The sequence below is a fragment of the Cervus elaphus genome, chromosome 18 (genome assembly GCF_910594005.1).
Source record: "Cervus elaphus chromosome 18, mCerEla1.1, whole genome shotgun sequence".
In the NCBI taxonomy this organism is placed as follows: Eukaryota; Metazoa; Chordata; class Mammalia; order Artiodactyla; family Cervidae; genus Cervus; species Cervus elaphus.
This window is the reverse complement of record NC_057832.1, coordinates 87,086,918-88,240,350: the sequence shown is the minus strand read 5'-3', so window position 1 is coordinate 88,240,350 and position 1,153,433 is coordinate 87,086,918. Positions and strand designations below refer to the sequence as shown.

The window sequence follows — 1,153,433 nt, the reverse complement described above, 5'->3', positions numbered from 1 at the left end:
TAGAATGTTGTAGAGCCCAGGAGCATGCACGCCCTGAAAACCCAAGCCTCACTTGGATTTTAGAACAGACAGCCAGTTTGGTAAAACAGCTGGGAGTATCAGTAGACATATTACAACACCTCAAACAACTATAAAAATTACCTTCACTTTAATAATGGAAGCAAAAAAAAAATAATGGAAGCAGTGTTCAGAACATTCTTAGAACATTTTGTTTCTGAACAAGCTAACCAAAATTTGCACTGATTCCTGCACTTCACTTTGTAAGGGTATCCCTTCATGTAATGTTGAAACATCTTCAAAATTAATACTATTAAATGTAATATAATCCTTCTTTCTTTGTCACTGGTAATTTTTATGTGACTTAAGTTATGCTCAAAAATTTCAGTTGTCTTCATTTTCTGAGGACTCATTACTATCAGAAATGAACAAGAATCAGACTACAGTTGACCCTTGAACAACACAGGTTTTAAAGATACCCATCCACCAGGCAGTGAAAAAAAATCTGCATACTACTTATAGCTGTCCCTCCATATCTGTGGTTATGAGTCTCAGATTCAACCAGTCTCAGATCATGTAGTACTGTAATATTTACTATTGAAAAAGGTCCAAGTGTAAGTAGACCCTCAGGGTTCAAACCCATGTGTTCAAGATCAACTGTTATTTTGTAAGGACTTAGCCCTACTTTCTGCTCCTGTCACATTGTCTTGTGATTAGGACCTCATCAACTAATCAGACCAAAGTTACAAAAAATAACCTAATGGCTAAAGTTGTAAATAGACACAGATATATATATATGTGGATGTATTATATTGAAATTAAGAGGCTAATAAGTGTAAAGCTGAAGACATGTTTATACTGATAATTAAAAACAATTCTAAAGTTTGCTTTAGTTTTTTTATTTAAGTATTACTGATTTTTTGTTGAAGTGTAATTTTTTTATAATGTTTCAGGTGAACAGCAAAGTGATTCAGTTACGTATTGTTTTTCCACTATAGGGTATTACAAAATATTGAATATAGTTTTGTGTGCTATACACTAGACTCTTTTTATCTATTTTATATATGGTAGTGTGTACATGTTAATTCGAAATTCCCGATTTATCCCCACCTCCTTTCTCCTTTTAGTAACTATAAGTTTGTTTTCTATGTCTGTGAGTCTGTATCTATTTGCATAATTTTTTTAGATTCCACATATAAGTGATATCATAGGATATTTGTTAAAGTTTGTTTCAGTTTTGTGATGATTAGAAGTAAGGACACAATTCGGAGAAGAATACAGAAAATACATTTCATGCTCAAGTACTTACCTAGCTTTCCAGGTTTTAACAAGTTGGTAGTATTGCTTGACAGTGTGCCAGATTATTCCTAAACTGCAGTTTTCCTTCATATTTATTTAGTAATAAAACATTGAAGCCACTGACTTCTTTATTACCTTGTAGCAATATTCTTAGTCTAGCATAGACAAAATTGATTCAAATTTTTGCTCTAGGGCCTAAGCATATAAGATCAGGAAAAAGTTTTCCATCACTCTTTTGCCTGAAACACAAATTTATGTAACAAATTTGACTTCAGAGACACCCAAATGATTGCCCCTCATTGATAGCCTTAACTTATATCTATCATCTACTCTAAACGACAGTTTTATCTGATAAAAGAGGTATTTCTGGAGATCAAGAAAATGTACTACTGCAATCTTGAATTTCTTTAAAGTTCACCAAACATTATGAAATTGAGGCAACAAATTTGAAATTAGAAAACCATAAAGTGTTTAGAATTTACTAAACCATACTGAAGATAACAAGTGACATTTGATAGCTGGTTTTTAAAAAGTGTCTGATTACATCTCTCTAGATGTAAATATTATTATTTCAGAGATTTAATAATTTGCCTTGTTATACAGATACTATTACCATATGTATGAATGCAGCAAAAATCTCTCAAATCCACCTGGAATATTATAAGCAGTCTCTAAAGTCTTAGATATGAAATATACCCATCGTTAATAATATATCTCAAGAAAGTCACCCTGAATAAAAATTTCATGAGTGCAGTAAATCTAGAGATTTTATTTGGGCTCACCCTGACAAAATTCCCTGAAGATAACAACCTTTGGCGCCATTGAAAATAGGGTGTTCTGTGTAGATGTTCACAGAAAAGGGAGCCAAGAGAATTAGGTGAGTTAAGTGAGGCTGTTAGATGGAAAACATCTCTTTAAGTTTACATTACCTTGTGAAAAACACAGAAGTTCCTGAACTGCAGAGAAAAAGTAATGGAATGCTCATTTTATACCTGTGTTTCCTGAGTCTCTGTACTAAAACCAGCAAGAAACCTTGCCTTGGGTCTTTTACCCTGCCTTGTATATTGTAGGCCTACCAATTCTTGCCTTGAAAAGACCCTAGATAAACATAAATGTAAAGCAAGATTGCCCCAGAGCAGATATAGCCAAGAGTTTCAAGACCCAGGATCCAGACATTAGGCTGGGTGATGTGGTTTCCTTAAAAACAGAATTTTCACGTTAAATAAGTTATTTCTAGATACTGACATACCTGGAGTTTTTTATTTGTTGTTGGGTTTTTTAAGCCCACAATACTATTCTCTGACAGAGCTGTTGAAGCCACCAAAATTTTTGTGATACACAGACAAGTGGACAGTGGGCAGCTGAATTCACCTACCTCATCCTTACCTCATTTATATCCTTCAGTTCAGTTCAATTTAGTACGGTCGCTCAGTCATGTCTGACTCTTTGCAACCCCATGAATCGCAGCTCTCCAGGCCTCCAAGTCCATCACCAACTCCCGGATGCTTTTGTGGTACACCAAAATAAAAGCCTTGAACCAAGTCCAAGCTGTGATTTTCACCTATCTTCAAACTAATTAAAGCTTTGTGTTCCAGTCTAAGATAAAGAGAAATAAATATAGAGAGATATTCTTTTTTCAAATTCTTTTCCATTATTGTTTATTACAGGATATTGAACATAGCTGCCTGTGCTATATAGTAGGACCTTGTTGTTTATCCATTCTGTATATAATAGTTTGCATCTGCTAATCCCAAACTTCTTATCCATCCCTCCCTGACATCCCCTCCCTCTTGGCAACCACAGGTCTGTTCTCTTATGTCTGTGAGTCTGTTTCTGTTTTGTAGATAAGTTTCATTTTGTCATATTTTAGATTCCACATATAAGTAATGTCATATGATGTTTGTCTTTCTCCTTCTGACTTCACTTAGTTTGATAACCTCTAGTTCCATCTATGTTGCTGCAAGTGGCATTATTTCATTTTTTAAATGGCTGAGTAGTGTTCCATTGTATATTCGTACCACATCTTTATCCATTCATCTTTCCAGGGACATTTAGTTGTTTCCATGTTTTGTCTATTGTGAACAGTGCTGCTATGAACATAGGGGTGCATGTATCTTTTTAAATTATAGTTTTGTCTATGTGTATGCCCAGGAGTAGGGCATTTACTGGATTGCTGGATCATATGGTAACTCCATTTTTAGTTTTTTTGAGGAACCTCCATACTGTTCTGCATAGTGGCTGCACTAATTTGCATTCCCACCAACAGTGTAAGAGGACTCCCTTTTCTCCACACTCTCTCCTGCATTTGCCATCTGTAGACTTTTTAATGATGGTCCTTCTGACCGCTATGAGTTTTCACTTGTATTTTAGAGAGACATTCTTAATTTCTGACCAGTAGATGAAGTGAATATCATGTCATGTTAATAAACTACCATTCAGATTTCTTGCTCTACAGAAATTCTCAAGTCTCTGTCATGAATATATCAGTACTTCACTGCCATAATTACTTTTCTTTTTTTTGCCCTCATTTACTGCCTTTTCTCAACAAACCTTCTGGAAGAAGAGTCTGCTGTCACTGTCTCAAATTATTTTTTCCCCATTCACTCCTCAGCTTCAAACTACTTTTTGCCAAGGTCACTGGTGGTTGCTAAATCATACAGATGCCCTGACTGACTGGTTTCTAGTCTTCTTACTTGTCTGCTCCATCACTGGGCATCTACCTTTACATTCTCCCTGCCTGCCTTCTGCAGCAGCACTTTTCCTCTTTGTCCTACTCATTACTACTTGCTTCTACTGGGTAAATTATAAACTTGAATTTCATTTCCAGACCCAAGCAGCACTGTCAGTCTTTCTCATCCTGCATCCTGCTCCACTGTGCACACAGACACTCTGCACTTCTTTATATACTGCAGTGCTTGGTGGACAATTCCCAACTTCTAAATCTACTCACTCTGACTCTTCTACCTAGAGGAGTAGAAGACCATCATTCCTTCCCAACATGCCTTCCACATCATTCTTTCCCAACAAAGTCCTATTTATCTGTCAATCCTAACTCAAATTTTGCCTATCTTAGGCAGAGGTGGTTGCCCTTCCCAGTGTTCCCTCTGCATCACTTGGAGTACCTCTGACTTCAGATTTATGGGGAAGTACCTTATTCATCACTATATCCCCAGCACTTACCAATCTCACCCTGTATATAGATGCATATGTGCTGCTTGATGAGAGGAAAAAATAACTATATCTACTAGCCACAGTGAAAATGAAAGGAGAAATTTAGAATTCCAAAATGCATCACGTTATATTTTATTTTTAGACGAGAAAACAAACCTTTATATTTGCCTTTTAAATTTTTTTTCCTTTTCATTTTGCATGTTAATAAGAATCCACATATACAAATTCTGTCTTTGTCTTCTACTAAGCTAAATAGTAGCACTAAGACAATGTATTTACCAGTTGCTAAAAATCACACTTATGAATACTACAGTATAATTTTTAGTGATAAAAATTTTATTTGAACAGTTTTACTTACTAAGGACAGAAAGATACTACAAAAGAAAAAACTGGAAGATATACAAATAGTTTCTAGCAGACTGCCTGGTATATGGTGTCTAATGACAATAAGAAGGAGTTGGAGGAAATAGAGGAGTGGAAAGTTAAGAGCTAACATGGTATACAGGATATACAGGCAGTGTTCTGAAAATTTCACCTGTATTACTTGTTTAATCCTCATAAAGTCCCTAAGCATCAAGACTGTTCATTATCCTCATCCTAGAGATGAAGAAACCAGAGCCCGAGAAGACTGACTTATCCAATCACAGATATTAAACAGGCCAGTTGAGACTGAAAGCAAAGCAGTTGTACCTGCAGAATTGGTTCTCTGGGTAAATGTGTACGAAATAATAACATGGCAGCAGTGACTGTGTTTAGTGAAGGGACTATGAACTGTATTTCCCCCTTGCTGTTAATTTCTACATTTCTGCATTTTTCCAATCTTACCTAGTCAGCAAGTATTATTTCTGTAACATGTATAGTAACCAGCATTTACAAGAAGAGAAAAATTTGTTTGCTATACATCTAAAACAAGAAATTAAATTCCATTTCCTATTGGGAGAATATCATCTAGAAAGTGTTAACAAAAGGTGTGTTCTGCATATACAGAAACTAAAGCCTCCATGGACTCCTTAGACTTTCTACAGTCCTCGTGGAGAGGATAATTTGTGTCACTCATTGCCGTAATGTTTCTTTCACTTTCTTAAATTTCCTACTTTAGAGTGGGAGTTCACCACTGGCAAGAGTATGTATTGCTACAGATCTGCCAAAAAGAGCCTAGAGACCTTAACATACACCAAACTCTGTTTTCTTGCCCTATAGTCTGCTCTTTCATAAAGAAGGTTAAAGTATAATTAGAACTACTTACAACGAATTCAGATCTACAGAAGTTGAATCCTGTTCCTTTCGTAGACAGTTCACAATTGAGAGACCAGCCCTGAACTTCTGGATCTGGTTTATTTCCAAGAGCTGTTGAATTAGTTCAAGGCCACTGGGTGGTGCTGGTGCATCCTGATACCTATTGTGCTCACAAAACAGGAAGCCAGTGATTATTCCTGAAGCTATCTATGCCAAACAAATTGAGTCTTTTTTAAGATTGGGAGGATAGGGAGAGGTTTCTGGAGTATGTAAAAAAAAATTCAAAAAGGTAAGCTGCACTCCCCCTGCTTTTTTTAAAAGAGGGAGACCCGGGTTCTGGATACTCCACTCCAGTATTCTTTCCTGGAGAATCCAATGGACAGAGAGGAGCCTGGTGGGCTACAGTCCATGGGGTTACAAAGAGTCAGACACAACTAAGCAACTCACACTTTCAGGCTGAGAATTTTTCTCAATCGAAATAACCAATCATAAGAAAACCTGGTGGCAGGAAAAAAGCACCATTTATTCTCCAAATCCCTGAGACATAAAAATAAATGCCTAGAACTCAAAGCATATCCTTCAATCAGAAGTGATGTAAAATTACAATTTTACATGCATGAAGTTTTCTACTTTGTCAGGACTGTGCCTAAACATTTCAAACATTAATCTCTCTCACATGCACAGATACAAACAACTCAGGATTTAGGGATAGGAAGATAGAGACAGCAACTTACTTATTTAACCTATCAAATAGGTCACAACCCTCCTTTTTTAAGTCAACAAATACATAACTAGGTACATTTTCCTCATATCAAACACAACTCATTCCAGCTAATATTTAAGTCTATTTCCTTATGGATTGCAGAGTCACCATAATATCATACTGCTTTGTTATTTATAAAATAAGTATAAGGTTTTACAAAGAATTTTTAACATAAAGCTAAAGTGATTTGTCAAGTCTCTTGTAATAATAATATGAATAATTTGACAGTAATCATACTCACAGTCCTTGACAATAAAGTAAAGCTGGACTGGAATGAGGATATAACATAAATAACCTGAGAATAAAATCTTTCTTATTTGGAAACTATACTATAAAATACCTTCCTTCAAATATCAGACCCTACAATAGCCAGAGATTCTAATTTATGATGACAAACTACAGTGAAACATTAAGTCATACTTGGAGAACCTTCAATGATGAAGTCTTTACTTGGTATAAACTAACCACAAATTTTTAATCTATCTGCTATACAAAAATCAGGGCCTTCCCAGATGGCACGGTGGTAAAGAATCCACCTGCCAATGCAGGAGACACAGAAGACATGGGTTCAACCCCTGTTTGGGGAAGATCTCCTGGAGGAGGAAATGGCAACCTGCTGCTGTATTCTTGCTGGGAAAAACTCATGGACAGAGGAGCCTGGCCGGCCTCAGCCCATGGGTTCACAAAGAGTCGGACGTGACTGAGTGACTGAGCACACACATCCCAGAAATTATTGCCATAGAGTTGATTATGATCCAAAACTCATTTAATGCATTTAGACATTTAAACCCCAGGTGGGAGCCAGTTAAACTACTTTCACTTGAAGTCACTTTGTTTTGCTATTCAAGATGCCAAATAACATATTATTAGTCTGTATTTTAACCCTATAGACCTGTATGAGGTTCATTGGATGTCTAGAATATGGCATAGTATTTATTGTGACCCCAGCTCAGAGACTGTTTTTCTTTCTGCCCGTGTGCTAGAATAAAGGACTGCCTTCATGAAGGTAGCAGCAGAGCTGGGGTCAGGGATCTGAGCCAGGTTCACTCAGCTGCTCACAGGCCCCACCTCTTTAGTAAACATGAGGCTCCTGACCTCACCACAGGATAGTGCTGTCACTAAGGAAGTAACCGAGGGACAACTTGAGAAAGTCGGGCCACTGACCAAGTGAGTGACTCCTAACAGATCTGTTCAACTAGTGGGAAGAATGAGCAGAGAGACAGACATGGGTGCTGAAGATCAGTATAGCTTCTGGCTTGATATGGCAGAGTATGAATCAAATCAGAAACACCTGTATCTAGGAATTGATCTAAGAAAATAATTAAACACATAGAAGAAAGCTTCAGCACAAAGATATTTATTGCCTATGCAGAGTAGATAATGATTATAAACAACCTAAATGACCAACAGTAAAAGAATTGGTAAGGGTATTTTGATATATCCACTCAGAAATGTGAATGCACTCATTACAGATGATCACTGTGAGATCTATAGAAACAGGGAAAATCAGTACGGTATTTTAAAAGTAAAAGTCACTGTAAAATGTTTCTTATGTATGTGTACAAATTATGCAAAATACGTTTTTGCAGACAAAAACTAGAATATGAGTCTCAGATATACTAAGGTACTAATGTGGATTAGAGGGTTTTTTTAATTTTTCAGAACTTACTTTTATGTCACTGTGCTGTTTTACAATAAGAAAAGAAAACTATTTGGAAAGGCATTGGTTTTTAAGAAAAGAACAACATGTACTTTATCATGAAAATCAAAATCTGGAAAAAAAGGTAGATACACTTAATTCAAAACAGTGGATCAGAAGAAGATCCCCAGACAACTATCTGGTAAGGAGGGGGAATATAAGAAATCAGAAGATTTTGATTATGTTTATATTTTTTTCGAACTATGTAAAAAAGAAAAACCATTCCTATTTGCCCTTAGTGCATTTTTTGAGAGCCACTGTAAGGTTTTACTTCAGGTGATGCTAACAATTACACCAACTGGAACTGAGGTGGTACCCCGAGAATGTGGGTACATTCTTGGTAGCATGAGCAAACTAGCTTTCTTAAAAATCTGTGGGGCTGCTACTGTCTTAACAAAAAAAAATAAAACAGATAAAATGAAGTCTTTATTGAATCTGTTACTGTATTGCTTCTGTGTTAAAAGAGAAAGATCAGTCAGTTCATAAAATTGGGACTACTATTAGCCAACTGAGTTATTTTGCACTCGGGGGAAACTGATATCACACATATAATCAATTCTACACAATATATAATATCCAATAATAAGACACTTCGAACCTCAGAAAGCTCAATGAGAAGTGACTGACTGCTAACTTGAATAGATTTGAAAGAGAATACATATTTACCTAATTTCTTTGGTTCTCAACATTGATTTGATTGTGGTAATAATTTTGGTTAAGTTTGCCGTTATTTCGTATGTTAGTAAACTGTATGTATATAAGCTGTCTACTTCCCCAAAGAGGTTTGAGCCTCTTAGTTTCCAAGTCTGTAAAATGGAGGTGATGATACCAATCTCGCTGTTTCTGTGAAGGTCACGTGCTATGAGATTCACAAGAACAGTGCTTACTGGGTGTCAGGCACCCGGCAAGCACTCAGCAAGGGGGAGCACGCACCCTGGGGTGGCTCAGCGTGGCGGCCCTGAAGGCAGATTGTCTGCTTCCAAGCACAGCACCGTCATTTGCAAGGCAGCTTGCCGTGCCTGTTCCTTCCTCTTTCAAATACCAGTGCCTATCATAGTTTTATTGTAAAGAATAAATGAATTTTATATGTAAAGCATTAAAGACAGTGTCTGGCACATATTCAGTGCTCACAACACGTTGTTGTTTAGTCGCCAAGTTGTGTCCGACTCTGTGACCCCGTGAACTGCATCATGCCAAGCTTCCCTGTCCTTCACTATCTTCCTGAGTTTGTTCAAACTTATGACCGTTGAGTCAGTGATGCCATCCAACCATCTCATCCTTTGTCGCCCCCTTCTCCTTAATCTTTCCCAGCATCAGGGTCTTTTCCAGCGAATTAGCTCTTTGCATCAGGTGGCCAAAATACTGCAGCTTCAGCTTCAGTGCAGCACATTAGCTGCTATTATATTTGCTCCTGAGCATCATGCCTATAATTTGGATAAAATGCAGCAAGAGGTTTAACTGTCTTTGGACAACTTTAGCTATCATGGTACTCTGCCATGACTGGGACACAGCCAAGCTTCCCACTGACATAGCTAAAGGTAATTAGTGTTATTTCTCCCTATGTTATCTTAAAAGAAAGGGGGAGATGGAGAGAAAGAAGAAAACACTTCCAAACATTTGCAAATGTTAGTATAAAATTACTTTAAAGTGGTGATGATCAGTGAGGTTTTTGGTTGCCAGAGTGATGGTGGAAGGATGCTCCTTGGCAGTACTTGTGGGAAGGGGATGCTGTGCATCCTGCCCTGCCAGGTTGGTCCTGCAACAAAGAATTGTCCTACAGCCTTGGAATTTCACACACCCCGGGAGACATTCATGTAAATGAAGATGCAGTTTGTAATTATCTAAGTCTAGAATACAACTATATTTTAATTATGAACACAAAGTATTTGTTCTAACATCGCTTTTTGAAGTTATAATTAGGTAACTTGTACAGAAACATTGTTAAAAAATATTATTTAGGAAAACTAAATCTTCCATATTGCTAGCAGTTATGAACTGAATCGTGTTCCCCCAAAATTCATGTCAAAACCTTAGCCCCAAGTACCTCAGAATGTGACTATATTTGAAGAGAAGGCCTTTGAAGAGATGATGAATTTATGTTGATATGTGCCAGAAACAAACACAATATTGTAAACCAATTATCCTCCAATTAAAAATAAATTTAAAGAAGAGATGATGAAGTTAAAGTGAATCTATGAGGATGGGCCCTAATCCAATCTGACCTGTACCCTTCCAAGAAGAAATTTTGACACACAAAAAGACATCAGATATATGAGTGCGCAGAGGAAAGACCATGTGAATACACAGCAAGAAGGCAGCCGTCTGGACTCCATCGGAGGGATGAGGCCTCAGAAGGAACCACACCTGTTGCCATCAGATACCTGATCTCCAGAACTGTGAGAAAATAAATTTCTGCTGTTTAATGTCCAGTCTGTGGTGTCTTATTATGGCAGCCCTAGCAAACTAATAAAATGCCCCTCCAGATTCTTCCAGAATCTTTCTATACTCATGTTAGCAAATGGCTCAGTTTTATTTTCTAGAAATTCATTGTTTCATTGGATCTTTATAGAGTACCTACTGTATTCAGAGAGGTTTCATTGGTGTGCAAAACAAATCCCTACTGAAATGAGATCATACCAAATATACAAAAAGCAGCTTTATTTTTTCACTTAAAAATGTATCTGTGTCAATAATGATAACCATAATTTATTAAGGGCTTTGTAATCTCCAAGCACTGAGGGTAAATACTTTGTTTACAGTGTGTTAAAGTACCCCTGTCTCTCCAAGCCAAATGAGATGATAGGCTTGAAAGCCTTTGGAAACTCTGAAGCTTAAGCTACATATGAAGGACGTAGCCTTCTGCAGCCTTCAGAGATTCACTGACTGAAAAACATCAAGCCTAGAAGGAACCTTAATAAGCCAGGGATTCTAATTACTGTGTATGTCAGTACACAGTACACAGTACACAGAGAAAACAGAACCTGTTGTGACCCTTAGAGGGGATCATCAAATTGGCTTTCGACAGCAGAAGCCAAAAGAATAACTTCTTGCAGGATCTCGGGAACCAAGAGAGAACCAAGCCCAGAGAGTTAAAGGAGGAGGCAGTGGTTCCCCCAGACACTTCTACCTACTTGGACTCTCAGCAACACCACTGCCACTGTGAATAATCTATAATGACTCCAAGATTTTGTTGAACCTCTTCCAGTTCTAAGTCCCAGGCGAGAGTGTCCAATTACTTGTTCTGCCAGGTACCGGGAGAGAGAGGATATCTGGTATCTCACACTAGGAGGAAGAGTCCTGTCTCCCAACAAGCCTCACGCTGCAGGGACCCCCAAATCAAGAAAGGACACTCAGATGCTGGGTACCCGAAAGTGCTGATGTCCACCATGGAGGGGAAAATTCAGGACTTGAAGTCGGGTGTCCTAACTTTTAGTTCTATCTTTTTCCTACAGCCCTTTTCTTTACCTTCCTTGTACGTGGTTTCTTTAAAATCATAAGATATCTTTATTTGAGTGGGAGTACTGTTTAATACACACTGAATTTTGGGGGGCTGTGACTACTGCATTAATAGAATGTTGTGCTATGTTGTGTTTGGAACTGGTAACTACACTGCTCCTGGTATCAGGTCACCAGTGCAGCTCACCTGCCAGCCTGCCCCTTGTCTGCATCAGACTCTGCTACGCCTTAATGGAGTTGTGCCCGAGCATTACATGTAGAAGTACAGCTTCTTTTGCTGATATTATTCTTCCTTTCATTTCTCCTTTAGGTTATAATTAGGGCCCTATCATAATTTTTTAAATAGATGAATAGGAAAAGACTGTTGTGTCTAAACACCACTACTTTAAGGATAATAACTTAGAATAAAATTCTAAAAGCACAAACTTCTGTCTGTATCTTCCTCACTTTTTTTAAATCACTATTTACTTTCGGGGTTTTTTTGGTTTGTTTTCTTGGCTAAGTGGTTCCAATTTATCTTGGTTTCTGCCTGGAGAATCCCATGGACAGAGGAGCTACAGTTCATGGGGTAGCAGAGAGATGGACACGACTCAGTGACTAACACTTCACTGCTGATTTCCAGGATTTTTAAAATGCTCCAAACCACAATACTTGTCTTTTAGAGGTGTTAAAATTTCTCCAATCTTTCTTTTATTCCAGCCTGTATTTAATTACTATGTTACTGTGGACTGCTTGGTTTTGAAAAGTTCGTGTTACTTAGTCCTTTGTACATGTAAGGAGCCTGTAAGCTTGACAGAGCTTGGAAGTAGGAAAAATTACAGCTACCCCACCTATTGCACAGCAGCGCAGAAATTTCCACAGTGTTTCTTTTCTAACAATAATAGTCCCCTCTCAAAGGAGAAGGCTTCCCCACTTTTATTATGTATGTGGCTATTTGGTTAGAATTTGTTCACTGATTATATCCACTTGCGGTGTTATTAACAGATTAAACAAGGCTTCCTATTTATTCCCTTGCTGGCACACTCCTTTTTTAGAATTTACTTTAGAAATTTAAACATTATACAATTTTAGTTTTATTTTAAAATAAAAGGCTTTTTAAGGACTTGAAAGTCCCTTGGACAGCAAGGAGATCAAACCAGTCAATCTTAAGGGAGATCAACTCTGAATATTCACTGAAGGGACTGATGCTGAAGCTGAAGCTCCAGTATTTTGGACATCTGATGAGAACAGACGACTCACTGGAAAAGTCCCTGATGCTGGGAAAGATTGGGGGCTGAAGAAGAGGGTATCAGAGGATGAGATGGCTGGCTGGCATCACCGATGGAATGAACATGAATTTGGGCAAACTCCGGGAAATGGTGAGACAGGAAGGCCTGGCGTACTGCAGTCCATAGGGTCGCAAAGAGTAGGACATGACATGGTGACTGAACAACAACAAGGATTTCCCTGGTTGTCCAGCAGTTAAGACTCTGCCCTTCCAATACAGGGGACATGGGTTCAATCCCTGGTCAGGAAACAGATCCCACATGCCATGAGGTGTGGCCAAAAATAAATAAAAATAAAGGAATTTTATAATAAAAAATAAGTCACTTGTAATCTTAGAAGCAATGGAAACTAATTTATCTTATAAACTGATGAATGTTAAAAAGTGATAGCTATAGATAAAAGTTCCCATGTAAGTGAAAAGCTTTGCTGAGAAAATAAGTATATGACTATATTTGACAACATAAAATCTATATATTTTTCACCAAAAATTTTCTATGTAGTTTTCTGTATAGCCAGTTTAATGACCTCAAGAGCACATGTCGTTTAGAATCTGAAATCCAAAATTGAAACTGTCAGTTGTTGATTTAATGGTTTATAGAGAACTGTTGGTGTTCCAAATCTAAAATGTTCTTCAGCTGGGGTGTCAGTTTTGCAGTACCTGGGTTGCTTAATTAGAATACGCAGTGTCCTAACCTTTAAAAATACTTGAAGATAAATTATCTTCTTTTACATAATTGGGGACCCCAAATCCTACTGCTGCTGCTGCTAAGTCGCTTCAGTCGTGTCTGACTCTGTGCGACCCCATAGACGGCAGCCCACCAGACTCCCCCGTCCCTGGGATTCTCCAGGCAAGAACACTGGAGTGGGTTGCCATTTCCTTCTCCAATGCAGGAAAGTGAAGTTGCTCAGTCATGTCCGACTCTTAGCAACCCCGTGGACCGCAGCCTACTAGGCTTCTCCGTCCATGGGATTTTCCAGATGACCACCGGAGTGGGTTACCATTGCAAATCCTATTGGGTGTTAGTAAAAAAAAAAAAAAAAAACCCTCACATTCTTCAGCATGTAAAGCTCAAACCCAGTTTTTAGCTGTATAAGAAATCCTATTTTCTTCTCCATGGTGTTTAACCACCTTGGTTCAAATCCCCCACCCATCCCATACCCCCTACTCCACCCCCATCTCCAGAATAATCCTCATGACCCCCAAACTCCTGAAGAACCCTGTTGTCATGAAAGGTCAGTTTCATACCTATCTAGTAAGGCAATTGTTAGACCTAAATACATAATAGGTAGTATTACTGTGTACTGTCTTAAAATCTTGTCATTGGTTTATTTAGATTTTCTCCTGAACTCCATGAAGAGACAGAGATCTAGTGTCTAATAAGAGACAAACATGTGGAGTTAATTGTCTGCTTATTGTTTGGATGGTTTTGAGGAAAAGAATCAGTGCAGATATATTTGTTGGTGTGTAGCCAGCACTATCCTGGGGAGGGCGGGGAAGCTTCCTTTAGCTGAACACTCAATCAGGCTCAGAAACAGCTGTACAATTCATGGATTTTTAACTTCCACTGCCTTTCAATTTTTGCCTAGGCTGTAAGAATACCCTCTTACTTCCCATTGCTCCCCTGTCCTCCATAGCATTGCCAGAAAGATCTTTCTAAAACAAGTTTGATCTTATTGTTCTCTTGCATGTCTCCTCATGACTGAAACAACTGGTCCCAGCCTTCATTTCCAATGTCATCATCTGTCAGATGACCTCACACATCAGTGATAATAACAAATGCTGTTTCCTAAAGCTCCATGTGCTTGTAAATTTGTTGCTGTGGCTGGAATGAATGTTTTCCACTGTCTCCTCCTTTAAATTCAACTAAAGTATCATCACTAGGAAAACCATTACTCATTCTCCCAAGGCTGAGATAATAACTTTGTGTTTCCCTGGTACCCACCACAAAGGTACTCCTCAGTGTTGCTCATTAGCTTGTGAGTTCTTTGAAGGGTTGAATAGATATTACCAAAATCTGACTCCTCAGCATTTAGTAAAGTACTGGACATATATTGAGTAAATGCTCAATCAGTTCAGTTCAGTGCTCAGTCATGTCGGACTCTTTGCAACTGCATGAACTGCAGTACACCAGGCCTCCCTGTCCATCACCAACTCCTGGAGTTTACTCAAACTCATGTCCATTGAGTCCGTGATGCCCTCCAATCTCAACAGACATGTATTGAATGAACAGCATTCCACAGGATAATTCTTTTCGTTTTCCCATCCTTAAATTCGTTGAAGTGCCTGTTTTTCTGGGAAGGTTGTCTTGAATGTCTAGGAGGATTTTGTCCTCTGTAAAGGTATTAACAAATAAAGTGACACAATCAGTCTGGCTTGTTTATGTCTCTTGAATTTAGTTTATATGACTCAATTTGCCAGAGCCTGATTCCTCTGAATGAAGAAACAGAATTCCTGAACACACAGTAGGGGTATAACAGGTATCCAAGGGAACCCACCAGACATGTGAGAATATTCAGTAACAGTTACATTTTTCTCTTAACTTTTATTTGGTTCTATTCCTGGAATCTTATCTTATTGGAACAGATAATAGATTGGGATTGCTTGTTGGCATGTGGTTTAAAAGCTTTTAAATAGACACCATTCTTTGACTATTCTGTTCAATTACTGCCTTAGTGGTTTTCTTAGTATTTGTAATGTGTGGTTGTTTCTCTTTTTATTTTTTTTGGTTTTTGGTAAATTATTTTCCAAGTTGAAAATAATTAAGCTATCACTGACCATCATCGAGGGTTTAATTGTTTCTTTGACATTTGCAGACATAAGGCATTGTTTCTTGGTCATTACTCTTTCATAATTTTTTCTGAATGTGTTATTGACATTTCTTTCAAATGTAAGGGTGGTAATTTTTTCTTTCTTTTTTAGTGTATTTTAGTTGTGATTATAATACTTAGAGTAGTGCTTGGTAGTATTTACTGTTTAATAAATATCTGTTAAATGAATGAATGAACATAAAATCAAGTTCTTTTTTTTTTTGGCTGTGCCATGGCATGTGATCTTAGTTCCCCATTGAACCTATGCCTCCTACAGTGGAAGCTCAGAGTCTTAACCACTGGACTGCCAGGGAAGTCCCTCCAATCCTTCCTTTTTTAATTTTCCAATTCCTACTACTAGTTATAAATTGATTTTATCTTTTGTTGAAATCAATAAAGTCATCTTTAATAAAAATAAAACTATTTAAAAATGTGCTCTCAACAGGCCCTTAATAAAATTTTGAAGTAAATTGGGTTTTTCAGTCTCAGTTATATGATCTGAATATTTTTAATGTGAAGATAAAATTTCTGTATTTAAAATTTTATCCCTCTTTACTGCTAATAAAAAATTAATCTATTTTGATCACTAATTCTGAGTCTTTGTGTTTTTCATAATTAAAGGTAATTTACTTGAGTACCTGACATCTCTGTTATAAAATATTTTCCTGTTTGCCAGGAGGTCTATCAAGGGTAATTCCAGGAATGTGACAGCAATAACAAAACCACTGCAACCAGTCACCATTTAGGGAACTGTAGCCTTATTTCAGGAAGCCATGCTTGGAGGCAGTAGGCAGACAATAAGGTCACCTGTTACCACAAGACACCAAGATGATGACTCACCAAAAGTCCCCTTCCAAACCTTGGCACTTAGAGGAAGAAACACCTGACAAGCATCACTAATACAATATGTATCTATTATACTTTACAGAATATGATTGTAGCAGCAGGAAACTCAGAACACAGAGAAATATAATTTCAGTATGGCTCAGCTCCACTGACATGATAATCATGCATATATAAATGAATTATTATTTAATATGTTGAATATTTACTAAGACACTGTACCAAACACTATAAATCAATCATAATACTGTTCAGATTCCCAACATAACTTAAATTTTAATGATTTTTAATTACTGTAAATACTTGAAAGAAATTATCAAAAAAAAAAAAAAGAAATTATCCCATATACTAATCTCACAGTGTTGTCATGGAATCAAATGATAAAATAATGATACTAATTGAGCACATAAAATATATCAAATACTAGCCAAGGGTTTTAAGTGGACTGTGTTATTTTATTCTCATTAAGTGGTGATATCCTTATTTTACAGATAAAGAAGTGAGATTGAATCTATATCTGCCGGACTCCAAAAGCTTGTCCCCTTAATTACGTTCATCTTTAGCACCATTCCCTCAGACCTTTACGAAGGAGTGCCCATAGAGCCTAATAACACACCTTTTACTGGCTGCCTTTCTCTTCCATCTCGACTTCTCTACCGTGTTTCCTAGTATTCCCTAATGTATTAGTTTGCTAAGGTTGCCATAATAAAATATAATACAACCATCTGGATGGCTTAAACCACATGAATTTATTTTTCATGGTTCTGGAGAATAAAAACCTGAGGTCAACGTGTCAGCGGGTTTAGTTCCTTCTAAGGCCTCTCTCCTTGGCTTGTAGATGGCCTCCTTCTTTATGTGTCCTCAGGTGGTCACTCCTGTGCACACACATTCCTGCTGTCTTTCCACATGCCTCAATGTCCTCATCTTACAAGGACATCCGTCATTTTGGATTAGGGCCTACCCTGAAGACCTAATTTTTACTTAATCAACACTATAAAGCCCTTACCTCCAAATAGGTTACATTCTGAGGTGCTGGGGATTAGGACTTCAACATATAAATCTGGCAGGGGCAGGGGATATGGCACATAATTCAGCATATAATATTACCCAATAAACTACTTCAATTGAAACTTTGTACCAGGTTTGACTTCTTGGCAAACACAAACTACTACTTAAAATACGAAGGTTTCTGTTTGGTATGTAGTATTAAATATTTCTTTAGCATTTTTGGTAGTGCTAGCTTACTGGCCATTAATTCTCTTAGTTTTCATTCATATTAAAATGCCTTTATTTCACTTTCATTCTTAAAGAGTATTTTTTGCTAGGTGTAAAATCCTAGATACTTCTACTAGGTATAAAATAGGTATAGAGTTCTAATGTTTTCTTTCTTTTGGAACTTTAAATATACCATTCAGTTACCTTCTGACTTCTGATTAAAAGTCAGCTGTCATTACATATCATTGTTGCCTTGTTCACAATGTACTGACTTTCTCTGGTTGCTTTAAATATGTTGTCTTTCATTTTTAACTTCAGTAGTTTCAGTATGATGTGCCCTCATTACCCTGGTTGGTGTTTGCCAAGTATCTTGGATATTTCACCAAATTTGTAAATATTATGGCCATTGATTCTTCAAATTTTTGATCATTTATTCTTTCTCTCTCTCTCTCGCCTTACGACACTCCAGTTATACAGAGTCTGCTTGATGTTGTTCAAAAACTCATTGGAGCTCTGCTCATTTTTTTCCCAAGCTTTCTACTGTTTTTTTCAGATTGGATAATTTCTATTGACCTGTATTTAAGGGTACTAATTCTTTCTTCTGCTATCGCCATCTGCAGTTAAACCCATCCTGTCAGTTTTTTATATCAGGTATTTTAACACCTTATTCTAGAATTTTCATTTGGTTATTTCTTTTTACTTTCTATTTCTGCTGAGATTTCCTATCTATTCGCCCATTAAAATTAAATTTTCTTTTACATCCTTAAGTGCAGTCATAATAATTGCCTTAAAATCCTTGTTAGCTAACTACAACATGTGAGGCATCCTGGGGTTGATCTCTTGATTGTCTTTTCCTTTGAGCACTGGTCATATTTTCCTGTTTCTTCTTTTGTGTGGTAATTTTGGATTGCATCCCAGACATGGTGAATAATACGTTGCAGAGACTGTAAACTCTGTTATGTTCTTCTCAAGAATATTGATTTTTGTTTTAGTTGACAGCTTCGCAGAACTCAAACTCTAAACTTTACCTGTCCATGTTGGGCAGCAGCTGAAAACTCTGTCAGTTCTTTTAGCCTTGTACAAGCTGCTTGGATTCTGCCCTGCACATACATAGAACAGAGTTGAGCCAGATTTCAGCCAGAGTTTGTAGTCCTAAGTGGGGCCTTTCTGTGGCTCTCTCCTTACTGGAATATTCTCCGTAACATTTCAGCTGTGGTTGCTCCAAGCATTAACTTTGAATACTCCAGATTACAAGTTTCTGAGCCTTAGCTCTCTGTATGACGCTGCCTGGAGCCTGCCCTGAGGTAAAGAGTTATAAAGAGGGAAGAATTCATCCAATGGCCTTCCTTTCTTCCAACTGTTGACTCCTGTCCAATTTCTGCCTGCTTTGATCACTTTTCAGTGCCTGCATATAGTTGCTTTCTTCTATTTTGTCCAGACTTTATTAAATGTTATCTATGGGATGGTTGATGTGATACAAGCTACTCACCATTAATGGAAGTAGAACCTCATTTTTTTCTTTACTCAAGAAAAATCTGCTCCATATCTAGACATCTGTATTGTATTTATTTATACCAACCCTATTACTCCCCATCAAAACATGCTTTTTAATTTTTTTACCTTTTAGAGATAAACCTTTTTAGAAAAAGGACTGCCTCCCTTCTCCTCTTCTGGTGCTCCTGTCTCAATTCTCTGTTGAAAAGAAGCTACCACACTACTTTTTCTCCAGACCTCCCTACCAGTAGGACTTTTATACTTGTCTTGACTGACCAGAGGTATATTTTCACAGACTGTCAAAATGTAATCAAGAGCTCTTTAAGATATCAAAATGGATTCTTCATTTACTGGTGAGAAAAATGCACAATTTTATTTATAGTTAAAAAGTATAAAAACTTATTCAAGGTTGAAAGATTATGAAAGAAACCTGAAGAGAAGTAAGGACATTAAATAGAACCAAGCATATCTATTCCCTAATTCAAGGGAAATATTTCATTTCCAAGATCAATCCAAGCAGACAATGGCTTCTAAAAAATGCATACTTGATTTCACAATAGTAAAAATCAATTTTAGAGCTAATTCAGTGATAGGAGGACAGTATAAAATACATCATGCTGTGCTGTGCTGTGCTTAGTCACTTAGTTGTGTCCGAGTCTTTGTAACCCCATGGACTGTATCCTGCCAGGCTCCTCTGTCCCTGGGGATTCTCCAGGCAAGAATACTAAAGTGGGTTGCCATGCCCTGCTCCGGGGGATCTTTCCAACCCAGGTCTCCCGCATTGCAGGTAGAATCTTTACCATCTGAGCCACCAGGGAAGCCCAAAATACATCATCCAATGCACTTTAACTGTAATTACATCTTAAAGAATATAAAAATACTACATAGCTGCAAATCCAAAACTTCATTTAATAAGTATTATTCCTAACATTTCTCTCAATGTGTCAAAAAAGATGAAAAGAAGCAGTATAGAGATATTTTCAACTATACAAATTCAGGGTTTCCAAAATACACATACAGAAAAGCCGAGGATGCCACTGTTATTTATACACCTTTTTTTTCCAAATAGAAAATGTTTATATCTAATTCAATTTTACCTCATTAACCCTCAGCAAAGTAAATGCTCTAATTAGACAACAGCATTCATTTAACATTTAACCTACTCATTTAACATTTCACCTACATGTACTAGACATGTGCCAGATACTGTTCTAAGTACTCTACAGATATTAACTCATTTAATCCAAAAACCATGCAGTAGAATATGGTAGAAAAAAAATTTTCAACTGAATTGCTATTTTTTCCTTCACTTTTCCATCCCATCCCATCATACATAGTCAGTGAAAGGACAGCAAAAGTCCAGTGAAAAGTGCTTAACTCAGATTCATAAAAATTGAGTCCATTTCTGGCTCTATTTAGGGTTCTGGGTGACATTGGGTTAAGTTAGTAAACCAGAACTTCCCAAACCTAACTGATTAGAAGTTGAAGGAGGATGCTATAGCTATAAACAGAACTATTTCTATTTGTTATATATTTAAATTTATATAAATATATATATAAGGTTTTGCCCAAGACTTACTTTGTTTAGAATGGGACTCAAGGATCTGAATTTCCTTTAAAGCTATACATATCTTCAACTTATGATGGGGTTATAAATTATGGGGTTATAAAAAAAATGGGGTCAATAAATCCATCATAAGTTGAAAATAACATAAGTCAAAAATCTAACCTATTGAACATCGTAACTGAGCTTAGCCTACTTTAAATGTGCTCAGAACACTTACATTAGCCTACAGTTGGGAAAAATCAGCTAACATGAATACTTATTTTATAATAAATCTATTTTATAAATTTCATGTAATTTATTGACTACTGTAGTCAAGATGAAAAACCAAATTGTTGTCTGGGCACAGGATGGTTGGAGATAGAGCAGTTATTTACCCTTGTGTTCACGCGGCTGACTGGAAGCTGCCTCATGAGAGAGAGTATTGTACCCATATGGCTAGCCCAGGAAAAGTTCAAACTTCGAAACTCCAAGTATGGTTTCCACTGAACATGTATTGCTTTCACACCATCATAAAATCAAGGACTGTCTGTACAGGTGGTTCTGAAGGTGAGCAGTCACACTTGGGAACCATTGATCTAGTGGTCTTAGCCTTTAATCCCAACAGAACAAGTGTAGAAATACGTGGTCCACAGAAGTGGAAATGAAGGGCAGGATTATAAAGTCTAAATGTCAGACCTCCATTCTTTATGCATTCTCACTACAGTGGCCACAACATTAGGGCAGAAACATTAGAAATAGTATTATACAAGTGACTGTCATAGCACCTATGTAAACCTACCCCTTTAGGCCTAATGTCAGTACGAGTGATGCAGGAAACAGAGTCTCATAAACTAAAAAACAAATCAAAACAAAATTTTACCTAACTGTGCTGAAAATGGACACACACACCTAAAAGTTTCTAAGGTGATCATATATTTTTCCTTATTCAACTAATCATCAAAATATACTTTTTATTTTTATCTCTAAAATATTTTGACGTCTTACGCCTGACACCATGAAGATGAATAAAATAAAATGTCTGTCTTCAAGGTGGTAAAGACATCTCCATAAACATAAGAAGAGCAGGTTAAGTTTTAAAAATTTAAGTTTGGCTGGATTTCTGAGATTCTAACAGGCAATCAATCATAAGCCAGAAATGCACATAATTGCCATATCAAGCTGGTAGCAATCTATGAAGTCCTAGAAAGAAGGCTAATTTGAGAGTCTCAGGATAAGAGATTGAGTTTGACTTGGCTACTTGACAATTTGTAGCAAGTCTTACAGCCCCTAGGTAAATTTTCAAACCCTCTGACTCTGAGCCTGTTTTTTTAACAATGCATGTCTTACAAAGTTGTTATGAAAACAAAATCAAATACAAATATTAATATGCCATGGGTATTACAGACAATATTTACAACTCTACTAATAATAAAACCTGTATTTTGAGTTCTTTTTCCACCAATAGGGATAAACTGCTAGTAACCAACTGCTTTCTCACCTTACTCCCAATACATCTAGGAGGGTTTTATTATTACTATATGTATATCTATTGTTCATTAATATATTTTTTATAAATTGATATATAAGCAGGTATCTAAAAATAAATATGCACATTATATAGCCATGAATATATTTAAATTTATGTTTATATACACATACACCTTTCAAAAGAGAAATACTGAAGGCAGCAATCTAAGAGGCAAAATTTCATCTACTTTGGGGATAGATGCTTGACAAGACCTCAGAGGACTATGTATTATATATTTTTGATTAAACAATGATGAAAATGACAGATTTACAGGAATGCACTTACCTTCATACCTCAAACATTTAACTACATGTAAATTACTATTCTATGGGGATGTGAGTAATGCTTTAATAGAAAATTCCAGTTAAATGACTGCAGTAGACTGATCGTTAATTCTAAAACATGATTCTGACAAAAGCATACATACCTTATACTTCTCCCAAAAGCATAATTAGCTACAAGCAAATGTAAGAATTATAGTTACTAAAACTTCTTACCTTTTTTCCTCATACATAAGGTAGGTTTATAAACAAGAAAAATTAAATTAACAAGTTAAGAAGAAATCCAAGTATATTTTAACACAGAACCCTTCATGTTCTTTGAGTTGTCCAGGCAGCAAATTTCGAAATGCTCATGCATTCTACTGGATTTTAGTGCTGATTATTAATAACATATACTTACCATTATGCCCTTTCATCCAAGTACCTCAAAGAGCTTTTAAAGCAATATATAATATGTCATTTCTTGTAATATCTCTGAGAGGCAGACTGGTAGAAAGTTATTATTAACTCTATTTTATAGTCAAAGAAACTAGGGCACTGAGAGGTTAAATGACTTTGCTGGGGTCATATGGTGAAAAGAACTTTGGACCTCAAGGTCATTGTTCTCATTTCGAGTTCAGTGTATTATCCATTACATGGTTGTTTACTACACCTAAATGTAATTCTATTCCAGGAAAATTGAGAATAATGTATTTGAATAATCTAAGAACTAAAGGTGAGAGTTTATTTTTGTGTGTGTATTTAAAAAATGCTGTTATGCAGGAATATATTATAACTAATAATTAGTCTTTGGTTTGTTGCTGTAGCTACTATTTATAGGGCTTTTGCTACATGTGACTTTCTGAAGCCTCTGCTCAAAAATGATCCATTCTATTTCTGACTGTTTTAAGGTAGGTTAGCATAGCTGTAAACAACCAAGAAGCAGCTGAGACAGGCTCATTAATTAACTTGAAGTTATCTTTCATTGTGTTTCCATTGTTCACTCTTCTGAAAGTCATCATCCTTCTAGTTCTCCATTCAATAGATATCTGTGCAGTCTACCATCCTCAATCCTCCATCTATGGCCAGTTTAACTAATGCCTTGTCAATTATTAAATTTTTAAAATTTAATTAAAGTAACAAAGATAGGGATTTCCCTGACAGTTCAGTGGTTAAGACTCTGTACTACTAAAGCAGAGGACATAGGTTTGATCCCTGGTCAGGGAACTATGATCCCCGATGGTGTACCACGGGGCCAAGTAAATAAATACTCATCTGCTTTTAATAAAAATAAAAAGAAGACTCTTAAAAAATATTATGCTATACTAGTTATAATTGTCATATTCAGCTTTTGCAAGCCTAACTTTTATAGGCTTCCCAGATGGCTCAGTGCTAAAGAATCTGCCTGCAATGCAGGAGACACAGGAGATGTGGGTTCGATCCCGGGTCAGAAAGATCCCCTGGAGAAGGAAATGTCAACCCACTCCAATAGTCTTGCCTGGAGACTCCCACCGACAGAGGAGCCTGGTGGGCTACAGTTCGTGGGATCACAAAGAGTCATGACTGAAGCGACTTAGCACTTGGCACAAGCCTAACTTTTATTGTCCTTGGAAGATCATTAAGTATGTATCACCACATGGGGATTTTTTTTAATGTAATATTTCACCATTTTCCCCAAGAAAAAGTAGGAAGAAAGGAGAAGTGGTTTTAAATCTGTGCTCAATGAAGTGAGACTGCACAGTTCGCTTGAATGTGGTAATACAAGCCTGTGGTGTTTGTTACTTCATACCACATCCTACCCAGAGCTCTAGATATATATACAGCAACTGCCATTAGACAGCACCATCCACACTTAAAATCCACCAGGTCCAAAATGGCAGTGATTTTCTACACCCCACCCCATCCCAATCCTTCCCTATTTGTAAAATACACCTTTATCCTCCCCCCAAAAGCAGGACAAGGCATAATTACAGTCATTTCCATTCTTTTACCCAGCAAGCACCTGCCCCCCACGAATCAATTGTCATAACCAGTTCATTTGGCATTCTGTACTTTAGGAATTCATCTTTGGTTGTTCACTGCCACTCACATTATGATTCTTTTCTCTTGATTTATATAATGGCCCCTGGTCTACAAGCTCTCTGCTTGCCCTGCTCCTCCCCTCAGCTAATCTATCCCCCACCAATTTAAATTGTATTATCAATCTGTCCAAGGTCATTCCTCTATTCATTGCCTCAGCACAGCATAAGACGGTTCATGATTGGCTCCTGTCTGCTACTTCAGGTTCATCTTTTTCAGCAGCCCAGGCTTGAACTTTTAAGTCCTGTAATTACTACTCAGACTTTTCAATACTATTTGTTCCTTTGCTGCACGTCCTTTTTTGTCAGGATCTGGATTTGCCACCCCACCCCTTTTTGGTACTGTAAAATCCCCTTTAAAAGCTTAAAGCAGTTTCAGTAAACTCATCCATTCTTTTCTCTCTATACCTTGATATACTACACTTCCAACCATAGTTACTTGTTTTCATTAGAGTGGGCATCCTTTGGATGGACTGTGTCAAGAGCCGAGTTGGTACTCAGTTGGAGGGTGGGGAGGCTGGAGGAGAAGGGAGTTAAGTATCAAGAGACAAGACTGTAGCTGCTAACGGGTATTAGTCTAACGCTCTTATTTCGAACCTGTGGATGGATTAAATAAAGCAAACGATTTAGTGGAACTACTTCCAATTTAGGTTCCCAAATTACACGATGGGGCTGCGGGTTGATCTCAATGCCACACCAGACATCAGAGCCGCAGTGTCGTAGGAGGATCGGGAATCCTCAGCAAAGGATCCGACTATCCACCGATGCCAGTTCTTTAGGGATCAGCAGGAGGATAAGAGGCCCAGGGCGGCCACCAGACCTTCCAGCCAGGGCAGGCGACTGACTCATCTCCCGGGATTCGGCCCGCGACGAGCCACGTCGCCGGCTCCACTCGGGAAACCCCGGTCACAGAAGAGTTGCCTCCACCCTAGGACGCCTCGGGAGAAGGGGCTGCCCTCTAGAAGCAAGATGGCGGCCTTCGCTCTCCCCCCTCCTTCCAAAAACCCCCTCCTGGTCCCCAGAAGAGAGACAAGGACGTCGTGGCGCCGAGATCCGGGAAACTCTGCGAGACCCGCGGCCACTCCCGGGCCCCCGGGAGGTGACTTCACCTCGCTGGCGCAGAGAGCCGGGGGTGGAGCCGTCCTAAAGGCCGTGAAGCCCGCCTTCAACACTCAGAGAGTGGACACGGGAGAGCCCGCGCCCTCCGGCCATTGTTCTCCAGACCCGGCCCCCCACCCTCCTCTCCGCTAGCAGACAGGAAGTTGCTTCCCAGCCGGCCCCGCCCCACTCCCCAGCGCCCCGGAAGTGATCGGCGGCAGCTGCTGCAGAGCGGCCAGGAGGAGGGTGGATCTCCCGAGAGCCGAGCGCCCGGAGTCCTCCTCCACCTCCTCCTGCCGCCCAGGCTCCACCGCCGCCTGTCGGACTCCTCCTTTTGCCGCTCCCGGCGCGGAGCCTCCTAGACTACAAGAGCGGAGCACTATCCGGCTGGAGCCAGCTCAGCCGCGGCTTCCGGAGCCCACGGGGCGGCTGACTGGCTTGCGGTGCAGGTGAGTGGTGCCCACCAGGGCCGACACGGGAGGGATTGGGGCCGCCCGGGCGGCGGCGGGGGTGTGTCTGGGCGGCGGCGATCCGAGGCCCAGGCGCAGGGCCCGGACGCCGAGATTGCACCTCCCGCGTTCTGCCCGGGAACCAGCTGCGGGACGAGCCCGAGCTGGAATCCGGGGCGCCGTGTTCGCTGCTGTGCGGGCTAGTGCACTTGCCGAGAGCGGGCGGTTGCGGCAGGTCCCCCGAGCCCGGCACCCCGTTGAGTTGGCCTCGTCGGAAGGTCACCCTGCATCTCTGGCCCGCCGCGCCGAGGTCCCCGCCTGGGCGGTGCCCGCGACCTGGGGGACCCGTCGCCGCAGTCCCCGCGCCTCACTCCGCCCCTCTCCCCTCCTTCCCTTTCTTCCACTCCTTGTCTGTTTGCGGGCAGTTGCTTTTTAAACATCTCTGGTGGGGTTTTGTGCCAGTTAAAGGAATGGGTTTTACAGGTTGAAGTCATTAGATGGTCCGCACTGAACTAAATAACTGGTCCTGGGCTCCTGTACAGGTTTAGCCAATAGTCAAGAATCAAGCCTCTGAAACGGGGACGCGATAAGGGTGTTTTGAGCAAGGGGGTGTTTCCTCGGTGGTTCGTGCTAAAGGTTTTCCAAAAGTGAAAGATGTGATATGTGTGCTCCAGGCTGGGTATCTGTGTGTAAGTGGGCGGAGGTGACGGCGCAGAGAGGTGGCAGTGTTGTTTCAAGGTTTAGGGAGAATCAGGGAGTTGACTGGCCTTTTCTCGGGAACCTGAATGTCCAGACTTGTGAGAGCTCATCCAAGTGTCATTGACGTTGTTTGAGAACTCCGGGACCACGCCCTACCTATCAAGCTAAAAAGCACCTAATTTACGAATTGTGTCGGGAGCGGGGAGGCGGGGAGAGGATCGTTATAAAATATGTGTCATGAGTTAATTCTTGTCCTGGAAATAAATTCCGATTTTAATCATGCTCCACATATTGAATAACACATTTCATTAGTAAATTCATTTCCACTGAAGGAAAGGTATTCCTCTTAGCTTATGTTTATTAGTATATTTCAGTGTGTATTATTAGCTTACTTTTTTGTCTATATTAATGCAATATTATAAAATGACTCGTGATGCTTAAAACATTATTTTTAGTCTTTGAATTTCTTAAGGGTCAGAGTCATGTCTTTCTCATCCCTGTGCTTACATGGCATGTGCCCAGAATATAGAAGTTATTCACACAGTTCTTCACTGAGTGAATGAATGTATAGGTGATCTCACAGTTGCCTTCGAGTAGTCATTTATTTTGTTGGGCTAAGGTTTTTTGTTTGTGTTTTTGTTTCAGTTTTGGGGCACATGCAAATTTTGCTTTGTCTTTCCGTTCTTTAGTATGGTCAAAGGACAAATCAAGAAGAATCGTTTGCCATCCTTCCAAAACTCTCCTCCTCTGAAATATTAAAATTATATTTGGGGTGTTGTGATTGGTCATTATAATAACTTGTATTCAGTGGGAAATGTTTACCACTTGAGCTTTTTTGCCCAGGATTATCAGGATTTCCTGGTGATAGTAAATTGTGTTTGGAGTTTGTAACCATACCCTATCTTAATCAAACAGAGAAAATCTGGAGTTACCACTGTTGGGATAGTGTGGTACATCGCAAAATTGCTTATAATGGCTCATTTTTTCCCCATGGGTACATGAAGTCTGACATAACAAGTCCTCTTGTTACGACCTTGACATGACTTACCAATAGCCACTTTCACATGATTTTTCAGGGATCCAGATGCTGTTCTCCCGTGTGTCTGCGGAGTGTGCAGTCGTCTGTATCAATTATTTTGAAGTAATTCTTCATACAACACTTTCTTTGCAGGGCTTTCAGGGAAAGGGGGCTAATTGTAGGAAAGAATATTGTCTACCATTTGATCAGGGAGATAATTTTTGCCTGTGGATGGTTGGGTTATTTTCACTGTAGTGAGGTTGAGATAAAAAAGCGCTGATACCTTCTTTTCTCTCCAAATGTCTGTGCTTCTGCAGAACAGACATAAATGTATCAGTATCACTTCTTGTATCTGTGTACCAGTGTAATATGCACAAGTACATGGATTGCAAAGACAGTTACTTTTAAAGTATTGGATTAAGAGGCTGTGAGTATTCATGGGGAAAAGATTGTAATTTTCAAGAAGTAGGGAGATGGTTCATGGTTTTCGTTGTTTTATGAAATTTTTCATTTTAGACACTAAGGAGACCGAAGCCTGCAGTTTCTTATCTCAGTGACGTAACCACTATACAGAGGTCAGATTTCCCTTATTTTAACAACCCTCTTGGTAATAGCATTGATTGCCTGCCAAGCACTGTGATAAGAACTTTACTTGTATTATTTTTAATCTCCACACTACAGGAGGTAACTTTTCCATAGTTTACCAAGGCTAAGTGAAGTTAATTGCTGGAAGCTGGGCACTAGTGAGTAACGTTGTCAGGATTTTGAAGTAATGATTGCTTAGAGCATTGGCTATTGCAATTAATCCTAAAAGACTGAGAAAAAAATTCAATTTTTGATTTAGCTGAGCTTTAAGATAGCAAAGATACTGATCTCCTCAGTATTCTTGGCCATCAAATGGGGCCTGGGGTAACCACTGACCCTGGCCAGGTGGCTTCAGACAGCAGCCAGTCTTCTGTTTGTGATCTTTCATATGTTATCCCCTTCTGCATGTGCCATGATGAAAAAGTGGTTGGGCATTGTTCGTGTAAGTGTCCTGGGAGAGTAGACCATCAGGAACTCAACTTTGATGATTACTTTTTACCTTTCAAGTAGCTGAATAGTCCCTATTTAAGAAGACTGGTGGAGGCTTGTTTGTAGTGACCTTTCCTGAAATCTTGTTTTTTAGCTCTTTCTTGGACCGAAGGAGATACAGGAAATTATCCTCCAGCCCCCACTAGTAACAGTTATTATTCTTTTTTTTCTTTAGCTCTAAAACATCTTTCTTACTACTTCATTGCACTCATAAGGATTTGGTTACAATATAGAAAAAGCGAAATTAAAGCTCTTGAGTTCGTAAAGATGTTTGAATAAATTATAGAAAAGAATTTGCATCTTTGACTTATTACATCTGCAGGCGAAAACTTAATTTCTCTACATCAGAGGGTATTCTCTCTGATCCAAAAAGCAGGCTTCCACAAAATACGTTAGTATTCTTAAATATGCCACAGCTAGAGTCCTGTATCAGATTCAGTAGATAGACATATTGCTTGACACACATAATCTCTTTGAAGTCTGGGATCCAGTTTCATTGCAGAATTCACTTATTGAAACTGAATATCAGGGTTTGTCAATGTCATCTTGGAGAATAAAATACAGCAAGGTTATGAAATGACTTCTACCCCCAAATACATTGTGAAGGTGGGGCAAAGATCCCCAGTTTCTAAATAGATCATGATTGTAGTCTTTTAAACCTCAGGATCTCTGCTTTCTTGTGCAGTTGAGAAGCTAGCATAGTAATCCATTGAAAATGAGGCTGCCCCGCTACTGAGTGATTGCAGATGCTTTAGTTCTGCTGCCCTATCTAGATCTATTCTGGATTCTTGTAGCAGCCTTTCAGTCTCTGATTGGGGTCTCCCTGCCCAATCTTTTCTCCACACTTTGGGGGTTAGAGCATTCTTGATACTCCCATGCTTAAAACCCTTTCACACCTCCTTCTTGATAATTAATAAAATCCAAATTCCCTTTATCCTTAATTTCATATATAAGTTTAGCTTATACCTCTCCAAAAATTGTATCTTGATTCAATTTTTTTTCTCTCAACCCCATCTCTCAAAACAACAACACACGAAAAAACAACTTTCAAGACTGGGCTAGTTGCTCCCCTTGTGATCTGCCATAAAATCTACCTTATTCTACTATGGACAGTGCCTTCATTAGCCTATTATAAATTTTGTTGACCACAGTCTATAGTAACCTCGTAACTACAGGTACCCATGCATTCTTAAAAGCCTACACAGGACTTTGTCAGAAGTTCCCAAACTTCCTCAGTTCTTAATGACATCCTTATTCCTGGTGGCTCAGATGGTAAAGAATCTACCTGCAATGCAGGAGATCAGGGCTTGATCCCAGGGTTGGGGAGATCACCCGGAGAAGGGAATGGCAACCCACTCCAGTATCCTTACGTGGAGAATTCCACAAAGGAGCCTGGGGAGTTACAGTCCATTGGGTCGCAAAGATTTGGACAGGACTGAGCGACTAACATACTACACTACAATTAATATCCAGTATCTTTCAATTACAGATGATATTATAATGCTAATCGTTGTTTCTTTGTATTGTTGAAAGCATATCTTCAGGGCAAATGTATATGTAAGATTTGTTAGATTTGCCAAATTTTTCTTCTGTAGGATTGTAGTATTTTGAATTCCCACCTGTGGTATATGAATACTGCAGCTTCTGCTAATCTGAAAGATGAGAAATGGTATCTCAGTGTAGTTTTAATTTGTATTTCTCGTATTAGAAGTGAACTGAACATTTTTCCATATGTTTAAGGGCCATTTTTTTTTTGTATGTTTAAAATTGTTCGTGTTATTTGCTCACTTTCTAAATAAATTTTGGTCTTTTCTCCTCAGAGTTTAAAACTTCTTTATATTTAAGAATATTAGTCATTTAGCTTTGCCATATATTGCAGATACTTTGCCCAGTTATCTTTTGGCATTGCTAGTGGTACATGTGTTTTTTTTTTTCTTTTGACTTGCAATAATTTGTTTCTGTGTAATAAAATGTATTAAATTTATTGCATCTAGATTTTTAGTCATAGAGAGCCTTTTTGCTGCCCACAGGTTAGAGAGAAATTTAGCCATGCTTTCTTCAGTACTAATACAATTTTATTTATAATACAGAGAGCATTCAGCTCTGTGATCCATTTGGAGTATATTTCTGTTTTGATGTAAGGAATGGATCTAATTTTATTGTTTCCACATGACTTTCCAGTTGTTCTGATGCCACTTTTAAGAGAAAACTTTGCCCCCTTTATCATGTACTAGATTTTCATATGCAATTGGGCGTGTTTCTTTTGTATGTCTGACTATTCATGTACCAGTAAGTACTACACTGTTTTAATCATAAAGGCTTTGTATATGATTCAATGTCTGGTAGGGCTAGTTCCCCATTATTGCTCCTCCTTCAACGTTCCTTACTAGTCTTGCATGTCTTATTTTTTTATTTGAACTCTAGTAATTAGTTTGTCTAAGTCCATTGAAAAGCTTACTATTTTATTGAGATCACATTAAACTTACTATATAACTTAGAACACCTTAATCTTAAGCGAAATCTTTTCATTTTCTTAAATCCACTTTTTTGTCTCTGCAGAATCATTTATACTTACTTTGTATAAGTTTTGAACATTTCTTGTTTATTCCTACGTATTTTGTATTTTGTCTTTTGTTGTTACTATTATAAACAGAATTTTCTTATCCATTGTATTTTATCATTGCTTCTCTTTGGCCCAGCTATACGGTTACTTGTTGTTCAGTAACTCAATCGTGTCTGACTCTTTGCGATATATAGTTATGTCACCTGTAAATAAAGGTTTTATCCTTTTCTTTTCCAGTGTTTATATGTCTGTCTGTCATATCTAATTGCATTGATTACTATCTCTAGAACAATGTTAAATAGTGGTGTTAGGAGTGTCTTTGACAGAGATGCTGATTGTTTTATTGTATTATCTCTTCTGTGCATGTACAAAGATAAAGATTACACTAGATATTAATTTAACTGTGGAAATTGCTTGCCATGGCTGCAGTCCTTCACTATTTCTGTGATACTTAATGTCAATAGATATGAGAGGCAGGAAGCTTGTCTTACCTAGTGGGCAACAGCAAAGTGTAATGATAATCAAGGTGAGGTACTGATCCTTAGCTTCCCAGTTCATACAACCATTCCTAAGTTCTGTCCCCGCCTCTCCATATAATTCTTCCGAACCTCATTGTAATCTTCACTCAGCAAGTCATGGGTGCCACAGGTTAAAAGCAGCCATAGGTCTATGAAAATCTAAGAGTTTCCTTCTAGGCTTGCATGGTCTTTAAGTGGTTTCTGTGCCTAGCAGATTAGGCTCACATTGTATTGATATGATTATGGCTTAAGTCCTTAGTCAATAAGGCAAGTCAGACTTGTAATTAGATGAGTTTATCCATGGGGTGGCCCATGGTACACAGATGTGGGGTAACTGTAGGCAAGCTTGTAGGGCTTGGGTCCATTTGGCCTCCAGAATTCATTTATAAATGATCTAGGCCTCTGGCTGGAGGTATATGTTAGTGTGGAACCAGATGCTGGCGTCCTGGGCACATTCCATTCGCATGGCAGTTATGGACACACACCAGTGCTCAATCTCCCGTGTTCTGGAGAATGTTTTCATTTCACTGCCATCTGCTTCACCCAGAAAGTTCAAGTAGCATATTTTCTGTAGATTCTTGTAATTTCAAGATTATCTAGGTCCATTTTGTGAACTTGCAGTCCACATCTCATTTTCTGTCTCAGTCATTCTATTTCCTTTGCCAGGAGTGCAGGGTGATGGGATATTTATTAATTTCTTGTCCCTTGTGCCGAGGAACTCCTCCCTAGAAGTCCCTTCAAATCCCAGTGTGTGACCTGTAAGTCCATCTTCGTTGTCCCAGAAATGCTGGCAGGTCTCTAGGTTGAGGAGCTCTCGCCCCACCGGTGAGTGTTCTTGGTCTGTGGCCAGTTGTCTGTCTCCAGTTTTTGCCGGGATCTGTGTTGCCTTTTTCTCTGTGGGTCTTGCTGCCTCCTTAGTCCACAGTTCAGCCCTGGGCAGGTGGTGGCTGGGGGCTCTCCTGCCTTGAAGAGCCTCAGGTCTCATCCTCTGCTACATGCTGCTACCCTGATATCTGGGCTTGCAGTTGGCTGATCTTTTCTGTTCCCTGTTTTTTTGCCTTATTTCCCCTGCCCCCATCTTTTTAGTCTGAGGACATTTCGTCTTCATCTTTCTGCCTAAAACGCTTTCCTGTGACAAAAAATCCCCGTCCTCTGAGATCTTAACTTTCTGGGACACCAGCCTTGGTCTCTTAGTGCTTGGACTATCGGTAACTTTACTACACTACCCTGTCAGTCTTTAAGATCTCAGTATTTGAGGTGTCTACGTTACAATTAAAATAAGTGTCTATGTCTATTACTTCATCTGTTCTTATTTGCTGAGCTTTCTTGATCCCTCAGAATAAAATAAAACTTGATCATTTGCTCTATCTTTTCTTCCTTTTTTTTGCTCTATCTTTTCTTGTCCTTTGCTTTGGCCCAGATCATTAAACCCACCCTTGATTTTGTTTTGTTAAAGTTTGTGTATATATATTTGGTTTTGTTTTGTTAAAGTTTGTGTATATATATTTGGTTACAACTGTTTGAACTTTTTGCACATTCATTAGTCATTGATTTTTTTTTTATCCTGTCAACTGTCTTTTTATGTCCTTTGCTTATTGGGGTGGGGATGGGGAGGCTGGTTTTTTTTAATGATGAATTTGTCAATTTATAATTCACATAAATTTACTTTTTAAGTGTTTAATTCAGTGCTTTTTGTTTGAACTTCCAGGTAAACGGTCCTTTTGATTCATAACAGGATTCCTGTCTTAAATTACTGTGTCTGAATTTAAGCCATTAAAACTCTAAATTGTTTAAAAAGTACACTGTTAACAGATTGTGGTATAGTAAGTAGAAAGACAAAATACCCAAATTAGAGTGGTGAAAGGGAATTATTCATATTGAACACTGACAGTGCTTTGAAGAATTGTTTGTACAGTGTTGACTACAAAATTGAGGAACTACAGTTTTAGACAGGAGTAATCAGATATGATGCTAGGTTTAATTCTATGTTTCTGTTCTAGGAAGGTACAAAGTGTAAGTGACTAAATTCTTTTAAATTGACACCTAGCACTTTTGTGTATATGATTTCATTTGATCTTTGTATCAGCCAAAGAGATGATAGTATACCTTATCTCTGTGCCTCTTTCTGAAAATGCACAGAGAACTACATCAGTGAGTCCTATTACATTTGCATTTTAAAATGAGAGTGCTCCATGAAAAGATGTTCAGTGTCACCCGTTAGGGACATGCAAATCAAAACTGCAGTGAAATATCACCTCACACCTGTTAGAATGACTTTTATCAAAAAGGCAATAAACCACAAGTGTTGGCAAGGATGCGGGAAAAAGGGGATCCTTAGATATTGTTGGTTGTTGTTTAGTCAGTAAATCAAGTCTGACTGTTTGCGACCCGTGGACTGCAGCACTCCAGGCTTCCCTGTTCTTCACCATCTCCCGGAGTTTGCTCAAATTCATGTCCATCGAGTCAGTGATGCCATACAACCATCTCATCATCTGTCGTCCCCTTCTCCTCCTTCCTTCAATCTTTACCAGTGTCAGGATCTTTTCCAATGAGTTGACCCTTTGCATGAGGTGGCCAAAGTATTGGAGCTTCAGCATCAGTCCTTCCAATGAGTATTCAAGGTTGATTTCCTTTAGGATCGACTGGTTTGATCTCCTTGCTGTCCAAGGGACCCTCAAGAGTCTTTTCCAGCACCACAGCTTGAAAGCATCAATTCTTTGGCTCTCAGCCTTCTTTATGGTCCAACTCTCACATCCATTCATGACTACTGGAAGAACCATATCTTTGACTATATGGACCTTTGTTAACAAAGGTTTGTTGGCAACAGATTTCTCTGTTTTTTAATACACTGTCTAGGTTTGTCAAAGCTTTTCGTCCAAGGAACAAGCGTCTTTTGGTGCAGCCACTATCGAAAATAATATGGAGACCCCTCAAAAAGTCTAGAATAGAGCTACCATATAATGTAGGTGTTCCACTTGTGGGTATTTATCCAGAGAATGTGAAAACATGAACTCAAAAACATGTATGCACTGCTAGGTTCATCACCTTATTTATGATTGTCAAGATTTAGAAATAGCTTCCATGCCCGTCAGCAGATGAATGGGTAAAGAAGATGTGGTATACACAGACACACACATACCACAAGATACTACTCAGCCATGAAAAAGATGAAAGCTTGCCATTTGTGACAACATGTACCTTGAGGGTACTATGCTAAGTGAAATAGGTCAGAGAAAGATAAATACCTTTTGATTTTACTCATTTAGAATATAAAAAGAAAAAAAAGTGAAGAAATCAAGCTAAAGCGAATACAGAGAACAGAATACTAGTTATCAGAAGGGAAGGGGCAGGGGTGAGGGCAAAACAGAGAAAGGGGATCAGCTGTATGGTGACAGATGAAAAGTAAATTCTTGGTGAGCACATTGTAGGATATGGGAGAAGTAGAAACATATGTTGTACAGATGAAATTTATATAATGTCGTAAGCCAATATTACCTCAATAAAAACAATGTTTAAAGAGAGAATATAAAATGAGTACTCTTTTCCCCCAACTTTGTGCTTTGAAAGATTGTTTTTAATTGAAGTATAGTTGGTTTACAATGTTGTATTAATTTCTGCTGTACAGTAAAATAATTCAGATATATATATATACACACACACATTCTTTTTTTTTTTTATATTCTTTTCCATTATGGTTTATCCCAGGACAGTGACTGTAGCTCCCTGTGCTATCCAGTAGGTCTTTGCTGCCTTGAAAAGTTTACAAAAAAGTTAATAAGAAAAAAAAAAAAAAGTTAATAAGAGTACTATGTTGAAAGCCAGTAGTTACTAATCACTTTATATTCACCAATTATTGTTGTGCTACATTTGCTTTACCTTTCTAAGTGTAGATGCTTTTATTTTTCTGAGTTGTTTGAAAGAAGGTTGGAGACATGAAATTTCACCTCTGTGTACTTCCGAGTTTACTTCTTCTGAGGATGAAGACATTCTCCCGTATTACCACACTACTACTGTAATATCTAAGAAAATTGGCAGAAATTTCATGACATCATCTGATATCTAGTCCAAGTTCAGATTTTGTTAATTGCCGCCTATCGTCTTTAACAGCTGTTTTTTTCCTCCTGATCCAGGGCCAGTCAAGGTTCATAATTTCTGCTTGCCTGTTTTGACTTCTCTCGCCTCTTTTCACTTTTTCTAAGTAACTTTTTGAGACGTAATTTACATACCATAAATTCACTCATTTTAGATTTACAGTGATTTTTAGTAACTTTACTGAGTTGTGTAAACCATTACCATAATCCAGTTTTAAAACATTTTCATCACTTCAGTGTAAAATCTCTTATACACCTTTGCAGTTAATTCCCATTCTGAGTATACTACATTTTGCTTATCCTTTTACTGGTTGATGGACATTTGGATTGTTTCCCCTTTTTGGTTATATGAATAATCCTGCTATGAACATTCATGTAGAAGTCTTTAATGGACATATGTTTTCATTTCTCATTGGTAATGTAAAGTGAAATCTCTAGGTTGTGTGGTAGGTTGATGTTTAATACATTATTTTGCATTCCCACTGGTGGCTCAGACGGTAAAGTGTCTGCCTGCAATGCGGGAGACCTGGGTTTGATCCCTGGGTCAGGAAGATCCCCTGGAGAAGGAAATGGCAACCCACTCCAGTACTCTTGCCTGGAAAATTCCATGGATGGAGGAGCCTGATGGGCTACAGTCCATGGGGTCACAAAGAGTCGGGCACGACTGAGTGACTTCACTTCACTTTTGCGTTCCCACCAGCAATATTTGAGGATTCTTGTTTCTCTGCATCTTTACGAACAATTGTTAATCATGTTTAAAAAAATTTTATTGCCGTTCTGTTGGGTATAAATAAGTATCTTAAGAATTTGAGTTTCTCTAATGAATGATAGTGTATCTTTGCATGTGCTTATGGTTAGTCTTCCACCTGTTTTCTTTAGTGAAGTGTCTACTGAAATCTTTTGCCCAGTTTTTAAAAATTGGATTATTTTTCTTACTGTGTCTTAAGAGTTCTTTGAGTTCTGGATACAGGTCCTTAAGATCTGTGATTTTAAAAGATTTTCTCCTAGAATGTAATGAAGTTAACCACAAGCCTTGCTTAATTTTTCTAATTTGCCATGGGGCTTTTTGGAGAGTTGGAATAAGAGCTAAATCTTCTGTTTGTAATTCTTCCACATGTCTAGTACTGAAGTACTAGATTAATTAAAGACTAACTAATCAAAGACAGCGTAGACCCCTTTCTCTTCCTTCTGCCATTAAGCAGTGAGAAACTCTTCCTTTCTAAGCTGTAAGAAACGAATAGAGACCCTGTAAACCGTTAGCATTCTTTGAGTTGTAAGAGTCAGAAATCCAGTTTAGGCTACCTTAAGCACAACAGAAATGTGCTGGCTTTCTCTCCTTCCCCAGCTCTGCTGCTGCTTTTTTCGTCCTGGCAGACTGTGTGGTGGCCACGTTCATCTCCAGATTCATCAAAGAGCCAGTCTCTCTCACCCCTTTAAGGAGTGGAGTACCCTGGCCAGCCTGTCTCTTGTCCTGCTTTGTCGGCCTGCCCCCTATATAGTCCCATTGTAACTGCAGTAGGAGAGAGTGGTTCCCGCAAGAAGAGGGCGTGCTGGCAGACAAGCCATGTTTATGCCTCTTCAGGGGCAGCGGGTCATTTTCTGCTCGCTTTTATGAAATCAAACCAAAAGTAATGAATAGGATACTAATATCTGAAGTTTAAGGGGGAAATCACATTTGTTAGCTGATTAAAGTAGCCTTTACTAGTAGCACTTTTTCTTGCCTAACCAAATACAGGTGATATTTGGCTTAAGCTAAAACATTCCAGGTATCTCTCCCATGGAAGTGAGGGGAGGACCTACATTAACAATGATAACAACTTGATAACTGTGGCTGATTTTTCTGTACTTCTCTTGTGTGTTTTTTTATGTAGTTTTCTTTAGCTCTCTGAGTGGGGGTTATAGCCAACTCTCTTGGAGTTCCTGCATTCCTACAGATTGCTGAAACGCATTTTTATAATTAGTTTCCTTCCTCTCTTCTTTCATTTACTTGGATTCTCAAGCTCTGTCTGTGTCCATATGTTACATGATTCATCTTCAAAGCGGGTTGTTTTTTTTTTTTTTTCCTAAAGTAAGGCTTGTTCCCAGTTCCTTTTCATGACATTGAGTGTATGGTGATGGTGACGGTGCTGTTGATGCAGTTGTGATTTTCCTGCTCAGAAAAGAAAATATTTTTCATCACTCGGAGCATTTATAATCTAAACTCTTGAGTAGTCATATAACTGATATGTAGGTGCTATCATGAAGTCAAACAAATAATTTTGGATACTGTGGCTCTTGTGTTGCATCTATACTTTTCCAGTATTCTTTAGGATTTATTTTTAGTGTGAAAATAAATGCAGAAACAAGAGCTTCTGATTTTGGACTGTGTATAAAATGTATCATCTTTTACAGAGTTAGAAAAGGTCTTCAAAGGGCAGCTAATACATTCTTCCACTGTTTACAAAAATCTCCTCAAAAACTCCTCGGCCACTAGCCATTGCTTAAACACTTGTGGTGGTATTGTGGAAATTATGTGTTACTTCTGGATGTCTTAATTTTAAAATCCATCCTTGTTTTAAACTGTTGCCTATTATCTTGTGGCTTCTCTTTATTCCTGTTTCCTCTGGAGAAGCACTTAGCACACAAATATGTTTTTGAGCCCTTGATAAACAGTGCATCTGTTGACAGAGTCAAGAATAGTCATTTTCACAGGTACCTTTCTTCGAATAATTGAAGATGGCAGCCATGCAACTCCCTTGCCAGCTTCCCAAGCATCTGCCTGTTCAGACACATCCTTCATGTAGTTAGTTCCCTAACCATCTTGGTCATAAGCTTCTAAAAATAATACAGCAACATTCACTTATTTGGAGGTCAGACTTTACAACTTGAAATATGAAATGTACTTAGGGAGAAGGACATGACTAGAATTTGGAGCTTTCCTTCCATGGCCAGACCCTGACCCAAACATTTCAGATTCATTATTTCCATTTAATCATCCAAACACAACCCCATGAGGAAGAAGATGTTCCCCAGTGAGAATTAGAAAGTAAAGTTTCAAAACAAACAGGAGGGGGGTGGGGGGGAAGATACCTTTGAACATCCAAAGTAGGAAGGTAAGATCCTAACACTAAAGGCTATTATGTGTCCAGTGCTCAAGAGAATAGTAATAAGTCTTTCAGAACCTACTTACTCTTGTTTTACATCTAACTGCAATAAGCCTGGTAATTTGCTTCCAGACAGTTTTTCGGGATGGAGGGGTGCTCTGAAGGCTCGTAGACAGTTAGTGATCAGTGAGGGACAGCTGTGAAAGGAAGGGATGAGGCAGAAAGACTATAGCATAACAGTGGAATTTAGAGTTTCATCTTCTAGAGCTATTGAATCTAGGGAAAGCTGCCCTAAATTCATAGTCGCCTCTGAGAACAGGGTGATAGTTGACCATTATGATTCTGGGTTATCAAGAAAAAAATTTTAAACTGTTCAGTTAAGGTGAAGAATCTGTGAGACATGAAATTCTGAACTCAATTTTTGTCAAATGCAACTCAGAAATTAAAATGTCATCCTATCCAAATACTGCTTCTGATGGCTAAGTTGCCTATTTTGATTATTGGCTTGTTGAGAAATTTTCATGATTATTATTTTTTGATGTGTGTATGTGTGTGCGTGCTTATTCATATCTGACTCTTTGCAACCCTGTGGACTGTAGCCCACCAGGCTCCTCTCTCCATGGGATTTTCTAGGCAAGAATACTGGAGTGGGTTGCCATTTTCCTTCTCCAGGGGATCTTGCCAACCCAGGGACTGAACCCATGTCTCTTGCATCTCCGGCATTGGCAGATAGGTTCTTTACCACTGCACCAGATGTGTGTATATTGAGGGTTAAGTATACCTGGTAAACAGGAGGTGCCACTCTTTGATGATTTGGAGAGCTAAGCTTTACCTTTTATGGCTTTAATTGAATTCCCAGGGTTTTCCCATCTTGGACATGTTAAGCACAGCTTGACTGGTCCATGTCCCTTGCTGTCAATTACTAAGTATTTAGAGAATGCTGTTATTAGACTAAGTGAAACATAATTTAAATTTTCAAGTAAAAATATATGTGAATGCTTTTAAGATTATCTAGTTAACAGTTGCTTGCTTTTTTCTTAAATTAGGAAGTAAAGGAAGAAGATTATATTACTCCAGAGATACTTTAGTTTCAGCCTTCATCTCATTTTCCTCCAAATCCCAGCTGTTGATTTGGTTGTTCTTTCAATGTAAGTAGTGAAATAATTGCTGTTTGTTATTCTTATGAATTTAAACTGTATCTAATTTTATTACATCTTTAAAGCTTTGATACAAATATTGACAATTTGTTCTTCAATCAAAAAAGACTAGTTAAAATGTACAGTCCAGAATATTTATAGGGTCTTTTTTTGGTTGTTTAAAACTCAGGAGTAATTCTTTTCAGAGCATTACTGTCATAGAGAACTGTAAGATAGTAAGCATATCTGTGTTCTCAGTGAAATTTTAGTAACTTCTTAAGAACAGTGTTGTCATGCAGTGTAGAATGCATGTCATCATCTGACAGATTTATGCAAAATGTAGGAAACTGTTTCTGCTTATGGATTGCCTTTTGCTGTTTCTTTACTGATAAATCAAGAAGTATGATATGACCAGGTTTCCTTAACTCTTAAATCTTAAAAACATGAAGTGCTCTTTTGATTATAATTGTTAACACCATTTGGGTCAGAATTTGTTTTCAACTTAATGTCAGTATAAAGTATTATCAGTTACAATAAAGCTCTTGGGCCAAGGAGTAACAGCAGCAAATTTCCTTTTTGTAGGTTATTTTTGTTATATTAGTCAATAAACCTCTGTTTGAAATCTGTGTCACAGTGTTACAATCGGGCAGATGGGTTCAAAAAGAAACAATCCCTTTTAAGGCAGTCATATGAAAGTAATTTTGAGATGAAAGTTGTTACTAATGTGTGTTTTCTTCATTCCAAAACTGGGACATGATGGCAAAAATGGTCTTATAAATGAAGTGAAAAAGGGAAGAAAGACAGTAACTGAGAGGTTCTTTTCCTTTAGCAATTATAGTGTGTTGTTTTTTTTTTTTAATATTTGAAGCTGATAAATACACATTTATTCTTGGTACAGTGTAAAGTTTTGAATAGAAGTATAGAACATTTTGGGGGAGACAGTAGGCACGGTGAATATTGAACATAAGTTATGTTTAATGTTTATTGAGTGAATAAGCACTGTTGTGTGCCAGGCGCTGTGCTAGACACATTGAGGGAAGGTACTTAACCCCCACTTAGGTAACAGGGGGCACTCCCTAGAAGTGACCATAGGAGGATGAATAGGAGTTTGATAAAGGAGATGAATCACGTTGAGTTGGACTTCAAGTGTTCAGAACTAGGGAATAAAATTCATGCCATGCCCTTTAGAGGGAGTGTGGTGTATGCCTGAGGGGTGGGGTAGGGAAGCAGAAAGGGCGCAGGGGAGAGGACTGGGAGAGTTGCAGGCAGATGTTAAAGCCCCTCATTTCAGGCCTCTGGGGAGCCACTGGAAAAATTGAGGAAGCATCACGATCAAGTTTGCCTTTTGAGTGTTCTCTGCAGCAATGCTTCTGAAATAATCTCTGTTAAGGTCTATTTTTAAAATTTTCTGTACATAGCAGACTGATACTTTCGTAAAATATAGTAAAAAATACTAGAAAAATGAAAATTTAAGAAGACAGAAAACAAGCCCATTTTAAAAATTAAGTTGGACAAACATAAAATTACTGTCAAGTTCCTCTTTGAGTTTCTAAATGTATACTCTAAAATTGGTTCTTTCCTATTCTTGAACTAGTTATGCTTTGAGCACCTCTCCTGCAGAGGAGTACTGTCTCTTTGATCGTGTGCCCCGTCAGGACAGAATTCTGGAAACTCTCATGTGTATGTTCACTTTCAAATCATGTCCGTGTGCTACTGTGCAGTTATACGATATGTGCCATAAACTGTAAATACAAATTGAAAAATAACAAGAGATTGTATTAGCTGTTTTAAATGAAAATGTTTTATTCTTAGTAATTAAAAAAATACACTAAAATATTGTTTAGTGAGAGCAGTATAATTGAATGCTTCATTACAGCTTCTGAAAGACTTGGTTCATTCATAAAATAATCAGTGTATTAAATCATCATATTGTGTACTTTGTATATAATTCTACTGTCAATTATATTTCAATAAAGCTGGAAAAATTAAGTAAGAAATAAATTGTCTCGGCTCTCTTCCAGATGATGCCAGACCATAATATATACAAGAACCCCTGCACACGTGGGGTCTCCTTTATAGTGGAGGTTATTAACACTTTGTGACTCTAAGGCCTGGTTTTAGGGTTGAGTTTGTTTTGTATTTGTTGTAATGACTGTCATAGTTGAAATAAATGCTTTATAAAGTATATAGATCAAAATGGGAGAACTGTGTTGTTGGTTGTGTTTCCTTAGTAGTGGGCCTCAGTTTTTAGTTTGATCCAGCAGTTAATGACAAATTTTTAATGAAGTTTGTCTTGTTCATTTTCTTTTCCCCTGATGTCAGTCAGTTGTTACAAACTCATCAGAATGTCTTCCGTTTGTGTGTGTGTGTGTGTGTGTATTTTTAATCAGTGTTTTCAAAATGCAGTGAAACTGTAGATTTAAACAGGTTAGGAATTTTCAAATTGGTATTCAGGTGAGATGTAAAGTGGGCATATTACATTTATAAGGGTACAAACTTGTCAACTCTTTGTTTAGTTCTCTGTATCCATTCACTAATACCACAACTGTCTTTATAGCTTTCTAATAAGTCTTCTTAGTCAATATAGTAAGAGTCAGCAAATATTTTCTTAAGGGGCCAAATGTTAAATGTTGTAGGCTTTACAGGCCAAATGGTCTGTTATAGTACACACCTCAGCCACTGTAAATAGAAGGCAGCCATAGATAATAAATACATAAATAATTTGGAATTACTATGTCCCAGTAAAAGTTTATGTACAAAGAAGCATTTTGCTGTGAACCTGAACTGCTCTTAAAAAATGAAACCTATTAAAAAGATGAAAGCAGAAAAAAAACCAGCGTCACTTTTTTGTTCTTCCTGCCAGAGATACATAACCTGAATCTGATCATCGTACAATTCACTTAAGGGACATTCTATGAAATAAATTGGTCAGTAATCTTTAAAATTCCCAACTTCATGAAAGTCAAAGAAAATATTAGGAATTCTTCTAAACTGAAGATGACCAAAGAGATCTGACTGCTAAGTGCAGTGCACGATTCTAACCCAGTGCAGAATCTTGGATAAGGTCTGAGGAGTCTCTGGTAGAAATGTGTTCCTGCTGATTTCCCAGTGATGGTGGCTGCATTGTGGTTTGTAGATGCTTGTCCTCTTTTGTTGGAAATAAATGCAGAGGTGTTCAAGTGAGATAGAGTGAGCAACTTACTGTCAAATAGCACAGGGAAAAAATCTTTTTGGGTTATACTTGCAACTTTTCTATAAATTTGAGATTATTTTAACATCTTAAATGTATATATCATTAAAAGTAAAATAGATTTGTTGGCAGGACAGTCTAGTTTGACAACCTCCTACATACTTTGATGCTGTTTTGGGTATTCTTGATGTTACTGTTTCCATACAAATTTTAAAATCAGTTTATCGGTTTCCACCAAAAAAAACCCTGCCAGGATTTTTGTTGAGATTGAGTTGAGCCTGTAGATGAATTTGGGGAGGGTTGATAGTTTTGCAGTAATGTGAGTTTCAGTCCATAAACATGACTTAAAGCAGTATTTAGATGGTCTTTACGTTTTCTTAGCAGTGTTTTATAGTTTTCTGTGTAAAGTTTTTTTGTGGTTGCCATCCTCTAAAATACCACCAGAGATTTTTGCCTCTTGGTATTCATACATACCGTTTTGCAAGTGATTCTCTTTCACATTGAATAAGGGAGTAAGATTGACCGAATGACATTGTATGACTTCCAAGGCTAGGTCATAAAAGACATTTCAGCTCAGCCTTGCTGTCTTGGATCAGTTACCTGAAGTTATGAGGATATTCAAGCAGCCCAGTGAAGAGGCCCAGATGGCGAGGAACTCTGAGGTCTCCCGCCAACAGCCATGTGAGTGAGCCATCTTGGAAGCAGCGTGTCCAGTTCTGTCTAAGCCTTCGGATGACTGCAGTCTGCCAGCATCCTGACTGCAACCTCATGAGAGTCCCTGAACTACTAGCACCACCTAGCTAAGCGGCTCAAACTCTAAGATAATAAGTGTTTGTTATTCTAAGCCACTAAGTTTTAGATTAATTTATTACGGAGCAATAGATAACTAGTAATGTACTTGTTTTTTAATTTTTAAATTCTGTGTAATTATTTTTTGTTTCCGCCTTTTTTGCAGTAAAATACAGTAGCATAACATTTACCATCTTCACTATTTTTAAGTGTACAGTTTCATGGTATTAATACAGTCACATTGTTCTACAACCATCACCCCATTCATCCCCATAACTCTTTTCATTGTAAAACTGAAACTCTGTATTCATTAAACAATAACTCTCCAGTCTTCCCTCCCTGTAGCCCATGGTAGCCACCATTCTACCTTTTGCCTATGATTTTGACTCTGCTAAGTACCGTAGCTAAATGGCATCATATATTTGTCTTTTTGTGATTGGCTCATTTCACTTAGCCCAGTGTCCTAGGACTCATCCATGTTGCAGCAGACTGCAGAATTTCCTTGGTTTTCATGTTGAGTATTATTCCATTGTATGTTTATACCACATTTTGCGTATCTCTTCATCCACTGAACTTGAGTTCCTTCCATACTTTAGCTATTATGACGAATGCTCTATGAATGAGTGTACAGATATCTCTTTGAGCCCCTACTTTCTTTCTTCTCTCTTTTTTATGGAGGTTTCGATTCTTTTGGGTATATATACTCAAGAAATAGAATTGCTGTATCATATGGTAATTCTGTTTTTTTAACTTTTTGAGGAACCACCGTATGGTTTTCCATAGTAGCTGTACCATTTTGTGTTCCCAGTAAGAGTGCAGAAGGGTTCCAGTCTTTCCACATCCTCACCAGCACTGGTCATTTTCTGTTTTGTGTTTGTTTTGTTTGGTTTGTAGTAGCAGCCATCCTAATAGCCATGAAGTTAGTTATTCTTGAGCCCAAGTGAGTGATGATGTCGTTCTTTGAAATGAGGAACATAGGAGAAAGAACGGGCTATTTTAATCATTTTCAGTTTGAGTTCTCTGTGAATATCCATGTCGTTATAAGCAGTAGCAGTTGGAAGCATCAGATGGACTCTGTTCAGTTCTCTGTTAATTAATATTGAAGATGCATAATCCCTTGTACAGTCTTGTTTTTTATTCATCTGTTTGATACCTACCTTATAGAATCATTTTGACAAATATCATAAAATGTTAGAATATTGTAAGCATTCATCCACAAATTTTAGCATCTTTTCCTTTAAAAATAAGCAGGAATAACTATTAGTTTATATTCAGAAATATAACTGAGTATATTCCTATTCGCTTATAAGCAGGTTGTTTTGGGTACTAAATCTGCATAACCTCTACTCTTATGGGACTTACCCATGAATTTTGGAAATACCTTCATAATGACCTGTAACCCAGCTATAAAAATGATTTTTGTAAATATTACTAGAGGTAGAATCCAATTAATTGTGTGTCTAATCAGAATTCCATCAGTGTGTGCAACTATCTTAGACATATTGTGTCCTTGAACTTAGTCTTATGGTATATAGTACATTGGAAATAGTGTAGATTTGGGGTTTCATAGGTCTATATTTGATTCTTGCACAGCCATTTATTAGCTGTGTGACCTCGCACATCTTACATAATTTTAGGGACTTATTTACATGGTCTTCTACTGAAATTTGAAAAAAGGATGAAAATTTCTACCAACTTGCCATTGTTATTGTTGGAGACCAGAAGACAGTTTTTTCCATATCTAACCTAACACCTTGGACATTTTAAGCCCTTAGGTAAGTGTTAAGTATATTCTCATTGTTGTACAACCATTACCACCATACATCCCCACTGCTTCTTTCATCTTGTAAAATGATGCTTGTTTCACTTCTGTGTCACCAGGTTATGTCAGCTGGTATGATACTTCTCATACATAGCATGTCACTTTTTCCAGGAAGTCAGAATTGTACTTCCCTATCAACACACCTTTATAGAAGCTGTGGTCTGCTCCCTGTGGGTTTGGAAGCATCTGTCATCACACAATCCTGAAGTTATATGTCAACTTTTGGAAATGTGTAGATTTTAAAGGGGTCCAGGGCTCCTGGGTTAGTCATCATTTTACAGATCTGAAAACCATGGTCGTCAGAAGTTAGGTAAGTGTCAGAAAAACTAGTCTTTAGAGGCTAGTGTGTGGCAAAATCTCAGTGTGTTGACTCATATTCCATCCTTTTTTGCTACAAGTTATCAGGGGCTCTGCTTATGTTTTACAAACACTATGAGAATGTAAATTGAGGACAAAGTTAATATACAGAGTTTATTTTGCTAATAAGTTTTCCATCAACTTTGTAAGCCATCTGGGTTTTGGTTTGGGGGATTTTTTTGTGGGGAGTCTCTTTTCACAGTTAACTCATTCAACAAATATTTCTTAAGGACTTAGTATGTGTCAGGTACTACTGAGGTAATAGAGATGCAACAATAAACAAAAACTCCCTGCGCTCATGGATCTTACATTCTACAGACCAGAATCCGGAAGGCTATGAGGAAGTGGGCCATATGTTTATCTTCTAGTAGAAGGAATGGCAAGAAGAGTTAGAACCATAGTAAGGATTTTATTCTGAGTATCATGGGAGGTCTTCTGAGGAGTGGATTTATTCTCAGGATGGCGCCTCTAAATTTGCCAGCAGATCAGGTGTGGCCTATGAAAGAGGAGTCAAAAATGATTCCGGTAGTTTTGGTCTGAGAAACTCAAAGAATGAATTGCCATTTACTGATAAGGAGAAAACTAAGAGAGGCAGTTTGGGGTAGGTGAATTAGATAGGAGTAGAGTCTGGACAGTTTGGGCAGTTGAGTTTGGACTACCTGTTAAGACAACCAGTTGAAGATGTTGAATTGGTAGTTGAATATGAGCCAGGTGTTCAGGGGAGAAATGAAATCTGAAGATATAAATTTGTGTATCTTTCCATGTAAAAAAGTGTCCTGAGTGAGAGCATGAAAGGAAAGACTATAGCTATCCAAAAGGGGTCCAAGATGAACCCTAAGATAAGACCAGAATTTAAAATGATGGTGATGGAAGAGTAATAGCCAAAGAGATTCAAGGTGCGGGGGGGGGGGGGGGGGGGAATAATGTGATTAAGGTATCTTGGAAGTCAAAGAAAAAATGTATTTTAAGAAAGAGTGATTATCGCAGTTGCTGCTGCTAGGCAACGTGTGTTGAAGCCTGAGAATTTCTGGTTGGGTTTGGGCTTCCCTGGTGGCTCAGACACTGAAGAATCTGCCTGCAATGTGGGATACCTGGGCTCAATCCCTGAGTTGAGAAGAAACCCTGGAGAAGGGAATGGTATCCACTCCAGTATTCTTGCCTGGAGAATTCGTGGACAGGAGAAACCTGGCGGGCTACAGTCCATGTTGTCACAGAGTCAAGACATGACTGAGTGACTGACACTTTCAACTTTTCACTTAGTGATTTGAAGATCATTGATGATCTTAACAAAAGCTTGGGTGAGAGCAGGCTTAGGGAGAGGAAAGAAGCAGAATTCGATACAGTGAGTTTAAGAAATGGAAGTAGGGTTGAGAATTTTTTTTTTAAGAGAGGAAAATAACATGTTTGCATCCAGTACAGAGGGACAAATTAGGAGGGTGGGGGATTTCTGGAACAGTATCTGTTGAATCAACAGAGGAAATGGGATGTGCTGCATGAGCGGAAGCAGTAGTCTTATAGGATCTTGATCAGTTTCATTTACAGCAAGGGTTGGCAAGCCACAATTCTGCAGCCAAATCCCATCTACTGTCTGCTTTTGAAATAAAGTTTTATTGGAACAAGGCCAGACCCAATTATTTAGATATTGTCCATGGTTACTTTCCAACTACAGCAGCAGGCTTGAGTAGTTGCTCCAGAGAAGCCTAAAATATTTACTATCTGGCTCTTTACAGGAGTCTGGTGACCCTAGATTTATAGTAACTAAAAGAGAAGATGGGATGAAATAGGAGTGGGGGATGGAAGGAAGTAGAAGTCAAATCTAAGGAACTGAAACTTTTGCAAAGGTATTCAGATATCTTTTCTTATTTGGGTCAGACCAAGAGAAAAATCAGAACCACGAATTTGAGCAAAATGAGCTATAGCCTAGGTGCTTTTTCCTGAGATGAGTTCTTAGGGCTCTATAGTCTCCAAAACTGTAAGCTAACTGTATATAGTCAGCTCTTCCTGCATTACAAATGACTGCAATCTTATCAGCTTAAAACAACAAACTCCTACCTCTCTCACAGTTTCCGTGGGGGAAGAATCAGAATTAGCTTTAGCTGTATAGTTCTGACTCAGTCTTTCAGGAGGCTGTAATCAAAGTGGCAGCCAGGACTTCAAGCACCTAGGCTTGTCTAAGTCCAGAGGGTCGGCTTCCTATCCTGCTCACATGGTTGTTGGCAAGAGACCTCCATTCTTTGCCACTTGGGCTTCTCACGTATGACTGCTCACAGCAAGCATGGTTTCCCATGAAGAGAATTACAAGAGAGTCCAGGATGGAGGCCTCAGTCTTCTATTACCAGTTCTAGGAAGTGACATGCCTTCATTTCTGCTGGATTACATTGATCACACAGATCAAGGCTGGTATCGTACAGAAAGAGACTACATGAGGGTGTGAATGCCAGGAGGCGGGCGTTGTCGGGACTCCTCCTGGAGGCTGATTGCCACAGACCCGCTTGACCGTCTGCAGAGTTCAGTGCGTTGTGTACTTCCAGCTTTGCCGTGTGTGTCCACTGTCTTCACAGTTGCCCAAGGCAGCTGGTGACAGTTTGATTCTCTTAAAGCCCAATCACAGACACTGTTTTAAATATTTCTTCTTTTTTTAAATAAGCTTTTCTTTTTTTTTTCCTGGTTGTAAAAGCAGTATTCATGGTTTTTAAAAAAAAAAAAAACCACTGGTGTAGAAGTAAATGAAAAGCTCTGGAAATTAATCATTTTTCATGTTCCCCTGTTTAGATTATTCTTGCATGCTTGTTCAGTTGCTCAGTTGTGTCTGACTCTTTGCGACCCCATGGACTGGAATCTGCCAGGCTCCTCTGTCCATGAAATTTTCCAGACAAGAAAACTGGAGCGAGTTGCCATTTCCTCCTCCAGAGGATCTTCCCAACCCAGAGATCGAACCCTCATCTTGATTGCATTGCAGGCGGATTCTTAGCTGCTGACCCACTGGGGAAGCTCTTAGATTACTCGTACCAGATATTTGTTTTGCTGTCTAATGTTTTTCCTGTCTGTACTAGTACATATCTGTTTTAAAAGTTTATACATAGATCCTATTTGTAAGCTACTTTCACATATTTTGTGAATATTTTTCAGTGTCACTTTTTAATAATTGTTTTATAATTCTCTTTTACAGCTAGTCTTCATTTTTTGTTAACACATAATGTTACAGTAAATATCCTCGTTATCAGTTCTCTATGCCAGCCATATATTTTTTTAAAGCAGTTATTGCTCATAATCCACTAAAAATTCAGCAAAAGCAGTAACTAGGTATAAGCTTTATAGCACTTAGATTAATTTTTAACTAGAACCATGGTGGGTCTTCTGTGTTGAGGTTCCATGAACTTTATTGGATTCTCAAAGGGGAATGGGCTATTTACATGTCAAGTTAATTTGTGAAAATAATTCAGTTACTGTAAACATAGCTTACATAAGGAAAACTATTGGATTGGATATAGGAGCAGAACATGGGTCTAATCCATATATAACCTTGTAATACGTATATAAGGTAAGAAGCAAAAGAGTTTTGTAGAGATTTGCAATTTGCTATAGTGATTTTAGTAAATGACTGTCATCAGAAGACTGAATTTCTTTGTAATCAAATGTTATATAACATTGACATGGTTGTATTTATTAAGAAAATTGCGTGACAGATCAGCTCAGCTCAGGAGAATTATCTCTAACAGTTCCATTTTCTTTTTTTCAGGGTTTCTTTTTCAACATTAGTCTCATAAAAGCTAACTTAGCCTCTGAGACCAGTGTTCAGTTTGTCCATACTGCATAATGCATTGTAATTCCAGGTAATACAACAAGGCGTTATCAGATATGGGAGCAGTCTGCCTTTCTCTGTGGCTGGTTTCTCCATCACCTCAGTCAGTTCTTAACTAGTGCCAACCTTCTAAGGGGAATGAATGTCTCAGAATTTTACCAGTACTGATTACCTGTTCTCCAAGGTCATTTTCAAGAGTTTAATTTCTTTTGCAACTGTATATGTATATACTAGTTATTTGCTAGATACTGTGCTAAATTTGAGATTACAAAATTGGAGGTGGGGAGCTCTTTGCTGTTGAAAAACTCCCAATAATTAATGTGGTGGGAAGCACTGGAAGAAGTTTTGTCCAAAATGCTCTGGACTACTGAGGAGTGAGGAGTTACCCACCTAGGCCTGGAGAGAAGGCCAGGAATGCTTCACTAAGAGGTTCTGTTTAGATAGAACCTCTAAGGGATTCCCTGGTGGCTCAGATGGTAAAGAATCTTTATCTTTACTTACACATTTATTTACATCACCCTATTAGGCAAAAAAATGTTTTAACTGAAAATGTTTTTATCATGTTTTATGGATCAAGAACTTCTTTCACCATTGATTTAATATGATATCAAATATGCATTAAGTTGGTCATCTTATAAATAGCTAAAATGCATATTTATAGAGTAAGAAGGAATTTAAATTTAATCAGCTCAGTCTCCTCTATTTCCCTTTCTTTCTCTGCTTGAATTCTTTGATGGTAGCTTACATACAGTTCATTTCATTTTTGAGTTCCTGCCGGTGAGCCAAAATCTGCCTGTCTCTTTACCCAGTAATTTTAGTTTTAAATTCTAAAAATTTTCTCCTGGTCTGTGGCTTACCTTCCCTTTTGGACAGGGAATTTTTTTTTTTTTAATTAGCTTAATCCATTTGATATATTTCAGAAGGTGCAGTACTGTGCTTTGTTTATCAATGAAAGAAGTTAGAAATTTTAAAAAGATCGTCCAATGGCAAACAAATTTCCTTGAAAGTCAGATATACAGCGCATCCTAGAAAAGAGGCACATCAAATTTCACTAACTTTAGTGAGATTCATCAAATACGGGACATACTCGGGGGTGGGGGAAAGAGGCAGCTTTCACAAAGAACAGAGTTACATGATGTTTCCTGCACTCCTTCCTAGCAGCACCAGGTGGGGAACCTATTTTCTAAACTAGATCCAGGAATTGGGATACAGTATCAATCTGCCTTCCTGTTAAAGATTGTTCAGTATTTTGTTTTGTTTTGTTTTTAATAAAATGACTGATAACAAAAATCCTCCCTTCTCAAAAAAAAAAAAAAGAAAAGGAGAAAAAAACACCACTGTTCTCAAGAGCGGAATCAGCTTCAGGAATTCAAATTAGTCTGTCACAGTCATTACAAACATGCCTTGCTTCTAAACACAAGAAAAAGAATTTAAAATAACAGAACAAAAGCTAGTAGTAATACAGGATGACCCAGTCAGAGAAAAAACCAAAACCTCATACTTGATGTAGTTCATTTTAGTACTAGTTCTGTGGGTTTTACTTTTGGTATTATATGTAAGAAATTTGCCTAACTCAAGACCACATGCCTATTTAACCCTGTGCTTTCTTCTTGAAGTGTTGTAGTTTTAGGTTTTATATATGGGAATGGGTACATTTTGACTTAATTTTTGTGTGTGGTGGAAGATATGGATCTAAGTCCTTGTTTTGGTATATGGATATCTAATTTGTTCTGTGGTTACCATTGTTGACACTTTTTTTTTTCTAACCACACTGCCTTTTTCACCTCTGTCAGTGGGTGTCAAAAGCTAAATTCACGTGTAAATCAACAGGTGAGTGGGTAAATAAATTGTGTACCCATACTAGTGGCATACTGTGCAGAAATGAGTTATTGATAGAGCAACATCAGGGATGCATCTCAAAATTATGCTGAGCAAAAGAAGGCAGATACAGTACATATTACATAATTCTAGAAATTCTAGAAAATGCTAGCTTATTTATAGTTCCAGAAAGCAGATTGATGTATTGGTGGGGGAGTGGAAAGGAGGGAATTATAATAAGGCAAATTTTTGAATATGTGCAGTTTATTATGTTATACCTCAAAGCTGTTAAAAGTAAACTTCTTAAAATGATACAGGCCAACACAGTAGTTGGATAAACTTTTGACAGCCACAGTTTTTCTAACCCCATTCCTCAATCGTTTCTTCATACTGGAACTCCAGTTTATTACTGCTGTTTAAAGAAAAAAGATATGTGAGTCTGAACATAACGTCCAGAAAATGTTGTGATGATTATAAACTCACTTCAACTATGCTTTTTATTTCTTTATTCAAGACATTAATATGTCATGCCAGTCCCTGTAGGGTCTGTTAACTTTCCTTGGTACCATGTTCAGCTACCTACAAATCCACTTTACTCGTTATCTCTTAATTCAAACTTCCCCAAATTGTCCATACATATTTCATTAGTAGAAATTGAAAAATGGATCAGGATTGAGGTATATGAGGTTTAGTGGAGAAGAGTAGAAAAGGGACAGATAATATAGGTAAAAGAGCATTAAGAAACTTAAATTTTAACCCAGAAGCAGCATGGAGTCTGGAGAATTTTAAGTAAGCCATGTCAAACTGATTTTACTTTTTATTGTGGTAGGTGGTGCTTATATAAAAGGTAGACAGTATTAATAATAAGAGTATTTGTGTCAGGCCCTTTGGTATTTTAGTATGTTTATAGCTTTTGGGGGTGACAGGATCACCCTATTCTTACATCTTAAAAATAATTGTTCCCTTGCTTTGTACGTTATAGTTGTAGCCCGTCAACTGAAATATAACTAGCAATTCAAAGTTCAGAACTATTTGAATTTTCTCGCTTCTGACTACTTCTTGGTTTTATGAGAATGACAACTATATTTAGGCCTAAGAATTTAGTCTGCTAGAACTGGAACAAATGCAGGTCTCATCTGTTCATGCTGGCTGGTTCCCAATATGAAATCTTATAAAATAACATGTAAGAGCTTTAAAATTTGTTTCCTTTCAAACCTTTAGAGTTAAGGTTCAGTAATTTGGTTAGTTATGGTTCTCTGTGAGGTCACTACTAATTCTTGACTACAGCAAGAACCCAAAAAGGAAGAAAGGTATCTTTTGAGCAGCCGCCAATTTGGCAACGAGAATGCTTTGTTATTACAGAGAGTCTATTGTAGTAAGTCTCTTTGTCTTCATTCAACACCTGTCACTGTGTAACCAAGACCATGTTTTTGAACACCTGGCATAGCATAAAACCACCATACCACTTTGAAGCCAGTCCCTCAAGTGAGTTAAATTGCTCCATTAGTTTTAATTCAACCCTCCAGTGTGGTGGATTGGTGAACGTGGAGACGTGAAAGTGGGTACCAGTTACTAAGTGGAACAAACATGCTCAGGCCACCCCTTGAACTGAACCCCAGATGTGGGGATAGAGTAAAAGAATGAGAGTGGATAAGGGATATTTGTTTCAAATGCCATTTGAGAGAACGCAGTGATTTCACATCTGGTCTAACTACACTGGCACAGATACATAGAAGCTGCTGGATCCTGCCATCCTGGGTGAGTGCCATTTTTAACTCTATCGCAAGTTTCTGCTGAGTTTCTTGCAAGTGACTTAACTCTTCTCAAGCCCTTGTTTCCTCATATGTAAAAATGAAGGGATTAGATTATTTTAAGAATTCATCTGTGGTTCAGTTACATTTTATTTACCTGACTTTAAAAAATATCTTGCAGTAAAACTTTTAGGTAAAAATGAAAGTAACTTGTTAAAATTATATCACATGTAAAATTGGAAAAAGTAGATTAGTATACCAAAGGATATTGTATTGAATGAGATCTCCAGGAAAAATCTCACTTTCTCTGGAGCGTGGACCTTCCAAATGTTATCTCTTGGATCTTTGTCCTCTGTATTAGTTGAAGCCTTTTCTTGCCTAGAGAATCCCATGGACAGAGAAGCCTCACAGGTTATAGTCCATAGTGTTGCAAAGAGCTGGACACGACTGAAGCGACTGAGCATGCATGCATGGCTTAAATGATGACAAGATAGTACAAGTTTACTTCTGACCACCGGTTTGAATTCAAGTGTGCGTGTTTATTGTTTTAATTTTAAATGTATGATTGGGTGTTTAGTGATACAGTTTGAGAAGAATGGAGGTTTACTTGCACATGGGGCTGCTGACCAGCCTGATGAACCATGACTATACCCAGTAAACCCCTTATAAAGAGAGAATGCACTCTCACTCTCTCTCCCCACTAACCCCCCATGACTCCTCCCCTTGATGTTTCCCTTAGAGTAATAGGACTTGCATTCTAGTCCATATTCCTGCTGTTACTGACTTGGAACAATGAGAAAGGTGGTCCCTTCGTTGACCACATAGCCCATTGCTAAATGTAGGACTTGTTTTAAATTCATATTTTCTGCTCTCTTCTCCTGCCACTAATACCGATCAGGGTTCTTCAGTTCAGTTCAGTTCAGTTGCTCACTCGTGTCTGACTCTCTGCAACCTCATGGGCTGCAGCACACCAGGCCTCCCTGTCTATTGCTAACTCCCGGAGATTGCTCAAACTCATGTCCGTTGAGTCGGTGATGTGATCCAGCTATCTCATACTCTGTCGTCCCCTTCTCCTCCTGCCTTCAGTCTTTCCTAGCATCAGGGTCTTTTCCAGTGAGTCAGCTCTTCATGTCAGGTGGCCAAAGTATTGAAGTTTCAGCTTCAACATCAGTCCTTCCAATGAATATTCAGGACTAATTTCCTTTAGGATGGACTGGTTGGATCTCCTTGCAGTCCAAGGGACTCTCAAGAGTCTTCTCCAACACCACAGTTCAAAAGCATCAATTCTTCAGCATTCAACTTTCTTTATAGTCCAACTCTCACATCCATACATGACTATTGGAAAAACCGTAGCTTTGACTAGATGGACCTTTGTTGGCAAAGTAATGTCTCTGCTTTTTAATATGCTGTCTCAGTTGGTCATACTTTTCTTCCAAGGAGCAAGCGTCTTTTAATTTCATGGCTGCAGTCAGCATCTGCAGTGACTTTGGATCCCCCAAAAAAATAAAGTCTGTGACTGTTTGCACTGTTTCCCCATCTATTTGCCATGAAGTGATGGAGCAGATGCCATGATTTTAGTTTTCTGAATATTGAGTTTTAAGCCAACTTTTTCACTCTCCTGTTTTACTTTCATCAAGAGGCCCTTTAGTTCTTCACTTTCTGCCATAAGGGTCGTGTCATTGATATTTTTCCTGGCAATCTTGATTCCAGTTTGTGCTTCCTCCAGCCCAGCGTTTCTCATTCTCTTGGCCTTCCTTAATCAGTAGAAATTGAGAAGAGGCCAAACAAGAAATTTAGCCAAGGCTGTAGCAGGAGGGAATGAAACCAAGTAACAGGTTTCCTTGCTTTTTTACAAGGTGGGCTAGTCTGGTTTCTTTTATAGGTGAGGGTAGGGGTGTGTCCAGGGTTCAGACCAGAGGAGTGGCTTAAGTGCTCTGCCCCCCCCCCTTGGTGGGGTCAAGTGCAGGGGGCTTGCCTGGTTCCCTGTTTTTCCTCCTGACACCTTGTTTTATGTTCCCATCTCTTCAGAAGTGTTGGGGGTGTGTCTTTTTGTATCCTGTTGTCCATAATTTTCCCCAACTGCGCATGCATGCAGTTATTGATAGTCCCTTACAATTTCTTTGTATTTTATTGCTTGAGGAGACATTTGTCCAGGTGCAGGTACTGCAGCAGAGGGTCCCAGGTCCTAGGAAGTGTGGAACCCTAACCACTGGACCACCAGGGAACTCCCACCCCAGTGTTCTTTTTTTTTTTTTTTTTTAACTGCTTGGTTTTTTTTAATTTTTTTTCCATTTATTTTTATTAGTTGGAGGCTAATTACTTTACAATATTGTAGTGGTTTTTGTCATACATTGACATGAATCAGCCATGGATTTACATGTATTCCCCATCCCGATCCCCCCTCCCACCTCCCTCTACCCGATCCCTCTGGGTCTTCCCAGTGCACCAGGCCCGAGCACTTGTCTCATGCATCCCACCTGGGCTGGTGATCTGTTTCACCCTAGGTAATATACACGTTTCGATGCTGTTCTCTCAAAACATCCCACCCTCGCCTTCTCCCACGGAGTCCAGAATTCTGTTCTGTACATCTGTGTCTCTTTTCTGTTTTGCATACAGGGTTATCGTTACCATCTTTCTAAATTCCATATATATGTGTTAGTATACTGTATTGGTCTTTATCTTTCTGGCTTACTTCACTCTATAATGGGCTCCAGTTTCATCCATCTCATTAGAACTGATTCAAATGAATTCTTTTTAATGGCTGAGTAATATTCCATGGTGTATATGTACCACAGCTTCCTTATCCATTCGTCTGCTGATGGGCATCTAGGTTGCTTCCATGTCCTGGCTATTATAAACAGTGCTTCGATGAACATTGGGGTGCATGTGTCTCTTTCAGATCTGGTTTCCTCGGTGTGTATGCCCAGAAGTGGGATTGCTGGGTCATATGGCAGTTCTATTTCCAGTTTTTTAAGAAATCTCCACACTGTTCTCCATGGCGGCTGTACTGGTTTGCATTCCCACCAACAGTGTAAGAGGGTTCCCTTTTCTCCACACCCTCTCCGGCATTTATTGCTTGTAGACTTTTGGATAGCAGCCATCCTGACTGGCGTGTAATGGTACCTCATTGTGGTTTTGATTTGCATTTCTCTGATAATGAGTGATGTTGAGCATCTTTTCATGTGTTTGTTAGCCATCTGTGAGTCTTCTTTGGAGAAATGTCTGTTTAGTTCTTTGGCCCATTTTTTGATTGGGTCATTTATTTTTCTGGAATTGAGCTGCAGGAGTTGCTTGTATATTTTTGAGATTAATCCTTTGTCTGTTTCTTCATTTGCTATTATTTTCTCCCAATCTGAGGGCTGTCTTTTCACCTTACTTATAGTTTCCTTTGTTGTGCAAAAGCTTTTAAGTTTCATTAGGTCCCATTTGTTTATTTTTGCTTTTATTTCCAATATTCTTGGAGGTGGGTCATAGAGGATCCTGCTGTGATTCATGTCGGAGAGTGTTTTGCCTATGTTCTCCTCTAGGAGTTTGCCTATGTTCTCCTCTAGGAGTCCTCTAGTTTCTGGTCTTATATTTAGATCTTTAATCCATTTTGAGTTTATTTTTGTGTGTGGTGTTAGAAAGTGTTCTAGTTTCATTCTTTTACAAGTGGTTGACCAGTTTTCCCAGCACCACTTGTTAAAGAGGTTGTCTTTTTTCCATTGTATATCCTTGCCTCCTTTGTCGAAGATAAGGTGTCCATAGGTTCGTGGATTCATCTCTGGGCTTTCTATTCTGTTCCATTGATCTATATTTCTGTCTTTGTGCCAGTACCATACTGTCTTGATGACTGAGGCTTTGTAGTATAGTCTGAAGTCAGGCAGGTTGATTCCTCCAGTTCCATTCTTCTTTCTCAAGATTACTTTGGCTATTCGAGGTTTTTTGTATTTCTATACAAATTGTGAAGTTATTTGTTCTAGTTCTGTGAAAAATACTGTTGGTAGCTTGATAGGGATTGCATTGAATCTATAGATTGCTTTGGGTAGTATAGTCATTTTGACAATATTAATTCTTCCAATCCGTGAACACGGTATGTTTCTCCATCTGTTTGTGTCCTCTTTGATTTCTTTCATCAGTGTTTTATAGTTTTCTATGTATAGGTCTTTTGTTTCTTTAGGTAGATATACTCCTAAGTATTTTATTATTTTTGTTGCAATGGTGAATGGTATTGTTTCCTGTTGGTCCTTTAATGGACTGGAACCTGGTGGTCCGGAGTCGACGATAAGAAAGAGAGAGAAAGAGGCTGATAGCGCTTGTTGGTCCTTTAATGGACCAGAACCTGGTGGCCCGGGGAGTAAGAGAGAGAAAGAGGCTGATATCCCCTGGTTTACGTGGAAAGCCAATAGAGTCCTGTTCCTAGGGCTCGCGCTGCTGCATGTAGGCACCAGGCGCCCTCTTGAGTGGGTGAAGGCACAGTGTGCCTTCTCGAGAGGGTCTTAGAAGCCCGGGCAAGAAAGTGAGCTCAGCGGGCCTCTGCGCTCCAAGGAATTAGCCAGAAATAGAGAGAGAAAGAAGGAATAGAAAGAAAGAAAAGACACGGGGACCAAAGCTCTGATGGAGCAAAGGTGTTTTAATCAACATGGCTTGGGCATATATACTGTCTTACAAGGTGGTTATTCTCAGCAAAGACAAAGATTGAAATTCCAGACTTACAAAACATAAGATGATCCCTATCAAAGAGAGAGAGTTGCAAACAATCACCTTTTACCATTTGTCTCATAAAAAGGAAGAGGGTACTTATCACTGTAAGGAGAAGTGCCTGGAATCCTCAGCCCCAGGAAAGGCATGCCTCTCCTCTTAATTCCTGAATATTCAGGAATCAATAAGGGCCAGAGGGTTCCTGACAGATCCAAAACAGCACACAGGAAGCCTCTTGTTAAATGCTTCCCCCTATTTTATTATATTTGTAAGAAAAAGGTCCTGATCAAATGAGTTTGGTTAGTATTAACCAACCTTATAGAAAGGTGATAATAAACAACAAATACAATTATCAAGACAAGTACCAAAGTTACAGTTTTAGACCCGATGCTCTGGGTAATACTTTGAAACCATCCTTGTGGGTCTAGCCCGGATAATTTGTTCAGCTAAAGTTTCCAAAGTAGTGGAAGAGGGCAGACGTTTCGAAAGTTTTAAAGATTTCCTTTTTGCAGTAATTTTTCAGAGAGGCATTATCAAGTAAATGAAATTTGATTTGTTCCCAGCTGTAGGTACAATGATTGAAATGAACAGGAGTAACACAAAATTGGCAATTAATACAAGTTACAGATCAAATTGTAAATTTCTTATGGCTATAACAAAAGGAAGTGGGACACAGGCCTGTATAAAATATGACTGATTATAGCGAAAGAAATAGTTACTAGGACCACGACTGGTCTCTGTGAAATGTCCAGTCCGAGTCCCAAGTTCTGTGGTGCTGGCAGCAAGTTTCTGTATGTTTTATATGTCTATAGTTCAGGCCCAATTTGTTTATCGAGGATGATTTGAGGAGGAGGAGGAGGGTGTCAGCCAAGAAGTCCTTTGTCATGGTAATGTTTCAACGTTGTGTTAGTAACCTTTTACATAATGTTTTTTGTTCTTTCTCTCTTTCCCTAAAGTTTTAGTAGTAAACATGGTTCTCAGACAGAAAAAGGGCAGCAGTGTCCGAAAGTCTTCTTTTGGAGGCAGGATGAAAGCCCAAGTTTGTCGGCTGACGTTTATGCATAATTTTGCTGGGCCCATACACAAAGGAAGGACTTCATAACCTAAAGAAATGTTAATTAGTTTTCTCTCCTCCCCAGGGTGTGAGGGTTCTAGGGAGGGGACATATGGGTGGAGTCATTGGTTGATAGCTGGGTCTTTTTTGCCTCCGTTTTATGACCTGAAATAAAGGGGGGTTGGGTAAGTAAGTTAGTTAATCTGGCTTGAGCAGGGGTTGCGCGGGCCAACGGAGCATAGGGATAAGGTTTTCAGGACTCTGAGGCATTCCCTGTTGAGAAATCAGATTTTTAACTTGATTAGTGAGGGTTTTTATTTGTCCCCAAGTGGGGAGATCATAGGGTTGATGTCACCGAGGGCAGTGCTTTTTGGAGATCTTTAGAGCCGCCATGGCCTGTATTGGAATTTCTTTTTTCCCGGGGTTCTTGTTTCCATTGAATGTCGGGGGCCCCCTTGGGTTGAATTTTCCGAGGAAAATTTTGTTGGATCCACCTGGGGAAATACAAGCATATCCCTTTCCCTGTAAGATTAATTTCTCAAATTTCTATTGTTTATTGAACACGTCTTGGTCCCAAATGGGCAGAGGAAGAGAAGTGTCCTTCAATTCCTCGAAGTCTTTCTTCTCTTGTTAAAATATTTCCCTGTGGTAGGTTTAAAAAATTTTAAAACAAATAGAGCTGTATTAACAATAATTATGAGTTTAGAAAATAGCTTATGTTGGAATCTAGTAAAGTCTGCTTTAGATAAGGAAGACAGTAGTGCACGTGTGTATTCCCCCTTCTTTAATTTTTTTATTTTTAAGTTTAGTGTGTGATGTGCTCGTTTGACTATGCCTTGTGCCTGTGGATTATAAGGAATACCTGTAATATGTTTAATAGAAAAAGATGGTAAAAATTGTTTAAAGTATCTAGAAATATAGGCAGGGCCAGTGTCTGTTTTAATAGAACTAGGAGTTTATGGTGGAGGTTTTTATGTCTTTTAATACAAAAACTGAATATTTAGAATCAGAGACTATATTAATGGGGTAAGGATATAGGCAAATAACTTGAATAAGAGCATATAATTTATTTTGTTGACCAGAATGAAATTTAGTGTAAAAGACTTTGTATCCTTTAAGAGACCAGAATGAAGCTTTGGCGTTTTTAGTCCCATCTATATAAAAGAAATGCGAGAAATAATAAATTCAGTATTTTTGAAGAAATTTCACATCTCACCAGAAGGATAATGAAATTATATTTTTCCAAAATATTTTAGAAAAGCTAATTGGAAATCAGTATAAGTTTGTAATGTGTTCTCAAATTGAGATTTATTTGTAATGAAGTTTTATTAAAGTATAAAGGAGATAGAGAAAGCCTCTGACATAGGCATCAGAAGTGGGCAGAAAGAGTGCCCCCCTGTTAGTCTTTGGCCAGATGTCATATAACTACCAGCAGTCTGCTTAATTAGAGAAAGGAAATGTCTCAAAACTGAAGCGAATAGCACCGGGCTCCTCACCCACAACATGCATTTTGAGATAACCTTAGCACCTGGTGAGTTGTCCTGGGCCACAAAATGATTGACATGAATCTTGAAGAAAGGCAGGTTTCCAAGCAAATATAGTTTCATTAACATAGCTTAAAAGAATATTTGCATGAGTAAAACATACTGGTTTGTCAAGTCTGTTCTGAGTCTTAGGCAGAACCAACTTAAAGACAGAGTCTGGGGTAAATGTATAGCACATTAACATAGCTTAAGACAAACATTTCCATAAGAAAAATGCATTCATTAGCTCAAGGTTTGAGAAAAGTTACATTTAAGTGAAATCAGGTGTCATTATGGCAACACAGTATTTTAAGAGAAACCTCTTTTAAAATTTGTATAGAGAAGAAATATATCTATATCTATCTATCTATATATATATAGATATCGCTAGTTTGTTTTTTCCTGCTGCTTCAGAGATAAAAATGTCTGACACTTGGAGCCTGTTTTTTCCATTTGGAGACCCCTGGCCTTCTTGCCTGTTAAGTCAAACTAGACTGGCCAAGTAAAAGACTGAAGGTTTGTGTGGGCAGCGGCCCAAAAAGTCCAGTAGGTATTCTAGAGGGGACTGCTTGAGGGTAAAGGAGTTTAGGGCTGGTATATCAAGGGCAGCATTGCTGGATGTTGAGGGTTTGAGGGAAAAGATGAAATTTGCCCCTGGTTTTTGTTGAAGGGGACCTGGGAGGTCTCTTGCTTGGAGTTTCCCAGAATAGGTTTTTTGTTAATATCAAATTTAGATTTACACTCTTTGGCCCAATGCATTTTTCTACGGCAGCAAGGGCAGATTTTTGGAGGTTTTGTTTGTTTGTTTGTTTGTTTTTTGGTTTTTTTTTTTACTTTTTTAGGGCAGTCTTTTTTTAAATGGTTTTTATCTCTACATGTAAAGCATCTTTTATTTTCCTATTTTTAAGGCAGCAACCATTGTTTCAGCTAGCATTTGCATCTTTTGAGTTTTTGATTCTATATTGTGACAAGCCTTCAAATAATAAAAACTTGTCCCTGTATCACGAATTGGGGCTATAGCCCTTTGACATTCCTGATTTGCATTATCATAAGCAAGTAATTTTTCTAGTTGCTTTTTAGCTTCTTCTCTAATTACTGTACAGGAGATAGCAGTTTCTAATCTAGCTAAGAAATCGGCATACTTTTCATTAGGTCCCTGCAATATTTTAGTGTAGCTACCTGTAGGCTCCCCTTGAGGAGTAATTCAATCCCAAGCTTCAAGGGCCACTGTTTTTAACTGATCATGCAACAAAGGAGGGCATCGTATTTGAGCTTCTATAGTGTCAAATTGTCCAGTGCCAGTTAACATTTCAAAAGTAATTTGGTTTTGGGGAGCGCCAGCTCGAGCATTTCTGTTAGCATGATCTCTGGCTATATCTTGAAACCACATTGTCCATTGAAGATACTCTCCTGGATAGGGAATAAAGTTTCCAATATTAGACACCAGAGCATTTAGAATCTCTCTAGTAAAAGGCGAATGTGGGCCATACATAGTTACAGCCTTTTTCATTTGTTGCATGTGAAAAAAGTCAATACCTTCATATTGAGGTATTATCTGCCCTTGAGCGTCAGCATTTCTTAAAACTGGAAAGGTGGAGAAACCTTCAGCTTCAGAGACTTGCGAATGCAAAGTCAGCAATTCAGAGAGCCTCTGTTGCTCAGGGGGTAAAGTAGAGAAGTGAGGGGGCTTTCCAGCCGATTGACCCATGTCAATACTTACTGGCCTCAATAGGCCCTGGGGGTCACTCCGTCCGAAGCTATGTGTACCAGAGTCCCTGTTCGGGCGCCACTTCTTGGTCCTTTAATGGACTGGAACCTGGTGGTCCGGAGTCGTCGATAAGAAAGAGAAAGAGGCTGATAGCGCTTGTTGGTCCTTTAATGGACCAGAACCTGGTGGCCCGGAGAGTGAGAGAGAGAAAGAGGCTGATATCCGCTGGTTTACGTGGAAAGCCAATAGAGTCCTGTTCCTAGGCTCGTGCTGCTGCATGTAGGCACCAGGCGCCCTCTTGAGTGGGTGAAGGCACAGTGTGCCTTCTTGAGAGGGTCTTAGAAGCCCGGGCAAGAAAGTGAGCTCAGCAGGCCTCTGCGCTCCAAGGAATTAGCCAGAAATAGAGAGAGAGAGAGAGATAGAAAGAAAGAAAGACACGGGGACCAAAGCTCTGATGGAGCAAAGGTGTTTTAATCAACATGGCTTGGGCATATATACTGTCTTACAAGGTGGTTATTCTCAGCAAAGACAAAGATTGAAATTCCAGACTTACAAAACATAAGATGATCCCTATCAAAGAGAGAGAGTTGCAAACAATCACCTTTTACCATTTGTCTCATAAAAAGGAAGAGGGTACTTATCACTGTAATGAGAAGTGCCTGGAATCCTCAGCCCCAGGAAAGGCATGCCTCTCCTCTTAATTCCTGAATATTCAGGAATCAATAAGGGCCAGAGGGTTCCTGACAGATCCAAAACAGCACACAGGAAGCCTCTTGTTAAATGCTTCCTGACAGTTTCCTTAATTTCTCTTTCTGTTTTCTCATTGTTAGTGTATAGGAATGAAAGGGATTTCTGTGTGTTGATTTTATATCCTGCAACTTATACTATATTTGTTGATTAGCTCTAGTAATTTTCTGGTAGAGTCTTTAGGGTTTTCTGTGTAGAGGATCATGTCATCTGCAAACAGCGAGAGTTTCACTTCTTCTTTTCCTATCTGGATTCCTTTTACTTCTTTTTCTGCTCTGATTGCTGTGGTCAAAACTTCCAAAACTATGTTGAATAGTAGTGGTGAGAGTGGGCACCCTTGTCTTGTTCCTGATTTCAGGGGAAATGCTTTCAATGTTTCACCATTGAGGGTAATGCTTGCTGTAGGTTTGTCATATATAGCTTTTATTATGTTGAGGTATGTTCCTTCTATTCCTGCTTTTTGGAGTTTTAATCATAAATGGATGTTGAATTTTGTCAAAGGCTTTTTCTGCATCTATTGAGATAATCATATGGTTTTTATCTTTCAATTTGTTAATGTGGTGTATTACATTGATTGATTTGCGGATATTAAAGAATCCTTGCATTCCTGGGATAAAGCCCACTTGGTCATGATGTATGATTTTTTTAATGTTGTTGGATTCTGTTTGCTAGAATTTTGTTAAGGATTTTTACATCTATGTTCATCAGTAATATTGGCCTGTAGTTTTCTTTTTTTGTGGCATCTTTGTCTGGTTTTGGAGTTAGGGTGATGGTGGCCTCATAGAATGAGTTTGGAAGTTTACCTTCTGCAATTTTCTGGAAGAGTTTGAGTAAGATAGGTGTTAGCTCTTCTCTAAATTTTTGGTAGAATTCAGCTGTGAAGCCATCTGGTCCTGGGCTTTTGTTTGCTGGAAGATTTCTGATTACAGTTTCAATTTCCTTACTTGTGATGGGTCTGTTAAGATCTTCTATTTCTTTCTGGTTCAGTTTCGGAAAGTTATACTTTTCGAAGAATTTGTCCATGTCTTCCAAGTTGTCCATTTTATTGGCATGTGCTGGTAGTAGTCTCTTATGATCCTTTGTATTTCAGTGTTGTCTGTTGTGATCTTTCCATTTTCATTTCTAATTTTGTTAATTTGGTTCTTCTCCCTTTGTTTCTTAATGAGTCTTGCTAACGGTTTGTCAATTTTGTTTATTTTTTCAAAAAACCAGCTTTTAGCTTTGTTGATTTTTGCTATGATCTCTTTAGTTTCTTTTGCATTTATTTCTGCCCTAATTTTTAAGATTTATTTCTTTCTACTAACCCTGGAGTTCTTTATTTCTTCCTTCTCTAGTTGCTTTAGGTGTAGAGTTAGGTTATTTATTTGAATTTTTTCTTGTTTCTTGAGGTAAGCCTGTAATGCTATGAACCTTCCCCTTAGCACTGCTTTTACAGTGTCCCATAGGTTTGGGGTTGTTGTGTTTTCATTTTCATTCATTTCTATGCATATTTTTATTTCTTTTTTGATTTCTTCTATGATTTGTTGGTTATTCAGAAGCGTGTTATTTAGCCTCCATATGTTTGAATTTTTAATTTTTTTCCTGTAATTGAGATCTAATCTTACTGCACTGTGGTCAGAAAAGACGACTGGAATGATTTCAGTTTTTTTGAATTTACCAAGACAAGATTTATGGCCCAGGATGTGATCTATTCTGGAGAAGGTTCCGTGTGCACTTGAGAAAAAGGTGAAGTTGATTGTTTTGGGGTGAAATGTCCTATAGATATCAATTAGGTCTAGCTGGTCCATTGTGTCATTTAAAGTTTGTGTTTCCTTGTTAATTTTCTGTTTAGTTGATCTATCCATAGTTGTGAGTGGGGTATTAAAGTCTCCCACTATGATTGTGTTACCGTTAATTTCCTCTTTCATACTCATTAGCGTTTGCCTTACATATTGCGGTGCTCCTATGTTGGGTGCATATATATTTATAATTGTTATATCTTCTTCTTGGATTGATCCTTTGATCATTATGTAGTGTCCTTCTTTGTCTCTTTTCACATCCTTTATTTGAAAGTCTATTTTACCTGATATGCGTATTGCGATTCCTGCTTTCTTTTGGTCTCCGTTTGCGTGAAATATTTTTTCCCAGCCCTTCACTTTTAGTCTGTGTGTGTCCCTTATTTTGAGGTGGGTCTCTTGTAGACAGCATATATAGGGGTCTTGTTTTTGTATCCATTCAGCCAGTCTTTGTCTTTTGGTTGGGGCATTCAACCCATTTACATTTAAGGTAATTATTGATAGGTATGGTCCCGTTGCCATTTACTTTGTTGTTTTGGGTTCACGTTTATACACCCTTCCTGTGTTTCCTGTCTAGAGAAGATCCTTTAGCATTTGTTGAAGAGCTGGTTTGGTGGTGCTGAATTCTCTCAACTTTTGCTTGTCTGTAAAGCTTTTGAATTCTCCTTCATATCTGAATGAGATCCTTGCTGGGTACAGTAATCTAGGTTGTAGGTTATTCTCTTTCATTACTTTAAGTATGTCCTGCCATTCCCTTCTGGCTTGAAGGGTTTCTATTGATAGATCAGCTGTTATCCTTATAGGAATCCCTTTGTGTGTTATTTGTTGTTTCTCCCTTGCTGCTTTTAATATTTGTTCTTTGTGTTTGATCTTTATTAATTTGATTAATATGTGTCTTGGGGTGTTTCGCCTTGGGTTTATCCTGTTTGGGACTCTCTGGGTTTCTTGGACCTGTGTAACTATTTCCTTCCCCATTTTAGGGAAGTTTTCAGCTATTATCTCCTCAAGTATTTTCTCATGGCCTTTCTTTTTGTCTTCTTCTTCTGGGACTCCTATGATTCGAATGTTGGGGCGTTTCACATTGTCCCAGAGGTCCCTGAGGTTGTCCTCATTTCTTTTGATTCTTTTTTTTTTCCTCTCTGCTTCATTTATTTCCACCATTTTATCTTCTGCCTCACTTATCCTATCTTCTGTCTCCGTTATTCTACTGTTGGTTCCCTCCAGAGTGTTTTGATCTCATTTATTGCATTATTCATTTTTAATTGACTTTTTTATTTCTTCTAGGTCCTTATGAAACATTTCTTGCATCTTTTCAATCTTTGTCTCCAGGCTATTTATCTGTAACTCCATTTTGTTTTCAAGATTTTGGATCATTTTTATTATCATTATTCTAAATTCTTTTTCAGGTAGATTTCCTATCTCCTCCTCTTTTGTTTGACTTGGTGGGCATTTTTCATGTTCCTTTACCTGTTGGGTATTTCTCTGCCTTTTCATCTTGTTTAGATTGCTGTGTCTGGATTGGGCTTTCTGTATTCTGGTGGTCTGTGGTTCCTTTTTATTGTGGAGGTTTCACCCAGTGGGTGGGGTTGGACAATTGGCTTGTCAAGGTTTCCTGGTTAGGGAAGCTTGCGTTGGTGTTCTGGTGCGTGGAACTGGATTTCTTCTCTTTGGAGTGCAATGGAGTGTCCAGTAATGAGTTTTGAGATGGGTCTATGTATTAGGTGTGACTTTGGGCAGCCTGTATGTTGACGCTCAGGGCTATGTTCCTGCATTGCTGGAGAATTTGCATGGTATTTTTTGCTCTGGAACTTATTGGCTCTTGGGTGGTGGTTGGTTTCAGTGTAGGTATGCAGGCTTTTGGATGGTCTCTTATTAGTTAATGTTCCATGTAGTCAGGAGTTTTCTGGTGTTCTCAGGTTTTGGGCTTTAGTCTCCTGCCTCTGGATTTCAGTTTTATTCTTCCAGTAGTCTCAAGACTTCTCCAACTATACAGCACTGATAATAAAACTTCAAGGTTAATGGTGAAAAGATTCTCCACCGTGAGGGACACCCAGAGAGGTTCACAGAGTTACATGAAGAAGAGGAGAGGGAGGAGGGAGATAGAGATGAGCAGGAGGAGATAAAGGGGGACTCAAGAGGAGAGAGACAGATCTACGCAGTTCTCTGTTCCCAAAGTGTTCTCCGTAGCCCAGACACCCACAAAGATTCACAGAATTGGATTGGGAAGAGAAGGGGAAGGGAGGAAATAGAGGTGTTCTGAGGTAGAAAATGGAGAGTCAAAAGTGGGAGAGAGTAATTAACACACTCCTGAATAAAAATGGGAGCTGAATATTGGATTCTTAAATGTCCAAAATTGATATCACATACTGGAAAACAAAGATTAAAAATCTAGAGTAGAGGTTAGACTCTTAAAAATACAATATTAAAAACAAAAACATAAAAAACTTTAGAAATATATATGAAGTTTGGTTTAAAAACAGGGCTTCTCCCTTTTTTTTTGCAAGGTTATAGTGAAATGAAAATTAAGGAGTAATAGAAGACTTTAAAAGAAAATAAGAGAAAAAAAATAAAACAAAAAAAATGTTTTTCCTAATTAAAAAAAACAGTAAAAATATGTGAAAATGAAAGTTAAGGAGTAATGGGGGAGTAATAGGGAATTTTAAAAGAAAATAAAAGAGAAAAAATAAAAGAAAAAAAATTTTTTTTAATTAAAAAAAAAAGTAAAAATTTATCTAGGAATTTCTCTGGAGCTGTTGTGGTCACTGTGGGTTCAGTTTAGCTTCAGATAGCTCCTCGTTCCAGCTTACACTTCTCGGTATCTATAGGCCCCTTCCAGTGTAGTCAGTGTTATCTACAGGGATTTTAATCTGTTGCACCGGTCCCTTCTGAAGCAGTTCCCTTTGTTTATTTGGCTTCTGTTTGCCGGTCTCTTCAGTGTCTAATTCCCGCCCTGACACTGGCAGGCGGAGGTGGTCTCTTGTTTAGGTTCACTTGTTCAGTCGCTGTGGGTAGGGAGGGGTGCTGCAGACAGATATCACTGACGTGTGTGGGGAGCACTTGCGGTGTTCTGGCCACACTGGGTTTGCCCCTGCTCACAGGTGTCTGTGCTTTCCCCGTCTACACCTCTCAGGCTCCCGTCTGCTCTATATGGAGCGGGCCCTGCGTTGCCTGCGGTTCCAGTTTTCGGGTATTCCACAAAAGCGCGGACTCAGTTGCGCCTGCGTTTTGTGCCTTCCCCACCCCGAGCAGCTCAGGCAGCCAGGAGCTTGACGGGTGCACTCTCCCCGGGTTTCCGTGCACCTTCTCCCCTCCACGGTCCCAGCCTCAGTTTCTGCGCGGGCCAGTTGGGTGCGTGCGCCTTGTGTCTGTTCTCTAGAGGGAGCTGGCCTCTAGCTGCAACCCTCCCGGCGGATGTCAACCATCCAGAATCTCAGGAAGTCTTTGGTTAGAAACTGGAGGCCTGTTTGCAGTTTGGTAGAGGGTGCCGTCTCTGGGGCCGCATTTGCCCCTTTCCCCTACCCCCTGCCTCCTGCCTCCGGCAGGGATGGGCCAGCCCACCGCTGGCTAGCTCTTCTCTGGAATTGCTCAGTCCCTATGTTCTGCGAACGGCCAGCAGTGTGTTCGGCCGGTTAATTTTCTCTCTCTCTCTTGCTATCCCACAGTTTAAGTTGCTATCTCACTCAGCTCCCTCCAATTGCCCCCAGGGCATTCGGGGCCGGTCCTTACCCTAAGCGATGCCGCCCACTCCTCTCCGTTCCGCCCCCACTTGCTGGTGTGCTGGTGGCGGATGTGGGCGTCTGGGTTACTTTTCTGCTGGGAGTTGCTTTTAGGCATGTAATCTGTGGGTTTTATTTATTTTTCCTCCCAGTTAGGTTGCCCTCCGAGATTTGAAAACTTCTCCCAGACCCGCCAGTGAGAGGGTTTCCTGGTGTTTGGAAACTTCCTCTATTACAACTCCCTTCCTGGGACGGGTGTCTGTCCCTAGTTCTTTTGTCTCTCTTTTTATCTTTTATATTTTGTCCTACCTCCTTTCGAAGATGATGGGCTGCTTTTCTGGGCGCCTGATGTCCTCAGCCAGCGATCAGAAGTTGTTTTGTGAAGTTTGCTCAGCGTTCAAATGTTCTTTCGATGAATTTGTAGGGGAGAAAGTGGTCTCCCCGTCCTATTCCTCCACCATCTTGGCTGCTCCCCCACCCCAGTGTTCTTTATCCCAGTCATGACAGTAATTTGCCCTGAGGCCTCATCTCTAACTCAGTTCGTCTTCTGTCTCTGCTGCCTCTCTGTTCCCCTCACCTCGTCATGCGAAGTTTGGGTTTATTTTTGCTCATCTGTTGCCTGGTGTTACAGACTTTCAGCAACAAGTATAAAGAACTTAGTACCTGGTACAAAGTCATACAGTGCTGGCTGTTTTTAATCCTTGGCCACTTTCTATCAGATGAATCATGTGAAATTGCTATTTTTGTATGTCAAAAAGGAAACCTCATGTTGGCAGTGTCATGCAGTTCAACTTTATTGATAGACATACAGAGCAATGATTCTTAGCCATCACTAGGATGCAACTGGAATTATCTAGACAGCTTTTTACAAAATATGTATACACTGTCCCTGTCTTAGACCAGTGAATCAGAAGCTTCATGGGTCCTGGGTAAACACATTTTTATGAAGCTCCCCAGATGATTCTAAGTCATATTCCATCTTAAAACCACCTATGAGAGAATCTTTCCTTCAGGTGATTTTTCTTTTAATGTAGAAGTTTCTTTTTAATACAGACCTATATATTTTTTATATAGTCAGTTGTCTGATCATTAACTGAAACTTTAATTTTAATGACTCTACAAATTATGGTCATTTGTTACTTTGAGATATGATCAAACCTCAGATTAAGATTATCAATACTCAATCTTGGGAAGAAAAATCTAGGTGCTACAAGACATTTTCATGATTTTCAGGGAATTCCAAAACCTTTGTTTCCTCTTTGTTTGTAGCACCACATTATCTTTCATATAACTTAGAATTTTGTACTTTTCAAATGCACTTTTGCCTTTTCATGGAAAAGAGAAGGAACAACAGTAAGCAGGCTACAGTTGAGTATTAACTCAGCCTGACTCACGTGACTCACAGTGTAGCATACCTACATGATTCATAATTTTAATGTAGGCAAGAAAAAATGGAAAGAGCTTCATTTGAAAGTATCTGTCTTTGTTCGCGGATGGTAGTTTGTGTATTGTACTCTTATTATTAACCAATGTTTTGAAATCTCTGGGTAAGTGGGCTCTAGGTAAGTCCAAAATTATGAACAGAATTTTTTACTTTGTTCATTGGTGGCTGTGGACAAGAATATTAAAACCCAGAAAAGAGAATTGCGAGTTATTTTTCTACCTCCCATTATCATGTTCTCTGCACATGAAATAAGCCTGCTCTAGTGGCAAATACACTTTATATATTAAAAAAAAAAAAAGGACAGAAGTATAGTGTATAAAAATGAATTCTGTATAAAAATGGCTCTTAAAGCTGTGTATGAAGCATTTCGTAAGAAATACGTGTGTGCACCAACAGTGGGCAGCCTCTGGTGTTGAACTCATACATGTTTTATCAGCAAGGCCTGCTGAATTTTTTCTGATGCCTTTTTCTGTTCTTTTTGTTTTTGTTGTTGTTAATTATATGGCTTTTCTCATTGTGCCTAATCATGTGACTGTTATTTTATAGCCTTCTTAGTATCAAGCTATTATTGTATTCCTGGGATAAAACACATTTGACTCAACTGAATTATTGTTTTATTAAGAGGTAAAGTTCAGATGTTCGTGTCTTATAAAATTTCTGTGTTCATAAATGCAATTGTGATATGGCTTTTTGGGTACAGTCACGGCTCTTTTGTTACCACTATTATCACGCAAATAAAATGATTTGGCTTCCTTTTCTGTGCTATCCATGAAAATTATCTTTTTATGTTTAAAAGAAATTGCATCTTAACCTGTCTGTGCCCCAAACTTTGTACACAGATCATTCTTACATTTTCTTCCATAGTGGTAGTAAACTTTAGATGGTAAACACTTAGGATCTGGATTTTTGTAAAAATCCTTGCTCCATATCAGCAATGAGATTTGGGGTTTGTTAGTCTGAAACTCTGTGTGTGGTTAGTTTGAAACTCTGTGAATTTTCTCACAGAAATAATGATTATAAAGCCTTCTGAGAGTTCTATGAGATAATCAGGTAATTGAATAAGTGTCTCACCAAGTGAAACGGTTCATTCTCCTCCAGTGTTTATTGTACCATTTCCAGGTATTATGAGTTTTTTAATCTTTTTTTATTTTGTATTTTTTCTTCTTTTCTGTTTTTAGAATTTTCCTCCCAGTTTCTTGAACCATATGACTGGTTGAGTGCTTTTTGTAAAGTAGACCTGGAAGAAGATAAAAATTGAGAAATATTAACCCTGGATGACAGGAGCACACAAGTGACCTTTCCCCTCTTCTCTTTTCTCTCCACATTATATATGATGACCACATGTTATTTTTATGATCGTGAAAACTTGATGAGGGAGCTTAAGTCTATGCATCCATTCTTGTGTACTTCGGGCATGCATGGCAAGCTGATCAACACTAAGGGTAAGATGAAGAGTATTCAGCATTCAGGATAGGTAGCCCTTGGAAGTGAACCTGCGGTAAACAAGTTTAATACGCACGTTGTCATTAAATGAGTTCAGATAATATATTCATTGTCAGAGGAGGTTTTTATTTGAGAAAGTGGTATTTCCTATACATTTGTTAGGCCATACTTAACAGTAAGCATCTTACAGTACATACCAAAATGTTAACCTGTCTGGAGAGGTGGGCGGTACCTTGCATAGCAGGTCAGAATTTCAAAGGTTAGCAGTTTATATTTTCTTTCTTTCTGTTTTTTCAGCAACTCCTTGTTATTCCTTTGAAAGAATTGGCTGATTGCCCACAATTCCACAAAAATAGAAACTCAGCAGGTGGTCTCTGAAAGAGCAATTGTTGTTTTTCAGTAGCTAAGTCCTGTCCAACTCGTTGCAACCCCTGAGCTGCAGTACGCCAGACTTCCCTGTCCTTCACTATCACCTGGAGTTTGTTCAGACTCCTGTCCATTGATACCATCCAACCATCTCATCCTCTGTCACCCCCTTTTTCTCCTACCCTCAATCTTTCTAAGCATCAGGGTCATTTCCAGTGAGTCAGTTCTTCGCATTAGGTGGCCAAAGTATTGGAGCATCAGCTTCAGCATCAGTTCTTCTAGTGAACATTTTAGCGACTGGTTTGATCTCCTTGCTGTCCAGGGGACTCTCAGGAATCTTTTCCAGCACCACAACTCGAAAGCATCTGTTCTTTGGCACTCAGCCTCTTTATGGTCCAACTCTCACAGCCATACATGACTAGTGGAAAAACCATAGTTTTGACTATGTGGACGTTTGTTGGCAAAGTGATGTCTCTGCTTTTTTATATGCTGCCTAGGTTTGTCATAGCTTTTCTCTGAGGAGCAAGAATCTTTTAACTTCCTGGCTGCAGTTACCATCCACAGTAATTTCGGAGCTCAAGGAAATGAAGTCTGTCCCTTTCCACTTTTCCCCCTTCTGTTTGCCATGAAGTGATGGGACCAGATGCCATCATCTTAGTTTTTCTTTCTGCCATTAGAGTGGTATCATCTGCATATCTGAGGTTGTTTCTCCTGGAAATCTTGATTCCAGCTTGTGAGTCATCCAGCCTGGCATTCTCATGATGTACTCTGCATATAAGTTAAATAATCAGGGTGACAATGTAGTGGAGCTTTGATGTACTCCTTTCCCAATTTTGAACCAGTCTGTTGTTCCATGTCTGGTTTAACTGTTACTTCTTGTCCTGCATACAGGTTTCTCACGAGACAGGTAAGATGGTATGGGATTCCCATCTCTTTAAGAATTTTCCACAGTTTTTGTGATCTACACAGTCAAGAATCTGCCTGCAGTGCAGGAGACCTGGGTTTGATTCCTGGATCAGGAAGATTCCCCTGGAGAAGGAAATGGCAACCCACTCTAGTAGTCTTGCCTGTAGAATCCCATGCACAGAGGAGCCTGGCAGGCTACAGTCCATGCGGTCAAAGAGTCAGACACAACTTAGTGACTAAACCACCACCACCGATCTGCAGCCTGTATCTTTGGGGCTTCCCTGGGGGCTCAGTAAAGAATCCACCTACAGTGCAGGAGACCTGGATTCGATCCCTGGGTTGGGAAGATCCCCTGGAGGAGGGCATGGCAACCCACTCCATTATTCTTGCCAGGAGAATCCCCATGGACAGAGGAGCCTAGTGGGCTGCAGTCCGTGGTGTCGAAGAGTTGGACATGACTGAGTGTCTTAAGTACTACACACAGTCAAAGGCTGTAGCATAGTCAATGAAGCAGAAGTAGATATTTTTCTGGAATTCCCTTTTTCTGTGATCCAACAGATGTTGATGATTTTATCTCTGTTTCCTCTGCCTTTCCTAAACCCAGCTAGTACATCTAGAAATTCTTGGTTCACGTACTTTTGAAGCCTAGCTTGAAGTATCTTGAGCATTACCTTACTAGTATGTGAAATGAGTGTAATTGTAGGGTAGTATGAACATTCTTACAATTCTTATAATTAGATGTCTTTAATACAGTTTTTCATAGTTTTAAAATTTGGAATATTTGAGGAGTCCAAATCAAGTCAGCTCTGAGTTTTAACTCATTTACAGGGAAGGCCAGCAGACTAAACTGGTGTGTCCTACTCCTCTGTAGCCCCAACTCACTGTGAAATGACAGAGGGGAGAAATTTACAGGCAGAAATTTGTAAATCCATAACTGAGAGTGGGAACAGATGGAGTGACCATCAGCAAAGCAGACACTTTGCAGGTTCCAGAAGACAGAAGACAGATGGTGCTGGTGGATGAACCAGAGTGGAGAAAGCCCCAGAGAAGCAGAGCCGTGAGGGAAGCTGCCAGTGCAGTCTCTCTCCCCACAGACTCCTGAAGGGACTTCCAGCTTGAGTCTGTAGCAGCGGAGAGTGGAAGAGATGCTAGGACATGGTAGTAAGTAAAAGAGGATATATTAAGAGCTAATTGGATATGCTGCCCACTCACCCAACCCATGCAAAAATTGCACAACATTGGTTACCACGCTGATTTTGGAAATCTACTTTGAAAAAACCTTGTTTTTAAACTCTCAGCCTGAGGAGGACTAGGAGTTCTCATGCACGAGCTAGTGCCCCAGATAATACCCTCCTTGTTTTGATATTTGGAAAAAGATCCTACCTGTCAACCTGTTCCTTGCCCATGAACCCTGAAGTAAGGCGTTTCCACTAAAATGCCAGTGAACACAGAGTCTGTTACCTCTGCTGATCTGTCATGGTAGCAGATCTACCCAGCAACAGAAGAAACCTGCTACAGTGAACTGGGAAACAAGAGGAAAGAAAGCCTAGCCAGGGGTGATGTGAAAGAATAAAAAATGTAATATGAGATACTATTGCCTGATGAATAAAGGATATGATTCACAAAATTCATAAGAACATGGAAAAAATGATCACCCTCATCATGTAATCAAAGGTGTAATTAGAAACAGTGAGATCATTCCCCCATTATATAATTAGCAGATTTTTAAAAAGAATGTTCATTCCTAATAGGAATGTTGTGAATGATTGTATAACACTTTTGAAAAGCATTGGACAGTATATCTGATAAACCTTAAACAATCCATTAACTCATTACAGTTCCTTAAAATATGCCTCATGGAAAGTATTTTAAATGTAGAAATAAATAGACGGTTATCCATTTAGAAGAACTCTAAACAACCATAATGTCTTATATAAGAGTTTTTAAGTAGACTTTCTACATCTATACAATGATGGGATTAAATTAAATTAAAAAATAAAAATGACAGCTATAAGGTTAACCAAAAGAACACAGCAAAAGCAAGTGACTTAAGTGGAAAGAGATGCAAAGGGCAAACTTGTGTGTTGCAACTTAGTAACATCTTCCCCCCACATCTGTCACTTATTGTAAGATCTTGAAGTCAGGGATTCTGACTGGCTCATCTGTATACCCACCCACCAGCCCCTCCCAATGCCTAGCACAGTATCTGGTCCTTAATAAATATATGTTCACTCAGAAAATGGGCATAAGAAGAAGAAACAGAAAGGAAATCCAAAAGCAAACCAAAAGATCAGGGAAGCCACTATACAGAGAGAAAGCTAATAACTTAATGAAACATGCATCCCAAAGTGGGCACTGACAGGTGTCTTCATGTAAACCAGAGGCCATACTTAGATTCTTCTAAAGTATTTCATTTGCTAACAACTGTTCACTGCTAAAACTTTTTGTCAGTATTTCTTCTACTATGTAGTTCGATATGGGGCTCAGACGGTAAAGAATCTGCCTGCAGTGTAGGAGACCTTGGTTCGATCCCTGGGTTGGGAAGATCCCCTGGAGAAGGGAATGGCTACCCACTCCAGCATTCTTGTATGAAGAATTCAATGGCCAGAAGAGCCTGGCAGACTATGTCCATGGGGTTGCAAAGAGTCAGACATGACTGAGCAACTTACACTTTAATGTCATTCAGTTAATCAAATGCCCTATTTATTTTTAAGTTGGATCCTTAAGACATGGGTAATTCAATTATTTTTTTCTGGTTCCACTTTTTTAATCAGAAGAGTTTTCATAGCCAATATCAGGTTTATAAATATATCTGAGAAATTCAAAATAGCAGTAGTTACACACCTAATTTATAGTTCAGATGCAGTAGAATCTAAAGCAGGTATAAATTGCATAAATCATACTTTTTTCTTCTATTAAATTTAGGCTTTGACTATTCATCTAATTTTGTAGTTCTTAAGTTCAGTAAATAACATGTATTGAATTTTCACATAGGTAAAATACCTGGTTCAGAACTCAAGATCATTGTTCTGTATCTTGCCATAGTTAGCCTAAGAATGCAGAAGCAAAACATGTATTCTTTATAATTAATAATTATTAAATGTTTCTACATAATCTTATTTTTAAAATACATTTAGGGGTTCAAAGACAAATGTTAAAATAGCTGCAAATAATAGTTTGTCAGTCTTTCTCTTCCACCTTTCAGGTTCCACCCTGTTCCTTATTTCTCAGCATTGCTGAAATCACGTCATAGCATGGTAGCGAAACCTCTGGGGCTGGAATAAGAAAACTTCTTATACTTAGGCTATACTTAGATTCTTCTTTTAAAATATTTTGATCTGTTAAAAGGTCAGTATCGATTTCCATCATTTTCTAGCACCAGCTCTTTTCACACACCCCCACTCCCCTAAAAAGGCCGCTTGTTTCTCTTCCTTTCCTTACCCCAATCAACTCTAGCCTTAAAAGGGAAGTTGGGTACTTTAGATTGAATTGTTCCTTCACCCCTCGCATTTGATCTGTCCCCAGATTTGATTGATGTTTTTCATCTTAACGTCTCATATCCATCCCGGTCTCCTCCCTGGCCCAGACTCGAGTCACCGTTGCCCTGTAGCCTTGCCGCTGTCCTGCCTTCCGAGTCGTGCTCTTGGACTGAAGAGCTGGTGGTTCTGAGTGCACGCGTGCTCAGTCGCTTCAGCCGTGTCTGACTCTTTGTGACCGTGTGGACTGTCGCCCACCAGGTTCCTCTGTCTGTGGGATTCTCCAGGCAAGAAGACGGAGTGGGTAGCCATTTCCTTCTCCAGGGGATCTTCCCGATCCAGGGATCAAACCCTGGATTGCAGGCAGATTCTTTATCACTGAGGAAAAAACCTAAATTACTGGCATGTAAACTTCTGTATTTAGTCAGTTTTACTTATAGCTTCATCTCTCACCACCATCCCCAAAGTTCAGCTCATCTGCTGATGCTTTGTCTTTCAAGTGTCAGCTTAGTCGTGACTTTCTCCTGAGCTCTAGACACTTTTTGTTAGTCTTAACTGTGGTGAGGGCTTTGCCTCTGTGCTGCTGGTAATAATACTGACGGGGGGCTGAATATACCTGGCATATAAAGGTAGGGCCTTCTAAAAAGATGCCTGAATGTTTACATTACCCATACTTAAATGATGTGTATTTAGACATCTTACAGGTGCTATTCATCTTAACCTTAGTTTTACAAACAAACTGAGATCGAAGGAAATAAAGTAATTTCAAGCCTTCCCATGAATTTGAGTCTGTGCTTTGATGTCTGACAACATGTCTGGCAAGTCAGATAAATAAATTTATTATGCAGACAAGGCAAATTGTTAAGTCATCTTAACCCTTAACAGAATGTAATTTTTTTTTAGTTCAGTCTTTGTTATAATTTTGTGTTCTTATTCAGTGCAGTTTGGATTGTTGGAAAATATTAAGTTATTACATTTCGGAAGTAAAACATTGCCTCAGGGACTTTCTGACTTTGTTGCTTCTTTTGAGCTGATCAAATACCTTAAAATAAAGTAGGACCTTCTAAGAGTTCAGGGTATCAGTTACTATTTACATTATGTTTCACTTGGATGTGCTTCCATTTTCTCTTTTTAATAATAACTAAGTAATAAGATTTTGTTTATAAATATTCAAAATATAGTAGCGTCTTTGCTATTTAAAAATTGTCAAAGATTGGGACCCCCAAAACATGAAACACAGAAAATTGATAAATTGGACTTCATCAAAATTAAAAGCTTCTTACTCTCCAGAAAACATATTAAGAAAATGTAAAGATAAGCCACAGACTGGGAGAAATACTTTCAAGATAATGTTTCTGGTAAAAGGTTTGATTCCAGAATATCCAAAGAACTCTTATGAATCACTTAAAAAAAAAAACCCAATTTTTAAAAATGGGCAAAAGATTTTAACTCCAAGGACATAAAATAGCAAGTAACCACACTGAAAGATGCCCAACATGATTAGTCATTAGGAAAATGCAAATTAAAACCACAATGTAATTACTACTACACATCCAGTAGACCACTTAACATGAAAAGCCTGTGGCTGTGACTGTACCAGGATGGGGAGCAACTGGAAATCTCATACATTTACGTACCATACAGTTTAGCAATCCCACTCCTAAGTATTCCCAGCGAAATGAAAGCTTATAGGTATACAAAGACCGGTACACCTCTGTTTATAGCTTCTTTGTTCATAACATTTTAAAAATAGAAACTCCCTGAATAAATGTGAATTGATAAATTATGCTACTTGCAGACAATGGAATACTATCCAACAGTTTAAAAAAGGGGGGGGGGGAACACATCCTACCTATACGTGTAACAGTATGACTATATCTCAAAAGCCTTAGCTGGGTGGAAGAAACAGGCACAAAAGACTGTGTACAATATGATCCATTTATATATAACATTCTGGAAAATAGGAACTAAGATCAGTGGCTGCCATGGGATGGAGGGATCATAGGAAACTGACTGCGAAGAGGTAAGAGAAAACCTTCTGGGGTGATAGAAATGGCGTGTGTCTTAGATTGTGGTGGTGTTCCATGGCTGTATATGTTTATCAAAGCTCATAAAAGGGGCAGTGTTATTGTATGTAATCAGCTTGCCTTAAAAGAAAATGTTAAAGTCAGCTTTTAACATCAGAAATTATCTTCACAAATTTAAGGGCAAAGAAAGCTAGGAGATAGTTCAGATGACTCCTAAGTCAGGTCCTTTGTCTCTTGACTCAATGGTCAAAAATTTTTTCATTGTGACGTAATTTTTATATATTAGAAATTAAGTCTTTCTTATTAGAGTTTTGTCCCTTTACCAATATACAATATTCTTGTCCCAAGACCAGGATCTACTTTCATTTATCTTCATAAAGTCACCCTTTCTGTTACCTAAGTATTATTATTGTCTTCATGAATATCTTACAGTTTGTTCATTTTATTCTTAGTTATGTGTTCTTAAGAGTCTTGTTGTAAATTGAGCCTTCCATTATATATTCTAACTGCTTATTTGAAAAGAAATTTATTTTTCACATAATGTATTGATTATGTAACCATTTACCTTTGAAATTTCTCATTTGTAGTAATTTTTCAGTTGATTCTTTTGGCCTCACTATGAAAGCATCATTGGTATAAGCAGTGGACTTCGAGTTTTATCAGATATCATTCCAGATCATATAACCAGTGACTTTTCTATTAATATAAAGAATTAGATTAATTTTCTGAAATGTAAAGACATCTTTGTTTTTCTGGTTGAATCCCACCTGGTTACTTTTATTCTTTTAATGTGCTGGATTCTAACATTTTTTATTTAGAATTTTTGCATCATATTTGCATTATAGATCACCAGTCTGCTTTTCCTTTAGTCTCTCTTTGTTAGGAACTTCACATCAATGTTTAACTAGCTCTCAAAAAAGAATTTGGAGGCTTTCTGTATGCTCTGAAATATTAAATTGTATTAATAAGACATGTTCTTTAAATGGTTGGAAAAATACACCAGTGATACTATCTGTATCTGATCCTGTAATAAACCTGAATAGACTCAAATCCCTTTCAAATTAGAATTGTGTATCTTGCTTTCTTGGTCAAGTACTCAATTGTTTATTTTCTAGTAAATTTCTTTATTGAGCAGCTATTCTTAATGCAAATAGGGATTGTCATTTGTAAGTTGTCTGTATGAACCACTTTTCACTTGGAGGATGAGTCACTAATTTGGCCTCTACCTACTTACGCTTAGTAATGGTTTGTAATGATTTGCTCAGAACTGAACTTCCATGATCATAGCCTTTCGTGGGCTATTCAAATTGGAGGGGAAAGAGATGTTTCATTTAATCTCTTTTTAACAAAGAATCTCTCAGTAATAACTTCTACCATCTAATGGTTTTATTAAACTAAAGTCTAATGAGTGTCTCTATTTTGAAAGTCTTAAAAAGGTGGTAATGAACTCTGGAAATAAAAAGATCATTGGGCTTATTGTTTTTAGTGGACAAGGAGGATTGTTTAAGACCTTACTTGGTATAGTATTCCTTATTGGAGAACTAGGTTGATCACTTCTTAGAAATTTTCATAAAGTGAGACCTTAGCGTTTCTGTTGGAGATCTGTGGTCTGAAGCGCTGTGACCGACTTCCTACTGGTGTGGCAGGGTGAATCATGACCCAACCACAAGATACCCATGGTCCCCATAACCTTTGACTATTAACTCCTGTGGCAAAGAGTACAGGTGTGATGAAGTTAAGGGTTTGGGGATGATTTTCTGGATTATCCTTGGGGGCCTTAAATGTAATCACAAGTCTCCTCATCACGAGTCTGCCTGTAAGAGGGAGGCAGAGGAAGGTTTGACTGCACTGAAGGAGAAGGCTGCATGACCACAGAAGCAGAGGTGGTGGTGCTGCAGCCAGGAGCCAAGGAAAGCCAGTCCCTAGAAGTAGAAGCGGTAGAGAGCAGATTCCCCTCTGGAGGCTCCAGAAGGAACCTGCCCTACTGACACGTTGAATTTAGCCTCTGAAAATTCATTTTGGACTTCTGACAACAGGAAGTCTTAAGATGATAAATTTTGTGTTGTTTTCAGTTCACTTCCTCAGTTGTGTCAGACTCTTTGCGACCCCGTGGACCGCAGCATGCCAGGGGTGCTGGCTTCCCTGCCCATCACCAACTCCTGAAGCTTACTCAAACTCATGTCCATTGAGTCGGTGATGCCATCCAACTATCTCATCCTCTGTAATCCCCTTCTCCTCCTGCCTTCAATCTTTCCCAACATCAGGGTCTTCCAGTGAGTCAGTTCTTCATAGCAGGTGGCCAAAGTATTGGAGTTTCAGCTTCAACATCAGTCCTACCAATGAACACCCAGGACTGATCTCCTTTAGGATGGACTGGTTGGATCTCCTTGCAGTCCAAGGGACTCTCAAGAGTCTTCTCCAACACCACAGTTCAAAAGCATCAATTCTTCAGTGCTCAGCTTTCTTTATAGTCCAACTCTCACATCCATACATGACTACTGGAAAAACCATAGCCCTGACTAGACAGACCTTTGTTGGCAAAATAATGTCTCTGCTTTTTAATATGCTGTCTCAGTTGGTCATAATCATAATTTTTCTTCCAAGGAGCAAGCATCTTAATTTCACGGCTGCAGTCACCATCTGCAGTGATTTTGGAGTCCAAAAGAACCCCCTATAAATGTGTGGTATTTGTTACAGTGACAGGAAACTTAATTCGGTATATGTGTATGTGCCCAATTGCTCAGTCCTGTCCAATTCTTTGCGACCCCATGACTGTAGCCCACCAGGCTCCTCTGTCCATGGAATTTCCCAGGCAAAAATACTAGAGTTGATAGCCATCTCCTACTCCAGGGGATCTTCCCAACCCAGGGATCAAACCCACGTTTCTTGTGTCTTCTTCAGTGGCAGGTGGATTCTTCACCACCATGCTACCTGGAAGCCCCTTAAGACAATATGGATACCTGTTAACTAAACATAGGAGAGCAGGGACCTAGGCCTGTGGAATTCAGCTTCACATCCTCAGTCCCTAGAACTGTGCCTTATGTATTTTAATAAGGCAAGCACTGAGTATATTTGTTAATGGAGGATGGGAAGGAGAGAGGGAGGAAAAAAAATCATATAATTTATCGTTTAAATCAACATTGTGAGCACAGTGTAGGTATCTAGCTTCTGGGTGAAGGAGAGAAATGCAGTAAGGTTGAAAACTTGAAGGCCACCAGTAACCATAGATTCTACAGTATTGTTCTGGGACATCACTTTTTAAAAATAGAACTGCCGTCCGTTCAATCGTTCAGTAGTGTCTGACTCTTTGTGACCCCATGGACTGCAGCACGCCAGGCTTCCCTGTCCATCACCAGCTCCCAGAGCTGGCTCAGACTCATGTCATTCAAGCTGGTGATGCCATCTGACCAACTCGAACTGCCATATGATCCAGCAAGTCCACTTCTGGGTATTTCTCCAAACGAAATGAAAACACTTACTCAAAAGATATATGCACCCCCTCATTCATTGCAGCATTACTGACAGTAGCCAAGACATGGAAGCAACCTTAGCATCTATCAGCATATTAATGGTTGATGAAAGTGTGGCATATATGTACAATGTAATATATTACTCAGCCGTCAAAAAAAAAATGAAATCTTGCCATTTGTGACATGGATAGACCTTGAGGGCATTATGCTAATGAAATAAGTCAGAGAAAGATAAATACTATAGGATTTCATTTATATGTGAGATCTAAAAAAAACAAAACCAAGCTTGTAGATAACAGCGAACAGATTGGTGGTTGCCAGGATTGGGGTGAGGGAGCAAACAGTGAAGGGGATTAAAAGGTACACACTTGCAGTAAAAAAATAAGTCACGGGGATGAAATGTTACCCCAAAGGTGACAGGGAGGAGGCAGTTGTGTAATTAAAAAAATTTTTTTAACAGTAAGACGTAGAAAATAATTGAGAAACCAAATCAAACAATTTGCAGTTCAGGGATCCCTAACTCTTTACTTGCAGAGGGAAAGCACAAATGCGTACACATACATGGAGAAGTTGTATTTCTCCATGAGAGGTCTAACTTCTCAAAGAAGTTAAAATTCAGGTTCAGTTCTCTAATTCCTAGTTTGTTTAATGTGCCAGGAAAGTAGTTAATAATACTTTTACCAAGTGGATGCAGGAAATAAGATTTACGTTATTAGTTTATTGTATGACTAATTTTAATTTTAAAAACAAGCCGTATGTTCACATTATACAGAAATCAAAATGATGGTTAGCCAAATGCCATTATCCCAAGTCTGTTCACCAGTGACTTAGTTTCCATCTTCACAGGCAACCCTGTGTTACCATTTTTTATATTCTTTCAGGTAGATAAACAAGTGAACTTCTAAATCCCCTTTTTCTCATCTTTTTATGCAGTTCATTGCTTACAAGGTGTATTGTTCTATATCTTATTTTTTTCACTTTACCAATATGTTTTGGCTCCCTCCATATCAGTGGGTAAAGAGCATCTGTTTTTCTGTGACTCAGTGGTAAACAGCTTGCCTGCCAATGAAGGAGACACAGGTTCAATCCCTGGGTCAGAAAGTTCCCCTGGAGGAGGAAATGGCAACCCACTCCAGTATTCTTGCCTGGGAAATCCCATGGACAGAGGAGCTGGCAAGCTGTAGTCCATGGGGTCACAGAAGAGTTGGCCACGACTTAGCAACTAAACAACAGCAACACAGACTTTATCTGTGGTCACTAATTAGTTTGTGTTTCCAGTTTATGCTTCCACTGCAGAGAAGGAATGTGCCTTTTTGTCTGCCAGGAACGAACAAGCTTTTTCTGTAGATGAGGGGAAAGAAAAGGTTATTTAGACTTGCTGTCCACATACGTTCTCTGTTGCATGTTCTTCTTAGTTTTCTTTTGTTTACAGCCCTTTAAAAACATAAGCCATTCTTAGCCACAGACCATACAAAAAGTCGACCAAGGAGGCGATAGTTTACTGGTCCTTGCAAACATATTGATAGCAATCTGATGGGTAAAACAATTGAGTCCGCATCTAATCTTAGTTGTATTTCTTTTATAAGCAAGGTTGAACCTACTAGAGCCATTTGTATCTTATTGTTGATTTTATTTGTAGTAACTTTTTATATCGAGAAATTACCTCTTATCTTTGAAATGGATCACAAAATATTGGCCTCAGTTTATCTTTTCATTCTGCTTATAGAAGTTTTTGCCACAAAGAAATTGTTCTAAGTAGTAAAATTTATCAAAGTTATGCTCAGTCATGTCCAACTCTTTGTGACCCCATGAATTGTAGCCTACCAGGCTCCTCCATTTGTGGGATTCTCCAGGCAAGAATACTGGAGTGGGTTGCCATTTCCTTCTCCAGGAGATCTTCCCAACCCATCGAACCCCAGTCACCCAGGGATCAAACCCGGGTCTCCCGCATTGCAGGCAGACGCTTTACCATCTGAGTCACCAGGGAAGCTCAAAGTTATGTTATGACTTGGGTTTTAGATAGTACTTTATGCCTTTCCCATTCTAAGATTATAAAACAAATTTTGTGATTTTTTTTTTTTCTGGTGCTTTTGTGATTTCACTGTGTCATTTAAACCTCAGATACACTTAACAGTTTTGTTTTTTTTCCCCAGATAGCTCACCAGTTGTCCCATTACCATGTGAATTATCCTCTGTGCTTCCCTCCCCCACTGTCCACCTGAAGTGCCACCTTTATTACACGCTAAACTATAGTCTGTACTTGGATCTATTTCTGTATATCCTGATCAATGTTCCGTTGATCTTATCTAGACAGGCTTGCTTTTGAATTCCAACTGCCTCACTAAATTGCTCTGTGAATCATATTTCATTGAGGAAATACAGATGCAGTTAAATAAACAGCCAGACCTACCTGCAGCCTGTACGTCTTGCTTCACCACCACACCTGTTACAGAGGAGGCAGTGTCCCTGCTCTTGTGTGCCCGGGGTCCCTACTCCTCTGGTCTACAACTCATAGAGTCACTTTGCTCCTAGAGGCGCTGTCTCTTCTTCATCATTAGTTTCTGCCTCTTTTAGATGATTGTCATATAAACATCCCTTAAAAATATTTAAGAAGCAACCCACACTAAAATCTATGTTCATCTATGGCCCCGTTTCTCCATTAGTCTTCAAAGTTCGTCTCTTCACCTTCTGTTTTCTCCTCAACCCACCCCATTCAGGCTGTGGTTTCTATCTCAGTGATGAAATGACTCTTCCCAAGATCACTGACAGCCACCATCTGCCAAACTTAGTCATGGCCTGTGGGAGAGATTCCTGTGCTTTCAGCCCTTGCACCTCTTCCATTCATTCTCCACACACCAGCCGTGGTAATCTTTTTAAAAATGGATGAAATTATGTCACAGTCTTGCTTACACCCTCTCCAGAGTCTTCCCATTACAGTTACAATCAAACTCAAACACCTTTCCATGGTCTTCAAGGCTTTTTATGATTTAGTCTCTGCTCCCTCTCTGTCTCACCTCCCGTTTACATTCCCTGATACTCACGGACGCCGTCCACTCTGGCCTTCGTCCGGCCCCTAGAATGGGGCAAACCCTCTGCTGTCTTGGGCCTCTGTACTTGTCTTTCCCTGTGTCTAGAGTGCTTTTCCCTCAGAGGTGGCTGGTTTCTTTATAAAATTCAGATCTCAGCTCAAATGCTGCCTCATCACAGGACTCACCCTTGGCCATCCTGATTAAAGTAGCCTGTCCCCAGTGTCTCTATCCCAGTGCCTCTGTGTTCTCCATTGCACTTAGCACCAGTGGAAGAGTCTTATTTCTATGTGTGTTGTCTTAGGTTCCAACATCTAGACCAGGGATTGGGACCTGAGTTGTGGAAAGCCAGGTTTTTTAATTGGGGCTGAGGAGTGTCTCCTTGGTGGGATCTTTTCCTGGATAGCCTCTTAAAAGTAGGGGATCTGCACCTCATAGTTACTGAGGAATGTTTGCACTTTGGGAAACTGTCTTTGGGAATCTGCATTTTTTAAGTCACAGACTGAATTGTTAATTTTTCTGAAAGGGAAAATGTTTTAACCCAGTTGGTGTAACTGCTAACTAATTTTTTGCTTTAAAAGCATACATACTCAACTCTTAGAATATTAATTGATACGGTAACACCCTCAGCTCTTGTGATAGAACTGTTTTAAAAATAAAATGGTAGTTACGTAGCCATGAAGTGATTACAGCTGCCAGCAAGTAAAGATCACAAGAGTGAGAAGTAAGTCATTTCCTGCCTTTATTAGGAATGCCAGCAACAGCATGCTCCATAAGCTTTCTTAGATGAGGTGTCTTTTAGACTTCTGCTTATCTGAAGTACACTGTTAATTTTCACTGTTTCTGAGCAGTGGTAATCATTTTGTCCTTGGTGTCCAGAAAAAGAGGGACTCAATCCTTGTTTATTGAGTTAAATTGAACTACTAGCCTTCAAATGTGGATTCCTTATCATACGCTTCACAGTTCGGGTTGCCTCTACTAAAAAATGTTTATGACATAAGAATAATAGGATCAAAAATTGCGTATATAGTGTGATCTCAGTTATGCTCACAAGTTGCAGCTTGTGAAAGGTATGCTGTGACTCTCAAATATGTCTCAACTTACTCCTATTGTTATATGGATAGCAAGATTTGGGATTTTTTTTTTTCCTTAAGACTTTTCTATATTGGGCAGATAGGCAAATGGGCATGATTTCTGGGGCGGCCTGAGCAACATCCAGCTCTTGGGTGCCCTGCACAACCAGTGTGTGGAGCACAAACCCAAAGCTGACTGTCCTCACCTGAACTTGTGATGGAATCTCTAGTAGCAGTAACTTCTTTATACCAGTACCATCCAAAGCACTCCCCAGGTTAAGTCAGACTCCAACATTTATTTGTTCCTTTGACATACATGTACTGATGTTGCCAAGTCAAGTAAACCAGCAGACACAGCACCCATATTCAAGTTGCTTCCAGAATTTTAGGAAGAAGACCTATATTAGGAAGAACACACTTGAGCAGTTCCAGCTCGTTTAATGGTTATGAAGGAAAGGTATCATGTACCATGTGAGCACAGAGCAGGGGAGAGCCTAGTTTAGGTGGAGAGTTTCAGGTAAGCTGAAACCTCAAAACTGAGAGGAGTTAGCCAAGAATATGCCAAATGGGGGAAACGGCATGATAAAAGCCGGGAGGCAGAGAAGAGCACGTGAAGAATCAAGAGAGACCAGTGTGGGTCTGATGCAGCCAAACTGGGAGAGATGAATGAGCATGAGATGGAGAAGTGGGCAGCGTGAGGGGTGTTCCTGTGAGTTGCAGCTTGTGAAAGGTATGCTGTGACCGAAACAAGTCAGAGATGCTGAGAAGGTACCTCTAACCTCTAAAGAAGGAACCACCCCCTCCAACCTCTAAAACCAAAAAGTCTTGCATGGGCCTCCACACAGACTTCATGTTTGCTCTGACCTTACCGCCTCTTTTTCTAAGGATTGGTACCATGACCAAAGGTAACTGGGTACCATTAGCGTGCATCACCATTCTAGCTAGCTCCTGGGGGAAACTGGTCTTTCCACACTGAGCACATAAATGTAGTAAACAAATGCGTGTTCTAAGGAAAGTGAGGGCATGCTAGATTCATGTATTTAAGTTAGGTTACCCATCCCATCGCAGTATATACAGATGTTCCAGTAACATGATCCTCGGGAGCTGGGGTGCACAGTGTTAGATTCTACTTATACTTCAACTTCCAGGTTGTCAGGATAAGGTTTCTTTTCTCTCTCTCTCTTTTTTTTTTTTTTGGTCAGTTGTTTCTTACTGAAGTTAGAAGAAACGTCTCTTTAATTATTGCCAACAGAGATTGATGTGGAAACAAAGTGATCGTTCAGCCTGCTTTGTAATCTGTGTGACCATACTCTCTTACAGCCAATACTCCATTACTGTCAGAGTGTGGTTGCCCTGGGAAGTTTTCGCTTTCGGTCAGCAAGCTCATTACTGAAAACTATTATAAGATAAATGCCCTTGAGTCATACACTTGTCTTATTGCCATGGTGTTTTCTGATAAGTGGTTCTTCCCACAAATGAGCATACTTCATTTGCCATCTGTTTAAAATCATAGCAGAATGGGAACTAGTAACTTGAAGCCTAAGGAACTAGTAACTTGAAGCCTGTCTCTTTCATACACTGGAATTCTGACAAATAATGTATTGAGCATTACTTGTTCTTTCATTCTTTTTAGATTCTTCTTAATCCTTTGGTGAAAACTCTGTGACACGAGATGGCTGCGAATAAGCCCAAGGGTCAGAATTCTTTGGCCTTACACAAAGTCATCATGGTGGGCAGCGGTGGTGTGGGCAAGTCTGCGCTGACTCTGCAGTTCATGTATGATGAGGTAAGTGCCGGTGGCATCATGGATGTCAGAGTTGGGGCTTGCACAGAGTATTTCTCTAGCTTAGTTTTGGTTGTGGTTTGGATGGATTCCTTGAGTCTTTGAAAGCTACTGATCATTTTTTTCCTGGTTTTAAATTCAGAGTCAACATTTGTATACAGCTTGATTTACAAAGTTGAGAGTTCAAGGTCCTTAAAAACGTTATGCTTTTAAAAAACAGAACAAAAGTGAGAACAGTACCTATCTCTGAGCAATATGTGACTTTTTTTATTTTTAGTGTCTTAATAGTGAGACCCACCTTGATTTAATAGAACTGGTAGATATAGTACCTGATTGAGACTTGAGGTTAACATATATAAGGTATCCTTTAATAACTCAATGAAAAAAATCATTTATTATATATTTGGCCTGGTACTACACTCACCACTAAGCAGGTGAAGGCTGTGTCCCTGAAATAAAATAACTTAACAGGTTACAGATTTGTGTGCATGTATTTGTATTAGACTTTATGGCCCCAGAGTTAAGGTCTCAGCCTATATACAGCAATGTATTTTTTCCATAGAGCATTGTTATTAAGGCTAAATGATTTGAGTTGCTAATCAAATTTAAGCATTTTTCCTCAATTCTTCTTCCTCCCAAATAGAAGTAAGGATTTATGGTTACTCTTTCTTACCTGGTTCTCACAACAGTCTTGTGTGGTAGGTAGTGGTATGCTCGTTTTACAGATGAGAAAACAGAAGTTACCCAACCTGCCCACGCAGAGTGACCTCTGATGAGTAACTCAGTGTTAAACCTGGTCTTCTGAGAAAAATATCCTGCAGATTTTTATCACCCAGTGTCTCTTTTCATTGCCTGCTCATCAGCATTTCTTCCATACACAGAGAACTTTAAAAAAATTTTTTATTAAGTGTAGTTGGTTTACAATATTGTATTAATTTCTTCTCACACAGAACTCTTAAATCCTGAAGTTGTCCTGCTTATGATAAACAATTTGGAGGGGGAAAATTGAAATGGTATTTTAAATGGAATTGCTAATTTATCTGTTCAGTTCTGTTCTTCATACTAGTCACCTGAATAGCTGCTTTTCTTTAAATTAATCCTTGAATCAGTCCCCTTCTTGATAGTAAGGCAGTCAAAAGTAAGAATGTTCGTATGTCTGATGTTTGATGAATGATTAAGCTTTCATTTAATATTCATAATATTATCAGATATAACAACAATATATCCATTAAATATTCATAAATGTTTATAAATACTTGACATTTGTGAAATAATAGCCTGTAATTATGGTAGAATGTTCTATATCTTTTACAGTTACAAATACACTGTGTTTGGTTTCTCAGTAAATACTTGTTGAGTGTCTCCATGTACCAGACACTCTTCGAGGCTTTGAGGAGACATTGATGAATAGACTGGTCAAGGTCCCTGCCCCCAGGGGTTAAATTCTAGTATGGGGATTTAGACATTGAGCAAATAAATAAGAAAATATCAGATAAGTATTTATAGGAACTAATTAAAAGCTCACAAAAGTATGTGTATATATATACACACACACACCAACAATGATACTCTGATCAAAACTATCAAAGTGAGATATAGAGAATAAAAGTTAGAAGTACAATTGTAAAGTGGTTTAATTATGCTATTTTTAAAAGTGGGAAGACAGGGGAGAAATCTCAGAGTTCAGGATTTGACATTCTACAGAGTGGTATAAGTCACTTTTTTGCCTCTGTTCATTTTGGAGAAAGAAAAGATTTAACCGTGCTTTCAATCCTTACCTAAATATTGACTTTGAAGTCATTTTCTACAATTCTGACATGAAAATTTATATTTGGAGTCACAAAAAAGGATTTAAGAACATTTGATAAAATACCTATGTAATAGTTTTTGCAGATATAGTGTTTTAAGGAAGAGAAGAGTCATGGTTTTCAAGCTTTCAATCGCCTAGAGCTGTTCAACCTCCACTTTTTGTAAAAGAAAAGACCTCTGAATTGTCTATGATGGAAATTTAAACGAATGTAGCTTTTACCACTAGGGAAAATTTAATGAAGGCTACCTGTGGCCTCTCGGTACTATTCTGGCACCTTCGTGGAATCTGTATTTCAAAATAAGGAACTTTGAAAAGTAAAGGTGATTTAGAAATGGAAATGCTTTCCCTCATTCCCAGTTTGTGGAGGACTACGAGCCGACCAAGGCCGACAGCTATCGGAAGAAGGTGGTGCTGGACGGGGAGGAAGTGCAGATTGACATCCTGGATACAGCCGGGCAGGAGGACTACGCGGCCATCAGGGACAACTACTTCCGCAGCGGCGAGGGCTTCCTCTGTGTCTTCTCCATTACAGAAATGGAGTCCTTTGCAGCCACAGCCGACTTCAGGTACGTCAGGGAGTCGTGTCGCGACACTGCGAACAGCTGCCTCCTCAGCAGCGAGTGGGCGGCTGGAGGCTCTTGACCTGGCTGCCCTTCCCTCCCGCTGTGCTGAGTCCCTCTCTGACCTCAGCGTGGCTGTCCTCCGTGCGCTTGCGCTCACACGTGCAGGGCGCCGGCCCTCACCTCCCGGCCCCTCACCTCCAGGCCCCCCACCTCCCGGCCCCCCACCTCCCGGCCCCCCACCTCCAGGCCCCTCACCTCCCGGCCCCCCACCTCCAGGCCCCCCACCTCCAGGCCCCCCACCTCCCGGCCCCTCACCTCCGCCGGCTCTGCCAGCGCCAGCTGCAGCGCAGCCGGAGTGTGACAGCCCGCGCACGCAGAGTCTCCCTGTGTGTTCCTGAAGTGTTTCCCTTTGGAGTACAGTACCGCTGCTGCCGTGAAAGCAGATGCCTGGATCACATCACGGCTCTCTGACCCAGATTTTGAGTCTGTCTGTGTTAGTCACGCGTGTCTCAGCGCCTGTGTCGTGCCCAGCAGGCATGTCGCCATCCTCCTCAAACACACACTGAACTTTTAGTGGAAATAATACCACCATAGATACACACACTGTCTTGTTATACAATCTTTTTAATATCTTATTTACTGTTTGTTTAATCGAAATCCGTCCTCCACTTGATTTGGGACAGGGGATTGGGGAAGTGATAAAGGGGAGAGGTGTTCTCTCTATACATAAGAAAAATACAGCATAAATAAGTTCTTGAGTAGTGTCATAAATACAGCATGCACAAAAACAAATATTCTTTATGTATTTTTATTTACATACACATGATCTGCTTTGGTGTTGGGGGGCAGGTGCAAAAGAAGCATATAATATATCCTCTGTTTTCAACATTCACACAGCCGAGTTGAATAAGGCGTGAAACCCAGTGTCAGTTAGTGATAAAGAAGATATGGACAGTGACTGTTACAGGGGATCCAGGAGATGAGAGGAGTTGGAGGCCTTCAAGAGATAGATAACCTTGAAGGATAACAAAGATTTCCAAAGATGAGGAAAGACGTCATCCCTAGTGTTTGGGCAAGAAACTGAACCAGTGCTTACACAAAGCATTCCTCTTCATGTATAGATGAAAGTCCCAAGAACTCAAAAGATTCTAAGAGAAGCTTCTTTGCAGAAAAGCATGTCACTGAGAAACTTAGGAAATGTAAATTTATTTGTAAAATTAAGTTTGCTGGTTTCTGTAAGGAAGAAGTTTTTGTCCATGATAAAGTGCAAAGAGTGGCAGATTCTGGTAACTTGTAACCCTGGGAGACATATTGAAAGTTACCAGTCAGTGCTTATTCATTCTTTGAAAAAATATTTGAGTGCTTATTCTGTAGCAGATTCTGTTCTAAGTAATGGAATACATTTTGTCACCATAGTCACCAAAGCCAGAGTGGTATCTCAAGGGAATGAGGTATTTTTACGCCAAGAGAAAAAGTCTTGGGCTGTTGCTATTACAGAAAATAAATGAATCATTCATTACCCTCTTGTCCTACCTCCAATGTGTTGCCCTTCCCATAAATAAAAAATGTTCCTGGTAACTGACCAGGAGTAGGAAAGCCATTTTTGAGGTGGTCTGAATGGTAATAGAAGAGTAGGCGCTCCACATGATCTGACCTGTAAAGTATAGAGCAATGTCAGCTCCTCTTTTTAATTTTTTTTATTGTAGTTGATTTTTAAAAATCTTTTATTGAAGTATAGTTGATTTACAATGACATGTTAATTTCAGCTATACAGCAGAGTGATTCAGTTTTACATACCTAATTATTTTTTTATATTTTCCATTATGGTTTATCATAGGATATTGAATGTAGTTCTCTGTGCTATACAGTGGGACCTGGTTGTATATCCATTTTATATGTAATAGTTTACATCTGCTAATCCCAAACTCCCCCAACCCATTCCTCCTTGGCAACCCTAAGCCTCTCTTCTGTGTCTAAGTCTTTTTCCATAGATAGGTTCATTTATGTCATATTTTAGATTCCACACATAGGTGATATCATATGGTATTTCTCTTTCTGACTTGGTTCACGTGGTATGATCATCTCTAGTTGCATCCATGTTGCTGCAAATGGCATTATTTCATTCTTTCTTATGGCTGAGTAGTATTCCATTTTATCGGCACCATATCTTCTTTATGCATTCACTCATCTGTTGATGGACATTTAGGCCATTTCTGTGTCTTTGCTATTGCGACTAGTGCTGCTAAGAACACGGGGGCACATGTATCTTTTTGAATTAGAGTTTTATCTGGATATATGTCTAGGAGTGGGGTTGCTGGATCATGTGGTAATTCTTAGTTTTCTGAGGACCTTCCATACTGTTTTCCACAATGACTGCACAAATTTACATTCCCACCAACAGTGTGGGAGGACTCCTGTTTCTCCATACCCTCTCCAGCATTTGCTATTTGTAGACTTTTTAATAATGGCCATTCTGACTGGTGTGAGGTGGTACATCAATATAGTTTTGATTTGCATTTCTCTAATAATTGTCAGCTCCTAAATGTAGCCTTCGTGGGCCTCCTATCACGAAGGCAGAGTCCACTGTTTCCTCATCGGTGATTGTGATACACTTTGCACAGCCCCAGTAGCACACTCACCACACTCTGACACTGAGATTGATTTCTGTATGCTGTGTGTTTTTCCTGACAAGGTAAAAACACTTGGAAGCAGAACCCATTTCTTACCCATTTCAGTATCCCTGATATCCACATTTGGCACAGTTGCCCACATATAACTTAGAGCACTTATAAGTGTTCAATAGAAATGTTAGAAAACCCTGTTGCCTTTTGTGGTTCTCACTTTCCTCAAAATAAAAATGAGGCTTGACCAGTTTGTAAAGGTGCTTTTCTATTCTAAAATTTTATAATTGTCTCTCAAACTCCAAAGGGAGCATCATTTTAAGCAAAAATGCTGGTAATGATTACAGTCATCACAAAGGTCACTGATCACCCTAACAAATTTAATGATAATGGAAAAGTTTAAAATATTGTGAGAATTACCAAAATGTGACACAGAGACACAGAGTGAGCAAATGCTGTTGGAAAAGTGGCCCTGGTGGACTGGCTTGACACAGGGGGATGCAAACCTTCAGTCTGTTAAAAAAGAGAAAGCAGTATCTGCAAAGCACAGTAAAGCTAATTGCAGTATAACAAGGTATACTTGTATCAGTAGTACTTCATAAATTGTGATAAATTGTGTTGACAACAGGGGAAACTGGGTGTGGGGACATACAGGAACTCTGTCCTATCTTCACACCTTCTCTGTAAATCTGAAATCATTCTAATGTAAAGAGTTTGTTTTGAAAAAGCCTTTAGAGGGACTTTCCTGACAGTCCAGTAGTTAAGACTCTGCACTTCCACTGCAGGGGGTACGGGTTCAATCCCTGGTTGAGGAACCAAGATCCCACATGCCACGCAGTCTGGCCAAAACGTAAAAAAGGTTTTAAAAACAAGGCATTTAGAATGAAGTTGCATTTGATACTTTCACTTCATGCCTCTACTGCCATATTTGTACTCTTCTTTGGTGTATTTTTCCTCCATCAACGAAGTGAATGTGAAGCTCAAATGATTGAGGGTAGATAAAGGAAGGCGTGCTGCTGGTTTCCTCCCATGTAATAAATGAGCTCATTGTTCAGAAGCATAAATAAATGTCTGCATGTGTTATTTGTTATTTTAACACACAGAGATATTTCTTGCTCATTTCCTCTTACCCAGGGAGCAGATTTTAAGAGTAAAAGAAGATGAGAACGTTCCATTTCTGCTCGTTGGAAACAAATCAGATTTGGAAGATAAAAGGCAGGTTTCCGTAGAAGAGGCGAAAACCAGAGCCGACCAGTGGAACGTTAACTATGTGGAAACATCTGCCAAGACGCGGGCCAATGTTGACAAGGTAAAAGGGGACCCTCCTCACCACGACATCATGTTGAAATAGGTTGATTTGCTTAACTCGGCTCCATCTGGGTCTAGAGAGTCTGTTGAGACTTTCAGAGAGAGATTTAATACACGTTGATGTTTATCAGCCCTGAATTCTCAAGTACACCGTGTTAGGACTTTCTTGACTTCACCTTGTCCTTAGGTTCCCAAGGGGCATAAAAACATGAGACAACCACAGCCAGATGTACTTTTTTTTAAAGCACTGGCCAGATTCCTGACCTGAATCCCCCCTCTTTTTTTTTTCCTTTTCTTTTCCTGATTGGCTGGAGAATCTCTGAGCTGACACCTGCCCGTCAGTTCTCCCAAGTGAAGGTGGCTCCCAAGATGAAGGATCCCCGAGGGAGAGGGTTTTGGAATCTCTGTCACCCCAGCTGCACTCCCCACTCTCCACCTCTGATCTCCACCCCCTCGCCCCCCTCTCCACCCAGGGGAAAGAGAACTCCTCTGCCCTCTCCCCTCATCTTTGCACTTTGTGCAGATTGGCCCTTCCTGGAGACCAGGTGAGGAACACCTTGGAGCCTTCCCGGGTGCCGTTCATCCATCCCCCGACACCACTGTCCGTGTTCAGGAAGCCTGCTGGTGGGGCTGGAGCAGCTCTGGGTGGGAGCCCTTCCAGGGAGGCCTTTTCAGTCCCCGAGTATCCCAGCCCTACAAGTGCCTCACAAAAACTAACATGCAGAAGGATTGCCTACAAAGCCTGATAAACTTAGGTTCCTGGGTCTTCTCCAGAGACTTGGATTCGTTTGCTCTGGGGTGGGTCCTAAGAATTTGCAGATCTAGTTAGCTCCTGGGTGTGCAGGTGGGGTGGTGGACCGCACTTGAAGTAACGCTGCCCTAGGTGTCCGCAGGTGTTGGTGAACTGCTCTGCTGTGTCTGTAGATCCATAACCCTGGTCCAGAAATCCTGATGTTAAAATCTTAGAGGTTCTTTCTGCCTATTTACTGTAGGTGTGAAGACATTGTCATTTTAAGCTCACTTTTTTTTTTCCAGTCACAAGGTCAGATTCCTCTAAGTCCAGGATATTGTTACAACATGCTAGAAGAGTTCTACTCAGTAAACCAGTTTCTGCTAGTTAGAGCAAATATTTTTTAATATACTAATGAAATATTGTTTAAGATTCAGTGTGTATATGGTTTTGAAAGGCACCACAGAACAGTATCTTAGGATATATATACTTTGTTTCCTCCTGTTTAATATCTCGAGCAGATGGTAGAACACACACTAAAACCTGTTTGAACTAAGGGGAGTGGGGAGGAGAGGTGAGCAGTAGTGTCCAGCTCTGAGGCTTGCAGCAGCCCTGTGGTGTCACCTGCTGGCATCAGAGGCCCCGGGAAAGTACAGTCATGTACCTTGTCAGAGTTATCACAGGAGGGTGAGAAAAAGACCAGCAACCCAATGGGAAAACAGTCAAAAAATATAGACACCCTTGTAGAAAGAAGTACAAATTGCTTTTAAAGTTTAAAAGCGGCTTAGTCTAACTTATAATAGGAAGCACAATTTAAAAACAGGACTTTTTTTTACCTGTTACATTGGGGAATAAAGCAACTAGACTGATGATAATACTGTTGACAGGAGTATGGGGAGGAGGGGAAGGGAATGCTCATATGTTTGTGGAAGGGCAATTTGGTGATTATCAAAATTATGGCCCCACTAATTCAAGTTCTAAAATTTATATAAAGTCATACATCCATGCATAAGTATGTTCAGCAGTAATCACTGAAGCATTATCTGTAGAAACAAAAGATTTGACATATCCAAGTGCCCAATAACAGACTATTTTAAAGGCTGGTGCATCCATATATGGAGAAGGCAATGGCACCCCACTCCAGTATTCTTGCCTGGAAAATCCCATGGACGGAGGATCCTGGTAGGCTGTGTGGTCTATGGGGTTGCTAAGAGTCGGACATGACTGAGCAACTTCACTTTCCTGCATTGGAGAAGGAAATGGCAACCCACTCCAGTGTTCTTGCCTGGAGAATCCCAGGGACAGGGGAGCCTGGTGGGCTGCTGTCTATGGGGTCACACAGAGCCGGACATGACTGAAGCGACTTAGCAGCAGCAGCAGCAGCATCCATATGATGGAATATTGTACAGCCATTAAAAAGAAATGAAGATAACTTCCCTGGTGGTACAGTTGATAAGAATCTGCCTCCCAGTGTAGGGGACCCAGGTTCAACCCTAGACCATGAAGATCTCACTATGCCGCGGAGCAGGTAAGCCTGTGCGCTACAACTGCTGAAGCCCACACACCTGGAGCCTGTGCCCTGCAACAAGAGAAGCCACTGCAATGAGAAAAGCCTGTGCACCGCAACTAAGAGTAGTCCCCACTCACCACAACTAGAGAAAACTTCGAGCAGCAGTGAAGACCCAGCAGGCCAAAAATAAGTATTTTTTAAAAATGAAGGTAGAGCCGAATGTGCTGATCTTGAGCATTAGGAAATGAAATACAGAACAGTAGCAGTAACTGTAGTTTGCTGTCGTCTGTGTTTGAAGCACATCATGCACACAGGCACACATGTATGTGTGTCTCGGGGATATGCAAGAATCTAGTACCTGTGGCTGCCACCAGGTAGATGCATTTTTCACAAGCACCTCAGTGGCTGCAGAAAAGTAACGTGCAGCAACTCTTCAGCCACAGTGTGAGTCCACATCCTTCAGGCCCAACTCATTGTGCCCTCAGACGCGTCCCTGGAGAATCCCATGGACAGAGGAGCCTGGTGGGCTACAGTCCAAAGAGTTGCACAGAGTCGGACACAACTGAAGCAACTTAGCACACATGCACGCACAGACATTTGTTAGTGATATTGAACTTTTGAATTATTACACTAAGAGCTTTTAAATTATTATGCTAATATCTCCCATTATTTGCCAATTTCTAGACAGACAAAAATTGATAAATCCTAAAATACTGTGCAACAAGCAGTTATCTTCTAGTGCCTGGTATCAAAATACTAAAGGAAGTAGTCATTTTCCACAGCTGTTTTTAAAAATGGGGCTGAAGAAAGGTTAATAAATGAAAATTTTATTAAATCACTTTAAAATAGTAATTGATAAAATATATTTGCTAATTATTAATTACTCAAATGTAATCCACTGGGTTACATCTTCGGAGCTGTCACTTGCGGTGCTTTTTTATTTTTATCTTGAAAATTCAGATGGAAGATTAGGTTATATTATGTAAGCAGATTTTACCCGAAAGTGTAGTTCAGAAAATCTTCCTGTTTTCCCATTTTTTTAATGTACTTGGAAGAAGCAGACTTTAGTTATATGCTTTCCTGTCTTTGTATTCCCCAAATAAGAGCTCTTTAATATTCATATATTACTCCCAATGTTTACTGCTGTAATTCAGAGATGTACCAGGAACATATTATCTACTTGCTTTATTCTGTTTTCTTCTCTGTAGGTATTTTTTGATTTAATGAGGGAAATTCGGGCCAGAAAGATGGAAGACAGCAAAGAAAAGAATGGAAAAAAGAAGAGGAAAAGTTTAGCCAAGAGAATCAGAGAAAGATGCTGCATTTTATAATCAGAGCCCAAACTCCTTTCTTATCTTGACCATACTAATAAATATAATTTATAAGCTTTGCCATTGAAGGCTCAATTGACTGAAATTACTTTAACATTTTGGAAATTGTTATGTATCTCTAAAAGCATGAATTGGAACTGCACTGAAAGTCAAATTCACTTAAAAAGAAATTAATGTGGCTTCACCAAGAAGCAAAGTTCAACTTATTTCATAATTGCCTACATTTATCACGGTCCTGAATGTAGCGTGGGCGCTTGTGTTTTGCCGGCAGTCTTTCTTGAACTGTTCGAGAGGTGAGAATGGGGGTGGGCAATGGGAGGAAAGGCCACTTCCTCTGGTTTATTATAAAGCTTAAATTTTATAACCATTTTAAAATGTCTTGGTCTTCTACTGCCTTGAAAAAAAAAAATGACAATTGTGAACATGATAGTTAAACTGTACCACTTTTTTTTAACCATTGTTATGCAAAATATAGAAGAAAAAGTGACTGGCATGATTGTTGCATATAGTTCAATTGAGAGTAATTCATCTGTGAACCTGCATTAATTACCTGGTGATTAACTTAGAAAAGTGGTGTAAACTTGTACATGGAAATTTTTTAATATGCCTTAATTTAGAAACTGAAAGATACCTGGTTACATCATTCTGGGTTGTATCCTCATGGTGCCGTGGGCCCACTGCCCACGTGTCCTGGTGAGAGAATACATGTCGGGATGGAGGACAACTTTTGTATAGAAGATGCTCAAGAAATAACTGCTAGAGTCTGTCCAAATGTAAAATGTGTGCCATACTCTGGTTCTTGAAAATGAAGTTCCAGAGCCCCTTGATTGCTTTTAATTAACTGTAAGGTAGTTTAAAAATGAAGGACCAGCATATACTTGTAAGATAATTTTAGACTATGAGGATTCAGTATGTCTCAGTGAACCCTTATTCTTGAAGATGCTGATCCCTGGAAATCCTTTTATGCAAGTGGTGAGCATGTGTTAAGATTTTGATCTCTTTGGAGCAGGGCATAGGAAAAGTGTCCACGGTGCTAATGCGTTTTGCACTAGACCACTTTGGGAAAGTAGTTGTGCTTGCCATCTGTTAACTTCTAAATTTGTATTCCTGAGGTTGCAGTTTGGCTGTGCGGGAGTTACTAGGAGTGTTTGTAGTCTGTGTTCATAATGAAGAACACTGTAGTTACATTTTCCTAAAGTTAACATCGAACAGCCAAACCTGAGGATAGTGCAGAAAACATGTTTGCCACCAAACAGTAGGCTGTGTCCCCGTTGTACGGCATGCCCACTGAAGGGACATAATTTCAATGGGAAATATACCACTATCAGATTTTTCTTTTCTTTGGAATGGGACTAAGGCAGTTGTTTCAATAAAGTTTTACTTTCTTTATGCTCAGTCTTAATTTCAGCAAGTCAAAGATGTGTTCAGGCATTCCAGGTAACAGATGTGTACGTAAAGCTAACACAAATAGGCTACTTAGGAACTGAACTCTTTAGATACTACATCCAGCTTGTCATGTTAAATATGTGTCCTTAAAGGGTTTGAGATGTACATCTTTCATTTCGTATTTTCCATAGGCTATGCCGTGTGCAGAATTAAAGCTCCCCATGTAAGCGCAGCCCCGCGGGCCCAGCAATCTCCACGTGTACTTGTTGCTGTCTCATTTAACCAGGGGTCCTGACCACTAACGTTGTGACTGTGCTTTGAGACCTTTCCTCTCCTGGGTACTGAGGTGCTATGAAGCCAAATGACAAAGACGCATCACATGTCTTAGGCTGATGCCACTACCCGACTGGTTTATTTGCAATTTGAGCCATTTAAAGACCAATAAACTTTCTTTTTTTAAATGTTTGTGGTGTTACTTGATGTTTACAATGGAACATGTAAAATTCAACCTGGGCATCCTCACCAGAGACTTGAAAACACCTCAGTCTTTTGAGCTTTCAGTTTAGGGACTTCTGTGTGAGAAGAATCCTCTGCCAGCTGTCCTCGGTCTCAGGACCATCATTACTCAGGTTTAAGCAAGGCTCAGAAATGGCAGAGCCCCACCTGCACAGTTGCGTGGAAGGCACTCTTCTGCTGTCACCAGAGTCCTCCATTGTACTTTACTTTTCGAATACTACTCGACTCCTGAGTGGGTAGGTGGCAGCTTTATATTCATTTTATAAATCAGACTGATCCCCAGAGACAGTTCCTTTTCCAAATTGTGGCAGGAGGAATCCCCCCTCCCCCTGCCATCTCATCATACTTCAGGCTTTCACTCACATTTGATGTCTGTCTGGAAAACAGTGGCCTACTAGCCGTCACACAGCCCCTGGGCTAGAAATGATCTGGCCCAACATTGAACACAACCCTTCAAAATCCAATTCACTTCAATTTCTTAATTCATAAGCAGTGAGCACATTTATAATTGGCATAATTTTACTCTCACTGTATGGACCCATTCTTAAGACTAATCAGGGGCATGATGTTGAACATTATATACTAAAAGGTTAGATTAAGTTGTCTCAAAGTGAATCAGAATGTCATTTTCGAAATTTTGTAATGAAACGTAAAATTTAAAACTATCAAAGCATTTACCAGAACTTAACAGTTTTCAAACTAATCCTTTTTTTAAAAAAATCCATCATTAAAAGTCCCCTTTAGCAAATTGCTTTGAAAGTGAAGAGTGGACAGACCAATGGAGTCCTTCATTCATGCCGTTAGCTTGTGATAGGTATTTATGAACCACCTACTGTGGGCCCTGCTGCGAATATAATAGGTGAAAGGACAGGCATGATGAGTTCAGGACAAGTACAGATTCACACAGAGGGAAGGACCTATGTGTTACAAGGAAAGCAAGTTTTAGAAAGATTAGAGATTAGGTCTCCTTATCCTGGGCCAGACACCGTATTTCTTACGACTGTAAACTCATATAATAATAGCAAACAGTGCATTCTACATGCAAGATACTGTATATTTTTTAATTTAATATTAACTCTTTGAGGTACTTGCTATCCTAGCCCTTATCTTCCAAATGGAAAAACTAAGTTGAATAACTTGGCCCAGAGCCAAAAAATGGCAAAATAATTAACAGATTGGAAACAAAGTAGTCTGGTCCCAAGTCCATGCTCTGAATCCCTGCACAGTGAAGGAGTAGAAGATAGAGTTAATGATTCAGGGGCCTGTACCATGGGGGGGAACATCCAGGATTTTCCCCAGGCTGATTTCCTTCAGAGAGCTTGCAGAGGCTGCTGTGAACCAAGAGGCCTCTTGGGCATACAGCCTGGTTGCTAAGAGAAAAATCAAGTGTGGAGGGAAATCCTGTGCAGAGCTCAGCTGTGGAGTCAGCCTTACAGTGCTTTTTCCATAACATCAGTCAAGAGGCAGCATTCTTTGGCAGGCAAGGAGCCTGTATCCTACATTTCTTTAACTGCAAAAAATTTCCTAGGCGTTTGCTCCAGCAGCACTGCCTGCAGCTGTTGTGGACAGCTGCCTGGAGACGCATGAAGGTAGATGGGGAGGGACGTTCAGCCATCTGTATTCTCAGTCCTCACAGAAGCACCATTTCTGGGGAGAGTGAGGGGCCCAGAGAGCATTTAACATCTGTTTAAGAAAGGCCGTGACGGTCCAGTGGTTAGGACTCGGCGCTTTCACTGCCGGGGCCAAGTTCAATCCTCAGGGAAATAAGATCCTCCAAGCCATGCAGTACAGCCAAGAAAAAAAAAAAAAAAAAGAGGCCGTGAGAACTGTGATAACTTACACAGCTAATCAGATAGAAGAACAAGGTCACTTTTATCAAAAGCCCTAAGGAAAGAAAACAGCCAAAGTTTTCAGGTGCATGCAAGCTCCTAGCAGCTAGAAAGTGCTCCTAAGGACAAAGTCAAACAACCAAAAAGTAAAAGTCAAGCCTTGTTGAATTAGAAGGGAAAGAAGCAGGTATGAGAGCTAACTTCTGGGCCTTGCCCCAAGGAATTGCATGCTGTCACCCTGAGCATTGCACCATTACATGCCAACTCTGTTGTTTATGACCAACCTAGACAGCATATTAAAAAGCAGAGGCATTACTTTGCCAAAAAAGGTCCTTCTAGTCAAAGCTATTGGCAGTTTGATCTCTGGTTCCTCTGCCCTTTCTAAAACCAGCTTGAACATCTGGAAGTTCACAGTTCACGTGTTACTGAAGCCTGGCTTGGAGAATTTTGAACATCACTTTACTAGCATGTGAGATGAGTGCAGCTGTGCGGTAGTTTGAGCATTTCTGGCATTGCCTTTCTTTGGGATTGGAATGAAAACTGACCTTTTCCAGTCCTGTGGCCACTTCTGAGTTTTCCAAATTTGCTGGCATATTGAGTGTAGCACTTTTACAGCATCATCTTTCAGGATTTGAAATAGCTCAACTGGAATTCCATCACCTCCACTAGCTTTGTTCATAGTGATGCTTTCTAAGGCCTACTTGACTTCACATTCCAGGATGTCTGGCTCTAGGTGAGTGATCACACCATCATGATTATCTGGGTCATGAAGATCTTTTTTGTACAGTTCTGTGTATTCTTGCCACCTCTTCTTAATATCTTCTGCTTCTGTTAGGTCCATACCATTTCTGTCCTTTATTGAGCCCATCTTTGCATGAAATGTTCCCTTGGCATCTCTAATTTTCTTGAAGAGATTTCTAGTCGTTCCCATTCTGTTGTTTTACTCTATTTCTTTGCATTGACCACTGAGGAAGGCTTCTTTATCTCTCCTTGCTATTCTTTGGAACTCTACATTCAGATGGGAATATCTTTCCTTTGCTTTTCGCTTCTCTTCTTTTCACAGCTATTTGTAAGCCCTCCTCAGACAGCCATTTTGCTTTTCTACATTTCTTTTCCATGGGGATGGTCTTAATCCCTGTCTCCTATACAATGTCACGAACCTCCATCCATAGTTCATCAGGCACTCTATCAGATGTAGTCCCTTAAATCTATTTCTCACTTCCACTGTATAATCATAAGGGATTTTATTTTAGTCATACCTGAATGGTCTAGTGGTTTCTCCCTACTTTCTTCAATTTAAGTCTGAATTTGGCAATAAGGAATTCATGATCTGATCTACAGTCTGCTCCCAGTCTTGTTTTTGCTGACTGTATAGCACTTCTCCATCTTTGGCTGCGAAGAATATAATCAGTCTGATTTCGGTGTTGACCATCTGGTGATGTCCATGTATAGAGTCTTCTCTTGGGTTGTTGGAAGAGGATGTTTGCTATGACCATTGCATTCTCTTGGCAAAACTCTATTAGCCTTTGCCCTGCTTCATTCCGTACTCCAAGGCCAAATTTGCCTGGTACTCCAGGTGTCGCAAAGAGTCGGACACGACTGAGCAACTGAACTGAGTCAAAGCTATAGTTTTTCCATTAGTCGTGTATGGATGTGAGACTTGGACTATAAAGAAAGCTGAGTGCCAAAGAATTGATGCTTTTGAACTGTGATGTTGGAGAAGACTCCTAAGAGTCCCTTGGACACCAAGGAGATCCAACCAGTCCATCCTAAAGGAAATCAGTCCTGAATATTCATTGGAAGGACTGATGCTGAAGCTGAAACTCCCATCCTTTGGCCACCTGATGCAAAGAACTGACTCATTGGAAAAGACCCTGGTGCTGGCAAAGATTGAAGGCTGGAGGAGAATGGGATAACAGAGGATGAGATGGTAGGATGGTGTCACCAACTCGATGGACATGAGTTTGAGTAAGCTCTGGGAGTTTGTGATGGCCAGGGAAGCCTGGCATGCTTCAGCCCATGGGGTCACAGAGTCGGACACAACTGAGAGACTGAACTGAACTGATGCCAACTCTGTTGTTTACAGACTGATCTTTGTAATGGGTGCCAGTTTGGTGAAAAGGTATTTGGATGATTTTCCTGGATACCTGGAAGTTGGCTTAGAAGGAACTTGGAATTCAATTTGAACTTAGTCTTCAGGTCTCCTTAGTCTCCTCTAGTCAATGACAATTGGTAATAGAACTAAGATCCCACATGCCCTGTGGCCAAAAGATTAAAAAAAAAGAAGACCTGAGAGCATGTGACATAGAAAGCACCCATTAAGTGTGACTCTCACCAGGAACACATCTAAATCCCACACAGGACTTCCCTAGTGGTCCAGTGGCTCAAGACTTCACATTTCCAATGCAAGTGATGTGGGTTTGATCCCTGGTTGGGGAACTAAGAACCCGAAAGTCGTATGGCATGGCCAAAAAGAAAAAAAATCCCACTCCAGTTCAAGGCCCACCTCTTTGCAGTTGGTAGATAGTTGGGATATAAAATAGTGGGTGGACCTTGTAGTCAAAAGATAAGTGATTGCTGTCCAAGATGTGGGGAAACACAAATCCAGGTTGGGGAGGGGGCAGTATGGCAGAGTCTTCAAATATGAAAACCGTATATCTTAACATTCATAAAATTCCCTTTTTCTATATCTCTCTAAAGAAATAACTGCACATGTGCCCAGAGTCATGCCCAACGTGGTTCACTGTAGCACTGCTTACTAGAACACTGAGAACTACCTAAATGTCTAGAAACTGAGGAATGGCTTAAGAAACATAGACAATCCATACTATACAACGGTTTGAAGGAACAGACTAGAGATATTTATCAGTATAGAAAAGTCTTTAAAATATTCTTGGGTCAAACATGCACCTTTGGGACTTCCCTGGCAGTCCAGTGGTTAAGACGCTGTGCTTGCAATGCAGGGGACATGAGTTCAATCCCTAGTCGGGAAACTAAGATCCCACATGTCACACAATGCTGCCAAAAGCTTTTTTTTTTTTTTTAATTTAAAAATACATCTTTGACCATGGTACAAACATTATAACTTTTTTGTAAAACCCATATACAAACAACACCATATACATCTATGAGTTTGTTTATCTTGAGAAAGCTAATTTTTTTAATCTAGACAAATATACTGAAATACATAATAATTGTTACTCATGAGAGAATGCTGAAAAGGGAAAGGATCTGAGGGTTTAAACTTTATCCTTTTTTTAAAAAAAAGCGTTTTAAGTCAACCTGGGGGATTGTCAGGTTGACAGCTTTTTTAAAAAAATAAAAATTATTTTTGGCTGTGCCGGGTCTTTGTTGCTACACAGACTTTTCTCTAATTGCAGTGAGCAGGGGCTACTCTCTAGTTGTGGTGCACAGGCTTCTCTTGTTGTGGAGCACAGGCTCTAGAGCGCAGGGGCTTCAGTAGTTGCAATTCCCGGGCTCTAGGGCACAGGCTCAATAGCTGTGGTGCATGGGCTTAGATGCTCCTCAGCATGTGGGCTCTTCTCAGATCAGGGATCACACCTGTGTTTCCTGCATTGGAAGGTAGATTCTTTACCACTGAGCCACCAGGGAAGTCCTATCCTGTCATTTTTAAATGAAGGATGCATTCATGTATTACCCACATAATTGAAATTAATTTTCTTAATTATATGATTACATGTAGCCAAAGTCCTCAAACCTAGAATATATAAATATATAGAGAATGCTCAAAACTCAACATTAAAGAAAAAGCAATTATAAAGTGGACGAAAGAAACATAAGTGGCGAATAAACACATGAAAAGATGTTTGTCATCTTTAGCCATTAGGGAAATGCAAATGTAAGACACTGTCAAAAGAGTTAGATGACAAGTCACAGGCTGAGAGAAAATATTTGCAAAACACATATCTGTTAAAGGACTGTTGTACAAAATATGCAATGAATTCTTCAATCTTAACATTAAGAAAATAACCCAATTTTTTTAAATGGGCCAAAGACCCTAAGAGACCCCTCATCAAAGAAGATGTTCAGATAACAAACAAGCGCGTGAAAAAACATTCCACATCATGGGTCATCAAGGAGATGCAAACTAAAGCAAAAAGGTGATAGTACTACACACCTATTAGAATGACAACACCAGGTGCTGGTGAGGACGTGGAGCAGTAAGTGTTCTCATTTATTGCTGGTGGGAATGCAAAATGGTACAGGCCCTTTGGAAGACAGTTTGGTGGCTTCTTCAAAAACTATAAATAAATTTTGGGGACTTCCCTTGTGGTCCAGTGGTTAAGAATCCTTCTTGCAATGCAGGGGACATGGGTTCCATCCCTGGTGGGAGAACTAAGATCTCACATGGTTTGAAGCAAGTAAGCCCACGGACTGCAACTAAGACCTGCTGCAGGTCTTCAGTTCAGTTCAGTCGCTCAGTCGTGTCCAACTCTTTGCGACCCCATGAACCGCAGCACGCCAGGCCTCCCTGTCCATCACCAACTCCCCGGGGCCCACCCAAACCCATGTCCATCGAGTCAGTGATGTCATCCAACCATCTCATCCTCTGTTGTCCCCTCCTCCTCCTGCCCTCAATCCTTCCCAGCATCAGGGTCTTTTCAAATGAGTCAGTTCTTCACATCAGGTGGCCAAAGTATTGGAGTTTCAGCTTCAACATGAGTCCTTCCAATGAACACCCAGGACTGATCTCCTTTAGGATGGACTGGTTGGACCTCCTTGCAGTGCAAGGGACTCTCAAGAGTCTTCTCCAACACCACAGTTCAAAAGCATCAATTCTTTGGCCCTCAGCTTTCTTTATAGTCCAACTCTCACATCCATACATGACCACTGGAAAAACCATAGCCTTGACTAGACAGACCTTTGTTGGCAAAGTAATTAATGTCTCTGCTTTTTAATATGCTATCTAGGTTGATCATAACTTTCCTTCCAAGGAGTAAGCGTCTTTTAATTTCATGGCTGCAATCACCATCTGCAGTGATTTTGGAGCCCCCCAAAATAAAGTCAGCCATTGTTTCCACTGTTTCCCCATCTATTTGCCATGAAGTGATGGGACCGGATGCCATGACCTTAGTTTTCTGAATGTTGAGCTTTAAGCCAACTTTTTCACTCTCCTCTTTCACTTTCATCAAGAGGCTCTTTAGTTCTTCTTCACTTCCTGCCATAAGGGTGGTGTCATCTGTGTATCTGAGATTATTGATATTTCTCCCGGCAATCTTGATTCCAGCTTGTGCTTCCTCCAGCCCAGCGTTTCTCATGATGTCCTCTGCATATAAGTTAAATGAGTAGGGTGACAATATACAGCCTTGACGTACTCCTTTTCCTATTTGGAACCAGTCTGTTGTTCCATGCCCAGTTCTAACTGTTGCTTCCTGACCTGCATACAGATTTCTCAGGAGGCAGGTCAGGTGGTCTGGTATTCCCATCTCTTTCAGAATTTTCCACAGTTTATTGTGATTCACACAGTCAAAGGCTTTGGCGTAGTCAATAAAGCAGAAATAGATGTTTTTCTGGAACTCTCTTGCTTTTTTGATGATCCAGCGTATGTTGGCAATTTGATCTCTGGTTCCTCTGCCTTTTCTAAAACCAGCTTGAACATCTGAAAGTTCACGATTCACATATTGCTGAAGCCTGACCTTAGTAACTGTTAAAAAATATATGTATAACTGTTAAAAAAAAAAAAAAAAACTATGGTTTTGGCATAAGAATAGACGAATAGATCAATGGAATAGAATTTAGAGTCCCAAAACAAATCTTCACATTTATAGTCAATCTGTATTGGACCAAGATGCCAAGACAATTCAGTGGAAAAGAGTAGTTTTTCAACAAAATCGCGCTGGGACTGGATATCCACAAACAAAAGAATGAAACTGTATTCTTTCTTCATACCATATACAAAATTAACTCAAAATGGATCCCTGACCTAAAATATGAGAACGAAATTACAAAACTCTTAGAAGAAAAAAGAAGTAAATCTTTATAACCTTAGATTCAGCAAAGCCTACTAAGCTATAACACACACAGAACAAAAAAATTAATTGAACTTCATCAAAATTTAAAACTTTTGTGCTTCACAGAATACCATCAAGAAAGCATAAAGACAACCCCTAAATAAAATATTTGCAAATCTTGTATCTGATAAGGAATTTGCATCTAGACTATTAAGAAACCTATAACTCAACAATTAAAGTACAACCCAATTTAAAATGCACAAAAGTTCCAAGTAAACATTTTTCCCCCAAGGAAATATGGAAATAGCCAATAAGCACATGAAAAGATGCTCAGAGGCAGAATCAAGATGGTGCAATAGGATGTGAAAGTCACTTCCTCCCACAAACGCATCAAAATACATCTAATAACCTACTCAACGCTGGCCTGACTTAGACACCCAAAACTCCAAGAAAGATCACCACATAACCAGGTAGGATGAAAAGAGGAGGGGGAAGGAATCAGGACAGAACCTATGCCCTTGGGAGGGGCCTGTGAAAGATGAAAGGTTCCCGCAGCCTGGGAAGGCCCTTCACCAGTGGGGTGATCAGTCAGGACAGAAGAGGAGTTTCAGAGGCTCAGTGAGACAGGCAGTTTGCAGCACTCGGAGCAGCACGACCTGCACAGGGTCTGTGCCACCTCCCCACGCCCTCCAGACAGACTCACATCGACTGTGCATGTGGGCACTGGATGCTGGATGCTGAAACTCTGGCTTCAGCGGACAGACATGAGGAAGAAGACTGGGATGGGCTGCATGGAGACAGCCTGAAGGGGCTGGAGCCTTGCTCTTGGCTCACAGTGGGCTTGACACTGCCCCTGAAATCTCATTGTTGGGACTTGCCTGGTGGTCCAGAGGTTAAGACTTCACCTTTCAGTGCAGCGGGTACAGGTTTGTTTGATCCCTGGTCAGGGAACTAAGATCCCATGTGCCTTGCAGCCAAAAAACTAAAACACATAACAGAAGTAATACTGTACAAATTCTAAAGACCTTTAAAATAGTCCACACAGGAAGATCTCACATGCTTCAGACAGCTGAGCCCATGTGCCACAACTATTGAGTCTGTGCTCTAGTGCCTGGGATCCACAGCTACTGAAGCCTGCGCTCTCTAGAGCCCATGCTCCACAACAAGACAAAGCACCACAATGAGAAGCCCTTGACCACAACTAGAGAGTAGCCCCAGCTCTCTGCAACCATAGAAAGCCCATGTGCATCAACAAAGAGCCAGCACAGCCAAAAATACATTTTTAAAAATCAAGAGAATTCCCTTGAAATAACAAAAGGTACCCCAATTGTTCATTGCAGTACTATTTACAATAGTCAAGACATGGAAACAACATAAATGTCCCTTGATAGATGAATGGATAAAGATGTAATGTGTATGTGTGTGTGCATTTGTGTGTGTGTATGTAGGCATGAATATATAAATGGAATACTACTCAGCCATAAAAAAGAATGAAATAATGTCATTTGCAGCAACATGTTTGGATCTAGAAATTATCATACTAAGTGAAGTCATAAAGAGAAAGACAAATACCATATGATATCACTTATATGTGGAATCTAAAATATGACACAAATGAATTTATCTATGAAACAGAAACAGACTCACAGACCTAGAGAACAGACTTGTGATTGTCAAGGGCAGGGGAAAGGGAAGGATTGGGCATTCAGGATTATATAGTATGAATGAATAACAAAGTGCAGGGTACTATATTCAATATCCTGTAATAAACCGTAATAAAGGTGAATATGAAAAAGAATATATATATAACTGGATCACTTTGCTGTACACCAAAAAATAACACATTGTAAACCAACTATACTGGATATATAATATATACACCAAATAGGAAAAGGAGTATGTCAAGGCTGTATATTGTCACCCTTCTTATTTAACTTATATGCAGAGGACATCAAGAGAAACCCTGGACTGGAGGAAACACAAGCTGGAATCAAGATTGCCGGAAGAAACATCAATAACCTCAGATATGCAGATGACACCACCCTTATGGTAGAAAGTGAAGAACTAAAGAGCCTCTTGATGAAAGTGAAAGAGGAAAGTGAAAAAGTTGACTTAAAGCTCAACATTCAGAAAACTAAGATCATGGCATCCGGTCCCATCACTTCATGGCAAATAGATGGGGAAACAGTGGAAACAGTGGCTGACTTTATTTTTCTGGGCTTCAAAATCCCTGCAGATGGTGATTGCAGCCATGAAATTAAAAGACACTTATTCCTTGGAAGGAAAGTTATGACCAACCTAGATAGCATATTAAAAAGCAGAGACATTACTTTGCCAACAAAGGTCCGTCTAGTCAAGGCTATGGTTTTTCCAGTGGTCATGTATGGATGTGAGAGCTGGACTGTGAAGAAAGCTGAGCACTGAAAAATTGATGCTTTTGAACTGTGGTGTTGGAGAAGACTCTTGAGAGTCCCTTGGATTGCAAGGAGGTCCAACCAGTCCATCCTAAAGGAGATCAGTCCTGGGTGTTCATTGGAAGGACTCATGTTGAAGCTGAAACTCCAATAATTTGGCCACCTGATGCAAAGAGCTGACTCATTTGAAAAGACCCTGATGCTGGGAAAGATTGAGGGCAGGAGGAGAAGGGGACGACAGCGGACGAGACAATTGGATGGCATCACCAACTCGATGGACATGGGTTTGGGTGGACTCCAGGAGCTGGTGATGGACAGGGAGGCCTGGCGCGCTACAGTTCATGGGGTCGCAAAGAGTCGGACACAACTGAGCAACTGAACTGAACTGAACTGATACTATGCAGGCTTGGCAAAGTTATATGGAAACTAGAAGTCTGATCGGAGAAGGCAATGGCACCCCACTCCAGAACTCTTGCCTGGAAAATCCCATGGACGGAGGAGCCTGGTAGGCTGCAGTCCATGGGGTCGAGAAGAGTCGGACGTGACTGAGCGACTTCACTTTCACTTTTCACTTTTATGCGTTGGAGAAGGAAATGGCGACCCACTCCAGTGTTCTTGCCTGGAGAATCCCAGGGATGGGGTCGCACAGAATCGGACACGACTGAAGTGACTTAGCAGTAGCAGAAGTCTGATACACTACTGATGGAAACAAAGTCTTGATAAAAGCAAAACAAAGTGGGGCAGGCGGGCGCGCGGTGCTGGTGCAGCAACGTTGTGAATCTCCTGCTGCGTGGCAGTGAGTGTGCGCTTTTCCCAGCCCAACCGCGACGTTCCGCAGGCATGAGCTATAACTGCGCCATCACCATCTTCTATCCCTCCAAGTGGGGTACTTGCAGGAGGCCATGAAGAGGGGCTGGACCGCGGTCAGTGTTCGAGGAAAAGACACTGATGTTCTCGGTGTGGAGAAGATGTCAGTGGCCAAGCTGTAGGATGAAAGGACAGTGACGAAGGTCTGTGCTCTGGATGATAATGTCTGCATGGCATCCTCCGGCCTCACTGCTGACGCAAGGATAGTCATCAACAGGGCCCGGATGGAATGCCAGAGCCACCGGCTGACTGTGGAGGACCTGGTCACCACGGAGTACATCACCTGCTATATCGCCAGTCTGAAGCAGCGCTACACACACAGCAAGGGGCGCCGGCGGTTTGGCATCTCTGCCTTCGTTGTGGGTTTTGACTTTGATGGCACCCCCGGACTCTATCAGACTGACCTCTCGGGCACATACCATGCCTGGAAGGCCAATGCTATAGGCCGGGTTGCCAAGTCAGTGCATGAATTCCTAGAGAAGAATTATACTGAGGAAGCCATTGAAACAATCTGACTATTAAGCTTGGCTATCAGGGTCCTTCTGGAAGTGGTTCACTTGGGTGGCAAAAACATAGACCTTGCTGTTGTGAGGCGAGATCAATCCCTCAAGATTTTAAATCCTGAAGAAATTGAGAAATACATTGCTGAGATTGAAAAAAAAAGAAGAAAATGAAAAGAAGAAACAAAAGAAAGCATCATGATGAAATGAAATTTTGCTTGTAACAATTTTTAAATTCAAATCATGGCTGATTTCCAAAATGATACATAGGCATTTCCATTCCATTTATCTGTACTGTCCAAGTGTCCTACAATAAATTTGCCTATTTTTTTTTTAAGTGAAACAAAAAGATGTTCAATGTTTTTACTCATTATGGAAATTCAAATCAAAACCACAATGAGATCCTACTTCACCTTCACTAGAAAAGAATGGCTGTAATCAAAAAGACAGTAAGTATTGGTGATGTTGTGGAGGTATCAGAATCTTCATACACTGCTGGTGAGAATGTAAAGTAGTATAACTGTTTTGGAAAACAGTTTGGCTATTCCTGAGAAGATTAAACATAGAGTGATCGTATGATTCAATAATTTCACTCAGGTATACCTAAGAGTACTGGAAACATATGTCCATGCAAAAACTTGTACATAAATGTTCACAGCAGCATTATTCATCACAGCCAAAAAGTGGAAACAACTCAATGTACATCAACTGATGGCCAGATAAACAAAGGGGTTTATCCATACAGGGAATATTACTGGCAATAAAAAGGAATGAAGTACATGCTACACCGTTACTGAGCAAAAGGCTTGCTGCCACATGTGCATAGAAGCCAATACTATGGCACTGGCTTTTGAGGAAAGAACAAGCTTTATTGCAACATGAACCTGCAAGGATATAGGAGGCCTAGCTCAAATCTGTTTCCCAAATCCGGAATTCAGTCAAACTTTTATGAGTTGGGGGAGAATGGATTAGTATGCAGAAATGCTGGTGGGACAGGCTTCAAATGGAGGGCTTTGGAACTTGGCATTTATGGGAAGATATGGGAGGAGACTTCGGCAGTGGATCTTCTGGGCAATGGAACTCTCATTTCTGAAAGGGTTCCAGCATTCAAATTCCAGTCATGTCTCCATAGTTTAGTTCTGGGGTTGGGGGAACATCACACTCTATAATTCCCCATGCCTAGGACCTCACCCAGCACAAGAGGGTTAAGGGGAACTTCAGTTCCGAGTGTTATTTAAGGTAAAAATTCTCTGTTCTGTGCTAACTTTGCAAGATTTATGGTGTTGCTCTGTTGTCTTTGAAAAACAGGTCAGTATCTTATTATTGACAGAGTAGGACTTGTTTCAGCTCTTCCTAGAGTTGCAACAACGTGGATGAACCTTGAAAACATTGTGCTAAGTAAAAGAAGTCAGTCACAAAAAACCACATATTATATGATTCTATTTATATGAAATGTCCAAAATAAGTGAATCTATAGAGGTAGAAAGTAAATTAGCGCATGCCTAGGACTGGGGGTTTGGGAAAAATAAGGAGTGACTGATACGGATATAAAGTTTCTTTGGGGGGTAATGAAAAGGTTCTAAATTGACTGTGGTGATGGTTGTGCAACTGTTAATATATGAAAAAAACTATCAAACTGAACACTTTAAATGGATGAAATGCATGGTATGGGAATTATATGTCAATAAAGCTGTTATCTTTCTAATAAAGATTGCATACTGTATGATTCCATTTATATAACATTCTCCATCTAGAGATGGAGAACAGATTAGTGGTTTCCAGGAAGGGGAGGGGGAGGGGTGGGCGTAAATATAAAAAGGCAGCAGGAGGGAGTTCTTTTTCAGCGATGGAGCAGTTCTGTGTTTTGATTGTGGTGGTGATAACAGAAATTTCCAGAGGCGATCAAGCTGCATGGATGTACATACATACAAATGAATACAATGTTTCTTTCTTTTTTTTTTTTCAAGTGGTAAAAACTGAATAAGGCCTGTAGTCTAGAACAGTAATGTACCAATTTCCTGGCTTTGATACTGTACTACATCCATATAAGATGTGACTACCTGGAGGAAATAGGTGAGAGGTATAGGAAGCTTGTTGGATTAGTTTTACAGTTTTCTATAAGCCTATAACTATTTCAGGATAAAAACTTAAGATAGAATTACAGTTGTCCAAAATTGGAATATTTTCTCCCATGGAATGATTTCTCTGTTGCCAGAGTTTTTAAAAAGCCTTGGTATCATTACAATTCTACAAATAATAAATGTTAGAATAGCATAGGGAACTCTACACGATACTCTGTAATGGCCTAAATGGGAAACGAATCTTTAAAAAAGTGGATATATGTATATGTGGGCTTCCCAGATGGCACTAGTGGTAAAGAACCTGCCTGCCAATGCAGGAGACATAAGAGACACGGGTTCGATCCCTGGGTCAGGAAGATCCCTTGGGGGAGGGCCCAGCTAACACATTCCAGTGCTCTTGCCTGAAGAATCTCATGGACAGAGGAGCATGGTGGGCTACAGTTCATGGGGTTGTGACTTAGCATGCATGTACACATGTATATGTACACATGTATATGTACACTTGAAACTAACAGCATGGTAAATCAACTATACTCCAATAAAAATATCTTAAATAATAATAATAAATACTGGAGAGGCTGTGGATATCAGGGAAACTTCCTACAGTGTTGATGAGAATGTAAACTGGTACAGCCACTGTGGAAAACAGTATGGAGGTTCCTTAAGAAACTAAAAATAGAGTTGCCATATGATCCATCAATCCCACTCCTAGGCATGTATCCAGATAAAACTCTAAATTCCAAAAGATACATGCACCCCAATGTTCATAGCAGCACTATTCACAGCAGCAAAGACATGGAGACTATCATACTATGTGAAGTCAGACAAAAACAAATACCATATGATATCACTTATTTGTGGAATCTAAAATATTATACAAATGAACTTACTTATCGGGCTTTCCAGGTGGCTCAGTGGGTTAAGAATCTGCCTGCAATGCAGGAGACGTGGGTTCAATCCCTGGGTTAGGAAGATCCCCTGGAGGAGGGCATGGCAACCCACTCCAGTATTCTTGCCTGGAGAATCCCATGGACAAAGAAGCCTGGCAGCCTGCAGTCCATGGCATCACAAGGAGTCGGACACGACTGAAGCGACTGAGCATACATAAATGCACAAACTTATTTATCAAACAAAAACAGACTCACAGACATAGAAAGCAAACTTAAAGTTACAAAGTGTGTCCCCTCTTTGGAGGGTGGGGGAGGGATAAATTAGGATTCACAGATACAGACTTACCCTACATATAAAATAAATAACCTGTAGATCACAGGAAACTATATTCAATATCCTATGATAAACCATAATGGAAACAAATATATTCTTTGCTGAACATTAGCAACTAACACAGCATTGTAAATCAACTATGCTTCAGTAAAAAATAAGATAAAAATAAATAAATTTTTTAAAGGTTGGGTGAATCTGTATCTGGGATACTAAAAATTGTAGAGGGCTGGCAAGTGAAAAGACTTTTTTCTACAGCAAATTCCAGATCCAGCTGTTACACAAACCAGCCGTGTCCCTACTTACAGTTTTAGGCCTGAGAATGAGGTCTGGAAAGTGGAGGCTCTCAGAAATGCCTGGATGGGCCAGGCTACCCTCTGGTTCCAGGTGACTCAAAGCTCCTTATCTCCCAAGGCTGACTTGACAAACTCAGTTCTCTCTGGGCAAACCCAGCTCCAGTGTAAACAATGAAGCTGAGGCTCTGTCTGGAAAATCTTTTACTAGGATAAAAAGCAACTTCCTACTCCAGGAGCCATTTGAAGATAGAGACTGAATCTCACTCCCTCTAGAATTCCCAGGGCCTAGGGCCTCACCCAACACAAGGTAATAGCTAGCAGAGGAGCGTGTCTTACATATCACACCCAGTCCCCGTGGGTCTCAACTCTGGCAGCACATCAGAGCTTTTAGAAATGTGGCAGATCCAGTTCTATACTAAAAGCAGTTAAATCAGATTGTTCTTTTTCACTTCTGCTTTTCTATTTTATAGCATCCTCAATGTCATTCTTACATCAGGCTGGATGATGAGTTTCTGAGGGATATTTCCTATGCTGGTTCTCAGGGGAGGGTGACAGCTGTCATTCCTAAGGAGGATTCAGTTAAATATGATGTCAGCCAGACATCCAGCTTGGAGACTCATCTAAGCTTCCACAAACTTATTGTATCTGTTTTATCGTAAGTGTTAGTTGCCCAATTATGTTCAACTCTTTGTGACCCCATGAAGCCTGTCAGGTTCCTCTGCCCATGGAATTCTCCAGGCAAGAAAACTTGAGTGGTTGCCATTTCCTTCTCGACGGGATCTTCCCCACCCAGGGATTGAACCTGGGTCTCCTGCATTGCAGGTGGATTCTTTACCATCGGAGCCACATAGTGAACATAAGCCAAAAGCACTGAAAGCTGTTCAGTGTAAAGAAAACCTAATTCCCACCCAGCTCCCCAAAGGCCACCATTTGGCTTTTGTATTTTGGGTTTTTTTTTTTTTTTTTTTTTTGGCCTTGCTGCATCGCATATGGGATCTTCATTCCAACCAGGGATCGAACCCATGCCCCTGGCAGTAAAAGTATGGAGTCTTAACCACTGGACTGCCAGCAAAGTCCTGAGGCCACCATTTGCATCAGCTTATTTTTCCTCCCAAACACTCTCTGCAACAACACACACACATATAGGCATGTAGAGATGCATTTTAGAAGACACAGACCCTTGTGGGCTTTAATGTGCTTGTAAAAGCTTCTGGGAAGAAACATTTGGATTCGCTGCACCCTATCTACTGAACACATGCATGCATCTACTGCATAGTGCATTTTAAAATTTCTGAGTGTTCACAGCAATATTGTTTTTGATCCGTCTCCTAGAGTAATGAGAATGAAAACCAAAATAAACAAATTGGACTTAATCAAACAAAAGCTTTTGCAGAGCAAAGGAAACCATAAACAAAACGAAATGAAAAGATCTCCCACAGAATGGGAAAAAGTATCCGCAGATGATATGACCAAGAAGGGATTAATGGCCCAAAGGCACATGAAAAGATACTCAGTATCACTAATTATTAGAGGAATACAAATCAAAACTATAATGAAGTACCACCTCACACCAGTCAGAATGACCATCAATAAGTGGTACTGGACGGCTACATGTAAAAGAATAGAATTTGAACACTGCCTAACACCATACACAAAAATAAACTCAAAATAGATTAAAGAGCTAAATGTAAGATTGGACATTATAAATGGATATTATAAAACTCTTAGAGGAAAACACAGGCAGAACACTCTTCAGCATAAATCACAGCAAGATCTTTTTTGATTCACCTCCTAGAGTGATGAAAATAAAAACAAAAACTAACAAATGAGACTTATTAAACTTAAAAGCTTTTGCACAGTGAAATAAACCAGTAACAAAATGAAAAGACAACCCTCAGAATGGGAGAAAATATTTGCAAATGAAGCAACCCACAAGAGATTAATCTCCAAAATATACAAACAACTCATGCAGCTCAATATAAAAAAAAAAAACCCAACCACCCAATTAAAAAAAAATGGGCAGAAGATATAGACATTTTTCCAAAGAAGACTTACAGATAGCCAAAAAGCACATGAAAAGATGCTCAACATTACTAATCATTAATGAAATCAAAACTGCAATGAGGTATAACCTCACACTGGTCAGAATGGCCATCATCAAAAAAATCTACAAACAGATGCTGGAAAGACTGAGGAGAAAAGGAAACCCTTCTACCCTGTTGGTGGGAATATAAATTGGTACAGCCACTATGAAAAACAGTATGAAGTTGCCTAAAAACTAAAAATAGAGTTGACATATGTATCCAGCAAACCTACTCCTAGACATATATCCAGAAAAGATGAAAACTCTAATTTGAAAAGATACCTGCACCCCAATGTTCATAGCAGCACTATTTATTCAGTATAATCAGTAAGACATGAAAGCAACCTAAATGTCCAACAATGAATGGATAAAGAAGATGTGGTATATACACACACAATGGAATACTGCTCAGCTACGAAAAAGAAATAGTACCATTTGCAGCAACAAGGGTGGCCCTAGAGATTATTATACTAAGTGAAGTAAGTCAAACAGAGAAAGGCAAATACCACGTGATAGCACTAATATGTGGAATCTGAAAAAATGATACAAATGAGCTTATTTACAGGACAGAAACAGACTCACAGACACAGAAAACAAACTTTTGGTTACCAAAGAGGAAAGAGGAGGGGGAAATAAATTAAGAGATTAACACAGACTACTATATATAAAATAACCAACAAGGACCTACTGTATAGCACAGGGAACTATATTCATTATCTTATAATGACCTATGAGAAAATCTTAAAAAGAATACTGGAGTGGGTTGCCATTTCCTACTCCACTTAAAAAGAATATATATGTATATTTAGGTGGATCATTTCACTATACAGTTGAAACTAATACATTGAAAATTAACTGTACTCAATTAAAAAAAAATAGTTCTGTTTCTCACACTTTTTGAACTTGGAACTTTTCTTTTGGGGGAAATTCTTTAAGATTTCTAGTGTTGGCACACCATCTAGGTGAATACTCACATGGATGGGTCATAGCTGATAAATTAGTAAACATGTCTTCATTCCTGGACATCCCCGGTCCCTTGTGATCCTTTCCCTCTTCGGGTCCCAGCTACAACATTCTGGGCTCATAGTACCAGAGAATGGGGGTGGGGCCGAGTTGTACAGTGACAGAAAAGTACAAAAGACACAAAAGTGACACAAAAAATCTGGTCTAGATTTCTGACTTTTAAGCAACATCTTTGAGAGGACAGAATGAGATAAAGGTTTTGAATCTCAAAAGTCAAAGCCCCAAGGGAGTCAGGAGCAGACAGTTTATGACAGAAATCACAGATTTGGATGAATGAAAGAGAATAATGTTTTTCCTGCCCTGGGAAACATTAAGACCCTCTGCTTGAGGAAGGGAGAAAAAAAGTCAGAAGAGAAGAGAAAGCTCAGGTGCTATGTCTCTGAGAAAGAGAGTACAGGACAGAATCCAAGTTAGTTTGAAGACTTAAAAGCAAAAGGACCCATGCTCACTTCCCCCATGGAAACTCTTAGGAGAAACCAAACCTCATGGAGAAGCCACAGGTCCAGGACAGCAAGAAGTGTGTTGGTCAGAACTGGGTTATGCCCCAAGAGATAGAAATACTCAATGTATTGATACATTGATTTCTCTTTTCTTTTTTTCCCTCTGTGCCACACACAGCTTGTGGGATCAGAGTTTCCCAACCGGGGATCGAACCTTGGCCCCCAGCAGTGGAAGCGCGAGGGCCTAATCACTGGACCACCAGGGGAGTTCCTGATGTCTCTTTAAAGTCCGAGCTGGCTGTCCAGGACTGATCACGTGCTGCAACTGTGAAGAACGCAATCCACTCTGCACTGTTGCTTCATCTTATGTGGCTCAGCATCAGTGTCTGAGTTCTGGGCAGCAGGATGGAGGAAAGGACAGAGAAAGAGCAAAGGGAATCAAGAGGCTATTTCCTAAGAAAGGTCTGTGAGAAGCTCCTGTATATTTCCACCACATACATGTAACTAGAAGTTAGCCACTTGGTGTTACGGGTTGAGCTGTGTTTCTCAAAATGTTAGGTTGAAGTCCTAACTCCTGTACCTGTGAATGTGACCTCATTTGGAAACATGATCTTTTCCTTAAGGTATTTTTTTATGTGGACCATTTCTAAAGTCTTTATTGAATTTGCTACAATATTGCTTCTGTTATATGTTTTGGTTTTTTGGCTGCAAAACATAAGGATCTTATATCCTCAACCAGGGTTCGAACCCACACCCCCTGCACTAGATGGCAAAGTCTTAACCACGAGGCTCCCATGGAAGATCCTGGAATTAAAATCTTTCGCAGATGTAATCAGTTAAGATGAGGTCATTAAGGGTGGGTCCCAATCCAACAGGAAAGATGCCCTTGTAAGAAGGGAAGAGACACACGGGGAGAGGCTGGTATGCCATGTGGCGAGGGGTATGGGGCAGGGGACAGAGATTGAAGTGGTCCCTCCACAAGCCAGAGAACTCAAGGACTGTCTACAAACATCAAAAGCCAGGAAAGGAAAGAAGGCATTCCTCCCCAAGTTTCTTCAGGGAGAACAGTCTTGTGACACCTTGATTTTGAACTTATAGCCTCCAGAACTGCAAGACAATACATTTCTGTTGTTTGAAGTGACTCAGTTTGTAGAACAAAGTGGGCAATCAGTTCAGTTCAGTCGCTCAGTCGTGTCCGGCTCTTTGCAACCTCATGGACTGCAGCACGCCAGGCTTCCCTGTCCATCACCCACTCCCAGAGCTTGCTCAAACTCATATCCATTGAATCGGTGATGCCATCCAACCATCTCATCCTCTGTCATCCCCTTCTCCTTCTGAAAAGTGGACAATAGGGAGCATTAAAGTTTTCAAGTGGGATAATAACAGGAGGAAATTTGTATTCTAAGGAGGCTACCTACCTGGTGAGCCATTAAACACTTAACAGCCAGTGTAAGAGCCAGCAGAGGCCAGACCATAAAGGACCTTGAATAGCAGGCTCAGTAGTCCTCTGAGGGTGGAAGTTACCTGTAACGAGATGCCTTCATGTACTGTCTGAGAGGCACTTGAGCCAAGGTCATGCCTAGAGGGAAGGCCATTGGGAAACGTTTCTATCCTCTTTCAGTTCATTTGTTATGTAAGTGAGCCAAACACAGCCTCCGTGTATCAGCCCCTGGGTTGTTTATTTCTTCACTGCAGACTGAGACCCATCCAAAGCCTGCCTGTGAGAAACTCAAAACTTTACACATCTAGTTATTGTAAATCAAGCCCAAACAAGCAGATTTCCAGCCATTTAGATCCTGCTGATTTGCATACTCTATAAGACACCGTTCATTTCACATCTGCCACTGGTAGATAAGATAGAGCCTGGTAGGTAGAAGACCCCCAAGTGCCCCTAGCAGTTCCCTAACCTGGACCTTCCTCACCGTGCTCTGAGCAATACCACATAGACAGGTGAGCTCCATCTCTCAGCCCTGAATCCCTGGGACTTCCCTTGCTCTCCTCCCCTTCTGGAGGATGGCGCGCTCACCAAAGCCTCTCACGGTCTCAAACTGAGGGCTTTCCCCTCATGTGCACCCTTGCTCTAGCACAACTCCTTCTCTCTGGTCATGTTTTTTCCCTAGTCAACCCCCAAGCCCCTTGAACTTCACCTTCATGTCCCAGGACCACACCCCACTGGCTGCTTCTGGGGACCACAGCTTGGGAGGGCTGAAGGGCTTCCTTGAACCCAGTCCTTGTCTTTCTGGGTGAATCCTTTGATCCTAGACCAGAGGAGAGAGGACTGAGGTGGGGGGGTGGGATGGATACCAGCCAGGAGCCTGGAGAGGCAGCGCTGAGGCCTCAGCTCTTAGCAGAGAGTGTTTTCAGGATGCAATCAGGATGCATCAAGAAAGAATACCTTCTTTGTGAAATAAGCCAGACAGAGAAAGACAAATACCACATGGAATTGCTGAATCACTTATATGTGGAATCTTTTATTTTAAAAAAAATCATAGAAACAGTAGAAAGGTGGTTGCTAGGGGCTGAGGTATGGGGGAAATAGGGAGGGATTGGTAAAAGGGAACAAACTTCCAGCTATAAGGTGAATAAAGTCTGATTACCAGGTCCAAGCTCCAACTTCTCACCACATGACAGGCTAATAAATCGAGAGAGGACTTGTTGTGGCAAGGAAAAGTGACTTTATTTGGAAAGCAGGGAGACTAAGGAGATGGACTCAGGTTCCAAGTCAGAATTCAGGCTTCTTTTATACTAAGAGTGCGTGTGTGTGTTAGTTGCTCAGTCGTGTCTGACTCTGCGACCCCATGGACTGTAACCCGTCAGGCTCCTCTGTCCATGAGATTTTTTCCAGGCAAGAATACTGGAGTAGGTTGCCATTTCCTCTGCCAGTGGATCTTCCCAGCATAGAGATTGAACCCTGGTCTCCTGCACTGCAGGCAGATTTTTATCATCCAAGCCGCCAGGGAGGCCCAATTAGGCTTATTGGGTATGTTCAATTACATGGGTAGCATTGTCAAATAACCATGCCCACTGCAAGAAAGAAGAAATTAACAGTCCCTTCTGGAGGCTGACCTGAGCCAAGAAATGTTTGACTTTACTCCCTCCCGTTTGGGAGGCAGATTCTTTACCATCTGAGCCACCAGGGAAGAAGTTTGGTCTTGGGGTTTTACATATACCAATGACACAGAAGACCATAATGACATTATTAACACAATAAAGGTAGCAGTACCTGGTGACAAGGTCCTGAGATAACTCTGCCTGAAGCCTTTGTGGAGATCCTAACAGGTACTGTGACCACATAGTGTTACAATAAAATATCATCTTCTTCTCATCCATGGGGTCATAGCTGTAATCAGGTCACTTATCCAGAATATACCTCAGAGGACTTTCTGTAGAGATAGTTGAAGCATTCCCTGTTTTTAAAGACAGAAATTCAAGACAAAAAAAAAAATACAAATTTCACACACAAATGCTATAAGAGCATCCAAAGAAACAAATGAACCAGTTTACAAATCAGGTACAAGTCCAAAAACTATTTCCTTTCTCCAGCAGTGTACTCCAAACTAATTGATTTATTCCAGAGACAAGGCCCCAAACAGAGAGGAAATAAAGGTTCCTGGCTGTAGACACCAGAGCAACTTACCCTACTGTATGGAGCCTGTCAGTTTCCAAATGTTCCTCGCTCCAACTGCCAAGTGCTGGGGTAGTCAGTGCTAATTTGAAGAATTTTGAGAGGAAGATCCTCAGAACAAGTGGTCCTGGCATCTGTGAGAGCCTTACCTGAAAATCTCCCAACTGGACCAGCTAACCAGGAACATCAAGGCTCTTGACTGGAACACCAGAATTTGTTACTGAGTCCAAGCTCATACTGCTTGCCCCACAACAGACCAAGAAATTGAGAAACGAGTTGCTGGGGCAAGGAATAGGAATCTTTTTCAGAAAGCCAGCTGACTAAGAAGATGGTGGACTCATATCCCTAGAATTTGGGCTTCTTTTATACTAAAAGGGGAGGGAGTAAAGTCAAACATTTCCTGGTTCAGGTCAGCCTCCAGAGAGGATGTGTTCATTTCTTCCTGCCTGCAGCCATTCACAGGTGGGCCTGTGAGCTAAATGAAGGTATTTTAGCTTAATGCTCATTACCTGGGCGGCAGGGTTCCCAGAGATGGGCCATCATGTATAATTTAAACTTAAAGGCAACATTCCTTCAGTGATTAACCTGTAGCTGGCTACAAAGTTTCTTCCCTATCACAGTCTGAGGTTTTAACTTAAAACTTAGATGCTATAGTTGAAAACACTATATTGCATAATTGAAATTTTCTAAGAGAATAGAACTGAAATGTTCTCACCAGTAAAGACAAATGTGTAAAGTGATGGGTGTTTTAATTAACTCAAAGGGGGGAAATCCTTTCACAATGAAAATATGTAATTTCATGTGTAGCAAATCACCAGGATGTACACTTTAAAAAGCTTACAATTTTATATGTCAGTTATGCCAAATATGAGGTATAGGGCTACATCAGGATATGATCTAGTCACTGAGTTCAGCACAAACGTTCACCTTCAAAGCAGCAGCTGAAGTATAAAGTCTGCGGTTCTAATGCCTCTGGTAATCCAAACTCCTTGAGGACTGGAACCTTGACTTATTCATTACTGTATCCCCAGTCCTTGGAACAGAGCCTGGCGCAAAGATGGCCCTTAATACACACTTAACAAAGGACAGGAGGAGGACTGACCTCCTTTCAGGAACCCTCCCCGGATTAGGCTAAACCAGGTTCCAGAGTCATTTGAGGAATAGTACCTTGACCTTTTGGGTCCAAAAGAACCCACTCCCCCATTTCCACCCCCACAGACACACACGCAAATAGTAAGTAGATGCATGCCATGTAGGAATGTCCAGCCTGGCCTCGGTGGCTACATACCCACATTTTTCACTGTGTGCTGGCCATGTCTAGCAGGACAAAGTGGACACGGCAGGCATTTCAACTTCCTACAACTTGGCTCTAACTAGCCCTCCCTTACCCTCAGGTACACCTTAGTCTGTTGTTTCCCAGGATGGTACTTCCCTCCTCTGACATCCCCATTCATGAAAAGGTACACCCTCCCATCGCTACCTGAACCCCACTCAGCTTTTCCAGGCAGAATCAAAAGTCAGCGGTGGATTCCGCCCTCCGGTACCCTATAGCCACTACTAGAGTAAACGCGCAGCATTGAGAACTGAATTCAGGAGCAGCATCTGAGGGGAGGGGAGAAGTGAATTTGGGGACCGCATGAGAGGAGGTGCCTGTGGAACATCTAGGAGGAGAGGAAGCTGCGTATCTCAGACTTACTCCTTACCAGGTACCATTTTTCCCAAACTCCTGACTATTGGCTCCGGCGTCTGACTCTGCTCGCGGCCAACTCTTTCACACCTGCCTAGATACCCTCGACGTCACGGGATTTCCGCTATCTCATTGGTCGATAATTCCTCTCGCCCGTGCGTGGGAAGAAGGGAGAGCCTTGGTCCCTTGAGATCTCGAAGGCTGTTTCCCTGGTGACTGTAAGCTGGATGCACACCAGGCGCCCACGCGGGCGTCCCCTAGCCGGCTCTAGGAGATGGGATCTCCTCGGGCAGAGACTGCTACATCTGTCGTGCCTGAAAACCGGAAACCGGATCCACCCTGCTCCCTAGTGCATCCGCAGCACCAGCGCGGAAAGGAGGCACCGAGCCTCCATCAGCGCTAGAGTCTGTGGCCACTAGCTTTGCTTTTAGCATCATGGCCTTGGATTAGTCTCTCCTCAAATCAGAGAGAAGTTATTATCGGAGATGATCCACAAGCAGTCTCGGCTTCAGAATCAGAGGAATGAGAGGTTCATCCAGGAGCCTGGATTCCTGACCTGGCCTTCTATCCTACCTCAGTTTCCTCATCTGTAAAATATGAATGTTGAGACTTGGAACATGGGAGAAGGGGTGGAAGATCGTTAGAGCCCCTTCCAGCCTGTCTCCTAAGCCTGAGATCTCTTTCAATGGCCAGGTGTCTTTAAGGGTTTCACATGAAGGGACCTGCCCCAGGTCACATGCTTAGGAAGTAACTGAATCAGAACCTAGGTCATTTCCAGTGCTTCTGACCTAAGGAGCAAGACACTGAGTGACCTTTCAGTCTACCAGTGAGGAAACTGAGGCTCTGAAAGGTCACTCAGACTCACACAGAGGACTGTGAATCCCTCTTCCATGGCATGTCCCTATAATTAGGAAGAAATGTGTAGAGTAAGTGCCAAGTAGATGGCACTTAATAAAAAAAAAGATCACTATAATGTATTTAATTTTTAATAAAGAAAATATATTCTTATTAAGTGTATTCAGTGTTGTGTCCCTAAGCTTATTCTGTTAACTCTTTTTTCCCTTTGTCTAGTCTGGCTTCTCCAGTTCTTCTCCCCCATCCCCCCATTTCTGTAATTCCCACGGACTCTGCTTATTTCTCTCTCATCTGGGTCACTTCACAGTCCCCTCCTTGAGATCTGTACTCCAGCCTGCTGTAGGGCTGAATAAAACCCATATCTTATTTTAATTTTTAATTTTTTTTTAATCATTTGGCCACTCAGCAAGGCATATGGGATCTTAGTTCCCTTCCAGAGATGGAAACTGCACCTCCTGCACTGGCGGTATGGAATCTTAAACACTGGACAACTAGGGAAGTCCCTAAACCCTATCTCTCTCCTTGTCTTCACTATACTGAAGGCAAGGCCACACAACTTTACTATATTAGGGATTTTGTAGTATTTACTATATGGGCTTCCCCGCTGGCTCAGGGCTAAAGAATCTGCCTGCAATGCAGGAGACCTGGGTTCCATCCCTGGGTTGGGAAGATCCCCTTGGGGAAGAAAATGGCAACTCCTGTATTCTTACTTGGGAAATCCCATGGACAGAGGAACACGGTGGGCTACAGTCCATATGGTCGTAAAAGAGACACGATTTATCGACTAAACAACAAATATTTACTATAGGAATACAGTTGGGGACAAGAAAAAAAGGAATAGGGGCAATTATAAAACTCAGGAAAATAATACCAAGATGAAACATGACCCCTCTGCCAGGCATCCCACTGGGTACTGGCCTAGACTCATTTCTCAGCTCAAATGCCATCTCTGCAGATCGTTCCTGAAGCTCTGTAGTCAGCTCAGATCTCTCCTGACCTGTGGCCTCACTGTGTACTGTGCAATGTCTTCATTCTTTCACTCAAGAACACGGGTCTCTCCACTTCTCTGGGTAGGTCTTGGGAAGAATAAGCCAGTGAAAATCCAGTCCCCACTTTTGATCTAGCAGCCTGGAGAGGGATGAACTAGGCAGGAACCAATCTACCTCTGCCAACAGGAATGAGGATGCTATGTAAGAGAACCAAGTCCCCTGAAATACACATTTTGCCGATTCTGATGATGCTTTGAGAACCACCGGACTCTGTTTCCCACCTCAGTTGTTTTTATTCAGTTGCTAAGTCATGTCCAACTCTTAGCCACCCCATGGACTGAAGCACACCAGGCTCCCCTGTCCTTCACTCTCTCCCAGAGTTTGCTCAGATTCATGTCCATTGAATCGCTGGTGCGAGCTAACCATCTCATCCTCTGCTGCCTGCTTCCCATTTTGCTTTCAATCTTTCCAAGCATCAGAGTCTTTTCCAATGTGTCAACTCTTCATATCAGGTGGCCAAAATATTGGAGCTTCAGCATCAACTGAAAGTAGACCCCAGAGCAATGAAGCCTTGGTCCAAGAGGGGTCCATGTGGAACAGAGAAATCTTTCCTTGTGCTATGTTCACCTTCCTTACTCTTCTAGTTTATTTATGACTTCTGGAACCCAAAGCTCACAAAACCTTTCATGAAAGGGCCACAGTTTACATCATCACATCTCTCATGGATCTCTTTCTCCTCAAAATGTACCTTGAAGTTTTTGCATAAGCTCTTCCCTCTTCCTAGACCCTATCCTGCTCCTTGTTCCAGCTCTGCCATCTACATTTTCACCAGGTTATTTGCTATTCCCCATCCTTCTGATCTCAGCTTAGACATCACTTCCTCTAGGAAGGCTTCCTGAACTAACTGCTTGTCTGTCTTCCCCAGTATCAAGCATAATACCTGGCATAGAATAGAAGCTCTATAAATACTTGTTAAATTTAAAAAATGGTGGGGGGGACTTCCCTGGTGATCAAGTAGCTAAGACTCCTCACTCCCAATGCAGGGGGTCTGGGTTCAGTCCTGGTCAGGAAACTAGATCCCGCATGGTTCAACTAATAGTTAACATGCCACAAAGAAGATCAAAGATCCTGAGAGCTGTAACTAAGACCTGGTGCAACCAAGTAAATAATTTTTTTTTTTTTGTAAGTGAGGAATTCCCTAGTAGTTCAGTGGTTGGGACTCAGCGCTTTCACTGCTTAAATATTTTTTTTTTTTTTTGTAAGTGAGGAATTCCCTAGTAGTTCAGTGGTTGGGACTCAGCGCTTTCACTGCTATGAACCTGGATTTGATCCCTGGTTGGGGAACTAAAATCCTGCAAAAAAATTTTTAAAAAATTAAAACAATTAAATGGTCAATCTGTGACTGTTCTTTCTGGTAATGACTATCCGGTAGACAGTGTTATCTTTTATTTTGTCCCTCCTAGTTTGAAGGGATAATGTTTATTACCATATGTTTATTACAGAATGTTTATCTTCATGTTCTCTGTAACAAGAAAATGGAATCCAGCCCATTTCAAAGTTCTGTGCTTTTTATAAACAAATTAGAAAAAAGGGGGGCCAGATCACAGCCCTGTGTTGGGTTCACCAACAGTTCAGTTTGAAGACTCTTTCCACAGAGATCTAGCCTCCCCTATTCCAGTGACAACCAACAGTCACTCTCAATTGTAGCTCACCTGGGAGTCTTAATAGACACTCATCTCCAGAAATTCTATGCAATTGGTCTAGGGCATGGCCTGGGCAACAGATTCTTGAAAGTTCCTTAGGCGATTCCAAAGTGCAGCTAAGGTTGAGAATCCCTGTCAGATTGAAGCAGAGCATCATCAGTGTTCCCTCCTGGCAGACTTGTGAGAACAGCCCTGGTGGGACAATGGAGTGGGTCTCCACTTGGGTGGCACATTACTGGTATTGGCAATCTGACTGGCAGTGAGCAGTGCCAGCAATCTCAGCAAGAGCAGTTCTAGACAACTGCAGGTAATCTAGGATCAACAGCCTCAATTGGTGGCAGAAAACCAGCTCTGATCTCATCACCAAGAGACCTAGAAAGGGAGACCGACCTTTAGTCAGACCACAAAGGCAGCTGAAAGAGCTGAATAAGGACGAAGAGGAATAAGGAGGCTTGTGCTGCACAGGTTTGTACAAATGTCAATCTCAGTTTCTTCATCTGTAAAATGTTGATAAAAATACCACCCATGACTTCTCTGATGGTACAGTGGATAAGAACCTGCCTACTAATGCAGGGGACATGGATTCAACCTCTGGTCTGGGAAGATTCCACAAGCCAAGGAGCAACTAGGCCCATGTGCCTCAGCCACTTAGCCTGAGCTCTAGAGCCTGCAAGTCACAACTACTGAGCCTGTGCATCACAACTACTAAAGCCTGCACACTCTCGGGCCTGCAAACTACAACTACTGAAGCCTGTGCTCCTAGAGCCTGTGTTCCACAACAAAAGAAGCCACCACAATGAGAAGCTCGTACACCACAAAGAAAGAGTAGCCCCTACTTACTACAACTTGAGAAAGCCTTTGGGTATCAGTGAAGACCCAATGAAACAAACAAACAAAAATGCTACCTCTCTTATAACCCTTTCAGACTTCAGACAATACTACAAAGCTACAGTAATCAAAACAGCTTGGTATTAGAACAAGAACAGACATATGGCCCAATGGAATAAGATAGAGAGCCAAGAAATAAAATCCACACATCTATGTCAATTGGTCTTTGACAGAGGAAGCAAGAATATATTAATACAATGGAGAAAAGACAGTCTCTTCAGCAAGTGGTGCTGGGAAACTTAGACAGTCACAAGCAAATCAGTGAAGTTACAACACAGCCTCATACATACACAAAAACAATCTCAAAATGGCTTAAAGACTTAAATGTAAGACCTGACACCATAAAACTCCTAGAAGAGAATATAGGCAAAACATTCTCTGACATAAATTGTACCAATGTCTACTTTTGTTAGCCTACCAAGGCAATAGAAATAAAAGCAAAAACAAACAAATGGGACCTAACTAAACTTATAAGCTTTTGTATTGCAAAGGAAACCATAAACAAAGTGAAAAGACAACCTATGGACAGGGAGAAAATATTTACAAATGACACCTTCAAAAAGAGCTTAAGTTCTAAAATATGCAAACAGCTCACACAACTCAATAACAGAAAAATAAGCAACCCAATCAAAAAGGCCCGAGAACTGTCAACAATTCTGATTAAAAGCTACTGACACAAGGGAAAAACAAACTTTATCAGAACAAGAGAGACTGTAGACTATTTTCTAATCCCCTGGAAAAGTAGGCATCTTTTGAAATGATTTGTTGTACCTGAAATCCAAATTCTGAAATTAAGTTCCTGGAAGCTAGCAAAAGCAGGGCAGTGACATTTATTGGTGTCTTTTTGTGTGTGTTGCTCAAGGATTAACACTTTACATATGTGAATCATTTAAAATCCTCTTAATTTTCAATCCTTAAAAAGTATCTCATTTTTTGTTTGTCTGTAAAAGGAAGCTCTTATATTGAGGTAACACCTCCAAAGTAGCATGGCTAACACAAAGTTGGGGCCGGAACATCATTCGAGATCTGTCCATAGACTCTGAGTTCTCAGGGGAGGCAAGTCATCTGTTTACGCAGGACAAAGAGGCTGTCTAAGGTTGAATAAAATGCACGCATGCTACATTGCTTCAGTAATGTCTGACTCTTTGCAAGCCTATGAACTGTAGCCTGCTAGGCACCTCTGTCCATGGGATTCTCCAGACAAGAATACTGGAGTGGGTTGCCATGCCCTCCTTGAATAAAATGACTAAATGTCTTCTTCAATATGAGGGTTTTATAGAAAAGTCAGAAAATACATAGGAGCAACTGGAAAGATAATCATTTGTCATGCCCATCCAAGTTACCACAGAAAACATTTTGGGGTTGTATTAATATTTGAAAATATTAATATGTTTCCCTGTTTTTGTCATGTGAGCCTTCATAGTGAGGTTATTTTTCTAGGTCAATAAATATAGATTTATATCATCTACAGTTGGCTGGGTGGTATCTCAGTGTACACATGTCTCCTAAATTATTCATCTGGTTTCCCCATCATTAGACACCTATATGGTTTCTCATTTTTATTTACTGCAAATGATGTTCAATGCATATCTTTGTACATCTTTGGGTGCTTTTATTATAGCTTTCTTAGGGGAAAAAATTTCTGGAAATTGCAAAGTCAAAGGGAATGCACATAACTTTCTTGGAAAACAAACTTTTGATTTTATTTTTGAAAGATTTTTAAAATTTTTATTTTATGTTGTTTTGGCCATGAGGGTGTCCTGGATGACCATTCAAGGACGTTCACTTAGTCCAGTATCCATAATGAATCCAATATCCTTCACATACTGATGGATCAGACTGTGCTGGTTTGAGCAGAGGCAACAAGAGCAAGCACCCTGGCTGAATTTTCTCAGATGGCTCCAGTAGAGCTGCTGGTGACCCATTTTGCTTTCTTGAATGCAAGGATGCAAAAGTAAAGGCTTCAAAAACAAACTGTAATTTTTCCAATTTTTTGCCTCTACTATGTGGCATGGGGGATCTTAGTTCCCCAACTAGGAATCAAACCCTTGTACCCTGAATTGGATGTGCAGAATCTCAACCCCTGGACTTTCCAGGGAATTCCCCCAAAACAAGCTTTTAGCTTCAAGTATGGTGCTAATGTAAAGAACCCATCTGCCATTGCAGGAGACATAAAAGGCATGGGTTCAATCCCTGGGTGGGGAAGACCCCTGGAGAAGGGCATGGTAACCCACTCCAGTATTCTTGCCTGGAGAATTCCAAGGACAGAGGAGCCTGGTGGGCTACAGTCCATGGGGTCGCAAAGAGTCAAACATGACTAATGGGAGTTAACATGCACAGCACATGTCATGTCTGCAGAAAGTTCACAGATTATAGGTGAACAGCTTGACTGAGTATCACAAAGGGAGCACACCTGTGTAAATATCACCCAGAACAAGAAACAGAAAACTATGAACCCCTAACCCCTTTCATGCTTCCTCTCCATCTTTCTTGCTCTCACCTTTCCAGATGTAACCACTCTTCTAACATTTAACATCACAAATCGATTTTGACTCTTAACATTATGTAAACGTTTTCATTCAATGTACACACTTTTGTGTCTGATTTCTCTCACTCAGTATGATCTTTGTGAGCTTACGTTGTCAAGTATAGCAGTAACTTACTTTCACTGACGTATTTCTTCATTCTAATAGTGAATTTTTGCAAATGAATACTCATATGCAGCCATCATACCAGAAGCAACCTTTGTGCTTTCTACCAGTCCTTGCTTTCCGGAAAGGTGACCTCTCTCCCATTTTCCCAATTCTTGGTGTATCTTCACATGTTATTTTCATAGAGACGTACTTTAGTATCATGCGCTAAAAATCTTAGGAAAATGAATGTTAGCATTTGATTTGGATAGTGCAGGACACACAGGTTAATTTAATATCTTAATTTTCAGAATTCTCCTGTGTTTATTAAAATTCATATTTCTTAACAAAGTTTTATAGTTTCCTTCATGTCATTTTTACACACTTATTTTTATAAATAAAATCTATTCCTCAGTAGTTTATACCTTTGGTCACTTTTGTGAATGAGATCTTCTTCCAGGGAGGTCTTTCAGTGACATTGTACAAAAGAAGTAAATGAGTACCATTCAGAAATTCAGTATCTCACAGAAATTCTACCCATCTCAGGACTTCCCTGGCAGTCCAATGGTCAAAATATTGTGCTTCCAGTGCCTGGAGTCACAAGTTCAACCCCAGGTCCAGGAACTAAGATCCCACATGTCTAACGGCCAAAAAAAGAAAAAGAAATGAGAGGAATTCTACTTGTCTCCTTTGTTTGTAAATGACTACTTAAAACAACCATTTAGTTGCTTAGCAACACATCCCCTTGGCTTTTTATTCCTGGTGGTACAAAGACAACATAGAATTCTGAAGAACTCCAAAATTGCATGGTGGTGTTGGAAGCTTTCCCATCTCAGGAATCGCTGCAGAAGTTTTCCACTCACATTGATGGGGAAGAACACCTAAAGCCTGGGTCTTTCACAGGTACTTTTTATGTATCAGGTATTACTAAGTGTGGAGAAGACAGATAGATGATCCAATAGAACACCTATAGAACTTTTAGATTCCTATGGAAAGAGAGTCAGCCAGGTAACAGCAAGAAATTTCCAGCAGGGGACCCACAAAGGGAAAGGCCCTGAGGTGGAAGGCATATTCAGAGAAGGGAAAAGAAAGCGGCTGGCTATAGTGAGAGAAGGGTGCATCCAGAGAGTAGCTCTGAGTGGGGACGCATAGGCAGGATTATCTGCTAACACAATGCTCTTCCCACTCTAGCTGATCGAAGAGACCCAAATGAATGCAACAAACTGGGGACTGGCAGGCAGGCAACCCTGGCTGAAAGGTGGTGTGGATCCAGGGATACTGAGTCTTTAGCTCCAGGGCTGCCTCCTTCTAGCTGCGGGAATGAGGTGTGCTTGCCTGCTAAGTCGCTTCAGTCCTGTCTGACTCTGGGCTATAGCCCACCAGGCTCTGTCCATGGGATTCTCCAAGCAAGAATACTGGAGTGGATCCTCCTCCAGGCGATCTTTCCAACCCAGGGATCAAACCCCCGTCTCTTACTTCTGCATTGGCAGTTCAGCCCAGTGGCTGAACTCTCCCTGGGCTCCATATTGAACAGGACATCTGGCATTGTAGCTTCCTATTTGATTCAGTGAAAAATATTACTGGTGATAAATTACATATAGGATGGATAGACAACAAGGTCCTACTGTATAGACCAGGGAACTATATTCAATGTTCTGTGATAAACCATAATGGAAAAGAATATACATATTTATGTATATATACATAAACATATATGGACTGTAGCCCACCAGGCTCCTCTGTCTATGGAATTCTCCAGGCAAGAGAAGGAGAATTGCCATTCCCTTCTCCAGGGGATCTTTCCGACCCAGGTATGGAACCCAGGTGTCCCACATTGCAGGCAAATTCTTTACCATCTGAGCCACCAGGGAAGCCCAGATTAGGGATCAAACCCATCCATGTCTCCTGCATTGGCCAGTGGGTTCTTACCACTGAGCCACCAGAGAAGCCCTATATTATTCTTAAATTACATTTAAAATAAGCAGCCAGTTGGAACAGTACAGCTTTTGGTTCCTCTCCCTGTTAAGCATTTAACCATCTGTTAAGTGTGTACATGAGAAGCAGCTTCTTCAAGGGACCTTTTAGAAATATGGGCAAGCCTTTTGTCATGGGAGTGACATCACCCTCCAATTTGATGCAGTAATGGGGCTTCCCTGATAGCTCAATTGGTAAACAATCTGCCTGCAATGCAGGAGACCCAGTTCAACTCCTGGGTCAGGAAGACCCGCTGGAGAAGGGATAGGCTACCCATTCCAGTATTCATGGGCTTCCCTTGTGACTCAGTTGGTAAAGAATCCGCCTGCAATGTGGGAGATCTGAGTTGATCCCTGGGTTGGGAAGATCCCCTGGAGAAGGGAAAGGCTACCTACTCCAGTATTCTGGCCTGGAGAATTCCATGGACTGTATAGTCCCTGGGTTCACAAAGAGTCAGACATGACTGAGCGACTTTGACTTTCACTTTTTTTCAATGAAACAAGAGGGAAGGATGTGGAGCACAACCTTTGAAAGAATGACATAGCCAGAGGACAGAACTTAAACTGATTAGAATCAAATAGGGCCAAGATGGTGGGCGAGTTGACTTCCACTAGACCTTGAGCCTCAGTATAAAGTTACTGTAACACAGCAGCGCGCTAAATGGTACACCCCCCAGCATCATGACAGGTCTGAAGCCAACCATAAAGGGTCAAAAGGTGGGCAATGGCCCAGTTCCTGGAAATTCCCACTCATTCCTTGAAAGAGCTGGACTACTCCCTTTCATTAGCCTACAACATTACCCACCCCTGTAAAAACTGACAACCCCGTACCTTGGAGCCATTCTCACCTGAGATGACCACATTGTCTGTGGAATATGTTTCTCTCTAAATAAATCCACTTCTTACCTGTCACCTGTCTCTCACTGAATTCTTTCTGCCATGAGATATCAAGAACCTGAGCTTCATGAAGTCTTGAGACCAGGTGTGTGATCTCAGTTAAAAGACTGTGGGTTCAAGTCCCAATCTGAGTTGCACAGTTTCAGTAAGCAAGTAAACGGCTCTGTCTTGGAGGAGGCAGCCCAGTGAGGGAGAGGGTATTTTTGTACACATAGAATTCCTCTGATTCACACTCTGTGGTGTCCTGTGTTTCTGTGACAGACACCCAGGCACTCCAAGCACTCCCCTCCCAGAAAGTTATTGTGTGATGCCAAAGAGATAAAGCATGGGGAAATGCTTTCTAACTGCAGAGCCAGCCAGGCTGGGGGTTATAATCAGGTTGAGGGTCTTCCTGGGGTCCCTGAGCATCTGGGGAAACAGGTAACCCACCGAGAAAGTGGAGGAAGTGTCAAAACTGAGATGACTGAGGCAGCTGGAAGTCAAAGAAGACCCGTAAAACTTGATTTTTTTTCCTAAGCTGGTCTGTCCATAGTCAAAATTTTGTACTACAGCAGAAACTAATATGACGTGGTATAGCAACTATACTGCAGCAAAAATTATATTTAAAAATATGTTGAAAAAAGAAAACTATGACATAGTTTCCAGTAGTGGAAATGTATTAGACATAATTTGAGCAAACTCCAGGAGATAGTGAAGGACAGGGAAGACTGGTGTGCTGCAGTCCAAGGGATTGCAAAGACTGGGACACAACTTAGCACCTAACACGTTCACTTTCATATCAAAGGAATAATGTCAGTGAGTCTAGACTCTTGCATCTTCCCATACATAGAAAAGTGTGAAATTCCTTAATTTGGCATATCTGGTTTTCTTTAATTTATAATCATCTTTTGATGTTCAGACTACCTGTCCTTTGTTGCAAAACCGCTATACATCCTAGCTCTCCACTCACCTCCTTGGAGCAGTTCTCTCAGGGTTACTTGAGATGCTGCCTTCCAGGTTTGAAGTTCTAAAAATTCCTGCTGAATGAAGCAGGACTCTCAACTTTTAGGTTGTGAAAATATTTTTGAGTTGATAAACCCAACTAGGGCCTGTTACCTCAATGGTTAGCAAGACTTGGAAGCCTGAGGTCTGGAGAGCAGGGATCCAGGGATACTGGACTGCTTCCCAAACGGTAAAAAGAATGGAGAGCAGGAGAGGGTCTAAACTGTTTGGCCTAACATAAGACGGACGCAGAAGGAATGATAACGCTCTGGCTCACCTCCCTGTCCAGGGCATCCTTGTTTGAGTACCAGCTCTGTTATCCTGAATACTAGCGCTCTAGATACATAAAGCACAGTATACCAATCAAACGAAATCAGACATTAATCTCATCTAAGGAACATCTATTTCTGCTTTACTGACTATGCCAAAGCCTTTGACTGTGTGGATCACAATAAACTGTGGAAAATTCTGAAAGAGATGGGAATACCAGACCACCTGACCTGCCTCTTGAGAAATCTGTATGCAGGTCAGGAAGCAACAGTTAGAACTGGACATGGAACAACAGACTGGTTCCAAATAGGAAAAGGAGTACGTCAAGGCTGAATATTGTCACCCTGCTTATTTAACTTATATTAAGTTACATGCAAAATGCTGGGCTGGAGGAAGTACAAGCTGGAATCAAGACTGCTGGGAGAAATATTATTAACCTCAGATATGCAGATGACACCACCCTTATGGCAGAAAGTGAAGAAGAACTAAAAAGCCTCTTGATGAAAGTGAAAGAAGAGACTGAAAAAGTTGGCTTAAAGCTCAACATTCAGAAAACTAAGATCATGGCATCCGGTCCCATCACTTCATGGCAAATAGATGGGGAAACAGTGGCTGACTTTATTTTGGGGGGCTACAAAAGCACCGCAGATGGTGATTGCAGCCGTGAAATTAAAAGATGCTTACTCCTTGGAAGGAAAGTTATGACCAACCTAGATAGCATGTTAAAAAGCAGAGACATTAATTACTTTGCCAACAAAGGTCTGTCTAGTCAAGGCTATGGTTTTTCCAGTGGTCATATATGGATGTGAGAGTTGGACTATAAAGAAAGCTGAGTGCCAAAGAATTGATGCTTTTGAACTGTGGTGTTGGAGAAGACTCTTGAGAGTGCCTTGGATTGCAAGGAGATCCAACCAGTCCATCCTAAAGATCAGTCCTGGTTGTTCATTGGAAGGACTGATGTTGAAGCTGAAACTCCAATATTTGGCCACCTGATGCGAAGAGCTGACTCATTTGAAAAGACCCTGATGCTGGGAAAGCTTGAGGGCAGGAGGAGAATGGGACGACAGAGGATGAGATGGTTGGATGGCATCACCAACTCAATGGACATGGGTTTGGGTGGACTCCAGGAGTTGGTGATGGATAGGGAGGCCTGGGGTGCTGCGATTCATGGGGTCTCAAAGAGTTGGACATGACTGAGCAACTGAACTGAACTGAACTCAACTGTATAGCACAGGTAATTCTGCTCCATACTCTGTGGTGACCTATAGGGGAAGGAAATCTAAAAAAGAGGGCATATGTATAGGTTTATGTATACGTAAAGAAGGCTGAGCCCATAATAATTGATGCTTTTGAACTGTGGTGCTGGAGAAGACTCTTCAGAGCCCCTTAGACTGCAAGGAGATCAAACCAGTCAATCCTAAGCTGGGAAAGATTGAAGGCAGGAGGAGAAGGGGACGACAGAGGATAAGATGGTTGGATGGCATCACCGACCCAGTGGACGTGAGTTTGAGCAAGCTCCGGGAGGTGGTGAAGGACAGGGAAGCCTGGTGTGCTGCATTCCATGGGGTCACAAAGAGTCGGACATGACTAAGCCACTGAATAACAATAATATATACGTATAGACAATTCACTTTGCTGTTCAGCAGACACCAATGCAACATTGTAAAGAAACTATACTCCAATATAAAAAAAAGGTCTGTGTGAGCAGTAGGACTCAGGCAAGCAGATGAGGACACAGATGTTGTAGCCCGTGGCGGGTGGGCCTGGTCCTCCTTCCAGACCTTCTTCTTAGGGACAGCTTGTACTAGGCCCCAAACTGGGGCTAGGTCTGAAGGTCTGGGCATCCAGATGGCCTGAGGGAGAGAAGGGTGGGGCTGCAAATCAGGCAAGCTCTTTAAAAATTGATCTGCTATCAGATACACTTCCTGGGGAGAAGGGTGGAAAATATGGACTGGAGTGTGGCCTTTCCAAGAAGCAGAAAAGATAGGCAGGCTCCAAGGCACTGGCTCATGCTTGACTAGAGAGCAAGGTTGAGCAACAAGCAGGCCGGCCCCAGCCCACCCTTCCCGCCCCCTCCACCCTCTACAATGTCTCCCACCACTGGTCTTGCTCAGCAGTGCGGTGGGATCTGCACACTGAGGGTGCTGGTAAGTTTTAGGGTCTGGATGAGGTAACCAAGTGGGGCTTTCAAGCCTCAGCATCACCTAAGGAGCTCTGTTAAAACATAGATCACTGAGGCCCCCCTCCAGGGTCTATGGGTCTGGGATAGAGACCCCAAAACTCTACTGTATACAAGTTTCCAGGTGGTCCAGTTCTCAGGGTTGGGTTTTTTTTTTTTTTTTTTGGTTTGTTTTTAAATGAGGTCTAGCTGCACAATATTATAAAAATTTCTGGTGTACAACATAGTGGTTCACAATATTTTTTTGCTCTCACAATGCAGCTCAAAGAGTTGGACACGACTGAGCCCAGCACATGTGATGTGTGGGATGGAACCTGTGCCCCCTGCAGTAGAAAACAAAAGTCTTAACCAATGAACCATCAGTTTAGTTCAGTTCAATTCAGTCGTTCATTTGTGTCTGACTCTTTGTGACCCCATGGACTGCAGCACGCCAGGCCTCCCTGTCCATCAGCAACTTCCAGAGTTTACCCAAACTCATGTCCATTGAGTCAATGATGCCATCCAAGCATCTCATCCTCTGTCACTCTCTTCTCCTCCTTTCCCTCAATCTTTCCCAGCATCAGTGTCTTTAATACATCATTTTTATACATTTTAATACATCTTGGGTGATTCTTGGGTACCCCCAAGGAGTTTGAGAACCATCAACTTATGCTGAGGAGTGAGTGGAAGATTAAAAAAAAAAAGTCGTTCTTCATTGTTCTGGTTTGCTGTTGAACCGCTAAGCTCTCGATTCAGTCTCCTTACTGCCAGAAGTGCTGGAGGTACCTCAATTCTCTGGAAGGTCATGACTTACCAGCCCCACTTTTTCAGAAGGCAGCTTCTGGGTTGCCAGACTCCGAGCCACATGCACGCCAGGCGCCACCTCCTGGCCACATAGTTTTGTCACTTTTTTCCCTCCAGAGGTGTTAATCTGATCCTCCCACATCTGTGTTCAGAATCTTTTTACTGTCAGAAGGAAATGAGATTCTCTCGCATTTAAGAAGTTTGAGTGTCTCTTTAAATGTTTCAGCTACTTGTGCTTTTTGCCTTTCCAGTGTTTTGGAATGAACTCTCCAGTAAAATACGTTCAGGCATTTCTTTGGTAAAAGTGAAATGCAGGTTGTGTGGATCTCTTCTTCGTTGTGTGGAATCCTTTCTTTAGAAGCACTGCATCTGCCAGGCAAAGCGCAGCAGAACACTGCAGTCCTGAAGGGTGTTTGTGGTGGGTACCCATGTGCAGTTTCCTTCCATGGCTTCAGGTCAGCAGTGTGCAGTTTTCTGTGTGCATTTAGCATTTCCTACAGAAGAAATCACACATAAGCAAATGCGAAATTCCCATTATGCTCAGATTGTTCCCTAATATATCAACTGTGCTGCACAAATTCATGCCTCTTACAGCAGATCTGACTGCGATGCATAATTAAGAATGTGCTGATGTGAAAATACCTTTGAAATAAATTGTAGAGTGAAACAACCAAGGCGCCAAAAAAAAAAAAAAAAAGTGCTGCATCTCAGTAAGCTAGTGGAGAAAGTGTCTATGGATTCAGAAAACCTAATTAACAACTTGAGATTTCCTCTGAGTCTTGTTGATTGTCTGATCACTTTTATCACAGCATCCTGGAGCTGGAGGGTGTCCTAGTGATTTCTTCCCATCTGTGTGCACAGTGAACACACCAAGATTGTTAAAAGATAAGCTAATGCACATGACACCTTTGAAAAGTTTATTTCCGCAAACATCAGTTTGAATTGGGCAGTACCAAACCAAAAGCGGGCTTCCCAGGTGGCACAGTGGTAAAGAATCTGCCTGCCAATGGAGAGGATGCAATAGATTCCAGTTTGAGCCCTATGTCAGGAAAAGGAAGTGGCAACCCACTCCAGTATTCTTGCCTGGGAAATCCCATGGACTGGTGGGCTACAGTCCATGGGGTCGCAAAGAGTTGGACACGACTGAAGGACTAAACAAGAACAACAAAACCCAAAGCAGTTAGGAGCCACAACCATCAGGAACTGGGGAAAGGCTTTTATAGGAGGATGCAGAAATAAAGCAGTGATTTCATTGGCTGTAGCCTGAGCAGTTGCCTTTTTGGGGGAAAGCTACTTGGCTGTTTGTCCTTAAATTTTGTTTTCTGGGAATTGAGTGCATGAACTCTGGCCTAGGGTTCAGTTTGTGTACACAGGCTATCACGGCATTAGTGCCGCCTCAGTCCGCAGCTTTCCTTAGGCTCCACTCTCACTGCTGTGCTTTCTATGGGTTTGGACACGTGTGTAATGACACATATCCATCACTATAGTATCATCTGGAGTGTTTTCACTGACCTCCAAACCCGCTGTGCTCCACACAGTCATCTCTCCCTGCTCACTAAGACCTGGCAACCACTGATCTTTTACCATCTCCATAAGAATGTCCTGCACCTGGAATCACACAGTATGTAGACTTATCAGGTTGGTTTCTTTCACTTAATAATATGCATTTAAGTTTCCTCCATTTCTTTGCACAGCTTCATAGATCATTGCTTAGCAGTTCTGAATTATATTTCATTGTCTGGTGTACCATAGTTTATTTATCCATTCACCAGAACTTTTTCATCTCCCCAAAAGGAAATTTTGTACTCATTAAACACTTAACTCCCCTTGTCCTGGTCTCCCCAGCCCGTGGCAACTGCTCATTTACTTTTTGTCTCTATGGATTTGCCTATTCTGGCTATTTCATACAAATGGAATCTCATTAATTCTTTGTACTTTCCTTATTATTCAGTCTTGATTTCATTTGTTCTTCATTTCCAGCCTCTCCTCTTCCCTAGGTCCCCCAGGCTTCCTTGCTACAAATATGACACTGTGCTATCTTTCCTTAGAAAATTTATGTTGTAAACCCATGTGAATGTGGCAGCTTAAAGCAAAAAGAAACATTTCCAATCATATTTCTGGGCCAGGCTATGACTCACCCCCCAACCTGAATCAGCCTCAGAGTTACTCAGAAAGTGTCAAGAAAATGCAGACTAACTGCTCACCCAGAAAGTCTCGTCCAGGGTGTCTTTGGACACCCTTGGACGCATGTCTTTTTGTTCATGCACACTTGTGAGCACTCTGGGGCAGGGCTGGAAGTAGAGTAAGAGCAAGCCCTGGGGCACAGCACTTAGGGGAGCACTTGCCCTGTCCCCCTCATCTCACCCCAGTCCAGGCCCTGCACTGTGCTGTGTGCTTAGTCGCTCTGTCGTGTCCGACTCTTTGCAACCCCACGGACTGTAGCCTGCCAGGCTCCTTTATCCATGGGGATTCTCCAGGCAAGAATACTGGAGTGGGTTGCCATACCTTCCTCCAGGGGATCTTCCCAACCCAGGGATCAAATCCAGGCCTCCAGCATTGCAGGTGGATTCTTTACCATCTGAGCCTCCAGAGAAGCCCAGGCCCTGTGCTAGAGACTCCTAGAAATGTGTGGAGGGAAAATGGGTCTGTCCAGGGAGTTGGAGCCAGTGTCCAGGGTCAGAAGAACACAGGCTATATCTATAAGGCCTCTTGACTTAAACAACATAGCAATTCAATGAGTTTTCACTGTTATCTTTAAAATCTTAGGCCTTCCCTGGTGGCTCAGTGGTTAAGAGTCCATGCTTTCACTGTTGGGGGTGTGGGTTTGAGCCCTATTTGGAGAACTATGATCCCACAAGCTGCATTGTGCAGCCAATAAGAGAAAGAAAAAAAAACCTCGTATCTGTAAAGGTCACATGCACAAGGCCATGTTTCCACCTAAATTTTAGACCTAGAGGTGTCTAAGAACTATTCAGAATTAGTGATCCTCACTTTTCTCAAATGGATGCTTTCTAAGATGCTGTATTAATTTCCTAGTGCTGCTGTAACCAAGTACCATAAGTAAGGTGGCTTAAAGTAACTATTCCCTCCCAGTTCTGGAGCCCAGAAGTCTGAAATCAAGGGGTTCATAGGGCCATGCTTCCTCTGAAACCTGTAGGGGAGAACCTCTCCTCACTTCTTCTAGCTTCCGGGCTACTGACCATCCTTCGGATACCTCAGCTTGAAGCTTCATGACCCCAATCTCTGCCCCCACAGCCTCATAACCTTTCTCTCTCTGTATCTGTGTCTCTGTCTCCAAATGTCCCTCTCCTTATCAGAAGCCCTACCCCAATCTGGCAGGACCTCATCTTAACTTGATTACATTTGCGAAGTCCCTATTTCCAAACAAGGTTATGTTCATAGGTTACAGATGGACAGCCAGGAAGTCTTCCATACACTTCTTAAAAAAGCCACTATCACTTAAGAGTTCTTAATAAAGCAGCATAAAGTCATTAATGCTATCAAGTCTTGATCCTTGCCTACACATCTTCTTAATATCCTGTGTATGAAATAAACACATATAAAGCACTTTTGTGACATACTGAGGTATATGATTGTCCACAAAAAGCCGTTGAGCTACTGTTTGAATTGCAAACTGAGTTGTGCTTCCATGGAACACCATTTTTACCTGAAAAGGACACCTGCCAAACTAGGGTTACTCACATTTGAGTATTTAGCAGGTATTTCCACAAAAATGAATAAAATGAAGACAACTGATGGCATTTGTTGCCAATGATAAAATCTGATCCTTCAAATAACAATCAGAACTCTGGGAAACTTGTGCCTACCACCACGCGCTTGACAGTTTCCCAATATATAAAGACTTTTCTGATAAGATCTATAGCCATATTAACAAAGTGATTTTTTTATGTTACATAATGAAATGTGTCAATTTTTGTGACATTTGAAGAACTCAGTAAATCAGTATTTTCCACATCTTCAATCCATGATGTTAAGAAACCACGCATGGGTAAAAAGATCTATTTGAAGTACAAAATGGGTTTTAATGTAGCAGCATATGAAAAGTTCATTGATACAGTCTTGGATTACACATTACAACTTGGGAAACTACCACTTGTCTAGTGTCGGGGTAGTATGAAACAACAGCCACAATTACATAAAAATCATCTGAAAACAAAAGATCATTCCCCTTTCAAACTGCGTAACAGTGAGGATGAATTTTCTCCAAACATTTTAACCAGAGCAACAAATAGCAACAGACTAATAAAGAACTGTGATGTTGAAGACTCTTGAGAGACTCTTAGACTGCAAGGAGATCAAACCAGTCAATCCTAAAGGAAATCAGTCCTGAATATTCATTGGAAGGACTGATGCTGAAACTGAAACTTCAATACTTTGACCACCTGATGCGAAGAACTGACTCATTTGAAAAGACCCTGATGCTAGGAAAGATTGAAGGCGGGAGGAGAAGGGGATGACAGAGGATGAGATGGTTGGATGGCATCACCGACTTGATGGACATGAGCTTGAGTAAGCCTTGGGAGTTGGTGATGGACAGGGAGCTGTAGTGCATGGGGTCACAAAGAGTCGGAGCCTCTGAACTGAACTGAACCTGTAACAAATAGTCCATCATGGTGTTCTACACAGCCTGCAGCCTGAGGCTGGTTTAGGAGGTGAAAGTTCTGTTGAATACCAGTTTGAGTTCAGTGTTGTGTATTTTGCAAAATGAAATGTGTGCATTGGTCTCTATCAATAATATTTCAAACTACAATAATGGAGGTAAGAAGTATCTTGGTGAACCCTCACACTGTGGCTTTTGTAGGTGCAGAGGTATGTGTGACCTTGGTTTATATATTTGGGTGTCAGTGAGGCTACAGATTCCTAGAGTTTTTACCTATAAGGACGCAACCTTGGATCAGGAATTGTTGCTGCCATCAGCTGGACCAGATGGCTGACCATTGGAAATGAATGACTCACTTGTTTGTAAACATGTGCAGCTGGGGCCAGGGCTAAGACGACTGCCTGAAGTATAGCTAATTATGCTGATCCTTGTGTCCGTCCTTAGTTAGGGATGACTCTGTGATGGGGAAAAAAGCAGAAACTCTCCAGCAAGCTCCATCTTGTGTACTGATTGCATTGCTGTCTGGAAACCATTCAAACTTCCGTTGCTATTCACTGTATGGATCCCAAGTAGCCACAGGGGTCTGGAGAGGGGTGACCTCATCCAGCATGGTAGCATCTAGCAAAAGCTATGAGACATATGACCCACGGCTAACCTGAAAGGGGATCTCAAAGCCATTCTCCAGGCCCTAAACATCAATTATCAAAACTTTCGACAAAGGTTGATGACAAGTGTGAAGGAGGCTTGGGAGGACTCAGCAAATGCAACACAAACAGCACAGCTCAGAGTGTAAGTGCCCCAGCAGACAGAAACACAGATCAAGGAAGCACACAGGTGAGCCAGCCTCTGGTGCTCAGAACGCATGCTCGCCAGCAGGCAACAGAGCCGCTGGCATATCTGTTTGTAAAAATGAAGCAAAAGTTTCACAATAGTTTCCATCTATCATGTGATAGCTCTGATTTTCTCCTCTATTCTTTTCTCTCTCCTCCTGTAACAAGTGCCAGTCATGCCCACAAATAGTTCACTCACCTGGTAACAAGCCAAAGCAAGAGAAGAGAGAACCTAGGTAGTAGTCACCAACTTGATACCCAATGGTTGGGTTCACCTTGCCTCCTTAGGGTGATCACATTTATTCATACAAAAAATAAATAAACTAATTAATTATTATTTATTTATGCTGCACTGTGCACTATGTGGGGTCTTAGTTTCCTGACAAGGGATCAAACTCACACTCCTTGCATTGGAAGCTCAAAGTCTTAACCCCTGGACTATCAGAGAAGCCCTGCATTTTCCCTCTTTAAATATAAGAAGAGGCAGGCCGGCCACCACTGAATTTCCTCTGGTTATTATTAGTCTAGTTGTTGGCTAAGAATGGAGAGAGGCATTTAAATGCGACTCTTTTTTTTTTTTTTTTTTAAGGTACTTCTGGTCTCTGTTAGGCAGAAAGTTAGAAGTTAATTATAGAAAATAAAAAGGAGTTCATTCCTACATCAAGGAATGGTAGGATGTTTTTTGAAGTTTAGTGACTAGGAGAATAAGATGTGTGTACTTCAAAGTACACTAAGCATTTAGGCTCAGAAAACACTTTGCCAAACACTCTTTGGATCTAAAACAAGAATTCATCTTGTCCTTGTGTGACATGTCTGGGAGGGTTAATGTTTCTGACCTTAAAGAAACTGCCCAGGAGACAGGGCTGAGAGCAGGACAAGACTGTCTGAAGACCTGTTGTGACAGCAACCAACCATTTAGAAGCTTTACAATCAGAAGAAAAATGAGCTTGAGAAGAAATATGGAATAGCAACAAATCACCATGCTAAACAGTGAGCCCTCCAGTTTTTATGAAAGGTGAAAACTCTCTGTCATTTGAAAAGGAAGAAAAAAATAAACATTCTAATGATGAAAATTCTTAAGATTTTCTTTTTGTGAGAAACGGGGATGAAAATAGCATCTAAGTTATTTCAAAAAGGTCACAATCTTAGAAGAGCTGTGGCTTGCAACAACAGCAAAGAAAAAAAAAACCTGGTTTAAGTTTATTTACTTGCGTAAGACTTAGTAAAGTGATTTCAAGCACATACGTTTATTTTCTTAGGACATAATTTTCAAAAGTAGAAAGAATATGTGTTGGGCTGCACCCTGCGGACAGAGGTGCAAGGACTGCACTTGCCCAGTTTTAAGACAGAAGAAAGAGGGAAATTGCCTGGTGGTCCAGTGGTTGGGACCCTGAGTTTCCAGGGATGGGGTTCAGGTTCAACTCCTGGTCGGGGAACTAAAGATCCCACATGCCACACAGCATGGCCAAAGTAGTTTTTAAAGAGAGAGAAAGAGCCTCAACTCAGTGACAAAGATGTCAGTGGTTTAATGGGTGAGAGAGCTTGCCTATCTGAAGCAGGGTCCTGGATCTGTGGCGAGTCTTCACCGTGTGCAGCTAACAGTGGACAAGACCCAGCAGCAGGCCTTGCTCCTGGGGGAAGAGGGGACTGTCCGTGGGCTCACTGGTTACCTGGGAAACCACCAACCCTTTGATAAGAAAAATTACTAGCGAGAGCCTGGGGCAAGTGTGTAGGAAGGTCAGTCAGGTGAATATGGTGTATGTGAAGCAAGCAGTCAGGCAGGGCATGTACCTTTCCTGGTGCTGCCCAGAGCTGTTGTGAGAATCAATTAAATTGACAAACAAAATAAAACAAAACAGAAGCGGTAGCTAGGTCAAAATCTCTCTGTGCTATGAATCGCAAAGAGTTGGACACAACTTTGTGACTGAACAACAGGAATAAAAGAAGAAAGATGAAAATATTTACTGCATGAAGGATTTCCCTGATGGTCCAGTAGTTAGGAATCGGCACTCCCAATGCAGAAGGCATGGGTTGGATCCCTGGTCGGAGATCTAAGATCCTGTATGCTCCATGGTGTGGCCTAAATAAATAAGTAAAATAAAATTTTTAATATGTGAAAATGAAAAATTAGGTTGGAGTCTACCTGGCTCTGGGCTTTCCTAGCAGTTCAGCTGTAAAGAATCTGCCTGCCAATGCCGGAGACACAGGAGATGTGGGGTCAATCCCTGGGTCGGGAAGATCCCCTAGAGAAGGAAATGGCAACCCACTCTAGTATTCTTGCTGGGAAATCCCATGGATAGAGGAGCCTGGTGGGCTGCAGTCCATGGGGTTGCAAATAGCCAGACATGACTTAGGGACTAAACAACAACTACCTACGCTCGAGTTTTGATATATTTGTTCTTCTTTTGCCAGGTTCAGTAAACATTTGTTGTTTTGGTACAGATGTTGGACATTCTTTAAGGGGAGAATGTATTGGATATTTGTTGTAGTTGCTGTTGTTTTGACACAGTTCTGTGGTGTTGGTAACCTGAATTTTGCTTTGGGGAACCGCCCCTTCCCCACACTTTGAGCCCACATGCTTCAGGTGAACCTGAATCCACCACGGCTCCTGGAAAGAAGTATGTGACCCAGGCTAAGTTGATCAGCATACCTATGTACCCTGACAACAGTAATTTATTCAAAGAAGAACACATGAATCAAATGAGACCAATCAGGGCATAAAAGATTCAATACCAAGAAATAGAGCCTATTGGTGGGTTACCGAGACCTATTTTTTCTCTTTGGGTATGAGTAAGAATAGAGCTACTGCTATAATACATTCCTGGCAGAGAATGAAAAATGTTACAACCTTATGGAGAATTCAGCAATATCTAAAGAGACTAACAATAGAAGCAATTCATAACCCATGATTTTTTCCCCTATAAAAGGTGTTATTGGGCCCTTTAGTGAAATCTATAGTGAAATCAAGAAAACTTGAGTTTTTATATCAAGTTTAATATCTTGTTTTTAATCATTATTTTTTGATAACTAAGTTGTGGTTGGTATTCTTGTTTTTAGATAATACACATTGATGTGTTTAAAGATAAAAAGTTATTACATCTACGATTCATTGCCCGTGGTTGAAAAAAAATGACATTATACACATGCAGATGGTAAATGTATAAAGTAGGGGATAGGAAAAGAATGAAAAAACAAACGGGATAAGCAGTTAACTGGGGAACCTGATTAAGGGGTGTGGTACAGCAAGAAATATATTTAGTCCTTGTCATAGTTTCTGACTCTGAGCTCTTTTAGGAGGGTTTGGTGTAATATGTGTGTGTGTGTGCATGCATGTTCACTTGTGTGTGACTCCTTGTAACCCCATGGGCTGTAGCCCACCAGTCTCCTCTGTCCATGGGATTTCCCAGACAAGAACACTGGAATGGGTTGTCATTTCCTCCTCCAGTGGTTCCTGACCCAAGGATGGAACCCATGATTCTTGCATGTCCTGCAGTCAGGTGGATCCTTAACCACTGCACCACTTTTAACCCTTGGCATTTCCTGAGTGATAGAAATGTCTTGCCATTCATAAGGAGCCCCTCTTGTGCACACCTGAGTACATTCTAATGAGTTGACTGAGGTCAAGCCCCAAAATAACCCCTGGATGTAGCTGGTCACCAGAAAGGCAAAGGGATGAGAAGGCTGGAAATTTCAGCCACACCTACTGACCTCTGGGAAGGTGAGGAGGCTGGCAATTAAGCTCTACAAAAACTCAACAAGATTTGATCAGCTTCCTAGTTGGTGAAAGCTTCCACACACGAGGAGGTGGTGCACCCCAGTTCCATGGGAACAGAAACTGTTCTCTTCAGGACCCTTCCAGACCTTGCCCTATGTACCTCTTCATCTGGCTGTTCATGTGGAAATAAATATTTCTGAGCTCTGCGAGGCATTCTAGCAAGGTAACTGAACTTGAAAAAGGGGTTATGAGAATCTCCAGTTCATAGCCAGTTGGTCAGAAGCACCTGGAATTTCTGCTGGCATCTGAAAAGGCAGATGCAATCTCATAGGACTGAGCCCTTCAGTTGTGGAATCTGACACTATCTTCGAGTAGTTAGTGTCAGAATCGAGTTAAATTGTAGGACACCCAGCTTGTGTTGCAGAATTGCTTAATGTCTGGGAAAAAACCATCACACACTTGGTGTCAGAAGTGAAGTGGAGTGCGTGAGTAGGGGAGTGAAGGACACACAAAGGAAGTGAGTTTTCCTTTACAGAGCGGACACAGAAGTAAGTCTTGCTATTCTCGCAACTTCTGTAAATATGTAATTATGTCAAAATAAAGTTTACTTGAGCAAGTGCAGGAGAGGGAGGAGGAAATGGCAACAGAGGAGGAAAAAGAAGAAAATTACTGTTGGCAGCCGCTTTAAAACCACGCTGGGAAAGGCTGTCTCAGAACGTAATATACCCAGAAGCAGCAGTGTGAGGTGGATCCAGGAGACTTTACTGAGCCCTATGTTAAGATTTAAACTAGCTGATCTGCTCTGCCTCTGTACATTTCAGCTTGCATGAGCCAAATGATTCCTCTTCACAAGACTTCTTGTGAAATGTATAATTCACCAGGTTCCAGAAGTTATTATGTTTCTTTTCCTTTTTTTTCATTCTTTTCCCCCCAGTTGTTCATTTTCATTCCTAAATGAACACTGAGATGACACACCAGAGTTCTAAAAAGCTACATGCTTTGCTGAAAAAAAGAAAAAGAAAGTGGAGGACATGGACAAAAGTTACTAGAGAAATACAACTATAAAGAATTACATGGATGGGAACTTCCCTGGCAGTCCATTGGTTAAGACTGCACTCTTCCAATGCATGGGATGCAGGTTTGATCCCTGGTCAGGGACCTAGGGGCTTACATGCTGTGTGGTGCAGTAAAAAAAAAAAAAAAAAAAAATTACAGGGACAATTCAACGACAACAACAAAACCAAACTGATTTAAAAATGAATAAAGGACTTGAATAGATATTTATCCAAAGAAGACATACAAGTGGCCAACAGGTATATGAAAATATGCTGAACATTGCTAATAAATAGTGAAATGCACATTAAACCTCAATATCACCTCACATCTATTAGAATGGCTATTATTAAAAAAGAAACAGAAGATAATGTTAGTGAGCATGTGGAGAAATTGGACTTCTTCTGCACAGTTGGTGAAAATGTAAAATGATGCAGCCACTGTGGAAAATAGTATGGCAATTCCTCAAAAAATCAAGCTTAAGCATAAAATTACCATACAGTCCAATATATACCCAAAATAATTAAAACCAGGATCTCAAAGAGATATTTATATTCATAGAAGCATTATTTGCAATAGGAAAAAGGGGAAAGTGACCCATATATCCATTGATGGATGAATGGATAAAGAAAATGTGGTATATACATACAACGAATTCACTCTTAAAAGGGAAGGAAATTCTGACATGTGCCACAACACTGATGAACTTTGAGAACATTATGCTAAGTGAAATAAGCCAATCACAAAAGGACAAATACTTTGTGGTTCCATTTACATAAGATTTCTAGTGTAGTGAAATTCACAGAAAGTGGAATACAGAAAGTAAAGTGGTGGTTTCCAGAGACCAGTGGGGAGAGAAGAATGGGGAGTTATTGTTCAATAGATATAGGTTTCAGTTTTGCATGATAAAGAGTTTTAAGCATGGATGGCATTAATGGTAGCACGACAGAGTCAGCAAACTTAATAACACTGAACTATACATCTAAAAATGGTTAAGGTGATATACTTTATGTTATATATGTTTTACTATTAAAAAAATAAAAAGTTACAAGGACAAAGAATTTGCCAAAGGATAGGCTGAACAACTTACATAGTTTAGCCAGAGAACAGCTAGAGCAAAGAAAAAAAAATTACTTAAAGGAAGCAATAATGTATAAATCCTGAGGAAAGATAAAATTTATTGTAAAACTCTAAGCTAAATCTATGTAGAAAATATAGCAGAAAATATGCATATTAAATGTAATACCCTGTTACGTGGCTTTCTCTATACACAAAGATACAAAATGACTATGTCAGCCTTGTAAGGATTTACAAATCTCACAAAATCTAGGACTTTAGTTCTCCATTAGATCTGAATTATTTAGGGTTAGGTTTGGTTATATGTGACAGAAAATAAATAAGTAAATAATAGTGGCTGAAAAGAGAAAAAAAAAAAGAAAAAGAAAATATAGTGGAGGGACTTCTCTGGTGTCCCAGTGGTGAAGACACTGAGCTTCTACTGCCAGGGGCCCTGGGTTCAATCCCTGGTCCAGGAACTAAGATCCTACATACCACATGGTGTGGCCAAAGAATAAAGTGAAAAGAAAATATAGCAGAAAATCAATACACTACTATATATATAAAGTAAATAACCAATAAGGACCTACTATACAGCACAGGGAATGACATCCAATAATTTGTAGTAACCTAAAAGGGAAAAGAATCTGAAAAAAATAGATACATGTATATGTATAACTGAATCACTTTTTGGTACAACTGAAACTAACACATCATTGTAAGTCAACTACACTGCAATAAAAGCGAAAAAAAAAAAAAGTGTTACTAAATAAGGATTACTAGACATGGGCCCTATCTTTATTCTAGAAATTCTAAGAAAGATTACCTGCCCCTGACATACTCTTCAAAGCTTCTCATGATGCCCTAAATTTCAGTCTTTAAGGACTGTAACTTTAGCTTGAAGTTTTTCCCTCTGTCCTAACCATGAGGTAAGTTCCAGAACTACAGTACAAAAGCTCAGTCAACATTTTCCTCCAGTTCTTCAAAACGACACATCCAAATACATTATCTTATTTTCCTGAAACTTCACTCCTTTAGATCTTAGCATTTCTGCCAATCCCTCACTATTCCCTCTAAAGTGTGTTAGCCGCTCAGTCGTGTCTGACTTTGTTGTGACCCCATGGACTATATATAGCCCCCTAGAATCCTCTGTCCATGGAATTCTCCAGGCAAGAATACTGGAGTGCATTGCCATTTCCTTCTCCAGGGGATCTTCCGTATCCAGTAACCAAACCTGGGTCTCCTGCATTGCAGACAGATTCTTTACCGTTTGCGTCACCAGGGAAGCCCACACCCCACAGTGATGTTCCCTCCTCCATCTCCCTTGCCCTTATATCTACTTGGCGATCTGGTCCTGGCATTTTCCTTCCCAGTCGCATTCCTCTCTTCTGCCCAACCCCACTGTTGCTACCCTTCGGCTATTTATTCCTCGATTGCTGTGACAGAAGCCCAGACAGCTCTCACCCTCAACCTCTCCCCTGTCCCATAGTAGAAAGTCGGGAAACGCTACCGCACCAGGAAAGCAGGTGAGAAAGAAGAAGGGAGAGAGGGAAGGAAGCAATATTGGAAAATGTTCAATAACTTGAAAATAAAATCAAAGGCTGCATCATGAGAAAAATATAAAAGAAACCTTCCTTAACAAATTCTATTACTCGAACACAATTCTTGTACATATATTTTGCACATTTTCCCCCCAAATTTCCAAAAGATAGTCATGGATGCTTTCTAGTAGTCTAGCCAGACCCTAGTCGATGAATTACTATAATTGAAGAAAGTCTCTAAGAATCAATCCTAATGTAATAACATAGTGTATTGAGTCTGAGATTTTTCTCAGTCAAAAAATTTTCTCCAAGAATTACCAACCTTTAGGAGACAGGGTGTCTTATGAGGTTATTATATAAAGATTATTGTTTAATAATAATTTTACAGGTTCTGATCTAAATGTGTTTTCTGTATCACTGGACTTAGGTAAAACTTGAGAGAAATGGAATTTCAGCTCAGTATAAGAAAGACATCAATAGCAAGATTGTTGGGAGTTCCATGGTGGCCTAGAGGTTAGGATTCTGGGCTTTCACTGCTATGACCCAGGTTCAGTCCCTAGTTGGTGAACTGAGGTCCCACAGGCCACAGTGTGGACAAATAAATAAAATAAAATACAAAAAAGCCAAAACAGCTACAACAACAACAGTGTTGACAACAGGGTGGAAACTTTCAGAGGAAAGTAAGCTGGAGAGGATGAGTAATTGTCCGGAAATTGCCAGACTGCCTTAAACATCCAGGTCTTAGTTGTGACATGCAGGATCTTTCAGCTGTGGCATGTGGGATCTAGTTCCCTGGCCAGGGCTCGAACCCTGACCCCCTACATTGGGAGCACAGAGCCTCAGTCACTGGACCTCAAGGGAAGTCCCTATATAGCTATAGTCTTAATAGTGAATATATTTACCGTATTTGTGACCCAAGTATGTAGTTGGCGAAACCAGTTTGAGAAACCTTGTGTTGGAAGTGGTCTAAAACCCTGAGATCTAACAACTAGCTGGAGTTTCTGATTTAGGCTCAATTAACTCCTAAAGAAAATTCTTAGGAAAAAAAAAATTGAAGACCAGGTTTGGGGTGAGTCAGGGAAGGTGATCTATCAATGCAAGGACAGAACCTGTGGCTTTTAAAAGCCTTTTCACCAGGACCTGGAGTAAGGCCTAGCATAGTAGGCAGTCAATAGATACTCATTAAGAAGGAAGGAAGGAAAAAAGGAAGGGAGGGAGGGAGGGAGAAAGGGGAAGACAGACATTTTGTTTATCATAATTAGATCTTTTGCCTGCGTTTGTGGATTAGCAAGCCATATAAAAAACCTATAAAAAGCCATTTTTTAAATAATCAAGGAAATTTGCATAAGATTTGGGTATTGCATGTTATTAATTTACTGAAATTCTTATTAATATTAGTGTATTTCTGTGTGTGTGTGTGGTGCTCACTCGCTCTGTGAGACCCCATGGACGATAGGCCACCAGACCCCTCTGTCCATGGAATTTTCCAAGCAAGAATACAGGAGTGGGTTGCCATTTCCTACTCCAGGGGATATTCTTGACCCAGAGATCGCACTCGAGTCTCTTGCATCTCCTGCATTGCCAGGTGGATTCTTTATCACTGTGCCACCTGGGAAGCCCCATGCTATGGTATACATTGTGCTATTCTTTCCATTTACTATAACTTTTGCTGGGTGCAATCATGGCTGAGTGATTTTAAAGGCCTTTCCAGTGAGAGATGTATACTGAAGAATTTATAGGTGAAATTTTAGGATGTCTCAAGGAACAGATGAAACGAAATTGACAGTTGCTAATTGTTAAGTTTGAGTGGTTTGTACAGGAGTTTGTTATAGTACCTGAGTGCTCAGTCGTGGACTGCAACCTTCCAGGCCCCTTCTGTCTGTGGGATTCTCCAGGCAAGAACACTGTAGTGGGTTGCCATGCCCTCCTCCAGGGTATCTTCCTAACCCAGGAATCGAACCCAAAGTCTCCTGAGTCTCCTACATTGGCAGGCAGATACTTTACCACTGAGCCCCCTGGGAAACCCCATGCTATAGTATACATTGTATTATTCTTTCCATTTCCCTGTATGTAACAAAAGGTAAACCACCCTTTTCCTGAGAGAAACAAGTCTTCCTACTGGGAGGCTTGTATATGTAAAGAATTAAGTTTGCTCCTTTGTATCCAGCATGAGACTACTTATGTAGCATCCTGGGAGAGCTGGGTGCTACAAAATACTCAAAATACTCAAGAGTATTTCTTTGTGGTTCCTCCTCCTCAGCTGAGAGTTCTGAAAGCTGTAAGCCAGAGCAGGACACCCCATTAAGGAACAGGAAGGCACAGTCAGGATTTACCTAATCTTTCTTTGCCTCAGTTTACACAGATGTGAAAATGGAGATAATAAAAGTACCGACCTCATAAGGAGTTGGGATGAACTGCCTGCCCTTCTTGTTGCCCTGGAAAATGGATTTTGTACTGTCTGAGCGTGGTGGTTTCTGCCCAACGCCACAACAGGTGATGAGGGAAGAGGAAGCGTTGGAAGCCGTGATTACGGGCACACTCCTCTGGAGTCTGCCCACGCACCCCTGTTTCTCTCCTCCTTAGCACCCCAGGATGAAGCCTCACCTCATCTTCCCTTCTCTTCCGTCCCTAAAACAGTGTCATTCTAGATTTCCCAGCAGTGACTCAGGAGCCGAAGGGCAGGTCTTTTAAGGAGGAAGTGCTGGGCCTGGCAGCCCACAGGCACCTGATTTTCTATCCTGATCCTATGACTCTTTGGCCATGTGATTTTGGGTAATTACCTAACCTCTCCTGGCATCAAGCTACTGTGAAAAAAAGATAGTACCACCCCACACACAGATGGGAAGACTGAAGAATTGTAGATAAGGGGCCTGGTGGACCACATGGTATACAGCAGATGCTCAATAAGTTAGTGAAGGCAGCAAGAGCCTCTCATTGCTGCCTCCCCCACATTCCCTACCAAGCCCACTCAGACCTCACTGGACCATTTGCGCCTTGGATTTTTGATGCTGATATTTGGTTTCTGGCGGGGCTTTCTACGTGGTGCTAGTGGTAAAAATTCTGTCTGTCAAAAGAGGATACATAAGAGATGCTGGTTGGATCCCTGGGTCAGGAAGATCCCCTGCAGGAGGAGGGCAAGGCAACCCACTCCAGTATTCTTGCCTGAAGAATCCCATGGTCAGAGGGGTCGCAGAGTCGGATATGATGGAAGTGATAGCACGCACGCAAGGTGAGGTCAGGGCAGAGAAGACCCAGGAAGGGTTGGTAGGCTGCTCAAAAGACTTCCTCCATAAGGGCCGATGGTGGGGTTTTCAGTGAGGCAGATGAGAAGGAGAATGCTTGCAAGGGAGACAAGGGGAATTTCTGGAGCAAATGGTAGGAGAAAGGAAGAGAGAGGAACATGTGGAAAATTGCTCTGAGGAACACATTAGAAAACCAGCCTTACCTGTGAATATGAATATCTCTTATAAATAAAGAATAAAGTAAGATAGTGCTTACTATGTGCCAAAGATTATTCTAGGTGCTTTACATTTGATAACTCATGTAAACCTCCCAGCAACCTGTGAGTTATGCATATTATCATCTCCATTTTACATGTGAGTGAACTGAGGCGAAAGGTATTTAAGTAACTTGCTTAAGGTACCCCAGCTGGCAGGTGATGGGGCAAATATTGTTACTGTTCCCTATCTGCCCTCCAGATTCCATCCCAGATGTCTCTAGTGGCCCATTGCCAACCTGGAACTATGCAGGGAAGGGAATTTGGAGAAGTGCAGTTCCCAGGTGCCTCAGTGGTAAAGAATCTGTCTGCCAATGCAGGAGATGCAGGTTCAATCCCTGGGTTGGGAAGATCCCCTAGAGGAGGAAATGGCGACCTGCTCCAGTATTCTTGCTGGGAAATCCCATGGACAGAGGAGCCTGGAGTCCCGAAGAATCAGACATGACTGAACATGCATGCAGCAGCAGCAGTTCCAGTTTAACTAAATTGCTGCAAGGGGGTGCAGCCTACTTTTGCTGGGGAAGCCCCACCATTCTTTCTCTGGCTGTCAAAAGGAAGGGGAAAAAAAAAATCTCCTGCTCAGGCAATCACCTGTCTTTAATATTTACATTGTACAAAATGAAAAAGTGAAAATTTTCCCTGCTGCCAGCCTCTGGTCTGGGACCCTGGTTGGGTCCTTTGCTTCTCTTTGGAACCACCTATACCCTCTGCCCAGAAGTGGGTTATTATCCTAAACAAAAGTAAGTTAAATCCCTGACAGTCACCAGTGGTTTGATGAGATTGGGAAATGAAGCTAATTTTTTTAGGGTCTTAATTACACAATTATTATGTTCCAAACATATATGTCAATATATTTTTTAAGTCTCACTGTCTTTTGAATTATATAAAATATCATAAATGACAGTGTAATATGATCTACCATACTGCTCCCCAGGGCAGGTGTAAGCACAGAGTTGCTTTCATTGAAACACTCTAACAATTAGAGGCGGCACTGCCCAGGTGAGTGGTTGTCATAATTTGGCTGTGGCAGAATTCCCTGCTGTGTGCTTAGTCATTCAGTTGTCTCTGGCTCTTTGCGACCCCGTGGGCTATAGCCCACCAGGCTCCTATGTCCATGGGCTTCTCCAGGCAAAAGTAGTGGAATGGGTTGCCATTTCCTTCTCTAGAGGATCTTCCTGACCCAGGGACTGAACCAGAGTCTCCTGCACTGCAGGCGGATTCTTTCATGTCAGGGCTGATTAAAAACCCTGCTGGCTCCCATCCGTGGAATTTCTGATTCAAAAGTTCTGAGGTAGGGAGGGCCTGGAAACTTGCAGTTCTTTTGGGTTTCCAGGTAATGATGGTGCTGCTGGTCTAGGCGGTCACACTTGGAGAACCACTGGCCTTGTGGTTAGGATCACATCCTTCTAGTAAGACATCATGAGCTGGACTCCCAACTCATCATCAATCTGCTATTTGACCTGGAGCAAATTCTCAGTATCCTCAAGCCTCAGTTTCTTTGTATGTAAATGAGGATAATAATGACACAATCATTGGGAGTTATACTGAGGATTACATAAATTAATCCCCATAATGTATAGATACTTTATGCATCTATAAAGTACTTTATCCACATAAAATATGGATACAGCACACAGTAAATATGCAGATGTTTGCTATTATTTTAATTCAGAATGTTTTGTGAATCAATGATTACATAGCAAATGCATATTATGAAATATTCCAGATCTGCAGATCTTTTAGACTGTATCTAGAAGAAATGGAAGTTTTTAAATGTAATTTCTAAGTAATCGGTTGTGAACTTGTCATTTCTCTTCCTATTTGTCCCTTCGTTTTTCTCTAATGATCAGGATGTTTGGAAAAACCAAGCAAATGCATTTAGGAGAAAAGATAGAAATACAGCAAGAGCCAGGTCTGTCACAAAATTTAATGTCATTAGCATTACAGCAAAGTTTGAGTTTAATTTCCTAGTTGAACAGAAGGTGGCAGCACCACACAGGATTTGGCAGAAGAGTTTCTCAGCGCCGTCTCCCCCAAAGCCCCTGCCTGGGGCTGTCTTCTTGCACTTTGAACTCCATTTCCTGGATCTCAGGTCCTTTCTTATCCTTGTCTAGGTTTTAGACCATCAGTGGCTCGAGCCTCATTCCCGCTGGGGACTCCAGGGTCAATTCACAGGTTAGAAAAACAGTTTCACCTTGGCCTCAAGACTAAACTGATCTGTAACTCGAAACAGGTCCCTGTGTGCCTCTGAGCCTCAGTCTCCCCTGTGTAAAACAAATTCAGTTCAGTCGCTCAGTCGTGTCCAACTCTGCGATCCCATGGACGGCAGCATGCCAGGCCTCCCTGTCCATCACCAACTCCGGGAGTTTAGTCAAACTCATGTCCATCGAGTCATCTCATCCTCTGTCCTCCCCTTCTCCCACCTTCAGTCTTTCCCAGTGTCAGGGTCTTTTCCAGTGAGTCAGCTCTTTGCATCAGGAGGCCAAAGTATTGGATTTTCAGCTTCAGCATCAGTCCTTCCAATGAATATTCAGGACTGATTTCCTTTAGGATGGACTGGTTGGATCTCCTTGCAGTCCAAGAGACTCTCAAGAGTCTCCTCCAACACCACAGCTCAAAAGCATCAATTCTTCAGCGCTCAGCTTTCTTTATAGTCCAACTCTCACATCCATACATGACCACTGGAAAAACCATAGCCTTGACTAGACGGACCTTTGTTGGCAAAGTAATGTCTCTGCTTTTTGATATTGAAATGTAAAACTTTGTGTATTAAGCAAACCAGGATGTATCAGGATGTGTCAATTTTTAACACCAAACGCATAACGGCAATGAAATTGCATTGCCTCAGAAGACTTTTCCGGGGACCACCTGTCCACTGTCTTCTGCCTTTAGGGTTACTTCGGTGGAGCCTGTCGTTTTCGGGAAATGTTCTTGTTTAACTGACGCCCTAAGGGTTTTATTGAACTGAAACTTCTTTTGGCGAAGGATGCTCCGGCGCCCTCTGGTGACTAATCCCAAGTAATGCACCATTCACCTCACAACGCCTTGCTTTCTATCCCTGTCACCAAATAATCCAGTTTTTGCCTTTTGAGTCCTTTGTTAGCCTGCTTCTGGATTATTATTTTTACTGCTAACTCTATGAAGCGCCACGAGTAGCGGTTATGAGATTCAGTTTTGAAAATACGGACTCCAGGCAAGCTGAGAGCGGAAGCACGAATAAACGAACTTGGTAGGACGGCCAGCTCTTCGATGTGGGCTCGTTTCACAGAAAAAGCAGATGCGATCGGTGAGATGGTTGTCAGTCCCACTGCGGAGAGGGAGTGTCGGTGAGCTTCATGTTTTCTATGCTTGCGATCCGGATAGCTGGCTCCTGGAATCTCCGCGCCCTTTCTCTAACTCCCATTTCTAAGGCTCACCCTATACGACTTGGTGGCCACTCTTAGGACCCTGCCATCTATCCTAGCTCTCCTAGTGCGTGAGGGGCCAGATCCTGATCCTTCCGCCTGGAAATGTTGCTAGAAATGCCAATATTTCTCCAGGAACCAACTGCATTGGAATCTTCTAGGATGCTGCTCAACATCCAGACTCCTTCGGTGAACCCTGGACTTGCTGCAATAGAATCTCTGAAGGTAGAGATGAGAATTATGCATTTTAGCCAGATCCCTAAGCGATTGTGAGGCAAGCCAAGGTTTAGAATAGCTTCATATGCTTGTGACTTCAGAGACATGATGATGATGATAACTGCTGTCTACATAACAAGTGTCTGTGTTTCTGATGCCACGTCCCCACTCCACCACCATAACTGTGAGTGATGCAAGCACCAGCCAGGGTGCATAAGCATGAACCATCTGGCTTCCATCCCTGGAAACACATTATAGAATAAGTTTTTCAGCCCTTTCCTGGGCCCTCTTTTTTCATCCATCAGGCTAGTGTTTCTGAGCAAGACTCTTTGCTGAGAAGCCTTAAATTATACCCCAACACTGAAGTTAAAATGTCAAGGATTAAAAAATCAAATTTCTATGTGGTACATATATACACTGGAATACTGCTGCTGCTGCTGCTAAGTCACTTCAGTCGTGTCCGACTCTGTGCAACGCCATAGATGGCTGCCCTACAGGCTTCCCCGTCCCTGGGATTCTTGAGGCAAGAACACTGGAGTGGGTTGCCATTTCCTTCTCCAATGTGTGAAAGTGAAAGTGAAGTCACTTAGTCTTGTCCAACTCTTAGCAACCCCATGGACCACAGCCTACCAGGCTCCTCCATCCATGGGATTTTCCAGGCAAGAGTACTGGAGTGGGGTGCCATTGCCTTCTCCGACACTGGAATACTATTCAACCATAAAAACAAAATAATGCCATTTGCAGCAACATGGGTGCATCTAGAGATGAATGTACTAAGTGAAGTCAGAAAGAAAAAGACAAATACCATATGGTGTCACTTATATGTGGAATCTAAAATATGGCACAAATGGCCTTATCTACGAAACAGGAAAATACTCACAGACATAGAGAACAGACTGGTGGTTGCCAAGGGGGAAGGGGGTGGGAGAGAGAGAGATTGAGAGTTTGGGATTAGCAGATGCAAATTATTATATATAGAATGGATAAACTACAGGGTCCCTACTCTATAGCACAGGGAACTATATTCAATATCCTGTAATAAATCATAATAGAAAAGAGTATGAAAAAGAATGTAAATATATATATATATATACACTGAACCACTGTACAGCACAGTAATTAGCATGACCTTGTAAATGATATTAGCATGACATTGTAAATCAATTTCAATAAAATAAATTTTTAAATAAATAAAGGCTACCTACCAAAACAATTGTATGGTGGGTAGCTTTGCCCGGCTGAATCACCTTTTATTTCTGTCAATCTGTCTGTCTGTGGAGGGCATGGCATGCCATTGTGCCTTTGACGTTAACAGGAATAAGTTGAAATGAGCACCTGCTGTTTCTGTTAGACAGAAACTGTGAGGACAGGGGTGTTAAATCCTAGGATTCAAGGATTCAGTGTTAGTAAGGACAGTGAAGTCCAACTTGTTGCCCAGGGCAGGAATCCCGTACCCTTATACTCCCTGAGGGGACATTGTCTTAGATGCTGACTTCTGAAGCTGTCTTCCCTTGGATCCGTTTTCAGGCACATTTTTCATCTGAGTACCCAAGTGCTTCCTCACCCAGCAAGGCCCAGAAAAGAGATGAAGCACAAAAAAGCCTAGAAGGTCACTAACACTGGTCACTAGTGTTACTAGTGTGGACACTAATCTCAGACTCTGCGCCGTAATACAAGCCACACCTGGCCACTGAGCACTTGAAATGTGGCTGATGAAGAATGTGCTATAAGTGTAAATCACACACCAGCCTCTGGACACATAGCAAGAATATAAAATAGCCCACAGACAGATAGGTAGCATGTTGAAATGATAATATTCTGGATATATTGTGTTAAAGAAAAGGTATAATTAAAATTAATTTTATTTGTTTGTCATTTTCAAATTTGGCTACAAGGCAATTAAAAATTATAAAACATGGTTTAGATGCTACTGGTCTGGACCTATGGTGTTTACCTGATGGTTTCCACTATTCCTAACCAGGCTTCCCTGGTGGCTCAGTCAGTAAAGAATCCCCCTCAAATGCAGGAGATGCGGGTTCGATCCCTGGGTTGGGAAGATCCCCTAGAGAAGGAAATGGCAACCCACTCCAGTATTCTTGCCTAATAAATCCCATGGATAGAAGAGCTGGCGGACTACAGTCCATGCAAGCACAAGAGTTGAACACGACTTAGTGATTAAACCACTACCACTGTTTTTAACCTTTTGGGGCTTAACCACTTCCCTAACATGATCTTTCTGGTTCCTCCTAGTTCTTTCCCTCCTGGTCAGTCCTATCCTGTTGCCCATGGAGCTGTGTGACACATTACAGCTCATGCTAGGAAGTCTTCCTGGGGTGCCCCAGTTTGCCCACCCCATTGCTACATGATTCTAGTGGTTAGAAGATTCTTTTTTATACATAAACCAAAATAGGCTTCCCTGGGACAGCTTTCTATGAGAAGAAATGAGTCATGGTTAATGATGGTAGAGTAATACATGTAAGCCATTTATTTAATCAACTCCCTATTGCTAGTTATTTAGTCTATTTTCAGGTTTCTAAATTTTGTATTACGATAATCATCCTTACGTTTAAATCTTTGTACCCATGTTAAATCATTTCCTTTGGACCAGTTCTTACTAATATAATCTTTTAAGCTTTTGACGCCATTCTGTATTACATGAACAACAGTAGGTATTATAATTTTAAAAAAATTTATAATTCTTATAAATGGTAATTTTGTGAAAAAAATTGCATTAAAATGTTACATGGCTTAAAGGAAGTTTAAAATGGTAATTACTAAACGGTAAGGACTAGAGCGGTGGGATGGGGGACAGAGGGAGGTTCAAGAGGGAGGGGCTATATGTTAACATACAGTCGGTGCACTTTGTTGTGCAACAGAAAATAACACAATACTGTAAAAGCAATTATATTCCAAGAAATAAATAGATGAAAAAAAGAACTTAATTTCTTCTCAAGTTCCCTTTCTGTTGATGTGCTGGGCAGGGTGCTAAGTCGCTTCAGTGGTGTCCGACTCTTTGCGACCCTATGGACTGTAGCCCTCCACTCTCCTCTGTCCAGGGGATTCTCCAGGCAAGAATACTGGAGTGGGTTGCCATGCCCTCCCTCCAGGGGACCTTCCTGACCCAGGGAACAAACTTGTGTCTCATGATGTCTCTTGTGTTAGCAGGAGGGTTCTTTACCACTAGCGCCACCCGGGAAGCTTCTTTCTGTTGATAGCAGAAATTAAACAGAATTCAAATGCCAGTTCTGACGTGTATGGTTTCTTCTAGAGGTGATTTATGCATTTTCTATACAAAAGTACCATAAAATGCACCCTTTTCTATGCCTTTCATTTTCACATTTATACTTTAAAAAAAAAAAAAGAAAAGAAAATTCTAGGTTGGCTTAAAAAAATGTCCTCCCTAACAAATGTCACTTATTACCTTAGTCTTGTTACAAACCCAGAAATCCACTTTAAGCAGCTATTTATTTTCCTCCTTCTTTTCTTTTTCTTTTTCTTTCCTTTCTTTCCACTTGCCTATTCTTCAGATGGAAGACTAAGCAGTCAGATCCTGAGTATTCCGGGACCCACAAGGGACAAGTTTGCCTACCCTTGTGTCTTATAAGCTGGAAAAGGTGGGTACTAAGCCCCTGGGCCAGGCGGCAGAATCTCTCCTCTAAGACTGCTGGTGGAGCAAAAAGTGAGAAATTACTGACATTATTTTATAAGAGGTCTCAGCTTCTCCTCCTCAGGTTCATTTCCTTATTTTATCTCTCTATTCCAACAAAGGTCCACCTAGTCAAGGCTATGGTTTTTCCAGTAGTCATGTATGGTTGTGAGAGTTGGACTATAAAGAAAGCTGAGCACCGCAGAATTGATGATTTTGAGCTGTGGTGTTGGAGAAGACTCTTGAGAGTCCCTTGGACTGCAAGGAGATCCAACCAGTCCATCCTAAAGATCACTGGGTGTTCATTGGAAGGACTGATGTTGAAGCTAAAACTCCAATACTTTGGCCACCTGATGCGAAGAACTGACTCATTTGAAAAGACCCTGATGCTGGGAAAGATTGAAGGTGGGAGGAGAAGGGGGCAACAGAGGATGAGATGGCTGAATGGCATCACTGACTCAATGGACATGAGTTTGGGTAGGCTCTGGGAGTTGGTGGTGGACAGGGAGGCCTGTGTGCTGCAGTCCATGGGGTGGCAAAGAGTCAGACACGACTGAGCAACTGAACTGAACTGAACTGATTTCAATTTAACAATGTTTTGCATATAATTGACTTTCTATAAATACATATTGAATTAATGAACTAATAAATGTATATATCAGTGGGTGACTGTTAACCCTGGAAATATCTGGTTAGGCTTGTTATGGCAATACCGAAGATTTTCAGCTGTGAGTCACATACAGATGGCGAGTCACATAATGATCCATATGTCACTCACCATAAATGATCACTGACAGGGTAGCACATATACTATTGGGATATCACAGAATTATATACTGTTGGACCTGGAAAGGGCCCTTGAGCTTTTCATGTCCCAAGGTTCCCAACTGGTGAAGACCATCAGAATTTAGCTGACAGATGTATTTATTTAGCTTGCATAGTCTCACTGCTGTCTTCTACTTATTTTTTATTTATTTTTTACTTTTATTTTATTAATTTTTAAATTTTATTTATTTTAGGCTGAGACACATGGCTTATGGGATCTCAGTTTCCTAACTAGGGTTGGAACCCAGACCTTGGAAGTGAAAGCACAGGGCCCAAACCACTGGGTCACCAGGCAACTCCCTACCTTTAAAGTGGTTACCAACATAGACATGTTGGGAGATTATATATAGTGTTTGGAGCTTTTTTAAACTGGAAGTTCTGGCACCTCTAGGTCCATAGCTACACACAACAGCCTGGACTGAGTAGCTACTGCCCTCTTTTATTCAACCAATAGCAGATTTTCATTCACTTGTCAAATGATTGCTATGTATTTCAGGCAACTTGCTTATTGTTCTGTTTAGTCTATGACTTGGTGAAGTTTTCTTGCTATGAATCCAGACTTGCTGATTGATTCTTGGAAGCACATTCAAGTATAGTTTGGGTCTACCCCTATCTTAAAATTCTTTTTTTTTTTTTTTGGCCACCCCTTGCAGCATGTGGGATCTCAGCTCCCCGACCGGGAATGGAACCCACGCTTGCCGCATTGGAAGCCCAGAGTCTTAGCCACTGAACCACCAGAAAGTTTCTGCCCTCTTTTAGATGGGATGTGTTTTATCCATCGGTGGAGCCCCAGCCACACACAGTGCGCCTGACAGATGCACAGGACTTTTCTGGCCCTTTGGAGATTGTATTTTTGATGCCAGATCAAGTCTGATGCCAATGTAGTTAAGGAAACTGAAGCCCACTGAATTTACCTCCTTAAATATTTCTCTTGATCTTCCCCACACCATCTTCCATCTATTGCCAAAGTAAGCTCTGGAAAATATAAATTTGCCTAGGTTACACCTCTGCTTAAAATCCTCCAGTGGCTTTACTAGACCTAAAGATCCTGATCTTCTTATCATGGTTTATGAGACCTTTCAGTGCCAAGCCTGCTTTACCAACCTTAACTCAGACAACTCTGCCTCACCAGCCACACCAGGTAACTTCATGTTTCTCTACTCTGACCCTCTTTGCCTCAGGGTCTCCCTTCCTGCTGTTCCCCTTTCCTAGAAGGCTCTTCCCCATCTATTTGTCTGACACTTTCTTACGTGCTTAGGTCAGACACCTGTGATTCTCCCCTGTGAATCCTTCCATCCTCACTTTATCATCTCTGCCATGGGACACAGTTCACAGTCCACTTTACAGCCCCTGGAACAGTTTAGTATGACTTCTCCACTGGACTGTATTTTCCTTGCGGAGGGGACCCACAAATCACTCTCTTTTTTTGTAGGCCGCAGCGTGTGGGATCTTAATTCCCCAGTGAAGGATCAAACCCATGCCCCCTGCGTTGGAAGTGTGGAATCTTAACCATTGGACTGCCAGGAAAGTCCCACAAATCATTCATTTTTATCCTCATTATTTATTCCAGTGCTCAATAAATGTTGAATGAATGAATGACAGCCTTGCTCCATGTGACTTATTTAGTAAGACAGCCATGAGAAACTATGGTCTGCCCCTGATTCCCTGTAAGGTTATGACCAAGGATCCTTTGCAAACTGGAGACAGCATAGGGACAAGCTTCACTCTTTCCATATTACCAGACTGTCTCAGGAACCTTAGTCTTCAGTATTTGTTGATTTTATTCCTGCTCTTTCTTCTACACAAATTGTATAACTTATTTTGACTTCAGTTTCTCACTTTAAAAATTGACTCCCAAGTCCCTGGCAGTCCAGTGGTTAGGACTCCACGCTTTCACTGCCAAGGCCTGGGTTCCATTTCTGGTCTGGGAGCTAAGATACCACAGGCTGTCAGCACAGTCCGGGGGAAAAAATGATCCCCAAATCTCTATTTGCCTCCAGATAATTAATGCAAATCAATCATTGAAATTCTATGAAATTGAAATTTTGTTGAAATTGAATTTCATTGAAATTCTCCTTGCTAGTGGGTTCATAAATGGGTTTGTGACCAAAACCTGGCTAGTGAGATGTGAGGACAATGATGCTGGATGAGAACAGATGTGTCCTGGACACTGTCATTTCAGAATTTGATATTTAGACATATTGCAGATATCTTGCCACCAACCCGAAAATGAAGCTGGTATTAAGGATGACAGAAAGATGCAAAAAAAAACCTAAAATGAAGGTATCATTGAAGAGCTAAATCAGTCAACCCTGATTCTTGTTACAGTATGAAGGTTAATTGTTAATTGCCACATTAGGTGATAAATTTCCTTTCTGTTAAGCCAGTTTAAGTCTTGTTTCTATACTTTAATTTGGAACCAAAACATGTTACCTGATATAGTTCTCCAGTTCCGTCATTCTCAAAATAACTACCTGTAATCCTCAACTTTTTAATCTCTTTGTTAGTCTATGAATAGCTTCATTAGATAGGCTTTGGATGATCTAAGATTGAGCACATAAAGGTGAAAGTGACAGGACCAGGAGTTCTTTTTAAGTATTTGGTTTTTTTGGATCAGTTCTACACATTGTTGTTGCTCAGTTGCTAAGTCATGTCTGACTTTTTGCGACCCCATGGACTGTGGCATGCCAGGCTTCCCTGTCCTTCACTATCTCCCAGAGTTTGTTCAAACTCATGACCATTGAGTCGGTGATGTTCTACACATGGCTATTAATTACTGATAATGCACATCTTAGAGGGGGCCACGAGTGAGCCTCATTCCATCATTCCCTACTGTGGGCCACACTTCTACCCAGGCTTCAGCCACAGTTTTTTTCTTCCTAACGCCACCCAGATTTTGTTTATAATAAGACCTATCCTCCTGATAGTCATAATACCCCCAGTTCTAAGAGTAGGCCCGATTCTTCCTCAGATAATCACATTGCCCTGTGTTAATGGTCAGTTATGAGTAAGCCCAAGACTGATTTCCAGCCGGGGAGACATGACGAGAAGGCCATTAGGAGGCTGCTGGAAAAACTTCTCTCATTCGTAAGAGAGATGTCATCCTTATTCCTCTTCTTTCCCTTTCGGGATGTGGATACTACAATTACTGCTGCTGTTTTATTATGAGCTTGAGGACAAAGCCAACACCAAGGATTTCAGAAGAGAAAGCTGAAAAGACTGCTGGTCCTTGATGGCACATTGAGCTCTTGAAATGACCAATGTTGAAGCACTCCCTATCTTAGCTGAAACTTTTAGTGGTGCAGGTTATTGCATTTTCTTATGCTTAAGCCAATTTTATTTAGACTTTATGACACGTGTGCTAAGTCGTTTCAGTTGTGTCTGACTCTTTGCAATCCCATATACTGTAGCGTAGCCTGCCAAGCTCCTCTGTCCATGGGATTCTCCAGGCAAGAATACTGGAGTGGGTTGCCATGCCCTTCTGCAGGGGATCTTCCTGACCCAGGGACTAAGTCTGTGTCTCCTGAAGCTCCTGCATTGCAGAAGGATTCTTTACCCCTGAGCCACTGGGGAAGCCCAGACTTTCTGACATTTTCTCCTAAATCATCCATATGATACATCTACAAATAGGGAAGGTGTCTTGCAGTTAGCCATTTATTACTTTCCTGATAGCCCTAAGTTATTTTTATATATCTTGCTTGCTGGTTGAAAATCAACTTTTCATTAAGCATCTGACATGTGGGTGATATGATTTGAAAAGGACATTCCAGGAATCAGGTACTGTTCAGTTCTCTTTTTCAATAAAAATCAAACGGTACATACTTGTCTTAGTCAGGATAGGATAGGATGTGATTCAGCAACAAACCCTGTCTAATGACTTAGCATGCATTGGAGCCAAAGGTCTCCTCTAGCTGGCTGCCTCCACTTTTACAATTTGGGGGTCCCTGAGTCACCAGGTCCAGTTAGTCTTCTGATGAGACCAAGTAGAATCTGTGGAGGGCCCACACAGGGAGGGCGAGGCTCTGGGACTACTCAACGGGGAGAAAGGAGTCTCACCTTCTCAGAACTTCAACAGGCTTCCTACTGCCCCCTCCCCCCCGACTCAGGGTCCAGACATAAGAGTCAGAACATATTGGACATTCCAGCCCCCACTGGCAGGTGACGGCAGCTTTATGGGAGACTACTCATTGAGGACGACTTTTCAGGTGTCTCAGTGATAAATTATCCACTTGCCAATGCAAAAGACACAGGAGATGGTGGGTTCATTCCCTGGGTTGGGAAGATCTTCTGCAGGAGGAAATGGCAACACACTCCAGTATTCTTGCCTGGAGAATCCCATGAACAGAGGAGTCTGGTGAGTTACAGTCCATGGGGTCACAAAGAGTTGGACACGACTGAGTGACTGAGCACACACATACAGGTAAACTCGTGAGGCCAGCAGAAGAGCCATTCAGCTGAGCTTTATTCAACTCACAGAACCAAGGAAAATATTAGAATGGTGGCTGTTCTAACTAGGCTTGTGACATATAACGAAAATCGCCACCAGACAGCAACTCCCCAGACAGGGAGCCTGGGGATAAACATTTCAACCTCACCCTTCTCTCCCTCTTATTTCACCTGCTCTCCCAGAACTGAATCTAATCAGAAGCAGAGGGTAAAGGAAACTTTGATGTTGTCCGTAAAGGTGAGCCTCTCAGGGCACAGATCAGGGAAGACACGAAGAGAGATTGGAACTGGAGAGACGAACAGAAGCTATTCAGTAGGGTTCACCCCTGTCCCCTTTACCATTAACTTGATCTTTGTGCAGGTAAAATTCTGTCTCCCATCACAGGAGATACTCAAAGCTCTTCAGCTTTTATATTACCACAGGGAAATGTCTATTCAGTCATAGTCCCACCTGAAACCTAAAATATTAGCCACCACTAGTGTATTTCGGGCTTCCCTTGTGGCTCAACTGGTAAAGAATCCACCTGTAATGTGGGAGACTTTGGTTTGATCCCTGGGTTGGGAAGATCCCCTGGAGAAGGGAAAGACTACCCACTTCAGTATTCTGGCCTGGAGAATTCCATGGACTGTACAGTCCAGGGGGTTGCAAAGAGTCAGATACGACTGAGTGACTTTCTCTTTTACTAGTGTATTTCACCTCAGGTGGCTGGGACAGGGAAAGGACATAGAAAAATAATTAATGAATATATAAAAACACCTGTATGACCATCCCTGCTTCTGTGACTGGTCAGGAGGTCTAAGAAGGCGGTAATCATAGCTGTGTTCTTCAGACTGGCTTCCCATTTTTCTTAACCTCTTGAGATTCTTCACCCAGTAGGATGGCTCAAACCTTCCCTCCTATGGCATTTGAGTTCTTAGTGGTCTTGCTTTCTTGTCCCACAACAGTTTCCCACTGACTAAGATACTTGGCCAATTGAGTACTCTGAGGCTCCCAGTGAATGCTCTGGATGCAAACACAGTTCTCTGCCTTCCTTTTGCGGCAGCAGCTCAATGTCCCCCTGGTAATTAGGATCAATGACCCAGCCAGCGCCTTAGCCTCATTCTTTAAATTCCTCCCTTGGGCACTAGAATCACTAAGAGAAGCTGAGGTCACAGAGGCAGAAAGCAAAAATTCTTCAAGCCCATGGTGTAATAGGGAGAGGGATCACTCTCATTTCCAACCCTTGGAGCCCATGCAATCTGGCTAGGAAAAAGAAGGCATCATAAACGGATCACTGGTTAAACATATACCTTGATTTATAAGTCACTAGCCCAACCTCACAGGGTGGTGTCTCCCAGCTGGTGTTGGGACTAAGCCTTCAGCAAGCCATTCCACTCTTTTAGCTAACCAACTACTCCTGTGAAATGGAGCACATGGTAATATCAGCGAAGTCCACAGATGCTGAGAGAAGCGCTCCAGTTCCTTTACTCTAAAACGCGTCCTCTAGTCTTAGGCGGGTTAGGGTTAGGGTTAGGGTTAGGGTTAGGGCAGTGCTGTGTGGGATACAGTGGTGGTGAGTAAGGTATTCTGGAAATACAAAACTGGCGGAGTCGGCAGAAGCACTGAGATCTGCCACTGATTTTCCAAAAATTATCTTTCCAAACTCCTGAGCATCTGAGTCACTGTCCATGTGTCACTATAGTCTTTTTTTTTTTCATGTGTCACTATAGTCTTATACCTCAGGCTACCTCTTTTTTTTTTTTTATTGAAGTATAGTTGATTTCCAATATCATTTTAGTTTTAGGTGTAAATCACAGTGACTCAGTCACACACACACACATATATATATATGTACATAACTTCACATGTTATATATATGTGTATGTTTTATATACATATAACTTCACAGGTTATATGTGTGTGTATAATATATATAACTTCACATGTTATATATGTATGTTATATATATATATCTTCACATATTATACATGTGTGTATGTTATATATATGTATAACTTCACATATTATATGTGTGTGTATGTTATAACTTCACATGTTGTATATGTGTGTATGTTGTACATATAACTTCACATGTTATATGTGTATATTATATATATTCCATTTCAGATTCTTTTTCTCTTATAGTTTGTTAAAAAGTATTGAGTATAGTTCCCCGTGCTATACAATAGGTCCTTGTTGATTATCTACTTTATATGTAGTGGTCAGGCTACCTCTTCTTCCACATGACGTGGATAACCAGATGTAGCATCCAGAATTCTGCCCATGGGGACTTCTCTGGCTTTCCAGGCCACGCTTTAGTAGAGCACTAGTGTAGCAGCCCCCTACTTCCAGCTGGTGATGTCATTAATAGGCAGATCTGTCAATAAATCTAGCCCTTGTTTTTTTTCTTTTCTATTAACTGGTCATATGGAACTCTTCACAAGGCACTGGTGTGGATTGAGAAAGAAGTGACAAAGCAGTAGCTTGTGCTACTTGTAGCCACATGTTTATGTAGTTTTCTTGTGTCTTCCCAAGCTCCTTATAAGACTGTGTATACCATTTCTATTTGGTAAGAAATCTCTAGTGTAAAATGGCCACATTTAAAATTTTTTTTATGGAACACATACCGCTGAGTTCATGATGGGCAGCTTGGGTCAGACATCTGTCAGGGTCTGGCTATACAGGTTTTTTTTTTTTCCCCAACAGAGAATAGTTGAAGGCCTTTTAGGACCTGAGTCCTTCCAACAAGGGATGTAGCTAGACTTCTTAGAGAGTGAGCTGGGGGTATAAATACCCAAATCTCCCTCTTCTTCTTCTCTCTAATTTCCTTGGTTTGTCACGGACTGAAGCCAAATGGATTCCAGAGAACAGGGGGTTCATTGGTGATTGTAGACCATATATGTCATCTTCCCAGGGCACAAAGCAGGATGGAGGGTGGATCTAGAGAGGCAAATAGAAGATATCCTGCACATGGGGTGAATATAGTAAAGGAAGATGCAAAGAAGTTAAGAATGAGGTGAATCAGACTTAGAGAATGAAGTTATGGTTACCGGAGGGAAGGAAAGGAGGACAGGATATTTAGGGAGTTAGGGACTGACACGTGCACACTGCTGTATTTAAGATGGATAACCAACAAGCTCCTACTGTACAAACAGAGAGCTCTCCTCAGGGTTGTGTGGCAGTCTGGATGGGAGAGGGCTTTGGGGGAGAACGGATACACATATGTGAACAGCTAAGTCTCACTGCTGTGTACCTGAAATGATCACAACATTGGCTGTACTCCAGTGTAAAACATAAGTTTAAAAGAAAGAGGTGGGGCTTCCCTGGCAGTCCCATGGTTAGAACTCCATGCTTCCACTGCAGGGGACACAGGTTCGAGCCCTGGTCAGGGAACTAAGATCCCACATGCAGCAACTGAAACCTGGGACAGCCAAATAAATGAACTCTTAAAAAAAAAAAAACAAGAATGAAGAGAAAGATCATAACACTTAAGCTGGGGAGGGGGAGTGATGAGGATTCAGGAAGGGGATGACAGCAAGGACAAAGATGTAGGACCTTACAACTGGAAGTCAGATGGGGGTTGCAGAGTATTCAAGTGGGGATACAAGGGCAAGTTGGAAAGACAGAGGGTGTCTTTCATAAAAGGGGACTGCTTAAAATAAAAACTCTCTGTGAAATATTGGTTATGACACGGTTTAGAAAAACAAGACCAGGAGCTGACTGTGGCTCATATCATGAACTCCTCCTTACAAAATTCAGACTTAAATTGAAGTAGGGAAAACCACTAGACCATTCAGTATGACCTAAATCAAATCCCTTACAATTATGCAGTGGAAGTGACAAATAGATTCAAGGGATTAGATCTGATAGATAACTCTATGATCTTCATCCTGAAGAACTATGAATGGAGGTTCCTGACATTGTGCAGGAGGCAGTGATCAAAACCATCCCCAAGAAGAAGAAATGCAAAACACAAAATGGTTGTCTGAGGAAGCCTTACAAATAGCTGAGAAAAGAAGAGATGCTAAAGGCAAAGGAGAAAAGAAAAGACATACCCATCTGAATGCAGAGTTCCAAAGAATAGCAAGGAGAGATAAGAAAGCCTTCCTCAGTGATCAGTGCAAAGAAACAGAGGAAAACAATAGATTGGGAAAGACTAGAGATCGCTTCAAGAAAATTAGAGATACCAAGGGGATATTTCATGCAAAGATGGGCTCAATAAAGGACAGCAATGGTATGGACCTAACAGAGCAGAAGATATTAAGAAGAGGTGGCAAGAATACACAGAAGAACTGTACAAAAAAGATCTTCATGACCCAGATAACCACGATGGTGTGATCACTCACCTAGAGCCAGACAACCCGGAATGTGAAGTCAAGTGGGCCTTAGGAAGCATCACTACCAACAAAGCTAGTGGATGTGATGGAATTCCAGCCAAGTTATTGAAAATCCTAAAAGATGAGGCTGTGAAAGTGCTGCACTCAATATGCCAGCAAATTTGGAAAACTCAGCAGTGGCCACAGGACTGGAAAATGTCAGTTTTCATTCTAGTACCAAAGAAAGGCAAAGACAAAGAATGTTCACACAATTGCACTCATTTCACCTGCTAGCAAAGTAATGTTCAAAATTCTCCAAGTGAGGCTTCAACAGTCCATGAACGAAAAACTTCCAGAAGTAAAAGCTGGATTTAGAAAAGGCAGAGGAACCAGAGATCAAATTGCCAACATCCATTGGATCATCAAAAAAGCAAGAGAGTTCCAGAAAAACAGCTACTTCTGCTTTATTGACTACGCCAAAGCCTTTGACTGTGTGGATCACAACAAACTATGGAAAATTCTTAAAGAGATGGGAATACCAGACCACCTGACCTGCCTTCTGAGAAATCTGTATGCAGGTCAAGAAGCAACAGGTGGACATGGAACAATGGACCAGTTCAAAATTGGGGAAGGAGTATATCAAGGCTATTTATTGTCACCCTGCTTATTTAACTTATATTAACTTACATGCAAAATGCCGGGCTGGAGGAAGCACAAGCTGGAATCAAGGTTGACAGGAGAAATATCAATAACCTCAGATATACAGATGACACCACCCTTATGGCAGAAAGTGAAGAGGAACTAAAGAGCCTCTTGATGAAAGTGCAAGGGGAGAGTGAAAAAGCTGGCTTAAATCTCAACATTCAGAAAACTAAGATCATGGCATCCAGTCCCATCACTTCATGGCAAATAGATGGGGAAACAATGGAAACAGTGTCAGACTTTATTTTCTTGGGCTCTAAAATCACTGCAGATTGTGACTGCAGTCATGAAATTAAAAGACACTTGCTCCTTGGAAGAAAAACTATGACAAACCTAGACAGCATATTAAAAAACAGAAACATTACTTTGCCAACCAAGGTCCATCTAGTCAAAGTTATGGTTTTCCTGTAGTCATGTATGGATATGAGAGCTGGACTATAAAGAAAGCTGAACACCAAAGAATTGATGCTTTTGAACTGTGGTGTTGGAGAAGACTCTTGAGAGTCCCTTGGACTGCAAGGAGATGCAACCAGTCCATCCTAAAGGAAATCAGTCCTGAATATTCATTGGAGGGACTGATGCTAAAGCTGAAGTTCCAATATTTTGGCCACTTGATGTGAAGAACTGACTCACTGGAAAAGACCCTGATGCTGGGAAAGACTGAAGGCAGGAGGAGAAGGGGACGACAGAGGATGAGATGGTTGGATGGCATCACCGACTCCATGGACATGAGTTTGAGCAAGCTCTGGGAGTTGGTGATGGACAGGGAAGGCTGGTGTGCTGCAGTCCATGGGGTCACAAAGAGTCAGACGTGACTGAGCGACTGAACTGAACTGAATTGAAGCACTCTCCAGTGGAACTTCCTGCGATGATGGAAATGTTCTAGATCTGTGCTGTCCAGTTCTATAGCGACTCATCACATATGGCTACTGAGCTCTTAAAATATGGCTTCTGTGACTGAGACAATGAACTTTAAATCGTATTTCATTGTAATTAATTAATTTTAATTTTGATAGCCAGACGGGTCTAATGGCTACTGTATAGTTGGATAGGACAGGTCTGGAGTATGACCATATCTGCTGCTTTATTGGGAGGGCAGCAAAGAATGATGGAAAAAGGAAAGGAGCAGAAACAAACACAGTGTGGTGAGTTTCTGAGCTGGTCACAGCTTCATGGGAAAACATACCAGTTACATGGGACATCCCTGGATGTGCCACATGCCAGTGCTGTGGGAACAGCCCATCAAGGGGAGGAAGCAAGATGCCCTGGTCTGCCGGCTTCTTCCCATCATCTCCAAGCGTCCCCCACAGTGTCATAATTACTCCACCCTTCTGGGCGGTGCTGGGAAAGCAGGGCTTCATCTCTTCTGGAAACTGGGGGAGGAGCCAGTCAGTGGGTCGCTTTGGACCTGAGTGCTGAAGCTGCTGCTGCATGAGTGGGCATGAGGGAGGTCAGGCCAATGCCAGGCCCTCAGTGGGGGAAGACTGAGTCACATGGGGCATTAGGAGATGAGATTAGCTCCACTGAGCAAGAGGCCAGAGTCAGGAGGTATGGTCAGGAAGAGCCAAGCAAGTCTGAGGTAGTGTATGAGCTCAGTCTGGTATATTATATATAAGTGACCTCTGGCAGGTCAGCTAAGCACTTCAAGTCTTAGCTCCTTTTTCTGTACAGTGGGTAATAGGACCTACCGTGCATGCTGGCTCATATTATTCATACACATTAATCAGTATTATTACAAGAACTTTTTAACAATAGGTGAGGCATCTAGCATTCTTGCCATTTCACAGATGGGGAAACTGCGGCTAAGAGAGAGTAAATGAAAATACAAATGGTAGAGCCTCAGTTCCTCTGATTCAGCATCTTACTATTTCCACCTTATCACACATCCCTCAAGATTTCATTTGAAGACTGAATTTTAAAATGCTAAGAGAGAGGACTCCAGCATGAAAGTGAGTTAAAATTAGACACGGGGGCAGATATTATAAAGGGTAAAGTGTTTGTTTAACAACATTGACTTTATAAAGTAAAAGGTACTGGGAAAGCAGTTGACAAGTACAGTTTTAGAAGCACTCCAAAAAAATGTTTGTTTTGAAGGAAGTTATTCCTGTTGAATTGCGATCTGTTGAAGCAGAAAATATACGACCGATTCTTCCAAATAACTTTCAGGGGATGCCTCTCATGGGCTAGTCCAACGCAGCAGGAGAGCTACTATCACTGAGACCACACATGCTCTGACTTGTCAAAACCCACCTTTGTGTTCCCTCTGCCAAAGAACAGGCTCAGGTATCATGATCTCTAATCCCTTGGATGCAGCTGCCTATCAGACTTTTCGAGCCCAAGCCAGGCAGCTCCCACTGACAGCAAACCTCTTTCAGATCTGAGTTCTGAGAAAAAGAACGCAAGATGGGGAGATTAACTCAGCAAAGACCCTCCAGGCAGTATGAGTAGAATTTAATCATGAAAATGAGACGTGAACTGTTAATTTTCTGTACTTCATGTAAATACAGAGTGAAATCAAGACTCTCTTAAAAATAGGGTTTTATTTTGCAAGCCTTCAAACTCTCTGAGTAAGGCAATATGGGAGTCACGTTAAGGGACATAGGCAGAGCTCTTAGAGAAGTCTAACAGGGGCTTCTCTGGTGGTCCAGTGGTTAAGGCTCTGGGCTTCCAGTGCAGGGGGTGCAGGTTTGGTTATTGGTCAGATCCCACATGGGTTGGCACAGCCAAAAATAAATTAACTAATTAAATTTAAAAAAGAAGAAGAAGCCTGGTATTTCTCAGGAGCATAAACCAGAGATGAACCATTTCATAACTGAAGACTTTTCCTGTGAATGATATGGACACCGTAAGGGCTATGGTAACAGAAAGTGGCACTTATTCACTGATGTTATTACCCCAAGAAGTGAGTGCTGGAAGGAATGAGAAGGTCATCCAAGTGTTAGACTGAGGCCGGTGTCTTGGACACCCAGGGCCTCCTCACCGAGAGAGAGGCAAACAGGCGTTCTGCATCTCCACACTTACTCCCCTCATCTTAAGCCAGAAGATGGTGGCAGCACCAAAAGATCCAGTGATGGTCAACATGGGCTCTCCTCCCGGGGAGCTGAATGGTGGGCCACTACTGACGTAAGCAGCTCCATGAGCTTTCTCCAAGGCCACCTTTAGTGATAAGGAAAAAGAGTCTCAAATGTATTACACTCTGGAATGGTGGAATTTCAAATAAAGTTTCCGTCAAAAGAGAAAGAACTATGCTGTTGGACTTCGCTGGTGGCTCAGTGGTAAAGAATCTGCTGCTAACGCAGGGGACACGGGTTCGATCCCTGGTCTGGAAAGATCCCACACGCTGCAGAGCAACTAAGCTTGTTTGCCACAACTACTGAGTTCACGTGCCATATCTACTGAAGCCTGTGTGCCTAGAGTCTGTTCTGCAACAAAAGCCACAGCAGTGAGAAGTCCAAGCACTAGAAGGAACAGTAGGCCCCGCTCACCGCAACTGGAGAAAGCCCGCACAGCAATGAAGATCTAGCATAACCACAAAAAATTTAAATAAATTGTGCCATCAGAGAAGAAACACGTCTTTGCATCTAGGATGGTGCCTTCCCTGGATATGGTAGGACTCAACAGTCTCTGTCATCAATGCTGATAGTAAAAAGCTTGGGGAAAAAAAAAAAGTTCCTGGGCTTTCTGGAGTAATTATTTGTTTACCTTTCAGTTTCAGCGACCAGGGGATGAAAAGTCGTAAGCTTTGACTTCACATTATCCTGTGAGGCATTAACCAGCTGTCCTTTCTTGAACAGCTGTGAAAAAAAATGTTTCAAAACTATTATGTGTTCTGTAGACAAATTCTCATTTTACCCCTTCTCCTTTAAGGAGATATACCAGTTAAGGCTTCTGCTCCTTGTTAGTTACATGATGTTGAGAAAATTATCTAATTTCTTTGATATTCTATTTGTACATTTGCTTACTGTGGGTGATAGTAATGCCTGCCTCACCAGGGTGTTCTGAAAATAGTTAAATGAGTTATTATCTGTAAGTACTGTCAGCAGGATGCTCAGTGGACTGTAGGTATGAATGGGATTTTTGGATTTAAAAACCATGCAGAAAGAAAAAAAGAAAAAAAAAGAAAAAAGAAAAAAAAAAACCATGCAGAAATGACAGCTTAAGTTTTACTTAGCTGATACTTAAAATTTCTCTTTTGAATCTGATGTGAATATCAGAAGAAAAAGAGAAAGCAGCAAATAGTCCTTATTTTGGAAAATATTTCAGAAGAAAGTCAATGTCATATGGCCTAAACATTTCTTTCAGATGCAGGCCAATTCTACCTTTCCTGAAATATGGGCAGTTTGAATTTTCTTTAGATTTTGAAGAATTTTGTTTAATAGAAGAGCTTTAAACATCTAGAGTTTTCAAAGAAAATAGTATCAAGAAAAAAATTCTGCAGCATTTCTGGTTTCATCTGGATTGGAATTTATAGATTCTTATCAACTGCTTTATGATTTTTCATAAAATGGGACAAACTACTTAAGTTTCATGAATCCTGTCATTCTAAATTAAAATTTTGTGCAACATAATCTCATGCAATAACTTTCTGCTAATAACTCTAGAGATGAACAGAAATCAAGCTTTTAAAAAAATTATCAGCAATAAATACTTAGTGATATTTATAACAGCCTACTATTTTATGCAATATGCTAAGCAAAGGGAATATAATTAAAACTTTCAGGAAACTAACATTCAAGTCATTCAAGACAAAGTGAATAGTTGGTTATGAGTGCATTAGTCTATGGGAAGACAATCCTCTTTCTTTAGTAGAAGTTTTGTTTATTTTTTTCCGCTTAATTTTATTTGATTTGGTGTTTCCCTGAGACACCGCTTGTCGGGGGTGGGGACAGGGCAATTGAATGTAAAGAGATTTGAGAGTAAGTTTAGGCAGAACAGTCAGGGGCTTGATTATTCATCTGGCTTGGAATTTGTCAGTTTTATAAATGAATTGAGAACTAAAGTCATTATTTGCAAACAAAAGGAGAAGCTTTCTCATTAAAACCAACTTTCTGGTCATAAGATTACAAGTTCACTAGGGGTATTAGGGGCTTCCCTGATGGCTCAGTGGGTGAAGAATCCACCTACAATACAGGAGACGCAGGAGACTCTGGTTTGATCCCTAGGTGGGGAAGATCCCCTGGAGAAAGGCATGGCAACTCACTCTACTATTCTTGCCTGGAAAATCTCATGGAAAGAGGAGCCAGGGGGCTACAGTCCATACTGTGGCAAAGCGTCAGACATAACTGAGCATGCACCCATGCATTTTACCTGTGTGTTAAAGGTCTAGCAAACCTTCAAAGAAAAGGAAAAAAAATCATCTAGGGGAATTAGGGTCAGAAGACAATGAGTGAAGACACCAAGTTAGGATGAATTATTCAATGACATGCAATGGAAATACCCAAGATAATATATATCCCAGTCTTGGAAGGATGAAGAAGGTCCTCATTGGAGGAGAGGAGACTTAAGTTGAATTTTCGTGAGTACATGGGATGTACACAAGAGTAAGCCATGGGAAAGAGGATTGAAAAAGGAAGGAACCACACCCAGGAACTCTGGTTCAAAGACCAGCAAGGACCACATTAGGACGGATTGGGATGTGAGGCTAGAAAAGTGTCCAGAGATTAGAAGAAGGAAAACCTTCAATCTGTCATGAAGGCAATGAGATCCATTAAAGGATTTAGGTTAGGGGAAGGCCTTAAGCAAATATGCCTTTGAGTAAGATCCCTGGGGACTAGTGTGGAGAAGAGATTGAGGGAGATAGTCTAGCTATTGGCCAATATCAGTGTCCTAGAGGGAAGAAAGTGACATACAATAAACCTGTTTTTCAAGTTTATCCAATTTTAATGTCCTTATGTTGCTCTTAGAAGCAACCTAAACATCTAGAGAACTACCTAAATAAATAAATTCAATTTGTGCCCTTCATATAAGTATTGATACATGCTGCTAATGTGTCAGCAGGGTTTTATAAAAACAAGAATTTCAAGATAAGCTGGGTGTAGTTTTAGAGATGATTTTCCCCTTGTGCAAGCTCTATGGTTGGGTTTCTTTGGTTTATCATTTAAAGTCATTAGTCATGTCAGATGTTATGCCTAATTGTATAATTTAGTATGTACATTCCCACTTAGAGGGGCACAGGTACCTCCGTGAAATATGAAACACTTTCATGGGTTTTTATAGGTGATTTTAAAATGAAGTCACCAGAATACATTCTTTTTAGTTTCTTGATACTGTAAAATATGACACCATGAAACTAAATGGCTTCATTTCTATGGTTTAAGGCAGATTCAGGATTAAGGATGATCATGATCTTCATAAATTCTAGGAAACATGAAAAGTGTGGAAACTCATACTTTCTGCCTCTTCTTTGAAAGGTATTAAGACCTATTTTTCTCCAGAGACAGGCAATACCTTGTGCTACTCCTTCAAACTTTTCTCAGCTCTTGCCCTCTTCCAATTATTTTTGGCAGAAAAATGTAGTTCCTCACCCTCGAGAGCAACTTCCTGGCAAAACTAAGAGTAATGCCCATCTACCTACCTTTCAGAACCAAAGAATATAAAAGAAGTTATAACACAAGGCAACACTCACCTGCCCCAGCCCTGTACCATTTTCCAGACACAACTACTTTGAACCATTTTCTCATTATTTTATTAATCCATTTTAGATGTTTTCTTTTTACTTCCTGCTCTGACAGGAGAGTATTTAGCACATTTATACTTCATCTCAGTTCACATACCTCTCTTCTCCTTTCTGTTAGTCATATTCTTACACTGTATTTAGTTTCTCTATTGCAGAGCTTGCAAGTGGATGGCCTGGAGGCTAGATCTGACCATAGATGTATTTGGTTTGAATAGCAGTGAGTTCAAAAACAAACAAAAATAACCAATATGAAAAAAGTTGTAAGATGTGACATTTAAAAATTCCAAATATTTAGCCTCCTGAAAAAGTCAGAGGGGGCCCATTTTAATTTCCTAGGGCTGCCTTAAGAAATCACCATGAACCAGGAAGCACAAAACTTAAATGGACACTCACTGTCCTAGAGGCTCGAAGTCGGAAGCAGGGTGTTAGCAGGGCCATGCCCCCTCTGAAAGCTCCAAGGAAGAATCCATTCTTGCCTCTTCTGAGTATCCGGCGGTTCCCAGCAATTCCTGACATTCCTTGGTTGGTAGCTGTATCACTCACATTTCTCTCGGTAGCTTCGTGTGGCCTTCTGCCCTCCATGTGTCATGTCTCTTGGGCCAAACCTCCCCTTCTTGTAAGAACATCAGCGATTTGATTTAGGGCTTACCATAATCCAGTACAACTTTATGAATTACATTTGCAAAGACACTTTTTCCAAATAAGATCTCTCTCTGAGATTCTAGGTGGACATGAAGTTTAGGGGGACGCTAACCCAATGCATGGCAAATATGGCTCCTTTCCCATAAATTAACCAAATCTAATTGATTGGCTTTATTCTTCAGATGGGGCAAGCACTGACTAGCCAGCCAAAATTCTCTGCACATCTTCCAGGTAAACACAAGCACCAAAACCCTAACCCTGTTTCTCATTTAAGTTGCTTGCTTTGCTTCTTGCTTAGTTTGCTAATCATGCTATTGGTTATCTTTATAACTTTTAAATAATGTACCAAAACTCCTATTTCATGTTTTATAAACTTCTGTCAATATCTCACTGCTATCTTCCTGTTCTGTGATACCAGGATATTAGTTTTTTCCACATTTTCTTCTGCCTCTTCTGTTCCCTTTCTACCTCACATATTTTTGGCAGCAGCATCTTAATTATTGCTATGGGTTGAATCGTGTCCCCCCACCCCACTAAAATTCTTATGCTGAAGTCCTAATCCCTAGTACCTCAGAATGTGGCCTTATATGGAAATAGGGTGATTGCAGATATAATTAGTTAAGATGAGATCATACCAAAGTAGGGTGGGTCCCTAATCCAACATGACTGATGTTCTCAAAAGGGGGGAAATTTGGAAACAGATGTATATACAAGGAGAATGCCGCATCAAGAGAAATGCAGAGATTGGGGTGATGCAGCAAAACCAGGGAATGCCACAGATTGCTGGTAACCCTCCAGAAGCTAACGGAGAGACATGGAAAAGATTCTCCGTCACAACCCTCAGAATGAACCAACCCTGCTGGCACCTAGACCTTGGATTTCTAGCCTTCAGAACTGTGTGACCAAAAAATTCCTGCTGAGGACTTCCCTGGGAGTTCAGGGGTTAAGACTCAGTGCTCCGAATGCAGGCGGCATGGGTTCAATCCCTGGTCGGGGAACTAAGATCCTGCATGCTGCACAGTATGGCCAAAAAATAAATAAATAAAATAATAAAATTTCTGTTGTTTTAAGTCATCAGTTTGTGGTAATTTGTTATAGCAACCCTAACAAAGTGACTTCACTGTGGCTTACATGGTAAAGAATCTGCCTGCCATGCAGGAGACCAGCGTTCCAGAAGATCCCCTGGAGAAGGAAATGGCAACCCACTCCAGTTTTCTTGCCTGAAAAATCCCATGGACAGAGGAGCTTGGTGGTCTACAGTCCATGGGGTTGCAAAAGAGTTGGACATGACTAGGCGACTAACACTTTCACCTTATACGTGTATATTCAATGTTATAGCATTCATATTACATTCTAAAATTTGAAGTATACCTTATGTTCTATTGCCCTCAGATGTCTGCTGATTCAGTCACATTTATTTATTTTATATTTTTGGCCACGTGGCACGTAAGATCTTAGTTGCCCAATCAGGGATTGAACCTGCGTACCCTGCACTGGAAGTGTGGAGTCTTAACCACTGGACCATTAGGGACATCTTTATTCATATTTAAGATGAGGCAATAGACTTCTTCTTCCACTTGTGACGGGGTTACTGGTATGGAGCTTGCCATCTGCTATAAATAACTAGAAAACTGGACAAAACATTTGAAATAAATATCCAAAGCCATTTATTTTCAGCCTTTCTTTCAGAAAGGAAACCAATAAGGTATACCTTTTGATTGTGGCAGCATTCTCTTTGGGGGCAACTTCTGGACAATAGTATCAGGAGAAGAAATCCATACATAACTGGGAGATCTCACTGTGTTGATGAGCCAGGAATCCAGAAATAAGGACTTGGAAGACTGAGGTGGCTGCAATTTGTGGGGTGAAACACCAAAGAGAAGGGGGATATGTAAAGAAGGAGATCTGAAACTCTGCCTAGGGATTTCCTTGATTATTTGGCAGAATAACAATCTAAACGTATGTAAAATGAAACTATACGAGGCTGGGTAAAGAACAAAAACTAGGATCTACGAGCTAAACAAATCTTAGAGCTCACACAGGGCTAAGAGACAATTGATCTCCTACTAACTAGAGTGAAGAAAACATAAAAAAAAAAAAAACCTGTGGCATTCAATAGAGAACAAAAAGCGTTATGCCTTATTAGTTGGGTTTAAATAAGCATTACAATAAAAGTTACTTTAAATCTACCATAACAAAGCTTACAAGTAGGTCTTGATATGATCAAGCTGATCCCCAAGTAACTAAATTGCCTGACAAGCAAACTTAATATTCATTAAATGAGACAAAAATGTCCAAATATTCAAGGGACTTCCCTGGTGGTCTTGTGGCTAAGAGTCTACGCTCCCAGTGCAATGAGCCCTGGCTTGATACCTGTTCAGGGAACTAGATACCCCATGCTGGAACTAAGATCCAGTACAGCCAAATAAATAAATGTTTTTTAAAAAATCAAAATATTCAGAACCATAACATTCAAAATACTCAACTTCTAGTCAAAATTACTAGACAAGAGAAGGTGAAAATACAACCTCACTAGCCGGGAGAAAAACTCAGTATGACAAAAAAGAGTGGGGGTTAAACTCATCAGGAAGATTTAATTTTTCAATGTGTAGGCAATTAAAAACAGCATTTCAAAATACATGAAGCAAAAGTTGGTAGAATTAAAAAAGAAATGAAAAATCCACAATTGCAGTAGATTTCACTCAGCTCTGTAACTGATAGATTAAGTAGCAGATATGTAAGCATATAGAACTATAAGAAAATTTAACTGACCTGTTGTCACCTATAGAACACTATTTTCTTATTAAAGAACACTACCCTCAACAACAGAATAATACATATTTTTTAAGCTGACTAGAGTAATCAGTAAAATAGGCCATATATTGAACCACAAGATAAGATTGAATAAATTTATGTATATGGAAATCATAGTGAGCATGTTATTTGACCATAATGGAATTAAATTAGAAGCTAGTAATCAAAAGATACATATTGTTTAGTCGCTAAGTCATGTCTGACTTTTTGCGACTCCATGGACTGTAGGCCTGCCAGGCTCCTCTGTCCACGGGATTTCCCAGGCAAGAATACTAGAGTGGGTTGCTGTCTCCTTCTCCAGGGGATCTTCCCAACCCAGGGATCGAAGCCAGGTCTCCTGCTTCTCAAGTGAATTCTTTACCACTGTACCACCTGGGAAGCCCAAAAGATATATGATCAGAGCCTAATTACCTGCATTAATCTGTATATTTTTTTAAAAAAAGATATTGAATAACTGAATCAATTTGTCATACACCTGAAACTAACACAACATTGTATATCAACTATTCTTCAATTTAAAAAATTCTGTGAAGAAAAAAATAAGATCTAAAATCAATAATCTATGCTTTGTCTTTAAGAAGCTAGTAAACAAAGAGCAAATTAAACCCAAAGTAAGCTAGAGGAAAGAACTAGTAAAGATAAAAGTAGAAGTCAATGAAATAGAAAGTGGAGAAACAAAAATGAAAACTAAAAGTTAACTCTGTAAATGATGAAGAAAAATGACAAGCTACTAGCTAAACAGATAAAAAATGAAAAGAGACAGGATAAATTTAAAATAACAGGGTTGAAAGAGGAGCGATCACAGCACACATTGAAAGATGTAAAGTAAAATTTTGAAGAACTTTATGCCAATAAATTCCACAAGTCAGATAAAATGAACAAATTCTTTGAAGGACACAAAATTGTCATTAAAGCATAACTATTTCTAATACTAGCAATGAACTGAAAGAAAACGGAATATTAAAAAAAAAAACACCTCTGCACACCTTTCATGAAAATTAAATAAAAATGGGTCATGGACCTAGCTTTAAAATCCAAAGCTACAAAATTTCTAGTGGCAACAAATGAGAAAATATAGATGACCTTAGGTTTGGTAATAAATGTTTATATACAACAAAAGCGTGTCCCTAAAAGAAAAACTTGATAAGTTGTCCTTTTTAAAAATTGAATATGTCTGTTCTGTGAAAGAGAATCAAAAGAGCAGACTCAGACCAAAAACAAATTTATAAAATATTGTTTTTGTAAATATTTAAGCAAAATATTAAATATTTAAGTGACTAAACAAGACCAAAAGACCATACTCAGGCAAAAAATATTTACAAAATTCATAATTGAAAAGAATTTGTATCACCAATACACCAAGAATCTTACAGCTCAACAATAAGAAAACAATCCAATGTTTTAAAATGGGCAACAGATATAAAAAGAACACATCAAAGAAGATACACACATATCAAATAAGCATATGAAAAATGCTCCATAGCATTTGTCATTAGGGAACTTCAAATTAAAACTACAGCGAGGGCTTCCTTAGTGGCTCAGTAATAAAGAATCTGTCAATGCAGGAGACATGGGTTTGATCCCTGATCTGGGAAGATCCCACATGCCACAGAACAGCTAGGCCCATGTGCCGCAGCTATTGAGCCCGGGAGCCATAACGCCTGAGCCCCAGTGCTGTTGAGCGCCTAGAACCCATGCTATACAACAAGGTATCCCCCTGCAATGTGAAGCCTGAGCACCGCAACTAGAGAGAAAGCCCCTGCTTGTCACTACAAGAGAAAAGCCCACACAGCAATGAAGACCCAGCATAGCCAGTGATAAATAGATAAGTAAATAAAACAATGAGATACCGCTGCATATCTATTGTCGGGTGTGTTGCTAGAGAGGATGTAGAGAATAGGAACTCTCATTTATTACTAATGGGAATGGAAAATGGTACACTGTGGCAGTTTCTTACAAAGTTAAAAATAGTCTAGACACAATCTTACCATATGATTCAGCAGTTGCACTCCCAAGTATTTACCCAATTGAAATGAAATTTTATGTCTACACAGAAACCTGCACACAAATGACGGTATCATCAGCTTTGTTCATAATCACCCCAAACTGGGAACAACCAAGATATCCTTCAACAGGTGAAAGGACAACCAAACTGTGGTACATCTGTGCAGTGGAATATTTTTCAGTGAGAAAAAGAAAAGAGCTATTGAGCCATGAAAAGACGCAGATCAATTTTAAATACACATTGCTAAGTGAAAGATGCCTGTCTGAAAAGACTAAGTACTGTATAATTTCAATCATAACCTGGAAAAGTAAAACTGTAGCAGTTGCCAGAGGTTTAAGGGGAGCAAGAAATGGTTGAATAGGGTGAAGCACAGGGGATCTTTTCAGGACAGCAGCACTATTTTGTATGATACTTCAGTGGCGGCTACATGAACCCTGCGTGTGTGTGTAGTAGTTGCTCAGTCGTGTCCGACTCTTTGAGACCCCATGGACTGTAGCCTGCCAGGCTCCTCCGTCCATGGAATTCTCCAGGCAACAATACTGAAGTGGGTTGCCATTTCCTTCTCCAGGGGATCTTCCTGACCCAGGGATTGAACCCAGATCTCCCACATTGCAGGCAGACTCATTACAGTTTGAGCCACCAGGGAAATGAACCCAGAATCTTATTCATAGTAGTCCCAAACTGCAAACAACTGGAATGTCCAACCACAGGTGACATGTGGTATATCCATACGATGGAGTACTGCTCAGCAAGAAAAGGAAATGAATTACTGATACAAGCTACAACTTGATGAATCTCAAAAACATTATGCTAAGCAAGAGAAGCAAAAACCACATACCCTATGTATGATTCAATTCATCAGAAATACTACAACATGAAAATTAATTTACAGCTAGTTGCCTGGGACTGTTGAAGGTAGAGGCTGATTTCAAAGAGGTAGGAGGAAACTTCTGTTTTTGCGAAAATCTTGTTTTAGTTTTATTTTGTATGGTGCTTAATAGGCGTTATACATTTGTCACTATATATATGTAATATATATATACAATATACTATTTTTTTACAATATACTATTATATAATATACATTATATGTAGTATAATATATAATATACTAATGCATATAATATACTATATGTGTAATATATATATATTACACACGACCACCCACCCAGGTGTGACCACCTAGCTGCCAGGGAGTGGGCAGGAGCGGTTAGTTCCCTATAGACCTTGAAATCATTACAGAATGATTCCTTCCTTCTGTAAACTTCCTATACCTAAGTCACAACCTCTCCAAAGTCCTGTAAATCCAAAGTTGTTAATTTATCCTCAAGATTTTTACTTCTTGATGTGCATCCATTGATTGAATCCTCATTGAAAGTCAGTGTATCCATTGTCTATTACTGCATAAAAAATACCACAAAATTTAGGGGCATAAAACAACAATAAAAGGAGATGAAAATCATGGGGGATCATCTTGGAGGCTGGCTAATGTATAGACAGTGAATAGTTACTTGCATATTTATGTCCATCTACTTCATTTTATTCCTTAGTGAGCATTTCACCTACCACTTGTGAAGAAAATACCAGTCTTTATTAATTTGGAAATGCAGCTAAGAAGTTTATAGTATTTCAAAATTATAATTGTACATGCATCAGTCTTGAAAAAATTAATCTACTTTTTAAAAAAAAATAAAAAGCAGTTGTAGGAAACTTGAGCTGAAAGTTCTCATATATACCCCATGCCCAGTTTCTTCTATTAACATCTTATATACTAGTGCAGCATATTTGTTACAATTAATAAGCCAATATTGATACATTTTTATTAACTAAAATCCAACTAAAGTTTATATTAGGGTTTACTCTTCATGTTATACATTCTGTGGATTTTGACAAGTGTCTAATGACAGGTATCCGCCTTTACAATATCATATAAAACAAATTTCACTTCCTTAAAAATATCCTTTTGCTCCACCTATGAATCCCTCCCTTGCTCTGAAGCCCTAGTCTTTTTCACTATTTCTGGTTTTGCCTTTTTCAGAATGTCATATAGTTGAAATAAGTATTGTGAGCCTTTTCAAATTGACTTCTTTCACTTAGCAATATGTACCTAAGTTCCCTCCATGGTTTTTTGTTTTTTTTGTGTGTGTGTATGTGTGTGTGTGTGTGTGTGTGTGACTTGGTAATTCAATTCTTTTTTATTGCTGGGTAATATTCCATTGTCTGTATGTACCACAGTTAATCCACTTACTTACTGAAGAGCATCTTGGTTGCTTCCAAATTTTGAGAATTATGAATAAAGCTGCATAAACATTGACGTGCACAGTTTTGTGCAGATACAAGTTTCTTTTTCACTTCTGGTTTTTCAGGTTTTACACTGGACATTTTTTTTCTTAGATGGTTTATTTCCTCCATATCTGAGAAAAACCCTTCATCTTGTCTATACGACCCTGAATTCCTGTTGCATTATTGACAAACATTAATTACCACACGGTTTCCTCAAGACTCCTACAGACATGTAAAAATTTATTGAGTGATTTTCAGAGCCTTTTAGATTTCTAGGTCGATTGCTATTTTCACAGAAAGGTAGAATTCTGTGCTGTAATTGAGATGGGAGCCCCATATAACTTTTGCCTGGTGCAACTAAAAGTACTTTAAGTGCTTTCCAGTTGATGTTTTAAATGTTCATTTTGTAATTTCTTTTTCTATCCTTAACTGAACACTTCATTAAGTAAAACTTCCCGCACAACCATATCTGAATTACTGAATATTCCACTTGACTACAGGATAAAGATTATGTTTCTCTAAAAACATCACACTCAATTCATGTGTTTTTATTACTTACTAAGCCACTCTAGAGGCCCTAAATACACACATGGCACCAAAACAAACAGTTCTGTGTGGAAACACATATTTCGCTTTAGTTCTAGACAGCTGTAGCAGACAGCTGTACTTGCTTAGCTTCACTGTATCCAACCCTTCTTCCTGTGTGAGGGAATTCCCCACTGTCCTGGTGAAAGGCATGCCCTCATTCCCTCTCTGGATGTGTGACAGGCCCTGACCTGATATTCCTCATCTTCAGCAGCCTGGGCATGGCACATGATCATTAGCCAATGATCTCTTCTCCCGAAATGTAAATCTTGATCAAGTGACACAAAGATGAAGGGGCAATTCCCAGCAGTGGGGAAATTATCTCCAAGAGAATTTAAGGTGGAATCCTAAAGAGGCAGCAACAGGGTCGTATAAAAAAAGGTGACTGTGTCCCTCTCAGTCTACTGGGCTATTCGTTGCTAACATTTTCCAGCTTCTTGGCTGCTGGAGTTACCCAGCTCTTTACCTATTTTTCAAGACTGGTATTACAACTTCTTGTCAATTCATGAGACCTTTTTACCCTTCCAATAAATTCCTTTAAGGCTGTTAGAGTAGCTGTTACTTTCAACAGAAGTATTTTAATTGATGAATCAGCAAAATCAATCCATTCATTAAGGATTTCCCTGGTGGTCCAGGGGTTAAGACTTCATCTGCCAATGGCAGGAGGTGTGGGTGTGATCCCTGATCAGGAAGCTAATATCCTACATGCCTCAGGGGCCAAAAAAACCAAAAAAAACAACATAAAAGAGAAGCAACATTGTAACAAATTCAATAAAGATTTTTAAATGGTCCACATCAAAAGATCTTTTTTTAAAAAATCTATTCATTAATTCTTCCACTATTCATTAAGAAACTTGCAGGTACCAAATATTGTGGGAGGCTTGATATGATGATGAATAGACATTGCTTCTATTGTGCTACAATCTACAGTCTATTGAAGGATACAGGCCAGGAAAGAGAAGACTGTAGTACATGCTTGATGAAGAAGGACACTATTCACTGGGAACATAAAAAAGGAAAATTTAATCCAACCTTAGTGATGGTAGTGGTGGGGGGTGTCAGAGAAAAGTTCAAATGATATTTGAATATGTAAATATATATTTGAAAATGTAAAAATTAGACCTAGTTGGGAGGTGGGAAGTGGGGTAAGTGTTCCACATAGTGGGACCAAGCCCGTGTGAAGACCCAGCATTGAGAGATGAACAGGACTTTCAAAGAACTGAAAAGAAGTTCCAGATGACTAAAGGGCTGAGTTTGAGCAGACATAGAAAGATAAGTGTGGAACTATAAGTGGGACTCGAATCATTCAGAGTAATGTGAACCTCTGATGGTGTTAGCACTTTTTCCTAGATGCAGTTGGGATGCAGCTGAGAGCAACTGAAGAGTTTTAAGCAGAAGTCTCAGTATATAGCAGTCTGGTGCTGTTTTCCAAAACTTGTCTATTGATTGTAGTCACTCTGTTTTGTTTTTTTTTAAAGTATATTTTCCATTTTATTGTCTTTTCAGAGAACAGTATTTCTTCAGCCTTTAAGGACTTGCCTCTTTACAAGGTGGAGGACGTGAGGCAGCACCCGCAGGTCTAAACCGAGGTGGAGGTGTACAGTCCTTTCTGGCTTCCACAGAAGGATTCCTAACTATCTTACTGCGAATGGCACAACTCACGCAGTAATGTAGTTTCACACACAGCTTGGAAAGCACATAGGCATTGAAAACACTCGCTTCAGAAGTGTCCCTGACAGGCCTCTAAGATGCTCTGAATGACTGGCTTCTTACTGGCCTACTCAAGCACGCATCGCGCACCGTTAGTGCAGTGAACAAGCCGCGGCCCTTTCTGGCACAACCATTGTTCCTTCTTTTCTTGGAAGCAGGGAGGAAAGAGCGCCCATCCTGGTGTTTTTAAAGTGATATCTCATTGTGTTTATGGGAATTTCCTTTTTTTGTTTGTTTGTTTTTTTGTTTAGTCGCTAAACTGTGTCCGACTCTTTGCAACCCCACGAAATGTAGCCCAGTCTTCTCTGTCCATGGGATTTCCCAGGCAAGAATACTGGTTTGGGTTGCCATTTCCTTCTCCAGGGGATCTTCCTGACCCAGGGATAGAACCCTCATCGCTTGCCTGGCAGGCAGATTCTTTACCACTGAGCCACCTGGAAAGCCCGAATTTCCTTAATGGCTAAATGTTATTGAGCATTATTTCAACTTTCTTTTGTGGCCATTTGTATGTCTTCTTTTGAGAAATATCTATTCAGATCCTTTAGCCATTTTAAAATTGGGCGATTTATCTGTCCATTATTGGGTTGCAGGAGTTCTTTATATATCCTACATACAAATCCCTTACCGTAGAAATAATTTGTAAAGATATACATGCTGTCTTTTTTATTTTCTTGATGGTGCCATTTGAAGCAACACAAGCTTTTTAATTTTGATAAGTCCAATTCATCTATTTTTCCTTTTGTCACTTGTGCTTTAGATGTCTCATCTGAGGTTTTGTGTAACCCAAGGTTGCAAATATTTATTCCTATGTTTACTTCTCAGAGTTTTTTATTTTTAGCTCTTATATTGGGCCTCTGATCCATTCTGAGCTAATTTTTATATATTGTATGAGGTTGGGGTCAGCTTCATTCTTTTGCATGTGGCTATCAAGTTATTCAAGCACCATTTTTTTTCTTCGCTATTATTTATATTCCGATAATGGGGAAAAGGGGAATGGGGAGGAGGCTGAACGGTTGTTGTTTTCATCAATCAACAATAATCTCCTTCATCATAACCATTTGTTGAAAGGACTATTCTTCTCCATCGAATTGTCTTGGCACCCTTGTTGAAAATCATCTGATCATAAATATAAGGATGAATCAATTGATCCTAATAATTTTATCAGATTCTAATAATTTTATTGCAATACTCTGAACAAAAAATAAGATTCATGTGGTCAGTTAAAAAGTTCTAGTAGAAGTTATTTCCTTTGATCTATATCACCAATAGTGTATTTTAAGACTATAATGACCTTATTAATGAGAACTTTGAACACTACATAAATGGCTTACTTGTTTATGCTTTCTCTGTCAAGTCTTAGTTGATGTAATTAGAAATTTAAAGGATTGTTCTGTAGTCATACTTCCAAATATTCCTGAATATCTATCTCCTAAGGGTATATAAGTATTCTTTTGAAATTAAACATTAACAAAATACTGATTCCAGTAAATTACATATCCTTTAAATCGTGACATAATTCAGTGTATTCATCTGACTCTATAACTAAGGCATAACTAATACACAATAACTAACATGTGTAGTTTTGTGTCAGTGAGTGAATCCTGAGTTTTTTGACCAACCAATGCTCCAGATGGGAAAAATTGCTTCAGAACAAGCACGAAAAATAATTTCATTACTGGTATTATTTCTGATTCAGAGGTAATAGATGAGCTTGGGAGTGACACATTGCTTCAGAGTTTCACTAGTGACATTGATCTTAAGTTTTATTGCAAATTTCATGTTGTATTTGCTTTTCTTTTTTTTTTTTTTAAATTTTTTGGCTTTGCCACACAGCATGCAGGATCTTGGTTCCCAACTAGGGATGAAACCTATGCCCCCTGCAGTAGAAGCAGGAGGTCTTAACCACTGGACCACAAGGGAAGTCCTGTGTTATATTTTCTTTTATTCTGGTATATATTGCTTTGTGTATGTCTATGTCCCATGCTTTATTTAAGAACAAAGTGATGAATGATGTGGGGATTATAATCAGGAATATCACTGAACTTCATCTTCCCTCCAGCCAGTTTCCCAAAACTCCCTGTCCCCACTCCCTCTGTGTTGCCAGTTCCTTTCAGAGTGAATGAGGACTTAATCCCTAAAACCCTGGTAGAGACCCCAAAGTCTCCCCCTAACTCTTTTCTTTCCTTTGATTCCACTCCTGGGAAGGCACTTCAGTTTGAAGGTACGGGAAAGCCCAGAGTGGTGATAGACATGAAGGAAAGGCTTTACCCTCACAGAAAGAGACTGAGGGGTACAGCATAGTCAAGTGAGGGTCCCCATAATCTGGGGTGCCCAAAATCTGGCCCTGGGGCCAGAGAAAAGGATGCTGGTCTTTTTAAGAAAGGAGACACAGTAGCCTCAAAATCCTCTCATTGGGAATAAGCACTGCATGATCATTTGCCTTTCTGGTGAACCACACTTAGTTGCTGAAGCACACTTGGCCTATGTGCTTCTCAAGCCTGAGCTGCTGGGTGATGTGGGTTTTAGACACTTATGTTGAGATGGATTCTGAGGCTATGTTTAGGATGAGCAGGAAAGAATGCTGTCATTAATGATACCCACCACTGAAGTGGAATGGGAGCATGGGGCTCACATTGTAGTATTTATGTGTGTGTGCATGCTCAGTCATGTCCAACTCTGTGTGACCCCATGGACTGTAGCCCACCAAGCTCCTTTGTCCATGGAATTCTCCAGGTAAGAATACTGAAGTGGCTTGCCATTCCTTTCTCAACAGGATCATTGTGACCCAGGGATCAAACTGGGGTCTACTGCACTGCAGCCAGATTCCTTATGATCTGAGCCATCAGGGAAGCCGTTGTAATATTTAGGAATTTAGTTTATCTGTAATGAAATTGGAAAAAATAGTGGCATAATCATATTACCAGTTTTATGTCTTTATTGGTCCAGGGTTGATTTGGCAGATCCAAAAGTAGGAAGTCAAGAGATACCTGGAGAACAGGCAACTTTGGCCTTGCAGTACAAAACAAAGCTGGTCAAAGGCTAGCAGAGTTTTGCCAAGAGAATGCACTGGTCATAGCAAACACCCTCTTTCAACAACACAGGAGAAGACTCTACACATGGACATCACCGGATGGTCAACACCGAAATCAGATTGATTATATTCTTTGCAACCAAAGATGGAGAAACAATACACAGTCAGCAAAAACAAGACCGGGAACTGATGGTGACTCAGATCATGAACTACTTATTGCCAAATTCAGACTTAAATTGAAGAAAGTAGGGAAAAGCACTAGACCATTCAGTACGACCTAAATCAAATCTCTTATGATTATACAGTGAAAGTGACAAACAGATTCAAGAGATTAGATATGATAGATAGAGTGTCTGAAGAACTATGGATGGAGGTTTGCGACATTTTACTGTAGGCAGTGATCAAGACCATCCCCAAGAGAAAGAAATGCAAATAGGCAAAATGGTGTCTGAGGAGGCCTTAAAAATAGCTGAAAAAATAAGAGAAGCTAAAGGCAAAGGAGAAAAAGAAAGATAAACCCATTTGAATGCAGAGTTCCAAAGAATAGCAAGGAGAGATAAGAAAGCCTTCTTCAGTCACCAATGCAAAGAAATAAGGAAAGCAATAGAATGGGAAAGACCAGAGACATCTTCAAGAAAATTAGAGATACCAAGGAACATTTCATGCAAAGATGGGCACAAAAAAGGACAGAAATGGTATGGACCTAACAAAAGCAGAAGATATTAAGAAGAGGTAGCAAGAATACACAGAATGATACAAAAAAGATCTTCATGATCCAGATAACCACGATGGTGTGATCACTCACCTAGAGTCAGACATCCTGGATGTGAACTCAATTGGGCCTTAGGAAGCATCACTACGAACAAAATTAGTGGAGGTGATGGAATTCCAGTTGAGCTACTTCAAATCCTAAGAGATGATGCTGTGAAAGTGCTGCACTCAATACACCAGCAAATTTGGAAAACTCAGCAGTGGCCACAGGACTGGAAAAGGTCGGTTTTCATTCCAACCCTAAAGAAAGGCAAAGACAAAGGATCTTCAAATTACTGCACAATTGTACTCATCTCACACGCTAGCAAAATAATGCTCAAAATTCTCTAAGCCAGGCTTCAATAGTATGTGAACTGTGAACTTCCAGATGTTCAAGCTGGATTTAGAAAAGGCAGAGGAACCAGAGATCAAATTGCCAACATCTGCTGGATCATTGAAAAAGCAAGAGAGTTCCAGAAAAACATCTACTTCTGCTTTATTGACTACGCCAAAGCCTTTCACTGTGCAGATCACAACAAACTATGGAAAATTTTTCATGAGATGGGAATACCAGACCACCTGACCTGCCTTCTCAGAAATCTGTATGCAGGTCAAGAAGCAACTGGTAAAACTGGATATGGAACAACAGACTGGTTCCAAATCGGGAAAGGAGTACGTCAAGGCTGTATATTGTCACCCTGCTTATTTAACTTATATGCAGAGTACATCATGTGAAATGCTGGGTTGGATGAAGCACAAGCTGGAATCAAGATCACCAGGACAAATATCAATAACCTCAGATATGCAGATGATATCACCCTTATCGCAGAAAGCAAAGAGGAATGAGAGCCTCTTGATGGAAGTGAAAGAGGAGAGTGAAGAAGTTGGCTTAAAGCTCAACATTCAGAAAACTAAGATCATGGCATCCGGTCCTATCACTTCATGGCAAATAGATGGGGAAACAATGGAAATAGTGACAGACTTTAGTTTCTTGGGCTCCAAAATCACTGCAGAATGTGACTGCAGCCATGAAATTAAAAGATGCTTGCTCCTTGGAAGAAAAGCTATGGGAAACCTGGACAGCATATTAAAAAGCAGAGACAGTGGTCTCAGCTTTGCTGACAGTGGTCTGTCTAGTCAAAGCTATGGTTTTTCCAGTAGTTATGTATGGATGTGAGAATTGGACCATAAAGAAAACTGAGCACTGAAGAATTGATGCTTTTGAACTGTGGTGTTGGAGAAGACTCTTGAGAGTCCCTTGGACTGCAAGGACATCGAACCAGTCAATAATAAGGAAATCAATTCTGAATATTCATTGGAAGGACTGATGGTGCAGCTGAAGTTGCAATATTGTGGCCACCTGATGCGAAGAACTAACTCATTGGAAAAGACCCTGATGCTGAGAAAATTTGAGGGTCGGAGGAGAAGGGGACAACAGAGGATGAAATGATTGGATGGCATCACCGAGTCAATGGACATGAGTTTGAGTAAGCTCTGGTAGTTGGTGATGGACAGGGAGGCCTGGCGTGCTGTAGTCCATGGGGTCGCAAAGAGTTGGACACAACTGAGCAACTGAACTGAACTGAACTGACAATGTCCTCAGAGAGCCAGGTCTTGCTCTCTTTCCTTAACCCAGCCATCCTTAGCATGTGCTTGTTCCTTTGTAGTTGCAAGATGGTTGCCCAAGCTCCAGTATTGCATTTGAGATCCAGTTGTAAAGAAAAATAAAAGGCAAGGTCAGCTAAATTGCCCTTCCATTTTAAGAAAGCATTCTCAGAAATCTCATCCAACAACTTCCACTTAGATTTTATTGGCCAAGACTGCATAGCATGGTCACGTCCTCCATCTGCAAGAAGTGCTGGGAGATGTAGTTCTAAGCCAGGCACACTTATACAGCCATCAAAACTAGTGTTCTTTCCTTATGATCAGGGAGAACCTGTATTAGGAAGGCCTCTTAGTTTCGCCCACAAGTCCTGTTTTATAAATAGGCATCCTTCAGCTTTATAGAACCAGCAAAAACTGCTCCCCTTCCACCCCCAACATACACGTGTGCACGCGCGCGCGCACACACATACACACACACACACACACACACACACACACACACACACACACACACAGCAGCATTGCTTTTCTGCAAAATGTTGATAGCAACTGTGGGCCTCTGAACTGTGTAAAAGATGAGGGTGGGAAGAACATATCTATCACCTAGTGTTCTACTACTGAAACCGAACTTAAAATTTTATCATAAGATTTTGTGTGTTATTTTCTTTTATTCTGGAATATATTACTATAGTCGGGATCAACGTAAATCTAAGAGCACTGATATCATTATGGAACAGCTCGTTATTCTTTAGGATCCCAGATCCACATTAACCAGCAGTATACTTTGGGCAAGACACTCAATCTCTCCATGCCTTGGTTTCCTAATTTGTAAACTGCTGATAGTACTTTTTATAGGAAAGGTGATCAGATAATTTATGTCCAAACTTGAAAAATTTATATTCTGGAGTGAGTGAAGTTGCTCAGTCATGTCCAACTCTTTGAGATATCATGGACTGTAGCCTACCAGACTCCTCCATCCATGGAATTTTCCAGACAAGAGTACTGGAGTGGGTTGTCATTTCCTTCTCCAGAGGGTCTTCCTGACCCAGGGATTGAACCCTGTTCTCCCACATTGCAGGCAGATGCTTTACCATCTGAGCCACCAAGGAAGCCCCATATTGGAAGGGGTATATTATTAATAATCATGCTTGTACAAGTGGCACAAGCAAGGACCACTCCAGGCAAGCTGAGGACTATGGTTATCCTATTTTTAAATGCAGGTGTGAGTGTGCATGCTTAGTTGCTTAGTTGTATGGGACTCTGAAACCCCATGGACAGTAGCCTGCCATGTTTTTCTGTCCATGAAATTTTCCAGGCAAGAATACTGGAGCAGATTGCCATTTCCTACTGCATGGGATCTTTCCTGCCAAGGGACTGAACCCATGTCTCTTGCATTGGCAGGTGGATTCTTTACCACTGTGCCACTTGGGAAGCCCCTTAGAGGCAGTTGAGAGAATTAAATGAGAAAATAAATATAAAGCACATAGGACAAAGCCTGACACACAGAAAGTGTTCGGTAGATACTAGTCAATATTTGATTTTACTATTGAATTGAAAAGTTTTATTGTTTTGGCTTTGCTTTTCTCTCTTTTAACAATACTAAGTTTGATATTCTTCTTTGTGATAAAGGATAGTGGGCTGAAATAAGGAGAGCTTAAGTTTTTCAAGACTAAGAAAAACCTAACTGAAAGTTAAACATCCAACCTCTCTGAAGGAGGAGCAATGTTGAAAGATACTGCAGAAATTCCTAGTTATAAGGAAGATGCTGGAATTACAGTGCATGACCTGTGAAGTGTTCGTATCATCAGAAGCATGAATGGAAGAAGTGGAATTTTAATGGTTTTGTGTAACATTTCTCAAAGGTTTTGGTCTGAAGATCCCTTTACATGTAAAAAAAAATTTGAGCACCATAAAAAGCTTTAGTTTATGAGTTATATCTATTGATATTAGAAATAAAAATGGAGGCAATTTAAAAATATTCATTTAGGGAATTCCCTGGCAGTACAGTGCTTAGGACTCCACACTTTCACTGTCAAGGGCCTGGACTGGATCCTTGGTCAAAGAACTAGGATCCCTCAAGCCACTCCTTGTGGCCAAAAAATTATTTTATTCATTTAAGATAACTTCATCAAGTATTAACACAACTAACATATTTAAATATAAGAAACTATCTTTATAAAATAAAAACTGTTAGAGGGTTCATGTTTTACCTTTCTACAGATCTTTTTGACTGGTTTAGTAGGGTTGAATTTGTTGCAATACGTTATGGTAGAAAAGTATGAATTAAATACACTGTTGGAAAAGTGAGGGAGTATTTTAGTAGCTTTTCTAGATAATTATGGTTATTCTTTGATACTACACCAAAACTCCACAGTAGTTTCTTAAAGGTTTATTATAAATTGAGATCTGAAATCATATCAATTAACTTTTTGTACTGTTACATTAAAGCACATCAGTCTGTTCTGCACTTTGAATGAATCTTTAACTCATGATTTTGTAACATCATCCATTATTCAGTTGGAAAATATTGTTTCACTGAGTTAGGCAGATATTTCAAATGTTCACACATTTCAGAAACCTAATACTTTAGAACATTCTAGAAAACATATGACACACATCCCGTTAGCCATCGAAATGATGGTATCATCACATGTCACGTTGCCTCTGGAAAACTCCATGGTAGATTTGTGAAAAAATGAGAAGAATAAGGACAAATCATGTCTTATTATGAAAATAGTTTTGACTGCATGATTCATTGAAAAAGTTGTAGTCTCAGGCCATACTTTAAGAACAGTTGATATGGTATGATATGAGCTATTAAACAAAGAAAACAAACAAAAGAAAACTTACCACCTCCTTTTCTCTCTTTTAAAAACCAGTAGACAATATGACATAACACACAAACAGTAAAAGGCTAAAATATAGTCTCAGGTGGCAACTGCAAGTCTGTTTACAATGAAGGTAAGTAGACAAGCTTATAGAAACATATGATTTGTAATTGAAAGGTCTTTTCTCATTTTTGGAGAGTTTGAACCCTGTTAATTATTACCATTTCAAAGCATGAGAGTAGCTCTCTTTGGGGAGCTCAAAGTGCCTCACTTCTTGGTCTTCTCCCCATTTCCCCCCACCCCAATCCCTGCCCAAGATGGAATCTTTGCAGAAACATACAGGGTGGCAGAACAATACTAAAAATATTTTAGTACATGTTTTCTGTTTGCAACTTAGATTGTAAGCTACTCGTTTTCTATGGAAAGAGTTTTCTTTGCAAGTACAGAATAGAAGATGCTATTTTTACATGAAATTTGTTGCATGTGAGGAACTGCTAGATAAACCTGCTTTGCTCTCCTTGTTCTATTATTCCAGGCCCTTCAAAGTAGGATGATAGTGCAGCCTGATCCTAGTTTTTGGAAAAAGCTGCTTGCTAACTAGTTTAGGCTGCAAGAAATTCATTCAGCAATACTGCCACGGAGAAACGTTTTTTAGGCGCCTTGCTCCTTACTATTCAGTTTCCCAATGCACTTATCACATCCTTCTAGCTGCATGGTAGGTCCTACTGTGTGGTCTCCTGGGAAATGAACTGATTTCAAGATTACCTACCCTTCAGCAAACACCTTTTGTACTTTCTTTTAGGAAAGTCTGATTTTATCTTAGATGAATCCAGACTTAGATACAGTGTTAGAGGATGTCAAATCAATTAAAATTATTTACACTAAAGCATGAATTAAAGACGGATATCAAGTGCTTAAGAACCAAGAACAAACCGATGGACTGAACAAATAAACTTGAAAAGGGGTGACTACATGTGGCCACAACACAGTACTCAGCTTTTCTTTGCAACCATAATAAAAGCCAGTAAGATATAGCACAGGGAACTCTACTCAATACTTTGTAAACACCTATGTGGAAAAAGAATTCTTAAAAAGAATGGATATATGTATATTGGATTCACTTTGCTATACACCATTAACTATCACAACAGTTTGAATCAACTGTATACGCCAATTAAAAAAACCCCCAAAAAGTAAGTCATTTAAGTTTTAATCTCATTGCCTTAAGTGCCCAGGCCATAACTGAAAGACAAGGCTGGTAATGCAATAAGTGAGACCTGAGATCACTAAATGGTTATGTTTTGCAGACCCACAGATTTAGATAGTTAAGGTGAAAGACGGTGAAGTGACAAGATGACAATTCTCATTTGAGCAAGGTGTTTTGACTTCAAAGCCGTTGGTAATAATTCTGAGACCCTCTTGACGTTTCATTATTCCTCGTATTTGTTTTTTTAACTTCAGCACTGGAATGAAAACTCCAGTCTGATTTACAACTGTTTTTAGGTTAACACGGGGCCTGGAACTTGGGAGTACATGACATAGTTTAAGCTAATGCCACCTCCACCCTCTCTTGCAGGGCGCCCTCTCTTCCCTTCTCGCAGCTGTTCCAACTCCCGGGCTTGGCTGAGGGTAGACGACGGGGTGACTACCCGGCCCCAAAAGCCATTAAGGGCGTATTCCTGAGTCTTCAGATTCTCGCTCTCGCCATGACCTTTCAACAGGCAGGCGGTACGTCGCCTGCGGTGATCCGGAGCCGGCAGCGCGCGTTGGATGCAAGCAACAGGCACGACCAACGTGCCATTACTGCGATTCTCCAGCGACAGCAATGGGCGGTACATGAATCTTCTTTCTTTAACCCTTCTTCACACAGAAGCCCACCCTCACCGGACGTGAGGCTGTCTCTACTTACGTCACTTCCGGCCCGGAGCCAGCCGCTTGGCGGAAGCGAGCACGTCCGTGCGCGGTAACTTTGTTCCCGCCTCCTTTGCCCCTGACACCAGTCACCTTCGGCTTTCTCGGAGCGCGACGTGCGTGCGCGTCCCCGGCCTTGCGTCAGGGCCGAGGGGAAAGGCCGAAAGAGCGAGCCTAGAAGGAGGGGTTGCGGAGGTTAGGGCCCAACCAGCAAGTCCTATCGTCCTCCCTCCTCCTGACGAAGAGCGGAGAGGGAAGGGGAGGAGCGAGCCGGGCCGGCCGCGCACTCCAGGAGCCTCCTCGTGGAGGGGGGGAGCGGAGGAAAAGGGCAGCACCGCCACCGCTGCTCGCGGCGGCGGAGGAAGAAGAAAGTCAGGGCCCCTACCCACCTCAGACTCAGAAACGCCCCCCCCCCCGCCCCCATCTCCCCGGAAACAGCCCCCCGCCCAGCCCCGCATACTCGCTGCCCCAACCGTGAGCCGCAGCCGGGTCGCCCCCGCCTCGCCCCGCCCCGCCGCCCGTCCCTGCGGGCCGCAGAGTGCGCGAGGCCTTAGGCCGGGAGTTGTTGTCAGGCCCAGGCCACTTCCGAGGCGCCCGTCGTGTGTCGCCGCCACTACAGGACGACGACGTCGACGCTGAGGAGGAGGAGGCGGCGGCGGAGGCGTGTTGTTGTCTCGCCCACTCCCCTCCCCTGAACTCGCACCCAACGTCAGGGCGCGATGAAGTGAAGCGGCGACGAAGGTGGTACTTCCGCGTTGCGCTACCGGAGCCGAGAGCGCAGCCGAGGCCGCTCCCCCCACCCCTGGGGGGCACTTGGAGGACTCCGGACTCCCCCGCAGGTCAGCGCCCGGCGCATCTGGTGTTTTTGCGGCTGAAGCTAGGAAGACGAGAGCGATCGGGAGCTCCTCCGCTCGGATTCCTGCTGCCCTCGGGCCCGGAGGCCGCTACGTACCCCACTGTGACCTGGAACCCAGGGACCCAAGTCCCGATCCGGATTATCGTGGCGCTTCTCCCGGACGGCCCTGGTGCTCGGTGTCCCTCCGCCGTCGCTGCCGCCGTTCCCGTTTCCGGCGGGGGAGATGGCCAGGATCTGACCCGGGAGGAGGCCGCACCCGCGCCGCGCTCTGCGGCGGGCTCTAGGCGATGCCGAGCAGCTCGGACACGGCGCTGGGGGGAGGCGGGGGCTTGAGCTGGGCGGAGAAGAAGTTGGAGGAACGCCGCAAACGGAGGCGATTCCTGTCCCCTCAGCAGCCGCCGCTGCTGTTGCCGCTCCTGCAGCCGCAGCTCCTGCAACCGCCGCCGCCCCCGCCGCCTCTGCTCTTCCTGGCTGCTCCCGGCACGGCCGCCGCCGCAGCCGCCGCCGCCGCGGCCTCCTCCTCTTGCTTCAGCCCGGGCCCCCCTCTGGAGGTCAAGCGGCTGGCGAGAGGCAAGAGGCGCGCAGGAGGGCGGCAGAAGCGGCGCCGCGGGCCCCGCGCCGGGCAGGAGGCGGAGAAGCGTCGGGTCTTCTCGCTGCCCCAGCCGCAGCAGGACGGCGGTGGCGGTGCTAGTAGCGGCGGGGGTGTGACCCCGCTGGTGGAGTACGAGGATGTAAGCTCCCAGTCCGAGCAGGGGCTGCTGCTGGGGGGGGCCAGCGCGGCAACGGCGGCGACGGCTGCCGGGGGAACGGGGGGCAGCGGCGGGAGTCCGGCCTCCTCCTCCGGCACCCAGCGTCGCGGGGAGGGGTCGGAGCGCAGGCCCCGCCGGGACCGCCGCAGCAGCAGCGGCCGCAGCAAGGATCGCCACCGCGAGCACCGACGGCGGGACGGGCAGCGCGGCGGCGGCGAGGCCTCCAAGTCCCGCAGCCGCCACGGCCACGGCGGCGAGGAGCGGGCCGAGGCCGCCAAGAGCGGCAGCAGCAGCAGCAGCGGCGGCCGGCGGAAAAGCGCCTCGGCCACGTCCAGCAGCAGCAGCAGCCGTAAGGACCGAGACCCGAAGGCCCATCGGAGCCGGACTAAATCGTCCAAAGAACCGCCTTCGGCCTATAAGGAGCCGCCCAAGGCCTATCGGGAGGACAAGACCGAGCCCAAGGCCTACAGGCGGCGGCAGCGGTCCCTGAGCCCGCTGGGAGGCCGGGACGACAGCCCGGTGTCCCACCGGGCCTCGCAGAGCCTGCGGAGCCGCAAGTCTCCCAGTCCGGCGGGAGGTGGCAGCAGCCCCTACTCGCGGCGGCTGGCCCGCTCCCCGAGCCCGTACAGCCGCCGCCGCTCCCCCAGCTATAGCCGCCACAGCTCCTACGAGCGCGGCGGCGACGTGTCCCCCAGCCCCTACAGCAGCAGCAGCTGGCGCCGCTCCCGGAGCCCCTACAGCCCGGTGATCAGGTGAGTTCGGCGTCCCGAGCGTCCGTCTTGGGCTGGGCCGGCCAGAGCCCGGAGGCTGGGCTGGAGGTGATGAGACTCCGCAAAATTCGGGTCCGCGGGCGAGGCGAGAAACCCCACCTCGATCGGGGCTTCCGGTGGGGAGGGGCGCTTTCGCGCGCCCGGGACCCCTGTTGGGGCGTTTGGAGGGGACAAAGCGACAGGTCCAGCAGACTCTCCTCGCCCTGGAAAGGAAGCGTTCTGGGGAAGAGTTCAAAGTTTTAAACTTGTTGCATTGATATATTAACAGGTTTCTCTAAACTGCTCTTAGCTTTTCCCAGCCCAGTTGCTTTGGGCAAACCGAGAGGTGGTTGGATTTGTCACAATTTGAAAGCTCTCAGAAGAGGTTTCATTGCTGGAGACGCAGGACTGGGTTGCGGCTCAGGGAGTAAATAGTGGAGAGTGGGCAGCAGGTGCTGATGTCAGAGTTAGGTGTGGGTTGCGTGTGTTGCACATGAGGAGTACAGCGATGGGAGAAGCAGCCTTTCCGTAAAGTTCGTTGTTTCAGTATGTGAAACAGCTGAAGTGAAGTCTCATGGTTATAAATTTTGAAGATGCTTATTTTATATTCTTGTGTGAAATAGTTTTTTCACCTGACCTTCCAGTCCTGGTTTTAGAAAGAAAAAAATGGCGAGATTGTGGTTTCATTGTTTGTTTGTGTGACACTCAGTTGCTGATAACGTCATTTAAATACAGTCTAGTTGCTGTGATCCAGTATAGTGACCGAGTGAATGACTTAGTACTGAACGTTTCTTACACTATTACACTATCTGCTATTTAAATTATTTACATTAAAGTTAACTAGACCTTTGAGTATCAGGATTTTTGTTCAAGTATCATTGAAAAGTATAATTTGATCTAGTCAAATTGGAGTAATTCTTTTATGCATCTGTTATGCCTTACCTGTTATGTAATACTCTTTTCCAAAAAAAGTGTGTGCCTGGATATAAATTTATATCTTTTAAGCAAAATAAATTGAAAGTAACTTTTGAGGATATTTCATGTTCTTAAATTCCCTTAGATGTGGGAATTCTAGACTTTATAGTTTAGGGTATTAGAAAATGTTTGTCAGTTTTTTTTTTTCTATTGGTCTTTTCAATAATGCCAAGCAGCTGCTGAGCGTGGTTATGTTGAACACAATATGTGTACCTGTAAAATTAGATCTTCTTGAAGCGTCAGCCTAGTGTTTGTAAAGATGTCATTCCAGCAGAGATTTGTGTTTGCCTTTAAACCAAAACAGCTGTATAAATCTCTTCATTCTTGCAGGGTTGCAGCACACTTAATAGTGCTAGTTGATGTGTTAAGCAGAGAATATCAAGATTGAACACTCAATTTCACTCATATCTTGTATGAGTTTATATTTTACTTTAAATGAAATATGTTAGGTTTGCCAAAATGTTTGTATTTTTTGCAGGTAAATTTGTTTTTTACTGATTAGGTCTAAGTTTCGTGCTTTAGATAGATAGTAAGTGTATGATGCAGGTTTAAGAATGAATTTTGTGTTTATCAGACTTCTTAGTTGCTAGGTACTTCAGTGAGGTCCTTTATTATCTAATAGTGCTGTGTATTTTCTATTTATTACAGAGCAGCGTTATGTGTGGTTAGGGGTGTTATTTTATATTTAGCAAGTATTTATTGAGCATGTATTATATGCCAGATAACTGTTTTAGGGACTGAAATATAGCAGTGAAGAAAGGCAAGGTCCTTCCCTTTATAAGCCTGGCATTCTAGAGGATCATTCATACAGAATCTTTTCATGGTGTCTGTACTGATCACCCATGTTTATAAATGGTTGGATTTCGAAGAAGCTTTAGAATAGATTGGCCAACATTCCTGACAGCTAGCCTTTTGACTGTGTGCATGTATACATCTAATAGAGGTGGGAAGATGTTATATTACTTTGCGACAGCCTATTCTGTTAGATTTGGAACTTCTACTGCTGGTTTGCCCAGTTTCTTAGCAAGACCCTGGGAGATTCCATTCCCTAAACTTTAACAGGGAAATACTTGTTTTTTAGGATTATTTCAAGGATTAAATGAAAAATTTGTGTTTTGTGTGTATTTAAAATTGGTAAATTTTGCTGTATTTGTTACATCTCAATAAAACTGATATTTTTACAGGGAAAAAATTTGTGTTTTGTGAAGTATAGAAATATTATAGACTATTACAGAAACATAACATTGTAGAATATTTATTGAATAGCTTGAATTGCTGGAATTTTTCATATTGAAACCAGAAATCTGCCTCCACGTAACTTCTGCTCAGTGCTTTGAGTTTAGCTTTTTGGAATAGTTCAGAGCAAACATGTATGCTGTCTCTTCAAAATGTAGACAGTTGTGTCTTCTGAGTCTTTTTTTTGTCTGGGTCAAAAACCTAATTTTTCATACAGTTTTTAGATTTCACATTGTATTATGCCTAGTTTGTCAAATGTCCTACTTGAAAATAGAACTCAGAATATATAGTTAAAATAGTTGATTGAAAAACTTGATTTTTAAACATAGCAAATGTGTTGTTACTGTTTTGGAACAACTAATTGATCTCTCTTGTTCACGTTAATGCAGAAAGTTTTAAGTAATTATGGTAGATGGCCCACATTGTTTAATGAATAGACTGTTGGATTGTGAGCTCCATGAAGGCAATTAGCCTGTCTTGCCTACCATTGTATTCCTATGCTCAGAGTAATATCTGGCACCAGTAGACTTACTAATTGTTAAATTGGGACAGAAAGGGATGATGGAGTTTACTGAGCATATGAAATACTGTGGGCCTGGATACTTAAGAGTTTAATAGCAACTGTGTGTTTTGCTATAGGAAATAGCAGAGTGATACTTTGTAGCACTCAGGGAGCTTATATAATAATGAATTGTCAGTGTAGATATTTTAAGGAAATGCATGCATGTTTAAAATGGTATTGAAACCATGAAATGGAAGTTTTTCTCTGTATTCCTAGAATAAATGCTCTATTCCATCGACTTCTACTTCCATTGACAGCCTGCTCTTTGCCTCCATCTGAATCTTTAGCCCCCCTGCTACTCATGCTTTTCATAAAGTCCTTTTTTACTTTTTTCTCTTTTAAGACCAGGTTACCATATTTTCTTTGCTAGTTGACAGTTGGGGTGGTAGAAGTCACATAATTCTGCTGATTGGCCTTTACAATAAATGTGCAAGTGAACTGAAGAGGGGCTGTGTGGAATGAGAGAGAGTGGTACTGACATTTAGATTTTACTGAGTGCCAGGCATTGACCGATACTTAACATACATTCACCTGCAAAGTCATATTGTGGTTGGAACATTCTTGTTAATAGACTGGGAAATGGAACCTCTAAAAAGTTAAGTGATTTGTTCCAAGGTCAGCTTGAATTCAAACGCTGAGCTGATCCTGAAGTATAAACTCTTGATAGATATTGTGCTGTAGGGGCTCAGGGGAGCTGACCACCTCACTTGGCGATCTGTTTTGCTAAAATTTACCCCGTTTGGTTACTTGTGTGTTAATTTCTGTTTTCTGACCATCTCCGCAGCATTTTGAAGATTTAAAAAATTTTTCAAAAAAAACCCAAATTCTTCTAAAGGTCCTTTCAGGTCATTTTGTCTTTTAATTTGTAGGTTTTATGAATAGGAGGCTAAAAACATTTCTTGGAGGCACTAGTAATACTTAGTTATTGCAATGGCATGTCTTGGTCTGAAGTCACTCAAGTCAGACCAGTTGCAATCAGTGCAATAAATTGCTATATGTAACTGATTCCTTTTTGGAACCTGTGGAAGTTCTTTTCCACCAAGCAGCAGCAGAATCCTCAATTATGGAATAATGAGACCCTGAGGATCTAAAGACAGGCATAAATTTAAAAGAATTTACTAGTATTCACTTGCATATGTTGTAGGCTACCTCTGTTGTAGATTATTTAGTGTTTTGTCCTAAAAACCAGTGCTCAGAAATAAATGAAGACATTCCAGGATTTTAAAAACACTATTACTGATAAAATACTAATTTGATATGTACTTACTAGAAATGTCATGAATATCCATAGATGAATTGAGTTCTTAAAATGCTTTTCAAAAGAGTTAAAAAGATAGGTTAGTTGAATAAATGCAGAAACACTCAGAAGGGGTGGAAATTCAGGTGAACTGTCTTAAATCTCTAAACCAGTAATCACCCCTTTCATTCCCAAGATGCCCTTGTGTTTTGCTACTTCTCTGACCAAACCTTACCTGACATTTACGTCTACTCATTCTGTATCACATTTTTGTTTTAACACTGATACTGCCTTAGTTCAGGCCCTCATTTGTGATCAGACTTCCTGTTATTCTTTTCTTTCCTGTTCATCCATTCTTTTCTTCCCAGTTCATTCTTTATCCAGGAGAGTTTTCTGAAAATTTTGGTTAGGTTGTGTCACTTCCATTAATTAACTCCACATTTTCTAGTGCATTGTCAGGTATGGCCTTTTATTATCTGGCCCTGTTCTATCAGAGTTCTACTTTTAGAGGCACTTCTGTTTCTCTACATTTTTACTTTTGCTGTTCCTTTAGCTTGAAATCTCTTTCTCTTCTTTGCCTCCACCTTTGCAGCTCAAAATCCAGCTCAAATTCCACCATCCTGAGACCTTTCTCCATTCATCCAGAAAAAGTTAATTCCTTTTTTTATATCTGTATAGCACTTTGCTATAGCTTTAATGTAGAGCTTTTAAAAATTTAATTGTTTGTCTGACTACATTTCCCTACTAGATTGCAAGCTCTTAGAAGACAAATTCCAAAGTGTATTTATTAGTGGTTGAATTAATTTAAATATTTTTCTCCACAGATTAATGCAGACCAACTTTTGCACAGATGCCAGTTGTATCTCTAAACTTACCTACTGTTTTGGTTCACATATACCCCAGGATGGGGGAAGTAATTGTTTTGATTTTTAAGTGAAGAATTTAAGAACCTCCCTCTTTTAGCTCCTACTTAATTGGAATGAGTCAAGGATACTGGGAGTCACTTTTAATGTGCATAGAATGAATTCAGGGACTTCCCTGGCAGTTCAGTGGTTAGGACTCTATGCTTGGGGCCAGTGTTCAGATCCCTGGTTGGGGAATTAAGATTTCACATGCTAGGATGTGTGGGAGCCCTCCCCTACTTCCCCACAAAAGAATAAGTTCAGATTTGGTGTTTATATTTGCACTCTGTTGTGTGATCAAGATAATGATCTGTTTTTCTTGGTGAAAATTTTCTGAATAAACTTTATGTCAAACTTTCATTTCCTAACTCTGAAAAATTAATAGCTATTTCTGAAAAACCAGTTGAAAGTTAATGTTGTGTAATATTAATGTTTAAGGTCATTTAAATTTTTTATTCTGTATGCTTTCTATGAATGTCACTTAAGTTTTTGCTGTTATTTTTGTTTTTGGTTGACTTTGTTTCATATGTAGATACTTGTAAACTTTAAAGTGGATGTTGGAAGCAAAAGTGTTTGCTAGAAAAATCAGGTCTTGTTTAGTTGCTCAGTCATGTCCATCTCTTTGCTACCTCCCATGGACTGCTGCACGCCACGCTTACCTGTCCTGTACTGGAGCTTGCTCAAACTCATGTCCATTGAGTCTGTGATGCCATCCAACCATCTCATCCTCTTTTGTCCCCTTCTCTGCCTGCTTTCAATCTTTCCTAGCAACATGGTCTTTTCCAGTGCATCGGCTCTTCACATCAGGTGGTCAAAGTATTGGAGCTTCAGCCTCAGTCCTTCCAATGAATATTCAGGACTGATTTCCTTTAGGATTGACTGGTTTGATCTTGCAGTCAAAAGGACTCTCCAGAGTCTTCTCCAGCATCACAGTTAAAAGGCATCAATTCTTCGGCATTCAGCCTTTTTTATTGTCCATCTCTCACATCTGTACATGACTACTGGAAAAAACATAGGTTTGACTAGACGGACCTTTGTTGGCAAAGTAATGTCTCTGCTTTTTAATATGCTGTCTAGATTTGTCACTGTTTTTCTTTCAAGGAGCAAGTGTCTTTTAATTTCATGGCTGCAGTCACTGTCCACAGTGATTTTGGAGCCAAGAAAATAGTCTGTCACTGTTTCCATTGTTTCCCCATCTATTTGCCACAAAGTGATGGGACCAGATGCCATGATCTTCATTTTTTGAGTGTTGAGTTTTAAGCCCGCTTTATCACTCTCCTCTTTCACCTTCATCAAGAAGCTCTTTAATTGTTCTACTGGAAGAGGTCAGTTTTCATTCCAGTCTGAAAGAAGGCAGGTCCAGAGAGTGTTCAAACTACTGTACAGTTGTACTCATGTCACATGCTAGCAAAGTATTGTTGAAAATCCTTCAAGGTAGGCTTCAACAGTATATGAACTGAGAACTTCCAGATGTAGAAGCTGGATTTAGAAAAGGCAGAGGAACCAGAAATCAAATTGCCAACATCTGTTGAATCATAGAAAAAGCTAGAAAAATCAGAGGTATTATTCACAGTGATTTTTGTTTCTTGAATTTCTACACATGTAAATTATGTTAGAATCTAGTGTTCTTAATGTGTTTAAAGAATAAATGTAGGTTAGAGCATAAAAATCTAGGCTGGAAATTGGAATTTACATAAATGGAAATGAAAAAGGTAGTGAGAGGAACTGGAAACCGAAAGTAGTTAATGGGCTGCGTGCCTCCCCTCTGCTGTTTCTGCATTTTCAGTTGTGTAGGGATACTTTCACTGAGGTATTTTATTGACACTTCAAACTTAATTTGTCCACCTTTTAATTGATTATTTCACTTCTCTTGGAGTCATTTCTTTTTCTGATATTGCTCTTCATTATTTTTTGTATATCCTCAAAGAATAATAGAGGCTTATGTAGACATTTTGGTAGTACAGAGAAGTATAAGAGATTAAAAGTCCCTTTGAATCCACCTACCTGAGATGATCACCCTGTGTCATTTTGATGAACATTCTACTAGACTTCTGTGCATATATTTGCAAGGACATAAGATTTTACATAACATGCTCTAATTCTATTTTGTACCCTGTACTCCATAGTGTATTTTTTATATTGACTCCTAGTATTGTGTTATGTGAATAGATCGTAACTTGTTTGGCCAAGTCCATTTTGCTAGATTCTTAGTTTTTTGTTTTTTTCTCTATGATCATGTATGCATCACAAAATTTTTGTGTGCATTTGTTCATAATCTCTCCTAGATTGGATTTCCTAGGGATAAAATTGCTGGGGTCAATTTATAGGCTTATAAGCTTGATACACTATCATATTGCCCTTTAGAAGACTTTTATCAATTTATATTTCCCTATGATGTGAGAATGCCTGTTTCTTTGGTCTCACCATCACTTGGAATTGTCAGATGTCCCACTTTTTTTTAATTTGTGTTTCTAGTAAAGATGCCTTTATTTTCATTCATATATTGAATGTTCTAATTTCTTGATTAATTATTTTATTTGTTGTTTTTCTAATGTATAAGAGCTCTTTGTATTAGATACGAAGTGTTTTTTGTGGTACTAATATTTTTGTGAGTCTTTTAACCTTCTTTATATAGCTTTTAGTTTTAATAAGTTTTTGATTTGTGTGTGCATACATGTTTTAAGTGGCATTAGTTTCTCTCAGACATCCAGTGGGAAAACGTTAGTAGTACTTAACTCTTCTCCTTCGAGAGTTCTGATGAATTGCTGGTTCTGACTGGTTCTTCTGTAATGTTCTTTGTGTGGTGTGTTCAGTCACCTCAGCTGTGTCTACCTCTGTGACCTTGTGGGCTGTCGCCTGCTAGTCTCCTCTGTCCATGGGATTCTCTAGGCAGCAATACTGGAGTGGGTTGCTATGTCCTTCTCCAGGGGATCTTACCGACCTGGAGATTGAACCTGTATCTGCCTGCGTCTCCTGCATTGCAGGTGGATTCTTTACCCACTGAGCCACCTGGGAAGCCACCTGGGAAGTAATGGTCTTTAGTGGGCTCTTACTTAGTTTGGAACTCTCTAGCTCATGTCTTTCGGAGAAGGCAATGGCACCCCACTCCAGTACTCTTGCCTGGAAAAGCCCATGGACGGAGGAGCCTGGTAGGCTGCAGTCCATGGGGTTGTGAAGAGTCAGACATGACTGAGCGACTTCACTTTCACTTTTCACTTTTATGCATTGGAGAAGGAAATGGCAACCCACTCCAGTGTTCTTGCCTGGAGAATCCCAGGGATGGGGTCGCACAGAGTCAGACACGACTGAAGTGACTTAGCAGCAGCAGCAGCAGCTGATGTTTCTATTGTTGATTCTGCTTGCTTTTGGGCTTTACATTTTTGAGTCTCTCCTGTTTTCTGCATTCAAATTAATCTTAAAATACCACTTTGAATCTGTCATTTATCTATAAAACATGTTTACAGAGTCAAATTCTTGAGTTGGGTATTTAAGATTCTCCATTGTAGAAATAAAATAACCTTATTTCTCACTGTATATGCTGATGACAATACAAACTGGACTCCTTACTATTCTAAAAATATGGAGTTGTAAGCTCCTGTACCTTGATTTATGTTGTACCTTTCATTGGCCAGTCCTGCTTGTCCATTCTTTGAACCATAGTTTGGGTGTCATCTTATCTATGAAGCCTTCATTAATCTCATCCCAAAGTGCTTTGTCTTAATGCTTTTTTCTCTGAGATCACTTTTATGTATACTTACTACATCCAGGCTTACATTAAATAGAATTCTCCTGCCTAACCCCAGGTATATTGGACATGTTTTATTTATTCATTTTTTAAAATTCAGTTTTATTGAAGTATAACTTTACATATAGTGTAATTCACCAGTTTTAAGTGTATAGTTAAATGGGTTTTGGCAAATACACACACACACACACACATCTGTGTAACAGTCATCACAGTCATGGTAACTGGAGCGTTTTTGTTGCCTCCGAACGTTCCCTATGCCTCTTTGTGGTCCATTCTCTGCTTCTACCTGTGGTCCTTGACAACCATGAATTTACTTTCTGTCACATTAGTTTTACTTTTCTTGATGTCATATAAATGGAATTATATGGTATGTAATTTTTGATGTCTACCTTTTACTTAGCATGCCTTTGAGATTCACTGATGTTATTTATGTTCCAGTGGTTTGTTCCTTTTTATTGCTGAATGATATTCCACTTATGAATATACCACAGTTTGCTTATCCTGCTACCCAGTTGATATACAATTGAATTGTTTCCAGTTTGGGGTTGTTGTGAACAAAGCAGCTGTGAACATTTGAATATATATATATTTTTTTTTTTGATGAGCAAATTAGGGGTGGGATTGCTGTGTTGTATGGTTAAGTGAATGTTTGACTTTATAAGAAAATGCCAGCCTATTTTCCAAAATGGCTGTACCATTTTGCATTCTAGTTGGCCATGTTTGAGCATTCCAGTTACTTTGCATTCTTACTGAGACTTCAGCTTTTGTCTTTGATTTTAGCTGTTCTAGTTGATACATAGTGGTACATCATTGTGGTTTTATTTACAGTTTCCTAATGTGGGCCTTAGAAATCATCACTACGAAAAAAGCTAGTGGAGGTGATGGAATTCCAGTTGAGCTATTTCAAATCCAGAAAGATGATGCTGTGAAAGTGCTGCAGTCAATATGCCAGCAAATTTGGAAAACTCAGCAGTGGCCACAGGACTGGAAGAGGTCAGTTTTCATTCCAATCCCTAAGAAAGGCAGTGCCAAAGAATGCTCAAACTACCACACAATTGCACTCATCTCACACGCTAGTGAAGTAATGCTCAAAATTCTCCAAGCAAGGCTTCAGCAATACGTGAATCGTGAACTTCCAGATGTTCAAGCTGGTTTTAGAAAGGGCAGAGGAACCAGAGATCAAATTGTCAACATCCGCTGGATCATCAAAAAAGCAAGAGAATTCCAGAAAAACATCTATTTCTGCTTTATTGACTGTGCCAAAGCCTTTGACTGTGTGGATCACAATGAGCTGTGGGAACTTCTGAAAGAGATGGCAATACCAGATCACCTGACCCCCCTCTTGAGAAACCTATATGCAGGTCAGGAATCAACAGTTAGAACTGGACATGGACCAACAGACTGGTTCCAAATAGGAAAAGGAGTATGTCAAGGCTCTATATTGTCACCCTGCTTATTTAACTTATATGCAGAGTACATCATGAGAAATGCTGTGCTGGAAGAAGCACAAGCTGGAATCAAGATGGCTGGGAGAAACATCAATAACCTCAGATATGCAGATGACACCACCCTTATGGCAGAAAGTGAAGAGGAACTAAAAAGCCTCTTGATGAAAGTGAAAGAGGAGAGTGAAAAAGTTGGCTTAAAGCTCAATATTCAGAAAACTAAGATCATGGCATCCAGTCCCATCACTTCATGGCAAATAGATGGGGAGACAGTGGAAGCAGTGTCAGACTTTATTTTTTTGGGCTCCAAAATCACTGCAAATGGTGATTGCAGCCATGAAATGAAAAGACACTTACTCCTTGGAAGGACAATTATGACCAACCTAGATAGCATATTAAAAAGCAGAGACGTTACTTTGCCAACAAAGGTCCGTCTAGTCAAGGCTATGATTTTTCCAGTGGTCATGTATGGATGTGAGAGTTGGACTGGGAAGAAAGCTGAGCACTGAAAAATTGATGCTTTTGAACTGTGGTGTTGGAGAAGACCCTTGAGAGTCCCTTGGACTGCAAGGAGATCCAACCAGTCCATCCTAAAGGAGATCAGTCCTGGGTGTTCATTGGAAGGACTGATGCTGAAGCTGAAACTCCAATACTTTGGCCACCTCATGCGAAGAGCTGACTCATTGGAAAAGACCCTGATGCTGGGAGGGATTGGGGGCAGGAGGAGAAGGGGATGACAGAGGATGAGATGGCTAGATGGCATCACCGACTCGATGGACCTGAGTTTGAGTAAACTCTGGGAGTTGGTGATGGACAGGGAGGCCTAGAGTGCTGCAATTCATGGGGTCGCAAACAATCTGACACGACTGAGCAACTGAACTGAAAGACTAGTACTGTTGAGCTTCTTTCTAGTTGCTCTTCGTGTCTTCCATGAAGTATCTTAAAATGTTTTGTCCATATTCTTTGTGAATTGAATTGCTTGTCTTATTGAGTTGTATGAGTTCGGTACATATCCTGGGTACAAACTCTTTATCAGATAACATATTTTGTAAAGATGAGCCAGGCTGTGGCTTACCTTTTCTTAACAGTAATTTCAAAGAGCAGAAATTTTTAATTTTCATGGAATCCCACTTGGCAGTCATTTTATTTTATGATTTCTATTCTTTGTCCTCCCATCCTGCCCCCTCAAACTGCCCAATTCATGTTCAGAGGTTTTCTCCTTGAGTGTTTTTTTTTTTTAATTGAAATATAGTTGATTTACGGTGTTGTGTTAGTTTCTGGTGTATAGCAAAGTGATTCAGTTATTTTTATGTATATATATATATCCTTCTTCATTATTGATTATTATGAGATATTGAATATATATATCCTTGGCTTTGTAATATATATTTTTAATTTGTCACAGTCTACCTTCATGTATCATATAACATTACAGGAGCATATCTCCATTTTCTTCTTGTCTTTTGCACTGTTCTTGTCATGTTTTATTTCTACATGTGTATAACCTATGTTATACGTAGACATGAAATGTAAAATGAGAAAAGTTACTTACCTACTTTATATATCATTTTTAAAAATGTCTCATTTTATTTTTGGCTGTGCTATATCTTCATTGCTGTGTAGGTTTTTCTCTAGTTGAGATGAGCAGGGGCTTCTCTCTAGTTGTGGTGTGTGGGCTTCTCTTTGCAGTGGCCTCTCTTATTGTGGCTCCCAGGCTCTAGAGCATAGGCTCAGTAGTTGTAGCACATGGGCTTATTAGTTGCTCTGTGACATGTGTGATCCTCCCAGATTAGAGATTGGACCTGTGTTCATTGCATTCTCATGCCTTGGCAGGCAGATTCTTTACCACTGGGCCACCAGAGAAGCCCTTATATATACTTTTTCAAGCATTTCTCTTTCCTTTGTATAGACCCAAATTTTAATATGATATTTTTTTCTGTAGCCAGAGGGATGGTTTTGAACATTTCTTTTAATGTTGGTCTGCTGTTTTATCTGTTTGAAAAAGTCTCCATTGTGAAAGATATTTTTGCTAGGTATAGAATTCTGTATATACTTTTTTTTCCCCCAGGTACTTATTTCATTTCTAGCTTGTGTAATTTGATGAGAATTTTCATAACTTTTTTCTTCAGCCACTGGATTTTAAGTTCCATGAAGTTCTTTTTTAATCTTGGTGTCTCTTAAGCATTTGTCACCTGTGTGTATCTATAGGTGATAGGTACTTGACAAATAATTTTAGATTGATTTGAATTACAAAATAGCCCACATTTCAAAACTGAATAACACTTCATAGGGATTGCATTGAATCCAGAGATTAATTTGAGAGTATTCCTGTCTTTATCCATTTCTTGTATTGTTGGTGTTCAGTTGCTCAGTTGTGTCTGACTTTGCGACCCCATGGGCTGCAGCATGCCAGACCTTCCTGTCCTTCACCTTCTCATGGAGTTTGCTGAAACTCATTACCAAACTTGAGTTGATGATGCCATCCAACCATCTCATCCTGATTGAGACCTGATGCTGGGAAAGACTGAGGGCAGGAGGAGAAGGGGGTGACAGAGGATGAAATTGCTTGTATATAAAACTATTAATACATTTTGCTATTAACAGGGTCTCATATTGGGCTTGAAATAAATTCATGATGACCAGAGCTAGACTAATCAAAACTATGTGCCTCTGTGCAAGTCAGGTATCAAGCCCTTTCTGTGTTCTCCTGTCTTTCTTTTTTCTCTCTTCAGAAATACATTTGAAGACATGATTCAGTGAAACATGAAGACAGGGTTATGCTCAGTGGATTAGAACTTGTTTGCCTGAGCAAATCAGCAAAAGTCAACCGTGTGTTTTGTATTTTTTTTTTTTTTAACTTTTAGTGTTGTATTAGGAACATAAGGAAAGAAGATATACCTTTAAAATAAACAGGAAGCAATTCGGTGTTATTTATTTTTTCTAGTTTTAAAGTATTGTACAGTTTACTCTGGTTTTAAATGGTGCAGTCAGTGGTTTTTAGTATATTCACAAAATGAATAATTCCTGCATAATAAAAAAAACTGAAACAACTTAAGTACTCTGAATAGGGGAGCAGTTAAATAATTTATGGCACAGATATGTGATTTGCAAATATTTTTCTCCCTTTGTATCACTTTGCTGATGTCTATTTGTATCACTTTGCTGATGTCTGTTAAACACAAAAAGTTTTAAATTTTGATGAAGTCTAGTTAATTTTTCCTTTTGTTGCTTGTGCTTTGGTGTTGTATCTAAGAAGGCATTTCCTAATTGAAAGTCACAAAAATTTTCTCCTATATTTTCTTCAAAGGGTTTTTATACTTTCAGTTCTTTTTTTTTTCCTATACTTTCAGTTCTTACATGCTGGTCTTTGATCTAGTTTGAGTTACTTTCCTGAAATCTCAGTTCCATTCTGTTGATTTACATGTCCATCCTTGTGCTAGTATGACACTCTGGATTATCCTAACTTTGCAGTAATTTTTGAAATCAAAAAGTATGATTGTGTTTTTATGGGAGTGGTGAGGGTGGTGGAGAGATCCTTTGCATTTCCATACGAATTTTAGGATCAGCTTGTCAATTTGTACAAAAAAGAAAGTTAAGGATTTTCATAGGAATTGCACTGAACCTGAAGATTAGTTAGGGAATATTACCAATATTCTTAATAATGTTAAGTCAACTAATACCTGAACATGGAATGTCTTTCCATTTATATTTTCCTTAATATTGTCAATGGTGTTTTAAGTTTTTAGGTACAATCCTGGCACCTTTTTTGCCAAATTTATTCCTAGATTTTTCTTTTAAGGCTATTGTAATGGGAATTGATTTTGTAAGTTAATTTTTTTTTGTAAATTTAAAAAACTTAGTGAAGTATAGTTGATCTGCAATGCCATGTTAATTTTTGCTGTACAGCAGAGTGACTTGGGTTTATATGTAATATGCTTTTTCATATTTTCATTATGATTTATCATAGAGTATTGAGTATAGTTCCCTTTGCTATACATTAGGATCTTATTTCTTAAGTAGATTTTGATTGTCCATTGCTGCTGAGTAAAACTAATGTAGATTTTTTTTTTGGGGGGGGGGGGCTACTCTCCATGGATTGAGGGATCTTGGTTCCTCAACCAGGGATTGAATTTTGGGCCTTGGCAGTGAAAGTGCTGAATCCTAACCACCGGACTTCCAGGGAATTCCTTACAGTAGATTTTTCTGTATTGACCATGTATTGTACATCTTGCCGATTTGTTTGTTTGTTCTAATAATTTTTTAGTGGTTTCCTTAGGGTATTTTATATACAAGATGTGTTATCTTATCTGCAAATAGAGAATGCTTTACTTCTTTTTTACCTCTACTCTAGTTCTTTTTCTTGTCTAGTTGTGGTGGCTAGAAGTTCGGGTCCAGTGTTTATTAGAAGTGGTGAAATTGGACTTCCTTACTTTGTTCCTGATCATTTAGGGAAAGCATGCAGTCTTTCTCCACAAAATGATTTTAGCACTGGATTTTTCATAAATGCCTTGTTTTATTTTTTGATTGAAGTTGTTTCAGAGTCTTATTTTTGGTGTCAAAAAAATTCCAAAGGCTTTGGTTGTCCCATATACCCAAGCCTGTATAATTATCACTATTGTCCTATGGGCTAGAAGAGGAAACTCGCCTACTTTGTGTGTAATGATTGGTCACATTGGTTTCTTCATATACAGTGCCCAAAAAACATTTGAAAAATGTTTGTTATGGAAGATATATGCATTGATACTTGAAACTGGAAGTGGAAGTTGCTCAGTCATGTCCAACTTGTTGCGACCCCGTGGACTGTACAGTCCATGGAATTCTCTAGGCAAGATACTAGAGTGGGTAGCCATTCCCTTCTCCAGGGAGTCTTGCTAACCCAGGGATTGGACCCAGGTCTCCACCATTGCAGGTGGATTCTTTACCAGCTGAGCCACCACGGAAGCCCTAGTGTTACTTAAGCACACATAATTTTATAAATTTCAGTCTGTAAAGTTAAGCAGTTGGTGTACTGGAATAAATGGTACAACTTCTTCCGTTTTTATTGAGGAAAGTGAAAATGTAAAAAACAATGTAAAATACCATATATTTTGGTTTGTAGTAATTTCTAGTAGTGTTCATCTTTAAACTTTTCTGTTGGTGTTTATTCTTAAATTTTTCTGTAATTTTCAGTTTTCTACAGTGAAGTGGTGTGACTTTTTTTTAACCTACACTTTTTTTTGTATTTGCATATGTAATACTTGAAAACAATACGGAGGCATAGCAAGATGTGAAAGCTGCCCTTTATGTCCTTTTCATTTCCATTTCCTTCCAAATATATAACAATGTAAATAGATTGGTGTACATCCTTTTTCTGCATACATGCTTACATACAAACGTGTTCATAAACATTAAAGATGTTTTTATGCCATAAATGTTCTTTACTGTTTTTTAAACAGTATTATGTGAAGATGTTTCTAAAACTACATAGAATTCCATAATGAAATTTATCAAGCTTTATTTAACCATCAACTGTTGGGCACTAAGCTATTTTTTTTCATTATTTTTGATTTACAAATAGTCCTTTTAAGTATATGCTAGGGATAACTTTCGACAGCATATGATTTTGTAGCATATGTTCTTGTAGCATATGTTCTTAAAAGTGGAATTACAATTCCAAAGCATTTGATAGATACTACCAAATTGCCTTTTTAAAAAAGACTTAGTTAGCAATTTTATATTTTCTCTGATAATTTATGGGAGTGACTGTTTCTTTTTATTCTTGTGACTACTTGATATTTTCAGAATTTCTCTTTTTGCCATCCTGTTGGATGTAAATTTATTATCAACATTTTATTTTGCTTTTTTCTGGTTACCAGAGAGGAGAGAGCATTTAAATTTCTTAAATGACCATTTGTATTTCTTCTGTGACTGAATTATTTTTCTAATTAAGAAGACCCTCTAGTTATTAAAAAGAAGGAGCAAACACAGTTTTACATTAGGAAAAGTAGTTTCGTTCACTAAATCCCCATGGGGTAATTAATGTAAAATGTTTGGTTAATAAAGAATAAATTCATTTCAGTGTTTACCTGAATAAGCTAATTAACTAAATGTGATTCTGTCTCCTAAATCTTCTTAAAGTAGAATTTTATCAGTGGACCTATGCCCATTAGTTGACTAGCTGGATATCTGTTACCCAAAGCATTCTTTAGTATTAATATTTGCAGACAGTCAGAGAAGTAGATAACTTGTTCTTAACTTTTATTCATCAATTCAGTAAGTATCTTTTGATCTCTTACTATATGCCAGACATAGATTTAGGCATTGGGGCTATAGTGGTAAATGAGACATTGGTTGAGGAGAGGGGTGTATATGTACTAATTTATCTTTCTGATGAGGGGAAGCCTTACTATAAAGTTGACAGTTAAATGGAGACCTAGGCAATGGCAACCCACTCCAGTACTCTTGCCTGGAACATCCCGTGGACGGAGGAGCCTGGTAGGCTGCAGACCATGGGGTGGCTAGGAGTCAGACACGACTGAGTGACGTCACTTTTCACTTTCATGCATTGGAGAAGGAAATGGCAACTCACTCCAGTGTTCTTGCCTAGAGAATCCCAGGGACGGAGGAGCCTGGTAGGCTGCTGTCTATGGGGTTGCACAGAGTCGGACATGACTGAAGTGACTTAGCAGCAGCAGCAGATGACAAGAGTCAGCTATGTGATGATCTAAGCACCCCAGGAAGATAAAAAATAATATTTTAAGGTATGAAGTCAAGAAGAAGCATGGCCTTTTTTTCTTTCTTCACGTTAAAAAAAAATTGCAGTTTATTTACCGTGTGTTAATTTCAGGTAGGCAGTAAAATGACTCACACATCTATATCCCATATAACTATTCTTTTTCAGATTCTTCTTCATTGTAGCTTATATAAGATATTGAAGACAGTTCCCTGTGATACGCCTTACTGTTGTAGGTCCTTCCTGTCCATCTGTTGTAAATAGAGTCGTGTGCATCTGTTAACCCTGAGCTCCGGTGTATCCCCTCCCCTACTGTTTCCCTTTGGTAGACATAAGTTTGTTTTTAGTGTTTGTGAGTCTGTTTTGTAAATAAGTTAATTTGTATTATTTCTTTTTAGATTTCTCATGTAAGTGATATCATATGGTTATTTGTCTTTCTCTTTCTGACTTATTAGTATGATCATCTCTAGGTCCATCCATGTTGCTGCAGATGGCATTATTTCATTCTTTTTTATGGCTGAGTAATCTGTTGTAGATACCTTATCTTCTTTATCAGTTCATCTCTTGATGAACATTAGGTTGCACAGTGTGACCTTTTGAAGACTTGGGAAAGAGGCTTGTGTGGCTGGACCCATAAAGACATGTAAGAAATAAATGGAGGAGAAGGATGTAGTATGGTGTGGTAGCAATAAATGAGGCCTGCCTTTGAATTGGAATACTTGCTCTTGAGTATTGACTTTACCTTTTTATAGATCCTGGCCTCTAAATTTATTAACCCTCTTCATCTTAGTTCTTCCATGTGCTTTCTCTATGCCTTGGTTGATATAAAGAGCAAGTCAAGTGAAAAATGCCTATAAAGGTATTTTGTAAACTGGTTCAGTGTGGTGTGCTTGTTTATTTAATAAAAGGCCACTATCTGTGTGTTTTGCTAAGGGCTCTGGAGCGACACGGAAATGAATTACATTTCGTGTTTGCTCCTTGAAAGAGGATATAGTCTAGTAGTAATATAGTAATATCTGAAATACAATGTTGAGAATGATGGAGATCTTAAGGATGCAGATAAGGTGCTACAGGGACTCAAAGAAGGGAGAGCTTTCTTTTTTCTTGGAGTTGGTGGTATGGCTTTATGAAGAACAAAGGACTCTTGAACTAGCCCTTGAAAGATGGGTATGGTTTCAATAGAAGATGGAGGGGAAGCGGATAATCTCAGTAGGTCAACCTGTGGGAGTAAAGGCATGGAGCATTAGGCAAATTCAGAAGGAAAGGTTAGGACCAGACAGATTAAGCAACATTTAAATACTAGGTTAAGGAAAGTGAATTCCATTCAATAGTAATACTACCAGCGAATATTTGTTGAGCATCTGCCTTTGTCAGGTCTGTGTTGGTTAGGGCTATGAAAATTCAGTGATCTCAGTTTAATTGGAGAATAAAGATTAATTATTATAATTTTAATGAAATGTGAATAAAGTGTTGCAGGATCATAGTTCAAGGAACATCTCCAGCTGCCTGGCATAAGGGAAGGCTTCATAGAGGTAGATATTAGTGCTTGGACATGAAGTATCCCTTTTCATAGCAGATAAAATTGATAAAGAGAGGCATATGAAGAAACATTCTAGACCTGGCACTTTATGTGTTTTGGGATGGCTGGATGAGGTTTTGTGTGCACTATAAGGCTGTAAAGAGTTATGTCAGAAACTGAAAGATTCAGGTGGCGGCATGAACAGTAAATTAGAAAACGTAGAGATTTGAGGTGGGGAATCTGTAAGACTATTATGCTGGACCAAGTAAAAGATGATGTAGGACCTCTTCATGTGAAATAGTAGCTAAGGAAACAGAGAACCTGGAAAACTGAAGACCTGCTTAAGATGTAGAATGGGCAGGACTTGAAAATCAGTTGGTTATGGGAGAAGGGAGGAAAGGATCAGGTAGAATATGGAATGACTTCCAGATTTCTGCTACTTCAGTGGATACCATTGCATGAGGATAGAGTATATTTAAGGGGAAAGTGGATGGATTTGGAGAGGTAGGCAAATGGTTTCAGCTGTATTGTGTCAGAGGTGCATATAGGATAATTGGGAGGGGCAAAGGATGACTTGGGGGGTGATCAACGTTTAGATGATGACTTAAGCCTCACATAGTGAATAAGGAAAATCGCTCAGTCTTGTCTGACTCTTTGCAACCCCATGGACTATATATAGTCCATGGAATTCTCCAGGCCAGAATACTGGAGTGGGTAGTTATTACCTTCTCCCAGGGATCTTCCCAACCCGGGGATCGAACCCAGGTCTACCATGTTGCAGGTAAAGACCAGCTGAGCCACAAGGGAAGCCATATATAAGTATAAATTAAATAATCATGGGAGAATAGGTAAGTGAAGAGGAACCTTAAGGAGCATTGAGAAACAGCCACAGAAGTAAAAAAAAAATCAGGAAAAAAAAGTATTAAAAGTGGTTAGTTTTTTTTTTAAAGGGTGCAGTCAGTGTTGTCATCATAGATGTTGATATTTCTCTTTCTTTTTCCCTTTATTTTTCCTCCAGAAGTAGGTCATTGGTCACCTCAATAGTTTCAATGAGGATATATAAGTCAGATTATAGTGACTTGAGTATATGGGAGCAGATTAGAATTTGGCTATAATTGGAAGGAGAGATAAACAATATCAAGATACTATTGTTTGCTTATTTTTTCTTGTCTGTTTTTAAAGGTCAGAGAGTCATGAGTTTTTTATTTCCTGAGAGGAAGTAGTGAATAGACAGCAAAGGGTTGAAGTCACAAGTAATGGAGTAGCCATTGAGGAGCCTAGCATAGTACATCTCAAACTGTAATGGGAATTCTGTTGAAATGCAGATTCTGAATCGGAAGGTCTGGGTTGGAGTCTGAGATACAGCACTTCTGATGATCAGGATGCTGCTGCTTTTGTTTATGGGCCATACTCTTTGAAGTAATATTTAGAGAATATGGGATTGGTAGTATTATAGTAAATTAGCCTTAAGAGAAAGAGGAACACCTGCTCTGAGATCAGGTGGAATATAAGGTGGATGGGATACAAATTAGGTTTGCAGGTAGGAAACATGCTCGGTAACCTTAATTTGTTTTTTTCTGTGCAATAGAAGGAACGTGGCTTTAAAAAAAGACTTTGAGAATGGTGTTGTGAGCTTAAAAAAGGTGTGAAGGTTTGTAATAGTTACTAAAAGGAGAAGGGAAGTGAGTATGAGACATGTAATAATGACTGAAAAGTGAGAATTACTAATAGTTTGGTTATGGTATCTGTAGAAATAGTTGGGACAAAGAGAGACTAGATTTGAGGAAGTCAGTCCTTTTTAAGATGATAGGGTAATCTAGAGGAGAGGTAATGAGGTCTGAGATAGAACAGTGACCTTGAGGGTAGAAAAGGAAGATGTGAATAATGGCCCCCTCCAAGATGACCTGGTGGCTCAGACGGTAAAGAATCTGCCTGCAGTGCAGGAGACCCAGGTTCCATCCCTGGGTTGGGAAGATCCCCTGGAGAAGGGGATGGCAACCCCCTCCAGTATTGCCTGGGGAATTCCATGGACAGAGGAGACTGGTGAGCTACAGTCCATGGGGACACAAAGAGTCGGACACGACTGAGCAAGTAACACACACACACACACACACACAAAGACGTCCACGTGAATTTGTGGTACATTACTTTATGTGACAAAAGGGATTTTGTAGATGAAAATAGGAATTTTGAGATAGATTATTCTGGTAATAGGTCCTGGGTAAACACAAGGATCTTTGTAAAAGGAAGCAGGAAAGTCAGAGTCAGAAAAGACCATGTGATGATAGAAACAGAGAGAGAGAGGAAATGTGATGATGAAAGCAGAGGTCAGATGATATGGGACCATGAGCCAAGGAATGGAGAGCCTTTAGAAGCTGGAAAAGACAAGGAAACATATATTCTGAAGAGACTATAGAAGGAACAAAGCCCTGGTGACATGTTGATTTTAGCCCAGTGAGACTTTTTGGACTTCCAGAAACTGTAAGATAAATCATTTGTGTTGTTTAAGCCACTAAATTTGTGGATAAATTTGTTACAGCAGCAATAGGCAACAGGCAGGGAATTGTGGATGTGTGGGAATGTTGAGTTAGAATCATAAAATCAGGTAACTGATGGCATGTGAAATGGGCAACAGAAAACTGGGAAGGTTTTTAAGCTGGGTAAATGGGTGGAGGAGTGTGGTGAAATTAAAAATAGAGAATGACAGAGCAGATTTTATAGAAAGGTGTTCATTTTGCATGTAAGTATGGGTTAGATATGGATTAGTTTTGAAACAAGGAGATCAATTTAAGCGGCTGCTATTTTATAGTATTATTTAATGGTACTATTAAAGTTAATAGAGCTGTTACAATAAAATGCATGGCAAATTTTATAGGAATATTTAGAGTTTAGAGTTTTGACTGACTTACCAAAGGGGTGAGTGAGAGAGACTGGTTTTTTTTTTTTTTTTTTAAGAGAGACTGGTTTTTAAAAAAATAATGCCACATTATGTTTATATAGTGCTTTTCTTCATTTTGGGAAGTGTTTTCCCCCAGGCCCCCGCCCCCTGGTTTATTGAGGTATAATTGACAAATAAACATAAAATTATAATATATTCAGGGTATCAAGTGATGGTTTTGATCTATGTACACATTGTGAGAGGCTTTCCACAATTGAGTTAACACATTCATGACTTTGCATATTTACCTTTTTTTTCTTTTTGATTTTTTGTTGTTGTTTAGTCGCTAAGTCATGTCCGACTCTGCGATAAGTGATATCTGCAGTTATTTGTGTTTCTCTGGCTTACTTCATGTAGCATAACACCCTCCAGATTCATCAGTGTTGTCACAAATGGCAGAATTTCTGTCTTTTTTTTTAAGGCTACATAATATTAAACACATGCCCCCATTTTATCTGTTCATCTGTTCATGAACACTTAGGTTGTTTTCATATCTTGGCTACTATGAATAGTAAGTGAACATGGGAGTATAGGAGTATTTTGTTTTATTGTGCTTTGTAGGCTCTTTGTGTTTTTTGTATACAAACTGAACTGAAAGTTTGTAGCACCTCTGTATTGAGTAAGTCTATTGGTGCTGTTTTCCCAGCAGCATTCTTTTTTAAAATATTATTTATTTTTAATTGGAGGATAATTGCTTTGCAATGTTGTGTTGGTGTCTGCAGTATAACAGCATGAATCAGCCATAAGTATACATATATCTCTTCCCTCTTGAACCTTCCCCTCGGCCCCCATCCCACCCGTCTCGGTCATCACAGAGCACTGGGCTGGGCTCCCTGTGTTACACAGCAGCTTCCTGCTAGCTATCTGTTTTACACATGGTAGTGTATATATGTCAGTGCCTTAGTGCTTTTCTCTCAGCTCATCTCACCTTCTCCTTCCCCTGCTACGTCTACAAGTCTGTTCTCTATGTCTGTGTCTCTGTTTACCCTTCGAATACGTTCATCAGTACCATTTTTCTAGATTCCATATATATTTGTTAATATACAATGTTTGTTTTCTCTTTCTGCCTTAACTTCACTCTGTATAACAGGCTTTAGGTTCATCCACCTCAGTTCAGCTGACTCACAGTTGTTCCTTTTCCTGGCCCAGTAATACTCCACTGTACCACAGCTTCTTTGTCCATTCATCCGTCAGTGGACATCTAGGTGCTTCCGTATCCTGGCTCTTATAAGTAGTGCTGCAGTAAACATTGGGGGTACATGTGTCCTTTTGAATTGTGGTTTTTTCAGGGTACATGACCAGTAGTGGGATTTCTGGGTCACATAGTAGTTTCATTCTTAGTTTTTTAAGGAATCTCCATGCTCTTCTCCATAGTGGCTGTATCATTTTACTTTTCCCAGCAGTGCAGGGGGGTTCCCTTTTCTCCACATCCTCTCCAGCATATATTGTTTGTAGATTTTTTGATGATGGCCATTCTGACGCATGTGAGGTGACTCCTCATTGTAGTTTTGATTTACATTTCTCTAATAATTAACAATGTTGAGGATTTTTTCATGTGTTTATTGGCCACCCGTATGTTGTCTTTGGAGAAATGTCTGTTGAGGTCTTCTCTTTTTTTCATTGGGTGGGTGGTTTTTCTGATATTGAGTTGCAAGAGTGAGTGAGTGAGTGAAGTTGCTCAGTCATGTCTAACTCTTTGCGACCCCATGGACTGTAGCGCACAAGGCTCCTCAGTCCGTGGAATTTTCCAGGCAAGGGTACTGGAGTGGGTTGCCATTTCCTTCTCCAGGGGATCTTCCCAACCCAGGGATTGAACCTGGGTCTCCTGCACTGCAGGCAGACGCTTTACCATCTGAGCCACCAGGGATGCCAGTCACGTGCATAATTTGGAGATTAATCCTTTGTTAATTGTTTCATTTGAAGTTTTTTTCTCCCATTCTGAGAGTTGTCTTTTCATCTTGTTCATAGTTTCCTTTGCTCTGCAAAAAGCTCTTAAGTTTGCTGGTAAGTCACTTCAGTCGTGTCTGACTCTGTGCAACCCTAGACCACAGCCCACCAGGCTCCTCCGTCGCTGGGATTCTCCAGGCAAGAACACTGGAGTGGGTTGCAATTTCCTTCTCCAGCTCTTAAGTTTAGTTAGGCCTTATTTGTTTGTTTTTGTTTCTGTTTCCATTACTATAGAAGGTGGGTCAGAGGATCTTGCTGTGATTTATGTCAGAGTGTTCTGCCTGTGTTTTCCTCTACACATTTTATAGTTTCTGGCCTTACATTTAGGTCTTTAATCCATTTTGAATTTATTTTTGTGTATGGTGTTAGGAAGTGTTCTAATTTCATGTTTTTACACATAGCTGTCCAGTTTTCCCAGCACCACTTACTGAAGAGCTGTTTTTCCTCCACTGTATACTCTTGCCTCTTTTGTCAAGGATAAGGTGCCCATAGATGCGTTGGTTCATCTCTGGGCTTGCTTTCTTGTTACATTGATCTGTATTTCTGTTTTTGTGCCAGTACCATACTGTCTTGATGATTGTAGCTTTGTAGTATAGTGTGAAGTGAGGATGGTTGGTTCTTCCAGCTCTGTTTTTCTTTGTCAAAATTGCTTTGGCTATTCAGGGTCTTTGTGTTTCCATACAGATTATAAAAGTTTTTTGTTCTAGTTCTATGGAAATGCCATTGGTAATTTTATAGGGATTGTGTTGAATCTGTAGATTGCTTTGGGTAGTATAGTCATTTTCACAATGTTGATTCTTCCAATTCAAGAACATGGTATATCCCTCCATTTGTTTTTATCATCTTTGATTTCTTTTATCATCAGTGTCTTACAGTTTTTTGCATACAGGTCTTTTGTCTCCTTACATAGGTTTATTCCTAGGTATTTTATCCTTTTTTTTTTTTCCTTTTTATTTATTTATTTATTTATTTTTTATTAGTTGGAGGCTAATTACTTCACAACATTTCAGTGGGTTTTGTCATACATTGATATGAATCAGCCATAGATTTACACGTATTCCCCATCCCGATCCCCCCTCCCACCTCCCTCTCCACCCGATTCCTCTGGGTCTTCCCAGTGCACCAGGCCCGAGCACTTGTCTCATGCATACCACCTGGGCTGGTGATCTGTTTCACCATAGATAGTATACATGCTGTTCTTTTGAAATATCCCACCCTCACCTTCTCCCACAGAGTTCAAAAGTCTGTTCTGTATTTCTGTGTCTCTTTTTCTGTTTTGCATATAGGGTTATCTATTTTATCCTTTTTATTTGCAGTAGTGAATGGGATTGTTTCCTTAATTTCTCTTTTTTCTTTTTCATTGTTAGCATATAGGAATGCAAGGGATTTCTGTGTATTAGTATTGTGTCCTGTACCTTTACTAAATTCATTGATTCAGTTCAGTTCAGTCGCTTAGTCGTGTCCAGCTTTTTGCTGGACATGAGTTGCAGCACGCCAGGCCTCCCTGTCCATCACCAACTCTCGGAGTTTACTCAAACTCATGCCCATCGAGTCGGTGATGCCATCCTCTGTCGTCCCCTTCTCCTCCTGCCCCCAATCCCTCCCAGCATCAGGGTCTTTTCCAGTGAGTCAACTCTTCACATGAGGTGGCCAAAGTACTGGAGTTTCAGCTTCAGCATCAGTCCTTCCAATGAACACCCAGGACTGATCTCCTTTAGGATGGACTGGTTGGATCTCCTTGCAGTCCAAGGGACTCTCAAGAGTCTTCTCCAACACCACAGTTCAAAAGCCTCAATTTTTCGGCGCTCAGCTTTCTTCCCAGTCTAACTCTCACATCCATACATGACCACTGGAAAAACCATAGCCTTGAGCTCTTAGTAATTTTCTGGTGGTATCTTTAGGGCTTTCTATGTATAGTATCATGTTATCTGCAGACAGAGTTTTACTTCTTCTTTTCCAATCTGGATGCCTTTTATTTCTTTTTCTTCTCTAATTGCTTGGGTAGGACTTACAAAACTGTTGAATAATATTGGAGAGAGTGGCCACCCTTGTGTTGTTCCTCATCTTAGAGGGAATGCTTTCAGTTTTTCACCATTGAGAAGAATGTTTGCTTGGGTTTGTTGTATATGGCCTTTAGTATGTTGAGGTACCAACAACAGTAATTTTTAAAATTGAGGTATGTATTTCTTTTAGAAATAATGCTATTGCACACTTAATAGACAACAGTATAGTGTAATGTAGCTTTTACATATGCTGGGAAACCAAAGCATTTGTGTGACTTTGCTTTATTGTAGATTGGCTTTTTGTGGTGCTTTGGGTATGTCTTTACAGATACCTCTTTTGATGTAGTGATTTCATTTCCTTTGAAAATATACAGAAGTGAATTGCTGATAGTTGTAGTTTTGACTTCTAGATGTGCTTCCATATGATTTCCGTGGTGGTTGTATTAGTTTGCATTCCTACCATCAGTGTACTGAGGTTCCCTTTTTTCTGCATTCTCACCTGCATTCAGTGTTTTTAATCTTTCTGATTATAGACATTCAAGCAGATGTGTATGCCTTCTTACTGTGGTTTTGAATTGTGTTTCCCTGATGATTAGTGATACTCAGCACCTTTTTTGGGTACCTGTTAGCCATTTGGATGTGTTGCAAAATCTCTTCAAGTCCTTTGCCCACATTTTTTTAAACAAATGCTTTTTAAAATTAATCATTTGGCTGCACGGAGGGAGTGGCGTGTGGGATCTTAGTTCCCTGACCAGGGATCAAGTCTGTACTCCCTACTTTGGAAGCATGGAGACTTAACCACTGGACTGCCAGGAAGTCCGTTTTGCCCACTTTTTAATTGGATTATTTGATTTTTTTGCTCTCTGAGTTGTATGAGTTCCTTATGTATTTTGTATATAAACCCTTTATCAAGAACATTTTTTCTCATGCTGTATAGGTTGACTTTTTGTTTTGTTGGTGGTTTCCTTTGCTTTGAATAAGTTTTGTTATGCGTAACAAACATGTTTGTTATACCTAAGTTGTGCTATGCATAATTTTGATGGAGTCCCATGTGTTTGTTTTTGCTTTTGATAAACCATTGCCAAGACCAATATCAAGCAGTTTACCCCCTATTTTTTCTTCTAGGAATTTTATGGTTTCAGATCTTTTTATCTTCAAGTCTCTATCCATTTTGAGTTGATTTTTGAATGTGGTATAAAATAAAGGTCCAGTTTTATTTTTTTGCATATGGTCATCTAGTTTTCCCACACCATTTATTGAAGAGATCATTCTTTCTTTGTTGTATATTCTTGACTCCTTTGTAGAAAATTAATTTGCCATATATATGCAAGGGTTTATTTTTGGACTCTCCATTTTGTGCTGTTAGTCTGACTCTCTGTTTTTATGTCAACACAATTACCAATACAGTAATCAATCATTTTGATTACTGTAACTCTGCAATATAGTTTGAAATCAGAAAGTTGATGCCTCCAGCCCTGTTCTTTTTCAAGAATGTTTGTGCTATTCAGGGTCTTTTGTGGTTCCATATTAATTTTAGTATTTTTTCCCCAATTTTTGTGGAAAATGCCATTGGAATTTTAATGGGGATTGCATTGAATTTATAGACTACTTTGAGGAGTATGGATGATTTAATAATTCTTCCAGTCCATGAGCACAGATGTTTCCATTTATTTCTTTTTCAATTTCTTTCATCTCCTTGGTTAAATTTATTCCTGATAGGTTTATTCTTTTTGGTGCTGTTATAAAAGGGATTGTTTTCTTACTTTGTCTTTCTAATAGTTCATTGTTAGTGTATAGAAGGAGAAGGCAATGGCAACCCACTCCAGTACTCTTGCCTGGAAAATCCCATGGACTGAGGAGCCTGGTAGGCTGCAGACCATGGGGTGGCTAGGAGTCGGACACGACTGAGCACTTTACTTTCACTTTTCACTTTCATGCATTGGAGAAGGAAATGGCGACCCACTCCAGTATTCTTGCCTGGAGAATCCCAGGGACAGGGGAGCCTGGTGGGCTGCTGTCTATGGGGTCGCACAGAGTCGGACACGACTGAAGTGACTTAGCAGCAGCAGCAGTGTATAGAAGGACAACTGATTTTTTTTAATACTGACTTTGTATCCTGCAACTTTCTTGTTGTTGTTCAGTCACTAAGTTGTGTCCAACTCTTTGCAACCCCATGGACTGCAGCACATTAGGGCTCCCTGTCCCTCACTATTTCCTGGAGTTTGCCCAAGTTCATCTCCATTGAATTGGTGATGGTATGTCGATGTTTATTCTTATCATTTCCTGCTTGACCACGTCCAATTTATCTTGATTCATGGACCTAACCTTCAAGGTTCCTATGCAGTATTGTTCTTTACAGCATCAGATTTTACTTTCACCACCAGACACATTCACAGCTGAGGATCATTTCTGCTTTCGTCCAGCCACTTCATTCTGGAGCAATTAGTAATTGTCCTCCATTCTTCCCCAGTAGCATATTGGACACCTTCCAGCATGGGGGGGAGGGCATGATTCATCTTTTGGTGTCATATCTTTTTGCCTTTTTGTACTGTTCATGGAGTTCTCACGGCAAGAATACTGGAGTGGTTTGCCACTCCCTTGTACAGTGGATCATGTTTTGTCAGATTTCTCACTGTGACCCATCTACCCTGCATTGCATGGCTCATAGCTTCATTGAGTTATGCAAGCCCCTTCGCCACAACAAGGCAGTGATCCATGATGGGATCCTGCAGCTTTCCTGAACTTAATATTCTGACAGGTTTTTGGTGGGGTCTTTAAAGATTTTTCTGTCTATAAGATCATGTCATCTGCAGACATGACAGTTTTACTTTTTCCTTTCTTATTTTGATGCCTTTTATTTCTTTTTCTTGCCCAATTGCTCAGACTAGGACTTCCAATTACTATGTTGGTTGAAAGTGGTAAGGATGGGTATCTTTATTTTGTTTCTGATCTTAGAGGAAAAGTTTTCCAGCTTTTCACTGTTGAGTAATTATGTAATCTGTGGGTTTGTCATATATGGCCTATATTGTGTTGAGGTATGTCCCTCTGTGTCCAGTCTCTTTAGTTTCTATTTTATTTTTAAAAGTTTTTATTGGAGTATAGTTGATTTACACTGCTGTGTTACTCTCTGCTGTACAACAAAATCAGTTAGTTATACATATATGTATATCTACTCTTTTTAGATTCTTTTCCCATATAGGTCATTGTAGAATATTAAGTTTTCTGTGCTATATAGTCCTTATTTGTTATATATTTTATATGTAGTAGCATGTATGTGTGAATCCCAGGCTCCCAACTTAATCTATCCCTCCTTCCTTTCACCCAGCAATCATAATGTTTAATTTTTATAATAAAGGGATTTTTTTTATAAAGGCATGTTGAATTTTATCAAACACATGACTTTTATCCTTTATTAATGTGATGTATCACATTTATTAATTCACATATATGTTGAACCATTCTTGCATGGGAAGCATTTCAGAAATACCTTTTTAGGGGCTTAGCAACAAGTTTTTGAATGGACGTAGCTACTAGCATGTAAAATAAGCTACTGGCATGTAAAATTAGGCCAAAATAATATTGTGAATGGGTTCTTCCCTGGTAGCTCAGCTGGTAAAGAATTCACCTGCAATTCAGGAGATGCTGGTTCAATTCCTGGGTCAGGAAGATCCGCTGGAGAAGGTGTGGGCTACCCACTCCAGTATTCTTGGACTTCCCTCGTGGCTTAGCCAGCTGCTAAAGAATCCCCCTGCAATGCGGGAGACCTGGGTTCGATCCCTGGGTTGGGAAGATCCCCTGGAGAAGGGAACAGCTACCCACTCCAGTATTCTGGCTTGGAGAATTCCGTGAACTATTCCATGGGGTTGCGAAGAATTGGACACGACTGAACGGCTTTCACTTTCAATATTGTGAATAGTTACTACTCTAATAGACATCAAATGTATAGACCATTTCCACCATCCCAGAAAGTTCTTTTGGATACTGCTGTTTTGTATTATTTTATGTAATAAGAGATTGAATATCATTACAGTAAAAGTTTTAAGAATCACTCTTTGCTAATTACATACACTTTCAGAAGGCCTAGAATCTTGGAAAGATTGGGTGAACAGTGAAGTGAACAGTACACCATGCTCTTTAAGAAACACTAATCTAATTAACAGTGAGCAGTAACCAGTTTTTTTTTTTTTAATCCTAGTTCTGCTTTGTGTTGTATGAATTTGGGAAACCTAAAGAGATTCTGTAAGCTCTTACAAAACATTAAAAGCAAACAAGAAACAGCTAATGTGTGTTCACTGTAAATTTTACAGTGCAAAAAATTAGAAAAACCATTTTTTAAAAAGAAAAATTGTATTTGTAAAACAAGGACTTGCTGTCATCCATTTAAGTTCTTTTTGTAACATGATATAATTCATTATATCGTCTTACTTCTCTAATTTGATCCACTTTATATTGAGCCACTTCTCTCTTAGCCTCATAACTTTGTTTGACTGAAGTATTAGATCATCAGTAAAAAAAAAAAGACCTAAACTTGAGTTTTGTGTTTTTATTTAATTTTAGATTCCCCAAATGTGTTTGTTATAAACAGTAAGGATTTCCCTTGGTGGTTCAAGGATAAAGAATCTGCCTGCAGTGCAGGAGACGCAGGTTCCATCCCTGGGTCGGGAAAATGTCCTGGAGGAGGGCATGGCAACCCACTCCAGTATTCTTGTCTGGAGAATCCCATGGACAGAGGTGCCCGGTGGGCTACAGTCCACGGGATTGCAAAAGGTCAGACACAACTGAAGAGACTTAGCATGCATGCACATAAACAGTAAATACATAATTGAAATTTATCACCAAATATGAAACATCTTAGAGGATACAAGTTTACTAGGATAGAAAATTTGAAAAGTTAAGAAAACTTTGAAGCGAAATAGAATTGGATAAGAAGGGAGAGTGTGTCTAGAATAATTTCATTTGGTACAGAGATCAAATACCATAAAAACGTCTTTTCTGAAATACGATTTTTATAAATCAAACATTTTTTTTGTCTTTCCGATAATTTCATTATACAGATTCTTGGCAGAAGAGAATAATCAATACGCTAGAGGAGTTACTTGTGTTGGGATTTTATCTTTGTTTTCTTAAGTAAAGTTTACTGATTATAAATTTCTTACATATAATTTCTATCTGTATGGAACTGACAACAAGTACAGGAAAGTTAATTGAAGAAAAGTTCTGTGCTGTTACCTCTGATGAGATGACAGTTTCTTTGCTGTCGCCTGCTGTGTGCCTTTCTTCTGCTGCTTAGAATCTGATCGGGGCATAGAAACACGGCATAGCAGACTGACTTTGAGGTCCACGGTTCTGAAGGCAGAGGAAATTAAAAGTGTGGCTGCATGTTTCATAACACGACACTTTTGGCTCCTATGTTAAAGTTATCCAAGATAGTTTATAACCAGCTTATTACTTTATATTTAACCAGACATTTCCCTCACTTCCATAAATAGTTATAAACTCATTGATGATTTTAATGATCGATGTATATGAGTATCTAACCATAACGAAGTGTAAAGTGTTTTCTAAACCAATATCCCCTTTTACCTGAAATAATGTTACATAAATACTTTATGTATAGAGTTTGAAACACTCGCTCAGCACTGAACAGTAATTGGCCCTCTGTACATTTTGAAATGTTTCTGAAAGAATGAGGGAGAGGTTGAATTTGTATTTGAGTTTATCCTAAATCTAACCGTTATTTGTCTTCATACTAGAATTGTAAAATGTATTGCATAATATATATTATGTAATACATGAATGCCAGATATAAACAAAAATTTCCATTTCTTCCATCAGTTCAGTTCAGTTGCTCAGTCATGTCTGACTCTTTGCGACTACATGAACGGCAGCATGCCAGGCCTCCCTGTCCATCACCAACTCCTGGAGTCCACCCAAACCCATGTCCATTGAGTCGGTGATGCCATCCAACCATCTTATCCTCTGTCATCCCCTTCTCCTCCTGCCCTCAGTCTTTCCCAGCATCAGGGTCTTTTCAGATGAGTCAGTTCTTCACATCAGGAGGCCAAAGTATTGGAGTTTCAGCTTCAGCATCAGTCCTTCCAATGAATATCCAGGACTGATTTCCTTTAGGATGGACTGGTTGGATCTCCTTGCAGTTCCAGGGACTCCTAAGAGTCTTCTCCAATACCACAGTTCAAAAGCATCAATTTTTCTGCACTCAGCTTTCTTTTAGTCCAACTCTCACATCCATACATGACCACTGGAAAAATCATAGCCTTGACTAGACAGATCTTTGCTGACAAAGTAATGTCTCTGCTTTATAATATGCTGTCTAGGTTGGCCATAACTGTCCTTCCAAGGAGTAAGAGTCTTTTAATTAATCTCATGGCTGCAGTCACCATCTGCAGTGATTTTGGAACCCCAAAAATAAAGTCAGCCACTGTTTCTACTGTTCCCCATCTAGTTGCCATGAAGTGATGGGACCAGATGCCATGATCTTAGTTTTCTGAATGTTGAGCTTTAATAGTAGTGTGTTAATGTGTTGAATGTGATTTTACCTACTTCAGAATCAAAAGGTCTGGTTTTAAGACCTGGCATGCAGTTAGGTTCTAGAAGATGACAGAATCCAACTCAGATGATTCAGGAGGAGTACAGGGATAGGGATGGAGTAAGAAAACTGACAAAGGATGTGTTTTCACTGGTTACAGAGGGAAGCTTGAAAGGACAAGGAAAGCATAGTGTCATTGGAGCCTAGTGAGAGCTGTGGAGAAGTGGGTACCTGACGGGAGCCATGGGTGATAAAGGGACACACCGTCTGTCACAAAATATGACCAGGACGAAGGAGGGAATTGGAAGGAAATAGTCCAGCTTTTCTCTGTCAGGGATGGACAGGATTGGAACCAAGGAGATGCTGTTCAGGTCTGCTTCCTTTTGGGCACAGAGTAGGGAAGAAGAATATTGGAGGGATGGGGTAATGGCAGTAAGGTAATAACCAGGACAACTACTAATAAGAGTGGGACTGACTTAAGGTAATATTTTAGATTCAATTTCTTATCTCTGAACTGCAGATACTTTACTGGGGTTGATGTGGTCATTAAGTGAGCCATATCAAAGTACTCCAACAGTGCCTTGGTCGTGTATTTTTTAGAAGTTTTGATAAGGTGTGGATTTGAAAAGCTCAGCTTTATTTCTCTTGGTGCTGTGCTGCATTTGTTTCATAAGAATTTTGATTGCCACCATACTTTTGAATGCATGTTAGTATATATGTTTCCCAGTGATTTTGGGGGCTTCCCTGTTAGCTCAGTTGTAAAGAATCTACCTGCAATGCAGGAGACCCCTGGTTCTATTCCTGGGTTGGGAAGATCTGCTGGAGAAGGGATAGGCTACCCACTCCAGTATTCTTGGGCTTCCCTGTGGTTCAGTTGGTAAAGAATCCGCCTGCAATGTGGAAGACCTGAGTTTGATCCCTGGGTTGGGAAGAACCCCTGGAGAAGGGAAAGGCTACCTACTCCAGTAATCTGGCTTGGAGAATTCCATGGACTGTATAGTCCATGGTATAGCAAAGAGTTGGACACGACTGAGCGACTTTCTCTTTACTTCAGTGATTTTTGAGAAGTGAACAGTCATTGTTCAGTAGTTCCCAGAATTTAGACTTTTTAAATTTACTGCCAAATGAGAGGTTTCACTCTTTTCATTCTTGGTGTAGACAGAGCACTGCTTGCTTCTGAACTTATGGATGAAGTGCTTTTAAGATGCAGAAATTATCTCCCTGGTAAAAGATTGGTCAGACTTCACTCTCCCACGTCTAACCATTGATGTATCCTTAGTGACTGCTTCTATTTTCTTGAGACAGCAGTGATTTTATTTTCATATTTTTTTCCTCCTAATTCTTACTGTATTTCTTCTCACAGAGATGTGCTTTCATCTAGCTTTACCTTTGAGCATTCGTAGGCCAGACCAGAATCAAGCATTCACTCTGTTTTCAGAAATGTATAGCTACTAGATGATATTTTACTTAAAAGCACTTTTTGTTTTTTTAAAAATTCTCTCACAAAAACTATATTGTGATTGTGAAATTAAATACTTTCTATTTAATTTACAGGCTCAAGTTAGCAGTTTTGTACATTGCAAATTGTGCTTTTCTGAATTACTGACTAAATCTTAATTATTTTCCACCAGACGGTCTGCCAAGTCACGAAGCAGAAGCCCATATTCATCTAGGCATTCAAGATCTCGTAGCAGGCATAGATTGTCTAGATCCAGAAGTCGTCATTCTAGCATTTCTCCTAGCACACTAACTCTGAAGAGTAGCCTGGCAGCTGAATTGAACAAGAATAAAAAAGCGCGAGCTGCAGAGGCAGCACGAGCCGCAGAGGCAGCTAAGGCCGCAGAGGCAGCTAAGGCTGCTGAGGCCGCTGCCAAAGCTGCCAAAGCTACCAACACTGCTACACCTACCAAGGGGAACACAGAAACTGGTGCCGGTGCATCACAAACCAACCATGTGAAGGATGCGAAGAAACTGAAAATTGAGCATGCACCTTCTCCCTCAAGCGGTGGAACTTTAAAAAATGACAAGGCAAAAACAAAGCCACCTCTTCAGGTAACAAAAGTGGATAATAATTTGATTGTAGATAAAGCCACCAAGAAAGCAGTTGTAGTTGGAAAGGAGAGTAAATCTGCTGCTACAAAGGAGGAACCAGTATCTCTTAAAGAGAAAACGAAACCACTTACACCAAGCATAGGAGCCAAGGAGAAGGAGCAACATGTGGCTTTAGTGACCTCTACCTTACCGCCTTTACCTTTGCCTCCCATGCTGCCTGAAGATAAAGATGCCGATAGGTAAGTGCAAAAAATTTTGTTGTGACTGGTTAAAGAAAAGGAAATCTCCGTTTGAAATGAGAGATTATTTGACCCCCTCCCCCAAAAAACTTTATGAAAGACTGTTTAGTAAGTGAATTAATTTTTTTTATGGTAGACACCTTAAAATGAAGCACACTGCTTGTAGGATGAAAAAATTATAGCTTATGCTAAGAATTCCAGATAAAAATTGCCATTGTCATGGGATATAATGTATGTTTCAGTTTGAGTTTGGAATTTAGAAATGTCAGTATTTTCTTTGGCTGAGTATTCTTTGATGTTATCAGAGACAGGACATTTTATAATAGAATCTGTCCTGGGTGATAATATCATATTATCTTGCTTTTTTTTAAGTGTTTTCACTGACCTTGTAAATTTATCACTTTAGGTCTCTTTATGAGTACATCGTTTTTTAGTTTTTTATTGACTTAATTTTTTGCAACTAGAGATTAATTACATGTTACAGAAACTTCATAATGTGTTAGTGCTTTCCTTTAAATTATTTATAAATTTCTGCTGTTGGGGTTATAGCTAGTACTTTATTTTGAAACATTTTAAAGAGGATGAAGGTAAGAATGACTAAGTATAAACGCAGTTCTAAGAATGTTTCTCAAATTGTTCTTGGATGGAAACTTTATGCTGTGTGTGATTTGCCTATTGACTTGACCTTTTTCATTTTTATTTTTATGAAGAAATTATAACTCCCTCTCCCCTTTTTGTTAAAAAACAACTATATGGGCAATTTTTCTAGCTGGCATCTTTAGGGAATTTGAAAACAAGTTGATAAAAATGCCATGTGGGCAGGTCTTCCAAGCCCTCACTTTGGCTAGCTTTATGAAAATTTTGTAATTTAAACAAAAATAAATTATAATTTCATGCCCTCTGAAGCATCTTTTCTCTTTTCAGTACAATCAGAAATGTTGCTGAAGGGACCCCATCCAATTTAATCAGGTGTTATCTAGTTATACTATTCTAATTGTGATTGATATTTGCAGGTTTGACTGTTTTTGTTAGGAACACTGAAGGGACATAACAGTAAAACATAAAAACATTTATAGTTTTGATGAGTCCTGGAATAGGTTGTTCAGCACAAAGAGGCATGAGTGCAGAACTGAGTCACTTTATCAGTAAGAGAATAAGCCTGTTACCTGTTGCTGAGAATCTAGTGATTCTGGACCAGTGAGACTAGTTATTCTCTACTTTACTCTTCATATGTGCTGTAGGGGTAAATTTTACTGGTAAGACTTCAGGATATGTGCCCAGATGGTGACTGCTTATTAAGAAGGGTATTCTTTGTGCATCTGTTTTTAATAAGATGGTGGCACATTCCATACTTGGTCACTGAAATTTTTTTTGATTCACCTTCTTTGCTGTCGTCTTTTTTTATTGTGTCTCTGCTCATTTTTGCTGTGAATGTTTTTGTATGTTTCAGGGGTATAGAAATTTTTTAAGACTGTTGAGTACTACTATTGACATACATGGCCAAAGATTGATTTAACACTAGTTAGCAGCCACTCTTCTTTTTGATGTTCCAAATTTGATTGTCTGAAATTTGGCCAGTGGGGGCTCCTTTAAGCCAACTCCTTTGTCCGTTTGATATGACCCCTTTTATTTTGGAGTGCATTCTTGCTTCCCATCCAAACAATCTTTTAGACTCACTTTGAACTTTGCTTCTCTTCCAGCCCTGGAATCTATTTCTCTCTGAAAATCATAAGATAGACAGTTAGCTATACTTTTATATCTAATCATCTTTTTAAAAAATTGAAGATCATACCATTTACACTGTTCTTCCTCTCTTCTTTTAAAATTTAATGTATTGGAGATCTTTCCATGTTGGTAGAGATAGATTCAGTATTCCTACACATGGAAGTGGATGCATCACTTTCTTATTAATTTTTCTGCTGTTGATTAATAGATATTTAGATTTATAATTGTTTGCAGTTAAATGCTCCTTATACATTAATATTTTACGTACATGTGGAACAATTTATGTTGGATAGTTATGTGGTCAAACATCCACATTTAAAAATTTGATAGAAACTGCCAAATAGTGTCTTAATAGGATTGTGTGTCAATTTGTGTAGCCAAATGTATAAAATTGCTTCAGTATCACTAAATATTGCCAATTTTGAAATATTGAAAATTTTTAAAATATGTGATTAATTTTGTATTTTTCTGATTATTGAGATATAGCATCTTTCTGAACATTTGTTGGCTATTTATTTTTTCCAGTGAATTGCTTGTTCAGGTCTTCTGCTGACTTTTCCTTAAGATTATTATTATTTTTTTAATTGATTTATAGGTACCCCTTATGTTAGAATCTTCATCTGTGCCTGTCAGAGTGTGTTGCTTGTCTTTGAGACTTAACTTGTTTTGGCTGTGTGAATGTTTTCCATTTTGAATGTATTTGGATCTGTCATTTTTCCATTAAAACTTAAAGGTTTAAAAAGTTTTTAAAGGTTGATTCACATCTCACAGAAATTTGTTTTTGTTTATTATATGTAGAAGAAAGACATGATCTGATTATCCACTCTCGTCCACCACCTTGTAGACTAATAGATCGGTTGCTGCTGCCATCATCTATTGAATACTCTATCTCACTGACTTCTGGTGGCATATATAAAAATTAGATGCAGGCAGGTAATGTAAAAGTGAAGGGATGGAGTAAATAACTGCTTAGTGAACAACCCAACCCTTCAGCCTCAACTTCAGTGCTGCTGTGAATGAATTTGGGCCCAGTGTTGGCATTTTTTCCTTTATTATTAGATAAATTTTAAATCATTTGATTTCTCTTGCTTGATTTTTTTGTTTGGGGCTTGATTAAATGCAGTGATAAATTTGGAGACTGACAGCTGTACAGAATTAGAACTTCCCATATGAAAACATCGTTTCTTTTCTTTCATTCCTGTCTAGTTTTATGTTTGTCAATCATGTTTTAATTTTCTTCTCTTGATCTTATGCATTTCTTGTTAAGGCATTTTATTGTTTTTTGTTAGTGTAGTATATGGAAACAAAAAATCATTACATATCCTATTTGGTTATTGCAAGTATTCAGTGTGAATATATTTTAAATTATATAGTGTTATTCTCGGGAAGTAATACTTCATTTCTCAAGTCTCAGAGCCTTGCTGAATTTAATAGTGCATATAATGACGTATTTGAATATAGGCAGTCTTTTACGTGCTAAATTGTAAGTAAAATAAGACTTCTACCCCCCCCCCCCCATGTTGAATTGTTTTTGTACAAGCAAAGTTTTGACTAAAATCTAATTACGAGTTAGAGACTACAGTTCTCTAAATAAATTATTTTAAATAGATTTATTTTCAGACGGTTCAAGTGGTACCTTTTCTAGAAAAAAGCTTTTGCTGTCTTTCAGTCTTGAGTTGGCTACCCTTTAGTACCATATTACTCTGGAAATGACTGTGTTTAGTACTGTATCCTGCTGCTTACTGATGTCTTTCAAAGGACTGAAAGTTTCTTTCTGAGAAGAACTGAATCTTAATGTTTTTGTGAATTTTTTCTGTTGTTAAACTATAGTGTTTTATGTAGCATCTACCACATGGACATGGACAGTGAATATTTGTTAAATGGTGGGACATTAAAATTGAAAAGTAGGTTGCACGACACCATTACTATAGAAATAAAACTGCAATCCAATTTCCTTTTGAGCTTGTTTTCCCTATTAGAGGTTATCTTCTAGTAAGTAACCTGGGGTTGTGAAGAAAAGTCATAATTTTATTGATAGTTTTTATCAGATGGTATTAAAAGATCCATATATTTATTGTATAATAATATTAATGTTCAGTGTAAGTAGAAGTGAAAATTAAGTGAAATGACTTACATTGTTAACATCAGTAGTAATTTCTGACCACAGCAGTGTAGTTTCACTAAATTTTTTAAATTCTGGGACTTATAACTGTTAGGAAGGTATATGAAGTAAGGCTTCTCTACTGGCTCAGTGGTAAAGAATCCACCTGCCAGTGCAGGAGACAGGGTTCAGTCACTGACGGGGAAAAGCCCACATGCTCCAGAGCAGCCAAGCCTGTGTGCCAGCACGATGGAGCCTGTGCTCCAGAGCCTGGGAGCTGCAGCTGCTGAGCCGAGCACCTTAGAGTCTGTGCCCTGCAGTGAGAGAAGCCACTGCAGTGAGAAGCCTGTGGACCACCACAGCAGAGTGGCCCCCCGCGTGCCGCAAGTAGAGAAAACCACATGCAGCAACAGAGACCCAGCACAACCAAAAATAAATAAAGTTACATATAAAAAAGGAAAGGATGTGAAGTCCACATTTTATTATCGTTTTAAGATTCTCTTTCAAAAAAAAAACAAAAACAAAACAACAAAAAAAAAAGATTCTCTTTCAACATGTTACATTTGTAATGTCTGCAAGGTTTAAAATAATTACCAGGTTAAGATATACTTAAAAAAAATCAGAGCCCTTAATATATTCATAAAAAGTATAAAACTGAGCTTAATTTTCAACTGTAATTCTGATAAACTAGAGTCTTAAAAAAACTTTAAAAAAAAGAATTATTGTCCAATTCAAGAAAAATTTATTCGGAAAAGGGTTGAAGCTAAATCAGTTCTTTGTGTGCGTGCTCAGTCCTGTCTGATTCTTTGCCACCCTATGGACTGTAGCCCTCCAGGTTCCTTTGTGTACGGAATTTTCCAGGTAGGAATACTGGAGTGGGTTGCCATTTATTATTCCAGGGGATCTTCCTGACCCATCGATCAAACCTAGGTCTCTTGCATCTTCAGCATTGGCAGGTGGATTCTTTTCCACTGACCTACCTGGGAAGCCCTAAATTAGTTCCCTGTGGTTATTTAAATAGGCAAGATAAATAATAGCATGTGATTTATTTCTTACAACAAAATAGCTTTTTGTCTCTCTACCAGAATCAAACCAAATGCTTTAAAACTAATGAATTTTCCTGTAAAGCATGATTGCTTTAAGTTTTAATTTGTAGTTTTGTAGTAATTCTGTATCATTAAAAAAGAAACATTTTTTAAGAACAGTTTTAGTATTTACAAAAAAATTACAGTGATATTACAGAGGGTTACCATATATGTTGCACTTGGTTTCATTATTAACATCTAACAGTATTAGTATGGTACATTTGTTGCAATTAATGAACATACATTATTCATACACTATTAGTAACTGAATTCCATATTTCTCTTAGTTTTCCATTGTTTTTTAATCTAATTCTGTATCATTTTTACTCCCATATTTTGTATTTTGCAGTTGAATATAGCTGGAAAGTAAACTAGTCTTTTGCCATTGCATATTTCATAAATGTATTTTTATTTCTCAGTGAAATAAATTTTGTGTTTATTCGTAATTCCTTTTTAGCTTGCGAGGAAATATTTCAGTAAAAGCGGTTAAAAAAGAAGTAGAAAAGAAACTGCGATGTCTACTTGCTGATTTACCACTGCCCCCTGAGTTACCGGGAGGAGATGATCTCTCAAAGAGTCCAGAGGAAAAGAAAACAGCAACACAGTTACATAATAAAAGGAGGCCTAAGTATGTGCTTGCTTTCTACCTGCTCTTAAATTGACCAGAGATGATTCTGTATCATCAGAGAAAAAATCATAAAATACAAAATTAAGATTTTAAAAAAGTGTATTTATCTTTTCAGTTTAAGTATATGAATAAATTTTTTTGGAGCTTTGGAAATTTTTTTCATAATTGCCTGAGTACTTACTCAAAGTGACTAATAAAACCACAATTTTTTTCTCAGTTTGTAATGTATTGATTTCTTGGGATATTATATGTGTTGAAGAAAACTTCTATAATTAACACGTTTAAATGACAGAAATATTGAAATTGGGCACGGTGGAAGTCAGCATTCAGTGAGCCCAGACAAAATTAGAAATGGGCGAGCTGCTATGTTTTCCTTTCCTTTTAGCTTCATTTGCTCCCATAACTAATGCATTCTTCATTTTGCAAGAGGTGGAGTGGAAGAAGGTTTGAAAATTAGCTTCAAGTAAGTGCCTAGAGATAACTCTTTCCCTTGAAACCTGTTCGTCAGTTAAGAAGAGAATGATGATTCCTTTTTTTTTTTTTTTAAACTTAACCAAAGAAAAGTGTGAGGAAGCCTTTGAGTTAGATCTGATTTTAGAATTGCTGTTTCAGGTAGTGTCTAGTATAAGAATATGAAGTGATTTTCTAGTGTAGAGTAGAAAGCTAGAGAACTTTTAAAATAGTCTCTCCTGAGTATTGTAGCTTAATTACTTAAATTCTGTTACCTGCCAGAATATTAAAATACTACAGAGTTACATATCTTCTTGACGAGTGTCAAATATTTGTTTTATATATAATGCACACTTTTTAAAAAGTGTGGATTCCTAAGGGATGACTATATTAATATTTCTGTATTCTCTTGACTGAAAGTCTTTCTGGTGCTTCTGTTTTTAAGATAGTTTTATTGAGCCATAAGTAAATTTGTTAATATGCTTTATAGTTAGATCTTTGGTAATTTTCATATTTTTAAACTTTTGACTTTTGAAAGCAAATACGTATAGATTTGTTGTCAGTGAATGAAAAAGAAAACACTCTGGTGGCTGGTTAGAGGGCTTTGACTCTTTGGACTGGTGTTGCTTTGGTCCACTCACTGAAAAATTACACTGTATTTCTGAAAGTCCTTCATAATCACTTTACTTCTCTTTCTTATTCTGTTAGTCTACAGAAGGAAAGTCAGTATGCAGAAATAATAACTTTACTTTCATGATGATTTATAGTACCAACTCACAGTGTTACTTGTTTTAGATGATCACAAATATACAAGGGTGAGGGGAAAGAAAAGATTTAAGATTGGGTGGAGGGTGGATGCTGAGTATTAAATAGTTTATTCAGTTTGCTTGATTGTATATAAAAACTTCAGAACTATATTTGATAGAATATGTGGGCCTCGCTATGGTGAAATCAAAGAGAAAGATATTGACTGGGGAAAACGCTGCGTGGATAAATTTGATATCATCGGAATTATTGGAGAAGGTACCTATGGACAAGTTTACAAGGCCAGGGATAAAGACACTGGTAAGAATGCCAAGTATTTTGAATCTTTGGGTCTATGGAATGTATTTAATTCATGTTTCTCTTCTAATGTATAACTTGAGGAAGTTTCTGGAAAAAGTTAAACTTGAATTTATCATGCTCTTGTTTCATCTTGTTTTTGGTTTCATTTTATATATAGATTAATGTTAAGATATGAGTTCAGGTAACAAGGTATATACATATATATGTTAAAAAATTTTTTTTTTAGTATTTATATGGGGGGATTTAGATTTTTTCGGTCAGTAAAATTTTATGTTGTTGGTAATCAGGTGGAAAGTACCTTGACCTTAATTAGTAAATTTTGTTCTGTTAAGACTTAAGTGACACCTATATTTTGCCGCCCTCCCCCAAGTTTTTTTCTGTAGAAATTATCCTTTATTTGGAGGCCAGATTTAGCAGTGTAGTCTTTCAGATTATAATGAGTCACCTGAGAGAAAGTTTTAAAAAGCCTTGGAATAGAGGAAAAAGTATGTTAGAGGTCATATATTTTACTAATAAATAGTGCTTAGAGCCAGTATTTAATTATTTATAGTTCCTTGTTGATACAAACCAATACATAAAATAGCATAGATGTTTGAGGCCACTTAGTATAAGGGAGACTACCTTAGGCATAGAAACTTTGAAGTCACTTATAGCTTGCAGCAATAAAGTCATATTTATAAAGATGATTCCTCATTATCAAAAGAGATTGAATTATAAAGCAAGGAATCATGCTGTATTTTAGAGTTCTGTTACAAAGAATCAACTAAGTTTTAATGATTAAAAGTAAAAATGTCCTTCCTTTGGAAAATTTGTAAGTACTGAATTCTTCTTTTTTCCTACAAAGAAGTGGAATGAACAAACTTATTATAGTGAATTTTCTCTTAAAATAGGATTTCTGTGTGTGTGTTTCAGTACACACACCTGGCTTCTTTGGTAGCTCAGATAGTAAAGAATCCACTTGCTAGCGGGAGACCTGGGATTCAGTCCCTACTGGGAAGATCCCCTGGCAAAAGAAATGGCTGCCCACTCCGGTATTTTTGCCTGGAGAATCCCATGGACAGAGGAGCCTGGCGGACTACAGTCTATGGGGTTGCAGAGAGTCGGACATGACTGAGTGACTAACACTTCAGTACTTAGACTATCTGTTACGAAACTCAGTTGTGTGTAAACTATGAAATCATTTCGTGTTGAGGGGAGAGCGCACAGTTTGGAGACACCCAGCTAAACCGGACTTTGGATCCCAGTTTCACTGCTAGATAACTGGGCATCTTTGGACAAGTTAATGTATATGAGCATACCTTCATATCTGTTTAATGTCCAGAGAATTTGCATCTGTTTAGAGAGATTTTTATACGTGTATCAGCAAATTAGGTGTATATTTAGTGTTCCCTCTTCATTTAAAAAAAAAATGCAGTGTAATGTATCAACCCTCGTTATCTTGCTTTTTTCATTTAATGCATCTTATCATAAAATAACAATACGTTTGGACCTACTGTATCCTTTTTAACAGTTATATAATATTCCATAGTTTGATAAATACCCCATAGTTTATTTAACCAGAGACTTTTTGAACCATAAATTTATAATTTGGTATATTGGAAACCAAAATATATTTTGTGGGTTGTAATTTCAAGAGGTAGGGACTGAAATTATGAATTAAAAATTGGGGGGATTCCCTAGTGGTCCAGTGGTTAAGACTCCAAGATTCCTCTTCAGGGGCATGGGTTCAATCCCTGGTTGGGGAACTAAGATTCCCATGAACTGCCTGGTGCAGTCAAAAAGAAAAAATAAAAGTTTAAAATATTGTTTGGTTTTGTTAGTTGGTAACCTGATTTTATTTACTTTTCTAATAGGAGAAATGGTAGCCTTAAAAAAAGTACGCCTGGATAATGAAAAGGAAGGGTTTCCTATTACAGCAATTCGAGAAATTAAAATTCTCCGGCAGCTTACCCACCAGAGTATTATCAATATGAAGGAAATAGTGACTGATAAAGAAGATGCTTTGGACTTTAAGAAGGATAAAGGTATGTGTGCATATTTATATAATCAGCTCTGTATATTCATGATGTTGCTAATTTATATATTTTGGTATTGATTATTTAAGTATTAGGTACAGTAAAGCCATTGCCTTAACATCAAACTTATTAAATTTTTTTCTAAAAATTTATTTTATTGAATTATAGTTTATTTACAGTGGTGTAATAATTTGTGCTGATAGCAAAGTGATTCAGTTTTATATTTATATACATTGTTTTCCATATTCTGATATGAATTTCATGTGATGATAAACTGAATATTGACTATAGTTCCTTGTGATATACAGTAGGACCTTGTTGCTTATCCATTATATTTATAATAGTTTGCATCTGATAATCCCAAATTCCCAATCTTTCTGTCCCCCATCTCCCCTCCTCCTTGGCAACCACAAGTCTATTTTCTGTGTCTGTGAGTCTGTTTTGTTTTGTAGGTAAGTTTACTGTGTCACATGTTAGATTACACATGTAAATGATACCATATGATATTTGTCTTTGTATGACTTCACTTAGTATGATCATCTCTGGGTCCATCCGTGTTGCTATAAATGGTATTATTTCATTCTCTTCTGTGTCTGTGTAGTATGTGTATATACCACATCATCTTTTCTAGTCATCTGTCAGTGGACATTTGTGTTGTTTCCATGTCTTGGCTGCTGTAAACACTGGGGTGCACGTATCTTTCTGAATTATAGTTTTGTCTGGGTATATACCCAGGAATCAGATTGCTGGATCATAGGGTAACTGTTTTACTCTTCTGAGGAACCTCCATACTATTTTCCATAGTGGCTGTACCAACTTAAATTCCCACCAATAGTGCAAGAGGGTTCCCTTTTCTCCACACCCTCTCTAGCAAGTGATTCGTAGACTTTTTAGTGGTGGTCATTTTGAACTGGTATGAGGTAGGTACCTCACGGTAGTTTTGATTTGCTCTTCTCTAGTAATTAGTGATGTTGAGCATCTTTTCAAGTGACTGTTGGCCACCTATATGTCATCTTTGGAGAAATGTCTATTTAGGTCTTCTGCCATTTTTCAGTTTGGTTGTCAAACTCTATTTTACAAATAGCTGTGTTGAATTATTTTACATGTATTACCTTACTGGTATTCGAGTCACCTAAGTAAACGTCAAAGCATACTTACCAGTATTACACGTAAAGCATTCACTAGTAATATTTGTTTTGGGGGGCTCAATATATAATTTTTAGTCTTTATTTTTTAGTGATTGAGAAGCAGTTTATAGTAGTAGTGTTAGAATATATTTACCTTACATTTTTAACATTATAATGCCTCAGCTTAAAAGTAAACTTTATGGCAGGCGTATATATATTTCTGAAATTGCTTTTTGATAAACTATAGTAGTATTTGGTTGACTTTTAGCAAAAAGAGCTGAAAAGACATTAGCGTGCTTTTTGAAGTAGTTAAAAAGTAGTTATTATAGGGATATATGATGGGTAAAAGAAATGCTCTACCTCCAATAGGTTTTAGATCTTCAGAGTAAGATTTTGGAACCAAGGTTGGAGCCCTGATACTGGTTTTCAAAGAGCAGAGCAGAATTCGTTTTCAAACTAAATCTGATGTAAAATAGGTTAAAGTAGGTTTGATTGAGCATGATCAAAGGTTTGATTGAGATTGATCATTGAACTCAACCATGATTGAGCATGATTCTTAGCCTTCTCCCATCCACAGCTATACACATCTACCATCTTATTCTTCTAGGGACCAAAGTATAAAAATGATTGATGTTATATGTAGTAACCATTTCTTATGAAGGAACCTATGTTTGAAAGTATTCTCTATTTCTTACGGAGATCATGAGAATCATCTTTTTAATTGACATCACTTTCATTTGTGTTTTTCCCCATAATGAAGCTAATTTCTTAGCCTGACTTTCAACCCAGTTTGCCTTTTTCATGTTAGTTTTCATTATTTCTTACAGTGTAGTAGAAAGGAGACCTGTTTGACTTTGGTTGGAATGTCTGAGATTAGAGACTTAGCTTTTTAATAAGGTCTTTAGCCCTTCTGAGCCTGTTGTTTCTTCACCCTTTAAAGGGAAATATTTCTCTTACTGTGTAGTGAGAATTAAGATTTTATGAATGAGGGTGTTGACAGATTTTGTTTTTTATTAATCTTGTACTATAGCCAAGTTAATGTAGTACTTTTCCTGTAACATATCCTGGACTTCCTTTTTTTTCTGATCTGTGGATCACATCCTTGTTTATTTTCCCAAACCCAGCCCAAATCAGTTTTTCTGATTGCTCACCAAAGTCGAGTCACATTGCTTGTTTGGTCAGATAGGCCAGCGCTCTTCTTTGCCCTGCGCCTTTGTTTACACTGGAATATACCTCTCCAACCCCAACACAAACACATTTGCTCACATGTGCGTGTGCATGCGTGCACACCCACATACACACACACGGTTTGAAGGCTAGTTTCTCATTCTCTAGGTCTCTACCTGAGTGTTGTTTAGTGAGGCCTTACCTGACCTTATGATAGAAAGCAAAGGGTAGCTGAAGCGCCTCTTGATGAAAATGAAAGGGGAATGTGAACAAGCTGGCTTAAAACTCAACATTCAAAAATACGAAGATCCTGACATCCAGTCCCATCACTTCATGGCAGATACTTGGGGAAACAATGGAAACAGTGACAGACTGTTTTCCTGGGCTCCAAAATCACTGCAGATGGTGACTGCAGCCATGAAATTAAAAGATGCTGGTTCCTTGGAAGAAAAGCTGTGACCAGCCTAGACAGCGTATTTAAAAGCAGAGATGTTACTTCGCAGACAAAGGTTCATCTAGTCAAAGCTGTGGTTTTTCTAGTAGTCATGTATGGATGTTGAGAGTTGGACAATAAAGAAAGCTGAGTGCCGAAGAATTGATGCTTTTAAATTGTGATGTTAAAGACTCTTGAGAGTCCTTTGGACTGCAGGGAGATGCAACCAGTCCATCCTAAAGAAAATCAGGCCTGATATTCTTTGGAAGGGCTGATGTTGAAACTGAAGCTCCAGTGCTTTGGCCACCTGATGCAAAGAGCTGACTCATTAGAAGAGACCCTGATGCTGGGAAAGATTGAAGGTGGGAGGAGAAGGGGACGACAGAGGATAAGATGGTTGGATGGCATCACCGACTCAGTGGACATGAGTTTGAGCAGGCTCTAGGAGTTGGTGATGGACAGGGAAGCCTGGTGTGCTACAATCCATTGGGTTGCAAAATGTCAGACACAGCTGAGCGACTGAACTACGTGGCTGGTCATCCCATTTTCCACCACAGTGTCCTTAAGAAAACAACATTAAGTGGTTTCATTGTGGGTATATTTTTGTGCAGGATCACAAAGAGGCTGAAGGAGCTTTTTCTGAATTAACTGAGGGAATGCAGGAGAGACTTAACTAATTCTGAATTTTTTTCCTAATTCTTTTTTCATCTTTAAGCAATTCCATTTCTTTTTAATTATCTTTGAGGGAATCTTTGACCTTTTTGTCTTTTATAGTCTTTTTATTTTTAATGTGAGGTATCAAAAACATTTCCTGTACCTCTAGACCTTTAGTTTCTGTGGTGGGATGCAATTACTTGTTTTTATTTTAGTACTCTTGTGTGCATACTTCCTGTTCATAAAGTCAACTAAGCTATGAATTATTTTGCAGCAGAAGCTTTGCTTTGTTATTTCCTTCTTTCAACTGAGGATTATGAATTTACAGAATATTTTCTGAATGAATTTAATAATGTTCAATTAAAATTTTTAATGCAGTTTATAATTCTCTGAGTAGAGGAAACTTTTTGTTTTACAGTTACATGAAGTATAAAATAAAAACCTCAGTTATTCATCTCCATGTGCTGTGCTTGGTTATTCAGTTGTGTCTGACTCTCTGAGACCCCATGGACTGTAGCCCGCCAGGCTACTCTGTCCATGGAGATTCTCCAGGCAAGAACACTGGATTGGGTTGCCATGCCTTCCTCCCGGGGATCTTCCCAACCCAGGGATCGAACCTAGGTCTCCCACATTGTAGGCAGCAGATTCTTTACCATCTGAGCCACCAAAGGGAAACCCAAGATTTGCTCTCCATATCAAAATGTAAATATTTATTATTCAGGTTAAAAACAAAGACTGAAATAATGGTATCAATATAGCAAAATAGTATTTTCATATTTAAAATTAATATAATATCCTGGATAACCAAACCAGTATTAAAATTACTTTGTATAAATTGTTAGCTATATTACTTTTAATACTAGCATTTGTTTAATGAGAGAATTGAGTACTTTTTTATTTTGGAATTTTCCTAAAGATTGAGAAAACAGTTTAGTAATGCTTATGGCAAAATGTCACCTGGAGTATGAAGTCAAGTGGGCCTTAGGAAGCATTACAATGAACAAAGCTAGTGGAGGTGGTGGAATTCCAGCTGAGCTATTTCAAATCCTAAAAGATGATACTGTCAAAGTGCTGCACTCAATACGCCAGCAAATTTGGAAGATTCAGCAATGGCCCCAGGACTGGAAAGATGAATTGTCATTTCAGTACCAAAGAAGGGTAATGCCAAAGAACATTCAAACTGCCGACTGTGTAGTTGCACTCATTTCACGTATTACTAGGTAACGCTCAAAATCCTTCAAGCTAGGCTTTAATTGTACGTGAACGGAGAACTTACATATTTACAAGCTAGATTTAGAAAAGGCAGAGGAATCAGAGATCAAATTGCCAATATCCTTTGGATCATAGGGAAAGCAAGAGAGTTCCAGAAAAACATCTCTTTCTACGTCATTGACTACACTAAAACCTTTGACTGTGTGGATCATAATCTGTATGGACAGAGGAGCCTGGTGGGCTACAGTCCATAGGATCACAAGGAGTCGGACATCACTGAAGTGACCGAGCACACACATGCTGATAGTTCATCGGGTTTGTGGTGAAAGAATCATTGATTATTGATTGATTTGGTCATTTTTTCATTCCACAAACTGTACCAGCTCAAGACTTGGGCTGACCAGTACAGGATCCATTAGGCAACGTGGTTATTTGAATTTAAACTAATTAAAGTTAAATAAAATTAAAAGTTGAGTTCCTTTGGTTGCATTAGTGACATTTCAAGTGCTCTATAGTTGTACGTGACTACTGGCTGCAATTTGGATAGTGAATCTATAGATTGAAAGAAAGTGAAAGTCGCTCAGTCGTGTCCGACTCTTTGTGACCCCATGGACTTACAGGCTAGAATTCTCCAGGCCAGAATATTGGAGTGGGTAGCCTTTCCCTTCTCCAGGGGATCTTCCCAACCCAGGGATTGAACCCAGGTCTCCCACATTGCAGGGGGATTATTTACCAGCTGAGCCACAAGGGAAGCCCAGGAATACTGGAGTGGATAGCCTATCCCTTCTCCAGCGGATCTTCCTGACTATAGAATATTTCCATCAAATCAGCAAGTTCTAATGAACAGTGCTTGAGATATACATGGGAAAGAAAAACATCTGGTCTGTGAATCAACTGAGCTTCTGGGAACCAGACAGATCAATGGTTGCTAGAACTAGATCAAACTAATACATGAATGTCAAGCTTATTTCTGCCCAGAAGTTTTCCTCTGTTAATTTGTAATTGCTGAAATTTCAGTTGTAGGTGGTGACTTTTCAAGAGAAGTGAAAAAATTTAAATACAGGCTGTGGAATCTTATCTAATAAGCAGGAGAAATTTTGTTAAGGAGTCTGCACCTACCAACTCTATACTATGGCTTCTTTTTTCCAAACTTAAAAGAGTAATGAACTTGGTTGTCTTATTAAAAATACAATTTTCCTGTAATGGTGTGGTCTCCAGCACGTTATTGACACAGGATTGAAAGTAATTTGTAAGTTTAACTTTTTTATATACTGCTGTGTATGTGCTCAGTAGTATTTTGACTCTTTGTGACCCTATAGACTTTAGTGCACCAGGCCACTCTGTCCATGGGATTTTCCAGGCAAGCATACTGGAGTGGGTTGCTATTTCCTGCTCCAGACAATCTTTGCAACCCAGAGATTGAATCCGTATCTCTTGTGTCTCCTACATTGGAGGACTGCCTGTATTGTGGTATTAATTTTTGTCATATAAAAGATAAAGCTTGTCTCAGACGTTCAATTTATTTGTATCTGATATTTTATGTGAAATTTCCAATTAAAGTGTCTAGACCAGGGATGCATAGTTTTAAGATCTTATATCCTCTTTTTGTGTAGCACTACTACTATTTAGAATCAGTAATGTTTTTTTTTTTTAATCATGAGAAATGCCGAGCTGGATAACTCAAGCTGGAATCAAGATTGTCAGGAGAAATAACAATCTCAGATACGCAGATGATGCAACTCTAATGACAGAAAGTGAAGAGGAACTAAAGAGCCTCTTGATGAAGGTGAAAGAGGAGAGTGAACAAGCTGGCTTAAAACTCAGCATTCAAAAAACTAAGATCATGGCATCTAGCCCCATATCTTCATGGCAAATAGATGCGGAAAAAACGCAAACTGTGACAGACTATTTTTTGGGGCTCCAAAAATCACTATGGATGGTGACTGCAGCCACGAAATTAAAAGATTCTTGCTACTTAGAAGAAAAGCAATGACAAACCTAAATAGCATATTAAAAAGTGGAGATAACAGTTTGCTGACCAAAGGTCTGTATAGTCAAAGCTATGGTTTTTCCAGTAGTTGTGTACGGGTGAGTTGGACCATAAAGAAGGCTGGGTGCTGAAGAATTGATGCTTTTGAACTGTGGTGCTGGAGAAGACTTTTGAGAGTCCTTTGGACTGCAAGGAGATCAAACTAGTCAGTCGTAAAGGAAATCAACTTTGAATACTCATTGGAAGGCCTGATACCACAGCGCCAATATTTTGGCCACCTCATGCAAAGGGTTGACTCGTTGGAGAAGACCCTGATGCTGGGAAGGATTGAAGGCACAAGGAAAAGGGGGCAACAGAGGATGAGATGGTTGGATGGCATCACCGACTTAATGGACATGAGTTTGAGCAAACTCCAGGAGTAGTGAAGGACAGGGAAGCGTGGAGTGCTGCATGCAATCCATGGTGTTGCAAAGTTGGACACAACTTAGGGACTGAACAACAATAGCAACTTTTTAAAGTGAGGCAGAGGAGGAGAAAGAAAAATATTAGATTTTCTTTACTTGATTAAGAAAGTGATGTTTACTGGTTTAAATTTGGGAGATAACATATAAAGTATAAAATGACCCAGATATTACCACTGTTGAAATTTTGTGTAGTTTTCCTAATGTCTCTCTTTCTATACATATGATTATTTATTCCCAAACTGAAGTTCTGCTTCTGTCATTAATAACTTGCTTTTTTATTGGCATAGTGTCACTTGGATAGACCATATTTCATTCCTCCATTGTTGCACATTTTATTTCTTTGAGGCATTTCAACTACTGTTTCCTATACTGAAGTGTTATATTGGAAAATTCTAGTAGTTATTGTAGCTTTTCATATACCTTTAACCAAACATAGGAATTTATATGCTAGAAAAAGTCCTAACAAGTTCTGAATTATAGGTTTGATGAGAAATGAAGTAGTGAGTGATAAAAGATTCTGTATAATCGCATATAATTATAGCAGTCAGTGAGTCCATATATCTTTTTGTATAAAACTTATTTACATCTGATTATTCCCTTAACTTGATTATAGAAATGGGGTTTCTAGGTTAAAGGATTTGAACTTTTGAAATTTCTTGACACATTACCCCATTGTTTTCCAGACAGTTTGTGTCCATTTAACACTCTGAAAAGTAGGGCAGCAATAGAAACAGAAAAGGAAAAAAAGGGAACTGCCTCCACTTGTTAAAGGGCATCTGTGAAAAATAAGGATGTCTGCTCTTGCCACTTTTATTCAACATTACCAGGGCAATTAGGTAAAAAAATGAAATAAAAAGTAACCAGTTGGAAAGGAGGAAGTAAAACCAACTCTAATCAGTTTGTGTGTGTGTGTGTTTGCATGTATACACAGTACAGAGAATTCTGTGTAATCCACTAAAAATCTGTTAGAACTAATAAGTGTGGTCAGCAGGTGGCAGAAGATCAATATACAGAACTCTGTTTTTCTTTACACTAGTAGTGCAGTCTAAAGTGAAATTAAGAAAACTTTACATTAGCATTAAAAAGAATAAAATATCTAGGAGTAAATTGACCAAAAAATTGTAAGCCTTTGTACCCTGAAAACTGCAAAATATCATTGAAAAAATATTAAGACCTAAATAAATGGCAAGAGGTTGGATCAGATTCATAGTACTCCCCAATTTGATGTATGGATTCTGTTCAGTCTCTCTCAGAATCCCAGCTGGCTTCCTTATAGAAACTGACATGTTGATCGTAAGATTCATATGAAAATTCAAAAGGTGAACTAGTAAAACAAAAAAAAAAGTTAGAAAAAATTGGAGGGCTCATACAGAGAGATCTCAAATATTACTACAAAACTAGAATGATCAGGACTGTGTGGTACTGACTTTAAGATAAACATAGAGGTCAGTGAAATACAATTGAGAGTCTAGAAACAGACCCTCACAGTTATGGTCAGTTGATATTTTTATGAGGATACCAGGACAAGTTTGTGGAAAAGAATAAGTTTTTTTAGCAATTAGTTCTGGGTCAAGTGGGTATCTATCCACATGTAAAAGAATGAAATTGGACCCTTTTCTCACATTATACACAGTAATTAACTGAAAATGGATCAAGAACCTAAATATAAGAGCTAAAACCATATAAAACTCTTAGAAGAAAATCTAGGAGTAAACTTTATGGCCTTGGATTGGCTAGAGCCACCTTAGTTATGACAGTGAAAGGAGAAACCAAAGGAAAAAAATAATTTATTGGACTTGATGAAAAGTTAAAACTTTTTTGGTAGACACCATTGGAAAAGTGAAAAGACAACTCACAATGGGAGAAATTTATAAACTATATATCTGATAAGAGGCTTGTGTCTAGACTATATAAAGAACTCTTAGAACTAAATGCAAAGGATTTCGGTGGACATTTCTCTGAAGAAGATATGCAAATAGCCTGTAAGCATATGAAGAGATGTTCAACATCATAGTCATTAGGGAAACACTGATCAAAACTACAGTGAGATACCACCTTATTCACACTATCAGTTGACCATAATTAAAAGGATAAGTAATAACAAGTGTAGGGGGAGATGTGGAGAAATTGGAAGACTCGTACATTATTGGTGGAAAGTAAAATGGTACAATGTACTACTTTGAGAAGCATCCTGGAATTTCCTCAAATTATTATATGTGACCCAGAACAGCCTCTACTCCTAAGGATATATCCAGTAGAAATAAAAACATACGTTTACACAAAAACTTGCATGCTGATGTTCATAGCAGGATAATTCACAGTAGCTCCAAAGTGTAAAGAACCCAAATGTGAATCAGTTGATGAATAGATAAACAAAGTGTGTTTATACAGTTGAGTATTACTTTGCCATTAAAAGGATTGAAGTACTTACACCAACATATTGGGTAACTTAGATGAAATACGCTCATTCATAAAAGCACAGAACCAACCAAGAATCATGAGGAAGTAGAAAATCTAAATAGACATGAAACTATTAAAGAGATGAATCTGTACTTAAAAAAAAAAAAAAAAACAAACTCCAGACTTCCGGTTCAGTCACAGCTAAGGGTTGAACAGCCATCAACAGGAGGACACTGGAACCCACCAAGAAAAGATATCCCATGCCCAAAGACAAAGAAGAAGCTACAATAAGATGGTAGGAGGGACACAATAATGATAAAATCAAATCCCATACCTGCTGGATGAGCAAGCCACAAACTGGAGAACAGTAATACCAGAGAACTTCTCTCATTGTTGTGAAGGTTCAGAGCTCCATGTCAAGCTTCCCAGCCTGGGGATCCAGCAAAGAGACTGGGAATCCCCAAGGAATCTGAGCTTGAAGACCAGTGGGATTTGATTACAGATAGGTCTTCCACAGGACGGGGGAAACAAACTCCACTCTTGGAAGGCACAGACAAAATCTTGTGTACACCAAGACCCAGGGGAAAGGAGCAGTGACCCTTCAGGAGACTGAACCAGACCTACCTGCTAGTGTTGGAGGGTCTCCTGTAGAGGTGTGGTTCAGCAGTGGCTTGCTGTGGGGATGAGGGCACTGGAAGCAGCAGTCCTGGAAGGTGCCCTGTGAAGTAATTCCTCTTGGAGTTTGCCATTAACCCTACCTTAGAGCCCAGGACTGTCACCTCAGGCCAGACAACTAACTGAGAGGGAGGGAAACCCCACCCATATGCAGATAATTGGATTAAAGCTTTATTGATCTAAGCTCTGCCCACCAGAGCAAGACCCAGTTTTTCCCATCCAGTCCCTCCTATCAGGAAGCTTACACAAGCCTGTTAGCCTCATCTCATGTTAAACAGAAGCAAGAAGAACCACATTCCCATGACTGCTAGTATGAAAACCCCATTACAGAAAGTTAACCAGGATGAAAAAGCAGAGAGTTATGTCCCAGATGAAGGAACAAGGTAAAAACTCCAGAAAAACAACTAAATGAAGATAGGCAGCATTCTAGAAAAAGAGTTCAGAATAATGATAGTGAAGATGATCAAGAACGGAGAACATGCAAGAAATGTTTACCAAAGACCTAGAAGAACTAAAGAACAAACAGAGGTGAATGTTACACTGGAAGGAATCAATAGCTGAATGACTGAGGCAGAAGAACAGATAAGTAACCTGGAAGAATGATGGAAATCACCACCACAGAACAGAATTTAGAAAAAATGAAAAAAAAAAAAATGAAGCTAGCTTAAGAGACCTCTGGGACAACATTCGCATTATTGGGGTACCAGAAGGAGAAGAAGAGAGAGAGAGGACCCAAGAAAATATTTTAAGAGATAATAGCTGAAAACTACCCTATCATGGGAAAGGAAATAGACAATCAAGTTCAGAAAGTGCCGAGAGTCCCAGGCAGGATAAATCCAAGGAGGAGCACACCGAGACACATAGTAATCAAACTGACAAAAATTAAAGGAAAAAATAAAATATTAAAAGCAACAAGGGAAAGACAAAAAGTAACATACAAGGGACCTTCCATACTGTTAACTGATTTCTCACTGGAAACTCGACAAACCAGAAGGGAATGGCATGATATATTTAAAGTGATGAAAGGGAAGAATCTACAACAAGAATACTCTACCTAGCAAGGCTCTAGTTCAGATTTGATGGAGAAATCAAAAGCTTTCCAGACAAGCAAAAGTTAGGAGAATTCAACACTACCAAACCAGCTATATACAACAAATGCTAAAGGAACTCCTCTAGCCAGGAAACACAAGAGAAGGAGAAGACCTACAGAAAATAACCCCACAACAATTAAGAAAATGGTAATAGGATGATAGATACTGATCATTATCTTAAATGTAAATGAATTCGGTGTACCAATCAAAAGGCATAGATTGGCTGTGTGGATGAAAATGTGCATGTATGCACTTCCACTTACCACATCACTCTACTTAACCCCTTAAATTGTATGTAATTATTTTCTATTGTTAGGTTAGTCATGTTTCCATTATGGCTTGCAATTATAATTATCTTTTGGTTTTTGCCTGGCCATTGATTGTGAAAATTGATAAAATCTCTTCTTATTTTGATTATGTAACTATTCGCTTAGTACCATTGTGTTATGATTGGTCAATAGAAAATCATTGAATTCTTTATCACTAAAACTAGCATTTAATAGAAAAACCTGTAATTACTTTTTAAAATCCAGATGCATATCAGGATTATCTTGGATAATTTTGAAAAATACAAATGCCCAAGTATTGCTTTTTTCTCCAAGATTCCAGATGTGTTTCTAATGAGCAGTCATGTTTAAAAAGAATTGGACTGTATGACTTTACTTTTATCTAGTTTGTTTCACTTTTTCTATTTCATATTCGGTGTTCCTGTTTCATTTAGTTTTTGTTTTCCAGGTTCTCCGTCTCTTTTTTTTTTAATGTTCTTTCTCAACCTTTTATCAAGAAAGTAGAAAAGATTTTGCATAAATATATATGTATATAAATAGTAGTATAATATATCTGTTTCAGAAAACTGAGGAATTTTTGCCTAGCCAAAATGTTTATGATATTTTGATACCACTTGTTTGAGTTAGTATGAATAGTTTGCTAGATTTCTGTTCACTCAAAACTTTGATATAATTCCATGGATTTGGTCATTTAGTATTACTTCTAAAAACCTAGGAAGTTTATTATGTTAGTTATCTTTAAATAAAAAGTTTGAATGAGGCTTGAAACTTCTAATCCAATTCTGAGAATATAAAGAGATACTATGTTGCTGGGAAAAAAAACAGGAAATTAACATGTGATACAGTGTTATTAACTAAGTACAGATTTTGTTCATATTTCACAACACATAAAAAAATTTTCAACAAAAAATGCCCAGGTCCAGATGGTCTTGCTGATGATTTCTGTCAAAAATTTAATGAAGAATTAACACCAGTCCTCTCCAGACTCTTCCAAAAAATTTAACAAGAGAAATACTTCAAACTCATTCTTTAAGCCTAGCATTACTCTGTTACCAAACCGTGGCAAAGACTACAAGAAAACTATAGACTAATACTTGTGATGAATATTCAACAAACTAAATTCAGCAATGTTTTGGATGGATTATACACTATGATCAAGTGAGATTTATTCTTGGATTGCAAAGATGATTCAATGTATTAAAATCAATGTAATATATTACATTATTACAATGAAGGGGAAAAAAATCATACGATAATCTCAGTTGAGACCAAACGTTTGTATTAGTCTCTTAGTCTCTATTTCTCAAAAAGAGAAAAAGCATTTGGCCGTTTAATGCACTTTTATAATAAAAACAGCCAACAAACTGGAAATAGAAGGCAACTGTCAACATATTAAAGAGCATATCTGAAAATTCCACAGCTCACATGCTTGGTGATGAAAGACTGAAAGCTTTTCTCAAATCACGTAGGAGACAAGACGATAGTTTCCCCATGCTGTCTGAGAATGGAGTGGTCTTGTGAAGCCTTCTGTAAGCCAAATGGTGTAAAGGGAAGAAACAATTACTTTAGGACACGTCTTGCTAATAAAATCAAAAAATGAATTGAGATAAAGCGCAGTTAGGGCAGCCTGATGCTAAGACTGTGAGTGTAGTTGCCAAGGAAGGAGCTTGGTAGTGCCACTCATTGCTCAGAGTGTATTCTGCCTCTGTAACGGATCAGTGCAAAATCAATACTGAATGCTATTTTTGCTTTTTACCTTTTTTGGTAACAGCAAAATTCCTCTTTCAGTTAGCGAAAACAGATACTAATGTAGGTCTTCTATAAAAAGCAAAGTGGTGTAAAATGAACTTTCTAAAAATGGGATATACCTGTACCTGCTTTTGATGCAGGTGATAGAAGTCCCAGTCAGAACAAGAAAAAGAAATAGATGCCCAAAGAGGAAAAGAAGAAATAAAATTATGTCTGTTGATAGACAGCATGGTTTTATGTGTAGAAAACTCTAAATGTTTCACACACACACACACACACACATACACCAAGTTAGAATTAGTGAATGAATCCAGCAAAGTAGCAGGGAACAAAATCAACATCCAAAGATCAATTGCATTTCTATACTCTTAACAGTGAAAAATATGAATTAAAAAATGTAGAGAACAATTATATTTACAATAGCATCATAAAGAATTAAGAGGAATAAATTAGTAAAGGAGATGAAAATGTTTTACACTCAAAATTACAAGACAGGAAGTTAAGGGCACCAATAAATTACAGATATTTGTGTTTATGGATTAGAAGACTTAATAGTTTTAAGGTAGTAATACTACCCAAGGTAGTCCGCAAATCCAGGGCAACTCTAACAAAAATTCCAACATTGATTTTTGCAGAAAAAGGTTTATTTGTTTTATTTAAAAAGTATAATGTATAATATCAAACCTATGCATAAATTTAAAAATAGTATAATGAAATAACACTCCATGTACCCATGGCCCACCTTTACCAATTATCAACTCATGGCCAATCTTGTTTGTATATGATCCATATCACAGTGATCTAAACTGCAATCTCAGGAATCTAGAAAAAGAACAAATTAAACTCCAAGTAAATAAAAACAAGAAAATCATGAGTGGAAATCAGTGAAATAGAAAACAAATATAGTAATAGATTAAAAAGCAATAAAACCAATATGTGATTCTTCGAAAGTGGGAATATCACTTCCGACCATATAGATGTTAAAATGATACAAGAATTATGACAGCTTTATATTCATAGTTTCAACAATTTAAAGGAAATGAACACATTCCTCAAAGGGAAGAAAAAGGCAGAGCAATGGTAAATCTGAGTAACCTTTGTGAAAGGGTTGTTGGACCCAGTTCGTGTGTGTATGTGTATGTAGGGTTCCCCATTTTAATAGTCAGTTCTTAAAGCACCCTGCTGGTGTCTCAGTTCTGACACTGTCCACTGGAAGGTAGAAGCAGATTCCAAAGGTGTAGGACTCAGTCCCGCAAAACTGCACTCTACTTCATATGCTGGTCACAATCCCAGGTTGTTACCAGCACTTCTGACCAACCAGCTATAAATCAGAAGTTTCCCCAACCCCCTCCTTGGGCTCATTTAACTTGCTATAATGGCTCAAAGAATTCAGGGAAATTCATTTATTCACTGGATTACAGATTTATTACAACTTTACATTAAAAGTGATATGAATCAACAATCAGATGAACAGATACATAGGGTCCAAAAGGGGGAGTTTCTGTCTTTGTGAAGCTTAGGGTCTGGCATGGTACACAGGGAAGCATACTGCTTCCCTAAAGGGGAAAACTGTTGAAAACCCTAGGCCCCCGTTTTTTGGTTGGCTGTTGTTTTGTTTTTATGCAGGCTTCGTTATATAGCCAAAATTGATTATTAACTTATTGGCCATTGATGATTGATACTACCTCTGGCCCTTTCCTCCATAGTGGTTGCATCAGTTTACATTCCCAACAACAGTGGAGAAGGGTTCGCTTTCCTCCACACCCTCTCCAGCATTTGTTATTTGTAAACTTTTTAATGATGGCCATCTTGACTGTTCATCTTTTTAGTGATTTATATGAAAAGTATCCTGCGATCTGGTTTTCTTGCTCATGGTGTGTTTCTTATGTTATTGCTTAGTGTTTGTTGAGTTGAATTGAGGAGAAAAATATTTATGAAACAAATACTGTATTGTTTTTTGTTCCAGAATAACTAAATGAACCTTTCATGATTGTGAATTTTGCATGATGAGTAAAAGTTATAGGAAGGTGCTTTTAGTTACTACATCAATAAAACACAAATAGTGCTTTTAAAGGAAAAAAAAAAATCAAAATCTTAACTAGTAATGACTTCCTTCTTTGAGTTACAGGAAATAAAGAGTTAGCCTCACGTGTTGAAATTTAGAGGTAACGTACATAGATGAGAATGTGTAGGTACCCATTAGGAGGTGATGTATGGCAAGAGGAATGTCAGTTGTTTGAAAGGAATCTGTAGGAAAGTAGGTAAGGGGTAGGTGGACGTGGAAGGGGTGTGGGGATTCCGTTTCCCTGCCATTATTTCCTGAATAGCTGAATAAGAAATAGGTTATTTTGAGGCAGATGTTACAAGGTAATAGTAATGGGAACTACGTGTAATGGTTGAGAGCATAGTTGGAATCTGTGCTTCTTGCACTATTATGTCCTCTCTGTTTTCCTCATCTGGAAAATGATACAATATCTAACTCATGGGTTTGTTGTATCAAATGAGACAAACTGTGAAGTGCTAAATCTAGACATTTGCACATAGTAAGCACACAGTCGTTTGCTGTTATCATAGCTTGGTTGATTGTGAGGGCAGAAATAGATCAATAATAACAATAATTGCTTTTAACCAAGCACAGAGGGTAGATGTTTGGGAGAAATGAATATTTTAGTTTTAGTCTTTAGTGAAACTTGACCATGTGGAGATCAGATATCAGGAATGGTGCTGACCCAGAAGTTGAAGTAAAGAAACTTTCCTGAAAGCTTAAAAATAGTCTCTAATTATTAAAGTTGTTAAGAAGAGCAAAAAACTTGTCACATCTGACCAGCTGTGATTGACTGGTTAATTCACCAGAAGTTAAAAAGTGAATTTTTTGTGCGCAGTCACTTCAGCCGTGTCTGACTTTTTGCGACCCCATGGACGGTAGCTCACCAGGCTCCTCTGCCCATGAGATTCTCCAGGCAAGATTACTGGAGTGGGTTTCCATTTCCTTTTCCAGGGAATCTTCCTGACCCAGGGATTGAACCCATGTCTCTTAAGTCTCCTGCACTGGCAGATGGGTTCTTTACCACTAGCACCACCTGGGAAGCAAGCCCCAGAGTTCTTTGGTTGTATCAAACCCAGGCAGCCAAAAGGAAGTCAAAAGCGTAAAAACTCAGTAGCAGGCAGTAGGACAGATGCCAGTTGCAGAAGCCATAGAATGCTATGGCTGTCAGTAAGCTGAAAGAATTCTGCAGTTAAATTCTGTGGTGGGGAAAGGGAGTGAACTAAAAGACAGCTGTTAGATTGCTCTGTGGTTTTTGAGCCCTCACTGAGAAAGCAAATAACCCATTTTGCTTCATGATGAAAAGGGGATGAGGCACTCAGGCTGAGGGATTGTTTTATTCTTGCCATTTAGTAGGTGTGTGATAATGGGCAAATTATTTAGTGTCCTTGAGCCCCTGTGTTACAAGGAGATAATACTTTTTGAGTAACTGTGAAGCTTAAATGAGATAATATGTGAAGTATTTTCACCTCTGTAGTAGTTTACCATTTTTTATGCTTACTGTAGTGTCAGCCTACATACTAGTATGTCACTCTTAAAGTGAATGTTATAGAAGAGACTTAATATAATAGTTGATAATCATGCAATTACTACATAAGACTTTCAGATTTCTTTTCATTTGTGTGAAGAATTTTGTTGAAAGTCATTTGTTAGAATTTGGAAGGTACTATGTCATGTGTCATATTTTTAGAGGTGTATCTCATGTTTAAAAGAAATATCTGTGGCATCAGTGTGCTTTTTAACATATAGGCATAGTTTTCCTTTATAGCTCAGAAAAGGTTTACTAAAGACGACATAAACCAGGACCAAACCCCCAATAATTTCTAGTCAATATTAGCAAAAATATTTAGCTTCCAATGCAGGAGACGTGGACTTGATCCCTGGGTTGGGAAGATCCCCTGGAATAGGAAATGGCAACTTTCTTCAGTATTCTTGCCCTGTAAAATCCCATGGACACAGAGTCTTGGCAGACAACACTCCATGGGGTTGACGAGTCAGATATGACTGAGCCACTGAGCACACACATACATAAAGGAAACGTAATTTAAGTACAACATATTTTTTTTTTACCCGTCAAAAACTGGTAAATTTAATTATAAAAATTAAATTTTTATAATTCTTCATAGAATTATAAAAAAATAACATATCGGTGAATTAAAGCCCTGGAAATGTAGAAGTAAAGAACATAAATGAGTAGAATAGAGACATGGACATAGATGCTCTGACATTTGGCCAACAATAAAGGCTTTCCTGGTGGCTCAGACGGTAAAGAATCCATCAGCAATGTGTGGGAAACCTGGGTTTGATCCCCTGGTTGGGAAGATGCCCTGGAGGAGGGCATGACAACCCACTACAATGTTCTTGCTTGGAGAATCCCATGGATAGAGGGGTCTGGTGTGCTACAGTCTATGGAGTTACAGAGTTGGACATGATTGAGTGGCTATAGCACAGCACAGCACAGCAAAGAGATGCCAAGTGGCTCCCTCATTTTAGTTTCTTTGCAGGCATTTTTGTGTGTGTGAAAAAGTGTACACCTTATTTAATCATTAAGTTGACATAGTCAATATTCTGTGAAATAGACATTTTTCCTATATCATACAGCCATTTTTGTTCTGTAGTTTTGTAATTTGGATGTATTTTATTAGACTTTCCCCTGTAAATAGGCATTGAGGCTATTGGTTTTTAGCTTCTATTAGTAATGCTTTATCAAATACCATTAAATGTAAATCTATGTATATTTTTTGAGTCTTTCTGTAGATACATTCTTAAAAGTGGATTTGTTAGGTTAAATGATACAGCTTTTTAATGTTTAATTACAGCCAAATTAACATATAAGAAAGCTTATACCATTTTACATATTCATTATAATTTTGTGTGATTGCCTTGTTTAATGAGTCACAGTTCATTATTGATTTTACATTTTTTGTCCAACTCAGAAGAGAAATAATACGTTTTTGTTACTCGTGAGGTTAAATATGTTTTTCATGTTTTTTGCCATTTCTTCTGTGAATTGCTTGTTCCTTTGACATTTTCTTACCATCTGGGGAGATTTATTAAAATATAGATGTTAATGCTTCATGTGTTTCACATATCCTAGTTAATTTTTCCCATTCTGTTGCTTGCCTTTAACTTTTTCTATGTTCTTTGTTAATTTATATTTTATATATGGTCATTCTGTCAGTTTGGGGCTTTTTGTGGGAGAGTGATTTGTCTTATGCCTAGCCTTCTAGAAGATTATGAGAATGTTTTTCTGAAGTTTTTTTCAACTTCCATTTTAGTTTCAAATTTTTAGATATTTAAATCAGTTTTATTTTATTCTCTTCTGCCATCTTTAATCAAGTTCCCTTATGTTCTGGGCTTTCCTGTTTTATTGACCCTTTTGCATGTTCTGCTACCATACCACATTGCTTCAATTATTGCAACCTTATATTACCTTTTAATTTCTGTAAATAAAGGTTTCTTCTCCTTTCCCCCTTACAAGAAGGTCTTATGTATTTTTATGCATTTGGGTGGAGATGAGATGTGAAAACTTACCAGTATGGAGATTTGACTGGAATTACATTGAGCTTCATTTGGGGAAGGGCAGAGATTTTTAAAGAACTTATTGATAGGATCATAGATGAGTATGTTTATGTAATACTTGAGAGTGAAAATTGGTATAACTTTCAGAGCATAGTTAAGGGCGTGGTAGAGTGTGTGACACATACTAAATGATGTGTAAATATTTGATGTTGATATTATAATAATTATTTCTTAAAAGATAATGTGTCCTATAAATCAGCTGTTCTATTTTTAGAACCATATAAGGGGACTTGCCTGGTGGTACAGTGGATAGGAATCTGCCTGCTCCTGCAGGGGCCCCAGGTTCAGTCCCTCGTCTGCGAGGATTCCACATGCCTCGGAACAACTAGGCCCCTGTGCCACAACTACTAAGCCAGACTTCTAGCACCTATGAGCCACAACGACTTTAGTCCATGTGCTGCACCTACTGAAGTCCATGTGCCTAGAGCCCGTGCTCTGCAACAAGAGAAGCCACCACAATGAGAAGCCCATGCACCGCAACGAAGAGTAGACCCCACTCAGTGCAACTAGAGAAAGCCCGTGCACAGCGAGGAAGACCCAGCATCACCAATAAATTAACTTTTTTTAAAAGAAGCATATAAGGAAGTAATCATGACTTTATATAGATTAAGCTGTGAAACTGTTCTTTGTGGCATTGCTTATAGTAGCAAAATGTTAGAAACAGTTATCTAACAAGGAAGGATTCTTTTTTTTTTTTTTTTCATTTATTTTTATTAGGTGGAGGCTAATTAGTTTACAATATTGTAGTGGGTTTTGTCATACATTGACATGAATCAGCCATGGTTTTACATGTATTCCCCATCCCGATCCCCTCTCCCATCTCCCTCTCTACCCGCTCCCTCTGGGTCTTCCCAGTGCACCAGGCCCGAGGACTTGTCTCATGCATCCAACCTGGGCTGATGATCTGTTTCACCCTAGATAATATACATGTTTCGATGCTGTTCTCTCGAAACATCCCACCCTCGCCTTCTCCCACAGAGTCCAAAAGTCTGTTCTGTACATCTGTGTCTCTTTTTCTGTTTTGCATATAGGGTTATCATTGCCATCTTTCTAAATCCCATATATATGTGTTAGTATACCGTATTGGTCTTTATCTTTCTGGCTTACTTCACTCTGTATAATGGGCTCCAGTTTCATCCATCTCATTAGAACTGATTCAAATGAATTCTTTTTAACGGCCGAGTAATATTCCACGGTGTATATGTACCACAGCTTCCTTATCCATTCATCTGCTGATGGGCATCTAGGTTGCTTCCATGTCCTGGCTATTATAAACAGTGCTGCGATGAACATTTGGGGTGCACGTGTCTCTTTCAGATCTGGTTTCCTCGGTGTGTATGCCCAGAAATGGGATTGCTGGGTCATATGGCAGTTCTATTTCCAGTTTTTTAAGAAATCTCCACACTGTTGTCCATAGCGGCTGTACTAGTTTGCATTCCCACCAACAGTGTAAGAGGGTTCCCTTTTCTCCACACCCTCTCCAGCATTTATTGCTTGTAGACTTTTGGATAGCAGCCATCCTGACTGGCGTGTAATGGTACCTCATTGTGGTTTTGATTTGCATTTCTCTGATAATGAGTGATGTTGAGCATCTTTTCATGTGCTTGTTAGCCATCTGTATGTCTTCTTTGGAGAAATGTCTGTTTAGTTCTTTGGCTCATTTTTTGATTGGGTCATTTATTTTTCTGGAACTGAGCTGCAGGAGTTGACAAGGAAGGATTCTTAAACAGAACTAGGGCATATTATTACTGTGGAATACCATATAGCTCTTAAAATTATGTAAAAATTAAATGATAGAAAAATTGTTTACCCTCTATATTATGAACTGGAGAAAGTTCACAAAGGAAGGTATTAAGTTTAATCCAATTTTTGTTTTAAAAATGTATTCTGGGAGTACTGGGAAACCTGTGGGGGTGATAGATAATATTCATTATCTTAATTGTAGCCGTAGTCTCACAAGTGTATAATACCTATGTGAAAACTACTTTAATTTTACCTTCTGAATATATGCAGTTAATTATTGTTAATTAATAATATCAAATCTATTAAAACAACTTTGTTCTTTAAATGTAATAAATGTAAGGAAAACTGTTGAGCTTATTGCTTCAAGAAATAAAATCTTTAGTACATATATATATATATATAGAGAGAGAGAGAGAGAGAGAAAGATTGATTTTAAGGAACTGGGTCACGTGATTGTAGAGGCCAGCAGGTCTGTCATTTTGTAAGGCCTTCTGGCAAGCTGGAAATTCTGGCAGGAGTTGTTGCAGTCTTGAGTTCAGAGGCAGTCTGGAACAGAATTCTTTCTTCTTTAAGGGACCTCAGTCTGTTCTCTTAAGACTTCATATGAAGTCTCTCCTCAAAGTCTACTGATATAAAAGTTAATTAAATCTAAAATACCTGTACACAACAACATCTAGACTGGTTTATGAGCAAGCATCTGGGTACTATAGTGTAGCTGAGTTTACACGTAGAATTAGCCATCTCACTTGTGTTAGAGTGATTTTAGCTGAGTAACAGAAAATCCAGTTGGAATGGTTTAAACTGTGGAAATCTTTTAACTTTCGTAAGAAGAGGTCCAGAGGTTGAGCAGGGTTTAAGGTAAGTTGATTTAGTGGCTTCAGGATGTCATCAAAGACCCTAGTTAGCGCTATCCATACTATTTCATTCTCACTGTAGTGTGACTTGGAGAGGCAGTTGTTCATATCTAGAGAGGCATCCTGGTTTCCCATGGCTCTTTGAAGATGTGCTTGTGCCTGCACATCTGTAAACCAGTCACCAGGAGGAGGTTTGCCAAGAACTTACTTAACATAAAATGTGCTCAAATTTAGAATATCATAAAAAGGAAAGAAACTAAGAAAAGTACCACTTTCAGAACTTAGGAGCTTACTTGGAGAGTAGATAGCTAAGTTATGCAGAGGTCAATTCATTGGCTTTATGTGAAATCCAAAGATACACACTAGAGTGTAACATAAGAAGATTGAGAAATAACCTGTTTTGGTAAGCAATGTAAAGGTTATGCACTGATTTTGTCCTTTTTCTTTTTTTTCCCCATTTAAATTAGTAATCTATATCTCTAGGACAGGTAGGAACTGGCAGCCAAACATACTGAGTCATAAAGATAATGGAGTTATTGACCATTTTTAATATAAAATGTGGCAAGTTGCATTGATATCTTTTTTTTTTTTTAATGTTTTGGTTGTGCTGAGTCTGCTGCGTGCAGGCTTTTTCTAGCTGTAGTGAGAGGGCTCTGTTGTGGTGTGCGGGCTTCTCATTGCAGTGTCTTCTCTTATTGCATAGCACAGGTTCTAGGCACGTGGGCTTCAGTGGTTGTGGTGTACAGGCTTAGTTGCACTGTGCTTTGTGAAATCATCTCAGACCAGGGATTGAACCCATGTCCCCTGTATTGGTAGGCGAATTCTTATCCACCTGGCAGGAACTTACCACTAGGAAATTCCAGTATCCTCTTTTTTTAATGCTGTGATTTTAATGTTTTATTTTACTGAATGTAATAATTGTTTACTGACTCATCTTCCATCACTGGGCTTGTTCATAAGGTTTAAGTTCATTTCACTCTGGGGTTTTCAGTTACCAAATTTCTGCTTTGGGGATTTTAGGTCATTTTAGTGTATAATGGGATTTTCTAACAACTGTTACATACTCATAAGATTTGTCTATTTTTATAGATACTTGGGGTAACAGGAATTGAATGAATTTTGTACTTCACAAAGTTTTTTTGTTATTTGTCTCTGGCTTTACATGAGTTTCTTGAAAGTGAATTGGATTTGTACGTTATTTTCTAGATTTATTATAGCTTGATAAGCTCTCAACTTTCATGAATATAGCTTGATATTGGCCTTTCTTTGGAGTAGGTAGTTATTGTATTGGACATATTTTGGCATCTCCTACCAATTTACCCTGCTTCCTACTTACTTTACTTCCTAATAGCCTTGAGCTTTTTTGTTTGTTTTTGAGGTTCCAGCTTTTATCTCTGCTTTGTCCATGAACCTATGGAGCTGACTTCACTTCTGGCTCCCTAGATAACGTGTCACTCAGGTTTGGCTAATTAGAGCCTTACAGTCTTTCTGTCCAGGGATTTGAGACTTTTCCTAAGGTTCCATGTTGTCAAGAATCAGCTTGCAATGCAGGAGACCCTGGTTTGATTCCTGGGTTGGGAAGATCCACTGGAGAAGGGATAAGCTACTCACTCCAGTATTCTTGGTCTTCCCTTGTGGCTCAGCTGGTAAAGAATCTACCTGCAATGTGGAAGACCTTGGTTTGATCCCTGGGTTGGGAAGATCTCCTGGAGAAAGGAAAGGCTACCCTCTCCAATCTCCTGGCCTAGAGAATCCATGGGGTTGCAAAGAGTTGGACATGACTGAGCAACTTTGACTGCAACAGCTGCACGTGTATTGAGTGAGGTCTCTTACCTGTAAGGTGTGCACCTGAGAGCAAGAAGGGGCTGTTGCTATAGCAATCACCTTGAGACAGTATGGGGTCTGAGGATAGAGCCAGCGCAGAGACGTGCAGAGAGGGAACCTTGCCATAGGATTTTGAAAGCTGTTTTGCTCCATACCCAAAACAAAATAGAATGTTTAGGAGATTGATAAATCACCTTTTTTGATCAAATCATTGTGCTTTGAATTGTAGAAGTAGTCCAAGTTTAACTGAAACTTGGATGAGAGGTTTGGATTAAGGAGGTCCCTCTTAAATATCTTGTGGTCCTAGAATGCCCCAGTAGCACAGGGAGGTTCTGGGGTTGATGGAAGGGCTTCCACTGGTTTTCCAATTGTGATTCCCAGGCCTCAAATGCTTGAGTTATCTTCTGTCAAGTGTCGTTCTGGACCTTTTGGAGAAGTAGACATTTAAGGATTCAACCTAATTACAGTGAAAAATGATGACTCTACTTTTTACTCAATGAAGGTTATCAGAACTGCAAGGAACACTATAATTTATTCCCCCTAGGGTGCTTTCATTGCATTTTATTGCTTTAACTATGATTGTAGAATGTCATCAACTTTTACTAAATTTAGAAATTTTGTATTTTAAGGACTGTTAACTGTAAATTCTTTAATATTTTCCTTTTGAAAAGGAAGTTCTTCTGTAAGAAGTAGAAAGATAAAATGATTTTTTTTATAATCATTGAAATAATATATATAAAGAAAAAACTAATTTCCCTTCTCTTGCTACTTTGCCCAGCTCAGGGTTAATAGCCTGTTATATATCCTTCAAGACCTCTGTCTATGCACAGAAATGGAAATAGAAATAATAAGAAAAACTATATTTCAATAATAATAATAAACTATATTTAAGTATATGAACAAAGCGAGAGAGCCAGGCAGTCAGTGAGTCAAGCAGAGACACAGAATCCAACAAAAGCACAGTTTGACAGAGCCACAGAAAGGGACACAGAGAAAGAGATAAAGACAAAGGCGCAGAAAGCCCTACAGAGACTCTAACAAGAGCGCGCGCACGCACACGCGCACACGCACGCGCACACGCGCGCGCACACGCACACACAGACACAGTATAGTTTCACTGTCTTAAAAATCCTGGTGTCCACCTTTCATTGCCCATCTCCACCACTATCCCTAACAAACACTTGTTTTATTTCATTTTATTTTTTTTTACTGTCTGCATAGTTTTACCTCTTCCAGAATATCATCAAAGTTGGAAATACACAGTATGTAGCCTTTACAGGTTGGGCTTCTTTCACTTAGTAATATAGATTTAAGTTTGCTGCATGAATTTTCATAGCTTTGTACCTCATTTGTTTTTAGTGCTGATCAGTGTTCTATTGTCTGAATGTATTTACCCATTCACCTACTAAGAGATATCTTGGTTGCTTCCAAGTTTTTACAATTAGGAATAAAGCAGCTATAAGCATTCATGTGAAAGTTTCTTTGTAAATAAAAGTTTTAAACCTCTTTAGGTAGATATCAAGGGGTGCAGTTACCGCATTGTATATAAGAGTATGTTTGCTTTTGTAAGAAATTTCCAAATTGTCTTCAAAAGTAGCTGTATTTGCATTTCCACAAGCAGTGAGTGAGTTTGTTGCTCCATGTCCTCACCAGCATTTGGCATTGTTAACATTATAGATTTTTGTCGTTCTAAGTATGTATGACATTGTTGTTTCAATTTGCCTTTCTCTGTTGAAATATGATGATATTTGTATACTTATTTGCCATCTGTGTTTTTTCTTTGGTGAGGTATCTGTTCAGATCTTTCACTCATTTTTAAATTAGGCTTTTTGTTTTCTTGTTGTTGTTCAGTCCCTAAGTTGTGTCTGACTCTTTATGATGCCATGAACTTCAGCACCCCAGGCTTCCCTGTCTTTCACTGTCTCCTGGAGTTTGCTAAAATTCATATCCATTGAATTGGTGATGGTATCTAACCATCTCATCTTCTGTCATCCTCTTCTCTTGCCCTCAGTCTTTCCCAGCATCAGGGTCTTTTCCAGTGAGTCAGCTCATCACATCAGGTGGCCAAATTATTGGAGCTTCAGCATCAGTCCTTCCAATGAATATTCAGGATTGATTTCCTTTAGGATCGACTGGTTTGATCTCCTTGCAGTCCAAGGGACTCTCAAAGGTCTTCTCTAGCAGCACCACAGTTCTAAAGCATCAGTTCCTTGGCGCTCAGCCTTCTTTATGATCCAACTCTCACATCCATACATGACTACTGGAAAAACCATAGCTTTCGCTATCCTACCTTTGTCAGCAAGTTGATATCTTTTTTTAATATACTGTTTAGGTTTGTCATATCTTTTCTTGCAAGGAGCAAGCGTCTTTTAATTTCCTGGCTGTAGTCCCCATCCGCAGTGATTTTGGAGCCCAAGAAAATAAAGTCTGTCACTGTTTCCACTTTTCTCCATCTATTTGCATGAAGTGATGGGACCGGATACCATGATCTTTTGTTTTTTGGATGTTGAATTTTAAGCCAGTTTTTTCATTCTTCTCTTTGACCTTCATCAAGAGGCTGTTTAGTTCCTCTTTGCTTTCTGTCATTAGATTCTAACTCTTGCTTCTTGTCTTGCATACAGCTTTCTCAGGAGACAGGTAAGATGGTCTGGTATTCCCCTCTCTTTAAAAATTTTCCATAGTTTGTTGTGATCCACACAGTCAAAGGCTTTTCCATAGTTAGTGAGGCATAAGTAGATGTTTTTCTGGAGTTCCCTTGCTTTCTCTGTGATCCAGCTGATTTTGGCAATTTGATTTTTGGTTCCTCTGGCTCTTCTAAATCCAACTTGTACATTTAGAAGTTCTTAATTCAGGTACTTCTGAAGCCTAACTTGATGAAGCCTAACTTCAAGGATTTTGAGCATCACCTTGCTAGCATGTGAAATGAATACAATTGTATAGTAGTTTGTACATTATTTGGCATTGCCTTTCTTTGGGAGTGAAATGAAAATTGACCTTTTCCAATCCTGTGGCTATGCTGAGTTTTCCAAATTTCCTGACACATTGAGTGCAGCACTTTAACAGCCTCATCTTTTAGGCTTTAAAATACTTCAGCTGGAATTCCATCACCTCTACTAGCTTTGTTTTGCTTCCTAAGGCCCATTTGACTTCATACTTCAAGATGTCTGGCTCAAGGTGAGTAACCACACCTTCATGGTTATGCGGGTCATTAAGACCTTTTTTGTATAGTTCTTCTATGTATTCTTGCCACCTCTTTTTAGCATCTTCCGCTTCTGTTAGGTCCTTGCCGTTTCTGTGCTTCGTTGTGGTCATCTTTGCATGAAATTTTCTCTTGGTATCTCTGATTTTCTTGAAGAGATCTCTTTCCCATTTTATTGTTTTCCTCTATTTGCATTGTTCACTTAAGGGCTTCTTGTCTGTCATTGCTACTGTTGTTTTCTTATTACTGAGTTTTTATGTTTCTCTGTATGTGTCGTTTGTGCTGTGCTGTGCTTAGTCACTTGGTTATGTCAGACTCTTTGCGACCCCATGTCCATGAGGATTCTCTAGGCAAGGCTTGCCATCATACCCTTCTCTAGGGGATTTTCCCACCCCAGGGGTCGAACCCAGGTCTCCCACATTGCAGGCAGATTCTTTACCGTTTGAGCCACCAGGAAAGCACATGTGTTGTATACCAGACCTTATCAGATACATTTTAAAAAGATTTTCCCCAGTCTGACTTGTCTTTTTATTCTCTTGTGTCTTTTGTAGAGCTGAAGTTTTTAGTTTTAATCAAATCCTGCTTCCTTCATAAGAACCCCATTTCTTTTCCCCTGGTTGCAATTTTGGTGTCATTGTCAGGGGTTTTCTGTTTTGTTATCTTCTAGGAGTTTTTTGGGAGAAGGAAATGGCAACCCACTCTTGCCTGGAGAATCCCAGGGACAGAGGAGCGTAGTGGGCTGCTGTCTATGGGGTTGCAGAGTCGGACATGACTGAAGTGACTTAGCAGCAGCAGGAGTTTTTTAGTTTTGCATTTTGCCCTTAGGTCTATGATCCATCTTGAGTTATTTTTTGTGAAGTGTTTAAGGTCTATATCTAGATTCTTTTTTTCTTTTTTGTTCTTGGCATGTCTATGTTCATTTGTTAAGCAGCCTTTGTTGAAGACTCCATTTTTCCACCAAAATGCCTTTGCTCTAAGATGATCTGTTTCTCACTGTGTGAGTTTTGGTAGGTTGTCTTTCTAGTTGTTGGTTCATTTCATCTAGTATATAAAATTTGTGGTCATAGAGTTGTTCATATATTCCTTTGCTATGCTTTTAATGTTTGAGGAAACAATAGTGATGTGTCCCTTCTTTCATTTCTGATATTAGTAATTTGTACTTTTTCTCTTTTTTTCCTTAGTTAACCTGGTTAGAGCCTTACCAATTATATTGTTCTTTTCAGAGGATCAGTTTTCAGTTTCACTGATTTTTCTTTTTGTATTGATTTTCCATTTTCAGTATCACTGATTTCTGTTTCAATTTTTATTATTTGTCTTCTGCTTACTTAGCTCTTTTTCTAGTTCCTTGGGTGGATGCAGAGGTAATTGATTTTAGATGTTCTTTTCTAATACATATATTCAGTGCTATAATTTTCCCCTAAGCAACAGCTTTGCTGTATCCCAAGTGTTTTGGTAAAGTGTGTTTTATTTACTTCAAAATATTTAAAAATAAATTTTTAGATTTCTCCTTTAACCCACTTGTTATTTAGAAAAAAATTTTTTTTAATGTATTTTGCAGTTTTCTAGCTATCTTTCTGTTACTGATTTCTAGTTTAATTCCATTGTGATCTGATGGCATACTTTGTATGATTTCTATTCTTTTAAATTTGCTTAAGTGTACTTTATGTGTGTAACTGGGCCTGTCTTGTCTTGGTGAATGTTTCATGGGGAATTGAGAAGATGTATTTATTCTGCTGTTGTTGAAGTATTATACAGACATAAATTAGATCCAGCTGACTAATAGTGGTGTTCAAATATGTTCTCACTAATTTCTTTGTATTGAATTTGCCAGTTAATCTTAGAGGGGTCTTGAAGTGTCCAACTGCAATGGAAAGTTTTGACACTGTTGCTGGGATTATGCACATTAGGTTGTTATGTTTTGGAGAATTGATTCCTTTATGTAATGAGCATTCCTTATGTAATGCTCCACTTTATTCCTGTTAACTTTTGCTCTTAACTCAGCTCCATCTGAAGTTTAATATAGTTTCTCCTGCTTTCTTTTGCTTAGTATTACTCTGTGGGTCATTACATTTAAAGTGGATTTTTTTGTAGACAACATAAAATTGGGTTGGGCCTTTTTAAAAATTCAGTACAACATTCTGCTCTGAATAATTGGTATATTTTAGACCATTGGCATTTAAAGTACTTGTTGATGTAGCTGAATTATTATCGACTGTAATTTGTTTTGTTTTCTGTTAGTTACCCTTGCTTGTTTTTCTTCTATTCTTTTGCTGCCTTCTCTTGTCTTTGTCTTTTTATATGACTCTGTTTCTTCTCTTTTCTGAGCATATAAATCCTTGAAAAATTTTTTTTAGTTGAGCTTGTGTTTGCAATATACATTTACAATTGGTCCAAGTTCTCTTTAAAATAAAATTATACGACTTTAGGTTGTATGCATTCGTTCATGCTTCACTTGTGTCCGACAGTCTGTGACCCTGTGGACCATAGTCCACCAGGTTCTTCTGTCCATGAGATTTTCCAGGCATGAATACTGGATTGGGTTGCCATGCCCTCCTCCAAAGGATCTTTAGGTACCTCATAACAGAGGATTCCTGTTTCCTCCCTCCTATCCCTTATAACATTATTGTTACTCATTTTACTTATCCACAAGCTGTAATCACTCAACTCATTTTTGCTATTATTTCTTTAAACCGACTCTTAACTGTTTGGTCAGTGAATAATAAGGAAAGTATTTTATTCTACCTTCATTTAAGTTGGTCAGTTTTTTTTTTGTTCAACACTTTATAAATAGTTCATTTCACTCTCTTCTTGCTTGTATAGCTTCTGAGGAGAAATAGGTAAGTTTTTTTTTTTTTTTTCCTGGCTTCTATCAAGATTTTCTTTTTGTCTTTGATTCTCTGCAGGTTGCCTGTGATAGACCTAGGTGTAGATGTTTTGTTATTTATCCTCCTTTATATTTAAGCTTCCTGGATTTGTGGTTGGATATTTATCATTTGGGGAAATTTCAATCATTATTAGTTTTAGGTTTTTTTTCTGTCCTTCCCCCATCCCCTTCCTCCTCCTTCCTTCCTCATTCCCTTACTTGTTTCTGGTATTACTATTTATATCTATGTTGTTATTGTTCCATGTTTTTTTGGACTTTCTTTTTCACTTTCTTTTTTCCCTTGGCATTTCAGCCTTTGGAAGTTCCTTTTGACATATCTTTAAGCTCATTGATTCTTTGCTTGCTTAAATCTGGTGTGTTGCTGAACCCAACAAAGGCATTCTTTGTTTCTTTTAACAGTATTTTTTATTTCCATCATTTCCTTTTGGTTGTTTCTTAGAAATTTCCATTTTTCTGCTTACAGTACCCATCTGTTCTTGCATGTTGTTTATTTTTTCCATAAGAGCCCTTAGAATATTAATCACTGTTACTTTCAAATTCTTGGTGTGATAATTCCATTATGCTTGGTTTTCCATATTCAGACAGTGTTTTAGCATGCCTTGTAATTTTCTGTTGAAAGGCATATATAATGTATTTAGTAAAAGAAAATGAGGTAAATTGACTTTCAGTGTAAGGTTTTATATTTATCTGGCTAGCAGTTAGGTTTTGTTTGGTGTTTGCTAAAGCTGTATCAGAGGCTAAAATTTCCTTCCCTGTTTTTTGGTTTCCCTGGAGACTTCTTCTTAAATAAGGTCTGAGATGCATAGTTATTTTGTAGTACCCTGTTATTATTTATGATGGTAAGTTATAGGGGGAAGGGAAGTGTTCTGTAGTCCTATGATTTGACCTCAGTTTTTTTAGAGTCTCTATCCTCAAGACATATTTACCTGTTTTCCTGTTTTTGTTCCCTCTTAAGTGAGACAGGAATGCTAAAAGGCACTGGAGTTTAGTGTTTCTTTACCCTAAGTCAAATATTAGAGTGTTCTGGAATTGGATATTTCCTTTTTCCTAGGTTGATGAGGCTCTTATTGAACCCAGTTGGTTGGGTTCTGGTAGAATAGTTTCTGTTGAGGACAGACCTTGTTAAAGAACAGAACGCTTTAGGGATATTTCATCATGACTGTTTTTCCCCTCACTTCCCTGGAAGAACAACTTGATTTTCAGTGTGATAGATAACCTGGTGGGGTTCCTGGTGATAAAATTCACAGAAGTGGTGGGGGGCTTCCCTAAGACTGGAACCCCTGGAATTTTAACTGAAATTTGTTCATGCTGAGTCTTCAGTAATTTGTCAATCATAATTTAGGCTTTCCTATGCTGGTAATGGTGGTTGTGGCGTTTTCTGCTTCTGAGCTTTGCTGAATTGACGATTCTCTGTATCTGCCCGTCTCTCTTGGCAGTTTTGGGGGCAGTGGTTTGCTCTGTGACCCCAATTCTCTGATAATCTAAGAACTGTTGAATTTTAGTTTGTTTTGTTATTTTAGTTTGTTTTGCTGTTTGCTATGAGGATGGGTGTGGGAACTTCCAAACTCCTTACTGTTGGATCAGACACCATAAGCCCCCTGTGGTAATGACTTTTATTTATTCTATATTTTACTTGTCTTACTAAAGAATATAACATATCCCAAGATGATAAAGCTTTCTTTTTCTAGCTGCATAATATGGCATGGTATGCATAAACTGGGCTGATTGAATCATTCTTCTTGATGGGCACTGAGTTTTCCCCATCTTTTCCCATTATTAACAGTACTGCTAGAAATGTGTTTATACATGTATCCTTGCATGCTGGCTGTGTCATATCCTTAGGTTACTTCCAAAAGTGTGACATCCAGGTCAAATGATATTTTCTTTTGTTAGCCTACTTTGTCAAAAAATTGTAGCAGTGTAGGAATTTCCTTTCATTTGGACATCACTGGATATTGTCAGCCTGATAGGTAAAAATGGTTTCCCATTGTTTTTTTGATTAGTACTTTCCCAATTAGAGTGAGGTCTGAAGCATCATTGTCTACCATTTCAGCTTCCTGAGTGCATCTTTATTTGTGATATTGCCATTTCTATCATTTGGGTTATTTGCTTATTCCTTATAAATTTGTATTCTAGGCCCAGTTGTTAATATATTTAAAACTTATTATTTGTGTTCCTTATAGAAAAGTCAGAAAATGGCAGCATAAGAAGAAAGTAAAAATCACCCATCTGCTCACAGAGATAAACTGCTCTTAGAATTTTGATATTGGACATTTTTCTAAGCATATGTATGTATATAAATTCCTACCAAAATGAAATTTTACTTGGCATGCTATATAAAAATATTATTACATGCGATTTTATGTTTAACTACAAAATAAAAAATATCAAGCAAGAGAAAAAAGCTTTTGAAATGTAGATCATGACCTGCTAAATTGATTTCATGACACAGAGTTTGAAAACATTGCCTAAAACTATGTAAATATGCAACCTTGATAAAAGAAAAATAAAAATATGGGAACAATAAATATATCCCTTAATTCAAGATAACTGGAATGTCTTCTATGTTTTTCATTTATTTAGTTTTTTCAGACATTTAGAAAATTCAGTATTACTGAAATGCTCAAACATAATTAAAAGTAGACAAAGTAGTATGATGAATCCCACTGTCCCCATCCCTTACATTTAGCAGTTATCACATTTTGCTAATCTTGTTTTACCAAACAATCCATATTTAAATTTACCTAGTTGGCTCAAAAAATATTATTCATAATTGGCTTTCTTTGAATCTGGATGCAAGCAAGAGATCTGCGCACTGTGTGGTTAATATTGTCTTAAGTCTCTTGTGATTTATAGTATCTACTCTTGGCTTTTAAAATTTTTGCTCTACTTATTGCTCCCCTGGTGACTCAGATGGTAAAGAATCTGCACACAATGCGGGAGATTGGAGTTTGATCCCTGGGTTGGGAAGATCCCCTGGAGGAGGAAATGACAACCTACACCAGTATTCTTGCCTGGAGAATTCCATGGACAGAGGAACCTGTGGGCTATAGTCCATGGGGTCACAAAGAGTGGGACATGACTGAGCACCGAATGTTGATTGAAAGATAGACCATGCTTTGGGTTTGACAGATGCTTTCTTTGGTGGTGGTAAAGGACAGAAATGGTATGGACCTAACAGAAGCAGAAATATTAGGAAGAGGTGGCAAGACTACACAGAAGAATTATACGAAAAAGACCTACATGACCCAGATATCAACAATGGTGTGCTCACTCAATTAGAGCTAGACATTCTGGAATGCAAAGTCAAGTGGGCCTTAGGAAGCATCACTATGAACAAAGCTGGTGGAGGTGATGGAATTCCAGCTGAGTCATTGAAGATTCTAGAAGAAGATGCTGTGAAAGTGCTGCACTCAATATGCCAGCAAATTTGGAAAACTCAGCAATGGCCACAGGACTGGAAAAGGTCATTTTCATTCCAGTCCCAAAGAAGGGCAGTGTCAAAGAATGTTCAAACTACCACACAATTGTACACATCTCACATGCCAACAAAGTAATGCTCAAAGTTCTCCAAGCCAGGCTTCAACAATAAATGAACTGAAAACTTTCAGATGTTCAAGCTGGATTTAGAAAAGGCAGAAAACCAGAGATCAAATTACCAACATCCATTGTATCATAGAAAAAGCAAGAGAGTTCCAGAATAAAAATCTACTTTATTGACTACACCAAAGTATTTGACTATGTGGATCACAACAAACTATGGAAAATTCTTAAACAGAAGGGAATACCAGACCACCTTAACTACCTCCTGAGAAATCTGTATGTAGGTCAAGAAGCACCAGTTAGAACCAGACATGCAACAAAAGACTGGTTGCAAATTGGGAAAGGAATAGTCACTGCTGTATATTGTCACATGTTTATTTAACTTATATGTAGAGTTAATCATGTGAAATGCCTGGCTGGATGAAGCAAAAAGGTAGAAGCAAGATTGCCAGGAGAAACATCAATAACCTCAGATATGCAGATGACACCACCCTTATGGCAGAAAGCAAAGAGGAACTAAAGAGCCTCTTGATGACAGTAAAAGAGAAGAGTGAAAAAGCTGGCTTAAAACTCCATAGTCAGAAAACTAAGATTATGGCATCCGGTTGCATCACTTCATGGCAAATAGATGGAGAAACAATGGAAACAGTGAGAGACTTTATTTTCTTGGGCTGCAAAATCACTGCAGATGGGGACTGTAGCCATGAAATTAAAAGACGCTTGCTCCTTGGAAGAAAAGTTATGACCAACCTAGACAGCATATTAAAAAGCAGAGACATTACTTTGCCAACAAAAGTCTGTCTAGTCAAGGCTATGGTTTTTCCAGTAATCATGTATGGATGTGTGTTGGACCATAAAGAAAGCTGAGCGCAGAAGAATTGATGCTTTTGAACTGTGGTGTTGGAGAAGACTGTTGAGAGTCCTTTGGACTGCAAGGAGATCCAACCAGTTAATCATAAGGAAATCAATTCTGAATATTCATTGGAAGGACTGATGCTGAAGCTCCAATACTTTGGTCACCTGATGCGAAGAACTGACTCATTGGAGAAGACCCTGAGGCTGGGAAAGATTGAAGGCAGAAGGAGAAGGGGACGACAGAGGTTGAGATGGTTGGATGGCATCACCGACTCAATGGACATGAGTTTGAGCAGGCTCCAGGAGTTGGTGAGAGACAGGGAAGCCTGGCGTGCTGCGGTCCATGGGGTCACAAAGGGTCAGACATGAGTGAGCGACTGAGCTTGTTCTTCTAATAGTATTTCCTATAAATGGAAGTTGGCTATAGGTGATTATTGAGATGTAAGTTCACATTTTTGGCAAGTGTACTTCAAAAGTGATGCTGGAAACTTATTTTTTTGCAGTTTCTGTGGGCAGGAATTTGGGAACCCTAGCTAGGCAGTTTTAACTTGAATTCTTTCATAAAATTGCAGTGAAATGTTGACTGGGGCATCATCAGTAGAAGGTGTAACCAGGGTTGGAGAATCTGTTCCAGGTTGGCTCTCTCACATGGCTGGCAAATTGTAATTCACTGTTTAGGGAAGGTCTCAGTTGTTAGTGTGGACCTTTCAAAAGTGTTAGTTGATTATTTGACAGCCTGGAGGCTGGCTTCTTGGGTCAAATGATCCAAGAAAGTTTTTAATAATTTTTTTTATATTGAATGGGTATGTCTTTTCAGAGAACAAAAGTTCATGTCATCTACATGTGGGGATAATTTTAGCGCTTATGTTTCACTTCTTATTCTTAATTCAGTATGGGCTTCCCTGGTGGCTGAGACAGTACAGAATCTGCCTGCATTGCAGGAGACCTGGGTTCAATCCCTGGGTTGGGAAGATCCCTGGAGGAGGACATGGCAATCTACTCTAGTGTTCTTGCCTGCAGCATCCCCATGGACAGAGGAGCCTGGCGGGCTACAGTCTAGGGGCTCACAAAGAGTCAGACAAGTAGAAATAGAATGCAAGACATTATGTTTTACTTAACACAATCTGTTAGTTTTATTTTATTTTATTTTTTATTTTTTTTAGTTTTATTTTTTAAAACTGTTAGTTTTAATATTTTTATTTAACCCAGTATGTCAATAAATTATTTCATTTGGAAACAGTTTAACAAATTATCAAGATAATAATTTTTTTACTTGTTGTGACTTTTTGAAATCAATGTATGTATTATACTTCAGGAACATTTAGACCATCCACATTTCAAGTGAGCGGTAGCCACATGTAGCTAGTAATCACTGTATTGGGCTGTTCAACTCTGGATACTCTTTGTATAATTAACTGTGTTATGTAATACCATCAAAGATAGTGAGATAGAGGTATCAACTGCATAATCTTTGATAACCTACTTTAACTCATTATCATCAGTATATTTCCATATCAGCAACATACTTCTGCAGTATTTTTCAGAGTGCACTGTATGGTATAGATGTACCATAATACCTGTTTGTGGTTTTTTTTTTTTTTTTTGGCTTAATGTTTTTAGGTGTTGTTATATTGCTTTTAGTGAACATGCTTACAGAAAAATCTTTTATGTCTTTATTTCCTTGTGCTAAATATCTATAAAAGCCCTTGCTATGTTAAAGGGCACAGGATTTTCAAAGCTGTGGGTGCCTTTGCCAAATTATGTTTTGTAAGTATGCGGGTTTACTACTGGCAGCATATAACAGTGTATGTTTACGTCATACCTATGTTAATACTGTGTAATTTTCCTTTGGAAATATTTTCCTCTTAGTTAAAAGTGGTATTTGATTTGTATATTTTGATTAATGGTGAGATTAAATACATAGGCATCTGCATATTGACAGTTCATTAATTTTTCATTTTTTATTGTTGTCCTGGTCTTTTCTTGGTTCAGTTCAGTTGCTCAGTCGTGTCCCCGTGGACTCTTTGCGACCCCATGGACTGAAGCATGCCAGGCCTCCCTGTCCATCACCAACTCCCGGAGTTTACTCAAAGTCATGTCCATCGAGTTGGTGATGCCATCTAACCATCTCATCCTCTGTTGTCCCTTCTTCTCCCGCCTTCAGTCTTTTCCAGCATCAGAGTCTTTTCAAATGAGTCAGCTCTTCGATTCAGGTGGCCAAAGTATTGTAGTTTCAGCTTCAGCATCAGTTCTTCCAATGAACACCCAGGACTGATCTCCTTTAGGATGGACTGGTTGGATCTCCTTGCAGTCCAAGGGACTCTCTCAAGAGTCTTCTCCAACACCACAGTTCAAAAGCATCAATTCTTCTGTGCTCAGCTTTCTTTCTTTTTTTTTTTTTTTTCCATTTTCAGCTTTCTTTATAGTTCGACTCTCACATCCATACATGACTACTGGAAAAACCATAGGTTTGACTAGACGGACCTTTGTTGGCAAAGTAATGTCTCTGCTTTCTAATATGCTGTCTCGGTTGCTCACAACTTTTATTCCAAGGAGTGAGCGTCTTTTAATTTCATGGCTGCAGTCAACATCTGCAGTGATTTTGGAGCCCCCCAAAATAAAGCCTGTCACTGTTTCCACCGTTCCCCATCTATTTGTCATGAAGTGATGGGACCAGATGCCATGATCTTAGTTTTCTGAATGTTGTGTTTTAAGTCAACTTTTTCACTCTCCTCTTTTACTTTGATCAAGAGGCTGTTTAGTTTTTCTTTGCTTTCTGCCGTAAGGGTGGGGTCATCTGCATATCTGAGGTTATTGATGTTTCTCCTAGCTTGTGCTAGGGGATTCCAGCTTGTGATTTCAGCTTGTGCTTCATCCAGCCCAGCGTTTCCCATGATGTACTTTGCATTTAAGTTAAATAAGCAGGGTGACAATATACAGGCTTCACGTACCCCTTTCCCTATTTGGATCTGGCCCATTCATTGTTCCTTGTCCAGTTCTAACTGTTGCTTCCTGACCTGCATACAGGTTTCTCAAGAGGCAGGTCGCGTGGTCTGGTATTCCCATTTCCTTCAGAATTTTCCAGTTTATTGTGATCCATAGAGTCAAAGGCTTTGGCATAATCAATAAAGTAGAAATGGGTGTGTTTCTGGAACTCTTTTTTTTCCGATGATCCAGCAGATGTTGGCAATTTGATCTCTGGTTTCTCTGCCTTTTCTAAAACCAGCTTGAACATCTGTAAGTTCATGGTTCACGTGCTGTTAAAGCCTGGCTTGGAGAATTTTGGGCATTACTTTACTAGCATGTGAGATAAGTGCAATTGTGCAGTAGTTTGAGCATTCTTTGGCATTGCCCTTCTTTGGGATTGGAATGAAAACTGACCTTTTCCAGTCCTGTGGCCACTGCTGAGTTTTCCAAATTTTCTGGCATAATGAGTGCAGCACTTTCACAGCATCATCTTTTAGGATTTGAAATAGCTTCACTGGAATTCCATCTCCTCCACTAGCTTTGTTCGTGTTGATGCTTCCGAAGGCCCACTTGACTTCACATTCCAGGATGTCTGGCTCTAGGTGGGTGATCACACCATCATGATTATCTGGGTCGTGAAGATCTTTTTTATATAGTTCTTCTGTGTATTCTTGCCACCTCTTCTTAATATCTTCTGCTTCTGGTAGGTCCATACAATTTCTGTCCTTTATTGTGCCCTTCTTTGCAAGAAATGTTCCCTTGGAATCTCTAATTTTCTTGAAGAGATCTCTAGTGTTTCCCATTCTGTTGTTTTCCTCTCTTTGCATTGATCGATGAGGATGGCTTTCTTATCTCTCCTTGCTATTCTTTGGAACTCTGCACTGAAATGGGAATATCTTTCCTTTTCTCCTTTACTTTTTGCTTCTCTTCTTTTCACAGCTATTTGTAAGGCCTCAGACAGCCAGTTTGCTTTTTTGCATTTCTTTTATTTGGGGATGGTCTTGATTCCTGTCTCCTGTACAATGTCACGAACCTCTGTCCATAGTTCATCAGGCACTCTGTCTATCAGATCTGGTCCCTTAAATCTATTTCTCACTTCCACTGTACAGTCATAAGGGATTTGATTTGGATCATACCTGAATGGTCTAGTGGTTTTCCCCACTTTCTTCAGTTTTATTCTGAATTTGGCAATAAGGAGTTCATGATCTGAGCCATAGTCAGCTCCTGGTCTTGTTTTTGCTGACTATATAGAGCTTCTGCATCTTTGGCTGCAAAAAATATGATCAGTCTGATTTTGGTGTTGACCATCTGTTGATGTCCATGTGGCATTTTTAGTATTTCTTCTTCTATTGTGGAGTCATTTAAATTGTACTTTCTAATTGTTCCGATTTTAAGTTCTAATTGTTGCTGGCATGTAAGAAGTCTTTTTGTGTGTGAAAGTGAAAGTCGTTCAGTCCTGTCTGACTCTTTGCAACTCCATAGACACTATAGTCCATGGAATTCTCCAGGCCAGAATACTGGAGTGGGTAGCCTTTCCCTTCTCCAGGGGATTTTCTCAACCCATGGAACGAACCCAGGTCTCCCGCATTGCAGCCAGATTCTTTAGCAGCTGAGCCACAAGGGAAGCCCCTGGACTAACCTTTTTTGTATACAATTTTTCTAATGTGTCTTTTTCTTTTTTAAAAATTCTTTTGGATCTGCAGAGGTTGTCATCTCTTCTACCAGTAATCTTGTTTTTGTCACTTTCAATGTTTGTTTCTAATTTTACTTACTAAGTTCTGGAACAGTTAGTAATAATGAACATTCTTGTCTTGTGTGCAACACCTGGCATTTTACTGTTAAATATGAGAGTAATTGTTTGTTTCAGGGAAATACCATTGTAAAGAAAATATCCTATTGCAAGGTTACTATGAAATCTTTGCTTTAGTTGTTTTTTTATTTTTGTTTTTTGGCCTTGCCATGTGACTTACAGGACCCCCAGAGCACGGCTTAAACCTCGGCCCTGCTGTGAAATTGCCCAGTTCTGACCACTGGGCTGACAGGGAGTTCCCTTTGCTCTGTTTTTCTTCAGGAACTGATTATGATTATATTTTGATGTCTATTTGGTGTATTGATGGCTTTTTTACTTTGAAATATTGATGTATGGAATTTTATTAGCTTTTTCAGTCTTGAATTGGTAAATTAAACTGCTTGAGTGAGATGTGTTAGATAATAGCTTTGGATTCAGTTTGTGCAAGTTTCGTTTAAGAATTTTGAATTTATCATTTGTATCATGTGTATGTGCTATGTGCTGTTGTATGTTTTAGTAGTAGGATTAATAAGTTGGTTTTACAAAATTGAGCTGTAATTTGTATGCTTTCACATACTCTGGAGCTGTATAAAATAATTAAATTTTACATTTATTAAAGACTTACTAGAAGCCCATATAAAGCCCAACTGGACCCAGACTATTTTTTTATTAAAAGTAACTCTTGTAACATCTTTAAATTTTCTTTGATGAACTATACTGATTGTTTTTGGCTTTTGCCAAGAAACAGTTTGTTCAGTAAGTAAAACAGCTAAGAATTGATTTTATATTAATCATACCCAGAAACTATGCAGTGTGGAAATTAGCTGTGTTGATTTTATATCATAGCAATTTTCTTTAGGGGAAGAAAGTTGGTTAGATATCTCCTTGGGATGATATTGATACTAGATTCAGAGAGAAGAGAGTAAACATTATTAAATGACAAAATACCAGTTCTTTTAAAGGATTAGTTTTCTCCCCAGCTCTTTATTTTTTAAAAATTTTGAACCTGTGGTAAAGTTATAAGAATAAAATCTTTAATGTATTAATTATTGTTGTCCTTAGGTGCATTTTATCTGGTGTTTGAATATATGGACCATGATCTGATGGGACTGTTGGAATCAGGCTTGGTTCATTTTAATGAAAATCACATAAAGTCGTTTATGAGACAGCTCATGGAAGGTCTGGATTATTGTCATAAGAAGAACTTTTTGCATCGAGATATCAAATGTTCAAATATTCTTCTAAACAATAGGTATGATAAAAGGTTGACATATGTTTAAAATGAATCATATATTGTCTACCTTGAGATTTAAAAATTAGTTTTTTATTGCTTAAAATATTTTTAACATAATCAGTATTGCAGTTTGGACTACATCTGAAGTTGTGTTAAATATACTTCAGTTAATTAAATTCCAGTAATAGTTTGTAATGTATGTAAGGTAAACTTTGTTGACTTGCTGACATTCCATCTCCTCAATCTAAGCAATTTAATAGAATTAAGTGGATCAGACCTCTAAAGAACTTTAGAGTTTGTTTAACCTTACAGGGATTTAGGAGTCATAAAGGCTTGAGTTTGAATCCACGGAGTAGTTTGAAGCTATATGCAAGTATCCATAAACTATATACTAGTTTTAGTGAACTTGGGGAAACTATTTAACCCCTCCTTTTGTTGTTGCTGAATAACAACTGTCATACCTCAGTGGAGGAGAGAAAGGGACAGGAAGACTACTGAGCATTATAAGCACCTCCCGGCTCCCAACACTTAGTTGACCTTCTTGTGTGATAGTCTTCCAAATAATATGAATGTTTCTTCTAATAATAATATGATTTTAGTTTTAGATTAAAAATGGATTTTAGAATCTTTCTTAATTTGGATTTTTTTTAAAAAGTCATCACACTTTTTAGGTGAACTATTTTTCAGGTGTTATATACATGTAACATATGTACCTACATATATATTCAAAGTTTATGTTAAATATTTTACTGGTAGCATAACCTGAACTCTGATAATTCTGTTGTAATTGCTACTGTTTGTTAAAGTGAGGCATGCCTGATCCTGATTTTAGTTAATAGGAAGTATTCTGTAGAGCACCTAGTCACTCTTAAGAACTGGAAAATTAAACATAAATTTAAAATGATGTGGTCTGGTTTTGTGCATTTTTGGCTGGAATTGAACAGGTAATCTGTATTATTACTGAAGTAATACAAGTTATTTCACTTTGTTAATTTTCATTGAAGTATACTTTTCTAAATAGGAACTGGATAATACTGAGAAACTTGTTATATTAGTACTTTTATATATAATAATATATGTAATAATAGTACTGGTGTAATAGTAGCTGAAATTATCCAAAGAAAAGTACTGATTTTTTTGCCTTATATTGTTGTGAGCTTATCTATTTGTCTTTTCCTATAGAGCCTTGGGTCTGCAATGTAATCAGAGTTACTAGTTAGTTCTAGAAATAGAAGAGAATGTGTGCCATCAATTCAGAGTAAACTAATACTTTTTGTTCATTTTATCTTACTTCCATCAGAGGACAGATAAAACTTGCAGATTTTGGACTTGCTCGATTATATAGCTCAGAAGAAAGGTAAGAATATTTTCAAATGAATATTGTACACATTAGTGACCAGATTTAGAAGCTATATTAAGAATACCTTATTGATAGTTTATTTTTTTAACAAAAGGGAAATTTTCTTTTCATGGTTAAATACATGAAATAATGAAGTTTTATATCATGTTGGATTTACTTTTATTTATAAGAATTTGTACATTAAATCAATGTAAAAATAAAATATATTTTTAATATCCAGAGGTAAATATAATTTTCTTTTAAAGTTTCTTAAGTGAGCTTAGGAATTTTTAAAAAAGAATTCATACTTAAATTTCTAATGCACATCTAGATGTTAAGATGTTTGTGATTTTGTGTTTAATGAAAAATCTTAGTAAATGCTCTTTATGTTACATGTTTAAGCTTATTTTTTTGTTTTAATTATTATTTTGAACTTCCTTAAACATTTTTAACAATAGTTATATCTGTAGTTGTGTCTGTTTTTTTAAAATTCCTTAGAACCTTTTACTTAAACAACCTACTTCTTTGTGTGGAGTCTCTCCGGCTAAGGTTGGGATTTGTATCCCATTTAGCTCCAAGAGATGGTGGTACTGAAATATGACTTGTCTTACTGGGATTATTCTCAGAAGAATAATACAGAATTTCAAAATAAAATATCTTTCTGAAATAGTGCAGCTTATGGTGATAAACAATGAATTTAACTGGGTTTAATATCTTCAGTTTAGCCCCTTCTTTTCTTCTCAGTGTTGTTTCTTTATATTATTATTATTATATGTTGATATGTTATTATTATATATAATCATTATATATAATATATAAATTATATGCAACAATTATATAATTATATATTATAACTATTATTTATATTGATACATGTTATATATGTAAATTCTTTATGACAGTTCTGTAATTTACTTGGTGTAATCATAATTGGATAGAGTAAAGTGTCAGTTAATTTGGAATTCTTAACAATAGGTGTTTATGTTCACTGACTGCCAGTTTCTGGTTACTTGAAAAAATTTTTTTTAAAAATACTTTTTTATATTTTAATCTTGTAGTGCCCGTAACATAATTCTGAAAATTATTTTTAGAATTTAGAGGTTTTTAAATGGTTTGTTTGGGATATGTTAGAGTTCTTTTTAACCTCAGACCATGGTATGGACAGGTTGTAATGGACAGTGTTCCAGTCCCCTATATGTACTTTAGCCCTAGCTTTTCTGCCTTTATTTGTTTTACCTAATTAATATTTAAAGGAAAGGTTGTATGCTTTTGCTTGTTTGCTTAAGTTGTTTTAGAGCTTAACAGCTTCATTTCCATTTGAGAAAACAGACCCAGAAAGGATTAAGTGACTTGAAATATTCAAAAGTATTTGTTAATATCATCTAGAGTATGAAGCTTGAAGTTTCCAACTTCCAGTTGTTTATTCTTTCCATCATATATAATAATGCCTCTTGATAGAATTTGAAGGAAAAAAATATATAGGTTCATAAGTGTATTTAATCCAAAACTTCACTTGCATAGCTGGTTCACTGAGATTTCATTGTAGTTTGGTTATCCTTTCTTAATACAAGTATATGTCTCTCATACTTTGACTGTAAATCCTGTTCCTCTTGTTTTCATGTTAGGTTTCAGTGGAGATGGAGAACAGCTAAATTACCATTTTCCATCTGATGATTCTTTTTATGCAGATATTTGTCCTTATTGGAATAAGTATGTTCCAGAAAACCTATAGAGCCAAATTTTATGTCTGAATCCACTCTCCCATTGAATTTTTTTTTTTAATGGAATGTTGGGTTTCAGTGGAGTGTCAGGAGTTTGTCGTGTTAACTGAGGCTTGGTCCTCATTGTCTTGCTGAATTAAAAATTTAAAATCCCATAACTTTGCATCTTCAGGTAATGTATACTGAAAATTTCTGCTTATTCAAATTTGCAAGTTAAAAAGTTGGTGTATCATTTTGTTTTACAAGCAGATATCCTATACTTCAGGGTTATGTAGTTTTAAAAAAATACTTTTTTCAGATTCAAATAATTCTGATTTCTTTAAAATCAGTAAAGAAGTAGGCTTAACTTAATGGAATGACTTAAAACATATTATTCTAGTAAATTTTAGTAATACTGAAATTCACTGCCTTTAGCAGATTCACTGTATTTTCCCAAATTCTCTAGGTATTTTTTGAAATATAAAGCAAATGATTTTCATCCATATTTCTTTGTTATTAGAACCAGAAAGAAACCATAATGCCCCGATCTAAATGTTAAGATAATTTTGAAAAACTTTCTGAGTGTAATTAGCTATTACAGATAGAATGAAATATTCAAGAAATTATCCTAGGGTTTTTTGTTTTAAAATAGAGCAAATTTCAGCTTATCACTGTAATTTGATTTGGTATGCCTTTTTTTGAGTGAGAAAAACCAGACAGAGCTACAGCTAGTGTGTAGGAATTGAACATGAAGTAGAGGGTGACCAATGTGAATCTCTTCTGTCCTGTGTGCTGCAGTAGAAAAAAGGTGAACCACTGGGCTAAAACTTGGGAGAAAATAATTCCTTTAAAGTTGAAGAATCATTTTCTCATTTTGAACATCAGTATTAATGCTTTGCCTTATTTGGCCTTGGGGGAAAAAAAGAACTTGAGAATGCGAGGTTTTGCCCCATTTTTTCGTATCCATTCAGTTTTTTAGTAGCTTATTTAGGTCTAACTTTTCCCAAAACTTTCAGCCACAATGATAAACCCTCAAACCCTCTTTCTGAGTGTTTATTTTACTAGGTCTTGGCCCCAGTGCTTTTCCAAGTAATGGGGTATCTTTTTCTCTTTATGTGATTGACTCATATGAAGAAAAAGATACAGTTTGTATATAAGTTGAAATTAATTTCACTTTTAGAGAAGAATCTATAGCTTAGAACATTTACTTCTTTAATGCTAAGAACTCAAAATCTTTAGGCCTAAATCATGAAACTTTGGCTCTAGGCCTGGCATTGCCATTTTACCAGTTATGGAATATTGAACAAGTCAGTTAATCTCTCTATATTTCGTTATTCTCAACTTTTAAGATAAAGGATTTCAAATATCTAAGATATTTATAGTTTATTGAAAAACATGTATTATTTCTTGGTTCTGAAAGTTAACATGAATAAAAGGTTTTTAAACATTTGAAGACAATATCGCCATCTAGAGGCTTTTCATAAGATTGCCATTAAAGCCAAAACTAAATTTTCCCAAACTTATGTAGGGTATGGGAGAAGGCAGTGGCACCCCACTCCAGTACTCTTGCCTGGAGAATCCCATGGACAGAGGAGCCTGGTAGGCTGCAGCCACAGGGTCGCTAAGAGTCGGATATGACTGAGTGACTTTACTTACACTTTTCACTTTCATGCACTGGAGAAGGAAATGACAACCCACTCCAGTCTTTTTGCCTGGAGAATCTCAAGGATGGGGGAGCCTGGTGGGCTGCCGTCTTTGGGGTCGCACAGAGTCGGACACGACTGACGCGACTTAGCAGCAGCAGCATGCAGGGTATGAATGGGAGAGTCACCTGTTGCTGCTTGTCCATGTTCTAGATGAAATTATATTCAGAATTAAAATTGCCTCTTTAGGGCTGGTCTTTTTGTGTTCTTGTCTTTTCACTAGAGCTAGAATTGTAGTTATTTAAAGACAGGTATCATTATTTTAAACTTTTGTGTTTTATATGCCTTAAAACATAAAGAACTTTCATAATAACTGCTTGATTAATTCTGATCATTGAATATGTTGTATTAATTATATTAAGATTAGTTGTTGGACTTTCAAATATTATATTTTACTTTTGCCAGATAAAATATACTTATTTAGTCTTCCAGCAAGTTGTGTGATACTTCCATTTCTGAATCTCCCTTAAAACACCTTATCTATCTAATAATATTTTGATAGCATCAAATATTTAAAATTACCCGTGATTTCACATGAAAATTATTTATAAGTCTGATGACTTTACAGTTTATTATCTTATTAACCACATTAAAGTAGAAGCTTTGAAAAATAAGTGGTGGTGTTGTTACTTCCCTAGTGGACTAAAAAAATAGTGTCTGCTTTTTTTTTTTTCAAAAACTGTTAATGAGACTTACTTATAGAAGATATTCAGTAGAAGTTGAAAATCAGAATATTCAACGTTGAGACCATTATTTCTGGATTTTTACAAAGTTAGTTTCTAGCCATCTGAGAGTAACAGCTTGTTAGAGTTACTGTTTTTTGTTTTCTAATTTAATGTCTGAGGGATTTTATGTGTGTCTGTCTGCTAGATTATGGAATTTATTGCTTGGAATTTAATTGTTGGAATAAATTGAAATAAAAAAATTATTTTTAGGAGTGTTTTAAAGTATTAATTTATTCTAACACTAAGAACCTCACTGTATGTTTTTCAATCATGTTCTTTTTCAGTAGAGGTGAATTTGTTTTTTTTGTGTGTGTGTGTGAAAAGACTGGGTAGACATGTCAATACCACAGGTTTTTTAGTCCATGAAGCAAAAAAAAAAAAATCGTCAGATGTGTGGTGTCACTTCAGTTTGTGTTTTCTCTTTGTGATCTAAACAAAACCATCTTTAGGATGTTGACTGTGAGTAGCCAAACCAGTAGACCAAGTTCTAAATGTTTAGTTTTGAGGACTCTGGAGGACTCTGGATTTTCATTTATTTGTCTAACTTTGGATGATCTATTTTCATTTTCACATCAGTACTTTAGCTTTCTTGGAATTTAAATGTCCTAGTTTCAAGACAGTTTCAGTGTCTTACACTTTTGTTTTTACATTTGTAAACACAATATCCTGATCATACCATGAAATATTCTCTTGATAACACTATAAATGATTATTAAATTGGGTAATTCAAGATTGGTCTTATTCTCTGCTAATTCCACCTACCTTTGAGTTTTCTGTTATATTAGAGTCCTGTTTGCATACTTTCTTTATTTTTGCTTTTTCCTCATTAAGCACTAAGGTAAAACTGAGGCATGACACAATTTTGTGAAAGTTCTGCGTAAATTATCATGAGTTTTTCTTTGATTTTAATAAAACAATTGTTTTCGTTGTCTCTGGTCAGTATTAACTTTAAAAATATATTAAAAAGCTTACTTACAATGTTTATTAAAACATTTAAAATGTAATTAAAACACCCCTGTCTTTTTTAAAGTTCTTTTGCCGTTTCTCTTCTCTCCCAGGCTCTATCTCCTAGCTCTAGAAATGAGCATTTGCTCAGCCTTCTCAGGCAAATGATAGTTGAGTGTAGTCAGAGCAAGAACCAAGTAATTTTATAGGTCTCGTGTGGATATTCTCCTGGAGACAGCAGTGTGTATTGAAGGTGTAAACATAGGCATTTTATTTTATGTTATCACTTTGGCTGCACTTTAGAAGGTAGATTGACCTTGTAAGCCTGCAAGCAAGGGTAATCAGTTATAAAGCTGTTGAATAAACCTCGGTAGGATAATCATAGCTAAACTAGGCAGTGGGCATAGCTGTTGTAAAGATGCAGATGAATTTCATCATAAGATACAGAATTATTAGAATTTGATGGTTGACATGTTGGTAGACATATTCCTGCCTTCACCCCTGTGGTAAGATTTCTGCTTAAGGAACGGAATAAATGACTTATTAATTAGGATAAACTAAATTTATAACAAAGAGAACCTCAAAATTCAGTGGTTTAAAGAATAAGAAGTTTGTATTTCTCCCTCAGTAATCTGGAATAGTTGTTACTTTACCTTGATGCAAAATTGAGAGTATTTTACCATATTATTAGATTAACTGTTTACTCTGCTTCACACAGTCATTTAAGGATTCAGATTGGAAGATTTGCTGTCTTTCTTCACATGCCTTCCAAGTCGGTCATCATGTCTGTCAGCTCGAAGCTAGAAAAGAGAAAGGAGTGGTGTTGTGAGCCAAGCTAGAAATGGTACTTGTGTTCACTTTCCTTTGGCAAGAACTTGGGCACATGGCCATACTTAACTGCAGTGAGGATGGGAGATGAAGTGTAGGTGGGCAGCTCCCATCAAAGAAAGGAAGAACAGATTTTAGGAAACAGCTTTGCAGTCTCTGCCATAAGTGATGCTGTTTGCTGAGACAGGAAATGGGAAGCAGGTTTGCAAGATAATAAATTTCCTTTTATGTTAAGACATAGGTATTTATAGGACTTCTAAATTTGCATGTGTAATAATGTATAAGTGATCCTAAGATGACAGCAATTGGAAAAAAAAATTACTTATATTTTTCTGTAGCAATCTTATGATATAGAAATTTATTTTTCTAAGAAAATATCAAAAGGAGGAAAGTGGGATAAAATTAGAAGGGAATGGGAAAAGAGCATGAAGAAAAGATTGTGTTTATTGTTATATATTGATAGTTATGGCATAAATCAGTTGATTAAGAATATTAATAAGTACTTACTATATTCCAAACACTGACCCAGGTAATACCTGTTGGCTGCGTATTAAGTGATATAGAAGATTGACCAAGTCCTTGGTCTCAAACCTATTGGATAGAAGAAAGAATTTAAAGTACTAAATACTAAAAGGCAAATAAAATAGTTTCTGAAGGGTCAATGTGAGTGTGGGGTGGGGCTGCTAGGGTAATTTTAGCTAAAACAGTAGGATAGACCTCTTTGTGAAATAAAAATGAGCTAAGACCTGAGTGATGAGAAGATAATAACTTAATGAAGATCTAGGCAGACAACATTCCAAATAGAAGGAACTCAGCAACTGCAAGGCCTGGGAACAGACTTGCAAAGTTAAGGGGCCAAGATGTTTTCCCAGTGTAATAGGTACTCCAGGTTACAGTCTTATCACCGGAGGTAAATTTTAAATTTTATTTAATTACTGTGGGAAATCACTGGACAGTTTAAGCAGCTGACTGATATGACCTGGTTTTATGCTTAAAAACCATAAAAATGGGGGAAGAAGGCTAGAAATGGAGGCAGGGAAACTAGTTAAGAGACTGTTGTAGGAGAACCAGAGAAAAGATAATAGTGGCTCACACTCAAAGTGAGCAGTGACTCAGATTTCCTTGAAATTGTGGGAAATGGTTGGATTTAGGATCTATTCAGTTGTAAAGTTGACAGAGTTGTTGATAGATTAGATATGAGATTTGAAGGAAAAGGGAATCAAAGATGACTCCTGGGTTTTTGACTTTAGATGCTGGGTTGGTATTAGAAATAGATCCCAGATTTCTTTTGTAATTTTGGTAGGTGTTTATGTAGTAGATTCTGAAGGATACATGACATTTGGTCATACAGTGAATTTACTTAGCTGAACTCTTTCCATGTTTTCCTCATATAAGTTATGCTCTAAAAGAATTAAGTGTAGACTTTATGTATTGTTGGAAAAGTGAACTATTTTAGAGCTTATTTAGTTATTTCCCTTTATGTGATTCTTTTTTCATTTCTTAAGAGAACCTTTAACAAAGTTATCAACTATGGTTTGTGAATTTTACTTTGGATTATCCAGAATCTCTGAATACATCAAGGGCCTAAAATCTTGCTCTGATCATCTGCCTTGCCTTTTACCTGTTTAGACCAGACAGGCGACCGTTAAGGCAGTGCTTGCTTTGTTAGAAGTACAGTGCTGCTTGTGGGGCAGTAGGGTAAGGAAGACCATAACCACATCACAAGGTCCCTAAGGTCCCCAGTCTTAAGGGCAGTGTTGGAATCTACTACTGATAATCTTTGATCTCTGTTCTGTTGATACTTAATTGAATGTAAAGAGAAATGCTGGGATGGTACTTTGCTTTATAAAATGTATACATCAGTTTGAATATTTACTTCATGAAGGAAGGAATTTTCACAATATAGTTTATACTAGTGTTTTAAATAGGGCTTCCCTGGTGGCTCAGAGGTTAAAGCCTCTGCCTGCAATGCGAGAGACCCAGGTTCGATCCCTGGGTCGGGAAGATCCCCTGGAGAAGGAAATGGCAACCCACTCCAGTATTCTTACCTGGAGAACCCATGGACGGAGAAGCCTGGTGGGCTACAATCCATGGGGTTGCAGAGTCAGAAAATTGAACTTTCTATGTCAGATTTTACAGTTAAATGTTTCCAGTATTTACATAGTTTTAATTTTTCTTCTGACAAAAACTAAGCATTTAGATATATTTGGAAAAGCTGCTAATTGGTATACATTAAATTCTTTTGCTGTATACCTGGAAGTATATTCCACTAGTCTCTATTAATCATTTTTGAAAAGGTATTAAATATTTTCACTTCTGAATTTGATGAGTTAATAAAAAAGTGAACTACTCTTAATTTAAACTGCTAAAGATGACTGTTTTCTGGATGTTGCCTAGAACTTATATAGTATTGTTACTTTCCTAGTGGCTCAGACGGTAAAGTGTCTGTCTACAATGCGGGAGACCTGGGTTTGATCCCTGGGTTGGGAAGATTCCCTGGAGAAGGAAATGGCAACCCGCTCCAGTACTCTTGCCTAGAAAATCCCATGGATGGAGGAGCCTGGTGCAGGCAACTGTCCATGGGGTCGCAGAGAGTCGGACACGACTGAGTGACTTCACTTTCTTTCACTTTCTTCCTTATTTTTAAAAAACAAAATTCAGCTGAGTAAATTTGAAGATCTAGTTGGCTTATTAAGCACTTCATGAATCAGGCAGCATCCCATCTAGCAAGTAGAAAGGAGCTCCAAAGATCTGTACAAAATGGAAGACTTTTAAAGGCAGAGGGGGCAGGGACAAGGAAGTTACACTAGCAGAAGGCAGATTGGTTGTAGCAAGATTGTTTTCCTTTAAGGGGTGGCGGGGGTGTCTATGTGACAGATTACCTCACTAGTGCTGCCCAGGAAATTCCAGACTGATTGATTAAGATGAAGTTTCTGGGATGGCTTGAATCTGCAATTAGGTTAGATATTAAGTCTTGGTTGGCTGGTGTGGGGCTTACACAAATAACAGATCCATTTTGGATCTGTTTCTTTTTAAACTATGTAAAATAATCTTTCATTTAAATATGAGCTTTACTAACCTTAATTTGTATAATCTTTCCACATATTTCACCTGTTTATTTTTTTAATACATTTAAAAACATTTCTAAACATAAAAGATGAAAAGTTAACTATTTACTTGGCCATTTAAATTAATTTAAACATTTTTCTTGAGACTAGTTGTACCTAGATAACAAGACCACAGGTTTCATATGCTCACAGACCCTTGAAATGTTTTAGAAAATTACTTGTCATGTTTTTCTAATACTTTGCCTGCCCTCTGCCTGCCCTCTGCCACCAGCTAATTCTTGTATGTCACCTAAAGTTGGGGCCATATACATTAAAAGTTCTTCCGTATGTCCAGCACTGTTCTCGGCTTAGTTTGTGGGGTTCATAATAAAGAATGGCCTCTGAGGCCTTTTGACTTTCTTGGAACATAGGGAAAACAAAGTAGTTCAATACAATGGTAAGTATGGTGTAAATTTAAGAATATGAAAATAAATCTCTCTTTAAAAATAAATCTGTTGTTAAAAAGAGATTAGACCTTATGGAGACGGATCTTTCACTATGTTTTAAAAGAGGTATAGGTTTGAGTGAGAGTAAAATCGGAAGGAACTTCAAATTTAAAAGGACGTAGGTCATCAAGAGGTGAACATATTTTTAAATGGTTAAATCCAGCTTAATTAGAATAGCTAGAGTTTAAGAGACTTCCTCATTGTGCAAAGTGATGCTAGTAAAAACAAGCAAAAATCACTAAGGAAAGTAATTTAGTAATGTTAGAAAAATCTAATGCTCGTTAGCTATTGAAAACAGACCATCTTCTCTGTTTTAACAAGGTCAAGTATTCTTTTTTCCTGGCTTTGGCACACTGTTACTATAGTCCTAACTGTGGTAATGCTGTGATGTCTAGATCAATGCCTTATAGTATAAATGTTTAAATTATTTGGAGAAATCTGGCTGTGTGGAAGCAGGCTGCTTGGAACTCAGACCTACAGTCAGTCGGCAAGAGGGAATTGCTTGTAAACCATATGCTCCTTTTTTCCTTACCCAGACTGGTCCAAGTTTAAGCTGACCTTAGGTGGCTTGGCTTGGAATACAGCCTTTCTGGGGAATTTCCTGATACAGCTTTTGTGTCCTTGTGATTTGGAGGATATCTGGAAAGAAGGAGATATTTAGAATTGGTCTAAAGACTATGTGATATATGTGTATGTGTGTGAAGGCACATATATATGTCTTCATTGTTAGAAGATGATAAAGTGTCTTACCAATTGCCAGTGGTTCTTTACAGAATAAACCTGAATTGGAGAGAGGACACAGCCTATCAACAGAAAATTGGATTAAATATTTACTGAGTATGGCCCCAGGCATCAGAACAAGACCCAGTTTCCCCTGAAGTCAGTCTCTCCCATCAGGAAGCTTCCATAAGCCTCTTATCCTTATCTATCAGAGGGCAGACAATGAAAATCAAAATCATAGAAAACTAACCAAACTGATCTTATGGACCATAGCCTTGTCTAATTCAGTGAAACTATGTGACGTGCTGTGTAGGGCCACCCAAGACGGATGGGTCATAGCGGAGACTTCTGACAAAACATGGTCCACTGGAGAAGGGAATGGCACACCACTTCAGTATTCTTGCCTTGAGAACCCTGTGAACAGTATGAAAAGGCAAAAAGATATGACACTGAAAGATGAAGAGCCCCGGGTCAGTAGGTGCCCAGTAAGTTATTGGAGAAGAGTGGAGAAATGACTCCAGAAAGAATGAAGAAGTAGAGCCAAAGCAAAAACAACACTGTGGGTATGACTGGTGATGGAAGTAAAGTCTGATGCTGTAAAGAACAGTATTGCATAGGAACCTGGAGTGTTAGGTCCATGAAAATTGGGAAGTGGTCAAACGGAGATGGCAAGAGTGAACATCTACATTTTAGCAATCAGTGAATTAAAATGGACCGTAGTGGGCAAATTTAATTCAGATAACCATTATATCTACTCCTGTGGGCAAGAATCCCTTAGAATAATGGAGTAGCGCTCATAGTCAACAAGAGTCCGAAATGCAGTACTTGGTTGCAGTCTCAAAAATGACAGAATGATCTCTGTTTATTTCCAAGGCAAGCCATTCAGTGTCACAGTAATCCAAGTGTATGCCCCAGCCACTAATGCCGAAGAAGCTGAACAGTTTATGAAGACCTACAAGACCTTCTAGAACTAACACCAAAAAAGATGTTCTTTTCATTATAGGGGACTGGAATGCAAAAGTAGGAAGTCAAGAGATACCTGGAGTAACAGGCAGGATTAGCCTTGAAGTACAAAATGAAACAAGGCAAAGGCTAACAGTTTTGCCAAGAGAACACACTGGTCATAGGAAAACACTCTTTACCAACATTACAAGAAACGACTCTACACATGGACGTCACCAGATGTCAATACTGAAATCAGATTGATTATATTCTTTGCAACCAAAGATGGAGAAACTTTGTACCATCAGCAAAAACAAGATGAGGAGCTAACTGTGGCTGAGATCATGAGCTCCTTATTGCAAAATTAATACATAAATTGAAGAAAGTAGGGAAAACCACTAGACCATTCAGGCATGACCTAAATCAAATCCCTTACCTTTATACAATGGAAGTGACAGATAGATTCAAGGGATCAGATTTGATAGACGGAGTGCTTGAAGAACTAAGGATGGAGGTTTATGACACTGTGTAGGAGGCAGTGATCAAGACCATCCCGAAGAAAAAGAAATGCAAAAAGGCAAAACGGTTGTCTGAGGAGGCCTTACAAATAGCTGTGAAAAGAAGAAAAGCTAAAGGCAAAGGAGAAAAGGAAAGACAACCCATCTGAATGCAGAGTTCCAAAGAATAGCATGGAGAGATAAGAAAGCCTTCCTCAGTGATCAGTGCAAAGAAATAGAGGAAGATAATAGAATGGGACAGACTAGAGATCTCTTCAAGAAAATTAGAGATCCCAAGGGAACATTCCTTGCAAAGAAGGGCATAGTAAAGGACAGAAATTGTATGGACCTAACAGAAGCAGAAGAGATTTAAGAAGAGGTGGCAGGAATACACAGAAATGATAACCACGATGGTGTGATCACTCACCTAGAACTGGATATCCTGGAGTGTGAAGTCAAGTGGGCCTTAGGAAGCATCACTACGAACAAAAATAGTGGAAGTGATGGAATTCCAGTTCAGCTATTTCAAATACTAAAAAAGATGATGCTATGGAAGTGCTGCATTCAATATGCCAGCAAATTTGGAAAACTCAGCAGTGGCTGCAGGACTGGAAAAGGTCAGTTTTCATTCCAATCCCAAAGAAGGGCAGTGCCAAAGAATGTTCAGACTACTGCACAATGACGCTCATTTCACACACTAGCAAAGTAATGCTCAAAATTCTCCAAACCAGGCTTCAACAGTACATGAACTATGAACTTCCAGATGTTCAAACTGGGTTTAGAAAAGGCAGAGGAACCAGAGATCAAATTGCCAATATCCATTGGATCATCGAAAAACCAAGAGAGTTCCAGAAAAACATCTACTTCTGCTTTATTTGACTATGCCAAAGCCTTTCACTGTGTAGATTACAACAAACTATGGAAAATTCTTAAAGAGTTGGGACTACCAGAACACCTTACCTACCTTGTGAGAAATGTGTATGCAGGTCAAGAAGCATCGGTTAGAACCAGACATGGAACAATGGACTGGTTGCGAATTGGGAAGGAAGTATATCAAGGCTGTATATTGTCCGCTGTTTATTTAACTTATATGCAGAGTACATCATGTGAAATGCTGGGCTAGATGAAGCAACAATCTGGAATCAAGATTGCTGGGAGAAATATCAATAACCTCATATATGTAGATGACACCATCCTTATGGCAGAAAGCGAAGAGGAACTAAAGAGCCTCTTGATGAAAGAGAGGGAGAAAGTTGGCTTAAAACTCTACATTCCAGAAACTAAGATCATGGCATCTGGTCCCATCGCTTCATGGCAAATAGATGGAGAAACAATGGATGCAGTGACTTTGTTTTCTTGGGTCCAAAATCACTGCAGATGGGGATTGCAGCCATGAAATTTTAAAAGATGCTTGTTCCTTGGTAGAAAATCTATGAGAAACTTAGATAGCATGTTATAAAGCAGAGACATTGCTTTGCCAACAATGGTCCATCCAGTCAAAGCTATGATTTTACTAGTAGTCATGTATGGATGTATGAGTTGGATCATAAACAAAGCTGAGTTCTGAAGAACTGATGCTTTTGAATTGTGGTGTTGGAGAAGGCCCTTGAGAGTCCCTTGGACTGCAAGGAGATCCAACCAGTCCATCCTAAAGGAAGTCAGTCCTGAATATTCATTGGAAGGACTGATGCTGAAGCTGAAACTCCAGTACTTTGGCCACTTGATGGTGAAGTACTGACTTATTGGAAAAGACCCTGATGCTGGGAAAGATGAAAGGCAGGAGGAGAAGGGGACGACAGAGGATGAGATGGTTGGATGGCATCACTGACTCAGTGGACATGAGTTTGAGCAAGCTCCAGGAGTTGGTGATGGACAGGGAAGCTTGGCGTGCTGTAGTCCGTGGGGTCACAAAGAGTCGGACACGACTGACCGACTGAACTGAACTGAACTACAGTTTACCTTTCTGTACTTTCTGTTCACATACCAAAATGGGTTAAAATAAATAAAATACTGTCAATGGAAGATATGCCCAGTTGAAAACTTCGTTAGGTGGTTACAGTTTGAACTGTATCTTGCCACACATTAGTAATTTGCCAGATTTGGTGAAGATCAATCTGCCAACAGTTATGTTGATATATAGATCTTTCTTTGTCCATATTACAGTTAAAACAAGATGACTTTTTTTAATACATTGATGGAATTTTTCAGTTAATTATATTGCCTTCAGATCTATTTTATGATCCTGTGTTAGATATCATAGCATGTATGAAGGCAGATGAAAGTGGTTTTAGTTAGGATTGTAGGATGGTTTTGATTGGCCAAATAATATTTCTTAAGAGAATTTTGGGGGCTTTCCTGGTGGCTCAGTGGTAAAGAATCCACCTGTTAATGTAGGAGTTGCAGGCTCGATCCCTGGGAAGCGGTTGAGAAGATTCCCTGGAGAAGGAAATGGCAATTCCTGTATTCTTGCCTGGAGAATTCCATAGACAGAGGTGCCTAGCCTCTGTCTACAGTCCATGGGGTTGCAAGAGCTGGACACAACTTAATGAGTAAACAGCAGCACCAACAAAGAGAATTTCTCTTATTCTAACACACATTAACTCTAAAGAGTGCTGTCTCTGTTTTTTAGTCGGCCATATACAAACAAAGTCATCACTTTGTGGTACCGTCCACCTGAACTGCTGCTGGGAGAAGAAAGGTATACACCAGCTATCGATGTGTGGAGCTGTGGGTAAGATAGGTTTCCTGAATAGTTCAGTTGAAACTTTTGATAAATTAAGTGAAATCTTACCTTTTGGTAATCATGGTTGTTTTTTCCTGTTAGATGTATCCTTGGTGAACTCTTCACTAAAAAACCTATATTTCAAGCAAATCAGGAGCTTGCACAACTAGAATTAATAAGGTAAGCTTGTGATTATAGTATCTGTAGGAAATTAAAAAAATTTCAGGCTTGTGTTTCTAGGCGAATATCACATTTCTGTTTAAAGATAATGAGTGCTGAAAGGAGGAGAAACTATATTATAGGCACTCTGATGATTGTTCTAGTAAAATTAAGGATCTTAAAGTCCATACATATCTTGTGATTAAATTAACATGTTCGAGGCCCTAAAAATAAGACTGGGAAGGAGGAGTAAATATGAAGGAGGAGAGAATGAATGGTAGATGCTGTTTTTCAGAGTGTGGAGTATGGAAGAATTAATATTTGGGGATATTAGAAAGAAATACTCTTTTATATACATATATGCATACATGTTTATATTTTTCTGTATATGTATGCACACACTGAAATGCATCCATGTACTCACTAGCATATGTCTTCATTGTTTGAAGCCTATTGTAGGACCTTGGTCATAGGGTAATCATCTTTCTCTTCATCTAATATTTTAAATAAATTTAAAAAAAGCTTTGGTTTTCTTATTTATAGTAATATGAACTCCCAACTTGTAAGATTTGCATGAGGGTTTGAAAATATGGCTGAAAATTTTTAGGAAAGATTGGTATAAGACACAAAAATACCCATATACTGTCAACTTCCCCTTTAGCAGACTTATTGCACTAATTGGTGCTCTCTGTTCCATCTGTAAATACTACTAGCTTGATAACATAGCACACTGAATATTTGCAGTTAGTAGATTATCACTCTCTACTCTACTTAAGACTAGTATTTATTCCAGCAGTTGAAGAATACGATGACCAAGAGGGAGTTGTTTCCAATTTTATATACAAATATTCTATTATTGTACATATGTTCAATTATGGACAGATGTGCTTTGCAAAGACTTAACATTGCTATTAAATTATTAAGGTGTGTGCAGGGTACTATAAGAAAGAAAAGGCATATAAATTTAGAATAATTTAATAATCAGATTGCTTGGAATCCTTGATGATACGTTATGGCTGTGGTTTGTGCAAGAAAGCTAATGTAGAACCCCATTCAGTGAATCCTCTCTTGAAAGAGAAGGCCATGGCTCTGTGTCAGAACATTGGGAAATATACATTTATATGTTTTTAGTTAAAATAAAATGTTTAAATCATGTATCTGTGTACCTTTCTTTTTCTTTTGGTAATGATTTCTTCTAACCCATTTTTTTCTATTAGCCAAATATTGTTTCTAATTGGATTGGATACTGGGGCTTCTATCAATGATGTTGATATTTATTTAGTTTATACATGATGCACATATTGTTCTAAGAATTCACCTGAGTTACTTCAGTTGTGTCTTGTCTTTATAGTTAATAAAACTGAACTTTATAGAGGTGAAGAATTTGTTCCAAGTCGTACAACTAAACTAGCAAGTGGCAAAATTGAGATTTGAATCAAAGTAGTTTTATCTTAGAAACTATTCATTCTCTATACTATGTGGGAAACAAAACTTCCTGGAGCTTTAGTTACTATGACACAAACACCAAAAATTAATGAAGAAAGCCTGAGAAATTTCTACAGGACATTAATATAAAAATTCTAAAAGAACTGATTAGCCTGTGGTATCTAATGTTTTATTAAAAATTACAAAGTCAAGTAGGATCATCCTAAAAATACAAGAATGTTTTAGCTTTAGGTATTCCTTTATTATAATTCATCATTTTAACAGACAAAAAACAGTATGTTTATCTTGATAGCTGTTGAATAGGTATTTGCTGAAATTATAAACTCCTAATTAAGTAAGTGTAGAGGCATATTTCCTTACTATGTTTGATAAAAATATGTATCACAAACTGACTAAATCATGTTTATTGGTAAAATACTAGAAGCAAAGGTAAGAATGAGAAAAAGTTAACTTGTGGTATCATTATTTTAAGAGTGTTTTAGAGATACTGATAAGTTAATTAGTAGTATTAGAAAAGTGAACCCAGTAGAGGTATATATACTAATACATATATTCTGAAGGAAATAGCTTAGAAAAATAGCTTTTAAAGATTATTTACGAATATTAACCAGTTTCACCTACAATGGTAAAGAAGATTTGAGTTAAGTGTTGGAGAGGCATATCTTATTTTTGACTAGGAAGCCTTTTTTTTTTTTTTTTTTTACAATGGCAGTTCATCCTCTAGTAGTCGTTACAGTCCTAATCAGAATTTCAGAGGACATTTTTTGAACACTGATTGATTTTAATGTTTATCTGGAGGGATGAACCTGAAAGTAACCAGGAAAATTTTTTTTTAAAAGAGGGACAATTTGGCATATCATATGTTAAAACCAAATTTTAGTAACTAAAACTATTTTGTGCTGGCACAAGATACCATAGGTGAATCAGTGGAATTATATGGGAAATCCAGAAGTAAAGAAAGTTCATATGGACCTTAAAATATAATACAGAGGGCACTTCAAATCAAGGAGTTAATTGAACAGTATGTATTGAGCGCTGATTATGTACCAGTTACTAGGTACGGAGGATACAGCAGAGGTTGGGAATTGTATCCTCTAGTGCCTGGTAACTGGCACACATACTTTTCTGCTTTCTTATTGGGGGAGATAGAAAAGAAACAAAGAATAAAATGTATCAGGTGGTGATAAGTGTAAGGGGGTAGAAAGGATAGAAGGTAGTACATATGGTACCAGAGAAAATTTCATGAGGTATCATTTGAGTAGAGATTTGAGTGAACAGAAAAGTCATGGTCCTCAGGCATGAGTGTGTTTGGATTATCTTGTGAACGGAAATAGAAAGTTCATTCCGTTAGTGGCATACTTTACACTTATTAAAAAGGAGATAGTAGATCTGGAGATCCTGACATGGAAAAGCAACATTGTCACACGAGAAGATCAATTTTACAGAAACTGTGATTGGTTTGATCCTATATACAGGAGACAAATTAAACATATCAGAAGAATCTGGATCTGTTAATCTGAACATGGACTTGTGAAGGGGGTAGAGAGGGGACTATTTTATTTTCTACTTTATATATTTCAAAATGTCTTTGGGTTTTGGTAAAATATCAAGTATTATGAAAAAGAATGCTTCAAATTTGATTTTATAGCACTAATTATTTTTAAAACATGAAGAAAAGGGGGCATTTCTGGTAAAAGAGACATGTCTCCTTGATTTGAAGAAGGCAGCAGAATATATTGAAAGGGGTGGGCTTTGGAATCATGCAATCCTTGGCTCTAATGCCATCTCATCTACTTCCTGCTCTTGTGACTTAGGGTAAGTTCCATAATGCTGTAAGTTTCTTTCTTCACAAGTAAAACAGGACAAATAATATGCTTAGGATTGTAAAAATTAAATAAATATAAGTTTGCTAATATATACTGTTCCCCTTATCTTACTTGCAGTAATGTTGGAATGTTTCCCCAGTCTGAAGCCTCAGGAATGATGAGTTCTAGGGTCTGCATTGAACAAATAGATATAAATGTATTAAGGAAGATAATACTAATCAGAATCTGTCTTAAAAAGCTTTACACTGTAGTGGTCACTTTACACTGTAGTGAAGTATTTGTACTTCACCTGATTCCAGAAAATGCTTTAGGCATATTACAAAAATTCTATGATAAGTGGCTTAAATTGAAAAGTAATGGCAAGGAGAGTGAAAAACATAGGTGGGGACAAAAAAGGGATAAAGGAGGGCAAAAATGTTTCTACATGAGAGTCACACTTTTAAGTGTTCTGGCAGCCAGTGAAAGAACCTTATTCACACAATGTATACTGCGTAGGGAATAAAAAACTAATCATGGAAGAAAGTAGATTTGGAATGAGAAGAATCTATCCTCTCTCCTGCCCTACACATACACAAAGCCTCAGGTCACACAGGTAAAGTTTTTAAAACTTTAAAGGCATAGGCTTTGGTTGTTCCAGAATATTGGAAATGAAGGGACATGCGTGTATTTTAAAAAGTGAAGCATGTATACTTTTATAAAATCAGTAGCATAAAAATTGGTAGCATAAAAAATTCTGTAGATTTCTTAATCTTTTTGGTCTTAGAACTTCTTTACACTGTTAGACATTGTGAAAAATCCCAGAGGCTTGTTTATGTTGATGATATGTATTGAAATTTAAACTGAGAATTAAAAATATTTATTAATTCATTTTAAAACAATATGTTAGCATAACATTTTAATTGTAAAAAGTTTATATTTTTCCAAACTAAAATAAATGGTGAAATGAATAAGATTGTTTTTACATTTTTATAAATTTTGCATGTCTGGCTTAATAAACATATGGATAAACATCTGTGATATGATGTTTTCAGTAGTCTTTTCAGATAATTGTGCATATTCTTCATTGAAACTGCAGTGAGTGGCAGTTTTTTTTTTTTTTTAAAGCAGGTTATTTGTAATATTCAGTCTATAACCACTGATTTTGTACTCTAATATATTGAAACCCATTGGTGTATCTTATACTCTGAATGGGTCTTTTATCCCTGATGCTTTTGTAACATCATGTGTGGGTCACTTAATCTATATTGGATCACTGAATTGAGCAGATCTTCTAAATGTAACATTTCATTTTATAGTTCTTGTTATGACACTAATCTCATGAGAAAAGCCTTTAGGTATTTATTTTGAAGCTTTTAGGTTTACAGTGCAGACATAAGTCTTTTAGTATTTTAGACTTTCTCCTGACAGCTTGAATTTTATAATTGACAACACTTCAGTTGCCTTCCTTGAAGTAGCAAGCTGAATTCATTCCTATATAAGAAAATGTCTGGCAGATACCCAAGTCAGTGACCATAGTTTGATAGTTCTTTTTGTAGGTAAAAATGGTGGCTCATGAGAAAAGCAGCAGCTTGCAACTCAATTATTGTACAAGTGCTTCTGAAGATAACTGTCACTTTTTTTGTGCAGCAGAAGTGCTTTATGTATCTTCTCTTTTATTACTAAGAATATTAAAAAGATACACACTCAAGTGTTAGGGTTTAATAACAATAATTTTTACTGCTTCAACGAAAAGTGCATTCTTGAGTGAAAACCCTCCCTACCCCATCAAGTGGTGTTGAAGAGTATGTACTGCTAATAGTCTGGCATCTCTGTGTCAAGTCATGCTAAGGTGCCAGTGTTTTCTACCGTTGGCTTAATACTGTCAGTGCAAAGCCAACACATTGAAAAGTGTAAATGATGTTTTAAAAGTATCTTTGATCTACCAGACCCCTGAAGGGTCTAGGGGACCCCATTTTTGCAAACTGCTGATGTAGACCAATTAAAAAGTAGAATACAGCATTATGCTAAAAACTTGTACTTTGATTAGGCCCAAGAAATATTCCTCTTTTGAGTGTATGGATGACTAAGTATTAGAAAATCTCTTAATATAATTCATGATATTAGTAACCCAAGTAAAAAAATGCAGATGATGGCTACAATAAAGTTTCTAAAAATCAAACTGATAGAACTAAAGAAGCGTTCTTTTGAAATTTGAAAGTCACAACAATTAAACCCAAAGTAAAAAGAAAGAAATTAATGCTTTCTTAGCAGGAGGTATGTGTGAATTTGTATCTGTCTGTTACTATCTTTACCATATGTTGTGTTTCTCAAACCAGAAGTTATCATTCTTCCCACTGGTAAACAATGAAAGTAAAATCAGAAACCAAAAAACCCATTAAAATCAGAAACCAAAAAATTACCAAATATTGTGTAGCATCGTTAGCATTTTAACATTGTTTGGAAATTACCACATAATGTAGCGTACCATAATGATAAAGAATACATGTTTGAAAAAATAACAGATGTATTCTGATTATAGATTATGTGATAATAGACCTGGAAAGCCTCAAACAAACAACTATTTAAAAAAACTATTAGGAACCATAGGATCTCAGATGGCATTCTAAAAATTTTTTTGCCACATTTTGACTATTTCCATGAACAAAACTCTTCTAATTATTGCTTAGGAAATACAATAGGGATAGGAACACATTCAAAAAATGACACTAAACCCCATAAAAAGAAACACAAATCTAATTGAAGAACTTTATACAAGTAAACTTTGGAGCTATTGCAGGTTTGGTTACAGACTACCATGATAAGGTGAGTATCAAAATAAAGTGACTCACAAAATTATTTGGTTTCCCAATGCATATGAAGTTATATTTGCACTATACTGTAGTCTGTTAGATATGCAATAGTATTATGTGTATATGTCCTAATTTAAAAATACTATATTGCTAAAAGTACCTACCATCGTTTGAGCCTTGAGCAAGTTGTAAACTTCTTGTGAAGGAGGATTTGAGATAACTGAGAATTACCAGAATGTGACGCAGAGACATGAAGTGAGTAAATGCTGTTGAAAAGATGGTGTCAGTAGACTTGCTGACGCAAGCTTACCACAAACTTGAAATCTGTTTAAATTAAAAAATGAGAAGTGTAGTAAAATGAGAGATGCTTGTATAAAACCAAAGGAAATATAAAAATTGAAACATTAAGCTTTGTAAAGATCACAGTTCTTTAATCCAGAGCAGCTGTGTTGAATCCCAACAAGGATTCTCTTACTTTCGGAATGTGACAGTACTGATTCTACAATTCATCTGTAAGGAAATCCTGAAAAGGATAACTAGAGAGATGAGTACATAGTGGAGTTTGTCTTGTCTTAAGAAAAATGTAAAGCGAATTTCATATGATATTGACATCAGAATAGATAAATCAGATCAAAATAGATTCCCATAAAAGATCTCAGATACTTAGGGATTTAGCATATGATGCATTTCAGAATGTCTTCAGAAATGATTTAGGGATAGCTAATTGATTATCAGGCACTGATTTTGCTAAAATGCAGTTATCAATTGCTGTCATGTCTGCTCCCCTAATTTCTAAAAGTTTTCCCTGTCTTAGAAACGTGTGTTCCATCCTGTATGCTGCTCCCAGTTAGATAACTTTCCCAGTCAACTATCTTCCCAGAATACATAAAAGTCTTTAGTTATGAGATAATGAAGCTGATTTCTATTATAAGGCTGTTAATGAGCCAGATGCTGGATCATTTACTTTCACAGCTCTGAAATAAAATGAATCTCCATTTTACAAAAGAGCAACAGATTCTAAGCAGCACAGTTTCACCAATATCACACAGATAGCGTTTAGGTCTAAAGTTTGTTTTCAGAGTCTGTCTTCATTGTAGTTAGGCAATCTGCCTCATAAGACTGTTGTGTTACCCCTGTCTGTGTTTCCAAATAAACCTCTGTAGCCCCAAATTCCACCTATACCACTTTCCTTGATTTGCCTCCCGAATGTTTATACTTTGCTATTTTCATGACTTTGCCTGTGCACTAGTCTTTGCCAGTAACATATTTCTCTTATTCCCTTTCCCACCTGTTTATTGTTTACTTATCCTTTGAGTTGTAGGCAAAATTCTGTATCTCTTCTCTAACTCAAGTACATTTTCTTATATTTCTGTAGTTTAAAAGTATCCTTAATTTTCTTTATTCCAGTGTATTTTATGCTTCTATTATGGTGCACATCAATCTGCGAGGGATTGATTATTTATATTTATGTAGTATATGAAAGTGCAAGAGTGATTCTGTTACCATAATTTAGTAAGATAAAGTCATGTAAACAACTAAAATGTAAAGCAGGATGAAATAGTGTCAAAAGAAATCAGGAGCATGTAGAAAGTGCCTATTCTGGACAGTGAGGATACAGAAAACATTGTAAGTAGATTATTTTTGATGCGCATCTTCAGGAATGAAAAGAATTCAGCTAGGTAGAATCTAGGAAAAAGGAGTATGAACAAAGACATGGAGGAGTGGTTGGCCTGTGGAGAGATGAATTGGAAGATGAGAATGAGGAAGACAATTTGGGACCCGATCATAGAGAGCCATGCTCCTGAGTTTGGCCTTCTCTCCTTTTGAGGAAGTTGTGAGAATGAGATTGAAAGGAAGAAGTGCTAGGCATATTGAAGAGTAAGATCTTAAAAGCTTGGATATACAAAAATCCTAAACTGTATTGAAACAAATACAGTTTCAGTGACACAGCTTTAAAAATGCTCCCATCATCTGGTATAAATGTTTTTAATGTATTAGTGATCTTAGGTCTGCTGAAGAATGGCAACTTTAGTTGTCAGTTGCTTCTGTACCTTAGTACATGTATTTATGTATGTGTAGAATATTTTAACTTTTGAGTCAGTGATGCATGGACCTTTTCTTTTTATATATGAAGGTCAGCTGGTAATTTTACATAAGATACACATTTATTCTTGAGATTCAATATACTTGAGTTAAGCATATTTAACCAGTTTTTCATCTACATACTACCAAAGCATTTTAAAATGTTTATCAGCTAGAGTTATCTGTTACAGCATTTCTTTAGTTTATGAAGGACTTACTATAAGAATAGTGAGGGATTTCAAGATACAGAGATCAAAGCAGTTAAAAGTTCTAAATACCTTGAAATTAGAGGCACTACTGAAATTGAAGAACTGTGTTTCAGGAATGTGACTTTTAGGGTTCTCTAGTTGATCAAATTCAGCAGCAGTCTATACGGTTTAGTTAGTGTCTTCAGTGTAGGAAATCTTTTCTGCTGTTATTGCAGACTTCATTATATTCATGAGAAGAGGTAATGATAGGTACCTGCAAAACCAGAGAATACATATACTAAACTCTAGTTCCTCAGTTGGTATAAACATTTAAAATTTTGGTTCCAAATATGCTCAACCTTTTGAATATTACCTGTGTCTTTAAGATTTGATTTTGCAAATATGAAGGTTTTCTTGTTAGAAATTGGGATATTTATAGAGTGCTAGAAGCATTCACTGAAAAGAAATTCTTAAAACAGTTTATTTAGGATGACTAAAATATTTAATGAAACTTTTATACATTATATCAGAACTTCAGGTTTTGTATATTTAAAAAGGAGTTGTTTTGTATAGCAGTTGTATGTATTATTTTTTCCATGTAGTTTATATTGATGTACTTCTTTTTGTGTGTTGTTTAGCCGTATATGTGGGAGTCCATGTCCTGCTGTGTGGCCTGATGTCATCAAACTACCGTATTTCAACACCATGAAACCAAAGAAGCAATATCGTCGAAAGTTAAGAGAAGAATTTGTTTTGTAAGAAGGGGATGCTTAAACATCCATATTGCATTGATTTTTTTTACAAAGTTACTTCTTTAGAATTCTAAATGTCACTCTAGCCTCTGTTGACCTAAGGTAGACCTATCACAATTCTACTATATCATTTAATTTTGAATGTCCCTTTGCTACATGCAAGTAAGCATTTCACCATCATTGTGAAATCAGTTATTTGGGGTTGTGTGTTTGATTTAGTGTTTACCTGAGAGAAGTTTAACAATATCATTTAAAATTTTAATGAAACAGTTTTCAAGATACTTGAATTCAGTTTTTTATTTTGTTGTAGGAAACTGTTCTGTTCAGTTTTTAGTTAATGTTAAAACAGCAAATTGCCCACAGAGTAGTAAATACACTATTGTTTGCCAGTTTTCAAATTATTTAGAATAATTTACAAAATTATGTAAAAAATAGCAGTTCTTCAAAGGCAGATTTGTAACTTATTGGAATAAACTGTTGCAAACATGTTACAAAATGCTAATGTTTAAGCTCCTACAGAAACATTAAACTTGAGTCAAAGCACTCGCATGACTTTTGTAATCCTCTCACGCCAGTATTCCTGCAGCCGCACTAGACTTATTTGATTACATGCTCGCCTTGGATCCTAGTAAGCGCTGCACTGCAGAGCAGGCTCTTCAGTGTGAGTTCCTGCGGGATGTGGAACCCTCAAAAATGCCTCCGCCAGAGTAAGTAACTTTTTATCGTATGCAAAATTTGGACAATTTTAATAATATCTGTATGTTACTATCAAGCTATTCTGTGGTTAGTTAAGTCAAAAGAAAAATAAATAGAATAGCAGTAGTACATATAATTTGCACATCAAATGTTCAGCTAAACATCAGACCAGTAAAAGCAGCTTTCCTGTAGCTAATTTTATTAATATAGTTCAACTCTTAGAAACAAGTCACTGCTGCTGCTATTGTGGTACTGCTTCTATCAATATTACTTGCTGTAGCTAAAATCTTGAGTGCTGTGCTAAGCATTTCTCAGTGTATAGTACATTAATCTTTATAATCTTAGGAAGTGGGTATTGTTATCACCATTTTACAGAGATGCAAACAGGTTCAGAGAGGTTAAGAAACTTGCCCAAGAATACAAATCTAGTAAAGGGTGAAGCCAGCTATCAAACTCGAGTTAGTTCTATAACAAAAAGAGGTTCTGAAATACTCCTTAGCAGACTATACAATAGATAATCCTTATCACTGCATGAAAGAATATTAGTATCAAAAACCTGTACAGAATGAGTTTACTGTCTGTTGTGGGGGTTGGGAGGCAGGAAATGGCGTAGAGTTTGGGAGTCAGAATGGCTGAGTTCTTGACTCTTTCGCTCCTTTGTGGTTCCTGTAATTTCTCTAGGATTGATTTGGGAAAGGGGATAAAGCAGTCCATTTCATTCTCTTTGATAGAACCTGGAAAGTTTGTAGAGATTTTGTTAGTAATTTTGAAAATGATGAGTGTCATGAAAGCAAACCTGTTCCTATAACAACAAAGTGTGTCTGTGTAATAACAGTTAGCATATTGTGAATGAACAAACATGGGTTTTGGTGTTCAAATCCTGACTCTTCTGCTTAATTAATGAAACTGGTCTTACTACAGTTCTGTGAGATCCATCATACTTGGCTTTACTTTTTATTGAACTGTATATGAATAGCCTTTGTGAGATGTTTTGAAAGGCAGAAAGGATCTATCATCTGACATGCTGAGGAACCTGAATCACTCACTGTTGAATTGTTTCATGGATTTTTTTTTTTTTTGCTTATAGTATATGTCAGCAGTCTTGAAATTTTGGCTTTAGTACAACCCTTTTAACTTTTGATTTTGAAAATTTTCAACTCTATACAGAAAATAGAATAATACAATGAGCATTCATATATCCTTCATCTAGATTCAACACTTAACTGATATTTGGACATATTTAGCACTCTGTATCTTTTTCCCCTTCAGATTTATCTAGTTGGCCCAATAATTGCCTTTATACTCTGTTTGTTGTTTGTTTTGTTTTGGTTTGGTTTTTTGGGTGAAGAATTTATTCCAAGCTCACACATTTCATTTAGTTGTCATGTCTCTTCAGTCTCCAGGGAAGACTTTTATGACATTGACATTTTTGATGAGCTAGCTATTTTGTAAAGCATTCTACAGTCTGGCTTTAATTACTTCCTCATGATCAGAACTAGTGTAACCAGTAATTGGAGTGTATTTTTGTTTTTTTTTTAGCAAGAATACTACTTAGGGTGATGATATGTATTTCTTGCTATATCATATCAAGAGGAATGTAATGTAATTTTTCTCCCATTATTGGTAGTACTGAATTGTTATCTTGGTTTAAGTGGTCCACACAAAAAAAATGCTGGTACAACTGGATTGAGCACATTTTAAACTGCCATCTAAACTTTTAAAATCAAGGGTTTAAATAGTTGCAAAAGATACAACTTTGAGTATGTAATTGTAGACACTTTTAAATACAGCAGTTATCTTGTAAATGTATCTAGTGGAATCAAAATACCTTAGCGTTTGATATTAATCAGTATTCACTTAGAAATGTATGAACAGACTTTTCAACAATTGGACATCATTGGGTTTTTGTGTGTGTGTGTATGAACTTACATTGCTATTTTTTCAAGTGATTTGCATATCTGTTAATTAATGTTACATATTCTAGAATGAGATGTAGTTCCACATTAATGGTAATTTAAAAAATTTTCTAAGTACCCTTTTAAAATAAGCATTTGAGACTGGATGGAGTTTTGTCATAGTTAAATCACTGAGTTTTTTGAACTTCTTAGATATTATGTCCCGAAGATCACAGTGCTCTGTCATCAAAAATTATTTTAATGACCTTTCAGATGTCAACTTAAGGTTCTTTCTCTAATTTTCTTGACAGCAAAGAATTAGAAACCACATGACTTGCAAAAGATTGCTTAACCAGTCATTAATCATTTACTTTTTTCAAATTTTGAGAGAATAAACCAAAGAACTTTACCAATATTTATTATATGACTTCTTATACTTGTTACTTTTTCTTTTTTTGCACTTGGAAAGTCAACATGTAATTTCAGTGCTACTTAACCGATTAATGCATTTGTTAAATTGCATGTCTTATTACATATTAAAAATATATGCTTTTGTCAGAATCTTGAAACTGTAGATGCATCCCATTTGATTTATGGAAAATATTTGCCACATAACCTTGTAGGAAACTCTGTTCATACTGTCAAACACATAACCTAAATTGATTTAATTTTTATCAGAACACATTGGCCTATATTTTTCCATTAAAAATAAACATGTTAGTACACATTTTGGTGAAAATTCTATTCAACCAGTAATAAATTATGGGATTTATCTTTGTTAGTTACATCACTAAAGCAGTCGGGTTGAAATTTTGATGATATTGATGTGATATTTAAATAAAAGGCTATATACATAGTATAACGTATCTCTTTATTATTTTCTTATGTAATGGTAGTTAAAATTGTAAAATGTGAAGGTGAGAACTATAAAGAAAGGCATTGGTATTCCTTTGGGAAATGGCATATGTATTAAACTCTTGTTAACAGTTTTTTAGGAATAATCAAATGAGTATGATATTAAAAATAAATTTCATTAATTTTACTAGATATCCTGTCAAACTTTTTAATGTAGTTAATGAAATAGTGCACTTTGCTAAAACGTGGATTAGGCTAGCAGCTAGTCTATAATGTTATTTTTCCTTAAAAGCTAGTAAAAGGCTTTAAACAATTCATAAGATAAATATGATCAACTGTAAATGGAATAAATATGTTGTGATATGATTAAATACAAAATACTTTCAAACTACCTTTCTGAATGATGAAATATGAATATAATGCTTGCTGTGTGAAAGGCACTGTCCAGGTGCTTACATATGTTAACATGCATTTACTTCTACTCCACAAGGTAGATTGTCTTGTTAACTCCGTTTTTAAAGATAAGGAAAGTGAGGCACAGAGGTCAAGTTACTTGCCTATGAGACACAGTAAGTGCCTGAGCCTGTATTTGAATGTTTAGAAAAGAGCACATTAAAAATTTGGTTGTCCTGGAAACATTCCCAGTACATCTAGTAGCATCACTAACCTATTACTGTTTGTTGGGTAATGTTTATCTTTCCTAGTGTTGAGATCATCCATAACAAGTCTCTTACCTTTAAATTGTGGAAGGGAACAAAATTCCTTTTTAGTGGGTTTCTTTGCTTTATTCTCATGGGACTCTCCCATAAGAGCAATGCATTCTCTGAACATCAGCATGGAAAAAATAAAATCACCCTAGCCTCCTTACTACAGTACTGCAGTATGTCTGAGTTCAGAATAGCCCCAACAGTGGCTGAGGTTACATACCTTATAGCACACACATGTAGAGACACACACACACACACAGATACAGAAAGGAAAGTCTTTGGCAGGTTTATGATGCCTTAAAGCTTCCCAATATCAATATTTCAAATTGTCCCTTTGTTTGTTGCTCCAGGAGGTTTTTACACGCTGAGGCAATGCATCATAGTAAGATGGCTGAGAGGTATGCCTTTGTTTTGTTTCTGGACCTCAGGTGCATAGACTTGGTTTAATCATAATTCTTGTGTCACTCATCATTGGTCCATGCATGGCTCTCTCTTATTCTTTTAGTCACTTAGTTATTTTCAATGATGTTAATAAGCAGCCATGAACTTACTGAATAAAAGCTCGAACCTTGACAATAACTTACGTTACTCATATCGTATCCTCTCCGCCCATGACCTGTCCCCCTTGCCTTCCTCCATTGGAGGTAACCATCATCCCTGTTTTCTTTTGTATATACTTTTTGTTGCCATCTAAGTGTACTCATAAAACGTTATATTTTACAATTTTAGTTGCTTTTAATTTTATGAAAGTGTCATGCTGTTTGTAATCTTTTGGGAATGACTTTTTAAAAAAATTTAATATTATATTGCTAAGATTCGACAATATTGTTGCATATGCCTTTATTTTATAACATGAGAGAAAACTGTGAAAGAGGATGTGTGAAAGAACTTTCTGAACATGCAGGCCCTTCTCAAAGATCAGTTTTAGGAGAGCGGACACATGGATATGGAACTTTTAGAACAATTTCAGGTATACTCCATCAGAAAATCTTCTTCTATCCCTAGAGGTAAACATATCCAGGTTGAAGACTAGGTTGGGGCTGCTTAAGGGAATTTATATAGATATTCTGGGCAAGTTTATTAACCTTTCCAAGCCTCAATTTTCTTATCTTTAAAATAGATATCATAGTAACTTCCCATTGGATTTTTTTATTAGGGTAAGAAGAAAATATTTATAAATCAAATATTTATGTCTTTCTTAAGCAAGAGTTATTCTTCAGTGTTGTGAATTCTGTGAAATTACACAAAAAATTGTTTCAGAATTGTGGATAACTTTGATAGTTGCTAGTTATTCAAAACTCTCAATGATAAGTATCAGTGATAAGCCTGGATTACAATCTGTTTTTGAAACTCCTCTTTAGCATCAGTTTAATTCTAGAGCATTTGATTATAGAAGCAAATAAGAGGATATCAAAAAGTAAAAAGCTCGTACTAGAAAGTTTTTCACAAACGCTATGTCCTAGCCTCTGCTACTTACTAATTCTGTGTCTGTTTTCTGCAAGTGGCATATTTTTCACCTTTTTTTCATGTCCTATTCAGTGTATAACGTACAGTGTGAGAATTGGCTTTAAAAGATTGCACCAAAGATAATAGTAACCTACTTTTATGAACATTTACTCTTCATTCATAGTTTTAATGTTATTATTCATTGATTATACAGAAGCCACAGAAAAACAGTTTGTCTGTATAGGTGAAACCTGTACATACACGTGGATGATTTGTGTTGGAGTTTATAAGACCTGTGTGTGAAATCTTCAAGAAAACTTGCAGGGGAGTCGGGGTGGCAGCTTTGGTGCTGTATATTAGCATTTCGCTATATATTTGCTGTATATTAGCAAACGCTAAGTATTAGCATTTTGTTGTTGTTGTTAAGAGATGCTGTTGACAAACAATTTAATACTTTTTTCCCCCAGCCTTCCATTATGGCAAGATTGTCATGAATTATGGAGTAAAAAGCGAAGACGACAGAAGCAGATGGGCATGACCGATGACGTCTCCACAGTTAAAGCCCCCAGAAAGGACTTGTCCCTGGGCATGGACGACAGCAGAGCCAGCACGCCTCAGAGCGTGCTGCCGGCCTCACAGCTGAAGGCTCAGGGCAACTCGAGTGCGGCACCTGGTCAGTAACACTTCGTGGGCTGGTTTGTGGTTGCCATTAACGACATTGCTGTAGTGTTAAAGCTCTTGTGGATGAAAGATGAGCACTGAATTTGACATTTCCTTATTTGGTTGTGCTAGTACAGATGTTTCACTGCTATAGCAGCATAATATTAAGCACTCTCAAGGTAAGATTAATTTATAAACTATCAAATTACATATGATTAGTGATTGGTCAGATTTCTCTACTTTTTCCCTTGGTGCAAGAGTCAGTAGATCTTTTACTAACACTCTTTTTTGAGGCTCTGCATTCAGTGTCTGTGGATGCTCCTGAGGAGGACGAAAGATACAAGAAAACAGCCAGAAATCATACTAAAAGCTCTTTCATACCTTTTATAATGTCCTCAGATCACTTTTAAAATATTTCCCACTCTATTACAGAATCTCAAAGACTGAAATCTGACATTATGTCCAAAATGATTTGAAGTATGATAAAGAAGGGTATTTTGAGGAAACTTAAATTTTTCCTCTGATTCAATCTGTTACAAGAGTAAGCTTTTTTATGAGAAACCAATCTCTTCAGTGTTATTAGAAGTGTTTTCAATTAAAAAAAAAAATAGAATCCACTCCCTCATTTTGCCTGAAGAATCCAGAAAACTTTCACTTTTTTTATGAAGACAGATATGATAAGAAATAAATGCATGTGTGTGTGGTGTTTTATTAAACATGAAAAATAGCCCTAAACTTATTAAGAGATGAGTAAATATTGACTGATGAGTTAGTTGATTAAAACAGATCTGTGGATCAGATTGAACTTTTGGTGGTTAAGTATAATATAGAGTAGACTAGCTGAGAAAGCTTGAGGAAGATTACCTTTAATACTTTCTCTTATAATCTATAAGCTGAGACTTGACTGACCTTGGTCAGACTACATAAAGTGTTAATGTTACTTTAAAAATGAAAATTAATTACTTGTATTCTTTAGAGTTTCTTGAAATAGTGAATTCCCCTTGTAAATGAAAATACTTGATATTCGTAGCTTAGGAGAAAACACTTTTGTTGTACAAAGTGAGGGCTATCTATATCAAGTTCAATATCATTTCTCTTCATGTTTGAAATAGTAAAACTTGGAGAAAGACAAAAGAGAAGCAACAGAAGTTTTCTTGGTTTGTGTTTGTGTCACTTGTTTTATATACCATCTACTAGTGAAAAAAGCTTTGAGATGATTATAAGTAATTTGGATGGTGTCACTTGTCCCAGGTAACAGTTCTCATATTCCTTAAGAAAAATACCAGGTCTTTATTTCTACTTCTCTTCATGGAACTGATGTCCTTATTCCACTGGCAAGCCTAGTGGAACAGAAGATAGTTATTGCACTCTATTTTAGCTGATTAAAAATGAAATCTGGGCTCATTTTATATTATTTCTTAGCTCTACATGTTTATAACTCTGTTAATGGTAGTTTCATTTTTTTCTTCTTTCTTCTCTATTCAAACTGTCACTGTTATTCTAGTTTTTTGAAATAGGAATGAATCTTCTTAGCTCCATTTTTTTTACATCATCAGTAAGGGTCATGAACTAAAAATGTCCCTTCTGTAGATGAGACACCATAATTAAAGTGTACTCTGAGCCCACATTGAGACTGCATCTGCTAATAGAGAAATGAAAGGGAAAATGAGGAAAACTGGCTCTTACGGGGTAGCAAATAAGCACAATTCCTTACTAATACCTGCAGATCATAAGAACTCTCAAGAATTTGTTTTCAATTAATCTAAAAAAATACTAAGAAATAATGAATATCTAAAATATGTAAATAGAATACATTAAAAATAGAATTAATCATCACTTTTTCATCTTAGAATTCTATTAGTCTGTCATCTGTGGTTATAGAAATTGCTTATCAGTATCTGTATTATCACTTAATGTGTGTAGTATTACATACAGGGCCTTTGTGTTACGTATGACTCAGGTAAGTTTGCTGCATAAGAACCTATATAAACCATCACAAGTCTAAATAGAAAATTAGAAAAAGAAAGACAACCTGTTTTATAGGTGATGAGTTAATGCCATGTTATATGTAAATGGCCTTCCCTGATGTCTCAGGGGGTAAAGAATCTGCCTGCAGTGCAGGAGACGCAGGAGATACGGGTTTGATCCCTAGGTAGGGAAGATCCCCTGGAGTCAGAAGTGGCAACTCACTCCAGTGTTCTTGCCTGAAAAATCTTATGGACAGAGGAAACCAGTGGGCAACAGTCCAAAGGGTTGCAAAAACTTGGACACGACCGAGTGACTAAGCACACACATATATATGTACATGACACTCATGCTTCTGTAGAAGTTCCTAATTTACCCAGAGGGCTTAACTTTAAATAAAAGCAATTTGAATAAAAGACATATCAGTCAGTCTGTAAAATCCAGTTTGAATTTACTGCAAAGATAAGGTTAGGTTCTTAAAAAAGAAACATTATTTTAGACAAGCAGTATAGAAAATGGTTAAAAGTTCAGACTCTGGAATCAGAATATTTGGGTTCAAATCTCATTTCTGCCACTTAAGGAGTTTGTGACCTTAAGCAAGTTATTTAGTCTCTCTGGATGCCAGTTTCTTCTTCAGTTTTTTGTTTGTTTTTTTTTTTTAAAAGTGGGGCCAGTAATTAAGCATGCCTTATACGGTTGTTGTGAGGAATAAAGGATATGCTCAGAGAGTAACCTGAAATTGTAGCTGTCATCATCACCAGTGCCCATTCACAGGTGCGATTTCCTGGTCATGTCTATAGTATGGGCTTGTAATGCTGGTCTTGATTTTCCGTTTGAAGTATTTACCCGTAAAGATAATTTATTCAAAATGGGCTGCAGTTCTTTTTCTTTTTTTGTTTTAACTTATGTGCACTTAACATCTTAAATGTACATGAAATTGAACTAGAATAAGATTCCCTTTTCACAGTATTTCTTAAACACTGTCCCACACATGTACATTTTAATATGGTAATACAGAGGCATTTTGTGGGGAGGGGGAGCTATGAATTATGGCAACTCTAACCAATACAAATTTTGTCTTTAGTAAAAACAGGCCCTGGACAGCAGTTAAACCACAGTGAATTGGCAATTCTGCTAAACCTACTACAGTCTAAAACAAGTGTTAATATGGCTGATTTTGTCCAAGTGTTGAACATTAAGGTAAACTCTGAGACTCAGCAGCAGCTAAATAAAATAAACCTTCCTGCTGGAATTTTGGCAACAGGTGAAAAACAGACAGATCCATCAACACCACAACAGGAGTCTTCGAAACCATTGGGAGGAATTCAGCCTTCTTCTCAGAACATGCAGCCCAAAGTGGAGCCTGATGCGGCCCAGGCGGCTGTGCAGAGCGCATTTGCGGTTCTGTTGACTCAGTTAATAAAGGCTCAGCATTCAAAGCAGAAAGACGTGCTGCTGGAAGAGAGGGAAAATGGGTCGGGACATGAAGCACCATTACAGCTCCGGCCGCCTCCAGAACCTAGCACGCCGGCGTCGGGTGAGTGTGCGGACAGCAGACCATGGACCTGCTGCTCTCAGTCTCTTTTCTTGCTGTTGATGATTATCTGTAATGTGTATTGTTTAGCTTTGCTAGCTGATGTCCTGAAAATACTCAGGTTACTGGTTATAGGTTGATTTCTTAGTCTGTATACTGCTAGGAATTGATTCTTTGTCTGTGGGTAGTAGAACTCACTCTTGTAATCTATGCTAAAAAAGTAATCTTTTACTCCAGTTATAACTGGATGATTGACCAAAGCAGAAACTTTACATATATAGTAGCTTTTGTTCAAGTCATAGATAGGTACATTTGAGATGACTTTTAAAAGTCAAATACAATACAATTTTTCTGTCACCATAAACTCAAATGGTAGCAGGCAATGTTAGTACTTACATATACCTTTTAATTTTTCATTTGACTTTGGGTGGTTTTTGTTTGAGTTTTTGGTTGGTTGGTTGTTTTTTTTGCCAGAGATGGAACTTCTTATGCCATTTAGGAAACATTGAGTATTTTGAAAATTTTGTTTTCCATGGTAACTTTCAACTCTCTTTTTCGCTTTGTTTCACTTAGGGCAAGATGACCTGATCCAGCACCAAGATATGAGGCTATTGGAGCTCACACCAGAACCGGACCGGCCTCGTATTCTGCCTCCCGATCAGCGACCTCCTGAACCTCCGGAACCACCGCCAGTCACTGAAGAAGATCTAGATTACCGGACAGAAAACCAGCACGTACCCACTGCTAGTTCTTCGTTAACTGACCCTCATGCCGGAGTAAAAGCAGCCCTGTTACAGCTCCTTGCTCAGCATCAGCCCCAGGATGACCCCAAAAGAGAAAGTGGTATTGATTACCAAGCAGGAGATACTTATGTACCTTCTTCAGACTACAAGGACAGTTTTGGATCCTCTTCTTTCTCTTCTGCTCCTTATGTTAGCAATGATGGTCTTGGAAGCGCCTCTGCTCCACCACTGGAACGACGTAGCTTCATGGGAAACTCAGATATTCAGTCCTTGGATAACTACAGTACTACTTCATCTCATTCTAGTGGTCCACCTCAGCCTTCTGCCTTTTCCGAGTCATTTCCCAGTTCGGTAGCTGGATACGGAGACATTTACCTCAATACAGGTCCCATGTTGTTTAGTGGAGACAAGGACCATAGATTTGAATATAGCCATGGCCCCATTGCAGTGCTGGCAAACAGCAGTGACCCTTCCACAGGGCCAGAGAGTACTCACCCTTTGCCAGCAAAGATGCACAACTATAACTATGGTGGTAGCTTACAGGAAAACCCAGGCGGCCATGGCCTCATGCACGGACAGACCTGGACTTCTGCGCAGGGACCTGGCTATTCACAAGGGTACAGGGGACACATTAGCACATCAGCTGGCAGAGGTCGAGGCAGAGGGTTACCATACTGAGTATCTGTTTTTCCTCAGGCACATCATTTTTATCTGGAAAGACTTTTCTAGCTGCAATTTAAAGCAGCAATCCAAGAGACTTGAATAATATTAATTCAACAACAGCTTTATTTTTATGTGGAAAAGGGTCTTGCATACAATAGTTTAAAAAAAAAAAGACAAAAAAAAAAAAACACCTTTGCTTAAATTCATGCTGTTCTAAAACCTAGATCTATTGATTGTACATCTTCACAAATTCTAGTTAACGATTTTATTTTGTATTCTTGCAGTTTTAAGTGGATGCTAATCTTAGGGACATAAAAAGTCTTTTATGGCCCTCTTGCAGATCTTCTGAACTATGCACATTTGTGCTTTTTTGTAAGTTTGGACCAACTTTTATGTAACAACCACCCAGTCCCTCCCCACTCCAGTTTTACAACAATCGGAAAGGGCACTGATTTATTTGGTATTTTTCTTTTTACAAAGCTACCTTTAGTCAAAGGTCACTGTCAGTCTTTGCACCTGCTTTCAGTGTTATTGTGAAAGGTGTACTTTGTGCTCATTTCAGAAAATAAAACACAACCTTTCTCTTGATGCAACAGTTTTATATAAAAAAAAATGGTCAACGTTATTTTTGTTTTATTTTGCAGATTATCATAGCCTAGCAAAATGCATTCAAATGAAATAGTGGGTTTTATATGAAAAATATGGGTGGGGTGGGGAGGGTAAGTAAGTGCCTTAACAGGTAAGCTTAAGGTCTGAAAAAGTAGTTAACCTTTACACCCATCTGTCTTCTAAAGGGAATCAATGTATTGTACTGAAGAGGCAGAGAGAGAGCTCTCGTGTCCAGGGGCTGCCTGTTCAGTTCCTGTTAGGTCCATTCCCTCTACCTGTCACACTTTCTCCTTTTCTTTGGGCTGTGTTACCTTCCAACACCACCTTCTCTTGACAGGGGAGTGAGAGCAGAGAATAAAAGTCCAGCTCCCATCAGCACCTTCTGTTACTTCTGAGGAAAAGTTCTAAAGAGTTCTGTCATTTCAGTGGTGGAAAGTAATAGCTAAAGGAACATTTTAGAGTATTGTTTTCTTTCAGGCTGCCACATTGTCCCTATTTCCTTTTGTCATGGGTAATTGGAGGGCAGTAGCAAAGAAACAAGGCTTAATAACAATTTGCGTAATTCAGTTAAAGTTCATGGGGGGAGGGGGGGCAAACACCGCTGTTTAAATTATATAATTGCCATTTAACACAGTTAACTCCGTTCACTTTACTGGTTAACTAGAAACATTGCCTAGATTGAATTTATTGAAGTAAAAAGAAAAAGTAGTGCAAAAACCCCTCTTATTCTCTCTCTCACTTTCTGTAAGGTTTATACAACGTCTGCCACACCTAGAGGAACTATTTTAGTTCACTTTAGAATGATGGGCTAACCCTTATTTAAACTGTAATGGTGTCAAGTCTCTTTGTGCACACTCAAACACATGTACCATTATAGTACCGTTATAGTAATCCTAGAAAGGAACCAAAGGTGAATAACCAGTGTTTTCATTAGTACTAAATGCCAATTAACCATTTTGTTTAAATCGTTCTCCTGGTAACTTATTTTTTGATTGAAATCTTAAATTGGAACAACTGTTATTGAATGAATATTGCTCCAGTTCCAAAGTCAGTCTTTTAATCTTGTGCCCTCTATCTGACTTGTGAACGTTCATTTCAAAACAGTATATGGAAAGCATTATAGTTTGGTGACAATAGGATTATCTTAAAGTGAATATTCAATTTACCATTTTACTGCTATAAAATGAGTTGATGTCAGTTGACCATTTTATCTTTTGATGGAATTTTTTTGTTGTTGAGAAGTGAATGAAAGAAAATTATTATGCTTTTATTTGAATATTGAATACTAACAACTTATACTAAAACTACATTGCAGGAAGTGAAGAAATATTTTGAAATTTAGCAAAATAGCTACAGTATTCAAGTATATGGAATTTTAATATGGTGAGTCTTAGAGCTTTAGACTTTCCTATAAGTGACAGTATCTAAGTTATTCTTAATAGTCACACTTGATAATTCTGCTGATCATAGCAGCTAACCTAAAATTGAAGATATTTATGTGACATGAATAGCCTGTGTTTTAAAAATTAAATATTTTATATAAAATTGAATTGTGTTTGGATAGTTTTTCCTAACATTTCAGTTATATATTTATATTGGGAGAGTGGCTGGGAGGACAAGGAAATTGTTGCTTGAGGTCGAAAATTTGAACTACAGCTCCTGATACTACCCTAAGACAGCATTGATTGTAAGATACACTAGTTAGGAAAAATGTTGCCAGTTAAACACAACTCAAGGCTAAGACAGTTCCCAAGTTCGGAGATGTTGTTATATGGAAGAAGGCTGCTTAAAATTGATGAAATATGGTAAAAATCTTAATGCCTTCTTCCGTATCATCTAATACTTCAGTAAATTTGGATTAATGAAAAGAGCAGGGCTATGAAATCAATAATTCTGTATGCTATAACTGCAGTAATCAGTATTCTTGAGTGAAATTGAAGGAGCATAAAATATTTTTTGGGAAGAAACAGGTAAGTCAGATTGCAAATGAGATGAAAATACAAAAAATTGACCTATTAAAAGAAGAAAAAATTTATTATTTCCCATGTGAAATTCCCTTATGTATTTCTTGATACAGCAGCTTTTTTTGCATGTAACTCAGTATGTTTCCCAAGTCTTCAGTCCATTATTTTTTGGAGAGTCCCAGTCATCCATGAAATTTTAAAAGACTCATGTTAAGGGTTTATTGATTAATAGTTTGTGGAATGTGAATTAGGATAGGGCTTTAGCTATGATTCAGAGCTTAACTCTATGTAAATATTCAGTGCCTACCAAGTGCCAGGTACTATTCTAGTACTTGGGGTACATCAGTCAACATGAAAGGCTTTAAGTAATACTTCCAGTGGACTGATAGTGAGCAGGAATATTTAAAAAGCGAAGTAGTATTTGCAGCTCTTCAGCTGTATCTAAATTACACATACTTGAAAGTAAGAAAAATGTGTCTATGTAAAAATTTGAAGTCAAATTTGAATAGAGACAAAGTTCTGGAAAAATAGAACAATTGGAAATTCAGTGATGAAAGCAAAATTTAAATTGGATCTGACTAGTTTGCAGCTCAACTGGTAAGAAATATCAAGATTTCTTAAGAAAAACAGAAGATAAATGGCCTAAATGCTTCCAAACTAATCTTTCTGGTATTTCTGAGTTAAGGTTTTTTTGTATTTGGTATGAACTTAATCCAATTTTAGATGATTTTTCTCCCTAGGCTCCCTTACCTGGCCCCTGCCTTTCTTTTTAGGTAAAGCTGAAATACGAGATTTGAATAAAGATTCAGTGATTCCCTTGGTTAATGATTTTGATATTTTAAAGTCTGAATAGGATGTCCCCAAAGCTAAAATCTGGTCCATCTCTTTACAGCTAAGAAAAATGAGATTTAGATGGATTACCAGGGTTGTTCTTAGCTATATCTAAATTCTGTAGTAAATGCTTCTAAATGAGAAAATTAACTGTTAAAATACTTTTGTTAAAATAATTACATTTAAAATACCAAACAACTAGTTTTAACAGATGACTTTTAAAAGTCAACTTAAAAAAAGGCCTCAGAAAAAATAGGCAAATAAAATTTTCGAAAACTTAGGAGCCTATAGAGACAGTTTTTTTTCACATATGGATAGTCTTTAGAAGGGAAGTTCCTCCTTTTCTTTTTTAAGACAATAGTTACCTAACAATTAGATAGTAATACTGAATCTTTAAACTTATTTTCTGTTTGTAGGAGGAAGATCGGTATCAGCAGGCCTGCAAACATTGCTTTTAAATTCTTTCATGTTTGTAATTCTTAAAACTGTTTTTAGTGTAATTAAAAATAAGAGCTATTAAGAGAAAAGCTGTCGGGGATCCAGTTGAAGGTGGGGAAAACAAAATTTTGATCTTATTGGAAAGAACTTGCTCTTTGAATTATGTAGAAGAACATTTTGTGGGTCTTATTCCTTTCACCATATCAAATGTCCCATTAAAAAAGAATTTTCTAATTGAAAATGCCACATTGAAAATGAGGCTCTGTAGTGAATCACTTTATATTTTTTTCACAGTTAAGTTAATTTGTTGTCAAGGTGTGGTTTTTTTTGCAAGAATTTTTAGTAAAGTCTCGTAACTCCTAAATCAAATGTGTTTATTATAAGCCATTTGTTTAACAAAAGAAAAAAGACTGTATTTGATAGTCTGTAAATAAACTGCCCTAAAAATCCAGGCTATTTTTATCCTTGTTTTCTTCTTGCCTTATACACAGAGTAGACTCAGAAATAAGCTCATCTGGTGTGAGGAATATACCACTTGTTACAACCGTTGTGTCATGTTTTACAGGCCGTACTTTAAACCTGGAACCCTTATTTTTTTTCCTTCTTATATATTTACATATTCAAAAATGTAGGAACACATACAGAGATGACCACTATTAATATTTTACCTTTGATGGATATCTTTTAAAACAATGGGATTATACTTCCCATAGCTTTGTAACTAGTTTTCATTGAATATTTTGTGAAAATTCATCTTTGTCAGTAATTCAAGTCTGCTCTCTTTTTAGTGATTATAAATTACTACTTTATAGAATAACCATAACTTAACAATTCCTCATTGCTAGACACAAAATATTTCTAACTTTTCTGTTACAAATAACAGTGTGAGGGAAATGTACCTAAGTAGAAGCATACAGATGTACGTAATTTCCTTCGAGTTGCTGGTGTGAATTGTACACATCTAAACTTTTGCTATGTCCACATTGCCCTCAGGAAAGGTTTGCAAGTTTTACATTCCTATTACTTTCCTTTTTCATTTAGCTATGCTGGGTATTTAAAATTTTTGAATCATTGCCAGTTTGACAGGTGAGAAGTCATTTTCATTTGTATTTCTTTGATTACTAGTGAAATTCAAATTCATGCTAGCCAGGTGTCTTTTATTAACTATTCATATGTTTAGTTATTAGGCATTTCTCCCGGTAGCTTGGAAGAACTTTTTATGTAAAGAGGGTTGCCCTTTGTAAACTGTAACCTTAAAAATACTGTGTGATGTATTTTGATAAAGAAAAATTTATTATATGTAGTCAAGTCTATTCATCTTTTCCTTTTGGTTTCTTCTTAGATAAGTTTACCCTAGTCCAAGGTTATTTTACTTTTTACACTATTTTACTCTCTGGCTTTCTGCTTTTATACTTAATTCTAAACTGTTTTTGTTAAATTGTTAAATCTTGTGAGGTAAAGGGTCCGACTTTATCTGAATGGCTGTACTAATTATGCCAACAGCATTTGTTAAACAGTTTCATTCTATCCCTAGTTTTAAAATATCATCTATCTTATTTGGGTCTGTTTCTGAGCTTTCAGCTATGTTCCACCCCTGATCTTTCTTTTCTGATAGAAGTACCTTTGTATTTTTTCTTCATAAACTGTGTGTAGCACATATAGCAGGAAACAGTATTTGTTTTGAGACAGAAGATCATTTAATTGTTCCTTTTCCCAAAGCTTTCTTGTCTATTTCTGCTGATTTTTTCTTGTTACTTTCAGAATCACTTGACTCTTTCATCAGGCATCCTTTTAGGATTTTAACTAGAAACATATCAGTTGTTTAAACTAGGGTTTTTGTTTGTTTGCTTTTCGCATGTTCCTCAAATTTCTGAACGTTTACTATGGTTCTGACATGTTGGTTTTTTGAGTTTCCAAAATTTGTTATTGCTTCTAGAAATGGGCTCTTCCACTGTTATGAACAATGCTTGTATGTGCTGTGCTCAGTCATGTCTGACTCTTTGCAGCCCCATGGACTGTTAGCCTGCAAGGCTCCTCCATCCATGAAATTTTCCAGGCAGGGATACTGAAGGAAGTTGCCATTTCCTGCTCCAGGAGATCTTCCCAACCCAGGAATCAAACCTGCATCTCTTGCATTGGCAGGCAGATTCTTTACCACTAGCACTAACTGGGAAGCCACCTGCTTTTATAGGAAAGCAGTCATTAAAAAAAAAACCAACTGGCCACATTAATTTTTTCTAGTTGATTGAATATGTTAATGGGCATCCTTATTTCTGATTTTACTCATGTATAATTTTTAGTATTTTACTCATGTATAAACTATAGATTAGAAATAAAATGTTAATATTTATGAAACCCATTTATCAGGATCAGATGTTCATTTTTTTTAATGCTTTTTCATTGTAAAATATTTTCTCCTTTGATCTGTTGATGACAGGCCGCTTAGTAGAATCTTATACTGAGCCATTCATTAGAAATACTGCTGTTTTCTGTTGACTAACCCTGTATTTATTATGAGAGGTAGGTCTGGTTTTAATTAACAGGTTTTGATAGTGTTACAGAATAAACTAGAAACTCATGTTTTATTTGATTTAGAAAGGTTTATGTATACTGAAAATGATTTTTTTTTAAGTTGATGCTCTTTTATTTATATCCAGAAACACCTGACTTTTTTCTTGAAGGTAATTGTTTCACTGTATCTCTATTCCCTCATGTATCCTTCATCTTTTCAGGGTTCTATTTCTTGGGTAGACATTGGTGATTTTCTTTTTTCTGGAATTCATCATACAGTCCATCTTATATTTAAAATTCTTTTAGCATATAGTTGCACTTAATAATCTCAGTGTTTTAAAAACATTGTCTATTATTCCATTTCCTTTGTTTTTTCTCTTTCCTTGTTAGACTAGTTAGGATTTGCCCCATTCCACTTCTGTCCTCTCAGCACCAGGGAATAAAAATCTAATCATTTACCTTTTCATTTATTTTAGCATTGTGACTTTGATTGCTTTCTAATTCCCTTATTTATTACTACCTCTTCAGTTGAATAATTGACCATTTGTTTGTCTTCATTCCAGTTCTAAAAAAAAGAAAAAATTTTAATTGTACAAATTCCCTGATTATTTCTTTACTTCCATCCCATAGGTTAAGAATGTTGTGCTTTCATTGTTTTCTTAATATTTGATAGCTGCAAATGTGATTACTTTTTTGATCCAAGGATTATTCTGAATAGTGCATTTCAATTTCCAGGTCATTGGAGATATATATATATAGTTAATAACATTTTCTAATATTACATATAGTCAGTATATGTAGTCTGCATTGGGGAGGTTATTAAGGATATCTTTTTAGCCTGCTAAGTGAGCAAATATTGTAAATATTTCTTTAGAAAGTATGTCATTTGGTACAGTTTGTCACATAAGAATTAATATCATTAAACACTGGTGAGATTCTCAACATCTTATTTCTCAAAGAGTGAGAAATGTAAAATAAATTCTTACACTGCTATAATGTATTTTCCTTATATGTCTAATGTTTTTGCTTTATATGTTCAGTGCTATATTCAGCACTGTATATTCAACACATATATGTTCATAACTACTTAAACTTTATTCCATTTATTCAAGCTTCTAAAACATTTTGAATGCTACAAGGTCCAGTTAATTGGTCTGCTTGTACTTTTTTTTTTTTAATGCCACCTTGCTGTCATTGTTTTTAATCTTTTGCTAAAACTGTGTTTTTTTCTTTGTTAGAAATTTGTATTTTGAACCTTGTGTTGATTTGTAGTGTATACAGACTTTTCTTCTCAGCTTTAAGTATTTAAAAGACATAAACATATTCCTTGAATGAAGAATTTCAGGAGTTTTTATATAAGAGTTGTTATAGACTGTCTCTTATCAAAAGGTTGCTCAAAAGATGAATTACCATGACTGCCTTAGACCAGGATTGAAGCAATGTTGGAGAGTCACCTGTAAATTTAATTGTTTTTTAAAAAGGCTGACAAAAATAAGAATCAGTGTTCTTGGATGTTAAAAACATGATCGTAAACAAAATGTATGGGCTGTAAAATAGAGTATCCACAATTGAAGATCAAATTAGTGAGCCGGAATATCAACTGAGTGAGTTGAAAATGACCTTCTTTAAAATTCACTACTAAAGTTTAAAAGGAAAATTGAGAAATGGAGACTAAATCTAGATATCCCACTATTCATCTGGTAGCAGTTCCAAAAGTAGAGAATAGGGAAAATGGAGAGAAATAGAAAAAAATGTTCCAGAGTTGAAAAAGACATGGGTCTTCTATTAAAAGTCCACGAAATGCAAAGCACAGTATATGATGAGTCATACTTGAAAACATCAAAGTAATATTTCAGAATTTTAAATTTTATTAGAACTTCACATTTATTTATATTGATAAAATAACAGGTTGTTTGTAGAAGAAGCAGAATCAGACTGGGCCCTCAACACCAACACTGGATGCTAAAAGGCAAACACCTCTGAGCGTGGAATTCCATCCTCAGTGTAGTGGTGTTCCCTCAGCCTTCTTGCTTGATTGAAATCCAGCTCTTCCCTGGGGGGACTGATTGCCCTGTAGCCTTCTCAAGTGATGGCTGTTCTTTCTCCCTTGGACGACTGGGCTTCAAGTTTAATTAAGTGTTCTTTTTGATGCTCATTTTCACTTTCAGAATGTTCTTGTTGCTCCTTAGAACTACAGAGCTTTGATGCTTGTGTCATCAGACCGCTCCACTTTTGCCTCCCGGCTGCAGTTACACTGACCTCTGAGCTGTTCTTCCCCTTCCACCCTCCCCACCATACCTGACCCTTGATACCTCACCATTCTTTGAAGATTTTCTGTTTCATTGTCACTCCTATTTCTACCTTGATTTCCATATCCATGTCGATGATCCTTCAAATCTTAGCTTCTTTCTCTGCCATTGCTGTTGATCTTATCTTCCCCCTCATCTCAGCCACTCCTGTCCTAGTCATCCTCTCGACTTTGTGGCTACCAGTAAAGGTACCCCCACAAGTCTCAATTCAAGCACTCTCTATACTCCTCTTCGAACCCCTCCCACAAGTTTGCAGCCCACTTCCTCCAATACTGACTCCAACTGCCTTTCTTATTAAAATCACTCACTCACTAATACACATCTTCAACTGCCTTGTCACCTTCTTGCTTTCCTGTATTCACATGAAAAAGCCAAAACTGTTCAAACTCAGTCTCCACAATGTTTAAATCCATTCTATGTCTGCACCTGTGCAGCTGGACATTGCTAGAAAAAAACTCAACCATGACCACTAGTTTCACTTTACTTCATGATACTAACCTCACGTGGGCCCTTAAGGCTACCCAACAATTACACTGCAATTAAATGGTTCATCGGTTCTAAAAACATAACATTTTCATAATATCTGTGAAATGAGGATGTCTTATATATGCCACTAGGGTATGTCAGACTTTAATTGTTAGGTTTTCCCTTTTTTAGTGTTACTGAAAATAATGGGGTATCTTAAAATCAAGGGTATCTTTGATAAAGTACAGCATAATTCTCTACTTCTTTTCATTCTCTTGTTTCTCCACATGATCAGGTAATACTTTTCCTCTGCTCTACTCAGATTTTCGGTATTTCATTCATTTATTTGCGGGAGCTGCCAAGACAGCATTCTTGCTTTGTTCTCATGTAGTCTTTCCTCTGCGTGCCAAAGTTTGAGAAGAAATCTGTCACTGCTTTAAATTCAAGATTTGTAATACAACCATATCCTTCTACAGGAATCTCATCCCTTATTCTATAGGCTCATGTCATGGTGTTAATTAATAAAAAAAATCACAATCATTCATTCCCAATAAACTGTTGAATTTCAAAATGGCTCTAATATGTAGAATGTTAACCAACAATGAGAATTCCTTTATATCTACATATTATGGGAATATTTATGACAGTTACTCAATTGATTATAATCCCAATTTAAAAAATAACCCCCCCCCCCACCCCCACCCCCGGCCCGCCCAACACACACACAGATCCCTGGTCTAACAAGTATATAAAAAGCATTTACTGAAAATGTGTACGTTTTCCTGTTCATCACTCAGAACAAAGGTTCAAATGAACTGGTGATCCAGGGTTGGAATTCACCTTATAGGTGGTTTTGTTTGACTCAGTGCTTAAACATTTAAAAAATTAGTTTAAAACTGGGAGGGTTTGTGTTAAAAAGTCCAGATTTCTGCCAGTTGCAAACTGTTTAAAAAATGGGAAAATCTGGCAACACTGCACTTCTGTACTGGGCATTAAGTTAGTACATCCTTAAAAAGTGACTGATTTCTGAGCTGCTCTCACATGTAACAAGAGCTAGGAAAGAGATGGCAAGAGCAGTTTCCTCCTCTTGCCCCTTCTCTCTGGTAGCTGAATCTTGAGGGATTAGGGATTATGACTTTCAAAGGATTAATAACAATTTTAAAGACTAAAGGGAAAGGTAATATGCAATATTTATTTCAGTGTTGCTTTTGCATTATCAAATTACAGATATGCATAAGAGTCACCTGGTAAAACCAAAAGCATGTTGATACTTTATGATGAAAGTTAACCCTAATTATAAAGTAAAAAAGGAAATGAAATTTGAGGGCTGGAGTCATAAAACCCAACCAAATGCATTTATCCTAGACAATATGCTCACCTAAAAAAAAAAACAGAACTCTTGACAGTTTCCTTGAAGTCTTCTATTATTCTAGCCTCGTAAGCTAGAGGCTTTGATGTTAGTTACTTTCTTATTTATTTATATTACTTTATTTCTTAAGTGTCGCAAAGTTAGTGACCTAGCAGCATTTGGTTAGTGTATGTGGCCCAGGCATTCACTGATGTTGTACACTGATGTAATGAAGTGTGTGAAAATCGCTGAGTTGTGTCCAACTCTTTGTGACCCCAAGGACTACACAGTTCATGGGATTCTCCAGGCCAGAATACTGGAGTGGGTAGCCTGTCCCTTCTCCAGGCATCTTCCCAACCCAGGGATCGAACCCAGGTCTCCCACATAGCAGGTAGATTCTTTACCAGCTGAGCCACAGGGAAGCCCTAACAACCTCACCCTCATAGGACATCCCTGTGTTTTTTCTTCCCATTTCTCATTCCAAAAACAGAGGGATTTCCAGATAACAGCTAAATTTTACATTTTAAAAGCTCTATGGATTATACGGGACCTAAGTTTTATCCCTGATAAAGGAACTAGATCCTACATGCCACAACTAAGATTTGGGCTTCCCCGGTGGCTCAGAGGGTAAAGCGTATGGATTATATATTTAACCAATCAGGATCAAAGGCATAAAGCAAAATTCACTAATCATTATTAAGTGGGAAGGGTTTAATACAAACATTTAAGTTTTTATAAAACCATCGGAGGACTTCCCTACTGGTTCAGAAGACTGTGCTCCCGTTGCAGGGGGTGCAGGCTTAATCCCTGGGAAGTTCTGCAGGCCCTGCAACGTGGCCAAAACAAAACAAAACCCAGGGGAAAAAAAAAAACAACAAAACACTGGACAACCTGAAGGAGCAGGATCTAAGTTGGGCCTCCTGGAATGCTCTCTGAAAATACAGGAAAAAAAAGAAAAAAGAAAATACAGAAAGTAGTCCACTAGGAAGGATACTGCATCTAAAGCCAGGTTAGAACTCGTAAGACACCACCACCAGCAACAGCATCTAGACAACAGGAAGACAAGGGAAGCTGCAGCTAGGAACCAGGGAGATTAGAACAAGGGGCTGCAGACCCTTAGGAACCTGGCAAATGAAAACTGGAATCTCAGAAAAACTGCAGCCTTCCTAACCACTGGTGACAACCGGAAGCCAACTGAAGATGGCCTCTGATTCACTTTTGTTCCCTAAATCTTAAGCAAGTACCTCTAATTGGCAACCCTTAATTTATATTCAGAACTCTGTGGGTGCAAGGGAGTCGGGGCATTGAAAAAAAATTTTTCTAACCTTTCCAAATGGAAGGTGATATGAAAAGTTGAGGACCAATTTATTTACTATTTTAAAATGACTTGTATTGAAGAATTTTTATAAATGTATACTTAAAAGTAAACAGGCTTATCATGACAGTTCAATTTGTGGCACTGGCATACATTGATACAAATATTTAACGCAGATTATACATAAGGAACTAGAGAGAAGGAATTACATTTCCCTTTACACAGAGACAAAAGAATTGGCCTGTGAGGCAGGAGTCCAGGGTTCGATTCCTGGGTTGGGAAGTTCCTCTGGAGACGGGATGACAATCCACTCCAGTATTCTTGCCTGGAGAATTCCATGGACAGAGAAGCCTGGCAGGCTATAGTCTGTGGGGTCACAAAGAGTCAGACATGACTGAGCGGCTAACACACATAACACAGCGACAAACTGGGAGATTAATCATCTCAGTTTCTTATGCCCGGAACCGTGCATTTCCATCCAGCTCTCTGCTATCAGGGCCATCTCTAACCCTGCCTATTCAGTAGTTTACTAAATGGTTGTTGGGAATCATTTCAGTCTGTTAGTCTTCTAGTCTGTTTTCCACACAGAAGCTGGAGTAAAACAGATCTTTAAAAATCAATAGATTTTATTTTTTTTTTTAGTTTGTGTTTACAGAAAAATGAGCAGGAAATACAGAGAGTTCCCCCACACCCTCTTATCCCCCTCCCACTTGCAGTTTCCTCTATTATTGACATCTTGCATTAGTGGTACATTTATTACAATTGATGAACCATTATTGACACATTAGTAACTAAAATCAGAGTAGATTATTTGTGTTGTCCATTCTATGGGTCTGGGCAAATGTATAACAACATGTATCCACCATTACAGTAACAGGATAGTTTCAAAGGCCTAAAAATCCCATGCTCTATGTGTTCCTTCCTCCTTCCATTTAATCCACCTCTCCCAACTCCTGGCAATCTGATCTTTTTACTGTCTCCCTAGTTTTGCCTTTTCCAACATGTGACAACATATTGGCATTATATAGTATGTAGCCTTTTCAGATTGGCTTCTTTCACTTAAGTGCTACACTTTCAAGGGCCTTCCATGACTTTTTGTGACTTGATAACTCAGGTTTCATTTTATTGCCAAATAACAATCCGTTGTGTGGATGTACCAGTTTGTTTATCCATTTACCTATTGAAGGACTTTTCTGAATAAAGCTGTTGTAAACATTGGTGTGCTAGTTTTTGTGTGGACGTAAGTTTTTGACTCATTGAATTGCTGGACTGTTTGCTAAGGGTATGTTTAGTTTTCTAAGAAATTGCCAACTGTCTTCCAAATTGGCCCTACCATCTTGCATTCCCACTAGCAATCAAAGTTCATGCTGCTCCACATCCAGCCAGCATTTGGTGTCGGCAGTGTTTTGGATTTTTGCCATTGGATTTAATCATTGTAACAATGGTATTTCATTGTTTTGCAAATATTTTCTCCCCATTTGTGGCTCATCCTTTCATTCAACATCTTTTGGATAGCAGAAATTTTGTTTTAATGAAGTCCAACTTGTTTTTTCTTTTATGGATCATGTGTTTAGCTATGTATCTAAAAAAGTCATGGCTAAACTGAAGATCACCTAAATTTTCTATTTATCTTCTTTATAGGTTTGCATTTTACATTTAGGTTATTACTCATTTTGAGTTTAGTTTGTGAAAGGTGTAAGTAAGGTCTATGTCCAGATTCACTTTTTTTAAAAATGTGGATTCCCAGTTGTTCCATTCCAACACCATGTGTTGAAGACTATCCTTTCCCCATTGAATTGCCTTGATCCTTTGTCAAAGATCAGTTGACTGTATTTGTGGGGTCCATTTCTGGTCTGTTTCCTGTTCCATTGACTAGCTGCTTATTCTTTCACCATCGCCACATCGTCTCGGTTACTGACGCTTTCTGGTAAGCCGAGGGCTGGCTGTGTCAGTCATGCCACATACTCTTCTCAAGGCTACATCAGCTATTTTGGGTCTTCTGCCTTTACAATTAAACTTTACAATAAATTTGTCAATATCCATAAAATAACTTTCTGCAGTTTTAATTGAAATTGTGTTGAATCTACAAAGCAAGTAGGGAGGAACTGATATGTTGACAATATTGAGTCTTCCTGTCCATGTACATGGAATATTTCCACTTATTTTTTTAAAAATTGCTTTCACCAGTTTATTAGTTGTCCTTGTATAGATGTTGTGGATGTTTTAAGATTTATACCTAAGGTTTTTTTTTTTTTTATTGTTTGTTTTTGTTTGGTATTGGGTTTTAAGTTTTGAATTTAAATTGTTCATTACTGGCATATAAGAAAGCAATTGACTTTGTATATTAACTTTGTATACCGAAACTGCTATAAACTGCTTAATCCTGCTTCCAGGGTTTTTGTTTTGTTTTTGGTGATTTTCTATGTAGATACTCATGTCATCTGAAAATATTTCTTCCTTCTCAATCTATAATCTTTGTCCCTCCCCCGCTTTATATATGTGAAAGATGTCTTAAGATGTCAAAAGCAGTGTTAAGAGGGGACATCCTTGCCTTGTTCCTGATCTTGGTGGAAAAGCATTTAGTTTCTCACCATTCAGTATGATATTAGCTGTAGGTTTTTGTAGATGTTCTCTATCAAGTTAAGGAAGGTCTGTTCCTAGTTTGCTGAGAGTTTTAATCATGAATGGGTGCTAGATTTTGTCAAATTCTTTTCCTACATGTATTGATAATATAATTTTTTTTCTTTTTTAGTCTGTTGATATGATGGACTACCTTAATTGATTTTTGGATGTTGACCTAGCCTTGCACACCTGAAGTCCCACTTGTTCATGGTATATAATTCTTTTTTTGGATTGTTGGATTTAAGTATAAAAACGAGGTCATGGCCAGCAGGTTATTATACAAAGTTCATGAGCAAATCCAATCTACTATCACAATGCTAAGTAAATAAACATAAGTTTTATGCACAAATTAGAGTTTTCTTTTCTATACTCTGTTGATAGTTAACAATACTTGGAGAACAATATTAAATACAAATCTAAGAATGTTACAGGAATAGTCTTTGTCCTTCTGAGTAAACACTTAAAGTATATTTAACCTAGATTTTTTGGTAACTGCTTTGTATTCTCTGACCTTAAAAAAAAAAAACTCTATAAACATATTTGCATTTCTCAAGTCCTTCTGACAGTCTTACAAAGAGCTTTCTCATTGCATTCTATTCTGACTTAAGTTTCAGTTGCATTAATTGGGGTTTATAATTTTCATAATCACAAAAAATTGACCTATTACTACTTATTATCTGTCCTTTCCCCCACTGATTTGTAGTGCTATCTCAACCAAGTATCAAGTTTTTATATGTGTGTGGATTTGTTTCTGAGTTCTCCATTTTTGTTTCTTTAGTCTCTTTACTCTCAGAGTACACCAACCAGTCATTTGTTTTCCAAGTTTCTTTATCTGGTAGAGCAAGCCTGTTTACATTTTTCTTCTTCAACATTTTTATGACTAACCTTGACACTTTCCTCTTCCATTTAAACACTGGAATTATTTTGCAGGGTCCACCAAAATTATTTTGATTTGACTGGAGATGAATTTATAGATTTGGGGAGAATGACATGTGTACAACACTGTATCTTTCCACGCCTGAATATCTGCCCCTGCATTTAGTCATGCTTTTAAAGGTCTTCTGTGGTCTCCTCAAACCCTCTTCCTACCTAGATTCACGGCAGCTTGCTGTATGGAGTGTGGGGCATATTATTGGATTTTCTGACTGATTTGTAGGAATGCTGTAATTGTACATTGTTCTTGGATCCAGAAAAATAGTTCCAAAAAATTTGCCTTGCTTGGAGTTATGGCAACCCACTCCAGTATTCTTGCCTGAAGAATCCCATGGACAGGACAGTCCATGGGTCCCAAGAGTTGGACAAGACTTAATGACTAAACCATGCAGGTGTACACAGACAGTGACATTATCTGCAAATAAGATCAGTTTCATCTCTTTTGTTCTTTCATACTTGATAAAAAATTTTTGGGGGGCTGTGCTGGATCTTCATTGCTGCGCTCAGGCTTTCTCTAGTTGTGCTGAGTGGGCTTCTCATTTCGATGACTTCTCTTGTTGCAGAGCAGGGCTTCAGTAGTTGCAGCTCATGGACTCTAAAGTGTGGTCTCAGTAGTTGTGGGTGTACTGGCCTAGTTGCCCCAAAGCATGTGGAAACTTCCTGGACCAAGGATTGAACCTGTGTCCCCTGCATTAGCAGGCAAATTCTTAACCACTGGACTACCAGGGGAAGCCTAAACAATGCATTTTCTTCGTCCACTGAGTTACTAGTATAGATCTTTTCCTTTAAGCAATTAATAAGGTGTATTCTAGAAATAAATTTTTAGATGTTAAGCCATCACTGCAATCCTGAGATACACCCTATTAGTTGTTTTTTGGTTTGTTTGTGAGCAACTGCTGAATTGTCTTGTTTAGGATTTTTAGCAACAATGTCCATAAGTGAAATGATCTATAATTTCCATTTATATTGTCCTTGGCCTGGTTTGAGATCAGTTAATACCATACGTGTGTTGGATCCTTTTTTTTTAACTAAAGTTTTTATAGTACAGGAGTTAAGTATTTCTTGAAGGCTCAGTAAGTCTGAAATCATTTGTGGGGAGAATACTCATGATTATCAGTTCAGTATCTCTGATGGTTATTGGTTTATTCTGAGTTTCTATTCGAGTCAATATTAATCATGTATTTTTGTAAAATATACATTTCACCTATGCTTTCAAATACTTTGGTATAAAGTTAGTCATCTTTGTTTGGGTGACTTTTAAAGCCTTTATTGGTTCTAGAATGATTTCTTCAGTTAATCATCAGTATACCAGAAAAAATTAGTCATCATTTGTTATCTGGGTCTTTTCTTTTAAAAACATTCTTTTCATTTTTAAAAACATTTTTAAGTTATTTAGCAAAAATGTAGAGAATAAGGAGTTAGTAACAACTTTATTAGACATCTTAATAAGAATGTAAACATAGGAAACCCAAAATTTTATTCAGTATTTTTGTGGTTTTGAAAGTATTTAATATACAAGATGGGTAGCATCACATGAACATAAATATGTGTTCATCAACTGTCATGAACCTAGACTATATTCATGAACCTTGACTCGAGTTTAAATGCATCTCTAACGTATTTCACAGGAGTGTTTATTAACACTTCTTGTTCTTTTCACATTTGCACCTTCATAATGCAGTACATTTAAGAACTTTGATGTCATATTTTTGCAAAGAAAAGGATCGTCTTTTTTTTTTTTGCCTCATAATTGCAAAACACTTTCACTTTCAGATTTATAAACAGCAATTAGAATGGTAACTCCAACTGATTTTTCACTTTTACATCATTTATTGCCTTTCAATAAATTCTGAATATACATCTGCCTTCAGTATTTGTCTACCTACAATTTTGAGTAATAAACATAAAAGATGTCACAAAGTACAGTGGTGATGACATCTTTCCTTCTGGATAACTGAGTAAATGAGAGTATTTTATTTCTTTTGTCCTTAGAAATATTGTTCATTCATTGATTCTTGAGTTTGAGAAAAGTTTTCTAGGATACTGTCATATGAAAATTTATAGTCTGAGTTTGCTTTTAAGAGTCCAGAGTGCTGATTCATTTAATAATCATGAAAAACCTATTTTCTTTTCCTTGCCATTATGGATGAAAAATGAAAAATGGTAAGTTCTGCTGCTGTGGCTAAGTCACTTCAGTTGTGTCTGACTCTTTGTGACCCCATGGACTGACCATGGGATTTTCCAGGCAAGATTACTGGAGTGGGTTGCCATTTCCTTTTCCAGAGGATCTCCCCAACCCAGGGATGAAGTCTGCATCTCTAGTGTCTCCTGCTCTGGCAGGCAGGTTCGTTACCACTAGCACTACCTGGGAAGCCCTTAATTTTCTTTTCCTTACCATTATGGATGAAAAATGAAAAACGCCAAGTTTCTAATTGTGCCCAAGTAAAAGCTTAATAAACGTTTACAGAGATTGTGTCTCTAGACCTCTTTTACCCTCTTAAAAGGTGATGCAGGATTTAGTAAGGCAATGTGAAGAAATCAGAAGGATGGTGCAACTGATGATTCATTTCATTATTCTTCTAGGTGATTCCATCACTATTGTTTTCCTACTGTAGTCCTTTTTCAAGCATAATTCCTAATGTTACAGCAAAGCTTAATATTTATATCATCAATACTATTTTTTTTGGTGCACAATGCCGCTTGAAGGTTCTCAGTTCCCCAACCAGGAATTGAGTCCAGGCCATGGCAGTGAAGAATTCTAACCAATAGGCCACCAGAGAAATTCCTTTTCATCAATTTCTATTGACTTCAGTTAATCCAATGAATAGGTTTGTTTTTGTTGACATTCTCCATAATTTTGTCTTCTGTTTTACTAATTTTTGAGGGAGGATATTTTTGTTTTTAAATTTACTGAACACTTTCAGTCAGGAAATATGATCTATCAAATCCTTGAAATGTTCAGACTGTGATTTAGAACATTTATAAAAAATTTGTTAAATACTTATATACCAGTTCTTTTTCTCTCTGCAAATTCTATATATGCTTGTTATATCCATGTCTGGTGCATGCTTAGTCACTTCAGTTGTGTCTGACTCTCTGCAACCCTATGGACCATGTAGAGGTGTGCTAAAATGCCCCCTGTGATTTGAATCTTTTTATAGCTTTTTATTTTAGATGTATCTTTTCTTAACCAACAAATAGATTCCATTATCTCTAATCTTATCTGAAAATATGCCGTTTAAAAGATTTTACTTTTTTAAGATTCAGTGTTATTATTGGAATATCTGGATTTACTCTTGTCATTTACTTCTTTTCCTCCTTTCCTGACATCTCTTGGATTTATGGTTTACCATATTCCTCTTTCTCCCTCCTCTGATGGTTTGAGAGCTTTAAATTTTTTAGTCATATATTTTCTAAAGTAATTTTGAAAAGTGATGTACCCTTTTATACTTTAACATAAAAACAACCTTTTTAAGTTTCAAAAACTGTAAAGAAAGTCATTTCAGTAACACTGATGTTTTAAGCTAATTGTCATAGTAATTTTCTATCTAAAAACACTCCTTAACATAGTAGGAAATTTTACACTACCTTATTCCCAATTCATGTTTCTATTTTATTTCCCCACATAACTTTTATCTCATTGTAATGAAAGTGTAGTGTTTAGAAGTCCTTGATATCCTGTCATACATCTGTTTCTCAAAAATGTGTGAAAAATATATTTATTGAAATTAAAAAAATCTATTTCAAATGGCTATAAACCTTCAAGTTTGAAGACTGTTATCTGGATTATAATTACTATTCAAATAATAAATAAAGATGCCATAAATATTACTAATTGCTAGAATGAGACAATTATATTACTATTTTTAAACTATAGATAAAAACTATAAAACTATAGATAAACTATAGGAAAAATGCTGAGAAAACTCATTTATGCCAAAAGTGAAAAGGGACAGAATTTTGTTATAGTGATGTCCCTTTTTAAGTTATATGCCAGAAATAATAAATTGATCATCAAATTATTTTTAATGATCTTTAGTTGATAATTTGATTAAGCTTTTTCCAATTTTGTTGAAAACAAAGAATTGAAGAACCACCCTCACTGAAGTCTTTTGCTGGTCAGGCCATTTTCTTTCTCAATTCCTTGGAAACTTAACTAAAAGTTAAGACATCAAGATGTCTTTACCAAGATGTCACTTATTCACTGAGCATCATCTTGCTTATGGAGCTTAAAATTAAGACAATCCTGAGTATAAATATCCCCATAAAACTGGAAATTGCACATATTTATTGAGGATAACTCTACATAGGTTAGAAGCATTATTTTAATTTGAGAAGTATGCCTTTTACAGAATTAGAACAGAATATAAATATCTGAGAAAAATTAATCATAATTAAGTAAAGCTGGATTTCTAATGTTACATGCACTTTCCTAGACTGTTTTGTAAAACATTTATACCTATACCTATACATGAATAGATGTTCTGCTTTTTAAAAGTATTGTTTAAGGTGTTTTATCAAACTAAGATGCACATTTTAACATCTCTGAAATTGAGATGCAACATATATATATATATATATAGCATATTATAGTTTAGTTGGTAGTATTTTTACTAAGTGGTACATAAGGGATTATATATAATCATGTAATAACAGTTTCTTAGATGTATATTAGAATAAAAATTAAGAGCAAGTCAGCAGAGATATTGGGACAGTACTAAGTTTAGGGTTTATACAACACATACTTATGACTACAATGTTTTATTTATAGTAAAATCCACAGTATGTTTCGGTTAATTTAAATGTAAACACAAAGTAGAAATGAAAAAAAGAAAGAAATGTCTCAAAGACAGTAAGTAGGTGACTTGGGCCAGGTAAGAAATTAATATGGATTTACAAAATCTAATAATGAACTGGCAAATGATAATAATGTTTTTCATAAGAATCTGAAAAATGCTCTAGAAAATATAAAAACCACAAACTTACCTCTGAAACAAGACGTTTTAACTTGAAGATCTAAGGTTAATATGTCAGAAATAAACATGGAAATTTTAACTTCTCTTTGAAATCATGCAAATTATATTATTAAGACAGGTTTGAGACAGATTCATCAGGCTCTTTATCATTATTGGAAGTGGGGAAAAGACAGTTTGCCTGACAGCAGATTCACCAAAACCCATCAAGCTTTTATACCAATACTGAATAGATGAGATAGATAGATAAGGCAAGCAACTTTATCATTTGTTTCCTAAAAATAAGGTGCCTTTCTCTTCATGTTATGTTCATGCTCTCTTTGCTTTACTTTCACATGATTCACACACAGGAAAAATCATTTTTTTCAATAGTCAGTAGACCAAAAAGGAAAGGCGAGGTCATTAAACAAAAACTGTCATTGCTCTATCTTGTATCCCCACATTGGCCAATATAACTTATTTCTAAGACCACACTTCACCCATAATGAAAATAAATTAACTTTCACTATACTTCCTTGGGCAGTCAGAACAGTCTGCTCAAGTTGAAAGTCCAGGGACATACCTTTACATCTTGATGAGGTACAGGAAAGGTGCTGGGAGTCTGAGGGACCTGAAATATTGTTGGTATCATTTTTGAAAAACAAATCCTGCCATAGGTATCTTTTGTCAAGTGGGAGAAGGGTAATTATGAAAAGGCAGAAGGGAAAATAGAGAACTAGCATCATCCACTGATGATACAAATGTTCTTTAAGCACATCATTTTAACAAAGAGTACATTTGGGATTTGAGGATCTGGATCTGAATCCCTTAAAGCTATCCTTGTCTTTAAGACCCAGCTATAGATTATACTTCTGTTCTTCAATTATAGGAATATTTAAGAAGCATGCTTAACTATAAATTTCCCTAAAAAGGTTATTTAACATTTCTATGGAGGTAAAAATGTGCATTCTGGAACAATTAAAAGTTGTTTTTCATTTAAAAGAATGATCAATTTCTTCACTCAGCTAAACAAAATAGGCTAGTAAAATAAACAAATCAATATCAATGTTTAAAGACCTTTGATAACTATGTACACTAATAACCAGAGCGAAAAAGCAATGTTCATTTACTGAGGACAAAAATGTTTCTTTTAAAATCAGAAAGGTCAGATTATCTGGAAGCAGATGTTGGTAACTTGGCAAAAAAGAAATTCTGCATTTAGTTGTTGAAGATTACACTTATAAACTAGTAAAAATGTACATAAGCCATTAGAAAATTATAATTTGAATGTTACAAATATGCTAATATATATTAGCATAAAACATTTTTTATTTTTGTCAATAATCCAGTGATCTCTAAGCAATGGCTTAATAATTATTTCTAAATGCCATTTCTCAGAGATTTTCTTACCTACAAAGTTCAATAAAAGTATTCTACTTGCTCTAATTTTCATCACATATCATGACCTCAAATCATCTAGAAAGACATTAAGTAGGACATTCCCTTTAGAATATTGGGGGGAAAATTACTATCTTCTTTGTATACAGCAGATAAAAGCACAGCAATATAGTAGTTATAATCAGAATGTCAGCATCCATTCGCCAAATATTTATTAAGCACCTACTATTTTCCAGGCATCATTCTCGAAGAGCTGAGGATATAGGGGTGAGTGAGAAAGTAACAGCTGCCATTTAGAGTGCTTACTATGTGCCAGGCTCTGGCCTAACAGTTTTCACACATGTAAACCCATTTAATCCTCAAACACAACACCTCTATGACATGGGTACTGTTAATCTTTTCATTTTACACATAAGAAAATTGAGGCACAGAGAAGTTAAATAACTCACCTAACTAGTCTGCCTCTGAATTTCTCTATTCCACATCTTTCAGTATAGTAATAGTATTAGAATATAGTAACAGTAGTAGTCCTGAGTCTCATGAAGCTTTTATTAATCTAAGTCCTTCCTTATTTCCTGTTCTGCCTTTGTGAAAGACCTAACATACAAATAAAACTGGTCACGGCTCAAATAACTGGTGTGACCATCTCACTTTTAGAAGTTTCTTTCTGGGAATGTTTAAACAAAATTTTAATGAGCTATACTTTCATCATATATTAACCCCAAAATACCTAAAAGGCCTGAATGTTCTAAGACTTGGTTTTGTTTAAATAGTTGGGGAAAATGAAAATCCCTTTATATTTTTCTCATAACCACAGGCATAGGTACACAGCATTCCGTCCTTTGGAAAACCTTGATTTAGTTCAGGTAGGCCTAGTGGATCTAAGATTATGGGACTCTGCCTCATTCTAGGGATGGGTCCATGTTCAAATTTATTATGCCACACTGTCTTGGTCATAGTTATTGGATCAAGACTACAAAAAAAGACCAAGCATGACCGATCTGTCTTCACTGGGATTGACAAGAGTTGAGAAATAGTCTCTTCACAATGGAAGTGATTTGAGACTGCTGATAGCCATCTTCCTAGACTCAAGAGAAAATGATTCCACAATACTGGGAGATATGGAGTAGAGAAATTCAGACACAGAATTCTTTAATTTAGCTATGCAAGAAATAGGTCCATCCTTGCCTTTTTCAGTTAAATGAGTATAAAGGCTACAAGTAGTTTTAAATTTAAGCTTAAGTGGGTTTCTCTAACTTTCTACCACATTTCAAAGCATTTTTACAAAAGCATTACATAAAATATGGACACAGAACAATGGTTATAATATGAATAGAAATCTTTTTTATTCTCTTCCTTTATTTCCTTTCCCTATGAACAAATATATAGACCTGTCTATAGCACAAAGTATGGCTTATCTATTTTCAAAAGCAGTATCCAAAATATACACTGATGAATTCTATCTATGTGATTACAAAGCATTATTTTAATAATTCTTTTTTAGCATATGACAAAAGCACAATATAGCTAGAAAGACAAACTGCTTTATTTTAAAACATTGGAAAAAAACATTAAAAGGCAAATGTCCATTATATAACCAAGAATGTTAAGCATTTGGAAAATGTCAATCTTCTAAATTGTGGTAGGCACTTCCAGAGAGCTAAATATTGCAAATTATCCTACCATGTGTCTTCTCTAATACCAAAAATACTTGATATGATGAAACACACAACTAAAATTACCCAATCAAAGTCACCATGTTAGGTTTCAATTTAATTACAAGTAAAAGTTTTGTCCAAGATGTTCCTGACACATGAAGCGTCCAGTTGAATTTCAGAAATGTTAACAAAAGTATCTTCCTTTTTTGCCTGTGAATGTTTGAGTATTGCTGTATTGTTGGCTTATATCCACTACAGATACTGGTTCTAGGCCAGCCCAAGGGTCTTCAAGCATTGAAGGCTTGAAATAACTCTCCAACTCATTAGACATTCTCTTTTCTCTACCACGCCCTGATCCAAATGGTGTAGATGTCCTTGGAGAACCCTTTAGGAAAAAAATCATTAGTTAAAGACATTTAGCAGAGATAAGAGTGGAACTTTTTCTTTAGCGGCTAGTGGGGGTCACACTGCTAGTTAAAAGTTATGTCTTGAACCCAACTGTGAAGTATTTAAACCAATCTGATATACTTATTAATAATTTTATGTCCACTGTCAGTTCAAATCCTTTTGGATTTCTAATGTGATAACTTTGCCAAATGAAAAAAAGGTGATGAAATAAGAATTGTAGTTTTCTCTCAGTTATTTCCCTATTTTTTCTGGAGGCAAATTAAAACTATTTTTACCCTACAGCTTCAATATTTCTAAACCTTCCCGTCTCATTAGCTCCACACTCAAAGAGGTGTTTTGGTTTAGCATAAAGTTGGAAAACTACTAAGCACATTGAAGTTGTAAACCACAGAATTCTACAAACACTACAAAGACTTGGAGCAGAAGCCATTGTATTCGGAAAACCAAGGTCAAAAAAAAAAAAGTGGAAGAAGAAAAGAAAAAGGTGCCAACAGTAGGAAATGGCACTAGCCTATAAACTCTAGAGAGATTAGCTCTACGCTAGGGATTCATTCGCTATTTTTCCCCCTCGGAGAGCGGGTACTCAGCATAGTCTACTGCAACCAACGGGCCATGCCCCTGACAAAGGAGAGGGAATTAGGGAAATCTGTGTACAAGCGGCACTGTACTGGTGAAAAAGCAGGAGGGCTCCAGAAACAAGTCGGGCTCTGCCACTTTGTAGAGCATTCCAAAGAAAGCTACACTTCTCTGAGCCTCAGTTTATCCATCGGCAACACATGGCTAACGACAGTATCCCACCTCATAGAGGAGTCAAAATAATCCACGTAAAGGGTGTACCATGCCTGCCATACAGTAAGAGCTCGGCAAACGCTGGCTATTATTACCTGGGGGTGGGTCTGCTGCTGCCCTGGGGAGTAGCCGAATTGCTGCTGGGACCCCGCGGGGGACTTGGAGTAGTTGCCAGGGTAGCCGCCTGGGGACGGAGACCCGAACCGGCCCCCAGGGAAGCTGCCGCCGTGTCGCGGAGAGAGGCTGCTCCCGTAGGGCCTAGATCGGGGCCCGTACGGCGGCGTGTGGTGTGGACTCCCGTACCCGTCCCGCGGGGATGGCGGCCGCGGCCCGCCTCCGCTCGGGGTACCCCGGAAGCTGCTCCCGCTACCCCAACCTCCTACACCCGGGCCGGGGTAAGGAGGAGTCGGGGGTCGAAAATTCTGTCGCTGCATCTCAGTGGACGACGACAAGGATCTCACTGGCGCGTTCTCCTGCCGGAACTGTCGCGAGCAACCCTTCACTTATACTTGGTGGTCCTTCACGAAAACACTCCTCCGTCCTCCAGCATTATATAGCACATTGGTTCCGGCCTCACAAAGGTTCCGCTAGGGCGGCGGGATAAGTAGGTTATCGAATTGGATACAGATTGAGTTAAGTGAAAGAAGAAGGGGGGAAAAATGGATAAAGGAAAGGCCAAACACCGGGGGAGCCCTAGCAATGGCCTTTGAAGTCTCGCGGGCTTTGGTTGGGGCTGACCCACCGACTAGGCGCCTGCCCAGAACTGGGTGGGTGGTTCGGAGCGCTCGGCTGGGCCGACCCGGCCCCTCCCACCTGGTGCCGGTGGAGGGCTTAGTTGTCCGCGGGCGCCCCCAGTGGCTGCGCGAGCGCGGAGTTCTCCACTCGGGGAGCCAGGATTTGTGAGCGGCGCGCAATGCTGGCATCGCTGGCGAGGGTCTCGGCTCTGCGGAGAACCGGCCTTTTCTCCCGCCGGGGCGGCGGGACGGGGCTGTGGACCGGCCGCCCGCAGTCAGGTACCCTCCGAAACTCGGTGCAGGCGGCGAAAGAGACCCCAGTCCCAGCCTTCCCACTCAGGCGGCAATCTGAGCAGAACGCTGCGCTTTCCTTAGTATCCTCTGACCCCGCCGCCCGCCCTCTGACCTTTCGTGTCTCCCCAGCGCCCTGGCTCCGCGGTCGCCGGGTGGTCACCCTGCCCGACGTCCGGATCCCGGTCCGGCCCCCGCACGGTCCTACCGGGCGGACTCGTCTTTCTCTCTTATTCATCCCTCCTCGTCTCTTATGTCTAAATAACTTGAAAAATGTACCCCCCACCCCCGCAACCAGCTGCATTTCAGAAAGGATTTCAGACTGCGTCTTTAAATAACTCGGGGGTGAGGCTGTGTTCGCAGATGCCGGACTTTATTCCCTTCCTTGTTCTTGTTAAATGCAGTCGGGTAAGGGAGGTGGTTAGGAAGCAGAGATCCTGATTTTCAAAAAGAACATTTGTCCAGAGCTCTTAAAGTAATAGCTATTTCACAGACCTTTGGTTATATAGAAAAATGTGATCATTCAAGAAATGACCCCTAAGGTATTAAACACACCTTTGAACCGAGGACCTGGCTCAGAATTTTATTTAGAAGATGAAATTTGGATTTATTGCAGTTTTCTGAAACTGTCTTGACTCCCTTCGAATTTGGGGATGAAAGTCTACGGTGAGCCTTGAAATCAGCTTGTAGGAAAAACAATCTTAGAGAATTTTAGGACTCATCTAATCATGGGTAGCGTGGACCTGTGCCTTTCAGCCTATGAACATTCTTGCAGCTTCCACTTCTCACCGTCCGTTTGACATATTCTGTGGCATGTGGCAAACTGAAGAATGTATTTTCTCAGCTTCTATCCTTGATGACTGGAGAAACACACAGTTTTTCGCCATTGTTTGAGAGAATTTGGTTCTTAAGATTTCTTGTTTAGACACAAGTTGTAGAATCAATCAAGGCAAGGGTAATCGCATCGAGGCTTTGTGATGCAATTAAGGCCTGAGGATCCCAGATTACCCTCTTTAAACATACTTCTGTCCCGTCCAGAAATTCACCTTCCTGGACTTTGTCTTTGGCGCTTAGTTTAATGCCTGGTAATTGGGCTCTCAGGTATTTATTGAATGAATGAGTGGGTCACATCATAACCCACATGAGTGGGTTAGTGAGTCTCACTTGTAATACCACCTTTAATGTCATCAACCAGTCTACCTCTTGGTGGGAGGGAGCAGAGAAATGAGGGTGGCAGGGACCAAATTACCTTTGTTAATATTTAAATAATTAGCAAATGATTTGTTGAATTGAGTGAAGTACTCTAAGTTGTCTTTTTACTTGTCTTGCACTTCTGGAATGTTCTTCCCTCTGGTGATATCTTGCTATCTTCCACACATATGAACTTGTATTAGAAACAAGAAGTAAAGTGTGAAATTTTTGACCAGTAGATTATGTATGACATTGTGCTCTTCATTATGTTTTCAGGTATTAATATATAGGAGGAGTGAGGGAGAGCACATTCTTAATAATTGTATGAAAACTGCAGATTCCACTTGGATCACTTCTGAGTATAGGCAATTTGCCTTTTTACAGATGAGAAATTGTCCAAGAGAAATTAAGTGACTGAAATGGGAATCTAACTTCTTGTTCATGGAGTCAAAGAATGGAATCCATGAACATGTAGGCACTCATGGTAGCAAGCAAATAGGATTTATCAGAAAGGAGGAAAGTACAAAGCTCTCAGCATAGACACTGGGGGTGGGGGGTAGTAAAGAGTCCCTAAAAAGGTGGGGATTACAGCAGTCTTATATCTTTACCAGTATTAATCTGTACATTTTTGGTTGACTCCTGTCCTTAAAGTACATCATTTTTGACCAATCAATTTAAAGGTCAAAGTGTTTAACTTAACATCTTTATGGCTTCATAATATGTACTTCATAGCATATTTTTTTTTTTAGATATTTAGAGATTAGTAGATTTTAATTGTGAACATTGTAAATGTAGCTAGAGTTTTCACAGGTCCTGGGGACTGCAGTCTGACTGCCTGAGCTGATGGGTCTGAGGTCCCAAGATGCATATTTCAATTTATTTATATGCTGGTGAGTTCAGGGGAAGAGGAGTGTAGGAAGTTTTCTGTTGCATAACCTGGAAATAGAAAAGTGAAGGGGGATGGTGTATGTGAGACTATGGTGACTGCCCCATGAATGAAGTTGGAGTCCTGTGAGGAGAAAAGGGCACTTTAACATTTGTGTGAGTAACATGAGTATTGTTCTGACAAAAAGAGAATTGTAGAACTGTTTAGGGAGGACCACCTTTAGAAAAGCAGGATCCCAAATAGGATAGTGCATTTATTGAAGACACTATTAATGGCTAGGTGATGTCTTCAGGCGACATTGTACTCAGAGGACATCAACAGGCAAAGCATTAAGGAACTTTCTCAATACCTATGAAGTATATGGGGATCCCCAAAATAATTGGTTAACTTTCTGATGATGCATGTTTTACAAGTTTTTCATTAATGCAAGTAAGAGTACCACAGATTTAAGTGTAAGTGAAAATGGGAACTTGTCTGTTTCTGTAAGACAGAGAATCTTTATTGAGGTTACCAAAGTTTTTTTTAGTGTTTCTTTTTTTCAGTAGATTAAAAACAATTTTTTTTTTTTTTTTTTTTGGTAGAGCCTTTTTGAGAGCATATGGCTTCGTGTTTGAAGGAGGAATTGGGATTCCCAAAGCTGCTCACTCTGTCCCCTACTTTATCTGCCTCCTTTAGAAGACACTTCTGAGGCACCTCTGAGGAATTTCTAGGGCTCTCCAGAAAGGATTTGAAAGCCAATATGTTTGGTAGGCATCAGGTATTAACTAGTGCTGAAAACGTAAATACTTTGGGTAGTTTTTACTACTTATTACCAAGGAGTGAATATTTTCATGTTTCTGCATGGTCAGGGCTTTCTACGCCAAGAAAACTAGAACTTGGGTTAGAGGGCAAGCCTTGGAAGTTAAAAGATGACTAAAATGATTGTTAGAGAGCTTCCAGGAAATTTATGTTTATATTTCAAAGGGGTATAAAACTCAGAGCCTTGGATACATTCCCAAGATTGAGGTTGTTAACCCAGTGAAGTTTATCTTTCCTCCTGGAGACATTTATTTACATTCCAGAGAGTCAGAACCCAGGGAGCATCCCCCTTTCTTCCTGAGCAGAATTTGCTTACTTTTGGGCTATTAGCTGTCTCTGCTTTTTTGGGGGAAGGTGCAGTGCCGAGCAGCTGTTCCATACAAACTGATTGGTTTATAATTTGGGGGACCTTTCCTAGGGTTCAGTCCTTGTATGTGCAGGTGAAGTCCACCAGTCTCATTATGACTCCTGTAACTTATTAGTTGGGGAGAAAATGGTGCATTTCTTGACGTAAGAAATAATAACTGATCTCTGCTTCAGAAACCACGTTTTTGAATGAGTATGGGTGTTAAAGTCCATGTATTTTTAATGAAAGCACTTTTTAGGACAGGAGAGTGTATTTAATAGCTTCTATGTTAGAAATGTTTGTTCCAATTTTAGTAAATGTGCTCTTGAAGCTTGTCCTGGAAATGTTTGTTCAGGTATCTCGGGATCTGCAGAGGATTGATTCCAGGATTCCCGCCCCCTTGCATACCAAAATCCAAGGATGCTCAAGTTCCTTACTATATAAAATGGTTTGGTATTTGCATATAACCATATGTCCTGTGTGTACCTTATAATACCTAATACAATGTAAATAATATGTAAATAGTTGTAAATACAGTGTAACTGCTATATAAATAGTTGTGGGAGGTGTGGCATATTCAAGCTTTGCTCTTTGGAATTTTTTCTCCCCAATATTTTCATTCCACCATTGGTTGAATCTGTAGTTGAGGAACCCATGGATGGGGTGACGGGGGTGGAGCTACTGTGATATACTTAGAGCATAAGCTACCATAGTATTCCCTGATGCCTTTCAGATTATCTGTTTTCCTCTTCTCTTGTTAGCTGTTTAGCTGTTTCATGTTAAAGACTGTCAATAGTAGAAAAGTAAATACATCTCTAGGATATGATTAGCTCATTCATTGATAGGGTGAGGTCTGCATTGAACACAGTAGATCACTTAACTATCACTTATGTAATGTTCTCATTGATTAAGCAGGTGTTGGAAGCAACTTGTTCTTGTCTCTGAGAGCCAAACTACTGTTAATGATCTTCTTTTCAATTCTAAGCATGTTTCCATTGTCCATAGTAGTCAAGCACAGGTGAAATGTTTTATACATATGTATTTCTTTTTGATTAATATTCTTCACCCATGTGTAATACGTGTTAATGCATTAAGTCACTTATAAAAATTTTTATTGAATATAATAAAATTGTTGACAGAATACTTTGACATGAAGAAAAATGTTAAAGAGTGTAATTATTCTTTTCCAGATACAATTTTTTGTTTTAAAATGAGTGAATAAAATTTTAATGTCACTAGAATTTGTATCTTTGTGTTTTATACTCATAAAAGGTTAATATTCTTACTACACGAAGAATCCATACAGATCAATAAGGAAAAGATAAATGTGCCTGTAGACATATGGGCCAACAAGAAGAATACATTATTTACAAGAGAAGATATAAAAAAAGAGAAAGTATGAAAAGCAGTGTTAATTTCTGGTCATTAAGTAAATGAAAATTAAAATGGTAGTAACATGCATATTTTTAACTGTTGAATTTACAACAAACAAATAAACAAAATGCTCCCAAAACTAAGCCGTCATGGGTTATGGGAGATAGTGGAGAACATTGTTTTCCTTGGCTGATGCATATATATATATTAGTACTGCTTTTCTGGTGGACAGTTTGATAGTATGTATGAAAAGTTTGAATGAATTTACAACATGAACATGGCTAGGCCAGCTTAAGACCTGCCTCTGTCCTTGGAAACATGCTCCTCACTGTGCCTTAATCCCCCCAAACTCTAAAAAGCTTAGAGAATAATTTTTATCTTTACTACTTAAAGAGACATCCCTGGGAGGGTTCCACAGCACTTCACAGAGAGTATCCTAACTTCTTCTAGACATCTCCTGCTCTTCAGAATGACCTATTGGAAGCGGTTGAAAACAAATCAAATCATAAAACATTTTTTTCTGACTTATGTATCTGTCTACTCACTTCTCCCAGGCTGTCCCTTCCCTTTCCATCTATTCCTCCTGTTTTATTTGCAGTTGGTCTGTACAATAGGGTTCCGTTCCCTTTTTATGTTCAAAATAGGCTCATTGCATTCACCATCTAACACTGCCCCCCACCCCGTTCCCACCCTCCCACACCTCTCACACACACATTTTCTTCTTTTCTGTGATAATTATAATGCCCCTCAAGTACCTATGATGGTGTTTTGCTGGTTGTCCCCTGGAATGGATGACTTTCCCTGATTTGCACAAAGGTCTTCCCTTTGGTCAGTCTTCTTCCGGAAAAAAGCCACGTCACCTACACGGTGAAGTTTCAGGGGTCTCGGGTTTGTGGGCATTCATATTCTGTAGTTTACAACTATCATTTGCTCCACGATTTCCTGGTTCAGCCACTTGTTATCCCTGAGTTATTCTCTTCAGGCCCATTAAAGAGGCCTCGACCCTGAAGCTTTTTTCTCTGACTTCCTGACTTTTGGTTGTGAATCCTACAACTATAAATTGATTATTTATAAAGTCTCTAAGTTGGTGCTGTTTTCCACGCTTCTATGTTCCAGTCTATACTAGTGGTCTTTCTCATAAGTGACTTTTGAAAAGCAGCACATTGCATATATTAAGTTCATATTTAAAATTTTTTTTATCACAAATAAATTCTATAGTAAGAACTAAGGTGAGGGTAAGATCTGTAATGTGTGAGGAATATGCTTTACCCAGTGTGAGAAGCCTTGTCATGAAAGAAGGCTTATTTGTAGGTCTTATTTGATCAGTTTTGGGGAAAAATATGTGTGGAAGCTTAAGATCTGGAAATTGATTTCTTTAAAATGATTCATTGATTTCTTACAAAAGTCTTAATGTATCTCAGTTTGATGACTGCTGCTAGCGGTGAAGCAACCTACCCCTGAAATGGACTTCCAACTTGTTGGCGTGGATGCTGTACATTTGCTTAGAGGATACTACCATTTTTCTTCCACCCATGCCTGGTTTCTTCCTTGGTCAGGAAAGGCTAGGTGGGGCTGTGGTACAAATTAGCCCACAGTCAGCTGCAGTAGGACTATAGAAGCCTGGAGGACCTAATGGGATGTTTTTAAGGATTAGGGCTGGAATTAACTTATATTGCTTCTCTTTAAGTGTAATTGGCTAAACTCCAGGCATTTGGCCCCAATCTAATTGCAAGAGAAGCTGGGAAGTGAGAAGAGCAGAGGGATTAGGGATTAGCACCCATTGGTACTTTGGTTGTGCAATGCTTTACCTATCATTTGGTAGCCCTTTATTTCTAGTCTTTTTGCATTTTTCTTCAAGTTTTCATTAAAATAGTAGCATCCAGCAGTTTTAAAACCTCTTTGATTGCAAATCCCACAGTAATAGCCAAGTCCTTGCAAGGGAAGGGCAGTTCTGAAGAAACAGTGTCAATGAAGCATGAATTGTAAACTATTATATGTTATTATCCATCTTGCTATTTTTTTCTGTGTGCTCAGTCACCTAGTTGTGTCTGGCTCCTTGTGACCCCATGGACTGTAGCCTGCCAGGCTCCTCTATCCATAGGATTTTCCAAGCAAAAATACTGGAGTGGGTTGCCATTTCCTCCTCCAGAGGGTCTTCCCAACCCAGGAGTCGAACCCATGTCTCCTGTGGCTCCTGCATTGCAGGTGGAGTCTTTACCGCTGAACTGAGTTGTCTCTAAATGCCTCATAACTTGAGTGTCACTTCCATACTATTAGTTTCCCTGGAATGTTTTCCAGTGGATTCTGATTTTCCAAGTACTCTAAACCCCTAAAATTTCCTGCCAGATTATACTATTAGGAACAGAGAATTCCTTCAAGACTCAACCTGTGCTAGAAAGAAAATATCCTGCTAACGTTTCTAAATAAAGCTTGGAAGAGATATCCATCTACTGGCTCACTCCTAAGTTCTGGTAATTAAGTTCTCTGTAAAAATATCAAATCAAGAAAGCCTTCCGATGTATATCACATGTTGTATTTGATAGTGATGTTCGATCAGTTTGTTTTAGGACCTGACTTTTTTGTTTCATGTCTCAGTAGTTGGCTAGTACAGTGGGAGAGGGATGTCATGGCTGCTGCCACACAAATGAGCCACTTGTGTGGGCATCTGTCAGTTATATCCGCGCTGGTGTTCAAATTTATTTGTGTCATGGAAACCTAGGGCCAAATACCAGAAGAGTCCTAGAAGCAACTCTGGCAAGCATAAATTTGATGGCAGCTTCATTATAATTATATTTCTTTGCATGGTTACTCAGCTGTATCAACATAATAGCTTTCCATCCTAGAGGCCAAATAAGATAGAGTGATATACAAGCTGCTCACTATAGCTCAACAAATTACATTATAATGGATGCTCTTTTCAACTGTTTTTCACCCTGTAATCAGTCTATTCTGGTCTTTCATAAGGAGGCAAAATATGGCTGTAGATATCTTTTTAGAGTATTGAGAATAATACTTTCTGTTCCTTAAAATAATCATGAGTCATGTGATTGCTTTCAAGTCTGGATTATCTACTTTAATAGGTATTGGGACTGTATATTACATTGGCAATGATAACAACAATTGTTGGTATTTAGTGAGCATTTACTATATGCCAGGAAGTGTACTTTGTGTGTGCCTGTGTGCTAAGTCGGTTCAGTTGTATCTGACTCTTTGCAGCCCCATGGACTGTAGCCTTTCAGGCCCTTCTGTCCATGAGATTCTCCAGGCAAGAATATCAGAAGGTTGCCATGCCCTCCTCCAGGAGATCTTCCCGACCCAGATATCAAACCCAAGTCTCTTATGTCTCCTGCATTGGCAGGCGGGTTCTTTACCACTAATACCACTGGGAAGCCCACATGTAACTTTTCCCTTAATCTTTGCAAACTCTATGATGTAGGTGTTTCAACTGAGGAAGTTGAAACAGAGAAATGTTTACCTTGGTCAAGGTCACTAGGATAGTAAATAGTGAAGCAGAGAATTAAATTCATTCTCTAAGTTTTATGCTCTTAACTATTTAAAACTCATTAATTGAGTGTGACTTAAATATGCTTTAGAAGTCCTTTTTGGTTATATTCACAGATCATAAAAATAAAATGCTATTGGCTGATGGTAAATGAATTCATTTAAAAGTTTTTGCATCATTACATAGAATATTACTAATTTATTATGGTTGTGAGTTGACATTGGTAGTGAAATATAGACTTCTCTTTATAGATTTATGATGAGATTTATGAATTGAAGAGATCTCTAAATATATTTCCTGCATAATTTGACATAAAACAGGGGCCCCCAAAGAGATGAGTATAGAAGACTCATATTTCTGGAGTCTTATGGACAATAATTGCTTGTCAGTTCATTCCTAATGATATCAAAATATCTTCTCATATTTAAGATCTTTTTCTATGTTTTACTTTCTATAAAATATCTTGTTTCTCTCTCAATTTGTTCTTTATGTTTTCACTTTTTCTTTTTTTTCCCCATGATTTAAGAATTAAGGAAAATTACAGAAATAAATAACTTAGCTAGTGAAAGTGTTCCATAAATTCTTACCCCAAGATTTAGCCAAGAGTAGAAATTTATGAATGCTCCAGTTACCAACATTATTATTAATTATTATTTATGTATGTTTACAAACATAGGCTCATATTATACATTCTGTTCTACAGCTTGAATTTTTTAAGTTATTTATTTATTTGGTTGTGGCACTGGGAGTCTCTAGTTGTGGCATAGTTGCTTCACAGCATGTGGGATCTTATTTCCCTGATCAGGAATTGAACCTGGTTCCCCTGCATTGCAAGGTGAATTCTTAACCAGTGGACCACCAGGGAAGTCCCTGATTTATTTTTTAACTTAGGAATATATCTTGGTCGACTTTATATGTCAGGGTATGTAGATCTGTCTCATTTTTTTCTTAACATCGGCATGGTACTTTGTTATATGGATGTGCCAGTGCTTATTTAATATTTCACATGTTGGTGGATTTTTGCATTGTTGTGAATATTTTGCTTCAGTATTAAAAAAAAACAGTGAGACCATTCACAATAGAAGATATATGAATGGCCTATTGTTACATGAAAAGATTTTGAATAGCATTAATCATCAAAGGAATGCAAATTAAAGCCTCAGAGAAACATCATATACCCATTAGAATGGTTACCATTAAAAAGATTAACAAGGGACTTCTGTGATAGTCCAGTGGTTAAGAATCAGGTCCCAATGCAAGGGACCCAGGTTGGATTCCTAGTCAGGGAACTAGATCCTGCATGCTGCAAGGAAGATTGAAGAGCCCACATGCTGCAACTGAGACTCAGTGCAGCCGAGTAAATAAATGTAAAAAAGATGAACAATACTTAGTGTTTCGAGGATGTGGAGCTTCTAGAACTCACACGTACTATTGTACAGTCACTTTGGAAATCTGTTTGGCAGTTTCTTAGAAAGTTAAGCATAACCTTACCCTATCACCCAGCCATTCCACTAGGTATTTACTCAAGAGAAATGAAAACATGTCCAACAAAGACTTGTACATGAATGTTCATAGCAGCTTGATCCACTGGAACCTAAAACTGGAGCCTGCTCAGTAGGTTAGAAAGGATAAAGAAAGATGTATATGCATAGAACAGGATATTACCTATAAAAATTCAACAACATGAATGAGTCTCAGTATCATTATGCTGAATGGAAGAAGCCAGACAAAAAAGGGTACATGCTGTATTATTTTAGTTAGATAAGATTTTAGAAAATGCAGATTAAACTGTGGTGACAGAAAGCAGATCAGTGATTGCCTGAGGTTGGGAATGGAGGGAAGGGTAGTCTGCAAAGGGCAGGTGGAGACTGTCAGGTGATGGAAAGTTCTATTTGTGAGTTTGGAAAATGTGTAACGACATGTATCCATCATTATGGTATCATACAGAGTATTTTCAGTGTCCTAAAAGTCCTCCCTGCTCAGTCTCTGCAACCCTCTCTCCTCCAACTTTTCATTTTTCATTAGACAAACTATTTTACATGTAGCTTTGGACTTTATTAAATGGGGAATAATCTGGTGTTAGAGGCTTTAAAATTTTTACTGATTGATAAATTGGATTAGTCAAGGGTTCTGTGTTATACACAGTTCCCTTTAGTAATCTGAAGGAAAATTTATTTATTTGGTAGTAATAGAGAGTACTTTCAGAATATGAAGAATTCTGCATTCAGTTCAGTTCAGTCGCTCAGTTGTGTCTGACTCAACCCCATGAGCTGCAGCACGCCAGGCCCCCCGTCCAACACCAACTCCCGGAGTTTACCCAAACTCATGTCCCTTGAGTCGGTGATGCCATCCAACCATCTCATCCTCTGTCATCCCCTTCTTCTCCTGCCCTCAATCTTTCCCAGCATCAGGGTCTTTTCAAATGAGTCAGCTCTTCGCATCAGGTGGCCAAATTATGCATTATTCCTTCCTAAAATTAGTAATCAATTATCTTCAAGTATTTTCTCTGTTTTGCCAGATACTGACAATGTGAAGCCATTGGAGGGTGTAAAGATTCTGGATCTAACAAGGTGTGTATTGGTTTATCTATGTTTTGGTGACTGAGTGTTCCCCTTCTCTAAAAAAGCATTTGTTTTTTGGATTATAAGAGGGTGCTTGTAAGCTTATCATTGAAATTTTGGAAAGACAAATCAAGGAAATTGCCTATAATTTCATTATTCTAAGGACAATTCATATAATATTTATACATTTCTTTCTAATCTGCGTATCTATGTATACTTTAAAAAAATGAAACCGTATTGAAATTATAGGTTTATTCACATTTTAAGCATGTGTTATATTTTGGCTATTTTTCCCATGTCATTCAAAATTCAACAAAGATATATGATAATATTTTATTATATAGTTGTCACATAATTACTTAATCATCCCCCAGTGTTTTTCTACTATAAACTAGACTCCCTTGTACATAAATCTTGGCCTTAGAAAATCTTTCAATTTCTTTTTTAGGGTAGAATTATGGAAGTAGAATTACTGCATCAAAGGGAATATACTTTTTAAAGCTCTTGATACATATGGCCAAATCACTTTTATAATAGTTTTAATTCTTACTAACATTATATGAGCTTGTCTGTGTTGATGGACCATTAAGAAACAAATATAAAAATCTTAAAGATGGTAATGAATTTATTTATCACTGTTAACATTGTAGAGTACTGGCGGGACCTTTTGCTACTATGAATTTAGGAGACCTTGGAGCAGAAGTTATAAAAGTGGAAAGACCAGGTAAAACTACTGTTCTCTTTAAAACATAGAAACAAGCTAATAGATATTTTTAATGGTTCTTTAAATATCCATGTACCTGTATGTGGGATGAGGAAAGAATTGAAATGAAATGATTACTTTTCTTCTCCATTCTTTATTTTCCTCTGAACCTATACTAAAGTTAGATCTCTTTCTACTCTTTACATGCCAAGGGTTGAGGCCTAAGCCAGTTTCTGGAAGCCTCTGGTAGAAACACCAGGGCTTCCCTGCTGGCTCAGATGGTTAAGAATCCACTTGCAATGTGGGAGACCTGGGTTCAATCCCTGGGTTGGAAAGATCCCCAGGAGGAGGGCATGGCCCTCCTCCACTGTTCCTGCCTGGAGAATCCCCACTCCAGTGTTCCTGCCTGGAGAATCCCAATGGACAGAGGAGCCTGGTGGGTTACAGTCCATGGGGTCCCAAAGAGTTGGACACAAATGAGCGACTAAGCACACTGGTAGGAACTGACCTGAGTGTGATAACAGCGATGTTAATGACATTTGGTGCCGGCACAGTTCTAAGCACTTTGCCTATATTAATTTATTCAATCTTTACAAAAACCTGTCACCTGTTATTACTCCTAGATTATAAATAAGAACACAGAGACCTAGAGAGATCAAGGGATTTGTCCACAGTCACACAGCTAGTAAGGAATATTGGGACATTCATCTCTGATCCTGGTCCTCCTGAGCCCCACACAAGAATTGCTGCTGAGACTGAGGTTAGAGTGGGCCTGGCCACTTTCCCTCACTGTGGGATGAAGGGGAGCCAGGGCCCAGGGGAAGGGAAGAGGGGAGAAATAGGTTGTAGAAGAAGGAGGAAGGAAAGGAATCAAAGTCCTTCCAAAAGGAACCCAAATACCCCAGCCTAAGTCATTCTTTTCTATTTCTAATAAAAGAAACATTTCCCCATTTCATACTTTTAAATATTTTGAGGGAAAAACACTGGAGCTAAGATGAATTCTTTGCTTTTATGTTTTTCATCTGACAACTTTCCTTTCTTCTCTTCCCTTTGTCCACCAAATAAACCTAGACTGGGTGCATAATTCTCACTCTTATTTGGTGCCTTCTCAACTCTTGGATATTTAATTCATGTTACTGTTGATGAAGCTACTTAGAGAAGTGTCATATTACGTTCCTATTCTCTCTAATAAGCACTTAAACCAGGAGTCCACGTTCTCTGCATCGTCTCATTAACAGCTTGTTTATGAAGGTTTCAAACCTTGTTTGGAAGGTTTCAAAAATCAGCGTTCTTTTTTGTCCTTCAAGATCTGATGCTGGGACTTCCCTGGTGGTCTGATAGTCAGGATTCTGTGCTTCTACTGCAGGAGGCACTGGTTTGATCCCTGGTCCAGGAACTAAGATTCCACATCCTATATGCCATGTACCATGGCAAAAAAAAAAAAATTCTGATGCTTAATGGATCTGGAACAGAATTCCCAAATCAATGAAAATGGTCCAGCCTTCTTGAATAGTGTGCATGTTTCTATCAGACCCATAAGAGACTAGATTACAATTATATCAACATATGAATTCACCATAAGTGGTTAAACACTATAAAGTTGAATACCTGATCTGGAAGATTCAACTTTCTGCTAAATCTTCTTAGGAGGCCCAAGCAGTTAGCAGAAGATTCTCTGACCAGCATGAGGGATATTATATATTTTATATTACATTTTTCTGACCCTGTCTTTGTCAGGCTCCAGGTGATAGAAGAGCCTGGTGAATCCTGCTTTCCAGAGATAGTGCTTCATTTATCCAGTCCATGATATTTACTGCTTTTGGTCATTGCTGGATACACGCTGAATAATGTTCACTTTCTAGCTGAACGTGTTTTTTTCTTTCTTTGTTTAACAGTTACCACAAAACTTCTAATTACCACCTTGCTGTCCAGTTTCAATGCCACACATTTTCTAATTTCAACCATGGGGTCGTCCATTTACAGGCAGAATAGTCAATCTAATTCCTCTTGCTAGTTCCCTTGGTCTCTAGGTTAAATATTTGTACAGTTGGCCCTGTGTGTCTGGTTGGTTGAGTCTGTGGACTTGTGAACTTTAATGATCTGTGGTTGGTAGAATTGGTGGTGCTGTACCTGTGGTTATAGAGAACCAGTTGTAGGGCTTGAGCATCTGCCAATTTTGGAGTCCTGGTTGGTGCTGGAACCCTTGAGGATAATGAAGGAATGACTGCATTTTTATTAATTTTAGAAATCACTCTTCCCTATTTGCTTAGACCTGTTTCTCCATGTTATTTTTTCCCTTTCCACCCTGGGGGACCCTTTCCTTATGTAGAACTTTATTAAGTCCCATAGCTATACACACTAGCCATCAAACTTTTTTCCTAGCAGGGTTTTTTGCTCTTTTCCTAACTAATTTCTCTCTTTCCTTTAACCCTTCTGCTCAGTACATTTTAATGTTCATATATTTTGTTTTTTTCTGAAATAATTATTCAACAGATATGAGGAAAAGTGATTTGACAATATTTTCAAATTTTAGTGGAGAGCTAGTCTTTTTTAGTGTCCACTTCTCCAGTTCTTAAATTAAACTTGGTTGGTGGCTCAGATAGTAAAGAATCTGCCTGCAGTGCAGGAGATCCGGGTTCGATCCCTGGGTGGGGAAGATCCCCTGGATGAGGGAATGGCTGTACATGCCAGTGTTCTTGCTGGAGAATTCCATGGACAGAGGAGCCAGGCAGGCTACAGTCCCTGGGGTCACAAAGAGTCGGACACCACTGAGCAACTAACACTTTCACACTTCCACTTTCTCAGTTCTTGAATTAAATTTGGTTGTAGTTTTCTGACTTGGGACTTAGATTATTCTTACTTGAGTAATCAAAGAACATATCAAGCTTAAGTATATTTTTTTCTTCTTTTTTTCGAGTTTGTTGGTGAGTGTAAACTGTATGCTGACAGGGCCAGGGAGGTAACCTAAATGAATGAAGTGGTCTGGGCATCAAATGATGCTGCTGTTACTTCAAAGTTGTCCCCAGGAGGCGGGGATATGAGGACAGGGATGCTGGTCTTTATTTACTGCTGTGTCTGCTCTGCAGAGAGTGGTGCTTATGACCTAGTAGGCACCCAGTAAATCTTTGCTGAATGAATGAATATTTTGAAATATCATTTAAAAAAAGAAGTCTGAATTTTTATCTACTGCTTCTGGATTTTGAAATCATGGCAGATGGTTAAAAACTTTAAATAGTGTGTGGGTCAAATAAAACATGTTTCTCAAATTGCTAGTTTTACAAGCTTGTGACCTTTAACCTTTGATGTGCCATCAGCACTCCCTTTCTGCTTCTCTTAAACCCTGGTTTATATACTAGGGATTAGATACTAGGGATGGGCTTCCCTGGTGTCTCAATGGTAAAGAGTCTACCTGTAATGCAGGAGATGTGGGTTTGATCCCTGGGTTGGGAAGATCCCCTGGAGAAGGAAATGGTAACCCACTTCAGTATTCTTGCCTGGGAAATCCCATGGATAGAGGAGCCTGGTGGGCTGCAGTCCATGGGGTTGCAAAAGAGTTGGGTAAGACTTAGCAACTAAACAACAACAACACCACCACCACACACGAGGCACAGGTCCGGTAGGGAAGCCATGTGGGCGTGCACGCTTGATGGCTTCAGTTGTATTTGACTCTGTGCCACCCCATGGACTATAGACCGCCAGACTCCTCTGTCCATGGGATTGTCCAGACAAAAATACTGGAGTGGGTAGCTATGCCCTCCTACAGGGGATCTTCCTGACGTAGGGATCAAACCTGCGTCTCCTCCATTGCAGGCAGGTTTTTTTTTACCGATGAACCACTGGGGAAGCCCCAGGAAAGCCATGTGGGCCTCCAATTTAGATTTCTGACATTATCTCCACCCGAGAGATGAATGTGATCAGGGATGAATGTGATCGTTTAAAATAAGCTAATTTTAACCTTATCTTGATGTTGCTTCCTTAAAAAAATTTTTTTTTTTTAATGTATTGAGACCTTCAGGAAAATAGAAGTGGCTGGACTGTCTCCTGACTCTGGGAGGTCCTGGCTGGTCTTGGAGATTCATATTGACACATACATTTTCCATGAAGACTCTAACTGGTCTATTACTGGGAGGTTGTTTTTGTGGACTCTTGCACTTTTCTTTTTCCCTGATGTTTTGAACATGTGTTCAGTTTGATACTTGGCATTTATTGCTTTGTGTTGCTTTCAGTTCATCCCTATTAGAACTAATGCTTCTTTTGTCCCCTTGTTCTCTTCCCTTCTCTTGTGAGGTTTTTTCTTTTTGTTTTTCTTTTTAAATCAAGGAGTCTATTGTTTAGCTTCTGTTTTGTTTTCTAACAGGTTGTGTCTGTTTTTCTTTATCAGTTTCAGTGGGTAAAGTTTAATGACCTAATAAATTAACTATGTCATTTAAATGAGATTAGAATTTAAACTTTAACTCATACTTGCAAATTATCTCTTATTGGAGGGGCTAGTAATACTTAGGTAGTGTTTAGTTTCTAATATCTATATTTAATTGAATTTATAAAATTTTTAATTTGTTATACTAATTTGTGCCTATTAATTGTTAATTCACCTTCTGTGTTCCATCTACATTGTTTGCTTTTTGTGCAAAGAAAAATTTTTTCTGTAACTCTGTAGTGTTGTCTTTGAATCAAACACAGGTCATTTGAAGTAGATGTCTCAAAGAAAATACCCTATTTTTGATGGTTTTAAACATTTTACTTTGAAGCAAGACCTTGATGACTAAAATTTTATTCTAAGCTAGTATTTTAAATTATTTACATTTGCTACGGAGTTGCTTGTTTTGCTTTTTCTGGTTTATACTGCAGGATTAAAAAAATAGATTTATTTATTTATCATTATTTTATATCTAGCCTCAAATACCAGTTTATAAAGACTTACTTGTCATTTTTCTGATTTAAATTATATATAACAAAAATCCTTTCCAGACCTGACACTTTGTTTGCACATTTAGTGCCAACAACACTGAAAGAGCTGACTTGTTTGTTGAATTAGGAGAGTAATTTTTTCCCTTCAAACTGGCATTTGGATATTCTGTTCTGGATTTTTACTTTCAGGTTGGATTTTAGTGAAAGAAGATATGGGGGGATTTAGTGATTTACATGAACAGGCAAAGAATTTGGGTAGTTCTAACAAGCTCCCATGGCTCTTTTAGGTTGCTAATTCCACTGAACTAAGCTGATCTTCCTAGTCATCTGTGAACTTATGAATGAGTAAATTTGTTGGCTTGAACTATCTCTTGATGTTCCAAGGTTAAATAGCTCATACTGTTATTTTCAGGAGCTGGTGATGATACACGAACTTGGGGTCCACCTTTTGTGGGGACAGAAAGTACTTATTTTCTCAGTGTTAACCGAAATAAAAAAGTAAGAATATTACCCTCTTTTTGCTTTCTTTCTATAATCCTCTTGTAGTAACAAAACTTTTGATATCATTGTGGCTTGTTTATTTCTCCCCTTTTTTTGTAGATATAAGTAATATTTTCGAGAAGTGACATTTTATTCTATTCATTTGCCAGTTACAAAATAGAAACAGTAGACCTTTTTATTTTCCTTTTCTACTAACTTAAAACATATTGTGAGAATTTATAATGATTTTGAATGGAAATAATTTTATTAAGGGGAGAAATCACTTGATTCTTTTATGTTTGTTATTCTTTTGGAGATTGCTTATTGTCTACATTTGGGATCATTATTTGAAATTATTTTACTGTAATCCTTGCTATCATTTTTACATATCCAAATTGCAAATAAAATCAGTAAAAATGATTTAAATGTTTCTTTCTAAGGAAAATGCATTTACTTTAAGAGGAGAATCGATGTATGAATGGCTCTCTTAGTGAACTGTCAGTAATTTTTCTTTATCATAAATAAAACTCTTTATGATATTATTTTAATATGCTTATTTTTAATTTTTAGAGTATAGCTGTTAATATCAAGGATCCAAAAGGGGTGAAAATCGTCAAAGAGGTACAGTATGCTCTGTAGAAGGCATCTTACCCCCTGGGTTGTAATTAGGGATTTGAATATCAGAGTAAAAGTGTTTAAAACATGATTTTGTTGGCAGTCTGAAATTTTGCTATAGATATCTTTGAAGAGTTTGTTGTTGTTCAGTCACTCAATCATGTTGGACTCTTTGTGAACTTGTGGACAGCAGCATGCCAGGCTTACCTGTCCTTCATCTCCCGGAACTTGCTCAAACTCATATACATTGAGTTGGTGATGCCATCCAACCATCTCATCCTCTGTCGTCCCCTTCTCCTCCTGCCTTCTGTTTTTCCCAGCTTCAGGGTCATTTCTAACTAGTTGGCTCTTCACATCAGGTGGCCAAAGTATTGAAGTTTCAGCTTCAGCATCAGTCCTTCCAATGAATATTCAGGACTGATTTCCTTTAGGATTGATTGGTTTGATCTTCTTGCAGTCCAAGAGCTTAACTGCTTTTATAGTAAGTATAACTTGCTTTATAATTTCTGGTATATTGTGTGTGACATTTTTCCGTGGTGTCAGAGTGTTTAGTTATGGTACTATTGTCTATTGACTGAGTGCCTGCTTTGCATCAGATCTTAGGCCTGGGCACTTTGCTAATATTCTTATATCTTCAGAATTTGCTTTGTAAATGACATATTACACCCTCATTTTCACCCTCATATTTGCCTCATTTTGAGGCAAAATGGGTCTCAAGGGGCTTGAATGATTGTCTAAAGATCACAGAGCTGATAAAGGGAAGAGCTGAAATTTGAAACCTGGGTCTACATCACTGTAGAGCCCAATGTTTTTCTAACATTTATTCAGATGGTTAATGCATCCAGACCTGATCTTGGCATCTTTCCTTGCGGGGACAGGGCAGCACACTGGTTAGGGGCATACCTTAGTGTTCTCTTCTGGGATTTAAATCCTGCCTTCTTTAATTGCTAGTCATGTGACTTCAACAGGTTACTTAACTTCTTTATGTATCAGTTCCCTTATTTGTAAAATGAGGGCAATAATAATAACTACTTTTTTAAAGTTTTTATTTTATACTTAATATGGCTGAGTGGGATGTGGGATCTTAGTTCCCTGACCAGGGATCAAACCTGTGACCCATACAGTGGAAGTGCAGAGTCTTAATCACTCGTTCGTCAAAGAAGTCCAATAATACCCACTTCTTAGGGTTGTTATAATTGAATGTATATGTGTAAAATGTATAGAAGGGTGTCTGCCATAGTTAGTACTCATTAAGCATTAGCTTTTCATTCCAATCCCAAAGAAAGGCAATGCCAAAGAATGCTCAGACTACCACACAATTGCACTCATCTCACATGTTAGCAAAGTAACGCTCAAAATTCTCCAAGCCAGGCTTCAACAGTACGTGAACTGTGAACTTCCAGATGTTCAAGCTAGATTCAGAAAGGCAGAGGAACCAGAGATCAAATTGCCAATATCCATTGGATCATTGAAAAAGCAAGAGAGTTCCAAAAAAACATCTGCTTTATTGACTATGCCAAAGCTTTTGACTGTGTGGATCACAACAAACTGTGGAAAATTCTTAAAGAGATGGGATTATCAGATCACCTTACCTGCCTCCTGAGAAATCTGTATGCAGGTCAGGAAGCAACAGTTCAAACCGGACATGCAACAGCAAACTGGTTTCAAATCGGGAAAGGAGTATGTTGAGGCTGTATACTGTCACCCTGCTTATTTAACTTCTATGCAGAGTACATCGTGAGAAGTGCTGGGCTGGATGATGCACAAACTGGAATCAAGATTGCCGGGAGAAATAGCAATAACCTCAGATATGTAGATGACAGCAAAGAACTAAAGAGTCTTCTAATGAAAGTGAAAGAGGAGGGTGAAAAAGTTGACTTAAAACTCAACATTCAGAAAACTAAGATCATGGCATCTTGTCCTATCACTTCATGACAAATAGTTGGGGAAACAATGGAAACAGTCATAGTCTCTATTTTTGGGGGTTCCAAAATCACTGCAGATGGTGATTGCAGCCATGAAATTAAAAAACGCTTACTCCTTGGAAGAAAAATTATGACCAACCTAGACAGCATATTGAAAAGCAAAGACATTACTTTGCCAACAAAGGTCCATCTAGTTAAAGCTATGGTGTTTTGAGTAGTCGTGTTTGGATGTGAGAGTTGGACTATAAAGAAAGCTGAGCGCAGAAGAATTGATGCTTTTGAACTGTGGTGTTGGAGAAGACTCTTGAGAGTCCCTTGGACTGCAAGGAGATCCAACCAGTCTATCCTAAAGGAAATCAGTACTGAATATTCATTGGAATGACTGATGCTGAACCTGAAATTCCAATACTTTGGCCTCCTTATGCGAAGAGCTGACTCACTGGGAAAGACCCTGTTGCTGGGAAAGAGTGAAGGTGGGAGGAGAAGGGGAGGACAGAGGATGAGATGGTTGGATGGCATCATGGACTCAATGGACATGAGTTTGAGTAAACTCTGGGAGTTGGTGATGGATAGGGAGGCCTGGCGGGCTGCAGTCCATGGGGTCGCAAAGAGTCAGACACGACTAAGCAACTGAACTGAACTAAACTGAAGCATTAGCTATTATTATTATTCCCAATGCATGTGAAGTTGAATTCATCATATGAAATAAAACTTGTTTGTCATCTTTGTTAAAGCTTGAAATCTAATGTAATGGTTGTTAATCTACCTGATCAGAGAAACAAATCTCCTATTTATTTTCCACCAAAGTATCAACTTTAGCTTAATTGTTCTGATGTTACTTTCCTCATTTTCCTAATTGAAGGATAATGTCTTCTAATTATTAAGATCAGAATCATTGACCATCCACTTTGGTTCTGTTGGATCAATCCAATAAATTTAGAATTTTACTAGATATATGTTGAACCCAAAGCTTGATAATTTTCCTAATCTTACTGCCCTGTTTCCTACATCTCTTCTGAAGTATACCTTAGGTTTGTTTACTTGTTGTTTTTTCTTTTTCATTTGAAATCCTGTATGATTTTTCTAAATTGTTCTTTATTATTATTGCCCTGCCTTGTAATTCTGTGACAGCTACCTTCACCTTGGATCCAACTCCCATGTCTTCATTCTCAGGCCCTTCTTTTTGTCTTTTTGGTAGTTGTCATTGTGATGATGATGCTGTGATGATGGTGATGAATCACCGAGGATATTGTTTTTAATTTTTCTCTTCCTGGTTTATGTTTCTCAGTTCCACCTTCAGTGTTCACAGTTCCTGCTCCTTTACTTGCATTTCAGAATGTTTTGATATTTTATTTCTGACAAAATGTGGTCCATTGGAGAAGAGAATGGCGAACCACTTCAGTATTCTTGCTTTGAGAACCCCATGAACAGTATGAAAGACAAAAAGGTCTCACACTGAAGGATGAACTCCCCAGGTTTGTCAGTGCCCAATATGCTACTGGAGAAGAGTGGAGAAATAACTCCAGAAAGAATGAAGAGATGGAGCCAAAGCAAGAACCGCTCCATTGTGGATGTGACTGGTGATGGAAGTAAAGTCCGATGCTGTGAAGGACCATATTTCATAGGAACCTGGAATGTTAGGTTCGTGAGTCAAGGTAAATTGAGAAGTGGTCAAAAGGAGATGGCAAGGGTGAACATTGACGTTTAGGAAGCAGTGAATTAAAATGGACTGGAATGCGCGAATTTAACTCAGATGACCATTATATCTACTACTGTGGGCAAGAATCCCTTAGAAGAAATGGAGTAGCCCTCATAGTCAACAAAAGAGTCCAAGATACAGTATTTGGGTGCAGTCTCAAAAATGACAGAATGATCTGTTTTTTTCCAAGGCAAACCATTCAACATCACAGTAAGCCAAGTCTATGCCCTAATATTTAATGTTGAAGAAGCTGAAGTTGAATGGTTTATGAAGACTGACAAGACTTTCTAAAACTAACACCCAAAGAAGATGTCCTTTTCATTTTAGGGGCCTGGAATGCAAAAGTAAGAAGTCAAGAGATACCTGGAGTAGCAGGCAGATTTGGTCTTAGAGTACAAGATGAAGCAGGGCAACTGCTAACAGAGTTTTGCCAAGAGAACACACTGGTCATAGCAAACACCCTCTTCCAGCAACACGAGAGAAGACTCTACACATGCACATCACCAGATGGCCAACACTGAAATCAGATTGATGATATTCTTTGCAGCCAAAGATGGAGAAGCTCTGTACAGTCAGCAAAAACAAGACCAGCAGCTGACTGTGGCACAGATCATGAACTCCCTATTGCCAAAATCAGACTTAACTTGAAGAAAGTAGGGAAAACCACTAGACCATTCAGGTATGACCTAAATCAAATCCTTTACAATTATATAGTGAAAGTGGCAAATAGATTGAAGGGATTAGATCTGATAGACAAAGTGCCTAATGAACTAAGGACAGAGGTTTGTGACATTGTACAGGAGGCAGTGATCAAGACCATCCCCAAGAAAAAGAAATGCAAAAAGGCAAAACAGTTGTCTGAGGAGGCCTTACAAATCGCTGTGAAAAGAAGAGAAGCGAAAGGCAAAGGAGAAAAGGAAAGACATACCCATTTGAATGCAGAGTTCCAAAGAATAGCAAGGAGAGATAAGAAAGCCTTCCTCAGCGATCAATGCAAAGAAATAGAGGAAAACAAAAGAATGGAAAGACGAGAGATCTCTTCAAGAAAATTAGAGATATCAAGGGAAGATTTCATGCAAAGATGGGCACAATAAAGGATAGAAATGGTATGGACCTAACAGAAACAGATGTTAAGAAGAGGTGGCAGGAATACCCAGAATACACAAAAGATCTTCATGACCCAAATAACCATGATGGTATGATCACTCATCTAGAGCCATACATCCTGGAATGTGAAGTGAAGTGGGCTTTAGGAAGCATCACTATGAACAAAGCTAATGGAGGCAGTGGAATTCCAGTTGAGTATTTCAAATCTGAAAAAATGATGCTGTGAAAGTGCTGCATTCAATATGCCAATTTGGAAATTTGGAAAATTTGGAAAATTCAACAATGGCCACAGGACTAGAGCAGGTCAGTTTTCATTCCAATCCCTAAGAAAGGCAATGCCAAAGAGTGCTCAAACTGCTGCACAATTGCACTCATCTCACAAGCTGGCAAAGTAATGCTCAAAATTCTCCAAGCCAGGCTTGAAACATACTTGAACTGTTATATTCCAGGTATTCAAGCTGGATTTAGAAAAGGCAGAGAAGCCAGAGATCAAATTGCCAACATCCACTGGATCATCAAAAAAGCAAGAGAGTTCCAGAAAAATATCTACTTCTGTTTTGTTGACCATGCCAAAGCCTTTGACTGTGTGGATCACAACAAACTGTGGAAAATTTTTAAAGAGATGGAAGTATCAGATCACCTTACCTGCCTCCTGAGAAATCTGTATGCAGGTCAAGAAGCAACAGTTAGAACTGGACATGCAACAACTAACTGGTTGCAAATTGGGAAAGGAGTCCATTAAGTCTGTATATCGTCACCCTGCTTATTTAACTTATATTCAGAGTACATCATGCAAAATTGCAGGCTGAATGATGCACAAGCTGGAATCAAGATTGCAGGGAGAAATAGCAATAACCTCAGATACACAGATGATAGCACCCTATGGCAGAAAGTGAAGAAGAACTAAAGAGCCTCTTGACGAAAGTGAAAGAGGAGACTGAAAAAGTTGACTTAAAACTCAACATTCAGAAAACTAAGATCATGGCATCTGGTCTCATCAAGTCTTGGCAAATAGATGGGGAAACAATGGAAACAGTCACAGGCTTTATTTTTTTGGGCTCCAAAATCACTGCAGATGTTGACTGCAGCCATGAAATTAAAAGATACTTGCTCCTTGGAAGAAAAGCTATGACCAACCTAGACAGCATATTAAAAAGCAGAGACATTACTCTGCCAACAAAGGTCCGTCTGGTCAAAGCTATGGTTTTTCCAGTAGTCATGTATGGATGTGTGTGAGAGTTGGACTATAAAGAAAGCACCGAAGAATTGATGCTTTTGAACTGAGGTGTTGGAGAAGTCTCTTGAGAGTCCCTTGGACTGCAGGGAGATCAAACCTGTCAATCCTAAAGGAAATCAGTACTGAATATTCATTGGAACGACTGATGCTGAAGCTGAAACTCCAAAACTGTGGGCACCTGATGCGAAGAGCAGACTCATTGGGAAAGATCCTGATGCTGAGAAAGATTGAAGGCAGGAGGGGAAGGGGATGACAGAGGATGAGATGGTTGGATGGCATCACCGACTCAATGGACATGAGTTTGAGCAGGCTCCAGGAGTTGGTGAAGGACATGGTAGCCTCATGTGCTGCAGTCCATGGGGTTGTAAAGAGTTGGACACGACTGAATGACTGACGTGACTTACTGACAGAATATTCTGATATTTTATCCTGAATAGTGAAGGTTTCAGATTTGATTTAACAAATGCTTTACCAGTTCATTAAAGTTTTTCATCGAAAGTGTTAGATGTGCTTTTTCCATCTAAAGTGTTAGATGAGATCATAGTTCTTGCTCACAAGACATCAGTGTACATTAGAGTATTTTAGGCCTACCTGTATGATTCTGACCAAAATAAGTGAATTTGCTGAGGTGTCTTTCTCACTCTCTTTGGGTACTGCCTATGTCTTCCACCATACTGTGATAGGTTTAAACTGTAACTTTATGGGCAGGGTTTCTCTTCAGATCTGATTGATAATAATGAAGTACATTTCAAGTAATTAAACTTAAATAGACTTTCTGGGGTCTTAAATCTATTGCTTTCAGCTAGTTATACTGTTCATAAGTTGTATATCTGTGTTGTGAGTATGAATCATGGTCAGTAGAGCAGTGTCATGGGTCTTATTTTTCCCCAAAATCTTATCAGGAAAAATTCAAATATACAGAAAAATTGCAGGAATAGCATAATGAATTCTTAAAAAATTTTTTCAGTCAGTGAATGACAACTTTTAGTTTTTTTCTCTCCTCTTTAATCCATGTTCCTTTTAAAAAATTATTTTTAATTGGAGGATAATTGAGGAAGAGATGGTTGGAAAGCATCACCGACTCAATGGACATGGACTTGTGCAAACTCTGGGAGATAGTGAGGGACAGGGAGGCCTGGCGTGGTATAGTCCGTGGGGTTGCAAAGAGTCAGATGTGTCTTATGGACTGAACAAACACAACAAACGATTGCTTTATAACGTGTTGGTTTCTGCCACACAGCAACATGAATCAGCTGTAAGTATACATATGTCCCCTCCCCCTCGATCCTCCCTCCCTCCTCCACCCCACCGCTCTAAGTTGCCACAGAGCACCGAGTTGAGTTCCGCGTGTTATAAAGCAGCTTCCCACTAGCTCTCGTATGTGAAACATTACCATATGTTTTACATACGGATATATATATGTTTCAGCGCTGCTCTTTCAAGTCATCCCATCCTCTCCTTCTTCTTGTGGACTCTGTGTCCACAAGTCTATTCTCCATCTGTCTCTATTCCTGCCCTGCAAATAGGTTCATCAGTACCATTTTTCTAGATTCCATATATATTCATTATGGAATTTTTATTCAGTATTTGTTTTTCTCTTTCTGACGTATTTCACTCTGTATAACAGGCTTTAGGTTCATCTACCTCACTAGAACTGACTCAAATTCATCCCTTTTTATGACTGAGTAATATGCCATTGTATATATGTACCAAACTTATTTATTCATTCATCTGTTGATGGACATCTAGATTGCTTCCAAGTCTTATCTATGTAAATAATGCTGCAGTGAACATTGGGGTACATGTGTCTTTCTCAATTATGATTTTCTCAGGGTATATGCCCAGTAGTGGGATTGCTGGGCCATATGGTAGTTTTATTCCTAGTTATTTAAAGGAATCTCCATACTGTATTAGGTTACATTTTCACCAACAGTGCGAGAGGGTTCCCTTTTCTCCACATTCTTTCCAGCATTTATTGTTTGTAGCTTTTTTTGGTGATGGCCATTCTGACTGGTGTGAGGTGATACCTCATTGTAGTTTTGATTTGCATTTCAAAGTAAGTAGAAGACATCATGAAACTTTGCCTTTAAATCCTTCAGAAGATATCTTCTGGGGGTAGAGCTCAGGGATAGAGCATTTGATTGCAGAATACATCTCGTATGAGTAAGAACATCCTTGGACGTACATTTAAAATTTATTTTATGATTTTTTTTAACAGATAAATGTAGTTAAATTATTATCATTATCCCCCTCTATTCCTTGTCTTGCTCCTCCAATGTGTTCCTAAATTATATCTAATGAAAACAACTCAGAATTAAGTATCTGGTATTTCAATTGATTTTAATTTTTTTGTTTTACTGTGAGTGGAAATATTTTTTTTTTTTCCCCAGAAGAAAAGAAAAAGATGATGGCTTCTCCATCATGCAAAATTGTGCTATTTTTTTTATTGTGGGCAAAATTCTAAAATAGGTTATTAGTTGATTTGTGAACACCTCAGTGAGGAAGAGGTGATCACCAGTAAAACTAGGATTAAGTTGTTTTTCCCTCTCACTTTATTTCATAGTAAATCCTTATATCAGGGAAATGTGATAAATGTTTGGTCTCCACTGAAGCAGTTGACTTGTATAAACCTTGTAGATTGTGTAGAGATCCATAAAACTCAGGGTGATTTCTGATGTGTCTGATTTCAGCATTGCAGTGTTTAGAATTTTAACAAATGCCTTAGCTAATACTTTAGGGAACATACCTGTTGTTGAAATGAGGTCTCTAAAAACAGAGAGAGAAGGAGAATATGTCATATGGCAGACTCACCAGGAGTCAGTATCTAGAAAATAGCCAGTATACATTTATTTAAAAGAAATGTTTATAAAATGGAGAAAAGAATAACTTATGTGCTGTGTACTTTTCCAGGGATATTTTATCATTAAATATCATAATGCACACATATTGAATTCTTGGGTAATAATAAAAGCTACTGGGGGACTTCCCTGGTGGCCCAGTGGCTGATTCTGCACTCCCAGTGCAGGGGGCCCTAACTTAGGGAATGAGATCCCACATGCCGCAACAAAGAGTTTGGATGCCACAACTAAAAAAGCCCACAGGTTGCAACAAAGATAGAAGTTCCCATGTGCTGCAACTAAGATCTGGCACAACCAAATAAATAAATATTTTTTAAAAAGTTACTGGGCATCTTTATCAGTAGAACTCTTTAGCTCCTAAACTCAACTTTTCTGTATTTTTTTAATAACTTTATAGAGTCAGACTATGTGGTACTGTGAGCACAGGTGTTTTTAGCTTAACATTTTTTTTTCTATTGTTACACAAGTAATGTCTGTTCATGGGCAAAAAGATTACTATTTTAGCATACAATATAAAAATCTATGTCCTTGTATGCTTTCTTCTGATAAACATAATAATATGTATATTGGTTTTTTAAAATGTTTTTTGTTTACTTTATCCATTCTGAATACTTTTCTATTAGCATAGCTTATTCATTACATTTATTTTCTTGTCTTACTGAAAGTTGATCAAATCAAATTGAAAGTTGATGAATCATCTGAATGCACCAAATTCAGATGAATTTGTGATTTCATCTGACTATTTTATGTGATTTGAAGTATAATTTATGATCCTATAGAAATCTAAAAATACAAATACCCTACAAAAATTTAAATCTAAAAATGAAAATACCCTACAAAAATAATTTTCATTGTGGTATAACATATATAATGTAAAAATGTTGTTTAACCATTTGTACCACACAATTCAGTAGCACTAATTGCATTCATAATGTAGTGCAACTGTCACTTCTGTGTATTTCCCATATGTTTCATTACCCCAAGCAAACTCTGTATCCATTAAACAATAATTCTTCACTTCCCTCTCCCTCAGCTTCTGATAACCTCTAATTTACTTTCTGTCTTTATGAACTTGCCTATTTTAGATATTTCATGTAAGTGAAGTCATACAATATGTGTACTTTTGTGTCTGGTTAATTTTACTTAGCATTATGTTTTCAAGTTTCATCCATGTTGTATCATGTATTAGAAGTTTGTTCCTCTGTATGACTGAAGAGTATTCTACTTTATGGATGGGTGCATTTGTCTATTGATGAATACTTAGGTTGTTCCCACCTTTTGGCTATTGTGAATAATGCTGCTATGAACATTTGGATATAAGTACCTGTTCAAGTCCCTGCTTTCAATTATTTGTGGTATTTACCTAGAAATGGCATCTTTAGGTCATATGGTAATTCAATGTTTAGCTTTTTGAGGAACACACAGAGTTTTTAAAATTAAAAATAATTTATCAAATGCATTTGCATAAGGTACTGTACTATACTGTTAATATGTACCATTCAAGTTATGCAGCCAGGAGATGACTGGTATAGAAGCCTAGGTGTATTTGATGTCATTTGTTTTCTTTAGTGCCCACAGGAGTGCTTTGTAAGTAGTAGACAGAAATTCAGAAAAGTACGTGGAACAAATTGCAGTGTAACTGTAGCCTTGTGTTTTATTTATACTAACACCCACTCTCCCTCCATATTTCCCAAGCAATACTTGGTAGAATTGTTAGAATCATTAACAGTAAATAAACACATCTCAACTTGGGCTCTCCCTGGAGCATATTGCCCATGTGAGAAGCATCTCAAAAGTTAATTGGCACCTGAAATTTGGAAAGGATGTCTATATGGCTTGAGATTTGGATTGCATACCTGAAATCTATTCTTCTCTGTCCTGTATCTTAATGTATTTATCATTCCTTTTCTGACAGGTGGTCACCTGCGTCTCCAGTACCTCTGTTTCAGGAGCTCTGGAGGATGACAGCTTATTTCCTTACGATGCCTCTTAAGATCCCCTCTCCCTAAGTTTTGTTAAGTCAAAGAGTTCCATGTATCCACTCCAAATTTGTTGACAGCATAACAAATAGGCACATAGTTTATTTATATTTCCATCTAAAGTTTATGTAAATTCAATTATTTTCCACCCAGAGCAGAGGTTGGCAGACTATGGACCAAGTCCAATTTGTTTTTGCATAGCCCATGGACTAAGCATGAATTTTACATTGTTAAAGATCATTAAAGAAAAATAAAAATGTGACAGGGAATGTATGTGGTCTGGAAAGGCTAAAGTATTTGTTGTTTGACATTTTGTGGAAAAAAGTTTGTCTATCCCTGGCCCAGACTTATTCTATTTCATTAGCTTGTGTGTGTGAGAATGTATCTATGTTAACATGGCAATTAAAAAATTGTTGAATAGTTATTAGTCACTTGGATATGGTTAAGAATTATGTCATGAATTTTTCTTTATGACCTCATATAATTTTTGTGATATTTTCAGAAAATACGTAGTCTCAATCGAGATTTTGAAAAGAAGTTTAAGATTGAGGTTTCAATGGTTTGTTCTCTATTTCTTATAGTAGTAATCTGGGAATCAAAATTGGGGTCTTGTTTTTGACAGTTACTGATTTACTGAGTTATAGCTTAGCATTCATTTTTTTAGTCGTTCATTAAATGCATTTAAAACTCTTTGGAAAGGAAGCATCTGGAAAGTGTGAAAGCAATTGACAAGAGTTTACAAGTATTAAGTGCCAATATGTACATGTTGTAATGAGGAGTATTACATGATAAGGATAGGGTTGTAAAGATGTGTTTAGTTTTAAAGGGGTTAAAAGATATTTTTCATGTATTTTATGTCCTTATAGTCTAATTTTTTAAATTTCTGAGAATATACTTGGATAGACCACACAGCCTAGATATTTCTTACATTAATGGAAGCAGAATCCACTTAACACTATGGTATTAACTGAACATTTTAATAGCCATTGTTTAATTGACAGTCCTGGTATTCATCCATCCTGGGTGTTCCTTGGAAGGACTGATGCTGAAGCTGAAACCCCAGTACTTTGGCCACCTCATGCGAAGAGTTGACTCACTGGAAAAGACCCTAATTCTGGGAAGGATTGGGGGCAGGAGGAGAAGGGGACGACAGAGGATGAGATGGCTGGATGGCATCACCGACTTGATGGACATGGGTTTGGGTAGACTCCGGGAGCTGGTGATGGACAGGGAGGCCTGGCGTATTGTGATTCATGGGGTCGCAAAGAGTCGGACACAACTGAGCGACTGAACTGAACTGAACTGAATTGGCAGTCACACCTCAAGTAGTTGATTAGAGCCTTCACGTCTATCTAATTACACCTTGTAATTCTACTTTTCCTGTGATTTTTCAGAGCTTTTAGAAAGTGAGGATAATTGTGTTTACTGAAATCAGAATTCATGTGGGGATTCATTGAAAGTTAGAGAGTCCCTTAAGTCTGACTTGTCTTCATCTCTTCCTTCAGCTTGCGGCTGTTTGCGATGTATTTGTAGAGAACTACGTCCCTGGCAAACTGTCTGCGATGGGGCTGGGCTATGAAGATATTGACAAGATTGCGCCTCACATGGTCTACTGTTCCATCACAGGTATTTCAGCCCCACGCCCTTGTCTGTGAGTAGGTTTTCTAGGTTCTGCGTCTCTGTCCGCAAGAAACCTCTCACCAGCACTGGTTTTCTCAAAGTGGTTCTGCTCACCTTCCCTGCCAAGCCATTTTAGGTTGTTGAAAATTAAACATTAAAGAACATCAATGTAAATGAACATTTTTCATACATTTATTGGCTGTTTGTATTTCTTCTGTGGGTTTGTCTGTCTGTGAAAGTGGAAGTGTTAGTTGCTCAGTTGTGTCCAACTCTTTGCAACCCCATGGACAACCTACCAGGCTTCTCTGCCCATGGGTTTTCTAAGCAAGAATACTGGAGTGGGTTGCCATTCCCTTCTCCAGGGAATCTTCCAGGCCCAGGGATTGAACCCTGGTCTTCTACATTGCAGGCAGATTCTTTACCGGAATTTTTTCTATAAAAATTTGGCAAATACCAACAGAGTACTATTATTAACTCATATGTAGAATTACAGGTGAAATATTCATTGGCTCTAAGATAACATAGGAACTCAACATATCACTTCAATTTATTCAAAGGTAGTAAGCCAAGTAAAGGAAAAGAGTGCTATAAAGTATTCTAGGTTGTTCAGCCCTTGGTGGTGAACTGTGTGTGTGTGTTTATGTCTTTAGGCTAAAGGGAAAAGAGTTGTATTAGGTATCTTTACATAGTTTATAAGCACTTAACTATTAATTAGGGATACAGTATTAAAAATTATTCTTAAAATAGAAAGTTACAGTAATAGCATTTATGAGAATAATTGATAATATTTTCAGCTTTTATTAATTCATCCACCAAATATAATATTTACTGCAAGTCTGTGATCTGCCAGGCAGTATTCTAAGGTTCTGAGATACAGCAGTGAGTAACACATATTCATGCTCTGCAGCAGATTTACATTCTAGGTTAGGGAGATAATAAATAATTAAACAGACTTTCGTGTTTTGTTTTTTTGTAGTTGAGTCTAGGGACAAATAGAACAAGGAAAATGAGGGGAGGATAGTCTGTTTTATACTGGGAAGTGAGACAAGGCTTCACTGATATTGGGAACATTTAAGCAGAGACTTGAATGAAATAAAGGAGTGAGTCATATAGATGTTGGCAGTGAGGGTCTCAGGCAAAGGGACCAACAAGTGCAAAGGACCTTAGGTGAGACTGCACTGGGCACATTTGAGGGCCTGCAAGGATGGCTGAAAGAGAGTAAATGAAGGGAAATGTAATAGGAAGAAAATCAGAGAGATGATGGCTAGTAAAGGCTTGTGGACTGCTCTTAAAGAATTAGGCTTTTACTTCAAATAAGTTTGTCAGATAATAGAGAGTTTTAAGCAGAGGAATTGGTGCAGTCTGATGTGTTTTTAAAAGGCTCACTCTAGCTACTATGTTGAGAATAGACTGTGGAGTGCAGGGTAGACGTGGAAGAACAGTTATGAAACTGTTGAAATAGTCCAGACTAAAGATGATGGGAATTTGAATTAGGAGTTAGGGTGATAGCAAGCTAGTTGAAAAGTAATAGAATTCTGACGGGTTTTGAGAAAAGTAGATAAGGTTCTCAGATGTATGGGACGTGTCAGAGAAAGACCGGGGTTAAGGGTGACTCTCAGGTTTTGGCCTGAGTAATCAGGGAATTGCTGTTTACAGAGTCGTGTGAGACTGTGGAAAGATGTTTTGGTGGGGAGAATGTCAAGAGTTTGGATTTGGAATGTCAGTAGTCTAGCTTGAGATCGCTACAGATATCTAAGAGGAGATGTAGAGTAATTGCTTGGATCTAATTGTCAGGAGATGTAAAATTTTATAGTTATGAACAAATACATGGTATTCGAAACCTGTCTTTGATCATTTATAGAGTGAGTGTAGACAGGAAAAGGAGAGTGTGAGTGTCTGAGCCTGATGCATTCCAAGTAGTAGATGTTTAGGAGATAATGATGAAACAGTGAAGGAGGTTGTAAAGGAATTTTCAATGAGGCAGGAGGAGAACCTCCAGAGGTGAAGGGAGGAAAGCATTTATTTTCATAGATGGTTTAGGCAGAAAAGCATAAAGCATAAAGAATATATGAACCTGAATTACTTGCATCTTCTAAATTCACCGTGCTCGCCCTCACGGCAAAGCCTTTACACAAGATGTTCACATTGCTTGAAACCCTGATCCTCTGCCACACCCAGTGACTCTTTGTCCTTTAGATCTCACCTTGGATGTCACTGCTTCTGTGCGGACATTTTTTCTTGTTGGTTGGGTTGGCTGTTGTTGATCATATTTTGTATTTCCCACTTTACTTGTCTGTCTCATCCACTATCCTGCAGGCTTTTGTTCTTTTCTTTTATTAAAAAAATTATTTATTTATTTGACTACACCAGGTCTCAGTTGTGGCTTGCAGGATCTTCGATCTCTGTTGCGGCATGCAGGATCATAGCTGCGATATGTGGGGTCTAGTTCCATGACCAGAGATCCAGCCTGGGCCCCCTCCACTGGGAGTGCAGAGTCTTAACCATTGGACCATCAGGGACGTCCCTGTAGGCTCTTGTTCTATTCCCAGTTCCACACACAGCGCAGAGCACGTGGTAGGGAGTTTCTTAAATCAATGAATGAGTAATCGGAACTTGACTGAAGAGTTTTTAATAGTTGCAATTTTATTAGAGTACCACTTTTCAGAGATAAGGGTAAGTGGTAAATGTTATGTTTACATTTTCCAAAGATGCTTTCAGAGGATAGCCTGGGCTTAGGGCATTGTTGGCCTAGTCTGTTATTTCTTATATAGTTTGTCCATAGCACTATATAATGATCATTAATTTAAAGTACCTAAAGAGTATAACCCCGGAGGAGGAAATGGCAACCCGCTCCAGTATTCTTGCCTGGAAGATCTCATGGACAGAGGAGCCTGGTGGGCTACAGACCATAGTGTTGCAGAGTCAGACAAGACTGTGCGACTGAGCACACACATACAGAGTCTATACCATGAAGTAAATATTCAGTTGTTGTTAGGTCACTATGCCTTAGATTTTTCTTCCTAAGACAGAAAAGTGAAAGTGAAAGTCGCTCCGTCATGGCCGACTCTTTGTGACACCGTGGACTATACTGTCCATGGAATTCTCCAGGCCAGAATACTGGAGTGGGTAGCCTTTCTCTTCTCCAGGGGATCTTCCCAACCCAGGGATTGAACCCAGGTCTCCCGCATTGCAGGCAGATGCTTTACCAGCTGAGCCACAAGAGAAACCCAAGAATACTGAAGTGGGTAGCCTATCCCTTCTCCAGCAGATCTTCCCAACCCAGGAATCAAACTGGGGTCTCCTGCATTGCAGGTGGATTTTTTACCAACTGAGTTATCAAAGAAAACTAGTATATTAAAAACATATTTCAAAAAGGAGCCAAGCAAACACTTCACTTCTTATATTTCAGTAAATTTATCTTAAAATTAATACCTATCTGAAAATCTTGTTTCACTGTAAAAGCTGCAAAAATGTTATCTTAAAAATATTTATTACTTGTAAAATTATAATAACTGAAATACCCCTATTTCTCTTCATTCAGGTTAATTGAGATATTATAATACTTTGACTAGGACATATTACTTCAGTATGAAGTGTGCTTTTCATGGTAAATTATCTTATGTGGTGGTATTTTTATATAAAATAAACATAATTGCAACATTTGGCTGACTGTTATTTTAGATAGGATGAAGAGCCCAGTGCCATTAACTTCTCTTCTGACTCAGCACTAAGGATAGGTTCTGTTCATAGCAGATCTTTGCCACTACATCTGACTCTTTTTCAGATGTACTACTATAGAGATGTGTAATCATACTTTTGTTTTTTGTATATCAATACTTATATGAGTGACAGAGAAGGTGAGATTTTTCCTTAGACTCTCACAATACAATGGAAAGGTTGAGGTCTAAGATATTAAATAGGTGAACTATTATCTGAATTACCCTAATGCTGTAAAAATTCTGCATAACTACCAAATGCAAAATCTCACGTGACAGTAAGTGTTTATTTCTCCTTCTTGTGAATGTGGGTTGGCTGGAATTCAGTTCATCTAGACTTGTTAGGTTGGGTTCCAAGTTGCAGGTCTGCTCCACACATGTCTTAGGCTACCAAGTGCAAGTTCTCCTCTGGGGGAAAGTAGGAGCACAAGAGAACAAAATCTCACAAGCACATTTAAGGCCTCTCTCTGTTCATGTCACTCCTGCTAATATTCCTTTGATCAAGGCAAGTCATCTGGCCAAACCTAACACCAACAGGTGGTTCAGTGTACCATTCCAGTGACAGGAACTACAAAGTCACATTGAAAAGGGCCTGAAATCTGGGAAGGGTGAAGATTGAGAATAATAAAATATTTTATCACATCACCCAGCTTAATAAAATGCTAATCCCTTTGGGAAGCCTCACACCTCCCCGAAGTTTCACAGCTGTATCTAACTATGGTTAGAATCAAAAGTTCGTCTGGGCTTGGTTTTGTGACTGGGGAATTTCTGAATTTTCTTCCAGTTCTCAGATCCTGTATTAACATTTTAGTGTGGCAAAGGGCCTTGGAGATAGATGATATAATCCAGTGCATGCTAAGTCACTTCAGTCATGTCTGATTCTTTGTGACCCCATGGGCTGTAGGCCACCAGGTTCTGTCCATGGGATTTTCCAGGCAAGAGTACTGGAGTGGGTTGCCATTTCCTCCTTCAGGGGTCTTCCCAACCCAGGGATTGAACCATGTCTCCTGCGGCTCCTGCATTGCAGACGGGTTCTTTACTGCTGAGCCACCAGGGAAGCATGATACAGTCTAGTAGTTCTCAGCTAAGGGGAGAATGGGAGTATCATGCTTTTTGCGAACAGGGATGGGGTGTGAAAGGGTGGTGTGGAGAGGCAGGTGTGGTCTGAGAAAGCAGCTCTCCTGATTCTATAATCCTCTCCCCACCTCCTGACAGTCATTAGAAAAGCGTTCACATAGTTCATGCTCTTTTATTTCCTGATAAGGAAACAGATCCAGAACACCTAAGGGACCTAAGGTCACACAGCTATTTAAAGGAAAATGGGTTTAAAACTCAGGCTCCTTGACTTCGCATTAAGTGCTTCTGTGCTTTTTCTGTTCAGACATACATCATTGTTAAGTGATGACATGGACTTTGTGACTACAAGACACTGAGCAGCTCTACTTGAGAATATATATTTTTGTTATTCTCTTTCATGTGTTGTTGATCATATTTGCAGTGGTGGAAGTCATGAACAAATCTGCTCATCAGGGAGTCAAAATTTCAACAGATTCTCTTGGAAGCAACCTTCCTTTGTGAGTCATGAGTTTGTGTGTATATAAAACAAGGGCCATTTCTCTCTTTTTTTTAGAAGATTGATATTCTTGGTAATAAATGTTTGTTTTTTATTTTTTAATAAGGCTGATTAGATCAGTCTAAAGTTGCACATGTTATTGTTGGGATCCTAGACTTGCCTGATGTTTCCCAGCAGTATTGATGTCTTGTCAGTGCTTTCCAAGCACAAATAGTCTGTTCTCTCTCACATGTTGGCCTTCTTACTGATGAGAGTAATCTTAGAATGGTCGGGAGATTTGCTGTAATGCATTCTGACAGTTGTGTGGTTGAGACTGCCTCAGTCTGTGAAATCTGGTCTGCAGGACAAAAATGCTGGACTGATCACAGGGGAGGAAGGACCTGATTATTTTTATTAGCACGATCCTCTTAACATTTCAGAAGAAGCTGGATGTGAACATTAGGGGGCAGTGTTTAAAAAGCTATGATTCACTAGAAATCCCTTTTTGAGAACACTGTAGTGTTGCCTGTGTACCTCTGGGTAGAGAGTCACTGAAAGGACATATTTGTATATTTTCAGAAGTATTTTTTTTCAAGGTGACCATTCTCCATCTCTCTATACATTTATAAGTATAATGATATTTTCCTTAGCAATTTAATCTTGAGTTTACCTTCTTTTCTTTGTGTCTTCTGAGCATGTTATTAGTTACAGAAATTTAGCAATAAGAATGCTCGCTACCACATTTTAAAGTATTTATTTTCCCCTCATGTTAACTTCACTGCTCTTTCTTTCTAAAAGGATAAACATTACTTTATGTTATTGACTAGACAATGTTCCTTGTAGAAGGAACATTGTGTATACCCTTTAAATAAAATTTTCATTTTTCTTTTAAGAAAAGTAGTTTGCAAGGTACCTTTTTGATTTTTGAAACCAAGTTGCAACACATGATAAACAGAATAATGTTATTCATATAGAGTTAAAGTCATACAAAATATATCTTTCTTGGTATTTTGCTCATATGTGATTAGAAGTATAAAGATATGCATGGTAATGAAAAATTGTTTCAGAGAATGATTACCCCTGAGGGAGGGAGAGATGGGGCACCAGGAAGGGATGCACACAGGACTTAACAAACTATATTTGTCAAATAAACCAACTGGCAGTGCATGAGTGCTTGTTATGTTATTTTATACCCTTTTATGTTTGAAGTAGCAACAGCCAATGATTCAGAAATGCCCAAATAATTTCCTCCCTCCCCCCTCCCTCCCTTCCTTTCTCATTCATTTCCTTTGTCTCCTCCCCACCCCCACCACTTCATACACATTTCTTGAGTTTCTGTAGATTCCTGGCTGCGTTGGGTGTCCAGGGCAAACAATGCACGCACGGTTCATGCCTTTAAGGAGCTTACAGCCTAGTGTCAGAGACACTTCATAAGCAAGTGAAAAAGGCAGTATATGTACCAACCAATTATGGTGTTATGAAAGACTCAAACAGGGTATTGTGGTGGAAATTAATAGAGCAGGGGGTGCATAAGTAAATGGATGGTCAAGGAAAGCCTCTTTGGGGAGGTAACATTTAATAGACTTAAAGTATGAGAAGGAGCCAGCCATGCAGAGAGCCAGAGGATGAACAATGCAGGCAGAGAGAACTCCATATGCAGAGATAGAAAAGATCTCGCTATCTTTAAAGGCCTGAGAGAAAGCCAATGTGCCTACAGTACCAATAATGGGGAACAGCATGCTTGAGAAGGTACTGCATAGAGGTGTGCACGTGCCATGCAGACTGGAAGGGGTTTGCACAGTAGAGGGATATGATTCAAATTCCATCAGAAATCATCTTCAAAAGAGGTAGGAATCACATACTGATGGGCTCATGGAAGAACTTTATTATAAACATTGGTCTTGAAGTAATGTTCATGTTTGAGAGAGTAGCGATTAAGATAAAATTTTCTTTAGATTACTAAAGGCTCCCATGGTGTTTCAGAATCAATAACAGAGAATGATGAGCCCAAATGGTTATGGCAAATCATCTAGCAGCTCTATCCAACATTCATATCATGGCAACGATAATACAAAACAAAACACTGCTGCTCTTGGATTCTTATGGAGTGAATTAGTCTGTGTGTCTATGTATATTCTCCTCTTTTGCTACATAGTCACCACATAGCCATGTCTTTTAAAAAGAATAATTAGAAGTCTGCCTGCACTCTAAACCCATAAAAGTTTTGAAGGGGAGAAAAACAAGAAGGAAAGGGAGGGAAGCAGGGAGTGAGGACAAAAACAGGGAAGGAGAAAAGATGGGAAGAAAGGAGGAAAGGAAGGAGGTAGGGAGGAAGGAATGGAGGAAGGAAAGAAGAGACAGAATCAGAACTAAGTTTGATGGAGTAACAATGGGCAAGTTTTTTTAACCTCTAAAAATAATCCAGTTTAGTTCATTAAGCATCTTTCTGGATTGAATAAACAATATAGAGATGACATTAAAAGGCGTTCTCACAGTCAAAGTAATTGGAAACTACTGGTCTAAATTATGAGTGTCTCTGCTGTTCCCCTTCTAACAGGACATATTTTTTCCCCCAGAATTTTAGAGTGTCGTGATCATCTGTCCAACTTTATAGTTAGTGATCCCTAGCAAAAGTGTGATTTAACATATTTATCATTATCATACCAAACTCATTGTTTAAACAAACAATGACACCATCTCTGCAGGGGAAGAGAAACTTAGCACATAAATACAAGATTTCAAAACACAGCCTATAAAGTTAGGGACCAAGATTATATTTTGTCTGTAGACATGGACAGACTCCAGAAAGTGACTTTATGCCTTCACTGTATCCTCTAAGGGTGTAACCTTTTTATCTTTAAATACTTCTTTCTAGCCTTACACATATAACAGATGTGTCATACAAGTTGGACTCAGTGGCATGTAAGCAGGAACTTTATTCTTTCCCACCCTACCTCTGCAAACTTGCGCTTCTAACTCATTTTCCTTGCTCATGGCTGAAATCCAGGAAAGTCCTACACATTTTTTTCTGGTTATTTTATTTCAAGTATTAAAAGGTCCAGTCCAATCTAAAATAAAAACTTCAGACTTATGACTCTTCCCTTTCCCCAAGTTGGGCCTGACTTCCTGGAAACCTGAAGTGCGTGTGTGTGTGCGTGTGTGTGTGTGCGTGCGTGCGCGTGTTTGTTGGAAGAGCATAGTCAGTTTCTTCATTCATCCATGATTCTTCCTTCCCTCTTTCTAGCTGCTGTTTGTGTCCAGCCTCCTTAGGGAGAGTGGGTTAATGGGTACGAAAGAGCTGGTGCTTGGTGGGGGTGGTTGAACCCTGCGTTGGGGCCTCCTGTGTGCCTGAAGCTCAGGTGGTGGCTCTTTGTTCTGTGGGGAGCTTTGCAGGCTTCTCTTCAGTCCCTGACTTCCTGTGGTCTTCTGTATATAGAGTCTACCCGTTCAGGTCACTTTGTCCTATAGGCAGCCCTCATGGGTAGAATTCCTTTTTTAATTTTTAAATTGAAGTATATTGATTTATGATGTTGTTAGTTTTAGGTGTACAGCAGAGTGATTTGATTAAATATATATGATCGGTATACATATTCAGGTTCTTCTCCATTATAGGTTAGTACAAGATTTTGAGTATAGCTCCCAGTGTTGTGTGGTAGGACTTGGTTGTTTATCCATTCTGTATATGAGTTTGCGTCTGCTAATCCTAAATTCCCAAACCTTTTCTCCCTTACTCTCTCTGTCCCTAAGCAGCCACAGGTCTGTTCTCATGTGAGTCCCTCTGTATTTTAGATAGGTGCATTTGTGTCCTGTTTTAGATTGTGCATATAAGTGGTATCATGTGGTATTTGTCTCTCTCTTTCTGGCTTACTTCACTGAGTATGATAATCTCTAGGCCCACCTACACAGCTGCAGATGGCCGTATTTCATTCTTTTTCACGGCTGAGTAGTAGTCCAGTGTATGTGTGTATCACCTCGTCTTTACCCAGTCATCTGTCAGTGGACGTGAGGTGGTTTCCATGTCTTGGCTATTGTAAATAGTGCTGCTGAGAACAGAGGGGTGCATGTATCTTTTTGAATTATAGTTTTTTCTGGATAGATGCCCAAGAGTGGAATCCCTGGATCACATGGCAATTCTATTTTTAGTTTTTTGAGGAACCTCCATACTGTTCTCCTGATTGACTGCATGAATTTACATTTCCATCAATAGCATAGAAGGGTTCCCTTTTCTCCACGCCCTTTCTAGCATTTGTTATTTGCAGATTTTTTACTGATGGCCATTCTGACTGGTGAGGTGATACCTCATTGTAGTTTTGATTTGCATTTTTAAAATAATTAGTGATGTTGAGCATCTTTTCATGTGCCTGTTGGTCATCTGTATGACTGACAACTCTTTCTAAGGAAATTCTTGCTAAAGGTCTTCTTTACCTTTTCACCTTTCCCTCACATACCCTGAAGGGGATGATAAGCTAAGAATGGCAAAACTGGTCTTTTAGCTTGACCTGTGTTGGTGTTCTGGAACTTATGGCATTCTTTTTGGATTTAAAGCCTTAACTAAACTGAAGCAAGAGAGTTCTGTTTGAATATTCTTTAACTCAAAGTTTGTTGAAGAAATATGTTTTTCAAGTAGTAAAAATAACAGTAAGTAGAAAGAAACCCAAGATATCTGTCTTCAAAATTTTTAAGTATGAAAAGATAATATTCAGTAAGCTAAGAGTGTTTGGACTAATTTTATATATATTTTAAATTATTTAGACCCAAATGAAAATGTCAATCATTTCCATATTCATAATGTCTAAATAAATATCTTTCCCAATAGCAAATCCCAACTTAAAGCTGATACTGAATTGTTACTGGGTATAGGGAACATTATGATAATTTTCCTTGAGAATTCTTTGTGAAACCTTGGGATTAAGAAAATCTACTGAACTGGAACATAGATAAAAAGATTCCCCATTATGCTAAAGAGACAAAATCACTTTTCTTAAAAGATTTCTGCTGGGTGTAATTAGGGATATGCAGTGAGCACCATCTCATGACAGTTTTATATATAAATATGTGTTTGAGCTTCTCCAATTCTCAGACACTTCCATTTTCCTTGAATGGTTGATTGATAAAAGAGAAACCCATGATTTGAAAAGAAATTTGGACTGTTTTCTCAATAGTTTAAAATTCCAAAAGCAAAGAGGTAGCCTGGACCTAGAGATATGGTATAAATCTAGGATCAGTTAGTTTTACCTTTGCTCTGTGATTTCTAATGCATGGATCTATTGGTTCCCAATTTAAAGAACCACTTGATGCCAGAGACCGACAGAAGGGAAGATGATGACACTGTTAGTATCAAAGCAGTAGTTATTTCAAAAAAAAAGCTTCATAGATCGTGCCAGATAAACATGCCAAGACTTAGCCACAGTCTAGAAATCCTGTCATCAGAACTAAATTGTTTCCCCTTATGGTAATAGGTCTGGGATATAAACCCACAAATTAAATGAGAAATGCTAGATAGGAAGAAATGTTATACTTAAAAGGATGAAAAAAATGAATGTTAGATAAAATTTAGATAGCATTTATTTTATGAATGCTAATGATTTTTTTCATTCTTTGCATGGCCTTCCAAGCCAGCATTAGTGCAGTATTACAACTTTCAGCCCTTATTTGAACCAGATTAACTTCACAAAGGTCAAAGTATGTTGAGTAAGTAACAGTCATGCACTCTGAAAGAAAAGGGGTGTTGATAGTAATAGAATATCAGATTGTGGAATTAGTGAATCTGTTTTACAAAGAATATAAAATTCATAAAAGTTTATCAAGTGAAAAATACTGAAGTTTAAAAAAATTGGTAAATATTTGGTTATAAGAAAGACTGTCTGACAGTCTGATTAAAAAATGGGTCAAGGATATGAACAGACATTTCTACAGAGAGAATATAAACATTGCCAATGAGCACACGAAAAGATACTCAGGACTGCTAATTCTTAGGGAAATACAAATCAAAACCACAATGAGATACCACCTCACACCCACTGGGATGACTACTATCACTACTAACACTGTTGGTAAGGATGTGGAGAAATTGGAACCCTTGTGCACTGTTAGTGGTAATGTGAAATGGTGTAAGCCATGTTGGATGCTCGTCAAAAAATTAAACATAGACTTACTGTGTAATCTAGTGATTCCATTTTTGGTTGTGTATCCAAAACAATAGAAAGCAGGTACTTGAACAGATATTTGCATCATGTTCTTAGCTGCATTATTCAAAAACAGTCAAAAATGCAAACAACCTGTGTCCCTCAGTGGATGAATGGATAAGTAAAATGTATATGTTCATTGCGATATTACTTAGCCTTAAAAAGGAAAGAAATTTTGACAAATGCTACAACATAGAAGAACCTTGAAGACGTTATGCTAAGTGAAATAAGCCAGTCACAAGAGGACAAATACTGTGTGACTCCACTTACATGAGGTTTCTAGAGTAGTCAAATTCATAGAGAAAGAAAGTAGATGATGATTGTTAGGGGCTTGGGGGAAGGGAAAATGGGGAGTTACTGTTCAATAGATGCAGAGCATCAGTTTAGGAAGATGAAAAAGTTTTAGAGATGAATAGTAGTGATAGTTACACAACAATGTGAATACCACTGTACCATATGCTTAAAAATGGTTAAATTGGTAAATTTTATGTTATGTGTACTTTATCATGATTAAAAAACTTAAATGAAATAATGCATAAAAATAATGTGAAGAAATAGAGGGAAAAAATAGAATGGAAAAGACTAGAGATCTTTCAAGAAAATTGTAGACACCAAGGGAACATTTCATGCAAAGATGGGCACAATAAAGGACAGAAACAGTATGGACATAAGCAGAAGAGATTAAGAAGAGGAGGCTAGAATACATCTGTTGGATCATAGAGAAAGCAAGGGAATTCCAGAAAAACATCTGCTGCTGCTTCATTGACTGTGTTAAAGCTTTTGACTGTGTGGATCACAACAAACTGGAAAATTCTTCAAGAGATGGGAGTACCAGACCATCTTACCTGTTTCCTGAGAAACCTGTATGCAGGTCAAGAAGCAACAGTTAGAACTGGACATGGAACAACAGACTGGTTCAAAACTGGGAAAAAGAGTACATCATGACTGTATATTGTCACCCTGCTTACTTACATATTCAGAGTACATGGTAAATGCTGGTCTGGATGAATCCCAAGCTGGAATCAAGATTGCCAGGAGAAATATCAACAACCTCAGATAAGCAGATGATGTCACCCTAATGGCAGAAAGCGAAGAGGAACTAAAGAGCCTCTTGACGGGAATGAAAAAGAAGAGTTGAAAAAACAGACTTAAACTCAACATTCAAAAAACGAAGATCATAGCATCTGGTCCCATCACTTCATGGCAAATAGATGGGGAAACAATGGAAATAGTGGCAGATTTTATTTTCTTGGGCTCCAAAATCACTGTGGATTGTGACTGTAGCCATGAAATGAAAAGACGCTTACCCCTTGGAAGAAAAGCTATGACAAACCTAGATATCATATTAAAAAGCAGAGATGTCACTTTGCCAACAGAGGTCCATATAGGCAAAGCTATGGTTTTTCTGGTGGTCATGTACAGATGTGAGAGTTGGAACATAAAGAAGGCTGAGCTCTGAAAAGTTGATGCTTTTGAATTGTGGTCCTGGAGAAGACTCTTGAGAGTCTTTTGGACGGCAAGGAGATTAAACCAGTCAATCCTAAAGGAAATCAACTCTGAATATTCATTGGAAGGACTGATGCTGAACCTGAAGCTCCAATACTTTGGCCATGTGATGTGAATAGCCGGCTCATTGGAAAAGACTCTGATTCTGGGAAAGATTGAGGGCGGGAGGAGACAGGGGCCACAGAGAATGGTTAGATGGCATCACCAACTCAATAGACATGAGTTTGAACAAACTCTGGGAGATCATGAAGGACAGGAAAGCTTGGCGTGCTTCCGTCCATGAGGTTGCAATGAGTGGGACATGACTTAGCGACTGAAAAACGGAATATATGGGAAAAACCAAACCCTTTTTTTCTTCTGCATTTGAAGTTGGACTGTATGATTCTGGTTTAGAAGAGGGACACATATGATTTGTTATTCAGATATGTGCTTCTAAATCCTATGCATCAATGAGGCTTTTAGTGGAAATTCTCCACTAAACAAGGTATGTGATGTTATCTTCCCTTTAAAGGTACCCCCTTCCCATTTTTTCTTCCAGTTTTGATATTTATTTTATCTCTTCATAGGTATCTTGATGGAATATTGAGAGAAAGCATACTGGCATGGCTGTCTGCTCTCATGTTAACACAGAAGTTAGAAGAACCACTTTTGATATATTCCCTGCTATTTCATCTGGCTCTAATGATATCTCCAGAGTGTTCCAGATATTTATTTACATCTGGTGTGAAGTTAGTGTTAATTAAAAACATATTGCTGGCTTTGGAACTTGACTATATCAGGAGGAAACTTAGTGTTGGTTTATGACTTTGTGATAAGTCTGTTACCAAGTACTTTCAGGCTATCAGACCATCAGGCCAAGTGATAGTCCCTGAGTGATGATGGAGAAGCATGCTGCTTAATCTAAGTTGCATGTGGAGATGACAAAATCTGAGTCTTTAATCACTTCTGAGTCAAATCACTTTAAGCCCATTTAATTTAGGGCCGCAACAGTTACTATTTCTGCAATAGCATCTCATGTTATTTTGTTCAGTCTCTCAGTCATGTCCTACTCTTTGCAACCCCATGGACTGCAGCATGCCAGGCTTCCCTGTCCTTCATCATCTCCTGGAGCTTGCTTAAACTCATGTCCATTGAGTCGGTGATGCGATCCAACCATCTCATCCTCTGTCATCCCCTTCTCCTCCTGCCTTCAGTCTTTCCCCAAATTAGGGTCTTTTCTTTTTTTTTTTTTTTTAATTAATTAATTTTTTTTTAATTTATTTATTTTTTCAGTGGGTTTTGTCATACATTGACATGAATCAGCAATAGATTTACACGTATTCCCCATCCCGATCCCCCCTCCCACCTCCCTCTCCACCCGATTCCTCTGGGTCTTCCCAGTGCACCAGGCCCGAGCACTTGTCTCATGCATCCCACCTGGACTGGTGACCTGTTTCACCATAGATAATATACATGCTGTTCTTTCAAAACATCCCACCTTCACCTTCTCCCACAGAGTTCAAAAGTCTGTTCTGTACTTCTGTGTCTCTTTTTCTGTTTTGCATAAAGGGTTGTCGTTACCATCTTTCTAAATTCCATATATATGTGTTAGTATGCTGTAATGTTCTTTGTCTTTTCTAATGAGTCTAATCTTTGCATCAGTTGGCCAAAGTATTGGAGCTTCAGTTTCAGAATCAGTCCTTCCAATGAATATTCAGAACTGCTTTCCTTTAGTATTGACTGGTTGGATCTCCTTGCAGTTCCAGGGACTCTGACGAGTCTTTTCCAACACCACAGTTCAAAAGCACCAATTCTTCGGTTCTCAGCTTTCTTTATAGTCCAACTCTCACATCCATACATGACCACTGGAAAAACCAGAGCTTTGACTAGACAGACCTTTTTGGCAAAGTAATGTCTCTGCTTTTTAATATGCTGTCTGGGTTTGTCATAGCTTTTCTTCCAAGGAGTAAGCGTCTTTTAATTTCATGGCTACAGTCTCCATCTGCAGTGATTTTAGAGCCCAAGAAAATAAAGTCTGTTACTGTTTCCTTTGTTTCCCCGTCTGTTTGCCATGAAATGATGGGACCGGATGCCATGTTCTTTGTTTTTCACTCTCCTCTTTCACTTTCGTCAAGAGGCTCTTTAATTCTTCTTTGCTTTCTGCCATTAGGGTGGTGTCATCTGCATATCTGAGGTTATTGATATTTATCCTGGCAATTTGATTCCAGCTTGTGCTTCATCTAGCCCAGCATTTCACGTGATGTACTCTGCATATAAGTTAAATAAACAGGGGACAATATACAGCTTTGACGTACTCCTTTCTCAATTTTGAATCAGTCCATTGTTCCATGTCTGGTTCTAATTGTAGCTTCTTGACCTGCATACAGATTTCTCAGGAGGCAGGTAAGGTGGGTTGGTATTTCCATCTCTTTAAGAATTTTCCACAGTTTGCTGTGATCCACATAGTCAAAGGCTTTGGCGTAGTCAATAAAGCAGAAGTAGATGTTTTTCTGGAATTCTTTTGCTTTTTCTGTGATCTAACAGATGTTGGCAATTTGATCTCTGGATGCTAGCAATTTGACAACATCAAGAATCAGCCATAAATATATATATATATACCCTTCCTCTTAAACCTGCCCCTCTGACCTCCACTCCCCATTCCACCCCCCACTCTAGGTTGTCACAGAGTTCTGCGTTGAGCCCTTTGTGCTAGACAGCAACTTCCAATTATCTATCCATTTTACATATGGTATTATGTATGTTTCAATCTCTACTCTCTCAATTCGTCCCACCCTCATGTTCCCCTGCTGTGTCCAAAGTCTATTTTGTATATCTGCATCTCTATTCCTGACCTACAAATAGGTTCATCAGTACCATTTTTCTAGATTCCATATATATGTGTTAATTTATGATATTTATTTTTCTCTTTTTGACTTACTTTGAATTTGTTATAATATCACTTATAATATTGCTTCTGTTTTTATGTTTTGTTTTTTGGTTGTAAGGCATGTGAAATCTTAGCTCCCTGACCAGGGATCAAACCTGCACCCCCCTACATCAGAAGGCAAAGTCTTAACCACTGGACCACTGGGGAAGTCCTTCCATAGTCATTTTTAAATTAATAATTTTTATCAGACATTTATAGTTTCCAAAGAAATAGTTCTATAAAATTTATAATCTCAAGTCAGAGGATTTGTTCCCAAGAGCTTGGTAGATAAGTGGATTGATACGTGATTCATGCCTGAGATATTTAGAGAGCCAGTGGATGTCTGGAGCACTGTGGTTTGGAAAGTCACTGCTGTCCTGTGGATCAGGGTGAGAAGGAGGAAAACAGTGTGTGGTTGTTTGAGATCCCGTCCAAGAGGCAGAAGGAAGCTGGTGGTGCTGACGACACCTGGGCCAGAGGACTGACTCACAAATGATCACCTGGAAAAAAGATAGATTCAAATGTAAAGCGATCCCCGCTGATTGGATAGGGGAGGTCTTTGGAGAACCCAGTAAAGTCCCCCATGTGACAAGAAGACTTTCAACCTCTGCCACGCCCAGAGAGGGACAAAAATAGCTCACCATGATGGGACCAATTGAGACCCTTCTTGCTGATCAGACATCTTCTTCTCCTCACGCCCCTCTAGTTCTGGCCACCTATGGAGGCATTAGAAACGGTGCTGAGCAAATGGAGGAGCTACAGAGATTTGGATTCTGTCCCTTTTGGACATTGATGATTTTTTCCCAAGTGCTACTGATTTTCTTGAAAGTACTGTTGCCACATAGTAGAATTTACCAAATCAATATTAGTGGAATACTGTTATACTTATTTAATTTTAATTACAAAAATTATTAAAAATGAAATGACTCTCCAGGTTCCGACTTTGGACTTGAGCACAGTGGTGAGTGTTCTTTTCACTCCTCGAGTTGAGTGTTAAGGCACTTGTTGGTGAGCAACTTTAATTAGCTTTCCTGACCTCTTTAGAACCGTAGTCTTGTGTCTAAGGGGGGCTGTCAGTGTGGCCAGGAACATGGTGACAGATCGTAGTGTAATCTAGTGTTCAAAGATTACCAAGCCTTTTCTTCAAATATCTTACCTAGTGGCCCAACAAAGATAAAGGTGGGACTGCTGAGATTCAGACGGGGCAAAGAGAGGAGGAAGGAGCATTGCCCCCTATAGACTAGTTGAAATACTGGCTCTGCCATTTGCAACTTAGATGACTTTGGATAAGTTACTGAACCTCCCAGGTGCAGCTGCCTCATCTGCAAATCCTAGTGTTTATTGTAAGGATTAAATGAGATCGTATATATGACTCGATGGGCATTTATGAAATATTGAGGCAGTGTCGGCTGTTCCTCCTTGGTTGTTGCTGCCTCCTCCTGCTCCTCTTCCTTTCTTTTCGCAAGTATGGGGGTGAGTTGAATGGTTTTCAGGTTCCTGTTAAAACTTATTACTATAGTCCATTACTGTATGGTTGTGGATATACAGATAGGTTCACTTCATCCTTCTTTCTGCCTCTGTGTATCTATCAGTGTTTCTATGTATTCGTCTACCTACCTTCCTATCATCTCTCTGTAATCTGTATCATCCGTCTAATCTACTTACATTTTTTATGAACCATATAAAAATAAGACAGGCATGTGATGTGTCTTTACCCCTACATTTTTCAGTTTGTATTTTACAAAAACATGTAATTCTATTGTGTAACCAAAATCAGGAAATTAACATTGAAGCAATATTACTATATAATACACAGACCTTATTGATAATTTGTCAGTTGTTTCAATAATGTCCTTTATAGCAAAAGAAAACCCAAACTACTCTGCATTGTATCCGATTGTCATGTCACATAAAAAGAATATGTTGTTGGTGAGGGGTAGGGGGGCGCTATACTTTGAGGCTGTGTAAATATTCTCATTTGCCCAGGCTATCATCAACTATTTTTATCACACGTTGATGATTCTTGCCTGAGCTTACTATTGTTAGGATGTTGTTAAATAGTGACTTTCTAATTCCATCATTTCTTTATATTTATGAATTTCTTCACATTTATTCTTTACATTTATGACTTTCTACTGTGAGGGTAGCTCTCCATTTCCTTTATTGATTTGTATTAATGTGGACTCTTATATTCATATTTTATTTAATCAGTTACAGTCCTTTATTATCATGATTTATTTTTGATGTTCACATTATCCATATTTGCTGGTGGGAACAGTTTCAAAATATCCCCTGTATATTTTTTGATATGTCCTCATCACACTTTGAGCACTTTCTTAATTTTTAGCACAAGATAATCAACATTTATTTACGTTCTCCCCCTGCCATCAAACCCCCCCATCTCACCCCTCCCCCACTACTGCACCTGCACCTTGACCACAGGCCTGATTTTAACTATTTTTCCAAGGAGCCCTGGTTCCATTGAGTGGAGAATGATATTTAAGAACCAGGATCTGAGCACTGGATTGTGGTCATAATTGCAGACTTTTAAAACCCGTTAGTTTATTCTGCAAGTGATTATTTTAACCAGCGTCATTACATGTTATACTGTTTTTCCCTGACTTCATGTTATTTATTTCTCTGCTTTTGGCCTTGGTGTTAACTATGTGCATTTGCTCACTCAGGAAGCATTGCTTACTGACAAGTCTGCATTTTTGGGAAGACTTTAATTGTTCCCAACTTTGGGGAGTTCAAAGATAACTGGGTTTTGTTTGATATCTTTTTTTACTTGGATTCCTTTTATTATTATTTTTTTTTGTTTCATTGATCTCTATTAAATAAAGATGTAGACTGTACTTAACTGAGTATTTTTCTCTTGGCAGTGAAACAAGGCTAAAGGTGATTCTTGTTAATTTGTTACTCACTTGAGTTATCCGTTTATCTGGGTTTGATTTGAGTTGATGTTTAGTCTCTGTAAAGAGGTCAGTACTGGACATTTTTGTGTTCTTTGCCTAAAATGTCCCTTCTCAGGCTGACGTAGTGCTGCTATTTGGAGTGTGGGAATCTAGCTATAGGGAATTGGTTTTATGTGAGAGCCTGGCTGGGCTTTTATTTTCTTTTCTCCTCATGTTTTATATACTCATGTTTTATGTTTCAGTCGTTTAAAATTTGATTTTTCTCCTGAAAATGAAAAATATATAAAAATGGTAATTCTCTTTATTCTTTAGTAATTTTATGGGGCATCTGTCAGAACATGAGCTGCCTTCCTCTCGTACAAAATATTGAGTCTTGGGATATAGATGTAACTCCTGGTAGTTTCTTTCAAATAGATTCCATGAAAATATATTTGAATTCTTAATCTGAGGGCAGATTCTGCAATTTATTTTCATTATATCAGTGATTCTTAATAGTTTTTTCCCCTCCCTATTTGAATAAGTCTTCTGAGATTTAGGATAATCTGTGTGCATGTGTGTGTGTGTGTGTGTGTGTGTGTATGTATAACTTACATGATTGTGGGTGTAAAGTCACTTTTAACAGGATGTATTGGCATGATCATCAAAGCTTTTGCAATTGTAGACTTTATTTGTATGATGAAAGTTTGAAGACTTTTTACTTCTTTTCCATTAAAAACACACTCTATATTGTAGGCAAGATAGTATCTTGATACCCGGTTACCCCTAACTCTGTCTGTCCTATAAAAAACATTTGTTTTGATAGTTTATGTGAAGAATATCATAGGCATGCATGAAATAGTATAAAATACAAAAATATGTATCAGTCGAGTGAGGGTTTATTGTTTCTACTGTCCACTTAGTGTTATATTAACTAGTTGGGGAAAATGAAATCTATGTATAAGAAGCAATCATCAAAATATATTTATATATATTAGTATCATTAAATTGACTATCATGAAAGTGATAATTCTATAGTAAAGACAGCTATCATCAGTGAAAACTTTTTTGCTTAGTGTGCTTTTTTTTCCTGCATTATAGTAATGCTGCTTAATTTACAAATTTATTTGCCTTTTCTGACTAACATATACTTATTAGTATTTCAGATGTTTTAGTTGCTATAAAATTAATCAACCAATTTTTCTACCTCTCAGTGGTAGATATTAAGGGATCTAAATTTCATAGTTTATTTGAAATTGAGGTAACAAACCATTTTAATCGAATTTTTTGTCTTTGAAAATGTATGAGCTGTTAGTACTCACGGAAATATTTTGTAAAAGTGGTTACATAGTAGTGAGTGTCAAGACTTCAATTCCTATAGAATCATAGCAAGTACCTCTGTGACCTTGGGTAAGGTACTTAATCTCTCAAAACCTCATTTTTCTAGATAGTAATTCAAATAGGATAATACAATTTACCGTATATAATTCTTCGAAGACTTAAATCAGATGACACATACAAAGCATGCACACAACTCCTGGAACATAGCAAGTATTCTCTACATGTTAACTATTATTATTATTGTCACCACCCTAAATTACCACTGTTGCTTTATGGAGTCCTTGGTTAAGTATTAGTTTTGATTGGTTGGCATATTTGCAGGGAAGTCTCTTGCTCTATTGAGATTTACAGGAATCTCAGTGAAATCCTGCTGAGGTTAGTTTGTTATCTTGCATGTAGAAAGGTTCATATCTTACAGTCAAAAATGCTGTATCATGACCTGAGGGAAAAAGAAAAAAAAAAATCCACCAAAATGGTGTAACCATGAGAATCTAAATTGTTATGCATGTGACAGAAGGACAAAACAAAACAGGACAAAAGTGGATGGTATAATTATGGAAAATCTGTCAAATTCATAGGAAGATTTTAAAATTTAATTTAATTTTATTTTTCCTGTTCCATTTATTTTTATTCATTGGAGGCTAATTACTTTACAATATTGTAGTGGTTTTTGCCATACACTGACATGAATCAGCCATGGATTTACATGTCTTCCCCATCCCGATCCCCCCTCCCGCCTCCCTCCCCATCCCATCCCTCTAGGTCTTCCCAGTGCACCAGCCCTGAGCACCCGTCTCATGCATCCAACCTGGACTGGTGATCTGTTTCACCCTTGATAGTATACTTGTTTCAATGCTGTTCTCTCAGAACATCCCACCCTCGCCTTCTCCCACAGAGTCCAAAATTCTGTTCTGTACATCTGTGTCTCTTTTTGGAATATTACTCAGCCATTAAAGAGAATTCATTTGAATCAGTTCTAATGAGATGGATGAAACTGGAGCTCATTATACAGAGTGAAGTAAGCCAGAAAGATAAAGACCAATACAGTATACTAACGCATATATATGGAATTTAAAAAGATGGTAACAATAACCCTATATGCAAAACAGGAAGATTTTTTTAAAATGCCAATAGAAAAGTTGAGTGAAATCCATAAGAATGTAAAACTTTGGCGCATTTACTAAATGTCTCATTTAATTCTCACAGTGGAGGAAAAATGATGATAAGGAAGATGTACAAAAAGCAAAGCACACAAATTAGTAAACAAAAACAAAAACATTGAGACTGGCTCTGGAGTTTTTTCTGAATTAATCCTATGAAGTTGAATTTAGAAAGTGGCTAAGTAGAGTCTTCAGGCGTCCTGTTTAGATGAAAGAAAACCAGATGGGGCAGGTGTGGAGATGGTGCAGCTACTTGGGTCATAGCTAGATCATGGAAACAAACTAGATGTCCATCGATAGATGAATGGATAAAGAAGTTGTGGACATGTACACAATAGAATATTATTCAGCCATAAAAAGGAATGCATTTGAATCAGATCTAATGAGGTAGATGAACCTAAGGCTACTATACAGAGTGAAGTAAGTTAGAAAGAAAAGATAAATATCATATCAGTTCAGTTCAGTTGCTCAGTCATGTCTGACTCTCTGTGACCCCATGGACTGCAGCCCGCCCGGCCTCCCTGTCCATCACCAACTCCCAGAGTTTATTTGAACTCATGTCCATTGAGTCAGTGATGCCATCAAACCATCTCATCCTCTGTCGTCGCCTTTTCCTCCTGCCCTCAATCTTTCCCAGCATCACAGTCTTTTCTAATGAGTCAGCTCTTCACATCAGGTGGCCAAAGTATTGGAGTTTCAGCTTCAGCATCAGTCCTTCCAATGAACACTCAGGACTGATCTCCTTTAGGATGGACTGGTTGGATCTCCTTGCAGTCCAAGGGACTCTCAAGAGCCTTCTCCAACAAACAGTTCAAAAGCATCAATTCTTCGGTGCTCAGCTTTCTTTGTAGTCCGACTCTTATATCCATACACGACTACTGGAAAAACCATAGCCTTGACTAGACAGACCTTTGTTGGCAAAGTAATGTCTCTGCTTTTTAATATGCTGTCTAGGTTGGTCATCACTTTTCTTCCAAGGAGCCAGTGTCTTTTAATTTCTTGGCTGCAATCACCATCTGCAGTTATTTTGGAGCCCCCCCCCCCAAATAAAGCCTGTGACTGTTTCCATTGTTTCCCCATCTATTTGCCATGAAGTGATGGGACTGGATGCCATGATCTTAGTTTTCTGAATGCTGAATTTTAAGTCAAATTTTTCACTCTCCTCTTTCACTTTCATCAAGAAATTCTTCAGTTCTTCTTTGCTTTCTGCCTTAAGGGTGCTGTCATCTGCATATCTGAGGTTATTGATATTTCTCCTGGCAATCTTGATTCCAGTTTGTGCTTCGTCCAGCCCAGCGTTTCTCATGATGTACTACTCTGCATATAAGTTAAACAAGCTGGGTGACAATATACAGCCTTGTCGTACTCCTTTCCCGATTAGGAACAAGTCTGTTTTTCCATATCCAGTTCTAACTGTTGCTTCCTGACCTGCATACAGATTTCTCAAGAGGCAGGTCAGGTGGTCTGATATTCCCATCACTTTAAGAATTTTCCAGAGTTTGTTGTGGTCCACACAGTGAAAGTCTTTGGCATAGTCAATAAAGCAGATGTTTTTCTGGAACTCTCTTGCTTTTTCGATGATCCAATGGATGTTGGCAGTTTGATCTCTGGTTCCTCTGCCTTTTCTAAATCCAGCTTGAACATCTGGAAGTTCATGGTTCAAGTACTGTTGAAGCCTGGCTTGCAGAAGTTTGAGCATTACTTTACTGGTGTGTGAGATGAGTGCAATTGTGTGGTAGTTAGAACATTCTTTGGCATTGCCTTTCTTTGGGATTGGAATGAAAACTGACCTTTTCCAGTCCTGTGGCCACTGCTGAGTTTTCCAAATTTTCTGGCATAATGAGTGCAGCACTTTCACAGCATCATCTTTTAGGACTTGATAGCTCAACTGGAATTCCATCACCTCCACTTGCTTTGTTTATAGTGATGCTTCCTGAGGCTCATTTGACTTCACATTCCAGGATGTCTGGCTCTAGGTGAGTGATCACACCATCGTGATTATCTGGGTTGTGAAGATCTTTTTCGTATAGTTCTTCTGTGTATTCTTGCCACCTCTTCTTAATATCTTCTGCTTCTGTTAGGTCCATACCATTTCTGTCCTTTATTGTGCTCATCTTTACATGAAATGTTCCCTTGGTATCTCTAATTTTCCTGAAGTGATCTTTGCTCTTTTCCATTCTATTATTTTCCTCTATTACTTTGCATTGATTGCTGAGGCAGGCTTTCTTATCTCTCCTTGCTATTCTTTGGAACTCTGCATTCAAATGGATATATCTTTCCTTTTCTCCGTTGCCTTTTGCTTCCCTTTTCACAGCTATTTGTAAGGTCTCCTCAGACAACCATTTTGCCTTTTTGCATTTCTTTTCCTTGGGGATGATCTTGATCCCTGCCTCCTGTACAATGTCATGAACCTGTGTACATAATTCTTCAGACACTATCAGATCTTATCCCTTGAATCTATTTCTCACTTCCACTGTATAATGGTAAGGGATTTGATTTAGGTCATACCTGAATGGTCTATCTAGTGGTTTTCCCTACACTCTTCAGGTTAAGTCTGAATTTGGCAATAGGGAGTTCATGATCTGAGCCACAGTCAGCACCCATTCTAGTTTTTGCTGACTATCTAGAGCTTCTCCATCTTTGGCTGCAAAGAATATAATCAATCTGGTTTTGGTATTGACCATCTGGTGATGTCCATGTGTAGAGTCTTCTCTTGTGTTGTTGGAAGAGGGTGTTTGCTATGACCAGTGCGTTCTCTTGGTAAAACTCTATTAGCCTTTGCCCTGCTTCATTCTGTGCTCTAAGGCCAAAGTTGCCTGTTACTCTGGGTATTTCTTGAATTCCTACTCTTACATTCCTGTCCCCTAAATGAAAAAGATATCTTTTTTTTTTTGGTATTAGTTCTAGAAGGTCTTGTAGGTCTTCATAGAATCGTTCAACTTCAGTTTCTTCTGCATTACCTGCCGGGGCATAGACTTGGATTGCTGTGATACTGAATGGTTTGCCTTGGAAACAAACAGAGATCATTCTGTCATTTTTGAGATTGCATCCAAGTACTGCATTTTGGACTCTTGTTGACTATGATGGCTACTCCATTTCTTCTGAGGGATTCTTGCCCACAGTAGTAGATATAATGGTCATCTGAGTTAAATTCACCCATTCCAGTCTATTTTAGTTCCTGATTCCTAAAATGTTGATGTTCATTCTTGCCATCTTGTTTGACCACTTCCTATTTGCCTTGATTCATGGAACTAACATTCCAGGTTCCTATGCAGTATTGTTATTTACAGCATCAGATTTGACTTCCATCACCCATCATATCCACAACTGGGTGTTGTTTTTGCTTTGGCTTCGTCTCTTCATTCTTTCTGGAGTTATTTCTCCACTGATCTCCAATAGCATATTAGGCACCTACCAACCTGGGGAGTTCATCTTTCAGTGTCCTATCTTTTCACCTTTTCATACTGTTTTTGGGGTTCTCAAGGCAATAATACTGAAGTGGTTTGCCATTCCCTTTCCAGATAGTAAATATCGCATACTAACACATATATACAGAATCTGGAAAAATGGTACTGAAGAATTTATTTGCAGAGCAGCAGTGGAGAAGCAGACTTAGAGAATAGACTTATGGACATGGGGAGAGGGGAGGAGAGGGTGAGATGTATAGAGAGAGTAACACGGAAACTTACATTACCATAGGTAAAATGGATAGGCCATGGGAATTTGCTGTATGTCTCAGGAAACTCAAACAGGGGCTCTATCAACCTCGAGGGGTGGGATGGGGAAGGAGATGGGAGGGAGGTTCGTAAGGGAGGGGACATATGTATACCTATGGCTGATTCATGTTGAGGTTTGACAGAAAGCAAAAAATTCTGTAAAGCATTTATCCTTCAATTTAAAAGTTAATAAATTAAAAAAAAAACCTGATAGGGAAACTGAAAACCTGACTGTTACTTCTTGTGTGCTGTTGGTTGGCTTTATGACTTTAGATAAGTCACTTAACCTTTCAGAGCCTCAGTTTTCTTATCGATAAAGCAAGAGTTTTTGCCTGTTTCATTCAACTCTAATATACCTTGGTGTACTTTTATGAAATGAAATTTGCGTGTAATTCTTAAACTTATTTCTTTTTGGCATTTTATTGTGGAAAATCTTAAAGTTATGTAAAAGTAGAGAGTCTATTATAATGACTCTTGAAGTGCACATTACCCAGGTTAATAGTGATCAAGGCATAGCCAATCTTATTTTGTCTACAATCCTACCTATTCTCCCTCCCCCTGATCACTTAAAAGCAAATCTCAGACGTTAAATTATTTTATTTCTAAATATTTCAAAATATGCCTAAAATAAAAGGACTGTTTTTAAAGCATAAACACCCAATGTCATCACAGGTAAATTAAACCAACCCTGTAATTACTTAATGGACTTCCCTGGTGGCTCAGGCAGTAAAGAATCTGCCTACAATGTGGAAGACCTGGGTTCAGTCCCCGGGTTGGGAAGATCCCCTGGAGAAAGGAATGGCAACCCACTCCAGTATACTTGCCTGGATTGTCCCATAGACAGAGGAGCCTGGCGACCACAGTCCATGGGGTCACAAAGAGTCGGACATGACTGAGTGACTAACACTAACTAACTAATTATAATTACTTAATAACATCAAGATATTCAATTGGTGTTCAGGTTTTCCCAGTTCTGTCTCTGTTTTACTGTTTATTAATTTGAATTGGGATACAAATAAAGTCTAACCGTTGTGGTTCATTGATATGTCCCCTACATCTCCTTTAATTTATAGTTCTTTTGCAGTCTCTTGTTTCTTACAGTTTATTTGTTTTAAAAAACTCAGTTTATTTGTTCTGTTGGTAGGTTGAATTTTGCTGATTGCAATCCTATGTTGTTTAATTTTTCTTGTTGTTATTATTTCCAAATTGACATATCTATAGGTTTGCTCAAATTTTGGTTTGATTTGTTTTTTTTTTTCTGATTGCAATGTGTCATGGAAGGTGGTGTGTAGTTCTACTCGGAGGCACGCATGGGTTGGCCCTTGCTTTTTTGTGGTATCAGCCGCCACTGATGATGATTGCCTAGGTCTATTAATCCATTGCGTGCCTCTGTGTGTGTCCGACTCTTTGTGACTCCATGGACTGTAGCCCACCAGGCTTGTCTGTCCGTGGAATTTCCCAGGCAAGAATACTGGAGTAGGTTGCCATTTCCTACACCAGGGGATCTTCCCAACCCAAGGATGGAACCTGCGTCTCTTCAATCTCCTGTAGGTAGATTCTTTACCATTTTGCCACATGGAAAGCCCCTTGGGAGTTACAAAATGATGATATCCTAATCCTGCTGTTCCTTCTTTGTATATTGATTGGAGTACTTCCATAAAAATAATGTTCCCCTCATCAACTTTTGATTATCCTGAGATAGAGATCACTAAGTAAAGGCAGGATGGCTGTAAATTCTATTTATCAGTTATCATAATAATGAATTTATTCCTTAGTATCTTCCAAGAGTGACTGATGATTAAAAAAATATCATTATGAACTCACAGAATTTAACATATTTGATGTGTTTCAGTCCACTGCAGCTCTTATCCTTATTGATTCTCAAAATGATCTCATCTTTGGTCAGTGGGGGCCTTTTTAAACTGGCTTGTGCATACTTTTGACATGACTAATAGTCTGATAGCTTCTTTGATTTCTAGTATAATAAGATATGAGCTTCCCTGGTGGCACAGTGGTAAAGACTCTGACTGCCAATGCAGAAGATACAGGTTCCATCCCTGGATTGGGAAGATCCCCTGGAGGAGGAAATGGCAGGCTACTCCAATATTCTTGCTTGGGAAATCCCATGGATAGAGGAGCCAGATGGTCTACAGTCCACATGGTCTCAAAAGAGTCAGACACGACTTAGTGACTGAACAACAACATAAGATATTCCAGGTGAACTTTGTACTTTTCCTGCTCTGTCTTGGAATCAACCATTTCCCTGAGAATCTTAATTTCTTTTAGTGGAAAATGACATTTAGAGAGCACAGTCTATATACTAGGGATGCTCTTTGCTACCAGGTTAGTCTTTGCTTCTAGGCTTTTTCAGTGTTTCAGTGCACAGATAAGAAAATAAATATTTTTTTAAAAATAAAATGCATCGAGTGTATAATCTTTTAATTCAGAAATAATTTGCACACCAGAAAATGAGCAGCAAAAGGAAGTCTAGACATTTGTACATATTTTGAAGGATTCCCTTATTTGTTGTAGAAGATTTTATTGCTTCTGTTATTTCAAGTAAGCAACTTGTTTTTGGAGTTTCTATAGCTGCTGGAATGATACTGACTTTAAACATACTCCTATTTTGCTTAAGGAGAAAAGGGAAACAAAAAGTTAAGGCACGATTAAGAAGAAAAATGAGTATTCAGGGCAAATATTAAAAGATAGGAAGGAAATCTTTTCCCTCTAGTTCCCTTCCCTTGCATTTTTACTTAGGTCTGAAAGTGCATTTTGCTTTATAGTCAGTGTTCATAAAAGCCACAAGATGGCGACATTGCTCCATGAAATGAATGTAAGTGAGTAAGGGCTCTGGGGAGTAAAGAGCAGAGGAAAAGATGTTTCTCTCTGATTTTTCATAACTGCCTTAATTTTCCTTACTTCCTTTACTTGAATATAAAATATAAGTAACATGCTTAAATTTTTCCTCTTTATTTTGGATTTGATCGTGATCATTTTTGGAATTGTAAAGCTAAAATAAAATTTAAAAAGAACTATCCGGATCCCATGCTTACCATTTTTTCAGCTTTGTTAAATTATTAATTAATAACTCAATCTTCACATTGCCCACAGAGTAATCTTTGCAAAATACCATTTTGATAATATCAGTTTCCTGTGGTAAAATTTTTTATTTATTGTCATAAGTATTTGTTGATGTTACTAGTTGTCAGTATTTAAGTAGTTAAGGCAAGTATAAGGTAAAAGGTAGAATAAGGTTTGACTCATTACAACAAAAATATATTTTGTTGTTGTCAAGTTTCTTTTCTAAAATGGCCATGTGCTAGTTTCCAAGTATATAAACTTTCAAGTTTAATGGGTTCTTAAACAACATAATTGCAATGCCTAGAACATTTATTCTCATCATTTCAACATGCCTCAAGGCAGTTCTTGTTATTCTGAATATCTTGTGGAAAGGGAAAACTACTATATTATTAGTATATTAATCAATGCATATTTATTAACTAAATACATTTAGCTGTCAATGTAAAATGTACTTTCCTTCTGATGTTTTAGCAAATTGAATCCTCATGATTATATCTATGGGGGCTTCCCAGGGGGCGCTAGTGGTAAAGAACCTGCCTGCCAGTGCAGGAGATGTAAGAAATGTGGGTTTGATCCCTGGGTCGGGAAGATCCCCTGGAGGAGAGCATGGCAACCCACTCTCGTATTCTTGCCTGGACTAATCTCTTGCCTGGAGAATCCCATGGACAGAGGCGCCTGGTGGGCTGCAGTCCATGGGGTCACAGAGAGTCAGATATGACTGAAGCGACTTAGCATGTCCACTTGCACAATATATCAATGAGATAAATGTGAATACTGTGGAAACTGAAACTCAGGGAGATTGCATGAATTGTTGAGGGTTCAGTACTTCGCAGAGCCTTGATTTGAATCCAGACTTTTTTCAGTCTTGGAACTCATCCTCTTATTCACTATGCCATGCTGCTTCTGTGAGAGTAACTATTTATATTTCTCTTTAATAGAAATGTCTGGAAGTTGTAATTTAAAGTAATTAGGATATTTGTGCCTCCTCCTTGTTGTAAGCTGAACAAGAGAATTTGTATCACAAGGCAAGTATTATGGTGCCTTTTATTTAGCAAACTGTTTCTCTGAGCAGGTTTTCCTGCAGGCCTTATTTAGAAGACTTCATTTAGAGTTGTGCTGATGATGAGAGCCTTCTTTTTGTCCCGTTTGAGGCATTGGGGTTCCTGGCTCCTGATATTCCCTACCTAGAGTGGACTGAAACCAACTCCTTCTCTTGACTTCCTGTTGAGATAACAGGGGGTTCACCAGCACATCGTGTTCCTGCCTTAGGTGAAGCTTCTCTCTGCTCCTGGAGGCCTGCTCTATGCCGAGGATACTGGTGGTTGAAAAACCACTGTGTCCAGGTCTGGTCCAGGATGCCCTTTACAGCTGTCAACCAGCTGCCCTGAAATATCAATTCTTTAAACATTTAGTAGAATTCACCATTGAAACCTCTAGTCTTGGACATTTGTTTGTTGGAGGTTTTGGATTACTGATTTCATCTCCTTGCCAGTAATTGGTCTATTCAGACTTTCTGTTTCTTCATGATTCAGTCCTGAAATTTCTAGAGATCTATCCTTTCCCCTAGGTTGTCCAATTTGTTCGTATACACCTTTCCATAGTAGTCTCTCATGACTCTTTGTATTTCTGTGGTGTCAGCTGTAACATCTCCTCTCTCCTTTCTGATTTAATCTATTTGAATTCTTACTCTCTTTTTTTGGTGAGTCTAAAAGTTTGTCAATTTTGTTTATCTTTTCAAAGAACCAGCTCTTAGTTTCACTGATCTTTTCTATTGTCTTTTTTAGTCCCTCTTAGATTTATTTCTTCACTGTTCATTGATATTTTCTTCCCTCTTCTAACTTTGAGCTTCATTTGGTCCTGTTTTTCTGGTTACTTGATGTTTGAAGTTAGGTTGTTTATTTGAGATCATTCTTATTTCTTTTTGAGATCATTTTTGTTTCTTTATGTAGGAATTTACCAGGTGAACTTTACCCTTAGAACTATATTTGCTGCATCCTATAATTTTGGTAGATTGTATTCCCATTTTTATTTGTCTCAAAGAATTTTTTGATTTATGTTTTGATTTATTCTTTGACACATTGCTTGTGTAGTAATAGGTTTAATCTATATCTATTTGTGAATTTTCTATTTTTCTTGTATTTGATTTCTAGTTTCCTGTCACTGTGGTCAGAAAATATGTTTTATATGACTTCAGTCCTAAAGTTTAAGTCTTGTTTTGTGGCCCACATATGATTTATTCTGAGAAAGTTCCCTGTGTTGCTTGAGAAGAATGTGTATTTTACTGCTGATGGATGAATATTATGTAAATGTCTGTTAAACCCATTAGGATTAATATGTAGTTTAAATTCAATATTTTCTGTTTAGATGATCAAGCTGTTGTTGAAAGTGGGGTTTTAAAGTATCCTACTGTTACTGTGGGGCTTCCCAGGTGGTGCTAGTGGTAAAGAACCTGCCTGCCAATGCAGGAGACCTAAGAGACACCAGTTTGCTCCCTGGGTCAGGAAGATCCCCTGGAAGAGGGCACAGCAACCCATTCCAGTGTTCTTTGCTGGAGAATCCCATGGACAGAGGAGCCTGGAGGGCTACAGTCGATGGGGTCGCGAAGAGTCAGACACGACTGAAGCGACTTAGCACGTCTGCACGCACTGTCACTGTTGTTCAGTCACTCACTCGTGTCCGACTCTGCGATCCCGTGGATTGCAGCACATCAGGCTTCCCTGTCTTCTCTCAGAGTTTGCTCCAGCTCACATCCATTGAGTCGGTGATGCTATCCACCATCGTCCTCTGTCGTCCTCTTCTCCTCCTGCCTTCAGTCTTTCCCGGCATCCGGGTCTTTTCCAATGAGTAGCTCTTCACATCAGATGGCCAAAGTATTGGAACTTCAGTTTTAGCATGAGTCCTTCCGGTGAATATTTGGGACTGATTTCCTTTCAGATTTACTGGTTTGATCTCCTTGCTGTCCCAGGGACTCTCAAGAGTCTTCTTCAGCACCACAGTTTGAAGGCATCAGTTCTTTGGCACTCAGCCTTTTTTGTTGTCCAGCTCTCACCTCCATACATGACTACTGGAAAAACCACAGCTTTGACTAGATGGACTTTTGTGGGCAAAGTGATGTCTCTGCTTTTTAACATGCTGTCTAGGTTTGTCATTGCTTTTTTTCCAAGCAGCAAGTGTCTTTTAATTTCATGGCTGGAGTCACTGTCCACAGTGATTTTGGAGCCCAAGAAAATAAAGTTTGTCACTGTTTCCATTTTTTCCTCATCTATTTGCCATGAAGTGATGGGAACAGATGTCATGATATTCATTTCTTGAATACTGAGTTTTAAGCCAGGTTTTCACTCTCCTTTTTCACCCTCATCAAGAGACTCTTTTGTTCCTCCTTGCTTTCTGTCATAAGGGTAGTGTCATCTGCATATCTGATGTTATAGATATTTCTCCCCACAATCTTGATTCCAGCTTGTAGTTTATCAGCCTGGCATTTTGCCCGATGTACTCTGCATATAAGTTAAATAAAAAGGGTGACAGTGTACAGCCTTGATGTACTCCTTTCCCAATTTGGAACTGGTCCATTGTTCCATGTCTGGTTCTAATTGTTGCTTCTTGACCTGCATACAGATTTCTCAAGAGGCAGGTAAGTTGGTCTGGTATTCCCATCTCTTGAAGAATTTTCCAGTTTGTTGTGATCTACACAGTCAAGAGCTTTAGTGTAGTCAGTGGAGCAGTAGATGTTTTTTGGAATTCTCTAGCTTGTTCTGTGATCTAACGGATGTTGACAATTTGATTTCTGGTTCCTCTGCCTTTTCTAAATCTAGCTTGTATATCTGGAATTTCTTGGTTCCTGTACTGTTGAAGCCTAGCTTGAAGGATTTTGAGCATCACCTTGCTAGCATGTGAAATGAGTGCAATTGTGCAATAGTTTGAACATTCTTTGGCATTGCCTTTCTTTGGGATTGGAATGAAAACTGACCTTTCCAGTCCTGTGGCCACTGCTGAGTTTCCCAAATTTGCTGGCATATTGAGTGCAGCACTTTCACAGCATGATCTTTTAGGATTTTCAATAGCTCAATTGGAATTCCAACACCTCCACTAGCTTTGTTCGTAGTGATGCTTCCTAAGACCGACTTGACTTCACACTCCAGGATGTCTGGCTCTAGGTGAGTGATCATACCATCACAGTTATCTGGGTCTTTAAGATCTTTTTTGTTTAGTTCTGTGTATTCTTGCCACCTCTTCTTAATATCTTCTGCTTCTGTTAGGTCCATACCATTTCTGTCCTTTATTGTGCCTATCTTTGCATGAAAAGTTACCTTAATATCTCTAATTTTCTTGAACAGATCTCTGATCTTTCCCATTCTACTGTTTTCCTCTATTTCTTTGCATGTTCACTTAAAAAAGCTTCCTTATCTCTCCTTGCTATTCTCTGGAACTCTGCATTCAGATGGGTAGATCTTTCCTTTTCTCCTTTGCTTTTCGCTTCTCTTCTTTTCTCAGCTATTTGTAAGGCCTCCTCAGACAACCATTTTATCTTTTTCATTTCTTTGCTGTCTATTTCTCCCTTCAGGTTTATTAATATTTGCTTTATATGTCTAGGTGCTTGTATGTTGGGTGCATAAATATTTGCATATATTATATCCTCTTGTTGGACTGACCCTCTATCACTATAAAATAACCTTCTTTTTCTCTTGTCTTTGTCCTAAAGCCTACCTTAGCTGATAAGTATAGATAAGTTTACTTTCTTCTAGTTTTTATTTGCATAGAGTGCCTTTTTCCATGCCTTCACTTTCAGTCTGTGTCCTTAAAGCTGTATTGTAAGCAGCATATTTGAGTCTTGTTCATTTTATCCATTCAACCACTCTTGTGTTTTTTGACTGGAAAATTTAGCCCATGTACATTTAAAGTAATTTTTGATAGTTATGGCTTCCATTGGGAAGCCCTGGGGTCTCAGAGGTAAAGAATCTGCCTTCAGTGCAGGAAATGCAGGTTTGATCTCTGGGTTGTAAAGATTCCCTGGAGAAGGAAATGGCAATCTACTCCAGTGTTCTTGCCTGGGAAGTACCAGAGACAGAGGAGCCAGGCAGGCTACAGTCCATGGGGTTGCAAAAGAGTCAGACACAATTTAGTGACTAAACAACAACAATGGCCTTACTATTGCCATTTTGTTAATTGTTTTCCAGTTGTTTTATAATTTCTTTGTTCCTTTCTTTCACTCTTGTTTCCTTCCTTTCTGATTTGATGATTTTCTGTAGTGATATGCTTAGATTACTCTTTTGTGTATCTGCTTCTCTTTTGTGTATCTACAATGGAATTTTGCATGAGGCTTACAGAAAACATCTGAAAGCTATATTAATCTATTTTAAGCTGATAGAAACTTGACTTCAAATGTATAAAAAGGTTTTACATTTTCACTGTTCTCTAGCATTTAATGTTTTGATGTCACGATTTACATCTTTTTATTATTATGTATCATTAACAAATTCTTGTAGCTATAGGTGGGCTTAATACTTTTAATTTTAATCTTTATACCAGTTATAAGTGATTTACTCACCATTATTATAATATTAGAGCATTCTGAATTTAACATATATTTACTTTTATCAGTGAGTTTTATACTTTCATGTTTTAATGTTGCTAATTAGCATCCTTTTGTTTCAACTTGAAGAAATCCCTTTAACATACCTTGTAAGAACAGTATAGTGGTGATAAATTCCTTCAGCTTTTATTTATCTGGAAATCCTTTATCTCTCTCTCATTTCTGAAGGACTTTTTTTGAGTAGAGTATTCTTGTTTGGCAATCTTTTTTTTTTTTTTTTTTTCCTTTCAGTACTTTGAATATCTCATCCCACTGCCTTCTGATCTGCAAGGTAGAATCCACTGATAGTCATATGAGGGTTCCCTTGTAAGTAACAAGTTGCTTTTCTGTTGTTGTTTTTATGGTTCTTTGTCTTCAACTTTTGACAATTTAATTATACTTGGTACTCCTTGGACTGCCTAGATTTGGATGTTTGGTTTTTCCCCCCAAGGTTAGGGAAGTTTTCAGTCATTGTCGTTGTTTAGTTGCTAAGTCATGTCCAACTCTTTGTGACCCCTTGAACTGCAGCATGCCAGGCTTCCATGTCCTTCACTATCTCCCAGAGTTTGCTCAAACTCATGTCCATTGAGTCAATGATACCATCTAATCATCTCATCCTCTGTCTCTGCCTTCTCATCTTACCCTCAATTCTTTCCTATTATTTCTTTGAATAAAGCTCTCCCCTCCTACACTTTTCTTTGAATACAGCCCTCCTCTTCTCCTAGGGGACGACAGAGGATGAGATGGTTGGATAGCATCACCGACTTGATGGACAGGAGTTTGAGCAAGCTCTGGGAGTTGGTGATGGACAGGGAGGCCTGGAGTGCTGCAGTTCGTGGGGTCGAAAAGAGTCCGACACGACTGCGTGACGGAACTGACTGACTGACTCCCCTTCTAGGATTCTTATAACATGTATATTGACCCATTTTCAGTGCCTTATAAGTCTCTTAAGCTATCTTCACTTCTTTTTTAGTCTTTTTTTTTTTTTTCTTTTTGCTTCATTGCTTTGTTGTATTCCACTACTCTGTCTCCTAATTCACTCGTATTTTCAGTTGAGCTGGTCTGCTGTTGGACCTTTCTATTGAATTTTTCAGTTTAGTTATTTTATCCTTTATTCTCTACTCTCTTTTGGTACTTTTTAACATTGTCAATCTCTGTAGAAAAATCTTTCTTTGCTCATGCATTGCTTTCCTGACCTCTGTGAGCATCCTTCTGAGCATTATTTTGAACTCTTTGCCAGATAAATGACTTTTGTATGTTTCATTAAGATTGGTTTCTGGAGACTTTACTTGTTCTCTTGTTTGGAACATTTTCCCATATTTCTTCATTTTCCTTGAATGCTTGTATTGGTTTTCATGCATTAGTTAAAACAGCGCCTCTTTCAGTCTTGGCAGATTAGTCTTGTGTAGGAGATGAATCCTGTGTATTAACCCAGCCTGAATTCGTGGTTGCTTTTGCAAACCTTTGTGATTGTTCAAGCCACTGTCTTTTTATTTCGTGCCTTTTAGTAGTTAAGGATATGAGAAGACCCGTCAGCATTCCAAAGGGAATGACTGTTGTGAGGCCTAGATACAGGCTGATTAGAAGCCAGACCCTCAGGCAACAACTGGGAACGTATGCTGTCAAGCAGTTTCTGGGGAGAAACTGGGAGACTGGTGTATCTGTCTTTTCCCTTTGTACTGAATCTGGGTAGATAGCTGTGGTTGGGGGGAAGGGTATTCCTGAGCCCATTAGAAAGCTGCTTATTTCTTTGCTATAGTCCAGTTTGATTTATTAACTGCAGGCGCTGTTGGTAGTCGGAACCAGGTGATCTGGGGGCCCATCTCCCAGGCAGTATCTGCAAAAGTTGGGGCACAAGACGTGTGCCCCATCTCTCTAGAAACTCCTTCTAGAGAGATGATGGTGACCTGATTTTATTGTGGGAGTGAGCTGCATGGAGAAGGTGGGTGAGTGCCCGCTGATTCCTTCAGTTTCCAGTTAGATGTCAATTAGGTAGGGTCAGTTAGACTTTAGTTAGTGTTAGGATCCTTAGGCAGCAGCTTGTAAAGTATGCAGTTAAAGCCTTTCTATGATTTGTTGGTTATTCAGAAGCGTGTTATTTAGCCTCCATATGTTTGAGTTTTTAATAGTTTTTTTTCCTGCAATTGAGAACAGTGTGGAGATTCCTTAAAAAACTGGAAATAGAACTGCCATAGGACCCAGCAATCCCACTCCTGGGCATACACACCAAGGAAACCAGATCTGAAAGAGACATGTGCACCCCAATGTTCATCGCATCACTGTTTATAATAGCCAGGACATGGAAGCAACCCAGATGCCCATCAGCAGATGAATGGATAAGGAAGCTGTGGTACATATACACCATGGAATATTACTCAGCCATTAAAAAGAATTCATTTGAATCAGTTCTAATGAGATGGATGAAACTGGAGCCCATTATACAGTGTGAAGCAGGCCAGAAAGATAAACACCAATACAGTATACTAACGCATATATATGGGATTTAAAAGGATGGTAACGATAACCCTATATGCAAAACAGAAAAAGAGACACAGATGTACAGAACAGACTTTTAGACTCTGTGCGAGAAGGCGAGAGTGGGATGTTCTGAGAGAACAACATTGAAACAAGTATACTATCAAGGGTGAAACAGATCACCAGCCCAGGTTGGATGCATGAGACAAGTGCTCAGGGCTGGTGCACTGGGAAGACCCAGAGGGATGGGATGGGGAGGGAGGCGGGAGCGGGGATTGGGATGGGGAATACATGTAAATCCATGGCTGATTCATGTCAATGTATGGCAAAAACCACTAAAAATAAATAAATAAATAAAATCCCTTGGAATTTCAAAAATAAATAAGTAAATAAATAAAAACCAAGGGAAAAAAAAAAAAAGCCTTTCTAGGGGAGGACTGGGAAATGGCCATTTTTGCTACCTCTCCAGTCTTGGGACCTGTGGGGCATAGCTGTGGTTAATGTTCACGAGCCTGTAATTAGCTTCTTTGTTTGCCATAGTCCTGTAGGATCATGAATTCTGGCTGTCAGAGATAGGAGTTTTAGGGAACCGTTCCTCAGGAGGAGCCTTAAAAGCTGGGACACTTGATGTGCTGCCTGTATTTGTTCCTTAGGGAGACACTAGGAGTCTGGAGTTTCCGCCTAATTGTATGGTGCTGTGCCTGGAGCGAGGTTAATGGTGAGAGTGTCTCAGCCTTTTATGGATATTTTCTGTGTTACCCCATGTGTAGGAGTCATTCTAGTAGATTTCTCTAGTTTCTCAATTCCCAAATTCCTCTCAGAGAAAAGTGTTCTGTGTGTAACTGTACATTCACTGTGTGCACGGGAGGAAGAAAATGGCCTCCTGTGTCATCATTTTGGTCCAAAACCAAACAGAGGAAAAAGCCTCCTTAGTTTCTGTAGTAATTAATTTGTTTCTTTCTTAAAAGATAGCTTTTTTATAACCAGTACTCATTCATTTATTCATTTGGTAACCGTTACTGAATTCTATTCTAGATGTTGGCAATACTGCAGTGAATTAAATAGAAAAAAAAAAAAAGAAAAAAAGAAAAAAAAATCTCTTGAGCATACCTTTGAGTAGGGAGGATGCAGAAAATAAATAACTAAACTTTATTATGTATCTTGTGGTGATAAAAGGTATAAGGTCAAATACAATCATGAAAGGGGGATTAAGAATGAGAAGTGAGAGTGATCTCTCATAAAAGTTCTCCAGAGAAGACCTCTCTGGTAAGGACACATTTCCGTTTAGAGTTGGAGGATGTGAGGTATGTAGATATATAGAATGAAATAGAGGGAGGGTGTTCCACGTTGCTGGAGGAGCAAGCAAAATATATGGAATTTGGAGACAGATTCATGTAGCTCCTTATATTATCCAACAGTGAGCCCAGGACTGAGGAGAGCAGGGTAAAATATGTTTTCTGTTCTTCTAATTTTTGCTGATGGCAGAGAAAAGGTGATAGCTTTCTCTTCTTTTTGTAATCCTAAAGAGCACTGTCAGGAGATATATTAATTCTCTTATTGTTCAAATTTTGGGTATGGCAACCCACCTCCAGGGGATCTTCCTAAGCCAGGGATTGAACCCAGGTCTCCCACATTACAAGCAGTGGCTCAGACAGTAAAGAGTCTGCCTGCAGTGTGAGAGACCTGGATTCGATCCCTGTGTCGGGAAGATCCCCTGGAGAAGGGAGTGGCTACTACTCCAGTCGTCTGGCCTGGAGAATTCCATGGACAGAGGAGCCTGGTGGGCTACAGTCTATAGGATTGCAAAGAGTTGGACACTACTAAGCAAATAATACTTACTTACTTAAACTTAAAATTTTCATTTATATTTTCTTTGAATACTTGAGAAAACTTGTAAATAAAACCTAAGGAGATACCCTTTTGTTTTATTTTGCATATTGTTTGGTATAGAAAAAGAGTAGCAAATACCTATTGGTTAATGACTGAATCAGACTAAACCATAAAGGATTAAGGAGGGGTGGAAACTGGGGCAAATTGGAGAATTTATGCCCTGTGCAAAGGGAAGAACGTGGCTTATTGGTTATTGCCATGTGAGGATCTGAGCCTAGGTTTGAGCATATTTTCTGTTTTTTTTTTCAGGTAAAGCCAGAAATTTGTATTTTATGTGCTATTTCCTGATCTTTAAATGTTGGAAACTAAGTAAAAACTTTTCAAAACACTCTTCAGGCCAGACAAAACATTCATACAAGGAGAATCTGGCCCACAAGTTACAAGTTTGCAACCGTCTGTGGTGTAACACCGTAATTAAATTTTTACTGCCTCCTTCAAAGGATAGTGTAGGTTTAATACAACAAAATGCTGCAGAATTTCTGTATACAAATGCTTTTAACACCCTATAATACTACTGGACTTCAGGTGGCGCTAGTGGTTAACAACTTGCTTCCCAATGCTGGAGACATAAGAGATGCGTGTTTGATCCCTGGGTTGGCAAGATCCCCTGGAGGAGGTCATTGCAACCCACTCCAGTATTCTTGCTTGGAAAATCCCATGGACAGAGGACCCTGGAGGGCTACAGTCCATAGGATCGCACAGAGTCAGACACGACTGAAGTGACTTAGCACAGAACACATTATAGTATTGCTCTCCCTGGGTGGTGCTGAATATATTTATTCTTGTTGTCTTAGGGTATGGTCAGACAGGTCCACTGTCTCAGCGAGCTGGTTATGATGCTATTGCCTCCGCTGTTTCTGGTCTAATGCATATCACAGGACCCGAGGTAAGTATCTTTCTTTAGAATAGTCATAATTTTTCCCCTATTTATTCCAAAGAATTTTTCATCTTTACTGACCCCATAGGCTTAAACATGAGTCAGTTTTAGAAAGAAACCATGGAAAGTGAATGCCTTTAAAAATGGAAGTGTTGAATGTACTTGGTGCTAAATGTCAATATGGCCCCTTGGAAAATAACAGTCTTATTAGCAAGAAACAATAGATCAAGTGGTGAACACATTTTCCATATGCATTGTATTACTCAAGCTTAGTAAAGGCACTTTTGTGTGACCTTGGAATATGCTGTGTGAAGTAGAATGGCTGACTAGATTAGTCTGCGGATGTCCAAGGGGATAGAGGAGCCTGGTGTGCTACACTCCCTGGGGTCCCAAAGAGTTGGACATGACTGAGTGACTGGAAAACAGCAACTTTCATTTGACCTATATACATAGCAGAGGGTTTCTTTTTCCCTCTGGAATATTGTAAATGGTTGTTTATTTTCAAATTTGTTACTTAACGCTTTGGGTGTAGTTGTGTCTGTTATATGCATTGATTCTGATGTGAAAGAATTATTTGACTTTATAACACTCTTCTCCATGATGATGGGTTGGGAAGTTCCCCTAAAGTATATAGATGACCAAAATGTGGATAGTTTGATCAAAGAAAATGGACTCCTGGGAGAAACTAAACATGCCATTAAATAAAGTAAAAAAAAAAAAAAGTGTGAACACACTGAATGAAAATACCAAAGACATAGGTAGTGCATGTTCCCTGGTGGCTTAGACGGTAAAGAATCCGCCTGCAGGAGACCTGGGTTCGACCCCTGGGTTGGAAAGATGCCCTGGAGAAGGGAACGGCTACCCACTCCAGTATTCTGGCCTGGAGAATTCCATGGACAGAGAACCCCTGGCAGTCCATGGGGTCACAAAGAGTCGAACATGACTGAGTAACTTTCACACAATACATTTTCTAAGTAATAATTCACCTATACATTATGATACATTTAAACATCAAGAATTACATCAATCAATGAAAAAGATGTATTGACCATCTGTGCGTAGTGTTGTTTTAGATACCAGAAATAATTTAATGTTACTCTGTAAGTAACAGTTTGGTTGACTAGATTAGATATATACTCATGGAAAAGTTAAAAAATGATAGAAAATTACATAAAATTAAGCTTGGAGGATCCCCTGGAGAAGGAATGTCTACCCACTCCAGTATTGTTGCCTAGAGAATTCCATGGACAGAGGAGCCTGGCAGGCTGCAGTCCATGGGGTCGCAAGCAGTCAGGCATGACTGTGTCACTAACACTTTCACTTTCAAGTGAACATCATGTAGCATAGTGACTTGTCTTTGTCACTCTATCTGAGTCTACAATGTAAATCTCCTTCCCTCTGTCCTCAATTCACCTGCTTCTCCTCAGAGAGAATCAACGTTATCACTTTTCTTTTGCATGCTTTCAGAGGTGTTCCATTCAAAAACAAACACAATAGTCTTCTCCCATCTTTTAAAAAAACACAGTTGGTAGTATACTTTCTCAAATTTTCTCTCAGGTTTTGGAGATATAATTAACATACAGCAGTGTTTAAGGTATATGGCATAATGATTTGACTTAAATACGTGATGAAATGATGACCACAATAGATTTAGTGAGCTATTGTCTCATACAGATACAGCATTAAAGAAATAGAAACTTTTTTTTTCTGTGGTATGAGTACTCTTAGGATTTACTGTCTTAACAACATTCATATATATGGTACAACAGTGTTAATTATCTCTATCATGTTGTGTGCTATATCCCTACTACATATGTACCTTATAACTGAAAGTTTCTACCATTAGACTGCCTTCATCCAGCTCCCACTCGTCACAGCCGCTGCCTCTGGTGTCTACAATCCGATCTCTTTTTCTATGACTTTGTTTTTGAAGTATGATTGATTTACAACGCTATGTTAGTTTCTGGGGTGCACCGTAATGATTCAGTATTTGTATACATTTCAAAATGATCCCCTTGTTAAATCTAGTTGTTATCTGTTACAAAACAGCAGTATTATATAATTATTAACTTTGTTCCCCACACGGTACATTTCATACCTATGACTCATTTATTTTGTAACTTGAAGTTTGTACCTCTTAATCTCCCTCATCTGTTTCTCTCTTCTACCCAGCCTCCTTCTCTCTGGCAATCACTTGTTTGTTCCCTATATCTATAACTCTGTTTCTATTTAACTGTGTTTGTTCATTTGTTTTGTTTTTTAGTTTCCACAATTGAGTGAAGTCATACAGTATTTGTCTTTTTCTGACTTATTTTGTTTAGCATAATACTCTCTAGGTGTAAAAGCACTGTTCAATCATTTAAAATTTTACCATTTTAAAAATTGAAGTATAGTTAATTTCCAATGTTGTGTTAATTTCAGCTGTATAGTAAAGTGACAAATGAAAGAAAGTGTTAGTCACTCAGTTGTGTCCGACTCTTTTTGACCCCATGGACTATAGCCCGCCAGGTTTCTCTGCCATGAAATTCTTCAGGCAAGACTACAGGCTGCCAGTTCCTTCTCCAGGGGATGTTCCCACCCCAGGGATCGGACCTGGGTCTCCTGCCTTGCAGGCGAATTCTTTGCTGTCTAAGCTGTGTATATATGTGTATATATATATATATATATATATATATATAATTGTATATATATATATTATTTTTTGGGTTCTTTTCCACTGTAGGTTATTACAAGATATTGGATATAGTTCCCTGTACTATAATGATAGTAACTTGTTTACCTATTTTTTATATATATATATATATATTAGTGTGTGTATGTTTATTCCAGTCTCCTAATTTACCTTCCCCCAGTTACCTTCTTTCATAACCATAAGTTTGTTTTCTATGACTTTGAGTCGATTTCTGTTTTGTAAATAAATTCATTTGTATAATTTTTCTTTTTTTAGATTCCATATATCAGTGATATCATATGATATTTGTCTTCCTCTGTCTTACTTAATACAATAATCTCTGGGTCTATCCATATTGCTGCAAATGGCATTTCATTCTTTTTGTAGCCAAGTAGTTGCCCATCTTTAATGGTTTTTAAAGCTCATAAAAAGTGAAGTATACCTTATATATAACAAAATGTAAAATCTTAAAGGTATGGTTCAGTGATGTTTTACAAATATATACACCAGGATAAATACCACCCAGTTCAAGATACAGCATATTTCCATCACTCCAGAGAGTTCCCTCATACCTCTTCCCAAACAGTACCACCTCCTCCTAGAGGTAACCACTGTTTTGACTTCTGCTGCTGTAGACTAGGTTTACCTAGCTTGGACTTGTGCAGATAGAATTCTGTAGTTTATGCTTTTTAGTGTCTGGCTTATTTTGTCCAACACAGATTTTTTGAGGTTCACTAGATTGTTGTGTGTATCAGTGATGGTCTAGTAGTCTGTTGTATGATTATACCACAATGTATCCATTGTTCTGAAAATGAATATTTGAGCTGTTTCCAGTTTTTGTCTATTTTGAATACACACTCATTTCCCTTGGGTATATATGCCTCATAGTGGAACAGATGGGTTACAGGTTAGGTGTATATTTAACTTTAGTAATACTGCCAATTTTCCAAAATGTACCAGTTTTCCAAAATGGAAAAGAAACTCAATTCCAGTGACTGATATTAATACTGCTGATATTTATTATTGAAGCTTATTTGAATGTTCAGCTATTATTCCATAGAACTTATCGCAGTGTAATTCTGCTTTGCTTTTCTCACATTTCGCTCCTAAATGGAAGGAAACCCAGAGAAAGAAATTTCTCTGTGAAATTTATTTAAGAATGCAAAAATCCTCAAATTTCTCTAAAACTTTTTTTTCTAAAGCAGTGTCCTAGTAAGAGATTTCACACATGTTTTCCTGCCCCCATACTAACAATACCAGTTTTTTAAGAAATAACCTGTATTTCTTGCGAGAGGAGAAGCCTCCCCTGTTTAGTTTGAGTTTTTTTTTTTTCTTTCAGAGAAAGCATACATTTTAGAAGTATTATATCTTATTCTGAATTATCTGTTTGCTAAAAATGTCTTTATTCTGTAAGGGGTCATGTAATCTCATATCATTTAAGATGTCAGTTTTATTCTCTGTCTCTTTTTTTGTATTTCAAATGACCTAGAAAAATTTATCTTCTCTTTTTTCTAGAAAGTTCTTCAGAAATTTAACACATTTATGTTTAGTGATTGATGAGCTTTCATATGATAAAAATCAACTGTTACTTTAAAGTCTGAAAAGAGAATAGCAATAGAGATATCCTTCAGTTTGAATTCATCTACAAATTGAAAAAAACAATAGAGGGAGGATTAGGTAAGAAGCAGTTTATTTTTGCTTGACTCCATGAAACAGTTAAAAAATAGGAGGCTGAATTATCTGTTTACAATCTGTAGGTTTGTGCATTTTTTCTTTTTTGCAATCTCATTTTCCTCTGATGTTTTCTTTTGATCATGACAATCTGGGAAGGTTTTCTCATCTAGAAAATTTCTTGTTGGGATTACAGGGACTAAGGAGTGAGGAGGTAGGTGTCTTCCCTTTATCAGGGTAAGGAAGCTCAGCACTTATGTTTGGTTGGGAGTGAGGATTCTTAATGGTCAATAGTCCTGTTATAGAGGCTGTTATTATTCCTATCTTTTTAAACTGTCCAGTAAACGCAATCAAAATATGAGTAAATTATTTTTGTTTAACATTTTATTTAATCAACTTGTTTCTTTCTGTCCATTCTCTCAATATTGTCAGTATCATGTTGAACTGGGTCCCTTGTTTCACATGGCAGAGCAAGAAGTTTATTATAGCTCATCTATATATAGCACTGGTATGCTTGGAACTATAATACTGAGTTGGTTTATAAGCACCAAAGATGCCTTAGAAATGTCAACAAATTGGAAACATTCCAGAGAAATGTGAAAAAAAAATCTTTATTTTTAAAAAACTAGAAAGAGAGAAGTAAATATAAACAGTTTATTTAAATGTTGTAGGACAAAAAGGACATTTATGTATACATGAATACCAACATAGAAAGGGAGTATAGATTGGGATCTTTGTTTTGAAATATTGTCCATGGATAATATTTGCTTCTTTTAAATTTTCTCAGCTGGAAGATACTTACTGTTAGCATCTTTCTTGATGGTCGTATGTAATTTTCATTCTGTTGCTAATTGTATATCTGTCTGTCTGTCTGACTTTAGAATGTAAGTGCCTTAATTCAGGGCGAGTGTCTTTGGGATACTTACTTTTGTATCCCTGGGGCATAACACAGATCCACTATGCAGTTGCTGCTTATTGATTTATCCTTTTGGTTTGGTTTCCTTTGGTTGGTGCTTAGAGATATTTCTTTGTATCCCTATGGTATAATGCAGATCACTACAGAGTTGGTGCTTATTGATTATTTGTTATATATGAATTTGGAATCTTTAAAGATTCAACTTCAGTTTGATAGTAAGAGGTTGATACATGTATCAACAACCATGGCATTCTGGATCCCTTTTGTGGTCCTTTAAGGGATATTGTCACTCTGCTTATTTATCTTATATGCAGAGTACATCATAAGAAACACCAGGCTGGAAGAAGCACAAGCTGGAATGAAGATTGCTGGGAGAAATATCAATAACCTCAGATATGCAAATGACACCACCCTTATGGCAGAAAGCAAAGAAGAACTAAAGAGCCTCTTGATGAAAGTGAAAGAGGAGAGTGAAAAAGCTCGCTTAAAGCTCAACATTCAGAAAACTAAGATCATGGCATCCGGTCCCATCACTTCATGGCAAATAGATGGGGAAACAGTGGAAACAGTGGCTGACTTTGTTTTTTGGGGGCTCCAAAATCACTGCAGGTGGTGATTGCAGCCATGAAATTAAAAGATGCTTACTCCTTGGAAGGAAAGTTACGACCAACCTAGACAGCATATTAAAAAGCAGTGACATTAACTTTGTCAACAAAGGTCCATCTAGTCAAGTCTATGGTTTTTCCAGTGGTCATGTATGGATGTGAGAGTTGGACTATAAAGAAAACTGAGCACAGAACAATTGATGCCTTTGGACTGTGGTGTTGGAGAAGACTCTTGAGAGTTCCTTGGACTGCAAGGAGATCCAACCAGTCCATCCTAAACGAGGTCAGTCCTGGGTGTTCATTGGAAGGACTGATGTTGAAGCTGAAATTCCAATACTTTGGCCACCTGATGCAAAGAGCTGACTCATTTGAAAAGACCCTGATGTTGGGAAGGATTGAAGGCAGGAGGAGAAGGAGACGACAGAGCATGAGATGGTTGGATGGCATCACCGACTCAATGGACATGAGTTTGAGTAAACTCCGGGAGTTGGTGATGGACAGGGAGGCCTGGCGTGCTGCGGTTCATGGGGTCGCAAAGAGTCGGACACGGGTGAGCGACTGAACTGAACTGAAGGGACATACTTAAATGAAAAAGGAGTCTTTTCTATCAAGTAGAACACTTCATACAGGCCTCATACTAAAAAAAATATGAATAGAGAACTTTTGGGTTGTGACTGGAAAAATGTGGTGAAAATACTTGAAAACCCCTCAGCTTGACATGATTAAAAAGCATTTAAACAAGTTTCTTCCTAATGTTTTTGCTTTCTGAATCTTATGAAAGAAAAAAAATCTTTTTCTAAAATCTCAGTAAATGGTTACTTTTGAGAGCATTGTGTTCATTTTGAGTCATCATGCTTTGAAAAAGTGTTACAATCAGAGAAAATCCTAAAAAGAATGGCCCAAATTATCCCAGGAGTATAAAATAATTCTTCAGGGAGAATGTCTGTAGAACTGGATTTGTTTGCTATAGATAAGGCAAAGAAATGATTTGAGGACTGTTTTCATCTATTGATATTTTGGGGGATGTGGGATAATATTATTATTTACAGAACAAGGAATAAGAGAAAATGAGCTCGTATTAGAGAAGACATTTTAGTTAGCTGAAGAAGAGCTTTATGACCATTAGGGTATTGAACATTGTCATGTGTGAGGAAACTGGTTATGCAATTTCTGTTAGCATGGTGGAATGGAAAGATGTTCTCCTGGCTTGAAATCCTAGTTCCATTTAACATTTCTGAGCCTTGTTTTTTTCATTTGTAAAAATGAGAGTACTAACACACATCCTGGAAAATGTACTCAGATTAAGTGGGATAATGTGTAGGCAAACACCTGGGAAATAATGCTAACTCCTTTTCCCTGTCTGGTGCATGCCTGGCATGTATTAGATACTCAGTAACTGCTCTGTTTTCTCTGGAGATCTTAAAGGTGAGAGGGATAAGCATCTTCCTGGATGATTTAGTAATTTACCTGCCTAAAGGCAGGAAGTTGGACCAAATGCTCCGTTAAGAATTTTTCAGCTTTTGGGGTCTTTATGTACTGTTTATTTTGGAAACTAATACAGTAGAATTTTTTCCTTCTTTTTCTAAAGTTCTTTTGTAGGAAAGATTGGGTAGTCAAGGATATAGTGTTTGATTAATACTGTAATTTTTACATAGTAAAAAGAAAGATGCAGAGTGTCTTGAATGACTATTTGTATTATAGACAGTTTTGACGGGAAGTTATTGGGAGCTTAAATTCTGAGTTAGTATCTTTCCTGGGAGATTGGACTGCATGACAAATCACAGTGTATACTCTGCACTCAAGCAATTTTATCTAAGTAAAATTAGGGTAAAGTGACTATGAGCTGACTGTGACTCAGATCATGAACTCCTTATTGCCAAATTCAGACTTAAAGAAAGTAGGGAAAACCACTAGACCATTCAGGTATGACTTAAATCAAATCTCTTATGATTATACAGTGGAAGTGAGAAATAGATCCAAGGGATTAGATCTGATAGACAGAGAGCCTGAAGAACTATGGATGGAGGTTCGTGACATTGTACAGGAGGCAGGGATCAAGACCATCCCCAAGAAAAAGAAATGCAAAAAGGAAAAATGGTTGTCTGAGTAGGCCTTACAAATAGCTGTGAAACGAAGAGAAGTGAAAGGCAAAGGAGAAAAGGAAAGATATACCCATCTGAATGCAGAGTTCCGAAGAATAGCAAAGAGAGATGAGAAAGCCTTCCTCAGTGATCAATGCAAAGAAATAGAGGAAAGCAATAAAATAGGAAAGACTAGAGATCTCTTCAAGAAAATTAGAGATACCAAGGGAACATTTCATGCAAAGATGGACACAATAAAGACAGAAATGGTATGGACCTAACAGAAGCAGAAGATATTAAGAAGAGGTGGCAAGAATACACAGAAGAACTATACCAAAAAGATCTTCATGACCCAGATAATCACGATGATCTGATCACTCACTTAGAGCCAGGCATCATGGAATGCGAAGTCAAGTGGGCCTTAGGAAGCTTCACTATGAACAAAGCTAGTGGAGGTGATGGAATTCCAGTTGAGCTATTTCGAATCCTAAAAGATTTGAAAATCTTTTTGTGAAAGTGCTGCATTCAATATGCCAGCGAATTTGGAAAGCTCAGCAGTGGCCACAGGACTGGAAAAGGTCAGTTTTCATTCTAATCCCAAGAAAGGAAACACCAAAGAATGCTCAAACTACTGCACAGTTGCACTCATCTCACACGCTAGTAAAGTAATGCCCAAAATTCTCCAAGGCAGGCTTCAATAGTATGTGAACCGTGAACTTCCAGATGTACAAGCTGGATTTAGAAAAGGCAGAGGAACAAGAGGTCAAATTGCCAACATCTATTGGATCATCGAAAAAGCAAGAGAGTTCCAGAAAAACATCTACTTCTGCTTTATTGACTATGCCAAAGCCTTTGACTGTGTGGATCACAACAAACTGTGGATAATTCTGAAAGAGATGGGAATACCAGACCACCTGACCTGCCTCCTGAGAAATTTGTATGCAGGTCAGGAAGCAACAGTTGGAACTGGACATGGAACAACAGACTGGTTCCAAATCGAAAAAGGAGTACGTCAAGGCTGTATATTGTCACCCTGGTTATTTAATTTATATGCAGAGTACATCATGAGAAACGCTGGGCTGGATGAAGCACCAGCTGGAATCAAGATTGCCACAAGAAATATCAATAACCTCAGATATGCAGATGATACCACCCTTATGGCAGAAAGCAAAGAAGAACTAAAGAGCCTCTTGATGAAAGTGAAAGAGGAGAGTGAAAAAGTTGGCTTAAAACTCAACATTCAAAAAACTAAGAGTGTGGCATCTGGCCCCATTACTTCATGACAAATAGATGGGGAAACAATAGAAACAGTGAGAGACTTTATTTTTGGGGGCTCCAAAATCACTGCAGATGGTGATTGCAGTCATGCAATTAAAAGATGCTTGCTCCGTGGAATAAAAATTACGACCAACCTAGAAAGCATGTTATTTTTTATGAATCATATGGTTTATTTTTTAAATTATTCATTAAATGGCTTATAAAGTCAGATCAGGATATTGGTCTATTCTTTCACACAGTCCCACAAATAAGGAGTGATGGGATTATATCAGATGTTAAAACATTCCTTTTTCAACTTATTCATGACAGTATACAATGAAAGTGGAAGGCAGATCCTTGCATGTTAGAGAAGTTGTATTAATGTTCCCATTAACATTCTGGTTTAAGTGGAACACCAGGGTAAGTTGTTCTAGGTACCACTCATGGCCTCCACCCATTTCCCTACCATTCTGTATGCCATTTCCACCAATCAACTCTTAGATGTCTCAAGCCAAATGGCTCCCATTCAACTGTGTACAGAAGACAAGAAACCAAGCCCCGTCACCCTTGGGGTAATTTATAGTCTGGAAAAGGACTGAACCATGATCAAAAAACCAAGTGAGGATTTTTAAGGAAGCTTTGACAGAAATATTGAGAAAAACATCTAATTCAACTCTAGAGAAAAGTCATACCAAGGGAAAATAAAGTCTTAACTGATGTTCTGAAACTGGCCATAAGAGAGGGTGGGAGAATGATCCTCTAGGCATGAAATCTTAAGAGCTCTGAACACAACCAGAGCTTCAGCTGATCCAGAGCTGGGCTGAACCAGATGACCTGAGTGAGGGCCACCCGGCAAGCACACTGCAGTCTGTCTGGCTCCATCAACAGTGAGAGGCCTTCAGCTCCATCACAGAGTACTCTCCAGTGTGTTATAGTTGTCCTTAAAGCTCTTCAATTCGAGGAAGTGCTTGGCACGTTTACTTTTCTGACTGGAGGGGAGGTATGTCACCTGGATGGTTGTTGGGGAGACTTCAGGAGACTGGGTTAGGTCTTTGGCTGCTGACTGGTGCTGTCGCTGAGAACTCCCACTTCGTGCTTTGACCACTGTGGCCAGCTCACTCAGGGCCTCCTGATAGCGCAGGTACTCACTCAGGCCAAAGACCCCTGTCCCATAGCGGGCTGTCTCATAGCCATCAAGCAGGGTATCAGTGAGGGCCTTGTGCACACCCTTGAAAGGAGTGCTAGTGTTTCGAAGATCTAACAGGTAGGAGCGGAAATTCTTGCCCATTAAGGAATGGGGATGCCGGCCTTCAGCATGAAATGGGATCTCAGAGGCATGGATAGCATCCAGAGCTTTCATCCTGTATAGGTAGTTGTAGCAATTTTGATTTCCCTGGGTTTCCAGCTGTAGCAGTCTTGCATCATCATCTGCGAGAAGCTGAGGTTCATACTAGATATCCTGAACCTTGGACAGTCGGATATCAATCTCTTCTAAGTCCTTGGGGGCATTGTGTCCCACAGGGACATGAGGTCTCCTTTGCGATTTCATTGCAAAGCGCATGATTTGCCTCTTCACAAAAATAAATAGCAGTACAAACACCAGGCTCCCGTAGGCCATCACCAGCACGACATTCATGCCAGACAGCCAGTTACTGCTGGACGCCATGGCCTGCCCACTCCGCGCGGAACTGCTCCGGTTTAACCTGTTGCCCTGCCTTGTCAGCCCGGGTTCTGCTGAGGCAACAGCGCCTGGGTTTCCTGAAACTCCCCGGCCATTTCCCTGGCTGATTCCTGTGGAGAAAACGAGAAGCTAGAAAGCATGTTAAATAGTAGAGACATTACTTTGGCAACAAATGTCCACCTAGTCAAAGCTATGGTGTTTCCAGTAGTCGTTTATAGAGGTGAGAGTTGGACTCTAAAGAAAGCTGAGTGCTGAAGAATTGATGCTTTTGTACTGTGGTGTTGGAGCAGACTCTTGAGAGTCCCTTGGACTGCAAGGAGATCCAACCAGTCCATCCTAAAGGAATCAGTCCTGAGTATTCATTGGAAGGACTGATGCTGAAGCTGAAACTCCAGTACTTTGGCCGCCTCATGTGAAGAACTGACCGATTTGAGAAGACTCTGATGCTGGGAAAGATTGAGGAAGGGAGGAGTAGGGGACAGCAGAGGATGAGATGGTTGGATGGCATCACTGACTCAGTGGACATGAGTTTGAGTAATCTCTTGGAGTTGGTGATGGACAGGGAGGCCTGGCATGCTGCAGTCCATGGGGTCGCAAAGAGTTGGAAATGACTGAGCAACTGGACTGAACTGAACTGCCTATAAAAGAGGAACATAAAGAGATCCCTAAATGGCAACGTGCAGCTTTGAGGAAATAAAGGGAAATAAGTTTAGCTCAGTCAGTCTTTGTTCTGAAGCACCTTCTTCTCACTCATGTTACCCCTTGGACTGGCAGTCTAGAAACATAACCCTGTTTAGTTGTAACTGAAGAATAGTTTCCACATTGACTTTTGAGAAAAAAATGTTTAATTTCTGTCTTTAACTGCATAGTTAAAGAGAAGACATCTGAACATAAATCATGAAGAGTTCTGAACTATTACAAGGATTAATACTTAAGTCTGTGTAAAAACAATACCTTTAGGTAGAATCAAATGTACTTTTAGTCCTCTTTGGACATTCCTTTTATATATTGAGGATTTGAAAGTGAAAAGTGTTAGTCGCTCAGTCGTGTCCAACTCTTTGCAAACCCATGGACTGTAGCCCTCCAGACTACTCTGTCCATGAAATTTTCCAGGCAAGAATACAAACATGGGTAGCCTTTCCCTTCTCCAGAGGATCTTCATGGTTCAGTGATTGAATCCACGTCTCCTGCACTGCAGGCAGATTCTTTACCATCTGAGCCACCAGGGAAACGCATATATTGAGAATAAGCAAGTGCAAAAATAATGAATACTACAGTCTATGGCCTACAGTCATAGTCACTGGAAAAGAACTTTGAACTTGTAATAAAGTTTATATTTATGCTAGTAAATCATAATTCTTGTCCTGAAGGGTAAGAGATGTTGAGAAACTTTTCATGACAGTTCTATGGGATGCAATTCTATGAGACTTACAGAGCCTGATTGAATTAAGGATTTTCAGATTTGGGTCTACTGATACTTATTTTTCTGTATACTTGAAGTCTTTAGAATTGCTTAGAGAACTCTAATACATATATTCCCATGTCTTAGACCTAATGAAACAGAAACCTGGGGTGGTGTTACTTGTATATTTGTATTCTTAAAAAGCCTTCTGAGTGGTTCTGATGATCTACTTGGTTTTGGAATCACTCATTTAAGTAATGAGAGATACTATTTGTTTCTTTCCTCCATCTGTTGAATTCTGGTATCCATAGGCACCTCACCAATGAAATTGCACTTGGGAAGGTTACCAGTAACCTCTTTTTAAAAAATTAATTGATTTATTTTAATTGGAGTCTAATTACTTTATAATATTGTTGTGGCTTTTGCCATACATTGACATGAATCAGCCATAGGTGTACATGTGTCCCCCATCCTGAACCCCTCTCCTACCTCCCTCCACATCCCATCCCTCTGGGTTGTCCCAGCGCGCCGGCTTTGAGAGCCCTGCTTCATGCATTGAACTTGCATTGGTCATCTATTTCACATATAGTAATGTACATGTTTCAATGCTATTCTCTCAAATCATCCCACCCTCACCTTCTCCCACAGATTCCAAAAGTCTGTTCTTTATTTATATCTGTGTCTCTTTTGCTGTCTCACATGTAGGGTCATTGTCCCCATCTTTCGAAATTCCATATATATGTGTTAATATACTGTATTGGTGTTTTCCTTTCTGACTTACTTCACTCGGTATAATAGGCTCCAGTTTCATCCACCTCATTAGAACTGATTCAAATGCGTTCTTTTTAATAGGTGAATAATATTCTATTGTGTATATGTACCACAACTTTCTAATCCATTCTTCTGCCGATAGACATCTAGGTTGCTTCCATGTCCTAGCTATTGTGAACAGTGCTGTGTTGTTTGGGGTACATGGGGTACACATGTCTTTTTCATGTCTGGTTTCCTTGGTGTGTATGCCCAGCAGTGGGATTGCTAGGTCGTATGGCAGTTCTATTTTCAGTTTTTTAAGGAATCTTCATACTGTTCTCCATAGTGGCTGTCCTAGTATGCATTCCCACCAACAGTGGAAGAGGGTTCCCCTTCTCCAGTGACCTCTTAATTCAAAACTACAGTGGATACTTTTGTTTTTTTTGTGTATGTGTATATCTATCTATCTATCTATCTATCTATAGGGAGAGTCTTCCCACGTGGCACTAGTGGTAAAGAACCTGCTTGCCAGTGCAGGAGACATAAGAATGTTGGTTCAATCCCTGGGTCGGGAAGATCCCCTGGAGGAAGGCATGGCAACCCCCTCCAGTATTCTTGCCTGGCGAATCCCATGGACAGAGGAGCCTGGCAGGCTACAGCACATAGGGTCATAAAAGAGTTGGACACAACTGAAGTGACACAACATGTATATATATATGAATTTATAGTAAGTTTTTCTTGGTTATCTATTTTTAAAGAATATTTAAAATATTTATTTGGTTGCACTGGGTCTTAGTTGCAGCATGTAAACTCTTAGTTGCAGCATGTGGGATCTAGTTCCTTGCCCAGGGATCAAACCTGGGCTCCCTGCATTGGGAATGTGGAGTCTTAGCCACTTGACCACCAGGGAAGTCCCTGTCTATTATATTTAATTTATTTTTTAATTTATATTTATTTTTATTTATTTTTATATTTAATTTATTTTTTTAAAGATTTTTTTTTTTTTTTGATGTGAACCATTTTAAAAAGTCTCTTTTGAATTTGCTGCAACATTGCCTGTGTTTTATGTTTTGTTTATTTGGCTATGAGGCTTGTGGGATCCCAGCTTCCCGACCAGGGATTGAACCTGCACCCCCTGAGTTCAGTTCAGTTCAGTAGCTCAGTTGTGTCCAACTCCTTGTGATGCCATGGACTACAGCATGCCAGGCCTCCCTGTCCATCACCAACTCCCGGAGTTTACTCAAACTCATGTCCATTGAGTCGGTGATGCTATCCAACCATCTCATCCTCTGTTGTCCCCTTCTGCCTTCAATCTTTCCCAGCATCAGGGTCTTTTCAAATGAGTCAGCTCTTTGCATCAGATGGCCAAAGTATTGGAGTTTCAGCTTCAACATTAGTCCTTCCAATGAACACTCAGGACTGACCTCCTTTAGGATGGACTGGTTGGATCTCCTTGCAGTCCAAGGGACTGTCAAGAGTCTTCTCCAACACCACCATTCAAAAGCATCAATTCTTTGGCACTCATCTTTCTTTATAGTCCAACTCTCACATCCATACATGACTATTGGAAAAACCAAAGCTTTGACTAGATGGACCTTTGTTGGCAAAGTAATGTCTTTGCTTTTTAATATGCTGTCTGGTTGATCATAGCTTTCTTCCAAGGAGTAAGCGTCTATTAATTTCATGGCTGCAGTCACCATCAGCAGTGATTTTGGAGCCCTAGAAAATAAAATCTGCCACTGTGTTCACTGTTTCCCCATCTACTTGCCATGAAGTGATGGGACTGGATACCATGATCTTAGTTTTCTGAATGTTGAGCTTTGAGCCAGCTTTTTCACTCTCCTCTTTCACTTTCATCAAGAGGCTCTTTAGTTCTTCTTCACTCTCTGCCATAAGGGTGGTGTCATCTGCATATCTGAGGTTATTGATATTTCTCCTGGCAATCTTGATTTCAGCTTGTGCTTCATCCAGCCCGGCCTTTCTCATGATGTACTCTGCATATAAGTTAAGTAAGCGGGGTGACAATGCACCCCCTGAATTGGAAGGCAAAGTCCCAACCACTGGACCAAAAGGAAAGCCCCAGTTATCTATTTTAAATATAGTAGTGTGTACATGTCAATCCCAAGCTCCCAATCTATTCTCCCTCCCCTCCCTGCCGGTAACCATAAATTTATTCTCTAAATCTGTGAGTCTTTTAGATCCCATACATAAGCAATATCATATATTTGTCTTTCTCTGACTTACGTCACTTTTCTTATTTCACTTCAGTGGCAGGAGACAGTTGTTGGCTATCTACCCCTCCTTAATGCTCTTTTTCCTCCTTGTCGCCCATGATATCAATCTTTCCTGGTTTTCCTTCCAAGTGTCTGTTCTCTCCTCAGTTTTCTGCATGGCCTCCTCTTCCTCAGCCTGCTTTTGAAATGATTGCACCCAGAATTCTGTACTTTGGCCTCATCTATTCTTTTCACTCTTTTATACTCTCTAATACTGCAGTCATCAGCCACATGGGACTGTTAAGCATTTGAAATGTGGTGAGTTTGAATTGAGATGTGCTGTTAAGTGTAAAAAGTACATTTCAAAGATGTATCAACAAAACCATGTAAAATTTCTCATTAGTAATTAAAAAAATGGATTGCATTTGGAAATGATAGTATTTCAGATATATTAAGTTAAATGAAATACATTATTAAAGTTATACTGATTTCCTTGTATTTCTTTCATGTGACTAATACAATTTTGAAAATTACATATGTAATTTTTATTTGCTCACATTATGTTTCTACTAGGGTTTGATATGTTCTTCTTAGATAATGTCTCATACCTACCATGGTTTCACCTACCATATATAATGTTTGGGTCCCAAATTTGTATCTTCCACTCAGTTCTTTTTCCCTTGGGTTTTAGGTTTGCATATTCAACTCTTGATTGAATATATTACTTAAACTGAATAAGCAAACGATTCATCAAACTTCTCTTTCCTTTTATCTTATTTTAATTGAAGTACTAACCCAAACCCAGAAGCTTAAACTTCTGTCCAAACATGTACTAAGTCTGATTGGTTCTGTGTTTTAACTCTTGTGACTATTTGTTCTGTCATTTTATTCCTACTGCTGTTGACTTAGTTTGGTCCCTGATCTTTTTCATGAAGAATTGCAGTAATTTCCAGCTTGGTTCCCTGCCTCAGATCTTAAACTTTATGATTATTACTCCTGTCTAATCTACACAGTGATGCCAGTGTATATGTTAATTTGTATCAGAACAACTGACTTGGCATTTTTTTAGGGAAACAAATAAATAAACCTAACCTTGTTACATGTGTGATATCAGGCCTCCATAATTTGTCTTTGGTTGCTGTCCAGCTTCATTTCTTATCATGCCCTCACATTCATTCTTTGCTTCAGTCATCCAAACTACTTGCAAACTCTTCTCCAAAATTATAAATAAATTTTTAATATGTTTTAAAAGAGTCCTAGACTTCTCTGAGAATTTGATGAAGGTTATTGAACCTTTTCTAGAAAATTAACGTACAGAATTTTTACATATGGTTTCAGAGGGATCTTGGAACACCTAAAACTGGGACAAGAGCTATTAACCCAAATATGGAAACTCAAACTTCTGTTTATGTCCTTTTGTTTCCCAGGCATTCTTTCTACATTATATGCCAATTTTCTTCTTGATTGTTTGGAAGCCTTGATCTCTGTTCTGCTGACAATTATTGTGTAACAAATCACCGCGAAACTTAATGACTTAAAACATGAGCAATCATTTTTTTAACTTTCACAGCTTCCATGGGTCAGGAGTTTGGGAAGGGCTCAGCTGGGTGGTTCTTGGGGTTTTGCAAGCAGTGGCCCTGGGGCAGCTTGGGGCTTCCAGTCATCTCTCCATGCAATCTCAGGGCTTTTCCATGTGGTGTCTGTATGTGGGTTACTTTGGGTTTCCTAACAGTAGGTGACCTCAGAGCAGCCAGACTGTTCATATGGGGCTCAAGGCTCTACTAACACAAGTGTTCCAGTAAAAAAGGCAAAGTCACTGATATACATGTTTTATGACACAGTTGTGAAAGTCATACTGTAACCCTTATGCAAAATTTTATTCATTACAAGTATGTCACAAGACCACCCAGATTCAAGGAGAAAGGAATTAGGCTCCTTCTGTTGCTGGAGTGGGGAGTTTCAAGATACTAAAAGGACATGTGGAATGGGAGATATTATAGCCATCTCTGGAAAATGCAATCTGTCATAGTCTCTCAACATGCTACCAAGAGCAGGTAGGATTTAGGAACAATCCTTCCACTTTGTGGAGAAATCAGTGGACTTTTGTAGCTTTACTTACTCTTTTCTTGGCTTTGCCTATGGCAAAAATTGGTTATGGATTAAACTTTATGATCTCAGTATAAACATATTATTAGTGTCTGAAACTAATTATCAAAGATAGAACCAGAGTGAATGAAACAGAGCAGCTATCTCTTGATACATTAGATAGCAATTCAGAGCAAATAAAAAAGGATACTTTCACTATTTATTCCCATCTTTTTTTTTAAAGATTTTTTTTTATGTGAATCATTTTGAAAATCTTTATATAATTCATTACAATAATGTTTCTGTCTTATGTTTTGGTTTTTTGTCCACAAGTCATGTGGGATCTTAACTTCCAGATCAGGGATCAAACTTGCACCCCCTGCACTGGAAGCTGAAGTTTTAAACACTGGACCACTAGGGGAGCACCCTATTCCTACCTTTTAAAATGTGTATCTTAATGACTTGATAATCCATGTAGATTAAATGAATACACTGCCATAGACAGCAGAATCTTAAATGTTCTCCTGCATGCTGATGGTTTGTTATCATGTTCAAAGACTGGTCTTAATAGGCCGCTGGTTCTATCTAATATTTGTCATAACTCAGTAAGGCTAAAATAATTTTTTGAACCAAATTATCTGTTGGATTTATTTGGCTTATTCTGGCAATGCCATGCATGTGGTCACCACAACTGCATAAAATGTTTGTAACCAGTTTATCTTGGAGGTTTCAGGAAAAATTGTATTGCATAACCTGTAGTCCTCGTGTGGACAGATTTTTCATTCACAAGTAATTGCGTTCAAAGTCCATAGTGTAGTTCTTTGAGACATCATTTATTGATGAGAAATGAAAATTAAGTGAAATAAGTAAACTTATAGGATAGAGAAAGTCCTCACGAGTTCCTGTTTTGTTGCTTCTAGGTATGACTTACCTAAATCATTCCAGATATAGACAACTCTTGACTGAATTCTGGAGTTAAGGAACTTAACTTAGTGGATGTGAAAGATGTTTCATCTCAGAAATTAGAGTCATTGATGTTTCATTTAGATTTGTTTCTCTGATCCATTAGCACAGAAGCTATAGTGCAGAAACTATAACTAGGAAACTTTTTCTTGAAGAACAACATGAAGCAAAATAACTTTTTTAAATGGTTTCTTAGGCCATTCCTTAAAATATCCCAATTCCCCAACCATCCATTCCATTTTCTCCCAGTCTAACCCTGTTTAAACTCAAGAGGATAGCCAGGCCAGATGATATTTTGGGCATCTCACTGTGGGAGCCAACTCAGAATGATTTAGATGGTATTTAATTACTAGACAAGAAAATAGTATGTTTGGTGTGTTAAGGTATCTTTGAAGATTTGTAGTTTTGTCTGCTTTTTAATCTAGCAGGCTTTCAGTAAATGGATTCTTCCAGTTATTTTCTGAAGAAGTTTTGGTTTACATTTTTCAGAGTGGTTAAAGTATGTTTCTCTGTAGATGCTTTCGATTACTTGCTATTCACTTACATTTTGTAGAACAAACTCTCCTATATCAGAACTGATTATTTCTTAGTAACAATGTAGTAGAAATGACAAATCAACTCACACACTTTAAAATTTTGCTTTTGGACTTTCCTGGTGGTCTAGTGATTGAGACTCTGCATTTCCAATGCAAGGGGTGCAGATTTGATCCCTGGTTAGGGAACTAAGATCCCCCAAGCTGTGCAGAATGGACAAGAAATATAAACAAATAAAAAAATTTTGCTTTCTAGGGATTGTCTGAAGAGAAGTGATGATGAACATTGGAATTAGGATAATATATGGAGGCAAGATGGTAGTGAAAAGAGCAGAAGCTTTGGGGTCAAAATTCCTGAGTTCTAGTTCTAGTTGTACCTTTTGCTCTCTATGACTTTGACAAGTTAATTTATCCACTAAAATGGGGATACTATTGGTACTTGTGAAAGTAAAAGTCACTCAGTCACGTCCAATTCTTTGTGACCCCATGGACTATACTGTCCATGTAATTCTCCAGGTCAGAATACTGGAGTGAGTAGCCTTTCCCTTCTCCAGGGGATCTTCCCAACCCAGGGATTGAACCCAGATCTCCTGCATTGCAGGGAGATTCTTTACCAGCTGAGCCACAAAGGAAGCCCAAGAATACTGGAGTGGGTAGCCTATCCATTCTCCAGCGGATCTTCCTGACCCAAGAATCACACTGGCGTCTCCTGCACTGCAGGCGGATTCTTTACCAACTGAGCTATCAGGGAAGCCCTGGTAGCACTGATCAGTACTTACAGAATTATTACTGAGAGTTAAATGTAACCACATACGTTCAGGCACTTTGAAGAGTGTAAAGTTGTACGTACATGACATTATGCACATCCAGGAGACCTGAAGGTAGTTTCTTACTGGTTTACTAAATACAAAATAGTTAAGAATCCAAACCTGGCCATGAAGGCTTAAGAAAGGCAGTTGAATCCACTAATGTGCTAGAGGCAGTGGATTCAAGGGTCAGTTGATTTGGAGTCTCCTCCCAAGCTAGCTTCTAAATGCTTATTACATCTTATTACTATTTACTTAACCTAGCTGTTCCTTAGTTTCTCATCTATAACAAGGATTGCTTCCTCCTAAGGGTTGTGCAAAAAGTTAGTTAGATACTGATTTTAAAGTGTAGTATAGGATGTTGTGTTCTATAAGTCTGATATCTCTAAGTTGTTACCTTTAAAGTTTGGAAGGGCAGAAAGCTTTATTATTAGAAAGAAATTCTTAGTGTTAGGTAAGCAAGCATCCATGCATATGGAATCCAGAGAATCGCACAAGTCAGTTTGCTATATTTTCCCATAAGTTGCCTGATGTGCAAGTGAGTTAGGAGAATGGACTCTTTTCTCCCTCATCTTAAATCTTTCTTTACTTCGCTCCTCCTGGCATCCCGCTTTATAATGTTTTTGGCTTCTGACTTGTGCTTTGTTGGTGTTGAGAAGGAAGTGTGTGAGTGAGAGATAGATTAGAACTTTGAGCCTTTTAGGATGTGATTAATAAAAATGTTCCAGGCTCTAGGTGAAACATCTAAAAACTTTCTCTTGTTGCTGTAGTGCATCACATTGCTAATTGTCTTTCCTCTGTCTCGCCAGGGATCTCTTTGCCAATAAGTAGCAGAGGCTGATCTTTTAACACCTGTATGCTTTGCTGCGTCACTGATAAGAGGAATTAACTATAGAATCTTTTCAAATTCTAAAAAGAGGTGATTTTGGTTGGAGGTTAGAGTCACTAAGTCACACAGGTGATAGATTTTTTGTGTTCCTGTTTGTAGCTGAAAAAATGAAGGTGCCTACAGGTAAATCTACAGCTTTGAGTTTCATGTTTCAGCCTTTAACAGAATTTTCTTCGTGTAGAGGAAGTGTTACTCTGAAAATTTTTGATTGTCATTATAAGCATTTTTTTTAGCATCAATGAATGGTTCGAGTGGATTACTTATTTGGAACAGGAGGTTCAGACACTGTGTAGTTCCAGACTCTGTACTCATGAAGTGTGAAGGCAGGGACCGTGGTGACCGTGTTCTTCTATTCATTAAAACCCTTGTGTGATCTGAATATACCATTTTATGTTCTCTGTACTGCTCTATTTCTACTTAAAGATTCTTTTCCTAACTAGGGCTACAAGACATACTTACAGTTGCTTTCATAATCAAAATATTACCATCATATTAAGAAATTTAATTTCCTGTTGAATTTTCCCCAAATTGATTTAATTTTGATCCCTCCTTTACCAATCAGTAATCAAAGTCTATGAATTCAAATTTCTAAGGATCTTTTGAATACATACATTCCCTCTTTCCTCTATCTTGATTGAGGTTCCCATATTGTCTCTCTCCCCTGAGCCATTTCAAATCTTCCTGGAGGGTCTTCTATCACCACCCCAAGTATCTTTAAAAAGTCACATTTATACAGTCTTTTATATTCATAAAGTGCTTTTTTATACAACTTTTCTTCTTTAATCATGCCAACTGAATCAAGTATAGTTTATTACCAACATTTTACAATTGAGAAAAAATTAACAAAGGCTTAGAACTTTCCAAAGCTTATGCATTTAGTAAATGGTCGAATTCATATTTCAGAAAATAGATCATTGAAAAAACTCATGTGCCCTAGAGTAACAGCAAAATTTTCTGTAGATTACATTTGTATAATGAATGACTCATTGTGAAATAAAAAATATGACATAGAGACATGGATGTATTTAAGAATAACTTTTTATTTTGGGAAATGAAACCAATTTCTTTTAAGAAGTTTTAATGTTTTTGTTGTTTTATGAAGTAATTAGGTTGAGTGATATGACTAAGGAGAAAATGCTCGGTGATCTTTCAAATTTATTGAGTATCTGCCAGCACTGATTTAGAGTTTCTTATGTACTTTTTAACCAGACAAAGTTTTAACAAGTAACTTAGAGAAACATCATTTTTCCTTTTCCCCTCTCTCCTTTGCTTCTTTTAAAAAATCTATTTCATTCGGCAAACTCTGAAAGTAGTGAGAATAGATACGGGGAAATGAACAAAATGTTCAACACTCTTAAATTGTGTCCGGGAAATAATCTTTTATATTCTTTATTTTTTAATTAAAGAGATTGTGATGTAAAGGAAACAAATGAACACCTTTACAGGTGAATACTTTTTTTTTTTACCGCCTTCTTCTCTAGATTGAATAATTTTCTAAAAATAGTAGTAAAAATCACAAACATTTCTTCCATTTTGAAACTGCCAAATTTTATTTTTTAAGGAAATAATTCAGATTTTACGTTTCAAGTTTAAAATTTAAAGACAATTTTATACTTAGAGAAAAGCTGCAAGCATAGTATAGAAAGTTCCTATAACCCTTCATCTAGTTTCCTCTAATGTTAATGCTTTACAAAATCATAGTATTGGGTTGGCCAAAAAAGTTTGTTCAGGTTTTCTGTACCATTTTATGGAAAAACCTGAACAAACATTTTGGCCAACTGAATACAATGATCAAAACTAAAAATTAACAGTGGTATGATACTATTAGGGTTTCCCTGGTGGCTCAGTGGTAAAGAATCCACCTGCTAATATAGGAGTTGTTCAGTCGCTAAGTTGTATCCAACTCTTTGCAACCCCATGAACTGCAGCACACTAGGCTTCCCTTTCCTTCAGTGTCTCCCTGAGCTTGCTCAAATTCATGTTCATTGAGTCACTAATGCCATCCAACCAACTCATCCTCTGTTGCCCCTCTTCTTCTCTGGCCCTGAATCTTTCCCAGCATCAAAATCTTTTCCAATGAGTTGGCTGTTTGCATCAGGTGGCCAAAGTACTGAAGCTTCAGCTTCGGCATCAGTCCTTCTAATGAATATTCAAGGTTGATTTCATTAAGGATCTACTGGTTTGATCTCCTTGCTGTCCAAGGGACTCTCAAGAGTCTTCTCCAGTACCACAGTTTGAAACATCAGTTCTTTGGTGCTCAGCTTTCTTTATGGTCCAGCTCTCATATCCATACATGACTACTAGAGCTTTGACTGATGGAAAAACTAGAGCTTTGACTAAAAGAACCTTTATCGGCAAAGTGATGTCTCTGGATTTTAATACACTGTGTAGGTTTGTCATCGCTTTTCCTCCAAGGAGCTAGCCTCTTAATTTTCTGTCTGTAGTCACCATCTGCAGTAATTTTGGAGCCCAAGAAAATGAAATCTGTCATTGTTTCTATAGTTTCCCCATCTATTTGCCATGAAGTGATAGGACTGGATGCCATGATCTTTGTTTTTTGAATGTTGATTTTTAAGCCAGCATTTTCACTCTCCTCTTTCACCCTCATCAAGAGACTCTTTAGTTCCTCTTCACTTTCTGCCATTAAAGTCGTGTCATCTGCATATCTGAGGTTGTTGGTATTTCTCCTGGCAATCTTGATTCTAGCTTGTGAGTCTTCCATCCTGGCATTTCACATGATGTACTCTGCATATAGGGGCTTCCCAGGTGGCACTAGTAAAGAACCCGCCTGCCAGTACCGGACACATAGAGATGCAAGTTCAATCCCTGGGTCAGAAGGAGCCCCTGGAAGAGGGCATGGCAACCCACTCCAGTATTCTTGCCTGGAGAATCCCATGGGCAGAGGAGACTGGTGGGCTACAGTCCATAGGGTCACATAAAGTTGAACATGACTGAAGTGATTGAGCACACATGCATGCACTCTGCTTGTAAATTAAATAAGCAGGGTGACAATATACAGCCTTGACAGACTCCTCACAGTTCAATCCCTGGGTTGGGAAAATCTCTTTGAGAAGGAAATGGCAACCCACTCCAGTGTTCTTGCTGGGAAATCCCATGGACAGAGGAGCCTGGCAGAGTACAATCTGTGGGGTGGCAAAAGAGTTGGCCACAACTTAGAGACCAAATAACAACAATAACAATGATACTATTAGCTAAACTGCACATTTCATTTGGATTTACCTAGTTTTTCCACTAATGTTCAGGTTTTACTTGTAATGAGTTTTTAATACATGTGGTAAGAGATAGTATAAGAAAATAACATTGAAACAGTGAGAATGGAGAAATACACAAATGAATATGTCAAGTGAGTAACTGGGAGGACTCTTAATATTTTTATATTGTACTTTGTCCTCTAACTATAACTATATGTCTTAACTCTTAAGTAGAATCTTCTTCTTATACCTTTGTTGATGATAGGCATACTCATTTTAGTTATTTAGGAAAATCATCACAAATTGTTCTTAAAAAAGGCTACATTAACTTAATATACTTAAAGCAGTTTCTAAGTGACCATGAAAAAAATCATTCTACCGTTGATTGTTAGAATTAAAATTTAGTAAAATAAAAATATTGACTTTCCAAAAGTCTACATATCAGTTTAAACCCACTTCTTCCAACAAGTTATAATGAGATTCTAGGACATATTGCTTAACAAGGTCAGTAATGACCCATTTTTTTATGTTGTATTTCTACTTTTTATATTAAAAAGCACACAAGTTAAATAGACTTGTGTCTATTTATAGATACAAGACAACATATATAGACAAAATATTTTGATGCATATACAACCCATGTAGTAACAGTGGCTGTGCCTGAATTACCCATTTATCCTCAAATACATTTATTAAGGATTGTGAGTGATGAATTTCTATACCCATTGTCATAAAAAGTTGTTCAATCACTAAATCGTGTCTGACTCTTTGTGACCCCATGGACTGCAGCAATACAGGGTTCCTGTCCTTCATATCTCCCAGAGTTTGCTCAAATTCATAGTTCATTGAGTCAGTGAAGCCATACAAGTATCTCATTCTCTGTTGCCCCCTTCTCCTCCTGTCCTCAGTCTTTCCCAGAATTAGGGTGTTTTCCAGTGAGTCAGCTCTTTGCATCAGGTGGCCAACATAGCACCCCATTTTTCTTAGATTTGAGAAGAAGAGATGCATTGGCTTGCACTGTCACAGGATTAGGGTTTCAGTGGGGCTCTAGATGTAGAGCTCCATTTCAAGCATATACACAGCTCCTTCTCTATTTCTGCCTGATTGCACCTGGGAACACTTAGTCATTTGACAGCCGCAGTGTGGTTCTCTGTGGGGTTTCCTGCCTGCTAAATGGTGATTTATTTTTACTTCCTTATTCCTCTGGCATGCTGACAATTCTTAGATGACAGGAATGTGATTATGAAGGATTTCCAGTGTATGAGCATAGTCATTTCTGAATTACACTAGAATACGAATGGGTATGTCTTCTTTAATTATTGTTACCAAACAGCCTTGGATGAAATATAACTTCTAGAGTTCCACTAAATACATATTCTTTTGTTGTTGTTGTTCAGTTGCCCATTCGTGTCTGACTCCTTGTGACCCCATGGACTGTAGCACACCAGGGCTCCCTGTCCCTCACCATCTCCCAAAGTTTGCCCAAGTTCATGTCCATTGCATCGGTGATGCCATCCAGCCATCTCATCCTCTGATGCCCTCTTTTTCTTCAATGCAAGAGACATGTTCTTCAGCAGGCCTTTAAAAAGATTTTTAAAATTAATTTGATTTTTATTTATGTTTATTTTTCTGCTTTAATTACCAGCATCATGATGGTATTAATATTTAAACAATGAAACAGCTTTATGGAGACATAATTCATGTACCATACAATGTATCCATTTAAAGTGTACAATCCAGTGTTTTCTAGTATATTCACAGAGTTGTGCAATCAATTTTAGGACATTTTTATCATCCCCAGAAGAAACTCTAGGCCCATTAACAGTACTCCCTATTCCTTCTTGCTCACAGCCCTGGGTTCTACTTTTTCTCTCTATGGATTTGCCTATTATGGCTGTTTCATAAAAATGATATATAATGTGTGACATTTTGTGACTGGTTTCTTTCTCTTAGCTTAATGTTTTCAAAATTCTTCCATGTAGTATGTATTAGTTCTTCATTTCTTTTTATTGCCTAAAATATCCTATCATATAGCTATACCACACTTTATTTATCCATTTTTCAGTTGATGGACATTTGTGTTACTTCCACTCTTAGGTTACTATGAACAATGCTGCTGTGAAAATTTATGCACATGTTTCTTGGGAGAATATATGTCTTCATGTGTGTGTGTTAGTCGCTTAGTCGTATCTGACTCTTTGAGACCCCCATGGACTGTAGCCCACAAAGCTTCTCTGCCCATGGGATTTTCCAGGCAAGAATACTGGAGTGGGTTTCCATTTCCTTCTCCAGGGGATCTTCCCAACCAAGGAATCGAACCCAGGTCTCCTGCATTGCAGGCAGATTCTTTACTCTCTGAGCCACTGGGGGAAGCCCCATATGTCTTCATTCTGTGGGTTAAATACCTAAAAGTGAAATTGCTGGGTCATGTGTTAACTTGCCAGTCTTTTTTTTACACAGTGACTACATCATTTTTGGCTTCCCAGGTGGTGCTAGTGGTAAAGAACTCACCTGCCAATGTGGGAGATGTAAGAGATGTGGGTTTGATAACTGGGCTGGGAAAATCCACTTGAGGAGGGCATGGCAATCCACTCCAGTATTTTTGCCTGGAGAATCCCTACAGACAGAGGAGCCTCGTGGGCTCCAGTCTGTGGGGTGCAAAGAGTTGGACATGACTGAAGCAACTGAGCACGCATGCAGCATGCACACCATTTTACAATCCCTCCTGCTAACACTTTTATTATTTCTCTTTTCATGATACCCATCCTAGTGGGTGTGATACGGTATCTCATTGTGTTTGTTTGTTTGTTTGTTTAATGTTTATTTGGCTGCTTTGGGTCTTAGTTGCAGCATGCAGGATCTTTTTAGTTGTGGCATGCAAACTCTTAGTTGTGGCATGTGGGATTTAGTTCCAGACTAGGGATCAAACCTGGCCCCCCTGCACTGGGAGGGCAGAGTCTTAGCCAGTGGACCACCAGGGAAGTCCCTGTCATTGTGGTTCTGATTTGCATTTCCCTGGTGGCTAATGATATTGAGCATCTTTCAATGTGCTTATTAGTCATTGGTATATCTTCTTCGGAGAAATGTGCATTTAAACCCTCCGCTTATTTTTTAATTGGGTTGTCTTTTTATTGTTGAGTTGTAAGCTCATTGTGGTTTTCATTTGCATTTCCCTGATGGCTAATGATGCTGAACATCTTTTCATACGCTTAATGACCATTTGTGTATCTTCTTTGGAGAAATGTCTATTCAATTCTTTTCCCATTTGAAAAATGGTTGTCTTCGTATTGGGGCTTCCCTGGTGGCTCAGATGGTAAAGAATCTGCCTACAATGCAGGAGACTTGGGTTTGATTCTTGGATCAAGAAGATTCCCTGGAGAAGGGAATGGCATCCCACTTCAGTATTCTTGCTTGGAGAATTCTACAGACAGAGGAGCCTGACAGGCTACAATCCATGGGGTCACAGAGAGTTGGACATCACTGAGCTACTAACGCTTCCACTTTGTCTTGCTGAATTGTAAATATTCTTTATAAATTCTGTTTATAAGTTTCTTACCAGATATGTGAGTTGCAAAAACTTTCCTCCATTTTTTAATCTATTCATTTCTTTGATTGTTTACTTTGAAACATATGTGACTCTTATTTTCATCATGTACCGTCTATCTTTTTTTCTTTTGTTGCCATTGAGTGAGTGAAAGTTGCTTAGTCCTGTCAGACTCTTTGTGAACCCATGGGCTATATAGTCCATGGAATTCTCCAGGCTAGAATAATGCAGTGGGCACCCTTTCCCTTCTCCAGGGGATCTTTCCAACCCAGGGATCAAACCCAGGTCTCCTGCATTGCAGGCGGATTCTTTACCAGCTGAACCAAATAGGTGTCGTGTCTAAGAAATCGGTGCCAAATTGAAGATCATGAGGATTTACTCCTATATTCTTTTTTTAAAAAAATAGTTTTAGCTTATATGTTTAAATCTATTGTCCATTTAGAATTAATTTTATATATAGTGGGGCTTTCCTAATAGCTCAGTTGGTAAAGAATCTGCCTGCACTGCAGGAGACCTGAGTTCGATCCCTGGGTTGGGAAGATCCCCCGGAGAAGGGAAAGGCTACCCACTCTAGTATTCTGGCCTGGAGAATTCCAAGGACTGTCTAGTTCATGGGGTCGCAAAGAGTTGGCCACGACTGAGCAACTTTCACTTTCACTTTATACGTAGTGTGAGGAGGGAGTCCAACTTCATTCTTTTCACCATTTTTTGAGGACAGTTTCTGAATTATACCTGGTATGCTTGTCAAAATTGAAGGTGAGAGTTTCCACTGTCTGTGTTTCTGCCTGTGCCATCCATGCTGTCTTGTTCACAATAGCTTTGTAGTAAGTTTTAAAATGGGAAGTGTGTGTCCTCCAACTTTGTTCTTCTTTTTCTAGGTTGTTTTGGCTATTCTTTGTCCCTGAGATTTCCATATTAATTACTTTCTGCAGAAAAAGACACCTAGGATTTTGATAGGTGAAATTGCACTAAATCTGTAGATCAATTTGGGGAGTATTGCAATATTCACAATTTTGAATCTTTTGAATCATGACAGTGAGGTGTCTTCCCATTTATTTAGATCTTTAATTTCTTTCAACCATGTTTTGTAGCTTTCAGAATATATTTGTATTTTTTTTTGTTAAATGTATTCATATTTTACTTTTCTTGATGTTATTGTAAATGAAATTGCTTCTTAATGTCATTTTTGGTTTATTTATTCTTTCCTGTGTAGAAAAAAGATTAATTTCTCTATGGTGCCTTATATCTTGCAAACTTGCTAAACTCACTTATTTGTTCTAAGAATTTTCTTAGTGGCTTCCTTTGGATTTTCTGTATAAATAAGTATGTTACCTGCAAATAAAGTTAGTTTTATTTCTTCCTTTCCAGTCTTTTTTTTTTTCTTTTTCTTCCCTAACTGCACTGGTTAAAACCTACAGCATAATGTTTAATTGAAGTGATGAGAGCAGACATCCTTGTCTTGTTCCTAATGAGGACAAATATTCAGTCTTTCACCTTTAACTATGACTTTACCTTTTCTTCACTTTTACCCTTTAAGGGCTTGAAGAATCTTCTTCTGTTCCTAGGGTTTTGGTGTTACGTATTTTATCATGAAGGGTTTTGAGTTTTATCTTATGCTTATGTTGACTGTTGTAGTTCAGTCGCTAAGTTGTGTCCACCTCTTTGTGACCCCGTTGACTGCAAACATGCCAGGCTTCCCTGTCCTTCACCATATCCCTGAGTTTGCTCAGATTCATGTCCATTGATTCAGTGATACTATCTAACCATCTCATCCACTGCTGCCTCCTTCTCCTTTTGCCTTCAGTTTTTCCCAGCATCAAGATCTTTTCCTATGAGTCGGCTCTTCACATCAGGTGGCCAAAGTACTGGGGCTGCAGCTTCACCATCAGTCCTTCCATTGAATATTTAGGATTGATTTCCTTTTTTCCTATTTATTCTTTAGTCAGTTTCAGTAGTTTATATCTTTTTAGGAGTTTGTCCATTTCATCTAGGTTATCAAAATTGTCTGTATAATTTTTCATTTTATTTCCATATAATACTTTTTATTTCTGCAAGTTGTTAGTGATGTCCTTCTTTCATTCCTGATGTTAGTAATTTGAATAGTCTCCTTTTTTCTTGGACGATTCAGCTAAAAGTTCATCAGTTTTACTGATCTTTTCAAAGGGCCAACTGTTTGTTTTGTTGATTTTCTCTATTGGGATTCTATTCTGCATTTCATTATTTTTGTTCTAATGTGTATTATTTCCTTCCTCTTGCTTGCTTTAGTTTAGTTTGTTCTTTTTCTGATGTGTTAAGGTAGAAAACTAGGTAACTGATTTGAGATCTTTCTTCTTTTTTTATATTGGTATTTACCAATTCTAAATTTCCTTCAAATATTGCTTAAGCTGCATCCATAAATACTGGTATGTTGTGCCTTTATTTTCATTCATCTTGAAGTATTTTCTAATTTCTTATATGATTTCGTCTGTTACTGGTGTTTTGGGAGTACATTGTTTACTGTCCACATAGTTTTGAGTTTCTCAAATATGCCTGTTATTGACTCTAAATTTATTTCATTGTGATCTGAGAACATATTTTGTATGAACTCACTCACTTAAAATTTATTTTAGCTTGTCTTATGGTCTAGGATATGGTCTGTCCTAGAGTATATTCCATGTGCACTTGAGAATGTGCATTTTATATCTATTAGATATACTTGGTTTATAGTATTGTTTAAATTTTTTATTTCTCTTTCTAATCCTCTGTCTAGTTGCATTGTTCACTATTCATATTTCAGTTTTGACATCCCTACTAGTGTTCCTGAAGGGTTTATTTCTCTCTTCCAATCTGTAACTTTTGCTTTTTGTATTTTGGTGGTTCAATTTTTGGGTGCATGTATGCTTTTGTTATACTTCCTCATACATTGATCCTTTTTTAACTATAAAATCTCTCTGTTTTTCTCTGGTAGCTTTCTTTTTGTTTCTTTTAAAGCCCATTTAGTCTGATATTCATATAGTCACTCTAGCATTCTTATGTGTGTTTGCATGATATATCCATTCCCATGCTTTTATTTTCAGCCTATTCATATCTTTGAATCTAAAAAGTGTCAGCAAGTTTCTTTACTTAAAAACAAAACTCTTTTATTTTATTTATTTTATTTTTTTTTGATTTCTGGTTGCTGAGATGATTCAGCATGTTATTTCCAAGTGGCAAAATTCAGGACAATCTGAGGACTCAAAAGTGGCAGCTACATTCACCAACAGGTTCATGTGAGACACACATACATACAACCCCATTTTTCAGTGTATATACCGCAAAGGGCCAACACCCCCAGTCAGCACAATAACTTATTTTGCACGTTACAGTGCACAGAACAACGGAGGGAAAAGACACTTTCTTGGAGAGGTTCGCCTGGGCTCTGAAGGCGGCTGGAGCCCAGTGCCCCGGCCATCATTAGCTCGACGCGCCGCCTCTTTGGTTGCAGTGGCCTCGGAGGCAGCTGCTTCCTGTAAGGGATCTGCTGGCTTCTCTTCCTCCTCCTCCTCCCCTTCCTGGGGGTAGAGGTCTGGGTACTTCTGCATGCACTCCTGCATGGCCCGGAACTGGTCCACACAGTCTGACCCCTTGACATCCTCCTTTCTGTAGTGGAAGCAGGAAAAGGCCGCTTTGAACTGTTCCCCGCACTGGCCACTGGCCATCCCCCCAAGGCATGGGCAGTTCCAGTTGATGTCTCCATTTGGCAGGATCAGTCCATGCTCCTCGTACGGATCATTGGGGTCGTCGGCCACCAGCTCTACGTTGCTTGGAGTCTCGTGGTCTTCTTTGGTCACAAATATGATTCGATCCTTCCCTTCCTGCCGGCAGTAAGCCATGATGCAGCCCGACACTCTGACCTCGCCACGATCGCGGCGGCGGCCTCACGCCTGACTTCGCAGCGGGGCAACAAAACTCTTAAAAAAAATTGGATTATAATTGCTTTACAATGTTGTGTTAGTTTCCGCTGTACAACAGTGTGAATCAGTTGTGTGTATACACATATCCCCTCCCTCTTGAACCTCTCTCCTCTCCATCCACCACCCTAGGTCTTCACAGAGAGCAAGCCTCTTTAAATTAGTATTTCATTAAATTTATTTGGCACAAATTGTCATTTGTCAACAGTGGCAATTTTGTTTGTAATATATAGATGACAATGTTTATTTAATGGTCAAGCATCTCACCATTATGCTGGATAATGCAATGATGCTTTTATATTAGGTATAGTCTCTGCTTCTCAGGAAATTTAAAATATAATATAAAGGATTTATTATCTTATTTGTCCCTATTTGTCTGAGAAGTATGGCAGAGAAAATGTGATTATATTAATATTATAGTGAGAAAGCAGGTGATGTCTATAAACTTAAGTTTGAACTCACCTCTCACTTTTAATAAAGTCTTAAATCCAAATGATGGTATTAATTTTAAATTTATGGATTCATGCCATTACAAGTTTTGCCTGTAATAATAGAAGATTCCCAGAAATTTCCAATTTTTGTAGCACTATCTTCCTTGAAATTGTGTTGGGAAGCAGGGGAAAAAAACTTGTTGTTTATTCATTAAGTTGTGTCTGACTCTTTTGCAACCCCATAGACTGTAGCCCATCAGGCTCCTCTTTCCATGGGATTTCCCAGCAAGAATACTGGAGTGGGTTGCCATTTAGTCTCACTTACTTGCTTTTGACCTATTCAGCTGTCTTGTAAGATGATTAGCACAGTTTGTGTATAGACTTCAGAAAAGGAAAAATTAGCTTCTGAAAATGACTGAACAACAGCTGGAATTAATGAATAAGGAGGTGAATGAATGAATGTGTCAACCAGGTGAACTGTGAAATGTAGGTTTTATAGGCATTATGTGCAATGAAAGACAGCATAATTCAAGGTACTAAAAAATAGAAACTGGTTCAACAATGATTAATAATAATGTTGATGAAAACTTTGGTAGCTAATTTTTATGGGTGCTTCTTGTTTGCCTTTTTGTTGTTCAGTCACTCAGACATGTCCAAATCTTTGCGACCCCATGGACTGCAGCATGCTAGGCTTCCCTGTGCTTCACCATCTCCTAGCGTTTGCTCAAACTCCTGTCCATTGAGTCAGTGATGCCATCCAACCATCTCATCCTCTGTCACCCCCTTCTCCGCCTGCCCTCAATCTTTCCCAGCATCAGGGTCTTTTCAAATGACTCAGCTCTTAGCATCAGGTGGCCAAAGTGTTGGAGCTTCAGCTTCAGCATCAGTCCTTCCAGTGAACACCCAGGACTGATCTCCTTTAGGATGGACTGGTTTGATCTCCTTGCAGTCCAAGGGACTCTCAAGAGTCTTCTCTAGTATCACAGCTCAAGAGTATCAATTTTTTGGCATTCAGCCTTCTTTATGGTCCAGCACTTACATTCATGGACTGAATAGTCCATGGGGTCGCAAAGGGTCTGATACAACTGAGCCACTTTCACTTTCACTTTTATCACACCCATACATGACTACTGGAAAAACCATAGCTTTGACTAGATGAACCTTTGTTGGCAAAGTAGTGTCTGCTTTTTAATATGCTGTCTAGGGCCTCCCTGTTGGCTCAGCTGGTAAAGAATCCACCTGCAATTCAGGAGACCTGGGTTTGATCCCTGTGTTGGGAAGATCCCCTGGAGAGGGGAATAGCTACCCACTCCAGTATTCTGGCCTGGAGAATTCCCTGGACTGTATAGTCCATGGGGTAGCAAAGAGTTGGACACAACTGAGTGACTTTCACTTTCATGATTATCATAGCTTTTCTTCCAAGGAGCAAGTGTCTTTTGCCTGGTACTATTCTGATATCTTTACATATGGATCATATCTTTACAATGGATTGGATTGTCAACTAAGACTGACATAAATTAAAGATGTTAATTAGTATTAAAACTTTACTTAAATATTTCGTCATTGTGAGGGCTTCTCTCAATGTCTAGAAGCTCCTTCTGCTTCTCCTGTGCCTTTTGATTGCTTGAATCCTTGAACTTACAAGTAATATATTTACAGTATATTTATCATATATCTCAACCCACCCTCTACCAACCAAACTAAACAAAACCAAATGTAATAAAATATTTTTTAAAACATGTCTGAAGTTCCCTCTTAATATATTGTATAGTGGGAAGCTTTTATTTCGTTTGGTTTTGTTTAGTTTGGTTAGTAGTGGGTGGGTTGAGAAATATGATAAATATACAGTAAATATAAATACATTCTTGCCACCAACAGATATCCACAATTGCAGTTTGTTGTATTTCTTTTGTGTGTATGTGCACATGATATACAATTCTTTCTTTTATTTGACCTTAGAATATTTGTGAACTTATATGATGGTTTTAATTTTCAATTTGTGTTTTCCTTAACCCAACCCTCAAATCAGGATGGAGATCCAGTTCGTCCAGGAGTGGCCATGACTGATCTTGCCACTGGCCTTTATGCCTATGGAGCCATTATGACTGGATTGATACACAGATATAAAACCGGAAAAGGACTGTTCATTGATTGCAACCTACTGTCATCCCAGGTACCAATCCAAATAACATTTCAGATAATGCAGTAAAAACATGTATCTGTGTTATACGTTTTCATATCAAATCCTGTGGTCATGTGCAAAAACAAAAAACAAAACAGGAGGAACTGCTCCTCCCCCCAAAAAAACCAACAACAGCAAAAGCTGTTCTGTTTTTGTGTCCTTGATGATGTAATATTAAAATAAGTGGACCACAAAAAGTTTGTTGTAATGTAGATATTGCTGTTGAACTAGAATTCTAAAGACTGTTTTTATTAAGTCTGTTACTATTTTTGAGACAGAAATGCAGCTGTCATCTTTTTTGTGCCATAGACCATTTGGGTAGTCTGGTGAAGTCGATAGACCTTTCCTCAGAATTATGTTTTTGAATGCATAGAATGAGATATTTAGAATTACAAAGGAAGCCAATTATATTGAAATACAGTTATTTCAATGTAAAAGCCAAATTGTGTTATAATAGTACATATGATTTTTCATTAATACATTAAAATAGAATATCTATTAGAGGATTCAATAACCATAGCAATTTTAAAGTAGTGACTGAAGTAACTATAATTATGATAAGAAAATGTGCTTAATATTTACTGGTAATCAAGTCATACTTAGGCACTTCTCATACTCCTGTGGTTTGTTGCCTATGTTCATGGTGGAATAAAATGCTAAACTTACCAACAAAGGTTCATACAGTCAAAGCTGTGGTTTTTCCAGTTGTCATGTATGGATGTGAAAGTTGGACCCTAAAGAAGGCTGAGTGCCGAAGAATTGATGCTTTTGAACTGTGGTGTTAGAGAAGACTCTTGAGAGTCCCTTGAACTGCAAGGAGATCAAACCAGTCCATCCTAAAGGAAATCAGTCCTGAATATTCATTGGAAGGACTGATGCTGAAGCTGAAGCTCCAGCACTTTGGCCACCTGATGTGAAGACCTGACCCATTAGAAAGACCCTGATGCTGGGAAAGCGTGAAGGCAGGAGGAGAAGGGGACGACAGAGGATGAGTTGGTTGGATGGCATCACTGACTCAATGGACATGAGTTTGAGCAAGCTCCAGGAGATGGTGAAGGATGGGAAAGCCTGGCGTGCTGCAGTCCATGGGGTCGCAAAGAGTCGGACACGACTGAGCAACTGAACAACGACAACATACTCCTGTGGTTTGATGCTTACGTTCATAATGGAATAAAACGCTAAATTTAAGTTAGAGGTTAATGAAAATAAAGGTGCAATTTTTTCCATTCAGGTTAATTACTTCCCAAAATTCTTTCCATAAGCTCCAGGTTAAAAGCACTTGGTTTGTATTGCTGTCAGTTATGTTATGCTAAGCGCTAAGCACTAAGCAGGTGGAATAAAAGGGTTATTTAACTCACTCTCAAATTGACATTTTGCCTACTTTTCACTGGATGAGACCTAGATATTTTACCGTAAGTGGAGGTTGCTTCTGAATAATTTTTAAGGGAGAGGGAAAAAAGAAAATATCTAATTTGTGCAAGGAGACATTTTAGTAAGGGAAAAAATGCTTCATAGAAACCTCAGTTGGGAATTTCAGATTTAAATGGCATACATGGGAAAATAGTAAACTTGGAACTCTCATTTGGAGACTTTTCGTTTTCTTTTATACAAAATTAAGTATATAAAGGCAAGAAACATTAATGTGGTTGAAGATAAATACTATAAATGGGTTGTCATTACTAGCTTTGAGTCACAGTCAGAGTTTTAATGGTTATATAAAAGGATGAAAGAACTCTCTCCAAATGAATGATTTATCTCCTTAACAGAGAGGCAGAGGTTAGGTATGGAATGAAGTTGAAAGTCTTTTCTTCCCTCCCTTAATTTTATAGTTGCAAGGAACCTGACATAGGTTAAGTCCCTGCATAAAAGTTGCACACCCAGTAAATATGGAATCCATGAAGATTTCATGGGCTTGTGACCTATGCAGTCACAGAAGGCACTGGGCTTAATTTAAATGCTCTGCTGTGACTGCCTTGGAATTCTTAATAATTTTAAAAATTGGAATATAATTGCTTCATAATGTTGTGTTAATTTCTGCTATACAACAAAGTGAATCAGCTATATGTGTGTGTGTGTGCATGTGTGTGTATATGTATATATATCCTCTCCCTCTTGGGCCTCCCCCCACCAACCTGCAACTTAGGTCATCACTGAACACTGAACTGGGCTCCCTGTGCGGTAGAGCAGCTTCCCACTAGCTATCTGTCATAGTTTTTGAATGAGAGGCCCTGCATTTTTCATTTTGCCTCAGTACTCACAAATTATGCTGCCGGTTCTGTATTTGAGGTTCTACTTAGGTCTCCTGATCTCTACCTGGACTGCTTTTCTTATAGTATGTCAACTCTTAACTTGGGAAAAAAATTTCTTGTAGAGTATTATAGAGTTAAATTCTCTTCTGACACCTAACACAGTGATTCACAGTCTGGAGGTGTGTGCTTCCCTGGGGGTGGGAATGAAGGTGAAGTCACTGGTGGGGCTGTTTCAAAGTGAGAGTACAGTAAGTATAGACTAACGCGTACTTAGAGTGTGTGTCTAAATTTGTTGTTTGCGTTGCTCTTTGAGGCTATAAATTCCATGTGTGTAGGAATAATGTTCATTTTTATCTGTGTTTGTGGCCTCTTCAAAGCCCAAGCATTTGTCAAATAGCAGGTCTACCAATCTTTGGAGATATGTCAGAGAACCAGTTACCAGTGGGCATTCCTCATATACCTTCTATTTTCTAGGGAAAATTAGAAAAAAGTAGTGAATGATTGACTTAGGATAAGTACTTGATAAACAGCTAATGATGAAATGATTTGCTTTTGGCAAACACGGTAGCAGTGATTTAGCCTAATGTGTTACAGGTAACCCCAGTCAAAGGTTGCTAAAATCACTAGTGTATTTAAGACTCATTAGCTATCTTTTTATAACTGACATAGAACATATATTAGTTTCAGTGTAAACATAATGATCTGGTATTTGTATATATTGTGAAAAGGTCATCATAATAAGTCTAGTTAGCTTCCATCACTATATAAAGTTACAAATATATTTTTCTTGTGATAACTTTTAAGATATACTCTTTTAGCAACTTTCAAATGTGCAATATAGAGTCACCATGCTGTACTTTATATCTCCTTAACTTTTAATTTTTATTATTGCGAGTTTATGCCTTTTGACCCCTTTCACCCGTTTTGCACACCCCCTGCCCCTCACTTCATCCATCAACGTATATATATGAGATTGGTATTTTTTTAAATTTAAAAAAAATTTAGATTCCACATATAAGTGAGATTCATTGATGGACACTTATTTTGTTTTCATATCTTGGCCAATGTCATTAACTACCCTTTAACAATAAAAATCTTTTATGCCTTATTTTACAGCTTTGCACTTGCTCACCTACTATTTTATTGAACCCTCATAATCATCATTTGAGGGAGATAGGTAGATGAGGAATTTCCGTTTTCATTTCACTTAGAAGAAAACTGAGGCTAAGAGAGGTTGACCTGCTTGAGCAGCTGAGTCACAGCAAGACCTCTGGTTTCTGACATCCTGACTGGTTCTCTTTTCCCTGCTTAATGAAGGAAAAGCTTTGGCACTGAGAGAGAGGCAAGCTTCAGCTTTCCTTTGGTGAAGCTAAAGAGGAGAAGGCAAATTGAGTAAGAGGCAGGGGAAGCAGAAGAACACTCAGTAATTAGGAAACAAATAGTGAGACTGCCCCTACTTTCCCAAAGCCTGCCAAGACTACAGTAAGGCATGCAACCAAGTAGGCCCTTCTGGATCAATATCTAATCGTGTTTAGATCCCGTGAGTGAAAACTGTCATGGAATTTAACGTTATGGATAAGTGCTTTTGTTGAAATATGAGAATTTTGCGAAGAACAGCATTTAGAGTCATGGGATGATGGGATTGTCTGTTTCAGCCCTAGTTCGCTGAGCGGTCACTGTGTCCCAGCCTCTGTGCTCCAAAGGTTGGAGCGGAAGGCAACGCTGCTGTTTACCAGAAGAGGCAACCAAGTTGGATGGAAAAGTTGGAGGTGTAGACAGTTCGCTGTGGTGCCCCGACAGGGTTACAGAACGTGGTTGGACCTTATATGTCATGCTTCAGAATTTGGATTTTAACTATTTCAGACTTCTGTTTCTCCATCTGTAAATTCTGTTAGGTCTTTTCAACCTATGACCATGTTTCCTTGAATCCTTGCTGCTGTTGCCACTTCAGAATAACCTCTGAGCTGTGAGCAGTATCAGAGTTTCTGAAGGCGGTGATGTGCAGGTAATAATTTATGCTGAAGCCTTCCGGAAGTGTAGTGCAGGGGTGATAACAGCCTGTTCATTCTCTGAACCCACTACAGGCTAAGCTCTGTTTCTTTTTTTTTTTGATGCTGTGCCTCTACCCTAACTCTTTGGCTCTGGACTCTCTCTTTTATTCTGACAAGGACTTCTTCTCCTGACTTAGGCATCTCTTTTCTCTGTTTTTTTCTTGTCTTTCTTCACTTTCCTGCTTTCATTCTGTGCTCTCAGCCTTTCTCATTTTCCCTCCCTTTTTCTCCATCCTTCATTGTGTGGCACTAAAGTTGTTAGCAGTTGTCAGGACTTCCCTGGTGGTTCAGTGGTTAAGACCTTGCCTTAGAATGTAGGGGGTGCAGGTTGGACCCTGGTCGGGGAGCTAAGGTTCCTCATGTCTCACGACCAAAAAAGCAAAACGTAAAACAGAAGCACCATTGTAACAAGTTCAATGAAGGCTTTAAAAATGGTCCATGTCTTTAAAAAAAAAATTGTTAGCTCTTCTGGTTCCAGATCGTACATCCTTCCACTGTACCACTCAGGAGAGTTTCAGAATCTTTCATTAGTTCCCACGGAACAAAAAAAAAGTGCCCTTGCCTAGAAGTCCTAGAACACAAGACAGTGACAGTTACATGACTGAGTTAAGTAACTATTCCTGAACCAATTAATGAGACCTGAAAGATAAAGAATACTAATTGGCTTAAACCATTTCTGGTACAAGGGATGGGGTTAACTCCACCCAAACCATACTGCTGTGACTGGGGAGAGGTGATTTCCTTAAAGAATAGTGGGGTTGTTTTTTTGCCAGAGGAAGAGGAAAAGGATGATGGGCAGCTCATCAAAAACTATTCACCATGCTAACATACTGCATTGTTTTGAGGTTCTAATGCAACAAAGGATATGAAAACTTCTTTGTACATTAGAAAGTATTCTGCTGATGAGTAATATTAATTTTATTAGGCTATTAAAAAAGTATTTCCAGTGTTAAAAATATGCTGAGATTAAAAAGATGGCAATTGACATTATTTTATCATAATTATTATATCTTTTCATAATAGAGAAATCTTGACTAACTTCGCTTAGTCTTACAATCTAAGATAACATTTATTTATTTTAGATCCCCAAACCAAACCACAAAATGATTAAAATCTGCTTTATGTAAATGGGAAGTGCTAGTTCTAGATACTTTTCAAAGTAACATAATAGGAAAGCACATTTTAAAAGAAGTATTCATTTTCTCTTTTTATATAAATGCTCACTGTCATTAAGCAGATAACATTTGAACTTAATTTCAGCTGCCTGAAAAATGACTGCCATTTCATGCAGTGGTAAAAAACAGTTTTCTACTCATTTTGATTGCATTGCATAGGATGACAAATCAATGATTATAACATTCAATATCAGTTGCTAAAAATGAAATTTTGTACCCCTCTCTTAAAAGTGATCTAATGTACAATAGACAAATTATACTTGATTTGAATAGTAGCTAATAATTAACTCAGAGATGATTGCCTCAACCACAACAAAACCATTTCACTGTAGAGACATGACAGTTGCCGGGATGTGGTTTGTAGTGGGCACCAATTTTTTTTATAGTTTCAAGGCTATAAACTTTTAACCCGTGTCATAAAATTCTTTGATTTTTTTTTTTTTTTAGTTTTAATGTGATTTAAAGTTGTCAACTGAAGATTGTCTAATGCCAGCATCTAGACAGTATTCTTTAGATGATATTGGTAAATAACAAGGAAGTGGGTTTGGATGTGGTTCCAATTATTCTGTTGCTCTTATTCTTCTGTTGTGGCTTAGAGAAATATCTTTTGGAAGTTTTAATATCCTTCCTGTACTTAATTACAACCAGGCTCCCCTAATTACTACTACAATGAGTTTGTTTTTTTAGCACCAAATTTCTGTAATTATTTTCACATATAGAATGTTTTGGCATTTTTGATTCACTTTTTCATCTTTGTTTGTATATTGTACATTCTGTTGTTTATTCGCTAAGTCATGTCCGACTCTTTATGACCCCATGGACCACAGCACTCCAGGCTTCCTTGTCCTTCACTGTCTCCCAGAGTTTGCTCAGACTCATGTCCATTGAATCAATGATGCCATCTAACCATCTCATTCTCTGTTGTCCCCTTCTCCTCTTGCCTTCAGTCTTTCCCAGTATCAGGGTCTTTTCCAGTGAGTTGGCTCCTCGATCAGGTGGCCACAGTATTGGAGCTTCAGTTCCAGCATCAGCCCTTCCAATGAATATTCAGGGTTGATTTCCTTTAGGATTGACTAGTTTAATCTCCTTGCTGTCAGAGGGACTCTCAAGACTCTTCTCCAGCACCATAATTTGAATGTATCAGTTCTTCAGCATCAGCTTTCTTCAAGGTCCAACTCTCACATCTGTACATGATGACTGGAAAAACCGTAGCTTTGACTATATGGACCTTTGTTGGAAAAGTGATGTCTCTGCTTTTGAATACGCTGTCTAGGCTTATCGTAGGTTTTCTTCCAAGGAGCAAGAATCTGTTAATCTCGTGGCTGCAGTTACCGTCTGCAGTGATTTTGGAGCCCAAGAAAATAAAATCTGCCACTATTCCCACTTTTTCCTGATCTTTTTGCCATGATGAGATGGGACAAGATGCCATGATCTTAGTTATTTGAATGTTGAGTTTTAAGCCAGGTGTTTCACTCTCCTCTTTTATCCTCATTAAGAGGCTCTTTTGTTCCTCTTCATTTCTGCCATTAGAGTGCTATCATCTGCGTATATGAGGTTGTTGATATTTTTCCTGGCAGTCTTGATTTCAGCTTGTGATTTATCCAGCCTGGCATTTCACATGATGTACTCTGCGTATTAGTTAAATAAGCAGAGTGACGATATATAGCCTGACGTACTCCTTTCCCAATGTGGAACCAGTCCATTGTTTAATGATTCTAACTGTTGCTTGTTGTTCTGCACACAAGTTTCTCAGGAGGCATTGAAGGTGGTATGGTATTCCCATCTCTAAGATTTCCATGGTTTGTTGTGAACCACACAGTCAAAGGCTTTAGCTTAGTCAGTGAAGTAAAAGTAGATGTTTTTTGGAATTCCCTTGCTTTTTCTGTGATTCAACAGATGTTGGCAGTTTGATCTCTAGTTCCTCTGCCTTTTCTAAATCTAGCTTGTACATCTGGAAATTCTTGGTTCATGTTCTGTTGAAGCCTGACTTGGAGAATTTTGAGCATTACTTTGCTAGCATGTGAAATGAGTGCAATTATGTGGTAGTTTGAACATTCTTTGGCATTGCCTTTCTTTGGTATTGGAATAAAAACTGGCCTTTTCCAGTCCTGTGGTCACTGCTGAGTTTTCCAAATTTGCTGACATATTGAGTGCAGCACTTTCACAGCATCATCTTTTAAGATGTTCATATTTAAGATAGATAAAACTTTAATTCTCCTTATTATAGCTCATTTTTATGGATAAACTTTTGATTCAAATTAGCATAGTAATCTGAAATGCATCTTTTTGTACCTCTAGATACACTTGTATTTCTACTTTTCCTATTTAATCTACATCTTTAAATTTTTTTATTGAGGTATATTTTATGTATCATAAAATTCATCCTATATTAAGGGTGACCATTTAATAGTTTTTAGTAGATTTAGTGAGTTATGCAACTATCACCATAAATCACATTTGGAATAAATAGTCTATAGTCGCCTCTGGTCTGGGTGTTACCCATCCAGCTAGAATGGACAAGTTCTGATGGAGGAGGATGTAGGGTTGTGCTGACTCAGAAGAATTCAAGGACTATTATGACTTCTGTGGGCCCAATAAAATTTTGCCTTTATGCATCTTTTCTTCCATAAATATATTTGAATTATATATTTATGATTGCATTGGTGTAAAGATGAATGTAATTAGTTATTATGTCCATTTTTTCTTCTGATTTTAAAAGAATTAAAATTAAAGCATTTATGTGTACCCCTAAAACATTGTTGGTCTTAGGCACTATCAGTTTAGTTCAGTTCAGTTGCTCAGTCGTGTCCGACTCTTTGTGACCCCATGGACTGCAGCACGCCAGGCCTCCCTGTCTATTCCCAACTCCTGGAATTTATTCAAACTCATGTCCACTGAGTCAGTGATGCCATCCAACCATCTCATCCTTTGTCATCCCCTTCTCCTCCTGCCTTCAATCTTTCCCAACATCAGGGTCTTTTCAAGTGAGTCAGCTCTTTGCATCAGGTGGCCACAGTATTGGAGTTTGAGCTTCAACATCAGTCCTTCCAATGAATATTCAGGACTGATTTCCTTTAGGATGGGCTGATTGTATCCTCTTGCATTCCAAGGGACTTTCAAGAGTCTTCTCCAACACCCCAGTTCAAAAGCATCAATTCTTTAGTGCTCAGCTTTCTTTATAGTCCAACTCTCACATTCATACATGACTACTGGAAAAACCATAGCTTTGACTAGATGGACCTTTGTTGACAAAGTAATGTCTCTGCTTTTTAATATGCTGTCTAGGTTGGTCGTAGCTTTTCTTCCAAGGAACAAATGTCTTTTAATTTCTTGGCTGCAGTCACCATCTGCAGTGATTTTGGAGCCCCCCAAATAAAGTCTCTCTCTGTTTCCATTGTTTCCCCATCTATTTGCCATGAAGTGATGGGACCAGATACCACAATCTTAGTTTTCTGAATGTTGACTTTTAAGTCAGCTTTTCCACTCTCCTCTTTCACTTTCATCAAGAGGCCTTTTAGTTCTTCTTTGTTTTCTGCCAGAAGGGTGGTGTCATCTATGTATCTGAGATTATTGATATTTCTCCTGGTGATCTTGACTCCATCTTGTACTTCATCCAGTCCAGCATTTCTCATGATGTACTCTACATATAAGTTAAACAAGGGTGATAATATACAGCCTTGACGTCCTCCTTTCCGGATTTGGAATCAGTCTGTTGTTGCATGTCCAGTTCTAACTGTTGCTTTTTGACCTGCATACAAATTTCTCAGGAGGCAGGTAAGGTGATCTGATATTCCTATCTCTTTAAGAATTTTCCAATTTGTTATGATCCACACAGTCAAAGGCTTTGGCATAGTCAGTAAAGCAGAAGTAGATGTTTCCCTTGCTTTTTCTATGATCCAACAGATGTTGGCAATTTGTACCTAATTAATAAGTCAGCTCTGGAAGAATTTCCTTGAGAACACCCTAAAATATGCCAAATCTGTGAAGAAAGACTATCCTGCACCCGGGAAGGAAGTGGAAACTGAAAGTTGAGATGATGCTGAAGGGTGAATAGAGGGTGGAAAGATGGAGAAACAGCAGTCTGTGACTAAAGAAGTTGAGAGACTGGAGTCAGGAGAGAGAGAGACAGAGAGAGAGAGAGAAAAAAAGTATATTATCACAAAGTTCAAGTATTTGGGAACTATAGGTTTGCATTTGAATCTCCCCAAGAAGCCTAATGCATTCCAGCCTTGAAGGCTTTTGCCAGCCTGCCAGTCCTTGGTTGTTCATGTGTGCGCACTCAGTCACTTCAGTCCTGTCTGACTCTTTGCGACCCCATGGACCATAGCCTGCCAGGCTCCTCCGTCCATGGGATTCTCCAGGCAAGAATACTGGAGTGGGTTGCCATGCCCTCCTCCACGGGATCTTCCCAACCCAGAGATCGAAACTGCATCTCTTGTGTCTCCTTGATTCTTGTGGCCAATTTTTAATCCCCATTAATTTTTGTTCTGTAACTTCCTAAGGGCTCACATTCCTCTCTCAGTTTAAATTTAGGGGATAAATGAATATGAACATTTAACTAATATTAGGGTGAGTAAGTAAGAAGGCAAAGACACACCAAAAAATGAGAAATCAGATGATTTCCAAAGGAAACTATGAAGAATTTTATATAATTATTTTGTGTTATTATTTTATACTATTGGTTCAATTAAATGCAAGTTGACTGCATTAAAGAACATCGTTCACTATTTTTTTTTAAATAGGTTTGGCAAGATGCAAGTGTATGATGGAGGATGTTCTGGTTTTGTGCAGATGAATCTTTACTTATATTCATGGACAGGTCATATTTTTATATGACGTGGGCCATAGTGAGGGAAACCAGGGCTTTTAACTTGTGGTGATTAGCAATTGGGAGAATGTCTCAAAGGAGAAAAGAATAAAACAGGAAGATGGATTTCATTGTGATATAATTTAATTCTCTCATTAGATACTTTAAAACAATTTGGTGCTTTCAAAATGTTCTGAAAATTAGCAAGATAGTTAAGATAAAAATATAAATAAATAGAAGAAAGAGTCATTGGTCTTGACAAATATTCCCTGAATTTAAATTTTGTCTTTGCAGGATCTTGTTGAATAGTGAACCTAATTGATTGTTCCTAAAGGTAGTCTTCTCAATCTTAGAATCACTTTTATTGTGTTACTAGAGTTAGAAAAATTTGCATATAAGGTTATCATTACCATCTTTCTAAATTCCATATATTTGTGTTAGTATACAGTAATGGTCTTTATCTTTCTGGCTTACTTCACTCTGTATAATGGGCTCCAGTTTCATCCATCTCATTAGAACTGATTCAAATGAATTCTTTTTAATGGCTGAGTAATATTCCATGGTGTATATGTACCACAGCTTCCTTATCCATTCATCTGCTGATGGGCATCTAGGTTGCTTCCATGTCCTGGCTATTATAAACAGTGCTGCGATGAACATTGGGGTGCACGTGTCTCTTTCAGATCTGCTTTCCTCAGTGTGTATGCCCAGGAGTGGGATTGCTGGGTCCTATGGCAGTTCTGTTTCCAGTTTTTTAAGAAATCTCCACACTATTCTCCATAGCGGCTGTACTGGTTTGCATTCCCACCAACAGTGTAAGAGGGTTCCCTTTTCTCCACACCCTCTCCAGCATTTATTGCTTGTAGACTTTTGGATAGCAGCCATTCTGACTGGCGTGTAATGGTACCTCATTGTGGTTTTGATTTGCATTTCTCTGATAATGAGTGAGGTTGAGCATCTTTTCATGTGTTTGTTAGCCATCTGTATGTCTTCTTTGGAGACTTTTGGACTCTGTGGGAGAAGGCGAGGGTGGGATGTTTCGAGAGAACAGCATCGAAACATATATATTATGTGGGGTGAAACAGATCACCAGCCCCCCAGGTTGGATGCATGAGACAAATGCTCGTGCCTGGTACACTGGGAAGACCCAGAGGGATTGGGTGGAGAGGGAAGTGGGAGGCGGGATCGGGATGGGGAATACATGTAAATCCATGACTGATTCATGTCAATGTGTGACAAAAACGACTATAATATTGTAAAGTAATTAGCCTCCAACTAATAAAAATAAATGAAAAAAAAAATAGAGTTAGAAAAATTTGTTTTTTCTTGTGAAGTTAATCAGTTCCACCTTCATCTTTGTGCTTTCTAGGGTCAGAAAATTTTATGTACTGGTAGAATAAAATATAGTATTACATCCTTAGGTATTGTCTCATTGATGGTGGCTCTTTACTTACTCTAAGTTATGGTCCAACTGATTCCTGGTGGAACATAGCTATTTTGTCCCAAGTCTTATGTCATCATTGCAGCTAATAGATAAAACATTTAATTTCTAGGAAAATCACTTTAGTTCTTCACAGAACATACATATGAGGTATAAGGATGAATACTTTTTTCAATTTTTTTGTAGCTTAGAGTTGTTATATACCAGCAATTACCAGCAGTTGATTAGCTAAAGTGCTTAGAAATTTTGATTTTCTGGTTATTTTTATTCTCTAGATAATAGAGAGCAAAAAGGAAACTGTTTGATATCAACTATTTTTATAGAAAAATCTTCTAAAATGCTTAGTTTACTTTTCTGTTATGTTAAATGCTGTATACTAAATATATTTTCACTTTAAAGGTTATAATTTTGATCTTTATTTTTTAAACCTATTGATACTCATTTTAGGTACTAAGAAATTAAGTTGAATCTGAACTAACAAAATTCATCCATCCATTATTCATCTTTCCATTTATCCACACTTTTTTTCTCATGCCAGATTATACAAGTGATAAATAAACCAGCCATTTTCCTGCCCCCATGGAATTTACATTGTAGTTGGATATATAGACAATAAACAAATGACAAGTCATAAATTTGCATAAGGAAATAAACAGTTTGATAAAGATAACAGTGACAGTTCTGTTAGTCAGGGCAAGGTCATTCCAGATGGAGGGAACAATACAAAAGCCTGAAACAGGACAAAACTTGGCATGTCCTAGGAACTGACAAATGGTCCAATGAAAGACATCCCTTAGAAGTTGACATTAACACTAAATCTGGCCAAATAGTCATCTAAATAAATGGGAAGTGACATTTAATCTAAATAATAATCCAATATTCTGTGGTTAGCAGGCCCATTAGAAGTTAGAAGTCAGTAACAGACTGTTCTTTTTTGTGGGGAGAGAATTTATTGGCAGGGTACTAGATCAAGCCTGTAGAGCAAATGTTGCGTTCTGGTGCTGTTTTTGTAGAATGACAGTGAAATCACCACAGCATTGCAAACAGTGTTAAATTTTTTCTCCTCTTTGGGCTTACTGGAGACTGGTATTGAGAAGGTCAAGACAGGTTCTGGAAAAGGAGTGCTGTGATTCTTAACATAATAATATAAGGTGCAACATTTCGAGAAGTGCTATACACTTGCTGACCTTAGAGCAGATGGTGTATTGTATAGGCTGTTTACATTTTCCAAAGTTGAACTAATAACATAATAAAAGTTCTATTTGCTTTATGCTAAACGTTGTTCTAAGCACATTGTATATATTAACTATTTTATTTCCCCAATAATTCTGTTATTCTTTTTTTACTGAGGAGGTAGCAGAAACATAGAATAGCATTGTAACTTGCCCTGTGTCACATAGACAAGTAAAGAGCAGAGTTGGGACCTGCACTCAATCTGCACAGAGACTGTTCTATACTTCTACTCTCCTTGAGAGTATAAGGCCCACCCAGTATTCATTCATTCATTCATTTATATACTTAAATGTTTATTGAGTTCTTAGCGCCAAGCATGTTGTTATTCCTGGCAATGTTATGATGAATAAGTTGACTGGGGAATATATTTTAGCTTTTAAGAGAGGTATACAAATATAAGAAATCTTGACCTATCTTTTGGGAGAGTAATTTTGGTAAGTAATATGGTTAGCACTGAGCTGTAGAACTTAACATAATGATTGTACATTGATCTTATATCTTGCAATGCTGCTGTGTGTTAGTCACTAAGTCATATCTGACTCTTTGTAACTCCATGAACTGTAGCTCGCCAAGCTCCTTAGTCCATGAAATTCCCTAGGCAAGAATACTGGAGTGGGTTGCCATTTCCTCCTCAAGGGGATCTTCCCAACTCAGGGATCAAACCCATATCTCCTGCATTGTAGGTGGATTCTTTACCATCTGAGCCACCAGGGAAGCCTTGCTGGACTTGTGTTTTTAGTTCTAACAGTTATTTTAGTGGGTAATAAGATTTTCTGTATACAGAGTCATGTCATCTATTAATATAGGTAGTTTTACTTCTTCTGCTATAGATGCCTTTTATTTCCTTTGCTTGCTTATTGCCCTAGGTAGAAAGTACAATGTTGAATAGAAGTGCCAAGAATAGACATTCTTCTTTTTTTCATGATTTCAGGGCCAAAAATCCAGTTTTTAACCAGTATGTGTGCTATCAGCTGTGGCTTTTTTCACTGATGCTCTTTATCAGATTGAGGAAATTTCTTTTATTTTTTGTTTGCTGAATATTTTTATCATGAAAGAGTGTTGGATTTTGGCAAATGCTATTTCTGTGACTGTTGAGATCATTAACTAGTTTGTATCACTTATCCTGTTAATATGTTATTTGATTATTGATTGATTAACAACTGACATTGATTTTTGTGTATTGAATCAATTTTGCAATCCTGGGGGAAAATCTTAGTTGATCTTGTTGTGTGAATCTTGGTATAATGGCTATATTTAGTTTGCTAGTATGTTGCTAAGGATTTTAAGGTTTATATTCAAAAAGGAGAATTGCCCTGTAGTTTTCTTCTTACTTTGATTTTTTTTTTTTTTACCAGTTTTAGTATCAGGGTGATATTTCACAGAATGAGTTGTTTTCTCCTCTTCTAGTTTTTGGAAGAATTTGTGAAGAATTGGTACTTTTTATTTAATTGTTTCTTAGAACTCATCAGTGAAGCTAAAAAAGCCTGAGCTGCTGCTTTTTTGGGATGAATTTTATGACTGTTAATCTGGTTGTTGTATGTCTATTCAGTTTTTCTATTTATTATTTAGTCAGTTTCAGTAATTTGATTCTTTGTAAAAATTTTTTTCTATTTCATTTAGCTTATTTAATTTATTGGCAAGTAATTATTAATAGTAGTCTTATATAATGCTTTTTTTCCTATAAATTCATTACAAATATTCCCTCTTTTATTCATGATTTTAATAGCTTGAGTCTTCTTTCTTTTTTCTTGGTCAGTCTAGTTTAAGGTTTGTTAATTTTGTTGATCTTTTTCAGTAAACCAACTTTGGATTTCATTGATTTTCTCTGCTGGTTTCCTATATTCTATATTTTATTAATTTTACTTTAGTAGTTTAATCTTTAGTAGTTTCTTCCTTTTACTACTTTTGGGTTTAGTTTGCTTTTCCTTTTGAAGTGTCTTAAGACAGAATGTTAGGTTATTGATTTGAAGTCTTTTTCTTTTTTAATATAGGTGTTTTCAGTTATACATTTCCCTTTAAGAACTGTTTTAGCCTCATATCATATGTTATGGTGTGTTGTGTTTTGTTTTTAGCCATCTCAAGTTACTTTCTAATCTCCTTTGAGCTTTCTTCTTTGATTTGTTAGTTTTTAAGAATGTTTTGTTTAACTTCCACCTGTTTGTAAATTTCCCAAATATCTTTCTGTTACTGATTTCTTGCTTCATTCCATTGTAGTTGGAGAACATTCATTATGGAGTTTTAAGCCTTTTAAATTTGCTGGGGCTTGTTTTTTGGTGTATCTTGGAAGATGTTTGGTGGCTCAGTGGTAAAGAATCCCCCTGCCAGTGCAGTAGACACAAGAGACATGTGTTCAACCCCTGGGTCAGGAAGATCTCCTGGAGGAGGAAATGGCAACCCACTCCAGTAATTCTTGCCTGGGAAATCCTAGGGTCAGAGGAAACTGGCAGGCTATAGTCCATAGGGTTGGAAAGTCGGACACGACTGAGCCTACATGCACACACACATGTTTCAGGTGTGCTTGAGAAGAATGTGTATTCTGCTGTTGTTATGGAGTGTTGTATAGATGTTTGTTAGGTCTAATTGGTATATATGGGAAAATTTTGTGTAACACTTGAAGGGCTATTAAACTTTTTTTTCTGAAACAGTTGTATTATTTTTGTATTCTCACCAGTAATTTATGAGGTTTATAGTTTTTCCACATTCCTGTCAACACTTGCCATTCTCCATAATTTTTACTTTAGCTTTTGAAATGGGTGTGAAGTGGTTTTGATTTGCATTTTTGCATTTCAAGTCTTCTATTTCTGTGTTGATTTCTGCCTAGTTGTTATATTAATATCTATTTTTGAAAGTGGTATTTTTAAGTCTATATCTATTACTGTCCCATTGTCTTTTGCTTCCTTCAATTTTGTCAGTTTTTGCTTCATGTTTTGGAGGTTCTCTTGTTAATAAATGTATGTTTATAATTGTTACATCTTATTGCTAAATTTTATTATTATAAAATGCAGTTTCTTTTGCCTCTAGTAACAATTTTTGTCTCAAAGTCTATTTGTCCGATGTTCTTATGTACTCAGTCTGTTTTAGATTATCCTTTTCATGATGTATTATTTGCTAGGGCTGCCATAACAAAGTTCCATAGACTGTTGTCTTAAGCAACCAAATATCTGTTTTCTCACAGTTCTGGAGGATTGAACTCCATGGTCAAGATGTTGTCAGGGTTAATTTCTTCTGAGGGCCATGAGGGAAGGATCTATTCCAGGCCTCTCTCCTTAGCTTGTCAATGGCTATCATTCCCTGTGTTTTCACATCATTTTCCTTCTGCACATGTATGTCTGTGTCCAAATATTCTCTTCTTATAAAGACGTCAGTCATATTGGATTAGGGTACATCCAAGTGACCTCATTTTAACTTAGTTACATCTTAAAAGGCCTTATGTCCAAATATGGCCACTTTCTGAGGTGCTAGGGTTAGGACTTCAGCCCAGAGAAGTTGACACATGAAATTAACAGTCTAAAGTGCCACCTCCCTACATATGTAATTTAAGTTTTTCTAATGGTCACATTATGTGTGTGTGTGTGTGTGTGCACGTGCGTGCTCAGTCACTGTGATGTCTAACTCTTTGTGAATCTTTGTAGCCTGTCAGGCTCCTCTGTCCATGGGATTTCCCAGGCAAGAATACTGGAGTGGGTTGCCATTTCTTACTCCAGTGATCTTCCTGACCCAGAAATCGGACCCAAATCTTCTGCATCTTCTGCAGTGGCAAGTGGATTCTTTACCACTGTGCCACCTGGGAAGCCAATGACCACATTAAAGAAAGTAAAAATGAATTGTAATTAATTTTAATTACCTATTTCATTTAATAGGCCAAAAATTTTTTATTTCAAAATGGAAAATTGTTATAAAACTAGTGAGAAGATAGTTTACATTTTTTCTGTACTGTCTTTCACATTTGAAATGTACTTTATACTTATGGCTCATCTTAATTTGAAATATCCTCATCAAAAGGCTTAATAGCCACATATAGTTAGTTAATGGCTATTGCAATGGCCAGAACAGTCTCAGAACACAGAAGAATGGGAACATGCATAGAGAGTCCAGTATTTCCTTTATTCCTTTCCCACTTGTTTGAAAGTAAAAAGTTGTATTTAACCATAACCTTTGTCCACTTTCTACTCTTTCCTTATTATTACCTGTGGTAGACCAAACAATGGCCAAGAAAGATGTCCATGTCCTTATCCCTGGAACCTGTGATTATGTTACCTTACATGATTAAAAGAACATCATAGATATGATTAACTTAAGACTTTTGAGGCACTTCCCTGGTGTTCCTGTGGTTAAGACTTTGCCTTCCAATGCAGGGGGTGTAGGTTTGATCCCTGGTTTGGGAACTAAGATCCCAAATGCATTGAGGCCAAAAAACCAAAACCTAAAAGCAGAAGCAATATTGTAACAAATTCAATCAAGACTTTAAGAATGGTCCACATCAAAAAAAAAATCTTAAAAAAAAATGACTTTTGAGATGGGGAGATTATCTTGGATTATCTCTCTGGGCCCAATGTAATTACAAGGTTTTTTTAATAAGAGGGAGGTAGGAAGATCAGAATTAGTAGTTTAAGATCTGACAATGGCAGTAAGTGGGGGAATGTTGCGTGGGGTCATTTATAACAGTAGCAGTAGGAAACCAGTTCACTGCTTTAGCAGGTAGATGTGGCTACAGAAAGTTTTGGTTTTACATATAAATTTTAGTTAATATTAAAAAAATCTTGAGTTCTGTATGAGTGAAGGGCCATATTAATTCTGATTCAAGTTTTATATCAGCAATTAATTCAGCAATTTTAGTTTTTTGGTAGATTTTCATAGGGGCAGAGGATTAAAACATTGCTGAGAGACAACTGCCAGAAATTTTGGGGTTGCTCTAGAATCCATATATTTATCACTAAAATTACAAGAATACTCTTCTTCTTGGTGGGACAGTTTGTTTTCAGTTCAGTCCATTCCTCCTGAAGCTGAACCACACTTACAGGGTGGGTGATAAAACAGATACATTCTGAGGTTTTATCTAAAGGAAGCTTCAGAAACAAAGCATGGTTTGAAATGTAAACCATTGAATCTTTTCTGAAATGATGACTTCCTTTCCGCTAAATTGCTCTGTAATTCTTTTATAGTTTTGATTCTATTGACCTCAAGCCAGGCTGCAATAGTAAAATGAGTGCATTCTCCTTTGGCCTTTTGTTCACTCTATAAATGTAGTTTGAGTCTGAAGTTTGTAATTCTTTGAGTAAATACATGCTTTTAAAATTCTGTAACTGTAGTTTCAAGTCAACTGTACTAAGATATGTTACTATCTTGTAAGCCACTGAGGGAAAACAAAGTGCATCTTTCAGTCTTTTAACTACAAAAGGCCCTGACTTGAGAAAGTAGCTTGCTGAATCATTTTACTTCTCTGACATTGATACCTTATTGAAAATCTCCTTCTTATCTTCTAAATATCCTTAAATTGTTGCATATTGATTTGTAATAGTATGAAATAGTTGCACAATATTGGTTACTGCCTCCATCATATTATGTAATAAAACTGATTTGTAATATTTAGAGCATAAGTTTTCTGTCAGTGAAGCCTGGACTTAATAAGTATCCTTGTTTGACTCAAATTAATTACTGAAAAACTTCCTCCTCTTTTTTATCTATTGTCATATTGATAATGAGGATTTTTCTGTGTTTAACTCATACTTAGCATTATTTTTTATGGCAACTTATGAAGTCTTTTTTGTTGCCACAATAACTAACTGGGTATTAAACATTTTTACTGTTTCTGTTCTTATTCTTTTTAAAAATTTCAGCTTGAGTAGTGTTTGACACTCATAAAGACTGAATTTGAAAATCCCACAGACAGAGAAGCCTGGCAAGCTACAGTCCATGGGGTCACAAGAGTCAGACACAACTCAGCGACTAAACCACCACCACCACCAAGCTGCATGTTGAGGCTTTAGTTTATAACACTGATGCTTCGACTTGGCTGTACACTGGAATCATCTGGAAAGTTTCAAAAACTACTGCCTTTGTCCACCCTAAGAGATTCTGGTTTAATTAGTGTGAGGCATGGCCTGGGCACTGGGATTTTTAAAAGCTCTCCAGATGATGCTAGTGTACAGAAGAGTCTGCGAATCGCTGTTCCATAAAATGATTTCCAAGCTTACGGTGTAGGAAAGTCACCAGGCAGCTTTTTTTTAAACGTATTTTTTAGAGCAGTTTTAGGTTTACAACAGCATTGAGAGGAACGTACAGAGATTTGTCATATATCCCCTGCCCCACACATGAGGAGCCTACACTCACTGGAGTGTATCAACATCATTTACCGGAATGGTACTTTTTTTAAACCACGAGTTAACCTACATTGACACATCGTAATCCCCCATAGTTTACCTTAGGGTAAAGCCCGTAGTTTACTTTAGGGTTCACTCTTTGTGTTGTGCCTTCTATGGGTTGGCATAAAAATGTAATGACATATATCCATCATTATAGAATCATGCAGAATATTTTCAATGCCCTGAAAATTCTCTGTGCATATTAGTTAATTTCCTGTCTCCCCCACCCTGGCAATCAGTGATCTTTTTATTGTCTCCAAAGTTTTGCCTTTTCCAGAATGTCACATAATTAGAATCATACACTATGTAGCTTTTTAAAATTGGCTTCTTTCACTTATTGACATGCATTTAAATTTCCTCCATGTCTTTTCATGAGTTGATAATGCATTGCTTTTTAGTGCTGTATAATATTCCATTGCCTGTATGTACCAAGTTTTCGCAACTATGAAAAAAAAGCTAGTATAAATATCCATGTGTAGGTTTTTTAATGGCCTAGTTTTCAACTCCTTTTGGGTAAATACCAATAGTGCAGTTGCCAGATGATATGGTAACATTATATTTAGTATTGTAAGAAACCACTGAACTGTCTTCCAAATGGCTGTACCATTTTGTATTCCAGCCAGCAATGAATGAGAGTTTCTATTGTTCCACATGATCACCAGCACTTGGAATTTTCTGTGTTCTGTTTTTTGGCAATTCTAGTAGGTGTGTAAGTGTCCAGGGAGCTTTGGCAAAAAAACAGATTTCTGGGTCTCACATTCAGTTGTTCAGATCCAGCGGGTCTGGGGCAGGATCCAGCGGGTCTGGGGACTGCCAGTTTGAAGCAGCATCCCAGGTGATTCTGATGTAGTAGAACCTGTGGGTCACAATTTGAAAAGAAGGTGTGTTTTAGAGTAAACCTGTATCTCTGTCACATGTCATCCTGATACTCTTAAAGTTAAATGGCATTAAAGTTTCCCCCCAATTTTTTTTCAAGTCATATTTGAAGCAACTTTCTTGGATGGTTCCTGTGGGTTTAGTTATGGATGTCATTGTACTTGAGGTTTTAGCTCTACGAACTCTCAAGGGGCCTTTAGCTTGTCAGGAAACTAACAGAGCAAAGAATGGTTTAGAAAGAAACTTACAGCCTTAAATGACTATATGGCCTATTGAACACAGCTTTAGCAATGATGATATGGACTAACTGCAGATCAGTAGCTGATTTGTCAGTGGACTTGCAGTCCCTAAGACTGTGTGAACTCACCATCCTCAATCTTTGAAGGGAAACAGCTGCAAAAGAGGGATGTTTCAAAGGGCCACAGACATGAACCTCAAGACTCCATTCATTTCTCGCATACTGGTGATCAGAGTTAACATATTTGTCTTTTTAATCATGCTCACTCCCATAGACATGTTGTTAATCATGGCATTTTAAAAATGAAAGAATTTAAAAGTTGGCTTAGCTGCTAATTGGAAAATATACTTTACAAAACAGATTTGTAAGTAGTTCTGTGAAGGTATTTATTAATTTAAGCAAAAGCTGTGTTTTCTTAGTGTGTGTAAAAATATCAATCACAAAACCATTGAAATATATATAGAAAGTAGAGACAAATGTCTTATTGTTCATTGTTTCTTCCTGATGATTATAGTGGAGTGGAGCACTGGACTTTTCTATACTTTTAACAAAAGAAATGCATGACTGGGGGGAAAAAATGCCAAAGATACACAAATGTGTAACTTTGAACTAAAACTTTTTTTGTCATTCCACTCCTTAGCAATAACTACGATTCAGTGTTTGGTGAATAATTCAGAAAAAAATAGAAGAACTCACTTGATGTGTCAGTGTAGGTTCATCAGTTGTAACAAATGTACTGCTCTGGTAGGGGAAGATTTTTGTTGGGGAGGCTGTGTATAATGTGGGGTAGGAGATATATGGGAAGTCTCTGTACCCTCTGCTCAGTATTCTGTGAACCTAAGACTGCTCCAAAAAATAAAGTCTAGTAAAAACAAAAAGCAACCCCCCCCCTACAAACAGTAGCAATGGCAACAAACAACTCACTGATGAGACTTTCTTATATCTAATTATTTTGTCTTAATGGTATAATCAACATAATATGGTTTTGGATGAAAACTAAACTTAAGAAATCAGTTTTCATAGTGTAAACATTGTGCTTGCTTGGCTTCCCTCCTCTCACCCCACTTTCCTTCTCCGCCATGTACCTCATTGCTGCATCTGCTTCTTTTTGGAGGTTCCATAGTGCAGGTGCTGCTGGTAAGGGATCTGCCTGCTATTTCCTTTGCTATTTGGAGCAGATGTTTTCAGACCTCCTCACTGGCTACCCACTGAACAGAATTGAGGGTCCAGAAATAAATCCTTATATTTATAGTCAACAAAAGTAGCGAGGCAATTCATTAAGGGAAGAATTGTTCAACAAATGGTGTTGGGAAAGTGATGTCCACGTGCAAAAAGGGTGAACTGAGGTGCTTTCCTCCCATCATACACAAAAATTCAGTATAAGTGGATCAAACAAATTTTAAAAAGAAAACACAGAACTCCTTTGAGACTGTGGGTTAGGCCAAGATTTTGTAAATAATACCAGAAGAATGGTACATAAAATTTTTAAGTTGATAAACTGGACTTCATTAGATTTCAAAACTTTCGTGCTTCAAAGGACAGAATTAAATGAAAAGAGATAAGCTAGAAGATTGCATCACATATATAATAAGGGACTTGTATCCAGATTTTAAAACTCTTACCATTCAGTTAGAACATGGGCAGAAGATGTAAATGGACATTTCACTAAAGAAGATACACAAATAGCTAATAAGTATGTGAAAAGATCAACACCATTAGTCATTAGGGATAAAAACAATTGAGATATCACTTCACACTCATCAGAAAAAGTACAATGAAGACTTCCTAATTTATTCACAAATAACAAATATTGGTGAGAATGTGGAGAAATTGGAGCCCTCATACACTGATATCAATTAATGTATAAAGGTGCAGACACTTTGGAATACTTGACAACTTTGTAAAAGTAAATTAACTATGCCCCAGCAATTCCATCCGTTCATCTCTTCCCAAGAGGAAATGCATGTTCACACCAAAACATGCACGCAAATGTTCATTAATTATAGCCCCAAACTGGAAACATTCTAAATGCCCGTTAACTGCTTAGTGGATAGACAAAAATGTTATAGAGTGGTAAACCACCACTGATAAAAAAAAAAGTGAACTGAAACATACAACATGGATGAACTTCAAAACATCTTAATGAAAGAAGCCAGACATGAGACACTACACATATTTCATTTCTAGGAGATGCCTACAAAAGGCAAATTTATGAAGACAGAAGTAGATTAATGGTTGCCTGGCCAGTGGGAATGCAAATTAACTGTAAATGGTCACAAAGGTACCTGTTAGAATGAAGAAAATGTTCTAAAACTGGTTTATGGTCAGAATTGCTCCTTCTGGTAAATTTACCAAAAATCTTTACCCTTGAAATGGGAAAATTCCATATGTAAAATATACCTCAATGATGCTGTTTACAGAAATAAAACTTGTGCAATGCAAACAAACCAAGCTTTATGGGAAAATTTATAACTAAATTCTTGTAATAGAGGAACAGCTAAAATTAATTGAGCTGCGTTTACTATTCCATAAAAGTTAGAAGATTAAGAGCAAATATCAAAAGGCTCAAAATATCAACAGAATGAAAGTCAGTACTTCAAAAGATAAATAAAATGAGGGAAAGCATTCAGGGAGCACAAAAAAAAAGCATGAATTTGCAAAAAGAAGTGATTAAAACATTTAGACGGTAGTATGAATAATACTTGCCAATAACTTGGTTGGGTGGCATCACTGACTCAGTGGACATGAACTTGAGGAAACTTGGAGATAGTGATGGACAGAGAAGCCTGGCGTGTTGCAATTCATGGGGTCGCAAAGAGTCGGACACACCTGAGCGACTGAACAACAGCACTGGCTACTTCTGAACTCCATACTCCACTAACTGAAAGGTTGTATTAGGGAACACTGAGGTACCCTATATGGCGCCAATGTTACGTCCTCACTGGATGAATTAAATGGTATTCACAAAATATTTTGAATGATTGCTTGGGGAAAGTGAAATACTCTACTAAATTTTCAGCAAGCAAGCTTTCTTACCCTCACGTTAATAGTTTAGGATTATCTTTTCTAAGTCATATGTTTCACTAAGAAATAATGGAGAGGAAATTTAAATGTAAGGGTAATTTGGGAAAAGTTATAGTAAAAGTAAAAGATTACTACTAATCTAAGTTTCCTTTTTTATGTGAAAATTCTGTATTTGTTATAGAAAAGATTATGAAAACTTGCAGAAGAGGATATACACGTGGTTCACCTCTCCTATCACTGGATGGCACTATGGGCTCATGAGATGCACTAAAAGCAGGACGTCTTGGGTGGTTAAAATATTGTGCTCACGTATTTCCGAAGAAGACTTTTTATATTCATCCTAATGTTTGTAATTGCACTTGTTATCTGTTGCCAAGTACACATTAAAATTTATATTGTGTTTACTAGGTAGGACATTTTAATCTGCATGCAACATATATTTTTTTCTCTATAAGATAGAACCTCAGTTTTTTTTAAAACTTAATTTTAGCCTTATTGTTGAATTAATTTCTTTCCATTTGGTAACCTTCCTTTTCAGGCCTCTGGAGTGGTGGTTAGGAACATAGGCTTGAGCCAGACTCCTGGGTTTAAGTCCTCAATATGCCACTAAGTTGCTGAGGTCTTTGAGCAAGTCTTGAAACAGGGTCTCGCCTTAGTTCCCTTCCTCATTAAATGGGGACAACAGCAATGGTTGCCTCCTGAATTGCTATGGAGATTAAAATATGTTTTTATATATACAGTGTTGACAGCGGTCCTCACTACATAGTCAGCACTAATAAGTGTTAGCTTTTATTATTATTATTACCATTGTCTCCACACATGCTGAGTCACTTCAGTCATGTCCAACTCAGTGTGACCCTATGGACTTACAGTCCCTCCAGGCTTCTCTGTCCATGGGATTCTTCAGGCAAGAATACTGGAGTGGATTGCCATGCCCTCCTCCAGGTTATCTTCCTGACCCAGGGATCGAACCCGAGTCTCTTACATCTCCTGCATTGGCAGGTGGGTTATTTACCACAAGGGCCACCTGGGATGTCCAGTCTCTTCAGCGCACTCTTACTTGATTATCAATACTACATCCCTTAACCCTTTATATGCTGACAAAATATATTGGTTGCCTCAAGGCTGATATTTTTTTGCCCAAAGTCTTTACTTTTGATGACCTCTTGCAGTTATTTAGAATGTAAACATTAAGAAATAAAAGTCTTACTTAGCTACTGCTTTTCTTGATGTTTTTAATTTAATTTTTATTTTATATTAGAATATAGTTGATTTATGATGTTGTGTTAGTTTCAGGGATATAGCTAAGTGATTCAGTTATACCTATACACATATTCCTTCTTTTTCAGATTCTAAGTTGAAGGAATGTGCATGTTAAAGTGCCTCGACCAAAATTAAGATAAAAGGACTGATGACATTGTGAGTGCATGTTCAGTCGCTTCAGCTGTGTTCAACTCTTTGTGATTCCATGGACTGTGTAGCCTGTCGGGCTCCTCTGTCCGTGGGATTCTTCTAGCAAGAATACTGGAGTGGGTTGCCATGCCCTCCTCTGGGGAATCTTCCTGACCCAGGGATTGAAACTGCATCTCCTGTGTCTCCTGCATTGTTGGTGGATTCTTTACCCACTGAGCCACCTAGGAAGCCCCACTGATGACATTTATTGTGTGTTCAGTCACTCAGTTGTGCCCAACTCTTTGCGACCCTATGGATTGTGGCCTGCCAGTCTCCTTTGTTCATGAGATCTTCCAGGCAAGAATGCTGGAGTGGGTTGCTATTTCCTCCTTCAGGGGATCTTCCCAACCCAAGGATCGCACCTGCGTCTCCCGCGTCTCCTGCATTGCAGGTGGATTCTTTTACCATTGAGCCTAAACATGGGAGTAAGGCTCTAGGATGCTGGCTGGTGCTTTAGACTAGGAGAAGAACTGACATAGCTTGTTATATACAAGTCTGGGAAATTTACTTCTTTGCTAGTCAACAGTATAACAAACCTGAGAATTTCAGTTCTCCCAAAAGAACTCAGTTTTTTTGTGAGGTAGATGAGGTAGAGGCTTTTAGCTTTAAATCGGTAAAAATTAATACATTGAAACAAAGCTCGACATAAATCAATGACGCTGGTGCTTTACTAAATGAAGGTAAAACTTTTGTTCTTTTTGCTGTTGCTTTCCTTTGTTTTTTGGTACTAATACAAACTCTTCTTTATTTGGATCTTTGGATCAACTCTTCTTGACTTTATTTGGATCATTGTGTCTCATGTATATCAGAGTGTATGGAGGCAAAATTTTATCAAGAGGATCAATAGTAACAGTATTTGGATTCTACCCACAAAATGTATATGAAGAACAATCTAAAAGGACATGGGACAGTTGCTTTCCTTGTTCTCTTTTTTAAAAACTTCATTCCTTTCTCTGATGTTACCTCAAAACATGCTTTATGTCCTTTTAGTTTTTCTTCTTCCTTTCTCCCTCCCTCCCTTCCTTCTTTCTATTTTTTCTCTTTATTTAATTTCCTTGTTTTCTTGCTGCTATAAAAATGATCTTATTGTAATTTCGGGGCTAGCATAGAAGGCCAAACACTTGTTCATTTTGAGCATCTTGAAAAAAAGGCAAGATCAGTAAGCAAGCTAAAGTAGGTCTGGGTCTGAGACTGAAAACAAATTTAGTGTTAGGTAGGAAAGGAAAGAGAATTTTAGAGGCAGTGTGTTGAGATAGAGACTCCTGACAAGTGCTCACATTGCCCCTTTCTCCTGGTGGTGATTACTGTTAGGAGACTGTCCAGAAATACAAAAGCAGTTGATGGGAACTGTTTCAGGAACTTCCATTGGTCTGCGTTCTTTCCCTAATTTTGTCTTTTATTTTTTTTTCTTGGGACCTTGGAAAGTGGTTTTGAGAAAATGCTTTTCTTCCAGCGGATAGGACTGTCATACTTATGCCCCAAGGGAAGGGAGTGATAAATGAAAGCGTTATTGTCTTTGGAAGCACAGACCTACATATTAGGGCAGGCTAAGCAACAGTCATCTGTGTATGAACCCACGTAATGTGACATGAAAGGGAATTTTCGTGACCGCTATTATATCTGGTTTCATGTTCAGACATTCTTATTGATAGAGTCATTTAATCAGTGGTTTGTCTTGTGTAAGAATTTTTCTGCCCAGATTTTCAAGATTTCCATCAAATATCCATATAAGGTCTTCAGACAAATCAAAAAGCCTTCATAATTTTGTGAATGATGATTTTTACCTCTAGAAATAAAAATTCTCAGTTTTTTCGTATTTTGTTTTTTGAGAATATGCAATTAAATAATATTCTTCTTTTAAAAATATTCATTTTGCTAACTGCTCAATTTATGACTTGAAATATGTTACAGTGTTCTTTTTTTTTTTTTTTTTACAGTGTTCTTTTTTACTTAAATAACACAATAGTTAGAAAAGGGAATAAAAGGAACCTAAAGATGGTATTTCAGTTTGTTCAACAGTGTTCAATTTATGCCTGCTCTTTGTTTTTAATTATCAAGCGAGCACAGTGGCTTGGCTTTTTTTCTTTGTTATCCTAAGAGTTTTTTTTTTTTTTTTTTTTTGAGAAGAGTATGACCGTAAACCAAGAGTTGCAAAATCAAATGCTGAAATATGCCAGCCAGATAATTAAAATAAGTGAACTAAGCCAAACAAAAGACAATAGGGAATAGTGGTAGATATGGACTAAAGAGCCCACATCCTATCTGAGGGCATAATCACTACTCAGTCCAGCCAGTTGCTGTCATGTGAGATTGTGGTCCCAAGTATAGAGTGTGCTTGTAATGTTTAACTGGATTTCTCAGCTCTGTGATGACCTAGAGGGATGGAATTTTCGGGGAGGGTGGGCACATGGGTGGTGGGCAGCAGGGCCTTAAGAGGGAAGATATATGTATACCTGATTCACATTGCTGTACAGCAGAAACACAATACTGTAAAGCAACTATACTCCAACTAGAAAAATTTTAAAAAGCTGTGATCTATAGAATTTGCCAATTCTCACAGTGTAAATATTCCTACATAGCTCATTTGAAGTCTCTAATGTGATTATTACTGAACATGTTTGAAAGATAGCTCTCATGAGCCAGGATAAGCCTTCTCTATCACACGGCTAGCCCAGAGTAGCCAAATTTGCATTTTTTTGAAGAAAGAAATCTGAAATTTTATATACAACTTTCAATTTTTGAAATATTGGGTTGGCCTAAAAGTTCCCAAATGAACTTTTCGGCCAACCCAATACTATGTAAGCCAAGCAAAACACATTAATGCAATGAATCATGCTTATTGAACTGCCAACCTACAACCTCTGGAGGTAAACTGATAATACTTGTCTTAGAAATCGTATTAGAAATTTTGCTACTCTAGAGTCAAACCACAGATGCTTTTTTGGTATTCTAAACCAACAGAGTTTTCATGTGTGTTTAAAATTTGTATAAAGGTGAAAAATTTGCAGTTTAGAAATTATTCTTTGATTAACAAAAACAATAAATATACTTGGAATTTCTAAAGCTGACTGACCTGGTTTGCCATCTGTGGGAGCTGCTTTTCCTAGATAGATTATTTATATCAGTAAAAGATGAAAAACATTAATTAATTGAAATTACTAAATTGTGTCATAAAACCCCAAGTTTGCTGTTTAGCCCATATTTTCATGGATATAATATGTTTCTTTAAATGATAATTTTCATTATTCCTACCTTTGAGTATTTTCAAAGCACTTTCACAATATTGTTCTGAGGTCACAAACAGGGCTATGAGGAGGTTAGTGATGTCTCGCAAACTTGACTGAGAGCTTTGCAGTAAGGGGCTAAGCTGAGACTGAGACTCAGGCCTGTTGACTCAAGATCCAAATTTCTTTCTACCAGACTGCTGAGGATGTCAAAAAGATCCAAAGAGTATGCCCTCTTCACAACTGTCTAGCCCTCCAATTGTGGTTAAGGAGTAGGTGGAGGATGTGGCTAGTAGAATGATCACTGTCTGATGAATATGAGAATTGACACAACAAAGCAGAGTGACTCCTTAAGGGCTCTATCATATTACAGTCTTCTAGCATATAAAAACATATTTGTGGATATGTTAGAATGCAGATCATATGCAAATGTGCTGAATTAGGGACATATGAGAATATGGATACATGATACAGTGTATCATCAAAGGCTGCTTATGTCGGTATACCTTTGAGGTCTTTTAGAGGTGATGTTGAAAAGTCCAAACTTGTCTACAATTTGCAGCTTAGATCTTAAAAGCCATCCAGCCTATGCCTTGTGGCACATTGTTGATAAGTTTTGACTGTGATTTAAACTAGTGAGGTTCTGAAATCAGTTGATTTGATTTTACTCTCTGGTGAGATGTATTAGAACAGTGGAGAAATTGGCCAAGTGTTTGTGTAAATATAGTGAAATATTCTCATTGTTTCTGTTCCTGTGAAGTGACTCCCAAATTAGTAAAGATGACTGTTATATTTGCCAAAACATTTGTGTGTGTTGGTGGGAGGAGGGGGCGAGAAAGTGTGAAAAGAATGTGCTTGTCATGCAAACTCCACTTTGAGCTAAGTCCCCTAGGCCTGCTTCCAATCACATTGCCGCCCCTAAACTCCTCGCATCACTGGGAAGTGTGTTCACCTTGTGTGGGTCTTCTCACTAGACCCTGTTCCATGAAGGCAGAGAATCCATTTCTTTTCACCACTATATTCCCAGCACCTTGCACACTGCCTAAACAAAGTAATCACTCAATAAATATTTGCTGGATGAAAAAATAAAATGTAAATACAAACTTTCAAATAAAACAGAATTAGTATATAAAGCCTAGAATGTGTTTTCTTTATTTGGCTATTCTTAGAGTTGTTTTTTTCATCACCGAGTTGGTTTTTGTTAATGAACATGGCAGTCTTTGGCACTGTGTACCTGTATTCATTGCCTGAATTTTTTGCTTGAAGTGCAGTGACATAATACATATTTTACCTGCTGAATCATCTGATCACTGACATGATTTCTTGTCCTAATCCACACCTGGCTTTGCGCCTTTCCCCAGAACTCCCATGAGGTCACTTTCAGATGAGTCACCAGTAAAGAACTTAATTATATACTGCATTCTAGAGAGTCCCCCCCTCCCCTGTTATTCTGGGAACCATTCCACAGGAGCTCAGGAAAGCAATGTAATATGACATGGCCAGACAGAAATCATCATCACATTCACCTTTACAGGCTTGGATTTTAGTCACTTAGAATGATCAGATGTAGGCAGAGTGTGTAACTTAGTTAATTTTGTTCTCATGCCGGGGCTTGGTTTATAAAGTGTTATATTCAGGGTTGTTTTATGTAGTTCTGTGACTTAAAGTTTCTAGGAAAATGCCTCCCTTGATTATAAAATCTTTCTCCCATGAACTTTGGAAAATGCCTGAAATTCCACCAAGGGAGATTCATTCTTTAGCGCCAAGGCTTTTGGTCCTTCATTCATTTTCTATAAAAGTCAATATGCCCCAGAAAAGGTAGCATCATAAACAGTCTTCATTTGACACCATTTTTGGTGATTTGACTATGCATTCCAGCTATTGTTCATCTCTTTCCTTTTTTTCACTGCCAAACAATGTATTATTTGTATTTGAGATTTCTGCTTCCTACCTAATTTCCTTAACCCTTTGCATTTCATTGTCCTCTCCACTTCCTCTATTGATACTGCCTTTAATGGCTCATTTCCTCTTTTTTTTTTTTTTTTACTTTTAAAATTAAGTTCTAAGGAATATATAAAAATATGAGAAAATTCTTGTTAAGTGTAAAAATCGGGACATAAAAGTAAGTATAGTCCCAAGGGTATGTAGTCCTTTCCATTTGCTGGATATGAGAAAATCTCTTATTTAGAAGAAAATGCAAAAGATTTGTCTTTTAATATTGAGATGAGGAAGGCTTTTTAAAAAATTGAGGTGTAGTTTATTTACAATATTAGTTTCAGGTGTATAGCATAGTGATTCAAAATTTTTATAGATTATATTACATTTATAGTTATCATAACATATTGTGGTACAATATATCCTATAGCTTGTTTATTTTATACTTAGTAGTTTGTTCTTCCTTATCTCCACACTTATCTTGCCTGTCACCCTTTCCCTCTCCTCACTGGTAACCACTAATTTGTTCTCTATATATCTGTATGTTTCTTTTTTGTTATATGCACTAGTTTGTTTTTTCTTTGGTTCCACATATAAGTAATAATATATAGTATTTTCCTTTCTCTGTCTGACTTATTTCACTAAATGTCCCATCACTTCATGGGAAATAGATGGGGAAACAGTAGAAACAGTGTTGGACTTTATTTTTTGGGGCTCCAAAATCACTGCAGATGGTGATTGCAGCCATGAAATTAAAAGACGCTTACTCCTTAGAAGGAAAGTTATGACCAACCTAGATAGCATATTAAAAAGCAGAGACATTACTTTGCCAACAAAAGTCTGTCTAGTCAAGACTATGGTTTTTCCAGTGGTCATGTATGGATGTGAGAGTTGGACTGTGAAGAAAGCTGAGCACTGAAAAATTGATGCTTTTGAACTGTGGTGTTGGAGAAGACTCTTGAGAGCCCCTTGGACTACAAGGAGATCCAACCAGTCCATCCTAAAGGAGATCAGTCCCGGGTGTTCATTGGAAGGGCTGACGCTGAAGCTGAAACTCCAGTACTTTGGCCACCTCATGCGAAGAGTTGACTCATCGGAAAAGACCCTGATGCTGGGAGGGATTGGGGGAAGGAGGAGAAGGGGACGACAGAGGATGAGATGGCTGGATGGCATCACTGACTCGATGGACATGAGTTTGAGTAAACTCAGGGAGTTTGTGATGGACAGGGAGGCCTGGTGTGTGCGATTCATGGGCTCACAGGGTCGGACTTGACTGAGTGACTGAACTGAATTAAATACCCTCCGGGTTCCAGGGACAAAAGATCATCAGGACGTAAAAGCAGAGGTTATCAGAACTAGAGGATAAGAGTGACAAAACAGAAAATGGAGAAGGGGAGTATTTGTGCTCAGTCATGTCTGACTCTTTGAGACCCCATGGATTGTAACCTGCCAGGCCCCTCTGTCCATGGAAGTTTTCTGGCAAGAATACTGGGGTGGGTTGCCATTTCTTCCTTCAGGGGATCTTCCCAACCCAGGAATTGAACCTGTTTCTCTCGCATCTCCTGCATTGGCAGGCAGATTCTTTACCACTGTGCCACCTGGGAGGCCCAACTGGAGAAGGTACCCTGAACTAAATAAAGTGTATGGAGCTCTTTCCAAAACAAGCCACCACATTCTGTAGAGGAAACCTCTTGGGCTCCAGGGAACAATGAAGGATATCTACAGGATCAGTAGGAGTCAACCTTTCTTCAACATTTTAACTTCTGAACTGAACTGCCTAGTGTCCCTCTTAGAACTTACTGGCTCCACTACACCCCCCGCCCCCCATTACAAACTCACCCTATACCCATTCCTAGATCAATTCTGACTTAAGGGAGAAGTTATTTTGTGTCTCTACCCATCCATGGATCTTTGCATAATCATATACTCATTTTTAGCTCAATAAGGTCTTGACCCTTGAAGCCTCCATTGTTGTTACTAAGCCACCTTTGTTGCTTTCCTCACCCTGAATATGAGGCCTCAGGCCTTGACATTGCCATCTAACTCAGCCTCTGTGTTTATCCACCTGATGAATGGTAAATAGGGTTGCAAAGAGTCAGAAAAGGATGTGTGCTCTGTGTGACTTCAGTACGCAGGAGCAGGATTTAGAGGAAGCAGCACACATCAGCCTGTCCTCCTCATCCTATGAAGATGCCTTCTATTGTTCTGCTTCTTTGGCGAGGTTGCATCCAGCTTTCCTCTTTTTCACTTAAAGATTTCTTCTTCTTCATTAAGATTCTCCTCCCAAATTGAGGAAAACTTCCTTTATTTACCAATTTAACTATTAATGACTGAGTGTCTATAGTATGTCTCAGATGATGTTCCTGCTCCGAGAGAGAGAGCACTGAACAAATCGGACAAGTTCTTTCCTTCCACAACCTTCCATTCTACTAATGGACAGAGAGATAGAGGGGAAATGACCTCCTCTGAGTGAGTTAGGGAAGACTTCACTGAGAGATAGGATTTTAAACCATAACCCCTTAACTTGTATTTTCTTTCTTGTCCTCTTACATCTTGCTTAAGACTTCACACTTCCAATTATTTTTTTCTTGCATATTTGAATGAATTTCATTCCTGCTCACCTGTTTGAGCTACTATCGAGTCTCCTTTACCTTTATGCAAGCTTCAAAAATATTCTTTCACCTTCCACATTCTTTTCATTCATTCCTTAGCCCTTTTTAATCTGGCTTTTCCCCCACTGCATTTTAATGAGCATGTATGATTTCCTGGTCATCAAATTTAATACCTTGTTTCATTTTTTATTTCCATTAATTAATTAATTAATTAAAAAATCCCAGTGCTTTTCTATCTAGACTGTGACTTTGCACACAATATTTTTTTCATATGGAATGTCCTTTTCCTTGTGTTTGCATAGCTAAATTGTTGAAGGGTCAGCTCAAACATCACCTTTTATCCCTACTTGATTTTTTAAAAATAAAGTCTCTTGTAGAACAGATTATTTCTCTTGTGAATTATAGATTTTAACCTTCTTGAGAGATGAAATTGTTTAATTGACTTCGGGGTCTTCCACTGCACCTGAAAGTGCTTTGCATGTAATAAGTGCTTGTTAGATATTTGCTACAAGCCTGAAGGAAGCAAAAATTAAAAGTAATTTCATTCATTCTTAGAACTTCTTTTAAAAACTAGTGTTGCAGAATAATGTATTATTTTATTCTAAAGACAGACATATTTTAAAGAACTAAGTCATTTAAAATGTGGACTCATGTTTGAAGATGTTTGAAACTGAAGACGTGCCATCACAGGGATAAATAGGTAAATCATGTCACTAAATGTTACTTTTCTACATTTTCACTTACTCATCACATTTTTTTAGAGGTTCATAACCACTTTTTGAGTCAAATGATTGACTGGGTCAGTGGTTCATGGTAAGAAATATGTTTGATGTATTATCCTAAACATGCTTTTGAAATTCTGCCTCTCTTTGCTGTCTGGTCTTACCTTCTGGCACTCAATATCCAGTTTCCTCATATGTCTGATTTTCATTCAGATGGATTGGCAAAATTATTCTGAGTATAATGCAAATATGTTTTTCTTTTGAGTTCAGAATATAAAGTAAACATCAATATGATTTGACTATCATTAGTGATAATTCAGAGGAATGTGAAATGTGTGTGTTCCTTTCATTAAGTTAAATAGTTGCCATGAAGAGAAGGATATGATAATATGTTTTTCTTTGCTAAATAAATAAAAGTAGAGATTTAAAATTTATATATCAGCTCCACTGGTTTTTGGTGTTTACAGGTAAAATGTTTATAGGTTGAAGTTTATTTCTAATTACATTGGAATAGAAGCCAAGACATAATTTCAGCAGGGCAGTAAACTTTGAATGAGTACTACTTCAAGTATTCTATAATAATTAAGTTTAGACTTAGCTGTAGGTGTTTACTTAATTGAAAAGGATGTTTAATCATTGTTTTTTCCTTTTTTTTAGACAGGTAAGACAGTAAGATGAAAGTTTTTAGGATCAAGGCCTCTCAGAAATCTTAAGGAGCCTGATTCTGTATGTAATTTAGTATAGAATGCCAGAATCCAGAGCAGCTGAGTTCAGGTCCTGGCTTATATGTTTATTAAGTACACAACCTAGGGAAGATTATTAACCTACTCCATGCTTCAGTTTTCTCATTTGTAAAATGGGTTCATCAGAACATCTCACACATAAGAGTTCCCTGGTGGCCTAATGGTTAGGATTCCAGGCTTTCACTGCCATGACTTGGGTTCAGTCCTTGGCTGGGGAACTGATCCTGCAAGCCACTTGGTGTGGCCAAAAATAAATAAAAAACCAAACAAAAGATCTCACTTATATTGTTGCTGTGAGGATAAAATGAGGTATTTCATATAAAATGCTTAGAACAGTGCACAATTAGTGCTCAATAAGTATCAGCTTTTATCATGAATAAATACTAGAAATGTAAAATGATAAGTGTAGTATGAATAAGTAGAATTCTTCTTTTTCTTTCAACATGAGATAGTCAAAATACTTTCTCTACTTCCAAATGTTTTTCTCCTTGGTCCTTAGTGGTCCTGAAGAAATTAGTCTTCTTAAAGTATGAGGGACAAAGCAAAGTAGGTTAAATTGCAGAGGAAGTTTGTCATGCAAGGGAATGGCATTAGGATGAAAAAGAGGGATGTCAGGATCTCTTTCTGATGAGGGCTTTTTTTTGAAGAAGTTTTCTTCCTGAATGTTAGCTTCTTAATTTCTCTTTTAACATATTTCTCCCAGATACTCTTTTATAGTTAGTTAATGAGTGAGGCTGAGCAGAAGAACATGAAGAGAATTAATCAGTTCAGTTAAGGATGTGCAACCTTAGCAAATGCAGGGGACAGCAGAGTGATTGTGGGGCTTCTAGTCTACTCAGCGATTTGGGGGGCTTTGCAGGGAATATTCGGAGAAGGCAACGGCAACCCACTCCAGTGTTCTTGCCTGGAGAATCCCAGGGACGGCGGAGCCTGGTGGGCTGCCGTCTATGGGGTCGCACAGAGTTGGACACGACTGCAGTGACTTAGCAGCAGCAGCAGCAGCAAGGAATATTACATGTGAAACCAAGGATATATATGCAGGACAGAGACCTAACACTAAGGCCTGCAAGAGTGGGAGGGGCTGGGAGCAGAGAGGTTAAACAGAGAGGAGGCGGTGGTCTAGGGATGGCTTAGAGACTAGGGAATTTGAGTGCGAGTTGTAGTTTTGCTCTTCACCAACTGTGAGATCTAAGACAACATACTTAAGTTCCCTAGGCTTAGTTTTCTGATCTGTAAAAATGGACGTTGTAAATAAACTCAAAATGGATTAAAGATCTAAATATAAGACCAGAAACTATAAAACTCCTAGAGGAGAACATAGGCAAAACACTCTCCAACATAAATCACAGCAGGATCCTCTATGACCCACCTCCCAGGATATTGGAAATAAAAGCAAAAATAAACAAATGGGACCTAATTAAACTTAAAAGCTTTTGCACAGCGAAGGAAACTATAAGCAAGGTGAAAAGGCAGCCCTCAGAATGGGAGAAAATAATAGCAAACGAAGCAACAGACAAAGGATTAACCTCAAAAATATACAAGCAACTCCTGAAGCTCAATTCCAGAAAAATAAATGACCCAATCAAAAAATGGGCCAAAGACCTAAACAGACATTTCTCCAAAGAAGACATACAGATGGCTAACAAACACATGAAAAGATGCTCAACCTCACTCATTATCAGAGAAATGCAAATCGAAACCACAATGAGGTACCACTACACGCCAGTCAGGATGGCTGCTATCCAAAAGTCTACAAGCAATAAATGCTGGAGAGGGTGTGGAGAAAAGGGAACCCTCTTACACTGTTGGTGGGAATGCAAACTAGTACAGCTGCTATGGAGAACAGTGTGGAGATTCCTTAAAAAACTGGAAATAGAACTGCCATATGCCCCAGCAATCCCACTCCTGGGCATACACACCAAGGAAACTAGATCTGAAAGAGACACATGCACCCCAGTGTTCATTGCAGCACTGTTTATAATAGCCAGGACATGGAAGCAACCTAGATGCCCATCAGCAGACAAATGGATAAGGAAGCTATGGTACATATACACAATGGAATATTACTCAGTCATTAAAAAGAATTCATTTGAATCAGTCCTAATGAGATGGGTGAAACTGGAGCCCATTATACAGAGTGAAGTAAGCCAGAAAGATAAAGACCAATACAGTATACTAACGCATATATATGGAATTTAAAAAGATGGTAATGATAACCCTATATGCAAAACAGAAAAAGAGACACAGATGTACAGAACAGACTTTTGGATTCTGTGGGAGAAGATGAGGGTGGTATGTTCTGAGAGAACAACATTGAAACAAGTATACTATCAAGGGTGAAACAGATCACCAGCCCAGGCTGGATGCATGAGACAAGTGCTCAGGGCTGGTGCACTGGGAAGACCCAGAGGGATGGGGTGGGGAGGGAGGCGGGAGGGGAGACTGGGATGGGGAACACATGTAAATCCATGGCTGATTCATGTCAATGTATGGCAAAAATCACTACAATATTGTAAAGTAATTAGCCTCCAACTAATAAAAATAAATAAAAAATAAAAGGACGTTGTAATACCTACCTCATGTGAGATCATTTGGTTTCACTGATTGCCTCTGTATGCTCCATATAAGAACCGGATTATCTAATTCTATAAATCAATAGCTTCCCATACCCTTAGAATACTACCGCAGATCCTTACCAGGCCTTTAAGGACCCTTATGATCTGACCCTGGCATACCTCCCTGACCCTCACCTTCCACTATTGCCTCTTTTACTTACCATGTTCCAGCTCCTGAGACGTTAGCAATAGGGGAGCCGGGTGTGTTGTATATCAAAATTCTTCTGCTATCTTGGTGTTTTTTCTATAAATCTAAAACTGTTCTAAAATAGTTTAAAAAATTTGTGAACATTTTTTTACATGGTGCTGTATTCTTCTGTTTCATCATTTTAAGTGCCTACTTGGTGTTCCATTACATATGGGTATCATAGTTTATTAAACCTATCTCTGATTTGGCAGTGTTTCGATTGTAGCTAGTAGTTTATACCCACATCTTTGACCATACCTGTGATTAGAGGAAGCGTTCTTTTGATTTGGAGGCTTGTCTTCTTTTATTTTATTTATGATTTCTTCTCTAATTTTTTCTCTGTATTTTATACTCTTGGGGAATGACTTTAATTTATTTTTATTAATTTTTATTGAAATATTTGTTGTTTTAGTCACTCAGTCATGTCCAACTCTATATGACCCCATGGACTGTAGCCTGTCAGGCTCCTCTATCCATGGGATTCCACAGGCAAGAATACTGTAGTGGGTTGCCATTACAATGTTGTATTTTTTTCTACTATATAGCAAAGTGAATCAGTTAAATGTTTACATATATGGGGCGGGGTATGCCTTTAAATACTATCTATGTGCTGGTGATTCTAGCCCAAGTGATTGTCTCATAGGAATCTCCAATTAAACATATTTAAAGGCAGACTTTTATTTTCTTTGCTTTCAACTTGTTCATCTCTCCAACTTCCTTATTTCTGTGAATGCCTTCAGAGCCTACCTAGATATTCAGCCAGAAATCTGGGAGTTACAGCTGGCTCCTACCTTACCATTCTATCTGCTATCCCCTTCCCATATAATTTTTCACATGTTCTGTCCCTTCAGATCCTAAAACATGTCTTAAATTCACTGTTTTTCATTTCTGTTGCCACCAACCCTGTCTGAGCTATCAACAACTCATGCTAGACCCCTGCATTAATTGGTCCCCTTTCTTTCCTTTTTTCACATCATTCTTTGGGTTTAATTACAAATGCAGTGGGAAGCCTGATGAGTTTTAAGAAGAAGGATGGCATGATATGATTTGTGATTTTAAAATGATCGTCTGAAAGATCTGGAAATAACAACTCCTTACCCTGATCTGCAAGGACTGGCATTGTCTGTCTTCTCTAAACCTCTTCAATTTCATTTCTTTTCTCTTTCTTTTCATGCTTTGGTTATAGTGGTCACCTTCAGTTTTTGTTTTCTTCCTGTATGCCAGTCTCTTTCCTACCTTAGGGCTTTCACATGTTATTTTCTTTGTTTTTAAAACTCTCCTCCATCTTCTCTCCCCACGGCAGTTCCTATGACTGTTTGTTTAGTTGTCTTCTTCATTATTCTCAAGTCCAAAGAGGGCAGGACAATGTTTTTTTCATTTCCTTATGTATAACCAGTACCTAGCATAATGACTCAGACAAAGCAACACTCAGTATGTGTTGAATAAATAAACAGTAATTATTGTTTTCATTCATGCTTTAAAAATATTAGTGTGCAAGTTCTATTTTAGGTGCTATGAGTACATACAAAAGGTTTATAATACATAATTCTTACCCTGAAATAGTTTCCAGTTTAAAAGAAGTGATTGAATAATGTTTTAGCATGGAGAAGGGCACTATCATTGGAGAAAAGTTCTACCACTCACCTATGTGACCTCAGATAAATCATTTACCTTCTCTGTTCCTTTATCTATCTATAATATGCAGAGGTTTGATTAGAGTTTCTTAAGGCTTTGGATCTCACATATGTGTGCAGTTAATGATAGGTTGGCTGAATCTTTTCTTCCTGGCTCCATTTTGGTTCCTTAAGTCTGGCTGGAGTTGTGAAATTCCCCAGGTGGTTGTGATGTACCACCAGGTTTAGGGACTACTGATTTAGGTCTGTCTAGCTTTATCATCTCATAGTTTTAATTGTAATAAAGCACAGCAGGAGTCAGGCAAATTAAGGTGCTGTATTTGTTCAGAGGCTTTCTTTTTTGGCTTGGGTGATGTGGGAATTTAGGGCTTTCCAGGTGGCACTAGTGGTAAAGAACTCACCTGCCAATGCAGGAGATGTAAGAGATCTCCTGAATTCCTGAGTCAGGAAGATCTCGTGGAAGAGGGCATGGCAACCCACTCCAGTGTTCTTGCCCAGAGAATCCCACGGACTGGGGAGCCTGGCGGGCTATCGTCCATGGGGTCAAAAAGAATCAGACATGACTGAAGTGTCTTAGCATGCACGCAGCACACGGGAACTTAATGAAATGGCGTTGTTGAAATGGACTTTGAAGAGTGAATGCAGATTTCAGTAGATGCAGAAGTGATTCATGATTGGTGTGTAGTCTAGCTTAGTCAGAGGCCAGAATATATGCAAGGAAGCAGTGTAACAGGGAAGAGTCAATTTTGACTCCATGTTGGATCTGTTTCTTTGACTTCAACCATTGCTTTTCATTGCTTTTGTTACTATCATCCCACATAATTGCATGCCTCAGGGGACCCTGCACCTCTGCCTGAATGTTAAACTAAAATGGCTTTGTTCGGCTCACAGGGAGGCAATATGATTCTTTGTTGTTGTTGTTTACTTGCTAAGTCATGTCCCACTCTTTTGCGACCCCATGGATGGTAAATCACCAGGCTCCTTCTGTCCATGGAATTTTCCAGGCACCTTCTGTCCATGGAATTTTCCAGGCAGAATACTGAAGTGGGTTGCCATTTCCTTCTCCCTGCCTCCCTGTGAATGGCTGAAGAAAAGAAGAAATGAACACATTCCCTCCTATTTTGCAAGATAAATGACCTTTTAACTTTATTTCCTCACCCTCTTCTATAAAAGAAACGGGCATCCAGACTCCAATAAGGTGCTTATTTTGAGAAATTAGTCTGCCATCTTCTCAACTCGCTGGCTTTCCGAATAGAGTTCAAATTCCTTGTCTCAACACGTCATCTGTAGACTTGTTGGCCTGCCATGCAATTAACAGAGTGAGCTTGGTACCAGCAGAAGGGAAAAAATTATCCATTTTGATGCAGTGGGAGTATGCTTCTAATCTTGTTTTTCCTCTTTTACTTGTGATACTTGGTTGTCCTTTTCGAGATGAAAGATTATATTGTTGCATTTTATCTTCATTTGTTAGAAGTAAAACAAAGTGATGGACATCACAGGGCTGCTTTGGGAAATGGACATATTCTTCCTTAAACCTTCTGGGGTTGTGCCCTTTGAGATTCACATTGACCACTGTTAGTTTTCTGGTTAAATGCAAAGAATATCAGGACCCATTATTTTATCTAAAATAATAATTTTGCTGTCAGAATAATTATTATTAAGCCAAAGTTGGCTGTTTTGTTTAGATGAAACCATAGAAAGGCAACATTCTGAGTAAATTATATGGCATCCACATGATGAAATAATGAGCCTAAGTTTAGGGGATGAAAATAATGATCTAACGCAATATTTAGAATGGGTATACAGTATGTAGTTATTAACCTAAAAGTCACATCCTGTATTCTTTTGATCTGTGGAAAATTTGTCATTAATTGCCAGGAAGCCTCTGATTTTTTCATACATAATCACGTCATAGCTGTTGACTCTCTCCCCTTTCTCCTGCTTTAAAATACGTCTTTGTAAATAGTAGATTACTTTCAGATCTGGAATGCCCCTTTTAAACATTGGGTTGCTAAGTTTAGCCCTGTTGCTCTCTTTTTAAAAATAGAATTCCACCCCCCCACCCAGACTTTACCTCTGAGTTGTCACTGACGAATCATACTTTGTTTTTTGATGGCAGCTTGTGTAAAATCTTATTTAATCTTCCTCCCTGGTGGGAACCTGCTGGTTTTGAAATGGTTCTTGTTTTCATGAGCTACCATTGTGTGGAGAAAATGGATATGATCTTCCACTTGGAAACAGTCTGTGAGATGAAGTCTGACCCTTCATTCAAGCTCACTCTACTTGATGCGATTCTTATTAAACAGTTGTCGAAGACAGCTTATGTCTTCTGTCAAAGACAGAAACACAGAAGTCAAAATTGAGAAGAAAGAATGAAGTAGTGAGGCAAGAAACGAGGAAGCCAGGCTGACCTCTAGCCTGGCATCCAGCCCATGGTTATCCCTGGTAACTGTCTCAGAACAATCTAAGAGCTTCACATTAGCCTGTGACCAATGGTACTGATGAACCTATTTTCTGGTCAGGAATAGAGAGGCAGACGTAGAGAATGGACTTGTGGATAGAGCAGGGGAAGGAGAGTGTGGGATGAATTGGGAGAGTAGCACTGACAGTTATACACTGTCATGTGTAAAATAGCTAGCTAGTGTGAGCTGCTGTGTAGCACGGGAGCTCAGCTTGGTGCTCTGTGATGACCTAAATGAATGGGATGGGGGTGGATGGGAGGAAGGCTCCAGAAGGAGGGGATTTGTGTATACTTATAGCTGATTCACGTTGTTGTATAGCAGAAACTAACACAACTTTGTAAAGCAGTTATCCTCCAATAAAAAAAAATAGCAACAGCAGCAATAACAAACAAACAAACAAAAGCCTGTGACCATCCAGTCAGCCCACAGGTTGATGCAGTCTTTTCTGTTGCTGGCCTATTGACTATCCCTTGACTTTGAAATTAGAAAAGTGAAACTAGCAAGCCCCATGTGACTTTTTGCTTGCAGGGAATCATCTTTATTAATGTGAATTCTTGAGCTGCAGTAGCACCAGAGCTCCTTACAGAGTGACTTTCACTAGACCTTTTGAAAGGAACAACTCCACTCCCCAACATAGCTATTATCAAAGAGGCACTTTTCTTACAGTAAAACTTCAAACTTGAGAAAATGTCCCCAATTTCAGGAAGAGCCTTCATGGGAAAATGACTTCTGTTGCATCCCTGGTATCTTTTCTTCTGCTACATTGTTAAGAAATATAATATAGTCAGAGGTATAGACCTTGGAGACAAATTTAGACCATTTACTAATTTGCAAATTGTGTTCTATGTTCACATTTCCTAGGGTGACATTGTAAGGTCGCCTGTACTTCAGCCAGTCCATGGCGGGGGCGGGGGGGGGGGTGGGATATTAGTTGCTTATGTATTATTTATACATTATTTGGTTTGATACAGGAATTATGCCCTTTTTTTAAATAAAAAAAGTTTGAAACTAATTAGTTTAGGTCAAATGCCCAAGATTTTATAGAGAAAGTGTCTAAAGGTCAATGAGGTTAAATTATATACCTACAGTTGACAGAAATTAGGAACCATGAATCTGGACTTCCCATCCAGTACATTTTTTACTACAAAATGTTGATTTGATTTTCCATTTTGAAAGACACAGAAGTGATCTGTGAAATGGTGATTAGCACCAGGCAGCCCCGGGCAGCCCTGGAATGCTCCATGGTTCAAATGCCCAAGACCAGATGGAGGTCCAGAAGTGGATGACTCAAAGTTTATTAGTTTTGCCACCTGGGCAGTACAGCCAAACCAGCTGCCACAAGGCAGTTCCAATTTCAGCAGAGCAGTAAATGAACATAAAAGTGAGTGTAAATCCCAAGAAAAAAGTAAAGTAGAGGAGAATGACTGCCGCTGTTGCAAGGAGATTCATCCAGGCTGAGCCCCATTTATCTCTTGTAGGAGACACAGCTCCCAAGCCAGGTAGAGGGCAAGGACAGGTTGCAGAACCACGCCCTGAAAAAAAACCATCCTTTAAGTTGCTTCACAAGCCAGTCTCAATTTGGGATGTTTCTTTTGCTGGCTTGGTAGATTGCTGATCACCTCTGATGATTATAGAACAAGAAAAGCCAGCCCATGCAATATCATGATAGTGCTATGAGGCCAGAAGCTTTTTTTCCTGCAAACTATGGAAAGTTGTTATTTGGTCACCTCCTTTTCATAGTTCTGGGCCCTTGGAGGCATGGATAAAATCATTGGAACATAAGCGCTTTGTGGCAGATTACCAGGAATCAAGTCATTATCCTCATATGGAATTCAATAATTACAGGTTTTCAATTTCTGTATATGAAATACTGCAAGAGTCAGAGGTTGGCCCTACAGTTTTAGATGACCCTTTAATAGATCTGTAGTTCTTGAAAGCTGAAACAAGTCTAATAATGAGGATATGGGCCTAGGGCCATGTTGAAAGAAGTCCAGTAGTTTTTATTTGAGAATGATTAATTAATTAATTTAAAAAGCTAAATAAGTTTGATCCTCTGTGCCAGGAAGAATGCTTTGGGCAAAAGGAACAGAAAACTTGACTGAACTGACTTAACAAAATAGAGGTTTCTGTATTATTTTTTCATGTTATGAGAAGTTTAGAGGAACGTGGCACCTGATCAGTTCATTTGCTCAATGACGATGCGGGCTCTTCATGTGTCATCTTGATGGAAAGTAAAAGGGGAAAGTAATATACTAGTTGCTGATGTATTTTGCAATGACTTTGATGCTAAAGGCTGGACCAGGGTTCCATCCACTGGGTCAACTTCTGCCTTCAGATGATCTTTTCAGGAGCGGGTGTTTCTGTGTTTATACTTCTCAATTGACCATTACTCAGGACTTAGTCTCACGCAGTAATGTGATACTGCTCTGTTTTTCTTTGTGTGATGAAAGTGTGGTTGCCTGCATATTTTCTAACCAAGCAGAACAGTTTTTTCTTTTTCAAGCTGTTTTTGTTTTATTTTTTTTTCATTTATTTTTTATTAGTTGGAGGCTAATTACTTTACAATATGCAGAACAGTTTTATCTTTCTCTTTTTTTCCTTTTACAATGACATGAAGTAAAATCAAATGAGAATGTTTCTATTATGACCTTTTATTTATGAGTAGAGATAAACAAGCTTCTTTTTCTTTCTTTTTTTTTTCTTTCTGGTAGGTGGCGTGTTTGACCCAGGTAGCTGCTAATTATCTTATTGGCCAAAAGGAAGCGAAAAGGTGGGGCACAGCTCATGGCAGTATTGTTCCTTACCAGGTAAGAAGACAACAATATAGGATCAGGCTGCTGGAATCTGCAGTTTTGTATTACATGAGTTTGAGAAATGATTCCCTCTTTTAAAAAAAAAAAAAAAAAACTTTCAGTGTATTCTGTCATATATCTTTGACTCTAACAAGGTTCTGTTGTTCACTTCAAATTCTGTGTTTTGCACATTTCTTCATCAGAAGATTAGTAACAGGACACTTAAATGGATCAAAAGAACTTGCTGAAAGTGAGTGACTTTTGGATTCATATGATGGTTTGCTTTTGTTTTTCACCAAAAAGAGGCACTGATTATAGCCATTTTATAAAGCCTGGTCTGTTCATCATGTCAATTAAAAACCGAATGTTACCTACCCCAGCTGACAATAATATTCTCACAGGCATGGAGAAAAACGAAAATTTGCGGGTGACAGATCTTCGGTTTTTGAGCAAAGCAGATGGTTCGGGAACTGCTGTTCTTTATTAAGTGTCTAAACTTGTCCTCAGAAATTCTTGACTTTGGCTAGTGTGAATGGATATGTGAAGAAACTATGATCTTTCAAAAATAAAAACAAAAACTTGTCTTCAGCCTCTTCAACAGAGGACAATGTTGGAAACCAGGGTAATTCATTTCAAATGATGGACATTCAGGCTGCAGTTTTTGATATGTATGGAAAAAGTATCTTTGAGTTGCAAGGTTTTCCAGTAAAATTCCAAATCACAGCATATAAGGAGGTATATTCAAGTTTAAGGTGTATAGTCTATTTTTTGCTTATTTTAAAAGTTAGAATGTCTTTAAAAAATGCTTTATTTACACCTCAGTATCCCTCCTGGGTGTTTATCCTGAGAGCTCTGGTTCTTTGGTATGCTTCTCAGTTATTTCACTTTGAGGTGAAAAAAAATTTAGAATCCTCGGCTTTTATTATTATAGGTAAGAGATATGGAAGACTCTGTGTGTGTTTGTGCATTTCTATTCTTGGAAGACAGAACATGTACTTTTCCTTCTTGAATTGTCCCAGTCACATAAAATGGGATACTTATTTTGATCAGTGCTTATTTGATCAGTTGATTGCAGCTTTATAATCTATAAGAAATAAGAGAAGATTGACTAGAGTCTTTCCTCAGAAGCCCAGAATTAATTTGTTTCCTCTTGGTGGAGAACGAGTTCAGCACTCTGATTAAGGAATAAATGCAAATTTAGCTTGAATGAAACTAGGCTACCAAGATGGATCCTTGATATGCTTGTAGAAACTGGTCTGTTTTCAATTTTTAAAATAGATTTGGGAAATATTTTTATGGGTGAATTACAGGATAATTATAATTCAGTTTTCTATAATAATTACAGCTTTGCATCTCATTTGTGTTGTCTGAGTTTTGAGCTGAAAGTCTATAATGGAAGATTCTGATGGTCTCAGGAATAGTTTAGGCATCCACTTCATTCCCCTCACTTTTGATTGAACCCTATCTGAGGGATCAGGGACCTCAAATGCATGAAATAGAAATTTTTGAAAAGTAATGCTCTTTGATTTGTGTATTATTTTGTATACATGTAATTCTTAACTCCTTAGGTTGATCATCCACTTGAGCTCTTTCCTCCCTGTTTTTTGTCTGCCACCTTGTTGAAAATGGGGCTTCCTTGGTAGCTCAGTTGGTAAAGAATCTGCCTGCAATGTGGGAGACCTGGGTTCGATCCCTGGGTTGGGAAGATCTGCTGGAGAAGGCAAAGGCTACCCACTCCAGTATTCTGGCCTGGAGAATTCCATGGACTGTATAGTCCATGGGGTCACGAAGAGTAGGACACAGCTGAGCGACTTTCACTTTTTGTTGAATAAGAGTAGATTAAACAAGGCTTCCCAGGCGGCTCAGTGGTAAAGAATCCACCTGCCAATGCAGGAGACGCAGGTTCAGTCCCTGGCTGGGGAAGATCCTCTAGAGAAGGAGATGGCAACCTTCTCCAATATTGTTACCTGGAAAATTCCATGAACAGAGGAGCCTAGTGGGCTACAGTCCATGTGGTCACAAAGAATCACACAACTTAGCAACTAAATGACAACAGCACAGTTATCAATCGGGCCACTCCTAATTTGATGTATGACTACCATGATTGTTGTTGTTGTTCAGTCACTAAGTTGTGTTGGACTCTTTGTGACCTGATGGACTGCAGCACGCCAGACTTCCTTGTCCTTCACCATCTCCCAGAGCTTGCTTAGACTCATGTCCATTGAATCACTATGCCATCCAACCGTCTTATCCTCTGTCATCCCCTTCTTTTCCTGCCTTCAGTCTTTCCCAACATCAGGGTCTTTTCTAATGAATCGGCTCTACACATCAGGTGGCTAAAGTTTTGGAGCTTCAGCTTCAGCATCAGTCCTTCCAATGAACATTCAGGACTGATTTCCTTTAGGACTGACTGGTTTGATCTCCTTTCAGACCAAGGGACTACCATGATAATCCCTTAATTTAATAGCACATATATATCCCAAACTGTCTCCCAGAGCTCTTCAATATCCTGGGATCCTCTGTTTGCATATTCTCCTCTGTTTTCTGGGCTCATGATCCATATTGATCTCCAATATCTATAATTATCCTCTCCAGTATTATAGAAGATCCATTCACAAGTATGCTAAAAGCATAGGAGATTATACTGAATATTTTGAAGAAAAATGGTGTTCTTTTATAGGTGAATGTTACACAGTCTCCATTAGGACCCTCATCTCTAACAAGTATACTGAGCCATCTCTGTATTCCTGAGAAGACTCTCTCCCTCAGTCCATATCACCTGCTGCAGGACTTGAGGGAGCTCACCGAATTACATGTGTTCTTTCAGCTACACTGTTGCCTCCAGGATCAGTATAAACTGCCCAAGAGACCAATCTGGAGAATTGAGACCACAGCCACAAAAGCCTTCCCTTACAAGACTGCCAGAATGAATTCTGTTGTTCCTTACGCATTTGCCTCCGTCATTACCAGGACTCAGCCTTCCAGGCCATCTGTTATCACCTGGACAATGACTCTCAAATGACTCTGTTCACCTCTTCTTTTGACCCAGTCATTTCTTCTGTCATCGGTCTTGGTGGTCTAGGATCCACGTAGCAAACCAAAGCAACAGCCTGGCTTCTCATAGCCTCCTGTTGCTCTTAATGATCTTTACCTGTTGGTTGGTGTGGATCCCAGCCACTTATTTCTCTTAAAGGTGAACACGAATCATTTGGAAGTCCTTTTAAGATGGTGATTCTGTTTCCAGGCAATGTTGATATTGCCCATCACAATGATAAGATTGTAGATCTAGACTTGCCTATTATTGATGACTACACCACCTCATTTATTTTCCACTGGCAAATCCCAATGCTAATTGGATGTAATAGTCCATTTATTCTGTGCCTGTGTCAAAGTGGTGAATATGGCTAGAAAAAACATAACTACCATGTTACGTTCTCACTCTCAATTCATGTCTATCTCTTTGTCTTACTTAGCAATCTAGCTATATTGACCTACATATTTATCGTCTCTCTCGGAGGTAACTATTTCACATTTCTCTCTTGACATTTTTCTCTTCTCTCCTCATCCTTAGCCAAAGACTTTGTCTCATATGACACTAAAAATTGATGCGACCGTAAGAGAACTGCTTCCTTTTTGTCTTCAAAACATCATTGCCTCCTATCACAGTGGATGAACCCCCTTTTCACGTTTTACCTCCCTAAAGGCATTGCTTGTGCACTTGAAATCTTCCATTACCTGTGTTATCCATCAGTAGAGAAATATATGATGACATCCTTTACCTTAAAAAAAACCCAGCCTTGGACACCACCTTCCCCTAAACCCTCACCCCCGAACTCCAGGGCATGTCTTACTCCATTTCCTGTCACATTTCTTCATTCTCTTACTTATATCACACAGCTCTTCAGAAGTGTTGGGTGGTGTCCATGGAAGGAAGCACTGTACCTTGTGTTCTGTGGTGGTTTTTGCCTCACAGGTAAAGAGACCTTACAGCACCCTGAAACCTCAGGAGTCTGGGTGCTGTGGGCTAGCGAGGGGAAGCCGACTTTCTGGATAGTTCATTCATAAGAATAGTCTTATGCTTTATCCTGAGCTTTTCAAATGTAGGGCCTTCAAAGAGAATTTTCCCTTTAAATGGCCTGTTAATTCACATGGTGATTTCTTTTAAATATAGCCCCCCCCCAAACTTGCAATTCATGAGAGTGAAGAAAACAGTTATTCAGATAATTAAATACAATCATGTCTCCCTTTCTTTAGTATGGGTTCATTCAACCAAGGAGTAGAGCAAGAAGCAGTGCTGTGTTGTTTCTGGTAGGGACATTATACTGTATATTTAATTTGGCATAAGCAGAAACTTAGGCAGTAAAGTCCAAGTTTGAAGAGATGCAGCACTTTACTATCATTCCTTAGAAAAATGTCAAAATGATGTTAAATCATAGCAGATTAGGTAACCTTGGGAATCTTTTTTTTTTTTTAACCCATGTTTAAGAGTTTTTAAAAAGCCAAAATGTGAATGACACACATCTGTTTCTTCTTGTATGATTTTTTTTTTTGTACCATAGTTGCACTAAAACATTCATTCACTGAAGTTTGAAAGTACAGTTGAAGCAAGCAGATGATTGTAGTTGTGTATCTTATTTATATCTATCTAACTGATAGATTGATAATGACAGTAATAATAATCATGCTGGCTTTCACTGAGCACATACCATGTAACTGGGATATATATATATGTGTATTTTTTTCTTTCTCATTTTACAAGGATGAAATGGACATTTAGAGAGAGAAAGCTGTAGCTGGGAAAGTCAAAGGGCCTGGGTTGGAACTATGATTTTCAGTTTTCAGAACTTGTTTCCTTTCTCACTGTATCCAAACTGTGGTTCTTTTGATGCTCCTCGCAGTGTGGCTACCTGTCTTAGGTTCTTCTGCAGATAGAATTCTTCTGAGCTGTTTCCATCGTCTCTTTGACAAGGTGCATGTGAGCATGCTCAGTCGTGTCTGACTCTTTGCGACCCCATGGACTAAAGCCCACCAGGCTCCTCTGTCCATGGAATGCTCCAGGCAAGAATACTGGAGTGGGTTGCCATTTCCTTCTCTAGGGGATCTTCTCGACTGACCCAGGGGTTGAACCCACATCTCAGGTTCAGCCTCAGTTGCAAGCGGATTCTTTACCACTTCAGCCATCTGTGAAGCCCCTCTTTGACAAATGCCCTGTTTATTATGAGTTTAGAGGGTTTCAAACCTAATAGTGACCTGGCTGTAGAAGGATATTTGAATTCTGAGCCATGTGCCTCTGAACTATGTGCCAGTTGTAGGCTCCCATCTATGCTTTCATTCATACTTTCAAATGACTCCTGATAAACAAACCACAGTTTATTGAGCCCCCTATGGAATAGGTGCTGCTTAATTAATAGCTCAGGAAGCCTTCCAAATAAGGAAGGACCAGCCCTTGATTTCAAAGAACTCAGAGGCAATATAGCAAGTGTAGCTGAGAGGATTTGAGCTTTGGAGTCAGATAGACATGGGCTTCTAACTTGGCTTTGCCACTTAATGGCTGTGAAATCTTGGACAAGTCTTTTATATCCCTGGTGTTAGCTGCTCTTATGCAAAAAAGGTGATGGTGATAGTTGTTTCCATTTTCATTGATGTATTTAAATGAGATATACTGCATGCTCAGAGTTTTGTGTAGTACTTGACTCTAATAAGTATTTGATGAAAGGTGGCCTGTTACTATTTCTGTTGGTGAAATGATAATTATACTTTTGTAAAACAGTTTCTAGGAAACTATGAAATAGTTCCCTATGAATATGACCCATGACAGCTTAGGGGCAGAGTAAATAAACATACGTAGCTTATTTTCTTTCTTAATAGAATTTCCACTTTAATTTCTTCTTCTTCTTCTTTTTTCTTTTGAAAATAAAAAGGAGGACGATGTTCTGTGGTACTTTTCTGTTAAAAGAAAGCTATCCTCAGATCTTTTTTAGAAATTGTGGTATCGAGCCATTGCCCAAATGTACCATTATTGAAAGAATGGCAGTTTGAAGAGAATCATATACAGCACCACCATTCAAATGTCGAAGGGAATAGGGCTTCTGGTTTACTGAAGTGTTTAATTAATTAAGATTTAGTATAAATTCATACTTAATGATGGAGAAGGCAATGGCACCCCACTCCAGTACTCTTGCCTGGAAAATCCCATGGACGGAGGAGCCTGGTAGGCTGCAGTCCATGGGGTCGCTAAGAGTAGGACCTGACTGAGCGACTTCACTTTCACTTTTCACTTTCACGCATTGGAGAAGGAAATGGCAACCCACTCCAGTGTTCTTGCCTGGAGAATCCCAGGGACGGGGGAGCCTGGTGGGCTGCCGTCTATGGGGTCGCACAGAGTTGGACACGACTGAAGCGACTTAGCAGCAGCAGCAGCAAGCTTACTTAATGAAATGAAACATGACAAAAATGATTTTCAAAAGTAATCTCTGAGGAGCCCACGAGGGAGCCTATTTCTATAAAAGATACATACCTACCTCTTTGAGAACCAAAAATTGTGGAGATTTCTCCTTCTGTTTTAAAAAGCGAGAGAATGACAGAATATTCTGAACATTTGTTCTTGTAACTTTAAGATTATAGTGAATTTTGATCATCTCTACCCAGTAAAAAATGCCAGAAGATTTTTTATTTGGAACAAAGGTGCAAGTAATAGCAAATAGGTTATGTTTCAGAGGTTTCTGCAAACTTTTGGAACTTAGCGCTGACAAGTTACAATATACAAAAGTGTTTTTTTTTTTTTTTTTTTAATTTAAGGCACGAATTGTCTGAATTTCCCCTATCCCTTTTGTTCTAAAGGTTTTCTCCAGGTAGCTTTTGATTATTTGCTTTAAAGTTTATTTTTGTCTTAATCCTTATGAACCTGGGATTCTTCTTAAAACAAAACAAAATCATTTATTTGAAGATCTTGGTTACTTTGAAACCACTTGGCTAGGATTCTGCCACAGTCTTAAGAACATAAGTAACTGGGCAGTCCAACAGGCAGATAAAATTAGGGCAGACGATTCAGCTACCGGCAAGATGGCTGCCACCCTTTCAACTTCTCCTTAGAAAATCTTCAGCTTTCTCTGATTTAAAGTAAAATCCCTAAATTTAAAACATTAATAAATTAGGCAATATGATGTTTAAGGAGAGCATGTTGCACAAATAATAAACATATATGACTGTTCAAAAACTATTGTCATTTAAAAAAAATCAGTATTGCCTTTAACTGATAAATATGGTCTCCTTAATACGTTTCACTAAGAGGTAAAATAGAAAGTTGGACCATAAAGAAGGCTGAATGCTGAAGAGTTAATGCCTTTGAATCATGGTGCTGGAGAAGACTCTTGAGAGTCCTTTGGACTGCAAGAAGATCAAACCAGTCAATCCTAAAGGAAATCAACCCTGAATATTCATTGGAAGGACTGATGCTCAAGCTGAAGCTCTGATACTTTGGCTACCTGATATGAAGAGCTGACTCATTGGAAAAGACCCCGATGTTGGGAAAGATTGAAGACAAAAGAAGAAGGGGCAGCAGAGGATGAGATGGTTAGATAACATTACTGACTCAATGGACATGAATTCGAGCAAACCACAGGAGACAGTGGAGGACAGAGGAACCTGGCATGCTGCAGTCCATGGGGTCACAAAGAGTCAGACACAACTTAATGACTGAACAACAATAAAAGTAGAAAGAGGCACAAGGAAAGGCGTTGTTTCACAAGGAATAAATCTGAAATTCATTTAGGATCTTACCAGTTTCTCTTGCATTCTCAATATTCTTCTCAATATATGTGCAGAATTGATGGGATTGTATGCTGTCTTATGCTTATCAAATTTGGCTAAAATGATTCTAAATAATCAAATGCCATTTTGAATATTCAGCTAAGTAATAATATTATTGACTAAATAATATTGTATTATAATAATCAGCGTAATCACCATCAGTAGCATTTATTAAATGATTGCTGTGTCTGTTACTAAGTATCAATACTTTATATATAGTAATTCTATCCTCACAGCAGCACTGTGGATTAGATATAGCTACCATCCTCACTGTCAGATGAGGAAACTGAGGCATGAGAGGTTAGGTAACTTGCCCAAGGTCACACGTAAGTGTGTAGCTGGGATTCAAACCAAGGTAGATGGTTTAGTCAGTAAGTCATGTCCGACTTTTGTGACCCTTTGGACTGTAGCCTGCCAGGCCCCTCTGTCCATGGGATTCTCCAGGCAGGCACACTGGAGTGGGTTGCCATTTCCTTCTCTAGCTGATATACAGGCAGATGATGTGATGCTACTTACTTCAACTGACATGTGTAGTTTCATTTTCTATCTTCATCCCACTTTTGAGGAAGAATTATGTGACATTTTCTTCTACATAATTTCGCCTTTAGGACTGCCAAGAGCAATTGAAGAGGTATCAATAATTCTGTTGTTTACTCCTTACTGGGATCCTTAATTATGCCTTAATAGCAAATTTCATTTGGGAAATCAGGTTGTACATCTTTTGAAGAAATCCTCTGATTGCCTATGCTAAAATTGTAGTAGACTTAAAATCAAATTATAGCGGAACAGCCATCTCCGCTCTGTCTGTGTCATGGGAACAGTTCTGTCCTTGAGCAGCAGAGGAGCTTGAGATGGCCTTAGCTATTGTGAGGCTTATAGTTTCTGGTTGTCAAGTGGCATTTCTGTGAGTTTTGGAGGCTTTGGCAGGAATTGGGGTGGGAAGAAGTGAACATAGGGAGGAGAGAAGGGGCATGGGGTAGGGCAGAAGTCAGGTAGGCAGATCTCCAAGTGCTCCAACCCCATTTCAATCAGAGCAGCTCCACTTTTTGTTTATTTGAAAAACAGGGTCCATCACTTAACAATGATTATTTGTCATAGAACAATTGACCTGTACTGAAGGTCCCACAGGACCAAAAAGTGGGTTTTTTACACATCTGTGTGTGTTTCCTCCTTGTTGGTGGCTCCTAGAATCAGTAAAGGGTCTAATCCAGCTGAAATGGAGGTCTTGGCAGGAGTTTGTGTGAGGCCTCGCAGAGCCCCTCTGTGGAGGAGCACACACGTTACCTCCCAGCTGAGAGGCAAGCCCAGTGTCTCTGTACAGAGGTCAAGGCTCTTTGCTTTCAAGTTGTGGTGCTGGAGAAGACTCTTGAGATTCCCTTGGACAGTAAGGAGATCAAACCAGTCAGTCCTAAAGGAAATCAACCCAGAATATTCATTGGAAGGAGTGATGCTGAAGCTCCAATAATTTGGCCACCTGATGCGAACAGCTGACTCATTGGAAAAGGGCCTGGTGCTGGGAAAGATTGATGGCAAGAGGAGAAGGGGGCAGCAGAGGATGAGATGGTTAGATAGCATCACCGACTCAATGGACATGAGTTTGAGCAAACTCCAGGAGATAATGAAGGACAAGGAAGCCTGGTGGGCTGCAGTCCTTGGGGTCACAAGGAGTCGGACATGACTTAGTGACCAAAAAGCAAGGCTCTTTGACTCAGGTAAATCATGTGAGACTGGATTCTAGAAACATTTGGACCTGGGGATGTCCAGGGCAAATGCTGTTGAAATCCTGTGTAGGTGTGCTTAGCACTGATACAATACCCTGATGGCTCCCTGCTCAGGTGCAGTTTACCTGGGGGGAAAGAACTGAGTTCTGATGTGGTACAAATTACTCTTATAAGTCAGTATTGGGCCCCAAAGCATACAATGAAAGAAAAGCTATATGATGTTAAGTTCTGAAGTGAGCGTATGCTAGAGACTCGAGCACTTCATGTCCACATATATAAATGTGGCTGTGAAGTATGCTGTTTCCTCTCTTAGTTCTGTTTCTGGCTTTTAGGGGAAGGGGTTATGCTGCAGGGACTCTGCTCAGACAGAGGAGTTGCTATGTGTGCAAGCTGAGTGGGGCTAGGTTTTTCAAAAATCATGTTAATAATTCATTTGACCTGATTTTATTTTATTATTACTTAAAAACTTTTTTATCGGGGTATAGTTGATTTATGTTGTGTTAGTTTTAGGTATACAGTAAAGTGAATCAGTTATACATACACACGTATGGACTCTTTTTTTAGATTCTTTTCCCAATAAGCCATTCCAGAGCACTGAGTAAAGTCCCCTGTGCTATACAGCAGGTCCTTATTAGTTTTCTGTTTTATACACGCTCATGCTCAGTCACTTCAGTCGTGTCTGACTCTTTGTGACCTTGTGCACTGCAGCATGCCAGGTTCCTCTACCCATGAGATTCTTCAGGCAAGAATACTGGAGTGGGTTGCCATGCCCTCCTCCAGGCGATCTTCCCGACCCAAGGATTGAAGCTGCATTTCCTATGTCTCCTGCACCGTAGGTGGATTCTTTATCCATTGATTCACCTGGGAAGTCCACTTTATACATATTAGCGTGTATATGTCAATCCTAGTCTTCATTCTCCTAATTTTAACTGGGAAATTATTCTCAGGTGTGTCTTGCCCTCTTCTCTTTCCTGAGTGTGAAAGCAGGTGTGAAATGCCAGGTCTTTGTCACTTCATGGAGCAGTGGCATCAGAATTACCTGGAAGCTTGTGAGAAATGTTAGATTCTTGTTTATTCTACTGAACTAGAATCTGAGCTTTAACAAGATCTCCAGGTGATGTATTTTCAAGTTAGATTTTAAGAAGTCAGCTCTCAAGTGTATGAGATAACCTTTTGGTCATTGCACTATGAGTCCACTAGATGTCATTCTTGTAACCTGGTAATGGGAAGGGCGCCTTCCCCCCTCCGCCCCCCTCCAAAGTGGGAACTTGGAAGAATCCATGAATATGAACATGTTATTAGGTGATTTCCTCCCCATCCATAGAGCTACTGATACACATGTTGATTATGTAAGGTAAAACTACTCTTGCTGGTTCACAGTCCTGGAGAGAGATTCCTAGGAATGATTTTCATTTTGTGGAATTAGCACTCGTGCCTTCCATTTTCCCCTCCTTTAAGCCTCCTGTTGCTTGGGTGAGTGCTGTCATTATATAACCTTAGCATAAACTATGCTGCCAGTTGCTGTGACTGACTGGTTCACTTAGAGAACGGCATCTTGGCCTGCCCAACACAGCGACACAGACTAAATGGACAGGTTTGATCTCTGTAGAAATGATTGAGAGCAGAAAGAAAGCAAGGCTGTATTCTGCTATTATCATCCACTTCTGTGGGATTGTTGGAGGAAGGGCAGACCTTTCTCAATTCTTGGGGGTATCTCAGAGGTGGTTTTACAAAGAAATCTACTTCTGCTTAGAAAGAAGTGTCCCAAGTGTAATCTTGGAGGGTGTTAGTTAGTTTCAGTCATGAAGATGAATATAAAGGACATTTACAGGTATAGTAAGATCCAGAGGGAGATGCTCTACTTTCAGAGACATATGAGGCCCCTGGGACAGGTCCTGTTAACAGCTGGTTAGGTCTGAATATTGGGAATGAGGGGTGAAAAGGCCAAGGACTATGCTTTAGAGGATCCAATTTTTTGCCGGATGCCCAGTTTGAGAAAAGTTAGTTCTTGAAATAAATCAACCCTTGAAAAATTCTTCTCCCTTTGAGTCTGATGTGTGTGTGTGTGTGTGTGTTTGTGTGTGTGTGTGGTGTATTTGTTTCAGTTAACAAGGGTAGCAGACAAGTAGTAGAGTAGCAGGTGTGTGTGTGTGTGTGTGTGTATGTGTGTGTGTGTACGTGTGTGTTTTGTGTTTTTGTGTGTACTTCCTCTTCTTGGTGTGTGGGAGGGGCATTTATAATCTATAATATCACTAAATGAATAAAAATACACCATGTTTAATTTGATTTCAGCCTAGGAAACATTAATGTGAAAACAGCATGGTTTTAGCTTAAATATAACTTCCTTTTGTTCAAAATAACTAAGTTGGCCATAGTATTTACTTTGACTCTTTAGAGTCCTTTTGCAATGTTTTATTACTATGTGATTCCTGATGACCCGGTGCAGAATTAACTTTTAAGAATATTACCAAGAATCAGTTTCATTTTTTAAAATGGTACCTAAATTATGGAAAACGAGCCTAAGAGGCTCATTCTCCATCCCTAGCCAGGGTCTAAATTTCTACTTCTGCAGTTGATAGGATTTTACACCACCATCCCCATCACTGTTAAATTTCCTTTTTACCTGTTGCTGCTAAAGTTGCAGATGCTACCAGAGATAGCAGCATGTTTTTGATGTATTATTTAAAAGCATGGGCCTTGGATTCAGACAGACCTTGGGCAAATTGCTTCATTTCACCAAGCCTCAGTTTCTTCATTTGTAATCTTAGCTGCCTCATGGGTGGTGGTGATGATTTAAGCAGACAGTACAGATAAAGTGTGTAGCCTAGAGTCAGACACATGCTGTGTGTTCAGCAGAACATACACCATAGGTGTATATTATCCCAGATATTATTCCTACTCCTCTAGCTCTCGTCCTCATCTTTCAATTGTTAAAACATAGTCCACCAACTGTGGCAGGAGCCCTTGTTCCTACACTCTTTCTCCACCAGATGACAGCTCCAAGTCAAGGAGCTCATCTCCCTCCACCTGGCAAGTGTGTGTGTGTGTGTGTGTGCGTGTGCAGATGGGTGGCTGGGGAGCAGATCAGTTCAGTGCCCAGTGGTAGGGAGGCTATTGATCCTAGCATTGCAATAAGGAGAGAAGTTCTCTTTACAACCCACACTGAAATCCTCAGGGAGAATTCCCCTCAGTGTCATACAATGGTGGTCAAGTTCAGCAGGATGGAGACTAGTTAGCACGGTTAAAATGTTTGGTACAGCCATATCACAGGCTGGCCCAGGGTCCTATTCACCTATTTCTCAAGAGAAACAGATTTGGAGATGCAAAACTGAAATCTGAAATGAATTTTTGCAATATAAATTCTGGATTGCCTGTTCTTTACAATCTTGACTGCTTTGGAATGACCTTTTTGATTCGGAGAGGACCTCTAGGCTTTGAATAGCTGTAACTTCTATCTCGGGGGTCCCTGGAACATCACCTAGTTAGCAGCAGCATCAACAAGCTACTGTGAAGAAGTTCGAAGAGATCTTTTATCCTGAAAGCGCCCTTGTAGAAATCTTTGCAGTTCCAATATGAGTTACCTTATGGTTTGACGTGACAATATTCTGTTGATGAAGAACAATGGAGATTTTGGTGTAATAGCAATTGTATTAGTGTGTTGCCTTAAATAGAAGAGACTATAACATATTAAACAATTAATTAAGCTATTTTTTTTGCTAGACTTTTGGAGTCTGCATTGGAATTATTTTTTGTTTTTACGCAGTTTATGTATATATATATACATATACACACACACACATATATATATATGTATGTATGTATATATTTGATAATTGTTTGAAAGGCTCTCCAAAAAAACCTTAAAAGGGGTATGGATTGTTCTTTTTTCCTTACCATGTAATTCTTGTTTCCATTGCAAGGAGTCAAATCAGTAAGGTCAGCCCCAGTTCAAAGAAGCTGGCGGAGGGGAGGGTGGTTAGGGAACAAAACTTATAATGGTGTTACTGTGTAGATTGCCAAATAATCTGAGGTTTGTTCAGCAAATATAATGGTGCATTGAGGTGTTGTGTTAGTGTGGGGGTCCAGAAAATGAGCTCTGTGTGTAGTGAATCTGTTAAGCAGCAGTTTACGGTTTAACCGAAAAATTGGGAGAAAGTTGCTAAGTGCCGAGGAAGCATGAGACCCAATCTGACACAGACTGGGAGGGTGACAGTGGTGGTGAGTGGAAGGAGGAGGAGAGTGAGAAGGGGATTCTGTGGAGTACTGGGGTGAAGGTATGGATGGCAAAATTCTCCGTCTGTATACACAGAAAATTAACAGTCTTTATAAAAAAGCAAAGCCCCAAGTATTTAAATGCATGTAAACTCTAGGTCTTCGCAGGTGGCGCTACTGGTAAAGAACCCACCTGCCCCTGGGTTGGGAAGATCCCCTGGAGGAGGGCACGGCAACCCACTTCAGTAGTTTGCCTGTAGAATCCCATGGACAGAGGAGCCTGGCAGGTGACAGTCCATGGGGTTGTGAAGAGTCAGACATGACTGAAGCAACTTAGCATGCGTGCATGCAAGGATCCCAATTCCATTTTCTTTTCCTAGGCTCAATAGAAAGATAAAATGTAGATGCTAGTGAAAACTGGTACCGCAACATTAGGAAGCTTCCCTGGTGGCTCAGAGAGTAAAGAATCTGCCTGCAAAGTGGAAGACCTGGATTCGATCCCTGGGTTGGGAAGATCCCCTGGGGGAGGGCATGGCAACTCACTCCAGTATTCTTGCCTGGAGAATCCCATGGGCAGAGGAGCCTGGCGGGCTACAGTCCATAGCATTGCAAAAAGTCGGACATGACTGAGTGACTGCACACACACATAGGAATCTTAAGGATGGATGAGCTGTTGAGATTATAACATTTTACGTATAAAAATGATGAAAACTGAATGAATATAATAAAAACAGTAAATGAAAAGATTCTGGACAAATAAATTCTCTGTGGATGAGAAATTCATGCTCACTAATAAGATTAAATTTAGGTACACTATGGACCAGTGGCTCTGAAGTATTTTTTTTCTTCCTTTCTTTCGGCTCATAATTACTTTGAGAGGCTGACGAAAGCTTGGAATTCTTTCTGAGAAAAGTTCACGTACCCAATACATGCATGATTTTGCCTATAATTTTGGGAGCTTCTCAGACCTCTTGAGATTCGTCCCTGTATTCCCACTGAAGCCCAGCTGAATAGGGTTAGGCTATTGAAATTGTATTGATGACACTGGAAAACTAGACCAAATAGTAATTAGGAGGGAAATCACACCCTGAGACTGGAAGATCTCACACAAATGTCTGCTTCATAGGGTTTGAAGTTTTTAGAATTAAGGATAGAATGGAATTATCCTGAATTTGGGCCTAGGATTAGACAGGGATTGGTTCAGGAAGTTATCTGTGACTATTGTAATAATGCTCACAACTCAATTACACTCAATCTTCTAAAGGGGAGTGAAAGAAACAAAATTCCATCACATTGTTACTCAGTTTTAGAAAATGGAACTCTGATCAGATCAACATGTGCATGAAGTTAAAATTGAAAGTAATATTTTAAAAAGTTTGTAACTTGTAGGAAGCCTGGAAATGCTTTAAACAGGTTCATGGAAGGGCAGGAAAATATGTCATATAACAGAGACAAAAAACTTTTGCATCCATCTCATAAAGTAAAAGAAGCAAATATAAGGGGAAAAAGTAGGCAAAAGATTATTCAAGTGAGAACAGGGAAAGCCTCAAAGTGTGACAGGTCAGGTGTAAATAAGAAGTCAGTCAGACTGTAAAGGAATTCAAGAAACAGCACAAAAGGACTGCAATCCAGAAATAAAAGCTTTTTTATACATGAAAGGCAGAATGTCACTTGGAAACTCAATGGGACTGCTTGATGATCAGGGTGCAAAAGACGTGCTCACAAGGAAGAAAGGAGATCTAGAGGCTCAATGAACTCTTTGCTTTGCTCTTTGTTGAAACATAGAAATTTCCTCTGTCATCATGTCTTTTGAAGCAAAGAGGTGAGAGATGTAGTATTAGATCAAATAGTGGTCGGGGAACATGATGTTCTACTTGATTGACATGCTGGATATAAGTAAATTGCTGAAACATTCTGTCATCCATTAGAAGAGTCTAAAGAAACTCAAGGGAATAAATTGACCAAAATGCAAAACAACTCACTGCACTTACTCTTTAGTGTGAGTGAATTCCATTCTGGCTTCTATTCTGATGAGGGCACCCTACAATCTATCAGTGAGTCTCAATTCATATGGGTGGACTTCAAAAGTTGTAGGATGATTGATTACTTAGTATAGTGAATGGAGGAAAATAGCCTGTTTTCTTCTAGGACAGGGTGGATTGTCTGAAGAGGTAAATAAGCACCAGGAAAAAACCCAAAACAAAGCGAATGTAATTTGTTTAGACTTTTCAGGAATCAGTGACAAAGTTTCACAAGAAAGCTATTCTGAATTGTGTTACCATGTATTAGGAGGAACATTTTTATCACATGTAGGTATTAATAAAGGAAACAAAAAGTAGGGTGTATGAGTCTGCTGTTGATGGAGATGTGTAAACAGTGAGGCCCTTCCAGAAATTTCTGCTGGACCTTTTTATTCAACATAGATAACCTAGAAGAGTAAGTACACTATGAAATTTCCCAAGGTGGAGGACTAAGCTTTTTTGGCTAGTGAAATTATGAATCAACAGGAATAAGCTTTTGAAAGATCATTTAAGTGGACAGGAAAGTAGTAGGAAGGCTTGGTACTGCAAGAAGTGCTACCCATTTAGGGAAAAAGAAATCAGACTAAACGTGTAAAATTGTGGCCTCTGAATTATTTAGAAACCTGCTTTCATTTAGGGACCAGGAAAGGAATTTAGAGGCATTGCAGTTGCATCCTTCTGAATAGACCATTGAATTTCAAAAGGTTCAGAAACCAGAGGCCCACGTGAAGCAAAACCGGTGTGCCTGTGCATTCTTTCAGGTTGTTGTTGTTGTTTTTTTTTTGTATTTCGAAGAGAGGTAGGAGAAAGATCTGGTTTTAAATCCTGACTTAGTCTTCAAAGGATAGTTATGAGGACCAAATTAAATATATGTGAAATTGCCTAGTACAGTGGTTCATGGCAATCTTTGAAAGTAGTATCAGAGGGGACATGATGAAATTAGGCTCTCCTGACTGGAACAAATCATTCAAGCTCTTACCAGGTGTAGGAAGATGCTGATCTAATTTCTTTCTAACTCAGCAACGAGTAGCTTACTTCTTACAAGGGAGACAATTTCATTTTTGCACAGCTCTGATTGGCACTAAGACTTTATTTTTAGCTGAAAGCTACCTTTCTTGTGATTTATAGGCAACAGAGTAACAGAGAAGAAAGGGGACTTGAGAGATCATGCAGACAAAACCTTTTATTTTATGAAGGAATATAAGGTGAAATCATTTCTCAGGAAAGCAAATGGGGGTGAATTGCCGATTTGTGAACTCTGAGCTTTCTGTTAATAGGGTACTCAGGTGTAAAGTTCTGTACACGAATGTACACACCTCTGTTTAGTTCATAGTTACTAGATGTTTAACTTAAGGGTAGGCTCTTTGCAGAGTGTGGGGGGTACTTGGCATTCCATTTCTGAGAGTATTTAAAAAAATTCCTGAGAGACTTGTCACCCATAACGACACTTTCCAGTCCCAGCATATTGGAAGTCAATAGAAGGTCCCAAGATTTTAATAGTCAGTCTTCCTAAACCTTGAAAGAATCTAGTCTTAAATATCTTATTTTTGTTTTATTTTTCTCACATTTATATTTTATTGACATGTAATTGACATGTAGGGGCTTCCTGGGTGGCTCAGATGATAAAGAATCTGCCCATAATGCAGGAGACCCGGGTTCTATCCCTGGGTTGGAAAGATCCCCTGGAGAAGGGAATGACAACCCATTCCAGTATTCTTGCCCGGAGAATCCCCATGGACAGAGGAGCCTGTCAGGCTACAGTCCATGGGGTCATAAAGAATCGGACACGAGTGAGTGACTACCACTTTCACTTTTAATTGACATATAACATTGTATTAGTTTTCAGTGTAAAACATAATTTTGATATATGTATATATTGTGAAATGATCACCACGTTAAGTTTAGTTAGTATTGATCACCTCATATAGTTACAAATTTTTTTCCTGTGATGAGAACTTTTAAGATCTACTCTCTTAGCAAATTTCAAATATTGAAATATATGAGACATATAGGAAACTTTCTATGTGAAGTAAGTACTGTTGATAAGCATCTTTGCTTTCTTGATTATTTATAAATAAGTAAGTAATATTTACTTAATTATGTATGTATTTGATAAATCTCAAGGCTAAGTTAAGAAGTAAGATCCATGGTTGTACTCCAATGTATTTATCTACATCCATCTGCCACTCTCAAGTTTATCTCAAAATTTGATCCTAATTCATCTTTTCATTCCCTAAGATGATTATGGTTATAGCTGTTAGAAATGAATATTGTCTCATTAACTTAGAGCTACTGTAATTACTAGCATGATGTACATTACTATTAATTCATGTTATTTTATTCATCTACATACTAATTACCAGCATCCGTATCATAGAATGTGCCAGCCACACTCACAGAGTAAATTAGACAACTTGGGACTTGAATCCAGAACTTTACAAAGTCAGGGAATCAGAAACCAACCCTTTTGTAACTATGCCAGGTTTTCAGACATGGACTCTGTCTGAAAAAAAGGAAAAGGGAACATAGACACCTATGTAGTTGACATTTCACAAAATCTATCAAAAGAGTGGAATTTGTTGGGCTGATCCTCCAACTTGAAATTTTGTTTTTCCTCCCCACCACCTCTGGCCCCTTCCTTCCCCAAACATTTCTGTTAGTAGAAAGTCTTATCTCCTTTTCCTTCCCACCTTCCATGCAAATCCCAGGGCCAGGTGACCAAGTGGTGAATACCCAGCTGTTTGTATTAGCCCCATGGCAGCTATGGTAGCTCCTCGGGTGAGGTACACTCTGGTTCAATGATGGCATTTATTTTCTTTCTTCCTAAAACTTGGGAAATTATAAATTTAAATTGCCAGCTTGGGATGTGTTTCCATGCACATGAATTCATAAAACTTTGCCTCATTGATATTTCTGTTTACATTACTTATTAGTGTGTTTATTTTACATGGATATTTAGAAGGCCCTTACTATGCAGACCTATCTTGAGCTCCCCTTGTTTAGCATTCACTACCAGTTTTTAATATGTATCCCCCCCTCAGGCTGATTTATTTCATTTTCTGTATTGTAGCTGTTAGGGCAAATCACGTACCATGGTCCAAATCCCTTCGGTGCCTGATTTTTTGGTGGCTCATGAGGTGAGAATAGGTTTTACATTTTGAGAAGTGGTAAGAGAAATCAAATGAAGAATAATATTTTGTAATGCATGAAAATTATATGAAGCTTAAATTTTAGTGTTCATAAGTGAAGTTTTATTGACTCTTAGTCATGTTCATTTGGTTATGTATTATTTGCGTCTGCTGTTGACAACAGAGGAGCCTGGGCAGAGACTATGGCCTAAAAAGCTGAAAATATTTACAATGAGCCCTTTACAGAAAAAGTTGGCTGACCCTTGTTATAAAGTGTCTGCAAAGACCCAGTCAGCAGTGCTCCATGTTCCCCATGGATCTTTTCCTTTCTTAGAGTTCCAGCTTGGATTCCACTTCCTTCATGACCCAATTAAGCATTTGATTGATTGCATAGTTCTCTCATATCAATAGTTTTATGTATATTGTTTTTTCTCCTTTTTTGTAAATGTGATCTTTTTGAAGACAGGAACCGTTCATATACTGTGTTTAGCAACATAGCACTAAGCCAAGAATTAGGCATGAGGTACTTGGCTCCAATAAAGTGTTTGCTGACTTTAATTGGAATTCTTTAAGTTGAGTCTCCTAGATTTCATTTAAGGAGCCACAGTGGAGAAGGCAAGATTTTGATATACAAATAATTATATGATCACTGTTTTAATTGTGGTTTGTATAGCAAACTGTGGAAGCCCAGAAGAGCAAGTAACCAGAGGAGTGAGAAAAGGCTCCCCATAGGAAGTGAAACTTGATGTAAATCTTGTGTACAAGGCATGGATGGAAGAGTGCAGCCAAGTGACCTCTCATTCTCTTGCATTTGCCAGGAGAGGGATGAAAACCATCCTAAGTCTGGTGTTATCAATTTCATGAATACTTTTATCCTGGCATTATATTATATCCTTGTATATATCTTTTGTGATTGTGTGCTAATTTGCTCAGTCATGTCTGACTCTGTGTGACCCTTTTGACTGTATCCCGCCAGGCTCCTCTGTCCATGAGATTCTCCAGGCAAGAATACTGGAGTGGTTGCCATGCCCTCCTCCAGGGGATCTTTCCAACCCAGGGACTGAACCCCCATCTCTTAAGTCTTCTGCATTGTCAGGCACGTTCTTTACCACTAGCACCACCTGGGAAACCCCATGTATCTTTAAAAAATATTCATTCATTTGGCTGCACCAGGTCTTAGTTGCAGCCCTTGGGGTCTATCTTTGTTGCGGCATGCAGGATTTTTTAAATTTTTTTTTTTTTCCAGTTGTGGCCCGCGGGATCTTTAGTCACATCATGTAGGATCTAGTTCCCTGACCAGGGATGGATCCCCACACCCTGTATTGGGAGCACAGAGTCTCAGCCACTGGACGACCAGGGAAGTCCCCTGCACATGATCCATTCTGTTAGTGGTTGGGAATAGGGTAGAGCTGGTACAACACTTTGGTCTCAGAGGTCTCATCTTAATGTCTAGTCAATTGTTGCCCAAAGATACCAAAAAGCTGAAAACCTGAATAATAGTTCTTTTCCCAGCTAACTCCTCCTGGAATCACCTTTCTAGTTTGGTGGGTATTTTTTACAGAGCAATGAAGTTTCCTAAAATGAAGTCTTTCTCTGGGCTGTTTGACTCTCAGTAGGGCAGGCCCATACCTTTTCCCTTCTTCTGTAGAAACGGCAATATGAATTAAGCTGAAATGAGAAAGTGAGAAAGGGATTAGAAATCAGAAGTGAGAAAAAGATTAGACTTCTTCTTCAGAGCTATAGAGTTATCTGGAATGTTTTGCAAATGGTTGCTACATCATCAACAGCAAAAAAGATAATTACGAAATGTATACATCACAACATGCTTTTGTAGACACTTTGCATTGTGCTCTGCTCAGTTCAGTTCAGTTCAGTCGCTCAGTCATGTCCAACTCTTTGCGACGCCATGGACTGCAGCATGCCAGGCTTCCCTGTCCATCACCAACTCCTGGAGCTTGCTCAACTCATGTCCATAAAGTCGGTGATGCCATCAAAACATCTCATCCTCTGTTGTCCCCTACTCCTCTTGCCTTCAATCTTTCCAAGCATCCGGGTCTTTTCCAATGAGTCAGTTCTTTGCATCAGGTGGCCAAAGTATTGGAGCTTCAGCTTCAACATCAGTCCTTCCGATTAATATTCAGGACTGATTTCCTTTGGGATTGACTGGTTTGATCTCCGAAAGGCAAACCACTTCAGCATTCTTGCCTTGAGAACCCCATGAACAGTATGAAAAGGTGTTGTGCTCACATTCCTTTAAACATTGTTCCCAAAGGTGCTCGACCTCTAGCCCAGCTGGACTTCTGGGCCGAGGCAGTTTGGTAAAGATACAGGAGTGGGTTTGGGAGAGGTGAAAGCAGCCTTCCAATTACAGATCTGTCCTCACTTTAAGATCCTCTTCGGGCAGACTGGTGTCAGGTGGAGTCAGAGTCAGAGGGAGGAGCAGCAGCAGGGCGGGACTAGGGTGCTCTGCATCTCATTCAGGTCAGAGTCTGGTCCAGCGTCCTTCCGTGCATCTCACTGTCTTCCAAAGCATCAGTTGTCTTTCGCAGCTTGACTGTCGATCTCTCAGCAAACCCAGCATGGATATCTGCCTCTTTAGATTATCACTAAGAATCTTTATCTCTTTCTCATATTTGTCTTCTTTTTGAGAGTACTTTTTAGCAGCACTCAGACATTTCAGGTTCTGGCCCATTAGCCTGATTTGCCCATCCATCTTTTGACAACGGGATTCTGCCAATTCAGCTTGCTCCTCTGCATTCTAAGTCTCCTTGTCATCACCAACCTATGAGCCACCTGTCTCTTCAAACTTCTGATATACCTCTTCTGCAATGTGCTTATCTTCTTCGAGTTGGATTTCCCAGAGTTCCATTTTTTCTTCAACTTTTAAGGTTTGGTTTTCAGTATCCCTCATACCTCTCTTGTTCTCATCAGCAACTTTCTGGGCTTCATCTAGCTTTTGCAGAGCAGTGGCCAGGTGCTCTAGAGCATGGTCTAGCTCCTCTTCATCCAGCTGGAATCTGTGGTTCAAGGAGGGCACCTCAGCCCATTATATTTGTAATTTTGTTTTCCCATGTTTTGAATTTAAAACTCATCTATAGTTTATTTTCGTATGTAGTATGAAGTAAGTTTTAACAATTTTCCCCTTCTGCATGCATGCATGGTATGTCGCTTCAGTTGTGTCTGACTCTTTGCGACCCTGTGGACTGTAGTCCACCAGGCTCCTCTGTCCATTGTATTCTCCAGGCAAGAATACTAGAGTGGGTTGTCATGCCCTCCTCCAGGGGATCCCGACCCAGGGTTTGAACCTGAGTCTCTTATGTCTCCTGCATCGGCAGGTGGGTTCTTTACCATGAGTGCCAGCTGGTTTTCCCTCTAGTGCTGCTGCTAAGTCGCATCAGTCGTGTCCGACTCTGCGCAACCCCATAGATGGCAGCCCACCAGGCTCCCCCATCCCTGGGATTCTCCAGGCAAGAACACTGGAGTGGGTTGCCATTTCCTTCTCCAATGCATGAAAATGAAAAGGGAAACCAAAGTCGCTCAGTCGGGTCCGACTCTTCATGACCCCATGGACTGCAGCCTACCAGACTCCTCCGTCCATGGGATTTTCCAGGCAAGAGTACTGGAGTGGGTTGCCATTTCCTTCTCCTTCTCTCTTAGTATTAACAGATTATTCTAGAATATTGAATTAGAGTTTATTTTTTGTCAATTGTTTAAAGTGTTAATATTATCATGTATTAAATTCACAGGTGTTGGACATTTTCTGACCCCTGTCTTCTCTTTACTCATGTGTGCTCAGTTGCTTAGTCATGTCCAACTCTTTGTGACCCCATGGACTGTAGCCTGCCAGGCTGCTCTGTCCATGGGATTATCCTGACAAGAACACTGGAGTGAGTTGCCATTTCCTCCTCCAAGCGATCTCCTGACCCAGGGATTGAACCTGTGTCTCCTGTGAATCCTGAATTGGCAGGTAGATTCTTTACCACTGAGCTACTTGGGAAGCCCTCGCTTTACACGTATCTCCTCTCAAATTTGTGTCACTCTCTGTAATGTGCTCTGATATTCTGTGGTGAACATTTATGCCTTGTTTTTCCTTTTTATTATTGACTTAGGTATTTTTGTTGGTGATTTCTTTCCAAACAGGTAGAATCATTTTTTTTTTCAAGTGAAAAGAATCCCTTTGAGGTTTTATTAGGAGTTGCATCAAATATATAAATTGTTTGGCAAGAATTTTCCCTTTCACCTACTGATTAATGCATTAGTATAATAGAGTTCTTAATACTGAGTTAATCAAATATTTCTGGAAACTTGTCTTCAATCACTTTTTTTTTCTTTTTTAATGCTGCTTATCTAATTTGGTAGTGTTGTACTTAAAATTTTTACATCTGTTTTTCTAATAGTCATTAGTTTTTCTTTATTGTTTTCTCAGTTGTAGTATGAAGGCAATGCTAGATTTGGGGATCAAATTCGGCACTTTTCCATTCTTATTAGTCTTTGAATTTCTTTTTCATTTTTAAAATGATTGGGATATAATTTACATGTAATATTGTGTAAGTTCAAAGTGTACAACATGTTGATTTGATGAGTTTATATATTGCAATGTGACTGCCATCTTAGTGTTAGCTAACACTTACTCTATCACAGCACATAATTATCATTCTTTTTTGGTAGTGAGTATATTAAGAGCTAGTCTCTTAGCAGTGTTAAAGTTGCACTTCTTTATGTAATAGAAGAAATATATTTTCTTTGAATGTTTGATAAAAAACTTTTCTAAAAACTATCTGGTTCCAGTGCCCCTTCTTAGGGGTAAGTTTTATTTTTTAATATTTATTAATTTAGCTCTTTGGTTTAAGTAATGATCATTGCTTTAAATACATAATATTTTCTATTTTTTAATTAATCACCTCTGTTTGTCATCAGGCCTCTCTAATTTTGTGTGTTTGATGATTGATCCTCTTTTTTACTTCAATTTAAGTCAGGATAAATGAAATTGAGCTATTTAAAATACTAAAGGATGATGCTGTTGAAATGCTGCACTCAATATGTCAGCAAATTTGGAAAACTCAACAGTAGCCACAGGACTGGAAAAGAACAGTTTTCATTCTAGTCTCAAAGAAAGACAATGCCAAAGAATATTCAGACTACCATAAAATTGAGCTAATTTCACATCCTAGCAAGGTCGTGCTTGAAATCCTTCAAGCTAGACTTCAGCAGTACGTGAACCAAGAACTTCCAGATGTATAAGCTGGATTTAGAAAAGGCAAAGGAACCAGAGACCAAACTGTCAACATCCGTTAGATCATAGAAGAAGCAAGGAAATTCCAAATAGATATCTACTTCTGCTTTATTGACTAGGCTAAAGCCTTTGACTTTGTGGATCACAGCAAACTGGATAGTTCTTAAAGAGATGGGAAAACCAGACCACATTACTGACTCTTGAGGAACCTATGTGCAGGTCGAGGAAGCAACAGTAAAACTGGACATGGAACAATGGACTGTTGTTTATTTCCTCTTTTCAGAATGGGGAAAGGAGTACATCAAGGTTGTATATAGTCACTCTGCTTATTTAACTTAAATGAAGAGTACATCATGAGAAGTGCCGGGCTGGGTGAATCCCGAGCTAGAATCAAGATTGCCAGCAGAAATATCAACAATGTCAGATATGCAGATATACCACTCATGGCATAAAGCAAAGAGGAACTAAAGAACCTCTTGATGAGAGTGAAAGAGGAGAGTGAAAAAGATGTCTTAAAACTCAACTTTCAAAAAACGAAGATCATGGCATCTGGTCCCATCACTTCATGGCAAATAGATGGGGAAAAAGTGCAAACAGTGACAGATTTTCTTTCCTTGGGCTCCAAAATCACTGTGGATGGTGATTGCTGCCATGAAATTAAAAGATACTTGCTCCTTGGATGAAAAGCTACGACAAGCCTAGAAAGTATATTAAAAAGCAGAGACATTACTTTGCCAACAAAGGTCCGTCTAGTCAAACCTATGATTTTTCCAATAATCATATACGGATGTGAGAGTTGAACCATAAAGAAGGTTGAACATTGAAGAATTGATGCTTTTGAATTGTTGTGCTGGAGGACTCTTGAGGGTCTCTTGGACAGCAAGGATATCAAACCAGTCAGTTTAAGCTCCAATACTTTGGCTATCTGATGGGAGAGCCGGCTCATTGGAAAAGACCCAGATGCTGGGAAAGATTGAAGGCAGAAGGAGGCAACCTAGGATGAGATGATTGGATGCTATCCCTGACTCAATGAACATGAGTTTTAGAAAACCCTGGAAGATAGTGAAGGACAGGGAACCCTGGTGTGCTGTAGTCCATGGGGTTGCAAAGAGTCAGGGTTACAGCTTACTGACTGAACAACAACAATAACTCAGATTCTTCTTCTTCTTTTTTTTTTTTAAAGACTCTTGTCTTTATCAAAACGGTGACTTCTTCTTTAAAATTTTTATTTTTCAGTAAATTTTTTTGTTCTGATTAAAGTCATATAATATAAAACATACTATTTGACCATATTTAACCATACAGTTCAGTGGCACTGAAAATGGTGTTATCTTTTTCTTGAAATTTGCAGCAGGATATTTTTAGGCTGATCTTCATTTAGTAATCTTTCTGGTTTTTTAAATTGACAAATACCTTTTTTTAATCAGGAAGGTGAACTTCCATTATCTTTTTACCTATTTTAAGAAATATCAGATTATGTTTATTTTGTGTCTGTATCTGTCTTCCATATTTATTACGTCTCCTTTGTTTTTGCTTCTTTTCTGCTTTCTGTTTGATGGTGTCTGCGCACAAATTCTGGGTCTTCTTCCTCAAGCCCTGCTTCCATACATTGCTTATTTTCAGTTGCAGAATGAAAGCTGTGTCCCTTGCTCCCCATCTATTGTGTCATTACATCATTCCTCTGAAGAAAAATCGATTGTATTTTGTCAATGTTGCTGTTAAGTTATGAATTATCAGTGGACCTCTGGTGATTTCATTTATTTTGGTTCCCTTAGAATATACTTGGCTGAAAATCTTTAACATTTCTTTTCTAGTGTCTTTGATTTCAGGCGTCCAAGGTGGTGCTAGTGGTAAGCAACTTACCTGCCGAAGCAAGTAGACATAAGAGATGCTGTTTCAATCCCCGGGTTGAGATAAGGGTAAGATCTTACCTCCAGGGTAAGATCCCCTGGAGGAGGTCATGGCGGCGCACTCCAGTATTCTTGCCTGGAGAATCCCATGGACAGAGAAGCCTGGCAAGCTACAGTTCCTAGGGTTGTACAGAGCTGGAGACAACTGAAGTGACTTAGCATGCATGCATGCATGTATTGTTTCCAGTACTGTCCTCCTTCTGCTTTTGAAGATAATTTCTAATACCTAAACATTAATGGCTAAATACATGAGTGAAAGTGAAAGTCTCTCAGTTGTGTCCAACTCTTTGTGACCCCATGGAATATACAGTCTATGGAATTCTCCAGGCCAGAATACTGGAGTGGGTAGCCTTTTCCTTCCCCAGGGCATCTTCCCAACCCAGGGATCGAACCCAGGTTTCCCGCATAAATAAATCCGTAAACATGGGGATCTAGGAAGAGTAACAGATAATACTTTGCACGTTAACTTCTTATAAGTTACACATTGTTTAAAAAAGTCCTCACCTGTCTGATAGGTGAATCATACTCATTATTGTTTTATTTTTATTGGTGATTTTGAATGTTTTTTTCCTTATTTATTGAATGTGTAATGAATTTTATATTATTATATATTTATGTTCTTTGTCTTTTGTGGTATGTCTTCTTACGAGTTTTTTGCAGATTGATGCTATTATGCCTGTCTGACAGTTGTTGTATCTATTCTTTTCTAGGCTATTTTAAAGTTTTATTTATGTTTTCAATGTACAAAACATTATATTTAGGTATTAAATTTTATAATTTCTTTTGTGACCTCTTCTATTGTTTTTATGCTTAAAATATTTTATATCTGGAAATATAATAATAATTTATCTCATTTGGTCAATTTTATGATTTCACAAGAAAATATCTATGTATGTTTATTTACCTCCTTTTAAGAAGTAATCACAAGTAAACAAATTGGGTTCCTATTTCCTTGAATGGATTATTAGATTTATTTTCAGATTCAGCATAATTGTACTAATAATAGTGTGATTGTATTTTTTTTCACTATTCTTTATGGATTCTCCAAACCTTTATGATTATTATCTTATTAATTCACATAACACCCTTGTGAATTATGTAATAACTGTGATCAGAGTTCCATATGGTGTTTTTAGAACATCTCTAGAATAAATAAGGTTTAATTTTGTTAACAAAACATTTGTAAGCAGTCTTTATGACTAGTTGACATCACATTTAGAGTTTGGGATAAAAACATAGTTCTATTTAAAGGCAGGTTTGCCAACTCATCTTTTATTTTCTATCTTCATTTTTAACCTATGGAACATTTACTACACTTTCACCTCTTCAAACATGGATTATGATTGAAGAGATGGAGATTTGAATTTTTAGATTAGTGATTCTCAGTCTTAGCTTTACACTGGAATCACCCCAGAAGCCTTTTAAGAAACATTAATACTCAAATTTCACGGCCAGAAAGTACTTTTTCATTGTTCTGTGATGGGACCGAGCATTAAGAGTGTTTAAAAAGCTTCCCAGGTGATTCTAATGTGCAGCCAGAGAAGAAAACTCCTATTTCAGTGCTCCCCAATGTTTTTGGCAGCAGGGACTGGTTTCTTGGAAGACAGTTTTTCCATAGAGCAGGGTTGTGGGGGTGGTTTGGGGATGATTCAAGCACATTACATTTTTTAAAAAAATATTTAACTTTTTATTTTATTTTTATTTTATATTGCTCATATAGCTAATTAACAATGTTGTGATAGTTTCAGGTAGACAGCAAAGTGACTCAGCCATACATACACATGTGTCCATTCTCCCCCAAACTCCCCTCCCGTCCAGGCTGCCATGTAACATTCAGGAGAGTTCCCATGCTGTACAGGTAGGACCCTGTTGGTTATCCGTTTTAGATATAGCAGTGGGTACATGTTGATCCCAAACTCCCTAACTGTCCCTTCCCCCATTCCTCCCCCTACCTTGCACAGCTATAAAGTTCATTCTCCAAGTGTGTGAGTTTGTTTCTGTTTTGTAAATACTTTTATTTTGTATTGGTTTTTTAAAAATTTATAGATTCCACATATAAGGGATGTCATAAGATATTTCTCCTTTTCTGACTTATTTCACTCAGTATGACAGTCTCTAGGTCCATCCGTGTTGCTGCAAATAGCGTTATTTCATTCTTTATAATGACTGAGTAATATTCCATTGTATGTGTATCACATCTTCTTTATCCATTCATTTAGGTTGCTTCCATATCCTGGCCACTGTAAATAGTGCTGCAATGAACATTGGGGTGCATGAGTCTTTTGAATCATGGTTTTCTCAGGGTATATGCCCAGAAAACTGGTACAGATGAACCTATTTGCAGGGCAGGAATAGAGATGGAGATGTAAAGAACAAATGTGTGAAAATGGCAGGGAGGGAAAGGGGGTAGGTTGAATTGGGAGATGGGTATTGACATGTATATACTTATATATTTTTACATGTGTGTAAAATAGATAGCTAGTGGGAAGCTGCTGTGTAGCAGAGGGAACTCAACTTGGTGCTCTGTACTGATGTAGATGGGTGGGATGGAGGTGTGGGAGGGAGGTTCGAGAGGAAGGGGATATATGTATACTTATGACTGATTCACTTCATTATACCATAGAAACTAACACAATATTGTAAGGCAGTTCTCCTGCCCACAAAAGTCAGCTGGCGAGGGAACTGGGACAGTCCATTGGGTCAGTGTCCAGAGCACTGAGCAGGGCAGAGCAGGCTGGAAAAGGATGGAGGTTGAAGGATAAAGTAAAATAACCAGGAGATTAAAAAAAGAAGTGATAATCCCAGGGAGAAGGACCATTATGTACTATTGCACCGAAATGTGACAGATGCTTGGCGATTCTGGGGCATAACAGGGAGCACATAAGGTAGGAATGTGAAAGGAGAATGTGAAAGATGAGGCTGGATAAATATTAATAATAGCTAAGACTTTTGGTGATGAGTGCTTGGTTAAATACTTTACATAATGTATTCCATTCAATCATCATGTAGTTATGAAGTTGGCCATATCAGGTAGCAGATATGACTCTTATTCACAAATATGTATGCAATTTTTTTTATGTTAACCCAGATTTGACTGTGAACCTTTACTGCATCTTGGTAAATTGTATTTCAGTCACTATTTTGGTGCCTGCCCTCTCCATGGAGTTGCATATAAATCCAGGAGATTAGCATGGTGCCACGTAAATGGGGAGGACCCTAATTTCTAGGCCTCTAGATTCTGCTTACCTTCTCTTTGTTTCTTGGAATCCCTGGATTTTCAGCCATGAGTGGGATCTTGGAGTCTTTGTGGAGGCTGTCAGCCCTGTTGATCTCTCTTAATGGGGGCTTTCTTTATCCTTCCTAGAGTCATAATCTATGTCAGAATGGAAGCTTTTGGTGAGAATCGTAGGAGGTATATTGTCTCTTGTTCCCCTTTTAGACAAGGTTATACTTAGAGTTTTTAATTTTTATTGGAGTATAGTGCTTTTCAATGTTGTGTTAGTTTCTGTTGTACAGCAAAGTGTATCAGGTATATATATATACACACACACACATCCCCTCTCTTTTTGGATTTCTTTCCCATTTAGGTCACCACAGAGCACTGAGTAGAATTCCCTGTGCTATACAATCTGTTATCATTAGTTGTCTGTTTTATATATAGCAGTGTATATATGTCAATCGCAATCTCCCAATTCATCCCACTCCCCTTTTCTCCTTTGGTGTCCGTATGTTTGTTCTCTGTGTCTTTCTCTATTTTCGCTTTGCAAATAGGTTCATCTGTATCATTTTTATAGATTTTTCCATATATATGCATTGATATGTGATACTTGTTTTTCTCTTTCTGACTTACTTCACTCTATATGAGAGTCTCTGGGTCCATCTACATCTCTGCAAATTGGCACAGTGTCTTTCATTTTTATGGCTAAGTAATATTCCATTGTATATATATGCCACATCTTCCTTATTCATTTCTCTGTTGGTGGACATTTAGATTGCTTGCATGTCCTGGCTATTATAATCTGTGACAATTTTTTAATTTACATTTTTGTAACCTATTTTACTTTTGGAAAACATAAACCATTCCTACTTCTTAGAGATTGTGAGATGCCCCATTTTACCACCAACTCTTTTGAGCAAGGGTTGTTTCCCTTCTTTTGATAAGGGGAAAATTTAGGCTTTGGAGGTCAGAAGGTGAAGTTGAAGATATTACATAAGTACTTATATGATAAGAGAAAAAACACATTTCCACAAATTTTTGATTGATTAAATTAAAATAAAAATAATTGTGAACAATTTTTTGGTAATATAGATTTGCTAATGAGAAGAATGGGAGTATGTTAAGGGAGGATAAAAAAATGTCTTTTCATCCAATAGTTCCGTTCAGTTCAGTCGCTCAGTCACGTCTGACTCTTTGCAACCCCATGGATTGCAGCACACCGGGCTTCCCTGTCTATCGCCAACTCCCGGAGCTTGCTCAGATTCATGTTCATTGAGTCGGTGGTCGTTCAACCATCTCATCCTCTGTTGTCCCCTTCTCCTGCCTTCAATCTTTCCTGGTATGATACTGCCAAATAGTAGTATCAGTCCACAAGTATCTGATTTTAATTGAGCATATTCATAGCTTAGAAGTCATTTATAGAATTTATTAGATTTTTCTCCTGATTATTTTCCTTTTACATGTCATTATATTTCAGATTAATCACTTATAATAGAAAGTTAGGCGGAAGCTCCCTAATTGCACCCAGTTAAAAGGATTTTGAAATTTGGAAATTTCCTTTTCACTTGCGTTGAAGTCTGAAAAACATTGCTGTAGTTTGAGCTCACAAAATATATAGTCTGTCAATCTGTGTGGGAATGAAATCCTACTTTTTATTTTAACCTTTGTGAGCATGGGAAGTATGTAAAACAGCCTGACATCATTTGTGATTCAGATGTTAGTCGTTGAAATGACTTTATCGTTATAAAATTTTGGCATGTATGTGCTGTTTTGTCTTGGAATTTTAGGTAGAATTCATTGAAAAACATTCTTAAATTCATAAGAAAAGCTGATTTCCGAAGCTATTCAATGTTCAGTGTTAGTGACTGGGGGTGGGTTTTTTTTTTTTTTTTTCCAGAAAATACTTGTTTCTTGACCCTGAGTTTATTTTTTTATTTTTATTTTTTTCAGTATAGGGCAGCTGTTTGTTTTTTTTCCCATTTATTTTTATCAGTTGGAGGCTAATTACTTTACAATATTGTAGTGGTTTTTGCCATACATTGACATGACTCAGCCATGGATTTACATGTGTTCCCCATCCTGATCCCCTCTCCTGCCTCCCTCCCCATCCCATCCCTCCAGGTCTTCCCAGTGCACCAGCCCTGAGCACTTGTCTCATGCATCCAGCCTGAGCTGGTGATCTGTTTCACCCTTGATAGTATACTTGTTTCAATGCTATTCTCTCAGAACATCCCACCCTCATCTTCTCCCACAGAGTCCGAAAGTCTGTTCTGCATCTGTGTCTCTTTTTCTGTTTTGCTTATAGGGTTATTGTTACCATCTTTTAAAATTCCATATATATGCATTAGTATACTGTACTGGTCTTTATCTTTCTGGCTTACTTCACTCTGTATAATGGGCTCCAGTTTCATCCATCTCATTAGAACTGATTCAAATGAATTCTTTTTAATGGCTGAGTAATATTCCATGGTGTATCTGTACCATAGCTTCCTTATCCATTTTTCTGCTGATGGTCATCTAGGTTGCTTCCGTGTCCTGGCAATTATAAACAGTAATGTGATGAACATTGGGGTGCACCTGTCTCTTTCAGATCTGGTTTCCTTGGTGTGTATGCCCAGGAGTGGGATTGCTGTGACCCTGAGTTTAAAAAAAAAATCACAGTAAAACTTGACACGGTTAATCCATAAAACTTTTGTGTGGTGGAATGAGTCAGGATATTCAGCCTATATTTTCTGAGAAAGCTTCATGGGATTAACAGTGGTTAAGCCACTAGAGCAAATGAAGGTGACTACTAACACTACTAATTTAACATCCACATGATAAAATTCAAATATTTTCCTCAATGTTCCTCCTGATGAACAATAAAATGAATAATCATACATTTTTACGAGCTCTTTATTTTTGTTCAACCAAGTCTCTTTTTGCTCCACATATAATTTTTAACCACCCTAAGTTGTTACACATTTTAGCAGATTCCACTTAAGTTGTATTGGATTATTACTTTTTCCTACTCATGTGAATATTCTTGTTTGTAGTGGTTTCAGGCAGCCTTTGCAGGCTAATTCTTCAGTCACTTCAAAATCGACATTGACTCTTGGTATGCAGAACAACTGAGTAGTATCCATAACATCTGTCAACTCATTAAAACCAAGGAAAACCACTCAAAATAATTAGCCTCATTTTTGAATTGACCATATTGATACTGCTCCCAATGTCTTTACTGTTCTTACCAAGACTAATACATAGTCCTACACAAGTTTATTTTCTCTGGACACATTGCTTCAGCTGCTGCAATCAAACACAACTTAATTAAGTTAGCATTAGTAAATGACTTCCCTTGCTTGGCTTACAAATGAACCACTTACAAACTCACTTTGGTTGCAGGCTCATTTTCTTTTTTTTTTTTTTTTTTTTACATCTGTGAAGAAATTCTTCTATGATGAGATAGTCTGTTTTCATTTTGTAATATTTTCTGACCATTGAATTTTCTGTGAGTTGGGAATACTGTGATGAGTGCTTAATCTGGAATTAAATATATTCTTTTAGCCCAGATACAATGTCATTGACTCATATACAAAGTGCTTTGTCATTTAATTCAGTAACAACATGGTCCATCTTCCAGTGTGTACTGAAAGTTCGGCACACTTCTCTTATTTTAGCATGAAGGGTATCCACTGGTAATAAAAAAGATTATGGTAAGGTAATTCACATGACATTTGAAATGCCATTAAGTTATGACTGAGCCACTGTGATTCATAGTACACCAAGCAGGTGTGCAAAGCAATGAGAGTGTGGCTTCTATCACACCAATAAACTTTTTTCATTTTTTATTTTTAATATTTTTATTGAAGTATAGTTGATTTACAATGTTGTGTTAGTTTCTGGGGTACAGCAAAGTGATTCAGATATATGTATATATCTGAATATCAGCAATATCAATATAGTCTTTATATATATATATGTTATTTTCCATAATGGCTTATTACAAGTTATTGAATATATTTTCCTCTGCTATACAGTAGGACCATATTGTTTATTTTTAGACATAGTAGTTTCCATCTGCTAATCCAAAACTCCTAATTTATCCTTCTTCACACCCTTTCCTCTTTGGTAACCATAAGTTTGTTTCCTTTGATTGGAAGTCTATTTCTGTTTTGTAAATAAGTAGATTTGTGTCATATTTTAGATTCCACGTATAAGTGATATCACATGGTATTTGTCTTTGACTGACTTCACTTAGCATGACAATTTCTAGGTCCATCCATTTGCTGCAAATGGCATTGTTTCATTCTTTATCATGGGTGAATAGTATTCCATTATATATTTTATATATATATACATACCACATCTTCTTTATCCATTCATCTGTTGATGGACATTTAGACAACCACTAAATTTTTGTAATGAAAAAGCAGACATAGATGTAATCAGATGAGCTTGGCTGTGTTCTAATAAAACTTCATTTATATACACTGAAATTTGAATTTCATATGATTTTCATCTATTAGAAATATTATTTTTCTTTTGATGTTAAAAGCCATTTAAATATGTAAAGATAATGCTTCTTTGTGGTCATATGAAAATGGGCAGCAGGTTGGATTTGGCTTTCAGGCTAATATGTATGATCTATGGTAATTAGTATGATTCTCAGTTGCTCAGTCATGACTGACTCTTTGCAACTCCATGGACTGTAGCCTGCCAGGCTCCTCTGTCCATGGAATTCTCCAGGCAAGAATACAAGAGTGAGTTGCCATTCCTTTCTCCAGGGAATCTTTCTGACCAAGGGATCTAACCTGCATCTCCTGTGTCTCCTGTATTGGGTGGCAGATTCTTTTACCACTAGGCCTCCTGGGAAGTCCCTGATAATTAGTGTTGCGTTGGCCAAAAAGTTCCATAATAGCTTATGGAAAAACCCAAATGAACTTTTTGGCCAACCCAGTAGTATCTCAGAGACACTGAAAAATACAGACATTTAGGTCCTGCCTTAAGAATGGGCAAATAAAGTTCAGACACCCTGGTTATAGAGTTTACCATCAAATCCCCAGCACATAAATGCTCAGTAAGTATTTTTTTTTTTTTTTAGTAAGTACGTGATAGACAATTTCTGGCCTATAGTAAGCCTATGAAGGTCTATCAGATGAGTGAAATTAATCAATGATTACTGTATATCTTATGTGGATCCTAAAGATAGTGAGATTAAAATGAATTGTTTAATCTTAGAGACGTTAAAATAGAGAGAGGCCAGCCCCGAGGAGCATGAAGTGTTTAGTAGCTGGGGATCATTTTAGTTAGGCTACTAATTTATGTAATAATAACTGAAGAGATTATTATTTTGGTTAATTCAGGCGTGAGGGAGGAATTAAATTCTTTAAAAAAGTTATGTAGAAAAAAATGAAAAAGTTTTTGACAAGGCAAGATTTTTAAGCCAAGAAGCTAGTAGCTATTGCATTTTTCAGGAGAGTGAACTCAGTGCATTTTAGTTATTTTAATATGCTAGACTATTTAACTAAAGTTCCCCTCCCCAATTAATACGTACTTCCAAGAATCTGGTTTGTATCTGCGTGCGTGTGTGCTAAGTTGCTTCAGTTGTGTCTGACTCTTTGTGACCCTGTGGACTGTAGCCCGCCAGGCTCCTCTGTCAATGGGATTTTCCAGGCAAGAATCCTGGAGAGGGTTGCCATTTCCTCCTCCAGGGAATCTTCCTGACCCAGGGATTGAACACCCGTCTCCTGTGTCTTTTACATTGCAGACTGATTCTTTACCAGTGGCCCACCTGAGAAGACCCCTGGTTTGTCTCTAGGGACAGTGGGACATATGATTGTTAAGCAGAGGTACATTTTATACTACATTTTTGAACTCATTTAGTTTGCACTCAGATAAAGAACTCGGTAAGATTTTAAGCATCCTCTTTGGCATGGGCTATGTTCCATGAATATGCGCCATTTTATCGACTTGAAGGCATTTCTCACTCCAGCGGCCTTAACCTTGTATTCTGTCACTTACTAGGGCAAGATTGAATGTGACATGGCAATATTAAGTAGAAGTTTTGTGTTTGGTTTATTTTTCTGCTATAAAGGTGGAAATCTGTCTTTTTCATATCCTAACTGTACTATTGTAGTCTATGTGCTTACCCTTCCCTAGCCTTGGTTTCTTCCTCTGAGAAGTTGTAATATGATCTGTTTGAGAGCTTGATTGTGATTAAATGAGACAATATGTGTCAACTGCTGAGCACAGTGCTTGGAGGATGGTAATAGTGGCTACTATTTATATTAAATGACAAATTTCATACTTTAATATTTCTTAATTTAAGATGACTAGGTGACTGTTGACACTTCATAATCCAAGTTCATTATGGACAGAGTGAACAGTAACTACTTACAAATGTTGGCTGAAATGAACTCCAGCCCTTTCATATCCACAGGGTAGCCCATGGGTCTGCTGTGCATGTGTGTGCAAGATTTATTTTTAATAACTGTTTTTCTTGTATCCTAACTTTGCTTAAAGAGGGTTAAAGCAAGTTTCGTTAATGAGATTTGCAAGGACTACAGGGCTATTTTTCATTCATCATTCATTGTTTATTTCAACAAATACTGAACACTTACATGTGACAAGCATGGGCAATCATGAAGAATTGTCTCTGCTCCTGAGGCACTCAGTTGTAGCAGGGACTAGTCAAGTTAGCGATTGATGCAGTAAGTAGAGTAAGTGTGTGGTGTTATGGCCATGAATGGAAGGGACACCTGGTTGGGAGACTAGAGAATATTTTTCCAAAGAAAGAAATTTCTGCTAAAGTGAGATGAAGGAATGATGAGGGGATTGGACCAGCCTCAGGGGAAGCAGTGAAAGCATCTGGAGAGGCTTGTAAGGGCCTTGTAAACCAAATGCAAACACTATCCTCAGGGCAGTAAGGAGACTCTGAAAGATTTTAAGTACACACAAAACATTTGTGTTTAGAAATGTAGTTTTGGTGGTGCAGACCAAGTAAGGATTTGTGGGCAAGGAGACCAGTTAAGAGGCTGCCATGGTACTCCAAGCAAGAGAACATGGTGGCCATGGGGATGAAGAGAAAGTAAACAGATTCATGATCTCTTTAAGGGTTACAATTGATGTTAGTTGGCCAGTCATGAGGATGAGGATGTGAAAGATAGAAAATTAAATCACAACTCCCCAGTTTCTTAATTTAGCCACTGGGTGGGTGTTAGGGCCATTTAGTGAGAGGAAGAGCAGATTTTGTCTGGGTACATGGGGAAATGATGAATTCTTTAGCAGGCATATTGATTTTTTTTTTTTTTAGTGCTTGTGAGACCTTAAATTGTGTGCCCCCACCCCCCCCCCCCCACCGCCAATATCCAGTGTCTGTAGTTTAGAAAAGACGTGCTTACATATGTTCCATTTCCCAGGAGGCAGTCTTATCAGTTTTTTGGGATATGAACAAAGCATAGGTTCTTCACTCCTCAAAAAAGAGAAAGAAAATTATAAAAATCTAGGAAGAAATGATTTAAAGTTTAACATATTTTAAAATTTTGTGTCAATTAAATAAAAGTTTATCTTGTGGTTTAGTGGTTGTTTTATCTCTAGCTCCCAAAGGTGGTGGGAACTAGAGATACAGATTTGTGAGTTGTTGGAATAAGGATGATAATTAAAATGACTGAGTGGATGAGATTATTGAAGGGTTGTGGGATGAAGAGCATAATTTTATTTCCCAACTGCACATTGGAATTTGGAGAACATTAAAAAAAATCCTAATGCTTAAGAACTACCACCAGAAATTCTGACTGAATTTCTGTAGGTTGACACTGGCTTAGAGTGAGAAGAGATCTCAGTAAAGAATGTGGAAGACCACAACATTTAAGGATCAGGCCAGAGAGGAAAGTTAAGACAGCTGGGCTGCCATGGAGTTCAAGGAAACTGCTCTCCAGGTGCGCTGGGTCTACCTGTATCATGTATGCTTGTTTCAGATAACAGAAGTTCAGGAACCAACCAACCAACCAACCAGTCATCGTAGATCTCCAAAGTCTCCATCACTACCAACTAAAGTGCTCCTCCTGGGATGTATAAGGATGAAAATGACTGCTATGGTTAAAGATTCTGGTAATAAATTTGCATGCCAGAGAAGGTAGCTTGGGAAAGATATTCATATATGTATCTGCTCTCTCTCTCTCCATCCATAAATATATTCATCTTTATTATAGTAGCTGTAGTAGAGTGTATAGTATATATAGCCTATTAGTATTAACAACGATCATATTAAACATAGGAGGAATGCTGAAAGTAGAAACTTAAGCCTGGAAGCAACAATGTAGTTTAAAAAAATTCATATAAAATTCATATGCCATAAAATCCATCCTTTTAAAATGTATAATTCAGTGGTTTTTAGTGTATTTACAGGTTATATAATTATCGGTACTAGCTAATTCCAGAAAAAATTGTAATTTTGACTTGTGTGGTAGGATGAGAATTTGCTTTTAGTCATTCTATTTGTAAAATATAATTTAGTCTAATAGCATATGAAAACTATTCCAGTTTTTAAAAATAAGAAGCAAAAATGTAAAAAAAACCCTAGACTATAAAAAAAAAAAAAAAAACTCTGGCACTGAGATATTTACTAATAGTAAATAAACCCACTAAATAACATAAAAAAACTCACCACTCTTATTTAAAAAATGTTATTTTGTTCTCTAGTGGTCCAGTGGCTAAGACCTTGCTCCTAGTGCAGGGGGCTTGTTCCCTGTTTGGGGAACAGAGATCCCACACGTGGCAACTAAGACCTGGTGCAGCCAAATAAATAAGTTAATTAAATATTTAAAGAATTACATTAAAAACTGTTATTTAACTTCCATACAGTGAGAACCAGTGTCATTTGCCATTAATAGTAGGTAAGAATCAAAATAAATATAATGGAAATTAATAATGTAAATTTAAGTAAGGCAAAGATATTTCTCCTTAATACCTCTCAAATCTCCCCTCTTATATTCACTTACCTCCAACACTGCTGTTGCCCTCTGGTCCATTACCTGTCAGAATATTGCAGGTTCTCATCTCCCTTCTTCCTTTCCTGCATCCCAAGCATCAAAGACCTGATCTTGAACTTGGCTTTCCTGTCTTGTATGACCTATCTTTGCTTCCTTGCCCATCCTCATCTCCCATTATTCTCTTCCTTCTTATTGCACTTCAGATAAATTTCTTTCAGCCTCTAAGCCTTTGTTCCTGGCTTTTCCTCACCTCCCTGGAACACACTCTGCTGCTTCTCTTCATCTAGTAAACTCCTACTTGCCCTTCAGACTTTATCTTTAATGTCACCTCCTCAGGAAGTCTTCCCTGACCTCAATTCCCTGCTTCATGCTCTTCCCTACTGAGTCAAATCTTCCATTATACAACTTCAGTCTATATTTATGTGTTTATTTTTGAGGTTATTTGTTTAATGTTCACAATCTGTGTCAATAGATTATAAATGAACAAGAACAAGATCTGGACCTGTTTTGTTTATTCTTGTATCCTCCACATATAGTACCGAGTCTGGTATACAGTGGGTTCTTGGTACATATTTTCTTGAAAAAAAAATAAATGAATGGATAAGCAAATGGACCCTTTGTCCTTGATTGGTTGTATTCTGAGTTTCATATTCCTTCCTTGTCCTATCTGATTGGAATGTTTATCTTATACTGGGACCAATATGATTATCTGCAGTTGCCTCAAGTTCAGACCTTCTCCTCACTGGCCACGTATCAATCGCTGAAGCTAGTATCGATTACCACTACTCAAAACTAGGCAACCATAAAATTGAAGTTTATTTTTCCAATTTGGCTGATTTTCAAAATCATCTGGAGACCTTTTTAAAATGAAAATTCCTGGGTTTTAGGCTTACTGAACTAGAACTTTTGGTTAGTGTCTGTATTCTTAATGAGTTCTCCAGGTAGTTCATATTCCGTATTAACACTGCACTGCAGAGCAGTATTTGGGAATCAGTTCCTTGGAAAACTCAGCAAAATGCTTTTTGTAACTGTTTTCGCTCTTTGTTTTGGAGATGGGGTGGAGGATGAGGAGAGTGTGTAACAGAGCATGGCTGAGTGCAGACCTTGGGGGGTCTGCTGTTGCTGTGCCCCATTAAAGCCCCCTTCGCACCCCTGTTACTAGGCAGTGGTTACTACAGGACTGTTACTGGTCCTCCTTGGCCATTCGTTGGCACCTCAGTGAGCCCCTCCCCCAAGCAACCAACTGTCAATGAACAGACGTTAATGGTCCTGCTTAGCCATTGGTCAGAGCTGCAGTGGGCCCCGCCCACAAGCAGCCAACTGTCAGTGAGCAACCGTTAGTCGGAGATTCAACCGATGGTTGGTGGAGTGATGGCTGTCAGGCGGAGAGTAAGGTAAGAGTTGGATCCCGGCCTTCTACCTGGGGTCCTCCAGCTCATCTGGCCTTGGACCAGTGGGTGAGCTGAGGGAGGGGCCCAGGGAACAGGCTGGGGTCTGTGTCCTGCAGAGCTCCAGAGCCCTCACCAAGGCTGTCCACTGACTGGGCCCAGGCCTTGAGGCAACGGTAAACCTCTACCCTATCCCTACCTCTGTGACCTAATGGAAGGGACAACCTGGCTGAGTCACAGCCTGAAGGACTTGGCCCAAGCTGTTTGGGCGGCCTGAGGAGCCTGAGGGCTAGATGGGTCCTGGGCAACTGGCTCCCTCAGTGATGACAGCTGGGCAGGGTCTGGGAACCTGGCTCTGAAGAAGCTGCCAACTGAGATCTGCCTCCTCTTAGCCAGAACCTGGATCTCAGAGGGTGGAAGTGAGCTTGGGGACCTTGCCCTTTCTTGTCAGAACAGAGAGTAGCATTTGTTTGGTGGAGATTTATACAAACATCATTACCTGACCGTGACCTGACCTCAAGTATGAAGAAGTATGCAACAACTCACCATGTCCCTCCCTCACCTTTTCTAGAAAAGGGCTTTGCCTAAAGCTTTCAAGGAGTTTGAGGTTTTTAAGGTGTGAGTCACCTGTCTCCTTGTATGAACCTCAATAAACCTTTCTCTGCTCCAAACTCTGACACTTTGGTATTGTTTGGCCTCACTCTGTGTCCGGCACATGAACTTGCATTTCGGTAATAGACTATTATATTTCTTTGGCTTTTGTGGAAAGAAAACAGCTTCTCAGTTGAGTTCTTCCTGAAGAAACTAACTCCCATTTACGCTGTTAGTCTATTCTAGTCCTGACTTCACATGTCCATACTGCAAGTTTGGCCTGAATTGTCTTACTATTTTATATACATTTGCATCTGGCCACTCACGGAATGCTACACTCAGCCACAGAGAGAAGGAAGTTGAGATGAGGTAGGGCTGTTCCAAGAAATGATTCTGCAGCAGTTCTGGTCTCTCAGAAGGGGGATGGACAGACATCAGCCTCCATCATATTATTTAAGAGAGATAGAAAAGTTAAATCCAATTTGAGTTTAATATCTCTCCAATTATAGTGGGCAGGAAGTGGCAGTAGATGGAGGAGGAGGAGTATTGGATGGAGGTCAGCAGGGACTCAAGTGGCCCTAAGGATTATGACCTCAAGGATCAGTTGCAATAGACCCTTGTTATTGTTGTTCAGTTACTCTGTTCAGTTGTGTCTGACTCTTTGTGACCTTATGGGCTGCAGCATGCCAGGCTTCCCTATCCATCACTATCTCCCGGAGTTTGCTCAAACTCATGTCCATTGAGTCGATGCCATCCAACCATCTCATCCTCTGTCGCCTCCTTCTTCTCCAGCCCTTAGTCTTTCCTAGCATCAGGGCCTTTTCTAATTAGTCAGCTGTTTGCAATAGACCCCTAGGCTCCTATGAATTGTGAGAGTATTTATGTTGGGAACTGGTGAAGTTTGTTGAAAGGATGAAAGAAACTGGAGATATCTAGTATTATTTCAGCTTAATGGCTGGTTTAAGATGGTTCATGGCCAGGCTATATGTCCCAGTGGGGCACTGGACTGTGATATTTTGGACAGGTGACAGAAATTCAGTTTAGGGACACGTGGTTCCTGCAACATGTGACATTGTTTGTGCAAACACAGGATACTGCAGCTAAGCTGGGAGCAGGGAAGGTAACACAGTCTGGGTACCTTGGATCCTGAATTTAGGCAGTCTGCAAATACCGAACTCTGCCCATTAGTGGGAATGGAGCTTCTGATCTTTTGATCAACTGATCTTCTGATCAACTTCTGGGGTTGATTCTCACAGGCACACCAGAGCTGAATAGTAGAAAGCTGTCCTATCACACTTGCCTCCTTTCCCCTCAGCTTAATTAGAAAAGGGCACCTAGAAGAGGTAGCTAGGAAGGGAAGTCAGGGAAGGATCAGTTTTAAAGATCCAGTTTCCTTTTGGTACTCTCTCTGAATTTTTTTCCTTTGTTTACTGAGTTGCCCCAGCCAGAAACATTGTGGTCAGTCTTGAATTCTTTTCCTCTACTTCCCCTATCCTTACCAGGTATTGACTGTACCACTGAAATTCTGTGAAATCTCTCTCTTCTCTCCTGCCCTTAGCTATTCTCTGCCTCCTCTGGCTCCTCAAAGTTTTCCTTCTGTACCAAAAATATGAGTGTCACCATCCAGCTCAGAAGGTTTCAGCATTTCCTTCTGACAAATAAGATAAATATTTATGGACTATTTCTTAGTGTTTCTATATGCAGCCAACCCTCATTATTCATGGACTCTGTACTGTGAATTTGCCTACTTGCTAAAATGTGTTTGTAATTCCTCAGTCAACACTCTCTTGCTTTCATGGTCACTTGCGCACAGAGCAGAAGTGTCACCTATCAGGCATGTTCCCAGCTGAGGTCAAACCCAGTGACGCCCTGCCTTCTTGTGTTAGCTCTCATCCTGTAACCTAGTGTTTGTCCAGTGGTCTATTTATTATTGTGGTTTTCACATTTGTGTTCTTTCTTGTGACTTTGCTGTTTAAAAACAAGGACCCCAAGTATAGTGCTGAAGTGCTGTGTGGTGTTACTGTGTTCCCAAATACAAGAAGCTTGTGACTTACAGAGAAAATACATGTATTAGATAAGCTTCATTCATGCATGACTGATAGCACTGTTGACCGCGAGTTCAATACTAACGATTTGGTAATGCATTTTAAATAAGGTGTCTTTAAACAGAAACACACATATAACAAGGCTATGTATCAATGTAGTGATAAAAATATTGTGACCAGAAGCTCTTAGAAACCTAGCCCTGTATTTCACCCAGAACAGTTATTTTGTAATTTAGTGCTTGCTGCAACTTTATAGAATATAACTACTGCAAATAAGAATTGACTGTTTAGTGATGAAATTCTTTTATACATGCTATCATCCCTGTTTAACAAATATGGTAAACCAAAACTTAAGGAGGTTAAGCGATTTTCCCAAGGTCCAGTTAGTGATGTACCTGGAACTAGAACTCAGCTCAATTTAGTGCCAGAGTTCATGCCCTGACCAACAGGTTATGAGGTCTAAAAGCCTCAGCATGGCAAATGAATTCTTCTACTACCCGTCCCTGCCTCCTTTCTAGGCTCCCTTTTCCCCTGACCCATTCTCTGTAGCAGAGAAGCCATATAGGACAAATTTAATGTCCTGAAAATACCATCTTCCCTCCGGCATCTCTGCTTTTGGCAATGCTATTTTCTTTGCATATCTTACTTTCTTCTTATTTTATGTAAATTCATTCTTACTTCTTTTTGCATTTCAGTGCTAACTTTAAAAAGCACGTCACATTGAAACACATAAAGCAAGTTGCAAAACTGTGTACAGAGTGATGCCCCTGGAATCTGTAGTGCTGATAATTGTGAGAAATCCCTGAGGGTGGAATGAGTCTTCAGGGGAGATTTGTGGGACTCTGAGAGGCGCTCCTCTCTGTACACATGTTCTTAGCTTCTTGAGATTTTCTAAATATTTCAACAATTTAAGTATATTAGTTTTTAATAAGAAAAATATTTTTATACAGTACCTCAGCTATAATTTGCACTCATGTAAAAAATGTGAGCTCTACATGCTTTAAACTAAGAATAACAAGCTTAGTGTTAATTTACTGCACATAGTGTGTTAAACAGTTCATCTTAATGAACTTTCAGTCACATTGTGCAAGATGTATTATTGTTACTTTACAGGGTGATGTTCAGAGAAGTTCCATGACTTGCTCAGGGACTAATGGAACAAATGGCCGGAAACTAGACAGTCCCAGCTCAAAAGACCATGAACTTTTATTTTATGCTAATTATCTTCATTGTTATGAACATTTAGAAAAAAATTACCAGAAAAGAAGATTCCATTTGACCAGTTCTCAGCTGTGACTTATTCAATTTGCATTCTCTCTATGTCTTCGTGACTCTGTCACTCTCTTTTTATTACTTGAACAAGGTTTATTGCTGCAAATCATAACTGTTCGGTAAATGTTGATTTGTTACTTTTATTGACTACAGAAGTTAAATACACAGGAAGAGACAGGAACTCTCTCTCTTTTTTATTAATGCGCTGCATTCAGTGCTTTGTTTGATTTGTTATTTTGATTTCTCCTACAGCTGGTGAGCACATAGATAGTGGTGATGCCAGGTGAGGGAAGAGTTGGAAAAGTTACTACACAAAAGAAAATCAATAATGGACTTTAAGGAATGCAGCTGTGAAGTCAGATGAAGGCAAAGCATGATTTCCCGTACACTTTAACTTCCGAAGAGTTATTTAAAATATAGAGAAGACAAATTTGTTACATTTTGTTTTCTCTACTCCAGCTAAATTAATGGCTTTGGGAACTTGCCAAAACATTACACATTGTTTAAAAGTATTACAAAGAAATCTCAGCTATGCACCAGAGATTCATTAAATTTAATATTTTTAGAAGATGTTTTCAGTCGTTAAAGGCCGTTCCTTAGCATTTTACTAGTCACTGCTTAGAGAGCGCATTCAATATTGTGCTGATATTTGAAAAGATGATTTTAAAAAGTCCATTTTAACTACAAAGGAAACTATAAGTAAGGTGAAAAGACAGCCGTCAGATTGGGAGAAAATAATAGCAAATGAAGAAACAGACAAAGGATTAATCTCAAAAATATACAAGCAACTCCTGCAGCTCAATTCCAGAAAAATAAATCACCCAATCAAAACATGGGCCAGAGAACTAAACAGACATTTCTCCAAAGAAGACATACAGATGGCTAACAAACACATGAAAAGGTGCTCAACATCACTCATTATTAGAGAAATGCAAATCAAAACCACAATGAGGTACCATTACACACCAGTCAGGATGGCTGCTATCCAAAAGTCTACAAGCAATAAATGCTGGAGAGGGTGTGGAGAAAAGGGAACCCTCTTGCACTGTTGGCGGGAATGCAAACTAGTACAGCCACTATGGAAAACAGTGTGGAGATTCCTTAAAAAACTGGAAATAGAACTGCCATATGACCCAGCAATCCCACTTCTGGGCATACACACTGAGGAAACCAGATCTGAAAGAGACACGTGCACCCCAATGTTCATCGCAGCACTGTTTATAATAGCCAGGACATGGAAGCAACCTAGATGCCCATCAGCAGATGAATGGATAAGGAAGCTGTGGTACATATACACCATGGAATATTACTCAGCCGTCAAAAAGAATTCATTTGAACCAGTCCTAATGAGATGGATGAAACTGGAGCCCCTTATACAGAGTGAAGTAAGCCAGAAAGATAAAGAACATTACAGCATACTAACACATATATATGGAATTTAGAAAGATGGTAATGATAACCCTATATGCAAAACAGAAAAAGAGACACAGAAATACGGAACAGACTTTTGAACTCTGTGGGAGAAGGTGAGGGTGGGATGTTTCAAAAGAACAGCATGTATACTATCTATGGTGAAACAGATCACCAGCCCAGGTGGGATGCATGAGACAAGTGCTCGGGCCTGGTGCACTGGGAAGACCCAGAGGAATCGGGTGGAGAGGGAGGTGGGAGGTGGGATCGGGATGGGGAAAACATGTAAATCTATGGCTGATTCATATCAATGTATGACAAAACCCACTGAAATGTTGTGAAGTAATTAGCCTCCAACTAATAAAAAAATTAAAAAAAAAATAAATAAAAAGTCCATTTTATTTCCTGAGGTATAAGAAGAAGAAAATCTTCTGATCTTCTCCTCCCTAATTTAAAAATCATGTTTACAGGAAATTCTTCATAACTCTTTTAAGTAAACAGGAAACAATTATTTGCTTGAGGATGTGTATATATGTATGTTAAAATAAGTATAGTTAAGAAGTACAATGTGCTTTTTAAAAAAAAAATCAAGATTATGCAACACATCCTTCCAATAAGACCCCAGGCTGTGTGTATGTTTTTGACGCGGTCTTACTGACTTGAGGTTTTTATGTACGGTTTTGTTTGGGGTTTTATTTTTCTGATGCTCTTCCTGTTTTCTTACCAGTCCCATAATGAACTAAGAGTTAAAGAGCTGACAGAGTCACAGGGAGACAGTCTTTGTAACATCATCTGTCAGGTGTCTGTCTCTTATTAGTCATCTGAAATTTTGAAGACAGTCGAGGCCATTACAAAACATCCTGCACATTTTAGACACTACATCTTTAATTCATTAATGTTCAGAAAGCACTTTGCAATTGATGAGTAAAACTGGCTGTTGAAACACCCTGAATAATGAACTCTTTTTGTATTTTTCTCTTATTTCCACACTAAGTGCATTAATCTGATTTTTAAAATTCTGCCATGGCTGGTCTTAAGCACTTTTTTCTTGTGAGCTCTTTTTTAAAAACCTTTTTATTGGAGTGTGGTTGCTTTACAATGTTGTGTTAGTGTCTGCTGTACAGTAATATGAATAAGCTCTACATGTACATGTATCTTTGTACATTATTTATCATGTGTATAGGGATATCCTCCATAGTTTTGCTTCTTCTGTTTTCCTGGGACATATATATTTCTCAGCTGGAAAACACCCTTTTAATGTTATTTTAACTCTTAGTAGAATTAATTTTTTAATTCAGTGGAAAAATCTGTAAAATTATTTGGACAAATAAACCATACATCTGTATAAGCCTTTAAAGAAAAACCTAAAGATCACAGAGAATGCTTCTAAGAGAAGGGACTATTCTATGAAAAGCTCTTATTTACAAGAAAAGTTAATATTTGGCTAAAACACAAGAACAAATGTGACTATGAGGAACAGATATGTACTTGATCAAATAACCTTAACAGTTCCAATGCAGGTAATCTAGATATACTGTGCTCTAAGAATTTATAATCTCAAATCCACATTGATTTTTCATAAAAGAAGTCATAGCATAGTACACACAGAGGATTATTAGTTTGCAAAAGCAAAATCTAGGAATCAAGGTTTATACTGCATGTAAACAACATATCATGTGGCTTAATTGTGTATCATAGTAATAATTATTGCTATTAATAAATAATTTCAGAGAATTCATAAGTAAAAATTAGTACCAGTCAAGTCCAAAGGAGTAAAACTGTGATACTATAAATTCCTAGATGGTGTGATTTAAAGTTAGAAAGCTTTTTTTCTTCTTTTACTTTGTGTGGAGAAATTGAAGATTCTAGAAATACAGATATTTAATTTTATAGTTTTCCACTTTGCTATAATAGAATAAGATTTATATTAAATTTAGATCAGTGAAAAATAATCCTAAAGCTTTATAGATTTTATCCCTGAAGAGAATTATGAGATTTAAAAATTACTTTTAAGTTAATAATACCCTCATACTTTGAGGATACTCATTTGATATATGAGAATTTTCAGTGGGAGAGTGTGTATTCCTAAAGAAGGGATATTAAAGAAAGTCCTTTAATTCAAATTTGGAAGATACTGAGAACTTCCTTTTGTCTATATGTGTGTATTTCTGGTTGTCCTTGATTTTGGAAGTTGAGTGCCAGTTTATTTTTGTAAATAAGAGCAGAGATAAGCAGGTGATTTGTCTTTGACTCATTCTGTTTGTAGCACATTACTTTTGGAAAGTATTATCAGAGGTTTTGACAAGATAACTCGGTTTTTCATAGAAATGACTCAGTGACAGGAGTAATAGAAATCTGTGAGGATGTGTCACACATTCTGTAGATGAAAAGTGTTTGCAAGTTCAATTAATTATCATAAGGAGTTCGTACAAGTAGGTGCAAGATACTTACATAAATTGTTTTATATCTGCAGTTTATTGGCATATAAAACTAGGACCTCTTCTGTACTGGTCAAATACAAAGATTTTCTGGCTAATATATGTATATATTTTTTTGCTGTGAAGTAAGACTTGAAATTCTTAGTGAAGCAACCAAGTTACACGGCACCATACTTAGGGATATATAAACTCATAAGGCAAAATATTAATAAAGTGTGTTAGGCACTTTGCTGGGCAAGTGCTCATATAAAGGACTGAGAAAAGAGGAATATTAATTTAGCTCATGAGCAAGAGCCACTTTCTGGGATGAGGATTAGGAAAATCAACACTTATAGTCTGAATTAATATTTGTATGATTCTTTTTACTTGTATTTTCTGAGTCAACATTCAAAATGACCTTGTGAAGTAGGTGTTGTCTTCATTTTATAGATGACGCTAAGGTCCAGAGATATTAATTTCCTTAAATCATAGATGAACAAATGGATTTATCCCAAAGCTTCTGGTTCCATGTTCTTATCATCAAGTGGAGACAGAGGCCCAGATCATCACAATTTCAATGGGAGAAATAGACTTGAAAGCCTTAAAGGAAAGGCAAAATCTAGATGTGCAGAACCAGGGATGTCTCAAACCGAATGAGTGTTCCATGGACTGAATTCATCCCGCGGATGAGTATGGCATAAGTACGGTATTTTTTAAAAAGCCTGAATTTGAACAATTTGGTTGAAGAAGCATTTTCTAAACATATGGCTTTTGTTAAATAGGTATTTTCTAGTGTTCCTTTTTCATTCCTTAAAAAATGTTATATTCTTTTGGGTTATTTTCTAGGTGGTTACCCTGGGGACTGCAATTAGTGTTTTAACTTATAAAAATGTAGTTCATATTACTCTGTTTAATGCACTGTAGTGACCTGAATGGGAAGGAAATTCGAAAGGGAGGGGACATATGTATTAACATACATGTAACATTCATTTTGCTGTACAGTAGAAGCTAACAGAATATTGTAAAGCAACTCTACTCCAATAAAAAATTAATTTAAAAATCTACTTCATGTTAGTACTAACTTAATTTCAATATTGAGGCTTTCCAGGTGATGCAGAGGTAAAGAATTCGCCTGGCAATGCAGGAGACACAGGATATGTGGGTTCAGTCCCTGGGTGGAGAAGGGTCCCTGGAGAAGGAAATGGCAACCCACTGCAGTATTCTTGCCTGGAAAATTTCATGGACAGAGGATCCTGATGGGCAACAGTCCATGGGGTTGCAAAGAGTCAAACATGACTGAGTCACTGAGCACACAATTTCAATATTATACAAAACTTTGTTTCTACAACTTCATTTTCTCCCTCTTTCTTTTTTGACTCTTTCCTTTTTGCATTTGTTTTATTAGGTTTGGAGGGGTAGAGTTTTTATGACCTCACTTCTTTCTTTTTACTGTCTTCTCCTAAAATGACATAGAATTATTTACTTTAAAATAAATAGTAAATGTCCATGAAATGAAAATTTTGGCTTTAGAGAAATCAGTGTATAGCCTTTCTTTTCTGGCTTGCAATTAGTAAGGCCAGTTGCTTACTGTGATCACACTTAGTTTGTGCTACTGAAACAATGCTATCTGCACGAAAGATGTATTAATATCTATTCTCAGTAGGTAGAGTATGGTAGAATGCATTGAGAAGAATGAGAGATAGAATCCATTTTCTTTTACCTCTTTCGGTTCACTGACTCCTTTGGTTCTAAAAGAGTCAATTGACTTTTATGATAGTATTATGCTATAGGTCTCTGCACCTGAATGTAGCTGGCTAGAATAAGAGTGGTAATAGTAGTGGTAATAATAGTAATAAGAAACTTTTGATAATATGTAATTGTATTTTTAGCTCACGCAGGATAAGACAGTTGTATTATTTAGACTTTTTCCCCCAGGTCTTATAATACTTTGACCTTTTGTTCACATTGGTAAAATATTAAAATATGATTATGAAACCTTTACAGCTTTGTTTTTCAAAGCTCCAATTATTTAAAAAATGGTCCGTAAAACTTGGCCATTTTTGCTTTTGTAAAAAAAGAAACAAAACCTACATTTGTTGACTGGTTGTTCAGAAAAAATACAAAATTCAGTAATTTCCAAATCAGTGTGGATGAGATTGTTTCTATGTCTCAGGAGACACTCTAGACCCATCCTAGCTAGTATGGATGTAGTAAAATTTAATACCTTGATAAGGAATATATTGAAAAGTCCATGTCATATCACCCACCCCCGTCTCTCCCACTGTACTAAAAATTCTAATCATTAAAAATCAGAAGCAAGTGAACATAGAACAATCCCATCAAACCAAATAACTACATCTGGAAAAATGTCAGGCTTAGTTAAGTAACCAAATGATGAGTAGTCTTTTTTTCATGTCAATCATTTGTGCTCTATATGTATTTTATATTTGTTTCATTGGACACTTATTTTAGAAGGAGTTTATGAACTTATAACACATCATGCCAAGTGTTGCTGACTACACAGAACTGGTGTAATTACAGTTCCTACCATCAAGGTGGGAGGGATGTCTATATATAACTCTAAAAATTTCTTGAGTGTGATAATTCTTATTTAATAGTGTATCTATTCTTATGTAATACTGCTGTTTTTACTTTTCAAAAAATTCCTAAGATATTTGAAAAAGTAAGCACTGGTCTTTAGTGGTTTTTTTTTTTTTTTTCCTTGTATCTCTATGTATCCTGTTTCAGGATGAGGTGGCTTTTTGGATAGAATGAATATGTTTTTTTCAGAATCCTGCATGATCTAGTGGCTTTCAGAATTACGTTGTCAGAAGTTGAATTTTATTGCCTGTAGGTTTACCCTTCACATGTTTATACATGTGATTAAAAAAGTGAAAAGCTATTTTAAGGTGGAAGTGAGCTTAGCTTATACTGTGTCATCCCGTGAGAGAACATCCCTTTCAAGGATTTGGCACTCTCCTTTATTGGATTGGAAGAGGTCATGGGTCACTAGTTTCAGTCAGTTTCTCCTTTTTATGGAAAGGAATACTCCCCAAGTGTATAGAAAGGAGCACATGGAAGAAGATAGAAAGCTTTGGCTTTGCGTCTAAGATCATACCTTTAACTCATAATTATAGTGCTAACTGTAATGGTTTATGTGGACTTAGACAGTTATAAAATGTTTTAGCTTATTAAATCAAACATATTTGTATAAATTTAAGATATTCATAGGATAAAGAAAAAGAAACCAGTAAGTTTGAAAAGTTTACGTCAAGTGAAGCATTTCAGATTTTATTTCCTCCTGCTTGGATTAGTTCTATTATGAAGATAAGTTTTAGACTTTTTTTTTTTATTATTCACATTGAATATTTGCAATAATAAAAGATGATGTCATTGATATTTAATTCTTAAACCTTTTAAATTTCTGTTTGTTGATTAAAAAATCAAATATTAAATTATGTCTGTTTACAAAGAAACATTCTTGTTTTTCCTGCTCATACTGAGGTGTTTACTTTCTGTATCGTAGAAAGAATCTCTAAATTGATATTTTTACCTAACTAATGATCCAAGAAAACACATGTGATGAGTTGTTTAGTAGATAAATTTCTTTAGAATGGAGAAAAAAAGTACAGATAAAAATAAGAAAGAGCTGAATCAATAAAAGATTTCATATTTAGAAATAAGTCTATCAGAGGAATTTCCCTGGTGGTTCAGTGGTTAAAACTGAACTCCCAATGCAGGAGATGTGGGTTCAATCCCTGGTCAGGAAACTAAGAATTCCACGTGCTGCTTGGCATGACCAAAAAAAAAAAGTCTATCAGAGACCATATTCTTTGAACATATAAACTGATTGAAATGACACCTAGGTTCTTTGAGAACTGTTTTACCTCTTTGAAGTTGTGGTCACCCAGCTTTGTCCATCATCTTTAGAAAATATTTAAGTGCTGAAACATATGTGATTACATAACAACAAAGAGAACTGCTGAAAAAAAAATCGTTTTGCTTTGTAAAACCATATATTCTAAGATTACACTCATTCATTCATTTTATTGAATATACATGGGATAAGAAGGGATAGACTTTAATTAAAAAATAATCAAAGAAACAAATAAGTACGGTAGATCCTGCAAAGTGAAGGTTTATGGTGCTGTAAGAGCATTATGTGGAGGGATTTGATGTAGCCCTGGTCATCAGGGAAATTTCTCTGTGAAAGTGATGATGAGTTGAGCTCTGAAGAAAGACTGAAAGTTACTAGACATAGGTAAGGGGAATTGTGTTTCCTCTTTCTGGAATTACCCACATATTTTATACTATGTCATGTTTTTACATTTTTGTAATGACCTGAGAGATCAGCTGTAGTTCATCTTTTTTTCACATGAGGAAACTTGAACCCATGGAGTAACTTGCCTGAATTTCATAGCTAGCTTATGAGAAAAACTGAATTAGGATTTATGATGTATGGATGAGTAATGCAATTTTCATTAAGCCAGATTCAAGAATAAGAATTATCAAATAAAAAATTCTTTTAAATTTTTTATTCATTCATTTATTCACTTAACTTATAAAGCAGACACTATGTAGAAGGCCCTGTGCTATCTGATATAGAAGATAAAGAAATAAATGATGTGTGGGCTTTGCCTTTAGGGAGCTTACCGTCTAGTTGGGAATATAAAACAATAACTGAATTTACAGAGTCAAGTTGTGTCTGTCAAAAAACTGTAGATCAAATGAGGGAGTTGAGATGAGGAAAGGGTTATGTCCATTTCCAATGAATTTGTGAAGCCTTCCTGGTAGACAAGATAATTTAACTGAACTCACGTGTGAAAATGAAGGGTATCTGGTGCAAAATGTACTGTGTGAGCAAAGGCAAGAAAGTTGTCAGGGCATCAGCAGGTTGTTCTCTTTAGATGACACCAAAATGGGTGGAGAGAGGGATAGTGGGAAATACATTTGGAATATGAGTTGCACCTTGATTGTGGATAAATACTATGGATACAGAAAAGCCATTATAAAAGGAGCATAAACTCATAGTGGCCATAGGTCAATGCTAAGTGCATTGGGTGGAAGATAGAGAAAGGTTGAATGTGTAGGTGCTTTATGGTACGCTGGTGACACAAAGATAAATATGTGCATCCTAGAGATGGGAGTAAGTGTGATGTTCAGAACATGGAGAAAGTCAAGTGTGAGAGTTTCATGCCTTGGTTGGGGGGATAACCATTGGGGAAGAATTTGCAAAGGCTTTGCAGGGCAGTGGGGCTTTACCTACTATTGCTCTCTGCTCCTGCTTGATTTCCTTTGACCATAGGTTCTCTACAAGTAATCATGATCCAGCAGTTGACAATGAAGTGTTACTTAGCCAGGTGCCACCTGTTTGCCATTCTTCCCTTAGCTCATAAGGCTGCCATGGCCCCTTCAATCGGTCCTTCAACCAAGTTTTATTGAGAGCCTACTGTGTGCCAGACATTGTGCTTAGGTGCTGAGACTAGTGGTAAATGAAGATAGACCCTTTTTCTGTCCTCAAGAGTCTTATAGTCTGGCAGGAAAGACATGTTAAGAAAGTAATACCTTCAAATAAGGTAAGATTAGTGTTAATATTAATGACAGGGGAAGAGTATGAGTAGCTTGGAAGATAAAGCCAGGATTTTTTTCCATGATCATAACATTTCAAGTGAATTGGAAATAGTCCTATCAGTTCATACTTTGTCACTGCCAGAGTCCTTGATGGCTCCGAGGAATGCTCCGTATTAATTCTGAAATGCACACCATCTCTTCGCTCTGTGTAAGGGGACACGGAGAAAAAGACGACTCGGCTGGAAGCATGGGCTTTGAGTCCAGCAGCAGTCCTTGTTGGAAGTCGGTCAGTACTTATTTGCTGGGTGCTCTTGTATAAGCTTCTTGAAGCCACTGCTCTTAGTTTTTTCAGTTGTACAATGAGGAAAATTACATCTACCTCTTTGGGTTGTGGCAAGATTTAAGTAAGAAGAGTATTTAAAGCATAGTGCCTTGTACATACTTTTCAATGAGTGATATCTTTTAAAATGGCGTAGTGCTTGTAAGAGACTAGGCTTTAACAGGTGTCTTATTCTTTATGTAGGACTTTAACCCCATCTCCAGCAATCACTGCCTGAGGCAAGCGATCTGAATTTGTGCTGCTTCTCCCAAAAGGGATCATGTTGCCCCTTCTTTCTTTTTAACAAACAGGTGTCAAGATTAGTTACATCCTGTAAAGGTTTTCTTTGCTTTCAGAGTAGGTGCTACATAAGTGATGTTTTATTCCTTTCCTCCAACTAATTTTTCTACAAAAATTGAAAATGCTTCACATCTCTATTTTTTAAAAGATGCATGTGGTTGTTTACTTCACTTTTAAGGTGATGTGTGGACATTTCTCCTGAAGTAATATTATGTGTCACTTTATATAGCATTGCCAAAGTCCTTTCTTTCAAATCTTCTTCTGACATGTAACAATTGTGAGGTGGGATGGATGTGTATACAGATGCTTAACCATATTTTCTTGATTATAAATAAAGTAGTTTAAAAATAAAAATTTAAAAATATAATTACTGCTGCCATTTTCATAAAAAAGTCAGAATGAAGAAATATGGGTGTTCTCTTGGGGACAGAAGGATGGCTTGGATTTTTCTTCATTGCACTAGGACACAGATGCAGTCTGGAGAGTCACCTTCAGAGCCATTACAGTACAAGATGCAGTGCATCTTCAGGAGTACACATTCCTGAAGGAGACAGGATGAGCGAGATCCTATTATGCTTTCAGAAAGCCCCTTACACTGTATTCTTAAAAATGAAACATACATAGGGCATATCCATCTACTGAATAAGCCCCAGTGTGTAAGAATGGCCATGTTACTTCTTTTTTTTTGTTTGTTTTTCGATCAACTTAAATCCAACTCTGAGCTTTCATCCCACCTCTTGAAGGGGAGTTCAGCCTCAGTATTAAGGGGAGTCCCTCTCTTATTCACAAACTTGTAGGGGTGAGATCATGGGGATGTTACACAGAACAGTGTTTGAGGGCAATCCTTGCTCTTTTATTTTATGTTTTAAATTAATTAATTTATTTTTTGTCTGTACCTGTGGAATGTGGGATCTTAGTTCCCTGACCAGGAATTGAACCTGCACACCCTACATTGGGAGTGTAGAGTCTTAACCACTGAACTGCTAGGGCAGTCCCTTTAAAAGAAAAAATAGCCTCTCCTTAGTATTGTGTTCTGTTGTTTAGTTGTTGGTCTTTTAGTCCAATTAATTTCCTCTTTGGTGCCCATCATTTACTGGTTTTTGTTGGCAGAGTGTAGGGCATCTGGTTAGGAAAGTTTTATGGTGCAGGACTGTCCTTTACATTGCAGTGTTTTTATCATCCATGATTCTCACTCATTATGACACCGAAAGAAGCTTCTCCTGCCTATCCAAAGCCCCTTTAGTTAGCCCCATAATGGATCTACTTTTATCTTCCCAGCCAGTTTCCCTTGAAATCTGATGGTGTCAGGCTGATCACGTCACCTAGCATGTGGGGGCCTAGGTTGGCTCAGGTGCTTTGAACAGCGCCTTGCTTGTAAGACCACTTGGCTGTTGTTTTCTGTGGAGACAAAACCTCCTGAAGTCTGCAAGGGGGAAGCTGTGGGTCCCTTTTCTGGAGGTTCCACAGACCTCAATTCTCCCTAAGCTGAGGGCAGTCTTTTCCTTCCTCTGGCGGCTCTGCACACCTGTCTGCACCTTCATCCTCGTCTCACATCGAACTCAGCGCCCCCTCTTATGCTTCCTCCAGGGAGCATAAGACTTCTGGAAAACTCTGGCCAGGAAGAGAGGTTCTCTTCTGGTCACTTCTGGTTTAGCCTTGCAGCCTTCCCTGTGGCAAGGGAGTGAAGAAGCTCTGGCCATCTTCTTAGAAGGTAGGGGTGGAGTGGAAGGAGAAACAGAAAATACAAACCACTCAGTGTTGTTTCCCTCTTGGGTTAGCAGCAAAATAAAAAAGCTAACATCTCAACCTTACTTGTCTCCTGAGAAACCTGTATGCAGGTCGAGAAGCAACAGTTAGAACCAGACATGGAACAATGGATTGGTTCCAAATTGGGAAAGGAGTACGTCAAGGCTGTATATTGTCACTCTTCTTATTTAACTGATATGCAGAGTAAATCATGTAAAATGCCAGGCTAGATGAAGCACAGCTGGAATCAAGATTGCCAGGAGAAATATCAATAACCTCAGATATGCAGATGACACCATCCTTATGGCAGAAAGTGAAGAGGAACTAAAGAGCCTCTTGATAAAAGTGAAAGAGGAGAGTGAAAAAGTTGGCTTAAAACTCAACATTCAGAAAACTAAGGTCATGGCATCTGGTCTCATTACTTCATGACAAATAGATGGGGAAACAATGAAAACAGTGACAGATTTAATTTTCTTGGGCTCCAAAATCACTGCAGATGGTGACTACAGCCATGAAATTAAAAGACGCTTGCTCCTTGGAAGAAAAACTATGACCAACCTAGACAGCATATTAAAAAGCAGAGACATTACTTTGCTGACAAACGTCCATCTAGTCAAAGCTATGGTTTTTCCAGTAGTCACATATGGATGTGAAAGCTGGACCATAAGGAAGGCTGAGTGCCAAAGAATTGATGCTTTCGAACAGTGATTTGAAAGCCCCTTGGACATCAAGGAGATCCAACCAATCCATCCTAAAGGAAATCAGTCCTGAATATTCATTGGAAGGACTGATGCTGAAGCTGAACCTCCAATACTTTGGCCACCTGATTCAGAGAGCTGACTCAGTAGAAAAGACCCGATGCTGGGAAAGAGAGAAGGCAGGAGGAGAAGGGAAGGACAGAGGACAGATAGTTGGATGACATTACCGACTCAACGGGCACAAGTTTGAGCAGGCTCCGGGAGATCGTGAAGGCCAGGGAATCCTGGCATGCTGCAGTCCTCGGTATTGCAAAGAGTTGGATACAACTGAGTGACTGAACAACAACAACACATCAACAAAATATCTTACTGTGACCCTAAACAGATTTTTCATCACATTTCCTTCAAAATAAATGTTCCCACCCTACTTCTGAGGTTCTGATTTCTTTTTCCACAGGAAATCACAGCTCTTTAATTTGGGCAAATAGGTTAGATGGCTAGTGGTAACATTGAGGCAAAGGCAGGGAATAATCTGACAGGGTCAAGGGTTGTACTGCTTTTTTTTTCTATCAAAGTTCCTCAACTAAACAACAGAACACAAAAAACTCTTTGAGTTACTACTGTTCTCAATTCTCCTGTGGATAGTACTTTCCAGTTTGATAGAAATGTGAAAATCACTCAGTCGTCTCCAACTCTTTGTGACCCCATGGACTATACAGTTCATGGAACTCTCCAAGCCAGAATACTGGACTGGGTAGCCTTTCCCTTCTCCAGGGGATCTTCCCAACCCAGGAATTGAACCCAGGTCTCCCATATGCAGGCAGATTCTTTACCAGCTGAGCCACAAGGGAAGCTCAGTTTGGTAGAAGGGAAGTTAATTCATTCCATGCAGTGGATGTCGTAGGGCATTAGGTTTTATTTCCCTTACTGAACCCCCTGGAGTGGTTTGTGCTAATCCCTCTTTATTTGGTCCTGTTGTCTTGTGAAATCATCAGAACTATGATTTACAGATGGCTTCTTCTCTTCTCCAGGAGCATGATAATAGGACTATATCACATGGGGCTATTAAAGGATTAGAGGAATTAACGTACGCACAGTGCCTAGAACGCTGCTTGCAAAAGTGCTTTGTAAGGGGATCATGATAATGTGTCCAGGCACTATCAATATATCTTTGTGCGTTCTCATTTATGCTTACCTCATGTGAAGAGTTGACTCATTGGAAAAAACCCTAATGCTGGGAAGGATTGGGGGCAGGAGGAGAAGGGGACGACAGAGGATGAGATGGTTGGATGGCACCACTGACTCGATGGACATGGGTTTGGGTAGACTCCGGGAGTTGGTGATGGACAGGGAGGCCTGGCGTGCTGTGATTCATGGGGTCGCAAAGAGTCGGACACAACTGAGCGACTGAACTGAACTGAATTGAACTAAACCTTTCTGTGATAGATATTATCATCCCCATTTCACAGAAGAGAAATATGAGACTTAAAGAGTGTTGTTGTTGTTGTTTTTTAATTGCCTAAGGAAACACATCATGTCAGTGGATGAACTGGAATTGGTACCAGGTACAGAAAGAAGAGGGCTTCCCAGGTGGTGCTAGTGGTAAAGAACCTGCCTGTCAATGCAGGAGATGTAAGAGATGCAGGTTCAATTCGTGAGTCAGGACAATCCTCTTGGGGAGGGCACTCCCTGAGAGGGGAACCCACTCCATTATTCTTGCCTAAAGAATCCCATGGACAAAGGAACTGGGCGGGCTACAGTCCATGGGGTCACAAAGAATTAGACAGACTGAAGTGATTTCACACATGCACACATAGAAAGAGATTCCTCTTCCCAAATGTAGGGCAGAGAGGGGTTTGGGCTCATCTTATTGTAAAAGTCTCAGTCAGTATTGTGCTGAGTTTTGTGCCCTCCATGCCTGCACACTGCTTTTGATTGAAAGTAGAAAAATGAAGTAGAAATCTAATCAAAATTACAAAAGGACTGGAATAAAAATGAATCTGGTTGCTTGTCGAATACAGAGACCACACCTGGAATACATTTGTTGGGTTCGCCTTACACAAACTCCTGTAAAATATACGGCAATTATAGGAATTATTTAATGAAGCAGGCAGGTGGGCACTTTGGTAGTAGATTGCATTTTATTTTCCTTAGGGTAATGAACAGGCTTATGATATAATGAAAAAAATTTGGTTTCCCAATTGAACTTTGTTTTAATACAAATCACTGGAACAACCAAATTCAGAGCATTTTAACATTTTTAAATTAACAGATGTTTTTCTAGAACTTCACATTTTATATTTTCACATTATCATACTCTGAAATAAATTAAAAGCAGGATCTCCTATTTCATGTGTGGATAACTCAGAGGAATCATTTTTTTCCCAGAAAAAATGCATCCATAGTTCCTAATATTTGTGTTTTTACCAAGTAAGAACTTGACAATGTTTATAATTCATTTATTATGAGAAATATTACTCCCCTATCTTTTCACTGGCAAGTCATTGCCAGACTTTTCTTCTTGTTATTGTTTTAATATGTGTCAAGATTATTTCCTTTTATAAGGAAGAGATATTTGTAAGGAATAAGAAGACTAACTTAAATTACCAAAATATCAAAATATTTTGCAAAGATTCTTTTGCAAAAGTAAGACTTTGGTAGATGAATACGTACATCATAGTTTCATATTCTGACTTTAAAATCAACAAAGAACATTGATAATAACAACTAAAATTCTAATTTATTGGGTTCTTCCTTTGTGCCAGTTTATATCCTAAGCATTTTATCTCACTAATTCTTAATGACAAAGCAGTAAGGTGAATATTTTACACATGAAGGAAATGAGGTATTAAAGAAGTTATATGATTTTCTCAGGTACAAATGTTGGCAAATGGTGGAGCAGTGGTTTGAATCCAGATCACTGTCACTACCCCGTTCTTGTAGCTGCTGCATTATGATGTGAATAATATAGAAATGCATAGGCTATTGTGGCCACTTAGTCAAACCTGGAATACTTGAGTGTTTAAGTGTATAAATCAGCTAAAAGTGTTTGTGAAGGGGGTAAGGAGTGTAGGAGAGGAGAAGAAATGAATTCAGATAGTTCATTTCAGTTCAGTGGCTCAGTCATGTCTGACTCTTCGTGACCCCATGAACTGCAGCACGCCAGGCCTGTCTGTCCATCACCAACTCCCAGAATTCACCCAAACTCATGTCCATTGAGTCGGTGATGTCATCCAACCACCTCATGCTCTGTCGTCCCCTTCTCCTCCTGCCCTCAGTCTTTCCCAGGATCAGGGTCTTTTCAAATGAGTCAGCTCTTTGCATAAGGTGGCCTAAGTATTGGAGTTTCAGCTTCAACATCAGTCCTTCCAATGAACACCCAGGACTGATCTCCTTTAGGATGGACTGGTTGGATTTCCTTGCAGTCCAAGGGACTCTCAAGAGTCTTCTCCAACACCACAGTTCAAAAGCATCAATTCTTCAGCACTCAGCTTTCTTTATAATCCAACTCTCACATCCATACATGACAACTGGAAAAACCATAGCCTTGACTAGATGGACCTTTGTTGACAAAGTAATGTCTCTGCTTTTTAATATGCTGTCTAGGTTGGTCATAACTTTCCTTCCAAGGAGTAAGCGTCTTTTAATTTAATGGCTGCAGTCCCCATCTGCAGTGATTTTGGAGCCCAAGAAAATAAAGTCTGCCACTGTTTCCACTGTTTCCCCAACTATTTGCAATGAAGTGATGGGACTGGATGCATGATGTTAGTTTTCTGAATGTTGAGCTTTAAGCCAACTTTTTTCCCCTCCTCTTTCACTTTCATCAAGAGGCTCTTTAGTTCTTCTTCACTTTCTGCCATAAGGGTGGTGTCATCTGCATATCTGAGGTTATTGATATTTCTCCTGGAAATGTTGATTCCAGCTTGTGCTTCTTGCAGCCCAGTGTTTCTCATGATGTACTCTGCATATAAGTTAAATAACAGGGTGACAATATACAGTCTTGACGTACTCCTTTTCCTATTTGAAACCAGTCTGTTGTTCCATGTCCAGTTCTAACTGTTGCTTCTTGACCTGCATACAGGTTTCTCAAGAGGCAGATCAGGTGGTCTGGTATTCCCATCTCTTTCAGAATTTTCCACGGTTTGTTGTGATCCACACAGTCAAAGGCTTTGGCATAGTCAATAAAGCAGAAGTAGATGTTTTTCTGGAACTCTTTTGCTTTTTTGATGATCCAGTGGATCCTGGCAATTTGATCTCTGGTTCCTCTGTCTTTTCTAAAACCAGCTTGAACATCTAGAACTTTACGGTTCATGTATTGCTGAAGCCTGGCTTGGAGAATTCTGAGCATTACTTTACTAGCGTGTGAGATGAGTGCAATTGTGCGGTAGTTCGAGCATTCTTTGAGATTGAAATGAAAACTGACCTTTTCCAGTCCTGTGGCCACTGCTGAGCTTTCCAAATTTGCTGACATATTGAGTGCAGCACTTTCATGGCATCATCTTTTAGGATTTGTAGTAGCTCAACTGGAATTCCATCACCTCCACTAGCTTTGTTCATAGTGATGCTTCCTAAGGCCCACTTGACTTCACATTTCAGGATGTGTGGCTCTAGGTGAGAGCCACCGTGATTTTCTGGGTGTGAAGATTTTTTTGTATAGTTCTTCTGTGTATTCTTGCCACCTCTTTTTAATATCTTCTGCTCCTGTTAGGTCCATACCATTTCTGTCCTTTATTGAGCCCATCTTTGCATGAAATGTTCCCTTGGTATCTCTAATTTTCTTGAAGAGATCTCTGGTCTTGTTTTCCTCTATTTCTTTGCCTTCATCACTGAGGAAAGCTTTCTATCTCTCCTTGCTATTCTTTGGAACTCTGCATTCAGATGTTTATATCTGTTTCTCCTTTGCTTTCACTTCTCTTCTTTTCACAGATATTTGTAAGGCCTCCTCAGACAGCCATTTTGCCTTTTTGCATTTCTTTTTCTTGGGGATGGTCTTGATCCATCTCCTGTACAATGTCACGAACCTCTGTCCATAGTTCATCAGGCACTCTGTCTATCAGATCTAGTCCCTTAAATTTATTTCTCACTTCCACTGTGTTTTCATAAGGGGTTTGATTTAGGCCATACCTGAATGGTCTAGTGGTTTTCCCTACTTTCTTCAATTTAAGTCTGAGTTTGGCAATAAGGAGTTCATGATCTGAGCCACAGTCAGCTCCTGGTCTTGTTTTTGCTGACTGTATAGAGCTTCTCCGTCTTTGGCTGCAAAGAATACAATTAATCTGGTTTTGGTATTGACCATCTGGTGATGTCCATGTGTAGAGTCTTCTCTTGTGTTGTTGGAAGAGGGTGTTTGCTATGACCAGTGTGTTCTCTTGGCAAAACTCTGTTAGCCTTTGCCCTGCTTCATTCCATACTCCAAGACCAAATTTGCCTGTTACTCCAGGTGTTTCTTGACTTCCTACTTTTGCATTCCAGTCCCCTATAATGAAAAAGACATCTTTTTTGGGTGTTAGTTCTAAAAGGTCTTGTAGGTCTTCACAGAACTGTTCAACTTCAGCTTCTTCAGGTTTACTGGTTGGGGCATAGACTTGAATTACCATGATATTGAATGGTTTGCCTTGGAAATGAACAGAGATCATTTTGTCATTTTTGAGATTTCATCCAAGTACTGCATTTTGGACTCTTTTGTTGACTGTAATGGCTACTCCATTTCTTCTAAGGGATTCCTGCCCACAGTAGTAGATATAATGGTCATCTGAGTTAAATTCACCCATTCCAGTCCATTTTAGTTTGCTGATTCCTAGAATGTTGATATTCCCTCTTGCCATCTCCTGTTTGACCACTTCCAATTTGCCTTTATTCATGGACCTACATTCCAGGTTCCTATGCAATATTGTTCTTTACAGCATTGGACCTTACTTCTATAACCAGTCACATCCACAACTGGGTGTTGTTTTTGCTTTGGCTCCACCCCTTCATTCTTTCTGGAGTTATTTCTCCACTGATCTCCAGTAGCATATTGGGCACCTACTGACCTGGCGAGTTCATCTTTCAGTGTCCTATCCTTTTGCCTTTTCATATTGTTCATAGGGTTCTTGGAGAAGGCAATGGCAACCCACTCCAGTACTCTTGCCTGGAGAATCCCAGGGACAGAGGAGCCTGGTGGGCTGCCATGTATGGGGTCGCACAGAGTCGGACACGACTGACGCGACTTAGCAGCAGCAGCAACAGCAGCAATATTGGGTTCTCAAGGCAAGAATACTGAAGTGGCTTACTATTCCCTTCTCCTGTGGACCACATTCTGTCAGACTTCTCCACCATAACCTGTCCATTTTGGGTGGCCCCACAGGGCATGGCTTAGTTTCATTGAGTTTGATAAGGCTGTGGTCCATGTGGTCAGACTGGCTAGTTGTCTGTGATTGTGATTTCAGTCTGTCTGCCTGCTGATGCTTTCTCTAAGTGCCTACCATCTTACTTGGGTTTCTCTTACCTTGAACGTGGGGTATCTCTTCACGGCTGCTCTAGCAAAGCTCAACCGATGCTCCTTACCTTGGACGTGGGATATCTCCTCATAGCCGCTGCTCCTGACCTTGGATGTGAGGTAACTCCTCTCGGCCGCTGCCCCTGACCTTGGACATGGGGTAGCTCCTCTAGGCTGCTCTTGCACTGTGCAGCTGCTGCTCCTTCATGGCATAGAGGGTTCTGCAAATAGGGGATTCTATTGCTGCTACTTGCAGTGTACTGAGAGTACTAAGTGTGATGCACATGATGCCATCGTGGTAAGGTCCAAATCTTGGAGAATCTATGTTGAAGAGCTTAAGCATGGTTTTATGTGGTAGAGACACTACAGGTCTCAGCCATATAACTGACATAGTTCTATTTGTGCTGAATATAAATCCCTTTTGAATGAGTAAGGAGATGGTTTTTGGAGACAAGACTGGTGATAGGGGGGCCAGTTTTAGTCTTCCATGTGGAAGATGAAGACTTTAGATTAGGTCCATGATAGTAGGGGACCCATCTAAGTGTAGTTAAGAAATAAATTTGCAGGATCTAATGATGCTTAGCTCTGGGTGATGAGGAGATGGAAGGGTAAGCAGTAAGTATCAGATTTTCAGCCGGTATAACTGGGTAGATTGTAGATTCAGCAACTAAGAGATATAGAACATGGAGCAGGCAGAGAATAAAATAAGTTTAGTCTGAGGGCACGTTGGGTTTGGTACAGTCAGTGGTGATGGTGTGCTGTGCTGTGCTTAGTCACTCAGTTATATCCAACTCTTTGTGACCCCATGGACTGTAGCCTGCCAGGCTCCTCTGTCCATGGGGATTCTCCAGCAAGAATACTGGAGTGGGTTGCCATGCCCTCCTCCAGGGGATCTTCCCAACCTAGGGTTTGATCCCAGGTCTCTCGCATTGCAGGTGGATTCTTTACCAGTTGAGTCACAAGGGAAGTCCAAGAATGCTGGAGTGGGTACTATATCCTTTCTCCAGGGGATCATCCTGACCCAGGAATTGAACTGGAGTCTTCTGCATTGCAGGTGAATTGTTTACCAGCTGAGCTACCAGGGAAGCCCCAAGTGGTGATTGTCAGTAGAAACTGATGATATGAATCTGACATTCTTTCTGCAGGGAATTGAGGTGGAGTCAGGCTTAGGAATTATAAGCCTTTTTTGGCAGGTGCAACTTTTAGAGTGACTGAAATCATGGTGCAAGTGAGCATAGTGGGCTATGTATGGGCCACTGGGGTCGCTGGGTTGGGTGAAGAAAGGGGAGCCTACCAAGGAGATAGAACAAAAGTGATCAGAGATAGGGTGAACCAACAGTATGTAGTATCAGAGACACAGAGCATTTCGGGAAAATGATAACCGAGTTGTGCTGTTGTTGTTCATTCGCTCAGATGTGTCCAACTTTTTGTGACCCCATGAGATATGGGTCAAAAAATGTCCACTAAATTAAGCCACATGGATAACTTGATTTTTGCAAGAAGAGATCTAGTAGAATGCTGTTGACAGAAACCATGATCCATTGGGTTTGAAAGTAAATGTTAGGCTGGGAATTGAGATGGCAGGTAAGGAATTCTCTGTCAAGTATTTTGGTTGATAAAGGGAAAAGATTGAGTAGTAGTTAAAGGTGAGTATTTGTGTGTGTGTGTGTGTGTGTGTGTGTGTTGAGGGGGTGGCCTGTCAATGGACATGGGTTTGGGTAGACTCTGGCAGTTGGTGATGGACAGGGAGGCCTGGTGTGCCTGTCCGTGGTTCATGGGGTCACAAAGAGTCAGACATGACTGAGTGACTGAACTGACTGAACTGAGGGGGTGGCAATAGAATTATCAGGCTTCTAGGATGTGGGAAAAGAGGTCACTGAGAGGGGAGGTTGAAGATACAGGAGACGTTATGGCCACTGTGCAGGTCCCGGAGAGGCCTTAGGCCCTAAAGAGACATGGACGCACATGAATTTACAGAGTCATTCCTTTACAGAAAGAAAGGAATCATGATGAGTATACTTGTAAGAGATCACTTGTATTAGACAGTGTAGGTCACATGTATTAAACAGTCCAGTGATAACGCTGCTGGTATCAGCCATGCAGAGGAGGAAGGAGGCAAATAAATGTGATGAGCGATGAAGAGAGTAGTCAAGGTTCTTACTAGCTTTGAAGTGCTGAAGTTAAGAGTAATTAAAAATCCCTGAAGAGTCCATCAACAGAGGAATGGATAAAGAAGATGTGGTCCATATACACAGTGGAAATTACTCAGCCATAAAAAGGAGAAATTGTGTCATTTGCAGAGATGTGGATGGATGGTCATACAGAGTACAGCCAGTCAGAAAAAGAATAACAAATATCATATATTATTGCATACATGTGGAATCTAAAAATACGATATAGATGATCTTATTTGCAAAACAGAAATAGGGACACAGACGTAGACAAGAAATCAATGGACTGCCGGGGGCAGGGGGTCTTGGGGATGGGTGGGATGAATTGGTAGGTTGGGATTGACATATACACTATTGACACTATGTATAAAATAGATAACTAATGAGAACCTACTGTATAATTCAGGGAACTCTACTCAATGCACTATGGTGACCTAAATGGGAAGGAAATCCAGAAAAGGGGATATGTGTCTGTAAAGGTGACTCACTTTGCTGTACAGTAGGAACTAACAACATCGTAAGGCAACTATGCTTGAATAAAAATTAATTTAAAAAATCCCCAAAGAATTTGTGCTAGGGATTGGATCTTAGTTCATAGGAATTGGGCAGGAAGAAGCTGGGACTAGTTGAGGATTTGGACTTTAAATTTTGACTTTGGTGACTTTGTCTATAGGTGCTGAGAGGTAGGCAGGTAGACAGTGGATATTTCCTTTAGACTGGTGGTTTTCAAACATGACTGCTTATAGGAGACACTTGGAGAGCTTTCGAAAAATGATGCCAAGGTCACCCTTTGAGCTTTTAAATTGCTGATTTCATGTGGTAGAAGGTCATAAATATTTTTTAAAGCTCTTGGGTGGTTAGACTGATCAGCCAGAGTTAAGAACCACTGCTCTAGATCAATGGCCAGAAAATGTTTTCATAAAGGATGACATAGGAAATATTTTAGGCTTTCTGGGCTATCTTGTCTCTATTAGAATGACTCATCTCTGCCAAAAGTCAAAAGCAGGAGCCTAGATAATACATAATTAGAGCATGGATACATACCAATAAAACTTTATTTGTGGACACTGAAATGTGAATTCCACATCTTTTTCACATGTCATGGAAGATTATTTTTCTTTTTCTTTTTTCCCTAACTATTAAAAAAGTGTGAAGACCATTAGCTCTTGGGTCATATAGGTGTAGGTTGCAGTTTGCAGATGCCCATGATAGACATTTGCTGCTCAGAGTGTAGATCCTGAACCAACCAATTCCTCAAAGGGAGTTAGAAATGCAGAATTCTGAGCCTTGAGTGAGTTCTGCTGAGGCAGAATCTGCATTTTAATAAGATTCTAAAGTAAATGATTTGCAGCTTCAAGTTTGAGAATCATTAATCTGCTCTAGCCTGTACTGTCTCATTCCCATTCAGTTCAGGAAACAGGGCAGCCTCTTCATCCCTTTAGTTGTTTCAGTGACCTTTTAATGGAGGTTAGAAAGCATTTAAGGAGAACTCTGTGGTAAGAAGCTGTCATCCAGGTGTTCTGAATTGTTTAACAATTCAGATAGAATGGTTTTAGGTCTTATAGACACAAGTGGAAAGTTGACATTCTGTTATTAAAAGGAAGGGTTTAATTTATGTTCTAGTGCATATACAGAGAATCTGTCTTCATACAGAACAGCAAAATTGTGGTTCTTAGAGGCAGGACCAAACTTTTCTAAGAAACATCTTGAATTTATTCAACAGCCTCTAATGAGGACTTTTTTGAGACATTAGAGAATTACAACCAAGACTGTGTAAGAGGTCACCTTAACTTAGCTTTGTGGGAGAAAAGTCATGGAAACTGTGAAAGAATATTAAACATCTAAAAACTAGCTCATACAGTCACAATGAGCGCATTACTAAAAGAAGTGACCCCTACCATTTTTGCATTGCACAGATTAGAAAAGTGAATTACTTAGCAAATACTTACTTCTAAAACTCAGGTAAGTTGGAAAGAATATTAAAGTGGGACTCAACGCACCATATTACAACTTGGATGTGAGGAAGCCAATTAACTTTTTTTAAACCTTGCTTTTTTAATCAAAATGAGGATCACGTTTTTTAGACCAATTTTCTTCCCAGAATTATTCTAAAGATTAAATATATTGTAGTGTGCTCTGAGAAGTACTAATTGTTATTGTGATGTACATTAACCCAGGCTATTGTGTGTTCATAAAGAGCTAGACTTAGACGTGTGTTTATGGGTTGACAAAACAACTCTTAGGACTGTTTACAAGAATTTTCAAGCTGAACCAAAGTATTTATTCTGTAAGAAAGAAAGAACTTCCCTTTAGCTTCAGTTACTACACTTAAACAGATTTACTTCCCATTTGACTCTGGTAAGAATAAGATTAATAATGGAACTGTAGCAACTCTGAAACATTAATTCCCTCAGGATGTGGAGAAAAACCACATGCATATAAATGTGTTTAACATTGATTTCCCATGTTATTTACTTTGGCTAATTTCCTTTTAAACTCACGTATATGTGTAGATTTAGGCACCTGTTGAGGAGAACATTAAACACTGACTTATTTTATTCATCTTTTTTTTTATTACCTCATTTCACCGCTTTTGTAAAATATAAGCTATATCACTTTGTCCTTTAAACAGTGTTTGGACAAAGACAAAAAAGATCATAGTCTCTTAAACTTTAATGCTATCCTTATATGACCATAAGGGAATGATCCCCTTCTGACTTCCTACATTCCCTTTCAACAAGTTTGACCTTGCAGAAATTTTAAAATATGAACTGTAACCTGGTATTAAAAGATACTATGCAGCTGATAGACCTTACCACCAGAGGTATTAATATCATGCCACTTTTAGGAGTTGAAAGCTCTGATGATAGATTCCTGAAAGGGTTAAAAATACATGCAGAGTAGACTTTTCCAGCCATATCTCTCGGTACACTTCTGTGATGTATACATTATGTTTCAGCCAAAACCAGACTGTTTCTCAAAGGAGCATGCATTTTTCTGTGGTTGGAACTCTGCTTATAATGTTCTCTATATTTAGAAAGCCCCATAGCCACCTTTTGCTGACAAAATCCCATCCATCCTTCAGAGCTCAGCTCACAAGCCCTCTCATTCACATATCCTTCCTGATCCTGCCAACTGAATATGATATTTATCTCCGTTGAGCCCTCAAAGCACTTTGTATGTACCTCTCTTATGGCACTTAGCTCATTCTGCCTTATGTTTTAGTTATTTGTGACCTTGACTTCTTTCCTTTGCAAGGCAGCTGGAGAGCAGGGACTATGTCTTCTTTATTCTTGAAACTCTTGAAAGTTAAAGCTCCTATTTCCTCAAGATTTCTTGCAAAGACTAAAGGTAGGTTAAAAAAGGGACAGCTTAGACCAAGTAGTTTCTTTTATTTTTGCAGAATATTGATCAAAGGGGAATATATCCTATTTAATAAGGAAATTGTTTGTGAGTTAACAGTAGAAATATAATATGTTAAGTAGGTGAATGAAGAGGTGTGTAGAGATTATAGAGAAGTCGACAAGATAAAAGGAGGAGGAGACAGAAGAATGTTGGATTTTTGTGGTCACAAGGATGAAGTCTCTTGAAAGCCCGCTTGGACTGTTAACTGATGCTGTTGATATCCCATTCTTCCATCTACTCCTGAGTTCTGTGTCATCACTGACAGCTTCCCACATCAAACATCTGTGTGTGTGAATTTTTGCCTCAGGCATTACTTCCATGACATAGATGTTTGGTCAACTTACACAATGCAACTTAAGATGTTTGCTTAACTTACAAGAAATAGCAGGGAGTTCAGGAGCCTGTGGGCAGCCCTCAACAGTGAGGGATGACAGTCAGTGGTTAAATATTCCGCCTTCTTGGTTCCTCATTAAGGTAATTCTGAGGTATACTGTACGTGATTTGTCAGAAAGTCCCTGGTGGGATTGAGTCTCAGTTGGCCACAGTAGTAACCTGTTCAGTGACACATTATTTATTTGCTTTTCTCCCTCCCCAATCTTACTTTTATTTCTCCCTAATTTGTGCTTTCTCGGGTCATGTATCAAATAGGGTCTTCCTTTGGGCTAGTCCATCCTAAGACAGTCTGATCGAGTAGAGTTAAGGTCTTAGCAAAGAATAAATTACCTCAATTATGAAGTTCAGTCTTCACATTTGTAGTTTTATAATAAGAGTCATTGTTCAGTCGCTAAGTCTTGTCTGACTCTTTGCAACCCCATAGGCTATGGCACACTCCTCTGTCCTTCCCTATCCCTTGGAGTTTGCTCAAATTCATGTCCATTGAGTTGGTGATGTTATCTAACCGCCTCATCCTCTGCTGCTTCTCTTTTTGCCTTCAATCATAGATAAAACAAGCATGGTGTAATCACAGTGGGAAAAATGTAGTTTAGTTAGTATCATTTTGGAGGAGGATTTTTGGAGGGGTCCAGGAAGAATTTGTGTGATGAACAAGGAATGGACTTATAAAGAGATAATCTTGAGTTGTAGATAAAAATAATTATCTTGAGCTTGCATGCTTGAAATGTAATATGTACCGTTCTGCATGCTTCTCATATTTCTTGATGAATTTGGCCATAATCAGTATAAATAAAACATATGTCTTATATATCTACATTGCATAAGTTGCCATGTCCAATTGTCATTCTGCTTCTATTGCAATATGGAAAGTGAATCTAGAAGCAGTATAACTGATGAATCTACATTGTCACTCTTTTACATTGGTGAAGAATTTTACAGAGGACGATTTTGATTTAAATTTTTTTTTACCAATTACATTTATTTATCACACAAGTGTCAGAATAATATTTATATATACTATTTTCTTAGACTTACAGTCAACTTTCAGGAAAGAAAAAAAAAATAGCAGCAAGAGAATTCAAAAGTCCACCCCCTAAAGGGATTTAAGGTATGAAAGAAGATACGAGAAAAATTAGGGCTCTTAGGTGATAACTCACATTGGCTTAAGCCAAAAAGAGAATTTATTATTTCACATAACAGAATAGCCCAGTGATAGAACTGCTCTCAGATCAGCTTGATTCATGGCTTCAATATCCCTAGGATCCTTTTTAGGCCCTGCACTTAATGGGGTAGTTCTATTCTTATACTGTATCATGGGCTCCAGAAGTTTGAGGGTCTCTTCACCTCAGTAAAAGACAGCACAGCATAAAGAGAGGTACACGCAAAATCAGTTGGACCTCATTCACCTGGTTTGGGTCACATGTCCATTTCCAAACATAAGTACACACATTAACTTATTTTACTTCCTGCTTTCCAGTCTGTTTGTGATTAGTTTCTTTTTCTTGACTTGCTGCACTGACAAGGTCCTCTAGGACAATGCTGAATAGAAATGGTAAGAGCAGGTATCCCAGCATTTTCCTGATGACTGAGAAAAACTCTTTAATGTCTCACCATAAAGTATGGTGTTAGCTATAAGTTTTTCATAGATTTCATCTATCAGATTGAGGAAGTCCCCTTCTATTCCTGAGAATTTTTAAAAAAAATCATGATTTGGTGTTGAATTTTCGTAAATGAGTTTTTGTGCATCAGTGAAGATATTATGTGGATTTTGTTCTTTATTCTATTTGTATGGTGAATTATATTAGTGAACTTCACTTTCATTCCTGGCATAAACACTATAAGGTCATGATGTATTGGATATGTTTTATAAGTTTCTGAATTTAATGTGTGTGATTAATTTTGATGTCCGTGTTCTTGAGTGATATTGGTTGTTTCCATATTTCATGTAATATCTTTATCTGGTTTTGGTATCAGGGTAAAGTTGGTCTCATAAAATTAGTTGGGAAATAGTCCCTCTTCCTCTATTTTTTTGAAAAGAGTTTGTATAGGAGATGAACTTATTTTAATTCATGATCTTGCTTTAATTCTCAAGGAATAGAATCACTTTTACCCAAGTGCATGAATTGACAGTGGGAGATTGGTTCCCCTGAAAAAATTGAGGTACTGTTGCTGCAAGAACGAAGCTTGGAAGAATGGAAGCTAGAACCAGATTTCTCATCACTAAGAGTAGATAAGATTCCCTGAGTTGGTGGGAGAAATGGAGACGGGTGGAATGAGGAGATAGAGCTCTGAATGAGGGGTCAAAAACAGGAGCAGAGTTTATATCTATAGGCTGTCCAGCACCCATCCTCATGGAAATCTGTTGGGAGCCAATTTGAGTCTCTATCTGAACAGAATTTATTAACATGTTGGCTGTGACAAGGACTTTGCATGAATTGCTCTTCGAATTGGCATTTGGTGAGGACTTAACCTCCTGCCAGCTTGCTGACTTTCAGCTGGTGTCATGTGATGCATTTCTTATTGTTGTTTTTTTAATAGATTTTTGGCCACACTGCATGGCATGAGGGATTGTAGTTCTCTGACCAGAGATGGAATCTATGCTCCTTGTATTGCAAGTTCAGAGTCTTAACCAATGGACCACCAGGGAAGTCCCCATATGATACATTTCTGTGCCTCCATATTTTGTTTACTTCCTACTCTACTTGCCTAAGTGGCAATTCACTTTTCAGTGTCCTTTGCTCCCATACCACATATCAACCCAACCCCCAGAGATGAAAGGTATGAACCTGTACCCCAGGGCAGTGGTTGGGTGAAGAGGTAGTTGGATGGGTTTGAACAGAGCCAAATGGAACTCTCCAATTCAGATACGCATCAAAAAAGCAGGCTAGGGAATTCCCTGGCAGTCCTAGTGACTCAGGTAAAGAATTCGCCTGCAATGCAGGAGATGTGGGTCCGATCCCTGGGTCAGGAAGATCCCCTGGAGGAGGGAATAGCAACCCATACCACTATTTTTGCCTGGAGAATTCCATGGACAGAGGAGTCTGGCAGGCTACAATCCATGGGATCGCAAAGATCAGACACAACTAGGTGACTAACACACATACACACCAGTAGTTAGGACTTGGCACTTTGACCTCCAGGGCCTGGGTTCAATCCCTCATTGGGGAACTAGATCCCATAAGCTGTGTGGCATGGTTAAAAAAAAAGAAAAGAAAACAACAGCCTAATTCATCCCTTTGAAGTTGCTGAAGTATTTTTGTTCTACATCCTTCGTCTTAATGTTAATCTTTAACCATGATTTACTCTTGTGAATCTTGAATTATTTTTCTTAAATTTTGAGATTAAGAGAAGATAACTGGCTGATTTTTTTCCCTTCTGGACTAGCCAGTATCCTTAGAAAGATTTTTTAAAAATTACAATGTCTGATCATAAAAAGGAGATTTTTTTGTTTCCTCATTACCAGCTGGTCAAAAAACCTACTTGGACTTTTATTGCTCTTAATCTAAGAAATCTTTGTATATCAGTATAGGGTACAGTAGTATCTTGCTTAGTTTACTTCAGCATTTTTAGAGTCTGCTATGCACTATGTAGCAAGAACGCTAGACCATAAGATGTTCTAGATGAGGGCTCTCCCTTCTGGGTGCTCTACAACTCTGTAAAAGGAAGCGGTGGGCAGTGAGGACCAGACAAGGAAACATGGAAGTGTAATGGAATGTGAGAAGCTGTTAACTTAAGCAGGACATGGTTAGGGCCGGAGCAAAGAATGAATGGTCAATTAAACATGTGAGAGTTCTGGAAAGGTAGGTTAAGGATTCTTTATTCTCTGGGGTTTTTTCTCCAATCTTGCAGTTTGGGAGTTGGCCATTCAGTTAATCTAAGGAGTGATTAAGCCCTTGGGAAAGTGGACTGATGGTGACTCAATTCTGATTTTAGCTAGAAACTAGTTTAATATCCTAAAATAGCAAATCCTTCTTCCTAGAAGGGAAGTTTACTTAAGACAAGAAATAACAAGGGCTATAAATCAAGACCAGAAAGCAGCTTGGTGAATATACAGTATTTGAATAGAGTAGTATTCCTAGGGACAAGCCTACCCCAACTGTTAGAGTACTCTAATTTGGTGAGGGTGCCTCGCTCCTTAACCATGAACCTGTTCTTTCTACTGCTTCTTCAGAAATGTTCCAAGTTGCTCCCTTTAACATTTTTAGCTGCAACAGCTTTTTTTTTAAATAGAATATTCCAAATTGCTTCATAAAAATACATTTAGTAAGCACTCATAACAATAATAGCTAATTTTAATTGAGCATTTACTATGTGCTAGGTACTATTTTAAATGTTTCATGTGGATTATCCTCTTTGTTCCTTACACTCATGGTATGAAATAAATATTATTATCCCACCCTTTTTTGTCTTCAAATAAAGAAACTGAAGCATGTGGAAGTTAACGTCTTACCCAAGGTCACATGGTTAGGAAGGCTGGGTCTAGAGCCTGTGCTATGAAGCTTTCTGTGATTCTGCTTCAGTCTTTCATTTGAGCTGGTTGAGCCATTAGAGATGATTTGGTATAATCTGTTTTTTGTTTTTAAGATAAGTTAAGAGAGAGCTCAGTTCAGGACTGACCTAGTAAATCAAGCGGCTAGCTCTTATTGTGCCTTCTGACTCACTATGGCCTGGAAACCAACTGCTTCAATTAAGACCAGCAACTTTTGTTATGAGAAGCAGAATTTTCTTTCTTCTTTTTTTTCTTTATTGGAATATAATTGCTTTACTGTGTTGTGTTAGTCTCTGCAGTACAATGAAGTGGATCAGCCTTATGTATACATATAACCCCTCCCTCTTAGACTCCTCCTCCCATTCCTACCCATCTAGGTCATCACAGAGCACTGAGCTGATCTCCCTGTGATCTTCAGCAGGTTTCCACTATTTTACACATGGCAGTGTATATATGTCAATCCCAATCCCAATTCATCCCACTCCCCTCTCCCTCCACCCGTGTCTACACATCTGTTCTCTCTATCTGCATCTCTGTTCCTGCCCTGAAAATAGGTCCATCTGTACCGTTTTTCTAGATTCCACATATACAAGTTAACATATATTTGTTTTGCTCTTTCTGACTTACTTTTTTCTTTTTATAAACTTCCTTGGAGTAAAACTGATGATAAGGTAGAAAAATAAAGGCCCGTGAGAAGATACTAATACAAAGACAGTGAAATTTTTCTTTGTTTTCTAGATATTAACATCTACTTTCTTTATGTTTTCTCCTAAAAATCCTCTTTTGCAAATGTATCTAGCTTTTCTATATTTGGCCTAAATTCATTGCATTGGGAATCCATATACACATTTCATGAAGAGCTACTTTAAATGGTTCTGATGTAAAATGTCTATTTGTCTCTGTCTTCTAAGCTTTTTGGTTTTTTTGCTTATTAATTTTGATTGAAGTAGAGTTGATTTACAATGATGTGTTAGTTTCTGCTGGACAGCAGAGTGAGTCAATTATACATACACATATATCTGCTGTTTTTAAAATTCTTTTCCCATATAGGTCACTACAGAATATTGAGTAGAGTTCCCTATGCTGTACACTAGGTTCTTATTCGTTATCCATTTTTTATATAGTAGTGTGTATATGTCAATCCTAATCTCCCAATTTATCCCTTCCACCCTGTTCCCCCCTGGTATGTCTCTGTTGTCTAAGCTTTTAAAAAGTTTTCTTTCATTGCTTCATCCTGATTGGGTGGGGTCCACCCTCCTTAGGGTGAGAGGGAGTTCAGTCTCCAAACAGCCTAAGCTTCATCCTCTCCAGACTGAATACTGCCAACTTGCCGATTTATGTTGGTTTTAGTGAAGCCTTCCATGGATTTAGATGGGAACACCAAGACTTTTCACTGGAAAATTCACTTTGCATTTCACTTCAATTCCTAGAGGTTAGAGGTATGACTGTATGTATAGAGATATTATCTGGTCTCTGTATCTGTTTGCTTTTTACATTTTAAACTGTAACCTAATTCCTCATATCCTATGTTCATTCTTACATGTATTTTTCCACTTTCCTTTTTTTTTCCTTTGGGAAGTAGATGACTGTAAACTATATGTTCAACATAACAGTTGTCTTTTTACTGTTATTTTCCATATTTTATTAGGTTTTACACAAAAATGCAAGTGCATTTGCTGCTGACCTGGCATCAAAAGAAGGAAGTAAATAAGCCAAATAACGTAAAAATCCTTCTGTGAATAAATAGAGTGCTACACAAGTCTCATTCACTAATAAGTAAGACAAGACTTGTCATACTGAATGAAACTGGATAGTGTTTTATCCACCAAGTATTTGAATATGGTACAGTTTATTTATCTCATTGTATTAAAAACAGTGATAACACTTTCAAGAACATTGGCTTTTGCCAGAGGTACTGCAAACCTAAAGGGACAGAGTAACAACATTTGCAAAGAAGGAACATTAACTATATTTCAAACTGTTAGTATGTTGGGCAAAAAGGGAAAAGTTACACAGTCATAAAAATGGAGGAGCCATTCTAAAATTCAGGATCAATGTGTAAACAAACCAAGCAGATCATTATGTCCTGAACACAGCTCAGAGTGGCTAAAATGTTTAATCTCTATTTGAGTCTTGCTCTCGCCTCTGGTTTTGATGTGCTTAGATGATTCATAAGTTATTTCTACTCAGTTTCTTCATAGGGGAATGGAACTCATTTGACGCAGTTTGACGTGAAGCATGTTTTCATGTTTTCTTTGTCTATATGGCAAACAGGTTGAGTTTGCAGTGTGAGCATGCCCTTTTAATCTGTTTAAAGATTAATTTTGGAAGCAGCATCTGCTCCTGGAGATTATTTTTGGCTAGCTTTCTGGCTGATGAAGGGTAATCAATCTAGATGGAAATCATGCATACTGGTTTTGCTACCTATTTCTCTTTTGTGAGTTGTCTTTTTCAGGTTTTAGCAACACATGAAAAGGAGATAAGGCAGGGATCAGGAGAGGAGCTACACGGGCTTCATTCATGCACAATGCCAACTGCATGAGTCCAGGTCACTTCGGAGCTGAGACTGAGAAAGGATCATGCTCTGTGCAGCGGGTGAGCCCCTGCCTCAGTCCCAGGAAACTCCACCTCTGACTCAATGACCTTGGTCAAGTTGCTGAACTTCACCAGAATTGAGTTTTCTCATCCAAGAAATGAAGAATAGAGTCAATGAAGTTATTTACAGAACTATTATTCTGTGATTCTAAGTAAAAGAGGGAAAGCCACGTTGGTCTGACTTTAGGAGCCAGGCAAGGCTCTTGGCACCTTGTACAGGAGTGGATATCTAGGTAGTGACCTTTATTGTTGTTTGTCCTCCTTGGTCTGAAAAAGACATTCCTTTGGGAGAGGCCTCTGGTTGCATTTGCAGCTCTGTCTTTGCATGTAAAGGAGATTCTAATGTGCTCGTGTCTTGATAATATAGCTTCTTGGGGAGAAAAATACTTTCTGCACAAACAGAGGCTCTTCAGCTTATCCCATGCTCTGCCAGATCTGTCCTGCTGACAGATGAATGTTCCTGAGCAGTGTGGGGACTAAATGGAACCTATTCCTAATTCTGGTATCTTTATAGATTGGCTGGGCTTGAGTCTAAAACACCATAGCAAAGCTCTCTGATATGCTGAACTGGGCTATGTAGTTTAATATCTAAGCTTCTTTATCTCCTAAAACCCCAAACTAAACCTCATCCCCTTCCTATAATCTGTGTAGGAAGTCAAAGAGATTAGAGTTCTCCCCGGGAGGTCAGCACCCCTTACTCCTCATCCCCAGCAACAGAAGAGCTGAAATAGAAGGGTCTCCTCCTGGGCTGTTTAGACGAGGCTATGGCATCTTTCTGTGATGCCTAGTCAGGGTGGTAAGGAGTAAGAGAGTCCCAATTGTGAAGATGCAGTGACCGCATCTCTAGGTACACACAGCACTTTCAGTGTCTTACACTGGTTTTAAAGTGATATAAGGATGATAGGAGATGTGTTATATGAATTTGGACTACAGTTTCTCCATTTCTATAAAGAGGGTAATGTGTTTTCCTTTTTCATTGCCATTAAGATAATATGTTTCCTGCTTTAAAATTACGATTTGGATATGCAATGTTTTAAGTATTACAGAGCACTTTTACGTCTCCTCTTATAATACTGATGTGTCTTGTTCTAGAAAATATTTTATAAAATTAACATTTTAACAATCAGAAGCTATCTTTTATAATTTATGAAATCCTGTTATGCTCTCCTAGAAAATTTTAATTGGGATGGCATTAGTAAAGTAAAGTGGTTTATTTAGGTTCACTAGAGCACTAATCTGATTAGGGTATGTTCAATTCTGAGTTAATTTATACGAATATCGTTTATTCAGAATATTGTAACTTGGTCATAAAAATGTAACTCAGGGATAAATATGCCAAAAATATGTCCTAGTCTTTTGAGAACTTTTTTAAACAGTAAATAATATAGCAAAATGTACTGATTTTTAGGTACTCATTCATATTCAATGACAGAGAATTCTGGATTTTTACAATGATCATTTGGCTTGAGTAGAAACAAAGGATCCCTCTCTTTTTCATTTGCTATTTTTGCTGAGCTTTAAATTATACATATGGACAGAAAACTTGGAAATGTAGTGATAGTCTAGGTTCTTGGTTTAAAACAAATGTTGAAATAAAGTCTACCTCACAAAAATAAAAACTTATGTTTTTTTGAAAAAAGAACAAAAGGAGCTTTAAAACCTTCTTTTAAAAGATGACAACAAAGAAGACAGAAAATATGAATGAAAATGAGGATTCAAATGCAAAAGCTTATAGAAAAGTACTTACAATTTACCTTATTGTCATAAAATAACATTTTGTTGTCAGCATCTCTTTGTTGATTCAAGTCAAATTTTTTCCTGACTTACTTGGCTCTGAATAAAAATATAATAAATGTAGCTATTTCAAGAGCTGGATGAAGTGGCTTTTAAAGTTTAAAAAGTATTCCAGTTATTTTGTTTTATGGAAACAATAAAAGTCAGAAACTATTTGTCAGTGTAATATCTGCAATTAAGGTAAACAGTTCTTTTAATTGTATGTCTTTTAGGTTGATGAAGGTGTAAAATTTTGTGTGTCCTGAAACCATGGCAAAAATTAAAAAAACAAAATAAATGTCATTATTTATTTTCTGATATGTATTTTAAAAGTGGTTCAATTTAAGTCATAAAAGGATAGAAACAACTTCAGAACTTAAGAAGATCATGCCCAAAAAAAGGAATTAAAAAGTTATATCGATCTCAGGCTCTAAGTATTGAAGAATGAAAAACATTGACAATATTTTGATCTTTCCTCATTCAATTTTGACAGTCCTTAGCAAAAGAATTTAGTAGGTCTGAGCTTTCAGAAGGCTTTTAAAGGAATATAGGTAAATAGGAATACTCTTTTTTTTCACTCCTCCTCCTCTCCCATCCCCAGTTTATTTCTCAGTGCGCACAGGAGAATTGGCAACAGAGACTAGAAGAACATTTTCATTTATATTTCTTCCAAACTAGACTGTATTACCTTGAAAGAGGGCACTTTCTCTGAAATAAGAGCCATCTGATTGATTCCCTAGTGAAACTGGGATAGTTTTCTATTGCCATTAACTTACTAACCTACCCCTGAGTTCAGATTTTTCTTTAGTCCTGTTTTACCTATTTTCCTTGGAAGGATACTAATGGTTTGTTGATTTCCATGCCAGGAAGCTTTTAAGTCATTCACGCCAAATGTACTTTTCTGTTATATTTTGGTAGTCATTATGTAAAAAAAATTTAAGAGGTAAATCAAAGATGATGTCTTTCTTTTTTAAAACAATATTTCTAGAGCAGTCCTGTGATTTGAAAGTAGCTTTCCCATTACAATTTCTTTTAAATACAGTTCAGTTCAGTCAATCAGTCATGTACTATTTGTAATCCCATGGACTGCAGCATGACAGGCTTCCATGTCCATCACTAACTCCCGAAGCCTGCTCAAATTCATGTCCATTGAGTCGGTGATGCCATCCAACCATTGTCCCCTTCTGTTGTCCCCTTCTCCTCCTGCCTTCAATCTTTCCCAGCATCGGGATTTTTTCTAATGAGTCAGTTCTTCGCATCAGGTAGCCAAAGTACTGAAATGTCAGCATCAGTCCTTCCAATGAATATTCAGGACTGATTTCCTTTAGGATTGTCTGGTTTCATCTCTTTGCAGTCCAAGGGACTCTCAGGAGTCTTCTCCAATACCACAGTTAAAAGCATCAATTCTTTCGTGCTTAGCCTTCCTTATGGTCCAATTCTCACATCCATACATGACTATGGGAAAAAACATAGCTTTGACCATACAGACCTTTGTTGGCAAAGTAATGTCTCTGCTTCTTAATATGTTATCTAGGTTGGTCATAGCTTTTCTTCCAAGGAGCAAGCATCTTTTAATTTCATGGCTGCAGTCACCATCTGCAGTGATTTTGGAGCCCAAGAAAATAAAGTCTGTCACTGTTTCCATTGTTTCTCCATCTATTTGCCAAGAAGTGATGGGACCAGATGCCATGATCTTAGTTTTCTGAACGTTGAGTTTTTAAGCCAACTTTTTCCCTCTTCTCTTTCACTTTCATCAAGAGGCTCTTCAGTTCCTCTTCACTTTCTGCCATAAGAGTGGTATCATCTGCATATCTGAGGTTATTGATATTTCTCCTGGCAATCTTGATTCCAGCTTATGCTTCATCCAGCCTGGCATTTCACATGATGTACTCTGCAAATCAGTTAAATGAGCATGGTAATAATATACAGCCTTGACGTACTCCTTTCCCAATTTGGAACCAGTCCATTGTTCCATGTCCGGTTCTAACTGTTGATTCTTGACCTTCATATAGGTCTCTCAGGAGGAAGGTTAGGTGGTCTCTTATTCCTTTCTCTTTAAGAATATTCACTATTTGTTGTGATCCATACAGTCAAAGACTTTGGAGTAGTCAATGAGGCAAAAGTAGCTGTTTTTCTGGAATTCTCTTGCTTGTTCTATGATCTAACAGATATTGACAACTTGAACTCTGGTTCCTCTGTCTTTTCTAAGTCCAGCTTGAACATCTGGAAGTTCATGGTTCACGTGCTGTTGAAGCCTACTTTGGAGAATTTTGAGCATTACACTTTGCTAGTGTGTGAGATGAGTGCAGTTGTGTGGTAGTTTGAACATTTTTTGGCATTGCTTTTCTTTGGACTGGAATGAAAACTGACCTTTTCCAGTCCTGTGGTCACTGCTGAGTTTTCTAAATTTGCTGGCATATTGAGTGTAGCACTTTCACAGCATCATAGGATTTTTGTTTTGTTTTGTTTTCCCATGTTGAAATTGTTTTTTTTTTTTTTGTCATTTATTTTTATTAGTTGGAGGCTAATTACTTTACAATATTGTAGTGGTTTTTGTCATACATTGACATGAATCAGCCATGGATTTACATGTATTCCCCATCCCGATCCCCCTTCCCACCTCCCTCTCTACCTGATCCCTCTGGGTCTTCCCAGTGCACCAGGCCTGAGGACTTGTCTCATGCATCCAACCTGGGCTGGTGATCTGTTTCACCCTAGATAATATACATGTTTCGATGCTGTTCTCTCGAAACATCCCACCCTCGCCTTCTCCCACAGAGTCCAAAAGTGTGTTCTGTACATCTGTGTCTCTTTTTCTGTTTTGCATATAGGGTTATCATTACCATCTTTCTAAATTCCATATATATGTGTTAGTATACTGTATTGGTCTTTATCTTTCTGGCTTACTTCACTCTGTATAATGGGCTCCAGTCCATCATAGGATTTTTAAATAGCTCAACTGGAATTCCATCACCTCCACTAGCTTTGTTGGTAGTGATGCTTCCTAAGCCCTGCTTGACTTCACACTCCAGGATGTCTGGCTCTAGGTGAGTGATCACACCATTGTGGTTATCTGGGTCATGAAGATCTTTTTCGTGTAGTTCTTCTGTGTATTCTTACCTCCTATTCTTATCTTCTGCTTCTGTTAGGTAGGTCCATACCATTTGTGTCCTTTATTGTGTCTATCTTTGCATGAAATGTTCCCTTGGTATCTCTAATTTTCTTGAAGAGATCTCTAGTCTTTCCAATTCTATTGTTTTCCTCTATTTCTTTGTATTGATCACTGAGGAAGGCCTTCTAATTTCTCCTTGCTCTTCTTTCTTTTTGTCCTTTGCCTTTGGCACCTCTTCTTTTCTCAGCTATTTGTAAGGCTTCCTCAGACAAACTTTTTGCCTTTTTCAATTTCTTTTAAATACAGTTATTTTAAATAGTTTTAATACTCTCTTCTTTTAAGTGACATATGCTCCTGTTTATCAATGTATAATGCATGTACTTGCAAATTCTGCATATCATAGATGTTGGAGCTATTACTGACAGTATTTTCTCTAGTGATTTTTCTAGAGATGATCATCTAAATTAGTAGTCATTTAGAAAACTATTCACTTTTATTTGAATATTTTTGCTCTAGAAACCATACTAGAAACAGGCTTATATAAACAGAGAAGGTTGAATTTCTTTGATTAGTCCTGTCCCTCTTAGGATGCCTTCCTTTCCTACCTGTGAAAGGTAACTTTGAATAACATCTTTCTGACTGATTTCCCCACTGTATACTTTTACCAACTTCTCTTCTTGCAAGGCAGAACCCACGTCTCTAATATGATTTTTTCACCCCTTTTTCTTTCACCCCTATAGTTTACCTGGGTTATAGTTTGTTACAAAAGCAATTTTTTCTGTTTCCTTTTGCTGTGGAAGGAATCTCAAGTTTATAGAATTGAAATGACATATCTTTTTTTCCCTAATTACAACTTTAATTGAATCCACGTCATTAAAATAACATTTTTGAGCTTTTTCTAATTATAACAATAAAACTTTCTCAGTGTTGGGCATTTGGAGATCAGGAAAATACCACAAGCCTAAGGAAAGACAAAACAAACTGAAATAAAATAAAATAAAAATTATTTGCAATTTTACTACATAAGTATCCTATTTTGGGGTAGGTCCTTCAAATAAGTATACCGTTAAATTATAACTACTTATTAATAATCCCTCAATGATATGAACTTATTTTATAAACATATGCACACAGGTCCAGATGGCTCTGGATTTCATATTCTGTTCTGTGGCCTCTTGTCCCCTCAGCTACATCTGTTACCATTATTTTAGCTCTATAACAGGTTTGCCGCTCAGGTGCTTTAGTTATGTCTGACTCTTGTGACACTGAACTGTAGCCTGCCAGGCTCCTCAGTCCATAGGATTCTCCAGACAAGAATACTGGAGAGGGTTGCCATGGCCTCCTCTGGGGCACCTACCAGACACAGGGATTGAACCCCTGTCTCCTCTGGCTCCTGTATTGAAGGTGGTTTCCTTACTGCTAAGCCACCTGGGAAGCCTGTATAACAAGTTTTGACTTCGATTTTTATAAGCTCTCTAACATTCTTCTCTTTCAATATTTTCTTGTCTATTATCTGTGTATATGTAAGAGAAATTTTTGATTGAAAAATATCAACTTAAATATGTATGGCTGAGTTCACCGGTTCACCTGAAACTATCACAATGTTGCTAATCGGCTATATCCCAAAACAAAATAAAAAGTTAAAAAAAAATGGCTAAAAAAAAAATCTCAAGTTAAAAATATCCTTTCAGATTTTGATTGGAATTCCTTTAAATGTAAAAATTAATTGGTTAGCATTTACCTGTTAACCATAATTGAGTCTTCTTATCCAGGTAAATGACACCAGTCAACTCTTATATCCCTGAACTAAGTTTTGTAGATTTCTTCATAGATATCATATACTTTATTTCTCATCTATTCCTAGATGTTTTACATGTTTCGGGAGCTGTGGTATATAGTATCATTTCCCATTATGTTTTCCCAGTGGTAACTCCTTATGTTATATATGGCTCATAATTGGCCATGTCACCGAAATGCTTCATTATTTCTAGTTAGTTCTAATTCATTTCTTGGGCTATATTATGGTATTCTCCAATGTTTTCTTTTTCTTTTTTAAATTATTCTTTTTAATTCAATTTAATAATTTTTTCCTGAATTTTAAAATATTTTTTGTTTCCCTTACATGACTTTATTTGTCTGGTACATCTTTGTCCAAACATGAAGACAACAGATAAATATGATAGACTTTCAGGTGCTAAGAAAATGTATCACCCCTGTCTGAGAAGCAGTCTAATCAAACTTACATGTTTAGACACCATATATGGGCTGGGCTTGATCATGATGGTAGCGCTTAATACCTGTATAACCTTAGGCAAGTTGGTTAACTGATTTACGTCTCAGTTTTGTAATCTATAAAATGGGGATGTTTTGAGGATTTAAATGAATAACAATATAAAATGCCTTTGATAGTGCCTAGAGCATACTAAGGGCTTCCCTGATAGCTCAGTTGTTAAAGAATCCACCTGCAATGCAGGACACTTGGGTTCGATTCCTGGGTTGGGAAGATTCGCTGGAGAAGGGATAGACTACCCACTTCAGTATTCTTGGACTTTCCTTGTGGCTCAGCTGGTCAAGAATCTGCATGCAATGCCAGAGACCTGGGTTCAGTCCCTGGGTTGGGAAGATCCCCTGGAGAAGGGAAAGGCTTCCCACTCCAGTATTCTGGCCTAGAGAATTCCATGGACTATACAGTCCATGGAGTCGCAAAGAGTTGGACATGACTGAGCTACTTTCACTTTCACTTCAGAGCGTACTAAGCACTAAACAAGTATTTTCTGTTATTGTTGTTATTCTTATTTCAAAATTTTGGGAATAATTTTAATTTCAGTTAGTTCAGTTCAGTCGCTCAGTCGTGTCTGACTCTTTGTGACCCCGTGGACTACAGCATGCCAGGCCTCCCTGTCCATCACCAACTCCCGGAGTTTATTCAAACTCATGTCCATTGTGTTGGTAATGCCATCCAACCATTTCATCCTCTGTCATCCCCTTCTCCTCCTGCCTTCAGTCTTTCTCAGCATCATGGTCTTTTCAAATGAGTCAGTTCTTTGCAATATTATCTAAATTTTAATTTAGATATGTCTTTTAAAATGTATTTTTTTCCCTTTGAACACTTATTTGCATATTTTTGATACATTTTGTACTAACATACATGATTTGAATTTATGAAAATCTTTTCTTCTGTTCCTTTTCCTTTTTGTATTTTGAAACCTTGTCTTCTTGTAATATGATATAAATGATTTCTTGTGCAAAAGTGGAAGACAGAGGTCATCAGAAGGGTTTCATGTCTGATCATCCCTTTTATAGTGTTCTCAGTCCACAAAATCTTGTCCATTAGTCCAGAATCCTCATGACTATCAAATCAGAAACCACCCCTCTCTCACTGACATTTTTTCCTCCTAAGTTTGATTAGTACTAGAGTGCTTAATTCTTATTTGTTATCTGTTTTATCTTGTTAAGAAGACAAAGTTTAAGTAGGAACTAAAATCATTTAGCAGCCTAATGTGCTGATCAAGGCAAAATTCTTGTTATTGATCAGAGTATTAGTTTGTAAAATTAGCTGATGCTTGTTCTCCTTTCATCATTCTTCTAAGATAAGATTAAAAAAATAAAAATAACTCTTCTTTTATGAGGTACCATTACACACCAGTCAGAATGGCTGCTATCCAAAAGTCTACAAGCAATAAATGCTGGAGAGGGTGTGGAGAAAAGGGAACCCTCTTACACTATTGGTGAGAATGCAAACTAGTACAGCCACTATGGAGAACAGTGTGGAGATTCCTTAAAAAACTGGAAATAGAACTGCCATATGACCCAGCAATCCCACTCCTGGGCATACACACCGAGGAAACCAGATCTGAAGGAGACACGTGCACCCCAATGTTCATCGCAGCACTGTTTATAATAGCCAGGACATGCAAGCAACCTAGATGCCCATCAGCAGACGAATGGATAAGAAAGCTGTGGTACATGTATACAATGGAATATTACTCAGCCATTAAAAAGAATTCATTTGAATCAGTTCTAATGAGATGGATGAAACTGGAGCCCATTATACAGAGTGAAGTAAGCCAGAGAGATAAAGACCAATACAGTATACTAACACATATATATGGAATTTAGAAAGATGGTAATGATAACCCTATATGCAAGACAGAAAAAGAGACACAGATGTACAGAACAGACTTTTGGATTCTGTGGGAGAAGGCGAGGGTGGGATGTTTCAAGAGAACATCATCGAAACATGTATATTATCTAGGGTGAAACAGATCACACCAGTCCAGGTTGGATGCATGAGACAAGTGCTCCGTGCTGGTGCACTGGGACGACCCAGAGGGATGGGATAGGGAGGGAGGTGGGAGGGGGGTTCAGAATGGGGAACACATGTAAATCCATGGCTGATTCATGTCAATGTATGGCAAAAACCACTACGATACTGTAAAGTAATTAGCCTCCAACTAATAAATGGAAAAAAAAAACCTCTTCTTTTAAGGGAAGGTTTTCATACAGTAGTAGATGCTTTCATATCATTTGTTTAGATTTCTTGTGTAATAAAATTTATTGTCTGTATATTGTATCTTCCATACTTGTATCATTTTGACCATTTTAATATTTTTATCCCTTTTTTCTTTGGTCTTGGCTAGGTTTATAAGTTTGTCTTTTGCATGACTTACCAGATTTTCTGCAGTTTAGGGTCTGACAGTTATAAATTTTAGTGCAATTTTAAATTCTATTGTCATCCTTTATTTCCTCCCTACATTCTGTTAGTGAGCCCATCAATTATCTTTTTTTTTAGTGTAATTTTTTTTATCTTAGTTCATCTTTACCCATTTTATTCAGAGAGTGCAAAGTGTTTTATTTAATTTCCTTGAGAACATAGATTAATGTTTTCTAAAATTTACTTATGTTTCTTGCCATAGTAACATTAAAATATTCTCTTTACCTCTTACATGCTGTATTTATTTCCCTGTGTAGGATATAATATCTTTATGGGTATCATTTCATCTTTATTATCGTACATTTTTTTATGCTTATACATTCTTAAATGAAAAAGATTTATTTTGATCTTGTATTTGGCAGTAAATAGCTTTTTGGGTTTTTTTATATTCTTTTAAGATATTAGGATCCTTTTCTAAAAGCTGTGGTTGAATGGTGGGTAGGGTAAATTTATATCAGTGACCCAGCAATTTGGAAGAAGTTGGAGGAATGGGACACCTAAAGCCAGGAAATTTCCTCTGCTTGGTTTATTCTCTGTTCATGGGGAAACTGCTATGCTGTGGACCAGCTTACTGTAACTAGTTTCTTTACTTTCTGGCTTCCCCTCAAAAATACTGCTGGCTCTGTCAGACCTCCTTCCTGTAGCTCCTGCCTGCTGTTTCAGGCAAAACCCCTACTTCAATGGGAGAGTCAAATTCCTAACTCGTTTCATCTACCAAAATAAACTCCAGATGGATTAAAGATTTACATGTAAAAAATTATAAAACTTTATTATTACTTGAAAAAATATGGTAAAATATTTATGTACACTTTGGGTAGCAGTGTACATTTTAAGTCCAATAGGAGGGCAAATTAAATTACTGATAGAGTTAACTATTTAACAATGTATAACATCTATATGTGAGGAAACTTGCTCCATATACACTATTTATGGCAAATAAAAATATTTATAATATGATTTGATTGTCAAAGCATGAATCCTTATGTATGAAGAATTTTTTGCAATTTTTTTCAAAAGAATAATTTGGAAATTAATAAGAAAAATGTGAAAATTCTAATAGAAAACTGTGCAACATTAAAACAGTTTTGGGCTTCCCTTGTGGCTCAGCTGGTAAAGAATCTGCTTGCAATGCTGGAAACCTGGGTTCTATCCCTGGGTTGGGAAAATCCCCTGGAGAAGTGAAAGGATACCCACTCCAGTATTCCAGCCTAGAGAATTCCATGGACTGTCTAGCCCATGGGATCACAAAGAGTCGGATACGTCTGAGTGACTTTCACTTTCACTTCAAAGTTCAGTTCAGTTCAGTCACTCAGTCTTGTCTGACTCTTTGTGACCCCATGGACTGCTGCACGACAGGCCTCCCTGTCCATCGCCAACTCCCGGAGTTTGCTCAAACTCATGTCCATTGAGTTGGTGATGCCATCCAACCATCTCATCCTCTTTTGTCCCCTTCTCCTCCTGCCTTCAATCTTTCCCAGCATCAGGGTCTTTTCAGATGAGTCAGTTCTTCACATCAGGTGGCCAAAGTATTGGAGTTTCAGCTTCAGCATCAGTCCTTCCAATGAACACCCAGGACTGACCTCCTTTAGGATGGACTGGTTGGATCTCTGTGCAGTCCAAGGGACTCTCAAAAGTCTTCTCCAACACCACAGTTCAAAAACATCAATTCTTCGGCTCTCAACTTTCTTTATAGTCCAACTCTCATATCCATACATGACCACTGGAAAAACCATAGCCTTGAGTAGACGGACCTTTGTTGGCAAAGTAATGTCTCTGCTTTTTAATATGCTGTCTAGGTTGGTCATAACTTTTCTTCCAAGGACTAAGTGTCTTTTTATTTCATGGCTGCAGTCACAATCTGCAGTGCTTTTGGAGCCCCAAGAAATAAAGTCTGCCACTGTTTCCACTGTTTCTCCATCTATTTCCCATGAAGTGATGGTACCAGATGCAATGATCTTTGTTTTTTGAATGTTGAGCTTTAAGCCAACATTTTCACTCTTCTCTTTCACTTTCATCAAGAGGCTCTTTAGTTACTCTTCACTTCCTGCCATAAGGGTGGTGTCATCTGCATATCTGAGGTTATTGATATTTCTCCCAGCAATCTTCATTCCAGCTTGTGCTTCATCCAGCTCAGCATTTCTCTTGATGTACTCTGCATATAAGTTAAATAAGCAGGGTGACAATATACAGGCTTGACGTACTCCTTTTCCTATTTGAAACCAGTCTGTTGTTCCATGTCCAATTCTAACTCTTGCTTCCTGACCTGCATACAGATTTCTCAAGAGGCAGGTCAGGTGGTCTGGTATGTCCATCTCTTTCAGAATTTTCCACAGTTTATTGTGATCCACACAGTCAAAGGCTTTGGCATAGTCAGTAAAGCAGAAATAGATGTTTTTCTGGAACTCTCTTGCTTTTTCGATGATCCAATGGATGTTGCCAATTTGAACTCTGGTTCCTTTGCCTTTTCTAAAACCAGCTTGAACATCTGGAAGTTCACGGTTCACGCATTGTTGAAGCCTGGCTTGGAGAATTTTGAGCATTACTTTACTAGCATGTGAGATGAGTGCAATTGTGTGGCAGTCTGAGCATTCTTTGGCATTGCCTTTCTTAGGGATTGGAATGAAAACTGACCATTTCCAGTCCTGTGGCCACTGCTGAGTTTTCCAAATTTGCTGACATATTGAGTGCAGCACTTTTACAGTATCATCTTTTAGGGTTTGAAATAGCTCAACTGGAATTCCATCACCTCCACTAGCTTTGTTCGTAGTGATGCTTCCTAAAGCCCATCTGACTTAACATTCCAGGATGTCTGGTTCTAGGTGAGTGATCACACCATCGTGATTATCTGGGTTGTGAAGATCTTTTTTGTATAGTTCTTCTGTATTTTCTTGTCACCTCTTCTCAATATCTTCAAAAGACAGTTCATAAAGAAGAAAGTACAAATAGCTAAGAACATGAAAGAGACATTCAATGTTATTAATAATCAAATAAATATAATTCACAGCAACAAATTATAATTTTCTTTATTATATTGATAAATTTAAATAAAATATATTTATATTGATTTGGTACATTATGGAAATTTCTCTTTCAAATACATTCTTTTTAATTGTTGCATAATACTTCATGGTTTGGATTTAACCTGATTTATCTCCCTGTTCATGGATAGTATATTTTTTCATTTTTTTGCCACTCTAATAAATGCTGCCACAAACATTCTTTTATATGTGAATAACCTGTGGCTATTATATCTACAGGATGTGAAGATGAAATGTGAAAGTGACAGTCGCTGAGTCATGTATGACCCTGTGTGACCCCATGGACTATAGAGTCCATGGAATTCTCTAGGCCAGAAAACTGGAGTGGGTAGCCTTTCCCTTCTCTGGGGGATCTTCCCAACCCAGGGACTGAACCCAGGTCTCTGGCATTGCATGCAGATTCTTTACCAGCTGAGCCACAAGGGAAGCCCAAGAATACTGGAGTGGGTAGCCTATCCCTTCTCCAGGCGATCTTCCTGACCCAGGAATTGAACTGGGGTCTCCTGCATTGCAGGCGGATTCTTTACCAACTGAGCTACCAGGGAAGCTTCAGTTTTGCCGTAGCTAACAGTGTTGTGACTATTCCAGGTGAAGAGCCACTGGATTGAGTCATATGTATACACGTGTCCATTCTCCACCAAACTCGCCTCCAACTAGGCTGCCACATAACATAGAACAGAGTTTCTTTTCTATACAGTAGGTCCTTCTTGGTTATCCATTAAAAATTTTTTTTTTCACTGGAAATAATTGCTTTACAGCTGTGTTGGTTTCTGCCATATATCAACAGAAATCAGCTGTAAGTATACATATGTCCCCTCCCTCTTGAACATCCCAGCCACCCCATCCTATGGCTGATTCCCATCCCACCCCTCTAGGTTGTCACAGAGCACTGCGTTTGAGCTTCCTATGTCATACAGCAAATTCCCACTGTATCCATTTTAAATTTAGCAGTGTGTACATGTCCATTCCAAATTCCCTAACTATCCCTTCCCCCCATTCTCCCCCCTAGAAACCATACGTTTGTTCTCTAAGTCTTTGAGTCTCTTTCTGTTTTGTAAGTAAGCTCATTTGTATCATTTCTTTTTAGATTTTACACTTAATGGATGTCATACAATATTTCTCCTTCTCTGTCTGACTTCCTTCACTCAGTATGACAATCTCTGGGTTCATCCATATTGCCTCAAATAGCATTATTTCATTCTTTTTATTTTATTTTATTTTCATTTATTTTTATTAGTTGGAGGCTAATTACTTTACAATATTGTAGTGGTTTTTGCCATATATTGACATGAATCAGCCATGGATTTACATGTATTCTTCATCCTGAACCCCCCTCCCACCTCTCTCCCCATCCCACCCCTCTGGGTCTTCCCAGTGCACCAGCCCCGAGCTCTTGTCTCATGCGTCCAACCTGCGCTGGCGATCTGTTGCACACTTGATAATATACATGTTTTGATGCTGCTCTCTCAGATCATCCCACCCTTGTCTTCTCCCGTAGAGTCCAAAAGTCTGTTTTATACATCTGTGTCTCTTTTTCTGTTTTGCATATAGGGTTATCGTTACCATCTTTCTAAATTCCATATATATGTGTTAGTATACTGTATTGGTCTTTGTCTTTCTGGCTTACTTCACTGTATAATGGGCTCCAGTTTCATCCATCTCATTAGAACTGATTCAAATGTATTCTTTTTAATGGCTGAGTAATAGTCCATTATGTATATGTACCACAGCTTTCTTATCCATTCGTGTGCTGATGGGCATCTAGGTTGCTTGCATGTCCTGGCTATTATAAACAGTGCTGCTATGAACATTGGGGTGCACGTCAGAATGGCTGCTATCCAAAATCTACAAGCAATAAATGCTGGAGAGGGTGTGGAGAAAAGGGAACCCTCTTACACTGTTGGTGGGAATGCCAACTAGTACAGCCACTATGGAGAACAGTGTGGAGATTTCTTAAAAAACTGGAAATAGAACTGCCATATGACCCAGCAATCCCACTCCTGGGCATACACACCGAGGAAACCAGAACTGAAAGAGACACATGTACCCCAATGTTCATCGCAGCACTATTTCATTCTTTTTAAAGGCTGAGTAATATTCCAAGAAATGCTATTTTGAAAGCCCTCTCACACTTACTGAGTTTGACTCTTTTTTTATGTGTTTCTTGGGTATTTTCTTTTACTATGCATATACTTTTTTATTAGCCCCTACGTTTTCTTTATCAATATATAAAACTTCTTAAGTGAATAATATTTTTCCAATCCATTTTTCATCTTTAACTATGTTTTTATTTTTTATACAGTCAAGTGTGTCTGATATTCTTTTAGACTTTTTGAGTTTTCTACCTTTGATTAAAAAGGGCCTGATTAAAAGGTCTCCCTAACATTTATTTTCCTAAATTTTATTCTATTTTTTTTTCATTTATTTTTATTAGTTGGAGGCTAATTACTTCACAACATTGCAGTGGGTTTTGTCATACATTGACATGAATCAGCCATGGAGTTACATGTATTCCCCATCCCGATCTTTTATTCTATTTTTATTTCCACAATTCTACCTTTCGTCCATATGAAATATGTTTCTCTATATGATGGGAACTAATGTCCAACTTAATTTGGTTAGAAATAGATAGTTTTGGCAGCATTTTGAATAGGTTTTTTTTACTAAATAAAATTCTGTGTTATCAGCTACTTATATATGTTGGAAACTACTACTGACTCTCTTTCATTACACTAAATTATTTGTGTATTTTTTGTTTAATTAAGATGATGTTTTAGTAAGTTTGAATAGATGGTTAGGTAAGTCCTGAGCATATAACTGTTTTCGTATTTTTTCTCTTCTCATACATTTATTTTCCATATGAGTATCAAAACATTTAATATAATTTAAAATTATTGTAATTCAAACAGATTGTTTTCAAAGTGTATACTTTTATAGTATTTGGATTTTATAGATTTTATTATAGTATAGTAAAATCTTTCTAAGGATATGATTTGCCTATCTATTTGTTCAAATCTTATTTTGTATTTAAGAGTAAAATTTATAAATACATAGTTTTTTTCCTTTTGTGAATAGCATTTTTTTCTGTTTTAATATCTGAATGGTGCTTGTTAGATACAAAATGTTGGTTCTGTATATAGCATATCTAGTCATCTTATCAAATTAACCTATGAGTTGTAGTAGCTTTATTTTTAGGGTCTTTTGAATTTTCTGGGTATAAAATATATGATTAAATATCATTTTGTATTATCTATTACTTATGATATTTACTTTTTAATCTCATTTTGTCATTTCAATAATTTTATTTTTAAAATTTTTGTTGTTGTTTGGAATATTATTGCTTTACAGTGCTGTGTTAGAAGAATTTCATGTAAATAGAATCATATAGTATGTAGCTTCCAGAATTGCCTTTTTCATTATACATAATTTCTTTGTGATTGATTCAAGTTATTGTATATATCTATACTTTATTCCCTTTTATTTATGAGTAGTAGTCCATGGTGTGAGTACACCACAATTCTTTTTAAACCATTCACCCATTGAAGGACATTTGTGTTGCTTCTAGTTTTTGGCTATTATCAGTAAAGCTGATAAGAAGCATTCATACAGATTTCTTTGTGAACTTGAGTGTTGTTTCTCAGGGATAAATATTCAGAAGTTCAGTTGTTAGGTTGTTTTGTAATGGTATGCCTGGTTTTGTAGGAAATGGCCAAACTATTTTCCAGAGTGACTGTATCGTTTTACATTCCTACAAACAATGGCATGAGTGACCTAGAATCCCTGCCTTCTTCCCAGCATTTGGTGTTAGCACCAATTTTAAAATTTTAGCTTTTCTGATAGATATTTAGAGATATCTCATTGTTTTAAGTATCACTTCTGTAGTCACTAATGATGTTGGACATCTTTTCATATGCTTGTTTGCCACATGTAGATCTCCTTTAATGTCTTTGGCTCATTTTCTTGTTGGATTGTGTGAATTAACTTTTTTTTTTCTTTTTTACTGTTGACTTTTGAGAGTTCTTTATATATGCTGGTACTAAGCCTTTGCCAGATATGTAGTTTGCAAATGTTTTCTCATACTTTGTACTTTGCCTTTTTATTATTTAAGCAGGTCTTTCTTAAAGCAAAAGCTTTTAATTTTGAGGTACAATTTATCAATATTTTATAGATTCTAATTTTGGTGTCAAGCCTAAGAACTCTTTGCCAAGTCCTAGATCTGAAAGGTTTATGTTCTGCTATTTTTTATAAGTTTTATTTTTATATTTTAGTCCATGATCCATTTTGAGTTAGTTTTTATATAAAGTGTGAGTTTCTTTCTTTCTTTTTTTTTTTTTTTTGACCTATGGATAACTAATTATACTTCTGTTAGACGAGCTACTATTATTCCACTATTGAATTGCTCTTGTGCTTTTCCCCAAAAGTCATTTGAATGTTACCAGCCCCATTCTTATTTTGGGGTGCATGTACTATTGCCTTGCCATGTCCCTGACTCACTTTCATAGCATGTTTTTACTACCAGCTTCTTAAGTGGTCCATTCTCTTCTTTTCCCAGTGTCACGTGTTTGGGAGACTAATGAGATTGGAACAGTTGAAAGTTTTGGTCAGGCATAGGCCACTAGCTGGCTTCTGGATGATCTGTTCTCATCAAGTGTCACTGTCTACCTCCCACCAACTATGGTTAAGAGGAGGACCGTGTCCTAGAGGACTAGGACACTTAAGGGACGGGGGTTATAAGCAAGCAGATTGTAGTAAGTGAGCTGTGATCTGGTTAGGAAGTGACAGCATTACTTAAATATTATCTGTCAATATCCAAGAGGTTCTTTAAATGAAAAGCATCATCTTTTTTCATTTTCTCATTTGTGAAACAGAGGAAGTGACATTTTTACATTTGCTCTCTGAGTGTTGGATAACTTAACCCTGAGATAGTGAAAAGAAATTACAATGCCTTATTATGCATTGGAACCCATAAAGTGTAATACTTTTCTAACCAGAATTTTAATATTCACCAGGGTCTTGAAATAATGCTTTATTCTTTGTCTTGCTCCCTGCCTACAGTAGAGTGCTAGAAACATATTTGGAAGTTATTATGACAAGAGATGTAATTTTAAGAAGAACATCAGTGTAAAGTATGTTAACTAAGTTTTTTGGTGTAATGAGATGCAGCAGAATCATAAAGGAATGTGTTCATTTTTGCAGCAGTGAGTTTCTGTTACATGGAACAGAAGGCAAAGTTCATGTTTACTATTGCAAATGGATATCATAAACGGATAGTTCTTCATGAATTTTGTTGATTGAATTTCTTTGGCTGATGACAAAGGTACTAAAAACTAATGCAAAGAGAGATCTGATAGCAGGAATTAATTTTTTTTGTTTACTTAATTATCCACTTTTGTATATTGCTAGCCAACTCTAAGCCTACAGACAGAATCCCCAATATACTCATGAATCCCCTGATTTATTACAGAAAGGGAAAATATAATTTTGGCTTGAATTCGAAAGGAAGTGAGGAGAGTTATAATTTTTAGTCAGTAAAGATCTACTTTTCCCCTGATTTTTTTTCTGGCCTCAAAGATATACTAAGTCCAGTTTGTATTTTGGGTAGTTAATAAATGAAGAGGGTAGGGAAAGGGTATTCTGTTGACAAGTAATAGTGTTCTGTGAAGTTATGTGGGTAGGTAACTAGATGGGGTGAATTGCTGTTCCTAACTGTGATGAAGGTTTCTTGAGACTGATGATGGAAAATGAAGGAATAAAAGTCAACAGATTATGTCAACTGCTTTTTCCAAAGATTACGTTTTATATACATTGCTGTGTATAAAATAGATAAATAATGAAAACCTACTGTAGAGTGCAGGGAAAGAAAAGAAGGTGCTCTCTGTAGGACATCCATTACGTTAACCTTAAAAATACAATCCAATATGTACTTTAGGTGAAGAAAAATACTGTTTGATCCCATTTATGCAAGATAACTAGAATAGACAAATTCATAGATTTAGAAAGTGCATTGGTGGATGCCAGGGGTCAGGGGGTGGTGGGGGAGGGAGGAATGGGACTTAGTGTTTAATGGGGACAGTTTCAGTTTAGGAAGGTGAAAAATTCGGGAGATAGATGATGGTGAGTGTTGTACAGCAATGTGAATGTGCTTAATGCACAGCTAAATATGGGTAAAATAGTATGTTTTATATTATGTGACTTTTACCACAATAAAAACATAAAAAAAAAAAAAAGGCAATTAAGACAGACAGATACCCACAATAACTGGCTTTGAAACTAAGGTCAGTGTTTCACTTTCCCGGTTAAGAACAGATAGGTCAGTTGAAATGCCTTCTAGGAGAGGGATAGATTAGGATTTTGGGATTAGTATACACACACACACACACACACACACACACACACACACACAACCATATATAAAATAGATAACCAAGAAGGACCTACTGTATAGCACAGGGAGCTCTACTCAGTATTCTGTAATAATGTATATGGGAACAAAATCTGAAAAATAATGAATTCATGTATCTATATAACTGAATCACTATGCTGTATGCCCGAAACACACAACATTGGAAATCAACTATACTCCAGTTAATTTAAAAGAAAAAAAAGATCATGTCTGTATGTTTCATCTGAAGTCCCGAAGTACCATGGGGGGAAATTCTTTTACTGGCTGTTTGTGCTGCTGTGATTTGCATCACCACTTCCATGGACACCCTACTTTGTTATCTTATTTTCACTTGCCTGGACCATTATACAAGCCACACCCTTTCCTCTTCCCAGTCCCCCCACTCCAGTATATACTCTCTTCAACCTCGAAGAAGAGGTTTGATCAGGTCTCTCTCGTGCTCATGAATTTACACAAGCTCTGTAAGGTTTATTGATTAAAACCCAGCTTCCTTAACCTGGAAGCTGTTAAAGGATCAAAGCCATTTTTTTTTTCCTGACTGTAGTTTCAGTATTTCCTTTATTTAACCTGTGTTCTTATCAATCCATTTATTTTATCTGATCCATTTATTCAGTTCCCACTCTGCTCTCTCATGGATCCTTTTTTTTTAACCTTCCTACATCTTTGCATCTGCAAAGACTGTCTTATCCAGCCAGCCAGATGCTTATCAACTCATTTGAGACCTCTGATACCCTTCAAAGATCTTGAGGAGCTATTCTTTGTAGGTCTGGGGATTTTCCCCAGTGTTTACCTTCTTATTTCCACTTTGATCTAATTATCTGAGTCTCCATTTTATTGTGAAATTCCTGGAGATCTGTTGTCTGCCTTTTCCTTTTTTTCTCTCCAATACCTCACTTCTAATGTCACCAATATTTGTATTGCATGCCCTAAGGCAAGTGACAGTTTATCTCTGGTCTTGACCAGATCAGGTGCCTGGACACTTTACCAGAATTCAGACTCACCATTCCTCTGCCTCCAGTCTGGAAGGATGATTGACACTAATGCCTTGTGCCTGCTGATCTGCTTTGTCATTTGTCCTTCAACAAATATTTACTGATTACCTACTCTCTGCTGGGCACTGGAGACTTAGTGCTGGGCCAAACAGTAGATATGACACTACTTTCTAAGGAGGTCAGGAAATGCTTTCTTGAGAATTCTCCAAGGCATGTCACCATCCCTAAGACTGTGTACTAGCTCTGAATTGTGACTAATTCACAGAATATGGCAGATCTTTCTGAATAGTTGTTAGAGAAGGGCTTTCTCTTCTAGCCTTGGGCCTTTGGTCTTGCCCCAGGTCTTTTCCTTAGATATTAAAATATTGACCAGGTTTTGGTGATCTAGTGTCTAATATTTGAATTCTAATATCTACCACTTGTGCTGGGCTTCCCTGGTGGCTCAGAGGTTAAAGCGTCTGCCTGCAATGCGGGAGACCTGGGTTCAATCCCTGGGTTGGGAAGATCCCCTGGAGAAGAAAATGGCAACCCACTGCAGTATTCTTGCCTGGAGAATCCCATGGATGGAGGAGCCTGGTGGGCTACAGTCCACAGGGTCGCAAAGAGTCGGACATGACTGAGCGACTTAACTAACTAACTGACCACTTGTGTTATTTGTTCCTTTATCAAGACCAACTCTAGGTGACCTGAGGAACTCGGAACTCTTTGTATGTTTTCTTTTGATCCCTAGATGTCAGTGAATACAATCAAAATGTATTCAAAAGCATCTAACTTAGTCTTAAATTTATAATATACACAAAATATGGTAGGGGCAAGTAGGAGTGGTAGAAATATGTTGCGTGGTTTATGTGGTAGTGTTTTGTTAGTATTAAGAATGGTATGTAATTAAAATTTTAAGAAATAAATTATTTATTTGCTGGTATTTTTTTAGTAGTTAGTATGTGGCAAGCACCATGCTAAAAGTTACCATATGCATTACCTCATTTAATAATTTAAACCTTTGGAAAAACTGTGAACACACCTTTCATTGATCACGTATAATACTTCCTTGGGCTTTTCACAATTTGACCTATGGTTTCTTACTCAGACTTACTTTCCACTCTCTTTGAATCCTTGTGACAAGCATATTCCTGACTATTTTGTGTACTGTATTAATATATTTTTTTTCCTTTCTCTAGAATTCATTCTTTTCAAAATCCTACACTTGTGATTGTTCTCTCTTCAAGATACTACAGTCAGTCTATACTGAATATGATTTTTGGCCCTGTTCTTAAATAAAGTAGATGTTCAGCAAATATTAGTTAAACATCAGATACTTTGGGTGGATTTGCTGACATCTCATTTATGCTAAGACATTCTGTAACAGCCAAATAATCAATGAGATTTAAGATGGTTCATTGCTCTTCATCCTGCCATCTTAAAGAACTAACCAGAGTGAAACAAGATCTTCTCTAAATCATATGATCATTAAGAATCACTAGTACTTATTCTGAGAATTTTCCATGATTTAAGAAGATTTTAAATTGTGTTTGAATAAAGCAGGTTCTAGGAAGTCTAGTATATAGCTATTTGCACCACTAGGTACTCAATTTTTTGAATGAATGGATCCTATAAGATAGAAACTATTATTATGATTTTAAAAATGGGATGCCTGAGACACCAAGAAGTTAGATACCTTGCCTGGGTGGCACAAAATAGCAAGCAACAGAGCTGACACCTTAACTGATATGTCTTTGAGGCCTGGCGATGTTTCCAACTCTGTCAATAGTTAATCCAGATAAAACTGTAAAGGGAGTATCATTTAATATTTAATTTCATTATTACTCTTTTGCATGTTATACATCTAGGAATACCTAGACTCCCAAATATTGTGATTAGTGAGTGTAGAAAAATATTAATGTCATATTTGACATGCTGGTGCATGTATCTTGTAAAAAAGTACATGTTAAATGCCTAAAATCACAGGTTGTTTTGTAGAAAAAATAGGACTAAATTTATTTAGAAACAAATTTTCAAAATCTGTTTATAAATCTAATTGCTAAAAGCTTTGCTTGAACTTTACAGTACCTTCTCCTCAGAATAATTGAAAAAAAAAACTTCTTCCAAATGGTCAACAGTTGCTTTTTTTTTTTTTTCACTTTTTAAAATGTTACTAAGAACACACATGCCAGATTTCATTTAACTGCATTTTTATGGTTCAGTCATTAACCTACTGAAAAAAAGTAGCTTAAATGGAAACACTGACATAAACCTTATTACACTGGCTCCAATGTGTTGCTATCATAAAGTATCCATCTTCTATATGTGTATGTTTTCATAGGATACTATTGAAAAGGTAATGGAAAATTAATGTTGCAATGGAGAATTTGATTCTTTGTATATATATTTAAACACTCTAGCACAGTGCATGTTTACAACATCAAGCAGTTTATTTGGAAGTAAGGTTTATCATAAATTTTATGATATTTAATACATATTTTACAACTGGCCATATATTATTTCTGCTCCCTATTTTGAAGTTTATCTCATTTTTTTGACAAAATATTTCTTATGTGTCTCTCCTTGGACTGGTACCATACTATTTTTAATAGGTCTAAAATAAGAAAAATAAGTCTTAGGTGATCAATACACTGTCCCTTACAGATCATTTTTCTGATTAAATTTGAAAATGTACTCTGCCATGGTGGGATAGTGTGTCAAATGGTAGAAATAACTGAGCATGAAATAATTTAAAAACATCATCATCGAAAGGCAGCCTTCTTACTGCTTATGGAAATGTAAATTGATGCTGAAGCTGAAGCTCCAATACTTGGCCACCTGATGCAAAGAGCTGACTCACTGGAAAAGACCCTGATGCTGGGAAAGATTGAAGGCAGGAGGAGAAGGTGACGACAGAGGATAAGATGGTTGGGTGGCATCACCAACTCAATGGACATGAGTTTGAGCAAACTCTGGCATATGGTGAAGGACGGGGAAGCCTGGCGTGCTGCAGTTCATGGGGTCACAAAGAGTTGGACAAGACTGTGCGATTGAACAAATAGCAGCAGACACTGTGGAGAATAGTATGGAGGTTTCTTAAAAAGCTAAAATAGAGTTACCATATGATCCAGCAACCCCACTCCTGGGTATGTGGCTCTAATTTGAAAAGATAAATGCACCCCAATGTTCATAGCACCACTGTTTATAATAGCCAAGACATGAAAATAAACTAAATGTCCATCAGTAGACGAATGAATAAAGATGTTGTGTATATATACAATGGAATATTACTCAACCATAAAAAAGAATGAAATAATGTTATTTGAAGCAAGACAGATGGACCTAGAGGTTATTATTACTTACTAAGTGAAGTAAGATAGAGAAAAATATCATGATATCACTTATATGTATATATCACTTACATATATATATGTATATGTTCTTTTTCATGTTCTTTTCCATTAAGGTTAGTATTATAAGATATTGAATAAAGTTCCCTGTGTTATATAGTAAGTCCTTGTTGTTCATATTTTATATATAGTAGTGTGAAATGTTAATCCCAAATCCAAATTTAACCCTCTCACCCTTTCCCCTTTGGTAACCATAAATTTGTTCCTTATGTCTATTTCTGTTTTGTAAAAAAAGTTCAGTTGTATCATTATTTTAGAGAACAGTGAAAAAGCCAGCGTAAAACTCAACATTCAAAAATGAAGATCATGGCATCTGGTGCCATCATTTCATGGCAAATAGATGGAGAAACAATGGAAACAGTGACGGACTTTATTTTCTTGGGCTCCAGAATCACTATGGATGGTGACTGCAGCCATAAAATTAAAAGATGCTTCCTCCTTGGAAGAAAAGCTATGACAAACCTAGACAGCATATTAAAAAACAGAGACAGTACTTTGCCAACAAAAGTCTGTATAGTCAAATCTATGGTTTTTCCAGTAGTCATGTACAGATGTGAGAATTGGACCATAAAGAATGCTGAGCACTGAAGAATTGATGCTTTTGAACTGTGGTGTTGGAGAAGACTCTCGAGAGCCCCTTGAACTGCAAGGAGATCAAACCAGTCAAGCCTAAAGGAAATCAACCCTGGCTATTCATTGGAAGAACTGATGCTGAAGCTGAAGCTCTAGTACTTTGGCCACCTGATGCAAAGAACCGACTCATTGGTAAAGACCCTGATCCTGGGAAAGATGGAAGGCAGGAGGAGAAGGGGACAACAGAGGACAAGTTGGTTGGATGGCATCACCAACTTAATGGACATGAGTTTGAGCAAACTCTGGAAGATGGAGAAGGACAAGGAAGCCTGCGATGCTGCAGTCCACAGGGTCACAAAGAGTCGGACACGGTTGAGTGATTGAACAACAAAACAACATATATGTGTGTGTGTGTCCCTGTGGCTCAGCTGGTAAAGAATCTACCTGCAACGTGGGAGACCTGAGTTTGATTTCTGGGTTGGGAAGATCCCCTGGAGAAGGGAAAGACTACCCATTCCAGTATTCTGGCCTGGAGAATTCCATGGACTCTATAGTCCATGGGGTTGCAAAGGGTTAGACATGACTGAGTGACTTTCACATTCATATATATATGAATCACTTTATTGTATACCTGAAACATTGTATATCAACTATACTTCAATAAAAAGTCAAACACACATTAAAAATAGATATCATCATCCTCCTTCTCCTTGTCCTTATGGCATGGTCAGAGAAACTTGCCTATGTAGTTTTCATAGAGAAGGGAATCACGGTGTAGGGAATTGAATCAGTAGAGATGGCAACAGAAGTGTGGGAACATATGCAAGTCTGTGAGGTAATTTCTTTTTATACATACTTGATAGAAGTGTAGATGTGTGGAACAGTAGTAAATATGGAAGAATTTTGTGACTTGAGACTATAATAACTGTCTTATCAATCTAATCATCTTACTTATCAATTTGTGAATCTTGAGAAGAAACGAGTACTTTCCCTCTAGACCTAGAGCTTCTACCACATTGTAGGCAGTTTTCAAGAAGGGGGTTGAGAGCATTGATGTTTTGAAACTGTGTACCTGTTGACAGATTACCTATCTGTGCTTCAGTTTTCATACTGGTAAAATGGAGATAATATAATAATATTGTCTAGCTAAAAAGGTTGCTGAGAGGCTTACAAGAGTCATTACATAATAAGAATTAAAAAAATTTTACTATTATTATTATTATTTAAATAGCCAGAAGATTTAAGTCACTTTGAGAAGAGTGGCAAAGCAGAGCCAAATAGTCTTGGGTTCTTGTCTTGGTTTCTTATTTGTGTTCAGCAAAGCTGTTGTACTCTCTGAGACCTGATTTTTCTTACAAGTAAAGTGGGAATAGTCATACATATTTTGCAGGCTTGTTGAAAGAATATTATGAATGTAAATTACCAAGCAAAGAGTCAGATCCAATACTGAGTGCTTGATGAATGAGGCCATTATAATTATTTACCAAAAAAAAAAAAAAAAAGAAAAAAACCACAGTTATAATCAGATTGAGTGCCTAAGGACACTACGTCTTTACAAAGTAGCATTACTTTACTCAGGAACATAAAGAACAAAGGGTAGTGTTCTCCAGAATTCATGTAGTTGACATTACATCTCAGCCAAAAGAAATATATTGCAGAGAAAGTGGTTGTAAATGCTATGTTCTATTTATACATGATGAGGGTGTTGTGAACTCTGGAGCCACATTTTAAATATCTTGTGTGTGAGGGCTTTCTTGTTTCTTACCTTATAAAATGTTCTTGTTTTAAATGTCTCAAAGTGCATGTAAACATATATAAGCTAGCCCCAAACACTTATAATAAAATAAGCAAAATCTTCTAGACCAGACCATTTTCTTTCTTTTTCACTGTTTTATTGTAATCCTCCTATCAGGATTTCACGTTTGATCTTAAAATCACAGAATTTAATAGCTGGAAGGGATCAGTCTAACACCCTAAATTTGTTTGTCAGGGGTCTGTGACCTGACAAGTTGAAGTGATTGCCTTAGGCCATAGAGTAAGTTAGTAGTGAATCCTGGTCTCTTGTCTGGAAGACAACATTCAGGGGTGAGAAATCACGCTGGATCAGGACAGAATTGAAGCTTTTATTATTTAGGAGTGGTGGTATTGGGGCCCTACAAAGTGTAGTCCGCATATGTGTGTGACATTCAGCAGAGAAAGAAAGATGGCTGAAAGAAAAGATTGGATAAGGCTGGTGCTGAGGACCCTTATTTGGTGGCAGAGGCTGACCCATGCATTCTAAGGCATCTTATGATCTCAGTTATGGTCAGGTATTATTATCTAAGGGCTTCCCATGTGGTACTAGTGGTAAAGAAACAACCTGCCAATGCAGGAAACATAAAATACATGGGTTTGATCCCAGCGTTGGGAAGATCCCCTGGAGGAGGGCATGGCAACCCCCTCCAGCATTCTTGCCTGGAAAATTCCATGGTCAGAGAAGCCTGGAGGGCTATAGTCCATGAGGTCACAAAGACTCGGACACTACTCAAGTGACTTAGCACACACGTAGCATGCAATATTATCTAAGGATGTCAGGTTGAAACAGAAAGGCAAGCATCAGGTAAATATCTCAGCAGTGGGCTGTGAAAAGAAGAGAAGCAAAAAGAAAGGAGAAAAGGAAAGATATATCCATTTGAATGCAGAGTTACAAAGAATAGTAAGGAGAGATAAGAAAGCCTTCCTCAGGGATCAATGCAAAGAAACAGAGGAAAACAACAGAATGGGAAAGACTAGAGATTTCTTCAAGAAAATGAGAGATACCAAGGGAACATTTCATGCAAAGATGGGCTCAATAAAGTACAGAAATGGTATGGAAGCATACCATTTAGTATGCTTCTGCATACTAACAGAAGCAGAAGATATTAAGAAGAGGTGGCAAGAAGACACAGAAGAACTCCAAGTAATAAAAATAGATGAAAAAAAAAAAAAAGAGAAGAACTATACAAAAAAGATCTTCACGACCCAGATAATCATGATGGTGTTATCACTCACACTCACCTAGAGCAAGACATCCTGGAATGTGAAGTCAAGTGGGTCTTAGAAAGCATCACTACAAGCAAAGCTAGTGGAGGTGATGGAATGCCAGTTGAGCTATTTCAAATCCTAAAAGATGATGCTGTGAATGTGTTGTATTCAATAGGTCAGCAAATTTGGAAAATTCATCAGTGGGCCACAGAACTGGAAAAGGTCAGTTTTCATTCCAATCCCTAAGAAAGGCAATGCCAAAGAATGCTCAAACTAACACACAGTTGCACTCATCTCACACGCTAGTAAAGTGATGCTCAAAATTTTCCAAGCCAGGCTTTAGCAATACGTGAACTGTGAACTTCCAGATGTTCAAACTGGTTTTAGAAAAGGCAGAGGAACCAGAGATCAAATTGCCAACATCTGTTGGATCATCAAAAAAGCAAGAGAGTTCCAGAAAAACATCTATTTCTGCTTTATTGATTATGCCAAAGCCTTTGACTGTGTGGATCACAATAAACTGTGGAAAATTCTGAAGGAAATGGGAATACCAGACCACCTGACCTGTCTCTTGAGAAACCTGTATGCAGGTCAGGAAGCAATAGTTAGAACTGGACATGGAACAACAGACTGGTTCCAAATAGGAAAAGGAGTACGTCAAGGCTGTATATTGTCACCCTGCTTATTTAACTTACATACAGAGTACATCATGAGAAATGCTGGGCTGGAGGAAGCACAAGCTGGAATGAAGATTGCTAGGAGAAATATCAGTAACCTCAGATATGCAGATGACACTACCCTTATGGAAGAAAGTGGAGAAGAACTAAAGAGCCTCTTGATGAAAGTGAAAGAGGAGAGTGAAAAAGTTGGCTTTAAGCTCAACATTCAGAAAACTAAGATCATGGCATCTGGTCCCATCACTTCATGGCAACTAGATGGGGAAATGGTGGAAACAGTGGCTGACTTTATTTTCTTGGGCTCCAAAATCACTGCAGATGTGATTACAGCCATGAAATTAAAAGACGCTTACTACTTGAAAGGAAAGTTATGACCAACCTAGACAGCATATTAAAAAGCAGAGACATTACTTTGCCAACAAAAGTCCGTCTAGTCAAAGCTATGGGTTTTCCAGTGGTCATGTATGGATGTGAGAGTTGGACTATCAAGAAAGCTGAGTGCCAAAGAATTGATGCTTTTGAACTGTGGTGTTGGAGAAGACTCTTGAGAGTCCCTTGGACTGCAAGGAGATCCAACCAGTTCATCCTAAAAGAGATCAGTTGGGTGTTCACTGGAAGGACTGATGTTGAAGCTGAAACTCCAGTACTTTGGCCACCTATGCAAAGAGCTGACTCATTTGAAAAGACCATGATGCTGGGAAAGATTGAGGGCAGAAGGAGAAGGGGACGACAGAGGATGAGAAGGTTGGATGGCATCACCGACTCAATGAAATGAATGTAGCATAGAGTCTGTCATGAGTAGTAATCAGTTAGGAAAGAGTAATCATCACTATAATCCCAAGTGATCAGGCTCTTTTATCGTGGTATCTGTTATAGGGAGAAAATTCTATCCCTTGTGAAAGTGCTTAGAAGATGTACTAGGTTAGTAGGTTCTCAGAGTCCTATCAAAGTCACTGTCAATTTAGGATAACATTCTAGTCTGAACAGATAAAAGGGGTACTTAGTAGAGAAATTGAGGCAGAAACAGATTCCTTTAGCAGGACAACAAGGTGGGTATTTAGTATTTTTAAAGAATGCAGCATAGGGAATATTGTGCTTTCCTGCGTTTGCAAGTGAGCTGGGTACATCTCAGACTCAAGAGATTCAGAGTGTAAGACAAATTTCACTGACTGTGCTGACTAGATTCAAAGATCGTTGGTGGCGTTCCCTCCTGGTTAGTATCTATTGTTATTAGCTACTTTAAAACTTACTCATGGTTAGTAAACATCTTCTTTTAGATATGTCCTTTTCTAAAGACTTTTTGTTGTTGTTGTTTTTGTCTTTGCTACTCCAAAATGCATTTTTAATTGATACGATGAGTGCCTACAGCTTTATTCACGGTTTAGTTTTAAAATTCTGCTCCACGTGTCAATAAGACCATTTAAAAATCCATTTGAACTCCAGAAAGACAGAAGACATTTCATTTCTATTAGCCCTCTCTTTTCTCCCTTTATCCCCAAGATCATAAGATTTTATGTTGGGCTTTTGAGAGTATATTATTCATATTTGTCTCCCCATGCCTAATATATTACTCAGAAGTTATGATAGGTGAATGTTAGACATGTACTGAATGAATGAATGTTGGTGGCTTGGATAAATATTCTGGGACAAACAATAACTTATTGACCTTTGGATGTTTTGTGGCATGTGCTGAATGCTCTTTTAGTTGTCTTCCTAAGAGCACCTATTTGAGCAAATAAAATAATATCTATGAAATTCTTTATAAATTATAATATGCTCTGCTAAAAGAAGGCCTTGTCACTAATTTTATTATTATCTTGGGAACCTGGAAAGAGCACACCCTCTGAGTAAGGACCCAAGTCTAGGGGTAAGGACAGTACTGAAATAGACCAACCGTAACAAACTCAATTATTGATGAAATCAAGGTGAGCTTTCAAGTAATTCAGCGTTTCTTTCAAAACTCAACAGAAACTGCAGATTTTATAGGAAATGAACATAATCCAGAGGTTTTGAAATGTAAGCTTTATAATGTTTGGTAGATACATTTGTAGATATGTGAAAAAGCTGGAAGAAATGACTGATAAGAAAGATAAAAAATAATCAACTGAATCAGACACAGAGATGATCCGAAAACTGGAATTAATAGACAGGGACTTCTGTTTGCTGTACTGTGGATCTTGTGGAATAGTGTTGGGTTAACCAAAAAGTTCATTTAGGTTTTTCTGTAACATCTTGTTGAAAAACTGGAACAAACTTTTTGGCTAACCCAAATAGCACACCACCCAGCTCTCTCTCTTTCTCTCTTTTTTTTTCCCCCTCAATGTCCCTCAGAGTATACTGTGACCTGTAAGTTCTCTGAGACAAGTGAGATGGAAACCTTGTCCCTCAGGCAGCCTTTTGAAAATCCTGCACATTGGATGTACATTTTGGTCTTCTTTTTTGCTCTCTGGTAGGAAGCCAGCAGCTGGGGAGATTTTTCCCAATAATGATGCAATGGAGGGAGGGGTATAGAAAATGAGTGCCACAAATTTTCTTATTGGCTTTGATGTGACTGGTTTCACACTCACCTGGGGACCTGGGATTCAGGAGCCTCTTAACCATTTTCTGGATTTCTTACAAAGGGAATTGGTCTATACATTGTTGTTGGGGGAAGAGGGTCTGGGGCTTCCTATTCTGCCATCTTGTTGATGTCATCCTACATCCCACCTGGTGAGATCTTAGTGATTCATCCCTATTACTGCTTTATTAATTATTATTATTATTAATAATAGTATTTTATAATTAATAAATAATAGTGTTTTAGACTCACTCATATATATTAATAGTGTTAATAGTGTTTTATAATAGTGTTTTAGATCACTCATATATATTTTTTTGTCTCACTATTCCCTTTTGTATCTCATTCTTTCTAGGTTTTAATTTTCTTCTTTATAAAGCATATTTTTAAAGAAATTGCTTTGGTGAGGATCTGGTGGTGATAAACTCTGACTTTATTAGTCTGAAAATGACATTATTTCAAGATTATTCTTTAAGAATATTTCATCTTAGTTGTGAAATCCTATGTTGACATAGTTTCTATTTCTCAGCACTATCTGACTTCTCAGCACTATCCCCTGACTTCTATTATTGCTCTAGAGGTTTCTGCTACCAGTATAAATGACATTGTTAAAAATGACAGATAACCTCTTGGATGATTTTAATATCCTTACTTTTTTTTTATATCCTTCAGTTTTATTGTGGTTTATTTAAATGTACATTTCTTCTTATTTATCCCATTTGGGATCCATTGAGCTTACAGAATTAATTCTGGATATTTCTCAGACATTATTTTTTTCATATATAGCTTTTCCCACATTTTCTCTATTCTGTCTATAACTCCATGATGTTTATCTATAACTAGATGTTTTAATTTTAACCTCCTTGTCTCTTTCTATCACTTTTATATTTTTGATCTCTTCTCTATATGCTGAATTCTAACTAGTTTTTAAAAACCTCTAATCCAGGCAAGAATTCTCCTTTCAGATTTCAGATAAGCTCTGTAACCTGCCCATGCATACTAAGTTACCTTAGTTGTGTCTGACTGTTTGCAACCATATGGACTATAGCCTTTGTCCCTGAGATTCTCTGGCAAGATAACTGGAGTAGGTTGCCATCCCCTCCTCTAGGAGATCTTTCTGATCTAGGGATTGAACCCACATCTCTTACTTTTCCAGCACTGGCAAGTAGATTCTTTACCACTAGCACCACCTGGGGAGCCCGTAATCTGTTCATTGAGTTTTGAATTTTAATAACATTTTTATTTTTAAAAACCCTTTCCTGTTCTTTAAACAAAGGTGTACCCTTTGTTGAGAGTAAGTTATATACATTTTTTCACATTTGAACCTATCCCTCATTCAAAACTTATTTTAGCCATGGTTATTTTATATTTTTTATCTAGAAACACCATTAGTTGAATATCTTGTGATTCTGATTCTGGTCTTTATTGTTTTTGCCAACTCCTGCTCATGAAAACTTATATTCTTGTGTATTGTGTATGTTGAATTGTAGATTCAAAGATAATTGGGCTATCTCAGTGTAAATCCCTTTCGGTTTAGCTTGAGGGAGTCCTTCTAAGTTGGGTTTGTATTTACTTCTTGCATAGCATCCTAAGGGGCCATTTTTTGGCTTTTGCTCTTCAGACCCTACCCATAGATTTGAACCTCTTTAGGGAAAAACTGGGAGAAGGAAATGGCAACCCACTCCAGTATTCTTGCCTGGGGAATCCCATGGACAGAGGGGCCCAGCAGGCGGTGGTCCATGGGGTCGCTAAGAGTTGGACATGGCTGAGCGACTTCACTTTCATGCATTGGAGAGGAAAATGGCAACCCACTCCAGTGTTCTTGCCAGGAGAATCCCAGGGACAGAGGAGCTTGGTGGGCTGCCGTCTATGGGTTCGCACAGAGTCGGACACGACTAAGGCGACTTAGCAGCAGCAGCAGGGAAAAACCATGATTCACATTATTCAGAAAAGTCTTTTTCCCTCCCACCTTTTCTCCTAAAATAGATCTTTCTTATTTACACTTTTAGTGATAGAGTAGCCTTTTATGTTTTCCAACTTTATGATGGTGTTACCAACTTTGAAAAATTTAGGATGAGTTTGGAAGTGGGTCAGTGTTAGAGGATTCCTGTAGAAGTCATGGTTGAATATATGGGAGTGAGTGAGGTCACAGAGTTGAAGGAGAAGAAGGAGAGGGTAACTGAGGAGAAAGGCACAGGAATCCCACAGAATAAGAGGAATTGGGATTGGAAGGAAATAAGACTGTATAGTTTCTCTCCAGGGTAAAACAGGAGAGTGTGGTTGGGGGCGAGGCAAGGAGATAAAAGAAAAAGTGAGGACTTTGAGGGGACTTCCCTAGGGTCCGGTGGTTAAGACTCTCCTTCCACTGCAGGGGATGCTGGTTCCATTCCTGGTTGGGGAACATTTTGTGGAACTAGGATCCTGCATTCTGAACAGTATGGCAAAAATGTACAAATTTTTTAAAAAGTGAAGACTTTAGAAAAAAATGTTGTGATTAAGATGTCATTTGAGAGTAGTTTTGATGAAGTGCTGAATGGGAGTCATCCAGGCATAAAAGGGAGAAATGAATGAATGGTAGGGAATGGAAGCAGAGAGGGACAACTATCTGAGAGCAAAATAGTTTGTCATATACAGTTAGGAAAAAACTGATTATTAATTTAACAGTGTGTGGAGAGAAGTTCCTGAAGAACTTAAATTATTTGGTCTTTGCAAATGTCATTCTTTGCTCAGAACACCTGATAAATAAGATTTCATTATCATTTTTTAAAAAAACCACCCTATCTGAATGATTCAGTTCAGTTCAGTCACTCAGTTGTGTCCCACTCTTTGTGACCCCATGGACTGCTGCACGCCAGGCTTCCCTGTTCATCACCAACTCCTGGAGTCTACTTAAAGTCATGTCCATTGAGTCGGTGATGCCATCCTACCATCTCATCCTCTGTTGTCCCCTTCTCCTCCTACCTTCAATCTTTCCCAGCATCAGGGTCTTTTCCAATGAGTCAGTTCTTCGCATCAGGTGGCCAAAGTATTGGAGTTTCAGCTTCAGCATCAGTCCTTCCCATGAATATTCAGGACTGATTTCCTTTAGGATTGACTGGTTTGATTAGCTATCATATTTTAAGAAATGGAACTTTGTTAGATGGAAAATATAGATTAAGGTAAAATAAATCATCATTCTCTTGGTGTTTAGTCAAAGCCTTCATTTAGAGCCTTGTATAAAATTGGAAACAGTTTATTTTTGAGGGGGTAATATTAAATCAGGTTTTAAATAAAGCAGTGTTAGTGATACTAACACTGAAGAAAATAAAAGATCACACTCTATAGGTTCTTCTGGATGTCAGCAGGGTCCTTGCTCCTATATAGGTCAATCAGTTTGTCCTGCCTTCTTCAAACTTTTCTGTGGAACAGTCTTCTGGGAGGAATTAATTGGTGTTCTTACCAAAAAATATTTCATCATCAAAGTAATTTGGGAAACTCTTTTTTTTTGTTTTTTAAATTCCAGGTCCCTTTTGGAGTTTCATAAATTTTCTAGTACTTTAAGGATTTTGAAAAGTAGGATACAAAAGCTGTTGAACTTGCATTTCCCAAACTTATTTGAGTGAAGAGAAGTTTTGTGTGTGTGGTGCGGAGAGAGAAAAAGAGAGGGAAGATTGTTATCAACATACTATGGAACAGGGTTTTGTGAAACTAATTTGGGAAATGCTAGGTTAAAATCTTCAATTTTAAGAAAAAATGTTTTTCAACTAAGTATAAGGTTCTCCTAATATGTCAGGCCTTGTGAAAAGCAAATAGATCATAAGTCTATAAGATATAGACCCAGCCGCCTTTTTTTTTTTTTTTTTGCGGGGGCGGGGGCGGAGCGTCCCGCGACCTGCACGCGTGCGTCCGCCCACCTCTGCCCCCCCCCCCCTTTTTTTTTTAAAGTCTTTATTGAATTTGTTACAATATTGTTCTGTTTTATGCTTTGGTTTCTTGGCCTCAGGGCACGTGGAGTCTTAGGTCCCTGACCAGGGATCGAACCTGAACCCTCTGCATTGGAAGGCGAACTCCCAACCACTGGACCTCCAGGGAACTCCCTTGACCGGGCCTTCTTGCTCATTTCTTCCCTCATACTCCACTATGCAAGAAAACTCTAGTCATATACTGACCCTGAACTTGCATCATATAGCACAGTTTAAGAGCTCTAGGATTAAAGCTTTTGGGTTCTATAGAGCAGAAATGCAGTCAAACTAACTGATAAACAGGGATGGGTGCTTTGATGATGGTCATTCTAACTGGTGTGAGGTGATGTAGCTCATTGTAGTTTTGATTTGCATTTCTCTAATAATGAGTGATGTTGAGCATCTTTTCATGTGTTTATTAGCCGCCTGTATGTCTTTGTTTTGGAAAAATGCCTGTTTAGGTCTTCTCCCCATTTATTGATTGGGTTGTTTGTTTTTCTGGTATTGAGTTGCATGAGCTGTTTTTATATTTTGGAAATTAATCTTTTTTCAGTTGTTTCATTTGCTATTATCTTCTCCCATTTTGAGGGTTGTTTTTTCACCTTGATTATAGTTTCCTTGGCTATGCAAAAGCTTTCAAGTTTAATTAGCTTGCACTTGTTTATTTCTGCTTTTATTTCCAATACTCTAGGAGGTGGGTCATAAAGGATCTTACTGTGATTTATGTTATAGAGTGTTCTGCCTATGTTTTCCTCTAAGAGTTTTATGTAGTTTCTGGTTTTACATATGACCCAACAATTCCACTATTGGGCATATACCCTGTGAGCACCGTAATTGAAAAACACACATGTACTCCATTGTTCATTGCAGCACTATTTACAATAGCTAGGACATGAAAGCAACCCAGATGTCCATGGAGAGATGAATGGATAAAGAAGCTGTGGTACATATATAAAAGGAATATCACTCAGCCATAAAAAGGAATGCATTTGAATCAGTTCTAATGATGTGGATGTCCCTAGAGCCTATTATACAGATTGAAGTAAGTCATAAAGAGAAAAACAAATATTACATATATATGTATATATGTACATATATATATGAAATCTAGAAAGACTGAAGAACCTATTTGCAGGGCAGCAATGGAGATGCAGACACAGAGAACAGACTTGTGGACATGGGGGTGGGGCGAAGGGAGGGTGGGATGAATGGAGAGAGTAGCATGGAGACATATACACTGTCATACGTAGAATCGACAGCCAGTGGGAACTTGCCGTGTGATTCAGGGAGCTCAAACCAGGGCTCTGTGACCAGCCAGAGGGGTGGGATGTGGCGGGAGACTCAAGAGGGAGGGGACATATGTGTACCCATGGCCGGTTCATGTTGATGTATGGCAGCAACCAAGACAATATTGTAAAACAATTATCCTTTAATTCAAAATAAAGGAAAAAATAAAAGGATGGAGGTGGATAAGGGGAGGCTGTTTTAAAGCTACAGAAATTTTGCAGAAACACAAGTGTAGTCTTATTTCATGAGAATCAAGATGCCATCAGGCACATGGCAGTTGCTTGGTCCCTGTCTGTTTCTTTTGTATCAGTTCAGTTGCTCAGTTAGATCCAACTCTTTGCGACCCCATGGACTGCAGCACACCAGGCTTCCCTGTCCATCACCAACTCCCGGAGTTTGCTCTAACTCATGTCCATGGAGTTGGTGATGCCATCCAACCATCTCATCCTCTGTCATCCCCTCCTTTTCCTGCCTTCAATCTTTTTCAGCATCAGGGTCTTTTCCAGTGAGTCAGTTCTTCACATCAGGTAGTCAAAGTATTGGAGTTTCAGCTTCAGCATCAGTCCTTCCAATGAATATTCAGGACTGATTTCCTTTAGAATGGACTGGTTGGATCTCCTTGTAGTCCAAGGGACACTCAAGAGTCTTCTCCAACACCATAGTTCAAAAGCATCAATTCTTCGGCGCTCAGCCTTCTTTATAGTCCAACTCTCACATCCATACATGACTACTGGAAAAACCATAGCTTTGACTAGATAGACCTTTGTTGGCAAAATAATGAATAGTCTAGTCTTTTGTCTAAATTTTAGTGTTTCTGAGGCTTTCTTACTTAACTTAAGCCTAATATGGTCATTCCAGCTGCACTTCCACATGGCTTTTGAATTTTTAAGCTGATGTAATTGATTCCTGCTTGGTGAACCTATTGGCTGGCTTGTGAGTGATATCTGCATAATTCTAGTCAACTAGGCAGGGATGAGGAATGGTCAGTCACACCATGTATGGAGCTGCTTCTTCAGGAGGGTTTGGGGTGGGGTGGAAATTAAACATATTTAATGTCACTGGGATGAAGAATTTTAGTGTTTGAAAACACAGGCAGTAATAAATTATTTCCAGCGTATTCAATTATGCCTAAAAATTCTTAACTAGCTTCCACCTTTATTTGCAGAGCATGAATCCAAGAGGAGCTAAAATAAATTAATTATTCAAACAGAGAAATAAACTCTAAAATAAAACAGAATCTCCTGTTACCCTTGACCTTTTAGCTAATATGACCTGTTGGCAGAGGTCATAGAAATATCAAGTATCTTTTCTTAAGTGGTTATGGATTTGAGAAAAGAATTATTGCTTTCTTCACCTGTTGACCTACTTGAAGGGCTACTGAGATTTTTTTCAGGTTGTTTTGGAAGAATGCTCCTAATGGCGCTTGTGTTAGATTACTTTGGAAGGGACAACTTCCTCATTGGTTTAAATTTTGATGCAAAAGAACCTTGCATAATGCTCCCATGATCTCAGTTGTGGTATATGTGCCCATGTGAGTGAATCCAACTCTTTTGGGTCACCAACGATTGAAACAAGAATGTGCAGAATAATATTCAGAGTGCATTTTTTTTTCTTCTGAGTATGTCATGCAATGGAAATAGTTGGAAGTATTGAGACCTCAATTCTCTTGCAATTCAGCATGACTCTCTCTGCTGAACAAGGCTAAGGCTCATTTTCTCTGCTTCTTATATCCACATGCAGACAGTGTCTACTGACCTTTCCATCTGTCAATGGAAAGATGGAAAGATTCAGGCTTCAAGATTCATGAGGACTTGAGACAAGAAGTAATTAATCCATGCTCAGTTCTGACTTGTGCCTTCTGATTTTTAGTTTCCCAGGGAGAGAATTCATTGATCATTTATTCTTCAAGGATTCCAGCCTCTGATATAGTTATTTCTCACTGTATAGTAGCAATTTATCATTCTGGTCTCTACCTTAATCTCACAGGCATGATAGATGGCCTGAGTTAGGCTCCCAGGTCCTGATCACCCAAGAGAAGGAAGGAGTCCTTTAAAGAATGAGTTCAGACCCTGGAAGGTAACCATCTCACCAGGGTCTTACCAGCTCCTTGCAGCCTACTGCCTTTTCCATCACTTGCCTTAGAGATGTCTGTAAATACATAAGATGGAGCCTTCCCTAAAGCTTTTTCTGACCCTGCAGTTGACTTGTTTTAGATACTTGCTTATCCCATGAGGACTACATATCATTTGCTCCTGTGAGTCAGCTGGGCCTTACCATAAGTGCTTACTCTTCACTGAATAAATTGAGTAGTCATTAATTCTTCCCATAATCTTTGAGCCAAGCCCGAAGATGTTTTGAGAATCTATATTCTTTAGAATCTAGAACCCATTTTATATTTGGATGGAAAATAAATTTTACTTCCAGTTAATGTTCAACTATTAGTAGCTATCTGGGATATTTGCTGAAAAGAACACTTAAGGCTGATCCTTTATGCTTAAAGACAGACTGCCAGAGTTACATAGCAACATCTGCCATAGGTACCAGATTAGGGTGATGATGATAACTTGATGGTTGGAGAAAGTAGAAGTGTGAGTGAATCCTGAATGGTCCTGCCCTATGGAGAGATGCTGGGAGTTTTCTCTGCATCATCCTACAGGACAACAACTTCCTTGCCTCCAAATACCACAATGGGTTAAGAAGCCCTTGGCTTTGAGCATTAGGGAGATAAAGGAAGACATCTTTCAGACAAATAAATGGCCCCTGACAATGGAAGGACTGTCTTGTGAATGGGCTAAATTTTGACCATAGTAAAATGAGTAAGTAATAATTAGTAGGACTAAATCTTTCATTGTTCCAACTACAGTATATATACAGAATTCTTATTGGAATTATTTTCTCCATCTCCCCTTAAACTTATCTTCACCCATAAATTTAGGCAGTAATCTGTGAAGAAGGAAGTTTGTTTGGGGAACCAATGTTTGCCATTCTCAGTGAGTTCTCATCTTTGGGTCACTGACACTTTCTCATCTTTCCTACCTCATGCTTCCCAGTTTTGCCAGCAAGCCTTCTGTATAGCTTCTAGTATTTGTTGAATTGCTTACTTTGCTCTGATCCAACATAATACATCAGCCTTTTTTTTAGAAACTTTGATTTTTATCAGAGTATAGTTGATTACCAATTAGTTTCAGGTGGACATTAAAGTGATTCAATTATACATATACATGTATATATTCTTTTTCAAATTCTTTTCCCATTTAAGTTGTTATATAACATTGAGCCAAGTTCCCCGTGTAATACAGTAGGTCTTTGTTGGTTATCCATTTAAAATATTGCACTGGTTACATGTCAATCACAAACTCTCTTAACTATCCATTCCCCCTAACTCCTTTCTTCCAGTAACATGTTTGTTCTAAGTCCCTGAGTCTGTTTCTGTTTTGTTATTAAGTTCATTTGTATCATTTCTTTTTAGATTCCACATATAAGCGATATCGTACAGTATTTCTTACGTCACTGAGTGTGACAATCAGTGCATCAGCCTTGATTTGACAAAATTTTTAAGCTCCTGTTATGCCAGATGTTGTCCTAGGTGTGTGGGGTAACTGCAGCAGGTTCTAAGTTCTTATCTGCCAGCCAGACTCCTATGCTCACTTAGAGGTCACTCTCATTGCTTCATGTGTCTTTGTTCAAAGGCTTGGGCTTCTGCTTTTGCCTATATTCTCTGAGGATTTTATCTAGTTAACTACCAGGGTGCTATCCCTCCATGCTGTGACTTGCTTTCACAACTTGTCATGTGGGAATTTGGAGGCAAGTCTCTGAGCCTCATTCCCATAAATGCAGCCTCTGCCTATAAATCTCAGGAACTGACTACCTGTTGAAGGACTTTCAAGAATTCAGTTCAGTTCATTCACTAGTAGTGCCTGGCCCTTTGCAACCCCATGGACTGCAGCACACCAGCTTCCCTGTCCATCATCAACTCCTGGAGCTTCATCAAATTCATGTCCATCAAGTTGTGATGCCATCCAACCATCTCATCCTCTGTTGTTTCATCCTCTGTTTCAAGAATTTGTCCAAATTTCTTACTCCATTTCCTACCTATACCCCTATACTTCATCTGGCTGAATGTTTCCCTCAGCCATGCTTATACAAACTTTCTATATTCTAGGCTGAAATTCCACTGTTAACTAGATCTGTACCCTCTCTTCAGGTCTAGTGGGCAGGTCTAATATTGGTCTTTCCAGTAATGCCAACCTTCTGTGTGTTTTGTTTTTGTTTTGTTATTGATAAATCTTGAGATATGATGGAGTTAAAATATGTTTGGAAAATCTTATTGATAATCTACTCTGTTATCTACTTTACAATAATATTCTTATTGAGGTTTAGTTAATATTCTGCTCTAGCTTTATTTTTTTGCTTGAAGGTGAAATGTCATAATGACAGCCTGAATAAAGTTCTAGTCTACGATAAGTGTCTATGATAAGACTTTTAACTTGTCTTAGATAAGTGTGGGCTCATTGTTAGAGATGGTATTTTCAAGGATGGTACATAACTAGTACAAAACTTTATTTGTTGTAACATGTTTGGGGTGAAACAAAGAGTACTTGAAAAAGGTTCAACATAGTCAAGGAATTTTTTACCTTGAAGTGTTCCTGAAAAATCAATATGGATTCTTGTCCAGAATTTTTTGCCACTTTCCATTAAATAAGAGGTGCTTTTGGCAGCTCAGTCCACACAATCCAGCTTGAGATTCTTTATAACACAGGCAATTCAGAATCATCAGTTTTTCATGCATAGCTTCCAGGAAAAATAACATCATGTGCCATTGTACATTATGTCCAGGATACATGATGGCTGCCTTCTTGAAGAACAGCAAGCTTTCCTTATAAAGGACTTCTAAGAAAAATAATATCTACTGATAATTTGTAAAGATAAAAAACACGACAGTTTCCATTTCCTTTCTTGCCCCTGACTCCATATCTAGTATCAGAAACTGAGTGATTGAAAATCCTAAATTTATTTAAAATAGCATTTAATTGATTTGAAGGACCTCAGGTAACATTAAGACTTCCCATGGAATTGGAAAATCCTGACCTGGATTGGGGTTGCAGGAAATCAGTATGTAGTATTGCTTTCAAAGTGGTTCTAGAATTCAAGACAATGTAGAAATGAGTGTGTTCAAAATGGCTTATTCCCCATGAAAAAAAAATGTGTAAACAAATAGGTCATAGGTGAAATTAGGGGCTTCTGGCCTCCTTTATCACTTGTTGTAGAGTTCCATCCCATAGGACATTGTTCTTGAGCTGTAAGCATTTGAGGCCTCCTTGCCGTCTGGCTGAGCCAGCTCCAGTGCCATAAGGTGAGCTGAACTGTTAGTGGTAGGAAATAGTGCTCTATATTTGTCACAGTGTACTAGCACAGACCCAAAGTCAGTAACTGCTTGACATTCCAGAAAACATTCTCATGGCAGTGAGTTCAACTCCATGGAATGTCTTTTTCCAGTGGACGATGAAGTCATTTTGCAATGGTTACCTTTTTTGGGAAGAAAATCTTGTAAAAAATTAAGTAACTCCAGGAGGGTTTGAAGTTTGTGTTCTTGTTTTTGAAGTAGACACACCACTAACTGTATGTACCTTTTTTAGATCAGAGAAAATACTGACACATCAGTACGGTAGTTTGAGGCTTCAGTTCTTTACAAGAGAAACATCCCAGCCATGAATGTTTCAGCACAGTCTGCTGCTCTTACTTAGTTCACCCTGTGATGGAAAGTCTGCTAGAGGTGTGTGTACACAGTATGTGGTCATTTATCTTGCCTGGTATAGAGAGTGAGGCAACCAAGGGGATGGGAGAGAGTTTGCAGAGTAGACAAGAGTCCAGAAATCAAGATCCAGAGGCTTAGAATGTACAGGGGGTTCTTTTTATGTGCCAACCAGCATTATTAGTAGATATTTAGTAATAATGATATTTACTGAGTCCTTACCTTTTATCAGAAATTATTCTATGCACCTCACACTGTGACTCTAACCTCACACTGAAACTTCTTTTCTCCAGTAATCACTAACTAAAGCATTTTATATTTTGACCATCCATAGTCTCCTGTCTTCCACCTTGCATTCAACTACTCACCACATTATGGCCAGTCTTCAACTTAATCAGGATTTCTTATCCACTGACACCGCTCATATGCCCTATTCATAATTTCCTCCCATCCTCACCATTTTTAGGTATTTGTTACAGCAGTATCCCTCTTCTCAGTGCCAATTTCTTAGTCCATTTGGGATACTATAACAGAATAGACTAGGTGGCTGAAACATCAGGCATTTCTTTATTACAATTCTCAAGGCTAGGAAATCCAAGATCAAGATGCTGGCATATTAGATGTCTTGTGAGGGCCTACTTCCTGTTTCAGAAATGGCTGTGTTCTTATTCCTAATACCATCACACTGGGGGGTTAGGATTTCAGCAACTGAATTTGAGGAGGATACTGGAGTGGGTTGCCATTTCCTTCTCCAGAAAACATTCATTTTACAGCAAAATATATTCCTCTAAAAGTTCTTAGTTAAAATATATTTATTAAGTACTGTAGCAATAATAACATGGGACAAATAATTATTTAAAGAACTAATAATCTTCTTGCTGTTGTTGTTCAGTCACGAAGTCATGTCCAACTTATTTGCATCCCCATGGACTGCAGCATGCCAGGTTTCCCTGTCCTTTATTATCCCCCAGAGTTTGCTCAAACTCATGTCCATTGAGTTGGTGATGCCATCCAACCATCTCATCCTCTGTTGCCCCCTTCTTCTCCTAACTTCAATCTTCCCGGCATCAGGATCTTTTCCAATGAGTCAACTCTCTGCATCAGGTAGCCAAAGTGTTGGAACCTTAGCTTCAGCATCAGTCCTTCTGATGAATATTCAGGACTGATTTCCTTTAGGACTAGGTTTGATCTCCTTGCTGTCCAAAGAACTCTCAAGGGTCTTCACCAGCACCACAGTTTGAAAGCAACAGTTCTTCAGTGCTCAGCCTTCTTTATGGTCTAACTCTTACATCTGTATGGTCAAAGCTATGCTTTTGACTATATGGACCTTTGTAGACAAACTGATGTCTCTGCTTTTTATTAAGCTGTCTATTTTTGTCATAACTTTTCTTCTAAGGAGCAAGCATTTTTTAAATTTCATGACTGCAGTCACCATATGCAGTGGTTTTGGAGCCCAAGAAAGTAAAATTTTTCACTGTTTCCACTTTACCCCATCTATTTGCCATGAAGTGATGGACCAGATGCCATGATCTTAGGATTTTGAATTATAAGCCAGCTTTTTTACTCTCTTCTTTCATCCTCATCAAAAGGCTCTTTGGTTCCTTTTCTCTTTTTGTCTTTAGAGTGGTATCATCTGCATATCTGAGGTTGTTGATGTTTCTCCTGGCAGTCTTGATTCCAGCTTGTGATTTAGCCAGCCTGGGATTTCACATGATGTTCGAAGTTAAATAAGCAGGTTCGCAAGGTACAGCCTTGATGTACTCATTTTCCAATCTTCATCCTAATAAATCTACTTGCTGAACCTTAGTCTAATTATATCCTGGTGGCTAAGCTGCTAGGGCTTCCCAGGTGGTGTTAGTGCTAAAGAACCCACCTGCCAATGAGGGAGACATGAAACGTGGGTTTGATCCCTGGGTTGGGAAGATCCCCTGGAGGAGGGCACAGCAACCTATTCCAGAATACTCCAGTATTCTTGTCTGGAGAATCCCATGGGTAGAGGAGCCTGGAAGGCTACAGTCCATGGTGCTGCGAAGAGTTGGACATGACTGAAGAGATATAGCAGGCAAGCATGCGTACACAGCTGAGCTGTTACTTGGTATTTACTTTCCAGTGATTATTAACTAGTTATCACTACTTAAAATTTAAAATATATGTATTGGTAAAAATATATTTCATGTTATGGTTCAGAATTAAGGAAGAAACAGCCATTTCTTTATTAATTGAAAGAAAATGAACCCTCTCCAATATATAAACTTGAACATGTCACTGATCCAAAATTTTGAAAACCTTACTTCCCATTATACTTGTTAACACACATTGTTACTTCATATTACTTATCTACTTCCCAACTCACTTTTCCGCAAACAACCTGTATAACTTCATAATTATGAATGGTTTGTTGAGTCATCTCTGCTCAAAATCCTTGTCCCCCACTCATAGCTCTGTTGCAGACTTCCTTTCTGTAGTTTAAGAAACACTAATGCATTAGGTATGGCACTAATTTTGCTTTTGCTTGGTGGATAAGGGAATATAAACATTTAAAATAGTTCATGTAATATCTTGGTGGCATTGATTTACAAATCAAGCAAAAATGTAAACAGGAAAAAAACTCGATTATAGTGTTCTGAGATCCCTTTTAGCCACAACCCTATTATATGGAAGCAATCATTTGAGTGACTTATTAACATTTTATAACCTTTTATTAATTGCCTCATATTCTTCAGATACCATGAAGTAGGAAGAATAAAAGAAAAAAAAATACAGTCTGCCAACTCCAGTCTACTTATACTGTGCAACAGAACTTTCTGTGATGATAGAAATGTTCTCTATCTGGACTGTCTCCCATAGTAGCCACTAGCCACATGTGGCTATTGAATGCTTGACGTGTAGCTAGAATACTGGTAGAAGTGAACTATTAATTCTTCTAAAAACAGCTTTATTGATACATAATATACATACACTATAATTCACCACTGAAACTGTACAATTTAGTGGTTTTTAGTACATTCATAGAGTTGTAGAGCCTTTACCATAATCAATTTTAGAATATTTTCATTGCCCCAATAAGAAAGCTGGTACTTGTATAGTCACTTTCCATATTTCCCAAACTTCTTCAGCCCCAGACAGCCACTAATATTTCTAGTCTCCATGGATTTGCTGATTTTGGTCATTTCCTATAAGTGGAATCACAATTTGTATTCTTTTGTGACTGGATGATTTAATTTTAGTTTATTTAAATTTAATACTTACATGTGGCTAGTGGCCACTGTAAGAAACAAGTAATACAGATACTTAAGTAATGATGATGCTTAAGTAATTCTGAGGTTTAGAAGGTGATCTTGTAAAGGGGGCATGTGAAAAACATCAGAGAGATTAGAGATGAATGCAGACAGAGCCTAGAGATGAGAGTTTCCTGAAGGAGGGGATGGTACCAACTAATACAGAGGTGTAAAGAAAGAATTGTTTCAGTGATAGGATAGGAATCCTGATGACAAAGGCCATTCAATGTGGTGGTTGGTGAAGAAGTAGCATTTTTATATTATTTAGAGATGGAGGAAGGGAACAATTTCAAGAAAGCTTGAGAGGTATGTCAGGACTGGTACAAATTTTATTTTGTTTCTAATATTTTTAGTATTAGCATGAGCTTCTATGTAGGCATAAGAAAAAGATCCAGTGGAAATGAAGACATAAAAGATGATTGAGTAGGGTTCTGAAGGATGTGAGTGAGTACAGGTAGTACTAAGGTCATTAGCCTAGGAATAAGCCCTGACAGGAAAGACAGATGTTATCTTTCTCAGAGGTGGGTGTAAGTGAATAAAAAGTAGGTGAAGGTGCAGAACAATTTTTACATAGAGAGAGAGGAAACTAAAGAAACTCATTTACTCAAAGAAAATGGGAATAAGGCCTTCTGAGGGTAAAGTTTGGTTCCCCTGACCATCACTGTGATCCAGTGTGTAGAACTGAGTTCTGATAAGTACTTCAGAGGGGCTTGGACTATGAGAAATATCAAGTATTTACATACATCTGGCTTCCCAAATGAACATGTCTCTTAAAAGGAAGAGACTTTCTCAGGTACATAAAGCCACATGGGGTCTAGTGATCTAGATGTGTCATTTTTCACTTACTAGAAAGTGAAAATTACCCAAAAGTTTGTATCTGAGATTTTTTAAGACAAACTACAGCTCCATTACCCATCTTCCTTCCACCCACTCTCCTTTCTTTTCTTCTCCTTTCCCTCATTTCCTTCCTTTTTCCCTTCTATTCTTCTTAGACTTTGTAGAAAACAGGGTGCTATGTCATTCTCTTTGCCCTACACGAAAAATTGGAAATAAAACACAAAACTGGGAATATCTAACATTAATCCAAACTATAATGAATATAGAATTTAATATTATTAATTATAATAAACCTCCAGTATTTTCCTTACTATTCTAAGTTACTCATTTTTCCTCCCTCCTCCAATGTTATAACGCTTGGTTGATGAGACAGGAAGTGCTTTGAGAACCTCAAATAACAGCTATCCAAATATAACAGAAAAATATACTAATTAGTTGATATTGAATTAATTAAGATTATTAACTTTAGAACAAGGTTTATATATAAATTTGAGTAATTAAAGCTATATAAAATTATATATTTATGTATGTATTTATTTATTTTAGGCTTTTAAAACCAAGGATGGATATCTTGTAGTTGGAGCAGGAAATAACCAACAGTTTGCAGCTGTGTGCAAGGTAATCTGTAATATTTGGACTATTTGGAATGGGTAGATAATATATACAACAATTCATTTTGCACAAAGCCAGGAAAATTCAATTTTGCCTGGAGGAGTGTTGCTAAATCTATGCTAAACTCAAGACTCCCTGTGTTAGCACCTTAAAGTGTGCCTATTTTATGCTTACAATGTTATGGACAGAGTCCAACTTAACACTTTTTTTTTTTTTTTATAAAATTGAAGTATATGACTGTTTTTAAGTGACGAATCATAGTAGTTTAAATTATATTAAAACCTAATCTGTCTACCAGTCCAAACAAAAAGGGAAAAAAAGTCATTGAAAAGGGTTTTTTAACACCAGGATTTTTTTTTTTTTCTGAGAAGAAGAAAGGAACAGAAGAACTAGGAAACAACCGGAAAACAATTAACAAAATAGCAATAAGTACATACTTATCAATAATTACTTTAAATGTAAGTGGACTAAGTTTACCATCAAAAGACATGGACTAAGACTAAAAACACAAGGCCTGGAAGAGTCTCACTTCAGGTATAAGGACACACACAGACTGAAAGTGGAGGGATGTAAAAAAAATATTTAATACAAATAGAAGCCAGAACAAAGCTGTGGTAGCAATACTTACATCCAACAAAAGAGACTTTAAAACAAAAACTGTGATAAGAGACAAAGAAGGGCATGGCGTACTGATAAAAGGATCAATCCAACAAGAGAATGTAATATTTGTATACTTATGCACCCAACATGAAAAAAGTGAAAGTGAAAGTCTCTCAGTTGTGTCCAACTCTTTGCAACCCCATGGACTATACAGTCCATGGAATTCTCCAGGCCAACATGGGAACACCTAAATATATAAAGCAAATATTTACAGACCTAAAGGGAGAACCAGACAGCAAAACAGTAGTAGTCGGGGACTTTACTACTCTGCTTACCTCAATGGACAGATCATCCAGACAGATAATCAATAAGGAAACACTGGTCTTAAATTAGACCAGATGACTAAACAGATTTATAGAGAACAGTCTATCTAAAAGCAATAGAATACACATTCTTTCTCAATTGCCCATGGAACATACTCCAGAATAAATCATATGTTAGGTTACAAAACAAGTCTTAATACATTTAAAAATATTGAGATCATATTAGGTATCTCTTCTGATCACAATATTATGAAACTAGAAACCAATTACAAGAAGACACCTGGAAAATCACAGATATGTGGAGATTAAACAACATGCTACTATAAAAATGACTGGAATCAATGAAGAAATAAAAAAAGAACAAAAAATACCTTGAGGGCTTCCTTGGTGGCTCAGTGGTAAAGAATCTGCCTTCCAATGCAGGAGACACAGTTCAATCCCTGATCCAGGAAGATCCCACATGCTGTGGAGCAACTAAGCCTGTGTGTCATAACTGTTGAGCTGTGCTTTAGAGCCCAGGAGCCACAACTACTGAGCTCACGTGCAGCAGCCACCGAAGCCTGCATGCCCTAGAGCCCATGCCCTGCAGCAGAGAAGCCCCTGTGATGAGAAGCCTGCACTCTGCAACTGGAGAGTAGCCCCCACTCACCACAGCTAGATAAAAGCTCATGCAGCAACAAAGGCCCGGCACAGCCAAAAATAAATACATGCTAAGACACTTCAGTCGTGTCCAACTCTTGGTGATCCTGTGGACTGTAGCCTGCCAGGCTCCTCTGTTCATGGGATTCTCCAAGAATACTGGAGTGGGTTGCCATTTCCTCCTGCAGGGGATCTTCCCGACCCAGGAATTGAATGCATGTCTCTTGCATCTCCTGCATTGGCAGGCAGGTTCTTTACCACTAATGCCACCTGGGAAGCCCAAAATAAATACCCCAAATTATAAAAAATACCTTGAGACAAATGAAAATGGAAATACAACATGGCAAAACTTATAGAGTGCAGCAAAAGCAATTCTAAGAGGAAGTTCATAGTGATAAATGACTACATCAAGAAAAAAGAAAAAACTTGAAGTAACAACCTATATTTACAGCTCAAGGAATTAGAAAAAGAATAAGCAAAGCTCAAAATTTGTAAAAGGAAGGGAAGAACAAAAGCAGAGTAGAAATAGAGTAAGAAGACAATAGAAAAGACCAGTGAAACCAAGCAAAGGCAACAAAAGCAAAATTAAACAAGTGGAACTCTATCAACATAAAGAGTCTGAACAGCAAGGGAAATCATTAATGAAATGAAAATGCAACCTACTGAATGGGAGAAAATATTTGTAAATCATATATGTGATAAGAGGCTAATATCCAAAATAGGTAAGAATTTATATAACTCAATAGGAAAAAATATCACACAATCCAATTAAAAAATGGGCAGAAGTTCTGAATAGACCATTTTCCAAAGACATAGAGATGGCTAATAGGTACATGTAAAGATGCTCAGTGGGAGAGAGACAATAAATAAAACTCCAAAATGATCCATGGTTAAATGTCATGCAGAGAATTAAAATAGACTACTTTGTTAAAATAGTGACTGGATTGTCAGGGGAAAGTCTCTTTTGAAGAAATAACCTTAAGATGAGATCTGAGTGATACTCGTAATGCAATAGTGATAAGATTTTTCAATATAAATATTAACATAAAATGTTTGCAATACTAATATAAACATAGTACTCAAAATTCACAAAAAAGCCTAGAAGTATTCCATAGTGCTAATACAGACTATATGGCTTAGTGGTAAAGGGTCCACCTGCCAGTGCAGGAGACAGGGTTTGATCCCTGGGTTGGAAAGATCCTCTGGAGTAGGAAATGGCAACCACTCTAGTATTCTTGCCTGGAAAATTCCATGGACAGAGCAGCCTGGTGGGCTACAGTCCATGGGGCCGCAAAGAGTTGAACACAACCGAGCATGCTTGCATGTATGCCAGGATAAAAGTGGGTTTTTCTTTTTTCTTCCTACTTCTATGAAGTGGTAAAATACAAAAATATGTTTAGCTGTTGTCCCCAGTTCCTTACACAGAATTCCTAAAAAATTCCGGAGTTTTCAAAGTGTCCCTTGTTTTTCATAGTAAGCCCCTTTCAATCACATCTGAGGTAACCTCACATTCTGCTGAGGTAACTTAGGATGGGGCCCCTAGATAGCCTCAGGATGGGTTGGTCACCAGATAGACCAACTGATCAGAGGATTGGAACTTTCAGCCCCACCTACCAACCTCCAGTAAGAGGGGAGAGGACTGGAGACTGAGCTCTGTGTAAACCCTTGAACTGTAAGATTCAGAGAGCTTCTGGTGAAGACATCAAGGTGGTGGGAGGGTGGTGGAGCATGGAAGCTCTGCACTCTCCTACCTCTGTGCATCTCTTCCATTTGGCCTTTGTAATAAACCAGTAGTGGTAAGTTAAAAAAAAAAAAAAAAGATTCTCAGTGTCAACTCATCAGGGAAAAGCCAGTTAAAACCACGGGATCTTACCTCACGCTTGTCCAGAATGGCTATCATAAAAAAAAAAAAAAAAACAGGAAAAAACAAATGTTGGTGAGGATGTGGAGAAAAGGGAATCCTTGTGCACTGTGGACGGAATTGTAAATTGGTGTCGCCCCTATGGAAAATATTTAAAAATAGAACTACCACATGATCCAGCAATTTCACTTATAGGTATATATCTGAAGAAAATGACAACACTAACTTGAAAAGATACATGCACTCCTGTGTTCATTGCAGCATTATTTATGATAGCTAGGATATGGAAGGGAAAAGGACTTTTTAATACCAGGATTTTTTTCTCTCTTTTTGTTTTAATCCCCAAAAGATCTAATTAGCCCCGAATATAATTGATCTACTATCAATGTATTTACCACTAGAAAATTTTTTCTTCAAAGTAGCCTTTGTTTAATAAGTACCTTTCTACAAAATTGATGTTTTAACTTTTTAGCAATTGTCATGTTAAAAATGTTGCTCCTACATAGATGTACATAAAGGTCTTGGAATCAGTAAAGTTGAAAATATTCTCAATTTTTAGCATTGCTTAGATAATGTTTTTATTTGATGTTTTTACTATTTATCCAATCTCTGGTTTTTTGTTTTTATTTAAGGCTTTAGTTTTCAGTTCATTTTTTAGAGTTCTAATCCCAGGCAATAATCTAGTTTAAAAATATATATATATATATATATATACATATATATATATGTAAATTTTAATTTTTCTTACATGTAGGGAAAGGCCTTACCTGTTGATTTTTTTTTCTGGTTGGGAAAGATTTTTTTTTTTTTGTACTAACCATACTACTGGTGAGCTTTTAGCTTTATTAAGGATGGCTGTGAATTCCTTAGAGGAGTCTTATTTATTGCAGTTAACTTATTATGTACAAAAATTATTTATTACTGTGCCTCTTTCATATGAGAGGTTAACGAGCACGGCTAAAAACCACAGCAAAGTGGTGGGAAGTATCACAGAGAAGGTGACAAATGGAGATAGTTCCTATTGCAGGAAGGGTTGGAGGTGGGAAAGAGGAGAGCTTTTATAATGGTGACTCTGAGTAAGTGTAGAGAAAATTGATTCAAACATTTGATCTGGGATCAAAGAACCTTTGTTATGAACGGTCAATGTTAAAAATATAAAACATACGGAAGCTGTTGCCTGTGAAGTCATTTGCGTACTCTGGCTGCAGAGATGTAAAAGCCAGTTCATCACTATAAACGAGGACAGATTTTTTTCCTGGGCCATATGTTTTGGAGTTTTCTCTTTCCAGAATCAGGATGGGGAGGGGGTAGAAATTACTGGTTGACATATTTTTCACTGTTGAAAATAACTGCACTGAATTCTTTTTATTTTTGATTCATTACTGCTGATCAGTTTCAAACTTTTGAACTTCCTCATAAATATCCATAAGAACTTTTTTTTTGGAAGAAGATTTTTATTTCAAAGCAGAATATTTACCATAAGTTTTAGTACTAAAATATGACTTATTGTTATGGTGTGTTATGACACATTTTTTAAAAAAGAGAATAGCAGAGAGGGCCTTGGAGAATGGCATACTTGACCTTGTTTTTACCATATGTGAGTAGGAATGATAATCCCTGTTATGAGCCATTAAGGCAGTATCTATAAAACTCTTTGAGATCCTCAGAAGAAAAGTTTTATATGTATGGCATTTTAATGTTATCTACATCATTTACTAGGGATCTTGAGCAAACATTGCAATCTGATTGACTTTTTCACCTTCATAATTATATCCTTACATGTAAACTTGTCCTAAAAACCTTTTCTGTTAAGGGGAAAAAAAAATCACCTTTCTTTATTTGATTCAAGATTCTCCCCCATCCCATTTATACTGAATGAGCTTTTCTAAGTTTTTTTTTTTAATTCAACTATTTTTATTACTGAGGGTGTTATAATTCAGTCTGGCCTTATAGAATATGAGGATCCAAATGTGATGACAATTTTGATCCCTATCAAAATTATTCTTTTGCCAAGTAAGTTTCATCATGAAAGATAGGGCAGCTCTACCTCCTGGGGAGAAATGTGGCAGTATTGTTTGCAATGAATGAGTAGAATTTACTTATGCTGGATCTCTTTTGAAAAGAGAATTTGATATACTGGTTGGTTAATACTCCTTGGGGAGGGTCCTATTAGAATGCTGTTATTGTCAGGGATTAGAGGGGAGTAAGAGCCTTGGGTTCAGGGGCTTGGGGTTCAGAAAATTTCCTGTATATAAAGTGAACCTTGGCTCATAACAAATCCTATTTTATGTCCCTTAACGTGATACAGAAGAGCAGGGAATGTGAGCATATGTAAGCTATTTTAAGCTGATTGATGCCAACACTAATGGGTATTCCTATTTGAAATACACTGACATCCTTTTAAAAGTCACAGAGACTGAAGGTTTCTTTTATTGGAGGCAATAATCATTGGTTCTCAACTTTTGCATGCATAGGAAATCTCCTTGAGCCCCTTCCCCATAGATTTTGACAAAGTATGTGAGGTGGGGTGCAGGAAACTTGAATTTTAATAAGCACTATAGTTGATTTTTTAGCAGGTGGTCTGAGGATATTATAATTCTAGGGCATTCTATGAGTCTTGAAGCCAGTCAGGTGATCTCTGGCAAGGTCATTTTTGCTAAGCATCTGTGTCCTCGTGATGAAATGAAGATTATGACATATAACTGTACTAATATATAACTTTTGGGGTTCTAGAAGAGATTTGGTAAGTCAGACAGTACAGTCCCTTGCTCAAAGTATGAACTTAATAAATGACCTTTCTAGTATGACCTAATTAGTATGCAGATTCTGGTTGTGGGTAAAATGGAGTTAGCACGTTTCTCCCTGTCTTCTTCACTTGACACAGTGAGAAAACCTGTACAGAATGCATCCAATATCCATAGGAGGACTTTGAAAAGTAATCAGTAGCAAGAAACTTAGTAAAGAACACCAGAAGTTTACAATAGCTCTAAACTGGCAGTAGGTTTACCAGTTTTCCCCTCTGATTATTCCTTTACGTGAACACAGCCTGAAATCTGGATGTGGGAATGGGGGACAGAGCTGACTTCCTGGAGATGCCCTTCTTCCTGGTGCGACAAGCATGAAAGTGAGCTCTAATGTCAGGGAGACAGTTTTTCCCTCTTCCTCATTTCCTCACACCCCAGCCTCCAAGCAGTCCTGTAGTGGCAGCAGCAGATGAGCAGGAGCCAGAACTCTGAGGAAGGGGACCTTTCCTATTTATTGCTGGGCTGTGATTCCAAAAGAGAGGGGTGAATCCTTGATGCATTTTTCCTCTGTCCTCCCACTGATTGACCTCTGCCCTGGAACTATGCTGAGGAGTCGGGTAACTAGAGGGAAGCCCTGGGGAACTGGAAAGAGGTTGCCAAGGTGGAAGAGCTTTAGAAAGTGATCTGTGAAGTTGCTTGTGAGCTCCTGTGCTCACTGCTGAGTTGCATGTGCGTTGATCTGATCCTAATCAGTACACCAGGGATGCTGAGAACTGGGTTAACAAATAGACAGCTTCTCAGATGGCAGTATGAGCCTTTGGTGGGTCACAGGCGGGACTGATTCAAAAGCCCGCAAAGGCTTTGAAAACTGAACTAACACTAGAACCAAAGCAAGTAGAAGCTAAGTTGGGACTTGTGGTCTGGATCTAACCAGGAGAATTTCTTGCTAAAAACAATAAAGCAAATGTTTTCTTTAGGATTTAAACAAGACCCAGAGGCTTGTAATATAATATTCAACATATCCAGGATACAACTCCCGATTACTCAGACTATGAAGATCCAGAACCTGAATGAGAAAAGACAATGGCAGTTCCAAGATAACACAGATGTGGGAAGGCATTCATGAAAATTTTGAAACACCATTTATAAAAATACTCCAATAAGCATTGCAGACACTATTGAAATAAATATTTAGAAAAGTAGAAATGTCTGGCACAGAAATGGAAGATAAGAAGAAGAACCAAGCAGATATTTTAGAACTGAAAAATACAACCACCAAATACAGGAAGAAACACCTCATTAAATGAGCGCAGTAACACAATGGAGGTAACAGAGGAGACAGTCAAGGGACTTAAAGATGGATAAATATTGGGTTGACCAAAAAGTTCATTTGGGTTTTTCCATACCATTTAATGGAAACCTGAACAAACTTTCTGGTCAACTCAATAGAAATTATTCAGTCTGAATAACATAGAGGAAAAAAGTTCCTTCCCCAAAAGGAAAGAAAGAACACATATCCAGGACCTGTGGGACAATAACAAAAAAGTCTAACATTTATGTCATTGTAGTCCCAGGAGGAGAGAAGAAAAAAACATACTGAAAAAACAGTTGAAAAAATAATGGATGGAAACTTCCCAAATTTAGTGAATGATAGAAATCTACAGATTTAATAATTTCAGCAAGTCCCAAATAAGATAAATCCACATAAATCCATGCCTAAGCACATAAAAATATTACTGCTGAAAACTAAAGAAACATTTGAAAGCACCTAGAGAAACTGACCTATTACCTTTGGGGGAACGTGACTCGAGTAATTGCAGATTTCTTGTCAGAAACTCTTGTCAGATTTCTTGTCTTGACAAGATTTCTTGTCAGAACCTAGAGAGAAGTTGCACAGAATGTTTAAAGAGCTGAAAGGAAAGAGCTGTCAATGCAGAATTCTATATCTAATGGGAATATCTTTGAGAAACCAAAGTTAAGTAGATAACTTCCCCTACCTTCCCCCCTTTTTCCCATCCTTCTTTTCAAAAATATTTTTTTAATTGGATTAAAAAAAATATTTATTTATTTTTGCTCATACATGTGGCATGTGGAATGTTAGTTCCCCAAACAGGGATTGAACCCACAGCCCCTGCCTTGGAAGCACAGAACTTTAACCACTGGACCACCAGGAAAGCCCCCATCCTTCTTTTTTTGAACAAACACGTTTTATTATTTCTTTGGGGAGAAACAGTACCTACTTGGAGTAGTTCACATTTATTTAATGCTACTGGGTCAAGTACTTTCACTTGCATTGTTTCATTTTGTCCCAGGCAGCATTCTATTTCAAGCTCCTAAAGCACAGTTATGACTGCAGCACTTGAAGCAGTCTCTCTAGAAAGTTCTGAATGCTAGCAAAGTGGGACAGAAGGATCATTACTTTACCCACTATTTAACATCAACTATCAAAGAGAAAGGAAGTCTAATAAGTCAAATTTTAAGAAGGATACATGAATGCATCCCGGTTACCATTGAGGGCAAACACTGAATAGTTTTTTTTATGACACTTACAGTATATTCTGAGTGAGAACACATTTATAAATTTAACATGAGGGCTAGTGAAGACACTTGCTTTTTCTTGAAATGACTTATTCAGTCTTAGCAGAAGAGGGTGGGGCTCAATTCCTGGATAAGCCTTGAGGCCAATTCTGGGATCAGGTGTGGTGACAGGGAGATTTTTAGAAAGGGCACTGTATGTAGCGTCACTTTTTAAAATCCAGGAGAGTAATGCTGTCTTTATTATTCCTCAAGGAAATGAATAAGTGGAACTTGTGAAAGAGAAATTGTACTGTTGAGATGTTCTCTTACCTTCAGGGAATCTTCTTCACTTCTCTCTCCTTTGTAAGATGATTAATGACTTGATTTTATTTAAACTGTGGGAAACAAATGAAACCATTAAGTGTTTATATTTAAACCAAATACATTAATAGAGGTAGTGAAACTTTCTGTAGGCCACATGGCCTGCTCCAGCCCATAAATGCTCCTTTGGACTTTCCAACACAACTGCCAAACACTGCCTCCACACATTCTTTTTAAAACTTCTTTTCCATTCCAAATCCACTTGGTACTTTCATTATGGTCTTGTTAAAATTGCAAGATGTCCACTGGGACTTACAAGATAGATTTTCCCTTTATTGAGGAGGAGCAAAAGAGGAAGTATATAAAAGCATTTCTATTTGTTATTCCTTCAGGGAGTCATATTAAAGAAAAATAGTGACAATTCTATAGGAAGAATATCTTTTAATTTGACATTGTTTTAATGGCGAGCATTTGAGGTCAGTGTGCTTGCCTCCCCTTGATTTTAGCACCTTGTACAACATCCTGGATAGGACTACTGGGACAGATAATATTATTTTATTTACATGTGGAACAAATAAGGGAATGTACCTAAAAGATATATGTTGATTATAGGCTTGATGTAAGTGCAGACATGCACTTATGATATTTGTTCTTGGAATTAGGTCTGTTTTACCCAATTTTGTACCCATAGCCCAGTTTCCTCTAGACAAGACTTACTGTGAGAATCTAATAACTCCTTTCCTATCTCTCATAAATAGGTACAAGATATTATGGGGGTCTGAGAACTTTTCCTGTGTTCCTATATGTAGATACCTGTTTAAATGTAGTTAAAAACTTCTTAAAGATGACAAACTCAGTCACCAGTATGACCCATCCTAGTTGCATGATCCTCCCCTATAAATATATCCATGTTAAGAGGTATAAAGCCTAGCAAGGAATGGTCTTGGGGATGGAGTGGTAGGCCCTGAACTCTAGTACCCAGAGGCAGGTACACAAAAATTTTGTGGGTTACACTTTAAAATTATTTTTCCCTTTTAGATCTTGAATTTGCCTGAACTGATCAATGATTCCAAGTACAGAACTAACCACCTTCGGGTACAGAATAGAAAAGAACTTATTAAAATATTATCAACACGGTAAGCTTGGCTCTACTCTGTACATTTAAGAATTAATATGTTACTAGCATTTATCTGGTATTTTTTGGTGTTCTCTTCAGCTTATTTAGATTAACTTAAAAGTATCTTTCATTTCACAGAATTGGTTAGTGGAAATATGTTTTAAAGCTATGTTTTACTTTGTCTGAAAGCATTTCACATGTCTTATAAAGTACTGTATCATAACAATGATATAAATAAGAGTCAAAATAACTTGAATAAAGTTGCTTCTCTATGGTATGTGTTTGGCTTTAGTTGATCATAAATAGGAACAGTAATAATTCAACATCATTTTTTACCTTTACTGTATGAAATGCTCTCATATATAAGCTCATTTAAACCTTATAATAATCCTGTGAGAGAAGTTCTATCATTCTTACTTTACAGATAAGGAAACTGAGACAAGGGAGGTTTAGTCAAGAGTTTGTTGGCTTTTCTGAGCCTCTTCTGTGTGTAGTTTGTCATGATGATGTTTTAGAAATGGCAGATCGAGTTATGGCTCATAAAGGATTAATGCTAATCAGAGTATTTGATTTCTAAATTATTTCATTCATGTCAGGTTATGCTTTTGTTAAAACCTATACCAGTGTTTCAAGTTTGCCCCAGAAAAAGTTAATAATTCATACTTTTTCCTATCAGTTTTACTTTTGTTTACATCTAAACTTCTCAATCTAAAGGAATAGAATGTGGTTTTTGTAGGACTAAATACCCATATGTACTGTTCTTCAGTATGGAATGTTTGCTGTCATCACAACAGTAAACTAAGAACTTTTGTTCAAATAACCATGTCTTGTCTTTTGAAAAAGGCCCTTGTGTTTCCATGTAGCATGGACATATCAAACCTCTTAGGCTCACATATATTTAGAACAAACTAATTATTACCACTGAGGATGTGAGGGAGGGGCAGTATAGGAGTTGGAGACTGGGAGGTATAGCCTATTGAGTACAAGATAGGCTACACGGATGTATTGAACAACATGGGGAATATAGCCAATACTTTGTAATAACTAAATGGAATGTAAGTTATTTAAAATAGATAATCAACCAGGACCTACTTTAAAAAAAGAAAGACAAACAAGGGGACTTGCCTGGCAATCCAGTGATTAAGACTTCACCTTCCAATGCAGGGAGAGCAGGTTCAATTCCTGGTCAGGGAACTAAGATCCCACATGCCTTGTGGTCAAAAAACTAAAACATAAAGTAGAAGCAACACTGTAACAAATTCAATAAAGACTTGAATAGTCCACATAAAAAAATACTAAAACAAACACACAAACAAAACTTCTTAGAAAAAAACTTCTAATGTTACATTTATTTCTGTTCCCTTATCTGGGGATTTCTACATGAGTCAGCATTTATTACCTACTTGGTCTTTCCTGGATTTTAAGCACTTCTCTGCACTGCCGGTATCTCTTCCTTCAATCAATGAGGCCTCTGTGTATGGGACTGATATGCACAGAAGAGGGGAATGAGAATTGGGCTCCCCTTATTTGGTCATTAGTTAAATAAAACTCAGATTCTACTGCAAAGCCAGAGAGCCCTCAGTCATTAACCTTTCACCCAATGAGAATCAGCCATTTAGCTCTGCTTTTTGCCTCTTTGCCTCTCATGCAGTTTTTAATTCGTTAATATGACTTTTTCCTTTCACACAACGGTTACCAAGTTTCAATAATAGACACTTGTGAGAACCTTATCAAAAGCTCTTTGATAGTCTAAATAAATCATATCCATGCTGTGAGAAGAGTGAACCCAAGAAAAATACAAAACCTAGGCAGATGCAAGTATCCTCTTGTTTCTGAATTGTCAGCCCTTTTATAACTTTAAGAACTACAAACTTATTGGTTTCCTATGTCCTAAAACTTAATTTCTTTGCTAAATTCTGTTATAGAATTCTGCTCTGTACAGACTTTTAACATCTGTAACAGTTTAATTTCTAATTTCTCTCTTTGGGGTAAATTAAATAACCTGACACCTTCTTCTTCCTACTCTTGTATACCCAGAAGTGGGAGTTTCAGCATTTTAGATCCCGTAGGTTCTTGTGTCTTTATTCAGACTTTAGGAACCAAACTTGTAAAGAAGAGGCTAAAGAGTAGTCTTAAGAGAGGAAACTTGATCGAGGAGGTCCCATCATCATACAACCTGCCGTTAAAACACAGACTACTACTACAAGGCCCTTGGTTGCTGGGGGCCAGAGTCCCTGCTCTCTTTAATTGTATGGATGTATTTTGGTGGTACTTTGTGGGATGCAGTTCTTCAGTCTCTTCTCAAGTCTCGTCTTCTCCATGGTGGATCAAATAGTAATGACCAGGGAAGATTAGCATATTGGTTTAGTCCCTTTGATAACCTTTTCATTTGTTTTTCTGAACAAATATCCATGGATTCATTAGTACCATTAATTACTGGGATTTCATAAGTATGTGTTGGTCGCTCAGTCATGTCCAACTCTTTGCAACCCCATGGACTATAGCCTGCCGGGCTCCTCTGTCCATGGAATTCTCCAGGCGAGAATACTGGAGTGGATTGCCATTTTTTCCTCCATGGGATCTTCGTGACACAGGGCTTGAATCTACTGTGTTGCAGTCAGATTCTTTACCAGCTGAGTCACCAGGGAAGCCCTGGCTTTCAGAAGTCTCTGTGAAAAATATCTCATTTTCATGATTTTATGTTTTTCTAATATTCAAAATATTAGTGGCTCTATATTAATTAGAGGATTAAATCTGGCTATTTTAGTTTGACATTATGGCCTTCCACAATCTGACATGACCTTTCCTTTCCACCTTTTCTCACTGTAAAGAATAGTATAGAGAAGTGAGTTCAGAGAGAGAGAGTGGGGGCGGGGGATGGCAGGACCATCATGCTGTAAAAGTTCCAATAGACTTTATGATAAAGGAGTTCCTTAAACTTGAGAAACAAAGGAAAGTATTTGACCATAAAATGAGATAGCTTATCAACAACTTTTATTTTCTGTCTAAACTGATGATAGATCTTTTTTTTCTGTCCAATTTTATTGAGATATAATTGATATATAATGTTGTATTAGTTTAAGGCATACTGATACTAGTTTGATATGTGTATATATTCTGAAATGATGACCATAATAAGTTTTGGTTAACATCTATCATATCAGAGTTACAAATCTTTTTTTACCCTCGTGATGAGAACTTTTAAGATCTGCTCTCTTAGCAACCATCAAATACAATCCAGTATTATTACCTATAGTCACCATTGTTATTGTTGTTTAGTAGCTAAGTCACATCTGACTCTTTGTGGCCCCATGAACTGTAGCCCATCAGGCTTCTCTGTCCATGGGATTTCCGTGCGAAGTATACTGGAGTGGGTTGCCATTTCCTTCCCTGGGAAATCTTCCTGATCCAGGGACAGAACCCACGTCTCCTGCATTACAGGTAGGTTCTTTACCGCTGAGCCACCAGGGAAGCCCAAAGTCACCACACTGTGTATTATATCCTCAGGAGTTATTTATCTTGTAACTGGAAGTTTGTACCTTTTGACCACCTTCACCTATTTTCCTGATCCTGAAGAGATGTCTTGAAGGGAATACTCTAGCTGGGAGAGTTCAAAATTTTTGAACAATTTAGAGTCAGCAAGCATTCTCATCACATGAAGAGACTTGAGGGACTCAGGAGTTTCAGCGGACCATGCTTCTCCATTGTTCATTCTCTTACTCATCTATTTAGTCCGTTTGTTGACTATCTACTATGTGCCAGTGACTGTTTTGAGCCCTATGAAAATGACATTAAAAAACCAACATAAAAATTCCTATATTCCTGGGTTTTCATTAAAATAAACCTTGCAGACTTTCTATAAGACTTGTAGGGCCTCTTCCATAAAAACACTTGTTTTGATATGCCTCAGAAGTTAGTTATTCATATTTTTCATATAAGCTTTTTGTAAATTTTGCTTCATAAAAGTAATGCAGCTACAGGCTATTAATTATTAATTATTTATTTTTTTATATAATTGTTAATTTTGTACAGAAGAACTGTACAAAAAAGATCTTCATGACCCAGATAATCATGATGGTGTGATCACTCACCTACAGCCAGACATCCTGGAATGTGAAGTCAAGTGGGCCTTAGGAAGCATCTCTATGAACAAAGCTAGTGGAGGTGATGGAATTCCAGTTGAGCTATTTCAAATCCTGAAAGATGATGCTGTGAAAGTGCTGCACTCTATATGCCCGCAAATTTGGAAAACTCGGCAGTGGCCACAGGATTGGAAAAGGTCAGTTTTCATTCCAGTCCCTAAGAAAGGCAATGCCAAAGAATGCTCAAACTACCGCACAATTGCACTCATCTCACATGCTAGTAAAGTAATTCTTAAAATTCTCCAAGAAAGGCTTCAGCAATACGTGAACTGTGAACTTCCAGATGTTCAAGCTAGTTTTAGAAAAGGCAGAGGAACCAGAGGTCAAATTGCCAACATCCACTGGATCATCAAAAGAGCAAGAGAGTTCCAGAAAAAAGTCTATTTCTGCTTTATTGAATATGCCAAAGCCTTTGGCTGTGTGGATCACAACAAACTGTGGAAAATTCTGAAAGAGATGGACACACCAGACCACCTGACCTGTCTCTTGAGAAACCTGTATGCAGGTCAGAAAGCAACAGTTAGAACTGGACATGGAACAACAGACTGGTTCCAAATAGGAAAAGGAGTACGTCAAGGCTGTATATTGTCACCCTGCTTATTTAACTTATATGCAGAGTACATCATGAGAAATGCTGGGCTGGAGGAAGTACAAGCTGGAATGAAGATTGCTGGGAGAAATATCAATAACCTCAGATATGCAGATGACACCACCCTTATGGCAGAAAATGAAGAAGAACTAAAGAGCCTCTTGAAAGTGAAAGAGGAGAGTGAAAAAGTTGGCTTAAAGCTCAACATTCAGAAAACTAAGATCATGGCATCTGGTCCCATCACTTCATGGCAAATAGATGGAGAAATAGTGGGAAAAAGGGCTGACTTTATTTTTCTGGGCTCCAAAATTACTGCAGATTGTGACTGCAGCCATGAAATTAAAAGATGTTTACACCTTGGAAGGAAAGTTATGACCAACCTAGACAGCATACTAAAAAGCATAGACATTACTTTGCCAACAAAGGTCCATCTAGTCAAGGGTATGGTTTTTCCAGCAGTCATGTATGGATGTGAGAGTTGTACTATAAAGAAAGCTGAGCACCGAAGAATTGATGCTTTTGAACTGTGCTATTGGAGAAGACTCTTGAGAGTCCCTTGGACTGCAAGGAGATCCAATCAGTCCATCCTAAAGGAGATCAGTCCTGGGTGTTCTTTGGAGGGACTGATGTTGAAGCTGAAACTCCAGTACTTTGGCCACTTGATGCAAAGAGCTGACTCATTTGAAAAGACCCTGATGCTGGGAAAGATTGAGGGCTGGAGGAGAAGGGGACAGAGGATGAGATGGTTGGATGGCATCACCGAATCAATGGACATGTGTTTGGGTAGACTCTGTATGTTGGTGATGGAGAGAGAGGCCTGGCGTGCTGCAGTTCATGGGGTTGCTGAGAGTCAGACACGACTGAGCAACTGAACTGAACTGAATTATTCATTGTCCTTTTTTTGGAGCATGTTATAGTGCACATGCTACAAATTTTGTATGTGTGGTTTTCCTATCATTTCTATAGAAGAGCATTTTTTTTTGGGTAACATTAGCTACATTGCCATGTGAATATGCCATGCTTTTTCTAGTCTGCTATTAAATATTATGTCATAAAACTTTCCCTTGATGCTCATAGACACTTTTTTCTGCCTGTATTTTGTTTTAGAAAATCTTCAAAATATATAAAAATGTAGAGGATTTGTTAGAGTGAATTTGCATTTTAGGCAACTTAAAAAAACTGTACTATGATGGACTCAGTATTTATTAAAAAAAGAAAAAAACAAGAAACTTCTTACCCCTTTCATCTAACTTGATATCCAAAAGTGGAAACAAAAGCATTTATGGATTTTTACAAACCCTGCTCTCCTAAATACACATGAAGTTTCCCTCTTGGGTTTCAAAATCTTCCATCCAAAGCATTTTTACCAAGTTTCAATTAATTTCCTGAGTAATTTCCCAAAGTAACTTTCCTGCCTATGGCAAGCATTCACTTAAATGTTTTAGAATCTGGTAATTCTCTTTGAGTTCTCTGAAATTTATAAATTCTTTAGAAAGTGCCTACCAGAAATGTCAGTCACTTACCTCACTTTTCTGTTATTCTTGCTAAATTCAGTTTGACGCTACTCTCTGAGCGTGGTCCGGCCCATTCAGGAAAGCAGCTGCATGTTTTTGTCATCAGCTGGGTTTTCCACAGCCAGCACACACACAATCCCCCTCAAGTGCTCTCAGGTGTTACTATTCCCCAACTGTCGCCATGAGCACTTCTTTTTTTTTTTTTAATTTAAAGGTGGAAGGCTTTCCCCTTGAGCTTGCCATTTTATCCAGGGTGTTGCAGAAAGTCTATTTACCCAGCTGCTAAGACCAAAAACGAGATGAAGCTAAAGCATGTTAAAAGTCAGTCCCCAGCTAAAATAGGGAAGAAAAGATATAATGGAGACTCATCCAGGGCCTGTTACAACAAGCCCCTTCTTTGCAAAGCTAAGGAGCAACAAACTCCTCTCCTGTGCCACCTACATGCAGTACCAGCATTTTTGCAATAGTTCAGACCTTGTAGGAGAGACTGACAATCACGATGTGTATTGATGCTAAGAAGACAAGATTAAGATGATGTATTAGTAGCTGGGGAGAAACAGTAGGAAGGCATGAAATGAAGAGGAAGGAAAGGAGAAATGAAGGGGAAAATAGAAATACAATTCCCTTTATTCCTCCCCCTTCCTCTCTTCATTTCTAGTGGCCACTGACTATATGCCCTTGTCCTGTAGATGCAGAGATGATAGAAGTGGTGGGCTCTTGGTCTAAGTAGGAAAACAAACAAATAAAGCAATGAACTAAGTAGTGTGTGTGAAGTCCCACTGTGCACATACACGCAGGGTGCTACGAGCTCAGAGAAGGGGCGGTTCCCTCAATTTGGGCAAGTCAGGGAAGGCTTCCTGTAGGCGGTGTCACCTGAAATTAGTCTTAAAGGACAAATAGTAATAGGCAGGTAAAGAAAAAAAATAGTTCAAAAGAGGCAATATCAAACTGAGTGTAATTTTTTACAGAGAAAAAAAATAATCATAGGAGAAGAAAAGAAAGTAGCTTGGAAAAAAACTGATAACAACTTTTAAATTGCTTTTTGAAAAATGCCACACATATTAAGGAAGTGTATATCAGTACAGTCCTGGTGAAGGCACTCCTAAAATGTTGGTTGTACTAGGTTGTCATAAATAAAATGGCAGTGTCAGATAAATTACCTTTTATTTTTAAAGTACTGTGGCAATTCCTTCAGTAAAATCATTATTTTTGGTTTAGAATGATCTGAGTTTTAAGTTAAGTAACTGAATATCTACTTATTTTTAGACTTTTCTATATTAATATATTGTGAAATTAAACGCCTTCATTCAGAACCTTCTAAACAGAAGTACTAAACAAATATTTGTTGAACTGAATCCGGAACTTATCAAAGAGCTTCATCTCTTTAAATTTCATGTCAGGTCAATTTTAATAGACTTGTTCAGAATATTGGAGAGTTGAACCTGGAACATTTTGGGGGTTGTTGATGGAAGGCTTGTGACTTCAAAGATGTCTAACTATAATGTTAATTTTTAAAACCTGACATCTTGGCTCCATTAGGCAAATTTGGTCATTTCACTGCCCTGACTAGATCTTTCATGGAGTCCCCACAGCTTTAAGGATAGTTTAAACTATTTATCTTAACATATGTAATTGCATCTCCCACTTTTGCCTTAGAACCATCTTATAATTTAGCCTGGTCTTTTAATCTGCTGTGTCTTCGCATATACTCATTTCTTTTCACTAAAATGATGAAGTTTCTTTGTCCTTTAAAATAAGCACAAATTTTGGGAGCTTTTCCTGTCATTTGACTGTTTTAAGTGGCTCCTCCTATGTTGCTATGTGAAAGCATCTATTACACTCACCTGTCATTCATCCTCCTCCTTGACAAGACAGTAAATTTCTTAAGGCAGAGACTAGCTTTGATTTTCAAAGATTTTTTTTTAGAGCAGCTTTAGGTTGTAGCAAAACCGAGAGGGAGGCACAAAGAGTTCCCACATACCCTCTGCTCTCCTGTTTCCTGCCTCCCCCCGGCCTCTCCACTATCGACATTCCTCACCAGATGGTACATTTGTTATAATTGATTCACCTACATTGACACATCATAAGAGACTATGTCGTTTTAAAATGTTTTATTTCTAGTGCACATTTAGGTTCCTGACACTAGGTGTTCTTTGAGTTAGTGAACACATGAATTAATAAGGGGCAGGCAAAGTCATCCAAATTTGGCACACCGGCTAAAGGAAAAAGACCCACTGTCAGGTAAAGTAAAAAGAGGAGAGCAGTGGTAGCTAGAAATGACAACTTTTTCTAAACGCATCTAGGAGGCCTGTGTTATGATCACAGAATGTCAAAAGGCCTGAAAACCAGAGTCTTCCACTAACTCTGTGGACTGGAGCGAATCCTCTGATTGCTCTGAGCCTCAGGTTCTCTTGCATACAGTGTGTCTAACAATACCTACATCATTCAGTTCAGTTCAGTTCAGTTCAGTCGTTCAGTCGTGTCCGACTCTTTGAGGCCCCATGAACCGCAGCACGCCAGGCCTGTCTGTCCATCACCAACTCCTGGAGTCTACCGAAACCTATGTCCATTGAGTCAGTGATGGCATCCAACCATTTCATCCTCTGTCGTCCCCTTCTCCTCCCGCCTTCAATCTTTCCCAGCATCAGGGTCTTTTCAAATGAGTCAGCTCTTCGCATGAGGTGGCCAAAGTACTGAAGTTTCAGCTTCAGCATCAGTCCTTCCAATGAACACCCAAGACTGATCTCCTTTAGGATGGACTGGTTGGATCTCCTTGCAGTCCAAGGGACTCTCAAGAGTCTTCTCCAATGCCACAGTTCAAAAGCATCAATTCTTCGGTGCTCAGCTTTCTTTATAGTCCAACTCTCACATCCATACATGACCACTGGAAAAACCATGGTGAGAGTTAAAAAACAGAACAGTCATGAAAGCTGCCAGCACGGCCCTTGGCATATGACAGTGTTCAGTGTATTGTAGGAGAATCTCAATTCTCAAGAATCATAAAATCCTAATTTTTTTGCCATCAGAGTTTTCCTATATCTTTTTTGTTATTCATAGATGCCATGTTTTGAGAGATTTTTCTCTTCCAAACTGTAATTATTATATGAATTACCTTTCACAATTTTTATTTAATAAAGTTTCTTTTAACTGCCAATCAGATTCTGATTAGGATGATATAACTAGTGTTACTGTACTGATTTGATTTAATTTTAGCAGAAATAAAGCATAACATTCTACTTGGCCTGTATAACCCCATTGCAGCTAAATAAATTATTTCTGTTCAATTTTAAAAAATTAAAAATAGCTCACAAGATTCAGGAATACATTTAATTTTGTACAGTGATCTTAATAATGCTTTGTTTTTTCTTTTTCTCTAACCCAAAGTGGGCCTTAGTTGCTCATATACTATTCCCTTTCTAGAAATACTGTTTTTCAGTGTAGGCAATGAATTTGGAAGTTGTGAACATCCCACTTAAATTATTCCATGCGTTTGTGGTTGTACCTTCATAAAGAACGAAACACCTTAGTGTGTTTCTGAGTTGCTATGCTGTGTTAACAGCCTCTGTGAAGAGCTTCAGTCAGGGGCTTTGAACTCTGAAATAAAATGTATCCTTGAGTTTTCCTTTGTCATTTTTACGGTTAAGTTTTCAAAGTTTTAATGGGTATCTCTGGCCTTCCTGAAAGCTGTTGACTTTACCTTCTGTTAAATAACATCTATTGTGCTCGTGCTTAGCTGCTCAGTCATGTCTGACTCTTTGCTACCCCCATGGACTGTAGCCCCCCAGGCTCCTCTATCCATGGGAATCCTGCAGGCAAGAATATTGGAGTGAGTTGCCACGCCCTTCTCCAGGGGATCTTCCCAACCCAGGGATCCGACCCAGGTCCCCGCATTGCAGGCAGATTCTTTACTGTCTGAGCCACCAGGGGAGCTCAAGTATCCTTAATTTTAATTTCTAGTAAAAAAATAAAACCATCACATATTTTTATCTCTTCCCTCTTCCCCTACCCCTGTCTTAAAATCCCCATTTCAGTCCTCCCTCCTGCCTGCCTTCCATGGCTCCATCTTCCTGTCCTTATCCTGTCTTTCACAATTTGGACTCTTTTACTATTAAATAATGGGTAGATATCATGCATCATCTTTCTAGGTGGGTTTTACCTTTTTGCAGGAAGGCTTCACTGAACAGGATAGGGTTTTATTAGTGGCTGCCTACATGATATAATTTAGAAGAGCTGGAAGGAACCTCTATTCCATGGAATATAACTGTTCCTTACACATAGTTTGCTGGTTTCAGAAATTCTACAATTATAGATTTGAGGGACTTAAAATTTGGTTCACTCTGAAGCTTCAAACAGCACAGGAGGAGTTTAAGCATGAAGTCTTATTCCTTAGAGTAAATAAAATTTCCCAGGCCTTTTCTTCAGACTAGATTTTAATATGAGAAAAGTGGAGAATTCACCAAAGCCCTGGCTGCCTAAGGTGGGTGAAAAGCAGAATGAAGGCTGAGAGCAGTCGGGGACCTCAGAGATTAAGTTTCCTCACTGACACTTTTGCCAGGGCTGGGAGGCTCTGAAAGTCTCTTTTAACCCTGATTAATTCCTCCGCTTTCTAAACCTGGCAATCATTGACTCTCCCATGTCTACATGTTTTTAATGTAACATAGAGAAACTTATTGTTTTCTCCCACGGAAACTTTTATGTTGGTCTAATATTCTCTTTTCCATGTGATCCCACTTTAAAATCTCTTCTGCCAGCCTTTCCCCCCTCCCTGACGTCTATTAGTATCTTATGAGGCTGAATTTTATGTGATTTATATATATCTTCAACCTACATATTTAGTTTATTGTAACCCCCCCCCCCCCCCCCAACCTTGCATAAAGCTTCAAATTGTATCATTGAAGGTTTATCTGGCATGCACTGCAGAGGGCTGATTTGGATAAATGGATCTGACGTTTGCTGAGGGTCACATTTGTTTTCTTATGCATTCCATGGCAGCTCTGCCATTATCAGCTAATAGATGGTCCCTTGTAAAATGTCTATATTTTATGTGGTACATTTCTGAATGTTGGTTATTTGGAGATAGATGTAAGTGGCTATGTGTTGTTACTATAAAATCAGCCTGGAGGGAGAAAGAATGAAAGAAACCCAGTCCTGGAATGCATCCTTTTGGCTTACAGAATGCAAAAGGACCCACTGCAACTCCAAACAAGCTCCTCGTGACCAGGGCTCTTTCCACCCTGTTAAGAGAATTCTTTGTGACTGAGAATCAAATGATGCCTTTAAGTGAGTCAGGGTGGAATGGAATGTCATCCCACTCCTACTTTCCTCCTCCTTTTTTCCAGAAGGGCTATAAACCATTCCACACTGCCTTTTAGTAGAAAGAATTAGGTGGTAGGGGTGGGATATTTATTTGTATGTGCAGGGGTCGGGGGGTTGGTGTGGATGATGGTGGAGGGAGGGCGTCCAGTAAACTCTGTTTCCCTGGATAAAACATTTAATACCCTCATCTCTCCACTGGAACTTAATGTATATTTTTAGATTTATAGAATGTTAGAGTCCTAAACACTTGGAGAGCTGGATAGAACTTGGAATATCATAGAACTTAACCCCTTCCTATGTGTAAGAACTTGGAATTTAACAGCATCATGACCAGAGACCCCTTGAAATCTGGTGGGAGATTCCACAAAGCTTGAAAGGCTTTCCTTTTAGAAGGATGTAGGCACAGCTCTCCAGACTTTGTTGGCTGACCTTCTTTTGCTCTTGACTTTTGAATTGGATAGAGAATCTGGAGTTTGACTCGGTCTCCTGACACTCAGACTCCCAGACTCATTCCTGCCCTGCCCAATTTCCTGCCTGCCTTTGGCTCAGACTGAGTTCTGTTCTGCAATAACTTTGCCCCCCACTTGGGTCCTATGCTTATCTTTTCTTAGCTTCAGCTTTGCAGCATAGGCCTTCCTTGGTCCTTTGATCTTACACCAACTGATGTTTCTAGGAAGAGCTGACTCCACCTCTCTCCCAATGCTGACAGCTGACATGCCTGCTGAGCTCTGATTTCCACCAGCTGTCTAGCATCCTGGAACATTCCCTAGTGACCAGCTGCTCCTGGCCATCTTCACCTGGACAATCCATGGTAGTTTTGGCAAGCTGCTCACTGCTTCCAAAGCCAGACTAGACCTACCTTAGTTCTAGTTTAATATGTTTTTCCCAATATCACACAGCTTACTGGTGAGACTCAAATTGGAATCTCCTGATTATCAATGCCTTTTCCATAGTAGTCACAGGGCAACCGTTTCTCTTTTTTATAACTAGGAATTTTGTGTTTAGAATAATCTTGGCTAGGAAAAGAAACTCAGGGAACATTCTGCACCCCCCCACCAGGCGCACACACACACACACAAACTTTTAATCTTTAAGTTTATATAAATTTGCATTTTTCTTAATGATTTTCCTTCCCTCTATTGTGAATTGTTTTTCTTTTCTCATTTGCTAACTTTGGAAAAAGAAAAATCCAGACATTGGAATGTCTGAGTTTATTTAAGTCTCAGTACTCTGTTCAATTTAATGAAGGGAAACAAAAAAGGAAAATCAGAATGCTGGCCTGGATCTTTGTGGCTCTGGGATTGGCCCTTTTTGGTGGTCACTGATAATATACTGTATTTGGAAAATAAGAGTAATTGGTGGTTCCAAGCTATTTTTAAACACATTAAAATACAGAAATATGTTCTAAAATATAGACATTTAGAACTGTTAAAAACAGAAATTGTGAGAAACATAATCATTTTGTAATAATTTAAAATACATTTTCTAAAATAGAAAAATAAAAAGATTTATTTAGTATATTTCACGAGGTAGAAGTAGTAGACATAGGTCACAGTGCACAGCCTGCTAGCACATATTCGTTTTTAGTGTCTATCTATGCAGCATTTATAAACACTGATTACAGACTAGGTTACAAAGAAGATATTATTAATAGTCAACTTCAAGAAAGATAGTTCAAAAACTAACATATTGAAATATTCTAAAAATTAATAACAAATTTCAATAGGCAAAACACAGCATGTAAGCAAAAAATATTTAACATGGGATGAAAAGTTTAAAATCATATTTAACTATTTATGGTAGAGCAAACCATCCTAAAATTTCTTGTTTTAAAATGTATCTGAAAACTTTTTCTATGGAGTTAGATAGAAAATACTTTAGGCTCTGTGGACTTTGTAGTCTATATCATAGTTACTTTACTATTGCAGTGAGATGGCAACCATAGAGAATACTTTAATGAATGAATGTGACTGTATTCCAAAAAAACTTTATCTATGGACACTGAAAATTGAATTTCATACATTTTTCATGTATAATGAGATATTATTCTTTTGATTTCTTTCAATCATTTTATTTTTTTAAATTTATTTATATTAGTTGGAGGCTAATTACTTTACAATATTGTAGTGGTTTTTGCCATACATTGACATGAATCAGCCATGGATTTACATGTGTTCCCCATCCATTTTAAATGTATCCATTTTTTACTGAGAACAAAGACTTTACTCTCAACAATTTTCCTCCATATCATATAGCAGCATTAGCTATAGTCAACATGTTATATATTACATCCCTAGTACTTATTTACTTTATAGCTGGAAGTTTATAACTTTTGAACACCTTCTTCCAGTTTCCCTTCCTTTTACTCTTTGCTTCTGTTTACCACAAGTCTGGTCTCTTCTTCTGAGTTTTTTTTTTAAGTACTACATCTAAGTGAAATCATGTAGTATTTGTCTTTCTCTGTCCGACTTATTTCACTTAGCATAAGATTTTCTCACTTTTTATGTCTGAATAATATTCCATTGTCTATATTTACCACAATTTCTTTATCCATTTATATATTTGTGGACAGTTTGTTTCCATGCATTGGCTATAACAGATAATGCTGCTGTGCACGTTGGGATGTGAATATCTTCTCAAGTTAGTGTTTTCAATTCCTTTGGATGAATCCCCAGACATGGAATTGCTGGATTATGTGATAGTTCTATTTTTAACTTTTTGAGGATCCTCCATAGCATTTTCCATAGTGCTTACCAATTTACAAGCCCACCGACAGTCCAAAAGAGCTCCCTTTTCTTCACAGCTATGACAAAATTTGTCATTTCTTTCTTTTTGATGATTCCATTCTAACAAGCATAAGTTGATGTCTTACTGTGGCTTTAATTTGCATTTTCTTGGTGACTAGTGATGTTAAGTATCTTTTCAGGTGCCTTTTGGCCATCCATATGAATTCTTTAGAGACATATCTATTCAGATCCTTTGCCTATTTTTTTAAATTGGGTTGTATGGATTTTGCTATATAATGAATTATTTATATATTTTGAATATTAACCCATTTTCATGTATATAGTTTGCAAATTTTTTTTCCTATTCCACAGGTTGTCTTTTCACTTTGTTGATTGTTTCTTTCACTGTGCAGAAGCACTTTGATATAGTCCCACTTATTTATTTCAGTATTGTTTCTTATAGTTTAGGTGTCATATCCAAAAAACCATTGCCAGCACCAATGTCAAGGAGCTTTATTTCTCTGTGTTTTCATCTTGAAGTTTCATGGTTTCAGATCTTACATTTAAGTCTTTAATTCATTTAAACTAATATTTGTGAGTGGTGTAAGATACAGGCACACTTTCATTCCTTTACATGTGAATATTCAGTTATTCCAGTTTCATTTATTTAAAACTGTCTCTTTTTCATTGAGTATTCTTGGCTTGCTTTGAAATATTAGTTGACCATATACACTCGGGTGTATTTCTGAGCTCTCCATTCTATCCCACTGGTCTATTTGTCTGTTTTTAATGCCAGTACCATACTGTTTTGATGACTACAGCTTTATAGCATTGCTTGAAATCAAGAAGTGTGATACCTCCTGTTTTGATCTTTCTCGGGATTTCTTTGGCTACTCAGGGTCTTTTGTGGTTTCATATAAATTTCAGAAGTGTTTTTCTACTTCTGTAACAAAATGTCATTGGGGTGTTGATAGAATTAGAGTTGAATTTATAGATGGCTTTTGACAGTATTGACATTTTAACTATTAATTCTTCTAATCCATGAACATGAAATACTTTTTTGTTTATGTTTTTATTATTTTCTTTCATCAGTACCTTGTAATTTTCATAGTGGAGATCTTTCTCCTCTTCATGCAAATTTATTCCTAAGTATTTTATTGTTTTTGATTCTATTGTAAGTGAGATTAATTTACTTATTTCTATTCTCCTTCATTTATTTCTGTTCTAATCTTTATTGTTTTCTTTCTTCTAACTTTGGGCTCAGTTTGTCCTTCTTTTCCTAGTTCCATAAGGTATTCATTTTAGCTCAAGGTTTGTACAAGAAGAGGTGGACTAAATGTGCTCCGTTGGCCATAGTTTTCAAGCCCTTGTTTTGAAACATCAATGATTTATTATTATTACTATTGCAATTCTGAGGGTTGACTGGGTTGTTCTGCCGGACTTGGAGGAGCCCATTTATGTGGTTGTTTTTAGTTAGATGGTTATCTGGGCTAGAAAGCCCAGGATGGCCTCACTCATTTGACTGATTGGGGTTGGCTGCTGGCTGCAAGGAGTGACTTGGATCTCTTCCTCATCTTTTTCACCTGTCAAGCTAGAGAGGCTTTCTTTCCTACATGGTGATCTTTAAACACTAGTTAAAAGGGCAAAAGCAGAAGCAACAAGGCCTCTTGAGGTGTTGGCTCTAGAACTTGTATAGTGTCTCTTCCATCACATTTAATTATTCAAAATGAGTCATGAGGCCAGTTCACATTCAAGCTGAAGACAAATAATTTACTAATGTGTATTATGAATCTTTTTGGAGAAATGTAGCAAGCAGTGATTTCCAAACTTACGTGGCCAGGAAAAGTTTCTTTCACCTTCTTACTCCACTAATCCCAATTCCTATTAACACATCAAGTGATCCTAGTGTACCTTGGAATACAGCTTGAAATCAGATAATCTAATCTAATCTAATTTAGAGAAATAGGTACTAAAATGGTATCAGATATAATTTTATATTGAAAGAATACATACTACATTACACTACCCTACCATTAAGTAGAGCTTATCTTAGGTATTAAAGTTAGAAAATCTCAGACTTGAACTTATGTAGGAGTTCTAAATTTTACTGTTGTATTACACTAGAGTGGAAATTATGTATTTCTTGGACTGGATGGTTTATTTTAATACTGGAACAAAAGAATTATGTGTTCATTACCTAAGACAGATTGGAAAGGCTGTGGGACCTTCCCCAGATTTTATCCAGGGTTTGGTAAATACTAAATTTAGAGAATGAGTTGGAAACTGGGAGAGAAAACAAAGTTGGTCTCTGAATATGTACTACCAACTATAGGTTGTTTACTAAAATGATTTATGAAGAAAGTATTAAAAATAATACTGCATATTATATTAAAGGAATAATTTTCAAAAATTAATTTATTTATTTTAATTGGAGGCTAATTGCTTTACAGTATCATGGTGGTTTTTGCCATACACTGACATGAATCAGCCATGGGTGTACATGTGTCCCCCATCCCCAACCCCCCTCCCACCTTCCTCCCCATCCCATCCCTCTGGGCGGTCCCAGTGCATTGGCTTTGAGTGCCCTGTTTCAGGTATCAATCTTGGACTGGTCGTCTATTTCACATATGGTAATATACATGTTTCAATGCCATTGTCTCAAATCATCCCACCCTTGCCTTCTCCCACAGAGTCCAAAAGTCTGTTCTTATATCTGTGTCTCTTTTGCTGTCTTGCATATAGGGTTATTGCTACCATCTTTCTAAATTCCATATATATGCATTAATATACTGTATTGATGTTTTTCTTTCTGACTTACTTTACTCTGTATAATAGGCTCCAGTTTCATCCTCCTCATTAGAACTGATTTAAATGCATTCTTCTTAATAGCTGAGTAGTATTTCATTGTGTATATGTACCACATCTTTCTTATCCATTTGTCTGCTGATGGACATCTAGGTTGCTTCCAGTCCTGGAAACAGTGCTGTGATGAACATTGAGATACACGTGTCTCTTTCACTTCTGGTTTCCTTGGTGTGTATGCCCAGCAGTGGGATTGCTGAGTCGTATGGCAGTTCTCTTTGCAGTTTTTTAAGGAATCTCCACACTGTTCTCCATAGTGGCTGTACTAGTTTGCATTCCCACCAACAGTAAGAGAGTTCCCTTTTCTCCACACCCTCTCCAGCATTTATTGTTTGTAGACTTTTTGATGGCAGCCATTCTGACCAGCATGAGATGGTACCTCATTGTGGTTTTGATTTGCATTTCTCTGATAATGAGTGAAGTTGAGCATATTTTCATATGTTTGTTAGTCATCTGTACGTCTTCTTTGGAGAAATGTCTGTTTAGTTCTTTGGCCCATTTTTTGATTGGGTCATTTATTTTTCTGGTATTGAGCTGCATGAGCTGCTTTTATATTTTTGAGATTGATTCTTTGTTTATTGCTTCACTTGCTATTATTTTCTCCCATTCTGAAGGCTATCTTTTCACCTTGCTTATAGTTTCCTTCATTGTGCAAAAGCTTTTAAGTTTAATTAGGCCCCATTTGCTTATTTTTGCTTTTATTTCCATTACTCTGGGAGGTGTGTCATAGAGGATCTTGCTGTGGTTTATGTCAGAGAGTGTTTTGCCTATGTTTTTCTCTAGGAGTTTTATAGTTTCTGGTCTTACATTTAGATTTTTAATCCATTTTGAGTTTATCATTGTGTATGGTGTTAGAAAGTGTTCTAGTTTCATTCTTTTACAAGTGGTTGACCAGTTTTCCCAGCACCACTTGTTAAAGAGATTGTCTTTTCTCTGTTGTATATTTTTGCCTCCTTTGTCCATAGGTACATGGATTTATCTCTCGGCTTTCTAGTTTGTTCCATTGATCTATATGTCTGTTATATTAAAGGAATAATATTTTTAAGGAAAACTTACAACTAGCAGAGTTAACCATGTGATGAAAAAAAGTCAATGTATATAAAATAGTACTTTCCTATTTAATCCAAAGATGTAATGAAGGAGAGATTCCTTACATGGTTAATAGCAGCAACATCAAATACAAAACACCTGGAAAAAATAGTAATAAGATATATGAGATTACCTGAAAAAAACTATAAAAACTTCTTGCCTAGGAAGACTAAATATTGTAAATTTGTCAGTTTTCCCCGTTACTAATAGTTGAACAAAATTCCAAATACCATTTCAAGAGGGTTATTTTTGAATTTAATACAGTATAAAGTTTATGTTGAGAATAAGTTTACTAGATAGATTATTACAAAGTTACTGGAGAAGAAAATCACTAATATATATTAGAACAACTCTAAGTGTTAAAATGGTATAAATAAATTAAAAATAAAAGCAAAGTAGGGAAAATGTTTCCAATAATAACTGCAGATAATGGTAATTATTTTTACAAGGAATATAGACAGATCAGTAAAAAACCTACAATAGTTTAACTTGAAGAAATAATTCATAAAAACTGAAATCCTCATGTGAAATTAATATATAAAAAGCATTTGGCCCTACTAGTAATTAAATATATACAAATAAGGACTTCTCTGTTGGTCCACTGGTTAAGACTTCACCTTCCAATTCAGGGAGTACCGGTTCAGTCCCTGGGCAGGAAGCTAAGATCCCACATGCCTTGTGGTCAAAACACTAAAACATAAAACAGAAGCAATATTGTAAGAAATTGACCTAGTTGGCAGACATACAAGTGATTTATTATAAGCTTTAAGTCATTAAGGACCAAGAACAGCACAGATCTGTAGTTCAGTTCAGTTCAGTTCAGTTGCTCAGTCGTGTCCAACTCTTTGTGACCCCATGAATTGCAGCACGCCAGGCTTCCCTGTCCATCACCAACTCCCGGAGTTTACCCAAACTCATGTCCATTCAGTCGGTGATGCCATCCAACCATCTCATCCTCTGTCGTCCCCATCTCCTCCTGCCCTCAACCCCTCCCATCATCAAGTCTTTTCCAATGAGTCAACTCTTTGCGTGAGGTGGCCAAAGTATTGGAGTTTCAGCTTCAGCATCAGTCCTTCTAATGAACACCCAGGACTGATCTTTAGGATGGACTGGTTGGATCTCCTTGCAGTCCAAGGGACTCTCAAGAGTCTTCTCCAACACCACAGTTCAAAAGCATCAATTCTTCGGCGCTCAGGTTTCTTCACAGTCCAACTCTCACATCCATACATGACCACTGGAAAAACCATAGCCTTGACTAGATGGACCTTTGTTGGCAAAGTAATGTCTCTGCCTTTTAATATTCTATCTAGGTTGGTCATAACTTTCTTCAAAGGAGTAAGCGTCTTTTAATTTCATGGCTGCAGTCACCATCTGCAGTGATTTTGGAGCCCAAAAAAATAAAGTCTGACACTGTTTCTACATCTATTTCCCATGAAGTGATGGGACCGGAAGGCATGATCTTAGTTTTCTAAATGTTGAGCTTTAAGCCAACTTTTTCACTCTCCTCTTTCACTTTCATCAAGAGGCTTTTTAGTTCCTCTTCACTTTCTGCCATAAGGGTGGTGTCATCTGCATACCTGAGGTTATTGATATTTCTCCCGACAGACCTGTAGAGGTCAAATTAAATGTAAGAAGTTTATGCTATTTAATGAAATGCTTCCTGTCAGTTAGTTTCTGTTCTTAATTTCATTTTGTGTGATATCAAAATTAAAGGCATTTCTGATACTTTTTCAGCTTGTATGTTATTGTGGATAAATTAATAGATTTTTATAATGTCTTATACATTTTACTTTTTTCAGTTGTAGGTTTTTCCTTTATACATTCTTTGAATAAGTTGTATATTTTCCTTGCTTTTACTTATGGAGATGGAAAGTATAAACTTGGTAAGAAGAAAAGGAACCATGTATTTTGTTTGTGTGCTACAAAACTTTTCATTTTTCAGTGGGAAAGAGAATGTTTTGATAAAGCACAGTCTACCAATGACTTCTGCCATAAGTAGCAGAATCTACTAACAATTTATGCATGCCTTTTGAAGTTGTTTACTGTATTGTTCAATAAAACTTACATACTTACTTTAATTGTAACCATATAAAGCATCTTAAAGCAACATGTACATACAAGAGCTGTGCATTTGAGAAATGTCAATAATATGATAATTGGTGGGGGGAGAGAGCAAATTAGCCAAGATGGTGTGTTTAGGTTCTCTTGCCCCACATTTGGTAAATAATGACTATGTAACAGCTGAGATCATTTATAGCACTGCACATGCGTATTATGAGGTTTCTGTGACAGCTGAGATCACTTATAGCACTGGGCATGTGCTGCACAAGGTACTTTCTTGGTCATGGGTTGTGTGCAGTATGCCTGTGTGAGTTCCATCCATAAAGCGGCAGGAATTACTGCTGCCCCAGGACAGTGACCACTGGGTCAGCGCGAGAGGAGAAGATACAACGTGAGTATTGCTGTGGCTGCTGCTTCGGCCTGGAGAGAACACTGTTACGGCTGCTGTGTCAGCCAGGAGGGAGGCCTTGTGTGGTTATGTTGTGTTATGTTATGTCCACTGCTACAGCTGCTGTGCCAGCCTGAAGAGAATAAATGTGTCTGCATTTCCTGTGGCTCCTCGCATCTTCTTCTGGCCTCTTAGCTCACACCTTGCCTACCCTGGGTCCAGCGAACAGTGTGGACAGTGTGAATAGCAATACAACTGGCCCTGTGAACAGGTTGAAGAGCAGTGCAATTGGTTACCTCATTTTTCTCATGCAATAATAGCAGTTGAATGTGACATTGGATTATCAAAATAACTATTTTGCAGTGTGATAAGACTGCTAAAAAGATTGCATACTTAAGGATACATCCTTAAGTAGCCTTTGTTTTCCCCATTTTCAAAGTGTTTCTAAGTCTAAATTGTTCATGCTCTAAGATAGCAGCACCCTAGCATTACTGACTTATCAATGGCCCTTTTTACCACCTCCTGAAAACACTCTTCATATTGGAAGACTATGAATATGATATCCACATTTAGAAACAAAGGCCTCACAAATAGCTGTGAAAAGAAGAGAAGCAAAAAGCAAAGGAGAAAAGGAAAGATATATGCATTTGAATGTAGACTTCCAAAGAATAGCAAGGAGAGATTAGAAAGCCTTTCTCAGTGATCAATGCAAAGAAATAGAGGAAAACAATAGAATGGGAAAACTAGAGATCTCTTCAAGAAAATTAGAGACACCAAGGAAACGTTTCATTCAAAGATGGGCCCAATAAAGGACAGAAATGGTATGGACCTAACGGAAGCAGAAGATATTAAGAAGAGGTGGCAAGAAGACACAGAAGAACTGTACAAAAAAGATCTTCATGACCCAGATAATCACAATGGTGTGATCACTCACACTCACCTAGAGCTAGACATCCTGGAGTGCAAAGTCAAGTGGGCCTTAGGAAGCATCACTATGAACATGGAGGTGATGAAATTCCAGTTGAGCTATTTCAAATCCTAAAAGATGATGCTGTGAAAGTGCTTCACTCAATATGTCACCAAATTTGAAAAACTCAGCAGTGGCCACAGGACTGGAAAAGGTCAGTTTTCATTCCAATCCCTAAGAAAGGCAATGCCAAAGAATACTTAAACTATGGCACAATTGCACTCATCTCACATACTAGTAAAGTAATGCTCAAAATTCTCCAAGTCAGGCTTCAGCAATACGTGAACTCCCAGATGTTCAAGCTGGTTTTAGAAAAGGCAGAGGAACGAGAGATCAAATTGCCAACATCCTCTGGATCATCAAAAGAGCAAGAGAGTTCCAGAAAAACATCTATTTCTGCTTTATTGATTATGCCAAAGCCTTTGACTGTGTGGATCACAATAAACTGTGGAAAATTCTGAAAGAGATTGGAATACCAGATCACCTGACCTGCCTCTTGAGAAACCTGTATGCAGATCAGAAAGCAACAGTTAGAACTGGACATGGAACAACAGTCTGGTTCCAAATAGGAAAAAGAGTACGTCAAGGCTGTATATTGTCACCCTGCTTATATAACTTACATGCAGAGTACATCATGAGAAACGCTGGGCTGGATGAAGCACCAGCTGGAATCAAGATTGCCGGGAGAAATATCAATAACCTCAGATATGCAGATGACACCACTCTTATGGAAGAAAGTGGAGAAGAACTAAAGAGCCTCTTGAAAGTGAAAGAGGAGAGTGAAAAAGTTGGCTTAAAGCTCAACATTCAGAAAACTAAGATCATGGCATCTGGTCCCATCACTTCATGGCAAATAGATGGGGAAACAGTGGAAACAGTGTCAGACTTTATTTTCTTGGGCTCCAAAATCACTGCAGTTGGTGATTGCAGCCACGAAATTAAAACACGCTTACTCCTTGGAAGGAAACTCATGACCAAACTAGATAGCATATTAAAAAGCAGAGACATTACTTGGTCAACAAAGGTCCATCTAGTCAAGGCTATGGTTTTTCCAGTGGTCATGTATGGATGTGAGAGTTGGACTATAAAGAAAGCTGAGCACCAAAGAATTGATGCTTTTGAACTGTGGTGTTGGAGAAGACTCTTGAGAGTCCCTTGGACTGCAAGGAGATCCAACCAGTCCATCCTAAAGGAGATCAGTCCTGAATGTTCATTAGAAGGACTGATGCTGAAGCTGAAACTCCAATACTTTGGCCACCTCATGTGAGGAGTTAACTCACTGGAAAAGACCCTGATGCTGTGAAAGATTGGGGGCAGGAGAAGAAGGGGACGACAGAGGATGGGATGGTTGGATGGCATCACCAACTCAATGGACATGAGTTTGGGTAAACTCCGGCAGTTGGTGATGGACAGGGAGGCCTGGCATGCTGTGATTTATGGGGTTGCAAAGAGTTGGACATGACTGAGTGACTGAACTGAACTGAATTGGTAGCATGATTTAAGCAAGAACTGGGAAATGGTTTTCTAGTTTGCCAGCCTAGTTTGATTTACATTTCTAGCTGTCGATAACTTCCTGTAAGTATATCAAAAAAGAAAATAAGGAATTTCCCTTTCAGAAGCATTCTTGAGAATGAGCCAGATTTATAATTTTGCACTAGGGAGTCCATGGGTGAGTGATGGGGTAGAATAAGATCTAAATTTTACTTGAGCTATTATGGTTAAATTCAAAATTCCTGTCTCCTTCATATTCCTCTTCCAATATTTTGTTATTTTCCCTTCCTTTTCTATCTCAGCTACATTTAGGTTTGGTTTGTGGCCTAGAGGAAAGTCATGCCAGCACCTTTTATTTTCCTCCAAGTCATGCTCCAGTATAGCTCATAACATAGAACAAGGAATATATAATTAATGCCAGAGATATCTATGGTATGCTTTAAAATAGAAACCATTTAAATTTGTAAAGCAATTAAATGAAGTAAATAATTGCTTAAAGTTAGCGGATTCACTAACCACTTATTCAACCTATGTGGTATTTTAGATTCAGATTCAGTTCAGTTCAGTGACTCAGTCATGTCCGACTCTTTGTGACCCCATGGACTATAGCACGCCAGACATCCCTGTCCATCACCAACTCCTGACGCTTGCTCAAACTCATGTCCATTGAGTTGGTGATGCCATCCAGCTATCTCATCCTCTGTCATCCCCTTCTCCTCCTGCCTTCAATCTTTCCCAGGATCAGGATCTTTTCCAGTGAGTCAGTTCTTCTCATCAGGTGGCCAAAGTATTGCAGATTCATCTTCAGCATCAGTCCTTTCAATGAATATTCAAGACTGATTTCCTTTAGGATAGACTGGTTGGATCTCCTTGCAGTTCAAGGGACTCTCAAGAGTCTTCAGTACCACAGTTCAAAAGCATCAGTTCTTTGGCCCTCAGCTTTTTTTATAGTCCAACTATCACATCCATACACTACTACGGGAAAAACCATGGCTTTGACTAGATGGACCTTTGTTGGCAAGGTAATGTCTCTACTTTTTAATATGCTGTCTAGGTTGGTCATAGCTTTTCTTCCAAGAAGCAAGTGTGTTTTAATTTCATGGCTCAGTCACCATCTGCAATGATTTTGGAGTCCCGCAAAATAAAATCTGACACTGTTTCCTTTGTTTCCCCATCTATTTGCTATGAAGTGATGGGACCAGATGCCATGATCTTAGTTTTCTGAATGTTGAGTTTTAAGCCAACTTTTTCACTCTCCTCTTTCACTTTCATCAAGAGACTCTTTTGTTCTTCACTTTCTGCCACGAGGGTGGTGTCATCTGCATATCTGAGGTTATTGATATTTCTCCCAGCAATCTTCATTCCAGCTTGTGCTTCATCTAGCTGGCATTTCACATGGTATACTCTGCATAGAAGTTAAATAAGCAGAGTGACAATATACAGTCTTGATGTACTTCTTTTCCTATTTGGAACCAGTCTGTTGTTCCATGTCCAGTTCTCACTGTTGCTTCCTGACCTGCATACAGAGTTTTCAGGAGGCAGGTCAGGTGGTCTGGTATTCCCATCTCTTGAAAAATTTTCCACAGTTGCTGTGATCTACACAGTCAAAGGGTTTGGCGTAGTCAGTAAAGCAGAAATAGCTGTTTTTCTGAAACTTTCTTTCTTTTTCGATGATCCAGTGGATCCTGGCAATTTGATTTCTGGTTTGTCTGTCTTTTCTAAATCCAACTTGGAAATCTGGAAGTTCACGATTCATGTACTGTTGAAACCTGGCTTGGAGAATATTGAGCATTATTTTACTAGAGTGTGAGATGAGTGCAATTGTGCAGTAGTTTGAGCATTCTTTGGCATTGCCTTTTTTTGGGATTGGAATGAAAACTGACCTTTTCCAGTCCTGCGGCCACTGCTGAGTTTTCCAAATTTGCTGGCATATTGAGTGCAGCACTTTGACGGCATCATCTTTTAGGATTTATACAAATCCTAAGCGGGCGTTTCCTAAGGCCCGCTTGATTTCACATTCCAGGATGTTTGGCTTTAGGTGAGTGTCACACCATCATGCTTAGCTGGATCATTAAGATCTTTTTTGTATAGTTCTGTATATTCTTGCCACCTCTTCTTTATATCTTCTGCTTCTGTTAGGTCCTTACCCTTTCTGTCCTTTTTTGTGCCCATCTTTCCATGAAATGTTCCCTTGATATCACTAATTTTCTTGAAGAGATCTCTAGTCTTTCCCATTCTATTGTTTTATCTATTTCTTTGCATTGATCACTGAGGAAAGCTTTCTTATCTCTCCTTGGTATCTTTGGAACTCTGCATTCAGATGGGTATATATTCCCTTTTCTTGTTGCCTTTCACTTCTCTTCTTTTCACAGCTATTTGTAAGGCCTCCTCAGACAACCATTTTGCCTTTTCGCACTTCTATTTCTTGGGGATGGTCTTGATCACTGCCTCCTGTAGAATGTCAGGAACCTCTGTGCATAATGTTTCAGGCACTCTGTCTATCCGATATAATCCCTTGAATCTTTTTGTCACTTCCACTGTATAATTGTAAGGGATTTGATTTAGGTCATACCTGAATGATCTAGTGGTTTTCCCTACTTTCTTCAATTTAAGTCTGAATTTGGCAATAAGCAGTTCATGATCTGAGCCATAATCAGCTCCCAGTCTTGTTTTTGCTGACTGTATAGAGCTTCTTCATCTTTGGCTGCAAAGAATGTCATCAGTCTAATTTTGGTATTGACCACCTGGTGATGTCCATGTGTAGAGTCTTCTCCTGTGTTTTTCAAAGAGGGTATTTGCTATGACCAGTACATTCTCTTGGCAACACTCTGTTAGCCTTTGCCCTGCTTCATTTTGTACTACACGGCGAAAGTTGCCTGTTACTCCAGGTATCTTTCGACTTCCTACTTCTGCGTTCCAGTCCCCTATGTTGAAAAGGACATGTTTTTTGGGGATTAGTTCTAGAAGATTTTGTAGGACTTCACAGAACTGTTCAAATTCAGCCTCTTTTGCATTCTTTGTTGTGGCATAAACTTGGATTACTGTGATATTTAATGGTTTGCCTTGGAAATGAGCAGAGAACATTATGTTTTTTTTGAGGTTGCACCCACGTACTACATTTTCGACTCTTGTTGACTGTGAGGGCTACTCCATTTCTTCTAAGGGATTCTTGCCCACAGTAGTACATATAATGGTCATCTGAGTTACATTCACCCATTCCAGTCCATTTTAGCTCGCTGATTCCTAAAATATTGTTCTTCACTCTTTCCCCAAAATCAGACCCTAATCCAGGGACTTGGGTACAAGTAATTTATTAGGGAAATGGTCTCAAGAAACACAATCACTAAGGAGGAAAGTGAGGCAGAGGACAGTGCAGCCCAGCAAACTCACATGGTGGTGGTGGTGTTCAGTGTCTCAGTTATGTCCAACTGTGTGACCTCATGATCTGTAGCCAGGCTTCCCTGTGCTTCACCATCTCCAGAGTTTGCTCAAACTTATGTCTTTTCCAGCATCAGGATCTTTTCCAATGAGTTGGCTCTTTGCATCAGGTGGCCAAAGCTTCAGCATCAGTCCTTCTGGTGAATATTCAGGGTTGATTTCTTTTAGGATTGACTGGTTTGATCTCCTTGCTGTCCAGCACCACAGTTTGAAGACATTAGTTCTTTGGCACTCAGCCTTTTTCATTGTCTAGCTTCCACATCCATCAGTGACTAGTGGAAAAAGCATAGCTTTGACTATATGAACCTCTGTTGGCAAAGTAATGTCTCTGCTCTATAGTACGCTGTCTAGATTTGTCATAGCTTTTCTTCCAAGGAGCAAATATCTGTTAATTTCATGGCGCAGTCACCATCCACAGTGATTTTGGAGCCCAAGAAAATAAAGGCTGTCACTGTTTCCATTGTTTCCCCATCTATTTGTTGTGAAGTGATGAGACCAGATGCCATGATCTTCATTTTTTGAATGTTGAATTTTAAGCCAGCTTTTTCACTCTCCTCTTATACCTTCATAAAGAGACTCTTAATTCCTCTTTGCTTTCTTCCATGGTGTTGGAAAAGCCCACATGTGAAGAAGAGGTACAAGCATTTGGGGAAGGCAGCTGTCAGCAGGCTGGGACTGTCCTTAGCTGCTTTAGAACTCATGTTGGTTAAGGGCATGTTGGCTGGGTGTCTACAGCCTCTCCAAGTGTAGGTGTCAGAGGGTTAAGAAAGACTGAATAGAATCATGGTTAAGATAAGTTGAAACACCAATTAGACTGCTCGTCTTTCAATACCTGCCCCATCCTATTAGTTGTGAGATATTAGGCAAATGTGTGGCTTTCATGTTTCATTTTTTTTTCTTTTTTAAATTGGGGTTAATAATAATCCTTACCTCTGTAATTGTTGAGAGACTTAAATGAGCAAATGTAGGTAGGGCCCACAGCAGTTGCCTGGCGTATGGCAAACACTTGTTAAATATTCAGTTCAATTCAGTTGCTCAGTCATGTCCAACTCTTTGTGACCCCATGGACTGCAGCATGCCAAGCTTCCCTGTCTATCCCCAACTCTCGGAGCCTACTCAAACTCATGTCCATCACATCTGTGATGCCATCCAACCATCTCCTCCTCTGTCATCCCCTTCCCCTCCTGCCTTCCATCTTTCCCAGCATCAGGATCTTTTCTAACGTATCCGTTCTTTGCATCAGGAGGCCAAAGTATTGGAGTTTCAGCTTTAGCATCAGTCCTTTCAATGAACATTCAGGACTGATTTCCTTCAGGATTAACTGGTTGGATCTCCTTGCAGTCCAAGGGATTCTCAAGAGTCTACTCCAACACCACAGTTCAAAAGCATCAGTTCTTTAGTGCTTAGCTTTCTTTACAGTCCAGCTCTCACATCCATACATGACTACTAGAAAAACCATAGCTTTGACTGGATGGACTTTTGTTGGCAAAGTAATGTGTCTGCTTTTTAATATGCTCTCTAGGTTGGTCATGACTTTTCTTCCAAGGAGCAAGCGTCTTTTAATTTCATGGCTGCTATCACCTACTGCAGTGATTTTGGAGCCCAGAAAAATAAAGTCTCTCACTGTTTCCATTGTTTCCCCATCTATTTGCCATGAAGTGATGGGACCAGATGCCATGATCTTCGTTTTCTGAATGTTGAGTTTTACATCATTGTTTTCACTCACCTCTTTCAATTTCATCAAGAGGATCTTTAGTTCTTCTTCACTTTCTGCCATAAGGGTGGTGTTTTCTGCATATCTGAGACTATTGATATTTCTCCTGGCAATCTTGGTTCCAGCTTGTGCTGCATTTTAGGAATCTTGCCAGGTAGCAGTTAGTGAGATGGTAGTTAATTTGTTTTGAGTAATAGAGTTCTGTTGATGAGGTCTAAGTGTTCACTCTTATTTGGCAGCAACATGTCCTATTGACACGTTATAAGTAACCACCTATATTAAGTAACAACAGAAAGACCTTTAAAAAAATCTTGATTGCTACTAAACCTTTTTTCTTTTTGTGCATTTATTATCTTAGGACATATAAATTTTTAAGAATTTTGTTTAAAATAAAATTGGTTCCATTTAAACCAACTTGATTACTGTCATTAGGAGTTTCCACAAATCTGATAATGATAGTATCCAGTTATTCACAAATCTGATCAATGACATCCTCTGGGCCCTCATTTAAATTCAACAAGAGGAACTACCTTTACTCCCCAAGATTGAAACTGAACTTTTTTGTCATATCTTTACTGGCTTCCAATTCACACAATTATTTCATTATGTAAACTAATATGTTCTCCGTATTATCCAGAAAGATATTTTGAATGACCTTGTTAGAAGCTTTTTTGAAATCTAGGAATACTTTGCCCATTTTATTTCCCTCATAACACTGTTTAGAACCTGATCAAAAAAGAAAATGAGGTTGGCTTGGGATGATTTTCCTCTAAGAAAACTATATTGGCTATCTAACACTCATGACTTCCTCCTATAAGTATTAAAAAAAATGTACTTTAAAGTCCTTCATTCAACAAATATATATGGAGCTCCCATTCTTCCAAGCAACATTTTGAGTCCCAGGGTTACTTTTCCAAGATTCAACATCAAATGAACCAAACCCAATTTCCTCATATTCAAAAATAGGCAATAATCATGCATCCTTGCAAAGTTATTGCTATGATTTAGTGAGTTAAGTTATGGAAGCACCTAGTACATGCCAAAGTGAAGAAGGTACTCAATATATCAGTTTCCTTTCCCAGGTTCCAAAAGAGTCATTTAACTCTCTGTTTGAAATGGGTTGAAAATAACTCATTTATCCATTGATCTATATCAATCCATCCATCCATTCATCCAGATAGGTGTACATTCAGTCAGCTTTTATTACTCACTGCCTTATTTATTAAGGTGATAGAGTGTTGGAGGAAGATGGGAAGAGCTTGGATTTTGGAGTTCATAGTATTTATGTTCTAATCGTGGCTCTAACTCTTACTAATGGTATGATCTTGGCAAGTCACTAAAACTCTTTGTGCTTCAGGCTCCTCACCTATCAGATGGGAACAATGACAGTATTTATGGTGTAGGATTGCTGTATTAAATGTATAATCTGTGTTAAGTGCTTAAAACAGTGTCTGGCACATAGTATATGACATATAAATGTCAACTATCAGATGTCAGACTCTGTCCTGGTAAAAAGCTACAACAGAGAGTAAGCCAGACTCACTTTCTGTCCTATAGTACTTAAAGTTAGTGGAGATCCCCATATGCTCTATGAAGCCATGAAAAGGCTTTAATCAAATCTGCTTGTTTCTTTTTGTTGTTGTTATTGTTGGTAAGGGTTTGAAAATCTTGAAAAAGAATACGATGAACATTTAGTTCTATTTATATCTTGCCAAATTGTCTCAGCAGTTTTGTTAATGTATATACACAATTAGATATAATTATATGCACATATAATTGTGAGTTCTGTTTTTGCATTTGCTTAAGTATTTTTGTGTATATTGTATAAAGTGTTTAGTGTGTATTGGCTATATATTTACTTTAATTTGCTCATGTGCTAATCTGTTATATAAATATTCTGCAGTATATGAAGGTATTTTGCAATTTTCTAGACATTTAAGATATATAAAATGTTTTGCTGCTTTTGAAGTCTTTGATTTGGTTATTACTGTACAAATGGAGTCATTCAAACTGAATGAACAGATTTATAGTTTTTATTATTTCTTAACCATTGTTTTCAAGAAAATTTAAATTAATTTATAATACCACAGTAGTATGTAACCATTAATTTTTGCTGCTTCTTAGAGTAGTTAGTGATACCTAAAATATTCCAGCTTGTATTTCTTAAATTTTAAGGGGATTGAGCATGCTTTTCTGTTTACTTATTTTCATCTTTCCCCTTTCAATGAAATATTTCTTCTGTTGATGTGTGGACTATGGATTGCTTAAGTTTTTTGCATATACCATACTGAGGGATAGGTAAAGGATGTAGGTGTATATAGCTTATATAAGAAGACTTTCTGGAAAAGTATGACTGTTCTTTTAAAACACTGAAGGACTGTTATCGGGAAGAACATTGCATGAGGCTCCCCAGGATTTGACAAGGATCAATAAGAGGAAGTTTCCAGGAGCAAATTCTAGGATGTATCTGAACATTTGCTTTAAAATTTATAGTACTGGTTCTCACCTGGAAAGAATCTTAGAATCAGAGAAAGTAGATTCGTGTGACTGGAACTAGGGAGAATGAGAAATAATAGAAAGACTGGAACACTGGAATTCTTATTAAGAGATTTCCAAATGTGAGGTGAGTTGCTTCTGAAAATACTGTCTTCCCTGGCTAACCATCTTCTCTACTGTATACCTGCCAAATCAGGTTAAATGACCACTTTCCTGGGTTTTAAGAGTTGGAGGAAATTGCAGTAAAACTCATCCCACCTCTGAGATCCTTTGAAATAAAAAATAGCATTTTATAGCCTATAACTTTTTCTTTATGTCATTGTCATGTTAGTGTATTATGTACAGTAAAAATAATGTTCCTTTTCCTCAGGCTATTTATGGAAGAAATCAGATGAGAAAATGGGTAGATTTGTGAAGCAGTAGATTTTCATACTTCATTTGAAAATTTCCTTTGTTTAATAAGTTTAAATTAAATTCAGTGTAGACGTATTAAAAACAGGGTTTTGAAATAGGAAAATGAGCAGGACATGGATAAGAGAGGGGCTTCCCTGGTGGCTCAGACTGTAAAGAAATCACCTGCAATGCAGGAGACACAGGTTTGATCCCTTGGTCAAGAAGACCCCTTGAAGAAAGGAATGGCAACCCACTCCAGTATTCTTGCCTGGAGAATTCCATGGACAGAGGAGCCTGGTGGGCTACAGAGCAGACATGACTGAGTGACTCACACTAACTATGGATAAGAGAGATAAGGACAGAGAAGATAGAGGTCAAAGTGACAGAGGAGAATAGAGTCAGGAAATTTGGGAAAGCAAACTACCACATATTTCTTTAACACACACACACACAGACACACACACACACACACACAAACCTAGGAGAGATTTCTATGATGTTAGAAAGGCTATTGAGCTAAGTTGTCTTCTAAAAGTTCAGGAAAACTTATTTTACCTTAAAAAAAAGTTGAGAAATGTACTGAAATCAAATCCTATGCAAAGTTATTATAAGATTAAAAAATGGAATAAGAAGAAAAATGTTTCTATAGGTAGTGAAAACATGCCATAGAGATATGCCTATACAGCAGATAAAAATTAAAAAAAAAAACATTAAAATTGGCTACTGAGGGTCTCTTGAGATTGCATATGAATTTTATGGTGGGTTTTCTATTTCTGCAAAAAACATCGCTGGGATTTTAGTAGGGATTGCATTGAATCTGTAGGTTGCTTTGAGTAAATTGACATCTTAAAAATATTAAATCTTCCAATCAATCCATGAACATGGGATATTTCCATTTATTTGTGTCTAATTTCTTTCAGCAATGTTTCATAATTTTTATTCAATCTTGACAAGGAAGGAAATATGCTACAATGTGAATGAATCTTGAAGACATTATAAGGCAAATACTATATGATTCCACTTATAAGAGGTACTTAGAGCAGTCAAAATGATAGAGACCAAAAGTATAGTAATGGTTGCCAGGAGATTAAGAGAGAGGGAAGAATGGGGATTTATAATTTAATAGGTATAGAGTTTCAGTTTTACAAGATGAAAAGAATTTTGGGGACAGATGGCTGTGATGGCCCCACAAAAATGTGAATGTATTTAATGTAACTGGACTGTACACTTAAAATGGTTAAGATGGTAAATTTTATGTTATGTGTAGTTTAAAAAAGTAAAAAGGGAAAAATTGTGATTCCTTAAAATTTTAAACATATGTTCATATAAAATGCTAAATGATATGCATAAATCAAAATTATTTCTGTATAGTATGGTTATAGTTGATTTTGTTTCTTCTTTTGTGTCTATTGACATTTAAATATTTTCTACAACAATTGTATATTGCTTTATTAGTAGCTTTTTACAAAGAAATCTTGATTTAAGAGGCTTATTTTTTGATATCAGCAACCCTGGTGTGAGCAACTGGACACTGGCAACGTGGGCAGCTTTCCCATATCATGTTTGCAATGGTGTTGCTGAGGCTGTAGGGACAGTCACAGCAATGCTGGTCAGTCCAAACCATTATAATATATGACTTACTCTTTACTTAAAATGTGTGCAAAGCAGAACATGTTTTGGAACTGTGATCATTAGTATGGATAGGAATTATTAATGTGGTAATAATTAAGCTGACTTGTAAGACATAGTGGCTGAGCAGCTTAGTAAGTGCCCTGATGTATTTAAGAGCAAGCTCTATGAAAAGTCTATCATGACCCTGCACTAGAAGGCAGTAATAGGAGTCCCTGGATGGATGCTTTCACCATCTTTTGTGTGGCTTGTGGATTGACATGCAGACAAGAAGAGAGTTAGTGAATGCTAGCAGGACAAAAAAAAGGATCTTAAACCATAATTTATCAGTAATATGTAGAGATAAATTCCTAAGAGGAAATAAGGTCTAAGGAAATTACAGGAAATATTAAATCTGTGATTCTGTTTACGGTAGAAACGCAACCAACAAATTCCAGCTGTTTCTCTGTGGGTTATAGAAGTGTCACAGGCCTGTTTATAGTTACTGCATTGCAGACTGCAGCCTGGTTCTTATGGAATCCCACTGGTTTGGTTTTGGTTTACTCAGATTTGTCCAAAGAGGTATTTCCTATAGGCAATACATTTATGGAATGTAGCCCTGTACCAAATTTTTGTTCCTATAATATCTATTCTAGTTTCCTCCTCTTCCTGCTAACAGTTTGCCTCCCCAGAAATGTTAGTATATTTTTTTTTATTTAACAATTATGTAGCACTTGTACCATTACAGTGTTCTAAATACTTTTGAAGTATTAATTCTTCTAATTCCTCATGACAAATTTATGAGCTAAATAATACTTCTTAAACCAATGTAGAAAGCAAAAACCTTGAAGGACAAGAATTATAATTTGTCCATGTTAAAGTTAATAGTTTCTGTATGAAAAAATAAAATCCTGAGAAGCCAAAAGACAAGCTACAGTTTAGGAGAAGAAATTTGCCATGTGTGTAACTAGTAAAAGATTTGTATGTAGACTATGCAGATATTCATATAAGTCAATAAGGAAAGAAAAATGGTTTGTCTGAAAAAGAACAAAGGAAATGAAGAGGAAAGAACCAAAAGGAAAAAAAAAAAAAGTCTGTGAAAAGATGCTTAGTTGCTCCAGTTGGGAAAAAAATACAACTTAAAGTAACCATGAGATTCCATTCTACCTCTATCTGGCAAAAGTTGCTTCTGACAGTAACAAAAATTGGTGAGAATATGGTAGAAGCAGAAATTGACATCAACCACATTGAAGAGCAATTTGGCAAAATCTAAGGCAGCTGACAACGTGCCTACTTTAAGACTCAGCAGTTCTTGTGCCTACTTTATGACTCAGCGGTTCTATCTCTGTATATATTATTGCAGGTAATCCATCCCATATGAGCAGAGAAATGTGTAAGGTTCTACTGAAGCATTGTGTACAATAGTAAGAAATTGGATACAATGGATCATTAATATGAAAAGACATAAATTGTGAAATATTCATACAGGCATGTGCCCAGTGGATAAAATGAATGAGCCAAGTCTATATGCACACATATGTATAGATCTTGAAATTAAAATGTTCAATCAAGTTGCGGTATACAGGTGAAAAATGCACAACATGATACTTTATAATGCCTGTGGTGAATTGTTCAAACAGACACATACATGTGTAATATGAGTGCAGTAACATGAGTAGAGAGATGCACAAGATCTAGGATGGTGGTTACTTCTGATGTAAATAAAAAGGGGAATAAAGTCAAGGAGAGATACAAAAGAGGCTTTGTAAGATTTTGTTTCATGAAAATATGAAGCAAATGTGCTAAGGTGTTATGAAAAATGTGAGTGGGTGAGAGCACATAAATATTTATGTTATTTTCTATACTTTTCTACTCCTGTACTTTTGGGCATATTTGAAATATTTCACAACAGTAAAATATAAAAGCTAAATTTAATAATTTAAAAACTAACTATAGTGGATAATACTCCCAAATTTCCTTTTAAGAATCTTTGGTGGTGTTGAGGGGGATTCCTTGGTCCAGTGGTTAGGACTCTGTGTTTCCACTGCAGGGAGCCTGGGTTCGATTCCTGGTTGCCAACTAAGATCCTGTATGCCACACGGTGTGGCACCCCCTCCCCCCAGAAAAAGGACATTGAGGAAAATAGTACTCGGAGAAGAATACTTCAGAAACAACCATAATTTAAAAACATCTTTGGGAAGCTTTGCTATGATATTGAGATAAACTCATTCAAAAACTTTTATGTTATATGGATGCTTGGTGCATGCGTGTTAAGTCTCTTCAGTCGTGTCTGACTCTCTGTGACCCTATGGACTGTAGTCCTCCAGGCTCCTCTGCACATGGCACCAGGTAAGAATACTGGAGTGGGTTGCCATGCCCTCCTCCAAGGAATCTTCCTGACCTAGGGATCCAAACCCTTGTCTCATGTCTATTGCATTGGCAGGTGGGTTCTTTACCATTAGTGCCACCGGGGAAGCTCTTTGTAAAGTTTTGTATTCAGTTTTTACCAGCTTACAAAATAATACATTTTGTAATTCTCCAATGTTTTTGTTGTCTCTGCAAGATATTTATTTAGGTTTCTAGGTTTTTCCCCAAACTATTTTGAATTTAAAAGCACAGTTTTCTGGGTCTAGTCGTCATTGTATCAAGAAGATGGTGTGCTAAGAGAGTTTTCCACTATTCTGGAGAGCCACCTTCATGGTCTAATAGGGATATCCACCAGTGTGTGTGTGTGTGTGTGTGTGTGTGTGTGTGTGTAAGGGGATAGAACTAACATGTGAAAATTTAAAAAGATTAATGGATTTTGGGTTTCTGATGTATAAACATCTAAATTTATTTTCAGAAGTCTGTAGTTGGTAAGTCCATGTTTCTACCATTAGAGATAGTATAGCAACAAGACAGGTATACATTTCTACTTATGCATATATATACAAAACTTTTTAGTAAGTTGATTCATATTTCCAATTATATGAAGAAATCATTGTGTGATTTAAAGAATGCTTTTGTAACATAAAGCCATATTCTAATATGTTCATATCTTACATTTGAATCTTGTGGTTCTCTGGATAACATAGAAAGTCCCTAAATCGAAACATTACAAGCTAATGTGACTGAGGTGAAACCTAGGGTAGTTGTCAGTTAACCTTAGATAAATGGTGAATTGTGACCTGCCCTTACTGGTTAGCCTTGCTTTGATTGTTTCTTATAAAAGCTTCCATGTCCTCCAAGAGTCACATAACCAGAGCAATAGGATGTTTGCCCGAGTTGTTTTTTAGGAACTTGGAGTCAGCTGTGTCCACTTCCAGCCTGAGATCACTGAGATGGGTTAAGACCTCCGATCCTCTGTCTGGGCATGTGCAAATATCAACTCTGTGACCTTTTGATGTCAGAGGGCCAGAATCTTCACCCTCATAGCAGGCTAGTGCTGCTATTTTCTGAGTACGTCTCCGGCAAAGAAGCCTGTGGCTTGGTTCCATCTGCTCAGAACAACCACCGCCTCCCCTTTTTCGTATCTGCAATTACCTTTCCCCATGCTGCTCCCCATGCCTCAGTTTTTACCCCTTAAATATCCCCAGCCCCTCGCCTTCAGGGAAACAGATCTGAGACTTTTCCCCTGTCTCCTGACTTGGCTGCTTTGGGAAGAAGCCCTTCCTCTGCTGCAAACCGCATTGTCTCAGTGTTTGACTTGCTGTGCACCAGGCAAATAAACAAACTCTTATTATTCCCAAAGAGTCATATATTCATTCATTCAGCAAATGTTGAGTGCCGACTATATTTTAAGTGATGGGGCTGTAACAGTCAAGAAGTAGTCTGTTATTCTAGTATGCAAGGAGGTAATGATCATGGGGAAGAAAGCAGTTGGATGGATTTGAGACATCTAAAATTTGTGATTTATGGAAAGGAGGAAATTGGAGGCAGTAAGTTTTATAGTTTAATTAGTTAATGAACTGACTGTACTGCCTCTTCCTTGAGGTACATGAGCTTTTCATTGTGGCATGTGGGGTCTTCTCTCTAGTTGCAATGTACAGGCTTCTCATTGCAGTGCTTAGGTTTCTCTAGTTGTGGTACACGGACTCTAGTTGTGGTGCATAGGCTCAGTAGTCCTGAGGCATGTAGGATCTTAGTTCCCCTACCAAAGATTGAACCTGTGTCTCCTGCACTGGAAGGCAGACTCTTAACCACTGGACCACCAGGGAAGTCCCTGGAGGCAGTAAGTTTTTAATCAATTATTGCCATAGACCATGTGTGATGAATCAAAGGCCTGGATAGTGATAGTAACAGTGGGACTAGAGGAATAAAGCTTAACTTTTGAAAAGTTGATTCTTCAGTACAATTATATTTAAATTATAAGAAATGATAAGACAAAGTTCCAGATTTAGCCAAGGATTTGAGTTCAGGCAAAGTGGAATATTAGGTTTATGGGGAAAATGGAGGTTGAATCATCCATGGGCAAGTTGTGTTTACAGGGGTAATATTGCAGCTGAGTGGAAATATTCTGTGGTAACCAGAAAAGGAGAACTGAATCAAGATTAGGACTAGAAATATGAATTTGGGTATCATCTGCATAGCAATAACAAGATTCCTTAAGTGCATAAAAGAAAATGAAGACTATTGGGACTAGAAGGAAAAAGTTAAAGAATTAATAAAAGAAACAGAAATGGCAGAAGAGATATTAAAAATCCAAGAAGGTATTGTATCATAGGAGTTAAATACAGGATAGATCCACAGCGTCAAATATTGCCCAGAAAGCAAGTAGGATGAGGACTGTAGAAAGAATATTGGGTCTATCAAGTGGTCACTGTAGACCCTTGAGACTGGGTAACAAAAGGTGTTGATGACCAAGTCAGATTTCAGAGGCTCAAGCAGTAATGATAGATTGTAAACAGATAAATAACATAGTAACAAAAAGGTGTAAGGATGTCTGGAAAACTTATTTTTTCAATAGAATACTTGCTTCCAGTTGACAATAATAGGGAAGATATTGATGAGGAGGCAGATTTAAGAAGCATCAGGGGTAGACAGCATGGTGCCTCCTGTCAAATTTCTTTTTCTGTAAACTCATCAGTCTCCTGTTCTCAGTATCAATGTTGATTTTGTCAGCCCCCTAATGAAAGACCTCTCTGGGTTCCTCATTGCCAGTGGAAATGCAATATCCTTAGCAGAGCTCATGAGGTGCCTCATCCTTTGGTTCTAACCTCCCTTTTCCATTTCATCTTTTGCTACTCAAGACACAGGAGATTTCAGATTCTTTCCAGACTGGGTTTTGTACACCTTGATCTTTCTGCCTGGAAGATCCTTCTTCCCATCTTTCACATGGAAGATTCTGACTCATCCTTCAACACCTGGCTCAAGTGTCACCTCATTTTTGAACCCTTTGTGACTCCCCAGGCCCTGTGCAGGTCTCCCTCTTTGGTGCTTCAGCTGGAAGTTATTCATTCATATTTTTGTCTCAGCATCCTGCACTGTAATTCATAAATTTCCGTAACTGTGTTCTCCATTAGACAATGTGGTCTCTGAATACAATGACTTTCTTTTTTATTGTTGTAATCCCCATGACTGGCACACAACAAACTCTTGTTAAAAGCATAGGAATGAATGAGTATTCATGTAAAGAGATTTGCCTTGAGGTATGTTGGATGAAAGTGAAGAAGCATCTTAGTGCTAAGTGAAATAAGCCAGACATAGGAATACAGATACTGTGTGATCTCACTTATGTGTGGAATCTAAAAAAAGTTGAACCCATAGAACCAGAGTGTAGAATGCTGGTTGCCAGGGGATATGGTGTGGGGGAAATGAGGAGATACTGGTCAAAGGGAATAAACTGTCAGCTAAAAGATGAAAAATTATGAGGTCTAATGTACAATATGGTAGTTATAGGTAATAATACTATATCAAATACTCAAAACAAATAAGTGTTCTAACCACATACACAGAAATGATAACTGTGAGGTGATAGATCCATTGATTGACTTGATTTTGGTAATCATTTCATAATGCATACATATTTTAAAATCATCACATTGTTCTCCTTAAAAAATTCTATTATACAAACTAAATATATGTGATTTTTATTTGTTAGTTATATCTCAAAAACATTGGGAGGGGGGAAGCTATATGAATTTGAGCAGGTTAATTTTTCTGAATCTGAGTTTCCTTTTGATCAAAGGAGAATAATACTTACCTTATAATGTGCTTGTGAAGATAAAATCTATAAGATATAGATCAATTAATGACCAGCATTTATTAATAGTTTCCTTAATGATTAATAATTAAAAACTTTATTAATTAATGAAATAATTACCATTTATTATAACAATTATTAATAATTATTTATTGATTATTTCCAAATCTTACCTTCATGGCATGGATTTCTTACTGGTTACTCTGTGGTCTTGAATTTGGCTGCAACTTTAGTCTCTAAAGAGAATTCGGGTTGTTTTATAAGTTAAATTTTGATGTTAAGAAATTTAAACTCAAGTCTTCCTAAATGGTGTAATCTGATTAACAGTAACCATTTGGCATCAAGTGAATTCAACAGAAAAGTAGAATTAAATATATGAGTTGGTTTATTAAGTTCACAATTAAGTCTGAATTGTTTTATGAGTTCCTGGAGGAGGCCCCTAGCTTCGGGGCCAGATCCAAGGACACCCTTCTTGTCTTAGCTCAGGATTGTGTTGCCCTGAGTGACTTAAATCAGCTCTTTCCATTTTTTTTAGCAAAATTTTTGTGGTTCATAAAAACATGTGCTTACAGATTTTGTTTTTCTTTTTGCATAGATAAAGGAAAGGATTCTACATCAGATTTAGATCAAGAGATAGATTTTCAGAAGAAAATGATGGGTATGTCCTCTGGGAGTAGTGGAATGCAGTGATGTTTGGTCTCTGACTGATCGAGTTTAAGGCATTTGTGAACACGTCCACGCCCACACCCACACAAATACACAAACAGTGGTCACACTTCAGCTCCAGACACTGCATTTCTCTCCAGTCTCACATCCAGAGTGCATCCGATGTTTTCCATAAAGTGAAATAAATCCCTCTCTTTTGCTCAGTGGTGAAAAGCTTATATAAATACTAAAACTTCAAATATTCCCCTGAGTTTTTGTTGGCAAGTCTGCAGCTATGGGTTTGTTTAGATATTGACATGCATTTTCTGTGCATATCTTTCAGGCCACTTGGGTGAGCTCAGTGGTGATAAATTCATTTGTCTTGAAAATGTACCCTACTAACCATTATAACACTCTGTTTATTAACACTTAAATAATTGATACCCTGATTGGAAAGGTTCCAGGTTCAAAGTACCACTTCTATTCTTTCAACATATATCATTTTGGTGATATCTATCTGTCTATATATCTTAGGAAATCTTGGCCAGGATATGACTTTAATAGTCATTGAGCAGAAAACATGGGTGTGAAGAATCCTCTAATTCAAGACATTTAATCTTGGGTTGTGGTGTTCCCATGACAGAATATCTTTCAGTACTTAGAAGTGAGAAATTTTATTGTATATTAAATTGGGATAGTTAACATTATTGAGCCATAATTAATGTGTGTAGTGAAAAGTCTTTATCATAATGGAGAAGAAAAGGAAGGCAATATTTTTAGAGGCAGTAATCAATGCCTGGGCTTTCCAGGTGGCTCAGTGCTAAGAATCTGCCTGCAAGTGCAGGAGACGCAGGTTTGATACCTAGGTCAGATGATCCCCTGGAGAAGAAAATGGCAGCCTACTCCAGTATTCTTGCCTGGGAAAACCCATGGACAGAGGAGCCTGGTGGGCTACAGTCCATGGGGTCACAAAAAGTCCAACAAAGGTCAGATTTAGTGACCAAAACAACAACAACAACAATCGATGCCTGGTGTATGGTAGGCACTTCTTAGATGGTTGTAAAACAAGTGGATGTATAAATAGGATTAACTACATTCCTAGTGAAATGTAATCCTACCTTCATTAAAAAATTCTATTAGATCCTTATATAAAAATTTATGATTGAGCACAACTGTTCATATGTAGTCTTTCAGAGACTTCATTAATTCAATCTTTTTCTTTTTATCTGTTAGATGGCAATGAAAGAAGTATGGTTAAAATATTGATACTGTATTTATCCTTTTTTTAAATAGTGGAAGAAATCCATCTTTGACAAATTCCCATAGAATCTACTGATCTGAGATTAACTCTAGCTATGTCTAAAAGAGCTGAATAGAAGCCCATGAATATTAAATATTTCTACATTTCCAGTAGTTCTTCCATATTGATGAAGCATTAATACTTTAATACTTCAATATATGCTGCTAATAATTCACTATAGCTAACTCTTTTAAAAAATCCCTTTTAACCTATATTATTACTTAACTAAAAAAAATTTGCTATTTTAACAGCTAACAGTTCTAAAATTCTTCATATATTATGAATTATGAGTGTTGAGTTGTCTATGAGGATCCAAGATTTTTTTTTCCTGTGTTCACTATCTTAACAGAAAGCCAAAAGACAGTATATTTCATTAATGAAGTGGGTCCCCTTCCCTTAAGACCTAATAGAGGAAAAAGGACATCAAATAAGCTTTTGGGTCTGAGAAGTCCAATTCTAAGTTATAGTGGAAACAAAACAGAGGTAAAGGACTTGGATGAATTTAGATACTAGTCTTTGTATGTCTCTATTTGCTCTGATTAGTAAGCCACAGTGCAAGTAACTAAATAGTTAAGGTTTTTTTTTTAGACCAGTGGTTGTGCCTATTAATTCTGATGTGCCTTAAATATAATGCTTTCTTTTAAAATAGATTCACTAGTTTATTTTTTGTTTCAAGGAATAATTTAGCATATCTGTGTCTATCTTAACCTCATATACTATTCCTGAGATCTAAAAAACCACTTTGTAAAAGACATTATGCTCAAAACTGCAGTAATATTATATTGTCACTATTAAATTTGTCAAGTGCTCAATACCACATTTGAAGCTCGGTTAATACAAAAGCTCATTTTATACCTAATCTTTCTTCTCTGAGGGACTCTCTGTCAAAAAGTTCATAGGGGAAGAAATAGGAATTTCAACTCTATGGTGGGTTTTTAAACAAGGGGACCTGAGTGAATATTCTTATTGCTTACAGGGCAACTCAAGTTGTTTCACATTGGCAACATTCTGTCAAAACTAGGCACAAGGAAAGTTAAAGAAACATATTTTTGTCATTATCAGTTGCTTTCAAAGAGGGCTATATGAGAAAAAATATTGTGTTCTTTAAGTATAAATGTGCATCTGTTTTTTTGTCTGTTCCTAGGTTTAAGGAAGAAATGACCAGCAAGTGGTTACAGCTCTTTGAAGGAAGTGGAGTCCCGTATGGCCCAATTAACAACATGAAGAATGTGTTTGCAGAGCCCCAGGTTTGTTTTTGAAATTTGTAGTATGTTTTGGTTAAAAACACAAGAATTTATCTCTTTTTTTCTATCCAGACTGATTCATATAAATGTACATTAGCCATTGATCTTGAAAAGTCATATCACATGATTTTTTACTGTGTTCATTGGAAGGACTGATGCTGAGGCTGAAACTCCAATACTTTGGCCACCTCATGCAAGGAGTTGACTCATTGGAAAAGACCCTGATGCTGGGAGGGATTGGGGGCAGGAGGAGAAGGGGACGACAGAGGATGAGACGGCTGGATGGCATCACCAACTCGATGGCCATGAGTTTGAGTAAAGTCCGGGTGTTGGTGATGGACAGGGAGGCCTGGTGTGCTGCGATTCATGGGGTCGCAAAGAGTCGGACACGACTGAGTGACTGAACTAGGTTAAATTATGCATCTAAAATAAAAAAATAATCAGAATTTGGAACTGGCTGTCTACAATTATACCTTTATATCAATTAGATCTAACATATTTCTCCAGCAGTCACTACATGACATTTTCAAGGTCAGGGCATTTGTTTTTTCCTGAAAAATGGAATAAGAACAATCGAGAGTTGGGGTCAGGCGCTCAGAGATCATTCCCTGCAGGAGGAGGCAGGAGTAAGAGATGTGTGCTTCTCACAGTCACAGCCCCCCCTACCACATGGCTGTTTTATTTATTTAGTTATTTTTAATTTTTTTTTCATATGGCTATTTTAAAATGGACTGAGAAGTCGTCATTAATTTTGCTGATTAGAGACATCTATATGCTTTGAATAATGTGCAATATTCATGAAGAATAAATTAATTGAATAGAGATTCATACTGTACATTGTTTACAGACTCCTTGAGTTTCAGAAATTGGGATCATCTGAAAAAATATTTCTTCTATAACACAGTTCAAATGATTATTTTGAGATAAGGTCAGAATAATAAGTTTTGATGTTATTTAATCAGCCTTACTACAAGCAATTTACCATTGCTCAAATTCACATATTAATCCCATAATATAGAGGAGCTCCTTTCTTCTCTGAAACTTTCACTGTGATTATTCATGTATTTTGTCAGCTTCCAACATTTCAAAATGATAGTATTTCTCTTCATTTTTTTCATTTTTATAATGGTAGATTTTTCTTGAAATAAATTGCTGAAAATGGAATACACTTTTTAAGGGAGAAAACTGACCTAACTAACTTTGGTACCTTTATCTTACACAAATATCTGTTTAAAGGAAAATTGAAATGTATTCAAATCAATGATTTCAGTATTTACTGGAGGGAAAAAAACAAAGGTGATTAACGCAGGAATTCTGCTCTGTGCTATTTTTTTGGCCAGATGATGATTACGGAAATGCTTTGTTCCTAGTGAAAGAATGGTCAATAAGAATTGGAGGAAAGGGGGTCCTCTTGATATGGACTGAGTCTTTGTGAAGGGGTCCCCACTACACTACATCTGTGGTGAACGCTGCTGATTCCTTGTGATGAAGTAACAGTGTGTATACCCTGAATGTAAGAGACCAGAGGGCCAGTTATCTCACTTCATAAGTTTGAATGAGGCCAAGCTTTGGCTTTAAGCTGTTTTTGGGGAATGGGTGGGTTTTACCATTATTCCCCTGCTTACAAGTAGAACTGAGGTGTGTAGGACTTCCTGTTTAACTCAATTTGAGGGCACATTTCTCTAGAGATAATCCGTGAGAGTTCTTCCACCAGCATTTCTGTTGGTTCCACCTGTGTTTCATTAGGAATAAAAGCACCAAATCAGTCATGTTATTTTAAAAATTATTAGATATATTCAAGGGTTACTTATTTTTTAGGCTTTGATAAACAAGGATCTAAGATCCCACACTTAAAATTGTTCACTTTGTGGGCTGGCTCAAATTGAATATTGGGTAAATAGAATTTTCATTCTCAATTTTCCCTTGTAGATCAGTTTGATTACTTTCATTTTTGGATCGGAACTCCTTTGGACCTACAGGAAGTTTCTAGTAATAGAAACATTGGTCTGTGACTTATTTTTAGTGCTGAAACAAAATTTCAATAGAGAATATCATATATCCTAAGCCAGGATACCAATTTTTTCTGCTCCCTCAAAAGTCTCTGAAAAATACCTTCTTATCCACCAAAACCAAATTCTAATTGTTACAGCTCTAGCATGAAAAGTTCTTCATCATTCAGTTATGGTTATTGATGGTCGTACTCTAGTTGCAAGAATAGAGTTGGTTTCTCTTATACATGATTTCATTCTTCTTTGGAATTTAAATACCAAAATCTATGTATAAAAGTATCTGGATTTTTAGAAAGACTAGAGAACAGTGTAGTATTAATGCATTTTAAATATGAGCAAAGATTACTATGACAATTGTATGTAAGACTGTTTGGCACAAGAAATAAGGGTATCATCTTTTCCCATGCCTGGAAGTGTTCGGCTATTTTAGAAGGATTCTCTGTCGTTAGGTATTTTGATAGGACTGTAGAAGATGAAAAAAACAGGGAGTTAAAAATTTTTGTATATCCAGTTTTTTAAGAAATCTCCACACTGTTCTCCATAGTGGCTGTACTAGTTTGCATTCCCACCAACAGTGTAAGAGGGTTCCCTTTTCTCTGCACCCTCTCCAGCATTTATTGTTTGTAGACTTTTGGATAGCAGCCATTCTGACCAGTGTGAGATAGTACCTCATTTGGTTTTGATTTGCATTTCTCTGATAATGAGTGACTGATGGTGGGAATGCAAACTAGTACAGCCACTATGGAGAACAGTGTGGAGATTCGTTAAAAAACTGGAAATATAACTGCCATACGACCCAGCAATCCCACTGCTGGGCATACACACCAAGGAAACCGGAATTGAAAGAGACATGTATATCCCAATGTTCATTGCAGCACTGTTTACAATAGCCAAGACATGGAAGCAACTTAGATGTCCATCAGCAGACAAATGGATAAGAAAGCTGTGGGACATATACACAATGGAATGTTACTCAGCTATTGAAGAGAATGCATTTGAATCAGTTCTAATGAGGTGGATGAAACTGGAGCCTATTATACAGAGTGAAGTAAGTCAGAAAGAAAAACACCAATAAAGTATATTAATGCATATATATGGAATTTAGAAAGATGGTAACGATGACCCAATATGGGAGACAGCAAAATAGACACAGATATAAAGAATAGACTTTTGGACTCTGCGGGAGAAGGCAAGGGTGGGATGATTTGAGAGAATAGCATTGAAACATGTATATTCAGTTCAGTTCAGTTCAGTTCAGTCGCTCAGTATATATATTACCATATGTGAAATAGATCGCCAGTCCGGGTTCATTGCATGAGACAGGGTGCTCAGGGCTGGTGCACTGGGATGATCCTGAGGGATGGGATGGGGAGGGAGGTGGGAGGGGGGTTCAGGATGGGGAACACATGAACACCCATCGCTGATTCATGTCAATGTATGGCAAAAACCACTACAATATTGTAAAGTCATTAGCCTCCAATTAAAATAAATAAATTAATTTAGAAAATTTTGTATGAAATAAATTATTAAAGAAAACATACCTTAAGATAATATCTAAAAGGGAACTACTCTGAAAGTTCATTTAACACACCTTTTATTGTATTCAACATTTATTACGTACCAGATGCTAGGGATTTAGCATTAATTTAGTAATTCTTTTACTTTCTGAAAAATAAATTATAAGTTGACTTAAGTAGCAAGTACCCAGTAAAGTTTCACTGATGCATGAATCAGGGGATGAGTGAGTTGGTTAACTCTGTAAAGTATAGGTTTCCAAATAATCAAGTGGCTACTATCCCCCCTGTGTGGGACTGACTAACTCTTATATGTGGAGCTGGCTGAGAAGCCTTTGGGAAACTCCAGGGACTAAGCATAATACAATAGCTAAGACCATGGAATCAGAAGCATTGGGAAGTTTTATAAGATTTCTAGGCTTCAGTTTCTTCAATACTAAAGTAATGAAATAGAACCTTTTCTCTATGCTGTAAAGTTAAATGGCATAATGTTTATTAAAGGCACATAGTAGGCATTGTTAAATGGTAAATTTTCAGTAAAAAGTAATAGCTCTGGTTATGGTGCCCTTCACAGTTATACTTTACTAAAAGATATCTTTTACTTATCATCATGTAGTGGATAAAGGCAAATCCAGTGTAGCTGTGAGGATGGGGATCATCAGCTTGACATCAAGCTCTAGCTAATATCCTTTTAAGGAAATGCATCCGCAAACTTTGTGCCAAAAAGTGCTCAGCCCGTCATTTTTCTGATTACTGAAAATCTTTTTGTTTTCCATTTTCTATAAAAGTATGATTTCCGTTCAAGGTGTCCTCCCTTGTTTTTCCCTGATGAGCTGTGGAGTTTCTTGGCCCCCGGTACATGGAACTGGCCACTTCTGTTCGGATGTGGGACTGCGCCACTGGCGCCCGGGGCCCAGCTCTCCATGTGCGCCTGGCCAGCACAGCTGCTAGTTCAAGTGAAAATTGATTTGGGTGAAGTACAAGGCCTGGAACATGGCGCAGGAAGTGAAACTTTGATGAAGTGAAAAGGGGTATGTCTAACCAAAAAAAAAAAAAAAAAATTAGAAGAATCAAAGAGCAGGAGAGAATTTTCTGTGAACCTAGTTATCAGGTGGACCATTTATATTTCATCTCTGGTTTGAACATGGTAGACAAGTTTACTTGATGGTTGAAACTATTCCTAACCAAAATAATGTCTTCATAGTCTTATGATCTGAGAAAACTTGCCTTTTGACTCAATTGAAACTACAAATGATTTTTTTCTTGGATAGATGCAAGGTTGTCTACCTTTTATCCTCTGATTATATGCTGCAGGCCTTTGCACAGTTAAAATGATCCTGCAGGCATCCACTGTTAAGTCAATCAAGAATACTACAGGGGGTTTTGGTCTGCATTTACTGATAGCTCTGAGAAGTTTTGATCCAAAACCCTTTTAGTGGGAGTTTTATTGTTTTTTTCTCCCTCAGCGATACATTATCTGTGGAAAACTCTATGCATTATAGAAGTATAATATAGATTATCTGCATATAGATTTTAATAGTCAGTCATGTTTCCAAGTGCTTTCTTAAAATATCTTCTTTTAATCAGGCCAAGATTGTGCAGTACATTAAAAGAATTCTTAAAAAGCTTAAAAATCTTACTAGATGACCTCAGTATGGTCCTATTTAACATACCCTTGGGAACATGTGCATGAAATACATTGTGGTTTGAGGTTTTCCAACCCAAATAAACTTAAAAGAAAATGTAGCTTTTAATAGAAACTATTCAAATTCCTGCAAAAATAGGTATGGATCTCACCACTGAGAGGGTTTAAAAGCATTATTATCTACTATGAGAATCAAAAGAGAATGTGTTATCCTGCCTTTTCTATTTTGCTCAAGACCATATATTTGGTGGTTCTAGTGTATGACCATTTTTGAATGAGCTGCTCAATTAAAATATATATATATATATATGAATAATTGGACCTCTGATGAATATTTTTATTTCTCCTTGATGCCATGACCTGTGGGTGGGAAAGAAAGGGCAAAGGGTGTCGCAAAACTGGTGTTGTTTAACAGAGTCTTCATATTTGTACCACACAAGTTGAAGACATCAGGTGTAAGACATCACCCTAAAGCATCACTTCTGAGAACTATTGGGAGGGAAATATCAGAACTGAAATATCACAGCTGGCCCTGATTTTAACTGGTGCCAAACACCTGCAGGCCCTAAAAGGATACCAAAACAAAACCCCACCCTGTGGCAGCAAGCCAGCCCTTAACAACCCTTCCTTAACTTTGCATCACCATCAAAATTAATTTAACATTTTCTACAGAAACCTTATTCTTCCTGTCCCAGAAGGCCATTACAACTCCTTTAGCCAATCTTTCATATGGGATAAATATGTCATAGAAACAAACAGAGTGAAGTCTTGAAATATTTGATCACTTAAAAATTATCTGTTGTTTTCATATCATTATTTGTGGAAGCCTGTGAAGTTGGAGGGTTTATTAATCTCTAGGTTAGCTCATAGTCTCTAAGTGATTTTGTTTTAGCACATTTTGGCAAATTATCTGAGCATCTGGGGGGAAAAGCCTTCAGTATTCATATAGTAAGTGTCAGAAGCTCCCCGAAATATAAAGCTATTTTTGAAGCCCATATACACACAGGCATGCATGTGCACACATGAACACACATACACACATGCACCATTGATGTATTTCAAAGATTGCTTTTTGAATGACATTCATTAATATTTATTGAGATTCAGTTGCATAGCCCTGAGAGGGTTATACAAATCAAGCAAAATTATATCCTTGTTTCTAATACTGCTGGGAAATATGTACATACCGTGCTCCCTGTAACTGGAAAACAGTTGATGAAGATCTGAGGTAAAACAGTTTGTCTGGATATAATTCTTAGTAGACAAGAGATTAAAAAGTAGAATTGATGTTTATCTTTGAGTGTGTATGACACATTTCAGATGATGAACAAATTCAGACGTATTATGTGTGTGAATATTCAGCCCTGAATATTCATTGGAAGGACTGATACTGAAGCTGAAACTCCAACATTTTGGCCACCTGATGCGAAGAACTGACTCATTTGAAAAGACCCTGGTTCTGGGAAAGATTGAAGGGCAGAGAAGAAGGGGAAGACAGAGGATGAGATGGTTAGATGACAACAGACTCAAAGGACATGAGTTTGAGTAAACTCTGGGAGTTGGTGATGGACAGGGAGGACTGGCGTGCTGCAGTTCATGAGGTCACAAAGAGTTGGACACAACTGAGTGACTGAACTGATCTGAACCACTCTGATGGCAGAAAGTGAAGAGGAACTAAAGAGCCTCTTGATGAGAGTGAAGGAGGACAGTGAAAGAGCTGGCTTAAAACTAAATGTTAAAAATCCCAAGATCATGACTGTGTGTGTGCTTAGTCAGTCAGTCGTGTCTGACTCTTTGCAACCCCATGACTGTAGCCCTCCAGGCTCCTCTGTCATGGGGATTCTCCAGGCAAGAATACTGGAGTGGGTTGCCATGCCCCCCTCTAGGAGATATTCGCAACCCAGGGATCGAACCTAGGTCTTCTGAATTGCAGGCAAATTCTTTACCATTTGAGCCAGGGAAGCCCCAAATCATGGCATCTGGCCCCATTACTGCATGGCAAATAGAAGGGGGAAAGGTGGAAGTAGTGACAGATTTCCTTTTCTTGGGCTCTAAAATCACTGTGGATGGTGACTACAGCCATGAAATCAGAAGACATTTGCTTCTTGGCAGGAAGGCTATGACAAACTTAGACAGTGTCTTGAAAAGCAGAGACATTACTCTGCCAACAAAGGTCTGTGTAGTCAAGTCTATGGTCTTCCCAATGGTCATGTATTGTTGTGAGCGCTGGACTATATAAAGAAGTGGAGTGCTGAAGAATTGATGCCTTTGGACTGTGGTGCTGGAGAAGACTCCTGAGAGTCCCATGGATAGCAAGGAGATCAAACCAGTCAATTTTAAGGGAAAATCACCCTTGAATACTTGTTGGAAGGACTGATGCTGAACCTGAAACTCCAATATTTTGGTCATCTGATGTGAACAGTTGACTCACTGGAACAGTCCCTCATGCTGAGAAAAATTGAGGGCAGAAGGAGAAGAAGGGTGTAAGATGATGAGATGGCTGGATGGCATCACTGATGCAATGGACATGAACTTGGGCTAACTTCGGGAGATGGTGAGGGACAGAGAAGCATGGCATGCTGCAGTCCACAGGGTCCAAAGAGTCAGACATGATTGGGTGACTGAACAACAACAATAATCTATATTTATAGAATTCTTAATATTAATATTAATTTTACTTATGCTATTTTGTTTTCTTATGGATTTGAGTTATAGATTTGAATTAGATTTGTTGTCCTTTCCTTATTCTAACAGAGATTTTTTTTGCCCTTATTCACCCCCTTTGTACTATTTTGTCAAATATATTTCTGTATGCTATAGGTCAACAATACATTTATTTACATATTGTTTATTGCAATATCATTTTAAATATGTCAAGAGATGAAAGGAGGAGAAATATGCAGTTATATTGCTTTTTATAGATGGCTAAGTGATTATCTTCCTGGTATTCTCTATGTGTGTCTGTGTGTGAGTTCATAGTGCTATATGGTATCATTTAGTATCAGCCTAAAGAATTTTCTTTGGTATTCACTATAGTGTATTATGTACCAACAAATTCTCTTAGCTTTTGTTTATCTGGGTTTATCTTTAGTTTGCCTTCATTTGTGGAAGGTAGTTTTGCTGGATACAATATTCTTGTTTGACAATCTTTACTTTCAGCACTTTGAGTATGTTGTTTCACTGCCTTCTGATTCCCATGGTGTCTGATGAGATGCTATGTGTTAATTTTCTTGGGTTCCTTTTATGTGATGTCATTTTTCTTTTGCTCTTTTCAGAATTTTCTCTTTGTCTTTGAACTTTATGAGTATGCTATGTCTGGTTGTGTATTGATCTCTTTACATTTATCCCAGTTAGAGTTCATTGAGCTTCTTGGATGTATAGATTAATGTTTTCCATAAAATTTGTAAAGTTTTAAGCCATTATTTTTTGATATTCTTCATCTTTTTCTTCTTCTGGTACTCCAGTTATGTGTATGTTGGTCATTAAATAGTGTTTCACATTTGTCTGAGACTTCGTTCAGTTTTCTTAATTTGTTTTTCTTTCTGAGATTCAGATTGAATAATTCCTATTAGTTTATCTCTAAGTTTGTTGATTCTTTCTTCTGACAATTCAAATATATAATTGAGCCTCTTGAGTGAATTTTTCATTTCAGTTATTCCACTTTTCAACTCAAGAATTTCCATTTGGTTCCTTTTAATAATTTGAATATTTCTCTTTATTGATATTGTCTCTTTGATGAGATATTGTCCTCACATCTTCCTATAATTAAGCATGATTTCCTTTTGTACTTCAAACATATTTATAATAGCTGCTTTGAAGTTTTTTTCTGCTAAGTCCACCGACTGGGCCTCTTCAAAGGCAGTTTCTATTGCCAGCTCTTTCTTTCTGTGTATTGGATGCACTTTACTGTTTATTTGCATGTTTTGTAATTTAGATCCCCCTACCCCAGTTGTTGCTTTGTTTGTTGTTTACTAGGTCAAACAACATCGTGTGAAATGCTGGACTGGATGAAGCACAAGCTGGAATGAAGATTGATGGGAGAAATATCAATAACCTCAGATATGCAGATGATACCACCCTTATGGCAGAAAGTGAAGAGGAACTAAAGAACCTCTTGATAAAAGTGAAAGAAGAGAGTAAGAAAACTGGCCTAAAAATCAGAATTCAAAAAACAAAGATCATGGCATCCAGTCCCATCACTTAATGGCAAATAGATGGGGAAACAATGGAAACAGTGACAAGACTTTATATTCTTGGGCTCCAAAATCACTGCAGATGGTGACTGCAGCCATGAAGACACTTGCTTCTTGGAAGAAATTTATGAAGAACCTAGACAGCATATTAAAAAGCAGCGAGATTGCTTTGCCATCAAGGGTCCATCTAGTCAAAGCTTTGGTGTTTCCAGTGATCATGTATGGTTGTGAGAGTTGGACCATAAGGAAAGCTGAGAGTCAAAGAATTGATGCTTTTGAACTATGGTGTTGGAGAAGACTCTTGAGAGTCCCTTGGACTGCAAGGAGATCCAACCAGTCTATCCTAAAGGAAATTAATCCTGAGTGTTCATTGAAAGGACTGACATTGAAGCTGAAGCTCCAATACTTTGGCCACCTGTTGTGAAGAACTAACACATTTGAAAAGATCCTGATTCTGGGAAAGATTGAAGGCAGGGGGAGAAGGGGATGACAGAGGATGAGATGGTGGCTGGCATTACCAACTCAATGGATATGAGTTTGAGCAAGCTATGGGAGATGGTGAAGGACAGGGAAGCCTGGTGTGCTGCAGTCTATGGGGTCACAAAGAGTTGGACATGACTGAGTGACTGAAACTCACTCAGTTTGTTGTTTGTGAGGTCAAACAACATGATTTGACTGCATTAATATTGTGAAGTCTTTTTTGCACAGCTTCTAACGTTCCAGCTCAGATTGGTTTAACTTGTTTTTGTTTTTTACATAGTGGTCACTCCTGGGTAGACATAATCCAGTTAGTGGTCAAAGATTGTTCTCAGCCAGTTAGGTTTTTATCCTTTACACTTGTATGCGTATATGGCTTAGAGCCTGTTATAACAGTTCAGAGAGTTTACCTTATTTTGCCCTACTTTTAGCCAGGGACTAGTCACTTGGGGACTCTCTCTGGGACTGGTTTTGCTTTCTCAGAAGCAATTGCTCAGGCTTCTAGGGATAAATGTGATTTTAGTTTTAAACATAGCTTCCTAGACATTGCCTCTGGGTCAGAGTAGCTTAATACCCAGTCAGTGTTTGGTCAGAAGTTGTTTGAACCCTCATGCCAGTGAGACTTCTGCCGTGTTAATGGATCAGACTGCACTGTGGTGAATGGTTGGGTTTGTTTAATTTGTTTGGGTGTCTCACAGAACTCAAGAAATTTGTTTACATGCTACATTACTATTGTATTATAAAGGATATTAAAGGATATAAATCAACAATGAGATGAAAGATACATAGAGAAAGGTCCTAAATGAAGGATCTTCTGTCCTTGTGGAGTTTGAGGACTGGCATGGTGGCACATGGAAGCATTCTGGTTCCCCAACCTGGAAGCTATCTGAACCCCTTTCCTTTGGGGTTTTATAGTGATTTCATTACAAGGCATGATTGATAAAATAACTGGCTGTTGGTGATTGGGTCAACCTCCAGCCCTTCTCCCTTCCTCAGAAATCAGGAAATGGAGCGAAAGTTCCAGCCTTCTATTTAATGTTTGTTTCCCCTGGCAGTTAGATTTCATCTTTAGGTGTTTCCTAAAAGTCACCTTATTAACGTAAACTCAGATGTGGTGAAAAGGGGCTTGTTATGAATAACTAGATACCTATTTCACCTTCATGACTCTTTCAGGAACTGAGGATGAGAGACCAAATACAGCAAAAGATTCTCCTGTTGCTTTTATTGCTCAGGAAATTCCAACAGTTTGGGGAACTGTGAGAGAGAAATACATGAGAAATATTGTGACTGAATGTGTGTTTCAGATGACCAAATGCATATTAATATGGCTTATTAGTCAGAGTATCACACTTGGTGGTTTCAAGGTGATGGGACTCAGGCTACAAGTTCTGCTTAGCTTTCTGTGGGTTGTGGTTCTAATGTCACTTCAGTTTTCCAGACTTTTGCAGAGGTATCCAAATCTGTGCTGTGCATGCACCACCTAATAGATCTGGGTGGTGTTGTATCTGTTAGTTCAGTTCTCAAAATGTGGTTTGTTGAATTCAACCCTTGCATATGTATGCCCAAGAATTCATAAACAACCTTATGCAGTCATATTCCCAAGTTTCTCTCTTATTATCTCCTTGGTAACTTGTAGGGAACCTCTTTCTGGTCTTGTGGCCAGAATGCTGTGACTGTAGTTACTGTGTTCTCCTGTGCACTTCCATAACTGCACTTGTCTTTGGGACCAGGTAGCAGCGGGACAGAGAGAGAAAAAGAGCAGTGGATTTGACTCCACTTTTTTTTTGAAATGCAGTTCCATCAAACTTAAAGGAATGTTCCCCTTTCTTCAAATTTTGGCTTTTGCTGGCTCCCATCATTGCCTCTTCTAGTCAAAGCTGATGCTCCCACTGTCACCTCAGCCTTGGCTGAGAGCTGGGGCAGGGGGATGGATAAAAGAAAGCAGAAACCAGATTTCTACACTCTCTGAGTTATGCATTCCCTTTTCCTATTATTCCTTGAACTAAAACAATAGGCTTCTACTGGAGTTTTCTTTGTTTGCACCTGTGTTCATTTGAGCTGCTATAACAAAAACACCATTGGTGGAGTTACAAATAAACAATAGAAATTCATTTGTCCCATTTCTGTGAGCTGGGGAGTCCAAGATCAAGGCACCAGCATAGTCAGTATTTGATTGTGCTTAGTCACTCAGTTGTGTCTGACTCTTTGTGACCCCGTGGACTATAGCCCTCCATGCTCCTCTGTCCATGGGGATTCTCCAGGCAAGAATATTGGAGTGGGTTGAAATGCCCTCCTCCAGGGAGTCTTCCCAACTCAGGGATTGAATCCAGGTCTTCCACATTGCAGGAGGATTCTTTACCATCTGAGACACCAGGGAAGCTCAAAAGGTATCCGATTAGAACCCACTTTTTGTTTCATAGATAGTTGTTTTTTTCAGTTGATCTTCTCATAGTGGAAGGGGTGACACGGGAGCTCCCTGAAGCCTCTTTTATCATTTATTATTATTTTTAATAAGAATCGATGATCTTTCACTATAGGTGACAATGTGCACAAACACCATGAAGAAATAAAGAATTACCGGCACCCCAGCAGCCTCCCTGAGGTCTCTTTGATATGGATGTTAATCCCATTCCTGAGGGCTCCATTCTCTTGACTTAATCTCCTCCCTAGGACTCCCTCTCCAAATACTGTCCCACTGGGGGACTAGAGTTCAAAGTATGAATTTGGTAGGGAGTGCACAAACATTTATCTATTGCAGCATCTCAGTGCTCATTTTGTTTCCTGGGGATACAACACTAAAAAAACTGAGAAATTTACCACTTGTATGATGGAGTTTGAATTCTATTCTTTCCCTATCCATCTGCTGCTGTTGACTTTTGAGTCCTCTGAAAGCTCCTCCACTCATTCTGTCCAGGTTTGATAGCTACATTCAAGAGGAGGCAGTGTAGAGTATACTTACTGCTTCATAGCATCTGGAACCTGAATGTTTCAATTTAAAAGCAAGTATTTCTTAATATTTTAAAAAACAGTTTCCAGATCATTTTTCTCCAAAAGAATCTTAACATAGTTGTTAGTTTGTAGTACTCAAAAAGTTCATATACTTTGCAACTACTTTTTCATGCAAATTAGAATTTTCAGGAAGTGTCTAATCAAACCAAAATATAGAAATGAATGAAGAGATTAATAAATAAATGGAACTACAATATGCAACTTCTGTACTGATTGTCAGGCAAGTAAATGTTGTAGTTTCAAACATTTATATGAATGTATTTAGATGAATACAATGTTGGAGATTTGTTTACTTTTTTTTTTAAAATTAAAGAAAGGGTTTCCTGTTAAAAGGAAAGAAATGAAGTCTTTTGACCTATGGGAATGAGTGGTTAGGTTGTCCTTAAACGACTTTCCTTAAATGTCAGTTTTCTATGTTGGTCATTTGACAATTACCTAGCACTTATCTAGCATTCTCTGGCAAATGCGGTGTTTTAGAATATGAAGGAAAACAAAATTCTCAGAAAGAGGAGAAAGGTATCAGAGCCTGCAATGGTCAGGGGGACTGAGCAAAAATAAATAAATAAAAAGAGTCTATTTTCTTGTTTCTGAGCAGTACTAAATCATTCATCTAATTTTTCTTGGCAAATACAATATAAGCCTGGAACATCTTGTGTAGTGCCAGGAAGTGAAGAAGTGCCCACAAAATGATGGGAACATGGCAAAAGCACAAAGCCGGCAACTTCAAAGAGTTCCCAATAGCCACATTAGGGCAATTTGAGTAACAAAATAAATATAATTATAGTAATGGATTATAATCCATAGAATAAAGTAAGTATCCATGACTCCATACTAATATAAATAAATAGTTGAATCAATCAGTGAATGTAGAGGAATGGAAAGAGCTCTTTAGATTGTAGAATTTCAACTAATAAACATAAAAGAATGAAGGAAATTGAAAATTATCTTCAGGTAAACATACTAAAATTATGACAAAAAAGAGGATATCTGTATAATCACAGTGTATCTCTTTACCCTCTCTGTTACAAAGGCAAAACTTCTGATTTCACAGTGGGGAACTCTTACTGACATCAGCTTAACCAAGTGATTCAAGTTAGTATCACCAGTAATAAGATCTGACAGCATCATGGATCTTTTGTTATGCTGCATAATCACTTTCTTGTCCCAAATGTATAACTTGAATCTAATCATGGGAAAATATCTGACCAACTCAAATTGAGAAATTCTGTAAATTGCCTGACCAGTGTTTTTCAAAAATGTCAAGATTATGCAAGACAAAAACTAAGATTGGAGATTATGACAGTTATTTGCAATGTGGGATCCTAGATAGTATCCTGTTTTGGAGAAAAGTACATTAGCATGACACTTGTCAAATTTCCAAGTCTCTAGTTAAGTTAGTGACATTGTATCAATTTTAATTTTTTGGTTTTGATAGTCTTACTCTGGGTAGATAAGATGTAAATAGCAAAAGCTGGGTGATGAATATTTGAAAACTGTGCTTTGCAACTGTTTTGTCCTTCAAAATAAAAAGAAAGAAACCCAGAAATTTTATTTCAAATACCTCACATTACATAAATACAAAGGCAAGGAGCCTTGCATTAAGATAATTAAAGCATGAAGTGGCAAAGGGAAGTCCTCTATGTGTGTGTGCAAGCTCAGCTGCTTCAGTTGTGCCCTATAGAACCTGCATAATAAAATTTTATTGCTTCTCAGGTTTCCATCATTTGAAAACAGCGCTTATCAAAATATCAGAGGACTCTTATGTGCCATTTCATTTGTTTTCTCACATTTCAAATTGATTATGTCTTTCTTTGCTGTTCCAGGGACATGAGACCCTGAGTAGTATGAAGCCTGAACTATTATTGATATTTCTGCATCTTAGTTGAGATTTTATTTCTGATGCCTGAGGACCACTGAGACAGCCACACACTCAATCAAATTTTCAGATCTTTTCCACACAACTGTAGTTGATCCCTTGTCAAGAATTTAAATGAAAGCTAATTTAAATTCATTTTTCTTTAGAAAACAGATTTTTGCTAATTTATAAAATGTAATTAAAATGTTACCAGAATGCAGTTACTCTTGGAAATACTTCTCCACAGATTCTCATTTTTGCAAAATAGATATGTCTCATTTAACTTTTATGAAAAATGGTTAAATTTTCAAAATTCGTTTCAGAAGCTATCCAATTTCTTAGTAGTACGCTAAGTGTCAATAGTTGTTGTAAGCCCTTTTATGTCATCAGACAGTGGTTCTCAAACAGGTTGTATATTAGAGTCACCCAGAGAACTCTTCCAAAATCTAGATCCTGGAGCTCTAGAAACATGATATCTGATAATACAGGTCAGTATGGAGTTAAGTATATCTGAATATTTAGAAAATTCACCAAGGATTCTACTATAGAATCACAAAATGGTTTGAAGAGGGGATAATTTTGTAGTTATAAACAGTCTTTCTAATTGGGACAAACCTGACTTTTATTTGGGCTCTGCCACTTACTCACTGGATGACTCTGAGCATTACTTAACTTTCATGTGACTTAGCCTCCTCTTCTGTAAAATAGAGGTTTTAATGATTTTTACCTCATTAATTAAAAAAAAATTCAATGAGATAAGATAGAGCCTATAAAGTATTTAAAGTGAGGGCACTTTTTTATTGATTAGTTTCTTAAGATGATCAGGTGTTTTCTGGAAAATGCCATAGTGGAAGGGAAGGAACATCAGGCAAAAGTAGCAACCAAGCCAAGAAAGTGATGCTTTCAAATTGTGGTGTTGGAGAAGACTCTTGAGAGTTCCTTGGACTGCAAGGAGATCAAACCAGTCAATCCTAAAGGAAATCAACTTTGAATATTCATTGGAAGGATTAATGCTAAAGCTGAAACTCCAACACTTTGGGCACCTGATGCAAAGTGCCGACTCACTGAAAAAGACCCTGATGCTGGGAAAGATTGAAGGCAGGACGAGAAGGGGACAGCAGAGGACCAGATGGTTAGATGGCATCACTGACTCAATGGACATGAGTTTGAGCAAACTCCGAAAGTTGGTGAAGGACAGGGAAGCCTGGTGTGCTGCAGTCCACGGGGTCGCAAAGAGTTTAACATGATTGACTGAGCAAATAACAACAACAACAACAAGCAAAGAAATGGGAGACATGAAAATGCCTGGGTAGATGTGAGGAGGTCAGGTGGTGTGTTATGGCTGGACTATAGAGTGTGGATGAGATACACTAGGAAGTGAAGATGGAGAACCCAAGAGTCATTTCATGGAATATGGTATGTTATGCTGATAAGTTTGATCTGTATCTAAATTGTTTGTCAGAACATGTGGTCTGATGCCAGGTACTGGAAGTGTAGCAGATGTACTCATACCAGCAGCAATTTATTCTGATGATCTCAGGTAGCTATGAAGCCTAGGAGAATGCAGGATGAAAGTATGCCTGTGTGTATCTGTATATGACATATGTAGTGTCTATTAGTCCCATGGTAAAGATTCAGTGTAGGAAATACAAGTCCTAAGGTCCAAGTTGTATTTGACCCATCCTACCAAAAAACATGTATTGTCAGAGTTATTGGGAACTTAATCATCATAGCTATTCATTCTTTGTTTTATACTTTGTCAGCCAGAAATCTGAGAGTGAACCTCTCATAAACTCAAGTTCTGGTATTAATCAAGCTATATATGGCACGCGATGACTGCTATGGTTTTTACAGTAGTCACATATGGATGTGAGAGTTGGACTATAAAGAAACCTGAGTGCCAAAGAATTGATGCCTTGAACTGTGGTTTGGAGAAGACTCTTGAAAGTACCTTGGACTGCAAGGAGGTCAAACCAGTCTATCCTAAAAGAAATCAGTCCTGAATAGTCTTTGGAAAGACTGATGCTGAAGTTGAAACTCCGATACTTTGGCTACCTGATGTGAAGAACTGACTCACTGGAAAAGACCCTGATGCTGGGAAAGATTCAAGGCAGGAGGAGAAGGGTCTGACAGAGGATGAGATGGTTGGCTGGCATCACTGACTCGATGGACACGAGTTTGAGTAACCTCTGGAAGTTGGTGATGGACAGGGAAGCCTGGCATGCTGCAGTCCATGGGGTTGCAAATAAGCAGACATGACTGAGCGACTGAACTGAACTGATGGCACATGAAATGAGTACTGTGAAGAACTACAGGAAATCAGCTACTTTAATGTATAGATATGTGTCGGCATGTTGGGGAATAGTGTTTATTGAACTGCAGCTGAACTCACATGTGCCATTGTAAACCCTACTCCTAACCATCTTCGATTGTGAAATCAGTTTTAAAGAGCTTCCTCCAGGATAAAATTCAACTCCTAATCCCATGGAGGTCCATATTACTTATCCTTAAATTGTAACTAAAGTAGGGAAAGCCAGGATCTGATTCTTTGGGGACACCCATATGAGTGGGCAGACACAAGCTAAGCACGATGCTGTTCTGAATTCTGGGGTCCTCTGACACAACACACACAATGACATCATGTCATTGAAAAAGTTGCTCTTATCCCCCAAAGGTTTATGAGTACAACTAGTGTTTATTTAAACTAGAAAGAGTGGTGATTGCATAGCATAGAGACTCAAAGAAGTATCTTTATATAAACTGTAGAAGTACAATTAGATAAGAAATATATTTTTTCAGAGTATGAGAAACTTGGACTTTGGACAAGAAGATGACTTAGGTAAGATGTTGATGTGTCATTGTCACTTCTTCAGTTGTAGCAGTGCGACTCTGGTGGCAAATGTTGATAATGGGTAAGAGAATGCATGTATGAGGGTATATGGGCACTCTATTTTCCTCTCAATTTTGCTATAAACCTAAAACTACTCTAAGAAATGAAAGAAAGATGCTCTAAACTGTATTGATACTGCCTTTAGACTAGACTTTTCAGTATTGGAATGGAGCTCAGTTTGTTGTCTGAGACCTAAAGATTCAGAATTCATTCATAATCAGATATTTCATGAGTACCCACTGTGTACAAAGCAGTGTGCTAAACACTGAAGAGAATGAATAGCAGTATTTGGTTGATTCCAAACAAGTACTAAACTAATAAACATGAAAGTGAAGTCACTCAGTCGTGTCCGACTCTTTGCGACCCCATGGACCGGAGCCTACCAGGCTCCTCCGTCCATGGGATTTTCCAGGCAAGAGTACTGGAGTGGCATGCCATTATTTGTTTGCAGTGAAAAACATATTTGCTTCAAAGTCTACAATATGTTACATCTATTTGTTAGGGTATAATTTTGGGGTATTAAGACCCTCATAGGGAGCTATGTTAATAATTAGGATATTGTTGGTTAAGATGAAATTTGAAGATCATTGGAGTTAAATTTTTTTCTCACTTTTTATTTTTAAATAGTTAGATTCACAGGGAGCTGCAAAGATGGTACAGAGAAGTTCTATGGACCTCTAACTTAGTTTCTCCCAATGATTGCATTTTACATAATTATAGTACAGTGACAAAGTCAGGAGTCTGACTTTAGTAGTGTATGTGTATAGTTCTATGCCATTTTAATACACAAATGTGTAGAGTTATGTAATCACAAACACATTCAAGACACTGAACTGTTCCATAACCACAAAGATCTCTGTTATGCTACCCTTTTATAGTCACATCTACCACTGCCTCATTCCTAATTTGTCTTCTGTCACTATGAGTTTTTCTTTTCACTAGTGTTATATAAATGGAATCATACTACAGTATGTGACTTTGAAAAAATGACAGCTTTATTGAGATATTGTTCACATACCATAAAATTACTCTTTTAATGTATATACTCCTTCATTTTTTAGCTGATTCACAGAATTGTGCAACCATCACCACTAATTTCAGAACATTTTTGTAATCCTTAGTAGGAACAACATTAGCATTCAGTCCTTGTTTTTCCTTCCCCTAGCCCCTAGAAACCACTAATTTATTTTATTTTCTGTTTCTATGGATTGTTCTCTTCTGTATGTTTCATGTAAATGGAATCATTTGATGTGTCCTTTTATGAGTGGTTTTTTTACTCAGCATGGGGTTTTCAAGGTTCCTCCATGTTGTACTGTGTGTCAGTGTTTCATTGCTTTATATGGCTGAATAGTATTCCGTTGAATAGATATACTACATTTTACTTATCCATTCATCAATTGAAGGACATTTGGATTATATTCACATTTGGCTATTATGAATAGTGCTTTTATTGTAAATTCATATATAAGCTTTGTGAAGATATACATTTTTTTTTTAGATAAGCAAAAGTGAAAATTTTTTATTGAAGTATAGTTGAGGTACACTATTATATAAGTTATGAGTGTATAATATAGTGGTTCATAGTCTAAAAGTTATACATCATTTATAGTTATTAAAAAATATTGGCTAATTTCCCTGTCTTGTACAATATATCCTTGTAGTTTATTTTATGCATGATAGACATTTTTATATCTATTGGGTAATGGAACTTCTGGATCATATGGTAATTCTATGTTTGGCTTTTTGAGGAATGGCTAAACTTTTTTCCAAAGTGACTGCCCTTTTTTATAATCCCACAAGCAATGTATGAACATTCCAATTTCTCCACATCCTTGCCAACACTTATAATCTATCTTTCCTTATTTATTTCTACCTTCTTTTCTTCCCCCTCTCCCTGCTTCCCAAGTGCCCTTTTTTCCCTTCCCCCTTCCTGTCTTCCTTCCTTCCTCTCTTCCTTTCTTTCTTTGTTCTATTTATAGCCATATTACTGGGTATGAAGTAGTATCTCATTGTAGTTTTGATTTGCATCTCATTAAGAATTATGATACTCAAAATATTCTAAAATGATTATTGGCCATTTGTATGTCTACTCTGCATAAATATCTATCCAAATATTTTGCCATTTTAGGAATTGGTTTATCTGTCTATTATTATTGAGTTCTAAGAGTTCTTTAGATCTTTGTATGCAAGTTCTTAATCAAATATATGAATTAAAAATATTTCCTTTCATTCTGTCAATTGTCTTTTTACTTTCTTAATGGTGTTCTTTGAAGAACAAATATTTTTAATTTGGGTGAAGTTTCATTTATCTCTTTTTGGTGTCATATCCAAGAAACTATTGCCTAATTCAAGGACCTAAAAATGTATGATTGTATTTTCTTCTAACAGTCTTATAGATGTACCTTTTATATTTAATTCTCTGATCTATTTTGAGTTGAGTTTTGCATATAGGGTGAGGTAGGAGTCTAACTCTTTTCCTATGCATATGGATAACCAGTGGTACAGCACAAATTGCTGAAAGATTATTCTTTCCCTCATTGAATTTTCTGGCATCTTTGTTGAGAATTATTTCACAGTAAATATGAGGGTTTGTTTCTGTTCCATTGGTCTGTATATCTATCCTTTTGCCATTACCACACTGTATTGAACTGTAGTTTTGTCATTGTTTTGAAATGAAGAAGTGTGAGTACTCCAACTATCTTTTTCTCTTTCAAAATTGTTTTGTTTTTCCAGGTCTCTTGCATTTTCATATGAATTTTAGGGATAACTTGCCAATTTCTGCTAAGTCAGTTGGGATTGTGAAAGTAATTGTGTTGAATTTGCAGATCAGTTTGGCAGTATTGCCATTGACTAATATTAAATCTTCTGATTCATGAAAATATGTCTTTCCCTTTAGTCTTCTTTATTTCAAAAATACTTTTTAGTTTTTATTGTACAAGTTTTGTATTTTTTGTTAAATTTTACCTGAGTATTTTATTCTTATTGATGATGTGGAATGGAATTGGTAAATGGAAATTAGTTTGTTAATTTTACTTTATATTATTAATTACTATCACATGGAAGTAAAATGCACTTTTGTATTTTTGTATCCTTCAGTCTTACCGAACTCATTTATTAGTTTTAATAGCATTTCTATTGGGAAGAAAGGGGGGTCTTTGGGATTTTTATATACATAAGATCATGTCATCTTCCTATCTAATTTGAGTGGCTTTCTTCTCAATTTTTGCCAGAATTCCGTAGATAGAATATCCAGTACAATGTTGAATAGAAGTAGCAAGAGCAGACATCCTTGTCTGCTGATCTGATCTGAGGGACAAAGCATTCAGTCTTTCACCGTTAGTATGACATTTGCTGTGGTCTCATAGATGCCTTTTTATCAGGATGAGGCAGTTACTTTGAATTTGTTGTTGAATAACCTAGATAGCATATTAAAAAGCAGAGACATTACTTTGCCAACAAAAGTCTGTCTAGTGAAGGCTATGGTTTTTCCAGTAGTCATGTATGGATGTGAGAGTTGGACTGTGAAGAAAGCTGAGCGCTGAAAAATTGATGCTTTTGAACTGTGGTGTTAGAGAAGACTCTTGAGAGTCCCTTGGACTGCAAGGAGATCCAACCAGTCCATCCTAAAGGAGATCAGTCCTGGGTGTTCATTGGAAGGACTGATGCTGAAGCTGAAACTCCAGCACTTTGGCCACCTCATGTGAAGAGTTGACTCATTGGAAAAGACCCGGATGCTGGGAGGGATTGGGGGCAGGAGGAGAAGCGGACGACAGAGGATGGGATGGTTGGATGGCATCAACGACTTGATGGACATGAGTTTGAGTAAACTCTGGGAGTTGGTGATGGATAGGGAGGCCTGGCGTGCTGTGATTCATGGGGTCGCAAAGAATCGGACAAGACTGAGTGACTGAACTGACTGACTGACTTGTATCATAAAGAGGTATTGGTGGGGGCAGGAGGAGAAGCGGACGACAGAGGATGGGATGGTTGGATGGCATCAACGACTTGATGGACATGAGTTTGAGTAAACTCTGGGAGTTGGTGATGGATAGGGAGGCCTGGCGTGCTGTGATTCATGGGGTCGCAAAGAATCGGACAAGACTGAGTGACTGAACTGACTGACTGACTTGTATCATAAAGAGGTATTGGTTTTCTGTGTTCAGTTGATCACTTTTTATTGATATATTGTATCACATAAATTGATTTTTCAGCTTTCAAGTCAAACTTGTACTTAGTCATGGTATATAATCCTTTTTATGTGTTGCTGTGTGTTTGGTTTGCTAGTATTTTGTTGAGAATTTGTTTTGTCTATATTCTTAAGAGATATTTGTGTGTAGTTTTCCTGTTATGTGTTGCCTGGTGCTGGTTTCAGGGTAATACTGGCCTCATGTAATGAGCTAAAAATTCATGAGTTGCCTTCACTTTATGTATAGGTATAATTGTCTTTTTTAATTAGTTAAGAGAAGAAATAAGTATATATTTGTTATGTCTTTTATATTTTCCCATTTGTCTTTACTGGTGCTCTTTGTTTGTTTTTCATATGGGCTTAAAGAACTTTTAATATATATTATAAAGCAGGTGTGTTAGCAAGACATTCTCTCAGTTTTTGTTTATCTGGGAATATCTTCAATTCATCTGCACTTTTTAAAGATAATTTTTCCATATACAAAATTCTTGAGTCACGATTTTTTTCTTTTAAAAGTTTTTAAAACTTTCAATATAGCATCCATTGGCCATCTAGCATATGGTTGTTTCTGGTGATAAGTCAGCTGCCAGTCTTATTGGTGTTTCCTTTGTGTTTCAGTTTGTTTTCTCCCAGTTTCAAGAGTTTTTGTTTATTTTGGGCTTTAAATATTTTGATTAGGATGTGTCTGGGGTGGATCTCTTTAAATTTATTCTATATAGAACTCTTTGAGCTTCCTGGGTGTGTAGATTAATGCTTTTGTCAAATTTGGGGGATTTTAGCCATTATTTAAATATTTTTGTGCTTGTTATTTTCTCTTCTTTCTGCTGATACTCTCATTATCCCTAAGATGGTGAACTTAATAGTATCACACTTTTTGCTTTTTTAAAAAAATTATTTTAAAATTTTGTTTCTCAGATTGCATAATTTCTAACAATCCATCTTCAAGTTTGCTGATTCTTTCTTCTCCCAGTTCAAATTTACTCTTTTTAGTCCCTCTAGTGAATATTTTATTTTAATTATTTTACTTTTCATCTCCAGAATTTTATTTAGTCCTTTTAAAATAACTTTTCTCTTTATTGATATTCTCTATTTTCCAAGACATTTTCATCATTTTTTCCTGTAATTCATTAAGGATGGTTTCCTTTAGTTTTCTCAATATTCTTATAAGGCTATTAAGTCTGGCAATTGGATACTCTCACAAGCAGTTTCTGTTACCTAGTCATTTTCTTGTGTATAAATCCCATTTTCATGTTTCTTTGTATGTCTCATCATTTTTGTTAAAAACTGGACATTTTCATTTTCAATGCTTCTTGTTATTTTATGTTTAATGACTCTTATGGACTGATTTATTGAGATCTTCCTCCTCCCCACCCCCAGAAGGTATAGCCGCAGCCCTGTGTAGAGTCACTCTGAGATTACAGTGGTTTCAGCAGAGCTCTCTGTCTCTGCTTGTGTGTGTGTGTGTGTCACTCAGTTGTGTCCAACTCTTTGTGACCCCATGGACTATAATTCGTCAGGCTCCTTTGTCCATGGAATTCTCCAGACAAGAATACTGGAGTGGGTTGCCATTCCCTTCTCCAGGTGATCTTCCCAACCCAGGGATCAAACCTGGTTCTCTTGCATTGTAGGCAGATTGTTTACCATTTGAGCCACTCAGGAAGTCCTTGTCATTCCTTTATCTCTTGTAAATTGCTTCTGTTGATATCATATCCCTATCCCGCTGTTAAGCTCCATTAATGTCCAGCTTGTTCCTGTTTTGTTTTTAGCAGTGCCCTTGAGCTTAAATAGCTCCATAGTCTGATTGAACTAAATTGATCCCCTTTTGCTGGGATAGTTTTTGAGTCCAGTCTTTGAGTATTGTTGTGATCCTGGGGGTGGGTCTACTTAGCTTTCTTTTTTCCTGGTTCTCAATGGTAAGTAAGCTGTGAGTTTCCTTTTTTTTCCTTTTTCTTTCTAGCCTTCTGTTAGCCCACCAGCAAATCTCTATTGATTTGAGAGCATCCTTAGTCATGAACTTCTCCATGCTCTTTCCAAATATAGTCAGTTCCTTTGGGAGAGCCCTTGAACTTTCTTTTATTATTGTCTTCTCTCTTTGGATGAAATCTCTGAGGCACTGCCCTGAAGTTGGAGGCAGAGACAGTGGCCACTTCTCTCAGAGTGATACTCCTGCTTTGTGAACAGGATCTTGGCGGGGAGTGGTGTCAACTAAAAAAAGATGTACAGCTTGAGAGTTGTGAGTTAAATTTTATTTGGGGCAAAATGAGGACTGCAGCCCAGGAGGCAGCATCTCAGATAGCTCTGAGAGACTGCTCCAAAGCAGGAGTGGGGGAAAGTGAATATATAAGCTTTTAGTGAAGGGGTAGTTCAATACCATGAAGCACTCATTTTACAAAAGGGTTTTTGTCAGTCATGAGGATCTGATGTCTCCATGAAGGGATTTAGTTCTCTAGATATGAGGAGATGCAACATTGAGATCATAAAATCTGTTCCTAAAAACATTCAACTATCTAAAAACCTGTCCCACCAGATTCCCTGGGGCACAGAGTGCCTCACTCCACCCTGAACCCCCTCAGGGGTTGCTGAAGGTCAAGCAGCATGGGGTTCAATCTCTGTAGAGGCAGATGGCAAATGCCTTTGTTGTTCAGTCATTGACTCTTGGTAAGTGCCAATTTGTAGTTGACAGTGATAACTTCTGTTCTTCTTCATTTGCCTTTCCCAGTATGGAAACTCTGTCCTATGATCAAGCTATGGAAAGAGTATCTAGGATCTCAATATCCTTGGCTTGTGATACTTGGGATAGAGTCTGTGTTCTGTGGATCTTTGCTGAGTGAAAGAAGACAGCCCTGGACCTCTATAAAGTTCTTGCCTGAAGTAGGGACTCTGTAATACTGAATGAGGGGGTGGAGTAGGGGGTGAGAAATGCTGTTGGCGTGCATTTTCTATTTTTTAAAAACTGGCTATGGCCTGTGGGATGTCAGTTCTGTGGCCAGGGATCGAGCTGTGCCCCCTGTATTGGGAGCATGGAATCTTAACCACTGGAACACCAACGAAGTCTCAGCATGCATTTGGGAGCTGGTTGTGTGGGTAAGGAACCCCTTGGTCTTGGATGCACCCATGAAGAGTAGAACTTCTGATCTCAGGAGCCACTAAGAGATTGGAGTTGCTGGAGTTGTGGTTCAAGTGCCAAAGAATTTTTCTGTTCTTACTGAAATTTAGCAGATTTTGTAGAATAAATATTTCTTCCTTTGCTGTATGCTGTAAGATAATTTGTAGAAACTTGAAATGGTTGTTTTTAATAATGATTTTCACCAGTGATGGCTATTTCACTGAGGAGTGGATCTGTGGAGCTCGTCATATCATTCTGGAAGTCACCAAACACCATTCTCCCCAATACACCTGGTAAAGTTTGTGTGTTGCTATGTGAAGGAAGCCAGGCACAAAAGGCTGCATATTATATAATTCTATTTACATAACATACCAGGAAAGGCAAAAGTATAGATATGGGAAACAGATTAGTGGCAAAGAGGAGGGGTAGAAATTGATTACAACGGAGCAGCACAAGGGAACTGGGAGGGGTTATTGAACTGTTCTGCGTGACTCTGTGGTGGTAGCACCTTATGCATTCAAAATCCATGCAACTCTATACTGGAAAGAGTATGTGTGTCACTAAAAAATCAACCAGCATGTCAAGAAAACCCAAGGTGCAATCTAGAGTATGACAAATGAATGACATAACTACACTGAAAGAGACAGGGAGGAAAGGACCTGACCGAAGCAACTTTGGAAACAGACTTGCTACTGTAAGGATAGAGACAAAAATTACAACATGCAAACAAATGTACTCTATGTAGCTGGTAGATTTGTTTTTCAAATGGGCGTGGGTTAGCAATTCTGCAACTACTTTACATGTATATTAGGGTTGAAAAAAAATGTGAATGTATTGTAGATAATGGAAGCCAGTTTTTTTTTCTTCTATGTTGTAAAAGAATTTATCACTAATCTTAGAAGGAATAATAGAATGAACCGTGTGGTGCTGGGTTGAAATACCATTATTAACCCTTGTGTTCTCAATATAAACAGAGACACAGAAGTACATATATATGTATGTATGTGTGTGTGTATGTATGTGTATATATATGTATAGATATATATACACACATATATATATGCATGACTTGGTTAATATGTGTACACATGATGTCCGAGAAGCAGTGAGTCTCTAGTAGTCATGAACATATTTTGCCTTCAGGTCTTGCTTTTTAAATATCATTCTCCTATTAAAAAGTATCAGAGCTTATTGGAGTAGTAGTTGATTTCAAGGTGGAGCAGAAAAATCCAAGATAAACTTGGACATCTGGTGATGCCAGAAAATAAGGAAATACTAAAAAATAAAAGAAAAAAAAGTATGGGGACATTGAAAAGATGTAGGAACTAACCTGAAAGAATTCCCAGTGACCAAAGTTAGAACAAATTAAAAAACAAATGATTCAAACCACAGTAAAAACAAAAAACAAACAAACAAACAAAAAAACACCTTCAGAATTATTTGAATTACAACTCAAATAATAAAATAAATATCTGGTTTTTTTCATATTGGCATAATAGGTGATAAAATAAATAAATGGAAGTTGAAGGACAAGTCTTCTTTACAGATGTATTTTTGTTAATAAATGTAGAAGGAATGAAGGAAATAGAAAGAACCATTAGAGCATCACCATTAGAACATCACCATAAGATTGCTGTAGTAAAAATCCACCAGTGAGTGTTTAAGTTATCAGGTAAATGTTATGGAAAAACATAATATTTGCAATACATCACCATTCTCCCCCCCAAAAAATATTTGTTAATGTGTGTGTGTTCATTTTTAGCTTCCCCATGGCTCAGATGGTAAAGCATCTGCCTTAAATGTGGGAGACCTGGGTTCATTTGCTTCAGTCACGTCCTATTGTTTGCGACCCTATGGACTGTGGCCCATCAGGCTCCTCTGTCCATTTGATTCTCCAGGCAAGAAATACTGGAATGGATTGCCAGTTCCTTCTCCAGGGGATCTTGCTAATCCAGGGGTTGAACCTATGTCTCCTGTGGCTCCTGCATTGGCAGGTGGATTCTTTACCACTTGTGCCACCTGGGAAACAACTACAATAGAAAGAGTAATAACTTTAAAGCAGAGAAAACTCAAAGACATACTTTAACTCTGTAGTCTGAGCCACATCAGATAGCTAATAATAATAAGTATAAATAGTAGTAATTAATAGTAAGTCAGTAATTTGGAACTGGATTCTAATATAGGAAAGGACATTGGTGGAAAAGCTAGTGAAATCCGAATAAAGTCTATAGTTCATTTAATTTTATTGTTTAGTCACTAAGCTGTGTCCAACTCTTTTGCGATCCCATGGATTGTAGCCTATCAGACTCCTCTGTCCATGGAATTTCCCAGGCTAGAATATTGGAGTGGGTTGTTGTTTCCTTCTCCAGGGGATCTTAATATTATTTTCTTAGGTTTAATACTTGTACCATGGGTGTGTAAAGTGTCAGTATTAAAAGAGCTACATAAAGTCTACATAGGAACTCTGTATCTATTTTTTCAACTTTTCTGTTTGAAGTTATTTCAGAGTAGATAATTTAAATAAACAAAAATAAAATGAGTAAAATAAATATTTAAAATTAAATAATTTAAGCAAACAAATAAAATAAATAGAATAAACAAAGACAAAAATAAAATGACACTGTGTAAGAGATGTCATAAGATGCTATTTGTACAGCAGATACAAAAAAGTTCTTTGAGCTGAAAGTAAGAAAATATTGCAAAAATCCTAACAGCATATATCTGAATTAAGTCTCTGAAATAAATTGTTAGCAAAGTAGAATTTATAATAAAAAGTGTTGTAATGGGATAATAATCATAAATGATAGGACAGGCTATTGGTAAGTTTCATTAGCTTTAATAACAAACAAAGATTATTTTTGCTTAATAATACAAATGAATTTTCCTTCAGTAGGGCAGACTTCCATTGCCAAGACAGAGGCAGTGTAAATTTGCTGAAACTCTAGTGCAGAACTATGATGACTTGCAAAGATGTCCAACAAAGTTCAACTTTGTTGAGAAACTCATTCAACTGCTCTTTCAATCCAGGTACTAAATAAATGACACAGTTACTGATAGTATGTGAATATGATGCTTTAGAATTAGACTAATTTTTTGAAAAGCCTTTTGATTTTAAAGTTTGGAAATAAACAATAGACATAAAGAATAATTAAAAGGAGATAATGTGGAAGTTTTTATTGTGGTAGAAGAAAGAGAAAAGTCCTAATAAGGATTGTCACTCAATTCCTATTTAGAGGATACTAATTGCAAGTTTCCTAGATGTGTGGAATAAAGACCCATAATATTCTTGCAACACTAAAATGCCTATAATTGTCAGTATATAGTGGTGAACATAATTAGAAGGACCAGAAATGAGACAGGTTAAAGAAATTCTGGTGTCGATTAAAGTTAAACTTTTTAGGAGCTTTCATGGTTTGAAAGAAATTTGGGTGAGAAAATCTGGGTTTCTGTCCTGTAATCTTGAGTAACTTTACCCCTGTAAACCTCAGCTTTGTGATATGTGTGTGAAATGGTGATTATATTGATTTCCCAAGGTTATCATGAGATCAAGTGAAATAATGGTTAGGCAAGGAATTTGATAAAATATATACCATTATATTTTTAAGAAAAGGTTACAAAATTTAAGCAACTAGCACTCCTTCAAGTCATTTGGCCAGTAGGAAGGAGAACAGAACAAATTCTTGGTCTGGACAAACCAGATTCGAGATGAGGGATTTGCCACCCTGTCTGTGCTCTCGCTTCTGTGGGACTTCTTGTGTGTGAACAAAAGCAGGTAAAACAAATTGAATCAGGAGTCTTGTTTTGCCCTTAGAAGTTGACAGTTCTCTCCTGTGCCACTGCAGAGTCACGGAAGGAGGTGTTACTACTACAATTCAGATGGCAGGAGAAAGGATGGAAAAGGATAAAACAACACCAAGGGGGAAAGGTTGGGGGTGGGATGAATTAGGAGATTGGGATTGATGTATATACACTATGGATACTATGTACAAAATGGATAACTAATGAGCATCAACTGTGTAGCACAGGGACCTCAACTCAGCGCTCTGTGGGGAGCTAAATGGGAAAGAAATCCACAACACAGGGGATATATGCATACGTGTGGCTGACTCACTTTGCTCTACAGCAGAAACTAACACAACATTATAAAGCAATTATATTACAATAAAAATTAATTACAATTTTTAAAAAAGTATAAAAGGGACACATTCACTTGTAGTTATTCTTCAGGTTGGCAGGAATAATTGCCACTATTTTGGTTTTACAGCAAGATTTCAACCCAGAGGTAGTAAACAATTTTGTTGCAAGAGTAGCTGGAGGATTTTAAATATCTGAAATCATCATGCCCTGAAGAATCCTAGTGAAAATTACTACTAGATTATGAAAAATAAAAGTAAAACTGGAAGTGGTCAAGATAGAAGTAGTGCTGTCTTTTTCACTTGTCTACAATTAAATGGGAGGGGATCCATGTGAATTTATTGTTACAGAGTCTTTAAGTTCAAAAGTATTGCATTACAACTGAGCAATTAAACAGTTTAATTTCAAGGACTTCTTTCCCTTGTTTTCACCCTCCTTTCCGCTCCTTCGCCCTCCCTCCCTCCTCCTTTCTCTTTCCTTACTAATCAAGCACATGGCTTTTGGAATTGGAGCCATTTCAGCTATCTCTGTCACTAGTTACGTCATTTGGAACAAGTCACTCTTCTCTAAACCTTGGTTTCCTCCTTTGTAAAACGGTGACTATAATATTGGCAATTGGAGGGTTATTGTGATGATTAAATGAGATAATGTAAATATTGCTGAGTCCAGTATTTGGTACATACTATGGCCACCTGATGCAAAGAGCTGACTCATTTGAAAAGACCCTGATGCTGGGAAAGATTGAGGGCAGAAGGAGAAGGGGACGACAGAGGATGAGATGGTTGGATGGCATCACGGACTCAATGGACATGGGTTTGGGTGGACTCTGTGAGTTGGTGGTGGACAGGGAGGCCTGGTGAGCTGCGGTTCATGGGGTCGCAAAGAGTCAGACATGACTGAGTGACTAAACTGAACTGAAGGCCCAATAAATGTAAGCTCTTATTAAAGTTACTAGTATTGTCATTGCTTCCCTTGTGGCTCAGCTGATAAAGAATTCTCCTGCTATGCGGGAGACCTGGTTCAATCCCTGGGTTGGGAAGATCCCCGGAGAAGGGAAAGGCTACCCACTCCAGTATTCTGGCCTAGAGAACTCCATGGACTGTATAGTACATAGGGTCGCAAAGAGTTGGACACGACTGAGTGACTTTCATTTTCACTATTGTCATTACTAGTTCTCCCTAGTGCTCAGTGGTATCCAACTCTTTGTGACCCCATGGACTGTAGCCTGCCAGGCTCCTTTGTCCATAGAATTTCCCAGGCAAAAATATTGGAGCAGGTTGCCATTTGCTGCTCCAGGGGATCTTCCCGATCCAGGGATCAAACTTGCGTCTCTTGTGTCTCCTGAATTGGCAGACACATTATTTACCACTAGTGTCACCTGGGAATTTGTTGAGTGCCTCCGGTGTACTACTCACTGTTGCTGAGTGAGTTCACATATCTTTTAATAATCCATGCAGTTCTGTAAGTAGATATCACTATAAATTACTATAATACCTAATGATCTACATTATCAGAATATTTTCTTTTTTGTCTCCAACTGTAAGCTCTGCTAGTTTGGTGGTCTTGTTTGCTAAGGAAAGTACCCCTACCAGGTGATACATAATAATTCATTGACTGGAAGATGAGACTGCCACCTGACTATATGGGGAGTCTCTGAATGCCGCTGAAACAACAGGCTTCACTGAACCAAGGCTGTTACTGCTGGCTGATTACCAAGGGGAAATAGGGTTAATACTGCACAGCAGGCTCCCCTGGTGGCTCAGTGGAAAGAATCCACCTGCCAACGCAGGAGACCTAAGAGACACTGGTTTGATCCTTGACTCCTGAAGATCCCCGGAAGAAAGAAATGTAAACCCCCTCTATTATTCTTGCCTGGGAAGTCTCATGGACAGAGGAGCCTGGAGGGCTGCAGTCCATAGGGTCACAAAAGAGTCAGACATGACTTAGCGACTAGATAATAACAACTATGTAATGAGGTCAGGGAAAACCATGTCTGAAACTCGGGGCATTCTTTTGGGAGCCTCTTAGTAGTCCCAGGTCCAATAGACAGTGACAGAAGAAAGTTAGATCCATCAGTGACAGGCTTGTGACCAGTTACATAAAGACTGTAGCAGCTATATATTTTTTCCTCTAGTTTTTCATGTTTGTATGAATATACGTATATATTTGTATATGTTAACTTTCTTATATCTCCTCTTTCTTAATTTACAGCTTTTGAGAGATTATTTTCCATTTACTGCTGCTACTGCTAAGTCACTTCAGTCGTGTTTGACTCTGTGTGACCCCATAGACTGCTGCCCACCAGGCTCCCCCGTCCCTGGGATTCTCCAGGCAAGAATACTGAAGTGGGTTGCCATTTCCTTCTCCAATGCATGAAAGTGAAAAATGAAAGTGAAGTTGCTCAGTCGTGTCCGACTCTTAGCGACCCCATGGACTGCAGCCTACTAGGCTCCTCTGTCCATGGGATTTTCCAGGCAAGAGTACTGGAGTGGGGTGCCATTGCCTTCTCCGTCCGTTTACTGCTAGGTAACAGAAAATTCAATGGGACTGACTAAATTTGGGAAATAATGTAGCACAGGGATGCATACCATGACTTTTGAGATTTTTGTCTGTACTGTTTGGTGAAATGATGTCTTTATTTGCACTAAGAATAGCTGCAGCTTGTTAAGTGGAAACACTGAGTTGTGTTGTTGTTGTTATTTATGGAAGGGTACACATGGATAGGAGTTGCCAAACCAGTAGACAAGTTACTAAGTGGTTTCTCAGCTGCATATCCTCCCTTCTATATTATACTTGGTGAGGCTAGGGTTGGGAAGCTAAACCATATTTCTACTTTGCCACCTAACTTCTTGTTTCAATCTGAGAGGAGACATGAGAGGGAGTCAGCAAGGTAGGAAGTGGAGGGAAAGTCTTTCTCTTGCGTGTTTTTCTCTGCTTTCTTCCCATGGACTCCAGTTCATTTCTGGCTCCCATGATCATCACCCCAATAGCACTCCCTTCACTGTGACAGTGGCAGTTCTTATGTGGCAGCAGCAGAATCAAGCTTGCGGTTTTCCCAACATTTGAAGAATTAACTTCAAAATGTCTTGTCTCAGGTAAACCAGCTGTATTTCACCAGCACTTCTCAGAAATCTGAATTTTAGCGTCAGGACCCCTTCCTCTCAGGTTCTAAGTTTGATTATTCTAACTGTCTCTAACTATTGCTTCCCCTGCTCCTAGAAGTGGTAACTGCTTCCTGTAGTTGCTACCTTTGAAACACCTTTGAGTTCCCTTTTTATCTCTTCAGTTACCCAGCTAACAACTTCATTGTTAATTCTTTTAATTAAATTGTCCCTGAAAAGAGAAATGGTATGATTTCTCTCCCCCAGTTCTACCCTGAGTGATACTAAAAGTTTTCTAAAAACAATTTAACTTGGAAAAAACTTTGTATAGTAAATAGTAAATGTACCACGAAGCAAAACATCTCGTAAATATTTGAAATTTTCCATCAAGGGAATATCTAGACTGAGCTGTCCTATTCTCTCTTAGTTTTGGTTGATTACTTAGGTCAACTTATAGGCATTGTGGGTTTTCCTGGTGGCTAAGCCAGTAAAGAATCTGCCTGCAATGCAGGAGACCAGGGTTCAATCCCTGGGTCAGGAGGATCCCTTGGAGAAGGGAATGGTTACCCATGCCAGTATTCTTGCCTATAGAATTCCATGGATAGAGGAGCCTGGCGGACGACAGTCCATGGGATCACTTAGAGTCAGACAAGACTTAGACACTAACATTTTCACTTTTACTATAGGCATTGTAGGAATAACCTCCGAATTACAAGCTAAAGTTCTTCTTACTTGCGTATTTACAAGTCATTTTCTGTTTCTGCTGCCCAGGGGTTCACACTACTATTATAAGGCTCTAAAAACTCATGGGCAATGCCAGCAATTCTCTTCCTTCATGGTAAATTCCCATGTTGTTTATTTATTAAATCCCAGTAAGAAATTTCAACTGACAGAAACATTTCAGTCAATTTCTAAAAAATTCAGTATTCAAAATCTTTTACATAAGCTATTTTATGCATAAATACTCAATGATGTGTCATAATTAATGTCTGCCAAACTGTTAAGTGAAGCTGACAATGAAATATTGAAAGTAAATGTCCCTTTTATCCTTCTTTTAATAATAAATCATTTATAATAACATTACCTATAGAATTCAGAAAGACATGAAGAATGTTCTAATAGCAATGACTGAGGTATTGAGAGCAAAGTTGCAATTTTTATTTCTTTCAGTCAATAATATCAAACCTCCAAAATCAGTTTTAACATGCAGACATCTAGAACATTTACAGATTTCTAACGTGAGACTATCAGCAGATATAATGAAATTTCACATAATTTAAAGGAAGCAGAAAGTCTTACACCTTGACATTTAATATCTATCTTAAGAATTATAATTTGTGTCTCTTTCTTCCACTGGAAGAACTGTGATTTCAAAGACAAAAAGATACCTTAGATTTTTTTTTTTAGCGTATTACAGTGTCTGATTGTATTAGTTTTCTATTATTGCTAAAACAAATTTTCACATAATGGCTTAAAACAATACAAATATATTTTCTTATAATCCTGGAGGTGTGAAGTCTGAAATAGGTCTTACTGGGCTAAAATCAGTTGGAGGCTCTAGAAGAGAATTCATTTCCTTCCCTTTTCCAGTTTCTATAACTGCCCATACTTCTCATGACTTCCTTATATCTTTAAAGCCAGAAATGGCCAGTTGGGTTTCCTCATACTTTATCACTTTGATTCTTGCCTCCCTTTTTCTCTTATAAGGACCCTTGTGATCATACCCAGATTATCCAGGTTAATCTCCTTGACCTCATCACACTTGGAAAGTCCTTTGCTGTGTGAAATAACACATTCACAGGTTCTGGGGATTAGGATGTGGACATCTTTGAGGGGTTATTATTCTGTCTGCTGTGCTGGCCTATAGTACAGAACAAATACTATTGACTCAGTGGACACAGTACGTTGTACTTTGGACCTAAAAGCAGGGACAAAATTTTCCATGTAAATATTGATTATGCAGTGGCTAAGGGTATTGTGCAGTGGTAGGCAATGCTGTGGTCAGCAATTCTTATTTTTAGAGAATGGCTTTTAATTGTTGTATGAAAGTGAAAGTGAAGTTGCTCAGTCGTGTCTGATAATCATTAATTAATTATTATATATTATGATAATGTTTTTATTAATTATTTAAATATCTATTATTTTCAAAGATTGCACATTGGTATATGGGAATGGAGATTTATTTTGATGGTATTTGTCTGACTTGAAACATTTGACTGATAAAACATAGTAAGACAATGAACATGTTCATATATATCTTGCTTTACTTGGGTATTTCTTGAATAAATTCTTTGAAGCATTATTTCTGGCTGAGTTGATAAGCTTGATATAAATTTTAGTAGAACTACCAAAATGTTTCTCAAAAGGCTGTGCTTATTTACACACCAATCAAAACTGAATTGTGAGTACTTGTTTTTCCTTACCATTACCGGTACTAGATATTATCAGCCTTTGCAGCTTTCACTAATCTGCTTGGCAAAAAGAGGTGGCATTTGCATTTTATAAACACTGGCACTAACACTTTCATTTTCTAGAGTAAAAATAAGGAGAATTATTTAATGTGTATTTGTTTTAACTGCTAAAATCTTTGCCTACTTTTCGATTGGATTTTAATTTTTAATGTTTGTATATTATGGATTTGGGGGGCTTCCCTGGTAGCTCAGCTGGTAAAGAATCCACCTGCAATAAGGAGACCCCGGTTCGATTCCTGAGTCAGGAAGGTCCCCTGGAGAAGGGATAGGCTACCCACTCCAGTATTCTTGGGCTTCTCTGGTGGTCAGCTGGTAAAGAATCTGCCTACAGTGTGGGAGACCTGGGTTCGATCCCTGGTTTGGGAAGATCCCCTGGAGAAGGGAACAGCTACCCACTCCAGTTTTCTGGCCTGGAGGATTCCATGGACTGTATAGTCCGTGGGGTCACAAAGAGTCAGACATGACTGAACGACTTTCATGTCACTTCACTTCATTATGGATTTTAACCCCTTTTCTATTTGTAAACAGTAAAATTTTCCACTAGTGTTGCTTGCCTTATAACTTTATTTATACTTTTTTTTGTTGATTGGCAAACAGAACATTTTGGTTTTTAATGTAGTCATATAAGTCAGTTTTTTCTTGTCTTTGTTTAAGAAAACCTTTTGTCTCAAAGTTATTAAAATAGTCATATTTGTTTTTTCTTTGACATTTTTATAGCTTCATCTCTAGCTCTTTATTACATTAAGAATTTTTGTCTACATTGTGAGATCAAAGTATAACTTAGTTTTTTTCTTTTGTTTTTCATTCAGGTGAAAAAACAAATATCCCTGTGCCATTTACAGTTGTAGTCTTCCTTTTCCTGCTGGTTTGAAATATTACCATTATTATGACAAATTTCACATAGACATGGATATTTTTCTGGATTTTTAATTCTGTTTACTGTTCAGTCTATATATATCTGGATTAGTTTCTTGCTGGCTTTTAATTACCATATTTGCGCACTATTTAGGTCAAATTTTCTTTTTAAAATATGTTCTTGCTCATCTCAATCTATTTTATGTAGAATTTAGAATGACATGAAAGACTTTCTTTAATGTATAGATTAATTTGGGGACAAATTTACACTTTTACAATATTAAATCTTCCCATCCAGCAGCATGGTGCAGCATGGTGTTTCCCTCGGATTTAAGCCTTATTATATGTCCTTAGTAAGACTGACAGTTTCTCACATATATGTTTTGTTTATTTACTTTATCATTACTTTTAGTTATCATATGAGTATTTGAATTCTGAATGGAATCTTTATGGGTTTCATCTTCTAATTTGTGCTAGCATATAAGATAGCTGCTGATTTTATGTATTGATTGTCTCCATCTAGATTATGAAACTCATTTATTTTAATAATTTTCTGAATATTTCACTGGACATTAGATTGTTGGTGAAGAATGCTAATATTGTTTCTTATACTACATGCTGATTCCTTAGATCTTGTTCTTATATTTAATGTATTTGCTAATACCTAATTTTTATCCTTTTTACTACACTCTGGAAGAATTCTTATGATATTCCAGATCACTAATTGAATCTTTATCCCTCTCCATATCTATCTTACTATTTACTCATCTATAAGTTTGTTTTTTTTCAGTCACAATGCTTTTAATTTCCCCAAATTCTCATTATTTCTTTTCCTCCTTTTCTTCCTCTTCTTTCTATTCCTGCTTCTGAACAGTTTTTTTTTTTTTAAGAATGCAATGTTTTCTTTAGTGTTATTGCTTTTAATTATAGTACTTTTAAAAGTTCTTCCTATTTCAGAAATTCTTATTTTTTAGAGATTAATTCTGCTTGAAACATTTTTGATCACTCTGTTGGTTTTCTTTAAATGTTTGAGATTCTTGTTAGTTTTTTAGTAGTTGTATTTGAAGGACTCAGTTGAATGTTTTTGGTAGTTGGAGGGTTATTTCCCAAGGACAAAAGGAATTCCTATTCCTTCAGCAGTGAATTTGGTCAAATCTTAGGATCTGTGGCTCTAGTAGTTTTATGGAGAGAGAAAGGTGAGTGCTTCTAGGAGCCTCAGGAGCTGAAGCTCTGTTCCTTTATAAAGGTGTTTATCCTTGGCATCTGGAATAGCACTTGCTTAATATTTAATCCAAATGCTATTTTATAGATTAACCAAACACCTATGTTAAAGTTTTTATTTTTTATATTAAACTTTTAGACACATGTATTTTCTCTTAGTATTTCTAAATATCATATAGCAGAATAATCAAATTGTAAGCATTGATCTAAATTAAATCCTGCCTAGTAAATAGACTATTCTCTGCTTTAATACCTGTTTTCACTTTGGCATTTTCCATCTTTTATCTTTTGTCCAAAGCTGGGGCTGGAGAAGAGTTGCTGGAATTCTCATGACGTATTTTAGAGACAGGGACCATACAACTGTGATTTGAGTTTAGGATTCACATAAGGAAACAGTTGGAGATGAAGCTGGAGTCAAGCTGTGAAGATGTTTATATTTATGTTTAAGGAGTTTAGACTTTATCCTGTCAGCAGTGGAGTATTTCTGATGGGTTCTGAGCAAGGAAGCATCATGATAAAAGCAGCTTTATTTGACAGTGGTCTCCATAATAAATATAAGGGAGAAAGGGACTATGAGAACATTGTGGTAATCTAGGATGAAATGATAAGGGTCTGAGGTAAATTTGGGGAAGCTGGAATGGAAAGACAGTGACATATAGAAGAGTCTGAACAAAATGATGTTAGGTTTTAGTGATTTCTTGGATGAGACAGTGAAGAAAGAGGAGTGCTCAAGGCGACATGCAAAGTTCAAGCCTGGGTTGCTGGAAGAGGTAATATAGAACTAAATAAGGAAATAAAAAAAGAGGCAGCTGTTTACTTCCTGACTTTAGCTGTCATTTGAACACTTAGACACAATTGCATTTTTTATCTTGAGCTTCTTTATATTTCCTGTCCATTGAAGCTGACAATATCCATTGATTAGATAAGGCTGAGAGGATGAGAGCAGGGATGTAAAAGATGGTGTTTGAACTTTGTGCTGGTCAGACCTGAGGACAATCTGGTTGTAATATCTTCCATCTTACTTGTGACCAAACTATTCAGTGCATCTGGCTAGCTGGACTCAGTCCAGTTCCCATTCTGGACCATAATGAAGGATATCAGACTGGAATCATTTCAAGAAGTTGATTCATGAAAAAACTAGACCTCGACCTGTTCATCTATCAAGAGAAATTGCAAAATTTTATGAAGATTGTTACCAGTAAAAGTTGCTTTAAAGGTACATAAAAATTTTTTTTCAGGCCTCCTAGTGTTTATACTTCTGTTGCTGTTGGTGAATGTACATTCAAGAAATTCATTCTTCTCATAATAGCCCTGTCTTTTCTCAGTGACTTAGTTTTACTGTGCCTGTCTATCTAATGAGTTGCATGGGCATAGTAGTTACAGGGTTGCATAAAGATTAAATAAGTAAATACAAGTAATGTGTCGTGAAGAGTACTTTGCTCATAGTAAGCTCCCAGTAATTGTTCATTTTTTTTTACTCTTAGGAGTCACAGGCCAAAGAAGGGCATCTCTCCTTTTTACTGATCAGGTTGTGATGTTTAAGGCAGTGGTCTCAAACTTCAGTGTACTTTAAGATAATCTCTACAGTTCATTAAAACACAGATTACTCCTTCCCAGAGTTTTTGATTCGGTTCGTCTAAGGTGGGGCCTGAGAACTCTGACATGTTCCCAGATGATGTTGATGCTGCTGGCTGGGGACTGAATTTTGAGAACCAGTGGTTTTGGGGGCTGGAAGGGGGCAATGAGATGTGGATTTGTAATGGAGTCAGTTTCTTTGCAGTTAGGAATTCCATACTCTTCTGGCTGTACATCCTGAACTCCAGCCTGCTATGCTTTTTGTTTTCTGAGCAGCAGAACCAGTCAGCAGGTGACAAATTTCATTACTCCACTTTCTTTGAATTTTCCCAGGGATTACTAAGTATACAACTGTTAGTGCTGGCAGTTTTCTGTTATTTTAAGGATTTGTTGGTTTTTCCAAGGTGGTTTTTCCCTTGATGCCAGAAGATATGAATAAGAACATGCTGAGGATGTTTGGTCTGTCTTGGTATGTGATGTACTGTAGAATTTATCTTTTTCATTTAATATTAATTTTAATGTGTGCTTTTTTTCTCATCCCTTTTAATTCTCATTTAATTAGTCAGAGTTACAAATGGCATCACTTATAAACATACTTGTAAGCCCAGCAATGTGGCTTTCAGCATTTCTGTAATGAAAGTTTAAACTACTTGGAACTCTAGCTTACATTCTTTTAAGTCTTTATGATCTAAATATTCTTTTCCATGATGCCAAAAAGGTTTTGTGTGATCATCTAAAGTTTGAAATTCTTTTCAAATCAAAGGCACTGCCAAATGCAGAAGCAACTGTGTGTGAAGAAAATGTGTGGAAACACCAGTCATTACAGGTTGGTTTATAAAAAGAGTTGCAGATTGATAGGTCTTTGAAAAATGTTTGGTGACACAAAACTCTTTCAATCAGTTCCAAATCTGGCAACTCTCTTGTTTCGTTAGATTTTCTTTCCTTCACTTTTCTCTTCTCTCTAACAGAGACAGACACATCCCTTTTCCTGCGTCCCATTTTAGATGACTGATGGAAAAGTAAACACCAAATATGAGCATGTGGGGATGGTTTATTTCTTTTTACATTGACTAGAAGGCAGTGTTGAAAGGGAGACACTGCTGTCATTTCACAATGTAGGAAATTTAGAAAAGGTGTTAGAGCTGTTTTAAATAATTTCTTTTTTTGGATTATGCCATTCATGAGGGTATGTAGTCTTTCCTTTATAGCAGGAATTTGTTTAAAGTATATCTGAGATCTCTTGGTGACAAATAAACAATGTGTTCAAAAGAAAGCCCTGTAATTTTTTCATTAGATGATTCATGCTTAAAAATGTCAAATGATCAGGAATGAAAGACCCAATGATTGGGTCATTTGAAACATATGGTTCTGGGGTTATTTTGCATGGCAACTCTAAATATGGAATCTCAGTCCCCTCTTTTACCCTTGCAAAGAGAGCAGAGTCTGTTGTGCCTAGTTCTTTCAGTTTTACATCTTAAATTCAATACCCTCTTGACCTGTGAAGCAGCACAGAATAGTGGTTAGATGTAAAGACTAGAGGTGAGTATTTATTCATTGAGCAAAGTTGAGAAAACTACAAAGCCTTTTATGCATCAATTTCTTAATTTGTAAAACAAGATAATGAGTATACTTACCTTGAAAGAGATGAAATAATGCACATAAGGCCCTTAGAACAGTTTCTGGCATAAAATAGGCACAGTCAGTCTTAGCTTTTGTTACTGACCTCGAGTGGACTTCTTTAGTTTGATCAACTGTTTCCCCCAAAGAGAGAAGATTATGACAACTTCAGTGTAAATTGCCACTTAGAATATCATCTGGGAATGGTTCAGACTTAAAGTGGCTTAAATGCTATAAAATCAGGCCCATGTTTATGAAAACTAAATATGTGATATTTTGGTCATGGGTTATATTTCTACTTATGAGAAAATGCATTCCATTACAGTAATTTCCCCATATTTCAACAACAGGAAATTCTTTTAGGCCAGTAGATTTTGGATTCTTTTGCTTAGTGAGAAAGGACCTGTGAGTTTTACTTTTGTGTTCTTTTCTCTGATGAATGAAAACTTTGTACAAAAAAAGATGATTTTTAAATTATATTGAAACTTAAGAATGGCTCAAGTTAAATATAACTTCACATAAAGTAATTCCTCTGAACTGGATATTTAGACTTTAGATGCACATTGAAGATATTTTGGAGATATTAAAATAATGTATCTAGATTACCTATAATACCAAATTTCTGTTTGTTCTGTGAATCTTCTGACTCATTAAGTCAATAATATCCTTTACTTTTGGGAGAAGAGATTGACCTGGCTGAAAGCAAGAGTCATCATTTGCCTTTGGACTTTCAAATAGAATTGATCATGTCTATAGTAAGATGATAGTCTTGAAGTAAGTACTTTTTGTTTGAAAATGCATTCTTTTTTGAGAAAGAAAAAAAAGGGATGTATGTTATGATTTTCTTATAAATAAAAATCTGGAGTGGATATCATGGAACAGAGCACAGGTCAGAACAGAACACAGCTCAGAACATATGGGAAGTTCCCACAACATGGTTGGGGGTGGGGTGAAGCAAATCTACCAGAACTGGAGAGAGTCGTTGAAAGGGAATAAGGTCAAGAAAGCTGATAGAATACCTTCCCTTCTGCATCCTACCCACTTCAGGTGAGATCTTGAAAGTGGGAGGGAGAAGCAAAATATTAATAGATTTGTCTGAATTGAAGAACATTGAAAGTTGATGCTCCCAGTCACTTGGGAAAACCCTGGAGGTTTCAGGATCTCTGTCATAGCAAAATGTGCAACACGATGTTGGAATGGTAGAGGATCAATGGCTGATAGGAAGAGCTGAAGGTGTGTGAGGTGGGGTCTTGCTTACTGCTTAGCGCAGCAGAGAAAACTGAAGGCTTCTTCGTCCCTGTTCCCGCTCCACTATCCCACTGCCAGGAGGATCAGTGGACCAAAAAGCAGAATGCAGAATGTGGAGACCTCACCACCAGGCACAATGGAAAACTCCATGGTCATCAACAGTGGGTGCCAAACTGACACCATAATAGTGGGCCAGAGAAATCAGTGTCAATAGCAGAGGATTCCCCGTGGACTAGGCAGAATGCAGGACATCTCAACAGAATCCAGAAAGAACTGGTTGCTCCTCTTCACACAGACAATACCATCTTGGGAAGAAGGAAGAGGAAAAAGAAAGTTTCTCGTTTGTCAAGTTATATAAAAAAAAACAAAAACCTTTTCTTTGTTTTGCCATCAGTAAAAATGAGGCTTATAAAGAAAATATAATCAGTGATAGAAAGTAAAGTGAGTTGAAGAATGTAAATTTCATCCCTACTACAGAAAGTATTAATTAATAATCATTCTGTGTTCTAAAGTACATGAAAAGTTGTGTTTTCCAACTAGAAATGGGGCAGGATATACACAGTTTGTTCAGCTTCAGTATGAACCACATGCCCCTAGAGTTCTAGTGTCTGGAGATTTTTAACCTAATTGCTCACCTGACTTCAATTTCTCCCCTTCAAATCCTATCCTGCATATTTCTGCCCACATAATCATCTGCCTGTAGTCTGCCTCTTTTGTCAACTGTTTCCTTAATTCAAGAACCTCAATGATATATTTGTTTATGCCTCGAAGTACTGTGATTCACTCTAAGGGTTTATTTGTTTCTTGCTTTCTTGCTATATTTCATTTCTTTTGAACAGTTCTAATTATAGCATAGCAAGTTGGGAGTAGTTCTGTAACTTTTAGCTGCAGAAGATGACTATTTGGAATTAGTTTCCTATGCCTTTATTGGTGTTCGAAGTATAGTGTGTATTTTTTGGCATGAAGATACAATTGTTTTAATAAAGAATCAAGCTGACCAAAGCAGGAAGTATATATAACCCTTCAAACACTACTGCTAAGCAATCGAAATCAGTGACCACACGAAAGTTGAGAAAAGCTAAGCTTACAATTTAACTTTGTGGTATATTGAACTCTTATTTTCAATTTGCCTGTTTCATAGGACTTGTAAGCTGAAAGTCCTTGATGCTAACAATACAAACAAGACAAAATATTCTTAACAGAGTGTGCTAACCATATGCAGGGTTCATTTGATGATGTTTTTCATTTTCTTTATAAAATATATCTTAGAACCACCAGTGATTTTTGTTCAGAAGTTTAAATCACAAAAATGAAGTGATATCATGGTGAACCATAGGATCCATCATCTCTAAGGGTTTAAATATCAAATTCAGCTGACATAAACTGAATTCCTACTATATCACAAATAGTTTAAGTTCAATGCTTTTGTATTATGTCATGCATTCATCTAATCAACAAACAGTTGTTTTTTTTTTTCCACCATAGGTTACATGTGCTAGGTACACATGATGAGATGGAAGGCATAGTTTAGCAATTCAAGCAGGGTATAGTGTAGTTAGTGAATTGGACCAATAAACAGGTAACTCTTAGGATAAAGATTTGTATAGGTTGCTCTTGGAGACTAGAGAAGGAGCTGATTTAATTTGGAGGTAGTCAGGGAAGGGTTTCTTGAGTGTTAGTCTGTGTTATCCAAATAGACAAAGAAGGCATTCAAAACAAAGGGGAAGGGTGAATGTGACACCATTACAGAACCTCACAGACTTTGATGTGACCAGAACATAAGACTCATGTTGAGAAAGTGGTAAAATACAAGTATTGAAAAGTGGGGTGGCAGCCAGATTGTAAGCTATCTGATTTTAACCTCACAAGAACTCTGTTGGGTGGGTGGTGTCATGCCTGTTTTATAGATGAGGAAACAGACTTGGGGAGCTTAAACATCTTGCTTATGGCCACACAGTAAGCAGCAGAGTTGGATCTCCTGACTGCAAATCCAGTGTTTTTCTCACTACTGCTGTAGAGGAGTTATTGGACTTGTTTCTTAATGGCCACTTTTGTTTCAATAGTGCAATTAGTCATAAAATATGATCAGTCAGAAAATGTGAGCAAGTATTGAATTGAGGCTTTCCTGGTAGTTCAGCTTGTAAAGAATCCACCTGCAACACAGGAGACCTAGTTTGATTCTTGGGTCAGGAAGATCCCTTGGAGATGGGATAGGCTACCCACTCCAGTATTCTTGGGCTTCCCTGGTGGCTCAGACCAGACAGTAAAGAATCTGCTTGCAGTGTGGGAGACCTGGGTCAGGAAGATACCCTGGAGAATGACATGGCAATCCACTCCAGTATTCTTGCCTGGAGAATCCCCATGGACAGAGGAGCCTGGTGGGTTAAGGTTGTGCCAGGGGTCACGAAGAGTTGGACACGACTGAATGATAAGCACACACAAGTATTGAATTAGAATTGCATTGTGGTTGTGAACAATGTTATTTAGGTAACTACTAAAAAATGTTTTAATAATAGTAATAATTCTTGCTCTTATATCCACCTCTACATCTATCTTATAGTTTGTATTGAACATGAGATATTTTATTTATTTATTTGGACATTAGGTATTTTAAAAATATGTTTCTACCACATGTATGGAATAGTATTAAGTTTAGTCTTTCTGAATGCCCACTTGTCCAGAAGCCTGGGAGGAAAGACCAAATAGCTCAGGGAACAGGCCTAAGGAGTGGGTCAGACTGGAAGGGTGGCCTCGTGTGGATTTTTTTATGAGATTGGTCAAAATCATTGCTTAATTTGTTCAGTAATAAGGATCCAACAGTACTGGATGATTTAATGTCTTAGAGTAACTTTACAACGGCAGAAGCATAAAAGAATTTATTTTAGAACTCTTAAAACAAAATTTAGCCATGTCTTATGTTCCTTTGGGAATCACAGATGGAAAAAAAAATGTCTTTTTTAAGGGAAAATTGGTTAACTGAGGGCTTGCTCTCCTTAGGAGAGGTCCATGTTAGCCAGGTGTATGGGTGTATGTAATTTACCTGGAATGGAAGAAGGGAACCTGTAGGATTCCTTATATTCTTTTCTATTTTTAAAAAATTTGTTGACTGTGCCACGTGACTTGTCGAATCTTGGTCCCCTGACCGGGGATGGAACCCGGACCATTGACTGTGAAAATATGGACCCCTAACCATTGGACAACCAGGGAATTCCCTCCTTATATTCTTAAAGAGATCCAATAAAGCATGAAAAAAATAAGAAATATTTTAGGTGTGGCACCACAAACTGAATGTGACAGTGTGTGTGTATATTTGTGTGTTTGTGGGTGGCCGCAGATTACTTTTAATCTGTAGTGTTGAATTCTCCAAAGTTCATCTTAAGTAAGCGTGCAAGAGGTTTTAAAAGACATTTCATATTAACATTTGACAAGTTTTTTTTAATGTTAAGGTAGCATACTGATTCCATCAAGTCATCCAAACAATAGTATCAGCATTAAGTTCCAGAACAGTAAAGCTTTCAGAACTACAATGTTTAACATGTGAATTTTAAACACAGTATTTTAATTATGATGAAATTAGATCAATACTACATCATTATTCTCTCTGCTCATGTAAATGAGAAAACTGTGGTCTTTAAGTGCAGTTTGGTTGGTTAAGGTTAACAATTTCTGCCTTTTAAAATTCGTGATAGGCTACTAAGCCTCCTGATAAACCCTTCCTTCCACTCCAAAAATGTTTTGGGGTAATTCAAAATTGAATGTTAGTTACTAAATAACTGTAGGTGCTGAAGTGATATAGTTTAATAGTTATGAAATGCAAGGAGCATCATTATGAAGTTTGTATTAAATGAAGAGCCAGAGTGTAGATAGGTGATTCAACCATAAAAAATTGATTGATAGTATGTTGAACAATAAAATTCAAATCTGGGAATCATGTTTGCATAATCTAAAAATTTTTTACATCCTCAATTGTTCTTTTAAGTATTTATTCTTTTTAAAGAGTGTCTCTGAAGCGTCTTTCACTTTGCACAAATTATTGGCCTCAAAATGTATATTTAATAGTATTGCATCTAATCTAAGTAATTAAGTTTTTTAGAACAGTAATTAAATATCAGTATTCTTCTTTGAAAACTTATCTATGAAAGCTACATAAAAATATATAAATAAAAAATACAGAATTTTATCCTCTCAGTTTTATTGATTTTTATGCATTCAGAAAATATTCTTTGATATATTTTATACTCTTTTAAAAATCTGTTTTGAAATTTAGCTGAAGAATCACTTCTACTGTTGAGGATAAGAAAATTCTATGATTCTACGTTCAATCTCTTTAGAAAGAGTTCTTATAACTTTGTTGTTATTGTTGTTCAGTCACTAAGTCATGTCTGACTCTCTGTGACCCCGTGGACTGAAGCTCACCAGGCTCTTTTGTCCTTCACTATCTCCCAGAGTTTGCTCAAACTCATGTCTGTTGAACTGATGATGCTTTCTAACCATCTAATCCTCTGCTGCCCCGTTCTCCTTTTGCCTTCAAGCTTTCCCAGCATCAGGGGCTTTTCTAATGAGTCGGCTCTTCACATCAGGTGGCCGGAGTATTGGAGCTTTAGCTACAGCATCAGTCCTTCCAGTGAATATTCAGGGTTGATTTCCTTTAGGACTGACTGGTTTGATCTCCTTGCAGTCCAAAGGACTCCCCAGAGTGTTCTCCAGCACCACAATGTGAAAGCATCAGTTCTTCGGTGCTCAGCCTTCTTTATGATCCAGCTCTCACATCAGTACATGACTGCTGGAAAACCGTGTGCTGTGCTTCGTCTCTCAGTCACGTCCAGCTCTTTGTGACTCTATGGACTGCAGCCAGCCAGGTTCCCCTGTCCTTGGGATTTTCCAGGAGAAGCCGTCGCTTTGACTATATGGACCTTTGTCAACAGTGATGTCTTTGCTTTTAAATATGCTCTCTAGATTTGTCATAGCTTTCCTTCCAAGGGATTCCCTCATAGCTCAGTTGGTAAAGAATCCGCCTGCAATGCAGGAGACCCTGGTTCGATTTCTGGGTCAGGAAGATTCGCTGGAGAAGGGATAGGCTACCTATTCCATAATTCTTGGGCTTCCCTTGTGGCTCAGCTGGTAAAGAATCTGTCTGCAATGTGGGAGACCTGGGTTCGATCCCTGGGTTGGGAAGATCCCCTGGAGAAGGGAAAGGCTACCCACTCCAGTGTTCTGGCCTGGAGAATTTCATTAACTATACAGTCCATGGGGTTGCAAAGAGTCGGACACGACTGAGCGACTTTCAGTCACACTTTCCTTCCAAGGAGCAAGCATCTTTGAATTTCACAGCTGAAGTCACTATCCATAGTGAATTTGGAGTTCAAGAAAATAAAATCTGAAACCACAATGAGGTACCATTACACGCCAGTCAGAATGGCTGCCATCCAATAGTCTACAAGCAATAAATGCTGGAGAGGGTATGGAGAAAAGGGAACCCTCTTACACTGTTGGTGGGAATGCAAACTAGTACAGCCACTATGGAGAACAGTGTGGAGATTCCTTAAAAAACTGGAAATAGAACTGCCATATGACCCAGCAATCCAACTCCTGGGCATACACACCGAGAAAACCAGATCTGAAAGAGACATGTGCACCCCAATGTTCATCGCAGCACTGTTTATAATAGCCGGGACATGGAAGCAACCTAGATGCCCATCAGCAGATGAATGGATAAGGAAGCTCTGGTACATATACACTATGGAATATTACTCAGTCATTTAAAATAATTCATTTGAATCAGTTCTAATGAGATGGATGAAACTGGAGCCCATTATACAGAGTGAAGTAAGCCAGAAAGATAAAGACCAATACAGTATACTAAGGCATATATATGGAATTTAAAATGATGGTAACGATAACCCTATATGCAAAACAGAAAAAGAGACACAGATGTATAGAACAGACTTTTGGACTCTGTGGGAGAAGGTGAGGGTGGGATGTTCTGAGAGAATAGCACTGAAACAAGTATACTATCAAGGGTGAAACAGATCACCAGCCCAGGTTGGATGCATGAGACAAGTGCTCAGGGCTGGTGCACTGGGAAGACCCAGAGGGATGGGATGGAGAGGGAGGCGGGAGCGGGGATTGGGATGGGGAACACATGTAAATCCATGGCTGAGTCATGTCAATGTATGGCAAAACCCACTACAATATTGTAAAGTAATTAGCCTCCAACTAATAAAAATAAATTAAAAAAAAAATCTGTCACTGTTTCCACTTTTTGGAAAGTGGCTTCTATTTGCCATGAAGTGATGGGACTAGATACCATGATCTTAGTTTTTTTTGAATGAATTTCCCACCAGCTTTTTCACTCTCCTTTTTCATCCCTTTTAGTTCCTCTTCAGTTTCTGCCACTAGAGTAGTGGTATAATCTGCATATCTGAGGTTGTTGATATTTCTCCCGGCAATCTTGATTCCAGCTTGTATTCTATTCAGCCCAGCATTCCACATGATGTACTCTGCATAGATATTAAATAAGCAGAGTGACAATATACAGCCTTGTCATACTCCTTTCCCAATTTTGAACCAGTCAGTTGTTCTATGTCTGGTTCCAACTGTTGCTTCTTGATCCCCATGCAGGTTTCTCAGGAGACAGGTAAAGCAGTCTGGCACTCCCATCTCTTTAAGAATTTTCCATTGTTTGCTGTGATCCACACAGTCAAAGGCTTTAACATAGTCAATGAAGCAGAAGTAGATGTTTTTCTGGAATTCTCTTGCTTTTTCCACGATGCACTGAATGTTGGCAATTTGATCTCTGGTTCTTCTGCCTCTTCAAAACCCAGCTTGTACATCTGGAAATTCTTGGTTCATGTAGTGCTGAAGCCTAGCTTGAAGGATTTTGATTATAACCTTTCTGGCATGTGAAATGAGCTCAATTGTATGGTAGTTTGAACATTCATTGGCATTGCCCTTCTTGTATCTTAGCATATGATAAAGAAATTTTAAACCAAATGTAAATTCAGATTTGTAAAACTATTGTCAGATCCTGTAATTTACCAGCCATCTATATATTTCATTGAAAAATCATTTTCTACAACATACAGTGTTTCAATAACCTTTTGAAGCATTTCAATTATACCTAATAATGCACTGTAGTACAAGTCTAACATGTTTTTAAAATTATGTAGCTTCTTGTGCATTATTAATCTCTAATTTTTGATATTTTGAAAATAGCTAATCTTTTTCTTCAGATTCATACAAATAATTGATAGTTTTGGGGGCAGTTAACTGTCATGTATGGATGTGAGAGTTGGACTATAAAGAAAGCTGAGCACCGAAGAATTGATGCTTTGGAACTGTGGTGTTGGAGAAGACTCTTGAGAGTCCCTTGGACTGCAAGGAGATCCAACCAGTCCATCCTAAAGCAGATCAGTCCTGTGTGTTCATTGGAGGAACTGATGTTGAAGCTGAAACTCCAATACTTTAGCCACCTCATGCGAAGAGTTGACTCATTGGAAAAGACCCTGATGCTGGGGGGGATTGAGGGCCAGAGGAGAAGGGGACGACAGAGGATGAGATGGTCGGATGGTATCACCGACACAATGGATATGGGCTTGGGTGGACCCTGGGAGTTGGTGATGTACAGGGAGGCCTGGTGTGCTGCGGTCTGTGGGGTTGCAAAGAGTCAGACAAGATTGAGCGACTTAACTGAACTGAACTGAAGTTGTTATTTAATTACCATTTCCTCTGAATACTTTATCACTTTTAAATCCAAAAACAGGTGTGACAGGTAATATACTTAAATTGGTAGCAAAATGGCTATATGTGTTAATGGCATGATATTAAGCTTGGTTTAAATTTTAGAAAAGTAATTTTGAATCAATGCAATTAAAAACAAAATCCTATGTAAGACAATTTCATTCTTCTCAGTTGCTCTTTAAAATGGCTGCTGATGTTATCTACACATATCTTATCCAAGCAGATTCTGTTTTTGTAGTAGACTACCTTGGCTTCCCTTGTGGCTCAGCTGGTAAAGAATCCGCCTGCAATATGGGAGACCTGGGTTTGATCCCTGTGTTGGGAAGATCCCCTGGAGAAGGGAATGGCTAACCACTCCAGTATTCTGGCCTGGAGAATTCCATGGACTATATAGTCCATGGGGTCACAAAGAGTTGGACACAACTAAGCAACTGTCACTTCACCTGTTGTCACAACTGATATTGAATAAACTGAAGGACATTAACCTCATTAACAGTATTCAGTAAGAATCTGTTATACCAATGATTCCATATTGAAACTGGAAATATTTGTAAGAATCAAACTACTAATTCTTAATTTAAAATAATTTTCTTTATCTTTCATTCTAGTAATTTCTGAAACCTTTAGTCACAGTTGAAAAGTTATTTATGCCTTCTTAATGATAAACACATTTTCAAAATATAAGATTTTTCAAACCATAGGTTTTGCCTACTGTCTGTTTTTCTTAGCATATTTTTGTTATCTATTGGTGACAGTTGATCACAAAAGAATTCACTCCAAAACTAAAATTGTTTTAAATATACTTACTTGTGTATTATGTTTTCTGAGGGATGCTCCTCTGTAGAATGAATTTTTGGTGGCATGACCCATTTGTATACAGTTAAGTGTGATATTCCAATTATCATTTATCTGAATATTAAGATGCTTTAAAATATATTTTGTCTTAAAATTTTTACAATTTAGAGGTAAATTCTTACACATAATGTCATTTATTTTTATGAATTTCACACTGTATGCAGAATCCAGACTTAAAGCAGCACTGTTCTCTATGAGTACCTTGTTGCCAGATCTACATGAACAAAATGTTCAGTTCTTTCACTCTATTGCCATTAGCACTATGGCTTGACTTCTCCATTTTTGTGAAGCATTATTGCACAGACTTTTATTTTAACATTATTGCCAAGTAACTAAAGTTCATCAGAATCCCAAATCATTGGCTGAAGACTGAATTCTGGAAGGAGATAAGTTTGCAAAGCTTTACAAGTGCTGATGAATGTTTTGTGTGGATTCCTGTGGAATGGGAGAGGCAGAGTCCTAGTGGGATGGGGTTAAGAACTCATAGAAATGAGGAAACCAGTTGGCTTGATCTTTCCAGAAGCTTGGTTGTGAATGAAAAGTCAATGGGATAATTAAAGGGGGATGTTGGACTAACGATGGGGAGACTTGCACATTTCAGAGAAGGTACTGACTATGAAGAAGAAGAGGTTTCATAGTCTAGAAAAAGGAGTCTAACAAATTGAGTAAGAGCTTGAACATGACAGAAATGGGAGAAACCTGTAAGAAAGGGTACCTCATGCTCTGAGACTGCCAGGAAGAAGCGGGAGAGGAGCATGGTGGATTAAAGGTGAAGGGACAGAAAGTAGAGGGAATTCCTGCTTTGTTCGTTTTCTCAATTAAGTAGTAGGCAAAATTATTTGTGAGTGATCAGCTTAGAAGCAAGGCAATCATGAGGGATGTGAGGATGGGAAGTTTTGGAATGACTACTCTTAGGATTGGATGTGAGCTCACCAACTAAGGCCAGGCAAGTAGTTAGCTGTGTGACCCTGAGATCCATTACTTTAATAAGCATTTCCTGAAGGCATGCTACATGTTAAGTATTTGGTTAGGCTCTGGGGATACAGATGTGAAAGACCTGGTCCTGGTCCCCTGGGCCAGAAAGATCCCCTGGAGAAGGAAATGGCAGCCCACATCAGTATTCTTGCCTGGAAAATCCCATGGACAGGGGAGCCTGGTGGGCTGTAGTCCATGGGGTCACAGAGTTGGCATGACTTAGTCACTGAGCACACAAATTACTAGTTACCATGTGGCTGCTGCTCTGGGAGCTGAGAGTAGAGACGTTTTTCTCAGCCTGGGGAGAAGAGAGAAGCTGATAATTTTTCTTAAAGGAGAGTTTCTTAGACCCTTTTATGTAGCTAGTTAGCTTTACTATCATCAACACAATGGCCATGAGTTTGAGCAAACTCCGGGAGATAGTGAAGGACAGGAAAGCCTGGCATGCTGCCGTTCTTGGGGTCACAAAGAGTCAGACCTGACTTAGCAACTGAACAAGCTTTACTTTATGCATTTAAGATGATACAGTTTTCAAGTAAATTAAAGTCAGAAGATTCTAAAAAGGTAAGTTATTCATTAAATGATATCTGACAGAAAAATATAAAATAAACCACAAAATCTTTAAAAGAAAAAAAGCATTCATACTTTTTCAGTTGTTAGTGACCAAAACCCAATTTAAAGTAAAGACAAACAAAAACAAATGAAGCTATAGATTCATACCATTGCTAATATGTGGGAGTCACTCCTGGTTTCAAGAATGGCTGCCTTAAGGGGTTCAAATAATGTCATCAGGGTCTTAGTTTTACTACATTTTTGAGAAAGGAGCCTCCTTTTAAATTTTTAAATTTTCAGCCTCACCCTGTGGCATGTGGGATCTTAGTTCCCCCACCAGGGATTGAACCCACACCCCCTGCAGTGGGAGGTGAAGTCTTAACCGCTGGACCACCGGGGAAGTCTGAGGAAGGAACCTCTTTACTCCAGCAGTTTGTTATCACACTCCCTATATGCCTGTATTCCCTTTGAGAATAAAAATTTTCTTTTGCCAAGGTAATGTGGCAGACTCCTGAGCCCCAGGTGCAGGAAAGCCACATTCCCTATCAAATCTGGCCACTGAATATGATGAGAAATATTTGCCTTATCATTATAAAACAAAACATCCTATTCTTTATATTTTTATTAAAATTTGGGATAAAACTATAAAGTCTATAATGCTTATCAGCTGAGTACTTTTAAGGCTTTAATTAATAGCTTAATTATGAAAGCTTTACCTTTATTAAACCAAGTAGTCACCAGTTATTTCATTATAATTTTGAATACACACCATGAGCAACTCTAGTGTTTAGACTGAGTAAACAATAGAAAACAAATGTACATTATATCTTAGATGTGGATGTAGCCTAAATTTATGTGTTTGAGAAGTAATTTTTGTGGTTATACAGCTGTGAACAGATAAAGCATTATAAATTCTTCATTATGGGTTCTCCTTAACATTCAAATGTACTGGCCTCTTAACAGAGATTTTGAAGATTTTGAATTTAGTACAATCCATAGAACCATTAAACACTTTTTATAATAATGTTTAATATAAATAGGAAACTATTAGGTAGTGCAAATTTAGTATTCTTAAAGGGACTTTTTAAAAAGTCAAAACACAGTAGCATAAAGGTAATCTTAGACTAACTCCATTATGAGCAAGGAAATTCCTATTCGGGGAAGTTTAGAAAATAATTTACATATTTTATGGGACTAATCATTATGAGTCATTTAATGTGGCCTATTGCATATATTTGAATTTCTTTTTTTCTGTTGTTAGACTAATGACTGAGAATACCTACAAAACATATTGTTTCCTTTATTTAACTTTACAACCTTAGTGGCATTCATCTGTAGGCAGTCAATTTAATTTTATTATTGATGTTGCCCTTATATTAAGTCAAGTAAGAAAATACCTCCATGGTGAAGCACATCATGTCATATTTTGGTGGTTCAAATTTATTACTATGATTAATGGCAGTGATAACTATTATTATTTTTGCATCATTAAGCATTGACATTTTTGACATAGGAAACCATCACCACAGTCAAGGTAATGAACATATTCATCCATTTAGTATTAATTTTTAATGCTTGGATTTTGAAACTATGTTTGAAAACAGTTTGAAGGATGAGAGTATTAGGGTTATTACTGATTACCAGATAAATGATCTGGTATGAAAGATATAAAACAATATAAAAAGTTTAAAGTTTGTGCATAGCCTACTATAGAAAATGAAGGCTTATGACTCAATTTTCATCATCAAAATATTCTCTTTCCACCCTCTTAAAATAACCAGATAAGGTTACAGTTATGGTCATCAAGTTTTTTTGTTTGCTTGTTTCTTTTTTTCCCCCCCTTTTAACAGCAGGGCATTCTGCCCTTTAAGTTTCTAGTCAGAGTTTGATGCTCTGTAAAATAGAATAAGAACCATTGTTATATAAGCACCACATGTAGGCAAGGTATGTTTGGCTTTAGTTCAGAATTTTAAAGAATACAAAAGCTAATAAGCTGGGTAATGTTTTCAAGAAATACTTCTCAACAAAAACCAAAGCAAAGATTAAATCTGGGTGCTGATGACACAAAGGAATGATAAGAAGTAAGCATTCAGATTTCACCAGGGACATTTTCTTGGGCAAAGACTAAATACCTAAGAGCCCTGTCTCTGTATAGTGGGTATGCAGACGGAGAGAGATTGATTGAGATGCTTTGGTGCTGTCCAAGGACAGGAGCAAGACACACAGATAAAAGATGGCTCTCCTTTAGAAGGCTCTAAAGTGAAGTTCAGACTGACTTCTCCCTAGGCATTGAGATTATTCTGTTTATTTATTTTCAACTTCCTCACTCAAGAAGATAAAACAGCAAGTTGGACAATCTGGGCAAAGAAGAATATGTGTTAGAATAGTAAAATACGTCTGAGAAGAGGTAAGAACACAAAGTATAAAATGCTGTGTAGTCTAGCACGTTCAGAAGTGACCTCCAGTTTCATTCCAAGATTTCTAGCAGGCAGCAAAAAGAAGGAAACTACATTGCTTATATAAGTATTAGGATTTTCCTAAGATTAAAATAAACAATTGTTCTAGAGAAGCAAAATTCTCCTACTAAAGAGACATGTTTCTCTTGTTAATGCTTCTAGAGTTAGGGAAATGGTGTTTTCTTTCATTTTGTCTCAAATGTTGTATAGAATCTTCTGATTTCCAAAATACTAAATGAAAGTTGGGCATATAAAGTGAAGTAAAAATTTTTACCAACATTACTTAATCCCTAGAAAAATGCTTCTGACACTTTGAATCATGGAGTAGATTATTGTTTTGAGCACCAACTAAATGCCAGTAATAACTAAGGTGCTGTCAGACTTTGGAAACCAGTAATATTGAACATATTTTATGCATGCTATTTTGCAGGTTCCAAAGTACTCTCCCATTTATTATCATGTCACATTTTTACAGTGTGTCTGAGGATTACATAGTATTATCCCTATTGACAGCAGTCTGCATATTGGTTTGAGGCCAAGGTACTTGCTTAAGCTCACACTGCATTGAAGTGGTATAGCTGGAACTCAAAATAAAACCAAATCTTACTTTCTTAAAATAACGTATTTTCCCCACTATAGCAAATAAAATTCAATTTTTCAAGGAAAACCTCTCACTTAATCATATATCATTTCTTTCTAAGACTTAATTCACATGTTAGTAGCATACTTCCATCTATTGTTTCACCTTGATAATGTGGAATAGGTTGGGGAAAGGACAGGCATAATAAAATTGCTACCATTTATCAAGTACTATACCATTGTTTCATTTGGTTATTAGTGATACAATAGGCCTATAAGCCAGTCTCATTGTTCATATTTTGCAAATGCAAAAACTGATGGCAGAAGAAATAAAAAGTAACAGAGCTGGTATGTGAGAGAGTCAGAATTCTAACCATGTCAGTTTGACTCCAAAGACCTTGTTCTTGATCATCATACTGTGTGAGTTGGCAACTTTCATGATATTAATCAAGCAAGTGTTCATGATGTTCTCACACATAATTAAGTGTGAGACCACTGTTGCTCTGCCTTTATCAGGAAAGTTACAGAAAGTATAGCTATCTGCATAGGCTACTAGGTAAATACCCACCTACCCTCTAGGGAAAATTAATGTTGGCAAGAAGTAGAATTTCCTTTACCAGTTTTTGTATCTGTATGTAAGAGCAGGGCTTTAGGGTTTCCCAAGATGAAGCTGCCAGCATAATGCCCATTAGGTCCTTAAAGTGAGTAGTGAAGAAAATCACTTGCGCATCTGATCAAGGGGGACTATTTGTAGATGTCACAGTGAAATCTGTACTTTAGAATCAGCACATTAGCAACTTCGAACCGTCAGTGTGGAGTCTGAGGTAGTGAATGGGTGCTGTCATTTTTAGTTCAGCTGGCTGAGGGAAATCGTAGTTTTAGAAATCAGAGGATGAACCTTATCTCACTTATTTTAGATTTCAAAGCACTCATTTTTCTCTGTCAGTGTTCACACATACTCTCATGCTTTTAGTTTATTTTGGTGTATATATTAATATTTTATGTCTTTCTTCGGGTACTATAGTAGGCTTTGTAGTGAGTGAAAAAATGAGAAAAATAAATATGCCTCTACCTTAAAGTAATTTGTAATCCTGCAGAGGGTGAAGAGAAAAGAGAAGCATTTCAGATGAAAGATTTCCAGGCTGTATAAGCTAAAGGCCCAAAAAAAACAGAACCATGAAGAGTCAATGCATTAGTAAGTAGAGAGATGCAAGTGAAAACAATGATGAGATACCAGTTTACACTGAATAAAGTAGCAAGACTTGGCTGGATAGAGCCATGTGTTGACACAGATGTGGAATATAGAGGCCAACATGCACCTCTGTTGAGATTCCTGCCAGTGAAGACCTTTTGGGGAATGATTTGCCATTGCTTGGTCGATAGGCTTCCTTATTCCTGTGATCGTGCGATTCTGCTCTTTGGCATATATCCCAAGAAAAATTCCCAGACAGGTCCATGAGGGGGAATGTATGAAGATATTCATTTCTGGTGGCCAGGAGTTCAATGTTAAAAGTGCAGGTAAGGGACTTCCGTGGTGGTCCCATGGTTAAGAATCCACCTTCCAATGCAGGGGATGTGGATTTAATTCCTTGTCAGGGAACTAAGATCCCTGTGTGCCTCAAGGAAGAGCCTGTGGGCCATGATGAAAGATCCAACATGTCACCACTGAGACCTGATGCAGCCAAGAAAACCAAACCAAAACTTTAGGTAAAATGTAAGCAATGCACAGAAGGATCACAAAAGAGCATGGAGAAATAAAAGCAGCAGACTGACATCTATCGCAGTGTTCATTTAAGTAAATTAGTGTGTGTGCATAAAAATAATACATATTTTCCAAGAATAGTTATGAATAAAAGGATACAAATGTATATTAGAAAGTTTTCCTATGAGAGGAGTCTAGGAATGAGGATTGGGAATAAAAGCAAAAATAAATATAACACAAGGACTGTCCACGAACCATGGTGTTAATCTGTGAGAGTAAACGAGTAGAGTGTTCCACTCTCTACAGTAGGAAAGACAAAAACCATGAGGATTCAGGGAAGTAAAAGTTCACAACTTGAAGAGTTCAGGAAATATTTCATGAGGAAGTGGCATTTGATCTGTGTCTCAAGGTTGGGTAAATTTGGACAGAGAATACAAAGGATGAGATGCTGGTATTGGTAGTACATACAGAGATATATGAAGAGGGCCTTCCAAAGAAAAGGATCAGGATCTGCAAGTGCTTGGTAATACAGCGGCAGGGGTAATGGTTCAGTGAGGAAAGAGGTGTCCACTTTAGTTGGAATATATGGTATATGCTGCAATACAATAATAGCTAACATTTAGTACTAAGTGTCAGGCAGTTGGCTGAGTTATTTATGTACCTTTCCTATTAATCCTCACAATAATTCTATCACACCTATAATCTACTCATAACCATCATTATCATCATCCTCTTTACAGACAGGAAACCGTGACCTAAAGAGTTAAGTAAATTTCTAGCCACACATCCACTAAGTGCTGGTCATGATGAAAAGCCAGGTATATTTGACTCCAAAGTCTGTGCTCTTAACCTCCATGCTAGATTCCTTTTCAAGGCCATGCTCTGTATTTTTCTGTCAGTGTATATGCAGAGGGGTTGGGTAGTGAAGTGGTTAAAGTAGTCAAAACTCGGCCCTGTGTTATGTATGGCTTTAATTATCCCTTACTACTGATTAGTTTGATAGCAAAAGGATATTCGAGAAGGAAGCTGCCCATATTATAAAGCCCTGCCTATATTCTAAAGGCCTTTCTGCTCATGTGTCTCTCATTGAAATGATGGAGGGGCCCTGCCAACATCAAACTAAATAAGGAGAAAACATTTATAAGCACCCTTTTAACCCTGTTAGAGCTATACATTCTGAAATCCCTTCAAATAACAAATGGGTAAGAACAAAAGGGGGCAAAACTGGCCTTTCAACTACAAAGACTGAGGTTTAAGCTACAGAGAACCCCATTTATCATGCTGCCTTGATACTGTTAAACTCCAAACTTCAATGTGGTTTAAGATCGGAGAAATGGCCACATCTATAAGATAGGGTTCTGTGCCTTAGCTTATTGAACTGCAATGTAGCACATCTCATTCTGGTCAATATGGAGATAGAATTTGGTTCCTTGGAAATGAATAGCCAGGCCCATGACTATGCCTGTTCCCACACTTTGGAAAGTAATATTTGCAACATGAGAAACCATTAAGTATAGAAGCCCACCAATGGAAAACAAAAGTTGAAATGTTTAGAAAGGGCTTTCAGTGATGGGCCATATGACCTGAAGTTTCAAAAAAATGTCTGTTTTTTATTTATGCCTTCCACTTTCTTGCATCTCTACCCATTTCTCAAATTCTTCAGTGGCTATTTACACATCACGACATCTGGGATTGGGCTTCCAGCACCTGCTATAAGAAGCAGAGATTTTTTCCTGCTAACACATGCCTTTAAATGGAAAAATTTAAATGAATATTTCTTATTTAGTTCAAAAAGAGTATGGTTTAAAATCTGGTTCTAAACAAATTTGCAGCTTAAGAAACTGTAACAGCAACATAATTTTAACAGAAGAAATACCCAAACATGAAGATCTTGATAAAGGAATAAAATAAATGAAGGACTCAACACACAGACTAAAAACAGACTCTTCATAGTTTAGACCTGGAAGACTCTACAGTACATCTGTTTAACATCTTGCAGTTTGAAGAACTCTGCCTTGAAAAACCTTCTGTACCAATGACACACAGAATAAAAGGTTATGTTATGACTTTCAGATGGAAACCTACAAAAGTTTATCTGCTGGACTAAACCATTAACTCTTACTATTTCTGATTCTGTTAGAAAGATTTCTCATGTGTGAATTATAATTAATGTTTTAAGTTTACATCAGAAAAGCATAAAGAATTTTTAGTTGGAAAGAGAGAACATGCTGTGGAATGAATAGAATGTTTGAGTTGTGATGTCTAAATGGAACTAAAATCCCCCCCAATCGGGATTTTATAGAGTGAATTGTAATAATAAGCATATATGCCTATATATTGAGTTAGGACCAAAAGTACTCTATCTGAAATGTGAGGATGTTACAAAACCTCCATCACTGGCAACATTCATTGAAAGTTTTGTCGAGACAACAGGATTCTATTTGCTTCCAAGTATGGGTGCAGACTGCAGCCATGAAATTAAAAGACGCTTACTCCTTGGAAGGAAAGTTATGACCAACCTGGATAGCATATTAAAAAGCAGAGACATTACTCTGCCAACAAAGGTCCATCTGGTCAAGGCTATAGTTTTTCCAGTTGTCATGTATGGATGTGAGAGTTGGATGGTGAAGAAAGCTGAGCACCAAAACATTGATGCTTTTGAACTATGGTGTTGGAGAAGACTCTTGAGAATCCTTTGGACTGCAAGGAGGTCCAACCAGTCCATCCTAAAGGAGATCAGTCCTGGGTGTTCATTGGAAGGACTGATGCTGAAGCAGAAACTCCAGTACTTTGGACACCTCATGCAAAGAGTTGATTCGTTGGAAAAGACCCTGATGCTGGGAGGGCTTGGGGGCAGGAAGAGAAGGGGACGACAGAGGATGAGATGGCTGGATGGCATCACCAACTCGATGGACATGAGTTTGAGTAAACTCCGGGAGTTTGTGATAGACAGAGAGGCCTGGCGTGCTGCGATTCATGGGGTCGCAAAGAGTCGGACACGACTGAGCTACTCAACTGAGCTGAACTGATGGGTGCAGAAAAATGCCCTTACACTGATGTGGCAAAAATCATACTGGGTAAGGAAGTAGTGTCATTTGGAATAAAGTAGTAAAAAAAAAAATGTAAATCCCTTTTGTAATTGGTTTGCTACCAGAATTACATTGTGTTTGCTTGCGATTTACTTGGCTCTCAGGGGTAAAAATAAAGAGAGCAGTTCTTACATACACTGGGGTCTCCAGTGTTTAGCTGTCATGTGGATGTGCGTTTCCTTGATCTGCAGGAAGGAGATAGTTGCTTTTTGTCTAATCACAGAGGAGGCTCACTACCAGCCTCTTGCCTCTGTGTCCTCAGCATCCAGCAGACATCTCCGAAATGCTATTGGGCAGCAAGTGTATGTGTGTGTGTGTGTGTGTGTGCGTGTGTGCGTGTGTGTGAGTGAGCAAAGGAGAGATATCATTTTCTTCAGAGACATACACACCCTTGAACCCAGATGAAGCAAGAATCTGCTATGCAAGGGGCTTCCTGCGAGGGATTTTTCCATGTGCATTTTATTATGCTGAGGCTGACTGTGGTGACAAGTTATGCATTAAATAGCTATCTGTCTTTTGTGAAATTTCACATTCTCTTCTCTTTGTAGGGAAAGTGATGTAATACTCTATTCCTTGTATAAACAGTATCTTTTCATTAGAGGGTGTCGTTTCCCCTCACATACCATGAAAGCAGCATGCATCGCTTAAATGCATCATGGACTTGGTCACAGAATGATTACCTGTGCTCTTGGGGACAGTGAGGTGCATATACTGACACTGTTAGTAGCCAGAAGTTTTCACTGGGGAAATAAGTTTAGTATACTGTTATTAATTTGGTTTAGAAAATTGCTGCAGAGTGCTCAGACAAATAAGATGTAGCAGAACACATGGTCTTCGTTATTCAATAACTGTCCCTCTGCAAAGGAAACATGGTCTATTTCCCATTTGAGAAGGAGCTTATAACAAACTAGTAAATATGGAGAGAGGCCTACATATGTACTATAATTTTATGGAATTGTTGCTCCTCATGTGCTTATAAAGCCCTGCCCCACTTCACAGACTCACACGGCAGGTCCACAGCGATGTAGTCCCAGCTGGAATTAACATAATCATTACCACATTATAAACAAGCCGGTGGAAAAATAGCCTGAGAGATTTAGATGGCTTGTTTTATAAATGAAGGCAGGTGGGGATGGAGAACTAGATAGTTTTGGAAGAAATCCTTCTTTTTTTCCCTCTTTAGAAATAATAGGTTAGAGCTCACAAACCTCAATTAATAGCATGGAATGAGGAGGCAGAGTTGAAAGGAGTCATGACATATTCAGTATTCCTGGAGAAAAGTCAGGGAAAGGTTCACCACAGAGCCCCTCCAATGGAAGAAATCCTCATTCGATGATGGAAATGTTGAGCCTTTCTTTTTTCTTTTCTATTGGATCACAAGTGGAAAACCTTTCTTCTGGTTTAATATAGTTCCTGTTGGTCAGGGTCTCTGGCTCTTTCCTCCTTTCTCTATTGTACTTTTTCCTGGAGTTGACTAGATGAGAAATCCGGACTTAATAGCTAATTCCACATTTACTGCCAAGACCAGAAATAAAATATGATGTAAAATATGGCCTTACCTGAAAGCTTCAGGACATTAAATGCTGTTAGATCCAGGTTGAGTTGAAAAAAAAAAGAGCCCAAGGCAAAGGAAGGAAAAGGATTTTATGAAAGTAAGAGATGGTACATGTGTCCAGGTTCTAAGAGATCAGACAACAGGATGAAAAGAGATTTAGTGTGCTGTCCTTTTTTCTTCTTTCTTTTTTTTTCTGTTGATTTTTCCAGGCAGACAGAGTAACTAAGTAATATGCTAGTCACTGAAGAATCATGGGTGTGTGCATTTAAACTTCTGACTCAGGAAATACCCAGAGAACTATATTATTCTCAGGAAGATGGTGTTGGTGAATGTGGGTGAGGCAGTGCACTCTCTGTGTGTTTATTACATCTTCTGTGGCCTTGTGATTTGTTTGTAAGATGGTTGAATTTGATCAGATGGGCTTAACCATGAGGATCTATAAAAGAGATTCACATTTATATATAATAATAACCATCATATGTAATAACCATGAAGATCTATAATAGAGATCCACATTCATATATAATGTAGATCACATGAATTTGAACATCTGAGGGAGTTAATGCTTCTCAGCTTTGATGTGAGATTTCTGTTTGGAATAAAGGTAAGGTTTTTTTCTTCCTAGACTAACTTAGACTCAGATCTGGAAGACCGTTAAGTCTAGTAGACCTGTGGGAAGGGAATGCGTATATATCAAACTGGTATCGCTGTCTGATCTGCTGAAAGTTCACTGAACCCTTGCACAATAACTTTAAATTTCATCAAGTCCTGAAGTGACTTAATGTTTCATTATAAATAAATTATCAGATATGGAATGTTTTATTCTTATGAATTGGCTTTTTCCGTGATTAAGAAAGAGGATTGGATTAAAACAGGCCTATTTCAAAGTAATGTGCCTATTTTTCCATTATATGTTTGCAAAGTTAATAAAGTAATTGATATTGCAGAGACTTTGCCAAAAGGCAGGGCATTTCTAGGCCTTTGAGTTAAACCATGATGTCCAAAAAAGCTTGCTTAATGTATTATTTATTGAGCACCAATGGAATATTCAGATAGTATAAGAACAAAGTTAAGCCAGTGTATTCATGGTTTGAATAAAAGCATCTAAATATTGTTTCCTATTATAATAGAAACTTAGATTTATAGAACAGAAAAGGACCCTGGAGGATTTCTGGTCTAAATAAATCATTTTATACATGAAGATTCAGAGGCTTAGAGAGGGGAAGTGATTGACTTACTCTAGGGCCCAGCTAGAATTAGAACTCGGTCTTATTGATTCTCTGAGCACCAGAAGCTTCCCTTTTCCATTGGCTTCATCCCTAGCCATCTTTCATCCTCTCATCATTTTTGCCCACTTTCTGCAGCATCTTTTCAGCTGAATTCTTAGCCTTTGGACTTCCCCAACTCTAGTCCATCTTGCACACAATTATAAGATTAACTTCTTTAAAGATATTTTAGGATTAAGGATTCCTTCTCTGCAATATTCAGGATTCTCCAGAAAAACAGAAATGGTAGAAGATAGATAAATAGATATAAATAAATGCATTAATAAAATAAGAAATTGGTTCACATGATTATGGAGGCTAAGGCATCCCAAGAGCTGCAGTTGGCCAGCTGGAGATCAAAGAAAGCCAATCATGTAGTTCCAGCCTGGGTCTGAAGGACTGAGAATCAGGAGAGACAATAGTGTAAGTATAGTCTGAGGGCAAGAGAAGACCAGTGTCTCAGCTCAGACCATCAGGCAGAAGAATTTCCCACCTACTTATCCTTTTTGTTTTATTCAGGTCTCAGCTGATTGGATGAGGCTCACCCACATTTTGGAGAGCAATCTGTTTTGTTCACTCTTTGGATTCAAATGTTAGTATCATCCAAAAACCTCCTCATAGACATGCTCAGATTAATGTTTGAACAAATATTTGGGCACCACGTGGTCCAATCACATCAATACATAAGGTAAACTAAAATACCTTCCTTAAGAAGTTAAAAAGTTATATCTTCTTTTTTTTTTCTTTTTAGTAGAGCACTTTATTCATTTCAAAACTCTTTCATGGGCTTAATCTTACTAGATCTTCTCTTGGACACAGAAAGAGGAGGGAATGCTGACTTTGAATGCCAGATTGCTCCAAGGTACTAGGAAACCCCAACAGTGTTTGTTTTTCTTATTATAAAAGAAATACATGTTTACCATAAAAATGCAGATAATAAAGATAAATAAAAGGAGGAAATAAATATTTTCCTTAGCTCAGGGATCAGAGGAAACTTCTTTTATAGTGTTTTAGGCTTTTGATGTATATAATTAGTTTTACAAAATATTATACATAATGCTCATTCTGATATATTGTTATTTTCTATTCACATATACATATACCTATGAAAGGATTATTTAAAATCATTTCATAATACAGTTGACTCTTGAATAACAGGTTTGAACTACACAAGTCAACATGTGTAAATTTTTTATAAAAAATATGTGCTGTGGTATTACACAATCCATAGTTGGTTGAACCTGTGGATGTGGAACCCCAAGAATGGAGGGCCAATTGAAATGTTATTATATGTGGAGTTCACTCTATGTGTGGATAGCAGCCCAACCCTGAGCTGCTTAAGGGTTCGTTCTATATGTTTTGTGGATGTCTGATAATTTGTTAGCTAATTCAGTCCTGGATATCAAGATTATTTCCATCTTATGCTGAGATAAAGCTTTGAACATGCAGCTTTGCACACATGGGTAGTAATTCTTTTGGAAAGAAACTCTTACAGGTGAATTTTTATTTTCTCTATCACATTAACTCTAAACTATTTTGCCTTATTTTCATCTTCTAATCCTAGTTATGATTTCTGCACCTTTCTAAAACAAATGTAATTTAGTGATCTCAGTTTTGTGTTGTATTGTATTCTTTTCTTTTTCACATATATGAATTTTAATTCTCCGAGTTAGCTGTCAGCTACTTGAGGGGAAGGATCACATTTTATGTTTTTGAGTATATATGTATAAACACATATATAGTAGTTGATTTGAGTTATTAGTAAATTTATTGTGGGTTGTTTGACTACTTTCAGTTCAATAATCTAAAACCTAAAGAAATTATCTTGTATAGTTTCTATTAGCTTTGAAAATTTGATGATCTCAAAACAATTTAAATAGTAGGTACTCAATCTTTCTATCAGTTGACACATGTTTTTGAACACTTCCTTTGTGTAGATTATTGCAATGTTTATGTTAGAAAGTGTCATGAAACACAAGAGACACTATTTCTGTCATGTAAACATATAGCTACAATCCAGATCGTATATGATAGATATAAAATTTGGGAGGCACTCTTTTGTTTGGCCTGGTATGACATTCTGTGGGGAAATTGTTCCTTTTAATTAATGCCATGAATTCTGCCTTTTGTAAATATGATATTCCCTGTCTCTCTATTGTTTGGGCTTTTACTAGATACTGGCCTGTTCTAGACTTTCTGTAGACTTGATTAATGAATTGTGGAAAGAAAATATTGCATTCTAAAAACTAGAACTCTTTTTTGCAACAACTAAGGATGCAGCCTAATAAGACTTGGAATGATTGCTAAATTTAAATTGAGTATGAAAGTGGAGCAAGCGTTAAAGAAATGCAAGCATCTGGCTGAAAGTAATTTAGGAGAAAACTGTAAAGGTTATCATCAGTGTATTTCTGCCTAAAGAGTTTATAGTCCAGTTGGAAATTTAGACACACACAACTTTCTAGTAAGTCAATTTCCTATGGTGATGTAATTAGACATTAACATAATGTGATTCAAAGATATCAGTTCAGTTCAGTCACTCAGTCATGTCTGACTCTTTGCAATCCCATGGACTGCAGCATGCCAGGCTTCCCTATCCATCACCAACTCCTGGAGCTTGCTCAAACTCATGTCCATCGAGTCGGTGATGCCATCCTACCATCTCATCCTCTGTCAGAGAATTCAAAGATATAGGCAAGAACAATTATTGTGACTAAGAAAACTGAGTAAAAGACATTTAAGCAGACCCTTGAAAGGTAGGATTTTGGTGGTGTGTGTAGGATTTCAGTTCAGTTCAGTTGCTCAGTTGTGTCCGAATCTTTATGACCCCCATGAACTGCAGCATGCCAGGCCTCCCTGTCCAACACCAACTCCTGGAGTCCACCCAAACCTATGTCCATTGAGTTGGTGATGCCATCCAACCAACTCATCCTCTGTTGTCCCCTTCTCCTCCTGCCCTCAATCTTTCCCAGCATCAGGGTCTTTTCAAATGAATCAGCTCTTCGCATCAGGTGGCCCAAGTATTGGAGTTTCAGCTTCAACATCAGTCCTTCCAATGAACACCCAGGACTGATCTGCTTTAGGATGGACTGGTTGGATCTCCTTGCAGTCCAAGGGACTCTCAAGAGTCTTCTCCAACACCACAGTTCAAAAGCATCAATTCTTTGGCACTCAGCTTTCCTTATAGTCCAACTCTCACATCCATACATGACCACTGGAAAAACCATAGCCTTGACTAGATGGATCTTTGTTGACAAAGTAATGTCTCTGCTTTTTAATATGCTATCTAGGTTGGTCATAACCCCTTCCAAGGAGTAAGTGTCTTTTAATTTCATGGCTGCAATCACCATCTGCAGTGATTTTGGAGCCCCCCCAAAATAAAGTCAGCCACTGTTTCCACTGTTTTCCATCTATTTGCCAAGAAGTGATGGGACCGGATGCCATGATCTTAGTTTTCTGAATGTTGAGCTTTAAGCCAACTTTTTCACCCTCCTCTTTCACTTTCATCAAGAGGTTCTTTAGTTCTTCACTTTCTGCCACAATGGTGGTGTCATCTGCATATCTGAGGTTATTGATATTTCTCCCGGCAATCTTGATTCCAACTTGTGCTTCATCTAACCCAGCGTTTCTCATGATGTACTCTGCAGCATTATAACTGTGGGGATAGGATGAAGGAGCAGTATGAATATCTGAAAATCCCTATTTATTCCTGGAATGTTGAAGAGTCTACTTGGTGTAAAAAGAAAAGGATGAGGGAGGAAGAAAGTGGTAGAAGATAAAACTGGAAAAGTTGCTTGCAGTCTGATTCTGAGAAATGTTCTGTGCCATCCTGAATAGCTCAGAATTCATTCTATTGGGTATTGGCAGGGAATGAGGAGAGGGTTTTAAGTAGAGGATGGGACAATTGGTTTTATCTCTTAGGATAATTACTCTGACTTTGTCACAGAAGCTAGATTGCAAGAACTAGACACTTGAGGTGAGAGAACAATTGAGAGTCTTTACAAACAATCGTTTAGGATGGCCACCCATAATCATAAGTTTGAAAAACCTACAGAATGGGAAAAATATTTGCCAACCACATATTTGGTAAGGGGAAAATCCCGTGGACAGAGGAGCCTGATGGTCTTTAGTCCATAGAGTCACAAAGAGTCAGTCACAACTGAAGTGACTTAGTGCACAATATCCATAATAAAGAACTCATGCAACTCAATAGAAAAAAATAATCTAATTAAATAGGACCTGAATAGACATTTTTTCAGAGAATACATATGAATGACCAACAGGTACATGAAAATATGCTCAACATCACTACTCATTAGGGAAATGCAGCTTAAAACCACAATGAGATATGACTTCACACCTGTCAGAATGGTCATCCTCAAAAACACAAGAGATAACAAATGCTGATGTGAATGTGGAGAAAGAGGAACCCTTGTCCACCGTTGGTAGATTTGTAAATTGGTATAGCCACTATGAAAAACAGTATGGAGTTTCCTTAAAAAATGAAAAATAGAACCACCATATAATGTGGCAGTTCCACTTATGGGAATATATACATAGGAAGCAAAAATACAAACTTAAATGGATATACGTACCCCCCATGTTCATAGAGGCATTATTTACAATAGTCAAGACATGGAGACGACTTAAGTGTCCGTTGATGGTTAAATGGATAAAGAAGTTCAGATTATTTATCTCTCTATCTATCTATTCACTTTGAATGCTACTCAGTCATAGAAATAAGGAACTCCTACCATTTGTGACATGGATGGATCTTGAAGGCATTATGATAAGTGAAGTAAGTCAGACAGAGATAAATACTATATGATCTCATATATATGTGGAACCTAGAAAAAAACAATGACACCAAACTCACTTAAAAAGAGATCAGATTTGCAGTTACCAGAAGCAGAGCATGGAGGGAGGGACCATTGGTTAAAGGTACAAACTTATAGTTATAAGATAAATAAGTACTAGAAATGTAATGTACAACTGATGACTATAGTTAGCATTGCTTAATGATATATAAGAAAGTTGTGAAGAGAGTATATCCTAAGAGTTCTTGTCACGAGGAAGAATTTTTCCTTCTTACTGTACCTATATGAGATAGTGGATGTTTACTAAATCTATTGTGGCAATCATTTCACAATAGACGTAAATCAAACCATGTTGTGTACCTTAATCATGCAGTAATATATGTCTATTATTTCTCAGTAAAACTGGAAAAAAATTTATTAATAACAGTGGTTCTATTGTCTGATGAAGAGACACTTAAATTGAATTTAAACTAATCTCCTGGATTGTGTCTGTGACTTTGGGTCATCCAGTGCTTTTATGGGATATCAGCGTCTTATATCTTCTCTTCTGATGTTGATTGCATCTCTTTCTATAAGATGGGAGGGTTTGTACTGTAGGTATAGCTGTGCTGTGCTTAGTCACTCAGTCATGTCTGACTCATGCAACCCTGTAGCCTGCCAGTCTTCTCTGTCCATGGGGATTCTTCAGGCAAGAATGCTGGAGTTGGTTGCCATACCCTCTGCCAGGGGATCTAGTTGTAGCTAGTGATACTAAGTTTTCCTGATATGTAAGAGCCTGGATTTCATCTTCTTTTCAATCACTAGTCTTTTATGAGGTTGCATTTGCTTTGGGGAACAAACTGCTCCATTCCACCCCTCCTCTTGGGTAGGAAGGCCTGGAGCAGAGGCAGATCCAGTCAAGAACTATTTCTTCCTGCCTGAATGGAGGATGGCTATTGTTGCCCTCACAGTGAGGCATTTGTTATAACAATATCTTGGGACTTACAACCAACAAAGATTCATCTGAGAACCATGTAACCTTTCCCTCTGGAGAAAACATTAAATTTGCTAAAGTGACTATTTGAACATTACCAAAAAAAAAAAACAAAAAACCATATATACTAACATACTTCTCTTTGATCCCCAATTTCATTTCACTCAGCAAGTTCTCTCTGTTAAAGAACTACTACCACTAGAGTTACAGTTCTTTTCCCTTTCCCTGTTAACCTCATGGGCTCTTCTGCTATCCTGTCAGATGTCTAGACATTTTGCCAGGTTCTCATACATTTCACCTTTTTTCCTCAGGACCTATTTACTACATGATTAGAGTTCTCCTGATTTGCCTAGAATGTCTCACTGAAGCATTTCCCTGCCTCTTGCTTTCTCCTTTACCCATTTGGCCTGTTTCCTTTTATTGCCTCTTTGCGCGCTTTTTTCCTTCTGTGGCAGCCTGCTCTCTTCTTTCAGGCTGCAGCGTCCCTTGTCTTTGCAGTGACTGGTTGCCTGAAGGCCCTCACTCTGCTGTCTCAGGCCCTCTGCCTTCAAGTGGGTATGCTCTCTGGTTGATACACACTCCTGGGACCCCTCCTGATTATCTGCTTGGGCCACTTTTGTTTTTATAGGTTACAACTTTCTTGCTCTCCCATTCCCCACAGTTTCTGCTGAATTTCCTATTTATTTTTTCTCTAAATATCCCTTCTCTTGGGAGGGAAAGAATTGACTTCCAGGCTGAATGCTACCAGGAATCCTATCACCTCTATAAACATATGTAACCGATACTCACATATAACTTTAAAACATATTTAAGCTCTCTCTCACAAGCTTTGTAAATAGGAAAAAATGGTTTAGTTAAATCACAAGGAAGGATACAATCTAAAACAGACAGAAAGAGAAATAAATGTATGTTGTGCTAGGTCATAATAAATACTGACAATTCAGACTGATGTATATTCATTCATTCACTGAACATTCATGAATGGGATACTGTATGTGCTAGGTTCTGTGGGTTTGAGGCAGTAGAAGACATACTTTCTATCCACAAGAAATAACAGTCTAGGGATTTCCCTGGCAAAATAGTGGTGAAAATTCCATGTTTCCGCTACAGCAGGTGTGGGTTTGATCCCTGGTCCAGGAGCTAAGATCCTATATGCCATGTGGCATGGCCAAAAAAAAAATATATATATATATATATATATACACATACATAAAATAATAAAAGAGGTAATGGTCTACTTGGAAACACAAACATAAATATGGGTGATTACAATAGAACAGGATGAGTGCCATAATATAGGTACATACAGATAATCTTGAGAACACACATAAGAGAGAGAATAATTATGAGCCAGCCCAGGAAGATGCTGCACTGTGGTGGTGCTCGGTTAGCTGGCTTGAGAGTGATAGAAAGACTGCTATTTCGTAGGTCAGTGTTACCTCCTGGTCTGCCAGCTCTGAGAGGCCACTTTCAGCTCAGATAAATACTTTATCGGAATCATTAAACTTGAGCTTCAGGCTCTTGGAGAGCTTTATCAAACTTTTAGAGTACAGACTATCTAAAGGACAAAGGCATCTTTGAGGTGCTTGAGAATTGTTCTGGAGAGGTCATAGATTGGCTTTTCCCCATGTCTCAGCGACACTTTCCCTTCACAGCATGAGAGCAAAGCAGTAACATCTGTTTCTGTGTGACTATCCTGTGAGTCCATTCAAGGGGACAGGCAGTGGTTTAGTGTAGCATGTAACTTGTAAGGAATTTCATATGGAGAGAATTCTACTGTGTGGTTCTGAAATGAGGGAAGAGAGGAAGTTGCTTTTATTACTGTGGCACATGAGGCCCCTCTGTCCTGAATTCCTCTTTTTCTAATTTGTAACCATTTCCTGACTGACGTTCAGGTTGTATGCTTTCTCATAAGTTCCCTGATGCTTACATCGGTTCACAGCCAGGGCTGTGCTAGGCGAGCCTGGAGCCTGGTCCCCACACCTGGGCTTATACTGGATTGATCACATGGCAGGGCCTGGTGCTGGCCTGCCAGGGCAGATGGAACAGTTCAACCCTGTGTTCATCTGGCACGATTACCAGGCATTGAAGGGTTTGTCTGGCTTGTTCCACTCATTTTCTTTGTCAGCATAACTGAGATCAAAGTCCAAGCAGGATTCATAAATGATAACCTAGAACTTTGCCCAAACACAGAGGCTACTATCTGGGCAATGTCTTCCATTATGCTTTCCCCAAAGGCCGGGAAGGAAAAGGGCAAATTTCGCTTAAGTACAGCCTTTATTATGCTGAACCATTCCCATCCCCCATCACCGCATTGTCATATTAATCAATTAGTTCAGGGATTTGAGATTTCCTGACCTAATCACAGGACTTGGGAAAGACTGATTTCTGTTTATATGAAGCTGTGGCTGTGATTACAAGCTTGGTACCTGCCTGAGCTCATGTCTGTCATTCTGTACACATTCAGGGTTTGAGATGGTTCTGGCTTTTCTGGGAGTAAGAATGAATGATCTCTGTTTGTGTTGGCAAGCAGAGATAATTTACTTCTGGAATGCATTTTGTTCAAAACAATATTGACAAACAATGTTCAGAATGGCAACATAGTTTATGGAAGTAATTGGGTGGGTAATACATTTGGACTTGAGTGGGTAATACATTTGGGTAATGCATTACTTTAAAGAATAGGTTGTGGTGTTCTGAGTTTACTTTTGTCATATTATACCCTCTTCAAAAATGAGTATTAGTGCCTTAAAGAAAGAAAGGGAGATATGAATTTGTTGGTATGGCCTTGAGTTAGGGAATAACTAGGAATTCACCAAGAGCAACGATTCTCTTAGAAAATAACATTCAGATAACACAAAAGATTTTTATTTAGTTAGAAAAATTAATATGAGTCTTCTCTAGATTGGTGCTCTAGACTGTGCTCTTCTTTCAGAAAGCATATTTTTATATATTACATAATTATGGTCACTTCAAATGAATCACTTCCTCATGTCTGTAGGAATGACCTGGTCTCCTAAATGATATCTGATAGATGACTCTGATAGCACCACTTTGGTGGTGCTACCTATACTCCTCCTCCTTTGGCATAAGCCATTAGCTTATCATTTTCTGAAGTAGAATGGATATTCATGAGCCTCTGGAGCTGGCCTAGTCCTAATATCCTACATACCTCATGGCCAAAAAACAAAGCATAAAACAGAAGCAATATTGTAACAAATTCAATAAAAAAATTTTAAAAAATGGTCCACATAAAAAGATCATTAAATGAAAAGACTGATGGACCCCCATCCCTGTCTGATAAAATATTTCTGGGGTAGGACCAGAGATTTTGCATTTCTAACATTGTTTTGAGAATGCATTATATTTGAAAGTACATTATATCTGAGCACTATCTGATTGTAAAAGTGCTCTGTACTTTCATATCTCTGTGTGGCTTCACATATAGTGTGATTGATCTTGTAGGATTTTCCCAAATCTTGTAATTCTTGTAATTCTCTTCCCAGATTTCCAGTCAAATGCAACCTCTTCAATGATCTTTTATGATTGCCTTAGTCAGGGCATGCCCATAGAACAGTTGTTTTACAGTCTGTTCTCTCCAATTTCATAGCAATTTATTTGCCCTCTTACAGTACTTACCACTGCCAATTCTGTATAAAGGGTGCATGTCTTGGCTTTGCTACCAACATATAAACTCTTTGAAGGCCAAGGTTTTGTTGGTACCCTACCCAGATTCCCTTGGAATTCACTTTACTACCTCTGTGTATCCATCCTCCTGTACACTTTGCTCCTACCAACATGAACTTGTAACTTTCTTCAGAGGACCAAACTTGAACTACTAGGGCTATTTCACTCAGCCATGTAGAGAGCTGGAATTGTCTGAAGTTTACATCCTCAGCAGAGTGACCTGCAGCTAAGTGACTGAGGCAACAATATGAAAGCCCAGCTCCCCTGCCTTGGACGCTCCACAGCACTCACAAGATTGGGCTGAGGCAGGGGCTTCATTGGAAATCACATCTGTGTTTGACTTCTTCCCCTTCCCTGTCCTGCTTTTCTTACTCCCTTAGTGGATTTCTCCTGAGAGCACCTTCTTGATAAATCACTTGGAAGGTGTTGTATAAGCGCTTGTTGAATGAATGAGTGCTAGAAAAGATATAGATTGTCATAGTTAGAAACATGAACCCTGGAGCCAGGCTGCCAGGTTTAAGTCAGAGTTCTACCACTTACTGGCTCTGAGAGCTTGGGCAAGTTATTTGACCTCTTTGTACTTCAGTTTCTTTATGCATAACGTGGAATGGTACTTCATCAGGTTGTTATGAGGATTAAATAAATGAATGTTTGTAAAGCACTTAGAGTGATTCCTGGCTTAGAGTAAATGTTAAGTGTTTGTAAAAGACAAATTAAATAAACAGTGCTTTGAAAGAAAGTAAAGAAAACATAAATAAGTGGAAAGACATACTGTGTTCATTGACAGGAAGACAATATTGTTAAGATGACAATACTACCCAAAGTGATCTACAGATTCAACGTCATCCCTATCAAAATCCTACTGGCAATTTTTTTTTTCCCAGAAATAGAAAACCCATCCTAAAGTGACTTTGAATAGCCAAAATATTCTTAAAAAGAACAAATTTGGAGAATTCACACTTCCCAATATCAAAATTCACTACCAAACTATAGTTATCAAAACAGTGTGGTACTGGCATAAGGACAGACACAGACCAATGCAATAGAATAGAGAGCCAAGAAATAAACTCTTACATATGTGATCAGGTGACAAGTATGCCAAGACCATTCAACAGAGAAAGGACAATCTTTTCAACAGAAATTCTGGATATCCACATGCAAAAGCATTAAGTTGGGCCCTTACCTAATGCCTTATAAAATTAACTCAAAATGGATCACAAAATTAATGTGTGACCACAGAATATAAAACTCTTAGAAGAAAACATAGGGGAAACCTTCATGACTTTGAATTTGATGCTGATTTCTTGGTTATGATACCAAAGGCATAGGCAACAGAAGAAAAAATAGATAAAATGGATTTCATTGAAATGAAAAACTTATACATCAAAAAGTACTATCAAGTGACAGACAACCTGAAGAATTGGAGAATATATTTGAAAATCATATGGCCGATAAAGGGTTAATATCCCGAATACATAAAGAACTCCTACAATTCAACCACAAAGAAACAACTCAGTTAAAAAAAAAATGGATGAAGGACTTCAATACACATTTCTCTGAAGAAGATAATACAAATGATCAAAAAACAGATGAAAAGATGCGCCACATTATTAGGCATTAGAGAAAAGTAAATCAAACCTGTATATTGTCACCCTGCTTATTTAACTTATATGCAGAGTACATCATGAGAAACGCTGGGCTGGATGAAGCACAAGCTGGAATCAAAAGATTGCTGGGAGAAATATCAATAACCTCAGATATGCAGATGACACCACACTTATGGCAGAAAGTGAAGAAGAACTAAAGGGCCTCTTGATGAAAGTGAAAAACGAGAGTGAAAAAGTTGGCTTAAAGCTCAACATTCAGAAAACTAAGATCATGGCTTCCGGTCCCATCACTTCATGGCAAATAGATGGGGAAACAGTGGCTGACTTTACTTTGGGGGGCTCCCAAATCACTGCAGATGGTGATTGCAGCCATGAAATTAAAAGACACTTACTCCTTGGAAGGGGTTATGACCAACCTAGACAGCATATTAAAAAGCAGAGACATTACTTTGCCAACAAGGGTCCGTCTTGTCAAGGCTATGGTTTTTCCAGTGGTCATGTATGGATGTGAGAGTTGGACTATAAAGAAAGCTGAGCACTGAAGAATTGATGCTTTTAAACTGTGATGTTGGAGAAGACTCTTGAGAGTCCCTTGGACTGCAAGGAGATCCAACCAGTCCATCCTAAAGGAGATCAGTCCTGGGTGTTCATTGGAAGGACTGATGTTGAAGCTGAAACTCCAATACTTGGGCCACCTGATGCGAAGAGCTGATTCATTTGAAAAGACCCTGATGCTGGGAAAGATTGAGGGAGGAAGGAGAAGGGGATAATAGAGGATGAGATGGTTGGATGGCATCACCTACTCAATGGACATAAGTTTGAGTAAACTCCAGGAGTTGGTGATGGACAGGGAGGCCTGGTGTGCTGCGGTTCATGGGGTTGCAAAGTGTCGGACATGACTGAGCGACTGAACTGAGCTGAACTGAATGCCACTTCATATCCAACAGGATGGCTATTGTTAACAAACAAATAAACAAATAAAATAGAAAATAACAACTGTTGGTGAACATGTGGAGAAATTGGAACTCTCATGCTAAGTGGTGGAAAGTAAAATGGTACACCTACTGAAGAAAACATAGCCGTTTTTTCAAAAGACCAAACATAAAATTATGATCTGCTCCAATAATCCCTCTCCTAATTATATATCCCAAGGAGTTGAAAACACTCAGACAGATATTTGCACACCGCTGAGGACAGCAGCATTATTCACATAATTCACAAAATTTCCACAAAGTGGAAACAACCCAAGGGTCCATCAGCAGATGAACAAAATGTTGTATCTGATAGAATATTGTTCAGCCATTAAAGGGAATGAAATTGTATTACATGCTACAGCATGAATGATCTTTGGAAACATTATGCTCAATGAAATGTCAGACACCAAAGGGCAAATGTTGTATGATTCCACTTATGAGGGACCTAGGATAGGCAAATTCAGAGACAGAAAGTAGAGTAGAGGTTAGGAGGGGAAGGAGAGATGGGGAATAGTGTTTAATGGATACAAAGTTTCTGTTTAGAGTGTTAAAAAAAAAACTTTTAGAAATATTTAGTGGTGATGTTCATACAATATTGTGCATCTATTTAATGCAATTGTATACTTAGAAGTGGCTAAAATGGTAAATTTTATGTTATATCTATTTTACCAGAGTGAAAAAAAGTGCATTAACTCTTGCCTTCCATTTTGCTGTTCCTGTTCTGTCTCTGGGACTTTTGATATCTGTCACACTAATGTTTCTTTCCTTTCTCATGAAAGAAGTCCATGTAAGTTGTCTATGAGCCTTTAAACAAAGTTTCTGAAGAGCTGTAAAGTTTTAAACATTCAATTAAAAGCAGAGAAACAAAAGATCACTGTGGATAAACATGAATAAATAAGGGAATAATTAGATTATTGGAAAATTCTTTAGGTTTAGTCAGAATTTGCAATAACCCCATGAGTGCAGTGAGTCCGGTTTAATTATTGATGCCATAAAGCAGTCCGCGCCTAGAGTTTTCTTCAGCTTTACCGTTTATGATTTTATAAAAGCTGTCCATATGGGTCCACTTGGTTTGGGCTCATAGGCAAATTGGTCTCCAGCCAGATACTCCATCTTCTTATGTATCACACCTCTCCATAGAGCTGAAATGTTCCCCTGAAGAGAAACTTTTAAAAACCCCACAAACTCTAATTTAGATTTGGCAATCACTAGGCTGTGGTGTTTGAGTGTTTTAGACTTAGCAATAAATAGTGTTTTAAAACTTCCAATGTCTGTGTCTTAGTTGCTGTGCTTTCTGTATCTACAGTCAAAAGCCCTAGATGCAAGAATAATTAAATCACACAAGAATAAATTAAATCCCTCATTGGTTAAGATGGTCCTTCCCACTTCATAGCCTGGAGGAGGGCATGGCAACCCACTTCAGTATTCTTTCCTGGAGAATCTCCATAGATAGAGGAGCCTGGCGGACTTCAGTCCATGGGGTTGCAAAGAGTCAGACATGACTGAGCGACTAAGCACAGTGAAGTGAAATGAAAGAAGGAAGGAGAGGAGGAGGTGCATTTGTGTGTGAGATAGTATTCCTCAAGGAAATCAGTTTATATTCGACAAATCTCCACAACATTTATTCTGACATATTTTTGTCTTTGCCTCTCATACTTTTACATCTTTACCTTAAGACTTTAATGTTCATTTGAGCAGTGCAGTGTTGAGGGATCTGTGGGACAGAGGACTGACTCACTCAAATATATGACATTTTACATCAAATTTCTTTAAAAATAATACAATGGTGGTGAAAGACTAAATTCCACATAGCAGCTTTTCAAACTTCAGCCAGTCTCACATTTATTTCACACAAAACTCCTTTAATTCCTTTCTGGAACAAGATATGGTATGAAAGAGACAGAACAATAATCTGTCAAATTGTTTAATACAAAACATTTTAGGCCTTGGGCATGTCATATTATATTTGCTACTTAGATTCACATCACCTTTTCTACTGTTGTTGGTCTAGGGTCCTTAGGTGAAAGGGCAGTTTGTTATAAATGACACTGTTAAAAACATGTTGATGTTACTGGTAGATCTGTTCTTGTAGCGTGTGAATATGATACATTTGCTCATCCCTTGTATAAGGAGTTAACAGTGACAAGAGGAGTGGTAGGTATAGCTAGACTGACCATGTGCGCACTCAGTCAATACCCCCTGGTTCAAATCTGAGCATTTGGAAAGGGTACACACACACCCACACATACACACACATTCATGATATGTATATTTATGCATACACTTCCCCCACGTTTTGGGTGGAGGACCTTACAAACAATGACATGGCCACTGGACAGAGAGACAGGAAAAAGCATGGCCACATGGCAAAGGCAGCATCTCAGTATAAGTTGTAAAACTGGTTTCCTAGGTTTTCTTGGTCTTTTCACAGGAGGCAGAGAATCATTCTCACAAAGAGTTAACAGTATCAGAGCATCCTCCCTTCTGGCAGGCACAGAACTCCTGGAAAGTCTCTTAGGAGTGATATATCTTAAGTTAAGTGGAAATCCTATACCCCAAGGATCTTAGATTCTTGATTAGAGATTATACTGAGAGAGACAAATTAGTTATTTCCACCCAGCTCTCCAAAGCTCACTGGTTGGCTTTGTATTGACAATTCAAAGTAAACCTTATATTTATTTACCTTCATTGAAGAGCTTGCACAGTGGAAGTTTGTTGATGTGCAGTGAAATCCCTAGTGGGAAATTACTAGAACTCACAAGATGAGGAATATTTGTTTTCAAATGGAGTTTTAAATTGACCTTGATAGTTTTCAATGTTTCTTAATTAGTGTTTGCAAATCTGCTGATTTTACGAAAAATCTGTTTCTTGCTGTATTAGAGTATAGCATCACAACAAAATTAGCATTCCATATGTTGTTTTGTTAAACATACTTGGTGACTTTCTTTAAAATCCCTTGGGAAATGTTTTGAAATTTGTTGAAACAAACATGCAACACTTGAAATTAAATGGTGATTATCACCACATTGTCCTTTCTTTAAAGCATTGCCGGTATTTGGACTCAGTGAGGAATGCTATCATTGAACACATTTTCTGCAGAAATTACTCACAAATGGGTAAGACATAGATACAAGCCTTTTTGCCCAAGTAAGTGTAGCTTGCTGTAGAATTCTAGTAATGCCGTGACACCATGATGAAGCACATTTATTTTGCCAAAGGCTGGAGTGGCATAAACCATCTATAAAAGCCTTTATAAGGGTATTCTCTTCTCTAAATGCAAAGAGAAAGTTCAGTTCCCTTTTCTTAAAATCTCCTTCAGAACATCTAAGTAGAAACAGAAGAATATATTTCATCTGATATTAGAGAACTGAATTGCCTCTCATTGGTAGTACTAATCATTAACAGTTACTCATTTATTGAATGTGAGATGTGGAAAGAGTTGTCGTGTGTCTGTCTTCACTTTAGGCTTACCATTTAGTCAACTTAGATTTAGTAGTGAACTTACAGTTTAGTAGTGAACATCTACTATATGCCAGTAATTGTGCAAGGAGCTAAAGTTACTGACAGGAATAAGATACGATGGCATGAAAGGTTCTGCTCTGTGAACATCAGAGCTGAGCTGAGGAGATAACGGTTACCACACTAGAGTTGGGGGGAGGGGTTCAGGGAAGAGTTCAAAGAGGAGTAGGTGCTTAAAATTAAAAGGTGAATGTCAGGTTAGCAGGTTGGAAAAGCAGGAAAGAACATTCCAGGATGAGTGACTGACCCATATAAGGCACTGAGATTTAAAGGTTGCAGGATGTCAGTGTGATGGTAACTCATTCTGTGTGGCTAGGCAGGGTGTTTAGGGTGGACCCTGAGGAAAATGCATTTGGTAAAGTAGGTGGGTGTTTTCTACCCTGCTGAGGTCCTTGGACTTCATCTTGTAGGATACAGAAAACTAAAAAAATTTCAAGAAGGGACAGAAATTAAGCAATGTTGTATGAGCAGAATGTGAGGACTCTGAAGACACCAGTATTAGTTATTTTTAATTTTAATTTTTATTATTTTTTTAATTTCTTATTTGTTGGCCACATGGCATATGGGAACTTAGTTCCTTGACCAGGATCAAACCTGTGTCCCCTGCATTGGAAGTGCAGAGTCTTAACCACTGGACTGCCAGGGAAGTCCCAAGGAGCTATTTTAATAGTCTTGAAAAGGATCCTGAAATCTTTGTCTCTTGCATCTCCTGCCTTGACAGGCAGATTCTTTACCAACTATGCCACCTGGGAAGCAAGATCATAACAGTGGGGATTAATAGGCTGTCCTGTTTAGGTCTGAGAGAGATTTTTAGGAAGAAGAACCAATTTAACTGTAAAGAATGAAGGCTGAGAGAGTCTCAATGAATCCCAAAGTTTGTGGTGTGCTAATTGAGTGGGTTGTGGCATCATTTGTTGTAGAGAACAGAGTAGAGATTTGAGAGAAAGAAAATGAGGTCTGGCTTGGACACGATGAATTTAAGGTTATAGTGGAATGTATTGAAAGTGTGTGTTTTTTCCTTGGTTCTGATAGATAACCCACACATTTCCTCCCCTTCTCTTGATAGATTAAGGCATTTATTGTGTTGGCCAAAACGTTCTTTTGAGTTTTCCAGTGTTACAGAACAGCCTCAAAGAAATGTTTGGCCAACCCAATACTTTCTATGAGAGAAGGGTCCAGGGAAGTGGGTGGGATTTAATACTTGTCTCCACTTGCATTATCCACATGGCACTGAAGGAGCTCTTGTTCCTTATCTGTGGCTTCCATCCTGTGCTCACATAAGGATTTGTTAAAATTGTAGCTGTTTTCTTCCTAGCTGCTGTCACTCACCTCTTCCTTCTCTGCTTTGCCAAAGGAAAAATAGTTTCTTTGACCCATTTCTGCTCAGAAGGGCTTTTCAATTCTTTGGAAATTGGTTCTAGTTGCCTTGATACTTCAGCTCTAAGATATGCTCAAGAAAAATCATTGTAAACTTTTTTGGCTTTTTCTCCTTATGAGGGTAAGGGCCTCTTGTGCTTTTTTATATTCCAAGTGGAATCATGAAATCAATTTTGACAATTAAAAAACTGACAATTACTTTAGAACATGATCTGAAAAACAGACTTGTGGACTGCTGCTGGCAGGTAATTAGAACAATTAAAAAGTAGTCTTTCTATGATGCTAAAGAGATAAACTTGGTGGTATCAGTGCTCAAAAATTCACAGTCGAAATCTGGCTACACTTGATAGGCTCTTCTCAATTATTCCTCAGATCAGAACTATTTCCATTAAGCTGTAGGTATCTACTGTCTCTCGTACCTATAATACCTTGAAGACACCTTGCAACTGAGGGTAAATAAAGCCAAATGCAAAACAAAACAGAATTGTGGTGTGTTCCTAAACCATTAATAATTTAAGGTGGACTCATTGGTTTGGAAACTCGTATTATGACAATTCAAAACCTATTCGAGCCAAGAGACAGGTAGACAAAGAGGTAGTTTGACACATACCTAGTATTTTTCTCTGCAAATTAGATTGGAGGGGGGATATGGCTCAGCAATTTTTTTCTGTAAAGAGTCAGCCAGATTATAAATATTTTAGGCTTTGCAGGCAGTACGGTCTCTAGTTATTCTGTTGCAAATTAACTTTGCTGTAGTAGAACATAGCATCTATAGACAGTAAAAATGAATGTATATGGCAGGTTCCAATAAAACTTTCTTTACAGAAGCAGGCAGTAGATGGATTTGATGTAAGGACTGCAGTTTGTTGGCCCCTGAGCTATAGAATTGGTACAGATAATAGGGTGTACTACATTTCCACTCTGGCAATGGCAGTCAATCTACATCACAGATTTTTACAAAGAAACTCATTGAACCCAAGACTAATCTATGTAATGAATCAGAATATTTGCCTATGAGACATAGATCCTATTCTTTGCTATAAATGACACTTAAAAGCAATAACAAATGTCCACTGCATGGTCACTCCTTTATGAAACAAGGCAGGGAATCAATTATTACATAAGTAGGGTGAGTGGTTAAGTAGTGTAAGTGTATATACAGTATGTATATATAAATATGCCACTTTTAAAATATGTATGGTAGGAGAAGGGATTGTACTTGAAATTGTTTTATATGAGAATTCATTTCAATTTATTTCATTTACTCATCTTAAGTTATGAATCAAAATCTTGGTATCTTTTCCTGTTAGAGCTATGCCCTTTTCCTTAGACTACCATTTGACATCTTAAGGATGAAGATAATTGCATGATATGAAAAAGGCTTAATATTACTAAGCCCTGGGCTCCTATAGGATGGCCTCCTATAGGAGGGACTGGGGCTAATTTTCTGTACCCAAGGATGGATTGACTCAGATATCCCTAAAGGTTAATTTTCCTTTCTGCTAGTGAACCAGACACTCCAAGAGACATATTTATTAATTCAGACCAGAATTTTTGTGTACTGACAAGGAAGATAATTTTCCAACCTCCAAAAGGCCCAATGTTATTCTGGTCTAGATAAAAGGTACTTGCTGACTATGTTCTCTTAGAAGTCAAACCATGCCTAATTTCCTGTTCCCTAGAAAGAATGGTGACCCAGAATGGATGACCAAGCCCTTCAACTAGGAAAAAACTGGATTCTGCAGAAGTAGGATGAGCACTGAAAATATGCTGTAGATGTAAGCAGGGAATATTTTCAGGGCTGCTTTGGGAGCAGTTGAAGAACAGTCATAATTCACTGTTATCATCTTCCCATATCCCCTTTTAGCAGTATTCTCCCAAATCTTTATTTTAGTCATCCACTCTTAAAATTCTAATACACAGTTCTTGTCCCTCAGGTCTTTTTTTATCCAAACACTTTCAATACCTAGTCTCTGCTCATAGTCACATTGGGCAGAATCTGTTAGTGAATTAGTTCACAAAACACATTGATGACTCAAAGTGACTAAATTGTGATGTTGCTTAGGTGTATGCTGCAATGTAAAAAGGGAATGTGGTTTTAATTAAAGAATAAAGGTCTAATGGTAGAAAAGTTTTTATTGGGGCATAGACTATCACCATCATATCTTATATTGGTTCATTTTTTCTTTCATTCAGTAGATCTTTATTGAACATCTGTTATATTCGAGGCACTCTTTGAGTACTGTACTGGTTCTGCTTTAGGTGGAAGCTGAGGTGACCTGCCCTAGTCTTTGCATAAGAAGATCATCACACCCCTGCTCTGCTCAGATCCTCCCCCACTGCAATCAGCAGAGTTCCCAAGGTTGAACATCAACTCCCCCAAGTTACTTCTCTCAGCTCATTTCATACCTCTATCCAGCATCTTCCCTCTGCTGTAGCCCCATTGACCCGCTTGATGTTCTTCAAGCCAACTAAGCAAGCTCATGTTTAGGAATCTTGTATTTGCTGTTCTGTTTGGAATACTCTTTCTGGAGATATCCATGGAGCTTATTCCCTTATTTTATTCAGGACTCTGCTCAAATGTCACCTCAACAAAAAGGCTTTATTTGATATGGTGTTACTCCTTAATTCTTTGTTCCCTTTTCTTGTTTCATTTTTTTCATAGCACTCATCATCACCTGGCATTATATATGTTTATACTGAGTGTGGCTTTTCTCTTTGCTAGCATAGAAATGTAAACTTCATAAAGTCAGGTATTTTATTTTGTTCCCTGTATTATTAGCACCTAAAAGAGCCTGGACATAATATATATTCAATCAATTTGTTGATTGTTCAATGACTCTGCTTCCCTTGGAGCATTTATAATCCAGTCTTCTTAATCTTCGGTTTGTATCTTTTGTCCAAATATACAAGGAATAGCATTACTATACCAGAAGTTATCTGTTCAGCGAATTTAATCATAAGAAGTCTCTGTTACTTACTGAAGACACAACTAATATTAGATCCGTGAAGTTCCTTTCCTGGAGCCCTGTTTTTAGGATATTTGGCCATTGTGACTTTGGTTCAGTTCTGTTGTTATTTTTACATGGTGCTAATGTGTTCCTGACATATTTCAGAGACCAGGCTTGTCATTTACTTTGAGGGGTCCCATGAATTTCTCTCTTACACTTTTGAAATGAAATTTCAGAATTGAATCAAATTTATTGTTTCAATCAAAATGGATTTGATTTACAGATGTCTGATCCCTTAAAAACAGATCTAAAAAAAGAAAGCTTCCATCAACTTCAGTTCTTGTTTTCTTGTCTCCTCCAAACAAGAATTAAGGACTTTCTACAAGACATTTTCCATAAGACTTTTTGTGTTAAAAACATTGGTGCATGTTAAACTTAGTACATTATACTTGCCTATGTTTCAAGGTTTGTTTCATCAGGGAAGTAGTATAATCCACAAGTAAGTTGTGTATGCCTTTCAGAATGTGATTATTGCTCATAAAAATGGTTTTAATTGAAAATTTTATGTCATGGATAGCCTATAGCAATCTTAGATGCACATACCTATATTTATGTGTCTATAATTTATTTTTTAAGATTCCCTATACAACACTATTTTGAAATTACTAAAGGGGTTTTCTTTCTTTTTTTGCTATTCATCTGGGTAACTTAAAAAAATATTGCTGTTAAATTCAACTGTTGGCACTGTTGCAGGCAACTAAAAGCTTAAGAAAATTATTCCCCATCTGTCCCCCCCAAAAGCCACATCTTAAAAGGTCACAAAAGGAAACACACAATTCAAATAATCTCCATGCTGTATCTGAGATTAACTTGGACACAGATGTTTTAACTTACAGTTTGATCTGGCGTAATATATACATTTAACAAAATCCTGTTTTGTATTGCTTCTATAAACACTGAAGTCTGATAAAAGTGTATTGATTTTTCTGCTATTTTAAGAGCTTTTGAACCAGTGCTTAAAGCAAGTTGTCTCCAAGGCCTAAATTAACTCTTTCAGCTTTTGACGATGGTTTCCGTGTAGGGGTATGTGTGTATACATGCAAGTATGTGTTTGTTTATGCTTGAAATGGATTAGAATGGCAAACCGTTTTGTGGTCTGCAATATTTTACTTGCTGGGGATAATCATTAGACTTTGTTCTTGATTTCTTTCTTAGAAGATGAAATGATTCAACACTGTTCATTACTGCTCATTTCCTAACCGCACTGTAATCATTACAGGCCTAGATATTATCTGAACAGTTACTGAAAATATTAATGCAACATGAATAGGGTTTTCCTCTCTCACTCTGAGCATTTAAATATGGACATCATACTTCTTCCTCTTAGTCCTTAGGCCTTTTGTCCGACTTAATATGAGAACCTTGAAGGAAGCAACTCAGGGAACATGAATCCAGTTTGTCTGTCTTGCTTTCAAAGTTATTCTTGCATTGTCTTCCTTCTTGGCCAACAGTCTAATACAGTATAGCCCCCCTACATATGAGTGAGTTCCATTCCAAGAGCAAGTTCATAAGTCCAGTTTATTCATAAGTCCAACAAAGTTAGCCTAGGTACCCAACTTTTACAGAAAACTCCAGATGCATGAAGTGACGTACATGATTGGACGTACAATGCATGCTTACATCTTTGACAGTTCTCAACTTGAAGGTTCCTGTGTAGCAGATATGCTGTACATCACGAGGTAGCTATTCACCCTTGAGAAGTAGCATGGAAGCCACCACAACTGCAAGTAGGCTTCTCCAAATTATGTGCATCTTCAAATCAGAATTGTGATAACTCCCAGGGAAAAAGATATCCCCAAATTGAAAATATAAAAAGAAATATAAAATTCAGCAGCAACACAACCTTTTGAAAGTACAGAGACTTTTGCTAAGAGGAACCTCTTAGGATAGTTTCAAAAGATAGGTTTTGAACTAGATAAGACACTTTCTCATATGAGGGCCTATTGGACTTTGTCATTTACCAAAGGTCTTCACACAAATGATTTCATTTGAGCCTGGATATATATAACCTTCTGAAGTAGATGTTTTAGAGATTCCCACATCGCAAATGATGATGACACAGTCTCTGAGAGAGGCTACATGGTGAGGCAAGACCTTAAAATCTGCATTTATTCTTTTTCATTAGGGCGAAAGCTCACATCTCTCTGGATATAATGGACAAACAAGCATTTAATTTAGTGGAAAGTTAATGAAATGGCTATTTTGTGATGTTGGACCACATTTCTTTATTTTTAAATTAATCATCTGGGTGCACAATAAGCATACAGGTAATAAGACTATTTATCTATCAGTAAATATGTTTGTTTATCTTATCAGTCTTATATGCACATACACACATTCCCAAACACCTCCAGACCAGGGACAAAAGCAAAAGCAAAACTCCAAACTAGAAATCTATAAAGTTTCTTAGAAAGTATTCTCTCTATCTTAAAAATCTCCTGGGACTTCCTGGTGGTCCAGTGGCTAAGACTCTGTGCTCCTAATGCAGGGGGCTCAGGTTACATGCCTGGTCAGGGAACTAGATCCTAAATTCCAGAACTAAAGTTCCCGCATATAGCAACTAAAGACCTGACACAGCCAAGTAAATAAATAAATATTAAAAAGAAAAGGATTACAAAAGTTTTATATACGTATATGGAGATTTTCTTTCATTTACATTTTGTAAAACGAAAGTGTCTTCCTTTAGCAGAAAACCCTTAAATTCCTCAGTGAGGGAATTCTATCAGCAACAGTAGGAGGGAAGATAGTAGTGTAACTCTGAAGGATGTGGGTTTTACTCCTGGCTCTGTCATTTACTAGCTGTGTGATCTTGAGTAAGTTAATTTTTCTCTATGATCCTTAGTTCTTATCTGCACAACATAAATAATAGCATCTATCTTGAAGGTTGTTTAAAAGATTGTTGGGAATATATTTATTGGCCAAGATGACTTTTAAAAAATCAAGTGTTTACCGTATGGAAGGAATAGGACTTTGGATCCTGAAAATCATCGTGGAACATTTATACTACCAGGTACATGTCACTCCATTACTTGAAATGCCAAGTAAGGGAGATGAGATGTAGAGGGCAGGAAGTTTACACTGACAGGAGCTGCAGAATTCTAAAGTGAAAGTGAAAGTGAAGTTGCTCAGTCGTGTCTGACTCTTTGCCACCCCATGGACTTACCTTCTAGGCTCCTCTGTCCATGGGATTTTCCAGGCAAGAGTACTAGAGTGGGTTGCCATTTCCTTCTCCAGAGGATCTTCCCGACTCAGGGATTGAACCCAGGTCTCCTGCATTGTAGGCAGACGCTTTACCATCTGAACCACCAGGAAGTCAACAGAATCCTAAGGGGATATCTATCCCTCATTTTCCTCCAGTGGTTGAAGAACCTTTGGCAAAGTCACCATTCACCTGATCAGTAATGTGTGGAACAGTCAGCCTTTGGCTCAATATCTCTTCCCATGTGTCTTTGACTTACATTTGTTCATTTTACCCACTAAACTTGCTTTTATTATCTCTGGCTCCTTAGAGCCAGCACATCTCTGCAGGAATGAGCTGGATCTGATTTGGATTCTCACATCTCTGACAGAACTGTCAGCTTCATTTCCATCACAAAATCTTGGTTGCCTGTAAGGGTGTCAGAACTCAATGTTTCCCATTCTGGGTTGAGTTGGCACAGCTGGGGCAGGGAAGAATCTTCCTTACACTTTTGAACTGAGCAACTTGGACTGACAGGTCACTGAGAAGATACAAATGTGGGTTTGAATCTTTTGTAAGACCTCAATTATCTGAACGTGAAAGGGTCATAGAAAAGTAAACCTTGAATTAACTCATTGATAGTTCAGAGTTATAATATTAAAAGCAATCAGACCATCTGATCCTTTTGACCTGTGATCTGTTCCGAACAGAAAGTGGCATTAAAAAGTTTTTAATCTTAGTAAACCTTTAATCATAACCTAAATGATAAGGTTAATATTGTTTTTCATTGAATTATTTGGAAAAGCTAATAGGCAGAAATGTATGTAGTTATTCTCCAACAGAAATGTGAAGTATGATATCCAGAGTTGATGACATGTAGCTTGCCCCCAGCAGCAGCTTGCCCCCATAAAAATGAAAGCTTCATCACTACACTGTTACCAAACCTGGCTTGTGGAAAGTGTAGGTCTTAAGAGAAATGGCTACACTGAAATATGGTAAATCCTCTACATACAAATCTCCAAGTTACAATTGCAAACTTTCAAAGATGCGAATGTACATGCCGTCAACATCATATTTGGGTGAAATTGCAGCTTGCTCTCCATCTCCAGTTGCTGATGATCCTTCGGCTCTATCATTTCCCACCTCGTCTTCCTCCTCCAGTCAGTAACTCTTCTTGCCTGTTCACTCGATTTCAGCCCTTGTATGCCGGCTGTTGTACTGTACTACTGTACTTTTCAAGGTGCTGTAAGATTAATTAAAAAAATATTTTTGTTTGTGTGTTCTTTATGTATTATTTGTGTGTAAAGTATTATAAACCTGTTACAGTACAGTACTATATAGCTGATTGTGTTATTTGGACACCTAGGCTAACTTTGAGACTTACAAACAAATTGGACTTGAACCCACTCTCAGAGCAGAGCTCATTTGTATGTAGGGGGCTTACTATAGTGGCTCAGTGGTGATTATATTACATTTCATAAAATAAGAATTTTCTTAGTTACCTGAAGTTGCTACTGCTTTTATCTGTAAGACTGATTCATTGTAAACATTTTTGATGGGCATACTGTATTTATTTAACTGTTTTTTAAATGGATTATACAAAAGATAGTTTTTTCTGAAAAGCATGGGGTTAACAAGATTGATACTTATTTTTTCATCTGTTTATTCAACAAATATTTTCTGTGACAGTTATTGTATAAACTCACGCTTTAAGAAGAAAGATGTAACCATGTGAATAATGGGGCAAAAAGATTTCTAAGCAGAGAGAACAGCATGAGTAAAGCCCTTGGGTGGGAAAGACCTTGGCAAGTTTGCAAAATGATTGGAACTTAGTGAAGGATGGGGTGAATAAAATGAGAGACTGAAAGTGATAAAGTAATAAACTTGAGGGGCTCTTAATGTGCGTGTAGCTATTGTCCTTACTTTGATGTCACGAGGCTGCTGTACATTTTTTGACGTGCGTGATGTCTTTATTTTGTGATGTTCTGATGTCATTTCCTCATCTTTCTTCATTATTGTTGTTCCTTCTTTGACTTTGCAGCAGTTACTGCTCTCATTCTGGTAACTTGATCTTCTTTTCTTTCTAATGTGCTTTCTGTTGGTTGAAGAATCAGATAGCCAGACTAATTAGAATTATGTTGAATTTAAGGGTTAAAGAAAAAAACAAACTATGAATTTGGAGCATAAACTGTCTCCTCTGGGCAAACTCTATACATTTTTGTACATGGACCTGTTTCCTTCTGGACCTCAGTTTCCTCCTGCATAAAAGCTGGCTAGTGACCAGAACATCATATCAGTGCCCTTTTAGTCAGTAATTTGATTTACAATGGTTTTCTAAAAGATCTTTAAAAATTAATTGCATTTGTTGTGCTTTCCATAATTAAGCTTGCCACGTCTTAACTATCTTGAAGTGTTAACTACGTCTTTAAATAATAGTACTCTCAATGCATGAATATTGACTAAAAGAAACTAAACAAAGTGCTGAGGATCTTTGTCTAAAAGAGGATCAATATTTAATTATAAATCATCTATTACAATTTTTCTTCTGCTGAGTATAAAATACATTGTATGAAAATGTGAATTCAAGTGAAAATTACAGTTTTGAGCTCCATGCCTAATGATTTCTGCATTTTCTAAATGCATGTACTTATTTTCCTGTTCCAAAAATCTGTACTCTAAACTTGCTGCACACAGGAGTGTCCAGTTGTACATGGACACACAGCTATTAACTGTTTGAGGGGAGAAGCCGTTTCTTCTATTCTGATATCAACTGCTGCACGTGCCACAGTACTTTGAGTAAATCAGATGATCAGAAAGATATTTATTGAATGAATGTGTAAGTTAATAAAATCCACTGGCTTGAATCTGGATTTGAGTCTTTGCTAACCGCCCCAGAAGTCATCATCTAGCTGCTTTTCTGTCTTCAGAAAAGCTTTTGTCAGGCCCGTTTCTTAAAAATAATGTGTGAATTTGTGGTACTCTAGAATGCTCTGGGATTATGTAGGAATGTGTAAGATGGTCTTCAACTGTCTTAGGAGAAAAGGGTTAGTAAGCAACACTTAGGTAGAAATGAAATAGTCAGACAGTGGTCAACCTCAGCAAGGTATTTGCAAAACAGCCATCAAGTGACTTTCTTCCTTGTTTGGCGATCAGAAGTTGTCCACTTACCTCCAAACCTCCCTGCTGGCTAATTGCAGGGGAGATATGAGTGGAAGGCCAGGTGCTGGCCAAGTGCTGACAGCTGTCCTGAATGTGGCATCTTATTTCCTGCAGGCCCAGGTCTGCTTAGCATTACATAGTACTTAGCTTTGGTTAGGATGTGGTCAGTGTTTGTTATAAGGTGTATGAGAAATTGGCTTTCCAGGAGGAAAGCTTCCGAAAATTTACACTGTGTGTGTAAATTTTAGTTTAGAAAATTGCCTCTAAAAATTCAGGTGTGTGTCAGGGTTACAGAAAATTTATTGGTTGGACAGCAGCAAAAATATTTCTTTTGTCAACTCAAGGGAAAAATCCATAAGGTTTATAGTCTATATTTGAAAATAAGTAAATTCATTCCTAGAAATATTTGGGGATCTCTGGCTCTCAGATGGTTCGGGGTCCATTCATCCATCAGTGGTCAGATGATTCTGAAGAGTTTTGTGGGGGTCAGTGAAGGAAAGATGAGGATTTGGGGTGAAGGGCTTGTAAGGATCACAGATACATTTGTGTTATTACAATCCTTGAAGATCATGAGGAAGTAGCATAAATTATATAATGAATTAATCTGTGCTTAAACTTAATGGGGATTATCTTTAAAGAGTAGCAGTGGAATAAAAGGCATCTGGGAAAAAACCTTAACACTTCTGGAAGAAATTTATGATTTTATTCTCATTATATTACTGTAGTGTTTAAACTATTAACTCTTTCTTAAGAATATTGATGATGTGTGAGGTCCCTAATGGCTTTAGATTTCAGTGATGCTGTGATTAATGAAGAACAAAGGGTGTGTCTGAGAAAGACCTGGCATGTCCCCTTATTTCTAAATCAAAGGTGTCATTAGCAGCATCCGTTGTGGCACCAAACTTCTGTGAAACAAGAGGAGACAGAATTTAAACCATGTGGATAAGTGATTCATCTTGATGCATTGTTTGGAGAGTTGGCTAAGAAACCCCTGGACTGAGGGAGGAGATTCGACTCACAAAAATGCATGTCAATGTGTGAGCACAAATGTTCACTTTCTTTGTTTTAACTTGAGCTGTGACCTCTCAAAACTGCTTGCTCAGCCTTTCTTAATACCAGAGCAACTTAAAAACAAATCATATCTTTTACCAAAATTGCATAAAAGCAGGTCCTCTGGGCCCAGGGCTTTGACAGGATTCATTCTGAAATGACCCTGTGTCATGCAACCTACACAGCAAATTTGTTACTTTTATTATAGAAAAATCACACAAGTTTTTCCAGAGTCCAGCTGTGGATCTTTAGATTGTCTTCATGTTCCTTGGAACCGAACAACTGTTTGAATCAAAGCCAAAGATGTCCTTGAATCATTTGGTATCAGGGCACTAATGAGCTCTGCAGACATTTCAAATTCCTTTCCTTCCCTCTCTCCCACCCCTTCCACCTTAACCAGGTGTGATTTAATCCAGTCTATTTCCCCCCTAAGTAATAAGCTGTAACACACACACAGAAAATGTATGTATATATAATTTTTCTGTACTGTAAAGTGAGTTTTCAAAATAGTGTTTTTTTTTAATAAGAGCTAAATATTTTACTGATCTGTTTTATTAATAGGTATGTAAAAATGGAGCTTCAATTTTCATTGTATGCTAGGGTTTATAGAGATGACAGATAACTTTCATGATCTGTTAAGCCAACCCTTGGTTTTCAGAGATGAGAGCCCTGAGGCTCAGAATTTGAAGAGATTTACTCCAGATCACACAGGTAATAGCTGGTAGGGCTTGACTAGAACCAGGCCATTGAATTCCTGGTGCTTTTTTCCCTGGAGAGTGTGATCTGAAAGCTTTATAATTCTTATTTTTCCTACTTTTCTCCACTTAAAATTGCATGTTATAAGTGGGCGTGTGTTATCCACCTATGAGACTTCCTTCTTTTTCATGGTGAATTTATGAAATTATATAATTCTGAAATCATATTATGTGAACATATGATTTCTATGTGGTATGCTCACTGCTCCCCGCACCCCCCACCCCGACTCCTCGTACCACGTCTGTCTGATGAACTCACACTGAAAACCAAGGCTCAAGTCCTCTGTGCGTCTCTGTGCCAAGTAGAGCCTTCTTTAGACGGTGAGCCTCCCCTCAACCCCAGCAGCTGGTCCTCTATATGCACCCTACAACTCTTTGTGCATGTGTGGCCGTGAGCACTCTTTACATTGTGTTATATTTAGTTATTCATTCATTTATCTTTCTTTATCCTTAGTTCTGTAATATAGAAAATAAAATTCTTTATAGGAGGAACTTCTGAATAATTTAAAACCCCTTTAACTTTTATTCCTAATTATGTTTCTGAACAAGTATGTCATCTTGAAAGAGGTCCTATTCGTTCAATCTCCCCACAGATTATAGGTGAATCAGTTTTTACTTTCAATTAACTGACACTTATTGAGCACCTAGTATTACAAATAACTCCCAGAGTTGCTTGTGTAGACACCATGCCACTGAATCCTCACAACAGTCTTGGGGAATTAGGTTGTCCTACTCTACAGATAGATATAGAAACTGAAACAAAGAGTCCATATCTTGCCCGAGGTTTATTAAGTGGCTGAATCTGAAATTGAAACCCAATCATTGGAATCAATATTCAAGATCCCCCAACCCCCATTATATTCATCCTTATCTCATTAAGCATTTTTTTTTTTTTCAGTAGGTCTTATACTTCAACAAGACAGGGGAGTGGTTGGTAGTTGTGGGTGGGGAGGGAGAGTTGGGAGAAATTTCAGAAGTTCGAGAGTGATTCTTTGGTTTGTGTGCCTCACATGTTTTGTTCAAATTCACAGACAGCCACCGATGTGAAAAATGTTTAAACTGTTATACTTTTGAACGAAGGGGACTAAATCACCCTCAGTTTTTGTTATTGTTACCTCTTATTTCTGTTTATAACTTGTCTGAGTTAACTTCTTACCATCAATATATTTTTTTTTTCCCAGTGGGTTTTGTCATACATTGATATGAATCAGCCATAGATTTACATGTTTTCCCCATCCCGATCCCACCTCCCACCTCCCTCTCCACCCGATTCCTCTGGGTCTTCCCAGTGCACCAGGCCCGAGCACTTGTCTCATGCATCCCACCTGGGCTGGTGATCTGTTTCACCATAGATAATATACATGCTGTTCTTTTGAAACATCCCACCCTCACCTTCTCCCACAGAGTTCAAAAGTCTGTTCTGTACTTCTGTGTCTCTTTTTCTGTTTTGCATTATAGGGTTATCGTTACCATCTTTCTAAATTCCATATATATGTGTTAGTATGCTGTAATGTTCTTTATCTTTCTGGCTTACTTCACTCTGTATAAGGGGCTCCAGTTTCATCCATCTCATTAGGACTGATTCAAATGAATTCTTTTTAATGGCTGAGTAATATTCCATGGTGTATATATACCACAGCTTCCTTATCCATTTGTGTGCTGATGGGCATCTAGGTTGCTTCCATGTCCTGGCTATTATAAACAGTGCTGCGATGAACATTGGGGTGCACGTGTCTCTTTCAGATCTGGTTTCCTCAGTGTGTATGCCCAGAAGTGGGATTGCTGGGTCATATGGCAGTTCTATTTCCAGTTTTTTAAGAAATCTCCACACTGTTTTCCATAGCGGCTGTAGTAGTTTGCATTCCCACCAACAGTGTAAGAGGGTTCCCTTTTCTCCACACCCTCTCCAGCATTTATTGCTTGTAGACTTTTGGATAGCGTGTAATGGTACCTCATTGTGGTTTTGATTTGCATTTCTCTGATAATGAGTGATGTTGAGCATCTTTTCATGTGTTTGTTAGCCATCTGTAAGTCTTCTTTGGAGAAATGTCTGTTTAGTTCTTTGGCCCATTTTTTGATTGGGTCATTTATTTTTCTGGAATTGAGCTTCAGGAGTTGCTTGTATATTTTTGAGATTAATCCTTTGTCTGTTTCTTCATTTGCTATTATTTTCTCCCAATCTGAGGGCTGTCTTTTCACCTTACTTATAGTTTCCTTTGTAGTGCAAAAGCTTTTAAGTTTCATTAGGTCCCATTTGTTTAGTTTTGCTTTTATTTCCAATATTCTGGGAGGTGGGCCTGGATGACTGGAATGATTTCAATTTTTTTGAATTTTCCAAGACCAGATTTATGGCCCAGGATGTGATCTATTCTGGAGAAGGTTCTGTGTGCACTTGAGAAAAAGGTGAAGTTGATTGTTTTGGGGTGAAATGTCCTGTAGATATCAATTAGGTCTAGCTGGTCCATTGTGTCATTTAAAGTTTGTGTTTCCTTGTTAATTTTCTGTTTAGTTGATCTATCCATAGTTGTGAGTGGGGTATTAAAGTCTCCCACTATTATTGTGTTACTATTAATTTCCTCTTTCATACTCATTAGCATTTGCCGTACATATTGCGGTGCTCCTATGTTGGGTGCATATATATTTATAATTGTTATATCTTCTTCTTGGATTGATCCTTTGATCATTATGTAGTGTCCTTCTTTGTCTCTTTTCACCTCCTTTATTTGAAAGTCTATTTTATCTGATATGAGTATTGCGACTCCTGCTTTCTTTTGGTCTCTGTTTGCGTGAAATATTTTTTTCCAGCCCTTCACTTTTAGTCTGTATGTGTCCCTTGTTTTGAGGTGGGTCTCTTGTAGACAGCGTATATAGGGGTCTTGTTTTTGTATCCATTCAGCCAATCTTTGTCTTTTGGTTGGGGCGTTCAACCCATTTACATTTAAGGTAATTATTGATAGGTGTGGTCCCGTTGCCATTTACTTTGTTGTTTGGGGTTCACGTTTATACAACCTTTCTGTGTTTCCTGTCTAGAGAAGATCCTTTAGCATTTGTTGAAGAGCTGGTTTGGTGGTGCTGAATTCTCTCAGCTTTTGCTTGTCTGTAAAGCTTTTGAATTCTCCTTCATATCTGAATGAGATCCTTGCTGGGTATAGTAATCTAGGTTGTAGGTTATTCTCTTTCATTACTTTCAGTATGTCTTGCCATTCCCTTCTGGCCTGGAGGGTTTCTATTGATAGATCAGCTGTTATCCTTATGGGAATCCCTTTGTGTGTTATTTGTTGTTTCTCCCTTGCTGCTTTTAGTATTTGTTCTTTGTGTTTGATCTTTGTTAATTTGATTAATATGTGTCCTGGGGTGTTTCGCCTTGGGTTTATTCTGTTTGGGACCCTCTGGGTTTCTTGGACTTGGGTGGCTATTTCCTTCCCCATTTTAGGGAAGTTTTCAGCTATTATCTCCTCGAGTATTTTCTCATGGCCTTTCTTTTTGTCTTCTTCTTCTGGGACTCCTATGATTCTAATGTTGGGGCGTTTCACATTGTCCCAGAGGTCCCTGAGGTTGTCCTCATTTCCTTTTTCCTCTCTGCTTCGTTTATTTCCACCATTTTATCTTCTACCTCACTTATCCTATCTTCTGTCTCCGTTATTCTACTCTTGGTTCCCTCCAAAGTGTTTTTGATCTCATTCATTGCATTATTCATTTTTAATTGACTCTTTTTTATTTCTTCTAGGTCTTTATTAAACATTTCTTGCATCTTTTCAGTCTTTGTCTCCAGGCTATTTATCTGTAACTCCATTTTGTTTTCAAGATTTTGGATCATTTTTATTATCATTATTCTAAATTCTTTTTCAGATAGATTCCCTATCTCCTCCTCTTTTGTTTGACTTGGTGGGCATTTTTCATGTTCCTTTACCTGTTGGGTATTTCTGTGCCTTTTCATCTTGTTTAGATTGCTGTGTCTGGAGTGGGCTTTCTGTATTCTTGAGGTCTGTGGTTCCTTTTTATTGTGGAGGTTTTACCCAGTGGGTGGGGTTAGACGATTGGCTTGTCAAGGTTTCCTGGTTAGGGAAGTTTGTGTCGGTGTTCTGGTGCGTGGAACTTGATTTCTTCTCTTTGGAGAGCAATGGAGTGCCCAGTAATGAGTTTTGAGATGGGTCTATGTGTTAGGTGTGACCTTGGGCAGCCTGTATGTTGACGTTCAGGGCTACGTTCCTGCGTTGCTGGAGAATTTGCGTGGTATGTCTTGCTCTAAAACTTATTGGCTCTTGGGTGGTGGTTGGTTTCAGTGTAGGTATGGAGGCTTTTGGACGGTCACTTATTACTTAGAGTTCCATGTAGGCAGGAGTTTTCTGGTGTTCTCAGGTTTTGGGCTTAAGTCTCCTGCCTCTGGATTTCAGTTTTATTCTTCCTGTAGTCTCAGGACTTCTCCAACTATACAGCACTGATAATAAAACTTCTAGGTTAATGGTGAAAAGATTCTCCCCCGTTAGGGACACCCAGAGAGGTTCACAGAGTTACATGAAGAAGAGGAGATAGAGATGAGCAGGAGGAGAAAAAGGGGGACTCAAGAGGAGAGAGACAGATCTACGCAGTTGTCTGTTCCCAGAGTGTTCTCCGTAGCCCAGACACCCACAAAGATTCACAGAATTGGATTGGGAAGAGAAGGGGAAAGGAGGAAATAGAGGTATTCTGAGGGAGAAAACAGAGAGTCAAGATTGGGAGAGAATAATCAACACACTCCTGAATAAAAATGGGAACTGAATATTGGATTCTTAAATGTTCACAATTTATATCATATACTGAAAAACAAAAATTAAAAATCTAGAGTAGAGGTTAGACTCTTAAAAATACTATACTAAAAACAAAAACCAAAACACACAAAAAAAATTTTAAAAATATATATGAAGTTCAGTTTAAAAATAGGGCTTCTCTTTTTTTTTTTGTAAGGTTATAGTGTATTGAAAATGAAAATTAAGGAGTAGTAGAGGAGTACTAGAGGACTTTAAAAGAAATAAGAGAAAAAGAAAAATAGAAAATAGAAGAGAAAAAGGAAAAAAAAAAAGAAGAAAGAAAAAAAAGAAGAAAAAAAGGAAAAAAAATTTTTTTCCTAATTAAAAAAAATCATAAAAATCTATGAAAATGAAAGTTAAGGAGTAATGGGGGAGTAATAGGGAATTTTAAAGGAAAATAAAAGAGAAAAAAGAAAAAAAATAAAATTAAAAAAAAATTTTTTTTTTCTTACTTAAGAAAAAAAAAGTAAAAATATATCTAGGAATTTCTCTGGAGCTTTTGCGGTCAGTGTGGGTTCGGCTCAGTTTCAGATAGCTCCTCGTTCCAGCTTACACTTCTCGATATCTACAGGCCCCTTCCGGTGTAGTCGGTGTTTTCTACAGGGATTTTAATCTGTTGCACCGGTCCCTTCTGAAGCGGTTCCCTTTGTTTATTTGGCTTCTGTTTGCCTGTCTCTTCAGAGCCTCATTTCCGCCCTGACACAGGCGGGTGGAGGTGGACTCTTACTCAGGTAGCTAGTTCTGTCGCGCTGCGGGGAGGGACTGGCGCTGCCGGGAGGGGCTGACGCTGCGGGGCGGGGCTGACGCTGCGGGGAGGGACTGGCGCTGCCGGGAGGGGCTGACGCTGCTTTCTCCGTCTGCGCTGCTCAGGCTCCCGGCTGTTCTATATGGAGCGCGCCCCGCGCTGTGCGAGGTTCCAGCCCTCGGGTGTTCCACAAAAGCGCGGAACAGAAAGCCACGCCTGCTCTTTGTGCCTTCCCCTCAGAGCGGTCCAGGCAGCCAGGGGCTTAACGGGCGCACTTTCCCCGGGTGCGGTCTGACTACTCCCTTCCGCGGTCCCAGTCTCAGTTTCCGCTGGCGCCAGTTGGTGCGTGCGCCTTCTGCCCTCCGTGTCCCCAGCCCCAGTCCCCGCCTGCGCCGGTCGGGTGCGTGCGCCCTGTGTCTCGCCGCGACCCTCCCCTCCCCCCTGCCTCCTGCCTCCGGCGGGGCTGGGCCGTCCGCACCTGCGAGCTGTTCTCTGGACTTTCTCGGTCCCTTTGTTCTGCGAACGGCCGGCAGTGTGTTCGGGCGGGTTAATTTTCTCTCTCTCTTTTGCTCTCCCACAGTTCAAGTTGGTAACTCACAAAAGCTCCCTCCGATTGTCCTCAGGGCACTCAGGCCCGGACACTATCCCAAGCAAGGCCGCCCGCTCCTCTCCGTGCCGCCCCCACTTGCTGGCGGCGGATGCAGGTGTCTGGGGTACTTTTCTGCTGGGAGTTGCTTTTAGGCGCCTAATCTGTGGGTTTTATTTATTGTTTCCCTCCCAGTCAGGTTGCCCTCCGAGATTCAAACACTTCCCCCAGGCCGGCCAGTGCAAGGGTTTCCCAGTGTCTGGAAACATCCTCTAAAGACTCCCTTCCCAGGACGGATCTCCGTACTTAGCTCTTTTGTCTCACTTTTTATCTTTTATATTTTGTCCTACCTCCTTTGGAAGACAATGGGCTGCTTTTCTGGGCGCCTGATGACCTCAGCTAGCGATCAGAAGTTGTTTTGTGAAGTTTGCTCTGCGTTCAGCTATTCTTTTGATGAATTTGTAGGAGAGAAAGTGGTCTCCCCGTCCTACTCCTCCACCATCTTGGCTCCTCCCTCCCTCATCCCATCAATATTTTTAAAATGGGAATGAGTTGCATCTATATAGAATGGTAAAGCAGAAGAGAAATTAAAAATCTCTTAATTGTTTTCAAACCAACAAAATTCTATAAAGCAATTATCTTTCAATTAAAAAAATAAATTGATTTAAAAAAAGATTTAGCACCCAGGAAGCTACTCCTTTTTAAGTGAAGTTTTTAAAATTAAAAAAAAAAAATCTCTTAGGTTTCTTCAGATTGAATCACCTGTACCCAAATAGTTACGTCATGTGTAATGTTTGTCCTGGGTTGTGAAAATTAGTATTGCTGAACAATCAGTCTTTTATAATTTGCAGTTGCTCGTATCGGGCATTTTGTCAGTTAGTACTGAACAGTAAGAGATGGGCCCTTTTATATGCATAAAGATAAAAAATAAGGATCATGAAGTTCATTTAGCTTTTTGAGCAATTCAGCCCTAATGGCAGAGCAGGAATGTGTTTTTAAAAAAGTGAAATTAACAAGAAGTGTTCATCTGTTGGTAGAGCAGCAGTTTGAAGATTGAATGTTAGCAGCTTTGCAGCTTTGGTTATTAACTGTATTTTGTCTTCTGTCTTGCAGCTGTCAAATAAGAGTGGCAGGTTTTGAAAAGGCAAGAGAGAAAGAAGTTAGAAAAGGGGGTATGCCCTCACCAGAGGAAAATGCTTCTCAGATATGGTTTAAAAGCTTTTGAGATAGCTACTTCCAATCCATTAAGAGCAGAAAACATGTGGCTCAGAAAAATCAGAAGGCTCTTAGAGGCCTGAGTATTATTGCAGACCTAGAATGTGAATGTTAGAATCAGGTTATCAGTTCAGTTTGTTGCTCAGTCTGGTCCGACTCTTTGCAACCCCATGGACTGCAGCATGCCAGGCTTCCCTGTCCATCACCAACTCCTGGAGTCTGCTCAAACTCATATCCACTGAATCGGTGATACCATCCAACCATCTCATCCCCTGTCATCCTCTTCTCCTCCTGCCTTTAATCTTTCCCCAGCATCAGGTTCTTTTCCAATGAGTCTGTTCTTCTCATCAGGTGCCCAAAGTATTGGAGCTTCAGCTTCAGCATCAGTCCTTCCAATGAATATTCAGGACTCATTTCCTTTAGGATTGACTGGTTGGATCTCCTTGCAGTCCAAGGGACTCTCAAGAGTCTTCTCCAACACCACAGTTCAAAAGCATCAATTCTTCGATGCTCAACTTTCTTTATAGTCCAACTCTCACATCCATACATGACCACTGGAAAAACCATAGTTTTGACTAGATGGACTTTTGTTAGCAAAGTAATGTCTCTGCTTTTTAATATGCTGTCTAGATTGGTCATAGCTTTTCTTCCAAGGAGAAAGCTTCTTTTAGTTCCTTGGCAGCAGTCACCATCTGCAGTGATTTTGCAGCCCCCCAAAATAAAGTCTCTGTTTCCATTGTTTCCCCATCTATTTGCCATGAAGTGATAGGGCTGGACGGCATGATCTTAGTTTCTTGAATGCTGAGTTTTAAGACAACTTTTTCATTTTCCTCTTTCACTTTCATCAAGAAGCTCTTCAGTTCCTCTTTGCTTTCTGCCATAAGGGTGGTATCATCTGCATATCTGAGGTTATTGATATTTCTCCCGGCAATCTTGATTCCAGATTGTGCTTCATAGGAGGAAGCTGTTCAAAATAGCTACTGGGGAGTGTTGTCCAAGTATTCAGCTAGACCAGGAGGAGGGAGATGTCAGTGTTTTCCTCATTTTAAATGCAAAGGCTTGATTGAGTTTAGTTAGAACCATTGTTTTCAGATATATTTCTCATTCTTTTACTCTTATCAAATGAAATATCAATACAGAAAGCTGATCTTAAGAGTTGATTTGGTTGATGTAGGGGAGAGAGCTAGACCCCGGCCTCTTAAGCTTCATCTTTCCTCTTGTAGCAGATTCTGAAACATCAGATTTCTTCCAGACCCAGTTTGGAAACCATACAATCACATTTGGAAATATGGTTGGTGAGCTCCCTGATCATCTCATTGCCCTGGGGCCAAGGAGAGTGAAACTCAGTCTAGTGATTCTCAAAGTGTGATGCAGTAGCATCAAACTTATTGGACAGGCAAATTCAATATCAAAATGTCTTGGATGGGGCCTAGCAGTCTACATTCTATTAATAACTACAGTTGTCAAGACCATCAAATTTTGAGAATCATTACTAGGACATTGGTTCATGTTTATATTTCTCAGACCAGTTGTATTGCTGGGTCCCCAGAGAAACAGACACCAAAATAAAATTGAATTTACAAGATTTCTAGCAGAGGAAACACCTGTGAGAGAATAAAGCTGGGAGGGCTTTCCAAACTCATGCACATCTACTCTGAATGAAGGAGAGAGGAAAGAAGATTGAGTGGAAACATCTCAGAATGTTAGTTCTAATATTTGAGATATTTTCATTGCTTGTTTTTTCTCTTAAAAATGTTATATTTTCCTGAGAGGGGGAAGAATTTGTGGGAGAAGGAGGTGTATGTTGAGTAACTTTGGATTGTTTTCTGGTCACTGTCAACCAATCTGTTGAGACTCTCTATCTTGGTATACTCCTCTGAAGAGTTTAGTTCAGTTCAGTTCAGTTGCTCAGTCGTGTCCGACTCTTTGTGACTCCATGGACTGCAGCTTGCCAGGCCTCCCTGTCCATCATCAACTCCCAGAGATTGCTCAAACTCATATCCACTGAGTCGGTGATGACATCCAACCATCTCATCTTCTGTCATCCCCTTCTGCTCCTGCCTTCAATCTTTCCCAGCATCAGGGTCTTTTCAAATGAATCAGTTCTTTGCATCAGGTGGCCAAAGTGTTGGAGTTTCAGCTTCAGCATCAGTCCTTCCAATGAACACCCAGGACTGATCTCCTTTAGGATGGACTGGTTGGATCTCCTTGCAATCCAAGGGACTCTCAAGAGTCTTCTCCAACACCACAGTTCAAAAGCATCAATTCTTTGGCGCTCAGCTTTCTTTATAGTCTGACTCTCACATCCATACATGACCATGGGAAGAACCACAGCCTTGACTAGACAGGCCTTTGTTGGCAAAGTAATGTCTCTGCTTTTTAATATGCTGTCTAGGTTGGTCATAACTTTCCTTCCAAGAAGTAAGCGTCTTTTAATTTCATGGCTGCAATCACCATATGCAGTGTTTTTGAAGCTCCCCCCCCCAAAAAAAAAGTCAACCACTGTTTCTCCATCTATTTGCCATGAAATGAAGGGACCAGATGCCATGACTTTTGTTTTCTGAATGTTGAGCTTAAGGCCAACTTTTTCACTCTCCTCTTTCACTTTCATCAAGAGGCCCTTTAGTTCTTCTTCACTTTCTGCCATAAGGGTGGTGTCATCTGCATATCTGAGGTTATTGATATTTCTGCCAACAATCTTGATTCCAGGTTGTGCTTCATCCAGCCCAGCGTTTCTCATGATGTACTCTGCATATAAGTTAAATAAGCATAGTAACAATTTACAACCCTGACGTGCTCCTTTTCCTATTTGGAACCAGTCTGTTGTTCCATGTCCAGTTCTAACTGTTGCTTCCTGACCTGCATACAGGTTTCTCAAGAGGCAGGTCAGGTGGTCTGGTATTCCCATCTCTTGAAGAATTTTCCACAGTTTATTGTGATCCATACAGTCAAAGGCTTTGGCACATTGGCATATTCAATAAAGCAGAAATGGATGTTTTTCTGGAACTCTCTTGCTTTTTCAATGATCCAATGGATGTTGGCAATTTGAACTCTGGTTCCTCTGCCTTTTCTAAATCCAGCTTGAACATCTGGAAGTTCATGTTTCCTGTATTGTTGAAGCCTGACTTGGAGAATTTTGAGCATTACTTCACTAGCGTGTGAAATAAGTGCAATTATGAGGTAGTTTGAACATTCTTTGGCATTGCCTTTCTTAGGGATTGGAATGAAAACTGCCCTTTTCCAGCCCTGTGGCCACTGCTAGTTTTCCAAATTTGCTGGCATATTGAGTGTAGCACTTTCACAGCATCATCTTTTAGGATTTGAAATAGCTCAACTGGATTTCTATCACCTAACTAGCTTTGTAATGATGCTTCTTAAGGCCCACTTGACTTCACATTCCAGGATGTCTGGCTCTAGGTGAGTGGTCACACCATCATGTTTATCTTGGTCGTGAAGACCTTTTTTGTACAATTCTTCTGTGTATTCTTGCCAGTTCTTCTTAATATCTTCTGCTTCTGTTAGGTCCATACCATTTCTGTCCTTTATTGAGCCCAACTTTGCTTGAAATATTCCTTTGGTATTTAATTTTCTTGAAGAGATCGCTAGTCTTTCCCATTCTACTGTTTCCTCTGAAGAGTACTGGTTTTCAAAAACAGGCACTGAATTTTGCTGTATTCAAAGTGCAAACTTTGTCTCCTTTGCACCTGAAATCTTGGCTCAGTTCTTATTAGCCTCAGCTGTTAGGGTTGTATTCATAGTTCAGGGGTCTTCATAGATGAGGCCAGGTTTATGGGCTCCCTCTTTCTGATTCTCTCCTTACTCGGGTCTCCCTTCTCTTTACAGCAGCTGTAGTTTCCTTGTGTTTTGTCCTCTGGCTCCTCAGGCCAGTAAGACTGAGACTAGATGTTTCCTATGGGGGTTTAGTCCTCCTCTCATGGATCTGACCATTTTTTATTTGTCTCTGATTTTGTTTTTGTTTGTTTCTGATTTTTTGCTTTAAATATTAAGTTGTGTTTTGGTTTCATATATCCAGGTTCATGAATGCTATTCATATATTTTTAAAACTTAATTATGCATTTGTCATTATTTATCTCCCTAACTTTTTAGTGCTTTGTCCTCAAATTTCAACATATTTTTATTTTGATATTGGTACATCTACCTTTTTATTTGAATTTACCTATCTTTTTATTCATTTATTTGCATTAAATTTTTATTACTTTGTTTTAACTAAAAAAATCCAGTCTTTCAGTGTTTTTTTAAATGGGGAGAATCATGACCATTCACATTTATTTTACTACTGATATATTTAGTAGTTTTTTTCTAGTTGCATGAGTGCATGCTAGGTTGCTTCAGTTGTGTCTGACTGTTTGTGACCTCGTGAACTGTAGCCCACCAGCTGCCTCTGTCCATGGGAGTCTCTAGCAAAGAATACTGGAGTGATTACCATGCCTTCCTCCAGGGGATCTTCCTGACCTGGGGGTTGAACCCACATCTCCTGTATCTCCTGCATTGCAGGCAGATTCTTTACCTCTGAGCCATTGGGGAAGCCCTTTTTCCAATATTACTTTATTTTTAATATTTATTTATTTTCCCTTTTTGAAAAAATTATATTAATTTTTTGATGTGGTAATTTATTTACTTTATTCTCCTTGTAAACCACTTGTCTTACTATAGTAATCAACCATTCTGGTTTACCAGGCATAAATTCATCTTAAGCACTAAAATCTCACATTCTTGGAAATCTCTCTATCCTGAGAAAACCAGGATGACTAGTCACCCTCACTCAGACACACTTGGTTGTATACTGGATTCTCATGAGAAGTTTTCCAAGACACTGATGCTTGGCCCTCCCTGCTCTAGAACCTTTATTTAATGGGTTTAGGGTGTGGTAATGGCATCTGGCTATGGTTTTTCCAGTTGTCATGTATGGATGTGAGAGTTGGACTGTGAAGAAAGCTGAGTGCCGAAAAATTGATGCTTTTGAGCTATGGTGTTGGAGAAGACTCTTGAGAATCCCTTGGACTGCAAGGAGATCCAACCAGTCCATCCTGAAGGAGATAAGTCCTGGGTGTTCATTGGAAGGACTGATGCTGAAGCTGAAACTCTAATACTTTGGCCACCTCACGTGAAGAGTTGACTCATTGGAAAAGACCCTGATGCTTGGAGGGATTGGGGGCAGGAGGAGAAGGGGACGGCAGAGGATGAGATGGCTGGATGGCATCACTGACTCGATGGGCATGAGTTTGAGCAAACTCCGGGAGTTGGTGATGGACAGGGAGGCCTGGCGTGCTGTGGTTCATGGGGTCGCAAAGAGTCGGACACGACTGAGTGACTGAAATGAACCGAACTGACTGAATGGCATCTGGATGTTTAAAATCTCTTTAGGTGATTATTATCAGGCGTTTATTAATCATTGTTCTGACCACAAGCCTAACTCCTATGGGAAAGCTTTTGTACTAGCTATTTCTTTGCTGGAATGTACTTCCCTCTTTAGTGGTTCTCATTCGTGGCTAACCATTCAGAGTTGTGTGTTAGTTGCTCAGTTGTGTCCGACTTTGTGACTCCAAGGATTGCAGTCCACCAGAGTTCTCTGTCCATAGGATTTCCCAGGCAAGAATACCTGAGTGGTTTGCCCTTTCCTCCTCCAGGGAATCTTCCTGACCCACGGATCGAACATGGGTCTCTCATATTGCAAGCAAATTCTTTACCATCTTAGCCACCAGGAAAGCATTGAGTTGGCTGGGAACATTTAAGCAATCCCAATGCCCAGGCTCCACCACCTAAGCCCAGTGAAATCTGTCTCTGATTCCTTAACTACTCAAATGATTTTCATAGGTGGAAAAGTTGAGAAGTACTGTGATATTTTCTCATGGGTGTTATTTAGGAGAAAAGATCCATCCTATCTGTTCAAACTAAATTAGCTCCTCTAACACTTTCTAATAGCGCATATTACTTTCTGATGGTTTATTCTTGATTTAATTCTCTATTTGTTTTGTGCTTTCTACCACCAAACAGAATATAAGCTTCATGAAAGCAAAGTTTTGCCTTGTTTATCACTTAGCCCGAGATCTCAGAATGGATTCTAGAACTTGTAAGCACTTCATTAATATTAATTTATACTTTTCATGTGCCAAGCACTGTGTTAGGACCCAGGGATTGTATAATAATGAATAACTATAGAACAGCAACAGATACCCCTCTCTCCGCCAAATGTCTTCATGTCTTCTCTGTCTTCATGAAGCTCACAATCTAGTGAACTACTTTTTTTTTCTAACGTTTTATTCTATTCTGTTAAGACCTCGGAAAGGTAGTTAAAAAGGAAATATTTTATCACATAAAGATGCCACTGGCATCTCTTCATTGTAGTTATCTGGCATCTCTCCTTTTCATTGTAGTTATTAGCGACACATTTACATGGTTAAATAGACTCAGTGATTTATAAAAACTGAAATGACATTTCAGCCCTGCCTTATAACAGTCTGAGCTGTGGTTTCAGAGCTCTGTGATTTCTTCAGTCTTCCCTTGCTGCATGGTGCTACCAAGGAACCCTGAGACAGTCAGCTTCCTCCCCCACACAGCAGGTCCTCAGTGGGATCCTCCTGGTGGTCCAAGACCAGAGCCGAATCTTCCTGCTGTGGTTGGGCTGCAGGAAGTACTCTGCAGTCCCTCAGTTCAGCCAGACAGACACATGAAAGAGCCCAAGAACACACACAGAGTAGACACGTAAACAAGTGTACACTCATCCATTTTTATGGAAACAGACATAAATGGTGTGGGGGTGCCTTAGCACAGGGAGTGTCTAGATTCTAGAGGGTTTAGTCAAGAGACAGTGGCTAAATCTTGACACAAATTACAATGAAGGAAAAGCTCAGCTGGGAGAACCAGACTAGGGCATTGCGGGCCAAATGATGATCCATGTGCAAAGTCTAATAGGCTTTAGCTAACACAAGGCCAAGGCAAGTAGTCACTTTTTGCTGATCTTGGTTCGGCCTGTACTGGAGCAAGATGGCTTGGGCATTAGGTGGAGTCAGTGTTTCTTCATACTATCTTTCCTCCTGAGAGAATTCACCTATCTGGGATAAGATAAGAGGGTAACTTTTATATAAAACTTAAATAGAACAGTAACTTGTCCTGTCATAGTGATTGTTTCCATAATCTCAACTTTGATTAGCTTATGTGGATTTATTTCTTTAATCATTAAGCTATTAGAAAATCTTCATCTAGAGCTTTGGTTTTGTAATATCGACTTATAGAAAGAAATTTGTTAGTTGATTGAAACCTGAGTGTGAACAAGATATATTTTTCAATATTTAGTGTATATAGTCTGTTGGTTTGTCTGTATAAATGAGGTGACAAACTCTTGGTTTGCCAAAGTTAGCGCCATTCTACTTAAAAAATACAGCCCTCTGGGGACTTCCGCGTGGTCCAGTGGTTAAGACTGCACTGCCACTGCAGGGGCCATGGATTAAATCCCTGGTCAGGGAGCTAAGATCCCACATACTACGTGGTGCAGCCAAAAAAAAACCCCCAAAAAACCAAAAAACAAAAAAAAAAGCATTCAAAATGTTAATGCTTTAGTGAAAAAACTTTAGTGAAAATACTATAACACTTGTAGCTTCTCCAGGTATAACATCTACCTCATCATATTGTCTTTTAAATTGTTGTGTAAATACCCAAGTCACTGTTAAAGGCTAGGCTGGAATCCCAAAACATCCTATGTGGTATATCCACACCTGCCTTTTACTTAGTTTAGAGCTTAAGTAAGAAATCAACTCACTGTGATTCCACAAAGCAAAAAAGCAAAGGCATTCAAATGTGATGGATCAGGAGGAAGGCACATTTCTTAATTAATTTATAATTGTAGATTTGTGTGAAAATGTACTTGCACTAGCACAGAATAGTGCAATTAGTTTGGCTCTTTTTTCTTTAACCAGCTTCATTAAAAAAAAATCAAAAAACACCTGTTGTTAATTTTGCTGTTTATTTAATCATGAATTTAATATATGTTTATTATGTGCCAGGTACTATGATGGGCACTGAGTATATAATGGTTAAACTTTTTTTTAAGTTTACAATTAAGTGGAGGAGACAGGGCATTAAAAACTTCATAATTACAGGTATGGCCTTACTTGATTGATAAGGGTGGTAGGAGAGACTGATGTGGGGATATAATTTAAATGGGGGATGGGGCAGCTAAGTGACATTTTAGCCTAGAGGGAGTTAGCCATCTGCAGGATACTTTACATTTCAGAGTCCAGAAAATCTGCAAACCTCTTATACTTCATGTTTTACCTTCAAATCTAGGAGAAGAAAATGGACAGTAACTTCTTTTAGTTTTATTGGATTCTTGGAGAAAGATTTAGAAATTAACTTTTCTGGGACTTCCCTGGTGGTCCAGTGGTCAAGACTCCATGCTTCCAGTGCAGGCAGTGTGGGTTCCATCCCTGGTTGGGGAATTAGGATCCCACATTCCGTGCAGAGTGGCCAAAAACAAAATTATTTTTTCTCCTAAAATATGGTGATTGTGAGGGAATCCTAAATAAAGGGGAATATTATGTTTTTGTTTCAAAATTGTGATTTTATCCCACACTTGTAATACCCTGATTCCCAAATGATGTGTGTGTGTATAATCTGTGTATATGTGTGTGTATAATCTGTTTCCTGATGAATATCAGGTAAAGACTGTATGTGCACAGGAAATAAGAAATAAGAACTCCCAGAGGCTAGAATATTTGAATAATTTCTGCAAGATGTAATTAAAATAGGATCTGATTTAGAGAGGGTCTGCTCAATCTGCCATTTATAGCAGGGGAAGGAAATATCCACTTGGAAAGTAAGCAGAGAGAATCTTGAAGTGCCCTAGATCACCTCTGTGTTTGTAAAGACCAGTCCATGAAACTAAAGACAAGAAACCATAAGGCACAGAAGTGAATGTTCCTCCTCCTGCATATCTAATCTGGGAAAATTTCAGGAAACATAATCTTTCTTTATGTTTTGGTACTGAAAGTATTGAACAAGAACACACATGTACTCTCTCATGGAACTTATTGTAAATTCCAATCCTGGACAAACATACACTGTTCTTTATAAGCATAAAAGGGAAAAGTCACTCTTCACTGACTTTATTGAGATTGCTTCCAGAAACAATAAGCAAACATAAAAACATCCCTATCTTCCTTACATGGAAAATAGATCATCACAGACTATAAACCTTCACCTATATTCCGGTCTGAAAATGGAATCATCCTTGTCAAGACAGCCACAACTGGCAGGATCATGAAGTATACACTTCAGTGATAGAATCTAAAAGTTATTTCTTGATTGAGGACATATTAACAAAGTGTGTAATGGCTTTAGTCTCTCTCAACACATTGTATTTGAATTCCATTATTACAGTTCACAACCAGAACTAAAATTGAGTTACTATCTGCCACTAAACAATATAATCAAGTCACAGGGTCTTAAGAGTGTTTTTCATTAAAAAAGTGCTGCAAACATAATTCATAGTTTGAGTATTTAATAGTCCTCTTTTGGGGGGATACCAGTTTTTCATCTGTCCTAAAGATCCTCCTGAGAAATCTATATGCAGGTCAAGAAGCAACAGTTAGAACTGGACATGAAACAACAGACTGGTTCCAAATTGGGAAAGGAGTACGTCAAGGCTATATGTTGTTACCCTGCTTATTTAACTTATACATCATGTGAAATTCTAGGCTGGATGAAGCACAAGCTGGAATCAAGGTTGCCAGGAGAAATATCAATAACCTCAGATATGCAGACGACACCACCCTATGGCAGAAAGTGAAGAAGAACTAAAGAGCCTCTTGATGAAAGTGAAAGAGGAGAGTGAAAAAGTTGGTTTAAAATTCAACATTCAAAAAACAAAGATCATGGCATCTGGTCTCATCACTTCATGGCAAATAGATGGGGAAATAATGGAAACAGTGACAGACTTTATTTTGGGGGGCTCCAAAATCACTGCAGATGGTGACTGCAGCCATGAAATTAAAAGACACTTTCTCCTTGAAGAAAAGCTATGACCAACCTAGACAACATATTAAAAAGCAAAGACATTACTCTGCCAACAAAAGTCTGTCTAGTCAAAGCTATGGTTTTTCCAGTAGTCACGTATGGGTGTGAGAGTTGGACTATAAAGAAAGGTGAGCACTGAAAAATTGATGCTTTTAAACTGTGGTGTTGGAGTTGATTTTTGAGAGTCCCTTGGACTGCAAGGAGATCCAACCAGTCCATCCTAAAGGAAATCAGTCCTGAATGTTCATTGGAAGGACTGATGCTGAAGCTGAAACTCCAACACTTTGGCCACCTGATGCAAAGAACTGACTCATTTGAAAAGACCCTCATGCTGGGAATGGTTGAAGGTGGGAGGAGAAGGGGACGACAGAGGATGAGATGGTTGGACAGCATCACCGACTCGATGGACATGAGTTTGAGTAAGCTCCGGGAGTTGGTGATGGACAGAGAAGCCTGGCATGCTGCAGTCCATGGGGTTGCAAAGAATCAGACACGACTAAGCGACTGAATTGAACTGAAAGATCCACTCTGGCCCAAATGTTGGGATAGAATTCATTTGTCCTGCTACAGCAGAGCCTTTTATGGAAGGCCTGTTCTTCTGCCAGTTGTTGCTTCAAACACAAAATTAGGTGGCTGGGTAAGACCAAATGCTCCGGAGTTAGGTTACTCCAGCTTTCTCTAACCCTTTTGCCTGAGTTTCCTCATCTCTATATTGGGAGACTGACAGCAAATAGCTCTTGCGTTGGGCACACTGTTACTCCTATGCCTGTCACATAGCACAAGCGCAGTAAATATTAGCTCTCTATCCAAAAAGGTTAGGAGAACAGTGATTTAATGTTGCCAATATGTGGCATTTTCTGTAATAGTAATTATTCTGACGTTATTAATCTTTCTTAGATATTGTCATTTTTCCCCCACAAAGTACCTTAGGTTGCTGCTGCTGCTGCTGCTAAGTCGCTTCAGTCGTGTCCGACTCTGTGCGACCCCATAAACGGCAGACCACCAGGCTCCACCATCCCTGGGATTCTCCAGGCAAGAGCACTGGAGTGGGTTGCCATTTCCTTCTCCAACCTTAGGTTAGCTCTATCTTATTTTTATTGAAGTGTAGTTGATTTACAATGTGTTAAATTCTGTACAGCAAAGTGACTCAATTATACACATATATAGGTACTTTTTCATATTCTTCTCCATTATGTTTTATTCTAGGATATTGACTCTAGTTCCCTGTGCTATACGTAGGGCCTTGCTGTTTATTCAGTCTGTATGTAATGTGTGTGTGTGCTTAGTCATTAAGCCCTGTCTGACTCTTTGTGACCCAGGGACTGTAGCCTGCCAGGCTCCTCTGTCCATGGGATTCCTTGGCAAGAATACTAGAGTGGATTGCCATGTCCTCCTCCAGAATATCTTCCTGATCCAGGGATCGAACCTGAGTCTCCCGCATTGCAGGCAGATTCTTTACAGTCTGAGCCACTAGGGAAGCCCTCTCTATGTAATAGTTTGCATCTGGTAACCTCAAATTCCCAATCCTTCCTTTGCCTGTGCCTTCCGCCTTGGCAGCCACAAGTCTGTTCTCTATGTCTGTGAATCTGTTTCAGTTTTGTAGATAGATTCATTTGTATATTTTAGGTTCCACATACAAGTGATATCATGGAGAAGCAAATGGCAACCCACTCTAGTATTTTTGCCTGGAAAATCCTATGGACAGAGGAGCCTTGTGGGCTATGGTCCATGGGATTGCAAGAGTTGGACACGACAATTTAGTGACTAAACTACCACCACCATAAGTGATGTTACATGGTATTTATCTTCCTCTTTCTGACTTATTTCACTGAGTATGATCATCTCTAGTTGCGTCCATATTGGTGCAAATGGCATCATTTCATTCTTCTTTGTGGTTGAGTCATATTCCATTGTGTATATATGTGTACCACATGTTCATCATCCATTCATTGTCAATGAACATTCAGGTTGTTTCCCTGTCTCGACTACTGTGAATTGTGTTGCTGTGAGCATAGTGGGCATGTATCTTTTTGAATTGTGGTTTTGTCCAGATATATGCTCAGGAGTGGGATTGCTGAATGACATGGTAATTCTATTTTTAGTTTTCTGAGGAATCGCCATACTGTTTTCCACAGTACCTGTGCCAACTTACAGCTCTATTTCATATATAGATATGACTTACTGAAAAACTAAACCAATGCAAAAAACAAAACACTGACTTATTAGGAAAATACAATTTTTTGAATACAAAAATTGGCAGCCTGATAATTTACTTTATAACATATTATCCTTAAATAATGGTTAACTGGTTTCCTGAAACTTTTGAAAACAGATTCATTAAATGAGAAGGTAGGTATGTCAGTGAAGAGAGATATACTTTGAAATATTCAAAGCAAAGTCAAGAGAAAAAAGGTGAATAGCCTGGAGATTTCTATCTTAAGACAATATAAAAGTTTGAACTTTTATAGTTAATTTAAAGTAAAAGTATATGTAAAATAGATAGCCAGTGGGAATTTGCTGTATTATCAGGGAGCTAAAACTGGTGCTCTGTGACAACCTAGAGGGGTGGGGTGGGGTGGGAAGTGGGAGGGAGGTCCTAGAGGGAGGGGACATATGTGTACCTATGGCTGATTCATGTTGATGTATGGAGAAACCAATCCAATATTGTAAAGCAATTATCCTTCAATTAAAAATAAATAAATTAAAAAAATAAAAGAATTTTTTTTTCTTGACAACAGAAGGAGATAGATTTTTCTTGGGCTCTAAAACTATTCTGTCCTACATGAATAGATCATTCTTTAATTCTTCTAATAAATACATTTTAGTATTATATATTTATCTTAAAGTCATCATTTAAAAACCAAACTTCGTTGCCATTGATAATTCAAAATATATCATCCCTGGGATTGTCTAATGACCTTTAGTGATACTGAATCAATGATTTTACTTAAACTTTCAGACAATTAAGCTTAAAATCAGTTCTTAAATATACAAAAACAAAAAGAATGTTTCTAAATTAAACCAATGGCTCTTTTTGTATCTGCAGCATGCTTTAATTTCTACCACATATGTGTAAATTGGCAAAGTACCTAAAAGGCTATAATAATCCTGATGGCTTGGAACCAATGTTTTACCATCATTGAACAAGTCCATCTACTCTGAATCTTTGGATTAAGACAAAAACTCCATCCTGCCATGCACCTGGTCAGTTGTGCAATCCTGACCAATGAACAGCTGCTAACAATAAGGGTATTGTGCTTATGTAACACAGTTCAGGACCTGATGGTTAGTCTCTTGATACATGGTGAAACACTAGGGAATATTCTCTTGCCAGGATGCCTGCTTCATGGAAAATACTATGTCTATGTTGACCTGCACCCTTAAATCTTCTCTCTCTATGACTTGGTGAACTTGGGTTCTGGAAGATCACATTAGCCTTCCCACTTGGCTTTGAGGGAGTTAAGGATATTTCAGCCAAGAAATGGCCATACAGTGTTGCAGCAAATGTAATTTTAGGAACTGTTTTCTGTAGACTTGTTTCACCACGTTAACAAAAATCTGTATTATGTTTCTTCCCATCGATGTGGGTGTGTCCTTGTGTGTGTATTCAAGAGAGGCTTCCGTTTGTTGAGTGATCTTCATGCAAACATCTTGGAGTGCTTTACAAAAGAATTTTAAAAATTAAACCAAACAGGATATGAAACTGTGCTGCCAAACAAGTAAGTCTTTAGGCATGATTTAAATTTAGTTAATGACATAAAGAGCTAAATCTGTGAAAGGAAGCAAGTTCCTTGGATCAGAGAAAAAAGCAGCAGAAAACAGATACTCATATTTTGTAAGTCTTCATTTGAGTAGCTCCAAAAATGTTCTTTTAGAAGTGTAGTTGGAAAACCCCAGGCTAAGTGAGTTCCAAGGAACAGTATTTTAGGGAAAAAGACCAAATAATGGCTCCCGTGTACATAGCAATCTACAGATTACAAAGTGTTTTCCCAGCTTTGATGACAATCTTACTTGTCACAAAACCCCACCAAAGCTAAGGAATATGTTATTCCATTTTACAGATGAGTAAGCTGATAACAGGAGAAATTAAGGAATTATACTAAGGTCACTCAGCCAAGAAGTGATTGAGACAGGATCTGAATATGGATTTTGACCTAAATCTGGTGTTCTACTTACAGTACCAGGAGTCGAGTCTGTGGCATGTCCTTTCTGCTGGATACATTTCTCATGCCACTATAGATCTCTGTCTCTGATATAACAGCAGTGACTGGCTTCCTGAGATAACATAGTATTATTCTCTCTCTTAGGAAGGACTGCTGATATTCCTAAGTGAGAAATTTGAAAACCAGGGTCTTCTAATGCCAAGTAGATAGCAAATGATAATATTGTGGCTTAATCCAAACATTTAAGCTGACTTTTATGGTTTGCCTTTCAAATTACCCTCTAAGCAGTTGCCAGAACCCTCCCTGAATCAATGTGATTGGATTCAGGCATCAGTCTCAATGTTGCAGGTAGCTTCTCTTAGCTGTGGATTGTAGTAGGGAAATTGGGGAATTCTTAATGTGCTTCCTGTCCTCTGCTGACTTGGACCAAGTGTGGTTATTCTAGAACCTCTTAAGATTCCACGATCACTGTGGTTTCAGACAGTGAGTCATGGCCTTGTGCCTGAGGAGTGGGTGATACAGTATGTGGATTGATTCTCAAGATACACAGTGTTCAGGGTCATTCAGAACTGACTGTGCTACAGCTGCCTAGTTTTGTTGTTGTTGTCTTATTGCCTTTTCCTTTAAAAACACATTTGACTTCTCATCCAAGTTTTAGACATTTAAAAGTTTACATTTTCTCTGGTACTCCTTTAACTTTAGACAAAGCCAGGAAGAACTCTGCTTTGTGACCCTGTCAATTGTTTGGCAAAACACATGTGGTAGAACTCAACAGCAAGCAATGGAAACCTTGTCTCTGTAATCAGCTCCTTGAGCAGGTCACTCAAGCCAAATATAAGCCCAACTAAGGCAAAGGAAAAATGGAAGAACACTATTAGGGCATTCAGGGCCTTGCAGCAAGCCAATTAACCTAAGCATGTTACTTTTTACCTTACATCTCGGTACACTTTTTGCAGATTTTTACCTTTATGCTTAATTGTAAAACATTAACATAAAGACTTCAGCTATTTTGCCTTCAGCCAATAAGCACAGCCTCTCCAAAGATTTATATGACTTCCGTATGTCATTTAAGCATTTGAGACAGGATGACAATCCATCCCATGTGGAACCATCAGGGATAAAAGATAGTTGGAACTGTGTTTCCAAATTGGCTGCATTTCCCAGTCTGGCCTCTTATATGGCACCTGCTCTCTCATCCTTCATTCTTTCTGGTGATCAGTTATCTCTGGCTGCATTGTTCTAACCTTTGGGCACAGCCTTCCTCCTTGAGCCTGAGTTTGTCTCAGTTTCACTTTTATTGCCTATTTTCTATTCATTTCTTTCAACTTGACTTGACTTTAGCTCCTTATCCCCTGCCTCTGGATATGCGTTTTACCTACCTTTGCCAATCTGCCCTTAGTTTGATCTGCTCTGAGCCTCTATTTTTTTGAATCCTTATCACATGACTGTCCATCATGTGTTACCCTCAGTAACTTGACTAACTGAATATATTCCTGCTCCTTATCATTTGGTTCTTATGCATCTCAATGTGTTAGTTGTGTTTCTCTGTATCTAGTACTGTGCTTCATGCTCTGGAAAGAATATGAAATAATAGAAGATAGGGTGCTGCTCACTCTTCTATCTTCCTGGACTATTCCTTTTCATATATGTCCTGAACTTTCAATGATCCACATCTCTACCAGCCAGCCAGACTTTGGTAATCATTTCTTCTTTTAAATTCCTTTAGCGTTTGTTGTCCAGGTGGCTCAGGATCACCTGAAAGATGACTCATTGTTGCCTAATGTTAGTATTAGAGTAAGCTCTTGGAAGACAGGTCTTCAGATCCTCAGTCCTTGGCAGAGTGTCTTGCATAGGATAGATGCTCAATGACTGCTAACTAGTTTTCTGTGGAATATGTGCACAGAAAAACTGAGAATACAACTGTATCATATAACCTAGTTCTAAATGGAACCATATAGTTTTAAGTGTTGAGTAGTGTTGTCCAATAGAAATTTATGTGAGGATCAAAATATTCCTTATCTTCATTGTCCAGTATAGCAGCCATTCACCACATTTTTCTGTTAAGCACTTGAAATATAACTACTGTGACTAAGGAGCTGGGTTTAAATGTAAAAAGCTGGAGAAATATCATGCAACATCCCTTATATGTGGAATTTAAAAAGAAATGATACAAATGAACTTACAAAACAGAAAGAGACTCAGACTTAGAGAATGAACATATATGGTTGCTGTGAGGAAGGATGGGGGGAAGAGATAGGGAGTTTGGGAAGGACATGTACACACTGCTATGTTTAAATGGATAACCAACAAGGACCTACTGTATAGCACATGGAACTCTGCTCAATGTTATGTGGCAGTCTGGAAAGGAGGGGAGTTTGGGGGAGGATGGATACATGTATGTGTATGGCTGAATTCCTTCTCTGTTCCCCTGAGATTATCTCAGCATTGTTAATTGCCTATACCCCAATATAAAATAAAAAGCTTTTAAAAATTATTTAACTGTAATTAATTTAAGATTTAAAAAAAAGCTGTAGTGTGTGGAGTGGCTACCAGACTGAATAATGCATGCTACAGTAATGTGGAGAATGGAATGGTAAATGTGAACTGTGAATTGGGAAAGTTCTCATTGAAGGAAGATGCACTTGGATCATAAAGATGGGAAGCAGAGAGAAGGGGAGGTATATTTTAAGTGAAGTGATATAGCAGGAGCTCTGAGGTGATTAAAGATGTTATGTTTGGAAACAGTTTGAAGACCTGAAATAAAGCAGAGTTTGAAAACCAGAGATCATAATAGCAATAATAGCTGCCACTTATTATACTACAGTGAAAGTGAGAGTCGCTCAGTCATGTCTGACTCTTTGTGACCCCATAGACTATACAGTCCATGGAATTGTCCAGGCCAGAATACTTGAGTAGGTAGCCTATCCTTTCTCTAGGGGATCTTCCCTAACCCAGGGATTGAACCTAAGTCTTCTGAATTGCAGGCAGATTCTTACCAACTGAGCTATCAGGGAAGCCCAACAAGTCACCTGTTAATTTAATCTTCACAATACTATGACTCAGAAAATATAATTTGCCCAAGGGTACAAATTAATATATGGTAGACCTGAGATTTGTACTAAAGTCTGTCTAGCTTAAAAACTTAAGCTCTTAACATACTATACTGTCTCATTCTCTGACATGTTAAGAAAAACTTAAAAGTAGAAAATTGCCCAAATGTCCCCTCATCTGCGAAATGTGTTAACAATGGAATACATGCAATCAATGGAATACTGCTAAGCAATATAACAAGTAACAGAACTAGAAATAAATGTAGCAGTATGGATGAATCTCAAATGCATAATACTAAGCGAAAGAAATCAGATGTAAAGGCTGCATGATTCTATTTTTATGACATTCTAAAAAGGTAAAATTTATAGGGACAGAAGGCAGATCAGTGGCTATCATGAGCTGGTGGTGAAGGCAGGGAATGACTAAAGCTAAACGAGAATTTGGGGGGCAGGTGATGAAAATATTCTGTAATTTGATTGCAGTGTTGATTACATGATTCTGCATTTGTCAAAACTCACAGAACTATGACCTATAGAGGGTAAATTTTCCTATATGTAAATAGCACTTCAGTAAAGTTGACTGAAAAAGAAAGGCTTACAAGTAGTTCCAAGTTTATTTTCACAAAGGCAGGTGGGAATATGGTTGGTTATTCTCACTCAGGCTATTTTGAAAAAATAAATAATTCTAAATTTTTTGTGTCGAAACATGTCTTCATATTTATGATATGTATATATACACATACAACCACGTATAACAGAAAAATTATGTAGAAATTGAAGACTCTTAAATGTGTGTGTGTGTTTGTGTTTGTCTAAAGCAGTTAAATTTGTATTTGACATGAGTTGACATAGTACATGTTTATTCAACTTGGTGTTTATTTGCCATCAGCATGGGAAAGAGGGTGGAGGTGAAAGAGGAAGATATATTTTAATTAGACCTGAATGGTAAGATGTCATATAATTTATCCCATTTTCCTTTTAAGTGAAAAATAACTACCATATGAAGTCATTGACCCTTTTGAAAACTTACTTTAAAATTTCCCAATGCATAATGTAATTCTTCTTGTACAATAAAACCATTTGTATGAGACAATAATAGTACAATGGATATCTTTTTGCATATACTAATATTCTTCTTTAATATTTCCAAGAAAACTGTCACACAATTAATAATCTAAAAGGCTTACGTGACTTTGTCTTCACTCGTTTTGTTGTGTGTTCATAAAATCATAGATACGTCTAATTTTTAGGCAGAGTGGATGTCAAAATATTTTATGTGCTGCTCTGTTGTCTATGAGCAGATAAGGGGTTATCTCTGTTTTACAACTGAAGAGGCAACATACAGAGTAGTTTTATAACTTTCCCATGGTCACATTTCTAGTGCTCAAAGAGTGATTAATCTTAATAAAGAACTATAAACAAGATTAATGAATGATTATGATTTAAGCATTTTTCTTGGTGTTCTGCCTTTAGCATTTCTCCAGGTTCAAGCTTTATTAGCATCATGTATAATCATACATAAATAATCCTGGTTAATCTTAAAATAGTCTTATTAGGGAAAACATAAATTACAGGATGTATTTTTTTTAATAGACTGCATTTACTTTTTTAGATAAATACTTTTTATTTATTTATTTTTTTCTTTTATTAGTTGGAGGCTAATTACTTCACATTTCAGTGGGTTTTGTCATACATTGATATGAATCAGCCATAGATTTACACGTATTCCCCATCCCGATCCTCCCTCCCACCTCCCTCTCCACCCGATTCCTCTGGGTCTTCCCAGTGCACCAGGCCCGAGCACTTGTCTCATGCATCCCACCTGGGCTGGTGATCTGTTTCACCATAAATAGTATACATGCTGTTCTTTTGAAATATCCCACCCTCACATTCTCCCACAGAGTTCAAAAGTCTGTTCTGTATTTCTGTGTCTCTTTTTCCATTTTGCATATAGGGTTATCGTTACCATCTTTCTAAATTCCATATATATGTGTTAGTATGCTGTAATGTTCTTTATCTTTCTGGCTTACTTCACTCTGTATAAGGGGCTCCAGTTTCATCCATCTCATTAGGACTGATTCAAATGAATTCTTTTTAATGGCTGAGTAATATTCCATGGTGTATATATACCACAGCTTCCTTATCCATTTGTGTGCTGATGGGCATCTAGGTTGCTTCCATGTCCTGGCTATTATAAACAGTGCTGTGATGAACATTGGGGTGCACGTGTCTCTTTCAATACTTTTTAAATTTAATTTCTTTTTTTAACATATGATAAATAGTTAAAAAAAATTTTTTTTACTTTATATTGGAGTATAGTTGATTAGCTATGCTGCATTAGTTTCAGATGTATAGCAAAGTGATTCTGTTTACATATACATATATCTATTCTTTTTCAAATTCTTTTCCCATTTAGGTTATTACAGAATATTGAGCCAAGTTCCCTGTATTACACAGTAGGCCCTTGTTGGTTATTTATTTTAAATATAGTAGTGTGTATATGCCAGTTCCAAGCTCCCAGTTTGTCCTTTCCTCCACCTTTCTCCTTTGGTGACCATAAGTTTGCTTCTCAAGGATAGACTGCATTTACCAGTGTGGAATCTGAAGTGATGAATATGAATATGTTTAGTGCTGGCCTTAAAGCACTGAACAAATGTTACTATAGTCTACTTGATTTTATCTTTCTGTCATTTATTTGCCATTTTTTCCTAGAATCCTGAGTAGTACAATGCATACATTTGCAGAGAAAATTGATGTCTGACATTTTTGCTAGTTAGAAAATAATTCTGTTGCACTACAAATAAATATATAATATAATATCAACATCTACATATAACAGTTTCAGAGAGTGATCTAATTAAAATGATAGAAATGAAATTGCTTTTGAACTGATTCCAAATCGGTATTTGGTGTCATTGTGACTTGTCACTCTGTTCAGTAATCTCGTAGCATTATTTAAGTGTGTGTGCTTGTGTGTGTGTATCCTCAAGACTGTTTCTCGGCAACATTTTTTATTTATCCCCTTTAGTTTTCTGTTTGTCTAGCTCAGACTTTTCAAGTCACCAAATGGTTGCCTCAGGAGAACATGCTGGCTAGATGTCTTCTCCCAGTGATAATGACTACTCCATGCTTTAGTTTTCAAAGAAGTTCATTGTACTGCTTTTCTCTCAATGTAGTCACAAGTCCTTAGCTTAATCACCCCAGATCATCAGAGCTTACACTGTCACTTGTATGAGACATATGAAACATTTGGAGATAACAAAGGGAGAACATAGCATTGCAAAATAACTCTCAATAGTAACACAAATCCATATACAGCACAGACTCTTTTCAGACCAGCTGCCGACCTCTCTCAGCCGCCCCCACACAGCACAGGTAGCTTGCTCCTCACCACCAAAACCACTCAGGCCTCCAGGCTGGGAATCTGGGCCAAACCTTGGTCCCAGATTTACTTGTCTTACCATGAAACTTTCCCAGGCTTATTCATACTGAGAACAACTGTCCCCTTCTGGGAAACCCCTTCTGTCTTCACAGGATTATGGTCAGGTCCTGTGTGGCACCAACAAGAAAATCTTAAGTAGGCCATCGTTGGTGCATTTCCTAAATCCAATGTTTACACGTGGCCAGTATAAAATAGAATGAAGTACAGCTGTGTTGGTTAAAGTAGGGTCAGGAACCCAAAGTCTCATGGGCTTGGGCTTCCCCAAGTTCACCTCAAACACTCCCCAGGCTACTTCTGCTAGGTTTAGAATGAAGATCACATCTTTTAAAAAAATTTTAGTTGGAGTATAGTTGCTTTACAATGTTGTGTTAGTTTCCACTGTACAGCAAGGTATACAGATATCCACCCCCCTTTTTTTGAACTTACTTCCCATTAGGTCACCACAGAGCATTGAGTAGAGTTCCCTATGCTAGGTTCCATTAGTTATTTATTTTATACATGGTATCATCAATAGTGTGTATATGTGAGTCCCAATCCCTCAATTCATCCCACCCAAGATCACATTTTTAAAGTATCTTTTCTCCTAGGAGTAGTTTATTGACAGCCTCCTTTTTCTGTCTCATGGAATCATTTTTGCTTTAGACAAACCATTGGCACTGGCACTGATAATGAAAGAAAGGAAGGAATTTTTGAAATCAGATATAAGGAAAAAAACTGTTCTCATATACTTACTAGTCTAAGAAAGAAACCCATGATTTTAAGACTTACAATGAACTAGACAGGTGCTTTTACATATATTTTCTGCCTCAACTCTCTGATGAAACTGTTAGTCTCCATATTATAGTTGATGCAAATGGGTGCCTAAAAAAGGTGAAGTTATTTGGCTTAGGTCATGATGTTTTGAGATAATGACTGTGTGATGCTAAAAGCTGCATTCTTTCCATTCCCCTTTTGTGTGTGGAAGCTTCAGGAAATGTATTGTACTTCTTTAATTTCTAATAATTAATTTCTTTAATTATTGTGCTGTGCATGCTAAGTCACTTCAGTTGTGTCTCTTTGTGACCCTGTGGACCGTAGTCCACTAGGTTCCTTTGTCCATGGGTTCTACAATCCATAGGGTCACAAAAAATATAGTATTATGATCTGTTAATGCCTTGAGCAGAGAAATAAGTGGAGTAGAGCCTGTGAGTCTTGAAAAGCACTTTTTAGAAAGAGGGGAGTAGTTAATGAGCAAGTTGAGATTGGTAAGATTGACAATGTTTAAGAGGCAGAAGACATATACAGACTGTATTGGCCTGTGCTGTGCTAGGCTTAGTCGTTTCAGCCATGTCCAATTCTTTGCAACCCTATGGACTATAGCCCACCAGGCTCCTCTGTCCATGGAATTCTCCAGGCAAGAATACTGGAGTGGGTTGCCATGCCCTCCTGCAGGGGATCTTCCTGACAGGGGTAGATCCTGAGTCTCTTACATTTTCCCACATTGGCAGGCAGGTTCTTTACTACTAGCACCGCCTGGGAAGCCCTCCATATGCACACTACTATGTCTAAAACAGATAACTAATAAGGACCTACTTTATAGCACAGAGAACTCTTCTCTTCTCAGTACTCTGTAATGACCAATATGGGGAAAGAATCTTAAAAAGAGTGGAGATATATATATATGCCTGATTCACTTTGCTGTTCACTTGAAACTAACACAACATTGTAAACCAACTACAGTCCAATAGAGATTAAAAAGAGGCAGAGGGCAAGTCCTCACAGAACTTCTTGGACAGGGGCATGGAAATAGAGACACTTTGGAAACTTTCAGCAACTCCATGCTGTGTATCTCAGTGGGCTACTAGATACACCCTCTACTTTTTCTTTTTTGCCATAAAAAGAAAAATGCAGTAAATTTTCTACTTAATGTTGAAAATGTTGAACTAGCTACAGCTGTATCACCACGCTCTTCTTCCGAATCACTCAGCTACCACAACTTATTAAGCATGGAATGTGGAAGCCAGGATATAGAGACAGTCGTTACTAACAAAAGTGAGTGAGTGAAGTCGCTCAGTCGTGTCCGATTCTTTGCGACCCCATGGACGGTAGCCTGTCAGGCTCCTCCATCCATGGAATTTTCCAGGCAAGAATACTAACAAAGTTTGACACATTTTAATATTTATACTTACTTATACCTGTGAATGTTTATACTTGTGAGCTGGGTAGGATCTGACTTTGTTTCAATGGTTGATAACCTATCATCTTAAATTTAGTAGCTTAAAGCCTCTTCATGAGAGTGAAAGAGGAGAGTGAAAAAGTTGGCTTAAAGCTCAACATTCAGAAAACTAAGATCATGGCATCTGGTCCCATCACTTTGTGGCAAATAGATGGGGAAACAGTGGAAACAGTGTCAGACTTTATTTTTGGGGGCTCCAAAATCACTGCAGATGGTGACTACAGCCATGAAATTAAAAGACGCTTACTTCTTGGAAGGAAAGTTATGGCCAACCTAGACAGCATGTTAAAAAGCAGAGACATTACTTGCCAACAAGGTCCGTCTAGTCAAGGCTATGGTTTTTCCAGTGGTCATGTATGGATGTGAGAGTTGGACTGTGAAGAAAGCTGAGCGCCAAAGAATTGATGCTTTTGAACTGTGGTGTTGGAGAAGACTCTAGAGAGTCCCTTGGACTGCAAGGAGATCCAACCAGTCCATCCTAAAGCAGATCAGTCCTGGGTGTTCATTGGAAGGACTGATGTTGAAGCTGAAACTCTAATACTTTGGCTACCTGATGGGAAGAGCTGACTTATTTGAAAAAACCCTGATGCTGGGAGGGATTGGGGGCAGGAGGAAAAGGGGACGACAGAAGATGAGATGGCTGGATGGCATCACCAACTCGATGGACATGAGTTTGAGTAAACTCTGGGCGTTGGTGATGGACAGGGAGGCCTGGTGTGCTGCGATTCACGGGGTCACCAAGAGTCGGACATGACTGAGCGACTGAACCGAACTGAACTGAACTGAAACAATTTATATTCAACAAAAGCAGTTACTGGTACCTTTCCCCTGCCTAAAGTTGATGGGAAAATGTCCTAAATAGGACACATAATTGGAAGAAAAAACAGCTTAAAATAACACTAAATCCTGGACATGTTTAAGGGCTAATAGTCACATTTGCATGTAGTGTGAAATCTTCCTTTTATTCACAACATGACTGACATGTTTATAAGATGGAGTTCTTTTTCAGACCAGAGAATCCCACAGATGTCTCATCTGGGAGGACTTACAAACTATGTGACTTACTTGTTATTGTTAATAAAACAAACTGTTCAATTTAGAAATCATTTCTTATTCTTTTCATGGCTTTTTGCACATTTCCTTTGTAGCTTTAAAGGGATCCTTTGTATTTTTAATAGTTTACTCACTCTTTCCAATAAAAATAGCTAAAAAATAAAACTATAGTAGGCATTGTGAGTCTACCACATCCTTGGAAGCCACGTTGAAATCTTACTGACGTTAAAAGGGCCACAGAGGCACAGACAAAGTTCGCCAACTGCTTTTGTGAATATATAAAGAGCAATTTGGTCATGTTGCATGTTGTAGCTGCCAATGTAAGTTTTCATAGTTGTTTAGGAAATTGGATTATTTAAATATGTACAAAGTATTCTAAGTCAAATAATTAGGAAGTCAAAGGAGAATGTTTTAAGGTCCTATGGGCTAGTTAAGAAAACATAAAGCTTCACTTCTGTGAATGGACGCTATGCTGACAGCTTCGATTTTACCTGTTTTTTTAATACTTGAACATATATTTCATTGCCTGATTGAGGTCCAGTATTCAAGGATGGGTGAGATCTTCTCTCAGTCTATTATATTTAGGTATTAAAGTGTTCATTTAGTTCTCCTCTTCCTTGCCTCCCTAATTTAGGGGCTTATATATCAGTGCATTGAACAGATTAGTGAAAGTCTTAGTAATTTTCACATGATGTTTATCCATATCTATATTACCATGTTCCATTATAGAATAAATTTTTATCACTAGTGATAAATAGGTTATAAAATTCATGAGGTCAAGGATCATGCAGTTTTTCCTTTTAATCTCTATATTACCACTGCGGCCAAGTGCCTATATCCAATGGATGTTAAATGAATATTTGATAATTGGATGAATTAATGCCACCCATTTCTGGATAGAAAAACTGAAGCATATGACCTTTGAGACTGTTTTAAGTTAAACAGCAGGTCGGTAGAAGGTGAGGAAATATCTCATATCTTTTTATGATTCTAATCAACCTTTATTTTTCATCAGACTTGTTTCAGTAAAAATCTGTTTTTCATCAGATCTGTTTCAGTACGATATAATTCAATTTATTATAACAAGTGTGATCTACTTTATAAGCTTGGGGTGCAAATAAAGTCATGTGGTAGTCAGCAGTGCTGTTTACCAAATATTCTCAGCTTCCTGCCTCCTGGTAACATGATAGAATTGTACTTCCTGGCTTTCTTATAGTGGGAATGGGACCATGTGACTTGATCTGGGCAAAATGTGAACAGAGGGTATGTCATTCTTAGGACAAAGTGTTTAATATCCGGTCGGAGACCCTACAGAGTACTCATTCTCTTTGGCGCAGTGGACTGGTGAATGCTTGAGATGATGCTTCTCTGTCAGCTTGAGTCCCTGAGTGATTAAACAGAGCAGAGCTCACTGTGGACCCAAAGTTGTCATTTGGCTTGGGAAAGAAATGAATCTTGGTTGTTTGGGTTTTTTTCTGTTCCCTGATGCTGGGAAAGATTGAAGGCAGGAGGAGAAGGGGAAAACAGGATAAAATGTTTGAATGGCATCACCAACTCGATGGACTTAGTTTGAGTAAGCTCTGAGAGTTGGTGATGGACAGGGAAGCCTGGCATGCTGCATTCCATGGGGTTGCAAAGAGTCAGACATGACTGAGTGACTGAACTGACTGTAGCATAATCTAGCTTATCCTAACTGATGAAAATACTTTCCTTATTTTTCCAATTAATCTTTGGGATAAGGATAATCATCTCTCTTCTCCATCAACTAGTCCTCCAAAATTCTGTGCTTTATTTTATCCAAAAAGCTCAGAAAAAAATGACTGAAGTCTTACCAGTCCATGACTGCCTTTTCTCTATCTCTGCCATGGTTTCTCACAGACAGGTGGTTTTTTTGTCCACTAGAGTGAAACTACCCTTGCTGGTCCAGATCTCTGCATAGGTCTAAATAGTGCTACATGTCAAGATATCGGCTATTTAAATTCACACTCATATCCTCAGCTGTTGCTCAAAGTGTAGCAGTGTGACAGGGTAGCTGAACTGCAGAACTCACAGTTGACCTTGAACAACATGAGTGTTAGGGGTATGAATATCCCATGAGGTCCAAAATCTACCTGTAACTTTTGACCCTGCACCCCAAAATTTAACTACTAATGGCCTTTTGTTGAATGGAAGCCTTACTGATAACAAACTAGCTGATTAACATATATTTTATATATCTATTATATACTGTATTTTTTTTTCATTTATTTTTATTAGTTGGAGGCTAATTACTTCACAACATTGCAGTGGGTTTTGTCATACATTGGCATGAATCAGCCATGGAGTTACATGTATTCCCCGTCCTGATCCCCCCTCCCACCTCCCTCTCCACCCGATTCCTCTGGGTCTTCCCAGTGCACCAGGCCCGAGCACTTGTCTCATGCATCCCACCTGGGCTGGTGATCTGTTTCACTATAGATAATATATCTATTATATACTGTATTTTAAAATAAAGTAAGTTAGAGAAAATAAAATGGTATTAAGAAAATCACAGGAAGAGCAAATACATTTACACTACTTAACTGTATTGATACTGTAGGTTTATGTCATCTAAGATGAGTTTTTTGAGTTTGGAGGAGAGAAATGTTTATTACTGCAGGACCATGAAAGAAGAAAAGGTGGCTCATGCCCTGAAAAGCCTCATGCTCATCGAAGGGTTTCTGAAACGCATTTTTAAAGGGCAGTTGAGGAAAGATGATTTGCAGGATATGTGCTGGGCTTGTGTGCAATTCTCTGGCTGATGGTGAGGCAGCAGGGTGGTGTCACAGGTTAACAGGCATCAGGATGGTGTCCCTGCAGTTAGCATTATCAGTCCTTAGGCTCCAGGAGGCCTGGGGCTGTGTGCTTTTGGTCATCAGATAGTTCTTCCATTTGTTTCAGGGTTTGCACATATGCAAAATGATAGGAAAATTTACATTAAATACTCTTATCTAGGTACTTCAGAGAGGAGCTAAAGCAGATATGAGGGATGGCCTGTCCTGGAAAGGCCTCACAGGGTCCTGCTTGGTTACAATTCCTCTCCTTTTTTGGTACTTCTCCATCCTGAGGAGAACAAGTTTTGAACAAGAAAAGGAATAAAGGTTGAAACAGAGAAGTTAATCATTATTTTGGTGGAGGTCTCCACAGGATCCTGCTTGGTTAAAATTACTCCGGCAGACACTGCTTCGAGAATGGCTCCTGAGTCTGACAAGCTACTCCCCTTTTACTTCCAGGTACATTTCTCTCCTCAATGGCCAAAGCAGACGTCACCATTAGTGATTCTGATGCTGTTCAATGTGTATTTTAAGCTTGAGACACATTTCAGTTTGGACTAGCTGTATTTCAGGTACTTCACAGCTAGTAATTCCTTATACACAATGCGGCTGTAGGCTTTCAGTTCTTCACTTACTGAATGATATGATTTGTAAAGATTATTTTAGCCCTCAGTTTTAAAATTCTAATTCTGGTTAAAGCTCACCAGTGATGATATACAAAATTCTTCATCATCTCATACATATGCACAAACAAAAGAAATCATTATTAAATATCATCCAACAAGTAAAATGGCAGATTAACTAAAGGGAAATTTTACTTACACTTATTAAATGATATCATAATTATGTTTATATTATGACAAAGTTAATAAAAATTTTAAAAAGTTAGAAACAAAATGCTCAATAGAATTGTATATAGGAAAAATGATAAATCTCATGAACAAATCTCTGATCAGTGTTTTGGGACTGTCCTTATAGACATGAAAGTGTTAGGGAAATAGTGAACCCAAAGTGGCCAGAGCAGGTGGGAATCTGATGAGACATCTATTTGGAAAGGAGCTTATTGGGATGTGCAGAAAGTAAGAAATACATATGGATATTATTTGGAAAAGAAGGTGGTAAAAAAAAAGGTGATATAAGATGGTAACTTTGTCCAGTAGATGATAACCACCATGCCAAACCCAGCATTATTGTATATAGGGTACCAGTTTCCAAAACTTTCACATGTGATCCATGACTTCTATTGGGTTGGCCAAAAAATTTGTTTGAGTTTTTCCACTCCATGAGATAGTTGCAGAAAAACCTAAATGAACTTTTTGGCCAACCCAATAGAACTGAAAGTATTTCCTTTAAACTGAGTTGGAGGGAGAGAGAATATTGGACTTTCAAAATACTAGCAAAGGAGTAGTGATTTCTAAAGAGATCATCATCTCTATTATCTCTAAGATTTTATCCTTTCCCAACCACAATTCTAAACATGATGGCTGTAGAGATGGAATTGTAAGAGACACCTAGCTGGTTCACCTTCCTCCTCACTTCCTTCTGGACAAAATGCTGTCTCTGTTTCCTGCTCCCCATTTCAGATGCCACAGGAAGCTGCCCTGGTTTGTGGTCAGATGTAAGAAAAGGAGGTTGAAACCAGCACTTTCAGGGAAGCCTCAGAAGCTGGTGCTTAAGATTTGCCTGCCACCCCTTGTTATCCTTGTTACAGGATGCCACAGCGTCGGGGGAATTTTCTGAGAAGTTTGTGGGTAGCTTGTGCATTCTCATTAATTAGGAAATTAGATTGTTGACTATAAATTGGAGATTTAGGAATGTCTTTATTTAAAGTTGAGGAAATGAAGCGTGGGAGGTTAGATGATAGCTATGCTGTTTACACCAAATTGCAGTGGTTTACTTGCTTTTGCTTTGGGGGTCATATTAACTTCAGCACCAAAGCCAGTCCCCTCAGAAGGCTCAGTTCCTTGCCAGATGGGTTTGTTTTACAAGATTTCCTGTATAAGCATGATTCTAAATAATACAAGTAATCTTATTGATTGCAAGTCTTCTTTCTCTTCCCCCAAACTCTCCATCTGATTTTTTTCAAGATTGTCTTGTCCCTTCTAGAAACAAACTTAAAACCCAATTGTTTTTCATTTCTAAAGTCAAGTTTCCCTAGGCTTACCAGCTTGTGGATAATACATAATAGATTATAATGTCTCTGTTCACTAGTATAATTCCAGATTTCTAGAGTCCCATTCTTAAGCAGTCCTTTTTTCCCCCTTTCTTTTCTTTTAAATTGAAGTATAGTTGATTTATAATGTTTTAGTTTCTGGTATACAGCAAAGTGATTCTGTTATATATATATATTCTTTTTTGTATTCTTTCCTATTATGGTTTATTACAGGATATTAAATATAGTCCCCTGTGCTATCTATTAGGACTTTGTTGTTTATCTGTTTTATATACAGTAGTTTGTATCTGCTAACGTCAAACTCCTAATTTTTTCTTCCCTCACTTTCCCCCTTCATTTTCACTTTTTACTTTCATGCATTGAAGAAGAAATGGAAACCAACTCCAGTGTTCTCGCCTTGAGAATCCCAGGGACGAGGGAGGCTGGTGGGCTGCCGTCTATGGGGTCGCACAGAGTCGGACACGACTGCAGCGACTTAGCAGTAGCAGCAGCAATTTCCCCTTTGGTCACCATAATTTTGTTTTCTATGTCTGTGAGTTTGTTTCTGTTTTGTAAATGAGTTGACTTTTCTTTTCTTTGTCAAGAGACATACACATTCAGAATTTCTAAAGAATCAAGGTATAGATGTTTTTCCTCCTAAGTTTTGTGGATTAGGTTCAGATTAAATAAGTGTTCATATATTTTAACGTATGCCCATGGAGTGAGGATGGAGCTCAAAACTCTCTGATTAAAGACAGTTTAAAAGGTTGAATTAAGTGCTGTCTTGACCTGGAAAAAAAAGACCCATCTTTACTTTGATATGCATAGTATTCAAGTCATTTTTTAGGACTTAGGTTCAATACTCTGTTGCAGTATTCCTTGGTTGGAACAGCAGGTATCACTGTCATTCTAGCATAGCAACATACATGAAATTCTGTGAATCTGAAGCCAGTTCTAGTATAGAAGAGGAGAAAGGGGCTGTGTTTTTTAGGTGACATATTTACATGAAATTCAGAACTGCTCATGATAGTAGAGAAACAAACAAATCCAAGCCCATATTAAGGATCCTGACCTTGGATGATATGAAAAGAAGCAAATAGCTTTCAGGGTAATAATTGCAGAAACTGGAAATATGTAGTGTGTTACCTCTGGAGGTACACTCTAAAATTTCCTTGTTATTCAAGTTTATCTTCTATGTTGTGCTGATTGAAGCTCCTAACTCATTTGGTTAGGAATCACAGGGAGAAACTGTGGACCGGTGGACACCGGGATGCCCTTGTGGACTGGAACCACCGAGGACATATGTCTTTGCCACAAATCTATGTGGTGTTAGTGCAGTGGATTTCTGAGTGACAAAATTATACTGCTTCGAAGCATTTTTTGTAGGGTTTGAGTCTGTTTTGGAAATAATGATGTTAACCACACAAAACCTTGGCTTCACATTGTGGTTCATTAACACAAAATTCCATGATGTGGAGGATCACAGTAACCTCACTTTTTTCCCTTCCAGTATTGAATGGTGGCCCCTCTGCCGAAGAAAGCCCAAACCTGTAAAATATCCTGCAAGATAAGATATAAACATTCAAATGGCCAAATTCAAAGTGTATTTAAAAATCCAGAATTGCCCTTTGCCCAAAAGTTTTCATTTAAAACATCTAGCATATTAAATTAGAAATACATCCTTCAGCCTTTTATAAACAAACTATTTCAATTTTGCACTGGAACTAAAAATGTTAATTTATTTCGTAGACTTCTTCATACAGCAATACTGAGGATTTTAAGCCTGGGTTCACCTTTAGATAATCGCAGCTCAACTTCATTGAGTGAAGTAGTGTTCCTTTCTCCCCCAGTCTTGTCTGTTAAAATACAGGATTTAATTATAGGTCTACTCTTAAGCTATGGGTATATATTTACTCAGAAAGTGTGAAAGTATTACTCACTCAGTTGTGTCCACATCTCAGTTGTGACCCATGGACTATAGCCTGCCAGCTTCCTCTGTCCATGGAATTTCCCAGGCAAGAATACTGGAGTGGGTTGCCATTTTCTTCTTTAGGGGATCTTCCCACCCCAGGGATAGAACCCACATCACTTAGGTGGTCTCCTGCATTGGCAGGCAGATTCTTTACCACTACACCATCCAAATACATAATTTAAAAAGTACTTTTTCCTGATTTCAGGGGAAATGCTTTCAATTTTTCACCATTGAGGGTGATGCTTGCTGTGGGTTTGTCATATATAGCTTTTATTATGTTGAGGTATGTTCCTTCTATTCCTGCTTTTTGGAGAGTTTTAATCATAAATGAGTGTTGAATTTTGTCAAAGGCTTTCTCTGCATCTATTGAGATAATCATATGATTTTTATCTTTCAATTTGTTAATGTGGTGTATTACATTGATTGATTTGCGGATATTAAAGAATCCTTGCATTCCTGGGATAAAGCCCACTTGGTCATGGTGTATGATTTTTTTTAATATGTTGTTGGATTCTGTTTGCTAGAATTTTGTTAAGGATTTTTGCATCTATGTTCATCAGTGATATTGGCCTGTAGTTTTCTTTTTTTGTGGCATCTTTGTCTGTTTTTGGAATTAGGGTGATGGTGGCCTCATAGAATGAGTTTGGAAGCTTACCTTCCTCTGCAATTTTCTGGAAGAGTTTGAGTAAGATAGGTGTTAGCTCTTCTCTAAATTTTTGGTAGAACTCAGCTGTGAAGCCATCTGGTCCTGGGCTTTTGTTTGCTGGAAGATTTTTGATTACAGTTTCGATTTCCTTGCTTGTGATGGGTCTGTTAAGATCTTCTATTTCTTCCTGGTTCAGTTTTGGAAAGTTATACTTTTCTAAGAATTTGTCCATTTCATCCAAGTTGTCCCCCCACTCTCACCACTACTATTCAACATAGTGTTGGAAGTTTTGGCCACAGCAATCAGAGCAGAAAAAGAAGTAAAAGGAATCCAGATAGGAAAAGAAGAAATGAAATTCTCACTGTTTGCAGATGACATGATCCTCTACATAGAAAACCCTAAAGACTCTACCAGAAAATTACTAGAGCTAATCAATGAATATAGTAAAGTTGCAGGATATAAAATTAACACACAGAAATCCCTTGCATTCCTATATACTAACAATGAAAAAACAGAAAGAGAAATTAAGGAAACAATACCATTCACCATTGCAACAAAAAGAATAAAATACTTAGGAGTATATCTACCTAAAGAAACAAAAGACCTATACATAGAAAACTATAAAACACTGATGAAAGAAATCAAAGAGGACACAAACAGATGGAGAAATATACCGTGTTCATGGATTGGAAGAATCAATATTGTCAAAATGGCTATTCTACCTAAAGTAATCTATAGATTCAATGCAGTCCCTATCAAGTTACCAACGGTATTTTTCACAGAACTAGACCAAAGAATTTCACAATTTGTATGGAAATACAAAAAACCTCGAATAGCCAAAGTAATCTTGAGAAAGAAGAATGGAACTGGAGGAATCAACCTGCCTGACTTCAGACTCTACTACAAAGCCACAGTCATCAAGACAGTATGGTACTGGCACAAAGACAGAAATATAGATCAATGGAACAGAATAGAAAGCCCAGAGATAAATCCACGGACCTATGGACACCTTATCTTTGACAAAGGAGGCAAGGATATACAATGGAAAAAAGACAATCTCTTTAACAAGTGGTGCTGGGATAACTGGTCAACCACTTGTAAAAGAATGAAACTAGAACACTTTCTAACACCATACACAAAAATAAACTCAAAATGGATTAAAGATCTAAATGTAAGGCCAGAAACTATAAAACTCCTAGAGGAGAACATAGGCAAAACACTCTCCGACATAAATCACAGCAAGATCCTCTATGACCCACCTCCCAGAATATTGGAAATAAAAGCAAAACTAAACAAATGGGACCTAATGAAACTTAAAAGCTTTTGCACAACAAAGGAAACTATAAGTAAGGTGAAAAGACAGCCCTCAGATTGGGAGAAAATAATAGCAAATGAAGAAACAGACAAAGGATTAATCTCAAAAATATACAAGCAACTCCTGCAGCTCAATTCCAGGAAAATAAATGACCCAATCAAAACATGGGCCAAAGAACTAAACAGACATTTCTCCAAAGAAGACATACAGATGGCTAACAAACACATGAAAAGATGCTCAACATCACTCATTATTAGAGAAATGCAAATCAAAACCACAATGAGGTACCATTACTCGCCAGTCAGGATGGCTGCTATCCAAAAGTCTACAAGCAATAAATGCTGGAGAGGGTGTGGAGAAAAGGGAACCCTCTTACACTGTTGGTGGGAATGCAAACTACTACAGCCGCTATGGAAAACAGTGTGGAGATTTCTTAAAAAACTGGAAATAGAACTGCCATATGACCCAGCAATCCCACTTCTGGGCATACACACTGAGGAAACCAGATCTGAAAGAGACACGTGCACCCCAATGTTCATCGCAGCACTGTTTATAATAGCCAGGACATTGAAGCAACCTAGATGCCCATCAGCAGATGAATGGATAAGGAAGCTGTGGTACATATACACCATGGAATATTACTCAGCTGTTAAAAAGAATTCATTTGAATCAGTCCTAATGAGATGGATGAAACTGGAGCCCCTTATACAGAGTGAAGTAAGCCAGAAAGATAAAGAACATTACAGCATACTAACACATATATATGGAATTTAGAAAGATGGTAACGATAACCCTATATGCAAAATGGAAAAAGAGACACAGAAATACAGAACAGACTTTTGAACTCTGTGGGAGAATGTGAGGGTGGGATATTTCAAAAGAACAGCATGTATACTATTTATGGTGAAACAGATCACCAGCCCAGGTGGGATGCATGAGACAAGTGCTCAGGCCTGGTGCACTGGGAAGACCCAGAGGAATCGGGTGGAGAGGGAGGTGGGAGGGGGGATCGGGATGGGGAATACGTGTAAATCTATGGCTGATTCATATCAATGTATGACCAAAAAAAAAAAAATTTAAAGAAAAAAAAAAAAAGAAAAAGTACTTTTGTTAGTATTTTTATTTGCCCAAGATAACCCATTAGAAAAGAAGTATTTTCCTTTTTACTTGATTTGAGGTAGTCTATGAGTTTCTAGAAGACAGAGATTGCATTTTATTCATCTCAGAATTCCTAGCAGAATCTTGTGTGGTAGTTTCAACAAGTAGCTCATCCAAAAATATTTGTGAGATTAAATTAAGTTCCTGTATAACAAATGATACTTCTATATTGAAAAGTAGGATTGCAAGTCAGTTCACTTGAGATTTTATTCTGAGTTTACATGGTTCTAGGACTTGCAGTCTGTATAAATGATGGCCCTTAAGCCTGTGCAAGGCATGGGAACATGGGTCTAGGGCAAGATAATTAGGCTAGAAATGGAAGAAACATCCCAGTCTCATTTCGTATGTCCTGTTTTTCAAAATTCAACTCATGGTCTTGCTATGCCTTATGCTAATTAATAAGCATGACATCTGATCTAACATTTCACATTTGATATGTATAAGCTTGTCCATTGTCTGCTGTTTCTAGAGTGATCATCCCAACATGCAAACCTAATCATGTCACTTCCTGTTTAAAATTCTTCAATGGCTTCTTAAGATATCAAGATAAAACCATACTGCTTAGCATGATTTACAGTGAGTTACACCAGGCTTTTATACTGAAAAGTAGAATTGCAAGTCGGTTCACTTGAGGTTTCATTCTGAGTTTAGATGGTTCTAAGACTTGCAGTCTGTATAAATGGTGGGCCTTCACCACTCCCCAGATCTCTACTCTCTTCTCCAGGGAACTAGAAGCACCCACAGACTTCTATCAGTCAGTCCCCATTCTGCTTTCTAGAGCCTTCCACAGGAGAGAACAGGGCCTCCTCAATGCAGGGACAAGATTCCACAAAGATGTCTCCTGTCTGCCTGAGGTGTATTTTGAAGGGATAAGACAATACTCTGTGTGCCCTTTCTGGGTATGAACAAGTTGCTTTTTCTATCTGCCTCTTCTCAACAGGTTTTGGGGTTAATAGACAAACGAGCTCCCCATAAGGACTGTGATGTTTCTCTGTTCTCCTCAAACAAAGCACAGAGGGGATGGTTGTGGGTTCCTTGAGAGTGACTTGAATCTGGTTTATTATTAATTTTCAGTTTGTCTTCCCAGATCACTAGCCCTTACTCTCAAGTTGGACCCTAGAAGCATCTGTCTTTAGAATGTGAGAGGATGGCGTTTTTCCCCCCTCCTTTTCTACTAGTTACCCCTCATAAAATGTAAATATATATTCAAGGGAAGGAGTTTACCCCCATTCATCTTTTTAATAGCTTGATGTAACCCTCTGAAGCCTAAGATATCTATGCTAAATCATTAAGGGTAGAAAATCACTTTTCTTCCAGTTGAGGGAGGGGCATTTTGAATCCCTTATCCACTTTCAAAGGAAAGGAATCAGATTGTAAGAAAGAACCAGTTTGGGATGCTTTCTGTAAGCCATGATGCTCAGTAGGAGTGAGTTAAAGTTTCCTTTTCCGAGAAATTATCACACCCCTCAGTGAACAGCCTCCCCTTTGCCCTCTTCCCATTTGCTGCAAAACTGGTGTGCTTGAGATCTGGAAGTTCACTAACACCTCATTGTGAGTGGGAAGAATAGAACAGAGTGCCGGGGATCAGGCGAGGACAGGAGGTCAGTGCGTTGACCCGGATTTGGAGGCTGTGGTTCCTTGAACAACTTCACCCCCGCCCCGCGGTCTTCGTTGACCCGACTTACTCGGTGTTGGGGGCTATGCGCCCTCTGCTGGGAAGAGCAACACCTGCAGCCACCACATTAACGCATTTCAAGCTTTTGAAATGCGTTTTCAGGGGCAAGAATTTCAGGGGCAGATTTTCTTCTCAGGAGCGATACTGTGCTGGTGCAAGATGATGGTCATGAATACAGAGAGTTAGGTTGTTGAGCATAATTTCAAGTCTGATCTGAGAAAACAAACAAGAACTCATTTTACGTTCCACCTGGGTCAATTCCATACCCACCTGTTTCCTCTCTCTGCCTTAGAAGATTTTTGACGTTTTTGAACACTTTCCTTGTGTGTAGCCTAGTTTTTTTTTTTTTTTTTTAAATATTAATATCCCAACTTAAGGGCTTAAAACGTCTTTTGAATTTCATGTGCTTATTTATTTTTTTTGTGATTCAACAAACATTATATATACCAGGCACCGTGCAGGGTTGTGCAGGGCGCTAGGCGATGGAGGATGAAAGAGATGTCTGGATAATTGAGAAGCTCAGTCCAGAGGGAGACCTTATATAAAAGGGCATTAATGGGACTTCCCTGGCGGTCCAGCGGATAAGACTGCACCCCCACTGTAGGTGGCACAGGGTTCAATCCCTGATCAGGGTAAAACCCTGCATGCCATGCAGCACAGTCAAAAATCGAGGAAAAAGAGCATGAATTTTAATAAGAAAAGGGACAAGTTGTTTGGAAAGCACTGAGGTTGGAATAACAATGCTACAAAGGTACAGAAGTTAAGATGTACTTCATAGGATAGAGAGGTAAATACTGAGAGATGTTTGTGTGTTTGCCTATCAGGCATAGTGGTCAATAGCAGATAGGTGGTAGAGTGAAGGAGGGGTCCTGTGTGTGACTCAGGAAAGCAGAGCCTGTGGAGAGGCTGAAGTCCATTTAGTGGAGAGTGGAGCAAGCCTAGAGTGGTGGTTTAGAGCCAGCTTATGAAGGGCCTTAACCAACATGCTAAGCAGATTGGATTTTATTCAGCTGGAGATGGGAAGTCATGGGAGCACTGTAACCAGGAGAATATAATGACTGCTTTCCATTTGGCTGCATTGGGTCTTAGTTGCGTCATACAGGATCTTTCACTGGGGAGTGTGGGCTTAGTTGCCTCAAAGCATGTGAGATCTTAGTTTCCCTGTCAGAGATTGAACCTGTGTTCCCTGCATTGGCAGGAGAATTCTTAGCAACTGAACCAGGGAAGTCCTTACCGTTCAGTTTAGAAATATCTCCAGACGGTAGAAAATGGATAAAGGGTAAGGGAATGTCAAAATACCAACAGGAGGCTATTTAACAAACTGTTGCAGTAGAAAAGAAAAAGGAATGAGGGTGGGGATACAGGAGAAGGGATTAATTGGAAAACTGATGGTGGAAACCCATTGGGTACAGAGAATGAAAAAGATGGATGAAAGGAGGAAGGCTTGACTAGTAGATTCAACAATGATACCAGGGTGAGCAGAAAATGACTCATAGCCATGAATTTCACTTTGCATTTGAGATGACTGTATGTAAGGATACTCACTGTATATGGGTATGGAAAGATGAGTCTTGAGCTCAAAGAGAGGCAGTGGCTAATGGGGAGGATTTGGGACTCACCAGCTTGAGTCTGAGGAACCAGTGAGAATGCCAGGAAGAGTCTTTGTAGAGATGGGGATAGAGGCAAACTTGGAACATTTCATGTTCTATTCTACTTAGCTGAGTAAGGTGACTATTTTAATACCTCCTTTTAAAATATCAAATGTTGTAAAGGATGTGGGTTTTGGCTCTTAATGAGAAACCTATTCAGAAGTAACTTTTTATTTTATTTTTAAATGTACTTCTACATGATAGAGTATCGAGTCTTCTTTGTGGAGTTCATTAGCTTTAGCATCTTGGATTTTATGTCAATGTATGTTTTCAAAAAATCATATTAAATCAGAAATGACTTAGATATAAACTCTGCATGAACTTGGTCTACACAGGTTAAGCCTAGATTAAGCTATAAATGTGATAAAGTGTCAAAGATTGGGTTCATATTGTGCATTTCCATTAAAAAAAAGATTGGGTTCATTTTAGGTGGCCTTTGGGATGGGAAAATGGAAAAAGATCTAATTTCTTCTGATCTTGAGGAAATCAATAAAATAAAATTAATTTATTTTATTAAAATCAATGGATTTATTTTTTATTTAATAAAATATTTATTTATTTTTATTTATTTGTCTGCACCAGGTCTTAGTTGTTTCATGTGGGGTCTAATTTCCAGACCAGGGATTGAACCCAGGCCCCCTGCATTATGAATGTGGAATCTTAGCCACTGGATCACCAGGGAAGTCCCTTCATTTTAAAATATATTTTCATAGGCATAACTAGTTCTAAAAAAATGACTAGAATTCGAATCTCTTAATGAGGAGGGAGGAATTTAGAGATTATGCTGTAAAATCTTATGTTTTATAGATGAGGAAACTGCCCAGTAAATTGAAGAAGCACCGCAGGCTGTATCTTATGCCTCTTTAGGGGATTCATAACTCACATTGTCACATTAAAGGGTCAGAGGAATTCTGCAGGAAAAAAAGTACTGATTTTGTTGAACTTAGATTTCCCAGTCTTATATGATGACTAACCCAGTATTTCTGAGTTTGAATAATGGTGTTTTAAAAGTTTGCTTTGTAATTAAGTGGAGTCGTGTAAAATTTCAAACTATTAGCCATAAAACCGAGTTTAGTTAGCGAACATTATTGATTCCTTTATATTTATGGGCATTGTATTAGGTACCTAAGAACATAAGGATTACTCACAAGATATCAATAATAATCATAGTAGCAGTAGTAGCTAAAACTTGCTGACTGCTCACTTGCTGCTAAGAAATTTGCTAAGTATTTTACATATGCCATCTCTTTTAATCCTCCCAACCCTGCCAAGGAAGTGAGTAGTATTTGAGTACTGCATATGTAAGAAAAGAGAAAATTAAGGCTCAGAGGGGTGAAGTTATTTTCTTAAGGTCATAGACCTTGTGAATTATAGAACTGGGATTCAAATGTATCATGAAATGTTATGGAAAAAGTAATGAATTTGAGTCAGTTCTACTGAGGTGGGCCAACCAAGAGCCTGTTATAGAGAGTGAAGTAAGTCAGAAAGAGAAAAACAAATATATATTAGCACATATATATGGAAACTAGAAAAATGGTACTGATGAACCTGTTTTCAGGGTAAGAATAGAGAGACATAGAGAACAGACTTGTGGACACAGTAGGGGAAGGAGAAGGTGGGAGGAATTGAGAGAGTAGCATTGAAACATATACGTTATCATATGTTAATAAATGGCTAGTGAGAAATTGTTGTATAATGCAGGGAGCTCAGCCCAGTGCTCTGTGACGACGTAGAGGGTTAAGATGTGATGGGGGATGGGAAGGAGGTTCAAGAGGGAGGGGACATATGTATACTTATGGCTGACTATGCTGTTGTATGGCGGAAACCAACACAACATTGTAAGGCAATTATCTTTGAATTAAAAATAAATTAAAAAAAAAGATGTTATGGAAACATACCTGAATGAAATTTTTGGCCAACCCAATAGTTTCTGTCTGATCCCATCATTCACATTCTTAACACAACTGCACTGTCCTTAGAGAATATACAGCCTAAATAATGTCCACAAACATTCTCAAGATGGTCTTCAGGTATCTTGACTTCAGAATCTCAAACTGTCATGTCTAATGTTAATCCTTGATATTACTTTGACAAGTCTTCCATATTTAGCAGACAGCATAACCCCTTTCTCTCCAAATCTGAAGCTCTTGGTCTCAAGCTGTTCTTTGTTGGGATACAGTATCTCGTTTCTTCCATATGACATAATGTAACATATATGAAGTAGATGAGGATATAGCTAATTTACAACTTTCCTGTATGGTTCCTGAATATTCTTAAAAAAATTTTTTTAAGTGGGGAAATCGGGCACTGTATTTTAAATCTTCTTTATACACTCTAGGCAATACTTAAACATTTAACTCTTAGCAATTTGTGTTTTTAATGGAATAGGGTTTTCCTTTTGGGTCATTTTCATAGAGTAACTTGGGTTGTCCAAACATACTCTGAAATACGTTGGGGATTATGGTTTCAACACATGTAAGCCTAAGGCCAAAGTATGAGTAACACATGATATTTTGTTACATTTCATGAACAAACCACTGTTTTGTGGTATAATGCAAAACATAGCTAAGTAGTTTAGATCACTATCAGGCATTACAGGGTTAGGTTTTCAATTTATGTGATTACTGAAAGCTCATTAGAAGTATATTCTCTAGCTCTAGGGAATGCAGCCTAGAAAACTGTGGTTTCCCTTGTGAAAATGATATATTTTTAGTTCATTTATTATGTTTTTAGTTTATCTCAATTATATCCCTTTGTACTTTTAGGACAATAGTTGAATTTACAAATAAAATAAACTTACAAAATTTATTTACCAATGAGCCAAAAAGGTTAAAAAAAAAGAAAGAAAAGGAAGAAAACACATTATTTTTATTAACTTAAGCTCGGTCTTTGGAATATCACAGATTTTCTATCAGTGAAAACACTATTACAAATTTTTCTCTTTAGGTCGTATCAACTGTGATGTGGTAGAAAACTCTAAATTCAAGTTCTGGCTTTAGTATACACTTGAAAAGCATTTTGATTCTTTGATTTTTGGTTTCCTCACTTAGAAAATTGGCCTACCATCATGTGCTCTGCTATATGAGAGCTCTTCTGAGAATGCTGGGAACAAGATGAGCTTCACAATTACACATACATGGGGTCATTTTCTCTTTCTGACTCCGTGATCTTGATTGAGTTACCTAATCTCTGAGAATTGGTTTCCTTATTTGTTAAAAAATGGTAATGATAGTGTCTACATGATTGACTCATAGGCACATCTCCTTTCATTGCACTAGACTCTGTTGTGCTTCAGGATATTGTGTTCTTCACAACTTGAAGATTTATGGCAACTTGTGAATGCTAAGTCACTTCAGTCATGTCCAACTCTTTGCGACCCTACGGACTGTAGCCTGCCAGGCTCCTCTGCCCATGGGATTCTCCAGGCAAGAATACTGAAGTGGGTTGCCATGCCCTCCTCCAGGGGATCTTCCTGATCCAGGGATTAAAACTGCATCTCTTATGTCTCCTGCATTGCAGGCAAGTTTGCAGCAATTGTATAGTGAACAATTCTATTGGCACAAGTTTTCCAACAGCATTTGTTCTCTTGGTGTTGCTGTGTCCCATTTTGATGATTCTCACAATATTTCAAACCTTTACAGTATTACTATATTTGTTCTGCTGGTCCTTGATCAGTGATCTTTGTTGTTACTGTTATAACGTTCCTGCGTGCCAGAAACAGCACCCATATAGGATGGTGAACTTAATTGATAAATGTGTGTGTTTTGGCTGCTTCACCAAATTGGCCAGTACTCTGTCACTCTCCCTCTTCTCTGGCCTTTCTGTTCCTCAGGACACAAATATGTTGAAATTAAGTCAATTAATAACCCTACAGTGACCACCAAGTGTTCAGATGTTCAAAAGAAGAGTTGCATGTCTCTCATTTTAAATCAACAGCTAGAAATAATTAAGCTTAGTGAGGAAGGCACATCGAAAGCTTAGATAGGCTGAAAGTTGTGACCCCATGGACTGTAACCTGTCAGGCTCCTCTGTCCATGGGTGTTCTTCAGACAAGAATGCTGGAGTGGGTTGCCGTGCTCTCCTCGGGATTTTCCCAACCCAGGGATGGAACCCAGGTCTCCACCCATTGCAGGCAGATTCTTTACTGTCTGAGCCACTAGGGAAACTCAGGAATACTGGAGTGGGTAGCTATCCCTTCTCCAGCGGATCTTCCTGACCCAGGAATCAAACCAGGATCTCCTGCATTGCAGGCAGATTCTTTACCATCTGAGCTACAAGGGGAGCCCGACTAAGCACAGATTAGTTGATCAAAACAGCCACAACATTCCTTTAACCCAAAGTCTAATCCAGAGCAAGGTCCAACTCCCCTCAACTCTATGGAAGCTGAGAGAGGTAAGGAAGTTGCAGCAGAAAAATTTGAAGCAGTAGAGATTGGTTCATTAGGTTTAAGGAAAGCAACTGTGTCCATAACATAAAAATGCAAGGTGAAGCAGCAAGTGCAGATATAGAAACTACAGCAAGTTATCCAGAAGATCTACCTGAGATAATCAATGACAGTGGCCACACTAAACAAGTGATTTTCAATGTAGAAAAAAATGTTTTCTTATTGGAAGAAGATGCCATTTAGTACTCTCTTGGCTAGATTGGAGAAGTCAATGACTGGCTTCAAATCTTCAAAGGACAGGCTGACTCTACTAGGGGCTAATGCAGCTAATGACTTTCATTTGAAGCCAATGCTCATTTACCATCTGAAATTCCTAAGGTCCTTAAGAATTATGCTAAATCTACATTCTGCTCTATAAATGGAACAGCAAACCCTGGATGGCAGCTCATTTGTTTATGACATGTTTTACTGAATATTTTAAGCCCTCTGTTGAGACCTATGGCTCATAAAAAGAAGATTCATGTCCAAATATTACTGCTTACTGATAACACATCTGGTCACTCAAGAGCTGTGATGGAGATGGACAATGAGATTATTGTTGTTTTCATGCCTACTTTAACACACAATAACCAACCTATGAACCATAGAGTAATTTCAACTTTCAAGTCTTATTATTATTACTTAAGGAATACATTTCATTAGGCTGTAGCTTCCATTGAGAGTTATTCCTCTGATGGATCCAGGCAAAGTCAATTGAAAACCTGCTGAAAAGGATTCACTGTTCTACCTGCCATTAAGAACATTCGTGATTCATGGAAAAGGTCATAATATTAACATTAACAGGAGTTTGGAAGAAGTTGATTCCAACCCTCACAGATGACTTTGAGGAGTTCAGGACTTTACTGGAGGATGTAACTGCAAATGTGGTGGAAATAGCAAGAGAACTAGAAGTGAAGCCTGAAGATGCATATGAATTTCTTTGATCTCATGGTAAAATTTCAGTGGATGAGGAGTTGCTTCTTATGGATGAGCAAAGAAAGCAGTTTCTTGAGATGGAATCTACGCCAGATGAGCATGTTGTGAAGATGGTTTAAATTATAATTGTGTGTGTGCACTCAGTCATGTATGACTCTTTGCAGCCCCACAGACTGTACCCCTGCCAGGCTCCCCTGTCCATGGAATTTCCCAGGCAAGAATACTGGAGCAGGTCACCATTTCCTACTCTAGGGGATCTTTCTGACACAGGGATTGAACCTGCATCTTTTGTGTCTCCTGCCTTGGCAGGCAGGTTCTTTACCGCTAGTGCCATGTGGGAAGCTGAAATGACAATTAGAGATTTAGAATATTATATCAACTTAGTTGATAAGGCAGAGGCAGGGTTTTAGAGGATAGGTTCCAATTTTGAAAGTAGTTCTCTGTGAGTAAACTAGTATCAAACAGCATTGCATGTACAGAGAAATCTTTCATGAAATGAAGAGTCAACTGATGGGGCCAACTTCACTGTTATTTTAAGAAGCTGCCACAGGCACCCCAACCACTTCTTTCAACAACCATCTCTTCGATCTGCCATCAACATTGAAGCAAGACCCTCCACCAGCAAAAAGATAATGCCTCATTAAAGGCTCAGATGATGGTTAGCATTTTTTAGCAATAAAGTATTTTAAAGTTAAGCTATGCACATTTTAAAAGACATAATGCTGTTGCATATTGAATAGACTACATGCATGTGTGTGCATGCTCAGTTGCGTCCTACTCTTTGTGACCCTAAGGACTGTTGCCTGTCGGGCTCCTCTATCCATGGGATTTCTCAGGTAAGAATTCTGGAGTGGGTTGCCATTTCCTTCTCCAGGGATCAAACCCCCATCTCCTGCTTGGCAGGGGTATTCTTTACCACTGAGCCACCAGGAAAACAAATAGACTACAGTATAGTTCAAACATAAAAAGATTTGTAAATCACTTTATTGCAATATTCACTTTATTGTAGTGGTCTGGAATTGAACCCATAATATCTCCAAGGTATGCCTGTATCGTGGGGGTTAAATTAGATAACATATGTAAGTATCATAGACCAGAATGGGATGCAGGGTAGTTTTGCACTCCATGTTAAATTCTTTTCCTTCTTCCTTACAAAATATGTGTTATAATAATTCTGTTCTTTTATATACTTTATTTTATAGAAATATGAATACTTCTAAAATTACACTTAAAACTCTTAATAAATAACATGAAAACAATAGCTGTGGCTTATATAATAATATACTTGATACCTGAAGAAATGGGCCTAATTTGATTCAGCACATTTCCTGAATTTTTGCTATGCAAATACATTGGACTAACTAATGAGAACTGATCTCTTTCTGAAATCTTGATAAGTCTGCATTACAGAATAGGGAGTTTTTGGTTTTCTTTGTTTTTTGTTTCATTTTTTGCAAAGTAAGAGTTCATCATTGGCAACATAGAAGCCATTACTTGGTAATAATCTATGTCCTCAGTTTAAAATAAAAACATTGACCTATTTTAAGAACTGAAATATTGTCTGTAGAGACCATCCTTCTGTGTAATCTAGAGGTCTTTCTATATGAGGGCAGGAGGATGATGCTCTGAAAAAGATGTGTGTGAAGGAAACAATGTAGCATCCATCTATGAGTCTTAAGTCCATCGATGCACATTTGCTGAAATAGTCTGACTTGTGATTTTGGAATAATCATTTAAATTGGGCTGTTTATCTGCAGTGCCTTTAACTTAATTGTTTTCTCTCCTTGCATTGACCATCAGGAAGCTTAAAACTGAATCTATCATCCGGTTATAGTCACCTTGTGATATTTTAGCTGGTCTCTCATTTTTCTTGGCCCTGATTTTTAAATGTGTCTTTTATTAGTGATCTCATAAAGTTTATTGAGTAAAGGGGAGTATTCATATAATAAATAAATAATTCTAGTTAAACTTTTTGTTAGAAGAGACCAAGGTCCCAAATGAGCCAGACATTTGACTGTTAATGGGTAAGAAAAACCTGGGTCAATTTATATCTCATCTGCTCTTTCTTGGAAAATGCAATTTTTTAGGCAGTCTCCAAACTGAGTGTTTGTAAGTGGGGTATTCTTAGAAGAGACCAGCAGATTCTCACAATTTCTGAACTGCCCTTGGAATCAGAGTGCTAGTTTGAACAACAATCCTGATTTTTAACAGTTTATTATGTGTGGCTCCACCTTGCGCCAAGGGGATTTATTCGTGCTTATGGCTTCAAATTCCATCATGAGCCTCTGTGTTGCTCCAGTGTCAGTTTAAGATTAATTATGGTAATTCTCAAAGCAACTGAGTACCTGTCAGAGTTTCCGTCTGGATCGACACTCCCCTGATCCAGAACTGGGAAGGGTGTGGAAAGAAGTAGATTTGGGGGAAGGACATGCCTTTTTGACATTTCCCCTAAGCAAAATTGGTTCCCCACCAGGCTTTGATGTCCCACTGTTAACAGTGCACACAGACACTTTCATGTATACTTGCTGTATGTTTTCTCTCTCTCATACTTTTATATTTAATCAAGATATATCAGATTTAGTAATGAAACACCAAAAATGACCATATGCTTTGAGGTATAATTCCTTTTCCAACATTGAAAATGAAAAAGCTATTAGACTGTGAATCTGTAAATAGTTATTCTGTCATTAAAGTTACCATAATTTATCAGTAGATTCAATTGTCTTTAGTATGCCACTAATATCCTTTTGCTGTCTCATGGTAGTTAGTAATGACTTATTAAGGATAATACCCTAGGAAGTTTTCCATTTTAGATCACTGATGGTGAGATGTGATTGAAAAAGGGCTGAAACATATTTGATGTCTTTTTCAAACTTCAGGAAATAGAGTTATTGGATCTTCATTCGGAGTGTTGGTCTTATTTTAAATCAGATGTTATCCCTATGTCATGTGTGCTCCATTGAGTCTCTTGGGGCAATAATCCTGTGAGGAAAACAGTCACAAGATATACGGAATTATGTAGTAGGACTACTACTATTATTACTACTAGGTAACTGTATTTTCAGTATCTGCCAAATTTTAAATAAATATATTATATATGTTATCTTATTTGAACTTCATAATCCTAGAAAGCAAATATTATTATTATCCTCATTTTGCAACCCTTTAAGGGTGGGCATTTTTATTATTTTCACTTTACAGGTGAATAAACAGACACAGACAGGGTAAGCCACTTGTCCAAGGTCACAGCCATTGAGCAGCAAAGCTGATCTTCCGACCTGGGCAGCTTGTATGCAGAGGTGTTCTTTAACCACTATCATAGAGCCACCTTCTTAGTCATTTTTTAATGTTATTATTTTATAAATTTATAGTGTACTGGAGCATTGTTGGAAGCTAGATTACCCCCTGATTTGGTGCAGCCTCCCAATGAGACTGTTATGATGATGATGATGATTATAAAAATGTGTTATGACGTTTCAGTGTATGTGGTGATATATCTGATAGCTAACATTTATTGATTATGGCATGTCAGTTATCATTCAGAGTTCTTTACATGTGTTAAGCCACTCCTCCAGTGGCCTGACAACTGGACCCTCCCCTAGTCTCAAACCATATAAGGAACTGGCTTCCCCACCCCATGAAGCAAGCAAGAGAATCTGTTACTTGTTTCACTCCCCTGTGCTATGCCACAAACTCCAGTAAAGCCTTATCTGGAAAAAAAAGGAACTCCCCCCAAAAAAACCCCCCATATTTTTTACATGCATTAAAACATTTAGTTCTCCTATTACTTAAGTATCATTAAGGACAATAACTTCATGGCAAATAAATGGGGAAAAAGTGAAAACAGTGACAGATGTTATTTTCTTGGGCTCCAAAATCACTGTGGATGGTGCCTGCAGCCATACAATTAAAAGACACTTACTCTTTGGAAGAAAAGCTGTGACAAACTTAGTGTATTAAAAAAACAGAGATATCACTTTGGCCACCAAGGTCCATTTAGTCAAAGCTGTGATTTTTCCATATATGGATGTGTATTTTTCACATATACGGATGTGTGGGTTGGACCATAAAGAAGACTGAGTGCTAAAGAATTGATGCTTTTGAACTGTGGTGCTGGAGAAGACTCTGGAGAGTCCCTTGGACTGCATGGAGATCAAACGTTGTTGTTCAGTCAGTCAGTTGTGTCCGACTCTTCACCACCCCTTGGACTGAGGCACACCAGGCTTCTCTGTCCTTCACCATCTCCCAGAGCTTGCTCAAACTCTTGTCCATTGAGTTGGTGATGCCATCCAAACATCTTGTCCTCTGTCACCCACATCTCCTTCTGCCTTCAATCTTTTCCAGCATCAGGGTCTTTTGTAATCTGTCAGGTCTTCGCATTAAGTGGTCAAAGTATTGGACTTCAGCTTCAGCATCAGTCCTTCCAGTGAATACTCAGGATTGATTTCCTTTAGGATTGAAGCTGAAACTCCAACACTTTGGCCACTGAGATGAAGAGCCGACTCACTGGAAAAGAACCTGATGTTGGGAAAAATTGAGGGCAGGAGGAGAAGGGGGTGACAGAGGATGAGATGGTTGGATGGCATCACTGACTCAATGAACGTAAGTTTGAGCAAACTCAGGGAGATGGTGAAGGATAGAGAAGCCTGACATGCTGCAGTCCATGGGGTCACAAAGAGTCAGACACAACTTAGCGACTCAACAACAACAAGGATAATAACAGTTACTTTGTTGTTATTCAGTAACTCAGTTCCTAATTCATAGAATTAAATATATCCATATATGGTGTTGGAGAAGATTCTTGAGAGTCCCTTGGACTGCAAGGAGATCCAACCAGTCCATCCTAAAGCAGATCAGTCCTGGGTGTTCATTGGAAGGACTGATGTTGAAGTTGAAACTCCAATGCTTGGGCCACCTGATGCGAAGAGCTGACTCATTTGAAAAAATCCTGATTTTGGGAAAGATGGAGGGCAGGAGGAGAAGGGGATGACAGAGGATGAGATGGCTGGATGGCATCACCGACTCAATGGACATGGGTTTGGGTGGACTCTGGCAGTTGGTGATGGACAGGGAGGCCTGGTGTGCTGCGGTTCATGGGGTTGCAAAGAGTCGGACACGACTGACTGACTGAACTGAACTGATATATGCAAAGTACATGGAATGCATAGTGTTCTGTAAATGCTAGTTGTTATCCTATGTTACAGGCGAGGAGACTGAGACTTTACTGAGGTTAAATGCTTGCTCACAGGCAAATAGCTGTTTAGAGGCAGAGCAGGGCTTTGAACTGAGACAGCCATATTCCAGAGCACATATTCACATACCACACCAGCAAGAAAAATCAGGACCCTTATGAATTATTTCTTTGCTTTTACTTGCTCCATTTCCCAATAATTGAGGTTTTTGGTTTACTTATGAGAAGAAGTTTAGTATCAGGGTTTAGAGGAAATGATTTGGAGTTAGCCTGCCTAGATTGGCACACCATCTCTGTCCCTTGATAGCTGTGCAATCTTGGGAAATTTACCTAAATTCTCTCTGCTTTGGGTTTCTCTTCATACAATGGAGATGATTATATATTATATATTTGGTTGTTATGAAGATTAAAGGGGAAAAACCTGTAAATCTATTTGTATAGTTCTGGGCATATGGTAGCATTCAAATAAGATTAACTGACATTATTATGAATATTAGAAATAAAATTACATTTATAATTCACAAGTATACTTTGAAATTTAGAGTCACAGATTAAATCCTGGGGGCCAAATTCAGTGAATACTTCTAGAAGCTATACCAGACTCTCTCTGAAAGTGTGTGAGTATGATTGTCTTACATTGAAAGTCAGAGTGTGGGCTATTATCACAGGGGTTTAAGGGGAACACTAGCTGGAGTAGAGACTAGGGGCATCAGCTGAAAATGCCAGAATGTTTGCTGCGTTTATTTGGGGCCCTTATAAATATTGTTTAGGCAGTTTATTCCCATCAAAAGTTCACTTAGCTTCATCATGACCATTTTCTAGACCTGGGGTAGATGGAGAAGAGAGAGAGACAAAGAGCACACAGAGTGACAAAGAGCACACCTAGAGATTGTCATAGTGAGTGAGATGGTCATAGTCAGTAAAGTCAGTCAGACCGAGAAAGACGAACACGTGAGATCATTTATATGTGAAATCTAAAAAAAAAAATGGTACAAAGGGACTTATTTACAGAAAAAAGAAATAGACTCGCAGACATAGAAAACAAACTTAGAGTTAAAAGAGGATAAGGAGGGAGGAGTAAATTGGGAGATTGGGATTAACATATACACACTACTACATATAAAATAGATAACTAATAAGGCCTACTGTATAACACAGGGAACTCTGTAGTTTGTGATGAACCATATAGAAAAAGAATCTCACAAACAGTGGATATGTATGAAACTGATTCACTTTGTTGTTGTACAGCAGAGACTAACACAACATTGTAAATAGTTATAGTCCTATAAAAGTTAATTAAAGAAAGGCCTACACACACAGTGACATTTTGGCATTATGTCTTTCTCATTTCTCACTCTTTTTTTAAAAAAAATCATTTTTATTGGAGTATAGTTGCTTTATAATGCTGTGTTAGTTTTTAGTGTACAGCAAAGGGAATTAGCTATATGTATACATATATCCCTTCTTTTTTAAAATTTGTTTAGTTTTTATTGAAGGATAATTGCTTTATAGAATTTTTCTGTTTTCTGTCAAACATCAACATGAATCAGCCATAGGTATACATAAATTCCCTCCCTTTTGAAACTCCCTCCTATCTCCCTCCCCATCCACCCCGCTAGGTTGATAGAGCCCCTGTTTGAGTTTCCTGAGCCATACAGCAAATTCCCGTTGGCTGTCTATTTTACATGTGGTAATGTAAGTTTCCATGTTACTCTTTCCATACATCTCACCCTCTCCTCCCCTCTCCCCATGTCTATATGTCTTTTCTCTATGGCTGTTTCTCCATTGTTGCCCTGTAAGTAAATTCTTCAGTACCATTTTTCTAGATTCCACATATATGCATTAGAATATGGTATTTATCTTTCTCTTTCTGACTCACTTCATTCTGTACAATAGGTTCTAGGTTTATCCACCTCATTAGAACTGACTCAAATGTGTTCCTTTTTATGGCTGAGTAATATTCCATTGTGCATGTATACCACAGCTTCTTTATCCATTCATCTGTTGATGGACATCTAGGTTGCTTCCATGTTCTAGCTATTGTAAATAGTGATGCAATGAACAGTGGGATACATGGGTCTCTTTCAATTTTGGTTTCCTTGGGATATATGCCTAGGAGTGGGATTTCTGGGTCATATGGTGGTTTTATTCCTAACTTTTTAAGGAATCTCCATACCGTCTTCCATAGTGGCTATATCGATTTACATTCCCACCAACAATGCAGGAGCATTCCCTTTTCTCCACCATTTGTTGTTTGTAGACTTTTTCATGAGGGTCATTCTGACCGGTGTGAGGTGATATCTCACTGTAGTTTGATTTGCATTTCTCTAATAATGAGCGATGTTGGGCATCTTTTCATGTGTTTGTTAGTCATCTGTATGTCTTCTTTGGAGAAATGTCTGTTTAAGTCTTTTCCCCACTTTTTTATTGGGTTGTTTGTTTTTCTGGCATTTAGTTGTATAAGCTGCTTGTATATTTTGGAAATCAATCCTTTGTCAGTTGTTTCATTTGCTATCAGTTTCTTCCATTCTGAGCGTTGACTTTTCATCTTGCTTATAGTTTCCTTTGCTGTGCAAAAGCTTTTAAGTTTAATCAGGTCCCACTTGTTTACTTTTGTTTTTATTTCCATTACTCTAGGAGGTGGGTCATAGAGGATCTTGCTTTGATTTATGTCCTTGAGTGTTCTGCTTATGTTTTCCTCTAAAAGTTTTATAAACGTCTGGTCTTACATTTAGGTCTTTAATCCATTTTGAGTTTAACTTTGTGTATGGTGTTAGGGGGTGTTCTAATTTCATTCTTTTACATGTATCTGTCCAATTTTCCCAGCACCATTTATTGAAGAGGCTGTCTTTGCTCCATTGTATATTCTTGTCTCCTTTGTCAAAAATAAAGTACCCATAGGTGCATGGGTTTATTTATGGGCTTTCTATCTTTTTTCATTGGTCTATATTTCTGTTTTTGTGCCACTACCATGCTGTCTTGATGACTATAGCTTTGTAGTATAATCTGAAGTCAAGAAGGTTGATTCCTCCAGCTCCATTCTTCTTTCTCAAGACTGCTTTGGTTATTTGGGATCTTTTGTGTTTCCATTTGAACTGTGAAGTGTTTTGTTCTAGTTCTGTGAAAAATGCCATTTGTAATTTGATAGGGATTGCATTAAATCTGTAGATTGCATTTGGTAGTATAGTCATTTTCACAAAATGGAGTCTTCCTACCCAGGAACATGGAATATCTCTCCATCTGTTTATGTCATCATTGATTTCTTTCATTAGTGCCTTATACTTTTCTGTGTACAGTTCTTTGTCTCCTTAGGCAGATTTAGTCCTAGATATTTAATTCTTTTTGTTGCAATGGTGAATGGGATTGATCTTAATTTCTCTTTCTGATTTTTCATTGTTCATTTCAGTTCAGTTCAGATGCTCAGTCGTGTCCAACTCTTTGCAACCCCGTGAACCGCAGCACACCAGGCCTCCCTGTCCACCACCAGATCCCAGAGTCCACCCAAACCCATGTCCATCTAGTCAGTGATGCCATCCAACCATCTCATCCCCTGTCATCCCCTTCTCCTCCTGTCCTCAGTCTTTCCCAGCATCAGGGTCTTTTCAAATGAGTCAGCTCTTCACATCAGGTGGCCCAAGTATTGAAGTTTCAGCTTCAATATCAGTCCTTCCAAAGAACACCCAGGACTGATCTGCTTTAGGATGGACTGGTTGGATCTCCTTGCAGCCCAAGGGACTCTCAAGAGTCTTCTCCAACACCACAGTTCAAAAGCATCAGTTCTTCAGTGCTCAGCTTTCTTTATAGTCCAACTCTCACATCCATACATGACAACTGGAAAAACCAGAGCCTTGACTAGATGGACCTTTGTTGGCAAAGTAATGTCTCTGCTTTTTAATATGCTATCTAGGTTGGTCATAACTTTCCTTCCAAGGAGTAAGCATCTTTTAATTTCATGGCTGTAGTCACCATCTGCAGTGATTTTGGAGCCCAGAAAAATAAAGTCAGCCACTGTTTCCAATGTTACCCCATCTATCTTCCATGAAGTGATGGGACCAGATGTCATGATCTTAGTTTTCTGAATGTTGAGCTTTAAGTGAGCTTTTTCACTCTCCTCTTTCATTTTCATCAAGAGGCTCTTTAGTTCTTCTTCACTTTCTGCCATAAGGGCGGTGTCATCTGAACATCTGAGGTTATTGATATTTCTCCTGGCAATCTTGATTCCAGCCTGTGCTTCTTCCAGCCCAGCGTTTCTCATGATGTATTCTGCATATATGTTAAATAAGCAGGGTGACAACATGCAGCCTTGACATACTCCTTTTCCTATTTGGAACCAGTCTGTTGTTCCATGTCTGGTTCTAACTGTTGCTTCCTGACCTACATACAGGTTTCTCAAGAGGCAGGTCAGGTGGTCTGGTATGCCCATCTCTTTCAGAATTTTCCACAGTTTGTTGTGATCCACACAGCCAAAGGCTTTGGCATAGTCAATAAAGCAGAAATAGACTTTTTTCTGTAACTCTCTTGCTCTTTTGATGATCCAGTGGATGTTGGCAATTTGATCTCTGGTTCCTCTGCCTTTTCTGAAACCAGCTTGAACATCTGGAAGTTCACGGTTCACGTATTGCTGAAGCCTGGCTTGGAGAATTTTGAGCATTATTTTACTAGTGTGTGAGATGAGTGCAATTGTGTGGTCGTTTGAGCATTCTTTGACATTGCCTTTCTTTGGGATTGGAATGAAAACTGGCCTTTTCTGTTCCTGTGGCCACTGCTGAGCTTTCCAAATTTGCTGGCATATTGAGTGCAGCACTTTCAAAGCACCACCTTTCAGGATTTGAAATAGCTCAACTGGAATTCCATCACCTCCACTAGTTTTGTTCGTAGTGATTCTCCTCGGGCCCACTTGACTTCACATTCCAGGATGTCTGCCTCTAGGTGAGTGATCACACCATCGTGATTATCTGGGTCATGAATATCTCTTTTGTACAGTTCTTCTGTGTATTCTTGCCACCTCTTCTTGATATCTTCTGCTTCTGTTAGGTCTATACCACTTCTGTCCTTGTGTACTCCTTTTCCTATTTGGAACCAGTTTGTTGTTCCATGTCCAGTTCTAACTGTTGCACCCGACCTGCATACAGGTTTCTCAAGAGGCAGGTTAGGTGGTCTGGTATGCCCATTTCCAAAGAGGAAAAGGAGTACACAAGAAATGCAAGTGACTTCTTCTTCTTCTTTTTTTTTTTTTTGCAAGTGATTTCTGTGTATTGATTTTGTATCCTGAAACTTTCCTTAATTCACTGATTAGCTCTAGTAATTTTCTGATACTGTCTTTAGGGTTTGTCTATGTACAATATCATGTCATCTGCAAACAGTGAGAGTCTTACTTCTGCTTTTCCAATCTGGATTCCTTTTATTTCTTTTACTTTTTTGATTGCTGTAGCTAGGACTTCCATAACTCCGTTGAATAATAGTGGTGAAAGTGGACACTCTTGTCTTGTTCCTGATCTTAGGGGGAATGCTTTCAGTTTTTCACCATTGAGAATGATGTTTGCTGTGGGCTTATCATATATGAACTTTACTATGTTGAGGTAGGTTTCTTCTATGCCCATTTTTTGAAGACTTTTAATCATAAATGGGTGCTGAATTCTGTCAAAGGCTTTTTCTGCATCTATTGAGATTATGATATGATTTTTATCTTTCAATTTGTTAATGTGGTGTATCACATTGACTGATTTGCATATATTGAAAAATCCTGCATTCCTGGAATAAGCCCAACTTGATCATGGTGTATGAGCTTTTTGATGTGTTGCTGAATTCTGTTAGCTAAAACTTTGTTGAGGATTTTTGCATCTATGTTCATTAGTGATATTGGCCTGTAGTTTTCTTTTTTGTGTTGTCTTTGTCTCGTTTTGATATCAGGGTGATGGTGGCCTCATAGAATGTGTTTGGAAGTGTTCTTTCCTCTGCAAATTTTTGAAAGAGTTTTAGAAAACTAGGCATTGTCTCTTCTCTAAATGTTTGATAGAATTCTCCTGTGAAGCCTTCTGGTCCTGGGCTTTTGTTTTTTGGGAGATTTTTGATCACAGCTTCAATTTCAGTGCTTGTAATTGGGTTGTTCATAATTTCTATTTCTTCCCGGTTCAGTCTTGGAAGACTGAACTTTTCTAAGAATCTATCCATTTCTTCCAGGTTATCTATTTTATTGCCATATAGTTGTTCATAACAGTGTCTTGTAATCCTCTGTATTTCTGCATTGTCTGTTGTAAACTCTCCTTTTTCATTTCTAATTTTGTTGATTTGATTCTTCTCTCTTTTTTTCTCGATGAGTCTGGCTAAAGGTTTGTCAATTTTGTTTATTTTCTCAAAGAGCCAGCTTTTAGTTTTATTAATCTTTACTATTGTTTCTTTTATTTCTTTTTCATTTATTTTTGCTTATATCTTTATGATTTCTTTCCTTCTACTAATTTTTTGTTGTTGTTGTTGTTGTTATTCTTCTTTTTCCAATTGCTATAGGCGTAACGTTAGGTTGTCTATTCGATGTTTTTCTTTTTTCTTGAGGTAGGATTGTATTGCTGTCAACTTCCATCTTAGAACTGCTCTTGCTGCATCCTATAGGTTTTGAGTTTTCATGTTTTCATTGTCATTTGTTTCTAGAAATTTTTTTATTTCCCTTTTAATTTCTTTAATAACCTGTTGGTTATTAAACATGTTGTTTAATCTCCATGTGTTTGTGTTTCTTTACACTTTTTTTCTTGTAATTGATATCTAGTCTCATAGCATTGTGGTCAGAGAAGATGCTTGACACAATTTCAATTTTCTTAAATTTACTGAGGTTTAATTTGTGACCCAAGATGTGGTCCATTCTGGAGAATGTTCCATGTGCACTTGGGAAGAAGGTGTATTCTTCTGCATTTGAATGGAATGGCCTAACGCTATCAGTGAGATCCATCTCATCTAATGTATTATTTCCTTACTAATTTTGTGTTTTGATGCTCTGTTCATTGGTGTAAGTGGGGTGTTAAAGTCTCCTACTATTATTGTGTTACTGTCAATTTTGCCTTTTATGTCTGTTAGTGTTTGTCTTATGTATTGAGGTGCTCCTATGTTGGGTGCATAGATATTTACAATTGTTATGTTTTCCTCTTGGGTTGATCCCTTGATCATTATGCAGTGTCCTTCCTTATCTCTTGTAATCTTCTTTATTTTAAGGTCTGTTTTGTCTGATATGAGGATTGCTACTCCAGCTTTCTTTTGCTTCCCATTTGCATGGGATATATTTTTCAATCCTCTCACTTTCAGTCTATATGTTTTTTGAGGTCTGAAGTGGGTTTCTTGTAGACAGCATATATGTGGGTCTTGTTTTTGTATCCATTCAGCCAGTCTGTGTCTTTTGGTTGGAGCATTTAATCCATTTATATTTAAAGTAATTATTGATATATATGTTCCTATTGCCATTTTCTTAATTGTTTGGGGTTGATTTTGTAGATATTTTTTCTTCTGTTGTATTTCTTGACTATATAAGTCCCTTTAACATTTTTTGTAAAGCTGCTTTGGTGGTACTGAATTCTCTTAAGTTTTGCTTGTCTGAAAAGCTTTTTATTTCTCCATCAATTTTGAATGAGATTCTTTCTGGGTAGATTTTTCCCTTTCAGTACTTTAAATATATCCTGCCATTCCCTTTTGGCATGCAGAGTTTCTGCTGAAAGATCAGCTGTTAAGCGTATGGGGTCTCCCTTGTATGTTACTCATTGCTTCTCCTTTGCTGCTTTTAATATTCTTTCTTTGTGTTTAATCTTTCTTAGTTTGATTAGTATGTGTCTTGGCATGTTTCTTCTTGGATTTATCCTGTATGGGAGTCATTGTGCCTCTTGGACTTCAATGCCTGTTTCCTTTTCCATGTTCGGGAAATTTTCAACTATAATCTCTTCAAAAACTTTCTCATACCCTTTCTTTTCCTCTTCTTCTTCTGGGACCCCTATAATTCTAATGTTGGTGCATTTGATATGGTCCCAGATGTCTCTGAGACTGTCCTCAGCTCTTTTCATTCTTTTTATTTTATACTGCTTTTCAGAAGTTATTTCCACCATTTTATCTTCCAGCTCACTGATTCGTTCTGCTTCAGATATTCTGCTATTGATTCTTTCTAGAGTATTTTTAATTTCAGTAATTGTGTTGTTTGTCTCTGTGTGTTTATTCTTTAATTCTTCTAGATCTTTGTTAATTGATTCTTACATTTTGTCCGTTTTGTTTTCAAGGTTCTTGATCATCTTTACTGTCATTGTTCTGGATCACTTTTCAGGCAGTTTGCCTCTTTCCTCTTCATTTGTTTATACTCTGTGTTTCTAACTTGTTCCTTCATTTGTGCCGTATTTCCCTGCCTTTTTTTTTCTTTTAAGTTATTGTGTTTGAGGTTTCCTTTTCCAGGTTTCAAGGAAAGTTGAATTCTTTCCTTGAAGAAGATTGAATTCTTTCTTCCTTTTGGTTTCTTCTGTCCTAAGATTGGTCCAGTGGTTTGTGTGAGCTTCCTATAGGGTGAGATTTGTGCTGAGTATTTGTTTGTTTGTTTGTTTTTCCTCTGATGGGGAAGGATGAGGTGGTAATCCTGTCTGCTGATGACTGGGTTTGTATGTTTGTTTTGTTTGTTGTTTAGATGAGGCATCCTGCACAGGGTGCTGCTGGTGGTTCAGTGGGTCTTGTGTTCAAGTGGTTTCCTTTGTGTGTGTTCTCACTATTTGATTCTCCTTAGGGTTAGTTCTCTGGTAGTCTAGGGTGTTGGAGTCAGTGTTCCTATGCCAAAGGCTCAGGGCTTGATCTCTTGTCAGGAACAAAGATTCCACAAGTGGTTTGTTATGGCATTAAGTGAGATTAAAACAAATATCCAACAATGAGAAACCAAAGATGAACCACAGACAAATGGCAGTTACAAAATCAGGCAAATAATAATTAAAATAATGGAATATACACATATATATATATACACACCAATGAACAAAGTGAAAACAGTTCAACAAAAATAAAACTACAATAGATTGACCCAGTGAACAAAGGAAATAAAAAATTGTATTTACCAGTTAAGAACAAAACTAACTTAAGCACAAACTGGAAAACAAAACTAAAGCAAGGTGCCAAGTGGGGAATAAAGCAATGAAAACAAAACTAACAAATATGTTGAGAGGAAAGGAAAGAAAGAATAGATATGCAAAGTTAAATAGAGGTAGATGAAGAAGATTTATATACATTAAAAATTAACTGCATGGGGAGAAGAACAGTAAGAAAGGCAAACAAAGGAATAAATGTAGAAAAAATAATAGGTTTAAAAAATTAAAAATATAAAAAAGAGGAAAAATGGAAGAAGAAAGAAAAAATAAAAAAGGAAAACTCCACAGAACTGCAAAAGCCCAACGTAGAGGCAGAGGTTTATAATAACAATAGAAAGCATGACTGAATATACACGTATATGGGTACACCCATAATCAAAATCAAAACAGTCCAACAAAAATAAAGTACAATAAACTGACCAGGCAAACAAAGGAAACCAAAAATTATATCTACCGGAAGAAAACTAAAGCAAGGTGTCAATTGGGGAATAAAGCAATGAAAATAAAACTAACAAATATGTTGAAAGGAAAGGAGAGAAAGGAAAGAGAGAAAGAATAGATATGCAAAGTTAAACAGAGGTAGATAAAGAAGACTTGTATACATTAAAGATTAACTACAAGGGGAAAAGAACTGTAGGAAAGGCGAACAAAGGAATAAATGCAGAAAAAAGAATAATAGGTTTAAAAAATTAAAAATAAAGAAAAAGAGAAAAGAAAAAAAAGAGAGAAACTCCACAGGACTGCAAAAGCCCAACGTAGAGGCAGAAGTTTATGACAACAATAAAAAATGTGAATGAGAGAAGAAAAAAAGCTCAAAGCTTAATTGGATTTCTTAGTGCCAATAAAATTGACAACTACAACTGAGGGGGAAAAGAGAAAAAAAGAAAAAAAGTTCAAAAGAATCTATAGAACAACTAAAAAAATAAGAATGATAATAAATGTTTTTCTTGAGTCACTGCTGTCAGAGTCCTTTCTCTTGCTGGGAGTCACAGTCCTCAGTCCACCTCACCTCCCTAGGATGCCCTACAGCACCGTGCTGACCTCTGGATCTGCTGTGGGGGCAGCTCAGATTCTAATCTGGTTCTACTGCTGTGTGTTCTTGCCTCCAATGTCCACAGCTATCAGATCTAGTGTGTTTTCTTTTGTGGGAGCTTTCAATGATCTTTTATGTATTCCATAAACACAGATCTGCGTAGTTGATTATGTGGATTTAGTCTGCAGCTTGTCCAGCTGGTGGGAAGGTTTTGGGCCTTCTTCCTTAGCCACACTGCCCCTGGGTTTCAATTGTGGTTTAATTTCCAGCTCTGCATGTGGGTCGTCCACTGGGGTTTAGCTCCTGAGGCTGCCCTGGAGGACTTGGGTTTGCCTCTGTGAGGGCCAGTGTGGAGGTGGTGCAGCTGCTTGCTTGGGTTGCAGGGGTTCTAGCAGCACCAGGTACTCAGAGGGGTTGGCGGCTAGGGTGGCAGGAAATATAGTGCTCTAGAAGGATATGGCAACCAGTATTGGCCAATGTGCTTCAGTATTCTTGCCTGGAGAACCCCGTCTCTGACAAAGAAGCCTGGCAGGCCACAGTCTACAGAGTCAGAAAAAGTTGGACACCACCGGAGCAACCCTACATGCATAGATGCAAGACTTTTTTTGCCTGTGGCATCTCTGCCTGAGTGAGTTAAGCGTGAAGGTGGCACAGCCGCTTGGCTTGCAGGGACCCTGGTGGCGCCAAGTGTGCAGGGACATGGACTGCCTCGGCTGCAGGAGTTATGGCCCTATCAGTCTTTTTTCAAGCCTCTTGTAACTGGCGATCAGAAGGCCTCTGGTCAGTCTTTCTCCCTAGCTCCACCAGTTCAGTCACTTAGAGGGCTCCCTTGCCTGGAGTCCTTCTCTGTTGCTCCATGCGTCAGACACATAAAAGGACCCCCCTGGTTGGGGTCCTGCTCTGTAGATCGGCGGTCAGGCACTTAAAGGGGCACCTGGGTGGGGTCCTGCTCTGCAGTTCAGTGCCTTAGTCGTTTGATGGGCCAGCCGCTCTTGTTCAGCTGCTGATGCTGGCGTGTTGGGAGAGAGAGGCTATGGTAATGGCCTCATCCCCTACACGTGACTCAGCAGTTTCACCTTGCTTCCATGGCTGCCTGGCTTTCCTCCACTGGCATTTTCCACCATGATCTCCTCCCTCACATCCCCTCAGTCCGTCTTTCTGCAGTCAACAGCAGCCCTTGCCTTAGGATTGCTGCACAATCCCTAAGCTCCAGCTCCCAGCCATGTGCCTTCCAGGAGACCAGCGATCCTGTCTGGGGTATGTATGTCTGTGGCAAGGACTGTTTGATTTTCTTTCCATTTAGGTTGCCACAGATCAGCAATTTCACTGTCCGCCTTAGATGTTTCTCTGACTCAGACAGTTGCCCCGCTGTGGTGATCAGACCCCTGCTTTTGTTCCCCCACCTGGTGAGGGCAGGTCCAGTTCTACGAACACTCCTGTTTTTCACCCTAGTTCCTTCATCCTACAGAGTTTTGCGTGGTTCTATATATTCTTTTCCACTGGTCAAGTACTCCTGTCCACTCTCAGCTGTGATTTGCATGCACTTCTGTGTCTGAAGGTGTATTCCTGATGTATCCGTGGAGAGACATGTACCCCACATCCACTTACTCCTCCATCTTGTCCTCCTCCATTTCTTCTTTTTTGATTTTTTTGTTCTTGGAAGATAAGCCAAGTGATGTAGGCTTCTTGCAACAGCTGACATGCACAGTTGTTGTTCTCTCCCAGTATTATCATGTACCCAGTATTTCTAAATAGCACAATAGTGAATGCTATGGATTATAGTCTTGATTTAATTAATTTTAACTTATTTCTCTTGGGTTTTGAATATCTTATCTATGCTTATTCATATGCCTAGGATTTTTACAGTTGATGCTCTCTGAGAGCCTATAGTTTCCTTCAGGGAATAACCCTGGGAAGGAAGGGAAGAGATAAACAAAAACCATAAGTAAACACAAGACAGTGTTTGTTTCAAAACCCACTCCATTATCCAGATGACTTTAAGGGACATTGCTTTATTTTTCTTGCTTTCCCTTCATTTTGTTGAGTTCAACATTCAAGAAGACAAGTTTCCACATGACTACAGCCTACTTCCTCAGTCTGTTTTGTATGATGGCAGTTTAGAGGGTATTAATATTTGCTCTGCTAAAAACCTTTACTGTTTTATATTAGTTTGGGAAACACTGACATATGCAACATAACCACACTGCTCTTTTGCCATTAATAACCCAATGAACATGTCAGTCTCCAAGAGGAGATGATCATAAGCTGTGTTTATTGGACTGGCATCCTTCTTTCTTGCAACATCTTAAGTCACTGTTCGAAGGCGTGCTTTGGAACACAATTTATACAGTAGTCATTTTTATAGAGGAAAATAAGAAAAGGTGCCACAACTTCATGGTAATTGTGCTGTTATTTTTCAAAGATTAACTAAATATCATCCCACATCTTATTAAAAATAAAATCTTAAATTCAAAACTTATTAGACTGTTTTTCCTCTGTATTGAACTTAAGAAAAAGAGGAAAATGACAAAAAGAGAAAAAAATAGAATTAACTTAAAAAGACATGCTCTAATTCTATACTGAATTCTGCATCTATCACAAATCTAATCTAACAGTTTATATCCCTGTCTTAAGTCAGGTTGTTGAAGGTGCTATAAACTTCTTAATCCTCAAAGATGTTCTCTTCCTCCTTTCCCCACCCACGCCTCCTCCTCTTCCTTCTCTTCCTTCTCCTTCTTTTTACACATGCAAGGCAGAACAATATAGATGAATAAATTACTGATAATTTTTTTCTAATAGAGATTAAGACAAAATATTTCTGGACATCTTTATCTACCCAGTGAATCATTTTCCTAGAATCTCTCAATCCTAGCATAGTAAGCAGGATGATATATTGTGGTGTTTGAATTTGTATCCTTTAATTCTAAGGTGAGAATAAATTTACCTTTGCTCTCAAGATATGAGTACTCTAGAAAAATACTGGACAGGAAATCAGAAGGTCTCAGTGACATTGTTAAGTTCAGACCTAGATGGGCACCCTGCCTGAAACAGAGCAGGTACCCAACACATATTTGTGGAATGAACTTCATCTGCTTGTGCTTTGCCTTCTCATCTGCTCAAAGAAGATGTTGGACAGAATATGTGACCTCTTATGTTTCTTAGAGCATGTAAATGGGGTGCTATGGTGTTCTATAGTTCCTTCTTAAAAAAAATTAAGTTGATATATTTTCACTTTTATTTGGCTCAAGAAATTTTTCTTTCTTTCTTTTTTTTTTTTTTTGTTTTGTTTGCATGGCACGTGGGATCTTAGTTCCCAAACCAGGGATCAAATCCGTGTCCCTTGTGGTGGAAGCTTGGAGTCTTAACCACTAGACTGCCAGGGAAGGTCCAGTTTTCTGTAGTTCTTGATTGTTTAGATAACAAGTAAAGATCATTTGGGAGAAAATATAACTTTTAGATGGCTGTGTATAATAATAAGGCCTGGTACAAATTTTATTTTAAAAGTCAAGCCTTCCTCCCCACTTATGCTCTGTTCTATTGATTGTATGTGACATGCTTGCTTTTACATTTAAAGAGTAAGGCCCTTCTCTGCACAGAAAGTGAAGCAAATAATTGTTGCTGGAGATATATAAGACTTTGCTCTCTTGAAAGTCACCCAGACCATTTCAACTGTTTAATATCATTAGAGTTTAATTGATGCCCTTAATGAACTCTTGGAAACCGGAGCAATTTCTTGTCCTGTTAAGGTATTTGTATACTTTTGATTTCAGGATTACTATCTAATATGTCAAAAATATATGATTTCAGAATGCAGTTGATGTTTATTAAATGTCTACATTTATATAGTTACATCTGCTGTCTTCTTTATTCTTTCAAGAAACCTAAAAATTAGATGTGATAAAGTAGTTTTGAGAAAATCAAGACTAAAATTCAAGTGACATGGGCAAGATCTAAAAGCTGATAAATAACGGAATAGGAATGCAAACTTAGTCATCCTCAGAAAAGAAGAAAAATATTTCAGGAATAAAATAATGCATTTCAAACATGTGGTAGACTATGTCACTGTGCAATTAATAGAAAGAACTAAGGCCATGCAGGTAGTAATGAGCTGAGGGCTCTTATGCTCCTTGAGCATAGGTTTTCAGTAGAAGTGGGGTGTGACCCCCCTTTCCACCTTTCACCTTGAGAGGAGCTGAAAGCTTCAGGTGACATTCCATTCTGAATGGTATGGGCTTGGGAACAACACGTTTTTATTTGATTAATGTTGGTTATCATGGCAAAATTTTTCCATTTGTATATAAATGAACCCAGATAGTCAAGTATGAAAAGCCTATCTTTAGGTGGACTAAAGGTCAGGAAGAGTTATGATTTTTTTAAAACCATGCTACAAGGCAAATGATTATTATGTCTTTTTTTTTTTTAAACTCAGACTTTAGTTTTCAACTTTTTAAAAACTTCTTGCTTAATATTTGAAAAAAAAAATCCAAAGGTATTACCTCTGCTTCTTACTATTTTGAAGGAATCATTCCTAAAGACTGGATTTCTGTCTTTAAAAGATGGATGAACACCATTTTAAGGTCTAGAACACCTTTGTCATGTAGGTAGTAATGAAAACTCTTAGATGATCAAGGTTAGATGAAAGCATTGAGAGGTCATCTAGTCCTGGGCTTTGAATAAGATCTCTTCCAAGGTTTCTATCAAGTTTGAAGCTTTATACTTTTGTACTATCTGAAGTTTGCCCCTGAAAATGTATGCTTTTGACATATTTTTTAAAGAAGTTTTGATTCTCTTGGCAAAAGAGCTCAGATGTCCAGTAAAATTCAGATATAAATTTAACTGCTTAGATTTCTTTTTTTTTAAAAAGAAATTATTAACTGACTAGCTCTTCAAGGAAAAAAAGAAACAACTACTTAAAAAAATTAACTGTAGATCCTTCCTAAGGATATCATGTATAAAAATCTTAGTGGTATTATATTAAAGAGTTAAGTTTTAAAATCTCAGAAGACTTCAGTCAAAACATCTCAGAAATTTCATAACCTTTAGATCTTCGCCTGTAAATTGATTCTAAATGTTGAAAATCAATTACTACATACATATTTTTCAGTGGAGAACTATGATTGCATGTGTGTTTTTGTTGGTTTCACTGACATCCCCTCTATGCCATTCAAAAATGCCAAATAAGTGATTATTTCTTACATTATACCGTTTGTTTAAAATCATGGCTTCAGGTTTTTCATATTTACTCCATCAAACTATTTCAGATCATATTTTTCTTCCCGATTTTAGTTGCCTTTTATATACTTGAGAGAGAAAAAAATTTCTACATTTTATAATGCTGCTCCTTAATTTAAATGTGTATTTCTTGTAAACTGTTTAATTCTTTTTTTCTAGAAGGCATTGTTCTTGGGAGATTTCTACTGATTTCCTGTTTTAATTTTGACCAGTTATTTGCTAGGGCTGTTGCAAAGCTAACATCTCAAGAATTATTTTCAAAGAACACTTGAACTGGCTTCGACATTATATACCATTTTCGCTTTCATTCTTTCTTTGTGGTCTTTTCATTCCTATTTTGTTGAAGTAGTACTTGACATCACTTTGTAATTGTCTAACTTCTCAAATTTAAATAATCTTTCCCACTAGACTTGCTCTATTCACAGTCTTTCTTCCTCATCTTTGTTAAGTGACAACTCTGTGTTCCCGGTTGCTCAGGTCAGAAATCTTAAAATCATACTTGACTCTTTCTCTCACACTCCACTCTACCCAACAGAAAATGCTTTAATTGCCAAAATATATCAGAATGTAACCAGACCTCCACTGTAACTATGTGTATCACTCAAGTGGTAGTCATACTTCTGTCTTAGAAGTGTATAAGACCAAATGACTTTGTCATCATTAACAAACTGGAACACTCAAGAGGTGACAGCTAGGCTGGTAGCATGTTTTGATACATTCTGATTTGTATTTGAAATTGTTTTCCATTGCATATCCTTAGTGGTATATGGTAGTTATTTTCAAATAATTTAGGGACTGTCAAATAGATGGAAACAGTAAGATGTAATGTTGGAGTTCACATGATCTATCATTTACACAGCAACTTACAGTTGATAAAGTAGTTTTCATAACTATCTCATTTGATTGTCATCATCTTTCTAGGTAGCTATTTATGTCACTGTTTTGCAGGTGAAGAAACCAAGGCTCAGCATCTGAATGATTTGACCTAACCTTGATGATGGTGATGACATCAGAATTTGAATCTGGTTTTTCTGTTTCTGAATCTTATACTATTTTCATTGCTTTTCTTCTGTCCTCTATGGGACATAATTAAGACTAGCATTCTGAACTTATAGATTCTCACTAAACAGAGATGGACACTCTCATAATTTGTGCTTGATGTTAGAATGTGTTCCAGAGATGACAGGTTTTCTATCAGGGCTGCTGTTGGGATAGATGCAAGTCTCCTCCCACTTCCCCCAAGTCCCTGCCCTCTCTCACCCTGGCCAGGGATACTGGGGAAATTCCACATTGACGAGGTTACTCTGGGATGCCTTCCACCTATCCTTTCAGAGATGAAACTGTGTCATTTATAAAGGCCCATGGGCATGTTTGCTTCTATAAGAACCCATACGTCAAAGATACTGCTGGGTCTTCTTGCAATCTCATTTCAATAGAGTTACTTCTTATTAAATTATTGAAACTACTAAATTTTTATTAAATTATTGAAATGGCTAAATTATTAGTCATAACTCCTTCTGTCTTGTCTATTAATTCTTTAATATTTGTATTGTTTTCTTTCATCCTATAGTAGGCCAATATATTTAAAAGGAAAGAACTTTCCTGACAGTTAACAAAGTCTGTTTTTCACATTTCCAACTGATACATGTTAATTTTCCTTATTTTTTCTTCATTCAGAGTACTTAAACATTTTATATTAAAATCTCAAAGGAAATAATTTCTGACAATTTTATGATTTATTGTTTCTGTGTTTGCCAATCTTTATACATTCATAAGTGGTCTTTCCATCAGGTTTATGATTTTTGTTTTGGAAATTTTTAACATATAAGAGGACATATTTTCATAATATGGTTTTTAGAATCTAATAGAGAAGGAAAATTTTAGTTTTATAGTCAAAGTAATTCTTACCTTTTATCTCATTGATTTTGTCAGCCAAGAAAAGCCTTTTAAAAATTCCCTTCTCCCAAATTCATTTGTGATGTATCACCGGAGTAATAATTAGTTTTAAAGTACAGTGCATCCCTTGCATACGAACCTTCAAGTTTCAAGCTTTTCAAAGATGCGATCATTCATTCCATTAACATCAAGTGTGAGTGAAATTGCAGCTTGCCCTCCATCTCCTACTGCTGAAGATCCTTCAGCTCTACCATCTTCCACCTCCTATTTTGCCTCCAGTCAGTAACTCTTCTTGTCTGTACACTTCATGCCAGCCCCTGTATGCCAGCTGTCATACTGTACTACTGTATTTTTCAAGATACTGTACTATAAGATTAAAAAACTGCTTTTTTAAAATGTATTTGTGTGTTTTTTTATGTGTTTGTTTTTCATGTATTATTTGTATGAAAAGTATTTTAAATCTGTTACAATACAGTACTATGTAGTCGATTGTGTTGGTTGGATACCTAGGCCAACTTTGTTGAACTTGCAAACAGACTGGACTTACAAACATGCTCTTGGAAAGGAACTCATTCATATGTAGGGAACTTACAGTGAATATTGGAGATTTGCCTTTTCATCTGTCTCTCTTTTTACTTGAGTAAAGTCACTTCATGATGACTCAGACTCATTTTCCCAAAATGTAGATATGCTTTCTCCTTTTTCTTAATTAGTATTAATAGTTGTGAGTTAGAGATTGGGCTTCCCCAATTACTCAAGCAGGTAAAGAATCTGTGTGCAATGAAGGAAATATAGGATACTCAGGTTCGATTCCTGGGTGGGGAAGATCCCCTGGAGAAGGGAATGGCAACCCACTCCAGTATTCTTGCCTGGAGAATCCATGGACAGAGGAGCCTGGTAGGCTTCAGTCTATGGGGTTGCAAAGAGTTGGACACAACTGAGTGACTAACACTTTCATTTTCAGACAGAGACTGTAGACACTGACTTGATTTATAACTTTTGCCCTAGAAGATGAATCTTAGGGTATTTTTGAAAGTAACCAGTAAAAGACATGTGAATGATTTTAGCACAATATGTTATGCAGATGAAAGAAAAAACAAAAGCAAACAAAAAACCCCTGGGTGTTACAGTTGAGGACTGGGGAGTATGACTTTTCTCTATTGGATTATAACATTTGATTTAGAAAAAAATACAAGGAATGCTGATATTTCCCATTAGGAGACCTATCATACTTTATATGATGTTTGTTTGCTATACTGCTTCCCTTGTGTCTCAGATGGTAGAGAATCCACCTGTAGTGCAGAACCCAGGGAGACCTGGGTTCGATTCCTGGGTTGGGAAGATTCCCCTGGAGAAGGGAAAGGCTACCCACTCCAGTATTCTGACCTGGAGAATTTCATGGACTGTATAGTCCATGGGGTTGCAAAAAGTCAGACATGACTGAGCGACTTTCACTTCATTTCACTTCTTTGCTCTACTACTTCCAATGCAGCTTTCAAAGCTGTCCACAGAGTTTTCAAGGTGATTCTGACTTTCTGCAGTAACAACAGGATAATTTGATGGCTTTCTTCTGTATTTTACCTTTTCAATGAGTGAAATCTTCTACACATTGTTTAGTACTGCCAGGATAGAGACATGGCCAGTGTCCATTTCCAAAATCATGTATGATCACAGGAGTGATGCAATGGATGACTATATCACTTTTTGAACAAGGCTGGTCTAGTGTGATGAGGTGAAGTGGTAGCTGACAAGATGGGACCCACGTGTATCTTTTCCCAACTCTGGGCTAGGTGACATCACCTTGGCAGCTTGAAATACCTTGGCGGGAATATTTACACCATGGGAATCAGCAAATTTTTCAAACCAGATTCTTCCCTTGACCCCAAAGAGCTGGTTGGTTAACATTTACCAACACAACACTGGTTTGAGCACACCTAATTTGTATGACTTTGCTCAACATACTTAACCTATCTGGGTCTCATTTTCTGTTTCTGTAAAATGTGGGAAGCTACTACCTACTTGACAATCTTTTTGAAAAAAAATTACATGAGATAGCTTAGATTACAATATTTAGCATAGTATTGGGTTGGCCAAAAAGTTCGTTTGGGTATTTGGGTAACATCTTATGGAAAAACTGGAATGAATATTTTGGTCAACCCAATAAATGGCTATAATAATGATAATGATAAAATAATCACTTCAAACTCAAATAGATTGTTTATGTTAATTTATAGAACTCCTTTACTCACTGTTAGCTAAGTAGTAAGAGGAACAAGGTTATAAAACCCTGGCAGAAACTTCCATTTTAAGTGGGCATAATCGTAGTGAGCTCTTTCTCTTATTAGACTTTAAACTTCTTTGGTTTAAGTCAGCATCTATTTTCAGTATATACCATATGGCAAACCACCATAGTGAGTATAGTGAGGAGTATGTTTTGTATTTTGCAGTCCATTTCCTTTTGCTGCTTCTGAAACAGGGAGAAAAACAATTCTATAACTTTGCCCAGTGGTAAAGAAAACACCTGCCAATGTGGGAGATGTGGGTTTGGTCCCTGGGTTGGGAATATCCCCTGAAGAAGGAAACGGCAGCCCATTCCAGTATTCTTGTCTGGGAGATCCCATGGACAGAGGAACCTGGTGGGCTACAGTCCATGGGGTTGCAAAAGAGTTATACATGACTTAGTGACTAAACAACAATAGTAAAGTATGCACTGACAATTTATCTTGTGTTTTTATTTATTCTATCTTCTAAGATTTTTTATTATATTTATTTATTTGAGATATTATATATTATATAATTATAATATTTATTATTATGGCAGGTTGAGAAATAAATGGGAAGGGAGAAATTGAAGATACACAAGGAAGTCAGCAATTAGAGCCCGGTGAATACAATAGGAAGATCACTGTAAACTAGGGAGCTTTTCCATGTTTGTGATTTTTACTTTCTCTGACTTCCTCCTTGTAACATTCAGTGATTAAAATGAACTGGTGTGAAGGCACAGAGTTAACTGTTATTCACTCTTTTGCTCCTATCTTGAGAGGACAGGGTGTCAAGGGACGACTGGGTGGAAGTAGCTACCTAAGGAGAAGGAACTAGGTTAAGTCTCTGAGGCTTTTGCTTATACAGCAAAGGAGATCACCCCGGGAGGCTGGTCTTGACCTGTGAGTCAGCCCTGAGGCTGACACATGGAGCAGTTGGAGAAATCTGGTGATAAAAGTAAGAGGGTGCTTCACTAGCTTGAGGAGAAGGTAACAGGCAAGGGAAAATCAGAGATGCAGGATGTGAAATCAAATGACGGAACTTTCTGTCTTAATGTAGACCATCTGGTCATCTTATCTTTAAAGCAGTGATTTCTCAGACATTTTTCATGTTATATCATGATGACCATATGTCTCAGATTTCCTAGGATGGGCCGGATTTCAAATATTTTTGCCATTGTTAGACCGTAGGACCCAAATTAGGATTGGAAAATATGATTACTATTCTTACACCATCCTCTTCCAACTCTTGTTACCTTTATCTCATTCAGTTTCCAAGTCATTAGCAGCATCCTTAAGCAGCAATCCAAAGTGTGGTTCTCAGGTCTGACTGTGTATCAGAATCACCTGGAACATTTGTTAGAATACTGGTTCCCGGGCACCTGCTCCACCCCTGTGAGCCCCCCCTCCCCTCACCACAAAACCAGATTCAGGAGGCTCTGGAAGATATTCAGATATCTGTATTTTTCACAGATGACCCATGTGATTACGAGGCAGCTGGCTGGCAGACAGGTTTTTGGAAACCAGTGGGCCAATCAATGCCATGCACATCTTCCTCAGCATTGCAAAGCCTCTTACAACAGGGTTTCTCGTATGGGGGCTCTTTGACTTATGGAATCTTTGAACTCCTGAAATTTTATCTTAAACTTTTTATCTTTATTGGGCTATAGCCGATTAACAATGCTGTGATAATTTCAGGTGAACTGCAAAGGGACTCAGCTATATATACACACGTATCCATTCTCCCTCAAACTCCCCTCCCATCCAGGCCGCCTCATCAGTTCAGTTCAGTTGCTCAGTCGTGTCCAACTCTTTGTGACCCCATGGCCTGCTGCCACGTAACATTGTGCAGAGATCCCTTTGCTATACAGTAGGTTCTTGTTGGCTGGTTATTAATATTACATTTATGAGTATGGACCCAAAAATGATTCCCTGGGAGAGGACCATAGCTTTAATCAAATTCTCAGTGGAGTTAGTGGCTGAGAAAGGAGGCAAACCCAAGACTTGGCATCTAGAGGCCAAGGATACAAGGAAATCATCCAGATGGTGAAAGGTACTTTTTCCAATGGTTTCAGACTTTACTATTCTCATATTTTATTTCAATTTGTTTGTTTTCATCTTATAAAATCAGGACTAATTATTGATCTAATGGTCTCTTTTCTGGGTTTAAGGAAAACACACACACACACACACACGCACACACTCCTACAGACACACCAATGACTTATTCTAAAGCAATGATTCTTCTCTCAGATGAGTATTTTCAATTTTGTCAACCAGCAATGTGTGTGTGTTTGAAGGGTGATGGTTTGCTGACGTGGGATGATCTTACCATCTTCTTTCAGTCAGTCAGTCAGTTCAGTCGCTCAGTCATGTTTGACTCTTTGCGACCCCGTGGACTGTAGCACGCCAGGCCTCCCTGTCCATCACCAACTCCCGGAGTTTACTGAAATTCATGTCCATCGAGTTGGTGATGCCATCCAACCATCTCATCCTCTGTTGTCCACTTCTCCTCCTGCTTCCCTGTTTTCTCAGCCATTCTCAACCCCCAGCACCCCCACCCCCACCCCCTTGCCCTCTAGCTTCCCCCGTGTATCCACCAAAGGAGGTTATGGATCTGTGATCCAGTGAAATCCTGTCTGTTTTAAACTTTGGGGTTAATATCCTCCAGCTGTGTTGCCTCAGCTCTAGGGAGACTTTTTTCCTTGACAAGCATTTGTGGTTGAGAGAGCCAAGCAATAGATTGGAAACTTGAGGGCTGTGAGTTCTAACTCTGAGTCTGCCCTGACACAGTGTGTGACCTTGGGCAATTCATTTGATCTCTGTCCAAACTCTCTGATGCTTGATAACAGGATTTTCTAGAAATCTCCCTGCCAATAAAGACATATGGAACCACTCCTTGGTTCCACAAGGGAAGGCTACACTTCATTATCCTTCAGGCTTTAAACTCTCTTTCTCCACTTGCCCACCTCCCCATGCCAGGGACTGCACAAGTCTTTTTCCAAGTCTTGGTACTACTTTCTTGCTTTTCCTTCCAAAAACACAGCAGTTCTATTCTATCTTAGCCCTCCCCAGGATTCAAAACTTTGTCCCCAAACACATACTCCATAGAATCAAATTGCCCAGGCAGTATGAATTGTTCAGACCTGGATTCTGCCCTGGACTTCACATGGCTACTGTAAACAGAAGAGAGTTAAATTTCTCTCTCATTTTCTGCATTCTACAAAGTACAATTTATTGTTTTATGAGCCTGCACAAATCATTTTTATACTCCCTCTACTTTTTAACATCTCCTTTTATAGAAAATGATTAAGTTAATAAATTTTATTAAAAGCAATACAATTCCAAGATTTTTTTTTTTTTGTAGAAAATATGCACTATTTCAGCTTTTGGACTTTGTTAGATTATTTACTCAGATAATATGTGTCTTCTAAGTTTTGGGAATGCACACACACGCACACATCCCAGTATGTAATCAAAAATTTGGTGGGGTAGCATAGAAGAAAATTATGTTTGGTAAGGAACTTTTAAATTCCTGATAATTGCCATTTCCTCATTTTAGAATGAGGCTGGAGCAGTAGAGCCATAAGTATTTTTTCTTACTGATATTTTGTTCTGCCTTCAGTCTCAAGATACCATGTCCCACTGAACACTGGATTTTTTTATTTTAGTCAGTTTGTTTCTGCTAATGGTAGTTAAAAGTCCTTTAACATGCTCAGAAGAGTCAGCCTGTGGTTCGTAGTAAACCAATCCAGTGGACCTGAGTTGACCAGTTTGTGGAGTAACTTAGATTGTGTGTTGTAAGTCAGACACCCTCTGGCTTGGAGAGGTGTTGGTGGTAACTCTTCTGGGATGGAGAACCTTCCTTCCCCTTGGAACCTCCCTCACTCTCCCCTTGGTCTGAGCCTGCCCCAGAACTCTCCACTCCTGTCATGTCTCCCAAGTAGCTTCCTTTTGCTGTGGAGCATCCTCCCCTCTCTCCACCAAGATCTCTTTGCGGTAATTGCCAACCTGGAAATTGCTTAATAAACTATCTGCTTATTATTCCTGTGCAAAGGAATACTATTACAGTAACAGTAATGGGTTAAGCACTTTTTAGAATACTTCATGTATAATTTTGCATTTAATTATCATCCTGGGAGGTCTTTTAAATACCCAGTCTTGAGATGAAGAACAAGAGTGGTAAGGTAATTTGTGTAGACCCACACAGGGAGTCAAGGCAATGAGTTGAGACCTATGTGCTTACCTAATGTGCTTCTTCTTTTAAAAATAGCCAGATGTACCTTTATATTATATGTGGTTTTAAAACCATGATGGTTAGACCCCAACCACAAGAAGAACTGCTATATGTGTGAGAACGAAGTGGAGAGAGGAGGAAGCAAGTGGAGATGGCTCTGTCTCTCCACACTTTCTTCTTTGTCTCTTTCACACACACACACACACCAAATGCATGTACACACACACACCATCAAGCTGAACAGATCATCTTTTCCCTGTTTTCACACTGGACTTCCAAATATTTTATCTGAAGGAAAAGTGTCTCCATAAAATACAAACAAGCTGTGAAAATCACTGCTCTCTAGAATCCCACTTATCATCGTGCTTTCTTATCTCTTCCTCCTCCTGATCTGGAAATGCTAATGTGACTCAGATGTTAGCTGAGGTCACCCTTGTCTCTGAGGTCACCCTGTCCTTTGAGATTTAACTAAAATGGTCTCAGTCCCCTGTTTCATATCTCCTGGAAGGTTCCAATGCCACCCCCCAGATTTCTGCCCAACCTTGACCTGATTCTCATGGGTGGTTTTTCTGGTAAACTCTTGACCTCCCTCATCTTTCCACCGGCTGTCTTGTTCTCTGTTCTCCATGCTGACCCTGAGGGGGAACTCAATCCTTTTTTCTTAGCTAGCATCCCCAAGTCATCCCTGTTCACTCCTGCATGGCACCATTCCATAATGAAGAACTGTGAGAGGCAGGGGAGTGTTGATATCCCAGTAAAATGCTTAAGAAGAATAGGAGGCATCCTTGTTCTTAAACATTATTAAACCACTTTGCCACCAGGAAGTTCCTCTTGACTGCGTTCCTCTACCACCTCTGGTCTCTCTCACTGTCAGCTCCTTCTCCTCTCCCATCTCTCCGCCTCCCTTCCTTCTCATCATCCCTCCATTCAGAATCCCTCAGCTATTCATCTAAGGCTGTGTTTGCTGCCTGCTTCTTAACTATGTCTCCCAGGATCTCACCTTTTCTACCCAAATAACTTATTAGCATATTCTTCTAAACAAAGACAGTTTTCTCTCCAGAAGGAGCTCTGCTACAAGCTCTTGCAATGAATTCCCTCCAGTTAGTGGAGTAGGTTAAGTTATGTGCTATAAGTCAGACACACATGAACACAGTATAGCTCTAGTGGAGGGGCAGAACCAGGCTGAATAGCAGGTTCAAACCAGAAGCTAACTTTTATTCATGTTGAAGAAGTGTCAGGGGCCTATGTAAAGCATAGGTAAACAATTTGTCTTTTTTTATGAACATTTACTATTAAGAGTGATGAAACACCATTTACTGAGTACTTCACTTTTTTTTTTTAATTGAATTTATTTCCAAAACAGAAAAAGAGTCACAGTTATAAAAAAACAAACTTATAGTTACCAAGGGGGAAAGGAGTGAGGGATAAATTGGAAGCTTGGGAAGGGACTGACATACATGCTCAGTCACTCTGGGTGTGTCCAACACTTTCTAACCCTATGGACGGCAGCTCACCAGGCTCCTCTGTCCATGGGATTCTCCAGATAAGAATACTGGAGTGGGTTGCCATGCCCTCCTCCAGGGGATCTTCTGACCTAAGGATTGAGCCTGCGTCTTCTGCGTCATACACGCTACTATATACAAAATAGATAACTGATAAGGACCTACTGTATGCGTGTGTGTGCGCTCAGTCGCTTCAGTCGCGTCCGACTCTGTGATCCTATGGACCGAGAACGAGAACCCGCCAGTCTCCTCTGTCCATGGGACTCTCCAGGCAAGAATACTGGAGTAGGTTGCCATGTCCTCCTCCAGGGGATCTTCCTGACTCAGGAATCGAGCCCACATCTTCTGTGGCTCCTGCATTGCAGGCAGATTCTTTACCACTGACTCATGGGGAAGCCCCAAGGACCTACTGTATAGCACAGGGAATTCTACTCTTTATTCTTTAATGGCCTATATGGGAAAAGAATCTAAAATGTAGTGGATATTATGTGTATGTATAACTGATTGACTCTGCTGTACAGAAGAAGCTAATGTGACACTGTAAATCAACTATACTCCAATAAAAATAATTATAAAAGAAAGTTCACATTCTGTAATGTACATATTAATATCTTTTTTTAAGTAATAAAATAAGTAAAGCAACTTGGCCAAAGGGCACAGAATTAAAAGCATGGGGGGCTACTTGGGCCCAGCTCTGATCCTTTCAGACTCTTCTCTGCACCCCTGTGTCACTCAACCACCTAGTGGTCAAAATAATACTTCTCTTCCTAAATGTTCTGGTCCACTTTCTGGCATCCTTGCTCCATTGGGGCAGTTCCTTAGGCTCTGTGTCATTTTCCTGCCTCCCAAGACACTCTTAAAATTTGAGGGATGCAACTATTTTCAGCTCCCTTCTGGGAATATGTTATTTTCCCCCAATATTCAGTAAAGAACAGGTACTGATGAACCTATTTGCAGGGCAGAAATGGAGACATTGGAGGCAATGGAGGCAGCAATGGAGACATTTAAGACAGCAATGGAGCTGGCTTAAAACTCAACCTTCAAAAAACTAAGATCATGGCATCCAGCCCCATCACTTCATGGTAAATAGATGGGGAAACAATGGAAACAGTGACAGACTTTATTTTCTTGGGCTTCAAAATCTCTGCAGATGGTGATTGCAGCCATGAAATGAAAAGATGCTTACTCCTTGGAAGAAAAGCTACAACCAACCTAGACAACATATTAAAAAGCAAAGATATTACTTTGCTGACAAAGGTTCATCTAGTCAAAGCTATGGTTTTTCCCATAGTCATGTATGGATTGGACCATACAGAGTTGGACCATAAAGAAAGCTGAGCACTGAAGAATTGATGCTTTTGAACTGTGGTGTTAGAGAAGACTCTTGAGAGTCTCTTGGACTGCAAGGAGATCAAACCAGTCAATCCTAAAGGAAATCAGTCCTGAATATTCATTGGAAGGACTGATGCTGAAGATGAAGCTCCAATACTTTGGCCACCTGATGCGAAGAACTGATACATTAGAAAAGACTCTGATGCTGGGAAAGATTGAAGGCAGGAGGAGAATGGGATGACAGAGGATGAGATGAGATGAGATGATTGGATGGCATCACTAACTTGATGGACATGAGTTTGAGCAAGTTCCAGAAGTTGGTGATGGACAAGGACGCCTGGCATGCTGTAGTCCATGGAGTCACAGAGAATTGGACACTACTGAGTGACTAAACTGAACTGAATGGAGACACAGATGTAGAAAACAGGCCTGTGGACACAGTGGAGGAAGGAGAGGGTGAGATTAATTGAGAGGGTAGCATGGGGACATATACGCTACTATATGTAAAATAGATAGCCAGTGGGAATTTGCTATATGACTCAGGGAGCTCAGACTGGTGCTCTGTGACAACCTGGAGCGGGGATGGGGTGAGATGGGGTGGGAGGTTGAGAGGGAGGTTTAAGAGGAAGGAGACATATGTATATCTACGGCTGATTCAGGTTGATGTATGGCAGAAACCAACACAATATTATAAAGCAATTATCCTCCAATTAAAAATAAGTAAATTACAAAAAAAAGAACAGATCTAATTTGCATGTATTCTTTTTTTCTTGTGTTTTTAAAATTAATTTTTGCTGGAGTATAGTTGCTTAACAGTGCTGTGTTAGTTTCTACCGTACAGCAAAGTGAATCAGCGGTATATATATATTCCCTCTTTCTTGGATTTTCTTCCCATTTAGGTCATCACAGAAAACCAAGTAGTTTCCTCACACAGTAGGAAACCTAATATAGTAGGTTCTCATTAATTATTTATTTTATACATAGCAGTGTATATATGTCAATCCCAATCTCCCAGTTCATCCCACCCTCCTTTGCCCCCTGGTGTCCACATGTTTATTCTCTGTGTCTGTGTCTCCAAATCTGCTTTGCAAATAAGATCATCTATACCATCTTCCCAGGTCCCACATATATACATTGATATACAATATTTATTTTTCTCTTTTGGACTTATTCCACTCTGTGTGACAGTCTCTGGGTGCATAATTCAAAAAGATACATGCACCCCAATATTCATTGCAGCGCTATTTACAGTAGTCAGAACATAGAAGCAACCTAAATATCCATCAACAGAGGAATGGATAAAGAAGGTTGGTATATATATTCAGTGGAATATTACTTAGCCATAAAAAGGAATGAAATTGAGTCATTTAAAGATATGTGAGTGGACCTGGATATCTGTATTTCTAAATGAAGTATGCTAAATAAACACTCTTTTATTTTTTTCTTTAAACAATAATCAGCAAGTTTGTGGGGAAAGGGTCCAGAGAGGCATGGCCCTAATCCTGATTTGACATCTTATGTGCCCCCTGGCAAGTTGTTGGTCTTCCCTTAGATTCTGTTCTGTGTGATATGTATAATTCCCTACCGTAGTGCATAGCATTCAGAAAAAGCTCAAAACATATCACTTTCTTTCCCTTTATATTACTAGTTGAAATTATCCCATCAGCCTATTTTCTTAGTATTTGTTCAAAATAGCAAATGGTTTCAACACTGGAAGTGGGAGGAAGGTAATACGATGAGTATATTCTACTTTTCCAGTTTTCCTTAGCTTTTGACATATGTTTCTCTTATAAGAAGAAAAGAAATGATCATATGGTTTTTATTCTTCAGTTTGTTAATGTAGTGTATCACACTGATTGATATATGTATATTGAAGAATCTTTGCATCCCTGAAATAAGTCCCATTTGATCATGGTATATTTTGATGTGTTGTTGGATTTTGTTTGCTAGTATTTTGTTAAGGATTTTTGTGTCTATGTTCATCAGTGATACTGGCTTGTAATTTTCTTTTTTCTGTGATATTTTTGTGAGGTTTTGGTATCAGGGTGAGAGCAGCCTTGCATAATGAACTTGAGAATGTTCCTTCCTCTGCAATTTTTTTGGAATAGTTTAGGAAGGATAGGTGTTAGCTCTTCTCTAAGTATTTGATAGAATTTGCCTGTGAAACCATCTAATCTTGGACTTCTGTTCCTTGGACGTTCTTAAATTGCAGCTTCAGTTTCAGTACTTGTGATTGATCTGTTCATATTTTCTATTTCTTCCTGGTTCAGTCTTAGAACTTTGTAATGTTCTAAGAATTTGTCCACTTCTTCTAGCTTGTCCAGTTTTTTTGGTGTATTGTTGCTTGGATACTGGATAGCACAGGGAATTCTACTCAACACTCTGTAATGACCTACAAGGGAAAATAATCTCAAAAAGAGTGGACTCAGGTATATGTATAACTGAGTCACTTTATTATACACCTGAAACTAGCACAACATTGTAAATCAACTGTGCTCCAATACATTAAAAAAAAAAAAATCATACTTAGGAAGGCCCATTTTGAGTTGGAAAAAAATTGGGGAGTACTTTAATGAAATAAAGGTTTATTTATACATTTAAAAAAGAACATGGAAGCAGAGGTCTTTCTAAATGCCAAAAGGAAGAGGCCTGTTATCCAGCTCCTGCTTTTAATGAAGATTGAAAAGCATATAGACAAGAAAGTGGAGGTAACTTCAAGCCCCAGGTGGTGAAGTCCTCTGTGGGGTTTGGTGGCAGGTCAGCTCTTGAAATGTTTGAAGGATTGAGCACAGTTCTCACATCCACAAAGGGAAAACATGTAGCTTGTATTCATTTGAATATAGCAGTTTGCTGACTTTTAGATTTTTGATTTTTATGTTATCAGTGTTGACTATATTGAGTGATTACCCACATTTACTGTGCTTTGTTGTTTAAATGGGCTAATTCAAAGCCAGTGCTCAGCACAGTGTGGCTAGGTGGTTAGCACCAATTCAACAACTTGGAAAATATCTTTCCTCAATAACCATAAATGCAAAACATCCCCATGGTGCTTATCTAGAACCACTGATCAGGCAGAGAGGGCTGAATCATCAGAGGATGCTGTTAAATTTCTCCTTAAGTCAGTGGTTCCTATCAGGTGAGACATCCACAGCCCTCAGGCTGTCCAGCACACACTAGGGTTCCTGTCACTTTGAATGGGGAGATGTTACCTGACAGCAAGTCCTGCTCCTTCTAACATCAGTAACTCTAAGCCAAAAGGAAATATGTGTCCAAGATAAAGTGATCTTTCTCCTTCCAGGTTCTAAATTATTTCTGAAAGTGAATATTGCAAAAACTTTGACACTGACTCTTGTTAGCATGCTTGTGATATGGTATTGATTCTTAAACCTCACTCCCCATCACTGTTGCCAGGTTCCTAGGTGTCACCTTGCATAGGTTCTGAATGAGTTAATTTGGGGTAGAATCCAAAAAGCTTGGCTTTTCCAAAGGGGTTTCTTAAATATTTCCATTATAGGTGGTGCCTATCTTTCAAATAGCTACATTACTTGCAACCAACACATACAACTGAGCTTCCTTGATGGCTCAGACAGTTAAGAATATGTTTGCAATGTGGCAGACCCATGTTCAATTCCTGGGTTGGGAAGATCCCCTGGAGGAGAAAATGGCAACCCACTCCAATATTCTTGCCAGGAAAATCCTATGGACAGAGGACCCTGGTGGGCTACAGTCCATGGGGTTGCAAAGAGTCAGACATGACTGAGAAACTAACACACAATACATACAACTACCTCTTTTTCTATCTCTGGAATATCTCTGTTTTTCCACCTTCTCCATTCCTCCACCCTAACCCCATGTGTGGTTTTTTTAATGCAAATATCCTTGATTTCTATTGGTTCTTAAGTGAAGAGAGTTCAGCAATGGGAATCAGCACAGGTAACTCGAATGCAGGGATCTCAGCAAGTCTGATTTGCATGAACATTGCCTGAACCCTGGTCCAAAGCTGCATTTGCGTTGCTCATCTCTCTTGTTCAAGGAGGGTTCCACTGAAGACAGAAACCTCAGTTATAGCTAGTTTAAGTAGATGAAGAACTTTTTAAAAAACTGGGCTGTAGCTGCTTTATAATGTGTCACTTTCTGCTGTACAATGAAGTGAATCAGCTGTATGTATACATATAGCTGCTCCCTGTGGGCCTCTCGCCCACCTCCTCCCCCTGCCCGTCCCACTCACCCAGGTCACCACAGACCACTGAGCTGAACTCCCTGCAGTATCTGGCAGGTTCCCACCAGCTGTCTGTTTTGCACATGGCACTGCGCATATGTCAACTCCCTTCTCCCAATTCACCACCCTCCCATGTCTGCCTGTCCATTCTCTACATCGGCCTCTCTATTCCTGCCCTGCAATAGGTTCATCTGTACCATTTCTCTAGATTCTACATCTGTAGATACAGATTTTATTTAGGGGTTTAGGTGCTTCAAAACTTGGAAGAGCTTGACTAGAAGGCTGACCTAGACACAAGCTTCCAGAGCCCATCTGCTGTACTCAGTCAAAGAAGCCACCATCCCCTCTGTAGGAAGCCAATAAAAAGGAAGCCATTGCTCCCAGAAGGCTGTTTCTGCTGCTGCCCTCAGCTCTCAGGAAAGCAACAGTGCACTCTGAGCCAGGAAGAACCAAATTCAGGAGCCACATAGAAAGTGGGATGCTCTGCATTCTGCTTCTCTCCTCATGTAACTCAGTATTCAAAATAAAAATTTGCTGTTAAATTCATCTTATTGGTGGAAACAAAGAACTAAGTCTTGCCTGGAACCCTAATTACAAGAGTGTCTTGGATTACCCCTCCCCCCCATAATTTTCAACTCTCCAGTCTCTTGCTAAATAGGAGGGAACTAGAATAGATCTTGGACCAGTATATTCTCAGTATCCACTTATTCCCCTGAAGCTTCGCTTCACTATATCAAATTTTCCTAAGTATCATCATTTATAAAGTTAATTTGGGTCCTAGAATTCTGTGAATATTTTTATTATAGTCAGTGTTTCTGTGAGGGGGAAACATTTCTAGGATCAAAGAACGTTCTTATCAATATATTTTTAGATTGAAGCTCTTTATAATGTGGAGACTGCCTTTTTGGAGGCACATATGTATATGCATATGTATAGGTGTTTATGTTATATGTGTTCTGTGAATGCGAATGATCTTGAATAGTACATATTCTATAATTAGTATGGAGGTCCATAATGATCTACTGGAGGCCCAGCCAGATTCTGAAGTTCCATAATAATTAGTGTGTGCATGCTCAGTCGCTTCAGTAGTGTCTGACTCTTGGCAACCCTGTGGCCTATAACCCACCAGGCTCCTCTGTCCATGGGATTCTCCAGGCAAGAATACTAGAGTAGGGTGCCATGCCCTCCTCCAGGGGATCTTCCCAACCCAGGGATCACACCTGCATCTCCTGCATTGCTGGTGGTTTCTTTGCCCACTGAGCCACCTGGGAAGCCCATAGTTATTAGAGTAGATAACATTTATTGAGCCTTTACTTTGCACCAGGAGTCATACTATGTGTATGTGTTCTTATACTGAATTCTTACAATTCTATGAGTTAGGTGTCATTATTATCAGCCCATTTCACCAAAAAGGAAGCTGAAACTAAGAGAGATTAAGTGACTTGCCCAAGATCTGTAGCTGGTCGGTGGCACAGCTGGGACTTGAATCTAGGACTCCAATCATCCAACAAAATTAATACTAGTCTAACTTTACTGTAGGTATTTTATTTTAATCTAATACCAGATGGTGTAATTTGTTCTTTCTCTGGCTCTTTCTGTCTCTTTGCTGGTGCATGTGTGTGTGTTCAGTTTTGAATATGTTGAGTTTGATGTCCCATAAACCCTTCTTTTATCTTCTCATCTTTGTTTAGAAGGAAACTTAGGATAAAAAAGTTTATTCATCTACAGCTCTGAAAGAAACACTAACCCACATTTGTCCAAATGGTGAGCAGGAAAGGAGAATGTCTAGGTTCACAGCTCATCAAAAACTAGAACACTCTTGTGATACTTCACCATCTGGTGGTCAGAAACTCAAGTGAGCCATCTGGGCGCTAACTAACAAAGACTCTGTTATCGAGGTACCCTCTAACTTAGCTAAGAATTCTGTTATAACTTGGCCATTAGCCAGTTCCAAGGACTGGTGGCTAGCTGTCATGTAAAATTGGAATTCTCAGTTCAGGCTCTAACCCATGCAGATCTTGCATATATAAGAATCGTATGCATTCCTATATGCCACCGTCAGAGGTTCTGGACCTTTACTCCACTGAAAACCATTGTCGCTGAAGCCACTTATGATCCCTGGTTGTTACGTCCAGTTGCATTTTACACTCTTGACTGCTTGTCCTTTCTAAATTCTACCTTTCCATCATTTCTAGAAATGTGCTCTCTCTTCTACTTTTCCTTCTTTTTGAGGCACCTCCTTAAAAGTTCCTCTTTGTTTTGTCAGTCCCTAAAATTTAGATATTTATCAAGGTCCTTTGTTTGGCCTTTAGGGTTCAATGGGAGCTCTTGGCAAGTCTTAGTAACTTCTGACTCCTAACTTCATCCCCAAGGAAGAGGGATGATTAAGTGGGATCAAGGGCAGCACATTTATTAGAACCAGGTGCAGGAGATTCTCTCACTCTCTATCTATCTCCTGATTATTACCCTGAGTCAATCCCTCTCTTCCTCCCATGAAACTGGGAACAATATGGGTTTGGAGCCATTACTGCTGGGGAAATACCTTAGTCCTGTGAATACCTTGGTGTCTGGATTAAGCAGTCTCTATTCTAGGCCATTGCAAAACCCCTTGCTTTGTCTTCTTGTTGGCCTCAGTCTGCCTTTCCTTTGACACAGTTTTCCTTGATACCAGAGTGGTCAGATGACCTGTGTTTCAGTATAGGGCAAATGGCCTGAGCAGCCTACTAGCTTACTATATGTGTTGTAGGTCCTTTGCATCTGCCTCTGATTTTAGAGCATGGATGGTCCAGTCTTGCTCACCCCAGGGCTTTCTACACTGGTGAAGGCACAGTGGTAGAGGGTTACAGTGAGAAAGAATACATGTTAGCCTGGTTGTTGATCCTTAAGCTTGTCTTTCCTTGAGGAATTCATCATAGGAGTTTGAAGGTAAAGAGTAGAGCTTGGGAATAAGGTGGCACATCAAAGTTTAGGATTCCTGCTTCTGATTATCTTGTAATAGATTTCCAACATAGTCATAATGTATACTATCGACTTCTTATTCTATATATCCTTCTTTTGCTTGTAAACAACACTCAGCAGCCCCATACATGACAACATTTCCCATTTTCTCGTCTTCAGTCCCATAGTCTCTACTATATGCCAGATATCTATAGTCATGTGTCATTGGGAAATTCTTCCTTGGATGCTCCACAAGACCGCAAACATGTCCCAAACTAAACTCATCATCTTTCCCTCTCTCACCCCCTGAATCCACCCTTCTTTCTCTAGCTCAGTAGTAACAAGTATTTAGGTCAGAAACAAAGAGGTCACCCTTGACTTGGGTCTCTCTTAGTCCCCACATTCACCTGTCATTAAGTTATACAGAGAAGAGACTTCCCTGGTGGTCCAGTGGTTAAGGTTCTGTACTTCTACTGCAAGAGGCACAGGTTCAATTCCTAGCCAGGGAACTAGGATCCACATGTTGCACATCCAAAAAAAAGAGAGAGAGAGAGAGAGAGAACTATTATGACCTTTGTTGTTGTTGTTATTCTTTGGCCACACTGTGTGGCTTACATGATCTTAGTTACCTGACCAGGAACCAGGGATTGAACCCAGAACCACGGCAGCAAAAGCACTGAGTCCTAACTACTGGACTGCCAGGGAAATCCCCAGAGGGAACTTAAAAAACAGTTTCCTTGAATCCACCCTCCCTTCCTCACTGTCACTGCTTCATTCAGACTTTCCTCATTTCTCACATGTTTTATAACAACAGCCTCCTAAGAGGTCTCTCTGCTTCTAACCACCCCTGATAATCTCCAGCTGTACATGGAATAGAGTTCAGTTTTTCAGAACAAAACTGAAAACCCTCATCTTGCTCCTTTTACCACATGTGCTGTGTTCTCATGGAAAAGCTTCTGGTCCCAGAGCACGTGTTCTCTCTCTGTGCCCCAGGGGTTGCCACCCCCTGCTCCTCTGCCCCAGGGGTCCTCACCCTGAAGATACTGCTCCAGAGCCCCTCCCTCCTTTCCTCCTGACCTCTCTGCTGGGGCTTGTTCCTTCCATGTCATTTCTCAGCACCCTTGGCTTTTCTCTACCATAGTACTCACCCCCATTTGCTCCTCTGTTTTCTCATCTTCTACTAGATGATGATCTCAGTAAGACCAGGAATTAGGTCTTCTTTATCTCTGTGTGAGTCCAGTCAAGTACAACCTCATGCTTACTGAACATAGTTTATGGGGTTTAAATCAGTGAACAATGTATTTATGCAGAAGGAAAGAACCTGTGGGCCACACACATGCGAGATTGAAATAATTCACCCAATCACTTGTAATCAGTGTCCCTCCTATAGAGGGCAAGTGATAAACCAAAGCAGAGGGAAGATTCTCTGTTCTTGCCTTCCTGAATGTTCTTAGGGTGCTCAGAGTAAGGCCTTTGACGGTAGCCTTGAAGGTGCACTCAATTTGTCCAGAGGTACAGGGACTCTGAAACTACAGCTATGAGTATGATTTTGGGGACCTCCAGGAATCATATGTTGCTGTACCAGGGGATGGGAGTGTGGCAGGAGGAGGGGGTCAGTTTTGAAGGACCTTGAGAAGGTTGTTATTGACCTTGACTTTGACTGTGTTGTCCACAGTCACATAGTTGGTAGTAAACTGAGTGGGGAATCAACTTTATTTGAAAATAAACTGAAAATTGTTTAGCATTGGTGATCAGAGTTAAAGACTGCCTCATTTATCAGATTATGTACATATCATGAGATATCAATCTTGTGAAATTGGATTATATATTTTATGCAAATATAAATTGACATTACATGCAAAATATCGAGAGGAAAATATTTATGACCCTTTAAAAGATGCCAGTCCATAAGTGGAGCTCCATTTTGTGAACTGCAGAGTTAGAATGAGAAGCTACAGAGTTTGAGAAAAACCATATCTAAATTTTTGAGGCCCATTTCAGTGAGGGAAATAAAATCCCAGCACTTCAGAGGAGACAGATGTCAGGGGTAGCCTTCCTATACGCCCCCGCCCCTGACTTCTGGCTTCCGGTTCTCCATTTAAACCTACACTTAGGCACAGATCGGCCCTTACTTCCCCCTCAGTTAGTCAGTTCAGTCCTACTTCCTACTACTACTTCTACCTCCTCTCTGCCTGCACCCCTTCACTTCACCCGTTCTTCCCCTTTGCTCCTCCAGTGGCCTTAGCCCAAACCTGGAGTTCTCTGATGCCAGCTATGTGTCAGGTCATGCTGAAGAAGGAAACCCTTTGTCTTGCTCCATGCTGGATCTCAGGAAATGGGGGAGGAGAACTTCTTCCTCTTTGTCTATTGTTTCTTCAATTCACACGATAGAATACCTATTCACTGTTCACAGTGGCTCACTCAGTATCTGAGAACCAAGATGCTATTTCTTAGGAAGGAAGGCATAACCACAAAACAAGGAAAAGTAGAAACTAGAAATAGCAGGTCTCTTATTGTAACATCATTTGTAATGAAACGATCTTGCATGTGCACAATTGTAATGTTGGGGCTTAGGTGATGTCTTTCTCTTGTTCTCATTTTCTATCTTAAATGGAGAAGAGGGCTGTTGTGACATGAACACAGGGAATGTAAGAAAATCAAAGTAAAAAACAAATTTTATTTATTTATTTATTTTTTAAAATGTAAGTCTTTATTGAATTTGTTATAATATTGCTTATGTTGTTTATGTCCTGGTTTCTTGGCCATGGGGCATATGGGATCTTTGCTCCCTGATCAAGGATTGAACCTGCATCCTCTGCATTGGAAGGCAAAGTGTTAACCATTGGACCATCAGGGAAGTCCCGCAAATTTTATTTTTGACTGCCTTCTCTATGCTAAAACTTTTCTGAAACTTCATGACAGAAAGATAATGAGATATATGCTCTGTCCCCAAAGAACCCTCAGTTTAGTCGAGAAGGTAAATGTGTAAAAAATATTTAAAAACTTACATAATACAGTACACATAAGATTCTGAGCTAACAGAATGGGAGTTGATTAATTGTTTGGGGTGTGTGTGTGGATATCTGGGTGCGTATGGGTGTGTGTGTCAGAGAGAGAGGGAAAATCTCATTTGTTTCATATGAAATATCTATGAGACAGTCATTAATCTCTCTCTTTTATAGATTAGAAAACTGAGGTTCAGCGTAGCTGTGTAATTTGACCTAGGTTATCTAGTAAATGGTTAACTTGACCTTCATACCCAAATCTGTCTGACTGCAGAGTCCAGAGTTGTTTTATTTCACTCCACTGCCTCTGATCTTCATAATCCCATGGTCCAGGATGGTGGGAAAGAACCACAGTATGAAAACAGGAAACAGTATTTGCTATCATGAGCGCTGATGGGAACATAGGTATATCATGTAGCTTTTCTCTGGTTGATTCTCTGTTTCTCTCAGCACTATTTCTATGTAACAAGAAACCATATAACCTTCAACAGGCACTCCTGATTTATATTTAATAACACCTTTTCTTCCTAACTTTGTTTATGCACGTTATGGATTTTGAACATAATTTGCATTCTGGAAGAAAGTTCAGATTACCATGGGACATTTGTCCTTGTCACCAGCTGTTGTGATTTAATTTTACAGACTGAACATTCAAGAGGTTGTTTTTACTCATCAAAGAACCAGATCAGCAGTTGGTCTACATGTTGGCAAAAGAGCCCTTTTTGTGATAGGATCCATGGCATGAATTGGATCTGGGTAACTGTGTGAAGGATGAAGTGATTCGGTTTTTTTCTTTTTGTAATCAGGAAGGTAATACCATGGATTTCTTGGATGAGATGCTTCCTATAGCTCTTCATCATTTCTAAGACCTAAGTCCTGTCTCATCTCAAAATCCTGGATAGAGTGTGACCAGTGAGTTGAGATCCCCTTGCTCATGGACAGGGCTCTCTCTTTTTTTCTAGGAAAACAGAGGTCTGCCTTATTGCTACATGGATTTGAACTTTTGTTTTCTTGAATTTTTCCCAGTTTATATAATGAAATGATTGCCACAAGTTTAGTTAACATCCATCACCTCACATAAATACAATTTTTTCTTTGTGATAAGAACAGTTAAGACCTTGTGCTATGCTTAGTTGCTCAGTCGTGTCTGAGCAACTCACAAAGGTCACTCTTTGTGACCCCATAGACTGTAGCCCACCAGGCTCCTCTGTCCATGGGGATCCTCCATGCAAGAATACTGGAGTGGGTTGCCACGCCCTCCTCCACGGGATCTTCCCAACCCAGCTATCGAAACCAGGTCTCCCGCATTGCAGGTGGATTCTTTACCATCTGAGCCACCAGGGAAGACACAAATCTTAGCAACATTCAAATATATACTCTTTTCAATGGACATTTGTACCTTTGGCCACCTTCATCCTATTTCGCCATCCACCACCTTCCACTTAATGACAACCACAACTCTGATCTCTTTTGTTTTTTAAATTCCACATATAAGTGGGATCACACAGTGTTTGTGTTTCTCTGATTTATTTCACTTAGCATAATGTTCTCAAGGTCCATCTGTATTGTCACAAATGGTAGAACTCCTTGCTTTTTGTGACTGGATAGTATTGACAGTTTCTTTATTCATTGTTTCATTGGTGGACTCAGGTTGTTTCCATGTCTTGGCTGTTGTAAATAATACTGCAATGAATGTGGAGGTGCAGCTATCTTTGGGATAGTGATTTTGTTACTTTTGGATATACACCCAAAGTGGAATTGCCAGATGATATGGTAGTTATGGTTTTAATTTTCTGAGGAAACTCCTCTTGCATGCAGGTTCTGTAAAATCATATTAATTCATTCAAAAAACATTTAGTGTTAACTTTATGTCACATACAAATTTTTGAAAAAAAAACTTGTGTTTCTTTGCCTCTTCATAAAAGAGGTTTAAAATCTCTCACTTAAAAATATTAAACAACAATGACTATTTTATGAGTTCTCTTGGAATTTAAGGGCAATAGCATTTCTAAATTTCACTAAAATAACTGTTAGTAACCTGCACATTTTGTAAGTCTAGATACAGACTGCATTGTCATGGGAGTTTTCTTTAGTCAAGGAAATTTTTTAAAGTATCTCTGGGAGAATATCTTCAAAAACCATGAAAGAGAGACGGAAAGAGAATCAGAGAGAGACAGATTTATACAGGTTTCTTCACATGTTATAAAACAACTATATTAAAAATATTGTAAAATTAGCTAGAGGAAGAATTATGAGTGTCTTACACATTCTTTGAATTACCTGGAAAATGTACTCAGTAACTTTGTCTCTGAGTGCCTGTAAAGACATATTTTAATAAAATCGAAATCTGCATTCTTTTGAAAAGTATCTGTTTTACTTTTTCTTTTAAATCGATTTATTTATTTTTAAATCTATTTAATCCTAATATTAAGGATTAAAAGATAATCTCTCCTTTTAAAAAATAATAAACTTTCTATATATGATACATCCGATTTGCAGAATCTGACCTCTTTGCAGAAAGGCAGGCCTACACTGAAATAGACAGACGCAGCTCAATGTTTTTGAACATATTAACATTTGTCCTCAATGAACTGACATGCATACAAGTGTTTATATGGAGTCTGTTGTCAGTGTATATGTTGAGGTCATATGCACTTTCAGCCAGGAAAACGATACCCTTTTAAAATTAATTTTTATTGGGGTATAGTTGCTTTTCAATGTTGCATTAGTTTCTATTGTACAGCAAAGTGAATCAGTTATACATATACATATATCCCCACATTTTTGGATTTCCTTCCCATTTTTATCACCACAGAGCATTGAGTAGAGTTCCCTGTGCTATATAGTAGGTCCTCATTAGTTATCTATTTTATGTATGTGTGTGTATACTTAGTTACTCAGTCATGTCTGACTGTTTGCAACCCCATGGACTATAGCCCACCAGACTCCTTTGTGCATGGGATTCTCCAGGCAAGAATATTGGAGAGGGTAGCCATTCCCTTCTCCAGGGAATCTTCCCGACCCAGGGATCAAACCTGTGTCTCCAGCACTGCAGGGAGATTCTTTACCATCTGAACCTCCAGGGAAGCCCATTTATTTTATACATAATATTGGTAGTGTATATATGTCAATCCCAATATCCCAATTCATCCCACTTCCCCTTTCCTCCTTGGTATCCATGCATTTGTTCTCTATGTCTGTGTCTCTGTTTCTGCTTTGTAAATAAGATCGTCTATACCAATTTCTTCAGATTCCACATATATGTGTTAATATGCAATATTTGCTTTTCTCTTTCTGACTTGAGTCTGTATGACAGTCTCTAGGTCCATCCAGGCCTCTACAAATGACCCAGTTTTGTTCCTTTTTAATGACTGAGTAGCATTCCATTGTATATATGTACCACATCTTCTTTATCCATTCCTCTGCCATTGGACTTTTAGGTTGCTTCTATGTCCTGGCTATTGTATATAGTGCTGCTGTGAACAGCTGGGTCCTTGTATCTTTTTGAATTATGGTCTTCTCAAGGCCATTTTAAACTCATTCTATTATTTGGAAATGAGTCACTAAGACGGACTCGTATTTAAAAGAAGAGAAATTAGACTCACCTTTTGATGAGTAGGAGTATGGAATAATTACAGATGTTAAAACCCTATAGTCCTTATATGAAGTAAATAGAGTAGGCAAGTTCATAGAGGCATAAAATAAAGTAGAGATTACTAGGAGTTGGGGTGGGGGAGAAAGAGGAGTTTCTGTTTAATGGCTACAGAGTTTCTTTGGGAGATGCTGAAACAGTTCTGGAATTGATAATAGTGATGGTTACACAAAACTGTGACTGTACTTAATGCCACTGAATCGCACACTTAAAATGGTTAAAAGGGTCAATCTTGCATTATATGTATTTTACCACCACAATAATATAGTCTGCACTCATTCTAATTAATCAGTGCCTGACTTTTGGTCCTAATGTATTCTAAATATCCATATTTAATGGCCACATGTGTGCCTCCAAAGTATTCATGAGGGATATGTACATCTAATTCTTCCTTGCCCTGGCAGGGATTTCACAAAGGCAGATATTGATAATGAAAGGAGTGCTGACTTGTTAGCACTGGCCTATAAGATCCAGCAAAGTTTGAAATAAGCTATTTCCAATTTTATTTGGTGAGCAACCCAACAGGGGAGCTACTTATTACATGTAAGGATACCTGATGAAGCACACATTTTCCATTTATGTTTGATGAATGAAATTCTGTTTCACTCCAGAGAAAAGTCACTAAAAGGGAAGTTATAATGGATATTTTTAACTTCTAAACCCAGTTTCCTCTTTCTATTCATCAAGAGCAGGAAAAGCCAAATAGCCTCCATGACTCACACAGTTGCACTGGGACTCAGTGAGAACTGTGCTAAGACTGACCACCTAGAGAGCGGCAGGCCCGGAACCTTTAGAGTCTTGTCACATCCGGCACCTTCAGTGAAACATTTGAATTTAGTATCTGCTATCAAAAAGTGTGGCTGAGCCATAGGAACCAGCATCTCTGAAAGGTAATAGAAAAATAAGTGTTTAATAGTGAATGGGGGATACTCAGCCCTGGGATAATTTTATATGGCTCCAGACTCTGGGCCATTCCCAGAAATAGAAATTCTGGTATATTTGTTGTTCATTCTTTAATGTCAGACCTTAGTAAACTACTGTAGCCCATGGCTCACTAACCTTAGAAAAGTGGTTGTCCCCATTTCAGTGTGATGGTCCTTTATTAGGAATGCCAGAGCTTGGCTTCTTCCTGTTTTGCCACTATTTGAGGACCCCAACAAATGTTCTAATCCATTTACCTCTGTGATTTCTTAGTTTTACAACAGTGGTAACATCTCCCTGCTAACTGATTCTTATGCTAACAGCATGAAAGATACTTCCTACCTGGGGCTTAGTATCATGGTGTTTCTCCTTCTGACTTTTGGGGAATGTTTGGAAGTATTTGATAGCATTATTGTTACTTGTGGTGATGCTGCTTGAATTTTTCAGAAAATGTTGTGGAGTAAATACTTGCACATGTGCATTACATATTATCAAACCTACTCATACTTTCAGATAATGTGCCACAGCAAAAGCTCAAGTGGGTCCCTATTTCAGTAATTTACCTCTATCAAATAGTAAATTTCCTTAAAAGTAAGAGTCAGTTGCCTTTAGAAGGCAAGGTAAGTAGCCCTTGTCTTCAAACATCTTGCAGTAATTTTTGGTAGCAGGTTTGTAAACATGATGCCTTAGATGTAAGGTAGTTCATAAGCATAGATAATTGTTAACTACTAGTTAGGTAAAGAATATAATCAACCTACTTTCAGTATTGACCATCTGGTGCTATCCATGTGTAGAGTCGTCTCTTGTATTGCTGAAAGAGGACGTTTGTTATGATCAATGTGTTCTGTTAACAAAACTCTGTTAGCCTCTGCCCTACTTAATTTTGTACTCCAAGGCCAAACTTACGTGTTACTCCAAGTATCTCTTGACTTTCTTGTTTGCCTTCCAATCCCCTGTGATGAAAAGGATGTCTTTTTTTTGGTGTAATTTCTAGAAGGTCTTCTAGGTCTTCATAGAATTGGTCAACTTCAGCTTCTTCAGCATCAGTGGTTGGGGCATTGACTTTACTGTGATGCTGAATAGCTTGCCTTGAAAACGAACTGAGAACATTCTGTCATTTTTGAGACTGCACCCAAGTACTGCATATTGGACTCTTTTGTTGAGTATAAGGGCTACTCCATTTCTTTCAAGGGATTCTTTCCCACAGGAGTAGACAATACAGTCATCTGAATTAAATTCACCCATTCCCAGCCATGTTAGTTCACTGATTGCTAAGATACCGATGTTCATTCTTGCCATCTCCTGCTTGACTACATTCAATTTACCTTGATTCATGGACTTCTCTGGTGGCTCAGACAGTAAGAGTGTGTGCTTACAATGCAGGGGACCCAGGTTTGATCCCTGGGTGAGGAAGATCCCCTGGAGAAGGAAATGGCAACCCACTCCGGTACTCTTGCCTGGAAAATCCCATGGTTGGAGGAGTCTGGTAGGCTTCGGTCCATAGGGTCACAAAGAGTCGGACACGACTGAGCGACTTCGTTTTCACTATGGACCTGACATTCCAGATTCCTATGCAGTGTTTTTCTTTACAGCATTGGACTTTACTTTCACCACCAGACATATCCACAACTGAGCACTGTTTCCACTTTGGTCCAGCTGCTTCATTCTTTCTGGAGATATTAGTAATTGCCTTCTGCTCTTCCAAGAAGTTCTATACAGCAAAAACAGGACCTGGAGCTAACTGTGGCCTAGCCCGTCAGTTCCTTATTGCAAAAATCAGACTTAAATTGAAGATAGTAGGGAAAACCACTAGGCCATTTATATATGACCTAAATCAAATCCCTTATGATTATACATTGGAGGTGACAAATAGATTCAAGGGATTAGATCTGGTAGACAGAGTGCCTGAAGAACTATGGGCAAAGGTTCATAACATTGCATAGGAAGCAATGACCAAAACCATCCCAAAGAAAAAGAAATGCAAGAAGGCAAAGTGGTTGCCTGAGGAGGCTTTGCAAATAGCTGAGGAAAGAAGAGAAGCTAAAAACAAGAGGGAAAGGGAAAGATATACCCAACTGAATGCAGAGTTCCAGAGAATAGCAAGGAGAGATAAGAAGGCCTTTTTCAATGAACAGTGCAAATAAGAGGAGGAAAACAATAAAATGGGAAAGAGTAAAGATCTCTTCCAGAAAACTGAGATATCAAGGGAATATTTCATGCAAGGATTGGCATGATAAGGGACAGAAATGGTAAGGATCTAACAGAGGCAGACGACATTAAGAAGAGGTGGCAAGAATACACAGAAAAACGATACATAAAAGGTCTTAATGACCCAGACAACCACAATGGTGTGGTCATTCACCTACAGCCAGACATTCTGAAGTGTGAATTCAAGTGGGCCTTAGGAAGCATCACTACAAACAAAGCTAGTGGAGGTGATGGAATTCTGGCTGAACTATTTCAAATCCTAAAAGATGATGCTGTTTAAGTGCTGCACCCAACATGTCAACAAATTTGGAAAACTCAGCAGTGGCCACAGAACTGGAAAAAGTCAGTTTTCATTTCAATCCCAAAGAAGGGCAGTGCCAAAGAATGTTCAAACTCCCAGACAGCTGTGCTCATTTCACATGCTAGTAAAGTGATGCTCAAAATCCTTCAAACTAGACTTGAGCAGTATGTGAACTGAGAACTTCCAGATGTACAAGCTGGGTTTAGAAAAGGCAGAGGAACCAGAGATCAAATTGCCATCCTTCTCTGGATCGTATGGAAATCAAGGGAATTCCAGAAAAACATCTACTTCTGCTTTATTGACTACATGGAAGCCTTTGACTCTGTGGATTACAACAAGTTGTGGACTGTTCGTAAAGAGATGGTAATACCAGACCATCTTACCTGTCTCCTGTGAAACTTGTGTGGGAGTCAAGAAGCAACAGTTAAAACTGTACATGAAACAACTAATTGCTTGAAAATAGGAAAAGAAGTATGGCCCTGTGTATTGTCACCCTATTTGTTTAATTTATATGCAGTGTGCATCATGTGAAATGCCATGCTGGATGAATCACAAGCTGGAATCAAGACTTCTGGGAGAAATATCAACAACCTCAGATGATGCCACTCTAATGGCAGAAAGCAAAGAGATAATAAAGAGCCTTTTGATGAGGGTGAAAGAGGAAAGTGAAAAAGTTGACTTAAAAATTAACATTAAAAAAACATTCAAAAAACTAAGATCATGGCATCCAGTCCCATCACTTCATGGCAAATGGAAGGGGAAAAAGTAGAAGCAGTGATAGATTTTATTTTATTTTCTTAAGCTCCAAAATCACTATGGATGATGACTGGAGCCATGATGTTAAAAGACGCTTGTTCCTTGGAAGGAAAGCTATGACAAACCTAGACAGCATTAAAAAAGCAGAGACATCACTTTGCCAACAAAGGTCCATCTAGTCAAAGCTATGGTCTTCCCAGTAGTCATGTAAGAGTTTGAGAGTTGGACCATAAAGAAGGTTGAGCACTGAAGAATTGATGCTTTTGAACTGTGTTGCTGGAGAAGACTCTTGCAAGTCTCTTGGACACCAAGGAGACCAATCCTAAAGGAAATCGACCCTGAATATTCACTGGAAGGACTGATGCTGAAGCTCCAATACTTTGGCCATGTGATAGAAAGAGCTGACTCATTGGAAAAGACCCCAATGCTGGGAAAGATTGATGGCAAAAGGAGAAGAGGGTGACAGAAGTTGAGATGGTTAGATAGCATCACCAACTCAATGAACATAAATTTGAGCAAACTCTGGGAGATAATGAAGGACGGAAAGGTTGGCGTGCTCAGTCCATGGTGTTGCAAAGAGTTGGACAGAACTTAGTGACTGAACAACAACAAGTTAAATGAAATTGTAGAATGATTTATTTAAAAAAATTAAAGTAGATTCAAGGTTTTCCCTTGAGCAATATGACTCACACTTGGATTCTGAAATACCTCTTGATGGAAGAAAGTAAGAGAAGCTATGACTGAATCACTCTTATTTGATCACCCGTCATGTGTGTATCAAAAAATTCTGGTTAATTTGGCACTTTGTGTTAATTTTGGCACTTTGCTGGTGCCTGCTTTTGAAAAACCTCAAGACCAAAATAATCAATTGAGTACATACATGTCCCAATGTGATGAAAGCTTAATTTAACTGCTTCCAGAAAAACAGTTCTTTTCTGCTTCGAGTGAGAAAAGGACCTAGTGTCAGAGAATTATGTGAATTTAACCTTTCTGCCTTGAGGAGTTGTTAAATCCTACTGTGTAAAGGTCTTCTAGAGATCAGTAAGGGAGAAGGGGAAATGGGGCACACATCAGGAAGAGAATGGAGTAGGGACGCAGTGCCTGGGGTGTAAAAGAACATTGGAGAATGGTGATGGAGATAAACATGTCAAAGTTGGGTGAAGGAAAAGGGAGTAATGATTTGCTTTCGAGATAGATAGGACATGTGCACCACAACTAGAGAATAGCCCTCAATTGCCACTACTAGAGAATAAGCCAAAAATAAATTTAAAAAATTATTTTAAAAAATAAATATCAAGATATGAAGATTGAATTGAGTGAACAGTGGGCTGACAAAGTTTTGGGGATGAATGTGATTACTCAGAAACTATTTTTCTGCATCTTCTGATGCCATCTTCAGAATTTGTACCATTTGTCTGAGTCTAGCTTGCATTCCCTAGCATACTCAGTTGCTCAGTAATAGCCCCAATTTCACTTGATAGTACTTGTCAACTTAAAAAATATTTGCAACCTTAAAGTTGAGAGTTATCTCTTATTCGGCAGAAATTTTTAGTACTTCAAACACAGGACACAATGTCTCAAGTAACCCTGAGAAAGCTGCTCTGAGGTGAGGAGAGGGAAATTTTGCAACAAATGGCAGGTAGTCTGAACATCAAAATATTGTTAATTAAAGGAAACCATATATCCCAAGTTAAGGAATTTAGTTCTTTTCTGTGTGTGGGAAGATGCAGGAGTCTGAGCTCACTGGAATCATTCTTTTGATATGAACCTCCACTATCTGGGGCCAGAATTCTGTGTTTTCAAATTCTGAATTTCCTTAGGGCTGACCATAGCAGGTGGCTGCAGTCTGATGGCTGCTAGGTGGCAGGTATTCTTCCCTGAGTGCCTTTGGGGCTCACCAGCTCACCATTAGTGGTGCCTGCAATTGCTGACGACTGTAACTTTCTTTGTTTACTGATATGGCAGGCAATATTCCATTTCTCACACTCTTTTTATATGTGTCTTCCTGACTAGATTGTACACTGTGAGGGCAGTACCACGTCTACTCTCCTAACTACACCCTCTCCAGTGCAACACCTGGCAGAATGCCAGTGCTAGCTGGTGACAGAAGAAGATGCCTGATATAGATGCTGTAAGAATTAAAGACAATGTTTACAAAGGACTTTATTCCATTTCTGGCTCTTAGTAGGTATTTTTATTATTGGTAATAATAATATGAAAATCCTCTTTCTCTGAATCTTGCTTGATTGGTTATAAGGGACCACTGCAGTGAAAAAGCTATAACGATTCAACACTGTGTTTAAACAAGTATGTGAGAATGTATAAACTCGCCTTAAGATGCTTGCTAAAAAGGCTTCAATTCAGGAGAATTTAAAGCAATGCTTGGACCTTCTTAACGAACCCTTCCTTCCAACTTCCGGTGGATGTCTTTTTCCATTAAACCTAGTAAGTCAGAAAATCAAACAGTGAGACCAAAAGAGCTAAAGCTAACCATGGGAAGTGAAATAAATATTTACACATGGCTTCCATAAGCATGATATATGTTTATACCTTTAGTATGTTTTGATTTGTGTATCCTACCACCTCAAGATGTAAGCTTCTAGCAGCTGGGATCCTTATCCCGGACGTATTTTGTATGTTCTTTATTGTATTTAATGACTATCAGAGTTCACCAATAAATATACCAGACTTAGTGGAGATGCATGCATGGTTAATTCAGCAAGCATTCTTATCTACGGTTTTGTGTTTTTGCTTGGCTGCCGTATCAGTAGACCCGAAGACTCAGCTACAGCTGTCCTGAGAGGCTAGGTATAAAAGTGCAGGTGTTCAGCATTAGCAAATAGTCCTTATTATATGGATCGACTTTTGGCAGCTAGTAACGATGTTTCCTGAGATTGAAAAATGATTTTCTACCTTAAACAGTGGTTTCACATTACTGGAATGCTGAATTAAAAAAAAAAAAAAAAACCCACACAAAATTCCTCTCATCAAGTAGTACTGAGACTGTTTTTGTTAGTTGTATACATTTCATGATTTGTATATTTTATAGTAGAATGTAAGCCTTTATTTTTAACTGTTGTGGTTAGGTTTAGGTCCTTTGCCAAATGAAGCAGACTATGAAGAAGTAGGAAGAGTAATGCACCCTGGAGTTCTGTTCCTGGTAAAGGGGACCAGGGCCTGGCCGGAAGCCAAGGAAAGACCTGGGGCTGGAGATGTTTTCAAGGTTTTAAACATATTTGGGCATTTTTGTGTTTTACTGTTGTTTTGCATCATCATGTATTAGCCGATCGCCTTTCATCCCTGTTTAAAAGAAGTTCAAATGCTTTTTGTGATATAATTCTTAACCCTTCCTATACCTTAATCTGAAGTTCATGACTGGGCAGAATTTAAGATCTTGTTTAAAATGATCTATAGGAAGTTAAGATATCCTCTGTTTGTAGTTCCTCTGTTTGCTATATATCTACCTATTGATTAGACCAGAGTATGAGCTATATAGCTTGGTATCTGTTAGCCTCTAGGTTAAAAAATGCAATACTACTAAAAAATTTTAAGTACAAGGCAAAGACTTTTTCCTTTTGGAATATTGTAGAAAAAATTACAGAAATCATTGGCAGAGGGTTAGTGAAGCTCGCATCTAATATATGAGCCCTTCACTCCTTGCTGGGGTGTTTGTTGAGGCAATAGAGAAACCAGGTTAGCTAAAGAAGTAAATGACAAGATGGTACTATTGCATGGGGTGGCATTTGGGGACTATCACTGAATTGATCGTAAGGAGGGTTGATTGTGTTAAATAATTTTCCTTACTTTGGCAACACATCACTGACTTTTTGGAATCTTTACAAGGCGGGTAAGCCTTGATATCGAGGAAAACGAAACAAACCAATGTCAATTATCCGAACTAAGCTCCACATTAGCAGACTTGATGCGGCCCATGGAAGGAGAATTCAGAAAAGTTTCATGTGTAAAGGTTTCCGCTTTATCATCTTACCTTCTCCCTCCTTCAGGTCTTTGCAGCAGAGTGCATTTCAGGTTTTTGTTAGACATATGAAAGGCTCAGTTTCAAAGGCTTGGGTTTTCACATCCATGTCAATATCACAAATTGAAATGTGACCTGGGTACCTGGCTGCATACTTTCTTTAAACCTGAGCCAATAATACTGCAAAATGTGAGGGGAGGCCCTCTTTCATCTCACACTTTAAAGTGAAAGGTTTGTTGATGTAACCCAATTTCCAGTCTGCAGAGGTCACCCTGTAATGTAGTGCAACAATGATAAGCCCATCAATTCTGTTTGATGTTTGAAATTTCCTTCCCCTGGATTTCACTCCCACTTTGTTTTGTGAAGTAAGTTTAGTAATAGTGATATTCTGGCTTGCCAACATGTGATGATATGATTTCCCTTGATGCTCACAGAGTGGCCTTTTAAACTGTGCAGGTATTTTGCAGGGATTATATCCTGGATATAATTAAGAGGGGATAATAGAAATAAACATGTTTTTGCATACTTTAGATAATGTTCTTGGGAAGGGTAAGTGATCAAATGCAGAGATACCAACTCTGGCTTTCCTGTGACCTCTGACAATAGTGAAAGTTGTTCTGTATTGTAATCATTTAGTGGTCAGTATGAAATCACTTGGTGGTCTCTGTATAATGTAGCTGTGTGGATATGAACTGAGGGTTGGGGGAAGGAGGAGAATGAACAGGAACCATTGTTGGGGAGCAGGACATCATGAGATAATGCCTCTGACACACACAGTTGTCCTCGGTGAAACACACGCAACTTAACATCAAAGGCCACACTTTTGTTTCTAGTATTCTGGCCCTAAGTTAAGAAGTATTAATGGAATCAGGGATGAGCATGGACCAGAGTCCACTCCCTGGAATACTGGAATGTCCAAGTTGGTTGGGGATCAGGCCAGTGAAATAGAGTTTGAAATATATAAAAGAGCCAATGTTTAGCCATTTATGATTTATAAAAACATATGAATCAGTGTTTTCATTTCACTTTATTTTATGATTCAACCTAATTCTGTCTTTGTTAGCCACACAGTTTTTATCCTTCTGGATTAGAAATACCCCCACACCACCCCTTTCTCATGGAAGTCCAGGGTTATAGTGAGGACCAGCAGCTCCCTATTGTGACAAACATCTGTTTTCTTTGTTGAATGCTCCCTTCTGAACAGGAGAGACAGACAGAAAGACATTCAAACTATAGTGCTGGAGGTCACTTCAGAAGCTCCATTTATGCTTTTTCCTCCCATTGAATCATCCTGGTGGTAATTATTTACCCTTTGGTAAGGATCTCTGTCAGCAGCAATGGCAGCATTCATTGTGAACCCTCTGCTAAGTACAGCTTCTGCTAAGACCAGTGGACATTACTAGATGGGGTGCCTGGTAGTAGAACAAGAAGTGAGACCAGTACTCAGAAAAATGCCTTTCAAATGAGTCGAAAGTCTCTGTGTTGTTTTCAAGCCCTTATCATGATGAAAGATGCCATGGTGGATTCTAGTAGCTCCATCTCACCCATTGACTCAACTGCACAATTTTGGGCAGTCGCATAACTTCTCTAGTTAGCATTTCCCACACAGTAGACCATTTCAGAGGTTTAGAAACTATAGTATGAAGTCCTAGGGTTCCTCTGAGTTACCTTAGAGTGGCTGCTGAGGAAGGATGGAATGTCCTCATGGGTTCAGCCTGCGCTTTCCACACCTCTTACTTTTCAGCCAAAGTAGCTCTATCTTTTGTCTTTTATGTTTGAAGAAAGCGTTCAGCAACTGAAGTAAAAAAAAAAAAATGAAGACTCCTGGACCAAATGACCTTTAGGCCTACTGCTAGCTCATTGAGGAATTAGAATTTTTCCTCTAAATATCACAATGTACAATCTGACAGTAAATGCCGTATAATGCACGGAGAATAATTTTCTTCCTTTTCCAAGCATATCTACTGAGAGCCATAAAATAGAAACATCTGTCCTGCTGGAAATACTGGGAGAGGAGGGAACTTTCAGCCTTCCTTCCAGCCCCCTCCCAGAGGAAAGGGGGGCTTATTTGACTGCCTAATTGGGGGCGGGGGGAGTCACTGACTTCGTGTGGCTCAGGCCTCCTGGGTTTTCTTGCTGTCAGCCCAGTCTGCTATTAGCTGGGTTTGTTCTTTGCCACTTGGGGCAACTGAAAAGGGCAGGCTGTTCCTCTGCCTTGGGGTGAAACCTGCAGTTTGGGATGGGTGTGGGGAAGTTGGGTGCCTGGTTGTGACCTTAGGTACCAGCCACAGTTTCCGATCCAGCTTTACTGGTAATGAGGTTGATGGACTGATCCTGATGTGCCCCTGTATCCATTTCTCTGAAACTGCTGGAGTGACAGAGAGGGAGGAGTTTTCTTGGAGAAACTCTAACAAACTCAGCCCTTATGCATGTATGTATGTGCTCAGTTGTGTCTGACACTTTGGGACCGCATGGACTGTAGCCCTCCAGGCTCCTCCATCTGTGGAATTTCCCAGGCAAGAATACTGGAGTGGGTTATCATTTCCTTCTGCAGGGGATCTTCCCGACCCAGGGATTGGACCCGTGACTCCTGCATCTCCTGCACTGTCAGATAGATTTTTTTACCGCTGCGCTGCCTGGGAAGCCCAGCTCAATCTTTATTCCCTGGCTACTGATTCTAGATTTCCCCAGCAGAGAGAGCATCTTCCCCCTGCCCCAATCTCTTGACCTGTATAGCAGTGGCCTCCACGACTAGATCAAGAACCTGCTCTACTGTATGCCTCTTCCCTCCTCACCGCCTCTCGTATTCTGGGCTGTCCTGCAGTTGGTGCACAATGATTACACACTGGCTTTATGAGCCGATCTCATTGCGGATTGCACTCTTCTGTCCCGGTACCTGGCTTTTCCTCACGTTGCCTCCCGGTTCAGTTTAATTCCCAGCCTGGTGAACTGCCGTAGGTGGATCATGGTCTCCAGCAGAGAGCAGGGAGTTTAGTCCTGGTTGACAAGAGCAGTTGGCTGCACCACAGTGCTCCATGCTCAGACAGGCCTGACACGTTCGTCTCAGGACCCTTTCTCTGTTTCATCATGGGCAGCTGTGCCTGCCAGTTGCAAGCTGTCAGGGAACTGTGTGTCAGGGAACTGGTGTGAAATTCGCAGCTCCAGGATGAAGCCCCTGCCGTTCCTTTGTCTCATTTCATTTCTAGTATTTGAACTTGTCTGTTCCCTTCCCATTCAGGACCCTCACCCAGTGTCCACTCATCTCTCCCCCAACACACTTCACCTGGCCTCTTCCTTTTAACACTGAGTTTTTTTTTAATTCATTGTCACTTCTTCCAAGAGGCCTTCCATCTTCCCCAATCTAACTGGGTCACCTTTTTCTGTTTTTCTCCTTCTTTGCACCCTATTATTCCTTCCTGCTGTTATCACAAAGCATGACGTATTTGTTTAGCACTTTCATTCACTAAGCTCCAGGTGGGCAGGTGCTACTGTGTTCATACAGGTCCTTAGAGTCGATGAATATTTGTTACATGACTGAGCTATTTAACCCAGTGCGGGTCAGGGTGAGGAAGAAGGTGATGCTGACTCAGAAACTGAATATCTCTGAAAGGTGACATGTGCAGTAGGCAAACGCCGGACTGACCTGCTCTTGGGGTGGGGGAGGGGAGTGCCCTGCACACACTGCTCAGGGGTCAGAGGGCCAGGTGGGGCTGAGTGCACCTGAGTGCCACCGGCCTTCAGTACCTGCCGCGTGACAGGGCAAGGCAGGAACAGATGGAACTGGTGACATCAGGGCTTTCAAGCACCTTCTGTGGCCTATTTCACTGGGGGCTGGGCAAGAAGCTGGAAGTCTTAACTTTAAATCATAAGATCAAGGCACTTGAAGAATATTAAATAATACTGGGAAATGTATCTGATTTAATCTGTGTGTTTGGCAGGGGAGGGGCAGGAGGAACTATCCAGTCACTTTAGGACCTCTGTGCCTTGGGTATCAGTGAAGTCATCCTACTGCATTTTAGGGAAATACACTCAATGAGAATCCACGTGTAGAACTGTAAGATGGTACAATATGACTACTACCACTTTTATTCCTACTAATACTATCAGATACACCTTACAAAATTGTTGACCAAATTGTAGATAGAAAGCAACTGACCTGTCATTTTTGTCAAATACACTAGCAAAACCTTTGCTAAAATGATATTCTAATGTCCTAAATAATGTCATATTATATTTCCAGCTTATAGATTAGAACTCTGAAACACAGAGAGATTAGTTTATTTGACCAAGTTCATACTGCCCCAAAGTACCATTTTCTACTTTAAATCTAGGTTATTTGGTGTGTGATCTTAACATTACATGTAAATATACAAGCACCTCACACCCCATACAATCCTGGGAGTTAATTAAATTCCTTCAAAAAATACACAAGATTATCCACAACTATCTGAAGAGGGGTATGAAAAATACACTTTACTTTTCTTGTTAAAAAGAAAAACATTATGAAAGTCTGAAAAAATTACTCTTAACTATAAGAAAATATTAGCAAATTATGAAGATAAAATTTCCCTGCCATCCTACCAACCAGTGTTAATCACTGTTAATATTTTTGTGTATTTCCTCTAAGATCTTCTCATGTGTATATATGTGCATAGATGATTTGAAGTTATTATATCTTTTTACTTAACTCTCTATTTGTATTTTAGTATCCTTTATATTACTAACATTTTCTCACATATTATTCTTCCATAATCTGATTTTTAGTAGGTTTCTAAATTTTATATTGGAGTATAGTTGATGTTTTATTTTATATTGGAGTATGGTGGCTTGGTGGTAAAGAATCCATCTGCCAGTGCAGGAGATACGGGATGAATCCCTGGGTTGGGATGATCCCCTGGAGAAGGGAATGTCAACCCACTCCAGAATTCTTGCTTAGGAAATCCCATACACAGAGGAACCTGGTGGGCTACAGTCTATAGGATCACAAAGAGTCAGACACGACTGAACAACATGGTTGATTCAGTCAACAACCAACATGTTGTGTTGGTTTCGGATATACAACAAAGTGATTCAGTTATGCATATAACGTGTATCTATTCTTTTAAAATTCTTTTCCAGTTTTGGTTTTTGCATAAAATTAAGCAGAATTCCCTGTGCTATACAGTAGGTCCTTGCTGGTTATCCATTTTAAATATAGCAGTGTGTATATGTGTATCTCAAACTCCCTAACTATCCCTCCCCCTCCCCCATACCCCCTTGTATCCATAAGTTCATTCTCTAAGTTTCTGAGTCTGTTTCTGTTTTGCAAATAAAATGACCCACAGAATGGGAGAAAATATTTGCATGTTTAGTAGGTTTTATACATTTCATTATGTGAATATATTCTCATTTGACTGTCCCCTTATTGTCACATGTTTTAATTGTTTCTAATTGATTTTAGATGTGCCTTTTGTAAATAGTATCTAGCTGCTTGGGGTTGCACTGTGTCCTCTAAAAGGTATCTTGAAGTCCTATCTCTCAGTACCTGTGAATGTGATCTCCTTTGGAAATAAGATCTTTAGAGACAGACCAGAGTTAAGGTAGGGCTTCCCAGATGGCTCAGTGGTAAAGAATCTGCCTGCCAATGCAGGAGACACAGGAGATGCAGGTACAATCCCTAGGTTGGGAATATATCCTGGAGGGGAAAATGGCAAACCACTCAAGTATTCTTGCCTAGAAAATCTCATAAACAGAGGAGCCTGGTGGGCTGGCAGTACATGGGGTTGCAAAGAAATATTCATTGGAAAGACCTATGCTGAAGTTGAAACTTCAATACTTTGGCCACCTGATGCAAAGAGCCAACTCACTGGAAAAGACCCTGATGTTGGGAAAGATTGACGGCAAGAGGAGAAGGGGGTGACAAAGGATGAAATGGTTAGATAGCATCACCGACTCAATGGACATAAATCTGGGCAAACTCTGGGAGATAGTGCAGGACAGGGAAGCCTGGAGCGCTGCAGTCCCTGGGGTCACAGAGTCAGACACAACTTAACAATGGAACAACAACAATGCTTGAGATTAGGAGTTGAGCACATTTACTTTTTCTCTCTTTTCCATTGTTAGCCCTTAAAATATTGATAATATCTCACATTTACTGGGTAAGTACCATACTATAGTGCTTGTGTTTACATGTAATAGCATCTCTATTCTTTACAGGTGATGAGACTGAAGATTTGAGAGAGTATGGCATTTCCAAGGTTACTAGGTGTCCTTCCTGGAGCCGTCACTCAAATAAGAGTCTTCTGTTCCTGGAGCCATGTCCTCTGTCCCAGTACTATCAGACCTTCCAAATAAATTCTGGGGTTTTAGACCTAATTAGGTTTAGACCTAGATTAGACTTAGATTATGAAGTTCTACATTAATTATATCTTTTATTTTAAGATCTTATTGTACATTTTATTTTAATATCAAAGATAGGTTGATTGATGTATTCACTGATTGATTAGCTGATTTCTAAGTCTGTGTAGCCCATGGTCAGAGACCTGATGGGCTTGTATTAAGTGTTTGCTCAGATCAGAGGTGACTTCTGTCTCAAGAGCAAGACTAATTTTCAGTTACTTAAAACTAAGGAATTTCAGGGAACCAAGTGACCAGTCACACATTTACTTTCTATCTCCTTATTCTTTACTCAGTGCTAACACTATACATTGGTTATCTACTGCTGCATGGCAAATTATCCCAATACTTTATGACTTAAAACTAAAAGCATTTCTTATTTCAGTTCTCATGTCAGGAATCTGAGCATGGTTTGATTGGTGGCTCTAGCTCAAGGACCTCTGCAAGTCTACAGGCAATGTGTTGATCAAGGCTGCATTCTAACTAAAGACTGCTGGAGGGCAAGATTTGTGGTTAGGTTAGATTTACTCATAAATTGTTGGACTCAGAGTCTCAGTTTCTTATGGACTCTTGGCTGGTGACCTCTCTCAGTTCCTTGCCAGTGGTGCTCTCAAGTGGGAAGGTGAGAAAATGAAAGCAGGAGTCCTTGGGGAAGGAGAAAACATGAGTGCCCAAGTCAAGTCTTTTTGTAATCTTAATCTTGGCAGTATTGTTCTGTTACCTCTGCCAGTACTTTTCTTCTATTTCACCATTTTTTTTTAGGAATACCTTTCAGCCTCAACTTGGCTTTATAATTTTAATAATCCGTAGCTTTCCCTTTCCTTTTTCTGCTTGCTTTTTTTTATTGTTGTTGTTCTAAGAAAACTTTAATGTCCACTGCCACATAATTTATTTGAGTTTTTGTGTCATTGCTTCTGCCCTACTTTCAATGGAAATTTAATTTTAATAATGTGATTTTAGTGTCATTGTAATTTTTTTTTCATTTTTATTGTTACCCTTTTAAGTTTGTCCTTTTATCTTTTCACTTCAGCCAGTTGTTTTCATAAAATCATTTCTGCCCATTCATGGTGGTCTTCTTATCTTTCATTGAGGAAATCAAACATCTTCTTGAAATTTCTTCTAGGTGCTGAAATAGATGTTACAAAGCATTTTATCCTTCTTTAACTTCTGGATACTATTTTTTTTCTGCAAACTATTTTCTCCATATTGGTTTTCCTCTTACTTATTTTCCAACAAGGGTCCTGACTCAGTATTTTTTCAATCAACAAGACAACTAGAATTTCCTTTATATACTGTGAGACTGAATTGCTTTCTTAGTTGTGCACATAAAGGGCAAGTTTATGTATTTGTCTACCATTTCATAACAGGCTTAAAAATTATAATGTACCCTCTATTCTATGGAACAATTGTCTTGTTCCCTGCCTTCTTCCCGGCAGTCTTGATTCCAGCTTGTGTTTCGTCCAGGGCAGGATTTCTCATGATGTACTCTGCATATAAGTTAAATAAGCAGGGTGATAATATACAGCCTTGATGTACTCCTTTCCCAATTTCAAACCAGTCTATTGTTCCTTGTCCAGTTCTAACTGTTGCTTCTTGACCTGCATACAGATTTCTCAGAGGGCAGGTAAGGTGGTCTGATATTCCCATCTCTTGAACAATTTTCCACAGTTTGCTGTGATCCACACAGTCAAGGCTTTGGGAGAAATATCAATAACCTCGGATATGCAGATGACACCACCCTTATGGCAGAAAGTGAAGAAAAACTAAAGAGCCTCTTGATGAAAGTGAAAGAGGAGAGTGAAAAAGTTGGCTTAAAACTCAGCATTCAGAAAACTAAGATCATGGCATCTTGTCCCATCACTTCATGGCAAATAGATGGGGAAACAATGGAAACAGTGAGAGATTTTGTTTGGGGGGGCTCCAAAATCACTGCAGATGGTGACTGCGGCCATGAAACTAAAAGACACTTCTTGGAAGAAAAGCTATGACCAACCTAGACAGCATATTAAAAAGCAGAGACATTACTTTGCCAACAAGGGTCCATGTAGTCAAAGCTATGGTTTTTTCCAGTAGTCACATGTAGATGTGAGAGTTGGAGTATAAAAAAATCTTGGTGCTTAAGAATTGATGCTTTGGAACTGTGGTGTTGGATAAGACTTTTGAGAGTCCCTTGCGGCTGTGGGGCGCAGGAGGGCCAAGAGGAGCTACTCCATGTTCAAGATCAGGAGGGGCAGCCGTGAGAAGATACCCCTCCTCCAAGGTAAGGAGCAGTGGCTGTGCTTTGCTGGAGTAGCCGTGAAGAGATACCCCACGCCCAAGGTAAGAGAAACCCAAGTAAGACGGTAGGTGTTGTGAGAGGACATCAGAGGGCAGACACACTAAAACCATAATCACAGAAAACTAGCCAACTTGATCACAGGACCACAGTCTTGTCTAACTCAGTGAAACTAAGCCATGCTGTGTGGGGCCACCCAAGATGGTCGGGTCTTGGTGGAGAGGTCTGACAAAATGTGGTCCACTGGAGAAGGGAATGGCAAATCACTTCAGTATTCTTGCCTTGAGAACCCTATGAACAGTATGAAAAGGCAAAATGATAGGATACTGAAAGAGAAACTCCCCAGGTCGTTAGGTGCCCAATATGCTGCTGGAGATCAGTGGAGAAATAACTCCAGAAAGAATGAAGGGATGGAGCCAAAGCAAAAACAATACCCAGTTGTGGATGGGACTGATGATAGAAGCAAGGTCTGATGCTGTAAAGAGCACTATTGCATAGGAACCTGGAATGTTAGGTCCATGAATCAAGGCAAATTGGAAGTGGTCAAAAAGGGGGTGGCAAGAGTGAATGTCGACATTCTGGGAATCAGCAAACTAAAATGGACTGGAATGGGTGAATTTAACTCAGATGACCATTATATCTACTACTGTGGGCAAGAATCCCTTAGAAGAAATGGAGTAGCCATCATAGTCAACAGGGGTCCGAAATGCAGTACTTGGATTCAATCTCAAAAGCGACAGAATGATCTCTGTTCATTTCCAAGGCAAACCATTCAATATCACGGTAATCCAAACCTATGCCCCAACCAGTAATGCTGAAGAAGCTGAAGTTAAACGGTTCTGTGAAGACCTACAAGACCTTTTAGAACTAACACCCAAAAAAGATATCCTTTTCATTGTAGGGAACTGGAATGCAAAAGTAGGAAGTCAAGAAACACCTGGAATGACAGGCAAATTTGGCCTTGGAGTACGGAATGAAGCAGGGCAAAGGCTAATAGAGTTTTGCCAAGAGAACGCACTGGTCATAGCAAACACCCTCTTCCAACAACACAAGAGAAGACTCTACACATGATATCACCAGATGGCCAACACTGAAATCAGATTGATTATATTCTTTGCAGCCAAAGATGGGGAAGCTGTATACAGTCAGCAAAAACAAGACCTAGAGCTGACTGTGGCTCAGATCATGAAGTCCCTATTGCCAAATTCAGACTTAAACTGAAGAGAGTAGGGATAACCACTAGACCATTCAGGTATGACCTAAATCAAATCCTTTGTGAATATTCAATGGAAGTGAGAAATAAATTTAAGGGACTAGAACTGATAGACAGAGAGCCTGATGAACTATGGATGGAGGTTCGTGACATTGTACAGGAGACAGGGATCAAGACCATCCCCATGGAAAAGAAATGCAAAAAGGCAAAATGGTTGTCTGAGGAGGCCTTACAAATAGCTGTGAAAAGAAGAGAAGCAAAAAGCAAAGGAGAAAAGGAAAGATATTCCCATTTGAATGCAGAGTTCCAAAGAATAGCCAGGAGAGATAAGAAAGCCTGCCTCAGCGATCAATGCAAAGAAATAGAGGAAAATAACAGGACGGGAAAGACTAGAGATCTCTTCAAGAAAATTAGAGATACCAAGGGAAAATTTCATGCAAAAATGGGCTCAATAAAGGACAGAAAAGGTATGGACCTAACAGAAGCAGAAGATATTAAGAAGAGGTGGCAAGAATACACAGAAGAACTGTACAAAAAAGATCTTCATGAGCCAGATAATCACAATGGTGTGATCACTCACCTACAGCCAGACATCCTGGAATGTGAAGTCAAATGGGCCTTAGAAAGCATCACTACAAACAAAGCTAGTGGATGTGATGGAATTCCAGTTGAGCTATTTCAAATCCTGAAAGATGATGCTGTGAAAGTGCTGCACTCAATATGCCAGCAAGTTTGGAAAACTCATCAGTGGCCACAGGACTGGAAAAGGTCAGTTTTCATTCCAATCCCTAAGAAAGGCAATCCCAAAGAATGCTCAAACTACCACACAATTGCATTCATTTCACACGCTAGTAAAGTAATGCTCAAAATTCTCCAAGCCACGCTTCAGCAATACGTGTACCGAGAACTTCCAGATATTCAAGCTAGTTTTAGAAAAGGCAGAGGAACCAGAGATCAAATTGCCAATATCTGCTGGATCATTGAAAAAGCAAGAGAGTTCCAGAAAAACATCTATTTCTGCTTTATTGACTACGCCAAAGCCTTCGACTGTGTTGATCATAATAGATGGGAATACCAGACCACCTGACCTGCCTCTTGAGAAACCTGTATGCAGGTCAGGAAGCAACAGTTAGAACTGGACATGGAACAACAGACTGGTTCCAAATAGGAAAAGGAGTATGTCAAGGCTATATATTGTCACCCTGCTTATTTAACTTCTATGCAGAGTACATCATGAGAAATGCTGGGCTGGAAGAAGCACAAGCTGGAATCAAGATTGCTGGGAGAAATATCAATAACCTCAGATATGCAGATGACACCACCCTCATGGCAGAAAGTGAAGAGGAACTAAAAAGCTTCTTGATGAAAGTGAAAGAGGAGAGTGAAAAAGTTGGCTTAAAGCTTAACATTCAGAAAACTAAGATCATGGCATCTGGTCCCATCACCTCATGGGAAATAGATGGGGAGACAGTGGAAACAGTGTCAGACTTTATTTTTTTGGGCTCCAAAATCACTGCGGATGGTGACTGTAGCCATGAAATTAAAAGATGCTTACTCCTTGGAAGGAAAGTTATGACCAACCTAGATAGCATGTTAAAAAGCAGACATGTTACTTTGCCAACAAAGGTCCGTCTGGTCAAGGCTATGGTTTTTCCAGTGGTCATGTATGGATGTGAGAGTTGGGCTGTGAAGAAAGCTGAGCGCCAAAAAATTGATGCTTTTGAACTGTGGTGTTGGAGAAGAATCTTGAGAGTCCCTTGGACTGCAAGGAGATCCAACCAGTCCATCCTGAAGGAGATAAGTCCTGGATGTTCATTGGAAGCACTGATGCTGAAGCTGAAACTCCAATACTTTGGCCACCTCCTGCGAAGAGTTGACTTATTGGAAAAGACCCTGATGCTGGGAGGGATTGAGGGTAGGAGGAGAAGGGGACGACACAGGATGAGATGGCTGAATGGCATCACCTACTCGATGGACTTGAGTTTGAGCAGGCTCTGGGAGTTGATGATAGACACGGAAGCCTGGCTTGCTGCAGTCCACGAGGTCACAAATATTCAGACATGACTGAGCAACTGAACTGAACTGAACTGCCTTCTTCCTCTAGTTTTAAGAATTGATTAAATACAGGAAATCCTGTAACATTTGTGATCCCAGAGTTGTATCTATACCCATGTTCTGAAATTCACTGTTCTACCTCTAGACCTTCTTCTGCTATGTTTACTACCATGGCTTTCTGATTTTCAGTCTCTGGCTATGATAAAATTTGGGATGTTAGGGATAGATGTTAGGGATATAGATGTATCTCACTCTAGCTCGACTATCATTATAATTATTGCCAATTTTCTTAGTTTTAGATTGTCTCTTAATATTGATTTTAGTTGTATTTTTACTTTTTATGTGTTTCCATGGAAATAAGTTAGGGAGATTGCACTAGTGGCTGCTACCAAACATTGTTTTGAAGGAAAAGTATGTATTGATATAATACTACTAGCCTCTTCAATCTGTTTGCTACTGTGCTGCCTTAAGCTCTTTACAAAAGGCATAGATCATGTCGTCTCCTTCTTAAAGTTCCTCAGTGTTCTTTCTATCCAAACTCCTTAATATGGAACATTTGATCTGCTTCAGAATCTCCTTTCTGCCCAAGTCTCCAGACTCACTCCTCACACTACTCCAACCCTGTATGCCTTGATTGGTGGTATTCCCTTGCTTATTATTTCCCTTCATTCAAGTTTGTCTTAAAAATGCCTGTTCAAGACTCAGCTCCAGCTGCCTAAAGAGGAGACTTGATAATTTCATCTTTGTGCATGAGTTACTTTTAGCACCTCTATCTCCTTATTATACTTTTACTTGACCATGGCTGGGCAGAGGAGGTTTCTAGGTACCTCTGTAATCCCAGAAATTGGTACAGTGCCCAGTACATATTAAAAGCTTTAAAAAATAATTGCTGATTCAAAAAAATCTTGGATATGTAAGTAAATTTCCTCTTGCTCTCCCTGGTGACACAGATCTACCTCCAGTGTGGGAGACCTGGGTTTGATTCCTGTGTTGGGAAGATCCCCTGGAGAAGGGAATGGTTACCAGCTCCAGTATTCTGACCTGGAGAATTACATGGACTGTAAAGTCTATGGGGTTGCAAAGAGCCAGATGCAACTGAGTGACTTTCACTTTCACTTTCCTAGTAAAATGAAAGGAATGATACATGTGGGGGCTAGTTCTTCTCTAGTTCCTCTTCTCTCTTAAGGATTTATAATCCAGTTCTTGAGGTTTTGTTATTGTTGTTGTTTAAATGGATGGATGATATTTATTTATTTATTTTTAATGCGTATTTATTTATTTATTTGATCACACCATATAGCACCTGGGATCTTAGTTCCCTGAGCAGGGATCAAGCCCATGCCCCCTGTATTGGAAGCACAGAGTTTTAACCACTGGACCACCAGGGAAGTCCCTTATTTTAGACTAAAACGGAAACCTCTTATGCTATAGAAACAACTCATAATCTGCATTGTGACTTTATTGCCCACTACCTACTCTCTATGACAGTTGGCTACATCAGTCTTCCTATTGGGATCAGTGGATTAAGATGGTAACCAGCTCTTGAATGGACATTCCTTGAGCGTCTGTAAGAGGCTGGATTCAACCACTTATCTCCTTCCCCTCTCCTTCAGTCCACATTCCACTCCCTTCCTGGATTGTTTATGGTTTCAACAACCAGAGTAAGCTGGGACTCACCTGATCAGTTGCATGGATTCCTAACATTTGCCCAGACAGGCTGTAAAGCTCTGAGCAAACTCTCCACCTCTTTGGGTGTCTCACTTTTAGCCTCTGAAAACGAAGTTGACCTGGTTCAGTTGGTTGTTTCACATGAAATCTGACTATTAAGTGGCAGGAAAGTAATGCTATTTTTTCCTTCCAGAATGCTATAATTAGTTTCTGCGGAAATGATTTTGTTGTCACCAACAGTATTACGGACTCCTGTGTGACACAGTAGCAAGTACACATCAGCTGTTAAGAAACAAAGATCTTGCTTTCCTACTGGAGACATATGGTTAAAACCACAACAACAACAATTACAAAAAGTACCAAAAGGATATTTTGCACCCACAGAAAAAAAAATTCAAGGAAATTACTTTTAAGTCATATATCCCTGACTTTTCCTTGAAGTAGCAACATCTCATAAACACCAAAGAGCCCTGATTTAATTTTTTAAAATTTGATGTTAAGCTACCAGTCACTTCAGCCACAGGGAAATGGATAGAGTTCATTAAGGAGTGAGAAGTAGTCTTTTGCTGTTGTCACTTATAAGGATGAAAAGTATATGAAGAGCTCAGGCAAAGAAAAAAATTTCATTTCTAATTGTAGTGCAGCCCACAAGCTTGCACGTCCTATAACGAGAAACCTCCTTGTTAGCTGCCAAAATCTGCCATCCAATCTGTCTGGTAGTTGATTTCGTTATTACATTTTGATGTGCCCTTGACAAGCTTTCGCACACAAAAACTCAACACCTCCTCCAGAGCTCCTTCAGTACCAGAAAGATCATGGAGGAATGACAAAGGCTTGGGCTTGGCTCTTTATTATTCACATAGCTGGAATGTTTATAAACAGAACAGAGTGTAACGAGAGCAAATGCTCAACCACATCAAGCGGCTCCCTTCTCTCGCATGTCATTTAAGTATCGACTCCATCTCATCCTGCACTCTGTGCATCACACACACAAAGACCTTATCTAAGTGCCTGAGAACCGTCCTTAGGAGTTTAAAAATGTGGACAAACAACTCTCTTTTCTTTTGATAATTCAGATGCATTCTTTCACCCCTTTGGGTCTGTAGCATTTGGAGTTTTTGAAATCATCTTGACATGAGGCCCTGTTCTTGGTCCCAGCAATAGCACCGGGCCACTCTGTCTCCCCAGCTCATCCTCATGCCTCCTACACCCGGACTGCATTCAGGAAAAATAGAAGGGATTCAAATTACTATTAGTTTCGTGAAATGTATTTATTATCAACCTCAGTAAAACTTAAGAGAAAGGCAAGAAAAACGGCCCGTGCCACAATGCCTTCGCCAGTCTGGTTTTATCCTCACCCCTTCTCTTTTCCATTCAGTGGTGTTAATGTGATATAAGTGTTCTGGCTGAGCTTCAGTGGAAATGTCATAACCCACTCCTCAGGAGTTAAACATTCCATTTCAGCGTCACTCTTAGATACACTTCTTCATTGCAAAGCAGAATTCTGTCCTACACACTGAGCAAAGTATTCCTTTGCAGCCTTGTCCATTGCTAACCCCAAATGTTAGAAAGAGATGAATTACAAAGGCAGTTCCAAGATGTACTTTAACCCCAGGACCCTGTGATTGTCTTGATTTCGGTGACTCAAAGTGATTATGGTGAATCAAAATGATTATGATATGCCAGTCTTGACAGATTTTGGCAGGGTTGTGGGGAGGCAGTGGAGAAAGTGTAACGGTATAATTTGCTACAGTCATAAAAACACATGTCAGGAGATACATTTCATGAAATGCCTTTAACTACAGTGATCAACTTTTCTGAGATATCCAAAGGAAAATATTTTCCAATCCATGCGTACGTTTCATTTCTTGTATTCTCTTGTGCTATGCTACTGACAGTTTAAGTTGTAGGGTACATGGAGCCTCCTGTCTCATTGTGTTTGCCAAAACTGTATTGCTTTTAGAAAAATAAGTTAATGAAGGATAGGGGGAAGAGAGAAAGGGAGAGCCAAAAAAGGTACATTTGTGGAATAACTTTTATAGCTACATAGTCTCAGGATCATTAGGTGTTTTACATATGCTATATGATTTAATATAATAACCAGAACACAGATCTCTTCAAGATAGGAATTATTCCCATTTCCCAGATAAGGAAAAGATAAAGAAAGATTAAGTAACATTCCCAAAGTCACATAGCTAGTAAATTAAAATCTAGCTCAGTCTGATGCCAAAACCATGCTTCTTCTCACAGCAGCATTTCTTTTCTAAAAGAGACACGATGTTGATATTTGAGCACCTAAATTTGACCCTAATACACAAAAACTCCCAGACAAAATGTGCACCTCAAAGTGACATTTGAAAATTTACCTTAGTCAATCAACAACTGGTAGCAGCCTCATAGATACAGTACTAATGATTCTAGTTGAAATGAGAAACAAATATATTCACTAGCTCGAGGGGATCTGTTTGCGTGTGAGATGAGTTGGGATTCCTAGGTTATTATTCTTTCTTGTTTTAAAAATATAATTGAACTCACTGTCCTAAGAAAATTCTTCCTTCTGTTCCACATATAACCTATTCCAGATGTGAGACCACTTTCCTCTGATAATTGGTGTTTTACTTTGACTGGTTTGACCTTTCTTAAAACCCTCTCCTCTCTCAAACTATTTAGATGCTCATTTCCAGACTGAAATAAAATTTGGACCCTAAAGTGAGGAATGTCTACAAACTGAAAATTCCATTTCAATTCACACACTGCCCTCGAAACATTAGAACCTGAAGGGAAGGAAGGACTGATGATCTCCCAAAGACCAAAGATCCAGTCCCACTCTGGTGTGTTCCCATGGCTTAGCCCCTCTTCCAGGCCAGACCCTCGGCTGGGGCTTTCTTGGCTTGGAGTCATTTTGCTGCAGTTAACATTTAGTTCACACATCATTAGGTGAAGCCCCGGTTACAAAGATACACTGCTCTTGTCATTGCAGAAGTATGCTGAATGCACCTGCAGTTTGAAGTTTTTGTTGAGGGAATAGACTCAAATGAATGAAAAGATTGAAACCACTTACTTTTTTGTGACTCCACCTGCTGTGGTATATTTTTGTTGGACGGGATAACCAGAGGTGTGTTTATGGCTTTAGGGAAAGGATACATTAGGGGTTACATGGTTTTAAGGCTATTTTTTTTTTCTTTAAAACTATAAATCAAATTTCCATGAAAATAGTTATATACATATAACTATTATAGACTGTGTGTGTGTGTGTGTGTGTGTGAGATACTTTTTTCCCCTTTGGTGAGTCAGGAAGGGATCATTTCTTTTGTTGTTGTCAGTGCAGGAATAATTTGGTCATGACAGTACTATGTCAGTACAATATCTGTGCTCTATTTGACAATAACAACAAGGTCAGAATCAAAACTAGCTTGCCATTTATATGGGGTTCCCAGGCGGCACAGTGGTAAGTAAAGAAAAGAATCTGCCTTCCCAGGCAGGAGACATAAGAGATGCGGGTTCAATCCCTGGGTTGGAAAGATCCCCTGGAGCTGGCATGGCAACCCACTCCAGTATTCTTGCCTGAAGAATTCAATGAACAGAGGAGCCTACTGAGTTACAGTCCATGGGGTCCCAAAGAGTCAGACATGACTGAACACACACACACACACCCCATTTATATAAAATTCTAGTTATCAGATTCTGCTCTAAGTGTCTTTCAGGAGAGCATATTCTATATCAAGTGTTCAGTGATACATTTGATTAGTGATTAGTAATCTCATTTAATAATCTCATGAAGTAAAATTTTTTAATCCCTATTTTACAGAGGGAGGACCTAAGATTAAACAAGATATGTGACTTGTGAAGCTTCTGTGGCTCTTAAGTGATAGAGCTGAGATCCTTGGTCTATTGACACCAAATCTAATGACCTACTACACAAACACTATTAAAAACCTCAAAGCCCAAATAGCAATCAAACACATTGTCCCTCTGTTAGTATGTATCGAGTTTTCAGTTAACCTGTTCATTTCTACTATTCCTTCTATATGGCACTTCTGTTATTAACCCCTGCAGAGTTACAAGTCAGAATGATTGTATGATGGGATCACCTCTACACTGAAGAATTTCAGCTCATTGAGATGGAAGTAGAAAATTGATTTTTACCAACTGTTATATTGGACTACTCTCCTGGTTTTCCTTCTCTTAACATCCTGTTGGAATGACTCCAAACATTTCCAGTTTTTTAAAATGTTGGTCTAACCCCATACTTAATTTAAAGCCTTGTCTTTCTCCCACCAAAGCCTAGATTTCTTTAGAGTGGAGAGGGTTGTGATTTACTTGGCTCGGACTTACCTTCTTCCCATCCTCTCCTAGAATTAGATCCTTATCTATTGGGATCAGGAAGGAGGAAGAGCAGAGACAGATTTCTTTATTTTCAGCTTTAATGAGGTATAATTGACAAAAAATTTTAATATGTTTAAAGCGTACAGTGTGATGATTTGCTATATGCATGCACTGTGGAAGGATTCCCATCCCTGAATTAATTTACACATCTGTCACCTCCCATATTTATCATTTTTCTCACTTGGCTTTGGGTGAGGTGGATACCTCTCTCTCCGTCTCCCTAGATACCCCGTGCTACTCGTGAAGCCAACACTCACCTCTCACCTCTTCTTAGTCCTCTCCTTCCATGAGCTTGGAAAGGGACATAGGGTCATTGTTGGTGCACAGTAGTTGGGACTCCACATCTTAGTAAGATTTTGAAGAGGTCTCTGTGTTCAGTTATGAGGCCCATGATAGATGTACAGTGGTTAAAGTACCATTGTGTGTTAGTAGCTCAGTCATGTGGAACTCTGTGTGACCCCATGGACTGTCGCCCACCAGGCTCCTTTGTCCATGGGATCTTCCAGGCAAGGATACTGGCATGGGTTGCCATTTCCTTCTCCAGGGGATCTTCCTGACCCGGGGGTCGAACCCTAGTCTCCTGTATTGCAGTTGCATGCTTTACCGTTTGAGCTACTAGGGAAGCCCAAAAGTACCATTAGCTGCTGTAGTAAATAAACCCTGCAATAATGTTTATATAGTTTTCACATAAACTCTTCTGATTGGAAGAGTTGCTGTGCATAGTCCTGCAGAGCCTCTCTCAAGAGGCTCTGCCACATTTAACATGAGCCTGCAGGGTCACCCTCACCTTTCTATTCATCCAGTGGAAGGGATGAGACTGAAGCCATGGGAATGAAGGATTTTGGAGTCAGGCCTGAAGTGACATGCATCCTTCCTGTTACATTTCATTGGCCAGAATTTAGTCATACCTGATTTATGCTTTCATGAATTCCACAGGCTGGGTGTGAGGGGAGGTGAATGGGAAACATAGTCCTAGGTTGGGAAGCTGCTCATTTTGCAATAAGAAAGGAGAGTATGAACCTTGGCTAGACAGCTAATCATTGTTGTCACAGGACAGCATTCACAAATTGAACATGACACAGGTGTGAAGTGGGACACACATGAGTAGACACAGCCAAGTGCTCTCGGAGTGAGCTCCTCCCTGCAGATATTGGATGATATTTCCTGGACTTTAGTTTCTAGCAACCACAGGGCCTCCTCAGCTTGCCTATCACTGAATGCACACACCCAGGCCTGAGCTCATCAGCCCTCAAGTCCTTAGTCCCCTTGGGAACTCCCCACTTCCCACTGCACCTGCTGCTCTGTAACCATCTCCATCATGTCCCACTTGCCATACCCTGCTCCCTCACTCTCCAGACTCCTCATCATGATCTCTCATCCTTAACTTCCCTATAGCCTCCACCTTTTCTTGGAAAATTTCCTTCACTTTCTTGCTCTAACTGTAATCCAACGTGGCTGTCCCCTGAGCACACTGAGCTCTCCAGTGATAACTCTGATTTCTGCCTCTTCCACATAGATCAGGGCTAGAAGTCCAGCTAGGTATCTCTCTTCTCTCTTTTCTGCTTCTAACTTTTCTTTCCTTGTTCTGTCTTTGACATGCCTGTCATCAGACTTCGATACCCTCATTGTTTCCTGTTGTCATTTGTTAACCTCCTGGCCTCTCTTATCTATTGAAGAAGTCAGAATTTGGGTCACTGTCTCAGTCATGACCACTTTTCCTTTTACTTCTAGCAATTTCTACATCCAAGCAGATAATTCAAACAACACCCAAGGTTCTGTGTTCTTTGACCTCTTTGACTTCCATGATCTCTACCACTGCCTGTTGGCAACAGTGATATCCTAGAGGTTGTGCCATTTCAGAAAACTTGATTTCCTGAAACAACCCAGAATGACCATCATCTCCTGTGTTTCTAACTCACTCACTCAATTCTACCTTTATAAGAACTCTTCCATTAAGCAGACACACCCCTGCTATGTCTCTTTCCAGCTGTTCATCATGTTACCGTGTTCCTTCTACCTTCACTTCTCTGCCTGCTGTCTGGGATTCCTTTGCCCAACAGTATGACATTTCTTGTGACCTTATGTTCTTACTCCTCTCTAATTTTTTTGTAGTCAACTGGTAAAGTCCCAAATGTCTACCTATGTCCCACCTGTATCTGTGAAACTGAACATTGCTAGAAAAAAAACATACATCACTGACTGGACTCACTTCAAATTTATGACCAAAAATATCAAATGAGCTATAGTCTTGGTTTCCATATATAGATAGGAGGAAGATCCTAGTACTTTAAGTGACAAAATTAAAATTTCATCATCATGTCTAAAAACTGGCAAATTGTTAGTGTACCAGTGTATCTCCAGTACTATAGCAAAGAATCGTGGCCCTTTTTCATAAAGACATGGAACTGGTCAATGTTATTGCTTTTGTTTGTTTAATTTTTAATTAAGGATAATTCTTTTTTATGTGATATATAAATATTTTAAAAATTTCTGGAAAAAAGTAATATAAAAATATTATTTTTAAAGCCATCAAGAGAAAATTATTTCTCGCCTTTTGATGTAATGAATTTATAAGTGTTTGGTTACTTAAAGGTCCTCCCTCCAACTAGTCTCTCCTAGGGAAAATCCTCTGTGAGTGGGGTGATTTCTTGTACATGTGTTCTGAAATTAATCCATACCGCAGTAATCCATTTTTAGCGTTCTGTACACCAGCTGGTTGTGCCTCAGGTAGGTGCAAGGCCATTCATCCTGGAACCGGAGGGCTTCAATTTTGCCCTCTTAAGCAGTCTTAGGAGAAGAAGCATACCAGAAAGATCCTTGCTATTCAAAGTGTAATCCATGGGCCAGCAGGATGGATATCACTTGGAGGTTTTTTAGAAATGCAAATTATCAATCCCTACCCATTTTGGATTACCATTGTGTCTCACCAAATTTCATGCATGAAGTCCTAACCCCCAGAACTTTGGACTGTGACCTTATTTGGAATAGGGTCTTTACAGAAGTAATCAAGTCCAAATGAGGTAATTAAGGTAGATCCTAATTTAACTGGTGTCCTAATAAGGGGAGAGATTTGGATCCAGAGAGACATGCATAGAGGGATGATGCCAACTACAAGCCCCAAGTAGAGCAGTCTGGAACAGATCTTTCCCTCAGAGAACTTAGAAGGAACCATCTTTGCCAACACTTTGATTTTTGACTTCTAGATGCCAGACTTTGAATACATTTCTTTAAAGCCACTCAGCTCGCTGTTCTTTGTTATAGTAGCCCTAACAAACTCGTACTCACTGTAGAGCCATGAATCAGAATCTGCATTTTAACAAAATCATCAAGTGATTTTTTATGCATTTAAACTTTGGAAAGATGGAGTTAGAATGCTTTTAAGAGTAAGTAAGGGAAAACCTAACTCAGTCGACAATAAAGACGATTGATTGCAGTGGTTCTCAGCCTTGAAGGAGTGTTAGAGTCAACTGGGGAGTTTTTAAAAAATACAAACGCCAGGGGCTTAGCTCAGAACACTTAAATGGGATGGGTCCCAGGTATCAGTAAGCTTCCCAGAGGAATCTGATGGAAAGCCAAGGATGAGAACTACTGATTTATTGACTCAAGTAACTGAAAATCCTGCATAGTGTGGGCCCTGGGTGTGGTGAATCAGAGCTTGAACTTTGAGTCTATGTTCTCCATATGTTTGTTTTGTCCTCTGATGACTTTCTTCAGGATCACAGAGCTGCTGCTGGCAGCAATTGTGACTGCACGCTTCCTTACTTACCTTAGAAGAAGAGGGAGGGTGCTTTGCTTTAGTGACTGGGCCAACATATAACATTGCTAATGAGCTGTAACTAAGGCCTGAGGGCCACTATGCGCTGAAGAGTTTAAGCCTGGCTTATGTGCCCATCCTCAAATCGTTAACGCTGATGATGGCGAAGGGCAACTGAAAACGGCTCAGGCTAAAGGAGGCTAATCTCTGAAGCTAAAGGTGAGTCTCTTCCCCTCCGAACTGCTGGGCTTATACAGAGTGGGAGCGGACTATGTGACATTCATGGACCTAATTCAATCCACTTTAATGTCCCCTGTGGCACTAAATACAGTAAATAGAAAAGAAGAAAGGAAGGAATGAACGAAGGAAGAGAGGGCAGAAGGAAGGAAGGGAGAAAGAGAGGGAGGGAGGGAGGAAGGGGCTCTGCTAAAACAGAGTAAATAAAGCCAGTTAACACAGAAGGTTTAAATAAGATCCAGAATTTCATAATACTCAAATTGTGCAGGTTTCAATTGCTCTTCATACCAAGAACTAGGGATATATCAAATCAGTAGATGCCAAAACTGAGATGACAAAGATGCTGGAATTATCTGACAAATATTTTAAAGCAGCCATAATTAAAATGCTTGAACTAGCTATTAGGAAATGCTTGAAACAAATGAAAACAATAGAAAGTCTAAGCGAAGAAATGGAAACTCTGAGCACAGATACAGAAGATATAAAAAAAAAAATCCAATGGACATTTTGGAACTAAAAATAATTTTAAAAAATTAAAAAGAAACTCAATAGTTGGATTCAACAACAGAGTGGAGGGGTGAGAGAAAAAAATCAATAAATATTAAGGTAGAATGATAGAAATCACCTCGTATGGACAACAAAGAAAGTAGACAGGGGAAAAAAGCAACAGAGCCTCAGGGACCTGTGGGATTTAACACTCCTGTTATTGGGATCCTGGAAGGACAGAGTAAAAAGGGAGGGGCTGAAAAAGTACTGGAAGAAATAATAACTAAAAACTTCCCAAATTTGAAAAGAGACATAAATATAGGGATTTAAGAAGTTATGCAGATCTAAAAAAAAAAAAAAAAAAAAACCCCAAAGAATTCCATGCCAAAACACATCATAATTCTGGAAACTTTTGGAAAACTAAAGACATAAAAAAATCTTTAAAGCAACCATTAAAAATGACACCTTACCTACAGAGAAAAAACCAATTCAAATGTCAGAATATTTCTCGTCAGTTATCATAGAAGTCAAGAAAGAACTGGCATAATAATTTTCAGTTGCTGAAATAAAAGAATTGTCTTCCCAGAACTGCCTATAAATCCTTCTGGAATGAAGGAAAAGAAAGACAAACAGATGCAAAAAATCTAAGAGAATTTGTCACTGACAGACCTACCCTCAAATAATGGCTAAAGGAAATTCTCTAAATAAAAATGAAAGTTGGGGTAGGGGAGGGATCTTGGAACATAAGGAAGGAAGAAAGAACATGGTAAGTAAAAATATGGGTAAATATACTAAACATCTCTTGAATTTTCTAAATTATGTTTGAATGTTAAAGTAAAAATTCAGACTGTCTGATGTAGTTCTAAATTCATGTAGAGGAACTATTTAAAGCAATGATAAACAAGAATGGATAAAGAGATGCAAAGGGTAGTTAGGTTTTAAACTGGCAAAATGACAATACCTATGGACAGTTAAAAATACATATAAATAATGTCTAGTGCAACCACTGAAAAGCCTGTATAAAGAGATGCAGTTCAGAAACACTACAACTAAGCTATACAAAGAGATGCAATAAAAAGCACTATATCTAAACTAAAATAGAATTTTAAAAAATATATACAAGTAACACACAAAGGCAGGAAAAAAGAGAAAAACAGGAAACACAAATAAAATGGTAGACTCAAGTCCTAAAATTAAAAAAAAAAAAAAAACTACATTATAGGTAAATGGTTGATAATGAAGTGTTAATTGCTTAGTTGTGTCCGACTCTTTGCGATCCCAGGGACTGTATCTGCCAAGCTCCTCTGTCCATGGAATTCTCCAGGCAAAAATACTGGAGTGGGTTTCTATTTCCTCCTCCAGGTGATCTTCCTGACCCAGAGATTGAACCTGGGTCTCCTGCATTGCAGTCAAATTCTTTACCAACTGAGTCACCAGGGCAGCCCAGGAAAATGGTTAAAATAAACCAGTTAAAAAATAAAGATTAGCAGACTGGATTAAAAATATGACTATAAGAAACTCACTTCAAATATGATAAAAGTGGTAGATTGAAATTTAAAAGATGGAAAAGGGTATTTTGAAAACATTAATCAAAAGATGGCAAGAGTGACTATATTAACATACAAATAAAGTCAACTTCAGAGCAAAACATATTATCAGGGCAGACAGGGTATTATATACTGAGAAAAGGGTATATGCATTAAGAAGAGATAGAAAATTTTAAGTGGGTAACTTAAAATTACCCTAAAGTAGGAGATTCCAACACTCCTTTCTTAGTAACCAGTAAAACGTCTGGACAGAAAATCTGCAAGGAAATAAAAAACCTCAATAGCACCATCACCAGTAGGATGTAACTACCTCCAACAATAGCAGAATACGTATTTTTTCCAAGTGTTCACAGAACATATACCAAAATAAACTATTCCCTGGACCACAAGAAAAACCTTAACAAATTTAAAAGAATTGAAATCACAGAGTGTACCCTCTGACCACAATGGAGTTAAACTAAAAATCAATAGCAGGAAAAAAATAAACTCTCCCAAATCTTGAAGGCTAAACAACACACTTGCAAATAAGTAAATAATCCATGGATAAATGAGGAAATCTCAAGAAAGGTAAAAATCAAAAAACAATGAATGAATGAATACAATGAAAATTAAAATGCAATATATCAAGATTTGCAGGATGAAGCTAAAGCATCACCGAGAGGAAAATTTTTAGCACTAAAAGCAAACATCAGAAACCATGAAAGTCTTTCAACAATAAGCTAAGCTCCCAACTCAAGCAGCTAGGAAAAAGCAAAATAAAACAGATGCAAAAGGAAGGAATTAATAAAGATAAGAACAGAAATCAATGAAATTGAAAATAGAAAAGTCAATAGAGAAAAATCATTGAAACAAAGAGCTGGCTCTTTATTTTTTAAAAGGACTACATTTTTATTATTTATTTATTTGTTTATTTGGCTGTCCTGCGTCTTCAATGCTGTGTGGGCTTTTCTCTAATTGCAATGGGTGGGGGCTATTCTCTAGTTGTGGTGTGCAGTCTTCTTATTGCTGTGGCTTCTCTTGTTGTGGAGCACAGGCTCTAGCGTATACAGGCTTCAGAAGTTGTGGTGCATGGGCTCAGCCGTTGCAGTTACCAGGCTCTAGAGCACGGGCTTGATTGCTGTACAGCATACAGGATCCTCCTGGTCCAAGGATGGAATCCGTGTCTCCTGCATTGGCAAGCAGATTCTTTACCAGTGAGCCACCAGGGAAGCCCAGGAACTGGTTCTTTAAGAGATTAATAAAATTGGCATACCTCTACAAAACAAAGATGAAAGAAGTCATAAATGAGAAATAAAAATTGGCAGGCATAAGAGCTCATGAAACATATTTCACTTTTATAATAAAATAACAAATATTAGAAAAATAATAGTAACCATTTATCAATCCTGTACTAAGTTTTAAAGCACATTATATGTGTTATTTTATTCAATCTTCACAGCTCTTTAAGTTTTAACAGTCCTTTTGCCAAATGAGAAAACTGAGGATGCTGACAAAATAAGCCCAGCATCGTGTGGCTGCAGACTTTGCTCACGTCATTGTGCTCTAATGCCTTCTAATGTTTCCATTACAGTTAAATCTATAGTATGAATATTTCTCACTGTTGTCTCCTTCTCTGATGTGACTGGACTCCACCTCCTCACTGGTCTCTCTGGCTCTCCTCCAATCTGAGTGCAGCCACAGATGTCTTTCTCAAGTCTATACTTGTTCATATTTACACATTGTCATTTCAAGAAATTAAGTCAAAATTCCTTGACAGGACACGCCTGAATTCCTGAATTCACTCACCTTTTCCTTGCACCCTGGCCTGGACTCTCAGCATTGCTCCCTGTTTGACACCTCTTTTTTTAAATCTCCTTTTACTGTGCATTCAATGTCCTATCCATATTGGATTTCTCCCACTTACCTATGCTTTGTCAGTCCCAGACTTTTGCAGCCAATGCCCGCCTCTGCCTGGAGCACTTTTTCTGACTCTTCTGGTCTGAACTCTCGCTGACTTTTCATCTTAGACATCACTTCTGAAACACTTTGTGCATCTATAAATTTCAGTCCTCATTGGTTTGTGTCTCTCTTGGCTTTAACGTATTATATAAATCATGTTCACCACTGCGCTCCCAGTTGTTCAGTAAAAGTTCAAGTCATTCACTCTTAAAAAAAAAAAAAAGGCTTGTGTACTCCTACGCTCCTATGTGTAAAATAGATAACTCATGAGAACCTACTGTGTGGCACATGAAACTCTGCTCAGTGGTCTATGGTGACCTAATGGGAAGGAAATTGAAAAAAGAGGGGGCATATTTATACGTGGAGCTAATTCATTTTGCTATACAGTCGACACTAGCGCAACATTGTAAATCAACTATGTGCCCTGCTAAGCTGCTTCAGCCATGCCCGACTCTTTGAGACACCGTGGACTGGAGCCCACCAGACGGCGCTGTCCTTGAGGGTCTCCAGGCAAGAATACTGGGATGGGTTGCCATGTCCTCCTCCAGGGGATCTTCCCAAATCAAGGGGTCGAAACCGTGTCTTTTGCATCTTGTGCCTTCTCAGGCAGATTCTTTACCACTGTGCCACCTGGGAAGCCCACACTGTGGCTACCCACACGTATAGACAACATTATTATTGACAATTATAGACGACATTCTGCTAGCGTCACAGATATATCAAAGAACCCAGGTGCCTGACCTAACTAAACTTGCATGTTTAACTACTCATTCTCCACGTAAAATACATCCAATTTTCAATACACAAGAATGTATGTGTATGTAGTCAATGTGTATTTTATACATATGTTATGAGACATTGTAATGATACAAGAGAATATTCTATATATAAATATATAATTAATAATTATTGAACAGAATGGATTCCCTTTCAACTTTATAGTTATGCCAGCCTAATTCATGTCCTCTAACACCTTCCTTAACTCTCTGAGTAGACCAGATTCAATCAAAATTTATTTTCTTAATATTTAGCACCCCATCCCCATTCTCTACTCTGTGGGTGAGAGACCATCTAATAAGTCATTGATATGATTTTCTATCTGTCTTACTATCACCAATACGGATTCTAATACTGTTTGGTATTTTGAAGACCATCCCTGTATCAACTGCCTTCCCCTCAAAAAATTAACCTGGATCTCCCTTAATCTGTTTTTAAACTAGTCATTTTTTAAAAAAAATTTCCTTGTTTATTTTTAAATTTGATTTTTAATTTCCCATTGGAGAAAGCTATTCTTTCAGAAGTTAAAGCATGTCCACAGAGACCACAATCTTGGATTTCCATCCAGCTTCTACTGTGGTTGATGGACATTTCTGTGGCTGTCCAGTGGTTCACTGTTATCTTTGATTTTCATAACTGTTTGTCTTTTCTTATATCCTCATGAGTATTTGAGTTAGGAAGGTCACATCATGAAATGTGAATATGACACCATTTTGAACCAAAAGGCCCTGTCTGTCCTTCAAAGCACTTCTCCTTCTGCCTTAGTTCATTCTGTGCTGTGTGTGGCTTAGTCACTCAGTTGAGTCCAGCTCCTTGTGAGTCCATGGACTAGAGCCTGTCAGGCTCCTCTGTTCCTGGGGATTCTCCAGGTAAGAATACTGGAGTGGGTTGCCACGCCCTCCTCCAGGGGAATCTTCCCAACCCAGGGATCAAACCCAGGTCTCCCGCATTGCAGGCAGATTCTTTACCATCTGAGCGACAAGAGAAGTCCAGGAATACTGCGGTGGGTAGCCTATCGCTTCTTTAGGGGAACTTCCGGACCCAGGAGTTGAACTGGGGTCTCCTGCTTTGCAGGCAGATTCTTTACCAGCTGAGCTACTCAGGAAGTCCTAAGTGGCACTAAGCAGCTGTAATTCTTGGAAGAAAAGTGACAGATTAAGCAACAGAGAACTTGCTGGACAAGGTAAATGAAATTTCCACAGATCTCTTGTGGTCAGAGTTTCCATTTCACTCAGTCACTCCTAATAGAAAATATGCTCCTAGGAAGAAATAGCATTTAGTACTTTAGTAACAAATTGGTTCTTTCAAAAAGAGAAAGAACAGTCTCACATTTTAGCCTTTTACATTTCTTCCCTTGATAATATAGTTTAATTTTAAACTACACTTCCTTTTCAAACTGATTTTGGTAGAACTTTTGAATGTTTAAAATCTGTGACTGATTTTCATTGTTGTTACTGTTGTGGTTGTTTGTTGTTTTAAGTGACCTTGGCAGGAAATAAGTTTGGGAAGCAGAAGAGATACCTAGAAAGATATCTATAGTATCGTTTAAAGTAGCAAAAACTTCTGCAAAATTGAAAGAGGAATTATTCATCTCTAGTAGGATTAATAAAATCACAATACATACAATTTTTGGCATTGAAACATAAAATTTGCTGCAAATCACAGGTAATTTTGTTTCAAAGACCGGCTATTGTTACTAATATTGCAATGAATCTGTGTTTTCAAATATCTTATTGGAATAACTGTTTTCAGTTATTTTGAATATATACCCAAAAGTGGGATTGCTGGATAAAATTCTATTTTTAATATTTTAAGGCACTGCCATACTTTTTTCCATAACTGTTACACCATTTTACATTCCCACCAACAGTGCATGAAGGATCTAATTTCTTCAGATTCTTACTAAAACTAGCTATTTAATTTTTTTTTTTTTGATAATAGCCATTCTACTGGATATGAGGTGATACCTGATTGTGGGTTTGATTTGCATTTCCCAACTTATTAGTGATGTTGAGCATCTTTCATATGAGTGTTGACATCTGTGTGTCTTCTTTGGAGAAATGTCTTTTCAAGTTTCTTGCCTATTATTTGGTTATTGAATTATTAAAATTTTGGTTTTTGAGTTGTGGGAGCTAAACTTTTCCATGTTATTTGGATATCATTTTAGATGAAATATTGTTCATGTCTTTTGCCCATATTCTAATAAGATTTCTTTTACTATGGTATTGAGGCTTTTTTTTTTTTTTTATTGTTTGCTTGTTAGTAGGAATACTAGTCCTTTGTCAGTTATGTGAATTTCAAGCATTTTCTCCCATCCTATATCCTGTTTTTTACCCTTTTTAACATGGGTACTTTGCAAAGTTCTTAATTTTGATGCTTTCTACAAGTCTTATAGTTTTGTATTTTACATTTAAATATGAAACATTCTGAGTTAAATTGCTGTGTAAGGTGGATAGGTATATTTTGTTTGCTTTGTGTATTTGCCTGTGGGTGTCCAATTTTTCCAGAACCATTTGCTGAAAAGGCCCATCTTCCTTCTGTGAAGTGATTTTGTACCTTCATCAAAAATTAATTGGGCATATTTGTGGGGGTCTATTTCTTGATTCCTTCTTCTGTTCCATTGATGTATGTTGTTCCTCTTCCAATTTCACACAGACTTGGTTACTGTAAGCCATATAAGTCTTGAAATTGAGTAGACTAATTCCCCTCACTGTATTATTCTTTTTCAAAACTGCTTTAGCTGCTGTATCTTTCAACTTAAAATTTAGGAGAAGTTTGTCTCTATCTTGCTGGGATTTTGATAAGAATTACATTAAGCCTATTCATTCATCCATTGATATCTGTGTGAGGGATTGGTTTTAGGACCCCTTGCAGACATCAAAATCCAAGGATGCTTGAATCCCTTTTATAAAATGGCACAGTACAACTGGCCCTCCATATCCATGGATATGGAACCCACAGATAAAAACGGTCGACTTTATATCAATATTGAGATAAGTGACATCTTTTCTTAGTTGAGTCTTCCAATCCGTGGACATGGTGTGTCTCTCCTTCTAGTTAAATCTTCTTTGAATTCCTTCATCAGCGATTTGTAGTTTTAGCATACAAGTCCTATACATGCTTTGTTAGATTTACACTTAAGTATTGCATTTTTATCTTTGAGAAGTTACAAATGGTACCATATTTTAAATTTTGGTATCAAAATGTTCATTGTCAGTATATAAACATACAATTGATTTTGGTGTAGTTAACTGCCCTTATTTGGGTGACTGAAGGTAGAGGACACTTTGGCATAGACAGTAGAAGATAACCAGTAATATAACAACAATAGCATTGAAAAATTTATGATAAAAATCACAGATGTCAAGATAGAGTCCTGAGTCCTAGCTCAAACCCATCATGAATTAAAATTTGATTTTTCCCTCCTTTTTCCAAATCTCATTTGCTACCCTGTGATTGATTCTTTTTTACTCATGACAGTATTCTCCCATGTTGGGGATTTCATAGTGGTCTAGACAATGCCTTAACTTAAAGCCACTTGCTATACCTTAGCATTTTGTGCCATTATAGAAAGATATATTATTTCATTTTTAAGCCAGTATTGCTAATATGTGCCCCTCCATCCTAAATTAAAGGGTTAGTAAGATGAAAATGTAATGTCACATTTTGGACCTTTCGGCTTTTTAAGGAGTAAGTCCACGTGAGCTCATGTCTTAATCTTCATGGAAAGTTTATTTTTACAGAGAAATGCAATCATTTTCTTAGGACAAAATAAAGAGGAAGGATTTACTGTCAAAATAACCTAAATAAATAGAGCTAATTTTTTTTAGGTTTGATAATAGATGGATTTGGTTCTTTAAAAAATTAGTGTCAGCTGTTTAACACCTGCAAAAGATTCAGGATGTATTATGTTCAAAAAGTGTTAACTTTTTAAAAGGAGAAAGATCAGCAAACAGAAAAAAAAAAAATTCTTAGTTCAGTAAATGTTAGCATCTGAGGCTCTCTCTTTGGCTCATTCATGAGTGTTACTTAAAGGTCTGTCTGAGGCTCATTAGGCCATTTAAAAGCACAGGCCTATCCATATGTAGACCAAATGTTTAAGAAAGGATTGCACGTTCACAGAAAAAGTAAAAGAAAAGAAAATGCATAACAGTATTGCTTTGAAAGTTCCAGGCTACATCCTGTTGTCAAGGGTAATCATATTCCCCACCTCCAACAAAGGATGTTGTTTCATGAGATTTTATAGGGAAAAAATTCCATATTTCACATAGGTAAACTCCTGATCTGGAGGGTGTTTTGATATCAGACATGCTTTCTTTGGTTATGGTGGCCATAGTTCCCAGATCCAAGTCTGGGATGCATGGCAGGGTAGCCAAGGTCATTTTACTTGGGAATGACAGTCTTGTACTCAAGTCGTATTCCAGTAAGAGAGGCTCTAGAGATAGTCATGACTAATAGGATGAAGTACTACATCCAGTTTACTACTATGATCCATTCAAAATGAGGTAACATTCATATTTACATTAGGAAAGTTCTTGCATCTTTTTAAAGTAAAACTTTGTGTGTGCATCTTTCCACTAACAAAGACAACTGAAGACTTCTTCTGAGACATGAACCTCAAAACACCCTCATCCCTCTCTATAGTACACCCTACGTATTGGGGACCATGAGGAAGTTACGTAGAAAACTGAGGGAAAAAAATCCCTTTACTCTCCCTGGAAGGAGGAAGGGAAGTTAAGCATTTTTGTTTGTTTTTTATCTAGCTTGAAATATTTTTATTCCTTGTTAATTTTGTGAAATATAGACCTAAATTATATTGATATTACTTCATTCTAGTTTTTTGATGTTTCTAAAAGGAAAGCATTTGAAAATTAAAAGTCAATATGTAGCATGAAAATCAAAAGGATCAGTTCCATTTCTATTATTGCTATTATTTCAATAGATCTTAAGAGTTTGTAACATGTCAGGAGTGGAAACAGGATTCTTTTCCATTTTGTAGTTTGTCAGTTTACTTTCCTTGCTTTATATCAATAGTTTATTGTTTAAAAATATACTCTAGATGACTTTTCTGTTTGATAAAAATCCTGGACTTTTTCAGTTATTAGCAATTTTAATAAAAGCTACTTCCCAGTTATTCTGTGTAAATTCCAAAAGGTTTTGATGTTCTGGTTAGGAAAATAAAAGTGTAAGTGGCTCAGTCGTGTCTGACTCTTTGCGACCCCATGGACTGTATAGTCCATGGAATTCTCCAGGCAACAATACTGGAGTGGGTATCCTTTCCCTTCTCCAGGGGATCTTCCCAACCCAGGGATCGAACCCAGGTCTCCCACATTGCAGGCAGATTCTTTACCAGCTGAGCCACAAGGGAAGCCCAAGAATACTGGAGTGGGCAGCCTATCCCTTCTCTAGTGGATATTTCTGACCCAGCAATTGAACCAGGGTCTCCTGCATTCCAGGTGGATTCTTTACCATCTGAGCTATGAGGGAATGAAAAGATGCTCAATATCACTAATCATCAGGGAACTGTATATCAAAACTGTGATGAAATATCACCCCTTACCCCTTAGAATGGCTATCATCAAGAATACAAGAGATAACTAGTGTTGGCAAGGATGTGAAGAAAAGGAAACCCTTGTACACTGTTGTTGGAATGTAAATAGGTGAAGCTACTATGGAAAACAGTACTGAAGCTCCTCAAAAAATTAAAAATAGCACTACTATATGATCCAACAATTTTACTTCTGGGCATATATCTAAAGAAAATGAAATAGGATATTAAAAAGATATATGCATTCCTATGTTTTTTTTCAATGCTTTAATTATTTAATTGACATATAGTTGATTTACAATATTGTATTAGTTTCAGGTGTATAGCACAGTGATTCATAATTGTTATAAATTATATTCCACTTAACATTATTATAAAACAATGGCTATATTTCCCCATGGTATGCAATATAGCCCTGTTTCTTATCTATTTTAAACATAGTAATTTGTATCTCCTCATCCCACACCTCTATCTGCCCCTCTGTACATCCCTCTTTTACTAGTTTGTTCTCTATATCTGTGAGTCTGTTTCTGTTTTTTTAAATATATATATTCATTTGTTTCATTTTTTAAGTTCCACAAAAATGGATAACAGAGTACTTTTCTCTCTCTGACTTAGTTCACTAACAATAGTTAGTTCACTAACATGGTTAGTTAGTTCACTAACCATGTCCATCCACATTGGTGCCAATGGCAGAATTTCATATTTTTATGACTGAGTGATATTCCATTATATATGTACCACATCTTCTTAATCCAGATACCTGTTGATGGATACTTAGGTTGCTTCTGTATTTTGGCTATTATAAATAGTGCTGCAGTGATATATGGAAACAGTGGAAACAGTGGCAGACTTTATTTTGGGGGGGCTCCAAAATCACTGCAGATAGTGACTTCAGCCATGAAATTAAAAGATGCTTATTCCTTGGAAAGAAAGTTATGACCAACCTAGACAGCATATTAAAAAGCAGAGACATTACTTTCCCAACAAAGGTCAGTCTAGTCAAAGCTGTGGTTTTTCCAGTAGTCATGTATGGATGTGAGAGTTGGACTATAAAAAAAGCTGAGCACGAAAGAATTGATGCTTTTGAACTGTAGTGTTGAAGACTCTTGAGAGTGCCTTGGACTGCAAGGAGATCTAACCAGTTCATCCTAAAGGAAATCAGTCCTGAATATTCTTTAGAAGGACTGATGTTGAAGTTGAAACTCCAATACTTTAGCCACCTGATGTGAAGAGCTGACTCATTTGAAAAGACCCTGACGCTGGGAAAGACTGAAGGTGAGAGGAGAAGGGGACGACAGAGGATGAGATGGTTGGATGGCATCACCGACTCAATGGACATGAATTTGAGTAAACTCTGGGAGTTGGTGATGGACAGGGAGGCCTGGCATGCTGCAGTCCATGGGGTTGCAAAGAATCCGACACGACTGAACGACTGAACTGAACTGATATATGCATTCCAGCTTGAATGAGTTCATGAACATCTAAGTAGCATAATGAATGATAAAGGATACGTATATCTTTCTGAGTTAATGTTTTTATCTTCTTCAGCTCTATACTCAGAAGTAGAATTGCTAGATCATACGATCGTTCTCTTTAGTTTTCTGAGGGAACTCTAAACTGTTTTCTATAGTGGCTACACCAATTTACCTTCCCAACTACAGTGTACTAGAGTCCTCTTTTCGCCACATCCTCTCCAACATTTGTTATTTGCTGATATTTGGATAATAGCCATTCTGACAAGTATGAGATATATCTCATTGTGGTTTTGATTTGCATTTCTTTGATGATTAGCAATGTTGAGTATCTTTTCATGTGCCTGTTGCCCACTTGTATATCTTCTTTGGAAAAATGTCTATTCATGTCTTCTGCTCATTTTTAAATCAAGTTCTTTTTTCTTTGATAATGAGTTATAAGAGCTGTTTATATATTTTGGATATTAACCCCTTATCAGTCGTATCATTTGCAAGGATTTTTTCCTGTTTAGTAGATTGTCTTGTTAGTGATACATCTTAATGTGAATACTTTATCATTCATTATGCAAGTTGAATATTCATGAACTAATTCAATTTAGAAGCTTTCTTATATTATTTCTTTGATAATTTCATCACCACAGTTCTTCTTTTCTAGATAGATTGTTTTCGCTTCCCCTCCTGCTTTCCATCTTTGTCTTTTAGCTTTACAATTCATTTTATAACTCATCAATTGAACCTATTGATCCCACATTTTCTTCTTCATTGAATGAGAGAGCACGTGTTTTTGGGGGGTTTGTTTTCTTTTGTTTTTTAATGGATGCAATGAGTAAATTGAATAAATGTGTTGTAGTTGATTTATATTTTTTCTTCTGCTCCCTTATTTTCTGTTTCCATTGTTTCCCTGTTTTCTTTTTTGCTTGATTTTGTCTTTACTTTCATTTTGAGACAGTATGTTGTAGAGATTTAGAAGCATGGGCCTTGGATCTGAATTGAAAATTTGTGAAACTGAACTTACAACCTTGTAGCTTGTGACGGGACAAGTTACTTTAGTCTTTTTTTTTTAACCAAAATTCTAACTGGATCTGCTTGTCTCTGTGGTCAGAGATCTAAAGTGAAATGCTCTTAAGGCCTACTGACCATTTTACTTCTGAGTTCTGATTTGTCCCAATAAATAAAAAAACAGATATTGTTCCCAATCACTAGAATAGTTGCTATGGTGCTTTTATTTGTCTTGAAATTATGTTTGTCTCCAAGATACCATTAATAATAAAAAAATTTAAATAGATCCCAACTCCCCCAGAAGTTGTATTAAATAATAGATAATTATCAAACTATTAAATTATACAATATTTAAGAATAGATAGTAAGATACAAAACTGCTAGCACATTTTGACCACAATTATAGTAAAATCAATATGCAAAAAAAACTTTGTAAGGAAATACACTCAAATGTTAACACTCTTTGTGGGTAATTTTTCCCCTTTTTAAAAAAATTTATGTATTTTCCAAATCTCCTATAAAGGAATTTTATTATTTTTGAGTTAAAAACAATTTATATATAAATAATTAACATATATAATATACATTATATTGTATAATAATCTATAAGATAGAAATAAAATAGCATATTTGTGGATGGGATTAAGTATTTTAATTCTCTATTAATATTTTAAAGGAGCTTTGGAGGGAGTAAACATTCTGAAGTTTCACTATGAAATTCTGAAATGGAATAGATTTATTTCAAGGCTAACTTGTAGGGCTGTTAGGCCTGAGTGCATAGTTTGCCAAATGAATAAAGAAAAGGAAGAAACTTACATAATTCCATAAGGCAAAGACCCAATTTGGTATTTCTCTGAAAACTTATCATGAGCAAGACTTGTTCAGAAAGCCACAGATCAATCAACATTTGTTCCGAGTTCTACTGCTCTGCATTTTTCCATCTATGTTTACTCATTTTAAGCCTATTAAGTAATTAAAAAGAAGCCTTTGTTGGAGCAGACATCTCATTTGTTCTAGAGAAGATTGAACTATCCAATTAATGGTGAGTGATGAGTCTCCAAGTTCTGGGGAAAATGAAAATAATGGGAAGGCAGTATTTTATTTTTTACATTTGAATTTTTTTTTCAAATCATAGATTTCCAAGCAAAGAGAGAACAGCATAGTTTGTTTATTTTTTTTCATAGTTTGTTTAGAATGTAACTCTCAAAGGATAAAGAATATTATTATGAATGATTGCCTAATGAGATACTTTAACAAACTTAAGTGGAATAGCTGTCTTCTCAGATTTCAGATGGAGCCTTTCTGCTATTGACCTGCTGACTTTCATAAAGACAAACATTTCCCTTGATCCATAGCTCCTTCCTTCTCACCATGTGAAGGGCATCATATAGCAAAGGCAGGGATCTTTCTTTGAATCTTGGTATGAATGAGGCGAGATCTTGGCAGACGACTCATTTCTTACAAACAGGAGTCTGTTTGTGCAACTCAGATTCTTGTCGCAAACTTCACTGGGCATTTCTCATTTAATTGAGTAGTTGGGAAGTTGGATGGATAGACTGGAAGGTGAAGAAGTAGGTGGGGAATTGGATGGGGGAGAATGGTAAAGAATGAATGATGAGGATTAGCTGTGCATATTATTTTACTCTGGGTATTCTCTTCCTTAATTCCCATGATCTACCCCATTGATTTTCCACCTTTAAGCAATAAGTAGCCACTGTAAATTACCACTTAATAGGATCAGTTCCTCATGTCAGAAACCTCAAGTGTTCCAACAGAAAGGGAAATTAATATTTGGCTTTTTATTTTCTAAGGATTGGTGCATATGGCCACCATACTCCAAAGAGTTTCAAATTCGTGTTTAGGTAAATGAATTTGTTCTCTTATGCATTTGGAATAGCAACAAAAGCTTCATATTTGAACTTTAATTGTTAAGTCAAAAAAAATGCAAAAAACATGTGGAGCTTGGGACTTAGGCCAACATGGTAAACATAATGGTTACAACTTGGTTGTCTGCGACTATTGCCTTAAAGCTCTTTTTAAAACTTGTATTTACAGTATCATTATGTGTATGAACAAGAACATTTTTGTGACATGAGTTGACTTCTGTTCAAAAAAGGGTTTAGAATAAGGAAATGTTTTAGACTTTCTACTCAGTCACCTTTATCTATCCTCTATAAATGAAATATTATCTTTCTTAAGTGTGACTTATCCTCATGGTCATTAGGTTTTATATATTGATTGTTGAAAACCTACATTTTCATAGGTCTTGCATAAGTCACATTAATGAACTAGTAAGAGAAATTTTGAACTATGGTGTTGGAGAAGACTCTTGAGAGTCCCTTGGACTGCAAGAAGATCCAACCAGTCCATCCTAAAGGAGATCAGTCCTGGGTGTTCATTGGAAGGACTGATTCTAAAGCTGAAACTCCAATATTTTGGCCACCTCATGCGAAGAGTTGACTTGTTGGAAAAGACCCTGATGCTGGGAGGGATTGGGGGCAGGAAGAGAAGGGAACAACAGAGGATGAGATGGCTGGATGGCATCACTGACTCGATGGACATGAGTTTGAGTAAACTCTGGGAGTTGGTGATAGACAGGGAGGCCTGGCATGCTGCAATTCATGGGGTCACAAAGAGTCGGACACAACTGAGTGACTGAACTGAACTGAACTGAACTGAAGAGAAATTCATTCATATAAACATTTAAGCTGGAATCTTTAGGAGGACCTAAAAACTGTGACCTAAAGTAACTGACAAGGTCTGTTTCTCCTTCAGTGGCAGAGTCCATAAAGACCAAATATACTTGGGTCTTTTGAATTTGGCTCTCTGACTTTTCTTCTTGAGGGCAGAATATGACAATCTGGGGAAAACAGAGGTTCAGGCTGTCTACTGTTGGAGAACTCAGGATGTCAAAGAATACAGATGGAGTTCATAGCAACAGGGGAAATAAAACAAAGCTTAATGAAGTCCTAGAGTGATCTGGACTCTCCTTGAACATGTAAGAAGTCATTTCTGTGTTTAAGGTCAATCGGTATTTTCTCATGCTAAGATACATTGTGTGTGAGACTGTGGTAGATTCCTGAAAAGTGATTAATTTATGTGAAAGACTTTTTTTTTTTTTTGGTCTCTAGGATTGACATAGGATCAGAGGTTTCCTCCTCACAGCCAGATCATAATCAAAAGCCATGCTGTTTTCTGATTGTGAAACATCATAGCCACTGGGGTCTGGAAAGAGTCAAGGTCAGCATGATCCATAATTCTCCCCAGAAGGCAGGTCCAGATTTCTGGTGAATGTGGAGTCAGAAAAACCATGTTGGATGCATTAAACATTCAATGGAGTGCCCAACCAAGATATCCTGCTATGTCTACTCCATAATGATGATGACTTTGATTTTGTCAGTGGGGCCAGAAATCATTAAAGTCCATTGGCTTAAGAATACTACATTCATCTTCATACTAGGGCCATCCTAAGATACCAGGCTTGTGGTATGGTATCCATGTCAAATGGATCTTTCCATCTTTTAGACTCTGCTTAGAGGGACTCTTCTATAATAATGCTATTATTATATGTATAATAATGCTATTATTATATGTATTATATATATTATATACTCTTCTATAATAATGCTATAATATGCTATTATAATTCCCCTTTCTCCAAATTTTCAACAACCAAATTCCTCTTTTCTATGAAGAAATGGTGTAGGTCAGGGAATGGGAGTAGGAATATGAAAAGAAGAAAATGTGTGCAAAAGTCAAGAGAGAATGAATGACACATTCATTTGCTGACACAAAAATTTGTTAAGTGTGCACCATGCAGCAAAAATGCTTATATCCCTTTTTTTTTTTAAAATTCTCATAACAATACTCTGTTTCATAGATGAAGAAACAGAGGTTCATATTTGTCTTGCCATTACATAGCCAGGAGATGGGAGAACCTACATCTCTCTGGTGTCAAAAATTATAGTTTCCACTATACCACCACTCTACCTCAATCTACCTTAGTCACACTTTAATGGTCTTTTTCAATAAACCCTCTTGAGTGTCTATTATATCTCAAGACTATATGAGGTGCTAGACAATGGAAGGTTATGAAATGGTGTATTAAATGCTACAGAATTAAGAGAAATTGAAGAATACAAAGAAGGTAACAATTTTCCTTGCAGTTGACACAAATGGTCATGTGGTCTAAGAAAACTACGGTGAAGGCACAACATTTGTCTTTCTCTTAGAGCAGGGGTAGGAGCTTGCCAGGTTAAGAAAGCAAATAGGTGGAAGATGCAGTAGTAAAAAGATGGTGTTTCAGGTCTAGGAAGTAAGAACTACAAAAGTAAACAATTTGAAAACTTGATGCTCCTGATTTATGAACTTCCATGATGCAGTCTCTGAAAATGGACAAAGTCTCTTTTAATGTGTACTAAGAATGGAAGCCTTCACTGAGGGGAAACTGGATTAGAGATACGGAGCTGAACAGTTTGTTAATGATGTGAATGTGCCACCACAATGGACATTTTCCTTAACCAAGAAAAACTCACAGAGCTGTATTGGGGTGGTGTCAGGGCAGAGTGGAGGTGGGGAGGGGAGAGTGGTATAGGAGAGAGGGTTCCAGAAGTAGGGCAGGTACAAATAGAACTCACTCAGCAACACAAACCTTCATTTGAAAATACTGCTAGAGGGGGGCTTTTCTGGTGGTCCCATGGTTAAGAATTTTAAAAAAAAATTCTGCTAGAGCCTGGTACATCTTGTAGCCTTCACCCAGAAGTCAGCCAAAATTGACTCAGTTGGCAGAATTCTATCAACAACAGACTTAATTGTGGTGAGGGATGTTTGTTGGGGAAGGGGAGGAGAATGGTGTTCAGATATTCATGCTATATGTTAAGTGTAAAGAAATGACCTGGTTAAACTGAGGGAAAAGGAGTTTTGAGATGGTTCATCTTTATAAGAACACCTTTTCACTCTTATTATTAGGGCTTTGGAGAGAGGAAAGGAGTTGTAGATACTCCTGGAGGATTATGGAGAGCTCCTTCCTGAACTAAGAACGATCCTAATCTCTACTCTCAGTTCAGTTCAGTGCAGTCACTTAGTCATGTCTGACTCTTTGTGACCCCATGGACTGCAGCACTCCAGGCTTCCCTGTCCATCACCAACGCCTGGAGCCTACTCAAACTCATGTCCATCGAGTCGGTGATGCCATCCAACCATCTCATCCTCTCACCCTCTTTTCCTCCTGCCCTCAATGTTTCCCAGCATCAAGCTGTTTTCCAATGAGTCAGTTCTTTGCATCAGGTGCCCAGAGTTTTAGAGTTTCAGCTACAGCATCAATCCTTCCAGTGTATATTCAGGACAGATTTCCTTTAGGATGGACAGGTTGGATCTCCTTACAGTCCAAGGGATTCTCAAGAGTCTTCTCCAACACCACAGTTCAAAAGCATCAATTCTTCAGCATTCAGCTTCCCTTATAGTCCAACTCTCACACCCATACATAGCTACTGGAAAAAGCATCCGTTCAGTTTAGTCAGTTCAGTCGCTCAGTCGTGTCTGACTTTACGACCGCATGAATTGCAGCATGCCAGGCCTCCCTGTCCATCACAAACTCCCAGAGTTTACTCAAACTCATGCCCATCGAGTCGGTAATGCCATCCAGCCATCTCATCCTCTGTTGCCCCCTTCTCCTCCTGCCCCCAATCCCTCCCAGCATCAGGGTCTTTTCCAATGAGTCAACTCTTCGCATCAGGTGGCCAAAGTGCTGGAGTTTCAGCTTCAGCATCAGTCCTTCCAATGAACACCCACTACTGATCTCCTTTAGGATGGACTGGTTGGATCTCCTTGCAATCCAAGGGACTCTCAAGAGTCTTCTCCAATACCACAGTTCAAGAGCATCAATTTTTCAGTGCTCAGCTTTCTTTACAGTCTAACTCTCACATCCATACATGACCACTGGAAAAACCATAGCCTTAACCAGACGGACCTTTGTTGGCAAAGTAATGTCTCTGCTTTTTAATATGCTATCTCAGTGCTCAGCTTTCTTTACAGTCTAACTCTCACATCCATACATGACCACTGGAAAAACCATAGCCTTAACCAGACGGACCTTTGTTGGCAAAGTAATGTCTCTGCTTTTTAATATGCTATCTAGGTTGGTCATAACTTTCCTTCCAAGGAGTAAGCGTCTTTTAATTTCATGGCTGCTGTCACCATCCGCAGTGATTTTGGAGCCCCAAAAAATAAAGTCTGACACTGTTTCCACTGTCTCCCCATCTATTTCCCATGAGGTGATGGGACCAGATGCCATGATCTTAGTTTTCTGAATGGTAAGCGTTAAGCCAACTTTTTCACTCTCCTCCTTCACTTTCATCAAGAGGCTCTTTAGTTCCTCTTCACTCTCTGCCATAAGGGTGGTATCATCTGCATATCTGAGGTTATTGAAATTTCTCCCGGCAATCTTGATTCTAGCTTGTGCTTCTCCCAGCCCAGCGTTTCTCATGATGTACTCTGCATAGAAGTTAAATAAGCAGGGTGACAATATACAGCCTTGATGTACTCCTTTTCCTATTTGAACCAGTCTGTTGTTCCATGTCCAGTTCTAACTGTTGCTTCCTGACCTGCATACAGGTTTCTGAAGAGGCAGGTCAGGAAAAAGCATAGCTTTGACTAGACTGACCTTTGTTGGTAAAGTAATGTCTCTGCTTTTTAATATGTTGTCTAGATTGGTCATAGCTTTTCTTCCAAGAAGCAAGCATCTTTTAATTTCATGGCTACAGTCACCATCTGCAGTGATTTTGGAGCCCCCAAAATAAAGTCTCTCACTGTTTCCATTGTTTCCCCATCTATTTGCCATGAAGTGATGGGACCAGATGCCATGATCTTAGTTTTCTGAATGTTGAGTTTTAAGCCAACTTTTTCACTCTCTTCTTTCACTTTTATCAAGAGGCTCTTTAATTCTTTTTTGATTTCTGCCATAAGGGTGGTGTCATCTGCATATCTGAAGTTATTGGTATTTCTCCCAGCAATCCTGATTCCAGCTTGTGCTTCATCCAGCCTGGCATTTCGCATGATGTACTCTGCATGAAATTTAAATAAGCAAGGTGACAATATACAGCCTTGATGTACTCTTTTCCCGATTCACAGCCTTGATGTGCTCTTTTCCCAATCTCTACCCTAGCAACTATTATTTCCTTTAGTAGGGAAGACCAACCCTTTTCTTCACATTTGTTTTCCCAAATACATTATAGAGTGATTGCTTATGAGCCTGAGCTTTGGGAGAAAGTTTTCAAGAACTGACTCTTACCACTTATGAGCTGTCTGATCTTGAGCAGCTTAATTTACTTATCAAATTCTCACCATCCTTATCTGTGAAATGAAAGTGATGGATAGTACTTGGTCATGAGGTCTATGTGAAGATGAAATTAGATAATGAGGACTAGAATTGATGTAGCTCTTGAGATATATCAGGTGTTGCTCTTTCAAAATGTTTTACATGCATTCTGCCATTTAATTTTTTAAAATCGTGTCCATATCAGGGAGCTATCATTATGAACACCATTTGAGAGGTGAAATAAGTTTCCCAAATTTGCACAAGTATCAGAGCTTGGATTTGAACATAGACTTTTGGACTTTAGTGGTCATACTCATTGTTACCAGGGAGGGTAGAGCATTTAGGGACATTTGCTAGAAGATATAATCTTGGAATAAAGTTTAGCTAGCTAGAGACTTCCTGGTGGGCTAGTGGTTGAGAGTTGGCCTTCCAAAGCAAGTGTTGTGGGTTCCATCCCTGGTCAGGGAGTCAAGAACCCATATGCCTAATGGTGGAAAAAAAAAACAAAAACACCAAAACATAAAAGGAGCAATATTGTAACAAATTCACTAAAGACTTTCAAAATGATCCACACAAAAGCAAAACAAAACAAAAAAAGATTAACCTCTTAGAGAAGCCTAAGTTTTTTTTTGAATTCAAATCCGATGTTCAGCATATTCCTCAATATTCGACTTTTGAAGCCTTCATCTTACTTTAACTTTACAGCCACTTTAACTGATTCACAAATCTCATTTACATGAAGACAGTTAAAATATTTGCTCTTTTCATGACCTGGCAAGTTGAGGAGTGGTACTTCTTTCAGTTACTGTTTTAAAATGACTTCATTCCAACCTGTGGAAAATAGAAGTCAGCATATCAAACCCTCACAAAAACATCATCCTGCCATGTTCTTACTGTGCTTTTGGAAAACATTCCCACAGCTCCAACAAATTAGAGGTGTAAATATCCATTGTATAATCAACACAGATCTGGATTTTTCTTGGGGTGCATTTTCATATAAGTTCAATTCCGTTCTGCTTGTATTAGCCATTGCCCTCAAAAGGGATCCCCAGATGTTGTAAGCATTAAGGTCTAGAATTTAGCAGGCTGCCTTTTTTTTTTTTTTCTTCATTTTGAAAGTTTCTGTCAGAGGCCTCGAGTGTGAATGAGGAAGACTGCCTTTCGTCCAAAACCTACCAACTTGTTTCCATGCTATAAAGAGCTAACATGGGGAAAGTTCAGTGAGGGTGTCAGGGCTGCTCTGACATATCTATCATGGTTTGCGAAGTGTGCGATCAGGCTCTTGGCAAAACCCTGAGGAGGGGAACTTCTCCAGCGCTGGCTCTAGCCTGCCATCCCTCTTTTGAGCTTGGCACTCAATGAATCGGTCTTTGGCTTGCTCGCGTCTCAGAGTCAGACTGGAATAAGCTTCATTCTCAATGTAGGGCTTTTCAGTTTTGTCTCTAGTATTTCCTTTGCAATAGAAATTTTATTAACATTCATAAATAAGGTTTTCCACATACTGTCATCTATCTCTTTTTCACCTAACTTATCCCAGATTTTCTGGGAATTGTCTGAAAATGATTCACATTGTGAGTGAACAATTTCCACATTGTTCTTGCTGGTCTCTAACTAGAACCTTGCCCTTGGTTAAGTCAGTGAGAAAGATGTGAGTTCGTTCTCTTTGGTCTTGTTAAACAAACAAACCAAAGAATACATAAAACAATTCTTGGCATCAGTGGCAAGATTTCTTCTTTTTCGAAGATATCGCTGTGTGGGAAATGGTGTTGCACTTTCCAAGATAAAATTAACACCTTATCTCAAGAAATAGCGGGAACAATCTGGACTATATGCCTAGAGAAATTTGGGGGGGTTAGTCCAACATGAGGAAGTCACCTGGTCATGCTGATGACCTTTGTGTTTTATGATCTGAGTCTTGGTTTCGGGAAAGATTATGATCAACATTGACCTTAAGGTGAGTACTTACAAGGTATTACTGAAGGGGGTTGAAATTGCCATTAGTCCTTAAATGACCCCCACAGAATTGCCCCCAGAGATGGTTAGATAGCATCACTGACTCAATGGACATGAATTTTAGCAATCTCTGGGAGACAATGAAGGACAGGGAAGCCTAGCATGCTGCAGTCCATGGGGTCACAAAGAGTCGGATATGACTTAGTGACTGAACAGCAACAAAAAGCACTGCATTAAGAAATTGATGAAACTAAGGCCTGGAGAGGTTGAGTAGATTTCCCAAGGTCACCTAGCTAGTAAGTGGCAGGTTTAGGACTACAAATCTTTTCTGAGTACAAAATATTTATCTACTACTCTATTCTACTGCTATTCCATCAAACAATATTCTTTTTTTTCCCCTGTCTAATATCATGTCTAATGCACTTCTACTTAGTACACTGTGTGTGCACACCTGTATGTACCACATTCAACAAATATCTGTTAATATTTCAAAACACTTGTTTAAAAAACACTCATTTTTTTTTAGTGGAGTGTAATTGCTTTACAGTGTTGTGTTAGTTTCTGCTGTATAACAGCAGGGATCAGCTGCATATATACATATATCCCTCCTTCTTAGGCCTCCCTCCCACACCACCCCTCATCGTGCCCTCCAGGTCATCACAGAGCCCCGAGCTTCCTGTGGTATACAGCAGATTCTCACTAGTTATCTGTTTTACACATGCTGGTGTATATATCAATGCTACCCTCTCAATTTGTCCCACCCTCCCCTTCCCTCACCGTGTCCACATGTCCGTTTTCTATGTCTGTGTCTCTATTTCTGCCCTGCAAATAGGTTCATCTGTACCATTTTTCTAGATTCCACACATATGTGTTAATATATAATATGAGCTTTTTTCTTTCTGGCTTACTTCACTCTGTATAATAAGACTTTAGGTTCATGCACAGCACTGCAGTATTTCAAAGTACTCATAAATGCATTCTGCATTAATCGTCACATACCATCAGACGGCAATCACAGAAACAGAAACTTACACTCATGTCATCATAGTCTCTGAGCCAGTAGGTACCTTTGAGTGAAGGTCTAAAGTCAGAGGTATGGGTCTGAGTTCAAACTAGGGGGCCCCATTGCAGGCAACCCCTCATTTCCTAGGAAGACTCAAGTTATCCCTGCTCAGACTATATCTTACGTTTGGGGTAAGTGGACCATCCCAGTCTCCAAAGGATAAATTAATGGGGAAAAGCTTCTACCCATGTGCTATTGTGAAGTAGAAATGACATGCAGAGCTCTTCTTTTTCTCCCCATCCTGTAGTCTTTATCAGAACCTCCAAACTCCATGTTTTAACCTCTTCTCTGAAACAGTTGAGCCTCTAAGAAGGTGTGAGAATGCTAATCAACCTAATGTCATGTTTCATTTGCTCCTGAAAACATTAACTCTTCATTTTCTTCATACTTTGTAAATATGTGAATATTTATTACTATGGGGGAAACACTACTGTCTACAATGACTGCAGCTGAAAAAATGATAATAAACGTGAGAGATTAACAGGGCTCATGAGAGGAAGCAGATCAGGGATGGTGAACCAGGGTCTGTGGAATGTAAAACAACTGTCATCCCAAGAACAGCTAAAATGTTAGACATGCTAAAGGACGTTGTGTTGGCAGAAAATAATGAAAGGGAGTTTCAGATTATAGTGTGTAATTAACGTTTGCATAAATATTCATACCAGGCTACTTTGTGGATAGTAGCAGATATTCAAAATATATATACTCAGACACACACATGCACAGCTAAGAGGCTCAGAAAAATGTATATTTATGAACTCATCATTTAAGATCTGCTTCAAAACTCATTTCTGGAGCTAAATCTTCCTTTATTTCCCCTACAAAGAGCACTTGCATTTCATTTCAAACTCTATAACTTCTCTATTTATGAATCTATATTCCTCTAGAACCTTGGCTTACCTGGCTGTTGCTTCCATATTTCCTAGCAGGTAGGTAGTAAATGATCAACTCTTATTGTTCAGTCACTAAGTCGTGTCCAACTCTTTGCGACCCCATGGACTGCAGCATGCCAGGCTTCCCTGTCCTTCACTATCTCCCAGAGCTTGCTCAAACTCATGTCCATTGAGTTGGTGATGCCATCTAACCATCTCATCCTCTCGCCCCCTTTTCCTCCTGCCCTCAATGTTTCCCAGCATTGGGGTCTTTTCCAGTGAGTCGGCCCTTCACATCAGGTGGCCAAAGTATTGGAGCTTCAGCTTCAGCATCAGTCCTTCCAATGAATACTCAGGGTTGATTTTCTTTAGGATGGACTGGTTTGATCTCCTTGATGTCCAAGGGACGCCCAAGAGTCTTCTCTAGCACCACAGTTTGAAAGCATCAATTCTTCAGTGCTCAGTTTTCTTAATGGTCCAACTCTCACATCTGTACATGACTACTGGAAAAACTATAGCTTTGACTAGATGGACCTGTGTCGGCATATGATCAACAATGATGGTCAAATGAATAAAGATTGGTCAAGGCGAGAATTAAGTGGTTCAGTTTCATTTAACTAACAGATTCTGTGCACCAGACACGGTGTCAGTCACCAAGGAACAGGAACATCTCAGAGAACTTTCAGCCATTTCTTATCAGTGCTCCCAGGTGGTGGCTGGGACTGCATCTTGTTGCTGTCACTTCGTTTGATGAGTCGGCCAATGAGGTTTTTCCTTGGTTCTTACAACATGTCTGACACTTTCAGGATTTCTGAGGACACAAGGTAGAGAAGTTTGAAGGAAGTACTAGTCTGTGTCATAAATGCTGTGCTTGGCGCATGTCCAGAATTTCTGGAAAACAGAGAGGAAGAGATTCCAGCTCAGCCTGGAAGACTCAGTAAAGACTTTCAGGTTGTGTGAACTCAGTCTTGAAGGAGTAGGAGTTCCTGGGGTGGGTGTTGGAGGTAAGGTGAGCCTGAGCAGGTTCTGAGATGGAGAGAGAGATGTGAGGAGAAGCCTGCCAGCAGTCAGCATGGCTGTGGCCGGGGTTCCTGTGCTTAGCAGCCTTTGTGGAGGGAAAGGCGGTCCTATCAGGTGAAAGCTGCAGGTTCAGAAGGCCAGAACCAAGACTGTTAGAGGGGCCAGGGAGGAGGCAAGAGGAGGTGAACAGATCAGATCTCTTTAAAGTGGAGAACAGATCAAAGAGTGGAAGAGATCAACTCAAAGTGTAAACTGAAAAGGCTGAGGTTAGAGGCTGGGCTTGCCTTGATCCAAGTCTTGGGAATCCTCTGAGATGGAATACAGGCGCCTTGGCATCTCTCTAGAGACATTGCCCATCTCTAATATCCCAAGTTCAGGACTAGGGAGGAGCTGAGGATGCTGCCTCCTTCAGAGCTAGGCCTGCTCACATGGTCTGCATCAAAGAGGAAGAAGCAATTACACCCTGTGATTTGTGTGGAACATTCACAGATGCTTTAAGTTATGCATTTCAGGGTATCAACTCTTAAATAGCCCTTCGTCACTTGGACTTTTGCTTCGATTTCAAAGTCAGCTTTATCTAAGTGGTGGCTAAGATCAGCCTTAGCATTCAGTTAGGGTTGAAGGATTACATTTTACTCTCCAAATAATTGGTGAGTTAAAAATGCTTCCAACAGTTTATGACTCATACTTTTCAACTGATAGATGAAAAAAACCAAGGTGGGTGACTGTAGATTCCTGATTTAGGGACAGGCTAAAGTGCCACTGTATTCTCAATGTGATTTTTGGCCTGATACCCTCAAGTCATCCCAGGCTTTCAGCCTACGCCTGAGGTTAAGAGAGCCACATCCATTTAGATTCAAGTTCATTATCTACATGATGTACAGCATTTTAGGTTCTCAATTGTACAGTATTTTTATGTGTTGGAAAGATCTGAGAGTAGGTTTTTTTTGTTTTGTTTTGTTTTTTTTGAGAGTAGGTTTTGATAGACATGGGTCAAGGTTGAAAGCAAGAGGTTATGGATAGAGAATACACAAAATTTACTTCTTTTGAAGTTTTATCAGATTGGTTAAATTTGGTTCAATTTGTCAAATATTTATGGAGCACATTACTACATACAAAATGTGGTACCATAGCCTCTGACCATCAAAGATGGGCCTCACAGGCCCCTTGTCCAACCTTTAACAACACAGATAACTGAGATGACAGTGCATGGTGTAGTGAGACCGGCTTCTGCGGGGGGAGGGTGTTGAGTGAGTAGGTTTGTGTGTGCTAGTGAGAGAAATAGTGACTTGGGGAGACGGGGAGCTCAGGTCACACAGGAAGAACACCAAACAAGAAGGCTGTGTGTGAAAGTAGCTCTGCCTATCTAGAAAAAGGACCTTAGGTAAGTTATCCAGACCCTAGAGGTGGCTTGCTCATCTCTCAGATAGGGATAACAAAGACTTCCCTTCTCACTCAGAGGTTTGTTATGAAATCCAAATATGTCACTTAATCTTATAGAACTAAAAATATCAATATATCAAGTGCTTACATGCTCTTCTTGATGCAAAGAACTGACTCATTTGAAAAGATCCTGATGCTGGGAAAGATTGAAGGTGGGAGGAGAAGGGGACAAAAGAGGATGAGATGGTTGGATGGCATCACCGATTCAATGGATATGAGTTTGAGTAAACATTAGGAGTTGGTGATAGACAGGGAGGCCTGGCATGCTGCAGTCCATGGGGTCACAAAGAGTCGGACATGACTGAGCGACTGGATCGAACTTAACTGAACTGAACTACATGCTCTTCATTGTTTAGCAGAATCAGAATTGGAACCCAGGCTATTTGATTTATCCCATGAACCACTAAATTCTGAGAGCCTTTCTGAGTTTTTTTCTTTCTTTTTTGCTGGGATTTGCTTTATTAGAAAAATCTTTGTGATTGCTGTAGGCAGATGCATGTGTCTCTTGATTCACAGGGAAGGGTGGAATAAGGACGAGGAAAAAGATGACACTGTGGGTGGATGATTCTAAATTCTGTGAGTCAAATACAATTCCTGGGATTCTGAAGGTGCTTGGAACCTCTTGAAAGATTGCCTTTCACACTGCATTTTAACTTACACAGTGTACGTATATTAGCTAAGTGGGCCTGCACTCACATATCCAGTCCCATCCAAGAGCTGGAGGCTCTTAAAGCGTTCAAGAGAACTTGACTTTTTCTTAACCAATGGGTTTTTTCCAGCCTTACTTGAATGGAATCTTGTAGGAGTTAAGTGATCTTAAAATGGGAAACTAAGCATTGAATCTAATCAGGGTATTCATCACAGGAAACCTTCCCAACAGACTAGTGTTTGAGCAAGTTGCAATGTTGAAGGAAATAAGCGGATCACTCTGTCTGAGTATTCTGGACAGCTTTCCAGTTGTTCTGCTTCAAATCAATTATTCATATTTTTGTTGTGACTGAAAATGGACAGATCTCAGAGGAAATGCTCCAGGGCTTCCCCTGGTCCTGGAAATCAAATGAGAGAAATGAATTCATTGTCTATATTTATGGTTTTATGTCTAAGTTATAGCCCCTGTTTGAATCAATTCTTTTCCTCAATTCTTCCTTTTTTTGGTCATGTGACATGTGGGATCTTAGTTCCCTGACAGGGATTGGACTCATACCCCCTGCACTGAAAGTGAAGAATCTTAACCACTGGACTGGCAAGGAAGTCACCTTTTCCTCAATTCAGATAGCAAGAGAGACTTGCTGAGCAGGCAGGACATTTCGTTAGAATCTCTAGGAGATGCGTGATGCAAAAAGAAGTCATTGATTTTTATGGAGCTTCTTAAGTGGATCTGTAGTGGGAGTCAAAGACCAGATACCACTCTAGCCACTTATTAAGGAAAAGAAGCATCCCAGATACCAAACCAAACCTCACATTCCTTCCAAAGAGCTTCCGGTAGCAGACCCAGTCTGAAAATTATAAGTAAGGGTTGGGATTTTAGAGAAACCTCTTCCTCCTCTTTGGTGTGATTGGTAGCAGTCCTGCTAAAAGCATGGTTGTTTTTATCATTCTTTTCTTTTATAGTTTCTTCAGGAAAGCCCCAGGCTTCTGAGGCCAGATTCTGCTTCCCTTGGAGATTTTTTTTTTTTTTTTAATATGAGGACAGGAAACATTCATTTGGCTTCTTCACTTTTGTGACACAGTTGCCCACTCCCCCGCCCACGCACCCTCATTTGATACCTCCTGAAAAGTCCTGCCAACATTAAGCAACCACCTTTTAATGTGGCTTTGGCTGAATTTGTCCTAGGAAGTAAGTGTGGCAGAGCACCCCTATCTCAACGACTCCAGCCACTTCTAAAAGCTGAGCTCACCCACTGCTCACTCCAGGGTTCAGAGGTGTAGGCGACTGTGCACAGTGCTGGGCAGCCTGAGGGCGCAAGCTGCTTCAGCCAGGCAGGCAGGCTACTCCTAAGACTAACACTGCACTTTTCAGAGAGGATCTGCTACCTGCTGTTTTTGATAATCATCTGGAAAAATTACAGAATTTATTTAGGGAAATAGAGAAATACATAGCAGTCAAGGGAACTGTTCAAAGTCCGTAAGCCATTACAGCACTGGTAGAAGGTGAATTTCCAGATTTCTTTTCTAACACATTTAATGTCATAAACTGCATTTAGTGGCTGTTTATTTTCAACTGTTGTGAGGCTTTAGAGCAATTCTAAACGTGTAACATGCTCTGCCACCTCGATTTGTTAAATCTCCACTGAGAAGCTCTGTGGGGTAAGGAAGCTTACTTACTCTGAAAGAAGTAAGTGGGGGCTTCCCCCTACCTTGCAGTAGAGAAAACTGACTTGTAAAGGAGTTTATGTGTAGCCTGAAGCCAAACAGTGAGTTAGTGGGAGACGTGTTCTAGAAAGTCAGCCTCAGGTTCAGAGCCCCTTATATACCTCAGGGCCGTGGTTCTGACCATTAACTGACACAAGCTTGCCAAGGTAAAGCAGTAGACATGCAGAAGAAAAGCAAAAATTATCATGAGATTCACTTGGGTTACATTGTCACAGGATGCCATTCTCTCTGTCATCAGCCCTTTCTATAAACACAGCCAACGACTAGTCTCCCCAGATAACCCTCAGTTCAGTTCAGTTCAGTCGCTCAGTCGTGTCTGATGCTTTGCGACCCCATGGACTGCAGCAAGCCAGGCCTTCCTGTCCATCACCAACTCCCAGAGTTTACTCAAACTCATGTCCATTGAGTCGGTGATGCCATCCAACCATCTCATCCTCTGTCATCCCCTTCTCCTCCCACCTTCAATCTTTCCCAGCATCAGGGTCTTTTCAAATGGGTCAATTCTTCGCATCAGGTGGCCAAAGTATTACCACCTCCAAAAGCCTGAGGACTCTGCAGGACTCAGGGCAATGTGAAGGCAGCCAGGTCTTCCTGATTGCCTAGGTGGCGATAAAGAGATACTTGTCAGTGACCACACAGGTCTCTTTTTCATCTTACTCTTTGTACTGGATGGGCAGGCAGACTGTTAGAACAAGTTAGGAGAAATTTAAAATCAAATTTCTAACCTTTCATTCTGTTGAGATATTTTTTTCTAATGTGAAAGAAACTTGGCACTATTTCAGAAAAGGAAAATAATCCAGTGGAAAATACATTTTCCTGCAACCTTTTCTGTAAAAACATCAAAGTCAAGAAAACCAAGTGAAATCATTAGTCATTACCTCTAAGAGCCTCAAATTACCTTTTCAGCTTCTTGGTCGCTGGGCATTCATCTACCTTTTCCTCCCCTGTGTGAGCAGCAGTGTTGTCTGCAGCATGTGGTATTGGTGCAGTAGATTTATGTGTATTGTAAAGGCACTGAGTCCACCTCACTTTAACCTTCTACTTTAAGGGTCAACCTACTGTAAAGCTACTTTCAGTTTCATAGTAATTTATCAAGTTGAGTCTGCTCCATGTTTTCAGGATTGAGAGAACTGTGGGGTAAGGTGTTCTTATTAATACCCTGTGAGTGCCAGTGAGGGATTTCCAGCTGGATGAAAGATTCCTGAAGTGCAATTTTCTGGGCTGCTTTCTCATCCTGTTGAGCACTCACCTATAAACCAGAGCCAAACATGGAATCCTTTTACAGTCAAAAACCATGCTACTCTTAAATCAGCCCACATGCTGTGCAAGAAGATTTTGACTAAAGATTGGTTCTGTTCTGTGCACATAAGCATTCTACCATTCCTGTCTTCACTTTTTTTATCCCAAGTGTCAACAACAACAACAACAAAAAATACACAATCTACAAGTTGAGAGTAGGTTTTATTTGGGGGCAATGTTAGGACTCGAGCCAGGAGACAGTAGCTCAGGTGACCCCGAGAGAGCTGACTCCAAGGAGGTAGGGGAGGAACCAGGCTATATACAAGTCTGCAGCAAGGGGCAGATAATCTGAATATTAAAAGATTATTGCTAATTAAGAGAAAACTAAATCTATCACACATGAAGAGATTTAGCAGTCTTCTATGGATGGGAAGATGCAAGTGTCTGGGCTTGCTGAAACCATTTCTTTCATATGCATCTAGCTATCTGGGGCCAATCCTGCTTTCTTTTATTGTTCACACTGTTGTTGCTCAGTTGAGTCTGACTCTTTGCAACCCCATGGACTGCAGCACGCCAGGCTTCCCTGTCCTTCACCACTTCCCAGGGTTTGTTCAAACTGTGTCCATTGAATCAGACATGTTGACATACCAATTTCTTGTTTACTGTAAGAGATGGCTGATTTGGCAGATGGCCACCTCTCACATCCCCCCCCAGCTCCTCAGCACTGGGGAGGAAGTAGCTGATGGTTTCCAAATAGCTGGCTTTGTTTCACCTGGGCTTAGAAATTTACATTTGGAAAAGGCTTATTTACTGGTAGAATGTAGAGCAGAAAGTATTTCTGCCTCTAACTGATATCCACTTCAAGTTTTATAACAAGAGAAATATATATACTCTGTGTGTGTATGTGTGTGTGTGTGTGTGTGTGAGAGAGAGAGAGAGAGACAGAGAGAGAGAGGGAGGGAGCAGGAGAGAGAAAGAGACAGGATATGTGTATGTATACCTGTGTTGGCCTGTCTTCTCTATGATTGGTGGTTGTTTCCTGGGTCCAATTGAAATGGCTTTTCAAATACTTTTGCCTTGGAGAGCTCAGCATAGGTGAAGTTCTCCATTGGTCCATAGCATTCCCTCAGGTGTTTTTTGAGCCCTCTTCTTCTCCCTTTCTCTGTACAGATACTCAAATTTCTTTGGCAATTGGAAGGAATGGCAGTACCATTTTATAGATTTCCTGAAAATTGATAGATTCATTTTATGTTATAGAAAAAGAGAGCCAGTAAATTTATCCACTTGCTCAATGAGTGATTTTATGAAACTTTTGTTCTTGACTCTGTTAGGTAGTTAGAATAGGGAAAGGAGTCCAAAATGGCAGTGGCTAAAAGACCTGGAAGGGAGAGCCCGAGAAAATAGAACAAAGGAAGGTCCGAGGACCGGAGTGAGAACCTCAGGTAAAGCAAACAACACTCCTGTCTAAGCCCAATTTACATAAGACAGGCCCAGGGACAGAGAAACATATAAAAAGAGGAGCCAAAGCTCTCTCTCGTTCTCTCTCTCTCTCCCGCGCTATGGGGCGATCTTCTCTTCGCGTCTTTGGATCGATGTGCCCTCACGCCTCAAAGATGGATTTTCCTGCTATTATCTAAATAAATAGAGCTGTAACACTGAGCTGTAACACTGATTTATTTAAGAGCTATAACATGGTCTCTCCTCCGAGAGCTGTGACCCACCGAGGGGGCTTCAATGTCTGTCACTCCAAATTTTTGTTGTGATGAGACAAAGAACCGAGGAGCATACACTCGCGTGACAATTCCAAGAGCTGGCAATAAAGCAAATACTCTTTCTCTTTCTTGGTATCAGGCTAACTGATATTCAGACTTCTATAATCATAATTGCAGGTGGTCATTCATATACTCAAGAACTTCTCAAACAGAAACATCAATCATCTTTTTCAAGCATTGTTCCAGATTTGGGGGCCAATGATCTGAAGTTATAGGTGATGGTAATAATGATTTTGAGGAGGTATCAGATAATGTCAACACATGGTCCCTGTATTCTCTGAACCTCCAGTCTATCTGGGGAGACAGAACTCTAAAACATCTTAAGAGCATAGAAAACAACGTGTGTTCACACATAGAGTGTGACCCAAGTAAAGGAGCAGCTGACTTGTCCAGACAAGACTTGTATAGCATGTACTACTTTCTGGAGCACTGACAAGAATCAAGAAGAAAAAAACAAAACCTATCATAAGTCAACAGGTTGTCTAAAAGCCCATGCTCGAAAAACATGGGCCCTGTAGATCCTTATTTATCATCTTTGTTTAGATACAGTGTTTACAAAGTGGACTAGAGGGTTTTCCACCAACCCTGGAAACTTTCAGGCTCCGGATACAGAAGAACTGGTTTATGTTTGTTTGCTTGCTTGCTTGTTTTGTTTTTTGCCGTGCTGCATGGCTTAGTTCTCCCACCAGGGATTGAACCCTGGCCCTTGGCAGTTAAAGTGCAGAATCCTAACCACCGGACCATAATGGAATTCCCAAGAAGAACTGGTTTTGAGGTTAAGTGTTACTACTTGCTGGCTGTGTGATCCTTGGGCAAGTCAGTGACTTCTCTGAGTATCATTTTTTCTCTAAATGGTGATAGTAGTATCTATTGACAAGGACACTGTGAGGGTTAACAGAGGTAATGTTTGGGAATATGCAGTTGATAACACTGGTTATTGATACAAAGGGCCTCTTACAATTATCCTGTTATACTTAATTACAGTGGACTAGAAGCACAGTACTGGAAGAGAAGTAGATGTATAACCACACAGGAAGACATACCGAAGAGAAAACGGTTCCAGCTCTCAGGCAACCGCAGGGGACAGGTCACTTAACAGATCATCAGCTTAATGATAAATGTCCAGATCTGACTCAGCATGAAGATATCATTATATCGGGACAGTACTTCCAGGCTTATTCAGAATAAGTTTACCCAGCCAGATCCTAAATAGCAGAGAGCTTGAAAGAAGGATTTATCTAAAAGAAGGATTTGTCTTTTTTTTTTCTTTTGGTTTGAATTGTAGCTATTATAACAACAACTAAATCAGCTAGTACTTCATGTGTTACTCTGTTCCAGATACTATCCTGAGGACTTTATATTGTCTTAACTCATTTAACCCTTAGCAACATCTCATGGAGGATGATACTAGGATTATCTATTTCACAAATGGTGAAGTTAAAGCTCAGTGAAGGTAACTTTCCTAAAGTCACATAGCTTTCAAGTGATAGAGTAATGATTTTAACCAAAGCAGCGTGGCTTCAAAGCCCTCACTTTTAGCCACTGTATAAATGATATTAAGTTGATACTTTTAAACCCTCATTTGTCAGTTCTGGAGAAAATATCTGAATATTTGCCTTTCAAGTTTGAGTTTTTGAACATTCAGAAATTTCCAATTTTTACATGGTTAAATTTATGAATTCAAAATAAATTCATCCTTGCCCACATGAAGCTTAGCTACTCAGGTTTACCTTATTCTATATCTTTTATGTGTACTTTTAATTTTTATTTTGAGATAATTAGAGTTTTACAGGAAGTTTCAAAAATAGTATGCAGCAGTCCTGTGCACCCTTTATTCAGCTTCCCCTAATGGTCACATGTTACATAATTATAGCTCACTATCAGAATCAGGAAGTGGAATGGCATGTGTGCATAATTTGATGCCATTTATCACATATGTAGATTCATGCTGCAATCTCTGCAATCAAGATACAGAACTATTCCACCATCACAAAGCTTTTTACGCTTTCGTTTTTATTCAAAATGTTTTGCTTCATCTGAAATGTATTTTGCTGTTATTGAGAAGTAGGGAATGTATTTTCTAATTTCTAATTTTCTCATAACGATTTATTTTAACCAAATCATCATTTGACACTAATTAGAAATTTTGCCATCCTAGCACTGCACAATGACAAACGCCAGATCTTTCAGAGGTTAGGGCGGTCATTCTTCCAATTTACTGCCCTACCTCCTAAAATTTGGGTCATAGCAGAAGTGGGATTTGATTTTTGTGCCATCGGAAATAACAGAGCTTACATCAGGGGCTTGGACCACCTAACTGTACTGCTGTGAAATTAGTGGCTTCTGTTTCCTTGACTTTGTCTGTAAATCTCTTTGGGGCAGCCTGGAGGGCTGGGACCACCTGCTGCACTCACTGGTACCTCCTTTTCAGGGCAGCCTATCTCAGAAACTCAGAAGGGAGTGGTCATGAGTTCAGAGTCACAAAACTCAAAGTCTCATCACTTTTTAAATTTCCTTAATTTTCCTTCAGCCTCAGCTTTCTCATCTGTAAAATGAGAAAAATAGTATCTGCTTCAGGGTTATAATTTTTATGAAGATTAATTGAGGCAATATATTTTATTTATTTACATGTAATTCATTTTATTCTCTTTTATTGAATATAAATGACATAAAACATTGTATTAGTTTTAGGTATACATCATAATGATTCGATAATTGTGTATATTGTGAGATGATCACCATTGTAAGTCTCGTTAATATCTGCCCTGGTGGCTCAGATGCTAAAGAATCTGCCTGCAGTGTGGGAGACTCAGTTTCAATCTCTGGGTCAGGAAGAGCCGCTAGAGAAGGTCATGGCAACCCATTCCAGTATTCTTGCTTGGAGAATCCCTTGGACAGAGGAGCCTGGCAGGGTACAGTCCATGGGAATGCAAAATGTTGGACATGACTGAGCAACTAACATTCACTATTATAAAAGCTTTTAAGATTTACTCTCTTAGCAACTGCCAAATATGCAATAGAGATAGCTATAGTCACCATGCTGTATATTAAATTCCCATGACTTATTTATTTTATAACTTTTGACTCCCTTCACCCATTCTTCCCTGCTCACCACTCCTTCTAGCAACCACCAGTCTGTTCTCTGTACCTATGAGCTTGTTTTTGTTTGATTTTTAAGATTCCACATGTAAGAGAGGCCTTATGGTATTTGTCTTGTCTGACTTCTTGCACTTAGCATAGTATCCTCAAAGTCCACCCATTTTGTCACAAATGGCAGAATTTCCTTTTTATGGCTAAATAATATTCCATTGGTGCTTCCCGAGTGGCTCAGATGGTAAAGAATCTGATTGCAAAGCAGGAGACCCAGGTTCAATCATTGGGTCGGGAAGATTCCCTGGAGGAGGAAATGGCAACCCACTCCAGTATTCTTGCATGGAGAATTCCATGGACAGAGGAGCCTAGCAGGCTACTGTCCATGGGTTGCAAAGAGTCAGACATGACTGAGTGATTAACACAGTATTCCATAAATTCCATTGTACATATATACCACAATTTTTTTATCCATTTATCCATCAGTGGACACTTAGGTTGTTTCCATGTCTTAGCTATTGTAAATAATGCTACAACAAACTTGGGAGTGCACATATCTTTTCAAGTTAGTTTTCATTTTCTTTGGATAAATGCCCAGAAATGAAATAGGTGGATCATATGGTACTTCTATTTTTAAAAGTTTAAGGAACTTTCATACTGTTTTCCATAGTGGCTGCACCAATTTACATTCTCACCAACAGTGTACAAGGGTTCCCTTTTCTCCACATCCTTGCCAACACTTGTTATTTCTTATCTTTTTGAGAATAGCTATTTTAAGAGGTATGAAGTGATATCTTACTGTGGTTTTGATTTGCATTTCCCTGGTGATTAGTGATGTTGAGCATCTTTTCAGGTACCTATTGGCCATCTGTATGTCTTCTTTGAAAAATTATCTATTCAGATCTTGTGCTTATCTTTTAATTAAATTTTGTTTTGCTATTGAGTTGTATGGGCTGTTTATAATTTTGGATGTTAACCTCTTATCAGATACATGATTTGCAAATATTTTCTCCCATTGTATAGATTGCCTTTTCATTTTGTTGATGGTTCTCTTTATGTGCAGAAGCTTTTTAGTTTGATGTAGTCCTATTTGTTTATTTTTTCTTTCATTGCCTTTAAATATATAGCCTAGGAGGGCCTCAACATAGTCTAGTGTTTTTGTGATCATTATCATTTCTAATAATATAACATTTCCTTTATTTGTGACATATATTTTTATTTATATATATTAGTATTGTCTTCGATCATGATGGTGTTTCTTATTCCCTCTTAAAAGGTCAGTATAATAGAATCTTAGAACTGAGGGAAATATGGTCATTGTAAGATTTGAGTTTGAAGTTGATGATCAATGTCTTAGTTCATTTAGGCTGCTGCAACAAAAATATAAACTGGGTATCTTATAAATAACAGAAGTTATTTCTCATAGTTCTGGAAGCTAGGAAGTCTAAGATCAAGGTACCAAGAGATTCAGTGTGTGGAGAGGGTCCACTTCTTGGTTCATAGATTACCATGGTTCCACCATGTCCTCAAAGAACAAAATGGGAGAGAGAACTCTCTAGGCCCTCTTTTTTATTTATTTATTTATTTATTTTATTAGTTGGAGGCTAATTACTTCACAACATTTCAGTGGGTTTTGTCATACATTGATATGAATCAGCCATAGATTTACACGTATTCCCCATCCTGATCCCCCCTCCCACCTCCCTCTCCACCCGATTCCTCTGGGTCTTCCCAGTGCACCAGGCCCGAGCACTTGTCTCATGCATCCCACCTGGGCTGGTGATCTGTTTCACCATAGATAGTATACATGCTGTTCTTTTGAAATATCCCACCCTCACCTTCTCCCACAGAGTTCAAAAGTCTGTTCTGTATTTCTGTGTCTCTTTTTCTGTTTTGCATATAGGGTTATCGTTACCATCTTTCTAAATTCCATATATATGTGTTAATATGCTGTAATGTTCTTTATCTTTCTGTCTAGGCCCTCTTTTATAAGGGCACTAATCCCATTCCTGAAGGCTCTGCCCTCATGAGCTAATCATCTTCCAAAGGCCCCACTTTTAAACACCATTCCCTTGGGAATTAGGTTTTGACATATGAATCTGGAAGAGCACAAGCATTCAGTCTATGGCAATTAAAAGCAAAAACATTTTCTTTCCTCCCTGGATGATGTTCTCATGGCAGTAGCTTCTTCTATTAGTAGCAGTATCCATTCAGCGGCTTTCCAGGTGGCACAGTGGTAAAGAATCTGCCTGCTAATGCAGTAGATGCAAGAGATGTGGGTTCCATCCCTGGGTCAGGAAGATCCCCTGGAGTAGAAAAAGGCAACCCACTGCAGTATTCTTGCCTGGAAAATTCCATTGACAGAGGAGCTTTGTGGGCTACAGACCATGGGGTCACAAAAAGTCAGACATGACTAAGCAGTAGGGACTCCTCTGGCTTACGAAAAAATTAGGCTTGCTCTAAGGCTGGCCACCTCCAGTGGGCAGCTGTCTCTTGGGACCTTGCTAAGCTTAATTTGAAGGAAACCACAATATTGTCAAGGGTATACAAGATAGCTTTGTATGAAAGCTTTGTGTTCAGAAAGCTAGGCTGTGTAACCCTCCCGCCCTCTCTTCTCCCTTTTGTGTTTACAGCCCCACTGGGGTCAGATGAGCAGTCCTATTCCTAAAAGAAGTCCTTACAAAGATTGTGGGTTTTCGCACAACTCTGACAACTAGAAAACTACTCACCCTCATTGTCCATCTTCACCTTGGAACACACCAGCATTTGTCCCAGGAGTAGCCCTAGGTATTCTATAATTGCCCAAGGTAGGGCTTCTTTAAACCTCTAATACTAACTCAGATTACATGAATCTATATCTCACACTAAAGGAAAAATCTGCCTTAAATGAGAAGTATACAGTGAAGTACGTCAGAAAGAGAAAGATATCATATATTAACACATTTATATAGAATCTAGAAAAAAGGTACAGGTGAACCTATTTCCAGGGCAGAAATAAAGAAAGAGACCTAGAGAATGGGCATATGGACACAGCAAGGGAAGGGGAGGTGGGATGAATTGAGAGAGCAGCACTGACATTTATACAATGCCGTGTGGAAAATAGGGAGCTAGTGGGAACCTGCTATATAGCACAGGGAGCTCAGCTCGGGGCTCTGTGATGACCTAGAGGGCTGGAATGGGGGTGGGGGTGGGAGGGAGGCTCACGAGGGAGGGTATATATGTATACCTGTAGCTGACTCACACTGTTGTATAGCAGAAACCAGCACAGTATTGTAAAGCAATTAAACTCCAGTTTTTTAAAGTGGCGGTAATAAAAAGATACGCAGTTTAAAAAAAATAAATGAAGGATATAGATCTGAAACCCCAGCATAAGCTATGAAACTACTGCAATAGATCTTCTTTATAAAAAAAAAGAGAGAGAGAGAGGGGGCAATTTTGGAAAAGAAGAGAATTTCTTTCCTTTCTTCTCTGCTTCATCCTCATTTTGTTTTGGGAGGTGTTTTGTTTATGTGCATAGGAGTGTTTTGCTTCTGAGTTGTGACTATAAAATCCAGGAATGATGCTGTGATGTTCATTTCCTAAAGAGGCACTCCTACAGGAAATTGGGCTTCAAGAAAGGAAAAGTGTGTGTTTTCCTGAAGGAAGTGCTTGTAGAAAGCTTAATCTGGGAAACAAATCATGGAGAAGGTATAAATAAACTTCTGGCGCTTTGCATTTGAATGGTGAGATAGTACCTTTGGTCCCAAGGAAAGCAATTGCTTTTTGGACGCGATCCTTAAGGCATGTGAGAGATTCAGGTTTAATTTTAAAACCAGCACCTTTATTCTTCTCATTTTCCCTAAACCACCTGACCACAGGCACATACTCTGCAACCACCAACACCAGGATACTTACAAATGGGAAAATTGAATTCCACTTAGAAAAGAAGTATTAGAAATCTCCACGGATATAAGCCTTAAATATTGTTTCTAAGTAAGCTCTGGTGGGTTTTTGTTCCTTTCGAAAGAATTGACTTCCTATGTTAAGACTTGCTGGGTTATAAATTGTAAATGAAATCTTTTTTCCATGCCCTTAAAAACTTACTGACAGCACAATTTTAGCAAAGAGTAGATTTTATTAGAAACAAAAACTGAAGTAGAAAATTTTAATATTTAGCATACATGATATCAAATGTCTTTTTTCATGAAATTGCTTAATAATATTTGTATACTTTGAATAAAATGAGATGGAAATAAATTATTCCTTACACTGTGGGTTTAGAGAATAGGACTTGGTCTTGGTAAATCTTCCCAGATCGTCACAATATCCACACAACAACAAGAAACAGGTAACTCTTTCATGAAATGTAACAGAGGTGACCTCAACATGGGGTGGGGTGGAGGTGGGGGGTGGATGGTTTTCCAGCCATCTCTCCTCATTCTGTCAGTCACCACTAGGTCCCTGGAAAAGGTCATGGGAGTAAACCCTCAGCTTTATTACTGAAAGGAGTCAAAGGATAGGTGCACTGGCTGGTCAAGCAGATCTGTATGGTGGACACCAACAGCTTCTACTACAGATGGTTCCTCCATAATGGCAAGTTGCTATAGGTGACAATATTAGTTTTCAGTGTCAGCACACATCAGAATCACTTGAAAGACTACTTAACATACATATTGCTGGACTTCATTCCCAGAATTTCTTACAGATCTGAGGTGGGGCTCAAAGCTTTACTTTTAGAAGTTCCTAGGTTTTGCTGATGCAAGTCAGGGATGAGGGAACAGCTTTGAGAATGTATCATATTGAAGATTTCCTTGAAATCATCTCAGATGAAAGAAACACAAATCTTACTTCAAAAAGCACTGGAAGTCATAGGATCATTACTGAAATTTTCTGGAAGAAAGGGCAGGGGTGTAGGGGTATATGTCCACTATACCATGTTCAGCAAACTTTCTACAAAAGAATTTTTAGATATTTGTTCCTGTCTTCAAATTTTTCAGTTCAGTTTAGTCGCTCAGTCGTGTCCGACTCTTTACCACCCCATGAATCACAGCACGCCAGGCCTCCCTGTCCATCACCAACTCCCGGAGTTTACCCAAACTCATGTCCATCGAGTCGGTGATGCCATCCAGCCATCTCATCCTCTGTCGTCTCCATCTCCTCCTGCCCCCAATCCCTCCCAGCATCAGGGTCTTTTCCAATGAGTCAACTCTTCGCATGAGGTAGCCAAAGTATTGGAGTTTCAGCTCCAGCATCAGTCCTTCCAATGAACACCCAGGACTGATCTCCTTTAGGATGGACTGGTTGGATCTCCTTGCAGTCCAAGGGACTCTCAAGAGTCTTCTCCAACAACACAGCGCAAAAGCATCAATTCTTTGGTGCTCAGCTTTCTTCACAGTCCAACTCTCATATCCATACATGACCACTGGAAAAACCATAGCCTTCACTAGACAGACCTTTGTTGGCAAAGTAATGTCTTCTCTTTTTAATATCTTATCTAGCTTGATCATAACTTTCCTTCCATGGAGTAAGCATCTTTTAATTTCATGGCTGCAACCACCATCTGCAGTGATTTTGGAGCCCCCAAAAATAAAGTCTGATACTGTTTCCACTGTTTCCCCATCCATTTCCCATGAAGTGATGGGACCAGATCCCATGATCTTAGTTTTCTGAATGTTGAGCTTTAAGCCAACTTTTTCACTCTCCTCTTTCACTTTTATCAAGAGGCTTTTTAGTTCCTCTTCACTTTCTGCCATGAGGGTGGTGTCATCTGCATACCTGAGGTTATTGATATTTCTCCTGGCAATCTTGATTCCAGCTTGTGCTTCAAAAGTTTTACTTCTCACTAAAACTCCCAACTTTCCCTGGGTTATAAAACACTGTCTAAGTGTTAGCTGTATGGTGGGCTACCTATTTCTCATTCCAGAAAGTGTGGTGGAATGCCAAATGGAAATATGTTGCTACATAGATAATCTTAAATTTGCTTTTGTTTAGTTACGTAGAAATAAGTTATTAGAAAATTTTTCTTCTACAGATCTTAAGAACAAATTACTTGTGATCCATTTCACAATTTATAGAAAGAGTAAGATACAGCCCCAGACTCTATTTTATTTATAGTCCAAGAGGCACTGAAGGGGATAAGGCTTTAATGTTTTATTCCAGAGTCGTTATCTTTGGAGGTTTTCTTCTATCCCATTCTTCCTCCATCTTCCTTTCTATAGATCTCCATAAGAAGGATGGTTTTAGGGATGTGCCTCTGTGTGTGTGAGAGAGAGAGAGACAGAGACACGGAGAGAGAGATGGAGAGAGAGATTAGGAGAGATTTCTAAAATCATGCTTGAAGACAAAGAGATGAGACAAGCTTTCTAGTCATATTTAGACCTGCTGCTGCTGCTGCTGCTGCTAAGTCGCTTCAGTCGTGTCCGACTCTGTGCGACCCCATGGACGGCAGCCCACCAGGCTTCCCCGTCCCTGGGATTCTCCAGGCAAGAACACTGGCGTGGATTGCCATTTCCTTCTCCAATGCGTGAAAGTGAAGACACTCAGTCATGTCTGACTCTTAGAGACCCCGTGGACTGCAGCCTACCGGGCTCCTCTGCCCATGGGATTTTCCAGGCAAGAGTACTGGAGTGGGTCGCCATTGCCTTCTCCATATTTAGACCTAGTCCAGGGGAAAACAAAGATGCTAAAGCCAGATCCTTTTATTTGAGTGAAGAAACTAGACAATCATCATCAATTTATTGAAAATTCAGCCCTAGTCCTTATCAGAGGTTTTATCATCATTTGATTCTCTTTTTCCCTGGGATCTTAATTTAAGAACATTTCCTTTAAGAATTTTTATTGGCAAAGATGCCACCTAAAATAAATTTAAGCTTTACCTGTAGCTTCTCTATGTTTGGAGGGTGGAATGCAGCCCCCATGGTTTTAGATGAGTTCCTGCTAGTGAAAGGGAGTCCAGAAAGAAACAGGAAGTAGCTTGTGGTTGCATGGGTTGGTTGATGTCCACTCAAGTTAGGATCACCATTTAACAAATTCGGTGACACTTCTAACTCAGAGTATGGCACCGAGGAGGGCCGATCAGGGACCATTGGTCAGGGAAGGTGGAAGGGTGGAAGCTCACACTGAAGCCCTCGGTGGTGAACAAGGGTGGGTGAGTGAACCTCCTAGGGGTAACTCAAACTCAGGGTGTGTGTGTTTACAGTACAATCTCAAAATCAGGATTTTTCCTCTTTGTCTATTCAACCCCCTCCCCAAGCTCTGCCTCTCCATCATTTGGAAGCCCGAACACTGCTGCTCATGTGTTACAGTGAATCAGAATTTCAACATTCACCCTACAAAGGTGCCTCATTCACAAGATGGAGCGTCCGACCTGAGGAGGCAGATCCCCAGTGGAGCTGTTGGCATTTGCAGAGTTCACATTTCCCTAGAGTTAAACTTAAGAGCAGACATCACATCTTTTTCTTTAAATCCTTGTGTTTTCCTGCCACTGGATCTTGGGAAGATCCCATCACCTTTTCCCAGTGATATGACAACAAAAGTCTCTCATATCACTTTCAGTTACAAGATTCATCTAAAATGTAATTCCTATGTCAATTACAGAGGAGTCATAAAATCTATGAACTTATTTTAAAATGACAGCTCCTATATTTCCCAAGCCCTGGCCCACTATGATTCAGAAGTCTGCTGGTGGGACTTCCCTGGTGGTCCAGCCGAGGATGCCGCACTACCAGCGCAGGGATTCAGGGAACGCTGTTTTGATCCCTGGTGGGGGAACTAAGATCCCACATTCTGTGTGGCAAAAAAAAAAAAAAAAAAAAAAATTGAAAAAAAATCCAGAAGTCTGCTGTTGTGGAGGACAGAAGAGGGGTACATGGCTGGCTTCAGTTGTAATTTGTCACCTGTCTTTTATCCCTTAACCCTTATTCTTGCCAGGAGAGGAACCCAAGGAGAGAGTAGGACAGAAAAAGCCTCACTTGACTGGTGTTGGGTGATCTGGTGTAGACCTTCTGTACTTGGAGACAGCTCAAAGCTACACTCTTTTTTTTAATGATTTTTTCATTCATTTATTTAAAAAATAACTAAATCTCTCATGTGCTTATTGCCACTTTGCACACATTATCTCCTTTACCTCTCATAGCAGCACTATGAGAAGAGAGATTATAAGGCTTGATTGCACAGTTAGTAAAAGGCAGGAAAGCCCATGCACTATCCCTTCTAACCCATGCACTATCCCTTCTAACCCATTATACTCAAAGCTACCCTCTCCTGATGTGCTTTTATGAATTTCCTCTGAGAGTCTCCCACCCGCAAATCAGACCTCAGGTCCCTTAGCTCAGGCAGTGCCTCACCTGCACCTGGCCTAATGTTAGTATCTCCTTAGTCCCAGCCTCTGAACCCAGGAGGTATGATAAACCTTTCCTCTTTTCTTAGTTGTCTTATTTAAACTTCTCGTATTAAGCTTGAGGGAAAGAAGATTTTTACATGATCAGACAGTGTTACTATAATAAATGTGATCATTTGCCATTTCGTAGGTGGATACTGAGTTAAGAGTTGCAAAGCCAGTTTTTGCTACCTCCCTGCAAATTCTGCAAAGGTGGTCTAGAACCACAGCAACCTGTTATTTTGTGTTTAATCTTTGTTTGGCCTAAACCAGGACAGAGGTGGAAGGCATTTTGTTTTAATATCCTGTAGCACATGTGACTCCTGCTCTGGTGCTAGGTATCCAGAGGTGGTCAGTTTGAGTCTTTTCTTGGGAAGTATCAACTGAGTACAGAACTGTTTGAATTATTCTTTCAAACACTTATTCTTTCAAATTCCAGCGGCTCACCTTCTCCAACCCCTGCCTCTCTCTCAGCCCTCTCATGTTAAGTTTTGTGTTTTCCTTCATAGTCTCTTTCCTTTTTTGGGAGGGAGGCATTTTGACCACATAAGGGGGTGTAATTTGGCATCTACCTCTCTTTTTCCAGTAGAAAACTATCCAAAGTTATTAAACTAAAAACTATTTTAAACTTTACTTCACTTCCCATAGTGATGCTATTTAGCTAACATTAATTATTGAAAACAAAACAAAAAAGAAATACAACTACTCACTCTCCTCCTACTCCAAAGAGTCAAATGATTCCCTGAGATTTGTCATGGAGCGAGTTAAGTGTCTCTAAAAACTGAGCACCATAGTTCTGCTGTAGTTTCTGTTTAATCTCCCAGTTTTGCCCAAAGCCATGAAGTCGACCTCAGAGCTGAGTCTCTCTCCAGCACCGACTCCCCAAATGAAAACCATGTGCCTGTGTGGTTTCCTTTGTTTTTCTTTTTAAAGTTCTCCTCCATTATTTAATGAAACTATTTAATAATGCATAGGTCTTAAATAATAGGGTTCACATTGGCTGTTATCAATTAAGTGATATTAACACAACACTTGTTCTCAGAAGCAAATTTAAGTCCGGACCTGTTTAAAGCTGATGGTAGCACCCTGGAGGAAGCTAGGAACTCTTTGAATTTTTACAAGTCAGACTACACAGGATAATCTATAAAAATAATATATATGTGAACTACTTAATACTTGCACAGCTCCCATCCATCCTTTCCTCCTTTCATGAAGGCAATTTATCAATCGAAACTCCCACCCTGGATAGTGTTACTTCTGACTCTGGTTTAATGGGAGGAAAGATCAAATTCACACAGGAGTTATATCATATTCCAGAAATCGGGTCACAAATCAAAGTCTCTACACCTACTGAGCTGTGGAGATGGCTCCTCCTTCCACCTGTCAGGAGCTGAGATTGTTTCAAGAAAGAATTGCAGGGGTATGACTTGGATTATGAAAGTCACACTTTTAATACTATTGAATCAGTATTTTTTTTAAAGCTCTCTTTTGTTTTTCAAGCAGACTAACCTAGTACAGATAGGTCATTCTTGAGCATTTATTCATTTCAGTTGTACAGCAGAGAATGAGTAGTTTATGGCCACAGCGGCAAATACAACAGAGGTGATGATATGAAGGGTGAGATGGGGAAATTTTGCAACTATGACCTAATTTGCAAAGTTGCAAAGAACCTTTGACCTACTTTTGCTGCCTTCTTAAAGCCCCTTCTCGTATTTTCTGACATCCCCACTTCTGCCTTTTGGGACCCCAATGTCTACTCCACCTGTGAACTCTCCTTACTTCTCACAAAACAAAGACACAAAAAAGCTCAATTCATGTGACTTCCTTGGCAGCCCAGTGGTGAAGACTCTATGCTTTTAATGTAGGGAGTTCAGGTTCTAATGCTGGTTGGGGAGTTAAGATCCAAAGTGTCGCATGATGTGGCAATAAATAAATAAAGAAACTCTCACTGTGGTCCTATAAAGACTTTCCTGGTGGCTCGGATGGTAAAGCGTCTGCCTACCATGTGGGAGACCTGGGTTCAATCCCTGGGTTGGGAAGATCTCCTGGAGAAGGAAATGGCGACCCATTTCAGTATTCGTGCCTGGAAAATCCCATGGATGGTGGAGCCTGGTAGGCTACAGTCCATGGGGTCGCAGAGAGTCAGACACGACTGAGTGACCTCTGGTTCCTGGTTGGTAGTCCTATAAAGTATGTCATTTTTTGTTTTGAAAGCTCAATTTTCATTTCTTGAGGGTGTTCTCTCTAAGAAAGCAGGTGAGATAAAGTAATTTACAGCTGGATGTGATTGACTCTGTCCTGAGCTCTAGATACCCAACTGTGAGCTGGACACAGATACTAGGATATATCCACTTACAGCATCTCAAACTCAACATGTCTAAAACCGAGTTTATTTTTGCTCCTCCTCCTGTGTTTTCTATCTCAGTGGATAGGTACAAGCATGTTCTCAAACATACAAGCTACTAAATGGATAATCTGCCCAGACTTCTCCCTGTCCCTTCCTCTTGTTATTCAATCAGTTGTCAGGTCCTCACTTTACCTCTTCACTGTATCTTCTTTATGATTCTTTCTCAGTTTCCCCAGACAACCCTAACTCTAACCCTCACTGTCATTTCAATGCCCAAGCCCACAGGTCTGCTTGCAGTTCTCCCAACCAAACAGCCCATTGATACGTATTAAGCTGTTCCTAGCTCTCATACCCCCACCTCCACATCGTCAGATTTCTCTGATTCTTCTGATATTTCTTCATGTGGTTTTTCCATCCTCCCCCCTTCCTCCTGGACCACTGTTTACTCCTTTGTTCTCCTATCATTCTCCCATCGTACATTAGTAAAGTAAAGATTGAATTTTATAGCACTCTGCTGGCTGGTTCTCTGAGGGCAGAAACATTTTCCGACCCGTCTACCTAGCGTGAGGCACTACCTAGTGTGTCGTTAGTGTGAGGCATAGACTAGCTGCTCGTCAAGGGCAGCTGCTCATTGAGGGCCCTGCTTGGATACAGGCGTTATAAAAGATGAACTTGTGAATGCACCTGCTGATGGGATGAGGGGTGTGTTCTGACTTCAGCATGTTGCCCTGGTGGGTGCTCAATACATTGATGTGGAGTTTTGTTGAGGACTGAAAGTAGAGACTTTCCAGCCTGGCACAGTGAGCCCCTCTCCCTGATCCCAGTGGGCCAGAAGAATGGACACCAGCAAGGAGGAGCACATGTCCTCAGCTTGCTGGGTCCTGTTGTATGTTATGTACCATAACATTACATAATATTAATGACTGAAGCAGTGGTAAGTCAGGCAGGCAAGATGGAAGATTGGTTTTTCACCCCTCAAACCAGGATCCCTCCAGGAGCTCTAACCTGTGACTTTTAAACCTTAACCTAGAGCAACTTCTACAAATTATTTCTATAAATTTCATTAATTGACCAATGACAATCTATTAAGTGGTTCTTCTGTTTGAAACACTGAAATAATAGGAATTATTAACAGTCAGAATAAGCTCAGTGATACACAAGCAAAAATGACTTAGTTAATAAATATTAGCAAAATTGGCTAATTCATTTGTGAAAAAGTAATTTGCAAGTTTATTAAAGATTTAAATGCAAAATATAATAATAGGAGGAAACACAGGTGACTACTACATACATTAGAGAAATCATGAGCATGGCAGTTAAAGAAGACACTATTAGATTATATAAAAAGTGTGTATCTATTAATCATAGTCACACATATAAAGGCAAATACTAAATTTTGTGGCACTTAAGACATTGATAATATGATGCAACACTATAAGTATCAATAGAAAGGAAAAGTAAAAGACAAAAATAACAAGTATGGTATGCAATCAACTGTAAATGTGACTTATTTTTAAGGATGTAAAAATGTGCCTCTTCGAGTCAACAAAGTATGGTAGAAAGCTAGATGAAAACAACATGACAGAAAAACGTCATCTACTCACCTCTAATGGGAAGATAACTTAGTACAATCTTTCTGGCTGCAATATTGTAGTTATGTACCAAAGATTTTAAAACATGCATCCTTTTGACCCACAGATTTTACTTCTTGGAATTTATGCTGAGGAAATAATCAAGAATGTGTAGAAAGATTAAGCTACATATTTGTTCATTGCCATAATATTTATAAAACCAAAACATCGGAATGATTTAAGTGTTCAGAAATCAGTGATTAGTTAAACAAACTATTGTGTATCTACACCAGGGCACTGTTTTAGTCATTAAAAATGATGCTGAAGATGAAGATTAATCAGCATAGAAAGATCTTCACTGTTTTGATTCCATTTCTCCAAGAAAAAAAGTGTATATATACACATATATATACACACAGAGAAAAAAACCTAAAACTAGAGTGATATTTTATGGGGTTACTGAGTTTGGTGCCATAATGAGAATTCTATTTTTCTCTTTTCTATTTATATATTTTAATTAAAAAATATATAATCTGTACAATAATGAAAAGCTATTTTGTATTTAAAATGAGACTCATGTCTTTAATAGATTTTTAAAATTATTTGAAATATTAGGGAAGAACACAAATGAAAATTATCAAAATAAAAATATAAACTATGTCCTTGACTGTGTTGATTTGTATAAAATTGTAGTGTGTGCAAAGTAGTGAATATTCTAGCATAAAAACTAGTTTCTCCCTGTTTTATTGCTACTTTGATTAATAGCAAGTCAAGTTCCTATTTCTGTCTTATGAATGTATTAAGACTCTAACCCCTGCAACCAAATCCAACAAAATCTTGTGAAAAATTTGAGAAACAAAAATTCTTGGGAAGTAACCAGGCACTTAAAAATTAACAAGTATTCAGTGTAACCTGACCTCAAGTGTCACATTTTAACATCTGTTTTTCATGTTACTATACTTATTTGTGATCTGGTATTATTAAGTAATGAGGAAAATATCTAACTGTTACCATAGGTAACAGAGCAGTAACTTGAGGCCAGTGGGTCGGCATGCTTTTGTCTATATAATGTAATTCAAATAAAGTCATAACATTATGGCTATAGCCTTCATCTGTCAAGCATTTATACACTTTTTTTTCTCTGATAAATGAACTGCTAGGCTTTCTGGCTGGTTAATAATAGTATAGCTTTTGGTCTTCCATTTAAAATTGCTATCAGTCATTTGGAGATTTAGGTATATACATAAACATTTTTAAGTGATTCTGCAGTGGCTTTTTTTTTTTTGGTGAAAGAACTTGGAATATTTTAAATAATACTTATTGAAATGGATTCCACATATTTGTATTTGAGCCAGTGTCCACACTATTGCCACAAACTCTGGGAACAAGTTCTTATAATATTAGAGACTACAAAAATATTTATTTATAGCCTTCTTCTCAAAGACTATATAAAATTTTAAGAAACAGATTTCAAAGAGACCACTTCGAAAAGGTGATTGAATATGATTCCTTCAGCTTTTAAGGTTGATTTGGAGAATTTCTAGGCAGCACTCCTAAAATACAAATTTCATTATGCTACTGTATGTTTAAATTAAAGCTTTCAATATCTTTCATCACCCTTAGGATAAAGTCCAATTTCCCTAACATAACTTACAAAGTCATTCATGATCTGGCACTTGCCAGTCTTCTAAGATCACCTTCCCTCACCAACCCATCCCATTCTACCTTCTACCACACAGAGTTTCCATTAAGGCACTGGTATACTCTGCTCTCTGGCATGTGGGCCTTTGCTTATGCTATTTTTCCTGAAGTTGTCTGGTCATTCTTTCCCTTCTCTGTTCTCCAGTCATCTGTATCCCAGTCTATTTTCCAGTCTATTCCATGCTGTTTGCTTTATCCATCATCATGATCATGATTGTGAAAGTTGCTCAGTCTTGTCCGACTCTTTGTGACCCCATGGACTAAACAGTCCATGGAATTCTCTAGGCCAGAATGCTAGAGTGGGTAGCCTTTCTCATCTGCAGGGGATCTTCCCAACCCAGGTCTCCCTCATTGCAGGTGGATTCTTTACCAGCTGAGCCACAAGGGAAACCCAAGAATACTAGAGTATGTAGCCTATCCCTTCTCCAGTGGATCGTCCCTACCCAGGAATTGAACTGGGGTCTCCTGCATTGCAGACAGATTGTTTACCAACTGAGCTACCAGGGATGATCGTCATCATAATGGTCATCATGAACTCTCCTGCTGCGCTAGCTGTCTGGTGTTGACATCTAGTCAGTTTCTCCATTTCTAATCTCCCTTGGGGGATTTTGGTTCCCCTTGTTCTTCCCTCTTTGGGCCCTTTGGTAACATACCAGCTGGAGTCAGCCCTGGAGAGCCATACATCAAGGGGTCTTGAGATGTTTGGGACCTCTACCAGCCACTGACTTGAGAACAGCAGAGTGAAAAACCAGGTCAGGCAGAGTCACCAAAGCCTACAACAGAAAACTCGCAAGCAGAATGAGGTTGAAAATTGGGTGAACACAGAGGGAGGACTGGGATGAATAAGAAAACCTGATGAGCAGGATAAGGCAGGAGATAGTCAACTGCTGAAATAGGAAGGCAGGGAGTTTTAGTGCAAGGACATGCAAGCTCAGGTGAAACGTCTGAGGCAGCCTTCAGTTCCCATACAAGGCACATGCAGTGCTGGTATGCTGGTCATAAATCCAGATTCCAGTCTCTTTCCTGCTGTATGTGACCTTAGGCGAGTCACTTAATTACATATGATTTTAGTCATATGATCTGGTTAAGTCACAAATTCTTGGGGACTGAGTATTCTCTCCTAACTGAGCAACTTGGATTGGATTGTAATTGCCCGAGTTTGGCACAAAAAAATCCAGAGGGTCAAGGGGTTATGGCAGGGGTTCACAAAGATAGAGGATAAAAATATCACAACTGCTCCAAGTATTGATTTTATATAGTGGGGCAATGTTAAATATTACTTTTTTAATCCATAGAGAAATGGATATACCGCAGAGTCAAGTGAAAAACTTGAATACAGTTTTAGGGTACAGTGTGAGATTAAAAATAAGTGTTATCCATGGTCAGGCCTCTGTAAACTTTTCATCCAAATCTTTGGGGGGGCCCTGTTTATTCCTGTCTAGTATTTGGGGCCTTTCAGTGGACACATGTGAAAAGCAGAGACTATAGTGTTTATCACTCAGGCTCCTTCCAGCTAAACAAGATGTTTTTTTAAGATAATGGTAATGGTTGAATATGAACTTTGTTAATAGCAGTATTTACTTTTTTTGAAACAAGTAAAACAGCCTTAATGTAACCAAATACACTTACCTATGTTACATTTTTGCTTGCTGACTGCATATGTCTTATATTAAAGCTCATCTTTTACCTATCACTTTTGAAATAGAACAAATACATGGTGTTTGACAACACAACAGAAGCTCTATGACATGTTACATAAAAGATTTTAAAACAGACCTATATCTTCTCTATGTCTTCTTAGGTTCTACCTGGATTTATAACAATAGAATCCCCCTCCCCTAGTCTTTATGAATTCAAGCTACCAAAAGCACAGATAAGGTTCATTTTTCCAAATACTCCAACAATGAGTCTGGTGACAGTAACTGGGGCTTTTGATGTACCCACTTGAGTGACTGTTTCTGCAAGAGTCCTAAATAGACAGGTTCTGGAGCCAGTCTGCAGCAGCTTTCTTCACTCTAAGGATGTGTTGATAGGTTAAAGCAGGACCTAAACAGTCACTACCTGTCAGTTGCTGTGTAAATGAGAACCTCTTGATTAAAAAAAAAATTGAGGGGTAAATCTCAGTGTTTGGGGCTAACAAACCAGATTAGCACAGAGCTGTGCTTTCATTTATCCTATGCCTCACTCAAGTGGCACTCATTCAAGCTGCATTTTTTTCTTCCATCTCTTGAGAGGTATTATGGACTTTCTTTACTGAGTGTTACATGGAAGCCATTTGAATAGTTTGCTGTCTGCACCAGGGATGGCAGATAAAGGATGCTATCAGTGCATCTCACTGTGAGACATAATGGTGAAATGCTGCAATGCAGGGAATTTTATTTGGGACTGCAATTTAATAAATGATAGACTATCTCTAGGTCAGATCTAGTCCAGATCAGTCACTACCATCTGTCACCAAGCTACAGCCAACTGGCAGCTGGTTGGTGGCCATTATGAAATCCATTAGTAATTTCAGTTCATTCCTTAATTAATGGACATACTTACACACAGAACATTCCATAATTGACCATTTTCTTCAGCTTCATTCCATTTCTATAACCTGGACATTCTTTGCCTTGGAGGAGTGTCTTCTGGTTTTCAGTTGCTACAGTGGGGATCAAGTTTCTTCTATCACTGTTTCTGCATACATGTACAATCTGTGAAGGGGTGGAAGGTTTGGAAAATTTTGCTTTGTGTAGCTTGAAGTAGAAAATATGATTCCCAATGAAACATCTTCTGGAGTTGGAAGCATGTCAAAACTGCCCTTTCGTGAGAGATTTTAGGACTGCGTATATAATTCAGTTCCAGGATGAAAGCAGGCCTTGTAGAAGCCTATGACCAAGAAAACATCCATTTAAATATGAAGAAAGCTGGCCTGTGTTTGGGGCCATTTTCCCAGTCAGTTTTTATTTTATCTGAACGATTCCATCCATCACAGATCGACAGAGTAGAGGACTTCCTCTTTTTGGGTTGCCAACAAACACATTTTGCTACCAGTAAATTCACCACGATGAGTAACACCAATTGGGGGAAAAAATTAAACAAAGAAGCCCGACAGCCGTGAAAACAAAACAAGCATGCAGCTTTTCAACTTAAAGAAATTCTAGCTCACTCTCATACTATAATGTAGGAGAGTCTCTTGGCAGAATCATACTTTTGCTCTATTTTTGTATAATAAATACACATATAATCAAGTGAAAATAGACCTTGGTGCAGTGCTCAGCCATTCCCGTGCTGTGATGACACAGCTCATGTAAATGCTCCTTGGGAATTTTGGCTCATTCAATGAGAAAGCAGTCAGCTTTAGACCAAATATAGTCAATTCCAACAAACAGTCAAACCAGTTGCATGAAAATAAATTTTTCACTTCTCTACTGGTTGTTTTGGAATCACATTGACAGAGACAGAAGATGGACTGATCATTCTAAAACCACATGTTTCTCCACTCCGGGTATAGTGGCCCTGAAGGATCCTGACGAATCTGCATTTTCTTAAGATGCTTGTGGTCCTCTAAATAGGACCTTCTGGAGGTAGGATCAGAGAGGGTGCTCTCTTGAATCTGATTGGTTGGAATAGGGATGCTGAGGAGGTCCTGGGCTGGAGTGGTGGCAGAGGACCAGAGAGTTTCCTGTTCACCACAACCCTGTACGCACAGCTTTCACCCTTTGTTTAGTTGATGAATCTGGAACGCAGGCTATGTGCAACTGTCCTGCCAAGGCAAGAGTTTCTACTTGTAAGGAATTAACTACATGAGGAAAGTAAATTACATTTAGATGGACCTAACCCTTTATTTTGTACATAAACCCTGATGATGGCTTCATTTCAGCAAGTGGCATTAGAGGAAAGATACCTGGGCTCACTATATCACACTTAGTATCTAACCATCAAGAACTTCTTCTTCCTGAATTGACAGTCAATGAATGATGAGCGAGACTTCATGATTTATCCATTCATTTCTTCATCCAATGAATGAGACAAATGGAAGTTAAGGAAAAATTGAATCCAAGCCTTCATGAGGTTTTCAGTCCACTAGAATTCATGGGCTGGGCGTGAGGACAACATACCAGAATACAAGTGGGAATCAAATGTGTAAGATTTCTGGCAGATGAGTGCAGACACAGACAGCTAGTGTCTGTTCCTGAGGGACTCTTGTTACCTTTACTTAAACCAGTGGTGATTAGGTTAGCCTTGTTAAAACCAGCTCAGATTAGGTTGGCACTCAACATACAAAGCAAAACAAAACAACTCCAAATCCTCTTAGCATTTTAAAACCCTCCTCAAGCCACCTAAAAAAAATCCCCGAAAGGTACTACTTTACATCTATAACTTGGGAAACTCAGTCCAAACAGACCAAACGGATAATTTAATCCTCTTTCCTGGAAAGTCTACATTTTGAAATTTCTTGGCTCATTAAAGAAACTACAAAAATCATAAGAATATGCATTTTAGTAGTTGTGTACACTTTATAAAACTGGTGCCCTCTGATCTACCATGCCAATGAAGACAGAGAAAAGTAGGTGTTCCTAAAAGATGCTTGGCGAAAATGCTCACATGTGGAAGTCTACATTTGTTGGATTGTGTTCCTTTGGACCAATAATATAGTAACTGATTTTCTTTTTATGGAAGATAATTTTGATTTTTACCAAAATTCAAGTCTGCTGAGTTCCTGGTATTTGAGTATAGCCTGACATTAGAGAGATTATAGGGAATAAGTGAAGAAGTAACACTAAATTACTTTATAATGTAAATCTTGCCCAAGGGTAGTTTTTGAAGGGGGGATAGCCAAATATTATCTTTTACAAGTTGTGTTCTTAAGGGTCTGAACATCCTAGAAGGATATGGGATGTAAATAAACAAATCAGTAGGTTTAGAAACACATTACTAGGAAATATGAGTTGGTAAAGCCACATCAGGGGCACATACAAAAGAGATGGCTGATACATTGTTAAACATCATGCATGTGTAAGAGAGATTTTCTTTTGGTTTGAACATGGAAGGAATCAATACATTTCCATAAAGTTTTTAGAGGACTATTGAAACTAATAGCTAACTACATAATAAAATGCTCCTGAAGTACTGTGAGAAAATTGGGGGTCACACCACACTTCATAAACCTATCAGGTATGTTTCCATGAATCTGAATGTTGAGTGCTCAGGTAGCTCTTGGGTACAACAAGATCTCCAAATCTAGCGGGAGATAGATGGGCTGGAATCTTGCGGTCTCTCCTTTCCCCAGCTGGCATGGGAGCTGCTGCTTCTTTTGCTTTTGCTTCTAGCTATATTTGCAGAAGCATACAAAAAACACAGGTATCTCAACTGATCATTGGGTAGATGATCATTTCCCCTCTGGAATGTCTTGTTTCCTTGAAGTCACGGTTCTCTGAAAGAGGATGAGGTTGGCTTTGATTTGACAGAGACAGTTTCTGATACTAATTCCTGGTTATAGACTCCTACTTCTGATTTTGGCTTTCACTTGTGTGTGTGTGTTGTTTGGTTGTTTGTGTTTATTTTTGGCTTCCCTGGGTCTTCGTTGCTGCACAGAGGCTTTCTCTAGTAGCAGTGCGTGGGATTTTCATTGCACTGGTTTCTCTTGTGTGGCATGGGCTCTAGAGTGAAGGCTCAGAGGTTGAGATACATGGGCTTAGTTGCCCCACGGCATGTGGCATCCTGGTTCCTGGACCTGGGATCAAACTTGTGTCCACTCCAGGTGGTTTCTTAACAAGTGAACCTAGGGAAGTCTGTGATTTTTATTTTCAATTAAATCACAAAACCACGGGAAATCTCTACCTAGCTTAGTTTTTTAGAAATAACTTTTTGTTGGGGGGGGGGGGAAGAAACCCGACTTTCCAGGAAACAGAGTTGCTAACCTTATATATTATACCCTGTTACTTAAGGCACAGATTGAGGATATTGAGCCCTTAACTACTACACATTGCAATTGTCTATTTGCTCTTTGCTTTTTTAAGATAGGAAACCTTCAGCTGCTTCATTCTCAGTACTATCACTTTATAGACCCTTGGCAGCTGTTGGTGAATCAACAAATGCATCCATATTTACATATTTCCTGTCTATTTCCTTAAAGGATTCAAGGCAGTTTGTAACAAAACACATGGGATACAGAACAAAATTAAGATAAGAAAAAGACCAGACACCATGTGAAGAAAATGAAAATATATTTATTCCAAGGGCAAGGGCCTGGGATGAGATCTCTTGAGTACTAGATTAAACTCTCAATTGAGGCAAAAAATGAACACATGATTTCCTATGTTACTTTCTTAATCTGAGAAAACAAAACATACAAAGAGGATTTGTTCATGTAGGAGTGCTAGCAAGTGGGAGGGCCTGACACTCCCATTGTTGACTGTTGCCACGTCTGACCCTATTTGTACCTATCTGGTGTACTTGTCCCCTGGAGAACGTACTCCAGTACTCTTGCCTAGAGAATCCCATGGACAGAGGAACCTGGTGGGCTACAGTCCCTAGGGTTGCAAACAGTGAGACAAAACTGAAGCCACTTAGCATACACACGTGGTATACTTGGTCCTCCGTTTATCCTGTGAAGAAGAAGAACTGATACTATGTATAAAGTAGATAACTAATGAAAACCTACTGCATAGCTCAGGGAAATCCCCTGTCTCTGAAGTGACCTAAATAGGAAGGAAGTCCAAAAAAGAGGGTGTATATGTATACGTATAGCTGATTCACTTTACTATACAGTGGAAACTAACAGAACATTGTAAAGCAAATACACCCTATTAAAAAATTATTTAAAAAACAAAGTATAAAAAAATAAGATCTGGAGTTGGCTGAATGCAAGGGCCTGGACTCTGAAATCCAAGTACAGCAAACGGTTTATTAATCTCTCCTCTGAAGTCAGTACAGTTCAATTTGAATATGTATTATATGTGTAATATTTGTTTATTGTGCATTTGACATGTTGTACCAAGTGTATATGTATATATATATATATGTATGTGTGTGTGTGTGTGTATATATATATATATATATATATATACATAAATTTATACATATCAAACATGTGTATGTTTCTCTCATATGCATGAAAGCCAAACTTCTACTGGTATCAACTCTATATTCTTTATTTACAAAAAACACAAATTGGAAACAGATAAAACATGAATAAACTAATTTTATTTAAGGTTTGAGGAAACCAAAGGAAAATCCTTTTAAACATCTATTTTGCCATCATAAACGGGGCCTTTGACTGCATTTGCCAGTAGCCCATTTTTATAGCCCTGTTAAAACTCTAGAAGGACACAAAGTGGTTAAGAGAAGTGCTTGCCCAGAGCAGTGCCATCTCAGATGGGAGCTATTCTGGGCTCCTTCCAGGTCCAGTTTCCCACTGGTCACTGCAGCTTGGTCTTGTTTCCCCTCCCAGGATGTGCGCATCCGCTGGTCTTCTCATGCAGTTGTACGAGTCTTGATACTCAAGGTGTATTCTGGCAGCATCAGCATCATCTGGGAGCTTGTTAAGAAGGCAGTCTTGAAAATGAGAATTTTCTAACCCAGCTCTCCAGGGGGGTTTATGCATGCTAGGTTTTGAAGCATTGACCAAGAGCACATGTCAGCTTAAACAAATGAAGGAGTGAGTGGATAAGTGAATGAATGGGTACTCTAAAGAATAAAGAGTATTCTTTTACAAATATGTATTATCTAAAACTCTCTTCTTAGAATCCTAATATCTAAACATTACAATGCATTTTCTGTCCTGGTAGAGAGGGACCAGCTTAGAATTCTTACCCATTATTAATTGTTTAATTATAAACAATTGAGTTTTGAGTTCCTGACTGCTCGTTTTTTTCTTTTCTTTAAAAAAAATGATCTTATTTTTAAATTTTATTTTCATTTTTAATTGAAATATACTTGACATATAACATTTATTTAAGGTGTGCAACATGTGGATTTGATGCATTTATATATTATGCTCTGATTTCCATTGTAGTGTTAGCTAACATCTTTAAAAATCACATAATTACCATTTCATTTTTTGTGATGAGAATAATTAAGAGTGAATCTCTTAGATGTTTTGTTGTAAAAGTATTCTCTTCTAGATAAAACCCTACCTATTAAGTACATGACCCCCATGGTACACTAAGAGTCGTGGAACGTGCTGGACAGCAGAGACCTGTCCTTTCCCACAACCTTTCCAAACCTTGCATTTGTTTCTTTCTCTCTTGTAACTCTTGGAATTTATCAGAACTTTGTCTCCTTGCGCTTGGCTCATGTGATTCCTCCTAGAGATAACCTCTTGAATCCTGTAATTAATCGTTTGTACCTACCTACAATCCTGTTTCGGAGTAGACTTAATCCAGGTCTCCAGTTCTCAGAATTGCTGTGCTCATGATGGAAGTTCCAGACTCCTTCCATGGAGAAATTGGATTTTCTCCCATTTCTACTGCCTCAAACCCTTTGACAGCCTTGATTTGTGAGGATAAGTTTTTTTTAGACAAGGAACTTGCCAGAGGGAGTAAGGGGAGTTTAGGACTTTATAGCAAGGCAACTCCTGGTAACAAATAATGGTAACTCTATAGTAATAGATATAGGGTCCCTGGTGACTTAGTGGTAAAGAATCTGCCTGCCAATGCAAGAGATTCCAGTTCGCTCCCTGGGTTGGTAAGAACCCCTGGAGAAGGGAATGGCAACCCACTCCAGTATTCTTGCCTGGAGAATTCCATGGACAGAGGACCCTGGCGGGCTACAGTCAGTCCATGGGGTCCCAAAGAGTCTGACACGACTTAGTGACTAAGCATGCATGCACGTACGTATAATAGATACTGGTATAATGGATACCTTTATGGTCAGGAAGGCAATATGTAGAAGATAATGTTGAACTGTTGGCAGCTTTGGCTGCTTTGGCTCTGGCACTCTGGTCTCAATTGATATCCTAGCTCCTCCATTTAAAATGACTGGGTGGCCTTCACCTATTACATAGACCCTGTACCTCAGTTTCTTTGTAAAATGGGGCTAATCAACAGTTAAAGGAAATAATCCATGCAAAATATATGGTACACAGTAAGCAGTCATTAAATAGTGGCAATTGTTAACTAATATGTGCTAAGCTTCACGCCTCTGTTACTAAACTTTTTCTTAGATGTCTTAAAAGTCAACATCTTATATTCCAGCATAATATGTTCATGGAGTGAAATTACCTTGAGAATAGGATAAAAGAGAAGCTGAGGCTCCATGACACTTTCCTTATGGTTAAGATTCCGCTCTTCCAATGTGGGGGTGCAGGTTTGATACCTGATCAGGGAACTAGATTCCACATGCTGCATGGTATGGCCAAAAAAAAAAGGTAAAATTAAAAAAATAAATAAAAAGAAACTTAGGCTCTGTGTTCTGAAAGACCTTGTCCTTGGGTTGGCTCCCCACCTCCATGATGGTGCACACTATAATGGAATACACAGGTGCTGCTTGGAACAGGCATTTCCATGCAAGAAACAAGTTTGATCATCAGGGGAGGGGTTTGTGCTTACAGCCAAAAGCCTGTGCACTAGGAAAACAAAGAATGATATATAAACAAGGTGAAACACTTGCATGGCAGGTGAAAGATGAATGAGGCACTTAAGTAAGGCTCTTGAGACAGAGCACTGTGTGTGATTGAGAGGCTGCACTGACTGTGTATATTGTGTTTGGACAAACAGGTGAGGACCCTGTGGGCTGTCAAATACTGAGTAATATATTAGTAGGATGGTATCATATTATTGTTAGTGACTCCTTTGCTCACTGTTAGCTAAGGCAGTAACTTTCTCTCCATATAAGGACTTCATGACCTTTGAGATTTTCTATTTTGCCTTTTTCAAGTATACTTTTCCATGCTATCTACAAAGATGTGTCATGATTTCTTTAGTAGGAAATTTATTATTATTGTCCCCTGGAAGTTATTCTTTAGCTTATCCAAGAGATATGAATTCATTTGTGAATCCAAAAGCTGGTTCCCAGAATGCAAAGTCTCAGTGGATATAAAGCTGCAACATTTTGGAAACTACTTTGCAGACAGCCTTCTTCATCTTCAGGAACAGAATCCGGCCCACTGGACCATTCTCTTTCATAAGCATTTTTCATTTAGTTGAGTCCCCATGGCCTTTAGAGGTCTTTTTCATCCTACACTTATACTTTGACAAATGTAGACTGTTCCATTGAAAACATTCAGTTATACCCTTCATGTCTGATAGCTGTGCTGGGGTTCAGCAAGAAAAACCATATTCTTCCATATAAGGGTGTGTGTGTGTGTGTTAGTAGCTCAGTTGTGTCTGACTCTTGTGACCCCATGGACTATAGCCTGCCAGGCTTCACTGTCTATGGGATTCTCCAGGCAAGAATACTGGAGTGGGTTGCCATATCCTTCTCCAGGAGATCTTCCCAACCCAGGGATTGAACCCAGGTCTCTTGCATTGCAGGCAGATTCATTTCCATCTGAGCCACCAGGGAAGCACTAATGTCACTATAAATTTAATATAATCTTTTTCTCTAGCTCTGCATGAGTCATAAGGGTGAAATATTTAATTACAATTGTCAGAGAATTTTGCATACCCTAGGAATGCTGTGGTTCTGGAAACTTATGTACAAAATCAGTCAGGCGTAATTCCTTTCATTGTTTATTTTCCTTTAATATTTGGGGCTCTCTTACTCATAGAAATTTGTATCCTGCATTTTTAACTTTCCTGTTTCATTAAATAATTTTGTGAACATAATTTTAATAGCTCCTCATATATTTGTATTATTATTTATTATGCTATATTTGAAGATTTAGGTTATTACCAATTTGATAATACTACAAATGTGTTGAGGTGAACATTTTTTTGTGTGGATAAGGCTTTTCCTTTAAAAAAAAAAACAAAACTGTTTCTTGGGCTTTCCTGGTGGCTTGGTGGTAAAGACTCTGCCTACCAATGCAGGAGACATGGGTTTTAATCCTGGTCCAGGAAAATCCCACATGCTGTGGAGCAACTAAGCTTGTGCACCACAACTATTGAGCCTCTGCTCTAGAGCTCGGGAGCTGCAGCTAGTGAAGTCTGCATGCCGTTGGGCCCGTACTCCACAAAAACAGAAGCCAATGCAACGAAAGCCTGAGTGCCACAGCTAGAGTAGCCCCTCCTTGCCACAACTAGAGAAAAGTCCATGCAACAGTGAAGATCCAACACAGCCAAAAATCAATCAATAAATAAAGTTAAACTGTTTCTTTAGAACAGAAGCACAGAATTAGGATTATTTGGTCAAATGGTACATTTTTGTCTTCATAATTATATATATAAATATTGACTAAATCCTTCTCAAAAAGATATATACATTTAGATCTTTACCTTCAAGGTAAAAATTGTGTGTCTTCTTTCACCCTTGAAAGGTACCTCCTGTTTAAGACTGTAGTGAAGTGAAAATTGCTCAGTCGTGTCTGACTCTCTACAACTCCATGGACTATGGAGTCCATGGAATTCTCCAGGCCAGAATACTGCAGTGGGTGGCCTTTCCCTTCTCTAGGGGATCTTCCCAACCCAGGGATCAAACTCAGGTCTCCCGCATTGCAGTCAGATTCTTTAAGAGCTGAGCCACAAAGGAAGCCCAAGAATACTGGAATGGGTAGCCTATCTCTTCTCCAGCAGATCTTCCTGACCCAGGAATTGAACTGGGGTCTCCTGCATTGCAAGCAGATTCTTTCTTTACCAACTGAGCTATCAGGGAAGCTGATTAGGAATATACATATTTACAAAGGTTGCAAGTAAAACATGGTTTTTCATGGTTGCTCTGGGCACATAGTGTCTTACTGCTTGACTATATTTAACTGCCATGGCTTTTCTCAATTAAATATATTTGTTTAGGGCTAAATGGAGCTTAAAGAAAAGAGGAGTTTCCTAAGGTTCTCACCTGTGGGGAAAAAAGGGGGCTTTACAAATTCTGTGTATATATGTATATATTACCTTATGTAAGTAAAATCTGACACCTCAGAATATAGCTGCCTCACTAGAATGCTGTTCTATAGATGCAATTCATGAGTTTGTTACACAAGAGAGACATCTTCATTAAGAAAGCTTTACTTTGTAGTTAGCGGAGCAGCTCCCTCACTGTGATCTATTGAACTCTCGACACAAGGTTTTGTAAAACAAGAAAAAGAAAAAGGCTTTACATAACAAAATGATAACAGTAGTAATAATTACAGCCAAATATATTTAATGCTTATGTGTGCCAAAAGCTGTCTAAGACTTCATGAAAGTGAAAGTGTTAGTCCCTTAGTCGTGTCCGACTCTGCGACCCCATTAACTGTAGCCTGCCAGACTCCTCTGTCTGTAGAATTCTCCAGGCACAAATACTGGAGTGGTTATCCATCCCTTCTCCAGGGGATCTTCCTGACCCAGGGATCAAACCCATGTCTACCACATTGCAGACAGATTCTTTATCATCTGAACCACCAGGCATAAATATCTTATATAATCATCTCAAATCATGACTTCATCCATTAAGGAAAAACTTGAGAAAGTCAATATTTAGGAGTTACCAGCAAATAACTGAATCCTACAAATGAACCAGAATAGTGAGGATAACATGCATCTTTGTTTATATGGTGAACATCACCCACAAATTACCAGCCTGTACCTGTGCGAAGTTATTTCAGTCGTGTTCGACTCTTTGCGATCCTATGGACCATAGCCCACTGGACTGCTCTGCCCATTGGATTCTCCAGGGAAGATTACTGGAGTAATTTCCTTCTCCAAGAAAAACCCATTTCCTTCTCCAGGAGATCTTCCCCACCCAGGGGTCAAACCTGTATCTCTTAAGTTTCCTACATTGACAGGCAGGTTCTTTACCACTAGTACCATCTGGGAAGCCAATTGGAGCAAACACATCACTAAAGTGGAAGAAAGAAAAAATTGATGTGGAAAAAGTATTTGGTTTTCACTTTCTACCCGGTTACTGAAAATGGCAAAACTTGGTGCTCTGTGATGACCGAAGAGAGGTGGAATTGGGAGGCGGTGGGAGGGACGCTCGAGAGGGAAGGGGCATATACATATGCATAGCCTATTTGCATTATTGTGCAGCAGAAACTGCAACGTTGTAAAGCAATTATACTGCAGTGGTAATCAGCTCAGTCAAGCAAACCAGAGGCAAGAACCACGTTTTTTGCTGCTCCATTGAGATACGACAGCGCTATGAATATTTAGGCTGAAAAACATGCCTGTAAGTCATTTTGATAACATGTGATTGAAATTATGAGTCACTGGATGCAGAAAGTCAGCTGGGAAAACAAATGTATCTGAAAGAGGCCTAGGCCTAACTCTCAAACGAGCTCATGTCTCTTCTGTTTTAGTTTCTGTGTATGACCATCCCTATTGCTCTACCCCATGCTCTAGCTAATTCAGGCCAAAATTATATATATGTATATATGACTCAGCCCTTTATGACCGATAAAATCTTAGTGTATCCAAAGGATCAGTTAACTACAAAGTTATCAGTGACCCTGCTCACACTGATCTGTATCATCTCCCCAACCCCTCATCATCCAGGCTCCTTCCTAAAATAGTTCTCCTTATCGCTTGCCCTAGAGCAGCACACATCTGCCTGCAAGCAAGATATTTCCTCACCAATACAAGTTCCTGCGGAAACCAAACCAAAATGTAAAATGAAAGCACAAAATTTAATGAATTTTAAAATGGCCACCTTAGTGCTTCTTTTTGTAGAAATATCCCAGTTATTGTAATGGTCGTTTTCTGAACCTGAGTGGATTGTGTAAGTGATAAACCATGTGGAAGGAGGATGTGATATGCAGTGTCTCTGATCTCTCTGGGGCAAGGACTGTCACTTGCTTGCCGCTTGGGTGGCTCTGGTTCTCTGGAATGGCTGCCATAAAGTAAACATATGCTCTTGCTTTCTCATTCAGGCAGAGGACTGAATAATTACATTTATCAACGGGTGTTCTGCTTTGCGGCTGTTTAGATATCGTGTGTGCCCACATCATTTCCTCTGTGGTTTCCGGATGCTGAAAATCTTTCCCGGTTAAACTTCTATCATACTGTGTCAAGAGCGATAACCAGTCTTAAACATATTTGGCATGCATGACTTTATTAAAGAAGACATGGTTAGGGAAGCAGATGCTGGTTCTTTGTTATACCCCGCTGGCCTTGATATTCCTGTGGATGTATGAAGGGAAAGCTTTACAACTCCAAATAAGGAGATGTCTTACTGTTGTTTGATCCTAAGTTGATTTTACAACACATTGCCATCAAGGAGGGAGAAACGAAGCCCTCAACAAAATATTACTTGCATCTTACCATACCCAAGCTTCTAGGCAGCACTCAAGCCAACAGAAGAAATGACAAATTTCTGAATCATGTGGACTATTTGGTGTCCCCAGTATTCTTTCCCCTTGTGTCTGTGTTGAACCCAGGTCAGGAACACTAGAATAAAGAGACAGCATATGGTGATGGAGTGTAAGCTCTGTCATCCGCGAGAAGGATCTGCCACTTTTCCCCTCTATTTGTGATCTTAATTGAGTTATTTTAGCTCCCCAAGTCTGTGTCTTCATCTATGAGATATTTATGAGATAATAATAACTATGTCACTCGACTTTTGTATGGATAAAATGGGACAGGGCATGAAAATTGCCCCATGTGTGGTGGGCAGTGCTCACCTCACACTCATCTCTGCCTTTTCTTTACATTCATGCTGGTTAGACTGTCTGATTTTGACACATCACTTAGGAAACTCTGCCCTCTCACAGAGTCCACATAATTTTTTATGGTCATGCTCTATTTTCATCCAACTGACTTTTTTCTTTCTCACTGCTTTTGTTCAGTTGTTCCCTGAAAGAGTAGACTGGTTGGCAGTGATTCACATTGAAGTGATGATTTCTTGAACAACAAATGGACATGAGTAAGAAAAGTGTTTACTTCCATGACACTGAATAGGACCAAGAATTATTTCATTAAATAAAGTAGATCAGGTTATACATCTCCGATTGGACACCTGGGCTTTGCCTTAGAATCTCCAGAGCATCAGGGGAGCAGACAACTAAATCCAGTAAGAAAGATGAGACCGTCACAACCTCCTGACCTGTTCTTAGACTAATCAAAACTCAGTTTCCCCAGGGGACAGTTGGATAATTCCTAAAAATGAGGGAATGATTTGATTCTTTCTAAGTGAAGACAGCAAACACAATCATCCTACCGACCACTTCTTGGAATGGTTCCTTCCACATGGCTTTGCAAGCTGCTGTCCTGAATGAAAAAGAATACTGTCTCAGCTTTCACCAAAGTTTGTAGCAACTGGTTCTGGAATAATTTCAGTAAAGGTCTCAATGCCAAGGATGATTGAGTTAAAGATATTAAGTCTGGACTTCTAATATTCTGACTTTAAAATTCATAAATCACCTTTAAATTTCACTGGATTCTATTATATTTTCTCCTTATTGTTGTTGTTGTCAGTCACTAGCTTGTGTCTATCTCTTTGCAACGCCATAGATTGTAGCACATCAGGTTTCCCTGTCCATCATTATCTCCTGCAGTTTGCTCAAATTCATGTCCATTGAGTCGGTGATGCCATCCAACCATCTCATCTTTTGTCACCCATCTCCTGTTTCCCTCAATCTTTTCTGGCATCAGAGTCTTTTCCAATGAGTTGGCTCTTCGTATCAGGTGGCCAAAATATTAGAGCTTAAGATTAAGCATCATTCCTTCCAATGAATATTCAGGGTTGATTTCTTTTAGGATTGACTGGTTTGATCTCCTTGCAGTCCGCTCTAAAGAGTCTTCTCTAGCACCACAATTCAACAGCATCAGCTCTTCCTTGCTCAGCCTTCTTTATGGCCCAACTGTCACATCCATACATGACTACTGGAAAAATCATAGTTTTGACTACATGGACATTTGTTGGCAAAGCAATGTCTCTGCTTCTTAATATGCTGTCTAGGTTTGTCATAACTTCCCCCCCCCCACCCCCCAAGGAGCAAGCATCTTTTAATTTCATGGCTGTGGTCACTGTCTGCAGTCATTTTTGAAGCCCAAGAAAATAAAATCTTCTCTTTATTAATAGTTGCTAATTTTCTTATTCCCTGGGATAATTAATATTGGGAAAGTTTGGAGTACCAAATTAAGCCTGAAAAGTATAGCTTAGAAGAGGACATGATAACATTGGAAGGACCTTTGTTCTGTCACTATGGGGGACTATGTGAGCAGAGAAAGCCTACTGGTACAGAAGTTGCTAGAAAACATGGATGCATGAAACTATACACTGGATAACACCTAGGGGCTTAGAACTTTAACTCCTTGGGCCACAAGAAGTGGGGATGGGACAGAAATCCTGAATCACACACTAGGTGGAAGGTTCAACTTCAGAATAAAACCTGAACATCTGAAGGTTAGCATTTTCCATGGGTAAACTAAGTAAAAAGCAAAACAAACAAAAAGTAAATTCAAGACCTGTACTGAAGACTGAAACAGTAGGGATTCTGGCCTTAACTTTGGTTTCTGCAGGAGAGAGAGAATAAAATTCTCTCATGAGATATCTTAGCCACATACCTACCATCAAGCAGATAAGGCAGAAATTAATTCCATTATAGGACTTCTAAATCTACAAGAATGCCAAAGACTGTTCAAACTACCACACAATTGCACTCATCACATGCTAGAAATGTAATGCTCAAAATTCTCCAAGCCAGGCTTCAACAGTACACGAACCGAGAACTTCCAGATGTTCAAGCTGGATTTAGAAAAGTCAAAGGAACCAGAGATCAAATTGCCAGCATCCGCTGGATCAAAGAAAAAGCAAGAGAGTTCAAGAAACATCTACTCTGCTCTATTGACTATGCCTAAGCCTTTGACTGTATAGATCACAACAAACTGTGGAAAATTCTCAAAGACATGGGAGTCCCAGACCACCTGACCTGCCTCCTGAGAAATCTATATGCTGGTCAAGAAGCAACAGTTAGAACTGGATATGGAACAACAGACTAGTTCCAAATCCAGAAAGGAGTATGTCAAGGCTGTATATTTCACCCTGCTTATTTAACATGTATTCAGAGTACATCATGCGAAATGCTTGGTTAGATGAAGCACAAGCTGGAATCAAGATTGCTGGGAGAAATATCAGTAGCCTCAGATACCCAGATGACACCACCCTTATGGCAGAAAGCAAAGAGGAACTGAAGAGCCTCTTGATGAAAGTGAAAGAGGAGAGTGAAAAAGATGGCTTAAAACTCAGCTTTCAAAAAACGAAGATCATGGTGTCTGGTCCCATCACTTCATGGCAAATAGATGGCGAAACAATGGAAACAGTGAGAGATTTTATTTTCTTGGGCTGCAAAATCACTGCAGATGGTGACTGCAGCCATGAAACTAAAAGATGCTTGATCCTTGGAAGAAAAGCTATGACCAACCTATACAGCATATTAAAAAGCAGAGAAAATACATTGCCAACAAAGGTCCATTTAGTCAAAGCTGTGGTTTTTCCATTAGTCATGTATGGATGTGACAGTTGGACTATAAAGAAAGCTGAGCAACAAAGAATTCATGCTTTTGAACTGTAGTGTTGGAGAAGACTCTTGAGAATTCCTTGGACTGCAAGGAGATCAAACCAGTCAATCCTAAAGGAAATCAGTCCTGAATATTCATTGGAAGGACTGATGCTGAAGCTGAAGCTCCAATACTTTGGCCACCCTGATGCGAAGAACTGACTCATTCAAAAAGACTCTGATGCTGGGAAAAATTGAAGGCAGTAGGAGAAGGGGATGACAGAGAATGATATGGTTAGATGGCATCACTACCTCAATGGACATGAGTTTGAGCACGCTCCAGGAGTTGGTGATGGACAGGGAAGCCTGGCGTGCTACAGTCCATGGAGTAGCAAAGAGTCAGACACGACTGAGTTACTGAACTGAACTGAAATCTACAAGCATGAAATTTAATTTAACATAGTCCTGTTTTGCTGGTGTGTCCCTTGGATGAAGCAAATGCAAATCATCTCTGGATAAAGCACAACTGTACAACAGACAAATTTAACAGTATATTAGACATAGAATAAGAGAATTCGTGATCTGGTACACTACATATGAATGAGGTAATTAGAACTCCAGCCCAGAGAGACAAAGACAGCAAGTGTTAGAGATGCAGAGAGGTGTAAAATGATCACATCTGATATCTAGCTAATATATATTTACTTGGTCTTCCAGGGGAAGACAGAGAGTATATAGCTAGAGGCAGTATTTGGTTATGGTTGAGGATTTTCCAGGACTTTTGAATACCTAATTCCTCACATTCATGAAGTATTAAAGATAAAATTGGTTACATAAAAATGAGATTAAATAAAAAAGCAATTGAGACCTAGAATGATGATAGAAAAGCAAAAACATAGAGAAGATTTTTCAATCAGCCAGAGAGAGGGAATAAAACCAAATTACAGACTTGTGCTCAGCTTATTTGACTTAATATTTTTCAGTATATGGTGATGTGAAAGTGATAGGTATTCAACAGAAAACGTATTTTGAATTTTTCCTGGACCAGTAATATGCAGTACACTCTCTCATGATGCTAGGGCAGCGTCAGCAAACGCAGCTCCCAGTCAGCCACGTGGTCATGAGGATAAGCAACAGATACATTCCTAACCTCTCTGTACATAGACAATCACTCTGTATTTAACTTTCGGAGTTCAATAATTTACATGACATATTCAGCACTGTATTATAAAATAAGCATCACATTAGATGATTTTGCCCAACTGTAGGCTGACATAAGTGTTCTGAGCAGGTTTGAGGTATGTTAGGTTCAACTATGATGATTGGCAGGTTAGGTGTATTAAATGCATTTTCAACTTACGATGACTTTTATCAGGACATAACTGTGTCATAAGTGGAAGACAATCTGTACATATAAAGGAATGGCAATTAGACCAATTGATGACTTCGTAAAACAACAGTGAAAACCACATGGCTGTGAAATAATATCATCAATGTGCCAACAGAAAATAACTGTCAACTTAGAAATGTGTAACCAGTACCATACAGCTATCTTTCAGAATGAGGGCAAAATAACATAACTTATACGAAGATAAAAACCAAGGGAATTTACTATGAATAGACAACTATGGAAATTGTAACAGATATTCTACATGAAGAAGGAATGCAGCCATGGAAGGAAGTCCTATGATTTAAAAAAAAAAAAAAGCAAAAATCTGATAGACATGAAGGAAACTAAAAACATTGACTTTGAAAACAATATTCAGTTCAGTTCAGTTCAGTCACTCAGTCGTGTCCGACTCTTTGCGACCCCATGAATCGAAGCACGCCAGGCCTCCCTGTCCATCACCAACTCCCGGCATTTACTCAAACTCATGTCCATCAAGTCGGTGATGCCATCCAGCTTCTCATCCTCTGTTGTCCCCTTCTACTCCTGCCCCCAATCCCTCCCAGCATCAGGGTCTTTTCCAATGAGTCAACTCTTCGCATGAGGTGGGCAAAGTGCTGGAGTTAAAGCTTCAGCATCAGTCCTTCCAATGAACACCCAGGACTGATCTCCTTTAGGATGGACTGGTTGGATCTCCTTGCAGTCCAATGGACTCTCAAGAGTCTTCTCCAACACCACAGTTCAAAAGCATCAATTTTTTGGCGCTCAGCTTTCTGAGCTCTGAGCTCAGCTCAGTCCAACTCTCACATCCATACATGACCACTGGAAAAACCATAGCCTTCACTAGACAGAACTTTGTTGGCAAAGTAATGTCTCTGCTGTTTAATATGATACCTAGGTTGGTCATAACTTTCCTTCCAAGGAGTAAGCATCTTTTAATGTCATGGCTGCAGTCACCATCTGCAGTGATTTTGGAGCCCAAAAAAATAAAGTCTGACACTGTTTCCACTGTCTCCCCATCTATTTCCCATGAGGTCATAGGACCACATGCCATGATCTTAGTTTTCTGAATGTTAAGCTTTAAGCCAACTTTTTCACTCTCCTCTTTAACTTTCATCAAGAGGCTCTTTAGTTCCTCTTCACTCTCTGCATATCTGAGGTTATTGATACTTCTCCCAGCAATCTTGATTCCAGCTTGTGCTTCTCCCAGCCCAGCGTTTCTCATGATGTACTCTGCATATAAGTTAGATAAGCAGGGTGACAATATACAGCCTTGACATACTCCTTTTCCTACTTGGAGCCAGTCTGTTGTTTCATGTCCAGTTCTAACTGTTGCTTCCTGACCTGCATACAGGTTTCTCAAGAGGCAAGTCAGGGGGTCTGTCATTCCCATCTCTTGAAGAATTTTCCACAGTTTATTGTGATCCACACAGTCGAATGCTTTCACGTAGTCAATATTAATAATGTCTAGTTTTTTTTTTTTTTTTTTTAGGTAATGTCTAGTTTTTTAATGAAAAAAGAGATAGAACCAAAATATTGAGTGACAATAGCATATAGTTATTATTCCCAATCTGTATACTGAGACAGCCGTGGCATCCTAAGAAATGCACCGGGGCCCCAGAAGATGTTGACATTTTCTAAGGGATACAGCAGTATCTATTGGAAACAGCATGGAATGCTAGCTCAGAGCAGTTCATGGTTTCAACTTTGAACTGTACTGTTCCTTTTGATTACATTATTATTTTTTTGAAACTTGGTTTTGAATAAATGTTTATGTGAAAAAAAAATACCAAGATAAAATCAATATGAAACAAGAAATGAAAGTTAAAATATTCAGTTTTATTCTGAGATCTGAGAAGTTGTGCCATGCCTAACAAGTGCACAATATGCTATAAGAAAGTAATTGAGTTACTGGAGAAGGAAATAAAATCATTTTTCCTTTCCATTTATGTCTATTACTATTGTCAAATTGCTACTATGTTTTTTGGATATTTAGTAATATTTCCTTGTGCTTTTAATTTGCATCTCCCTAATGGGAGAATGAAAAAGTTGGCTTAAAGCTCAACATTCAGAAAAGTAAGATCATGGCATCTGGTCCCATCACTTCATGGGAAATAGATGGCGATACAGTGAAAACGGTGTCAGACTTTATTTTGGGGGGCTCCAAAATCACTGCAGTTGGTGATTGCAGCCATGAAATTAAAAGATGCTTACTCCATGGAAGGAAAGTTATGACCAATCTAGACAGCATATTAAAAAGCAGAGACTTTACTTTGCCAACAAAGGTCCGTCTGGTCAAGGCTATGGTTTTTCCAGTGGTCATGTATGGATGTGAGAGTTGGACTGTGAAGAAAGCTGAGCACCAAAGAATTGATGCTTTTGAACTGTGGTGTTGGAGAAGACTCTTGAGAGTCCATTGGACTGCAAGGAGATCCAACCAGTCCATCCTAAAGGAGATCAGTCCTGGGTGTTCATTGGAAGGACTGATGTTGAAGCTGAAACTCCAATACTTTGGCCACCTCATGCGAAGAGTTGACTTATTGGAAAAGACCCTGATGCTGGGAGCGATTGGGGGCAGGAGGAGAAGGGGATGACAGAGGATGAGATGGCTGGATGGCATCACCGACTCGATGGACATGAGTTTGAGTAAATGCCGGGAGTTGGTGATGGATAGGGAGGCCTGGCGTGCTGCGATTCATGGGGTCGTAAAGAGTCAGACATGACTGAGCAACTGAACTGAACTGAACTGAATGGCTAATTATATTGAACAACTTTTCATGTGCTTATTTGCCATCAGTATATCTTTTTCAATGAAATGTCTGTGCATATCTTTTGCCTATCTTCTAATTAGATTTTTCTTTTACTGTTAAGTTGCAAGAGTTCTTTTTGTATATACCAGATACTAGTTTCTTTGTCAGATAATTTGCTTGCAAATATCTCTCCTAGTCTTAGCTTTTTCATCCCCTTAATATGATCCTTTTTAAAGCAATGCCAAATATTTATTTCTAAGATTTTATAGTTTTAAATTATATATTGAGGTCCATGATCCATTTTGAGTTAATTTTTGTTTGAGTTATGAGATGAGATTTAGGTTGTGGTTCTTTTTTTTTTTCCTTTTCCCCAATTGCTCCAATATAGTTTGTTGAAGAGTCTATCCCTCTTCCACTTCATTTACACCTTTGCCAGATATTATTGGGGAACATCTGTGTGGATATATGTCTTGAGTTTTCTATTTTGTCAATTTATGTGTTTATCCCTCTGCCAATTCCATACTCTCTTAGCAGTGATGTAGTATAGAGCAATTATATGATACAACTTTATGTCATATAAACTTATTCCCTTTCGCTTAATTCTTATTAAGTCATTCTGGGGCTTTTGTCTTTCCAAATAAATTTTAGAATAAGCTTTTTATAGATTCAAACAACTTTGCTAGGATTTTAGTAAGAGTTACATTGAACCTCCTCAAAGATAAGTTTGAGGAGAATTGACATCTTTACAATGTTGATCATCCCTATCCAAGAACATAATATGCTTCCCCATTCATATAAGTCCCCTTTTATTTCTTTCATTAGCAAGTGAGTGAAAAAATAAAACCATAATAATTTCAATTTATGTGCCAATGAAGGACTTAAAGCCAGATTATATAAATAACTCTATAAGTCAATGAGAAAAAATAATTAAGCCAATAGAAAAACATGCAAATCACTTGAACAAGCATTTCACTGAAGAAATATAAATACTTACAAGCAGAGGAAGTATACTCAACCTTATTGTTAATAGGATGCATCACTAGGAACACAGCTAGTGGAGGTGATGGAATTCTAGTTGAGCTATTTCAAATCCTAAAAGATGATGCTGTGAAAGTGCTGCACTCAATATGCCAGCAAATTTGGAAAACTCAGCAGTGGCCACAGGAATGAAAAAGATCAGTTTTCATTCCAATTCCAAAGAAAGGTAATGCCAAAGAATGCTCAAACTATCACACAATTGCACTCATCTCACCCACTAGTAAAGTAATGCTCAAAATTCTCTAAGCCATACTTCAACAATACGTGAACCATGAACTTCCAGATGTTCAAGCTGGTTTTAGAAAAGGCAGAGGAACCAGAGATCAAATTGCCAACATCCGCTGGATCAGAGAAAAAGCAAGAGTTCCAGAAAAACATCTATTTCTGCTTTATTGACTACATCAAAGCCTTTGACTGTGTGGATCACCACAAACTGGAAAATTCTGAAAGAGATGTGAATACCAGACCACCTGACCTGCAAGAAGCAAGTCCAGAAGCAAGTATGCAGGTCCAGTTAGAACTGGTTCTAAATCGGGAAAGGAGTATGTCAAGGATGCATATTGTCACCGTGCTTGTTTAACTTATATTCAGAGTACATCAGACGAAATGCAGGTTTGGGTGAAGCACAAGCTGGAATCAAGATTGCTGGGAGAAATATCAGTAACTTCAGATACCCAGATGACACCACCCTTATGGCAGAAAGCAAAGAGGAACTGAAGAGCCTCTTGATGAAAGTGAAAGAGGAGAGTGAAAAAGATGGCTTAAAATTCAGCTTTCAAAAAACAAAAATCATGGTGTCTGGTCCCATCACTTCATGGCAAATAGATGGGGAAACAATGGAAACAGTGAGAGATTTTATTTTCTTGGACTGCAAAATCACTGCAGATGGTGACTGCAGCCATGAAACTAAAAGATGCTTGCTCCTTGGAAGGAAAGCTATGGTCAATCTTGGCAGCATAGTAAAAAGCAGAGACATTACTTTACCAACAAAGATCCATCTAGTCCAAGCTATGATTTTTTTCAGTAATCTTGTATGGATGTGAGAGTTGGACTATAAAGAAAACTGAGCACCAAAGAATTGCTTTTGAACTGTGGTGCTGGAGAAGACTCTTGAGAGTTCCTTGGACTGCAAGGAGATCAAACCAATCAATCCTAAAGGAAATCAGTCCTGAATATTCATTGGAAAGTCTGATGCTGAAGCTGAAGCTCCAAAACTTCAGCCACCTGATGTGAAGAACTGACTCAATTTGAAAAGATCCTAATGCTGGGAAAGATTGAAGGTAGAAGGAGAAGGGGACGACCGAGGATGAGTTGGTTGGATGGCATCACCGACTCAATGGACATGAGTTTGAGTAGGCTCTGGGAGTTGGTGATTTACAGGGAGGCCTGGCGTGCTTCAGTCCATAGGGTCACAAAGAGTCAGACAGGACTAAGAGACTAAACTGAACTGAACTGATTGGTAATGCAATCAATCAAGGAAATAAAGTCTAAAGCCTCAATTAGATAACATCACACAAGGATTAGATTGGCAAAAACTCTGAGGACATCAAGTTTTGCTAAGGATATAAAGCAACTGAAATAATACTCACTGCTGGTGAGAATGGTTGATAAATCATTTAGAAAAATGAGCTGAAATGTATTTTGCACAAAGAGATGGGTTAAGAGCAGCATTACTTATCATGGTGAAATAACTAGTAACAACAAAAGAGTAGAATGAATTAATAAATTATGATAAGTTTATGTAATGGCATACTTTATATGAATGATGACTATTGGGCCATGGCCAGAAGCTTCAAAATTAGATGAATCTCACTAACAATGCTGAGAGAAAAAGCAAGTCAGAGAAGGATGCAGACTCATGACTTCACTGATATAAATAGGTGAAAGCAAGGACTAAATTGTCAAGAGATATGTGAATATGAAGTACAGATTTTAAAAAAAGGAAACGATAAAAAAATTTCAGGGAAATGATTATTTGGGGATGGAGAATGGAGGGATTGAGGCAAATTTAGGACTGTAAACATTTTATTAATGTTTTGTTTCTTAAGCTGGGTGCATGGGTGGTCATTTGATTAGAATTCAAACTATGATATATATTATAATACCTCTTTGGATGATTAATATTAGTATTTTTAATTAGAGAAAAGAAGGGAAAGTCTGTGTCATGTGCATTGTTAGCACCAGAAAAAAGTTAGGTTACAGTAATTGTTTCAAAAGAAACAAGAAAACCAAAAATGTCAGCATTTAAATCTGATTTCCATTGTGCAAGTAAATTTAGGCAATTACATGTCAAGTTTTTATGAATTTATATGTTATCTTTGCTCTTTTTTGTGGTCATGGTTTTCAGGAGCAGTTGAATTAACTTTTGACTTGTTAATTTTAAGTTATGCCTTCAGTTATGTAACTTTTCAAATATTTTTTATTGAGCCAAAGTAAAGACTACACTGATAAAACGTATAGTACAATAAATCAGATTATTCCAGTGCTTTTTTTTTTTAAACTGCCTATGTGAATATTACATGTTTTGGAAATGGTTTTCTAAGTTTTCTCAAGAATGTTATGATTATTTTCTTCAAGTGTGGCTAGATTCGCTTTACATGTAAATGTGATGCCCATTGTTTTGCTGAATTCCTAGATTTACCCTTTTCGGGTTTTTTCCATGGTTAATGGCTATGATCCTTGCAGAGCTTCTCAGCATGGCCTCTGGAATGTGCGGTATCTAAGAAAGAGTCAAGATCACCTGGAAAACTTGAGGAAACTGAGGGAATTACAACAGAACAATGGAACCTGATTGTTCTTAAAATATTGTTCTTAAAATAATTACGTTCTTAAAAATGAGTATATTTTGGAAACCCAGTAAATAGTTCTGGGTCAAGAGAACTTTAGGGATTTACTAAAAGCTTCAAACAAGAGTACTCCTTCCATCTCCCCTACCTGTACAAAAATGAAACCAAAAGGAGCCACTTACTACTTAAATAAGCAAATATTAATAACTAATACATTTAACTAAATAAAGCCTATATATACTGTTGAACATCTACCAGATAGTGCCAGATAAAGTTCAAAGTACTAAAAATGTAGCAGAAAAATAAACAGATTGTGTAATAATAAGAGACCAGTGCAACCCACTCCAGTATTCTTGCCTGGAAAATTCCATGGACAGAGGAGCCTGGCGGCTACGGTCCTTGGAGATGCAGAGTCGGACAGGACTGAGCATATACACACATGCTTCTTGAGGGCAGGACTTTCCTTTTTTTCTGTGACCCGGTTTCCCCTTCAGTTCAGTTCAGTTCAGTCGCTCAGTCGTGTCCGACTCTTTACGACCCCATGAATCGCACCCTGCCAGGCCTCCCTATCCATCACCAACTCCCGGAGTTTACTCAAACTCATGCCCATTGAGTCGGTGATGCCATTCAGCCATCTCGTCCTCTGTCGTCCCCTTCTCCTCCTGCCCCCAATCGCTCCCAGCATCAGGGTCTTTTCCAATAAGTCAACTCTTCGCATGGGGTGGCCAAAGTATTGGAGTTTCAGCTTCAGCATCAGTCCGTCCAATGAACACCCAGGACTGATCTCCTTTAGGATGGACTGGTTGGATCTCCTTGCAGTCCAATGGACTCTCAAGAGTCTTCTCCAACACCACAGTTCAAAAGCATCAATTTTTCGGCACTCAGCTTTCTTCACAGTCCAACTCTCACATCCTTACATGACCACTGGAAAAACCATAGCCTTCACTAGACGGACCTTTGTTGGCAAAGTAATGTCTCTGCTTTTTAATATGCTATCTAGATTGGTCATAACTTTCCTTCCAAGGAGTAAGCATCTTTTAATTTCATGGCAGCAATCACCATCCGCAGTGATTTTGGAGCCCAAAAAGATAAAGTCTGACACTGTTTCCACTGTCTCCTCATCTATTTCCCATGAGGTGATAGGACCAGATGCCATGATCTTACTTTTCTGAATGTTAAGCTTTAAGCCAACTTTTTCACTCTCCTCTTTCACTTTCATCAAGAGGTTATTCAGTCCTCTTCACTCTCTGCCATAAGGGTGGTGTCATCTGCATATCTGAGGTTATTGACATTTCTCCCGGCAATCTTGATTCCAGCTTGTGCTTCTCCCAGCCCAGCGTTTCTCATGATGTACTCTGCATAGAAGTTAAAAAAGCAGGGTGACAATATACAGCCTTGATGTACTCCTTTTCCTATTTGGAACCAGTCTGTTGTTCCATGTCCAGTTCTAACTGTTGCTTCCTGACCTGCATACAGGTTTCTCAAGAGGCAGGTCAGGTGGTTTGGTATGTCCATCTCTTTCAGAATTTCCACAGTTTATTATGATCCACACAGTCAAAGGCTTTGACACAGTCAATAAAGCAGAAATAGATGTTTTTCTGGAACTCTCTGGCTTTTTTGATGATCCAGTGGATGTTGGCAATTTGATCTCTGGTTCCTCTGCCTTTTCTAAAACCAGCTTGAACATCTGGAAGTTCTCGGTTCACGTATTGCTGAAGCGTGGCTTGGAGAATTTTGAGCATTACTTTACTAGCGTGTGAGATGAGTATAATTGTGTCGTAGTTTGAGCATTCTTTGGGATTGCCTTTCTTAGGGATTGGAATGAAAACTGACCTTTTCCAGTCCTATGGCCACTGCTGAGTTTTCCAAACTTGCTGGCATATTGAGTGAAGCACTTTCACAGCATCATCTTTCAGGATTTGAAATAGCTCAACTGGAATTCCATTACCTACACTAGCTTTGTTCCTAGTGATGCTTTCTAAGGCCCACTTGACTTCACATTCCAGGATGTCTAGCTCTAGGTGAGTGATCACACCATTGTGATTATCTGGCTCGTGAAGATCTTTTTTGTATGGTTCTTCTGTGTATTCTTGCCACCTCTTCTTAATATCTTCTGCTTCTGTTAGGTCCATACCATTTCTGTCCTTTACTGAGACCATCTTTGCCTGAAATGTTCCCTTGGTATCTCTAATTTTCTTGAAGAGATCTCTAGTCTTTCCCATTCTGTTGTTTTCCTCTATTTCTTTGCATTGATCACTGAGGAAGGCTTTCTTATCTCTCCTGGCTATTCTTTGGAACTTTGCATTCAAATGGGAATATCTTTCCTTTTCTCCTTTGCTTTTCACTTCTCTTCTTTTCACAGCTATTTCACAGCACATTAGTGTGCACTTAATACTTATTATTAATCATTACCATTAATACATTTAACATTTGTTTGTTGTGTGAACAAATGTTCCTCAGAGCCACATAGCTGGTCCTTGATGGAACTAGAGTTTGAACCTCGTCTATCAATAATGAAAAACAGCCATTTATTCTGATCTTGGGCTTCCCTTGTGACTTAGCTGGTAAAGAATCTGCCTGCAATGTGAGAGACCTGGGTTCAATCCATGGGTTGGGAAAATACCCTGGAGAAGGGAAAGGCTACCAGTATTCTGGCCTGTAGAATTCCATGGACTGTATAGTCCATGAGGTCACAAAAGTTGGACACGTATAAGCGATTTTCACTTCACTTCACTTCATTCTGAGCTTACTCTGTCCAAGGCAGCATGCTCACTGCTTTACATTTTTTATCTCACTTAATCCTCACAAATTCCTGAGAAACAGATATCATTGTCCTGTTTTGACTCCTGAGGGTTCTGAGCTTCAGAGTACTTACATGCCTTGCCCAAGATCACCCTCTAGATCAGTTCACTTCAGTCGCTTAGTCGTGTCTGACTCTTTGTGACCCCATGGACTTTAACACGCCAGGCTTCCCTGTCCATCACCAACTCCCGAAGCCTACTCAAACTCATGTCCATCGAGGTGGTGATGCCATCTAACCATCTCATCCTCTGTCATCCCCTTCTCCTCCTGCCTTCAATCTTTCTCAGCATCAGGGTCTTTTCCAATGAGTCGGTTCTTTGCATCAGGTGGCCAAACTCTGAAGTTTCAGCTTTAGCATCAGTCCTTCTGATGAATATTCAGAACTGATTTCCTTTAGGATTGACAGGTTGGATCTCCTTGCAGTCCAAGGGACTCTCAAGAGTTTTCTCCAACACCACAGTTCAAAAGCATCAATTCTTAGGCGCTCAGTTTTCTTTATAGTCCAACTCTCACATCCATACATGACTACTGGAAAAACCATAGCTTTGACTAGACAGGGCTTTGTTGGTAAAGTAGTGTCTTTGCTTTTTAATATGCTGTATAGGTTGATCATAGCTTTTCTTCCAAGGAGCAAGTGTCTTTTAATTTCATGGGTGGAGTTACTATCTGCAGTAATTTTGGAACCCCCCCTCCAAAAAAAAAAAAAAAATCTCTGACTGTTTCCTTTGTTTCCCCATCAATTTTCCAAGAAGGGATGGAACTGGGTGCCATGATCTTAGTTTTCTGAATGTTGAGTTTTAAGCCAACTTTTTCACTCTCTTCTTTCACTTTCATCAAGAGGCTCTTTAGTTCTTCTTTGCTTTCTGCCATAAGGGTGGTGTCATCTGAACATCTGAGTTTATTGATATTTCTCCCAGCAATCTTGATTCCAACCTGTGCTTCATTTAGCCTGGCATTTCACATGATGTACTCTGCATGTAAGTTAAATAAGCAGGCTGACAATATGCAGTCTTGATGTACTCCTTTCTGGATTTGGAACTAGTCTGTTGTTCCATATCCATTTCTAACTGTTGCTTCTTGACCTGCATACAGAGTTCTCAGGAGGCAGGTCAGGTGGTCTAGTATTCACATCTGTTTCAGAATTTTCCACAGTTTTTTGTGATCCACACAGTCAAAGGCTTTAGCATAGTCAATAAAGCAGAAGTAGATGTTTTTCTGGAACTCTCTGGCTTTTTTCATGAACTGGTAGATGTTGGCGATTTGACCTCTGGTTCCTCTGCCTTTTCTAAATCCAGCTTGAACATCTGGAAGTTCATGGTTCATGTATTGTTGAAGCCTGGCTTGGAGAATTTTGAGCATTACTTTACTAGGCATGTGAGGTGAGTGCAATTGTGTGGTAGTTTGAACATTCTTTGGCATTGTCTCTCTTTGGGATTGGGATGAAAACTGTCCTTTTCCAGTCCTGTGGCCACTGCTGAGTTTTCCAAATTTGCTGGCATATTGAGTGCAGCACTTTCACAGCATTATCTTTTAGGATTTGAAATAGTCAACCAGAATTCCATCACCTCCACTAACTTTGTTTGTAATGATACTTTTTAAGGCACACTTGACTTCACATTCCAGGATGTCTGGCTCTAGGTAAGTGATCACACCATCGTGGTTATCTGGGTCATGAAGATCTTTTTTGTATGGTTCTTCTGTGTGTTCTTGACACCTCTTCTTAATATCTTCTACTTCTGTTAAAGTGAAAGTGAAGTCGTTCAGTCGTGTCCAACTCTTTGTGACCCCGTGCACTGTAGCCCACCAGGTTCCTCCATCCATGGGATTATCCAGGCAAGAATACTGGAGTGTTGCCATTTCCTTCTTCAGGGGATCTTCCTGACCCAGGGATCGAACCTGGGTCTCCCACATTCAGTCAGACAGATGCTTTAACTTTTGAGCCACCAGGGAAGCCCCTTAGGGCCATACCATTTCTGTCCTTTATTGTGCCCATCTTTGCATGAACTAGGCCCTTGGTATCTCTAATTTTCTTGATGAGATCTCTAGTTTTTCCCATTCTATTGTTTTCCTCTGTTTCTTTGCACTGATGGCTGAGGAAGGCTTTCTTATCTCTCCTTGCTATTCTTTGGAACTCTGCATTCAAACGGGAATATCTTTCCTTTTCTCCTTTTCCTTTAGCTTCTCTTCTTTTCTCAGATATTTTTAAGGCCTCCTCAGACAACCATTGTGTCTTTTGCATTTCTTTTTTTTTGCAGATGTTCTTGATCACTGCCTTCTGTACAATGTCTGGAACCTCTGTCCATAGTTCTTCAGGCACTCTGTCTGTCAGATCTAATCCCTTGTATCTATTTCTCAGTTCCACTGTATAATCGTAAGGGATTTGATTTAGGTCATACCTGAATAATCTAGTGGTTTTCCCTACTTTCTTCAACTTAAGTCTGAATTTAGCAATAAGGAGTTCATGATCTGAGCCACAGTTAGCTCCTGGTCTTGTTCTTGCTGACTTTATAGAACTTCTCTATCTTTGACTGCAAAGAATATAATCCATCTGATTTCAGTATTGACCATCTGGTGATGTCCATATGTAGAGTCTTCTCTTGTGTTTTTGGAAAAGGGTGTATGCTAAGACCAGTGTGTTCTCTTGGCAAAACTCTGCTAGCCTTTGACCAGCTTTGTTTTGTACTCCAAGGCCAAATTTGCCCGTTACTCCAGATAGCTCTTGACTTCCTACGTTTGCACTCCTGTCCCCTATAATGAAAAGGACATCTTTTTTGGGTGTTAGTTCTAGAAGGTCTTGTAGGTGTTCATAGGGTGTTCAACTTCAGCTTCTTCAGCATTACTGGTCAGGGCATAGACTTCAATTACTGTGATATTGAATGGTTTGCCTTGGAAATGAGCAGAGATAATTCTGTCATTTTTGAGATTGCATCCAAGTACTGCATTTCAGAGTCTTTTGTTGGCTATTATGGCTACTCTATTTCTTCTAAGGGATTCTTGCCTGCAGTAGTAGATATAATGGTCATCTGAGTTAAATTCACCCATTCCAGTCCGTTTTAGTTCACTGACTCCTAAAATGTCGCTGTTCACTCTTACCGTCTCTCCTATTTGATCACTTCCAATTTGCCTTGATTCATGGATCTAACATTCCAGGTTCCTATGCAATATTGCTCTTTAGAGCATTGGACTTTACTTCCATCACCCATCACATCCACAACTGGGTGTTGCTTTTGCTTTGGTTCCATCTCTTTACTCTTTATGGAGTTATTTCTCCACTCTCCTCCAGTAGCATATTGGGCACCTACCAACCTGCAGAGGGAGTTCATCTTTCAGTGTCCTATCTTTTTGCCTTTTCACACTGTTCATGGGTTTCTCAAGGCAAGAATACTGAAGTGGTTTGCCATTTACTTCTCCAGTGGATGACATTTTTGTCAGAACTCTCCGCCATGACCCATCTGTCTTGGGGGGCCCTACCTAGTATGGCTCATACTTTCCTTGAGCTAGACAAGGCTGTGGTCCATGTGATCAGTTTGGTTAGTGATCCCCCTCAAAATCTCAGCCCAGACCAGAATGCTTCCTCTTTCCACAACCTTTGTTTCTGTGGGAGCCAGAATATCCTTGGCTTCCTAGAAGGGAGCAGTTCAGTGTATTCATTAATTGGGCTGCATGGTGTCAGGCAATCCATTTGGCTGATCGCCCCCCCCCAATAAACGGACTAATTTATTTTATAGAATTGACCACATCAAGTAGTTATTCTAATGTTAAATCAAATGATGCTTTTCTACTTTTTCTTTTAGTAAGTCTCCAACTGGTTAAGAGTTTAGGGTCAGACATACCTAAATTATAATCCAAGGTCAGCTACTTATTAATTTACAAAATCTTGGGAGCATTTTATTTAATCACTTTAGGCTTTCATCATATTATTAGTAGAAATGCAGGCAATAGCAATTCTTATCTAGTTAATTAATGCTCTCACTAAGAGGATTAAATGGAAGTAACTCTTTAGTTCCTGACACAATGTCTGACCCTTGAGTTTTGTTGAGCAAAAGCTGCTGTTATTATATGTATCGTTGTAATTAACCTTATGCTTTATTTCAATATCATCTTTGTTCTGTGACTTTTACTGACCTCCTTGACCTACATCTTTTCCTTTCCTTCCAAGGTATACACAGTTACTTACTTTTGCTCATTGGATATTACTCCTTCATTATGGAATGGAAACTGTGTTGTAAAAAATTGGCTCAGGTCTCTTTTTGCCTACCTTCTAAATATAGGCACTTTGAATGCCAGTTCATTAATCCTTTTACCCTCAGCTCTTTCATGAATGGATAGATTGTTTCTCTCTTGTGCATCTTTGTTAATGTCATTGATGGTATTACATTGATTTTTGATAAGGTCTTTTACACATATCCTTCGTGTCCATCATTTGATGCTTCTGAACTATGGTGTTGGAGAAAACTCTTGAGAGTCCCTTGGACTGCAAGGAGATCCAACCAGTCCATCCTAAAGGAGATCAGTCCTGAATATTCATTGGAAGGACTGATGCTGAAGCTGAAACTCCGATACTTTAGCCACCTGATGTGAAGAACTGACTCATTTGAAAAGACCCGATGCTGGGAAAGATTGAAGGTGGGAAGAGAAGGAGATGACAGAGGATGAGATAGTTGGATGGCATCACTGACTCAATGGACATAAGTTTGAGTAAACTCCGGGAGTTGGTGAGGGACAGGGAGGCCTGCTGTGCTGCAGTCCATGGGGTTGCAAAGAGTCAGACATGACTGAGTGACTGAGCTGAACTTCGTGTTCATCACTTAATGCCAATCCCCTCTCTCTCTCTTTTATTTTGTATATGGCTTGCTAATTCTTCTCTTGACTCAGATCCCTTGCTTTTCCTAGAGATTTTCACTGCTTTTATGTGTGTGTGTGTCAGGGTCACTCGTTCTTGTCCAACTCTTGTGATTCCATGGACTATAGCCTTCTAGGCTCCTCTTTTCCTGGCATTCTCCAGTCAAGAATACTGGAGTGAGTTGCCATTCCCTTCTCCACACTGCTTATATAGTGGGTATTGATTTTTGTGTTTTTGTTTTTGTTTTTTTTCCCCTACATACTTTTTCCTTGCTAGTACTATATTACAGACTTTTTTCTGCCATTCCTACCATAGGGCTTTATAAAAAGACTTTCTCACTTAAACTTTTATTTCCCACATGGCTTTAAGGTATACATTTACTCTTTCCCCCCATCATTAATACATCACCATTTGACTCTATCATTAGGCTGTCAATCTGTAAAACTCTTGAGGAAGAATGAGAGACCTTATTTTAAATAGGCCTGATACTTTGCTAGAGAGATTGGTGCACTGTCTACAATTCTATTCTTATCAAGAAGAGGCTTTTGAAATTTCAAGAAGAAACTCAATTTTGAAGAGCTACAAAACCATGAAGGATTGAAGGAAGATAAAATAAGTTAAAGGAAGGACAAAGTACAACATCAGAATTCTCGGGAAGGTCCTTCACCTTAGTTTAAAATAACTCATTATGCAACAAAGAATATCCTGAGTGGCCAGACTGAGGTTCCAGGCATGAAATTTCCTTCAAGGAAAATGGCAGTTGAAGTTCCCTAAGGCTGAGGCCCCCATTACATTGTTAGTGGTCAGAAAAGAAAACACTTTACATTTGAGTTTCTTGGTTAAGGTAATAGAGATCAGAGTGTTGCACTTGGATGATAGAAGGAAAAGGAGATATTTAGTAAGGATCACAAGAGAAATGTTATACAAATGGTAGCAAGTGGCAGTTCCTGCATTTCTGGTGAAGTTAGACTGGAACCTAGGTCTAAAGTGCAGCAGGAGAGAGTTCTGTTAAAATCTAGACAGACTGCCTGGATCCTGAGGTTCTCGAATATGTTATTGAACAGAGCAGGACTCACCTCACAAACAAGGCTGGAGAGTTTCCTAACATTCCTAGTCATCAGGCAGGGTTTCCAGGGACAGCACTGCCACAGCCTCAGTTGTTCTGAGATTATCTGACCTGATTCACAAAGAAAGCCTATGGAATTTGCTGGACCTCTGATTTCACATTTTATGGGGAGGTGGCCACCAAGCAGGGGAATAAGTCAATTCTTTCTGAAGATGGGGGCTTGGCGTAGCCCATTTACTTCATAATTGTACAAACACTCCAGCAAAGTAGCAATGGTATTACCTTGCTTTGCAAACACAAGAAGAATGTGTATTTCTGCTTTAAATCTTACAATTTTCAATGCAAAGGAATTAATCCAACTTGATAAGAAATTTTCATCTTGGGAATGTCTCAATAGGCAGCAGTGGGGGAAGAACTAAAGGGAGTACAGTCCTTAAGCTGCTTTCATGCAAAACTTCAGTCAGCTGCTAGCTTCTGCTTTGCAAAACTTTGACATCTGTCCCTTGACCTTTACCAGCTACCCTTTCACGTTTGACACTTCACGTTTGCTACATGATTAAAATTCAGCGTTAATTAATTTTAACACTATCAGTTAGGTTATATTTAGCTAAGAACACTCACTTTTGTCTTTTGTGAGTAGCACTGCAGTATTATTACAAAGAGGTAGTCAGGAGGGCAACAGAGATACGAGAAGAGAAGAATGATTCAGTGTGCAGATAATTGTTTCAAGTGAAATTTAGCGTGGTATTTTTGTTCCTGTCCTCAGTAGAACTGAGATTTAGCACCTCGAGTTGGCATTTAGCCCCCACCCCCACAAAGGAGGAGGCTGTGCTGGGCGGGTGCTGAGAATGAAATTATAGCGCAGTTCTAACACTGGCAAGAATTTTCTCTGGCCAGCTCTCGGCTGCAAAGCTGGTGATTCCAAAAGAAAGGCAAGGCATTCCTAGAAAGGATCTCCTTCTGGCATTGGCTTCACCCTTAATGAGGAGGTTTGACATGGTCATTTAAAAAGCATCATTCCCAAAGTGGCAACCATTCCCAAAGAAAACACTGGAAGCCAGAATATTTAGTCACAGAAGGGTTATAGTTCTCACCTTAAAAAGTCACCCAGGAGGTTGTCTTCTTGATGGCTTATTCCATAAAGCGACCAATAAGCTCACTGAAAATGGATAAAACTAAGGAAATTTGTCCTCTCTCCCTGAGTTTTCAAAGTGAGAAAACTTTTTTTTTTAGCTTTGTTGGGTCTTTGTTGCATTGCAGGGTTTTCTCTAGTTCCAGGGCTTGGGGGCTTCTCTCCAGGTGCAGCGTGAAGCTTCTCTAGTTGTAGTGTGTAGCACAAGGGCTTATTGCAATGTGTGGGCTTCTCTAGTTGTGGCACTCAGGCTTGGTTGCCTCTCAGTATATGGGATCTTGGTTCCCCAACCAGGGATTGAACCTGAATCCCCTGCATTGGAAGGTGGATTCTTAACCACTGGTCCACTAGGTAGGTCCCAAAATACATCTTTATTAGTTTATTTATTTCATGCTTTTTTGCTCTGTGGAAAGATTATAATAAAGATAGGGGTATGCAAATCTTGCTTTAAACCAAAGCTCAAAATGCTATAGAACTATTACAACTACTACTCTTTAGGATATTACTGTGAAATTGTGGTCCATAAGTTCACTGGGCCACTGCAATACTTCTGCCCTTTTTGCTGTTGTTGTTCAGTTGCTTAGTCATGTCTGATTCTTTGCGATCCCATGGACTGCAGCACGTCAAGCTTCCCTGTCCTTCACCATCTCCTGGAGCTTGCTCAAACTCATGTCCATTGAGTCGGTGATTCCATCCAACCATCTTGTCCTCTGTCATCCCTTTCTCCTCCTTGACCTCAATCTTTCCCAGCATCAGGGTCTTTTCTAATGAGTTGGCTCTTCGCATCAGGTGGCCAGAGTATCAGAGCTGCAGCTTCAGCATCAGTCCTTATAATGAATAGTCATGATTGTTTTCTTTTAGGATTGATTAGTTTGATCTCCTTGCAGTCCAAGGGACTCTCAAGAGTCTACTCCAGCACCACAGTTCAAAGCATCTGCCCTTTAGATCCATGTACAGAATAGCACAAGGGAAGCTCTGCTTTTGGTAGACGGTGCAGGTACTCCGTATGTAGTTTACCCATATGCGTCTCAATAAGATGCAGTAATAGCAATAATAAACTGAATTTGGGGGTTCTTTGATGCAGTATACACAGGTTGCCTCCAACTGGTAAAGACCTAACTTGCAAAAACAACTTCATAGCATTTTCATTTGTGTGTGACACAATATGTTTCCTCCAGTAATTCAAATTTTGTGTTCTAGAATCTAGTTCCATGCCCTCATCACATCTTCTACCTACAACTGGGGGGCACTTGATCTCTGGCAGCTTTTGTTTTCCTGCCCACCCAGGGGGAAAAAAACAACAGCCTCTCTGTGCCAAGGATTTAAGTAGCTCTGTTTTAGTAGCCAAGTGTGGTTGTTTTTGTTCAGTCACTCAGTTGTGTCTGACTCTTTGCAACTCCAGGGACTGTAGCATGCCAGGCTCCTCTGTACTTTACTATCTCTCAGAGTTCATTCAAATTCAAGTCCATTGAGTTGGTGATACTATCTAGCCATCTCATCCTCTGTTGTTCCCTTCTCCTCCTGACTTCAATCTTTCCTAGCATCAGTACCTTTTCAAGTGAGTTGGCTCTTCATGTCAGGTGGCCAAAGTGTTAGAGATTCAGCTTTAGCATTTAGTCCTTCCAATGAATATTCAGAGTTCATTTCCTTTAGGATTGACTGGTTTGATCTCCATGCTCTCCAAGGGACTCTCAAAAGTCTTTTTCAGCACCACAACTTGAAAGCATCAATTCTTCAGCACTCAGTCTTCTATATGGTCCAACTCTCACATCTATATATGTACTGGAAAAATGATAGCTTTGACTGTATGGTCCTTTGTCATCAAAGTGATATCTCTGAATTTTAATACACTGTGTAGGTTTGTCATAGCTTTCCTGCCAAGGAGCAAGTGTCAGTTATATTCATGCCTGCAGTCACCATCTGCAGTGATTTTGGAGCCCAGGAAAATAAAATTTGTCACTGCTTCCACGTTTCCCCCTTCTATTTGCCATGAAATGATGTGAGTGGATGCTGTGATGTCAGGTTTTTCTAATTTTAAGTTTAAAGCCGGTTTTTTTCACTCACTCTTCTCTTTCACTCTGATTAAGATTCTCTTTAGTTCCTCTTCACTTTCTGCCATTAGAGTAGTATCATCTGCATATCTGAGGTTGTTGATATTTCTCCTGGCAATCTTGATTCCAGTTTGTGATTCATCCAGCCCAGTGTTTCGCATGCTGTACTCTGCCTATAAGTTAAGTAAGCAGGGTGACAATATACAGACTTGTCTTCCTCCTTTCCCAATTTTGAAGCAGTCCGTTGTTCCATGTAAGGTTCTAACTGTTGCTTCTTGACCTGCATACAGGTTTCTCAGGAGACAGGTGAGGTAGTCTGGCATTCTATCTCTTAAAGAATTTTCCACACTTGTTGTGATCCACAGAGTCAAAGGCTTTAGTGTAGTCAATGAAGCCAAATTAGATGTTTCTCTGGAATTCTCTTGCTTTCTCCATGATCCAATGAATATTGGCAATTTGATTTCTGGTTCTTCTGCCTTTCTAAACTCAACTTGCACATCTGGAAGTTTTTGATTCAAGTACTGCTGAAGCCAAGCTTGAAGGATTTTGAGCATAATCTTGCTAGCATGTGAAATGAATGTAATTACCTGGTAGTTTGAACATTCTTTGGCATTGCTCTTCTTTGAGATTGGAAAACTGACCTTTTCCAGTCCTGTAGCCACTGGTGTTTTCTAAAATTTGCTGGCTTATTGAATGCAGTGCTTTTATAGCATCATCTTTTAGGATTTGAAATAGCTCAGCTGGAATTCTGTCACCTTCACTAGCGTTGTTTGTAGTGAAGCTTCCTAAGGCCCACTTGACTTTACCCTCCAGAATGCAGTTAGTTAACCACACCATTGTTGTTATCTGGGTCATTGAGACCTTTTGGTATATTTCTTTTGTGTTTTCTTGCCACCTCTTCTTTATCTCTTCTGCTTCTGCTGGATCCTTTCCATTCCTGTCCTTTATCATACCCATCCTTGCATGAAATATTCCCTTGATAGCTCTACTTTTCTTGAAGAGATCTCTAGTCTTTCTCATTCTGTTTTTTCCATATTGTTCATTCAAGAAGGCTTATCTCTCTTTGCTATTCCCTGGAACTCTACTTTCAGATGAGTATATCTTTCCCTTTCTCCCTTGCCTTTCACTTTTCTTTGTCCTTCAGCTATTTGTGAAGCCTCCTCAGAAAACGATTTTGTCTTCTTGCATTCGTTTTTCTTTGGGATGGTTTTGGTCACTGCCTCTTGTACAATGTTACAAACTTCTGTCCGTAGTTTTTCAAACACTCTGTCTAGCAGATCTAATCCCTTGAATCTATTTGTCTCTTTCACTGTATAGTCATAATAGGTTTGATCTAGCTCATACCTGAATAGCTTAATGGTTTTCCCTATTTCCTTAAATTTAAACCTGAATTTTGCAGTAAGGAGCTGATGACCTGAGTCATGGTCAGCTCCAGCTCTTGTTTTTGCTAACTGTATAGAGCTTTTCCATCTTTGGTTGTAAAGAACATAATCAGTCTGATTTTGGTTTTGACCATCTGGTGATATCCATGTGTAGAGTCATTTCTTGGATTGTTGGGAAAGGGTGTTTGCTATGACCAGTGTGTTCCCTTGACAAAACTGTTAGCTTTTACCCTGCTTCATTTTGTACTCCAAAGTCAAACTTCCATATGATTCAGGATGTCTCTTGACTTCCTTCTTTTGCATTCCAATCCCCTATGATGAAAAAGGTATCTTTTTTTTTTGGTTAAATTTTGGTGTTAGTTCTAGAAGGTGTTGTAGGTCTTCATAGAACCAGTCAACTTCAGCTTCTTTGGCATCAGTGGTTGGGGCATAAACTTGGATTACTGTGATGCTGAATGGTTTGCCTTGGAAACAAACTGAGATCATTCTGTTGTTTTTGAGACTGTACCTGAGTACTGCATTTCAGACTCTTCTGTTGACTATGAGGGCTACTCCATTTCTTCTAAGTAATTCTTGACCACAGTAGTAGATATAACTGTCATCTGAATTAAAGTAGCCCATTCCTGTCCATTTTAGTTCACTGATTCCTAAGTTGTCAATGTTCAATTTTGCCATCTTCTGCTTGACTATGTCCAATTTACCTTGATTTGTGGACCTAACATTCCAGGGTCCTATGCAATACTGTTCTTTACAGCACTGAACCTTACTTTCACCACAGACACTTCCACAATTGAGTGCTATTTCCACTTTGGTCCAGCTGTTTCATTCTTTCTGGAACTATAAGTAATTGCCTTTTGCTGTTCCCCGGTAGCATATTGGACACCTTCCAACCCAGGGGACTCATCTTCTGGTGTCATATCTTTCTGCCTGTTCATAGGGTTTACATGGCAAGAATACTTGCAATTTCCTCCTCCAGTGGACCAGGTTTTGTCAGAACTCTTCACAATGATCTGACCTGTCTGTCTTGGATGACCCTGCAAGGCATGGCTCATAACTTCATTGAATTATGCAAGTCCCTTCACCACAATAAGGCTGTGATCCATGAAGGGGAGTAGCCAAATGATTCAGCATCAAGCCACCTTTCTGCTGGTCGGGCTCTGATAGAATACCCCTGTCCTAGTAACTGCCTTGACTCTTAACCCTGAGGTCAAGTCTGCCTTGTTTTCTGGATGTGTGCTTCAGTCGTGTCTGACTCTTTGCAACCCTATGAACTGTAGTCCACCAGGCTCTGTCCTTGGGATTCTCTAGTTAAGAATACTGGAGTCGATTGCCATGCCCTCCTCCAGGGGACCTTCCCTACCCAGGGCCTGACCCTGCTTCTCTTATGTCTCCTGCATTGACAGATGGGTGCTTTACTACTAGTGCCATCTGGGAAGACCCACCTTTTTGATGAGACACCAAATACCTGTCTTGGTCCAGTGCATGAGATTGAATCAGTCCTCCACGATGGGATTTCTGGCTTTTTTCCTCAGTTGTCCTAGTTTTCTGAGTTTGTGCTAGTTATAAAACCTGGTCTTATGAGTAAGGTCTTGTGACTACTGAGAACATCTTTGGTTTCAGTCTCCTGCTCAGGCCTCTGACTAGGATCTACTCTAACCTGGGCTCCCTATCAGCTGGCTCTGCTCATGGCTTGTCACAGTGTCTTTGATTTGTCCACTTTCTGTAGTCCCTGGGCCTCCTGGATATTCTGATTCACCTTTCAAACTGGACTGACTCCCCACACGTTCCACTGAAGAAATTGCTATGAGCACATATGTACTACAGTGCGCTCCTCTGTTCAGGTCCTGTTTCCTCTCATATTCTGTCCTTCTGCAGTTGACCTTGGTCTAATCCTGCTTGAGATCATGGAGGAAGAGGCTGAGCTTTAATATTTAGAGGATCAAAAATAGATGAAAAGAGGGGAATCACACCCTGTATTTAAGAGCAAATAGCATTTTTAAGACTAAGAAGACTATAAAAATGAAGTTGGCTAGTCCTTGAGTCTTCTAATTCTTTTTGGCTTCACTTGGTTTAATATAAAATGAAAACATTTTAACCTAAAATAATTTCAAATTAATATCTCAAAAATCTCTATGTTTTGTAATCATCTTTTTCAATGGATTGAATAGGTAGCTTTTCACATCCCTGGAGATTGAACATAAATTTACTTTGTAAGTAAATTTTCTCTCTTTTTTTACATTTTAGGTGTTACACAATGACCTCATTATGGAGATGCAGCATCCAACTGTGGGAAAGATATCAGTCCCAGGTTTGAAAATCTTTATTTTTCTTAACTCCTTTCTTCATAAATTTATTCCATGTGCTGATATTTGCACGTAACTGATGAGCCTCCAAACAGCTTGTAAAGACATTATCCAAATTTTTTATTTTGGATAAAAGGGGAATCCTAGAATCATACCCACAAGCATGTTTGCTAAGGCTATAGACTTGTGTTTTCACTCTGATTGTCTGGGTGACAAAAATTACTTGTATTATATAACTCCATTCTGTGGAATCACGGACTCACATAAGTGCTGTATGTTACTGCCAACAGATAGATGGCGATAGATGTGGAAAATATTATGAAATTGCACTTGGCTCATATGATGATGAGAAAGCAAGCCAGGCACCATAGAGGTGGTGTCCAAGCAAGGCTGTTGACTTCTCAGGCCAGGGCATTTTTTTTTTTTTCCCTTCCCATACTATGGTTTAGGGTATGGATCTTAGCTTTGTTGAGATCAAAAAACCAAATGCTTTCAGTAAGTCCAAAATATACTGAATTTGTAGAAGTTGACTTATACCCAACAGACTCACTGAAGACATTTTGGCCTTAAGGTAAATGGACAAGTTTTTCAGGTCCAGGGAGAGTTCTCTTTCCAGTAGCCGGAAGCCTCGGGCCTAACTCTCAGAGTATCCAAATTATAGTGACAGCTTGCAATCAACCCATCGGCCCCCATAGACCATACTTCTCTAGTAATCATGAAATGACTATTCCTCAGATCTGCTGTATCTGTTCTGGCCACTGCTGGAAAGCCCCTCTATGTACTTGTCCACCGAGTCCCTTTCTTTCCAAACTATACGCAAATCATTCCCTTATTTTTTCTTTAATTCTAACAGAATAATAAAATTAGTTAGAATATAACTTTGGTTATTGTTTTCTTGAAACTATATCCTGTTTGCCTTGCTTGAAATTTGAGTATTTCTCAAATCCCTTAGTCACCTCAGTCAAATGGCATAAGTGTTTACTTCTATAGGTATCAGATCTCATTTCTTGAATAACTGCTGTTATTAAGTTGTTTTGGGGTATAATCTAATTATAAGATTTGGGAGCAGCTGGATAAAAATGTCCCAGAACAGATTAGACATGGCCATTGGCCAAATGAAAAGAATGAGAGGAGGGAAGTATGATGAATAAAGCATATTGGAGGAAATTCTGATATTTAGGAGTATACAGAACATTATATTGAATTAAGGGAGGTAAGTAAGAGAGAGTAGGTATAAGTATATCAGAGATTGGGATCACATATTAACAGGGAAATGCTATAGGGTATGGGACTTCCCTGGTGGCTCAGTGGTAAAGAATACGCCTGCAATGCAGGGGATGTGGGTTAGATCGCTGGGTCAGGAAGATTCTCTGGAGAAGGAAATGGCAACCCACTACGGTATTCTTGCCTGAGAAATCCCATGGACAGAGGAGCCTGGCGGGCTGTGGTCTGTGGGGTCGGAAGAGTCAGACACGACTTAGCAACAAAACCACCAACATAGCTATGGGCTATAGAAAAGTAGTGAAAAAAAACAGCATGTGGATAAAAGCTAAGAAAATTATTTATTCATTTATATTATTGAGCATATATTATGTACTGATAAAATTCTAAGATGTACAGCAATCTCTTTTAAATCTCCTTTTGGAAAATTTTATTTTTGTTTCTTTAATTTTGATAAGACCCTAGGCATCTTTTTGCTATGTCTATCTTATTTACTAACCTTATAATCTCTCTGTAGAGTTATCAACAAAAGAAGTCTCAGATTTGAGGTGACATGCATGTGTTTAGATTATTTTTGGAGCTAGAATCTGAGTGTCTTTTGAGGGCAGCACATCTGGACTCCCCATGAAGGGAAGAGGCAATTCCACTCATAGACATCAGATAAAAAGTTACTGCTCAGTGTGCCTCAGTAGCAGGCTACTCAGATAGGATAAGAGATATTAAATGCAAAGAGAATTTATCAGTAAATAATTAAATTTTTTCTGTGGATTGTCATTTTCATTGATTTTACTTATCAATAATAGTTCTGCATTTCTTTGTAAGGGATGTCCTCATTGGAGACCTCATGAATGCCATAGAAATAGCTCAGATTTTCCCATAATGCCTCAATGAGTTGAATTTACCAAACAGGCAAGGTGTGTAGAGGTAAAAATGATTTTATGCTACACTGTTTTCTAGTTAGCCAGTGGAGACACATTTTTTAATTCATTAAATGTAGCTCTACAGTTTCACATATATAACTGCATCTTTATATTTACAGTGACAATCATAATTAAAACTACTTATTTATACATCCTTTGTTATTAGTGAACCTCTTGTGAACAGTACTGAATTTTCTATACGTTGCACTTATTTGCCTGAAGGATTGTCTGTCTTAGTCATTACTAGAAACTTGTTTCTTGGAGAATTATATTTATGGCACCTTTTAAAGAAAGGTATAAATCCACAGCATTCCCTCAGATTCTCATATTAGAGGTCCTCTATAGGAGATGCTAGTTGACTAAAACCTTAAAACTACTAGTCCACCAATGTTGAATACACTTTTAACAGGGATGGGACATTATTTACCTCTTCAAAATTTCTTTTTCCTGCTTAAATAATTATTGTCAGCACTGAATACATTGTTCCAATATTTATAAGCATTATCCATATTAAAATAAACCAAGTAGTATAGTCCAAACTGTCTCCTTTATTAATTTATATCTATTGCAGCATGCTATCTTTTCATGTCATTTCCCACTGCCTTCAATCTCTAGTAAACAGTTATGAAATTTAATTTGTGTATATGCATGTCAGAGTTAAAGCTTGCTAACTAGTTAATGCTCATGAATTATCTGTAAATGTGAGTTGTAGTTTTGCTCATACTGGTATTCTTTTTCCATACATTGTTTGTTAAACTACTATCTCATTTGACCTTTATAGTCTGTTTTACTGTTAAAGGTAGAGAAAAAAACTGATTATTAATTGGAGTAGAGTTGAGAAGAGGCATCATGTCTCTTTTCCCAACTTGAGTCATCCGGTATTCTGTAAGTCCCCAGTGAGTGGAGCAGTCGTTAGTTTTAGCTCACCATTAGTTTAGTGACAGACACGTCATCACATTGGGCACAAGTTACTAATTTGCTCACAGTTAACTAAGGTAACCTGGTTGAGTGATAAAACCTTAAACACACCCACATTCACACACATAACTCAAGTCACCAAGCCTACCATGTTCCACACACTCTATGATATTCTGGTAGTAAAGTTGTAGCCAGGACAGGCCCAGTCACTCATGGAACTTACAGTTTGCCAGAGCTTCTTTTTTTTTGAATAATAAATTCAGAAAAATGAGATGGGCATTTCCATGGAGAACCAGAGGCAACAGCAGAATGATCTGAAAGCTCAGATGAGAAAGACCTTGCCTAGAGTGCAGTCAGGAAAGCTGTCCCTGAGAATGAAGTGTAGACAGACATATGACTGATGACCAGTTGCCAGCTGGGCCAAACTGCTGTGGGCTGAGGGAGGGGTGTGGAGATGCTGAGCAAGGTGCTGGAGGAACTGAGAAAGGGCTGGAATAGAGGTGACCCTGGAGAGGTAGCCAGAGGCCAGGACAATGAGACCTCAAGAGGAGCTAACGATCACATTAGAGACAAATCAAAATGTAAAGGAGATCTAGGCTGAGGTCTCAGATCTCAACTACCTAAGCTGTGGGTGGAGGCGGGGGGTGGGTGGGAATGAGACCTGGAGGAAGAGCTTGGGAAGAATCTCAAACCTATTTTTGGCAGATGCTCTCATTGACTGCTTTTAGGTGTGATTTCTAAAATGGTTCTAATTTCATGGAAATTTTTCTTTTTCTTTCCTTTTTTTAAATTTTTGACCATACTGCCTGATATCTGGGATCTTAGTTCCCTGACCAAAGATTGAACCTGTGCCCCATGCAGTGAAGCAAGGAGTCTCAACCACTAGACCACCAAAATTTTTTGTAAAACTTCTAATGTCCTGAATTTTAAGCTTTCAAATTGAAAAAACTTTCATTTATTAATTAGTGAAATGAAAAAAAGGACATTAAATTTCAGACCACATTTCCTCAGTAAAAGGCCATCATATAAACATCATCTTATTTGTGACTTTAGTGGGAAGATCTTACACTAGTTATCACATATGGAAGGAGTGCCACTTTCCACTGAGCACATTCTCCATTTTCATCTTCTTGTGATCACCACTGGCTACTGGCCTTTTAGCCAAAAAGGAACACATTGTCCTTCCATGTACTGTGTAGGTGCCAAAACAGTCTTGGTGCTGAGTTCCAAACTTCAAAGGATGTCACTGAAATACAATTTGACACATAACTCTAAAGTTTCTCACCATAACTTGTTCCCGATACCTCCTGGTGAATGTGCGTGGCCGTTGTTTGATTCTAGTAGCACTTCTGGGAAGTATTTGAGTGGTGAGTGTGTCAGGGTTGTGAGAAGGCAGCAGTGTTCTATCCTACAAAATGATTTTAAATTGAATTACCTTTGTCTGCTGGTCCCCTGATCTGTTTTCAGAAAGCAGCTTTAAGTTCTTTTAAATAAAATTTTCTTAAGTTTTTTTTTCCTCATTATATTTTAATATTCATATTTGGAACCTGTAACAATTTTTAGCTAGGGAGCGTTGGGTTCAAGAACAACAGTCATTGCTATGAATTAATATTGTTGTTGTTTAGTCACTAAGTCGTGTCTGACTCTCTGTGACCCCATGGACTGCAGCACCCCAGGCTTCCCTGTCCTTCACCATCTCTTGGAGTTATGAATTAATGTAGCTCAAACCAAATTATTGGAATATTGACATTTGGATTTTATAGCTACTTTTTTAGAATTTGAATGTACTTCTTTATTTGATGATCTAACATACTGTATTTCTGAATGTTTTGCAAGACTTTTTTTTAATAAGTGATGATCTGAAACATCTTTCTTTTGTAAGCTCCTGAAGGGCAAAGACACTGTCATTTTAACTCCAACCAAGACCCTTTATACCAAGGTAGTACTTAACAGATGTTTTCTGGATGATGATTAGGATAAACAACTATTAGATGAAAAACAACTAAAATGACTTTTTGACAATTTAAAGCAGTATGTGCTTTTTTATGAACTGATTGGCTACCTATGCAAGCTATCTGAAAGAGATTTATTTTATGTCTTTAGTTTGTTTCCAGTTTGAAGTACATATATTAATTGCAGTGACCCCCTAGTATCTTGCACAGTTACAAATCTTCCTCTTCTGTGCTATACAAGGCTTCAGCTTGCTTTTTAAAAAGTTACTGTTAGCTTTCTTGCTTCCCTTTACATAGAAAATTAGATGATGTTTCAGAAATCACAAGTCCTCAAAGTTTAGTTAAATTACTATAATGGATAACAGCCGTAGGGAAAAGTTGTCACAAATCTTACTAGGAAAAAAGACGAATTAAAGAGGAACAAAAGTCTCAGCTTATATTCCTCCATAAAGTTTAAATATGTTGGTTCTTATAAGGAATTCTAAGTAAAACCAATCTGAGAGTGAAAGGTGAGGCAAGTTATTTCTTCCAGGTAGGAAGATCTTTTAGATGACAACAGGAAGAGTGTGTAAAGTTTTCACATTGTGTATATCGTATAATCTATCTTCTAGAAAGAACATACTCCTTCAGGGACCAGGGCTAAGCTGTAAGAAAGGAGGACAGAGATGAGAAGAAGGTTCTACAGAGTGTTAACAGAATGAGAGAAAGCTGGCAGGGACGTGGGTTTTCAAATAGACTAGCCATGGTACTTCCCAAAGCCCTCAATTAGTTTTAACTTGATTAAACTCTTAACCCATGGCAATGCCCTGAGAGCTAAATAAATCAGCGTATTCTCAGATGATTTGACGTTGAGTGCCTGCAGCCTTCTCTGGAAGTCCCGTTACAGTGAGACAGGGTCGTAGACATTATTACCATTCAGTGAGAAATGAATAGCTAGAGTGACTCCTTCCTACGAGAGCAGGGAGGAAACAGGAGGAGTGAATAGCATCCCCAGGAATGTCTTTCCATCAGGAACTGGAGAAGCCCTAAGAGCCAAGTTACTGTCGCTGATATAACTTAGGGATCTCCATCAACGATGCTTATCTGTGCTGTGAGGAAGAAATATTTCGTGAGAGCTGGATTTTCATGCTCAGGGAATTTACGTTCTTGTTATTCGGAACCGGGAAAGGGGCCAAGATCTCAGTTGTTACTCTTCAACCATCCTCATCAACCCTGACACTAAGATAAGTGAATCTGTCTAAAGGACCAGAAATTCATGTTACAAATCAGTCCTAAGTTATCAATGAAGTTCTGGGGTGCATAGTTATTTTCACTATTAGAAATTCATATTTCCAAATATGGCTAAAGAATTTTCCTGGATACCTACTTAATTGGACTTCTACATTGTTTGGGGTGTTTTCTCAAGTTTCACTGTATGGAATGATCCATGAGGTTAGAGGTGTATTTGACATCACCTGAGCCGACCACTGAATGTTGAAACAAATCTAGAAATCAAAGCAAAATAAAATAAATACATAAATAAAAAACCACAGGGAAAGTGGAAGTTTCACTGATAGTACAGCAAGTTTTGTTATTTTTGTCTTGAAAGTTGGTGATCCAAGACGTTTTCGGGGATCAATTCTTGAGTCCTTGCTGTAATTGCTACTTCCAACTTTCATTGGGTACCCAGAGAAGTCTTTTTCTGGATCAGATTTAAATACTGAATTTATGATAGATTTTTCAAGAATAAATTAATTAAATGTAATTAGGCAGAGGGTCTCAAAGAGTCAGACAGGACTGAGCAAATGAACTGAACTGAATTGAGGCGTGTAAATTGGGCTTCTCTGGTGACAGAGATGGTAAAGAATCCACCTGCAATGCAAGAGACGTGGCTTCCATCCATGGATCGGGAAGATACCCTGGAGAAGGGGATGCCTACCCACCCCAGTATTCTTGCATGGGAAATCCCGTGGACAGAGGAGCCTGTGGGCTACAGTCCCTGGGGTCGCTAAGGGTCAGGCACGACTGAGTGACTAAGCACAGGACATGCACGTGACGCAGGTACACTGGTTGGAGGAGTAAAATCAGACCCTGAGTAATAACTAAATGCACAAGACTTGAAATTATCGTTCAGTTTGGACTTCCATGTTGTGGAATTAAATTGGATAATTAAAAAGTGACATTAACTTTGCCTCCAAGTGGGCTTCAGGCTAGAGGAGTTGCTTGACCTCATTGCCGGGTTTATTCCCAACTGGAGAAGGTGACTTTAGTCCTCTCTGAAAGAGGAAAGGCTTGGTGCTCCTTCAGCATTGCCAGGTAGGAACTCTATGGTTCATGCAAAGATGGCAGTTGGGCTGAATGCCATGGGAAAATTGTTCTCCTTAAATCCATTTCCTTAAGATGTCAAGATTAATTCTGTTAAGAAGACTTAAACATAAAAAAAAAAAAATCAGTAGAGTAAACCACCTTTTGATTTAAAAGGGTTATAGTTGAATTTTGACTAGGCATACACTGTACTGTAAATACTAATAAGAAGTGTTGGTGGAGGCAAAGAAATGGTAGTGAAAGGGTTAAATAAGGACTTTGAGGGGACTTGCCTGGAGGTCCTGGTGGTTAAGACTTTTTGCCTTCTAGCGCAGGGGATGCAAATTCAATTCCTGGTCCAGAGCTAAGATCCCTCATGCCTGGTGCCCCAAGAAACAAAACATAGAAGCACTGTTGTAACAAATTCAATTAACACTTTAAAAATGGTCCACATCAAAATAAAAAACAAAACATCTTAGATAAACCCTTCAGATAGTTAAACCTAACCAATGGGTCATTTGCGATATTCCACTCACGCGATCACCTTCCAACTTTATGGGTTTATTTGGCATTGAACTGGGTCTGTGAGATTCATTGCTGGTCTCCTTTTTAGCAGGAGTGAATGCTGTCTTCTGTGTGAACTGGGTACTGACTTTTATGGAACCCTATCTCCCAGCAGTCGTATCTTTCTCTGGCATGGCATGAGCCATCACTGTGTCCCTGGGCTCATCCTTTGACTGAGATTAGGGCAGTGCCTAGAGGAGGAGGCATGAGGGACCTTGCAGTGCTTACCAGCTTGTCCTTCATCAGAACATCATGTAAGTCATGGTGGCGATGTAACGCTCGGAGTGGGTGACCTGTTAGACCTCCTCAGAACCCTGTGTCTGTTGAAACTGTTCCTATGAACTCTATATTCCACCCTTTGCTAGAAATCATGCTTTTCAAACAATGAAGCCAAAAAAAAAAAAAAAAACCACCTAGTTTTAATTAACTTAAAAATTAAGAAAAAGTACAAGACATCTGGGGAGATTTCAGAAGAGTATATGGTGAAATAAAAGCACCAAGATGCTTTAACCACAGAAAGAGAAATACAACCCTACGTAGATTTAAAAAAATATCCTCAACGGTTTACGTCCCATAAATTTGTAATGAACTGCTTTCTCTTTGTTGCTGGGCCTTCAAGTTAATATGTGACCTTAAGTAACTGACTTTACCTCTTAGTGCCTTTTCTTGCTTTCATGGGATTGATCTTTGCATTCTTTTAGTTTAAAAGAAAAATATAATTTACATTGCTGCATATAAATGCCTTTTGTGAATAGATTTTAATAACATCATTGCATGTGGAACATTCAAATTTGAAACAGAGGAATGTATGTCTTGTCTATATGTACTATATATATGAGTTGTTTATGCATATGATTTATTTAAGCTCTAGAAAAATTCTGTAATCCATACATTATTATGTCCATTTTATGGGATGAGAAAATTTGAGATTTACTAAGTTTTACAGCACCAATTGGAATCCAGGTCTGAACATCTCTGAAATCTGTCCTCTTTTTTTTCCCATTTCCTACTGTCTCCTAAAGTTGAGCCAAAAAACAAAGTTGAACCAGTTATTGAATTTTTTTATCTTACAACTTTAGTCTCTAGTCTAAAGACTGATTAATATATTTTAAAAGTTTCATTTAAAGATGAGCTTGGAAATGTATTTAAGAATGTTTAAATTTCAATAATTTAAACTTAGATTGAGCTTCCCTCCTTTAGGGATTAAGTTTGTTTTTTAGTCTATTATTATGTTTCTATGAAAAAAGGTCCACCAGAAAATATATTGTTAGGCCATTTCAGTATTCTCAAGAGCATATAAGTGTAAATGCACCAAAACATGTGGATTACATTTCCCTCAAGTTGTACTGTTTTCACACATTAACAGAAAAGCAGTTTGAAAGGGGGGGGAAAAGAGAAATGTTTGGGAAATATATCCACATTTCAGTCATCAAAAGACCCACGGTGCTAAGCTGCCACCTTGACTTACCCAGATTTCTCATCTTTGCAGTGATCTGTCCTTGCTACATGGGCAGATTTCTTCTTGCTCACTGGGGGCTGGTTTTGTTTCCAAGTTCAAGCCAATTCCCTTCGAGCAACTTTAATTAACCTGCAAACAGTGTTGTGTTGATATAAAAACGTTATCGTGATTTTTTTCGGAGTGGTTGATTCTATGGCCAGAGCAAGAATTTAAAAATTAGGGACTTCCCTGATGGTTCTGCCTGCAATGCAGGAGACTGGGGTTCGATCCCTGGGTCAGGAAGACCCCCTGGAGAAGGAAATGGCAACCTACTCCAGTATGGACAGAGGAGCCTGGCCGGCTACAGTCCATGGGGTCTCAAGAGTCGGACACAATTTAGCAACTACACCACCACCACCCCCCGCTGGTGGTCCAGTGGATAAGACTCCATGCTTCCACTGCATGGGGCACAGGTTCAATCCCTGGTTGGGGAACCAAGATCCCACATGCCACATGGTGAGGCCAAAAAATCAGTGACAAATTCTGTATGATTCCACGTATATGAGGGACTTAGAGTAGTTAAATTCATAGAGAGAGAAAGGAGAAAGGTGGTTGCCCAGGACTGGGTGGGGAGGAATGGAGAGTTAGGGTTTAATGGATAAAGAATCTCAGTTGGGGAAGATGGGAAAGTTCTGGGGATGGATGGTGGTGATGGTTACAACAGTGTGAATGTACTTAATGCCACGGAATTGCACACATATGAAAAAAGGTGGAAATGATACATTTTATGTTACATATATTATTGCAATAAAATACATGATTGCTAGAAAAAATTAGCTAACTTCTAGGCTGTTTTCCCATTCGCATGTGTTGTACATGTGTGGTATAGAGTGGAGTGTGTTTGGGCTTCATCAGGGGAATCTGAGTACAAACCCAGCTCTACAAGAAACGGTTGGAGACACTAGACAGCCTTCCTAATCTGTCTCAATGACATCTGCCTTCTCTGTAATATGAAGATCAAACACTTCCTTCACTTATGATAATTAAATAATAACACATGCCAAGGGCTCAGTGAGTAGGAGTCAGTGGAAGCACATCATAGATAATTAATAAACTCAGAGCAGTATCTACAGTAGCCATGACTCTTGGGGCAAAATAAAACCATCCACACGATTAGTTATTTTTCAAACATGAAACATTGGAAGAATCATGCATATCTCTCTAAAGAGAGTAAAACAAATCATTTTTTGATTTGTTTTTTGATTTGTTCAACTTCTGTTGAACAAACATTTCTCTACCATCTACTCTGTGCCGAGTGCTGACTGACAAGGAGCTTGACCAACTGGGTGAGTCACAGTGGCAATATGGAAGCCTTGGGACTCTCACTGCCAGATGTGCATTGGGCCAAACCAGCCCCTTTACCTTCCAGCTTTGGGGCTCTTGGATAAATATGTTGTCGGTAGAGTAAGTAGATACCACAGTCATGTGAGCGCATCCTCCAAAAACAGCATTGTGCTAGACAGATCACCCAGGTGAAAACAGTGAATCGGAGATCATGGACAATGACAGCTTGTTTAGGGAAACTGAGAGGAGAACCACAGTATGGCGCAGCATTTCCAAAATACACTCTGCAGAAACTATTTTCTTGAAGTCCTCATGGTTGTCCCACCAAGAAACGACTCTGTTGTCCCACCAAGTTTGGGAAGCTGCCTTAAACAAAGGTCTGTGGATTTTCTTTACTTAGATGTTTCTCAGATCCATTAACGTTCTACGATAGCTTTGAGTCTTTAAGAGGGAGATGTCAAGTTTCCTTAACTTATTTGACAATGGAGCCCTTTTCTTTGCAGAACTTTTATTAAGATCCCATGGAAAAGCATGTGGTAGGTCACCGCACTGAGAACATCTGTACCTTGGAGCCACATGGAACAGATTGTAATGGTCATTCACTAGAAAAATTAACTAGTTGACACTAACAAAGGGTGAGACAGACAAAATAGAAAGCTGCCCATCTTCTGGCCATAAGAATTTTTCTTGTTTCTTAGCTCAAGGGACCAAGGAAGGTGTGAGGAATACCAGGAGGGGTTTCTTTTCCCTACGAGGTCTGAACACTTATGAACACTGGGCGGGAGAGAACCAACCAGGCGTGTGGGTGTCTGGGTGGCCCAGTGGCTGTACTTGGGGAGGGAGTGCTCCACTCCAGGTTGGCTCAGCTCCCACTTGTGAGGGCCTCTTTCCAAGGCATTAATAATGGAAATGGACTGAGGGCAACACCGAAGTGCAGATCAAGAACAGCTCCCATGGTGATGCTCTTGCACTAGAAGCAGAAACTATCCTGGGATCTAAGGAAATCGCTTAAGAAGAAAATACTTTATCTTCATTGAGCCTCAGGAAAGCTACATTAGTAGAATCCTGCATAATGGTTCATACTCTCATTTAGAAAATGGAGTTGATTAAGTGGAAGGAAAATTTTAAAATGTGACAAAGATGATGAGGTGATTAAGGGGTAGGGTTTAAGTACAAGATGTGGAGAATTTAAGATGTATGACTGAGTAGCGATGACAGTGGGGTATATGATAGCTGCCTATAAATACCCAATTAATTGCCTAATGTGGCAAATGAGAAGAAACAGGCTTTAAGCACCAAAAGGAAAGCTGGATTTGAACTCTATTAGGGAAACAGTATTTACCACTAAGGGTGATTTGACTGCCATCAAAGGGAAGTCAGTGGAGTTATTTGGATAAAGATTCAGGATGAAACTTTTCTTTCCTATATCCTGGTGTCAACCAAACTTTTCTTTTTCCTTTAAAAAGGATGCACACATTTTCATGTTTCTTAGGAGCAGAAATCGAAGAATAGAGCACAATATTTAATTTGCTCCAGGATGTTGTGAGCTGGTCACAACATTTAGGATTGCTTCAAGACTCTACACGTGTTTTCCCTTAAACTGAATTATAGCAATATCCTTGCTGGTTAGAATCACAGAAAATCTATGCATTATGTTACACTGTGTGTGGAGATATACTTTGTGATGTAAAATGTAATAAGGATTGTTGTTCCGTTGCTAAGTTGTGTCCAACTTTCTTCAACCCCATGGAGTGCCGCGCGCCAGGCTTCCCTGTCCTTCACTATCCTCTGGAGTTTGCTCAAACTCATGTCCATTGAGTCAGTGATGCCATCCAACCATTTTCTCCTCTGTTGTCTTCTTCTGCCCTCAATCTTTCCCAGCAGCAGGGTCTTTTCCAATGAGTAATAAGAATAGTTACCATCAAGAGCAGGTGATGAAACTTGCTAACACTTTTGACTCTGCATTAGGTGCTTTTCATAAAACAGATTCTAATCTTTCTATTGCCACTCAGAGAGATGTTGGTATCCCCATTTTACAGATGAGCAAACTGAGCCTCAGAGAAATTAAATAGCATGACCGAGGTCACACAACCAGTACGTAGCAGTGAGTTTGCCTTCAATTGTGAGTGACTCAAAAATCCATGCCCTCTTATTGCGATGCTATGCTGCCTCCTGAAGGCATTTTTGATCATCACTTTTATAAACTTGAAACCAATGGCTTAGTATATAGGAAGTACCCCTGAGCATGAGACAGTTTGCTTGTGTTTGAGAGCATTATCCATGCTTAACCCAGGCAGGGCCGTGGCTCAGCTTCAGCAAACAGCTTGGCCGGGGCTACGCAGGGGATGGAGCAGACAGGGCTGGAAGGTAGTTAGTTGGTCCTAGCTCCCGGCATATGCAGCGCTGGTGTATGGAGGAGCTCCGTCAGATCTCAGAAACAGCATCCAGATTTGATTATAACTTCTCTGTGTTTGTCTTTGAAGCTTTTTTATTATTTCTTCCCTTGCCTTGCAGAGTTCAGATCTATTTTCACATAAACAGAAATGATTCCTCCTCTCTGAGCACTTCATTGTTGGTGGCATTGTGGAATGTCCCAGGAAAGGGGAAACAGGGCCAATTAGAAAGGAGAAATTTCTCTTCGGCTTGCATGTTTATACGAAAATGCCAAAGCCACCAGCTGTTACAATAGCAGGCCTCGTGTAAGCCCTCTTCCAACTGTCCTGCTGCTCACATACAGCAGGGGGAGATAAACCCAGTAGATTTGTCTGTTCCCCCCACCAAAGAGTCATCCTGCATCCAGTAGATTTGTCTGCTCCCCCCACCAAAGAGTCATCCTGCGTTCAGGAGTTTTACAGGAAATATGCACCTTGGTATCCTGTTTGTTTCAGTTAAGAAGTTCCCAAATTACAAGCCGGGAAATGACAATTCAGATGTTAATTTTTCTCTATTAAACACCTTACCTCAGCTTACTGCAAGAGTATTTTCCTTCAATAGAGAGAATGTAGGCTGAAAAAAAATTAATTTCACATTCCTATTTATAGGACATTTGAGACAAACAGCCATCAGTGTTACTGTTACCTCATTCTCCTTTTTTAGCCATCAGGACTGACTGCTTATGTCTTTTACATTCATGGAACGCATTTCAAACTTAAGGAATTCAGTTCCATAGCAGGACCTTAGCAGAGATGATATATATCATCTTGTTTGGCTATCTTTATAATGCTTTCTTCTTTTCTTAAAAAAAAATATAAATGGTGTATTAGGACTGATGGAAAAACCAGCTCTGACAGGAAGGTTTTAAAAAAGTAAGTTACCTAAACAATTCTTCTGGAATCATTCAAGAGAGTAGGGTGGAGTAGGCTTTAAAAGCAAAACAATATAATCCTGAAGATTGTATTTTTAAATGAAATTTAATTGGAGTCGTTTCGCTGAATTGGATCTGTTAAGGCATCCACCCTGTCAGTGCTTCCCGTGAAGGCAGCCCCAGGTCTGTTTCCTTCCTCTGAGGCCTGGGGTCCAAGGTGAGCTGCCAGGTTCATGGACAGGAGCGTGGCCACTGCCCGGACTCTTGCCCACCTCTCCAGAGCAGACCGCAGGTGTGGCAGCATGCTCTTTCAGAGGAGAGAACTTCTCCTTGGTGGTGCTGCAGGCTCATCTTTCTCTATTGTTCCAATTTTATTTTTTTTTAAATTTCTGTTGGAGTGTAGTTGATTTACAGCGCTGTTAGTTTCAGGTGTACGGTGTGCTGTGTGCTAAGTTGTGTCAGTCCTGTCTGACTCTTTGTGACCCCCTGGACTGTAGCCCGCCAGGCTCCTCTGTCCTTGGGATTTTCCAGGCAAGAACACTGGAGTGGGTTGCCATTCCCTCCTCTAGGGGATCTTTCCAACCCAGGGATCAAACTGCATCTTTTTCGTCTCCTGCTTTGACAGGCAGGCTCTTTACCACTGGCTCCACCTATACAGTAAAATGAATCCTGTGTGTACATATACGCAGTCTTTTTAGGATTCTTTTCCCAGGTGGATCGTTACAGAACGTTGAGAAGACTTCCCTGTGCTCCACAGTAGGTCCTTGTTGGTTACCTATAAATTTTATATCCAGTAGTGTGTTTATATGTCATTCTCACAATTATCTCACAGTTATTCTCACAATTCTCCTTCCCCCCTCCCCCCTTGGTAAACATGTTTGTTTTCTACATGGATGACTCCATTTCTGTTTTGTAAATATATTATTCAAATTTTAGAAGTTCTTTGTTCTCATGATAGCTCAAATTATAATCAAAATGTCACCAAGGTGTTTCTCAGTCTTCTTTTGCCTGCATATAGCAATGGGATCTCTGAGTCTTCAGAAAGTATGACAGCTTACTCCATATTTGGCATTGGAGATCCAACGAGTTTTAATAATGAATGCCTCTTCATTTGCACTGAATGACAAACAATATTCTTCCTGGTCTATTTTCCTGCATCTTGAATTGTGAAATTATCTAATAAGACCAAGAAAAAAAAAAAAAAGTGTTATTTAAAACACGTTAGTCTTAAAGCTATAGGGACTCCAAACCAAAGGTAGTTATTCTAGTTGAAATAACAAGATATTTTCTATGACACTGGATTCTTTTCACAAAACAAAACAAAACACTGAACCAAACTTTGCTTGAAGATAATTCTTGGGCTCTTTGCATTCAGTCATTCCCCAAACCCTCTGCCTGGGATCCAGATGCTTTTGAGGGCAGGATGTTTTTATAAAAAAAGCTAACCCCTAAAACTGTGTGTTTCCCTTGAAATAAAAAGTAACCAACTTACTTTTAGGCCTTCACATTATCTATTTAAATATTTGAGGCCAAAGAAAAATGAACTTTAGAATCAGAAGCTTCTGAACTGATAGAAAAAGCAAATTTAACTTCTCTTTATCATTAGCTTCCATTGTCTTTATTTAAAGGGATATGGGGATAATAACAAAGAAAACTAAAGGAAGGCAAATAAAGAGGGAAAAACTGGAATTTGTGGTGAAAAAATAGAATAAATGCATTTATTTGAATAGTTTCTGAAATGATTTAAATCTTCCGCTTCTGTCAACCAATGCACCTTCTCTTATACACAGGGAAATGCTCTGACAACTCAGCTTCTTCCTGTGCTTTTCTTGAATATCAAGCATCACCCTCTAAGTTTTCAGCCATGTATTTTCTTTGGACCACTCTTCTTTGCGCTTATTAAATACTTCACATATATGAAAGGAAATGTCAACATTTAAACTTTCCTGTGAGGTGGGAGAAAGAAAAAAGTTTATTTCCATGCTCTTCTACTTAAACATGTGGAACTCTGTTATAACATCATTTTTTATTTTTGCAGTGGAATATATGGTTGACATCTAAAATGTGGTTGAAAACATGATCTGCTCCCCTCCCCCCCCAAAAAGGTAGAAAAAGCCATCTCTACTGTCCACAGGCAAATCCTGGTGTTACCACAAAATTCAATTTTGTCTGTTTCTATTATAGGTGTTATGCCTGTTATCGCACCCACCCAAATCTATGTTCCTGCAAATCCTAATGCCAATTTATTTTTGTTTTCTAATAAGAATGTCAATTTTGGTATGTTAGTGAGAATTAAGCCTTTGAAATATACTTTTTTCTTCTACAACACTCTGTTAAGACTGCTGGATTATTTGAAAATATGTCAGCTTTTTTATCTCTTTAAAATTTTTTTAAATTTTTAAAATTTTACATTGGAGTATATTTGATTTATAATGTTGTGTTAGTTTCAGGTGTACCACAGAGTGAGTTAGTTATACATACACACATGTATAACTTTTCCCATACAGGTTATTGCAGAATATTGAATAAAGTTTCCCATACTATACAATAGGTCCTTGCTGATTATATTACATATATAGCAGTGTATATGTTAATCCCAACCTCCTAATTTTTTCTTCCTTCCGCCTTTTCCGTTTGGTAACCATAGTTAGTTTCAAAGTCTGTGAGTCTGTTTCTGTTTTGTAAATAAATTCCTTTGTATCATTTTCTTAGATTCTATATATAAGTAATATCATATGATATTTTTCTTTCTCTGCCTGGAAAATCTGTCAGTTTTAGACTTTAGCAGATACATATATTTTGAGCGGATGTACAAAAATACATATACATATTTTTATTAACATAAGTAATCCAATCCTATACTTATGGCTTATATATCCCATTTGAAGTGTGTGAACATTTATGTGACCCATTTTAAAATGTTGTGTCAAATATTTTAAGTATTATACAAATGTCAGTTATGTTTGTTATATGTGTGAGGTCTACTTTGTGCTGGGGGAAGTTCAGTGATATTGGATGGAGGCAAGAGACTGAATAAAGTAGTATAGGCTGAGAACTGGATTCCATGCTTAAGGGAAACCTTATTTTAATTATGATGATTCTATAATAGCACTAGCAAAATCTCTACCTCTAAGTGAGAAATGTTTTAATATGTATTATCTGCCTTATTTACTTATTAAATGCTTTTGAAAATGTTTCAGTGACTTAAGACTTTTAAGTCTGTATTTCACAAAGAGAAAAATTCACCTAAACTGTAAGACTAAAAACAGTTTAGTAGAAATTAACCTAACTTTTTTCTTTTTAATAACATAGATGGTCTCTTCATAGAATTCACTAATAAAAAGTATAGTATTAATTCCTGTACTTGGGAAAAAACCCTCCTTATATACTTCCATGCACACAAGCTATGTCTATAGAATGTAAATTGTGTGATAAGAAAAAGATAACTATGCTATTCCTAAACCTTAGCACCCCAAAAACTATCTTAATGGTGTATTTTGAGAAATGCCATTAGTCCAAAAGATCTTTCATTGATCCCTGGATCTTACATCAAACCACAGAGCAACCTAGCAAGATTGGTTGCTGTAGCAGCATGGAGCATCCCAGTGATGTAAGTGCTTGGACCTTGACCCATCATACATGGGTGTGGATCAGAGGAATGGCAGGGGACAGCCTGTGCATGGGCTATGGAAGGATGCCAGCCCACCAAGATGGGCTTGATGACTGGTAAATACAGTGTGACTCAGCAGTTAAGAATCTGCCTGCCAATGCAGGAGACGTGGGGTCAGTCCCTGGGTTGGGAAGATCCCAAGGAGGAGGAAATGGCAATCCACTTCAGTGTTCTTGCCTAGGAAGTCCTATGGACAGAGGAACCTGATGGACTACGGTCTATGTTTGTGTTAGTTGCTCAGTCATATCCTTCTCTTTGCGATCCCATGGACTGCAACCCACCAGGCTCCTCTGTCCATGGAATGCTCTAAACAAGAGCACTGGAGTGGGTACCCATTCCCTTCTCCAGATGATCTTCTCGACCCAGGAATCGAACCCAGGTCTCCTGCATTGAGGGCAGATTCTTTACCGTCTGAGCCACCAGGGAATTCTTTACCATCTGAGCCCCCAGGGAAGCCATATCTTGAGAGCCCCAAATCCTGCGGGCAGAGGAACCTGGTGGGCTATAGTCTCTGGGGTTGCAAAAAAGTAGGATATGACTTAGTGACTAAACAACAGCAATAATATTTACCAAGAGATGGCAAGTGGTCCTGAAAGAAAATGCAAATAGAAATGGTAGGTTCAAGGAACATCACAGAACCCTAACAAAAAGTATGCAGTGGATCCCATGTACATCCTTCTGCTTGGCAAGGCCTCAGTCACAGGGTTGGTATTCAGAAACAGAACTCAGATCCTGGCATAGGAAAGAAGAAGGCAAGAACAAGATGGAATCATTGATTTTTTCCCATATTCTGTGAGAACAAGTTTGTCAGCATGGTTTTAGGGACAGAACAAAGCTCCCAGGGAGAAGACAGAAACTACTCTTCAAAACTTGGGCAAAAAGGTGAGACTTGGCTTCAGGAAAAAGTCAGCTTTACTCTGGTGAGGCTCATTTCAGACTTCTGACCTCCAGAAATGTAAAAAAATAAATTTGGGTTGTTTTAAGTCACTAACTTTTAGATCATTTGTTACAGTGGCAACAGGAAACTAAATCTTTCTCTAGCCTTTGTCTGGAATTTTGTTTGAATCCCAAACAAGCTAGGCCAGGCCCAGAATGAACAAGTCAATGAAAGAAATACAGCGGTCCACTCCCTTCCCCCAGTACCAGCTGTAGATTCTTGGATTGAGCCTTATGTAAAGTTGCTCCTTTATAATGGATTTTTCCTTTTTAATTTACATATGTTTTGGAATGACTTTTATGTATGCATGTCTGCATGTTGAGTCCCTTCAGTCATGTCTGACTCTTTGTGACCCTTATGGACTGTAGCCCACCAGGCTCCTCTGTCCATGGGGTTCTCCATGCAAGAATACTGGAGTGAGTAGCCACTCCCTCCTCCAGGGATCTTCCCAACCCTGGGATCAAACCTGCATCTCCAGCATTGCAGGTGGATTCTTTACTGCTGAGCCACCAAGGAAGCCCTTCTGCTTGGGTAATTAAATCCAAACTTCGTAGTATGCTGATCAAGCCTGCTACTTGCCCATCTACTTCCTTCCTGAACCCCTGTCATGCTGAATTTAGCAAGTTTCCTTAAAGCATCATTCTACTTTGCCTCTATTATTTTGCGTGTGTTGTTTCCTCTGGAGTGAACAGCTTTTATTTTCTGTCTTTCCTGGATAACTTCTACTCAGCTGCATCAGGATTATGTTTAGCTGTATCAGAGACCCCAAATAACAAAGTTCTTAAATAGAAGTTTAATTCTTTTTCCTGTGACAATTCAGAAGTCGACAGTTTGGCACTGGTGTGGTATATCATCTCTGGGATGTCCACAGGAAATCAGGTTTCTTCCAGCTCATTGCCCTGCCTCCCCTGGGGTATGTCTTTGTCTTCATAGTACAAGATAGTGTTTAGAGCTCCAGCCATCATATCTGTGTTCCAGACGGAAAAATGGAGGGAAGCACAAACAGGAAAAGGAACACATCTCAGTTTATCTTCTAAGGGAAGGTTCCTGAAATGTAGCAAATTATACCTCTGCTCACATATATGAACAAGTACTTAGTCACTTGGAAAGAGACTGAGTAATGTAGTTTTCATCTTGCAGTGAGGGGTGGCATTGGCTTTACTAAATATCAGATGTTATTAATTCTGTGGAAGAATTAATGGACAATGAGCCATATCCATCACACTATCACTTAAAATTCAAATTACAGTGTTTCTGTTCTGGGAAGACATTCCTAACCCTGACTGTGATAGCTGTCCCTGCTCTGTGCTCGCAGACATCCTGTGAATACCTTACCTAACTCTGTCAAATGCCTTTATTACCCTGGCTCGCTCTCACTCAGGAATGTGAACCATTTGAGGCAGGAACTCTGTTTTTATCACTGTATTGCCTAGCAAAGTAGCTATAAAAACTTATTTATATTGAATGAATAGATAAGTTAACTCAAAAGTTTTCAGATGGCTGCATCCCAGAAATTTTGAGATTCGAGGAGATATTTTAATGTCAGCTGTACTATATTTTGTGTTGTTAAAATAGTTTCGTTTCTAGGCAATTCCTAGGCAATTAATACAGTGTACATCCAAATATATAGCCCATGTAGTTGTGTGTGTATGTGCATATTTTATGGTTCTAAAAGTTAGAATTCTGTGTATGACAAGACATACAGGAAATCCTCCTTTATCTGTAGTTTCATTTTCCACAGTTTTAGTTACCGGCAGTCAACTGAAGTATGAAAATGCTAAATAAGAAAGTCTAGAAATAAACAATTCATAAGTTTTAAACTGTGTGCTATTCTGAGTGGCAGGATGAAATCTTGTTCCATCCTGCTCCATCCTGCCTGGGATGTGCCTTACCCCTTTGTCCAGCATATCCTGCCCCATACTTGGAAGCCGTCTTTGTTATCGGATCCACTGTTCTTGCATGATAGTGCTTGTGTTCAGGTGATCCTTATTTTAACTTAATAGTGGCCCCAAAACACAAAAGTAGTGATGCTGATAATTTGGATATGCCTACGATAAACTCTAAAGTACTTCTGTTAAGTGAAAAGTTGGAAGTTCTGGCATTAATAAGAAAAGTTTGTTGAAGTTGCTGAGATCTACAGTAAGAATGAATGTTTTATCAATGAAATTGTGAAGGTAGAAAAATAAATTTGTGCTAGTTTTACTGTCATCTCACAGACTGCAAAAGTTATGGCTACAGTGGATGATAAGTGCATAGTTAAGGTGGAAAAGTTACTAAATGGGTACAATAAAATATTTTGAGAAAACAGTCACATAACTTTTATTACAGTATATCATAATACTTATTCTATTTTATTATTGTTGTTAATATCTTATTGTGCCTGGTTTATAAATTAAACTTTATCATTGGTATGTATGCATAGAAAACACATAGTATACACAGGATTTGGTGCTATCCAAGGTTTCAGGCATCCACTGGGTTCTTAGAGCTCATCCCTCACAGATAAAGGAATGCGTCGTACTTAGATTTCCTTCACATTCTCCCTCTACTTTTCCCTCTAAAGACAGTTCAGAAAAAATTGTGACCAAGGAGGTTTATGTCAGTTTAATCCATTGAAATGCAGCAGATTGCATGTGGACCCTAATCTGTATTAATGCAACTGACTTATGTAACTAATTATAACACTATACAGTTAAGTAAACTAATAAATCTATTGAGTAATAAAAAAATACATAATTTTGTTTCTAGCAACTTTTGTTCTGATATGCCTCGTTTATAAAATGTGTTTTAACAGTGCCGTGATACTACAAATATTAGAAAAATAAGTACTATGGTGTGGAGAAATCCAGACTCTTATAGCATTCTTTTAGTTTAAGCAACTAGTTTGACCCTAGTAAGATTAATTTAAGATTGGATGGGACAATAAAAGTGTCATTATTGTTTTCAATGTGTAGGTCTTTTTTTCTTGAAGACACTCTGGTGGTCATTAACAGATATTTATCATCTACTAAAGGAATAAAATACACAAGACATGAAAATTAATGTAACAACAATAATAATAAAAAGACTTGATACCTCCTCTTAAAAACTTATAATCGAGGAGGGCACAATTTTTTTTTTTAATTAAAAATGGTAATGTGTTACAGGAGCTGTCACCTGAGGTTAACTAAAGAAATGAATCACTGATGATAAGAATTAGGAAGACCATTTCTTGTGGATCTTCTATGGGATTCTCTCCTGAATTACCTGGTGGCATCCTCTACCTCAAGAATTGTTAGAGAACAATTAATTAGCAGAGTATTTTTCAACTTGCTTCTTAAAAGTAGGGTGACTGTATGTTCTAGTTCACCCAGGACTGTCTCAGTCCATGCCTGTTGTCCCAGTATAATCATTAGTAGTGTTCAACTACTTCCCTAGAGTCAGCCGTATACAGTGTGCTCCTTCATCCTCAGCAGGATGCATTCATTTCTCCCTTCTTCCCCACTTTGCACACCAAAGGCATGTAAGTCTACGAAAGAGGGCAACTTAGTCTTCTTGAAAGCTTGGTTTCTGGCTGTGGTTCCGATTTTCCTGTTACCACCTGCTGAGTATCAGCCCATTCTCAAACCTTGCAGATTGTTTCAAGTTCCTGTGGTTTGTAGATAAAAGCCTTTATTCTTGGAGGAAATGTACTTTTTTTTTTTCTTTTTTTTAGGATTCCCATGTTTGAGTTCACAAAAATCATTTCTTTAAATTACTGTTAGATCATCCAGCAGAGGATAGATATGCTTTCTCAATTTCAGTCATTCAATCTACTGTAATTAATTTAGCTTTTGGCCTTTAAAAATCTTTTTTTTTTTTTCCTGAGGGAATGAGTTATTCTACAGAAGGATATCTTGTGTATATTTTTGAATCAATCTATAGGTGATAGGTGAATCACCAGAGCTTATCATTTTTGATAATCCTTTTGAAGTGTTTGTCTTATTTGATGAAATTTTATAAATTGACTTAAATACATTTTGGCTTTCTTAATATGGTTTGAATGAAACAAAACCTTTTCTGTTTTTATAATCATTAAGATTGCTAATACTCTTTTTTAAATTAGTGATGTCTTCATGGACTTATGAGACATAGGAAATTGTGTGTCCTTTTAATGTGATCTTTGAAATAGTGTCCTTTTTTATAGCATTTGTCCTTACTTTATTGCTTCAAGTGCTCCCTCTTTTGCCCTTGTGCATGCATGCATGCGTGCTAAGTCGCTTTCAGTTCAGTTCAGTTCAGTCACTCAGTCGTGTCCGACTCTTTGCGACCCCATGAATCTCAGCATGCCAGGCCTCCCTGTCCATCACCAACTCCTAGAGTTTACTCAAACTCATGTCCGTCGAGTCGGTGATGCCATCCAGCCATCTCATCCTCTGTCGTCCCCTTCTCCTCCTGCCCCCAATCCCTCCCAGCATCGGGGTCTTTTCCAATGAGTCAGCTCTTCACATGAGGTGGCCAAAGTATTGGAGTTTCAGCTTCAGCATCAGTCCTTCCAATGAACACCCAGGACTGATCTCCTTTAGGATGGACTGGTTGGATCTCCTTGCAGTCCAAGTGACTCTCAATAGTCTTCTCCAACACCACAGTTCAAAAGCATCAATTCTTCGGCGCTCAGTCATATCCAACTCTGTGCAATACTATGGACTGTAGCCCGCCAGTGTCCTCTGTCCATAGAATTCTCCAGGTAAGAACACTGGAATGGGCTGCCATTTCCTCCTCCAGGGAATCTCCCCAACCCAGGGATAGAACCCTCATCTTTTACATCTCCTACATTGGCAGGTGGGTTCTTTACCACTAAAGCCACCTCAGAGGCCCCTTTTGCCCTTGTGAATTATTTATTTTTATCTGCTGTAGGTTCAAAAACAATATCAGTATAATGATCAGAACTGTTAATAAAATCAAGGTAAACTTGCTCTAAATGATTAGCAACTCTGATGGGGAAAATCTATGGGTTTTTATGACATCACTTTTGGCTGCACAGATAATTTTTTGCTTGCTTTTTGCTTGTGTTCCAAGTAGTTGGGTTTGTAGAATAGTTGACCTCTTGGTAAGTAAAGTGTTTTTGTAATTCCATTTGAAAATGAGTGTAGAAAATTGAGGTGTGCACCCCTATGGAGAAAGTTGAGGTCAAGTAATTCATTCCTGAAGCTGTGTGGTCATAAAGATTCACATACCGGGCTCAGAACTAGTATTAACCAATCAAACTGCTCCCCAAGGGGTGCTCACTTCCTAGGTCAACTCTTAAAACACTCCACGTAGCCATTGAGGCTTTCACATACTTGCTTGGTGAACGGACAGAGAAACAGGAAATCAGAGTGAAAATGGATGCTATAAATCTGTTTTGTACAGAAATGTGTTGAACAACTTTTAGTGAGGGCAAATGCACTGCATTAGATTTTAGGATTTCACAATACTGCCTAATTCATCTGGGAAACTGAATCTTTCTTTTGTTACACTTCTCTTTTTCCCCCCTAATTTAAGACTCACCAAAATTGTTAACACTTGTAATTATTTCAGAGTTTTGGAAATCAGTTTTCCTTCTGTTTTATCAAAGGTTACAAAACAATCATTCTACAAGTCACAGGGAAGATAAGCAATTCTACAAAGTAATTTTAATAACTTATCTAGTGAAAGACCAAGCATTCTTATTGCCAAAAGAATGCCTTCAAAATAGTAGGCAAAATAAAAACTGATAGATTTGCTCTAATTTATTTAAAAGAGAGCCCGATAAGTTACAGAAACATATTATTATTATATATTTTATATACATATAAAGTTATAAGTATATAACATATAAAGCAAAAAGTATTATATGAAGTTAAGTAAAATGATTCACAAATATTATATAATTATACTATATACATATATATAGTATATACACATATATATACACACATATATACATGTATATAGTATAATAATATATGTCACATATATTTGTTGTTCTTCAGGAATAGGTGTTAAACATTAACCCTAAAAGGTTCCCAGTTATCAGTGTTTCAGGAAATTGTCATTTTCTCATGTTAGAGATCGAGAGACAGCCGATCATGTGGATGTTTGCTACATTTTGGATTTTAGATGCTCACATAGAACCTGTAGGTCAAAGACACTCTGTCTTGCCCAAATGCAATTACATTTCCTGACAAAATTACTTCTTGTGCTGATGGAATTTAAATACAGATTGTAAAACCTTGAATAAACTTCTGGGTTTTCATTTTATGTTGGTTTTTCCCACAAATTTCAGACTTTCAAGCTACCCCAAACACTGCAACTGTGAAATATAATGACTAAGGTACTTTGGCAAAAAAAACCAAAATAAAACAAAACATAGATTTATCCTGATCTTCAAGATCTAAAGTATCTTGAATTTTCATGGTCGTTAAGTGTTCTCCCACTAGTAATATATAGGAAAGAAGGGAGGAAAAAGTTAAATGAAATGGCTCACTTCTTTTTAATTGCAAATCAACAGTAAAACCCTTTAAATGGACCAAATGCTTGTTTTGGAAAATGCATATTTCACGGTAATATTTGATACATATTTTTGGTAACTGCTTACCATACCATGCAATTTCAACTGTGGTATTACTGGGATTTGTTTCTGCACAGAAGAGATAGCAAAAACAAACAAATTTAAAAAACAAAACAAAAAAACAGATTTATTTGAGAGCCATTAGAGGTTCCTCAATACCTCTGAAGGTTTTGAAAACAGCCCTAATTTACCAAGTGTAATCATTAATGTAACTTGTACTGAAAGGAGGTGGTCTTAAGGGCCAGCACATTCTAATGAGCTCTGCTGTTAGTGAGTGTCCTTGGTCCAGTTACATACGCTGACCCACAATAGATGTATTTTATTTCTGGACTCAACCACTGACTGTACCTGAGGTCTTTGGCAGGGCATGATGCCCCCACTTTGTCTACCAGCAAAGCAAACATCCAGAGCATTCTCAGTTAACAATACTAAGAGGTATACATGCTAAGTCATTTCAGTTGTGTCTGACTCTTTGCAGCCCTATGGACTACAGCCTACCAGGCTCCTCTGTCCATTGTATTCTCTAGGCAAGAATACTGGAGTGGGTTGCCATGCCCTGCTCCAGGGGATCTTCCTGACCCAGGGATCGAACCTGTGTCTCTTACATCTCCTGCATTGCCAGGCGGGTTCCTTACCACTAGTGCCACCTGGGAAGCCCACTAGGAGGTAAATCTATATGCTAATAGTTACTATGCATTGAGTATTCTCTGCCAGACCCTGGATCAGGTGCCTAACATACACTATTTAAAAATATTCTTCCATCTCGCAAGGTGGATACTATTTTCTTTGCTTTAGGGATTTGGAAACCAGGATTCAGATTAAGGATGTGTTTAAGGGCACAAAGCAGGTGAGATGCAAGTCCCGTGTTCCAACTGATGTGAGTCTGATTCTACAGTCACTGCACTGTATCCCCTTTTTGCTTTCCTTCTCCAGTGGAGAGAATCTGGACTGATTTTAGACAGATGCATTTTATTCTTTTAGAGGGCAAGCCCAAAATATTAAACTGTCTCTGGCTGAAGTGTAAAGTGAGTGGATTATTTCTGTACTTCATCCCTTCTCATGAAAGTATAAATAAGTCAATATAGGTACAGTCTTCCCAATTCCTTTAAAGAAGCAGCAACATAGAATCAAATTATCATATAATGTCAGAGGGGGGTGCAGAATACGTATTTTTAAAAATTTTGTGTGTTTATTAATTCTTTGGCCATGGGAGATGTGGGATTTTAGCTACCCGACCAGGGATAGAAACTGCGCCTCCTGAATTGGAAGCACGGAGTCTTAACTGCTGGACCACCAGGGAATTTCTTGATACATGCTTTGAACACAGATGAGGCTTTCATAAATGGTTCAGGTTTTGGAACTGTTATTGCGCTTTTTCTCCTGTTTGTAAAGTTTCTGTTTAAAAGACTATTCGGTTGAGATATATTGTCCTTCAGTGTCAGCTAATCTCCTGACCTCTCACCTGTGCCCTGCCCATCGTGAACCTTTGCCAGTCTCCTGCTGAGCCACACTGCAGTTTGCAAGGAGGTGCCCAGCGGTAGCCTTCATCCTGTGCTATGAGAGTCATCCAGGTGTCTGTGAGCTAGAACAAGTCAGCCCCAAATCGAGTCATATTCTGTGCTTAGAATCTGCTACTGATTCACAAAGGGGCCTTTGAATCAGCTTTTCTTTTCCACTACGCCTCAGTTTCTCAATTATCAAAATAAGGAAAAAAGACAGGGGGAGCACATATATTTTGAAGGGAGAGCTTCACCTTAGTGTGAAAGAATTTTTGTGTTTTTTTAGGACTTCAGTCAGTTCAGTTGCTCAGTCATGTCCGACTGTTTGTGACTCCATGGACTGCAGCACTCCAGGCCTCCCTGTCCATCACCAACTCCCGGAGTTTACCCAAACTCATGTCCATTGAGTCGGTGATGCCATCCAACCATCTCCTCCTCTGTTGTCCCCTTCTCCTCCTGCCCTCAATCTTTCCCAGCATCGGGGTCTTTTCAAATGAGTCAGCTCTTCACATCAGGTGGCCAAACTATTGGAGTTTCAGCTTCAACATCAGTCCTTCCAATGAACACCCAGGACTGATCTCCTTTAGGATGGACTGGTTGGATCTCCTTGCAGTCCAAGGGACTCTCAAGAGTCTTTTCCAACACCACAGTTCAAAAGCATAAATTCTTCTGCACTCATCTTTCTTTATAGTCCAACTCTCACATCCTTACATGACTACTGGAAAAACCATAGCCTTGACTAGACGCCAGACCTTTGTTGGCAAAGTAATGTCTCTGCTTTTTAATATGCTGTCTAGGTTGGTCATAACTTTCCTTCTAAGGAGTAAACGTCTACTAATTTCATGGCTGCAGTCACCATCTGCAGTGATTTTGGAGCGCAGAAAAATAAAGTCAGCTGCTGCTTCCACTGTTTCCCCATCTATTTGCCATGAAGTGATGGGACCGGATGCCATGATCTTAGTTTTCTGAATGTTAAGCTTTAAGCCAACTTTTTCACTCTCCTCTTTCACATTCATCAAGAGGCTCTTTAGTTCTTCACTTTCTGTCATAAGAGTGGTGTCATCTGCATATCTGAGGTTATTGATGTTTCTCCTGGCAATTTTGATTCCAGCTTGTGCTTTGTCCAGCCCAGCATTTCTCATGATGTACTCTGCATATAAGTTAAATAAGCAGGGTGACAATATGCAGCCTTGACATACTCCTTTTCCTATTTGGAGCCAGTCTGTTGTTCCATGTCCAGTTCTAACTGTTGCTTCCTGACCTGCATACAGGTTTCTCAAGAGGCAGGTCAGGTGGTCTGGTATTCCCATCTCTTTCAGAATTTTCCACAGTTTATTGTGATCCACACAGTCAAAGGCTTTGGCATAGTAAACCCAAGTGTATTACACCATTACTTTTTATTTTTCTCATTTTTATGATTATTTCTCTTTAACTGGCATATGGACCTTGCAAATCATGAGAAAAACCTTACTACCTAGGTCTGAGTTTTAATATTCTTCTGGAAGTTTCAATTGTTAACTAGTTACTGTTACTTTTTTAGAACTTAGAGGCAACATTTTATATCAGTGTTGTTTTCTGTGTATTATTTTAATTTTGAATGTCAGCACTTCTCTCTGGAAGGGATATTTGAAGCAGAAAATTTTTGCGCTTAGCTCAAAAATGCAATGTGCTAAATCAAACACTTGCCGATACACTAAAGGTATAAACTAAAGCTGACCAGTCCCTAGTAGGCTGGCTCTTTTTAATCCCATGCCTGTGTCAGACATTGCTGATCGACCCTGGGTTCTTTCTTACCAAGCATATGGGTCATTTGACTTTAAAGAACACTTCCTGACACAGAGTTCAAACCATCATTTGGAATGGGCATGCAGGATAAAACCAATTTGTCATTCATGAAACAACGCCCTGTGTAATAAACACCAAAACAAAAATAGATTTTTTATCCTCAGGGAGCACTCTGCAACCTTAATGAAAAGACGCTCTGTAGTAGAGTGGAACATATACAGAAGATCCTAAAATTCTTACAGATTCTGTAATGAGGATCTCATCTATGGAAACTACTTTGTAAGGAAATGAAGCTTTGTGTTAAAAAAAAAAAATCTCAATAGCAGAGGCAAGGATGAGAGAATTTGCTTCTCCACTGTAGGTGGCTTTGTGTAACAGTTCATCTGGAGAGATTTCCTGGATTCATGCTCACCAAACACCGGCAGAGCTCATATCCTTGTGCCTGGACCCAGATATTAGTCTCAGGATAGGTCCTACTTATTTTTTTCTCCTTAGCTTGAACACAAAGGCACATATGGAGGTAGCCTCGGATGGGACACTGTTATCTTTTTCCATGAACCTCAGGATTACGCCTCAGGAAGTGATAAGGTAATATATTTTTTTTAAGGGTTAGAGTAAAAAGACATCAGATCCAAACTGAATAGCTCTACCCCTACTGGTGTTCCCTGTGTTCCCTTGGTGGGGTTTCTTTTTGTATTGGTTGGCTTTGTTTTTGTCATCTTTTTTCTGTTTAATTTTGTTTTTGTCATCTTTTAATCGAAATACAAGTGACACATTTTAGTGATGTGTGCTGTGCTCTGCTTAGTCGCTCTGTTGTGTCCGACTCTGCGAACCCATGGACTGTAGCCCACTAGGCTAAAATCCTTGGGGATTCTCCAGGCAAGAATACTAGAGTGGATTGCTATGCCCTCCTCCAGAGGATCTTCCCAACCCAGGGATCGAACCCAGGTCTTCCACATTGCGGGCGGATTCTTCACCAGCTGACCTAACAGGGAAGCCCAGTTTTGGTGATGCTTGATGTGAACTTGAGAGGAAGAATCAAGTGGCTTGCAGTACGCTAAGTGACCAGAAGCTGCACTAGGGGGTGCCCTCCTCCAGGAGTCCTGACGTTGCCAGGGGTCTGGAGAGGGTTGTGTGTGTGCGTGGTGCTGGATACACTAGTTGGACTATCCCAGAAGGTCTTTAATCATTTCCTTGGGGGCCTTTGTTCTTCTCAAGGCTCTTTGGGTTACAAGAAACAGACATGCACTTAAGTGCATGCACGGGAAGCAGGATTTATTGAAAGTTCGTGCATGGGAGAAGCTGAATGACCAGCTTCAGCAAGGACAGAAGCTCAGTGTCACTGCCCTGGCATCTCGGTCTCTCTGAACTATCCTGCACTGCCTCACTCTCCTCTCCCTTCCCACCTGGCTTCCTCTGTGGATCCGTAGTCACTCCCTGCTCATAAATCCAGCAGGTGTTTGACCTACTCTGGGTATCCCAGCTCTGCCTACCACTCCTTGTTAGCTGCAAGCCCCAGCTAACTAGCTCAGTGGCTTAACTCCCCACTTCTTGAGTCCACCCAGAGGATTTGGGCGCTGCTTATCTTTCCAAGCCAACCCATTAATCATAATGTCACACAGACCGAGACCCAGGGGTTAGGTGCCCTTGAGTCAGGGCTTTCTTGGTTTAATCAGCTATGGCCAGAGGTTTGCAGAATCAGACTGTATACATCGTGGCTGCCTTGGCAGTCTCTTCCATAGACCTGTTCTCCCAGCGCCCTTACAGGTATGAGGATACAATGATCCAGCCTGGAATTAGAATTGTAAGAATAAGCTGGATTTGCCTGGGGAAGAGTGTAGCAGTGCAGGATCCACTTCCAAAATTGGCTCCAGAGAGTCTCAAGTTGTGTTTAGAAATTGAGATCATGTGAAATTTGCATCCATCTTCACTATTTTTTCCCTCTGAGATAGAATCATTTCAGAAGCATTCATTTTTCCTCTAAGTATCATCATTGGCTTATATCATAACTTAATGATCTAGGATTGCTCTCTGTCACCCACAGGGAAGCAAAGACCACAGAGAAAGGACTCTACAGAATCAGAGTGGATCAGAGGCATGGAGGCTGTGCATGGAGGCAAGGAATATTAATTAAGATTGTACACCTGCTTGGTACCAAGCTTATGCTTTTCTTACCCTGACCTTTCAAATTAATGACATATGGTGTTAGTAGTAGCTAGGGATCAGACCTAAGAGCTATGAAGTAATTTTTTTTGTAGAAATGTACTTCTGTGGTAGGTAATGTGAGGCTGAGAGTCTTGGATAAGGAGGAGATTTTCCACTCCATTGTTATTTTCTGGATGGCTTTTACCAAGTACAAGTCAAGCCATGATTAGAGACCATTTATCCAGCCCCTTTGGCCTCCTTCCAGCCTCCTAAGAAATGTTAACATGTACATTGACCAACACTTCCACCCCCACCTTGAGAAGAGAAGGTAAGTATCACTGTGAACAGCACCCTTGGAGAAACAGATCAGGCAGGATGGCTCAGGGGTCTGAGATCCTGCCGGCTGTTCCTGCTTGTCTGTCTGTTTCTGTCCTTGCCTTTGAAAAAAGTCACCCAACCTCTTTCCGCATCTCAATTTTCTCATCTGCAAAATGGGAATCCATTCCTCTCAATGACCTCTAAGGACATTTGTGAAGTTTGCTTATTCACGATGCTAAGAATGCTTGGAACTTGTAAATACTTCCTGAGAAGAGCTGGTATCTTTCCTCTTGCTGTAAGACGGGAGGAAGCATGCAGCATCTTTTCTGTTCATCTGTAATTTAGTCAGCTTGTGTACAGACTGCATTGAATCAAACGCTGAACTCCAATCCTAGTGTTTAAACATATTAAATACAAAATATGAGTAGTATAAATTGTGTGAAACACTTTGGTCTCCTACTTGGAGGCCTAACAAGATTTTCATGCAGGGTCACCGCAAACATTATACAGATGCTGCTGAGAGTAAGTGGAAGTCTTTTAGTTGGTGGCTGGAAAATAGTCTAACAGCAAAAGTACTGGAAGCCCATCACTGGGGGATTTATAAGTGGGCCAGGGAAAATTGAGGGGAACCAGTCTGCACTGCTCATGGGTGGGCAAGGCCTGGAGGTATTTGTTTATTTTATTTGCACATTAACTTTTATAATGCTATTTCTCTAAAGAGCACACAAAAGCTTTACAGATAACAGACTCCAAACTTTAAACTCTTCATCTCCCAGCAGCTTTGTAGGGGTTTGCTGCCACAATTAATCAAAAAGAACATCCACCTATTTCTCCGTTTAGAAAAATAAAACTTTAAGACAAGGAGGTTTTCCATCAGTGTTTAGGGATAGAGGAAACCACTCCATGTCTCTTTTTCCTGAGCTCTCAGTACAGGATTTTCATTAATAAAAATACAGTGGGTTTCACATGATGGAGGAGTAAAGAGAAGCAGACATCTGTGGGGGAATTATGGACAAAACCATGAGCATGAGTGTCATCTTCCATGTGGAATTGTAACTCTCGTGGTTCTTGTTATCCACAGGTTCTTTAAATTATGCATTTTCCTTTCTTCCTTTTTTCCAGAAGTGGTCCTTTTGGGCCCTTTGCTCTGATGTTTGAGTAGTGACTTGTATCTCTACATCACCATGATTGTATTTCTCCAAAGTTACGTGGGATGTGAACAGGGCACCTAGTGAATATTTATGGCCTAAGAGAAATTTGGGGACAGAGTGAGTACACGTACATGTATGGCTGAGTCCGTCTGCTGTCTACCTGAAACTATCGATTGACTATACTCCAATGCAAAATAAAATGTTTAAAAAAATAAAAAGAAGGAAATGTGCAACTCTTTGACCTTTTCCTTTTTACATCATGCTGTTTTCTGTTTCATCCTGGCCTGTATTTTTAATTTTACTATAAAAACCTAAAGTCTTTCATATTTTTCTCTGGGGCAAAGCTCAAGAAGAAAAGAAACTCTGAAGTGTGATAGAAACTGTTGACCAGGAAAGTTTGAAAATGATCATGTTTTGTTTCAGTTTTCAGAAACTGTAAGCTGACACAGAGAAACCTCGGCAATTACACATATCAGCAAACTCCTCTGTCTGAGAAGAAGGGAGAGATTTATGGAATCCACAGGGGCTGGGGCCACATAACCCAGTTTGAGCTTAGAAGGCTCTAGCTCCTTAATGCCAAGTCAATTTTGGAAATGATTCTCTTTTGCTGACAGTACCCTCATTACTGATTGTGTAGAGTAATTTATCAGGCATTTCTTAAAATAAACCCTTCATTTATACTAATAGGACTTGGCAGGAAGGAAAAATTGGCAGGACTTGGAGTTCTTAGGGTGGGTTTTTTCTTTTCTTTTTAAAATTTTTTCTGTCTTTAAAAAATTTAAAAACACCAACGTGGAAGAGTTTTAAACATTTTGAGGAAACAGTTTTAGGGGCCAGCTTGAAGTTCATTAAAGCATAAAGAATTACATTATAAATCTTCAAAATGGAAGAAGGGACATATTTCCAAGGATGAAGTTCACCAAAAGAGGAAAATAAGTACAATGTCACTGATTTTATCTTTCTGCATTCTTGGGGCATTGGGTTCCTCATGTTGAAGACTTTGTTACTTATTTTTGGTGTCACATGGGGTTTTGAAGGAGCTCATGTCAGTTTTTCTTCTCTGTGTATAGTTATAGTCTCATTCTCCTTGAAGTTGGTATCAGCTAGCTGTTTCTCTTTAGTTATGCACATAATGTAGCAGTGTTGTTTATATATACCAAGATAGTTATTCTCAAGGCTTTCTGATTATCTGCATATTCTTAGCCTTGGGCTTCCAACAATACATTTCCATTTTACATTCCCTTGGAATTAAATGGACGTCACCAGAATTGATAACCTTGCCTCCAGAATAAAATGATAGCCATGTTATCATAATAATACTTATGTAACAACTGAATTTTCAGGCCAAGAAAAAATGCTTCTGCCCTTCTTCAGCACTAGGGATGATTAAGAACTAAGAAACAAACTCTGGCAAATGTTCTAGTACAAGGGATACACACACACACACACACACACACACACACACGCACCACTGTACCTAGACATGTATACCTACTACATGTACATAGATGTATTACATGTACATATAACATATGTACTCATACACACATTGGTACACACATATTTGTGTGTGGTATATACAGATATATATTATAATGGAGTGTAAAGTTACAGCATGGGTTGAGGCTTTGGCATACCAGTAGTTACTTAAGTTCAGACCAAAACAAAAAAATAAACATTTTCTGAGAATGAATGGAATTGTTTAAAATTTCAGGGGTAATGTGGGTCAAGTGGAACTTACAATAATGGGTTAACAATTGTTTTCCTGCCATTGAATTAGCAACTCTACCAGCTTCTCAGGCAAGACAGCTTCCTTAGCTGACTTTTCAACGTTGGATGGGAGTTAATCACTTTATTTTTATCTTCTTTCCTATGAAGACATTAGAGCTTATTTGTCGAAAGCTCAATTTTTAAATTGTTATGTAATGTTCAAGCTTTGGCATAATTGATATAATGAGGTTTATGCATGCCTCCTCCCCAAAAGTGTCTAGAAGAAAATACATCAAAATGTTAATAATAATAATGTTATGATGTTAAGGATAACAATTCTTTATGGGTAGCAAGAGTATGGATAATTTTTAATTTCTCAAGTTTATTTAGTATTTTTTCTAAATATTATAAATATTTTCATATTTATAAAAAATATTTCCATGAAACAAGGTAAAAAGGCATATACCTTATCTTTTAGAAGTATAGTATAGATAAACAGAACATTGTTTTTTATAGAAAGTTTAAAATATTATTTTTTCTCAATAAACATTATCAGGGTTTTACATAGTTCTAGTGTATCCTTGATATCCTTATTTTTATTTTTTTATATCTATGTTTTTTAAATGTGCTTCACTTCTACTTCACTTGTCTACTTCTTTACTTTTCTCATACTTTTATTGCCAATGTAAATATTTTCACTTTGTTTCCTTTCTTTTCACTTTCAGACTGTCCAGTATGATAAGAATACGCAAAATTTTCAGGTATCATCACCAGTTTATTTGGTTATTGTCTGTGGTCTATGAAGAAGACATGCAGTAAATATATGATACTTTTAGGTTTCCTTTTTTTCCTAACCAAAGGTTTCAAACAAAATCTTTATCAGAACTGCTTCTAGAGCCTCCAGATTTTGATCATTGCCTTTAATTTCAAGCTAAGGGACTAGAAAAGGTCTAGAAAAGTTCGAGGGAAGCATGTATGTGAATTGGCACACAAGGTCATTGTGCCTGAAAATAAGAAGGAGAATCCAGAAAGAAATTTCATTTTTGTTAAGGTTTAAAGCAGGGCTATAGGTCTAATGCTTTGCCCCTTTCCTGATTAAATCCACCTCATGAAATTGCCACGTTCTTGTTGAGCAAAAGCAACAGGAGGCTGGAAGAATACAGTTATTTCATGATGAAGATTCTTTTTATCCCAGGAGCCTAGGATACCCAAAAACTCAGGAACGTTCACTACACTCCTTTAATTAATCTTTCTGACACCCAACTGCCTTTTCCTTTCCTACCATACCTTTGTGGAAAAGGGAAACGGTGAATAGGAATGCGTGAGGGGACAACTTCCCACGTGTAGTTCTTCCTGTATTGAGTGCTGTGTGGTTACAGAGTTGTGGTAGGATATTGGGGTTTGGTTGATTATGCCCTGAGGATATTTCATCTTGATCATGGTATCACTGATGAGTTAGACTTCCAGTCAGAAACTGGAATGGAAATTGGGACTTTTATTAAAACTCTGCATAGTGACAACATTCTGAAGCTTGTCTTGTGGAGTCCAGCTGGTGCTAGGAAGGGGACATATTTTACTCCTTGTGGTCTCATAGTCAAGTCACCACTTTTTGGGGAATCCCACTTAGAAGGAGACAGAACTTTCAGGCCAACTGACTTTAACAGGGTCAGAAAGCTTTTCCTAATTAGCTTGCCTGTGTATATCAACTGTACTTCAGTTTAAAAAAAAAAAAAGGGAAAGCTGAAAATAATAAAAACAAAAAAAATGAAAAATAAAATATTTTCCAAGGAACTTGGTAAGAAGTTTTGGATGTTTGATATTCTTATTTCTCCTTTGTTTTTCTTTATTATTGAGGAAGGAAACTTTTCAGACAGGTTCAGTCAATTTCGTCTGAAACTAATGAGCAAAACTAATTGGTTCATGTTAACTTTAAGGCAGGAAAGAGGCAGTAGGGGTTGCCCAGGATGGGGAGAAAGACTCCACTTCTGTGTGGTAGAGTCTCAGTCCAGTGCTAATCTCTGAAGGCCTCTCGCGGAAATGGCCCTCGCTAAGTTATTAAGAAAACGTACTGATGCTGAAGTAGATATGACTGAATGTTGGTATAGTTAGACTGGGATGCTGGATTTGCTCTGAACTTCTCAGTTTTCTCAATTATCTTACCTGGATCACAATGATTTACTCACCCAGGAGGTTTTGGGTCCAGAGAAAATTAAGTCATGCCTTTTAAAATCATATACAACTAATTTGCACCAAAAAGCCAGTTATAGTCTAAGCTTGTAAAGGGCAGTGTTACCTGAATTTTTTTTTTTTTTTGTCATTGTCCAGATTTTTACATGACTGCAAAACAGATCTTGTTACATATATCTCATTCCATATATCCTATGCATTAGAGTCTCCCAGAATTCTTTTTTTTTTTTTTCATTTATTTTTATTAGTTGGAGGCTAATTATTTCACAACATTGCAGTGGATTTTGTCATACATTGACATGAATCAGCCATGGAGTTACATGTACTCCCCATCCCAATCCCTGAATTATTTTTGATGCCTCAGTGCTGAGCATGGGAGTGTGATTCAATCTGTGCTCGCTAAATGAATAGGTATTCAATTGTTGAGTGGGAAAGGCCTTTGACAATGCCTAGATATATCTATCCATGTCTTTAGCACCTTCTTCCTAGTCTAAAAACCAAGCATGACAAGGGACTTCCCTGGTGGTCCTCTGGTTACGATTCTGCACTTCCACTGGAGAGAGGGCAAGTTCATTCCCATGTCAGGGAGCTAAGTTCCCTCAATGCCCCTGTGGCCCAAAACGATTAAATAAGTAGATAAAGCCTAGTATGCAAGTTGATATTGGCAGGATGGTTTGAGCCTGATTTTCAAACAAATAGAACCAGGTAGTTTAGAGCAGTCGTGGGAGACGAGTGATCTCAGAAGCTTGTGAAGGATTATTTCTGTTCCACTCATCGGCATATCTTTGTAGTTATCTGAGACTTAAGCTCCCCTGATGATGTCCCCCTGAGACAGAGCTAAGAGCATTCTTATCATTCTCATTTTCAGTGTTTCAAGTGGACCATTCAGAGCTGCTTAGGTCATCCTCTTGTCACAGCTATTTTCTAACACTTTTATATCATTAAAATCCTACAATACTGAAGGTTAAATTCAGAGGACCAGAGTCACTTGCTTTGGGGAGGAACTCTCATAGACTAATCCCTTATTAATACCCTGGGAATTCCTGATCGCTTGGGCCAGAGGGTGCCCCTTCTTTGACCTCTGTCTAGTTCACCTTTTCTGTAAAAAGGACTGAGGAAAAAAAAGTTTAAAACCATTATGAATAGAATGCTAACATGACTTAAAATTTCCTTGTTAATTATTGGCATGGCATTATTAGACTTGATTAGAATATATGCAGGTTTTACTCAGACTATGGTCAGATAGAAAGGGCACTGAACGAGGAGTTAGAATCTGGCTTTCCTACTTATGTGTTTGATTCCCTTGAGCCAGTCACTAATTATGCTGAGCCTCCATTTCCTCAAATAAACTTCTAGTTCATCCCACCCACCCTTTCCCCTGTGGTGTCCATACATTTGTTCTCTACATCTATGTCTCTATTTCTGTTTTGCAAATAAGATCATTTGTACCATTTTTCCAGATTCCATATATATGAGTTAATATACGATATTTGTTTTTCTCTTTCTGTCTTACTTCACTCTATCTAAGTCTTTACTGTAAAGCAAAAACAAAAAATTAGTTAAAAAATAAAAATAAAATGAGACTTTACTTACTGTCAGAAATCAATAATATTAACATATGTCCATCTATAGGACCTATAAAGGCAAGGTAATATTGCATGTTACATCTTGATAGCAAAGTGTTCTTGCAGAGACCAATTAGAAGAGAACATTCACATTCTAATCATGGCCAAAAGCTAGTTGGTTTTAGTCTGGTGACCTTGCCATCACCATGCTGATAACTGATAAATTTTTCACTTTCTACATACATTTTATCAACTGAAAACTGCCTCTCAAAGTGAGTCAGAATGTGTACAGGATTGATATGAACTGTTTTGTCTATAAGGAAATATAAACTGCTGCTTTGTCCATGGACAAGAGGGCTGTCCTTGGGTTAACTTGGTCTGACTACCTATTTTTCACTAATTCTTTAAAGATAGGAAGCATGACTAAGTTAGCTCAATGATATGAATTCTGACCAGGTAATAGTCCTCCTATAGGTAGTAACCCAATCCTTACAGTAGCTTCAGATTTGTCAGTTGCGAAGAAGTTTAGTTCTAGTTAGACAGGATAAATGTGATATTGAGATTTCTTTGCACCTAATTAGTAACCAGGAACTTGAGGCAGATGCAAGAAAAGCCTCCAAGGCTTTTTACACAATAGCCGGGCACTAGTAGTGCACATATAAGCACCTTGCATCTTACTTGAAGTGCATGGCACTGTTTCCAAAGTCACACATGAAGAAAAATAAAAAGTTGCACCAGATTCTGCTGTACAGCTAAGTGAATCAGCTGTATGTTTACACATATCCCCTCTTGTTTGGATTCCCTTTCCATTTAGGTCACCACAGAGCGCTGAGCAGAGTTCCCCAGTGCTATACAGTCGGTTCTCACTAGTTATCTGTTTTATATGTAGTATCGATAGTGTGATATGTCAATCCCGGTCTCCCAGTTCATCCCACACCCTCCTCTTCTCCTTGGTATCCATACATTTGTTCTCTACATCTGTGTCTCTATTTCTGCTTTGCAAATTAGACCATCAACATTGTAAAGGAAGTATACTGCAATAAAAATTAATTTAAAAAAATTAAGGCATTAAAAAATTGCATGTAATAGCCTCTAAATTGGTCAATTTCAGAGAGAAAAATAGGAGGAAGCAGAGATTTTGCCACTGCATTACAATTTAGCAAAATCATTACTTAGGCTTCTGCTTGCATTTTAGTTAAAAGAAAAACAATTTAGCATAACGAATGGCTTGATTTGCCCTATAGAAAGTTAATAAGTAGAATATTGATTCAGGCTGGTAGGAAACACAATACAAAATTCTCATACGTTCTTGTAAAACTTGAGCACATTATCTCAGAAGCATAATGACAATAATGCACTGAGAGCACAGTTTGAGAAGTAAGTAATTACAGTGAATTACAGAAAAATAAAGATGGCAGCTATTCATGAGTTTGCAATGATTATTGTCTGAAATAAGTGTTATAGAGTATTCTTATTTTCATGTGTTCAGCACAACATTTTTGATTAACAAGAAAAAAATATTGTCTCAGCTGTGAGGTTGGCCTTATCAGAAGTTATTTGGCTTAACCTGGCAATTGTGTTAGTTATTAAAATATATTCATAGACTAGAAATAAAGAGAGTTCATTTTTAGAAACAATTCTGAATATTTTGGCAATTATATTGTTGCATATTATTCAAATAAATGAAAAAGTCATGCCAAACAATTCCGTGTGGAAATAACCAAGAGGAAAATAGAATTAATCCCTATAATAAGAGAAAAAAACAATCTGAGATATATATGGCTCATGTGGACACAGGAATGGTATTTAAGATACTTAACAACAGCTAAGCCTGGGCCCTCCCCAAAAATGGTGGGATGCTGGTCCTTGACATTGGAGTGGTACTATTGAAGGTACATCCTGACCTGGTGTCAGATCTTTACATTTTGAATCATTAGAAATTTCAATGGGATCCCAAGGATGGCATAGAGTATAGAGAGTGGCAATTATTAAGTAATTAATATATTGAGATTTTAGTAACCAGTATTGATGTACCAGTGCATACAAGCTTAATGCCGGCCATAGGAAATACCTACTAGCCCAATAGTAAACATCTTATTAATTTCTCAGTAAACTTTCCAAATAGAATCTGTCCTGATCATGGCCTTCATCATCAGTAATAATCTATAAGCCCAGGACAGGTGTGAACAAAGAAGATATCAGGTACATTGCTATATATATCCTTTGGAGATACCTGAGTTCCATTTCTGGTTATGAGAAGACTAGCTTGTAGCTTCCCAACCCTCATTGAATAATAAAAACAATGAAAAATCTTTTGTTAATTAAAAAAAAAAAATCTATCTGAAGTACACAGGAACTACCAAGAAAACTAGGACTTCAAGGGTCAACATCCGAAAGGGAAGGAGAACGTGTTAAACTGAGAGCTATGTGTACTCCTTCACTTTCCTCACCTAAGAACAATAGCATTTTTAATGCATAGTATAGGGCATTGATGCTTTTGAACTGTGGTGTTGGAGAAGACTTTCGAGAGTCCCTTGGACTGCAAGGAGATCCAACCAGTTAATCCTAAAGGAAATCAACCCTGACTATTCATTAGAAGGCCTGATGCTGAAGCTGACACTCCAGTACTTTGGCCACCTGATTCGAAGAGCCAACTTACTGGAAAAGACCCTGATGCTGGGAAGGAATGAAGGTGAAAGGAGAAGGGAGCAACAGAGGATAAGATGATTGGATGACATCACTGACTCAATGGACATGAGTTTGAGCAGACTCTGAGAGATAGTGAAGGAAAGGGAAGCCTGGCTTGCTGTAATCCATGGGGTCATGAAGAGTCAGACACAGTTTAGCAACTGAACAACATAGAGGTCCACCAGCAAGTGATAGCTTAGAGCTTTCACCAGGTTTACTGGGTTTGAGTTTAGAGATATTTAAGGCGATCTGGATTAAGGGGCCAAAATCTCAGAGAAAAATGAATATTAGAGATAACGTAAGAAGACTCAAGGGTGGAAAGTAGCTAGGGATCTAGGGACCCAAGGATGGACACAGCAGTGAGTTTCTTGGGATTTCGCTTTGCCTCATATATCCCCAACTGGGTGTTGAAGAAGCTGGCAACCCAAAACTTCTGAGACTAAAAAAAAAGCCCCAAGAAATACCTATTTTCTAGCACTGAAGAACTGAAAAGTGCAGATTAGAATGACAGAAGATATTTTAGACTTTTCTATAATAATCTCCGTACTTCACTCAAACACTGCAGACACACACACACACACACACACACCCCTTGTAGTCCTACCCTCACCTGCCAGCAAAGATGGAGTAGGGGCTCTAGAGTTCTGCCTTACCCAACTGAAATGAGACCCTTTCCAAAACACACATCCATAATAGGGTGGTGTCAGAAAAGCCCAGGTTGGGAATTGAGTTAGGTTTTGTGTTTAGTCATTGTGTCTTAAAGTAGGTGAAGTGAAAGTTGCTCAGTTGTGTCTGACTCTTTGCGACCCCATGGAATAGTCCATGGAGTTCTCCAGGCCAGAATACTGGAGTGGGCAGCCTTTCCTTTCTCCAGGGGATCCTCCCAACCCAGGGATCGAACCCAGGTCTTCTGCATTGCAGACGGATTCTTTACCAGTTGAGCCACCAGGGAAGCCCAGTGTCTTAAAAAGCCCCCCCCACCCCGCCTCGCCCCACCAAAATAGAGAATTTGAAAGAGAAAAAAGTCTTTTATATTATAATTCTATTGATTAAAATATATTAATAGAAACTGATTTTTATCATGTACCTTTTCTTTCAAAACATTGCATTAGGTTTTATACTGATCAGCTCATCTAATCACCATAAAATTCAACATAGTAAATGTGGTTTCCAAATTTAACGAATGAGTAAAGAACAAGGCAGGTCTTCCCTGGTAGCTCAGTAGTAAAGAATCTGCCTGCTAATGCTGGAGATGCAGGTTCAATCCCTGGGTCAAGAAGATCCGCTGAAGAAGGAAATGGCAACCCTCCCAGTATTCTTGCCAGGGAATTCCCATGGAGAAAGGAGCCTGGCAGGCTACAGTCTATGGGGTCACAAAAGAGTTGGACATGCCTTGGTAACTAACGAAACAACAACAACAAAGAACAAGGCTCAGAAAGGTTAGGAAAGTGTTCAAGTTCCTTTGATTACTAAATGCCAGGGGTAAAATTCAAGATCAGAAATGGTTGATCCCACAGACTGCCTTCAAATAAGGTTTATCTGTATGTATATATGTGTTAATGTACTACAAATGGTTTCTCCATCACTGAATTTTCATTACTGTTGGGTGATTTTTAGGTATATACTAGTATAAAAAACTAAATGCTTAATTTTAAGCTAACATATAAGGAGGAGAGTTTTATTAAAATATCTTTTCTCTGAAGTTCTGATTCAGATTTAAAGAACAATTCCAGTGGATAATAAAACAAAAGGACAAACAGTCTGAATTATTTTCAGACAAAGAAACTATTAATAAATTCAATGCAATAATGAAAGAATCGAAGAATATGTCATTGAATCTTTACTTATGTGCACAACTCTGATCACTTTACCTTGGAAAAATATAAATTTGAGATATTATTGGTGATTTTTTTTTAGGAACACTCTTTAAATTATAGGGTGCTGAATAAATATTTGAGTGTGATCTGTTTTAGATAGAGTATTCTATTCTGTCCTTAGATGATGACTGATGGTCATTACATCCATCTGTAAGCAATGAGTTAAACTGCTTATTTGATGCTGTCCTTTTATTTGCTAGTCAAAGGATATTACAAATGATTGAAAGGATTTATAAAATGAGGTGGCTAAGATTTGTTCTTATTTGTTTCCAGCTGAAAAGCCTAATATACTTAATGTTTCCAGGATATGGAGGAGCTAACAGATGTCAAAAGAGCAGAGAAAGCTATTTTGCAAAGATCATTCAAAAGCCAAACAAAAATCTTTTCTCTTACAAAATTCATAAACTTTATTTATAAGACATTAATTATATTTGACAGAAAATGCATTTGCTGTTTACATAAAATGTATCCTTTTCCTTTTCAATTAAGAAAATAAAAGTTGTTATGATAAAGGTAAGACCACTGGATTAAAATCAGTGTAATATAAGTTTGTCTTCATCAAATAACCATTACTGTAAACTATTTGTGTAACTCTTTACTGTCTATAAGTAAAGTATTTTGCTTAAAGATGGAAACAAAATAATTAAAAATCAAAGAATGTTTTTACTCGCTAGTTTGCTTAACCATATTCTAACTGATCTGAGCTTCCAAGAACTAACATTTCGTGCTAGATGTTTTATGCCATAAATATAGAGACTGTGGATTTACTTTAGTGATCAGCGGTCTGTAGGGCTTGCTAACTGGGTCAACTTGGTATGCTTGAAAGAATAACCATAATGTTGCACATTAGAATTTTAAGAACAAGATGGTAGTTGGAAGGAATAAATTTCTTAATACTGTTTCCATAGGTCCCATATAAACAAATAGTAGAATGTTGGCAATTTTTTGCAGTCAAGGCCAATGTTTAATAAAGGCAGGAAAGCATAAAAAATGAAAATATTATTCCTGGATTTACATTTTATCTTACCTCTATCCAAATTCTTACTGTTAAAACAATCTAAAAATACATTTAAGATCTCACCTAGCTGCCACCCTGCTCTTATAAACATGCTACTTTAATGAATTGGTTTGTTTCTGACAGCTACTCCCTTTGGAATTAATAAAAAATACTATGAATACAGCACCTAATTGGCCTTATATGCTTCTATATTACTTACCTCTTTTGTTGGTCTAATCTCTCATTTTTCTGGGAAAATTGTTCCCACACACTTGGAGATTGAAAAAAACCAATCTGATCCTGCCCCTCTGGCCACACTTGATTGGTTAAGGGTTGACCTAAGATCGGTAAATATGAGGTATTACCACAGAAATTTTGCAAATATAATGGAAGAAAGAGTTCCTATCAGGTGGCCAAAATGGCATTGATTTAATTTTTTAAGTCATATTAAATCTATATATCTTAAGACACATCACGACTAGAAATATGAACATGTGCTCATGCCTTAGAATAGAAAGGAGTAATGTATATTAAAGAAGTTTTAATCTGTAACAAGGCAAGAGTGGTTAGCTAAAGAGTTTTACAGAGGCATTATCATCTGTGCCTGTTCCAATCCTGTCCAGATCTGTCAACCTCATCGTCAGGAGGCTCTGAGGCCAATGACCTTGTCCTCAACACTGGTCACTGTCACTAGACTTGTGTATTGTGAGTTTGTATTGAAAACCATCCCTTCGGTGAGAAGAATGCTTCAAGAAAAATCTTCAACTGGCCTAACTCCTCTTGTTCCAATTCCACATTCACTGGCAACCTGTCAATTCACCCAAAGAAAATATGCTGATAGAATGTATTGGATTTAAGGTAGCCATTTAGTCCATGTGACTGTGGTTACCGATGCAAACTGATAAATCCTCTTCTTGTAATTATGTTTCCATGTAGTTGGCTATGGGCATCCCCCCTGGCTCCGTGGTAAAGAAATCTGCCCGCAGTGAGAGGAGCCTGGCAGGCTACAGTCCATAGGGTTGCAAAGAGTTGGACACCATGAAGCAACTGAGCACGCACGCACATAGTTTTCAATTATGAAAACATGAATATTTGTGCCCCATGTGACAGCCATATACATTAAGGAGTGGCAGCCTGGTGTCTATTTCAGCCCTATAGGCAGTTTTATTTTGAGTATATCTGCTTTCTTGGGACAGAGAGATAAGAACCACATGGATGGAACCCCAGGTCTTTTTCCGGGTCTTTGAAGCACAAGGCTAGGTCTAGCTGGAATTCCCTTAGACTAACGATTTTCAAACCTGTCTGTATGAAGATCACGTAGAGTTTGTTGAAAGTATGCTTCCTGTACTTGGGATTCTGATTCAGCAGCTCAGGTACAGTACAGCTAGCCATACTTTAAAAAAACTCTTCCAGGATGGTTCTGCTGTATAGCCATGTTTGGGAATGACCACCTTAAACTTTATCTTTCTATGATATTCAAATGTGCTTCTTTTTACTGATTTTTAAAAAACAATAATTAGATTTACTGAGTTACCACAACTGTAGGTCAATAAGCATTGGTAAATGTTCTTGGGGCAGCAGCTGGCTTCCGAATTTACTTTTTATGATTTTCCCTGTTTGTTGGGTCCTCCTCCCTCCCGCAGTCTCTCCCTACCCCTCTGCCAAAGGATTTCTTTTACTTTCTTGTAAACTCAACCATGAGGCTTCCCTGGTGGCTCAGGCAGTAAAGAATCTGCCTGCAATACAGTGAGATCCAGGTTTGATCTCTGATTCAGGAAGATACCCTGGAGAAGGGAATGGCTACTGACTCCAGTAGTCTTACCTGGAAAATCCCATGGACAGAAGAGCTTAGTGGGCTACAGTCCACGGGGTTGCAAGGAGTTGGACATGAATGAGCACACACACACACAAATTCAGCCACACATGTAAACTATTTTAAAAAGACAGCCAAAAATATCTTTTATCGAGATGGCTTTACATGATAGTTAATCCATCTGATTTCCATAAACAGAAGTTCCAGGTTCTTCTTAAAATTTAATTAAAACCTTTTTTCTCATTCTCCAATTTTATGCTACAGACATTCAAGAAATACAAAAGTTTACAGCAATCTTAATATATGGGCATACATTGGAGATACTGCAGGTTTAGTTCCAGACCCCTCCAATAAAGCAAATCTCACAGTAAATCAAGTCATATGGATTTTTTTGTTTATTAGTGCATGTTAAAATCATGTTTACACTGTATAGTAGCCTATTAAAGGTGCAATAGCTTTATATCTAAAAAACAATGTAAATAGTTTAATTAAAAATACTTTATTGCTAAAAATTGCTACCCATTATCTGATAACGCAGGGTTGCCATAAACTTCCATTTCTGAAAAATGCATTATCATCAAAGTGCAGCAGAGCAGAAAGCAATAAAAAGAGGTATGCCTGTATATCTTTTCCAATACCCTTATTATTATTTTTTTTTTACTGGCGAGTAAATATATACCTTGTTATTTAGTCACTAAGTTGTGTTTGACCCTTTTGTGACTCAATGGACTGTAGCCTGACAACCTTCTTGGTCCATGGGATTTCCCAAGTAAGAATACTGAAGTGGGTTGCCATTTCCTTCTCCAGGGAATCTTCCTGACTCAGAGATTGAACCCACATCTCCTGCATTGGCAGGCAGATTCTTTACCACTGAGCCAGCAGGGAAGCCCAAATATATACCTACAATAATACTTTCCAAAGTGAGTTCTATAGAACACTAATTTGTAGTTATATGGTCAAATAAGCCTGGGAAACACTGAGTTGAGCAAAATCACAGATTTACTTGGTGAAGGAATTGTGTGGCCTGTAATATGCTTGTGCATCTTTGAGAATAGGCTAGTTCATAGGATGGGTGTAGTTCCTAAGCCACTTGAGGAAAGCTGGCCTGAAGTGAAAATGACCTCCTTAGGACCCAAGAAGTAGTTGATAGCAGAATCAAGATCAGAACCCAGTTCTTCCAATCCCTTCCTCTTTCTTGTGACAGTGGGACATTCTGTAAGTAGCTGCTTGTGAAACAATTTTCAGTAGTGCCCCATCCTCAAGCTGAAATGCTTTTAGAGCCTGTCTTCTTTCACTAAGTAAAAGAAACATTGGCTTGCCTCCCAACACCAGCTAAACAGTAATGCTCCAGAAGTTCTTTAAGGAAAATAAAATCTGAAGTAGAAAAGCAGGGTTCAAGATCTTGAGCTGAAGTAGAAAATCGTTATTTCCGTAGTATTTCCATTCAAATCAGTGAAGAGACATTGTTATCTTGTCTGATTTTTAAGAGAGTTTCTGCTTTCTGAAAAATCATAGTTTTTAGTTGGCAGGGAACAAACTCCCAAGAACAAGTTGTGACAGAAAACTTTTTTAAAAACTGCTTTTGGACTTCAACCAGTAGAATGTGCACAGTTTCTTTCTTGACTGTTAGTGTAGCCTTCCTTCTATTACCCAGAAAATGGACTGTGGGAACTAGGGAAGGTGAAGTGCAATATTATTTACATTTTTGTGCCAAAACATTATGAAATGAAATGGTCAAGCATTCTGAGTGAGTGCAGCCTATGAAAATTAATAGGAACACTTTGAATATGTGATCTTTTACTTGAAGCAGTAGAAATGAAAAGAGTCTTGTCGAGGTAATTTTTCGTCCTCTTTTAAATGTTTCTTCTTCTTCTTCCTTTTTTTTTTTTTTTTAACACTCTCAGTTGTTTATAATAACCCCTTTGGATCTTAGACCTCAAAGTTCTTTCCTTTCAGAATTTCCTTTTCTCTGTTTGTCTGTGTACCAAAAATACTTTCAGGGAAAAAAAAAAAACGATGACTTGAGTCCAGTAAATACTAAATGATGTCTAATGGCATTGACATAGGACAATGAGGGTGAGTATTGGGTTTGGAATCCATTGGTTGGTGTCCCAGTTAGTCATAAATCCATGAAAACAAGGTGATATATAAAAGATATTCCAATGGAATGAGCGAATTCTAGATATTTTAAGGAGAGAACGTCTAACTGAAAGGTAAAGATGACATCAGTATTTCTTAGAAGGCATTTTGTAAGGTGGAAACTTAGTAGATTTCTGCATTAACAGGAAGCATATTCTGGAGAATTCATAATAATGAGAAAACAGAAGACGAAGACAAAAAGAAATATTGAACTTTTATTCTATGTTAGGTTCCAAGTTAAGCACTGGGCATGTATCATTCATTGTATTATTGTATTTGTACCTCAAAAGCTGAGAGACTGCTTCTGTCCTATTTCATAAATGATGCTGAGAGAGCTAACAAGCTTGAGTAACATGTTCAAATTTTATACCCTAAATGCAGGTATATGCATTCTTTTTTCTGACACCACAGCCCTGGTCTTCATCACAAAGCTGTATTGACTCGTACATCAGGTGTGACTACACGTTATAAATATTTTTTTTATATCTTTGCCATCTGGGGGGAAGGGTTTGACTTTATACAGTGAAACAAAACCAGTGAACCAATGAAAGTCTGGAGCCAACTAGAAACCCTCTGGAGTTTGAGCGTGAAGGAGGTAGTAAGACAAAGGATGGCAGCAAAGGATGAGCCCGTGACCAGTCCCTGGGGATGAGCTCAGGCCTTCCTGGAAGTTGAACCTCCAAAGAGCAAGTCAGGGTAGATCCAGGGTGGACTGGGACAGGAGCAAAATCATAAGTGGATCAGGACATTTCTGAAAAAGCATTTTCTACTGGTCATAACTAAGTTTCCTCAATTTGTAGGGCAAACTGAGGGGGTCTCCCTTAAGTCCTGTGATAACTTTTCCTATGTCTGATAGGATAGAGAACAGAGTTGGTGATACACAATTTAATTCTATGCACTGTAGGCTAGTTTTATGAAATAACACAACATGAACAGATTTTGTAAACTATAAAACTGATCTTTGCTTATCAGTATTTAAAGTACACAGCAGTGGGTTATCATAACAGCCCAAGTTGAAATGTATACCTGTCCTATTTTCTCACACACAAAAAAGCCCTGCATCCTGGGTAAGTTCTAATAAACCAATTTTTCATTTGGAAACTATGACCACTCTCTTCATAATACACAACTCAGTTATTTCAGTTTCCTAACTCAGGATCTCTCAGATTACACTGGTTATCTATCCTCTGAAGTCTTTTCCTCTTTTTATACTTATTCTCTGAATTACTGACTGCATCAATCGCCAAGCTGCTTCTTCACCCTCATGCCCTACATCCATCTGGTCAACAGGATACTCAGTTCCAATCCTATACACCTCTCAAATTTATCCCTTCAACTGCATCCCTAAATTTCCCATCCTATCTACCTGGTAGGCTACTGGACTTTCTCATGTCCACTGTTTGGGTTAGGTGCTGATTCCCAGCCCAGTTTATTGTTTTTAAGCTTCCAGCATTGCATGATAAAAAGCATGGATCCCAGAAGAAATGGCCAGGGGTTGCTTTGCTTAGAAGAGGTGATACAAGTAAATGGGAAGTACTTTTAGGATCCTCTGCCTTTCAGAATTAGACTGATTCCCTGTATACCCTTTACCTACTGAACAGAATTCAAATCCTATAGCCTGGAATGCGAAGATTTCATAAGCGAGACCCCACCTATCCTCCCTGCCTGTCTTGCCCCACACTCAAACTCTTGCTGCACGCATTAGCCCCTCAGACATATTTGTTATTATTGTACAGATGTCTGATTTCATGTCATTTCATCTGCTCAGAGTCCCTACTTCAAAATACAAGCATCAGCAACTTTGGTGGAATCCCCCGGCACACACAGATTCTCCACGCTACCTTATACCCATTATACTTCCTCGCACTTATCAAATTGTGTTGTAATAATAACATGCTATTATGTCTTCCTCTCTATCCAGTAACTTTCTTGAGTCACTGGACATGAATCCCATGTTCTATTTATCTTTTATCCCAAGTTCTTTGCATAAAGCTTGGATCAATAAATGCATATGTTGAATGAATGATTTGCTAATATTAATGAATTACAATGAATGACTCTGGCCCCTTTAATACAAATTCTGTTGTTTTTATGTGGTGTCCTCCTTTAGCAAAAATTTCGAGATCTCTACAAGTGATTAAATAAAAGAAAGCAATCTATTTAGGATTGCTAAGGTGGAATATTAAGATACTGAGAAGATACAGGGAAAAAAATTAAGTTAACCATAATAAAAGGTAAAGGCAGAATTCACTGCTTGCTGACAAAGCTTTAATTAAAATAAGAAGTGAATCCTAATCTGTGTTAGCAAATATTACCTCCTAGTACTAAAGGGTAGCATTTCAAAGTGTTTTGGTGTCTTGGATTTTAGACAAAAATACATTATTTCCTCTAAAGCTATACGGTTATAATCCCATCATTTATTTTCTCTTTATCTTACATGCCTTGTGAATGCTACTTAATCTCTCTGGGCATCCTAATTCTTACCTTAAAGTGAGAGAAATGAAACCTACCTCACAGAATTATCACAATTATCATATGTAGATCCAAGGAGGTAAAATGTCTGAGTTCCTCAAATCCTGGCTGCCATAGTTAGCACTTACTAGTAAATGATGCTACTTTCTTTTGTTTAAAAAAAAAAAAAATTGTGACATGGAATCTACCCCCAGGGTATTAGGTTCATATATGGGTAATAGCTTACCATTCCTTATTACAAAGTACCTAGCAAATCTTGCAAATCTCTAGCACCCTTGCAAAGCTCGGCAGATCTTTGCTGTAGGAAGATGACTGTTAACTCTGTGGATGTCAGAGTGTCCACTCTAGTGGAGTGGTTTTGCTCCACTAGAGGCCAAGACTGCAGGCTGAAGAAACCCATAGCCACCTGGGGCAAAGGGACTTCTATGAGCCATAGTGGATCCTAGACCCAAACAAATCTTCAATCACATCTCCAAAATCCTAAAAGATTGCCAGAACTGCCTCTCCATGCAGGGAGTAAGGAGCCAACTCCGACCTTCTCTTTGTGCACCGTAAGGCCCTCTGGATCTCCTAGAGCTGGTCCTCTGACTCATCCTCACACTCAAACCAAAATGTTTGCATCTTAACCGGCATCAAGGCTATTGCCACATTTTGATAGATATGCTTAGGAATAGCATGCTACTTTTCAAAACTTCTAAAGAAAGGGTATGAAAAATATCCTGTGTGCTTTGTTTGAAATATTGACAGAAGCATGTTTTCTTAAAGAAAATTATCCAAACAACCAGAAGAAAAGATAGGGGAAAGGGACAGTCAAGGGTGGGTTGGCTGATGGTTGACATGTGAAACCCTTTACCATTCATAAAATATTTAGGTTATTTGAGCTAAGGAGGAAATTGCAAGGGATTAGGTTTATAGCACTTGACCACATCTCAGAAGTGCTACTCTGTAAAACTTGTCAAAGACCAAAAAAAAAAAAAAAAAGAAAGAAAGCAATCCCATTAGGAAACCTGGGCTTTGTATCCTGTCGTTTATTACATTTGTCAGTTGAAGCAGTAAGGATTATGGCAGTAGATTTATTAATTTTTCAGAAAACCTGGCATGGAGAAGCTTTACCCTTGGCACTAGCCTGGGAAATGTGGTGAAGGTAGTTTGTGAAACAAGCAGAATACTGAGTCCCCGCCGCGAAAAAGTCATTACCACTGCAAACCTGTCAGAGGCAAAGCCAGGTAACAAATTTAGAAAGGGCTCTCTTCCTGAAAATCAGCAAGATTTTATTCAGAATCTTTTTGTCTCAAGGAACATTCTTAGCACATGTGTGAACGTGGCTGTAGTCACTGTGGCCCCAGAAAGTGGCATTGTGCGCCAGGAAAATATTGGTTTTCATTTCTAACATTCAAGAATCACTGTCATGAGTGTTCAAACATTCATTCTTGGACTTACTCCTTTCCTTTACATGATGGTGGGGGTTGAGTTCTCTGACAACCTGACAACCTCTTGCTAATGTCCCCTGTCCTGATCAGTAGGGGTGGCTTTGTCAGGGTGTCTGTGGTAGGGGGCATTACACTCATGGCTTTTAAGATCTTTGCTGTTCCTGCTGGATTCCACAGAGACCAAGGTTTCTCCTTTTCTCTGCCTCTGCTCACCATAGGTCTAATTTTCTCCATTTCTTTATTTTCTACCCAAGAACGTGCACAGTGTATGCAGAGGGTGCCATACTGTATACAGAAGTTGAGACTACAGTGTCCTAAATTTACAGAATCTGCAGTTATAGAATATTCTTTACTGTATTTCAGACATTATTTTAAGCCCTTTACAAATATTAATTAAGTGAATCATATAGTCTCTACACTTTGTGAGGTAGATGCCATTACCACTACAACTTAAAGAGATGAGGAAACCGAGACAGAGGTAGTTAGACAGCTTGGCTAAGGTAACACAGCCTGTAAGTGGAAGCTGGCTTCAGGTTCAATGAGTGGCAGCTGGCTTTGTGTTCCGGACTCCCCTGCTACCTTATCTAGAGCAGTCCCAAGGTGCTGGTCATATGCGTTTCAGATGAACCAGACCTACTGTCCACATGGAGGATGTTTACGTTGTGAGTATAAACAGGTGAAAAGGGGAAGACAACACATCTAAGGAAGTGCACAAATATAAAAAATTTCTGAACACTCTCCTGGATGGAGTCAAAAAGATTTAAACATTTGGTCCTTATACTTGGGCATGCATACACATCACTCTTTGTACTTGGAAATGCATAAACAAATTTATTAATTTTGCCCCCACTTGCAGAAGTTTCTTATTCAGCATGTCTTAGATCCTGGGGTCATCTACATTAATGTAAGCACTCTCAAACAATTCAGAGCATCTTGAGGGTGTTTGAGATACATTTCATTTGAGACCTGTGCCTTGTACTCACAGGCTTGGTTTAATTCAAGGAGGATGGAAAGAAATTAAATTTCATCCTAAACATCTCCCATGTCTTGTTGGAGTGTCCTAGATAAGAGACTCTATAGAACACAAATTCATCTTCCTAGGCAGGTTTTTCTTGGACAGTGAAGAAGGGGTTTGGAGAAGTTGGCAACAGTGAGATAGTCTAAAATCTTAACCATGAGAATGAAGACTTTTTTCAGCAGAGATTGCCCCTTCTTCTGGGAGGTACAGCAGAGGGCAGTGTGCTCCTCTCAGGAAGTAAGTTTAGCAATGAAAGCTTATGGACATTTCAAATTGGGCTGAACTTTAAAATCTTTTTTATTGTATGTGCTCTGGACATAGGAATGTGCTAAGTCACTTAAGTCATGTCCGACTCTTTGCAACCCCGTGGACTGTAAGCCCACCAGGCTCCTCTGTCCATGGAATTCTCCAGGCAAGAATACTGGACTGGGTTGCCATTCCTTCTTCAGGACATAGGAATGGGGGAAAAAAAATAACCCCAAGGATGTTATGTAATGTATAGTTTATCAGATTTCTTTAAGCCGCTGTGATCCAGGATAGATATAGTGAAAAATGCCCTCACAGTTGAACTGGATAAGGATTTGACCTCACACATGAGCCAATATAGCTCATTTGAACAAGAAAAGAATCAACTTATAGTCTTGTATCCCTTCTAGCAAATGTAGACATAGTCTCAGAGAAACCCAATCATTAAAGTGAAAAGAAAACAGAAACTATTTCCTATGACATGAATTTAAAGAACAAGCTTACTCCTACCACCCTGCCTGACCCCTTGAATAGAAACAGTGAATTGAAGTGGAGTAAAATTAAGCTAAATAAGAGGAAACAGTGAAATTTTGTAGACTGTGGAATAGTCTCTCTGGGAACATTTTGGAAGCCCCATCACTTAGTCATTTCAAACTAGACCAGACAAATGACTTGAAGATATACTGTGAGAGGCAGTGTTGTAGGGAATGGATGAATGAATTTTTTTCTCTATCCCCTGTGGAAATTTCCTCAGTGGTGTCAGCACTCGCTCCCTCTCTCTCTCTCACACACACACACACCCCACCACTCACTTTCAGATTGTCTCCTTTCTGCCTTTTCAATTTGATCATCACCAAAATAGCATTTTAAAACCCCAAAAGCCTCTTTCTGTTTCTGACTCTATGTTTACTGTCTATTCGAATCCCCCTTTTCTTCATCAAGGATCAGGTTTTCTGTTCAGACTGTAAAATCTTTCCAAGTTTCCTATTGTCATCTTTAAAGTGGTGTAAACACCTTCCCCCAATATGTCCTAGTGATTCCAAGGAGCAAGCAATAGGGCTTCCTTTCTGAGACCCATTGGGGAATCAAGAGGATGACCCAAGTCCTGTCAAGTGTGGATATGCATAAGCTGTACATTTCATCAGACTCATTTAAAATACCCACCAAAAAATCACTGAGCCTCCCTGGCATCCCTTGAGTAGCATATGCTTTCATGGCTAGGTGGTCTAGGAAGCACAGTATTGAAGAGCCAGCTTCTTGCAAATTCGGAGCTCAAAGTAGGGTATTCAGTGTAATCATTTCCCCTATTTCTATTCAGAGTTTAGCCCACTTTGTACCAAAAAGTATATAAATGACTGGATTTTATTTATTTTTTTGTTTCATTTTGTGTTTGCTACAATAAGAAATTTGAATGAACGTAAAAGATTACTGATGGCTTTCCATTTAAACACGTGAACTTGCACTCCCTGATTCTGGGAGGGTAGAAATTGATTCAAGTTTCTTAAAAAAAGATATTTAGTCCAGGTTGTTGATCACAATGAAACAGAATTAAAAATGTCAGTTTTATATTTTCAAAGGTAATTTTTTTTGGAAGGCAAAACTTTTCTGTTCTACTTCATTCTTTTCCTTTTTCTTCTTCTTGCTGCTTGTGGTCAAGGTTAAGCAAGACTCTCCACTTGGTCTTCTGACATATAATAGGAAAATAAAATAATTATAATTACAATCATGGTAGTAATAACAAAAAGCAAGTACATATAAGTAGTTATAGACATGCCAAATATTGCTGTAAGTCCTTCATTGGTATTGTTCCATTTTATCCTCACAATGATTCTATAATGGAAAATATTCTCATTTTACCCATGGGAAGATTGATCTTAGAGAGTTTCAACTGCTTAAAATTATACAACTAGTATAGCAGGAATCAAGCCAATTTTTTCTGAGTCCAAAGCCTGTGTCTTTAACTACCTGCCATATGCCTCAGAAAGACACATTTTCATTTAAATCTTAATGAAATCATTATATTTCCTGTGGTCCCCTCTTCCTTAATGTTGTATCTTCCTATTCCATCCTCAAGCAGGAAACAAGAATGTCTTCCAAAATAATATTTTTGAACTTTTAAAAATAGTAGACACTTCTTATGACTTTTTGCCAGATGTTAAAATTGTCATACACATAATATAATCATGCAAATAGGGATGGAGTTTAGATGGCCTAAAGAAATCAAGCAGTGGTTCTAAAGAAAATCAGGTGGTATACTGAAAGCCATTTTTAGTATATTCATGCTATTGCATTTGATATTTAAAAAAATTACTAAAGCATTGTTGGTTTACAGTGTGTGTTAGTTTCAGGTGTTCAGCAAAGCATTTGATATTTGTTAAATACTAGTCTTATTCAAGAGTATAAAGCATACCATTACAATCCATAGAGAGAAGGATAGTACATTGATTATATTTGTTTTTGGAAGATGAAGAAAAGAGTGATTTTTATGACTTTTTATATAACCTGGTCATTTAGAAAGATCAACTTCACTGTGTGAAATATATTCACTTTCCATGTGAAAAGTCCATATAGTAGAGTATATGAGATTTTGAGACAATAGTATTTTATTCATTGTTTCAAATTTGCTGATCATAATCATTTAGGAATTGGTGATTGTCTGGGAAAGAAAGGCACCCTAGACCTCATCTTGCTTTGAAAAGTTTACACATTTTGACAGCAGTGCACACCTTGTACAGAAATATAACATTGGACTTAAAATTAGAAAAGAGGTGCTGAGCAAAAATTTAAGCAAATGTTGAGTTGAACAATCAAGTATTGATGTATTTGTTTTTTTCTCCTTGCCAAATAGAATGTAGACTCCATGAGAGCAGACACTTGATGATTTTTAATTACTTGCTATCTTTCTCTGGAGAAGGAAATGGCAACCCACTTTAGTACTCTTGCCTAGAGAATCCCATGGACAGAGTCCATGGGGTCGCACAGAGTCGGACACGGCTGAAGCGACTTAGCATGCATGCATGCACTGGAGAAGGAAGTGGCAACCCACTCCAGTATTCTTGCCTGGAGAATCCCAGGGATAGAGGAGCCTGGTGGGCTGCTGTCTGTGGGGTCGCACAGAGTCAGACACGACTGAAGCGACTTAGCAGCAGCAGCAACAGCGATCTTTCTAGCATCTAGAAAAGTACATGGCACATAAAAGATCCTTAATAACTATTTCTTAGATGATGTGAACTTTAAGAGAAGGAATTCAGGTGATTCTGCACCTTTCCTTGCATCTATTTCTTATTTATGAGGGCTAAGAGCGGGGTTGTTTACCTTATTCAGCTTAAGAATATCATTGTCCAGGCAGCTGCCCTTCTCAGACAAAAAAAAAAAAAAGAAACACTTTCGTGAAATCAGCATTGTGGGTAATTCAAGGACTGAATATCTTAAGTGAAAGCATCTGTTAGAAAACATGATAAGGTATTCAGGAACTAAGTCCTTGTCGTTTATATGTTCTGAATAATGCCCAGCTTCCCATGGGTAAACACCAAGTCCTAAATTGCCATAATAAAAGATCAGTGCCTTTGTCATGCAAGTGCAGTGTTTCTCCTAGCTTGAGTGCAGAAAACAAATGTTGGCACCAAGGAACTGATTCTGCACCCATGTGGAATAATTTAATTCCATTAATAATGCTACAAATGTTAAGAAAACTGTTTTGGGGAAAAAAGGCAAAATATGGGGGCATACAGAATGAACCTTTTTATCTAAACTCCAGGATCCATTTGTTTTCCATTGTTTGCTGTACTTATTCTGGATCTGTTTTCACTTTTATTTGTGGTCAGCTTCAATATGTCTACACGAAAGCACACATCAGAAGTAAAATGACTCTGTCTTTTTATAGTATGACTTCAGACAGTTGGACAGTTTTAGGGTTCACTGGCTCCTGGATCAGTTTTCCCATGCCTGCATGAAGCATGCTAGTTAATAGACTGCAAAGAAAAATGACATTTTCTTTAAAGGTACATGCATCCAACCCATTGAGCTAAGGTCTGGGCTCAAACCCTGTCTGTCCGTGGATCCTCCACGTAGCTTTCCAGCTGAACTCTGCCCCTCAGAAATTCTCATGTACTTTTCACTGGCCACAGTGGAACTCATCCTGGTGTGTCAACGGGTAGAAAACAGCTGGCTGCATATAATATACTGTTTGGGTAGGGGCACAAAGCCAAAAATACATTGTTTACTATTTATATGGGCCTTTACCAATTTCTGGACGTCAAAAGACATGAACTCACTGCTTCTAAATAACTCATTCATCAAAACAGACATGAACATTTTTCTTTCTTGGGTTTAGTTGGGGAAAAAAAAACATTTTCTGGTTTCCTCTCTGGAGGCCAAAGTATGTTTGGGATTCTCCACTTCGGCCCAAGCTGACCACACCTTAAAGCAATGTGACTTGTTTTTATGTAGAGAGGAGTATATGCAAGTTCCTGTGGCCATGAGGGTATGACAGAGACACTGAGACTGGCTTGAGCCTTCTCGAAGATTTCCTTACAAACTTCAGGTTCTTGGAAACCATTTGGCGTGCAATCGCTTTGGTATCCTCCAAATGCAAATCCAGTCTAGGAAACTGTTAATGCCTCCACTGTCAGGAGTCAATAGTTTTTCTGTGCAGTTGACTTAATGGCAGTTGTCATTTGTTTTATGGCCTTGTGAAAAGAGCACATATTCCTTTGGGGTTGTTTTTAATATAAAAACCCTAGTGCTTTGCTTTTGAACATATTAAATGGTTCCATGTGTATTATCAAGCTGTTGTAGTAGCGTAAAATGAGGGTGTTGGTCTGACTTGGTCTGAAATCATAGTGTGTGTGTGTGTGTCTGTGTGAAATGTCATCTAAGGAGACTCAGAGACAAATACCAGAAGTGTAGAGCAGTGAGAGAAGGCTCCTTGAGACAGTGCGTGCATCATGGAAAGCACTTGGGGAAACTTCTGAGAAACAATGGGTATATATACTTCCAAATCCTCAAAAATATCAAGTATCCTAGCAAAAATCATTAGGTTTAATGAGATCTTTTATCTATAAAATAAAGCTAAAAGCTTAAAGAAACTTTAAGTTTACAAGTATCTAGGGCTAGAGATTTTGGACTCAATTTCACCTTTTAAGAAGAAGGATGTCTAAACCTTACAGTATTGACAGGGTTTGGTTCTCAAAGGATTCCAGGTGGTCCTGAAGTGTCAGTTTCAGGGTTTCATCAGACTTGTGGTCAGGACTTACTGATGTTCACCCCAAAGTCTACCCTGTTTTAAATCTATTTTATTCTGTCCATGCTTCTGTGAATGTTGAAAGTAGTTTCATCTGAGAAACTCTTTGAGCACTGAGATTCTATTCATGACAGGTTTAGCATTCTCTTTTCAACCATTGTCATTGTAACCTCCCTCTTCAACCTCATTTTCCTGTCTTTTCCAGCCTTTGTCAGTCTTTTCTTTCAATTTTACGGAATTACTGAGACTGTGGTGATTCTGATTAATCTTGCTTTCTTATATCCATCCCAGGGGTATTATATACTCCTGGTTTTGTTAATCTGTCTTCTTTTGTTTGTTTTGCTAGGACTAAATTCATTATGAATGTTGGTTTTGAGCTCATGTTCTAACTCCCACAGATTTGAATTCAGATTGGCTCTACCACTTAACCAAGTTGCTTAAGCTAGGACTTCACAACATTTTTAATGTCATGGAATACATTTAAAAATGATAATATTTGTACAAATGCTGGGATAAAAACCCTGGAGTAAATGAATGGGGCTGCTTGAGGCAGAGGCCTGAAAATCTGGCCCAGCTGCCTTAAGGGATAAGATGATGAATAGCTCAGAAAAATCCTAACCTATTCTCTGTGAAGAACCACTTGAACTTTCTATATGTCAGTTTCCTGATCTATCAAATGGAAATAAGAGGGACATCTACTACCAACCTCTTAAAGTTATAAAGATTAAATGAGATCATGGCTATAAAGCACTTAGTACAATGCCTATCGCCCAAAGGATGCTAATTAGTAATGGGAGTAGTAGAAGTCATGGGAGCTTAGTTGCAGTAACTCAGTTTATAATCTCACAAATTAGAATCATTGACAACCCACAGGCCATTCTATTTGCATTTTCACAAAACAAGTCTATTATTTGAGGCTTAATGTTATAAATAGTAAATCTTAATGTGAGGCCTCACATGGTAGATTTTCAATAAATCAAGACCACTGTAAAGGAGGACTCTGTGGAAAGAATGATGTCAAGGCAGGTAGAGTCTGGAGGAAATTATTCATTTTCTCAGCAGAAATAAGCAGACTACCCAGGGACTAGGTCATGAAACTAAAACTTAGTCAGTGAGCTGAGATTTAGGAAAGGATGGTAGCCACTGAGAAGGGGTCTATGGAAGGAAGCTGGTCAGCCAGACAGAAGGTCAGTACCATGAGTAGGCTAACTTGGGGGGCAGCTTGAGTTTTGAGTGAAGGGCCATATACCTATATGGAACATGTCCCTGGGTCACCCTGTCCTTACCCTGTTTGCCAGCAAGGAAGTACGCTTGGAGTACGCTTAGCAGTGGATTCCAAACCCAGGAGAACCATTTAATTCCTGGGAGCATTTGAAGGACTCTTTTCTTAAAGAGGGTGAGGTGGTTGGATGGCATCATTGACTCAATGGACATGAGTCTGAGCAAACTCTGGGTGATAGTGAAGGACTGGGAATTCTGGCATGCTGTGGGTCATGCGGTCACAAAGAGTCGGGCACGACTGAGTGACTGAACAAAAACAGCCATTGCTTAAAGACCGGCCTCCAGCCTCATCTGCAGATGGAAGCCATCAGATAGCCGGTGACAGAAGCCTGGGCCTCTTGACAAGTGGGAGGGGTCATCTGAAAAGCTAAGAAGCCTTAGATTTGCAAGGATTGTATTCAGCCATGTCCGAATACAGATGCATCCATGTGCTTGGGCACTGTCTCCTCCCTCACTGCCCAAACTGTCTACTTCCAGCCATGCTCCCTGGGGACATTGCCTCCATTCCCCAAGTCTTACTCTTCTGCAGCTTCACAAAGCCTAGTTGGTTTAAATTCTTTGCCCTTCCATTGTCCAAGCCTAATAAGGAAGTCAGTCAGCTGTGTTTTGGGATAAGGAGTTGGTGGTGAGGAAGAACATTCTTGCAAAGGCCTTTTGATCTTTAAGAGGCTGTAAGTGGCCCAATTTCCTGCTTTTATGTAAAAATTTCTCTTGTATGTGTCATTCAAACAGACTGTTTTCCTTCATGAGTATAATTGTTGTCTCTTGGAGATTTTATAGGAAACAGAATGCAGGCCATCCCAAAGTTAGACAGAAGAGGAAAGCATATGACTGTATTTTGCTCACCTCCCAGACTTTTCTTTCTTATTCACTGATATCTGTCTTCAGGAATTGCATATTCAATGGCAAGGCAAGCTGCTCCTAGGTAGTTCATGCCTAATCCTGACTCTGTCCCTGACCAACTATGTGACCTTGGGCAAGCTGCTTCACACTTTTGGACCTCAGTTTTGTTATTTGGGAACTTAGCAAGTTGGACTTGATAAGGTAAATTTGTTCAGTAGTGTATTATAGATGGTGAAACATGATTTGAAGATGATGAATCCACCTTATTTTAAATCTTTGTTCTGATACTTTGCTAAGTGACTCCATTACATCAAAGCCTTGGTATTCTTACCTTTAAGCAGGGAACTTATACAGGTTTTTAAAAATAATCCTTGTAAAGTTCTTAACAGTGTCTGAATATTGCAAGGACTAAATAAATTTCAGCTCATATTATTTTTCCCACCTATAGTTTCCCATATATAATTTTATATAAGCCTATTATTCTATATATGCTAATAACCTATTGCATTGAAGTGAAGAAGTGAAGTGAAGTCGCTCAGTCGTGTCCGAATCTTTGCGACCCCATGGACAGTAGCCCACCAGGCTCCTCGGTCCATGGGATTTTCCAGGCATGAATTACTGGTGTGGGTTGCCGTTTCCTTCTCCAGGGGATCTTTCCGACCCAGGGATCGAACCCGGGTCTCCCGCATTGTAGGCAGACGCTTTACTGTCTGAGCTACCAGAGAAGCCCAGCCTATTGCATTAGTGTGGGCAAATCAAAATGGGCAATAGTGACACTATATTTTATTATACACATATAAGTACATTTGTGTATATACATGTATTCTATCTCCATTCTTTTCATTATTTCTTTCTCTCTTTCTTTTTCTTTTCTTCTCTCCTTTGCTGTCTCTCTCACACATACACATAGACATACACACACACACTCTCTAAAAAGGTAGCTGAATTTCTCACCATCAACAGAACCTAGGATTAACTCAGGTAAAGAGATATTGTACCAGTATTTGGTTTCATGAGCTCTTTCACAAATCCTTCCTTTTGAACCAATGGCCCATGAAAAACAACAGGTCAAATTTTAAGGCTAAGGAGGTTGGTAAGGCCATTCCTCAGCAACTCCACTGTGTGCAAAAGTAAAGGTCCTCCCTACATATGGAATGAACAGAACCTTGATGAGTGGGGGCATCACAGCTCTACTGCATTAGTTATGGCCATTGCTGTCAGAGCCACACCTTGTTTGGTTGTTGTTTTTGTGGTTCAGTCATCAAGTCATGTCTGACTTTCTGTGACCCCCATGGACCACAGCATGCCAGGCCTCTCTGTCCCTCACCAAATCCTGGAGTTTGCCCAAGTTCATATCCATTGAATTGGTGATGCCATCCAACCATCTCATTCTCTGTTGCCCTCCCCTCCTTCTGCCTTCAATATTTCCCAGCATCAGGGTCTTTTCCAATGAGTTGGTAGGGGTTTCCAAACAAGTAAAAGAAGGAGTCTGAGAAAAGGTGAGACTGGAATCAGAGAGAAATGTTTGTCTCTAGCATCTTTTGTGAAGAGAGGCTCTTTTGATAGAGGTTTGGAGATTATGAACTGCAGATGAATTGTGTTATCTACCATACAAGCCCTCAGTCACTAAGCCACCCACAGTGATGGCCCTGAGGGGACACAGAATGGGAAGGGACAGGATACTGGCTCTAGATAGTTAAGGTTAATGTCAAAGGAATGATTTCAGTGATCCCAGACTTGCATCTTCCCATACATAGAAATGCACTAAAGTTTGTGAGATACCTGTTTATCGTTAACAGTAATCGTGTGATGTTCTGACTACCTGGGCTTTGTTTCAAAACCTCCCATATATCCTGGCTCCTCCAGAGTAACCCCTCAGAGCAGTCCTGGAGGCTGCCTCACCGGCTCAAAGTCCTCAGGAAGCCCACCAAATAAAACAGAATTCTCAACTTTTAGGTTGTGCTTTTTTTTTTTCAGTTGACAGATCAACTCCTCTGTTCAATATTACACTTCCCAGTTGTACTTGAGTGAGCTGTTCTTGTTTCTGTTGAGTGAATTTTGATGCAATTAGAAGTTGGGACTTTGTTTTCCTGCAGAGTGTAGGTAACTCTGACCTTTCATTTGTTTATTCACTTATTTATTATCTATTAAAAAACCATTAACGTGTTCCAACAAACTGTGGAAAATTCTTAAAGAGATGGGAATACCAGACCACCTGACCTGTCTCCTGAGAAATCTGCATGCTGGTCAAGAAGCAATAGTTAGAACTGGACATGGAACAACAGACTAGTTCCAAATCGAGAAAGGAGTATGTCAAGGCTGCATATCATCACCCTGCTTATTTAACTTATATTCAGAGTACATCATGTGAAATGCCAGGTTGGATGAAGCACAAGCTGGAATCAAGATTGCTGGGAGAAATATCAGTAACCTCAGATACCCAGATGACACCACCCTTATGGCAGAAAACAAAGAGGAACTGAAGAGCCTCTTGATGAAAGTGAGAGAGGAGAGTGAAAAAGATGGCTTAAAACTCAGCATTCAAAAAATGAAGATCATGGTGTCTGGTCCCATCACTTCATGGCAAATAGATGGGGAAACAATGGAAATAGTGAGAGATTTTATTTTCTTGGGTTGCAAAATCACTTTAGATGATCACTGCAGCCATAAGATTAAAAGACGCTTGCTCCTTGGAAGGAAAGCTATGGTCAATCTAGACAGCATATTAAAAAAGAGACATTACTTTGCCAACAAAGATCTGCCTAGTCCAAGTCATGATTTTTTTCAGTAGTCTTTTATGGATGTGAGAGTTGGACCATAAAGAAAGCTGAGTGCCGAAGAATTGATACTTTTGAACTGTGGTGTTGGAGAAGACTCTTGAGAGTCCCTTGGACTGTGAGGAGATCCAACCAGTCTATCCTAAAGGAAATCAGTTCTGAATATTCATTGGAAGGACTCATGCTGAAGCTGAAACTCCAACACTTTGGCCACTTGATTCAAAGAACTGACTCATTTGAAAAGACCCTGATGCTGGAGAAGATTGAAGGTGGGAGGAGAAGGGGACAGAGGATGAGATGATTGGATGGCATCTCTGACTCAATATACATGAGTCTGAGTAAGCTCTGGGAGTTGGTGATGGACAGGGAGGCCTGGCTTGCTGCGGTCCATGGGGTTGCAAAGAATGGGACACGACTGAGCGACTGAACTGAACTGAACTGTAGTTTATTAGCATTGTGCTAGGTGAAAGTGAAGGTCGCTCAGTCGTGTCCAATTCTTTGGACTATACAGTCTATGGAATTCTCCAGGTCAGAATACTGGAGTGGGTAACTTTTCCCTTCTCCAGGGGATCTTCCCAACCCTGGGATCGAACCCGGGTCTCCCTCATTGAAAGCAGATTCTTTACCTGCTGAGCCACAAGGGAAGCCTAAAAATACTAGAGTGGGTAGCCTATCCCTTTTCCAGTGAATCTTCCTGACCCAGGAATCAAACTGGGGTCACCTGCATTACAGGCAGATTCTTTACCAATTGAGCTATGAGGGAAGCTCTCATTGTGTTAGGTGGTAGACATACAAATGTAACTAAACCTAGATTTCCACCTACAAGCAACTTGCAGTCTTAATAGAGGCAGATGAGAAAACCAGCAACTGCCAGGATTGCAGTTAGATGCTGTGGAAGGTATCTTTGGAAGGTATCTTCCAAAGAAGGCACAATGGGAACACAAAGGAGAAACGTTGACCCCAGGGGGCTCAGGGGAAGAGAACTGGAATAAGGTAGCAATGGAGGAGGGCAAGGGTAAAGATCTATTGAAAAGATATTAACACACCGAGTAGCTGAATGTAAAGAGCCTGTATTTGGAATTGTGTTAGTGGCTAGGGCTCTTAGGATAACAATGATATCATTTGTTAATAGAAGGAATACAAGACAAGGAGCTATTTTGTGCAGAATCATGGTGGCTTTGGTTTTCTCCATGCAAAATTTGAAGATCTGTGTTATGCCATGAAAATAAGTTTTCCAGCAAACCACTGTCATTTGGATTTAAATGGAGGCCGAAGCCATGAGTGTGTATGTATGCACTCTTTTTTCAAGTTTTACTTAATCTTTTTTAATCGAACTATAATTTACATTGTTGTGCTAGTTTCAAGTGTACAGCAAAATGATTTAGTTATACATACACACATATGTGTGTGAATATATATATATATATATATATATATATATATTCTTTTTCAGGTTCTTTTCCATTATAGATTATTACAAGTAATTAAATATAGTTCCCTGTGCTATAGAGTAGGTCCTTGTTGTTTATCTATTTTATATATAGTAGTGTGTGTATGATAATCCCAAACACCTAATTTATCTCCCCTCATTCAGCTAACACTTTGGTAACCATAAATTTGTTTCCTACATGAGTTTATTTCTGTTTTGTAAATAAGTTCATTTGTGTCATATTTTCGTTCCCACATATAAGTGATATCATGTGGTATTTGTCTTTCTCTATCTGACTTACTTCATTTAGTATAATAATCTCTAGGTCCATCCATACAAATGGCATTATGTCATTCTTTTTTATGGCTGAATAATGTGTGTGCTTATTTAGAGAGATAGTCTATAGATTTGAGAAAAGTATATCACAACATGCCTGAGGAATAATCATTTTTAAGGGTTGAAATGAAAGAAGTAGAGATAGTGAAGAAATAAAAAACAGAACTTTATAATTTGAATACCAAGAAGAATTGTATCATATAAGCTAAGAGAAAAAGAACTTCTAGAATGAGGTAGTGATCAACGGAGTCAAATACCACAGATATAAGATAATGTCTGCTGGGTGTCTCTATTTACTTATTTGGTCTTTTTGCTACCAAAGACTGTTCATTCACGTTTCATGAAGTAATAATGGCTTGGTTGTAAGTACACATTCAGAAAATAAAGTAGATAAGAACCCTAGTTATGTAATCAGGTTTGTGGAGAATAGGAACTATAGCAAAGTCAGGCCTCATAGAGTATGGAATACAGTTGAGAAACTAGAAGTTCATTCAAGATACAACAAAATCGTGCATGCAGGATATCTGTGGCCTCCTGAAGGAACTATGGGAACAGGGAGGATGTCCCATGACCCCTCTATATAGGAGGTGCTCTGTGATCTCTCTTTAGTCTGCCAAGTCTTTGGTTCTCTATAGAGATCTGTATGCTTTGGCTTCACTGCCATATTGCCATTTCTAGACCATGCTTTCAAGGACAGAATCCAATTGGGCTAGTTATCCCCCATGTTTCTAATTAGAGAGGGACCTCTTAGTCTATAAATTGGTAGTTTTTCGGTTATTTATATACGCCCACCCTCTGGGGTCATCTGTAGCCAGTAGGCAAGGTAATATGTATGTGCCTACATCTTCATAAAGAGCCACCAAGAATTGCTTCCTTCCACACAAGGTAGTGAGTCTGAAAGATACTTCCTGTTTTAAGTATCTTCCTCTTCCTTAGTATCATGGACATTGGTAATGTGGAAATATTGGTGTACCATGAGCTGATGATGAAGCTGAAACTCTTAATACTTTGGCCACCTCATGCAAAGAGTTAACTCATTGGAAAAGACCCTGATGTTGGGAGGGATTGGAGGCAGGAGGAGAAGGGGATGACAGAGGATGAGATGGCTGGATGGCATCTCCGACTTAATGGGCATGAGTTTGAATAAACTCCAGGAGTTGGTGATGGACAGGGAGGCCTGGCATGCTGTGATTCATGGGGTTGCAAAGAGTCAGACACGACTGGGCAACTGAACTGAACTGAACTGATGAGCCATAGTATTGGTCTATCATTCCATTTCAATAGAATAGTGGAGACAGAAGCCAGATTTTGGATTTTAGTAGATTGAGGAGTTAATATGGACCAGTCTTTGTGGGAAGAAAGGTAGGAAGATACAGCCCCAGAGCTAATAGACCATATCCTTCCAATAAAAGATTGTCTTTTAAGATAAAAATTCTTGTAATAGGAAAAATAGAGAGAAGTAAAGGGTGCACATGTAGAGGAGGAAATGATTGATAGACTGGGTCCCTAAAGAGCTGGAAGAGAATCTGACAAAGCACCATTGTTCACTTGATCCATATTTACAGGCCCCAGTGGGCAGTCAGATATTACTGGGTGTGGAGAAATTCTGAGAGCAATATGGAGAAGGACTGAAATAAAAGTGAGAGTCTTAAAGGAATGGAGAAATACCATGCCAGTGGGCAGCTAGAAAGACTAAAGGGAATAGGAAAAGAAGAAAAATAGGAAACTGAAGAATCTGTAGGCAGGAATTTGACCAAATATCCCCAAGGGACAGCTTATGAATCCCTGCGGATGTTCTGATGACTCTCAGGGTTGTGCTTATTTCTCTGACTGCAAGAAGAAAAACAAAAGCAGGCCTTGGTTGTGATATCTCTCATAACTCACTACTATAGCAGGCAAGTCCCCAGGTAGTCCAGAGCTTCTTACTTTGCATCAATAAATATTTACTGTTGTTGTATCACCTTAGTGATGATTTTTACCATACATCCTGTCTGAATTTCTTGGAACCATCTCTTTTTAAAAGTTTTGATACCAGAAATAGTCCCTGTGGATAAGTCAATTAGGTCTTAAAAATAGAACCTTTGTTAAAAAGCCATCACAATTTCTCTTCTGGTGTTGGGCTCTGTCATTGATAAATTGCCCCCAGGCTCCTCTCTTAATGTCTTAGGTTAAGACTGTCTCTAGTACATACATATACCAGAAGCACTAAGATTTTTTTCATTTAAAAATAGATCCAAAGGCAAACATATTTCAAGTGGATTTCCTACTACGGAGATTTCAAAAGCATAACACTGGAGAATGAAGGTGTAAACTGGACTTTTGCATTTGTACTCAGCAAACGGAGTTTCTATTGCTGTAGTTTTTCATTTCTTCCACCTAGCTCTATTGCACTGCTAACTATAAATGTGAGTTGAAAGTGGTAGATTTTGTGAGCATTTGAGACCTCCATTTTCTGCTTGGAGAAGACTATGAGCTTCTTCGATGTTTCCTCCTTTTTTTTCTTTTCTTCCTCTTCCTCCTCCTTCTCTTTCTTTTGAAAGAAGAGGAAAAGAAAGAGAAGTTATTTGAAGGTGAATTAAAAAGTTATATTGAAGGACTTGACAGTCCAGTGGTTAGGACTCCACACGTCCACTGCAGGGGGTATGGGTTTAATCCCTGGTCAGGAAACTAACATCCTGCATGCCATGCAGCCAAAAAAAGTGGTATTTATAATTAAATTTTCATTTCCTTTAAGTTTCAGATCTGGGATTCAAATAACTCTGGAGTATGAGAAGAGCCAGACAGCTGTCCTAGTCCCATGAAGTTGTCTCAGTTCCTCCTGATAGACTTAAAACTGATTTGTTTCTTGGTTTATAATCTGATCACTAAATAATAACCATCATTTATTGAGCATATAGTAGGTGGCTCAGAGAGTAAAGAATCTGCTTCCAATGCAGGAAACCTGGCTTTCTTCCCTGGGTCAGGAAGATCTGCTGGAGAAGGAAATGGCTACCCACTCCAGAATTCTTGCCTGGAGAATTCCATGGACAGAGGAGCCTGGTGGGCTATAGTCCATGCGGTCGCAAAGAGTTGGACATGACTGAGCAACTAGCAGTTTCGCTTTTCACATTTTCACTGAGGATAAAAGGGGAGTAAACATTGGTCCCTTTCCTAAAAGACTTCACTATCCAGTAGTGACCATTGGGTAATTGTGAAATTAATCAACAGTTCTGGGGAAGTGGAAACTAGAAAGAGCAAATGATGGTAAGCCATGGATAGAACATTTCTCCCTTATTCAGGGTCATAACAAGTAGTTAACTACATCTTTAACTTTGCTCTGACTGAAGAAAGCAAAATATATTCCTCGCTTTAAAACAGTATTCCCTAAGGAAAGAACTTTGCCTATAGCTATGAAGCTGATTGATGTTCTTAAAGCCCAAGGAGTCTTTGCTGACAAACCTGATTGCCAACTCAAAACTGAAAAGTGTGCATGTGTGTGTTTAGAGGTAAGGACTGATGAAAAGGAAAGAGAAAAAGCTTCAGGTAGGGAGAAGCACTTGTGTGGATGAAATAATTTTACTATTTTTTTTTAATCTTAAAATGACGACTATGAGAGAGGATGGTATAAACAACACAGAGAACATACATGATGGAATATGGTATACATTAGTTGGGTAATGATGCTAGCCACTATAACAAACAACTCCTCATCTTGAATTATTTCTTGTTTGCCCCTGTTATAGTCCAGTGTAATCATGAGGGAAAAGGACATCATCACATGGAGTCTTTTAGGAATCCAGGCTCTTCCTACCTGGTAATGCCTCCATCTTCAATAGGTAGTCTCCAGGTTACTGCAAAATGAGCAGAGAGGAAGAAGGGTGGTAGCCAAGTCTGGAAATGGGTGTACAAAACCCTCAGCTGGATCCCATTGGATAGAGTTCAGACTCATGGCCCAAAGCTAAATGCAAAAGAAACTGAGAAATGTAGTCTTCTTTTATATCCAGGAGGAAAATACATTATTTTGGTGAACATATGGCATTGTCTCTAACTTGTGGACATATTTGTGTGTGTGTGTGCACATGCTCATGCATGTGTGTGCATGTTCAGTCATGTCTGACTCTTTGCGACCCCATGAATTGTAGCCCACAGGCTCCTCTGTCCATGGAATTCTCCAGGCAAGAATACTGCAGTGGGTTGCCATTTCCTTCTTAGTCAAACTAAAATGGACAGTGATAAGAATCATGGACTGACTGGTTTGTTTTTAGCATTACTTAGAAGAGTCCCTTATGACTATACAGTAGAAGTGAGAAATAGATTTAAGGGACTATATCTGATAGACAGAGTGCTTGATGTACTACGGATGGAGGTTTGTGACATCGTACAGGCGATAGGAATCAAGACCATCCCCAAGAAAAAGAAATGCAAAAAAGCAAAATGGCTGTCTGAGGAGGCCTTACAAATAGCTGTGAAAAGAAGGGAAGCAAAAAGCAAAGGAGAAAAGGGAAGATATACCCATTTGAATGCAGAGTTCCAAAGAATAGCAAGGAGAGATAAGAAAGCCTTCCTCAGTGATCAGTGCAAAGAAATAGAGGAAAACAATAGAATGGGAAAGACTAGAGATCTCTTCAAGAAAACTAGAGATACCAAGGGAACATTTCATGCAAAGATGGTCTCAGTAAAGGACAGAAATGGTAGGGACCTAACAGAAGCAGAAGATATTAAAAAGAGGTGGCAAGAATACACAGAAGAACTGTACAAAAAAGATCTTCACGACCCAGATAATCATGATGATGTGATCACTCACCTAGAGCCAGACATCCTGGAATGTGAAGTCAAGTGGACCTTAGGAAGCATCACTACAAACAAAGCTAGTGGAGGTGATGGAATTCCAGGTGAGCTATTTCAAATCCTGAAAGATGATGCTATGAAAGGGCTGCACTCATTATGCCAGCAAATATGGAAAATTCAGCAGTGGCCACAGGACTGGAAAAGGTCAGTTTTCATCCCAATCCCAAAGAAAGGCAATGCCAAGAATGCTCAAATTACCACACAATTGCACTCATCTCACATGCTAGTAAAGTAATGCTTAAAATTCTCCAAGCCAGGCTTCAGCAATACGTGAACTGTGAGCTTCCAGGTGTTCAAGCTGGTTTTAGAAAAGGCAGAGGAACCAGAAATCAAATTGCCAACATCCAATGGATCATCAAAAAAGCAAGAGAGTTCCAAAAAAACATCTATTTCTGCTTTATTGAGTATGCCAAAGCCTTTGACTGTGTGGATCACAATAAACTGTGGAAAATTCTGAAAGAGATAGACATACCAGACCACTTGACCTGCCTCTTAAGAAACCTGTGGGCAGGTCAGGAAGCAACAGTTAGAACTGGACATGGAACAACAGACTGGTTCCAAATAGGAAAAGCAGTATGTCAAGGCTGTATATTGTCACCCTGCTTATTTAACTTATATGCAGAGTACATCATGAGAAACTCTGGGCTGGACAAAGCACAAGCTGGAATCAAGATTGCCAGGAGAAATATCAATAACCTCATATATGCAGATGACACCACTCTTACGGCAGAAAGTGAAGAACTAAAGATCTTCTTAATGAAAGTGAAAGAGGAGAGTGAAAAAGTTGGCTTAAAGCTTAACACTCAGAAAACTAAGATCATGGCATCTGGTCCCATCAGTTCATGGAAGATAGATAGGGAAACAGTGGAAACAGTGGCTGACTATTTTTCTGCACTCCCAAATCACTGCAGATGGTGACTGCAGCCATGAAATTAAAAGACGCTTACTCTTTGGAAGGAAAGTTATGACCAACCTAGATAGCATATTAAAAAGCAGAGACATTACTTTGTCAACAAAGGTCTGTCTAGTCAAGGCTATGGTTTTTCCAGTGGCAATGTATGGATGTGAGAGTTGGACTATAAAGAAAGCTGAGCACCAAAGAATTGATGCTTTTGAACTGTGGTGTTGGAGAAGACCTTGAGAGTCCCTTGGACTGCAAGGAGATCCAACCAGTCCATCCTAAAGGAGATCAGTCCTGGGTTTTCACTGGAAGGACTGATGTTGAAGCTGAAACTCCAATACTTTGGCCACCTGATGTGAAGAGCTGATTCATTGGAAAAGACCCTGATGCTGGGAAAGATTGAGGGCAGGAGGAGAAGGGGATGACAGAGGATGAGAAAGTTGGATGGCATCATAGACTTGATGGACATGGGTTTGGGTGGACTCCAGGAGTTGGTGATGGACAGGGAGGCCTGCTGGGCTGCGGTTCACAGGGTCATAAAGAGTCGGACACGACTGAGTGACTGAACTGAACTGAGAAGAGTTTGAATCTATATACTTATTATTTATATCTCTCTACACCATGAGTGAAAAAAATATTTTTAAAGTTTCAGATTTGAGGAAACCTAATATGAACTGAATAACAAGCTGAAGATTCCTTTGTTTCTTTCTTGCCTCCCCCCATCTTTCTTTATCTTCCTTCCTTTCCTCCCTCCCTCTTTGTTTCTTTCATGTTACATATATTCAGCATGCCAATTACATCCCATTAATAAAGGAAAATGGTGTGTGAAATTTAATGTGTATTCACTTCGAAGGAGATATCTCCTCCCAGATCTGACTGTCAGAGTTGACTCGGCTCACTGAGTAAGCTAGGATGGTACCCCAGATAGTCAGTCCTTCAGTCCTATCAGATAGTCCTTCCCAGCTATCTGATGGTCAGAACAGACACTCTTCCAGTCCGAAGGAGCTGTCTCCTTGGATTAGGACTACAGGGGTACTTACATTGCCAGTTAGCACTTATAGCAAACTCCCATGGCAGAGAAACCAGCCTTTCAATTTTAGCATTGCTGTAGAGATAAATCATTGAGTGTGGTAGAAAAACTAAGGAAAAATAAACTACTCACAAGTTCCAATATTTTGTATATGTATTTACTTCTTTTCCATAAAAGTTCATTTATTAAGTGCTCTGAACCACATAATTAAGAAGGAAACTTATGCTCAAACTGTAAAACCATAGTAAGTAATCCAAATGCTGTGTATTCTTAAATCCTCAGATTGCTCAACTAACTGTCTCTAAGTTTTAAATGGTAGTTGCTAAAGCATACCACCAAAGATTACTTTTAGCAACAATAGCAGCTGGCTTTGAAATTAATTTGAAAATGAATATAATTTATAACAGGTCCATGGACACAAGGTGAAGTCATTCCTGGCATCCTTCAACTGATACACTTTCTTAAAGTTTAGGGCAAAGCACTTAGTAGTCAGGAAAATTACACATAAGATTGTATTTTATGATTTTTTTTCCCCTGGAAGTGTATGAACAAGCATTACAAACACGCCGTACACCTGTAAGACCTAGTATTACGGGTAGGTAACTAGGGAATATCCGCTACACTAGGAAGAAATCTGCACAATGAATCAGGCAGAGAACAGCTGGCGGAGAAATCAGATGGAGAATCAGAGTAATCTATGGAAGGTATCTGAGTTTGCTATAAACATTTTGCAAGCCTTGGGTGAAGAAGTTAGACCTCTGGGCCCCACAACCAAAGCCTGGGCCTGCTGTGGGCCAGAGAAACGGTTTTCAGAAATCACACAGCTCAAGAGAAATAATTATCCTTTGAACAGTATGTGGGGAATGCAGTTGGTTTGGACTTGGGTTGTTTTTGAATCACTCACAAGGCGTCCATCTTCAGAGGAATCGTCACCAGGTTTCTAGACTTTGCCTCTTGGGTACCCTGACTTTGCACTGCTGGCAGCAAATGCATCACCAGACAAGGGAAGGGTATTTCTTTAAGCATTAAGTACATGCTGAGCAGGAAGGAGTCTTTGCCTATCCCTTAAGGCACATCTCAGTGGTGAGGAACTGAGAATGTGGCCAAGAAAAGAAATATGTTTTAGGTTTAGGAAAGTGGGATGGAAGTTTGCTTTCCTTCACACCCTAACCCAATTCCACTAGACTGTCCTATCTTAGTGTTCTTATTTTTCTTTTGGACATATCTTTGTGTCATACATAATTATAAACACAGTAAGTGGCTTAAAGGAACTCCCGCTTCATACAAACAAAGGAAGAAGCTGCATTGGGCCACAGTAAACAGGAGCATTGGGGAGGGAAAGAAAAGCAGAGGAAAGAAAAACACAAAGACACAGACTCTGGAGCAAAGTCAGAGTGCAAGGTCAGATGAAACCCTCAAGAGCAAATGGAAGAGGACCAAAGGTGATAAGGTGCGTAGGAGGAAGGTGCTTCTCGGCTCTGAGAAATTCTGCCGTGGGAAGATCCCACTGGAAACAGGCACCTGTTGTTTTAAGATTGGAGCCTCAAGAAAGCAAACCAATATTGTAAAGCAATTATCCTTCAATTAAAAATAAATAAATTAAAAAAATTAAAACAGTAAGATTGGAACCTCAGGAAACAGGCAAAAGTCTTAAGTGGCTTAGGGAAGAGGGAGGGAGCGAAGAGGCTGAGACGATCAGAAGCGAGGGGCCCATGGAGCTGCCCACAGTTAGAGGCCAAAGTGCTGATTCTCTGCTCACCAGCTTCAACCTGATTCTGACTGGTGGCCCCCAGGTTCTTGTCTAGTCAACTGTAATGTGAAAAACTCTCACTTCAATGAAGTTTGGACAGAGGGAGCTTGGGCCTGATACTGACCCGAGGGTCATTCCTCCACCAGGGTGTTTCCAAGCCTGAAACTTCAGGCCTGACCCTTCCTCCTCACTGTGCCCAGTAGACTTGAACTGTAAGGCCCTTGACCAACCTCAGGGGAGTCTTTACCATCAAACTCTCCTTGGGTTCTAAGCTGAGATCACCAAAGGGAAAAAGCCACAAGAACTTCAACTTCGCAAGAGCAACAGCAACAGAACTCCCTGACACCATCAATACCATCCAGTCACAGAGGGGCCTACTGTCTCTTGGTGTGGCTTTGATCCCCCCAACATGGAGGTTGCCATTTCAACACACGCTGGCAGCAAGGTCTTGGAAACCTCTGCAGTCCTCCAGCTTAAACTCCATGATGGCAGGGGTCAAATGGCCACTTGGAAATTCATGCCTGGATCCTTATGTGGAATGTGCCCTCTGTCTCACCCGCCCATCTCTTTGGAGCTGAAATCCAAACATTGCCTGTTTCTGTTAGGACTCCGAAATAAAAAATAAAACAGATAATTGGAATATGAGAGAACAGGAAAATAGCAGTAACCAGAAAGGATAGCGTCTATGTTCAGGTTTATTTTGCTGGTAAAAGTAAGAGTGTTCATCAATTCATGAATAAAATGAAGCTCCCCGAGAGCTAGAAACTGCTTGGGGTGAAGACTCTTTCATCCACTATATGTCTCATTGTTGGGGCTCAAGCAGTGAAGGGGGGTGAGGATTATGGACCACGTGGTCTTTAGGGTTCCTTCCTGGCTTGAGTGCCCGTGAAGCTAGCATTTAATATGTTTTCAACATCGAGTGAGATCTCCTCCCCCTGAAATAACTGCACAGTTGAGAAGAGACGAAAAGGATGAAGGCATGGACAGAGGTGCCAGGAGCTGGTGCATACATCAGGATTTCCAAAGCTCCCTCACGTTGCTCTCTGCAGTTTGTTTCCTCCTCTTCCTGCTCTTAGTTCCTGTATCTGACTCAGTAGATTTAATGTGTATTTAATGTGTGTGACTTAGTAGACTAGTACTCAGATTTAGCAGTCTTGGGACTTCCCTGTGGTCCAGTGGCTAAGATTCTGTGCTTCCATTGCAACAAGCACGGGTTTGACTCCTAGTCTGGGAACTAAGATCTCTCATGTTGCAGTGCACAAACAGAAAAGACATCTCAAGAACACAATATTGAGTGAAAAAAGGCAGGGACCAAAGAATATAGTGCAAAAATCAACCACTTATGTTCACTTCAAAAACTGCACCAAATTGTACTGTACCTTGTCGTGAAGCTATATTTAGGTAATAAAAGCTAGAAAACACATGAGAAGCATACACATCAGTATCGTTATTAGGGAAACAATAAGGTCACCTTCCACCAGCATCACTGTACCTAACCTTCATTAATGAGAACTTTTCATCTGCCAAACTCATTGGCTCACTGAAGCCTCTGGAAAGGAAAGGAGGGGGTTGGGCTGGAGGGACCCTGACTTTTGCTGTATTTGAAATGAATATAGCAGTAGGCTTGCCAGATGGCACAGTGGTAAAGAATCCCCCTGCCAATGCAGAAGACTCGAGAGATATGAGTTCGATCCCTAGGTTAGGAAGATTCCCTGAGGAGGAAATGGCAGCTCACTTCAGTATTCTTGCCTGGAGAATCCCATGGACAGAGGACCCTGGGGGGCTAGGTCCATGGAGTTGCAGAGGTCCATGGGGTTGCAGAGTTGGACACAACTGAGCAGACACACACACACAAATAGCAAAGTGGCACAACGTTGACAAATTACAGATTGGGGTGTATGTCAGTCATTGTATTTTTGGTATTCAGTGTGTTTGAAATGCTTCAAATAATTTTTTTTTTTGGTTGAAAGAAGAAAACAAAAGCAATAACCAAAATAAACATGCAGACCTTTAGTTATAAATGGTCCCTTCTGCTGATTTCCACTGATGAAGTGTATTCTCCCCAGACCTTTAATGGTGCCACTGGATGGCTCAGTCCTCTTCCCTTTTCTCTTTTTCCAATCCCCAGACAACCTTGTCTGGTCCCTGCCTGTCAGACCACCAACCAGCTGAGACCTCCACATCCTCTATTCCAGACTCGGGCTATTCCCCACCCTCCAGAGCCTGCCTTAGCTCCCCACAGAGATCCCCAAAAGGTACATCAAACCCAACCTGCTTAAAATAGGACACCAATCCCCCAAACTATGTCTCCCCATCACAGTAAATAGCATCTATTCACTATTTATTTACTATATAATATTATAGTATATAGTAATATTACCATATACTATTTATTTATAGTATATATACTATATATATTTACTATATACTATTATAGTATGTACTATACTATATACTATACTATATACTATTTATAGTATACTATAAATAGCATCTATTTACTATATACTATTGAAAACAACTATTTAATTCTGTCTTCTTTCTGTCACTCTCAAAACCAACTCATTAGCAACTCTTACTGGCTCTGATTTTAAAATCCACATTCAACCCAGAGCACATCTGGACCTCCCGCTTCCACCCTGCTCCAACACCGCCATCTCTGACCTTCACTACTGACGGCCATCACCTCCCAGTTCTAGGCCACACCATCTTGTCTTCAGATGGCTTATTTGAAACCTTCCCAGGGCTCCCTTGTGATCAGAACTAAGTAAAGTCCTTTCTGTGTCGGCAGAGGGCACATCCCTGGGCCACCAGGGCCTCCAACGCCCATCTTCCCCCTCTCCCTCCCCTACAGTCACCATGACCTTCTGAGGCCTTCTGGCTGGTTCTCTCTCTCTCTCTTTTTGGATTTTTTTTAAACTTTTTATTTTGTATTAGGGTGTAGCCAATTAACAATGTTGTGATAGTTTCAAGTGAACAACGAAGGGACTCAGCCATACATATACATGTATCCGTTCTCCCCTAAACCGTTCTCCCGTCTAGGCTGCCCTGTAACATTGAGCAGAGTTCCATGTGCTATGCAGTACGTCCTTGTTCCTTATCCATTTCAGATATAGTAGAGTGTACATGACCATCCCAAACTCCTTAACTACCCTGCCCTCCCAGCAACCACAAGTTCATTTTCTGTCTGTGAGTCTCTGTTTTGTAAGTAAGTTCATTTGTGTAATTTCTTTTTAAATTCCACACAAAAGGGATGTCATATGATATTTCTCATTCTCTCTATTTACTTCATTCAGCATGACATTCTCTAGGTCCATCCATGTTGCTGCAAATGGCATTATTTCATTATTTTTAATGGCTGAGTAGTATTCCATTGTATATATGTACCACATTTTATTTATCCATTCCTTGGACTTTTCAGGTGCCACTATTGGTAAAGAATCCACCTGCCAACGCAGGAGATGCAAGAGACACAGATTCAATCCCTGGGTAGAGAAGATCCCCTGGCGGAGGGAATGGTCATCTTCTCACTGTTTCTCAAACAGGCCCATGCGTGTCCAAGGGGCTGGGCCTGTAGCTTGCTCATCCCTCTGCCTGGATACCTTTTTACCTAGAGTTTTAAAAAAATCTAATTTTTTCCCTTTCTTTCTTTCCTGGCTGCATCGCCTGGCATGTGGGATCTTAGTTCCTCAACCACAGATTGAACACTTGTCCGCAGAATTGGAAACATGGAGTCTTAACCACCAGGCCCTCGGGGAAATCCCTTTATCTAGATATTTTTATGGCTGTCTCTCCTTCTTTTTATCTCTCTCTCACTCTCCATTCAGGTCTCTGCTCAAATCTCATCTATTCAAAGAAACTTACCAAACCACCCATCCAACATAACAGGTTGTGGCTTTCTTTCCCCTTGCCTGGAGTCATTTTTCTAGAGCACTCTCTGGCCCATAATTTGACACACAGTTCTTGAAATATTGAACTAATACTATTGCTTAAGCACCAGCTGGTGGCAGGCGTCCACACATTCATTAACTCACTAGCCGCCATAGCTCTATCTAAGCAAGTCCTGTCCGGGCAGAACAGAGGACTGACACTCAGAGGATGTCCACAGGCTCTCATGGTGCCAACTCCACCATCAGAAGTTACAAAGTTATTTTGATCTTCAGAGAAACAAACATTATCTCCATTTTAGAGATGAGAAAACTGAACCTCCTGAGAGGTTAAATATTTAGCTTCAAGTGACCATTCTCCTCAGTGACAGAACATACCCGGGGCCTGCCTCATCCACAGCCTTTGCTTCCTTAATGACATCCATCCTACTTGCCGAAAAGTTCCATTTGAATTCCCATAAAAGGCCCTCCCTGCATCCTGTCGACATCCCAGGCTGGCCAGTCGATGGTTGCTGTCTTGTGAAAGCATCCAGCTCTCTCCTCCCCTTTCCTCACCCCCTGCCCCTGCCGCGGAGCTCTCTCCCCAGAACTTTCACCTTCTACTCATTGCTTACGCCTGCTGTGGCCTCGAAGGAGCAATAGTTTCCGTGGGCCACCCAGGAGTTGGACATGAGAACACAGGTTAGGTCGAGGGGAGCAAGGAGGAGAACAGCCAGTGCTGGAAGACAGACGGTGCCCGACTTGCAAATGGGTTTATTTGCTAGAACTTCTTTGGAGGGGTGTCATGTGAAACTCGAAACACATTTCCCCATGGAAACAATGTTATCAATGATGGATAGGGTCTTGGGGTCATCCATGAACTCTGTGTAATGTAAATGTCCAATCGAGATACCACCAGATCCTCCCAGAATTATTGAAGCTCGTTAGCCTGTTAGCATCCGTCACACCAGTTCTGTGGGGAAATAGGCTTTTGAGTTCCAAATGGAGACACCAAGCATGCTTCTCTGCACATCACTCAGCTCCTGCTCCTGTCTCTGGGTGAGATTCTCCTTACCGCTGCCCCCTACCCCAGCTGGAATTCAACAATGGCTGCTGGTCTGTTGGCCTCGGGGGGGGGGTGGGTGGAAGGTCTGGGCATTTGAAGTGGCCAGGGGGCGGTAAAGGGCTCTGAGAGCAAAGGAGGCTTCCCAGAGCAGGCTCCTCTGGTGGGTTGGTAGGCTGTGCTTCACACCTGTGTGGAGTAGTGGCTCCAATTTCAGGGCCAGGGCATGCTGAGCGCTCTTCTGTGAGGTGGTACAGTGACCTGGGACAGAATGTGAACAGTGAGTAGGGAGGTGCCCACCACATGGGCAGCACATGCTGATGTGGGGCTGTTCCTTGTGCGTGTCCTAACATCTCTCTGGAGAATTCTGATGAGATGGGTGGTGATGCAGAGTCATAAAAAGTACTCAGAACAGTAATCCAAAGGTCCCAGTCATTGCTCTGCTTCCTTAATTGAGGACTCTAGGCAACACATAGCCTCTCAGACCCTTCTTTTCCTTTTATGTTAAGTGGGGAAAGTAACAATCCCTTTAACTCCACAGGGTCATTGTGAGCATCTTTTGTTTTGATATGTATGTGAAAACACTTTCTATCCCATTCAATACTATCTTAGTGTCACATCTGGTATGACACAATAGGCCACATGGTCTTGTAATAGGCCATGTAAATCCTCTACTTACAAACAAGTTCCATTCCAAGAGCACATTTGTAAGTCCAACTTGTTTGTAAGTCCAACAAAGTTGGCCTAGGTACCCGATTAACACAATAGGCTATGCAGTGGGCTTAGCTGCTCAGTCGTGTCTGACTCTTTGAGGCCCCATGAACTGTAGCCTGGCAGGCTCCTCTGTCCGTGGAATTTTCTAGGCAAGAATACTGGCATGGATAGCCATTTCCTCCTCCAGGGGATCTTTCTGATCCAGCGATCAATCCCATGTCTCTTACATCTACTGCATTGGCAGGTAGGTTATTTACCACTAGCACCACGTGGGAAGTATAGTACTGTACTATAATAGGTTTAAATAATACATAAAAAACAAACACAAAAAATAAAGAAAACATTTTTAATATTACAGTTACAGTACCTTGAAGTGTAAAGTTGTACGAGTTACATCGCCACTGCTTTTACACTTGTTTCCGGACATCATGGGCTTGAAATAAAGATTCTGTTCTGCAATACTGAGATGTACGCTCTGCATACTGTGCAGTAAGGTACACAAAGGTGAGACCACTTGGAGAGGATGCATGCCTGTGATTTGACATGTGAGCACATGTTTGCACCTTTGAAAGCTTGCAACTTGAAGGTTTATATGTAGGGGACTTACTGTATTCCAATGTTCTGTCACGAAACATCTAAGGGAGGGACATTTACAAACTTGCATCCATTCACTACTTTTTTTAAGCACTCCTAGTAATAGAGAATTATCTGATAAGGAAGATTTTGGCCTTGACACACATTTTGTTCCAAACCATCTCCATTTCCAGCCACTCCAACCCCAAGTCCTCCGTATCTGTTTGCGGTTTTGCTTCAGATCATGCACCATTGTGCTCTGTTGGCTGCATGTCCTCCTTTTATCAGAATCTATGTTTCCAGAAGCGCATTTTTTCTCTTTTGTCCTGCTAGAGGAGAATCTAACACATAGTCCTTTTTGTGTTTAATCCTCCCAATAATTATCAAATAGATCATATTTTAGTTGCAGATTCTTGGAGGAAGAACAAATCTTTATCCAAACTCCAAATGTAGGAATGTTAAATTGAAATAGTTTGTATTTCAAGACTCTGGACATAGCAAGACACACAACTCAAGGAAGTTTCCTATTTGGAAGGCATTTTTTTTCCTACCTGTGGAATTATTTCTCTCCTAGTTTGTGACACAAAGTTCTGTGTGGAAAGTGAACATTGACCTGAATGACTTCTTTTAAAAATGACTATTCTCTGTAGGAGAAGTCAACCTAGTTAGAGCTTTGCCCTTTCAACAGGTGTTCATAAACTTATTAGTTACTTAGCCACGTTCTGTTTTAAAGTCCCACACTGCATTATATCTTTTGAAATTGAAGTTGTGGACACAAACCATTTTCCCACTGGAGAGATGTTAAAAATCACGGTGTCCTACAGTGTTTCTCTAGAACTTTGCCTTTCAGGAGCTTGGCACAGGCTCCGTCATTACTGTACAGTCACCTACTTTGAGATCAGCTGCTACAAGTTTTCCTCTATTTGTTTCTAGACTGAATGAGTCAATAAGAGGGTTGATTCTAAAACATCCCAGCTGGACACTGGTGAAGGTAGAATTTAAAAAACTGAGTTCTCTGCCAAAGCCAATTCAGATAGTTTTCTCCAAGAGGAGAGTTTGTGGAGAATTATGGCAAATATTGAACTCCTTAGAATTCAGTTAAGCAGGACCTCACCTTTATTAATGTTTGAAAATCAGTAGAAATTGATAGAAATTGTTAGAAATTGTTCTAGAAATTTTTGGAAGGAACATAAAATGCCCACTGTGAAGTGCCAAGACTCTGAGTGCATCCTTTGTTCCCCAGGGTTGATGAGTTGTCTTTTGGGCTGTAAAAGCCTCCCTGTTTATCTTAAATTAAGCTTCACTTGTGGCTCGGCTGGTAAGGAATCTGCCTGCAACACGGGAGACTTGGGTTCGATTCCTGGGTTGGGAAGATTGTCTGGAGAAGGGAAAGGCTATGCACTCCAGTATTCTGGCCTAGAGAATTCCATGGACCCCATAGTCCATGGGGTCACAAAGAGTCAGACACGACTGAGTGACTTTCACTTTCATTCATCTTAAATAAAAAAAAAAAAAAATTCAACATCTGCTTTTAGCTTTCTGGGAAAGGTAAGGGATGTTGTATGAAGTCCAATAATAAGTCTTGATTACCAGGAATGTCTTTGTGGATTAAACAGAGAAGCATGGGCTTGGACACTACTCCATTCCAGCTGAGTTGAGGATAGTTGGATCCAAACTGTGATGATTTCGGGGCTGGGGGTGGGTGATGGTGACCCACCATCAGTTTTCCAAGGATGTATCTATCATTGGTACCTGTTGTCAACATTTTTATCAGTCATGCCAGGAAAGATGTAGGAGGCCATACATTTGCATCTGTTACAAAACCAATGACATTAATTGAATTAGCCACCTTAAGTATTAAAAGCATGCAGGTGGTTCACTTCATGGGGATGTTATTAGAATTAGAATACCAAAAAGTTTGAATTAGAATACCAAAGCAAAAGCAATGCCATATTAACCCTATTGCAGGGTTTTCTTTGACTGAAAACTCATTGCAAATATACTGATTGATGATGTGTGTGTGTGTGTGTGAAAGTCACTCAGTCTTGCCAGACTCTTTGCGACCCCATGGACTATACAGTCCATGGAATTCTCCAGGCTAGAATACTGGTAGCCATTTCCTTCTCCAGGGGATCTTCCCAACCCAGGGATTGAACCCAGGTCTCCTGCATTGCAGGGAGATGCTTTACCAGCTGAGCCATCAGGGAAGCCCAAACTGATTGATGGGGTTACTAAAAGGTACCATATGATTTTCATCTGTACAAATAAAGGTATAATATCTAGAATAAGGAAAAAGACATGTCTTTTATATTCTGAGCATCTAAAATATGTATTTAATTTTGATATAAAGTGTCTGATTAGTGGTGATGGTTTAGTTGCTAGGTCGTGTCTGACTCTTATGATCCCCATGGACTGTATGCTTCTATGTCCATGGATTTTCCCAGGGAAGAATACTGGAGAGGGTTGCCATTTCCTTCTCCAGGTGATCTTCCCAACCCAGAGCTGGAACCCGGGTCTCCTGCATTGCAGGCAGATTCTTTACCAACTGAGCCACCAGGAGATGCAGCTAAATTGGAATTCAGGTTGGAATCCAGCAGTGAAGGGCCAGGATGATGAAAGATTTAAAGCCCTAGAATAATTTTAAAGGACAGGAATGTTTCTTTTAATTTAAAGAAGAAAGAATAAAATAATAATTATTTACTATAGAAAAAGATGTTGGAATATAAGCTGAACAGCCAGAAGGATTTAAGCATGTGACAGGTGTTTTGACATGGTATTGTATTAGGGTATCTTCCTCTTCTTGGAAGTATGTATATGCTTTTGGGGGTGTAATTTTATAAAATGGTGTCTTTTTAACTTTTTAAAAAAAATTTGGAACTTTGTAGTATTTTCTTTAATAACCTAAATTGCGACTGCTTGATAATTTATTGAGAAGATGAAAATGTTTAGTGTACTGTCCAGTATGTTAGCTACCAGCCACATGTAACTACTGAGCCCTAGAAATCTGCCATTCCAATAGCAGAACTGGAGTTTAATTTCATTTTATTTTAAATTTAATTTAAATACTCACATGGAACTGCTGGTTATGATACTGGGCAGTATTGGTTAAAATATTGTCCTTTTCTTCCATTTCTCCTTGCTAACAGCTTTAGGATTTGGTCCTTTGTCTCTTCCAGATTCACTGAGAAATTTAAAAGCAAATGCGTAATATAATTAATCTCTAATTTTCAGATTACTAAATGTGGAATATTATTTTGTAGATTACTTCTGGATATTTCCTGAGTTCCTCATGTTTCTTTTTATCTTCTGCTTCAAAACACATTCACCCACTTCTTACATGTTGAAATATTGATTGTAGAAATTAAGTTCCTTCAGTACTTTCCTTCTGACAGCACCCACATTCTCCTGCCAGAGCTCTAGAAACAGTGTTTCCAAAAAAGGACCTGTGTTAATTGCCCCCAACCTGGAGTGAACAGGTTTGTATGACATGGTAGGCAGTCCCCCAAAGCTTGCCAGTGACTTGGCAGAAGAACATATTTGATAGTTTTATTGTATATTCTCATTTGGTTTCAAAATTTTCAAAAAGATAAACACCTTTTTGGGTTCAAAGTAAAGTTTATTCTTGGTTTGATATAAATCTTCATTAATATATCATTAAGGCTTCTGGTCCAGAAAAATTACTTCTGTATGCCCCAATTTCATGATTCATCCAGTTAAGTTAGAGAAATATTTAATATCTTTTATTGGGAAAAAAATCATTAGTATCTTCCATTTTCTTGAGATGAGATGTTATATAGGAAATGATTTGTAGTGAAAAAAATGAAAATCACTAATTAAATGTAAGTTACTGCTTTTTTTGGTTTCCCTTTTATTTTTATTTTATTTAGTTATTCATTTTGGTCATGTCAGGTCTTAGTTGTAGCCACGGGGTCTTTTGCTGCAGTGCACAGACTCTTTAGCTGTGACAGTCAGGCTTAGTAGCTCTGTGGCAGGCAGGATTTTCACTTCCTAACCAGGGATCAAACCCGTGCATTGCATTGCAAGGAGGACTCCCTGGACCACCAGGGAAGAGTCTTTATAGCTTTTTAAAAAGTTTTTATTTTGAGGTAATTATCTATTTATATGAAATTGCAAGAAATAATTTCTTCACCCAGTTTCCCTCAATAGTAACACCTTACCTAACTATAGTGCAAAATTGTAGACAGGAAACTAACACTGATAGAATCCACTGATCTTATTCAGATTTCACTAGCTTACGCGACTCATTAGTATGTGCGTGTATTCAGTTCTATGCAGATTTATCACACATGTAGATTTGTGCTAACACAACCATGCCTCAAAGAACAGTTTAATCACCAGGATCCCTCATGCTACTCCTTACAGGTATTACTACTCTCCACCCTCTTCACTTCTATAATCCTTATCAACCACTAATAGTTCTCCATCTATATAAGTTTGTCTTTTCAAGAATGTTCTATAAATGGAGGCATACAGTATATAACTTTTGGATTTTGGCTTTTTTTTTACTCAGCATAAATTCCTTGAGATCCATCCAAGTTCATTTTATTGCTGAATAGTAGTCCATGATATGAATGTAACGAAGTTTAACTCTTCACCTGTTGAAGGATATTTGGGTTGTTTCCAGCTTTTGCTATTACAAATAAAGCTGTGTTGAACATTTGCGAACAGATTTCTGGGTGAACATCAATTGTAATTTTTCTGGGATAAACGTCCAGGAGTACAATAGTACAATAGCTAGATCATATGGTAAAGTGTATATAGTTTTGAAAGAAACTGTCATACTTTTTTCCAGAGTGATTGTAACACTTTACATTCAGCCAGCAGTGTATGAATGATTCAATTTTTCTGTTGTTGCATCATCACCAGGATTTGGTGCTATCACTATTCTTTATTTTAGTCATTTAGAGGCAGTTTTAATTTACATCTCCATGATAGCTGGTTATATTGAACATCTTTGCATGTGCTTATTAGCCACCTGTGTATTTTCTTCTGTGAAAAATGTCTGTTTCAGTTTTGCTCATTTTCTGATTGAATTGTTTGATATTTCTTGTTTTTGACTTTGTCAATATTTGATTCGCAACTGTTTTCTTCAAGTTCATCGTTTGTCTCTTCATCCTCTTAATGTAGTATTTCATAGAAAAAAAAATGATGAGGTCCAATTTATTAGTTTTTCCTTTTGTGGATTTTGCTTTTGGTGTCAAGTTGAAGAACTATTCACCTAGTCCTAGCTTCAAAAGATTTTTTTACAAGTGTTTATTCTGAGTTTTGTAGTTTTACATTTATTTCTATGATCTGTCTTAATTTTTTTATAGAGTGTGGGACTTAGGTTGAGGTTAGGCTGCCTAAAATGGCCAGTTACTCTAGAATCATTTGTTGAAAAGGCTTTCTTTTTCCTATTTAATTGATTTTTCACCCTTTTCAAACATCGATTGGTCGTATTTACGTGGATCTATTTCCAGATTCTCTGTTTCCATTGACTTGTGCTTCTGTCTGCCCACTAACACCACACTGTCTTAATTATTACAGCTATTTGTAGTACTTAAGAATAGATAGGTTCCTCTCACTTCATTCTTTTTTATAATTAATTTTAGCTATTCTAGATATTTTACTTTTCCTTATAAAAGTTGACTGTGTTTATAAAAAAGATGTCTTTCTTGGATTTTGATAGCAATTGCATGAGACATGTATCAGTTTAAGGAGAGTTGACACATCTTTACAGTTTTTAAAAAAATGCACAACATAAGAGTTGCAAGTTAAGTTTTGTTTGGGGCAAAATGAGGACTGCAGCCTGGGAGACAGCGCCTCAGACAGTTCTGAGAAACTGCTCCAAAGAGGCAGAGGGGAAGATCAGTAAGCACGTGATTTCGGTAAAGGTGTATTTGCATGCTACATGTTTTTCCAAAACTTTACTTTCAACTTCTGTTATTAAATTTGAAATGAGTTTCTAGTAGTCAATTACTTTTAATCCCTTCTGCCAATCTCTGTCTTTTACGTGATGAGTTCAGATCATCTACATTTCAGTAATTGGGAAATGATATAGCTTAAGAATTTTCCCTCTGTTTTTGCTGCTTGTCTTCTCTTGCCTTTCTATGAGTTGTTGAAACATTTCAGAATTCCACTTTCATTGATTTTTTTGTTGTTGTTGTTTTTTTACAATTTTTGTTTACAATTTTTAAACTGGTTGCTTCGGTTATTATGTTATATATACGTGTGTGTGTGTGTGTGTGTATACACACATGCATAACTTATGACAGTCTACTGGTATTGACATTTTTCCAGTTCAAGTGAAATATAGAGACCTTAACTCCACTTAGGTTCTTTTACTGATTCATCATATAATTTTCCTAAATATTTGCCCTATGTACCTTGAGCACCACATCAGATGCTCAGGTATTATAATTTTGCTTCAATCATCAAATACAATTTTTAGAACTCATGACAAGAATGATAGTCTTACAGATCTTTCTCGACATATGACAGGATTACTTCTCAATAAACTCATCATAAATTGAAAATATCATAACTCGAAAATATGTTTAATACACTTAACCTACCTTAAACACACCCAGAACACTTAAATTAGCCTACAGTTGGGCAAAGTCATTTATCATAACACTTACTTTATAATGAAGGTTGAATATTTCATGTAATTTATTGAATACTGTGCTGAAAGTGAAAGTCAGAATGGTTGTATGGTTACAGAATGATTGTAACCTTGATTGTTCACCTTCATGATTGTGTGATTGACTGGGAGCTGTGACTTGCTGCCACTACCCAGCGTCACAAATGAGTATTGTATCATGTATTTCTAGCCATGAAAAAGATCAAAATTCACAGTACAGTTTAACTGAATATGTTTCACTTTAACACCGTTGTAAAGTTGAAAAATCATAAGTTACTCCATAGTAAGTTGGTGACTGTCTGTGTATTTACCCCTATTTTTACCCATTCTGATATTCTTCCTTTTTGAAGCTTGAAATCCTTGTTTATTATTATTTTCTTTCTGTTAAAGGAATTTCCTTTAACCATTTTTGAAGAACAGGTTTGTCTTGATTTTCCCTTTATTTCTAAAGGCTATTTTTTTTTTTTTTTTTTGGTGCCAGATATAGAATCCACAGTTGACAGTTCTTTTCTTTCAGTAATTTTTAAAAGTGCTACTTTCTCCTGTCCTCCATGGTTTCTGATGATACATCCCCTGTCTTTCTAATTGTTTCCCCCTTGTAGGTAATCTGCTTTTTTTTTTTTTTTTCTGATTGCTTTCAAGATTTTTTCTTTGCCTTTTGTTTTCAGAAGTTTAATTATGATTTGTCTTGGCATGCATTTCTATGAGTTTGTCCTATTTGGAGTTTGTTCAAATTCTTACAGCTATAAATTTGTATCTTTCACCAAATTTGGAAAGTTTTGTCCATTATTTGTTCAAATACTTTTTCAAAAAGTTCCACACTTTCCTTCTCTTCTTCTGAGACTTCAGTGATAGAAATGTTAACTCTTTTATTATTGTCCTCATTGTCTCTTCATTTTTTTTTTTTTTTTTTGGTCAAATACATTCTCTCTCTGTTGTTAGATTGATAAATTCTATTGATCTGGTTTCCAGTTCACTGCCTCTGTCCTCTCAGCTCTACTCTGCTGTTAAGCCCATCAGTACATTTTTATTTTGATTATTGTATCTTCCAGTTCTACAATCTGCATTGGGTTCTCTTCAAAGATTTCTACTTTTGTTGAGTTTTGTATTTTTCATTTGTTTCAAGAGAATCCATGACTATTTATGAAGCACTTTTATGATGTCTACTTTATGATCCTTGTCTGATAATTTCAACAGCTAGTTTATCTTGTCATTAGCACCTGGTGGTTACCTTCTTTCATTCAAGTTATGATTTTGCTGGTTGTCATTATAATGCAAGATTTTTGGTTGTATCCAGGACATTTTGAACATTATATCATGAGATTTTGGCATCCTATTCAATCTTCTCTTTCTTAAGCAGGCTATCCTTCTGTTGAGGTGTAGCATGAAGGCCAAGTTAGTGTGTATGGTCAGTTTCCCCCTGCTCTCTCTGACCACACTCAGCTCACTTCCAGATTTCCATGATACTCTCCTGGAGGAGAAATTAGATTGTCATCTGTCCCACTGGGTGAGGAATAAAAATCTGCTCACTCTTGGTCTTAGCGACATTACACAGCTGGAAAATCAGAGAGCCACTACCTGCTTCTGTGGAATTGGGGTGAAGGTGGTAGGATAGATCAGTTCTCAGCCTGGCCCCAAGCATGGTGGTACCACAAGGCAGGGTGATAGAAGGGTCTCTGTCTTTGCTGTAGGCCAGAATACCACCGATATTGACAACAATGTTTAGGGTTCGTTCAGTTCAGTTCAGTTCAGTCGCTCAGTCGTGTCTAACTCTTTGTGACTCCATGAATCGTAGCACGCCAGACCTTCCTGTCTATCACCAACTCTTGGGGTTTACTCAAATTCATGCCCATCAAGTCGGTGATGCCATCCAGCCATCTTATCCTCTGTCGTCCCCTTCTCCTCCTGCCCCCAATCCCTCCCAGCATCAGGGTCTTTTCCAATGAGTCAACTCTTCGCATGAGGTGGCCAAAGTACTGGAGTTTCAGCTTCAGCATCAGTCCTTCCAATGAACACCCAGGACTGGTCTCCTTTAGGATGGACTGGTTGGATCTCCTTGAAGTCCAAGGGACTCTCAAGAGTCTTCTCCAACACCACAGTTCAAAAGCATCAATTTTTCGGTGCTCAGCTTTCTTCACAGTCCAACTCTCACATCCATACATGACAACTGGAAAAACCATAGCATTGACCAGACGGACCTTTGTTGGCAAAGTAACATGTCTGCTTTTTAATATGCTATCTAGGTTGGTCATAACTTTCCTTCCACGGAGTAAGCATCTTTTAATTTCATGGCTGCAGTCACCATCTGCAGTGATTTGGGAGTCCCAAAAAATAAAGTCTGACACTGTTTCCACTGTCTCCCCATCTATTTCCCATGAGGTGATGGGACCAGATGCCATGATCTTAGTTTTCTAAATGTTAAGCTTTAAGCCAACTTTTTCACTCTCCTCTTTCACTTTCATCAAGAGGTTTTTTAGTTCCTCTTCACTTTCTGCATAAGCGTGGTGTCATCTGCATATCTGAGGTTATTGATATTTCTTCTGGCAATCTTGATTCCAGCTTGTGCTTCGTCCAGCCCAGCATTTCTCATGATGTACTCTGCATATAAGTTAAATAAGCAGGGTGGCAATATACAGCCTTGATGTACTCCTTTTCCTATTTGGAACCAGTCTGTTGTTTCATGTCCAGTTCTGACTGTTGCTTCCTGACCTGCATACAGGTTTCTCAAGAGGCAGGTCAGGTGGTCTGGTATTCCCATCTCTTTCAGAATTTTCCAGTTTATTGTGATCCACACAGTCGAAGGCTTTGGCATAGTCAATAGCAGAAATAGATGTTTTTCTGGAACTCTCTTGCTTTTTTGATGATCCAGCAGATATTGGCAATTTGAACTCTGGTTCCTCTGCCTTTTCTAAAACCAGCTTGAACATCTGGAAGTTCATGTTTCACGTATTGCTGAAGCCTGACTTGGAGAATTTTGAGCATTACTTTACTAGCGTGTGAAATGAGTGCAATTGTACGGTAGTTTGAGCATTCTTTGGGATTGCCTTTCTTAGGAATTGGAATGAAAACTGACCTTTTCCAGTCCTGTGGCCACTAGGGTTCATTAGGCCACCCTTTTCCTAGTCTTTTGGCTAGGAGGAATAGACTTACTCTTGGCTTTTCTTTTGTCTGTGTTTGTTAGTGGTTGGGACTGATGGCATCTGTAGTGTCCTGTCCAGAATGCATAGGAGGCTACAAGGAAAATCAGAAGAGTCTTCTTGGTGTTGTTCTTCAAGTCTCAAGGTCTTAGCAGTCATCTGCTTGTTTCCACTGATCAGAATTTTTCTGTACTTTTTGTTGCCTTATGTCGAGAGATTTTAGTTGCCAGAGGAAAGACTTGGGAGGAAAGTGATCAGAAATGGAAATCTAAGGTATTGTGTTTTATGTAATGAGTTCTTAAGATTTCACTGTCCATTTCCTTAAGGGTAAAATAAACAATCTCCGTTCAGAAAGTTTTTTTGTACTAGATTTCAGACTAGATCCTAAACATGAGTTTGAATCCCTGTTGGCCATCGTGAAGCAGAAGCTCAATTCTCATTGCCCCTGCACCTCAGACCCTGCAATGTTAATTACAAGACAAATTAGAAGAACTAACAATTTGCAAGGGTTAATTAGTGCCAAGTCTTGGGCTAAGTGCTTGGCAAGCATTTTCTCATTTAATTTTCTAAACTAACTTATGAACTAGATACTATTATCATTCTCAGTGTTATGGATGAGGACACTGATGCTAAAAGAGGTTAAGTTTAAGTAATTTGCCCAAATTCACAAAGCTAGGAAGTAGTAAGACTTTTCTAATTTAGTGATTCAAGTTTAATGCTTATTCAGATTTAGATAGCAAGCCCTACTCCCAAAGATTCTGATGTAGTAGGTATAAGGCCAGGCCCAGCAATATACATTGTGACTTGTCAAGCTGGAAAATTGACATAGAAAGACCTTTATTCACACTTTGACAAATATCCAAGGCACGGAGGCACCTGTCTTGTCTTTGACAAAATGGCTCTGCCCAACAAAGGGTGGAGTAAACAAGCACACCTCTTCTTTCTAAAGAAAACAGGGATTTGGAGATGTTTCTTTCTCCTGGATTTTGCCCAAAAAGATGCCCGGAACTTTCTCAAACATGCTCTGTGGGGTTTACTGCACATTCACTGTCGTACCACTGGGCTGGGCAACCAGATTCACTTTATTCATTTATTTAAAAAATATTTATTTGTTTATTTGGCTGCATCAGATCTTAGTTGTGATGTGTGGGATCTAGTTCCCTGACCAGGAATCAAACCCCGGCCTCTTGCGTTGGGAACATGGAATCTTAGCCATTGGACCACCAGGGAAGTTTTAGGGTGGTCACTTCAATGTTTCCTGAATGTTCTGTTTCATAGAAAACAGGATTATGGTTATCTTTAGAATATGTATTATGTATTTACATGTTTTCAACTCTGTAACATTCTTTACATACAGTGTCAACCACCCAATCCTTTTCTAGTGAAGAAAAGGAGTCTCTTTCCTAACAAAAACAGTTTTATACTTCTTCATGTAATTTTAAACTATAAAAATGTTCAGAGAAATTTTAATCCAGGAAGGATTCTTATACTTATTATTCCTTAGACTTTTTCTTTCATGGTAGTCAAGGAAGGGATCATGTATAGGAACCTTTTCATTGGAGTATTTCTTACTTTTTTAAAGGATACAGAAGATAAATTATCTCTGTGTCATCAGTCAGCAAGGACTTTCTTACTCATGATAATCTACGAATCATTATCTGGGACCGAGTCTGGTTTTACGAACCTTGTGAACTTAGAGACTTAAGAACAGTAACGTTTTAAATTTGTTTCTCATTAATTTGGGATCTATGGCCACTAAGATATTTAGATGATCATTTTGAGGTTTATCTTTGTGCTATCTTTAAAAAAAAAATCCATGAATGAATTGTTGGCTTAATTATGATTACACAGGAAATGTTTTCAACTGCTCCTAAAAATAAGCACACTGACACACAGAAGTACTTTTTGTGGGCAAGAATTGATTTACTAATTATAATCCACTTGTGTGTATTATTAAGGCACTTTTACTATAGATTTACAAGACATCTCTGGCCTAGTTTAATTTATTTGTAAGAACTGATATGTTTCATATTTTTCATTTACTTAAGGTGGGTTGTTACTCAGGCAAAATTAATGAAGTTCCGATGTGGTAAGAACATCTTCTCATTCAGCATCTCCTAAGGATGTCCTAACATATTTCACAGACATTAACCAACCCCACCCTTAGCGGAAAAAGAGATCCAAGTTTCTGTTCTTGGAAACTGCAAAGAGTTCCATGAGTGGAAAGAATATTACTTGTGCATTTAATTAATATATAAAGTAGTATGGAACTTGCCTGGTGGGCCAGTAGTTAAGAATCCACCTTGCAATGCAGGGGACATAGGTTCCATCCCTGGTCCAGGAAATAAAATCTCTCATGCCAGGGAGCAACTAGAGAGCCACAACTTGAGAGTCAGCGCACTGCAATGAAAGATCCTACATGCTATAACTAAGACCTGACACCGCCAAATAAAGAAATACATATTTAAAAAGGTAAAATAACTGTCTTCACATTTACAATGACACTATAAAAAGGCAAAACAACATTTTAGATATTCAGTAGTTACTCCTTTTTATTATGTGTATTAAATACTTTAATTCAGAAGATCCTAGGAAAGCATAACCACAGATTTCATTTGTAAGAGTCAGCATGACATTTTGTAAGTAGAAATCTAAAGAGCTAATAAGTAGAATGTGGGAAAGGGGAAACAATCAATAGGGAAACAGTAGAGCTGTGCTATTATTATGTGAAATTCGCAACACCAACTAGCAAAGAGAAACATGGAAAACAAAATTATATTAATGTGCAATTGTAAAAATTATAAGTAAGTGAGTGAAGTCACTCAGTCATGTCTGACTCTTTGAGACCCCATGGATTGTAGCCTACCAGGCTCCTCTGTCCATGGTATTTCCCAGGCAAGAATACTGGAGTGGGTTGCCAAAAAATTATAGTCTCATATAAATAAAAACCAAGACTTGTTTTCCAAATAGAAAAGTAGTCATTAAAAATCCAAAAGAAGTTATGTCCTTCCAAAAAGGAATAAGAAACAATTTTTTAAAGTCTTACCATGTTTTTACTGAGCTCTTTTACACTGTTCATAGAGTCCCACATATTATTGTCATAATGAAAAATTAACTTCTAAACAAATTAAATTAAGGTAAAATTTGGCATCATTGTATCAATATCCAGGTAGTAAAACCTTCCTTTGTGTGAATAACAAAATTACTTTTTATTGCCTTATTTATTTCTGAAAGTAATAGAAATCCTTTCTCTTCCATCCTATATTCATGTAACAAATATGTTTTGAGCATCCCAATTTACTGGCTTCTAGACAGCTCAAGGGGCTTCCCTGGTGGCTCAGTGGTAAAGAAACTGCCTGCTGATGAAGGAGATGTAGGTTCAATCCCCGGATTGGGAAGATCCTCTGGAGAAGGAAATGGCAACCCACTCCAGTATTCTTTCCTTGGAAATCCCAAGGACAGAGGAGCTTGGTGGGCTACAGTCCAGGGGGTTCATGGACCCCAACACAACTGAAGCAACTAAACAACAAGAAAGTGCAAACAAAACGGATATTATTCCTGCCCTCATTGAGCTTAAAAATACTCCTGAATACCTGTTTTCATGTGCTCTATGAGTCTCTGTACTCAAAAATGACACACAGCTCCTGGAACTTTTCATCTTCAGAACATTGCAAGTGTTTGTCCTCATGAGTAGCATAGGTGGTTTCATAGTCAGTAATACTGCTTCAACTTGCTTTTGGCTCCATTTGACAAGATTTCATAGTTGGTTTCATAGTCAATAATACTGCTTCAACTTGCTTTTGGCTCCGTTTGACAAGATTTATTTTTCTAGAGTCTTCATAGTCAATAATACTGCTTCAACTTGCTTTTGGCTCCATTTGACAAGATTTGTTTTTCTAGAGTCTTGAGGTCTGAGTGTACGAACACTTTGAGTTTCGTTCTTTTAGAAACTTGAGAACTGAATTCAGAGCCCTATTACACTACATCACAGATTTATACACACATTCATATTCAACAAATATTTGTTGAGGAAAACAGACACAGTTCCCTACCTCTGTGAAGCTTTCATTCTAGCAGAGGGAGTGAAAGAATGGTAGACATATTTGATAAGTACAATGGAAGAAAGGGAAAGTTGAACAGAGTAAGTGGAATTGGAAGTGGCAAGGTCAGAATGGCAGGTTGAAATGTTAAAGGTGCTTAGGGTAGACTTCATTGAGAAAGACTTGAAGGATTTGAGGAAATGATCTATGTAAATAACAGAAAGAAGAATGTTCCATGAAGAAAGAAGAGCTGGAGTGAAGTCCCCAGAGGATGAGCCTGCCTGGTAAAGAAAGCCATACAGTGGAGCAGAGTAAGGGGAGGAGGGCAGGAGGAGAGGTCACAGGGGTAACCTCATAGTGGGAAGGTTAGTGGATTATATGGAATCTAAGAGCCCATTGTCAACACTCAAACAGGGGAAGCTTTGCAGAGTGTAGAGTTTTTCTTTTTTTTTTTTTTATGTTTGTATACCGAAGTTCCCTTGAAATGGTACATAAGTAGACAAGTCTTAAAGTCTGATGTGTATCCAAAAGTGCTTACAAGGAAATAGGTGATGCAGAATGAAAAAGTCAATTGGATTCATTATTCCATTTGAGATTAAAAAGTAGGATGAAAATATTTTTTGCTATTAGGGAGCTGGAGATGGCTATCCTTTAACAAAATTATGAGTCATCAAAAATTACAAAGGTATAGCTTTGAAGATTTTGAGCAGAGGAGTGGCTTGATCTGAATCATGTTTTAAAAGGGTGACTCCGGCTACCTTGTTTGAGAAAATATTGCAGGGAGGCTTTGCAGGCAGGGAGAGCTGATAGGAGCCCTCACAGAAATCGAAGCAAGACATGATGGTGGCCAAGGCTAAGCTGGTTGTAAAAAGTGATTGGATTCTGTATGTATTTTGAGGGTAGAACCAAAAGGATTTGTTGATGGGTTGGACATGGGATGTCAGTGGAAGAGAAGAGTCAAGATGACTCCATTTAGATAGCTATGGCAAAATATATTAATTTGCATGTCTCTTTCATTCTGTATTTCATGTTTCTAGTATTCTTACTAATCTAAGAATATATTAGGTCTTTTTTTGTCTAATACTTCCTGCTGTATTGTATTTTTTTATACTTGTAACTTGGGTTGCTGTATTAGTGGCTCAGTCGTGTCTGACTCTTTGCAACCCCATGGACTATATGGCCCACCAGGCGCTTCAGTCTATGGAATTCTCCAGGCAAGAATACTGGAATGGGTTGCCATTCCCTTCTCCAGGGGATCTTTCTGACCCAGGGATTGAACCCAGGTCTCCTGCATTGCAGGCAGATTCTTTATCATCTAAGCCATATTAGGTTTTTTTTTTTTTTTTGGTCTAATACTTCTAGTAACTATTTATTGGACACTTAGTGTGGTAGGTGCAGTGTGGAGTTGAAGATGAGCAAAACATTGATTATGGTCTCAAAAAGGATGCCAAGAGGCAACACTATTAGACATGGAGATAAACTATAAAGGAGAAGTAGATCAAATGTTATGGAGAGTCAGAGAAGAGAGATGTTCCTTTGCACTGTGAAAAAAAGAAGGAAAGCTCAACATCAAGTTACCCTGAACAGAATTTTCAGAATGATGTGGGTTTGAGGGTCACCAAACCGATATGCATTCTAGGTGGGCACAAGGACCCACACAGCAGCTAGTCCAGGGCAGGGTGCCTGGAGGGAACAGCTGGGGGAAAAGATTGGACAAGTGGTCCCTCTATTTCAGAGTGCTTTGGACCAAGGAGGTGGCAGAAAAGATTAAAAGTGTGGGGAGGCGTGAGGGATAGTTCAGAGACAGACTGCTGGTGTAGCAATGTCTCAAAGGCAAGACTGAGGACTGGGATGTTATTGGGAGGCTGTTGTTTAGTCGTTAAGTTGTGTCCCACTCTTTGTGACCTCATGGGCTATAGCCCACCAGGCTCCTCTGTCCAGGGGACTTCTCAGGCAAGAATACATTCCCTTCTCCAGGGCATCTTCCTCACCCAGGGTATGAACCCGTGTCTCCTGCATTGACAGGCAGGATCTTTACCACTGAGCCACCTGAGAGGCTGGTGATACCAAAATGGAAATAGGGAAATAGAGGGAAAGGATCTTCGCCTAAAATCTTCCCATCTGGACTACAGAGGGAAAGTGAATGAGAAAAGCTAAGATCAAGTCTTGCAATAAATCCTGAGCAACCTGTTTTCTCAGCAGCAGATTTGAGGACCTAATTTTCTTAATCCGTTATTTGCTTGGACTGTGATGGTGATTTGTGTGCTCTCAGAGACCTGGATAAGACAAGACTATTGTTGATATGACTGATTCCTTTAAGATAAAAGGTTAAAAAGCGCAAGCAATTTTTATTAAATTACAAGACTTTCCAAGGTTTACAGAAGAACTTTTCAAAGCTTATTTGAGGGAAGAGCCACAAATAACCACCTGCTTCAGCTCTGTTCAGTTCCTCCTCTCAAAATTGAACCGAAATGCAATCTGGCTGCTCTGCCTGGAAACTTCTTCCGGTATTTTCCTTAATGGAGCGCAGAAGCAGTGGAGGTGAGGAGGAGGTCACCACTTTGAAGGTCTATGAAGCTTAAAATGTTCTGGCTACAGACTTCAGCTGAACCAATTTTGTTTTCCATGGTGAAGTCGAACCAAACAAAATCTTGGGAATGTGCCCAAAGAACTTGTATTGAATATTAGAATTTTAGAAGGCGAGAGAAGCTGGAGGATTGATTATTTTGGCAAAGAGCACATTGTCAGCAAGGTGTTTCTTCACCCTCCCTAGCGTTTTCAGAAGTGTTGAAAATAATTAGAAGCAAACACAAATGTTGGAAAAAATCATTCCGGGGGGAGTTTCTTCAAGCCTGACGTTTTTCTGAGACCTTAGCTGAAATTTCGGGTAGCTCACTTTGAGGGGAGATGGGTGTTTGCTAATGAATATGAATAGCATTTCCTTATGGGCCATATATTTTTTCCAGCAGGAAATGGATAATCTACTATGACATTTCAGTGGGTTGGAACAAGATAGATAAATCAAATACAAGTTACCCTGTTTCTTTTTCAAATGAAAGATAAATGCCTTAATGGATTAGCAATCATGAAATATATAAGTATTTATAATACAGTACTGCTTTATAACACCATCTGCCAAAGAATGGTATTTATTCAGCCACTGATATGAGAACAGATTTTCTCCCACATTATGCAGAGAGGAAATATATCCTAGTGTTAACGAGCATGCACTTTGTATTTAGCCAGCCTAAATTCTAACAGAATTCTTTAGTTGACTGGCTGTGTCATTTTGATAACGTTACTTAACCCCTCTTTCCTTTGTTGATAAAATGGTATAATAAGCATCCTACTTTTTAAAGTCATTCAGTATATCAAACAAGGTAATATATGAAAAGCATTCCACCAAATGCCTAACACATGTAAGTACTCAATAAATAATAGCTGTTCTCATCATTTCACTGGTCAAAATTGACTCCACACAAAATGAGAGTTTAGAAGTATTTGGAACATCTGAACTGAATACTTTTGAAAGGAGTGCTGAAGGACTAGATGAATGAGTCTCTGCTCTGGTCCAGGCAAATAAGTCTCTGTATTAAAATTGAGACATAGAATCAATCTCCATAGGCTATGTCACATATAATTGTCATATAATGTAGTGACAATTCCTGAATAACACCAGTTTAAAATAATGCAAGTAGATTCCCTGCTAATATCCCATGTTCATCATGGTTTACAAGGGCTGGTGGGCAGTCACTAGCTCACACATTGCCATGCTGTTATACCAGAGAGACCAGGATAGTCTTATGTCAGCAACTGAGTTTTATGACCTGGAGGTGGGGCATACATATCCCTCCTATTCATAGTTTGTTGGCCAACACATGACCTCACTCAGCATCAAAGGGATCAGGACATCTCACACTTTCATGGTCCTAGAACAAGGAAGCTGGACATCTGAACAATGATGACAACCACAGAACCACAGAGAGTTGAAAACATAATCTTACCTCATAGATAGTGGGATTTTAGGTATCTTTACAGAGTCCCAAAATGAATTCTGTTACAGCAGTAGTGATCCATGGTGCCTCTGAACTCTGGGTAAGACGGGTGACTCGTCTTAGTTGGTGGTACATAGCACATGTTGCCTGGAGTTTCTGGGATGCCTGACCGCATAAGCAGTGTCATCGACTGAGTCCTTCTGTTCAAGATATCCAGAGCCATTTTTATTCTCTGTGGCCTGTTTCCACCATTCCATGCTAGCTGAAATGGCTTTATCTGTTTTTATCTCACATCTAATGGGTTTAATGTGTTCTAACTGTATGGTTCCATTTGGCGCCTTGGATGCTATGGCTGAGAGGCGCCATATAAAAAATATTGTTATTGTTATGATGATGAGTTCAAGCAGTGGAGGGGAAATTGTGAAATAACTTGGTACTGGAGCTATCATTATTTTCAGAAAAATGAAATTTGGCTTCTTATTGCGCTAGTAAGCCTTGAAGATTAAATGATATCTACAGCATGTATCTTAGCAATGGGCCAAAGAAGTCAAAATAAAAACTTTTGATATAGCATTTCATATATTATAAAACAGATGTTTGCTTTTAAGTATTCTTGATTTTTTAAAAAAAAAAAGTTGACACCCATATCAGACATTAAAGAAGCACAACAGATGAAAAGACCCACACAGTTAGTTTTAATTGTATTCATTCTTGCTTCCATCATGAGTGGACTGGCCAGCTATGTTAATGAATTTAACCCTTAGTGTTGATCCTTGGCCAGTTTGCTATGAAGTTGAGCAATATGTTGTTTCATTGCTTTAGAAATACATCATGGAGATGTGAGGTGCATCGAGTTCTGGGAAAAAAAAGGAATGTTGAGGTCCCTTCCCTCATGATGATGTGATATTATGTTCCCATTACTTGAATATTCATTATGGTTTCCCACATGTTTTTGGCTACCTCTGTTTCCTGCAACTGTTTACATTATTAAGTTGGTCTGGCTTATAGAAATGTAGCTCGAATGCTGTGTGTAGTTAAAGTAGCTTGTGATGTTTGCATGGAATGGGTAGATTCCATTTTTAGCCTCAGAGAGTTGTGGAAGGTTTCTAAGAGGAGATGAGATGAAATAGTCAGGGTCTTATTTCTGAAGGGCCTCAAACCACAGACGGAAAACACGATGCAGGGCTCGTCAGAGGAATTTTCTGGCACAGCAGGAGCTGGGCCTTCCCGGTGCCTTCAACCAGATAACTTTCCACAGAGAACACAGTGAAGGCTTCATTCCTTTCTGGCCGGGTAGGGAAGAAAGATTTGGAGAGCACTGCCTGGCTCAGAGACATGAGGAATCAGAATATATTCATGGGTCTATGTTTCCAGGACCTCCTACAAGGAAATAGGCGGTCTATGACAAATTCACGTGAAAAGATGAGGTAGTAATGAGTACATATTGCATAAGAAATCTGATAGCACTGTGATCTAGAAAGACAGAGGGCACAGACTGTCAGAAGATGAAATCTGAAACTGTCCTTGGCATGTTCTACTCCAAGACCCGTGAGTTTATTTTTCAACTTAGATAATTCTCTTTTTTGCTTTTTTCTTTTTACTGGGAAACAGCATGGCCCGTTGGCAAAGGTTCAGGATTTGGAGCAAGTCTCTCTGGCTTTAAATCCTGGCTTCTTTTAGCTCTGTGACCCATTTAGCTCAGTGACTTCCCTGCCATGTCGCTCAGTTTTCCCCACTTGTAAAATGGGGACCATGACCTTCTGACCGTGTCCTAAGGGCTGAATGAATCAAATGTGCAAAGCGCATATGACAGTGTTTGGCACATAGGAAGTGTTTGTTGAATAAGTAAATAAGTCTCATGTTTCCAAAGTTCCTTTTAACATATCTAGTAAAAAGTTAGTTTCTGGTGTACATTATGATGCTGTCGGATATAGTGAGTATGTACTTATCTGGTGACTTGGTAATCATTCAAACTCCCTCAGCCTCCCTTTTGCTATTTGTAGGAAAAGGAAAACATATTTATCTCCCTACCTATTTATTTGAAAAGTGCTTGTTATGTCCCATGTGCTTAAAAAAAGTTTCCTTCCATATAGCACAGGGAACTCTGCTCAGTGTTCTATGATAACCTAAATGGTAAATGAATTTGAAAAAGAATAGCTACCTGTACATGTATGATGAATTCACTCTGTTGTACACCTGAAACTGACATAATATTGTTAATCAACTATGCTCCAATATAAAATAACAATTACAAAAATAATTAGTATTTGAAAAAAAAACTCTCCTTAATTAAAATGAAGAATAGAATTTATTTGTTTTAAAAAAGAGTTCCTCCCTTTTCCTTTTCCTTTAGATAATCTTATCCTTGATTGTTAAAGAGTTTTAAAAGTTAAGACTTTTGTCCCCGGCTTGCTGTCATGAATCTAAAATGAAGTTCATTTGTTCATGTTCTGGGAAGTTTGGGATGGAAATGAACTGGTGACAATCTACCTGAGGAATCTGGGTTGCTGAGGTCAGCACTGCACAAAGAAGGAAAGGTAACCGCAGTAGGTGGTGGGTACTGAGGGCTTGCTGTGTGCCTGTTTCTGTTCTAAGAAGTTTTAAAATCCTCACAACTTTAGATGATAGGGACCATTATCATCCCCATTTCACAGAGAAACATTGAGACGCAGGTGATGAAGTAAATCACCCAAGGAGATCAACTCAGTTCGTGACAGAACAAGGATGTCAACCTAGACCCTCTGGCTCCCTAGCCTCACTCTTAACCTCCTTACTGTGTCACTCCTCGAAAACAATGATTTGAAGTCAGCACATCTATAAGTGTGTCTGCTGTGTGTCCTTTACACATTTCATAACCTCTCTGAGCTCCATGCACCTCTTCTGTGATATAAGGATAAAAGGCAGTGATAAATGCAAAAAAAAAAACAAAACCCCAAAATACAACCAAAAAACCCTGTCTAAGGTTATTGTGAGGATGCCAGGCAGATAGCCCCAAGGGCATACAGTAAGTTCTCACTAAGTAGAGGTTGTGGGTGTCAGATGTCATCATGTATGACTAGAGCCTGGGGCAGATTCCTCCTCTACTAGCTCTGCATTTTGTCAGCCTCTGGCTGGTTTATCAGTTCAGCCTCCCAGGAAGGGGCAGAAGTTGAGGTCAAAGGCACTGTCACTTTCCTAGAATCAGATATACTGTCCATGAGGGGACCAAGGTCAGCTCACACACAGTCCTCATGGAGAGGTGGGCCTAACCCACAAGCTATGCCATCCAGTCCCCTTCCTGGTAAGGGCTTTGACCTCCAATTGTTACAGTAAGTAGGCTCCTCACAAGGACAGCACTTGGGGTTCCAGGTTTGGTACCACTGATGTTCTGGAGACTGCTGTGGTGTGCATTTTTCCTGAGCATTTTTCAGTTTGATTCCCTTTATAAATGCAGAGGAAAAACATCCACACCTTCATTAATCCCTACATGGCTATGACTCAGTCTCAGAGAGCTCTGCATTTCTTTCTCTGCCTCTTTCTGCAGGGCACAGAGTCCACATTTCTTTTAAAAGTAAAACTGCCCTAATTCCTACTCTCAGGTCAATGGAGATGTGTTTGTTTAAGGCCAAGAATTCCTCATTGCAAGAAATGCATTTATCTCCAAACTTATGAGCTATACAGGTTAATTTTTCATTCATTTAATTTGTCTCCTTTGGACATAAAACATTTTGATGCAATAGATTTTTGATATAGAACTTAGATAATAGAAAAGCCTGCCTAAACAACTGATTGAAACCCTCAGCATCAGAGAGGTTGAAATGAATACAACTGCCTTGGAAATATATTGCTTTGAAATGAAGACGCTTAGATGGAAATGACCTCTAAATTTACATATCCTGGCCCAAATTCTTCCCTGAATTCCAGACTTGCATAGCTAAAGGCTTCTCTCCTTGGATACCTCACTGGCATCTCAGACAGCTTTTTCAATGGGCTTCCCCAGTGGCTCAGTGAGTAAAGCATCCTCCTGTAATGCAAGAGACGCAGACAAAGCAGGTGCTATCCCTGGTCAGAAAAACCCCCTGGGGTAGGAAATGGACTTGTATAGCTAAAGGCTTCTCTCCTTCGATATCTCATTGGCATCTCAAACAGCATTTTCAAAAACGAATTTGACTTCTGGGACTTCCCTGACTGCCTGGTCCAGTGGTTAAGACTCTGCCTTCTAATGCAGTGGGTGCAGGTTCAATCCCTGCTCAGGGAACTAAGATCCCACATGCCTCAGGGGGCAGTCAAAAAACAAGTAAAGAAAAGAAAAAAAGAATTTGACTTCTGCTTCTAACCAGCTTTGTCCATGAATCCATTCAGCCTTTCTCATCGGTAAATGGCCCACCAGTTATTCAATTCAGAAATAGGAGTTTTCCTTTGATCTTTCTCCCTCCCCAGCTACCTTGGGTCTTGCACTCCATCAGCAAGCCCTCTCATTCTATCAGGAGAAAAGCTCTCAAATACATCCACTTTTCTCGAATTCTGTAGGCTCCATCCTAGTAGGCCACCACCATCTCCTCCAATATCCTCCAAACACAGCCTCCAAGCTCATTTTATTGCACTCTTTGCCCAGCTACGGGAGTGCTGAAGTCTTGTTACTGCTCTGCTTAAAGCCCCAGCGGCTTCCCGGTGAACTCAGAATAAGATGCGCTTTACTACCATAGCCTGTAAATCCCTGTGCCTCTCCTTCCAGTTTCATCTAGAAACTACCAAATAATATTCTAGCCACACTGCAACTTTTTTCAGTTCTTGGGCATGAAGCCTGTTCTCACTGCCTGGAGTCTTCTTTCTTTTAAAGTTAATAGCTTTTGTTTTAATACTAATAGCTCAGCTTTGGGACTTCCCTGGTGGTCCAGTTGTTAAGACTCTGCCTTCCAGTGTAGGGGATGTAGGTTCAATCCCTGGTCTGGAAACTAAGGGCAACATGCCACAGAACAACTAAGCCCATGTGCTGCAAGTAAGACCCAGCACAGCCAAATAGATAAATAAAATAAATATATATTTAAAAAAAGAAGAAACATACTTAGTAAACTTAATTAATCTTTGGCAGTTTGAAAATACCTTCATATTTGATTAACCATTTGACTAGGTATACAATTCTAGGTTTGAGGCTTCCCGGGTGGTGCTCATGGTAGAGAACCCGCCTGCCAATGCAGGAGACTAAGAGACACAGGTTCAATCACTGGGTCAGGAAGATCCCCTGGAGAAGGGAATGGCAACCCACTCCAGTATTCTTGCCTGGAGGATCCTGTGGGCAGAGGAGCCTGGCAGGCTATGGTTCGCAAAGAGCTAGACACAACTGAAGTAACTTAGCATGTACACACACACAATTCTAGGTTTAACATCATTCCCATTTAGAAATTTGAAAGCAAGCTTCACCTTCTTCTAGTTTTTAGTAGAAATTAGTGAGACTAGTATATATTGCAACATTTGATCTTTCAGCTTTTGTCCTACTTCTATTCTAAGATCTGTCTCTCTCTTAACCATTGACTTTTAAGAAAAGAGGCTTGGAAATTCGATGGTTGTCAAGTGGTTAAGACTTGGCACTTTCACTGCCAAGGGTTTCGATTTGATCCCTGGTTGAGGAGCTAAGATCCCACAAGCTGCCTATAGTGTGCTCAAAAAGTTAAAAAAATAAATAAATTAAAAAAATTTTAAACAGTCTTTAAAAAGACTCTTGGGGAGGTGAAATGGACCCATTGGCATCCACTTCCTCTCAGTGTCTTTGTAGAATATGCTGTGCTTCAGCTTTCTCGACCTCTTTCCCCATCAACATGATCCCATTGGCGTCATTCTTAAATTTGTTGAAATATCTCACGCACTAGTGATGCTCCCTCCTGTCCTTTTCACTCATATGAAGTTTTCTGTTTGCTTAACTTCTATACCTTTACTTCAGTGGTTTATTAGGGGATAGTGAAGGCAATATATATATTCAAAGTCCCAAAATACACCATTTGAAATTGTAGTCATTTGCCATCATTTAGATGTACTGTAATTTATTTGACCAGCGCAAAAGGAAATGGCAACCTACTCCAGTATTCTTGCCTGGAGAATCCCATGGACAGAGGAGCCTGGCAGGCTGAAGTTCATAGGGTCACACAGAGTCAGACACTACTGAAGCGACTTAGCATGCACACATGCCCAAGTTTGGAGCATATTTTCCTAATTTTATCAATATTACAACTATTTGACCTCTTTATCTGGAAGGAAGGGGTTTAGGATAGACCTATGAGGACAGTGCATGAGAGAATGATTGCTAAACACCTGCTCCTTATAAGGTACACTTTGGAAGCTGAGAACAGATGAAAAAGTTTCTTTCTTTCTTTCTTTTTAAATACAGAATCCCACACCAAAGGGTTTATTGAGTATTAGATTTAGAAATTTCTATGGATCCTTGTCTACCACATTTGTTGATATTGTTGATTACATTCATAGGGAAAAATTTTGTTTTATTAAAGCAGGATTTCTCCATTCAAGTATGTGAACACTTAAAACTCTTGATATCAAGTTGAAAATTTTCCTTCCAGGAGGATTGTACCATTTTCCACTCCCTCTGGTCACAGACTTCTTAAACACATACTGTGATATCTATAAGATTCACTAGTTTTGTAAACAAAGTTGTATCGCATCATCTCCATACTTTCTGATTATTACCGATGTTGAGTATTACCCACATTATATTCCCCAAATGCTCAAACCAATCCTACATAGGTATTGCCAACCTCATTTTAGAAATCTATGGACTGAGACTCAGGGACTTTTAAGAATTCTCAGGATCACACAGCTTTCAAGTGTTTGAAAGCATATGCGAATGTAGATGTTGCTTTGCCAAAAAGTAATTTAAGAACATGTGACTTATCTGCTCATCTTTTTTTTAAACTGAAAATCAGATTATTCATTCTTTCTGGACCTTGGATATAAATAATTATGTCAAACATGTTCTACTTCTTGAAACAAATACATTTGAGGAATATATTTTGTGCAAAGCCTAGACTGAGGAATGTCACAGGTATATAGGATCATTGCACAGGGTTGCAAGAACAGATTTTAATTGACTCAGGGAAATTTTGCTTTCTCTGGTATCTGGATATATCACTTTATTTGTCCTGTTTCACATAGAGATGTATCTTTTAAGGGGCTATAAATTTTTGTTTTTTCATAAGCTACATGGCCAAGCAAAACAGTAGCACCTCTGTCCCCCTTATCCATGGGTTCACTTTCCAAGGTTTCAGTTACGTGCGGTCAACCATAGTCTGAAAATATTAGAAAATTCTGGAAATAAATAATTCATACATTTTCAATTGTGTGCTGTTCTGAGAAGAGTGATGAAATCTCCTGTCATCCCCTTTTGTCTCTTGAATTATCTCTTTGTCCAATGTATTCACTTGTTAACCACTTAGTAGCCATCTAGTTTATCAGACTGATTGTCCGTCAGTGTCAAAGTGACTCTTCTTTTACTTTGTAATGGCACCAAAGCCCAAGAGTAGTGATGCTGGCCATTTAGGTATGCCAGAGAGAAGTCGTAAAGAACTTCTTTTGAGTGAGAAGGTGTAAGTTCCCAGCTTATTAAGGAAAGAAGAATTAACTGTATGCTGAGGTTGCTGAAACCTATAGTAAGAGCAAATCTTCTATCTGTGAAACTGTGAAGAAGGAAAAAGAAATTCTTACTAGTTCTGCTGTCACACTTCAGTCCACAAAAGTTAAGGCCACCCTGCATCTTAGATGCTTAGTTAAGTTGGAAAAGACATCAAATATGCATAGTAAGATATTTCAAGAGAGACCACTTTCATGTCACTTTTATTACAGTATATTGTTGTCATGTCATGTTCTATGTTAGTAGTAGTTATAGTGGTTCACTTACTGTGCTTCATTTATGAATTAAACTTTGTCATACAGATGTATGGATAAGAAAATAGGGTTCAGCATCATCTGTGGTTTTAAGGATCCAAGTAGGGTCTTGGAAAGTATCCCCCACAGATAAGGGGGCACTGCTGTGTTTAAGGAACTTTTAAGAAATTGCAATTTGAAAACTGCCAGTACAGTTCAGGTAACTATACCATACTTTGATATTATTACATGGACAAATCTCAGCTTCAGAATCTTTCTAAAATCAATCATATGCAAAATACCTGGTTTCTGAAGGGGCATATGGAAAAGTATATACAATTTCGTCAACTGCGATATGGCTTACTTAGTAACATATATTTGTTTAAAGAAGCCTAAGCTTTCCAAATATATCATATCTTCCAGGTGTCTTTATCCTAGCAAGTCTAAAAATTACCAAGTAATACCATCCCACCAACCTAAATTCTTTAAGATATTTTTGTGCAAGGTGTAACATGCCCTTCATCCTAAACCGGTAGCATAGTACTCAGTGTGGATCTGGAAGCTCCCAGGAGGGGATAGGAGTGGCACAGCTTGGCCTGCCCTTTCCTATGGCTGGACCTGAAAAATTCCCTCATAGCATCCTTGCTGGGAGTTAGAAATCCAAGTTCTATGTGCCAATAGCACAATACTCCAAAGTAGATGAGTCTCAAAAACATAGTAAGTGAAGGATGCCGGGCAGTAAAGGCCGCATATTGTATGGTTTCATTGATATGGAATATCCAGAAAAATCCATAGAGACGGAAAGAAGTTAGAGGTTGCCAGGGGATGGGGAAAGGGGAGAACTGAGAGAAACTGCTTAAAGGATGAGGGTTTTAGTGGGAGCGATGGAAATATTTTGGAACTAGATAGAGGTGGTAGTTGCACAGCATTGCAAATGTACTAAATGTCACAGAACAGTTCACTTGAAAATAGTGGATCTTATGTGATTTCACCTCAATTAATTCTTTTTTTTTTAAACAAAAGTCCAAGTTCCTGAACCTAACATACCTGGACTTGGAAACTGATGCTTCCTAGCTGTGTGATGTTTGGCAAGTTATTCTCATAGCTTAACCTGGATCCTAACTTTAACTCTTTTACCTTAAAGCTCCATCAGTATCCATACAGGATTGCCGTGAGGATATATAGGAGCTGATGTGTGGCCTTTGGTACAGTGGCCAGCACAGCCTATGTTCTTAGGAAACGGTAGTTACCACTGCTAATGCACTGGGCTCAGTGGTGATAAATGGTAACCCTGTTTTATCCCAGATTCTTCAAGGGTCAAATGACTATTTCCCAGTTGATTGTTTTACTTCAGGTCATCTAGTTAGGAAAAAAGCCACGTGACTTTGACTTCAGCCTGTATTTTTTGGCAGAGTCCTTCTTTTGAAAGACAAATTTTAGATGAAAACTATGGTTAATGTCAAAATGGCACACCTCCCTAAAACACTGGATTATCAGCTTTCTTGGGAGCATAGGGACACTACCTCCCAATGTGTATAGTTCTTTCTTGAAAAGGGATCAACCCATGAAAGAAAATGGTCATGCACTGGAGCATTTAAAGGAAGTGTGAGAAGGAAAAAAGAAAAAAGAATTTCCCTGAGCTTCAGAGAAGGAAAACTTTGGACATCAGTTGGAAATTGCCATTTATCTGGTGTGGATGGTATGTGTGACCCAAATGTGCCATTTGACGGTTTTAGGAGGTCTGTGTCCTCTCTCCATCCACAATGGCTTCCTCACCATTATCTTTTCTGAATGGAATTCTCCTAGATCCTAAGGCACATTTCTGCTTTATTGACTGACATTCTGTTACCCACATGTGCTTGGGTTTTATCTGTTCTTCCTATGGGCTCCCCAAATCCAGAGGAGACTGGAAAAATCTTTATGAGATGGAAACGTACTGTTCTGTAGTCTTCCTGTGACTCTCTAATTTGTTTTCCCGAAGGCTCATCGAGTGAGATGTAAAGGACAGCCAACATAAATATCATTTATTGAATGAGGCAGCAAAGGTAAAATCTGTTGAAACAGCATGTTCCTCAGTGTCCATCAAGCCTGTGCATGGGAGAGTGAGAAGATGAGGCTGCTAAGGTTCTGGAAAGTACGTGACCTTCAATGTGAGATGGTTCAGGTGGATGAGGATTTGCATCCTGTTGCTATTAGTTATTAGCCGTGTGTGCGTGCTGTGATCAGTCGTGTCTACTTCTTTGTGATGTCATGGACTGCAGTCCACTAGGCTCCTCTGTCCATGGAATTTTCCAGGCAAGAATATTGGAGTGGGTTGCCATTTCCCTCTCCAGGGGATCTTCTTGACCCAGGGATCAAACCCCATCTCTTGTATTTCCTGCATTGGCAAGCTGGTTCTTTACCAGCTGAGCCACTGGTGAAGTCCGTGACCTTGAACAAAACCTTAGCATTTGGAACTTTAGTGTCATTATGTGAAGAGTTAGGATGAGGGACTTCCCTGGTAGTCCAGTGGTTAAGTCTCCGAGCTCCCACTGCAGAGGGCATGGGTTTGAACCCTGGTCAGGGAACTAACATCCCACATGCTGCATGGTGGAGCCAAAAAGTTGGGGGGGAAAATGAATGAGGATGATAAAATCCATTCCCAGCAGTTGTTGAAATCCTTGCTTTAGTTATCCTGTTTGAAGTGGCTCAGTGCTCAGCAAAGAGCTGGCAGTATATATCCATTTCCCATTGCACTGCAAGTGTCAAAGAAGGTGATGGGGCGGCTTTTGTCATCATAGTGGCTGGCAGGTTTTGTGCATTATGTGGATTAAGGGATGCTTACTTCGTGCTTTCTGTTCATTACATCATGTAAACCCTTTCATCAAGATTGTATGGTAAATATCATACCCAGTTTAGTTGTGGAACACGAGGCTCACAGGAGTTATACAATTTGTCCAAGATAGCTCTTCTTGAAAGTGAAAGAGCTGATACCCAAACAGAAGTCTCTCTGACAGTGAAGCTTGCACCCATAACCTCTTCTTCCACCCAGAATCTGGCTGAGGTTTAGTTGATCTGCAGTCTGTTGAACTAAATCTTGGAACTTTACACTGGATGCTGAGTGGTAAACACTTGGGTTACCTTCACCTGGGGTCAGATTTCCAGAGAGACACTATGTCCCTGTGCCACTGTTCTCTGGGACCCAGAGGGTCAGCTCAGCTGAGGGACTTAACCCTGCGAGTCTTTGTGACGGGCCTGGCACACACCAGGCACATCTATGCAGCCCCCAGCATGGTGGATGACCACTGCACAGTCGTCTGAAGCAAAGTCAAGGAAAGCCACATGTGCAAATACATTTCTTTCCAAAACGATGGTCCATCTGCAAGGGTGTAACGGGCAGTGATATTCTTGGCATTCATTGCAAACACCCCAGGCTGCTTGGGTAATGAATTTCCGAGGGTTAGTCATTAACAGGCTTCCTGCTTTCCTCCCGCTCTGACAGGCCCAGCTGTGAGATACAGTAAGTTCAAGATGTCAGAGGCCAGGCCGCCTCCCCTTCTCGGGCAGCACACGACGCACATCCTGAAGGAGGTCCTCCGATATGATGACAGGGCCATCGGGGAGCTGCTCAGCACTGGAGTGGTGACCCAACATGAGGTTGAGTGACAAAGGAAAAATGCTTTTCTGCAAAATCACATCTGAATGCATTTTGCTAGCGAAGACAAAACAGCCTTTCTGGACCCTTCTCCCCAAATCTGGTGCCTGCCACTGAAGAGTTAGAGGAATTCCAGATTTCCTGCCTGGCGTCTCCAGAATGGCTCTGGTATCAGTGAATCTAGTGCTTTCTAAATGTATCCCACCTTTCATTCCTCACTGTTTTCCCCCAGATAATAGATTAATTGCAGATTTTTCTTTTTTTTTTGAAGATTTTTTTTTTCTGGAAAAATGCATTCCTCATTCTAATTACGTTAATAGCCTAAACGTTTGCCCCTCCAGCCCACGCAGGTCTGAAAAAGAGCAGATCTCTTGATGTTCTTTACTTGCACATAAAGTCCTCATTTAAACCTTTGTTAGGAAGTCAAAGCAGTAAGCAGAATGACAGTCTCGGTGATTGATTTTAAACAGAATAACTTAATTTGAGCTCATGAACCCTTTGTTAATCTGTAATTTAAACCATGGAATTTGTTAATGTCCCTTATAAAACTGAACTTCATTTTCCCCTATGGGGGTAAATATTTGCTTTATGTTGTGTTTCTTTGACACACATGTCTATTTCCTGAGACATGCAGAAAATCAACCCCCACCAATGAATTTTGGGATGTGTAGGTATCTGCATGACAGTGTGAAGAGTGGTTCTTTAATTGGTACCTTATTTTGAGCCAAGTGCAAATGCAACACATTTTTAAATGAATGTCAGATGAGTATCTAGGTATTAAATAATGTCTGTGTGTGTGTGCTCAGTCATATCCTACTCTTTGCAAACCCATGGACTGTAGCCAGCCAGGCCCCTCTATCCATGGGATTTTCCAGGTAAGAAAACTAGAGTGGATTGTCATTTCCTTCTCCAGGGGATCTTCCTGCCATGGGGATTGAACTAGCATCTCTCATGTATCCTGCATTGGCAAGCAGATTCTGTACCAACTGTACCACCTGGGAAGCCCCAAATAATGTCGAAATAATGACACATAGGAAAATGAAAGGAAAATATTTCTTTATATTCTGAGTATCCACTGAGTAGAAGAATATAGCATGTCTTAGTATTAAGTATTTGCATTTAAGTATTTGTCGGTGAATTAGAAGTATAGAAACATCTTCTGTCCAGAAGGTGGTAACTGATTTGCATCTATGTTCCAAGATGAATTGTCACTCAGATTGCCAGTTACTCAAGCCCGGGTACAGACCAAGAAATTAGATGACCTGTGATCTATATCCTGATATGATGACAATTCACTCTGTGAGGCACATATATACAGCCATGTCATTACATGCCAAGTGGTCATTGAAAGTTAAATTACAGATGTTCATTTTTTAAATTGTGATTTAGAGCTAGTTTTCTTATTGTGTTCTTTTTCATTGGAAGGATTCGAGCCATTTATCCATGCTGTAAGCCTCAGTGTGTTTCTAGAATTAAGGATTCCAAATAACTAGGACATTTGTCTGCTCACAAACCCTTATGGGATTTTATAGAATAATGCCTACTAATTCTAGAAACAGTTATTGTCTTCTCCGCTTTCCTCTTTGTAGACATCTTGTTCTGAAGAACTCCTGCTGTTATCCTACTAGTTAGAATTCCATCATGCAAGGGTAATTTGATACCTTCTGCAGTACTTTTCCCCCAATGGGTAATTCGTAGATAGATATTTGGAGACGTTCACTTCAGGCCAGACATCTAGATGAAATTCCTCCATGTATATACAATTAGTAATGAAAATGGTAAAAGGCTGGATGACAGCGATTTGGCAAAACCACATATCCTGAAAGATGTTTCTCCACCATTATTCCCCCAGTGATCCAAGATGATGTCTTGAAATGCAAATTACTTGGTTCCTAAGCAGTAATCCTAAAGATGGGGGTCATCATATGTAGCAGGACATTGATCATTCAGAGAGGATCACAAAATGCCTCAGAAACCTTGACATCAATCAAAACTGTAGTCTTGATCCATAGCAGAGTCACCATTGGAGACTATCTCCAGTGTAAACGTGTATGTAGCTGTTCAGATTTCTGCCTACACAACTCAAAATGATCCAGAAGAACTTTGAACCTGTTCATCCCTCAACAGATATCATTTACCCTACTGATTTAGTGAGAGAAATAATTTAGAATATATCTCAAATTTAGGTAGAGAATTAGTCCTGGAAGAAACATTGTGTTTGCTGAAATTTGTAACATGTCCCAGATCAAGTTATGCCTATAGACAATGTGTTGTTTTAACAACCAGGATGTATTATACATTTCCAAAGCTGTACATGTTGTTACATTACCACATGCTCCCAGTTCACTTTGTGTCAAGGCCTGCCTTCTGACAGGTTGATGTCTGAAGTTGTTCTTCAGATTTCTTAGCAACTTCCAGGTTTAATCATCATGGAATTGAGAGAGTATCCACGAGCAACTAAGTTTCCTTTCCTTGATTTTTTTGCTTAAACTTTCTGCTGCCATGGTTTTCTGGTTAACAGAGCTTATTTTCCAGCTTGCGGTCTCATATGCTAAATGTTTCCCCAGAAGAGAAATGAGCATTGTTTTGTGGGACTCCTCTGGTTACTTGGTGTTCTTTCCATGTTCAGTCCATCTACTAGGAGTTAGAAGCACAATCATGATTTTAAAACAAACAGACAAACAACAACAAAAAAAACTACAGCAAAGGAGGTTTCACACAGGCTATTTCATACTAATTCCTAGCTTGTTAGGCTATAACCTAGATAACCCCACAGAGGGGGGCTTTTGCATAAGACTTCAACACCCCTGTTTTCTGCCTTTTTCAGGGAAATTCACACCCACTAGTATCTATTTCACCTGAGTTTGATGTCTCACCACCAGCTCTTTGGTCCCATGATGTTGGTGTGTTGTCTACTTTTATGGATGAGTGTTGCTTGTTACTCTCCCAACTGGCTCAGGGCTGCCTTCATGCACAGGAAACGTTCTCCAGGTCCTGGACCAACAGGCACTGAGAGAGGACATCACCAGAACTGAACAGATTGGTCAGACCATCTGCCCCGGCTCTGATGGCTCATATGGCGAAGGTGGGGAAAAAGGCACATTCCTCAACCTCCATTCCCTGACCCTGGGCTCCAGGATTAAGAGATTCTTCTGGCATTTGCTTCTATTTGTGGGAGAATATCCACTGCCGTGAGTCCCTAAATTCTTGAGTTTCTTCAGACACAACGTGCTGGGAAAAGTGGTTATTCATTTTGACAATAGTGTCAAATGAGCCTTAGAAGGTGAGACTGTCAAGCTCATTTCTTTTTCCTCTCAATTTTGGAGTACAATCATTATTTTGATAAAGAGGATGAAAAAGTTTGGGGAAAAAAGGTACATAATTCTATTTCAAACATTTGTTGGAGAAAAGAACAACAACAAAACATTTATTTATTTATTTTTACAGCAATGACTTTTTATCGTATATTTGGGAGTGATACTGAGCTGGAAAAAATGAAGCTAGTTCTGAACTACTTCTGAGAACCTAGCGTTTGCTAGTCTTACTACTTTTTTATTGGAATATAACTGCTTTACAAAGTTGTGTTGGTTTCTGCTATACAACAACATGAAGCAGCCATATGTATACATACATCCCCTCCCTCTTGAGTGTCCCTCCTGCCCCTGCTCCCATTCCACCCTTCTAGGTCATCACAGAGCTCTGAGCTGAGCTCTCTGTGTTATATAGCAGCTTCCTGCCAGCTATCTATTTTCCACATGGTAGTGTATATATGCCCATGCTACTCTCTCAATTCACTGCCCCCCATGTGTCCATAAGTATCTATTTTAAATATAGCAGTGTGCACATGTCAATCCCAAACTCCCAATCTATCCCTCCCAGCCACTCTTCACTCCTGGTAACCATAAATTTATTCTCTAAGACTGTGTGTCTGTTTCTGTTTAGTAAATAAGTTCATTTGTATCTTTTTTTTTTTTTTTTTTTCTTTTTCTTTTAAATAAGAGGCTGTGGTGGGCAGGATAATGGCTCATGTCCTAATCAAAGAGGCGCATGTCCTAATCCCCAGAACCTGTGGCTATGTTACATTCCATGGCAAGAGGGAATTAAGATTGCTGATCATCTGACTTTAGAATAAGGAGCTTGTCCTGGATTGCCCTGGTGGGCCCAACATAATCACCAGGCCTTTAAGTGTGGAAGAGTCAGTGTCAGAGTGATGGGATGTGAGAAAGACTTTCCCGATTATCGTGGGATTTGAAAATGAAAATGAATGAGGGGTGTAGGAATTTTCTGGAAGATGAAGAATGCAGGAAAATTGGACTCTCCCTTAGAGTCCCTGGAAAGAATGTAGTCTTGCTTGACTTTAGCCCAGTGAGACCTATTTTGGATTCATTTTGGACTTCCGATCTCCAGAACTGTAAGGTAATAAATTTGTGTTGTTTTAAGCCACGGCATTTGTGATATATTGTTATAGCACCAATAGAACATGAATACAGAGGCTGTTCTTCCTTAGTTTAGAAGTCTAAAGCAACAGGAAAATCACTGGCTTGCAAAGTGACTAATTGATACCTCCCTGTTTTTCCATTTTTTCTTCTTTCTCTTTTTTATCCCTACTTCCTTTTCAACTTTTCATTTTTCCCCCCGTCCTTTCTCTGTGGCCATATTTATTTTCTCCCTCGCCTTTTATCTCCTTTCCTTTCTTCCTCTTCTTTCTTTTTGTCCATGTTACCTAAGTGTGGACTCCAAAAGCTGTCACTGACCTCAAGAAAAATAGGACTTGCTCAGTGATCTGGAAGCTAACTAGTAGTAATTCTGGCCATGACTTCAGCTTCACATGCAATTTTGGCTTAATCTCTGGGTGGGGTGAGCCCTAAATAACTGGCTGCCTCTTCTTCTCCCTCAGCACTCAGGGAAAGAAATGAAGGGGTGTTCCAGGTGTCATCCCAGGCTGAGGCAGAGCCTTCAGGCCTACCTGTCACATGCCCTCACTGCTAAGAAAAGCATAAATAAAGTGGAATACAGAGCAGAGACTAGACTCTGTGACAATGGGGTCTTGCTGTTGTGATGGACCTTCCATCGGAGAAAGAGGAGGGAGGGCTTGATGGCCAATAGTTTTGTTCCAGCACTTGACCTTGCCCTTGTTTCTTGCTTTTTCTTGGAGAAGTCAAGGCTACCAGCCTTCATCGGAGGTTGGTATTTTGCTCTTAGTCACTGCAGTCAAAGGGCCTCCAGAAGAGTGGCACCTTAGGACATTCCTAATGGCCCAGTGGCTAAGATTTTGTGCTCCCAATGTCGGGGGCCCAGGTTCAATCCCTGCCCAGAGAACTAGATCCCACAGACTGTGACTTAAGATCTTGCATGCAATGAAGGCCATGGGCAGCCAGATAAATAAATAAAAGAGAAAAAAGGAGAGTGGTGCCTTCTCCTCTGCCGTGGTTTTGCCATCTGTCAAACAGAGCACAAAGATCCTCACAACTCCCTTCGCTTTCTCCTTTCAAGAAGATGAAAAACATTCAGACACATTGGGTCTCTTCTCTCCCCATCCCTTTCTTTGCAAATGAACCCCACGTCAGTCTGTTCAGTTCACATCAGTTTCTTCGTCTCCTGACCACAGAGGTTGGAGGAGTACTTCCTGCTGCTCGTCTGCATCTGCATCCTTTCCTCTGGCCCAGAACTTGTGCACAAATGCTCTGCCCATGAAGCAAGACACTCAGCTTCAGAACACACAGCCGAGATGCTGAGAGAACAGAAACTAATGTTAAATGACCACAGGGAAATATCTTTCTTTCTACCCCTTTACCTCTTTGAGAACGCTAAAGAAAAATTTGGAATTCCAAAGCATCTCTTGGTAGGAGACATGGCAACACACATTCATCCCAACAGATTTGGATTTATGCTTTTAGGTTTTACACAGAACCTCCTAGCTGTTCTTGACCGAAGCTTTGAAATATACTACAATTGAACATCAATGTGTTCTTTCTTTGCAGAGGGTCAAGAAAATCATAGCATCCATTTTAGGGGGACTGTTAAAGATTTACTATTTCAGGGGATAGAAAATAAACTATTTCCAGTATTGTCATAGATAGCCAAACACGCTTGCAATGGCACTGACACAGATGAGGAGGCAGAACAGAAATACAATGACCTACAGGTCCCCTCTGGAAGAAGTGTCCAGTGAACAGGACCCTGAATCTTCTCAGCCTGATTTGCTGAACTGTGCAGATGGAAAAATATGACAGAGTTAGAAATATCCAGTTACTAGAATTTCCTTCTCTGGGCCCATGTTTCCCATCTTTTTTTTTTTTTTTTTTTTAACTTTCACTGGAGTATAGTTGCTTTGCAATGTGGAGCTAGTTTCTGCTGCACAGCTGAGCGAATCAGCTTTATGTATACATGTATCCCCTCTTTGTTGGATTTCCTTCCCATTTAGATCACCGCAGAGCATTGAGTAGAGTTCCCTGTGCTATACTAGGTTCTCACTAGTTATCTATTTTAGACCTAGTATCAACAGTGTATATATGTCAGTCCTGATCTCCCAATTCATCCCACCACTGCTTCCCCACCTTGATGTCCATACTTTTGTTCTCTATGTCTGTGCCTCTGTTTCCCATCTTCTGAATCCCAAACATGTGTTTGGTTCTCCAACTTTGCTTTGAGCGAAAACCTAAGTGAAAGGGTATGGGCCCAGCATGCGAGCAGAGGTGGTGCTCAGGCCTTGATAAGTGATTTGCTGAGCTGAAGTCACCCACAAAACCCTGTGGGGATGACAGTGATCAAAACTCTTCCTTTTTTCATATACTCACATGACCCAGGTGACATGAGGTGAAATGAGTAGCTTGGTGAGCCTCTGTGTGGGTACATTTCTGGGGGAAGGTTTTTTTAACTTGGGAGAATGAACAGTCAGAGCTAGAATAGGCCTGGCTGGGGGAGGAAGAAGATTCTGCTGGTACTCAGAGTTAGTACCTTTCATTTCCTGAGCACAGTGGAAGTAGATTTTCTCTACTCCTCCCATGAAATAAGAGCTCTTATATTCCCTCTCCCTTTCTCTCAGGATGCATAATAGATATAGTTCAACAGTGGTGGAAGATCTTCTCATGAGTTTTATGACTGGGGTTAAATTTAATGCTTTATAATAATAATAACACCAGCAACAGTGTCTGTTAAAGTCTTATGTAAAAAGAACTGTCCTGGGACTTCCCTGGTCGTCCAGTGGTTTAGACTCCATGTTTCCACTGTCGGGAGCACAGGTTCAATCCATGGTTAGGAAACTAAGTAAGATCCCACATACTTCACAGCATGATCAAAAGGGAAAAATAAAGAAATAAATAAAGCACTGTCCTAACTGATATACGTGTACTAACACAACGTGCCTAGGAAAGCCTTAAGGCTACTGCCTGAAGAGAGTAGCAATGGACACACACTCACTTCGTGTCACAATGGACACACTCACACTGTGTGTCACTGAGCGTGTCACAATGGACACACTCAGGTCCTCTGTTCCACCAGTGTAAGTGACACCCCGGCCTTCCTTATCATAGACACTACCTTCAGATCATGTCCCTAGAACTCATGCACCCTAGGACACTTTGGGATGTTCAGAGGGATAAAGGGCAAGACATGTCAGGAGCAGAAAGACCGTAATCCATTCATTTCAACCTTTGCAAATGCTCTAGAAACAACAGGATTCATAAGAGGATCAGCTTAACTCAAACACTGTCAGCAAGACCCTCGAGAAAGTCTCTTCCGGCTGCCACCTCAGGGAGATAGCAGTTTTTCAACTGTTAAAAGCCCTAAGAACATATACTTCTACCGAAGAGGACCTTAAAATGTTCACCCTACTCCAGAAGATTTTTCTGTGTATGAATTTATAGATACAGCCTATCATTTGTGATTCTTTTTAAAGGTTGAGTGGAGCCATAAGATTGCTGATGAAATAGGTTAAAAGTAGCTCTCCCAAAGACCACTGCTGGGAAAAATGAGAGAGGCTGAACACTTGGACTTAACCACTTAGGGAGGCACCGTTTATTGTCTCCTAGAGAACAACCAGCACACTGCTGAAATCGAGACATGGAGAGAGAAAGACATCCAGTGGAAACAAGTGCTGGCTTATCAGAGATACTGAACAACATCAGGAAATGAGGGACACCCATTTCCAGTGAAATTTCAGCTACTCCTTGGAGAGAGAAAAGAAGTATAACAGATGTCTAGGATGATATATGTGACTCTAGCAGGAGTTGCAATTTTTATTAGTAGGAAAACATTCGTATAAAAATCTACCCTATAAGTAAATTCAATGAAACATGAAAGCCCCTCAAATAGAAAATACAGTAGTAAACCATACAGATAACTTCTTTCAATTTGTGGGAGCAATTTCAAAGTATTGGAGTGGAAGGGAGAAGGAAATACTTGATGTTTGTCTGTTAACCCGCGAACAATGCGTTTTCTGACCTCCACAAATGGAAGTGATTTCTACATCTCATTTGCTATCTCAGTCCTCTGAGTTGTAATTACTGGTCACCAATTGCTGTCTCCCATTAAACTATAATAATGTGGGTATCTTAGGCATGCTTGCATCTCCTGTGATTACCATGATGTCTATTCTGTAGGAGACACAGTAAATATCAGTCCAATAGACATTCTCTCACTCACCAGATTACATGTTCAATGAAAGAACTGATTATGTTCATTTTTTTTTTTAACTCATAGAGCCTGTGATAAATGGTTTTCAAAGATGGCCATCATCAGTACCTCCCCCCGCCATTATACACATGTCTCTCTTTCCATCAAGAGATGCACTTTGTTTCCTTGCCCTGGAACCTGGACTGGTCTGGTATCTTGCTTTTTTTTTTTTTTTTAAGCTTTTTATTTTAAATAATTTTACATTTACAAACATTATTGAAATAATACTTTAGAATTCCCATATATTGGTTTCCCTGAATGTTGACATTTTGCATAACCATGTACAATTACCTATGCCATAAAATTAACATTGATACAATATTATCAGTTAATATACAAAAAATTCTACCAGTTGTCTCACATTGGTAGGCAGAATTCTGTAGTCCCCAAGATTTCCAGCCCTTCATGTACCACTCACTTTCTCCTAGTTATTCAAACACTAAAAGTGCTGCTATGGGAAGATTTTGCAGCTGTAATTAAAGTCCAAAATCAGATGACTTTAAGACAGGAAGAACTTCCCTGGTGGCTCAGAGGTTAAAGCATCTGCCTGCAATGCAGGAGACCTAGATTCAATCCCTGGGTCAGGAAAATCCCCTGGAGAAGGAAATGGCAACCCACTCCAGTATTCTTGCCTGGAGAATCCCATGGACAGAGGAGCCTGAAGGGTTACAGTCCACAGGGTCGCAAAGAGTAGGACACTACAGAGCAACTTCACTTTCCCTTTTCACTTTCAATCTTAAAATAAGAAGATTAACATGTAAGATAGGAAGATTAGAATCTGGGTGGGGCTGACCTGATCACAGGAGTCCTTTAAGGCTGAGTCTAGAGGTCAGAGACATTAGGCCAAAGATTTTAAGCACAAAGAGGGTTTGATATGAGGGAGCTTTTCGAAAGTGACTCACTTGGACCAACAGAAAGGGGTAGACATGATACTATGCCAATTCATTGCCAAGCCTTGAAGAAGCTTAGCATCTTCTTTTGCTTTTGGAAATTGACCATTGTGGATGACATCTGACTGGTATCCGTTGAGGAATCCTGTGACATTTCATGCTTACTATTTTCAGAGAGAGGGAGAGAGGAACCACTTGGAGAAGCACAAAAATCCTACACATGTGAATGAATCTTCCTGAATCTCTAACCCACCTCTGCAACCTTGTGAGTATGACTAAGTGACACCAGCCCCTGCCCAGCAGAGCAGAATGGCCCAGCTGAGACTTACCCCCATTTCTTACCCACATAAACTAAGATTGTTTTATTCCACTGTTGTGAGGTGGTTCATTATCAGCAAAGGTCTAACTTAGAAAGAAAGCGCAATGTTAAATATAGTTTGATGAAGAGTTCACAGCATCTTGGCTGACTGAAACAGTGCATGATACATGCTATGGCTTATTAATTATTTTTTCCTATTGAAAAATGCCATTCAAAGACCTGCTTTTGTTGAAAATTCTTCTATAATGACCTGGCCTCCTATTGTCACCTAAGAAATGGAACAGGTTCCATTGGACAACGTAGTGCCCAGGGACATCACTGACCAGATGTGTATTCCTTCCCACCCTAATGAAATTGAGGACACTTGGGATCAGAAACTGTCATGTTCTCAATCCAGAAAGAAGTTAAATTCAGGAAGGTTTGAGTTATTGAGGGGTTTTCAGGGTAGGCAGCCTCTAAACTGGCACCCCAGTGAGCCTCACCCTTGCTTCACACCTTTTTAGTCTTCCTTCCCAAAGCTGGTCTGTGGACACAACAGCATGGAGCAGAGTGGCTGGTACATCACTTCCCACATCAAGTTATAAAAAATCTAGAGTCTGTTTTTTCTGTCTTTGTCTCTCTCTGCCACTCACTCTGGGAAAAGCCAATTGCCATGGAATGAGACATCCCTACATAGGAGCCCACATGACAGAGAACTAAAGCTCTAGCCAACAACCAATGAGGATGTGAATCCAAGAATCACAGAAGTGACTTTGGAAGCAGATTCTCCAGCCTCAGGGCTGCCTGGCAATGACTGCAGCCCCAGCCAACAGCGTATTGACCTCTCAAAACTGTGCAGCTTACCCAGACTCCTGACCTTCAGAAACTGTGTGAAATAATACATATTTGATATTTTAGCTTTATGTTTAATGGATTAAGTTAGCTTTATTTTGAAGCAATTTATGACACAGCAATAGCTCACAAATATATTTCTCCATTAGATTATGGCAAAAAGTCATTTTCAATAGGTGACTTTCAATTTCAACCTCAACGTTATGATTTTCGTCAGTCATGCCCACTGTTAAGTGTGATACAACCCTGGGTGGAGGCATTATGAAGAGAAAGGGACAGAGTTGCTTGCTGCATGTTGGCCTCTGTGCAGGAGTTTAGGGTGGAAATGATGGCAGTGATGTCAGAGTTGGTGGGTGGGAGCCTGTGGAACAAAAATACTGATAAGAAACTTCTGAAAGATCCCCTCAGAGTAATCTCTGCATTCATAGGATGTTCTAGACCCAGTGGTTCTCAGGAAGGATGGGAGCAGTCTTTCCCCCAAGGGACATTTGGCAACATCCAGAGACATATTAACAAAGGTTAATAGAGTTTTGCCAAGAGAACACACTGGTCATAATAAACATCCTCTTTCAACAACACAAGAGAGGACTCTACACATGGGCATCGCCAGATGGTCAATACCGAAATCAGATTGATTATATTTTTTGCAGCCAAACAAGGAGAAGCTCTACACAGTCAGCAAAAACAAGCCAGGGTACTGATTGTTGCTCAGATCATGAACTCCTTATTGCCAAATTCAGACTTAAATTGAAGAAAGTGGGGAAAACCACTAGACCATTCAGGTATGACCTAAATCAAATCCCTTATGATTATACAGTAGAAGTGAGAAATAGATTCAATGGATTAGATCTGATAGACAGAATGCCTGAACAACTATGTACAGAAGTTCCTGACATTGTACGGGAGGCAGGGATCAAGATCACCTGCAAGAAAAAGAAATGCAAAAAGGCAAAATGGTTGTCTGAGGAGGCCTTACAAATAGCTGTGAAAAGAAGAGAAATGAAAGGCAAAGGAGAATAGGAAAGATATATCCACTTGAATGCAGAGTTCCAAAGAATAGCAAGGAGAGATAAGAAAGCCTTCCTCAGTGGTCAATGCAAAGAAATAGAGGAAAATAACAGAATGGGAAAGACTAGAGATCTCTTCAAGAAAATTAGAGATACCAAAGAAACATTTCATGCAAAGATGTGCACAATAAAGGACAGAAATGGTATGGACCTAACAGAAGCAAAAGATATTAAGAAGAGGTGGCAAGAATACACAGAAGAACTATACAAAAAAGATCTTCATGACCCAAATAATCACGATGGTGTGATCACTCACCTAGAGCCACACATCCTGGAATGTGAAGTCAAGTGGGCCTTAGGAAGTATCACTATGAACAAAGCTAGTGGAGGTGATGGAATTATAGTGGAGCCATTTCGGATCCTAAAAGATGATGGTGTGAAAGTGCTGCACTCAATATGCCAACAAATTTGGAAAACTCATCAGTGGCCACAGGACTGGAAAATGTCAGTTTTCATTCCAATACCAAAGAAAGGCAATACCAAAGAATGTTCAAACTACTGCACAATCGCACTCATCTCACAAGCTAGCAAAGTAATGCTCAAAATTCTTCAAGCCAGGCTTCAGCAGTTCAAGCTGGATTTAGAAAAGGCAGAGGAACCAGAGATCCATCCATTGGATCATCGAAAAAGCAAGAGAGTTCCAGAAACACATCTACTTCTGTTTTACTGACTATGCCAAAGCCTTTGACTGTGTGCATCACAACAAACTGGAAAATTCTGAAAAAGATGGGAATACCAGACCACCTGACATGCCTCTTGAGAAATCTGTATGCAGATCAGGAAGCAAGGGTTAGAACTGGACATGGAACAACAGACTGGTTCCAAATAGGGAAAGGAGTACGTCAAGGCTGTATATTGTCACCCTGCTTATTTAACTTATATGCAGAGTATACCATGAGAAATGCTGGGCTGGATGAAGCACAAGCTGGAATCAAGATTGCTGGGAAAAATATCAATAACCTCAGATATGCAGATGACACCACTCTTATGGCAGAAAGTGAAGAAGTAAAGAGCCTCTTGATGAAAGTAAAAGAGGAGAGTGGAAAAATTGGCTTAAAGCTTAACATTCAGAAAACTAAGATCATGGCATCTGGTCCCGTTACTTCATGGAAAATAGACAGGGAAACAGTGGAAACAGTGACAGACTTTATTTCTTTTGGTCTCCAAAATCACTGCAGATGGTGACTGCAGCCATGAAATTAAAAGACACTTGTTCCTTGGAAGAAAAGTTATGACCAAACTAGACAGCATATTAAAAAGCAGAGATGTTACTTTGCCAACAAAGGTCCATCTAGTCAAAGCTATGGTTTTTCCAGTAGTCATGTATGGATGTGAGAGTTGGACTATAAAGAAAGCTGAGCACGGAAGAATTGATGTTTTTGAACTGTGGTGTTGGAGAAGACTCTTGAGAGTCCCTTGGACTTCAAGGAGATCCAGCCAGTCCATCCTCAAGGAAATTGGTCCTGAATATTCATTGGAAGGACTGATACTGAAGCTGAACTCCAATACTTTGGCCATCTGATGCAAAGGATTGACTCATTTAAAAAAGACCTTGATGCTGGGAAAGATTGAGGGCAGGATAAGGGGATGACAGAGGATGAGATGATTTGATGGCATCACCAACTCAATGGACAAGAGTTTCAGTAAACTCTGGGAGTTGGTGATGGACAGGGAAGCCTGGTTTGCTGCAGTCCATTGGGTCGCAAAGAGTTGGACACGACTGAGCGACTGAACTGAACTGAACTGAACGGGGGCAGCAAGGGGGACTGTGTGCTTCTGGCAAGGGAATGAGTAGAGGCCAGAGTGGTGATAAACATAAGCACAGGACAGCTCCCAACAAAGAACAGTTCTCCTAAAATACCAATAGCAATGCTGTTGAGAAACGTTCTAGAGGAAGCTGATCCTTGACAGATGAGCAGGTACCTGACTCATCACCTCTGTGTCCTTTTAGAAAGTTTTTTTTTTACATTATGTAAGTTTTAGGGAGGAGGGAAGTGGGTTCACCGAGCTATAATATGATCTCCAGGTAAAACCTACACGCGTAGTTTTTATCTTTTTTTTTTTTTTTTTTAATGGAAATGTGAAACCTTATTTTGACTTCTTGCAGTAAGTGTGATTCTAAAGTAGAGGGAGCTGGAAGTTTCCTAATAGCCCAGTGGTTAAGAATCTATCTTCCAATGCAGGATACATGGGTTTGATCCATGGTCATGGAAATAAGATCCCACATGCCACAGGGCAACTAAGCCTGCTCACCACAACTAGAGAAAGCCTGTATACCACAATGAAGACTCAGTGAAGCCAAAAATAAAAATAAAGTGAAGGGATACAAAACATTTTCATTAATGGAGGGAGCTCAGTTTTTCTTCACAATAGCAGTTATATTAAGGACACAAGTCAAGTTGCAGGGAAAAAAAAATCTTAGTTCTTAATAGTATCAGAGAACTGTAATACATTCAGATAGCAATGGCCAGGCCACATTCCCCTCCTGGGCCATAGATAACTCTGAAGAGTATGGGGCTTTGATGAAATGATTTCTGAGATCCTTATGAGATTTCAAGTTCTTTTATTCAATGATTCTTTTATTTAGGGTCATACTATGGATGCTCAGAGAATGCCATATATATAGACAAAACTAATGGACATGTTTGAACAATAATGCTTAAAGAAGAAAAAACACTTTAAACAATGAGGAATTAAGAGTAGCCCTTTTGGGTATCTGGTGATCCAGAACTGTAGAGAAGTAGAAAGTTAGCAAAGTTAACAAATAAGAAGTGGGATAACCCACACATTACTTGGCATATCTTCCTAACTCTTTGCTGGATGGACCCAGTACATGGCTTACTCTGGGAAGAGTTGAGGTGTGATTGAGGCTGAAGTATCCGGCATGGGAAGGGTCTAAGGTCAGAGCTTGGAGACTGGATCTCAATTGCAGCTTCAGCAGAACTCAGCTGACCTCTTCATCAGCACACACCTCATGATATTCCCCCCAGTATCTCTGAAAACCTACAGATATGGATGTCACAGAATCTCTGCTGTAATGTGGAGTTTTTGAAGGGGACCTGCGGATATGAAAACCAGGGTAAGTACTTTTGTAAAACATTAATCTACATTTGCAATTCAGCCCAATTGTTCTGACAAGGTAAAAATGAGGGCCAAACAACTCACCAAAGAGCTTCCCATTGGAAAAAAGTTACCTCACCCAAGGAAATAATATTTCAAAGAATTAAATGGAAGAAGCACATTTAAAGGTCATGCGATAGAATTTAAGTCTAGATGATGACTTTTCCTTGGCCCTAATTGTCAACTCCATGGACCTAAACAAGTTACACCTAGAAGATATGCAAAGGGAAGGGCATTTGGCCACCAGACTTCCGTACCAATCTGTTGATTTTATTCAACTATCAGAACATGGTCAGGTTCCCAGATCCACCCATTACTTCCCATGTCTACCATCTTCATTTTAACCCACGCACTTCTTGCTAGCCCTTCTGCCATTCCTGTACTTTCCTCCAAACCCAGTTTAAAAAGTCACCAGCTTAGTAAGCCTTTTTAAAATTAATTCTCGTCCATTCTGATTGTATCTGATTACTCCTTTGCTTCATAGTCAATGACCGGCTTTATTTTTCCATCAACAGCCTTCCTGAAGATCACTTTAGAGGTGTTTGTTAAGTTTTAGACAGATAGAATTGAAATAAGGTGCTCAACATCCAGGAACTGCAAATCAAGATGGGAAGACAAGGGACTTCTCAGGTGGTTCAGTGGTTAAGACTTCGCTTTCCAATGCAGGGGGTGCAGGTTTGATCCCCAGTCAAGGAGCTAAGAACTCACATGCCTTGTGGTCAAAAAAAAACAAAACAAAACATAAAACAGAAACAATATAGTAACAAATTCAATAAGAAAATGATGGGGAGGCAAGGCCTTTATATAACATTAATGCAGAATGACTCACTGTGCTTCTTAAGAAATACCAGTGGTATTGGAGTTCAGGGGAGGGAATGATCTCTGTAATCTGGTGTGTTTAGGAAAGTAATTATGTAGGAAATACACGTTCCTCTTCAAAGAAGAATGAGATTTAAAATAAGCAGAAGCAGGAAGAGTATTACAGGCACAGGTGAGCAAGCTGGGGAGGCTGGACAGCCATGACCAATTTGGAAACAGAGCTTTTGAGTAAACAGATTTAGTGAAAGAGGGCTGCTCTGTTGGAAACAGATCAGAAGACTAGAGAGGGACAAATTTTAGAGGGTACTTGAAGGTAAAGAGGGTAATTTTTTGTTGGGCACTGGGTGCCGCATAAATATTCCAGCAAGGAGGTGACTCACTCACTGCTGTACTTTGGAAAGATGGCCCTAGTGGATGCAATAGAGCACATGGGATTGTAGAAGGAGTGGTTCCAATGCAGCTGTGAGTCAATAAGGAGCTGGACCAGAGATGGTCATCTTATATGTTACTTCGTACATATTGTGCCATGTATCTAAGTCATATCAGCTTTACTAGATTATGAATTTCTTGTAAACCAGAAATACATTTCCCTCAATTTAGAGCATGTCCCTTCTTGTCTATCCAGTGCTCAGAATTCATTGTCTGTTGATGAGTCAATGTTGGGGCTTCCCAGGTGGTGCTAGTGGTAAAGAATGCACCTGTCAATGCAGGAAACATAAGAGTCATGGGTTTGATCCCTGGGTCAAGAAGATCCCCTGGAGGAGGGCATGGCAACCCACTCCAGGATTCTTGCCTGTAGAATCCCATGGACAGAAGAGCCTGACAGCTTACAGTCCATAGGGCTGCACAAGAGTCAGACATGACTGAAGCAACTTAGGGTGCATGCATGAGTCAATGTTATTGTTATAATTATTCTGTACATTTTTATCAGACTTACCTGCTCCAAATAGGTTATAAACACACAGCATTGGAATGGGCAATCGTAAGAATTTGGAATCTCCAATATATTCTCTAGGGCCAAGTGTACAAAGCCATTAAATTAGATCAATCATATTCAAGCTGTCAATCCTGAGGGCTTGTTAGAAGATGGAGCCTTGAAAAACCACAGCCACACTTTCAGAGCTCTAGAAACTTACTGCCTCCTCAAGCTTCAAGATTCAGCCTTCTCTGGAAGAAGATGTATTTATACAAAGTCATGGTTGTGGTTACAGTTAGTGCATGGGAGACATTGACACAAAGTCTGAAAAACTCTGAGGCCATCTGTCTGCCTGCTCTGTGGAAAGTACCAGTCCCTATTACAGACTGAGGCCGAGCCCATATGCCAATTTGCAAAATGGCACTGCAGTTAATTATGGAATTCTCCCTGGTCAGTTTAGTCATGGCCAATTAAAATGGCTCTAGCAGTCTCCTTGGACCCTAAATTCTACGCTGCCTTGTTCAACTGTTTAACACTTGACTGTCCACATGCTTTCTTTCCCAAGAGAGACTGGACATTTCTTAAGGACAGAGTTTATGTCTTGTACCTCTTTTGGATTCTGGCGCAAAATAGCAAGATGAATTAGTGTTCAGTAAGTAGTAGTTGAATTGGTCTGTAGAGAAAGCTCACGCTCTCAGAAATCTGAAAGACCAGCTATTCTGTCAAACTCATTCTTCATTGGTAAAGATGCACTCCTGGTTTTAGTCTGAAAGGCTTGAAAACATAGTTCTATGTGTTCTAAAAGTTCAAAAGTGGCACAGAGGAAGAGTGCAAATGGACATGCCCAGCTGTTCAGTTCTACCCTTGGCATTGATGAAGCCATAGCTTGCACCCTTGGCTGATTCCTATAACTGATTTTTTTACTTCCCTTCCCTGGCATAGGTGAAGCCCCAGAATCTTTCTTAAGTACCACTTTAGACAACCACTGGAAATAAACCTGAAGTGACACAAAAAATAAAATCCATTTGCCACTTTAAGACCACTGAAGCAACAGCCAGTTGCATCTTTGGAAAAATTTCCTGTAGGGGCAACATAATGTGGACAAAAATGTTAGCAGGAGGTGAATCTTACTGGGTATTTAAATGATCTTTCCCTACATCCATTTCTCCTCCAAAGATAACTTTATTCCAGTCATGGTGACCCTATTCTACTTACAAGGATAATTTTAGGATGGACTTGTGATGCAGTTCTCACTAATGGGATCAAAGAAATCTACTGGAAGCTTCTGGAAGGTTAACCTCATCCTTTCTTACTGAATATGAACAAGAAGTAATGTAGTCCTGGTTGCCATAGGAAGCCAAAATGTGACCAGGAGAGGAAGCAGCTTTGGGATGAACCAATGCCAATAATAGCATACGGCAGAGGGAAAGAACCTAGGTTTTTGACAATCCATCAAGTTGTCAATCATTCTGTGCTGGAAGCCTGCTCTTCTGGATTCCAGCCTACATGAAACACACATTTAGTTATTGTTTTAGCCAGTTTGAGTTACTATTTCCGTTGTTTGCAGCCATAATACCTCTGGGCAGGGGAATTTTTAAACTTGATGTCAAGTTTTTCTCAATTAATCCTCATAGTAATTCTTTAATGTTGGTACGACCTTCATCCCCATTTCTCGGGGGAGGAAACTGAGAATTAGATTCCTGAAGCAAATTTCCAAAAGTCATGGACCATTTATGCATTGGAGCTGTCATTCGTACTCAGGAACCCACTCTCTTAAACATTATGCTAGAGTCAAGCTGTCTGTCAATTTATTCCACAGGGGAAAAAGAAAGAAAAATGAAAAATGTAAAGACTGGGCATGTTTGAATTTCTAGGAAGTCTTTTTTAACACATTAAAGGGAAAGAGATCATGTGTCTGTACCAAGTTGAAGACATAACGAAGCACCCAATGCCACCTGTGACTTAGAAGTCTGCATACAGAAAGTGTTTTATTTGGCTTCTTTCCTCCCAGCAGCCTGGAGTTCTATTTGAGAAGGAAGGAAAGCTTCACCACCATAAATCAGAGGTTCCTCTGCAAACTCCACATAGTGTGTCTCAGGCCTGTGGAAGGTGGAGTTCACTTGCTGGGATAGTCAAGTCCTTTGGGTTGGGTTATCGAATCATTGGGAGGGATGAATTTGTGAGTATGCGTCTCTCCCAGGGCTGCCACTCTTGACAAATGCTGCAGTCGGCACTCAGGTCCCCACTGTGAATAGACACTGTCTGTGCTGCTCCTGGAGGGGCCTCTGCAGCCTGGAGCTGTTCCAGTAGTCCACATCGTCAGCCTTCTAACTTCCCCGGGGTCAGCCGTTCCTTTTTGGGCAGTACCCTTTCCCAGAATTCATACATACAAAACCTTTCTCTTCTTCAATATATTACATGTTCTTCCCTCCGCCCCCCGCTCTGCCCACTCCTTTTAATTAGACCCTGGATGGAGTTCCAAAACATTTAAAATCAAGGGCTACTTGTGATTTTTTTTTTCAAGGAATATCTTTCTTTTGTGTTATCGATCACTTTAACCAGCTTGAAGCCTCTTTTGGCCAGAGGATGGTCTCAGATGAATGAACGTTTCTCTTGTGTTATGGCTTGTCATCAAAACTTGAAAGAGTCTTTGGATAAAATGGAATAAACAATTAAACAAAACTTCTGGAAAATATCTTTTGTGTCATATCCATGTGTACATATGTTGACTAGAAATCACGTTCAGTCTCAAGGTTCATTATTGGATCGTATCTCCCCAAACATTACCAAAAGGGTTCTAACACTTTGATAAGCATTTTTAGACAAAGCCTGTGTGGAAGCAATTTTGACATGTTCTGTGGATTTTCAATAACATACTGCAGGCACGAATGTATATACTCCATGGTGGGGGGTGGGGGTGTGAGTAAAGTTTTCCTCAGTATATATAACCTTTTTCTTTTTACAAAAATTTCAAGCATAACTCTTATCCAAAAATGGCAACCTTTAAAAACTAAGGTCATAGAAATTTTTCTAGCAAATTGGCTTCACTGTAAGAGAATTTTAGGTTTTTTTTGAAACTTAACCTTTCTACACCAAGTGCTGACTATTAACATAGAGGCTAGACTTGGAGATTTGGGGTCTGGAAATAAAAGCCTGGCTGAGTTATTAGATACTTGAGGATTCACTTTTTATGATACTGACTTTTGTTTGATTTAACATTTCTACAATACGCTCATCATGTTAAATTGTTTCTGCACATGTGTATGCCATATATTCTGAAAATGCACGGTGACAAACCAGACGTGATAAAAACGCCGAAGAGCTAAACAAAGCTCTGGTGTCCTTTGTTCTCCCGGATAAATGGCTATTCCACCCTTCTCTATTTGTTTAGTTTTATTCCTCTTTTTCTGTGTGTCCCTATACTTCCTTCACCTTCCCAGTGATGGAGAGTATCCTATTTCTCTATTTTTTTTTTTCCTGGTAAAGCCTACATTATCTTCCTTTATCTTTTCTTCTTTGCTCAGATTGGACAGAGTGAGGGTTAGAATAGAATTTTAATTTCTAACAGTACTTTCTTTGTCTCTGATTTTCCCTTTTTCATTCAAACCTCTTCTTGTTTCCTGGATGTCATTTCTTTTCAAGTCTCTGAGACTGTTCACCAAAAGTTTTTCCTTCATTTAAAATAATTGTCTTCTGTTTCCTGATTTAGGTGCCTACTTCCTGTCACACTACCTCTGAAGCCACAATACAGTTGATAACCACTTGTACTAAGGGTGAATTTGACCAATGGCTCAGTTGGTGTCAGCCTGACCCTTCTGTTGAAAAGTTCCCCATCAACCTTCCCTCTTACATTTTCAGCATCCATTTCCAATTATTGCCAAATCCATTGTTTCATTGGTGACTGTAAAATGATTTTTTTCCCTAATTAAATCCATTTTTATTTGGTAAGAATTTTTTAAAAGTTATGATCAAGCTTCCATTTTGAATTATAGCTTCTATATTTATTTTATAGTTCCAAGTGTAAGTAAAATTTCATTTGAAAAAAATTTTTTTTACTAAAAGCAATTTAGAAATCATTGAGCCAGTATCCCTTGGGTACCTTCTAGCTCTAAAGGCTTATGATTCTTTGACTTGTGCTGAACCAATGTTTCATGACAAGACAAAGAAGTCCAGCTGATAGAGGTTCTGTTGTGATGGCACACAGGTAGCCGGCTAGATTCTCCTTCTGCTCTGGAGGAGACTGGATTCTGATGAAGCCATGGACAGTCCCTTTGGGCAATAGCCGCTTGTTGACTCAAGTGAGAATGACCTTCCTGCCTTCAGTTCTTAGAAGTCATGCAGAATGATTTTTATGTCAAGTTGTACAAGTATGTAAGATATAAAACTGGGATTAAAAAGCATAACAAATATAACTTATACCTTTTTCTTCCCCTCATCATTCACTATGGGATCTTTAGTTTCTTCTAAAGTGTCCTGCAACTGCTCCTATGGTTTATGGGATTACAGGCTCTCCAGTGTTCTTAGAAAATGGCAGCATCCATCATTAACCTCTTCTCATGACCTATTACCCAACACCTTGGCTGCTCTGAAACCATAACCTGCAAGAACCACTCCTGAAGAACACAGCTCTGCTATATTCTCTGAACTCCCTGATGGGCTGCTCTGATCTCCTTCAAAGTGGGGAGAATTCCCTTCCTCCACACTGATGCTCCGTTTCATTACCTGAGTAGAAGGGCTGTTCTCTTGTGCACCCAGTGATTTATGGAGAGTTGAATGAACAGCCCTCTCCAGCTGAAGCCACTGCCTCCTCTCTGGTGACTCAGGCACCTGTTTATGGTGCTTAGGAGACTGGGTCGTTTGAACGACAGCCGACTTTATTGCCTGTCAAATGCTCCTTCTCTTGCCTTAGCTTGGACATGCAGGTGGCCCTGTGTCCTAATATGAAAGAGGATATTATTGTTCCCTTTTTCGACATGAGAGTTGCAATGACTCCAGTCATGCCAAGTAAAGCAATGGGCTGGAAGATAACGTCAGACATCTTTTCCAGACACCCTTTTCCATGTGGAAGTTGACACTGGCTTCTCCCACGTAGGGTGGTCCTGGAGAGGACTGAGATGAAACCTTGTTGTTAAAAGGATTGTGTTTATTCTGAGGTCCTTGCTCTCACTTCAGGGAAAACTGACTGCAGAAGGAACAGCAGGAAAAACTGAATTGGGAAGCCTTGGGAAGTGTCATAATCTAAGACAATATTTAAGAGCTAATATAGAAAAAATGTACGTGGAAAAGCCAACAAAGAAAGTGAGTCACTTGGTTTTCCAAGTAAACCAATGTTAGCTCTTAATTATTGTCTAAATCTCTGAGAAAAGTTATTTTTCTCACACCTTTGCTTGATTCCAAGTTTTCTTTTAGACAACATCTTGGAGCTATGAGACATCCTTGTAGAGATTAAAGCAACTGACTAGACCTGCCACCAATAGAAAGTTCTCCTGTTACCCTCCAGGCATCAGGGGATGATCCATCAGGTTGAAATTGTGTGGAAGTAGAACTCATTAATTTATGAAGATTATGAAATGTCAAACACTAAACTTTAAGTTCTCAAAGTCTGGTTAATAGAAACAATTTTACATAAAATTCTATTTACTCCTAATCCAAAGTAGTCAAAAAGACCCACTTGTTCTGTGGAGTGGGGGACCCTGTATCTATATCATCAGTGTATGGTATTTCTTTATGGTTGTATTATAGAGAGAAACATCTTAACTCCTTAGCCACTTGCTCCAGTTCAAATTGATTCTTTTTTCCTATGGAAGGCAATATCCAATGTCAATGTAGAATGTCTATTATTTGTAGCACACATCAAGGATGTGTGTGTGTGTGTGTGTGTGTGTGTGTGTGTGTGTGTGTGTGTGTGAGCTCTCAAGATCTCCAGTGCCATTAACAGAAGAAGAACATAGATGTGCTCAGTATTAGAACAAACAATAAGGCTCTTAGAGGGATGGTCACACCAAAAGCTGCTTCCCGATGAATTTGGGTTAACATTAATTTAAAGATAATAAAGATGTTACAAGGGAACATTGGCCTTTTTGAAAGTTGTGTCCATTTAGCTGCATAAACAGAACAATAAAGTCACTGATTTCTTGGCCTAATTTTAATGAGGAGAAAAAGGAGTTATCAGAATTAATATTTTAGCATAACCAGTTTCATCTTATTTCATTTATTCTAGAAGCACTCACTTGTCCTCATCTATTTCTTAGAAAGATTCCCCACAGTTTAGGGCGCATGTCCCTGGCTATTTTCCACTCTCCTAGGTTATGTGGATCATTTGATTTCTCCTGCTTAGCAGAGCTTTTTTACTGCCTAGCCCTTAGCTCTGACAACAGAGTACCCAGTGATAATTATCTTCACGGTTCACTCTCCAAGTCTCCTCCTCATGGCTCAGCTGTCCTGTCTAACTGCAAGCAAGAGATTACACCAAGGCAATCAGAACTTGGCGTCCCCAGCTGGAGTTTGTGTGGTCAGTTCACTACCCTTTGTATGTTTGCTTGTTAATAGCACAGGCTTGTTAATTAGGTATCCATCCAGCTCATGAGATGCAAGAGGTGAAGACCTTTCCCATGTGTATTTGGAATCAAAGCAGTGTGCCTTGGTGGTTTGGGACTTTGGACCCAATCACTCAGCTGCTTTTTATTCCTCGAATCACCCCTATGTGTGACTTGAGGACCTTGAGGATGTGGGAGCAGCAATTCCACTGAATCAGTTTCTTTTATTTGATCCATAGGTAACATTGTTTGTTGTTTAGTTGCTTGTTCACATCTGACTCTTTGCGACCCCATGGACTGTAGCCCACCAGGCTCCTCTGCCCACGGGATTTTCCAGGTAAGAATACTGGAGTGGGTAGCTATTTGCTTTTCCAGGGGATCTTTCCAACCGAAGGATTGAACCTGTGTCCCCTGCTTTAGCAGACAGATTCCTTACCTGAGTTACCTAGGAAGCCCGTAGGTAACATTCACATGGAAGTTAATCACATAAGCCCTGAAGTCCAGCTGCCTTAAGGGCACATCTTTGTTCTGACATATATTCTGTGTGATCTTAGAAAAGTTTCTTAACCTCTCTGTGCCAGTTTTGTCTATAAAAGAGAAATAATATGTCTTTTGCCTCATAGGATTGTCATGAGGTTTCAGTGAGATAATGGTGTAAATGCTTAGGACAGAGTAAAGTGAAAGTGAAGTCGCTCAGTGGTGTCCGACTCTTTGAGACCCCATGGCCTGTAGCCCACCAGGCTCCTCAGTCCATGGAATTTTCCAGCAAGAGTACTGGAGTGGGTTGCCATTTCCTTCTCCAGGGGATCTTCCCAACCCAGGGATCGAAGCCGGGTCTCCCGCACTGCAGGCAGACGCTTTACCATCTGAGCCACCAGGGAAGCCCAGGACAGAGTAAGGTATTCTTAAAAGTTAATTGCAATAATTATTATAAACAATCTAAGATTGACCTTCTAGAAGTTAAGGATGGGGCTTCCCAGATGTACTTTACTTGTTTCAGTGTTTCAGAATGCTGGAAAAGTGAAAGTGTTAGTTGCCCCAGTCAGTCAGTTCAGTTCAGTCACTCAGTCATGTCCGACTCTTGGCGACCCCATGAATCGCAGCATGCCAGGCCTCCCTGTCCATCACCAAATCCCGGAGTTTACTCAAACTCATGCCCATCAAGTCAGTGATGCCATCCAGCCATCTTATCCTCTGTCGTCCCCTCCTCCTCCTGCCCCCAATCCCTCCCAGCATCAGGGTCTTTTCCAATGAGTCAACTCTTCGCATGAGGTGGCCAAAGTATTGGAGTTTCAGCTTCAGCATCAGTCCGTCCAATGAACACCCAGGACTGATCTCCTTTAGGATGGACTGGTTGAATCTCCTTGCAGTCCAAGGGACTCTCAAGGGTCTTCTCCAACACCACAGTTCAAAAGCATCAATTTTTCGGTGCTCAGCTTTCTTCACAGTCCAACTCTCACATCCATACATGACCACTGGAAAAACCATAGCCTTGACCAGATGGACCTTTGTTGGCAAAGTAATGTCTCTGCTTTTTAATATGCTATCTAGGTTGGTCAAAACTTTCCTTCCAAGGAGTAAGCGTCTTTTAATTTCATGGCTGCAGTCACCATCTGCATGATTTTGGAGCCCCAAAAAATAAAGTCTGACACTGTTTCCACTGTCTCTCAGTCTATTTCCCATGAGGTGATGGGACCAGATGCCATGATCTTAGTTTTCTGAATGTTAAGCTTTAAGCCAACTTTTTCACTCTCCTCTTTAACTTTCATCAAGAGGCTTTTTAGTTCCTCTTCATTTTCTGCTGTTGTGTCCAACTGTGAGACCCCATAGACTGTAGCCTGCCAGGCTCCTCTGTCCATGGGATTCTCCAGGCAAGAATACTGGAGTGGGTTGCCATTCCCTTCTCCAGAGGCTCTTCCTGACCCAGTGATTGAACCTAGGTCTCCTGCATTGCGGGCAGATGCTTTACCGTCTGAGCCACCAGGGGATCATAATACAAAGTACGGCTTAATTTCCTGTTTGTTTTCCTATAAGGCAGTTGATATATCAATAGCTCGTCCTTAGTCCTGAAGGTACTGAAAAACCTTGCTTGCCTACTCCAGGGAGGGTCCTACTGATCCAGCACCCTACTGGGGGAGCAGACCCACACACAACACGGACATGGTCTCCAGTCTGTTCAGTGTCTAGGAGCATCAGTCACAGAAAATTCTGTGGTCCAGAAAGAGGAATACTATGATTATAGCTCATAAATCAGACTGGATTTTCTTTCACTTTGTCTCTCTTGTAACCCTAGTGAAAAAAAAAACCAGGTGACACACAGCTAACCTGCAGGGTAGTAAGTGAGAAAGGCAAGTGAAGAGACACGATGTTTGTCCAAGTTACACTAGGAAATCAAACTGAGTGTCCAGCAGCCAAGTCACTCAGTGGCATTATAGGGTAGCTGGGCTTCCCTGGTGGCTCAGTGGTAAAGAATCCTCCTGCAAAGAATCCGAGGAGACTCGGGTTCAATCCCCGGGTCAGGAAGATCTCCCAGAGGAGGGCTTGGCAACCCACTCCAATATTCTTGCCTAGAAAATCCCATAGACAGAGGAGCCTGGTGGACTATATAGTCCATGGGGTCACAGAGAGTTAGACACCTGAAGGGACTGAATGCACAACACACAGCAACATAGGGTAGCTAGTGGTAGAGATGGTGGTTTGGTGGTGATGAGGGTGTTGAGGTGGTGGTGATGGTGACAGTGGAAGAAGCAGCAGTAATATGAGTAAGCTCTAGATTTTTCTTCAAGAGTGCCATAGCAGATATACTGGCTTGGAGAAGAACCAAAGTTTGTTGGACTCACTCCTCTACGGTCTTCTCCAGAGTATGCTTTTCCACCACTTCTGCCTGCTTTTTTTTTTCATGGAACCATACCTACACATGGCAAAAAAATAAGAAGGATCAATATTCCCACACCTGTCTCACCTGAGTTCCTTGGAGACCTGGCAGTGAAGGTTTCCTAAGAACCCTGTCTAAACACTTGTCTTTGAGTTTTCCTCTCTGGGGATTCCTATTTCCCTTCCTGGATCCCCAGCCAGACAAGGCCAGGTGGTTTTCCATGCCATCACACTGAGGTCAGATTCAACCTCAGTCCTCCAAGGGAAAGGTACCATTTCCTTTCTTCAATCCCCTGGAGCCAACCTTCCTCCTGTGATGATTGGCCTTCTCCCAGGGTGACTCATCAGCCCAGAGCCTGGCCTGGTGCTGACCCCTGACGTCTTCCTGAGACAGGGTGAGAGCTTCTGGGAGGGGAGGCAATCATTATATCATTCCCGCGACGAGGCTACATAAACACTTCCCTCCTCTAATGAATGGGCTCCAAAGGGCAGGCTGACTGACTAGTCTTGGTGTGGCCCACCTCAGCCAAGGGTGTGGATGAGAACTTAAACTAATGTCGGCGTTGGGAACATTTAGATATCAATTTCCCAACCTTTTCTCATTACCACAAAATGTTAATACTGATGTGGAAGGATCTTCACCTTTTATTTTTTTCCTTTTAAAAGACTTTATGGAAGCACAATAAGAAACCACCCATTAACGGTGCACTGTCCAAAAAGTGTCAGTGTATCATATGCCTTGGAGCCTAGGATATGTGAAGATGAGTCTTAAAGGACACAGCAGAGACAGGCATGCTTGTAAGTGAGGCAAAATAATGCAACAGCTAAGACAGTATGTGATAGCTTTGAGCAGAGGTAGGCTTGAATTGTGACCTTGAGGGGGAAAGAGGACCACGGGAGATCAGGCATAATCAGTGGTGGGAAGAGTGGTTTAGGGGTGAAGTTCAAGGGCAAAGAAAAGGTTGGATGTTATGGAGCATCACGAGTCCTGCAGAGTAATTTGAAATGAATTCCATGCAAAATGAGGAAGTGACAGGGGACTGATGTGGCTGAATGACATGATCTGACTTTTGAGTTGGAAAGACCACATGTATTTGGAAGATGAGTGGGGTGGAAACAGAACCAGAAGCTAGAAACCTGCTGGGAAGGTATTGTGATGGTTGGAACTAGAGGTGGTGATCAGCTCAGTTGCTGGGAGGGGTGTTGGGGCCGGGTAATGGGGGTAGGATGTGGAGTCTAGATTCAAATTTATTTTAGGTATAGAACCACAGAGTTCAGTAATGGATTAGAAGAGTGGTGAAAACAGAGAGTCAAGGCAATCTGTTAAGTTTCCAGCTGTAGCCATCAGGCTCTGAGGATTATGACTGACTGAAGTGGAATATACAGGCATGAGGATCTGCTTTGGCAGGAGATTCATGAGTTCTGTTTTTGAGACATTCCAATGGAGTCTCAAGGAGGCATTTGTTTATCCATGTCCTTTTGGTGTCTCGTGAGCCTGTGGGCTGGAGACACAAAAGTAGGAAGGCTGAAAAAAAGTAGGGAGAGAAAAGGGACAGGACTAACTCCTAGAATCTCCATTATTTTGTGTTTCAGAGGAGGAGGCAAAGGACACTGAAAAGAAGTATCCAGAGAGTTTTGATGAAAAGCGGCAGTGTGGTACCCAGAAGTGGGAGGGGCCACATGCGAGGTCAGCTCCCCGGGCCAGGTGCCCTAAAGGCTCACTGTGGCAAGCATAGCACTAAGCATTTGGTGCCAAACATCTTATTTGATCCCTGACGTGGCAGAGCTGGACTTGAAACCAGGGCTTCCCCTTTCCTAATCCCATGTGTACTGGCCCATGGCAGCCATCCTCCCCTACTCTGCCCCCAGTGTGGACTGAGAGACTCCAGGAAGAGATGGACATGGCTACCCATGAAGACTGAACTGCAAAGCGGAGAGAGGCCTAATGCGAGTGTTGAAGCAGAAAAGCTTGATTTTCATAGGAAGCAATAATGAATGACATTCTCAGCCTTGTGCTTTATAGCAGGGACAGGTTTTTTGAAAAGCCGATCACAGAATGTTGAAGGCCAAGTCCCCTTTGGGGATGGCAGCCAGGGACATCCAAGCAGGGACCCGACAGATGGATGGATTGGGTGACCTGTGCATTCTCAGACCTCAGAGGGGAGAAGGTACAACCAGCACCGCCGGGCCTGCTCACTGCTGGGGTCGGGAAGGTTCAGGTGGGGGGAGGTACCTGGAGGAAGCTGGAGCAGAGCCTGGGCAGCCAGCCTGTGTGTGTGTCCAGCTGGGGCAGGGTGGTGGCCCTCTGCTCCTAGACCCCGAGCCTCGGTGCTACTCTGAGGGACACTCTGCTGCTTTCCTCCCAGAGCTGTCAGAGTCAGTTAGGTTGAGACAAACAGCCTGTGGCCTGATGCCGTGTGATTGTGTTTTATTTGACTGATTTTATTTTGGCACGAAGGCTCCAGGAAAATGCAGACACGCTGGAGCTTGACTGTGACGGATGGAGCCGGGGGGAATCGGGAGTTAAGTTGTGCCCTGAGGTAGGTCCACAGGCCTGGCTGGCAGTACAGAGCCCCACGGGCGAGGATGTGGGCCCTGCCTGACCTATAGGTGGGTTGACCAGCTGCCGTGGCTCCCGGGGGACGTCTGGAAAGCAGGGGACATCGACATGTGGCTTCTGGCTGGGCTTGGTGGTCTGGAAGCACGTGGTCTGCAGGGCTCCCTGGGAGAACAGCTAGTTTGAGACTTGAGGTCTGTGTCCTCTGTGGGGCCACGGAGGGGAGTGGGCTGGGAAATGGGCCATGGAGTGTTCATGCCTCATGTCTCATCTCTAAACACCCTCATCCCAGCAAGGGGGTCCCCCAGGGGTCCTCACGCTGTCTGACTATGAGCCTTCACTGTCTGCAGAAGCAGAAACAGAGTGATGGCCAGGCCTCACATCCCCCTCCTCATACTCCCTGGGGGTGGGGAGTGAACTCTGTGCTCATAGATTCAGACCCCTCACTGTGGAATCCCACATGTCACACGGTAAATCCCACCATCACCAACATCTCCTGCAACCATGAAATAAGTGAATGGACCTCCTTTGACTCTCTCTTTGCCTGCTAGCCATAGTCTTAGTTCCCTGGGCCTTTTTTCAGCAAAACTTCAGAAAAGGTCTGTCTTCTCATTCTTACTTCCCATTCATTCCTGAGTCCAAGCTCCTCTCTTCTGAAATCACCAGTGGGCAGAGGTATAAAGAAAGGTGGGCTCTGAAGGACCTTCCCCATGTCACCTCCTGGGAGATGGCAGTTCCTTTCCCTGGGTACACAGACCTCAGACTGGGACTAGAGAGTCCCTCCCCCATCCTCCTCTATCACCACAATCCACACAGCATCTGGGTGCAGGGAGGAGGGTATCTCTAAAAAATGACAATTAGGTCATATTCTCCACTTGTTTCCAAAGCGCCCATTGTTGTTCAATCACTAAGTTGTGTCTGACTCTTTGCAGCCCCATGGCCTGTGGCATGCCAGGCTTCCCTGTCCTTCACTATCTCCCAGTTTGCTCAAATTATTCACTGAGTAGATGATATCATCCAACCATCTTATCCTCTGCTGCCCCCTTCTCCTCTTGCCCTTAGTCTTTCCCAGCATCAGGGTCTTTTCCAATGAGTCGGCTCTTTGCATCAGGTAGCCAAAGTATTGGAGCTCCAGCTTTAACATCAGTCCTTCCAATGAATATTCAGGGTTGACTTTCTACAGGATTGACTGGTTTGATCTCCTTGCTGTCCAAGGGATTCTCAAGCATCTTCTCCAGCACTGCAGTTTGAATGCAATATCTCCCATAGTTTCCTTTTACAATCAGACAAAATCCTAACTGTCATCCTGGTTCTGATCCTGCCTACCTTTCTGGCTTCATCTCCTGCTTCTGGGCCCCCAGAACACCACCTCCTCCGACCCTGTCCTAGCTGCTCACCTGTCAGGTCTCTGCTCACAGGTTACCTGCCCAGAGCCCTCTTCTCACAACCTGTACAAAGTGGCCCACTTTTCTCCCTGAGCTTGCTTTCTGTGAAATACCTGCCAACCGCATCATTTGTGTGGTTGCATTTCTACCCATTCTCTCCTGTGGAAGCCCAGTTTCATAAGGGCAGGCATTTTTGCATTTCTCATTAAGCATAGACAGCATGCTAGGCATGTCATGAGAATTGCTCAGTATATACTTATCAATCACTGAGTCAATAAAGGGTCTGTGTGGTTGCCATAAGAGGGGTGATGGGGAGGCAGGAGAGTTGCTGGAGAGGTGAGCAACTCAGAGAGTGCAGGTCCTTGGGTCTGTGTTGAATATGATTGGTCTTGACCTTCTAGGAAGTGAGTGAGCCACGGAAACGCTTTACCCAGTTTCGATCAAAGTTAGGTGGTCCAATGATGACTCCAGTCACGGGTGAGAGTGCCTTGTGTCTCCTAGCAACAGAAATCTCATGTGAAACATTGCAGTGGGTCACCCAGAGCCTTCAGTGAGGGACAAAGCCTGGAGGAGGTCAAGTACGCGAAGGGTCAGAGAGCAACCTTGACCCTAAGAGACCCAAAGATGGTTCGTGTGTTAGAAGAGGAGAGTTCCCACAGATGAGGGACAGACTTTTTAGGTAAATGAAGAAGGCATATGTGTACTGCCGTGCTGCCATGTGTAAAATAGATAGCTGACAGGAAGCTGCTATATAGCGCAGGGAGCTCAGCTTGGTGCTCTGTGATGACTTAGATGGGTGGGATGGGAGGGAGGAACAAGAGGGAAGAGACATATGTATACACATGGCTGATCCACACTGTTGCACAGCAGAAGCTCAGACACCATTGTAAAGCTACTATAACCCAATTTAAAGGGGAAAAAAAAGCTTTCTTCAAACTCATATTCAGAACTCCCACAAAGAATCAGTAGGAGTGGAGTGGTTCTCCTGGGCCCTGCCCCTGCACTCGGCCTCCCTTCTGCTCCTCCCCAGCAGTGACGTTCCAGTTACTCTGACACCACCCCAGGCCCCAAGGGGCTGGGCAGGAGAACCGGATGCTGTACCACATTGCCCTTCCCTCTGCAGACAGACTGGTGCCCTCCCAGCCTGATGGACAGGATAGGGGTTCTGTGCGGGGCCCTCCACCCCTGCTTTGGCACCTTGGCTGCTATAAATACACCCTGTGAAGGTAATGACGTGATGGAACAAAAGTGGCTCCAAAGCCTGCTGGCTCGGGGCTACTGTGTCACAGCACACCTCGGAGAAGCACATAAAAAGACAAGCGACTCGGGAGGTAACTCATGCACAGGCCAAAAAGGAGAGAGAAAAATAAAGGCAGAAAATGCAACAACAAACAAAACTCTTTAAGACTCCATTATGAGTGTTCCCGAGAGAATGAACAGGCTCCAAAGAGGTAACCTCAGTCCCTGGAGCACAGAACATGGTTTTTATAAACTTCCACAATTCCCTGCTCCATTTCTTTTTTTTTTTTTTTCCATTTCACCCCCACAATACACTTTTTTCTTAAGGAAATTAAACACAAAACACCTACTGTACATTTAATTTAAAGAGGGAGGGGAAAAAAAAAAAACAAAACAGAAACCCTCTCAATGTTGAAATGTCATTAAACAGGGTGACGCAAAGTGGAGAAGCCAGGAAATTGAGTCTTTAACCTGCCACCCCGTCCCTGAGCCTGGCTGTGTGCACCTTCATTATACGTTGCCCTGCCCCAAAGCAGAAATAAAGCTTGATTCTGAAGACAAAGAGCAGAGAGCCAAGGAGGCCCTTCCACTACAGCGGGGCAGGGCCTGAAGCTGCCCTCCAGGGCTGGGGATACAGGTAGCCTGAGGACACAGCCTCTGTCACATGGGAGCTGCTGCTGGGCCTCTGTGAGGAGGAAAGAGCCCACACAGGACAGTCTGTGCTTTCGAGGTCTACAAACTGGGCTTGTGCATCTCCTTAAATCTCTTCTGCTTTTTCTGCTCATCTCAGATCTTTCTGTCCTACAAGGCCAGGGCAGGCACCATGGTCTCTGTGAAGCCATCTCCAAGCTCCCAGCCTTTTTCTTTTTTTCAGGGCCCTCTCTGCCCATGTGTAAAGCAGTTGTTCACACTTTGAATTCTGAGTTCATGGCCACGATCCACCAGGTTGGACAAATTACTAGGCTTCTTTATGTGTCCTTGTCTGTGTAGACTTAAAGAATATTCACAATGGAAAAGTTGAGAGTTATGCAATTTTTCGGACTTCGAGTCCAGGAGGCAATATCTCAAATAACAATTAGAGAACTGCTCTAAGGAGACAAGGGGAGTAAGAGGTTATTTAGAAATTTTGTAGCGGATATAGTCTGAACTTCAAAAGATTATTGTTAATTAAAGAAAAACCAAGTATCCCAAGTAAAGGAATTTAGCACTTTTCTGTGTATGGGAAGATAACAAGAGTCTGGGCTCACTGAAATCATTCCTTTGATATCTATCTTGGCTAGCTGTGGCTAGCATCCTGTGTTCTCACATCCTGAGTTTCCTCAGGGCTCACCATGGGGAGTGGCTGCAGTCTGATGGCTGCTAGATGGCAGGTATTCTTTCCCTCCTGAGTGCCCTCAGGGCTCACCAGCTCAGTGGCTACAATTGCTGATGACTGCGATATCCTTGTTTATTGATATGGCAGGACATATTTCACTTCTCATCTATAAGGTGATGAGTGAGATTGTGCCCATGAAGCACTGAGACTGGGGTGTGGCCCATGGGAGGTTCTAAGCCAGTGTCATCTGCCTGGGTCCCTTCCTTGCCAGGCATCCATTCAAGCACCCAGGGACAGAAATACACACGATAGTCAGGGACCCAGATTTCATGGGCCCCCAGCTCATGGGAAAGCTCATCACATATTTGCATTTCTTTCTTGGTACCCATCACCTCTCTTTGTTATACTGGGATTGTATCTCTTCTCTCCTGCCAAGAGGGTTGCCTTCATTTTTCCCATTTAGCAGGTGAGAAAATCAAGGCCCCTGAGAGGTGAACTTGTCAAGATCCCTGCACTGAGGACAAGGGTAGTCTGTGTTCACCCCGAGTCCATCAGTCGCCAAAGCCTCAGTCTCTGCTACCCAGTCTTAGTGATTTGCAGACAGAATTTGGATTCTGAAACCATCAGGTGGTACAGGGCTATTGAGTGTGCATTTGGTTAGCATCTTATCTGAAATCAGAGCAAGTAATGCTAGTTTGTATTTTCATCTTTCCCAGATTTCAGTAATGTGTTTTCACAGTAAAGGAGAGATTTGGGGTTTCATGAAGAAATTATTCAGTAAGTTGTTCTCCATGTCTGGGTATATGTGTGCCCTGCTGGGGATGAATGTGGACAGCTGCTTTGTTCATCGAAAAACTGTGAAGAGGAAGTGAGGGACTCAAGCTCATCTGAGCAATGGTCATGGAGTTGATTAGAGCATCTGCCTCCTACTCAGCTCTGAGGGCATTGGGCTTGGGGTAGAGATGTCATCTTCCTGGGAGGGCAGGACGTTCTAGGCTTCTCTTTATCTTTCACCAGTGTTGCTGGGAAAACCTGGCTTAGAATCAGGCAGGGGGCTTGCAAATCCTGCAGACTGCTCAACCCAGCAAGGGCCTTCTGCATCAGGCCCTGAGGGAAGCTGGGAATTCCCATACTTAATGAGTCCCTTGGTGGCCCAGGACATTGCAAAGAACACTGTTTTCTCTGGGGGGAAGGTGGCCTTTGTGAAGCAGGCTGCCTAAACTGGTGCTAGTGTCTGTCATTCATCACCACCTTCTTCAAAGATACTCACTTAGTCACTCAATGACTATTTCTTAAACCAAGACCATGAGCCTAGTAGATGTGAAAGAAATCTGATTTTTGCTGCTATTAGTCTCCAGAGGTCAGTCTACAAAGCTAGGTGGTTAAAACAACAGCTCTTGTTTGTTATCAAAGGAATATTCCTGGCCCAGGCCTGGGCTGGATGTGTGCCAATGGACACTGAGAAAAATGGAAGAAATACATACAAGGAGTTTCACCCAGGAAGAGCAGGGAGTCCTCTCAGGAAACTAACTGTGTGCATGAAACGACGGGCAACAGAGAAGCTGTGCTTCTAGAGGGAGCTGAAAGAACTCAGAACAGGGTGAGAAACACTGAGAGGGGTGAGAGTGGGCTTCATCATAAAAATGGCACCTCATTGATTTTCATTTCTGAAGTGATTGATCTGTGCATGATTTTTTCTCAAAAAATTTTAGGTGGTTTACAAAAGCACATGCAATTCAACATATAAGGTAAATGAGAGCAAATATACATATAATAGTAAGTCCAGAGATTATGTTTGGCCCATTGGGCTTAAAGAAATATATATATTTGGCAGGGTGTGTGTATGTGTTTGTGTGTGTGTGTGTTGGAGTGAAGAGGGTGTCTGGCTCTGACCTTCCTGTTTTAGGTGTTTCATCTTGTGATTCATACTCTATTTGGCTTTGGGAAGCTTGAAGTACATTATACAGTAGGTATTCCAAATGACTTCCAGCTCTGACATGAATTATAAGCAAAACTTGGTTACAAAGAATTGGAAAAGTCACCCAGAGACCTTAGTGACCAATGACTGGGAAGGTCACTAGTGAGAAATGGCTAGTGAGGGAGAAGGTGATGGTTTGGCTCATTCTGAGTCTCCTGCTTCCTTGCCAAGATCCTCTGGTCCCCTCTGGCCAGCAAAGTTCCCCTTCCTGTTTGTTTCATCTTATTGGTAGTTCTCCACAAGCCCGGCCCCTGAATCTCTGTCTCAAGTTGGTGTAACTCTTTAATTCCGTGAATCTCCACAATCCACACTGTTTAGAATTAAAATTGCTTTAGAATCCTAGACAGAACAGTTGGTGTGCTTCTGTTTAGAAGTCATCCTTGATGTGTCCTGGAAGTTTAGGGCTTGCTGAATGGGCCTTCCAATTCCTGTGCCCTATTCTTCTCTGGCCTCATCTTCCTGAAAGGGTAGCAAGCCAGAGATGGCTTAAAAATCAACTGTAAGAGCTAGAAAAGACCTCAGAAAAATGCATATAATACCCTCGTGTTACCAAGGGAGAGCCAAGCCCAGACAGGTAAAATTATTTCCCAAAGTTCAGAGCTCCTGACTCTAAATCAAGGTCCTTTCTGTCATCCTAGGGACTGGACCACTCGCTGGCAAAGCCAGGGGGAGGCAGCTTCTTTCTCTGGTCAAACTCTCCTCCTCTGATGTGCTGTGCAGCTGTATCTGGGGTGAGAAGTAAGTCTATCTGGGCCTCAGTCAGAACGAGGTCACCTGAAGAACAGCTCCCAATGCAGGGGACCCCAAGTCCACACTGTCTTCTGGATAAAGACTCATAGAAAGTGAGAGAGAGAGAGAGAGTTCTCGGGGAAAGAAGAGAGGCGGGTGGTCTTGGTGAGACTGTAGCTCTGATCAGACTCTTGTCTGTTGAGCCAGATGTTCCATGTGAGAATTTTCTTGGACATCAGTTCCCCATGGCAGATACAGTCCTACTGTGACCAGGTCGCTCTGGTCCTCAAGTATCTTCTGAAACAACCCATACTTTGCTTATATGCCTCACTCCCTACCTCAGAATGAATATAAATAACCTCCTTTCTTGGCTAAACCTTCCTCTATCAATCCCTGGAGAAAGGAAAAGAGCTCTTTCATCACACACAAAGTGAAGGAGGACATCTAGACTTCCAACCAGAGCTGTTTGGGGGCGTGAAATGGCCTCCATCTCTAGCCTTCATTTCCAGATGTTGCTCCTCATCCCTTTGTCAAAAAGAGAAAGATCAGCATTGTTCAAAGGACTTGAGGGTCTTGAAGGGAGCCTCTGTCCACCCAATAGGGCTGGTGCTGTTGACTCATCTGGCCAATGACCTTCAACTCTTCTGCACTTGATGTGTTTGGACATTGAAGATCACGGGAAAGGTGAACCTCTCTAAGGGCAATACTTGGTGTCTGTCACCCACGATTCACCCAGCTTCCAGCAGGCATACCATGCTTCTGGGCCAGCCAACCATCCAGGGCCTCTCTGATGGTGCTTGCACCAGCAATCATTATGACTTTATTATAGCTCCTTTCAGCAAGTCGTGAATTTTTACAGCCAAATTACAAGTCTGTTTACAGTTAAGTGGCAGCAAGTACTTTTAAAGCAAGTACTGTAGATATTTTTTACGACTGAGTTTGCACATCAGAAACACAAAGTGTAAAGGCAGAACCCAGAACACCAGTCAGACTGCTTAGGGTTCAACTAAATAGGGTAAATAAAGGGGCTTTGTGTTTGCCTGATGGAGGCAGGTCCCCATCAGATCAAGGCTTAGATTCCATTGCCAAACCGTGAGGTCTTTGTATATACACCAAAGATGGGCTGATCCTATAGTTTAAAGCACAGAATTTGCTTGATTAACTGCACTAAAATTAAGATAATTACACTGCAACTTAAAACATTGTTTGCTATTGTATGATTCCACTTGAACAAGGTACATATAATACTCAAATTCATAGAAACAGGGGTAGATGGTGTTTGCCAGGATAAAGCGGAAGGATGAATGGGGAGTTACTGTTTAAAGGGTACAATGTTTCAGTTTGATAAGATAAAAAAGTTTGGATATGGTGTTGATGGTTGCATGACAATGTGAATACTGCTAAATTTAAAAATGGTTTAAATGATGGGATTTCCGTAGTAGTTCAGTGGTTAAGACTGTGTACTTCCAACACAAGGAGCATGGCTTTGATTCCTGATTCAGTTCAGTTCAGTCGCTAAGACGTGTCCAACTCTTTGTGACCCCATGGGCTGAACACACCAGGCTTCTCTGTCCATCACCAACTCCCGGAGCTTAACTCATGCCCATTGAGGCAGCTATGCCATCCAACCATCTCAACCCCTGTCATCCCCTTCTCCCACTTTCAGTCTTTCCCAGCATCAGGGTCTTTTCCAATGAGTCAGTTCATCGCATGTGGTGGCCATAGTATTGGAGTTTGAGCTTCAGCATCAGTCTTTCCAATAAATATTCAGGATTGATTTCCCTTTTTTTTATTGTGATGCACACAGTCAAAGGCTTTGGCATACTCAATAAAGCAGAAATAGATGTTTTTCTGGAACTCTCTTGCTTTTTCCATGATCCAGCGAATGTTGGCAATTTGGTCTCTGGTTCCTCTGCCTTTTCTAAAACCAGCTTGAACATCTGGAAGTTCACGGTTCACGTATTGCTGAAGCCTGGCTTGGAGAATTTTGAGCATTACTTTACTTGCGTGTGAGATGAATGCAATTGTGAGGTGGTTTGAGCATTCTTTGGGATTGCCTTTCTTTGGGATTGGAATGAAAACTGACCTTTTCCAGTCCTGTGGTCACTGATGAGTTTTTCAAACTTGCTGGCATATTGAGTGCAGCACTTTCACACCATCATTTTTAGGATTTGAAATAGCTCCACTGGAATTCCATCACCTCCACTAGCTTAGTTCGTAGTGATGCTTCCTAAGGCCCACTTGACTTCACATTCCAGGATGTGTGGCTCTACATGAGTGATCATACCATCGTGATTATCTGGGTCATGAAGATCTTTTTTGTACAGTTCTTCTGTGTATTCTTGCCACCTCTTAATATCTTCTGCTTCTGTTGGTTCCATACCATTTCTGTCCATTATTGAGCCGATCTTTGCATGAAATGTTCCCTTGGTATCTCTAATTTTCTTGAAGAGATTTCTAGTCTTTCCCTTTCTATTGTTTTCCTCTGTTTCTTTGCATTGATCACTGAGGAAGGCTTTCTTATCTCTCCTTGCTATTCTTTGGAACTCTGCATTCAAGTGGATATATCTTTCCTATTCTCCTTTGCTTTTCGCTTCTCTTCTTTTCACAGTTATTTGTAAGGCCTCCTCAGCCAACCATTTTGCTCTTTTGCATTTCTTTTTCTTGGGGATGGTCTTCATCCCTGTCTCCTGTACAATGTCAGGAACCTCCGTCCATAGTTCATCAGGCACTCTGTCTATCAGCTCTAGTCCCTTAAATCTGTTTTTCTCACTTCCACTGTATAATCATAAGGGATTTGATTTAGGTCATACTTGAATGGTCTAGTGGTTTTCCCCACTTTCTTCAATTTAAGTCTGAATTTGGCAATAAGGAATTCATGATCTGAGCAACAATCAGTACCCTGGCTTATTTTTGCTGACAGTATAGAGCTTCTCCATGTTTGGATGCAAAGAATATAATCAATCTGATTTCAGTGTTGACCATCTGATGATGTCCACATGTAGAGTCTTCTCTTGTGCTGTTGAAAGAGGGAGTTTGCTATGACCAGTGCATTCTCTTGGCAAAACTCTATAAGCCTTTGCCCTGCTTCATTCTGTACTGCAAGGCCAAATTTGCCTGTTGCTCCAAATATCTCTTGACATCCTACTTTTGCATTCCAGTCCCCTATAATGAAAAGACATCTTTTTTGGGTGTTAGTTCTAAAAGGTCTTGTAGGTCTTCATAGAACAGTTCAACTTCAGGTTCTTCAGCGTTACTGGTCAGGGCATAAACTTGGATCACTGTGATATTGAATGGTTTACCTTGGAAATGAACAGAGACCATTCTGTCGTTTTTGAGATTGCATCCAAGTAGTGCATTTCAGACTCTTTTGTTCACTATGATGGCTACTCCATTTCTTCTAAGGGATTCCTGCCCATAGTAGTAGATATAATGTTCATCTGAGTTAAATTTACCCATTCCAGTCCATCTTAGTTCACGGATTCCTAGAATGTTGATGTTCAGTCTTGCCATCTCTTGTTTGACCACTTCTAATTTGCCTTGATTCATGGACCTAACATTCCAGGTTCCTATGCAATATTGCTCTTTACAGCATCAGACCTTGCTTCTATCACCAGCCACATCCACAACTGGGTGTTGTTTTTGCTTTGGCTCCATCCCTTCATTCTTTCTGGAATTATTTCTCCTCCACTGATCTCCAGTAGTGTATTGGGCACCTACCAACCTAGGGAGTTCATCTTTCAGTGTCCTATCATTTTGCCTTTTCATGCTCTTCATGGGGTTCTCAAGGCAAGAATACTAAAGTGGTTTGCCATTCCCTTATCCAGTGGACCACATTCTGTCAAACCTCTCCACCCTGACCCATCCATCTTGAAAGAAAGCTGAGCACAGAAGAATTGATGCTTTTGAACTATGGTGTTGGAGAAGACTCTTGAGAGTCCCTTGGACTGCAAGAAATCCAACCAGTCCATCCTAAAGGAGATCAGTCCTGGGTGTTCATTGCAAGGACTGGTGTTGAAGCTGAAACTCCAATACTTTGGCCACCTGATGCGAAAAGTTGACTCATTTGAAAAGACCCTGTTGTTGGGAAAGTTTGAAGGCAGGAGGAGAAGGGAACGACAGAGGATGAGATGGTTAGATGGCATCACTGACTCAATGAATGTCAGTTTGGTTAAACTCTGGAACTGGTAAACTCTGGTAAACCCTAGAAGCTGGACAGGGAGGCCTTGCATGCTGTGATTCATGGAGTCGCAAAGAGTCGGACACGACTGAGCGACTGAAATGAACTGAACTGATTTCCTTTAGGATGGACTGGTTGGATCTCCTTGCAGTCCAAGGGACTCTCAAGGTCTTCTTAAACACCATAGTTCAAAAGCACCAATTCTTCGGTGCTCAGTTTTCTTTGTAGTCCAACTCTCACATCCATACATGTCTACTAGAAAAACCATAGCCTTGAGTTGACGGACCTTTGTTGGCAAAGTAATGTCTCTGCTTTTTAATATGTTGTCTAGATTGGTCATAGCTTTTCTTCCAAGGAGCAAGCGTCTTTTAATTTCATGGCTGCAGTCACCATCTGCAGTGATTTTGGAGCCCCCCAAAATAAAGTCTCTCATTGTTTCCATTGCTTCCTCATCTATTTGCCATGAAATGATAGGACCAGATGCTATGAACTTAGTTTTCTGAATGCTGAGTTTTAAGCCACTTTTTTCCCTCTCCTCTTTCACTTTCATCAAGAGGCTCTTTAGTTCTTCTTCACTTTCTGTCCTAAGGATGGTGTCATCTGCATATCTGAGGCTATTGATATTTCTCCCGGCAATCTTGATTCCAGCTGTGCTTCCTCCAGCCCAGCATTTCTCATGATGTACTCTGCATATAAGTTAAATAAGCAGGGTGACAATATACTGCCTTGATGTGCTCCTTTCCCAATTTAAAACCAGTCTGTTGTTCCATGTCCAGTTGTAACTGTTCCTTTTTGACATGCATACAGAGTTCTCAGGAGGCAGGTAAGGTGGTCTGGTACTCCTATCTCTTTAAGAATTTTCCCACAGTTTATTGTGATCCATACAGTCAAAGGGTTTGGCATAAGCAATAAAGCAGAAGTAGATGTTTTTCTGGTATTCTCTTGCCTTTTAGATGATCCAATGGATGTTGGCAATTTGATCTCTGATTCCTCTGTCTTTTTTCACAGTTTATGTACTGTTGAAACCTAACTTGAATAATTTTGAGCATTACTTTGCTAGTGTGTGAGGTGAGTGCTATTGTGCAGTAGTCTGAACATTCTTTGGCCTCACCTTTCTTTGGGACTGGAATGAAAACTGACCTTTTCCAGTCCTGTGACCACTGATGAGTTTTCCAAATTTGCTGGCATGTTGAATGCAGCACTTTCACAGCATCTTCTTTTAGGATTTGTTTTTTTTTTTTTTTTTTCTTTTTTTTCTTTTTTTTTTTTTTCTTTTAGGATTTGAAATAGCTCAACTGGAATTCCATCACCTCCACTAGCTCTGTTCATAGTGATGCTTCCTAAGGCCCGCTTGACTTAACATTCCAGGATGTCTGGCTCTAGGTGAGTGATCACACCATCGTGATTATCTGGGTCGTGAAGATCTTTTTTGTACAGTTCTTCTGTGTATTCTTGCCACCTCTTCTTAATAACTTCTGCTTCTGTTAGATCCATACCATTTCTATCCTTTATTGAGCCGATCTTTGCATGAAATGTTCCCTTGGTATCTTTAATTTTCTTGAAGAGATCTCCAGTCTTTCCCATTCTATTGTTTTCCTCTATTTCTTTGCATTGATCACTGAGGAAGGCTTTCTTTCCTTGCTATTCTTTGGAACCGGACATTTTCAAATGGGTATATCTTTCCTTTTCTTCTTTGCCTTTCACTTTCTTCTTTTCTCATCTATTTGTAAGACCTCCTCAGACAATCATTTTGCCCTCTTGCTTTTCTTTTTCTTGGGGATGATCTTGATCACTGCCTCCTGTACAATGTCACAAACCTCTGTCCATAGTTCCTCAGGCACTCTGTCAGATCTAATCCCTTGAATCTATGTGTCACTTCCACTGTAATATCATAAGGGATTTGATTTAGGTCATACCTGAATGGTCTAGTGGTTTTCTCCACTTTCTTCAATTTAAGTCTGAATTTGCCAATAAGGAGTTCATGATCTGAGCTACAGTCAGCTCTTGGTCTAGTTTTTGCTGACTGTATAGAGCATCTCCATCTTTGGCTGCAAAAAATATAATCAACCTGATTTTGTTATTGACCATCTGGTGATGTCCATGTGTAGAGTCCTCTCTTGTGTTGTTGGAAGAGGGTATTTCCTATGACCAGTGTGTTCTCTGGCAAAATTCTAGTAGCCTTTTTCCTGCTTCATTTTATACCCCAAAGCCAAATTTGCCTGTTACTCCAGATATCTCTTGACATCCTACTTTTGCATTCCAGTCCTCTATAATGAAAAAGACATCCTTTTTGGGTGTTAGTTTTAGAAGGTCTTATAGGTCTTCATAGAACCATTCAATTTCAGTTTCTTCAGCTGTTGGGGCATAGATTTGGATTACTCTGACACTGAATGGTTTGCCTTGGAAACGAGTAGAGATTGTTCTGTCATTTTTGCAATTGCATCCAAGTACTGCATTTTGGACTCTTTTGTTGACTATCAGGGCTACTCCATTTCTTCTAAGGGACTTTTGCCCACAGTAGTAGATATATTGTTCATCTGAGTTAAATTCACCCATTCCAGTCCCTTTTAGTTCACTGATTTCTAAAATGTTGACGTTCACTCTTGCCATCTCCTGTTTGACCACGTCCAATTTGCCTTAATTCATGGACCTATGTGATATTCCAGGTTCCTATGTGATATTGTTCTTTACAGTATTGGACTTCCATCACCCATCACATCCACAACAGGGTGTTGTTTTTGCTTTGGTTCCATCTCTTCATTCTTTCTGGAGTTATTGCTCTACTCTTCTCCAGTAGCATATTGGGCACCTGCTTACCTGGGGAGTTCGTGTTTCTGTGTCCTATCTTTTTGCCTTTTAATATTGTTCATTGAGTTCTCAAGGCAGGAATACTGAACTGGTTTGCCATTCACTTCTCCAGTGGACCACATTTTGTCAGAACTCTCCATCATGACCCGTCCATCTTGGGTGGTCTTACATGGCATGGCTCATGGTTTCATTGAGTTAGACAAGGCTGTGGTCCATGTGATCAGTTTGATTAGTTTTCTGTGATTGTGGTTTTCATTCTGTCTGCCCTCTGATGGACAAGGATAAAAGGCTTATGGAAGATTCCTTATTGAGGAACTATTAATAAGATTCCACATGCTGTATGGCATGGCCTAGAAAAAAAAAAAAAAGGGAAAATGATCAATTTCATGTTACATGTATTCTACCACAATAAAATATTATTTGGAAGCTGAAGACATATATTATTGCCTTCAGGTACAGGATAGGTATTTTGGATTGGAAAAAAATATATATATATAGCAATCCCTTTCTTAAAACAAATATTTAGCTTCCTATTCTAGTCTTGGATAACACTGATATCCAGGGTTAGTATTGCTATTCAGTCACTCATTGATGTCTGACTCTTTGCGAATCCATGGACTGCAGCATGCCAGTCTTCCCTATCCTTCACCATCACCCAGAATTTGCTCACATTCTTGTCCATTGAGTTGAGGATGCCATCCGACCATCTCATCCTCTGTCATCCCTTTTTCCTCCTGCCTTCAATCTTTCCCAGTATCAGGGTCTTTTCTAGTGAGTCTGCTCTTTGCATCAGGTGACCAAAGTATTGGAGCTTCAGCTTCAGCATTAGTCCTTCCAATGAATATTCAAGGTTGATTTAAAAAATTTAATCATGATTATTATTTTTGTTTAGTAATAAACATTGTTAAATGCTTATTATTTAATATACTAATCTTATGATTAATACAAAATATTAAAATATTTTAGGTTTATCATTTCAGCCAGATTTGCCTGAGTAACAATGGAAGATGGTATTTTTATTTTATATTTCAACCTTTAATAATGCTTGAAAATGAAAGTGAAAGTCAGTCAGTTGTGTCCAACTCTTTGCAACCCCATGGACCATACAGTCCATGGAATTCTCCAGACCAGAATACTGGAGTGGGTAGCCTTTCCCTTCTCTAGGGGATCTTCCCAACCCAGGGATCGAACACAGGTGTCCCACATTGCAGGCAGTTTCTTTACCAGCTGAGCCATAAGGGCAGCCCATAATAATGGTTATTATTAAACAGACAAACAAAAAACCCTGTAACTAAATTTTAACTTTGTTTTAAAATTTATAATTAAATAAATGTAATTAAGTAGAATTGACGAATGTTAAATGATATAGGTAGATAGATAATTGTTTAATATAAAATGGAATAAAAGTAGAATCACTAAACTTAAATGTTTTTAAGATTTTTTTTTCCAGTGATCTTATTCAAAAGAGAAAGATGAAAACAAAGTTATACATATTTAGGAGTACTAAACATTTTGACTATAAATAAAAACAATTTTACATGTTGTATTCCAAAGCCAGATAAGTGCTCAGATATTTCCTCTTAGGAACTTCGCCAGATATTTAGATACTATGGTTTGTTGGCTTCTTTTTTTTTTTTTGGCTTCTAGCAAGAAAGGGGTAAGTTTCAGTCCAAGTTTATTCATTTGAAAGCAAAAATGAGACTTTGCTTATTTTAAGGGAGTCCTTTCTGCCCATGGATTGCTATCTAAGAACAAAAATTTCAAAATAAAAGTAATTAAACAAAACTTCCTACCAGGTGTTAAAAATAAAGCTCAACGTAACAGAAAGGAAGAAAAAGGGTAGAAATAAATTTTAGATCTGTATGAGTTAGCTTTATTTTGGTGTTTTCTAGCTTTATTAAGATATAATGGACATATAACATTCTGTAAGTTTAAGGTGTACAACTTGATTTGTTGCACATATAAATTGTGAAATGATTGCCGTATTGTTTAGTTAGCACATCCATCAGTTCACGTAATTAAAATTTTTTTGGTGTGGTTAGAACATTTAAGATCTACTCTCTTAGCATCTTCCAAGCATATGATACAAATATTATTAACCGTAGTCACCTTGCTAGATATCAGATCCCCAAAACTTACTTGTCTTATAACTGGAAGTTTGTATTCTTTGACCAACCTCTCCCCATTCTCCCTATGCCCCAGCCCCTGGCAATCTACTAATTTTCTATGAGCTTTTTAAAAAAAATAGTCCACATAGAAATGAGATCATACAGTATTTGTTTTTCTATACCTAACTTATTTCACTGAGCATTCTGTGCTTCAAATCTTAGATCAGAGTCTTTTTCTCTGTGATAATTTCATCATTTTCAACTTCAGTCCTTTAAAATGGTAAATTCAGAAGTTCAGTTATAAAAGGAACTTCTAATAGGAATACAATTATTAAATAGTCTCTTTGTTGGAAGTAAGGATTTATTCATCAGGAGAAATATTTGACCTAAGTGTAAGTGTGTGTGTGTGTGTATGTGTGTGTGCATGTGTATGTGTATGTGTAGACTTGTGAGAGGGGGACTTGGTTTTCTGATGTGTGATCGTGAACTTTCCTGGCTTCTGCACTCCTTCCTGAGAATCCTGATGATTAGATTCTTTCTCAGCTCAGAACTGCAATCTCTGCACCCTGACCTGGTCTCCTACTAGCATGTTCTGTGTGGTACTCCCAAACAGAAACCAACATCACTGAGACGAAGTTCTATAGCAGGTGGTGCTTAAAATCTATCCCTTACCTCCCTGGGCTCAGAATTTCCATTCTAATTGTTACAGCCTGTGAAGAACAGGTGTAATAATCCTAATGTAATATAGCCACCACTTATTAAGTTGTCATACCGTGTCAGGAGTTATGCCTGTAAAACAGTGCCTAAATGAAGCTGTCATGTAGCTTTCATTATTTTTATGTGTGTTGCCTCATCTAATGCTTGCAAAAGACCCTGTAAAGTTGGCGTTATTACTCTTCCCATTTCACAGCTGAAACAACTGAAACTGAGATGAAGCACATTATATTGCCAATGTCACAACTGGTTGCCCAAAGAGCTTGAATCCAGATTTGTTTAACATCACAGCCCATTCACTTCACCACAGTGTTATTTCAGCATGGGATCTTTGCCTCTGAATTGTGTAGAGATGAGAGGGTGTGTGGACAATACCTGAGACACTCTGCATTTTATAGCTATAATCTGAGACAAAAATCTAGCATTATCCTCACCACAAGTGAAACAGTAAAGCAACGAAAGTTTGCTAATTGATTTATCTTAGTTTTATTTATCTTATCTTACTTATCTTACTTTTAATTCCTAACACTAATAAATAGAAATCTAGTTTCATTACTTTATATTTTCAAAATGCTCAAAAGTAACTTTTTTTTTTTTTTTGGTACGGTAAATATATAAATCAGTAAGAAAAAAAAAATCACACTCAGCCTCAATCTAATAGAAAAATGGAAAAGTCATTTTAAAAATATGGACCAGAAGTTGGTTAGGTAAATTTTGGAAGATCCTTACAATTAAATACCAAGTGACTGTTAAAACCCAGTGAATTACTTGTAGCTGCAGAAACCACAATGAATTACTAAAAAAGGGAGAATTTACAAGATAATAGTGATTTTATTGAGGAGTACGCTTTTCTGTCGCTCAGTCGTGTCTGACTCTTTGCAACCTCATGAACCGCAGCACACCAGGCTTCCCTGTCCATCACCAACTCCTGGAGTCCACCCAAACCCATGTCCATTGAGTCGGTGATGCCATCCAACCATCTCATCCTCTGACATCCCCTTCTCCTCCTGCCCTCAATCTTTCCCAGCATCAGGGACTTTTCAAATGAGTTAGCTCTTCTCATCAGGTGGCCAAAGTATTGGAGTTTCAGCGCCAACATCAGTCCTTCCAATGTACACCCAGGACTGATCTCCTTTAAAAAATGACCCTGGATAGTATGGTTCCACTTTTGGAGAATATCATATGCAGAAGAAAATCTTTGGAATGAGATAGCCTAAAATACCCAAAAACTATCTCCGGGTGGTCACTTATTTTTTAATTTTTCTTTATTCTCAGGTGCTTTTTCTAAACTGAACATATAGTGCAAGCAGAGTAATAAAATTTTTATTAAGTAAAAGAGAGTGGAGACCCAATCTTTTGTTCTGGCAGATATATAGCCTCAGCCTTTTCCAAAATCAACAGTTCCTCCTCAGGTCACCCGGGCCAGAGCTCTGCCAAGGGTGGGCTGAGGTCTGGAAAGCCATAGATCACTTGGGAGAAAGGCCACTGGACACTCAGCTTGGTTTCCAAGTGTGACTTGGACAAACAGGGTGTCCCTCCACCTGCCTGTCTGACTTACTACCCCACAGGGCAGCTGCGTGTCACCCCAGGTTCACTCACTTCTGCTCATGGGCCATGGGCCAATGTGCACTTGCTGAGTGTTGTTTTATTTTATGACAGTCTGAGCCGGTCACTAGGTGCAATGAAACATGAAGACAGCAGAGGTGTGAGCTGCTGATCTCTCCCACCATATCTCAGGGAGGGGCGTACAGGAGGGAGAGTTATCCTGAAGCATCCAGTCCTCTGGCACACGGTTGCCTTTGCCTGGCTTGACTTTCTGCATAACCTCATCTGGAATTCTGTTTTCTCCTTTTTACCTGCTTCCAGATATTTCATGAAAGATTTTGATGGGCCCACTTGTCTGGTTATTTTGGCACCTTCCAGACAGGCTGGCTCCAAGGTTATGAGGTAGTTTGGACTCATCTAGTGCCTTTATCAGGGAGGTTTTCAGAAGAGCGACTTCGTCTGTATGAAATTCCTATGGAGTGGCGGCTTTTAGAGCCAACGTGTCTGAGTCTAAAAACAGCAACCTGGTTAGACAGGGGCCCACCCCAGGGTGTCTTCCGGGGACACGCTCACATTACCAACTGCCTCTTTAAGTCAGGTTTCAAGGGCCTAACTCACTTTTCAGTTTCCTTGTTGGAAGTTGGTGACAGGAGGGGGAGCCGCTGGAGTTGGAAAGTTTCAACCTATTTCATCTGCTCCCGTATTAGCCTGGATTTAAGGTGCTTTGATTTTTGTTGGTTGTTGTTTTGGGGTTTTTGTGTATAGTCAACATGGAATGTGCTTTTCCAAGGCCTGTGAAGGGCCCATTGAGTAGATGAAGTGTCTGAGACAGGAAGTAATCATAGGCTTAACCAGAAATATATCTCAAGCTGTAGACAGAAGATTAAGACCAGGGATGATGGATGTTAGGTCAAAATATGAGAAAGATGGCAAAATGCCCAGTCTGAGAAGAATGAACTTTTACAGGAGGGTAGCAAGAATTGTAAACTTAGGTTGGTATTTTCTATCTACGGAAAAAGAGTTAACTTATCATGTGTTGGGTTTAACATTGAGTTGCCTGCCTATAGATGCCTGTAAAAATATGGACCATTTTTATAATGAGATATGAACTTGACAGTTGATTCATGTTTTTAAAGTGTTGTTGGAATGCAAACTAAGAGGGAATATTAGGGTATTTAGAAGGGATGGGAAGTAAGAATACCTATCTGTGCGCCTAATGTTGATCAAGAGTTTTAGTGTTCTGTTTGACGAATGGCATTCTTTTGGTGAATTTGACCAATCTGATCAGCCTGTGCTGTATCTATCGCCTTGTAATTTTGCTCATTTGCTCTTACAACTGTGGGTCAGTGCTTCATTATTTATGGTAATCCATGTTTCCCTTCACAAGAAGCATCCTTTATCTTTCTGGGTTCAGTACCCAGTAGAGCAGATGGCACACAAAATACATTCACTACTTTAGCCTTTATTTTATGATTGACTTTTACACATAGAAACTGTGGTAGACCCTGAACAAAGTCAAAATGCCTTTACAGAGAAACTTGTAGGCTTTTGTTTATTAGTCTTTGCTTGTTTTCTTGTAACAGAGACAACGCTGACACAGGACTGTGATTTAGGGAAAGAAGATAGAAAAAATTATGGTAATAGGTGTTAAAATAAGCCTGGGGTTTATTAATATATATCATTGTGCCTCCCTGCCCTTTCCAGCTCCTTCCCTGTGACCATGGCTGGCAGGCATTACTTTCCCTCTTTCCTGTAGACATCCAGCAATGTAGCCAGAGTAATGCTATTGCCCTAAGATATTGCTTAGGGCTGGCGAGAGACCAGAAAACCGAAGAAGATAACTAACAAACAAAGGAAAACAATGCAAAGCAACCTGCTAAGAACTTGAATGAAGTCCTAGGTTTTTTATTGCTCTTTTGAAAATAATCTAAATTATGAATACTGTTGAAAGTCAGTGTCAATATTTAAAAATCCAATTAGTGAGTTGCTACAAGAACCAGGATGGAAAAGAAATGCAAAAAAGCAAAATGGCTATGTGAGGAGCCCTTACAAATAGCTGTGAAAAGAAGAGAAGTGAAAAGCAAAGGAGAAAAGGAAAGATACTCCCATTTGAATGCAGAGTTCCAAAGAATAGCAAGGAGAGATAAGAAAGCCTTCCTCAGTGATCAATGTAAAGAAATAGAGGAAAACAACAGAATGGGAAAGACTAGAAATCTCTTCAAGAAAATTAGAGATACCAAGGGAACATTTCATGCAAAGGTCGGCTCAATAAAGGATAGAAATGGTATAGACCTAACAGAGCAGAAGATATTAAGAAGAGGTGGCAAGAATACACAGAAGAACTGTACAAAAAAGATCTTCATGACCCAGATAATCATGATGGTGTGATCACTCACCTAAAGCCAGACATCCTGGAATGTGAAGTCAAGTGGGCCTTAGGAAGCATCACTACGAACTAAGCTAGTGGAGGTGATGGAATTCCAGTGGAGCTATTTCAAATCCTGAAAGATGATGCTGTGAAAGTGCTGCATTCAATATGCCAGCAAATTTGGAAAACTCATCAGTGGCCACAGGACTGGAAAAGGTCAGTTTTCATTCCAATCCCAAAGAAAGGCAATGCCAAAGAATGCTCAAACTATTGCACAATTGCACTCATCTCACATGCTAGTAAAGTGATGCTTAAAATTCTCCAAGCCAGGCTTCAGCAATATGTGAACCGTGAACTCCCAGATGTTCAAGCTGGTTTTAGAAAAGGCAGAGGAACCAGAAATCAAATTGCCAACATTCGCTGGATCATTTGAAAAGCAACAGAGTTCCAGAAAAACATCTATTTCTGCTTTATTGACTATGCCAGAGCCTTTGACTGTGTGGATCACAATAAACTGGAAAATTCTGAAATAGATGGGAATACCAGACCACCTGACCTGCCTGTTAAGAAATCTGTATGTAGGTCATGAAGCAATAGTTAGAACTGGACATGGAACAACAGACTGGTTCCAAATAGGAAAAGGAGTACGTCAAGGCAATATATTGTCACCCTGCTTATTTAACTTATATGCAGAGTACATCATGAGAAACGCTGGGCTGGAGGAAGCACAAGCTGGAATGAAGATTGCTGGGAGAAATATCAATAACCTCAGATATGCAGATGACACCACTCTTATGGCAGAAAGTGAAGAACTAAAGAGCCTCTTGATGAACGTGAAAGAGAGAGTGAAAAAGTTGGCTTAAAGCTCAACATTCAGAAAACTAAGATTATGGCATCTGGTCCCATCATTTCATGGGAAATAGATGGGGAAACAGTGGAAACAGTGGCTGACTTTATTTTTCTGGTCTCCAAAATCACTGCAGATGGTGATTGTAGCCATTAAATTAAAAGACGCTTACTCCTTGGAAGGAAAGTTTTGACCAAACTAGACAGCATATTAAAAAGCAGAGACATTACTTTGCCAACAAAGGTCTATCTAGTCAAGGCTATGGTTTTTCCAGTGGTCATGTATGGATGTTAGAGTTGGACTGTGAAGAAAGCTGAGTGTCGAAGAATTGATGCTTTTGAACTGTGGTGTTGGAGAAGACTCTTGAGAGTCCCTTGGACTGCAAGGAGATCCAACCAGTCCATCCTAAAGGAGATCAGTCCTGGGTTTTCATTGGAAGGACTGATGCTGAGGCTGAAACTTCAGTACTTTGGCCACCCCATGGGAAGCATTGACTCATTGGAGAAGACTCTGATGCTGGGAGGGATTGCCAGCAGGAGGAGAGGGGGATGACAGAGGATGAGCTGGCTGGGTGGCATCACCGACTCGATGGGCATGAGTTTGAGTAAACTCCGGGAGTTGGTGATGGACAGGGAGGTCTGGCGTGCTGCGATTCATGGGGTCACAAAGAGTCGGACACGACTGAGCGACTGAACTGAACTGAACTGAACAAGAACCAGTGGGTTCTTGGTGCCTCAGCGGTGAAGAATTCGCCTGCCAATGCTGAAGACGAATTCTTCTTTACTGAAGACGAATTCGATCCCTGGGTCAGGAAGATCCCCTGGAGAAGGAAATGGCAATCCACTCCAGTATTCTTGCCTGAGAAATCCCATGGACAGAGGAGACTGGCAGGCTACAGTCCATGGGATCACAAAGAGTCAGACACGACTTAACAACTAAACAACAACAATAAAAAACCAGTGTATAGTGATTGTCAATAACAGATCTTTTATGACTATTAACACAATCAGTTGAATACAATAAGCTACTAGTGGCAGTAATTAATAAACAATAAATATTAGATTAACCTGTGCCTACTGATTTTCTGGAAGACAGTAAAGGAAAAGGAAGCAAGTTCACCAAAATCAAGCCAACTTTGGCCCTAACACCATCCACTTCCTTTTTTCCCCATTCTTCCTTTCTTCTCTGTCCATTTACTCCTTTACTTAACAAATATTCATTAAACCACCTTACTGTGCCAAGCTGAGATCACTAAGATGAACAAGATAATCAAGTTTCCTGCTTTCTTTGCAGGTTTACTGTGAGAAGGCTATTGATGAGTGGCAATGGGCAATAAGATAGAAGGTCATGAATTATCCATGCAAGCTGACTGGCTGAATCTACTTGTTTTCTACAATACGAATATTTGTAAAGCAGGGTCTTTCAACTTTGACTACGCTGACATTTAGAGCCAGATAAGTCCTTGTTTTAGGGGACTGCCCGTGTGTGGTGGGATATTTGGCAGTATCCCTGGTCTCTACCAACTAGACACCCATAGAACCATCCAGTTTTGCCCACCAAAAATGTGTCCAGATATGGTCAACATCAAGAGAATTCATGTTAACTAAGAACTGCTAGTGTAAAGGAACCATGAAAATGAGCTTTCTTGATGTTGTTTCTCACATTTCAGTGTTTAGAGATGGACACTAAAGGAATTATGGAGGAAGGAGGGTGTGTGTATGTGTTTGTGTGATGGGTGTGGGGAGGGTACACATGCATATGCACACACTCATGCACCCAGGAGTCAGCTAATTTTATATGGAGATAGATGGACATATCAACAATTTAAATTTAAGATCTGTTGGTGTTTTGTCCTAAACAGTCTTCTCCAAGGTCTTGCATTTCAAGAAACAATATTGGCTTTTATTTGACATATTTACAGCAGCAGAATTTACTGAGGAATAAAGAATGCACCAGTTAAACTTGCTGTGACAGATTGCTTTTGTTTCCTAGAAGACCCAGGCCATACACATTATCCTACAAAAGTCTTAATTCAATGTTTACAATAGCTATCTTTCTATTAGTTTCACATTGGCCAAATTTATGACACATTAGGCCTGCATTTTATGTTATTTGTAAATTCCTGCCCATTTTATGTGTCTGAGATCATAATTTTACTAATTCAAATGATTCTGAAGGTTTCTGGTTGTTATATCTTGCTCGTATGACATATTGTTGGTCATATCTATGATTTATTTGCTGATGAGTCCTTGGTCAGGAACACAACTTCCAATTATCCAACTAATTATAACATTATTCTGTGGGAAAACTTCAGCAGCTGAAACTGTTGACTTAGCTAGAATCAAAAAGAGCAGCTTAATAGCAGATGAACTAAAATGAAAATTGTGTTTTGGTTGACAATCTCCAATGTTCAAGAGACAAGAACTAAGTAACTCCATCTATCATGGATTGATACAGTGCAGTTTCCCATGGTGGATGGGGCCACACTTGTAGCTTTTACTGTCAAGATGGCCAATTGGGAAGAACTGTTCTGAAAAATTTCCAAATTGAAAATATAATTGCTTTGTTACTACATGATGCAGTAACCCGGGTTTGAAAGACTACACACTCAGGCCATTAAGCATATACAAAAAAAAGCTGACTTCACCATGCTTCAGTGTGGGCTTTTGTTCTCACAACAGAACACTCCTTGACTTTCAGGTAACTTGTACTCTATGCAAGGTCCTACTGTATTGCACAGGGAGCTTGGCCCAATGTTCCGTAATAACCTAAATGGGAAAAGAACTTGAAAAAGAACAAACACATGCATATGTATAACTGAATCACCTTGCCGTCCACCTGAAACAAACACAGCATTGTTAATCAGCTATACTCCAATATATAAAATAAACATTAAAAGAAGTTGAGACCTGGATAGCCTGGATCTTTGTGGGGTTAGTAAAGTTTATTCTCTGCCTGGAGCAAAAGGTAGTGCAAAGTAAATCAGAAAGGTAGAAAAGCCGTATCAGAAGTTATTAGAATATGGGGCAAAGTTATTTTTATATCATTGCCAAGCTCTTCCAGTTATATGCTTCCTACACAACAAAGAGGATGATTACTCATATTGTATGGTTGCTATCTGGTGAAGAGGAGCCTTCTTCCCTTGTCATTTTTTCAAATTGTTCTGGGGCAGTGCAAAGATGAAGATCACTAAAGGAGGACTTCAGGGGTGGAAAGCATACCTGTCCTACTTCCTGAGAGACAGAAATTCTCTAGCAGGGAACTTCCCTGGTGATCCAGTGATTAAGACTCCACGCTTCCAATGCAGGCGTCTTGGGTTCGATCTTTGATTGGAGAACTAAGGTCCCGCATGCTGCATGGTGTGGCCACAAAAGAAGAAAGAAAAAGAAAGAAATCCTTCTGCAGGATTCCAATTTAAAGGAATGACCCAATAAGATTTCTGACTTTGAATACTAGCCTACACAGTTGTATTTGTATAAAACATAAAACATTTCTAAAAGAGGAGCTAGAACCATTGTTTATGAATATTTAGTTTCTAAGAAAGCCCTCAGACCTGAGAAATATCAACAAAAAAGTGGGCTAATATGGGAGCATTTTCATTAATGCCATTCCAAAATACGGCCACAGAGGACAACAGATCAGGCAGATTCTATCAAAGAGCAGAGAATGAGCCACAAAAGCAAAGGGTCAGAGTGATTCTCAGAAAGAACAGGGGCAGCTTGACTCGCTGAGCAAGTCCTCATTCCACTATGAGGACTGTTCCTGTTCAGCTGCACATTCATTCATTTATTTAATCATTCATTCAACAAGCACTGTTACTTATAGTGTCCCAATGTTACAAAATTACATGAGTGAATAGAACCAAAGTTTATATGTGCAATGATGTAGTGATTACTAATGCTTCCCACCCACTCTGCTTTTCTGTTCTTTCTCCCCTATCAGATCGTGTATGTTGGGTGTGTGGCTGTGAGGCGTGCCCATCGCCTCATAACCCCAAACCTGAAGTGCGGTTCAACCTTCAAATGAGATTTTAGTTTCTCTTGCTGGGGACTGAGTATGTTCATGTAGACATCAAAGAAGGAAAAAACATATACTCATAGTAGTACTAAGACCCCATCTTCATGGTGTGGTCTGAGTGGCATCCATGCCCAGGCTCTACATGTAGGGGGAAGGGGCAGGGCAGAAGAAGCCTGTCCACAGCCTAGATGGTCTGCATGCAGGAGTGGCAGGCACTCTTCACTGGAAAGAAACTAGTGTTTCTAGTTTCTAGTCAATGTCATATGATCATTGCCCAGGGAAGTGGAAAGTGTTGCTTAACCATGAGCCTAAAGAGAAAAGAATGAAATTGGATGAAAAATAATAGCCTCCGCCACATAACCCCACTCTCCTGAAATCTTTAGTAAGAAGGAGAAAAATATAGAAACTGTATTAGCTTATTTTAGCAACAAGGCTGTGCTTACCAGAGGAGACCCAAATTAGCACAGGAATAATTTGCTTGTGTTAAAGACACTTCCCACTGATAGACCTTGCTGCCATTCTTCAGGGTAAAATGTGTAGCACCCACTGAATAAGACCACAACCCCAGAAGAAGATGGTTGGAATAAAAGGATGGGGCAAGAATTGGAGAGGAGAGGGAATGTACCCCTTGCTGCCCATCTTGGCTTCAAAAATCTCTGTTTAAACCTGACATTTTATTCTTGGTTGTTCATTCCATGGTGTTAAAACACTCGACAATCCATAGTCCCTTAGAGTCTAAATGTCACAGGGAGGGTTAATGCTTTTAATCTCTTACACCATTGATGCAAAAATATTTTTGCATTGTCAGAAAGATCTGGTGCCTGGGGAGTTCTGAACAGATGAAAAAGTCCCACTAAAATTGGTGATGGGAGAAAAGTGGCCCTGAACATTCTGTTTGATGCCAGAGGAATGGAGAGCCATCTACTTCACTGAGGAGGTTTTCCAGAGATTTTTCTTTCCCCTCTCCTCATTCCTGTGTGAGTCATCGAATTGCACACCCTTATTTATCCCCCTCTTAGGTATAGATGACTCACACATTTATTTTTGTAACTATGACCTCCCTTCAAGCTCCACACTCATATCCCTGTGCTACCAGTCATGTCCACTGGGATGTTCCCTGGGAAATTCCAACACAACCTTATTTCCCTCAAAATCAGCTTCCATCTACCTTCTCTATGTTATTTCTTGGGCCATCATACACTCAGTCACTCACCCAGGAGTTCCTTTTGTGTCCTCTGTCTCTTCCATTTTCCGTTTAATCACTTAAAAAGTCCTATTTATTTTACCTCATAAATAACCCCACCCCTAGGGGTTCTTAAATCACTTTTCATTCCCTCTTAGCCATAAATACTGTAATAACTGATTGACAGGTCTCCTTGTCCCAGTGTTCTTGACCACCAGCTGAACCCCCAGATTTATTTTCCAGATTCCTGCTATAAGGATCTATTTGACCATCTCACTTCCTCATGCAAAACCTCTCAGTGACTCCTTGTGACCAAACTCACAAAATTGTATTCTTCCAGAATCCTCTCCACAGTCTGGCTTTCCTTGAGTCTTTGAATTCGTCTCCCTCAGTTCCTCTACCAGCCCCTCTGCCCCTTCTGTTCACCTCTAATTCCCTTGAACACACCTTGCTGGCCAATTGTCTTTGTTCCTGCTTTTCTCTTCTCTTAGTTTTTCTTACGATGTCCCCTACTTGTGCTATACAGCTCAGCCTAGGAGCTTCTCTGGTGCTTGACTTTGTTCTCTTCTCTTGACTCCTCTTCTGGGTTAAGGGTCCTTCTATGTGACCCTACAGTCTCCTATGCATTCCAGAGTTCAGCAACTTATGGTTTGGCATTGAAATGATGTGTGTGTCCTGCTTACCTGGTAGACTATTTTTTTTCAGGGGGAGGAACTATGTCTTGGTCACTCTTCATTCATAAGTGTCTGGACCTGGCACATCCCCTGCTGTGACAAATGCTTCTTTCTTTGATGTGGCTTCACCTGTGAGGAAAGCATGTCATGGGCAGGACAAAGGGTGACTGTGAATGAGACAAGAAGATCATGAGAAGCCTTAGAAAGTTCAACATTGGATGCCACTCGCCTTCAACCTGTTGATATTGTCCGAAGGAAAGGGCTGATAAACTTCCCTGGTGGTCCAGTGGTTAAAACTTCACTTTCCAATGCAGGGGATGTGGGTTTGATCCCTGATTTGGGGAAATAAGATTCCAAGTGCCTTGTGGCCAAAAAATAAAAAAGAGAAGCGATATTATAACAAATCCAATAAAGACTTTAAATATGGTCTACATTAAAATTCTAAAAATAAAAAAAAAAACATCTTAAGAAAGAGAGAGTTGGCAACTTTCTGATAACAGTGGGTAGTTGACTTTGCAGCAAAATGAACACGTGTGTGTTCAGTTTGGCCTGACTGTCTGCTACCTATGGGCTATAGCCCACCAGGCTCCTCTTACCATGGAGTCTCCCAGGCAAGAAATACTGGGGTGGGTTGCCATTTCCTTCTCCGGGGATCTTCTCGACTCAGGGTTTGAACTCACATCTCTTGGGTCTCCTGCACTGCCAGGAAGATTCTTTACCACTTGCACTTAATCCAAAGAGGAAGAAAATATTTGTTATAATTTCTAGCTTGAGAAAAAAGTCCAAAGGCTCCTCAATCTGCCCTTTTCCTAGACATGAGCACTGACCAGCCAAGATTCTTCTTTGGGACCGTAAATGTCTTCTGTAAATCCACAATTTTCTCTGGTCCAATACTGTTGCCTACATCCTTGACAACTTTTGCATTTTTTTTTTTCATTTATCTCAGAAGTATTTTCTAATTTTTCATGTGATGTCTTCTTTGCCCCATTGGATGTTTAAGATGCTGCTATTTTATGTCCATATATTTATATATTTTCAAATATATTTCTATTATTGATTTCTAATTTTATTTCATTGCATGGGATATTATGTTTTAGTTGATTTCAATCCTTTTACATTTTCTATGACTCCTTTCATTGCCTAACATGATCTATCCTACAGAATTTTCTATGTACTCTTGAGTATAATATGTGTTCTGCTCATGTTGAGTGACATCTAGAGTTGTGTCTTAGATCTAGTCAGTTTCTAGTGCTTTTGAAATCTTCTATATCCTCATTATTTTGCAATTATTTTAACCATTATTGAAAGTGTTGTATCAAAGTCTCCAACTATTATTGATGAATGGTATATTCTTCCCTTTCATTATGTTAGTTTTTGTTTTATGTATTCTAAGGCTCAGATTGTATGTGCACATGTGTTTATAACTGCTATGTCTTCTTGCTTATGTAGAGCAACAGGTTCTACAGCAGATTCTTGCTGGAATAAAGAATAGCAGCAGGAATGTGAACTTTTATCCTAACCAGTATGCAGCAGGACAGCCTCTTGTCCTTTACCCAGTGAAGCCGCCATTGCCATTTTGCAGACCACAAAGAAATGACTAATGTTCTCCTACTCTGTGTTTGGCAAACTGCAGACATACCCTTAGGCTGGTTCGCTTCTACAAAGCAACCCCAAGGATGTGTTGGAGGTCCTGTGACATTGCAAAAGTCTGAATGCCAAACAAAAAATAATTTTTATAGTTTATCTATTTGTTATAGTCATGCCATTCCTTCTACACAGGAAATTACCCATGTGTCTATATCTTAAAAAAAATTGCCACCCATGATCGTGTTCCAAGGTAGTTGCAAGATGGATCACTAATGCAATATTTAGCAGATAACTTTCTCCCTCAGTCTATGATTCATGTCACTCACACTGGAATGTACCCCGCAAACAGATTTAGTGTCAAATCTGGCAGTCAGTCTCTCTGCTCCGCCAGAGACCTTTGATGTGCCATTGCCCAATCGCTAGTGATGACCACTAGGTTCTAAGCCATTAGATTCGTGAGGTGGAAGAAAACAACTACCCACAAAAGGGCATAGCACCTCATCTGCACTCCCTGCTTCAAAGGTTGCTTCTCATAGTGATCTTGGCTATTTCTTAGGAAGCTGAGACTTGAGGTATGTAGATTTTGTGTTCATGTCAGTCTTTTGTTCCTGTATGAATTTATTCTTGCAGCAGTCATTGTACATACTGGCATCAGTATTTGCAAGGAGGATCCCATTAGTGCCATCAAAAGGATGCTCCATTTTGCTTCCAGGTCCAGACAATAATGTTTGAAACAAGAGAAACTCTTGCACAATACACAAGCATTCCAGATACTGCAAATACTTTTCAAGTACCCATGAATCTAAGAGATGTTGGAAATTCAGAGGACTGAACTTTAATGGCACTAAAAAAAAATTTTTAAGAGAAACATTGCAAATATATGGTGCATCAACTTGAAGAAATTTGGAGTGTCTTTTCCCACTTGTTCCTCTTCTAATCTTCCTCATGCCTCTAGATATTTTCTCTTTTTTATTTTATCTTAATTTGGAGGGCCATGCTTCATGGGCTGTGGGATCTTAGTTCCAAGTCTAGGGGTCAAACCCGTACCCTCTGCAGTGGAAGCATGGAGTCCTAACCACTGGACCACCAAGGCATGTCCTTATTTTTTCTTAAAAGAAATTTTCAGTATTGCATTTAATTCTGTATGTATATATATTCGTCCTACCATACTAGCACATTGTTTCTCCACCAGAGCTTTAATGCATCAGTTCACAAACACATATATGTATTTGAGTGAGTATTCACCAGTCATATATATATCAATGGCGATATGACAAGTCATCTGAGCTGGCAGATCAAAAAAGTACTAACTTACCCTAAGGATTTTTGAAGTTGAATGTTTATTCTTGGAAGATTGGGATATTTTCTTAAGAAGGGAAAAATACTATGTACTCAGATGATACAAGGAAATAGCAATCTCATGGTTTACTGTAACTGAATATGAACTCTCCCCACACCCCCCATACTCAGGTCACTTTCAATTACCTAGTGAAGAAACATTTAGAAATACTTGAAAAATCTTGAATTGCAGAAGTTCCCTAGTGGACTAGTGGTTAGGATTTTAGGCTTTTACTGCTGTGGCCAGTATTCAATCCCTGGGGTGAACTGAGAGCCAACAAGCCATGTGGAGTGCTCCCCCCACCCTCACAAAAGAAAAGTTTCAAATGGCTTCAAACTAGAGTAAAGTTTACCAAGTCTGAGGTGGCTTTTTTCAAAGGCTAAACTTTTTGTCTACAAATTGACCATGGACTCCCTCACTGAGGACTCCATTATTCCTACAGAACCTTGTCATCTGTCTCTTGCTTTTCTCCCTTGTTGTGTCATCCCATTTCTTGGCTTTGTCTTCTGCTATGATAACCTTCATTTCCACATTTTATTGCTGAGGAAGCAGTGGGGAGCCTCAGAAAGCCCAGCCCTTCTACCTTTGCTTCAAATGCAATCAAATCTAAGACAGAACTGAGCTGGGGGCTTGCTGTCCCCTTTCCTCCAGTGGACAGTTGGTGTCTCCAGATCTTTCAAGTTGAGTGACACCCAGTTCAATAGCCTCCTGCTCAAGAATTCCCAGCCTGTATCCTGTGGAACCCTTCAAAGACATATCATACACATCTACACACACACAGATATACACATATACACACATACAGATATACACATGCACACATACAGATACACACAGACACACAGCAACGCTAACAAACGAACTCAAGAAAACAGCAAGTTTTGCCTGGGTGGCAGCAACTTGCATGGCTGCTGAGGAGTTCCAAGTTGAAAAGTCCATCATCAGTGTCATGAAAACAGTATGCTCTTCAATGGGAAATAGGTGGGTGACTTGGCCCTTCCTGGGCAGATCACACAATGGCTCCAGGTTGACTTTTGATAAGGAACATGGCAGAGTTCAGTGTGCTTGTTAGATAGAAATGCCACAGATCAGCTTCTGGAAACTTTTCTACCCTAATCAGCCTCAGTCTGTTTATTTTCAAATCTACGTGTCACTCTTTTAGGCAGATTTCCAGAGGGATCATCTGGAGGTAAGTGTATTTCCAGCTTCCTCCCCTCCTAATAATGGCCAAGAAGAAAGTGACCTAACCAAAGGAGTTGTACTTTAAGCCTCCATGGCACCTTTGCTAGAATTTTCCACAAGTACTTTATTCTAAGTTATACTATTTCAAATTGTACCTAATTCTTAATTATTTGAATGATTTCCACATGTATGCACCACACTTGTTTCATTTTCAAGTATTTTGGTTTGTGCACCCAGAAGTAAGAGATGTTTTTAGCAGATACATATAAATATATTGTTGGCTGCCCAAGTGCAGGCTGTCACCAGGCTGCTCAGCCCACTGAGCACAAATGTGTCCTTTCAGAAGTCAGCTTCTGATTTGTGAGATGGAGATGTTCCTCATTGATTTTTACTTTTCCAAATGCAAGTATTGCATGGTCTACTCCAATATTAGGCTCTAATCAGATAGCTTTTTGACATCAGTTTTTTCTCCACTTTTAGGGATATGTCTCTGGAATATGTCTCCAGAAACCTGAACAGCAGGATACACTTTCATGCCTTACCTGGAGCCAATTTGTGCTGGGGAAAATTGTGTTGTTCTCATTAAGGAGGGCTGTGTTAAATTAAATGGAACACTCTTTTCCAAATGTATTTATATACACAATTTAATAATGTTAAATGGCACTCTACAGGATAAATATGGGGAGGTATTACTTGCATGTATTGATAGCCTAGTAGAGCTTCTTCTGGTTCTGTGTGATCCTTGGTGTATACTGGCTCTTTTCATTCTGGTAGGACATATGCATCCAGGTGATCTAGAAGGTGTTCCAAATCATCAGGATAGCAGTTTAAAATAAGTGAGGTCAAACCCAACAGCATTTTATGGTGTTCAATATTTTGACCCTTTGAAGAGATGTCAAGTATAAATTTAGTTCACAGTTATATGACACTGACTTACTCATCTATCCTGAGTAGCACCAGGAGAGATTTCCTGAACTTGTTGAGAGCAACCTTGAAGCGATGTCTCCCAGCCCATTGAATGACAAATTGAACAAGGAGTGTTAGGAATTCTGAGCAAGGTTTTTATATTCTATGTAGTATTTCTCATTGTGAATATATTGAAAAGTCTTTTTAACTTTCCTATTTGCTTCCTATCAGTGAACCATCGAAAAATTGAAAAATACTTGCCTCACTATGTTTGCATGACTATAGATCATTCTTGGTTGGGAAGGTCTTCGAGGGTGAAAAGAAAGTTCCATTTAGGTCAAAAGAATAGTGAATGAAGGGAAACAGAAAGAAACTTGCTAAAATTTAAACTTAATCTTAAACATTGTATTATATCCTAAAATCAGGTATATAGCCAATCTTTGTAGGGACTTCTAGGTTGACTGTGCTGACCAGTGAGAGGGCAGGCTCTGAGACACAGATTCTGGAGAAGGGTTGAGGAAGTCACCCTTTATCATAGGCACTACTCTCCCTCTGCTTGCGACCCAGCCACCCCACATGACAATGCTCACATTGTAAAACGTCATCAACAGTGAGCAGCACTGGGTGAGCATGCTATTCCCCCAGGGATATCCCAATCCCAGTCTCTGCAAATCCACAGAGATGATCTCAACTCATAGGCCCCAAGAATATACTCTTCTGTGATTGCAGAAGGTGCATACTTAAACCTTTATATACTGGAAATAACTTCCAATGAGAAGTTGTGTACAATTTACCCCTAGGGCCTAACTCCATGGGGAGCGGGAGAGTCCATGGATGAGGAGTCAAACAGCTGCCCACCTGCAGATGGGTTGTGGTGGTTAAATTTTTGTGGTCTAGAAAACGAATCTGCTTTCAACTACTTCATCACACTGCTGGTCCTCCACGGCCCCCACTGAAAAAGCTACGCAAACCACCTGTGATCTAGTCTCAATGAGAGTGTCTAAAGGGTAAGCGTTCTATGTGTGCTTCCACTCAAGCTGTGAAGACAGAAAGCTTCACACCTGAGTTTAAACATGTCCTAAATTAGATTGTGTTTTAATGCTGTGCCCTTGATTTTTAAGGGGACTCTGTGTGGCATCTTTCCCTGTAGCTCCCATCACTCAGTGTTCCCCAGAAGAGACCCTACCAGCAGGATTGCCTTGAGAAACTAATACAAGAAAAATACATTTGCTTCCCTGTAGAACTAGTGCCTTTCTTCTTTGTTGTTCAACCTCTCAGTCATGTTCAACCTTTGCAACCCCATGGACATGCCAGGCTTCTCTGTCCTTCACCATCTTCCAGAGCTTGCTTAAACTCATGCCCATTGAGTCGGTGATGCCATCCAACCATCTTGTCCTCTGTCATCCCCTTCTCCTCCTGCCTTCAATCTTTCCCAGCAACAGGGTCTTTTCTAATGAGTCAGTTCTTTGCATCAGGTGGTCAAAGTATTGGAGTTTCAGCTTCAGCATCAGTCCTTCCAAAGAATAATCAGGACTGATCTCCTTTAGGATGGACTGGTTGGGTCTCCTTGTAGTCCAAGGGATTCTCAAGAGTCTTCTCCAACACCACAGTTCAAAAGCATTAAGTCTTTGGCACTCAGCCTTCTCAATGGTCCAACTCTCACATCCATGCATGACTATTGGAAAAATCATAGCTTTGACTAGACAGAACTTTGCCGGCAAAGAACTGTCTCTGCTTTTTAATATGCTGTCTAGGTTGGTCATGGCTTTTCTTCCAAGGAGCAAGCATCTTTCATGGCTGCAGTCACCATCTGCAGTGATTTTGGAGCCCAAGAAAACAGTCTCTCACTGTTTCCATTGTTTCCCCGTCTATTTGCTAAGAAGTGATGGGACTGGATGCCATGATCTTAGCTTTTTGAATGTTGAGTTTTAAGCAAACTTTTTCACGCTCCTCTTTCACTTTCATAAGAGGCTCTTTAGTTCCTCTTCACTTTCTGCCATAAGGGTGGTGTCATCTGCATATTTGAGATTATTGATATTTCTCCCGGCAATCTTGATTCCAGCTTGTGCTTCATCCACCCTGGCATTTCACATGATGTTACTGTGCATATAAGTTAAATAAGCCGGGTGACAATATACAGCCTTGACATACTCGTTTCCCAATTTGGAACTAGTCTGTTGTTCCATTTCTGGTTCTAACTGTTGCTTCTTGACCTGCATACAGATTTTTCAGGAGGCAGGTAAGGTGATCTGGTATTTCCATCTCTTTTAAGAATTTTCCACACTTTGTTGTGATCTACACAGTCAAAGGCTTTGGTGTAATCAGTAAAGCATAAGTTGATTATCTGCATATCTAAGGTTATTGATATTTCTCCTGGCAATCTTGATTCCAGCTTCTGATTCATCCAGCCTTTCTTCTTATGGAATGATAAAGCTGTACCTCCCAGTTTTTGCTTTGGCTGCCTTGGGACTTAGAGCCTAATTTTTATGTGTGTGGCTGTATGAGTCCATAAAGCCTGTGTATTTACATTTTTTGTCATCTTTCCTTCTTTCCTTTCTCTTTTTCCTTCACGATTTGTTTTAGTCCTATTCTCATCAATTACTCTGAGAAAGAGATGGAGGGACATCAATAATGATTAAAAAGTAGAATAGTGTCCAGCAATTTTCAAAGTAAAGGTTGTTTCACCTCAGCATGACTATTGGCCAATTTCTAAAGACAGCACTGTAAATCATATTCATTGGTTGTTGAATTAATTATGAATTGAGCTGCATATGGTATTTCCTTTCAAGTATTATATGTGTGTGTGTGTGTGTGTGTATGTATATATACACATTAAAACACACAAAACAAATTCAAAAATACTTTTGTGATTTGATTTGTTTCAGGAATTTGTCAATTCTACTTCTTAAAGACAGATTAGGCCCTTTTGAAAGAACTGATGTTGGAAAGAGATCCATGGTTTGGTGAAAGAGTTTCTGAAAGAAACAATGGAGAGAAAACATATGAAACCATTCTAGAAACTGTTTCAGTCAGTCTAGAGATGTTTATTGTAGCTGCTTATCTATAATCCGGAAAGATGAACTTGTGCACCCAGCAGATCTGGTAGTTCTTCCCTTCTGCCATCTTTTGGAAAGTTTGATGTTTACCATCCCATGATCCTGGACATGACCAAACACTTCCTTCTCCAAGCGCAGTGTCTATGAAGCACAACTTAGGAGTTACTCAGACAATCTGTGTGTTGCCCAAATGGGGTAAGAATGGACTTGCCTTGGGCAATGTCTCCTGTTACTGCCCAGTCCCGTGCTCCTTTTTCCTGTAACCACTGCTTCTGCACAGGTCAGAGCATGGTCTCATGGGCAGAGAAAATGTGCTGCCAGGCCTCCCAGGGGTGGGGATGTTATCCTTGTCACAGCTGGAAAAGAGCAAGTTGAGGTTGGATCACAAAGTGTTATTGTAAGCCACCAAGTTCATGTGTAAGAAATGAGAGAATTGCAGAATCTCCACTGAGTGACTAAGACAAGCACAGAACCCTAGTGCAGAGTGCATCTCATAAGAAACTGATAACCAGATCTGCCCACACCCAAGTAATTAAAATAAAATCACCTTGGGACTTCCCTGGTGGTCTAGAGGCTAAGACTCTGTGCTCCCAATGCAGGGGGCCAGGGTTCAATCCCTGGTCAGGGAACTTGATCCCACATGCTGCAGCTAAGGCTGGGAACAGCCAAATAAATAAATAAAATAAATAAATATTAAAAAAAAAAAAAAAAAAAAAAAAATAAAATCACCTCTTCCCCACTTCCTAATCTCGTATTAATACAATCCCACCCTCAATCAAAATGAAGTCAGTGATATACATGTATAAATTCTGGTTTTGCAGCTTTGGCTATCCTTTCCCAAATGATGAGAATTGCTGGAAATAACAGTGATTTCTCAACTAGAAATACACTAAGTAAATACAAAATGTCACTCCCCCACTATTTCTTCCCTAATATAGAGGCTCAGACTGAAATCAAATGAAGAAAAATAAATATGATGCTTATTTCTAATCTGTGGGGTGCAGTTTTAATAATTTCAGTAGATTTCCAAATAGCCTACCCATTTTTTTTTCCTCTTTCATTAACCTAATGAAAGTTCCAAGTGAAAAACACACTATTCTGTGAACAATGGATATGATAAGGGCTGGAACAAATTCTTCTTTCTGTCCATATCTTTGAGTCTTATTTACCTATTTCTGTGAAACTAGAATGAATGAAATAGGATAAGATAGATATCTCTGACATTTATGAAATAAACCCTTCTACAACAAATCATTTATAATACTCATAGACTAGGTCACAAACTGATCCATCCTCTTAATTGTCTCATAACTTTGGATCAAGCAATGAAACTGAGTTTGCTGAGTCAGCTGTGAGAAGTGCTTCAAGGTCAGTCTCCTGCTGTTGTCATGGCTGAGCTCAAACCCGGATGGCAGTTAGTCACCATCAGTTAACTATGCTCCTTCCATATGTGTGATCTGGCCAGTGGTTCTGGCTCGGGGTAGCTGAGGAACTGACCCAGTGTGGAGTCAAGACTTGTTAGTTTCCAACCTTGACAAGGCCACCTCAGAGGTGATGGGCAGATCCTGAGGCCAAAAGAGACATCAAGTAACAGAACAAAGTCCTCCAGGGCTTGTGAAGAAGAAAAGTAGTGCTTATCATAAGACAAAAGGCTGGGCTGGCTAAATGTAGCAAGAGGATGCATGATTCAAGGTTTGATAAATCAAGATGAAGGAATACAAAGCAAGGTGAGCAAAAGTGTTCTCAGAAGCAAAACCTCAAGTAACAAGAAGGCTGCTGCTGCTCCATCTTGGAGGGCTGTCTGCCATAGACCCGCTGCAGTATGTGGGAAGAGTCCCACTTTGAGAGCCGCCAATATTTGAAAGGCCTAAGGGAGTTTCAAGCCCTCCTTGTGAGCCTCTCCAGTGGCCTGCTTGTGGTCCTGTGGGTCCTGAGTGACCCCTAGAGACCCAGTCCCTTCCAGCAGCACCCCTGTTACGTTTTCCTTCCTGCTCTAACCAGTGGAGAGGCCAGCTCAGGGCAATGCCAGTGTCAAGATGGCTTGTTCTGCTTCTGACTTAAGAGAAAGCCCTGTAAATACCACTGGTGCTGGGCTGTTGCAGAGTCTTTCTTGACAAAAATCCTTGTGCTAGAAATGGTTCATCAAGTCTTATCACAGGATCTGTCTCAGTGTTTTAACATATGTACACCTATGGCTGAATCATGTCGATGTTTGGCAGAAAATAACAAAATTCTATAAAGCAATTATTCTTCAAGTAAAAAAATTAAAAAAATACATAGCAACAAAAAACCTTAAAAAACAGAAAACAATTTATTGGGAAACACTGTTACACAATGCCCTGCTTCAGATAAGGGATCATCCCAAAGAAATAAAAGTGCAAAGCATTAGTCACTCAGTCATGTACAACTCTTTGGGACTCCATGGACCGTAGCCCACCAGGCTTCTCTGTCCATGGAATTTTCCAGGCAAGAATACAGGAGTGGTTTGCCATTCCAATTCTCCAGGGGATCTTCCCTACTTAGGAATCGAACCTGGGTCTCCTGCACTGCAGACAGATTCTTTACCGCCTGAGCCACCAGGGAAGCCCCTTTAGAATCCAATCCCAAGTAATAAATCTTCAGTAGAATCTAGAAACCTGTTGCCTGGTTTCAGGTCCACATCTTATTGGATCAGTCATTCTGTCTAAAGGTTTTTGTTTGCTCTATTTTCTGCATCTGCTTTGATTTGCCTGAGTTAACACTGATTTCTGTCTTTGATTGTTTTCAGTAATATTCCTGAAAAGGCTTAAAGCACTTTAGTATGCCCAGTTCCTAAGATAATATTATAAAGCCTAGTTATGCTGTTACAGGGTTAGTTATTCCTGATGGCTTTTGTCCCAGGGATATGGACTGAAAGGCTTTCTCCCTTCAATGGTGGCAGAGGGGTGCAGCTCTGTGTCAGACAGAAACAAGTATTTCCAGAGCACCATCCTTTGTAGGTAAGAATCACCTGATTCATTCCTTTCTGGGCAACAAAATGTTGACGGCAACACACTGAGTCTGTCAGGTGGGGTTCTTAATTTAGAACTTTTCAGAATTAAGATTTGACAGTGGGATCTTCCCTGGTGGTCAGTGGTAAAGAATCCACTTGCCAATGCAGGAGACACAGGTTCAATCCCTGATCTGGGAAGATCCCCCACGCTGCTGAGCAACTAAGCCCGTGGGCCACAATGACTGAGCCTGCGCTCCAGAGCCTGGCTGCTGCAATTCCTGGAGACCCTGTGCCCTAGAGCCCATGCTCTGCAACAAGAGACGTCACCTCAATGAGAAGGCATAGCACTGCGACTAGAGAAAGCCCACTCAGGAAGGACAACCCAGCATAGCCCCAAATAATTAAATTTTAAAAATTATTTTAAAAAAAAGATTTGATAGTATGAGTGAACTCAGGCACTGAAGTTTTAACAGTATTTTTTTTTCCTTTATGTATAGGTACTCTTTTTGTGCCCAGTGTAGACTAGATGTGGATGATACAAATATGAAATGTGGTTTCTGCCCTCAGGGAACTCACAAGCTACTAGTGGAGAAAGTCTCAGATAAAAGCACAGGATGGTAAGTATTTTGATGAATTTGCCTACGATGGCGTTGGACTCTGAAGAAGCGGTTCTGACACACTTCCCGGAGGAGCTGAATCTTGAAATAAGCATTCACCTGATGGGTTTAGGGTAGTGGATTCCATAAAGAAGGGCAAGGAATCAAAAGGAGCAAATCAGGAGGGCTGGTTGAGGGGAACAACATCAAAGAAGCTTGGTGACGCTGCAGGAGCTGACGATGTTGCCTTTTGTCAGTATTTGAGAGGCTCTAAGGTATTTGAAGCAAAAGAGTGACATGCTCTGATCTGTGGGCTTTAAAAAAAAAATTTTTTTTTAAGAAAAAATAATGTGGCAGCAGAGTTATAGATGGGTTCAGAGATGTGGAAGGGAGACAGAGACCAGTCTAAAGATCAGTGCAATCTCCAGAAAGATGCTGGGGAGGACCAAGATCAGGCCAAAGTAGGGAAACAAGCTGGAAGGGAGGCATCCGAGAGATTTAAAAAGGTTTCATGTAGACATGAGTCAGCAAGGCTGAAGGCTAACTCTCAGACTTTGTGGATGAATTATGATATAACTCATAGTAGTGGCAGATCATCTTTTTAAATTTCAGCTTTATTGAGGTATAATTGACATATAAAATTATAAGATATTTAATGTGTACATTGTGATTTGAATCATGTATACATTGTGCAAGGGCTCCCCTCATCTAGTTAATGCACACACCCATCATTTCTTTTTTTGTGTGAGAACATGATACAGTGATATCCACCAGATATCCTCAGACCTTATTCATCTTATAGTTCAAGTCTTACCAGCCTCTCTCTATTTCTTGCAAACTCCTAGCCCCTGCAACCACTTTTCTACTGTCTGTTTCTATGAGTTTGACTTTATTTATTTATTTATTTTGAGTTTGACTTTTTTTAAAATCCACATACAGGTGATATCATGCAGCATTTGCTTTTTCCTGTCTGGATTATTTCACTTAGCATAATCTGCTGAGGAATTGATGCTTTCAAATTGTGGTGCTGGAGAAGACTCTTGAGAGTCCCTAGGACTGCAAGGAGATCAAACCTGTTAGTCCTAAAGGAAATCAACCCTGAATGCTCACTGGAAGGACTGATGCTTTGGCCACTTGATGCAAAGAGCCGACTCATTGGAAAAGAGCCTGTGCTGGGAAAGATTGAAAGCAAAAGGAGTAGGGGGCAGCAGAGGATAAGATGGCTGGATGGCATCACTGACTCAATGGACATGAACCTGAGCAAACCCTGGGAAACAGTGAAGGACAGGGGAACCTGGTGTGCTGCAGTCCACGGGGTTGCAAAGAGATGGACACGACTTAGTGACTGAACAACAACAACGAATGCCCTCAAGTGCTCTTTTCACTCAAAAATATACTGTTATATTATTTTCATGTCAATCAATATGCACCCTGAAGTCATTTAAAATGCCTGCACCATTCTTTGGGTACATGTATACCATAATTAATCTAATCATTTTCTACTTGGAGGTCATTTAGCTTCATAGCTTTTACTAAACAATGCTGTCTTAAGTGTCAGGTTTGGAACTTGATTTTGCTCACTTACCAGCTCAGAAGTAAACCTGTTGCTGTGTTGTGGATGCTGGCAGAAGACACAAGATACCTGGATCAGAGACAAGGGACTTTATCACCTATATCCACCAGAGACAGCAGAAGCATCAGCATGCCACTGGTTACATTGGCCTCAGGAATGCTAAGCAGTAATTCCATGGACCCAGATGGATGCTATGAATGCAGTAGGTTGGCTTTGCAGCTGAAGAACATCAGGTTTGGGGAATCTACTTCTGCTGTGTAAGCAGTAGGCAAGCCCTTTCTGCCCCAGGAGGAGACATTACCTCATCCTTCAAGGTCACTTGGTGCTTTAAGCACCATTCTGAGACAGGGACTGGGTAAAGAAATAGGATGCTACATTCTTGGCATATCCAACAATGTGTGTAGGAACATAAGAGAACCATGAAGGACTATCTCTGAACAATAACTGTTCTTTCCTATACATTTGAAAATATCTTTAGGAGGAAATTCCCTGGAGCAAAGTGGTCGTAACTGGGTGCTTTTACTGCTGAAGGCCCCAGGCTCAATCCTCGTTGGAGAACTAAGATCCCACAAGCCATGTGGCCAAAAAGAAAAAAAAAAAGAAAAAGAAAAAATATCCTTAGGATAAATTCAAAGGACTGGTGTTACCCAACCAAAGAGTTTACACTGCTGTAGACCTTCTGTACCTGTTACTAGATGACTTTCTAGAAACTTCCTTTGGCAGGTTTGCTTTCTCAGTTATGTTCTAGAAAATGACTATTGTTGTTCCTTTGCTGGTCCAGGAATGACATTTCTCATGTGAGCTCGCAGGTCCATGGTGGTGTTCTCTGCTTTTCTGGGGATATTTCTCATTTGAGCCAACAGGGTATTTTAGCAGAGCCGTTTCCTGATTGGTGGCAAGCTGAAAACAGATCGCTTGCTCCAGGTTGGTGGGAACAGGAACGCTAAGATAAGCAACAGCATGGCCTTCCCACCCACCCTCCCCGCCTACAGCAGGTCATGTCTCTTCCTTTTCTGGAGGCTCGGGTCCTTGTTTTCTCATTTGATCTCACACTACAGGCAGGTGGTATGTTGTGTCTGTGTGCTTGTAGGTGAATTTTAATGATATTTCAAGGCATCCTGGAAAAACAAAATACTTCTTTGGATTGCTTTTGTCAAATAATAAAATTATTTGACATAAGTCTCATTGAAACCAGATGTGGAAATATGCAATTCTTACTTTTTTACTATCCTTCCCTGGGGGCTCTTGGCTTATGCCAATCTGAATTTTGATGTTAAAAGCCTCAGGGCTCTCTTTTTTCCAGGTGTGTTGTCTTTTACATATAGGAAAACTCTGGGAGAGGACCCTTGAGCAGTAGCTAACACTGTTAAAAGCAAGACTAAACCATCAGAGATTTAAATCAGGAGGGGAGATTGGTTCTTGGATCAAGTCCTCTCCTGCACTAGGACTTGTGCAGGCATCCTGATAGTGGCAGGAAGCAGTGGTTCGGGGCTTGGGAAACTCTTTTTTTTTTTTTTTAATAGATTTATTCATTTATTCATGGCTGTGCTGAGTCTTCATTGCTATGTGAGGGCTTTCTCAAGTTGCAACAAGTAGGGGCTGTTTTTGGTTGAGGCGCAGGGGCTTCTTACTGCAGTGGCTTCTCTTGTTGTGGAGCATGGGTGCTAGGGCATGTGGGCCTCAGTAGCTGTGGCCCATGGACTCAGTGATTGTGGGACACGGGCTTAGTTTCCCTGTGGCATGTGGGATCATAGTTCCCAGGCCAGGGATTGAAACTGTGTCCCCTGCATTGGCAGTCCAATACTTAACCACTGGACCACCAGAGAAGTCCCTGAAACTCTGCTTTTATCACAGACTTTTCCTATGACTTTGGTGTATTCACTTCTTTTGGGTTTCCTCTTCTGTTAAACAATGCCCCGATGGCTCAGCAGTAGAGAATCCACCTGCAGTGCATGAGACACGGGTTCAATGCCTAGGTCAGGAAGACCCCCTGGAAGAGGAAATGGCAAACCCCTCCAGTATTCTTGCCTGGAAAATCCCACGGACAGAGGAGTCTGGTGGGCTACATTCGATGGGGTCGCAAAGAGTCGGATACGACTGAGCACTCACACCCTTCTGTTAAATGAGAATGCAAATCTCTAATGCTAACCTCAGTTAGAGAACCACCTGAAAAGCCCTGGCTTTTATTTGCATGTGTGAGACCCAGGCACATCTACAAGTAGATCCCCAGGCACATTTTATATTCTACGGAAGCCTCTCTCCTTTATCCACACCCCTTACCCCACCCAGTGGCTCTCCCTTTTTTGCACGCACATCCTGGTGTTGGGAGCACATTCTTTGAAATACCCATGGGCCAGATGCGAGATCTGCGTGATGTGGATAAGCTGGGTGCTCTGCAGGGGGAGACCCTGAGTGCTGTGCCCTCTAGGTGGTTTAATTTTGCTGCCTACCAGGGAAACACATCCTTTTCTACTGGGATGTTTGAAGGAAAAGTCCGTAATACCTAAAGAGCCGTGTTTGAAGACGACTGGCCCTAATTTTCTTCTGATTTTGTGACGTTTGTAAGGAGTGTCCTGCAGGCAGGAAGATTCAGTCATTGTCATGGTCTCAGTGTTCATGTCTCCCAGCCCCCCAGTACTCACACATGAAAGCCCCAACTCCCAATGTGGCTGGATTTGGAAACAGGGCCTGAGAGGAGGTGACAAAGGTTAAGTGAGTTCAAACAGCAGGGCCCTAATCTGACAAGGTTGGTGCCTTCATAAGAAGAAGAGGATATACCAGTCTTTTCTCTCTCCACCACGTGAGGCCACGGCAGAAAGGCATCTGTCACAAAGTTCTCAGCAGGACTCTAACCTGCCGGACCTTGACCTTGGACTTCTAGCATTCAGAACTGTGAGAAAAGACATTTCCGTTGTTGAAGTCACACAGGCTGTGGTATTTTGTTATGGCAGCTGGAGCAGATAGCCAGGCTGTGTAAGCACTCCAGAAGCAGCCGCCATGACTGGGCAGGAGGGAATCCAGTCACCTTCCAAGACTGGCATTTCAGTCTGACTGGTTTCAAGCCAGTCTTCTCAGATCTCTTCTTGGGAGAGCACAAATGCTAGGAGAACCAAAAAAAAAAAAAAAAAAGAAAGCTGAAGATGTGGGCTTGGATTTTTTATTCTTGGCAGTGCTGAGGTATTTTTCCATCTTTCTATGAAATGTGTGCAGATCCCAACAATCCAAATGCTCATCACATTTTATAGGCAGCACTTGCTGAATCATCTGCCTTGAGATCTCTACATTAAAGTTTTCTGAAAGCAGATAAATTATATTTACCATGAATCCATGCACCTGGCATGACTATTTGTGGCCAGTAAAAAGATGAGTTGCAAGATGAATAAATCCACAAATGAATGAACGAGTAGTAAATGGAATGTTGCTGTTGTCCAGTTGCTCAGTTATGTCTGACTCTTTGTGACCCTGTGGACTGTACCACACCAGGCTTACCTTCCTTCACTGTCTCCCAGAGTTTGCTCAAACTCACATCTGTTGAGTCTGTGATGTCATCCTGCCATCTCATCCTGTCACTCCCTTCTCCTCTTGCCCTCAATCTTCTCCAGCATCAGGGTCTTTTCCAATGACTCTTGACTATAACGTCTGGTCAGTTTTCATTCCATGTTTCTTCTATGCTTGCAATAATCTTCTTTACCTTCTTCAAGGTTTTCTATATGTTTCTTTTGAAATAACCTAAAGAAGCTGACCGGGATACTTTTATTGAGTTCCAGTCTGTAAAGGAGTGAAAATTTAGAAGTAGCAACTCAAGGACCATCCTTCTTAAATATAAAGTTTGTTCCTCTGGATATTTATACATAGATGGCTTCCTTGGGCTCCATGCCAAAGTTGAGATGTTCAGATCATTTAAATCTGTTTCACAGGCTTAAAAGAAGTCAAGTTCCCATTAGTTCTAAGCTCAAGAAGATGCTTCTTCTGTCTGCAAATACCAGAATACCAAACTCACAGGGTAGTGAACCAATAGTTGTGTTTTCCTTTCTCTATACGTTACAAAGTCTAAGGTGGGATGTCCGGGGCTGATGTCCTAATTCAATGATCTTTTAGCTCTGTAGCTTTTTTAAAAAATGTTTTCCAGATGGTTTCAGCCCCTCCAGGCATAACATCTGCTTTCCAGTCAGCGAGAAGTTGGAAGAGCACATCTTTGCCTCTTTATTTTGGATCCTGTAATCCAGCCCAGGGAGTGGTGCTTTCACCTCCTTGGCCAGAACGCCAGTGTATGGCTCCCCTTAGACACCAGGATGAGAGGCAGGCTTGGTGGAGGGAGTGTGTTGACTGAACCAACCTCCCTTGTATTCTACACCATCTCGAGAAAGAAGAGGGAGCTTTCTGAGAATCCCAGACAAGACTGAGAGATAGGGAAACAGGAGTGGCTTCTGGCTTCTGAGTGTCATCAACCAAAGCTTCTGGGCATTCCGTTCTCAGCCTTAAATAAACTCCATTGAGGCCCAAGTCTGTGTCACCTTGTTCCAGTCTAAATAGTCAATCCAGGATGAGGCCTCCTTCCCAATGCAGGCCAATTGGCTGAAGGTCAGGTTTGAACAGTTCATTGGTGGGGGTGAGGAGTTATGCAATGAATTCATGGCTATTTTCAGAGATGGAAGGTCATGTTGAATCAGGAAGCCAGGAGGTCTACCTTACCTTGAGGGGCTGAGTGGGAACGGCAAGCAGACTCTTCTAAGATTTCCTTCTGTCAGCCCTCATTACCCCCCTGAGATGGTTTTAGGGACCTTGGACAACAGTGCTCTGGTCTTAGCACCACAAAACAAGCTCACATCCTAGCTCTGGCCAATGACTTTGGGCAAATTATTCCTTAGACCTCTGTTACCTCCCCTGTGAAGTAAGTTATATCCTAGAAATAACCATGGATAGGAATGGCATAATCACACTCTGACAATCCTAAAGCTTTGTGGGCAGAGAAGGTGTTCTGATTTCTAGAACAGTACACTCCTCACCAGCCATGTCCTCTTTCAGGAATGGTTGGGGAGAGATACGTGTGTGTATAGAGCAGGCATCTGCTGGAACCAAGAGCCATGTCTCATTGTTTGTAACATATGTGAAT

The 1,153,433-nt window shown here is 38.9% G+C and overlaps 7 protein-coding genes, 2 long non-coding RNA genes, 1 other non-coding gene and 2 pseudogenes across 16 annotated transcripts in view; 6 read left to right on the top strand and 6 right to left on the bottom strand.

Moving 5' to 3' along the window:
- YAE1 (YAE1 maturation factor of ABCE1) overlaps nt 1-882 on the top strand; it is a 4,782-nt gene extending 3,900 nt beyond the window's left edge. Inside the window, exon 3 of the mRNA XM_043871940.1 lies at nt 1-882. This exon is cut by the window's left edge and continues 296 nt beyond it. Within this exon, the coding sequence (XP_043727875.1) occupies nt 1-134 (134 nt within the window). The 3' untranslated portion in view covers nt 135-882.
- Nucleotides 883-25,944: 25,062 nt separating this feature from the next.
- On the top strand, nt 25,945-99,854 carry RALA (RAS like proto-oncogene A). Of its 2 annotated transcripts, XM_043871942.1 has the most exons (6): nt 25,945-26,206; nt 40,299-40,400; nt 87,985-88,137; nt 90,302-90,510; nt 94,263-94,437; nt 97,885-99,854. In XM_043871942.1, the coding sequence occupies exons 3-6, from the start codon at nt 88,024-88,026 to the stop codon at nt 98,005-98,007; spliced, it is 621 nt and encodes a 206-aa protein (XP_043727877.1). In that variant the 5' UTR covers nt 25,945-26,206; nt 40,299-40,400; nt 87,985-88,023; the 3' UTR covers nt 98,008-99,854. The 2 variants fall into 2 exon arrangements, with proteins under 2 accessions (XP_043727877.1, XP_043727876.1); XM_043871941.1 differs by lacking the exon at nt 40,299-40,400 and having other exon boundaries at nt 25,947-26,206.
- An 11,042-nt stretch (nt 99,855-110,896) lies between these two features.
- LOC122674612 lies at nt 110,897-111,762 on the top strand (annotated as a pseudogene).
- Nucleotides 111,763-198,949: 87,187 nt separating this feature from the next.
- On the top strand, nt 198,950-322,272 carry CDK13 (cyclin dependent kinase 13). 2 transcript variants are annotated; one of them, XM_043871988.1, is made up of 14 exons: nt 198,950-201,138; nt 234,538-235,197; nt 240,566-240,736; nt 242,112-242,251; nt 244,105-244,275; nt 283,862-284,051; nt 285,334-285,390; nt 299,615-299,716; nt 299,810-299,887; nt 308,836-308,952; nt 309,525-309,656; nt 315,016-315,221; nt 318,438-318,710; nt 319,281-322,272. In XM_043871988.1, the coding sequence occupies exons 1-14, from the start codon at nt 199,925-199,927 to the stop codon at nt 320,126-320,128; spliced, it is 4,359 nt and encodes a 1,452-aa protein (XP_043727923.1). In that variant the 5' UTR covers nt 198,950-199,924; the 3' UTR covers nt 320,129-322,272. The 2 variants fall into 2 exon arrangements, with proteins under 2 accessions (XP_043727923.1, XP_043727922.1); XM_043871987.1 differs by having other exon boundaries at nt 318,258-318,710.
- TRNAC-GCA lies at nt 224,205-224,276 on the bottom strand. Its single transcript has one exon. It is a non-coding gene; the product is annotated as a tRNA-Cys (tRNA).
- LOC122674015 lies at nt 290,922-311,586 on the bottom strand. Of its 2 annotated transcripts, XR_006334869.1 has the most exons (7): nt 308,288-311,586; nt 306,092-306,251; nt 303,250-303,309; nt 299,777-299,908; nt 295,359-295,465; nt 291,781-291,864; nt 290,922-291,245 (listed from the first exon to the last, which is right to left on the bottom strand). It is a non-coding gene; the product is annotated as an uncharacterized LOC122674015 (long non-coding RNA). The 2 variants fall into 2 exon arrangements; XR_006334870.1 differs by lacking the exons at nt 299,777-299,908; nt 303,250-303,309 and having other exon boundaries at nt 306,092-311,586.
- Nucleotides 322,273-343,129: 20,857 nt separating the features above from the next.
- Nucleotides 343,130-345,385, bottom strand: LOC122674012 (M-phase specific PLK1 interacting protein). Its single transcript, XM_043871986.1, has 2 exons — nt 344,759-345,385; nt 343,130-343,851 (listed from the first exon to the last, which is right to left on the bottom strand). The coding sequence occupies exons 1-2, from the start codon at nt 345,095-345,097 to the stop codon at nt 343,651-343,653; spliced, it is 540 nt and encodes a 179-aa protein (XP_043727921.1). The 5' UTR covers nt 345,098-345,385; the 3' UTR covers nt 343,130-343,650.
- Nucleotides 345,386-345,500: 115 nt separating this feature from the next.
- On the top strand, nt 345,501-1,079,996 carry SUGCT (succinyl-CoA:glutarate-CoA transferase). Of its 4 annotated transcripts, XR_006334867.1 has the most exons (15): nt 345,501-345,676; nt 356,304-356,355; nt 356,997-357,070; nt 362,370-362,455; nt 363,008-363,058; nt 375,363-375,483; nt 414,259-414,350; nt 448,010-448,153; nt 491,916-492,011; nt 613,380-613,451; nt 623,489-623,586; nt 665,632-665,734; nt 971,290-971,353; nt 973,392-973,483; nt 1,079,266-1,079,375. XR_006334867.1 is itself a non-coding variant. In XM_043871981.1 (14 exons), exons 1-14 carry the CDS (start codon nt 345,577-345,579, stop codon nt 1,079,427-1,079,429), a joined length of 1,317 nt encoding a protein of 438 aa, XP_043727916.1. In that variant the 5' UTR covers nt 345,502-345,576; the 3' UTR covers nt 1,079,430-1,079,996. The 4 variants fall into 4 exon arrangements, 3 of the variants coding, with proteins under 3 accessions (XP_043727918.1, XP_043727919.1, XP_043727916.1); XM_043871981.1 differs by lacking the exon at nt 973,392-973,483 and having other exon boundaries at nt 345,502-345,676; nt 1,079,266-1,079,996; XM_043871983.1 differs by lacking the exons at nt 971,290-971,353; nt 973,392-973,483; nt 1,079,266-1,079,375 and adding an exon at nt 670,060-670,544.
- On the bottom strand, nt 424,005-425,208 carry LOC122674011 (protein C1orf43 homolog). Its single transcript, XM_043871985.1, is given in 1 exon segment — nt 424,005-425,208. A coding segment is annotated over 1 exon segment (759 nt). The 3' UTR covers nt 424,005-424,449.
- On the bottom strand, nt 444,959-445,487 carry LOC122674643 (mitochondrial intermembrane space import and assembly protein 40-like). The gene has a single exon (XM_043873149.1). It carries the CDS (start codon nt 445,469-445,471, stop codon nt 444,959-444,961), a length of 513 nt encoding a protein of 170 aa, XP_043729084.1. The 5' UTR covers nt 445,472-445,487.
- On the bottom strand, nt 513,365-530,258 carry LOC122674642 (annotated as a pseudogene).
- On the top strand, nt 820,078-832,625 carry LOC122674013. The gene is made up of 3 exons (XR_006334868.1): nt 820,078-820,350; nt 830,693-830,698; nt 832,589-832,625. It is a non-coding gene; the product is annotated as an uncharacterized LOC122674013 (long non-coding RNA).
- Nucleotides 1,079,997-1,153,433: the final 73,437 nt, after the last annotated feature.

Bases quoted from the DNA above. Each gene is read 5' to 3' on its own strand.
- SUGCT (XM_043871981.1), top strand. From the start codon at position 345,577: ATGCTGGCATCGCTGGCGAGGGTCTCGGCTCTGCGGAGAACCGGCCTT. The intron at 345,677-356,303 runs GTACCCTCCGAA...CTGTTTTGCCAG, and splicing joins GACCGGCCGCCCGCAGTCAG to ATACTGACAATGTGAAGCCA. The intron at 375,484-414,258 runs GTATTTCAGCCC...TTGTTGTCTTAG, and splicing joins GGTCTACTGTTCCATCACAG to GGTATGGTCAGACAGGTCCA.
- CDK13 (XM_043871987.1), top strand. From the start codon at position 199,925: ATGCCGAGCAGCTCGGACACGGCGCTGGGGGGAGGCGGGGGCTTGAGC. The intron at 244,276-283,861 runs GTATGTGTGCAT...TGTTGTCCTTAG, and splicing joins GGACTTTAAGAAGGATAAAG to GTGCATTTTATCTGGTGTTT. The intron at 318,711-319,280 runs GTGAGTGTGCGG...TGTTTCACTTAG, and splicing joins ACCTAGCACGCCGGCGTCGG to GGCAAGATGACCTGATCCAG.
- RALA (XM_043871942.1), top strand. From the start codon at position 88,024: ATGGCTGCGAATAAGCCCAAGGGTCAGAATTCTTTGGCCTTACACAAA. The intron at 88,138-90,301 runs GTAAGTGCCGGT...CCTCATTCCCAG, and splicing joins TGCAGTTCATGTATGATGAG to TTTGTGGAGGACTACGAGCC. The intron at 90,511-94,262 runs GTACGTCAGGGA...CCTCTTACCCAG, and splicing joins GCAGCCACAGCCGACTTCAG to GGAGCAGATTTTAAGAGTAA.
- LOC122674012 (XM_043871986.1), bottom strand. From the start codon at position 345,097: ATGCAGCGACAGAATTTTCGACCCCCGACTCCTCCTTACCCCGGCCCG. The intron at 343,852-344,758 runs GTAATAATAGCC...TTTTTCCTAAAG, and splicing joins AGCAGCAGACCCACCCCCAG to GGTTCTCCAAGGACATCTAC.
- LOC122674643 (XM_043873149.1), bottom strand. From the start codon at position 445,471: ATGGCTTACTGCCGGCAGGAAGGGAAGGATCGAATCATATTTGTGACC.